Source organism: Pleurodeles waltl, chromosome 1_1, assembly GCF_031143425.1.
Source record: "Pleurodeles waltl isolate 20211129_DDA chromosome 1_1, aPleWal1.hap1.20221129, whole genome shotgun sequence".
Classification (NCBI taxonomy): domain Eukaryota; kingdom Metazoa; phylum Chordata; class Amphibia; order Caudata; family Salamandridae; genus Pleurodeles; species Pleurodeles waltl.
Window position 1 is genome coordinate 948,952,272 of NC_090436.1, and position 1,150,219 is coordinate 950,102,490.

Genomic DNA, 1,150,219 nt, shown 5'->3' on the forward strand with positions numbered 1-1,150,219 from the left:
GTGTGTGAAGTAGTCCACTCCACATCTCAGTAGCAGCAAAAGAAAATGCATTATGGGAGTTGTGGTCCACAAACTAGAACAGACAGCGGCATGATAATGTTAGCAAGCATAGTGACACCCAAGGTAACACAACACACACTACACCATGTACAGCTGTATGTATAGTATTATTGCCATTTCTGGACAGATAATGTAACATACAGTGCTGACATGCTGCATATTGTTGTTGCAGGTGGGCCTGGCACAGCAGCCACAGCAATGACGGGTGTAGCGGACACGGACACGCAGCTGCCCTCTGACAGCAACACCAGTGGGTCCAGCAATCTCCCAACTGTGCGCCGCAGGCCTAGGCCGTTACCACTACTAGACCTCAGTGGTGACTCTGATGTGCAGCAGGAGAGTTCAGGCACACCATCTGCATCCGGGATGCGCAGCCAGGTACCGGAGGACAGGGGTCCTGCAGCGCGTCGTCCAAGTGCCCCAGTGTCACTACAGCAATTGCAGGAGGCAGCTGAGGGTACATCCCTGTTTGGTGGACTTGAGGCTGCTATGTTGCAGCAAAAGCGGCTGCAAAATAGAAGGATCCAAAGTTTGGACAAGAGCCTCAGAGTCCACAATAGGAATACGGTCGGACTGCATCGGAGACTGGACACCCTCAATGATAACATCAACCAGCTGCGTGAGGGACAGGTACAGGCCTCCCAGGACACTAGGGAGCCGACCACTGCTGTGCGTGACCTGTGCGAGAAGCTGCGACAAGAACGACTGAGTAGACGCAGACATGAGCACTGTTTCCGCACCATGTTTGCAACATACTGCCGGTCCTCCAATCGCATGGCCAACTCCACCGCCCTCATCGCCCATCGTGCTGTGGCGGCCCAGGTAGAGGCTTCACACACCAGTAGGGATGTGGTCCAGGCCCTTGTCCAGATCACCACTGTGATCGAACAAATAATGGGACAGAGGTCGGCCACTCCCATTGAGGTTGCCTTGGGGGACACAGAGGACACCTCAAGCCTCAGCAGTGTGCACTTATCAGCTCCAGACCACAGATGGCGCAGTGCCAGGCGCAGCACTGCCACAGAGCCTGACATTCAGGGTGCCAGTGATTCAACTGAGCACCCCAGTGGTGTGCGAGGGAGGAGGAAGTGACTTCAGCCTCATTGACTCTGGTGTCCCCACTATGGAGTAATAGTGGGAGGACTCAGTTCATTTGTTTATTTTTGTTTTAACAATCCCCCTTTTATTTTACTCATCACAATTCATAACCTGCCGTATAGGAATAAATATTTTTTTCTCACTATAGCTACAGTAGTCAGTAGAGTTTGATTGTACATAGTCACGTCTGAAATGGTTGTGTGTGATGTCAGCACGCTTTTGCCATCCCTCTGCTGCACTAGTCCTGTCTGCTGGCTGTAGAGGTGGTATGGGATCGTCATCCTCATCTGATTCAGTGTCACTGATTTTTATAGGTATGCCCCTGGTTGTAGCTATATTGTGCAAGATTGCACATGTAGCCACGATTCTACATGTGGTTTCTGGACTGTACTGTAGTGCCCATCCACTCTTGTGGAGGCAACGGAAGCGACTCTTCAGGAGGCCAAATGTGTGCTCCACCACGTTGCGGGTTGCCCTGTGTGCTGCATTGTATCTCCGTTCTGCCGGTGTGGTCGGGTTGAGGTAGGGTGTCATCATGTAGGTGCGCACTGCATAGGCACTGTCTCCTGAAAGGGACAGAAGGTTTGTTGGGTACCTCAGCCATCTGACATGGGTTTGTTACCCATGCGCCAATGTAAGAAGTGACATTACCTAATAGATATCCTTCACCAAACTCCCCAGCTAGCAGTCTTGTGTGAATGCCGCTGTGACAAAAGGTGTATGAATCATGTGTACTCCCTGGGTACCTGGCCACGAGATCAGTAATGATGTAGGTGGCATTGCATATCGCCTGTATATTCATGGAATGTTGGTGTTTACGGTTTCGGTACACATACTCTGTGACTGATGGTGGACATATTGCCACATGTGTGCCATCTATGGCACCTAGGACGTGGGGAAACTGTGCTATCTGATAAAAGTCAATTTTTGTCTGCTGTATTTCCTGTGGGGTGTGGGGGAATCTGTTGTACTGTTGGAGTTTGCTTAGCATGGCGTTGATAAATGCATTGGCAAATCTGGAGAGGGTGCTCTGTGTGACCGCCCCAGCCGCTGCTATGACCCCTTGATAGCTCCCTGAGGCATGTAGGTGGAGGGTGCATGATACCTGCACATGGGTGGGTATGCTATGTGTCCTTAGTGTTCTGCGCTGCAGTATGGGTTGTAGCTCAGCTATCAGATCAAGAATCATGGCTGAGTTCAACCTATACCTCTCAAATATGTCCTCCTCTGTCAGGTCAAATAGTGTAATTCACACTCTGAAAATGCGCTCCTGTCTCCTCCTCCCGCTCCTCAAACCTGCCAGGATCCTCATCCTCCTCGCCATGACGTAGAGTGCAGCCATTGTGGTGGGGGGTCTGTGGCATTCTGGGCCTCTTCATATAGGTTGCACCTGGTTACCACCTGCTTTCACTTAGTGGTATTTTGCATGTGCAAAATCCCATTCTGCGAAAAATCGCTAATTGCAATTTTTTGATGCATCTCTTTGTGAATTGGATTTTGCGATTCGCATTTTGCTCCTCGCAATTTCCTACTGGAAATACCGAATCGCAAAATGCGACTCACAAAACCAGGTCGCAACGCAAGAAATAGCAATTTTTGCGATTTCTTGTTTTTGGTCTGCGAATGCCTTTCATGCATCGCAGACCACGTTTTTGCACTCGCAAACGGCTGATTTTTGCGATTCGCACCGTTTGCGAGTGCAAAAACTTTTCATACATCTGGCCCTTGGTGATTAGCCAATGTTACCCTGTTTTAAGGATTGAGCACATGCACTTTAACTCTGGTGGTAAAGTGTGCAAAGTCCTAAACCTAGTAAAAACTGAATAAGCAAAAAAGTGGCGGAAGATAGCAAACCATTTGGGGGACGACCACCCCATTGATGACATGTCTAACAGTGAAGCAAAACCTAGAGTGAGATTTACCAAGCTATGCAAGGCCATCTCGTATGTCCCTACGTGGCTTGGTATATCTGGAGTGATGCAAGGCAGTGCAAGATGCTGCCTTGATTTACTCTGCCCCAGGGAGGCATTCCATGGTTGCAGCATGAGTGTTCTTATGTATCCACCTATGGATTTGATCTAATTTCCATATTTACCATGAGTAAGCCCCTGGGATTGTGTCAAAATGCTATGCCTTCCCAGGGGAGGCGTAATTAGAAGGACCCTGTTTATTCCTGTAGTTTTCTCCTTTTTCTACATGTGTTGCATTCTGCAGTGAACATAAAAAAGAAGAAAAAGTCTTGATGATTATTTTTGTGCATGAAGCTGTTCCTTCCTGCACAAGAACAATCTTACCTACAATGCAGCTGCCTTGGATCACATAGTGCGGCAACGCAAGGAGAGGACAGAAATGCATTATATAATGTTCAATATGCCACATTCCTGTTCTCTCCCTGTCAAGCAACGCAGCACAGAAAGATGTCTTGCTGCACTACATTGTGTGACATTTTGATAACTCTGCCCCTCAGTGTATTAGGGTTTTGTTTTAGGACCTCCGATTACTCCAATTTCCAACAATTACTAAGTAAATCCTCAAACATCATGGTTCCTCCCCTCGTGGTTACTACTACGAGGCTCACAGAGTGGTTATAAGACAGTAATTTGTTACTGGTGCTTCTGTTTGATGCATCACATAAATATATAGAGTTGAAAGAGTAAGCAGATAAGATGCTTGGAGATTTATACTATTTCTTCAACAACATTTCTTTTTAGAGGTACAGGGGATTGTAAATGGTCTTGTACTTTTATGGGTTGGATGATGCACCAAAGAAGAAAAGAATGACAGGTCACAATACAGCGTGCTGTCTTAAATGTAGCATAAGAAGGATAACCTTTCTTATATCAGGAGACATATGGTACACGTGCTATAAAAGATACATTGTTGTATCTATTCATTTTTTATGTAAGATCTAAGATGCTCTTTGGTCAAGTTGCAACTGGTGTATATTGCATATAAATATACAGACTCTTGAGATGGCTCTTTTCTCCACCCAAGACTATCTTCTAAATGTTTTGTGAAATGTATAAAACGAAGTAAAGACACCATGTGGCTCATGGACCCAAAGGAAATGAGCACGAATGTGTAAGAGCGGCCGCTGATATGGCTGGGAGGTAACACTATCTCACACAAAGCCAGCAAAAGAATAAGGGCCATATTTATACTTTTTGACGCAAAACTGCGCTAACGCAGTTTTGCGCCAAAAAAATTAGCGCCGGCTAACGCCATTCTGAAGCACCATGTGGGCGCCGTATTTATTCAATGACGTTAGCCGGCGTTAGCCGCCGGCGCTGTCTGGTGTGCGTTGAAAAAAACAACATACCCCAGGCAGCGCCGGCGTAGGGGAAAATGGCGTATGGGCGTCCACAAATGGTGCAAGTCAGGCTGAGGCAAAAAAATCGCCACAACCCGATTTGCGCCATTTTTTTACGACGCCCATCCCCCATTGAAATGACTCCTGTCTTAGCAAAGACAGGAGTCATGCCCCCTTGCCCAATGGCCATGCCCAGGGGACTTCTGTCCCCTGGGCATGGTCAATGGGCATAGTGGCATGTAGGGGGGCACAAATCAGGCCCCCCTATGCCACAAAAAAAAAAAAAAAAAAAAACTTACCTGGACTTACCTTAATGTCCCTGGGGTGGGTCCCTCCATCCTTGGGTGTCCTCCTGGGGTGGGCAAGGGTGGCAGGGGGTGTCCCTGGGGCTAGGGGAGGGCACCTCTGGGCTCATTCTGAGCCCACAGGTCCCTTAACGCCTGCCCTGACCCAGGCGCTAAAATCCGGCGCTAATGCGGGTTTTTTAGACCCACCCACTCCCGGGCGTCATTTTTGCCCGGGAGTATAAATACGACGACGCATATGCATCGGAGTCATTTTTTAAGACGGGAACGCCTACCTTGCATATCATTAACGCAAGGAAGGTGTTCACGCAAAAAAATGACGCTAACTCCATGAACTTTGGCGCTAGACGCGTCTAACGCCAAAGTATAAATATGGAGTTAGTTTAGCGTCGAATTTGCGTAAAAAAAAACGACGCAAATTCGGCGCAAATGGAGTATAAATATGCCCCCAAATCTTTATATAAATGTACTACATCGATAGATAGCAGTCAACACAAGTAACTAATACCTAACAATAACTCGTAGATTGGCAGAAAAAACGCTACCTTTTCGTACACTGCCATCCTTTGGACAGACAGACGGACAGAGAGAGATCGATTAAAGATAAAATAATTGCGAATAATTTACTAAACTTTGAAACAGATGTAAGGCCACAACGTCTACTTTACACAAGCTACATATATGTGTTACGATGGTAATATTTTTAGTACAGCTCACAGGGGTGTCTTTCTATGGCCTATGGGTGTTTGCAGATTCAAAAGTAAACTGCTGCACGATCATTAAATTATACCTCTGAGAATGCAGTTACATATTTCAAGAAAGAACTGTGGGGCATAGTTATACTCTGTTTGCACCGAATTAGCGTCATTTTTTTTTACTCTAATTCGGTGGAAACCAACCCCTATATTTATACTTTGGTGCTAGACCCACCTAGCACCAAATTTATGGAGTTAAAGTCACTTTTTGGACGTGGAAAACTACCTTGCCTTAATGAGATGCAAGGTAGGGATTCCCGTGCAAAAAATGACCCTATGGCCTTAGAGCCATATTTATACTCCTGTGCAAAAATGGTACACGGGAGGGAGGAGGGGTCAAAAAATGGTGCAGAGCTTGCTTTGTCCCATTTTTTTACGTCTGGGTCAAGGCAGGTGTTAGGGGACCTGTGGGTCTATTTCCATGGTGGAACACCCCATCCCAGGTAAGTACAGGTAAGTGCAGGTAGGGATTTAATTTAATTTTTATTTTTTAAAGTGCCATAGGGGGCCCTGAAATGGGCCCCCATACATGGCACAGGGTGCAATGGCCATGCCCAGGGGACCCTTGTCCCCTGTGGTGGCCATTGGGGTGGTGGGCATGACTCCTGCCTTTTATAAGGCAGGAGTCATGTGGCATGGTAGGTTTAGCGCCATAAAATGATGCTAATCTGGTTAGAGTCTTTTTTTTAAACTCTAACCTGCCTAACGTCATTTTTGTGTGCAAAACCCCATTCTTCCATACCGCCAGCCCCACCCGACTAACATCATTTTTTTTTACGCTAGTCTACCCTTTGCACTGGCTTGCACCATTCCATAAATATGGTGCCGGCTGGTGCACAGAAATGGTGCAAGCCAGTGCAAAACTGCATTAGTGCAGTTTTGCACCAAAAAGTATAAATCAGGGCCTGTGTGCTCAGACAATGACCAGCAGAAGGGGAACAGCCAGCACAAAGTGCAAAGGTAAGAAACTTAATCAGATGGTCCAATATTTACTCAATACAAACTGCAAACACTTCTGAAGACTGGCGTGTTATTTCAAATATTATAATCAATGCAAAAGGTAATTCTCATTCTTTCTCTCTCCTTAGCTAAATCATCTGTTCCATTCCGGAGGTTTTACTTACTTTTCCAGAAGTTGCCATGTGTCCGTCTTAAGAATCGCAAGCTATCTGCAGTCACTTCTAGCCTCAGGAACTACAGTGCAGACTTTTTCAATGAGGTGCTGATAGACTTATTGCATTCATCCGCGCCACAGTTTGGGCACTAGATTCATAAATCCAGCCCTTATCAAACAGCACACTAATCAAGCATTGCTCAACCATTGTTAAATATTGCTAAAACATTGTTAAACACTGCAAGCTGCTGCGGTTTGCTTCAAAGAACCACTGGACTTAAAACAACTGAAATTAAGTACATGGTGGACAACACTGACTTTCTGAACCATATATACAGGCCGTGTTGTTTTCTTTTCAACTTCAAAGAATTTCAAACTGGGAAGGCGAAATGAAAAACTCAAGTCCTCTGTACGCCAGAATCTGATTTTAGGAATATGCACACGAAGGACATTTGGTGCAATAAACACTTTGGACCCTGCGCATGGACATCATTCAGGGGTCGCCTCTTGCGACCCCTACGACGGCCTTTGAGACACCTGGCCTCCGAGGTGAAAAGTCAGTGCCTGGAACACAGTGGCAGCTCATATTAAAATGGCTTTAAATGTATGTTGTGTGAGTGCTTGCTGGTGAATGTGTGTGTTTATGTGACAGAGCATGTGTAGGTGTGTGTATGTAAGTACATGTGTAAAGCGAAATTTAGGAGCAAAGGCATGTGATAGGCCAGTGATGTCACTTACGCTGCCCCTGGCATTTTGGTAAATTGACGTTAATGACCTTGCAGCGGCCTCATCACGTGCTGCACCTGCTCAAAGTATGGTGCATCACAATAGTGTTCCAGGTGTACTACCTAAATTTTATGACGAGGCTCCTATTATGCTTACTTTTCCTGCTTTAATTACTCTAGCAGCTGCAGTCGAGAACAATAACCAATCCCTTATGGCTAGCAGAACAAGCTATCAATGGGAAACAAAGAATAAACAAATGACCAATCAGAACACAATTCACCTAAAAGATATACCAGGCTTGACTGCAAGCAGCCCTCTTTTCTTGCTGCTCGCAGTCAAGATAAGTATATCTTTTTGCGTTCAACTAAGTTTTAAAGTGTTTATTATTACGGTGTTTCTCATATGCGCAACCCATTTCTTTAAGTTTACTCGCATTACCTGCGTCCGTTTTTCTCCTTGCGCGTGCTGAGTTTGATCGGCCGTTTCGACCGTTTAACTTGCGCCTATCGGGCTGTTGCCGCTCAAGCTGTCTGCTTTCTAAATTGCTCCGTCCGCCTTGCGTTTGCCCGCTGCAAGCGCCCTTTGCTGTAGACGCGTTCATAAGGCTATTTTTAGCCTTTTTCTCTCAAGCAGCTCTCTCGCTCTCTTCCCTTAACGCTTCACTGCCGTTTATTGGCAGCTCTCCATCTTCCTCTGGGGACCCCCTGGTAGCAAGTCCAAACTGACTGAAGTGTTTGTTTGTGTCACCCTACCTCTTAAAAATTAATCCTTTTTTACACAGTTTATTTCACAGATAAAATTGATTTTTCCTAGTTTTCTGAGGAAAATAATGATTCTGAAGAAGTTTTTTCTGATAACTTAAATAAGTTTATACGATCTTCAGTGGCTAAGGGAGTTTCTGCCTCAATGTCTAAATTGTCTAAAAAAAATTAAGTATACAATATCATCCTGTCTTTCACAATGCCAATTGGCCCTGTCTGCAGGGGAAAGCAGAAAGGGCAAAGCCCCAAGGCTTCTGCTGTTAACCAGTCCAATGTCCCTTCTGTGCTGCTGAGTGGTGAGTCTAACTCACACAGGATGGAGGACAGCGTTCCTCACAGGCCTCCTTTTTCAGAGGGGAAAAACTCTACGGGTTCTAAGAGCAAGGCTAAGACCAAACATTTACTCACAACCCACAAGATTGTGATTGACAATATAAAGGACACTGATAACAAGATGGATGATTTAGAGTCTGATAAAGACTTGGATAATATCAGTAACTCTGATTTCTGGATTGGTGCACCTTCCAAAAAAGCTAAATCAGCGTCAAGTGAACAACTTTCTACTCCTCCTCTCCTAGAAGCTGAAGGGAATCCTATGTTTGATCTCAAACTAATCCACAACCCTAACTCCACCGAGTGGCTGCCTTCGGATCATGTTGCAGACTATATTACAGCCAAATTACGCCTCCCTCTTTACAAACAAGTTCTAGACCTTCTCTCCCTCTCCACATTACTTCCACTCCCTCTATTGATTCTTCTATGATAACTTTTTTCTCCGAGTTTGGGAAAGTCCAGCGTAAAGGAGTGGACAGAGCTTGGTCAGTCTGTCAGGACAAAGTCCTAGATATAGGAGGTCCCTTGGCCTGTATTTTTGACATGGCAGAATCTGCCAGACTGAATAATGATGCAATCGATCCGAAGGAACTCTCTCTATGGATTCAGCGAGCCTTCTGTCTTCTTGGGAATGCAAACTCGGCCATGACCCATGAACGATGAAAGGGTCTTCTTCTTAAATTGGACCCTAAACTGGCTAACCTTGCCGCTATGGATCCAGGCCCCAAAGCGGATGGTCTGCTGTTTGGAGATTCCTTTATCAAGGAACTAAGTAGATATGTCACAACCTTTGCTTCTTTGGATAAAGCTCAACAATCACTCAAAAAAGTTTTTAATGCGCAGGTTTTTGCCAGGGCCGGTAGAGGAAGGAGTCGCTCTTCCGGCCGTTACGCCAGATATCAAGGATACAGAGGCTCATTTAATTCGCAACAACAAGACTTACGTCCTCAATTCTATCCCCAACGATCCAGAGGCTTCAGGGGCAGAAAAGGGGTTGTCTAAAATTCTTTCTCCCCAGGTGGAAAGAGATTACTTCACATCCCTGGGTTATCGATACTGTCAAAGGTTATTCAATAGGATTCTACAACACCCCCTTTCAATCGTCTCATCCTCCTCCTCTAAAATTCTCAACAGACATGGCTGCCCTGGTTTATTTAGAAATCCAGGCACTCCTTCTCAATCGAGCCATCCAACCTGTTCAACCTCATCATTTAAGTTTCCTAAGCTCCATTTTTCTAGTGGTCGGGAGAAACAAGAAGATCAGACCAGTTACAAAGCTCAAACCATTCAATCAATTCGTTGTCTATCGCCATTTCAAAATGGAAACAATTTTGCATCTCAGAGATTCTCTTTTCTTGAATGACTGGATGGTTCGTCTAGACCTTCAAGACGCCTATTTAGCAGTACCCATTCATTATTCCTTCAGTTCCAAAGGCTTCATCAAACCTATCAATTCACTTGTCTACCTTTCGATCTTTCTTCAGCCCCTTGGTGCTTCACCAAGCTAATGAAACCAGTAGTCGCTCATCTCAGAGCTCAAGGGTTCAGACTAATAATTTATCTAAACGACATCCTTCTTATAGATCAAAACATGTCCACTCTTCGCTCTCAACTGTCTTACACCCTTTCCCTCCTGTCGGAGTTAGGTTTCATAACCTACAACGACAAATCTGTACTAAACCCATCCCAAACTACTGAATTCCTAGGATTTCTAGTGAATGCCACTCAAGGCACTCTTCAACTCCCAGATACAAAAATAAAATCCATTAAGTCAGAGATAATCCACTCTTTGCGGCGGACTTCTCTCTCCCTAAGGTCTCTTGCAAGAATTGTAGGTCTTCTTTCCTCCTTGATTCAAGCGATCTTCCCGGGACCCCTTCATTATCAACTGCTCCAGAGATTAAAGATTCGGCATTTACACAAAGGTCTTGCTTATTCAAACTCCATCCTTTTCGATCACGAACCCTGTACAGAACTTCAATGGTGGCTAGATCACCTGGAAGCCTGGAACAGCAGGACTACCTTTGCACCAGCCCCAGATCTTGTATTAGAATCTGATGCAAGCCTAACAGGATGGGGAGCAAGGTGTGGTCAAATATCAACTGGAGGCACATGGTCACCTCAGGAGTCTTAATTGCACATCAATTGTTTAGAGATGCTTGCAGGCTCCTTTATGATCAAAAGTTTTACCAAGGACAAAGTACAATGTTTGGTCCTTCTTCGTATGGACAACCTCTCGGCTGTCAAGTACATAAATCATCTTGGCAGTACCAGATCCACACCCCTGGCCGAATTAGCCAAAGCCTCTGGGAATTTAGCCTTCACAGAAAAAATTCAGTTCAGGCAGAATATCTGCCAGGTTCTCTCAACTCAGTGGCAGATTGGTACTCGCGTCATCTTCCCGATTTCAGCGATTTGAGGCTTCATTCTTCCATCTTCAATTTGATCTAACACAAATGGGGTCCCTTTCAGATAGATCTCTTTGCATCTCGCCTCAACACTCAACTCCCTCAATTCTTCAGTTGGAGGCCAAATCCTCAAGCCCTAGCTACGGACACTTTTCTTCAAGACTGGTCACATTCAACAAATTATGCATTTCCTCCTTTCATTATGATCAACAGGGTTCTTGCACATGTATGGCGTCAGATGACCACTGTAGTTCCTGTAGTCCCATTTTGGCAGTCCCAAGTTTGGCTCCCCCCTCTTCTCGAATTATCCATAGACTCCCTGTCCTTCTCCCCTCCTTCCCATCTCTTCTTCTCAACCCTCAAGGTCTTCCGCAAGAACTGATTCTCAACAAATCCCTTCTTCTCTCAGCCTGGAAAGTGTCAGGTCTTCTTCCTCCTATCCAGGAATTTCACTCGAAGCTTCAACCTATAATCACAACTCCTGGGCCCCAGGTACATCCAAAGCCTACAAGTCTGCTTGGTCAATCTGGTGTAGTTGGTGTCAGGTAAAATTTAGTAATCCCTTTTAAGCAGATTTAAGCTTAATAGTAAATGTTCTTGCTTCTCAAGCTAGCTCTGGTAAATCCTATAGTACTATCAACCTGTATCGGTCAGCTATTTCCCTTCATCATCCCTTCATCAATGGTAAACCGGTGGGCAAACATACTGTTATTAGCTGGCTTTTAAAGGGAGTAAAATCCCCCTCTCCCTAAATATACTGTTTTATGGGATGTTAACTTTGTTTTAAAAATGTTTCTATCTTGACAAGATAATGACTTGTCTCTAAAAATGCTTACTGCTAAACTAACTATGTTGCTGTGCCTAGTTTCTATTAAAACCCTTTCAGATGTCAGGGCTCTTGATGTTTCTGCTCGTCATTTTACCCCCACAGGTGTTCTTTTCAATGTTTCTAGACATACAAAAAACAATATTTCCTCTGTTATTTAACCGTTTTTCCTCATATATCCAAAGCTATGTGTGGATAATTGTTTAAAAGTTTATGAACAAAAGACTATTGATCTCGGAACGTCTTCAGCTACCCAACTTTTAATTTCCTTCAGGAAACTCTATAAACCAGTTTCTTCTCCCACCTTGGCTCGTTAGGTCATGGATTATGTCACTTGAAGGTATTGACACCTCTAGATTTGGAGCCCATTCTGCTCGTGGTGCTATGGCGTCCAAAGCTTTCTGGGCTGGTTCCCGTTTGGAAGACATTCTGAGATCAGCAAATTGGTCAAATGATGTTACATTTCGTACTTTTTATTGTAAACCTGTTAATACTGCATCTTCAGTAGTAATTGATATGCTTTAGTTGATATGCATTAAACAAGCATAATAGGACCCTCGGGTCTTGTCACAAAATGTAGATTTTCCAGATAATTATGATGGAAAGTCTTAATTTTATTAAAGACACAGAGGCGAGTATTATCCCACCATATTTATGCTAACTTTGTTTTTAGATCCCTCCCTTTAGTCTCTACCAACGCTCCAGCGACTACCTCTAGATAAATCCCTGCAATCTTCTAACCTCAAGATTCCAATTTTCTCTCAGCCTGTGTTTCCTTGGGATTGTCTCCAGTTTCATTCCAGCAAGACAGTGTCTGCTTTTTCTCTAGATTGGTTTCAAGACTTGTTTGCTCTAATTTTAGCTGCCTGTATAATTGTTTGCATAGTTCCAATGTTTAAATCCTTTTATTGACTTCTTGCACAAGAAAAGAGGGCTGCTTGCAGTCAAGCCTGGTATATCTTTTAGGTGAATTGTGTTCTGATTGGTCATTTGTTTATTCTTTGTTTCCCATTGGTAGCTTGTTCTGCTAGCCATATGGGATTAGTTATTGTTCTCGGCTGCAGATGCTATTGTAATTAAAGCAGGAAAAGTAAGCATAATACTCTACTCCGTGTCTTTAATAAAATTTAAACTTTCCATCATAATTATTTGGAAAATCTTCATTATACCTTTCACTTGAGGGAGGAGGCGTTTAATGGTGCCACCATTTAAAAAAAAATTCCAACTGTGTCTTAAAACAAGTTCTGCTGTTGTTGCTTGCATGGGTCTACTAAATGGCGTTTTTTTCTCAGGCCCTTCACTTTTCCCAGGAGTGATAATGTCAACACATTGGTAGTGATATGTTTGCATTTACATTTGAAAGGCTCTCTCCTCCTTATTATCCAATGGGTGGTTTAACCCTTGCCGTTGCCTACAAGAACAAAACAAGCATTTTCAATGCAATGGGTCTTGTGTTTGCTCGAGTTAGAGCTATTAGCATTGTAAGTTCCTAACTGGACTTTTCTTACCACATAAGTTGAAAAGTTGAAAATGAAAAGTAAAACAGTTGACATAAACGAGCCGACTGAAAGTGCCATGGCTGCCATGAGTGCGAAGGAGAGACACAAAAAGAAAAAGCAGTTCGCTTGCAGCCAAACATATAGGAAATCGTGCAATTAGTAGTGTAACAGCATCGGTGTCCAAGGCAGTAACAAAACCACCCCAAGGAGGGACAAACATAAAGCATTTACCAATGATAACAAAGGATTTTTGAAAGGCAAGCCCATGAACGAGTGATAGTGATCGGCGTGCAGTAGGTGTGGTGAAAAGTCCACAGATGGATTACAACAGGTCAAAGCGCTTGCGCGTGTGACCTAAACAATGGTCAAAGGGTGCAACTCTCATTAGGCCCTACAGTATCCAGAGAGAATTGCGAATCTACTCAGATGCCCATTGGCTACTAGGTTGTGTGGCTTACACTGTTTTACAAGACAGTTCTGGTACTTTCTAGAAAGCCCCTTTACTAATTCCCATTCACCTCGTTGATTTATTTGGTAGAATTACTCACTTAATATACCTAATGTATATTACTGTATTATAACCGTTACCTTGTTACTGTTCTGTTCAGTATACCAGAAGGTGGCCTCCTTTCTGTTGCTGGAAACCATTCTGTTCAGGTGGTAATGGTGGTGGTCTTTTCCACCACAATAGCAGCTGTGTGATAGTAAGAATGGGTGCATAGAAACCTGTGTTTTAGACTGATATCTGTAATCTCACAGTTTGCCCTGTTACTACCACAAGCTTGGGTGGGTGAAGAGCGTTATTATGATTACAGGTAACTCCTTGATTCCTTGACAATTCATACTGGGAGGAAGACCCTGTGAAAAGCTATTGTTGTATACTTTACAGGAATGACACTACAGAAAGGGTGTTTGTTAGCCATCTTCTCATTTACTAAGTTTACAACCTACTTATAATTCTGTTTTCTAATTAGATTTAGTTGGGTGGATTATTGTGGCAGAACTGACACACAATGTAATTTTAGTTTTAATATCTTTGTTTTGTACAAAAGAAAGATTTAATAATAAAAAAAAATACTCTATTAAAAAATCCAGGGCTTTGCTTTCGCACAGCACGTGATGCAGTGATTACCAATGCACTTGTGCATTTTTGTTATGTGGAGGTTGTTAGACTTGGCATCCTTGGCATGGCCTCCCCTAACCTTTTGCCTCTGTTTCCCAGGTTGTTGATGTGTGCTGGGCTCTATTTTTGCTATTTTTGATACTCTGGACAATTTACCACTGATACCCAGGGCTAAAGTGCAAGTGCTCCTATGTAAAATGAACGTGTAATTGGCATTCCATGATTTGCATATTTGATTTACTAGTAAGTCCCTGGTAAAGTGCACTAGAGGTGCCCAGGGATTGTAAATCAAATGCTACTAGTGGGCCTGCAGCACTGGTTGTGCCACCCACATGAGTAGCCCTGTAAACATAGCTCAGACCTGCCACTGCAGTGTCTCCATGTGTACTTTCAAACTGCCAATTCGACTTGGCAAGTGTACCCACTTGCCAGGCCTAAACCTTCCCTTTTCATACATGTAAGGCGCCCCTAAGATAGGCCCTAGGTAGCCCAATGGGCAGGGTGCAGTCTTTGTTTAAGGTAGGACATATACTAATGTGTTTTCCATGTCCTAACAGTGAAATACTGCCAAATTCGATGTTCACTGTGCAAGGCCTACCTCTCTCATAGGTTAACAAGGGGGCTGCCTTTAAATATTATTAAAGTTGAGATTCTCTTTGGGAGCAGATAGAAATGTGGAGTTTAGGGACTCTGAACTCACAATTTAAAAATACATCTTTTAGTAAAGGTTGTTTTTAGACTGTGTGTTTGAAAATGCCACTTTTAGAAAGTAGGGATTTTCTTGCCTAATTCTGTGGCTCATCCTGTTTGTGGATTCCCTGTCTTGGTCAGTTAGATGGTTGGTCTGTTTCGTACCTCTCCTCTAGACAGTAACACAAAGGGAGTTGGGGTGTAGCCTGTATATCCTGATGAGTCATCTGTGCTGGGAGGGAGGGGAGGAGTGGTCACTCACACCTGAAGGGGCTGTGCCTGTCCTCATACAATGCAGTCTCCAACCCCCTGGTGTGTGTCTGAGGCCTGGCCTGGGCAAGACAGGATCTGACAAACAAGAGAGAGTTTCCTTTGAAGTTTACCTACTTCAAAGACAGACAGGGGTATTAGTAGTGAACCCAAAACCCCTGAAAATTAGATCACTTCTGGAATCAAGAGGTACCTCTCCCAAGGAGAAGAGCTGAGGAGAAGTGCTGCCCCTGCCTGTGACTGTGCTTTGTTGGGCTAACCTGCAGTTGCTGCTTCTCCCTGTGAAAGGAGACAAAGACTGGACGTTGTTGTGCATTCCTGCTTGAGAAGAATCTCCAAGGGCTTCAACTGAGCTTGCCTCCTGTTGTTGAAGTCTCAGGGTCATCAACGACTTCCCCTGCCGGCACCTGGACTCTGTGCTGAGACTCCCGCCCTGCAATGTGGTGCCCTATCCAGTCTCTGGGCCCTTGAAAGGTGAAGCTGGCAGACAAGAACTGAAAATCCACGCACAGAACGTTGTGTGGGGAAATTTACGACACACCTTTCGCTACGCGGCTGATAAATGACGCGCCACCAGCTTCGCGGCTGAAATCGACGCTCCACCTGCATCGCGGCTGAGAGATCGATGCATCGCCACTGGAGAAATGACGTGCAACACCCACTTACGGAGGCTTATAACGATGCAAACATCAGGAAGCGAGGGTTTCTAACACTGTGCAACTGGATTTTCCATGGATCGTCCCTGGGCATCCAAGTCAACCCGACTCTGCGCGGATCAAGGTGCCCCATCTGGATCGCTCTGTTGTGAGGGAGAAAGACAGCGCATCGCTAATCCAACCGGAGACATAAATGACCCACGGCCTCACTTGCGAGTAAGGAATCCACACATAGCTGCACTTTTCCAATGCAGTCTGGCCCGTGCAGTTATATATTTGACGCTAAATAGGTACTTTGTGTAACAACAGCATTCTCACTATTTTCTAAGGAATAAGACTCTTAATCAATCACTCAATCAATCAATCATTTGTAGAGTGTGCCACTCACCCGCTAGGGTCTCAATGCGCAGAAGGGGGGAGGCGTTTCCTGAAGGTCATCAGGTCCTGGGTCTCTCGTAGGTGGACGGGGAGGGAGTTCCAGGTCTTGGCGGCGAGGTGGGAGAAAGATCTGCCACCGTCTGTAGTTCGTGGAGACGAGGGACGGTGGCGAGGGCGAGGTTGGCGAAGCGGAGTTGACGGTTGGGAGTGTGGAAGGTGAGTCGTTCATTGAGGTAGGCAGGGCAAGCGTTGTGGAGTGGTTTGTGAGCGTGGATGAGGAGTTCAAAGGTGATCCTCTTGTTGGCAGGGAGCCAGTGTAGGTCTCTTAAGTGGGCTGAGATGTGGTTGCGGCGTGGGATGTTGAGGATGAGGTGTGCGGAGGAGTTCTGTATACATTGCAGTTTTTTCTGGATCTTGGCCTTGGTTCCCGCGCTGAGAGCATTGCCGTAGTCCAGTCTGCTGCTGACGAGGGCGTGGGTGACCGTCCTTCTGGTTTTGGTGGGGATCCATCTGAAGATCTTGTGGGGCATGCGGAGGGTGCTGAAGCAGGAAGATGAAACGGCATTGACATGCTGGGTCATGGTGAGCGCTGAGTCTAGGATGAAACCTAAGTTGCGCGCGTGGTTGGTGGGCATCGGTGCGGTTCTTAGGGTGGCTTGCCACAAGGGCTCGTCCCATGCGGAGCGGTTGGAGCCGAGGATGAGGATCTCCGTCTTGTCTCATTTCAGTTTTAGGCAGCTCCTCTCCATCCAGTTTGCGATGGCCTTTATTCCGTTGTGGAGGTTGGTTTTGGCGGTGGCGGGGTCCTTGGTGAGTGAGAGGATCAGCTGGGTGTTGTCGGCATAGGAGATGATGTTGAGGTTGTGGGATCGGATGATGTTGGCGAGCAGTGCCATGTAGATGTTAAAAAGGGTTGGATCCTTGGGGAATGCCGCAGATGGTCTTGGTGGCTTCAGAAAGGAAGGGAGGGAGGCGGACTATCTGGGTTCTGCCGGAGAGGAAGTACGTGATCCAGTCCAGGGCTTTGTGGTGGATCCCTGCATCGTGGAGGCGTGTGCAAAGGGTGTGGTGACAGACGGTGTCGAAGGCAGCCGAGAGGTCTAGGAGGATGAGGGCCGCGGTTTCACCTTTGTCGAGCATGGTTCTGATGTCGTCGGTTGCGCCGGTGAGGACGGTCTTGTGCTGTGGTTCCTACGGAATCCGGATTGAGAGGTGTCCAGCGTGTTGTTGTCTTCCAGGAATCGGGTCAGTTGGCCGTTGACTATCTTCTCGATGACCTTTGCCGGGAAAAGGATGAGGGAGATGGGCTGGTAGTTCTTGGGATCTCCGGGGTCCGCTTTGGGTTTCTTTAGCAGGGCTTTGGCTTCGGCGTGCTTCCAACTCTCCGGGAAGGTGGCGGTCTCGAAGGAACTCTTGACGATCATATGAAGTTGAGGGAGATGATGGGGCTTGCTTTGTTGAAGACATGGTGGGGGCAGGGGTCGGAGGGTGATCCGGAGTGGATGGTGCTCATGGTTTTGATGGTGTCCTCGTCGTTGATGTGGGTCCAGGAGAGCAGGAGGTTGGTGTGGCTGGGTGCGTTGGGGTTTGTGGTGGTTGCGGTGGTCGTGGTGGTCGAGGTGTTGAAGATGTTGTGGATGTCCGTGATCTTGCGGTGTAAGAAGGTGGAGAGGGAGTCGCAGAGGTCTTGCGAAGGAGGGGGGTCGATGGAGTAGTATCGGGGATTGGCGAGTCCCTTGACGATGTTGAAGAGCTCTTTGCTGTCATGCGCATTGTTGTCGATGCGATCCTTGTAGAAGGATCTCTTAGTGGTTCGGTGGAGCTGGTGGTGCTTGCAGATGGCTATTATGTGGTTGGTCTCTGTTCGTGGTGCCATTTCTTCTCGATTTTCAGGCACTCCCACTTGGAGGCCTGAAGGTTGGTGGTGAACCAGATGGCCTTAGTGCTGGTGCGGCTGTTGGAGGGTTTCCTGATCGGGGCAATGGTGTTGGCGCAGTCATCTATCCATTGTCTGAGGTTAAGGGCAGCTGTGTTGGGTTTAGTGGTGATGGGTGGTGGGGCACGGGCGAGGGTGGAGATCAGCTGATCTTCAGTGATCTTGTTTCAGCTGTGGCGGGGGATCCGTTGTGGGTGGTGGTGTGTGGCAGGTTTCTGGAAGGTGACATGGCCACATCGGTGGTCGGTCCAATGGAGTTCGGTGGTATGGCTGAAGGTGACGTGGCTGTTGGAGGAGAAGACAGGGTCGAGCGTGTGGCCGGCAGAATGGGTGGGCATTGTGACAAGTTGTTTGAGACCGAGGTTGGCGAGGTTGCCGATCAGGGCGGTGGAGTTGCTGTCATTGGCGTTCTCGAGGTGAAAATTAAGGTCGCCGAGGAGGATGCAGTCTGTAGAGGCAAAGACGTGGGTGCTGATTGTGTCGGTGATGGAGTCACTGAACTGTGGCCGGGGGGCCTGTAGACGAGGGTTCCTCTGAGGGTGATGTTGGCATTGATGTGAATCTGGAAATTTAACTGTTCGGCGGCGTCAAGAGCGTCATAGATGTTGGTCGAGATTCTGACGGTGTCCTTGTGGACTATGGTGATCCCTCCTCCCGGTCTGTTGGTGCGGTCTCTGCTGGTGATCTTATAGCCTTCAGGGATGGCTATGGCGATGTCAGTTCCAAGGAGGGCTTCATCCAAGTCTCGTTGAGGAAGGCGACATTCGTGGAAGATGAGGTAAGTAGGTCCCAGAGTTCGATGGCGTGCTTGTGGCCGGAGCGGGTGTTGGGGAGGATGCAGCTGAGGTGGTTGTGTTTGGTTCTGGCGTGATGTTTGGCAGCTTGGGGGCAGGTGAAGCTGCAGTTCTGGCAGGAGAAGGGTTCGTGGGTGAGCTTCAGGGCCTGTGTTGAGGGCGTGGAGGTCGTTGACATTGTAGTAGCATCAGGCGACGTGGGGGACGCAGAGGCCAGGGGGAATAAGAGCGTAAGGCAAAAAAGGCTAACAGAGAAGAAAAGAGGCTTAAAAACTGAGATAAAGCAGAGAAAAAGGCACAAAAGAAAGACAGTTACAAGACAAACACACAATACTTACGGCAACCACTAGACACCAGGGATGAGGCGCAGACAGGTGCCTGCAGGTGATGGAGGGCCTCAAACTCGCAGCAGCAGCGAGGGCGGGGTAGACAGCACAGGTGCAGTCTGGTGGAGCTGCACGGCGTGTGGAGCGAATCCTGACCTTAAAAACAGTTCAGGGGTCACTCTCTGCATCGCGCAGCGGCTGCAATTCAGAAGGGGAGGTGGGAGGGAGGAGCAGCTGGGAGGCAGGAGCAGTGGGCGAATGGGGGTGTGAGGGGGCGGGGCCGCAGGGACACAGTGGCGGGAAGGGCGAGCAGAAAGAATGGCTTAGAAGAAGCTGAAAACGGGCAGAATAAGAGCGCAAGGCAAAAAAGGCTAACAGAGAAGAAAAGAGGCTGAAAATGGAGATCAAGCAGAAAAAAAGGCACAAAAGAAAGACAGTTACAAGACAGACACACAATACTTACGGCAACCACTAGACACCAGGGATGAAGCACAGGTGGGTGCCTGCAGGTGATGGAGGGCCTCGACCTCTCAGCAGCAGCGAGGGCGGGGTAGAGGGCATGGGTGCAGTCTGGTGGAGCTGCGCGGTGTGTGGAGCAAATCCTGATCTTAAAAACAGGTCAGGGGTCACAGGACTCTTATTCTTTTTAAAATTCACATCTTGACTTGTATATGTTGGATTTTTTATGTTTTGGTCTTGTTTGATTTAGATACATATTACCTATTTTTTGAACTGGTGTGGTGTCCATTTTGTAGTGTTTCACTGTATTACTGTGTGTGTTGGTACAAATACTTTACACATTGTTTCCGAAGTTAAGGGGTAAGCGGGGGTTAACTGCAGGTGATTCTCCCTTACTCTGACTAAAGTGAGCGTCCTTGCTTGGACAGGGGGTAACCTGACTCCCAACCCAATTTCTAACAGAGGTCATTCCCACTAATATGCCTATTGTTTTCTACATATTCTGCAGTATGTCTGTTTTAATTCAATAGGGCATAATCAGCTCACATAATATGTCATTTCAAATTTTTGGCCTTTTCAGTCTTCTGTGCCACTGGTTTAGCTTTAATAAGTACTAGGCCTGCATTAAAAATAGCTACATCCATATTTATGCTTTTTTAGCGCTGCATTTGCACCGCTTTTTGACGCAAAATCCAGTTGTATTTTGTTAGTTTGCGATGCTTTTGCGTCAAAAAGCAGTGCAAATGCGGCGTTAAAAAAGTATAAATATGGGCCCTAATGTTTAAACTTGTGCTCAGAAGCATGGCATTACATTATTTTTCTAAGCGTTTAATTTGGGAGAGCCTCTGTGGTAGGGAATGAGGGCTCCCTAGCTTCTGTTCCTTACTGTACCAGTCTCGGAAACTCTAGCACTCTTCCCACCTCCCTGGGAATGTGGAGGAGATGAAAGAAAACAGAACGGACAGGGGCTGCTCCTCCATTGAGGCAGAGGAGCATCACCTCGCTGCTTTCAAGCAGAAGGGGAAGAAAAAATTAAATTGATAATAAAGAAGCGTTATATAATTTTATTTTCCTGAGAGCCGGGTTAGTGCGGGGCTGGCCTGTAGGTGGGGTTTTATGTGCACAATCAGGGGCATATTTATACTCCGTCTGCGGCGATTGTGCGTCAAAAAATTTGACGCACAATCAGCGCAAACGTTGCCCCGTATTTAAACTTTGACGCCCGATCCCGCGTACGACAAAATTCCACTGTGTGCGTCATTTTTTGGATGCAGCAACCTGCCTTGTGTTAATTTTATGCAAGGTAGGCGTTCCCGTCCAAAAAATGGCTTAACCCCTTCTGTGCGGCGGACGTAGTGGTTACGTACTGAGGCACAGTGCTGCTGTGCCGAGGAAGTAACCACTACGTCCTCGGCACACAGCCCAGAGGGAGCGCTCTCGCTCCCTCTGTGTGCTTCCCCCCACCCCCCCAAAGTCAGGGATGGAAGGGGAAGCCATTCCCCTCCCACCCCCGACCCCCCACAACCCACCCTGTGACGTCAGTGCGCGAGCGCGCGCTGATTAGTCACAGGGTCTCCCCCATCGCGCTGGAAGCAGAGCTTCCAGCGCGATTGAAAGAGAAGTGCTTTTGCATTTCTCTTTCAATCCCATGGGGGAGGCCCTGAGAGGCTTCAAAGGGAAGGAAATGTATTTCCTTCCCTTTGAAGTCTCTCACAGGGTTTCAAAAGCCGGATTGCTTGCAATCCGGCTTTTGAAATCCCACTAGACACCAGGGATTTTTTTTATTTTTATGAAACTGTCAAAAGGGAGCGACCCCTTGGGCAAGGGTCGCTCCCAGGGGGGGAATTTTTTTAGGAAGGCCTTTTCTGCCCCCAGGGGGGGCAGAAACCTCTAGGCACCAGGGACCTTTTTTTTTTTTTCTTTTTTTTTGGTGATGTTTTCTTTTTTTTTAGGTGGGGAGCGACCCCTTAGGCAAGGGTCGCTCCCCTAGGGGGCAATATATATTTAGGCCATTTCTGCCCCCCTTGGGGGCAGATTGGCCTATTTTGATGAGGCCAATTTGCCCCCAAGGGGGGCAGAAACCATTAGACACCAGGGAGTTTTTTTTTCCCAAGGGGGCAGAAACCACTAGGCCCCGGGGATTTGTTTTTTGGCGCCAATGTCACGCAGGGGGAGCGACCCCGTAGGCAAGGGTCGCTCCTGGTGGGGGAGTGGGGGTTGGGGATGCAAATTTATTTTAGGCCATTTCTGCCCCCCCTGGGGGCAGATCGGCCTATTATTAGGCCGATCTGCCACCAGGGGGGGCAGAAACCTCTAGGCGCCAGGGCAAATTCTTTTTGTGTGGTTTTTTTTTTGTATGTTTGTTTTTTTAGAGATGGGGAGCGACCCATCAGGCAAGGGTCGCTCCCCTTGGGGGCAAACTGTATTTAGACCATTTCTGCCCCCCTTGGGGGCAGATTGGTCGATTTTAGGTCAATCTGCCCCCAAGGGGGCAGAAACCACTAGGCACCGGGGATTTGTTTTTTGGCGCCAATGTCACGCAGGGGGAGCGACCCCGTAGGCAAGGGTCGCTCCTGGGCAGGGGGGGGTTTGGGGGGGTGGGGGGTCAAATTTATTTTAGGGCATTTCCCCCCCCCTGGGGCCGGCTGAGCTAGAGGCCAAAATCCACAGGTAGGCACTTTGCAAAAAACACCTCTGTTTTCTGTGAAAAAATATGTTGTGTCCACGTTGTGTTTTGGGCCATTTCCTTTCGTGGGCGCTAGGCCTACCCACACAAGTGAGGTACCATTTTTATGGAGAGACTTAGGGGAACGCTGAGTGGAAGGATATTTGTGGCTCCTCTCAGATTCCAGAACTTTCTGTCACCGAAATGAGAGGAAAAAGTGTTTTTTGGCCAAATTTTGATGTTTGCAAAGGATTCTGGGTAACAGAACCTGGTCAGAGCCCCGCAAATCACCCCATCTTGGATTCCCCTAGGTCTCTAGTTTTCAAGGGGGGGGCAGAAACCTCTAGGCACCAGGGAGCTTTTTTTTTTTTTCTTTTTTTTGTTGTGATGTTTTCTTTTTTTTTAGGTGGGGAGCGACCCCTTAGGCAAGGGTCGCTCCCCTAGGGGGCAATATATATTTAGGCCATTTCTGCCCCCCTTGGGGGCAGATTGGCCTATTTTGATGAGGCCAATCTGCCCCCAAGGGGGGCAGAAAACATTAGACACCAGGGAGTTTTTTTTTTCCGCAAATTTTCCGCAACGGGAGCGACCCCTTGGGCAAGGGTCGCTCCCAGGGGGGGCATTTTTTTGGGAAGGCCTTTTCTGCCCCCCCTGGGGGCAGATCAGCCTATTATTAGGCCGATCTGCCCCCAGGGGGGGAAGAAACCTCTAGGCACCAGGGATCATTTCTTTTTTTTTTTCTTTTTGTTATGTTTTCTTTTTTTTTTAGGTGGGGAGCGACCCCTTAGGCAAGGGTCGCTCCCCTAGGGGGCAAATTATATTTAGGCCATTTCTGCCCCCCTTGGGGGCAGATTGGCCTATTTTGATGAGGCCAATCTGCCCCCAAGGGGGGCAGAAACCATTAGACGCCAGGGAGTTGTTTTTTTTTGCGTGAATTTCACGCAAGGGGAGCGACCCCTTAGGCAAGGGTCGCTCCCTGGGGGGGGGATTATTTTAGGCCATTTCTGCCCCCCTGGGGGGTAGATCAACCTATTTTGATTCAGCTGATCTGCCCCCAAGGGGGGCAGAAACCACTAGGCACCAGGGATTTTTTTGTTTTTTTGTTTTACAGATGGGGAGCGACCCCTTGGACAAGGGTCGCTCCCCTGGAGGGGCAAAATGTATTTAGGCCATTTCTGCCCGCTTTGGGGGCAGATCGGCCGATTTTAGGTCAATCTGCCCCCAAGGGGGGCAGAAACCACTAGGCACCAAGGATCTTTTTTTTGTGCCGTCACGCAAGGGGAGCGACCTTGTAGGCAAGGGTCGCTCCCTGGGGGGGGGGGTGGAGGGGCAAAATTATTTTAGGCCATTTCTGCCCCCCCTGGGGGCAGATCGGCCTATTGGTATTAGGCCGATCTACCCCCAGGGGGGGCAGAATCCTCTAGGCGCCAGGGCAAATTTTTTTTGTGTGTTTTTTTTTTTGTATGTTTGTTTTTTTAGAGATGGGGAGCGACCCATCAGGCAAGGGTCGCTCCCCTGGGGGGCAAACTGTATTTAGACCATTTCTGCCCCCCTTGGGGGCAGATTGGTCGATTTGAGGTCAATCTGCCCCCAAGGGGGCAGAAACTACTAGGCACCGGGGATTTGTTTTTCGGCGCCAATGTCACGCAGGGGGAGCGACCCCGTAGGTGAGGGTCGCTCCTGGTGGGGGGGTGGGGGTTGGGGATGCAAATTTATTTTAGGCCATTTCTGCCCCCCCCCGGGGCAGATCGGCCTATTATTAGGCCGATCTGCCCCCAGGGGGGGCGGAAACCTGTAGGCGCCGGGGCAAAAAAAATGTTTGTGTTTTTTTTTTTTGTTTGTTTGTTTTTTTAGAGATGGGGAGCGACCCATCAGACAAGGGTCACTCCCCTGGGGGGCAAACTGTGTTTAGATCATTTCTGCCCCCCTTGGGGGCAGATTGGTCGATTTTAGGTCAATCTGCCCCAAGGGGGCAGAAACCACTAGGCACCGGGGATTTGTTTTTTGGCGCCAATGTCACGCAGGGGGAGCGACCCCGTAGGCGAGGGTCGCTCCTGGTGGGGGAGTGGGGGTTGGGGATGCAAATTTATTTTAGGCCATTTCTGCCCCCCCTGGGGGCAGATCGGCCTATTATTAGGCCGATCTGCCACCAGGGGGGGGGGGGGCAGAAACCTCTAGGCGCCAGGGCAAATTCTTTTTGTGTGTTTTTTTTTTTGTATGTTTGTTTTTTTAGAGATGGGGAGCGACCCATCAGGCAAGGGTCGCTCCCCTTGGGGGCAAACTGTATTTAGACCATTTCTGCCCCCCTTGGGGGCAGATTGGTCGATTTTAGGTCAATCTGCCCCCAAGGGGGCAGAAACCACTAGGCACCGGGGATTTGTTTTTTGGCGCCAATGTCACGCAGGGGGAGCGACCCCGTAGGCAAGGGTCGCTCCTGGGCAGGGGGGGATTTGGGGGGGTGGGGGGTCAAATTTATTTTAGGGCATTTCCCCCCCCCTGGGGCCGGCTGAGCTAGAGGCCAAAATCCACAGGTAGGCACTTTGCAAAAAACACCTCTGTTTTCTGTGAAAAAATATGTTGTGTCCACGTTGTGTTTTGGGCCATTTCCTTTCGTGGGCGCTAGGCCTACCCACACAAGTGAGGTACCATTTTTATGGAGAGACTTAGGGGAATGCTGAGTGGAAGGAAATTTGTGGCTCCTCTCAGATTCCAGAACTTTCTGTCACCGAAATGAGAGGAAAAAGTGTTTTTGGGCCAAATTTTGATGTTTGCAAAGGATTCTGGGTAACAGAACCTGGTCAGAGCCCCGCAAATCACCCCATCTTGGATTCCCCTAGGTCTCTAGTTTTCAAAAATGCGCTGGTTTGCTAGGTTTCCCCAGGTGCCGGCTGAGCTAGAGGCCAAAATCCACAGGTAGGCACTGTTTTCCATGAAAAAATGTGATGGGTCCACGTTGTGTTTTGGGCCATTTCCTGTGGCGAGCGCTAGGCCTACCCACACAAGTGAGGTATCATTTTTTTCGGGAGACGTGGGGGAACGCTGGGTGGAAGGAAATTTGTGGCTCCTCTCAGATTCCAGAACTTTCTGCCACAGAAATGTGAGGAACATGTGTTTTTTTAGCCAAATTTTGAGGTTTGCAAAGGATTCTGGGTAACAGAACCTGGTCCGAGCCACACAAGTCACCCCATCTTGGATTCCCCTAGGTCTCTAGTTTTCAGAGATGCACAGGTTTGGTAGCTTTCCCTAGGTGACGGCGGAGCTAGAGGCCAAAATCTACAGGTAGGCACTTTGCTAAAAACAGGTCTGTTTTCTGTGATGTGTCCACGTTGTGTTTTGGGGCATATCCTGTCGCGGGCGCTAGGCCTACCCACACAAGTGAGGTATCATTTTTATCGGGAGACGTGGGGGAACCCTGGGTAGAAGGAAATTTGTGGCTCCTCTCAGATTCCAGAACTTTCTGCCACAGAAATGTGAGGAACATGTGTTTTTTTAGTCAAATTTTGAGGTTTGCAAAGGATTCTGGGTAACAGAACCTGGTCCGAGCCACACAAGTCACCCCATCTTGGATTCCCCTAGGTCTCTAGTTTTCAGAAATGCACAGGTTTGGTGGGTTTCCCTAGGTGGCGGATGAGCTACAGGCCAAAATCTACAGGTAGGCACTTTGCAAAAAACACCTCTGTTTTCCTTCAAAAATGTGGCTGTGTCCACGTTGCGCTTTGGGGCGTTTCCTGTCGCGGGCGCTAGGCCTACCCACACAAGTGAGGTATCATTTTTATCGGGAGATGTGGGGGAACGCTGGGTGGAAGGAAATTTGTGGCTCCTCTCAGATTCCAGAACTTTCTGCCACAGAAATGTGAGGAACATGTGTTTTTTTAGACAAATTTTGAGGTTTGCAAAGGATTCTGGGTAACAGAACCTGGTCCGAGCCACACAAGTCACCCTATCTTGGATTCCCCTAGGTCACTAGTTTTCAGAAATGCACAGGTTTGGTAGGTTTCCCTAGGTGGCGGCTGAGCTACAGGCCAAAATCTACAGGTAGGCACTTTGCAAAAAACACCTCTGTTTTCCTTCAAAAATTTGGCTGTGTCCACGTTGCGCTTTGGGGCGTTTCCTGTCGCGGGCGCTAGGCCTACCCACACAAGTGAGGTATCATTTTTATCGGGAGACGTGAGGGAACGCTGGGTGGAAGGAAATTTGTGGCTCCTCTCAGATTCCAGAACTTTCTGCCACAGAAATGTGAGGAACATGTGTTTTGTAAGCCAAAATTTTGAGTTTTGCAAAGGATTCTGGGTAACAGAACCTGGTCCGAGCCACAAAAGTCACCCCATCTTGGACTCCCCTAGGTCTCTAGTTTTCAGAAATGCACAGGTTTGGTAGGTTTCCCTAGGTGGCGGCTGAGCTACAGGCCAAAATATACAGGTAGGCACTTTGCAAAAAACACCTCTGTTTTCCTTCAAAAATTTGGCTGTGTCCACGTTGCGCTTTGGGGCGTTTCCTGTCGCGGGCGCTAGGCCTACCCACACAAGTGAGGTATCATTTTTATCGGGAGACGTGGGGGAACGCTGGGTGGAAGGAAATTTGTGGCTCCTCTCAGATTCCAGAACTTTCTGCCACAGAAATGTGAGGAACATGTGTTTTTTTAGACAAATTTTGAGGTTTGCAAAGGATTCTGGGTAACAGTACCTGGTCCGAGCCACACAAGTCACCCCATCTTGGATTCCCCTAGGTCTCTAGTTTTCAGAAATGCACAGGTTTGGTAGGTTTCCCTAGGTGGCGGCTGAGCTACAGGCCAAAATCTACAGGTAGGCACTTTGCAAAAAACACCTCTGTTTTCCTTCAAAAATTTGGCTGTGTCCACGTTGCGCTTTGGGGCGTTTCCTGTCGCGGGCGCTAGGCCTACCCACACAAGTGAGGTATCATTTTTATCAGGAGACGTGGGGGAACGCTGGGTGGAAGGAAATTTGTGGCTCCTCTCAGATTCCAGAACTTTCTGCCACAGAAATGTGAGGAACATGTGTTTTTTTAGCCAAATTTTGAGGTTTGCAAAGGATTCTGGGTAACAGAACCTGGTCCGAGCCACACAAGTCACCCCATCTTGGATTCCCCTAGGTCTCTAGTTTTCAGAGATGCACAGGTTTGGTAGCTTTCCCTAGGTGGCGGCGGAGCTAGAGGCCAAAATCTACAGGTAGGCACTTTGCTAAAAACAGGTCTGTTTTCTGTGATGTGTCCACGTTGTGTTTTGGGGCATATCCTGTCGCGGGCGCTAGGCCTACCCACACAAGTGAGGTATCATTTTTATCGGGAGACGTGGGGGAACCCTGGGTAGAAGGAAATTTGTGGCTCCTCTCAGATTCCAGAACTTTCTGCCACAGAAATGTGAGGAACATGTGTTTTTTTAGTCAAATTTTGAGGTTTGCAAAGGATTCTGGGTAACAGAACCTGGTCCGAGCCACACAAGTCACCCCATCTTGGATTCCCCTAGGTCTCTAGTTTTCAGAAATGCACAGGTTTGGTGGGTTTCCCTAGGTGGCGGATGAGCTACAGGCCAAAATCTACAGGTAGGCACTTTGCAAAAAACACCTCTGTTTTCCTTCAAAAATGTGGCTGTGTCCACGTTGCGCTTTGGGGCGTTTCCTGTCGCGGGCGCTAGGCCTACCCACACAAGTGAGGTATCATTTTTATCGGGAGACGTGGGGGAACGCTGGGTGGAAGGAAATTTGTGGCTCCTCTCAGATTCCAGAACTTTCTGCCACAGAAATGTGAGGAACATGTGTTTTTTTAGACAAATTTTGAGGTTTGCAAAGGATTCTGGGTAACAGAACCTGGTCCGAGCCACACAAGTCACCCTATCTTGGATTCCCCTAGGTCACTAGTTTTCAGAAATGCACAGGTTTGGTAGGTTTCCCTAGGTGGCGGCTGAGCTACAGGCCAAAATCTACAGGTAGGCACTTTGCAAAAAACACCTCTGTTTTCCTTCAAAAATTTGGCTGTGTCCACGTTGCGCTTTGGGGCGTTTCCTGTCGCGGGCGCTAGGCCTACCCACACAAGTGAGGTATCATTTTTATCGGGAGACGTGAGGGAACGCTGGGTGGAAGGAAATTTGTGGCTCCTCTCAGATTCCAGAACTTTCTGCCACAGAAATGTGAGGAACATGTGTTTTGTAAGCCAAAATTTTGAGTTTTGCAAAGGATTCTGGGTAACAGAACCTGGTCCGAGCCACAAAAGTCACCCCATCTTGGACTCCCCTAGGTCTCTAGTTTTCAGAAATGCACAGGTTTGGTAGGTTTCCCTAGGTGGCGGCTGAGCTACAGGCCAAAATATACAGGTAGGCACTTTGCAAAAAACACCTCTGTTTTCCTTCAAAAATTTGGCTGTGTCCACGTTGCGCTTTGGGGCGTTTCCTGTCGCGGGCGCTAGGCCTACCCACACAAGTGAGGTATCATTTTTAGCGGGAGACGTGGGGGAACGCTGGGTGGAAGGAAATTTGTGGCTCCTCTCAGATTCCAGAACTTTCTGCCACAGAAATGTGAGGAACATGTGTTTTTTTAGACAAATTTTGAGGTTTGCAAAGGATTCTGGGTAACAGTACCTGGTCCGAGCCACACAAGTCACCCCATCTTGGATTCCCCTAGGTCTCTAGTTTTCAGAAATGCACAGGTTTGGTAGGTTTCCCTAGGTGGCGGCTGAGCTACAGGCCAAAATCTACAGGTAGGCACTTTGCAAAAAACACCTCTGTTTTCCTTCAAAAATTTGGCTGTGTCCACGTTGCGCTTTGGGGCGTTTCCTGTCGCGGGCGCTAGGCCTACCCACACAAGTGAGGTATCATTTTTATCAGGAGACGTGGGGGAACGCTGGGTGGAAGGAAATTTGTGGCTCCTCTCAGATTCCAGAACTTTCTGCCACAGAAATGTGAGGAACATGTGTTTTTTTAGCCAAATTTTGAGGTTTGCAAAGGATTCTGGGTAACAGAACCTGGTCCGAGCCACACAAGTCACCCCATCTTGGATTCCCCTAGGTCTCTAGTTTTCAGAAATGCACAGGTTTAGTAGGTTTCCCTAGGTGGCGGCTGAGCTACAGGCCAAAATCTACAGGTAGGCACTTTGCAAAAAACACCTCTGTTTTCCTTCAAAAATTTGGCTGTGTCCACGTTGCGCTTTGGGGCGTTTCCTGTCGCGGGCGCTAGGCCTACCCACACAAGTGAGGTATCATTTTTATCGGGAGACGTGGGGGAACGCTGGGTGGAAGGAAATTTGTGGCTCCTCTCAGATTCCAGAACTTTCTGCCACAGAAATGTGAGGAACATGTGTTTTTTTAGCCAAATTTTGAGGTTTGAAAAGGATTCTGGGTAACAGAACCTGGTCCGAGCCACACAAGTCACCCCATCTTGGATTCCCCTAGGTCTCTAGTTTTCAGAAATGCACAGGTTTGGTAGGTTTCCCTAGGTGGCGGCTGAGCTACAGGCCAGAATCTACGGGTAGGCACTATGCAAAAAACACCTCTGTTTTCCTTCAAAAATTTGCCTGTGTCCACGTTGCGCTTTGGGGCGTTTCCTGTCACGGGCGCTAGGCCTACCCACACAAGTGAGGTATCATTTTTTTCGGGAGACAATGGGGAATGCTGGGTGGAAGGACATTTGTGGCTCCTCTCAGATTCCAGAACTTTCTGCCACAGAAATGTGAGGAACATGTGTTTTTTTAGCCAAATTTTGAGGTTTGCAAAGGATTCTGGGTAACAGAACCTGGTCCGAGCCACACAAGTCGCCCCATCTTGGATTCCCCTAGGTCTCTAGTTTTCAGAAATGCACAGGTTTGGTAGGTTTCCCTAGGTGGCGGCTGAGCTACAGGCCAAAATCTACAGGTAGGCACTTTGCAAAAAACACCTCTGTTTTCCTTCAAAAATTTGGCTATGTCCACGTTGAGCTTTGGGGCGTTTCCTGTTGCGGGCGCTAGGCCTACCCACACAATTGAGGTATCATTTTTATCGGGAGACGTGGGGGAAGGCTGGGTGGAAGGAAATTTGTGGCTCCTCTCAGATTCCAGAACTTTCTGCCACAGAAATGTGAGGAACATGTGTTTTTTTAGCAAAAATTTGAGGTTTGCAAAGGATTCTGGGTAACAGAACCTGGTCCGAGCCACACAAGTCACCCCATCTTGGATTCCCCTAGGTCTCTAGTTTTCAGAAACGCACAGGTTTGGTAGGTTTCCCTAGGTGGCGGCTGAGCTACAGGCCAAAATCTACAGGTAGGCACTTTGCAAAAAACACCTCTGTTTTCCTTCAAAAATTTGGCTGTGTCCACGTTGCGCTTTGGGGCATTTCCTGTCGCGGGCGCTAGGCCTACCCACACAAGTGAGGTATCATTTTTATCGGGAGACGTGGGGGAACACTGGGTGGAAGGAAATTTGTGGCTCCTCTCAGATTCCAGAACTTTCTGCCACAGAAATGTGAGGAACATGTGTTTTTTTAGCCAAATTTTGAGGTTTGCAAAGGATTCTGGGTAACAGAACCTGGTCCGAGCCACACAAGTCACCCCATCTTGGATTCCCCTAGGTCTCTAGTTTTCAGAAATGCACAGGTTTGGTAGGTTTCCCTAGGTGGCGGCTGAGCTACAGGCCAAAATCTACAGGTAGGCACTTTGCAGAAAACACCTCTGTTTTCCTTCAAAAATTTGGCTGTGTCCACGTTGCTCTTTGGGGCGTTTCCTGTTGCGGGCGCTAGGCCTACCCACACAAGTAAGGTATCATTTTTATCGGGTGACGTGGGGGAACGCTGGGTGGAAGGAAATTGGTGGCTCCCCTCAGATTCCAGAACTTTCTGCCACAGAAATGTGAGGAACATGTGTTTTTTTAGCCAAATTTTGAGATTTGCAAAGGATTCTGGGTAACAGAACCTGGTCCGAGCCACACAAGTCACCCCATCTTGGATTCCCCTAGGTCTCTAGTTTTCAGAAATGCACAGGTTTGGTAGGTTTCCCTAGGTGGCGGCTGAGCTAGCGGCCAAAATCTACAGGTAGTCACTTTGCTAAAAACAGGTCTGTTTTCTGTGATGTGTCCACGTTGTGTTTTGGGGCATATCCTGTCGCGGGCGCTAGGCCTACCCACACAAGTGAGGTATCATTTTTATCGGGAGTCTTGGGGGAACATAGAATAGCAAAACAAGTCTTATTGCCCCTTGTCTTTCTCTACATTTTTCCCTTCCAAATGTAAGACAGTGTGTAAAAAAGACGTCTATTTGAGAAATGCCCAGTAATTCACATGCTAGTATGGGCACCCCGGAATTCAGAGATGTGCAAATAACCACTGCTTCTCAACACCTTATCTTGTGCCCATTTTGGAAATACAAAGGTTTTCTTGATAGCTATTTTTTACTCTTTATATTTCAGCAAATGAATTGCTGTATACCCGGCATAGAATGAAAACCCACTGCAGGGTGCAGGTCATTTATTGGCTCTGGGTACCTAGAGTTCTTGATGAACCTACAAGCCCTATATATCCCCGCAACCAGAAGAGTCCAGCAGACGTAACGGTATATTGCTTTCGAAAATCTGACATTGCAGGAAAAAGTTACAGAGTAAAACTTAGAGAAAAATTTATGTTTTTTTCACCTCAATTTCAATATTTTTCTTTTTCAGTTGTTATTTTCTGTAGGAAACCCTTGTAGGATCTACACAAATTACCCCTTGCTGAATTCAGAATGTTGTCTACGTTTCAGAAATGTTGCGGTTTCTGGGATCCAGCGTTGGTTTCATGCCCATTTCTGTCACTGACTGGAAGGAGGCTGAAAGCACAAAAAATCATAAAAATGGGGTATGTCCCAGTAAAATGCCAAAATTGTGTTGAAAAATTGGGTTTTCTGATTCAAGCCTGCCTGTTCCTGAAAGCTGGGAAGCTGGTGATTTTATCACCGCAAACCCTTTGTTGATGCCCTTTTCAGGGAAAAAACCACAAGCCTTCTTCTGCAGCCCATTTTTCCAATTTTAAAAAAAAAAACGAAATTTTCACTGTTTTTTGGCTAAGTTCTTGGCCTCCTTCTGGGGAACCCACAAAGTCTGGGTACCTCTAGAATCCCTAGGATGTTGGAAAAAAAGGACGCAAATTTGGCGTGGGTAGCTTACGTGAACAAGGGCCTAAGCGCAAACTGCTCCAAATAGCCAAAAAAAGGCTCGGCACAGGAGGGGGAAAAGGCCTGGCAGCGAAGGGGTTAAACGGCCGTGCGTCGTATTTATGCTTTCAGGCAAAAATGACACACGGCCGGGAGGCAGAGCCAGAAAATGACGCACAGCCCGATTTGCGTCAAAAATTAACACCTGGGTCAGGGCAGGCGTTAAAATGGGGCAAACACACCTGTATTTAATCAGAACACACAGAACAAACAGCAGAGCAGCAGAGCAGTAACAGGGAGCCATGGAGGTGATTGTAATCCAGTGTGCACGCAGAAGCAGAGCCCAGCAGCAACAACAGCAGCTACAACAACACCAGCAGGGACCCCAAAGGCAGCGCAGAAGGCAGGAGAGGATATTCTGCCCAAGAACAACCCTTCAGGGCCTCAGGGAACACGACATCATACAGAGGTACCGGTTGAACTGGCAGGCCATTCAGCAGCTGCTGTGCAACATTGAACAGCAGTTGGCCCCCACTTTGGTGACACCCCGCACCATCCCAACAGAAACAAAGCTGCTTGCCGTACTTCACATGCTGGCAAGTGGCTCTTTCCAAACAACTGGTGCCCTGGTTGGCGGAATATCACAACCTTTTTGCCCAAAGTACTGGATGCCATCATTGGACTGACACCCCGCCACATATGCTTCCCTAACACACTGCAGAAGCAGCAGGAAACAAAACAGGGGTTCTACGCAATCAGTGGCTTCCCACACGTCCTTGCTCCAATCGACTGCACACATGTACGCCTTGTGCCACCTGCTGCAACTGTACACCTCTACCGCAACAGGAAGCACACACATTCCATCAACGTGCAGGCCGTTGTCGATCACCAGGGATTGATCACCAACATCATGGCTAAATATCCTTGGAGTGTACATGACTCATACATCTTCCGTCACTGCACCATCAATGAACACTTCCAGGATGGACGGTATGGCAATGGACTACTTGTTGGTAAGTACAAAAACCTACTTATATACACACTGCACAGCAACCCTCTAGGACACACAACACATACACCACAACAGCAACATGTCAACAGGAACACACTGAGGTCCTGACATCACTAGCTATGTTTCTTAAGTCACCATTGAACCTGTCACACATTGGAAATTACTGTACAGCCTAATGTGAAGACGTCAATGAGTGTGGTTGCCTAAATGTCACCTTGCAAATTGAAAGTGTCCCAATGACCTTTACATTAATACATTGCATAAGTTTAAAGGTATGGGATGTCCAGTATACTTTGATATGAATGTGCTAACAACACTTTCAATTTTAACTGTGCATGGAACTTTCATCTCAACCCCAGTGAAGACACACAGACACCTGTATCACAAGTCACAATGCTAGGGATGGCACACTGTACTGCAAATCCCAAAACATACTGCTGACAAACAGTTAGCAGACAAACAATTGTTCAGCCAAGGAAACAACACAATGCAGATGGTACAGCCTACAAGCATAGGATGTCACATTAGTACACAAAAGAGTCACAGACAACACAAGACAACTACTGCCATGAAAGGTCATTTCAATAGTGCCAGCTACATCAACATGATCCCATTCATTTTCTCTTGCAGCTGATCAGGAGTATGGCATCCAGCCATGGATTATGACACCATTTGGCAACCCAAGTACTGCTGCAGAGCGTGCATACAACGAGGCCCATAGGAGGACACGCAGCATTGTCAAGCGGACCTTCGGCATCCTCAAGTCAAGGTTCCGCTGCCTCGACATCACTGGTGGTAGCCTCCTATATTCCCCCAAGATCGTCTGTAGGATCATCTTCACATGTGCAATATTGCACAACATTTGTATCAAAAGAAAAATTCCCAGAGCCACATATGCCTGAAGAGGAGGAAGAGGAGGAAGCTGGCCTGCAACAGGAGGGGGAACTACAGAACACAGCTGCTGGTATACGCAGGCGGCAACAGATTGTAAATAATTTCTTCTGAATATGATCACCTTCACCACTTTAGTTAACGAATTTAAATAAACACCTATTATAATCACCATATCATGGCCTGGCTATTCCTTTTCGCACACCTTCATCTCTACTTATCAGAATAAGAGTGTTGCCTCATGGAGCATTGCTGAGATACTGAGTAGGACACAGAACATCCCAGAGCTAATGTGATGCTTAACATACAATGGTCACATACACACATACTCTTAATGACATATATCATGTACATATCTCCTTTGAAGGCCAATAGCAGAGGACCACAACTATTTCACACATACATGTTGAAAGCAAGGTCCAACGCAGCATATGGCACACAACTATGACACCGTCACTCAATAAGGGGAAAACAAGCCTCATGCATGAGGCAGTCAATGTGCTTTGGCATCAGTAACTGTAATGCCTGACCAGACCCTTGAGAGCAGTTAGTCCAACTGCATCCAATATTTGCAAGGAATATCTGTGACTAAAGTCCCATAGAAGCAGAACAGAGACAGCACAAGTGCCACACATATGAGCAGCATTGCGCACATGACATTCCATGTACATGTCAGCCCATTTCCTAACTCCTGACACACACATGCACCTGGTCACAACCCACCTGTCGGAAGAGGTCCCTGGAATACTAAGATGTGTACCCTGATAATACCTCCTCTACACACACAGACCAACATTAGCAAACCAGTGTGCTACACCCTTTCCTAAGGTATGCCATTGTCATATGACATCTGACTGCAAGGACGTCAGGTCAATTTATACACTGTCTTCTAGTTTCAAAGCCCTGTTAGCACGTGTAGATTGCTTCCCCTTGTGAAAATGTCTGTTGGCCCTTAGAATGCAAGTCTCACCTACAGGACTGGTGAGAAACAGATGCAGCCCACAACTGTGATCACCTCCATGCACACCACCCATTGCAAAAAGCACTGCCCCTGATGATGCCTGGAACAGCATAGGAGTTGCCATTATGTCAAATACACTGCCAACCATTGATACTACTTAAGCCGTGTAACACAGCCCTTGGGTTCATTTGTCACCTTCAAAAACACAGGACGTACACAGTTTGACATGTCAACTGTCTAGTTTGTCCTCAAAACAGTCTCAGTCAGACCACTGATTATGTAACTTGTCCAGTAGCTGGCTCCTGAATCACCTTGCATTCTGTCAGCCTGACTGGCAACTGTCTGTGCGTCACACTAAAGTATCCCTGTGTCTACATATGTACCACACGTGCGTAAACAAACCTCCCATTCATCAGGGGGCATTGGGCATGGGCTTCTTCCATGCACACCCAAATACATTGTATAGCATCATCTGCCTTTTAACTGTACCATTTGAGTTACATCCTCTTGGAAAAGCAAAATTCATGGCCCATCCCTTGTCTGGGTTGCACATATGCATGAATGACAAAGTGTGACAGTGACCCAGGGTCATAAGCAGGGATTGGGTACGGAGCTTTCAGCACAACCAGCAACCTCTGATAATGTCCACGAATAATACACAAATGTCAGAACCATGACAGTTCACTCACAGCATCACAGTGCGCACAACATAGTGATGGGCCGTGTGTGGTGAATAGCTGCGAGAATAAACAGCACAGAGGCTATGATGTTCCCAGATGCAGTGGGAAGTGCAGAGGCCAACCTGTGTACAAATGTTGTAATGACACCTGCTGGAACATGACAATTGAGACATTATCTCACTCAGCACATCAAGGTTGCCCTGTTGACTGTCTCATTACACGTCTTTAGTGACAGGGTGGGACCATCCACATGTTGGTTCACATGTCCACATCTACTTTACTCACATTGATCAACAAAGGATACTCAGTAGTTACAGGAATAGCTGCCACTGACTCATGATGAGTCCTGGTCCGAACTGTGACAAATTACACCCCAAACAATCTACAGGATCATCATTGGACAACACACATGAACAAGACACCTATGTGCAAGTGATCACTGGAAATATGTGGACACGTGCTGTCTTGTATGCTGGTCCACCACAGCCACTTGATAGTTGGTGCTCACTTCTATGGCCTCAACTGTGGTGTCATCATACATATGAGATTGACCCTTGTCTGTCTGTGCAAACAACATGGTACCCACTTCCTCAATGCATGTGTATGACTCACTGTGGGAATCATCAACTAGTGCCCAGGAAGCTGTTACCAATACTCTAGGACATAGGATGTAGAAAATGTGGACCATTGACATGAACATGCGTTTGCCATCCATCTGGTGCATGCTATGTCATGTGGTGTCTACGTGACCCTAAAACTTAGAAGTATACTTTACGGGTGTTGTTACATGTATGACTAACACATGCCCTTGCTCATTTTAAATTTGACTTGCATCTTAGGATTGGACACATGGACGTCACATTCATACAACCGTATGTACAATTATGCTTCATGTGATATACACACACACTTGGTCAACCAACACATTAGCTGTCAAAGCACACACTTTGAGCCAAAGGAATTTAGGTATTGTACATATGTGCGTCAAAATGCTATCCTCTCCTTATGACAAACATGCACAATTTGTGCCACACATATATGTAGGCCACACTTATGACCATCTATGACGTCAGCCAACTGTAAAAATACTGTGAAGGGGGTAGTGGATGATGTTCCGCTGCAGTATGATGTCACACATGTGAACATACACCATCAACACCATCCTGTCTTCAATTAGCCAATCTCTGAGGTGTTCCAAATGTAAAATAACCAAAAAAACAGTAAAAAAGCCCCAAACCAGTGAATGCACTGTAATTTTGACATCCCTAGTGGTGTGCGTCATTTTTTGACAACCAAAACTGTATTTGCGTCATTTTTTTGGATGCACAGGAGTGAAATTTAGCCCGCATCCAGATATTTGTACAGTCCATGTATTATTATGTGGATGCGGGTTAATATTCACATCTGTGCGTCAAAAAAAATGACGCAAATACAGTTTTGGTAAACAAAAAATTACGCATAACGCGAAAAGGCGGGACTTTTCATACAGGAAGTGATGTAATGGGATATCCTGTTTACAGATCATGTACAGTGGGTGTACTTTCACTTTCAATTTGCAGTCTATGATCCTTCTAGACTGTGTGGCTGTGTAGAGAGTGTTGTCCTGAGATTTTGTGCTTTTTTGTCCTGTGTGCTATCTGTAAAGTCCTTTTGTGAAATAAATATTGTTTGTGTATACTGTAGTACTGTATTTTGTCTACATTTGTTCATTTATCTTGTGTATTTCTTGTTTGTGGGAGTCTGTTGTGGGTTGTGTTAGTTTGGGGATAGTTGGGCTCTTTTAGTGTTTAGGTTTACTTTTTTCTGTCTTTTTACCCTTACTTTCACCCTTTTCACCTTTCTATTTCTTTTACCCCTATTCCTTATCTTCATCAATAAGTATGTCTGGTAGGCCACGTCTTGGCAGGATGGGGAAAGAGGAGTTGGGGGGCTTCATCTGGCTGGTGACACATTTCTTGCCACTCATGATCCAGGCAGGGGGCAGGGTCATACAGGGGTATCCGACAAAGGGGCGCAGAATCCGGTGGGGAAAGGTGCTGCATCACCTGCAGCGTGTGTATGCTAGCCAGAGGAGTGACCACCAGCTGAATCACCGGTGGGCTGACCTCATCACCAGGGAGCAGGATCTCTTGGACCACCTGGGAATCATGATTGGTGGTACTGTTGGTGAGTACGACTATTGTTAATGTGCACGATTAAATGCTCTGTAGTGACATTAGGGGATTAGTGCAATGTCTGCCAGCTAACTTGATGACTGTGTGTAATGCTGGGGAAATATAAGGGGATCATTGATGCACTATGGCAAGGAACACAGGCCCTGATTCTGACTATGGCGGGCGGCGGAGGCCGCCCGCCAAAGTCCCGCCGACAAATGACCGCACCGCGGTCAAAAGACCGCGGCGGCCATTCTTACATTTCCGCTGGGCCGGCGGGCGCTCTTTTGGAGAGCGCCCGCCGGCCCAGCGGAAATGCCCCTGCAACGAGGATGCCGGCTCCGAATGGAGCCGGCGGAGTTGCAGGGGTGCGACGGGTGCAGTGGCACCCGTCGCGTATTTCAGTGTCTGCATGGCAGACACTGAAATACTTTGTGGGGCCCTCTTACGGGGGCCCCTGCAGTGCCCATGCCATAGGCATGGGCACTGCAGGGGCACCCAGGGGCCCCGCGGCACCCCCTACCGCCATCCTGTTCCTGGCGGGAGACCCGCCAGGAACAGGATGGCGGTAGGGGGTGTCAGAATCCCCATGGCGGCGGAGCGCGCTCCGCCGCCATGGGGGATTCTGCAGGGCGGCGGGAAACCGGCGGGAGACCGCCGGTTTCCCGCATCTGACCGCGGCCGAACCGCCGCGGTCAGAATGCCCTGCGGGGCACCGCCGGTCTGTCGGCGGTGCTCCCGCCGACCCTGGCCCCGGCGGTCTCAGACCGCTTGGGTCAGAATGACCCCCACAATTGCTAGCTTTCAGCTAGCATGTGCTCAGCAAACTTACAGGTAACTTTACCATGAAGGAAATTGGCGCGGCCATTTTTGTCAGCACAGCTAACAAAATAGGAGCCAATCATGTCTATATAGGGTACTATTGACAGAGAAGTACAGATGTACCAACATTTAGGCCAACTATGTTGACGCAATTGCTAGACTGACTTTAGAATCACTACATGATGCTGAAAATGAGTGCTGCCTTCACGTCAATTGATAATAGCAAAGTGGCTCAGACATTGGTCTCATGTTAGTCTGGTGAGTGTGGAAGGAAAGCGTTCTCAGAAGTACTATGAATATGTGGGATTATTGTGTTTCTTGATCTTTTTGGATACATGTCAGTTCATGATTTGAAAACATCGTGAAAATGTGTAAGGAGCCTTCAGCTAACATGTTAAGATGTTTGTCGGAATTAGTTGAGCCACAATCAAAATATGGATGGCAGTCCAAGTGTATGCACATTGCTTCACATCTCCATGGTTGGTGCAAATCACCATAGCTGGGCCACATCAATTGACTATACTGTAACAACAGGATGGCTTACAGGAGTCCCTGCCCCTCCCTCTGTACATTGGGCCTATGTGCAATAAATGTGTCATGGCCACAAGGCATGTTTGACTGGTAATGCAGTCCTCAAGTAACCAGGCGTTGGATGTTTCTCTTGGATGCACATGATGAGACGATTACACTCCATATTTTTTTGTGCTCACCAATTATGGGGCAAGTTTGCAACCACATGATAGTTAGGGCCAATGTATGTGTGCAGATATGTGTGTAACTGTCACAGGAGACCCATGCTATGTACAAGTTGGCCGTGAAATATCAGATGCAGTATCATCATGTCTGAATGTTCCTTATTCAGCCTACACATTGTAAATGATTATGAAATTGTTGCACTGTGCACAGATTTTGAGCACATTTCTTCCTTCCATACCTTACAGGTGGACCAGCACCCTACACTGTGGGAGAGGTGGTGACATTTGAGGACCCGACCACTCCAGTAAGTGTTGATATGTCTGTTATGTGTTGTGTTTGCTGGTTATGGACTCGTGTGAGTTGGACGCATAGCAAGGTGTGATGCGTTGGGCAAGCTTTTCACTTGTTCCATGAGTGGGAATGCAGTTCTCACATGTTTTGAGTTTACCAATGCGTATCCAATGGTATCATGTAGGGATTGTAGAACATCCCTGTAGGCCCCACTGTGAGTACAGGGGATAGTCATGTGTATGACACTTGTATCACCAAGAGTCGCAATGGAAGTCAGACCCTATTTAGTCAGCCTGTCAGACCCACATTCTCTAAGATTGGTAGAGCTAATAGCTTTCCAATAGACATCTGCTTCCCTATTTACCTACGTAAGTTTGAAACAGTAGGTAGAACCTCCTAGCAGCATGTACTTCCACATGTAGTGCATCAAGTCTGTGGAACCTGAGTGTAATGGCCTAGGTGTGCATGCAATTCATGATTATGGGTGTTCTAGCAACTCTGTGTCTGATGTAAGTCAGGCCTCACTGGAAGTACATGTTGTGTACTAAGTTCTGCATTTCCTGACATCTCTGACCCTATGAGTGCTCTAGGGTTTGCTGACTCCTAATTGTAGATAGACCTTACCTGTGGTATGTCTGTAGAGACAAACATGTGTGGAGTTGCCTATACACTCCTCGGTGTACATGTTATTGGCAAATTATAGTTGTGTATCCACCGCCCCCCCTCAAACACAGCCATGGGTCTGTGAATGGGGTACCTAGTACTGATGCTACCAGTATGTTACACATACCTGTGAATAAGTGAAGGTTTGGTTGCATACTAGTATACACACTCAGGTTTGGCACTTGCTACCATACTGGAAAGTCCAGTTACAACTTGCAGACCATGTGACTTTAGTTTTGCTTTCCGGACACTGACATTTGTAGCCCAGCTCTTGGTGGAGGATATGCAGCATGATTCTTAGATGATAACTGTCAGAACTCAGATTGCAAGTCAAAGTCAGTTGTTACCCATCTTGTGGGTTATGGATGTGCTTTGTGTGATGTGACCTTTGTTGTCTGGCCTGCCATATACTTCCTCAGGGACATTCAATGCTCTGTATTGTGATATGAGCTGTTACAAGTACAGTAGATGTAATGTCTGATTAACTTGCTGTGCCGTTTCACACAATGCAGTTACTAATGTAGCACATCTGCATTTGTCTTCACAGCAGCTAACATGACTCTAGACCAGGTCCGTGAATTTCAGCGCCGGGTCATGCGATACCAGCACATCCTGCTGGTGGAGTCGGGGTTCCGGAGGATGGCCCGGCGATATCGCCATGAACGGGCCTCCGGGACATGGCGAGCCTTCCCACGGGGTGGGCCTACTTTGCCCACCACAACCACCACAGAAACAACCACCAATCAGAGCCAGGTTGCCCCACCCACAGCTGCCATTGCTGATCCAACATCTGCTGGACTTCCTGGCCCCAGCATTGCCACTGGTGCAGGACATCCCACACAGACCTCCTCCACCGGTACCCAGACTGCCACTGCCCCATCTGTTGACCCTGCAGCCTTCAATAGACTTGAACATAAGATGGACAAAGTGCTGCGCAAGGTGAGCCACCTGAGCTGGGACGTGCGGCACATTAAACGGCAGGTCAAGGATATTAAGAGGACCCTCCGGAGGGCCAACCTCTAGACACTTGATTTAATGGACATGATACCCTCCCCTCCCTCCTCTTTCCTTGTTCTTATAGTTAGTGGGCTTAGGGGACTTAGGCCCTCATTCTGACCTTGGCGGTCTTTTCGCAAGACCGCCGAGTTACCGCCGCGGTGAAGACCGCCGACCGCGGCGGTGTGCCGCTGTGCGCATTCTGACCGCTGGGAGCGTTCCGCCGGAAAACCGCCAGCAGCCACACTGGCGGTCGGCGGGAAAGTGGAGACTGGTCAACCTCCACCGCCACGCCAGCAGAACACCGCCCACAGAATTACGACCCACATATCTGTGTGGCGGTCTTCTGTTGGCGGTCTTCTGTTGGCGGTCACGTCCCTATGGCTCCCGTCGCCTCCCGGAGGACCAACGCACAAGGTAAGTTGATCGTCCGTGAGGGGAGGGGGTGGGGGGGTGTTGTGTGATGTGGGCGTGCATGGGGGTGTGCGTGTGAGTGTGTAGAGGGGGTGTGTGAGTGCGTGTATGCGGGCGGGGGGTGCTGCTGTGTCTATGGGTAATGTGTGCTGTTCGGCGGGTGCGCATGTCGGCATGTATGTGTGCGGGTATGTGTCCCCGTTGTGTATGTGTGTGTAGGGGGGGTGTATATGTGCATGTTGGGGGTGTGTGCATGTCGGGGTACATGTATGTGCATGTCGGGGTGGGGGTGGGGAGGGGGTTCGTACCACCTCTGGGGGGTGGCAGGGGGGTGGAGGGTGTGGGGGGAGGACTCGGGTGGGTAGTGGGGGGTGGGGGAGACCCCTATCAGTGCCAGGGAAGGAATTCCCTGGCCCCGATAGTGCTTACCGCCATGGTTCGCACGGCGGTTCCCGCTCGCAAGAAACCGCGGCGGTAGGCAGGGTCATAATACCCTTGGCGGTCTTGGGACGACCGCCGGGCCGGAGTGCGCAAACTCCAGCCCCGCGGTCATGACCGCCGCGGCGGTCGGAGTGGAGAAGTAGCGGTCGGTCGCGGCGGGGACCGCCGCGGTCAGAATGCCATTTTTAATACCGCCGGTCTGTTCGCGGTCCGACCGCCGTCTCTCCGCCGACCGCCAGGGTCAGAATGAGGGCCTTAGTGTTAGGTTAGTATAGGCTGTTAGTTTAGTTAGTGTTAGTGGGTGTGGGGTGGGGGGTCCTGCTTGTTTCTTTTTTGACTTATTACATGTGTTGGGGGGCTATGTTGGTGTTCTTGTGTGTAAAAAAAAAAAATACAAAAAAACAACAACAAAAAATACAACAAAATATATATTTGTTTAGGATAGTATAGTATGTGTTTGGGTTAGTATGTGCTGTCCTCAATGTGTCCCATCTCATAAGGGGGGTGGGGGGTTGATGTTTAGAACGTTTCGTTACATGTGATTAGTAAGTGTAGCTTAGGTTAGTTAGGGACAGTTGTGGGTAATGAGTAGTCAGGGTAGATTAGGGTAGGTAAGATTTTTCCTTCAGTTTCCTCACCTATGGTTAGTTCTTAATAAATATTTGGTTAACCCTTAATAGTATGTGTTGAATGGTACTTGATCGTGGGTTTGGATTCAGTGTACATCAATTTTGTACTATAACATCTGTGTCCTATGCTACAAACAAATCCCAACTGAGCTGTACGATTGGCAGCTGGCCATAGCTACCTTGCAAAGTGTCTACCCTTTGTTGCAACCACCAATCACAGTTAATATGGATCCCAATGTGTTTCTGTTGATAAGTGTGTTTTCAAAGTCACTAACAGTGCTTCCAGACTTGATATTGGGGAAACAGTTTTAGGTCTGACTACAGTGTGATGATAATGCACACCCTTATAAGATGAGTTCTCATTGGCAATCTTGTATTCTTTTCTTCATGACTCTCATACATCATTTGTGACACAGTTAGGCATGATTACCTATTTGTATGTTAACTCAGACACCTTCATTTGTGCAGTATTTTTTTGTATTTACTTAGATTAGTGTGGCATGTTTATTGTGTTATTTTTGCATGGTGAAAACATTTTGCGGCCACTATTTGATGACTTAGTTATCCCATGAGGAAGCATTCTTCTGTCCTACACAGCATGGTGGTGTATGGTTTTTCACTTCATCAGATTTGTCCCTCATGATGGGCAGAGTATGATGCAATCATGGGCACTGTGCACATTGCTCTAACTACATAATATCAGGACAGTTGTATTGACAAGCTATGTAATTTGACAGTAGGCACATTTCAGTTATCTACTGCACAGTTGATATGTCACATTACGCAGATACAGATTTGTTGTGTAAGTGCTATTTATTGAAAAGTGCTGTAGTGCTATATGTACATTGTCCATAATTGTGAGTCCATTATAGTGATATCTTCCATTGTGATCCAACACAAGGGTTTACCAAAATGCTTTTGTCATGCTGGGGTTGCTGTTTCAGACAGTGCAGAGGGACAGACTTAGCCAATGAATAGGAGAGAGACAATCACTGGGCTGGGTGACAAGATATACAGTGGTTAGCAGAACAGTGCTTGAAACAGTTGTTGTAAGACTGTCATGATTCAAAACGCAGGACTTTGGTAATAGTTGGCCATGTGGCAGGGACTAGTGCTTCCGGGTACTTTTCCTTGTGAATGTTCCATGTCTTCTTCTTCTGATGTGTGTGTTGCCTGCTTTGTCCTTGTTGTGAAGGCGCAACACACACCTCAGTGTTGGAAGACGTGGAGTCAGACATCCCGGTCGCTGCTCCCTGTGAAGGTCTTAAGAGCAGTACTGCTGCAAGGAGGGCCTGCTGGTTCTTGAGAATAGCAGCCACATCACGATGGTAGGCAGCCAGCTCGGCCCTGAGGGGTTCAATGTTGCATTTGTGCACGTGTTGACAGGATTGCTGTTGTAGGTGTTGGGTCAACTGTATTACAGCTGTGTTGATTTCCTTCTGGGTTTTCTGCAGTTCCTGCAAGATAGATGTTAGGGCTTGTATAGCTGCTGCCTGATCTGCAAATGACATAATGCACGAACGCACCCCCTCTAGGCTGGCTGCCATATTTTGCATCCCCACCCGCACTTCCTAGGCCAGCTCCCGCTGTACTCCAACTACAGTTCTCTCAAAGCTGGTGCCAGTGTCGTCTGAGCCCTCAGCTGTATTGGAGCTGGCAGGTCTTACACTTGGGGTGGTGGGTGGTTCCTCTGAGATGACTGCTTGTTCTGTGCTCCTTGTGACAGAAGGCGGGGTCTGGAGGGTTTCAAGGACCTTTTGGATAGTCTCCTGGGGAATGTTTATCGGCTCGTCATCCATGTCATCAGGGAAATCTGGGACAGGCATATCGGCAGGAGATCCATCTTCCTCTGCAATGAAACAGGGTACAATTAGTGTGTCTGTGTTGTGGCAATTTTGATGTGACGTGCCTGCCTTTTGATGAATTCACTTTGTGATCTTGTTTTGTGTTAATATCTGCAGTCCTTCAGATGGGCATTGTTTCAGGCCTATGGCCCATCTGTGTGTCACATGTATGTTATTGAGTTATCAGACTTGTCAGCCTCATCGCCTCTAGGTGTTGATTTTAGCCAAATAGAGAATTGCCACCTTCTTTTCCTACTCGACCCTCTGTGTACATCCATTCTCATGGTGATACCTTTCACTGGCTGTGGGAGTTCTGATGGCCCTGGCAGCACACTTAACAATCTGGACCTGCCCCAATCCCTGATTGTTCACATCAACTTAAATGTAATTGACATGTGGCATATCCTATGCATGGCAATTTTATGGTCCGATATGGATGTTGACATTGTTAATGGGCCCTGCTGATGTTGGGTAATGTGTGTTACATTGGATTGCCCTGATAGTCGTATCAGTGTCCTATTTCATTCTCTGACTGTGCAGGTGTATTTCAGTGACCAGTTACATGTGTCCCCTCCTCAATGCTGTTGTTTGAGCAGTATGACATTTGGGATGTTGCCTTGTTACCCAGGTACAGGATGGACCCTGACATATGCAGCATGGGTGTGTCCTTAGTGCTGTGTCGCTCCTATTGTTGTTTACTTTGGCTGATGTTTGTGACAACTATGGGCATTGACATTTGAGAGTACTGGGGCCTTTTCCTGTTTCTGGAGATTGTTGCAGTTGTCATCCTCACCCCCTAATTTAGGTGTGTATGATCCATGGGGAGGTTACTGCCATTGGCTACTTGAGCTGCACACAGATCAGAGGTGGTAGTGGCAACTGTTGTCGCAGTTACATTGCAGTTGTCGGTTTGGCTAGAGGATTGCTAATAGGGCCCTAGTTAATGTAGGGGGTATGTTGGCTGATGAGTGCCAGGATGTAAGTTTGACGTAGTGGCCTTCCCTCCTGTTGTGGCTTTCCCTTTGCTCCATCGTTGGCATGACAGCATGCCCCCATGGAACTGTTGTTGGTATAGTGTTATGGTGTGCCCCAGCTTCTGTCTATGCAGGCCATGCCCCAATGCCGTGCCCCTTTACCCATGCCACTCCATGTATATGATGACTTCCATGCATTTTGTGGTCAGTATCCCCCCCGGTTGCAGTTAACATTAGTGCATTTTATTTCCCCATGCAACTTACCCTGCATCTGTGTTGTCTTCTGGTAGTCTGCGCTGTCCTGTCCTTGAATCCCTGTGACGATCTCCTCAGGGATGACGGCTGCAACCATCTCCTCCATGTGGTCCAGGGTTTCCTGGTGTGCTGGACTCCCCCCTCCAGTCTGCAGTGCTGCCTTCCTGTTCCTGGCCATCTTTTCCTTGGTCCTGAGTTTGTAGTCATGCCAGCGTTTCTTGCACTCGATGACAGTTCTGCGTACTTCTGCCACACTGTTAATCTTGTCGACAATTTGTTGCCATATAGCCTCTCTCCTTCTGATTGGCAACTTTGAGGTGACAAACAGTTGGTGCTGGTGTTCTGTCACCTCTTTAACCAGAATTTCCTGCTCCTCTGCACTAAAGCGACACTTTCTTTTCTTCTTAAAAGTGTCCTGGTTCTTGTGTGGGTCCTCCTGGCTGGTTCCTGGTCTGCTGTCATCTTCCTGGGGTCTGTAGTGGCATCTGGGATCCATTTTGGCTCTCCTCTGGTGAAATGGCTGTGTTCGCTTTGTTTTTTGACGCTATTGCGTAAAAAAAATGGCGCATATCCGGTTTGCTGTGTCGTAAATCGACCCACAGTCATATCCGCCGCGTTAACGTCGTTTTCCTTTACGACTTGACGGCGCGGTGTGCATCAAAAATATGACTCCCATCTGTTGTTTGCGCCGCCGTGCGTCAAGGTATAAATATGACGCCCGCACGGTGCACCAAACTGACGTTAGCCGGCGGTAATATTTTTGACGCAAAACTTCGCCGGCGCAGCTTTGCATCAAAAAGCAGAAATATGGCCCTAAGTGTGGATGTCTGTTTAGCCGGCCTTGTTCAGACATGCACACTTTGCTTTTCTCTACCCGGCTGTATTGAACAGCAGGGAGAAGAAGGTGCACTAGCCTTCACTCCCTCTGTGAGTACCGAAGCAGGGCACCCACACCAATCATGACGCTGTGGTCATGCTGGTGACAGCAGCGTTGTAATTGTCTGGGAGTGTGTGTCCTGCCGGGAAGAGAACAGAAAAGACACAAATGCATCTCCAGAAGAAGGAGGTAAATGTATTCATTTGTTTATTTATTTATTTATTTATTCGTTTTTTATCCCTCCCACCCCACCACCCTGTTCAGTGGCAGCTGCTACTGAGAACGGAGGTGGAGAAACATCAGCAGTCTCTCTGAAAATAAACATTCAGAAACTTGCCTCCCTCAAACTCCCCTTTCCCCTTTCTCACCCTTCTCATTCCGGTACAACACACCCTCCCATTTCCATTGTACTAATCTCCAGAACATCTGCAAGTTTTCAGCATTGCCCTTCACGGAGGAAGCAGCGTCAGGCGCGTAAAGGAGGACAGAGTGGTCTGTGGCCATATCCGCAGTGCCTCCTCTGCACATCCAGTATTATGTGACAAACTGAGTAATGTGGTCGGACTAGGACAGAAAAAAGGCCAGGGCACCACAGCATAAGAGACCCTCATTAGTGAAGTAAATGGTTAAAAAGTAGCACATGTATGGAAGACTGTATGGGTTTAAGCTTGTCCCATCCAATGTTTGTTTTACTATTGAGGAAATCCATATTAAAGACCGGCCCAGCAGACCTTAAAACAGGCCCACAAAGAGCCACAAAAAAGATACATTTTTGTGATGCAATAAGTTTGGCATTTGCGAGAGTTAGAGCTATTGGCGCCGTAAATGCATAATTGGACTTTTACATGTCACATTAATTGGTCAAACCTGCCTTATAATTTTGTCCTTTTTTGTCACATAATTCCAGTCTCCCTGCTTATAACTAAAGCATTTTCATTTACTTTCTTCTTCTATCTACAGCTAAAAATTAAAATGTTGCCATCTAGCATTCTAATTTAAATCTGCCAGGCTAATTACAATAGAGTACCACTTTCACCACCCCACCATCAGAGTTGCTCGCTGGCTAACACAATTCCCCCCAAAAATACACAAGACAGCCACGGAGGAGTAACGAGCGAAATAAAAAAGGACACTAGTGCCAATAAACCTGGCTTGGTGGTAAACAGCAGTCATCTCAAAGGTTAATAGAGTGCAAGCCACCTCGAACTGATGATGAAGTGCTATTGTTATTTAACCGTCTCAGCAGGAATATGCCTCAGGGGAGGGGAAAGTTTAGTTTCTAAAAGTAGTTTCAATTGTTCCAAAGCTCAGTTCTCATCAAAAGAAATGATGAAAGACTGTGATTCAGTGACAAATAATGACTCGATGAATGCCCTTTTTCAATATAAAGACATATGTTATTTGGAGCAGCCAAATAGTATTACCACCTTAAAATATCTCCATACATTAAATGTATGTTAATAAGATTGGAGAAAACATAACGAGTCATGTAGCCTATATATAACTAAGTTAAAAAAAAGCAAACATATAAAACAAGCCCTTGAGGAGAGACGAGAAGAGAACTGCACTACCTCGAGTTCTGTAAACATCTGAACAGAAATTGGAAAGTAAGGCCGGAAAAGTATTTTATTTTTATTTTAACAGAATGAAAAGTCTTGCACACATTCTTGCCTGACATTTCAACACAGCTCTAATGAAGTTAACAATAGCCTGAGAATATGTATGGCTCCAATAAAGGAGATAGGCAATGCCCGGTGTGGGATGTTGTGAGGACTGGCAGAGAAGAGCCCTGGAGAGAGAGGCTCCAGATGTGTGGCTCTGCAAGTTTCACATTATTCCTTCTAGGTTTCAAAATATTTTACCCGAAAGGGCAAATTGTGGCTTTAGTGAGCAGTTTGTGTTTCCTTTGTAAAATACGTTTTTTGAGGAGCCAGAGGTAAACAAGGACAGCACTGGAATAAAGCCAAAACAATTGTCAGTGACATGGGAGGAGGTGGTAGGAATGGAATGCAGCAATAACACTCAGACAACTACTAGCCTAAAACACCAACAGTGAAAAGGGAGCAACAAAGAAATATAAAAGTAGTCCGTAACAGCAACAGATAAAGAAACAAAAATGGAATAATACAGTAGTTGGTCACTGTTCTGAAACAGAAAAAGGAGAAAGAAAAAGGCAGAACTGACCACTAGCAAGCAAGAATTTATAAATGGCACTGCAACCAACAAATGAAATCAATTTAAGCCAAAAGAAGTATACTTAAAAAAAACATGAGGTTGAACGCTTACGCTCGATCTAAAAAGTAGGAAAGTGAGGAATCACATTTTACTTTGTATTTAACAAATCTACCAAGGGCACTATGACATACTATGCCATAATCCACCCCTGGCATTTCAGTCAACAGCACGTTATCTGGTGCATGGATGGGTATGCAATGCAGTAGACACATCCTAGGAGAGCTCCATGGACAGTCTCTGATCGTCTAAAATCCTGCCAACTCAGCATCTTTTCCCCTGTGGTGGGTACCAACTTTTAAGTGGAGGGGCCTTCTGGAACTGTTGTGGTGAGAGGAGACACAATACAGGGCCCCGCCGGGAGGAGCACCGCTGAACAGGGCCCCGCCGGGAGGAGCACCGCTGAACAGGGCCCCGCCGGGGCAAGACCCGCTGAACAAGGCATGGTTACTCTGGGTGAGGAGGCTTCGCGGTCAGGCCTGAGTATGGTGGTATGGGTGCACACGAAGGGAGGCCCTGAAGGCAGGGCTGAGGCCATATCTTCATGCCAGTGACCTGGGTGCCCAGAGCCTGTGGACTCCTCATCCCCCTCAGCACACATATGGCTTAGGCAGCTGCTCCCACCGGCTGACAGAGCGATTGAGGCTAGAGCTACACAGGGCAGCATAGATGAAAAAAGATATAGGACATAGTGTAAATTGTGATTTTAGAAAAGACGGGTGGGGATCTGGCCCCCACTGTGATGAGGATTGAGCTGCAGGGTACTGTGATTCTCCTGCATATGTATCAATTTCCGAAACCAGGGAGGGAGTCTGATGTTCGGCATGGGTAGGTCCTGGCCTGTAGTGGTGAGTGGGCCGCGCGTCTGCTAATGCAATATAATGCTCAGGGGCCTGCACTAGGACTGGAGAGCAGCCAGTGTCACAGGGCAGGCAACCTGATGCTTATCACCAGCTTCATGAATAGTGGTGCACATGTTGGGGGAATAGAACCCATAATGTTTTCTGGAAGCATTTTCCCAGACTATACAGCACATGTACACCAACAGTGGAGATCCTCTCTGGCAGTAAAAAAACTGAAAATAATGTCAATAACCTACATGCTCCTGTTTCCTGCAAAACTGAATGTTTTTGAGAAGCTGCGGGAAGTATGGGATTAACTTGAAATATGAAATTTGAAGGGACCTGACTTGTCAATTCTGCACGCCAGGTCACACTGTGAAAAGCAGAGGACTCTAGACCCACCTTCAAGAGGAAGGTAGGTGGCCACCACAGCAGATCTTGGTTTAAGGGAAGCTGGAGAAACGGTGTGGTAGCCAACCTGTATGGATCCGGAGGACAGTGGCAGTGAAAGGCCTGTGAAGCCTGGACCCTCCACCAAGAATAACTCATCACAGAATCTTAATTCATAACAGCTTTTGATATCCTTTGTTATAACTGTTAAAACTCATTTGCATGTGGTGAAGGACAGGAAATTAGGGAAGGGGAAGGTTTTAACAGTGAGTATCATTTGAATATGACATGAAGGTTGTCACAGTGGTCCTTGTAATAGCTATTGCTTGGATCAACTCTCTTTCCATACCACCCAGTACACAGTTACACATTTACGGAGGAGTGACCAATTCTTCAGTTTAGGAAGTGAGTGGTTAGAGGCTGGGGTATATGTTCTTGTAAAATAGACTGTTCTTTTGCATATGTTTTTGTGCAGCAACACACAATAGATCATATTGACAACAATGAACACAACATGCCCCCATGATGGTGGCCAGAGGTACATTTAGTCTTCTCTCCTACAATGTTAATGTGCTATGCAGTAAGAAGAAGGAGGAGTAAGGTACCTCCAAAGTTATGCAATGTAGATGGTCTTCATACTAGAGACACTCCTACTAAGTAGAACATGACTTTTTCTGCCCCACAGTGGTTACATCCAGATCTATCACTCGGGGTACACCAACAAATCACGAGGTACAGTGATGCGCATATGTAAACAGTTTCCTGTCCAAGTTACAAAAGTTCATAATTACAACATGGGTAGTTTTGTGGCAGTTAGAAGAAAGATGGGTGAAATGCACCACCAACAGTGGTAGACACACCAGTGGGATCAAACACTGAGCAGCTGTTACCGTTCCCATTCGGGGTTACTATTGTGGAAGGCGATTTCAACTCAGTTGTGGACCCCACCACAGATACCTCATTTCCCCAACAACATGTCTGTCCTATGTGCTGCATTAATGGGCTTGGTCAATGGGATTGATTGACACTTGCAGGACCATGCACACACAAGGTAAAGAATTTACATCCCACTCACTCCGTCACAAGTACTCTTCCAGACTCAAGCACCTATTTCTACCCACTGTAAGTGTATATAATCCAGCCACAGCTTGTATTGTTCTGCATGAACCGACAGACAATGCAGTAGTCTAGATAGACATCAGATGGTGTGAATGACAGCGGGGGAGCATATAGAGATTGAGCATGTGGTAGTTCCAAGACTCTAAATTTTATTGCAAGACGGGAGCCAAGCATTGTGTTGGTGCATGGAGAGGAACCTGGATCCCCTGGAGGCTCCAACAGTAGAGGTTGTAAACTTCCTGATGGAGCAATTTGATAGGGATTTCAGTTACAGAATCATTAACTGCTACAAATCTGCAATTTTAGCAGGTCACAGTATGGTTAATGGCAAAAGTGTGGGGAAGAATGTATTATTATGCAGAATACTAAAAATCCTTAAATTGAAGACCACCAAGACCCAGATAGAAAACTTTATGGAATGTTAACCTGGTATAGAGAATGTTTTCTTCATGGCCATGGAATAGTTGTTTTAGAGCTAAAGAAACTCTCTATGATACTAGCTACTTTTCTTTGCCTGATTTCTTGTCATGGAGTTTTGAATTTTAAAGCATTGGTGGTAAATAACCGCCTTTCTGACCCTTTTGTGGTGATATTTGAAATAACTAGAAGAACTAAAATTATGTTGGAAACAATCTTTTATCCAAGATATGATTCTTGTAAGAAATTGTTGTGGCGGTCATTCTGACCCTGGCGGTCGGTGTTAAAGCGGCAGCCAACCCGCAAACAGGCCAGCGGTAAAAAAAATGGTACTCTAACTCTGGCGGGAACCGCCCCCACAGTCCGCCACATTAACACTCCGACCGCCACGGCGGGACCGACAAACAGCGCGGCGGTCACCGCCAACAGGCAGGCGGCAGACAATGTACCGCCCACCCTATCACAACTCACCAATCCGCCACCTTTTCCGGGGCGGGAGCCCCGCCGATAAAAACACGGCGGAAACAGACTACGAACGGGAAAACGCTCACCTATACACACTCCACGAGGAAGGAGGACGGCATGGAGCCCGAATTACACATCCTACCAGCTATTGTCTACCTGCTCATCTACCAGGATTACGAACGCCGGCGCAGACGACAACGGTGAGTACTGCACCTACGACACAGGGGAGGGGGGAGGAGGAAAGCTTACGGGCACACACATGCGCCATACACCCACCCCCCCACCACAAATACCTACACCCCAATGCCGAGCAACAAGTCAGAGTGACACCACACAAACCCCCCGGAATAATGCAAAGACACAATTTAAATGTTCGATAAAATATATGTATAAATAGCTCCATTGAAGGAATGGCAAATATGCCATATAAAAGATACAAAAATAAGGAATGAACATAGTCAACAAGATATCCATAGGCAAAAAGTCCGGCACATTCCGTCAAAGTTCCATAGTCCGTGGGACAATGTGCACAAACACATGGGCAAAGCCCACACAGGAGACCAGATACCATTGGAAAGAACACTGCAGGGGCATCAGATGATAAAACTACAGGCACCTCAGGGGGAAGGGAAGGGGGGGCACCTCAGCCACATGAGTCCACGACGCCAGATCCACGAGGGGCCTCCATGACCACTGTCCCATCCTGGAGGGTGCAAAGCCACAGTCCATCAGATGGGTTACCGACTCCACTGTGATTGGAGGAGGCATGGTGCCCCGAGTGCTCCCTGAAGCCCTGCTCGACACAGAACCGGCACTGTCAATGGGCCAGCGGTGCTTGACAGGAAGGGCCCAGCGGAGCGGTGCTTGAGATGAAGGGCCCAGCGGAGTGGTGCTTGAGATGAAGGGCCCTGCGGAGCGGTGCTTGACAGGAAGGGCCCAGCGGAGCGGTGCAGAGACGCCGGGGCCCGGCGGAGCGGTGCTTGAGATGAAGGGCCCAGCGGAGCGGTGCTTGACAGGAAGGGCCCAGCGGAGCGGTGCTTGACAGGAAGGGCCCAGCGGAGCGGTGCTTGAGATGAAGGGCCCAGCGGAGCGGTGCTTGACAGGAAGGGCACAGCGGAGCGGTGCAGAGACGGTGGGGCCCAGCGGAGCGGTGCTTGACAGGAAGGGCCCAGCGGAGCGGTGCTTGAGATGAAGGGCCCAGCGGAGCGGTGCTTGAGATGAAGGGCCCAGCGGAGCGGTGCTTGAGATGAAGGGCCCAGCGGAGCGGTGCTTGAGATGAAGGGCCCAGCGGAGCGGTGCTTGACAGGAAGGGCCCAGCGGAGCGGTGCTTGAGATGAAGGGCCCTGCGGACCGGTGCTTGACAGGAAGGGCCCATCGGAGCGGTGCAGAGACGGCGGGACCCAGTGGAGCGGTGCTTGACAGGAAGGGCCCAGCGGAGCGGTGCTTGAGATGAAGGGGCCCGTTCAGCGGTTCTTGCCCCGGCGGGCCCTGTTCAGCGGTGCTCCTCCCGGCGGGGCCCTGTTCAGCGGTGCTCCTCCCGGCGGGGCCCTGTTCAGCGGTTCTTGCCCCGGCGGGGCCCTGTTCAGCGGTGCTCCTCCCGGCGGGGCCCTGTTCAGCGGTTCTTGCCCCGGCGGGGCCCTGTTCAGTGGGTCTTGCCCCGGCGGGGCCCTGTTCAGCAGTGCTCCTACCGGCGGGCCCTGTTCAGCGGTTCTTGCCCCGGCGGGGCCCTGTTCAGCGGGTCTTGCCCCGGCGGGGCCCTGTTCAGCGGTTCTTGCCCCGGCGGGGCCCTGTTCAGCGGTTCTTGCCCCGGCGGGGCCCTGTTCAGCGGGTCTTGCCCCGGCGGGGCCCTGTTCAGCGGTGCTCCTCCCGGCGGGGCCCTGTTCAGTGGTGCTCCTCCCGGCGGGGCCCTGTTCAGCGGTTCTTGCCCCGGCGGGGCCCTGTTCAGCGGGTCTTGCCCCGGCGGGGCCCTGTTCAGCGGTGCTCCTCCCGGCGGGGCCCTGTTCAGCGGTGCTCCTCCCGGCGGGGCCCTGTTCAGCGGTTCTTGCCCCGGCGGGGCCCTGTTCAGCGGGTCTTGCCCCGGCGGGGCCCTGTTCAGCTGTGCTTGTCCTGTGTGTCTAGGGAGCCAGACCTGGGCAAGACTTCCCGCTCATTCACCATCCGAACTTGCGGTCGCGGCGCCCTCCTGTGATGGAGTCCTGGGCCCGTGGGTGTCGTCCGTCACACCCGGGATGGGTCTAGTGGGGCCCTCCTGGGCACCTCGCCTGCTGCCTGACTTCTCCGCCCTGCTGCCCTTGCCCTCCTTCGCTGGAGCTCTGTGGCCCTTGCCTCCCTTGGATGATGTGGCAGGTGACGGGGCAAGGCTACTGTCCTTGGTGGCAGCCGTCTCAGGCTTGTCGCGCCGGGCCTTTTTCTTCTTTGTCCTCTTCCCGGGGGGGGGCTGGCTGTCCCCTTGCTGCTGGCCGATGTTCCTGCCCTAGGATCTGGTGGACTCCAATAGCCCTGCATTATGGTCACAGTAGATGCAGGGCTGGTGGTGGCTGAGGTGCTTTTTTTGGTCTTACCAGATGGAGGGGGTGGGTCAGTGATTGGAACGAGTTCAAGGTTGGATAGGAAAAGGACTTGGGGAGGACAGGGACGGGTAGGTGTAGTGGGTTTGGGAGTGGAGGAAGAGGATGTGGTTGTAGGAGAGTCAAGTGTGCTGTCTTTGGGTGCAGGTGCTTGTGACGGAGGCTGTCGTGAGGTGGATGGCTGTTGGGTGGGTGGCTGCCTGCGTTTGTGTGCTTTGGAAGAGGGGGTGACAGACACACTGGGAGAGGACACAGGGGACGTGTAAATGGCAGTGGGGGTGGTGATTGCACGTGTGCGGACTGTAATGGAGGGTGTGCTGGTGATGGAAGTACTGGCTGATGGTGGTGTGCATGCAGGTGTGAGTGGAGACGTCACAAGGAGGGAGGGGGAGATGAGGAGGTGGGGGACACAGAGGTGGTAGTGACTGTTGGCATGTCTGCATCTGGATGTTGCTTGGGAGAATGCTTGTGGGATCTGTGGTGCTTATGTCTGGATAAGCTGCCCTTGGGTGTAGAGGTGTGTGCAGGCTGGTCTGATGGTGTGGATGGGATAGGCAGAGGAACAGGAGACTGGGACTGGGTGGAGGGAGTCAGAAGAGGGAGGCTGGAGACAGGGACAATGGCTGCCATCAGTGCTGAGGCCAGAGCGTTGAACGATCGCTGATGGGCAGCCTGACCCGAATGAATGCCCTCCAGGTATGCATTGCTCCGATGCACCTCCCTTTCTACACCCTGGATGGCATTCAAGAGGGTAGACTGCCCAACAATGAGTGTCCTGAGGAGGTCAATTACCTCCTCACTGAGGGCAGCAGGGGTAACTGGGGCAGGGCCTGAGGTGCCTGGGGCGAAGGAGATGCCCGCCTTCCTGGGCGAGCGGGCACGGAGCGAAGGCTGAGGGGCTGCTGGGAGGGCGGGGCTGGTGCGCTGGGTGGCGGCTGTACCTGTTGTGGCGGTGGGCACGGATGTTGCCGCCACCGCTAGGGAGCTCCCTTCCGAGGACGTGTCGGTGTCGCTGACGTCTCCACGGGTCCCCGTTGTGGAGCTCCACTCGCCCTCCGTCTCACTGGTGTACTCGGAGTCTGTCGTATGGCCCTCCGGGGCCATGTGAGATGCAGCTCCCTCGTGCTCCAATGCCACTTCTCCTCCGCCAGATGATGCTAATGCACACATGAACAGGAAGACAAAGAAAATGGGGGGGTGGAGAAATGAAGACAGGTTGAATGCATGTATTGGCAACACCGTTGTCGGAGAGGACAGACACAGAAGCCCCCTGAACTAGGCCGCGCAATGGGGGTACACTACTCAGTTATTGTGACTAGTCCTACGGGTCTATGGACGACAAATGCACACATGGGTGAGGCCGGACCATGGATAGCTGTACTTGGCACCCTACAGAGGTGGGGGGCGGGGGCACAGGGCCGTGTCTAACGGAGGGGCCTAGCCTAGAGAATGCGCCCTGGCCTGGAGATAGCCACAGCCCTCCTCCCCCACCCAGACACCTTCCCTGCGCGCAAAGATAGCAGAATGTGCTGATACTCACCCCTTGTGTCTGCTGTGATGTCCTCACGCGCCCATCCAAATCGGGGTAGGCCACCGCCAGGATCCGGGACATCAGGGGGGTCAATTGGCGGCTGGCACCCCTCCTACGTTGGGAGGCCATCCCCAGCAGAGACTCGGCGGTCTTTCTGGTCCCGCGGCGGATGTCCTCCCACCTCTTTCGGCAGTGGGTGCCCCGTCTGTTGTGGACCCCCAGGGCCCGGACGTCCTTGGCGATGGCACGCCAAATGTCGATCTTCTGATGGGCGCTGACCTATGTGACATGTACAGGGTGGTAAAAGAAATCGCATCAGTTTTCTGCCTGGTCAATGTGAGTGCCCCCCCCCTCCCCAACCTTGCCATGTGGCACATGCTCTCATCTTTCGTGCGTTGCAGTCCTCATTCGCTCCCCTCCCCACCATCTTACATACACCCCACTCAACACAGGCATAGCCCATTCAACGTGCACCCTGTGTAATAACCTGTTGGTCTGGAGGACCGTAGAGTAGCGCATACTGGGGGAGGACCCCATCAACAAGTTCCTCCAATTCTTCGGCAGTGAAGGCAGGGGCCCTTTCCCCAGTCGCAGCAGCCATTGTATCTCCCAGACCGAGGTCACAGCAGCACTTGCAGTATAGGTCCTCTCCTGTGGATGATCAGGTCTCGAGTGATTAATCAGATAGAAAATGGCGGTCACGCCCGCGGCGGTGCGTACCGCGGCGGTGCGTACCGCGGCGGTGCATACCGCGACCGCCGGCGCACATCGTCATTGGCTCCTGAGACCCATAGGGTTCAATGTTAACCAATGCTGCTTTGCGCTGCGGTCTTCGACCCCCTACCGCCACGGTGTGCCACGCCAGCGCAGTGACCTCACATCCCACTGTCACACTTCACAGGTCAGGCAGCCGCCATTTCAAGGGCCCAAATGGCATGATTTCTACTGCGTCACACAGGCCTAGGTCTTGCATAGCCACTCATACAAGCCGTTCCATGCATAGCGATTCGTGTACTGTGCAAGCTGTGTGAACGTACCTGTGGGTTGCTTGACTCTGTGCTCCATGTTGTCCTTCCTAGGCACCGTCCGCTGGGACTTGCGAGGAGAAGGATGAATCCTCCCGTGTACCGCCCGCTGGTGGACCTGTCGACAATGGAAGAACGACATATCATACTTACATACTGGCTTGACAGAGCAACTATACATAAACTATGTGCCCAGCTGGAGCCAGACCTGATGTCCCCCATCCGCCAACCCACGGGGATTCCCCCTCTGGTGCAGGTTCTGTCAGTACTCCATTTTTTGGCAAGTGGGTCTTTTCAGACAACAGTGGCCATGTCATCTGGGATGTCTCAGCCTATGTTTTCTAAGGTTTTGTCCAGAGTGTTGTCTGCCCTGATGAAATACATGCGGAGCTACATTATTTTCCCTGAGGTGGGCGAATTGGCTACAGTGAAGGGTGATTTCTATGTCCTTGGACATATCCCCAACATCATTGGTGCCATTGATGGGACCCATGTGGCTTTGGTTCCCCCAAAAGACAGTGAGCAGGTGTACAGAAACAGAAAAAGTTATCATTCGATGAATGGTCCAGGTGGTCTGTTTGGCTGACCAGTACATCTCCCATGTAAATGCCAAGTTCCCTGGGTCAGTGCATGACGCGTATGTCATGCGAAATAGCAGCATCCCTTATGTGATGGAACAGCTACGGAGACACCGTGTGTGGCTAATTGGTGACTCTGGTTACCCCAACCTGTCGTGGCTACTGACCCCAGTGAGGAATCCCCGGACCAGGGCAGAGGAACGGTACAATGAGGCCCATGGCCGATCTAGGAGGATCATAGAAAGGACCTTCGGGGTCCTGAAGGCCAGGTTTAGGTGCGTGCATATGACAGGGGGATCCCTCATGTACTCACCAAAGAAGGTGTGCCAGATCATCGTGGCCTGCTGTATGCTTCACAATCTTGCATTGCGACGCCAGGTGCCTTTTCTGCAGGAGGATGGTCCAGATGGTGGTGTTGTTGCAGCTGTGGAGCCTGTGGAGAGTGAAGAGGAGGAAGACGACGGGGACGACACGGACAACAGGGATACAGTCATACAACAATACTTTCAGTAGCACACAGGTAAGGTACAGCCACCCCAATTTACATTTACTTGAGGCCTCATGCGTCTCCACTGTCTGTGTTTCCCCCAGTTCCTGTTAACTGATTTGTGACTTTCCCTTCCCTTTTCAGAGCTGTATGACCCACTGCCTGACTTCTGCTTTGTTTGCCCATGGACTAACGCTTATTGAAATTGGTATGTTGTCATCACAAAGTAACTGGCCATTATTGCACCGTTATGTGTAATACATTTGTTAAGAATACAAGCAGACTCCTGTTTTTTTACGTGGAATAAGTGATTTATTTTAAGTGCTACATATAGGTAAATGATTGGGAAGCGGGGATGGGTGGGGGTGGAGTAATGTCCATGGCAGAGTCCAGTTCTCACTCGCACAGGTGCATTGTCCATATGCCTGTTGAAGGATGGAGCAAGGGCAGTTAAAGGTTGGACAGGGTGACAATGTGAGACAGTGGGATGACATCAGGGGGTATCTTAGGCTGGCGGGGGTCTTGCAATCCTACTCTGTCTTCTTGTGGGATCTCAGGTTCCGCTTGCGGGGTGGTTCATCTTCTGCAGGAGGTGGGGTTCTGGTGGCCTGTCGTTGTGTGGGGGCCTCCTGTCCACTAGCGCCGGCGGAGGTGGTAGGCTGTTCCTGGCCTGGGCTAGTGACAGGGGCCCTTTGGGGTGCCACATGGTCCCGCAATGTGGTGACGATCTGGGTAAGGGCCAGGACGATGGTCCCCATTGCGGAACCGATGTTCCTCAGTTCCTCCCTGAACCCCATGTACCGTTCCTCCTGCTGTTCTTGGATCTCCTGGAACCGGGCCAGTACCATCGCCATCGTCTCCTGGGAGCGGTGGTATGCTCCCATGATGGTGGAGAGGGCCTCTTGGAGAGTCGGTTCCCCGGGCCTGTCCCCCCCCTGTCGCAGAGCAGCCCTCCCAGTTCCCCTGTGTTCCTGGGCCTCTGTCCCCTGGACGGTGTGCCCACTACCACTGCCCCCAGGTCCCTGTTGTTGTTGGGGTGGGGGGTCAACCTGGGTGCCCTGTAGTGGTGGACACACCGCTGATTTACGTGCCCTGGAGACTGAGGCATGGGCCCGCTGGGTGGGAGCTGTGCTGGTGTTCACAGAGGGGTTTGGGTCTGGTGTAGCCTGTGGCTGTCTGTGGGGAACCGACTGTCCAGAGGTCCCCGATGGGCCGGGCTGGTCGTCTGGCTCCAGGGAGACAGAGCTGCTGTCATCTCTGGGGGCCTCTTCTGGGGGTGGGATGGACATCTCTGGACCCTCCGTGGCGGTGTGGTGGCGTTCGGGTCCTGCAGGGGTATAAAGGTATGGTTATTGCTTCTGTGTGTGGCATTTCGTGTGATGGGTGGGTGTCCGTGTACCCATGTGCAGGCATTTCCTTGTGGGGGCTTTTGTGAGTTTGGCTTGTGGGGGTGATGTGTGTGTGCAGTGGGCATGCTTTGGTGATGGGTGTCCATGCTTTGTGGTCGCATGCAGGGCTTGGTGTTGGGATGGGTGGGTTGTGATGGTGAGCCTTATGCTAGGGGTTGGTGTGATGGGGGAGGGGGTGAGGGTGGGGGTATGATTTGGCATGCAGGTTGGGTGGGGGTAGGAAGCAGTAGTGAAGATTTGCCTTACCAGAGTCCATTCCTCCGGCTACTCCTGCGAGGCCCTCAGGATGCAGGATGTGCAAGACTTCCTCCTCCCACGCGGTAAATTCTGGGGGAGTAGGTGGGGGTCCGCCGCCAGTCTTCTGCACCGCAATGTTGTGCCTTGATACCATGGAACGCACCTTCCCCCGTAGGTCGTTCCATCTCTTTCTGATGTCCTCCCAATTGCGTGGATGCTGTCCCACCGCGTTAACCCTGTCCACTATCCTTTGCCATAGCTCCATCTTCCTGGCAATTGTGGTGTGCTGCACCTGTGCCCCGAAGAGCTGGGGCTCTACACAGACTATTTCCTCCACCATGACCCTGAGTTCGGCGTCACTGAACCTGGGGTGTCTTTGGGGTGCCATGGGGTGGTGTGATTGAGGTGTGGGGTGGCGTTTGTGGTGCTGGGTGTGGTGCGTGTGGTGGTGTGTGGTGTTTGGTGCGTGGATTCTGTGTGGGTGATGGTGTTGTGTGCCTATGTGTTGTGGGATTCTCTATTCTGTGCTCTGTCTCTCGCCTTCATCAATGATTTCGGGTCGTAGGGGCTTGTGGGTGATGTGGGTGTGTGCTTTATATTGTGTTGGGTGTGTGGGAGTGGTATTAGTATGTGTATCAGGTGTGTGTATTTCGAACTGACCAATGTTGCTGAGTTTTCTATGTGTGTGTGTATTTTGACCGCGGCGGTGTGTACCGCCAATGGAATACCGCGTTTGAAAGACCGCCACATGGATTTGTGGGTCGGAATGGTATGGGCGTTTTTCTGTTGCCGTGACGGTGGAGGTTTGGTCAGTGCCATTTTTTCGCTGTCCTTTGGTGTGGCGGATTTTTGTGGATGTCGTGTTTTTGGCGGTTTGGCAGTTGTGGGTCAGAATGACCGTGGCGGTTTACCGCGGCGGTGTTATGCCGGCCTTCTGGCCGGCGGTAAGCGACTTTTCCCGCCGAGGTCAGAATGACCCCCTGTGTGTGGTAGATTGTCCCACACTTGTGCCTTTAAACATACTGTGACCTGCCAATCTGTGCAGTTAATGGTTCTGTAACTGAGACCCCCTATCCAATTCCTATCAAATACCACCTCTACCATAGGAGCCTCCCAGGGATCCAGATTCCTCTCCATGCACCAACATAATGGTAGCCTCTGTGTCTTGACGGAAATCCAGTTTCTCTTTGCATTAACTTTGGAGATTTGCTATTCTCGGAACCCGTATGCCAGCACATGGCAGACTATCTCCAACTAAACCCACGCTCACTTGACTCCAAGACTGTGCTCCTGAAGGCCTTCAAAGGTATTGCATGTGGACAGGCAACTCCTATAAAACTGCAGCTAAGGAAAAGATCAGAGATAAGACACCCTTGAAAACAACGGAAAACAAGAGCCTGACACATCTCCTGAACCCTGCACTGCAACACCAACTTGATCTAACTATGTTAACACAAAAAAATGAAGCTCTGCAGTACAGGCATGTGCGGTAATGTAATATAAAAATTATGGATTAGGAGACAAAGCTGAGAAATTGCTGTAGAGGTGAGCTAACAGAGGCATGGATCTTAGCATAGTGCCCAGTATTGCTTAGCCGATGGATGTCAGTCAAATAGTACACTTTTGCCACTCACTACTGTTCTATATACACGGCAAAATCTACCTACCGACTGAGGATCATAATCAAAATAATAAAATAATAAAATATTTAATATTATAAAGACTCTCAAAGATGGGCAGGGGAAAGCTGGATGAACCCATATAAGCCAAGGAGTCTGTGGGAGTAGTTAATACCTTACTGCGTCAGAACAGCAGGCCCACTCGTCTCTCCCCTAGAATTCTTTAAGGAATATGCATTGTATCTACTCCACCCCTCTCTCTCTTCACTACATGAAAAGGCTGTAGCCAAGCAACCTCCAAGGTGCAACAATTTCATTAAGCTCCAAACAGGGGCCCACCCTGGCATGTTGCACCCCAAACAGACCTATCTCCATGATGAATTTGGAGGCCAAAATTCTGACTAAACTCCTGGCTAATAGACTGGTTAAATCTTAGAGTTGCAAACATCAGAGGGATTTTGACTATGTGCATTGGCCCTTCACGTTCCCATTGTTAAATCAGATGAACTTTGGACAGCTCTGAGATACGTTTGAGTTATACAATCGGATATCTGGGCAGGAGTTAGGGATAATGGAGTGTTCCACATTTGGTATAGGATGAGGAACAAGACCGGGGTGTCCCCTCTCACCTGTCCTATTTCTATAATAATTGAGCCACTGGCAGATGGGTTTGAACAAATGCCAAGGTATGTGGTTTTAACTGGGATACTTCACAGGAGGACAGAATCTTGCAATATGGAGATCACATCCTAATTTACAGCATCCCATGTCTTTCCTGACCAGAGCAATGCAGGTGCTGCAATTGTACAGAGAAACATCTAGCCTCAATGTACACTGAAATAAGTCAATCTGTATGCCTGTAACAGGAGACCACAACAGTATAATAGCAACATTGACATGGCAGATACAAAGTGATAATTTCAAATACTTTGGAGTACATATTGCCCTCATTCTTAGACAAGCATGGGAGCTTAACTTAGAACCTCTGCTCTCCAGAGTTAGTTGAGATATGGAGGTGGGGTTTTCTATTCTTTCATGTTGCTAACGGGGAACATTTCTCATAATGATGCTCCTCCCTCATTTGATTTTTGTGTGCACAATTTCTCATATGTAATTTCCAAGGCACATTTTAGATAGCTAGAATCAGCTGCTAAGGTGTTCTTATGGGTAAGCAAGCAGGCTCATGTTACATTCCGGAATCACTTACTTTTGCAGTATGACGGGGGATAGCACTGGCAGAGGTCAGATTATACTACTTGGACAATCAATTGATTTGTTTGAATGAATGGCTTTTCACTGACCATGATGATATCTGCATCAGCTCTGAACTGGAATGGACTGCAGAATTTGTCATACTAAAACTACTTTCCAGTACATATCAGTGACAGAGGTTTCCACAGGCCACAAGCAGCACATTGCACTTTTGGCATCAGGGGCTTTGATGTATTGGGTGGCTCATGTCCTGCCTGAAGAAAAGTCATTGTGGCATGGCACTTAGCCCCTGCATACTGCTGGTCTCAAAGGATTCAAGTCCTGGAAACTCATAGATAATTCTAAGCTGGCAGACATATGGGAAACTGATCACATGAAACCCTTTATAAACTCTATAGATGCCCATACATAAGGCCTAACCCCTGTCCCTGACCCCAGCCCCTGGAGTATAAAGTTACAATTGCATAACTTGACAAGAAGGGTATTTTCAGACTGTATGGGACCCTGGTAAATAATACCCCAGACTCCCTTGTGCAACTGCATGAAAAGTAGATGCAGGACTTTGGGTCGAGCAAAGATGCCTACCTCTCCCCTCCCTAAGTCCTGGCTCAATCCATGTGACTACGACTTAGTCAGATGAAATATTTGCATGGAGTCTACTATTGTTCCAATCGACTCAGTAAAATGAGGGAAGGAGTGGAGCCCCAGGTGTAAAGAGGAACTGGGAGCTTTAAACAATATAAGTATGGGAAAGTCATTTTATTTAGAAATACTGATCCAGAATACAATTAAACCAGATCCTTGGATTGTGCTGCTGGGTTAATGGGTGAGTTCTGGGGGAGTGCAGGGAGTAAGCCAGAAGTATGGGACTCTTTATAGACATGGAGCTGCTGGTAGCCAAAAGAGACATTGCTAGGCATTGGCATCTGGATGAAACACTACCTCTACAAGGTAATGGACCCAAGTCATGGACTATTGTGCAAAGGCCAAGGAAATGTTCATAAACCCAGAGGATGCCCACAGAAATATCACAAGGTGTGAGGAAGGTGGTGGCATTATCACTGGGCAATGGACGATGTATAAAAACCTATATCTGTTCCATACAAAGGTTAAGATATACAATGTGTTGGTCATGATCAGTTGTGTAAATGAGGAAAGCTTGTGTTTATTGCTCACTGTAAATCCAATAAGAAGTGTTAGAAAAACATCATTTTGTTTTTTAGGGCTTGTAGTTTTCCATATTACACTCTCTTTATGGGTTCAAAAACTTTTTTTCAAAGTGAATATTGGCTAAAATTCCAGACCCAGCCAAAGGTGGTATGCATGGCTTAGAGGTACTTGTTTTGAAATTTTACAGTCTTCAACCCATTTAAAAAACGACTTGTTTCACGTACAAATCCAAAAGTAAACTGTGCTCACATATTTTGTAAGGGTTCACACTTTTATGCACATCATGGTTGAAACAAACATTGGTAATGTGAATTGTTTTGACTTTTGTGTAGAGGAACATCTTAAACAAAGAGTCACAGCACAAGAAAGGTACAGCATGGGTAGCAGAAGTACAATCTTTCCCAACACAAATAACTAGTAAAGAAAGGTGGTTGTAGCAGGAGGAATATCACACATACAGGGCAAGAACAACACAGGTCGGTAACCCACAAAAGAAGGAGTGAGAAGACTTACAAGTGTAAACAGGCCCTTCTGTAATGGGAAAGTGCCCTAGTGGGGCATAGGAAGTAGGGGAAGATAGCATGCACACACACTCATTGTGCCCCTGGAACACTTTATGCAATACGTCCCCAGGAGGGCAGACTATTACAAGCCTTCATCACTCACAGACCATGTACAGTTAAGGCATGAGTGACATGAGGGTTTGAGACAGATCTCTGGAGTGGGTGCAGAACTCGCCAAGAGCAATGTATAGGTGGATGAGAGAGTGAATATGTGAGTTTTGACGCCAGTCTCACTTAGGTGATATTCCACATCAACATCCTGGAGGTCCTACTGCCATTGCATAATTGGTCATCGCGGTTGGAGCAGCCAAGGCATAGGCTTAATAACTATGCTGCAGTCATGCACCTGAGTGCCATCCTCTTCAAAAAGGTTTTGAATGCGCATGCACCAGACACTGTGCAATCTCAGCCTTAATGCTGCACCTGCTCAAAATTTTGAGGGCCGCTACTGGCAGTAACTATGTTTTTCTTTCAGTTAGAACGTTCTAAAGGCTTGCATACACTTACATTTCGGGTAAAACTGCTTCACATCTGTTAGAAATGGGGTCTTTGGTTGGCAGTCAGGTTACCCCCTGTTCAAGCAAGAACCCACACTCTAGTCAGGGTAAAAGAGAATCACCCTCAGCTAACCTCTGCTTACCCCCTTTGTGACCACTCCTCCCCTCCATCCTAGCACAGATGGATCATCAGGAAATACAGACTACACCCCAGTTCCCTTTGTGGCACTGTCTAGTGAGAGGTGCAACCAGTCCAACTGTCAAACTGACCCAGACAGGGAATCCACAAACAGGCAGAGTCACAGAAATGGTTTAAGCAGGAAAATGCCCACTTTCTAAAAGTGGCATTTTCAAACACACAATCTTAAAATCAACTTTACTAAAAGATGTATTTTTAAATTGTGAGCTCAGAGACCCCAAACTCCACATGTCTATCCGCTCCCAAAGGGAATCTACACTTTAATCATATTTAAAGGTAGCCCCCATGTTAACCTATGAGCTGGACAGGCCTTGTAACAGCGAAAAACAAATTTAGCCGTATTTCAGTCATGACATATAAAACACATTACTATATGTCCTACCTTAACCATACACTGCACCCTGCCCTTGGGGATACCTAGGGCCTACATTAGGGGTGTCTGACATGTAAGAAAAGGGAAGGTTTAGGCCTGGCAAGTGGGTACACTTGCCAAGTCAAATTTACAGTTTAGAACTGCACACACAGACATTACAGTGGCAGGTCTGAGACATGATTACAGAGCTACTTAGGTGAGTGGCACAACCAGTGCTGCAGGCCTGCTAGTAGCATTTGGTTTACAGGCCCTGGGCACCTCTAGTGCACTTTACTAGGGACTTACTAATAAATCAAATATGCCAATCATGGATAAACCAATTACATGCACATTTTGTATAGGAACACTTGCACTTTAGCACTGGTTAGTAGTGGTAAAGTGCCGAGAGTAACAACAACAGCAAAATCAGAGTCCAGCACACATCAACAACCTGGAAAACAGAGGCAAAAAGTTAGGGGAGACCACGCCAAGGATGAAAAGTCTAACAAAATCTATCCCTTTCTGACTGTAATACCATTTAAATTTTTCAACTTGAGGACAAGGGATGCAGCTTTCAGTCTCACCAAAAATCAGCACCAGCATGAACCAGTTTAGAGTGCATGGAGACTCCTTCTGCAATTCTGACAAGGAAAATTAAAAGACAGGGAAGGAAAACTATTTTAATTGACAAACCGTTAAAACATACATCATACATCACTACTCTTATTTGCAAGCTTATTTTAATGGTTTTCTGAAATGTGTTTTTGTGGTAGGAACTGAAAGCATAGTAGCCTCTGATTTGCATCCTTTCTTCCCACTTTGATTAGTGCCACGTAAAGCACTGCTGCAGACCGTTATACAGCACCCACTCCTCTGGGAGATGGATGATCTATGATGGCTTTCTTGCAAGCCTTTTGCATAGTAGAAGCAGAGGCATGGCAAACGATACAAAAGGGGATGCTTTTTCTGCTGTCTCATTGGCTGCACTCAGAGAAGACTCTCATACTGAGAAACATTAGCCAAGGCAGAAAAATGAAGCTTTAGGTCTTTGAACGGGTCACAGTCATGATATAATTCAGAATAGATATGTCATAGTGTTAAAAATGGGGTATTTGGATGACAGTCAGGTTACCACTTGTTCAAGCAAGGACCCTCACTCTAGTCAGGGTAAAAGAGAATCACCCTCAGCTAACCCCTGCTTACCCCCTTGGTAGCTGGGTAGAGCAGTAGGCTCAACTTCAGAGTGCTAGGTGTAAAGTATTTGTACCAACACACAGAGTAACTAATTGAAAACACTACAAAATGACACAACACAGGTTTAGAAAAATAGGAAGTATTTATCCAAACAAAACAAGACCAAAACGACAAGAATCCACAATACACAAGTCAAGTTATCAATAAAAATGAAAAAGAGTCTTTAAGTAGTCTTAAACACACACTAGCGCTGCTAGCATGAAAATGTACCTGGTGCGCGTCAAAAATAACCCCACACGGGCGGGTGTGCGTCAAAAAGGGCTTGTGATGCGTCAATATCACTCACGAGCAAGCCGTGTGTCGTTTCCCCCATCTGTCGAGGCAGTGCGCGTTAGTTCTTCTCTCCGCAGGAGAGCGATGCGTTGATTCGGTCCGCACACGTGTCCAGGCAGGCCTTGCATTGTTTTAGCCCTCACACAATGGTTCCCGTCAGAAATCCGGCCCATGATGATCCGAAAACCCCACAGCGTGGGATGCGATCTCCCAGCCTCCGTCAGTGATGCTGAGTGTCGTTTCTCCTGCTCCGTGCGTCGATTCTTCGGTCACATTTCTGGCGAGCATCGATTCTCAGCCGCGGAGCCGGCAGCGCATTGTTTTTTTCAGCTGCAAATCGGAGTCGGTCACTCTTTTTCCCCGCACAGCGCTCTGTGTGTGGATTTCTTCCTCTTAGGCTGCCAGCTTCTCCTTTCAGGGTCCCAGGAACTGGATGGGCACCACAGGGCAGAGTAGGAGTCTCTCCAGAGACTGCACGTGCTGGCAGAGAGAAGTCTTTGCTTTCCCTGAGACTTCAAACAACAGGAGGCAAGCTCTAACTCAAGCCCTTGAAGATTTCTTCTCAAGATGGAAGGCACACAAAGTCCAGTCTTTGCCCACTTACTCTGGCAGAAGCGTCAACTGCAGGATAGTTCCACAAAGCACAGTCACAGGCAGGGCAGCTCCTCTTTCTCAGCTCTTCAGCTCTCCTCCAGGCAGAGGTTCCTCTTGTTTCCAGAAGGGGTTTCTCAAGTCTGTGGTTTTGGGTGCCCTTCTTATACCCAATTTTTCCTTTGAAGTAGGCCTACTTCAGAGTAAAGTCTCTTTTGAATGTGAAATCCTGTCTTGCCCAGGCCAGGCCCCAGACACTCACCAGGGGGTCAGAGACTGCATTGTGTGAGGACAGGCACAGCCCTTGCAAGTGTAAGTGACCACTCCTCTCCTCCCTCCTAGCACAGATGGCTCATCAGGAAATGCAGACTACACCCCAGCTCCCTTTGTGTCACTGTCTAGTGTAAGGTGCAACCAGCCCAACTGTCAAACTGACCCAGACAGGGAATCCACAAAGAGGCAGTCACAGAAATGGTATAAGCAAGAAAATGCTCACCTTCTAAAAGTGGCATTTTCAAGCACACAATCTTAAAATCAACTTTACTAAAAGACGTATTTTTAAATTGTGAGCTCAGAGACCCCAAACTCCACATGCACATTCGCTCCCAAAGGGAATCTATACTTTAATCAGATTTAAAGGTAGCCGGATGTTAACCTATGAGAGGGACAGGCCTTGCAACAGTGATAAAAGAATTTAGAAATATTTCACTGTCAGGACATATAAAACACATTACTATATGTCCTACCTTAACCATACACTGCACCCTGCCCTTGGGGCTACCTAAGGCCTACCTTAGGGGTGCCTTACATGTGAGAGAAGGGAAGGTTTGGGCCTGGTAGGTACAGTTGCAAAGTCGAATTTACAGTTAAAACTGCACACAGACACTGCAATGGCAGGTATTACAGAGCTACTCATGTGGGTGGCACAACCAGGGCTGCAGGCCCACTAGTAGCATTTGATTTACAGGCCCTGGCACCTCTAGTCCTCAATTACTTTGGAAAACATGTGACTTTCAAACTTTACCGTCAATGACTCAATCCATTGTTGCAGCGAAGAACAGGTTAATACGAAGGACTGGGGCAAACAAAGGGTCTGTTTGAAATAAATTTGCGCCGCCCTCCAATAAAACCATTCAACACCAGTGTATGGCAGCATAGTTAGGCATTTCTGTCTATCTCCATACTGAAACTTAAAATGTTCATGTCTGTAACAAATGCCTGGCTCCGGGATCTTGAAAAATCACCATTCCTTAGCAAATGGGGACTCGCATGTTCATTACTTGTAACCATAAGTATGGTGAAGTCGGACCCACCAAAACATATATAGATGCCTTTCCCCACCACTGGAACAACTTTAGGATAACCCATGGACGCTTCACCCCACAATGGCCTCAGCGAATGGTGAGGTCGAAAGTTTCATGCGCATTCTTAGCAAGGCGTTAAAGATCGCCAAGCCGGAGTCAACTGATCCTGAAGTGAGCCTGCAGCGGTTCTTGCAAGAGCATCGAGGGACTTCCCACTGCATCATGCAGTGGACCCCTGGGTCCCTGATGCTGAAGGGAGTCAGACGAGATACCATACCTTCGTGCCCCAGGTGGAAACCAAAGCACTATGATCCGAGAGCAACTCAAGAGAGGAGGCAAGAAACTAATGCGCGAGCCAGCCGGGAGTGGCACGCACAACACCACCAACTCAACGTAGGTGATTGAGTCATCATCCCAGATTGTAGACCTGAGTAGAAATTTCGGGCGCCTTTTGAGCCGGGAGCATGGACAGTCATCTCGACAACCGGCATGATGATGGCAGCCTGACAAGGAGCTGAACAAGTCCGCTGAAACATATTGTCGCTTCGGAAGGTCCCTGTTCCCCATGGTCCCACGGATGATTGGAACCCACCCACGATGCCTGGGATGCCCCTCCCTGGGGGCCAGAGGAGATAGCACGAGTCCTGAGTGGAGGGATAAAGCCCCCCAGACCGGAGATGTTTCAGAGACTCAGAAGGACACTAGCCATATCCATCCCCGGTGCCCTGGGTTACGGCCTAACCCCCAGCCAAGCCAGAGACTCAGAGACCATGTTTGTTTGGCAACCATTTAATGTTATTCTTTCACTGAAGTTGGGGAGGGATGTAGTGTGCTGACGGGTTACGGCCTAGTTACTCAACAACACACCGGAGGTACTTGCAGTTACCCCCAGGTCAGGCGTGGCCAGAGGTAATAAATAAATGAGAGAATGACTGCTCAAGGTCTTCTGCTCTGACCAACGAACCTGAGTGTGTGTCAGTTTATGCTGCAGCGCAGCACGCAGGCCCTACACCACCTGGGCTGCTACAGTGCCCTGCTCCAAACATCAGTAACAATCAAAAGAGCAAAGGAAAAGCTTAACCAGGTAAAGAAGAGAAGTCCCCGCCAAAGGAGTCTAAGAACTCTCAGCACCTAACTCTCAACCCTGCTCGGTCCCGCTCCATCTGCAGTCTTCCGCCGGCCTCTGTATACATATTCTCAAAGAAGGTGCGGCCCGTAATGCATTGCTTATGGCCTCACATATTACATCACTCATGACATGGTCAGTGACATCACTGATGACATCTCAAATTACATCACTGATGACATCATCCAGTGAGCGTAAGTGGTCGTACGGATGTGTGAGTGGGAGAGTGAGTATCTGTACAGGTGAGTGGGTGTGTGTGCTTGCATGGGTGAGGGACTGAGTGTGTTTGTGATTGTGTCAGTGAGTGAGTGGGTGAGTCATTGAGTGTATGGTTGAGTGAGCGGATATATCAGTGGATTATGCATAAGTGTGTGGATGTGTCAGTGACTTCATGGGAGTGTGGGTGGTTGTGTGAGTAGCTGTATCGGCTAGTCACTGGGTGTGTTAGAGTCTTCACTGGTGAGTGAGTGGGTGTATGAGTTGCTGCATGGATGAGTGAGTGGGTGTGCTAGTGACTCTATCAGTGTCTGAGATAGCTAAGCGAATTTACGAGCGACTGAGTGGGTGTATGAGTTGGTGTGTTAGTGCCTGCATGGGTGAGAGCCTGGGTGTGTCAATGATTGTACGGGTGAGTGACTGGGTGTGGTAGTTGTTGTTCAGGTAAGGTACTTTGTGCGTAAGTGTCTGTATCAGGGTTGAGTGGCTGTGTCTGTGACTGAATAGCTCAGTGTATGGGTGCAGCACTGCTTGTATGAGTGAGTGAGTGGGTATCGTAGTGTCTGTGTAGGAATGTTATTTGTTTTTGTGAGTGGTTGTGCAGGTGTATGAGTGGGTGTCTGAGTGGCTATATGGGTGTGTGAGTGGGTGTATGAGTAGCTCTGTAAGTGTATGAATACCTGACTAAGGGGCTGATTATGACATTGGCAGTCCCATCACAGGACTACTAATGCCGCTAGGAGGACTCCACTGTCATACTGGTGGCATCCCCCCAATCGTATTACAATGTTCCCACCAGGCTGACCAGCGGGAACATTGTATTACAACATCCCCGCCGATCAGCCCAGCAGGAACAGTACTACAATATTGTTCTCGGCTTCCTTAAGGGAGACGAGGCCAATAGTGTAGCACACCAGAATGCACACTGTTTGCAAAGCAGAAAGTGCACATTCGATAGTGCTGGGTAGGGGGACCCCTGGCACTGGGTTTCTGCCAGCCTTTTCCATGGCTGGGTGACCACCATGGAAAGGCTGGTGGAAAGCTGAGTTGTAATCAGCACAGGGATGCTAAGTTTAGCAAGGTACAAATTAGAATGCTGTCTACCCATCAGGAACCATGTTCCTGGTGATGACAGCAGTTCCCTGGCAGGTCGGCTCGCCAGTGTTGTAATGTGGCGGTTGGACCACCTGGAATGCATCGGTCCGACTGTCACCATGAGTCTGGGGGTCCTTGGACCGTACGACTCGCAATGAGACCCTTAGTAATGTATGGGTGAGTGAGTGTTTGTGTTAGTGGCGGTGTGAGTGAGTGAGTACATGTCAGTAGTCTTATGGGCCTATGAATTAGTATGTGAGTAGTTGTGTTTGTGTATTTACAATTGCTTGCATGGGGGTATGAGTGGGTGTCTCAGCTTTTTTGTGGATGATGTCATTTGAGATGCCATCAAGTCATGTCATCAGTAATGTCACTGACCATGTCATAAGTGATGTAATATGTAAGGTCATAGGCAGTGCATTACGGGGGCACAAGTTATAGTTAGGTGAGATAGGGGAGGTAACTATAACTGCTAAATTTCACTTGATTTACACGTGTGACATGTGATCCTAACTATAATGCCCCTGTAACCTTTTTTCACTAAGATAATTTCTATGTTTTTTTAGTTCTATTTCCTAACTATGATATCCCTGTAACTTTTGTTGTTTTCAGCAAATTTCTATTTTTTTTTTACATAAAGTAATTTCCATTACTATACATTAATCCAACCAGTGTGGCCAGGCCCTGCCACCAACCCCCTATATCCACCCAACCCCACATCATGCACAGCCTACCTCTCTGGGTGTGAGAATCAGTGTGAGAGAGACTGTGAGAGTGTCTGTCTGGGTCTGTGAGTGGGTGCGTGAGAGTCTGAGTGGGTCCGTGAGTGGGTGCATGAGGGTCTGAGTGGGACTGTGAGTGGGTGCACAAGAATCTGAGTGGGTCTGCAAGTGGGTTTGAAGGGTCTGAGTGGGTCTTTGAGTGGGTGCATAAGGGTCTGAGTGGGTGTGTGAGTGGGAAAAAGATTGAAAGAGAAATTGAGAGAGAGAGACAGAAAGAGAGTGAGATGGAGAGCGACAGAGTTTTTAGGCTTTGATAAATGATATATTTAGAATTAGATATTTCTGGACAAATTGAAAAGAAAATGTATTTGTCACTTAAAAAGAGTGAGATCATCTTTCACTATGGACCTTAAACTTTTGAAGTTTAAAATAAATTAAAGAAGGAAATTGACCATGGGAACACCTGGAGTAAAACCCTCTACTTTCAGTGTAAGGGTCTGTGACCTTAACCTTTAGGCCATAGGCGACTCCTTACTGTGAGGCATCCAGACATACCTATGACAGTAAACCTGCGCATGTGATTGGAATGAAACGCGAAAGTTCCATCACTAGTAAGGTTTAAGAGTCAAAACACTAGTAAATAAACAAACACACTGCAAAGAGACACTAGGATTTGAACCTTCAGCCTACTGAGTGACAGCACAAGACCTAGACCATTAGGCCAAAAGTGACCCTGTTCTGCTCTGCATTCAAAAGTAACTATGAAGTTCTTACCAAACATCTTGCTAATTTTACTGTTTGAAGTTATTGAATGGAGAGACCATTGAAATGATAATCTCTCTCTTTTCCATCCTTTTATGGGATGGAAGAGAGAGAAAGAGAGTGAAAGGACCTGCTGGGGAGCCTGAAGGCCCCCACGTTTCTAGTTGTCTCGCCACATCCTTAGGGAGCCAACATTGCTCCCACAAGCAGGGAGCTCCTCTAAAAATGACAAATTGTTCGGCAAAGACGGGAAGCATAAATGTGATGTGCATTTAGGAGCTGTGTGACTATAAAGGCCATTGACCCCCTCCTTAACCAGGAAGTTGATATCCCCCAATGTTAGGGTGGCTTTAGTTGTCCATCCCTTATTCAGGTAAGATAAAACCTGCATATTTTGCGTTTTCCTTGTGCAATCCTAAATTTAGGGTCATTTAGTATGCAAGGTTGGGTAGGGATCCATGGCTTTGTAGAATGCCGGAACCCATTAGAGCTTGAAATATGTGCAGAAACATTTTGGCCTTAGAGTAGGTGGCTTGAGTCATTACTCTCGAACAGCCACCTTTCTTCTGTTTTTCTGGATCCCAGTTTTATCCAGTAGGTATTTTATTTAAGAACTCGCTCCTTCACAGAGTCCTTCCTGGTGGCACTGTCCTACCAGGGTGGGGTGAGGTAGCTGATAACGAAGCATGACACTAACAGGTGTTTGAGGCTTCCTCTTACATAAAGGAATGACCTCTCAGAAAAGAGGAAAGTAACCCCTCATAAGTTACCGTAGTGTAGAGAATCACAGAATATGGATAAAAAGGGGAATCAGAATCAACTCTCTTATTTTTATTTTTACAGTCACACTTGGTTATGTTGATTTTCACCTCTTTCCCTACATGCATAATTGCATGCAGGGAAACAGATGAAAACTTCACTTTCTGCAAGTGAGAGCTGTTTGACAGCCCCTCTCCAATGAAATCTAGCATCAGGGAGGTGTTGGATCCCAGGGCTCTGGGGTCCGCAATGGAAACCTTTCATTCTTTTATTGTAGCCCTTGGGAGGTGGTAGCCCCCAGTCTGCTGGTGGCCGTGAGCATTTGTCACCCACACATTATATTTGTTTAAAGCACCGGGGAGATGGCGGTCCCCAAGGCTGTGGGGGGGCTTGGTGGCCCCCCAGCATTCATTTATTTAGATGCCCCGGGGAAGTAGCAGTCCCTGGGGCTATGGGAGGGCCCAGGTGGCCCCCGCACATATAATGAGTTTAGCCCCAGGGAAATGGTGGTGGTCCCTGGGGCTGCAGGTGGGGCAGACGCCCCTGCATTCAAAATTTCAATGACCCATAGACCTGGTCCACCCAGGGGCTTCCTAAAAACAAGCATTGCAGCCCGTGATCTTGTTTTCTTTTCATGTTTCCCACAAGTTAATGACATCATTGTGAAATTGTTTTTTTTTTTTTTTTTTGTAAAGTGTTTTTAGCCCTTGGGGTCCCTCTGGGACCCCAGCACCAGAGCGAAATGGTCAGGGTGATTTTTTTACTTTTTGTGTGGGACTCAGCTGAAGCCGAACCCCAAGATGGCTGCCAACACTTCCTGGTTGAAGTGTTGGCAGTCAATCAGAGCGCTGCACAAGTTTGTTTTTATTATTATTATTATGGATTTCCCTTAATTTCTCAAATTCTACTGAATAGATTTACACGAAATAACCCAAAGCACCATCTGCATACCGACAGCTAGCTTTTTGCCAAATTTGGTTGTAATTCTGTCCAGTGGTTCGGGCTGTAGTCATTTTCAAATGTTCGATGGGAATTAATATTCAGAAACGCATGTTTTTTTACGCCACCTTTTGTTCGCCCCTCCCCCCTAAACTTCTCAGGCGCAGCAATGATCACCAGCACACCTTTTTTTGCTAATTACGTGAAGATTTCTCAAACGGTACTAAAGATATAGGCAACCAAAAATGCTTTTTCTATGGAAACATGGTCCTAACTATACCTACCGGCAGGCACCAGTAGGTAGTTATAGTTAGGACCTAGTTTCCATAAACAAAGCGTTATTTGTTTTGTGAATAACTTTGGCGCTGTTTGACAAATCTTCATGAAATTTTTAAAACTATTGTACTAACCACTTCAGCTGATGTCTGGAAAGTTTTCAGCTAATCCGTCAGGCAGGCCCAATTGCAATTTCCCTTAGGGACTTTATACACTACTAAAGCACGAACAACTGAATTGAGTTACACCAAACTTGGCAGAAAGCTAGCTCTTGGTCTAGAAAACGCCCTTTTTAGGTTGAGCACACAAGCACTTTTCAACCTGTTGTTAGTGTTCTGTGGGATTTAACCATGCCCATCTCAAGCTCATCACTTTCACGTGTTCGTGGGCTTGCCTTTCAAAAATCCCTTGATGTCATTGGGAAATGCTTTACGTTTGTCCTGCCTTGGGGTGGTGTTGTTACCTTCTTGCAGACTCACCCCTTTGCATGGATTATTGCACGATTGCCGATATACTTCAGCGTGGGCAAACTATTTTTTTTGTTTTGCGTCTTCTCTTCATGCTCAATGGCGGACATGGCGCTCACAGCGCAGAACAGCGTGAACAGCTGAAAATGTTATTTTACAGCTGAGAATAGTTTGTGTTTTAAGGACCTTGTTTGTAATATCATTGTAGTAGATTTGCTAGTTCTGAAAACGTGTAATGCTCTATGCCCTCAAGGGTCTAAATCTATGGTTACACTGCATTACTTTTTGTCATTCTGGTTTCATGCGTCTATGTTCTTCCTGGGTTAACATATGGTTAAAGGATCATGTTTCTTGCAAACGCTATTTGTATTGTGGTGTTCTCTAGGGGCTGTACTGAGCATTACAGTCAACATACTACAATATTTGCAGGATTGGAAATGCGCCTCACAATGCTTTGAAAGGCATTCTTTTCACAAAACATTTTTGCCCATAACTCAGCCTCTGGTTGTTCTAGGACAATGGAACCATGTTCAAAACGTTCTCCACAACACTAGGTTAGTGGGGGGCCCAAAATAATAACACCTCCCACCATTCAGAGTCTTTTCAAGCACTCTCATGGCTGTAACTTTTGTTTTATAGTTGGCAGTAGTTTGTATCTTAAATGCCTTGTTTGTAATTTCATTGACGAAGGCCTGCTAACCCTAAAAATATGTAATGCACTATGTCCTCTAGGGGCTAAATATATGGTTACAATGTGTTATTTTCTGCCACTTTCTTTTTATGTGGTTATGTCCTCTAGGGCAGTGGTTCCCAGCCTTTTGACTTCTGAGGACCCCCACTTTATCATTACTGGAGCCCGGGGACCCTCCACTGAGTCATTACTGAGAGCTGGGGTCCTAATCTGTTAATAGTATTTAATTTTCTAAGCAGTCGCGGGCCCCCTGAGGAGGCTTTGCGGACCCCCAGGGGTCCCCGGACCACAGATTGGGAACCACTGCTCTAGGGGCTAACTATATGGTTACTAGACCATGTTTCTTACAAATGCTATTTTAATTGTGATGACCTTTAGGGGCTGTTCTGAGCATCAAAGTCAACATACTAGAATATTCGCAGCCCTCGGAATCTCACCCCAAAATGCTTTCAGGGAATTCTTTTTACAAAACATTTTGGCTCATTACTCAGACTGTTGTGGGCCTAAACCAATGGGACCACCACCAAAACGTTAAGCGTGACACACTCTTTCTGTTTAGGTCATCTCTCAAAATAATAACTTCTCTAACTATTCAGTGTCTTTTTAAGGATTTTTATGGTTTGAGCTTTTGTTTTACAGCTGAGAGTAGTTTGGGGCAGATTTAAGGAAAGTGATGCAGCACTTGGTGCATCGCCACTTTTCTTGTGCCCCTTAGCACCCCCTACTGCCAGCATATGTGTGCCATATCTAAGATACAGCACCCCATGGTACAGGTTAGGGGGCAATAGCAACAACATTTTTTATGCTATTGATGTGCTGTTCTGGGTTAGCGCCAACATTTTGGTGCTAACCCCAAACAGTACATAAGTACATAGGGGCCCATTGAAAACAATGGGAGCCCCCGTTTCACACCTGCTCTGAGCAGGCGATAAAAGTGCCAAAAAAGTGATGCAAAAAAATTTCCTAGATTTCATTGCGTCATTTTTTGCCCCCCTGATGGGGGAATGCTCTCTTTGCATACCTTTTGCCTAGTGCAAGTATAATGTAGCACAAAGCGTTACAAAGTGGTGCAATGCATGCATTGCACCACTTTGTAAATAGAGTGCAGGGAAAAGCCCACTTTGGCGCCACCTTACCGGAAAGAAAATGACATTAAAGTGTCACTAGACCCTCTTAAATTAAATCTGAGCCTTTGTGTTTTAAGGGCCTTGTTTGTACTATCATTGTAGTAAGCCTGCTAGCCCTAAAAATGTGAAATGGGCTGTATTTCCTAGGGGCTACATATGTGGTCACACTGTATTACTTTCTGCTGTTGTTTTTTCATGTGGCTTGCTCTTTAGGGGTTACCTATATGGTTACATTACCATGTTTTTTACAAATGGTATTTACTTTGTGATGTTCTCAAGGGGCTGTTCTGAGCATTACAGTCAAATGCCAAAAGTTTATTTCTGATAAAGGTTTTTATTGGGTTTATATGATAATTGTATATGTTTTATTAATCTCTTTTTATTGCATTTATGACAATGTTTCAAGACAACTTGACATCCTTATTACACTATGACTGTTTGAACTCTCTTGATATGTTTAGGTGATCCGTCTAGCTTATTTCTCTCATTACTCCTCCGTGGCTGTCTTGTGTTTTTTTTGGCAATTGTATTAGCCAGCCAGCAACTCTGATTGGTGATCCATTTATGTGGCAAGAAAAGTCCAGTTATGAATTTACAATGCCAATAGCTTTAACTAAAGCAAATGTGAGACTCATTGATTGCAAATGCTTTTTGTAATTTGGTGTAAATACATTCAATGGTTATGGAGGTGTTAAAAGGGAAAAGAAATATAGAAATCTAGGAATAGAATCCACATGGATCCAACAGATCTCATGCTGAGATCTAGAGGCATATTTATAAGCCTCTTGCGTCACCTTGCGCCATAATAATGTCATTTTTCTTTTACGTTAATGTGGCCCACCGAGACCAAAATCTTTGCACAACATTTACAAAGTGGTGCAATGCATGCATTGTGCCACTTTGTAAACCTTTGCGCTACATTATGTCTGCACCAGGGGGCATTCCCCCGTAGGAAGGGGGGGACGATAAAATGGTACAAGGAAATCTAACAGATTTCCTTGTGCCATTTTGTAAGGCACTTTTAACGCCTGCTCAGAGCAAGCATTAAAAGGGGGCTTTCATTATTTAGAATGGGCCCTATGTACTCTGTCATATAGAATGAAGTTATTGCCCCCTACCATGCACCATGGTGCACCGTATTTTAAATAGGGCGTACACATGGTGGCGGTGGGGGGGCACTAAGGAACGCAGGGAAAGTGGTGCTACGCTCGGTGCAGCGCCCCTTTCCAGAAGTTTGCCCCTTAATTGGCTGGCAGCACTTCAACCAGGAACTGCTGGCAGCCATCTTGGGAGTCTGACTCAACAAGTCCAAGACAAAACATAAAAAAATAGACAAAGGTGGAGTGTAGAAAAACCCCCATCCCCTAGGTTTGGAGCCGAAAACATTTAGGGGCATATTTACAAGAAACTGCCATGCCAGTTTTCTTGCGTCGCCCCTGTCCCATCTAACAACACCATGGGCGAGCCTTATTCACAAAATGGTGCACCATGGCAGTCGTTAGGCCAATAGCAACGACATATTTGACGGTAGTGCAGCAAAGTGCAGGCGGGCCCATTGATTTCAATAGGTGCGCTGTTGGAAATGGCCTCTCTGAAGGGTCACCCCAAAAAATGTTGCCTTCCTCTACTTCTTTTTCTGACCTCATTTCTATGGCTTTAGGACTCTGGACCCTTTATCCCTGCTAACCAGTGCTAAAGTGCATGTGCTGTCTCTCCCTAAAAACATGGTAACATTGACTCATACCCAATTGGCATATTTGATTTACTTGTAAGTCCCTAGTAAAGTGCATTACATGTGCCCAGGGCCTGTAACTTAAATGCTACTAGTGGGCCTGCAGCACTGATTGTGCCACCCACATAAGTAGCCCCTTAATCATGCCTCAGGCCTGCCAGTGATAAGCATGTGTGTGCAGATTCACTTCTAATTCAACTTGGCATTTAAAAGTATGTGCCAAGCCTTAAACTCTACTTTTTCTACAAATAAGTCACTCCTAAGGTATGCCCTAGGTAATCCATAGGGCAGGGTGCTATGTAGGTAAAAGGCAGGACATCTACATGTGCGTTTTACAGCTCCTGGTAGTGGAAAACTCCTAAGTTTGGTTTCCGCTACTGTGAGGACAGGATAGCATTAGGACTATCCTCATATACTGTTTGAGTGGTAGATTCTGATCAGAAAGGGATACCCAGGTCATAATTAGTATGGCCAGAATGGTAATAGAGAATCTTGCTTATCGGTGAGGTTAGAGTTTATATTACTATTTTAGAAATGCCACATTTAGAAAGGGAGCATTCCTCTGCACTTAAAATCCATCTGTGCCTTACAGCCCGTCTCCAATCAATGTCTGGACTGGGCTGGTTGACAGCTTCCTTGTGCATTTCACCCAGACAACCACAAACACAGGACACTCAGTCACCTGCACTCATCTGCATACTGAATGGGTCTTCCTGGGCTGGAAGGGTGGAGGGCCTGACACTTACATTTCAAAGGCTAGTGGCCTGCCCTCACACAATGGACTGCCAAACCCCATAATGGGACCCTGGCAGACAGACCTGTACTGAAAGGGGAATTTGTGCACTTAAAAAACACTCTTTCAAGTCTCCTCCACTTCAAAGGCATTATTGGTATATATTGGTATATAAACTGGGTCTCTCACCCCACCATTTCAGACACTTCTGGACCTAAACCTGCAACCTGTCAAGAGGAACTGCCTGGCTGCCCAAATGACTCATATGGACTACTTTGCTGAGAAGGACTGCTGCTCTCCTGTTGCTGTTCTGCAGAAATCTGAATTTACTGAGAAGTGCTCTCCAAGGGCTTGGATTGAGCTTGTATCCTGTTTCCTGAAGTCTCAGGGCCAAAAAGACTTTGCCGGAAAGGACGCACAGCCTGCGTTGTGAACGAGAAATAATCTCACAGCCAAACCGGAACGACGCAGCCCGACTTCAGGAGTGGGAATTTGACGAAGCTCCTGTCTAGAGACAGAAAATTCAACTCACAGCCCTACCGCATCGACGCACAGCTGAACTGGAATGACGCAGCTGATTCTCCGAATGGAAAATCAACACAGCACCTGCGTGTCACAGAAAATTTGATGCCTCAAACTTCCCAGATCAACACAAAGCCTGTGACTTCTTCCAGCGTGCCCATGATTTCCCCGGATCGTCCCTGGGCATCAAAAAGATCCCCGCATTGCAGTGAGGAACCAAGACCGAAAAACGATGCAAGCCCCTTGCAGCATGGAAAGAAACAACGCAACGCCTATGCCATGTCAGAAAATCATACGCACACCATATTTTTCCATGCATCGCCTCCTCTGCAGTCTCCGTGTGTGTTATTTTTTATTCAAACCAGGTACTTTGTGTAATCAAGAGACAACAGTTGATTTCTAAGATTTAAGACTCTTTTTACAACCTGCAAAAGTGATTTTTAGAATTGTGCTTATTGAATCTTTATTGTTTTGACCTAATTTTAACTAGATAAATATTGCCTCTTGACCTGTGTGGTGTATTTTGTGTGGTGTTTTCACTGTATTACTGAATTACTAATTGCACAGATACTTCACACATTGCCTTCTAAGTTAAGCCTGAGTGTTTGGTGCCTAGCTATGAGAGGGTGGGCACAGGATAATGTGGATTGTCTGTGACATACCCTGAGTAGGATTATGGTCCCTACTTGGACAAGGATGTACACCTCAGCCAATTAGAGACCCCATTTCTAACATGCGTCATTTTAAGGCGTTAAAATGAATGGAAAAAAAGGTGCAGTGAAATCATGCGCCATTTTTTGGGGCTCCCAGCGCCGGAAAGCTCCCCTTGTATACATTGTGCCTGGCACAGGCATAATGTGGCTCAAGGGGTCACAGAGTGGCGCAATGCATGAATTTTAGTACTTTGTAAATATGGTACGATGAAAATGCTTCCTTAATGCCACATTAACATAAAAAAATGACACAAATGTGTTGCAAGGAGGTGCTAGGGGCTTGTAAATATGCCCCATTATTTTATTTTTTATTACCACAAAATTGTAGAGGATCTGTAAATCCGATAAAATAAAAAAATAAAAAAACAGCTGCTGCGGTTGTTTTCTATATTCCCCTAGGTGGGCAAGATCTTGTGGGTTTAGTGATTTCTATAATTGGGGGGGCGGAGGCGGTGCCCCCCTCTTCAGGCAACTTTTTTTCCCCAGGGACCAACACCTCCCCAGGACAAGGCCTTTTAAGATATCTGGGAGCAGGACCACTCGGCTCCCTCCCAAGGCCTTTTTTTTGGCCCTGGGACCACCACTTCCATGGGGCCAGGCCATTAACTTGAAGGGAGAAGGGACCCATGTGGTCCCCCTCCCTGGGTCATTTTTGGACCCAGGGACCCCCACCTGCCTGGAGCATGGTGCGCATTTTGAAAGAGGGAAGGTCGCGCTGCCCCTCAATCTGGAGCCATTAATGGCCCTGGGGATCGCCAGTCCCCAGGACCAGCTCCTGCTATATCCCTAGGTTCCCACCCTGCAGACATAGATGTTTGCTCTTGCATTGCAGGAGCTATTGGAAAGCTCCCACCAAGTGAGAGCAAACACTAAGGGCCTCATTTACTAGACACTGGCTCATTGGCATTGATGCACCAATTTTCTAGCACCAGCCCCAGACCTCTTAACAACGCCATGTTAGAGCTGTTTTAATGATACAGCGTTCCATGGTGTACGATTCCACAGATGCACCAGAAATTCTGGTGCATCTTTTGGTGCAAAAGTGGCACAGTGCTGGAGTAGCTTTGGTAATCTGATGCTACTCCAGCAACGCGAGGCGGGCCCAATGTTAAAAATCCTAACATCACTTTAACGCATGCTCTAAGGAGGTATTAAAAAAGTGACACTGTGAAGGCTCAGAATGGGGCAGTGAAATGTAGTAAATTTCACAGCTCCAGTTCTGTGTGTCTTTTAATGTTGGAACGCCCACCCTGCACATTGTACCTAACACAGGGATGGTGTGATGCAGGGCTTTACAATCTGTCTCAATGGTCCCATTGCGGCAGTTTGTAAATGTTGCGCAATGTGGAGGTAAAAGTGACACTACGCTGGTGCAAGGGTTTTGTGAAGAAGCCCCTCAGTCTGCTCCCAGCAGGCGGGAGCATCTAAAATGCTTTTGTCTGCTGAGAGTGGACTTTTATCCGTTTCCCTGTCAGCTTCACAGAGGGCAGGGAAACATTGAAAAAAATTGCTCCTGCCCACAAGGAGCAGCATTTGAAGTAGGACTGGGTGTAAAACTCTGCTCTGCAAGCAGAGTTTGCAGAATTCGGGCACTTCACACTAGGTCGAGTAGAGCAGAGTTCCTGAATTCCCCATTATGCTTGAAGCGGAGTTTGTTCACACTCGCAAGATTGAGTTTTGTTGCTCTCTCACAAGCACAACGATACTCCCAGTCCACTAGCAAACGTGTGCGAGACTTCACGTTCTCTCGCGTTGGTACCAGCTGCACCAGCAGCCAAAGCAGGGCTGCTCATTAGTGCAAAGTCACTTCTGAAGTACTTTTTCTACTCCAGAGCCTCTAAATCTACTCAAAACGAGATTTTGACTAGATTTTCTTCGCCAATGGACCATTCAATTTGTCTTTCAGATGGAGAAGCCTTTTCTTCAAACATGAAGGTAGTGTGTCAGAGGCTCCAAGTTGCTGTTCCTGTCCAGCAGGCTCCTCGTAGTGCTTTGTTCATCTCTTGGTCACTTGTCACTTAGATTTCAAGGTGGAAGGATTACTCTCTTTGTCTCCTGGATATACCATTGGATAAGGACTTGTTTGTAGTGTTGGGTGGGATGGAGTTTAAGTGTGGGCCTAGTTAATATTTATTTAGCATTTCATTGATTTTTCACCTTTTGTAAAGGAAATTGGTGTACAGCTCAGTACCTTTTATACATGTTCGTAACATTTGCAATATTATTGTAGTATGTGGCCTAGATTTCCAAAGGTCCGTTTAGCCAGTCGGCCCACTACTAGTAGTCATCAGTGCATGAAATAAATGTTTCGGAGGTACATGTATTTAAAATTTAATTTAGGGCATGGATGGCATTGGAGTAAATTTAAAATGTTGATTATTGTTTGCATTTTATTTATTTTTATAAAAAGTGTATATATTGTTGGTTGACATTATTTAATGGCATAGGAGGATGTTGTTTGACCAAGTGGGTGGCAGCCATTTTGTGCATGCAACCAGAGTACCTTTGTCATAGGCTTGCATGTGTTGTTCTTTGTTCTCCTTGTTCCTTGTTGTTGTTTAACCATGTAGTTGGCAGCCATTTTGTGCATGCAGTCAGTGTCCCTTGCCATAGGCTTGCATGTGTTCTTTGTTTGCCATGCCTCCTTGTTCCTTATTCTTCTTGTTTGACCATGTGGCTGGCTGGCAGCCATTATGTCCATCCAGCCAGTGTCCCTTGCCATAAGGTTGTATGTGTTCTTTGTTTGCCATGCCTCCTTGTTGTTCTTGTTTGACCATGTGGCTGGATCAAGCCTCTTTTGTCCTTCCAGCCTGTGTCCCTTGCCATAGGCTTGTATGTGTTCTTTGTTTGTCATGCCTCTGTGCTCCCTGCTGTTGTTGTTTGATCATGTTGTTAGCAGCCATTTTGTGCATGCAGCCAGTGTCCCTCCCTATGCCATAGGCGTGCACGAGTTCTTTGTTTGCCATTCCTCCTTGTTGCTGTTGTTTGACCATGTGGCCGGTTGACAACCATTTTGTCCATCTAGGCAGTGTCTGTCTCTTACCACAGGCTTCCATGTGTTATTTGTTTTCATACTTCTTCCTTGCTCCTTTTTTGTTGTAACTTGTTGTTTGACCTTGTGGCTGACTGGCAGCCATTTTGTGCGTGCTGCCAGTGTGTCTTTGACATAGGATTACATAAGAAACATAGTAATTATCGATCATTTGTTTTCTGTTTTTTATTGTGTTTTATTTTAATTGTTACCTATATTTTTTTTAATGACATTTTTAATTTATTTTCTATTTTCATTTTTAAATGTTAGTTTCTTTTTATATTTTTTTAACTTCTTTATTTTCATATTTAGTTTTTTAATTTTTATTTCTAAATTTCTTCTTTATTTTTATATGTTTTTATTTTTAGTTTTGTTTATAATTTTTTATTTTAATTTGTATTTAATTCTGCATTTTGCCTTGCACCATCCAGCCATATCCATCTAACCAATTCCATTCCACCATCCATCCATCCACCAAAGACACACAACTTCACTACAGCATTCAGGCCCAGATTTATGAAAAGTGGCGCTGCACCTAGTGCAGCGCCACTTTTCTTGCTCCCCTTAGTGCCTCTCTAGCACCACCATGTGTGTACAGTATTTAAAATATGGTGCACCATGGTAGTAGTCAGGGGGACTAGCGTCATAATTTGTTATGCTAGTCCGGCGCTTTGCAGGACTAGCATAAAAAATGTTGACGCTAATCCAAAAAAGTACCCAGAGGCCCATTGAACACAGTGGGAGCCTCTTTTTAACGTTTGCACTTAGCAGGCTTTAGAAAATGGCAATAAAAATGGCGCAAAGGAATCTCATAGATTTATTTGCTCCATTTTCATAGCCTCCCCTAGCCCCGGTACGGCCCCCCCATGCATTCATTATGCCTGGTGCAGGCATAATGTGGCGCAAGGGGTTACAAAGTGGTGCAATGCAAGCATTGTGCTAATTTGTAAATATGGTGCAGTGTTTTTGCCCTTCCAACGCTACATTAGCATAAAGCAAAATTACACTAATGTGGCGTTGGAATGATGCTAGGCCACCATAAATCTGGGCCTCAGTCTCATAGGTGTAATTCCATTTCCTCCAGGGCACCCGGGCTGCGGAGCACAGCAGACAAATCAACAGCATAATTAATTTTGTTAATGATTATTCCATGTCCCTGGACCACATTGCTGCCACAGGGTATTTAAAGGATTATTCCATTTACCCATGCATGGCTCTCTCACTACCACAGGTTCTTCTATAAAACAGATGGAAACAAAGCAGAGAGATAGATCTGCCTGTTCTCATGTCTGATTTGAATGGCAATTATTTCTGGTTTGGTTTGCCTTTACAATGTTTGATTAAATAGATATGTTACATAAGTTACCAACAACACTAAGACTGAATTTCTCTGTTCTATTTTCAACCTGCAACAATACCATGTTTCACTATCTACATGTTTTCTTGCTTGGTGGCTTTTATTTTGAAAAGAGAATAGACCTCACATCACCCGCAGGACTGCCACAGAGAAAGCCTTACAGTTACTTTGTTCCACAGGCACCAAACTATTTTGCTTGTGCACCTCAATGCCACTGCCAACCTAGAGCTTAAGATGGCAGCAAAGAAAGCTGCTCCCAAGAAAGTGGCCAGTGAGAAGAAGCAGCTTTCTGCCAGAGACGTGCTAACCACAACCTTTTTCAGGAGAAGTGTGCCTGCCACACCGGCCTCCGGGGAGAAACCTGGGAGCAGCACTCCTGCATCAACAGATTCACCCCAACAAAAGCCCAAGACCATGTCTGTCAGTGAGACAGCCACTGCAAACATGGCAACACCAATGAGCAGTGATCTTGAATTGGATTTGTCCCTTTCACAAAGTCCTGCCCAATCGTTTCAGGAAACGGAGCAAAGTGAAAACAGCAGCCACAGCCAGATCTTCCCAAAGTTGGAGTAGAACAGAAAGTTGAGCTTCCTGGTTAGCATGAACCTCTTCTTTTAGAACCAATGGCTCCCAGATATCCAGCAAGAAAAAGGTAGGGTAATACTCTACCATCTTCTCAAAGCACCACTTCTGATGATGATGATGGGGATATGGATTGGACCCCGGCTGAGTCCGGGAGATGCCAGGAGAGGCAAGGAAAAAGAAAAGCTCCTGAAAGCCTTAGAATCATGGAAGAGGATGGTGATGAGGAGGATGATGACGATGATGCAGTCATTGTGGAAGCTGGCACAGAGGAGTCTGACATTACTATCCAACCTCCTCCAAGGGATGTGGCACAGGCAGCACTGTCAGCTCCCATACTTGAAAGGCCCCAGCAGACACCTGCACCCACCCTTACCTCAGTAGAAGTATGCACTACAGAGAGGCAATAGACACTCACCTACATCCAATTCTTTTTCAGGCATTGGCAGTGGCGCCATAAGAATGTACTCCTCTACAGTTTGGGACTTTTTTTTTTACAATTAGCAAACAGAAGGAGAACATTGCCATATGCTCCATTTGCCACATGAGTTTTCGTTGAGGTAAGCCTGGTTCACATTATTGTACTGGAGGCCAGATGACCCACATGAAATTGCAATTGGGTGGTAGGAGCACCTTAAAAAACGGTTCAACATGTTTGCGGTGGTGAAGGTGAGGTGAGCAAGGAAACATCAGCTACAAGTGGTCAAATCGTGATGGACAATGAGGAAGAGGAGAGTGACATCCTCATGTAAAGCAGCCCTGTCCCCAGCAGTGTGCCAGAATCACCCAATTCATTGACCTCACAATAACACAAGAAGACTCAGAGTCAAATGGAGATAGCACAGCATTGAGGCTACCGCCACATATATCTCAAAAGTCACCTGTGTCAGTGGCCCCACAAAAGGAGAACATCCAGTCTACAATTATGGGCATGTTAAAGCAAGAGGGTCCCTATGACCTCAACCACCCAATAGCACATTTGTACAATGGGAAGCTGGCAAAAATGGTAGCGCTGGACCTCCTCCCTTTTTATTTTGTGAAGGAGTAGGATTCTTAGAGTTTGTGACAGCCCTCGTTCTGAAATGGAAGGTTCCAAACTGGACCTATTTTGCCAGAGTTGCTGTTCCAGTGCTGCATCATGATGTGCTGCAATTGGTTGGACAAACTTTGCAGCAAAGAGTTGTCCACGCTATCCACCTGACGACAGACATGTGGATCAGCTGTCAGGCAACTGATTACATGAGCATCACTGCACACTAGATCTCTTTTCTGGGGGTAAAGCACAAGCTATCTACAAGAACTTTTTAGGGGCATTTGGTGACATGTAACAGTAGCCATGTTTGCCATGGAGACATCACACACAGCTGCAAACATCTTGGTGGAATTTAATAGAAAGGTGTTTGAATGACTGCAGCCCAGAGGTCTTCGAGTTGGATTTGTTACCAGGGGCAATGGCAGTAACATAGTCAAGGCTATGGCAGATAGTGGCTAGTTCAGGGTCCTGTGTTTGGCCACTGCATCAACCTGGGTGTGCAAGACTTTCTGTGAAAAGAAGACATAGTCAGCAACACACTGATCACCTGCAGATGCATCTGCACTCATTTCAGCCATTCTTTTAAAACCCGGAAATAGTTTTGGATTATTCAGCGTGATAGCAGAGTACGAGTTACAGCCCTGATACAGGAGGTGCCAAAACCTTTGTACGCAACCTATTATATTTCGCAAAGCTTGTTTGAGCAGTGCAAACAGATTAATGATTATGTCATTCAAAGAGGAGCTGATGCAGTTTGGAAAGCTATGACCAGGTATGCGGAAAAATAGGGCCTGGTCAAATGCCTCACACAAATGCTGCTCCCTTTTGAGGTTTTCACGTGGGAAGTTAGCAAGGAGGACAGTACAACAGGCCAAGCTATCTCCTTATTGCATCTGCTACAGAAGCAGCTAACGAAGGACCCTGGCAAGTTTGCATTTGGGGGTGGGAACAAAAACCCAGTGGCGCATGCCTTGGTTAATAGCCTAAGCTATCACTTGGCTTGTAATGCAAGGCTGTAAAATGACATCATCTCGTCCATCTGTACCAACCTACATGATTCACACCACAAAAAAATTTAGGGGTTGTTTCAAGATACAAGAGGCAGATTGTTAAGCAAGCAGAAGAACTGGAAGAAGAATGGGGTGCCGCCTTCAACTTCCAGAGAGGGCAGACTTGTCTCACGTCTGCCAACCCCACCAACAAGAAAACTGAAGGCCACAGCAACAGAAGAATCAGATCCAACCTCTGCATTGGCTTGGTTTCAAGTGGCAGGTCTAAGGTCCAGTGCAGAGGGGAAGGAAAAAGCAGTCAAGCAGGTGGCAGCACCAGCGACCTTTCAGAGGATGTTCCAGGAGTATCTGGATGACCTGATAGAGGTGCATGTGGATCAAAACCCATTGGTGTGTTAGCATGGGAAGATGCAGCAATGGCCAGAGCTCAGCAGGCTGGCAATAACATTTCTGGGTTGTCCTGTAGAAAGAGTGTCTGCTGAACATGTATTCAGTACAGCTTGTACAGTTGTTACAGTGAAAAGGACCAGTCTCTTTTCTCAAAATGTGGAGAGATTGACCATGATAAAGATTAACCAGCCTTTTCTACCATCTGATTACACATTTCCCAAAACACCACAGGACCAGGAAGAGGATGATTGGTCAGAATCAAGTGTGTTAGCTGAACAACTTCTGGGAGAACTACCAGAGTATGAGGACGAACTCTGCTTCCCAGATTGAGTATGCCAGTGGCACGATAGACCTTTTTAATTATTTCTTGATCAGCTTCCTTTTCTCCTTCCTTCTTTCTTTGAAAAAAAAGAATATGCTAGTGCAACATTATGCTAGTGTCAATTTATGCTGCCTTACCATTGATTTTATAGTCACATAGAAGCCGGACTGGAGTTGGACCCGTGTGCAGTGAAGAAGCCACTACATACCCTTTAGGACATTGGAGATGATGCCTGCCTCCCTCACATGCCATTGCCTATCCTATTTTTACATCTCTTAGCAGGGCTGCCCTAGAAGATCATTGATTAAAAGACTGCAAGTGCCAATGCCTAATTCCAATGTGTGGATACCACCAAAGAGGAGGTATTTTTTTCAACCACCATGCTTGGACTGGAAGAGGTAAGTATCTATTGGACCAATGAGTGGTGATATATTGATTGATTGTGATTGTGAATTTGTGAGTGATGACTGATATACGTGGTGGCTGACAGTGAGGGAGGGAGTTTAACAAATGTATAAACTTGTTTCCGGTGATTTGCAATGTTTGGTGGGTGATGGGGGGGTCAGTTTTCCCTGAAAGTGATTGGCCTTTCAAAAGTAGTGAAATTTACCTACCGGGCTACTCCTTTTATCTGGTTCCTCGTAATAAACCAGCCCCTTTAGCTACCAAAGACAAATCTACACAAACAATACGCAGTTCTGTTTCTCTTTTTGTTCTTTAATGGCAGGGCACTTCACAGGTCTACTTTGCTCGATTTGGGACTGGGACGGAGTTACTCTGAATCTAGAGAAGGAAGATGGAAGGACTCACAGTGGGACTACCTCCACAGTTAGAAAGGAGAACATTTTTTTACTGCAAAGAGAACCCAAGATGATGGCGAAGACTCTGAGGCCTCGTACTCGCTCAGCTCTGTGAACTGGAGAGAGGTATGTTGATTTGGAAATGCTGCTGAGTATGTGTTTGCTGCTTTGCTACCTCAAATCTGAAACTACTCTTATGTTCTTGCTCTGCCTCTGAGTCTTCTTGGTACACTCCTGACTCCTCATGAAGCTTACCTTGTCTTCTTTTGTCCTTTTCCTTTACACTGTGAAACAGCCACTGTTTTTCCAATACACAGGCCTTCTCCTAGTCTTCTCCTGCATGACCAAAACTTCGAAAGCTCAAAACTGTAGCTTATCTACCGGACAGGATTAGACAGGCACCAGAGTGACGGACATTCCAAGAAGAATGGAGATGAATCACCCAATTTGGCGATACAGTATCATTTTCCTTTTAACAATCATAATTTTTAGAATTGGATGGGTTACATTCAATTTTCCATATTCCAAAACTAGAACTCACAACACTTAGGCCCATATTTATGGAAAGTATGTGTCACCTTAACATCATTTTTTGAAGCAAACGTGGCTCTTGACCCTAGACCCTTCTAGCGTAAAAAAATATGAGTTAGTGTCATTTTCTTGGAATGCCAACCCACCTTTGGTCTCATTGTGACAATAAGATGCAAGGTAGGCGTTCCCTTCCAAAAAATGACTCTAGCCCTCTATCACCATATTTACCTCGCGACACAAAAAGGATGCATACCAAGGAAGCGGACTGCTAAAAAGATGCTACAACCGGTTAGCGTCAAAATTTAACGCCTGGTCAGACCAGGCGTTAAAAAGAGGTCCACACACCACCACTTAAGGAAAACACACAGTAGGAGCATTTGCAACCTCCAGGACAATATGGAAGTGGTACTGCTTCAGCTTGGCACACATGGCAGATGTCAGCAAAGACAGCAGGTCGCACCACCACAACCGCAGCAATCCCAAACACCATCACAGCAGCCACAAAGGCACAACAGAAGGCGGGAGAGGATCTCCAGACAGTGGATAACCATCCTTGGGCTCAGGGAACAAGATGTCATCAGGATGGACTGACTGAACCGGGAGTCCATTGTACGAATGCTTTACCACATTGCGCCCCACACAATAGCAAGGGTGGTAACACATACAACCATTCCCACCATGACAAAACTCCTCCCTGTCCTTCATATGCTGGCGTCAGGATCTTTTCAGAAAACGGGCGCACAAGTGGCTGGTATGTCTCAGCCATTCTTCACGGTCTTCCTACTTAAGGTTCTGGACGCAATCATGTGCCTCACATCCCACCGCATCTGCTTCCCAACACCCAGCAACTGCAGCAGGAGATCAAGCAAGGCTTCTACCATATTGCTGAGTTCCCGTATGTGCTGGGTGCAATGGACTGCACCCATGCCCAACTGGTACTACCTGCAGAAACTGAACATCTATATAGGAACCGCAAGCACACCCATTTGATCAATGTGCAGGCCATTGTGGACCACCGTGGGCTCTTCATGAACATCCTAGCAAAATATCCCGGCAGTATCCATGATGCCTACATATTCCGACATTCTACTATAAACGAGCGCTTCCAGGATGGGCAATATGGCAAGGGGCTACTCGTAGGTAAGCCACTATACCAATCAGTACACACACAACACACCAACCATGTAGGACAAACAAGAAATACACCACACTGAATACACATGGGCAGGGGAACACAGATGTATTGGCAACAACACATATGCAACATGCCACACTACACCCCAATCAGTGCACATCACAAACACATACACCCAGATGTACATAACAGCCACAACCTGACCAGCACACCACATGAGGACAGGTGTCGCTTTGCATATAGTAGCTGCCCACAAACCGATACAAGTGTCCACTGGTTGACAACTAAATATAGATCCCACACATTCAACCAAACAAAGAATAGCTCAGCTGTGTCAATGGTATAGGCTGTGGCCATATAAAGAAAGTCACACATAGGCACAGCCCCAAGTAAATCATGGTGTGAAAGCCTCTGGCAGCACCTATATCAAATGTCACCCAGGTGATGCCATTACCTACTACATATCTTCTATGCGTACCTGACATACCTGTAGAGTGCACATACACCTGTCTGCTACATTGTGTCACACACATAGGAATACAAATTAACCTTCCATGAAAGACCATGGGGCAGAATAAGGAAAAATGGTACAGCACCTACTCCAGTGCCACCTCACATGCATCCCTTAGCGTCCCCTAACACCAGCATGTGTGTTCCTTATACCAGAAACGATCCACCATTGTGCAGAATTTGCTATAGTAGGACTCTGTAGGAGTCTAGAAGACATACCTGACCTTTCATGCACCGTACAAAGTGACCCATGTAAAAAGATAGGTATACCCCCTCCCAAAGCCTGCACTATGCATGTGTTTAAAGTCTCTGTGATAAATAACGTATCGGAAGCTAGGAGATTCTACTGCATCAAATTAGAGCATCCCACAAATGTGTGATTCACACCCTCGTACACTTGATGGCTGGCACAACCATCATCTGCCACAAAGGGTCACTAAGTGTTGCACTGCCTGCGTAGTGCCACATGGTAAAATGGAGGGCACAGTTTGGCTCTGTAGGGCTACCATGGTGTTGATAAATCTAACACCAGTGTGGGGCAAGAAGGTCGTAAGTTCTATCCAACAATAGGACGCTGCCTCAAAGATGGATTACACAATACATCTTTGCAATGGTTTAAACATCATTTTGGAAATAATATGACAATTTCCAGGTCCCTGAGCCACAACCCAAAATTGGCATGTCCATCAACACAGACCTATTAAACCATTTCACAAAAACAGGGACTTGCACTATACCAGAAGCAAGTCTGAGTCACCACTCCACATGCAACTAACAACTGCCATGGTATGTTCCAAACGACTATCAAGCTTTACCAACAAATCTTCTTTCATTCCTTTGCAGCCGATCAAGGTTACGGCATACAGACATGGGTAATGACTCCATGTGCCAATCCCACAATGGTGGAAGAGTGTGCATATAACAAAGGGCACAGAAGAACATGCAATGTGGTAGAGAGGACATTTGGGCTTCTGAAGTCAAGGTTCAGGTGCCTGGCCCTGACATGAGGAAGCCTCTTGTATGCTCCATCACTGGTATGGAAAATCATACTGGCATGTGAAATTCTCCACATAGTACAGAACCTTTATACATAGTGTCTGGACTATCATCATCACATTGTAAATAGCAGCAATACAATACTTTGCACCTGGATCTCCTTGGTTTACTGATTCTCCACTACGTATACCATTGGAATGTAACTCAAACCTCAAGGAGCAGGTAAGAAACAACAATAGTTACAAGTATGGTAGCAACATCGTTTGTGATGTAAGAGGATCTACTGCCTCCATTTCACATATCAGTGCCACCCAATCCACAGGCATGTGACTCCTGAAGGCCTAGATCCATGCACCACAACATTTAACGTGCTGCCAAGTGGGCAAGGTGCTAATTCCTAGCCCTTTCCCCACATCATCACCATGCCTACCAGGATGTATGTATGGGGGGCATACATAAGGTAGGGGCTGTGATCAAATGGTGTTTAAATTATGTAGGAACTAAACACTGTCACATCTCAGGGTGATTGTTGCTTTGCCTGCACAGTGCATGTGTGACAAGGGGGGGGTGGGCATCATTGGTAACTATATACCTTTAGTAACTGGATAGGGATTGTAACCAATGTTAGAGGCAGAGCCTGCACTGTGTATCCATGGCATTATGTCTTGGCATTGCCAATTGGCACAACCCAACACATGTGAGTTGTACATCACTTATGGCACTCACACGTTGGCTGTGAAGAACGCTGTGGGTTGCCAGACAAATGAGGAAAATATGGGTGCTGAATCACTATCAAAACACATGACCCTTTGTCATGATCTAAGAATTAAATGGGACAAGGCACCACCAAATTACTGTCTGGGTGCAATGTAGGCAGAGTGTGTAACACTCCCTATGCACATAGGTTGCACATCTTTCACACAATTCTGCTGTCATGACACAAGCCTATAGAAATTCCAGATAAACATGTGAAGACTGATGTACGGGTGTATGTCCTAGGTAGCAAAGGGTTTGCTAGTACTAACATTGGTTGACATGTGTCAGCATGGTTACCTAGTATGCTCTGTATAACAGCATCACAGTGTTGTGTAGCCATTTTAGTTATAGCTCCATGCGCGTTATTTTAACACACTAGGCCGCCGTGCACTTTAACCGAGATATATTTTATTCAGCTTCATCTTATTATTGTTACAATAACCATTTTTACGGTCTTGTTTTATTTTCCGTTTATCTAACTGTTTTTGCCTAGGCCAGCACTATGTTCTCAAACAAGACATTCTTGATCACCCTGTGCTTCTTCCAAGGCTATAGCACGGTACATTACGGGTGAACGTGGTAGAAGTTTAGTCTCCAACATTCATAGAAAACACACATCCTTACGTAGGGACATTTTATCGGAACATCAGCTGTGTTGTTATAAAAACACTTCCTTGTCCCTTACACGTTAGAGGGAGAGTCCAGCCAGGGAACCACGACTGTATTCCGATTGCTGAATACTTCGCTACAGATGCTAACTCAGACTGCAGGCCTTTGCTCAGGTATGGGGGTTGATGTCTTCCCAGGGGAACCTGAAGGGCAGAATTAGAGCATAACACGCTGTGCTCTATCATCACCTAGGTAGAAGCTAGTCCATTGATTAGAGTGACAATATGATAGCGTTGTTTTTATGCTTCACTCTTCTCGTCACAATTTTAATACTGTCATGTTGTGTCATCCTGGTTATTGCAGCTCACGCTTTGCTATCTAAGATGCAGTCATTTTATTAAACTCATTATTGAACCATATACTGCTTCTGTTTCTCATTTATATATGAGACTGAACTGTAAATGAGAGAACCAGATGAGACCTGAGTGACCACGACTTCTTTGAGAAGCCCAGTATGTCATGCGCTCAGCTGCCGAGTCATCTCTATGCTTGGGTAGAGATGAGGCACTGCTAATTAGCCAGAGCAAAACCCAGACTGGAGCGGCTAGAGTCACCCGCAGTGGGTTAGACTTAGTCTCCCACACTGCAGGCGATTCTGCCGCTCAAAATCCAGTAGTCTCATTAGAATAATGAGAGCCTGCGTGACATGGCACCGCCAACGTTTGGTCAGGCTCTAATATTCGGGACCTCAGTAGTTTCTCTGTCTCATTAAATACAATTACGCCTCAATACCGTATACGGCGACGTCCGTGGTACTGAGGATTTCCACCCCAGCTACGTAGGCTATCCTATCTGAGGCTGGAGGTTGTTCAAGCTTGAACTTTAAAAGGAAAAACCCAATTTGGTGTGCCTTCTCTGAGCATATAGGGGGTCATTCCAACTCCCGCCGGTGGCGGTAACCGCACGCCCGGCGGGAGCCGCCGAATGACCACACCGTGGTCAAATTACCGCGGCGGTCATTCTGAGTTTCCCGCTGGGCTGGCGGGCGACCGCCAGAAGGCCGCCCGCCCGCCCAGCGGGAAACCCCCTTCCACGAGGATGCCGGCTCCGAATGGAGCCGGCGGAGTGGAAGGGGTGCGACGGGTGCAGTTGCACCCGTCGCAATTTTCAGTGTCTGCCACGCAGACACTGAAAATCTATGTGGGGCCCTGTTAGGGGGCTCCACGACACCCGTTCCCGCCAGCCAGGTTCTGGCGGTTAAAACCGCCAGAACCAGGCTGGCGGGAAGGGGGTCGGAATCCCCATGGCGGCGCTGCTTGCAGCGCCGCCGTGGAGGATTCCCTGGGCCAGCGGGAAACCGGCGGGACACCGCCGGTTTCCCGTTTCTGACCGCGGCTGTACCGCCGCGGTCAGAATGCCCATGGAAGCCCTGCCAGCCTGTTGGCGGTGCTTCCGCGGTCGTTGACCCCCATAGTCTGTCTATGATGGCGAATCCACAGCAGATACAAATAGCAGTTAAGATGACACAACCTCTGACTGCACATTTATTAGAAAATGGTCTAACAGCCAAGGGGGTCCAGTCACATTTGTGGTGGATGCCCATGCAGCTTATAGAACAGAACTATTTTAATCTTGGGTCACATTTTAAGCAGTTGATGGGAACACAAATACATTTCATCATTATACACTTGCAAATGCACCTGGACATACGCATATTTAGAAATTCCATTATCTTATCAAGAACATAATAATTGGCTTGATGGTGCCCTACCCCACACAATTGTACCAGTAATGTTAGGTCCTCTAAGTAACGTTGGTCCTACCTGGCCTTTATTGGCCACCTATACACCACATTCTGCAGTTGAAAATTTATCGGTAGCTGAGGTTCATCGCTTATATACAGAATTAACAGCGATATATAGACGATTAGTACAATTCGTAATGCAAACATTAAATACAAACCCCGCACGTGCTGCTCCAGCAAATCCACATGCAGCAACGCCAGGTATAAACCCTGCAACTGTACATTCAATCATGGGTAAGGTACCCGCCAAACGAGAGGAAACTCCGTTTTGGTTAGCACAAAAAATAAATGCACTGGAGGCAGTATTTCCCCATACAGGACCTCAGGATAAACATAGAATGTTAACGATGTGCTTGCCATTTGGAATGGTCCCTACAGTGGATAACTGTAATACCTGGGGCACAGTATTTGCCGCGCTCTGTACAACTGCACACGGTACACCAACACTTGCCAATTTACTGGAGGTGTTGAAACAAATTCAAGATGGATATAGGGCTGCCCGGCTCTGGGTTTGGGGATGCAGTTGATGGGCCATTTTGCCACAGAATCCACAATCATTTTAAGTAACCTTAAAGGGGAAGCGGTCCCACTGGCAGTGTGCATGCAGCTCTGTGACGTTCCGCAACAGGATCAGGAACGCGAGCTGCCTAAGATTATCGCAGAGACCTAATCTAGCATTGGTCAAGACAGTTTAGGGGCCAGACCATCTATAGCACAATTTCAGGGCAAATCTAATAAATATTTTCCCAAGCAAGCTCTTGAGGGTAATAGGAAATGCTGGGATAAAAAACAACAAACTCCTAAAAAAGAGAGGGCAGAATCTCCACGAATGGAGACCCCACAAAATAGATATAATCTCAGAAGTAGAGATAATATAAAAAAGCCTGATATATATAATATATAAACAAATATACTGACACACGCCAATCTTGTTCCTTTCAGGACTCATCGGAAAAATGAAATGAGAGAGGTGGGCGATCAGAGCGAAGAACAGAGTATGTGAAACCGAGACAGGAATCACAACACTCATCGGAGGTTTCTGTTAAAAAGAGAGGTGAACCCGCCCCCCAAAAAAAAAAACTCAAAAAGAAAAAAGTGGCAGCAGTCGCAGTCCAACATGCCACTCAGGAAGAAGGTCCTCTTAAAGAACTAGAAGTGGGCACTAGCACTGCTAGACAGCGCAGCAGAGGTCACAATAGTTCGCCGGAGTCTTCTAGAGCATCTGGAGGTGAAAGCAACTGATGAATTTATACAGGTAGAAACTGCGGACATGCGTGTCTCCACGCCTGATAGGGTGTATAAAGTAACTCTACAGTTAGAAGGAGACATTGAGCGTATAATAGACGCGATCTTTTGGAATCGCCTAGTAAACATATAATGTTTTGTTGGCCGAACAAGATTGGCCACCTGAATTTGTCCGTACCTGCCCATATGGAGAAGACGTCATTAAGTCTTCCTTCTCACCCCTTGTTCCAGTGGAACTCGCTGAATCCTATGCCATTGATTGGGCTTTGGCACAGGCACCTGCGTTATACCGAAATCACGTAGGATGGGATAAAGAATCCCCCTACTGTCACATAGGTTCTCATTATTCAAATGAGAATACTGGATTTTGAGTGGCAGAATCGCCCACGGTGTGGGAGACTGAGTCCCACCCACTGCGGGTGACACCTCGCTCCAATCTGGGTTTTGCACCGGCTAACTAGCAGTGCCTCATCTCTACCAAAGAATAGTGATGATTGGGCAGCCGAGTGCATGCAATACTAGGCTTCTCAGGTAAGTCGTGGTCACTCAGGTCGCATCCGGTTCTTTCATTTACAATTCAGTCTCATATATAAACGACTAACAGAGGCAGTATATGTTTCAATAATGAGTTTAATAAAATCACTGCATCTTAGATAGCAAAGCGTGAGCTGCAATAACCAGGACGACACAACATGACAGCATTAAAATTGTGAGGAGAATAGTGAAGCAGAAAAACAACGCTATCATATTATCACTGTGATCGATGGACTATTTCCTATCTAGGTTGTAATTTGAGCACACCATGTTAAGCTCTAATTCTGCCTTTCAGGTTCCCCTGGGAGGACATCAAGCCCCATACCTGAGCAAAGGCCTGTGGGCTGCGTGAGAATCTGTAGCGAAGCATTCAGCCATCAGCATTCAGTCGTGGTTCCCTGGCTGGAATCTCCCTCTGACGTGTAAGGGACAAGGAAGTGTTTATATAATAACACAGGTGAGGTTCAGAGAAAGGATGTGTATTTTCTACGAATGTTAAAGACTAAACTTCTACTACGTTCACCCGCAATGTACCGAGCTGCAGCCTTGAATGAAGCACAGAGTGATCAAGAATGTCTTGTTTGAGAACAGTGTGCTGGCTTAGGCAAAAACAGTTAGATAGATGAAAATAAAACAAGACTGTAAAAATGGTTATTCTAATAATAATAAAGTGAAGCTGAATAAAATATATCTAGGTGAAAATGCACAGCGGCCTAGTGTGTTAAAGCAACATGCCTGGAGCTTTAACTAAAATGGCTACACAACACCCTCCCCTTATAGGTTGAAAAACCAAAGCTAAAATGTTATTGCTAAAAAGCTAAACCTAAGATAGATATAAAAGCAAAGTCAATTCAGACAAGTTGAAGGGACACATAAGCATCCTACATGACAATTTAAAACATGAACATGTGGCATAAAACCTAATTCGAAGGGCATGTCAATTTAGAAAAGTTCCAATCTAATTCTGAGTCATGGAGAATAAGAGATCTCCCACTTCGGCCGATGTTAAAATCGGGAGGTCCTTGCCACGAAGGATCAAGGAGCAGATGTGTTCCGTAGCCTCAGTCTCAACCAAGGCGGCATCCCGTGGCGTGCCCGGTGATGAGTTGTGAACAACTTCCTTCCATGATGGGCAACTCATAAGTAGCTTCACGTAGCAAATGCAACCTCAATGCGCATGTCCGGTAATGAACCCTCAGCGAGGACATCAACAGATCAGCGTCCACTGTAGGCAAGCGCCGCTTCGAAAGGCAGATTTCCAGTGCATATTCAAAAGAGCACCAGAGGCATCGAAACACAGGCTGCACACAATGCAAAACCGGTCTGAATGACAAAGACCAGCCACACTCCAATTGCTCCAGGAGTGTTGCTCCAAAATACTGCAGCATACGTTTATTGTGCATAAAAAACAGCAACAGCTAATAAAGCCAAAGTTATTGGAAATCCCCCAAAAATACTAGAGAAAATTGAGTGGTTTGCTGATGGTATTAAACCGAATACGGAGGAGAAGGTGTGAATGAAATCAGAACCAACAGCTTTGAAAAAATGTGCGATTCCAGTTGTACTGGACGCATTAAATATTCGTCCCACAAGTTCACCAAATTGTCTCGGAAAGTTTGTATTTAACAGGGACTGTATTTCTTCTGATGACCTTGCCACTTGAAGTGCATCGGTCTTGTGCACAGATGTAAGGGCCACATGCTTTTGAAACAGTAAAGCCTGGTCAAAATGTACGTTTGAAGTAGCAATGTGAGGCCAAATATCAGCTACCTCCTTAATTTTAGTGGGGGGAAAAAGTAAGTTCCCGCAGCATGTAACGGCCTTAGAGACTAAAACAACGTAAACTATTCCATCCTGCATGCCACAACAGTCTTCACCACTGAGGAGGCCGTAGCTGCCGTTTGAAAGCACTAGGAACATAGGTCTAATCAAGGGGACTGGAACTCCCTTCAGATAACAAGCCAAATACGCAGCAGACGCGTTACACGCCCCAAGCAAGGGCAGCTGTTTACAAACCATTGAGTGGCTGACTGAAGTCTTGCATTCACTACCGCTAAGAAAGACTTTATTCATGCCACTGAAGCATTTGTACGAGAAGGGAAGCTCCCACACCTCATGGATGTAACTATCTCCCAGCTTCTCATATTTGCCTACCGGGAATGTGTTTTAAACAGGAAGTGAATTGAAGTGTTGAAATAGGCAGATTAATAACCCCATGTATTAACCGCTCAGCAGATGGTATTTTGGCCACAGTAAAAGGCAACTTTTCTAATTTCTTGATGTTGAGCATTACATAAGTCACTTCCTTTTTAGCCATTAGTTGTTGTTGTCACGTTAAATTAAAGGAAGAAAATATCTCCCTTGCACTGACATGCTGCCAGGGAACGTGACCTGCCTTTAATGTTTGAAGTGTCCAACCCAACTGCATAATGGACCTGATCTGACTCTGCCCATGGTGTAAAGAAGACATATCTGATTGTATGATGTCTAAAGCAAAAGAGACAATATTATTTATGGTATATATCCGGTCGGACAAGGTGTTAATCCCATTATACACAACAGCTAATGCCTTTTTTAGATTTTCCTGGTCTATTTGCCTTAACCGGGCAGATGCTTCCTGTTGGGAAATGTTTCCTATGTCGTGTTCTGGGGCCTAACAGGAAGTCCTGTAAATCAGTAGTATTAGACAGGAGACTGAGGTGTTCTTTAACCGCGTCTAGTGAGGATGATTTTAACCATTGCTGGCACAATTTACCTAAACTATATGTCGTGACTATACCCACATGTTCGGATGATATATAGCAAGGGTCTGGCCTACTAGTTCTAAAACTCCCAGTGGAGTTAATGAAATGTTGATGTCACCCATTGGTATCTATTGGCCACAATAACCACCCACCAGGACGTGTCAGTGAAGCATTAAATGTACCATTCTGGACCCATTCATCAAGCTCATTTTCAGTTGCATTTGTATATTTTTGCCATTTTCTTGTTCCCCACACACTTTTCAGATCAATCGTTTTCAGCTAATATTCGTAGCCTCCTATTGACAATCGGGAAACAAAGGATTCCAAATATATACATTTCGTATTACTCATTAATATATCTATATTCGTAGTAGGTGGTACTTTAAAATAATATGACTCAGCATTATTCACATTGTGCCCAGAAAAAAATGCAAACTTTTCAAAGTATGTTTTGGAACTCCCATGCAGTGGAGTTGGACAATGTACCCATTGTGTATAATTCAAAACAGTTTTGGGGCTGCTCTCTCTATGTATGAAATTGTGCCCATAATAATTATAGCAAAACATATCACCATAATTTTCTTTAAATTGGTAAACATCTTCGTTTTCAAAGACAGTATAATATTGCAATTCAGTCATCATGGAATCGACTGTTTTCACATCCCAATCATCAGAAACAATGCCTGGTATTACTATATCATTCATTGATAGTTTGAACATATACGGTATTTGAATAACTTCCATGGGACCATGTATATCAAACATTACTCTGTCCCAAACAATCCCATCAGGAATTGGTACTGCGGAAATGATCACAAATGCCAATTCTCTGCGGACCTTTTGTGATGAGAAATGTGGCTTCAAAACCTCCTCCACCAGTTCAACTGTAGATTTTTCAGGAAAAAATGACAATTTGTTAGTAAGAAAGAGGTAATGACAAAATCAATCCAAAGAAAAAAGGCTAGGAGAGTCAAAGAGAGCCATAGATAGTTCCATGTAAAAATAAATTAAGTTTCTTTAAGCCAATTTTTTAGCTTACGTGCATTTGACAAGTCAGCTGTCGAAGAGGCGAATGAGTCTGAGAAGTATCGTTGAAGTCGGCAAAATATCCAGAGGCAGTTTATGCAAATGGTGGAACCGTTGTCAGTGGTGGTGTTGGTGTTTCCTGTGGTGGCACACTATAGATAGCACCATCTGTCTGTGTTGGAGTTGAGTCGACTTGGTCAAATATTTCTAAATTGTTTGATGTTAGAGGAACCAATGCAAGATCATCTTCCAGCCTCCCCAAGCTCGGAGAGATGTCGGTGTTGGTATAAACGACTTGTAGAGGAACTTCTTCACCAGTAGTGAGAGGGATTTAGGAGCTACTGGATTTTCCCCTTGGTCGGCTGTGTAGGGTCGGCCACATGGTGTAATTAGACATTGTCGATGGAGAAAAAACGATTTTCTTTGGCACCTGCCAAAGGTGGTAGAATTACAGTTCTGGTACCGTGTATCCCTAGTACTGGGACTGGTGCTCGATAGGAAGGGCCAAATTCCTTTTTCACAGTGACTTTCTCACGTACAAGATCCCCAACTTTGGGAATCCAGCCGGTAGATGTTACAGGCACATCCTTGATTCCTGTGGAGGCGGCACTGTTAGAAGAATTATCATCACTGAACTGTTGCAATTCCTGTAAGACAGTGACACGTTCATTTATGTCATAGGGTGCTTCTGCTGCCTCCACACCAGGACCATCAAGATCCGGAACATACTTTTGAGTTCCTAATAGGCACTCATATGAAGTACGATGCCCCAGGGACCTTCTAGGCAGATTATTTAGTGCTCTCAGGACTCCATACAGGTGGTTAAGCCAACTACGACCTGTACCTAAGACTCTGGCTGTTAAGGATTGCTTGAAATCACAGTTGAATCGCTCCACTACACTATTTCCCTCGGGGTGAAATGGAGTCGAGTACTGGAGTTGGACCCTCAATGAAGCCATGGCGTCCCTGAATGCCCTTGAGGCGGAAGCAGGGCCCTGGTCCGAATGGAAAGCTGCAACTGCATATGTACCGATAAAGACTCGCAAATCTTTAATAACAGTCTGAGCGTCAGCCGAGCGTTGTGGCCACACCCATACAAATCTGGAGCATGAATCAACAGTGATTAAAATATATTTATATGCACTATCTGGTGTTGGGGGACCACAGTGCACCAAGTACACACATTGTAACGGTTTGTTTGAAATCAAGAGGGGTGTCTGCGGCGGGCGCTTGGCAGTGGAAACTTTAATTTGTTGACAGATGTCACAACAAAGGACATACTGCTTGGTCTCTTTGTAAAGACCTGGCCACCAATAACGGGCCTGCAGGATCGAAGTTGTAGCCGCCACACCAGCATGGGCAGATGCCACCCCCTCATGCGCTGCTTTAATCAATTGTGATCTTATGTCTTTATTTGGAATGGCTTGTACCCCTGCGCCTAGTATCTTAACCTCAGCGTTCAGCATACCTCCCATTCGGTAGTGATACTTGTTAGGAAATCCTTTAGGATTGGGCGTACCATCAGCCGTAGCTGTCACGGCAGCCCAAATGTCTGCGTCCGGTTTTGAACTCAAATGAGTCACTGCAGCTATAGCAGCCACTGCTGACTTTGCGGCTTAATCAGCCAATGTATTTTCAGCAACGTGTATCCCAATGCGCTGGTGTCCAAGTGTATGTACAATGTGGACATTTGGTAGCGTCTCTTTCAGGTCTGCTACTTTCCTCCACAGAAGTCCGTGTTTGATGGTGTTGCCTTTGGAATCTCTGAACCCATTCTGGTGCCAATAATGCAGGTATTCATTAAAGGACTGGACACAATAATATGAATCACAAACAATCAGCATAGGCTGTGCAGGATCCGTGTGTTCCAGTGCCACCAGCACAGCTTTTAGTTCTGCCAACTGTGCTGTGCAATCCCCTAGGGTTTAAGTAAAGGTATGTAAAGGACAAAATTTATCGCCATCCAGGTAGCCACTTACGACTGCGCAAGAAGCAGAATATTGGTGTTTAGTACCAATTGCAGGTTGTGCTGAGCCATCTGTGTACATGACTCTATGATATTGTTCAATGGGCAATGTATTTGCTGGGACTGGGTATTCTATTTCGTATTGTAAAAATTCTTGAGTTTGTAACTTTGGGTCAAAAACTGTAGTCTACATCAGTGGCTGTCAGAGACATAGCCCATGGTATCCAACGTGGATGTAATGCTTTTGCGTTTAGAATGCTGGCCTTTGTAACAGCCTCAAGGGCTGGGATCGGAGAAACAACAATAATGCGTTTTCCTTGGGCAAGACGTCTTTCTTTAATGACAGCCATCTGCACAGCAGTGAGAATTTTCTCAGTGGGAGCAAAGCGTTGTTCTGCAGCTGAATACAAGTGTGATTTGTATGCAATCGGAACTGTCTCACCTTCATTGAATGTCACATAGGTGAAACCCATGGCCCCAGCTATGACTCTGATGACCAAATGTGTTTTGTTGTCCCTCGTGTGTAAGTGTTGTGCTACAAGCAAGTCTGTTTGCAACTCTTGAAGAATGCGTGTATGTTCAATTGTCCAGAATTTACTTGAAAAATCGGGAGACATTAGATCATATAAAGGTTTTATGCGTGTAGCATAATCTGGAATGTAAGTTCTGCCAAAATTTAGGAAACCCAATAGAGATTGGAGTTTTTTAATCGTATTTGGTGGTTGTAACTGTGTGCATTTCTCTAAGAATTGTGGCGGTAGGCTCTTTCCTTCACTTGACAGCTCTTATCCCAGGAACAGGACGCTGAGGAAGGCGATTTTTGTTTTTTTGAAGTTGAATTTGTAACCAAATTCAGCAAATCTGACAACAATGCGGGCTACCCATTTTAAATGTTGTAGCAATTCATCATCCATAAGATAAATATCATCTACATAGGACAATGCTTCAGGGTCAATCTCGTGCAAAATTGCAGTAACATGGGCTGCGTACAGTCCTGGGCTGTTCTGATACCCCTGAGGTAAATGATATAATTTTTTCTGGGAGCCTAGTGCACTGAAACTTGTTAAGTCTCTACTCACAGGCGTTATATTCTGGCAGAAAAAAACATTGGAAATGTCCAGTGTTGTTTTTTTTTTTTTTTGCACTATATTGTTCATCAGTGCTATGCTATGTGAATTTTGTGAATATGACACTAAACCACTACTACCTAAACAACTACTACTTAAACAACGACTTCCCAACACCGAAAAAACCTATAAAACGAATTATTTTACAATGAAATCTAAACAACAAAAAAAAACATTAACTAAATTATTCCTGAACAACAAACACCTATTTAACGACTATGAAAACCACTAAAGCACGAATATTCCACTAAACCACTACTATGTAAACCACGACTACCTAAACAACGACTCCCCAAATAACTACTACCTAAACAACGACTACCCAAAAAAAATATTACCTAAATAACGACTCCCCAAATAACAAATACCCAAACAAACTACTACCCAAACAACGAATACTTAAACAACGAATCCTAAAATAACTACTACCCAAACAAACGACTAGCCAAACAACGAATACCCAAACAAATACTACCCAACACCGAAAACGCCTAAACACCTAATATATTTAAAACGAACTCCAAACAACGAAAAATATTAATAATTAATATCACAACTAAACAATAACGATTAATAAATAAAATATTAAAACCACTACAGTACTACGTAAAAAATAAACGAAATAAAAAATAACAATATATTTCCTACATACAAAAAACAAAACATCACAAAAATCCAAAACATATAAACACCGTTTTAAATCAAAATAAATAATAATTAAATAATTATAAGACAAACACAACACTAAAAAAAAAAACTACATAAAACGATAGTCCTACAACACTTTCTAAATGACCCATGAAGTACTTCCTCTACTAAACAAACGAGAACGATCATAAAAAAAATACAAACTACAAAACAAATACACTCCACAATTATATATATCTAACATCACAAACGAATTCATAATAAAAAAACACATCGAAAACACATTCAATTTACAAATAAAACAATACTTACAAAAACACATATAAATACCAACGACCTCCATTTTCTACTCATTACTACACTGAACAACTTACAGAGAAGACGAGCATATCACTACGGAAAAGAATTAAAATATAATTTATCCAACACCGCCATCTACTGAGATAACAAGGTAAAATATCCATAAATAAATATAAAGAAATTTACTAACCTATACCACAGCTAAAATAATATATAATTAATGTACCTTTCATACTATTTTGTTACAGGCATAAATATCAAGAATCTGACCAAAAAGATAAACACCACACCTTCACCATCAAAGGTAAACCATTACCATTATTCAAAAAACAATTTCACTAAACCATAAACAATTGCATTAAAAAAATTGTTAAATAACGAATACCATAATATAATTAAAATATATATATAAAATATTAAGGGGCATATTTATACTCCGTTTGCGCCGAAATTGCGTCGTTTTTTTTAATGCAATTTCGATGCAAAACTAACTCCATATTTATACTTTGGCGTTAGACGCGTCTAGCGCCAAAGTCCATGGGGTTAGCGTCATTTTTTAGCGTGGACATCTACTTTGCGTTAATGAGATGCAAAGTAGGCGTTCACGTCTAAAAAATCGACTCCGAGGCATGTGCGTCGGATTTATACTCCCGGGCAAAAATCACGCCCGGGAGTGGGCGGGTCAAAAAAAATTACATACGCCCGCTTTTGCGCAGTTTTTTAGCGCCTGCAAAAGGCAGGCGTTAAGGGACCTGTGGGCTCTGAAGGAGCCCAGAGGTGCCCTCCCATGCCCCCAGGGACCCCCCCTGTCACCCTTGCCCACCCCAGGAGGACACCCAAGGCTGGAGGGACCCATCCCAGGGACATTAAGGTAAGTTCAGGTAAGTATTTTTTTTATTTTTTTTTGTGGCATAGGGTTGCCTGATTTGTGCCCCCCTACATGCCACTATGCCCAATGACCATGCCCAATGACCATGCCCAGGGGACAGAAGTCCCCTGGGCATGGCCGTTGGGCAAGGGGGCATGACTCCTGTCTTTGCTAAGACAGGAGTCATTTCTATGGGGGTTGGGAGTGAAAAACAAATGGCGCAAATCGGGTTGAGGCGCAAAAATTGCCTCAACCTGACTTGCCCCATTTCTTGACGCCCAAGCTCCATTTTCCCCTACGCCGGCGCTGCCTGGTGTACGTCGTTTTTTTTAACGCACAACAGACGGCGCCGGCGGCTAACGCCGGCTAACGTCATTCAATAAATACGGCGCCCGCATGGCGCTTCAGAATGGCGTTAGCCGGCGCTAATTTTTTTGACACAAAACTGCGTTAGCTCAGTTTTGCGTCAAAAAGTATAAATATGGGCCCAAATCTACAAATTAGTTTAAAAAAAAAAATCACCTAATAAATTTAACCAAAAAACAATATATTCACCAAATTTCAAACCTACTAAACAAATTACTTCTAAATCAAAAAAACTAAATAATTAATAAAACAAAAGAATAAACTAAATAATACACTCTTTCTTATTTCTTACAGACTCCAAGAACCCAAAAAAACACCAGAAGACATAAAAAAGTGAAATAAATCAATTAAAAAAAAATAACATCTGAAATAAGAAAATAAACTCAAAGTAAGTATAATATTTTCATTATAACATACAACCAGATTTGCTAGTTAAATAAAACTAAACAAACATTTTTTATTCAAATACCCCTTAACTTAACACCAAACACATAAATTCAATAAAATTAAAAACACTTCACAAACACAGTACATATATTATATAAAAAAAATAACTATTAGAACTCCACCAAACACTTACCTCTAAACAGCTGCTGGACTATAAACATAAATAAATTTCACAACAAAACACCAACTTCCAAAACAACTAGTACCTTAACAATAAGGACAGAACACCAACCTTGTTCTTACTACTAATAATTTTACCACAAATGCCTTAACAACAATATTTCATTGTAAAAGCATTCTTAATAAAAGCATTACTAATAATCACCATTCACCCTATATCCCTCACCCCACCCTCCAACCACACCCCAAAACCTAAAACCCCCTGACCCCCCACCCCCACCCCCTCCCCAAAACCAAAAACGCCCCACCCCCCCAACCCCACCCCAAAACCTAAAACCCCCTAACCCCCACCTCCTCCCCAAAACCAAAAACGCCCCAACCCACCCAAAAACCTAAAACCCCCTAGCCCCCCCACCCCCTCCCCAAAACCAAAAACACCCCACCCCCCAACCCCACCCCAAAACCTAAAACCCCCTGACCCCCCTCCCCAAAACCAAAAACACCCCAACCCCCAACCCCACGCCAAAACCGAAAACCCCCTGACCCCACACCCACTCCACAAAACCAAAAACACCCCACCCCCCCATCCCCACCCCAAAACCTAAAACCCCTCACCCTCCACCACTTCCCCAAAACCAAAAACGCCCCACCCCCCAACCCCACCCCAAAACCGAAAACCCCCTACCCCTCCCCAAAACCAAAAACGCCCCACCCCCCAACCCCACGCCAAAACCTAAAACCCCCTGACCCCACACCCACTCCCCAAAACCAAAAACGCCCCACCCCAAAACCTAAAACCCCCTCACCCTCCACCACTTCCCCAAAACCAAAAACGCCCCACCCCCCAACCCCACCCCAAAACCTAAAACCCCCTAACCCTCCACCACTTCCCCAAAACCAAAAACGCCCCACCCCCCAACCCCATCCCAAAACCTAAAACCCCCTGACCCTCCACCCCCTCCCCAAAACCAAAAACACCCCACCCCCCCAAACCCACCGCAAAACCTAAAACCCCCTCACCCCAACCCCCTCCCCAAAACCAAAAACAATCCCACCCCCCCAACCCCACCCCAAAGCCTAAAACCCCCTCTCCCCAACCCCCTCCCCAAAACCAAAAACACCCCACCCCCCCAACCCCACCCCAAAACCTAAAACCCCCTAACCCCCACCCCCTCCCCAAAACCTAAAACCCCCCACTAACCTAATTACCTCAATAAATAACACACAATCACCAAATATAAAAGATAACAAACCACCTACACCAAACACTTACAAATAGAACACATTATATATTAATTAACTTACTAAGTAGTGAACTAAATCCACCACAAATTTAATAATAAAAACTGCAAACTTCTTTTAACCTATTTCTTTTATATTATTTACAGATATTTCAAAAATGGCATCGCAAGGAGAAGCAAGTTACATAACCTCAAGAACCGGAAACCAGCTACTAAAGTATGAAGGTTATCTTTATTGCAGAGACAAGGTTGTCAACCTCAGGAGCCATTGGAGGTGTGTACTATGCTACTCTTCACATTGTAGAGGCAGAGCTGTAACTCTTGAAAACACAGTTGTTAAGACATCAGATCACAACCACTCTGCCTCTGCAATAGAAATTGAGATAAGAGAAAACATACAAAAAATAAAAAACATTGCACACACCTCCAATGACTCCTGCGGACAAGTTATAAGGGAGGTAGTACAAAATATTCCAGTACAGATTTCTGGTAGCATGCCTTCTGTACCAAACCTTAGGAGAATATTTCAACGAGAAAGACTGGCAAGTAATCCCAACATATAACACCACAAACCTATGAAGACATTAACATCCCCCCAGAACTAACAATTACCTTCTCCAAAGAAACTTTCCTCATTCACGACAACGAAAACCCTCAAAAAAGAATTTTAATATTCAGCACAACATCCAACTTACTAATCCTACAAAATAGTGAAATTTGGATGATGGATGGAACTTTTAAATCTACACCCCATCCATTCACTCAAATTTACATCATACCTGCCACAAAAAATAACACTACAATCCCCCTAGTGTATGCATTACTACCTGATAAATATTCCTCTACATACAATGAATTTTTATCAACAATCAAAAACTAAACATTAAATAAAACACCTAAAAAAGTAATACTAGATTTCGAATTATCAATGATAAATACAATACTAAAAATATATCCACAAACCCAAATTCAAGGATGCTTTTTCCACTTTTCACAAGCATATTGGCGTAGAATACAAAAATCATCCCTAAGTAGAGAATATTTCTCAGATTGCATACTACAATTTGAATTTAAAAAACTCACAGCATTATGCTTTGTACCACCTACAAAAGTAGATGAGTATTACACCGCAATAACAGAGTCTAACTATTATACACAAAATGAAGACAAATTAGAACCCTTACTAAATTACTTCGAAGAAACCTGGATTGGACACCTAAAACAGATCTGGTCGCAGACGAAAGCCAAGATTTCCAATAGAATGGTGGAACTGCTACCAAACCTGTTTAGAAGGTGGTGCAAAGACTAATAATGCCATTGAAGGATGGCACAACACCTTCAATAAAGTAATAGGTAAACCCCACCCAAACCTGTATCATTTCATGGAAATTTTGATAAAGGAACAAAGTTTCCAAGAAATGAGACTTGCTCAATCACTGTCAGGTAGCCTGAACCCACGTACAAGTAAAAAAAGCAAAGAAATGACCGAAAGAATTTTGGCAAAAATACAACAATTTGATACAATAACACCATCAGATTACCTCAACAGTCTAGCATATATTCTACATTACTAACAACCACTAACCTACTGAAAAATTACTTGCCAGTTCTAAAAAACACCAAACACCATCAATTAAATTGGCATTTTTCAAAAAAAAATTACACTAAATTTACACAACAAAAATTGTTCTTACCTTTCAAGTTTTCATGTCTTTATCCAAACATGTGATGCTGAATAAATCTTCTTCATTAATATAGAAAGAAGCATGTCATACTTAGAAAAGAAAAAGAAAAAACATTAGTCATCCAAATACAAATAAAAAATATTCATATTGCATGGATGATAAAAAAAACAACTCTATATACTATAAAAACAATGAAAGAAATAAAATATAATACTTTACCAAACCAGAAATTCGAGAAATATCTAAAAAACGTAAAATACCAAATATACTTTTTTTTACAAAGAAAAGTAAAAAAATTAATCACCTACTAACCAAAGCCACATCATTAATTAAAACATTAACTATCAAGAAAAAGACATGAAAACAATATAAAGGATACTACTAACACAAAAGAAAAAATTAATCACAAAACCTATTACAATGAAGTAAAAAAAAAAATCATAAACCGAACAACTAACTCCTTCAAAAATCCCAAAACTAAATTTATCAAAAAAATTTACAATTCTTTCCAACTACTACAAAAGCAGTATAATCATTTGTAAGATAAAACACTGCTAAACAAATTTGTTTACTTTTACGAAACCACTATCGTATTCAAAAATATACGATAACAAATAATTAAACATAAGAAACATAACAAACACCCAAAATCTACTACCTACCTTTTAACTACCTCCGACAACTATTTCTTTAATAAAAATACCCTACTGCATAATGTAAAAAAAATTATAATCCCACTTACCTGAACAAGGTCTCCGCTTCCGTTCTATCTTGACCGCAACGCTCCCCCTACTGAATACAGAAGACGTCAAACAACGTAAACATGGAAGAGCACTAAAAATAGAAAACGGACTATTTCACTCATAGACTATAATAGGGAAAATAAGAAAATACCACAGAAAATAGATAAAGAAATATTTTTAAAAAAAATAATAATCTATAAATCTGTAAATATCAAAAAATAATTTAAAACATTTTTTTTCCATTTTTTAAACTTGATTATGTTCAAAATAAAAAATATTTTAAAAAATGAATGGTATTTTTATTTTAAAAAATATAAATTTAAATGAAAAAACATTACTGCAAATGCAAACATTTCTAACACCAAAAAAAAAAAAAAATCTATATATAATCACAAATAATTATTTAATTAATTAATTTTTAGAAATAATATTAAGACAAATTAATATATGTATAAAATTATACATCCCAAAAAATAATTAAAAAATATGAATAATATTATTTACATCAGATTCAAAAAAAAATAATCAAAATAAAAAATAAAAAACATTTTAACAAATTTTAAAAATCACAATTTCTTTTTTAAATCTAATAAATATTTAAAATAAAAAAATGTAACATTATTATATTCCAAAATCTACTATACCAACTACTATACTATTAAAAAATCTAATATACATTTTTAAACATAACTATTTTTAAACACAATTATTTTTACACCTTTAATAACAACAACAAAAAAATACAAAACCTAAAAATATAACACAAAAAAATAATTCACCCATAATAAAAAATTATAAACTATCAATACATGTCCAAATCATGATCCACCAATAAACCAAATTGCATCCCAAAAAAAAAAAATAACATGAAAAAAAAACCTCAAACATAGAAAAAAAAAAATAATCATAAGAACAATACCCCAACCATAATCCCTACATCCCCTATATCCCAACTCTAATTCTAAATATACTTTCAATAAAAAAAAAAAAATAAGCAAATACAATAAATAATACCAGACTACTAATATACTTCTCACCCATAACTCCTAGATCCCATATGTCCCACCCCTAAACCCACAACATAAATTCAAAATTTTAATAAAATACAATAACTTAAATTAATACCCAAGTATTAATACACTTCCCCACCCATAACCCCTACATCCCATATATCCCACACCAAAACCCACAACATAAATTGCAAAATTTAATAAAATACAATTACTTACATTAATACCCAAGTATTAACACACTTCCCCACCCATAACAACCACAACCCATACATTCCAAAAATTAATTCACAATATACCCTTAATAAAAGATAAAAAAATACTTATAGTCCTAATAAAATACTCAAATATGAATATACTACCCCACACCAATTTCACAAAACAAAAATAAAATACCCAACTATGTAAATTAACACCCAATTACTAATACACTTCACCACCCATAAGCCCTACATCCCATATATCCTGCACCTAAAACCACAACATAAACTACAATATTAAATAAATACAAGTACTTAAATTAATACCTGAGTATTAATACACTTCCCCACCCATAACCCCAACATCTCATATATCCCGCCCCTAAACCCACAACATAAATTACAACATATAAAAAACACAAGTACTTAAATTATTACCTGAGTATTAATACACTTGCCCACCCATAACCCCTACATCCCACATATCCCACCCCAAAACCCACAACATAAATTACAACATAAAAAAACACAAGTACTGAAATTAATACCAGAGTATTAATACACTTCCCCACCCATAACTCCTACATCCCACATATCCCGCCCTAAACCCACAACATAAATTACAACATATAAAAAAACACAAGTACTGAAATTAATACCTGAGTATTAATACACTTCCCCACCCATAACCCCAACATCCCATATATCCCACCCCTAAACCCACAACATAAATTACACCATATAAAAAAACACAAGTACTAATACACTTCCCCACCCATAACCCCTACATCCCATATATCCCGCCCCTAAACCCACAACATAAATTACACCATATAAAAAAACACAAGTTCTAAAATTAATACCTGAGTATTAATACACTTCCCCACCCATAACCCCTACATCCCATATATCCCGCCCCTAAACCTACAACATAAATTACAACATATAAAAAAACACAATTACTTAAAATAATACCTGAGTATTAATACACTTCCCCACCCATAACCCCTACATCCCATATATCCCGCCCCTAAACCAATAACATAAAAACACAAGTACTTAAATTAATACCTGAGTATTAATACACTTCCCCACCCATAACCCCTACATCCCATATATCCCGCCCCTAAACCCACAACATAAATCACACCATATAAAAAAACACAAGTTCTAAAATTAATACCTGAGTATTAATACACTTCCCCACCCATAACCCCTACATCCCACATATCCCCCCCCTAAACCTACAACATAAATTACAACATATAGAAAAACACAATTACTTAAAATAATACCTGAGTATTAATACACTTCCCCACCCATAACCCCTACATCCCATATATCCTGCCCCTAAACCAACAACTTAAATTACAACATATAGAAAAACACAATTACTTAAAATAATACCTGAGTATTAATACACTTCCCCACCCATAACCCCTACATCCCATATATCCTGCCCCTAAACCAATAACATAAAAACACAAGTACTTAAATTAATACCTGAGTATTAATACACTTCCCCACCCATAACCCCTACATCCCACATATCCCCCCCCAAACCTACAACATAAATTACAACATATAGAAAAACACAATTACTTAAAATAATACCTGAGTATTAATACACTTCCCCACCCATAACCCCAACATCCCATATATCCCACCCCTAAACCCACAACATAAATTACACCATATAAAAAAACACAAGTACTAATACACTTCCCCACCCATAACCCCTACATCCCATATATCCCGCCCCTAAACCCACAACATAAATTACACCATATAAAAAAACACAAGTTCTAAAATTAATACCTGAGTATTAATACACTTCCCCACCCATAACCCCTACATCCCATATATCCCGCCCCTAAACCTACAACATAAATTACAACATATAAAAAAACACAATTACTTAAAATAATACCTGAGTATTAATACACTTCCCCACCCATAACCCCTACATCCCATATATCCTGCCCCTAAACCAACAACTTAAATTACAACATATAAAAAAACACAAGCACTTAAATTAATACCTGAGTATTAAAACACTTCCCCACCCATAATCCCTACATCCCATATATCCCGCCCCTAAACCAACAACATAAATTACAACATATAAAAAAACACAAGTACTTAAATTAATACCTGAGTATTAATACACTTCCCCACCCGTAACCCCTACATCCCATATATCCCGCCCCTAAACCCACAACATAAATTACAACACATAAAAAATACAAAAGTACTTAAAATAATACCTGAGTATTAATACAATACCCCACCCATAACACCCACAACCCATAGAATCCATTACTTAATCCACACAATATACTTAAAAAAACTAAATATATAATAATTAAACCCTAAACAAATAAAAAACAAAACACAAAACTCACCTTAAAATTCATCAAATAATAATTCAGTTACCTTAAAATTCGTTGTTCTGGCATTAGTTATTAAGGTAAAATCGTTGTTAAACCAGTAGTTGTTCAAAACTTCGTTGTTAAGACCCAGTAGTTCTTCAAGATTCGTTGTTAAAGCAAGTAGTAATTCAAACGTAGTTGTTAAGGTTGCCTCCCGAATTTTGTATAGCATAAGTGTGTGTATGACTGTTTAAATGTCTGTAGTCTAAGACTATTCTTATATGAATGGTCTGGCTTGGCTACTGGAAACAATAGATTATTCATTGGTGAGACACAGGGTTCAATTACGCCCTGGTACTTTAATTGCGTGAGTATTTCTCTCACCAGTGCTTTTGCTTCATGTTTTATAGGATACTGCGGTTGTGGTTGAGGTTCACTTTTAATTGGAATTACATGGTAGGGGGATTCTTTATCCCATCCTACGTGATTTCAGTATAATGCAGGTGCTTGTGCCAAAGCCCATTCAATCGAATAGGATTCTACGAGTTCCTCTGGAACAAGGGGCGAGAAGGAAGGCTTAATGGCATTTTCTTCATATGGGCAGGTACGGAAAATTTCAGGTGGCCAATCTTGCTCGGCCAACAAAACATCACATATGTTGACCACGCGATCCAAAAGATTGAGGGGCATATTTATACTCCGTTTGCGCCGAATTTGTGTCGTTTTTTTCGACGCAAATTCGGAGCAAAACTAACGCCATATTTATACTTTGGCGTTAGACGCGTCTAGCGCCAAAGTATGAGGAATGAGCGACATTTTTTTGTGTGAACGCCTTCCTTGCGTTAATGAGATGCAAGGTAGGCGTTCCCGTCCAAAAAAATGACTGCGACACAAATGCGTCGTATTTATACTCCCGGGCAAAAATCACGCCCGGGAGTGGGCGGGGCAAAAAACCCCGCATTTGCGCCTCTTTTTAACGCCTGGGTCAGGGCAGGCGTTAAGGGACCTGTGGGCTCAAAATGAGCCCACAGCTGCCCTCCCATGCCCCCAGGAACCCCCCCTGCCACCCTTGCCCACCCCAGGAGGACACCCAAGGATGGAGGGACCCATCCCAGGGACATTCAGGTAAGTTCAGGTAAGTATCATTTTTTATTTTTTTTATATTTTTTTTTGGCATAGGGGGGCCTGATTTGTGCCCCCCTACATGCCTCAATGCCCAATGACCATGCCCAGGGGCAAGGGCATGACTCCTGTCTTTACTAAGACAGGAGTCATGTAAATGGCGTCTGGGCGTCGTTAAAAATTGCGCAAATCGGGTGGAGGCGATTTTTTTGCGTCAACCTGACTTGCCCCATTTTAAGACGCCCTAACGCCATTTTCCCCAACGCCGGCGCTGCCTGGTGTACATGGTTTTTTTCCACGCACACCAGGCAGCGCCGGTCTGCTAGCGCCGGCTAACGCCATTCAATAAATACGGCGCCCGCATGGCGCTTCAGAATGGCGTTAGCCAGCGCAAAACTTTTTGACGCTAAACTAGCGTCAAAAAGTATAAATACGGGCCTGAGTCTATTATGCGTTCAATGTCTCTTTTTAACTGTAGCGTTACTTTATACACCCTATCAGGTGTGGAGACACGCATGTCTGCAGTTTCTACTTGTATAAAGTCATCAGTTGCTTTCACCTCCAGATGCTTCCAGCAAACTATTGTGACCTCTGCCGCGCTGTCTAGCAGTGCTGGAGCCCATTTCTTGTTTTTCAAGAGGACCCTCTTCCTGAGTGGCATGTCAGACTGCGACTGCTGCCAACATTTTCTTTTTGAATTGTTGTTTTTGTTGGGCGGGTTTCTCTTCCTTTTGAACAGAAACCTCTGAGGAGCGTTGTGATTCCTGTCTCGGTTTCACGTACTCTGTCCTTCGCTCTGATCACCCACCTCTCTCATTTCGTTTTTCCGATGAGTCCTGAAAGGAACAAGATTGGCGTGTATCAGTATATTGATATCTATCAGGCGTTTTTATAATATCTCGATTTCTGAGAATATATCTATTCTGCGGGGTCTCCATACGTGGAGATTCTCCCCTCTCTTTTTTAGGAGTTTGTTGCTTTTTATCCCAGCATTTCTTATTACCCTCAGGTGCTTGCTTGGGGGAATCTTTACTCAATTTACCCTGAAATTGTGGTTTAGATGGTCTGGCCCCTAAACTATCTCGACCGATACTAGAATAGGTCTCTGCGATGATTTTGGGCAGCTCTTGTTCCTGTTCCTGTTGAGGAATGTCACGGAGCCGCATGCGCACTGCAAGCGCTACCACTTCCCCTTTAAGATTACTTAAAATGATTGAGGATACTGTGGCAAAATTGCCGATCAATTGCATCCCCAAATCTAGGGCCGGGGCAGCCCCATACTCATCTTGAATTTGTTTCAACACCTCTGGTAAATTGGCAAGTGTCGGTGTATAGAGCGCGGCAAATACCGTGCCCCAGGTATTACAGTTATCTACTGTAGGGACTATCCCAAAGGGCAAGCACATTGTCAATATTCTATGTTTATCCTGAGGTCCCGTATGGGAAATACTGCCTCCAGCTCATTAATCTTTTGTGCTAACCAAAACGGAGTTTCCTCTCGTTTGGCGGGTACTTTACCCATATTCGAATGTACAGTCGCAGGATTTATACCTGGCGTTGCTGCATGTGGATGTGCTGGAGCAGCACGTGCTGGGTTTGTATTTAGTGTTTGCATTACAAATTGTATTAATCGTCTATATATCGTACATATCGCTGTTAATTCAGTATATAAACGACAAACCTCAGTTACAGCTAAATTTGGTGAATGTGGTGTATAGGTGGCCAATAAAAGCCAGGTAGGACCATCATTACTTAGAGGACCTAACCTTACTGGTAAAATTGTGTGGGGTAGGGTGCCATCAAGCCAATTATTATGTTCTTGATAAGATAAAGGTATTTCTAAATATGCGTATGCTCTGTATTGTCCAGGCGCATTTGCAAGTGTATAATGGTGAAATGTATTTGTATTCCCATCAACTGCTGGAAATGTGACCCAAGAATAGAAACGTTCTGTTCTATAATCTGCATAAGCATCCACCACAAATGTGACTGGACCCCCCTGGGCCAATAGGCCATTCGCTAATACATGTGCAGTTAGAGGTTGTCTCATATTAACCGCTATTTGTACCTGCTGTGGATTCGCCATTGTAGTGACACTATAAGTTCAGAGAAGACACACCAAATAGGGCTTTCCTTTCAAAGTTCAAGCTTGAACAACCTCCAGCTGCAAATAGGATAGCCTACGCAGCTGGGGTGGAAATCCTCAGTACCACGGACATCTCCGCATACGGTATTGAGGCGTCATTATATATAATGAGACAGAGATACTCTGGAGGACCCGAAAATTAGAGCCTGACCAAACATTGGCGGCACCATGTCGCGTAGGCTCTCATTATTCTAATGAGACTACTGCATTTTGAGCGGCAGAACCGCCTGCGGTGTGGGAGACTGAGTCCAACCCACTGCAGGTGACACCTGTTGTAGTGTGGTCAGTTTTTACGTATTCATTGCACTTTAGCTTCAGGCTTTAGGCCTTTGTGCACTTTGCCCTGAATATATTATATTCATTTGCTGACAGCTTAGAGCCTCTGTGCACTTTGCTCTACATGCTTTTTATTAGGCTTCGTACTGTTATTTTTCAAATAGCCAGTTCTATGGTGTTGTTTTTTTATTCATATCACACTGTTTTGCCTACTTCAGCACTGGAGTTCTCCATAACATATTTACTCTGTGCTTCAGTCAAGGATACAGTCTGGTACATTGCCGATAGACGTGGTAGGAGTTTAGACTTGGCATTCCTGCGTAGGGACATTTTGTGATCACAATGACATGTTAGTTATAAAATCACTTCCTTGTCCCAATACACGCAAGAGGGAGATTCCGACCAGGGAACCACAACTAGACGCTGACTGCCTCGTTGCAGATGCTGAACCAAGATCACAGGTCTTTGCTCAGGTATGAGGGCTGATGTCTCCACAGTGATTCTAACAGGCAAGCTAGAAGCGTAACATGCTGTGCTCTAAATAGAACAAGCAGAGGGAGAGTAGAAACTGTTAGACAATATGATAGCTTTGTTCTTATGTTTTACTCTCCTGGTGACTATTTCAATCCTACTGTGTTGTATTGTTCTGGTTATTGCGGCTCACTCCTTAATATCTAAAATACAGTTGTTTTATTAAAACATTATATAAAACTTATACTGTCTTTGTCATTTGTATATGAGATCATATTGGAAATAAGAGAGTTGGTTTGGATCTGAGTGACCACGACTTCCCTGAGAAGTTCCAAAGATGTCATGCGCTCGGCTGCCGAATCATTCCTTCCTCATGGGAGAAATGAGGCACTGCTAGTTAGCCGGAGCAAAAACCGGATTTAGGGTGACAGAGTTCTTTACACGTGGGTCAGACTCAGTCCCCCACACCGTTATCGATCCTGCTGCCTAGAGATCCAGTAGTCTCATTTAGAATAATGAGAGCCCACGCGACATGGCGCCCAACGTGGGGCTGAGGGTTTCCGCCGCCACAGGATAGGTGCTTGCTATTGCTTAGTGGTTGGTTGTTCAAGCTTGAACTTTGAAAGGAAAACCCCGATATTGGTGTGCCTTCTCTGACCTGGAGCTATTTTTTACACATGGCGAATCCTAATGTAGTGAATATAGCAATCAATATGCGTCAACCGCTCACAGGACATCTGTTGGCACATGGACTGACGGTCCAGGGGGGTCCAGTCACTTTTGTGGTGGACGCCCATGCAGCCTATAGAACAGAACTTTTTTATTCTTGGGTCGGATTTCCAGCAGTGGATGGGGGAACAAATACTTTTCATGAATACACTGTTGCGAATGTCCCTGGACAATACAGGGCTTACGCTTATTTAGAAATACCTCTATCTTATCAAGAACACCATAATTGGCTTGATGGCGCCCTCCCACACACAGTAGCACAAGTTAGGTTAGGTCCGCTGAGTAATGATGGTCCTACCTGGCCTTTATTGGCTACATACACACCTCATCCTGCAGTTGCTCAATTGGCAGTGGTTGAAGTTCGTCGTTTATATACAGACTTAACAGCTACATATAGACGATTAGTTCAGTTTGTCATGCAGACACTAAATATGAATGCAGCGCGTGCTGCTCCAGCGCACCCACAGGCAGTGGTTCCGGGTATTAATCCGGCCACTGTACACTCAGTTATGGGTAAAGTACCGGCTAAACGAGAGGAGACTCCATTTTGGCTGGCGCAAAAAATTAATACGCTGGAAGCTGTATTTCCCCATACGGGACCTCAGGATAAACATAGAATTTTGACGATGTGTTTGCCGTATGGGATGGTTCCTCAGGTGGACCTTTGTAATACCTGGGGCACGGTGTTTGCCGCACTCTACACTACGGCACACGGTACACCGACATTAGCTAATTTACCGGACGTGCTTAAACAAATTCAAGATGAATATGGGGCTGCCCCTGCCTTAGATTTGGGCATGCAGTTGCTGGGCAATTTTGCCACAGTTTCTTCTATTATTTTGAGTAATCTCAAGGGAGAGGCAGTAGCACTAGCAGTGCAAATGCGTCTTCGGGATGTTCCGCTGCTTAATCAGGAGTGGGAGCTTCCGAGAATAATAGCGGAAACATATTCTAGTATTGGTCGAGATAGCCTAGGGGCTAGACCACAAAAACCCCAGTTACAGGTTAAAAATTATAAAGATAATGCTAAATAGCAACAACCTGAGGGTTCGAAAAAGCGCTGGGAAAAGAAACAGCAAACACCTAAGAAAGATGGTGGGCAGTCTCCGCAACCGGAGACCCCACAGAATAAGTATAATCTCAGGAATAGGGATATTTTGAAGACGCCTGATAGATATCAATATACTGATACACGCCAATCTCGTTCCTTTCAGGACTCCTCGGAAAAGAGAAGTGAGAGAGGTGGGGGGTCAGAGCGGAGGACGGAGTACGTGAAACCGAGACAGGATTCACAACGCTCGGCGTAGGTTTCTATTAAACAAGAAGAGAAACCGCTGCAACAAAAACAGCAATTTAAGAAGAAGAAAGTAGCAGCAGTCTCAGTTAGACATGCCGCTCAAGAAGAGAGTTCTCTTGACGAACAAGACATGGGCGTTAGCACTGTTAGACAGCGCGGCAGAGGTCACAATAGTTCGCCGGAGTCTTCTAGAGCATCTGGAGGTGAAAGCAACTGATGACTTCATACAAGTCGAGACGGCGGACATGCGAGTCTCTGATCCTGATAGAGTATATGAAGTGACTCTGCGATTGGAAGGGGACATTGACCGTATTATAAACGCCATTTTTTGGGACCATGTGGTAAAATCATATGATGTTCTGCTGGCCGAACAGGATTGGCCACCTGACTTTGTTCGCGACTGTCCGGTTGAGGAGGAGGTTATTACACCTTCCTTCTCACCACTTGTTCCGAGAGAACTAGCAGAGTCCTATAGTAAATCATGGGCTCTAGCACAGGCTCCCGCCCTGTATAGAAATAATGTGGGGTGGGATAGACAATCACCTTATCATGTAATTCCGATAAAGGGCGAACCTCAGCCACAACCGCAGTAACCTATCAAATTTGAAGCAAGGGCATTGGTTAGGAAAATTCTTACACAATTGGAGTATCAGGGTGTAATTGAGCCCTGTGTCTCGCCGATGAATAATCCCTTATTTCCGGTTGCTAAAATGGACCATTCATATAGGATAGTGGTGGATTACCGACATTTGAATAGTCATACACGCACATATGCAATACAGAATTCACATAGCGCAGCGCTTATGAATAATATCATACGTAAGAAGTACAAGACAACATTAGATATCTCGAATGGATTTTTCTGCCAGAATATAGCGCCCGAAAGTCGGGACTATACCAGTTTCAGTGCGTTTGGCTCTCAGAAATTTTTTTGTCGTTTGCCTCAGGGGTATAAGAATAGCCCAGGACTGTTTTCGGCTCGTGTAACTGAAATGCTGCATGAGTTCGACCCTGAAGCGTTATCATATGTTGATGACATATATCTGACAGACGATGGGATTCTGCAACATCTAAGGCGTGTATCGCACATTGTTGTGGGGTTTGCTGATATTGGCTATAAGTTTAATTTTAAGAAATCAAAGATTGCCTTCCTCAGCGTCATTTTCCTGGGATATGAATTGTCGAGTGAGGGCAAGAGCTTAGCGCCACATTTTTGGGAGAAATGTGCTTTATTGCAGCCTCCTAATACGGTTCGGAAGCTCCAGTCATTGTTGGGGTTTCTGAATTTTGGCAGAACTTACATTCCTGATTATGCGACGCGTATAAAACCCTTATATGAGTTGATTCGGCCAAATTTTTCGAGTAGATTTTGGACGATTGAACATACACACATACTACGAGAGTTACAGAGTGATCTCTTAGCAGTTAAACACTTACACACACGGGACAATAAGACACATTTAGTCATCAGGGTGATACCTGGGGCTGTTGGGTTTACGTATGTCACCTTTAATGAGGGGGAGACAGTCCCGATTGCATACAAGTCTCACTTGTATTCTGCTGCAGAACAACAATTTGCACAGACTGAGAAAATACTCACTGCAGTACAGATGGCTGTTATTAAAGAAAGACCGCTAGCCCAGGGCCAACGCATCATTGTTGTTTCCCCAATTCCGGCCTTAGAGGCAGTTACAAAAGCGAGTGTTCCAAATTCGAAAGCTTTGCACCTGCGATGGATACAATGGGCTACGTCTTTGACAGCCACTGATGTAGATTACGTATTTGACCCTAAACTGCAGACTCAAGAATTTCTTCAATATGAGATGGAATACCCTGTTCCTGCTGGTACGTTGCCTATTGACCAATATCAAGTGGTCATGTATACCGATGGCTCTGCGCAACCAGCGGTTGGGACTGAAAAACAGTATTCTGCTGCATGTGCGGTGGTGAGCGGCACTATGGAGGGGGAAGTGTTCTGCCCCGACATACTTATACTAAAACCTTGGAAGATTGCACGGCACAGCTGGCTGAGCTCAAAGCTCTATTGTTAGCGTTGGAGCACGCGGATCCGGCGATTTTAACCTTGCTGGTCTGTGACTCCTACTACTGTGTACAGTCTTTCAACGAATATCTACACTATTGGAAGATGAATGGGTTCAGAGATTCTAAAGGCAACACCATTAAACATAAAATGTTGTGGGGTAAGGTTGCGGATCTGAATGAAACGCTTCCTAACGTCCATGTTGTGCATACACTTGGACACCAGCGCGTTGGAATACACGTTGCTGGGAATACTTTGGCTGATGAAGCCGCGAAATCGGCAGTGGCTGTCACCACTGTGGCCGCAGTGACTCATTCGAGTTCCAAACCAGACACAGAAATTTCGGCTGCCATAAAGGCTACGGCTGATGGCACGCCCTTTCCTAAAGGATTTCCTTCTAAATATAGTTACTGCTTGAATGGTGCGCTGAATGCTACTGTTACAATTCCAGGCATTGGTGTACGTGAAATTCCCAATAAAATTGAGAGACCTCGATTAATTTCTGCAGCACATGAGGGGGTGGCTTCTGCACATGCTGGGGTGGCTGCCACAATTTCACTTTTACAGGCTCGTTACTGGTGGCCTGGTCTCTATAAAGAGACGAAGCAATATGTCCTTCGTTGGGGGTCCAACTCCAATTCTCGTCTCCATTTCATCCCGAGGGAAATTCTGTCGTGGAGCGTTTAAATCGTGATTTAAAGCAGTCCTTAATGGCCAGGGTTATAGGTACGGGTCGTGGTTGGCTAGCCCACCTATATGGAGTACAGAGAGCACTTAATAACTTGCCTAGAAGGTCACTGGTACTTCATATGAGTGCCTGTTTGGAACACAAATGTATGTTCCTGATCTAGATGGTCCTGGTGTGGAGGCGGCAGATACGCCCTTTGACATAAATGATCGTGTCACTGTTTTGCAGGATTTACAACAATTCCGTGAAGATAACTCTTCTGCCAGTGCTGCCTCCTCAGGAATTAAGGATGAGCCAGTAACACCTACTGGTTGGATACCCAGGATTGGGGATCTAGTGCGTGAAAAGGTCGCAGTTAAAAAAGAATTTGGTCCTTCTTATCGAGCACCTGTCCCTGTGTTGGGGGTAAGCGGCACGAGAACTGTGATTTTACCGCCGCTGCGAGGGGCCAAAGCAAATCGCTTTGTTTACATTGATAATGTCAAGTTACAACATGTGGCCGATTCTGCACAGCAGACCAAGAGGGACACCCAGTAGTTCCGGAATCCCTCTCACTACTGGGGAAGAAGTCCTGCTGCAGGTGATTTTCACCGACACTGTTTCCTCTCCGAGCTTGGGGAGGGTGGATGATGATCTTGCGATTGTTCCACCGACGACGATTAATATGGAATCTTTTGATCAACTTGCTGTACGTTCTACTGATGTTTCTGAATATGTGGTTTATAGCGTGCCAAGGAGAGAGCCTCCATCTGCTTCTTTGTTCACAGTTGCACCTTTTGCTAGAACTGCCTCTGGCTGCTTCAACGACGCTGATAATGATGTGTCCGGCTCCTCGTCCTCGATGTCTTCTGTCCACGGTCCACGACGGATGCTGGGTTGGCTTAAACGCACATATTTTGTTTTTCCTTGGAACTATTTGTGGCTGTTTTTGGCCGTGATGACTCTTTTATTATGGTTGGGATTTGTGGTTACTTTTTTTCTGATAATACATGGTCATTTTCTTCCTGATCGATCTGACATTGAGCACGTGGAGACTGTGTTAAAACCGCATTTTTCGTCTCATATGGTTCGAAGAGACTTGTCCACTGTAAACATTTCTGCAATACCAATTCCGGATGGGATTGTGTGGGATAAAGTAATGTTTGATATATATGGTCCCACTGAATTGATTCAAATACCGTATGTCCTCAAGTTATCAATGATTGATATTGTTATACCTGGCATTGTTTCTAATGATTGGGATGTGAAGACAGTAGATTCTATGCTAACAGATTTGCAATATTATACTGTCTATGACGATGAAGATGCTTACCAATTTAGAGATAATCATGGTGACATGTTTTGCTACAACTATTATGGACACCACTTTATTCATAAAGCTAGTAGCCCTAAGTCCATGTTTAATTATGTGCAATGGGAACATTGCTCGACTCCTCCACAAGGGAGTTCGAAAACGTATTATGATAAATTTGCATATTTTTCTGGGCATGATCAACGAAATGCTAAGTCTTACTATTTTAAAGTTGCCCCGTATTCTAATAAGCAAATGTTGTTGACCGATACTAAATTACTGTATTCAAATTAGTTTGTATCTAAACTTTCGGTCAAGGGGTATGAATACTGGTTTAAAACTGTTGACTTGAAAAGTGTTTGGGGTTCGAAAAATTGGCAAATGCAAGGCAGGGACATGTTATATAGAGCATGTATTATCCCTGTGCAGATGATTTTCCTCAATGACACAGTACAACAGACTAGCTGTTTGGGCTTAGCGACAATTAGGGAGTTGACTTTGCCTAGTATACCTGTCCCTTCTAAATTAAAAAATTGGCAGCACTATGTGAATGCTACTTTTAGTGACTTTACACATTGGGTCCAGAATGGTACGCTTAACATTTCATCGTTACATCCAGGCGGGTGGTTATTATGGCCTGTAGACACTAATGTGTGTCATCAACGTTTTGTCACCTCTTCAGGGGTGTTCAGGACTAGTAGGGCAGACCCTCGTTACGTTTCACCAGAACATGCTGATATTATAACTACATACAGTGTGGGGAAGCTTTGTCAGCAATGGTTGAAGTCATCCACGCTGGATGCAGTTAAGTCACATCTCAAGTTACTGTCTAATGATACTGATTTACAAGATTTTTTGTCGGGTCCTGAAGTACCACGGAAGAAAAGGTTCTTATATGAAGTTTATAATGAGATTTGGAAGCTTTCCCAACAACAGGCTGCAGCCCGGTTGAGGCATATTGATCAGGAAAACCTGATGCAGACTTTGGGCCTCATTCCGACCCGGACGGGCGGCGGACGCCGCCCGCCGGGCGGAAACCGCCCAAACACCGCCCCGCGGTCAGAAGACCGCGGGGGGCATTTCAACTTTCCCGCTGGGCCGGCGGGCGATCTGCAAAAGATCGCCCGCCGGCCCAGCGGGAAAGCGCCTTCCACGAGGATGCCGGCTCCGAATGGAGCCGGCGGAGTGGAAGGTGTGCGACGGGTGCTGTGGCACCCGTCGCGCTTTTCAGTGTCTGCTAAGCAGACACTGAAAAGCAATGTGGGGCCCTGTTAGGCATGGGCACTGCAGGGGCCCCCAGGGGCCCCACGACACCCGTTCCCGCCAGCCAGGTTCTGGCGGTGTAAACCGCCAGAACCAGGCTGGCGGGAAGGGGGTCGGAATCCCCATGGCGGCGCAGCTTGCTGCGCCGCCATGGAGGATTCCCATGGGCAGCGGGAAACCGGCGGGAGACCGCTGGTTTCCCGTTTCTGACCGCGGCGTTACCGCCGCGGTCAGAATGCCCATGAATGCACCGCCAGCCTGTTGGCGGTGCATTCGCTGCCCTTGGCATGGGCACTGCAGGGGCCCCCAGGGGCCCCACGACACCCGTTCCCGCCAGCCAGCCAGGTTCTGGCGGTGTAAACCGCCAGAACCAGGCTGGCGGGAAGGGGGTCGGAGTCCCCATGGCGGTGCAGCTTGCTGCGCCGCCATGGAGGATTCCCATGGGCAGCGGGAAACCGGCGGGAGACCGCTGGTTTCCCGTTTCTGACCGCGACGTTACCGCCGCGGTCAGAATGCCCATGAATGCACCGCCAGCCTGTTGGCGGTGCATTCGCTGCCCTCGGCCCTGGCGGATTGAATCCGCCAGGGTCAGAATGAGGGCCTTTGTCTGTTGTTGATAATGGCATGCATACCCTTTCTGACCGTGTTTACACGATTGACAGCATTGTTTCCTCTGCCATTGACATTATTAAATCGGACATGTCTTCTTTATATCATGGGCAGAGTCAGACGCGGTCCATCATGCAGCTGGGTTGGACTCTTCAGATCTTGAAGGTGGGTCGCGTTCCATGGTAGCACGTTCGTGCCAGAGAGATCTTTATCCCTTTTAATTTGACTCGTCAGCAACAACTGATGGCTAAAAAGGAAGCGACATATGTTATGTTGAATATTGAGAAATTAGAGAAACTGCCTTTCACGGTGGCTGAGATTCCGTCAGCTGAGTGGTTGATTCATGGGGTTATTAATTTGCCTATCTCCACTCTGCAATTTACTTCTTGTTTGAAGCACATTCCGGTGGGTAGATATGAACTATTGGGAGACAGTTACATACACGAGGTGTGGGAGCTTCCCTTTCAGTACAGATGTGTTAATGGTTTGAGGGAGATTTTTCTTAGCGGCAGCGAATGCGAAGCTTCTGTCAGCCATTCAATGGTTTGTAAACAGCTGTCCTTGCACGGGGCGTGTAACGCTTCGATAGCTAACTTAGCTTGTTATCTGAAGGGAGTTCCAGTCCCGGTTATTAAAAACACTTTCCAGGTGCTTTCTAACGGCAGTTACATTGTTCTTAACAGTGAACGCTGCTGTGGCATGCGTGCCGGAATAGTTTACATCGTCGTTGTCAACAAAGCCGTTACGTGCTGCGGGAATGTGTTGTTTCCCCCCACTCAAATTAGAGAGGTACCGGACATCTGGCCTCATATTGCTACTTCCAAGGTTGATTTCGACAAGTTGAGTCGGCTAAAAGCTTCATTGTTTCAAAAGCATGTGGCCCTTACATCTGCTAGCGAGACCTACGCACTTCAGGTGGCAAGGTCATCGGCGGAGATACAGTCCCTTTTGAATACTAACTTTCCAAGTCACTTCGGTGAACTTGTGGGACGTATATTTAATGCATCCAGCACTGCTGGTATTGCACATTTTTTCAAAGCCGTTGGTGTTGGTTTTACTCACACCTTCTCTTCCATATTCGGTTTGATACCTTCGGCTATACATTCTATTTTCGGAAGCATTTTTGGGGGTTTCCCGATTACTTTGGCTTTATTGGCTGGAGTCTTGCTGTTGTTGTTATTTTTTCGCAATGGCTGTCCCGTCACGATGAGATCCTGTATTGCTGCTCCCGTCAGCGCAGCTGTGTCGTGAACGCATGATGCAGCATTTTGGAGCAACACTCCTGGGACATTTGGAGTGTGACTGGTCTCTGTCATTCAGACCTGTTTTGGATGTGTGCAACCCGTGTTTCGATGCCTTTGGTGCTCGTTTGAACATGCACTGGCTCTCTGTCTCTCACTGCAGCGCCCTCCAATGGTCGATACTGATCTTTTGATGTTCCCGATTAGGGCTCATTCCCAGACTTGTGCACTACGGATGCGCTTGCTTCGTGAGGCGGTTTATGAGATTCCCTTCCTGGAGGAAGATGGTATTGTCTCTTTCATAGGCCCTGCACGGGGTGCCGCCCTGAATGGTTTTGGGGCTTTGGATCACACCTGCTCCATGGTACTTTGTGGCGTGGATCTTCCGATATTGACATATATCGAAGTGGAGGAACTCCTGCGTTCTGTTGCTTCTGTCTGACGATTGGATTTTTTCTCTCCTACGAAATTGACACTATATTTAATTTGGCTTTATCGTCACATGTTTCCTAAATTTATGACTTTGTTGTCTTCTCACCTTGTCGAAATAATTGATTTTATATATTGTTTATATTTGGGGCATCCTTTTATATTATTGGACCCACTTGCTACCGACAAGGGGAGGGTGTAGTGTGGTCAGTTTTTACGTATTCATTGCGCTTTAGCTTCAGGCTTTAGGCCTTTGTGCACTTTGCCCTGAATATATTTTATTCATTTGCTGACAGCTTAGAGCCTCTGTGCACTTTGCTCTACATGCTTTTTATTAGGCTTCGTACTGTTATTTTTCAAATAGCCAGTTCTACGGTGTTGTTTTTTTATTCATATCACACTGTTTTGCCTACGCTCCAATCTAAGTTTTGCTCCGGCTAACTAGCAGTGCCTCATCTCTACCAAAGGATAGTGATGATTGGGCAGCCGAGCGCATGCAATACTAGGCTTCTCAGGTAAGTCATGGTCACTCAGGTCGCATCCGGTTCTCTCATTTACAATTCAGTCTCATATATAAACGACAAACAGAGGCAGTATATGTTTCAATAATGAGTTTAATAAAACAACTGCATCTTAGATAACAAAGCGTGAGCTGCAATAACCAGGATGACACAACATGACAGTATTAAAATTGTGATGAGAAGACTGAAGCAGAAAAACAACGCTATTGTATTGTCACTATGATCAATGGATTATTTCCTATCTAGGTTGTAATTTGAGTACAGCATGTTAAGCTCTAATTCTGCCTTTCAGGTTCCCCTGGGAGGACATTAACCCCCATACCTGAGCAAAGGCCTGTGATCTGCGTTAGCATCTGTAGCGAAGCATTCAGCAATCAGCATTCAGTCGTGGTTCCCTGGCTGGAATCTCCCTCTAACATGTAAGGGACAGGGAAGTGTTTATATAATAACACAGGTGATGTTCAGAGAAAGGATGTGTATTTTCTAAGAATGTTGGAGACTAAACTTCTACTACGTTCACCCGCAATGTACTGAGCTGCAGCCTTGAATGAAGCACAGAGTGATCAAGAATGTCTTGTTTGAGAACAGAGTGCTGGCTTAGGCAAAAACAGTTAGATAGATGAAAATAAAACAAGACCGTAAAAATGGTTATTGTAATAATTATAAAGCGAAGCTGAATAAAATATATCTAGGTTAAAGTGCACAGCGGCCTAGTATATTAAAACAACGTGCATGGAGCTATAACTAAAATGGCTACACAACACTACCATGTAATTCCAATCAAAAATGAACCTCAACCCCAACCTCAGTATCCAATAAAATACGAATCAAAAGCACCTGTGAGAAAAATACTCACACAATTAGAGTACCAGGGCATAATTGAACCCTGTGTCTCCCCAATGAATGATCAATTGTTCCCAGTAGCTAAACCGGACCATTCAAATAGAATAGTCTTAAACTACAAACACTTAAACAGTCATACACGCACTTATGCCATACAAAACTCACATAGCACAGCACTAATGAACAATATAGTGCGTAAAAAATACAAAACAATACTGGATATTCCAATGGTTTCTTCTGCCAGAATATAGCGCCTCAGAGTAGGGACTTCATAAGTTTCAGTGCACAAGGCTCCCAGAAAAAATTCTATCATTTACCTCAGGGGTATCAGAACAGCCCAGGACTGTACGCAGCTCGTATTACTGCAATTTTGCACGAGATTGACCCTGAAGCATTGTCTTATGTAGATGATATTTATCTTACGGATGATGAATTGATACAACATTTACAACGGGTAGCCCGCATTGTTGTCAGATTTGCTGAATTTGGTTACAAATTCAACTTAAAAAGAACAAACATTTACACACAAGGGACAACAAAACACATTTGGTCATCAGAGTAATAGCTGGTGCCATCGGTTTCACCTATGTGACATTTAATGAAGGTGAGACAGTCCTGATTGCATACAAATCACACTTATATTCAGAGGCAGAACAACGCTTTGCTCCCACTGAGAAAATACTAACTGCTGTACAGATGGCTGTCATTAAAGAATGACCTCTTGCCAAAGAAAACGCATAATTGTCGTTTCTCTGATCCCAGCCCTGGAGCCTTTTACAAAAGCCAGCGTTCCAAACACAAAAGCATTACATTCACGCTGGACACAATGGGCTACGTCTTTGACAGCCACTGATGTAGACTAAATTTTTTACACAAAATTACAAACTCAAGAATTTTTGCAGTATGAACTAGCATACCCAGTTCCAGCAAATACATTGCCTATCGAACAATATCATAGAGTCATGTACACCGATTGCTCGGTACAACCTGCAATTGGCACAAAACACCAATATTCTGCTGCTTGCGCTGTCGTAAGCGGCTACATGGAGGACAATACATTTTGTCCCCTACATACATTTACGCAAACCCTAGGGGATTGCACAGCACAATTGGCAGAGCTAAAAGCGCTGTTGATGGCAGTGGAACATTCGGATCCTGCACAGCCTACGCTGATTGTTTCTGATTCACATTATTGTGTCCAGTCCTTCAATGAATATCTGCATTACTGGCGCCAGAATGGGTTCAGAGATTCCAAAGGCAACACCATTAAACACAGACTTCTGTGGGGGAAAGTAGCGGATCTGAAAGATATGCTACCAAATGTCCATGTTGTACATACACTTGGACACCAGCACGTTGGGATACACGTTGCTGGAAATACATTGGCTGATGAAGCCGTAAAGTCAGCAGTGGCTTTGGCTGCTGTAGCTACAGTGACTCATTTGAGTTCGAAACTGGACGCAGAAATATGGGCTGCCGTGACGGCTATGGCTGATGGTATGCCCTATCCCAAAGGATTTCCTGACAAATATTCCTACCGAATGGGAGGTATGCTGAACGCTGAGGCTAGGATACCAGGCGTAGAGGTGCGAGACATTCCCAATAGAGATATAAGATCATAATTGATTAAAGTAACGCATGAGGGGGTGGCATCTGCCCATGCTGGTGTGGCGGGTACAATTTCGATCTTGCAATCCCGTTATTGGTGGCCAGGACTCTACAAAGAGACTAAGCAGTATGTCCTTTGCTGTGACATCTGCCAACAAATCAAAGTTTCCACGGCCAAACGCCGGCTGCAGACACCCCTCTTGATTTCAAACAAACCATTATGATGTGTGTACTTGGACCATTGCGGTCCCCTAACACCCGATAGTGCATACAAGTATATATTAGTCGCTGTTCATTCATGCTCCAGATTTTTATGGGTGTGGCCACAACGCTCGGCTGACACTCGGACTGTTATTAAAGATTTGCGAGTCTTTATTGGTACATATGCAGTTGAGGCTTTCCATTCAGACCAGGGCCCTGCTTTCGCCTCAAGGGCATTCAGGGACGCCATGACTTAATTGGGGGTCCAACTCCAGTACTCGTCTACATTTCATCCCGAGGTAAATAGTGTTGTGGAGCGATTAAACCGTGATTTAAAGCAATCCTTAATAGCCAGAGTCTTAGGTACAGGTCGTAGTTGGCTTAATCACCTATATAGAGTCCAGAGAGCACTTAATATACTGCCTATAAGGTCCCGGGGGGGTTGTACTTCATATGAGTGTCTGTTCAGAAATCGAATGTATGTTCTGGATCTTGATGGTCCTAGCGTGGAGGCAGCAGAAACACCTTATGACATAAATAAACGTGTCACTGTCTTACAGGAGTTGCATGACGATAATTCTTCTATCAGTGCTGCCTCCACAGGAATCATGGATGTGCCAGTAACACCTACCGGCTGGATTCCCAGAGTCAGGGATCTTGTACATGAAAAAATCGCTGTGAAAAAGGAAATTGCCCCTTCCTATCAAGCAACAGTCCCAGTATTGGGAATACACCATACCAGAACTGTAATTCTACCACTGTTGGCAGGTGCCAAAGAAAATCGTTTTGTCTCCATCGACAATATCAAACGACACCATGTGGCTGATCCTGCATAACAGACCAAGAGGAACATCCAGTAGTTCCCGGATCCCTCTCACTACTGGTCAAGAAGTCCCTCTACAAGTTGTTAACAGCAACACTGACACCTCTCTGAGCTTGGGGAGGGTGGAAGATGATCTTGCATTGGTTCCACTAACATCGAACAATACAGAAATGATTGACCCATTTGACTCAAATTCAACACAAACAGATGGTGCTATTTATTGTGTACCACCACGGGAAACACCAATTCCACCAATGACCACGTCTCCAGGTTTTGTACGTACTGATTCTGGATATTTTGCCGACTTCAATGATGCCATCATTTGCCTCTTCGACACCTGAATTGTCAAAAGCACGTAAGCTAACAAACTGGCATTTAAAAAACATTTTTTTTTTCATGGAACTATCTATGGCTTTCTTTGACTGTCCTAGCTTTCCTACCTTGGATTGGTTTTGTTATCACTTTCTTCTTGTTAATAAATGGTCATTTTCTCCCTGGAAAATCAACAGTTGAATTGGTGGAGGAGGTCTTAAAGCCACATATTTCATCACACAAGGTCCGAAGAGTCTTATCATTTGTGAACATTTCCGCAGTACCAATTCCTGATGGGATTGTTTGGGACAAAGTAATATTTGATATATACGGTCCCACAGAAGTTATTCAAATACCATATGTGTTCAAACTATCGATGAACGATTTAATAATACCAGGCATTGTTTCTGAAGATTGGGATGTGAAAACAGTTGCTTATATGATGACTGAATTGCAGTATTATACTTTATTTGAAAACGAAGATGTTTATCAGTCTAAAGAAAATTATGGTGATATGTTTTGCTATAATTATTATGGGCACCATTTCATACATAGATGCGAGCAGCCCCCAAACTGTTTTTAATTACATACAATGGGAACATTGTCTGACTCCACCACAAGGGAGTACCAAAACATATTCTGAAAAGTTTACATATTTTTCTGGGCACAATGTAAAAAATGCTGAGTCGTATTATTTTAAATTACCACCTACTAAAGATATACATATACTATTGAGAAATACGAAATGTATCTATTCTGAATCCTTTGTTTCCCGGTTGTCTATAGACGGCTATGAATATTGGCTGAAGTTGATTGATCTGAAAAGTGTATGGGGAACTAGACATTGGCAAATTAGGGGAAAGGAAGATTTATTTAGAGTGTGCCTCATAACCATACAAATGATATTCTTAAATGAAACAGTACCACAAACAAGTTGTTTAGGCTTAGCTAAGATTAAGGAACTAAACATGCCCAGTATACCTGCCCCTGCAAAGTTTTATAAATGGCAAAAATATACAAATGCAACTGAAGATCAGCTCGACAAATGGGTCCAAAATGGTACATTCAATGTTTCACTGACACGTCCTGGCGGGTGGTTATTGGGGCTAATAGATACCAATGGGTGTCATCAATGTTTTATCAACTCCTCATGGGGGTTTTTGAACTAGTAGGCCGGACCCTCGCTATAGATCATCCGAACATGTGGGAATAGTTACGATATATAGTGTAGGGAAACTATGCCAGCAATGGTTAAGAACTTCCTCACTAGATGCGGTTAGAGAACACCTCAGTCTCCTGTCTAATAACACTGACTTACAGGATTTCCTGTTAGGCCCCAGAAAACACAGTAGGAGGCATTTCTTATATGAAGTATATAATGAAATTTGGAAGCTTTCCCAACAAGAAGCAGCTGCCTGGTTAAGGCAAATAGACCACGAAAATCTGAAAAAGGCATTAGCTGTTGTGGATAATGGGATTAATACCTTGTCCGACTGATATACATTTTAAATAACATTGTTTCTTCTGCTATAGACATCATACAAACAGATATGTCTTCCTTATGTCATGGACAAAGTCAGCTAAGGTCCGTTAGGCATGTGGGTTGGATACTTCAAACATTGAAGGCGGGTCGCGTTCCCTGTCAGCATGTCAGTGCGAGGGAGATATTTTCTTCCTTTAATTTAACGTGACAACAACAACTAATGGCTAAGAAAGAAGCGACCTATGTCATGCTTAATATTGAGAAATTAGAAAAGTTGCCTTTTACTGTGGCTGAAATACCATCTGCTGAGTGGCTAATACACAGGGGCATCAATCTGCCTATTTCTACACTTCAGTTCACCTCCTGTTTAAAACACATTCCGGTAGGCAGATATGAAAGTCTGGGAGATAGTTACATCCGTGTGGGAGCTTCCCTTCTCATACAAATGTCTCAGTGGCATGAAAGAAGTCATGCAAGCCGGAATAGTTTATGTTATTTTGGTCTCTAAGGTTGTTACATGCTGGTGGAACGTACTTTTTCCCCCCCCTAAAATTAAAGAGGTAGCTGACATTTGGCCTCACATTGCTACTTCAAATGTGAATTTTGACAAGCAGATTCAAGGCTTTATTGTTTCAAAAGCATGTGGCCCTTACATCTGCACGCAAGACCTACACACTTCAGGTGGCAAGGTCGTCAGCAGAAATACAGTCCCTTTTAAATACAAACTTTCCAAGACTGTTGGTTCTGGTTTCACTGACACCTTCTCCTCCATGTTCGGTTTAATACCATCAGCAATCCACCCAATCTTCTCTAGTATTTTTGGGGGATTTCCGATAACTTTGGCTTTATTAGCTGGCATCTTGCTGCTGCTATTTTTTATGCGCAATGGCTGTCCTGCCGCAACAAGGAGGAATGAAAGCACTCCCATCAGCGCAGCTGTGTCGTGAACGCATGATGCAGTATTTTTGAGCAACACTCCTGGAGCAATTGGAGTGGGGCTGGTCTTTGTCATTCAGACCGGTTTTGCATTGTGTGCAGCCTGTGTTTCGGTGCCTCTGGTGCTCTTTCGAACACGCACTGGAAGTCTGTCTTTCGACGCAGCGCTTGCCTCCATTGGATGCTAATCTGTTCATGTTCTCGCTGAGGGTTCATTACCGGACATGCGCATTGAGGTTGCGTTTGCTACGAGAAGCTACTTAAGAGTTGCCCTTCCTGGAGGATGTAGCTCACGACTCAACACTGGGCACACCATGGAATGCCGCCTTGGCTGAAGCTTTGGAACACAACTGCTCCTTGATCCTTCTTGGCGATGACTTTCCAACTTTAACATCAGCCGAAGTGGAAGATCTCCTGTCCTCTATGGTCCCAGAATTGATTGGACGCTTTCAAATTTGACTTTGCCTTTTGAAATATGGTTTTATGCCACATGCTCATGTTTTAAATTGTCCCTTTACATGCTCTTGTGTCCCTTCGACTTGCCATCATTGACATTGATTTTATATATACATCTTAGGTTAAGCTTTTAGTAACAATTTTATATGTCTTTAGGCTTTGAACCACCTTCAACCAACAAGGGGAGGGTGTTGTGTAGCATTTTGTTATAGCTCCAGGCACGTTATTTTAACACAATAGGCCACTGTGCACTTTGACCTAGATATATTTTATTCAGCTTCGTCTTATTATTGTTACAATAACCATTTTTATGGTCTTTTTTGCCTAGGCCAGCACTCTGTTCTCAAACAAGACATTCTTGATCACTCTGTGCTTCTTCCAAGGCTACAGCACGGTACATTGCCGGTGAACGTGGTAGAAGTTTAGTCTCCAACATTCGTAGAAAACACACATCCTCACATAGGGACATTTTCTCAGAACATCAGCTGTGTTGTTATAAAAACACTTCCTTGTCCCTTGTATGTTAGAGGGAGGTTCCAGCCAGGGAACCACGACTGTATGCTGATTGCTGAATGCTTTGCTACAGATGCTCACGCAGACCGCAGGCCTTAGCTCAGGTATGGGGGTTGATGGCCTCCCAGGGGAACCTGAAGGGCAGAATTAGATCTTAACATGCTGTGCTCTATCATAGCCTAGGTAGTAAATAGTCCATTGATTATAGTGACAATATGATAGCGTTGTTTTTCTGATTCACTCTTCTCGTCACAATTTGAATACTGTCATGTTGTGTCATCCTGGTTATTACAGCTCACGCTTTGCTATCTAAGATGCAGTTGTTTTATTAAACTCATTATTGAAACATATACAGCTTCTGTTTGTCATTTATATATGAGACTGAATTGTAAATGAGAGAACCGGATGAGACCTGAGTGACCACGACTTCCACGACTTCCCTGAGAAGCCAAGTATGTCATGCGGTCGGCTGCCCAGTCATCTCTATCCTTGGGTAGAGATGAGGCACTGCTAGTTAGCTGGAGCAAAACCTGGTGTGGAGCAACAGGTGTCACCCGCAGTGGGTTAGACTTAGGGGGTCATTCTGACCTCGGAGGTAAAAGTTGCTTACCGCCGGCCAGAAGGCCGCCATAACACCGCCGCCGCCGCATTCTGACCCGCAACTGGCAAACCGCCAAAAACCCGACATCCACAGAAGTCCGCCACACCAAAGGTCAGCGGGAAACTGGCGATGACCAAACCTCCACCGCCACGCCAACAGAAATACGCCCATACCATTCCGACCCGCAAATCCCTGCAGCGGTCTTTCAACCGCGGTATTCCATTGGCCGTACACACCGCCACAGTCAAAATACACACACCTTTACAAAACACAACCACATTGGATAATTCGAAATACACACACCTGAGACACATACACACACCACTCCCACACACCCAATACAATATAAAATACACACCCACATCACCCACAAACCCTTACGACCACAATTGCGAGTGAAGGACAGAGAGAGAGAGCACAGCATAGAGTAGACCATCACACAGAGGCAAATCACAACATCACCCACACAATTTCCACGCACAAAACACCATACACCACCACACTCACCACACTCTACAACACATACACCACCCCTCACCTCATCCACACCACCCCATGTCACCCCAAAGACACCCCAGGTTCTCTGACGCAGAACTCAGGGTCATGGTGGAGGAAATAGTTTGTGTAGAGCCCCAGCTCTTCGGGCACAGGTGCAGCACACTACCATTGCCAGGAAGATGGAGCTATGGAGCAGAATAGTGGACAGGGTCAACGCAGTGGGACAGCATCCACGCAATCGGGACGACATCAGGAAGCGGTGGAACGACCTACGGGGGAAGGTGCGTTCCATGGTATCAAGGCACAACATTGCGGTGCAGAAGACAGGCGGCGGACCCCCGCCTACTCCCCCAGAATTCACAGAATGGGAGGAGGAAGTCTTGCACATCCTGCATCCTGAGGGCCTCGCAGGAGTAGGCGGAGGAATGGACTCTGGTAAGTCAAATCTTCACTACTCCATTCCCCCCACCCCACCTGCATGCCAAATCATACCCCCACCCTCACCCCCACCCCATCACACCAACTCCTTGCAAATGGCTCACCATCACATCCCACCCATCCCAAAACCTACCCTGCGTGCGTCCCCAAAGCATGGACACCCATCCCCAAAGCATGCCCACTGCACACACCCATCACCCCCACAAGCCACTGTCACAAAAGCCCCTACAAGGGAATGCCAGCACTGGGGGACACGGCCACCCACCCATTACACGAAATGCCACACACAGAAGCAATAACCATACTCTTATACCCCTGCAGGACCCGAACGCCACCACACTGCCACGGAGGGTCCAGAGATGTCCATCCCACCCCCAGAAGAGGCCCCCAGTGACGACAGCAGCTCTGTCTCCCTGGACCCTGATGACCAGCCCGGCCCATCGGGGACCTCGGGACAGTCGGTTCCCCACAGACAGCTACAGGCTACACCAGACCTAACCCCTTCTGGGAACACCAGCACAGCTCCCACCCAGCGGGCCCATGCCTCTGTCCCCAGGACACGTCAATCAGCGGTGTGTCCACCACTACAGGGCACCCAGGTTGACCCACCACCCCAACAACAACAGGGACCTGGGGGCAGTGGTAGTGGGCACACCGTCCAGGGGACAGAGGCCCAGGAACACAGGGGAGCTGGGAGGGCTGCTGTGCGACAGGGGGGGGACAGGCCCAGGGAACCGACTCTCCAAGAGGCCCTCTCCTCCATCATGGGAGCATACCACCACTCCCAGGAGACGATGGCTACGGTACTGGCCAGGTTCCAGGAGATCCAGGTACTGCAGGAGGAACAGTACATGGGGTTCAGAGAGGAACTGAGGAACATTAGTTCTGCAATGGGGACCATCGTAGTGGCCCTCAACCAGATAGTCACCACATTGCGGGACCATGTGGCACCACAAAGGGCCCCTGTCACTAGCCTGGACCAGGAACAGCCTACCACCTCCGCCGGCGCTAGTGGACAGGAGCCCCCCACACAACGACAGGCCACCAGAACCCCACCTCCTGCAGAAGAAGAACCACCCCGCAAGCGGAACCTGAGATCTCACAAGAAGACAGAGTAGGATGCCAAGACCCCCGCCAGCAAACGATACCCCCTGATGTCATCCCACTGTCCCACATTGTCACCCTGTCCAACCTTGAACTGCCCCTGCTCCATCCTTCCACAGGCATATGGACAATGCACCTGTGCGACTGAGAACTGGACTCTGCCATGGACATTACTCCACCATCACCCATCCCCGTTTTACAATCATGTTCCTTAAATTTAGCACTTTAATTAAATCACTTCTTGCACTAAAAAAATCTGGAGTCTGCTTGAATTTTGAACAAATGTATTAGACATAACGGTGCCAAAATGTTCAGTTACATTGTGATGACAACATACCACTGTCACACAGCTGTAGTCCATGGGCAAACAAAGCAGAGGTCACGCAGTGGGGCCCACAGCTCTGAAAACGGAAGGGAAAGTCACAACTCAGTTAACAGGAACTGGGGGGGAACTCAGACAGTAGAGAGGCAGGAGACTTTAAGTAAATGTTAAATGGCGTGGTTGATTCGTACCTGTGTGCTACTGAAAATACTGTTGTATCACTGTGTCCCTGTTGTCTGTGTCGTCCCCGTCGTCCTCCTCCTCTTCACTCTCCACAGGCTCCACAGCTGCTACAACACCACCATCTGGACCATCCTCCTGCAGGAAAGGCACCTGGCGTCGCAAAGCCAGGTTGTGAAGCATACAGCAGGCCACGATGATATGGCACACCTTCTTTGGTGAGTACATTAGGGATCCCCCTGTCATATGCAGGCACCTAAACCAGGCCTTCAGGAGGCCTAAGGTTCTTTCTATAATCCTCCTAGTTCGCCCATGGGCCTTCATTGTAGCGTTCCTCTGCCCTTGTCCTGGGATTCCTCACTGGGGTAAGTAGCCACGACAGGTTGGGGTAACCAGAGTCACCTATTAGCCACACACGGTGTCTCTGTAGCTGTTCCATCACATAAGGGATGCTGCTATTTCGCATGATGTACGCGTCATGCACTGACCCAGGGAACTTGGCATTTACATGGGAGATGTACTGGTCAGCCAAACAGACCACCTGGACATTCATAGAATGATAACTTTTTCTGTTCCTGTACACCTGCTCACTTCCACTGGGGGGAACCAAGGCCACATGGGTCCCATCAATGGCACCAATGATGTTGGGGATATGTCCAAGGGCATAGAAATCACCCTTCACTGTAGCCACATCGGCCACCTCAGGGAAAACAATGTAGCTCTGCATGTATTTCATCAGGGCAGACAACACTCTGGACAAAACCTTAGAAAACATAAGCTGAGACATCCCTGATGATATGGCCACTGTTGTTTGGAATGATCCACTTGCCAAAAAATGGAGTACTGACAAAACCTGCACCAGAGGGGGAATCCCTGTGGGTTGGCGAATGGGGGGCATCAGGTCTGGCTCCAGCTGGGCACACAGTTCCTGTATAGTGGCTCGGTCAAGTCTGTATGTAAGTATGACATGTCTTTCTTCCATTGTCGACAGGTCTACCAGCGGTCTGTACACGGGAGGATTCCTCCATCTCCTCGCAAGTCCCAGCGGACGGTGCCTAGGAAGGACAACATGGAGCACAGAGTCAAGCAACCCACAGATACGTAACCACAGCTTGCACAGAACACGATTCGCTATGCATTGAATGGCTTGTATGAGTGGCAATGCAACGCCTAGGCCTGTGTGACGCAGTAGAAATTAAGCCATGTGGGCCCTTGAAATGGCGGCTGCCTGACCTGTGAAGTGTGACAATGGGATGTGAGGTCAATGCGCTGGCGTGGCACACCGTGGCGGTAGGCGGTCGAAGACCGCGGCGCAAAGCAGCATTGGTTAACATTGAACCCTATGGGTCTCAGGAGCCAATGACGATGTGCGCCGGCGGTCGCGGTACGCACCGCCGCGGGCGTGACCGCCATTTTCTACTTGCTTAATCACTCGAGACCTGATCGTCCACAGGAGAGGACCTATACTGCAAGTGCTGCTGTGAACTCGGTCTGGAAGAGACAATGGCTGCTGCGACTGGGGAAAGGGCCCCTGCCTTCACATCTGAGGAATTGGATAAACTTGTTGATGGGGTCCTCCCCCAGTATGCGCTACTCTACGGTCCTCCAGACCAACAGGTAAGTACACTGGGAGCACGTAGTATGGGCTATGCCTGTGTTGAGTGGGGTGGATGTAAGATGGTGGGGAGGGGAGCGAATGAGGAGTGCAACGCACGACAGATGAGAGCATGTGCCACATGGCAAGGTTGGGGAGGGGGGGCCGCGCACATCGACCATGCAGAAAAGTGATGATATTTATTTTTCAACCCTGTACATGTCACATAGGTCAGCTCCCATCAGAAGATCGACATTTGGCGTGCCATCGCCAACGACGTCCGGGCCCTGGGGGTCCACAACAGACGGGGCACCCACTGCCGCAAGAGGTGGGAGGACATCCGCCGCGGGAGCAGAAAGACCGCCGAGGCTCTGCTGGGGATGGCCTCCCAACGTAGGAGGGGTGCCAGTCGTCAATTGACCCCCCTGATGTCCCGGATCCTGGCGGTGGCCTACCCCGATTTGGATGGGCGCGTGAGGACATCACAGCAGACACATGGGGGTGAGTATCAGCACATTTCGCTATATTAGCGCACAGTGGAGGCGTCTGGGTGGGGGAGGAGGGCTGTGGCTATCTCTAGGCCAGGGCGGTTTCTGTAGGCTAGGCCCCTCCGTTAGACATGGCCCTGTGCCCCCACCCCCCACCTCTGTAGGGTGCTAAGTACAGCTATCCATGGCCCTGGCTCACCTATGTGTGCATTTGTCGTCCATAGACTTGTAGGCCAAGTCACTATAATTGAGTAGTGTACCCCGAGTGCGCGGCGTAGTGCAGGGGGCTTCTGTGTCTGTCCTCTCCGCCAACGGTGCCGCCAATGCATGCACTCAACATGTCTTTCTTTCTTCTCCCCCCCCTTTTTTGTGGTTTTCCTGTTCATGTGTGCATTAGCATCATCAGGCGGAGGAGAAGTGGCATCGGCGCACGAGGGAGCTGCATCTCACATGGCCCCGGAGGGCCCTGCAACCGACTCGGAGTTAACCAGTGAGACGGAGGGCGAGGGGGGCTCCACAACGGGGACCCGTGGAGACGTCAGCGACACCGACACGTCCTCGGAAGGGAGCTCCCTTGTGGTGTCGGCAACATCCGTGCCCACCGCAACAACAGGTACAGCTGCCACCCAGCGCACCAGCTCCGCCCTCCCAGCAGCCCCTCAGCTTCCGCCCAGTGCCCGCTCGGGCAGGAAGCCGGCCATCTCCTTCGCCCCTGGCACCTCAGGTCCTGCCCCAGTTACCCCTGCTGCCCTCAGTGCGGAGATCATTGACCTCCTCCAGACGCTCATTGTTGGGCAGTCTACCCTTTTGAATGCCATCCAGGGGGTAGAAAGGGAGGTGCATCGGAGCAATGCATACCTGGAGGGCATTCATTCGGGTCAGGCTGCCCATCAGCGATCGTTCAATGCTCTGGCCTCAGCACTGACGGCAGCAATTGTCCCTGTCTCTAGCCTCCCCCCTCCAACTTCCTCAACCCAGTCCCACTCCCCTGTTCCTCTGCCTATCCCAGACACACCTACAGACCAGCCTGCACACACATCAACACCCAAGGGCAGCTCATCCAGACATAAGCACCACAGATCACACAAGCATTCACCCAAGCAACATCCACATGCAGACATGCCAACAGCCACTGCCTCCTCTGTGTGCCCCTCCCCCTCGTCTCCCTCCTCCCTGCCTGTGACGTCTCCACTCACACCTGCATGCACACCACCATCAGCCAGTAGGTCCATCACCAGCACACCTACCAGAACAGTCCGCACACGTGCAGTCACCACCCCCACTGCCATTTACACGTCCCCTGTGTCCTCTCCCAGTGTGTCTGTCACTCCCTCTTCCAAGCCACACAAACGCCGGCAGCCACCCACCCAACAGCCATCCACCTCACCACAGCCTCCAGCACAAGCACCTGCACCCAAAGACAGCACACTTGACTCTCCTACAACCACATCCTCTTCCTCCACTCCCATACCCACTGCACCTACCCTTCCCATTGCTCCTAAAAAGTTGTTCCTCTCCAAAATTAACCTCTTTGCATCACCTGACCCACCCCCTGCATCTCGTAAGAGTCCAAACAGGACCTCAGCCACCACAAGCCCTGCACCTACTAGGACCATCGTGCAGGGCTATTGGAGTCCACCAGCTCCTAGGGCAGGAACATCGGCCAGCAGCAAGGGGACAGCCAGCCCACCCCCTGGGAAAAGAACCAAGAAAGGGAAGGGCCGGCGCTACAGGCCTGAGACGGCTGCCCCCAAGGACACCACCCTTGCACCGTCACCTGGCCCATCCACAAAGGGAGGCAAGGGCCCCAGAGATTCGGCCAAGGGGGGCAAGGGCAGCAGGGCAGACAAGTCCGGCAGCAGGCGAGCTGCCCAGGAGGGCCCCACCAGCCCAGGAGTCCAGCACAGGAGGGCCTCGCAAGCGATATGTCGGATGGCGACTGAGCTGGAATAATTGCCCAGATCTGGTTCCCTAGGAACACAAGACAAGCACCTCTGAACAGGGCCCCGCCGTGAGAAGCACCGCTGAACAGGGCCCCGCCAAGAGAAGCACCGCTGAACAGGGCCCCTCCGTGAGAAGCACCGCTGAACAGGGCCCCGCCGTGAGAAGCACCGCTGAACAGGGCCCGCCGTGAGAAGCACCGCTGAACAGGGCCCCGCCGTGAGAAGCACCGCTGAACAGGGCCCCGCCAAGAGAAGCACCGCTGAACAGGGCCCCGCCATGAGAAGCACCGCTGAACAGGGCCCCGCCAAGAGAAGCACCGCTGAACAGGGCCCCGCCAAGAGAAGCACCGCTGAACAGGGCCCGCCAAGAGAAGCACCGCTGAACAGGGTCCCGCCGTCTCTGCACCGCTCCGCTGGGCCCTTCCTGTCAAGCACCGCTCCGTTGGGCCCTTCATCTCAAGCACCGCTCCGCTGGGCCCTTCCTGTCAAGCACCGCTCCGCTGGGCCCTTCCTGTCAAGCACCGCTCCGCTGGGTCCTTCATCTCAAGCACCGCTCCGCTGGGCCCTTCATCTCAAGCACCGCTCCGCTGGGCCCTTCCTGTCAAGCACCGCTCCGCTGGGCCCTTCCTGTCAAGCACCGCTCCGCTGGGCCCTTCCTGTCAAGCACCGCTCCGCTGGGCCCTGCCATCTCTGCACCGCTCCGCTGGGCCCCGCCGTCTCTGCACCGCTCCGCTGGGCCCTTCCCGTCAAGCACCGCTCCGCTGGGCCCTTCATCTCAAGCACCGCTGGCCCATTGGCAGGGCTGGATCTGTGTCGGGCAGGGCTTCACGAAGCACTCTGGGCACCATGCCTCCTCCATAACCAGTGTAGTCTGTAATCCACCTGATGGACTGTGGCTTTGCACTCCCCAGGATGGTACAGTGGGCAATCCACCCACTGTAGAGACTTGAGAGACTGTGGCTTTGCACTCCCCAGGATGGTACAGTGGGCATGGAGGCCCCTTGTGGATCTGGCGTCGTGGACTCATGTGGCTGAGGTGCCCCCCCTTCCCTTCCCTTCCCCCTGAGGTGCCTGTGGTTTTATTATCTGATGCCCCAGAAGTGTTCTCTCCAATGGAATCGGGTCTCGTGTGTGGGCTTTGCCCATGTGTTTATGCACATTGGCCCACGAACAATGGCATGTAGCCAATATGTGCCGGACTTTTGGACTATGTATGCATTGTTCATGTTGTGATTTATTTATTGTATAAATTTCATATTTCACTTAAGTTCAAATATGCTTTAATATACTTCTATTTTAATGATCATTTTATTTTGTCTTTGAATTATTCTGGGGGGTTTGGGGGGTGTAACTCTGACTTGTTGCTCTACATTGGTGTGTGGGGATTTGGGGGGGGGGTCGCGTATGTGTGTGCCCGTAATCTTTTCTCCTCCCCCCTCCCCTGTGTCGTAGGTGCAGTACTCACCGTTGTCTCCTGCGGCGGCGTTCGTGCTCCTGGTAGAGGAGCAGGTAGACAATCGCTGGTAGGATGTTTAATTCGGGTTCCATGCTGTACAGATTCCTCGTGGAGTGTATAGAGGTGAGCGTTTTCCCGTTCGTGGTCTGTTTCTGCCGTGTTTTTATTGGCGGGGCTCCCGCCCCGGAAAAGGTGGCGGATTGGTGGGTCGTGATAGGGTGGGCGGTACATTGTCTGCCGCCTGTCTGTTGGCGGTGACCGCCGCGATGTTTGTTTGCCCCGCCGTGGCGGTCGGAGTGTTAAAGTGACGGGCTGTGTTGGCGGTTCCCGCCAGGGTCAGAATTCCATTTTTTTGACCGCCTGCCTGTTGGCGGGTTGGCCGCCGCTTTAACACCGACCGCCAGGGTTGGAATGACCCCCTTAGTCTCCCACACCGCGGGCGATTCTGCCGCTCAAAATCCAGTAGTCTCATTAGAATAATGAGAGCATACGTGACAACAGCACATACCAATACACACCACTCATTGTCACTCACATGCCAGAACAAGATCAAGGTAGCAACACTTACAAATTATTCCATACATGTTTTGGACTCTAACAAGGCCAGCAATGTCCAAAAATGTCAGAGACACATCAAAAAAAGGAGTTGCATTTGGTTAATGACAAAAGCAGCACTGAGATGATTTAGAAAATCAATATCATTCAGTCATGGTAAGAGTTAATTAGGTTGTGGCATGAAGAAATTAATGCATATAGATGTTCAACATAGGATGTGGATGGAGATCTGAAAGATACCCATGGATACTTGGAAATACAACATGGGAGATCACTTGGAGGCAACACAAGTGCTGTGGCAGGTGTAATGTGTGTGTGTGTGTGTGGCACTCATTACATCTCACAAATACCGGCAATGGGACGGTAACTATCATATAACCAGTAGTAGAAAATGTGTACATCTACAGTTTACACAAGTCACCTGTTCCATCCTATCCATGTATTACCAGAAAATGTTGCCGTAGAAGATGCGTACCAAGTGTAAGCAGCCTAAAGAATGGGAGCTATGTTGGAGACAAAATATACCTTACATGTAATGTGGTAAAACATGGAGAAGAAACACACATAGACCAATACTGACTGTGCAACACATCAATGTCTACATGTGAACATCCAACATATGTACAGAGGGGGTGGCCAGATCAGTACATAACACTGTCATGTTTGCCACTACCATAACCTGGTAATTGCCCATTGCATGCCAACATGACAGGAGGCAGTGACGAATAACACCATCTGTCCCCTGGCACATTCCCAAAATAGACTTCACAACAGAGATACAACCTGTAACCAAGCTGCACATGGAAATTACTAAGGAGATCAAATGATGAGACATGTGCAACACATGCAAGAACTCAGTCCTCTGTACATGAGAGAGGAAGGCTGACATCAAGTACCACAGAGGAAAATGTGATATCCCGGTCTATTTGATCACAATTGTGCTGTCTGCAGGACAGTGTGCAATGCTCTGCTGATTGGCAATCATGAAGAGGCCAGATCCCGTTCAAAACAACCTGACACCACCTCTTTGGCTACACAAATTTATGACATTGTCAGGGGCCTGATGCATGTGCACCATGGCCTGAATAATCTGGAGCTCCGTAAACCTGCCCCTTCATATGCAACCATGGGTTTGTGTTGCCATAAAAACTCCCACAGTAGTGGTAAAGAGTAGGCTGCCATCTATGCTAGACTGCAACACTGCTACACAGTGGTTTGCCATTGTGTGTAACAGTCACAACAAACATGATGTGGATGAATGTGAGTACCTAGTTGGTGGCATGCACACATATGCCACATATCTCAGCACACATGTACCACTTAATTGGCTCAGGCAACCTACCACAAATATAAGGGTATATGTATCACAAGAGCAGTGACTGAAAAAAATGACCTTCACATGTGTTCCGACATATGGAAACATAGGTGGCACTGACATGACTACACAGCCATTTGTCAAAGTCCAACATGTCTCCATGCAGGAAGATAGATATGTGAGGTTTCACATCCCATGAACACAGCACTGTGGTCATATGTTACTGAACTGACACCACACATACATTTACACGTACACGACATATAGCAACCTTCAGTGACACATGTGTTCATGCCATCTCCTGCAACTAGGATGCATGGGGAACTATATATCACAAGTGTAGCAGAGCATGAAGGCAAATCCAACAACACATCACAGAGTGCACACACATGCACACGTAATTTGCCAGTGGCAACGTGATGTCAACCCCTTCCTAGTCAACTGCATTATCTGAGTACAACTTGTCATGCTTGTCACATACCTTACTCAAATACATATGTACACTAATAGCACACATGTGCTAACATGTATGTGGACACAGTGTAGCGACACATGCTCATATGCACAAGGTATAAGTCCTTGCATGGAGCAGACACATAAACAAACATATAGGTTCAACATACCGATGTCACAGTAGAGATATAACTGGATAGTTGCACACATGTAGCCATACCATAATGACAACATTGTTCCATAGCCCATGTGACATGGTATGTGAATCTGGGTGCACTCAAAACCTACATTGCAAAATTCCATGCATTTCCATCATGCATCAAACATTAATGACCCAAACTGCTCAAATCTATACTCTGTAACGCCAGAAAATGACACCTAGCCCCTGAGCACCTATCACACGTCCACAGGCCTTTTCACTCAAACAATTGGACACATGACCACAATGTGCCAAAAATATAGACACAAACGCCTAATGCTCATAATTGTCTCCTCAACAAAAAGATTCCTGGACCCTGAGCGTTCATCACATGTTCACATGCCTTTTTAAGCCCAATGGGAAAAAAATTGACCCATGACCGTCATGAGTCAAAAATGTATGCGCGTACGCCTATACCATACTTTTCCCTAAAGCAAAAAGACACCTAGCCCCTGAGCGTTTATTGCACATCCACAGGCCTTTTTACGCACAATGGAAAACAATCGATGCATGACCGTCATGTGTGGCCCAGGAAGTGTTGAAACAGGACATCCTGCCTGCATACATGGTACAATGAGTCCACTTTCAATTTCACTTTACAGTCTTATTGGCTGTAACTGTGTGAGGGTGTGTGGAGCTGGTGCTGTTGGTGATTTGGAGTATTTGGAGTGTTTTTGTGCTGTGTCCTTTTGTGCATTTTTTGTCTTTTAATCTGTCTTTTGTATTGTAATTGCTCTTTATCTGTCACTGTATTGTGGGGAGTTTGTCTGGGGTAGGATAGTTTGTTGGTTAGTTGGGGTAGTGTTAGGGCATTTGTTTTCTGCCAACTGCATTTGCAGTGCATGTCAGAGAATGGAAGGATGGCCAGGATGTTGGCGGATGAGCTGGGGGCTTCATTTGGCTGGTACAACATTACCTGTCCATGATGCTCATACTGTGTGGCTAAGTCATTTAGGGCTACCCCACAGAGGTCAGGAAGCTGTGGTGTACACAATTATGAAACAACTCAGCTCCAGATGATTATGGAAAAGTCTATGGATTTTCCCTAGCCAGATCACTGCAGAGTTCCCAACATGGTCCTGCCTCAATGATATTTGAGAAAGATGTAGGTAACATCACATGTGCATATGATGTGAATGCTGAGTGCGTACCTGGTAGTTTGATGATGTTTGACATGCATGTACACATGATGTTCAATATATAAGAATACTGCTGAAGCACCCAGGGCAGTGGCAATCTCACTGTGGGCCTAACGGCACCCATACAGACACCTTGTGTGTGCCTTTTTAGTCATGTAGCACAACATAGCAAAGGGAAGGGGGCATTCGTTTTGTAATGGGTAGACAACTTTGATGTGCAGGTCAGGCTTTGCCCAAACTTTCTGGGGACATTGCATTAATTGTACATGTGAGCACATCATGATCTATGGTGTGCCCCCTTGAAACGTATGCTCAAACCAGGTATTAAACCAGAACACATGAATGGAAATTTACCAAACATTAGAATAGCCAGTGGGAAGTTTCCAGGTGCTCTATCAAATGCCCCCCACCTTGCATCCATGATGGCAGGGCAAGCATTGATGTTTAACTAGGGGTGTCAAAGTGGTGGATTGCATGCAACGCCCCCCTTATGGACAAGGACACAGAAAAAACAGACTTGTTGAGGCACATGATCCTCACAAGTTTGAAAACACAAATTTTGTTCAAGGAAAAATTAGTCCACTGACCCCTGGGCCCTGATAATCAACAATGGATAGCCTTCATTCCAGTGACATGTACATGATACTGTAGATGGCTGGCAGGAAATAGTCATAAATGAGCAGTAAGTCATTGGTGAGGAATGTGTGGTGGACAGCATGTGTCATCCGCAGGTGCAGTGTACATTACCTGCCCAATACAGTATGTGACTCTTGATTCTCCTCATTTTCCAGCTGCCAATATGACACCTGATCAACGGCATGCATACCAGAAAAGGGCTGAAAGGTACAGGCACATTTTGGAAGTGGATGCCCAATACTGCAGGATGGGAAGGCGGTTCCGCAAGGAAAAGGTCACTGGGGGACCTACACAGCTGCCGCAGAAGAAGAAGGATAATTTGGGGAAAACATCAGGGGTGCAGGGGGCCTCTGCATGTCCGAGCCCCTCCATGTCAGCTGCAACTGTAGGAAGCCAGGCACCTGCGCGGACAGCACATGGCCAACATAATGGGCAGACTGGACAAGTTGAAGAAGGAGAGTGCCGACAACAACAAGATGTTGAAGTTCATTAAAAAAACTGATTTTTTTTTAAAACAGCTGGTTCAACAGCCTCCTAGTTCCTCCCCCTCCCTTTTACTGTTAGAAATAGTTTTAAATTGGGTTTTAGATGGGTATTTTTAGGTTAATGTAGTAGTGTAGGGTAGGCATAGGTTAGATTAAGTATAGTTGGGGGTGGGTTTTAGTACTTTTCAAGGGGGTTGGGTAGGAGGTAATGTTCAGGTATTTGTGTATATTATATATATATTAAGAAAACAATAAAATATATATTTGTTTAAGCCACAGGTTAAGTTAGTACTTGTGTAGTTATAGTTTATGTGGTCTTACCTGTATCTCGTCTCTTAAGAGGGATGAGGGGACAATGTTTAGAGTGTGGTGTTACATGTGTAAGATACATTTAGAATGTGTTAGATAAGTATAGTTGTAAGTTAAGTTAAGTTAGTTTAGGTTAGTTTAGTGTAGGGTAGTTTTTAGGTTCATATTATTTATATAGTTATTAATATTTTACAATAAATCCTGTTTGCATAAAATTACTTTTTTTCAAAGTTGATTGAGTGTCTGGTGCTTCTCATGTGTGCACTGGTCAAGTTGGAGGAATGGCCTAGGGTATGCTTACTGTCTTAATTTCAAAGGATTACCAAGTGCATCCCCTATGACCAAGGAGCTATCAGATTGGCTGATAAATGACATCAACTAGTCCATACATTTGCCATCCACTATTCCAGCCATTCAAAATGTGTATGTATACTTTATTTTGGACAGGTGAGTATGTAATTTTAACTGTCGATAGTGGGTCTTGCAGTTTCATTGTTGGCAAGTGTGGCACATCTGACAACAGGCAAAATTTGAACTGTATACTGCAACGCTGACAGGTGCCCATCACTAATGAGGTTAGCTTCTTCTGTACCACACAAATTAATTGTACTGGTACTCCCATCTGGGTAAATTACAATTAACTTTGTTTTGAGCCATACATGCTGTATGTCATCTTCAAATGATAGCTGTTCAATATTTGTATAGAAAACTTAGTAAGTTGGTTGTTGCCGACGACACCATCATTCACCTTTCTCATGTTAGGATCCTACTGTGTGGCTTTGGGTCTGACCAGTAATGCATTCAGGTAATGATGTTCTGTACTCATTGACTTGGATTCACACAATGCAATAATTTAGCTGAGTAGATGGATCTACTGCCGCCAGCCAAACTCGGAATCAGGCCCTATGTGTTCCATTGTGCATCACAAATGGGTCACGCTTACATGATATTTTGGGGCATATTTAGGTACCCCAAGTGCCACCTGAGTGTCACTTTTGCTGAAGATGGCATAAAGCCACTTTTTGTTGCTTAACGCCACCTTGTAAATACGGCCCCTTCACACACAGCACTTTGCATGAAATGTGTGTGCAATGGGTGTTGCTGTGGGCATGTCACAGCAAAACCCATTACATTTTGATGCTGCCTCAGATTTACGAGTTTTCGTAAACCGGAGGCAGTGACAAAATCTAACTCCACCCTAGGAGTGGCGTTAGCATGGCAGAACAAGAATAAATGCTTACATTTCTCTTTGTTGTTTGCTTTTTCTATGTGTGCTGCATTCTGCAGCACACGTAGAAACAGCACATCACAATTTAAGAAGGTTGTTTTTCAGGAAGGTGCGCCTTCATGCACAAAAACAATCTCCCCCTCAACGCAGCCATCCTTTTACTATGGTGCAAGGGTGGCTGTGTTGGCGCAGGACAGCTAATTTACAGCTGGCACAGGGGGAAACACAAGGGTGCTCCATATTGTTTAATATACGTTGTATCCCTCTGTTTTAAAAAATGACGGTGCATGACCCTGCAAAATTTGGCACAGCACCATGCACCGTCATTTTCTATTAAATCTGGGCCTCTATCTTGTCAGATGGTGAGATTGCAGCTACTTGTACGGCTGCACACATGATGTTCACAGACACGCTCCATGTGCTGTATGTGTTTTGTTTTGTGGCCATTCCAATATGACACATATTTCTCTGAGTTGTTGTAGGTTTACCCTGTGTGCCTTGTGTTCCACAGATTGCAAGCTTTAGGGCAGATTTTTTCTCCAGTGGCATGGCTCAGGGCAGCAGCAAAATGTGTTGTGTGACACTGCACCAGTTTAGATATGCAGGGATGTGCTATGTTTACTTGCATACCGTACTGCCCTGCAATTCCCCCTGCACAGATTTGTTCTCTCTGCACCAACACAGGCATTGTTGCAGCATGATGAAGGGGTGCCTGCATTGAGGGGATGATTTGTTTATGTGCAGGGAGGTGTCCCTTCCTTCACATGTACAAGCTATTTTTACTAAGGTGGCACTTCAATGTGTGCTGCAAGATGGGGCACACATGAGAAAGGCAATGCGGCAAGGAGGAAGGGAAGCATTTTGGCCAGTTATACCACCCTGACACCACCCCTCGGGTGGTATTGACTTCAGTCTTAGTCTCTAATATTTAAGTTGTGTAGGTAGAGGGGCTTTAGCAATATGCAATGGGTGTTGTCGTGGCACAGCCACTGTCACACTATTTTGCATGGTGGAGTATGGCCATGGTGAGTGGCCTATGTCCATGTTGTGTATATGTTGGAGTGCGTAGCGCAAGCAAAGCATCAGTACAAATGTGGTTTGGGTTAGGATAGTGCGTCTTGATTCACGGCTTATGTGTCCTGATGCATGCAACCCTTTAGCATGCAATGAGTATGTCCTTCTGCCATTTGTGGAATTCCAGATATTCCCCCCTGCAACTTACCCTGCATTTGTGGTGGTTCTTGGTAGTCTGCGCTTCTCCTGTCCTGCATTTCCAGTGACCTGCTCCTCAGTGATGACTGCTGCAACCAACTCTTCAAGTTCATCCAGGTCCTCCTGTGGTGTGGGACTTCCACTTCCAGTCTGCAGTGCTGGCTTTCGGTTCCTAGACAGTTTCTCCTAAGTCCTGCGCTTTGCAATCATACCAGCGCTTCTTGTACTATGTGACAGTCCTTTTCACCTCTGCCACGCTGTTGACTTTGTCTACTATTGCCTGCCATTTTGCGTCTCTCCTACCAACTGGCAATTTGGAGGTGACGAAGAGCTGGTGTTGGTGCTCTGTCACCTCTCCTCCTCACTATAGCGAAACTTGCGCTTCCTCTTCTACTTCTCCTGGGACATTTCTTGACACTCCTGCCTGGTACTTGGGTGATTGTGGTCTCCCTGGGGTCCCTCCTGGTCTGCAAACTCCATCTTGTTTCCTGCTTGTGTGTTTTGTTTTGACGCTAATGCAGTAAAATATGGCGCTAACCTGTTTTGCGACATATATACGTGCTGCAAAATGGTCTAGTACCACTTTTGCAGCATTAGCTTCAAATTTTCTTACGGCATGTCACAATGGTTAACTTCATTTTTTTTTTCGCTAACCATTCCTTAGCGTCATCGTTCGTCATTTCTTAAATATGATGCACAGATGGCACTAGGGAATGACATTAGCTGGCATAAAAAAAATGACTCACAACTGTGCTAGTGCAGTTGTGCATCATTTTTCTTAAATATGGGCCTTAGGATATATTATCTGGGGTCTCTCTGTGGCAGAAGGACTGTTTCCAATCAATTTACTTTAGTGGGTCATACTTTGATATACCCTCATTTTCTTCCACAGCAGATTGATGATGGTGTGCTGCTCAGTGCCCCATAAACATTGTTTCAGTTTCTTTTTTGTAGTGTTTGTCTTTGTTACACCTTTCCCCAAATCCCATCCATTCATTGAGCCCCTAACCCTCTCCACCCGGGCTGTGTGATTTATTAGACATGACCTAATTTTACACCATAAATGAATCACACACTTGCTGGGATAGATGTGATGAAAGCAACAACAACTCATTGCAAGACCTTCTACTTTGAGATACCTAAGCAATATTCTATACCGGCCCCGTCAAAATCTTCATTCATGCCTTGTTTGTGTGTTCTGTAAAAACTTAACTTGGTCCAAACACTCTTGAGTCTGAGCCCACTTCTCTTCACTCCATGATTTCATTTCCTAAGTTTAGTTTTATATTATAGCTCCCCACCATTGCTCAGAAGAAAATGATATTGCTAGATTTTATCATCATGTCATGCCATCCTTGCTGTGAATCAAAATAGTCTGGTCCCAGTCTTCTTAAATTATGATAATATGATGAAAACCCACTAACTCTCTGTTTTCTTTCAATCACGTTGACATGATGGATAACCCTTTGATTAATCCTGTAGCTTGAGTTTGAATAGGTGGGAAGGGCACCTTCTGTGAAGTTCTGTCTTCCCTGTTAGCGTGCTAGCCTATCACGCACTTAAAATGCCATCTTGGGAAAGACCCTACAGTAAGAAGACTCCCTCAATTCATCTATTCAGATAAGAGAAGAACTATGAATTGAATTGAACTTGTTTAGTTAGTATTTAACTCCTACTGAAGAAGATGTTGTCTGTGTGTACTAGGATTTTGTAGACAAAATGGGCAAGGCAATCTTCTCGTAGTGGTCAATGCTGGTTGCAGAGGGCAAAAGAGCAAGGATCTAAGTAAATGACATGCACTTTTTTATCAGATTAAAAATAATATGCTACACTAAAAGACAGCAGATCAAACTAAAAGTCTAAAACACCAAAATAAAGATTTGAGATGCAAATGAAGTAAAATAAATCCCCTTAATTATTTACAAATAGAAAACCCTCCCTCTCCACCCACAACAGTCCCATCCCTCTCCCAGAACAAATAACTCCACTGCCAAAAAGTTTAACCAAAAGTCCAAAGTCCAATCCAAATCCTTTCCCACCCTCTCCACCCACAACAAGACCCTCCCATCAAAACAAAACATTTTATAAAAAGGACCTAATAAAGGGTGCTGTCAATATGGGTCTATAGCTGGTTAAGACTCTGCTCATTGCTGGAGAGCCGGCTCTCCATCTGGTCCTTCCGCTGCAGGATACATTAGAGCAATGCCCTGGTGGAGCATGAGGGTGTAGCATCAGGTGCAGTCAGGGACCCTGACTGCTGGAGGCAGCGCCGGTGATGTACTGGCCAGGAGGCTAGGGGCTGACTTGCTGCTCCGCTGGGTCCTGGGTCCCAGGCGCTGGTATTTTGCCTGAACGTTCCCCAGCCTCTGTTGAGACAGATGGGCTGCTACCACCTCCCTCAACAGGTAGGAGCAGCTATATTGAAAAAAAGAAGAATAACAAAAGACAAATTGTAAACAATGCTCTGAGCAAACACTTCTTCAAATGATAGATAGTGGGTGGTACAGTAACACGAAATTGCTGGTCCCCTAGGGATGTTGGAATTTGAAATGATTATTTATGATTAGTCACAGGGACAATATTTTGTTTACCTACACACGCCTCACATAAGATACACTGACTGTCTGGTAAAAAAGAATTAAGGCAGAATAAGATCAGATTAAAAAAACTGTGATTTAATTTTTCTTCTTTTAATGGCTCTTCTTGTAACTAAACAGACACATTTAGTGGAAAAATAAAAATTAACTACCTTTCATTATGATGAGTAAGGCATTATGCACTATGGAGTACACGTTGTTGTGCCAAATAATTAGAGGTATGCTACCCAGTGCTTCAGGTATGTTGCTACAGTCTGCAGCTTGGACAGCTGTGGCTCACAATTATCTATCTTTAATTACAATGGCCCACTCTTCCCCACATGCCTTTCATTTAGTTTAGCTTCTACCCTGACTCCAACGAGGCAGAATAATAAGCAAGTTATGTCACACATGTCATGTATAAAATGCACATATATTTTATCCTGTCTGCCGTAAGTATACAGGAAAAAACAATGTTCTCACCACAGGGAAAGGAATGGGCTAGATAGATTGCATTTGGCACATTCATCACAGAGTATCTCCTATGCCAGAAAATTGACTTACTCTACTGCAGAGAAGGCAGGTGGATTAGGGAGGCAGGTCGAGTTTTTGCTATAGAAGATTAGAGGGGCGTCACTGATCTCTCTACAGAAGAGCTTTCTTCTTTACAATCCAAGCAATTATTTAATCTTCCTTTCATTTTTGCCCTATATACACCCATACCTACCATAATTTACGCTTTGCTTTCTCTCATCCAATCTTTCACACAAATTCACAATCCTTTACCGACCCAGTCAGTACCCACACTATCAACCATTTCTTTCAATCATCATTTCACTCATCCATCCACTTACCCAATACCAATACTCACCCATGCATCCTTTTTCATCTACCCATGCATCCTTTCCTTTCACTCTTTTCACCGATCCTTTCTTTTAACCATCCGCTCCTTCACGTTTCTATCAAGCCATCATTTTTAGGTACATTATGTGTGCTTTTGCTGATTTGCAGATAGAAGAGGCCATAAGTAACCCAACCACTGCTGTAGCTGTAATGCGGGGGGTTCATGAATGCGATCATGACAATGCCCTTCTAGTTAGTAAGACTAATTGTCAATCAGCAAGCAATGTGACTTGCCAGTGCCCATCCCTGCTGCCATATCTTCCTCTGCTCTATCTGCTCCTGCAGCGGTCAAACTTGAGTCGGCTCCACTGGTTGGTGTGGCTATAAAAGAACAGTATACAGTTTTTAGATACTGGATCCCATTCTTAATTGTTAAATTAAAAAAATTAAACCACAATCGATACAGTTCTGTTAGCACTGCAGTATCTTCTGTCAAAAATATATCTCTGGGCATTTTGCTGGAATGTTAGAAAAGCCAGGTGGTCAAGACAATCAAAAGCTTTGCTTAAAAGAGGGGCAGGTCTGTATCCTATGATTGATGATCTTTTGGAAGCATTGAAGAGCAACGAAGGGGTGGAATACAAAATAGTCAATGAAAGACAGAAAAAAAGATAATGCAGGGATAACAGGAATTAAACTAAACTTGGATGAGGGAGTTGGAAAAAAGTGAGACAGTATAAGAAAAGTAAATAAGGCAAAATCAAAAGTAGTATAAAAGTGGGGAGAGGTAAAAGTCAGGGAAATAATAATCATAATATTAAATAATAGGACTTACTGGGATGAGCATAGTCATCAGCATCGGAGCAGTGGACGGTGCTTCCCCAGCTCCTGCTGGACCCGCTAGTACAGTGCCCACCTTCTTGCCATTTAATGCTGATGGAAGATTATAAAAAAGATAAAAAAAATACATTAATGGTACCGTTAATCTCCACAAAATTATCACATAACATGCAAATGCAATAACACTGTACTTAAATCAGAATGCCTATTGTACTCTACTGTTATGGTCAACTATTGTTAAGTTGGCTATACTCCTAAAATACCTTTTCCAAATTTCCTTAACAACCTCTACTTTTGGAACTAATGCATTGCATCTGCAATGAATTGATCTTTCATTCCATTCTCATTTCTCAAGCCCAATGATGGACCAACTCAGTCTCCCTTTTTTTTGCAATGCATGCATCCTTGCATCACTGTGAAAATGCTTGGGCCACATAAAGGCACAGACAATGCTAACTCACTGATCTCACTAATTCACTATGGAGACAGGAGGACAGAGGAGTCTGCATTGCAATGGCTTCTTAAATAATCAGCCAAAGTGAGTGCCTACCTACAAGTACAATGATGTAGCACTGAGCACCTGCCTAGCTCTAACTGGATCACATAATAAATAATATTCTTAACGTAGATGAAGCATAACTTACCTCTAAGTGAAAGCTGCATACTATTCGGAAAAAATAGTTAGTATTATAGAACACAAACACAATAAAAAATAAATACTCACTGAGACCTGGGACCTCGACGCCTAGCAGGTCGAGCAGGTAAACATCACAGTTGATAATATCTGCCCAGTGGTGTGTCAGCTGCTAGGTGGTGTGCTCGACCTGGGTGGTGGCCCTGACCTACCACTGAACCCTAGGCCAGTGCTGCCGACACTCCTGCAGGGGGTAACTGCTTCCAAGCCTGCCACCTGCTGCCAGCACGGAGGGGAGGTGGCGCTGCACATAAAAACAAAGTGCAGCCACCCCCTCCTCCCTGAATATCAGCTGAGGCTGCACCCCTTTACGGCTGTGCCGCCCACAAGACAGGCAGTCGCTGTTGCCCGGCTGCTCTGCCAAGGTGCTGGGTGGGGTACTGGGGTAGGAGAAAAGAAACAGGAGGAAAAGGAAGGAAGAAATAATGGGGAAAATAAACAAAAATACAAAAAGTCACAAAAAACATAAAAAATTAAAACACTGTAAAAATAATGAAAGACAAAAAGACACACTAATGCAATAAATAAAAAAATGGGGTAGATCAAGTGTGGGATGGAGGTTTACAAAGATTGGTGGCAAATTGAAGTTGAAGGTCCACCACCATAAACAGAGTGAAAAACAAGATGGTCGCACTCATGCGAACCACGTGGTACCGTTCGCATGTAATGTTGAATGCGAGTACGTACTTCATGTTGTGTTTGACATCAAAATGTCAACAGGCACATCAGAGAACTCCGCCCGCTAGCGGAACTCCACATAGCGCAGCAGAATTTTTTAACCACTTTGCAGAGTTCTGTGGAGAGTGACTGCGCACTCCACCCAGGCCTAGTTTAAAGCTGCCCCTTACAGGCAGAAGCAATGCCGGCTCCCACAGGAGGTGGGGAGTCCGCTGAGGCCATGGGGCATTTTGGCTCCCCCTGAGGCCTCCAACAACAAGCCAGCAGGTGCCCTGGGTGAGGTCCAGGAAACCCACCATGTAGTGGGCAGGCTGTGGGAGGTGGGGTCTCTGGGGCCAATATTGGCCCGGGGAGGGAGGCAAAGTGGCTTCCTCCTCTTTCACTGTTTGGCCAGGCCCCAGAGGATGAGGTCCCTGGGCCAAATATTGGCCTGGGGAGAGGGGCTGCATGCCACCTTCCCCTTTATTGTCTGGCCAGGCCCCTGGAGATGGAGTTCCGGGGTCCAATATTGGCCCAGAAAGAGGGGCTGTCTGCTGACTCCCCTTTTAATTACTAGGTGGGCCCCAGGGATGGGGTCCCTGGGGCCAATATTGGCCTGGGGAAGGGGGCTGCGTGTTCTCTTTATAATAAGTCCAGGCTCTGGTAGATGGGGCCCCAGATCCAAAATCAGCTCGGAGAGGGAGCCTGCATGTCCCCCAACCCATGTTGCATACCTTTGTGGGGTACTCGCAGGCCCTTTGGGCAAACCCCCTCAGCAAATGACTGAGGCCATGTGCGGCATTGGATTGACTACATGTTGGGGGTTGGCATGGGCGGCGGAGGGTGGATTAACGTATGGTAATTAAATATTACTTTACATTAAAAAACATACAAATTCACAGAAAAAGGCAAAGGTTACAGGGAAGTTATAGTTAAGTTCATATTTTACACACACAGAACCATAGAAATTCAGCAGAACTTTCTGTAGCGTAGTTGCACAAATTCACAACAAAACTATGTATATTTACGCAAAATGCATCTCACACTCAAAAAATTACCAGAATGATTGGTATGGGAAAAAATCTACCTCAAAAATGTAATTCAGAATTGATTTCTGGTTGCTAGCATTCAAAACACTGACACTCACATTCACATTTGAACTTTTGAGTCCGAAAATTACCCAAACGGAAAAAATCTACCTGAAATATTTCTTTACCATCAACATTAAAGAAACTGCCATTTGTGTTCAAAACAGTGCTGCTCAGTTAGGATTAGTAGTTGTGCCCTCACACATAACCAAAACAGTCTGCTCCAGTGAGCAATCTACCTGAAATGCTCCTTGTATTCAAAATACTGCACTGTGTGCTCACATATTACCCAAATAGTACATCTCAAGGTAAAATTGCTTCGTGAATCAGAGTCTCACTATGCAATGTGGTGTAATGGCTTAATCTCTATAATTTCCCATAAATTTTATTACACAAAATTACCAACATTACTCCAAATATGTAGGCATAGTTAACATTTCACATAGGCGTAATATATATCTATGTATGTATGTCTTTGATATTTGTGCAGTACAAATCTAGCCAAAATGCAGCAGAGTATTGTACGGAGTGAAAGGCAAGCATATAGTCAGTGAGTGATAGGAGAGGTAGTTTTGAAGGTACACTAGCACATCCAAGAGCTCGATTACAGTAAGATGCTGGTGCTTGCAACATTCAGATGTATTTGAGTATATTCATTACATCCTTGAATATCAAGTTTGCAATAACCAATGCCTGTTAAATGTCTCATTTAATATAACCGATGCTTGTTGGTCATGCACATGGTATTCCACCTGCTCCAACTGTAAGTGGCAAAACATGTGGGCCCATATTTATACTTTTTGACGCAAAACTGCGCCAACGCAGTTTTGCGTCAAAAAAATTAGCGCCGGCTAACGCCATTCTGAAGCGCCATGCGGGCGCCGTATTTATTGAATGACGTTAGCCAGCGTTAGCCGCCGGCGCCGTCTGGTGTGCGTTAAAAAAAACAACATACACCAGGCAGCGTCGGTGTAGGGGGATATGGGGCTTGGGCGTCAAGAAATGGGGCAAATCAGGTTGAGGCAATTTTTTCACCTCAACCCGATTTGCGCCATTTTTTACGACTCCCAACCCCCATAGAAATGACTCCTGTCTTAGCAAAGACAGGAGTCATGCCCCCTTGCCCAATGGCCATGCCCAGGGGACTTCTGTCCCCTGGGCATGGTCATTGGGCATAGTGGCATGTAGGGGGGCACAAATCAGGCCCCCCTATGCCACAATTCTTTTTTTTTTTAAACTTACCTGAACTTACCTTAATGTCCCTGGGATGGGTCCCTCCAGCCTTGGGTGTCCTCCTGGGGTGGGCAAGGGTGACAGGGGGTGTCCCTGGGGGCATGGGAGGGCACCTCTGGGCTCCTTCAGAGCCCACAGGTCCCTTAACGCCTGCCTTTTGCAGGCGCTAAAAAACGGCGCAAAAGCGTCCGTACGTCATTTTTTTTGACCCGCCCACTCCCGGGCGTGATTTTTGCCCGGGAGTATAAATCCGACGCACATGCCTCAGAGTCGATTTTTTAGACGGGTACGCCTACCTTGCATATAATTAACGCAAAGTAGGTGTCCACGCAAAAAAATGACGCTAACTCCATGGACTTTGGCGCTAGACGCGTCTAACGCCAAAGTATAAATATGGAGTTAGTTTTGCGTCGAAATTGCGTCAAAAAAAACGACGCAATTCCGGCGCAAACGGAGTATAAATATGCCCTGTGATCTTCACAATGTGATCTATATAGAACATGTGCCACATTCAGGAGGATAATTGCTCATTTCCTTCACAAGCAACCAACTGCCTTTCCACCTGCTCCAGCTGTAACTCCCAAAACATATGCTCTTCACAATGTGATCTGTATTGCACATATGTCACAATCAGGAGAATAATTGCTCATTTCCTTAACAAGCAATCAGCTGTCAAAAGGCACATGTGAACATTTGAATATGTAAGGATACTTGTGAGTCTGAGGCCCTGCTTGGCTTCGTACCTATTGCTCTGATCACCTGTTTCCAGTCAAGTTCCCTGTCCTCCAGCCTGCCTGCAGCCAAGTTCCAGTGCAAGTCAAGTTCCTTGTTCTCCAGCCTGTCTTGAGTCAATTTCCAGTGTTCCTTCCTCGTTCTCTGACCAGCTTCCAGTTGAGTTCCAACTTTTCTCATCCTCCAGGCAGCCTCCAGTCTCGTTCCGGCGATCCTAGCCCTCTGGTCAGCTTTCTGCAGAGTCCCGGCTCTCCTCTTCCATCTTCTGCTGACAATCCTGTATTTCCTGTAAAAGAGAGAAAATAGAAAGGTGAAAAAAAACAGTTTGGGTTCTTCAAAAATTTTCAATCAAGTGACTTCATTTTAAGGTAAAGGAAGATTAATCGTTTAAATGAAACGAAACAGAGCTCTGTCTTTTAAATAATTTATGACAATAAGAACTAGCGTTTGGGTGGAAATCCAAAATACCACTAAAAAGACATTAAGGAAAGACGTATTTCCTGTAACAAGCGCTCCCCTGAGAATTAGGAGATCGGAAATAGAGCAAGTTTATCAAAACTATTATTGGCCAGAGATTATGTCAGAACACAAATTAGCTCTTTAGTCATGTTTTCTGTTTCTGAGTTTGGACATTGCTTCAGAGACTCTGAAAGTATTGTGAAAAGAGGAAGAGACTTGTTCAGACTTACAGAAATGTATGCACAATGTGTCAACAATAACTGACATATGCAATATATAATTTTGCAATAGTTTATGCAGGTTCAATGTATTAATGAAGTAATTCTTTTGCAGCCCAGAATCCTAAAAACCAAGAACCCAGTATTTTGAGAAATCAGAAGTCCTGATTCCCCAAACCCCCTTACCCTTGAGGTCTTGTGAGAGGGCAATGTACTCTTCAACGTGGTCACGTTAGTGCTAACCGGGATTGGGGAATTGTCATTGTCCCATCAGAACACCAGGAATTCAGGTGTGTGGCTTACACAGAGCAGGTAGCTAAATTCTGAGAGCAGAAGTGTACTCTTATTGCATTGTGATGTTGTGTTTTTTAAAAGAGTTACTTCTTGATTTCCTAAATTGCAGCAGTGTTGAGCTAATCTTGATGTTATGGAGATGTTGTTCCAGCACCTTAATGCAGTAAAGAAAAAGGCATGCTGTCTTGTTTTTTCTATTTCATACTTCTTAGTAGCTAGTTGGATGGAGTCCTGGCTGTAGGAGTGGTAGAAGACATCAGAGCACCCCCATTTATCTTGTCTGTAAGATAAATGGTGACGCTGGTCGTAGTCTTTATAAACGATACAGCTGATTTTGAAGAATGTGCTGGCCACAGGGGGAGTCAATGGATTTAAATCATGATAGTGGTGATGTGATCAAACTACTCCATGCCCTGGATGCAACAGCTGCTCAGTATAAGATGCTCTTAGAGGGTGAGCGGGTCAATGTAGAGTCTTGGAGGCTATGGAGCATGGCATCCAGATGCAAAACTATGAAGGCATGAACAACAGTTTTAAGTTCACTTTCTGGAAGAAAGGGCTTCTCTTGTTTTTTTAGAAGAGAGAGCTGGTACCGTGCTGTCTTCGTTTTTTTGGCTATGTGTTTCTTAAGGGCGAGCTGACTTGGCCATTAGTCAGAGTTGAGGTTCTAAGCAGTCAAGGATAACATTTCTGAGCCAGGTTTGCACTATTATTTGCTTGTTGTTGTTGTTTTTGGCAAATACCTTAAATTCCAACTTAGTGGGGATGAGCATCAGGTAGGTGCTGGACATCCATCCCTGATGAGGGACTGGCAGTTTTGAGACACTGGGGCCCTGATTTATAATTTTGGGTGCAAAACTGCACTAATGCAGTTTTACACCAAAAGGTTTAGCACTGGCTTGCACCATTTCTGTGCACCAGCCGGGCACCACATTTATGGAATGGTGCGAGCCGGTGCAAAGGGTAGGCTAGCGTAAACAAAAAGATGTTAGTCGGGTGGGGCTGGCGGTATGGAAGAAGGGGATTTTGCACCAAAAAATGACGTTAGGCAGGTTAAAGTAAAAAAAAAAAAAAGACCTTAACCTGCTTAGAGTCATTTTCTGATGCAAAACCATTCATTCCACATGACTCCTGTCTCAGAAAAGACAGGGGCCATGCCCACCACCCCAATGGCCAGCACAGGGGACCAGGGTCCCCTGGTGATGGCCATTGCACCCAGTGCCATGTAGGGGGGTGGGGCATTTCAGGGCCCCCAATGACACTTAAAAAAATAAATAATACTTACCTGCACTTACCCATACTTGGCTGGAATGGGATTCCCCATCCTCTGCTCTCCCTCTGGTGTGGGTGGGGGTGTCCCTCGGACCCAGGGAGGGCACATGTGGGCTTATTCCATGGTGTTCCACCATGGAAATAAGCCCAAAGGTCCCCTAATTCCTGCCCTGACCCAGGTGTTAAAAAATGGAGCAAAGCTTGCTTTGCACCATTTTTTTACCCCTCCTTCCCCCAGTGCATGATTATTGCACGGCAGGATAAATAAGGCGCTAGGTCCTTTGGGCCATATTTATACTTTTTGATGCAAAACTGTGCAAATGCAGTTTTGCATCAAAAACTTTAACGCTGTTTTTTTGCACAACCTGGGTGTCAAATTTATACTTTGATGCACGGTGGCGCAAAGCACGGGTTAGAGTCATTTTTTTTTATTCTAACCATTGTGCCAAAATGACGTTAATGCAGAGAAAATTACTCTAATCCGCTTTACAACGTCGCAAACTGGATACGCGCCATTTTTCCCCACAAAAGTGTCAAAAAGCGGTGCAAACGCAGCAAACAGTGCTAAGGTGCCCCATAATGGATCCCAGAAGCAAGGAGAGATCCCAGGAAGACCCCAATCGACCAGGAACCAGCCAGGTGGACACAGACAAGACCCAGGAGAAGGAGAAGAAGAAAAGGAAGTGTTGTTTCAGTGCAGAGGAGCAGGAAATACTGGTCAGAGAGGTGACGGAACACCAGCATCAACTTTTTGTCACCTCAAAATTGCCAATTGGGAGGAGAGGCAATTTGGCTACAAATTGTTGACAAGATCAACAGTGTGGCAGAGGTCCGTAGAACAGTCACGGAGTGCAAGAAAAGCTTGCATGACTGCAAGCGCAGGACCATGGAAAAAATTACAAGGACCAGGAAGGCAGCACTGCAGACTGGGGGTGGGGGTCCAGCACCGCAGGAGGCCCTAGACCAGATGGAGGAGATGGTGGCAGCCGTCATCCCAGAGGAGATCATCACAGGAATTCAAGAACAGGACAGCGTAGACTACCAGGAAACAACACAGATGCAGGGTAAGTTGCATGGGGGACAAAAAATGCCTAAATGGTAACTGAAAGGAGGGGGAGGTACTTACCTACTACACAATGCACATCAGCCATGGAAATCAGGCAGTGGAAAGGGCAAAGGGGAACGGGACAGGTGCATGGGCTGTGCAGGGGAAAACAGGGGCACAGCACAACACTACACCAACAACCTTTGCATGGGTGTACTCTGCCATGCCAAGGCTGTTGGAAAGGCAAAGCCAGTCCAGGAGGTTAGGCTAGAATGTAAAACTGGGCTGCATGAACATGAACTAGGGCTCAATTTCCAGTCTCACGCCATATCCGCAAGTGCCATTTAACATTGACAACAGTTTCCACTACGACCTGTGCTGTGTGTGGTGGTCAAGTAGCAAATGGCAGTTAGGTGCCCATGGATCAAACACACCCAAAATAGAGGGTTCAGGATGACAACATCATCAATCCCCTTTAATTCCTAACAAAGTGTAAATCCTGTTAAACGCTCCAGTCTATAGGCGCAATAAACATAATGTATTGTTACTTACATTCTGAAGTACACAGCAGTAATGTCATACCCAGGCTGCCCATTCCAGGGTCCACCCCGTGCCTGTGTTACAATAGCTGCAATGCCACATTGCAACATCTCAACTGTCATACTGCTAAGACAACGCCATTGAGGGGGAGGACATATGTGTCTAACTAGTGAAACACACCCGCACAGTCATAAGAGGAAATAGAACACTGCCAGGCTCATCAGTGCACTGCAATGTAACACATATTGGCAAACATCAACATGACACACTACCAATGCTGACACCTGTATCATGCCATGCCAATGTTATACATAGTATGTGCTTGGTCTCAGCAACGTATATGTGTATGTGAAATATCAGAGACTGGGTCAGTCCCATATTGTTAAGTGTGGTGCAAGTGGCATTAGAACACACACAGCCATTGCAAGGCCTCACCATGCTAATGGAAGTAGAGGGAGGATTGAGTAGGACAAGAAGGTGGCAACACACAATTTGGACAGAACCTACACCTAGAGGGTGTGATGCAGACAAATCCCCAAACTGCCCATACTACTTGTGACATGCAGGTGGGGCATAGGCCTGTGAGAATGCTAATATTAATGACAGGAACAATGAACAGGAACCAAGATTACAATGTCCCAGAACAGTCAGCAGCCATGCAAGTGCAACAATCCCTACTGCAAGGACTACAACAGTGTGTGAGGGATTTCACCACAGCAGTTATGGAGTTGCCACAACACCTGGCATCCCAAACATTTCACTGCATGCACAACTGCAATCATGATCCCCTCAGGGCCGAGCTGGTTGCCTACCACGGCGATGTAGCTGCTATACTCAAGAACCAGCAGCTCCTCCTTGCTGCAGTAACGCCCTTAATAGCCACACAATTGGCAGCTACCGGGAATTCAGAGTCCACTTCTTCAAACACTGAAGTGTGTGTTGCCCTTTCAAACCCACCACCACCAAGGGCAGAGGAGACAACACACACATCAGAAGATGAAAACGTGGAACAGATCACTTCACCCGTAGGAGTACCCGGTAGCACCAGTCCATGCCACATCGGCACTGATTCCCTATGTCCTGTGCTTGTTAACATGCCAGTCTTGCTGCAGCTGGTAACATGCACTGTTCTCCAGCACACTGTTTACCTTACCGCTATGCACTGCAATTGTCTGTCACTACCTAATTGGCAATTCCTGTTCCTCTGCACTGAATGACACTTCACCACAGCATGTCCAATGACATGCCCCTCACCATTGCACTTGTGTGGCGTCACAATAGAAGGCGTCACACTAATGGACTTACAATCCTGGACTTTGTAAATATTGCACTACAGCACTTTAAAATAAATAGCACTTACACAACCACTTTGTCTCTGTGTAATGTGACACATCAACTGTGTAGGAGATTTGTGATTTATGTAACATGTCAATGGCCACAGAATGTCAATACAACAGTGTAGAAAGAATGTGGGCTGATAACTAAGCAAAAGGGTCTGGATTTTATCATCATCTGTGCTTCCTTAGGGTTATTTTTGAAGTTAAAAGATCATAAACAGTATAATTCTGTGTAGAACTGAATACGTCAGGTCCAAAGTATGTACAAGATGAAACTCAAGGTGGCCCAAATTCCCTTCAAGACAATCATTATGTATGTGACATCTGACTCTAAACTTTAATCACACACCCACACCATACAGCAGGAATGGATGGGTACAAGTGTATGAACAAAAATGTAACCTGGGAGTACAATGTAAGAAATTATAGGTGTGATTTATGTATACTGAACTTCATAAGATTATGACACCACTCAGTTTCTCAGAGGTCACATGAACATCAGGCTGCAGGTAGACGTCCCACAGTGCCCAAGATCCCAACACAGAACTCAAACGATGACAGACTTAAAATCACACCATCCTTTACAACAGATTGGGAACCATAGTTACCTTCAGTGATGGGTGCAATGAATGGCAGATGCATAGAGAAGTAGCTTTGTTGTAGCTGCCAATGTGACAGCTCATTTGGAAGTGGGAATAACCATGTCAAGAATGGAATTTGGATGCAGGATGGAACACAAATGAAAATACAAAATTGACACTGTACACTCATGCAAAGGCCCTGATCCCCAAACATATGACACATACTGTAAAGGAGTACACCAAGCTTTATTATATCAGTATGAAAGGAAACTTAAACTATGGGAAACACCTAAACTAACCTAACCTATCCTAACTATACATTACCCACAACTGGCCCTAACTACCCTGAGATAAACCTTCTTACCACATGTAACTAAACACTCTAAACATCAACCCCTCATCCCTTATATGACGGGACACGTGTAGGGCAACATATACTAACCTAAACACATAGGGGGTCATTACGACCCTGGCGGCCGGCGGTAAGGTGGCGGTAACACCGCCAACAGGCTGGCGGTGTTCTGCCAGCAATTATGACCGTGGCGCAATTGCCACAGACATACCGCCGGCCCCTCCAATATACTGCCAGGATTCCGCCTGGCGGTCATAATCCCCAGGGCAGCGGTGCAAGCACCGCTGCCCTGGGAATTATGAGTCCCCGACAGCCAGCCTGTCCGTGGCGGTACACACCGCCATTGAAAGGCTGGCGATAAGGGGACTTGGGGTGCCCCTGGGGGCCCCTGCACTGCCCATGCACTTGGCATGGGCAGTGCAGGGGCCCCCAGGCATAGCCCCGTCGCACATTTCACTGCCCGAATTTCGGGCAGTGAAATGTGCGACGGGTGCTACTGCACCCGCTGCACATCAGCATCGCCGCCGGGTCTATTACGAGCCGGCTGCAATGTTGATGTGACATTTCCGCTGGGCCAGCGGACGGTAACAGTGTTACCGTCCGCTGGCCCAGCGGAAATGTCATAATAGGCAGACAGGAATACCGCCGACAATGGCGGTATTCTGTCTCCCGCGGCCTCGGCGGTCTTTTTCAAAGACCGCTGAGGTCGTAATGACCCCCATAATAACTTATCCTAAACAAATATATATTTTTTTGTATTTTTCATTTAAAATTTTTTTTTTATTAAAAAAAATAATTTAAACACATAAACCCCAACATCATCCGTCACTCACCCACCCACAAACAAACATGTAATAACATAACACCCCCCACCCCAACCCACTTATCCTAACTAAACTAACAGCCTACTCTAACCTAACACTAAGCCCCCTAAACCTACTAAAGAAAAGAACGAGGAAAGAGGAGGGAGGGGACGGAATTATGTGTGAGGATCAACAAGTCACAGATTGGCCCTTCTCAGGATTTTCTTAATTCCTCGCAGTCTCCTGCTATTGAGGGCCACCTCCTGCTGCAGTCTGTCCATCCGGCGCAACATACGTTGCATGTCACGTTGTAGTGTCCTGAACTCGGTCATGTCCAATACTGCAGCAGGGGGCGTCTGGGTAGCACTTGTTGATGCTGGGGCTGGTGCTGGTGCCGTGGTTGGAGAGGGAGGTGCAGAAGGTGCTGCTTGTGGGCCTTGGGCTGATGAAGTCGAGGGACCTGCTGGAGTGGCTGTCATCCCTGGTGCCACTGTGGTCTGAGCTGTTGTGGTGGTGGCAGTTGTGGGCAATGCTGGCCCCCCTTGGCTAAATGCCCTCCATGCCCCTGTGGCTCTCTCATGACGATTTCTCCTTGCCATATTACGAAACCCAGCTTCCGCATCAAGGATGTGGCGGTACCGCGCTGCCCACCTCTGAAATTCCTGTATCTCCTGGACATTCATGTTGGCAGCTGTAAAAATAGAGACAGGCAAACATTAGTGACATCATTGTGTGATACATGTACAGATGATATTCTAACACTTCATCAAAAATAGCACATGCAGTTCAAATCACAGTACAGATTATAGAATGTCCCTGAGGAATGACATACCAACGCAGACTACCCTTCAACTATCTATCAGCACAGCAATGCACAACAAGGTGTGTACTTAATTAAATGATCTGTGCATATTTGTACTGCTATTAGTCACATAACAAATGCTGCAAGTACTCAACATGTGCCAGGCCGACTAATCACTATCTTCTGGATCAAATTCAAGGCACACAAGACCTGTGATTTGTATATGGAACTAGCATGACGTATGCAGTTCGTAATCATAAGGGGGCATTGTAGTTTGGAACACATGAATGCTTGAATTACATGTCTGTCATCTACACTGTAGCCATCCCACCTAGCTACACATATTTTCTACCCCTAACCCTGTGCCTCAGGGGGGATGGACATGCAACACATACTTTCAAACATCAAGGGCAACCACGAAGCTTTGGACAGATGTGCATGGGTTTAGTCAGTCCACCACAGGTAAGGAGGCCTACCAACTAGGATTGAGTCAACTATTGGACAATCACATCTACATTCATGTTTCTATTTTTAGACAATTCTCAACATCATTAGATCTCACTGACACATTTCCAAAATCAAGCACATTGATGCAAGCACCCATCAGCCTTGACCTGCATGCACGCCTATGACATTTCACTCAAGTGCCACGTAAATGGAGTACAACATGTGGAGCTAGATGCTGCAGGACAGTCACCCATACAGTCCTACATATTCATTACTTAACAAGGATGTGCAAGTCTTTGTGTAAAACGGATGCATCACTGTTCTGTGTGAATTAGGGTATGACTTGCAGACTCAATTATGACACTGTCCACCTCCAAATCAATTTTTGGCATACATGTAGCAACAAATCACCTTGTTCACCTGCCCATGCCTATTGCGCAGCACTCGACTCCCAATATATGACTCTCCGCCGCTGAATGTCTATCTCTTCCATGAAACAATATGCCAACCTCCAGTCAAGTCACTTATCAGATCACGTGCCAGCACATCATATCTTTCAATGAGTCCAACACACAGGAGTCAATCACATAACAGCTGCAAACACAACACAGGACAAACATATTAACACTTACTGGATATGTCTGGGTCTGCAAATCGAGCCACTTCACCTATTGTGTAGGGGGCTGGTCCACCTGTAAAACATGGAGCTCGCTGTACAACAGTTTGAACAAGAAATCACTGTGTGTGACATTTTATATGATAGAGCTGCACATCAGGCATGTAGACACCCCAACAGACATACCACTGCAAACATGCATTGACACTGTCACTCCAGTGAGTGATAGACACACATATGCACACATGCACTGGCACTAACAATCATGTGGTGCCAAACATGATTACTCAATTTTGTACTTAATTCATTCCAGGGGGTACTCAATTTAATAATTTGTAATTGGGAGACACATCCAATGCCACATTCCTGGTGCACTGCAATACCAGTGACTCAGGTATTGTGGCTTGTGCATCAAGGGACAATGAGTAACTGTGTGATGCTCATGTGAGTTGAATTGCGTTCATGAATTATTGTGCTTTCAGTGGTCCATAATAGGTGTGCCAGTGTTGCCACATTGGCAGTGTACCCTGAACCATATATTCCCCCAATGAAAACATGATGGCAGGAATCCTGTGTGTTACTTGATGTAAATGTTACGCTAAACATGGATTGGCCACTTTTCTGATTCAAAACAGCAAAAAGATGTATGCTGACAGTGTCTTAGTTGATCATCCTTGACAGAATACATGGGCACAAGTTTAGTCATTGCACCTGAAATGTATTACTCTGGGTCCTGTGTACCTATATCAGGTATTGTAAATCACACTTTGCCAGAATCAGCAACTTAGAATTGCCAAGTTGGGTGATCAGTGATAGTACAACCGAACTGACACTGTCTGCTAATGAAAACATGGGTTAGCAAATGTCCTACTTCTGCAATCATGATGAGGTAGGTCTCTATTTGAAAGCACCTTGTGAATGTTGGCACTCACAGGAATGCTGGCCTGCTGATCTTAGCAGACCACTGTGTCTGTGACAGCCTTCATATGGAGAAGTTAACATTTGTAGAAATGCTGCATTATATCAGCAGGGGTGTACCAAAAGTAAAATAACAACCTATTTTGTCACTTAAATAGTATGATGGAAGCAGTCAGTGGTCCCTTGCACAACATCATGCTGAAAAATATTTTGTGACCATGCATTCACAAAGAGCAGGGATCCCATGATGACCCATTCACTTTACAAAATTGTTTGGCACAAAAATGACACAGATGGTAACTACACTAACTCAGTACCAGCAATTTCGACCCAAGCCAAAAATTTTGTTGGGCCCTGCTACTCAATGATAGGACTTAAACGCCTACTCCGAAAAGCCAGGAGATGAACCTGTTTTGTGCTACTGCAATCTGGTAGCATCATGGCCCATTTGGATATGGCCATGTGAAAGATTCTTTGTCCAGACGTAAACACACACAAACAGTGAACTTAGGGCCAGATGTGCCATTTTTTTAGTGTTGCATTTGCTTCATTTGTTTACGCTACAGCTATGGAAATTAGCAAAAGATATTTGATTATAGTAAGTGTGCAATACTTCTGCGTCCAGAAATAACACAAATGCAGCACAAACAAAGTAGAAATATGGGCCTAAGATAAAATAGGAGGTCATGAAGAGCTTGGTACGTATGACCATGAATACTGTTCGGACATGGTTCCACAAAACTGGGGACTACATTGTTTCCATGTATTACCATGTGAAATACATCCAATTCCTGGCACACTCACAGGCCCTGATTCATACTTTTGTTTGTGCCGCATTACCATCATCTATTGACGCAAAAGCGGCACTAAATTACAAAATACAATTGTATTTTTTAAGTTAGCGTGGCTTTTGCATCAACAAATGACAGTAATGCGTTGCAAAAATTATAGAAATCAGGGCCACAGTGTGTTCAACTTGCATTCCACATGTCCACAAACATTGCATGCAGCATGTCACAAAATCTGCTACTGTCACTCCAGAGCATTGTACTGTACACATTAGTCAATTTTGTAGTCACCAACAGAGCCACCAACCACCACACTCAGGTGGTCCAGCAGGTCTTTCCTGCTTTCAGGCCACCAGGTCAGCCCAGCAATGCTTCAGCTGGTGGTCATTGCGCTGGCTGTTGAATATGCGCCACAGGTGGAACAGCACCTTTGCCCACCTGAGGCTTCTTACAGGTTTATCACACGGCCCCCAGCCTCCAACATCAGGGGGAGGAAGTGGCACACCAGCCACACAAATGCCCCTAGCTCCTCCTCACCCATACGCCCCAGCCATGGCCTTCCCAACATCTCAACAAAATTAGGAAAGAAAAGGGTAAAGAGGGAAAACAGGCAAAGGAGGTAGGAAAAGGAAACTTAACTAACCCACAGACAACCCAACAATACCCAAACTAACAATGTCCACATACAGACTCCCAACAGTACAAAGACAAATCTAAATAAAATAAATGACAAAAAATCACTTACACAGGATACCACAGACAAAACACCAAAAGACAACATAAATAGCACACAGGAGACAAATTCATAATATTCACAGAGACAAAGTGAAAGTGAAAGTACACGCACTGTACCCTTTCTGCAAACAGGATATCCTATTACATCACTTCCTATCTCAATTGCAGGCCGTTTTATTGTATTGCGTGTAATTTTATGATGTTTACAGGGTTTCCGTCAATATTTTTTGACGCATATGCCCGAAAATTCCCACGCATTCAAGGATCAATACATTTTCAATGGATAACCTCATTCCTGGGGTGCGTTGGTGGAATTAACGCTAGGGACCAATTGATGTATAATGTGTGTGAGCGTCATTTTTTAATGCATATGTGTCTTTTTTGACACGTTTGCATAAAAAAATCTGTCTTAAACTGTGTTTGAGTGATTTTTCCATTTTTAACATGCATGCAGCCTATAACTATACAAAGATAGGATGGCACGACCTGCAGTGTGTGTTCTAGTGTTTGGGTACATGTGGCAGACCATACTAATGCAGCCCATAATAGTCATGTTGTTCTGCAGGATTAGCTCTCTTAACTGACGCAACGGCAACACAAACTTTGGAAATAAAATTTTATTTTTCTAGTATGAGCAGGTGTTGCATCAATAGAGGACAGCAAGGCTACGCTACTAAACAAATAGACTAATGGCCTGTGTGTTTATGTGTGTGAATTGTCTGTTCAACTTATTGTTATGCCTCTGTAGGCGTAATGGCGTAATGTGAATATATGAATGTGTTATAAATGGGTATAATCATCAGATGCTATTCATTGAGGTACATCAGTCATGATATGTGTTTGATGTTTGTAATATCTGTTGTGTCTTATTCTGTGTGTACTTGCTTGACATTGGGGACAAAACATTTCCCATGACTAACTATACACAGGAAAGATCGAGGACGGCTGATAATGGCTATGCCAGATATGTTCCCCTCACATTTAATGAAATGTTGGATACCACTTCAGGGTCACTTATTTGTATACTACCCATGAGTCAGGCATTTTAACATGCTAGGTAGGTACAGTGTTTGTGACACAGAGTCTCAAATCCAATCCTAAAATTGTTATGTACACCACAGTTTGAGTCATGTAAATGACCTATGTTTCTCCTTTGGATGTGTAGAGCCAGCAGACCATGCTGCATGTGTTCACATATTTCCAGTGGTTCATTGCACAAAGGTGACCAGTTCAAGTGTGTGGCCATGTGTACCCTGTGTCGGTATTGGCCTCCATGTTTCCGCAGTTACATGCAGGTCTAGTCATGAGTCTGTGGAGCCAACCCTTGAATTAACAGAGTATCCTTCAAAGCAGATTTGGCAAAGAGCCATAGTTCAACAGCATACATGGGGATAGTCCAGCTATGGCACAGCAGAACTTTTAGAAGGCTGACAACAGAGCAACCTTTTTGTGCTCAAATACGTTATGGATCAGTAATAGGAAACAGGCAGGTTTCATCACAACATTTGTACACAGGGTGGGCTCTAAAATTCCCACAGCAACAGGAAACATCAGTGCCTCTGTGCTAATTAATCTCACAGCTAGTCACCACGCAAGCCCCATCAAAAGGTGGCGGCAGAAGTGAATCTGTGTCTGGACCGTCAGGGCACAAACATGTTTTGTCCTTAGATACACATTAGCAACCCTTGTTTGTTGTGCTGGAGGCACAGTACCAAATCCATGCATACAGCCATAGCACACTGTCACTGTTTGGCACTAAAGAATACATGTAAAACCAGACAAGGGATGGGGGCTGGATAGGGCCATTTGAATATACGTCCGAGAACAAAATACGATAAGTAAACTGATTAAACTATACTATACGTTTGGGGATTCATCATAGACCTATCAGACACAATACCCCAGGAGGAAACAGAGGGCATGGAAAGAAACTATGAGACAAATGTAGCCACAGGGAGCGTCTATGGTTAACACAAAGACTGGAACCAATCTGGCTAACAGGATGCAGACTCTGTCAGGAAAAAACATGAACAAGGCAAATACACAGTGAGCAGACTCTGACTGGGACAAGCAGGAACAACACTGTGGGAACAAAGAACAGTTTCTGCTGTAGTCTGCACTGTTACACAATCCCCAAGGGCTCTGGTAAACAAGTGATTTGTAAGCCAATGCACAACAAGGAGATTCAGAAAATGGCAGCTTCTAAGCAGTTCCAGGCAGCAACAAGGGCAGGGCAGGTTCAAATGGCTGGTCTGCATGGAAGTGCTCACAGGTGTGTGCAGCGTCAGTCTCTCACAACTCCTGGAGTTGAGAATCAAGTTCAAAGGGCCAACCTGACCTTTCACATGGGAAGCAATGGACAGCAGATTACAGGTCTTAGCAACTACCAGGCAGTGCATTATTGGAACTGAAGTCCATGGAGACTGATGAACTAGAACTATGGCATGCCATATAGAAGAGGGAAGCACACACGCGTCAGAATAGGTGTCTGGGTGAGTGTAGATGATGATTCTCAGGGTACAGATAGTCCCTTTCCAGCTCCCCCTAGAGAACAGTGGGGAGAGACTTATAACATGACAGTGGCAGGACTTATTACCTGGGATGGACTGCGGAGGGCATGTCTTGTGAGCAATGCTTATCATACCTGGGGCACTTGTGCTATCCATTTTCATGTTTGATGCACTTCTTGTCACACATGCTCCTTGCAGAGATAGCTGATGTCACACTTACTGCTGTCAAGGGTCTGGTCATACATTCCTGTTACCAATGCAATTGCACATCCACTGCCTCATGTATGATGCACTTTTTTACCTTATGATGTGTCTCATAGCTGTGGTCTTCTAATATTGCCCTTCAAATGTGAAATAGACAGGATATATGTCATTAAAACTGTGTGTGATGTTTGCTGTACATTCATACCCATCAAATGTGATGTGGCTTTTGCAGTATGCTTATTTGTATTTCTGCAATGCTCCATGAGGCAAAACTCTGATTATGATTCCTAGAGATCATGTGATGCATAAATAATTACCCAGAGCATGATTGAGTGATGAAGTGAGGTGCTTAATTCCATATGATAACAAAGTGGTGATGGTGACTATATTTAGAAGAAGTTTTGTACAATCTGTTGTCTGCGACGCAATCCTGCAGCTGTGTTTGGATGTTCCCCCTCATTTTCCCGGACAGCATACTCCTCCTCTTCAGGCATTTGTTGATCCGGTTCATAGAGGGAAATGTTCCTCCTCACACAAATGTTGTGCAGGATAGCACAGGTGAAATGATCTTGCAGACCATTTCAGGGGAATATAGGAGGCTGCCTCCAGTGATGTCCAGGCACCTAAATCTGGACTTCAGGATGCCAAATGTCTGCTCAACTGTGGTGCGTGTCCTATGTTGTGCCTCATTATAGGCATGCTCTGCTGCTGTGCTTAGATTGGCAAATGGGGTCATGATCCATGGCTGGATCCCGTAACCCTGATCAGCTGAAAGAGAAAATGAGGGTAAGTATTTTGTTGTTGGTTGCACCGTGATTGTCACTTTGCATGGCAGTTGTTATCTTGTGTCGTCTATGACACATCTGTGTTTGTGGTATTGTGTGGGATCCTAGGCTTCTGTGATGTTCTTTCTGCATTGGGTTGTTTGACTACCAAAACTAGTGTTTGGCTGATTGACATGATATCTGTTGTATATTTAGAAACTTGCAGTTCAGTGTGTATCTCCCATGCGTTATGTAGTGAGAAAGAAGTGTCCATGTGCATTCACTGGAGGTGACATAGTACTTCCACACACAATAGATTTCACTGTGGTGGTAACATGGTTGCACTTTATGGCCTGAACATCCCATCCAATTCGACATATGTAATTGCAGGTGAAATGCAACAGTGAGGCCCTTTGATTTGGCTAGGTGACAATGTGCAACACATCTCCATACGGTGGCAGCATTGAAGTATTCACTATTGACAATGCACAATTATCCCATGTGTGACAAGTTCTATGCAAACCTATTTTTGTTCCCTCACCCAGTTGGCTCATGTGCAACCGTACACCTACACTACTGAACTTGCTCCAGGTAAGCTGGCTAACTTGGTTGTGGGGGTGAAGGTTTTAGTGTAGGAAGGTCCATCTCAATGTACATCTGTTATGTATATGGGGAATTGTCTCAATCCGTATGTGTAGCAGTGTGCACTTTGCACTATTGTCACATCCACATGTTTTCATAGCCCAGTCCACTTCCTTATTGCTAGCTGGCAATGTCACCCCAGGAGTGATGTGAGATGTTGGTACTGCCTTAATAATTCCATGTCACCTTCATTAGAGTCAGCATCATCATGCTATGTGTCTCATGGTGTTTGGCCTGCAGCAGCACACATTACACACCCATTACACAGGACGTATTGCTTGGAAGTGTGTGGGATAGACTGTAGCGTTATGTGATATTGAAAGGTTCATCTTCCAAGTTGTACTGCCAGTTAAGGCCATGTCATTGTCACTGTGTGGGTTTAAATTTGTGCTGTGTGGCTCTAGAGTGCCATCTATTGTTATGTGTATCCGTCATTTGTCCATAGGTGTGTATCCCATTGGGTCAGCATATCAAACATGACTACCAGTGTCACACCTCAGTGTCTTCCTGGCCACTTGTCAATGTAGCGGTGTATGTGTTGGGTGTCCTACAGGGTTGCGGTGCTGTGTGTAAAGTATTAGGTTTCTGTACTTACCAACAAGTAGGCCACTGCCATATCGTCCATCCTGGAAGTGCCGATTGATGGTGCTGTGGTGGAAGATGAATGAATCATGTACACTCCCAGGATACTTTGCCATGATGTTGGTGAACAATCCCCGGTGATCCACAATGGCCTGAACATTGATGGAGTGTGTTTGCTTCCTGTTGCAGTATAGGTGCTCAGTTGCAGCAGGTGACACAATCTGGACATGTGTGCAGTCAATGGCACCAAACACATGTGGGAAGCCATTAATTTGATAAAACCCCTGTTTGGTCTCCTGCTGCTTCTGCTGTGTGTTGGGGAAGCTGATGTGGTGGGGTGTGAGGGAGTTGATGGCATCAAGTACCTTGGGGAGGAAGGCAGAGAATGAGGACTGTGAGATCCTGGCAACCAGGGCACCAGTGGATGGAAAAGAGCCACTTGCCAACATGTGCAGGACAGCTAGCAGCTTGGTCTCCGGCGGAATGATGTGGGGTGTCTGCAAGCTGCCTCCAACTGTGGTTCAATGTGGCACGGCAGCTACTGTATGGCTTGCCAGTTTAGTCTGTACCTCTGGATGATGTCATGTTCCCTGAGGCCCTGAAGGGTTGTTCTGGTCCTGAATATCCTCTCCTGCCTTCTGCGTTGCCTTTGGGGTCCATGTTGGTGAGGTGGTAGCTGCTGCTGTTGGCACTGTGCTCTGCGTCTTTGAGCATGCTGCATGAGTAGTACCTCCATGTCTTCCTTTTTGAGCAATGATGTTGCTTGTGGGAGTTTTCTTTAAATAGTGGTGTGTTTGCCCCATTTTAACGCCTGCCCTGACCCAGGCGTTAAAAGTTGGCACAAATCGTGATTTGCGCCATTTTCCGGCTCCGCCTACCAGCCGTGCAACATTTTTGCCCAGCTGCATAAATATGGCGCACGGGTGTTTAAGTCATTTTTTGGACGGATACGCCTACCTTGCATCTCATTGATGCAAGGAGGTTTCATGCATCCAGAAAATGACGTGCAGTAGGATATTTTGACGTTAGACGGGTCTAGTGTCAAAGTCTAAATATGGTGTTAAATTTGCTCCAGATTAGCGTAAAAACAAATTATGCTAATCCAGCGCAAAGGGAGTATATATATGGGCCATAGAATCATTTTCTGCACAGGAACGCCTACTTTGCATATGATTGATGTAAAGTAGGCTTCCACGTTCAAAAAATGACTTTAACTCCATAAATTTGGTGCTAGACAGCTCTAGCGCCACAGTATAAATATGAAGGTAAGCAAAAAATGATGCAAATGCAGCGCAAAAAAATTATAAATATGGGCCTAAGGGCATATTTACAAGCCCCGTGCGCCGCCGGTTTGTCACTTTTTGTGACGCACTAGTGGTTCATATTGCAGACCCATTTGTACAAGGCCGCACAAAGCCACTTTTGGTGGCTTTCTTTTTGGTTTTGTAGATATGGTGTAAGGCAACGCAGTGCAAGTTGCTGCGTTGCCTTGCACTGCGTTAGGGAGGTGTTCCATGGGCATTGTTGTGGGTTTTCCCATGCAACACCCATGGGATTTGACACATTTCCAGATTTACAAGAATCTATAAATCTGGGAATGCATCAAAACTGTACGCCTCCGAGGAAAGGTGCAACGAGGAGAAATATCTTTATTTCTCCTCATTGTTTCATCTTTGTATGTGTGCTGCATTCTTCAGCGCACATAGAAAGAGGAAAATGCCTCCCAGGATTGTTTTTGTGCAGGAAGGTACCCCTTCCAGCACAAAAACAATTCTGACAAAATTGCAGTCATCTTTGCACCATGGTCCAAGGGTGCCTGCATTGGCACTAGACATCAATTTATGCGTCATACAGGTGTAAAGGACAGAAATGCATTGTATCTGTAAATGCAGTGCATTTCTGCCCTTTCAGAGTAAGCAGGGCATTGCATTAGAAAGGCTTGCTGTGCTTCCCTTTGCCAATTCCTTGTAAGTATGCCCCAAATTTTTTGATGATCTTAGTGAGGAAGGGTAAGTGAGTGATAGGCTGGTAGTGGGCAAGGTTATCAGGGTCTAGTGTGGGATTCTTTATGAGTGGGAGTATATGCCTGTTTTTAGAACTTCAGGAAAGATGCCTTAAGTTAGAAAGAACAAATGCAAAAACAACAGACAATGGACAGAATACAGAATGCATCAAACATTTATCCCCAGCCGTAGATCTGGGTTTAATCCATCAGTTTTTTTGCTTGTCTTACCATGCCAGTTTGGACCCAGCCATATGCAAATCATTCTTGACCCTGTTCCCCCTGAGAACAGATAAGCCCAAAATGCAAGCCAAATCCTCCCTGGACCAGAAACAAGCATCATGGAACTAGTTTCAGGGTATCACCCTTCATCAGCCAGGCTAGCTGGAATCTGGTGGCATAGCAAGCATGGGATCCACGTCTGGGCATGCCCTTCACACTTCGGGCGACAAATGCAACAACAACAGATGATGGACGGAATGTTGAGCAAATCAAACATTTCCCCTCAGTCACAGATCTGGGTTTAATTCATCAGTTTTATTGCTTGCCATGCCATTCCAGTTTGAACCTATCCATATGCAAATCAGTCTTGACCCGGTTCCCCATGGGAACAGTCGAGCCCAGACCGAACTGCCAGGCCAGGTCCTCCATGGACCAGAAACAAGCATCCTAGGACCAGTTTCAGGGTATCACCCTTCATTAGCCAGGCTAGCTTGAATCTGGAGGCATAACAAGCACAGAACTCTCAACTGGACATACCCTTTCTCCGTAGGGCAACAAATGTAAAAACAACAAATGGTGGACAGAAAGCAGAGCACATCAAACACTCACCCCCAGTAACAGATCTGAGTTTAATCCATCAGTTTTTTTGCTTGCCATGCTATTCCAGTTTGAACCCAGCCATATCCAAATCAGTCTTGACCCTGTTCCCCCTGAGAACAGATAAGCCCAAAATGCAAGCCAAATCCTCCCTGGACCAGAAACAAGCATCATGGAACTAGTTTCAGGGTATCACCCTTCATCAGCCAGGCTAGCTGGAATCTGGTGGCATAGCAAGCATGGGATCCACGTCTGAGCATGCCCTTCACACTTCGGGCGACAAATGCAACCACAACCGATGATGGACGGAATGCAGAGCACATCAAACATTCACCCCCAGTCACAGATCTGGGTTTAATCCATCAGTTTTTTTGCTTGCCATGCTATTCCAGTTTGAACCTAGCCGTATGCAAATCAGTCTTGACCCTGTTCCCCATGAGAACAGTCCAGTCGGAGCTGCCAGACCAGGTCCGCCCTGGACCAGAAACAAGCATCCTGGGACCAGTTTCAGATTATCAGCCAGGCTAGCTTGAATCTGGTGGCATGGCAAGCACGGGACCCACGTCTGGGCATATCCTTCCCACTTGGGGCAACAAGTGCAAAAACAACAGCTGATGGACAGAATGCAGAGCACATCAAACATTCACCCCCAGTCACAGATCTGAGTTTAATCCATCAGTTTATTTGCTTGCCCTGCCATTCCAGTTTGGTCCCAGACATATGCAAATCAGTCTTAACCCTGTTCCCCATGGGAACAGTCCCGACCATACTGGGAGGCCAGGTTCTCCCTGTACCAGGAATAAGCATCCTGGGACCGGATTTAGAGGGTCGCCCTTCATCAGCAAAGCAAGCTTGAATTTGGTGCCATAGCATGCAGGGGACCCACGTCTGAGCATACCCTTCCCACTTGGGGTGACAAATGCAAAAACAGCAAATGATGGATAGAATACAGAGCACATCAAACATTCACCTCCAGTCACAGATCTGGGTTTAATCCATCAGTTTTTTTGCTTGCCATGCCATTACAATTTGGACCCAGCCAAATATATATCAGTCTTGACCCTGTTCCCAATGAGAACAGATCAGCCCGAACTGCGAGGCCAAGCCCTTCCTGAACCAGACACAAGCATCCTGGGACCGGTTTCAGGGTACCACCCTTCATCAGCCAAGCTAGCTTGATTCTGGTGGCATAGCAAGCACAGGACCCACGTCTGGGCATACCCTTCCCACTTGGGTGACAAATGCAAAAACAACAGATGATGGATAGAATACAGAGCACATCAAACATTCACCTCCAGTCACAGATCTGGGTTTAATTCATCAGTTTTTGTGAATGTTTGCATTGTTCAGCATTCCTTCCATCATCTGTTATTTTGCATTTGTTGCCTCCAGTGGGAAGGGTATGCCCAGACGTGGGTTCTGTGCTCACTGTGCCACTGGATTCAAGCTAGCCTACCTGAGGAAGGGTGATACCCTGAAACCGGTCCTAGGATGCTTGTTTCTGGTCCAGGTAGGACCTGGCTTGGCGGTTCGGGCTGGATTGTTCCCATGAGGAACAGGGTCAGGAATGATTTGCATATGGCTGGGTTCAAACTGGGGTGGTGTGGTGAGCGAAAAAAACAACAGATTAAACCCAGATCTTTGTGACTGGGGGTGAATGTTTTCATTGTTCAGAATTCCATCCATCATCTGTTCTTTTTGCATTTGTTGTCCCACGTGGGAAGGGTATGCCTAGACGTGGGTCCCGTGCTCACTGCACCACTGGATTCAAGTTAGTCGAGCTGATGAAGGGTGATATTGTGAAATCAGGTCTGGGCATATCCTTCCCACTTGGGCAACAAGTGCAAAAACAACAGCTGATGGACAGAATGCAGAGCACATCAAACATTCACCCCCAGTCACAGATCTGAGTTTAATCCATCAGTTTATTTGCTTGCCCTGCCATTCCAGTTTGGTCCCAGACATATGCAAATCAGTCTTAACCCTGTTCCCCATGGGAACAGTCCCGACCATACTGGGAGGCCAGGTTCTCCCTGTACCAGGAATAAGCATCCTGGGACCGGATTTAGAGGGTCGCCCTTCATCAGCAAAGCAAGCTTGAATTTGGTGCCATAGCATGCAGGGGACCCACGTCTGAGCATACCCTTCCCACTTGGGGTGACAAATGCAAAAACAGCAGATGATGGATAGAATACAGAGCACATCAAACATTCACCTCCAGTCACAGATCTGGGTTTAATCCATCAGTTTTTTTGCTTGCCATGCCATTACAATTTGGACCCAGCCAAATGTATATCAGTCTTGACCCTGTTCCCAATGAGAACAGATCAGCCCGAACTGCGAGGCCAAGACCTTCCTGAACCAGACACAAGCATCCTGGGACCGGTTTCAGGGTACCACCCTTCATCAGCCAAGCTAGCTTAATTCTGGTGGCATAGCAAGCACAGGACCCACGTCTGGGCATACCCTTCCCACTTGGGTGACAAATGTAAAAACAACAGATGATGGATAGAATACAGAGCACATCAAACATTCACCTCCAGTCACAGATCTGGGTTTAATTCATCAGTTTTTGTGAATGTTTGCATTGTTCAGCATTCCTTCCATCATCTGTTATTTTGCATTTGTTGCCTCCAGTGGGAAGGGTATGCCCAGACGTGGGTTCTGTGCTCACTGTGCCACTGGATTCAAGCTAGCCTACCTGAGGAAGGGTGATACCCTGAAACTGGTCCTAGGATGCTTGTTTCTGGTCCAGGTAGGACCTGGCTTGGCGGTTCGGGCTTGATTGTTCCCATGAGGAACAGGGTCAGGAATGATTTGCATATGGCTGGGTTCAAACTGGGGTGGTGTGGTGAGCGAAAAAAACAACAGATTAAACCCAGATCTTTGTGACTGGCGGTGAATGTTTGCATTGTTCAGAATTCCATCCATCATCTGTTCTTTTTGCATTTGTTGTCCCAAGTGGGAAGGGTATGCCCAGACGTGGGTCCCGTGCTCACTGCACCACTGGATTCAAGTTAGTCGAGCTGATGAATGGTGATATTGTGAAATCAGGTCTGGGCATATCCTTCCCACTTGGGGCAACAAGTGCAAAAACAACAGCTGATGGACAGAATGCAGAGCACATCAAACATTCACCCCCAGTCACAAATCTGAGTTTAATCCATCAGTTTATTTGCTTGCCCTGCCATTCCAGTTTGGTCCCAGACATATGCAAATCAGTCTTAACCCTGTTCCCCATGGGAACAGTCCCGACCATACTGGGAGGCCAGGTTCTCCCTGTACCAGGAATAAGCATCCTGGGACCGGATTTAGAGGGTCGCCCTTCATCAGCAAAGCAAGCTTGAATTTGGTGCCATAGCATGCAGGGGACCAACGTCTGAGCATACCCTTCCCACTTGGGGTGACAAATGCAAAAACAGCAGATGATGGATAGAATACAGAGCACATCAAACATTCACCTCCAGTCACAGATCTGGGTTTAATCCATCAGTTTTTTTGCTTGCCATGCCATTACAATTTGGACCCAGCCAAATATATATCAGTCTTGACCCTGTTCCCAATGAGAACAGATCAGCCCGAACTGCGAGGCCAAGCCCTTCCTGAACCAGACACAAGCATCCTGGGACCGGTTTCAGGGTACCACCCTTCATCAGCCAAGCTAGCTTGATTCTGGTGGCATAGCAACCACAGGACCCACGTCTGGGCATACCCTTCCCACTTGGGTGACAAATGCAAAAACAACAGATGATGGATAGAATACAGAGCACATCAAACATTCACCTCCAGTCACAGATCTGGGTTTAATTCATCAGTTTTTGTGAATGTTTGCATTGTTCAGCATTCCTTCCATCATCTGTTATTTTGCATTTGTTGCCTCCAGTGGGAAGGGTATGCCCAGACGTGGGTTCTGTGCTCACTGTGCCACTGGATTCAAGCTAGCCTACCTGAGGAAGGGTGATACCCTGAAACCGGTCCTAGGATGCTTGTTTCTGGACCAGGTAGGACCTGGCTTGGCGGTTCGGGCTGGATTGTTCCCATGAGGAACAGGGTCAGGAATGATTTGCATATGGCTGGGTTCAAACTGGGGTGGTGTGGTGAGCGAAAAAAACAACAGACTAAACCCAGATCTTTGTGACTGGTGGTGAATGTTTGCATTGTTCAGAATTCCATCCATCATCTGTTATTTTTGCATTTGTTGTCCCAAGTGGGAAGGGTATGCCCAGACGTGGGTCCCGTGCTCACTGCACCACTGGATTCAAGTTAGTCGAGCTGATGAAGGGTGATATTGTGAAATCAGTACTAGGATGTTTGTTTCTGTTTCAGGGAGGACCTGGCTTGGTAGTTTGTGCTAGACTGTTCCCAGGAGGGACAGGATCAAGACTGGTTTCCATATGGCTGGTTCCAAACTGGGGTGGCGTGGTCAGCAAAAAAACAATAGATTAAACCCAAATCTTTGTGACTGGGGGTGAATGTTTGCATTGTTTAGCATTCTGTCCATCATCTGTTCTTTTTGCATTTGTTGCCTCAAGTGAGAAGGGTATTCCCAGACATGGGTTCTGTGCTCACTGCACCACTGGATTTAAGCTAGCCTAGCAGATGAAGGGTGATACCCTAAAACTGGTCCTAGGATGCTTGTTTCCTGTCTAGAGAGGACCTGGCTTGGCAGTTTGGGCTGGATTGTTCCCATGAGGACCAGGGTCAAAACTGATTTGCCTATGGCTGGGTCCAATCTGGGATGGCATTGTGAGCAAAAAAACAATGGATTAAACCCAGATCTTTGTGACTGGGGGTGAATGTTTGCATTGTTCAGAATTGCATCCATCATCTGTTCTTTTCACATTTTTTGCCCCAGTTTGGAAGGGTATGCCCCGACATTGGTCCCGAGCTCACTAAGCCACTGGATTCAAGCTTACCTAGCTGATTAAGGAGGATAGTCTGAAACCACTCCTAGGATGCTTATTTCCATTCTAGGGAGGATCTGGCTTGGCAGTTTGGGCCAGACTGTTTCCATGAGGAACTGGGTCAAGTCTGATTTGCAAATGGCTGGGTCCAGGCTGGGGTGGAGTGGTGAGCAAAAAAACAATGGATTAAACCCAGATCTTTGTGACTAGGGGTGAATGTTTGCATTGTTCAGAATTGCATCCATCATCTGTTCTTTTCACATTTCTTGCCCCAATTGGGAAGGGTATGCAGCGACATTGGTCCCGAGCTCACTAAGCCACTGGATTCAAGCTTACCTAGCTGATTAAGGAGGATAGTCTGAAACCACTCCTAGGATGCTTATTTCCATTCTATGGAGGATCTGCTTGGCAGTTTGGGCCAGACTGTTTCCATGAGGAACTGGGTCAAGTCTGATTTGCATATGGCTGGGTCCAGGCTGGGGTGGAGTGGTGAGCAAAAAAACAATGGATTAAATGCAGATCTTTGTGACTAGGGGTGAGTGTTTGCATTGTTTAGCATTCTGTCCATCATCTGTTCTTTTTGCATTTGTTGCCCCAAATGGGAAGGGTATGCCCAGATGTGGGTCCCGTACTCACTGCGCCACCGGATTCAAGCTAGCCTAGCTAATGAAGGGTGATACCTTGAAACCTGTCCTAGGATGCTCGTTTCTGGTCCAGGGAGGACCTGCCTTGGCAGTTCAGGCTAGAGTGTTCCCACGAGGAACAGGGTCAAGACTGATCTGCATAAGGTTGGTTCCAGACTGGGGAGGTGTGGTGAACAAAAAAACGATGGATTAAACCCAGGTCTTTGCAACTGGGGGTCAATGTTTTTATTGTTCAGTATTCTATCCATCATCTGTTCGTTTTGCATTTGAGTGAGGAGGGAGGCAGTGGCAATAGTGAGTAGTGGGTGAGAGAGAGCTTTGAACAAAAGAGAACGGAAATACATTATTTCTGGTTTCTAGGGAATTTAGTATGTGAGCAATATCTGCAAGAGAGAGGGCTTTTAAGGTTGAACCCATGCAGGATTCTACAACAATGGTGAGTGTAAGGCTTGGTGTTGTAAATAACCTCTAGATCTTATGTATTCTCTTTCTTTTACTGAAGAAGAGGTTAATGTCATAGCAGTTGTCTCTGGAGTGTAAGACAGGATCAGACAAGGGGCTGATGCAGAACTTGACTTTTTTTTAGAGTGTTCAGCTTCTATTTATGAGTTCGTTGTTGTTGTTATAGTGTGAGGAGAGCAACTAAAATTATACATGTTATTTCATTTAATTTCAAAACTTCCAAATAGGTTCTCTAACCAGCACTACCTAATCCATAAATCAAGGATAAACCCATAATTTGTTTTGTGTTATTCTTGAATACTATTATAAATGGTAATGACCTGGTTGTGTATACTTTACACACAGTTGGTATTTATGAGCAGCTTTCTGAACTAGAATGGCACAGCCTTGACGTATCACAGTCACGACAAAATCAAGAATCATTCTATTTTTTAACAGGACATTCATCTGGTCTTCTAATTGGTCTACGTTTATCAATAGAGTGGTTGTTAGAAGATTGAACGTCATGGTTAATCAATCTGATCCCAAGTTTTCGATACTTCCTTTTGTACTCTCTTCATGGGTGGGAGTGTGTTATATGGCTTGTATTATGTAAGCTTGTGTAGCAGATATTGGATCAGCCTTTGAGCAACCAGAGTTAGGCTCAATTACTGGAAACAATGTAAGTCATTAGTGGCTCTCAAACTGTGTGCCATGGCACCCAGGGACACCGTGAAAGCTAGCTAGGGGTGAAGCGCACCAAGCACACAGTTTAGGAACTCATGCCAGGATCAGTTCTTTAAAACAAGTTCCTAGTTGTGTGAGGTGCTGGTACAATGACTTGTTCAAAATTTGGCCTGGTTGTTTTCTACCAGCAGAAGACTCAGTAGAAGCTGCAGTTCAAATGTCGAGGTTTTAAGCAGGTGTTAGAGCCAGGGCCAAGCTGGTCAAAACCATCAAAGGTATTTGTAATAAATTGGAGGTCACTGAAAGAACTAGTAAGATAATAAATCTGGCTGATAAACATTTTCTTTACTTGCCAGCAAGTGCCCTCCTGGGATCATTTGTCTCTACTTCGTTAAGTTGCCTGCATTATTCAGCAGCCCTGCTCATCGTCCATGGGCTTCGGACGGCTTTTAATAGCTGCTGCTTTTACCCAACTTCAACTTACATTCCTCATTTCTTTTTCTGACTGGTGTGAAGAAGACTTTGAAGGTCAATTGGGTGTGTAGGTAATTCAGCACGAGTAAATGTGTGATATTCACTATTTATGTTTGTAAAGTCATGCTTGTTTGCAGACCTACTCCAGTGGTCCCCAACCTTTTGACTTCTGTGGACCCCCACTTTATCATTACTGGAACCCTAGGACCCGCCCCACACTGAATAATTATTGGAATTCGGGGAACCACCCACTGAATCATGACTGGAAGCCGGGGACGCAGGCCTACACATTGTTGATGATTTGAACCACAAAACAATCCACAAAATATAAAGAAACAATTATTGCATCAAAACAAATACAGAAATGATAACACATTTTATTTAATTTGCACAAACAAAAAAATAAATACAAAAATTAAATGGAAGGTTGGAGCTTTCCTAAATTCAATTGAAGCCACACATTGTCCAAACTATATTCCATTTAAGGATACTAATTTAGTTTTTAGCCTCCAATTTCAAATTCCTTGACATTTACAGTATGCTTTGAAATTTCCATAAATGCCAATATTTTAGAAGAGGAAGAAGAGATTCTATAACAATAATGGGGAGAATGTATTTTCCACATTCCCTTTTTTGGAGTAGAGGCAATTTTAGACGGGAGAAAGTCAAAATTAGGCCATTTTTGTGGCTTCCAAAATCATGAATCTCCTGCCTGAATCAGCTTTATTTGCATGTATGCTTTTCTGGCAGTCTCTGATGGTAGGGAAATCTCCACTGGGTTTCGTGGTGTGTGTGACACACACTAAGGGACATATTTATACTTGTTTTGTGCCAAATTTGCATCATTTTTTTTAACGCAAATTTAGTGCAAAACAAACTCCATATTTATACTTTGGCGCTAGACCCGCCTAGCGCCAAATTTATTGAGTTAAAGTCATTTTTTGGACGTGGAAACCTACTTTTGTCAATGACATGCAAAGTAGGCATTCACGTGCAAAGAATGATGCTCTAGCCTTAGCGCCATATTTATCCCCCCTTCGAAAATCAAGCACAGGGGGGAGTAGGGGGTCAAAAACTGGGTGCAAAGCTTGCTTTTCACCATTTTTTAACGAATGGGTCTGGGCAAGCATTAAGGGACCTGTGGACCTATTTCCATGGTGGTACACCATGGAATAAGCCCACAGGTGCCCTCCCCAGGCCCCAGGGACACCCCCACCCACACCAGAGGGACAGAGGAGGATGGGGGACCCCATTTCAAGTAAGTAGAGGTAAGTATTTTATTTTATTTTTTAAAGTGCCATTGGGGGCCCTGAAAAGGGAACCCCTACATGACACTGGGTGCAATGGCCATTCCAAGGGTACCCTGGCCCCTGTGCTGGCCATTGGGTATGACTCCTGTCTTTTCTAAGACAGGAGTCATGTTGTATGGATGGTTTTGTGTCAGAAAATGACACTAGACAGCTTAGAGTCATTAATTTACTCTAACCTGCCTAATGTCATTTTTTGGTGCAAAACCCCCTTCTTCTATATTGCCAGCCTTACCCAACTAACGTTATTTTTTTTTTACGCTAGCCTACCCTTTGCACCGGATTGCACCATTCCATAAATTTGGTGACCGGCTGGTGCACAGAAATGGTGCAAGCCTGTCCTAAACTTTTTGGTGCAAAACTGCGTTAGTGCAGTTTTGCACCAAAAAGTATAAATCAGGGCCTAACTGTCTGGTGCCTTTAAAAGGAAGAAAAGTCAATGAGCCTTTAACTTCATTCCCATCTCTCTGATGGTTCCTTGTCACGTGGGAGTAGCTTTGTGTGCTGCAGCAGTTAGGACTGTCACTGGACTCGTGTTGTTTCTCCATTATTTTTTAACAGCTTTATATAGCACAAACTCGACCTGAAGGCATTGCAGCATTTTACATGAGCACGAGTTATGTTAAACAAGGAAACATTATTTTTTTTGTGGGCATGGGGAGATTAAGGCCCATATTTATACTTTTTTAGCACCGCATTTGCGTCATTTTGTGACTCAAGAGCAGCGCAAACTTCCAAAATACAATTGTATTTTGGAAGTTTGTGGCGATTTTGCGTAAAAAAACAACGCAAATGTGGGGTAAAAAAATATAAATATGGGCCTAAGTGATTTGCCCAGAATCAAAGGCTTTTGAACAGATGTAGAGACCCAAACCTGCTTCCCTGTAGTCAGCAGCTTTGTCTGTTATTCTACGTACTCACTTCACATTTCCTCATCTGGTTTTCGTGCGTCACTTATACTACATACTCCTTCCACATTTCCTCATCTAGTTTTCGTACATCACTTCTTCCTCTAAGTTTCATGTTGCCTCAGTCGGTCTTAGCCTTTAACAAGTCTGTCCACTGTTTTACTGCACACTCAAAAAACACTTTGACACCTCATCAGGGACAATAAAACTATAGTATTTACAGTACAGTTGCTGCAAAGTGAACACCAACGACTGAGAAGACTGCACATTTAACAGGAGCAGGACCAGGTGGAGGGCTATCCGAAGAGCAATGCAAGGGGTATTGTTGGCTGCTACTTCTTCAGGCCTGTGGGCCGTGCCTGTACAAGATAAGATGCTAGTTCTCTGTGGTCGTGGTGTAAAATTTGTCAGAGTAATTGGGTCAATGGGTATGTATCTAGGTTTTCAGGCTGCGATAGGATTACATCTATGATTTCAACACCTTTATCGACTTCATCCCAATTATTTTCAGGGACAAAAATTGAAGTACTCCTGAAGCTGGGCTTCAATCACCCATCCACCAAAAAAGTAACACGTAGCATTATGGGGAGCAGCGACCGATGACCATTAGGTCAATAAAGGCAGGGGTCGAAAAGTTTGGAACCACTGAAGTACTGTATAATAGTACTTTCCTCTACATTTGCAATAATTTGGACAAGGAGCATCCCATTGGTGGCACATGGGCATTTTGATTCAACTAACTCATGATTTGTTACGCAAAGCTGTACCTACTAACAGACAGAGCTATGGGCCATAAATGTAACCTCCTTGTAGCAGAAGTTGGAGAAAGGTTTCTTTTCTTAAACCTTTTCTAACTTTGCATGGGTTGTGTACACATACAACCTGGCAAAATATTTTAAGTAAGTCTTAGCAAAGTGTTCTGTTCTGGAAGGGAACCATTCTTTTCTCTTTTTTCCTCGTTTTTCCTTTGTGTATTGTTTTTGTGCTGTTTTTCCTTTGTGTACTGTTTTTGTGCCTTTCGCTTTCTGCTTTCCTCTATCTTTTCCTCGTTTCGCTCGTCACTCACTTCTCTCTCTCACACTTTCCCAGCCGCTACTGCCCCCGCTGCCCACCCCCTTTTTTTTAGCCATTTCCCACTCCCGCCTCCCAGCTGTCCTCTCCTCCCCCTTCCTACTTAATGGGGGCCACTTTGCTGGAGGAAGAGCAACCTCACTGACCTAGTCAGTGAACTGCTCTGCCACCACGTAGTTCCACCTGTAAGTCAAGCTCATCTGACTCAAACTCTGACCTTGGTCAGAAGTTTGAGGCCCTCCTCCACCCGCAGGCTTCTGCCTGCGCCTCATCCCTGGTGTCTAGTGGGAGAGCTCTGCTCTTCTGCTGGGCTGCCCTTTGCCTCTTTCTCTTTTTTCCTTGTTTTTCCTTTGTGTACTGTTTTCATGACGTATTTTCTTTGTGTACTGTTTTTGTGCCTTTCGCTTTCTGCTTTCCTCTATCTTTTCCTCATTTCTCTCATCACTCGCTTCTCTCTCTCTCTCTCTCACTCTCCCCGCTGCTGCTGCCCCAGCGGCCCACCCCCTCCACTCTCTCACTCTCTCTGCCGCTGTTGCCCCATGGCCCTGCCCCCTTTTTTTTGCACCGTTTCCCAGACCTGACTGCGACCAGCCCCAGGACCATGGTCCTGCCACCGGCCACCTCTACACATCAGCAGCACTCATCGCACTCAACCCAGGACGCAACAACAACTGCAAGTAAGCATTACCAGCCAACACCCATGGACCCTTCAGCTGCCTCCGCTGATGCCAAAACTACTCCACCACCTAGACCTTGGACCCAGCAAAACCCACCCACAACAACACACCGACCCCTAAATCTCTGAAGTGCATTCTCCTCAACATCTGCTCCCTCCATAAACACGCTACCGAAATCTGGGACCTTCTTGACAGTACCACCCTGGACATCGCATTCCTCACCAAGACCTGGACCAACACCACCTCAAGCCCTGACATCCCAATCGCCATCCCCCAGGGATACAAGATCATCCGGAAAGACCGCCCAAGCCTTCTTGAGGGTGGCTCGCCATTGTCCACAGGTCCAACCTCCACCTGAACACACACACTGCGAAGAATCCACCAGCCTGATGGAACACCTCCACTTCAAACTACATACCATCCCGACATCCACCATCAGGGGAACCGTCATCTACCGCCCTCCCAGATCATGTGCTCCCTTCGCCGACTCCATCATGGACTACATTCGCACAAGCCATCACAGTCACCAACTACACCCTGCTGGGAGACCTCAACTTCCACCTCGACAACCCACTTGACCTCAACACCGCATCCCTCCTAGACAACCTCCACATCATAGGGCTCTGACAGATCGTGATGGAGCCAACACACTCAGCAGGACACATCCTCGATCCCATCTTCACTACAGGAACCTCCCTACCTTCAGTCACACCTCAGAACTCCCTTGGACAGACCACAAATGCATCCATTTCACCTTCAACACACCCACCATCATCAGACCCCAACCCCAACCATCACAGAGAAACTGGACAAGAATCACCGACAATCAGCTCACCGCGCCCTCACTATTGCTGCCCCCACCATCGCACACAACGACGACCCAAACACTGCAGCACGCACCTTCCACAAATGGATAGCCGACTGTGCAAACACCACAACCCCCCTCAAAATGAACAAAAGCACCTACGCAAATTAAGCCAGCTGGTTCACCCCAGAACTCCGAGAATCTAGACACACTTGTCACCCCCTCAAGAAAATCTGGAGAAACACCAAATCCACAGAAGCCCATAGCACCTTCAGATCCGACACCTCTGCACACCACCAACTCAGAAACACCAGAAAGAAAGCTACACAAGACTGAGGGCCACATTCCGACCCTGGCGGTCATGGACCGCCAGGGCCGGGGACGGAGGAAGCACCGCCAACAGGCTGGCGGTGCTTCTGGGGCAATTCTACCGCCGCGGTCAGAAAAGGGGAACCAGCGGTTTCCCGCCGGTTTTCCCCTGCCCCAGGGAATCCTCCACGCCGGCGCTGCAAGGACGAGGCTGGAAGACGCTGCAGGAAGAGGCTGGCGGGAACGGGTGTCGTGGGGCCCCTGGGGGCCCCTGCAGTGCCCATGCCACTGGCATGGGCACTGCAGGGGCCTCCTAACAGGGCCCCAGCAAGATTTTCAGTGTCTGCCAAGCAGACACTGAAAATCGCGACGGGTGCCACTGCACCCGTCGCACACCAGCAACTCCGCCGGCTCCATTCGGAGCCGGCTTCATCGTTGCTGGGGCTTTCCCGCTGGGCGGGCGGGCGGCCTTTTGGCGGTTGCCCGCCCACCCAGCGGGAAAGTCAGAATGACCGCCGCGGTCATTTGACCGCGGTGCGGTCTTCTGGCGGTCTTCAGGGGGTCTTCTGACCCCCTGAATCTCCTCACATGCACACAACAGCAAGAAACTATTCAGCATCATCTAGGAGTTCACCAAACCCAACAGTGAAATAACAGACATCTCACCCTAATAGGACCTCTGTGACAGACTCAACACCTACTTCCACCACAAAATCAAAACCATCTATGACAGTTTCAGCAATTACAATGTACGTGCAGAACCCCCTCTGCCAAAACCTGAAACCAATAAACCAACAATCACCACCTGGACCCCCTCACCACTGAAGATACTCTGAGAACAATGAGGTCCATACACTCCGGGGCCCCGCGGACCCATGCCCCCACCACATTTTCAACAGAGCCGCAGACACCATCGCCCCCAAGCTCAGCCTCACCATCAACTGCTCACTAGCTGCGGCCACCTTCCCCGATGACTGGATACATACCAAGATCAACTCCTCCTCAAGAAACACTCAGCAGACCCCACCAACCTCAACAACATCACAAATTAATCGAAAAAGCAGTCAACAGCCAATTTGTCACATTTTTAGAATACCACAACATCCTCGACATCTCCCAATCTGGATTCAGGAAAAACCATAGCAGCGAAATAGCCCTCCTGGCTGCAACAAATGACATCTTCTCCATGCTGGACAAGGGAGAGACGGCGGCATTCATCCTGCTAGACCTCTCGGCGGCCTTCGACACAGTTTCCCATCACACCCTGATATGAACACTCCAGGAAGCCAGCATCAGAGATAAGGCCCTCGACTGGATCCAATCCTTCCTCTCTGGCAGAACTCAATGAGTGAGACTCGCCCCCTTCCTCACAGACCCCACACCTACCACCTGCGGAGTTCCCAAGGATCCTCCCTCAGCCCCACGCTGTTTAATGTCTACATGGCCATGCTATCCACCATCGTCAGAAGCTACAGAATCAACATCATCTCCTATGCCGATGACACCCAACTCATCCTCCCCCTCTCCAACGAACCCAACAAAGCCAGACACAACTTCCACAAAGACATGGAAGCTGTCGCCAACTGGATGAGAATCAGCTGCCTTCAAGTCAATGCAAACAAGACAGAAGTACTCATCATGGGTCCTCAAACCAACGCTTGGAACGACTGCTGGTGGCCACCCACCCTCTGAAACTCTCCCACCCCCACCAGCCAAGCCTGCAAACTCAGGATCATCCCGGACTCCAATCCCTGCATGAACCATCAAATCAACTCAGTCAACTCCACCTGTTTCCGCACCCTCTGGCTCCTACGCAAGTACTTCAAATGGATCCCCCTTGAACATATAAAGACCGTCACACATGCCCTCATCACCAGCAGACTGGACTATGGCAACGCACTCTAAGCCGTAATCAACAAGAAACTCATACGCAAACTACAAAACATCCAGAACACCGCTGCCAGACTGGTCCTTGACCTACCTCGACACTGCCACATCTCGCAACACCCCGCGTACACTGCACTGGCTTCCGATAGAGAAAAGAATCAAATTCAAGATTCTCACCCTCACACACAAAGCCCTCCACAACATCGGACCAGACTTCCTCAACAATCGACTCAACCTCCACTTACCCCACAGGACCCTACACTCAGCCCAGCTCTCTCTTGCAGAAGTACCCCGCATCAGGAAAACAAGAACAGGAGGACGCTCCTTTTCCTACCTCGCAGCCACTGTCTGGAACGCCCTTCCTCTCCACATCAGACAAACGACCTCCCTCCTCAGCTTCACAAAGGAACTGAAGAAATGACTTTTTTAAGAACAACCAGTGAATGCTACACTTTCCCCCCATAACCCCTTCACCCCCGCGAGAACCTAACAGGTGAGCAGTCGTGCTTTATAAGCTTTGATTGATTGATTGATTCTATTACAAAAGCTATGTTCGACTCATGCCATCACATTTGCACCATGTTGCAAATCTGTATATAGCAAGAAAGTGCACCAGCGAAGGGGGTTTAAGCAGCAGAGTCATACCTTAGTGTATATGGCACATTCCTGCTCTTTCTCTTTTAGAAAGCTCAGCAAATAAAGTTTGATGACAGTGCTGCATTGTGCGAAAAAATAGTACATTTGGTCCTGTATAGTGAAAGGACTGAGGAGCAGCGCGTTTAACAATACAAATCTTAATAGTTACTATGAGAGCATCAAGTAAACGTAACATAATTACTATTCTTTATAGGGTTCCAACACAGTAAGGAAACCTTGTTGTCTCCAGAGCAGCCTAAAGACATTAACATATCCAAAGGCATTTTTCAAATTCAGTAAACATTGAAACAATCTTTTACGCAGACAGGATGCATGCATGGGTGACAGCTATCAATTCTGCAACCTCTGTATAATGCGCTTGAGGTAAACAATAATCTTCATTTATTTCCTATAATATACTAAGGGGCATATTTATACTCTGTTTGCGCCGAATTTGCGTCGTTTTTTTCGACGCAAATTCGGCGCAAAACTAACGCCATATTTATACTTTGGCGTTAGACGCGTCTAGCGCCAAAGTATGAGGAAAGAGCGTCATTTTTTTGCGTGAACGCCTTCCTTGCGTTAATGAGATGCAAGGTAGGCGTTCCCGTCTAAAAAAATGACTGCGACGCAAATGCGTCGTATTTATACTCCCGGGCAAAAATCACGCCCGGGAGTGGGCGGGGCAAAAAACCCCGCATTTGCGCCGGATTTTAGCGCCTGGGTCAGGGCAGGCGTTAAGGGACCTGTGGGCTCAAAATGAGCCCACAGCTGCCCTCCCATGCCCCCAGGGACCCCCCCTGCCACCCTTGCCTACCCCAGGAGGACACCCAAGGATGGAGGGACCCATCCCAGGGACATTCAGGTAAGTTCAGGTAAGTATAAATATTTTTTTTTTTTTTTTTTTTTTTTTGGCATAGGGGGGCCTGATTTGTGCCCCCCTACATGCCTCAATGCCCAATGACCATGCCCAGGGGACATAAGTCCGCTGGGCATGGCCATTGGGCAAGGGGGCATGACTCCTGTCTTTACTAAGACAGGAGTCATGTAAATGGCGTCTGGGCGTCGTAAAAAATGGCGCAAATCGGGTGGAGGCGATTTTTTGGCGTCAACCTGACTTGCACCATTTTTAAGACGCCCTAACGCCATTTTTCCCTACGCCGGCGCTGCCTGGTGTACGTGTTTTTTTTCCACGCACACCAGGCAGCGCCGGTCTGCTAGCGCCGGCTAACGCCATTCAATAAATATGGCGCCCGCATGGCGCTTCAGAATGGCGTTAGCCGGCGCAAAACTTTTTGACGCTAAACTGCGTTAGCGCAGTTTAGCGTCAAAAAGTATAAATACGGGCCTTAGGGGCATATTTATACTCTGTTTGCGCCGAATTTGTGTCGTTTTTTTCGACGCAAATTCGGCGCAAAACTAACGCCATATTTATACTTTGGCGTTAGACGCGTCTAGCGCCAAAGTATGAGGAAAGAGCGTCATTTTTTGGCGTGAACGCCTTCCTTGCGTTAATGAGACGCAAGGTAGGCGTTCCCGCCTAAAAAAATAACTGCGACGCAAATGCGTCGTATTTATACTCCCGGGCAAAAATCACGCCCGGGAGTGGGCGGGGCAAAAAACCCCGCATTTGCGCCGGATTTTAGCGCCTGGGTCAGGGCAGGCGTTAAGGGACCTGTGGGCTCAAAATGAGCCCACAGCTGCCCTCCCATGCCCCCAAGGACCCCCCCTGCCACCCTTGCCCACCCCAGGAGGAAACCCAAGGATGGAGGGACCCATCCCAGGGACATTCAGGTAAGTTCAGGCAAGTATAAATATATATATATTTTTTTTTTGGCATAGGGGGGCCTGATTTGTGCCCCCCTAAATGCCTCAATGCCCAATGACCATGCCTAGGGGACATAAGTCCCCTGGGCATGGCCATTGGGCAAGGGGGCATGACTCCTGTCTTTACTAAGACAGGAGTCATGTAAATGGCATCTGGGTGTCGTAAAAAATGGCGCAAATCGGGTGGAGGCGATTTTTTGGCGTCAACCTGACTTGCACCATTTTTAAGACGCCCTAACGCCATTTTTCCCTACGCCGGCGCTGCCTGGTGTACGTGTTTTTTTTCCACGCACACCAGGCAGCGCCGGTCTGCTAGCGCCGGCTAATGCCATTCAATAAATACGGCGCCCGCATGGCGCTTCAGAATGGCGTTAGCCGGTGCAAAACTTTTTGACGCTAAACTGCGTTAGCGCAGTTTAGCGTCAAAAAGTATAAATACGGGCCTTAGAGCTTACAAATTCTTCTTGGTCATTTCTGAGACACGAACCATCAAAATAGCAAATGAGATCAAAGTTGGCTACTGATGCATTCAAAAGAGCCATACAGGGCACGGTCAGATGGACAGTTATCAAAATACAATTGTGGGGCTCCCTACAATCTGGGCTGTGGGTAAGAGGGACGCCAGCTTAAAATTGGGACAATGGACTAAAATGATATGGGAGTCAGGTCGTAGAAAACTTTCATAATGAGACAATTTGACTGTGGACTAGTATTGGATCTAAGAAGTGAGCCGAATGGCAGCTACAGGATGAGGCACATCAAGTATGATGATGGAGGCAAGGACAATATTTTAAGATGCTTCTATGAGTTGAGTGGCAACTGCTAGTACTCTCAGACAATGGGGGGAGCTCAGCATGACTGTGTCACAAGCAGATGAATAGGATGCTATAGACATCTTTTGATCTCAGTGATCCTGTGTAAGTGCCCTAGATGCAACCCACCCATTTCATGACAATTCAAAGGAAGGATTCCTTGTAATCTGAATGAACCAGAGAAGCTCAGCCAAAAGAGGTTGTGTCAAATCTACAAAAACTTATTTTTCACCCAAGAAGCCAAACCTATAATCCATTGTATAAAAAAGTCCGCTATTCCCAAAACAGTGAATACCTGAGAGGTGATGACAGGTTTTAGTTATTTACAGATGTCTTTGCCTGGTCCGAAAATATAATTTCTCTGTGAAGACTTATGCCTCTTTTGAGTGCTGAGGTTGAAGCCATCCAAATAGTCCACAGCATTGTTTGTCAATAGGCTAAATCAAATGGGACCAACACACATTTTCTGCACTCCTAAAAGTATTGGGAAGCTGTCAATGTACCCCTACAGTGGGCCACAATGCACATTTGCAGAATTTGTGGAACGAAGGGCCTGTATGTGAGCTGTCAGAACATTTTCAATTTCTTGTTGTTTTAGTGTGAGCCATAGTTTGTGTCGGAACCCCAGGAATACTTAGGCAGAAGCAGAATGGGTCTACCGGTCTCCTGCACCTTGTTGCAGCAGCCATAGAAGGAATCATGTGACAAACTGACTCAAATGTTGTGAGTAGGGAGTTAGGAAGGGGGCACTGCAGAGTAGATCGTGTTGAAGATGAAGCCTTTTTAGAATGTTGGCACTTCACACTGCAGGGCTTCTTCAAGTAATATCACTCACCTGCACTATATTCCCTACCTGCAGTGGTGTTTGACCACAGGGATCAACAGCGGAGACTGAACCCTGTGCCCTCCAGGTGTAATGGATGAGGAAGTAGTAGTATTGTGTTATGGATAGTGTGACCACTCCTTACGGTCTGATAAATTTGATTCAAAGTGCCATTTATACATCCTAAACATAAACATACTATATTTTCTTACCACAAAGATGCATGAGTGCCAATTGCCATAATTTAAGGTGTAGAGACTCATTTACATTTTGAAAGGAAGAAAACTCCATTGCAACAGCAATGGGGTTACTTCCTTCCCTGACAACATTATGGTCCACCTGCCTGATTTAAATTCCAGTGAACCATATAGACTACTCTGTCTCTGCCATTGTCAAACTCCTCCAACTGCCCAACAGAGTAAGAGCTGTCAGAGGAATGAATGTATGTCCATCCACCTAATTAAGATGGGCTGACATACATCAATTTTTCAATGCCAGTCACCACCAGGAAAAACCTGGCAGGAAAGGGAATTGAAAAGTGCACAATGCCCCGCTCGCCATGAGAGAAAAAACTCCATTGGGAATGAGGCTGAGAGAGCGTAGTTAAATAATACATATACTAAAATAAAATGCTTATATCAATGCTCAACGATGTTGCATAGAAAACAACAATAATAGTGATTTTGCTTAAACGTGCATTAGAATTATGACTATGGTAAATGTGTCCACCAATGTGTATGCGAACTAATAACAATAATGAGTAAAATTATTCATGCTATGGTTACCCAAGTTATATTATCGTTTACGATATTGCATTAAAAATCTTATAGGCCTTAAGTTACCGTGAGCTGTGGGTTTTAGCGGCCTGGCTCTCATATTACAAGCATTTTTCTGTTTTTCAGTGTGCTGACTCGCAAAGGGCCATGACCCTGCAAATGTTCTTTTTCTTCAACTTGGAAGATGAATGTATCATTGCAATCCTGTTCTCATCCGCATGCTTACTGCTTTAGTATAAATTTTATACACGAAGTTGAAACAAATGTAGATTAATGAAATGTACAAGGACGTTTAAGCCATGGGCAAAGGAACTGCTGACCTGAGAAGACGTGCCAAGAGATGAAGTAACCCCCCGGATGTGCCACCTCCGAAGACGTCAATTATGAAGCCCAATCAAAATGTTATGAACTATTGTGGGGTGACAATTAGAATTACCTAATGTATAATTTGATAGGTTAAAGATAGTGGGGTATAGTAAATGTCCAATAGAATTTTGGGGGAAGGTATTACAAAAAAGGGATAAAAACCCATGTCACAGAAGGGTCGTCAGAATTAGGTAGGGAATGCTATTGATTTTATCCAGAAACTCTGTCACTCTGTTTGGTGACTTTGAGACTTATTAAATCATCCTCACCCATAGACTGCCCATTACACTTCTCCTCCTTATGAGGGAAGTGTCCCCTGTCCTTTATACTAGTTTAGACGGAAGGACTGATGTCCTGAAGACAAAGACTGATCTTGTGTGCTGACCTAATCCTTGGAGGGTAATTATGACAATGCAATTTGTAATTTGTCTGTTTGCTTTTCCTTTCTAGGTACCAACTGCTCATTTTGATAGAGGCCATAGCTAGATGTTTTTTCCAAATTGGTGTTCTAAATTTGTTTTGCATGAAGCCCCACATGCTGATGCTAATTAGTGGTTAGGATAGGAGTTCACTTCGACTGACGCAAATAGACAAATGACTGACGTTATGTTATGCTGAACTGAGACGTATATGACATTTGCTGTATTCTGATCTATGTTCACGCCGTGCTATGTTCTTATGTTTGTGATTCTTGCATTAATGAAATCTTATCACAGTTGTCATATTGTGACTATGCTCTTATGCTTCCTGGTATTGAGATTAACTCTTCTGCTCGTAGATTGTAATCAATAGGGAATAAAATTAATAAAATTCTAATAAATATGTGGTTATTCATGACTGAGAGGTCATGGTTGCATCGACAATTTGATAAATGTCTTTATCCAAAGTAAAGTGCATTGTGGTGGTAAATATTGATGACATTATTGATATATTGCTTGACATATTGATCAGTTATCTCGTCCTACGGTGTCTCTCCACTGGGTCACAAGATTCATTGGCCTAAACCGAGTCCTAAGGTGTATTAAATTAACATAAAAGGATGCATTAGCAGTTCTGGTAGCAGAGCGACGGTTTTGGCCCTTGGGGGCCCTAGGACGGAGAATTATTGTTTAATTTGTTTTTCTGTGATAATGCAAATTGGAGGTATGATGGCTTTCTAAGTTCACCATGACTTTCCAGGGATCTCGGAGCCTGCCTAAGTGAGTTGGGGATGTTCTCGGCGCCATAATGTGTGTGGTTTAGGGTTTTTGCGCTTGCTAGCTTATGCCTTTTGCAGGTGATTGTGAAATTTGTGTGTATTTAGGCCCAAAATGTGTTGTTTAGTAGGAGTAGGCGTACTCCGCAGTACGAGAGTAGGGAAGTCGGCGTACTTCATATGAGTGTGGCGCTTGCTGCTCAAAATTATCCACGTGGTTGGTTGTTTATGTACGGACCTGTCGTAGTCTAAGACTCCGGAGTATGTTGACAAGTGTAGGAGACACTTGGGTTTATGTTGTAATCTGTGCGGTTTAATAGGTCAATCGGGCGTGGTTGACAAGTCAAGTTTGAGTTAAGACATATGTGTGAAACCTTCGATGGAGATTTGGCAAATTCTAAAGTGCACTAGGACGAGCCATTGACAAGTCGAGAGTAGAGTTTGTGGGTCGAACTCTGCTTGCGCATGCGGGAACTGACAAGGAGAAAGTAGCAGCCGAGGCTTCAAGTGAAATCTCTGTAAAGTTCTGAAGCGAATGTGTTACCCTTCCTGTATTAAACCGGCAGATTTGTGTTGTCATTTAAGGTGCTTGCAATAATTTGCATTAGTTTGTATGGATTCAGTGAGGAGCGGACGAGCCGCAAGACTTTGTCAGCTGCAGTGTGTGTGAGTGTGACGTCAGTGGTGCCGCACTGAGATAGGTCAGTTGTCGAGAGGGGTCGCGCACGGATTGGCTGCCGTCCGTGAGAGGCAATAGGTTGAGAAAGGTGGGTGAAGAGTGTCCTGGGAATTAAGTCACTTCTGGTTAAAAGACAAATAAGAGAAAATCGATAAATGAATTTTGTCGAGGCATTTAAGAGTGCTCTGAAAGGAGACGCATATATTGTAGCAACTGATGGGGAGCCTACACCACCCGAGGGTACTCCTGCTTATATAGTCATGGAAGAGAAAGGTGTTGCGCCATGTTTATGGATGAAACAGTGGCGCAAATTGACAGAGAAGGAGGGATGTTTAGCGTTTCCAGAACATGGAACGTTCAATACGAGGGTACTCGAAAATTTGAGGTGTATGTTAAGTGTACAGAAACCACCTCCGAGGCCAGCTCAATATGAGGCTCTAGGGGTTTGGGATCTAATGGCTCTTAAACAGAGGCAAGAAAAGTTTCAGAGAAGACTGAGAAGGGCAGAAAAATCTTATGCAGAGGCTAGATGGGATAACAAGAGTAAAATGTGGAGAAAGGGAATTGTTGACGGATTAAAATTGTTCCCAGCGATAGCACAGAGAGAAGAGACAGAGGGAAAGAAAGCCTCCTAAAGAGAATAAAAGACCTTGGGAAGAGGAAGACGATTCAGATGATGAGGAATTCATGGACAGATTATTACATGATCGCCCGCCACCTTATGCGGTGAGCGATGGCGCTCCAAGCACTAGCATGGATCCTGGGAACCAGACGCAGGAGAAGGGAGTTGCTGATACAGTACAGACTAGCGATATGGCTTTGATACAGAATGGTGTCAGTGTACCCACTGCACCAAACATACCAATACAGTTGCAACCTCCACCGCAGATACAGAGAATCTACCCAGACGTTCCAGTACTTGAGACTACTATAAATCTAATAGTACCACCAGACCCGATATACACAAAATCAAAATTAGTGCAGATTGAGTCAACTCCGAAATTACTGTCCCAACCGCAGCTGCAGCCACAGCTGATACCAGGGTACAACACAGTAGCTGGCCCGCCATTAGTGCCTGTCCCGGGTACCTTGCAACAGACCTATGGAGTTACTGCTCCACGGATTCTGGGACCAGGTCAGACACCTGCTGCCATATCATTGCCAATCACTGTCGGTCCACCAGTGCCATTGACCAGGGAGTAATGACTCAAGATGTGATAAGAGGAGGGTCTATGGGAACTCCCCAGATAATGGCCCCAGGAGAACAAGCAGTTGAACAGCCAAGGTCTTTAATGGACCTTAGCCCAGTGTGAGCACCCATAGAAGCAATGCGTCAATCAGGGCTAGGGGTTTTAACTCCACAGACGATGAGTACGAAAACCTCACATTCACCGATGATACACGCAGGGAACATCTCATTGCAGGGTTTCACAGTCCAACAGCTAAACAAATGGCTAGAAAAGACTTATACTTCACAAAAGGCTGCAGTGGCTGCAGTCGAACCAGAAAAGGAAAAGCAAGACGAGTACCTAAACTTTGTAAGGTTAGGGACAGAAGCTGCTGAATTAGTGGAAGGTACAATGGGAGTAAACAGATTGGAGTCATACACGGAAGCAGAATTAAGATTCCTGTGCCCCAAGATTACCAAAGAAGTATGCAAGGTGTATCAGAGATTAGCGAACCTGGCAGATAAATACAATATTGATATCGGAAACACTAAACACCTGAAAAGAAGTTACAGATTGGATTTTGACTCTAAAGATTTTGAGCACATGAGGTCTGCGGGAATGAAGGCACATTTGAAAGAATTGTTGCAAAGTGCGCAAATTTGGGGTGTGCTGGAAAAATGGGAAGGCAGATGGGCAAAGAAGAGAGATAAGGAAAAGGGTGACAGTCCAGGGTCTAACCAAGCTAAGGCCTCCCCCGATGTGGAATCAGTAAAAATATTACCCATGAGAGAGACAGCTGGTGGTGTCTTAGTCCATGTACCATGGTCGAGAGGAGACATCCTATCTTTTACCAATGATTATCCCAGATTAAGAGAGAAACCGATCGAGTGGTGTCAGCAAACAGATAGGTTTGTGAAACTTGCAAAGTGTCTCTGGGAAGACTTGAATACCTTGTTCGAGATCATTGTTTCACCTGATTTGTGGCTCGAGTGCAAGAGAGGGGTAGATTGGCCGACGAAGGAGCCGGCAAGGGATAAGGTGCCCGGGATACCCTCAGAAGAGGTGATGAAGTACTATCATAAGGTGATTGAATTTTTGAAACAAAAGGTGTCGCCGAAGGTGACTGATTGGCAGAAGATCGACCGGACCTCTCCAGAGGTTAAGGAATCAATATATGCTCACTATGAGAGATTGTTAAAGGCATTCAAACACTACAGTGGTACTGAGACTATTGAAGCGAAGGACATGAACCATCTTGTGTTTAGATTTGTCAAAGGGTTGAGACCAGAAGTTAGCCAGATGATTAAGAATCATTTGATTTGTTGGCAAGCGAAGCTGATTGATGAAGTGTTGCAGTATGAATCGCGGTCCAGACTTGAATACTGTTGTGGTTCAAAATGACGTACAAGGGGCGAAAAAGATGTCACCATGTCACGCGTGAGGGGGCGTGGGGCACTGGAAATGGGAGTGCCCGAATATGGTGCAGGATGGTGTTGTTCAGCAAGGCGCTAATATTGGTACATTGCAAAATGTAAGAGGCCCAAAAATGAGACATAAAAACCCGAATTTTCAGAACAATCTGGTACAAATGCAAGGGGTACAGCCCATGCAGCAGATGCAAATGCCGCGTTTCCAGCCAGCGCAAATGCAACCAGTACAACAGCAGATTCCCGTGGTACCTAGACAGCAAATGCAATTACCAATGGCTCCGATGGGACAGCAACAGGTGATGCTTCCTCAACAGGTCACAGGCCAGGTAATGAGTCAAAATAATACTGTACAACAGTTCCCATTACGAGGTGAAAATGGCATGAATGAAGAGTGGTCAGATGATAGCTCAGACAGTGAAGAGTGCAGGCTTGCAGCATCCTTAGAGGTGGATCAGAGGGGTCCATATGTGGAAGGAAAGGTGATGGGTTACAAAGTCTTGTTTCTGGTTGACACCGGAGCTACACGCTCTACAGTCAGGAGTGCAGAGGTTCCAAAATTACCACTTTCAGGGCGTACCATAAGGGTAGTCGGAGTAGCAAACCAGTATCTGACAAACCCGATTACAGATCCAGTACAGGTTGAGATCGGCAACTTCCAGGGGCTACATAGGTTTGTAGTATGTGATTCAAGTCCAGTATCCCTACTGGGAAGGGACTTACTGTGCAAGACAAAATGTTCGATTACCTGTTCCAATGACGGAATCGAAGTACAGACAAATAGTGATGATGAGGAAGATGAAGGTCAGTTCTCAGAGGAAGACACAGGGACAGCTAATGAGGATTACCCTTTAATTACCCTGTTCCCAATGCTTTCCATGATTGATCTACCTGTCGAGTTACAGGGAACGGTAACAGAGAAGGTGTGGGATCTGACAGGAAAAGAAGTGGGACTAATAAAAGGGGTAGAACCAGTTAGAGTCCAGGTAAAGCCGAATGCGGTGTTTCCTCAGGTGCCACAATATCATATGGCACAAGATGTTCTTATCGAAGTGTCACAGATAATTGCAGATTTTCTGAGACAGGGAGTCCTGAAAGAGGTTTTGAGCAGTCCGTGTAACTCTTCCATAATGGGTTTGAAGAAGCCTTGTGGGACGGTTCGAATTGTGCAGTATTTGAGTAAATAAATTAAATTGTGGTAAAATGTTGCCCCGTAGTGCCCAATCCAGCAGTAATCATGTTTCAGGTTCCCTGCGATGCTGAATGGTTCACTGTTATAGACTTGTCACAAGCCTTCTTTTCAATACCTCTTCATGAGGACAGCCAATTTTTGTTCAGTTTCAAATTCCTGGATAAGGTGTACAGTTGGTGCAGAGTTCCTCAAGGGTTTTCTGAATCACCGTCCATCTTCAATCAGATATTGAAAAAGGATTTGGAATCCTTGGTACTGCCTTTCAACTCGACCCTAGTGCAGTAAATTTATGATTTGCTGATTGCATCTAAAACTAGGGACAACTGTAAATACGATACCATTGCTTTACTGAATCATTTGGGAAAGAATGGGCACAAGGTGTCACCTAAGAAGTTGCAATATTGTCAGAAAGAGGTGAAATACCTAGGGCATCTGATCGAAAGAGGGTCCAGGAGAATATCAAAAGAAAGAATAACAACCATTTTGCAGATGAACCCTTCAAAGACAAAAAGAGATGTCAGGACGTTTTTGGGAATGATGGGCTACTGTCGCCAGTGGATACCCAACTTCTCGATCATCTCAAAACCTTTGATAAAACTGACAGGCAAGGAAATCAAGGATGAGCTATATACCATAGCCTTGTCTAAAGAAGAGCTTGAGTCATTTATGGAATTGAGAGAATGCATGTGCAGGGCACCAGCGTTAGGCATGCCTGATTATACAAAGCCTTTTCTACTGTTTTGTCATGAACGTGATGCTTGTTCTTTGTCTGTCTTGACACAGGTCCATGGAGGTGCAAATCGCCCTGTAGCATATTTTTCAGCTACCTTGGACCCCGTCGCAGCAGCCTTACCGGGTTGGTTGGCGCAGTTGCAGCAGTTGGTCAGAGCTTACGCAGTGTGAAGGCATAGTCATGGGATACCCCCTAACAGTAATGGTTCCGCATTCAGTTGAAATTTTGTTGACTCAAACTAAAACTCAGCACATGACAAATGCTCGTCTCACTAAGTATGAGACAATCATACTGGGGTCACCAAATGTCTCACTAAAGCAATGTACTGTATTGAACCCAGCAACTTTACTTCCTGTTGGAAACACTGAAGTTAACAATGAGAAAGAATTCGAACACGATTGTCTTAAAATAACAGAATTGTGTACCAAACCACGTCCAGACATTCAGGACACACAGTTGAAAGAAAATGACTGTATCATGTTTGTTGATGGGTCCTGTTTAAGAGATTCTGTTGGGACACTGAGAGCTGGTTATGCTGTATGTACCATAGCTGGTGTCATTGAAGCCTCCTGGCTCGAGAGAGTGTTTTCCGCTCAAGTGGCTGAATTAATTGCCCTTACTAAGGCATGCCACGCAGCTGTGAATTTGAGAGTCACTATCTATACTGATAGCAGATACGGATTCGGAATTGTACATGATTTTGGCCAACTCTGGTCACAGAGAGGTTTCATTACCTCTTCTGGTTCTCCTGTGAAAAATAGTGAACAAATAAAGGATTTGTTACATGCAATTCAGTTACTTCTTGAAATTGCTGTGGTGAAATGCAATGCTCATGTTAGGTCGCAAGACTTTGTGTCCATGGGAAACGGTTATGCAGATCAAGTCGCAAGGTTTTGCGCATTGAACTGTATATCATTCAAGGAACAGTGGGAATTGTTACCGCAAACTGAAAATGACACATGTTTGAACCTTGCATTATGGGTGGTTGATACACTAGATGAGTTAAAAACATTACAAAGTCGTGCAAGCAAGGAGGAAAAACGTTCCTGGCAGAGAATGCAATGTGTACAGAGGACTGATGATTTGTGGGTCTCAGAGGAAGGAAAACTAGTCCTGCCAAACAGTCTTCTATCTCAGTTTGCCAGGCTGTATCATGGACAGGCTCACCTTGGGAGGGATGCAATGATCAGGTCATTTAAAATCGACTGGTTCAACCCAAAATTCAGACATGCTGCCGAGGTTCTTTGTCACAGGTGCATCATCTGTCAAGAGATGAATGCTGGAAAAGGGACAGTGGTAACTTTGAGCCACATTGGGAGAGCTGGCGGTCCATTCAGCAAAATGCAAATGGACTTCATTGAAATGCCTGTTTGTGGAGGATTGAAGTACGTGTTGGTGATTGTGTGTGTTTTCAGTCACTGGATTGAAGCATACCCCACACGTAGGAATGACAGTCTCACAGTTGTAAAATTGCTACTTAGGGAACTAATACCAAGGTTTGGGTTTCCGGTCTCTATAGAGTCAGATAGGGGCAGACACTTCGACAATGAGGTGATTAAACTCCTGTGTGCCGCACTTGACATCGAACAAAAGCTGCATTGTAGCTACCGCCCCGAAGCATCAGGACTAGTGGAGCAAATGAACGGTACTTTGAAATCGAGAATGGCAAAAATGTGTGCAGCTACAAATAGGAAATGGCCAGATGCATTGCCCTTAGTGCTGATGTCAATGAGAAACACCCCTGACAAGAAAACGGGACTATCCCCCATGAGATCCTCATGGGTAGAGTTATGAGGTTGCCAGCAGTACCTGCAAATGCTCTAGTGAATATCACAGATGATATGGTGTTGGACTACTGCAAAGGTTTGGCTGATGTGATTCGCTCTTTCTCTCACCAGGTGGAAGCTAACACATTGCCACTGATTGGAGATCCAGGCCACACCCCACAAGCCAGTGACTGGGTGGTTGTCAAGAAGCACGTGAGAAAGTCGTGTCTGGAGCCATGTTGGAAAGGGCCGTATCAAGTAATCTTGGCAACTACTACTGCTGTAAAGTGTGCAGGAGTTCCAAACTGGATACATGCCAGTCACACAAAAAAGGTAACGTGTCCTGTTGAAGAGGAACTTGACGTTTCCGGCACAACAGCTTCAGAAAGAGAAGTCTCAGGGCCGGAAAACAGTCAAGAAGGAACTGAGACTGCCGGAGGGCCCACTGAGAACAGCCTCGTCCCTCAAACAGTGAATGAGTTTGAGAGAGGTGACAGAGTGCCTATCTCAGTAGAGGCAGCAGGAGAACTAAATCAAGGAGAGGTTCTCCAAGAAGTAGACAGATACGGGTTAGAACTCGAACCCGGTACAGACCCAGAAGAAGAAGGAGAAGAAGAAGAAGAAGGAGAAATAGTAGAGAGAAATCGGAGTGTGCTAGAGCCTCCTGAGCCAGCCGCAGGTCTATCAAGTGAAAACACCATATTACTAGAGGAGGGTGCTGTCCAGCGTCCTGAAAAGACACATCAAAAGAAGATGCATAAGGGTGATAACTGGCCAGAGAAACCACTCTTAAGGATAAGAGACACACCAAGTGAAACAATAACAGAGGAGAACGATACATCCCGAGTGGAAGACCTAAGTGAAGGAGAACAGCAAGGTGAACGAAGGCTGAAAAGAAAGAGAGTCACAAACAGAAGATATACAGGTCCTGAATGGGCGTATGCTACAACATCTGAATGGCAACAAGAATTCCTAGCATTCTGTTTTGACCGAGAAGTACCAGGCCAGTACTACGGTACCTGAACTAATCCAAAGGAAAGACCTGGTTAAAATCGAAAATCTGAAAAACTGAAAGAGAGACTTTATAAATTACCGAATGAGACATTAGAACCGGATTGACTTCGAGAAACCTGATTATGACAAGCTGCTAACCTGATTTGACAAAAGGGGTCCTGGAGTGAGTGAAGACGCTGTAAATACACGCAGAGAGGAAGAGAAAATTCTAAATCATTCTCAAAGTTGATTGTTGATCTACTATCTGATTCTATACAGACATGGCTTATAATAGAGGTATTAACAAGGGAAGTAAGGTGTGTGGTTGGCTAGGACTTATAATAGGTATTGTGTGTGCAATAATAATTGTGGGAGTGATTGTGGGAATGCCATGGATAGAGAAAGAGACTATTAACGCTACTTCAAAGCCTGAAACTACAACACTAACACCGTGGGAAAGATTTGAGCAGAATGCAAGACACTTGCATGAGGGAACTAATTCAAAGGGGGAACTTTCTACTAATGTTTTCTATTGCTTGCTAAATGAGTATGTGGAAACCATGGATGCGAAAGACTGTTATGTGTGCACTAAGATTCCTTCATCTGTGCAGGAAGGAGTTACCTACCATAGCCTTCCTCTAACCTACGGGATTAGTTGCAGTTTGCTACTAACAAGGTTCTATAATCAAGAGCAGGTGCAATACTTTTATTCAAATCTGGATGTTGTGTTTTCTTTTGTGCCTGTGATTGAATTCCTGAACAAGTTAGCTAAAGAACATGATATAAAAATAGTTAGAGGATTCTTTGAGCCAACGCTTACATTTGGAACCACTTATGCATATTGCAATAATCTGACCTGCTTACTGTCACCTGTAGAGAAAAGCTTTTTAGATCACACTGATGATAGACGCAAAGCATTGAAGGAAAGATTAGAAAAAGGGATAGAGAAACGCACAGATGCAAATGATTATGCTTACACTGCAATCAAAACACAAGGCAAGCTAGCTATAGATGCATTACATGTAGGTAGACTTTGTATATATAGGCCAAAGTCTGAACAGGACAATTTGTTTGTGGGAACGAGTGAATACAGACATGTGTTTTTGTTTCAGAGTAAGTGGACATTTATGTTGAATGGACAGGATCCAGCAATCCCTGGGATGTATTACATCTCTGGGCTTAATGCTTATTACCGTCTCCCAAAGGGATGGTATGGGACATGTTATTTGGGAATAGTTTTCCCAAAGATTTACCAGATTGATGACTTTAAACAAATACCTAAAACGTCTGAATTACAACATACTAGACAAAAACGAGAATCAGTGGCTGCTGTCATTGGTGACATATTTGGAGCTATAATCCCTTCAGTGGGGTTATCTTGAATTCTATGAAGATTCAAAAGTTGTCTACTATCGTGGATAACATGCTGACAAATTTCACAGGGGCTATACTCCTGATGGATACTGAACTTGCTGCAGAAAGAGCTATGACTCTTCAAAATCGGCTTGCTTTAGACATTCTTTTAGCAAAGAGTGGAGGGGTCTGCAAGATGCTCAACGAGCGCCATTGTTGCTCATTCATTCCGGACAATAGATTAGAGTTAAGCTTACTAACTAAACTAGAGATAGTACAGATTTGAAGGATTTGAAGGAACTTGGGCCCGTATTTATACTCCGTTTGCGCCGAATTTGCGTCGTTTTTTTCGACGCAAATTCGGCGCAAAACTAACGCCATATTTATACTTTGTATTGGCAAATAGCGTCATTTTTTTGCGTGAACGCCTTCCTTGCGTTAATGAGATGCAAGGAAGGCGTTCCCGTCTAAAAAAATGACGGCGACGCAAATGCGTCGTATTTATACTCCCGGGCAAAAATCACGCCCGGGAGTTGGCGGGTCAAAAAACCCCGCATTTGCGCCACTATTTAACGCCTGGGTCAGGGTAGGCGTTAAGGGGCCTGTGGGCTCAAAATGAGCCCACAGGTGCCCTCCCCTGCCCCCAGGGACCCCCCCTGCCACCCCTGCCCCACCCCAGGAGGACACCCAAGGATGGAGGGACCCACCCCAGGGACATTCAGGTAAGTTCAGGTAAGTATTATTTTTTATATTTTTTTACTTTTTTTTGGGTGGCATAGGGGGGCCTTATTTGTGCCCCCCTACATGCCACTATGCCCAATGACCATGCCCAGGGGACACAAGTCCCCTGGGCATGGCCATTGGGCAAGGGGGCATGACTCCTGTCTTTACTAAGACAGGAGTCATGAAATGGCGTCTGGGCGTCGTAAAAAAATGGTGCAAATCGGGTTGAGGCGATTTTTTTGCCTCAACCTGACTTGCCCCATTTTAAGACGCCCTAACGTCATTTTTTCCCAACGCCGGCGCTGCCTGGTCTACGTGGTTTTTTCCACGCAAACCAGGCAGCGCCGGTCTGCTTGCGCCGGCTAACGCCATTCCATAAATACGGCGCCCACATGGCGCTTCAGAATGGCGTTAGACGGCGCAAAATTTTTTGACGCTAAACTGCGTTAGCGCAGTTTAGCGTCAAAAAGTATAAATATGGGCCTTGGTGTCTGGGGAAATTTGGAAAAGGAATTGCCAGAGTAGGGAGCTGGTTTACCAATATTTGGAATGGGGTGCGTGCAAAAATACTAATGGGTCTATTAATTGTTCTGGCCTGTCTATTAGGATTATGGGGGGCATGCAAAATCAATGGCAAAATCAAGAAAAATTGAACTAAAAGAACCAAAAGAAATGAAGAAAGTGAGAGAGAGAAAATGTTCAATGAAATCTGGGAAAGTTCACATAAAGGGCAAGATGTTGAAATGCGCATTATGTGCAAGGTGAAAAATTTAAAATGAAAGGTCAAAGGGAAAGGTTTGTGTGATGACGAGCGTCATCAGAGGAGGGACTGAGAGAGCGTAGTTAAATAATACATATACTTAAATAAAATGCTTATATCAATGCTCAACGATGTTGCATAGAAAACGACAATAATAGTGATTTTGCTTAAACGTGCATTCGAATTATGACTATGGTAAATGTGGCCACCAATGTGTATGCGAACTAATAACAATAATAAGTAAAGTTATTCATGCTATGGTTAACCAAGTTATGTTAGCGTTTACGATATTACATTAAAAATCTTATAGGCCTTAAGTTAGCGTGAGCTGTGGGTTTTAGCGGCCTGGCTCTCAAATTAAAAGCATTTTTCTGTTTTTCAGTGTGCTGACTCGCAAAGGGCCATGACCCTGCAAATGTTCTTTTTCTTCAACTTGGAAGATGAATGTATCATTGCAATCCTGTTCTAATCCGCATGCTTGCTGCTTTAGTATAAATTTTATACACGAAGTTGAAACAAATGTAGATTAATGAAATGTACAAGGACGTTTAAACCATGGACAAAGGAACTGCTGACCTGAGAAAACGTGCCAAGAGATGAAGTAACCCCCCGGATGTGCCACCTCCGAAGACGTCAATTATGAAACCCAATCAAAATGTTATGAATTATCGTGGGGTGACAATTAGAATTACCTAATGTATAATTTGATGGGTTAAAGATAGTGGGGTACAGTAAATGTCCAATAGAATTTTGGGGGAAGGTATTACAAAAAAGGGATAAAAACCCATGTCACAGAAGGGTCGTCAGAATTAGGTAGGGAATGCTATTGATTTTATCCAGAAACTCTGTCACTCTGTTTGGTTACTTTGAGACTTATTAAATCATCCTCACCCATAGATTGCCCCTTACACTTCTCCTCCTTATGAGGGAAGTGTCCCCTGTCCTTTATACTAGTTTAGACTGATGGCGTTTTGACTGATGTCCTGAAGACGAAGACTGATCCTGTGTGCTGACCTAATCCTTGGAAGGTAATTATGACAATGCAATTTGTAATTTGTTTGTTCTGTTTGCTTTTCCTTTCTAGGTACCAACTGCTCATTTTGATAGAGGCCATAGCTAGATGATTTTTCCAAATTAGTGTTCTAAATTTGTTTTGCATGAAGCCCCACATGCTGGTGCTAATTAGTGGTTAGGATAGGAGTTCACTTCGACTGATGCAAATAGACAAATGACTGACGTTACGTTATGCTGAACTGAGACGTATATGACATTTGCTGTATTCTGATCTATGTTCACGCTGTGCTATGTTCTTATGTTTGTGATTCTTGCATTAATGAAATCTTATCACAGTTGTCATGTTGTGACTATGCTCTTATGCTTCCTGGTATTGAGATGAACTCTTCTGCTCGTAGATTGTAATCAATAGGGAATAAAATTCATAAAATTCTATTAAAGGTGTGGTTATTCATGACTGAGAGGTCATGGTTGCATCGACAATTTGATTAATGTCTTTATCCAAAGTAAAGTGCATTGTGGTGGTAAATATTGATGACATTATTGATATATTGCTTGACATATTGATCAGTTATCTCGTCCTACGGTGTCTCTCCACTGGGTCACAAGATTCATTGGCCTAAAACGAGTCCTATTGTGTAATAAATTAACATAAAAGGACGTGTTAGCAAGGCCATTGTTCTTTTTTTAATTTAAAAAAAACCCGTTTCGAGATTTTTTTTTTGAAAGTAAAAAAGAGTTGTAAGTTTGATGTATTAGTCCTTCATGTTGACTGAACCTTCCGTCAAACTTGAAATACATTGGCAGGAACTGATGTAATGGTGGTTCCCGTCAATACTAGAAAGGTCTGCTGGGCCATTTCTAAATCTGTGGACGCCACCTGCGTCAGGCCGATGGAATACATCAGATAATACTTTATTTTGGCAGTAAAACACAGCCATAAAAGCACAATACAGATTATTAAAACATCATTAAAACATTTGTCAGAGCCTCAACTGTGCACAAATTTAAAAGTCAAACAATTAATGACATGATAAAAATAGACAATATAAAAACATTAAGAAAAATCTATAACCAAAAGAAAGCAGGGTAAGGAAGTCACACCTGGGATCAACACCCAGGTCTGTCCTATCAGGCAGATGCCCCTCTCGCAGCGTTTAGGAGGTATTTATTTAAGGCATTTGTCTGTCAAAAAACGCACTTGTTTTGTTTTTGCGATAACACACTTTAAAAATGAACACATGCTACTACAAACTGTTGCAAATACAACAGTGCCTTGGCACATGTCTGATACCACGTGCTCGAATTATTGGGACTAAAAACCTTTTAGAGTATACAAGGTAGTACTTACAAAAGAAGATAAAGTGGAGCAAACTCTGGGGTGAGGACTTAACACAAAGTCAGAGTAACACGTTACTGGTTCCATTCTCCCCAGGTCAGACATTTCATGCCTAATGTAATGCAACCAGGATATGGCCAAGCCTCTTTCACAAGCAAAACAATAATGATGACCTTCCTATTGAAACCTGTGTGCAGGTTCGTCCAGGCAGCACACAATAACACCAGAGAGGTAAATTTGATACAGTCTTCTACATACTCAACCCTAAGCACCTGATGAACTGTATAGGTGGCACAAGCCGGGGATACACCTAGGAGACAATGCAGTCCCTGTACTCTTCAGTCTGCATGGTGGAGATGTTGGAATATCTGCCGGATGCCAGACCCTTAAGTAAGAATGGGGAGGAATTTGCTCCTGAATACCTCTAACAGGAGGGCCATGGGCTTTCTGCCAATATGTGAGGCTAAGCTGCAGATGTAGCCAGCTGCACTAGCAAAGAGAGGATTTACATTTGCAAGGTCCCAGTTTCCGCTGGCACCGAAACCACACCCAGGTATAACAACCCTGGGTAGAGGCAACTAGGTGGCCTTGGAGAAGTACCCTCTTTGGCTTCACAGATTTGGGGCCACAAAACATAATCTACATTGTTTAACAATTTGTGGTTAAACCCAGGGACCCCATGTAGCCGACAAACTCCTGATATAGATTGTTTATACTCTTGTATGTTCTCCCCAATAAGATAGTGTCATCGGGGTAAAGTAATAAAGGGACTATTTTCTTACTCACAATTGGGACATCCACAGCACTGGAAGAGAGTGCACCCTCAAGGAAATTGGTGTAAACAGAAATAGAAATGGGGTCAGTACACATCCCTGGTGTACACCCTTCCCCAATGGGAAGCTGGAGGTGCACTCATCAGCAGGGCCATACCTAACGGACACTGACAGATCAGACTGTAAGACCAAAATAAATTGGTCCTGGATCCATTCCTAGGTCACTCAAGAAAGCCACCAACTTAGATCTTACTACACTGTCGAAGACACTAGACTGATCGATGAAGCTAGGCTGATACCCCCCTTCGCGATGGTGTACTTGCTAATGAGTAAGTGTAAATTTAGGCACTGCACCACTGTGCCCAGCCCCTCCCAGAAACAAAATTGCACCTCTGACAGCGAGTTTGACTCTATGGCCCAGGAAAACAGGCGCTCCAAGACAACTCTACCTGCATTTTCTACCTTGGAGTACATTAGGGAATTTGGGCGATAGCAACTTGGGACTGCAGATCAGCCTTTTTTTAAATGGATATAGTGATGGCAATATGCCATGTACCAGGGTAGCTGGAGCTAGTAAAAGCATTAAAACAATTACATAATAATGGGGTCCAAAATTCCGGGACAGATTTATACATGTCTGTAGGGACCCCATCAGGTCCTGGAGCCTTATTCGATGGGGACATAATGATAGCTTAAAAAATTTATTTCAGGGTAAATTTCAATGTTATTGGGAAGAACGCTGCTGCCTCTGGGCTTTCCTCTGGTGTACCAGAGCTGCAAAGAACACAAAAGTGGCTCACCCAACCTTCTGGGATAATATTAGTAATAACTGAGTTATCACTGGATCCGAGGGTAACAATATCCTTAACCAACCTCTAGAAGGTCCTGGAGTCCTTCTGCCTACAAGACTGAACCAGCTTCCCCCACTACTCCATTTTGATCTCCTTATGCCTACACACAGGACCCCTTTATACTTAACTCTAAGCTCTTGAATCTTCAGGGTGTCTCTGGGTTTCTCCTTCAGAGCCCTATGGAAGTTAGCAGAGGCCTTTCTGCAGAAAGAATGAAACCACTTTACCTCTGGAGTGACAGGTCTAATTGGCTTCATAAGGAGGTTACAGATGGCTAGCCCCTGTTTGGCAAAACAGTTAGCCTCAACCCGCAGATCATCCAGGAGGGTTAGGCAGTTGAGCAGCAGGTCAAGATGGTTGTCACACTAAGTTTTCATCACCACTCCCAGGTTCAAATTTCTCCATGCTAGATGAAGCTCCTGTGACTATAACAGTTTAGGATGAAGCAGGGAAGTCACTGGCCCTACTTTCCCCCTTGTGGATACTTAGAACCAACCACAATGGATTATAGTAACTGAATGCTGTTATAATGGTGCTACCCCTCTCTGACCCACCCCATTGGAGCTCTACACACAAAAATATAGTCAATGGTTGACCTGTATTCCCCCCTAACATAGTAGCATTTGTGAAGTAGGCTGGATCAACGGCCTCTCAGGCATTAATGAAATCAAACATATTAACCATGGTTAGCTTTCTGGTCCCACTGCTGGGAGAGACCCTGGTGGAAGCATTATCCAGAATAGCTACCTCATTAACCTGAGGCGTATGACCAAGTTTAATGTTGAAATCACTACCCACCACAATATGGAATCCTGTGTTCAGGTGGGCTAGTTCAATGTCGACACCCAGTATAAAGTTAGACAATGTGTTAATATTGGCACACACATCCATACCAAAGAACTCATCATAAAAATTAATAAAAACAATATGTATGCATTAGGCCAAATCATAAGGATTGCTTGAATTGCAGAACTCCCATTACATAATGGGCACATTTTCCATGCTAAGATCACTCAAAAGTAGGCCATTAGTCCTTCCTTGGCTAGGCCGGAAGGGGAAGGCGTTGCTGGGACCAGATAGCCAACAAACCCATTCATGCATACAGTTTCTGCAACCCAAGTCATGTCATGGCTTGAGACGAGTGAGGAGCAGTTACTATCATCCATTTTGTTAGATAACCCAGCAATGTTCCAAAAGAGTATTTTTACCTGGTGGGTAGTGTCAACAGGGCTAACCAGGAACACAGAAATCATTTTCATCGGTGGCTAGAGGAGAATGCAATAAACTTACAGGGTCTTCTCCAAAGGGAGAACCACCAGTTCCAGGAGGGGAGGAATTGAGTTCTGTGGGCTTGCAAGATCTATTCCTGTACCATGTCCTTCGGGGTGTCAACACGGAGTATGGTCATCCTTCTGCAATGCACACACAGGCTTATTCGAACCATTCAAAAATGTTCTTCGTTTTCAAAAACTCACCAGTTATTGAAGAACTTGACCCTGGCGCATGGAAACCTAGCTTGACATACAAATCTAGTCTCAGCTGATGCTCTTATCCTTAGATGCTCTCAATGGCTTTTTAAAGTTGAGGCTTATCTCAAGTTTTTGGGAAAATTCTGGGTGTTTGGTCATCATCTTTCTTTTCCCCTTGTTCTGTGCAATGCTTCTTCCAATGCTAAGAGAAACTTAACTACTGGTGGTTAGGATGGGTTACAGTTTCCTTTTATAGCTTCACCCCACACAAAGCAGACTTAATCCGATGAGATGGAACAGGATCTAAAATGGCCTCTGAAAGCCTCATAGCAGGCCAAAGTTTTATCCCAGCCCTTTTTGAAGTGCCCGTAAAGTCTTAAGCCTTAGTGATGCCTGGGGCAAGGTTGCCATGAAGCAGGGATCCTAACAGACATACTGAAGTTCCTCTCACTGCTCTGATCTTTGACAGTGGTTTTATGATGTGGGGACTCAGGAGTTGCAAACCCTTATTTAAGGTGGTGTCACTGTGATTCCTATTTGAGGTCCTGACAGGTTGGGTCTATTGTCTAGATAAAAAGCTGATTTTGGGTCTATGAATGTTATTTATAATGATATTTTTTAATGGATGCATATTTCAGAGATATTGGTGTTGCCTCATGGCCTTGTCCACTCTTCTGATATTTTTTCCTGAAGCCTGTTTGAATATCAGAGAGGACAGCTTTGATTCCGCTGAGTCCTGCAAACAATTTGAGAGTACTTGCTCAAATTTCTGGCCAGTTTTGTCAAGCAGGAACACGGATCTGTAATCTTCAGGATTGCTTCTACTCTCCTCTTTCAGAAGAACAATTGTGGCCATTTGCTATAAAAAGGGTAACCAGCCAGCAGGTAGTGCTGCATTGAAGACCTTGCTGGGGCCCATACTTTGGGTTTTGTTTAAAATATATCCACCAGCACTATGTCAGGTCCCTGCGATTTGTTCTGCTTCTGGCTTGTGATAGCTCACTCTATCAAATCAAGTGATAGGATAATTAGGTTAATGTTCTTACTATCCCAACAAGGTGAGTGGCGGTTTCATCAAGGGTCTCTTTTTCATCTGTGCTTGCTGCATCTTGGCATTTAAAGTGGTTGATCCATTCATGTGCCCCTATATATGATTCCTAGAAGTTTATTTTTCTCCGTGAACCACAAGACATAAATTCCCAGAATCTCTTCTTTCTTTATCAGTAGCTGCCTGCTTGAGTTCTTCCCATGGTTTCCGCTGTGCTTCCAGCTTTTAACAGGGGTGTGCACTATGAATACTGAATCCAGAATATTTATCGAGGACAAAATATCTAATCCAAAATATTGAAAGGTAGGTAAGAATAGATTTTCCAAGCCTAATACCACATATATTTACTTTGGTGATATATATATATATATACATATATATATATATATATATATTAAATATATTTTCTTCACCCTCTAGGACAAGAAATCAAGACACAAGACGGACAATTTCAAAATATATTGAAAGAAAATGGTCCTCCTCCCAACGCGTTTCAGCCGTAGCCTTGTTCACAGATGGGGGAATACTACATACAACCGAAATAAATACATATACATAGACATAAAGAAAGGACTCAAACCACCATACAGATATATATACAAGTCCAATAATGGGTACCATCTTGTGACGGTTACATAGGTCATAATATCTCAAAAAATATATTCTAATTTAACTAACTTCAGATATATGTGGATGCCTCAAGTTATATATTCTATTGCTCAATTATCAACTACGTAACTATATATACTGTACTTGACAATCCTATTAGATTTGATGCCTCTATCAAAATTCGATACAATAAAACCACAATCACCCCCAAGAAAAAACTTTGTGTCAAAATATATATTAAAACCAAACATTTTTACAGAATTAATGCAAAAATATCAAAGAAAACTCAAAGGAGAGTCAGAAAAATCAGTAAATAATTATTTAACTACCAAGGTGGGTATTCATCTCTTCACTTAAATTTAACCCATTGGGGGACAGAGTCATGAATTTAATAATATATTTTGATTCCAGAACCCGTAGCATTTTCTGTCTATCACCACCTCGTGAGTTAAGTTTGATCTGATCACAGACCAAATATGTAAGTTGTCTTTCATCACCTTGATGTACTTCATGAAAATGTCGTGCTACAGGGTACCTACGATCAAAGTTACGTATGGCTCTTACATGTTCCAACATTCTCTTTTTTGCTTTATGGATCGTACTGCCCACATATATTTTGTCACATGGACATCGTAAGCAGTATACACAGAAATCTGTGTTACATGTGTAGAAACCTTTGATGGCATATTCATCTTGACCAGCACCCCATATTACATTCTTGGAGTCCTTGCTGTATCTACATGCTTTACATTGATGACAACAAAAAAAACCTGAGATTCCAGGTCTCCCACTCTCAGGTTTAATACTGCTAAGTACCATATTAGGGCTGAGGTTATCCCTAAGTGACCTACCCTTACGGAAAGTTAATGCAGGACTATTACACACATACTCCTGTAAATCCGGGTCTGTTTGAAGAATATGCCAGCTTCTGGTAAGTGCTCGCTTTAAATTGAATGTTTGATTGGAGTAGGTCGTAATAAACCTAATCATTTAATCAGGTATATTATTTTGTTGTATACGATATAGTACTTCAGATCTTACTATTCCCTCAACTTTCTTTACAGCTTGGCAAATAGTATTATCGCTATATCCTCTTTCACTGAATCTTGCACACATGATCCTACATTCCTGTTGATACGTTTCATCAGTACTGCATATTCGTCTCGATCTCAGGAGTTCACCATATGGTATACTCCTGATCAGATTAGGAGGATGAGCACTCTTGGCATTTAGCAAACTGTTGCCTGCTGTTTTTTTCCTGTATAACCTGGTCTGTACCAAATTGTTCTCAACATTTACTTCAACATCAAGGAACTGGATAGATGTACTACTATGCTGCTCACTCAACTTGAGATTGTATTGATTATCATTTAAAGTTGTCACAAAGTTAAGTGCTGAATCCACATCTCCTCTCCAGATGATAAAAATATCGTTTATATATCAGCACCATAACACCACATTGTCATCATAGTTGGCTATATTGGAGGACACCTGCTCCTCCCACCAACCCATAAATAGGTTCGCGTAGCTCGGAGCAAAACATGTACCCATCGCAGTTCCCTGGATCTGCTTGTATATTTGGTCATCAAATAGAAAAAGATTGTTGGTAAGGCAGTACCATATCATGTCACAGATCATTTCAGTGTGCATAAGGTATAATAAAGATCTTGCTCTCAAATAGTGTCTAACTGCTTTGAGACCCAATTCATGTTGTATACAAGTATATACGCTTGTTACATCCAAGGTCAGAAATAAGAAATCTTCCTCCCAACCCAGACCATCCGTCATCCTTATAAATTGTGTGGTATCCTTCACATAGGAAGGTAAACATTCCACAAAGGGTCTGAGAAAGAAATCAATATATTGTGAAGTATTCTCCAACAATTAACCAATTGCTGACACAATCGGTCTACCAGGAGGATTTTGTTTGTCTTTGTGCAGTTTGGGCAAGAGGTATAATAATGGGATTCTCGGATGATCACACTTTAGAAAAAGATATTCATTCCATTCCAATAGACCCCTATCCCTCCAATCAACCAGTTTCCCATGGTATTGGAGACTAGACATTTTCAACTCCACCTGATTAGCATAGACATAACAATTGTGATCACTCAACTGGCGTATTCCTTCCCCCAAATATTGCATCTTACTGAGAACAACAACATTGCCCCCTTTGTCAGATTCCCGGATGACAATATCTGGGTCCTTCCTTAAGCTGTCCAGAGCCATTTGTTGTTTTTTTGAAAGATTATCATATTCAACATTTTTGGAACCAAATCTCATCTTCCTAAATTGACTTATCATATCTTTTTCAAATACTTGAATAGCTTCACTCTGAATAGCTGGCAAAAAGATTGATTTCGGTCTAAATGGGCTGGGACATGACATCTCTGTTTCTATACCCACATTAAGTAAATTTACATATGGATCATCATGTGCATTAATACCATCATCCAATACGGATAGTGTATGTAACAGATCAACATCCGAGATACATAGTTTGCTAATATTACCAGTTCTTTCCAAACGAGTTTCAGCCATTACTTTGTTTTTATACAATTTTTTCAATTTTTGTTTTCTTGTAAAGTGAAAAAGATCAATCCGAGTCTGTACATAATCAAAATTGTTGGTGGGACAGAAAGACAAACCAACGGCTAGGAGACTCTCCTCCTCATTGGTTAACATTCTATTGGACAGGTTGACTACAGTCATTGTGGAACTCTGCGTGCTCTTGTAGTCATTGCTGTTGTTATAGGAGCTTCTTTTCTTTCTTCGTGTCTTCGCTGCACGGTTCCTCTTCCTCTGCCTCTCTGTCCCCGTCCCCTGCCCCTGGGTTGGAAATCCTTCCTTTGTTCTGTCCTTCCTTGGTTTAAAAGGCGAAACTGTTTTAAAAAATTAGGGGGCATATTTATACTCCGTTTGCGCCGAATTAGCGTCGTTTTTTTCGACACAAATTCGGCGCAAAACTAACGCCATATTTATACTTTGGCGTTAGACGCGTCTAGCGCCAAAGTATGAGGAATGAGCTTCATTTTTTTGCGTGAACGCCTTCCTTGCGTTAATGAGATGCAAGGTAGGCGTTCCCGTCTAAAAAAATGACTGCTACGCAAATGCGTCGTATTTTTACTCCCGGGCAAAACTAACTCCCGGGAGTGGGCGGGGCAAAAAACCCAGCATTTGCGCCTCTTTTTAACGCCTGGGTCAGGGCAGGCGTTAAGGGACCTGTGGGCTCAAAATGAGCCCACAGCTGCCCTCCCATGCCCCCAGGGACCCCCCCTGCCACCCTTGCCCACCCCAGGAGGACACCCAAGGATGGAGGGACCCATCCCAGGGACATTCAGGTAAGTTCAGGTAAGTATAATTTGTAATTTTTTTTAATATTTTTTTTGGGCATAGGGGGGCCTGATTTGTGCCCCCCTACATGCCACAATGCCCAATGACCATGCCCAGGGGACATAAGTCCCCTGGGCATGGCCGTTGGGCAAGGGGGCATGACTCCTGTCTTTACTAAGACAGGAGTCATGTAAATGGCGTCTGGGCGTCGTTAAAAATGGCGCAAATCGGGTGGAGGCGATTTATTTGCCTCAACCTGACTTGCCCCATTTTAAGATGCCCTAACGCCATTTTTCCCTACGCCGGCGCTGCCTGGTGTACGTGGTTTTTTTCCACGCACACCAGGCAGCGCCGGTCTGCTAACGCCATTCAATAAATACGGCGCCCGCATGGTGCTTCAGAATGGCGTTAGCCGGCGCTAAACTTTTTGACGCTAAACTGCGTTAGCGCAGTTTAGCGTCAAAAAGTATAAATACGGGCCACGATCTACTGATGCTAGTATCCACATCCCGATTTTTCTCAGCTATGATCTCTGGTGCATCTGAGAGATTCCCATCAGATACATCACTTTCTTCTGTGAGTCCCAAATTGATACCAGAATTCCCAACAGCACTCACAGGTATCGGATCCTTGTAGTCTTCTGTATACATATGATCGTATTTATGATGGAAGGTAAGGATCCTCCCTGACTGATAGTCTTTGAAGTACCGTATAAATTTTCTCTGTTTTTTCATGGTGATCTCTTCCTCGAATTTGGAAAGTTTTTTATCCAAATTACCCTTCACTTCCTCATAGGCACTCTGTGATACTACAGTGAGAATAGATTTAATGGTTTTATCGATCTCCTCTAAGATTTTACCCCGGTCTCTCGATGCATATTTGATCAAGATCCTCATCATGTTGAGGGAGCTAGTCTTGGAATTTTCAGCCCATTCCTCCAATAATTCCGGGTCAGGATCTTCATATGAGGGAATTGTATAAATACGTAGACCTCTTGGAACACGTTCAACCTCAATATATTGTTGAAGGGATTCAATCTCCCACCATTTTGAAAGTTCTTTCCTCATAAGTTTTTCCAATTTGTCATACAAGAGTTGTATTTGCAAACCTGAACCTACATTAGATCCTCCTTGTAGACCATCTCTGTCATGAGTCTGCTGGGTAAAAAACAACTTACTGGATTTCTCCTTTCTTTGAGCTTCTAATGAGGAAGCCATTATTTCTTTTAAATGAACAAATTTCAAAGTCTTGAAAATGTCCCCATCTGTGGGCACCAGTCAGAATAAAATAAAATATAATATTCAAAAGACCCACTCCGCACCACACACCATCTGTCTGCACACACAGTAGATATTTCCTGACTCAAAATGTTGTAATAAACTCATTTCATAAAAATTTGAATGTGTGCAAACCCAATTAATGTTTTCTAACACAGTTGTTGGCTATCCAAAAGCAATCTGTAGATGCCCGTTATTTTCATATCATATTAATTTTAACTTCATTACCGTTATGTCCGAGCTCGATGGTCTCCGCTCCTTCGTCTTGTGAGCCGCTGATCATTGCTCATAGATGCACCGCCAATTCCAATTCCATACAGACGGTGCCGAGAAATCGGCAGCAATCGCATGTCTGCCTGCACCGGCAGCCGCAGACCTCTGCGGCTGTCACGCTGCCGCCGCACGCCTCTTCCAATCCAGAGGCGCGGCCGTTCAGCGGCTTCGCCCAGATTATCGACGGCAGCGGGCAAAATTTGCTCGGCTCCGATAGTGGAGTTAGGTTCAGGTATACGGAGTGTGTACGGAGTTTCCAAACCCGCACTACGGGATCCCAACTCGCTCTAATACAAAAATCACAGAACCGACGATATTTCCAAGATGGCGGCCGGGTTTGAAGAGGCTACAACACCGGCGCAATGTTCAAAATTGGATTACCGTTCCATACAGGACCCAGAGCCTCACTTGAACGATGGTGTGCAGGAACCTCCAATAACTTAATATAGTCATCAAAAAGAACCCCGACTTATCGAGGCTCACACACGGCAGTCTTAATATGGGATCGGGAATCCCATTAATATTAAATCAATTTTCTTCACCCTCTAGGACAAGAAATCAAGACACAAGACGGACAATTTCAAAATATATTGAAAGAAAATGGTCCTCCTCCCAACGCGTTTCAGCCGTAGCCTTGTTCACGGATGGGGGAATACTACATACAACCGAAATAAATACATATACATAGACATAAAGAAAGGACTCAAACCACCATACAGATATATATCCAAGTGCAATAATGGGTGCCATCTTGTGACGGTTACATAGGCCATAATATCTCAAAAAATATATTATAATTTAACTAACTTCAGATATATGTAGATGCCTCAAGTTATATATTCTATTGCTCAATTATCAACTACGTAACCATATATACTGTACTTGACAATCCTATTAGATTTGATGCCTCTATCAAAATTAGATGCAATAAAACCACAATCACCCCCAAGAAAAAACTTTGTGTCAAAATATATATTAAAACCAGACATTTTTACAGAATTAATGCAAAAATATCAAAGAAAACTCAAAGGAGAGTCAGAAAAATCCAGTAAATAATTATTTAACTACCAAGGTGGGTACTCATCTCTTCACTTAAATTTAACCCATTGGGCGACAGAGTCATGAATTTAATAATATATTTTGGCTCATATTTATACTTTTTGACGCACAACTGCGGCAACGCAGTTGTGCGTCAAAAATTTTAACGCCGGCTAACGCCATTCCAAAGCACCATGCGGGCGCCTTATTTACTGAATGACGTTACCTGGCGTTGCGGACTGGTGTGCGTAAAAAAAAATGACTCACACCAGGCAGCGCCGGCATAGGGGAAAATGGAGCTTGGGCGTCAAAAAATGGGGCAAGTCAGGCTGAGGCAAAATTTTGGCCTCAACCTGATTTGCGCAATTTTTTTTTACGCCCAACCTCCATTGAAATGACTCCTGTCTTAGCAAAGACAGGAGTCATGCCCCCTTGCCCAATGGCCATGCCCAGGGGACTTATGTCCCCTGGGCATGGTCATTGGGCATAGTGGCATGTAGGGGGGCACAAATCAGGCCCCCCTATGCCACAAAAAAAAACTTTTAAAAAAACTTACCTGAACTTACCTTAACTTCCCTGGGATGGGTCCCTCCATCCTTGGGTGTCCTCCTGGGGTGGACAAGGGTGGCAGGGGGTGTCCCTGGGGGCATGGGAGGGCACCTCTGGGCTCCTTCTGAGCCCACAGGTCCCTTAACGTCTGCCCTGACCCAGGCGTTAAAAAACGGCGCCCATCAGGCTGGGCGCCGTTTTTTAAGGCCTGCCCACTCCTGTGCGTCAAAATGAGGTCACAGTATAAATAAGGCGCACAGGCCTTAAAGTCATTTTTTGGAAGGGAACGCCTACCTTGCATATAATTAACGCAAGGCTGGTTTCCCCTTCCAAAAAATGGCACACATGGTGGAACTTTGACGCCCGCTGCGTTGGACGTCAAAGTATAAATATGGGGCAGGGTTTGCGCCGAATGTGCGTCAAACATTTTGACGCACATTCGGCGCAAACATGGTATAAATATCGATTCCAGAACCCGTAGCATTTTCTGTCTATCACCACCTCGTGAGTTAAGTTTGATCTGATCACAGACCAAATAGGTAAGTTGTCTTTCATCACCTTGATGTACTTCATGAAAATGTCGTGCTACAGGGTAACTACGATCAAAGTTACGTATGGCTCTTACATGTTCCAACATTCTCTTATTTGCTTTATGGATCGTACTGCCCACATATATTTTGTCACATGGAAATCTGTGTTACATGTGTAGAAACCTTTGATTGCATATTCATCTTGACCAGCACCCCATATTACATTCTTGGAGTCCTTGCTGTATCTACATGCTTTACATTGATGACAACAAAAAACCCTGAGATTCCAGGTCTCCCACTCTCAGGTTTAATACTGCTAAGTACCATATTAGGGCTGAGGTTATCCCTAAGTGACCTACCCTTACGGAAAGTTAATGCAGGACTATTACACACATACTCCTGTAAATCCAGGTCTGTTTGAAGAATATGCCAGCTTCTGGTAAGTGCTCGCCTTAAATTGAATGTTTGATTGGAGTAGGTCGTAATAAACCTAATCTTTTCATCAGGTATATTATTTTGTTGTATACAATATAGTACTTCAGATCTTACTAGTCCCTCAACTTTCTTTACAGCTTGGCAAATAGTATTATCGCTATATCCTCTTTCACTGAATCTTGCACACATGATCCTACATTCCTGCTGATACTTTTCATCAGTACTGCATATTCGCCTCGCTCTCAGCAGTTCACCATATGGTATACTCCTGATCAGATTAGGAGGATGAGCACTCTTGGCATTTAACAAACTGTTGCCTGCTGTTTTTTTCCTGTATAACCTGGCCTGTACCAAATTGTTCTCAACATTTACTTCAACATCAAGGAACTGGATAGATGTACTACTATGCTGCTCACTCAACTTGAGATTGTATTGATTATCATTTAAAGTTGTCACAAAGTTAAGTGCCGAATCCACATCTCCTCTCCAGATGATAAAAATATCGTCTATATATCGGCACCATAACACCACATTGTCATCATAGTTAGCTATATTGGAGGACACCTGCTCCTCCCACCAACCCATAAATAGGTTCGCCAAGGTACATAGATATCAGTTAGGAGTAGAAGATCTATATTTCCCTATAACCACTTGCTTCTTTATATATTGTCCCTAAATACTCTAGCCAGGATATTGATATTCTTACCAGGATATTCTATGTATGGTGTTATTCTTGGGCTCGGGTATTCAGCAACACAACCTTTTATTGGCTATTAGCCTTTTTTACACAGAGTCCTAAGTGTAGTGAGGTTTTCCTCATAATTTACTGAAAAGTAGATAGATATCAGAGCATGAAAGAGTTTGGGTTTTTGGACAGCTCTCTTCATCAGGACATTCATGATAGCTATGCATATATTCCCCCAGAGGTGGCCCAATAGGATGAGGCATTTGAAATCACTGATTGTATGAGCTCACTATTGACTCTGGAAAAGAGTATTCCTCCACTAGTGCCCCCATTACTAGTGGGGCCAGTCTTGCATAGTTTCTGCTCACCATTTGGTTGCTGTTCAATCTTTGATGAAATGTCTATTGGACAATATGTATGGTTTCTGGCTGTTGTAGCGCACAATGCTGTGTTCAAAATGACTATGGTCACTAGCAAATCATGGTCACATTCTGGCATGATACCACCTTCTTTTTAGAGATAATAAAGTGGTATCATGTCAACAGTCCAGGAGAATTGATGAAACGTTCATTCCTTGCCTGGTTTACCTCCCATAGATTATGTCAGGCTTCTGGATCCCCATACTGATTGCTTGTGCATGGCTGGAATATCTGTCATCTCTTTGATGAGGTAATATTAATGTCTGCATGAACCAACAATTTATTGGAATGTTTTCCTACTACCAGTTATGATGTACAGCAGTGCATCCTGAAATGCTGCGATCACAGACTTGTCAAAGGTTTTGTGTTTCCAAAGAGATATAAATGTTCAGTAGCTCTAGCTCTTCCACTGGCTCAGTGAGACCTAAATTGTTAATTCACCCATCAAGCATCTTCTATGTTTTGGTATTTGTACTGAAACCAAAACTCAGCTGCTCAAATATAAAAAGAAGAGCCCAGCTTGTGCAGAGCCAATGCTAAGGGTCTCATCTAGATGATAAACAAAAGTGGGGATAAGACAGGGCCAGGAGGTTTTTCACATTTCAGTAATCTAAGACTAACTTGAAAAGGGAGAGGGAATATTGACTGAAATCTGTCTGCTACAAAAGAGGTGTACTAATCTAGAACCACACCTTTTATCCCTTCAGCTTGCAGCCTTTCTACAAATATGGTGTGGTCAACGGTATAGAAAGCCACAGACAAGTCCAGCACTATGTGGACTGTCATATCACCTAATGATGACAAAACAACCAGATTAGTGCTTCTTCCTCATCGAAACCCCGCTTGAAGGGAATCAAGCACAGAATTATTCTGTACATGGTTCTGAAGATGTTCATACACTCCATTTTCTAATAGTATGCTAAAAGTGGAAGTAAAGAGATTGGCTGTTATGTATGATTTCTTTTTTAGTAGTGTGTTTTCCAGGCCACGTTTTCAAGGTTTGGGAACATTTGCTTTGAAATCTAAACTAATCAATAAATCTAAGAACAGTTGTGGAGATAACAGGATGAAAGTTTTTAATCATTTGTTTGCAGCTGGATCATGGGGATTAGAAGTTTTTGTACAGTAGTAGAATTGTGCATTATTAATAATGTACAGAATAGTGATCTACACTCAAATTTACATCTGTTAACGCGTTCGCTGCTAGGCCTTTTACCCCCCTCAACCCCCTACCCCTAAAGTGCTGAGCCCTTTTTTTGGCTGTTTGGGGTAGTTCACTCATAGGCCGCAATAACCTTCTGTCCACATAAGGTATCCATTCCAAATTTGTGTCCTTTTTGAACATCCTGGGGATTCTAAAGGTACCCAGGATTATTGGATTCCAGTGGAGTGTACCGAGAAATTAGCCAAAATACAGCTACATTTGGGTTTTTTGGGAAAATGGAAAAAAGGTGCTGCAGAAGAAAGCATCTGCTTTTTCCGTGCAAATAGCATCAACAAAGGGTTTACGGTGCTTAAATCACGATCTTCGCAGCTTTCAGAATAGGCAGACCTGAATCAGAAAACCAAATTTTTCAACACAGGGTTTCATGTTTTCAACCTTCTTCCGGTTAGTGGGAGAAATGGGTGTGCAAGAAATAGTGCATCCCGGAAAGCTATAAATCTCTGAAATGTAGATAAAATTCTGAATTCAACAAGGGGTAATTTGTGTAAGATTAGTCAAGGTTTTCCTATAGTAAATAACAGTTAAAATAAAAAGAATATTGCAATTTCAGTTGAAAAAAACAGGCATTTGTTTCTGCATTTTCATCTGTAACTTCTTCTGACTATGGCAAACTTTTGAAAGCAATATACCATTATGTCCATCTGGTTGCGAGGATACATAGGACTTGTAGGTTCACCAAGAACCCAAGGAACCCAAAGCCAACAACTGAGCTGTATCTTGCAATGGTTTTTCATTGTGTACTGGGGATACAGAAATTCATTTGGTAAACTATAACGAGTGAAAAATAGGTTTCAAGGAAACATGTATTTCCAAAATGGGCACAAAACATAAAGTTTAGAATTTGCACAGCTCTGAATTTGTGGGTACCCATACTAGCATGTGAATTAGGGGGAATTTCTCAAAATGATTTCTTTCTTTCACACTGTCTTACCTTTGGAAGGCGCAAATGCAGAGAAAGACAATTGGTAATACAACTTGTTCTACTATTCAGGTGTTCACCTAAGTCTCCTAATAAAATAGTACCTCAATTGTGTGAATAAGCCTAGTGCCCACAACAGGAAACAACCCAAAACCCAATTTGGACACATCACATTTCCCTACTGAAAACTGTCTTTTTTTCCAATGTGCCTACCTGTGGATTTTGGGCCCTAACTAAGCCAGCACTTAAGGCAATTGGTAATACAACTTGTTCTACTATTCAGTGTTCACCTACGTCTCCCAATAAAATGGTACCTCACTTGTGTGAATAGGCCTAGTGCCCACAACAGGAAACAACCCAAAACCCAATTTGGACACATCACATTTCCCTACTGAAAACTGTCGTTTTTTCCAGTGTGCCTACCTGTGGATTTTGGGCACTAACTAGGCCAGCACCTAGGGAAATCTAGCATAGCTCGGGGAATCCAGGATGGGGTGACTTGTGTGTCTCTCACTAGGTTCTGTTATCCAGAATCTCTTGGAAACCTCAAAACTTGTCTAAAAAAACATTTTCCTCACATTTCTGTGGTGGAAAGTTCTGGAATGTGAGGGGAACTACAAGCTTCCTTCCATCCAGCATTCCCCCAAGTCTCCTTATAAAAATGGTACCTCACTTGTGTGGGTAGGCATAGTGCCTGCAACAGGAAACGGTCCCAAATGCAATGTGGACACAACATTTTTCCATTGAAAACCAACCCTTTTTTTCAATGTGCCTAGCTGTGGCTTTTGGGCCCTAGCTCAGACGGCATCTAGGGAAACTTAGCAACTTGGACATTTTTTAAAACTAGACACCTAGGGCAATCCAGGATGTATTGTATTTTTGTATTGTATTGAAATAGTATTTATACAGCAATTACTACCCCTGAAGAGACGTCAAAGCACTTTTCGGCGAGTAACACACTACTCCGGAACCCAAAAGGAATTAGTGGTGGATTAGTATAGGCCAATATGAGCACAGTATTAGTATTATTATGAGTTAATTTGAGCAGAGCATATGTGAGTTTGTTAGTTGGAGTGACTGGAGTAATTGAGCAATAGAGGAGGGAAAAATCCAGAAGTGTTAATTGGGACTTTATAGTAATAGGATGCAGTTTGGGATGAGTAAAGGAAAGATTGAGGAGGGAAGAGTCTGTGGAAAGGGTTAGGGAGATCATGGTATCAGGAGGGGTTTTGGATGAGTCAAAGGTGAGATAAATGAAGGAAAATTTAGTAAGATTGTTTGGGAGATCATGGTAGTAAACTCAGGTTTGGGGTGAGCTAGATGTGGTAGAGGAAAGAAGAGCTTAGGCAAGGTTATTTTGAAGATGAAAGTAGCAGAATGGGTTTGGGATGAGTCAGAGTGGGGATGTAGGATAGATTGATAGAGACATAGGGGAGGTAGAGTAAAGCTTACAAGAGAGTAAGTTTATATATATACATTTTTATGTATTTATTTTATATATATATATCTATCTATATATATATATATATATATATATATATAGATAGATAGATAGATAGATAGATAGATATTTACTTTTTTATTAATATGTTTATTTTACTTTTTCTATTATGTATTTATTATGAATATATATTTTTTTACTTTAAATATTTATAATTTGAATTTTATTGAAGATGTTCATACACCCCATTTTCTATTAGTATGCTAAAAGTGGAAGTAAAGAGATTGGCTGTTATGTATGATTTTTTTTTAGTAGTGGGTTTTCCAGGCCACATATTCAAGGTTTGGGAACATTAAGGGGGTTATTACAACTTTGGAGGAGGTGTTAATCCGTCCCAAAAGTGACGGTAAAGTGACGGATATACCACCAGCCGTATTACGAGTTCTATAGGATATAATGGACTCGTAATACGGCTGGTGGTATATCCATCACTTTACCGTCACTTTTGGGACGGATTAACACCTCCTCCAAAGTTGTAATAACCCCCTAAGTTTTAATCATTTGTTTGCAGCTGGATCATGGGGATTATACGTTTTTGTACAGTAGTAGAATTGTGCATTATTAATAATGTACAGAATAGTGATCTACACTCAAATTTACATCTGTTACCCCTTTCGCTGCTAGGCCTTTAACCCCCCCCCTCAACTCCCCACCCCCAAGTGCTGAACCCTTTTTTTTGGCTGTTTGGGGTAGTTCACGCATAGGCCTCTATAACGTTCTGTCCACATAAGGTATCCATTCCAAATTTGTGTCCTTTTTGAACATCCTGGGGATACTAAAGGTACCCAGGATTTGTGGATTCCAGTGGAGAATACCGAGAAATTAGCCAAAATACAGCTGCATTTGGGTTTTTTGGGAAAATTGAGAAAAAGTGCTGCAGAAGAAAGCATCTGCTTTTTATTGAATTTAATTTTATTGATAAGTTTTTCTGTGAATACATAGTAAGGGAATAAGGGCTACATGCACAAAAATCAGGTTTTTGCGAGTTGCAAAACCTGATGTACCACAGTGTCAATGATACTGTTTACAATTCCCAATAGGGTCGCAAATGACATACCTCATGAATATCCATGGGGTAGGTCGCAATTTGCGACCCCATTGGGAATGGCCACCCTCACAGGCATGGTGGCATGCTGGAGAAAGCAGACCACCATGTCTGTGACTGCTTTTAAATAAAGCAAGTTTTTTTCTTTAACCCCTTCGCTGCCAGGCCTTTTCCCCCTCCTGTGCCGAGCCTTTTTTGGCTATTTGGGGCAGTTCACGCATAGGCCCTCATTACTTTTTGTTCACATAAGCTAACCACGCCAAATTTGCATCCTTTTTTTCCAACATCCTAGGGATTCTAGAGGTACCAACACTTTGTGGGTTTCCCAGAAGGAGGCCAAGAAATTAGCCAAAATACTGTGAAAATTTCGTTTTTTTTTAAAAAAATGGGAAAAAGGGGCTGCAGAAGAAGGCTTGTGGTTTTTTCCCTGAAAAGGGCATCAACAAAGGGTTTGCGGTGCTAAAATCACCAGCTTCCCAGCTTTCAGGAACAGGCAGACTTGAATCAGAAAACCCAATTTTTCAACACATTTTTGGCATTTTACTGGGACATACCCCATTTTTACGACTTTTTGTGCTTTCAGCCTCCTTCCAGTCAGTGACAGAAATGGGCATGAAACCAACGCTGAATCCCAGAAACCACAACATTTCTGAAAAGTAGACAAAATTCTGAATTCAGCAAGGGGTAATTTGTGTAGATCCTGCAAGAGTTTCCTACAGAAAATAACAACTGAAAAAGAAAAATATTGAAATTGAGGTGAAAAAAACATCAATTTTTCTCCACGTTTTACTCTGTAACTTTTTCCTGCAATGTTTCGAAAGCAATATACTGTTACGTCTGCTGGACTCTTCTGATTGCGGGTATATATAGGGCTTGTAGGTTCATCAAGAACTCTAGGTACCCAGATCCAATAAATGACCTGCACCCTGCAGTGGGTTTTCATTCTATACCAGGTATACAGCAATTAATTTGCTGAAATATAAAGAGTAAAAAATAGCTATCAAGAAAACCTTTGTATTTCCAAAATGGGCACAAGATAAGGTGTTGAGGAGCAGTGGTTATTTGCACATCTCTGAATTCCGGGGTGCCCATACTAGCATGTGAATTACAGGGCATTTCTCAAATAGACGTCTTTTTTACACACTGTCTTACATTTGGAAGGAAAAAATGTAGAGAAAGATAATGGGCAATAACACTTGTTTTGCTATTCTATGTTCCCCCAAGTCTCCCGATAAAAATGATACCTCACTTGTGTGGGTAGACCTAACGCCCGCGACAGGATATGCCCCAAAACACAACGTGGAAACATCACATTTTCAGAACGAAAAAAGAGCTGTTTTTTTACAAAGTGCCTAGCTGTGGATTTTGGCCTCTAGCTCAGCCGGAACCTGGGGAAACCTAGCAAACCTGCACATTTTTGGAAACTAAACACCTAGGGGAATCCATGATGGGGTGACTTGTGGGGCTCTGACCAGGTTCTGTTACCCAGAATCCTTTGCAAATCTCAAAATTTGGCAAAAAAAAACACTTTTTCCTGTCATTTCGGTGACAGAAAGTTCTGGAATCCGAGAGGAGCCACAAATTTCCTTCCACCCAGCATTCCCCCAAGTCTCCCGATAAAAATGGTACCTCACTTGTGTGGGTAGGAGTAGCGCACGCAACAGGATATGCCCCAAAACACAACGTGGACACATCACAGAAAACAGAGCTGTTGTTTGCAAAGTGCCTACCTGTAGATTTTGGCCTCTAGCTCAGCCGGCACCTAGGGAAACCTACCAAACCTGTGCATTTTTTTAAACTAGAGACCTAGGGGAATCCAAGATGGGGTGACTTGTGGGGCTCTGACCAGGTTCTGTTACCCAGAATCCTTTGCAAACCTCAAAATTTGGCTAAAAAAACATATTTTCCTCACATTTCGGTGACAGAAGGTTCTGGAATCTGAGAGGAGGCACAAATTTCCTTCCACCCAGCATTCCCCCAAGTATCCCGTTAAAAATGATACCTCACTTGTGTGGGTAGGCCTAGCGCCCGCGACAGGTAAAGCCCCAAAGCACAACGTGGACACAACCCTTTTTTGACAGAAAACAGAGCTGTTTTTTGCAAAGTGCATACCTGTAGATTTTGGCCTCTAGCTCAGCCGGCACCTAGGGAAACCTATCAAACCTGTGCATTTTTTAAAACTAGACACCTAGGGGAATCCAACATGGGGTGACTTGTGGGGCTCTGACCAGGTTCTGTTACTCAGAATCCTTTGCAAATCTCAAAATGTGTCTAAAAAAACACATTTTCCTGTCATTTCGGTGACAGAAAGTTCTGGAATCTGAGAGGAGCCACAATGACTATCTGACCTCCCATCCCCCCATTTTGACTCTCCTTAGCCGCAACATCTGATCCTGAAAGATCCCTGGGCAGTGGGTCCAGTAGATCAGCAAACGTAGCTGCTCAGGCCTGCAATCAGCCCCAAGTTTAGTATCCCTGTGCGTCCAAGGCCTATGGCACTATTCAGCATTCACCCATTCAATCATGTCTCTCTTCCACTCCATCAATGTGGGAGCCCTGGGGAATAACCATCATATGGCTAGTCTTCGCTGGGCCAAAGTGAGCCCCAACAAAAGGAACTTCCTGCTCATTTTTCATTTCTTTCTGATCGGTACCTACCCTAGTACACATCGCCCCATCTCCCCAGTGCCAACAGTATCTCATCCCAATAGGCCACAGTCTCTGGAAATCGCCACATCATTTGTATAAAATCTGACTCCATCTGGCCATACCTTGGACAGGATGAGGGTCTCGTGTGGTATATGATATGCGCAATCTTAGGGGATAGGTATACCTGGTGTATGACGTTATAATGTGCCAGCTTGAAGTGGGCATTGGACGAAACTGTCCTAACGCCTTCATGGACTGCATCCCAATCCTTGGATGATATTGGTTAGTTCAGAAGTGCCTGCCATTTAACTTGCACTGGAAGCTCCTCAAGTCTTATGTCCTCCCTCAGGGCTCTGTATAGATGGGACACCAACTGGTGTCCTCCCCCTAGGGTTCGTAGGGCCACCAACATCTGGTACCTGAAAGGCAACTACATAAAGGAGGGCCAAATTTCTTGTGCTGTTACCTATATCTTATCGTAATGGAGGAAATGCCCTGAGTTTAATCTAAAGGTGGTCAGAGCATCGATCAGGGTTATAAACCGGCCATCAGGGTATAGGTCTCCTACAGTTTCACACCCCCCTGCATGTCACCAGGCACAGACATCGACCTGGCTATCTGATGGAAGGATTTCAGAAGCCACAAAGGGTCAGTGAGGGCCTTGGCACGCATGCACTATAAGGGAATTCCTGGGGGCTCCTTGGATAATCTAAACTTCACCAAAAGAGGGGAATGATAGGAAATATACTGAGCCAAGTAAGTTGCATCCTCTATGCATTGTAGCAGGGAACAGGTTGTTAAACAATAGTCCAGGCAATTGTACATCCCAGCCACTGGGACATGGCAAGAATATGCTTTTGTTTGGGGTTTCTCACTCACCACATGTCCTGGAGCCCCATCATATTCATGATTTCCAGAAGGGCGCCTGTCATGGCGGGATTTGTGTCCGCTCGGGGTGGGGAATGATCTAGTTCCCCATCAAACATGCAATTTAGGTACCCCATGAATACAATCTCACTTTCTTTATACTCAGTCAGTGCTCCCAGCAATGTGTTAAATAATTTTCTATCATCAATGTTAGGGGCCCAGACATTCACCAGGCAGACCTCCCTAGCATCCAAAGTATCCACAACAATCCCATATCTCCCGTTAGGGTCAATTATAGTTTTCAGAGCAGCATAGGGGACCCCCGGGGTCACCCAGATTAAGGCCCCTCTGGCATAATTGAAAAATAATTTGGCAAAGAGCTGATCCCTCCATCTGCATGCAAGGGAAGTCACACAGTTCCCCCAGGTATGCGTATCTTGCAAAAAAAACGATTGACACTCCATAGCACTGCATATATGAGTACATCCTCCTCCTTTTCTCTTGGTGACCCAACCCTTGGACGTTCCAGGTCAGTACCTTCCAGTCTCCTGCCATTTCTCCAGTAAATTCAGGCACCCTACCACATGCCTTTGGGGATTGGATACACACCGACATGCACTCCAAGCAGCCCAGACAGCCAACAAGAATACTGTAAGTACACGCAGCCAATACCTATATATTAATACTATTGCAACATTCAACAAATGCAGTAAGATTATTGTCCCTCCCACAGGCAGTGTGTCTGAACAACTGGGGCCCCAACATGTGTGCCCAACATCCAAGCCCCTCTGCCCCAGTCCCCCCCACAATAAACACATTATAAACTCTACAGCCTTTCTCCAGTGTGAGCCTTGCATACCGCCGGGTGGTGAGGCCAAAGACACTCAGGGCCGTATTTATACTCCGTTTGCGCCGAATTTGCGTCGTTTTTTTTGACGCAAATTCGACGCTAAACTAACGCCAACTAACGCCATATTTATACTATGGCGTTAGAGGCGTATAGCGCCAAAGTTCCCGGAATGTGCGTCATTTTTTAGCGTGAACCCCTTCCTTGCGTTAATGATATGCAAGGGAGGCGTTCCCGTCTAAAAAATGACTCCCAGGCCTTTACGTGGTATTTATACTCCCGGGCAAAAGAGACGCCCGGGAGTGGGCGTGGCTAAAAACGGCGCATTTGCGCCGCTTTTTAACGCCTGGGTCAGGCATGGCGTTAAGGGACAAGTGGGCTCAAAATGAGCCCAGAGTGCCCTCCCCTGCCCCCAGGGACCCCCCCTGCCACCCTTGCCCACCCCAGGAGGACACCCAAGGCTGGAGGGACCCACCCCAGGGACATTCAGGTAAGTTCAGGTAAGTATTTTTTTATTTTTTTTTAATAATTTTTTTGGGCATAGGGGGGCCTGATTTGTGCCCCCCTACATGCCACTATGCCCAATGACCATGCCCAGGGGACAGAAGTCCCCTGGGCATGGCCATTGGGCAAGGGGGCATGACTCCTATCTTTACAATGATAGGAGTCATGTTGATGGGGGATGGGCGTCGAAAAAAAATGGCGCAAGTCGGGTTACGACGATTTTTTCGACGTAACCTGACTTGCCCCATTTTAAGATGCCCATGCGCCATTTTCCCCCTACGCCGGCGCTGCCTGGTGTACGTGGTTTTTCTCGCGCACACCAGGCAGCGCCGGTCTGCTTGCGCCGGCTAACGCCATTCAATAAATACGGCGCCCGCATGGCGCTTCAGAATGGCGTTAGCCGGCGCAAAACTTTTTGACGCTAAACTGCGTTAGCGCAGTTTAGCGTCAAAAAGTATAAATATGGGCCTCAAGCCCCCTACAATGGGATAGTAGCCCAGGTAAAGCCCCCGCCGGTCTAGGCCACTTAACTTCCCTTAAAAACGTTCTGAAGTAGTTTTTCCTTAATGTTAGATCAGAATACCCTCCCAATATCTTCTAAATGTACATGGAGAAAGCATAAAAGGTGGGGCCAATTCTCCTTGTAACATAATGCATTTGTAAGCCAATTCAACACACCATCCCCCTTCATTTGGTTATTGCTCCAGTATGAAAGGATAGCAGGCAATAGTTTGGCCTTTTGATCCACGCACTTGTCAGTGCGTGTCAGCACTGTGGTAATCTATGTTGTCACAGTGAGCACGAAAGGCTTCAACAGTGTTGGTGCACAGTTGCAGTCAACCAGGGTTCCAACAGGGCACACCAGCACCCTCCCTGTCCATCGACCAGCCATGCTATGAGCAGAGTTTGATTGACTCCGGAGTCTTGAGTTCCTCCGGGTGTTCCCGGCGCCTCCTGAGCCAGATGTAGCACTTGGTCGAAAATGCGCACAGCCCAGAATCTACAGCAACTCGTGGGCTGCCCTGGAGGTTGCAAAGAACAATGTGCAGCTCTCATATTGTGCTCATAATTTGTCAGGGAACAAGATACTATATCGAGATCTCGGTCTCATAGCCTTTTCTTAACTGTCATATAGGCCCTCATTACGACCCTGGCCGTGGGTGATAAAGTGGCAGTAATACCGTCAACAGGCTGGCGGTAACTACTGCCAAATTATGACCATGGCAGTGATATTTCTGATAGCCTATGTACCACACCGACCGCCAGGGCAGAAACAACAGTCACCTTAGCGGTAGCTGTCTGCAGCCAGGCGGAAGACAAAGTTCCACCCACCATATGAAGACACAGGAAACCGCCACCTTTTCCGGGGCGGTACCAATGCCAACAAAAGCCTGGCAGAAACAGAGTACAAAAGTGAAAGGACTCACCATTGGAGACACAGGGAAGAACCACGCCGCCATGGAACCTGAACTGCAAGTTTTCCTGATGATCTTCTACGTTATTCTCCACCTGGAACACCAACGCCAGTGAAGACGATGACAGTGAGTACAGCCTCCTAGCACACAAGGGAAGGTGGGAGGAAAAAGAGACTGACACGCACACGCACCTCACACACCAGACACACACACACCATACACACAACCAGCTGCACACGAAAAACAATTTGACCCCGAAAATCTGCAGAAAAATGCAAGACCAACAGGAATGAATGAAAGTGATTGTAATCAGTCCAACATCAAAATTAATAATCCAATTTGGCCATGAAACAGATATGTACACTTGTATAAAAAAGGAACACTTCCCAGTCCATAGTTCAAAGGGCCCACATGAACACAGGGCACAGTCCAAGGCCCAACTCGAATCCTTCACCAATCTGGATAAAACAGTGCAGGGGCATCAGTTGTCGAATAGGCAGGCACCTCAGGGTGGGGGGGCACCTCAGCCAGATACGGAAACAAGCCCACTGGTTCTGGAGGGGGCAATATGCCCTGTGCTTTGTCCTGGACAGTTCAAAGTCACAGTTCCTGGAGTGGGTGCCTTCCCCACTGGTTCTGGAGGGGGCAACCTGCCCATATCACTGTCCCGGGGAGTGCAAGGCCACAGTTCCTTGAGTGGGTGTCTTACCCACTGGTTCTGGAGGGGGCAACATGCCCATATCACTGTCCTGGAGAATGCAAGGCCACAGTTCCTGGAGTGGGTGTCTTCCCCACTGGTTCTAGAGGGGGAACATGCCCATATCATGGTCCTGGGGAGTGCAAGGCCACCTGTCCTGGAGTGGGTGTTTTGCCCACTGGTTCTGGAAGGGGCAACATGCCCATATCACTTTTCTGGGGAGTGCAAGGCCACAGTCTCTCGAGTGGGTGTCTTCCCCTCTGGTTCTGGAGGGGGCAACAAGCCCTGTGCTTTGTCCTGGGGAGTGCAAGGCCACATACTCTCAAGTGGGTGTCTTCCCCACGGGTTCTGGAGGGGGCAACATGCCCTGTGCATTGCCCTGGGGAGTGCAAGGACACAGTCTCTCGAGTAGGTGACTTCCCCACTCGTTCTGGAGGGGGCAACATGCCCATATCACTGTCCTGGGGAGTACAAGGCCACAGTCTCTTGAGTAGGTGTCTTGCCCACTGGTTCTGGAGGGGGCAACATGCCCTGTGCCTTGTTCTGGGATGTGCATGGCCACAGTCTCTCGAGTGGGTGTCTTCCCCACTAGTTCTGGAGGGGGCAGCCCGCACAGTAGCCCCTGGAGGGTGGACTACATGGCGTCCGCCGGCAGTGATGGCTGCATGCTGGTGGTGGTTAGGGGAGGCTCCTGGGCAGCCCCTGCACTCTGTGATGGCTGCATGCTGGTGGTGGTTGGGGGAGGCTCCTGGACAGCCCCTGCGCTCTGTGATGGCTGCATGCTGGGGGTGGTTGGGGGAAGCTCCTGGACAGCCCCTGCACTCTTTGATGGCAGCACATCCACGGCTGGTGTTGGGGGCCCTGTTACAGCTGCTGGTGGAGGCAGTGTTTGGCTGACAGCTTCTGATGGCGGAGAGTGCCTCTTCTCCTCCAGGTCATGGGTTGGGGATCCCTTACCCTTCCTGGCAGGGGTGAATGGGCTCTTCCCACCTCTGCCTGCTGGTGCAGGCTCATTCCCCTTCTTCCCAGCTGGTGTAGGCTCCTTCCCCTTCTTTCCAGCTGGTGCAGGCTCCTTCCCCTTCCTCACAGCTGGTGCCGGACTCTTCCCTTTCATCCCAGGTTGTGCTGCCTCCTTCCCCTTCACTGTTGTTGTTCTGGTATCCCTACCACCACGAGTAGGTGGTGCTTCCACTGTCTTCTGTCCCCCTGGACTGTTTGGCTGAGGTGCTGGGCTGTGTCCTTGCTACCCTGCCCATACATGCAGGACAGGTGGAGGGATAGGAAGAGGTCAAGTTGGGCAAGGAAAAGCTTTTTGGGACATTGGGGCAGGAGGAGGGAGGAGTAATTGGAGTGGAAGATGAGGGAGTGGTCGTCGGAGGTGCATGTCTGCTGGATTTGGGTGCAGGCGCATGGGCTGTATGCTGTTGTGAGGTGGATGGCTGTTGGGTGTCTGCATGCTTGTGTTTGTGTCCTTTAGGAGGTGGGGACAGACACAGTGGGAGAGGACACAGGGAACACATGCATGGATGTTGTGGAGGTGTCTGCCAGTGAGGTGTGTGTTCTGCTTGGTGTGGTGATGATGCTGGTAGTGGATATTGATGTAGAGCATGCAGGTGTGAGTGTGGACGTAACTGGGTGGGAGGTGGAGGAGGAGGGGGAGACAGTGGAGACCGTGATTGTTGTCATGTCTGCAACTGAATGGTGTTTGTATGAGTGCCTGTGGGCTGAAGTGTGGTGCTTGTGTTTGCCTGTGCCACTCTTGTGTGTTTGCTTGTGTGCATGCTCATCTGTCTGTGTGCTTGGGATAGGTTGGGGTTGAGGGGACTGGGAAGTGGTAGTTGGAGGGGTATGGTAGGGACAGAGACAATGGCTGCCATTAGAGAGGAGGCTGGAGCCTGAATCGTTCTCTGTTGGGCCACCAATCCACAGTGGATGCCCTCCAGGAATGCATTGCATTGCTGCATCTGGGCTGCCAGCCCCTTGATGCTATTCACAATGGTTGATTGCCCTACAGAGATGAATCTCAGGAGGTCAATAGCCTCCTCCCTCACAGCAGCAGGGCTCACTGGGGCAGGGCCTGAGGTGCCAGGGACGAAGGAGATGCCCACCCTCCTGGGTGAACGGGCATAAGAAACTCACTGTGGGGCTACTGGGAGGGTGGTGCTCGTACGAGGTGGCTGTACCTGCAGCTGGGCTGGTCACAGAGGAGTCCGCCACCACCAGGGAGCTCCCATCGGAGGAGGTATCAGAGTCTGTGTTGTCCCCTCCAGTCTCCGCCGTGGTGCTCCCCTCGTCCTCTGTCCCACTGGTTCCTCTCAGCATTGGTGGATTCTGCCTCCAGGGTCCTGTGGGATGCATCTCCCTCTGTCGTCAATGCCTGTGCTCCTCCGCCAGATGATGCTAATGCACATAAGGAGAGAATGACAAAACAAGAAAGGGGGGGAGAGAGACAAAGGATACACTGGGTCAGTGACTGCAACAACACAATCGTTGGCGTACACAGCACCCTCACACATAGGGAACAGGTCTACGCACTATGCATTGCACTACCAATGAAATGGCTAGTCACCAAGGCATGAGGAGGGGCACACACCGCCAACTGCAGCACACCTGCGACCCACGCAGCCCTGCCCACAAGTGAATACTAACAAGTTAGGTAAGCAGTACTTTCTATTCAAACCTTTAGCCACCAGAGGACCTAAGCTGCTATGTCTGGCCTGGCCTAGGGGCTCCCAAGGACACACAACCACCACCCAGATACCACTCCACCAGCCGTAAGTTGTAATGATAGCCACTGTACTCACCCCCTTGGGGCTGCTATGATGCCCTCAAGTGCCCATCCACCTCAGGGTAGGCCACCACCAGTATGTGAGCCATCAAGGGGGTTAGGGTCCGACGGGCACCCCTTCCTCGTTGGGAGGCCATCCCTAGCTGGGCCTCCGTGGTCTTCCGTGCCCAGCATCTCAGGTCCTCCCACCATTTGAGATAGCGGGTGCTCCGCCTGCCATGGAGCTCCAGGGTCTGCACCTCCTTGGAAATGGCATGCCATAATCCCTTATTTTGATGGGTGCTGACCTGCAGAGGTAATAAATACAGGAGAACTCCATTAAATGAACAGTCCAGCCTGTCACACAAATGGCCCACCATACCCGATCCCATTACCGTTGGCACACACATAGCCCAGCGCACAACATTTACACCGCAAAGAGGACATCCCCCCTCCCCACTTACACGAGGCCTTCACACTCAACTCCATCCATTCATGCCACATGCATCATGCCCACAGTGTACTCACCTGTTGGTCTGAAGGCCCATACAACAGTCCGTACTGGGGTAGGACCCCATCCACGAGTCGGTCCATCTCCTCAGAAGGCTGGGGGTCCTTTCCCAGGTCACACGGCCATGGTAGGTTCCAGACAGAGGTAACAGCAGCACAGGCAGTGTAGTTCCTCTCCTAAGGAAGATCAGGAAACAAGTGAGGTTTGAGATAGAAAATGGCGGTCACTTCCGGTGTGCTGAATAACGCCACCGCCAGCGTAGATCCCCATTGGCCACTGTACCCCATAGGGCCAATATAAACCAATGAGGAATTGCACGGCAGTTCACATCTGCCTACCGCCACGGCGCACAACAACAGTGGAATTACCTCACTTCCCCCGTCCCTCCACACAGGACAGGAGGTCACCATTTCAGGGGGGGTGAACAGGCTTATCGATTATACATGCATCACAGGATATATAGGCACATTCTTTTAAATTACACTGTCTCCAAACATGTTTGCACGATGTAGACTGCTGTTGTGGTATAGTTGTTCAAAATGTGACAACCTACTCACTCCTGTGTCCCTTAGATCCCTTAGATACCTACCGCTATGGATGAATAGGAGATGGGAACAAACTCCCACGTACAGACCCCTGGTGGACTTGGCTACACTGAAGGACAGGCACATTATACTCACCCATAGACTGGACAGGGCCACAATCACAGAGCTGTGTGCCCAGTTGGAGCCTGACCTGATATCTGCTTTCCGTCATCCGTCTGGGATCCCCCTCTTGTGCAAGTTCTATCAGTGCTCCATTTCCTGGCAACTGGTTCTTTCCAAGTGACAGTGGGCTTGGGAGCAGAAATGTCACAACCAATGTTCTCAATCGGGATGGCAAGAGTCTTGTCTGCCCTGATAAAACACATGTGCAGCCACATTGCTTACCCCCAGGTCGAGGATTTGGCCACTGTGAAGGCAGGGTTTTATGCAATGGAACATATCCCCAATATTATTGGGGCGATTGACGGAACACATATTGCATTTGTCCCCCCCCTGGCAAAATGAACAGGTGTTCAGGAATCGTAATAGTTTCCACTCCATGAATGTGCAGATGGTGTGCCTGGCGGACCAGTACATCTCCCACATCAATGCTAAGTATCCTGGGTTGGTGCATGATGCCTTTGTCCTAAGGAATAGCAGCATCCCAAATGTGATGGCCCAACTACAGAGGCACTGGGTGTGGCTAATAGGTGAGCCTTTGTTCCCACCCAGTATATGAGGGTGTATGCCTATGCTGTTGGCCATATGGGATTGTGTGTGGCTAACTGTTGTGCCTCAATATTTGCAGGTGACTCTGGTTACCCAAACCTATCATGGCTGATGACCCCTTTGAGGAATGCCAGGACAAGGGCAAAAGAATGTTATGATGAGGCACATGGGCGAACCAAAAGGATCATTGAGAGGACCTTTGGCCTCCTGAAGGCCAGGTTCAGGTGCCTCTATCTGACAGGTGGATCCCCGTGCTACTCATCCGAGAAGGTCTGACAGATAGTAGTGGCATGCCGCTTGTTGCACAACCTGGCCCTCAGATGCCATGTACTTTTTCTGCAGAAGGAGGAGACTGGAGATGGCTCTGTGGCAGCAGTGGACCCTGAGGGCAGTGGGGATGAGGAGGCAGAGGATGAGGATGAGGATGTGGACAACAGAACACTGGTGATACATCAGTACCAATGACACACAGGTGAGACAGTGCAATTTCACATTTCTATGACTATTGTATCCTGTATGGCATTGGCATGCTGGCATTACCCACTTCTTTCCCCTACTTACTGTTACCTACGGATAGTCATTTTACAGATGTTGGTGATATGACAACATTGTCCTGATGTGATCACAACAGCCAGCAACAGGTCATTCATTCTATGCTCATTCTATGTATGGTTCATTTGCAATTGGTTGTAGCTGTTTCAATGGATACAAATTTGCAATACATGAAATACTAGTAATTGAGTTTTATCCAAGGGTGTTTAATGTTGTGCTAAAATATAGGGGGGAAAGTGCAGAATGGGGTGATGATGGAGGAAAGTCCAGGGTATTTTCGAGTCTGTTTGTAGCACAGGTGCAGTGTCCAGGGGAACATAGGAGGGGGAGCAATGACAGTTCAAGGTGGACAAGGTGACAGAGTGGGACACAAGGGGGACAATCAAGAGAGTCTCATTTCCTGGCGGTGGTCTTGGCAAGTGTCTCTGGCTTCTGTCTGGGTTGCAGGAAACGTTTGCGGGGTGGTTCACCTTCTGCAGGTGGAGGGGTGCTAGTGGCCTGTGAGTCCTGTGGCGGGGCCTTCTGGCCACTAGTGACAGAGGAAGTGAAGGGCTGTTCAGATGACTGGCTAGTGGTAGGGGCCCACTTGTGTGCTGTTGCCTCCCTCATGATGTTGGCCATGTCTGCCAGCCCCCCTGCTATGGAGATCAGGGTGTTGTTAACGGCCTGCAAGTCCTCCCTGATCCGCCTGATACTGTCCCTCCTGCAGCCACCTGCTCTTCTGCACGTTGTCTAGAATCTGTCCCATCGTGTCCTGGTAATGTTGGTAGGCTCCCTGAATCTCAGAGATTGCCTCCCGGAAAGTCTGTTCCTTGGCCCTGTCCTCCCTCTGGCACACAGCAGTCCTCCCAGTATCCCTGTTGGCCTGTGCCTCTGTTCCCTGAATGGTGTGCCCACTGACCCCAGCCCTCTGAGTGTCTTGTATGTGAGGTGTGGCCTGGGGTCCCTGTACAGGTGGGCACACTGCTGATTGACGTGTCCTGGGGACAGAGGTGTGGGTACGCTGGGTGGGAGCTGTGGTGTTGGTTCCTGATGGGGGAGGCTCTGTGGTTGTCTATGAGTGGGCTTGGGTGACCGGCTGTCCAGTGGTCCCTGATGGGCCAGGTAGGTCATCCAGATCAAGAAGTCCAGAGTTACTGTCATCACTGTGGGCCTCTTCTGTTGGGGGACTGGATAGTGGTGGCACCTCCTCTCCAGTGCCATTGGCTGGGCTACCTGTGGGGATGTAAATGATGTATTATGCTTCAAGTGTATGACATTTGTACTTCTGTGGCTTCCCCTCTATGGTTGGTGTTGCCCTGCCAGCTTTTGCTTATGTATGTTGGTGTATTGTGGTTATGTTATTTTCTCTATGCTGTGCCTTCATTATTGATGAGTGTCCATGCAGGGCTTGGAGGGGTGTCCATTCATTGGTACAGTATGCAGGGCCTGGCATTGGGATTAGTGAGACTTGAGTGTGTGTGATGTGGTGGAGTGATAGGAGTGAGGGTGAGGGTGTGTGATGGCATGCAGATATGTGGGTGATAACTGCTGAAAGTTGACTTACCAGTGTTCAGTCCTCCTCCAACTCTGGCGAGTCTCTCAGGATGTAGTATTGCCAGTACCTGCTCCTCCGATGCTGTGAGTTGTGGGGGAGGAGGTGGGGGTCCACCGCCAGTACTCTGTTTGGTGAGCTTGTGTCTTGCTGCTATGGAACGTACCTTCCCCTATAGGTCGTTCCACCTCTTCCTGATGTCGTCCCTTGTTCTTGGATGCTGTCCCATGGCGTTAGCTCTGTCCATGATTCTCCGCCATAGCTCCATCTTCCTTGCTATAGATATTTGGTGCACCTGTGCTCCAAAGAGATGTGGCTCTACACTGACAATTTCCTTCACCATGACTCTTAACTCCTCCTCAGTGAAACGGGCATGCCTTTTTGGCGCTATGCGTGTTGTGTGATTTGTGTTGGTGAGGGTGTGTTGGGTATTGTGGTGGGGTGTGTGATGTGGTGTGCATGAGGGGTGTAAGGGTGTATGTGGTGTGTGTGTCTAGTTGTCTCTGTGCTCTTCTTCTCAGTCTCCTGGTGGCAATTGTTGTACGTAAGGGGTTGTGTGTAATGTGGGTGTGTGCTTTATAGTGGTGTGGGTGTGTGGATGTGGTGTGTGTATGGGTGTCAGGTGTGTGTTGTTTGAATTGGACAATGTTTGTTTTTTTGTATGTGGGTGTCCATTCTGAGTGCAGCGTTATGTACCGCCAATGGTTTGCCGCCATTGAATGTCCACTGTGGTGATTCGTGGGCCATAATGTGATGGGCGTTGTTCTGTTGGCGTAAAGGTGTGGGTTTTGGGACCACCAGTTTATCACTGACCTTTGGTCTGGTGGATTTGTGTATGTGGCTGTATTCTGTTGGATTGGTGGGTGTGTGTCATAATATGGTGAATGGATGTTCGTCAGCGCGGAGTTAAGTTGGTGGCCATCAGAGTGGCGGTAAGCAGGATTTACCACCATTGTCATAATGAGGGCCATAGACTTTGTGAAGGATTTGTACCTCATGTGTGAAATCTGAAAAAATCATGATTGGATTTTCTTTGGTATCTTGGTGTCCCCTGAGCCCTGACATGTCGCAGAATAGCATCCCTGTCCTAGAAATTGAACAAACAGGCAATGTGCGATGTGCGTGCTCTATGGTAAAGAATTTGGAGAGTTGTTTGAGTTGAAGTACCATTGTTATCCAATCCTCCAAAAACAGTTCAGCAGATTGAACTTCAGATTTTTCCATGTGGAACTGCCTTCCTAATCCTATACTCAATTTTCTAAGGTACCCAACAGGGACTGCATGTCTGTGACTGTTTTTAATAGGGCGCTGACCTCTTGTTGAAGTCCTGAGACCTGCCCTTTCGCCTCAGTGACTCTCTCCAACACCTTCCTTAGATCTGCACGTAGAAGGCCCACGTCAAGTGCTACAGAGTCAATTTTGGCCAAAGTCTGGTCTCTAGACCCCTGATCTGTACCATGTGGTCCGCTAATGTTGGTGTCAGGTCAGTTTCTGGTGGGGCTTGTTTCTGCGGGTCTCCCTCAGCATCCCCAGGTGTCACAGGCAAGGTGTAATGATCTATTTTATTAGCTTGGACTCATTTTGCTGGTTTGTCTTTTGCCATTGTGGGTGATCAACAGGCACCGGCACAACGCTGCACAGAGGTTTACACAGTGTATCTATGCTTCCATGTGCTCGGGGGAAGATATGTGGGGTAGCCCCCAATCTGAGGTATCCCACTACCTGACACACTCCAGAAATCCCGGGTGGTCTTTTTTGTAGGAAGGTGGGTTAGCGCAAAGCAATATACTGCAGTAGCCTGGTGGAAGCCCTGCCTTTTCACTGAGGCTGTACCCTACTTATATCCAGGCAGGAAGAACCATCTGGTGCAATCCCACTCCGGTCTCGGGCCTGTGGCCTCTCCCATCTAATGAGCAGTTCTACTGGAGCACGCCCGATCGGACCCACCTACACTCCCCTCCAGCCAGTCACCAACCCTCTAGGTGGGACAGGGCCCTCACTCCCAGCTGGGAACCTATACCCACTAGCCTCTGCTGCAGCTGTGTGAGATAGCAGCAATGGTTGATGCCCCAACAACCCCAACACTTGATAGCATTTGACAGTCTTCCCAAAAGGGCCTCAAGTTTCCTGCAAGCACATGGGGTGGCACTGGGCCCACCAGGGCAACAATGTTCAGAGTGCCCCTTTCAGTGCACAAGTGTGTGCTGTGCCCTACATCACCACAGCCCCCACTGCTGCAATTACTATCTTTTAGTTCCCCATGGTTGGGTACACCTGGCTCACGCCTCTGCCATTAGCCATTTCTATGGAATGCAAAGCTCTTGGGGCCCGGCAGCCAAAAAACATTACCTGACACCCCTTAGTCGAGGATGATTTCACCACTATCATACATCCAGTCTTTGCAGCGTCTTTGGCTCAGGCCTAATGCAGGCCACTCTGGATCTCAATACCGTTTCTGACACCCTTTCTCAAATCCTAGGCCCCTCAGACTGCCACTGGGGACCCAGCAGGGCCAGAAGGCAGGGCACTGTGTTCCAGGGGGGCTGCAGGCTCACTCCTCTCCCTCTCAGTAATCCACAGCACCAGTGCGTTCTCCAGGCCTAGTCTCGCACACGCAGCCCCGCACCCGAATGCTGGACTCCGTACCCCGGGGAATCTGCCAGCAGCACTGAGGGAGTAGGCAAACATAAAGAAGGATTCAGGTAGGATTATATGCCTGCTTGTGAGTGCTCCAGGAAACATGACTTGGAGGCCATCTTGCCAGGCCACGCCTCCACACACACGGAAGGTTACCACTGCCGTACCTCCCTGTAATGAAGCACAACATCTGGGGCGTGATGACTTGGGTCACACCAAACAGTTCGAAACACACATAAAAAGTTACCAATGCTGTACGTCCCTGGAATGAGGCACAACGTCTTGTGCATGATGACTTGAGTCACACCAGACCGATCCAGTGCACGCATGGAAAGTTACTAATGCTGCAGCTCCCTGGAATGAGGCACAATGGAAGGTGCACAATGACTTGAGCCACACCAGACAATTCCGGTCCACACAAGAAGACGCAAGTTTAATGGTGCCGCACGAGGTAGAATGCTCTGGGTACACCCCCACGTCTGTGGTTCGCAACCAGTAAATCAGACACCGCACACATTGAGCATGCAGTCAGATGTCACACAAGAGAAATGCTGCAAGCTTCACAAAGGCGGGCAAGTGGGGTCCCACAAACGGTAAATCAGCTCACTACCAACACGATGCTAATGTGTGTTGTGGCTTCACGATGAAGGGCCACACTCCTTTTATGTGAAGGCTCCGCACCAGGCAAATCCAGTTTTCAGGCACAATACTTAGCTCCATGACTGCATCGCTGCTACCAGGTGATGTCTATCAGACGATTAAGGCAATTAAGAGGGCACCCCTCTCCAGATGACACAGGTAGAAGGTGTAGGTTCCTCACGCGAGGTCTTTGTTGTCCCTGAGACCTCCACAGAGAAGAGGGGGCACGCCAAGAAGTCTTCAAAGAGCACAATTCAGAGTGCCACACAGCAGCAACCAGTTTGCCTAGGTCATCAGGAAGAGTGCACGGTCCCTTCCTAGGGCAGTAATTACTCCTTGTGCACAACAGGTTCTTCTGACAGTGTGCACCTCATTCTTGCAAGTATATCTCTACTATGCTGCAGTGGGGCACCAATAGTTATACTCTATTGTGCCTTTAACATTGGGGAAGGTTCAGTGGGTTCCCAATCACAGATGTCTCCCCTAAATTTCAGTCCTGTCTGCCATGGGGCTGTGAAATGCAGATCTTAATCTTTAGGGGGGTAAACATCTGGCTCTAAGAAGCCAAGTGTCAGAACTTCTCCCTCCAACCTATCCAGCCAGGCCCACAAATGATAGAAGTCTTCGTTCCAGTTATGTGCCCAAGTTTTATAGCAGTCTCAGGTGAATGCACAGATGTGCTCCTTCATCCCCCAATGTGCACTTGAGTCAAATTAAAAGGCACACAAAGCATTTTAGGGCAGAGAAATGCCCACTTTCTTGAAGTGGTATTTCTGCATGATTATTGACAAAACCACCTTTACCAGAACAAGGGGTTTGTCAAGACAAATCCAATGATAGTAACAAGATAATGCTGCTCTGCTGCAATCCACTGTTGTAGCTTGGAGTAATTGCAACACTTCTCCCATGTTAACCTTTGGGCAGAGCAGCTGTTCTATGCAGTGAAAATACACATGTGTATTCTTCACCTGCTGGGCATGTGTGCCCTTGCACGCATATGAGCCTGCATTGGCAGGCTGGACACATGTTTAAAAGCACCAAAGGTGCAAGTGTGCACACAGGCCTCCTAAGACAGGCGAGGTAAATATTTAAAGCACCATAGGTGCTAGTGCCAAGAACTAGGCCAGCACCACTTCCCAACATAAGTGGGAAGGCACATGTGCATTTTCAGACTGCACTTACAGTAGGAAAGTGCCCAGGGTCCTAAGGCCACAAAGTGGGAATCAGCAAAACCTACCAAAAAAAGCAAAAAGGTTTCGGAAAACACTACTTCACTGTGTCGCATAGGCTCTCATTATCTTAATGAGACTACTGGATTTTGAGCAGCAAGATCGTCCACAGTGTGGGGGACTGAGTCTGACCCACGGTGGATGAAACTTGTCGCTCTAAATCCGGGTTTTGCTCCGGCTAACTAGCAGTGCCTCATCTCCCCCAAATGGCAGAGACAATTGGGCATCCGAGCACATGACATATCAATACTTCTCAGGGAAGCCGTGGTCACTCAGGTCACAACCGGTTCTCTCATTCACAGTACAGTCTCATATATAAATGACGCTAAAGCCAGTGTAAGTTTTAAAGATTGGTTTAATAAAACGACTGCATTTTGGATAGCAAAGCGTGAGCTACAATAACCAGAACTACACAACACAGTAATATTAAAATAGTGACAATGAGAGTGTAGCACAAGAATAAGGCTATCATAGTGCCGCTAGATTATTCTCTCTATAAGTTATATTTTGAGCACAGCATGTTAAGCTCTAAGCCTGCCTTTCAGGTTCCCTCGGAAGGACATCAACCCTCATACCTGAGCAAAGGCCTGTAATCTGCATCAGCATCTGCAACGGGGCATTCAGCATACAGTTGTGGTTCCCTGGCTGGAATCTCCCTCTTGACATGTACTAGGACTAGAGAGTGTTTTTATAATTAACATGCAGATGTTCTAAGAAAATGTCCCTACGTAAGGATGTGTATTTTCTACGAATACTGGAGACTAAACTTCGACCACGTTTACCGGCAATGTACCAGACTGTAGCCTTGACTGAAGCACAGGGCAATCAAGAATGCATTATTTGAGAACACGGTGCTGAACTAAGCTAAACAGTGTGATAAAAGAAATTAAAACAAGACCATAAAAACTGGTTATTGTAAAATAACAGTGCGAAGCTGAATAAAATAAATCTAGGGCAAAGTGCACAGCGGCCTAGTATGTTAAACTAATGTGCATGGAGCAATACTTAAAATGGCTACACAACACCCTCCCCTTGTCGGTAGAAAGTGGTTCAAGCCAAAGCTAAAAATGCCCTAACCTAAAATATATTTAAAACCCTACTTAATTTTGACAAGTTAAGAATTCACAAAAGCATACTACTTGAAAATGTATAAGTGAGCATGCGGCTCAGGCCAAATTATAAGAAAACGTCAATTTGAAACAGTTCTGAATTAAGCGCTAGACATTGAACGGAGGACCACTTCGGCAGATGACAAAACCGGTAAGTCCACGCCAAAAATGACCAAGGAGCACGTGTGTTCCATAACCCCGGTATCAACCAAGGCGGCATCCCGTGCAGTGGCCATTAACAAGTTGATGGTAACTTCCTCCAGGAAGGGTAGCTTGTAATCAGCTTCTCTTAGCAAACGCAGCCGCAATGCGCATATCTGGTAATGAACCCTCAACGAGAACATCAACAGATCACCATCAATCACTAAGGGGCGTTGCTGTGAAAGACAAACTTCTAATGCATGTTCAAAAGAGCACCAACGGCACCAGAACACAGGCTGCACACAATCCAAAACTGGTCCGAATGACAAAGACCAGTCACACCCCAAATGTTCCAGGAGTGTTGCTCCAAACTGCTGCATCATGCGTACACGACACAGCTGCGTTGATGGGAGTGCCTTCATTTGTCCTTTTTGCTGCGGGACAGCCATTGGGAAAAAACAACAGCAACAGCAAAATGCCGGCTAATAAAGCCAAAGTTATTGGAAATCCTCCAAAAATACTTAAGAATATTGAATGAATAGCTGAAGGTATCAAACCGAATAGAGAGGAAAAGGTGTGAACAAAACCAATACCAACAGCTTTAAAAAAAAATGTTATTCGAGCTGTGCTGGATGCATTAAATATACGTCCCACGAGTTCACCAAAGTGTCTCGGAAAGTTCGTATTTAACAGGGACTGTATTTCTGCCGACGACCTTGCCACTTGAAGTGCGTAGGTCTCGCCTGCAGATGTAAGGGCCACATGCTTCTGAAACAATAAAGCCTTGAGTCTGCTCAACTTGTCAAAATTCACCTTGGAAGTAGCAATATGAGGCCAGATATCAGCTACCTCCCTTAATTTAGTGGGGGGAAACAACACGTTCCCGCAGTATGTAGCGACCTTAGAGACTGAAACAACGTAAACTGTTCCGGCCCGCATGCCACTACAGTCTTCACTGTTGAGAAGGACGTAGCTGCTGATTGAAAGCACCTGGAACGTGCGTTTAATTAAGGGAACTGGAACTCCCTTCAGATAGCAAGCCAAGTTTGAAACCGAAGCATTACACGCCCCATGCAAGGACAGCTGCTTACAAATCATCGAATGGCTGACTGAAGTCTCACATTCACTACCGCTAAGAAAGACCTCTTTCATGCCATTGAGGCATTTGTACGAGAAGGTAAGCTCCCACACCTCATGGATGTAACTATCTCCCAACTTTTCATATCTGCCTACCGGAACGTGTTTCAAACAAGAAGTGAATTGTAATGTAGAAATAGGCAGATTAATAACCCCATGTATCAACCACTCTGCCAAAGGAATCTCGGCCACGGTACAAAGCAGTCTTTCTATCTTTTCAATATTAAGCATGACATAAGTCGCTTCCTTCTTAGCCATTAGTTGTTGCCTCGTTAAATTAAAGGAAAAAAAATATTTCCCTGGCACTGATGTGCTGCCACGGAACGCAACCTTTCTTCAATGTCTGAAGTTTCCAACCCACCTGCATAATGGACCTGTCTGACTCTGTCCATGATATAAAGAAGACATATCAGATCATATAATGTCTATAGCAGAAGAAACAATGTTGTTAATTGTATATATCCGGTCGGACAAGGTGTGAATCCCATTATCCACAACAGCTAATGCCTTTTTCAAATTTTCCTCATCTATTTGCCTCAACAGGGCTGCAGCCTCTTGTTGGGAAAGTTTCCATATTTCTTTGTATACTTCATTCAAGAAACTCTTGCTACGTGGTAACTTGGGTCCTGACAACAAATATTGTAAGTCAGTGTTGTTAGGCATTAGATTGAGGTGTACCTTAACCGCATCAAGTGAGGATGATTTTAGCCACTGATGGCACAATTTTCCTACACTGTATGTTGTAATTATGTCAGCATGTTCTGGTGATATATAGCGAGGGTCTGGCCTACTAGTTCAGAAACCCCCCGAGAAGGAGACAAAACGTTGATGACACCCGTTGGTATTTATTGGCCACAATAACCACACGCCTGGATGTGTCAGTGAAACATTAAATGTACCATTCTGGACCCACTCATTGAGATCATTTATAGTCGCATTCGCATACTTTTGCCAGTTATCAAATTTTGCAGGGGCAGGTATACTGGGCATGTTTAATTCTCTGATTGTTGCTAATCCTAAACAACTAGTTTGTTGTACTGTTTCATTTAAAAAGATCATTTGAACAGTGATGAGACATGCTCTAAACAATGATTCTGTATCCTTGGTCTGCCAATTTTTTGTTCCCCAAGCACTTTTCAAATCAACATATTTTGACCAATATTCATAACCTTCAATTGATAACCGGGAAACAAAGGAGTCCGAATATATACATTTCATGTTGGTCAATAACATATGTATATCCTTAGTAAGAGTTACCTTAAAATAATATGACTCAGCATTTTTTTGACGATGGCCAGAAAAATACGCAAACTTTTCAGTATAAGTTTTTGAACTCCCTTGCGGGGGAGTTGGACAATGTTCCCATTGAGTGTAATTAAATATAGTTTTTGGACTGCTCGCTCTATGTATGAAGTGGTGCCCATAATAATTATCGCAAAACATATCACCATAATTTTCTTTAAACTGGTAAACATCTTCGTTTTCATAGATAGTATAATATTGCAATTCTGTCATCATAGAATCAATCGTTTTCACATCCCAATCATCAGATACAATGCCTGGTATGACTATATCGTTCATGGATAATTTTAACACATACGGTACTTGCATAATTTCAGTGGGACCATATATATCAAACATTACTTTGTCCCACACAATCTCATCAGGAATTGGTACTGCAGAAATGTTCACAAAAGACAAGTCGAATCTTATGTGATGAAAAATGCGGTTTCAAAACCTCCTCCACCTGTGCAACTGCTGATCTCTTGGGAAGAAAATGACAATGTATCAACAACAAAAAAAGTAATACCAAAACCAATCCAAAGCAGAAAAGCCAGGACAGTCAAGGAAAGCCATCCATAGTTCCATGGAAAAATGAAATATGTTTCTTTAAGCCAATGCATCAGCTTACGTGCACCTGACAGATCAGCTGTCGAAGAAGCAAACGAGTCCGATAGACTGTCGTTGAGGTCGGCAAAATAACCAGAGGCTGTTCGTGCAAATGGTGTAGCCGTGGCCAACAGTGGAGTTGGGGTTTCCTGTGGTGGTACACTATAGACAGCACCGTCCGTCTGGCTAGTAGTCGTAGTGACTTGAACAAATGTTTCTAAATTGCTTGTTGTTAGTGGAACTAATGCAAGGTCATCATCCACCCTCCCCAAGCTCAGAGAGATATCAGTGTTGGTGTAAACAACTTGAAGCAGAACTTCTTCTCCAGTAGTGAGAGGGATTCGGGAACTACTGGATGTTCCTCTTGGTCGGCTGTGCAGAATCGGCCACATGCTGTAATTTGACATTGTCAATTGAAACAAAACAATTTTCTTTGGCACCTGGCAACGGTGGTAGTATAACAGTTCTGGCACAGTGTATTCCCAATACATGGACTGGTGCCCGATAAGAAGGGCCAAATTATTTTTTCACTGTGACCTTTTCACATACAAGATCCCCAATCCTGGGAATCCAGCTGGTAGATGTTACAGGCACATCCTTAATTCCTGTGGAGGTAGCACTTTTAGAAGAGTTATCTTTATGGAACTGCTGTAATTCCTGTAAAACAGTGACACAATCATTTATGTCAAAAGGTGTTTCTGCTGCCTCCACGCCAGGACCATCAAGATCCGGTACAAACATTTGTGTTCCGAACAGGCACTCATATGAAGTACAACCCCCCAGGGACCTTCTAGGCAGGTTATTAGGTGCTCTCTGAACTCCATAGAGGTGGGTTAGCCAACTACGACCCATACCTAAGACTCTGGCTGTTAAGGATTGCTTCCAATCATGGTTTAATCATTCCACAACACTATTTCCCTCTCGATGAAATGGAGACGAGTACTGCAGTTGGACCCCAATGAAGCCATGGTGTCCCTGAATGCCCTTGAGGCAAAAGCAGGGCCCTGGTCCGAATGGAACGCCTCAACTGCATATGTACAGATAAAGACTCGCAAATCTTTGATAGCAGTCCGAGCTTCAGCCGAGCATTGTGGCCACACCCACACAAACCTGGAGCATGAATCAACAGTGACTAATATGTATTGGTATGCACTATCAAGTGTTAGTGGACCGCAGTGGTCCAAGTACACACACTGTAATGGTCTGTTAGAAATTAACAGGGGTATCTGCGGCGGGCGCTTGGCCGTGGAAACTTTAATTTGTTGACAGATGTCAAAACAAAGGACATACTGCTTAGTCTCTTTATAGAGACCGGGCCACCAATAATGGGCATGTAAGAATGAAATTGTAGCCGCCACACCAGCATGTGCAGATGCCACCCCCTCATGCACTGCTTTAATCAATTGAGGTCTTACATCTTTATTGGGGATGTCGGGTACGCCTACGCCTGGAATTTTAACTTCAACGTTCAGCATAGCTCCCATAAAGTATTGATATTTATTAGGAAATCTTTTAGGATAAGGCATGCCATCAACCGTAGCTTTTATGGCAGCCATAATGCCTGTGTCTGGTTTGGAACTCAAACGAGTTACTGCAGCTACAGAGGCAACTGCCACTGCTGACTTTGCGGCTTCATCAGCCAAAGTATTTCCAGCAACGTGTATTCCAAAGCGCTGGTGTCCAAGTGTATGCACAACATGGACTTTGGGTAGTGTCTCTTTCAGGTCTGCTACCTTCCCCCACAGGAGTCTGTGTTTTATGGTGTTGCCGTTTGAATCTCTGAACCCATTTAAACGCCAGTAATGCAGGTATTCATTAAAAGACCGGACGCAATAATATGAATCACAAACAATCAGTGTGAACTGTGTCGGATCTGTGTGTTCTAGTGCCATCAGCAGAGCTTTTAGCTCAGCCAATTGTGCTGTGCAATGCCCTAAGGTCTGTGAATAGGTGTATTGGGGACAGAATTTCTCCCCCTCCATATAGCCGCTCACGACTGCGCATGCAGCAGAATACTGATGTTTAGTTCCAATCGCTGGTTGCGCAGAGCCATCGGTGTACATGACTCTATGGTATTGATCAGTAGGCAAAGTATTTGCTGGAACTGGATATTCTACTTCATATTGTAGAAATTCTTGAGGTTGTAATTTAGGGTAAAAAACGTAGTCTACATCAGTGGCTGCTAGAGACGTAGCCCATTGTATCCAACGTGGATAAACTGCTTTCGTGTTCAGAACGCTAGCTTTTGTAGCAGCCTATAGGGCTGGAATCAGAGAAATGACAATAATACGTTTTCCTTGGGCAAGAGGTCTTTCTTTAATAACAGCCATCTGCACAGCAGTGGGAATTTTCTCCGTGGGTGCAAAGCGTTATTCAGCAGCTGAACACAAATGTGATTTGTATGCTATTGGGACTGTCTCACCCTCATAAAATGTCACATAGGTAAAACCGATGGCCCCAGCTATTACCCTGATGACCAAATGTGTTTTGTTGTCCCTTGTGTGTAAGTGTTTCGCTGCTAGCATGTCTGTCTGCAAATTTTGAAGAGTACGTGTGTGTTCTACTGTCCAGTATTTACTTGAAAAATCAGGACGTATCAAGTCATATAAAGGTTTTATGCGTGTTGCATAATCAGGAATGTATGTTCTGCCAAAATTTAGAAAACCCAACAATGATTGAAGTTTTTTAATCGTATTTGGTGGTTGTAATTGTGCAAATGTTTCTAAAAATTGTGGCGCTGGGCTCTTCCCTTCCCTCGACAGGTCATATCCCAGAAACAGGACGCTGAGGAAGGCAATTTTGGGATTTTTTAAAGTTAAATTTGTATCCAAGTTCAGCAAACCCTACAACAATGCGGGCTACCCGTCTTAAATGTTGTAGTAACTCGTCATCCGTGAGATATATATCATCCACATATGACAATGCTTCAGGGTCTATCTCGTGTAAAATAGCAGTCACACGAGCCGCAAACAGTCCTGGGCTGTTCTTATACCCTTGAGGCAAACAACAGAATTTTTTCTGAGAGCCTAATGCGCTAAAGCTTGTTAAGTCCCTGCTTTCAGGCGCTATATTCTGGCAGAAGAACCCATTTGAGATATCTAAAGTTGTTTTGTTTTTTGTCGGCACTATGTTGCTCATTAGTGCACTGCTATGTGAGTTTTGTAAAGCATATGTATGTGTATGGCTGTTTAAATGTCTGTAGTCTAAGGCTATTCTGTATGAATGGTCTGGCTTAGCTACAGGGAATAAAGGGTTATTTATCGGTGAGACACAGGGCTCAATCACACCCTGGTATTCTAATTGTGTAAGTATCTCCCTCACCAGTGCCCTTGCTTCATGTTTTAGGGGATACTGCGGTTGCGGATGAGGTTCACTTTTAATGGGAATTACATGATATGGAGAGTCCCTATCCCACCATATGTGATTTCTATATAATGCAGGTGCTTGTGCTAGAGCCCATTCTATAGAATAGGACTCAGCGAGTTCCTCTGGAACAAGGGGCGAGAAGGAAGTTTTAATAACCTCTTCTCCATATAGGCAGGTGCGGACAAAATCAGGTGGCCAATCTTGTTCGGCCAACAAGATGTCATATACTTTGACTACACGTTCCAAAAGATTCCGTTTATAGTGCGTTCAATGTCTCCTTCCTGTTGTAGTGTTCCTTTATAGACCCTATCGGGTTCGGAGACACGCATGTCTGCTGTTTCTACTTGTATAAAGTCATCAGTTGCTTTCACCTTCAGATGCTCTAGAAGATTCCGGTGAACTATTGTGACCTCTGCCGCGCTGTCTAGCAGTGCTAGAGCCCAGTTCTTGTTCTTCAAGAGAACTCTCTTCCTGAGTGGCATCTCGAACTGAGACTGCTGCCACTTTTTTCTTTTTAAATTGTTGTTTTTGCTGTACAGGTTTCTCTTCCTTTTTAACAGAAACCTCAGAAGAGCGTTGTGGTTCCTGTCTCGGTTTCACGTACTCTGTTTTCCGCTCTGATTGCCCACCTCTCTCATTTCTCTTTTCCGATGAGTCCTGAAAGGAACGAGATTGGCGTGTATCAGTATACTGATATCTATCAGGTGTTTTTATATTATCTCTATTCCTGAGATTATATCTATTCTTTGGGGTCTCCGTATGTGGAGATTCTCCCCTTTCTTTTTAGGTGTTTATTGTTTTTTCTCCAGCGTTTCTTAGTGCCCGCAGGTTGTTGTTTAGCATTCTCTTTGTTAATTTTACCCTGAAATTGAGTTTTTTGTGGTCTAGCCCCCAGGCTATCTCGACCGATACTTGAATATGTTTCTGCTATTATTTTAGGCAGCTCCCGTTCCTGATCTTGTTGCGGAACGTCACGGAGCCGCATGCGCAGTGCAAGTGCAACTGCTTCCCCTTTAAGGTTACTTAGGATGATTGAAGAAACTGTGGCAAAATTTCCCATCAGTTGCATTCCCAAATCTAGGGCCAGGGCAGCCCCGTATTCATCTTGAATTTGTTTAAGCACTTCTGGCAGGTTGGCTAGTGCTGGTGTACCGTGTGCCGCAGTATAGAGTGCGGCAAATACCGTGCCCCATGTATTACAGTGCTCAACTGTAGGAACCATCCCAAGGGGCAAGCACATAGTCAATATTCTAATTTATCCTGAGGTCCCATATGGGGAAATACTGCTTCCAGCGTATTAATTTTTTGTGCTAGCCAAAATGGAGTCTCCTCTCGTTTGGCCAGGACTTCACCCATAATTGAATGTACAGTCACCGGATTTATACCTGGTGTTACTGCATGTGGTTGTGCTGGAGCAGCACGCGCTGGGTTTGTATTTAAAGTTTGCATCACAAATTGCACTAATCGTCTGTATATTGCTATTAACTCAATGTATAAGCGTCTAACCTCAGCTACTGCCAAATTCGCAACCGCAGGATGTGGTGTATATGTGGCCAATGAAGGCCAGGTAGGACCATCATTACTTAGTGGACCTAACCTTACTGGTAATATTGTATGGGGTTGGGCACCATCAAGCCAATTATTATGTTCTTGATAAGATAGAGGTATCTCTAAATATGCGTACGCCCTGTATCGTCCAGCCGCGTTCGCATCTGTATATGTGTGAAATGTATTTGAGTTTCCATCAACTGCTGGAAATGTGACCCAAGAGTAAAAAAGCTCTGTTCTATAAGCTGCGTGGGTGTCCACCACAAACGTTACTGGACCTCCCTGGGCTGTGAGGCCATTTGCTAGTAAGTGTTCTGTAAGGGGTTGTCGCATGTTAACAGCTATTTGTGCAACCTGGGGATTCGCCACTATAAAAGCACTAAGAGTTCATAGAAGGCACACCAGGATGGGTTTTTTTCCTTTTAAAGTTCAAGCTTGAACAACCGCCAGCTGAAATAGCATTACCTATACGGCCGTGGTGGAAATCCTCAGTACCACGGACGTCTCCGTATACGGGACTGAGGTGTCATTATATAAAATGAGACTGAGATATTCCAGTTGACCCGAAAATTAGAGCCTGACCAAACGTTGGCGGCGCCATGTCGCGTAGGTTCTCATTATCCTAATGAGACTACTAGATTTCGAGCAGCAAGATCGTCCTCAGTGTGGGGGACTGAGTCTGCCCCACGATGGATGACACTTGTCGCTCCAAATACGGGTTTTGCTCCGGCTAACTAGCAGTGCCTCTTCTCCCCCAAATGGCAGAGACAATTGGGCAGCCGAGCGCATGACATGTCAATACTTCTCAGGGAAGCCGTGGTCACTCAGGTCACAACTGGTTCTCTCATTCACAGTACAGTCTCATATATAAATAAGGCTAAAGGCAGTGTAAGTTTTAAAGATTGGTTTAATAAAACAACTGCATTTTGGATAGCAAAGCATGAGCTGCAATAACCATAACTACACAACACAGTAATATTAAAATAGTGACGATGAGAGTGAAGCACGAGAATAAGGCTATCATAGTGCCGCTAGATTATTCTCTCTCTAAATTATATTTTGAGCACAGCATGTTAAGCTCTAAGCCTGCCTTTTAGGTTCCCTTGGAAGGACATCAACCCTCATACCTGAGCAAAGGCCTGTAATCTGCGTCAGCATCCGCACGGGGCATTCAACATACAGTTGTGGTTCCCTAGCTGGAATCTCCCTCTTGACGTGTACTAGGCCTAGAGAGTGTTTTTATAACTAACATGCAGATGTTCTAAGAAAATGTCACTACGTAAGGATGTGTATTTTCTACGAATACTGGAGACTAAACTTCTACCACGTTTACCGGCAATGTACCAGACTGCAGCCTTGACTGAAGCACAGGGCGATCAAGAATGCATTATTTGAGAACACGGTGCTGAACTAAGCTAAACAGTGTGATAGAAGAAATTAAAACAAGACCGTAAAAACTGGTTATTGTAAAATAACAGTGCGAAGCTGAATAAAATATATCTAGGGCAAAGTGCACAGCGGCCTAGTATGTTAAACTAACGTGCATGGAGCTATACTTAAAATGGCTACACAACAACTGTGCCACACATACTTTCTTGGTAGGACCTTTAGAGTTTAATTGATTTATTGGTTATTGGTTTATTGTGTTCTTGTTCTGGGTTGGATCTAACAACCTGCGTAAAGCCAGACAAGTGTTGGCCTACTTGGACTGGCACAAAATAGATGTTGCACTGTTGCACAAATTCTCATATCACCTGTGTTTCCCTCTATATTTGTCTCAGCTTGGGCAAGACATTGCTACATCTCTTCATTGTTTCACATACTCCAGGGGGTGGTAATTGCCATCAAGAAAGTCACTGCTTTTGCTTTTTGCATTGAGTAGTTGCTCACTTAGCTGGGGGGTCAATGTGGCAGGAAATGTTAGCGCTCAAAATACTTTTGCTAGTAAATGGCTATGCCTCAAACATCGGCCACCCTGACTTCTTTGATTAAATAGTGCTAAAACATGTAGCAGGTATAGGGACAGGCTCAAGCTCTGGGGTGGAGACTTTAACCCTGATATTTCTGTACAAGTGAGTAGATGCACGAGTGTATGCAGACCACTCTCTAGAGCTGCTGCTGTCCTCCACCATATAATGCAGATGTATGATTTTATAGATGTATGGAGAGCCCTGCATCAGGCAGAATTCATATTACTCCTCTGTACACTGTACCTACTCACGTATTAATGTGTGGATGGTTGCATGTACTGTGGCTATGTGGTCTGTGAAGCCAATATCTTCCCAAGGACTATGTCTGATTCCTCCCCCATCAGTCTTACACTCATGGCACAATCCTAAACAAAGAAGTTGTGGGACTAACCAAGTAAGCAATATGCAAGTCAAATCAAATCAAACAGGTTTTATTTTGACTTTTGAACAAGTCATAAAAGCAACACACAAAACAATTTCTGCAGTGTGAGCTAATCAGAAAGAATATGTTAAAATGCCACATGATTAAGAAAATACCAATAAATACAAAGAGTTAAAATACAATAACATTAAAATGGCAAAATTCACCTGGTACCATTCTATAGGCCCAATTGCAGTTAAAGTGCATAGTTATTAATTCAAGGCCCGAGGAACTAGTAATCAACACTATTCCTCAGTTTAGCAGGTCTATCATGAGCACATTTGAGCACTTTACAAAATGTAAGAAATGAAAGCTGATCACTACTTAAGCCTGTTACTGTTTTCAAATTGTTACCTTTAAGAACTGCAGTGGTGTAATCTGAAGTAATAGGGTGGAAACCTTCAACATGCTACAAAGCACTCTTTTTTAAAATTTTAAATCAACTTTATCATCTTTTATATAACTTTATTTACATGGCAGATATTTTCATGGCTGTGCTCATACAGGGTTCCTAGAGCCAAGCCAAACCCTTTGCTTAGCTCACCCTGTTAATATAGTGGCTCGCCCATCACCACTCAGTGTGCAATGATTTAATGTAATTGTTGTCACTGTTGCTGCAGACAGTCAATCTGACTTTCACTATCAGGCTAAGACCTGACTAAAACATTTATAAGGAGGTGCCCCTCCCCCCCAACAACTCTTGAAGCTACATCCCAGGGGTAAGACGGTTTTGCAGTTTTGCTACTGCTGTGTGTGTGATCCTTATAGCAGTGGTAAAATTGGAAAATATTTACTTTGGGTACCCATAGTTAGGGGGTAAAGGTGTGTCAATGGAAAGGGGGTAGATTCAGAAGGGGCGGAGTCATGGAAAGCAGTCTGACAGTCAACTAATACATCTTTTTAAATCCAGTACAAAATTTGGCAACAAAGAGAAACTTGACAGTAAATCTGTTCTGGCTTAACTGGTTGCAAACACTACATTTTAAAATATCTCATTGGGGTTAAGACACCTGCTACAGAGATCTTCATGTGTCCAGTACATATCATGGAATAATAGTAAAGGAAGGTAAGATAAAGCTGGTGGTTAATGCACCTGCAGGAGAGATCAAAGCTTTGTCTAGTCGCAGTTTTGACTCAAAGTGACAGAGAGGGTTCATGTGTTTTCTGCAAAACACACCTTGTAAATGCAGATGACAGATTTTTGTTTTGTGTAAAAATGTAAGTGGGCTACTGATTTTAACACAGATCCCTGTGTTACTTGCAGCTCATAAATTGCACAGTGATCTATGAAGGACATGACTCCTACGATTTGCAATTCTCATTGTCTGTAATACAGCCTCATATTTCCCTATACTAATCCTCCACTAAGCCTTTTTTGGTTCCTGTGTAGAGTGCTACTCACTGAAAAGTGCATTGACGCCTTGTCAGGGGTAGTAAGTGCTATATAAATACAATTACAATTACAGTCCTGTACATTGATGTACACACTTGTATGATTCATTGATAAAAAGCACTCAGACACCCCACTTTGAGTGAGTAGCACCATGAAAGAATTAAATTTAAAACATAGTGGTATTTACATTTTTGTGTATGTAAATACTCATCCAGAAGAAATGCATTTGACATTCTTACAGTGCATGCATATGCCCAGCAATTGAACAAAGTCAAAAGCTTACCTCTAAATCATAACTTTTTAAAAATACTTATGAACCGATAACCTGTTACTTTGTTTCCTCTACATTGCATTGGCACCTATGTGTGAGTCTCAGATAGCTCCCAGGCAGGATCACACTGAAACAACAGGAGAGCTGACAGCCTCTTAAATTTCATCTTTGTTTGGGGCCCAGCTGGAATCTTAAACATGAAAGCCCCTGATTGCCATCTGCACGTTGCTGCTGTGAAGGAAAAAAAAGGCACGGTGCAGGTGCTGCTGTGTGTCCAGATGTCTCAAATTACACTGGGACAATTCCATCATATTATACTGGGGCCCAACCTCTTGGCAGGAGAGACGGTGTCCACGCTGTGAAATAGTAGGTGGACACCATCCACCATCGTGTAGACCCGACTTGTGGCCTACTTGCACTTAGAGATCCTCTTTTGCCCTCACCTTTTCTCAGCTGAAACCTCCAGGACTCCTAGGCCCATATTTATACTTTTTGACGCAAAACTGCGCTAACGCACATCACCGTGGGCCGATTTACGACGCAATCGTGAAAGCGCTGGTTTTTCTCACGCAATTGAGTCAAATTCTAGCGCGAAAACTGCAGTGTTACCAGAGAGCCAACATGGATCCCAGTGGACACAACAGAGCCCAGGATGATGACAGCAGACCAGGAACCAGCCAAGAGGTCCCACAAACAAACCAGGATAACCAAAAAAAGAAAAAAAAGTGTCGCTTCAGTGAAGAGGAGCAGGAAATCCTGGTGAGAGAGGTGACGGAACACCAGCACCAACTTTTCATTACATCCAAATTGCCACTCAGTAGGAGAGAGGCCATATGGAAGCAAATAGTGGACAAGATCAACAGTGTGGCTGAAGAACGCCGCACAGTCACTGAGTGTAAGAAACGCTGGCATGACTGTAAACGCAGGACCAAAGAGAAAATGGCCAGGAACAGGAAGGCAGCAATGCAGACTGGAGGTGGGAGTCCAGCACAACAGGAGGCCCTGGACCACATGGAGGAGATGGTTGCAGCCGCCATCCCCGAGGAGATCGTCACAGGGATTCAAGGGCAGGACAGTGCAGACTACCAAGACACAATGCACATGCAGGGTAAGTCGCATGGGGAATTATAATGCACTAATGTTAACTGCAACCAGGGGGGGAATACCTACTACACAATGCATGTAAGTCAGCATATACATAGAGTGGCATGGGTAAAGGAGCACAGTAGGGGGGCATGCCTAGCACACACTGAAGCTGGGGCACCACCAAACACAGCAACAAGTACAGCCCCATGGGGACATCCTGTAAGTACAACAATAGAGCCAAGGGAAAGCAGCGACAGGTAGGAAGGCCACTACAGCAAACTCACATCCAGGCACTTGTTTTGTAAAATCTATCCTACAGCAACTAGGTCCCTATCAGTAACCCAGTAGGCAAAGCAACAACTGCAATGTAACTGCCACAACACCTTACAATAACGCCTCTCATCTCTGTGCAGCTACAGTACCAAATGGCAGCAACCTCCCCATGGAATATACATACACAAATTAGGGGGTGACATTGACATCCGCAACAAGTCAGTGTAAAAATACAAACGCACCAGTACACTCAAATGCCCAATGTCCATACCTGACACATACATAAGCCAAAGTAAACAGCAATAGGACCCACACAGCACCAACCACACACACATGCTGCATACGTCAGGGTCCCTCACATGCCTGGATAACAAGGCTACATCACTAATGTCATACTGCTCAGACAACACCTGAGGAGGAGACATAGGCAACTGGTCACTCAAACACACCTGCAAAGTCTGACAAACAAATCGGACCTTCATACGATAAACAGGCTTATACAATCAAACACACATGACCCACCTTCATCTTCAAACATCAACAATGTTTACATCCACACCACATCCAAACATGAACATGCATAGGAAATGGCACGGAACATGTACACTGCATGCAATGTGAATCAAAAGTGAATGGGGCAGGTCCTGAGAGGCAAGTGTGTTGGCAGGGCACTCACAACACCCACAGTCAGTCAATGTGTATTCTGGCAAGTGTAATGTATACTTTGCGCATTAGCCTCAGGCTGTAGGCCTTTCTGCACCTTACCCTGAATGTACTCTTACGCATATGCTCACATCTAAGAGCCTCTGAGCACTTTGCACTACATGCTTCTCATTGGCCTTCCTATCAGGAAATATACCAAATAGCCAGTCCTAGGGTGTTGTTAATAAGTCCAATCACACTGTTTTGCCTACATCTGAACTGGAGTGTGCCAGAACAGATACACTCTGTGCCCCAGTCAAGGATACAGTCTGGTACTTTGCGGATAGATGGGGTAGGGGTTCTGATTTGCCATTCCTGCGTAGGGAAACTATCTCATCACCATGACTTATGACTTATAAAATCACTTCCTTGTCCCAAGACACACAAGAGGGAGTCTCCAAACAGAGAAACACCAGACGCTGCCTGCCTTGCTGCAGATGCAAAACCAGATCACAGGCCATTGCTCAGATATGACGGATGAAGTCTCCCCAGTGATTCAGACAGGCAGGCTAGAAGCTTAACATGCTGTGCTATAAATAGAACAAGCAGAGGGAGAGTACAAACTGTTAGGCACCATGATAGCTTTCGACCAATGTCTTACTCTCCTGCTGACTATTTCAAGTCTACCATGTTGAAGTATTTGGGTTATTGTGGCTCACACCTAAATATAGACAAGTCAGTTGTTCAAAGAGATCATCATATGAAACAAATACTGTCTTTGACTTTTGTGTATGAGTTCATACTGGAAAAGAGTGAAGATGTTGGGATCTGAGTGACCACAACTTCCCTGAAAAGTTCCAAAGATGTCATGCGCTCGGATGTATAATCATTCCTTTGCTGTGGGAGACATGAGCCAATGCTAGTTAGCTAGAGCAAAATGAAAGAATCAGGGTGACAGAGTCAATTAAAAGTGGGTCAGACTCAGTCCATCACACCATTAGCTATCCTGCTGCCTCGTAAGCAAGTCAGCTCAGGTCGGATAATGAGAACACACCCTCGAAAATGTCTCTACATAAGAATAGTTAATCACGGAGGGACTAGTAGGACACAAAGATGCCTATTCACAAAATGTTACAAAGCAACACCTAGCGGCAATTAGGCAGACAAGTCTGGTAGCTCCACATCACACATGTGACACACAGGTGGGCCATAGGCCTACAACAATGCCCATATGAAGGACAGCAGATACCCAGAAAAAAACAGACACCAAAGATAAGGCATCCAAACGCCTGTAACTGTTTGCAAACTTGTTACAACACAGACACACTAATTGTACCCTGTTTCATTGCAGAGGAACATGGATCTCCTGCCGATATGCCTGACCCTGATTTCCCTGATGACATCGATGACGACCCCATCAACCTCTCCCCACAAACCCTCAACATGGTCTTAGGAAGCCTCCAAACCCCACCTTCAGTCCCAAGGAGGAGCCCAGAAGAAGCAGCCACCCCAGTAGACCCACCTGCCACCCCAAATGTAATACCTGCCAGCTCCAACACAGCTGAGGACTCCGACGACACTGGAACCAGCTTTGAAAGAACCGTCGTTGGGGTCCAGCGGGAGCTGGCCAAGGAGGTGCGGGTGGGGATGCAAACTATGGCAGCCAGCCTTGAGGGGGTGCGTTCGTGCATGATCCCTCCTGCTGATCAGACAGCTGTGATGCAAGCACTAACATCGCACATGCAGGAACTTGTAGAAACACAAAAGCAAATCGCCACAGCTGTCATCCAGTTGACGGAACAACTAAGAATGCAAGCCAGTCAACGGGTGCACGAATGCAACATCGAACCCCTCAGGGCTGACCTGGCTGCCTACCATCGGGATGTGGCTGCCATTCTGAGAAACCAGCAGGCCCTCCTTGCTGCAGTATTGCCCTTCCTAAGTCCACAGGGACTAGCCCCCGGGATGTCTGCCTCCATGTCTTCTAACACTGAGGTGTGTGTTGCCCCTTCACAACCAACAACAACAAGGACAGAGGAGGCAACACACACATCAGAAGAAGAAGACGTGGAACAGATAACCTTCACACGGAGGAGTACCCGGAAGCCCTAGTCCCTGCACCATGGCCTACTCTGACCAAGGTCCTGCGTTTAGTCAAAGCCCAGTTTCTGAACACCTACACTCAATGACTGTTTGGCAATCCACTGTTTGACTTGTCCACATTGCCAGTGAATGTCTCTCTCCTACAATTTGGTAATCCTGTCCCTCTGCACTGACACCTTCTATAGGCTCACCAAGAAATGATGCCCCAGAACGGACTCAGCCAAAATGTTGAATGGACAATTTGCACTACAACACCTGTAAAAAAATCGCACTTGCTCACCTATTGTGTCTCTGTGTCATTTCACACTTCAACTGTGCAGTACCTAACTCCAAAGTGGCTGTGTGGCAACCCTGTTGAATCTCTATACTACTGTCCTGATGTCATATATTCAGATCCATCTGTGCATTGGCCAGGATTGCATCATAGCCCTACCATACTGAGGGAAATAACTGAGGAAGGAACTAAGCACACACAATCATGCTGTGTTGGTCAGAATGATGCACCATCTATCGCTATTCCAGAGAGCAAATGGTGGCTGGGAAATGTAGGCTCCATGCAAGACTTAAATAAGAATGGATGCCGCTTAATGTAATGAATCGTGTACAAATCACACTGCATTAACTTCCCTTACAGAGTAGGCTTCCATGAAGGAAATTCATGCTGCTTCAGTACACACATGATGTAGCTCAGCAATGAAAGCAGCAATACATGAGTGTGAACAACTCCTCATCTACAAAGATCTCCCTGAGCTTCACACTGCTGTCCGACCTAACAATTAACCCACATTGACATGTAATGAAGCACTCTTTGTGAAGTTGGACACATATCATAACAAAAGCTTGGTGTACAATGCACACTACCAATGGGGAGTCTCCCAATTTGAGGATACTTAACAAGTGAGCACACGGGTAGATGGGATGTTAAACATCCATTCCCAGGGGATGCTGAGCATAGGACACAAATGTCACACTAAATCATTCTGCAACATGGATGTCAAGGCCATGATAAAGTAGCACCTAACGCATCAAGTAAAGGGTTAACAAAATATTTATTTATATTTAGTACTACAAGAGGCAACTAAGGGAAAGGTACACCTACACTAATCTAACCTGACTACTAATAACCCACAACTGTCCCTATCTAACCTAAGCTAAACTTACTCTACACATGTAACGAAACGATCTAAACATCAACCCCCCACCCACCATTATGAGACAGGACACATGCAGGACAAAACATACTAACCTACAGACATACTACACTATCCTAAACAAGCAGATATTTTTTTTATTTTTTTTTTTTATTTTTTTTTTTATTAAACATGAATCCCAACATTGACCCCCACCCACCCACACACAAATATTTGAGAAAAATAACAAGGACCCCCCACCCTCTTCCCTAACACTAACTAAGCTACATACCTATCCTAATCCTAATACTAATCCCCAAAGCCCAACTAACAGGAGAAAAAAAGGAAAGAGGTGAGAGGGGAGGGATAAAAGTTTAAGAGGGCAAACGAACTAGACGTTTGCACTCCTTAGTGTGCGCCTGATGTCGCGGACCCGGGTCTTTACATAGTTCATGTCATCAGTCAGGTTGTCCACCTTCCTCAAAAGTTTGTCCACTTTCTGGGACAATGCCTGGAAGGCTGCAGGGTCCACGGGAGGGTCTGTGGGGAGGGTTTGTGTGCCAGCAGAGGTCGAGCTAGTGGCAGCTGTTGGTGGGACATGTGACTGTCCTGCTGCCAGCACACGGCTGGGTCCAGGTCGTGCTGCATGCGGCGGGTCCATGGCAGCCGAAGTAGATGGGACCACTGGGCCAGACCTGGTGGCTGTGTCGTTGGTGGCTGTAGGTGGCACACTTGTTGGAGGCTGTGGTGTGGCCCACCACGCCCCGGAGGCCCTTTCGGAGTGATACCTGCGGCCCATCCGCCGATACCCAGACTGCACCTGCAGGATGTGCCTGTAACGGATGGCACGCCGCTCAAAATGGATGCGATCGGCCGCCCTCATGTTAGCAGCTGTGAAGAGAAAAGGCAGATATTTACCTTTGGCTTTGCATTGGGTGGGATAGCACAATGGGTTATTTGTACATTACTAGAAATGTATAGGTTGCAGCAATTGTCACAACATAGTTCACAGAAGGGCTCAGAGGAAGTACATGTGAAGCATGCATACATAAGGGCATATCACACCTAGAATATCCAGGTCTCTACATGATGGATGACATCACCCTACACTACTCATCCTAATCATCCCTACGGTTTTGTACATCATGGCTGCACCTCTTCCGCATACTTACTTCACTACATATGTCACTATATGTGATAACTATCACACTCCTCACTCTAAGCCATCTGGAATTGGTTGTGTGCTAAGATTGAACCAATGGGCTATAACCCAATGTCTACACTAGGGACCAGATGTAGGAAGATGGGAAATGGGACGAACAATCTGCAATGCAGAATGGGGTATCTGACACCGTCTGTGAGTTGCTATGGGGTTGCTAAGAGCCACCTCATTTACATCAATGATGTGGGTTGCAAGTTGCTCCACCTTTGCAACTATGGGCACTCACGGGGATGGAGGCCTGCTGGGAACAGCAGACCTCCATGTCCGTGACCGCTTGGAAATAACGCAGAACATGTTCCCCAAGTGTAGGCCGTTTACCTCAACGGGAAATGAGCAGCACTTAGAAATAAATTACGACAATTTTAATATTGAATAATTTAAGGCACTTAGGCCCGTATTTATATTTGTTGTTGCGCCGCATTTGCGTCACTTGTTGACGCAAAAGCCGCGCAAACTTGCAAATTCCAATTGTAATTTGTAAGTTTGCGCCGTTTTGGCGTCAAAAAGCTGCGCAAATGTGGTGCAAAAAAATTATAAATACGGGCCGCAGTGGTCCCTTGGACCACTGCCTGTTTTGTACAGGATTATTTTGGTACATTCGGAAAGGTGATGGGTTACAATGGGGACCCCTTACAGCTAGCAAGTGGGTTACCATCCACTTCAAGTGGATGATAACTGCGACTCACTTAGCAACCACAAACTCCATTGCAAATGGACTTGCATACCACTGTCAGTTGCAAATAGGACTGGAAAAAGCCTTCATATTTAGGATTAGGAATAAAATCTCCCATATATTTTCATGATCACCTAATACATTTCGGAATAGGAAACAGATGTTTGCAACTCACACACAATAATTATGAGTTTATCAACTTGTACACAGTTTGGCACATCTGGCCCTAGGTTCTGACTCACGACACAAAAGGTGTCAAGTAAGTGTGAGATACTGGTTGCTACAGTCCAAGGTAGCCTGTTTCACATTAACATCCCAGTCGTTGAGGGTGGTGTGGGAAGAACAACCACCAATCCCATGTGAAATGCACACCCAGGAGTGTATTGAACGTTCACCAAGTATGTGCCTTCACACACAAGACCTATGAATGGCTAGCAACACGTTGGACTTAGGCAAACATTGTGACATCCATGGACCACACATGTCACAATGATATGACTTTTGCCAACATGACATACTATCAGTGAGGCATGTTTTACTACACACACAGAGGAGGTGGAACACCCATTCTCATGATTCAACAGAACACATAGGCCATTGCACTCAAGTCACACACACTCCTAGTTCAGCTTGTGTAAGTACATGCCCCCGGAAGATCCAACCTACAGTGTGCACAGTCCATCCTCAACTAGGAAGATGCACTTTTCATCACAGCCATGTGCCTAAGCTATATGGGAGAATGTCAGTCTGATATGCAGACTCAGTTCATGTCAAGTCCCCGACCAAGTCTTACTTTGACCAGTGTATTCTAAGTAACTCATCCCATTCCCCATTGCGGCCCAACTGTAATGTCCTACAGCCCCTCAATCTCAGAGATGGCTAGGTGTTGCTTAACAGAAACATAAGTCCAATTTGATATCACACTAACACGACAATGGCAATGAACGGCCAGCGCATCACATCATGATTTCTCTTGAACACACAGTAGTCCATTTTGCGTCATTGGCAAATAAATATATCAAATAGCACTCAGGCAACACTCACTGTAGGTATCGGGGTCGTCGAAGTGTGCCACCTCTCCCACGGTGTAAGGCTCTGGTCCACCTGTAAAGCATGACAGGAAGAATGTACTCAGACTGGGTGGACTGACAAAATAATTCTGTTACAATGACACTGTGAGAATATGACATGGTAATGATACACTTTCACACATGCTCATACTGCATGGATGAGTTTGTATTCAACATTAACATTGGATGATTCTCCTGCTACAGTTACACACCCTACTACACACATGCAGTGGCCAGGACAGTCAGGTGTCGTCCAAGTTTACTCCCAATAATTATGCCCCGACAATATTGTTATCCAAACATCTCAGCATGTGCATTCCAGAGAGACATCCAGACACTTGTTCCATGAGGACTGCATGACCACTCACAGTCAAACAGCCTATGTGGACATGTTCAACACACAGCAACCACACACACATGTGACATATCTGTGGAAAACATATCTGACTTCATGTGACATGTATAAAACACACATGTATATCATCATCATGGGATTCAAATCAGATTTCGAGCGATGGGGTCTACATATGTAGGTATGTTGTTTCGACATGACTTACTCATTGCCCATTATGACATGTAGAGTACAAATAGAGCCATTAACGTGTTGCTTGTCTGACACAAATGCTACACTACATTACATACAGCTACAGCCATCTGGTATGTGTAGAACAACTGAGCCATCTGACTGCTAGCATAGGTCTTCATACACATTGTGCAACACGTACACATTAGGGCACATATGTAAACATTAGTAAGGCAGCATTTGCATCATTGCATCACGCAGAGATGGGCCACACCTGCCAAATACAGATATATGTATTAAGTTTCTGCTGTTTGAGGGAGAAAAAGTGTAGCCAATTTGGGGATATCAATATATATTGACAAGGGCCTAGGTTTCCCTAGCATTACACATAGGCAGCTCCTTATCTAGCAGATTGGGTAACATTCATCACATGTTCACACACAGATTACTATCATGTCCATGTAATTGATTGCTACTCACCAACATGGCCACCAATCCTGACTCCCAGGTGGTCCAGCAGGTCCTGTTCCCTCGTGATCAGATCGGCCCAGCGGTGTTTCAACTGATGGACATTCCGCATGGTCCCATGGACCCGGACCATGTGATGGCGCACCTTCTCCCAGCGAATTTTCCGGGCCTCCGTGTGATACCCCTGTATCACACGGCCCCCAGCCTCCAGCATCAGCGGGAGGAAATGGCACACTAGCCAGATAAATCCCCCCAATTCATCTTCGCCCATCCTGGACAGGCGAGGCCTCCCTGACATTATGACTGATGACTAACAGAAAAAATAAAGTAGGAAATGGGGAAAGGTAGAGGTGTGAAGTTAAGAAAAGGAGAAAATAGCCCAACTAACCCCAATAACTACCCTAGCCACAACAGACTCCCACAGACAATACAAACAAATACAGGAATGGACAAAACTAGACTTAACAGACTGAGACAATGATACACAACAATATTAGACTGAACAAAGTACAAAAGACAAGCTACACAGGACAACAAAGCAGTAATTCACAGGACAACACTCTTCACTGAACCACACAGTCTAGAAAAATCTGAGACTGAAAAGTGAAAGTGAAAGTCAACTTCCAATACAGATTTGGCAAACAGGATATCCTATTACATCACTTCCTGCATAAAATGGCCGCCGTTTTTTAATCGCGGTTTGCGTCGTATTTTCACGCATACATAATTTCGCGTCATTTTTTATGACGCATAATATTGCACATGCTGCTGAGTGTAAAAATATGATATGAATATTAATATTTATTTACTGTACGAGATGTCCAAAAATATGTGCATGTTGCGTCATTTTTTCCGACGCATACATGATGGGCGTCATATTTTATCCACCTACAGGAGTGCTAATGCTGCTGAGTGAAAAAATATGATATGAATATTAATATTCATTTACTGTACGAGATGTACGAAAATATGTGCATGTTGCGTCATTTTTTCCGACGCATACATGATGGGCGTCATATTTTTGAAACGTACAGGAATGCACATGCTGCTGAGTCAAATCTGAAATATGATGTAACTTATATTTTGCTGTCTAAATCTGTGAAATTTTTGTATACATTCAGATTTGACTCTGCATTCTGTGCACTCATGTACGTGACCAAAATATGACACCCATGCTGTATGCGTAGAATTATGATCAAATCTTTTTGTTACGTCTTCATGTTTTTAACTTGGGGAAGGTGATTTGTCAGGGTCAAACGGGGCAATGTGATACACATTTGTGTTTGGATATGCCACATGTCCATTGTTGTATGTATGGCAGGCATTCACACAGTAATGGTGTGGATACGTTACATAATGTCTTTTCCATATTTGTCAACATATTTGTGGCAATTGCTGATGGCTGTTTGGAAATGATGGATGGGATACCATGATGTATTCCTTCTCCAAATTTGGTCCACACTTATGATGGTGATGCTTTTATCTGGAGTCCTAACAGGGAGTGCAATGGTCACTTACAGTTATTATGGGGCTAACCATGTCCTAGCCTCATTTTGTGTTTGTGCTTTGTGTTCTACTCTTGACATGTAGGCCACACATGTACCTTATGCATGTGTTTGGCTCACAAGTACAGGATTTGTGTATGTTTGTGGGACCGTAGAAGTGGACTTAGGCCCCCAGCACCCTAGGATTTGACCATCCTGATTAGTTACAGTATCCATGGCTTGGCTTAATATTTTATGGGAAACCTGCAGCAGCAGGCTAATGTAAGGCCATATGGTATGTATGACTGTTGACCATTCATTCATCTCATTAGCCCATTAGAAGTTTGCAGTAATGATGATTTTGAGCTGACATGCCTACCATTTCCCAATGACTATGTTTGGAAGACTCTGAGCGTTCCTGATGTTCTGGGGAATATTCTTTAGTGGGTGTCTGTGTCCCTTTCTGCATTAACTGGTTAAGTGGCATGTCACATTCTTCCTGCTAGGTTCAAACTGGGACCCGACTGTGATGGTCTACTTTCAATAATTTGGTTGATTGTATGACATATGTGTACATGTGTGTTGGTATGTGGATCCACTATCACCTGTCTGGGTGTATGTTGTCACTGTGACATCCAGGTCTCCTCCTGAGTTAGTGGCAGCTAATGTTGTCCCAATTGTGTTTTGCTCATATCACCCACTGGAGAGAAGCCATTGATGACATGGTGACGTACACATGGATGGTCCCACCCTGTCTCTGACCACATGTGATGTGACTTTCACATGATCTACTTTTTTTGTCTGGGTGCAAGACTGTCTCAGGTGTTTTGATGTAGCATGTGGATTTGCCACATTTGTACTCATGTGGGCCTCTGTGTATGGCAATGTATCATGTCACATCCTACCCTCTGTGCATACAATTGAAATGTTCTTTTTTGTTGTGATGATTGTTATGGCATTGTTGGTCAAGGAGACCACATTCTTCGTCAGCATTTTATAAGTAAAGGTGCTCAGTAATGCATGGACCAAAGCATGATGTGGTGTTTGATATCTGTGTTTATTTACAATAGTGTAATACAGGTGATTATTATACATTAAGCAAAAAAATTATTTACAAGCTGCTGGCGCCTACGCTGTCCTGCTGCCGTGTTGGGTTGTCCCCCCTCCTGTTGCGGCCCAGCATCCTCCTCTTCGTCATCCTCAGGCATGCCTGGGTCCAGTTCAAGGAGGGGAATGTTCCTCTGGACACATATATTGTGCAATATGGCACAAGTGAGGATGATTTTGCACACCATCTCTGGGGAATAGAGTAGGCTCCCGCCAGTGATGTCAAGGCAGCGGAACCTAGACTTTAGGATCCCAAAGGTCCTCTCCACAATGCTGCGGGTCCTCTTGTGGGCGTCATTGTATGCCCGCTCTGCAGCAGTGATTGGGTTCCCGAATGGTGTCATCACCCAAGGCTGGATGCCATACCCCTGATCAGTTGAAAGAGAAAGAGAATGGATTGAATTAGATGTAGGAGGCAGTGTTGTACGGATCTTTGATGGCTGTAGTTGTCTTGTGTTGTCTGTGACTCTTTTGTGTACTAATGTTCCAACCTATGGTTGTTATTGAAAACTTTGCTTTGATATATTTTCCCTTGGCTGAGCAAGTGTTTGTTGGCTAACCGTTTGTCAGAAGGACTGTTTTTGTTGTTGCAGTAGAGTGTTCCCTCCCTAGCATTGTGACTAGTGATACAGTTGTCTGTGTGTCCTCACTGGGGGTGTGATGTTAGTTCCATGCCGAGTTAAAACGTGAAAGTGTATTTGACACCTTCATGTGTATGAGCCCAGGCCATCCCATACCTTTTGACTTATGCATTGTATTAGTGTACAGGTTATTTTGAGACTTCCAATCTGTAAAGTGACATTTGGCCAACCACACTCATTGATGTCTTCACATTAGGCTGTGGATTAAATTCCAATGTGTGACAGGTTAAATGTTGACTTCTGACACATGGCTAGTGATGTGAGTACCTCAGTGTGTTCCTGGCTAGGTGTTGCTATTGTGGTGTATGTGTTGTTTGTCCTAGAGGGTTTGTGTGCGGTGTGTGTATGGGTTTGTTTTTTGTCCTTACCAACAAGTAGTCCATTGCCATAGCGTCCATCCTGGAAGTGTTGGTTGATGGTGGAGTGACGGAAGATGAATGCGTCATGTACACTCCCAGGATATTTGGCCACGATGTTGGTGATCAGTCCTTGGTGATCGACTATGGCCTGCACGTTGATTGAATGTGTGTGCTTCCTGTTGCGGTAGAGGTGTTCTGAATCAGCAGGTGGCACAAGGCGTACGTGTGTGCAGTCGATTGCACCAAGGACGTGCGGGAAGCCACTGATGGCGTAGAACCCCTGTTTAATTTCCTGCTGCTTCTGCAGTGTGTTAGGGAAGCAGATGTGGCGGGGTGTCAGGCGAATGATGGCATCCAGGACTTTAGGCAGGAATGCAGAGAATGATGGTTGGGATATTCCACCAACCAGGGCACCAGTTGTCTGAAAGGAGCCACTTGCCAGCAGGTGTAGTACGGCAAGCAGCTTTGTTTCAGTTGGGATAGTGCGGGGTGTCACTAAAGTGGGGGCCAACTGTTGTTCGATATTTGCCAGCAGCTGCTGAATGGCCTGCCAGTTCAACCGGTACCTCTGGATGATGTCCCGTTCCCTGAGGCCATGCAGGGTTGTTCTTGGGCGGAATATCCTGTCCTGCCTTCTGCGCTGTCTTTGGGGTCCCTGCTGTCCCGTTCCCTGAGGCCATGCAGGGTTGTTCTTGGGCGGAATATCCTGTCCTGCCTTCTGCGCTGTCTTTGGGGTCCCTGCTGTTGTTGTTGTAGCTGCTGTTGTTGCTGCAGGGCTCTGCGTCTACGTGCACGTTGAAGAAAAAGCACCTCCATAGCTCCCTGTTGCTGCTCTGCTGCTCTGTTGTTTGTTCTGTGTGTTCTGCTTAAGTACAGGTGTGTTTGCCCCATTTTAACGCCTGCCCTGACCCAGGCGTTAAAATTTAACGCTATTCGTGCTTTGCGTCATTTTTTTGCGCCGCCTACGGCCCGGGAGACATTTTTGCCCGGAAGCATAAATACGACGCACCGCTGTATGCGTGGGTTTTTGGACTGGAACGCCTACCCTGCATGTCATTAACGCAGGGCGGGGTGCCGCTTCCAAAAACTCACGCACATAGCGCCATTCCCCTTGTGCGCCGCATCGGGCGTCAGGGTATAAATATGGGGCATCGTTTGCGCTGAATGTGCGTCAAAATTTTTGACGCACATTCGGCGCAACCGGAGTATAAATATGGCCCCTAGTTCCATAATCAGGTGTCTTGTGCTGAAGTTACTTCCACAATGATAGAATTTGTTTGACTCAATGAAGGCTTGATTGCTGATGTTGACACCCTATGGTAAGCCGTCAGGTTGTATATAAAAGGGGTGTGAAGATCTAACAGTTGCTGAATACTTTGATCCTTGAGCAGCCCACGTGATCATCTCGAGCTTGAGATCAAACTGCTGAAAAATTCTTATCCCCGCACTCTACATGGATCGTGCTCACTAGATTTCAGGAGAAGATACAGGACTTTAGTGCAACTAATGATCACAAGTTCTCTATCTGGGCAAGAATGCGTCAGCTCGTCTCTTTGGAGAGCGTGCTAGGCTGGACAGAAAAATGCCATTAATGATTATTTATGTGCAGAAAGGTGTTTCTTCCTGCATATAACCAATCATCCCTGCAACACTGGCACCCTTACATCATGGTGCAAGGGTGCCTGCATTGGGGCTAGGCAGCAATTTGTGGCCCAGCTCAAGGGACAAAGACAGAAATGCACAGTATTTTATAGATACAACGCATGCCTGCCCTTTTGTTTTGATGCTGGGTGGTTCAGCAAAAATGCTTGTGGCGCTGCCTTGCACCAAAACATAGTAAATGAGCCCCAAAGTTTCTAAGGGGCACCTCCCCCTTTCCCTACGAGAGGCTGTCATAGCAGTACTACCCAAGTCAGGCAGAGATTATACCAGATGCACCTTTTAAAGGCCCCCACCCCTTTTGAATTGTGGTCACAAAATATTGGCTAAATTATTATTGCAGTGCCTACATCCATTGAATCAGTTTTGGTACATGTTGAACAGTAAAGATTCATACCCGAGACGTCAAAGGTGTTTAATTAACGGTATCCTCATGGGTATCCTGCACTGTACTGACCCTAACGTGCTGGTAGGGGCTGAATGTGGGAAAGGTATTTGATGCTTTGAAATAGCCTTTAATGTTTGAGGTGCTTAGATGCACAGGATTCAGAACTTGTTCCTTTCAGTATATTTGACTTTTATATGGCATACCTGGTGCCAGGATCCGGGTGAATGCTTAGTATTTTGAGATTATTTCTATTGCTAGAGAAACACGTCGGGCTTGCCCATGATCACTCTAACGATTGACACCCTTGCATGCTTTCTTTGCAATTTCCATGCGGTGTGTTAGATTTGAATATGTAGCCAGCTATTATTAGTATAATTGCATGCAGATAATGTAATATTGTTTAGGCAACGACAGAGCGAGAATCTATCTTTGGTTATTAGAAAGGTCATCAGGTTCAGCGTTCATCCAGGGCTCTGTATGAATTGCAGTAAGCTTGAAGTGGTTCCTCTGGCAGGAGTTATCAAACCAATGCCTTCAGAGTTCTCTCTAAAATGGAGCACCAAGTGAGTGACTTATTTTGTTGTGTACGTGACACACAATACTACAGAACTGCTCCATCAAAATTTTGGTGTAGCACTCATAACACTTAGAACACAGGTTGAAAGGTGAAAACCCTGCCGCTCTTCTCAACAGTCCAAATCTTAATTACCAAGATGGTGCTATTTCCAAAATGTTTAAACTTATTCACTAACATCAAGGTTAGAATACCATCAGCATTTTAAAGCCATTCTCTGCCATCTGGTCTGGGGAAGGTAGTCGCATTTGAAATAGAACATTTCAATGCAACTCATGAAAAACAGCAGCTTGGCAGTCCCAGACCTTCAGATCAACTACCTAGTGCCACAAGCACACTACATTAAGTATTGGCTGTCTATTATTGACTGACATACCGTTTCATACATAAGAAAGAGCGCTCTATGGGCCTCATTTACAAGGCCTTTGAGCCACAGTTGCATCATTAGGTCGAGTGCGCAGTAGCTTTTCGACTTGTTGTAAGTATTCTGTGGACTTTTAACCACGCCCATCTCACACCCATCACTTTCACGCATCTGTGGACCTGCCTTTCAAAAATCTCTTGATGTCATTGGTAAATCTTTTATGTTTGTCCCACCTTGGGCCAGTTTTGTTACCGCCTTGCAGACTAACACTGTTACATGGATAATTGCACGATTGCTGATATGTTTTACTGTGAGTGAACTACTTTTTTCTTTTGTGTCTCTCCTTCCCATTCATGCTCATGGTGGCCATAGTGCTTTGAATCCGTTCATATTGCCGTACCCCAGGACCTTCCATCCATGCCCAACTTTCCTGTTTGTGTCTGTCCGTCCCCATCACTCCTCCCCTGTAATTGCTTGTTTGTAGCACTTAAGCCGTGGGGTTGCAGGAGCAGTGTGAGGATTCCTCCTCCAGGCAGTAACTTTTGAAGGAGGCTCAGTTGCAATCTCTACCTCTAGTGGTCACTGCTTTGGCTGTGCAGCCCTATAGCTACGGAGTGGAGTCCCTCCATGTGGTTATCAGAAGTCACAGGCACAAGCTCCATGCGCCAACTAATCATCGGCGTCTCATGCATCAGTTTAGGTTGTTCAATCTAAGTGAGTTAAAACTACAACTCCCAGCATGCATGATTGTTAAAAGGAAGCTGCAGACTGGAACGATCAGTATGCTCAGAATTTAGTGCAGATGAACGTTTTGCCAGTATTACTTAATATTTTGGGGTAACAGGTAAGCAAATTTAAGGAACTTCAGGTGGTATATAAGAAGAGCCTGCAACAAACATTGAACATATGTCTTGGCCTATGTGTTGTACTGTTACAAACTACCCTAATTGCACTGTCATTTATACCCTTCTACACTACCCATGCCAAGTGCATGGGCAGTGCAGGGCTCCCGACTCCCCCATTCTGCCAGCCTTTCCATGGCGGAGTAAACTGCCATGGACAGGCTTGCGGATCGGGACTCGTAATCCCCAGAGCAGCGCTCCTTGCAACCACCGGGAACGCTAGGCTGCAGGCTGGCGGCAGCCTGGTGGTGTCAGTGGTTGGACCGCGGTGGCTCTGCCATGGTCATAATGTCGCGGTTAGACCACTACTTTGGCAGCGGTCCGACCGTGACCCTGGCAGTCTGGTATAGATAGAGTAAAAGTGTTTTGCAAATGTATGTATCCTGCCTGTAGAATAGTCTATCTACTCTATATTAAATTTCTCTTTGCTTTTTTGATTTGTATCCCCTTCTCATGTTTCTCTAGTCTTTTTTTCCATTTCTCCTATTGTTTTTAATTTCCTCTAAAGTTTGTACAGTTTCCAACTGGTTCTCAATCTCTTTTATCCTTTGTTATGTTCTTTATAATTTCCGCTCTGCTTGTACCACAAGTGTTTGCATCAGCTTTATGGAACAATCAGTTGTATCTGCCTGCCATTGTTTAAGTAGATCCAAATCCATGTCATTCAGTCTTGGCAATATGAAAACCCTTAGGGGCATATTTATACTCTGTTTGCACCGAATTAGCTGCATTGTTTTTTTTTTACTCTAATTCGGTGCAAAACTATCTCCATATTTATACTTTGGTGCTAGACCCGTCTAGCGCCAAATTTATCGAGTTAAAGTCATTATTTAGAAGTGGAGACCTACCTTGCCTTAATGAGATGCAAGGAAGGGGTTCCCGTGCAAAAAATGACTCTATGGCCTTAGCGCAGTTTTGCGTCAAAAAGTATAAATATGGCCCTAAATCAAACTTTGAAGCAATACCTGCATGCTTACACTGAAAAAGCACTTAGGGCCATATTTATACTTTTTGACGCAAAACTGCGCTAACGCAGTTTTGCGTCAAAAAAATTAGCACCGGCTAACGCCATTCTGAAGCACCATGCGGGAGCCGTATTTAATCAATGACGTTAGCCGGCGTTAGCCGCCGGCGCTGCCTGGTGTGCGTGAAAAAAAACGATGTACACCAGGCAGCGCCGGCGTAAGGGGATATGGAGCTTGGGCGCCAAAAAATGGGGCAAGTCAGGTTGAGGCAAATTTTTCGCCTTAACCCGATTTGCGCCATTTTTTTCGACTCCCAACCCCCATAGAAATGACTCCTGTCTTAGCAAAGACAGGAGTCATGCCCCCTTGCCCAATGGCCATGCCCAGGGGACTTCTGTCCCCTGGGCATGGTCATTGGGCATAGTGGCATGTAGGGGGGCACAAATCAGGCCCCCCTATGCCACAAAAAAACTTTAAAAAAAAAACTTACCTGAACTTACCTTAATGTCCCTGGGATGGGTCCCTCCAGCCTTGGGTGTCCTCCTGGGGTGGGCAAGGGTGACAGGGGGTGTCCCTGGGGGCATGGGAGGGCACCGCTGGGCTCCTTCCGAGCCCACAGGTCCCTTAACGTCTGCCTTGTCCAGGCGCTAAAAAACAGCGCAAAAGCGTCCGTACGTCATTTTTTTTTACCCGCCCACTCCCGGGCGTGAATTTTGCCCGGGAGTGTAAATACGGCGCACATGCCTCGGAGTCAATTTTTTAGACGGGAACGCCTACCTTGCATCTCATTAATGCAAAGTAGGTGTCCACGCTAAAAAATTACGCAAACTTCATGGACTTTGGCGCTAGACGCGTCTAACGCCAAAGTATAAATATGGAGTTAGTTTTGCGTCGGAATTGCGTCAAAAAAACCGACGCAATTCCGGCGCAAACAGAGTATAAATATGCCCCTTAGTCTCTCAGTTTGACCATCTGTTTGAGGATGATGGCTAGTAGATAATGTGGATGTAACTTGAAGTGTTTGGCACCATGTCTTCCAGAAATTGGGGGCAAATTGCGACCCTCGATCGGAGAGGATCATTTTCGGCAGCCCATGATAACGGAACATTCTATTCAGTAAAATGTCCATATTTTGTGAGAGTATCTACTACCTCAAGGATTACTGAATGTTGTTGAACCACTGGTAGTCCTGTAATAAAGTCTAAAGAAATGTGCTCCCAAGGACTACTTGGAGTTGGGAGAGGATGCAGCAACCCTTTCAGTTTCGAATGACTTGTTTTAATGCAAGCACAGACTTCGCAGTTGTTTACCATTGCTTTTACGTCTTTTGTCAGGGTACGCCACCAAAAGTAGCGTTGGATTAATTCAAGAGTTTTAGGAGTGCCTGGATGACCTGACGTAGGTATAACATGCAACCAATGAAATACTATCTTGCGAAGTTTGATAGTGGGCACGAACAAACGAGCGCCATGGAAAGGTAATCCTTGCTTGATTGACCTTTTGGGATCTGCTTGGGACCTTGTCTGCCATTTCTCAATGGTGAAAGAATTACGGATGTCTTCAAAGAAATCTTCAGTTTTTATGATGCATAGGACTTTGTCTGGAGCAATGATAGCTCTGGAGGTTTGAACTGCAGGCAACGTGGTAGACTCTTGGCGGGCAAGGCGTCAGCTTTGCGATTGTCTTTACCAGGACGGAAAGTTACCACAAAATCAAATTCGGAAAAAAACAGCATCCAGCGTAATTGCTGAGGAGTCAAAAGTCTGGAGACTGCGATGATCAGTATATACTGTGACAGTGTATTTGGCACCCAACAAATGATGTCTCCATTCTGTAAAGGTGTCACGAATCGCCAGAAGCTCTTTTTCAGCAATGACATTGTTCTGTTCGGCTTCGTTCAGTTTCCGAGACATGTAAGCTACGAGATGAAGTTGGCCAGTGTCTTTGTTTCGTTGTGACAAGACTGCACCTATTGCCACATCTGAAGCATCAGCTTCCACTATGAAAAGACGGTCCGCATCAGGGTGAGTCAAGACTGGGGCAGTGGAAAAAGCTTCCTTCAAAGTTGAAAATGCTTGGCCAGCTTCTGGGGACCATACAAATTTTTCTTTCTTTCTTAATAACTTAGTGATTTGGGCCACTGTCTGGGAGAAATGATTTATGAACCTCAGGTAACAATTTGCAAATCCCAGGAAACATTGTACATCACGAACAGTCTTTTGGGTGGGCCAATCAAATACGGCTTTTACTTTCTTTTCTGCCATCACCATACCTTGAGGGGTAAGGATAACCCCCCAAAACTCAACTGTGGTAACATGATACTCACACTTGGTTAGTTTGCAATATAAATGGTGCTTATGAAGGGCTGCCAGAATTTTCTTGACATGTTGGACATGTTCATTTTCATTGTCAGAGTAGATCAAAATGTCATCGATGTCGACTATGGCAAATATGTCGAGATACTCTCTAAGAACATCATTCAAGAAAAATTGAAATGCTGCTGGAGCATTACACAGACCAAAAGGCATGACGGTGTATTCAAAGAGGCCATATCTTGTCTTGAACGCTGTTTTCCATTCTTCCCCCTCTCTCAGTCTGACCAAACGATAAGCACCTTGTAGATCGAGCTTAGTGTAGATTTTGGCTTTCTTTACTTGTTCCAGCAAGAACAGAATCAGGAGCAAGAGATATTTATTCTTGATGGTGACCTTGTTCAAACCCCTATAGTCGATACAAATTCAAAGATCTCCATTCGGAACAAAAAACAGAGGAGCGGCTGCAGGAGACTTAGAAGGGCGGATGAAACCATTCTCCAAGAATTGATCTAGATACTTTCGTAAAGGCTGGTTTTCATGCTCTGACAGGGCGTATACACAACACTTGGGGAGTACCGTACCTGGGATTAGATCAATTTGACAGTCATAAGGTCTATGAGGAGGCAAGTTTTCTGCTTTTTTTTCTTCGAAAACATCTTCATAGGATGAATACTGTTTGGGCAATTTAACTTCTTTCTCCGCTGCAGTGGCTATGTAAGAGTTGCAAACTTTTGGTACTTGAAACATTTGGAGGCATTGTTCTTTACATAGTGCTGATAAGAACACAACCTTTTGTTCTGCCCAATTAAATTCAGGATTGTGATGAGTTAACCAGGGTTAGCCAAGGATAATTCCATACTGGGGAGCATGGATCACGTCAAGGACAAGCTTCTCTTTATGTTTATTTCTTTGGTTCTTACCCTCACAGATCACCAACAAGGGGACAGTCTGAAGAGTTACCGGACCTCCAGTCAAGAGTTTTCCATCTACTGCTTGTATTATTTCTGGAGTCTTCTTCTCAATACATGGGATCCCCCGTGCACGAACCAATTGGGCATCAACAAAGTTCCCGGTAGCCCCAGAATATACTAGGGCCTTCTTGAAATAGGTCTTTTTCTTTACTTGAACTTTTATGCCCAGCTTGAGATGTCTAGATTGTGAACGGTCCAAGAGCAACCCTTCTTTACATCTTGGGTGTTTTAGTTTTCCGACTCGACTTGTGCATTGGCTGCAACTTTCTGGACAGGACCTTGTTTGCTCTTTGGTTTGATTGGACATTCTTTGGCGAAATGACCCTTGCGCCCACAATAAAGACATTGTCCATTCTTTCTACGTAGGTCCTTTTTGTCTTTGGTCAAAGGTCTCCTGATTGTTCCAATTTCCATAGGTTCTGGCGTTCTTTCTTTCTGAGTTCTTGATTCTCTATTATCGTGGACACGCCAGGAATATTTTTCAGAACTTTTGCATGTTCCCCTTCATTCTGCTAAATGATGATCCAATCTCAAAACAAGGTTTATCAGGTCTTGACAGTCTGTAGGTTGCGGGTCTATTTGAGCTAGAATATCTTTGAACTCCTCTTTGAGTCCCTTGTAGAACAAGGCCGCTTGCTTTTCTTCATGCCAGGATGTCTCGGCTACCAGCCGATTAAAGTTGGCTAAATATGACACTAAATCCTGGTTACCTTGTCGTAAGTCCAATAATTCACTATCTGCTGACAATGTTACAGTTCTACGATCAAATACTCGTTCAAACTCACAACCAAAGTTTCTCCAGTTGTAAAGCAGGGGACTGTCTTTACGCACAAGACGGATAGCCCAGGTAGCTGCATCCCCATTCAGGTATGATAACAAGAAAGCCACTTTGGACTGGGCATCAGGGAAAGTATGTGGTCGGCAGGTGAAGTGTAATTCCACTTGAACCAGGAATGACTGCGCTTTCAAGGGATCACCTGAGAAACGTTCTGGAGGAGCTAAAGGAATGGCTGAAGGAACATTGAGGGAAATGTTTGTAGGATTACCTCCAGAAGTCTGAGAAGAAGGACCTGGCCAAGACACACCTGTGGGATTTTGTTCCTTCTTCTCTACCTTATCCTGTAACGGACTCACTCTCTCAGCTAGGCTAGCTTCCAAATCTTTTGATGACACCACCTCTGCTTGGAGCTGCGTGATGGCCTTGACTAGCTCGTCCAATGTGGCCATGCTGAGAACATACACAAACTAGGAGGATTATTAATTTGTGGGCTCACTATTCTGTCAGAGTCACCAGATCCTCGGGGTCTGCGCACGTTCCCAACATGCCCACCACAAGACAGCTCCAATACTCTGATTAGAATGTCACAGAGTCTATGAGAGTCCAAGTGAGGAAAAGGGGATTAGGTAGGGAACAGCTGGGAAGGGGACCTGTAGGAAGCAAAAGGTTAAAACACACAATATCAAGATTATATCATATTAATCGTTGCTAGACTATAATTCTAAGCATTGACATACTGGAAAACATGGATAACTTAAGCATGGACTAAATAACTAGGCCTCAAGATGTCTAGTTACCTGTGAAGGAATCAAGAAGGATTAATACAACTTTTCAATGAACCTCTCAATAAAATGTTACACATGGATTAGAAACATCAGAACCTTCTAGAATTACGTTTTCAAATTCAAGCATAGTCTTTTGCATGAGGACAAGAAAATAATCTGAATGAATTCTATAACACCATAGGAATTGTACTTAAGGGACTTATTATGCACATACAATATAACATCTAGAATTCTAGCATTTTAGTTTCTTAGAATGCAGGAACATGAATTGCTCACATTGCGGATTTCCACAAGAGTTTGTAAATGCCATGAAATGGTTGCGCACAATGAATAACATAAGTTAGGCACAAGAAATGAATTGCACCTCTTGCTGATTCGAAGGCCACCAAGTAAATGCCATGCAATGGTAGCGCGCATTGAACATCATGAGTTAAGCACAAGAAACTAATTGTGCGTCTTGCCGATTTGAATACCACCATGTGAATGCCACGAAATAGTAGCGCACAATGAGTAACATGAGTTCAGCACAAGAAATGAATCGCGCGTCTTGCCGATTCGAATGTCATCACGTAAATGCCAGGAAATGGTAACACACAATGAATATCATGAATTAAGCACAAGAAAAGAACATCGAGTTTTGCCGATTCGAATGCTACCTTAAGAATGCCATGAAATAGTAGCGCACACTGAATATTCATGAATTAAACACAAGGATTGAATCACACGTCTTGCCGATTCGAAGGCCACCATGTGAATGCCATGAAAGGGTAGCGCACAATGAATAACATGAATTAAGCACAAGAAATTAATTGCGCGTCTTGCCGATTCGAATGCCACCATGTGAATGCCATGAAATGGTAGCGCACAATGAATAACATGAAATAAGCACAATAAATGAATTGCGCGTCTTGCTGATTCGAATGCCACCATATGAATGCCATGAAATGGTAGCACACAATGAATAACATGAATTAAGCACAAGAAATTAATTGCGCGTCTTGCCGATTCGAATGCCACCGTGTGAATGCCTTGAAATGGTAGCGAACAATGAGTAACACGGATTAAGCACAAGAAATGAATCGGGCGACTTGCCGATTCGAATGCTACCTTGTAAATGCCATAAAATGGTTGCGTACAATGAATATCGAGAGTTGTACACGAGCAAAGAATTGCGCGTCTTGCCGATTCGAGTGGCAGCATGTAAATGCCATGAAACACCAAGCGCACATTCACACGCACAAGAGCAAAATTGTTTTATCATGCAAATTAGGCCCAAGACCTCGAAAGCCTTCGAGCCTGGGATCGGGGGCCCAGCCCAACCTCCGTCTTACTGCCCTGATCAGGAATCACCAACAAAGTGAAAGGGATCAAAGTAGGCCTCCGGAACAGGAGCTCCGTAAGTTGCTGCTGCTCTGCACCGGAACCTCTGAATAGTGAGCACGTGGAGCTGGGCTGGCTCCCTTATATAGAGTCTTGGCCCAGCCCACAAACCACACCCAGGCATGCTGCAGGGAAAGCTTCTAGAAGGCCCTGGAAACGGACCACACCCTGACACACTCTGAAAGCCTGCAGCAATACATTGCAAATGAACAGTATTTATAAGCACCTTAAGAATAAGTCTTCAGGATTAAACTCTGCAATGCAAAAGGTTAAACAACAGCATATCAGCACAATGCGTAAATTACGTTATCTTGTAAGTGCTGGGTTTTTGCATTCTATTCGCCCGTAGAGCACGCACTGCCCTGATGTTGATAGTTTGTAGTAAAGTAAACTATGTATGTACTGGGCAAGGACACTGGCTATTGGCATTGTATGTAAAATATCATATTCATGAAAGACACAAACTCATTAGTTATATGTCATATATATGTCATATTGGGATGCTAATATAGCCCAAACAGTACTAGAGAAGCATATTAATCCCAAAAAGACTAGACTGTATACTTTAAACATAGTACAGGGTAGCTATAGCTATTCTAGTAAAATATAAGGTCATATGACCATGTAAACCAATAGACTACAGCATTACAAGGTATTATCTGTTATGTAGTTGGTGATTTGTTTAAAACTGATGTAAATCACAGACTAACTTTAATTTCAAGAGGAAAATAACCTATAGTATGGTTTGCTATAAATAACATTTGGATGTAACCATTTGGCTACAAACATAGCTCAATACAACTACATTTATGCAACCAGTTTCATTAGTTGAATTGCTGTACTAGAATCGTATTTCAAGTAAAGCTTGGAATTACACCTATTTGTTTCATACTGTTAGGAAAAGAATAACACAATTTACTTGGATTGAAAGTAAATATAAACAAAGATGCATAATATTTATCACACAAATATGTTTGATCTACAGTTATTGTTTGAGTTATACTTCACTGAAATTATTACTAATATTACTATTCAATTTTTTGTATTTTTACACACAGGTACACCTACAGTTACCACAATGCCTTCAAAATATCACCAGAAGAAAATGACAATGAAAATGTACTGCAAATGTATTAGAGATAAAGGGGGTGATTCTGATTCAGAGTCAGAAGACCGCGGAGGGTATTATGAGTTTTTCCCTGGGCTGGCGGGCGGTCTCCAAAAGACCGCCCGCCAGCCCAGGGAAAAACTCCCTTCCCACGAGGATGCCGGCTCGTAATCGAGCCGGCGGAGTGGGAAGGTGCGACGGGTGCAGTGGCACCCGTCGCGTATTTCAGTGTCTGCAAGGCAGACACTGAAATACTTTGCGGGGCCCTCTTACGGGGGCCCCGCGACCCCCCCTACCGCCATCCTGTTCATGGCGGCTTTCCCGCCATAAACAGGATGGCGGTAGGGGGGGTCAGAATCCCCTCGGCGGCGCAGCGAGCTGCGCCGCCTTGGAGGATTCTTAGGGGCAGCGGAAAACCGGCGGGAGACCGCCGGTTTTCCTGCACTGACCGCGGCCAAAGCGCCGCGGTCAGAATGCCCTGCGGGGCACCGCCGGCCTGTCGGCGGTGCTCCCGCCGACCCTGGCCCGGTCAGAATCACCCCCAAAGTATCTGAAGTACTCACACCTCCAAAAGGACAAAGTGGATGATCCAAACATGAAACTGGTAAGAGTAGTAATGCATGTTTCAAAGATAAGACACAAGTTTGTGCTGATAATATTCTTGTGCATGCAAAATATCCCACAAACGCTAATATGTCTAGAGAACACCTAAAAAAATAAACATATGAATTGATTGCTGTTGTACAGTCATACAAGGAGGGAGACAATTAGTAATATTATCTGTAAACAGTTTAAAAATAGAGTACTTCAATAAATAAAATGATGTGGAGGGGTGTCGGTTGAGAGGGAGATATACTTGAAGTTAATGTGAAATGTATGACAGTGCTAATTTGGCAGACTGTAATTGAGTTTAAACTGTCAATAAAAAGATTTGGAAAAAAACAGAGTACTTAGAAATTTACTAAAAAGTCATCTCACTTGCAAAAACCATACTGCAAAACTTAAACATAAAAAATATGCCCCCTTGATTGTGGAAAAGGCCTTTGCTGTGAAAATAATATTATTTATTTTCACAATGAATCACATGAAAACACTCACATCACAATGAATCACATGAATACACTCACATGTTTAATTTTGACTTAAAATGTTTACATTAATCCAAAGAAAAGTTGAATCAGCTAAACTTCTTTAACTTTTTTAAAGGCTGGTGGAGACACATGCCCAGTAGTGAATTATACTTTCACAGAAGTGGTTACCAAACATATACTAATTGAGTTCTTCTGGAAACAATAAAGGAGAGTGCTACAAAGTTATGCATGACTCTGTCACAGTGCTAGAAAAAAAGTTAAACTTGTAACAGAGCACTCAAAACAGGATTTTGAGGAAAAAACATGTGAACATCCTGTTTACCAATGGAATTGCACTTCTATGTGCAAGATTACAACAATCTCTATGGAAAAACGACAATAGCTTATTACTATATTTAAAAGAAACATTCACAAGATAAAATTAAACATCTGCAAACATTGGAAAACTGCCTATTTCAAATATTGCACATCTGCAAGGCCACAGGTTTTGGCATCCTTCAAAATTATATGTATAATTCCCCTTTTCATGACTTTAAAATGCTTTCAACTCATCATTCCAAATATGAAATCTAGTACTAACTTTATACTTTACTAAAGGACTTGGAATACAAATCTAACTAATACATGATGCTCTATCACACTCTGATCCTAAGAAGGTCCTATCCATTAGAAAGAATATAAAAATCAAAATACCTTGGTGGCAAGTCTGAAGATGATGTGTCTCTAGCTGTGATTTACGAAGAAAGCACAATGGAAATTCCAATTATGGACTTTAAATGGTATGATTTACATTTTATTTATAGGTCAGAAACTCAACATTTGTTAACTATGGAGTAGATATATTACATCTACCTTCAGTAAATGCATCATTATGTGGCCTAGCATGGTGGATGACTTATGGAGAAGTCTACTGGTTTAGGTTAGAATGCAGGTAATTAGGAATCTCTTCACAAATTAAAGTCCAACTCACAGTTCTACAATTGGTCATTCACAATCCATTTGATTTGTGTTTTCCCCTGGTGCTTAATGATGAGCAAAATGTATTGCTAATCTGCAGTCTGGCAGGTGATAAATGATATCATACATTAGTAACCTCGCTGTTACTTCCATCTGAAGAACACTAAATAAAGACATTTTGGCCCTGATTCTGACCCCGGCGGTCTGAGACCGCCGGGGCCAGGGTCGGCGGGAGCACCGCCGACAGGCCGGCGGTGCCCCGCAGGGCATTCTCACCGCGGCGCTTTGGCCGCGGTCAGATTTGGAAAACCGGCGGTCTCCCGCCGGTTTTCCGCTGCCCTTGAGAATCCTCCATGGCGGCGGAGCGCGCTCCGCCGCCATGGGTATTCTGACACCCCCTACCGCCATCCTGTTCCTGGTGGGTCTCCCGCCAGGAACAGGATGGCGGTAGGGGGTGCCGCGGGGCCCCTGGGGGCCCCTGCAGTGCCCATGCCAATAGCATGGGCACTGCAGGGGCCCCCGTAAGAGGGCCCCACTTAGTATTTCAGTGTCTGCTATGCCGACACTGAAATACGCGACGGGTGCCACTGCACCCGTCGCACCTTCCCACTCCGCCGGCTCAATTCTGAGCCGGCGTCCTCGTGGGAAGGATGATTTGCCCTGGGCTGGCGGGCGGCCTTTTGGCGGTCGCCCGCCAGCCCAGGGCAAATCCCAAAATACCCTCAGCGGTCTTTCGACCGCGGAGCGGTATTTTGGTGGGGGAACTCTGGCGGGCGGCCTCCGCCGCCCGTCAGGGTCAGAATGACCCCCTTTGTTTCATTATTATGTATGTGAATTATTGTATGTCAAATGTCTTTTAATGTTGTGTTTTGTATTTAAAAAATAAATAAAATGTGGAATTTAGAAAGAAACAATAATATTTGTTCAATATACATAGCTAATCTATTAAACTAACCTAAACTAAGGCCAGGAGTAATGAATATGGCAAAAGAAGTCACTATACGTTGCTGGCTTTGCCATATTCCCTAATACATAACCTGTTGGAAATGCACTTTCATAGAGGACAACCCTTGTTTGCATTGAATTACCAGCTTGTCCAGCCGGGAAGGCAGCACCACTACATATAGGAGCAGGTCTGTGTGACTTAATGGACTGTCACATTTTGAGCAGTAGGTTGGGACACCTTCAGTAAACCCGGTGATTTTACACGGAATCTGCCTACTTTAGGTAATGGACTCTGTTTTTAGCTCTAGCAACCTACTTGGGAAAGTACCATAAAATGTGCAGGACCACCTTTACCAGAATGCACTTTTTAACTCACTTTAGAGGCCCACTGGGGCAGAACTGGTATTTAACAGAGTAATCAGGTGCCTGAAATGAAAACCAGCTGAACAGTCATGTACTTGGTCTTTGAACAAGGGAGGAGATGTCTGGAACGCTTTCAGCACTAGATGCACCTATGAGGTGAAACACCACAGACTATATTTCTCTGCTGATGAAGGGATGAACCCAGAAACACATCTTCAGAGATGAATAAAAATATAAGGCCAAGAATAATGAAAATGTCAAATGAATTCACTGTAAGTTGCTGGCTTTGCCATATTCCCTAATACATAACCTGTTGGGAGTTCGCTTTCATAGAGGACAAGCCTTGTTTGTATAAATATATATATATATATATATATGTGTGTGTGTGTGTGTATATATATATACATATATATATTCATATATATGTGTGTGTGTGTGTGTGTGTATGTGTATAGATAGATAGATATAGATAGATAGATAGATAGATAGATAGATAGATAGATAGATAGATAGATAGATAGATAGATAGATAGATAGATAGCATCAGAGGGTGCTTGCTGTTACATCCACTGTCTTTGTTCTAAAAGAAGTCTGGGCATGATGTAATAATTATATGCCAGGGTGTATCAATACAGTGTTGAGTACATCAGTGGTGAAGGCCAAGAGTTATAAAAAATTTGTGTAGAGCAGCAAGATAACTTGCTGTGCTGCATCAAAAGGAGAGCACAGGAATGTGACATTTGCTCATTAAAATGCCTCATTCCTGCTCTTTGCCTGCGCTGCCACAGCAAGTGCTCCCTGGCACATCAATGTAGGCCCCCTTGCACTATAAGGGTACAAGGGCGCCTTGTTTCATGGCAAAGCACCCTGGATTGTTTCATGAAGGAAAGGACAACTCCCTACACAAACACAATCCTTAGAGGCATGGGCAACACAAGCCCTAGAGTAGTGGTGCATGGTGCCAGCATGACTGAGAGGATTTAGGAAGTCAGGAACATAGGAGGGGTGGAAGTCAAGTGAATGATACTGCGAGGACTTGGGCTAATTTAATGCATGATTGTCAATTCATTATGACACTCACTCTTACAATGCTAGTATATCAGGGGCGTTGCGTAACTTGTGCTCTTCTCTGTGACTTTATATAGCTCATATTCACAATCTCCTGGAAATGCAGAATGCAAACAGGAACAGACATGACTCCTCAAAAGGGGACAATGAAGCAAAGATCACTCTTTGGAGTGCATGAATAGCTCAAAATATTATTTTTTTAGATTTAGGATTATGAAACAAGGAATAGGATATCTGATTTAAAAAGTAAAATGCTGTGCCTGTCAAAATGTTTTCTGTACAGCGTACCACCAATCATTGTTATTTATCTTTTTTCTTAAGCACGCATGGTGAAGAGAGCCCCTGGGCGGCTGCCACTACCATCAGTACTTTTTTAAGCTCCAATGTAATGTTGTTTGTTGTTGTTTGTTGTCCCTGCATTTCCCTGTGTTTTTTCAATTTTTTCTGTATCTGCAGAGGACTTTCTCCTGTCTGTAGTTTTCTTCTGCTCCCTTTTTTATAAGCTTCCCTCTTTCAAATCTTACAGCCAGGCCCAAGTACTCTAGTCACCAACCATGTTGGTGATTTCCTTGCTCAAACAGTCAACATTTACAGGGTCTGAGATAGAGTGGTCATTGTGGTCATGGACCCCGAATGTTATCTTAGACTAGCAGTTTGCATGACAGTGCAGCATGGCAGGAATGAGATACCACAACTAATACCATATGTCCTTTGCATTCCCTTCTACTTCTACCCATTATCCACCCATAGCCTTACCTTATTTCCTTCCCTTATTATTCTTCCATTAGGCAAAAAAAAAGTTTGGTCGACTCAATGACCACCTGGTTTTTAGAATGTTGTCAAGCAACAAACAAATGAACACAACCCTCCCAAAGTGATTACTTTTGTTTGAAGAAGATACTGATAGATAGCTATCCCAGCTGTAGTGAGGTATTGCTGGTCTACCTTGTGTACACTAAATACGTAGGTGGCTATCTTGTATCTAAAATGGTTGCATTATGTTTTTCTCTAGATGCACAGCCCATCACCCATCCCACCAGCACAGGTATGTTGGAGAACGCCCAGCCATTGGAGGGAGAGAGAGAAGTCCCAGTGGTGGCAGGGACAAGTGGTAAGTCACCTTGCTTTCTTATTGAGAATACTGTATTTGTTAAGCAAGACAGATATTCTGCACATCACTCCCGGAGTCCAGTCTCTGCTCTCAGCATTTTGCCACCTAAAACTACAGTGCAGTTTAATTTGGTGCTGCAGTACAAGCAGTGAAATTAAGTGAATCTGATGTGGCATAGCGGCACAATGAAACTAATCCTGCAATGGCAGATAATTCATTTATTAAAACACATAAAGTGCCTCTTCTACCTCACTATTAAATACTTTAAACAAAACCTCACATTTTGATTATGTTGATGTTCTGGATTAATTCCTTGCAGTCACTGCTATGATTTGATGCATGGGATGGAAAAACGTGGCCCAGGCTGTGTGACTAATCATCAATAATCACATCCAAATTAAATTCCAGTGGCCCTAGGGGACCAGCAATGTTCTGCGACTGTGCTATTATATACAGCATTAACATGTTTTTGAGCTGAGCATTGCAATTCGTGTTTTTGTTCTTCTTACTTTCTTAATAGGGTTACTCCTGTTGATGGAGCTGGCAACAAGCAGCAACCACAACCATGACAGGAGATAGCCACCCATCTGTGGCAGCAAAGTCTGAGGCTGTGGCTGCTGAATAGCTCTGGCTGGTTGCCTTGGAGGAAGAAGAGGAGGAGGCACAGGCCTCCAATTCCTTGTGCCATCAGCCAGCCCTGCCTCTGACATGGCCACAACATCACTACTACCACCTACAGCTGGGGTCCACTGCCACTTGTACCACCAGCCTTCCCTCCTCGTCAGACTCATCTTCATGCATCCTCTACTGAGTCCTACAAGTGCTGGCACATTTCAGGTGCAAAACGGCACTGCTGTGACGCCTGCAGCAGAACTTGGCCCAGGAGATGGCTAATATCTCCACTGAACTGGGTGCCCTGAAAGGCATTTTTTATTAAACATTTATTTTGGTGGAAGGACATTTTGTAGATGGGGAGGGTGGGAAAGGATGAAATTTGGGGAAGGGTAGAAGGGACCTTTTTTGCTTGGGGATGGTGATGGGCCTGTTGCAGGTGGAGAGGGTGGGTTTGAAAAATGTAAATCTTAAATGGCCTCACTTTTTGTGTTACAAGAAGCTGCCCTCTGAAATTGCCATGATGGTGTTTTTCCTTTTATGATTGGGTGGCTTATTGGGGCCGGCACGGGCTATTGTTCAGGTAAGAAAACCCCACAGTGATCTTGTGCTGCTTTTCAGTACATTTACACTACCAAGTGTGTGATCCATTTATGGTGTAAATTCATAAGTCACACATTAATATATCACACAGTCTGGGGGAAGAAGGTTAGAGGTTTGATAAATGGATGAGAACAGGGAGTTCGGAAAAGGAAAGAAAAAGACAAACACAACAACAATATCCATCAGGTTGATGAACAGCACATCATCAACAAATCTGTTGTTGGAGGAAATGAAGAAATGACACAGTTCAGTTATTAATTGTAATACAAGCAGTCCTCCAGTCCCAGAGACCCAAGTTATTATCATTCTAATTGTTCTGTCACCCCGGTTTGAGAAAATACAAATTAGAGTAGACCCACACAGTTCTAAAATATGATGGTTAAAAAAAAAGATGAGTGTATATAAATGCCAAATTGGGTGGTGCATCTACATTCTCCTTCTTGAAATGCCCATCTTGGGAGCATGGCTGAGTTGATCCAGCAAGGTAAGCAGGAGTGTTGTAGAGCTTTTATGCAGAAGAAGGGAAGGCCAGTGAATTGCAAAAAAGTAAATGTTGATATTGTAGAGTCAAGGAGAAGGTAAGCTTCATGAGGAACAAGAGGCAGAGCAAGAGCATATGCTGCAGCAATCATGACTCATGTGTGATTAAATGCAAAATGAAAACAATTTTACAACCAATCCCAGAAAACTAGCTGCACTACCTGGTTGATAATTCTCACAACTGTCATAACATTTAGCCACATGCACCCATCATGTGAGATGTCTCCAGTTACAGTCCCCTCGACATTCCACAGGGCTGAGAAGGCCTCTTTGAGTCATATTAGTTTCCCTTTGAAGTAAATAGGAAATGTTCATTAACTTCTTTCTGCTAGCTATTGAGGTAGACCTGTTCTGAGACTTCCTGACTCTGAGTCCCAACTCTGTCCCAACCCAAATGAGATTCAAAGAGATAGACCTGCAGTGCACTGCTGTTGATGAACAAGAAGAGCAAAAGCATATGAGCAGTTTTGTAGATTTGTTAACCAAACTGACTCATTTGGTCTCTGACAAACCAGAAAAATGTATAGCAAGGAGTCGACCATTCAGTGTGACATGGGCAAACACATTCAGGCAGAATAACCCATCAGGACCCAAACATTGCAAATCATCTAAACCACGTTTACAAATTAGTAGGCCTACAAATTAGTTGAACAACACCCTCACTGTCTGCTACCACATGAATCATCATCCCTCACACTCACTCAACATAGATTACTTATTGGTGTAATAGTTATCTGTTCCAAGCATGGTAGTGCACATGTGTCTATTGTATCTCTCCTTTTATCATGGAAGCAACAAACAATGGCATTATTGTAAATTAATGATCTTTACTGGAGCAGCCCAGCTAGTAAATGAAAAAAGGATACCAGGAAGCAAGTCCAGGGGTGATAAGGCTGACCTCCTGTTTGAGCTACATGTATACAACAAGCTTAAAGAGACATTTTTTTTCCTGCACTTCCTGCTAACCAATTCCAACTGGACCTTCCCTGTACCAAGCTGCTGGCCGTTCCTGGAGCAAGCCTTGCAGTCCCCAAGGTCTTGGACTCTTTGTTAAGGTCAAAGGGTACTCCATCTGCATAACCCACAATACTCTGGCTTAGAAACTATGTGCTAACTCTCTGCTCTGTGAACCAGAGTGGGACTGGGACCAACCTGCTAAACTGATCTGACAAGGGTGCATCGGTGCTGGGCCCAGGACTCCAGTAGCATGGGCTGCATTCTTTTCCACAGCAGCAAACCCCTAGCTCCTAGATTTCGATGCCAATCCAAAAACCAATAAAAAAATAAATAAGAACATAGAAATGTCTTTTGGGTGAAGTCACTGAAGGTATTCATTCAGGCCCATATTTATACTTTTTGACGCAAAACTGCGCTAACGCAGTTTTGCGCCAAAAAAATTAGTGCCGGCTAACGCCATTCTGAAGCGCCATGCGGGCGCCGTATTTATTGAATGGCGTTAGCCGGCGTTAGCCGACCGGCGCTGCCTGGTGTGCGTGAAAAAAAAACACGTACACCAGGCAGCGCCGGCGTAGGGAAAAATGGCGTTTGGGCGTCCAAAAATGGGGCAAGTCAGGCTGAGGCAAAAAAATCGTCTTAACCCGATTTGCGCCATTTTTTTGGGGCGCCCAGACGCCATTAACATGACTCCTGTCTTACCAAAGACAGGAGTCATGCCCCCTTGCCCAATGGCCATGCCCAGGGGACTTCTGTCCCCTGGGCATGGTCATTGGGCATAGTGGCATGTAGGGGGGCACAAATCAGGCCCCCCTATGCCACAAAAAAATAAAAAATAAATACTTACCTGGACTTACCTTAATGTCCCTGGGGTGGGTCCCTCCATCCTTGGGTGTCCTCCTGGGGTGGGCAAGGGTGGCAGGGGGTGTCCCTGGGGCAGGGGAGGGCACCACTGGGCTCATTCTGAGCCCACAGGTCCCTTAACGCCTGCCCTGACCCAGGCGCTAAAATCCGGCGCAAATGCGGGTTTTTTAGACCAGCCCACTCCCGGGCGTCATTTTTGCCCGGGAGTATAAATACGACGCAATAGCATCGGAGTCATTTTTTAGGACGGGAACGCCTACCTTGCATATCATTAACGCAAGGAAGGTGTTCACGCAAAAAAATGACGCTAATTCCAGGAACTTTGGCGCTAGACGCGTCTAACGCCAAAGTATAAATATGGAGTTCGTTTTGCGTCGAATTTGCGTCGAAAAAAATGACGCAAATTCGGTGCAAACGGAGTATAAATATGCCCCTCAATGTTTAGGGACCCGGCACGCAAATCTGAACTTTTCCCTCTCAAAACCTTTCTCTCTCAAACCAACAGCAATCCCTAGTCTTCGAAACATCTTCCACTACAGCTTGTTGCCTGGAACTGAAGTAGAAGTTTGACTTCCAAAAAAGGTAAAAATTTTAAAACTTCCCTCTGAGACAAACCTAGGCCCATATTTAGACTTTTTTATCGCCTCATTTGTGCCGCTTTTTGACGCAAAAATGCTGCAAACTTACAAAATACAATTGTATTTTGCAAGCTTGCGCTGCTTTTGCGTAAAAAAATGACGCAAATGCGACGCTAAAAAAGTATAAAAATGGGCCCTACTGTTTGTTTCTGACCAATGTTTCTTTGCAGTTGGCCTTTGCTTACACCTCAATACAGCGCAACCAGAAGACAGAGGTTGGCACTTAACCTCGTTTGGAGCTATTGTTGGCTTCTAGTTTTAAAATTTCATAACCAGTTCTACAGACGTTTATTGTTTAGGAGTCATTTTATTTATTACAATATTCTCTGTTTTTCTAAATTAGTTTGGATTATTTCTTCAATTGTTCCTTTGACTTTATTACTGTTTGAGTACTGTATAAATATTTTATACTTTGCCTCTAAGTAAAGCCTGTCTGCTCTCCACCATAGCTACTAGGGGTTTGACCTCAGGTTTATTATTTTCGACTTTTGCGGTTCACCCTCACAAGGGTTGCGATTATCACTTTAGTTGGGTGCTCCTCCCCTTCAACTAATTATCCAATCCCCTCCAGTAACCACAAAGAATGCAAAAACAAAAACTATTAGGCATGTAATGATCAGTGAAAGCAAGATAATTATTTCTACCAGTATTTCCTGAGTAGAGTTTCTGCTCAAGAAGTAGCTAATCAAATCAAAAATACCTTTTTGAGTGGATATTCTAATCAAATTGATGGTTCGGGTTGTTTTTTAGTGTGAAATGCTTTAAAAAAAAAAATCTGTTCAACTGGGAGGACGTGCCGCAGACAGCTTAACTTCCTCTTCCAGTCCAGATTGCTCCTCCCAGTGTTTTGCCTATCTCCTGGCCACATTTCCTTTGCATTTCGAGGTGAAAGGTGAAAGCATCACTCTGCCTACAATTCCTGCTGCATACATATGATTTTATTTAAATAAGGACTTTGTTTCTGTAACATCACAAGTAAGTTAAGAAACGTTTGGATAAGGGTGTTGTTAAATAGAAGGCATGAGCCAGAATATATTTGCACTTTTATTCATTTTTTAAAATTGGTTGTGATAGGGGGCCTGGAGTTGCATAACGGGCCTAGTTTTTCGCAATACATTTGTTTTGCTTTTATAAGGGTAAACAGTTGCACAATTAAGTACATTTTCTCTGTGTTTGTTCACTTTGCACTATTCTTTCATTTTACCACATGGCCTAGTCTGCACACAGGCTATCAAGCTACTACTACCCATTGGGCATATGAAACAAATGTTTCTATGGTATATGTTGTTTTAAAACATCTATGATTTAGGCCACAGATGGCACTGGATGAACTTAAAAGCAAAATGTGTTCCTTTTCTATTTCACCATTTTCCTGCAAAAACTATTTTTTATTTTGGTAGGGCAATAGTTTTTGATGCCTTGAGACGACTTGAGTTGATGTAACTTTTTTATAGCTAGCTTTATTTTCATTGTTGGCATTGCTGAATTATTGGTAGTGTTTTCTTCAATGTTTGCCATGCCTCCTTTGTCTGGCTAATGTGTGTGTGTGTGTGTGTGTGTTTGCTATCGGCCACCATTTTGTCTTTGTTCTCCATGCCATGTGGCTGGCAGCCATTTTTGCAGTCATAGGCCTGTATGTATTTTTTTGTTGTCCATTACTCCTTGCTTGCTGTTGGTTGACCATGTGGCAGGTGGATATTTTGTGTAGTCCGCCAGTGTGCTTTTTCCATAGGCATGTATGTGGTCTTTGTTGTCCATGCCTCCTTGCTTGTTGTTTCATCATGTGTAGTCATTCAGTTTGTTTTTTTCTCATAGGCCTGCATGGGTCTTTTGTTGTCCAAGCGTCCTCGTTTGTTGTTTTATCATGTGGCTCGTGGCAATTTTGTGTAGTCAGCCAGTGTGTTTTTGCCATAGGCCTGCATGTGCTCCTTGTTGCCCATGCCTCCTTGCTTGTTGGTGTTTGAAGATGTGGCGAGTGCGGTAAATCCTTTTTTCCAGTTTTCAAAGCCATTTTTAAAGGACAATGAAGAGGGCTATGCTCTTTTATTTTTGTTTACTATTTTATTTTTTGTACCTGATATCAATTTAATGTGCTTGAGGATCATAGTAGTATGTATATAGAGTGTTATGTACTATTATATGCATTTCTTCTCATTTTCCCTTGCACCTCCTTGCCCCCCAAAGGATTTTTCATAGTCCCTAGTGAGACACCAGCAATCATTTTTTAAATATTAATCCATTTTCCATGCACCCTCTGCCTGCCATAGGTCTCTTAGGCCATAGGTGTGCACCAGAATTTTTTTTAAAGGATTATTCCAATTTCCCTGCACCCCCAGCCTCACATATGTCTCTTAGGCCATAAGCAAACAGCAGCAGTCACCTTTTTAAGGAATTTTCCATTTTCACTGGCCTGCACCCCCTGCCTGCCATAGGTCTCATAGGCACACACCCAAATTCACTCTTTTAAAGATTATTTCAATTTCCCCTGCAACCCCTGCCTGCCATAGGTCTCTTAAACCATAGGAATATATCTGCATTCACTTTTTGAAGGATTATTCCATTTTTCCCTGCACTCCATGCCTGCCATCGGTCTCTTAGAGCATAGTCACACACCACCATTAATTGTTTTCCATGCATACTCCCTGCCTGTCACAGGTATCTTAGGCCATACACAAACACCAGCATTCAATTTGTAGGGATTAATACATTTTTCTCTGCACCCGCCTGCCTGCCACAGGAGTCTCCCTCTAGAGGTGCATAAAGCTAACTTTTAAATCTGCATGTTATTGTTATCCTAATTGAAATATTATGTAATGATTTGGATTGGAATGCTCAATGGATACACTATTATTGTTAAATATTTGGGATAACCTCACCACATTAAATTGCCTGTATGAATAATTTAAACTGGAAACATGCCACATTTCTCTGAATGATTTTCTGGTGTGTTTGCCTTTAGGTGCACAAGAGACATCACCCACAGTACTGCCAGATAGAAGGCTGGCGCAAAGTGGCACCACACCACCTGAGTCCTCCTCTGCCTGCTTCCACTTGTGCAGGTAAGTGCCAACTGACAGAGCTTGAAGATGGCCCCAAAGAAAGGTGTCCCTGCAAAGAAGGTAGCCAGTGAGGAGGAGAAAAAGAAGCAGATTGCCACCACACGCGTGCCACCCTCCACCTTTCACAGGAAATGTGGGGTACCTGCTGCACAATCCTCTGGGCAGCAAGATGGGAGCAGCACTCCCATATCAATGGCACCACCCCAACCTAAGCCCAAGCCCAGGTCTCTCAGGGAGGCAGCCACTGCCGTCCTGGCCCTGAGCATTGAGTCTGAGTTGGATTTGTCTCAGCCGCAAAGTACCCAATTGTCACAGGAAACTGAAAAAAGTGGACAACAGAGGCCGCACCCAGCAACATTTCTTCCTGAAATTGGAGCTGAACAGGAGGTTGAGCTTCCTACTGAGCAAGATGTAGCTCTTGAATCATTGGCTTCCTGACAGCAAGAAAAAAAAAGGGGACCACACCATCTTCTCCACCCCACCTTCTGATGATCTGGACATGGACTAGATCCCGGCTGATTCCGAGACCTGCCATGAGAGATGAGGGAAAAGGAAAGTTCCTTAATGCCTTAGAATTATGAAAAGGACAGTGATAAAGACGAGCCAATGTTTGTCAGTATGGAAACTGGCTCTGAGTACACCGAGATAACCCCCACTATTCAACCTGATCAGAGGGATGTGGCACTGGTTCCACCACCACCGACTCCAGCTTCCAATTTGTAAGGTCCCTGCGGAAACATGCATCCATCACTACCTCAATTGAAGTACGCACTACAGAGAGGCAATTGAAACGCCTGCCTACCTCCAGTTCTTCAGGCATTGGCTGTGGCAAACTAAAAAGCTCTCCTCCCCAGCTTGTTTTTTTCTTTACTGTTAGCAAGCTGAAGGATAACATTGCAATATGCTCCATTTCCCACACTAGGTTCATCGAGGTAAGCCTGGTATTGAAGGCCAAACGACCCATATGACAAAACATCATACAATCCGGTGGGAGGAGCACCTTAAAAAATAACTTGTGGTGGTGGTGGTCATGAGAGAGAGGAATCAGCTCCAATTATGGTGATAGGAGATAATGAGAAAAAAGATAATGACAGCTTTACACCAAGCAGCCCTGTCCCCAACAGTGTGCCAGCATCAATCACATCAGCAACTTCCAGCTGGCAGAAGACTAAAATGCAGACCACACCTCCTAGAGTGATGATTCCCCCAACACATTGAGTCTACCACCTCCTTGTCCTCTTCGGAAGTCACCTGCATCAGTGGCACTACAAAAGAAAACAATCCAAGCTACCAGTATGAGCATGCGTAGGTAGGAGGGGACCTTTAAACGCAACCACCCAACTGTACAATGGGAAGCTGGGTAAAATATTAGCGCTGGACCTCCTTTCTTTTTCTTTTGGGGAAGGAGTGGGATTTTTAGAATTTGTGCTGGACATCTGCCAGAAATTGAAGGTTCCCAGACAGACCTATTTTTCCAGAGTTGCTGTTCCAATACTCCATTTTGATGTGCTACAATTGCTTGGACACGTTTTGCAGCATAGTGATGCTCATACTATCCACCTAATGACAGACGTGGACCAGTTGTCAAGCAACTGATTACATGTGTTTCATTGTACACTGGATCTCTTTTGTGGGGGTTAGGCAACAGCTATCTGCAGGTCCCAGTGCTGAAGAAATTTCTAAGAGCGTTCGGCAGCATGCAACAGTAGCAATGTTTGCCATGTAGAAACCACATACATCTGCAAACATCTTGGAAGACTTTAACAGCAAGGTGTTTGAATGGCTGCGACCCAGACGTCTCAGAATTGTTTTTGTTGCCACGGACAATGGCAGTAATATAGTAAAGGCCATGGCAGGATATTTCAGCACCCTGTGTTTGTTGGATTGCATCAACCTGAATATGCAGGATTTTCTAAAAAATGAAGGCATAGCAACATAGCGGCCACCTGCAGAGGAATTTTCACTCATTTCAGTCATTCTTTTAAAGCCCGGAAGCAGTTGAGGATCATTCAGGGTTCTAATAGAGTACACATTAAAGCCCTCATACAGGAGGTGCCAAAACATTGGCACTCAACTTAATACACGCTCCGTCTGTTAAAGCAATATAGACTGCTCACTGACTATGTCCTTCAAAGAGTTGGGGATGCAACTGGAAAAAACATGACTATGGAGATGGACAAATGGGGCCTACTTGACTGCTCCATAAATGCTACTTCCTTTTGAGATTTTCAAATTAGAAGTCAGCAAAGAGGACAGTACAGTGAGCCAAGATTTCCTGTTGTTGCATCAGCCACAGGACTTCTTAAAAGAGTTTTGCAAAGGTACATCGGTGGAGAACAAAGAAGTGTATGAGTTGGTTCAGAACTTCGGGCCGCATGTACTAAAGCATTTTCCCATAGACACAAAATGGGTAAAACCCTTTGATACATCTGGCCCTTAATCCTTTGCTCAGCTGTTAATACAAGACTACAAAGAGAGATTATGTACTCCAAACAGTAAATTTGGGCCACAGTAAGTCTAAGAAATACTGGACACATTAATTTATTTTTCAGAAGGGCACATTTCATTATACAGGACTTGGATTGTTGAGAAAGCAAGAGACCTGGAAGAAGAATGGCTGGAAGTTTGAGTCCTGATCAGCTGTTCTGTATGCAGCCTTCAAGATCTAGGGAGGGCAGTGCTTATGTCTCACAGCAGCCACAGCACTGGCAAAAAGAGGAACACCAGCAACAGACAAACTGGACTCACTTGTCACAGTCAGAAGGACTAAGCTCTTGCCTCAAAAAGTGGAGAGATTAACCATGAATAAAGTGAACCAGCACTTCATATAATACGAGTACACTGCTCCTGAAACAGCACAGAAAGAGGATGAAGGTGATTGGTCAGACTCAAATGTGTTATCTGACCAACTTCTGGGTAAACCAGGTGAATTTGAAGCCACAATAGAACTTGCACATTGTTGTTGAACTGCTTGGAAAACAACACTGATATAGCTAAAGGATAATTTCTATATTTGGTGTCTGACTAATGCTGCCCCATCATTTATTCACCTGTATGACTGGACTCTAGTTGAAACAGTGTGCTGAGAAGAAGCCTCTCCATTCACTTAAAGCACATGAAGACAGTGCCTGCCTTCGTCCTATCCTTATCCTATTTTTTCATTCCCTAGCTGATCTGCCTGAGTAAAGATCATTAATTTAAAAGACTGTCATTGTGTTGCTTTCATGAGAAAAGAGGAAATACAATATACAAATGTGTGCCACCATGCTTGGATTGGAACAGGTAACTATTGCACCAATGAGTGATATATATTGAGTGAGCGTGAGGATGTTGATTGATGTTGTGGCAGACAGAGAGTGTGTTGTTTAACTAATATCTGCAAACTTGATTTCAACGATTTGAGGGTGTTTGGGGGCTGATGGAAGAATGTGCCTGAAGGTGATTGTCCCTTTCACACTTGGTGAGGTTTACTTCAATGGACCACTCCTTACTATACTTTTTTTCTGGTTCTTCAGAGACCAGGCAATTTAGTTATCAGATACAATCTGCAAAAAATGTTCAAATTCTTTTCCTCTTCATGTTTATCTACAGCAGTACACTACAGGTCTATCTCTTTCAATCTCATTTGGGTCAGGACTCGGACAGAGCTGGGGTTCTGAGTCAGACTCAGGGTGGGACTACCTCATCAGCAAGAAAAAGGAAGTTATCTACTTCAAAGGGAAACCAACATGACTTGAAGAGGCCAACTTCATGGGTTTACTCCTCCCCAATTTGTATTTTTCAAACCTAGATGACAGAACAATTAATTGGGTCCCTGGGGCTGAAGGACTGTTTCAAATGCATTTAACTGAAAAGTGTCATTCCTTCATTTCCTTCCATAACAGATTTGATGATGATGATGTTCTGCTCATAGACCTGACGTATATACTGCTGATGTGGAGTGTTTATCTTTGTCACACCTTTCCTCAACTCCCTGTTCCCATCCATTCATCAAACCCCTAACCCTCTTCCCCCAAGCTGAGTGATAAATTAAGGTGTGACTTGCACCACCCACATAAATAGCCCTACAAACCTGTATCAGGCCTGACACTGCAGGGCCTGCGTGTGCAGTTTACCACCACATTGACTTGAAAATTCAAGCTACTTGCCAGGCCTTAAACTCTACTTTTATTACACCTAAGTCACCTCTAAGGTAGGCCCTAGATAGCCCAATGGGCAGGGCACTGGGTATATTAAAAGTTAAGACATGGACGTTTATGTTTTACATGTCCTAGAAGTGACAAACAGCCTATTTTACTTTTCACTACTGTGAGGGCTCCACCTCTTATAGGTTTGCATTGGGAATTGCCTTATATATTATTTAGTTGTAGTTTCTGATCTGAAAGGAGTAGTGTGCACATGTTTGGTATGTTTGGAATGGTAGTGAGAAATCCTGTTTACTAGTGTAGGTGGATTTTGCATTACTGTTTTAGAAATGCCACTTTTAGAAAGTGGGCATATTTCTGTGCTTACTACTCTAAGGCCCAGATTTTAAAGGGCCTAGCGCCTCCTTGCACCACATTAGTGTCATTTTTTTAAATGCTGATGTGGCCTAATGAGGCCAAAATCTCTGTGCCAGATTTACAAAGTGATGCAATGCATGCATTGCGTCACTTTGTGACCCCTTGCACCACATTATGCCTGTTCCAGACCCTACCAAGCATCACCGAACCCACACCCCCGGCCATCACCCTCAATGCCTGGACCCACATCAACACTGAAGAAACCAAAACCACCATGAACTCTATCCACTCCGGCGCCCCATCGGACCCCTGCCCACACTTCATCTTCAATAAAGCTGATGTCATCATCACCCCGCACCTCCAGGCCGTCATCAACTCTTCATTTTCTTCTGCTACCTTCCCCGAAAGCTGGAAACACGTCGAAGTCAACGCCCTACTAAAGAAACCTACGGCTGACCCTAGCGACCTGAAAAACTTCCGCCCCATCTCTCTCCTCCCCTTCCCTGCCAAGGTAATAGAGAAGACCGTCAACAAACAGCTTACCACCTTCCTGGAAGACAACAACCTGCTCGACCCTTCACAAACCGGATTCAGAACCAACCACAGCACTGAAACCGCCCTCATCTCAGTCACAGACGACATCAGAACCCTGATGGACACGGTGAAACAGTCGCCCTCATCCTCCTCGACCTCTCGGCTGCCTTCGACACCGTCTGTCACCGCACCCTAGTAACCCGCCTCCGCTCCACCGGGATCCAAGGCCAGGCCCTGGACTGGATTGCCTCCTTCCTCTCAAACCGCTCTCAAAAAGTTTGCCTCCCACCGTTTCGCTCAGACCCCACCGAGATCATCTGCGGCGTACCTCAAGGCTCATCGCTCAGCCCGACACTCTTCAATGTCTACATGAGCCCCCTCGCCAACATCGTACGCAAGCACGACATCATCATAACCTCCTACGCCGACGACACACAACTTATACTCTCCCTCACTAAGGACCCCGCCAGTGCCAAGACCAACCTACAAGAGGGCATGAAGGACGTCGCAGATTGGATGAGGCTCAGCCGCCTAAAGCTGAACTCTGACAAAACGGAAGTCCTCATCCTCGGCAACAGCCCGTCTGCTTGGGACGACTCCTGGTGGCCCACGGCCCTTGGCACCGCACCGACCCCCTCAGACCACGCCCCCAACCTTGGCTTCATCTTGGACCCTCTTCTCACCATGACCAAGCAAGTCAACGCTGTGTCCTCCGCCTTCTTCCTCACCCTCCGCATGCTCCGCAAGATCTTCCGCTGGATCCCCGCCGACACTAGAAAAACCGTGACCCACGCCCTCGTCACGAGCCGCCTGGACTACGGCAACACCCTCTATGCTGGGACCACCGCTAAACTCCAAAAACACCTGCAAAGTATTCAAAACGCCTCGGCCCGCCTCATCCTTGACGTACCCCGCAACAGCCACATCTCCACACACCTGAGACACCTGCCTTGGCTCCTAGTCAGCAAAAGGATCACCTTCCGACTTCTCACCCACGCACACAAAGCCCTCCACAACAAGGGACCGGAATACCTCAACCGTCGCCTCAGCTTCTACGCCCCCACCCGTCTCCTCCGTTCCTCTTGCCTCGCGCTCGCTGCCGTCCCTCGCATCTGCCGCTCCACGGCGGGTGGGAGGTCCTTCTCCTTCCTGGCAGCCAAGACCTGGAACAACCTCCCCACCAGCCTCAGGACCACCCAGGACCACTCCGCTTTCCGGAGACTCCTCAAAACCTGGCTTTTCGAGCAGCAGTGACCCCCCCTTCCCCCTAGCGCCTTGAGACCCGCACGGGTGAGTAGCGCGCTTTATAAATGTTAATGATTTGATTTCAATCTTAGCACATGGTGAGCATTGTTGATAATCTTACAGCACATGGAGGGTGCTCTGTAACTCTTAGCACGTGGAGAGCACTTTGTAACTCTTAGCGCATGGTGAGCGTTGTTGCTGGCAGTGGGTGGTGATTGGATTCTGTCCCCCTCTAGAAGAAACACTGGGTACCAAGGACCAATCATGGGACCTTGTTTTCCCCTTGCCGGGCGCTGCCTCCCCCCACTGAGCCAGGCTGTTCGAAGGATTGAAGATTGCTGCCAAGGGAGAACAAGCCGCCTCAGTGTGGCTATTCTCAACGTGTTACCAGGCAACCAGGTGCGCCCAGGAGACCTGTGATATGGCAGCCGACCCCATTCCGCCTCTCGGAATCAAGTACAGGGCGAGGAAGGAGCCGCAGGTTCTGGTCACAAGGTTGCCAACCCAACTGCGACAGCCATACCCTATTATCTAAGAATACTATGAGTGAGTCGGTCCCCAGAAGAGTTTAGTCTCCGGTCGTTCTTCAAGATAAGAGCCGCCCTGGTGCTAGTAGCTACCCAGCATGATTGCGTGTAGCTGTCTCAGCACACGGCCCAGAGGGGGACCAGTGGAGGTCACCCTGCTCAATTTTACAGTGCGTGTGCCCCCCTTTTCTTGGACTCACCTTGGGGTACTGGTTTGGTTCCTGTCCTGGCGGCGTAAGACCCGTAGGATGGCCCCCAAGAGGCATGAAGGATCTTTGTTAGGGACAACATTGAGGTACCATATTTTAATCAGTACTATAGGAGAGACAGCATGATGCGCACAGTGCTTATGAATAATGACATTTGGTTCTGTGTTTTATGAACAAAATACATTACTTATTTTTAAACAATCCTATGTGGCGACTCTTTTGTGGTGTATTTATTATGTCACTAGTGTGAGTGTGTTGCGCATACACTTTACAAATGACCTCTGGGGATAAGCCTGACTGCTCTACACGAAGCTAGTAGGGTGTGAGCTGATATAGGCCCTCATTACAACGCTGGCGGTAAATCCCGCTTTCTGCCGTGCTGACGACCGCCAACATACCGTTGCAGCAGCGGAATTCCACTACAGGTATTAAGAACCACATCTCGGATTCCGTCACAATACAGACACCCACACAAGTCCGCCACACCAAAGGTCAGTGATAAACTGGCGATACCAAAACCTACAGCGTCACGCCAACAGGAATACTCCCACACTGTCACGACCCACGAATCAACGCGGAGGTCTTTCAACCGCGGTAATCCATTGATGGTACACACCGCAGTTCTCAAAATACACACACATTCACAAAACACAACCACATTGGACAATTTAAAATACACACACCTGATACACATACACCCACACACCCAATCCAATATAAAACACACACCCACATTACCCACAAACCCTTACAACCAAAAATTTTGAAGAAGACCAGAGAGAGAGATTAGCTAACACAACAAAAGCATCCACAGACACACAACACCGTCACTTATACAACATCCACGCACCTCAAACAACACACACCAACACATCACCCCACACATCACAACAGACAGCACCTCACACATCACCCACACCACATCATGGAACCTCAAAGACACCCCAAGTTTTCTGAGGCGGAGCTCAGGGTCATGGTGAAGGAAATCATCCAGGTAGAGCCACAGCTATTCGGATCACAGGTGCAGCAGACATCCATTGCAAGGAAGATGGAGCTACGGTGGAGAATCGTCGACAGGGTCAATGCAGTGGGGCAGCATCCAAGAACACGGGATGACATCAGGAAGAGGTGGAAAGACCTAGGGGGGAAGGTACGTTCTGTGGTATCAAGACACCAGATTGTTGTACAGAGGACTGGCGGTGGACCCCAACCTCCTCCTCCACAACTAACAACATGGGAGGAGCAAGCCTTGCAATAATGCATCCTGAGGGCCTTGCAGGAGTAGCAGGAGGACTGGACTCTGGTAATTCATTTCTTAACTACTTCATCCCCCACCCCACCTGCATGCCATCACATACTCCCACTCTTACCCTCACCCCCATCACACCATCATCCCCATATGTCTCTCTATCACAACCCACAGATCTCAATACCAAGGCCCTGCATGCAACACCTATGCATGGACCATCGTCACCAAAGCATGTCCAGTACAGAAACCCACACAGACCCCAAACCAACTAACACAATGACGCACGCACAGGAGTAGAGAGTACCTCACCCAATGCACAAGATGGCACACACAGATACTAAAACTATGCATTTACACCCCAACAGGACCCCTACCCAACGTCACCAGACAGGAGGTGCCAGACATATCCAGTCCCCCCACAGAAGAGGCCCACAGTGATGACAGCATCTCTGCACGCCTGGATCAAGATGACCAGCCCGGCCCATCAGGGACCTCTGGAAAGGCGGTTCCCCTGACACAGTCCCAAACCACCACAGAGCCTCCCCCCTCAGGAAACACTGCTGCAGCATTCACCCAGTAGGCCCATCCCTCTGTCCCCAGGACACGTCAATCAGCAGTGTGTCCACCAATCAGGAACCTGGAGTCAGTGGCAGTGGGCACACGGTTCAGGAGACAGAGGCACAGGATAACAGGAAAGCTGGGAGGACTTCTGTGCGACAGGGGGAGGACAGGCCTAGGGAACCAACGCTCCACGAGGCCCTCTCCAAAATCATGGGAGCTTACTACCATTCCCAGGAGACCATGGGCACGGTACTGGACAAGTTTCATGAGACCCAGCGGCTGCAGGAAGAACACTACCTGGGGATCAGGGAGGACTTGAAGTCCATTAACACCACCCTGGTCACCATTGAAGGGGTGCTGGCGGACCTTGTCAACACCATGAGGGACACAGCGGGACAAAAATGGGCTCCTGACACTAGCCTGGACAATGAACAGCCCTCCAACTCCGCCAGCGCTAGTGGACACGAGGCCCCGCCACAGGACCAACAAGTCACCAGCACCCCACCCCCTGCAGAAGGAGATCCACCGAGCAAACAGTCCCTGAGATCCAGGAACAAGACAGAGAACATTGCCAAGACCTCGCCATGAAATAAGACCCTCCTCAATGTCACCCTTCTGTCCCACTTTGTCACCCTGTCCACCTTAAACTGCCATAGCTCCACTTCTTATGCCCCATTGGACAATGCACCTGTAAGACCAAGAGACTGGACTCTGCCATGGACATTCCTCCACCATCCCCCTAGCCCATTTCACACACCCCCTCCACTTATTTGCACAGAAATAAACACCCTTGAATCACAAATTAATCTGGAGCCAGTCTGTGCTTTCACAAATGTGTAATTGCAAAATTTCTGGAATATAGCAATGTCAATGTACTTGTTTGCATACCAATGTTACACAGCTGAAGGCCAGGAGTAAACATAGCAGAGGGCACAAATTGGGACCCAGATCTGTGAAATGAAAAGCCAAAGTTACAAGTCAGGGTCCATACACAGAGGTAAAAAGGCAGACTTATGCTAGGTCCTACAATAGTATGAGATGTGGGAAGCAGTTCCATCTTCTTACCTGTTTCTCACTGGAAGTATTGCATGATGATGTTGTTTTGGTTGTCTACATCTTCTTCTTCTGCCTCATCTTCTTCACTGTCCACAGGCTCCACAGCTGCCACAAGACCACCATCAGGCCCATCCTCCTGCAGAAAAAGCACCTGGCATCGCAAAGCCAGGTTGTGCAACATACAGCAGGCGACGATGATCTGGCACACCTTCTTCAGTGAGTAGTATAGGGATCCACTTGTCAGATGGAGGCACTGGAATCTGGCCTTCAGGAGGCCGAAGGTGCGCTCTATGATCCTCCTAGTTCGCCCATGTGCCTCATTGTAGCTTTCCTCTGCCCTTGTCCTGGGATTCTTCACTGGGGTCAGTAGCCATGACAGTTTGGGGTAACCAGAGTCACCTGCAAATCTCGATGGACAACTGTTAGACATCCTCCAAACATTAGGGAATCTCCCATGCCCAGACAGCAAATTAAACTGTATGGGGACTTTAGGCTCACCTATTAGCCACACACTCTGCCTCTGGAGTTGCCCCATCACATAAGGGATGCTGCTATTCCTCAAAATGTAAGCGTCATGCACAGAGGCAGGATACTTGGCATTCACATGGGAGATGTACTGGTCTGTCAAACATACCATGTGCACATTCAGTGAATGGGAGCTTTTCCGGTTTCTGTACACCTGTTCATTCCAGCAGGGGGGGGACAAATGCCACATGTGTATCATCAGTGGCACCAATGATGTTGGGGATATGTACCATGGCATAAAAGTCACCTTTCACTGTGGGCAAATCCTCCACTTGAGGGAAAACAATGTAGCTGCGCATGTGTTTCAGCAGGGCGGACAACACGCTAGAGAACATTAGCTGGGACATCATTGATGCCATGGCCACTGTTGTTTGAAAAGACCCACTGGCCAGGAAATGGAGTACAGACAGGACCTGCACTAGAGAAGGGATTCCTGTGGGATGGCAGATAGCTGAAATCAGGTCTCGCTCCAACTGGGCACACAGTTCCTGGATTATTGCACGATCAAGTCTGTAAGTGATAATTATGTGTCTCTCTTCTATTGTCGACAGGTCCACCTGGGGTCTGTACACTGGAGGATGCCGCCATCTCATCACCTGCCCCAGCGGACATGCCCTTTATAGGAGAACAGTGAGCAGAGGGTCATACAACACTTAGGTATCACAATGCTGTTTTGCAAAAACGTAACAATTTCTCTATGTGCCTTTGTCTGTCCATATTCCTGGCCTAAATAGGTGTGACGCAGTTATTTGGCCTGCCACGTGGCCCCCTGAAATGGCAGCTGCCTGACCTGTAAGGTGGGACAAGGGGAAATGAGGTAACTACGCAGGCGTTGTACACCGTCGCGGTAGGCGGTCGAAGACTGCGGCGCAATTCAGCATTGGTTAACATTGGGCCCTATTGGTTCCAGAAGCCAATGATGATGTACGCCGGCGGTGACGGTACGCACTGCCGCGGAAGTAACTGCCATTTTCTAACTGTTCACTCACTTGATACCTGACCTTCAACATGAGAGGACCTACACTGCAAGTGCTGCTGTGACCTGTATCTGGAAGCCACAATGGCTACAGTGTCTGGAGAAAGGACCCCTGCCTTCCGTTCGGAGGAGTTGGAGAAACTAGTGGGTGGGGTCCTCCCCCAGTACACACAACTGTTCGGTCCTCCAGACAAACAGGTGAGTACACTATGAGCATGGTGGATGGCACATGATTGTATGGAGTGTTGTGGATAGAAGAGGGAGGAGAGGGGGACAGGCCAGCATGTGAAGATAGTGTGTGTGTATGTATGCCTGGGCCAGGGTGGGAGGTTTTTAGGCAATGCGTGAGAAGAACAGTATGGGATAGTAACATCCATTATTACTTAACTTGTACTCTAGGTCAGCGCTCACCAGAAGAAGGGTATTTGGCGTGCCATCGCCAAGGAAGTGCGGATGCTGGGGGTCTCCCATAGACAGAGCACCCACTGCCGGAAAAGATGGGAGGACCTGCGCCGCTGGAGCAAGAAGATGGCGGAGGCCCAGCTGGGGATGGCCTCCCAACGTGGAAGGGGTGCCCGTCGCACCATGACCCCCCTGATGTACCAGATCCTGGCGGTGGCATATCCGGAGTTGGATGGGCGCTTGAGGGCATCACAGCAGCCACAAGGGGGTGAGTACACTGTCATTTAGCTGACTCTGCGCACATTGACGAGGTGTCTGGGTGGGAGTGGTGGCCTGTGGGTTCCCCTAGGCAAGGGCATACGCGCAAAGGTAGATCCATTGTTTTGCAGCCTCATTCCCAGTCCAACCCCAAAGGTGGTATATGTCCTCTGCACCTAGTCAGGCTCCCATGGGTTCCAGCTGTGCATGAAATGGGTCTAGACAGAGTCCTCCTTGGGCATGTACTTTTCCCCTGCACTGTTGGTGCATGGCTTAGTGCATTGGGCTGCTCCCTGTGTGTTGTGTCCGCCAACGGTAGTGGTGTTGCATGCACTGACCATGTGTATCTTCTGTATCCCCCCTTTTCTGGCCTCAGCACTGATGGCAGCCATTGTCCCTGTGTCCAGCCTCCCCCCTCCAACTTCCACTACCCAGACCCAATCCCCTGTACCTCAGCCTATCCCAAGCACACCATCAGACCAGCATGCACACTCATCAACGCACAAGAGTGAACATGCCAAACGTAAGCACCACACATCCCACAGGCACTCACTCAAGCACTATCCCCATTCAGACACACCAACATCCACTGCCTCCACTGTGTCCCCCTCCTCCACGTCCTCCTCCTCCCACCCTGTCTTGTCTCCACTCACACCAGCATGCACTACATCCTCAGCCATTACCTCCATCACCAGCACGCCCATTACCACACACCGCTCACGTGCAGTCACCCCCACTACCATTCACACATCCCCTGTGTCCTCTCCCAGTGAGTCTGTGAGCTTTCCTCCCAAAGTACACAAACGCAGGCACACACCCACCCAACAGCCATCCACCTCACAACAGCCTCCGGCCCATGCACCTTCACTCAAATTCAGCAAATTTCACCTCCTTCAACCACTACCTCTTCCTCCACTCCCAAACCCCCTCCATCTTCCCGTCCCAGTGTGTTTAAGAAACTTTTCCTGGATAACTTTGACCTCTTCCCTACACCTCCCCTCGTCCTTCCCCTAGGGCCAGGCTGTCCAGGTCCCAGCCCAGCCCCTCAGCCACCAAATCCCCAAGCACAGTGGTCACAGCAACTCCGGTCTCATCGTGGCCGCCACCCATCAGGGCTGCCAGTGTGCCACCTAGCGAGGCCAAGGAGCAGGCTATTCCTCCACCTGCCAAGGTGAAGAATGTGCCCACATGCCGGAGGGAAAAAACGCACCTACCAGCAAGCAAGGGCTCCTCCAAGCCTAAAGGGGACAGTGGCAAGACACCTGGAGCAACATCAAAGGAGGGGAAGGGACACAAGCCGAAGAGCAGGTCAGGACAGGGCATGGTGGCTCTGGCTGAGGGACCAGAGTCACCCCTTCTGTCAACCAGTACACCAACCTGTACAGTGGTGGACACTGCCACCTGCACCGCCACCTGCCCCGCCACCAGCACCGCCATCAGCACCGCCACCTGCACGTCTGCTGCCTCTGCAACAGTCCCCAGCATCATCCCCAGTGGGCAGCCGTCCGTGGCTGCAGGAGACGTCCTGCTGTGTCCCTCAACAGGTGCAGACACATCCACCACCGCCAGCACCTCCGCCGCAAACACCGCCACAACCACCCCCACCAGCCCCGTGACGTGCTCAGACAGTGCCACCGCAGCTGAAATGGCTATCATCTCCAGTGGGCAGCCGTCCGAGGCTGCAGGAGACATCCTGGACCCTGCTCAGCGTCCATGAGGCATGACTCTCAGCACTGTTTGTACCTGCAGGTGGCAGGCGAAGTCACAGCAGGGTGGAGTGTTTCTTCCCCCATGGCGTATCATGCTACATGTTCACAGGCAATCTTAGGGCACACACACCGAGGTGAGGGAATGGGTCCTGCCACACTGCATGTGAATCACTCTGGGCACAAAGCCCCCTCCAGAACCAGTGGAGATTCACATCCACTACCTCAGTCCTTGGCAGCATGAAGCACTCTGGGCACAAAGCCCCCTCCAGAACCAGTGGAGATTCACATCCACTACCCCAGTCCGTGGCAGGATGAAGCACTCTGGGCACAACGCCCCCTCCAGAACCAGTGGAGATTCACATCCACTACCCCAGTCTTTGGCAGGATGAAGCACTCTGGGCACAAATCCCGCTCCAGAACCAGTGGAGATTCACATGCACTACCCCATTCCTTGGCAGGATGAAGCACTCTGGTCACAAAGCCCCCTCCAGAACCAGTGGAGACTGTTATCCACTTGAAAGACTGTGGCTTTGCACTCCCCAGGATAGAGCAGTGGGCATACCACCCACTGGAAAGACTTGTAAGACTGTGACTTTGCAGTCCCCAGGATAGAGCAGTGGGCAAACCACCCACTGGAAAGACTTGTGAGACTGTGGCTTTGCACTCCCCAGGATAGAGCAGTGGGCAAACCACCCACTGGAAAGACTTGTGAGACTGTGGCTTTGCACTCCCCAGGACCAACCAGTGGGCATGGAGCCCCCTCGTGGAGCAGTGGTGTTGTGCGTTCATCCGGCTGAGGTGCCCCCTCCCCCTGAGGTGCCTGTTTAATTTCGATCTGATGCCCCTGCAGTGTTCTCTCCGTTTCAAGTCAGGTATCTTGTGTGGGCTTCGCCCATGCATTTTGGGACACTGATCCACGGACGATGTTTGATTAATATCCGGACTTGTGTAGTTGGTGTACATATTTGTATATACTGATTTTTTAAATTGCACTATCTGATTTTTATTGATTACAATCGTTACAATAATTTCCTTTTGTCCTTGCGTTCTTCCAGGGGGTGAGGGGATGTATATGTGATATTGCTGCATGTATTTGTGTGTATGGGGTTGTGGGTGAGGGTGGGGGTGGGGTATTGAGTGTTGCGTGTGTGTGTGTCACTCTCTTTTCCCTCCCACCCTCCCCTGTGTTGTAGGTGCAGTACTCACCGTGGTCATTAATGGCGTCTTTCCTGCTCCTGATACAGTAGGAGGAAGATCAGCATGAGCAGGACCTGAAGTTCAGGCTCCATGGCGTCCTGGTTCCTCATTGGGTGTCGAGAGGTGAGTGGTTTCCGTTCCAATTCCTGTTTTAGCCGTGCTTTTGATAGCGTTGGTACCGCCCCGGAAAAGGTGGCGGATAGGCCTCTTGTAATAGTGTGGGTGGTACTTTGTCCTCCGCTGACTGTTGGCGGTTACCACTGCGGTGTTTGTTTCTACCGCCGTGGCGGTCAGAGTGTTAAAGTGGCGGTCAGAGTGTTAAAGTGGCGGTCGTGATTCCATTTTTTTTCCCGCTGGGCTGTTGGCGGTATTACCACAGCTTTGACACCGACTGCCAGGGTTGTAATGGGGGCCATAATCTTTGTAGTGTAACTTACTTGCCCAGACTAGAGTGGTGGATTCTTCCTGGCTTAGATGCATACCCTAGCTAACCAGAAAACCCATTTCTAACATACACCCTTGGTGGAATACACACTTGGTGGGATGGATATGGTGAAAGTGGTACCAACTCACTGCAGGATCATCTTGGTACTCACAAAGTTACTACTCATACTATTACTGAAGGACAAGTCAATAGTCGTAAACATATACTGCAAGAGTCAGTAAAGTAACACCAAAAGTGTAACTTTACCTTTGTGACTCAGGCCCTCTCTGTGTTTCTTACAGTATATTTGCAATATGGAGTAACCAAACCTTCTCCTCATGGGTCCTGACTCCTGACTTGAGAAGTTTAGTTGTATTATTATTTATAAATTAGACCTCAGATTGCTTAGGAGTTGCTACTGAGCTGGAGTTCACCTCATTTGGAATAGGTGGGAATAGGTCCTCACCCTGTGATGCCTTTCCCGTTGGCACAAGAACATTAATAATACCACCACCATTAACAAGAAGGCCCTTTTGGGAAACCATGCAATAAAGCTTGGGAAAATTGTGAGAGGTACAAGTCAAGTAAAAAGTGAACTTGAAGATAAAGTTGATGACTTGGTAGTGAAGATGTCCTATGGAAGGAGAGATAATAAATACTACATTTGTGTGTATGTTGACAGACCCCATAGTGGACAAATAGTTAGAGAAGGTAGAACAAGGGCAGTTACTACATTACCTACTATACTGTATAATTGATTGGGGGCTACAAAAAATCATCAAGTGAACCACAGTATTCTGTTCCTTGACTGTGCCACTCTGGTGGTCAGGCTGTAATTAATTACTGGACTACAAGAAGAGGTAAGTAACCTACTGAAGAATACACATATACATGGCAAGGGACTTCAGGTAGTGACAGTGTAGGGGAAAATGTATTATGTGTGACAATTTCAAAGGACAGCTCCTTGTTGCACTTGTGTGTCAACAGTAACACTCAACAATGCTATACTAGACCAACTGTCAATGGAAAGACAGATAATGATGATGACAAAGAAAAAAAGTAAAGCCTGTTTCTGTTAGCATCCACTCTCTGCACGCACAACAGGCCCAACCACATCCAAGCTAAAACAAAATCGCAACATTTAAAAGTCCAATGTCCAAACCCCTTTCCCCAACTTTCTGACCTTTCCATTCTCTCCACCCACAACATGCCCTCCTACCAAAACAAAAAATCAATAAAAAAGGGGCTTGAGGGCACCCATTTCCTGGGCCAAGTTCTGCTGCCCATGCAGGAGCAGTGTAGTCTCGCGCCTGAGCCTGCAGTCCCATGCTTGAGGTACACCAACTCTTGTAGGATCCAGTGGAGGAGGCATGGTGTTGCGACAGAGGAGGGAAGGCCGGTAGTAGTAAAGGCAGCAGTGGACTCCGACTACAGTTGGTGGCAGCTGTTGTGTGTCCGAGTTGGAGAGGGACCTCGCTTGCAGACCATTGTGCCTCCGCTCCTTCTTCTTCCAGGGTCACCAGCAATATTCCATATCCACTGCCTCCAACTTCTGTTTCTGCAGCCAGGCAGGTATCTCTGCCATGTTAGGACTGGCGCTGGTTGCTGGCTGTTGCCAGCTCCAGCAGCAAGAATAGCTACATCAAGAACAAAACTGAAAAACACAAATTGTGATGCTCAGCTCAAACAGCTCAAACTATCTATAGTGGCACAATACAGTATCAAAACATTGCTGCTCCCCTAGGGCCATTGAAATTTAATTTGGATGTGATGATTGATGCTTTAGTAGTCACACAGCATGGGCCACATTTTTCCTGCCCATGCATCACATCATAACTAGGTTACCAATCATAGCACTGACTGCATGCAATAATTAAACCAGAACACCAACATAATCAATTCAAAATGTGATTTTGGCTTAAAATATGTCATAGTGAAACTAAACAGACACTTTATATGTGTTAAAAATGAATTACCTGCCATTAATGAGCAAGGCACATATAGAGATTTGTATATATTTCATATGCTGCACAATTAATGCTTGACTATGCAACATAAGCAGAGCTATACTTGTGGGTCTGCTCACTATCCAGAATGTTTTTTGGGAAAAGACAACCTTAACGCCGCCTTAACATTAAAAATAAATGACGGTGGCGCTAAAGTGGCACAAAGGGGTCTTAAGTCTGTCCCTTAGTTCCCTCGTGCTGTTGTGCCATGAGTTCACTGCATTTACTGCAGCAGCAGCACCAGATTACACCATGCTGCAGTTTTAGGTGGCGAGATGCTGAGGGCATGGACTGGACTGTAGATGATGGATGGAGCATCTGCCTCGCTGAACCAATACAGTATTATCAATAAGAAAGCAAGCAGACTTACCAATTGTCCATGCTACCACTGGAACTACTCCCTCTCCCAGGACTGCCTGCACCTCCGCTGAAGTCCCTGCTGCGATGGCACTACTGGTGATCTGTGCACCTGATGAAAAACAATTCACCCATTGTAGATACCAGATAACCACCTAGGAATCTAATTTCCACAAAGTACAACAGCAATACTTCACTACAGTTAAGTTAACTATCTATCAATAAAGTATCTTCTTGTAACGAAAGTAATCACTTTTGGGAGGTATGTGTTATTGCTTGACAACATTTTAAAAACTAGGTAGCCATTGAGGGATTGGAAACGGGAATAGATTCAGGAATAAGGGAAGGACATACGTTAAGGCTAAAAATTGCTAAGGGGTAGAAGGGAATTCAAAAGGCATTTGGTATTGGTCGTGGTATCTCATTCCTGCCATGGTGCACTATCATGAAACTGTTTATATAAGACAACATTGGGAGTCCATGACCATGATGACCACTCTGTCTCTGTATTTTTCGGCTGCTTAATCAAGAAAACCACCAACATGTTGAGAGAAGTCCTACTTGGGCCTGGCTGTGCGATCCGCTTTACGTTACCAAAAATCTTTTCCCCTCTTAGTACTACACAACACGACATATAAGAGGGGCAAGAGGAAGCCTACTACAAAAGGGAGGAGTAGAAAGGACAAATAGGAGAAAGTCAGTTGCGGAAAGAGAAAATATACCAAAGCACTTGACAAAGCAAACAGCATCCAATCTGAGGTAAAAATAATTGTAAGTATACACAAGGGCATAGTTTTAGTTAACCCTAAACCTCAAACAATAACATTTTGAGCTATTCATGCATTCCAAAGAATGATATTTGCTTCTCAGCTCCCTTTTGATGAGTTAAGTTGGTCCCTCTTTGTGTACTACACATCCAGGAGATTGGTACTATCAGATATGTAAAGCCACAGAGAAGAACACAATATACACACCCCCTATATACTGCCATTGCAAGAGTAAGTGACATGATAGATTGAAAATGATCCGTTAAATCAGCCCAAGAGAGCACCTGATAGCTGACACTGAAGCAGAACCCTGGCAGTATCGTTCTCCTACGTTCCTAGCTCCCTATATCATCCAAGTCAGGCTGGCACCATGCACCACTACTGTACTCTATTAAGAGTTTGTGTTGCCCTAAGGATTGTTTTTGTGCAGAGAGGTTTCCCTTCCTGCACAAAAATAATCCAGGGTGCATTTCCATGTAACGTGGCACCCTTGCATGCTCATGGCTCAAGGGTACCTGCATTGGGGCACTAGGCTGCACTTGGTGTGGTAGTGCAGTGTTAACAGGCACAAGTTATAGTTACTTATGTGGGAAATCTAAACCTAACTACATTGTCTCTGTAACCTTTGGTGTTTTAGTGAATACATATACACACACACACGCACACACACACACCAAAGGATTACTGCTCAGAAAAACACAAGGCGCTGATCAAGAAGATAAAGTCAGGGAGTTTATTTGAGTCACCACATCATGGATTTCATCCAAAGGCCTTGATCACATAACTACCCCTGTATGAAACACCCAGTTGTAGTTCATAATCAATCATAATCCATCACAACCACATTACCTTCCTTGTCAGCTGGACGGATGATTATGTTAGTATCATTGGTCAAATCTAATAGAGCTTGCATCTCACTGTTAGATAAATTCCAAGGTAGAACCTTTTTCTAATTTCTAAGGACTTTAAGGTCTTTGATGACACAATCATGGAAAACATCAATGGCATCAAAGGAGAGCTTTGGGGTAAACACTGGCTGTAGGGTTAAAACTACTTGGGCTGCTCTATTATAAACAATACCCTGGTTTTCAAGAAAGTCACCAAAATCCGTAATAGGGTTATTAGTTCATGTAAAGTAATCAGTATGTCCACATCCCCAGTAGTGGGATTAGCTCGACCTAACCCCCTCATCCTGGTTTTGTCTTCTATGGGACTTTCGTCATTGGAGGCATAACATTTTTTCAATTTCAATTTTAATTTGCATTTCAATTTGAATACATCAATCCTGGTTTCCATCTTGATTAAATCTTGATGTGGGTCAAACAGGTACATCCAGGTCAAGAACCTTAAATTCATCACTTGAGAGTATCCTTTTTGAGAGAAAGATGACAATCAGAATTACCTTGCTGTCCTCCTTCATTGGTCCTCTTGTTGTATCCTTTTGCTCTTCCCACCAGGGCTTGTCCTACTAGAGTACTTTCCTAACCTCCGCCTTCTTTGTTGAGATTTCTTTTTCCTCTGGCGCCTCTCCCATGCCCTCTTGCTTCTCTTCCTCTGCCCCTGCTGCTATCATTTTGTTGGCTTGACATTCTCCCCTTTTCAGGAGGAGATATTTCTCTAAAAACATCATAGGCTGAGTGTGAGAGACTCAGACTTACTGCTACCTTACCCAAGTAAAAGAGATCCGTATCTCCCATGTTTAGACCATTTTTCAGATAAATTGGCATCATACTGCACTTTACTCAGATCCACATTGATTCACCATGAATCATCATATTTTCTATTGAATGTTAAAATGTTTCCTTTCTCATAATCATCACAGACTCAGTGAAATTTGTGTTGTTTGTGCTTATTGTTTTCCTCTCCCAATTTGTCTAGACTCTCATTCATCTCTTTCACAAATTTCTCAATATACTCATTCTCTTTACAGGCTAACAATTCTTCTTTGATAGTAGCAACCTCCTGCAACATGTTTTTTCTATCCAACCAATCATATTTTACCATGCTCTTAAATGTTGTCTGTGAGGGTTTTGTTGAATGTTCAGCTTATTCTTCTAGTATTTTCGGGTAAGGGGAATCATAGGTTGTTATGGGATAGATCTCAATCCCTTACGGATCATATTATTATCTGGATACTTTTTGCAGCAAAGTGCCTTCCCACCATTTAGTCATCTCAGCTTGTGACAGTTTCTTTAATCATTTCAGCTTCACATTAATGCTCACATCCTTCTCGGGCCCATTTGCCGGATGATCTTTGATGTTACGCTTAGCACACAATAGGGTGGCTTCCTTGCTCCTACCGTCTTCCTGCCTGACTGCCTTGGTCGGGTGACTCACCAATATACATAAATCTCACTAAACCTCCTTGGAAAAAGGAAATCCAAATTTCTCCCATCTCCTGATTTAGCAATGTCATCAGATTGAGTGACTGACAAAGACCCTTTCTTCAAGACCATGAGGCACACATGCATCATCCCCCCCAACATCCCCAATTGATAAAGCACTCCACCTCAGCCTAAGATTATGCAAAGGGATGCCCCCGGGGGAAAGGAAATAGCAAGACAAGAGCTCCTTGTGTCTGGTATGCAATGTTTTCAGAAATTTCTAGCATGGGCTGTTCCGCATTCAGGTCACCTCAGCTGACTATGACACTGCTCCTCCACATGCTGTGATCATTTCATTCCTACAAAATGGACTGCTGTTAACACCACCAGCCCTTTTGAGTATTCTCTGGGAATGAGGTACGTAGTGTGCTCATCTCGTTGATTGGGAAACCCCACCTCTGTCACTGAGTAAAAACTAGACTGATCTCCGTGCTTCAAGGTTCTTCTCCATCCAGCAACTTCTTACTCCATTGTGCATCCACAGGTTAATGGAGTTAGGAGCTGTATTACAAAAATAAGTCAGCAACAAAATACCACTCTGCTGGATGTTGTCAACTACATAAGCTTGGAGCTTCCATGTATATAAGATAGTAAGTAAATGGAGGACAACAGGAGAAAAAGTAAAACAATCACCAAGTACGAAGCTCTTTCCCAGATGGGATATCCCTGACCTTGTGGGAGGTGGAATAGCAGCTAAGGCAGCATACTCAGCAAACATATACATGCATATGTATATATATTTGCACACACACACACACACATATATTGTGATTGGCTGTTGGTTCTAGGGCTGTGATTGGTGGATAGGGCTGGTATTCTGATTGGCTGTTGGTTCTAGGGCTGTGATTGGTGGATAGGGCTGAGATTCTGATTGGCTGTTGGTTCTAGGGCTGTGATTGGTGGATAGGGCTGGGATTCTGATTGGCTGTTGGTTCTAGGGCTGTGATTGGTGGATAGGGCTGATACTCTTATTGGTTGCTGGTTTTAGGGCTGGGGCTGTGATTGGTGGTCAGGAATAGGGCTATGATTGGTAATTAGGGCTGGGTCTCCCATTCGTTGTTTAAATCAGGGCTTGAAATTGGATTGGCTAGGGTTAGGACCAGCTTCCTATTGGCCAGTAGGGCTATTAAAGGCTAGGACTCAGGGTGTCTCAGCCCAGGGTGTCTCAGCCCAGGGTGTCTCAGCAAAGGGCGGAGAGGACAAGGGCAGCTGCCTGTTTGGGCCTGTTCAGGACAGGTAGGGACTAGGGCCAGAAATGCTGCCCAATTCTCAATGGACCAAGAGTGGTTCCAGCCCCTACACATCCCTCAACATGCAAACACATATTCCACAAAGGCATCCACCTCATGCATCACAAACTGACCACAGACAGATTGCATTGTACCATCACCCAATACAATACCCTTTATACAACACATATACACATATCCCCCACAACTACAACAAACACCTTCATTCTCACAGCAAACACTACTCTGTCCACTCCCACTAACACAACCTGCCATCACCCACACAACACAAAACTACAGTATACATTTCTCTCAGTCTCAGCCTTCCATATACACACTCTCTGCTCATACTAACCAACAACACTATCCGCTGTTTGCTCCACACAGACCACCTGTCATCATAACAAACCCTGCCTTCAAACACACCATCTACAAACACTCTTCCCCTCTCTTCACCAATTACACACGACCATACAATCCCCACACTTCACTCCACCACACATATTACCTCTTCCAGTCATCACAACTAACACTAACTCCCCTGACACACATCCATCACCTCTTACACACCTCGTACATTCATCTCCAAAACACATCAACACCCCATCTAACACTCAAATTCCACTCACCAGCACTACCTCACATACAAATCCCTCACCAAAAACAACTACACCGATATCCCCTCTCACTATTCCACAAAAACAATACAGACCACAAACATCAGCACATCAAAGGAACACAAACTTACATTACACTTATCGTCCCACCCTCAGGACTACACAAAGAATACAAATTCCATCCTATCTCCACCCCTACTTTCTCACTCTTCACAAACACCTACCACAAGCACCCCAACCCAGCAACTTTCATTCACTCACCTCTCCTCCATTGCACAATTTAGAGCCTTACATCATGATCCACATTCTCCTCCACCACCCATAACCCACACTCCATCCACACTAAACAAATGCAAACAACATAAAAAACATGCCACTCATAGCAACCTCTCATCCCCTTGTCTATTACATAATAAAAGTACCCTACAAAAAACAGTACACTCCTCATGGCTCTCTCAGCCACCAAGTCCACCGCCCACACACACAGACCCAACAAAATGCCTCCTTAACTTGCTGGAAGAGGAACACTATATTGAAAAGCAAGACTATTGTGACCCCCAAACAGTTATCACAACTAGCAACACTCCTGCTTCAAGCTCACATTATACTACTTACCCTTCTCCTAAACAAAACAACACTACCACTAACACACCTTTTCTAAACTGCCAGCTCATAAATGCCCAATCACTCTAAAAAAACAAGCACCACATCTACGACCTGCTCACAGACACACAACCTGACTTACTATTCATAACTGAATCTTGGTTGGGAGATGACATGGCCCCAGTGTTGCACGAAGCCGTTCCTTCGGGCAATCAAACCATCACACAAAACCGTATAGGCAAGAGAGGAGGTGGACTATTTATTATATTCAAACAGGCATTGAACCTCAGTAAAACAGACAACATCTCCATACAAGGTTGTGAAGCCCTCCTTACCAGATGCCACCCTACTCCAACTTCCTCCTGTAACTTTCTCCTTCTTTACAGACCTCCACCTAACAACTCCACATTCCCAGATGCTTTTCTAGATACAGTCTCAAACCTAATTGCACTGTACTCCAACTTATGCATTCTTGGGGATCTAAACATTTGGTTTGACAAACCCAATATGCCCCATCCCAAAGCTATCACCACTGGCCTAGTCGCATTGAACCTACATCAGATTCTACACAATCCCACACACATCGCTGGTCACATCCTAGATGTAATTTTTGCTAAGCCTGAACTAGTTACTATTCATAGCATCACGCCAATCACTTGTTCAGACCACCATTTGATAACTTTCCGACATACAACTCCACAAATCAACACACCCCACAACTACTTACATACATACACCTATCGACCATGGAGCAAACTCAATTTGGATGACTTAGAAACACAACTAACAGCCAACATAGATCTAGATACAATTAATTCTGTGCCAAAACGTTATGAGTGGCTACAGGAAGCTTTTGATATCCTAATACAACTCAGAAAAACTAAACACAACAACAGAAAACCAACACCTTGGAGAAACACAGAACTTAAAAAGATAAAGGAACAAATCAGAAAGTTGCAGCGGACCTGGCTCAAAACAAACAACAGTCAAGACAAACTGCAGCTACACAAACTTAACAGGATATACAAATCATCAATCAAAAAAGCTTTAAAAAAGGTACTACTCAGACAGAATTCAAAATGCTCAATCTACAACCAAGAAATTTTATAAAATTCTCAATGAATTTCGAAAACCTACATGCATGGAAGGAAGTCATCCCACTACTCAAGATTTCACAAACAAATTGGCAACTCACTACACAACCAAGGCAGACACACTGGACTCCTATTTAAAACAGAAGAAAAACATCAGCACCAACCCCTTTCCTAAAATACCCTCGAAGAATAAACCAACCCAACCTCTACAGTCCTTCAAACATATATCCCAGGATGAATTTATGGATTTGATCAAAGCAAGCAGACCTTCTGGTTGCCCTTCTGACCCTTGCCCACCACAAATCTTCAAGAACATTCTTCTATCTACCTCTGCTGCCACACCTGTAAGAAGAATCATCAACAACTCTTTAACTTCAGGAACTTTTCCTGTAGACCTGAAAAAGGCATACATATGACCTTTATTAAAGAAAACAAACCTAGACCCGCAAGACCCCAACAACTACAGACCAATCACAAATGGACCTTTCCTGGGCAAATTGATAGAAAGAGCAGCATTCGCCCAGATGTCACAATTCATTGAAGACAATTCTATACTTTCAGACTTTCAAACTGGATTCCACCCAGGAAGAAGCACTGAATCGGCACTCATAACAATCTGGTATGATCTTAAAAACACAGTCGACAGCAATGGAGTTGCTGCACTACTTCTCTTGGACCTCTCAGCTGCCTTTGATACGGTTGACCATGACACCCTAATTCAAAGACTCCACGAAGCCGGCATACAAGGGATTGCTCTCGACTGGATTACTTCCTATCTTCAAAGAAGATCTAATATCATCCACTCGCCCCTCTTCTCGCCCGAACCTTACCTCACAAAAGCAGGGATCCCCCAAGGATCAATCATCTCACCTTTGCTTTTCAACATCTACATGATATCTTTACCAGAACTGATCAATGATTTCCATCTCACATGCTACAACTATGCAGATGACACACAAATACTACTTAAATTTGAATGCCCCAAAAACATTGAAAACTCACAAATCTTCAGTTGCCTCAGAGCTGTTGATCAGTGGATGACCTGGAGCCATCTCAAGCTAAATACCTCCAAAACAGAAATACTCATATGTGGTGACTGGAAAAATTATGACCCTCTGTGCATCTGGCCTGACGATCTCGGATCACCTCCTCAATTATCCAAGGAAGTTAAAAACCTAGGAATCACCATGGATTCCAAGTTAACTATGAATGCCCAAGTGGACAAATTAGCACAAACAAGCTTCATCACCTTGAAGACTTTACGACGCATCTTCCCCCACCTCGGATTTTCACACAAAGTGCAAGCTACTATCTCACTTGTACTATCCAAACTGGATTATGCCAATGGCCCCTACCATGGATCATCTCTATCTATTATGAAAAAACTACAACGTATCCAGAATTCCGGAGCCAGGCTACTATTACACGTAAAGCCGCAAGCCCACATCTCCCCTGCCTTGAGAGTACTACACTGGTTACCCGTTGCCAGAAGATGCACTTTCAAGCTGCTTTGTATCACCCACAAAGCTATACATGGAACACAACTGCTTTTTATCAGAAACAAAATAACCAAATACATCCAACAAAGAAACCTCCACTCAAGATTAGCACCCCGCCTTAGAACACCACCATACAAGAAAAAGACTTTAGGTGGTCACAAACAGTTAGGAGCACACCTGCCTAACATCCCAGCAAATAATCAGCCCCATTGCATCATGATAAATGTAGTTTCCTCAAAAAACGAACTCAGTTACTTTTAAATATTTCACCTCTAAATAGGTGCAGCCTTTGCTGTGCATCTCTGGACACATGTGTTTCTGGGTTAATCCCTTCTTCAGCAGAGAACAAATTTACGGGGTGCTGGAAATGCTGCCATTAATCATCCGGTTTCAATACCTCTTCACTGGCATGCCGGTGCCTGCTCCAGAGCTCGTCAGCCCAGTGGCTCAAGGGAGCCTTTTTAAAGTCACAAACAGTTAGGAGCACACCTCTCTAACATCCCAGCAAATAATCAGCCCCATTGCATCATGATAAATGTAGTTTCCTCAAAAAACGAACTCAGTTACTTTTAAATATTTCACCTCTAAATAGGTGCAGCCTTTGCTGTGCATCTCTGGACACATGTGTTTCTGGGTTAATCCCTTCTTCAGCAGAGAACAAATTTACGGGGTGCTGGAAATGCTGCCATTAATCATCCGGTTTCAATACCTCTTCACTGGCATGCCGGTGCCTGCTCCAGAGCTCGTCAGCCCAGTGGCTCAAGGGAGCCTTTTTAAAGTCACAAACAGTTAGGAGCACACCTCTCTAACATCCCAGCAAATAATCAGCCCCATTGCATCATGATAAATGTAGTTTCCTCAAAAAACGAACTCAGTTACTTTTAAATATTTCACCTCTAAATAGGTGCAGCCTTTGCTGTGCATCTCTGGACACATGTGTTTCTGGGTTAATCCCTTCTTCAGCAGAGAACAAATTTACGGGGTGCTGGAAATGCTGCCATTAATCATCCGGTTTCAATACCTCTTCACTGGCATGCCGGTGCCTGCTCCAGAGCTCGTCAGCCCAGTGGCTCAAGGGAGCCTTTTTAAAGTCACAAACAGTTAGGAGCACACCTGCCTAACATCCCAGCAAATAATCAGCCCCATTGCATCATGATAAATGTAGTTTCCTCAAAAAACGAACTCAGTTACTTTTAAATATTTCACCTCTAAATAGGTGCAGCCTTTGCTGTGCATCTCTGGACACATGTGTTTCTGGGTTAATCCCTTCTTCAGCAGAGAACAAATTTACGGGGTGCTGGAAATGCTGCCATTAATCATCCGGTTTCAATACCTCTTCACTGGCATGCCGGTGCCTGCTCCAGAGCTCGTCAGCCCAGTGGCTCAAGGGAGCCTTTTTAAAGTCACAAACAGTTAGGAGCACACCTGCCTAACATCCCAGCAAATAATCAGCCCCATTGCATCATGATAAATGTAGTTTCCTCAAAAAAACGAACCCAGTTACTTTTAAATATTTCACCTCTAAATAGGTGCAGCCTTTGCTGTGCATTTCTGGACACATGTGTTTCTGGGTTAATCCCTTCTTCAGCAGAGAACAAATTTACGGGGTGCTGGAAATGCTGCCATTAATCATCCGGTTTCAATGCCTCTTCACTGGCATGCCGGTGCCTGCTCCAGAGCTCGTCAGCCCTTTAGGTGGTACATCCTTCTCCGTTCAAGCAGCCAAACTATGGAATTCATTACCCCCAACTATAAGAGCCACAGATAACTTTCTTATTTTCAGAAAACTACTCAAGAGTTGGCTCTTTCCTTCATAACCACCATATTCAAACAACTATGGACTGCATATGCCTATGTTGATAAATATTTTTTTCAGATTATGTGTATATTTCTAGTTATGTATAGTTTCTTTAGAACACACACTCTTTAAACCTGTTTGACTAAGTATATTTTACCCATGGTTCTAATGATGTATTGTATGCGCATATGTGTGTGTATGTATGTATATATATATATATATATATATATATATATATATATATATGTGTGTATGTATGTATGGGTATATGTTGTTTCTGTGCTTGGCATGTTCGTGGGTCATTGCATGGCTTCTGGGTGGGTTGTTATACTAGATAGCTATGAATTCCTGCTCTCATCTTATCACACTTATCTACCCATCATCATATGTCATGTCTCTACCAAACTATCCTCCATTCTCACTCTGACTCATCCCAAATCCTTTCTACTACTTTCATCTCCTAAATAACTGTGCCAAAGCTCTTCACTCCGCTTCCACATCTAACTCACCAAACCTCACTCTACTACCGTGACCTCCCACAACAACCCTACTAAATTCTCCTGCATTTATCTCACCCTGCTACTATGCTCTCCCTAACCCTTCCACATACTCTTTCCTCCTCCATCCCCCTTTACTCATCCCAAGCCTTTGGGTTGAGTAATTTAACGGATATACTCCCAATTAACACTTCTGGATTTCTTTCCTCCTCCACCCCTCCATTACTCCAGTCAATCTAAGTAACAAACTCTCATATCGTGGCTCAAATTAACTCATAATAATACTAAAACTGTACTCATTATTTCCCGATACTAATCCATCCCTAATTCTTGTTGGGTTCCAGAGTAGCGTGCTACTCACCGGAAAGCGCTTCTACGCCTCGTCAGGGGTAGTAAGCACTATATAATTACGATTACAATACTTTACAATACAATACAATATATATATATATATATATATATACATATATATATATATATATATATAATTTGAAGTTTTAGAAAACAAAAATATTATTTACTCATTGAGCCCCTCAACCTCAACCCCCAGAAGGTCGTACAGGTCTTGTACCCAGTTAATAACATCTGCCCAGCAGCACGTCAGCTACTGCTGGGTGCAAATGATTCCAGTGCAGTGGCGCACACACCACCGCACTAACTCAAGAGCACCTAATACTCCTGCAAAGCATAACCCTTGGTGGGCCTGCCCCTGCTGCCGGCGTGAGGGGGAGGTGGTACAGCACCAAGAAAATGAATCCAACCACCTCCGCCTCTCTGAATATTGGGTGGACCGCACACCTGCCCTTCTTCATAGTCCCCATGGGGTGCGGGTGGTGCTCGTGCTGTCTGCTGCTGCCATCGGGAGGAGTGGGACTGGAGTCAGGAGTGAAAGTAAGAGAAACAGGAGGAGGACAAGCAGAGGACAGTCCAGGAAAGGAAAACAAAAAACAATATAAAATATACAAAGTCACCAAAACATAAAATAAACACAAAAAAAAATACAGGAAAAATGAGACGATAACAAAATAATTAGAAAAAAGTTAGAAATGGGAATAGGGAAGAACAGATAGGTTTGGATTGGGTTAAATAGAGAAAAAAGGCAGCAGGCAAGTATAGGAACAGAAGCAGGGACAACAAAATGGTGGTACCCTTGTGCACTGAGTAGTACCATTTGCAGGGATCTTTCAGTGCTGAACACCATACTGGCTTGAAAACGCCACGCAAACACCTAGATGAACATTTTGATGTGTGCTCGCGAAGTCCTGTGGAATCTCTGCAAATTTCATGCGGTAAAACTCAGTGAGTTCCACCCAGCCCTAAAATTCACCCTATGCCAACCTGTTTTACAGAATATTACTAGATATTATGTGAGGTTATAGCAACTGTAGCTGATGTCAAATACCAAGATGTGTCACATTTTGCATTAGCCTTAGCTGCACTACTATAGCGCCACTTTTCACTGAAGACCTTGGGGGGCCATAGGTCTCTAATCGCTGGAGACACACTTAAAATGCTTAATTCTCCAGAGAACGTGCCACTGATATGAATACTTGGAGTTCAAAAGAACTTAGGATCTTGATTCCTCCAGGGTAATACCAAAGACTCTAGATTATTTTTATAATCCTATATTCTTTTTCTTTAAATTTGTCTGGAGCTTGTTATTTGTGATCAAAACCTGCAGCTCCATTAGCAGCTGTGCTTCAGTGAGTCAACTTTTGACTTTGAGTATTTAACAGATCACTGAAATCTATAGACTTACTCCCTGCTATCATCAGTCAGGTATTTAACAGTAACAGAAGGCATACTTTCACCTTTACTAAACTTCGTAAGTTGCACCAACAGCATTGCAGTGGGATGTGGAAGTGTTCATGAGAGATGGATAAAATTCAGATACAAGTCTATCCAGCTAAACTGCTTAAGGCGTCTATTAAAAAGACCCACTATTCCTTCCAGTTGAGATTTGCATTTACTTTAATAGTAGACTGTGAGAAATTGGTTTGTTGGCTGAGTGGGGTGTAAACCGTGGTCAAGCAATAGCTGCAATCTATGTCAAGGTGAACCACTAAAGTCATCAAATTAACGTGTGTTTAACCCTCTGGTAGCTTGGCACATGAGCAGTCAGGCTTAGCTTTTAGGGTCAATGTGTAAAGTATATAAGCAGCACACAAACAGTAATAAAGTGCAAACAGAACATAACAAATATACACAAATTTAGAAAAACTGAGTATATTTTAATACATTATTTGACACTGAAACTGCAAAAATCCAATCAGTACAACCAGAGTTTAAGGTGAACACTAGCCTCTGAAAGATCAAAGGGTCAATCACACACCTCTAGTCGAAAAATACATCTGACTGCGACAAAGCACGAGTCAGATACAAAAAGTGGATTGGCCTGGTCAGCGCTTACATTTGGAATAAAGATAAATTTGACGAAAAAATGTTCTGAGAAGGTAAAGTACTGTTAGGGAATGCTTCAGGCGGTGTCCGAAGAGGAGGGGTCGACTTCGGGAAGCCACTGGGCAAAGTTGCAGTGACAATTTCTACGTTGACACTTAGGGCCTGATTTAGATTTCGGCAGACAAGTTACTCTGTCACAATGGGGACGGATATCCCGTCCTCCGAAATATAAGTCCCATAGGAATTAATTGGACTTATAATTCAGTAGACAGGATGGCCGTCACCGTTGTGATGGAGTAACCCATCTTCTCAAATCTAAATTAGGCCCTTATTCCATTTTGGAAATTGAAAATCTCCAGCAGGATGAAGGCTCCTCAAAGCTGGATACCCCTTTTGTGAAAAGCTGCTGAACAGAATTGCTGCTACTGAGAAGAAAGTAGCTGGAGCTGCTGCAAATTCAAGCAAACAAGTGTTGCAGCTTGGGTTGCTCAATGAGCAGATAGGTCCTATTCTCCTCTCCGTTCTCTTTTGAGCCAAACATCTTCTAAGTCCCAAGTTTCATAATTTGGCTGTCTGGGATACTTTAGCACCATTTCTAAGGGTCCAGGACTGAAGAGACACCACTGGAAGGGTCAGGACACACTGAGGTTGGGCCCAGGTGTTGGTTCTAAATGGTGGAAGGTGTTTCTGTCCCTGAGGCTCTGATCAGTAGGCCAGCTAAGTAGCCTCTGGAGTCATTCTGGTAGTCCTGGGTTCAAGAAGTAGAACAGGGCTCAAGCAGAAGGGCAGGCATCTGAGTGTTTAAGGCAGGTTTCAGGCAGAAAAGCAATCCTTCCAGGTGCAGCAAAGCAGTCTTCTGAAGTACTCAGCATGCCACAGCAGCAAGCAGTCCTCTGAGAGTTTCTTGGAGGTTCAGTAAGTAAACTGAAGAGTGGATCTGAGGGTTCTTTTTTACATGGCGCCTTCTTTAAAGTAGGAGATGTTTCTAGAGATTCCCTTTGCAGTGCTTTGAATTTCCTGCCTCTGTGCACTGGCTCCAGAGTGGTTGCAGGCACAATGGGCTAGTGTGAAGTCCTTTGTGTGAAGGTAGGGCACAGCCTATTGATTTGTATATGTTGATGTGCCCAGCTCTCTCCTCCAATCCTGCCAGTGATGGCCCATCCAGGCACACCTAGTCCCTCTATTGTGTGGCTGCCTTGAGGAATATACAAAGTCCATCTGCTAACTACACCCATTCATATGACCAAAGAGCAGGCTGCAGGCACCAAATAGGGCAGGAAAATGCCAACTTTCTAAAAGTGGCATTTTCAAAATAGTGATTTCAAATGCAACTTTACAATTAAGGAAGAATTTAAATTACAATTTCTTAAACACCAAACATTAAATTTTCAACTTGCTCAAAATTTAGCACTTATTAAATGTAATAATGCAACTAAATGTGAATATCCTATGAGGTATGTATGCCTCAAAGTAGTTAAAAAAACAAAATTGTGAGTTTTTCATCACTAGGACATGTAAAACTTAAAAGTACATTTCCAGCCTTCTTATTACAATGGGCCCTGTCCAGGGGGCTATCTAGGGCCTACCTTAAGGGTGACGTATGTTATAAAAGTGGAATTTAAGGCTTAGAAAAAGAGTTTATTTTGCCAATTCGAATTGGCAGTTCATAGCTTCCAGCAGGCGCTAATGGCTGGCCTCAGCTATGTTTTAGGGGGCAACTTAAGTGAGTGGCACAATAAGTGCTGCAGGAATACTGGTAGCATTTTATTTACCAGTCCTGGATATATGGTACACCACTTTATTAGGGACTTATAAGTAAATTAAATATGCCAATCAGGTGTAAGCAAATTTTACTATAGTTTGGGGAGTGAACACAAGCAGTTTAGCACTGATTAGCAGTGGAAACATGCCTTAGTTCAGCAAAAAAAAAATCTGAAAAAATAGGAGGGGTGAAGGCAAAAGGTTTATGTGAAGACAACCCCTAGACCTACAAGTCTAACAGTATCTCTATATGTACATGTATAAATGCATTATACTAAAAGCTACAAACATTTGTTCTGTCAATTTTTTTTATTTATTTTATTTAAATACATTCGATCCAAAAAAAATTGGACCATTTAAAATTACAAAAAGAAAAAGAACAATCTTAAATAGTCATATAAAATCCGTTAGAATCGCAATAGCTCATCATAAATCAAAGTAACAATCCTTCAGGATACTGTAAAAATCTAATAATCAATTACTATATAAAAATGTTTCAGTAAAATTCTTACAGCTAAAATTAAAATCAGACTAAAAATACAACAATTTGCAGGTTTTTAGCATAAAAAACATCTCTATGAGCTTGTGCGATCTCAGAAGTGACACATACGAAGTAGTAGTTTCAAAATAATGACACAGTATATGGCATGTTTAAAAACATAGAAAGAGAGACGAAAGAATATAAATCTTGTTAAAATCTTATAAAAATCTCCCTCTGTAAACAAACAGGAGCATGGCCTAGAGCTCTAAGGGCCCTTCACGGAAATATGCTTGCGACGGATACACCAAGCCTCCGATAAAAATTTGGAAACTGAAGAAGCTACCAATGTGGATGTTTCATATTTGCATATTCTGATGGCATTGGCTCTATCCAACAGTATAAGTTTTTACAGAGGGGGATAATCCACTTTCCTCTAGGACTCTTATATAGAGGGCAGAAGAACAAAATATGCTCAGTTGTTTCTTTATAATGAGGGCAAAATATACATCTGTCAGTTGAGGGGTCTCTGGTTGACCACTGGGCCATATAGTCATTAATAGGCAGGGAACCATATCTGAGCTGTAGATAGAGGGCACGAGCATAAGGTGGCATAGGGAGGTTCAAAAAAGTCTCGAGCCAGGGTTCGTGTTTGAATTGGAGGAATTCTGTTGTTAACCTGCCCAGCCCGTTTTGGCACAGTAGATCTTCATTAACTTTTTCCCAGTATCTTCTTTTAAAAAGTTGTTTCGCATTATTGGAAATCAATTCCGGGTGTTCCCAGTAGTGGGAGAAACCTATTTTAACCCAGGCAGATTTAATCTCCTGCAACCATTGGATTTTAATTGGGCCCTGGGGAGTGGCTATAAGTTCCCTCACCGCCGCCCTGTAAGGTTCGAGTTCGGCAGTTTTCCAAAGTTGGATCCAATAGGAAAGCGATCTCAGGGCCGCTATGGTTTTGATGCTGTTTAAACCTAGGTCGAGCCTGAGAGGAATCATTGGGGTACCTGCCCCTAACCGAGAGATCTGTCTGAAGAAATTGTTTTCTTTTGTTTGTAAAATATCCAATCTTCTGTGTAATCCCCAGAGTTCCGCTCCATACAGGGCCGCTGCACGAATTTGGGCGTTATAGATCTCGGCAATTGTGATCAAAAGGGAACTTGGTGCCTTTCTAGACCTACGTACTAGGGCCCCACCTCTTTGGCTTAAGATAAGTGCCCCTTTATCAATGGCTGCCTCCCATTTTCCTGTGGTTGATAATCTAATTCCCAGATAGTCAAACTCTTCCACTTTCTCAAGCGGGACTGAATTCATTTCAATTCTGGGACGTGGACGTTTTCTTGAAGTGCTATATATCATAAGTTTCGTCTTTTTAACATTAACGTCAAGCCCAAAATCCTTACAGAAAACGCAAAATTGGTTAACCAAACTTTGGATCCCCATGGGTGACTTAGCTAACAGGATTGTATCGTCCGCGTACAATAAGCAGGGGATTTTTGTCCCAGCCAATTTGGGCGAGTCATTTGTGCAATTCTCCAGATAACGGATACAATTGTTAATATAAAGCAAAAAAAAAGTAGGAGCCAGAACACACCCCTGCCGGACACCTCTGTTGATAGCCACAGGATCTGTCAACTCACCCTCCTTACCACATCTAATTAGAGCATAGGTGTTGTCATGAAGTCGGGTAATGAGGTTCAAAAGACCTGGAGGGACCCCCATATTAGAAAGTGTCGACCATAGCATGTTCCTGGGGATCAGATCAAACGCAGCTCTCAGGTCTATGAAGACTACATACAGATTTCCCCCCCCCCCCAAATCTATATTCTTCCATTTAATTGCCAGGAATCTCAAGACTTGATCAATGGTACTCACAGCAGGTCTAAACCCTGCTTGAAGATCAGATGAGGCATTAGATTCCAAGATCCATTCGTCGAGGTGGCACAAAAGATGTTTAGCGTACATTTTTAGAAAATTGTCCAGGAGACTGATCGGGCAATAGTTTGCTGGAATATTGGGGCTACCTTCTTTAAAGATGGGAACTATCTCAGCCCCTTTCCATGAGTAAGGGATAGGGGCTCCTGCTGTGATTGCATTGCAGATTCGGCTTAGATAAGGAGCCCATATGTCAGGTCTTGTCTTGTATAAGTCGCCCGGAATCTTGTCAGGACCTGGAGCCTTTCCCCAATTTAGTGAATCTATAGCGGCACTTGTTTCAGCTAAGGTGAATATGATCGGGGTAACATCTTGGAATGTTGGAACGTCAAGGGGCCTGAAAAGAGCCTCAGATGGACCTGCATATAATTGGCCAAAGTGCTCAACCCAGGCTGTGGGAAGAATTGATGTGCCAGCTACAGAGGCGGAGTCTCCACAGTTTTCTGCTATTAATTTCCAAAACCTGGAAGTATCTTTTGATTTAGCAGATTCCAAAATAGCATCCCATCTGGCCCCTTCCCAGCTTCTACGTGCCTTGGTGCATTCGATCTTATAATCTTTTCTAGCTGTTCTTATGGATTCAACTTGGCCAGTTTTAAGAACTTTCAGTAAAGTGAGCTGTGCTTCCCTACAAGAATTCGTAAACCACCGTGCCCGACACTTTTTCTTAGGGTTGCTAGTGAACTCTTTTGTAAAAAGATATTTTAGGGAATCAAACAGTTTGCTGTGGGCTGCTAAAAGCCTATCATCCTCGTCGTCTTCTTTATAATGGAGGATGCACTCCATTTGATTGGCTAGCAGATTGTATATTGAAAAAAGATGCTCGGGGATGTGATAACAGACTCCCATTTTAAATTGCGTCTATTATTTGATAGAGCTAGCTGTTGGGCATAAGCCTTAGAGTGGAGTATCTCTGGTAAGGGGAATAGGCCTCTAGTAGACAGAATCAGTGGGTCATGGTCACTCTCTACATGCTCTTGTACTGTCATATCAACCATATGACCCCACAGTCGAATATCGAGGAGTATATAATCAATCTGGCTTCTAGACCCTCCTCGTTTGAAAGTGAAATGCAGATTTATGTCAGAGCAGGAGCGACCATTGCAGGCTCGAAGGCCATATGTTAACGTAATATCAGCCACTAAACGAGCTGTTTTGTTCAGTCTCGGCCTTTTATTAGAGACTAGCTGTGGAATCCCCCAGTAAGCATCCTCTTCTTGGTATATCTCTTGAACCAGGGGGTTGGGCTCAAATGTGACGTTGAAGTCCCCTCCAATCAGAATAAAATGAGATAAATTATTTTTAAGTAAGCTATCCAGTAGGAATATAGCATCGCAATCTGCACGGCTGCCCTCACTCCTGTTGTATATGTTAATTATTAGTAAGATCTCTCCTCGGAAATTGTTAACAATAGGGCCTGTAAATCAGGGCAGCCCGTGTCTATTGCAGCAGCTTTGCATCCAAGAGAACTACCTAACCATATAAGAAGCCCTCCCGAGGGGGACCCTCGAGCTGGAACCCAATAGCTTCTAAAACCTAATCTGTGTTTGGGACCCATCGACCAGGTTTCTTGGAATATACATAGTAGATGTTCGTCATTAAATTGGCCCCATTCTGAATTTTGTAATTTGCTATCCAGCCCTGCTATATTCCAGCTAAGAACTTTAGCAAGATCATTAAATTTGGTGTGTCTAACTTCCTTGGGGGGGTGTTTCATGGTAAGGGCAGTACAGCCGGGGGTCAGAATATTCCCTGCTGACATATGGTTACCTGTATCTGTGTTTTCCTGTATGGTGTGCACTTCACAAAGTGGTGAACCCAATGAATTCGGATCAGGAGGGGTATCTAAGCAGTGGAGCCCTAGATCCCTGGAAATGGTTGTGGAAAAAGGAGCCTTCTTATTATTAACTGAATGGAGAATGTTTTCAAAAGAACCCCGATTATCAGGGTCCGTCAGAGGAAATAAAATTGCTGAAGTAGGCACATCGAAGACAATATGATTAGTGTGCTTGGAAACAAGAATGTTGGGGTCCTCTCCCCCTGGACCATCACATAGTCAATCTATCTCCGAGAGCGACGGTGATGGATATCTGGGGCCAAGGTCAAGGCTAGACTGTATCTCAGTGTCAAAGGAAACTTTACGAAACAAAAGAGGTTGCCTGTTCATGGATGGTCGTGCGGGTGGATAAAACGCTTGTAGTCTACATAGAGAGACCGTGCCTGCTGTTCTGTCAATTAATGTGTTCAATGCTAATGAGCAATAGTATTTTTCAGGTCACTTATCTATTGTGAATGGTCGTGGTTGAGACTAAGGAGCTCCAATGGTGTGCAAGTAAACAAAGAGGCATAGGCTTTCGGATCAAGAAAGGAAAGAATCCTGAAAATAAAACGTTGGATATACTTGTTTTGCTAGTTCGCTATACTTGCACTCTCGATGCCATTCAGAATATATTTTGAAGTAGGGGTATGTTATTTTTCTGGCTGCTCCCCTTGGTATGTTTATGCATTTCTAGGATTAGAATATGCTAAATTGAAATTCCTTGTTGTTATGCAGTAGTTTATTTGAAAAAGTAACAAGTTCCCACAGTTTTTACATGTAACAGACAAAAGAACAGAGGCACTTGAAATTAGGGTAATTTGCTCTGGATGAAGAAATGATTAGGTAGCGAATTCTGGACTTACAGTCAACACTGTATCCACTAGATCAAGGCCCAGATTTACTAATATTTTGCACAGAGTCGTGTCAATTTTTTGGTACAGTAAAATCAATTTTAGGATTTATAGAGCCATGCAAAGCCCGGTTTACGTGGCTTTCTGCTTCTTTGTAAAAAAAAAAAAAAAAAAAAGAAAGAAAAGAGCAACACAAGGCAGTGCTCCCTTACCTTACATCAGGAAGGCATTACATGGGTCAAGCATGAGTGCGGCATGGGCGTTAACGTGCATCCACCCATGTTTTTTTTTACCCAAACCCATATTTACTAAAGTCAGTAAACATGGGTTTGCTCCAAAATGGTACCCCACACTCGAGGCTGATGCAACAAGAAGAACATTTTTTTTTTCTTCTCGTTTTTTAATCTTTGTATTGTCCTGCATTCTGCACCACACATACAAGGAGAAAATAGACTCCAAGGATAGTGTTTGTGCAAGAAGGTATTCCTTCTTGTACAACAAAAACTATTCTGACCACATTGAAGGCACCCTTGCAACATGGTGCGAGGGTGCCAGCATTGGCGCTAGGCAGCCACAAGTGAGACATTGCTAGGAGACAGCAGGTATGCACCATATACTTCGAAATATTAAGCAGTTCTGCTCTCACTCTTTCACGCAATGCAGTGCTGCATTTTTCCTAGCTGCGATGCGTTGCATGAATGCGTTAGTAAATCGGGCAAGATCTTTTACTCCAGGCACTCTGTTTTTGCATTGGTCCGTTTTAACCTGTTAAAAATATACGCGTTTTGCTTACACTTGTCGCATTGACAAGCAACATATTTTTGTTGTTTTTTTTTCAACTCATAACAGATGACACAATGACTGCAATATTTATATATCTATAACATGGATCACCTTTATTAAAATTTGACATGCAGGTATTATTCTTCTAAATAATTCATTATGTAACATATTAAACATGTTCATTCATTTTAGTGTTTCTATGATTTGCTGGTGCTTTAGAGCTGCATAATATAAAAATATTAGTTATGCATGATGAATACCTATGCATGACAGTATTTTGTTAATCGAAAAGCTGTAATTGCAAATTTATCAAAATGCTAATAATTTGCACAGTTATGATTAAGATCTAAATTTGCCTGATGCTAATCTGGAACACCACGTCCATGTTCTCTTTATGCTTATACATTTTTCAACAAATTATAGTCATTCAGTCAGTGGATGGCACGTCAATTAAGAAATTTAATGAGCATTTTGATTTGTTGTAGAAGTAGCTTTTGTTGATTGTATTTTCCATTGACAGGATTTCAAAATGTCACAACGCAGCGGATACTGTGAACAAAAATTAGTGAACAAAAGTGAAAGTGTTATTAGTGGCGTGAATAAAATAACGCTATACAGTCTAGAACAACAGAAGGATTTAAGACGGTAAACAGTGGTACTAGTTTTTAAATATGGCTTTTAAGGGCAGCTTTTGCTGTTTCACAAGACTGTTTTAAAAAACAAAAACATATGCATAATGTACATGCATAGATGAGCTTTTGCACAGCACGCCTTACTAACTGGTATGTTGAATTGTCCATCATAATTTGCTTCCTCCCACCACAGCATATAGCATGGGGCAATAGGTCAACCCACTTTACTCATTCACCCCATTCATTTGAGTGAGTGTTCAAGCTTGTGCTTGTTGTTTACATTCCCTCAAAACAGATCCTTTCCCTTCAGTGGCATTGTGGTATTGTACCAGCTTGCAATTTGACTGCTTGTTTGGATGAGTATTTCTTTTTGTCGCCTTTTCAAAAAAACTGACTAGCTTTTTAAATGAAAAACACACGTGAAACGTCCACATCACTAAGTGTTTCTTTTTATTGACATTTTTTATTGAAAGTACGTGAATGCTACGTTTTCGGTGGCAGCATGTTTTCTTTTGTATATTTTGTCATATGCTTGCATTACATACAATTTAGAAAAGTAACCACTGCACCACCATGATGATGCCCGACCTACAGTTTTTGCAAATGTTTGTTTTCTGTACAAGACTGAATTTAAACCGTAATCCTTCTGCTCTTAATGCCGATAAGGTGTCCATATCATTCTCTACATTTTTGGAGAACAATGCGTATTGCCATCAATTCTCAAACTTCGGGAAGCCTATCAGTAACAGATCTTAGGGATAACTTGTAGCACGTTGTGTTGTTACTTCCGGACGAAATGCAGATATCAGGAAATATGACCAAATATAGCCAATAGCCGTGATGATAGAGATATAACTACTCCAAACATTGGTGGTTCATGACATCGGTGGTTACCCTACTGCTGACGAAATGGGGGCATGTTTTTCCATGTAGTGGAATTACCTAAACATTCGGCGAGATAAGGCAGAATTACGCGAGCAAAGTCATATCTTATTTAGCTTTATTTTCTTAATGAAAAAGTGCCCACTCGCGGCGAAAATGAAAACGAGGATGCATTTTATGCTAAGAAATAGGGCTAAGTGCAACTGAACATGAACAGTGAACAAGCACTTGGGGGAGGATTCCACCACCAACCAACTTAGTCCAGGCATTTAGTGCTAGTTTCTTGAAGCAGAATGCACTCTTTCATCCAGAATGGACCTAAGGATGCTGAGAAAATAGCAGTAAATGCATCACAACATAAACAATAGTGTGAGCAGTTGCTCACACTCACTAAGGATCATATTTATTCTTTTTGATGTAAAACTGTGACGTAAAACTGCGCAAAGGCAGTTTTGCATCAAAAACTTTAACGCGACTAACGCCATTTCTTTGCGCCACCCGGTCGTCAAAAATTTATACTTTGACGCACCATGGCGCAAGGCACAGGTTAGAGTAATTTTTTTTTACTCTAACCATTGTGCCACATCTTAAAGCAAAATGACGTTAATGCAGAGAAAATTACTAATCTGGTTTACGACATCCATTTTTCCCCGCAATAGCATCAAAAAGTGGCGCAAATGCAGCAAACAGTGCTAAGGAGCCCCAAAATGGATCCCAGAAGCCAGGAGAGACCCCAGTCGAGCAGGAACCAGCTAGGAGGACACAGAAAAGACCCAGGAGAAGGAGAAGAAGAAAGGGAAGTGTTGCTTCAGTGCAGAGGAGCAGGAAATGCTGGTTAGAGAGGTGACGGAACACCAGCATCAACTTTTTGTCATGTCAAAATTGCCAATTGGGAGGAGAGAGGCAATTTGGCAACAAATTGTCGACAAGCTCAACAGTGTGGCAGAGGTATGGAGAACAGTCACGGAGTGCAAGAAACACTGGCATGACTGCAAGCGCAGGACCAAGGAAAAAATGGCAAGGAACAGGAAGGCAGCACTGCAGACTTGCGGTGGGAGTCCAGCACCGCAGGAGGCCCTGGACCAGATGGAGCAGATGGTGGTAGCTGTCATCCCAGAGGAGATCGTCACGGGAATTCAAGGACAGGACAGCGCAGACTACCAGAAAACAGCACAGACACAGGGTAAGTTGCATGGGGGACAGAAATGCCTAAATGTTAACTGCAAGGAGAGGGAGCTACATACCTACTACACAATGCAATTCAGCAATGGAAATCAGGCAGTGGAAAGGGCAAAGGGGCACGGGACGGGTGCATGGGCTGTGCAAGTGAAACCAGGGGCACAGCACAACACTACACCAACAACCTTTGCATGAGGGTACTCTGCCCTGCCAAGGATGTTGGAAAGGCAAAGCCAGTCCAGGAGGGTAGGGTAGAACGTAAAACTGGGCTGCTGTCACAGGACAGCTGGTATTGTCACAACATGAACTAGGGCTCAATTTCCAGTCTCAGGCCATATTCGTAAGTGGCATTTACCACTGACAACAGTTGCCACTACCACCTGTGCTGTGTGTGCTGATCAAGTAGCAAATGGCAGTTAGGTGCCCATGGATCAAACACACCCAAAATAGATGGTTCAGGATGACAACATTATCAATCCCCTTTAATTCCTAATAAAGTGTAAATCCTGTCAAATGCTCATGTCTATAGGCGCAATAAACATCATGTATTGTTACTTACATTATGAAGTACACAGCAGTAATGTCATACCCATGCTGCCCATTCCAGGGTCCACCCTGTGCCTGTGTTACAATAGCTGCAATGCCACCTTGCAACATCTCAACTGTCATACTGCTAAGACAACAGCATTGAGGGGGGAGGACATATGTGTCTAGCTAGTGAAACATACCCGCACAGTCATACAAGGAAATGGAACACTGCCAGGCCCATCAGTGCAATACAATGTAGCACACATTGGCAAACATCAACATGACTCACAACCAATGCTGACACCTGTATCGTGCCATGCCAATGCTATACATAGTATGTGCTTGGTCTCAGCAACGTATAGGTGTATGTGAAATATCAGAGACTGGGTCAGTCCCATATTGTTAAGTGTGGTGCAAGTGGCATCAGAACACCCACAGCCATTGCAAGGCCTCACCATGCTAATAGAAGTAGAGGGAGAGTTGAGTAGGACAAGAAGGTGGCAACACACAATTTAGACAGAAAGTACACCTAGAGGATGTGACGCAGACAATTCCCCAAACTGCCCACATTACATGTGACATGCAGGTGGGGCATAGGCCTGTGAGAATGCTAATATTAATGACAGGAACAATGAACAGGAAACAAGATTACAATGTCTCACTAATAGAAAGTTAGTGACATCACATTACAACTGCCACAACACAGACACGCTAATTGTAAAATATCTCATTGCAGAGGATGATGGCTCTCCTGTGGATATGCCTGTCCTGGACTTCCCTGATGACGTGGATGACGAGCTGACAACCATTATCCAGCAAACCCTTCAAGATGTCCTTGGAACCATCCAGACCCCACCTTCAGTCGCAAGGAGGAGCACAGAAGTATCAGCCATCAGAGGGGACCCATCCACCACCCCAATAGTATGACCTGCCAGCTCCAACCCAGCTGAGGGCTCTGATGACACTGATACCACCTTTGAGAGGACAGTAGTGGAAGTACAGCGGGAGCTGGCCAAGGAGGTGCAGGTGGGGATGTAAAATATGGCAGCCAGCCTTGAGGGGATGCGCATGTGTATGATGTAATCTGCAGAACAGTCAGCAGCCATGCAAGTGCAACAATCCCTTCTCCAAGGACTACAACAGTGTGTGAGGGATTTCACCATAGCAGTTAGGGAGTTGCCACAACACCTGGCATCCCAAACATTTCACTGCATGCACGACTGCAATCATGACCCCCTCAGGGCCGGACTGGCTGCCTACCACAGCAATGTAGCTGCTATACTCAAGAACCAGCAGCTCCTCCTTGCTGCAGTAATGCCCTTAATAGCCCCACAGTTGGCAGCTACCGGGAATTCAGAGTCCACTTCTTCAAACACTGAAGTGTGTGTTGCCACTTCAAACCCACCACCACCAAGGGCAGAGGAGACGACACACACATCAGAAGATGAAGACGTAGAACAGGTCACCTTCACCCGTAGGAGTACCCAGTAGCACCAGTAGCACCAGTCCATGCCACATGGGCAGTGATTTCCTATGTCCTGTGTTTGTTAACATGCCAGTCTTGCTACAGTTGGTAACATGCACTGCAATTGTCTCTCACTACCTCATTGGCAATTCATGTACCTCTGCACTGAACTTATCTCTGTGTAATGTGACACATCAACTGTGTAGGAGATTTGTGATGTATGTAACATGTCAATGGCCACAGAATGTTAATACAACAGTGTAGAAAGAATGTGGGCTGATAACTATGCACAAGGGTCTGGATTTTATCATCATCTGTGCTTCCTTAGGCTTATATCTGAAGTTAAAAGATCACAAACAGTATAATGCTGTGTAGAACTGAATATGTCAGGTCCAAAGTATGTACAAGATGAAACTCAATGTGGCCCATATTCTCTTCAAGACAATCATTATGTATGTGACATCTGACTCTAAACTTTAATCACACACACACCATACAGCAGGAATTGATGTGTACGAGTGTATGGACAATTATGTAACCTGGGAGTACAATGTAAGAAATGATAGGTGTGAGTTATGTATACAGAACTTCATAAGATTATGACATCACTCAGCTTTTCAGGGTTCACATGAACATCAGGCTTCAGGCAGACATACCACAGCGCCCAAGATTCCAACACAGGACTCAAACGATGACAGATTTAAAATCACACCAACCTTTACAACACATTGGGAATCATAGTTACCTTGAGTGGTGGGTGTAATGGATGGCAGTTGCATAGAGAAGTAGCTTTGTTGTAACAGCCAATGTGAGAGCTCATTTGGAAGTGGGAATAACCATGTCAAGAATGGGATTTGGATGCAGGATGGAACAAAAATGCAAATACAAAATTGACACTGTACACTCATGCAAAGGCCCTGATCCCCAAGCATATGACACATACTGTAAGTAGTACATAAAACTTTATTATATCCGTATGAAAGGAAACTTAAACTATGAGAAACACCTAAACTAACCTAACCTATCCTAACTATACATTACCCACATCTGGCCCTAACTACCCTGAGCTAAACTTACTTACCACATGTAACTAAACACTCTAAACATCAACCTCCCACCCCCCCTTATATGACGGGACATGTGTAGTAACTTATCCTAAACAAATATATATATATTTTTTATTTTATAATTAAAAAAATATATATATTTTTATTTTTTATACACATAAACCCCAACATAATCCCTCACCCACCCACCCACAAACAAACATGTAATAATATAACACCCTCCACTCCAACCCACTTATCCTAACTAAACACTAAGGGCCAGATGTATCATACAACCGATTTGCGATTCTCAAATAGCGATTTTTAAGAAATCGCTATTTCAGAAATGCAAAAAGGTATGTATGATTTTTGCGATTGGGTAATAGCGATTTCTTAAAAATCGCAAATGCTATTACCGAATCACAAATAGAGAATCTGTCCCCATTCGCACCTATGGGCCTGTTGGCCCATATCTGCAAATTTTTTGCATTTCCAAAATTGCGATTTCTTAACCAGAAATCGCAATTTTGGAAATGCAAAACCCCAGGGTGCTGGGGGCCTAAGGCCCCCTCTGCTGCACCCCAACATTTTTTTTGGGGGACATGTAAGGTGCACACATGCCAAAAGGGCATGTGTGCTTTACATGTACATTTTAAAAATGCATTTTAAATGCATTTTCAAATTTTGCACATGGTTACCACCAGGTTCAACCTGGTGGTAAATAGCGATTCTTAAATGCCCAAATCGCATTTAGGAATGGCTTCATACATGTGCCAAGAAATCGCAAATAAGGAATCCTTATTTGCAATTTCTTATTTAGAGAGTCGCAATTTGCGACTCTCTAAACAGGGTCGCAATTTTAAGGAATCGCTATTTTTGCGATTCCTTAAAATTTCATTCAGAATGTCTTTCATACATTCTGAACTGGCTTTTTGCATTCGCAAACGGGCATTCGCACCGTTTGCGTATGCAAAAAACCTTGATACATCTGGCCCTAAGCCCCCTAATCCCACTAAAGAAAAGAACGAGGAAAGAGGAGGGGGGGGATGGAATTATGCATGAGGATCAACAAGTCACAAATTGGCCCTCCTCAGGATCTTCTTAATCCCCCACAGTCTCCTACTATTGCAGGCCACCTCCTGCTGCAGCCTGTCCATCCGGCACAACATACGTTGCATGTCACATTGTAGTGTCCTGAATTCAGTCATGTCCAATACAGCAGCTGGGGTCGTCTGGGTAGCACTTGTTGAAGCTGGTGCCGTGGTTGGAGGGGGAGGTGCAGAAGGTGTTGCTTGTGGGCCCTGGGCTGACGAGGTCGAGGGACCTGCTGGAGTGGTTGTCATCCCTGGAGCCAATGTGGTCTGAGCTGTGGTGGTGGTGGCAGTTGTGGGCAATGCTGCCCCCCTTGGCTAAGTGCCCTCCATACCCCTGTGGCTCTCTCATGATGATATCTCCTTGCAATATTGCGGAACCCAGCCTCCACATCGAGTATGTGGCAGTACAGCACTTCCCTCCTCTGAAATTCCCATATCTCCTGGGCATTCATGTGGGCAGCTGTAAAAATAGAGACAGGCAAACATTAGTGACATCATTGTGTGATACATATACAGATGATATTCTAACACTTCATCAAAAATAGCACATACAGTCCAAATCACAGTACAGATTATAGAATGTCCCTGAGGGATGATATGCCAATGCAGCCTACCCATCAACTATCTAACAGCACAGCAATGCACAACAAAGGTGTGTACTTAATTAAATGATCTGCGCATATTTGTACTGCTATTAGTCACATAACAAATGCTCCAAGTACTCAATATGTGCCAGGCAGAATAATCACTATCTTCAGGATCAAATTCAAGGCACACAAGACCTGTGATTTGTATATGGAACCGCCAGTACGGTATGAAGTTGGTAATCATGAGGGGGCATTTTAGTTTGGAACACATGAATGCTTGAATTACGTGTCTGTCATCTACACTGCGAACATCACACCTAGCTACACATATTTTCTACCCCTAACCATGTGCTTCGGGGGGGGATGGACATGCAACACATACTTTCAAACATCAAGGACAACCACGAAGCTTTGGACAGCTGTACATGGGTTTAGTCAGTCCACCACAGGTAAGGAGACCTGCCAACTAGTATTGAGTCAACCACTGGACAATCACATCTACATTCATTTTCCTATTTGCGGACAATTGTCAACATCATTAGATCTCACTGACACATTTCCAAAATCAAGCACATTGATGCAAGCACCCATCTGGCCTTGACCTGCATGCACGCCTATGACATTTCACTCAAGTGCCACGTAAATGGAGTACAACATGTGGAGCTCGATGTTGCGGCACAGTCACCCATAAAGTCCTACATGTTCATTACTTAACAGGGATGCGCAAGCCTGTGTGTAAAACTGATGCACCACTGTTCTGTGTGAATTAGGGTATGACTTGCTGATGAAATTATGACACTGGACACCTCCAAATCAATTTTTGGCAAACATGTAGCAACAAATCACCTTGTTCACCTGCCCATGCCTATTGCGCAGCACTCGACTCCCAATATATGACTCTCCGCCGCTGAATGTCTAACTCTTCCATGGAACAATATGTCATCCTCCAGTCAAGTCACATATCAGATCACGTGCCAGCACATCATATCTTGCAAGGAGTCCAACACACAGGAGTCAATCACACAACAGCTGCAAACACAACACAGGACAAACATATTAACACTTACTGGATACGTCTGGGTCCGCAAATCAAGCCACTTCACCTTTTGTGTAGGGGGCTGCTCCACCTGTAAAACATGGGTGATATGTGCTCACTGTCTGCTCACTGTACAAATGTTTGAACAACAAATCACTGTGTGTGACATTTTATATGACAGAGATGCACATCAGGCCTGTAGACACCCCAACAGACATACCACTGCAAACATCCAGTGACAGTGTCACTCCAGTGAGTGATAGACACACATATGCACACATGCACTGGCCCTAACAATCATGTGGTGCCAAACATGAATACTCAATTTTGTGCTTAATTCATTCCAGAGGATACTCCATTTCATCATTTGGAATTGGGAGACACATGCAATGCCACATTCCTGGTGCACTGCAATACCAGTGACTCAGGTATTGTGGCTTGTGCATCAATGGACAATGAGTAACTGTGTGATGCTCATGTGGGTTGATTTGCGTTCATGAATTATTGTGCTTTCAGTGGTCCATAATAGGTGAGCCAGTGTTGTATGTAGGTTACGTATGCCACATTGGCAGTGTACCCTGAGCCGTATATGCCACCTATGACAACATGATGCCAGGGATCCTGTGTGTTACTTGATGACAATGTTACGCTAAACATGGATTGTCCACTTTTCTGATTCAAAACAACAAAAGATGTATGATGACAGTGTCTTAGGTAATCATCCTTGACAGAATGCATGGGCACAGGTGTATTCATTACACCTGAAATGTGTTACTCTGGGCCCTGTGTACCTATATCAGGTATTGTAAATCACACTTTGCCAGAATCAGCAACTTAGAATTGCCAAGATGGCTGATCAGAGGTAGTACAACCGAACTGACACTGTCCGATAATAAAAACATGGGTTAGCAACTGTCCTACTTCTGCAGTCATGATGATGTAGGTCTCTATTTGAAAGCACCTTGGGAATGGCGGCACTCACAGGAATGCTGGCCTGCTAATCTTAGCATACCACCATGTCTGAGACAGTCTTCATACTGAGAAGTTAACATGTGTACAAATGCAGCACTATATCAGCAGGGGTGTACCAAAAGTAAAATAACAACCTATATCATCACTAAAATAGTATAACGGAAGCAGTCAGTGGTCCTTGCACAACATCATGCTCAAAAATAGTTTGTGATCATGCATTCACAAAGAGCAGGGATCCCATAATGACCCATTCACTTTACAAAATAGTTTGGCACTAAAGTGGCACAGATGGTAACTTCACTAGCTCAGTACCAGCAATTGCGCCCAAGCCAAAAATGTTTTTGGGCCCTGCTACTCAATGATAGGATTTAAACGTCTACTCCAACAAGCCACGAGATGAACTTGTTTTGTGCTTCTGAAATCTGGTAGCATCCTGGTACATTTGGGTTTGTCTATGTGAAAGAATATCTGTCCAGACGTAAACACACAGAAACAGTGAACTTAGGGCCAGATATGTCATTTTTTCTGTTGCATTTGCTTCATTTGTTTGCGCTACAGCTATGGAAATTAGCAAAATGAATTTGATTGTAGCAAGTGTGCTACATTTTTGCATCCAGAAATAATGCAAATGCAGCACAAACAAAGTAGAAATATGGGCCTAAGCTAATAGCGGAGGTTAGGAAGAGCTTGGTACGTATGGCCAGGAATACTGTTCGGACATGGTTAAAAAAAACTGGGGACTACATTGGTTCCTTGTATTACCATGTGAAATACATCCCATTCCTGGTACAGGCCCTGATTCATAATTTTGTTTGTGCCACATTACCATCATCTATTGACGCAATAGCGGCACTAAATTACAAAATAAATGTGACTTTTGTAAGTTTGCAGAGCTTTTGCTTCAACAAATGACGGTAATGCGTTGCAAACTTTTTATAAATCAGAGCCACAGTTTGTTCAACTTGCATTCCACATGTCCACAAACATTGCATGCAGCATGTCACAAAATCTGCTACTGCCACTCCAGAACATTGTACTGTACATTAGTCAATTTTGTACTCACCAACAGAGCCACCAATCACCACACCCAGGTGGTCCAGCAGGTCCTGCTCTCGGGCCACCAGGTCAGCCCAGCAATGCTTCAGCTGGTGGTCGTTGCGCTGGCTGTTGAATATGCACCGTAGGTGGAACAGCACCTTTGCCCACCTGACCCTTCTTACCTCCGTGTGATACCCCTGTATCATCCGGCACCCAGCCTCTAACATCAGGGGGAGGAAGTGGCACACTAGCCACACAAATGCCCCTTGCTCCTCCTCACCCATTCGCCCCAGGCGTGGACTTCCCAACATCTCAACAAAATTAGGAGAGAAAATGGTAAAGAGCGAAAAACAGGGAAAGGATGTAGGAAAAGGAAACTTAACTAACCTACAGACAGCCCAATAATACCGCAACTAACCCACAAACAGACTCCCAACAGTACAAAGACAAATATAATTACAATAAATGACAAAAAACACTTACACAGGATACCACAGACACTTACAAAAACACCAAAATACAATATCATTAGCACACAGGAGACAAATTCACAATATTCAGAGACAAGTCAAGACACAGCCACACAGTCTAGAATAATCACAGACTGCAAAGTGAAAGTAAAAGCACACCCACTGTACCATTTCTGCAAACAGGATATCCTATTACATCACTTCCTGTATCAATTGTGGGCCGTTTTTTTGTATTTTGTGTAATTTTATGACGCTTACGGGGTTTGCGTCAATATTTTTTGTCGCATATGCCTGAAAATTCCCCTGCATTCAAGGATCAATACTTTTTAAATGGATAACCCCATTCCTGGGGTGCGGTGGTGGAATTAACGCTAGGGACCAATTGATGTATAATGTGTGTGAGTGTCATTTTTTAACGCATATGCATCATATTTTGACGCATATGCGTCTTTTTTGACGTGTTTGCGTAAAAAAATATGTCTTAATCTGTGTTTGTGTGAGTTTTAAATTTTTAACATGCATGCAGCCTATAACTATACAAAGATAGGATGGTATGACATGCAGTGTGTGTTCTAGTGTTTGGGCACATGTGGCAGACCATACTACTGTGGCCCATAATAGTTATGTTGTTGTGCAGGATTAGCTCTCTTAACTGACGCAAAAGGAACACAAACTTTGGAAAAAGAAATAGGAATTTTCTAGTTTGAGCAGGTGTTGCATCAATAAAGGACAGCAAGGCTACGTTACTAAACAAATAGATTCATAGCCTGTGTGTTTATGTCTGTGAATTGTTTGTTCAAATTATTGTTGTGCCTCTGGGAACGTCAGGAAAAAAAATTGCCGTAATGTGCATGTATGAATGTGTTATGAATGTGTATAACCATCAGATGCCATTCATTGAGGTACATCAGTCATGATATGTGTTTGTAATATCTGTTGCATCTTATGCTGTGTACTTGCTTGACATTGGCGACAAAACATTTCCCATGACTAACTATACACAGGAAAGATCGAGGACAGTTGATAATTTCTATGTCAGATATGTTACCCCTCACATGTAATGAAATGTTGGGTACGACTTCATGGTCACTACTGTGTATACTACCCATGAGTCAGGCATTTGAACATGCTAGGTAGGTACAGTGTTTGTGACACAGAGTCTCAAATCCAATCCTAAATTTTTTATGTACACTACAGTTTGAGTCATGTAAATGACCTATGTTTCTCCTGTGGCTGTGGAGAACCAGCAGAACATGCCGCATGTGTTCACATATTTCCAGTGGTTCATTGCATAAAGGTGTCCAGTTCAAGTGTGTGGCCATGTGTACCCTGTGTCAGTATTGGCCTACATGTTGTCACAGTTACGTGCAGGTCTAGTCATGAGTCTGTGGAGCCAACCCTTGAATTAACAGAGTATCCTTCAAAGCAGATTTGACCAAAAGCCACAGATCAACTAACGGCACACATGGGGATAGTCCAGCTATGGCACAGCAGAACTTTTAGAAGGCTGACGACAGAGCATACTTGGTGTGCTCAAATACGTTATGGATCAGTAATAGGAAACAGGCAGGTTTCATCTCAACATTTGTACACAGGGTGGGCTCTAAAATTCCCCTGCAACAGAGAACATTAGTGCCTCTGTGCTGATTAATCTCACAGCTAGTCACCATGCAAGCCCCATCAAAAGGTGGCAGCAGAAGTGAATCTGTGTCTGGACCGTCAGGGCACGAACATGTTTTGTCCTTATATACACATTAGCAACCCTTGTTTGTTGTGCTGGTGGCACAGTACCAAATCCATGCATACAGCCATAGCGCACTGTCACTGTTTAGCACTAATGAATACATGCAAAACCAGTCAAGGGTTGGACGCTGGAATAGGCCATTTGAATACATGTACCAGAACAGAATACAATAAGTAAACTCATTAAACTGTACTATACATTCGAGGATTCATCGTAGACCTACCAGACACAATACCCTAGGAGGAAACAGAGGGCATGGAAAGCAACTATGAGACAAATGTAGCCACAGGGAACCTCTATGGTTAAGGCAAAGACTGGAACCAGTCTGGCTAACAGGATGCAGGCTCTGTCAGTAACAAACATGAACAAGGCAAATTCACAGTGAGCAGACTCTGACTGGGACAAGCTGGAACAACACTGTGGGAACAAAAAACTGTTTCTGCTGTGGTTTTCACAATCCCCCAAAAGCTCTGGTACACAAGTGGTTTGTAAGCAAATGCACAACAAGGAGATTCAGAAAATGGCAGCTTCTAAGCAAGGTCATGGCAGGTGCAAATGGCTGGTCTGCATGGAGGCGCTCACAGGTGTGTGCAGCTTCAGTCTCTCACAAGTCCTGGAGTTGAGAATCAAGTTCAAAGGGACAACTGGACCTTTCACATGGGAAGCAATGGACAGCTAATTACAGGTCTTACCGACTACCAGGCAGTGCATTATCAGACATGAAGTTCATGCAGACTGATTAACTATGACTATGGCATTCCATACTGAAGAGGGAAGCACACAGGAGTCAGAATGGGAGTCTGAGTGAGTGTTGATGAAGATTCTCAGGGTACAGCTAGTCCATTTACAGCGCCCCCTAGAGAAGGGTGGGAAGAGACTTTTAAACATGGCAGTGGCCTTATTACCAGGGATGGACTACGGAGGGCATGTCTTGTGAGCAATGCTTGTCAAACCTGGGCCACTTGTGCTATCCATTTTCAGGTTTGATGCACTTCTTGTTACACATGCAGAGATAGCTGATGTCACACTTACTGCTGTCAAGGGTCTGGTCATACATTCATGTTACCAATGCAATTGCACATCCACTGCCTCATGTATGATGCACTTTTTTACCTTATGATTGATGGTGTCTTAGTTAGGTGTCATATGCTGCAATGAACCATGTTGGCAGCATGAATGTGTCTCATAGCTGTGGTCCTCTGATATTGCCCTTCAAATGTGAAATAGACAGGGTATATGTCATTAACGCTGTGTGTGATGTTTGCTGTGCATTCATACCCATCAAATGTGATGTGTTTTTTTTCAGTTTTTCTGCAATGCTCCATGAGGCAAAACTCTGATTATGATTCCTAGAGATCATGTGATGCATAAATAATTACCCAGAGCATGATTGAGTGATGAAGTGAGGTGTTTAATTACATATGATAACAAAGTGGTGATGGTGACTATAGTTAGAAAGATGTGTTGTATGCGACGACATCCTGCAGCAGTGTTTAGATGCTCCCCCTCATTTTCCCAGACAGCATCCTCCTCCTCCTCTCCAGGCATTTGTTGATCCGGTTCATAGAGGGGAATGTTCCTCCTCACACAAATGTTGTGCAGCATGGCACAGGTCAAAATGATCTTGCAGACCATTTCAGGGGAATATAGGAGGCTGCCTCCGGTGATGTCCAGACACCTGAATCTGGACTTCAGGATGCCAAAAGTCCGCTCAACTATGGTGCGTGTCCTACAATGTACCTCATTATAGGCACGCTCTGCTGCTGTGCTTGGGTTGGCAATTGGGGTCATGATCCATGGCTGGATCCCGTAACCCTGATCAGCTGAAAGAGAAAAGGAAGGTAAGTATTTTGTTGTTGGTTGCACCGTGATTGCCACTTTGCATGGCAGTTGTTATCTTGTGTCGTCTGTGACTCATCTGTGTTTGTGGTATTGTGTGGGATCTTAGGCTTCTGTGATGTTCTTTCTGCATTGTGTTGTTCGACTATCAAAACTGGTGTTTGGCTGATTGACATGATATCTGTGGTATATTTAGAAACTTGCTGTTCAGTGTGTATCTCCTATGTGTTATGTAATGTGAAAGAAGTGTCTGTGTGCCTTCACTGGAGGTGATATGATACTTCCACACATACAATCGATTCCACTGTGGTGGTAACATGGTTGCACTATGAGGCATGAACATCCCATCCAATTTGAAATATGTAATTGCAGGTGAAATGCAACAGTGAGGCCCTTTGATTTGGCTAGGTGACAATGCACAACACATCTCCATAAGTTGGCAGCACTGAAGTGTTCACAATTGACAATGCACAATTATCCCATGTGTGACAAGTTCTATGCAAACCTATTTTTGTTCCCTCACCGAGTTGGCTCATGTGCAAACGTGCACCTACACTACTGAACTTGCTCCACGTAAGCTGGCTAACTAGGTTTTGGGCGTGAAGGTTTTAGTGTAGGAAGATCCATCTGCCTGTACATCTGTTATGTATATGGGGAATTGTCACAATCCGTATGTGTAGCAGTGTGCACTTTGCATTAGTGTCACATCCACATGTTTTCATAGCACAGTTCACTTCCTTATTGCTAGCTGGCAATGTCACCCCAGGAGTGATGTGAGATGTTGGTCATGTCTCAATAATTCCATGTCACCTTCATTAGAGTCAGCGTCATCATGCTATGTGTCTCATAGTGTGTGACCTGCAGCAACACACATTACACACCCCTTACATAGGACGTATTGCTTGGAAGGGTTTGGAATTGAGTGTTATTGATGTGATATTGAAAGGTTCATCTTCCAAGTTGTACTGCCAGTTAAGGCCATGTCGTTGTCACTGTGTGGTTTTCAATTGGTCCCGTGTGGCTCTAGAGTGGCATCTCTTGTTATCTGCATCTGTCATTTGTCCATAGGTGTGTATCCCATTAGTTTCAGGATATCAAACATGACTACCAGTGTCACACCTCAGTGTCTTCCTGGCCACGTGTCAATATAGTGGTGTATGTGTTGGGTGTCCTACAGGGTTGCTGTGCCGTGTGTAAATTACTAGGTTTCTGTACTTACCAACTAGTAGGCCATTGCCACATCGTCCATCGATGATGGTGCTGTGGCGGAAGATGAATGAATCATGTACACTCCCAGGATACTTTGCCATGATTTTGGTGAACAATCCACGGTGATCCACAATGGCCTGCACATTGATGGAGTGTGTGTGCTTCCTGTTGCGGTATAGGTGCTCAGTTGCAGCAGGTGGCACAATCCCGACATGTGTGCAGTCAATGGCACCAAGCACATGCGGGAAGCCATGAATTTGATAAAACCCCTGTTTGGTCTTCTGCTGCTTCTGCTGTGTGTTGGGGAAGCTGATGTGGCGGGGTATAAGGGAGATGATGGCATCAAGTACCTTGGGAACGAAGGCAGAGAATGAGAGTTGTGAGATCCCGGCAACCAGGGCACCAGTGGTTTGAAAAGAGCCACTTGCCAACATGTGCAGGAGATCTAGCAGCTTGATCTCTGGTGGAATGATGTGGGGTGTCTGTAAGCTGTCTGCCAACTGTGGCTCAATGTGGTGCAGCAGCTGCTGTATGTCTTGCCAGTTTAGTCTGTACCTCTGGATGATGTCATGTTCCCTGAGGCCCTGAAGGGTTTTCCTGGTCCTAAATATCCTGTCCTGCCTTCTGCGTTGCCTTTGGGGTCCACGTTGGTGTGGTGGTAGCTGCTGCTGTTGGTCCTGTGCTCTGCGTCTTCGAGCATGCTGCATGTGCATCACCTCCATGTCTTCCTTTTTGAGCAATGATGTTGCTTGTGTGAGTTTTCCAGTGTGTTTGCCCCATTTTAACGCCTGCCCTGACCCAGGCATTCAAATTTGGCGCAAATCGGGATTTGCGCCATTTTCTGGCTCTGCCTACCAGACGTGCAACATTTTTGCCCGGTTAGATAAATAAGGCGCACGGGTGTTTAAGTCATTTTTTGGATGGGAACGCCTACCTTGCATCTCATTGACACAAGGCAGTTTCACACATCCAGAAAAAGGCGCACACTAGGATATTTTGATGTTAGACGGGTCTAGCATCAAAGTATAAATATGGTGTTAAGTTTGCGCCAGATTAGCATAAAAAAAATGACGCTAATTCGGCACAAAGGGAGAATAAATATATGCCTAAATGTGCTCTAACTGTAGGATTTTTTCCCCCCATATTGCTTTTCAGTTGGCTACTCCCTTCTAGGACTACAAGGATCAGTGTGCTGTGGGGCCCGTGAGGAGTGGGAAGCACTATAAAAAATCAAAGCCTGCTGCATGAGACTCTCTCTTCACGTGAGTGACTTCCTGCTAGGACTACCAGGACCAGTGTGCTGTGGGGCTTATGAAGAGCGGGTAGTGATATAAAAATCAGCACGTTCTTCAGTGCACAGAACGCTCCCGTGCAAAGACTAGGCCAAGAGTGTGCCTGACTACCCCATCAGCATCCGAACATGCCCATGCCAGGCCACCCCTCTTTCATGTATCACTATCACTGAGGGTGATGATAACTGAAGATGATCTAGGACAGACTAAGATGGGTAAGGGTAAAGCTCCAGATACTTAAAGGTTTGCAAACCATTAGCATCACTATAGATAGATTGTATTGTGCAGGGTGATGGGGTGCTAATCAAAGCGGTCAAATCAGCACAAAAGCCCCTTTCTAATGGTGGGCTTGTCCAGAGTAGGCCATTGGATAAAGACTGTTCCCTAGCCTCAGCTCCTCCAATGGTGTGCGTCGCAATGAGCTGTTCCAGTTTCTTCCTTTCTTCTAGTAATCACAGCCCTTATGTTAATGAGCTGGTGGTCAAGGGCAAGAGGATGATGCAGAGACTACCCACCACCTTTGAAATAGGCATTAACACAGAAAGAGGTGAGCTCTGTTCAGGCACAATGGAGACAGTGCTCTTGAAAGACTGTATGATAAATTAGGCACCATACTTAAAGAACTTGTCAAATAATTTGTGGAAAGAATGGCAGATACTGAGTTACCCCTGAAGAAGCGGGAGGACTGAAGGGCATCTTTATCAGCCAATACCATCACTCTGCCCCCTATTAGGACCAAGGCGACAATATAGGTGGTATCCACTGACGTTTTTAAGACAACAAATATACCTACGACTGTTTTAATTGCTGGTGTCACAGATAAGGATTCAGACCCAGCTGCAAACATTTTGCTGGATGAGGAGAGTGGTCAACTGAATAATGCCTTGCATAGAAGCAGAAGTGTTCAGTGTTTATCTCAAATAAATCTTTCCCCAGAGGTCTGTTTGTATGTTCTAGGTCTGTCTAATGTCCTTCTTCCCGATGAGGGGTAACCGAGAACCCAACCCAATGTAAGAACAAGGGCACCCACCGGCTGAACACATATATTGCCCTCAGATAAGCCAAAATCAAACAAATTATCTTCATGAGACAGGTACTGTGGACTGGACTCGCCCAAAAAGCATTCGGGGACACACAATTGCAATCTTTGTGTTAGAACTAGCAACATTTTGGCATTTCCTCTTAGATATTATTATATACCTGGTTTGTCCCGCTCTCATCTACCTTCAAACTTCAAGCAACCCACATCTCTTATGACTGTAAGAACTATCTCACTTCAAAACCTCTTTTCACCTTTACAAGATAAGGTGGATATCTGACAATCCCGGGATGAGCTACACAATCGCAGTAACTCGCTAGAGTCCCCACGACAAACCATTTGACCTCTGGAGGCATGACTTCTCCAAGTCCAGGTCTCATAAGGATAGCAAGTTGGAATACTGTGGGATATGCCACCCAGTGAAGCGCTGAATACCCTCCATAGAGACATTTGACATTATTTTGTTACAGATAACCGGGGAAGTATAGGAGATTCAGCATAATGGATATTGCTGCCATTCCATGGCAGCTCAACCATCTACTTCAGGGAGAATCAAATGGTTTTTATCTATTTGGCTGTAACTGTCACTCGGCATAGGAGATTGTTGAAGTGTACTAATGTAATATAATGCAGGGATTTTAACTGTTTTAAATGTCAATACTTTGGAACAAGATGAAAAGATGAGAAGTGCTTTATCTAATACCGCTTCATGTTCTAATCTCAGAGGTGTGGAGCTAGGGAACTTTATTTTGGTGAGGGATTTGACACCTCGGGGAACGCTGGGTGGTAGGAAATTTGAGACTCCCCTCGGATTCCAGAACCTTCCATCACAGACATGTGAGGAAAATGTGTTTTTAGAAACGTTTTGAGATTTGCAAGGGATTCCGGGTAACAAAACCTGGTGAAAGCCCTAAAGTTCACCCCATCCTGGATTCCCCTGGGTGTCTAGTTGAAAAAAAATATACAGGTTTGCTAGGTTTCCCTAGGTGATGGCTGAGCTAGGATCCAAACTCCATAGCTAGACACATTGCAAAAAAGGGTCAGTTTTGGGTGGAAAAATGAGATGTGTCCACTTTGCGTTTTGGGCCATTTTCTGTCGCAGGTGCTAAGCCTAACCACACAAATGAAGTACCATTTTTATTGGGAGACTTAGGGGAATGATTGGTGGAAGGAAGTTTGTGGCTCCCCTCAGATTCCAGAACTTTCCATCACAGAAATGTGAGGAAAATGTGTTTCTTCAGACAAATGTTGAGGTTTGCAAGGGATTCTGTGTAACAGAACCGGCTGAGAGCTACACAAGTCACCCCATCCGGGATTTACCTGGGTGTCTAGTCATGAAAAATGTACAGCTGTGCTAGGTTTCACTAGGTGTCGGGTGAGCTAGGACCCAAAATCCACAGCTAGGCACATCGCAAAAAAAAGGGGCAGTTTTCAGTGAAAAAATATGTTGTGTCCATGTTACGTTTTGGCAGTTTCCTGTTGCTCGCACTAGGCCTACCCACACACGTGAGGTACATTTTCATTGGGAGGCCTAGGGGAACACAGACTAGTAGAATAAGTGTTATTACCAATTGTCTTTCTATGCATTTGCACCTTCCAAATGTAAGACAGTGTGTAAGAAAGAAGTCATTTTAAGAAATGTCCTCGAATTCACATACTAGTATGGGTACCCCCAAATTTAGAGCTGTGGAAATAACCACTGCTTCTAAACTCCATCTCTTGGGCCCATTTCAGAAATACATAGGTTTCCCTGATACCTATTTTTTACTCTTTATATTTTATCAAATTAATTACTGTATAGCTAGTGCACAATGAAAAACAATTGCAAGGTGCATTGCAGTTGTTGGCTCTGGGCACCTAGGGCTCTTGGTTAACCTGCAAGCCCTATATATCTCCACAATCAGGAGGGACCAGTGGACATAACAGTATATTGCCATAGCTAGAAGAAGTTACAGATTAAAACATCGACACAAATGGCTGTTTTTTCAACTTAATTTCAAGATTGTTTATTTCATCTGTTACTCTCTTTAAGAAAACCTTGAAGGATCTACACAAATGACCCCTTGCTGAATTCAGAATTGTATCTACTTTTCAGAAATGTATAGCTGTCTGGGATCCACCATTGGTTTCATACCCATTTCTACCACTACCTGGAAGGAGGCTGAAAGCACAAAAAAAAGAAAAATGGGCTATGTCCTAGTAACATGCCAAACCTATATTGAAAAATATGGTTTTCTGATTCGAGTTTGCCTGTTCCTGAAAACTGGGAAGATGGTGATTTTAGCACCATAAACCCTTCCTTGATGCCACTTACAGGGAAAAAAACAGACACTTTCTTCTGCAGCACTTTCTCCCATTTTTTCCCACAACCAAAAGTTTAGCTGTATTTTGGCTACTTTATCAGTCCTTTCCAGTATATTTAGAATCCCTACGATGTTGGAAAAAGGAAGCAAATTTGGCCTGGATACCTTACGTGGACCAAATGTTATGGGGACCTAGGCGCAAACTACCCCAAATAGCCAAAAAAAGGCTTAGGGCTTGGGGGACGGAGGGTGGTGGAGGCCTAGCAGCGAAAGGTTTAATAGAGAATTTCTTTACTTGTTCATTGCAGATCACAGTCTTACAATGCCTATTGGTCTCCATGCCTCACAGCCTGCCATCTGGCCAGTCTCAAGAGTCCCTATGCATACCAAAGACAGAAATTTAAACCTAATATGGAAACTACCCAACTCTGACATCTTTCTAGAAAAAACTAATTAGGGGTATACTTTTAAAACTTGTCACACAGCAGAGGGAGAGAGCTGTTCTGTAGTTCAGTCTGTCACAGAAATGTGCATGCTGATGAGAAAATTATTTATGAAACCTGTCTCTCGCTCTGATATACAGACTCACAAGTGGGTTGAGTCAACATGTATCTTGCCAAACCAAAATTTGAGACACAGACTTGGTGCTAGATCCAGGAATAAGGAGGAAGTAAGGAGGTGCAGGGCCCAATATAAATATTCCCTTTCGTTGAAAACGAATGAGATTAGTGCTAACAATCTCATGGCTATAATGCAAGCCAACAAATGGAAAGAACCCCAAACCTTCTGGTATAAGGAGTAGTAATAGATTCACAATGCCCTCTAGCACCCATATCACTGCAGACCACTGGGTCTCTAATTTTCAAGTGTTTATTGCCTCAGCATAAGTGTAGTTACTCACACGAACAAGCCTATTGCTGGAGTTCCTTGTGCCAGTTTACAGAAATATCTGCAAAAAGTAATTACAGCTCTCCAGGACTGCCCCTCGAATATAGCCCATTGGACAGATGGAATTACGGTTGACCTACTCAAGTGCAATTAGGGTATCTGGGCTCCTCTGCCGATATTTTCAGTTGAGTGCATGCTGCCCCCTGCCGCCCTCTTGGTCACCCTCTTTGATACTACTGATTTTTAAGAATGGGTAATGTTCAGATCCCCATTGTTATCAGCCAATCTCCCTTATCGACTCTACAACCAAAATATTGGGGAGACTTTTTCTTAATTGATTAGATCCTGAGATAAAGATCTTAACATTCTGAGATTTTGTCAGTATGGGTTCAGCAACCAACTTGGTATTGTGGAGCATGCCTGAATCTCCAATTTATTATCGCCAAATATGCGGTTGCAAAGCACTGCCTACAGTATCTAGTCTTCATAGATATGCCTAGCACCTTTGATCACTTTAACAGGTCCAAACTTCGGCCATTGGTACTTGACAAAGGGCTGGACCCTGCCTTGGTTCATTTCTGTTCTTTTTTCATCTGAATTTAACTACAAAGGTTAGATTCACAGAGAAGGATCAGTGTTTTGGGTCAAGTGGCCTACAAAAAGGAGTCAGACAAAAAAGGAGTCAGACATGATTGCATTTTGGCGCTAATCTTATTTATCCTGTATATTAATGACTTGAGTCATCACATGATTTTCTGTTGATAGTATGTACCACAGATAGGCAAACTGCAGCTTCCAGCATTAGTTTATGCTGATGATGTGGTGTTGTTAGCATGTACACCAAGGGGTCTGGCGCAATTATTACTGGGTTTTGCCAATGTCATACATGGCTGAGACATGGACATCAACTACACCAGGGGCCAGATGCAGGAAACACTTTGCGACTCGCAAACAGCAAAATTTGCCGTTTGCGATTCGCAAATGCGTGTTTCCCATGCAGAAATGCATTTTGCGAGTCGGGACCGACTCGCAAAATGCATTTCCGAATCGCAAATAGGAAGGGGTGTTCCCTTCCTATTTGCGATTCGCAGTGGAATGCAATTCCATTTGCGACCGCAATGGAGTCGCAGTTACCATCCACTTGAAGTGGATGGTAACCCACTCGCAAACGGGAAGGGGTCCCCATGGGACCCCTTCCCCTTTGTGAATGGACCCAAAACTATTTTTTCAGGGCAGGTAGTGATCCAAAGGACCACTACCTGCCCTGAAAAAATACCGAAACTAAAGGTTTCGTTTTTTTTTTAAGTGCAGCTCGTTTTCCTTTAAGGAAAACGGGCTACACTTAAAACAAAAAAACTGCTTTATTTAAAAGCAGTCACGAACATGGAGGTCTGCTGACTATAGCAGGCCTCAATGTTTGCGAGTGCCTATAGTCGCTATGGGGCCGCAATTTGCGACCCACCTCATTAATATTAATGAGGTGGGTCTTTGCGACCCCATATCGCAATTTGCAATAATGCTACATCTGGCCCAAAATCCCACATTTTGGAATATGGCCCTAAGAATCAATACTTAAGACCAATTTATATTAACTCTAACAAGTTGTCAGTAGTGATCAGTTTCTCTTGGGGATTCGCTTTGACCCTACAAGATTCTGGCGTACTAATTTGGCAAAAAGGCACCTCAATTTTGAAGTCAATTGGTGCTCTTTTTAACCTGCTTCTAACGGTGTGGGACAAACTAATAGCAGATTTTCTACAAATGTATACAACACAAAGGCCCATATTTATACTTTTTGGCGCAAAACTGCGCAAACACAGTTTTGCGTCAAAAAATATAGCACCGGCTTTCGTCATTCGAGAGGGCCAGCAGGGCGCCAAATTTCTGGAATGCCGCAAGCAGGTGCAAAGGGTGGGCTAGCGTAAAAAAAAAAAAAGATATTAGCCAGGTGGGGGTGGCTGTATAGGAAAAGGGGGTTTTGCCCAAAAAAATGACGTTAGGCTAGTTAGAGGCCAAAATAATGCCTCTAACCAGCCTAGCGTCATTTTCTGACGCAAAACCATCCAAGCCACATGACTCCTGTCTTATAAAAGATAAGTCATGCCCACCACCCCAATGGCCAGCACAGGGTACCTTTGTCCCCCAGGCATGGCCATTGCACCCTGTGCCATGCAGGGGGCCCCAAGGTAGGCTCTGATGGCATTTTAATTTTGTTAACAAAATACTTACCTATACTTACCCTACTTACCTGGGATGGGGTCCCCCATCCTCTGGTGGCCCTCTGGTGTGGGTGGGTGTGTTCCTGGGGCTTGAGGAGGGCACCTGTGGGCCCATTCCATGGTGTTCAACCATGGAAATGGGTCCACAGGTCCCCTAACAACTGGTCTGACCCAGGCGTTAAATAATGGTGTAAAGCAAGCTTTGCACCATTATTTAGTCCCTCCTCCCACCTGTGCGTCATTTTAGCATTGGGGATAAATATGGGGCTATGAGGTTAGCACAATTTTTTTGATGGGACCGCCTACCTTGCATCTCATTGACACAAAGTAGGTTCATGCACCTAAAAAATGGTGCAAACTCTGATATTTTGACATTAGACAGGTCTAGCATCAAAATATAAATATGGAGTTAGTTTTGCGGCGAATTTGCATTAAAAAAAATGACACCAATCAGGGGCAAATGGAGTGTAAATATGCCTCAGTGTGACCCCATTGTAACTTATGGTGCTGGAGTTTCGGGCTATGCAACTGCAGTCAATATGCAAATTGAATAAAAATGTTTTTGTAGCAGACTCCCATTCCCATCTTCTGCTGTTCACTCTTTTTCTGCAATGAGGAGCTATGGTTAACTTATATTGAGATTCTAATCAAACTTTCCACTTTGATACATTGGTTGTCTATGTGGAACAACCTCCAGGGAAATTTCTACCAGCAGGTGATCATGAATTGCTTATACTGCAACCATAGGATGAGTATCAAATTACTTTCCTATGTCAAACTCTGCTTTACTCACCTGAGCAGGCCTTTCCTTTTCACTAATTCCAATAATCTGACCAAGTAATTTGATAAATTCTGGCTGAAGCCAGCAGCTTCAAAAGAAATGCTGGCTAAAATGCAAAGCCCTATATTGTTTCAGAGCCTTTTGGTGACATCAAGCCTTATCCATTGCTCACTTCTAGTCAATGGGAAAAGGGCTCTACTCCTGAGGTTTAGCAAGGGTTCCATACTAGCCGGCTTTGCTTTCCACTTGGACAGTATGGAGTGTTCTGCTCACCTTCTTGTCCTTGTGATGATGTCTCCCCCCAAACTATACTACGTTTTATATTTTTCTACATACTTTTTGCAAAGTATACAAGGTGTTACCTTTTGCCTATTCTGAAAGCTCACAATTTCAGGTTACGTAAACCACCCCTTTTCTTTCTTCAGACACAAAAGGACCTTGCAACATGTTTTGCATTTGAATCTTTCTGAAAAATTGAGTTTGATGTTATAGCAATATATATTCATAATGTTTTTTTATGCAGTGAAATTCATTAATGGATTTTATGATTGAGCATACTTTTTTGATTAGGTTTTTAATCAAATAGGGCATTTTTAATTTAATTGAATTTCTCAATTATGCGAACTGATGTAATTGCGTTACAATCTGTAATTCTGCATGAAAGAATAACACAGAATTACCAAAATGCCTCCAATTACTCTGGTGTAGTTATTATTTTTTCCAGGTCTACCAGAAAGTCTGTTTTGTTTCTCTTTCTAGATTTTCTAGATTTGACAGCTGTAAGATATAAGAAGCTTGTACATTCATGTGATGCTCATAAAGTATAGCAATGGTGAACTTCCTTCAGAACATATAGAGACCAGAAGAAACCCTCAAAATATTTTATGGGTCCTCTAGTTAGTTCATTTCAAAAGCTTAGATGAGCTGATGAGTTTGAAGTGCTACCGTGGGTAGATCTGATAGATTTGATATTTTAACTGAGTTTAAAAGAAGCACATATATATATATATATATATACATATATATATATATATATATATATATATATATATATATATATATATATATATATGTGTGCTTCTTTTAAACTCAGTTAAAATATCAAATCTATCAGATATGTATATATATATATATATATATGTGCTTCTTTTAAACTCAGTTAAAATATCAAATCTATCAGATCTACCCACGGTAGGACTTCAAACCTGCCCAGGTAACCGCAAACCTTAGATGGAAATCCTTTTCCCTATTAGAACCATATGTAGTCATCCAAAGCTGCAGTGGTGGGATGAGGAGTCCTGAGCTGTACAGCTTTTAGTCAAATATCCTGACTCCTATGTATGTTTGAGATATCATGCTCCTTCTATTGATAATCTAAATCTACATGTTGATTTATGTGTTGTTACCTCACAACAGCCAACAATGGCTTCTGTGGACAAAACACTCACCAACCTAGTAATAATGTAACAAATGTACCTTGGAAAGTAGAGGCTCAGATAATGCAACATCTTTAGGGGCATATTTATACTCTGTTTGCACCGAATGTGCGTAAAAAATGTTGAGGCACATTCGGCGCAAACCTTGCCCCAGATTTAAACTATGACGCCCGACCCCGCGGACGTCAAAAAACCACGGTGTGCATCATTTTTGGATGCGGGAAACCGCCTTGCGTTATTGACATTCAAGGTAGGCATTCCCATCCAAAAAATTACTTTTAAGGTGTCGCGTAGGCACTCATTATCCTAATGAGACTACTGGATTTTGAGTGGCAAGATCGTTCACAGTGTGGGGGACTAAGTCTGACCCACGGTGAAGGACTCTTGTCGCCCCAAATCCGGGTTTTGCTCTGGCTAACTAGCAGTGCCTCATCTCTCCCAAAGGGAGGAGACAATTGGGCAGCCGAGCGCATGACATCTTAGTACTTCCCAGGGAAGTCGTGGTCACTCAGCTCACAACCGGTTCTCTCATACACAGTGTGGTCTCAAGTTTTAAAGATTGGTTTAATAAAACGACTGCACTTTAGATAGCAAAGCGTGAGCTGCAATAACCAGAACTATACAACACAGTAAGATTAAAATAGTAACAATGAGAGTGAAGCACAAGAATAAGGCTATCATAGTGCAACTAGATTAGGTTCTCTCTAAGTTAAGTTCTGAGCACAGCATGTAAAGCTCTAACCCTGCCTTTCAGGTTCCCGCAGGAGGACATCAACCCTCATACCTGAGCAAAGGCCTGTATTCTGCATCAGCATCTGCAACGGGGCAGTCAGCATCTTGTTGTAGGTTCCTGGTCGGAATCTCCCTCTGACTTGGACTAGGACTAGAAAGTGTTTTATAATTAACACGCAGATGTTCTAAGAAAATGTCCCTACGTAAGGATATGTTTTTTCTACGAACACTAGAGACTTAGGGCCAGATGTAGGAAGGCTTTTGCGCATCGCAAACGGCGAAAAACGCCGATTGCGAGGCGCAAAAGCCCTTACGCGATGCAGAAACACATTTTGCAAGTCGGTACCGACTCGCAAAATGTGTTTCAGACTCTCAAATAGGAAGGGGTGTTTCCTTCCTATTTGCGAGTCGCACCGCGATGTAGAGTTGATTTGTGACCGCGAAAGCGGTCGCAAATCAACTCGCAGTTACCATCCACTTGAAGTGGATGGTAACTCATTCGCAAACGGGAAGGGGTCCCCATGGGACCCCTTCCCCTTTGTGAATGCTCACAATATTATTTTCTCAGAGCAGGCAGTATTCCTATGGACCACTGCCTACTCTGAAAAAAAACGAAACGAAAAGGTTTCGGTATTTTTTCTATTTGCAGCTCGTTTTCCTTTAAGGAAAATGGGCTGCAAAGAGAAAAAAAAAACTGCTTTATTGAAAAGCAGTCACGGACATGGTGGTCTGCTGTCTCCAGCAGGCCACCATCCCCGTGAGTGCCTAGACTCGCTATGGGGTCGCAAACTGCGACCCATCTCATAAATATTTATGAGGTGGGTCTTTGAGACCCCATAGCGAGTCGCAGAAGGTGTCTGAGACGCCTTTCTGCATTTCCTTTTGCGAGGTGCAAATTGCGATTCGCTGGGACTCGCAATTTGCACCTCGCAAAAGGAAACCTACCTACATCTGGCCCTTAACTTCTACCACGTTTACCGACAATGTACCAGACTATAGCCTTCACCGAAGCACAGAGTGAGCAAGAATGCATTGTTTGAGAACACAGTGCTGAACTAAGCTAAACAGTGTGATAGAAGGAAATAAAAACAAGACCGTAAAACTGGTTATTGTAAAATAACAGTGCAAGGCTGAATAAAATGTATCTAGGGCAAAGTGCACAGAGGCCTAATATGTTAACCTAACGTGCATAAAGCTATATTAAAAATGGCTACACTACAAAGGCCATTGCGCCTTATTTGTACTCCCGCATCATTTTGACGCAAAGGAGGGGGCGGGCCTGAAAAAACATCGCCCAGCCTGATGTGTGCCATTTTTTAACGCCTGGGTGAGGGCAGGCGTTAAGGGACCTCTGGGCTCACTTCCATGGTCTCTGACCATGGAAGCAGTCCACAGGTGCCCTCCCCTGCCCCGAGGGACACCCCTAGCCACCCTCGCCCACCCCTGGAGGACACCCATGGATGGGGGGACCCATCCCAGGTAGGTACAGGTAACTTGGGGTAAGTATAATTTTTTTATTTTTTTAAAGTGGCATAGGGGGGCCTAACTTGGGCCCCCCTACATGCCACTGTGCCCAGTGGCCATGCCCAGGGGACAGAAGTCCCCTGGGCATGGCCATTGGGCAAGGGGGCATGACTCCTGTCTTTACTAAGACAGGAGTCATTTCAATGGGTTTTGTGCATCAAAAAATGGTGCAAGTCCGGTTTGAGCCATGAATTTTGACTCAAACCTGACTTGCACCATTTTATGACGCACAACCCCCATTTTCCCCTACACCGGCGCTGCCTGGTTAGAGTCGGCGCTGGTTTGCGTCAAAAAGTATAAATATGCCCTTAGTGTCTTGAATTTCACAATTATAATTTAATTAAAACATACTGGAAGGGCAGCACGTTTTTGCAAGTACTTTAGTTATAAAACAATTAATCAATAAAAACGAATTGATAGGATTTGTATATTTAGAAAAAAAGATGCTTATTGTGAGACCTGCATTAGTCATAGATGAAGAATGAGTATGGAGCTGCCATTGGGCGAAGGAGCTACGGAGTAGAGCTCTAATTAAATTTTAGTTGGCAGCTTTAAGGTGGTAGATAGTAACTTACTCAATGGAACTTGGTTTAATAGAAAATGGGGGAAAACGCAAAATTAGCGCAAACCCCCTAAGACAGCCAACTACCTCAGCAATTGACAGGTTCTGGCAACGCACCATGGGAGTAATTAGCAAAAAAACTGAGCAGCCTGAAAGACGCCTTTCAATCCCTCTTAATACTCTCAAGAACTCTACTGTCCAAAAGCCACCTCATTTCCCATCTCTAGGGATGCAGCTTGCTCTCTATAGGCCCTCCTTAACTGAGAGACAGTATACCATTTACTTGTTCAAACTTGTTGCCTTATCTGCCACCCCACCTTCACCTGATCAGGCCCACCAATCAAATGAAAGGCACATTACCATCCACAAAGTTGACCAGAAAGCAGCCCTCCTTCCTAACCACACAACTTGAGTATAGCGGATGTTTTGCTAATTTGTCTGCTCTTGAAGCGTCCGTGTGTGAGATATTTGCTTCCATTATAGCTACCAGCTTTCAACTCATCATTTTGGATATTAGAGAACCTCACCTCTCTTAGCTTGGTCCAGCACTTCTGAACACTCTGGTGGCTTTTAGCTAGACTCCTACTACTGCAACATGGGGACCAATGACATCTATTCTGACGGTGACATTGCAGACTCTCTGTAGGGTCATGATTGTGCTAACTGGGGGAACAGGGAGCACAAATTGTAACAAATTACATTCAAATCATGACTCTTCAACTAGCTTTCAAAGTGATAGGGAGAGAATTGGGTGTTCTGTGGTCGATAGAAATTAAGGGTGTGGTTCGAATAAACAATTCACAAAGCAATTATACGAGTTGCACCTTTACAACTGCGTATCTTTTTAAATGCAGAGGTTCTGCTGTTGTAAAGATACTACTTGTAAAATGACTTTGTGAATTGCAAAAAATCATAAACTTGCACAACAGTATAAGTTTACCTTTGTGAATCAGGCCCATTCTGTGTGTTTAACTGTAGTATTCTGTTTGCATTTTATTTATCAAATGTAGTGAGTGGCTATGGATTAATTTAGATGAGAGCCACCTGTATATTTAACGTAATCATAATAAATGTATTTGTCATAAGAGGGAATGTATAACCTTTTTTAAATGTACTTGATATATTCACTTATGATAACTGTATTCCTTTAGAATTCAATCTGTAGCTAATGTTGGCCTAACTTGTAACCAGGCCTTTGTTGCACACATGGCATTTTCATAAAATGTTTTGCAAGTGTCTTGTTTTTCTCTACTCTGTAGGTTTCTTACCATGGGTCTCTTTAAGTTAAAATATACTTATTGTTTCTTGTAATAGACTACTGAACTTTTAATTAGAAGGTAGTCTTTGATATGGAGATGAAAATGGAGGGAGAGATCTTCTTTACCAGGCAGATCAGACTAATTTTACATCCAAGGTCACCCAGGTGGTAACTTCTTTCATTAGAGCTGGGAACTACGGAGTTTCATGGTATCTTCTTTCATGGTTTAATTGTGCAATCTTTAGAATAGTTGAGCAGATCCTTCCCTGACTTCACTGAGAGAAGACATCTCTGCTGATTCCACCTGCCTAGAGTATTGAGCATCATGCTTGAACACTTCCCTTTTGAACCTTAATCTTGGTTAATTTGAAGCTGACATCTTCTTCACAGAACTTCCCTTTGCGATTAGGTAAGCTCCTTTATGGAACCTGCTTGGTTGCTATTTTGGTTTCTGTAAGTGATTCTATTTTGTAGCTTCTTCCTGATCATATACAAATTCAGACTGCATGATCATTTAAATATGTATGCTCTTAAAATGTGCTTCCTTGAATTTTGATGATTGATTTAACTTGTAACCTGAACTAAATTATCTAATAAAACCCTTATGATTTGGATACCATCCTCTCTGTCGTTCATGTGAAGCCAGATTGGTTTCACTGTACTTGACATGTTAGTTCATTTTTCACACTTCAAGCCAATAAGCAAAGGTCCATATCATTAGTGGGGGATTTTCTTTGATGATTTCACTAAAATAGAGAGTTTCAAGAAACTCTGTTCTATCAGTTCCAAGAGCTTCTGTATCCTAGCAGTAAACTCAACAGGTGTAAAACCCTCAGGAGGGTTGCTACTTTGGTTTAAAATTTCTCCAGCTTGTATTATTAGAGAATTACTAACCAGTTCTCCAGATGTATAGGGTTTAATACCACTTTTGTAGGACTGGCATTCTCAATGGAAGCACTGCACACTAGAGTGAATCACCCACACTTAATCTACTTAATACCATAGTGGCTGCCCACATTATTATACACTAGGTTATTGTTGCCGGTGACTTTATCTTTACCTTTTGAGTCCGCTGCTATTACTCTGGAACTGATGATTGGGCAGCCTTTCAAATCCTTGACTTGTCACTCTCATATGGCTTGAACACTCGCAATGGCTGTTCTCGCCACATTAACAAAGCTCCAACTTTTTGGAAGAGGACTCCGGTAACATAGGCTACATCCTTTTGGATGTTAGGATCTGGAGAGAGCTCCAGGACATGCAAGTCACAGGTAGAAAAGAGAGTAACCATGAAACCTTACATCTTAACACCCAGGGTTTGCTGCAGGTCCACCAGTCTTTAGGACCTTCATAGGCGGTTACCCCTTTAACTATAAACAACAACCGCAGGAACCAAATAGAATGTAATAAGCACTTCCCCTAATGTTACTTCAAGAATGTATGGTGTGGTTGCCAGCTATGTGGGTATGATGGTCGAGAACTTGGGTTATCCAAATATTTAGAGGTGGGTGGATCTCACTGAGTTTTACTGCACAGAATTCTGCAGAGCGGCAGAACAACTCTGGAAGATTCCAGAGAATTCCACCACCAGGTAGAAAATATGCAGCTCATGCTGCAATTTAGCACCAGTAGTGTGAGCAATGCTGAACATCAGCACAAGCAGCACCATGTGTTTTGCAGAAGTGCACAACCATTCAAGTCGATTTTGCTGCTGCTCCAGTAAAAAATCTACTTAAGTGGCCGAAAATCTACTTGAACAGCAGTCCTCTGACCATGACTGCTCATAAAAGCTGGCGGCCACCATGTGGTGATTGGTGGAATTTGCCCAGAAGTCAGCATTAAAGAGTATCAAGGAGTGGCCACAATTCTGCCAGTTTTGCAACAGAGCATTCCTCCCTCCCCTACAAATAGGGTCCTCCAAACTTGCGTTATTCTTGGAATTGAAGTTCTTCCAAATAGATTATAAATGGGTTAAAAGAGATACTAGATCTCAGAAGTGATTAATCTAGGACTGCAGGGTTGACCTCCATACCACCGTAAAGCAAGCTGATAGGGCCAAGATCATTTAATTGAAAGCCCTATATAAGTAAAATCATAAGATTGCTAAATCTAATTGTCTAAGTTAATTTGGGATGACCTCCTTTAAACAGCTAAAAATGAAGATTAAAAAGTTATTTGGCAAATGGTCAGCCATAGCAGCTGTGATCTTGCTAAAAACACAGACGTTTACTTCAAAGTGAGAGAGTTAGTACTCAGTTTGAATCACTATATTACACTTCATCATCATCTCATCTTCCTCCTTTACGCAAGGTAGGCAACACTTGCCAACTCTAGTGCGGTATTAGCTCTCTTACTGAGTTTTCTATAGATAAGACTGAGGCAGCAGTTGTTATCTGAGGTAGTAAAAGGCCCTGGGTTAGATAATGTCTCTGAAGATATGTTTGCTTCCAGTCCTAGTATTTGGGTCACCTATACCCATTTAGGCCCATATTTATACTTTTTGACGCAAAACTGCGCCAACGCAGTTTTGCGTCAAAAAAATTAGCGCCGGCTAACGCCATTCTGAAGCGCCATGGGGGCGTCGTATTAATTAAATGACGTTAGCCGGCGTTAGCCGCTGGCGCTGTCTGGTGTGCGTTAAAAAAAACGACGTACACCAGGCAGCGCCGGCGTAGGGGGAAAATGGCGTATGGGCGTCCACAAATGGTGCAAGTCAGGCTGAGGCAAAAAAATCGCCACAACCCGATTTGCGCCATTTTTTTACGACGCCCATCCCCCATTGAAATGACTCCTGTCTTAGCAAAGACAGGAGTCATGCCCCCTTGCCCAATGGCCATGCCCAGGGGACTTCTGTCCCCTGGGCATGGTCATTGGGCATAGTGGCATGTAGGGGGGCACAAATCAGGCCCCCCTATGCCACAAAAAAAATAAATAAATAAATACTTACCTGGACTTACCTTAATGTCCCTGGGGTGTGTCCCTCCATCCTTGGGTGTCCTCCTGGGGTGGGCAAGGGTGGCAGGGGGTGTCCCTGGGGGCAGGGGAGGGCACCTCTGGGCTCATTCTGAGCCCACAGGTCCCTTAATGCCTGCCCTGACCCAGGCGCTAAAATCCGGCGCATATGCAGGTTTTTTAGTCCCGCCCACTCCCGGGCGTCATTTTTGCCCGGGAGTATAAATCCGACGCAATAGCATCGGAGTCATTTTTTAAGACGGGAACGCCTACCTTGCATATCATTAACGCAAGGAAGGTGTTCACGCAAAAAAATGACGCTAACTCCATGAACTTTGGCGCTAGACGCGTCTAACGCCAAAGTATAAATACGGAGTTAGTTTTGCGTCGAATTTGCGTCGAAGAAAACGACGCAAATTCGGCGCAAACGGAGTATAAATATGCCCCTTAGTATCAAATATGATTGTCTTGTTTAAAATAAATAAAAAAACAGCCATAATCTCCCTGGCAGCTACCATCTCATACGTCTTTTGGACAATCTTCGAAAGATTTTTTGTAAGCACATGCGTGCAAGCTTTACTGAGTGGATTGTGACCAATGATATCCTGAGTCATCTTCAAGCTGGGTTCAGACCAAAAACTGGAACTGTGGACCTTTTGTTTCTCCTGATTAAATGGAAATGGAAGACAGTCAAAATAAATGGTGGTGACCTTTTTTCAGCCTTCATTTACCTTCATGCCTCTTCTGTTCTAGTACCCAGAGTGAGATTTTGGGGGGGGCGTGTTGGCTACCATGGGCATTGTAAGTGATCTCTTGAATTTCTTAGTCCTGCTGCATTGGGATATTTATTATGTGCAAATACAGTGGGGCCCAAAAAGTGAACTTACCAACAAAATAAATGTTAATGAATCAGTTTGCGAAGGTTGTGTTTCAGCGCAACCCCTTTTTCTTCTGTTTTAATGACTATTTGTTTTCTATCTTACTGCCTTAATGATTCCCCTATGCTTGCTGGCCAAAAGGTCCCGGTGCTCCTTTTTGTCTATGATACCCTTCTCATTTTGAAAATGTCGGCTGGGTTACAAACACCTATCAACAGGTTCTCCTTATTCTGTGAGAACTAAAGACTCAAAACTAACACACAAACACAATGAATGACCTGTAAGAAATAGAAGAATTATAGGGGGAATATCACTTTGGGCGAGAACTTTCTTGAGAGATGTTAGAAATGGGGTCTTTGGTTGACAGTCAGGTTGCCCCCTGTCCAAGCAAGGACCCTCACTCTAGTCAGGGTAAGTCACACACAATCCAAATTACCCTGTGCCCACCCTCTGGTAGCTTGGCACTGAGCAGTCAGGCTTAACTTAGAAGGCAATGTGTAAAGTATTTGTGAAATAAATCATGCAATAACACAGTATAGCACCACAAAAATACACCACATGGTGTTTTGAAAAATATTATTTATCTGAGAAGATGCAGGTCAAAACGATTAAAATGCAATAAGTATACGTTGAGATGTCACTGTAAAAGTGATATGAAGTGTCTTTAGTCTTTTAAAAGCAATAAATGTCTATGTCAAGCACAAAGTACCTGGTTTGCGTTCAAAATCTCCGCAAAGAACCACAGAGGAGGAGGTGCATGGAAAACAAGGAGGTGTGCTTTGATTTATTGGGCCGCACACGGTGATGCGTCATTTAGTTTTCACGCAGGGATGGCTGTGCGTCGAATTCCGGCACTCTGGTTGCAGGTTTTTCGGACGCCCGGGGACGATGTGTGGATTTCCGGCACTGACAGGGCGAAGCCACAGGGGCTGCATTGATCCGGTGGGCGTTGTGTGGAAATCTCTATCGCACGGCAGGCACTGCGTCGATTCCTCTCTGGAAGTCTGGCTGCTTAGTTCCGGCTCAGTTGTGCGTCTATACAGTGGGCCATGCATCGAATTTACAGTCCCTACGCTTGCACTGGGTCGATCTTCTTGTTGCGAATTTGGGCTTCATCGTTCCGGTTCAGCGTGCGGTGAATTTTTCACCGCGGTACAGGCTGTGCGTTGTTTCTGGTAGGCTCTGTGTCAATTTTCCCCACAGAAGGAGTCCTTCTTGTAGAAATGAAGTCTTTTTGGTCCTGGGACTTCAGGGAAAAGGAGGCAAGCTCTATCCAAGCCCTTGCAGAGCACTTCTCACCACAGCCATAGAGCAGAAAGGCAGCAGGGCACCAGTAAGGCAGCAGTCCTTCACAGAAAGCAGTCAGGTGAGTCCTTTGGGCAGCCAGGCAGTTCTTTTTGGCAGGATGCAGGTTCTGGTTCTGGTTCTCTTCTCCAGGAAGTGTCTGAGTTGATAGGGGCAGAGGCCCTGTTTAAATACCCAAATGTGCCTTTGAAGTGGGGGAGACTTCAAAGAGTAGCTTAGAAGTGCACAAGGTCCCATTTCAGTTCAATCTTATCTGCCAGCGTTCCAGTAGGGGGTGTGGCAGTCCTTTGTGTGAGGGCAGGCTACTGTCCTTTGACATGCAAGTGTCAGGCCCTCCACCCTCCCATCTCGGGGAGACCCATACAAAATGCAGATGTATGCAAGTGAGGCTGAGCATCCTGTGTTTGGGGTGTGTCTGAGTGAATGCACAAGGGAGCTGCCAACTGAACCCAGCCAGACGTGGATTGTAAGGCACAGAAGGATTTAAGTGCAGAGAAATGCTCACTTTGTAAATTTCTAAAATAATAATTTTAAATCCAACTTCACCAGTCAGCAGGACTTTTTATCACCATTCTGGCCATACTAAATATTACCTTCCTACTCCTTCCAGATCAGCAGCTACCACTCAAGCAGTATATGAGTGTAGCTCCAATGTTAGCCTATGATGGGAGGAGGCCTCACAGCAGTGTAAAAACGAATTTAGGATTTTTACACTACCAGGACATATAAACTAAACAGGTACATGTCCTCCCTTTTGCCTCCACTGCCACCTGTCCTATGGGTTACGTAGGGCACACCTTAGGGGTGACTTCTAAGTAGAAAAAAGGGAGTTTTCGGCTTGGCAAGTACTTTTAAATGCCAAGTCGAATTGGCAGTGGAACTGCACACACAGGCCTTGCAATGGCAGGCCTGAGACATGGTTAGGGGGCTACTTAAGTGGGTCGCACAATCAGTGCTGCAGGCCTACTAGTAGCATTTAATCTACAGCCCCTGGGCACATATAGTGCACTTTAATAGGGACTTATAAGTAAATTAAGTAGTCTAATTGGGTAAGATCCAATGTTATCATGTTTAAAGGGAGAGGGCATATGCACTTTAGCACTGGTTAGCAGTGGTAAAGTGTGCAGAGTCTTAAAAACAGCAAAAACAGGTTCTAAAAAGTGGAGGGAGGCAGGCAAAAAGTTAGGGGTGACCACCCTAAGGCTGTCAGGTCTAAGAAAGTTACAGAATTTGATTACCTTGGTGTCAGTCTCTTTACTTCGAACTAGTATGAGTCATAAACCTCTAAAAGCTCCTCTTTAAACAAGCATAAAGCCATTGCTACAGTAAGGTTTGCTAAAAGGGCATTCCTTTTTCAAGTTTCTCCAGCAATTGCAATATATAATGCTCAAGTAAGAAGTGCTACCCTGAGGCCATTGTGATTTGATAAAGCTAGGGTTGGCCTAGAATAACTTTATAAGGTCCCTTTTAAATCCAAGTAGAAGTGCAGCCTTACTGTTTCTTAAGCTCGATCTCGCCCTTACGCCTATCACGAAGCTCACTAGGTTAAGGCCTGCTATCATCTACTGACTTTGAATCTGGAACACCATTGAGCTCAAGACATACTGAGAAGGTCTCAGAAACATCATCAGTTACCTTAATATCTATAAGAACCCACTGATTAGAACATGTCAAACAATCTCTGATTGACCTAAGTATGAGTAATTGTGGGTATGACCTGTCATGTATTAGACTTGTATTGACTGCTACTGCCAAAAATGGTATTGGTCTCTATTAATTGAACAAAGTAAATCATCTGATGCCCTTGGTAGTCGTTCCAAAATGTTCTTGCTTTATAAACATGTTTTCATATCTGAGAATGTTCTCGATTATGTCAAATCTGTGTATGCAATATCCCTTTATATGAAGTTGAGATATGATGTGCTGCCAATTGCTACTTTTACATCATCCTGACTGCTCAATGTTGACAAATCAAAGCTGTGTCCTGTCTGTCATTAACTGAGGAAACAGAGGAACACTTGTTGTTCGTTTGCACTTGCTACAATAAACCTAGTGCTAGATTTAACATGCCTATATGTCATTGTCTACGATTAAGGGATCAAGAATTTGCAAATTTGATACCAACCAGCTGGTTGTTTTTGCGGTTTCCAGGTTTCTGTACCTGCATGGCTGAGAAAATCACACACCTTTTCCTAAGATACCTTATTGTTCCCATAGCGATTTTAGCTATTGTGACTCCTTATACATACAAGTTTATCTGCGTGTAGATGCATTTTATTATTCAATCTGGCAATAAACTATAAGTGTTGAATGTCATAAACTGCAGACAAATGCATTATAAAATGGCTGCTGAGAGAGCGTACTTCCTGCTCTATAAAGAGAGACACTTTCTCAATTATTACTCTAAGAAGTAAATGTCCCTGCATGGCATTTCATGGAATTGTCTGGCTATTTTTAAAACCAAACCGTACAATGGAAATCTTGTGTATTGCTGCAGAGCCTATATGTGTATGAAATAAGTCACACGTGGCTTACTTGGCTGGTTGTTAGAACTGTGGTTATAGATTCAGATTTGGTTAAATTGCACCTCTACAGTATGAATTATCTATAAACCTTATCCACTTTATGAATTTTCTGTCCATAGAAATGTCTGAATTTTACAAATTTTGCAAATCCTTTGAACTTCTCTTCTTTTACTATTAGAAATACTGTGCCAGCAGTAATGATTACATCAATACAAAAGAAAACTAATAATTTTAGGAATAGAAAAACTCTTAAGAAACAGGGAGGACGTCAAAATATAATAAATAAAACAAGAAAAACTCAATCTGCAAATGGAAGGAGCAATTATGTTGTGCAATTATGATAAGCCCACAATGATACCAAGAGTCATATGAAGCCATTGCACTTCAAAACAATTAAATACAAAGACCCTCATTACGAGTTTAGCGGTCCCATGACTGCCATGTTGGCAGTGGCGGTCTGGCCACCAAAAGGTTAGCGGAGCAGACCGCCAAATTATGAGTTTGGTGGTGGTGCACATAGAAGACCACCTGCGGTCCACCAACACCGCCAGGCAGGACAGACTGAGGCGGTCGTCTGGAGGCACAAACAGTCCGGCAGAGACCATGTTTTCGCTGGACCTATTAGGAGGTTGCACACTTCCAATGTGACTGCTGATATCCAACCACCACGGAGAACAAAGCGGAAACGAACACTATAAAAGGAGACAGTCACCACTAGGAAGCCCCACACATCCGGAGCTGCCACAGAACCAGAACTAGATGTCATCCCAGTGCTCCTGTTTGCCAAAAGACAACGCAATCATCACCGATGAGGATGACAACAACCATAAGTTCACACATTCACCTGTTACATATGTAAAATTTATAAATTTGTACAGTTGCATAACATACCATAGGGTGGGGAATGCGAAGGGCTGCACTCACACGTAACAGCATAGTGACACACACACCCACATATTGCATCAAGGACACCCACATATACACATCATGCACACTTTAGCCAGCACACAGAGAACCACATGTCAATACCACACATTTTTGCATGGCAACACAGCACAGGCCCAGGGTCACAGATTTCTATACAACATACAAACTTGTAACAATACCATAACAACTGCATAAATACAAATACGTCACCCCCCCCCCCAACATTGACCAGGGACTGGACACACATACAACACACTGTACATCCATGTGTGATGGAACACACACAACAGAACATCATACAACCTAGCAAACGACACACACATCACACACACAGCACATCAAACATATTATGCCATGTACAATACACGCAAACTCAAACAGTCAAAACACACAAAGTGACACATCACAACAAGACCGGCACTGCAGTGATGGGGGCAGCAAAACGATACATGGAAGGAGGCCATACTGGGACACATCACATGTTGAACAAGGGCAAGGTGGTTGATGTTAACGTTGCACATCTGACACAACACAGTTGAAAAGCTTTGTAGTGATCGAAGGCAGGTAATGAAATGGTGCATTCCCGGTTGAAAAACCCAACCACCAACGGGTTTTATAGGTACACAAGACCACAGGTGGACCAAACGCAGTATGGAACCATCTATGGTATGTGCTGTAGATACAAGATGCAAAGAAGAAAGCAAAACCAGGGCACTCAAAAATACAAAAAGTAGTCCATAGAAGTCCAAATTTCAAACGAAGGTTTATTCTTTCGTAAGCAAGGCGTAATGTACTGGTTCAAGAAGTACATAAATCCATATATGAAAACAACAGAAAACAGCCAACACGTGTTTTGTCCTATTGGACTTTTTCAAGGCTCAGAAAATATAATAGAGGTAAGGTGCTGACCATCGATATTATTGCCTCTGGGGTAGCATATAGTATTAACCCAGATTATGAGACACGCCGTAAGGGGGGTTAGAATATGTCATCCAAAAAACGGCGAGGGTTCAATTGCCCCTGTATATGATGTATGTCTTAAATAAAGGTACGAGAAATCCTCGGTTGTAAAGTTTAACGCAGCGTATGGTAACGCTCGTCCTGCGTTCAAAAACCCCTCGCAGGACGAGCGTTACCATACGCTGCGTTAAACTTTACAACCGAGGATTTCTCGTACCTTTATTTAAGACATACATCATATACAGGGGCAATTGAACCCTCGCCGTTTTTTGGATGACATATTCTAACCCCCCTTACGGCGTGTCTCATAATCTGGGTTAATACTATAATATCGATGGTCAGCACCTTACCTCTATTATATTTTCTGAGCCTTGAAAAAGTCCAATAGGACGAAACACGTGTTGGCTGTTTTCTGTTGTTTTCATATATGGATTTATGTACTTCTTGAACCAGTACATTACGCCTTGCTTACGAAAGAATAAACCTTTGTTTGAAATTTGGACTTCTACGGACTACTTTTTGTATTTTTGAGTGCCCTGGTTTTGCTTTCTTCTTTGCAACATGTTGAACAAGGCCCACAAAAACATGCCCACACAAACAGACCCCATTCAGATCTCATGGAACAGCAATGCAAACAACATATGTAATGCACAGTCACACAAATGGGTGAAGGGGAAGGCTACAAAGCATATCCCACTGCAAATGCCATACAAGACTCCAGCCAGCTCTGAGGGGCACACGCCTAAATACTTACAGGCACACAAAAGCAAAGCACACTTGCACAACTCCCTCCATGTCTCCACTGAAACAACTCCACACCACACACCACATGTATACAATAGCCACATCAGGGAATAAGGCATGCACCATACAGGACCACATCTCACATCACTACAACAAACACATATCACTACAAACACAACAGAATACCATGACGCCAATATTGCAGCTACATACATATCCCTATCACACAACGCACACCCTACTCCTGGTAGACAACAGCACTACACACAACCTCACATACTGCTAAAACAATACATGAAGCAGCAAGCAGCACGCATAACAAAACACTGGCACACAACCAATGTCAGCCAGGAACAACTCAAACCTAGGAGAGGAAATGCAGGACAAAGAAGTAACCAAAAAACCAAAACTGGTTGGCTATAATATATTTATAGTTCCAAAATAATTCGAAATTCCACATCCCTTGGCCAGTCCATAATTCTCAATTCACCAAAGGCACAAAACAGTGTCCAAACTTGGCTCCTGATTGCCATGTAACCTACACAGGTAGGGGCATCAAGGAGGCATGCAGGCACCTCATTGAGTATTGGGAGCTGGTGGGGGAGGGGCATTGGGCTTGTGAGGGGTAGGGTTTGGCTTTGGTTTGGAAGGGGAGAACCTTCTTGGGAGGGATGGACCTCTTCTTGGCAGGGGAGGGGTATTGATGGTGGCAGGGGGTAGAGGAGGCCTTGGAGGTAGAAGGGATGGCCTTGAAGAGGGAAATAGCTCTTTTGGAGGTGGCACGGGGGACGGATAGGGAAAAGGTCAAGGTTACAAAGGAAAACTTTTTTAGACACACAGGGACGGTCATCAAAAGGAGGTTTGGGTGTGGAGGGTGAGGGAGTGGTTGCCTGATGTTTAGGTGTGGATGTCTTGGCTGCGTGTTTGTGAGAGATGTGTTTGTGTGTGGTGGGTGTCTGTTGGGTGGGTGAGTGACGGCGTTTATGTGTCTTGGGCTAAGGAGGGGTGGAGGTGCTGGGGGATGCCATGGTGGGTGGGTGGCTGTCTGCTGGAGTGGTGACTGCAGGTATGATAAATGTGCTACATGTAGGTGTGTCAGTGGTTGTGGTGTCTGCGGGTGTGGTGACTGGGGTGGATGTCTGAGTGTGTGCTGGGGTGGTGTGGGTACGATAGGTTTGGTGGCTGGATCAGGGAATGTTGGTATGGTGTCTTCAGGTGTGCCAGGTGTTGTGTTTGTGATGCTGGGGTTGGTGAGGGTGTCAGGGCAAGTCATGACTGTTTATGTGTCTGCAGGTGGATGTTTTGTGTGTGTGTGTGCCGGTGGTGTGTTTTGTGGTGCTTGTGCTTGTGTGCATTTTCTCTTATCTGTTGACGTGGATACATGCCAGCCTCTTTGTGTGCTTTGGTTGGGTCAGGGAAAGGGGGATTTAGACTGGGAAGAGGAAGGTGGAGGGGGGCAGTAAACAAGGGGTGACTGGCTGCCATCCGTGTGGAGGCCAGAGCCTGAAAAGATCTCTGTAGGCCAGCCATTGCACCATGAATGCCCTCCGGGAATGCATTGCTTTGTTAGACCGACGCTGCCAGTCCCTGGACATTCACCATAGTGTACTGACCCACAGAGAGGAGCTCCCAGGAGGTCAATAGCATCCTCACCGAGGGCAGCAGGGGGAACAGATGCTGGGGCAGAGGTGCCTGCGGCAAAGGAGATGCCCACCTTCTTGGATGAGCAGGTACAGCCAACTGGGTGGGGAGCAACAGGGAGGGTGGTGGTAGAACGGGGTGATGGACAGAGATGGTAGTGGAGTGGTCCCCGATGGGTACGCCACCACTAGAGAGTGACCACTGGAGAAGGACTCAGATGAAGATGTTGCAGATCTGGTTTCTCCCATGGCACTCCCCTCGCCCTCCAGGCCACTGGATCCCTCGGTGTCTGTGGTGTTGTGAGTTGAGGTCCGTGGCAAGAAGCTTCCCAACTCAGCTGTGCTCCCTCTTCTTTGCCTGCTGGTGCTGATGCTGAAAATAGATAGTTAAGTAGGGTCATATCATACACATGATAGCACATATCAAAAATCAGAACGAAATCACATACCATCATGTCAACTGACTCCTCTGCAGAAAGTGCCAGTAAAGTGCCAACATCATGTAACAAAACAAAATCAATGCATGTCCCTCAATTTCACTACTCTAACACACCAGCAAAGAAAGCTAACAGAAAACTACAATTCCAGGAATGCAGTTGACCAATCACACTGCCCATACCATAACTAGGTGACTATTCCACGCAATGCAGGTGCCATAATCAGAACAACACAGTCAAGCAGTCGACAAGCAATGGATTCCCATTGTAAGGTAGCTTACCAAATACACAGATCCAATCCTTACCACACAAATACCTTCCCTGATGTCATGTACCAGGGCGTAACATATGTTGCCAGGTAAAGGCATGCAACCCTGGTACAAGCAAGCCACACATTCATCAAGTGACATAGATTCAACCATATCACTATGGACACATACCATCATATGACATATCAACATGTCATACCTGCCAAATTTGTGTCAAGGCAGTAGTACACATGTCACACACACATGCATCAAACAATATTAGTTATGTGAGGGCCAAGTAAGCTCACACTAATGTCTCACACACATTTAGAAGTTTACTATATTGTGTATGTTTCAAATTGACTACTGTACTGTGCAGGAAGGAGGGAAACAGACCTTGCAAACACTAACATGAGTAAACTAATTTGTCACAGAATGAGAAGCAACATCACTACCCACACATCAGACAAAGCAAGCCTGGCATCTCTCTGTGGAGAGTTCCCAGAGGCAAAGCATAAGTGATGCTAACATAACTGGTACACCAACCACGATGCAAGCCAACAGTCAGGTCACACTTACCAGCCTATACACAGGTGTTTATGAACTACCATAACTGCACTGAATACGATTATTGTAAAACATGAAGTTCATAAACACCCTGGCCTCATTTGTCATATCCTTCATAGTTACAGTAGGTACACACGATAAATTCCAACAATGAGGCATGAATTTTGTTTTCAGAATACACATGAAGCTGACACAGTACTCTCTGGGCTACAGCTGTGAGTGGACAACCATTGCCTATGTATCATGCCTACAAAAGTATACCGTGGGCAAAATATATGACATGTTTCTGCTGTCAGGACACCAGCTTGGCAATTACATTCTTACATCTGATTTCAACATATGTGGCCCAGTGGAAATGTAGCATATGCACACTGGTATCCCACATGCATATTGTCAACTCTGATAGGACATCACACGTCAATGTACATTCTTCACTGACCAAGAGAATTTAACTTGCAATAGGTGTGATGATATTAGCTACATATGTCATGTGACATGTTTGATGGACACCACTGCATCACATAATGCTGTGACACATCAGAACCCAACAAACACTGGAGATGACTTGCCCCTACTGGACTTAAAATCACAACTAGGCATACTCCCTGATACATAGCAAAGGACAGAGAGCAAGAACCTACTCACCTTTCCACTGAGACATTAGGGAGGAAGGATCTGTTGGTGGGAACTAACACCCACAAGGGCAGTAAAAGCAAATTACTGGAACACAAGAAACACAGACATATGTACTCCATTCCGTTCTGTAGGACTGATGGGTCCCCATAGAAGAGTACCATGTCTCAAAGCAAAATGAATGTGCACCCCTATTACCAATACATGACCTGTGAACACAAATGTGAGCACAGAAGATCTGTGACACATTACACTTCACACATTGCCAGAGCTAGCATTCTGTCCCTCACTCAATCACTTGGTAAAGGAGCAAACATGAGTTAGGTCTGTACTTACCCCCTTGTGGCTGCTGTGCTGCCCTCAAACACCCATCCAATTCAGGGTAGGTCACTGCCAAAATTCTGGCCATTAGGAGGGTCATGGTCCGACTGGCATCCCATTCTCGTTGGGAGGACAGCCCCAGTTGTGCCTCTGTGATCTTCCGGGCCCAGCATCTCAGGTCTTCCCACCTCTTCTGACAGTGGATGCTCCACCAGCTGTGGACCTCCAGGGTCCGCACCTTCTTGGTGATGGCACGCCCAATCCCCTTCTTCTGATGAGCGTTGACCTGCATGGATGCCAAAGACAAGAAAGAAAATCATGTCCACAAGTCCCACACAAAAACAGGCAGAGTTAATTACAAGTCAGTTCAACAAGCCAATGACAAGATGTCTTGACTATCTTGTCCCACTATGGCACATAGCAGATATTGTATAGGGGGACATTACTGCTAACACTCCCCACAAGGGTACCCATCACTACCACCAGCTCAGCCCATGCACTGACCAGGTACTAGAGCAGTGAGTTTTGTGTGGCATGAGAAATCCACATGGCATTGACCAGGAACGTAATGTAACATATCACACAAAATGGCAAGTTACAGCAACACCAAATAGCAAACATTGCACACATAAATTAGTAGCCCCTGATGATCACAAGCTGCATATGGTCCCCACAGGACACAGCCAGGCTACAAACAGGCCCATATTGCCAGGACAACATACAAGGGAGTCACATGTTGTGCACAGAAATATTCAAGCCTATACATGTGTGCACCTATGCACATACACATGCACCCACAAGCTACTTCAGGAAGTGAGGGTCTTTGTGCCAGTCCAAATAATTTCAACTATACTTTGAAAACATGTGTGCACACAAAAACTTGATCAAAGAATGATACGCCTAGCCTTGCATTTGACATGTCCCACATCATGTCTAAAACACTGGGTCAAATATCACGGAACATCAGTTCACAACACACTGTTTGCAGAATTTGAATGCCCAATAAAGTAGGAGCATGTACAGTACATATCAGAACTGGATTAAGGAGCCAACAGGGCAGTATGCTCATGGGATGTGACAAGGACATGTAACTCAAATGGTCAGAGTTGTTATGAGCACATCTGTCACTGCTCTCCACCATGCCCCTAAATGCCATGACAATGGTATACACTGGGCATAGACTGAAGGCAATGAACTGTAGTAGTGAGGCATAATTTTTAACCTTCATATGCTGTTTATGAATACAGGGTGTGGCTACAGGCTCACACTTGCAGTGCAAAAGCATACAATAACAGTCCAGAATGGCAATAATTACAGAAAGTGGCAATTGAAAGGCAACATTTTATGTAGGCAGACCACACAAATCAACACAAACTACCATGTCCCAAAAGGTTAGATGCATCACAATACTTTATGTATCCCATAGCCAAATACCATTGTCTGTCAATGTGCAGAGCTTAGGGCCATAAAGTGTTATTAGCTGGCTTCTGTACAACACTACAACAATGCCACATGTGTCCACAGATGTATGTGCAGATACAGTAAGGACACCTCCTGCTGTCATGTTAGCACATATGACCACACATCAAGCACATCTGATGATGGGATAACTGGTGATGGCTGTCATGACACCTCAGCTAATCATGTGCAACAGTCAAAAGATGAGTCAGGGAACACTCATTGCACACTCTCCACAGTGTCTCAGGACTCTAAACATGTCACTACACATAGGTACATGCCCAGGAACTCAACAATTTAAGCACACTGACAGCACCTACAGAGCTTTAAGGACACATTCTGACATATTGCCAATAAGCCTAGGCAAACCAAATCAAAGCTTAGTTGAGCTCCAGAAACATATGTGCACATGGTGCTCTTACCGGCTCCTCTGGTGCACCATAGAGCTGTTCATGCAGGGGTAGGACCTCATCCACCAGCTTCTCCAGCTCTTCTGATGAGAAGGCAGGGGCCCTATCACCTGTAGGATATGGCATGATTGCTCCCAGAGGCAGTAGATAGCAGCTCAGGTTGTGTAGGTTTTGCTGGCAGCAGTGTCAGGAGTCCAGTGAGAGATTAATCAGGAGATGGTGGTCACCTCTGCCATGTACACAAAAGTCACCGCCAGTGGACGCTGCCATTAACCCAAGACCGCCACAAGCAGCAATGTATTCCAATGGCAAAGTCTGCCATGGTAGCATCCACCTACCGCCATGACGGCGTTTGCCGGCAGTCGCGTTTGTTTCCTATTTTATGGTGGAGTAGGTCAGGCAGGTGCCATTTTAAAGCCTTTTGATGGTCGGAAACACAAATGTTTTGTTGCATCACAATGTGGGAAACATTTCTATCACATAATCTTCAGTGCTGGCATTGTCCAAAGATGTATATATGTCCAGAGTGAAAGATATCTTTGGTGGCATAGCCACCACAAATTTCAGCCATGGGCAAAAATGTTTTTGGGCTTTTAGTCACAGGCATTGTTTGATGTCAGTATCACATAGTCTCGCTTATGCATCAGTTTATAAATACATATCTTAATTGAGGCAAGGGAATGACATGTAACTAATATGCCACTTTTACCATTGGTATGTGCTATGTATAATGTTTTCACTATAGCAAATGGCATGTCACAATGTTTATGTGACATATGTGGTGTCACTTACAACGGACACAATGAGTGATAGACATAACTTCTTATTTTCTCTCACATAGTTACCCAGGAATGAGAAGGGTAAGACCACCTCCTGTGTACCATCCACTTGCAGACTTGCAAACCATGGAAAATAGACATCATTCAGATCCACTGGCTGGATAGGCAGACAATCATGGATTTCTGTCGTCAGTTGGAGCCAGATTTGATGCCTGCCATCAGTCATCCAGATATCATACCACCCATTGCACAAGTCATGTCAGTGCTGCACTTCCTGGCCACAGACTCCTTCCAAAATACAGTGGCCCTAACTGCAGGGATGTCCCAGCCTAGGTTCAGTCTGCTCTTGAAGGATGTACTGTGTGCAATGTTGAAACACTTGGACAGCTACATCCGATTTCCACAACATGAGGATTTGGCCCATGTGAATGCAGAGTTCTATGGTTTTTCACATATCCCACATGCAGTGGGAGCCATTGATAGTGCACATGTTGCCTTGGTTCCCCCACATGGCAATGAACATGTCTATAGGAACAGAAAAAACATCCACTCCATAAATGTCCAAGTAGTCTGTTTGGCGGACCTCTACATTTCCCAAGTATGTGCACAGTACCCAGGTTCAGTCCATGATGCCTTTATCATGTGGAACAGCGCTATCCTACAGCTGATGACATGACAGTACCCAGAGAGGGTCTGACTGGTTGGTATGTTACATGTCATGTGTGTTTGTATGCTATGTCTGCTGCCAAATTTGATGATGCCCTGGACTCATGTTTGCACACATGTCACGATTCCTTACAGTGAAACCAGTGAGGAACCCAACCACACCAGGTGAAGTCCGCTTCAATGAGGCCTAAGGAAGGCTGTCAAATGAGGGGAAGCTAGCAGTTCCATTGGGTGAGAAGGCAGAAATGCCAAGTGAGGATGATAGTGATGAGGATAAAGATGGAGACATGCGGGCAGATCTCATCAATCACTACTTTACCTGAGTTAAGTATGTGATGGTCTGTAATTTCGCTGACTCTGTGGGGTAGTGTGGGGTCAAGATTGTTTGAGAAAGGTCTCTGTGTGACAATCATACAGGTCATTTGATGCTTTGCAGTATACAGCTCAGGTTTTCAGACAAGTTTAGACTTGGAGTTGTGATTCTTGTGAGGATCTCCTTTGTTTGGGGCAGTCAAAATGTACAATCTGAGAAACAACAATATATGTAACAGATTTTCTAGGTCATGTAAGCCTTTACCTACCTAAACTCCTTGTTTACCACCTTTTCCTTCAAGGCCTCTACACAATGACTTCCTCATGTGGACATTTCTGAGCTTTGTCAATAGCAGGTGGCTTTAACTGGTCTGACATGTAAAGTGGACATGGATTGATCCAGGTACTGTGTTTTTTGGGGCTGAATGAGTCCCATGCCCGGGCTGTCAGGACAGTGGGATGGCAGAGATCAGTTCTGCACAATAGACCTAATTGCCATGGTATGTAGGTTCAATGGTGTCATGTGTGTGATTATGTGTCTTTGACACATCATCCTGTACACTCCATTCACTCAACCTTCACATTGCATTATCAATGATCTTGTTTGACTTGTATGCAGCTGTCATAGTGTTTCCTCATTACAGGCCATTGTGCATGTGTGTCAATTCTGACATAGATGAGTAGCATGGCTACAGATGCCTGGCCATTGTAAGTGGAAGGTTCTCTGACTAGGGTATATTGTACTGTCCTCTCTCTGTATTATGGGGTAAGTTGATTTGGTAGGAATGGTATAGGTATGTGATAAGGGTTTAGCTGATGACAAGTTCCACCAATCTGCTAGGCTATTCAGAGAGACACAGTCTGACATGTCCCTTACTTCATTGGTCTGTGGGATGTTACTGACACCTAGGCAGAAGCAATAAATTTTTAGACATACTTGACTATGACAGTCCTGATATTTGGTCAGCCTAAATGCTGCACAGTGCAATAAATAGAATTTGGTGATTGTCCACTTGTGTCATTGTGTTGGTATTGTTCCCCAGCATGACACTACCTGTGACATGTCGCTCTTCATATTTCCTTCTTATGAGTTAATCATGAGCATGAAATATATTTCAGATTAAACTACTCACATAGATGAAAAATGACAATCATACATAGATAGTGCATTATTTGTGTTTATTTACATGTGTACAGGAGATTAGGATACATGTGAGCAAAGAAATAATGTTCAAACAGTGAAGGGATTCATCATGGTGGATGTTAGCATTTGAGTAGCTGCCACAGCATTTTAAGTCCAAGTCCAGAGTCCTACTATCCTGGTAAATTGGAAAGTGGCTGTAGAAAAGTGAACAGGGTGCATATGAGGCACAAAAAAGGGAATCTATCAGTGGAGGGTAACTTCCTGGCAGTGGTTGTTGTCTTGCCATCTGCACCTCCTGGTCCACTCTTGTGGGAAGGTTCTTCAGCTACAGAGGCAGGGGTGTCTGAGGCATGTCCTTCCCATGGCAGAGCCTCCATTCCACTAGCTGCCACAGATGTTGAAGGGGCTGGTTTAACTTGGCCAATGGAAGGGGTCTGGTGTTGTGGACATTCCCTGCTCAGGGTGGTGTTGATGTCTCTAAGCACCCCTGCTAGGGAGTCAGTGTGGGCAGTGAGGGCCTCCCACTGTTGCATAGCTGCCTGGTGGTTGTCGCTCTGCAGCTGCTTGATCTCCCCTATCATGGCAAGTACCTGGCTCATCACGCCTAGGGATTGTTGGCAGGCTCCCACTACTTGGGAGATGGTGTCCTGGCCAGAAGTATCCCTAGCAGCCTCATGCGGCTGGCCCACACCATCTCTCCCATGCACCATACCCCCACGTGCCTGCCCCCTTGGCACAGTTTGCCCACTGCCGCTCGGGCTGAGTCCATTATTGTCCGGGTTTTTGAGTTGTGACTCTGGTACCTGGATTGGCGGGCACATGATGGTTGTTACTGTCTTTTGGACACAGGTTTGGGGGCGACTGGTTACCTGGGATGTAGATACAACAAGGCTGGGAGGAGTCAATGTGGGCAGGGTGAGGCTAACAGTTGTCATCTGACCAGGTTGCCCAGATGGGCCAGAGGCATCCTCAACGTCCACACGTCCAGGAGCGTCTCCCCACTGAGGGCTTCATCCAGGAGAGAACGGGCTGTCTCAGGAGTGCTTTCCATGGTGCCAGTGTCAAGTAGACCTGTCGAAAATGGGAAATAGAGAGTTACAGGTTGTTATGTGACATGTAGCACCAAATTTGAAAGGTAGGTATGCTTTGGGCCATGTACAGATTGGCTTTGCTTGATCCCCTTATATGATGTGACACCTGCTTACAATTATGAAGATCTGACATTTGGGGTACAGACAATTCCTTTTTAAGCCACCTTGCTGCAGGATGTCAGAGTATCTTGGCACTTGGATGTCTGTTTATTGACTCATATCTTGGCAGCAGTGTAGCAGTATATGTTTCATGGTACCTCCCAGTTAGCAATACCTCATTGTTCATTTAACAGACAGCAGCACAATGTCATGTAGACACTGACCTGGCCATCAGATTTGGAGTAACCATTCTACCTGGCCATATGTGACGGGTTACACCGAGTACAGCACACTGAATATATGTGAGATCCCCTCAAGTGAATAGAGTACAATAGGTGATGGTAGGTAGGAGGGACAGAGTAGCAGAGGACACAGTTGTAGCTGTATGTGTGGGGTGTGTCAGTGGCAGTTGTTCTTGGCATTCCTGTCGATAGTTGTCCTATGGCAACGGGGTATACTTTTGTTATCCCCCTAGGTGAGTACAGGTCTATAGATGATGGGAGGTAGAAGGGACAGTTTAGTAGAGGACACAGTTGTAGCTATGTGTTAGTGTTATTGTACTAGCAGACGGCCATAGCATTGATGTCATTCCCACAGACTGTAAAATTGTGAGTATACTTCATTGATTAGTTTACATGCAAGGCTATTTTCAATATGGTACACTCTTCTGGTTTTCTTACTGGTAAAACAGTGCCTGCTGGGAGTTGTAGTGTTGTCAGTCCCTGTAGTACCTATGCCATACACAGATACTGTGTCTTCAGGTGATTTAAGTTCACATGTGAGATGCCGGACAGGGGTATTCGAACAGTTGGACACAGGGGTGGTGAGTGGGTTGGCTGTTAAGGTGGCAAAAGGTGATCAGTGAGCATGCATGACAAAACATTTTGGTAGCTTTATTGGTGTAGTGACTTACCCGACTCAACTCCCCCAGGTATTCCTGTTAATTCCTCTGGATACAGAATGGCCAAGACCTTCTCCTCCCATGATTTGAACTGTGGGGGTAGAGGTGGGGGACCATCTTCCTCCTGAGGTCGTTCCACCTCTTCCTGATGTCGTCCCTTGTGCGGGTAGCTGCCTACAGAATTCACCCTGTTGACTATTCTTTGATACATTTCCATTTTCCTCGCAATTGTGGTCGGCTGGACTTGGGCTCCAAATAAGTATGGATCTAATCTGATAATTTCATCCACCATGACTCCTAACTCATCATCTGTGAAACAGGGATGTTTTTGTGGTGACATGGTGGTGTTAAACACTAAAGAAGGATGATGGGGTGTAGGTACTGTATGGTGAGGGGGTGACAGCTAGTAAATGTTGTGTAGAGGTGCTATTTTGTGTGGTGGGTGTGGGATAGTTGTTTTTTGAAAGTTGGAGTTGAAGTATGGTTTCTGTCTGTTGTTGGGCTCTGGCTTCTACATGTTGCATTGTAGATGCAAAGGATTGTGGTATATGAAGCGGTCTGTTTTATAGTGCAGTTTGTAGGTATGCTGGGTGTGTGGATGTGTGTCAGCTGTGTTGTTTTTAAATCTATTCAATGTGGTGTTGTGTATTACTGTGGTGACCGCCAACCGCCACGGTTCGCGCCGCCATTGGATGACCACCATGGAAGAACTGCCATTATGATTTGTGAGTCATAATAGGTTCAGTGGTTGGTTGACGGGCTGGCTGTACTGGTGGTAGGACCGCCTATTTCCCGCCCTCCAAAGTCCTGGCGATGTTAGTTTTTTGCTTGTGTTTTGGCAGTCCTGGCTGTTCAACTCGTAATACAGTGGTCTGTGAGACCGCCAACACGGCAGTCTTTTGGCGGCCGCCATCATGGCGCTCTGGCAGTCAGACTACTAAACTCGTAATGACCCCCAAAGTAATGATGTGGCCTGTATTGAATTAGTTAACAAATTATGCCAGTTGCGTTGAGGAAAACTGCTATAAAATGTTTAGTGGATATTCAACCTGTTGTGGTGTCCCATAATGGAGAGGATGTGTCAAAAATCCAATGTGAAGTTAAAGAACTGGTGTAATCAGCAAAAGGAGATTTTACGCAAAATAACAATAATGGACTACTTTAAACCAAGGAAAGGAAATTGTAAAGTAGTCTGTAAAAGTGTTGACATTTACACTCATCTGAACATAGGTAATTGGGCAAGTGCAACCACAGAAGCATGAGGAAGAAAGCTTGCACACATCTCAGAATACTGTTCTTCATGCTTCCTGTCAATAAAGCTGGAGTTTCACAATTCCGTTAAACTAGATGATTCTCAAAAAATACTAGTTTATCTTAAAAATAGAATGCAGTGCTGAGAAATAAGTGGCAAACATTTTCATTTCTTTCTCCTGTTGATGCATCTTTAAAAATCTCTTATAATTGGTCATCACTTGTTTCTAACTCAAAACAAAAACATCCATCAAGTCATTAAACTAATTCTAGGGTCACTTATGTTATATGCAAACAAACAATCATTGAATAAATGTTAATGTTATTGGTCATTTTGTCGTAGTTGGACTCTTGCTCCAGGCAAGACTGCTGGTTTAAGGATGACAGTACTTATGTTTGTAGGTGATTATGTCAATCATACAACAAATGCAACTGTCTTCCCAACCCTTCCGGCTCACTAGCAGTACCTCACCAAAAACCCCAAATGATTAAAGGTGATTTGTGGTAGCCTTTACGCATGGACTCAGAAGAGTGACATCTCAGGAAGCGTCATGGTTAAACAGAAATTACCCCTTTCTCACATTAACAACATGTCTCAATCATACACAGGCAATGAAGAAGATACAGTAAAAGGTTCAATTATATTTATTTAATCAAAACTGCAGTCTACAATAAATTGCATGGGCTGCAATAATTAGGATAATGAACAATGCAAGAAACAGAATTGTAAAGACAAGAGTCATTAATACAAAGACCCCCACCATCTTGCAATATCACTTGATTTTATGAAGAGTGTGATATGTCCTAATACCCTAGCCTGTAGGCCTAACCTCTAACCCAAAAGAGAACTAGGTATGTTAAACCTCAATCTACCAAGGCCGTGTCCATGTGGAGAGCCCCCCCAACACTCCTTACCTTGTAATGAGGTCTCAAGCTCAGACTCCACAGGAGCACAAAGACTGGGTCAGTGTCAAGGCGACGTGCCGCAGCGATAGCAGCAATGGCATCTGGTCGGAATCCCTCTATCTATCTGATAAAGTGAGGAGTATATATATACTGATCTGCCTGGACCCCTAAAGTGGGTTAGTTCCCAAACAATAGATAACAAGGCATGCTTGGGACGGTAATTAGTATAAACAATTCCCTCAAAGGCGTGAAAAGGGAAAGTACCTAACGTGGACACCTTAAGTTTGTTTGTATTTGTTGCCTGATCTTCACGTTTTAGCGCGGTGGCACTGATAAGGGATACAAAACATGGGCCTAATTCAAAACAAGGCAGCCATCTTAAAATAATTAATTTAATAAATGCGCTAAAAAAGAGCAGGCTAAGTAGGCTAAAAGTCACTAGGTGACGGGGCACAAGTCTGCAAGCCAACGGCTAAGCTAACTCCTGTATCCCTATTAAAACAAACTAGGATTCACCACAATTTCTTAGCTAATTCTGATCTTCATGATGGTTTATCAGCAATGATTTTCCAAGCTTTAGTAACATAAAAGGCGCAGGAATACTTAATAAAAGTGCCTTTGATGGGAACCGCTGTGCAAGCGTCAAGAGCAAAAACACAATCTACAATGGAGGAAATTAAAGCAACTGAACAAAAAAGAAAATGACTTGCAAGTGACTGCAGTACTGCAAAAAAGTTAAGTGGAAATGCCTCTTTGAGTCATCTCAAAGAAAATACTGTGATCTAAATCAATGTATAAGACTAAAGAATGAAAGGACAAATAAAACAAGCTATTTGCTATTGGTTTAAAACAAAGGTAGTCATCATGAACATGGCGGAAAACACCGCACTGCCAACAGTGGCGGTAACTACCGCCAACAGGCTGGCGGTCCGGATCGCCAAATAATGAAGCACATGAGAAACAGGCAGCGGGCCATCCACCCACCGCCATTTTGGTAGTCCTGCCAACAACGGCGGAGGCCATCTTCAGCCCGGCGGAAAGGCCCTACCCACCCACCATATAATGAAACACCACAACGCCATCAGTTCGGGGGCGGGCACCACCGCCACACAAAGCTTGGTGGAAACAACCCACCAGATGCACTCAGAACACGCCAGCGTCGACATGGAGCGAGAGTTGGAAATAATCCCAGTGCTTCTCCTAGCAATAGTTCTCCAGGATCGTGACCGCCGACGAAGACAACGACGGTAAGTACCGCAGCCTAGCACACATGGGAGGAAAGGGCACGATTACACAGCGCCGCAACGCACACCCAACCCTTTCGAACACCCCAAGCCATACATACCCTAACAAAATGTATTGACCAGACACAAGCCAACAAATACCTGCACCAATGCACACCCCTATGCACCCCACACACCCACAGTGAAACACTGCACAACGGGTCAACATTGCGCCAACATATCTTCTGGGCACTCAAATTTAATCAGAATAAATAATAATCAACGTCCATACAAGACCATAGGCCAGTGTGTATAGAACTCCCAGAAGGGGACATTTAGCCCACACTTGACCCCTACAATGGAAAAGGAAACTACACTGAGAAGGGGCATCTATGGGGCAGCAAGGCACCTCAGGGGCAGAGGGTAGCGCGGGGTGATGACTCAGGTTTGGAAGGGGGGGTCTTGGGCTTAGGTTTAGGAGGTGGAGGTGGAGAGGGTTTGGGCTTGCCCTTGGAAGGAGGAGGAGTCAGCCTGGACCGGGGGGTGGCAGAGGAACCAGGGGCAACACAAGCCTTCTTCCTCCCTGGGGAAGGGGCAGGGCAGTCTGGGAAGGACTTTGAAGAGGAAGGAGTGGCATTGGTGAGGGCAAGGGAACGTTTAGTGACAAGAAGGGGTGGGCCAGTGAGTTCAAACAGGTCAACACGGGAGAGGAAAAGCTTTTAAGGTACAGTTGGAGGGGTTTTGAAGACAAGTTTGGGAGTGGTGGTTCAGGGAGTGGTGGTACAAGGTGTAGGTGTGCTGGACGTGGATACAGGTGCCTGTTTAGTATGCTCATGTTTGGTGGATATGTGTGGAGTGAATAAGTGTGACCGTTTGCGTGTTTTGGGAGGAGGAGGGTGGAGTCAGTGGGAGAAAACAGGCTGCCAGTGTATATGGATGTTGTGTGAGTATCTGCAGGTCTGATGAGTGTGCTGCAAGTGTCTGTGAATGTAGTTGTGATAAGTGTAGGTGTGTTGTCTGGGGTGCATGACTGGATGTCAGCTGTTGTGGTGACTGCAAGAAAAGGGGCAGCAGCAGTGCCTGAGGGTGCAGTGCATATTGATGTGCATGGTGAGGTGACAGACAGGGAGGGGGGAGGGTGACAAAGTGGGGGAGGTGGATGTTGGTGTGTGTGCTTTGGTATGTTGGGTGTGTGCCTACATTTGGTGGGTCGTGTGGTGCTTGTGTTTCTCTTTGTGCTTCTTGTGTGTTGATATGTGTGCATGGCTGTCTGTATGTGTGATTTGGATGGGTGATGGGAGTGGGCTGCTGGAAGGGGTAGAAGTGGTGGGAGGGGGATGGAAAGACCAGGGACACTGGCTGCTGTCAAAGAGGAGGCCAGAAATGGCACCATGAATGCCTTCCAGGTATGCATTGCATTGCTGTATCTGGGATGCTAGCCCCTGGACGGCATTCACAATGGTTGTCTGCCCTACAGAGATGGTTCTCAGGAGGTCAATAGCCTCCTCCGTGAGGGCAGCAGGGCTGACTGGGGCAGGAGATGAGGTGGCTGGGGTGAAGGTGATGCCCACCCTGCTGGGTGAGCGGGCATGGGCAACTCGGAGGGGAGCTACTAGGAGGGCGGTAATGGTATGGTGGGTGCCAGAAGATGGCAAAGAATGGGTGGGCCCAGTAGGGATTGCCACCACCAGGGAGCTGCCGCTGGAGGAGGTATCGGAGTCACTGCCTCCAGTGGTAGTTGCCTCCCCGTGGTACTCCCCTCGCCCTCCAACCCACTGGTCCCCTTGGCATCGCTGGGCTCTGCCTCATGGGTCCCGTGGGCTGCAGCATCCCCACTTGCAGGTGCCTCAGCTCCCTCGCCAGATGATGCTAAAGTACACAAGGACACAAGAGCACGGGGGACAAAACAAGAAAGAAGTATGTCAATTCCAGGATAAATATACATGTTGGGACACATACACTCACACCCATCTCAGGCACTAACCCTCAGCAGACACAACATATGATATGAATGTGCCCCTGACTCGTAGGCATGACCCCACAGTGCACTACATTCCCATCCTGGCTCTCTACTCTGATACCCTTGGCAATGTGAAACAATGAGAGACAATGCCAAGACAACACATCTGCAAGTCCATGAGGCTACATTAAAAACAATGGCCCAAACATGGGACCCCTCACAGGCCTATAGACCTTGCCATAACTACCTAAGGCACTATCCCACAGATATAGTGGGGGGCAGGACTGCAGGGACACACCTGTCTTTGTGCCTGGCGCTACTATGCATGCACCCCTTAGCACCTAACTACACTCCTCATAGTAGCATCACAACATTGTTGGCACTCACCCCCTTGTGGCTGTTGTGCTGCCTTCAAGCGGCCATCCAAATCCGGATAGGCCACTGCCAGAATGCGGGCCATTTGGGGGACAGGGTCCGACAGGCACTCCTCCTTCGCTGGGAGGCCTTCCCCAGCTGGGCTTCTCCGGTCTTCTTGGCCCAGGGCCTCAGGTCCTCCCACTGCTTCCTGCGATGGGTGCTCTGCCGGTTGTAGACCCCTCAGGGCCCCACTTCCTTGGCAATGGCTTGCCACAGTCTCCTCTTCTGATGGGCGCTGACCTGCATGGGATACACAGAGTAAAGAAACATCATAAATTACCGCCTGAATAGAGCAACAATCCTTGACCTCTGTGGAGAAATGGAGCCTGTTCTGAAGCCAGCTAATAGGAATCACCATGCCATACCTACAACTGTGCAGGTACTATCTGTGCTGCATTTTTTGGCCACAGGCTCATTCCAAGTAACAGTGGCCATGACAGCCAGGGTATCTCAGCCAATGTTAAGCCACATCCTGTCTAATTTCCTGAATGCATTCGTGCAACACTTGCAAAGTTATGTCCAGTTCCCCAAAGGGCTGATTTCACCGTGATCAAATCTGGATTCTATGCTTTTGCAAATATCCCCCAAGTGATAGGTGCCATTGATGGTACCCACATAGCCCTCATAACCTCAAGAGTACATGAACAGGTGTTCAGGAATCGTAAAAACGTTCACTCCATGAATGTCCAATTGGTGTGTACTGCTGATCAGTACATATGACGTCAATGCAAGGTTCCCAGGATCAGTCCATGACTCCTTTGTCCTGAGAAACAACAGTGTGCCACACATGATGGGACAGCTACAGGGGGGCAGAGCTTGGCTCATAGGTGAGTGTGAATGACACTGTATTAGTGACATACCTGCCAGGCAGGCTGTATGCAACTACAAAGTTTGTGTTCTAACTCTCTTTTACACACTTTTCCAGGGGATTCTGGCTACCCAAACATGTAATGGCTCCTGACACCTGTGAGAAATCCCAGGACAGATGCAGAAAGGCATTATGATGAGGCACATGGTCACATTAGGAGGGTGAGAGAGCAGACCATAGGACTCCTGAAGGCAAGATTTTGTTGCCTGCATCTCTCTGGGGCATCCCTGTTCTATGTCCCCGACAAGGTGTGTCAGAGAGTGGTGGCCTGCTGCATGCTGCACAACTTGGTGTGATTAAAGCTATCCCACTTCTGGAAGAGGGGAACGATGTCCAACCACCCCTGCCACCCCAGAGGATGGATGAGAGTGATGGAGAAGAAGAGGGGGGAAGACATCAACTCCAGAACCTAGCTATACTTCCAGTGACTCTCAGGTACATTTGCTGTTATGCTAATGGCTTTACTGCATTGTTTCAGGGTGACTTATGTAGTAAGTGCTGTAATGTCCCTTACCAGTGATGTGGCAACTTTATGACTGAAGAAACAGATGTGTGTTAAAGCAATGCAATGTACAGTGTGACATACTTTAGACACTACAGTCTGTTAGACCCCCTCCTGCAATAAAAGCGGAATTATCATGGTAACTGGCTAATGCATTCACATTCACAATTGATTGCTCATATTGATGAAGGACAGATATTTTGAGTGCAGAAGTGTATTTATTCAAAGTCAAAACATCCATGAGTGATGGGACAGTGGAAGGGAGTAGGCACATGGTGAACAACATACTCAGGTACATTTGCACAGCTGTTGGTAGCACAGGGGTATATTCTGTGGGGTCATTGGAAGATGGTTAGATGGTAGTGGCATGTCAACAAGGTAGCTCAGTGGCAACCAAGGCAGACAGTTCAGGGCAGAGTCACTTCCTGGCGGTGGTCTTGGCCTTGGCTGGTGTTTCAGTGGGATGTCTGGGTCTGAGGTTACATTTGCGAGGGGAAACCTGGGCTGCGGGGGAAGAGGTGCTGGTGTCCTGTGAGTCCTCTGGCAGTGCCACCAGTCCAGTAGCTGCTGCAAATGATGAAGGCTAGCGGAAGAGGCCTGCAGGTGGGTGGAGGACTCAGGCTGGATGTTTGTCTGGCCCTGCAGCACTCCTGCAATGGAGGCCATGGTAGCATTGAACTGTTTCCATTGCTACATGGCCTCCTGGTGGTGTTCTACCTGCAACATCTGAATCTCCTCCAAGGTGGCCAGGATCTGGCCCATCCTGTTGCAGGACTGGTGGTATACTCCCAGGACTTCAGCAATGGCTTCCTGGCCAGCAGCATCCCTCCTTGGACCACCCCCTGGTCCACTCCCTTGGGCCACCCCCTCTCACTGGCCCTAGCCCCCTTTGCCTGTATCCCATGAACAGGTCTGGCAACCCCACTTGCACTGGGTCCTTCATCATCCTGTCTGGTGGTGGGTGGAGACTCGGGCCTCTGTACATGTGGGCAGCCAGTCCGTGGCCTGGAGAACCTGGTGTGGGGGCATTGGGCCAGAGCTGATGGTGGTGGCTGAGTGGTAGGGGTGTCAGTGGTGTCCTGGGTAGGGCTTCTGGAGGGTGACTGTCCAGGGGTGTGGGAAGGGGCAGGGATTTCCTTTGTGTCCAGACATCCCTCTGCACTCTCCTGAGTCTTCAGGTGGAGGACTGGCACTCCTTGACATCTCCGTCTGGGTGGCAAGGGTGGTGGTGCGTGTGTGTGAGAGAATAGAAATGTGGGTGTCCTGCACTTCATTGTCAATTGCAGCACTGGTCAGCACTGGTCAGCAGTAATTGGTGGTTGTATTCCCCTGTTGTGGCATGCAGGGTCCCTTCATGTTAATTTTGATGCATTTATTGAGGGCGGTGTGGCATTGTGGGTGTTGTAGTGCTCCTGACATTACAAACATGGGTTGCTGACTGTGCACAGGGGGCCGGATCGTGATTTGGATGGGGGATTGTGGGCGTGCAGGTGACATGGATATGAGTGCGTGGGTGTTGTGGGTTGGGTTGGAGATGGGGCATGGTGGTAGTGAGAGGGATGGGGTGATACATGCATTACAGGTGTGGTGACTGTTAGGGTATTGTAGTTGACTTACCCAAGTCCATTGAGTCCAGTGAGGCCCTCCGGGTGCAGGATAGCTAAGACCTTCTTCTCCCAGTCGGTGTATTTGGGGGGAGGAGGCAGGGGACCACCAGTCGTCTTTGCAGCGATGTTGTGCCTAGATGCCATGGAACGCACCTTCCCGCGCAGGTCGTTCTATCTCTTCCTGATGTCATCCCTTGTGCGTGGATGGTTTCCCACGGCATTACCTTGTTGACTATCCTCTGCCATAGCTCCATTTTCCTGGCCAAGGGTGTCTGTGTCAACATCAGGACAGTGAGCGCTCTACGGGTGACGTAAATGCAAAAACCCTGTTCTTATGCAAAGGCATATTTCATGCATTATGTTTCTATGCAGTATGTTAACCTTTTGCATTGCAGAGCTTTTACCTTAAAAAGTCATTAATGCTGTTTGAAATTCATTGTTCATTTGCAAGGCTTGTTTGCAGGACTACAGGGTGTGGTCCTTAATTCTAAGACTTTCTAGAAGCCTTTCTTGCAGCATGATTGGGTGTGGCTCGTGGGCGGGGCTTGGCTCTATATAAGGGAGCCAGTCCAGCTCCACGTGCTCACTATTCAGAGGTCCCGGTTCAGAGCAGCAGCATTTTCCAGAGCTCCTGTCCCGGAGGCCTATCCAGTCATTTCCAGGCCTGCCCTCGTTTATTTGGTGATCTTCAAGCAAGGCGGTAAGGCGGAGGTTGGGTTAGGCCCCGACTCCGTTTTTCAGTGACACTCGAGTTTTGGGCCTAAACTTGAAATCGCCTTTGCGATTGTTTTCATGGCATTTGTATCGTGAATTCCGAATCGGCAACAGTGTGCGCAATTAATTCCAGGCATTTACTTCTTGGCATTCAGATCGGCAGTGTGCGCGATCATTTCATGGCATTTGTATTGTGAATTCCGAATCGGCAACAGTGTGCGCAATTCATTCCAGGCATTTACTTCTTGGCATTCAGATCGGCAGTGTGCGCGATCATTTTATGGCATTTGTATCATGAATTTCGAATCGGCAACAGTGTGCGCGATTCATTCCAGCCATTTACTTCTTGAATCATAGATCGGCAGTGTGCGCGATCGTTTCATTGCATGTGAATCTAGATGTTCGAATTGGCAACAGAGTGCGCAATTCATTCCTGGTGTTTAACTTTTGAAATACAGATCGGCGGAGTGCGCGATCATTTCTAGACATTGAAACCTAGATGTGTAGTTTGATTAAAGTGCATAATACCCCCTGAGCCTTTGAGTCTTGAAACTCTTAATCAGAGAGTGACGTAGCAGCGTTATTCATGGTACTTGTACAGTTCATTCATGCAAAGAAAAAAAACATGTGCTGTTTGATTCTTGCTACAACGCAGAGATTATTCTAAGAAGTATTTTGGAGAGAGTTTATTGTTCAAAATACAATATGTTAATTGTGGAATGTTCATGAGAAAACCTTGCATAACCTTTCTTGATTTCCAGGTACCTAGATTCTTGAGGCCTAGTTATAGTGAAGACTTAGGCCATTCATGTTTTCAGCATAAGGGTTTATTTGAAACAAAACTTATTGAAAGTCATTGTGATTAATCTTGCAATTGTGTTGTTTAACTCTTGCTTCCACAGGTCTCCTTCCCCACTGTTCCCAACCCAAAACCCATTCCCACACTTGGCCATTCTTTAACTCTGTGCTATATAACTAGTGGAGTTTGGAGCTGCCAAGAGGTGGACATGTTTGGAACATGCGCAAGCCCCGAGGATCCGGTCTCCTTGACAGTCTGCTGCACCTGTGCTCCGAATAGGAGTGGCTCGACCCTGAATATTTTGTCCACCATGGTCCTTAGGTCCTTGTCGGTGAAGAGGGGGTGCTTGGAGGGTGCCATGGTGTGTGTTGTGGGTGATGTGCTGTAGGTGTGTTGGTGAGGGTAATGTTGTGTGGTTTGGTGTGTGACTTGTGTGAGGTTAGTTCAGTGTATGCGTGTTGTGGTGTCAATATCTCTTGTGCTATTGGTGTTGCAAAGGATTGTGGGGTGGGTATGTGTGTGTTTTATAGTGGTGTGGAAGTGTGCCAGGTGTGTGCTTTTCAAACTTGCCAATGTGTGCATTTGTGTTGGCGCGTCCCATTGCTGGCAGTGGCAGTTGGTACCGCCAATGGTCATTCAACATTCACTGTCCTCTGATTTGTGCATCATTATTTGGGAGGCGTAGGATTTGTCTGCATGGCGGTGGCGTGGTGAAGTGTACTGCGTTCCCGCCGTCTTTGGCCCTGGCGGTGGGTGGAGGTTGCAAAATCTTTGGAGGTTTGTTCTTTTGACATCATTATATGGTGGTGTGCATTCCACTGCCACTGGCGGTCTTTTGTTGGCCGTCAGCATGGCGGTCAGCTGTGTTTACTGCCAAGTTCATAATGAGGGACAAAGTCTAAACTATAGAAAAAAAAACAAAAAATGTTGGATGACACAATAGAGACAGTGATTATTATCCCCTCACTTTGGTTGGCACTATGCTTCCCCTAAGCTGCAAACAGTAGCTCTCTCTCTCCTGAGTAAATCAAGGGCCTAGGTACCATCACCCAGGCAAACAAGCATGGCAGGGGCTTCCTATGCCCCAAAAGGAAGGAGACAGCATCAATGGCTGGGACAAATGCAGGTAGCAATAGCTGCCATGCATGCACTATGTCACACAGGTCTTTATCTCTTCCTTTCATTGTTAAAGTCCCTTATATCTTCAGCCAATGAGATGAGAAGGTACTAGAAACCTTGAAACAGGGTCAAGCGTGTAGCAGAGCTAAAGAAGAAACATCTTCACACTCTGAGTTCTGACTGATGTTTTGGAAATGAGTCCATACCTCACACCTACCTTCCTCTCGGACACACACACACACATACACACACCCATCATTTTATTAACATCCTCCTCTTCCTTGGCTCTTCTAATGAGTTTTCATCCTAGGAATGAGAAATGTAAGCAGGAATTGATGTTTACGAACCCAGAAAATTGTATTTGCACATAGACTTCCACATTTTCCCTAAGGACCTTTCTCCCATGCACAATTCACAAGGTTTCAGCACGCAAGGCATGCACAAGAAAACCAAATTGGTGTTCCTGCATATTTGGCTGTAAGCCTATGTTTGAAGCCAAACCAGGATTATCGTAAAATGTATAAGTGCTAAAGCAGATGAGAGCACCTCTGCAAGCGATGGTCACCTTTACAGATCTATTAACAGCTGTGTTGCAAAATCATATATTGTCTCATATTTACTGGCATGATAGTTAAAACACTGGACTCAATACGGAGGTAGTCTCACTCTCAATGAACTTTCAAATGTATAGCAAAAAAAATCTATAAATCTCCAATTAACTTTTTGCCACTTTAAAAGCGCTAAACATGAGGGATGTGGTTTAGGCACCGGTGAATATGGCCAGCTAATCACGGAGCTCCACGTTGCAGCGGAGAGTCCATTTCCTTACCAAGGTCAGTGAGGAACCTCTGTTATGGACATGAGAAGAATGTGGGCTCTCTGGTGCAGGAGGGGAGGCAATTTTACATGCTGCTTAAGAGTTTGTTTCCTGCTATGCTGCATGCTCCTGAGTTCTGAGAGTCTGAATTGTAAGAGGACCAGTGGCAATGTTGAGCGACTTTCTCGCACCACATGTGGCATGCTAAAGTATGTACTTTGCAGCACAATTTACCATGAAGTAATATGTCTATTTTTCAAGAACTATGTGGAATGAGTGACAGGAACTTCGCCATTTCCTTTTTGAGATGCCTGTCCATGTTGAACATGATCTTCCCTTTAATTATTCATCTTTCAGTGCTCATTCATTTGCTTTACTTAATTGGTGACTTTTGGCAGCTATCTTATATTTGCAAATCCAGAAAACTGCAACAATCTATCAAGCCTTTACCACCTGCCTCTTCTAGGTCTGTCCCTTCTGCATTTTTACTATTCAATTCCTCAACAATGGCCTCACATCTTCTTCTAATATATTAGAACTTCCAAATGCCTCCTCTGCAAACAAGAGACTTAAGCATAACCCTCCTTCACTGGAGAAACCGTCGTAGCCTATCTCTTTGGAACTTTTACTTGTGGAAACGTGTATTCAGACCCTTTGTCTCCAATAAATGAATTCAACTTCTGGGTGACAAATGTTTCAGTTATGGAACCCAGAGTATCTTCTGTTGAACAATGAGTGAGGAATATCCAAGATGAAACCAATGAAATTCTTTCCTTGGAGGAGGCAACTGCTCTTTTAAAGCACCAATTGGAGGATTTTGAGAACAGAAATCGAAGAAATAATCTACATATGTACAATTTGTCAGATGGCTTTGAGAGCAAGGATCATATTTCCATTGTTGCCATCTTGTTACCAAAATTCTTAGATTTGCTACCATCTTTTGAACTTTCAAAGAGCAGCAACATTCATCTACTACATCCATTGTTACCAAACCTAGAGGAATTATTATTTTCTTTTTGGAATTCACTGACCTCTTGATAGTATCTAGTGCTGTAAAATTTAATAAACAATTAGTCTGGTCAGTAAAAAAGATTTTTATTACTCAAGATGTCTCCAAAGACACTGTCACTAGATGAAAAGAGTTCCTGAAATTTTGACTGGTGCTTTGTTCTTTGTGTGCACACTATGGATTATTTCATCCCTGTTCCTTCAAAGTGACATATCAAAAGAACACTATAACGTATGAAGACCCCATGAAACAGGCTCTTCCTCCAAACTCATGCATCTGACACAAAGAATACTACAGGACCTTCCCATTGTTGAGACTTTTGATCACACATGTATTTAATATTTGTTTCATTTGGTTCCTTTGTTTCGGTTCTTATGGATGTTCCATATCATAATGTTCTGTTTTTTTCTAGGTTTTTCCTGATAAAATATTTGTATGTTAACTCTCTCTTTTTGTCTTTGTTTCTCAGTTTTCTTCATTTCTGTTATTATGCTCCGTTGTTGGGCTGTTTTGCTCCATAGATGTGCCATCTTCATTCTGTGTTGTCACCACCCGCCTCTTTTTGATTGACTTACAAAGGTACTTTAGTTCAGTCATCACTTGTTCGATATGTACTGTCGCTATCTTTTCTATCTTATTTCCTTCTTCTTTCCTTTTTACCTCTCCTTTTCTGGTCCTCTCCTATGTTTTTCCCTCCTAACCTTGCTTCTCCCTATACCTTATTTCTTCCACTGATTCCTTCTGTTTTCTTTTTTATAATTCATATATAAGCTGTTTAAGGACTATTTTAATATTTTATGTTTCTATTTTACCACATCATTCAGAGTATTAACATTGAAGGTTAAAGGTTCAATAAATCTCTTCAAGTGACAGAATTGTATTTCACCTGTTAAATACAATTCTGATATAGTTCTATTGCATGAAACCTACCTCACATAAAGTGAAGCTTTGAAACTTAAACATGAGTGGGTGGGTTCGGTCTTGATGAACCTTTCTATGCATAAGAAAAGTGGAGTAGATATCTTATATTAGAAAAATATATTTTACTAGATTACCAAAACTCTGATAACAGTGGTTAATGTTTATGGTCCTACTCACGTAGATTATGATATTTGGCCCAATATAAACAAAAAGTGTCTTCAACATGATGATCCTTACTTTATTTTGGGAGGAGACTGTAATCAGGTTATTGACCCATTTCTAGACCAAAAGTCTTCATTTATACCACAAAAAATGCACAAGCCATTTTTTCTACTGTATCTCACACCACTCTACTTGATTCTTGGAGAATATATCACCCTATCTCTAGAGATGATACATTCTACTCTTACACTCATGGATCACTTACTAGGCTAGATATATACTTTTGAGTAAAGGCGTGTCACAATGCCTTGTCACTGGTAGTATTGGTCTCATTGTGATTTCAGATTTTGCCCCATTGATCATAGATATAGACTTGATTCCTGATACTTTTAAGTCAAACAGATGGAGATTTGACAATTCTTTACTTCAAGATGCACGTCTTCTTCCTTTCTCTCCTTTGCCTCTAAGCTTTTTTAATCTTAATACGATCCTTGAAATCTCCCAACAGCTTTTATGAAACACATTTAAGGCAGTTGCAAGGGAATTTTTTATTGATTTTGATTCCCTGAAAAATGTATGCAAGATAAATCGCATACCGAGTTATTGTCTTACATTAAAACTTTAGAGGCCCAATTTTATTCTTCAAAATCTGAAGAAACCTTACGGCTAAATTACATTTCAATTAGATTTCTACGAAGCAGGCTTCCTCTATATTACTTGAGAACAGTGCTAAATACTATGGGGGTAATAACAAAAGAGGGAAAGTATTGGCAAACTATCTCAAAGTTAGGAAACAGCATTCTCATATTGCCTCTGTTTCTAATACTGAAGGTGTTTAAATTCTTCACTGATCTTTGTACACCGGAAGCCTCATCCAGTAATCTCATATTACATCCTATTTACAACAGTTCCTGAAAATAAGGACTACCCAGCTTGTCGTTTCTGCTCTTGAAATAGATACCTCTTTTCAGGAGCCTTTTATTGCACCTTCTCTACTAAAAAAGGACAAAACAGCAGGGCCCATATTTATCAAGGATTTGCGTCGCCCTTTCCCCACTCACGCCACACCCTGCAGCATACTTAGAAGAGGAAAATGGTTCTCAGGATTGCTTTAGTGCAGGAAAGTGTCTCTTTCTGCACAAATAAAATCCTGCCTAGAATGCAGGCGCCCTTGCAACATGACACAATGGGGCCTGTGTTGACGCTATGCAGCCAAAAGTGCACCAGTGTTAGGAAAAGACAGGAATGCACTGTATAATATTACATATAGTGCATTCCTACCCTTTAGCTGTCACACAGCGCAGTAAGGTTGCTTGCTGCATTGCACTGCTTGAAAGATAGATAAATATGCCTCCTTGATAAATTGATAAATATGCCTCCTTAGCTTCTCCGGCCTACTGATACCTAAATTGCTACAAGTCTTACATTGTTTCTCTATGTCTGGTATGCAGACTGGTACATTTCAGGAGACTACTATTTGCCTTATCCCAAAGGAAGGTAAAAATCCCACATTATGTAAGAATTATCACTCTATATCACATGTTAATGTCAAATATAAGCTTTTCGCTCAAGTATTAGCATTACGATTAGACCCTGGCTGTGATTTAAATTCAGAAAATCTAAATTGGAAGGTGGGGTGAACTTTCTGGATTTCCATCATTACCATCAAGTCTTTAGTGTATGACAGGCAGCTTTAAGGCTTTAAAAATGTTCCTCCCTTTTCTCTCCATTATGGTTTGAAATGGAACAATCACTGCTCCTCCGTTTTACACCACTGGAGGTTATCTCTTTGACATTTTCTACTTATTTGATGGCATCTCCACTTTTCAAACATACTTGTCTCTTGTTAAAACCTTATTCTTACCCCGGTTACACTTCTCAAGATGTTTTTTTGCACTCCCCTTTGTGGTATAGCAAATTGATCAAAATGAGATAAATCATTTTCCTGGAAGTCTTGATGAGATCAGAATATCATTTGTGTCATTGATTTATTTCAAGACAATACACCAATGGCATTCCCACAGTTTCAGAAGTCTTTTACAGGCTCTAATTTCTTCCACCCTCAGTTTACACTTTTGATAAATATAGTATTGTATGTCTTTATTTACTTGGACCATATGAATTCTTTAGTTTCTTCTGATCTGTATTTTTTAGGACTTTTACCTTCTACTCCAAAAACGTCACTGAGCTAAAAATATCTTCCCCCTGTTAATTCTTTAAGGACCCAACCCAGAACAGAACAACTTTGGGAAGCAGATGTAGGTTTTAGTTGGTAAAGTATGTTTTGGAATAATTTTGTGGGGGGAAATTGCTAAGATATCTGGAGCGGCTAACACAAGAAAAACCCTATTTTTTATTTACAACAGTTTATACATTACTCCTTCCCTTTTGATTAAATTCTCCCAGAGGACAGATGCAAATTTTTTATCCTGTAATAAACCTAATTGTGATTCAATGTACATGTTGTGTTGGTGCCCACATAATCTTTTCTTTCGGCACAACGTCTGGCAGAAAATCAATGAACTTTTTCGCAGTCATTTTCCTTTTAAAATTGTATACCTATTTCTTGGTAGTTTAATTGATATTAATGATGCTCCTGCATCTTTTAAAAATAAACTATTGGATTATTTACTTGCTTTGCTTTTCTTCCAATATTTCATATAAAGCCTGGTGGTATAGTATTTATTCTCATCATAAATTGGATAGAGCTTTCAAGCCCTCTAGTTGTTATAGAGCTAACAGTGATTTGTTTTGGTTACCTCTTATGACTTTTTTAAACAATAGTGTTAACCATTACTAACTGTATATTGTATATTATCAGAGAATGCAAAACCACATTGAATTCTGATGTTAAATTATACAGTATACCTTCTTTTTCAGATTATTTATTGCTAGAATGGCTAGGCTATATATTTCATAATCTTTCTTTATGGTCCTCAAATGTATTACTCTAAAAATGCTTTTAAGTATTAATGAGCTTCTACATGTTTTCTACATTTATGTCTTGTATTTCCTCTTACCCTCCCCTCTTTTCTATTTATTCCCTGTATTCAAAGATTCAAACTTGTTTTAACATTTTGTTTTTAATCTTTACTTCAATCATTTGACAGTTTGCCTTTGCACTGCAAGATATACTTATTTCTTTGTATCTATTATAAATGATATATTGTACTGTGAACTGTTTTATAATGTAATACATGGTTCTTAATAAAGCCTTTTTGAACATGAAAAATCGCTAAACAAAAATTTAAATTATAATTATATCTTTAAATTACTCTTGAAGTACACTGTTCACAATGGATCACACCATTTTAGGCAGTAGGTACCATTAGGAAACAATTTGCAGTATGAAGAAAAGTTGACTTTTATTTTTAGAGGGTGCTGCTGTCTCCAAATAAATGTGCACTGAGAATGTCTTTCCTTGCTGTGTGCTGACGGTGGACTTTTCAGTACATTTTCTTGAACAGCAACTTACCAATTTCCACTGCGCAAGAGTTTCACACCTTCATTGATCTTCTCAAATGGTAAAGTGTGAGTCACCAGCTCATCCAGATTGTACTTCTTTGCCATGTAATCAGCTACCAGCTGTGGGCCGCTGTCTTTCCGAAATCCTGAACATCAAAAACATGGCAAGAAATTATGGGTAAAGTGAGATGATTAAAAGCCATGCTCTACATACCTGTATCCATGAGAAACGCCTCAACACTACTCCAGTTTAGGAGAGAGTTGAAGACTTACACCTTTAACAAACACTACATCACAATGTATTTACTGTCCCCAACCCAGCATACTCCTCTCTTACTCGCTTTATCTGCCAGCTTTTTGCTAGATTCCCACTATATATATATATATATAGAGTAATAGAGAAAATTGATAACATTACCAAACAAGTTGAGGCGTTTCCTGATAAGAAGCTAGTTGAGTCATTGAACAACGCTATGGAAGAACGATTAGCCAAAATTGAGGAGGAAATCATTCTAAAAAAGTCACGTAAATTTAACAGAGATGCATTTGATTATGAGACAGGACAAATATATACATTTGCAAGGAAATGTAATTATTGGAGACAACAAAAAGGGAAGGAGTCAGTTAGTAAAATGTACAGTACTGAGAGGAAGACATCCAATGTAGGGATGAGTGAGAGTTCTGATACTGACTTTGAAGAATCGTCACGAATAAGGATCCATACTTCATTACAAGAGGAGTTTGATTTTTTAAGGAAAGATCGAAGAACAAACCACAGACCCTGGAGGGGAGGAACCAGAGCAAGAGGAAGAGACATAGGCAGAAGAGACGAGGGGGCAAAAGAAACGCAGAGCGACGAAGGAGGAAAAGTGACCCGAAGCAACAAACGGTATTGACAGATGATAAAACGGTGGTCAATCTGTTAAACATCACATTAGATCAAGAGGATAAAAGTAATCTATTGTTAGGCCTCTCTTACTGCCAACCCAACAATTTCGATTATGTACAAAGTCGCATAGATCTGTTTTTATTTATACGGAAATTAAAACTGTTATAAATTCATACAGCTAATAGAAAGAGGGCGTTATCACAGGGACATATTATTGAAGGGACAAGCACAAACATGGAGAGTCAAAAGAGTCACAATTTATTAATTGAAGATGTGATGTCAATGAGAGATCTATGGGAGTTGAAAGACAGTTCCATGGAGAAATTGGATGAAGAACAAGTAATCAGCAGACTAGATCCAGAGGGTGTGTGTTTGGATAGAGAAGGGACATCAGGCTTCAAGCCTAAGTCTAGAACTGTTCCATCACCTAGTGGAGATATGATTGATCAATTTTCAGACACTTTAATTAAAGGACTTAAGACCCTTAGGGCGCAGTTGGTGAAAAAACCAAAAACAAAGGATAGTGGATATTACAAGACATTGAACAAACTGTCTAAGAATTTAGAAATTGTTGTGAGAGGTTCTGATAAAGGAAGAAATATTGTAATTTGGTCTATACAGCAATACATGGAAGAAGCTTATAAACAGTTGAATGACACAAAGTGTTACAAAAGAATTGATTTGGAGCATGTTGAGAACGTAAAAGTACAATTTGATTTAGAACTGATACAATGGAGAGACAGAGGTCTCATCAGTGAACAAGAGTATGGGTTTCTCAAAGTAGATTTCCCTAAATTACCTGTGTTCTTTTGATACCAAAGATTCATAAAAATGCACTTAAACCACCAGGGAGACCCATAGTGTCTATTAAAGGAAGTTTATTTGAATTTGTATCACAGTATATAGACATGTTTTTACAACCGTTAGTCAGAAATGTATCTTCTTACCTGTAGGACAGTAGTGATTTTCTAAGAAGGATTTTTGATGTAAGTTGGGAAAGTGAATTTCTCTTGATGACACTAGATGTGACAGCATTATACACAAGCATTCCACATAGTTTGGGAGTACAGGCGGTTGAGTACTTTTTAAGAATGAGATCCATCAACTTTTATCATCATAGTAAAATGCTGAGTAAAATGATACAATGGTGCCTACAACACAATATGTTTTAGTTCAATAATGAGATATTTGAACAGCAATGCGGTACAGCAATGGTACAGCAATGGGAACCTGTTTTGCTCCCAGTTATGCCAACTTATTTATGGGTTGGTGGGAGGAACAGATTTTAAACAACTTCCCGTTAGATAAATGGAATGACAATATTATAATGTGGCTTAGGTACATAGATGATATTTTTGTAATTTGGAAAGGAGACTCAACCACTGCCAATAATTTTATCAAAGAAATCAATACTAATGAATGTAATTTGAGATTCACTGGAAAAGTTGAAAAACAAGAAATTGAATTCCTTGATATTAAAGTAAATATAGTAGGCAATAAAATTGAGACAACATTATTCAGGAAAGCCACAGCAGGGAATAGTATCTTACATGCCAGAAGTCACTATCCACAGCCGTTGAAAAATAATATCCCCTTTGGAGAGTTGTTGAGAGCTAAAAGGATTTGTAGCAAGGAACAAGAATATTTAAAAGTTCAGGAAAATATGATAGAGAGATTAAGACAGAGGAGATATTCTAGCGAGATTTTAGAAAAAACTGCTAAAAGAGTTGAATCCCGTACCAGGGACAAACTGTTATTCTCCACAGATATGAAAGGTAACTTTTCAGGCGTAAAGAAAAATGATAAACACAAAGATACTGGAAATGTGAGATTTATAACCACCTTTAATACTGCAAATGTATCTATAAGACGATTGTTACAGAAACATTGGCACATGCTAAAAAGTGATCCTGTTATAGGTACTCCGCAAAAAGAACTATATCCAACAATACTTCTTGAAAAAGCTACAGACCGAAACATGATGCGTAGGCAAGAGGCAAAAGGCAATTCTGGCTCGATACTTCAGGGAGCAATCAGCTCCAAACAACAACTCCCTGAACGAACAAACTTGAGTAATATGAGGTTCTGCCTGGTAGCTAATTCCCCTAGAAACAGTAGGGGTAATCCCCCACAGTTACAGAATTGCAAAGAGCAATCATTTAAAAGCTCGTAGCAAAAAATGGATAACTCGAACATAAAAAATAAAATCAGTCCCATATTAAAAATTCTAAGCTGGAACATAGCAGGTTTAAAAAACAAAATGGAAGATAAAGACTGGGTTGAATTTATTAAAAAACAAGACATCAGGTGCTTCCAAGAAACTTGGTCTACTCATGCTATTGACCTAGACGGGTTTGCCACCTTCCACTCACCTGCAATTAAGCAAAAAAAAGGAAGACCCTCGGGAGGTCTGAGTATTTGGATTAGAACTTCATTACTGAGGAACTCCGTAGTAACTCACACCGTACAAAGCAAGGGAATCCAGACGCTCGCAGTCAAATACGAGGAATGGTCACTCGAAATAGTAAATGTGTACGTCCCACCTATCAGCCGGGCTCAAGTTATGCCAGGGGTGCGGCTCCTTAAAGAACATATCCTAAACAAAAGAACCATGGATCGGAGGAACCCAGTACCAGGTCACACGAACAATCGCTCTCTCCAACCTTGTAAAACCTTTTTATTGATATGTGGTGACTTCAACACTAAACCTCATTCTATCCTCTGGGACGAACAAGTAGCAGAGGAAGATTATGCTTGGAATATCCCAACGCCTCTTATCCAACGTTGTAATGACTCCAAGAAAGGAGAATTAATCTTTGAAGCATTAATAGAAGGAGGACTTCGCACATTAAATGGGAGAACAAAGTCAGATAAAACCTTTAAATCTACCTTTCGAACTGGAAAAAGGCAAAGCATAATTGACTATATGGCAATAAACATCGAAGCCTGGCATTATGTCATCGATATGGAAATAAGGGACAGAATCGAGAGTGATCACGACCCACTGCTAATGGAGATAGTCCATCCGGACGCGAGCCCAGGGAAGGCGGAGTCTCCATTCAACGGAAATAGCCTAACAATAACTATGAGACCAAACAGGAAAAACATATTAAGGTCAAATGAGGATGAACCTTATATGAGTGTTCCCAGCCAAACCTGGTTGTCATTACTTAGCACGTTCTTAAACCCATCAGATAATGACGCTATACCCCTCCTGCATAACTTTAATAATTTGCTACTGCAAACAAAAAAGGAAAAGATCAAGCATCCTCAAATCAATCCTAAAATGATGGAGGGCTGGTTCGATGAAGAGTGTTTAAAGCTAAAAAAGACCTTATCACAAGCACTGAAGAACCGGCACTTGAATGATTCCAACGAGCAACATTTTAATGGATGTAGGCAACAGTACAAAAAATTATTAAGATACAAAAGGAAGATATTTCCACATAAACTTTGGAAAACTTTACTGCAAGCAATAACGGCAGGGAACCCCAAAAAGTTTTGGGAGATAGTCAGGTGGGGATGCGAAGGCCCCCCGAAAAACCTAGAACTGAATATTAACCCTCAACTTTGGGTAAAGCACTTTACTGCCTTGTATCAGGAAGTGGCCAAGACAGAACCAGGGATGACCATTAACCCAAACATCCTCACTCAAGGGCTGGGAGGCAGAAATCAAAGATTAAGCAAAGTATTTCCTCTTCAAAAGACCCATGCAGCATCTTCAAATTGTCTTTTTAGATCGGTAAACGGAACCCAGAATGCACTAGTCTCTAACGAATTTTCCAGCACAAATTCCACGCAAGTAGCCCACGTCATTCCACGTGCAATGAAGTTAATACCGGAATTCAGTGAAAAAGAGATTAAACAAGTTATCCTCCTTCAAAAGCCGCATAAGGCTGCAGGCCCAGATGGCATCCCTTCAGATGCTTACCGTAACCAGCTAACGTTATGGTTACCTGCTCTAGCCCGTCTATTCAACAGTGTTTGGCATTACGAGGTAATCCCTCCTTCTTGGAAGGAATCAATAATCGTTCCAATTCACAAAAAAGGGCCTCGGGACATGGTGAGCAATTATAGACCTATCTCACTGCTTGATAGTGTTGGAAAGATTTTTGCCAAATTGATTCAGTCGCGTCTAGACCAATGGCTAGAGGACGGAGATTTAATATCAACACACCAAGCTGGTTTTAGGAGAGGCCAAAGTACAACAGACCAACTTTTTAAGCTAAACATGATCTGTGCTAAATACGCCACCCTTAAAAACTGTCCATTATACCTGGTCTTTGTGGATCTCCAAACAGCCTTCGACAGCGTAAATCGCCAAACATTATGGCAGCTATTGTCGGACATGGGCATACAGGGAAAAATCTTAAGGCTGCTAATTCTATTGCATACAGGAAACACTGCCAGGGTCAGATATTCTACGAGAAATGATTATACGGCCAAAATTCCAATTGAGCGAGGTGTAAAACAAGGCTGCGTTTTGGCCCCAACCTTATTCAATTGTTATATAAATAAAGTAAGTCAAGTTTTGAAGGAATTAAATCTGGACGTGCCAAAACTAGCCAATGAAAGTATACCTATCTTGCTCTTTGCTGATGACGCCGTATTACTGGCAAGAACAGAGATAGCAATGCATGGTCTACTTAGGGGCTTCAAATCTTTCTGTACCTCAAGGAGCATGGTAATCAATGAGGGGAAAACAAAGTTTATGATTCTCAACCAAAAACAGACGTTGCAATCGACTTTTAGGGTAAATAATAAGCCTTTGGCCCGAGTGGCCACCTATGATTACCTGGGCTGCAGATTAGATGAAAAACAGACATGGAAACCACAAATCTACAAAAGCAGAATTTCCTTGGCCCAACAAGCCGGAGCAGTACTCAGATTTGCAAAGGCTACAGGCAATCACTCCGTGAGCTCCGCACTGCTTGCATACAAAACAAAAGCAAGAGCCGCAGCACTTTACAGCGCAGAGATCTGGGGATTCAGAAAGATTCCATCAATACAAGTAACCGAGAACAAATTTTTACGCCAATTACTTTGTCTAGGTAATGCTACACCAATGAACGCAATAAGAATTGATCTACAGATGAGAAAGGTTGAGGACTACATTGCTCTGGCTCCAGTAAGATACTGGATCCGTATTTGGACAAAAGAGGCTCTTAAACCATTCAGAGACGTACTTAAGGATATCATGAAGCTGCAAAACCATCGGAAACTGCCCTGGTTCAAACATATCTCAACTATCCTGGCTGCTATTGGCCAGGATGACTTTTGGCTCCATCCAGAAAAAATCGGAAGGCCTAGTCTAGCTGTCATAAAAAAGGCATATTGGGAGCGAAAGACAGAGATTATGTGCGAGTCATTTAGCCCTTTATTCAAGCGGTATATTTTGTTTAACCAAGAGCTTAAACCAGCATTATTCATAGACAGTATTTATCCGGAGGAAAAAAGGGCTCTCTACTTTAAATTCCGTATGGGCACACTACCAGTGACAGCGGTGGTCAACAGATGGCAATCCGCTCCTCCGAGTAGTTTAGAATGTTGTCCATGCCTTCATGGTGGTCCGGAAACACTTTCCCACTTCCTTTTACTATGCCACTTTACGCTCAGACTCCGTAAATTGTACCTTCGTCCACTTTTCAGAACTTCCGGAGTTAGGAAGTGCAAGGAGGCGGAAGCGCTATGTATGCGTTCAGATGAGAAATACATTGTGACAAAGGTCTCAACCTATATCTTGGAAGCATGGAAATTACGTCTATCAATGCACCTACAGTTGGCACAGGCACAATAGCCTATGTTATCCCGTACCTATTTAGCTTGGGAAATCGGTGCAGGGTAGTGTAAACTGGGTTAGGCCTCGGGCTTTTATTAAATGGCTGGAAGGCAATGCAAGGCCCCAAATGACTCGTCCCATAATAAGACATTTTAAATATTAGACTCATAATGTTTTTCTAGAATAAGTTAAGTTTTTATGTAAATTATGGTCAAATCAGGTTTTACGATAATGCATGGTAAATTGGATACATTTTGGCACATGTTAAATCAAAAATTCAAGCATAGTTCCTTTTATTGAGATGTTTTATTTAATGTGATTTTTATTGAGTTCGAGGGATTGATATCTATTGTGTGATTATTGTTAAGGCCGGATAGGCTAATAACAATTAAATAAATGGTTAAATGGTTATAGGTACTGAATTAAAGAACAGGACGGTGATAACATATAGGAAAGGGACATCCATGAGGGACATACTGGTGAAAAGTGATGTGAGACAATGTAAAACCTCTAAAACCAGTTGGTTTAAATCACAAGATGGATTCTATAAATGTGCAAAATGTAAGGCATGTAAGAATGGGGAAAACATCAAAACCATTATGCAAGGACATAGAACAGTACACACCATTAAAGGTAGATACGATTGCAAGAGTGAATACGTTATCTACATTTTGAAATGCAGTTGTCCTAAGTTATATGTAGGAAGTACCATCTACAAGTACACAAAAGGATATTACAACATCTCAGAGCAATAGTTAATAAAGATGAGTCCTACCCGGTTGCTCGACACGTACACGAGTTTCATGGCGGACGAGTAGAAGATGTGAAATATAGTGTAATAGATGGGATAAGAAAAGACATTCGCGGAGGTGACAGGGAGAAAAATCTGAGAAAATTAGAGTCCAGATACATACTGGCATTAGATTCAAGAGAACCAGTGGGGTTAAATTCAAGTGAGGAACTATACATACATTTGAATTAAGGAGTTTTTCATAAATAATTTAACAGCTGTTTGCCAGAATGTGAAAACACAGTATTGAATTATTGAAGGAATATCTAGAACACATTTGTAACATGTTTCTCCTTCCAAAAAGTCTGCATCAGGTTAGTTCAATCTCCATAGATCAGATAGTTGAAAGATTTTATTATTATTTTTTGTTTATTGTTGCCTTGTTATTAGTTTACATTGTTGGTAAATAGATTAAGTATGAGACTCGGTGTAAACCATTGAATGTAAATGGGCATATATTTCTTTAAATTTAAAAGATATATGTTTTCAACGAGTTCAAATTAGGTGGAAATTTTCACAGATACTGTTTATTTATTAATTTTCATTTATGCATTGTCTCTCTTTAATTTACTCATTTGCCGCTTTTTCATGTACTGTATTTCACATTTATTGTGTTGCTTTAAGTGAACTGATTGAAATTAGTTGTTGTTAACATCACATGGTATATAAAGGGGGCCAAAATGGCGGCCCACAGGTTGATGAAGGCGGTAACGCCGAAACGCGTTCCTGTTTTGTTTAATTAAACCTTTGTTTTTTCATTCGCGGAGTGCTGGTTGCCTTAATGATCTTTAAGGTATCGTTTTGATGTTAGACGTGGTGGCGCGAATCAAATCCTGGCACCATTGGCGTTCAGGCACGGCGAGGAAATGCCGTACCAAGTGTTGATATACATATATATATATATATATATATATATATATATATATATATATAGACTGCTCGTTGTTAATACTTCTCGTGTGTTGCGCTGGGGTGAGACTTGGCCCCTCAGCATTCCATTGGGCAGGAAGGAGGGGCCAGAAGAGCCCCATCGTGCTAATCAGTGCTGGGCTTTTCCCGCTGCGTAGTACTTACAAGGGGCTCATATCCAGTCTGCTCACTGTCACTACTGCTTGTGCCCTTGCTGTGTTAGGACTCAGTCCCCTAGCATTCCACTGGGCAGGAAGGAGGGCCCAGGAGAGGCCAATTGCACTTATCAGCGATGGACTCTTCCCTCTGTGCGGGACTTACAAGAGGCTCATATCCAGTCTGCTCATTGACACTACTGCTCGTGCCTTTGCTGGGGTGGCAGTCAGTCCCCCAGCGTTCCATTGGGTAGGAGGAGGGGCCAGGAGAGGCCTATAAGGGATCACCTTCATAAGATTGAAAGTTCTTTAACAACTATTATTGGAAGAACATAGCATATTGGGCATGTAGAATCCACGTGTTATTATGAGTAAGCAGTGATGTGCGCCCAAAATATTGACTTGTGCATCCTCATTGGTCTTTGTAAAAAGAGCCTGTTCCACAGATGAGTGTTAATATGAATTCAACAGTACAACAACAATGCTCGCCCTCCTCCGATAATCGCTCAGATCTTAGAAACTGTAATTCAGCTATTCAAAGAGACAGTGCATGAAGTCTGACTCTGCTTCTGGTACAGTTAAATTGAGCTTACCACAGGCATCATGTCCCTTTGTGCTGATAATGGCAGGGGTTCCCCCGCTGCGAGCCAACCCGGATGAATCGTGGAACAGACTTCAAAATAAGGTTACTAGCTGCTTGAGTATGTACAAATCTTTCATCCTGGGGACAGTCGCCACATTTCGATGGTGCGTAGAGTGGGGTGGATTGGCCCATCTAAGAATGACGTAGATGGTGACTGCATGGTAGTCAACTTTAAGAACTCTGCGATTGTGCAGAAATTACTGGTTGCCCATTCCCAAAGTACTCTAAAGAACTCTAGGATCACCACACTGCCCCTGGGTTATTTTTATAAACCGACTTTTCAGCCTATCGAGAGGAGGTCCCAATGCATGTCATGGCCAATGCAATGGGGCTTTATTGGTCAAAATAGGGTTACACCATCAATGGATTCTGATGGAGTAAATTGACTGCCTTATCTGCATATGGGTATATGCCTGTCATCCAGTATAAAGGTTACTCCCCTATTTATGGTGTCCAGTCAGGCGCATTTGATAGAAGGAACTGAGGCCCCTCTGGAAGTAACTGAGGTGTCTACCTTAAAGGGCCCACATGGTCATATCGCGAGTGACATTACCAGTGATAGCGTCCACAGAACGGAATCTTCTGATAACAGGCTGCCCAGATGTATTGGAGGAATACCTAGGTGTGGCGAACAGTCTCTTGTGGTAAGTACCTTGCCCAGCAAAAACAATGGTTTAAAGATAATAAGTTGGAACATGGCCTGAATTTGTGCAAAGATTGTATTACCAGATTGGCAAAAGTTTATTAGAGTGTATGATATTGTTATACTTCAGAAAACATGGGAAGTAAATGCAATTGGGTTTGATGGGTATATATGTTTTAGTGTTCCAGCAACACCCTCGAGGTCTGGCAGATCTGTTGGTGGACTATCAATCTGGGTTAACCTTTTATTAGGGGGACCGGTAAAGGAAGTAAAAGTATGCAGTTCTAATTTCTAGGTTGTTACACTCAAAAGGCAATGGTGCCAACCTTTATTAATTTCTATAATAATGAATTTGTGAAAATACCTAATCAGAGATTCCTCGGCCTCTTCTCATATAGTAACTCTTTTGTGGAAGACAGATCTCCACATCTTTGCCTTGGGAGAGGAATAATAGTCTTAAACATCTAGGAAGAGAGGGGGTGAATAGAGGCCAACAAGTGTGTTAACCGTAGGGAGGAGCTGGCGGCTTTTGTTGCTTCCACAGATCTATTTAATGTTATGTATAAGGATGGTATAGGTGTGAGAGGATGGTTCTGGCCATCTGGTCCGCTCTGATTTTTTTTGCTTTTTGACCACCTGGTTTTCGACCTTTTACTGAGAGGGAGCCTCCTAGTCAGAGACTCCCCCACAGTAAGCTCATGGTAATATGGACTGCGCTTGTGACCACCGGTGCGGCCTTGCTAAGGAAAGGCTGCTGTGGCACAGCAAGGGTAGGAGGCCCCAGGCTAGTTACAAGTGATCATGTCTACACACGCGTGTGCACCCATGTAAGGGCTGCAAGGGGAGGGATCGTGGCGTGCGCAGCCCGAGAACTGCGCTTAGGGAACCTGGTGCAGAAGGAACTATGCAGAGTGGGTGGTGACCTGGAGTAGACCTCTTGAGATGGATGTACCCAGGGGAGGGATAGTCAGTGTGTTTACTGTATTTTTACTGTAGGGACACTCCAGTACATGTCAACATCAGTATGCTTACTGTCTTTTCACTATAGGGACACTGCATTCAATGTGAAAAGGAAAGAGAGTCCTAGGGCATAACTCAGATCCCCTAGGGCCAACAGAGACCAGAGTTGCACCAATGTACACTGTAACCTATAGGAAAAGATTGATACTGTAGGTTACAAAAGCATAGTTGTACAATTTATGGGTAATCCCGGCGAAGACCGGGCCAAGAGCTGGTATTAATTTCAAAAGTTAATTCTTATCAGCTACATTTAAGCGTACAATTACACATTGTTTGCACGAAAAGTCATTTTAACCCATTGTATACTGTGTCAGGGTTTGATGCCTAAGTAGGCCACGCTTACCTTCTCACTTACCATAAGACAAGGGATCTTGGGTAGAGACGAAGTCCGCATACATATATTTAAAGAAGTGCTTAAATCCATTATGGGCAAGAGTAAGGTGGGGGGCAAAGGGTGGACACAGAACCTGGCCTCACAACCATCGACTCCTTCCTAGTTAGAGCAGTAGGGGTCATTTCAAAGGAAATTGACCTCGCGGAAAGGCGCTTGTCACTGGGAACAATACATTTAGGAGAAGATATAGGGGGAAACCAGGGTCCCCACGATCGTACACCGGTTTTCCATCCTGCACCTAACACTTTGGCTCTGATGGATGGAGACTCTTTAATAGAACCCATAACCCATCAAGTAACAACCCCATATGCCCTTGTCACTCGCCGTATCGTAAAAAGAAAGAAACGCTGCAGGAGGGGGGCTGATAGCCACTTGGGCCCCATTTTGGGTGGAAATACAGTAGCCTCGGACTGGAAAGACCTCACACCCCTCCTTGATAACCTGCTGAAACACATCCTCTCAAAACTGGACAAACTGGAGGAAGAGGTGGGGAACATTTTGGACTTCTGTAAGAAATCCCCCCTACTATCCAACCCCACCAATCTAATGAACCCCGCGGTCCAGAACACCATCCCTAATACCCAAGACCACCCGTCTGTCTCAAGGGGTACAGATACCCTTGACCTGCAGGGAACAATTCTAAATTCTATCACTGAGGTCATATCGCAAGGACAACCAAGAGCAGGTCAAGCTACAGCCCACCAAAGGATATTAAGGGGGTCCCAAGATACTGATACCTCTAGAGCACGGGATACTGCCTATATAAACAGACTACCGGACCACGCCCAAGGGAACCGCTACCCACTGTTAAGTTACCGCCAGAGTCATATCCTTATGTAATTATTATGACAAAAGTCCCCCTTTTACGGGCTGGCCAGACAGAGCACCAAGCTGATCTTAAGAACAAAGTTATGCACTGACTAACTCAGAACAATCTTTTCTCAGTGGGAAACGCCAATCAGATAATACTTACCCAGAGAGTGGGATGGGTGGGCCCTCTAAAGAAAGACCAAGAGGGGGACTGTGTCATTATCAACTTTAGAAACCCTGGAATAGCTAGGGACATCCTGTGCAGGGACTCGTTTCGACCAAAAGATAGTAACTCACCAGAACTGTCTCCATTAGGATTATTTTATAGACATCTGCAACCAGCTCAACCAGGATGCCAAATCTTCCCTAGCATACCACCAAGGTCTACACCCCACTACTCTGATATCCCTAAGCAATAATTATCAGATACTATCATAATTGTCAGCTAACGACTGACTTGGAGGAGAGGAATTTGCAGAGCAAAAGGGGAGGAGAGGAATTTGCAGAGCAAAAGGGGGAGAAGCATAGGATAAAAGAACCATCTAATGATGGTACAGATCAGACCCCTAACATGCACCCATTAGTCCCTCAGGACAGGGAAGAGATGGGACCTGGGGCCGGGATCACAACAGACCCTGAGGGGGGGCTAAAAGAGGCACCCCCATTTGAAGCTAATGTAGGTAGGGAGGACTTACGGACACAGGACCCTGACAGGAATATAACTGGACGCCATTATTTCGCTACATGGAATGTGCAGGGTCTACGAGGTAAAATCATGTTGGAAGAATGGGGCTCACTCCTTAACAAGCTAGATATGCTTTGCATCCAGGAAACCTGGTGCACCACACCTACCCATGTACTTGGTTTTACCGCACACTCACTACTAGCCACACCATCCCCATCTGGGAGGGCAAAGGGGGGGCTCCTGGTCCTTATCTCTAATAAATTTCCCGTAGTGGTCAAAAAGACCCTGATGGAGACCTCGCACTTTCAACTACTATGGGTGAGACACAAGAATAAGGCTGATATGGTCACCATTAACTTTTACAATAACATCTTTGACAACACTATTATAATGCAAAGCTTGAAAAAACTGTTAAAAACTATTAGTGCCAACCCCATTATTATATGGGCCAGGGATTTTAATATCCAGCCCTGCACCCGTAGCTCCCCCGGGTCGTGCAGATTTACTAATCCTTATGGGACAGGTTATGATCATTTCTCTCATAACGAGTATGGAGAAGCCTTTAACTTGATGTTGTCTACCTACGATCTAACGCTCCTAGAACGTAAGCATAGTAACTCGGATGAAATCATCCCATCCCACAGGGGCGCAAAATCAACCTCAGTTATCGACCACATCATCCTGTCATCCTTTGCACTTGTTAGCATAGACCCGCCACATACAATGGTGTCTCTCCTTAGTGATCATGATGTGATTGTTCTTCCTTTGTCATTGTGGGGGCCAAAGGATATATTCCATACTACCTCAAATCAGATTGAAGCATAAAGATCAACGGGGGTGAGACGGAAATGGGGGGACATAGTGCCTGATGATATTCAACAGGACATTATATGTGGCTGTCATCAGGAAGTAGACTACTGTTTAAAGGAGGACAAAGAGGCCACCAGGTTAATAAAACGTTTTGAGATTATTACCGCTTATATAAAAGGGCTGCTGACATATAAACCTTCTTATAAACAGCCTCTGCATAAAAAGGGGTGGTTTGACCAGGCTTGCACAAAAGCAAGGGGGAATCTTAAATTAGCTCTGCAGTCTTCACATAGAGACCCAGAAGGTATTACGTCCCTGAGATCTATTTATAAGAAGACATTATTACGCAGGAAACAGGAACTGAGGGAGGATGCATGGTCTAAACTTGCCGAGGCAATAGAGACCAACAATACTAAATTGTTCTGGGCAACTATTAATGCCCCCTTTCTCTCAGAATGGATGCCCCCAGATCTGGGTACTAGCGTAGACTGTGCAACATGGGTGACCTATTTTACAGAGGTCTTTAAGAAAGGGAGGGGGCCACTAGATCTAACTAGACAGGACTCTCGGGAACAAGCTTACTTCCCGGAGATCACAATAGATGAGGTTCGTTCTGCAATCCAGGCAGGTGCAGAAGGCAAGGCTCCTGGACCAGACGGCGTCCCCTTGGACGTCTTTAAACATAATACTTCCCTCTGGGCCCCATTCTTGACTAGAATTAGCAATCTGGCCCTATCTTGTGACTTTGTGCCATCTTGGTACACATCCATCATAATACCTATTTACAAGAAGGAAGAAAAATCAGACCCAAAAAACTATTGCCCAATCTCACTGCTGGACTTGTCTTTGAAAACATGTAGTAGAATAATCCTGGAAAGACTTACGGACTGGGTAGAGGAAAATAACATCTTGTCACTGGTCCAGTATGGCTTTAGCAAAGGTCTAGGAACTATAGAGCAGTGTGTTAACCTAGACCTAGACCTAATTATAGGTAAATACACCAAGGCTAAGAAAGGCGCCCTATAACTATGCTTTGCTGACCTCAGTAGTGCCTTTGACCTTGTCGAACATGGTCTTCTGTGGTCCACCCTATTAGAGATAGGCGTCCCGAGGTATATCATCAACTTCTTGGCCGACCTGTATAACAATCTGACATGCAGAGTATGCTTCGGCCAACAAGACAAATGTACCCCACCCCTTTGAGATAGGTAGAGGTATCTTCCAAGGCTGTGTCCTTGCCCCGCTACTGTTTTCCCTAAACATCAATGGAGTAGACAAACAACTGCAGGGCCTGCAGGCGCACCCCCCATATGTGGCCAATCACCCAGTACCTGCTCTACTCTATGCAGATGATGTAGTCATGATCTCCAGAACCCCTGTGGGGCTCCAAAAGCTGTAGAGTGGGTTTGAACATTTTATGACATCCAAGGGTATGATTATTAATAAAACTAAAACATTTACTATGGCCTGTGGTGAGAAGATAAAAAAATGCAGAAGATTCTACATCCAGAATAAGGAGATCAGTACAGTAGACTGCTTTAACTACTTAGGGGTACTATTTGCTAGTAATGGTAAATGGGATCAACAGATTTGCACAGGTAGAATCAAACACAGAAGTAATTCAGGAGCCACTTTTAGATTCGCAAGCAAACTAGGGAGCTGCCCCATAGACACCATGTTGGAAATATATAAAGCCAGAGTAATCTCCACGGTTACCTATGGTGTTGGGGTGTGGGGCCATAAAAAAAATGACTCCCCTACAAGTAGAAGAGAATAGCTTCCTGAAACGTATTCTATACCTACCCTCCTTAGCTTCTAACTGGTCTACACACCAAGAAGTGGGCTTACAATATCTGGAAGATGTGTTGCAGGTCAGACCCCTGCTCTTATGGCATAGTATATGGTCTAAGGAAGTAACTGGCGTCACTAAAAACCTAATACTGGATTGTTTGGGTCTGGATAACGTCATGAGCATTCCTTGGATAGCTTTTATTGAACTTTCTTTTAAAACCTTTTTTAATATATATATTTTCCAGAATCCAGAGGATGCACTGGCCTTCCCCAAAAAAACCATTAAGGAAACATTTATAAAAGCTAAGGGGGACACAAGGAAGATAGACGAATCTACCAAATCCACTGTTGGTTTTTATCTAGCCTATTCTACTAATGTAGGTAAATTCGGCTATCTCTCCAAGGTCACTAACCCGCAGCACAGGTTTGTTTTAACCAGGTTTAGGCTGGGCATAGCCCACCACCTAGTAGCATGCCCTCGCGTTAAGCACTGTCCTCTAGAGACAGATAGATGCCCTTGTGACACAGTGAGTAAACAAGGCACTTTACATTTTATTCTATTCTGTAGTTTCTATGAATATATGAGAGCCTTTTACCTTAAACCTGTTTTCCAACTATTCCACATAAGAACTCACCAGGAAGCACTGAAACTCTTGTTGGCCTTAGCTTCTCCATTTATATGCTATAGGGTAGCAAATTTTATTATAAAAGCTATGCACATCAGGAAAGGTTATCATACTCTGAAATCTGTACTAATGTTTTAGTCATTTTTAATTATTTTAATTGTTTATCTAGATTCTTGTGCCATCATTTATGTATTTTATTGTATACACCATGTAATTTTATGGCTTACTTTTGGTATAGCCGAATAAAGATTATGAACTCAACTGGGTAATCCAGGAATGTCATCTTTCTCTGACTCAGCTCAGGATTAAGGTCAATTACTGCTCTGTCCAGCTGCCTGAGTAGGGCCTTGCATCAATCAGCCAGCTGTCAGCCCCTGCCAAGAAATGGGCAGAGAATCCCTGAAGACTGTGCCGGAAGGAGGGGACCGGGGCAAGGAAGTGATGTGGCACGTCTGAATTGGCGAGAGATGCAGGTCTTCCGGACACTTCTGCCCCCACTTAAAAGGTCCTGCACAGGAGAGAGCTCTCTCTCTTGGCTGTGCTTCACTGCTGGACACTAGGACTGCAGAGGGGCGTCATGGACAACTGGAAAGAAGAACCTCCTGACCGCCCCCTGGGGCAGAGACTCTGCCCCTGAAGGACTTCAGGCCCAGTGAGGTGCAGGCCAGGGTCAGGTAAGCTGGCCCCCTTACTCCCCCTGATGACTAGTTGGGGGAAAGACTGGGCTGGCGCAAGGAGAGCGCGCTCCCCGGAAGGAAAGGAGGTCTCCCAGAGGAAAGGCTGGCGCAGGGAGTCAGTGGGACTGGCCCATTATCACCTGGGACCCTTGCAGGCCAGGAGGCCTAAGGATAGTGCTCCTGGTGGCAAGGGCTCATCACCAAGAGCAAAACGATACCAGAACCACCCAAATTGGCCCTTGGAGGCCTGAGATATCCAAAAATGAAGGTCTGTGACCTTTGACCTATTTCAGAGCGAGCGGCGAAGCGCATGGGGCGCCACCGCTGCTCCGGTCGATGCTCCCGGGGTGGCGTAGGGTCCGGGGGTTGCCCCCAAAACAGAAGCCAATCTGGGGGCTGCTGTCGCGACCCCCATGAAGACAAAGAGAGGGCCCTGGACCCCATCCCGGGGCCCTGCCACGAACAAAAGTGAGGGGGCGCCACTGCACTCCCTCTAGGAGGCCTGTTTGGCCGCACAGCAATGCGCGTCTGCCCGCAGAAGCTCAGACGGGCTCCTGCGGCCACACCAGGAGGTGCGGGCAGTGCGGGGAGCCTGTGGAAGCGGCCAGGGTGGGATCCCCGAGCCGCTCCCCCAAGACCACTCACCTGATGGGATGTCCAGTGCGTGTCAGGGGGCAGGCTCCCCGCCAACAAAAAGGCAGTATGATGGGGGTGTCCGGGTGGGACCGGACACCCTCCACCGATGAGGGCAGCCGGGGGTGAGTTCCCCACGCAAGAAACATGGCCAAGGTGGCAGAAAGGAAATTACACTAAGGAAATGCGAAGCGGCTCTCCCCAGAAAAGCAGGAAAGCCGCTCATTAAATATGCTTATGGCCCATAAGGCGTTGCGGGCCTCGGACCTCCAGGACACATTGTTCAGCTCATGGTGGTCCCAGGAAGATGGGGCTACCACCAACCAAGTGCCCATTGTCAGGGGGAGCTGCAGGAACTGCGCAGCGTCCCCCCAAACTCTAAGTTTATGTTCCCAACCCTAGGTTAGGTGGGACAAAGGAAATATAACCCCTCATGGGTTACAAGCTAATGTAAATTACCAGCATGTTAGATCTTTTCTTAGTTTGTATGATTGCACTCTCTAGGTGTGCAAGTTGGTATTATACCAAAATGATCAAATGTATGAGATTGCACCCATGTAATCTAAAAGAAATCCAAAAGTAATCTTTATGATTTAAAGTATTTAATCACGTCTCCATGTGTTTCTGATAATGTTGAGTTGCGTAATAAGACTCATACCCACTCTCCTGTACAGTAATTATGCTTATTGTCAGGCTTTGGTGCGTTCACTCTATTTTACAGACAAATATTGCATTGGGATACCAGGGATTAGTTTGCCATGTGGGTGGTTGGATTATATTTCCACTAGGGGGAAGTTTGAAAGATTACACAATACCATCCAAGGGTAATTCCATCCATGTGTGTATATTTGTAAATTGTTGCATAGTATTGAGTAGAATGTGTGTGTAATAAATAAAATTTTACTTTATCAAAAGAAAAAGCACAGACTGGCCAATCATTTATTGAGTGTCATGCTTGCGTGCCCACGGATGGGAATTACTAGCCCACACTACCTCCCTTGAGTAAGCCTTGGACTGCTCAGGAACGCTACCCTATGTGAGTCAAGCGCTCCAATGGGGTGTTTGGTTCCTAGTGGTGATCGTCTGCGGACCCATTACTTGTGCAAGCCACACAACTAATGGCCCACCTTCCAACAATAGGTATGCAGGACTTACCAAATTTTAGAGGCAGAAATAGCTCCTCGACTATTGATTCCATCTTTATCTCACAAAACCTGCGTGGGGCAAGTGTTGCAACTGATTATAGGGATCATAACCCAATTATTATAACCCTCGGAGTTCCACATAAGGCATTAGATCAGGAAGTAACAAGCCTCATGAATTTATGTCCTTCAAGTGATAAACTCAGGCTATGTTGGAAATTACAGGACCCAGTAAAGTTTCTAAATGAGATAGTGGCCAAAAATGTGTCCTAGAGTGTTTACAACTGGGTGTGGGTTTGACCAGGAACGTTTTTGGGCCAACCGAGCCTTGCATTGGGCTTTAACCAGCCGACCTCGTGATCGTATTTTACTAGCTGCCCAGCGGAAAACCTATAAAGTAGTTACATATAGGAGACAGAAAGAGGTTATTACAGAACAGTGGGAAACCATAACTAATGAGGCATGCATGAAGGATAGTACATCATTCTGGAGGACTGCCTTTCATCTGCGCCATTTGGATTCTAAAGTGGTGTCGACCTGATTCCACATAAAGTGGAAGGAGTGGGTGGGTCATTTTACACTAGTATATATTCGGCAGTTACTGTGAGTGCTTCACAGCTTTGGCTGGGCGATGCTCCTTTTTCCCATTGTTCACCTTCCACGAAGTGACACTGGCTATCCAGGAGAGTACGGGTGGGAAAGCACCTGGGTCTGACGAAGTCCTGATAGATGTTATTAAATGCCATATAGATTTCTGGGCCCCGATATTAACGAATGTGTATAATTTTTTGGAGGAGTCAATGATCCCTTGTTCTTGGTTGAGCTTGATTATTGTCCTGATTTTTAAAAGGGGAAATAGGGCAGAGCCCAGAAACTACAGTCCTATCTGTTTGATAGATATACCGGCCAAAATTTTGGGAAGAGTATTATACAACAGGATTGTTGAGTGGGCCAATGATAACAATCTGATAGATAAGTATCAGTATGGTTTCCGAAGTGGCCTTGGGACAACTGAGCAACACCTTAATTTACATTTGATTATTGACAAGTATACAGTGGCTAAGAAGTGTAATATACTCAAAGCCTTAATGGACCTGCCCATGGCATTTGATTGTGTGGACCGAGGAAAGCTATGGCAGATTCTTATCAATTTACAAATGGACTCTTCCCTTGTGCACATGCTGGTTTCCTTGTATACGGGCACCAAGACCAGAGTAAGGCCTGGGAGAAATGGGGAGGTAACACATGAATTTGGAATTGAACAGGGGGTGCGGCAAGGATGTGTCCTTTCACCACTCCTTTTTATTTTATACATTCATGAGTTGAGCTCAGAGCTGAGTAGTGCGGTTTTAATAGCCCACACTCCTAAGGCCCTGCATCTTTTAGTTCACACTTGTTCCTTTTATGGATAAATTAAATCTGCAAACAAATTTTACTAAGTCATTTTTAATAACCTGTGGGCCAAAGCGGATGGTGCCTACATCTGTCAGGGTGGGTAATAAAGTATTATTAACTACTAGTTCTTTTTCACATCTGGGGGTTATTTTTAGCTCCTCTGGCTCTTGGACTCGCCATACTGTGTAATATAGTAATAAGTTCTCAAGAGCCATTGGCTCTTTATTGAATTTTCCATCGGCCACCAGGGAAAGACTTCTTAAGTCCACCATACAAATATATTCGACTCAATGTATCCCCATCACAACTTATAGGGCTGGAATTTGGGACGTTGGGAATCCATCAAATCTCCAAAGAGAGGAAAATCTTTTCTGTCGGAGAATAGTATCTGTTTTGCCGACAACTTCCAGTTTTATATGCCATTGTGAGCAAGGCCTAGGATATTTGAGCAAATAGTCCAGTACTACTGTGGCTGTCCATATGGAGCTCTGAAGATGCAGTGTTAACTAAAGAAATAATTCTAGACTGTTTGGTGTGTGACGAAGGTCTTGCCATACCATGGTTAGCTTATGTTAAAAAATCAATGGATGCAGTTGGTTGATCTGATATCTTCTTAGATTGTACACAGGGGGCTTCCATTAGTAGACGGCTCGTACGTAATTTATTGTGTGAGCGAGCCATTGAGGAGAGGCTTCAGGCAGAATGGCACAAAACAAGTGTAAGGGAGTACTTATATCTAAATCCGGGGAATCTGTCTACAGTTTATTTGTGGAAAAATAATGCAAGCTGGACTCGTTCTTCATTGTTTAGGTGCTGGGCAGGTACTATGAAATATTCTCTCTGTTTCCCTAATGGCTTTCAGTCTAAATTGGATTCTACAGTATGTCCTTGTAGTAATTTGCACAAGCAAACTATGATGCACTTTCTTTTTTTCTGTGACTTTTATCAAATGTATACCAAAAGAATTTTAGCACCTCTTTTAAAGAGTAGGAATGTTTGGTTCTGTCTACCTGCCTATTACTATTAATTGGGATTCTCGGACGATGAAATTTGTAGACATATGTTCTTATTTTCACAAGCCGCAGTTCATGCAAGGAAGTCGATGTTTCCAGATTAAGCCATATGTTATGTCGGCCACCACCTAAATCTTTCACTATTTGATTTATGGATCTAAGTTGTATAGAATCCGTAGCAATATATTTTATTTTAATTATGGTATTAGTACATTTTAGAGTATTGTATTTAACTGTGTAATTATCTGCTTTTATGGCTATTCATAGCCGAATAAATATGTTTTGGCATTATACATACACATATACATATATATATATATATATATATTTATATATATATATATATATATATACACAGATATATATATATATATATATATATATACATATACATATACATATACAGGGAGTGCAAAACTTTACTGCAAGCAATAACGGCAGGGAACCCCAAAAAGTTTTGGGAGATAGGTGGGGATGCGAAGGCCCCCCGAAAAACCTAGAACTGAATATTAACCCTCAACTTTGGGTAAAGCACTTTACTGCCTTGTATCAGGAAGTGGCCAAGACAGAACCAGGGATGACCATTAACCCAAACATCCTCACTCAAGGGCTGGGAGGCAGAAATCAAAGATTAAGCAAAGTATTTCCTCTTCAAAAGACCCATGCAGCATCTTCAAATTGTCTTTTTAGATCGGTAAACGGAACCCAGAATGCACTAGTCTCTAACGAATTTTCCAGCACAAATTCCACGCAAGTAGCCCACGTCATTCCACGTGCAATGAAGTTAATACCGGAATTCAGTGAAAAAGAGATTAAACAAGTTATCCTCCTTCAAAAGCCGCATAAGGCTGCAGGCCCAGATGGCATCCCTTCAGATGCTTACCGTAACCAGCTAACGTTATGGTTACCTGCTCTAGCCCGTCTATTCAACAGTGTTTGGCATTACGAGGTAATCCCTCCTTCTTGGAAGGAATCAATAATCGTTCCAATTCACAAAAAAGGGCCTCGGGACATGGTGAGCAATTATAGACCTATCTCACTGCTTGATAGTGTTGGAAAGATTTTTGCCAAATTGATTCAGTCGCGTCTAGACCAATGGCTAGAGGACGGAGATTTAATATCAACACACCAAGCTGGTTTTAGGAGAGGCCAAAGTACAACAGACCAACTTTTTAAGCTAAACATGATCTGTGCTAAATACGCCACCCTTAAAAACTGTCCATTATACCTGGTCTTTGTGGATCTCCAAACAGCCTTCGACAGCGTAAATCGCCAAACATTATGGCAGCTATTGTCGGACATGGGCATACAGGGAAAAATCTTAAGGCTGCTAATTCTATTGCATACAGGAAACACTGCCAGGGTCAGATATTCTACGAGAAATGATTATACGGCCAAAATTCCAATTGAGCGAGGTGTAAAACAAGGCTGCGTTTTGGCCCCAACCTTATTCAATTGTTATATAAATAAAGTAAGTCAAGTTTTGAAGGAATTAAATCTGGACGTGCCAAAACTAGCCAATGAAAGTATACCTATCTTGCTCTTTGCTGATGACGCCGTATTACTGGCAAGAACAGAGATAGCAATGCATGGTCTACTTAGGGGCTTCGAATCTTTCTGTACCTCAAGGAGCATGGTAATCAATGAGGGGAAAACAAAGTTTATGATTCTCAACCAAAAACAGACGTTGCAATCGACTTTTAGGGTAAATAATAAGCCTTTGGCCCGAGTGGCCACCTATGATTACCTGGGCTGCAGATTAGATGAAAAACAAACATGGAAACCACAAATCTACAAAAGCAGAATTTCCTTGGCCCAACAAGCCGGAGCAGTACTCAGATTTGCAAAGGCTACAGGCAATCACTCCGTGAGCTCCGCACTGCTTGCATACAAAACAAAAGCAAGAGCCGCAGCACTTTACAGCGCAGAGATCTGGGGATTCAGAAAGATTCCATCAATACAAGTAACCGAGAACAAATTTTTACGCCAATTACTTTGTCTAGGTAATGCTACACCAATGAACGCAATAAGAATTGATCTACAGATGAGAAAGGTTGAGGACTACATTGCTCTGGCTCCAGTAAGATACTGGATCCGTATTTGGACAAAAGAGGCTCTTAAACCATTCAGAGACGTACTTAAGGATATCATGAAGCTGCAAAACCATCGGAAACTGCCCTGGTTCAAACATATCTCAACTATCCTGGCTGCTATTGGCCAGGATGACTTTTGGCTCCATCCAGAAAAAATCGGAAGGCCTAGTCTAGCTGTCATAAAAAAGGCATATATTGGGAGCGAAAGACAGAGATTATGTGCGAGTCATTTAGCCCTTTATTCAAGCGGTATATTTTGTTTAACCAAGAGCTTAAACCAGCATTATTCATAGACAGTATTTATCCGGAGGAAAAAAGGGCTCTCTACTTTAAATTCCGTATGGGCACACTACCAGTGACAGCGGTGGTCAACAGATGGCAATCCGCTCCTCCGAGTAGTTTAGAATGTTGTCCATGCCTTCATGGTGGTCCGGAAACACTTTCCCACTTCCTTTTACTATGCCACTTTACGCTCAGACTCCGTAAATTGTACCTTCGTCCACTTTTCAGAACTTCCGGAGTTAGGAAGTGCAAGGAGGCGGAAGCGCTATGTATGCGTTCAGATGAGAAATACATTGTGACAAAGGTCTCAACCTATATCTTGGAAGCATGGAAATTACGTCTATCAATGCACCTACAGTTGGCACAGGCACAATAGCCTATGTTATCCCGTACCTATTTAGCTTGGGAAATCGGTGCAGGGTAGTGTAAACTGGGTTAGGCCTCGGGCTTTTATTAAATGGCTGGAAGGCAATGCAAGGCCCCAAATGACTCGTCCCATAATAAGACATTTTAAATATTAGACTCATAATGTTTTTCTAGAATAAGTTAAGTTTTTATGTAAATTATGGTCAAATCAGGTTTTACGATAATGCATGGTAAATTGGATACATTTTGGCACATGTTAAATCAAAAATTCAAGCATAGTTCCTTTTATTGAGATGTTTTATTTAATGTGATTTTTATTGAGTTCGAGGGATTGATATCTATTGTGTGATTATTGTTAAGGCCGGATAGGCTAATAACAATTAAATAAATGGTTAAATGGTTATAGGTACTGAATTAAAGAACAGGACGGTGATAACATATAGGAAAGGGACATCCATGAGGGACATACTGGTGAAAAGTGATGTGAGACAATGTAAAACCTCTAAAACCAGTTGGTTTAAATCACAAGATGGATTCTATAAATGTGCAAAATGTAAGGCATGTAAGAATGGGGAAAACATCAAAACCATTATGCAAGGACATAGAACAGTACACACCATTAAAGGTAGATACGATTGCAAGAGTGAATACGTTATCTACATTTTGAAATGCAGTTGTCCTAAGTTATATGTAGGAAGTACCATCTACAAGTACATAAAAGGATATTACAACATCTCAGAGCAATAGTTAATAAAGATGAGTCCTACCCGGTTGCTCGACACGTACACGAGTTTCATGGCGGACGAGTAGAAGATGTGAAATATAGTGTAATAGATGGGATAAGAAAAGACATTCGCGGAGGTGACAGGGAGAAAAATCTGAGAAAATTAGAGTCCAGATACATACTGGCATTAGATTCAAGAGAACCAGTGGGGTTAAATTCAAGTGAGGAACTATACATACATTTGAATTAAGGAGTTTTTCATAAATAATTTAACAGCTGTTTGCCAGAATGTGAAAACACAGTATTGAATTATTGAAGGAATATCTAGAACACATTTGTAACATGTTTCTCCTTCCAAAAAGTCTGCATCAGGTTAGTTCAATCTCCATAGATCAGATAGTTGAAAGATTTTATTATTATTTTTTGTTTATTGTTGCCTTGTTATTAGTTTACATTGTTGGTAAATAGATTAAGTATGAGACTCGGTGTGAACCATTGAATGTAAATGGGCATATATTTCTTTAAATTTAAAAGATATATGTTTTCAACCGAGTTCAAATTAGGTGGAAATTTTCACAGATACTGTTTATTTATTAATTTTCATTTATGCATTGTCTCTCTTTAATTTACTCATTTGCCGCTTTTTCATGTACTGTATTTCACATTTATTGTGTTGCTTTAAGTGAACTGATTGAAATTAGTTGTTGTTAACATCACATGGTATATAAAGGGGGCCAAAATGGCGGCCCACAGGTTGATGAAGTCGGTAACGCCGAAACGCGTTCCTGTTTTGTTTAATTAAACCTTTGTTTTTTCATTCGCGGTGTGCTGGTTGCCTTAATGATCTTTAAGGTATCGTTTTGATGTTAGACGTGGTGGCGCAAATCAAATCCTGGCACCATTGGCGTTCAGGCACGGCGAGGAAATGCCGTACCAAGTGTTGATATATATATATATATATATATATATATATATATATATATATAGACTGCTCGTTGTTAATACTTCTCGTGTGTTGCGCTGGGGTGAGACTTGGCCCCTCAGCATTCCATTGGGCAGGAAGGAGGGGCCAGAAGAGCCCCATCGTGCTAATCAGTGCTGGACTCTTCCCGCTGCGTAGTACTTACAAGGGGCTCATATCCAGTCTGCTCACTGTCACTACTGCTTGTGCCCTTGCTGTGTTAGGACTCAGTCCCCTAGCATTCCACTGGGCAGGAAGGAGGGCCCAGGAGAGGCCAATTGCACTTATCAGCGATGGACTCTTCCCTCTGTGCGGGACTTACAAGAGGCTCATATCCAGTCTGCTCATTGACACTACTGCTCGTGCCTTTGCTGGGGTGGCAGTCAGTCCCCCAGCGTTCCATTGGGTAGGAGGAGGGGCCAGGAGAGGCCTATAAGGGATCACCTTCATAAGATTGAAAGTTCTTTAACAACTATTATTGGAAGAACATAGCATATTGGGCATGTAGAATCCACGTGTTATTATGAGTAAGCAGTGATGTGCGCCCAAAATATTGACTTGTGCATCCTCATTGGTCTTTGTAAAAAGAGCCTGTTCCACAGATGAGTGTTAATATGAATCCAACAGTACAACAACAATGCTCGCCCTCCTCCGATAATCGCTCTGATCTTAGAAACTGTAATTCAGCTATTCAAAGAGACAGTGCATGAAGTCTGACTCTGCTTCTGGTACAGTTAAATTGAGCTTACCAAAGGCATCATGTCCCTTTGTGCTGATAATGGCAGGGGTTCCCCCGCTGCGAGCCAACCCGGATGAATCGTGGAACAGACTTCAAAATAAGGTTACTAGCTGCTTGAGTATGTACAAATCTTTCATCCTGGGGACAGTCGCCACATTTCGATGGTGCGTAGAGTGGGGTGGATTGGCCCATCTAAGAATGACGTAGATGGTGACTGCATGGTAGTCAACTTTAAGAACTCTGCGATTGTGCAGAAATTACTGGTTGCCCATTCCCAAAGTACTCTAAAGAACTCTAGGATCACCACACTGCCCCTGGGTTATTTTTATAAACCGACTTTTCAGCCTATCGAGAGGAGGTCCCAATGCATGTCATGGCCAATGCAATGGGGCTTTATTGGTCAAAATAGGGTTACACCATCAATGGATTCTGATGGAGTAAATTGACTGCCTTATCTGCATATGGGTATATGCCTGTCACCCAGTATAAAGGTTACTCCCCTATTTATGGTGTCCAGTCAGGCGCATTTGATAGAAGGAACTGAGGCCCCTCTGGAAGTAACTGAGGTGTCTACCTTAAAGGGCCCACATGGTCATATCGCGAGTGACATTACCAGTGATAGCGTCCACAGAACGGAATCTCATGATAACAGGCTGCCCAGATGTATTGGAGGAATACCTAGGTGTGGCGAACAGTCTCTTGTGGTAAGTACCTTGCCCAGCAAAAACAATGGTTTAAAGATAATAAGTTGGAACATGGCCTGAATTTGTGCAAAGATTGTATTACCAGATTGGCAAAAGTTTATTAGAGTGTATGATATTGTTATACTTCAGAAAACATGGGAAGTAAATGCAATTGGGTTTGATGGGTATATATGTTTTAGTGTTCCAGCAACACCCTCGAGGTCTGGCAGATCTGTTGGTCGACTATCAATCTGGGTTAACCTTTTATTAGGGGGACCGGTAAAGGAAGTAAAAGTATGCAGTTCTAATTTCTAGGTTGTTACACTCAAAAGGCAATGGTGCCAACCTTTATTAATTTCTATAATAATGAATTTGTGAAAATACCTAATCAGAGATTCCTCGGCCTCTTCTCATATAGTAACTCTTTTGTGGAAGACAGATCTCCGCATCTTTGCCTTGGGAGAGGAATAATAGTCTTAAACATCTAGGAAGAGAGGGGGTGAATAGAGGCCAACAAGTGTGTTAACCGTAGGGAGGAGCTGGCGGCTTTTGTTGCTTCCACAGATCTATTTAATGTTATGTATAAGGATGGTATAGGTGTGAGAGGATGGTTCTGGCCATCTGGTCCGCTCTGATTTTTTTTGCTTTTTGACCACCTGGTTTTCGACCTTTTACTGAGAGGGAGCCTCCTAGTCAGGGACTCCCCCACAGTAAGCTCATGGTAATATGGACTGCGCTTGTGACCACCGGTGCGGCCTTGCTAAGGAAAGGCTGCTGTGGCACAGCAAGGGTAGGAGGCCCCAGGCTAGTTACAAGTGATCATGTCTACACACGCGTGTGCACCCATGTAAGGGCTGCAAGGGGAGGGATCGTGGCGTGCGCAGCCCGAGAACTGCGCTTAGGGAACCTGGTGCAGAAGGAACTATGCAGAGTGGGTGGTGACCTGGAGTAGACCTCATGAGATGGATGTACCCAGGGGAGGGATAGTCAGTGTGTTTACTGTATTTTTACTGTAGGGACACTCCAGTACATGTCAACATCAGTATGCTTACTGTCTTTTCACTATAGGGACACTGCATTCAATGTGAAAAGGAAAGAGAGTCCTAGGGCATAACTCAGATCCCCTAGGGCCAACAGAGACCAGAGTTGCACCAATGTACACTGTAACCTATAGGAAAAGATTGATACTGTAGGTTACAAAAGCATAGTTGTACAATTTATGGGTAATCCCGGCGAAGACCGGGCCAAGAGCTGGTATTAATTTCAAAAGTTAATTCTTATCAGCTACATTTAAGCGTACAATTACACATTGTTTGCACGAAAAGTCATTTTAACCCATTGTATACTGTGTCAGGGTTTGATGCCTAAGTAGGCCACGCTTACCTTCTCACTTACCATAAGACAAGGGATCTTGGGTAGAGACGAAGTCCGCATACATATATTTAAAGAAGTGCTTAAATCCATTATGGGCAAGAGTAAGGTGGGGGGCAAAGGGTGGACACAGAACCTGGCCTCACAACCATCGACTCCTTCCTAGTTAGAGCAGTAGGGGTCATTTCAAAGGAAATTGACCTCGCGGAAAGGCGCTTGTCACTGGGAACAATACATTTAGGAGAAGATATAGGGGGAAACCAGGGTCCCCACGATCGTACACCGGTTTTCCATCCTGCACCTAACACTTTGGCTCTGATGGATGGAGACTCTTTAATAGAACCCATAACCCATCAAGTAACAACCCCATATGCCCTTGTCACTCGCCCATCGTAAAAAGAAAGAAACGCTGCAGGAGGGGGGCTGATAGCCACTTGGGCCCCATTTTGGGTGGAAATACAGTAGCCTCGGACTGGAAAGACCTCACACCCCTCCTTGATAACCTGCTGAAACACATCCTCTCAAAACTGGACAAACTGGAGGAAGAGGTGGGGAACATTTTGGACTTCTGTAAGAAATCCCCCCTACTATCCAACCCCACCAATCTAATGAACCCCGCGGTCCAGAACACCATCCCTAATACCCAAGACCACCCGTCTGTCTCAAGGGGTACAGATACCCTTGACCTGCAGGGAACAATTCTAAATTCTATCACTGAGGTCATATCGCAAGGACAACCAAGAGCAGGTCAAGCTACAGCCCACCAAAGGATATTAAGGGGGTCCCAAGATACTGATACCTCTAGAGCACGGGATACTGCCTATATAAACAGACTACCGGACCACGCCCAAGGGAACCGCTACCCACTGTTAAGTTACCGCCAGAGTCATATCCTTATGTAATTATTATGACAAAAGTCCCCCTTTTACGGGCTGGCCAGACAGAGCACCAAGCTGATCTTAAGAACAAAGTTATGCACTGACTAACTCAGAACAATCTTTTCTCAGTGGGAAACGCCAATCAGATAATACTTACCCAGAGAGTGGGATGGGTGGGCCCTCTAAAGAAAGACCAAGAGGGGGACTGTGTCATTATCAACTTTAGAAACCCTGGAATAGCTAGGGACATCCTGTGCAGGGACTCGTTTCGACCAAAAGATAGTAACTCACCAGAACTGTCTCCATTAGGATTATTTTATAGACATCTGCAACCAGCTCAACCAGGATGCCAAATCTTCCCTAGCATACCACCAAGGTCTACACCCCACTACTCTGATATCCCTAAGCAATAATTATCAGATACTATCATCATTGTCAGCTAACGACTGACTTGGAGGAGAGGAATTTGCAGAGCAAAAGGGGAGGAGAGGAATTTGCAGAGCAAAAGGGGGAGAAGCATAGGATAAAAGAACCATCTAATGATGGTACAGATCAGACCCCTAACATGCACCCATTAGTCCCTCAGGACAGGGAAGAGATGGGACCTGGGGCCGGGATCACAACAGACCCTGAGGGGGGGCTAAAAGAGGCACCCCCATTTGAAGCTAATGTAGGTAGGGAGGACTTACGGACACAGGACCCTGACAGGAATATAACTGGACGCCATTATTTCGCTACATGGAATGTGCAGGGTCTACGAGGTAAAATCATGTTGGAAGAATGGGGCTCACTCCTTAACAAGCTAGATATGCTGTGCATCCAGGAAACCTGGTGCACCACACCTACCCATGTACTTGGTTTTACCGCACACTCACTACTAGCCACACCATCCCCATCTGGGAGGGCAAAGGGGGGGCTCCTGGTCCTTATCTCTAATAAATTTCCCGTAGTGGTCAAAAAGACCCTGATGGAGACCTCGCACTTTCAACTACTATGGGGGAGACACAAGAATAAGGCTGATATGGTCACCATTAACTTTTACAATAACATCTTTGACAACACTATTATAATGCAAAGCTTGAAAAAACTGTTAAAAACTATTAGTGCCAACCCCATTATTATATGGGCCAGGGATTTTAATATCCAGCCCTGCACCCGTAGCTCCCCCGGGTCGTGCAGATTTACTGATCCTTATGGGACAGGTTATGATCATTTCTCTCATAACGAGTATGGAGAAGCCTTTAACTTGATGTTGTCTACCTACGATCTAACGCTCCTAGAACGTAAGCATAGTAACTCGGATGAAATCATCCCATCCCACAGGGGCGCAAAATCAACCTCAGTTATCGACCACATCATCCTGTCATCCTTTGCACTTGTTAGCATAGACCCGCCACATACAATGGTGTCTCTCCTTAGTGATCATGATGTGATTGTTCTTCCTTTGTCATTGTGGGGGCCAAAGGATATATTCCATACTACCTCAAATCAGATTGAAGCATAAAGATCAACGGGGGTGAGACGGAAATGGGGGGACATAGTGCCTGATGATATTCAACAGGACATTATATGTGGCTGTCATCAGGAAGTAGACTACTGTTTAAAGGAGGACAAAGAGGCCACCAGGTTAATAAAACGTTTTGAGATTATTACCGCTTATATAAAAGGGCTGCTGACATATAAACCTTCTCATAAACAGCCTCTGCATAAAAAGGGGTGGTTTGACCAGGCTTGCACAAAAGCAAGGGGGAATCTTAAATTAGCTCTGCAGTCTTCACATAGAGACCCAGAAGGTATTACGTCCCTGAGATCTATTTATAAGAAGACATTATTACGCAGGAAACAGGAACTGAGGGAGGATGCATGGTCTAAACTTGCCGAGGCAATAGAGACCAACAATACTAAATTGTTCTGGGCAACTATTAATGCCCCCTTTCTCTCAGAATGGATGCCCCCAGATCTGGGTACTAGCGTAGACTGTGCAACATGGGTGACCTATTTTACAGAGGTCTTTAAGAAAGGGAGGGGGCCACTAGATCTAACTAGACAGGACTCTCGGGAACAAGCTTACTTCCCGGAGATCACAATAGATGAGGTTCGTTCTGCAATCCAGGCAGGTGCAGAAGGCAAGGCTCCTGGACCAGACGGCGTCCCCTTGGACGTCTTTAAACATAATACTTCCCTCTGGGCCCCATTCTTGACTAGAATTAGCAATCTGGCCCTATCTTGTGACTTTGTGCCATCTTGGTACACATCCATCATAATACCTATTTACAAGAAGGAAGAAAAATCAGACCCAAAAAACTATCGCCCAATCTCACTGCTGGACTTGTCTTTGAAAACATGTAGTAGAATAATCCTGGAAAGACTTACGGACTGGGTAGAGGAAAATAACATCTTGTCACTGGTCCAGTATGGCTTTAGCAAAGGTCTAGGAACTATAGAGCAGTGTGTTAACCTAGACCTAGACCTAATTATAGGTAAATACACCAAGGCTAAGAAAGGCGCCCTATAACTATGCTTTGCTGACCTCAGTAGTGCCTTTGACCTTGTCGAACATGGTCTTCTGTGGTCCACCCTATTAGAGATAGGCGTCCCGAGGTATATCATCAACTTCTTGGCCGACCTGTATAACAATCTGACATGCAGAGTATGCTTCGGCCAACAAGACAAATGTACCCCACCCCTTTGAGATAGGTAGAGGTATCTTCCAAGGCTGTGTCCTTGCCCCGCTACTGTTTTCCCTAAACATCAATGGAGTAGACAAACAACTGCAGGGCCTGCAGGCGCACCCCCCATATGTGGCCAATCACCCAGTACCTGCTCTACTCTATGCAGATGATGTAGTCATGATCTCCAGAACCCCTGTGGGGCTCCAAAAGCTGTAGAGTGGGTTTGAACATTTTATGACATCCAAGGGTATGATTATTAATAAAACTAAAACATTTACTATGGCCTGTGGTGAGAAGATAAAAAAATGCAGAAGATTCCACATCCAGAATAAGGAGATCAGTACAGTAGACTGCTTTAACTACTTAGGGGTACTATTTGCTAGTAATGGTAAATGGGATCAACAGATTTGCACAGGTAGAATCAAACACAGAAGTAATTCAGGAGCCACTTTTAGATTTGCAAGCAAACTAGGGAGCTGCCCCATAGACACCATGTTGGAAATATATAAAGCCAGAGTAATCTCCACGGTTACCTATGGTGTTGGGGTGTGGGGCCATAAAAAAAATGACTCCCCTACAAGTAGAAGAGAATAGCTTCCTGAAACGTATTCTATACCTACCTTCCTTAGCTTCTAACTGGTCTACACACCAAGAAGTGGGCTTACAATATCTGGAAGATGTGTTGCAGGTCAGACCCCTGCTCTTATGGCATAGTATATGGTCTAAGGAAGTAACTGGCGTCACTAAAAACCTAATACTGGATTGTTTGGGTCTGGATAACGTCATGAGCATTCCTTGGATAGCTTTTATTGAACTTTCTTTTAAAACCTTTTTTAATATATATATTTTCCAGAATCCAGAGGATGCACTGGCCTTCCCCAAAAAAACCATTAAGGAAACATTTATAAAAGCTAAGGGGGACACAAGGAAGATAGACGAATCTACCAAATCCACTGTTGGTTTTTATCTAGCCTATTCTACTAATGTAGGTAAATTCGGCTATCTCTCCAAGGTCACTAACCCGCAGCATAGGTTTGTTTTAACCAGGTTTAGGCTGGGCATAGCCCACCACCTAGTAGCATACCCTCGCGTTAAGCACTGTCCTCTAGAGACAGATAGATGCCCTTGTGACACAGTGAGTAAACAAGGCACTTTACATTTTATTCTATTCTGTAGTTTCTATGAATATATTAGAGCCTTTTACCTTAAACCTGTTTTCCAACTATTCCACATAAGAACTCACCAGGAAGCACTGAAACTCTTGTTGGCCTTAGATTCTCCATTTATATGCTATAGGGTAGCAAATTTTATTATAAAAGCTATGCACATCAGGAAAGGTCTTATCATACCCTGAAATCTGTACTAATGTTTTAGTCATTTTTAATTATTTTAATTGTTTATCTAGATTCTTGTGCCATCATTTATGTATTTTATTGTATACACCATGTAATTTTATGGCTTACTTTTGGTATAGCCGAATAAAGATTATGAACTCAACTGGGTAATCCAGGAATGCCATCTTTCTCTGACTCAGCTCAGGATTAAGGTCAATTACTGCTCTGTCCAGCTGCCTGAGTAGGGCCTTGCATCAATCAGCCAGCTGTCAGCCCCTGCCAAGAAATGGGCAGAGAATCCCTGAAGACTGTGCCGGAAGGAGGGGACCGGGGCAAGGAAGTGATGTGGCACGTCTGAATTGGCGAGAGATGCAGGTCTTCCGGACACTTCTGCCCCCACTTAAAAGGTCCTGCACAGGAGAGAGCTCTCTCTCTTGGCTGTGCTTCACTGCTGGACACTAGGACTGCAGAGGGGCGTCATGGACAACTGGAAAGAAGAACCTCCTGACCGCCCCCTGGGGCAGAGACTCTGCCCCTGAAGGACTTCAGGCCCAGTGAGGTGCAGGCCAGGGTCAGGTAAGCTGGCCCCCTTACTCCCCCTGAGGACTAGTTGGGGGAAAGACTGGGCTGGCGCAAGGAGAGCGCGCTCCCCGGAAGGAAAGGAGGTCTCCCAGAGGAAAGGCTGGCGCAGGGAGTCAGTGGGACTGGCCCATTATCACCTGGGACCCTTGCAGGCCAGGAGGCCTAAGGATAGTGCTCCTGGTGGCAAGGGCTCATCACCAAGAGCAAAACGATACCAGAACCACCCAAATTGGCCCTTGGAGGCCTGAGATATCCAAAAATGAAGGTCTGTGACCTTTGACCTATTTCAGAGCGAGCGGCGAAGCGCATGGGGCGCCACCGCTGCTCCGGTCGATGCTCCCGGGGTGGCGTAGGGTCCGGGGGTTGCCCCCAAAACAGAAGCCAATCTGGGGGCTGCTGTCGCGACCCCCATGAAGACAAAGAGAGGGCCCTGGACCCCATCCCGGGGCCCTGCCACGAACAAAAGTGAGGGGGCGCCACTGCACTCCCTCTAGGAGGCCTGTTTGGCCGCACAGCAATGCGCGTCTGCCCGCAGAAGCTCAGACGGGCTCCTGCGGCCACACCAGGAGGTGCGGGCAGTGCGGGGAGCCTGTGGAAGCGGCCAGGGTGGGATCCCCGAGCCGCTCCCCCAAGACCACTCACCTGATGGGATGTCCAGTGCGTGTCAGGGGGCAGGCTCCCCGCCAACAAAAAGGCAGTATGATGGGGGTGTCCGGGTGGGACCGGACACCCTCCACCGATGAGGGCAGCCGGGGGTGAGTTCCCCACGCAAGAAACATGGCCAAGGTGGCAGAAAGGAAATTACACTAAGGAAATGCGAAGCGGCTCTCCCCAGAAAAGCAGGAAAGCCGCTCATTAAATATGCTTATGGCCCATAAGGCGTTGCGGGCCTCGGACCTCCAGGACACATTGTTCAGCTCATGGTGGTCCCAGGAAGATGGGGCTACCACCAACCAAGTGCCCATTGTCAGGGGGAGCTGCAGGAACTGCGCAGCGTCCCCCCAAACTCTAAGTTTATGTTCCCAACCCTAGGTTAGGTGGGACAAAGGAAATATAACCCCTCATGCGTTACAAGCTAATGTAAATTACCAGCATGTTAGATCTTTTCTTAGTTTGTATGATTGCACTCTCTAGGTGTGCAAGTTGGTATTATACCAAAATGATCAAATGTATGAGATTGCACCCATGTAATCTAAAAGAAATCCAAAAGTAATCTTTATGATTTAAAGTATTTAATCACGTCTCCATGTGTTTCTGATAATGTTGAGTTGCGTAATAAGACTCATACCCACTCTCCTGTACAGTAATTATGCTTATTGTCAGGCTTTGGTGCGTTCACTCTATTTTACAGACAAATATTGCATTGGGATACCAGGGATTAGTTTGCCATGTGGGTGGTTGGATTATATTTCCACTAGGGGGAAGTTTGAAAGATTACACAATACCATCCAAGGGTAATTCCATCCATGTGTGTATATTTGTAAATTGTTGCATAGTATTGAGTAGAATGTGTGTGTAATAAATAAAATGTTACTTTATCAAAAGAAAAAGCACAGACTGGCCAATCATTTATTGAGTGTCATGCTTGCGTGCCCACGGATGGGAATTACTAGCCCACACTACCTCCCTTGAGTAAGCCTTGGACTGCTCAGGAACGCTACCCTATGTGAGTCAAGCGCTCCAATGGGGTGTTTGGTTCCTAGTGGTGATCGTCTGCGGACCCATTACTTGTGCAAGCCACACAACTAATGGCCCACCTTCCAACAATAGGTATGCAGGACTTACCAAATTTTAGAGGCAGAAATAGCTCCTCGACTATTGATTCCATCTTTATCTCACAAAACCTGCGTGGGGCAAGTGTTGCAACTGATTATAGGGATCATAACCCAATTATTATAACCCTCGGAGTTCCACATAAGGCATTAGATCAGGAAGTAACAAGCCTCATGAATTTATGTCCTTCAAGTGATAAACTCAGGCTATGTTGGAAATTACAGGACCCAGTAAAGTTTCTAAATGAGATAGTGGCCAAAAATGTGTCCTAGAGTGTTTACAACTGGGTGTGGGTTTGACCAGGAACGTTTTTGGGCCAACCGAGCCTTGCATTGGGCTTTAACCAGCCGACCTCGTGATCGTATTTTACTAGCTGCCCAGCGGAAAACCTATAAAGTAGTTACATATAGGAGACAGAAAGAGGTTATTACAGAACAGTGGGAAACCATAACTAATGAGGCATGCATGAAGGATAGTACATCATTCTGGAGGACTGCCTTTCATCTGCGCCATTTGGATTCTAAAGTGGTGTCGACCTGATTCCACATAAAGTGGAAGGAGTGGGTGGGTCATTTTACACTAGTATATATTCGGCAGTTACTGTGAGTGCTTAACAGCTTTGGCTGGGCGATGCTCCTTTTTCCCATTGTTCACCTTCCACGAAGTGACACTGGCTATCCAGGAGAGTACGGGTGGGAAAGCACCTGGGTCTGACGAAGTCCTGATAGATGTTATTAAATGCCATATAGATTTCTGGGCCCCGATATTAACGAATGTGTATAATTTTTTGGAGGAGTCAATGATCCCTTGTTCTTGGTTGAGCTTGATTATTGTCCTGATTTTTAAAAGGGGAAATAGGGCAGAGCCCAGAAACTACAGTCCTATCTGTTTGATAGATATACCGGCCAAAATTTTGGGAATAGTATTATACAACAGGATTGTTGAGTGGGCCAATGATAACAATCTGATAGATAAGTATCAGTATGGTTTCCGAAGTGGCCTTGGGACAACTGAGCAACACCTTAATTTACATTTGATTATTGACAAGTATACAGTGGCTAAGAAGTGTAATATACTCAAAGCCTTAATGGACCTGCCCATGGCATTTGATTGTGTGGACCGAGGAAAGCTATGGCAGATTCTTATCAATTTACAAATGGACTCTTCCCTTGTGCACATGCTGGTTTCCTTGTATACGGGCACCAAGACCAGAGTAAGGCCTGGGAGAAATGGGGAGGTAACACATGAATTTGGAATTGAACAGGGGGTGCGGCAAGGATGTGTCCTTTCACCACTCCTTTTTATTTTATACATTCATGAGTTGAGCTCAGAGCTGAGTAGTGCGGTTTTAATAGCCCACACTCCTAAGGCCCTGCATCTTTTAGTTCACACTTGTTCATTTTATGGATAAATTAAATCTGCAAAAAATTTTACTAAGTCATTTTTAATAACCTGTGGGCCAAAGCGGATGGTGCCTACATCTGTCAGGGTGGGTAATAAAGTATTATTAACTACTAGTTCTTTTTCACATCTGGGGGTTATTTTTAGCTCCTCTGGCTCTTGGACTCGCCATACTGTGTAATATAGTAATAAGTTCTCAAGAGCCATTGGCTCTTTATTGAATTTTCCATCGGCCACCAGGAAAAGACTTCTTAAGTCCACCATACAAATATATTCGACTCAATGTATCCCCATCACAACTTATAGGGCTGGAATTTGGGACGTTGGGAATCCATCAAATCTCCAAAGAGAGGAAAATCTTTTCTGTCGGAGAATAGTATCTGTTTTGCCGACAACTTCCAGTTATATATGCCATTGTGAGCAAGGCCTAGGATATTTGAGCAAATAGTCCAGTACTACTGTGGCTGTCCATATGGAGCTCTGAAGATGCAGTGTTAACTAAAGAAATAATTCTAGACTGTTTGGTGTGTGACGAAGGTCTTGCCATACCATGGTTAGCTTATGTTAAAAAATCAATGGATGCAGTTGGTTGATCTGATATCTTCTTAGATTGTACACAGGGGGCTTCCATTAGTAGACAGCTCGTACGTAATTTATTGTGTGAGCGAGCCATTGAGGAGAGGCTTCAGGCAGAATGGCACAAAACAAGTGTAAGGGAGTACTTATATCTAAATCCGGGGAATCTGTCTACAGTTTATTTGTGGAAAAATAATGCAAGCTGGACTCGTTCTTCATTGTTTAGGTGCTGGGCAGGTACTATGAAATATTCTCTCTGTTTCCCTAATGGCTTTCAGTCTAAATTGGATTCTACAGTATGTCCTTGTAGTAATTTGCACAAGCAAACTATGATGCACTTTCTTTTTATCTGTGACTTTTATCAAATGTATACCAAAAGAATTTTAGCACCTCTTTTAAAGAGTAGGAATGTTTGGTTCTGTCTACCTGCCTATTACTATTAATTGGGATTCTCGGACGATGAAATTTGTAGACATATGTTCTTATTTTCACAAGCCGCAGTTCATGCAAGGAAGTCGATGTTTCCAGATTAAGCCATATGTTATGTCGGCCACCACCTAAATCTTTCACTATTTGATTTATGGATCTAAGTTGTATAGAATCCGTAGCAATATATTTTATTTTAATTATGGTATTAGTACATTTTAGAGTATTGTATTTAAATGTGTAATTATCTGCTTTTATGGCTATTCATAGCCGAATAAATATGTTTTGGCATTATACATACACATATACATATATATATATATATATATATATATATATATATATATATATATATATATATATATATATATATATATATACATATACTGTATATATTTATATAAATATATATATATATACATATATATTTATATATAACCATATATATATATATATATATATATATATATATATATATATATAAAAAGTACATGCTCTCTTTCCCATACTCTTGGCTGCATCTGCATTGTGGCACTTGTGGAGTCAGCACAAATCTGGAACAATGCCCATCTTGCAAAGTTCACACACTCAAGTCAATGAAAGGGGTACATATGTTGAAGACCATGATTAAAAAATCAAGGGGGTGTAACTCACTGGGAACTGTGGACTGGCAGATTGTGCAAATGGTGACTACATAAAAATGATGCTCCAGGAAGCATAGTGTGTCATTAGGTGTCCACAAATGTGTGCCTTGATGTGGGCTTCTGTAACATGTCATTGAGCCACCAGTAGCAAGTAAATGATGAGCCATGTCAAAGACACTAAAGTCACTATCCCATTGCAGAGGATGATGCCTTACCTTTGCCTTTACAGATGATATGGATGACCAGCTGCCAACCATCAATGAAGAGACTCTCCAGGATGTCCTAAGTTCCTTCCAGACACTACCTCAGTCTCAGGGAGGACACACAGCTTTGCGGGGTGTCCACATGAACCACCCAACTAGAAACTCACAGCACCAACCAGTCCTGCCACAGCCCTTGAATCTGAGGACCCAGACATTACCTTTCTGAGGACAGTGGTAGGAGTCCAGCGGGAGCTGGCACAGCAGGTGCGGGTGGGGATGGAGACCATGGCAGGCAACCTACTGAGAGTGCAGAGGTGCCTCAGTCCAAATAAGGACAACTCAGCTGCCATAAGAGTCAACCACTCCCCACTACATGGACTCCTGCAGTCTCTGGCCGGCAGAGCTGCTTTGATGAGGCAGAAACTTGACCAATTGCCGTCCCAAAGTGCCAGCCCAGACGGGGGCTATACAAAAAACCCTAGAGTCCCTACAGCGGGAAGTGGCCCCCCTCAGGGAAAACATGGCTGCCTACCACCGTGATGTAGCAGCGGTGTTGCGAAGCCAGCAGTTCCTCCTTACTGCAGTGATGCCTTATCTATTCCCACAAATGGCAGCTGTCGGGACCTTAGAATCCACATCTCTATCCCCTGATGTGTGTTGGGCCCCCTCAACTTCAACAACAGCACCACCCATGGCAAAGGAGTCACCACATACATCAGAGGATGAAGATGTGGAAGAAACAACATTCACACGTAAAACCACCCGGTAATTTCAGTCTGTGCCACATGTACAGTATCTCTTTAGTTCTGTACTTAAGATCATGCCAGTGTTGTGACAGCTGGCAACATGCCCTCTTCACTCTATCTCTGTTGACATATCTTGTATGGACTGTCATTGTCTCAATTCCTACCTACTGCCAATTTGGACACCTCCTCACTAATGTACACTTCTCCTGCACATGTCTCATGACATGTCCCTCACCCTTGGACTCTGAATGTACATTAAATGGCTCAAGGTCTCTCATGGGATCAGTGAACTGGACATTGTGCTGCATTGTAAACAAAACTTGCACATGTAAATAAATTACCATGTTCACATTTATCATGCTCTTTTTCATTGTTCAATCAACTCATATATATGTACGCATTGTGTGAAGCTATGTCAATGAGAACAGAATCAAATGACATTTGTCGCTTACTGTCACACACAAAGGCACACACTAGGATTCATACATGATAAAGGTGAGTGATAGAATTGTGGACTACAACCAACTTTCTGACTCTTCCAAGCATGTATTGAACAGATATCCATGCAAGTTGACATGTGGTATGTATGGTTCAGAAGTCAAGTGTTTGGAAACTATCCCTGATGATAATACCAGTACAACAAATATGTGAGGAACAGAAGAGGCATATTTAAGACTGTGATGGGCAGCGGTTAGTGTGCCAATATCCATACCCCAAATAGGGTGGAGTTTAATGTACTAAAAGTTTCAAGAATGATTGTGACAGACCATAGCGATGACAAATGATGTTGCATTATCTGTCAAAGATTTTGTATCAATACACAATCTGAGTGTCAAGAACTGCGCAGAAAACTGCCTTGAGTAGCTGATGTCATCCCGCCGCCAATCAGACAGCTCCTTGGACATAGGGGATACACACTGTCATACATATAAATCAATACTTAATGCATACCCTAAAGCATTTCTCACACTTGGCCAGTGCAGACATGAGAACACCCAGACAGTCAATCATCATTGACACCTAATTGTCTAAAACTAACAGGAATTATTAGTACTTAAAAACACAATCTATTAAAAACCTAAACTACTGACAAACCTACACTAAGCTAACCTATACTAACTTATCTTAACTTAACCCTACAGCTATCTATCCTAATGTAAACTTATCTTATAGACGTAACGCCACTGAACAAACATTGTCCCCCCAGGCCACTTATGAGACAATAGACGTGTAGGACAACATGAACTAAAGCTACACATATACTAACTAATCCTATGTCCCAAACAAAAATATATTTTTTGAATTTTTTCAACTTTTTCAAGTTTTTTTTAAAACATATACCCCTATACATAACCCCCCACTTACCCCCACCAAACAAGAAAAAGGCCTAAAACCCACCCCCTAACTACGCTAATTATATCCTACAACTAAACTACTCTATGCTACCTTACCTATGTCTACCCCCATAAAATCCACTAAAACTATACACAATGCAGACTGGGGAAGAGAAGGTCCTGGGAAGTGGTTAGTGACCAAACCTACAGCTACTTCAGTTTCCTCTTAATGAACTTCAGGAGTTTGTAATTCCTGGCATTGTCCACCTCAAGTCTGGCCAACCTATCCTTGACCTCGGCCAGGTCTTTTTGCATTTCCGCCTCAAAGGCAGATGGTGGTGGCTGTTGCGATGCTGCTGGTGTCAGATGTGCAGTGGACGTTGAGGGTGTTGGACCTGACGGAGCACCACTGACTTTGGGTGCAGAGAACACTCCATTTTTTAGGTAAATGCAGGCTGTTGAGCTGGTCCACCTTGTGGGAAAGCCTTCCATGACCCCAAAGACTTCTCAGTGCAGTACCTCCTAGACATCTTCCAATAACCAGCCAGGATCTTGCAGATTTGTCTGAACCGTTCAATAAGTTTTTCAAATTGGTGTTTCTGGAATGGATTCCTTGTGGCAGCTAACACATGAGGAAAACATGTCATCAGTAACTGCGTTGGGTAGAGGAAGAACAAGCATGCATTGTAAACAGCATTTTCTGATGACACATTTTGTCAACCAGTAAGCCAACAAAAAGGGTAAGACCAAAGTCTATACAAATCTGCCTAGCAAGCATCTAGGGTATTTTGTACATATCACGGGGATGAGGCCTCTCAGAAGTTGCACATTAGGGACAAGATTTGAGAGTGTCTAGGGCTTCCTTGCACCACATTAGCATCATAATCAATAAGGTCAGCAGAATTTCAACAAAGTTGTGCATTCCCTGCTTTGTACCATTTTGTTACCCCTTGCGCCACATTAGGCATGTGTCAGGCATGATGTATGCAAGGGTGGTGGTCTCCCGATAGGGTGACTGCCAAAATGGCGCACTGCAATCTAAGATATTCAGCTGTGTCATTTTGTTTTGGTTACTTTGAATGCCAGCTCAGAGCTGGCATTAAAAGGGGGCACACCACTGGTCACAATGGGCCCCTATGCACAGTCCAGGCTTAGCATAAGATTTTCTTGCACTAACCATGAACAGTATATCATTCTTGTCAAAAAGTTAACCAAAATTGTCACATACCCTGCGCCATAGTGCGCTGTATATCATATATGGCACGCACATGGTGGCAGAAGTGGGGAGCTAAGGACCACAAGGAAAGTGGCGCAGCACTGGGTGCAGCACCTGTTTTCTTATATCTGCCCCTATCTGTGACATACTTGATACACCTCCTAATTACCAGGAAAACACTCACCATTCAGATTTCGTAAACACGTGATGTGATCATGCTTGCTCACTACTATCATGATGGCTAAAACGTGTTGGTTCATCTGCACACATCTTATTGGCTACATCTATGGACTTGTCCAACAACCATCTGGAGAAGAGCGCAAATCTCTATGTGTACTCAACTGACCGTTGTCCTTCTCAAAAAGCTCCTAGCACATCCGGTGCCTCACTTCATTACTGAAGAGCAGTGAAGCACCAGTGGTGCAAGTGTCTCCTTGCGAAAGGCACTTGGAGAGCTCTACGCAGGTACATATATGATACCATGTCCTGACTAAATTTGTGCAACGTGTAGCACACAGTGCAGGAACCAGCGCTGTGACAAATATGTTGAAACATCCATACATTGCAGAAAGCCAGCACCTCTGACACATATCTTGACTGACATCACTGTGTTTGTGGGAATATATAACATTTCCTGAGACCCACTAATCCATAGCAGCACACATTTGCACCTGTGCATCATTCAAGTTATTCCACATTCTCAGCATACCATCAGACATAACGTCAATACACAAGGATAGGTGTTGGTGTCTAAATTGACACACATGCCATTTGTACATGGCTTTACACACATCAAACCCTCTCAGACACAACACTTTATGTACACATGTGACATACAACGTGACACCTACTGGCTGCATCAGGGTCTTCAAAAGTGGAAACCTCGCTGATGGTGTAGCGTGGAGGTCCACCTGCAAGACATGACTGGAAAACATAGCTTTGTGATTTGTGAACAAAGATTAGCATGGACAACTGTTACACATTGCACTTGTTTAGCTGAGTGACCTAGTCAACTTAGTGTTAGGAATGACAAACTGCCATCTAGTGAGGCAGATGTAGGTAGTACCCAAAAACATATATAGCAATGTGACTCACCCATTCATACATGTCTCAGATTTATACATCACACTTACTGGGGGACAGAACACTGTAAATTGTCAGAAGCTCAGGGGCAGATAATAGGGAAGAGGCACTGCACCCAGTGCAACACCACTTTTATTGCACCTCCTGGTATCTCCTTATTGCCATCATGTGTGTGCCGTATCTAAGATACGGCGCATCATGGTACAGGGTAGGGGGCAATGGCGTCATCATTTTTGGCACTATTGATGTATTGTTCAGGGTTAGGTCCAAGATTTTGGCTCAACCCTGAAAAGTACATAGAGGCCCATCATAAATAATGGTGTCCCCCCTTTTGATGCCTGGTCTGAGCAGGCGTAGAACATGCCAGAATAATTTGCACAAAGAAATCTCTTAGTTTTCTTTGTGCCTTTTATTTTTTAGCCCCCTTAAAGGGGGAATGCCCCCTTCCATACATCATACATGGCGTAGGCATAATGATGCCCATAGGCCCATAAAGTGGGCAATGCATGCATTGCACCACTCTATCACCCTTTCCGCTGCATTATGCCTGCACCAGCCATAACGTATGCAAAGTGGGCGTCTGTCCAGTAGGGGGGGCTGAAGAAATGGCACATAGAAATCTAAAGGATTATTTTGTGTCATTTTGTTCTGCACATTTAAACACCTGCTCGGAGCAGAAGTTAAAAGGGGGCACACAATTATATTTTGATGGCCCACTATGTACTGGTCAGGGTTAGCGTCACATTTATGGTAATAACCCTGAACAGTACATCAATACCATTAAAAATTATGATGCCATTACCCTTTAACCTGTGCCATGGTGCACCGTATCTTAGACACAGCGCACACGTGGTGGCGGTATTAATCTTATGCCCTACTGTCATGCACATGCGAAGGAGGATGTTGCTATGTTACAGGTTTACTTACCAACAGGTCCATCAACCCAAACCACCAGGTGATCCAGGAGATCCCCTTCCCAGGCAATGATGTCTGCCCACGGGTGCTTGATCTGGTGGTCTATGCGCTCAAACTTGAATATCCTGCGTAGCTGGAACAGCACCTTGGCCCAGTGCAGCTTCTTGGCCTCCGTAGGGTAGCCCATGTTGACACGGCCACCCATTTCCACCATTTTGGGGAGGTAGTGGCACTCTATCCATATGATTCCCCCCCAGTTCATCTGGACTTATTTGCTGTGTGTTGGACCTGTCCCTTTTGGCAGGTTCATCCCCTGACTTTTTGCATCCTTCCTCCTATTTGTTCTCGCTGTTGGCTCTAGGACTCTGAGCACTTTATCAATGCTGATCAGTGCTTAAGTGCAGGTGCTGTCCCTTCTAAAGTTGGTATGATTGGCTTATACCTAATTGGCATATTTAATTTACCTGTAAGTCCCTTGTACAGTGGAATCGCTATACCCAGGGCCTGTAAATTAAATACTACTAGTGGGCCTTCAGGGCTGCTTGCGCCACCCACTGAAGTAGCCTTTCAAACCTGTCTCAGGCCTGTTAGTGCAGGGCCTGCATGCACAGTTTTCTGCCACAGGGACCTGGCATCTAAATTTACTTGCCAGGCCCAGAACTCCCCTTTTACTACATGTAAGTCACCCCTAAGGTAGGCCCTAGCTAGCCCTATGGACAGGGTGATATGTATGTAGAAGGCAGGACATGTGCCTAGTAGCGTGGCCTGTCCTGGTAGTGACAAACAGCCTATTTGGTTTCTCACTGCTGTGAGTGCTGCCTTCTCATAGGATTGCATTGGAAATGCCTTGCCTTATGTCTAGGGGGTATTGTCTGATTTATGAGGGGTAACATAGGCATGTTTGGTATGGTGGTAATGGTAGAAAGAAATGCTGCTTTCTGGTATAAGTGGATTTTTTATTAATATTACAGAAATGCCACTTCTAGAAAGTGAGCATTTCTCTGTGCTTATGACTCAGGTGTTTTGCAGCTTGACTGCAATCCACGTCTGGGCAGACTGACAGTTGGGGTTTGTGCATACTTTTCAGACAGCCTGTACACAGGGAGGGTGGAGGTGTCACAGAGGTGCATCTGCACTTTGAATAGGCTTCCTGGGCTGTGAGAAGGGGGAGGTCGGGCACACATGCATCTGTAAAGGCTGTGCCCTGGCCTCACACAAAAGGGTCATTTACCCCCAACTGATTTTTGGAGCCTGTGCTGGAGGAGAGAGGGGGCACTCCCAGAACCAGTTGTAACTGGTTGGGACTTCCTCTCCCCTCCTTTGTGAAACCATTGCAAAACTGAGTATAAGTACAGGGGAGGTTTCCCCACAATTTGGTGACATTATGGAACTGGACACATAATACTGCTGGAGGGACTCACCAGGAACCGCCATGGACTGCTGCTGCTGTGCTAACCTGTGGCCTGCTTCGTCATGTGGTGGAACTGCCAACTGCCTGCATTACCCTTGTGCTGGCCTGCTGCTGGGCCCTGCCGCCCTGTGCTTCCTTTGTACTGTTGTCCCCTTGAGGCTGCGTGCTGTGGCCCCTGACCTCTGCAACCTGTGAGATTCCACTGTTTAAGCGTACGAGGAGCGCTTTTCTGTCAATGGGCATAGCGTCTGGGGAGCGATTTTCTTCATGCCCCTAGCGCCTGGTGATAGCTGCTGTTTTATTTGGTTAGCACTTTGAAAGCGCTTTTCACGTCAAGAATCACAGCTACGACCTGGGCACTGTAAAATTGCCCCCAGTGCTCGTGAGCATGTTGTTGTCAAGGGATTCACCGTTGGGACCAGCCTTTGTTTTGCAAGCGCGCCGGAGTCGTGCTGCCCCTGGGAACCCCGGGGCAACACTGAAATCAAGAAAGGAGCGAGCATGCTCCCACTGTGCCCCCGGGGCAAAGCACGCTCTGAGCAGTGCCCCCTACTTTGGTGCCTGCTCACCGCTGCAGTCCAGGCAGGCCTTTCTGAAGCTGTTTGAGCCTGGTGGGGAATGAAGCCTCATCGGAGGCTCCCCACCCCACCGGGCCCCCTTTGCTGCTGTGAGGGCAGGCGGGGGAAAGGAAGCTTCATCAGATGCTCCTCCACCCCACCGGAAGCCCTGATTGTTTTTGCAGAGACCGTGGGCGGGGCGGAAGCCTCACCGGTAGCCCCCCACGCCACAAGGTCTCCCCGTGTGGCCCTAAGTGTGTTCTGCTTTGACCTCCGCTCTGGAGGAACAGTTGTGGTCCGGGGGCCCCCAGAGATCGTGGGCCCCAGGAGGGACCCAAGATAAAAGTTGGAGGGCGTGCATGTCACCCCCCTCTCTCCAAATCACCACAAGGCCCCCGTTGTGCGCAGAGGAGCGCCAGGGGCCCCCTTATTAAGTGCATTATCTTCGTAAAAACAGGTACATTTTAAAGGACATATGATTTCAAATATTCTTGGTATGGAAATGGTGGATTATTATGTAAACCTGTTTCTTTTAATGATGTGACATATATGTGCTGATGTTCCTTTTAGGGGCATTCTATGTAGATATGTTTTTACTACTTGCCATATGTTTTCTAATGTTCCTGGTATGGGCATTTATAATATTTCTATCACAAGTGCATCTCATTAGTAATGTGATTACTGAATACTGCTTATGTTGTAGAATAATAAGTAACTTGTGTGTTATGTGTGACTACTGCTGGTTTCTGCAGAGTAACTGTTGTGTAACGTTCTGACAACTGCTTGAGTAGCAGGGTATTACTGACATGTTGTGTTGTGTCTGGTCTAATTATGTTGCGTACAATACATTTTATTTTTATATAACTTGGTGTTGTGTTTCCTTTTGGTGGGGATAGTGCGTCACGTGTGTTGTGTGTGTTGTGCAAACGCTTTACACATTGCCTCCGGGTTTGGCCTGACTGCTCGTGCCAAGCTACCAAGGGGGTGAGCAAGGGTTATCTTGGATGTGTAACTCCCTTATCCTGACTAGAGTGGGTGGGTTCTGCATAGCTTAGGTGCATACCCTAGCCAACCAGAAAATCTATTTCTAACACTGTGCCCTTCCCTTTTCAGACATCCTGCTGTTTCCCGCCACAGCAAACAATAAACCCAAAACAATTCTAAATTATAACCCCACCTAACCCCAAATAAGTACAACAAACTTATCTACCCCAAAATAGTACAATGCAAACACATTGACAGTATAACTATGGACTAAAAACTTGCAAAATTGACAATATGTGACAAAACACAGACAGGACCCAGCACAAAACACTCCAAATCCAACACTCCTCACACCAGTACAAGCACCACACAACCTCTCACAAGCACAGACTGAAAGACTGTAAAGTAAAAGTGAAAGTGATATCACCTTTCCATGTGCAGCAGCAAGAAAGACATATTGCATCGCTTCCTGGGCATATGTGTCACGTGTCCTGATATGCATAATTTTTTTTTATGCTTGACCCGCATGCACGTTTTTTCCAATGAAGGCTGACTTAGCCTGTCGAGTTAGTTTTGACACTCAGGTACGATGCATCAAATGTTGTATATGCGATGTATGGAGAGCTACTGTATGCATAATATTTTTTACACTTGAGAGTGATGTGTCGGTTTTCCTATGAAGGCTGACAAGGCATGACAATTTAAAGTTGACACAGATGGTACAATGTATCATTTTAGTGATATGCGATGTATTGATGTACTGTATTTGTTTTTACAAATGACTGGTATGCGTTGTTTTTTTGAGTGGAGGATGACAGGGCACCCAGATTCACATTCCTAGTTAGAGGGGCTATGCATGTTTGTTGTTTGTCTGGTATGGCATCATGTGTTTGCATGTGTACCTAGCTGTCTACCGGTAACATTGGAATTTTTCAGCCATATATTACAATGTGTTTGTGATGCATGGGAATACAAATACTTTTTGCAAATGTGCATGTGTATGTAGACTATTTTCCACATAAATATTATCACATGTGTACTGTGAGTGTGCATATGTGATGGTATTCATTTTTGTGGTCCCACCACATTGTTATGTCTCATTTCCAAGTGTATGTTTCGCAACACTGCATAAGATATGATGAACTATGTCAAATACATGTTCATGCATGTGATACCCTGACTAAGGCTTGGTTGATTTCTGGTAACCCATGGTAATGTGAGTGCATGTCTGTCCACACTGTGGTGTGTTGTATGGTCCAGGCTTTATGATGCAAAGCTACATGTGTAACCTATAGTTACCCATGCATACATGATGCAGGAGATGGTGTGCTGACATTTGTCAATGAAATTAGGTATGTGATGTGTGTGTGAAAATATATGTTTCATGTATGATATGTAATGCATACCACAGCAGTATGTTTAGGGATATAACAACTACCAAATCTAACTTCCAGCATGGACATATGTAGGCCATTGTTTCATGGCTGTGTACTTATATCTGTGCCAACTATGTTTCCCTATGTGGAAACATTTTTATAGGTCATATAAGTCAGAATGGGATTATGTGACACACACACACACGTTTTCATTAGTGAAAATGTACCATTTGGGCATACTCCAATATACGGAATTTTATAGAATTTTAGAGATTTTTTTCTTTATATATGATGTATTATGAGATGATTGTTATGGTTTTTATTAACTAAACAATAAAGATTAAAGATAAAAGATACTCCAATATACGGTACCAAGCCTGAGCCACCTAGGTGGGACATGTGTGCTAAGATTTTTGAAATATTGTGAAAGATACACACTTGGAATGTACAAAGCCCCAAAGCATGGTTAATTTTCAGTTTTGCACAATGGCATACAATCGGTATAGCTGGGCTGCTGTCAGGCAATGATGGCACCCTAGTCATCATTGCTCATGTGGCACCTTATATGCCCACACAGGCCTATTGTTGCATGTATCAACACAGGTTGACTGTGTTCCCCTTAGCTCAGTCCACTGTGCACAAGCAGCAGGCCCCTGACTGTGTCAAGAGTCAATGTAGCCTTTACTGGAGAGTTTTGGGGCATTGGGTGGGGATCTACCTTACTCATGATCATTCGTAAGCAGCGCATTGCACATTCACTTGCACACATACACTGGCACAAATGTGATCTCATCGCCTGGTATGTTTTGTTTCCTTTGGGGTTCTTGATGTCAGGCTTGCCCTATCATACTCAGGGGATTGACAGCTTGTTTGTGCAGGACACGTCTCTTCATTTGGCATGGTTTCACACAAATTGGCATACATAGGTAGGATTTTCCATAAGATGCTTGGTTAGGGCATTTATATATTGTGTAATGTGTTCTGACACATGGGACAGATTCTTTCATTTGTCACTAGCTTCTATCCCAATAGTATATGCTGGCCATGCACATAGTTGTTGTTGCCAACATGAATGGGTTATGTCTGACCTCGACATTCTCTGTGAATATGTATCTGGTGTTACATGATAACATTGTTGTGTTGTACAGTGAGTATTACTCTATGAGTGTTCCTTCACCCACATTAATGGCATATCTTGTCTGGTATGGGTCTAGTCATACATTTCTGGCATTGTTTCTGCTGCTTACCCTTATTACCCTTATTACCCATCTTTGACAGCAACACTGTCCCTTCATACATGCGCAGGATGCTAAGTCAGACGTGTGTACTTTGTAGATGGACACATCTTCTGCAGGCTAAGTGATAGTATCCCTCCCATTTCCAGGCTTTGCTAGATCACATGACTGCCACCCACCCATACATCACAGTACACCAGCCACAGCTCTTGTGTAGTGTCAGAGTGACCTTCACATGTTGGACCTCCAAGTGTCTAAGGGAGTCTCTCAGCTGTACTTCCACATCATTTAGTGTACATGGGCATGCACTCACATCTGCATTACACAATCTATGTAAATTTCACCATGACTGTATTTTGTTAGTATGTTGACTCATCTCAGCTATGAGTAGAGGAAATGCCACATGCAACCTTTCTGTCTCCTTCTTAACACATACCAATATGGAAGGGTCTGTGACATGTTTGGACATTGCTAGACTTACATGCACATTCAAAACAGGATTGGCTATGGGAGAACTAGACATTTATGTGTTTTGGGTTCTGTATGTCACTCTCTCTTGGTCAGACATGTGAGTGTCACTGAGAGGTCAGTCTTCACGTGTATTTCCAGATTTGCTGCAGGCATATGTCATGCCAACACACTTGTGTGAAATGTGCCTGACAATGTAAACTGTAAGTGCTACATACTATGCCTACATCCCATCCACACATTCATGTGGTAGTGTCGCGTGGGCTCTCATTATCCTAAATGAGACTACTGGATTTCTAGGCGGCAGGATAGATATCGGTGTGGGGGACTGAGTCTGACCCACGTGTAAAGAACTCTGTCACCGTAAATCCGGTTTTTGCTCCGGCTAACTAGCAGTGCCTCATTTCTCCCACAGGGAAGAGATGATTGGGCAGCCGAGCGCATGACATCTTTGGAACTTCTCAGGGAAGTCGTGGTCACTCAGATCCAAACCAACTCTCTCATTTACAATATGATCTCATATACAAATGACAAAGGCAGTATAAGTTTTATATAATGTTTTAATAAAATGACTGCATTTTAGATAATAAGGCGTGAGCCGCAATAACCAGAACCATACAACACAGTAGGATTGAAATAGTCACCAGGAGAGTAAAACATAAGAACAAAGCTATCATCGTGTCTAATAGTTTCTACTCTCCCTCTGCCTGTTCTATTTCGAGCACAGCATGTTAAGCTTCTAACTTGCCTTTCTGAATCACTGGGAAGACATCAGCCCTCATACCTGAGCAAAGGCCTGCGATCTTGGTTCAGCATCTGCAACGAGGCAGTCAGCGTCTATTTGTGGTTCCCTGGTCGGAATCTCCCTCTTGCGTGTATTGGGACAAGGAAGTGATTTTATAACTAACATGTCAGCGTGATCACAAAATGTCCCTACGGAGGAATGCCAAAGACTAAACTCCTACCACGTCTATCGGCAATGTACCAGACTGTATCCTTGACTGAAGCACAGAGTGAACAGGAATGTGTTATGGAGAACTCCAGTGCTGAAGTAGGCTAAACAGTGTGATATGAATAAAAAACAAGACCGTAGAACTGGCTATTTGAAAAATAACAGTACGAAGCCTAATAAAAAGCATTTAGAGCAAAGTGCACAGAGGCTCTAAGCTGCAAGCAAATGAATAAAATACATCCAGGGCAAAGTGCACAAAGGCCTAAAGCCTGAAGCTAATGCGCAAAGGATACGTAAAACTAACCACACTACACCCTCCCCTTGTCGGTAGCAAGTGGTTCCAATAATATAAAAGTATGCCCCAAATATAAACAATACATAAAACTATATATATTTCGACAAGGTCAGAAGACAACAAAGTCATAAATTTAGGAAACATGTGACGATAAAGCCAAATTTAATATAATGTCAATTTTGCAGGAGAGAAAAAAAAAATCCAATTGTCAGACAGAAGCAATAGAAAGCAGGAGCTCCTCCACTTCGATATACGTCAATATCGGAAGATCCACGCTACAAAGTACTATGGAGCAGGTGTGTTCCAAAGTCCCAAAACCATTCAGGGCGGCACCCCGTGCAGGGCCTATGAATGACCATCTTCCTCCAGGAAGGGAATCTCATAAACCGCCTCACGAAGCAAACACAACCGTAGTGCACAAGTCTGGGAATGAGCCCTAATCGGGAACATCAACAGATCAGTTTCGACCACTGGAGGGCGCTGCAGTGAGAGACAGAAAGCCAGTGCATGTTCAAACGAGCACCAAAGGCACCGAAACACGGGTTGCACACAATCCAAAACTGGTCGGAATGACAGAGACCAGTCACACTCCAAATGTCCCAGGAGTGTTGCTCCAAAATGCTGCATCATGCGTTCACGACACAGCTGCGCTGACGAGAGCAGCAATATAGGATCTCGTCGTGGCGGGACAGCCATTGCGAAAAAATAGCAACAATAGCAAGACTCCAGCCAATAAAGCCAAAGTAATCGGGAAACCATATGTATAGCCGAAGGTATCAAACCGAATATGGAAGAGAAGGTGTGAGCAAAACCAACACCAACGGCTTTGAAAAAATGTGCAATTCCAGCAGTGCTTGATGCATTAAATATACGTCCCACAAGTTCACCAAAGTGACTCGGAAAGTTAGTATTCAAAAGGGACTGTATTTCCGCTGATGACCTTGCCACCTGTAGTGCGTAGGTCTCGCTAGCAGATGTAAGGGCCACATGTTTTTGAAACAATAAAGCCTTCAGTCGACTCAACTTGTCGAAATTAACCTTGGAAGTAACAATATGAGGCCAGATGTCCGCTACCTCCCTAATTTGAGTGGGGGGGAAACAACACATTCCCGCAGCACGTAACGGCCTTGGTGACAACGTTCGCTGTTAAGAACAATGTAACTGCCGTTAGAAAGCACCTGGAAAGTGTTTTTAATAACCGGGACTGGAACTCCCTTCAGATAACAAGCTAAGTTAGCAATCGAAGCGTTACACGCTCCGTGCAAGGACAGCTGTTTACAAACCATGGAATGGCTGACAGAAGTTTCGCATTCACTACCGCTAAGAAAAACCTCCCTCAAACCATTAATACATCTGTATAGAAAGGGAAGCTCCCCCACCTCGTGTATGTAACTGTCTCCCAACCGTTCATATCTACCCACCGGAATGTGCTTCAAACAAGAAGTAAATTGCAGAGTGGAGATAGGCAGATTAATTACCCCATGAATCAACCACTCAGCTGACGGAATCTCAGCAACCGTGAAAGGCAGTTTTTCCAATTTTTCAATATTCAACATGACATACGTCGCTTCCTTTTTAGCCATCAGCTGTTGTTGACGAGTTAAATTAAAGGAGACAAAGATCTCTCTGGCACGAATGTGCTGCCACGGAACGCGACCTGCCTTCAAGGTCTGAAGAGTCCAACCCAGCTGCATGATGGACCGCGTCTGACTCTGCCCATGATATAAAGAAGACATATCTGATTTAATAATGTCTATAGCAGAGGAAACGATGCTGTCAATTGTGTAAACATGGTCAGAAAGGGTATGCATGCCATTATCTACAACAGACAAAGACTGCATCAGGTTTTCCTGATCAATTTGCCGTAAACGGGCCGCTGCCTCCTGCTGTGAAAGTTTCCAAATCTCATTATATACTTCGTATAAAAATTGTTTCTTCCGTGGTACCTTAGGTCCTGACAAAAAATCTTGTAAGTCAGTATCATTAGACAGTAACGTGAGATGTGATTTAACTGCATCCAGCGTGGACGACTTCAACCATTGCTGACAAAGCTTTCACACGCTGTATATAGTTATGATATCAGCATGTTCTGGAGAAATGTAACAAGGGTCTGCCATACTAGTCCTGAACCCCCCCGAAGAGGTGACAAAACATTGATGACACTTATTAGTGTCTACAGGCCATAATAACCACCCGCCCGGATGTACCAATGAAGTGTTAAGCTTACCATTCTGGACCCAGTGTGTAAACTCACTAAACGTAGCAATAACATATCGCTGCCAATTGTTCAATTTGGAAGGCACAGGTATACTAGGCAAATTTAACTCTCTAATCGTTGCCAAGCCTAAACAGCTAGTCTGTTGTACTGTGTCATTGAGGAAAATCATCTGCACAGGGATAATACATGCTCTAAATAACGTGTCCCTGCCTTGCATTTGCCAATTTTTCGTTCCCCAGACACTTTTCAAATCAACAGTCTTAAACCAATATTCATACCCCTCAACCGAAAGTTTAGACACAAACAAATTTGAATACAGTAATTTAGTATCGGTCAATAACATTTGCTTATTAGAATACGGAGTAACTCTAAAATAGTAAGACTTAGCATTTTGTTGATTATGCCCAGAAAAATATGCAAAATTATCATAATACGTTTTTGAACTCCCTTGTGGAGGAGTTGGGCAATGTTCCCATTGCACATAATCAAATATGGACTTAGGGCTACTTGCTTTATGAATAAAGTGGTGTCCATAATAGTTGTAGCAAAACATGTCACCATGATTATCTCTAAATAGGTAAGCATCTTCATCGTCATAGACAGTATAATATTGCAAGTCTGTCAGCATAGAATCTACTGTCTTCACGTCCCAATCATCAGAAACAATGCCTGGTATAACAATAGCATTCATTGATAACTTGAGGACATACGGTATTTGAATCAATTCATTGGGACCATATATATCAAACATTACTTTATCCCACACAATCCCATCCGGAATCGGTATTGCAGAAATGTTTACATTGGACAAGTCTCTTCGAACCATATGAGACGAAAAATGCGGTTTTAACACAGTCTCCACGTGTTCAATGTCAGATCGTTCAGGAAGAAAATGACCATGTATTACTAGGAAAAAACTAACCACAAATCCCAACCACAAAAAAATAGTCAGAACAGCCATAAAAAGCCATAAATAGTTCCAAGGAAAAACAAAATATGTGCGTTTAAGCCAACACAGCAACTTACGTGGACCTCGGACTGAAGACAATGAGGACGAGGAGCCTGACACGGCATCATCAGTGTCGTTGAAGCAGCCAGAGGCAGTTCTTGCAAAAGGTGCAACTGTGAACAAAGAAACAGATGGAGGCTCTCGCCTAGGCACGCTATAAACCACATGTTCAGAAACATCAGTAGAACGTACAGCAACTTGATCAAAAGATTCCAAATCAATCGTTGTCTGTGGAACAATCGCAGGATCATCTTCCACCCTCCCCAAGCTCGGAGAGGAAACAGCGTTGGTGCAAATCACCTGCAGCAGGACTTCTTCCCCAGTAGTGAGAGGGATTCGGGAACTACTGGGCGTCCCTCTTGGTCTGCTGTGCAGAATCGGTCACATGTTGTAACTTGACATTATCAATGGAAACAAAGCGATTTCCTTTGGCCCCTTGCAGCGGCGGTAAACTCACAGTTCTCGTGCCGCTAACCCCTAACACAGGGACAGGTGCTCGATAAGAGGGACCAAATTCTTTCTTTACTGCGACCTTTTCACGCACTAGATCCCCAATCCTGGGTATCCAACCAGTAGGAGTTACTGTCTCATCCTTAATTCCTGAGGAGGCAGCACTTGCAGAAGAGTTATCTTCACGGAATTGTTGTAAATCCTGCAAAACAGTGACACGATCATTTATGTCAAAGGGCGTATCTGCCGCCTCCACACCAGGACCATCTAGATCAGGAACATACATTCGTGTTCCAAACAGGCACTCATATGAAGTACGACCCCCCAGTGACCTTCTAGGCAAGTTTTTAAGTGCTCTCTGTACTCCATACAGGTGGGCTAGCCAACTACGACCCGTACCTATAACTCTGGCCGTTAAGGATTGCTTTAAATCACAATTTAAACGCTCCACAACAGAATTTCCCTCGGGATGAAATGGAGACGAGAATTGGAGTTGGACCCCCAACAAAGCCATGGTGTCCCTGAATGCCTTAGAGGCAAAAGCAGGGCCCTGGTCCGAATGAAAAGCCGCAACTGCGAATGTATCGACAAAGATACGCAAATCTTTAATAACAGTCCGAGCGTCAGCCGAGCGCTGTGGCCAGACCCACACAAATCTGGAGCACGAATCTACAGCTACCAATATATATTTGTATGCATTAGCTGGTGTCAGCGGACCACAATGATCCAAGTACACACACTGTAAAGGTTTGTTTGAAATTAGAAGAGGCGTCTGCTGCGGGCGTCTAGCCGACGAAGCTTTAATTTGTTGACAAACATCACAACAAAGGACATATTGCTTTGTCTCTTTATAGAGACCAGGCCACCAGTAACGAGCCTGTAAAAGCGAAATAGTGGCAGCCACACCAGCATGTGCAGATGCCGCCCCCTCATGTGCTGCAGAAATTAATCGAGGTCTCTCAATTTTATTTGGTAAATCACGTACACCAATGCCTGGAATATTAACAACAGCATTGAACGCAATACTCAAGCAGTAACGATACTTAGAAGGAAATCCTTTAGGAAATGGCGTGCCATCAGCCGTAGCTTTTATGGCAGCCGAAATCTCTGTGTCTGGTTTGGAACTCGAACGAGTCACTGCGGCCACAGTGGCAACAGCCACTGCCGACTTCGCGGCTTCATCAGCCAAAGTATTCCCAGCAACGTGTATCCCAACGCTCTGGTGTCCAAGTGTATGCACAACATGGACCTTAGGAAGCGTTTCTTTCAGATCCGCAACCTTACCCCACAACAATTTGTGTTTAATGGAGTTGCCCTTAGAATCTCTGAACCCATTCAACTTCCAATAGTATAGATATTCATTGAAAGACTGAACACAGTAGTAGGAGTCACAGACCAGCAAGGTTAAAATCGCCGGATCCGCGTGCTCCAACGCTAACAATAGAGCTTTGAGCTCAGCCAGCTGTGCCGTGCAATCTCCCAAGGTTTTCGTATAAGTATGTCGGGGCAGAACACCTCCCCCTCCATAGTGCCGCTCACCACCGCACATGCAGCAGAATACTGTTGTTTAGTCCCAACCGCTGGTTGCGCAGAGCCATCGGTATACATGACCACCTGATATTGGTCAATAGGCAATGTGCCAGCAGGAACTGGGTTTTCCATTTCATATTGAAGAAATTCTTGAGTCTGCAGTTTAGAGTCAAATATGTAATCTACATCAGTGGCTGTCAAAGATGTAGCCTATTGTATCCATCGCGGGTGTAAAGCTTTCGAATTAGGAACACTCGCTTTTGTAACAGCCTCTAAGGCCGGTATCGGGGAAACGACAATGATGCGTTGGCCCTGGGCAAGAGGTCTTTCTTTAATCACAGCCATCTGTACTGCAGTGAGTATTTTCTCAGTCTGTGCAAATCGTTGTTCTGCAGCAGAATACAAGTGGGACTTGTATGCAATCGGGACTGTCTCACCCTCATTAAAGGTGACATACGTAAACCCAACAGCCCCAGGTATCACCCTGATGACTAAATGTGTCTTATTGTCCCGTGTGTGTAAGTGTTTAACTGCTTAGAGATCAGTCTGCAAATCTCGTAGTATATGTGTATGCTCAATCGTCCAAAATCTACTCGAAAAATTCAGACGAATCAACTCGTATAAGGGTTTTATACGCGTAGCATATTCAGGAATGTAAGTTCTGCCAAAATTCAGAAACCCCAATAATGACTGGAGCTTCCGAACCGTATTAGGAGGCTGCAATTGAGCACATTTCTCCCAAAAATGTGGCGCTAAGCTCTTGCCCTCTCTCGACAACTCATATCCCAGGAAAATGACGCTGAGGAAGGCAATCTTCGATTTCTTAAAATTAAACTCATGGCCAATTTCAGCAAACCCCACAACAATGCGTGATACACGCCTTAAATGTTGCAGAATCCCATTGTCTGTCAAAGATATGTCATCAACATATGATAACGCTTCAGGGTCCAACTCGTGCAGAATTTCAGTAACACGAGCCGAAAATAGTCCCGGGCTATTCTTATACCCCTGAGGCAAACGACCAAAAAATTTCTGAGAGACAAACGCACTGAAACTGGTATAGTCCAGACTTTCGGGTGCTATATTTTGGCAGAAAAATCCATTTGAGATATGTAATGTTGTTTTGTATTTTTTACGCACTATATTATTCATAAGCGCTGCGCTATGTGAATTCTGTATTGCATATGTGCGAGTATGATCATTCAAATGTCTGTAATCCACCACTATCCTATATGAATGGTCCGGTTTAGCAACCGGAAACAAGGGATTATTCATCGGCGGGACACAGGGCTCAATTACACCCTGGTACTCCAATTGTGTAATAATATTCCTAACCGATGCCCTTTCTTCAAATTTGATAGCTCTCTCGGAACAAGTGGTGAGAAGGAAGGTGTAATAACTTCTTCCCCCACTGGACAGTCGCGAACAAAGTCAGGCGGCCAATCTTGTTCGGCCAGCAGAACGTCATATGATTTTACCACATGGTCACAAAAGATGGCGTGTACAATGCGGTCAATGTCCCCTTCTAATTGCAGAGTCACATTATATACTCTATCAGGATCAGAGACTCGCATATCCGCCGTTTCGACTTGTATGAAGTCATCAGTTGCTTTCACCTCCAGATGTTCTAGAAGACTCCGGCAAACTATTGTGACCTCTGCCATGCTGTCTAACAGTGCCAACGCCCATGTCTTGTTCGTCAAGAGAACTCTCTTCTTGAGCGGCATGTCTAACTGAGACTGCTGCCACTTTCTTCTTTTAAAATTGCTGTTTTTGTTGCTGCGGTTTCTCTTCTTGTTTAATAGAAACCTCCGCTGAGCGTTGTGAATCCTGTCTCGGTTTCACGTACTCATTTCTCCGCTCTGACCGCCCACCTCTCTCACTTCACTTGTCCGAGGAGTCCTGAAAGGAACGAGATTGGCGTGTATCAGTATATTGATATCTGTCAGGCGTCTTCAAATTATCCCTATTTCTGAGATTATACCTATTCTGCGGGGTCTCCGGTTGCGGAGACTGTCCCCCATCTTTCTTAGGTGTTTGCTGTTTCTTTTCCCAGCACTTTTTAGTACCCTCAGGTTGCTGTTGTTTAGCATTATCTTTATTATTTTTACCCTGTAATTGGGGTTTTTGCGGTCTAGCCCCTAGGCTATCGCGACCAATACTGGAATATGTTTCTGCTATTATTCTCGGGTGTTCCCGCTCCTGATTAATCTGCGGAACGTCCCGAAGATGCATTCGCACTGCTAGTGCTACTGCCTCTCCCTTGAGATTACTCAAAATAATAGAAGAAACTGCGGCAAAATTGCCCATCAACTGCATGCCCAAATCTAAGGCAGGGGCAGCCCCATATTCATCTTGAATTTGTTTAAGCACTTCCGGTAAATTAGCTAATGTCGGTGTACCGTGTGCCGTAGTGTAGAGCGCGGCAAACACCGTGCCCCAGGTATTACAAAGGTCCACCGGAGGAACCATCCCATACGGCAAACACATCGTCAATATTCTATGTTTATCCTGAGGTCCCGTATGGGGAAATACTGCTTCCAGCGTATTAATTTTTTGCGCCAGCCAAAATGGAGTTTCCTCACGTTTAGCCGGTACTTTACCCATAACTGAGTGTACAGTGGCCGGATTTATACCCGGGACCACTGCTTGTGGGTGCGCCGGAGCAGCACACGCTGCATTAGTATTTAATGCCTGCATTACAAACTGAACCAGTCTTCTGTATGTAGTTGCTAAGTCTATATATAAACAACGCCAATAAAGGCCAGGTCGGACCATCATTACTCAGTGGACCTAACCTTACTTGTGCTACTGTGTGTGGGAGGGCGCCATCAAGCCAATTATGGTGTTCTTGATAAGATAAAGGTATCTCTAAATATGCATAAGCCCTGTACTGTCCAGGGACATTCGCAACAGTGTATTCGTGAAAAGTGTTTGTACCCCCATCTACCGCTGGAAATACGACCCAAGAATAAAAAAGTTCTGTTCTATAGCCTGCATGGGCGTCCACCACAAAAGTGACCGGACCCCCTTGGACCGTCAGTCCATGTGCTATCAGATGTCCTGTGAGCGGTTGTCGCATATTGATTGCTACATTCACTACATTAGGATTCGCCATTTGTAAAAAAACAGCTCTAGGTCAGAGAAGGCACACCAATATTGGGGTTTTCCTTTTAAAGTTCAAGCTTGAACAACCAACCACTAAGTAATAGGATATACCTATCCCGTGGCGGCGGAAATCCTCAGCCCCATGGATGTCTCCGCTTACGGAACCGAGGAGTCAAAACATATATGAGACCGAGAGAGTCAGCTGGACCTAAATATTAGAGCCAGACCAATTGTTGGTGGCGCCATGTCGCGTGGGCTCTCATTATCCTAAATGAGACTACTGGATTTCTAGGCAGCAGGATCGATAACGGTGTGGGGGACTGAGTCTGACCCACGTGTAAAGAACTCTGTCACCCTAAATCCGGTTTTTGCTCCGGCTAACTAGCAGTGCCTCATTTCTCCCACCGGGAAGAGATGATTGGGCAGCCGAGCGCATGACATCTTTGGAACTTCTCAGGGAAGTCGTGGTCACTCAGATCCAAACCAACTCTCTCATTTACAATATGATCTCATATACAAATGACAAAGGCAGTATAAGTTTTATATATTGTTTTAATAAAACAACTGCATTTTAGATAATAAGGCGTGAGCCGCAATAACCAGAACCATACAACACAGTAGGATTGAAATAGTCACCAGGAGAGTAAAACATAAGAACAAAACTATCATTGTGTCTAATAGTTTCTACTCTCCCTCTGCTTGTTCTATTTCGAGCACAGCATGTTAAGCTTCTAACTTGCCTTTCTGAATCACTGGGAAGACATCAGCCCTCATACCTGAGCAAAGGCCTGTGATCTTGGTTCAGCATCTGCAACGAGGCAGTCAGCGTCTAGTTGTAGTTCCCTGGTCGGAATCTCCCTCTTGCGTGTATTGGGACAAGGAAGTGATTTTATAACTAACATGTCAGCGTGATCACAAAATGTCCCTACGCAGGAATGCCAAAGACTAAACTCCTACCACGTCTATTGGCAATGTACCAGACTGTATCCTTGACTGAAGCACAGAGTGAACAGGAATGTGTTATGGAGAACTCCAGTGCTGAAGTAGGCTAAACAGTGTGATATGAATAAAAAACAAGACCGTAGAACTGGCTATTTGAAAAATAACAGTACGAAGCCTAATAAAAAGCATTTAGAGCAAGTGCACAGAGGCTCTAAGCTGCAAGCAAATTAATAAAATACATCCAGGGCAAAGTGCAAAAAGGCCTAAAGCCTGAAGCTAATGCGCAAAGGATACGTAAAACTAACCACACTACAGTAGTGAATTCTCCAAATGTGTTAGCAATCATGGCTATAGGGCATATGTGAGAAAAGTGGTGCTTCACCCATTGCTGCCCTACTTGTGTTGCTGCCCTGTGTGTGCCGTATTTGAGAGACAGCACACCTTTCTGGTGGGCTGGGGCCAATAGCGCATAAGGGGGCATATTTATACTCCGTTTGCGCCAAATTTGCGTTGTTTTTTTCGACGCAAATTCGGCGCAAAACTAACGCCATATTTATACTTTGGCGTTAGACGCGTCTAGCGCCAAAGTATGAGGAAAGAGCGTCATTTTTTTGCGTGAACGCCTTCCTTGCGTTAATGAGATGCAAGGTAGGCGTTCCCGTCTAAAAAAATGACTGCGACGCAAATGCGTCGTATTTATACTCCCGGGCAAAAATCACGCCCCAGAGTAGGCGGGGCAAAAAACCCCGCATTTGCGCCGGATTTTAGCGCCTGGGTCAGGGCAGGCGTTAAGGGACCTGTGGGCTCAAAATGAGCCCACAGCTGCCCTCCCATGCCCCCAGGGACCCCCCCTGCCACCCTTGTCCACCCCAGGAGGACACCCAAGGATGGAGGGACCCATCCCAGGGACATTCAGGTAAGTTCAGGTAAGTATAATTTTTTAATTTTTTTATATATTTTTTTGGCATAGGGGGGCCTGATTTGTGCCCCCCTACATGCCTCAATGCCCAATGACCATGCCCAGGCGACATAAGTCCCCTGGGCATGGCCATTGGGCAAGGGGGCATGACTCCTGTCTTTACTAAGACAGGAGTCATGTAAATGGCGTCTGGGCGTCGTTAAAAATGGCGCAAATCGGGTGGAGGTGATTTTTTGGCGTCAACCTGACTTGCACCATTTTAAGACGCCCTAACGCCATTTTCCCCAACGCCGGCGCTGCCTGGTGTACGTGGTTTTTTTCCACGCACACCAGGCAGCGCCGGTCTGTTAGCGCCGGCTGACGCCATTCAATAAATACGGCGCCCGCATGGAGCTTCAGAATGGCGTTAGCCGGCGCAAAACTTTTTGACGCTAAACTGCGTTAGCGCAGTTTATCGTCAAAAAGTATAAATACGGGCCAAGGTACTTCAAGCTATTGATATACTGTGCAGGGCTAGGGCCAAACTTTAGGCCCTAACCCTGATCAGTACATAGCGGCCCATTAATACCAATGGTGTCCCCCTTTTCACACCTGCTCAGTGCAGGCGTTACAAGTACCTGCAAGAAATGTGACAAAGTTTAGTCCCTTAGTCTGAACTACTCTATTTTGGCACCCACCCTACAGTGTGTACGCACCCCTTGCATAAATTTACCTGGCTTAGGCATGATGTGGCACAAGGGGTAGAAAGTGCTGTAATGCATGCATTGTGCCACTTTGTATGTCTAGTGTGTGGATCTAGGCATTGGAGCGCCACGTGAGCGTGAGAAATGTGAGACTATGGTTGTGCATGGAGGCGCTAGACTTTCTAAAATCTGGACCTATGTTCCAACATTATTCACAACTGTTGTGGTATTGTCATGCTCTCTGAGATATTGGCAACTTACAAAGGGTATGTGATGGTGATAAAGAGTACGCCATGGACATTCTGGTTTAAAGTGATTTAATGGTGATATTTACATGATGAATCTTGGTGTACAGTGTCTACATGAAGAAGTTCAGTACAATTTGCTGTCTCCTGCGTACTCCAGCAGCAGTGTTTTGTGCTTCTCCCTCCTCCTGTAATGCACCATTGTCGTCATCCTCCTCATTGTGGACATTTACCAGTTCATCCTGGGGGACAGTGGTGTGTATACAAATGTTATGTAATATGGCACACACAAGGATGATCTTTCAGACAAGGGGTGGTGCATCTAACAGGCTTCCTCTTGTCAGAGCTAGGCACTTAAACCTTGATTTTACGAGTCCAAATGTCCTCTCCACCACATTCCTTGTCATTCTGTGGACTTCGTTGTATGCCGGCTCTGCCTCTGTAGTTGGGTTGCCAAAAAAGGCCATGACCCATGGCTGAATGCCATAACCTTGGTCAGATGCAAGGCAATGTGAGAATATGTGTCAGTAATGCATATTTGTTATTTCCTATGTGCCATGGCACATATTAGTTTTAAGTGGAATGGTGGCTCAGACTTGCATCTGGAATTGTGTGTGTTCTTCTTTGGATAAATGGTTGCATTGGTATGTGGCGGTGCACGCTCCTATCATGGGTTGTGCCTAAGGGACCTGATGATTGTCAGTGAAATTCTAGACTGACACTTCCCCCATGCCAAATATGTGTTGTGTTGTCCAGATTTGAGGCTGTGTCCAAATGTTAGTGGGACCTAGCACCTCCTTGCACCACAATAGCGTTATTTAGATTGATGCTATAGTAGCCCTACAAGGCCAAACTCAGGGCGCCATGTTTCCATGTGGCACTACACATGTAGTGCAACACTTAGCAACCCTTTGTGGCAGCTTATGTCTGTGACAGGCATCATGTACACAAGGGGGGCATTCGCATATTAGGAGTTTAGGAGACTGGCCCTCTATGTAGTGTGCAAAACTAGGTACAATGTGCAGGGGGTCCAGGCAACCACACACTGGTTTTGAGAGGTAAACACTAGATCACTTAATGCTCTAATTTTTTAAGGTAGGTTTGTTGAGCAGTTAGGCTAATATTGGAGAAGTGCAAAGCATTTGTTGCATTCACAGTGTCAATCATGCGACCCACACACTCAAAGGAATAACTTGAGTCCAATACTTCAGATTTTTATATAAATTTTAAGACCAAGATTTTCAAAATTGGTTAAGTACTTTTTAAGATATAGTTTTTTGAAGTTTTAATAAATGCAGTCTTTCTGGGTGTAATTACGCACCACAGGAATCAATAGGCAGTCACTTTTGAAAATGCATATAAAATCACACAGTTGCTTTACCAAGTTCTGCTTTTGCAGGTTGGTCGAGGATGTCGGTGGGCACACTGTGCCAGTCAGAGACGTTCGAGCGGCTCCCGGTTCTGGAAGGAGCAGGGCTGGAAAGCCTCTTGGAGCTGGTGCAGGGCCACTAAGGTGCACCACTTGGAAAAGGTCTGTTCTTGCAGATTTAAAGGTGGTGCCTTCGGTGTTGAGGACACAGCTGGTTCCTTATTGCAGGGCACTGGACTACGGGGTGCAGGATGAGTTGTTGATCCAAGGACTGTGCGTAAAGGTGACTTTCTGGTCCAGAGGTAAGTCACTTCAAGGGTCGCTTGCAGAACAATGGGGTCAGCTCTGGGGGAGCTGGTTTGCGTGGAGTCCGACATCCACTGATGAATACCCGGGGTATTAAGACAGTCCGGCCACTGCAGGGTGCAGTGCCACCAAGCTTGGTACACTTGCGGGTTTTGTCCGGGTGGTCGTCGGTGTTTTGTTGGCTCTGGCTGCAACTTCTGGTTCAGGAGATATCAGCCAGTCAGTGAAGTGACCCTCACTGTGTTGCTGGTTGTTGGTTGGTTGCAGAGTGATACCTCCACTCTGGAGGGAGATCTTGGGCTATTGGCAAAGCCTGGAGGTCCTCTGGGTTTCTCAAGGTCAGTCCAGTGGTCAGTTCCTCCACCAGCAGTGATTATCGAGACACAGGTGCAGCAGGCAGGGTTTGGCTACTTTGACTCATGTAGCAGTTACACAGTTCTCGTGCTTTGGTTCTTCTTGGCACTGTCTTCTCTTTCTCCTTTCAAATCTGATTTCTTGGTCTAGGGATGCCCACTAAATACTCCATTTAGTGGGTGTTTTATGTGGAACCTGGTAGTGTCCAATGGGACACTTACCTTTGGGTGGCTACATCCACTATAGTGACCACTTCCTGTGGGAAGGGTCACTACCCTAATCCTAATTGGTTATTTGCCTTCCATAAAAGCTGGAGGAAAATGAAATGGAAGGTCCACCTCACACGCAACACCTTAAAGGTGGTGCATGCGAGGTGGGGCCACTCCTCCTAACTTTTGTGTAGTTTCCCGCCTTTGCTCCTGCCAAAAGTGGTGGTTTACATAGGGGGAGGCCATCTGCTGCTAGCAGCAGGCCTGGGGGTCAAGTTTCAAGGGTGATAAGCCCTTTGAAGCTCACCGCCAGGGCAGTGCACATTCCTGAAGGAGGGGGTATTAGCTCCTTCACCCAGGAAAAGCATTGTTTTACAAACCAGGGAGACTAGGCTCTCCCCCAAGGTTTGTATATTGGCTGCCTGGAGGTGGCATGCTGGATAGAACCAGTCAGCAACTATGCCGGTTAGGTTAGCTTTTGCAGGGGGCACTGTGGTATCTGGCTTCATGAAGAAAGTACGATGATCCAGGAGATTCAAAATAATTCTTCTTTATTTCCAGGTTCAGGTGAAGGAGGAACTTCAGCCACGTTTGTACACAGCTTCCAGCTCCAAGAGAAAGGAATCCCAAAGAGAATTCCAGACAGAGCAAGAGCTGGAGCAGGGGGGGGCTGGAACATACCAACTACAAAATATATACATGACAAAACAGGGTGAAATATCAATAAATACAGGATAAGGTACAATAGAAGAAGAAGATGTAGGCAAATAAAATACCACACCACCCTCCCCTCTTAGAAGAGAAAAGGGCAGAAACGAGAAATGAAAGGGGTATAACAGAAACCCCAAACAACTTAATCTATTTTTACAATTCTATTAAGATTCCAAATACGTCCATCATTTACCTTAACCGCCATGAAAATTTTTGATTATTTTAAAAACTTTGCTGTAATGAGACTGTCCACTACCTGTTTTACATGGTAATTTGACTTTGACCGAATCTCCAACATTAACATGTACCTCTTTCACAGATTTGCGTGCATCATATCTAAGTTTTCTTTTCCTTTGACAGCTCAAATCCCTGCTTACAGCACTTTGCTTGAGTTCATCATGGTCAACACTCTCTTCAATGTATTTTCTGATCCATGGAGGATTCATCTTTGTGTGAGGAACATGTTTCCTGAAAATGACAAAGGGTGTCTGACCAGTGCTCGTGTCAGGTGTAAATCTATAATCTTCAACCTTACGCTTGACCATGCTCTCCCAATCCTCACCTAGCTGTCTGGCCAATTGGATGGTTTCTTTTAATGTCCTATTGAAGCTTTCTACCATTCCATTAGTTTCTGGATGATATAAAGCACACTTTTTATGTGTTATTCCTCTCTCCTTCAAAAAAATCATTAATCACTTTAGAAGTGAATTGCACACCATTATCGGTTAAAATAAACCTAGGATTACCTTCTCTACCAAACACTTCAGTCAAAAATCTTATCACCTTTGAAGATGACACTTCTGAAGTAATCAATATTTCCGGCCACCGTGACAATCTATCCATTAAAACTAACATATACTTGGAAACAGTTCCACCACTAATAGGCCCCATAATGTCCACTGAAACCTCCTCCCATACCTCCTTGGGAATTTCTTTCAACACCATCGGCTGAGTCCTCAGTTTAAGTGTTTTATCCGCCATTTTACATTCCACACAATCACAAACTTTCCTTTCAACAGCTAAGTCCATACCCAGCCACCAATACACACCTCTCATCCTTTCTTTAGTCATACATATGCCATGATGTCCACTGTGAGCGAGATCAATTAAGCGCTTTCGTAACTTGCACGGTGGAATCAATCTGCACCCTCTAACAATGACCCCATTTTGTATAGAAAGCTCATGCCAAATCTTCCCAAATTGTTAATTATATTTCATAACAAAGCCGGGGCGCACCCCTGTAGATAGCAAGTCTTTGATTTTAAGTAATTCTTCATCGTTTTCCAACTCTCGTTTCCACTCCTCTTCAGATACACATCCCTCGGTGACAATACAAACCTTAACTTCCTCATCCACCCACCATGATGCATCATTGCTGCTTTCATCCACTATACACAACTTCATCATAGACAAACAGTCCGCAGTCCTATTCTCACAGCCTGGAACATATTTCACACTAAAACGATATTCCTGAAGGCCAACAATCCACTTACAAATACGAGCAGATACATTATCCAAACCTTTCTTCTAGAATATTTCACGTAAGGGTGTATGGTCAGTATGTACTTCAAAGTTTGTACCCCAAAGAAACTGCTTAAACTTTTTGATCGCCCAAAATATAGCTAAGGCTTCTTTCTCAATTGTGGAGTACTTGCATTCTGCACCTCGTAAACAACGTGAAGCAAAGGCAATAACATTTACTTTCCCATTATTAAATTGTTTCAAGACAAAACCTAAATCTTTCTCTGAAGCATCCGTGGTGATGGAGCACAGGAGACCAGTCTGGAAACTGCTGAGCGACTGTGCTGAGGACAATCCACATTTAAGATCATCAAACTCCTTTTAACATTCGGAATCCCAAACAAAATCTGAAAGGGATATTTCTGACTTTACATGCTACAGGCAGAGCATCTTTCCTGAGTACTATGCGATGCTTGTATCCATTAATGCAGCCCACTTTACTACTAAACACATCTGGAAACTCACTCATTATTTCTTCACCCCAATTACAAACTTTCTGTACTTGAACTTGTGGTACTGAGTTGGGATTCAGTATAATTTTCAACAACTTTTGTTTTGGCCAGCTCAAAATGGTATCTCCCACAACAGGAACATACACCTTGCCCTCAATGGCATTCCCTTTAAAAAAAATTCTAGCATTAAAAAACCCCTTTAATTCTATTGGTTTCCCACCATAACTGAACGGTGATACATCAGGGGCGTGAAGAATCACCTTGTTATGGAAATATTTAATGTAATCACTAACAGAAACTAAAGTTAGCTTCGCTCCCGAGTCCATCATCATAGTAATTTTTACTCCTTCCACCTCCACAATGTCTGTGGGGTACTCGCACTGAATACTAGAGAATCAGTTTACATCATTAACTACTTGTAAAATAAAGCTTTTCTTCTCATCATCCTCTTCAACACATTCCACTTCATTAACTTTCATAACTTTCTTCTCAATATTTCTTCTTGCATCATCTGGCAAAGTGACCTTTCCTGCTACATTTCTTACACACAGCATTAAAATCAGGACAATCCCTGCTATTGGCTAAATGGGATGGAGAATTGCATCTGAAACATAGTAACTTTGGCTTTGTACTGTTGTGTTGCTAAAGTTGCTCTAAGTGGGAAGGGTATGCCCAGACGTGCGTCCCTTGCTCACTGTGCCACTGGATTCAAGCTAGCCTGGCTGATGAAGGGTGATACCCTGAAACCGGTCCCAGGATGCTTGTTTCCGGTCCAGGGAAGACCTGGTCTGGCAGTTCAGGCTGGACTGTTCCCATGAGGAACAGGGTCAAGACTGATTTGCATATGGTTGGGTCCAAACTGGGGTGGCATGGTGAGCAAAAGAACGATGGATTAAACCCAGATCTGTGACTGGGGGTGAGTGTTTGCATTGTTCAACACTCCATCCATCATCCTTTTGTGTTGCTATGGTCATGTCAATCATAATTTCTCTGGGAAAGGACCTCTCCTATCCACATTTCAGAAGCATCTGTTTGGACTATGAATTCCTTGGAGTAGGCTGGTGCTTGTAGAACTGGAGCAGATCACATAGCTTCCCTCAAAGTATCAAAGGCCCTTTGACAACTCACTGTCCAGTTAACCTTTTTGGGCATTTTCTTGGAGGCTGGCTCTGTGAGGAGGGCAACTGTAGTGCCACAATCCTTCACAAACCTCCTATAATACCCAGTCAAGGCACAGAATGCCCTGCTTTGTGTTTGGGTTGTGGGAGCTTCCCAAGCCAGAATAGTATGAATCTTGGGTTGGGAGGGTTGCACTTGGCCTCCACCAACCAGGTGGCCCAAGTAAAAAACTTCCCCCTGCCCTATCTGGCACTTACTGGCCTTTATAGTGAGGCCTGCCTTTTGCAGAGCCTCAAGGAACTTCCCTAGGTGGATCAGGTGATCCTGCCAGGTGCAACCATAGACAGCTATGTCATCTAAGTAAGCTGCACTAAAGGTTTCCAGTCCAGCAAGGACTTGGTTCACCAACCTCTGGAAGGTGGCAGGTGCATTCTTTAAACCAAAGAGCATAACAGTGAACTGATAATGCCCACTAGGAGTAGAAAATGCTGACGTCTCTTTTGCTCCTGAGGTCAGGCCAATCTGCCAGTACTCAGATGTTAAATCAAAAGTACTCAGATATTTGGCTGCCCCTAATCGGTCTATGAGCTCATCAGCTCTTGGAATTGGGCGTGCATCTGTTTTTGTCACAGAGTTGAGGCCCCTATAGTCCACACAGAACTTCATTTCCTTTTTCTCTCCTTTGGAGTGAGGCTTCGGGACTAAAACTACTGGGCTAGCCCAGGGACTCTCAGAGGGTTCAATGATAGCAAAATCCCTCATCTTTTTATCTTCTGCCTCTATGCGCTCTCTAACATGGTCTGACTGTCTATAAATCTTGTTTTTGACAGGCAAGCTGTCACCATTTTTTACATCATGAGTACACCATTTTGGCCCGTATTTATACTTTTTGACGCTAAACTGCGCTAACGCAGTTTAGCGTCAAAAAATTTTGCGCCGGCTAACGCCATTCTGAAGCGCCATGTGGGCGCCGTATTTATTGAATGGCGTTAGCCGGCGCAAGCAGACCGGCGCTGCCTGGTGTGCGTGGAAAAAAACCACGTACACCAGGCAGCGCCGGAGTAGGGAAAAATGGCGTTAGGGCGTCTTAAAAATGGCGCAAGTCAGGTTGACGCTAAAAAATCGTCTTAACCCGATTTGCGCCATTTTAAACGACGCCCAGACGCCATTTACATGACTCCTGTCTTAGTAAAGACAGGAGTCATGCCCCCTTGCCCAATGGCCATGCCCAGGGGAATTCTGTCCCCTGGGCATGGTCATTGGGCATTGTGGCATGTAGGGGGGCACAAATCAGGCCCCCCTATGCCAAAAAAATATATACAAAAAAAAAAAATTATACTTACCTGAACTTACCTGAATGTCCCTGGGGTGGGTCCCTCCATCCTTGGGTGTCCTCCTGGGGTGGGCAAGGGTGGCAGGGGGGGTCCCTGGGGGCATGGGAGGGCAGCTGTGGGCTCATTTTGAGCCCACAGGTCCCTTAACGCCTGCCCCGACCCAGGCGTTAAAAAGTGGCGCAAATGCGGAGGTTTTCGGCCCCGCCAACTCCCGGGCGTGATTTTTGCCCGGGAGTATAAATACGACGCATTTGCGTCGCAGTCATTTTTTTGGACGGGAACGCCTACCTTGCATCTCATTAACGCAAGGAAGGCGTTCACGCTAAAAAATGACGCTCTTTACTCATACTTTGGCACTAGACGCGTCTAGCGCCAAAGTATAAATATGGCGTTAGTTTTGTGCCGAATTTGCGTCGAAAAAAACGACGCTAATTCGGCGCAAACGGAGTATAAATATGCCCCTTTGTCTTTCCAGACAGAACAGTTCAAACATACTGGTTGAGGACTTGCCTGCAATCAGTACTGTGAGTGTGTCTGATAAGAACACCTCATCCATAGAACAATCTTGTGGGTTTCTGGAGAAGAGATCAGGGAGCGGCTCACTCATCCTCCTGTCCCTCATCTGTAACCATGAGCATGGTCTTATCAGTTCTGTCATAAAATGGTTTTAGGCAGTTTATGCAGATTATTCTTTTTGGGTTCTTGCAACTGCCTAAGTCAACTCAATAAGTGACGTCCCCTTTTCTCTCAAGTATGGGATAGGGCCCAGACCATTTGTCCTGGAGGGCCCTTGGAGCAACAGGCTACAAAACCCAAACTTTCTGCCTTGGTTGGAACTCCACCATAGCATCTTTCTGGTCATACCAGAGATTTTGAAGCAAACATTTTTGATGGATTTTTCCATGTACTCGGCCATCCTAGAACTTGGGCCAAGCACATAATCCACAATATTTTGCTTTGGCTCCTTGAGAAGCATCTACCAGCCTTCCCTAACAAGATTTAGTGGTCCCCTAAAAGGGTGCCTAAACAAAAGTTCAAATGGAGAAAAACCTACTCCCTTTTGTGGCACTTCCCTGTAGGCAAACAGCAGGCAAGGAAGTAGGACATCCCATCCCCTTCTGAGTTTTCCAAGGAGACCGCCAATCATGCCTTTTAGGGTCTGGAACCTTTCAACCATCCTATTGGTTTGTGGATGGTATGGGGTGGTGAACTTATAGGTCATCCCACATTCCTGCCACATGTGTTTTAAGTATGCAAAAAAGAAGTTTGACCCTCTGTCTGATACTACCTCCTTAGGGAACCCTACCCTGGTGAAGAAACCCAGGAGGGCTTTTGCAGGTGCAGTAATGGTCCTAAGGGGTATAGCCTCAGGATACCTAGTGGCATCATCCACTATCACTAGTATGTATCTGTGGCCTGGTGCTGTTTTAGGGTCAAAGGGGGCAAAAATGTCGACCCCTACCATTATAAAAAGTACCTCAACTACTGGAAGTGGCATTAAGGGGTCCTTTAAGTGCCCATCTGCTTTGGTACTGGCCTTGCAGATGGGGCAGGACTAACAAATGTTCCTTACTTTTTGGGACATTCCTGGCCAGTAAAAATGGTTAACCAACCTACTCCATGTTTTGTTGCGGCCCAGATGCCCTGCTAGGGGAATGTCATGGGCTAGAGTGAGGAGAAATTCTCTGAACTTCTGGGGCACTACCACCCTCCTGGTTGCACCAGGCTTGAGGTCTCTGGCCTCAGTATACAGGAGCCCCTCCTCCCAGTAAACCCTGTGGGTCCCACTGACATTTCCTAGCTCCTTCTTTGCAGCATGCTGCCTCAGGCCTTCAAGAGTGGAACAGGTCCTCTGCCCCGGCACAGATCTTCCCTGGAGGGTTCCCCCAGACCTAAGAGCTCTGGGTGGTAAGGCCCAAGCTCCTCAAGCTCAGTTCCCTCCAAGGTGGGTGACTCCTCCTCCTTAGAAAAGAGGTCCTATCTTGGGATCAGTTTTGAAGCTGGTCCCCCAGTCTTTTTGCCTTTCCTCTTGGGAGGCTAGTCAATTATTTTAGGATCCAGCTTTCCTTTTTCTCTCTGAGGTTTGCTCTGTGCCCTTGTCTTGACACATGCCCACTCAAGGATCCCTAGCATTGGTGCACGGGTCTTTAGTTCTACTTGAGTACAAGGGGGATGCTCTAGGTAATTTCCAAGCAAGCAATCTACAGGGATGGATCAGGACACAACCACTCCTTTTTGCCCTACTACTCCCACCCATTCAAAGGTTACTATAGCCACGGGATGGAACTTCATCTCATTGTCAGCATTGGTGACAGTATGAGACTTCCATACCAGGAACTGATTTGAGTGGAACAATCGCTGAATTACCATGGTAATACTAGCTCCTGTGTCCCTCAAGGCTTCTATTTTCTCCCCATTAATCAAAGGGTGCTCTGTGTATTTTTGCATTTTACTTGGCCAGGCAGCACAGGATAATCCTACCCCACCCTCAGTGACTAATGTTGGCTCTGTGGGGTTACTGACATGGTCAGACCACACCTCTGACACCATCTGTAGATAGGCAACTGCATTTGCTGCAGATTGACTAGAGGCATTTTTCTTATTCTTACATCCAGAGTCTCCAGTTTGGTGCCCTTTACTTTTACAGTCATGGCACAAAGCCTTGCTAGAGTCAAAGGCCCATATTTATACTTTTTGACGCAAACCAGCGCAGGCGCTGGTTTGCATTAAAAATTACACCGCCGGCTAACGCCATTCCTACGCACCATGTGGGCGCCTTATTTAAGGAATGACATTAGCCGGCGCTGCGGACTGGTTAGAGTAAAAACAAAATGACTCTAACCAGGCAGCGCCAGCGCAGGGGAAAATGGGGGTTGTCCGTAAAAAAATGGTGCAAGTCAGGTTTGAGGCAAAAATCATGGCTCAAACCGGACTTGCGCCATTTTTTGACGCACAACCCCCATTGAAATGACTCCTGTCTTAGCAAAGACAGGAGTCATGCCCCCATGCCCAATGGCCATGCCCAGGGGATTTCTGTCCCCTGGGCATGGCCATTGGGCATAGTGGGATGTAGGGGGGCCCAAATTAGGCCCCCCCATGGCACTTACATTTTTTTTAAAAAAATACTTACTGCATATTACATGTACTTACCTGGGATGGGTACCCCCCATCCATGGGTGTCCTCCAGGGGTGGGCGAGGGTGGCAGGGGGTGTCCCTGGGGGCAGGGAAGGGCACCTCTGGACTCCTTCCATGGTCAGAGACATTGGAAGTGAGCCCACAGATCCCTTAACGCCTGCCCTGACCCAGGCGTTAAAAAACGGCGCACATAAGGCTGTGCACCATTTTTTAAGGCCCGCCCTCTCCTGTGCGTAAAATTACGCTGGAGTATAAATAAGGCGCACAAGCCTTAAAGTCATTTTTTGGGCGGGAACGCCTACCTTGCATGACATTAACGCAAGGCAGTTTGCCTCATCCAAAAAATGACTCAAACTGAGGAATTTTTATGTCCGCGGGCTCGGGCGTCAAAGTTTAAATATGGGGCAAGGTTTGTGTTGAATGTGCGGCAAAATTTTTGACGCACATTCGGTGCAAACAGAGTATAAATATGCCCCAAAGTGTCTCCCATGGTATCCACTCCTGGACTGTGAGGAGTCTCTGGGCCCACCCTCCAGTGCAGGTTTTTGGGGGCCTTGAGAAGACTCTTTGTTGTTTTTGTTTTGGTTCCCATCTTTCCCTTGGGGGGGCTTCTTGGCCTCTTTCTTTTGGTCTCCCCCACCAGTGGTAGTCTTGATCACCCTTTTTTTGGCCCAGTAGTCTGCCTTCCTCCCCAATTCTTGAGGAGAAAGTGGACCCAGGTCTACCAGATGTTGATGTAGCCTATCATTAAAACAATTACTAAGCAGATGCTATTTCATGAACAGGTTAAACAGCCTATCATGGTCTTGTACCTTGTTTCCAGCTAACCAATCACCCACCATCTTTACTCAATAGTCCACAAAGTCTACCCAGGTCTGGCTCAGTTTTTTTTAGCCTCCCTGAACTCTATTCCGTACTCTAAAGTTGTAAATCCAAAGCCCTCAATCAGGGTACCCTTCATGAGGTCATAGGATTTAGAATCTGCCTCAGTCAGTGGCAGGACCCTATGCCTGCACTTTCCTGAGAATAAATCCCACATCCGTGTGTCCCAAGGTTTCTTTTCAATTTCATACCCAATGCAGGCTCTTTCAAAGGCAGAAAACCATTTTACTGTCTCATCCCCTTGAGTGAAGAGGGGGACAACTTCTTTAGGGAGCTTAATGTTGAAAGATTTCTCCCTCATCACTTGTATGCTGCCACCAGAGATTGGTCCTAAGCCCAACTCTTTTCTTTGTTTTTCTATTTCCAAGAGCTGACTCCCTAAGTCCAGACTCTTGGTCAGCCTGGCAATATCCAGCTCTGTCATTGTGGGAGTCCAGAAACCTAAGTTTCTCTGTTTTGGGGCTCTTTCCAGTCTGAATTTTGTATAGTTTGCAGAGTTTCCCTATTGGTCATAACTATATGCCTCATAAGGTTCCAGGTCGAGCTCCTGGGTTCTGACCTCTGTATCAGACACATTTACTTGACTAAAGTGGGGACCTTTTTAGAAATTTAGAAGCCCCTTTTTTGGATAGGCCAACTAAAGTAAGGGCTTTTAAAACCTTTTGCTAGAGTTGTAGGGACCTAACCAGGGCCCCAACAATTATTTAAAAAATTGGCAAAAAATGTTTAGTCAATTAAAAATCAAAAATTATTAACTAAAGACAATTTGGAGAGTTATCCGTGTGCTCACAAAATTGACAAAGTAGTATCAGCAAATGCAAAGTCTTTATCCCACTGCTGATCCACTAAATGTAGGAGGCTGGCCCTCTATGTTATGTGCAAAACTAGGCACACTGTGCAGGGGGTCCTGGCAACCACACGTTGGTTTCCAAAGGTAAAAACTAGATCACCTAGTGCTCTAATTTTTTAAGGTAGCTTTGTCGAGCAGTTAGGTTAATCTTGGAGAAGTGTGAAGCATTTGTTGTACTCACAGTATCAATCATGCAGCTCACACTTAAAGGAATAACTCAAGACCAATTTACAGACATACTTCAGATTTTTATATAATTTTAAAGACCAAGATTATCAAAATTGGCAAAGTACTGTTTGAGATATGGATTTTTTAAGTTTTAATAAATGCAGTCTTTCTGTGCGTAATTACGGACTATAGGAATGAATAGGCAGTCACTTTAAAAAATGCATATAAAATCACACAGTTCCTTTTACCAGGGTTTGCTTTTGCAGGTTGGACGAGGTCGTTGGTGGGCACACTGTGCCAGTTGGAGGAGTTTGGGTGGCTCCCGGATCCAGCAGGAGCAATGCTGGAAAGTCTCTGTGAGCTGGTGCATTGCCACTGAGAGGGACCACTTGGAAAAGATCTGTTCTTGCAGCTTTAAAGGTGGTGTCTTGAGGTTTCGAGGTCGCAAGAGGTAAGGGACCCTTAGGGCACAGCTGGTTCCTCATTGCGTGGCGCTGGGTGACCGGGTGCAGGGTACGTTGTTGATCCAAGGGCTGTGCGCAAAGGGGCCTTTCATGTCCAGAAGTAAGTCACTTCTAGGGTCGCTGCATGACAACGGGGGCACCTTGGTGGGAGGTCCAGGGTGTTCCTGAACTCCCTGGACTGGGGCTTCCTCCTGGTCCAGTTTCAGTTCTGGGGGAGCTGGTTTGCTTGGAGTCCGTCATCCACTGACCAGTACCAAGGGTATTAGGACGGTCCGGCCACTGGAGGGTGCAGTGCCACCAAAATTGGTAGACTTGTGGAGTTTGTCCTGATGATTGTCAGTGTGTCATTGGGTCCAGCTGCAACTTCTGGTTCGGGAGATATTGGAGAGTCAGTGAAGTGACCACACTGGGTTGCTGGTTCTTGGTAGGTTGCAGAGTGGTACCTCCACTCTGGATGGAGATCTTGGGCTATTGCTGAAGCCTGGAGGTCCTCTGGGTTTCTCAAGGTTAGTCCAGTGGTCAGCTTCTCCACAGTGGCAATTATCAGGACCCAGCTGCAGCAGGCAGGGTTTGGCATCTTTCTCTCGTATAGCAGGTCCACAGTTCTTGTGCTTTGGTTCTTCTTGGTGCTGTCTCCTCTTTTTTCTTTCAAATCTGATTTCTTGTTCTAGGGATGCCCACTAAATACTGAATTTAGTGGGTGTTTTAGGGGGAACCTGATAGTGTCCAACAGGACACTTATCTTTGGGTGGCTACACCCACTATAGTGACCACTTCCTGTGGGAAGGGTCACTACCCTTAACCTAATTGGCTATTTTCCTTCCATCAAAGATGGAGGATAATAAAATTGAGGGTCCACCTTGCAGGCAACACCTTAGAGGTTTTGCAAAGGGGAGGCCATTGGCTGCTAGCAGCAGGCCTGGGGGTTGAGTTTCAAGGATGGTAAGCCCTTTGAAGCTCACCGCCAGGGCAGTGCACATTCCTGAGGGAAGGGGTGTTAGCTCCTCCATCCCGGAAGGGCATTGTTTTACAAACCAGAGAGACTGGCCTATCCCTCAAGGTTTGTATACTGAATGTCTAAAGGTAGCATGCTGGATGGAACCAGCCAGCAACCATACCAGAATAGTCAGCTTTTGCAGGGGCACCTCTAAGATGACCCCTGGGTATATTTAGAGATAAATTCAATACTGGTACGAGTTTAGATTTATCATTCTGAGTTGTTCCAAACCCCCCAGTGTTCAGAGTGGCTATCATGTAGCTGGGGAACTCATGTTTGACCACTGCCCAGTGCATGTAGTAAAATAGCTGCTCTGTCCCAGGTTTGGCAAGGACATAGTAGGGGCATATTGCTCAAGCAGCTATGCCCTCACATATAGTATGGAACACCCTCCCTTAGGGCTGTAAGGCCTGCCAGAGGGGTGTCTTACCAATGGTAAATGCAGTGTATGGTGGATAGGGCACACAGGCAGTGTGCAATATCGTTTGTGTTTTTGGTGTGCCACAGGACACTCAGCCTGCAGTATCAGTGCTGGGCGCATTTGGATGCATGGCCCAAGAGGGTGGCATAATCAGTGCTGCTGCCCTCAGGGACCAACTCATAGTACCCCATACCCTGGGAACATAGGGCCCACTTACTGGGAACTTATAGTGGTAGCTAAGGGTGTATCCAATTGTGCCAATGCATCACAACAGTTTTAGGGAAAGAGCTCTGGCCCAGGGAACCTGGTTAGCAGGGGCCTTGGGCACTTCAACTTCTAGGCTACATCAAACGTCAGGCAAAAAGTGGGGGCTAACCATGCGGAAAATATGCCTTTTCTCATAAGGAGTACTGGAACAAAGGGTGCAGAGGCATCTCCAAAGTTCCAATGCATAATGTTTAACAGATACTTTTCACACCTGCTCAGACCAGGCGTTAGAAGGAGACACACCACTGATTTAAATTAGCCCCTATATATTGGGCAGAATTTGGTTAGAAATGTAACTACTCCTATAGGGTTCATCAATGACATTCATTATCTTGACACTATTGCACCTGCTCCACACCATGGTGTGCTATATATTCTATATGGTGCCCACATGGTGGCAGTAGGGGGCTGCAAAGGAGCACAATAACAGTGGCATTGCTGTAGATGCTGCACCACTTTCCTGACATGTGGCCCTAGACCCTTCACTTTAGACCTGCAGAAGAGTGATTTTCTGGGAATTTGTACCTATTTTGTATGTTGTGTGCCATGAAACAGGTGTTGGGCCCTGTGTGCTGCATGTGGATCCCACCCCTTTGCCCTTGGAATACCTCCCTTGCACAAAGTGTTGTTGTTGCTAATAGCTGGCTGGCATACGTATGTGCATGAGGTTCATGTGCAGTGTGGCACAGTTGCATGGTATGTTTTTATGTTTTGTGATGTATGCATGAGTTTTCCAACACCTGTGTGACGGGGCAGGGCATGATGTGGTTCTCTGCAGTGACCTGCAATGCGGGACCAGTCCTGTTAAGTCCCATGTCTCCTCATTCAAATACATTTCTGGCCTCTCCCAGTATATTATCAGTACTCCAGCTGCCACAGTCTACTGTTGTTACCCTTGTATCATGGTAGGGAGATGTGGGATTATTGGGTATGAATGTTGGTGTGCTTTGAGGTGTCGATTCCTACACATGATCTTTCATAGCTGGAGGTGTGGTATTTCTATGTGTGCTGTACTATGCACCAGACAAGGGAAAAGTGAGCACAAGGGGTATGTCTGGTACATTTTGGTGATATGTAGATGATGATGGCAACACTCGGGTGGCATTTGATATTGGTGCTGTCTGAGGTTTCTACACCATGATAAATGTGGGGCAATTCATATAGCTGAGCTATTCCTTGGTATTTGTTATGTGTGAGGGATCTGTATTTTGTTGTCAAGCTGTGGACACTAGCAGTGGTTTGGGACCAACTTTAGTATGGAAAGGGGACATAGCTCCATCTGTCCTTCACGTAGTGTGTCAGTCAGATGGTGCCAGGAACCTGTACATAGGTGTGTACATGTGTGTGATGTGCATTGAATGTGGTGTAGTGTGGAATGTAACGTATGTGTTGTTGTCTGAACATCTGTGTTCCCCTGCCCATGTGTGTTTAGTGTGGTGTATGAATTTTTTGTCCCACATGTTTGGTGTGTTGTTTGTGTAATGATTAGTATGGTGGCTTACCTACGAGTAGCCCATTCCCATATTGACCATCCTGGAAGTGCTGGTTGATGGTAGAGTGCCGGAATATGTAGGCATCATGGACACTGCCAGGATATTTAGCTAGGATGTTAGTGAAAATCCCGTGCTGGTCCGCAATGGCCTGCAGATTGATGGCCTGCAGTTCCTGTAGAGGTGTTCGGTAGCAGCAGGAAGCACAATGTGCACATGGGTACAGTCCATTGCACCCAGCACATGCTGAAACCCAGCTATTTGGTAGAAACCTTGATAGAAACCTTGATTGGTACCTGTTGTTTCTTTTGTCTTCGGCGTCTGCTGAGCTGGAGCAGTAGCAAGTCCATGTTGTCCAGTTGCTTGCCAATTGTCCTTCTGTGAGTTTCCCTTATGTAGTAGTGTGTGGGCCTCATTTTAACATCTGGTCTGACTAGGCATTAAAATGTTGATGCTAATCAGACTTAGGGGGTCATTATGAACTCAGTGGGAAATCCCGCCAAGTTCGGTGCTAGCGGTCTAAAAAAGACCACCAGTGCGTTGAAGACCCCACTGGCCCCATAAACAACATTCCGCTGGGCCGGCGGGAGGAAACAGTGTTTCCGCCAGCCTGCCCAGCGGAATGCAGGGCCTGTACATTGACGCCGGCTCCACATGGAGCCAGTGGCAATGTAGCAGTGTGGCGGGTACAGCAGCACCCGTTGCGCAATTACGGGCAGTGACATGCACAAGGGGGCTGTGCATGGGGGCCCCTGCACTGCCCATGCCAAGTGCATGGGCAGTGCAGGGGCCCCCTGGGGGCCCAAGACACCCATTCCTCCAGCCTTTCCCTGGCAGGGTATACCACCAGAGAAAGGCTAGGGGAAAAAGGTACTTTATCCAATGGGCAGCGCTGCCCTGTCGGATGAGGAACTTTGTCATCGCCTGTGGCGGTCCTGCCATCAACATAATATGGCAGTCCAGACTTGCAATGCAAGGGGATTGCCACCAGGGAGATAGGATCCATGTCTTCATCTTCAGAATCCTCCTCCAGTAGACAATCCCTGGTGGTGGACCCATCTGGGTTCACCCCAGCACCATCTTTGTCCGCCACCCACCCTTACTTCCACCACCCTCCCTGTAGCTCCCCACCCAGTTAGCTGTGCACGCTCACCCAAGAGGGTGGGCGTCTCCTTTGCTGCAGGCACCTCTGTCCAAGCCCCTGTTAGCCCTGCTGCCCTCAATGAGGAGGCTATTGTCCTCCTGAGGTCCACCTCTCAGTCAGTGAACCATCGTGAATGCCATCCAGGAATTGGCAACTTTGATCCAACAGAGTAATGCGTTCCTGGAGGGCATTTATGGTACACTGGCTGGCCTATAGAGATCCTTTCAGGCTCTGGCCTCCATACTGATGGCAGCCAGTCAATCTTTGTCTCCCGTCTCTTCTCCACCTTTCTCTTCCCCATCATAACCCAGCCAAGCACACAGACAGGCATGTATTCACCTCAACATCCAAGGGTAGCTCAGACAAAAATAAGCACCACAAGACACACCATCTGCATGTGCACAAGTAACATATACCTGCACACACAGCAACAGTCACAACCTGCCCTGACACCCCCACTACAACCACCATCACAGACAGCACACCTGACACACCTGCAGACACCACACCAACATTTATAGAACCAGCTACTACACCTATTATACTCAGACAGTACCACAGCAGACCCTGAGACATCCACCCTAGTCACCACACCTGCAGACACCACAACTACAGACACTCCTACATGTAGCACATCCACCATACCTGCAGTCACCACCCCAGCAGACAGTCACCCACCCACCATGGCATCCCCCAGCACCTCTACCCCGTCATCCTAAAACACGTAAACACCCTAACTTACCCATCCAACAGACACCCACAGGCATACCTCCCACAAACATGCCTCCAAGACATTCACACCAACACCTCAGACAACCACTCCCTCTCCCTTCACACCCAAACCCTTTTGCTATGACCGTCCCGTGAGTGTAAAAAAGCTTTCCTTTTGGAGTTTGCTCTTTTCTCTATTCCTCTCATCCCCATGAAAGCCCTAAACGTTCAATGTCTCTCCCCAAGTCTTTCCCTTCCACCTCTAAGGCCTTCTCTACCCCCTGCCAGTACCCATGTTCCTACCACTGCCAAGAAGTCTACCCATCCCATGAAGACCTAACCCTCACCCAAGCCTAAACCTAAGCCCACCCCCACAAACCAAATCTCAAACGGCCCCCTCCTAAGCCCAAACCCCCTGCATCCCCCGAAAATCCCTGAGGTGCCTGCCTGCCCCCTTGATGCCCCTACCTGAGGTGGTTACATGGCAGTCAGGAGTCAAGTTCTGGGCACACATATGTGCATTGTATGCACACTAATACCACATTTGGACTGGCCTGTGGTCTTAGACTTTTATATTGTTTCGTACCAAATACAATATAACCAACCAGTTGTTGGTTTTGAAGTTACATCTTTGTCCTCCATTTCTTTTCATAGAGATGGAGTTCTTCCTGGCTGACAATGTTTGTTGAGTATTTGTATGTGTGTGGTGCTTGTGCTTCCTGTATTGTTTGTGCATTATGTGTGTGTGTGCCTTTTTTTTTACCCTCAGTGATAGCGTGTATGTTGTGTGATGGATATATGTATGTTTGAAACATGTTAATGTCATGGTATTGATTGGTGTTTGTGTTGACATGTGTTTGTTGCTGTGTTATGTGGGCTTGTGTGCTTTGACTGTGTGTGTGTGTGTGCATGTTTTGTGCATGTCTGATAGATATGATGTGGTTGGTGTGTGATGTGTGTATCGATTGGTAAGTTGTATGGTTGTTTGATTGTGTGTGTTTGCTCCCTGTTGGTTGTATGTTGTGTTCTATGTGTGATGTGTCCCTGAGTAGTGTTGATTGAAAGTTCTTGCCAATGTATTGGGAATGGTGCGTTGTGGTGTTGTTGTGAAGTGTTGTGGTATTATGTGGTACTGTGTGAGACTGGGTTTGTGTGTGTGTATGTGTGTGTGAGGTGGCTTTAGTGTGTGTCATATGTATGTGTGGGTGTGTGTGTGGCTAAATGAGAGTGTTTGTGTCAGTGTGATGTTACATGTGAGTGTGGTCCTCGCACCCCCTTCCCAATTGTATGTTGTATGTGTGTGTACATATATTGACATAATACAATAATAACAGGTAAGTCTGTGTACTTACGGTTGCTGTAGTCATTGTTGGTGAAGATTCTGAAGTCTTTGGGCGAGCAGGAGTAGCGGGATGACGTCTAGTTATGGTTCCATGGCGGCTCCGGACAAGTATGGCTTCCTGAAGGTGGATGTCTCCTTTTATGCAGTTTGTTTCTGCCTGGGTTTCCGTGATGGTGCAACCGCGGTGGAAACCTTAGCGGTGTGCAACCTTGCAATCTGTCCAGTGGAAACATGGTCTCCACCGGCCTTCAGGTGCCTTTCGTCATCCGTGGCACACTGACTGCAGCGGCGGTGCTGGCAGTGCTTTGGCTGTATTCTGTTGGGAATACTGCCATAGTCATAATTTGGCGGCCCTCTCCGCCAGCCTGTTGGTGGTACAACCGTCACCGCCAACATGGTGGTCGTCAGACCTCCAAACTCGTAATGAGGCCCTATATTTCTAACTTTCCTGGTGATAACTCTGCACCCACATATGAGGTAAAAGCTAACAGAAATGTTATTTCCACTAGTAATGTCCTTTTTTATGAATAAATAAATATTATTTCATGGGTCATACAGTGCAGAAACATTATTTCTGCATCAGGGTATTATGCCAGGATTTCACATGGAAGTTTAAAGGTGTGTCTGAATAATCTGCTCCTGAAAGTTTACAGTTCCTGCATATTGCTATGAGGTACCAGTAAGGACAGATAGCCAGCACTGGCTGAATATAGAGTGGATAATAAATATCTTCAGTTGACTAGTTACATGTATTCAGATTAGCTTTGCTGTGCATGGTACAGTTTTCATACAATGTCCTGTATGTTAGAAATATGTGAAGACGTACGTTTTATGAACAGCAGCTTAGTAGGGTACTTTTAAAGTTTACAAGCATCATGACATATGGAAAGATTGTATTTAGAAAAAGAAAAGTGCAGATTCAAAGTGAACATGTGAAGTGATTCTGCTTGGCACACATCGTCCATCAGAGAACACTGAGGTCCCTTGCACCATCTAATGTTGTATCAGGGCCCACCTAACACCACTCTCAATTTTCCTCATTTATATTCCTATCCCATTATATCTCTATGATTATATTTTCAAGTTGCAGGATGCCTCACTGTTTATGGAAAGAATATCCTTGAGCTCAAAAATAACTCAGTTGTGCAGACCTGCTGTGTGGAACTTTCAACTAAATGAAGAGGGCCAAACTCGTGAATCATTTTTCTGCTCTAACTTTTTAATTCAATAACTTTATATAATTTCATCCTCTCTCAAAAACAACAGAAACTATAGGCCTCGATTTCAAGAAGCTGATGCATCGGCCTGATTTGTCAGATTTCTTGCACTGCTCTACAGTCCACCAATGATGCCATGTATGGAGTGTATTCACAATACAGAGCTCCATGGCGCATGTTTTCAAAGAAGCATTCGAAATTCTGATGCCTCTTTTGCCACTAAACTCACGCATTGCTGGACTAACATCAAAAAAATTATGCTACTCCACCAATGGGAGGAGGCCCCCATAGAGAAAAGCCCTGTGCCAATTTTACGCCTGCTCTGAGCATGCAGTAAAATTCTGGGCCCAATGCGTCAGTTTGTAAATCTAGAGTAGTGTAAAGCACTGCTAGCACCATCACTGTGTCAAAAACTATTGACGCAATGGTGGCGCAAAGCCCTTGTAAATGAGGCCCTATGTGTCATCTCTGCTCTCCAAGGGCCAGATGTACGTATGTCCTGAATTGCGAGTCGCAAATTGCGAGTCAGAGCAACTCGCAATTTGCGAGTCGCAATTCAGGATGCAGGATGGTGTCCGTGACACCATCTGCGACTCGCAAGGGGGTCGCAAAGGCCCACCTCATTAACATTAATGAGGTGGGTCGCAATTTGTGACCACCTTGCGACTCGCAGCACTCACAGGGATGGTGGCCTGCTGGAGACAGCAGACCACCATGTCTGTGACTGCTTTTAAATAAAGCATTATTTTTTTTTGTAATGCAGCCCATTTTCCTTAAAGGAAAACAAGGGGGGCGTGGCTTCGGGCGTCAAGATGGCGGTCGCACTCTGAGAGTGCTCTGGACCCCTCCGTCATCCGCCCATAGCTAACGTGGTTTTGCCGAGCGAGGGATGCCGCTTCGACTCTCCCCGTGATCCCTGGATCCTGAGGAGCCGGTGGAGGTGAGCGGTGGCGAAAGGCAGGCTCCGATCTGCCGCCGCGGCCCGACCGGCTCCGAGGGGAAAGAAAAATAAAATGGCGGCTGGGACGGGGTCTCCGTGGCTGATTCGGCTCCGACGCTGTTGCCCTTCCTGACGCCGCGGCGCCGGGCTGGGGGCGCCTCACGGGCCCTGGAGGGCGCTGGGTCGTGCTCCGCGTGTGGAGCCCCGTGGACGGAAGAGACGGCCCTGTCCCGGCCCGAGAAAAAGGCCCTACGTTAGCGGGGCCGTCCCTGGGAGCCCACGCGAAGGCACCGGAGTGGGGGACCCGCGGGGCCCCGCCGGACCGGAAGTACGCCGGGAGTCCGGGAGAGCATTGGGACCGTGCTCCACACGCGGAGCCCCGCGGACTCAGTGAACGACGTCGGCTCGGGGGAGAGGCCCTGCACCGAGAGGGCGGCCCCGGGGTGCCCACACAGAGACGATCGACGAGGAGGCTCCGCGGTAACCCGCCGGACGGGGGACGCACCGGGAACCCTGGAGAGCACTGGGGCTGCGCCCCAGGCGCGAAGTCCCACGGATTGGAGGAGGCAACGCCGCCCGGCCCAAGAAGAGGGGCCCTGCGCCAACGGGACTACCTCCGGGCGCCCAACTGAACTGTCGGTGGAGAGGACCCACGGAGCCCCGCTGAAGGGAGGCGAGACGTTGTTGGCACGAGGAGGAACAGCGTGACAGTGGTAAGGAGGATGCCCACCCGCGGCTCCCATTCCCTCCCCCCACCCCGGTGCCTTGATTGACTTGGGGTGGGGGCCACGAGCGTATGGCATGCCTGAGTCGTGCGGGGGATCAGAGGTGACCCCATCAATTCTTCAAGCAGCTACCGACAAGCGGGCCGGCGGACCAATCTCACCCTCCCCGACGGGGCCGCTGACCTGAATGGCCCGACCACCAACGCGACTAAAAACAGGCCGTGAACCGACCCTGGGACACTGCGACATCCAGGGAGACTGGATCCGAGCCACCCTTGTGGATTCCCAATCATAACAAGTGAACCAAGGCCCAAGATTTAAATCAAAACACGGCAAGATTTAACCTGTCCGACTCCCCCCCCGCGCCACGATGGGGAGAGACAAGGCGAACAAACAACATCCACCCTCTCAGCAAAAGATCGACCAGTTCACGACGCCGACAGGCCATCCAAACTTCGCAATCCGCTGTAGAGACCAAAATCGGGGAAGTACGGGAGGATGTGGGCCTTGTTAGGCAGGACCTCAGAAACGCAGTGAACCGGATCACTGAGGTCGAGGCCAGAGTCTCCCAGACTGAAAGCGACCTATCCGACCTTAAAGCCAAGGTAACCCAGCTGATGACTCGATCCGGAGAGTTGCACCGCCGCGCTGAGGACGCGGAGAACCGGTCAAGACGCAACAACCTGCGCTTCATTGGTTTTCCAGAGGGCATAGAGGACGGCGGAGCCTCCGAATTCCTAGAGAATTGGATCAAAACCTGGATGCCGGAGCAGTCCCTCTCGCCCTGGTTTGTGGTTGAGCGAGCCCACAGGGCACTTGCCCCTCGTCCCCCTCCGGGCGGCCCAAAACACCCGATGATTGCTCGCTTCCTCAACTTTAAAGACAGAGATAGCATCCTCAAGGAGGCTAGGCGTCTGGAAGATCTCCACTGGGAGAACCACAGGATCCTAGTCTTCCCGGACTACACCCGTGAGGTCCAGACTCGCCGTCGTTCATATGAGCAGGTTAAACAAAAACTTAGAGCAATGCAGCTCTCTTACATGCTCCTCTTCCCCGCAAGGCTCAAAGTCCTCTTGGCCGGGAAAGCTCATTTTTTTGAAACACCTGAAGAGGCATGGGACTGGCTGACAGAGGAGGGCGTCGGAGCCCGGAGGGGCCCCCCGGGTCCTACTGAAAAGATCTCCCGGATGGGACCCCCCTCCCGGAGGGGCCCCGGAGGAGCCGGAGACGTACCAGGTCCCGGAGGAGGGGGAAAAAAGGAAAAGATCCAGTCACTCTGGTGGACAATGAGACGGCTCGGAACTTAGACTCACAGACCGAGGGAAGTGCGGACCCTCCCGAGCCTCGGGCCTCGGCCCAGGCGATGGACGACGGACGTTTGAGCCAGTCCCCGGCACTTGATTAATACTGACAATGAAACATACTTGACCCCTGCTGGGGGACCCCCGGGGGGGGACCCGGATTGTTCAACCTTTAAGATGCGGGGCCCTTGTGGGCCGTCGTTGGTCACGCTGTGCCCCTCTGACGCACAGCACCTTACCTCGGCACACGGCCGCTAATTGCAGTTGATCCGGTTAAATGGAGGGGTCCACCACTCCACCCCAACGATAGTCATTCTGGCTATCTGGTTCTGGTTGGGTATGTGGGTGACAGATGCTTCCGGGGTGGGAGTATGCGGAGGGGGGCAGTTAGGGGGGGGGTTTGAAACCAGTTTAAAGCGTAACGAGTCACTTAACCTCGTTTGTTATTTTAATATCTCACTGTTAAGTTCAAAACAGCCGTCCCTAGATCCACAACCAGACGCTCAATTTGGTACAATACTTATGCAACACACGATTGGCATACACTGACTCAGGTCCTCTCCTGGAACGTAAATGGCCTGCTAGACAAGATCAAACGGTCAGCAGTATTTAGCACTCTTCGCAGATACTCTCCCTCGGTGGTTTCTTTGCAAGAAACTCACCTCCTCGGGACTAGGTGCCCCATGCTTATACGAGGAGGTTATGATAGAATATACCATGCGGGCTTCTCTAGAGGCTCCAGGGGTGTGGCCATCCTACTCCACCGCTCCCTACCCATGGTGATTACAGGCACACAATCCGATCCACAGGGCAGATGCGTAGTAGCCACAGGGACGCTCCACGGGTTGCCAATAAACCTTGTTTGTGTGTACGCCCCTCCGGCGGGACTGGACCCCTTCCTACTCTCGGTCCGACGCGTGACGGCGGAGCTCCCCCAGGGGGCCACCCTGTTGGGAGGAGACTTCAATGCCGTTCTCAACCCCAAACTGGATGTGTCTGGCGGAGCCACTGCCAGTAGATCCAATAGGGCTTCGGCCCTCAACAGCTGGACCGAGAGCCTAGGCCTATGTGACGTATGGAGAACCTGGCACCCCAGGGAGCGGCAATACACGCACACATCAGCTGCCCACCAAACGCAATCCAGAATAGATTTTATATTCATGCCCGCCACGGACCTCCCGAGTGTTACGGGGGCAGAGATACTCCCTCGTGGAGTCTCAGATCATGCTCCAGTACGTGTTCGTTTGGGCAGAACAGACCCCTCCAGGCGCCCGGTGTGGCGACTGAATGCCTGGTATTTGCAGGACGAAGACTATGCCCACGAGGTCACGACTCACCTTACCCAATACTTCGACCTGAATACGGGATCAGTCCAGTCTCCAGGAACACTATGGGCAGCATGTAAGGCCACCCTTAGAGGGCAAGCTAAATACCTCCTCCGTTCCCGCGAAAGGGATCGAAATTCTCAGGTCTCCAAGCTGGAGGCCAAGGCCTTAAGGCTGGAGTGCCAACAAGCGACTTCGCCGTCTGCCTCTACCACGAGACAACTGACTTTAGTCAGAGGCGAAATCAAACACATAATGCTAGAATCGGCTAAACATATCTGGAGAGCTTCCACTGCCCGAATATATGGCTGGGGAGACAAAAATGGGAAGCTCTTGCATTGGTTGGCCACCCGTCCTCTGGCCAACAGAGTTATCCCAGAGATTTTAGATGCCTCGGGCACCCTCACCAAAACACCTATTGATGTTGCGCAGAGTTTTGCCTCGTATTATGCCAGCCTATATGCGAGGCACCCCCGCCCGATCATTGAGAGAGATGCTCCCCTTCTAAACGACATTACCCTTCCTAAGGTCCCCTCGGAGACAAGAGACAGGCTGGACGAAACCATTAGCCTCGAAGAAATCACCAACGCGATCTCCAGCCTGGCATCGGGTAAGACCCCTGGTCCTGAGGGGTTCCCAGCAGAGTTATACAGGAAATGCAGTGACATTCTGGGTCCACACCTTCTTAACATGTACGAGGAGGCTGAGAGACTGGGCCGCTTCCCCGTTGGGATCGATCAAGCCACGATTGTAGTGATCCCCAACCCCCATCACGACATTGTTCGGCGTACCGGCCCATCTCACTCTTAAACACTGAGGTCAAGGTGCTCTCTTCGATCCTTGCCTCTAGATTGAAAACAGTAATGCCCACTCTGGTGCATCCTGACCAATGTGGCTTTATGCCCACCCGCAGCACCAGACACTGCATCAGGCGGCTACATCTGGCCCTGGCCCACCACAAGACCCTGTCGCACAAACCCTTGGCACTACTCCTACTCGATTTCGAGAAAGCCTTTGATACGGTGGACTGGTCTTACCTCGAACAGGTTCTGCAAAGAAACGGGCTCGGCCCCAAATTTCGAAGCCTAGTGAGACTCCTATATTCCAGGCCGACAGCCCGAATCCAGGTGAACGGAGTGGTTTCCGATCCATTCCCCATTGGCCGTGGAACCCGACAGGGATGCCCACTATCTCCCCTGCTCTTCGCATTGATAATAGAACCCTTAGCGATAATACTCCGAGGAGACCCATTGATCGAGGGCTGGTCCTGGCCCACCTGCTTAGAGGATCGCGTGGCGTTATACGCAGATGATGTCCTCCTATATATTTCCAACCCGGCCAAAAGCGGCCCCCGCGTGCTGGAAATCCTAAGCCTCTTTGCGGAGGCCTCGGGATTGATCCTAAATCCCCCCAAGTCCCTATTGGTCCCCCTGCACAGCTCTAGGGACTGTGTGGACTGGCAGCGAAACATCCCAGTACGAAGAAACAGTTTTAAATACTTAGGAATACACATCTCACTCCTCCTCGAATTGTCATGGGAACTCAACATTACGCCATTAACTAGGAAAATCAAGATTGATCTTCTGCGCTGGAAGACCCTCCCCCTTAATTTGCTCGGCAAAATAGCGCTCTACAAGATGATGATCCTCCCTAGGCTCCTCTACTTATTGCAAAATTTTCCGTTCCCTATACCCATAAAATGGTTCAGGGAAGTGGATTCATTGGCGCGCCAATTTATATGGAGCGGCGCTCGCTCACGACTGGCGCTCAAAACTTGCCAAAGAGATGTATACGAGGGGGGCTTAGGCATGTCCAATGTCCACTTTTACTATCTTGCGACGCAGCTGCTTGTAATTAACAACTAGGTGGAGGGTGGGTGGTCAGACCCGGCATACCGGTTGGAACTTCAGTCCATGGGCTACCCTCGGATCTTTGGCACCCTCTACGGAGGTCCAATCTCTCAAGACGTCCCGGACGTAACTAAGGTGATTTTACAGGGATGGCGGACTGCTCAGAGGTTGACGGGGTGGCAGAGGCGTCTCACCCAACAGACCCCGCTATGGCATGGGAGACACTTGGCGCAGGTGGCGGGCTTGGAGGGTTTTCGAAACTGGGACAACATAGGTATCTCTACTCTGGGGGACGTCTGGAGAGGGTCGTATATGCGATCCTTTGAGGATCTCCAAAAAAAATTCTCCCTGAATAAGACACAGTTCCACAGATATCTCCAGCTCCGACACCCCTACTAGCACATGTCCAAATGGGGGAAGACATACCCGAGCACAGTCCTATGGAGGCCAGGGTGCTGATGGGGGACCTGGGTAAGGGAGGTGTTTCCCAGATATACCGCGCCCTGGTCGCCGGCACCCCGGGTTCTCTGGGGGGGCTCCGCCAAAGGTGGGAGGGATGGACGGGCCCCATGGAAGGGATGGACTGGGACAAAGCATTGATGGCCCCACGCGCCCTAGCGATGGCCACACGCCTTCGATTGATACAAACATATTACCTTCACACAGCCTATCTCACACCCATCAAACTGCACAGAGCGGGCTTACGCCCCACAGCGGAATGCCCTCACTGCAGAAACCCCACAGCCGACTTTTTCCACATGGTATGGACCTGTCCAGTCATAGTGACATACTGGGAAGCTGTTTTGCAGGAAATCTCCGAGGTCCTACAGGAAGACATAGAGAGGAGACCTCTGCCCCTTCTTCTGGGGATCATGGGCGACACTGGGTTGAGGAGACCGGACCGAGTTTTCCTTGGGGTGGCGTGCCTGGTAGCCAAGAGGGATATTGTGGCGGGCTGGAAGGCTATAGGTGCCCCAACACTGACTAAATGGAGAAGAGGGGTAGACTGGTGTGCGCAGAATGAAAAACTTGTATATGAGGCCAGAGGCTGTCCAAACAAATATGATAAGATATGGGGGAAGTGGGAGGCTGCCGCAGGTCCTTAGATTAAACAAAGTATAGCCACCAATCATATTGTACTGTCTGGAAGTATGGGCTCGGCTGTTGTTAGATGCACGTTGGCATCTTGTTCTATGTATGTACCATTGTATTTACCCTTTTCTTTTCTCTTTGCAAAATAAAAAAAAAGTCTTTATCAAAAAAAGGAAAACGAGATGCATTACAAAATGAAAAATTTAAACGTTGCAGTTTCATTTTTTCAGAGCAGGCAGTGGTCCCATTCCAGGCCATTGCTTTGCGACCGCGTTCGTGGTCACAAAGCAATGCAGCATCGCGCTGCGACTCGTAAATAGGAAGGGGAACACCCCTTCCTATTTGCGACTCGCAGTCCTATTTTGCGAGTTGGTAACCAGGTTACCGACTCGCAAAATGGGAATAGGGCATCGTGATGTGGGTTTTGCACGTCGCAAACAGCAAAATTCGCTGTTTGCGATGTGAAAAACCTTTGCTACATCTGGCCCCAACTTTTTAGGTCATGGGTGCAAATAGACACAGACCTCCTGGTAAACTCTCTAACATCATTTGCGGATACACCCTAAATTGTAATCATATCAGTCTCCAGCTCTGTCTCTTTTGTGATTGTGCCCTTATGTTGGACCAAGACTGCTTTTCCATTGATTTGCTGCAACCACTCCTGTGTGAAAAGGTTCTATGTATTGATTTCCATAGGATCATGAAAGAAATGATTCGATATTTCTCCATTGATGGTAGTGGATTGATCTTCGCCAACGCTTAGGGATATGTGTTTTATCATATGCATTATGCAGTATAAGTGCAAACTAGGGATTGCGAAATCTCCCATTTCTTTCATACGCATAGACTATTTCAGATTTTTTTTAAACAGGATCTCAGAGATAACGATTCAATTTTTTTTAATCTTAAGTGACTTTCTTTCTGGAAAGAACATAAAACTAATTGTAATATCACCATCTTGATTGAGTAGATTGTCCCCCATGGAGTCAGCCTAAGTGAGACTGGATACCTTTCACATAATAATTTATCTTGTTTTTTTTTTATTTAATTGTGGCTATATTTTCCATATTACTTCTCATTATTATTGATAAATATTTTCTAATATTGTGTGACCTATGAAAGCCCAATTTTAAATTATTCCCATAGAGTACCTTTTGCAGAATTTGGCTTACAACCTGACAATTCACCAAACTAACAAACTAGGGGCCATATTTATACTTTTTGACTCAAAACTGCGCCGACGCAGTTTTGCGTCAAAAATATTACCGCTGGCTAACGCCATTTCTTTGCGCCGTGCGGGCATCAAATTTATACTTTGACACACTGCAGCGCAAACCACAGGTGTGAGTCATTTTGTTTTTTACTCAAACCACTGCGTCACTTCGTAAAGGAAAACGATGTTAACGCAGCAAAAATGACTGTGAGCTGGTTTACAACGCAGCAAACCGGATACGCGCTGTTTTTTGACGCAAAAAGCGCTGCAAACACTGCAAAATATGCATAGGAGAGCCAAAATGGATCCCAGATGCTTGCACAGACCCCAGGAAGATGACAACAGACCAGGAACCAGCCAGGAGGACCCACAGAAGATCCAGGACAGAGAGAAGAAGAAAAGAAAGTGTTGCTTCAGTGCAGAGGAGCAGGAAATTCTGGTTAAAGAGGTGACAGAACACCAGCACCAACTGTTTGTCACCTCAAAGTTGCCAATCAGTAGGAGAGAGGCAATTTGGCAACAAATTGTTGACAAGATCAACAGTGTGGCAGAAGTACGGAGAACAGTCATCGAGTGCAAGAAACGCTGGCATGACTGCAAGCGCAGGGCCAAGGAAAAGATGGCCAGGAACAGGAAGGCAGCACTGCAGACTGGAGGTGGGAGTCCAGCACCGCAGGAGGCCCTGGACCACATGGAGGAGATGGTGGCAGCCATCATCCCTGAGGAGATCGTCACAGGGATTTAAGGACAGGACAGCACAGACTACCAAGAGACAACGCACATGCAGGGTAAGTCGCATGGGGAATTAAAATGCACAAATGTTAATTATAAGCAGGGGGGTTGGACATACCTACTACACAATGCATGTAAGTCATGATATTCATGGAGTGGAATGGGTAAAGGGGCACGGCACGGGGGCATGGCCCGTTCTGAGGAAACCTGGGGCACTCTACTAAGCAACTCCAACAACCTTGGCATGGGGGTATGCTGCCATGCCAAGGATGTTGCAAAGGTAAAGCCAGGCCAGGAGGGCAGGGTACAACATAAAACTGGCAGCCCGGCACACATCAGCCAGTATTCTCCCTACAGTAACTAGGGCCCAATCAACAACCTCTGGCCATACCTGCAAGTGGAATGTAACATTGACAACAGTTGCCACTACCACCTCTGCTGTGTGTGCAGGTCAAGTAGCTAATGGCAGTAACGTCCCCATGGATCAAACACACCCAAATTAGAGGATTCAGGATGACCTGAAATCAAGACAAATGTTCCAATCCAGTCAAATGTGATTGTCCAAAGTTGCTACAAACATCAGCCATTGTCATTAACATTAGGAGGTATACAGCACTAATGTCATACCTATGCTGCATATGTCAGGGTCCACCCTGTGCCTGGGTCACAATAGCTCCAATGACACCATGCAACAATCCAAATGTCATACTGCTCAGACAACAGCATTGAGGGGGAGGACACATGTAACTGGTTACAGAAATACACCTGCACAGTCAGAGGCAGAAATAGAACACTGCTACGACTATCAGTGCAATCCAATGTACCACACATTCCCCAACATCAGCAGTACACATTACCAATGCTGACATCCATATTGTGCCATAACAAAGCTAGACATAGTATATGCTGCATCTCAACTACATATAGATGGATGTGAAATATCTGAGACTGGGGCAGGTCCAGATTGTTAAGTGTGGTGCTAGTGCCATCAGAGCACCCACAGCCAGTGAAAGGCCTCACCATGAGAATGGAAGTAGACGGAGGGTTGAGTAGGACAAGAAGGTGGCAATTCACAATTTGGCCTGAACCAGCACCTAGAGGATGTGATGCTGACAAGTCCACAAACTGACCACAATACATGTGACATGCAGGTGGGGCATAGGCCTGGGAGAATGCTAATATGAAAGACAGGAACAATGAACAGGAGCCAAGATCACAATTTTGAAATAATCGGAAGGCAGGCATGTCACATTACAAAGCCCACAACACAGACACACTAATTGTACCGTATCTCATTGCAGAGGACGATGGCTCTCCTGCGGATATGCCTGTCCTGGACTTCCCTGATAACATGGATGACGAGCTGACAAACAAAAAACATCAGCCAGCAGACCCTCCAAGATGTCCTTGGAACCCTCCAGACCCCACCTTCAATCACAAGAAGGAGCACAGATACAGCAGCCATCACAGAGGACCCACCCACCCCCCCAGTTGTACTACCTGCCAGCTCCTTCACAGCTGAGGACTCTGACGACCCTGGCACCAGCTTTGAGCGAACTCTAGTTGGAGTACAGCGGGAGCTGGCCAAGGAGGTGGGGTGGGGATGCAAACTATGTCAGCCAGCCTAGAGGGGGTGCGTTTGTGCATGATGTCAACTGAAGAACAGGCAGCAGCTATGCAAGGGCAATCTTGCAGGAAGTTGAAAAAAGGTTGAAGGAAATCAGCACAGCTGTAATAGAGTTGACCCAACACCTACAACAACAATCCTGTCAACGCATGCACGAATGCAATATTGAACCCCTCAGGGCTGACCTGGCTGCCTACCACCGTGATGTGGCTGCTATTCTTAAGAACCAGCAGCTCCTCCTTGCTGCAGTACTGCCCTTAAGACCCCGACAGTTAGCAGCTACCGTGATGTCTGACTCCATGTCTTCAAACACTGAGGTGTGTGTTGCCCCTTCACAACCACCAACGGCAGAGGAGACTACACACACATCAGAAGATGAAGACGTGGAGCAGATCACCTTCACCCGTAAGAGTACCCGGTAGCTCTAGTCCCTGCCACATGGCCACATTTTACTAAGGTCCTGTGCTTTGTAACATGCCAGTCTTGCAACACCTGTACTCAAGCACTGTTCTTCAACCCACTGTTTATCTTGGCAGCCTGCCCTGTGATTGTCTCTCACTAACTGATTGGCAAAACCTGTCCCTCTGCACTGTCTGACACTTCACCCCAGCATGTCCAAAGACATGTCCTTTTGCACTTGTGTAGGATCACAATGGAATATGTCACACTAATGGACTCACAATCATGGACAATGTACATATAGCAATACAGCACTTTTAAATAAATAGCACTTACACAACAACTTTGTCTCTGTGTAATGTGACACATCAACTGTGATGGCCATCAGTGATGTTAGCCTCAGGGCAAGGATCATTGATTGTCTATACACCTGACCTGAACGAATCTTGGCTGATAAACAGGCACAGTGGCCTGGATTGTACCATCATCTGCCCTCCCTGAGGGTTATTTCTGAGGAAAATATAAACTATACACCAAAATGCTGTGTTGTACAGAATAATGCCTCCTCAAGGGATGTCTAAGCCAGAAAATAGTGCCTTCGATTGTTACTGAAAGTCAAAACTTACGTATGTGACATTTTCGCCAATTTTTACCTAACACACACCAAACAGCATGAAGGGAATTGTATGAGTTTCCATACAAATAAGTAACCATGCTGAACATTGTAACAAATGATATGTGTGAGTTATGTATACCATACTACATGAGAGCATACTACCACTCACCTTATAAGGATTTGCTTGGACATCAGGCTGTAGGCAGACTTAACACAGTGTCCCCAATACCAAATCTGGTAGCAAAGTATGTGACATTGAAAACATACAGCACAAAATAACCACACTTTGGGATCCATAGTAACCGTGAGTGGTGGGTGCAATGGATGGCCGAATCTTAGCTAAGTAGCTTTGGTGTAGCTGCCAATGTAACAGCTCATTTGGGATATGGTTGCAGCATGGGACACAAAAGCTAATACAAAAGAGACACTGTTCACTCATGGCAAGGCCATGATCTACAAGCATTTGACACATACTGTAAAGGGTTACCTAGATATTTATTAAACATTAAAAACAGAAGCTAAAACCAGGGGAAACACCTAACCTAACCTAATCTACTCTAACTACACATTACCCACAACTGTCCCTAACTAACCTAAGCTAAACTTACTTATCACATTTAACGAAACAATCTAAGCATCAACACCCCACCCCCCTTATAAGACGGTAAACATGGAGGACAACAGATACTAACCTAAACACATACTATCTAATACTAAACAAATATATATTTATTTTGTAATTTCTTTTTTTTTTTTTTTCTTTTTTTAAAACACCAGAACCTTAACTGATGAGCTCATAGATAGTCTGGGCAATGCTACATTTTTCAGCACTTCTGAACTCACATCAGGGAACTGGCAGATTGCTCTGACTGATGGGGCAAAACAAAAATGCATTCTCTACCCCAGAGGGATGCTTCCAGTTCATGGTTATGCCCTTTGACTTAAAAAATGCCCATGCCACCTTTCAGAGGCTGGTGAACAGGGACCTAGCTGTGAAGGAAGAATTCTACACCACCTACTTAGACTACATAGCTATATTCAGTTGCAGCTGGATGGAACATTGTACCACCCTCAGGAAGTGCTTCAGGCCCTGCAGCAGATGGGCCTGATTATCAAGGCCATTAAGTGCCATATAGGGCAGGGTACTGTGGTGTATCTGGGCCACATGGTGGCGGAGGCAAGGTGCAGCCCCTCCAAGCCTAGATTGAGACTATTAAGCTTCAAACATGGCAACAAATGGTCTATTTGCTGCAAATCCCGCTTTGTACCACTGGTATTGCAGCAATGGTGCTCAACACACTACAACACACCTGTTGCCTAGATGTTTATGTTTTGAACAGAGATAAACTCTGCCAAGACCAATATATTTAAAAAGAAGCTGAGCACTCCTTTCTGTAATCATATATAATTCATATATTATGGTCCAAGAACTTATTACACAATCAATATCAGTATCAAGGACATATAAAGCAAATAATTGACATGTGTTTCATCCCTGCCGGGGACTTCTTCAAGGGTGATGCCAATAAAACACTAAAATCTAAACAACTTATTAAAATCAAGGCATTCAAATATATCCTTATTGCAAGACAGGAGCAGTTTAAGATCCAACACTATAGCATTACAATTACTGAAACCATGAAATACCAACGCCACAAAGTATCTGTCATTAATCAAGGCAAGAAGAACCCCAAAAAATGCCAGATGTTAAAAGCATTAGACCTAGTTTTTGGTGCTATTTGATGAGATTTATTGGGTCACAAATATGGTGCCATTCACCCTTTCTCTAATGTTTGTCACAAATATTTTGCTGATATTTCATGGTGAATATACAAATGTGATATTTGATCCAACATCTCCCAATAGATAATGTGACATTACTTTATCATGTGGGGATAACCATCATGCACATACACTGTATTGTTCATTCTCTCCCTTTTATGCCTAATCCGGTGTCTGTTTCCATTTTCTAATCTGTCTGTTTCTGAGGTTAAATATTTTTTTGTATTACTTTAATTCAGTGCAGCCAGTATGTAATTGGGCCAGCTGTGAGTACAGAGTTTCAAGTATAGACATCTCCATGGAACAAATTGAGAACTTTCAACTAGTCCATGCAAATTTGTCCATTTTGAGGGGCCAAAATAATTCAAGGAGACAACTATAGGTGTTCTTTTGGTGTTTGTTGAGGCCGGTAATGTTTTGTACACTTTTTTCTGTCTTTTATTGCTATCATTTGCTTTTGCTCATGTCTAAGGTATGTTAGTACGTAAAACGCAAAGTCAAATAACAGTTTGATTTACGCAAACTGGCATTAAGACTGCAATGTGTTAGTGTGGCAGGATGACACGCCGGTGGTGAAGGTAGGTGAGTCATGGTTTGTTCGCCTACATGACGAGTGTCCTTAGGGGGGTTCGATTGTTTAATCAAAATTAATGCTTTTTCAACATTTACATGAGGCTTACGTTGAAGGACAGATTAGATAAACAATGCCGGCTATTTTATTCCTCTGGTGTCCCTGAGAGTTTTCTGACTTGATATGAGGACTAACCCCATTTATTCAATGACTCATTTGTGATATTACTTGGTTTGTGTAGAGGTAAACCACTGAATTTTCTTCACACTTATTCGTCTTGAGCACATATATTTCCTTCCTATAGACTATTGGATTTCTATTTCGTGGGGAGATACACCCGAGTGTGGACGTAAAGCTACTACTCTTAAATGCCCTTTGTGAATTCCCAAAAATAGTAAACTTAGAAGTTTGGTCTAAGTTTACACCAAAAATCTAAGTTTACCTTTCTGAATCGGGCCATTTGAGTCTGGGATTAGGTGGTGGTAATTTCACTGTTTCTTATCGAGTGTACTCATGAAGAACTGCAATGCCCTACTGCCTGAGTGAAGGACTGGACTTGCGTCTTGAACCCAAAACCACACGGGTGACTCCAAGGGCAAGTTGGCTGGCTCCCTGATCAGTAGCTTTGGCGACAGAACATGCTTCCTCCATCTCCTACTTCGTACCTGGACTCTGCCAGCTGTGAGTCCTACCCTCCCACCCAAGTCCTGGACTATTGAAAGTATGGCTGAATGTGCCCTACCAGTCCCAACTGGGGTCCCAGCAGAAGCAACGCATCAGAGTCGTAACGCGATGCATCGCTGACCAGAAACTCGCACCAGAGCTCCTGCATTATACAGCTTCTCACCAAATGCCAAATCAAGACCTCTCCTTAATTCATCTTTGGCACAGGACTTTGCATCACTGCCCACAGCTTTCTATGGATTACCCCTGCGTGACGCATTATTGACGCATCCTCTGACATCACAAGCCCCTCTTCGACAGCATTATCAACGATGCAGGAATTTGCATTGCAAGCCAGCAGATTCTTTTGATTCAGCCAGTGCGCAGTGCATCTTGATGCAAGACTTCGCATCGCAAGCCCCTTATCAACAGCCTCCTTGCTGGCCACTTCCACAATGTAAGACCTTGCACAATTTGTGGATTGCTCGTATTTCACTCTGACAGGGATTGTGATTGCTGCTTGAGTAGGCTTTCACCCCCCTTACCTAGTAAACCAATTTCTAACAATCTAGAGTTGAGATTTCCTTAACAAGTCTTGCCTAACTTCACCTGATAATTTTGAAATTTGAAAATGTTTTAGAAAATTTTAAATTTTACTGTCATCACTGGACTGATTTTTCGTATATAGTCCATAGTACAATCTGTCAAAAATGTAATGTATTTTTGCTTAGTCTGCTATTATTTTATTGTAGCAGGGAAACCGCCCAAACACCGCCCCGCGGTCAAATGACTGCGGGGAGCATTCTAACTTTCCCGCTGGGCCGGCGGGCGATCTTCAAAAGATCGCCCGCTGGCCCAGTGGGAAAGCCCCAGCAAAGATGAAGCCGGCTCCGAATGGAGCCAGCGGATTTGCTGGGGTGCGATGGGTGCAGTTGCACCCGTCGCGATTTTCAGTGTCTGCTTTGCAGACACTGAAAATCTTGATGGGGCCCTGTTAGGGGGCATGGGCACTGCAGGGTCCCCCAGGGGCCCCACGACACCCGTTCCCGCCAGCCTCTTCCTGGCGGTGTAAACCGCCAGGAACAGGCTGGCGGGAAGGGGGTCGGAATCCCCATGGCGGCGCTGCATGCAGCGCCGCCATGGAGGATTCCCTGGGGCAGGGGAAAACCGGCGGGAAACTGCCGGTTCCCCTTTTCTGACCGCGGCTTTACCGCCGCAGTCAGAATTGCCCCGGAAGCACCGCCAGCCTGTTGGCGGTGCTTCCTCTTCCCCCTGCCCTGGCGGTTACAAACCTCCAGGGTCAGAATGAGGGCCTCTGTCTTTTAATCCAATTTAAAATTCAATTCAAGTATGACCTTTACATTTTCTAGGCCTAAATAATTAATTATTATTATTATTAAAAATAATTATAGAGCGTACAGCTACCCATTTGCAGGCCTCCTGGCATTAACAGCACACTGTGAGGGCATACCGGAAATATTACTCTGCTTAGTTGAAAAGATAGGTGTAGGAAAGTCCTCCTTTTTGCCCTGGTCACCCCCAAACTTTTTGGACAGGTACTGGTGGTTACTGACTCTTGGCTGTGCCCTGGGTACTGCTTACCAGACCCAGGGCCAGTGCTCTGTGTAAAGTGGCTATGCAAATTAGGCTAATTATAATTGGCAAAATTAACCTACCTGTATGTCCCTAGTATATGGTAGGGTAGTGCCCCCATAGGTGCACTGCGGAGGGGCCCAGTGTCATTTTAAAGGGAGGCCTGCCTTGCTGGCTGCTTTCAAATTAAAGTTACATGCAAGTTCGACTTTGGAATTAAAAGTAGTTCCAAAGTGTTCAACTACCTTATTTGTACATATAGGTCACCCCTAAGGTGTGCCCTATGTGTCCCTAGGGCTGGGTGCCATGTTACTATAAGCAGGGACCTTATAAAAATAGTTTTATAGGCCCTGGTGAGGTAAAACAGCCAAATGTGTTTTTCCCTCATTGTAGTGAATGGCCTCAATAGGCTACAATGGGGAGACTTTATTTTAATTTAAAAAATCCCCTTAAGTAACAGATACCAGATGTTTGGTATCAAATTAAGTGTTATAATAAATCCCACAACTTCCAGTTGTGGGATTTAATATAACTTGTTCAGGTAAAGAGTTTTAAACTTTACCTGAAAAGTTGCCACCTTCAGCCCTCCAATGTTTGTGCTGCTTTGCTATGATTGGCCAGCCTCTGGCAGACTGGCCAGGCTGCCTTGATGAGGTTTGATGTAACCTCCAAAAATCACTTTCAGCCATGATGGATTTTTGAGGAATGTTGCTCCTTGGGATTGATTTTTGCCACACTTCCCAGGAAGTGGTCATTACAGGGGGAAGGACCCTGCCCTTGATTGGAGAACCAGGACCCCCCTGTTTTTCACCCAGGAGCAAGGATAAAACTGGCAGACCTTCACCCACACCACAGATCCCCATCAGATTCAAACAAGGAAGAACTACAGGAGAAGAAGGACTGCCCTTCTGGACCCCTGGCCTGCACCTGGACCCTGCACTCTGGAGGACTGCACCAGCTGACACCTGGTGTTCACCACAAAGAGGACTTTGCGTGGCTTCAACTGGTTGTAGTCCACACCCTCAAGGAGCATCTCAGAGCTTCTGGAACCTTGGGGTGAACTGTGGACCTCAAAAGAACCTTAAAAGAACATCTGGAAGAAAATCCTGAAATTTGGAGAACTTTTGAAAAAAAGCTCCATAGAGGGACCGACCCGCCGCGGCAACTCTAGCCAGCTTGCCTCAACCGCGACCCGGCCTGACTTGCAGGTTCGTCCCGGTGAAGAAAATCTCAAAAAAAGAGACTACGACCCTCGTTGTAACTGCCGCGCAGCCGCCAATGCAGCCGCACTTCCACGGTGGCCATTTCAACATCCCCGTTGGGCCGGCGGGCGGAAACCTAGTTTCCGCCCGCCGGCCCAGCGGGGATGTCGGCCGCAACACGGGATCCGGCTCCAAGTGGAGCCGGCAGTGTTGAGAAGGTGTGACGGGTGCAGTTGCACCTGTCGCGCTTTTCACTCTCTGCTATGCAGAGAGTGAAAAGCTCCATGGGGCCGTGGCAGGGGCCCCTGCACTGCCCAGGGGCCCCCAGGGGCCCCGCAACTCCCTTTCCGCCAGCCTTTTCATGGCGGTTCCTACCGCCATGAAAAGGCTGGAGGGAGGGGGACTCGTAATCCCCTGGTCAGCGCTTTACAACCTCCCGGACCAACGTGGCGGTAAACCATGGATTGCACCGCCAGCCTGTTGGCGGTGCATCCGTCGAAACAGCCCTGGCGGTCTTTGACCGCCAGGGTTGTAATGAGGGCCTAAGTCAGAACGTAAGAAGTTGACCAGGACCTCTCAGCCAGCGTATCCGAAGAGGGCTCCACGGACGTCGGATCAAGCTTCAGGTTTGCCCCGGTCGAAGGATTTTCACCTAAAAAAAAACACTAAATCCGAAGGTAAAAATCTCCACGAGGGCTCTCGCAACGTGTATCCGAGGAAGAGTTCCAGGAGGTCGGATTGGACTGGCAGGTTCGTCCCGCTGAAGAAAATCTCCAGAAAAACAACTAAGGGGGTCATTACGACCCTGGCGGCCGGCGGTAAGATGGCGGTAACACCGCCAACAGGCTGTGTTTGGGCAGAATTTCGGGCAGTGAAATGCGCAACGGGTGCTACTGCACCCGCTGCACATCAGCATTGCCGCCGGCTCTATTACGAACCGGCAGCAATGTTGATGTGACATTTCCGCTGGGCCAGCGGATGGTAACACTGTTACCGTCCGCTAGCCCAGCGGAAATGTCATAATAGGGAGCCAGCAATACCGCCGGCAAAGGCGGTATTCTGTCTCCCGCAGCCTCGGTGGTCTTTTTCAAAGACCGCCGAGGTTGTAATGACCCCCTAAGTCTTAAGGTAAACTTTTGACCGAGGTCTCCCTCGGACTGTAGCCGAGCCGGGCTCCATCATGGTCGGCCTTAAGCTTTTTACTTTGCCCCAGTCGAGGTGCGACTAGATGACCAGATTAGAGCTTTTTGTTTCTATGCGCTAGAAAGCAATACTTCTTTAAAAATTCATATCTCTGGTTCCCCTTATCCGATTTTATTCACTTCTGTGTCATTTTAAAGCTAAAAATATTTACAATTTTCACAAATTGATTTTAGAATTTTAAACTGTTTCCTGTGTTTTATTTAATTACTGTTTTGTGATATTTGAATGATTTACGCTTTGTCTCCTAAGGTAAGCCTTGTCGCTCGTTGCCAAGCTACCAAGGGTTGGGCTAGGTTTAATTTACTGAGACCTAACTGGACCTAAGTGGAGGTTAGTGGCCTATTGCTAAGTGTAGGTACCTACCTGCCCTTACCAATAACCCATTTTCCAACAATAGGTTTTCAGCTGTTTCCTAAAGTTGAGTAAATTTTGGTCTGATCTTAAAGGAATAGGAAGTGTGTTCCATGGTTTGGAGACGAGGTAGCTAAAAGACCGGCCACCACCTCTTACTCTCTTGACTTTAGGAACGGTCAGAAGAATGATTGTTTGCTCTTAAATCTCTGAAGGTGGTGTATGGATTGACAAGATGTTGAAGTACATGTGGATCTTGAGAATACTTTACTCTGTGAGCAATACAAAGGGCCTTGAATTTTAATCTCTCTTTCATTGGCAACCAGTCAGTTGCACTTGAGCTGTACGTACTGATTGTGTTTTTAGGCAGTCCCATCAGTGCTTTGGCTGCGGCATTCTTGGAAACCTGTTTCTTTTTAATAACATATGAGGTACTGCTCAGATAAAGTGGATTGCTGGGGCTAGTTGGGAAAGTATTAGTCCTTGGACTACTATTCTCCAACACTCCATGGGAAATTTTAACATTTTCTGAAGAGACCTCAGGAGGCCAAAACATGTATCTGGCACCTTTTTAGCTTGAACGGCTATTGTGAAGTCTTTGTCTAGAATGACACCTAGGCTTTTTACTTTATTTTTTTTACGGATTTGGGGAACGGACGTTCCCCCAGGTATGGTGGCCAAAGGAAGTGGTCCCAGAGTGCTGGATTATTTCCAGTCACCATTACCTCTGTCTTATCCCCGTTTAGCTTGAGACAGCTAGAGGCCATCCAGTTGGATACCCTTTCCAGACAAGTGTTAAGTCTGTCAAAGGTTGTGAGAGTATTTGGTGACAGTGAGCCAACAATCTGGATGTCATCCACATTGGAGACCATTGTAAAACCCACATTGCAAATATTGTCTGATAGCGGCCCCACATATACGGTAAATAAAGTAGGGCTGAATGAAGAGCCTTGTGGTATTCTGCATTTCAACTGGCGTGTCCCTGACAGACAGGGCCCTTTTCTAATGTGAAAACTCCTTTTCCTAGGAATGATGTTACCTATCTTAAAGCTGTCCCTGTGACCCCAATACTTCCCAGCCTCTGGCAAAGCATTGAATGTGAAACTGTGCCAAAAGCTGCCTCAGATCCAACAGAATGAGTGCAGCAGACCTACCATGGTTCAGAGTTTTCTTTATATCTCCTATTGCCAGCATAATAGCTTTCTCAGTACTGCAACCAGATCAAAATCCAGTCCGCGTCTGGTGCAGTAATTTCTTGGAGTTCAGAAAGTCAGATAAAATGCCATTAATCAATTTTTCCAGACTTGTACTGACTCCTGGCAACAGCGAGACTGGCCTGTAATGTTCCTCATTGTCTGGAACCAATGCTGGCTTTTTTCGCAAAAGGCAGTTAATCACATGCTTCCACGGATTTGGAACGCACCCACTCTCCAGGGACAAGTTATAAATAGATGTTAAAGCCTCAGTGACTGTCTCACCCCCTCTCCGCATGATTTCTAATGGGGCCAGGTACAGAGGAGAACATGATTTAATTGTCCTACCAATTTTCAGGACCTCTTCCTGAGTAAGATTTAGAAAAGCAGAAAGTTCCACCTTAGGCTTCCTGCTTATATATTTATTGATCTCAATCTGTAATTTCTCAGTGGTATGTAGACCTGCTGAGTCTGACAAAGAATCATAAATTGATCGGACTTTGCTTAAAAAGTAGTTGGCTAGGTTTTCACATCATTCTTTAGAGGAAGGGGGCTGCTCCTGTAATGTTAAGTTTAATAACAGAGTTAACAATGGAAAAGATTTCTTTAGCTGGAGGGATAGATTGACTAATCCTATCAGCCCTTGGCTCTCCTCTTGGCTCTCCTGATTGCACATTGATACTTGCTCAATGTTTTTTTTTTTTATTTCTTTCCCTTCCTTTCTCTCTATTTCCTTTCAAGCTTCTTACATTCTTTTTCAGCTCTTTTAGCTAGGGTGAGAACGATTTAGCACTGGCTCTCTCCTGGTAGGTTCTGCTAACCTTTTTAGGAATTAATATGCCTAAACTTGAGCTGATCAAGTCCTGAAAGTTAGAGTACGGGATGGTCACATCATCATCCAGCTTAAGGGCTGACCTCTGTAGTATTGTTTCCCACAGTAGCGCATCTAACTCAGACCATTGCCTTATCAGTTTCATTGTTATCTTGCGATGTTTCAATTAGTCTATCATAGAAAAATAAAATGGGATCAGCAAATGGTTCAACCAAGGAACTGGCAGTGGTGCCAATACCTTCAAGAGTGGGAGATTTGTATAAATTGGGTCCAAAATATGTCCTTTAGCATGAGTTGGCGAAATGACTAGTTGTTCAGGCAGAATATCTGCTAAATTTAGCTTGAAATTGATTGCCTGTCTGCACGTGGTGGAGTCTATACGTATGTCCAAATATCCTAATAAAGTAAAATTGGCTATCAGAAGGCTATGCTGTGCTACAGTTTCTGGTATTGACTGTATGAATTTTGAGACAGGCCCAGAAGGACAATACATGAGTAAGCTAGACAATGTGAGAAAATGTGAATGTGTGTGATAGTTTGATGGAAAAAGCCAAATTGTCACAATCGGTGATGTCAAATGTGAAGGATTTACATTCAAGGTTATACCTAGAGATAATGGCTACTCCTCCTCCCAATTTCCCTACTCGATCATCTCTCACTATTACATAGCCAGGGGGAGTGATATAGTAATATCTTATCAGCTCAGCTCAATTAATTTCTGATCTTTAAGTTTTCTATGTCTTAATAGCATCAGTGCTAGGGACGTGCAATCAGGCCCTTTTGAAAGCCACATCCGCCTGTGATGTAGGGCACCCTTGTTCACTGAATACAGCCCGGGCACTTTAGGCATCAGCCCTGTGTTGCCCAAGGCTGTATGACAATAAGCGAAGGTGCACCCTAAGACTGTATGACAATAAGCCAAGGGGCACCTTTCCAACTCGTCATATAGTGGGATCAGCAAGCATTACTGGCCGCTCCTCCACCATGGGACGAGTTTGAAAATGAGTGCCATTCAGATAACACGCCAATGCATGAGGAGGTAGACCAGTCTGCATGGAACTGCTGTCATAAATTATGCCAGGTCACATGATGTAAAGAGATACAGTGTGCAGGTGGTTCTTTCTGGAATTTTCATCCTGTTGTTCAGGTTACAGCTCAAATAAAAAGTATTTATTTGGAAGCTTCTGATATAATATCCCTACCTATCCCTATCTCTTGCTCCCACTGTAAACAAAAAAATATATGTCAATGTAAAGCATTCTCATGCTAATGTTAATACAAGAGAGCTACATAATGTTTAAAATCCTTACCAGATATGTTTGAAGCTTTCAAAAATGTTTAATAGCAGATCTCAACCCTGATTTCATGCAATAACCATATACCACCTGGTTATATTTGGTTATGGTGGATTTTAGTAATTCGGGAGATGTTGTGCAGTTTGTGGAGAATTTTATTGAGAACTCCCTGTCCCTTAACTCATAGTGGGCTGCTCTTTGACAGCAACTCTTGAAGTCTGCATGCCCACTGGACTCCTCGTTTCCTATAAAAAAATTAGCAAGGTTTCTTCAAATTCTCTCACATTTCAATCCACTGATCGATTAACCAATAAACTGGGAGAGTATAGTGAAGAATTTCATATCACAATTCTATTAAATTGACTCTTGTGATCACTAATCAAGGACCACAACATTTTCTCATAATATTTTTTTCACATGGAATATGGGACAGTTATGTTCATAATGGGTGTAATGACATTGTGATATGACATAGAGGTGGCTTAGTTTTGGAGGTTGTTACAATTTGATCATGTAAATAGATCGAACTGATGGAATGTTTAAATGGTATTACTCTTGAAAAGTACGGATGTAGGTGAAACGTGTCGGCTGCACCAGAATCACTTATTTAGGGGCATATTTATACTCCGTTTGCGCCGAATTTGCGTCGTTTTTTTCGACGCAAATTCGACGCAAAACTAACTCCATATTTATACTTTGGCGTTAGACGCGTCTAGCGCCAAAGTTCATGGAGTTAGCGTCATTTTTTTGCGTGAACACCTTCCTTGCGTTAATGATATGCAAGGTAGGCGTTCCCGTCTTAAAAAATGTCTCCGATGCATATGCGTCGTATTTATACTCCCGGGCAAAAATGACGCCCGGGAGTGGGCGGGTCTAAAAAACCCGCATTAGTGCTGGATTTTAGCGCCTGGGTCAGGGCAGGCGTAAAGGGACCTGTGGGCTCAGGGACACCCCCTGCCACCCGTGCCCACCCCAGGAGGACACCCAAGGATGGAGGGACCCACCCCAGGGACATTAAGGTAAGTCCAGGTAAGTTTTTTTTATATTTTTTTTTGTGGCATAGGGGGGCCTGATTTGTGCCCCCCTACATGCCACTATGTCCAATGACCATGCCCAGGGGACAGAAGCCTGGCCATTGGGCAAGGGGGCATGACTCCTGTCTTTGCTAAGACAGGAGTCATTTCAATGGGGGATGGGCGTCGTAAAAAAATGGCGCAAATAGGGTTGTGGCGATTTTTTTGCCTCAGCCTGACTTGCACCATTTGTGGACGCCCATACGCCATTTTCCCCCTACGCCGGTGCTGCCTGGTGTACGTCGTTTTTTTTAACGCACACCAGACAGCGCCGGCGGCTAACGCCGGCTAACGTCATTGAATAAATACGGCGCCCGGATGGCGCTTCAGAATGGCGTTAGCCGGCGCTAATTTTTTTGGCGCAAAACTGCGTTAGCGCAGTTTGGCGTCAAAAAGTATAAATATGGCCCTTAATGTTTTAAACTTCCAGGTGCACTGCTGCACAAGCAAATCTAATATTGAAGAGTAACAGCAAAGGGAATAAATCAGTGGAGATCGGCAACAAACAGCTAGGTTTGTACTCAACAGCAGAGCAACATGTAGCGTCATGAGTGTTTCCAAATATGGAAAGATAAAAACAAAGCAGCCTCTATCATAATGCAGAGGCAAAGTCCTCCAAAGGTACATTGAGGCCCTCCTTATGACTTTGGCAGTCTTTTTCCAAGACCGCCAAAGCCAAAGCTGCCAGTAGACCCCCAGTGCTGGCGGTCTGCAGACCGCCATATTACGACTGCTGGCAGATTTCCGCCATTCTTTAGGTGGAAAGTCGCCAGCAGTTGTGCTGGTGGTCAGCAGTGCAGAGACGGTTCCACTGCCAGCTCCGCCCCACAAAAAGGACTCCACCAGCTGTATTACGACCTGTAATATGGCTTGGTACTGTCCTGATGGTGGGGGCGCTGCCAGCGATGTGAGTGCCAGGCCAGGAGCACCTTTTTGGGCGAGGTAAATGTTCTCTGCAAAGGGAGGGTGGTGGGGCATGTGAATGCATGTGTCTGAGTGTGTGTATGCATGTCATGAATGGGGGGACTGAGGGGGAGTGTTTGTGCATGCATGCGTTTGTAAATTTGGTGATGGCGATGCATGTGTGGGTGAATGTGAATGTTGGGTCGGGTTGCGTGTGGGCATGCATTTAGATAGGGGTGGGGGTTGTGTGTGTATGCATGTTGAGGAAAGGAGGGGATGGGGGATGGAGGGTGTATGCATGTCAATGGGGGTGAATGTAGTGAGTGCGTGTGTGAGCCGGGGTGTTGCACATTTGTGCGTGTATGTGTGTGTATTTGGGGGTTGTTGTGTGTGTGTGTGTGCGCGCTTGACTGTAAGGGTGTTGGGAGTGTGAGCATGTCTATAAGGGTGTTGTGAGTGCGAGTAAGTGAGTGTCAGGGTGTGCGTGTCTGTGGGTGTGTATGGGTGCGTGCATGTATGCAGGGGTGGGGGTTAGTATGGGTATCGGGGGTGAGGGGTAAGTACGTGTATGGGGTGTTTCTACTGAGAGTGGGGTTGGGGAGGTTACTGGGGGTTCAGGGAGTACGGGATAGGAATGTTGTAAGGGCGGTGGGTGGGAGGCACTTGTGTAGATGGGGGGTGGGAGTCATCTACTGGCGACAGGAATGCAAATTCCTGTCACTGGTAGCCTTTCCGCCAGGGATTTTGTGGTGGTGCTCCCGCCACGAAATCCCTGGCGGAAAGGGAACTCGTAATAACGCCAACGGTCTTTGGTGGAACACCGGGTCGGAGATGTTTATTTCCGGTCCGGTGATCTGACCACCCTGGTGGTAGGAACGGGAAAGTGGCGGTTTGGCACAGGCCAAACTGCCACACTCATAATCTGGTGGTCCCACCATGGACGGGCCGGCAGTGGGACCGCCACCGCTAGTCTAGCGGTCAGTAGACCACCAGACTCATAATGAGGGCCTGAGTCTCCAATGAAAAACCTGTGTAAAGTCAATGAAAGCCTTCAATATAGCGTCACATTACTCCAGGAGGAAATAAACATACCGAAAGGTGAGATACCCGTCCCTTGCATCCTCAGCAACAATTTTTCTTAATTAACTGCCCTGTTAGGATTAATATTCAACTTTCTCTTGGGATACATATTAACACCTATACTTCTAACATTATTTAAAAGACTGTGCAAACCTACACACATGGAATACACTCCATATTAATGAGGCAATCACCTTGAGGCAAACTGAATGAGGGTTGTCTTTCCAGCTACAGAGACAAGTGGAAGAGAAATGTTAAAGCCTAATGAGTCCAGACAATATATATATATATATACATATATATATATATATAAACAATGAAGAGCAACTTCCAAGGAAGGACGCACACTCGGGAGATCCCAGAACTCAATTACTTTTGTAATATGTAGCCCTATTTCTATGTTTATATCCGAGGGGTATTTAACTAAATGTACACTGGTGGAATTTTACACGTGATCAAGGCTGCTAGACAGCCGAAACGCGTAGTGTGTGAAATAAATTACTCTATTTGAGTTCTGAAAAAAAAAAAAAAAAAAAAAGACTCTATTTGAGTTCTGGGATCTCCCGAGTGTGCGTCCTTCCTTGGAAGTTGCTCTTCATTGTTTATATTATTAGCCGGAGTGCCCTGCCGGTTTTCTACGCACCACCTCTCTTGGGCCTCCAGGAGCCCAGCTGTGAGCATCGTTATAGTGAATATATATATATATATATATATATATATATATATGTACATATAAATATAGCTAGATATATGTAATCACTTAAAAACCAAAAGTTACTGTGACGTCATAGTTAGGCTCACATTTTAAACATACTAAACCATAGAAAGTCACCTGTTATACTTAGAGTTATCTCAAGTAACTATAACTCATGCCCTAAGGTAACTATAACTCGCGTCCCCACCATGCAGAGTTTTTTCACCAAGAATTTTACTGCAAATATTACATTGATATTATCAGTGATGATAACAAAGATGTCATGAGTGCTGTATTTTTTGGGGTCATGGGATCTGTGGCTTGAGTTGACCATAGGGCCAGCGGCCAACCCCTATAACCATCCAACCCCGCATAGCCCCAGCTCCTCAGGCCGATCTCAGCCCAGGCGATCAAATCCCCCAGAGCCTGGCATAAACATTTAATTTTATTTGGGCGGAGGTGGTCACGTGGGCTCCTTCCCAGGCCTATTTCACTCCGGGGACCCCATCCCCTGGCCTAAACATTTGAGTTTTTTGGAGGGAAGTGCCACCCGACCCCCTCCCCATCCCAAACTTAGCCCCGGGGATCCCATCCCCCGAAGCTTGGCCTGATTTTTCTTTGGGTAGGAGGGGGGCTCCCTAGGCCGATCTTAGTTCTGGTGACCCCATCTCCTGGGGCTTGGCCTAATTATTTATTTTTGGGGAGGGATGGGGTGGCATGGCCCCATCCCTAGGGCCGATCTCGGCCCCTGGGAACCCATCCACTGGGTCCTGCCATGTGACCTGGGTGCCCCACATTGCACCTAGTCTCAATGTTAGGGACCATGCGGGGAGCCTGAAGTTCCCCAAGGTCCTAGCTGACTCTCTGCCTCTAGCAGGAATCAGCATTGCTGTCACATAGAGGGGGCTGCTAAAGCATCTCAACGGGCAGGCAGACATTGGAAACCTCTGCTCCAATGATGGAGAGCTTTTGGACAGCTTTCCCTTCATTGGAGAAGAATGTTTACTATGACATGCCAGCAGCTTTCAATGCTGGAACCAGCCCTGGGGTTTGATAGTCCCCAGGGCCATCAGTAGCTCCACGGTGGGGTCCGCATGGCCCCCCTTCAACATAGAATAGTCCCAGGGAGCTGGTTGTTCCTGGGGCTGCAGGGGTCCGCTACGGACCCCCTTTCTATTTTTTACACTTTGCCCCAGGAGGTGATTGTCCCCGGGGCGTCGGGGAGGGCACCTGCAACCCCTGCATTAAATATAATGGAAGCCCTGGGGAGGTGGCTGTCCCCAGGGCAAAGGGGGCGCTTAAATAACAATGCCCCTGGGACCTGGCCAACCCAGAGGCTTATTGAAAAACATGCGCAGATCTGCTGCATCATCCACCAAAAATTCAAAAACAAATGCTTTTTTTGCCAAGAGGGGACCACCAGAGCTAAGGGCTCAGGATGTCTGTATTCTGGCCCATTTTCTTATTTTTTTACATTTTTTGGGGGGACCTCAGCTGAAGCTGGTTCCCAACATGGCTGCCAACACCTACTTGCTGAAGTGTTGGCAGCCAATCAGATCTCTACACGAGACCAGGTGGGGTTGCAAATCCTTTGAGTCCCTAGATATACAAATTTTGATTTTCTTTAATATTTCAAAAACTACTTAACAGATTTACACAAATAACAAAAGGGGCTTTTTCTGAAACAAGAGCTCTCTTTCTGCCACATTTGGTGTATTTCCGCCCAGTGGTTTCTGCGCTATTGCTGTTCAAAATCCCTATGGAAATTAACATTGGAAACTCCTATAACCACCCAAACCTGTGTCCCGCCCCGTGGCCAAGCCCCTATAGCCACCCAAAAACTTGCCTCCCACAGTCTTTGGCTGTGCATGGCACGGGTTGGAATCAGGGCCTAGCCTGCTGCCATGCCCTGTGGCTGGCCCATATAGCTAGCCATCCCCTACAACCAGCTAACCACTTTGGGCAACCTCTATAACCACGCACAAAAAAATTGAGAGGGATAGAGAGAGGGAGAGAGTTTTTTCAGGCTTTGATAATGGATATACTTAGAATGAGATCCTTTCAAAAAAATTTAAAAAAATGCATATGTCAGATAAGTAGAGTGAGATCACCTTTCGGTGTGTACCTTAAATATTTCAAATGAAAAAAATATTTTATGTGGAAATTACACCACTACACCTACACTATAGCCCACAGACTTCGGTGTGACAGTCTGAAACCTTCACCACTTTGTCCAGGCTGACTTTGAGTACTGCGGTGGGAGCCTGAATGCCCCTATGGTTCTAGCCAGCTCCCGACTCCTGAGGGAGCTAGCATTGCTCCCGCAAGCAGGGAGCTGCTTCAAATATCAACTCCCTGTTTGCAGGAGCAATGTTTTCATCTTTTCCCATGCACGCATATCTGCGTGCAGGGAAACAGATGAAAACTCTGCTTGGTGGTACCCAGGGCTGTGTGGGAGGGCTGCACTTCCCCACATTCACTACTTTTTTCACCCCAAGGAGGCGGAAGTCCCCAGGGCTGCAGGGGCCAGGTGACTTCTCTGCATATCACTTAAAATTGGTCTCAGGGCCGTGGCGGTCCCCAGGGCTGTAGAGGGCAGCAGAGTCCCCAGCATATTACTGAAGGTTTGCCCAGAGGAGGTGGTGTTCTCCAGAGCACGGGGTCCACAGGTCCCCCCTACATAAACAAAAGTATTTTGCCCCAGAGGGGTTGTGGTCCCGGAGTGGCCGCACCCCCACATGAAATCTAATAATCACCCCAGGGAGGTGGCAGTCTCCAGGGCTTTGGCAAGTCCAGGAAGAGGGACCAATGCACGTCCTTCATTATTTTTGGCATGCTGCATGGACCTGGCCCACCCAGGGGGGTTCAGTAAAAGAAAACATCAGAAAAATATTTTCCAATGTTTTAAAAAAAAAATATGATGTTTAGCCCTGGCGGGGTTCCTCTGGGACCCCAACACCACAGCTAAGGGGTGAGGGTGTCCCTACCCTGTCCCCTTTTCTTTTTTTTAACTTTTTTTTTCTGATGCTGAGTCCCAAGATGGCTGCCAACACTTCCTGGATGAAGTGTTGGCAGCTAATCAAATTTCAGCACAGGGACAGTTGGATCCATGGAGGATCCCCGTCCCTATATATCTATAATTTTTAAACTCTAAATTCTCCAATACTACTGAAAAGATTTACACCAAATCACAAAAAGCACCCTTTCAGGACCAAAAGCTAGCTTTCGGCCAAATTTGGTGTAATTCAGCTCAGAGGTTCGGGCTCTAGTTGCGTTAAAAAATGTGAAAAATCCCATTGACGTAAAATGGGGAAAAAGTGTTTTGGGACCACCACTTTTTCTCTGGCCCCACTTGACCGGTCACCCCGAAACTTTTCAACACAGCAGATGAACCGACCAAAGTATACGTTTTGAAATTTTGTGTCTGAAGATTCATCAAGTGGCACCAAAGTTATTGGCAAAACAAAAAACGCTGTGTCAATGGAACAATCATCCTACATATAACTACCTACTGACTATATATATATATGTAAGCAAAGGTGACAGGGATGTTATATTTAGGCTCACATGTTAAATATACAAAACCACAGAAAATTACTTGTTCATGTTATCTCATGTAATTATAAATCGTGCCTTAAGGTAACAATAACTCGTGCCCCGGCCACGCACAGTCTTTTTGTCAAATATTTTACTGCAAATACTACATTGATATTATCCTTAATTTGTAGGGTAATCGGCAGTGCATGGCGAGGGCACAAGTTATATTTACCTTAGGGCACGAGTTATAGTTACTTGACAAGTTAATTTCTATGGTTTTGTACATTTAAAATGTGAGCTTAACTATAACGTCCCTGCAACCTTTGTTTTTTCAGTGAATTTCTATGTTTTTTTAATGCAAAGTGATTTTCTTTACAATACGTTAATCCAACCAACACCATGCATGGCCTTTGCCAGTGCGTGGCAGCGGTTGGCCCTGCAGCCAACCCCTATAACAACCCATCCCCACGCTGCACATAGCCTTTGGCCATGCACAGGAGATGTTGGCTGCAGGGCCTGGCCTGCAGTCAGGCCCAAGCAGGCCAATCATTAGGACCACCCAACCCCAGGGTTTGGCCACAGGGCCAGACCTGCAGCCAACCCCTGATAACAACCCAAACTTGTGCTGGGTTGGTCACAGGGCCTGTAGCCAGGCCAAGCAGGCAACCCCCATTACCACCAAAGCCCACACCATGTACAGTCAAACAGTCTGTCTCTCTTCTTGTAGGAATAGGTGAGAGGGTCTCCCTTAGTGTGAGAGTGTCTGTCTGGGTATGAAACTGGGTGCTTGAGGGTCTGAGTGGTTCTGTGAGTGGGTGCATGAGTGTTTGAGGGGGACTGTGAGTGGGAGAATGAGGGTCTGAGTTGGTCTGTGAGTGGGTGCATCAGTGTCTGATTTGGTCTGTGAGTGGGTGCATCAGTGTCTGAGTGGGTCTGTGAGTAGGTGCATGAGGGTCTGAATGGGTCTGCGAGTGGGTGTGTGAGTGTCTGAGTGGGTCTGTGACTGGGTGCGTGAGGGTCTGGTCGGGTCTGTGAGTGATTGCATCAGTGTCCGAGTGGGTCTGTGACTGGGTGCATCAGGGCCTGAGTAGGTCTGTGAGTGGGTGCATGAGGGTCTGAGTGGGTTTATGAGTGGATGCATAAATGAGTGGGTCTGTGAGTGGGTGCGAGGGGGTCTGCGTGGGTCTGTGGGTGGGTGTGTCAGTGTCTGAGTGGGTGCATGAGGGTCTGAGTGGGTCTGAACGTGTGTGTGGGAGTCTATGAGTGGGTCTGAGTGGGTGCCTGAGTGTCTATGTGGGTGTGTGAGTGGGTGCATGAGTTTCTAAGTGCATGTATGAGTAAATTAATTATTGTATGACTGAGTCTGTGAAGGTTTTTTTCAAATGTTTTTTTGCTTATTCCCGATTAATCTCAATTGTTCACGAATATTGTGCATGGTGAAGAAAAATAATTTCAAGCGCAGAATTTGACCCTTAAACACCTCTATATAATACTCTTTGGGCCAGGGAACCTCCACCCTGACCCCTTATGCTGCTTTCAATTTGTTTTTCAGCCCTAGGGACCCTGTCACAGGACCTTAAGATGGGGGCTGCAACTTTCTGTTCAGGTAGTGGCCAGCCAATTATAGCAATTCTATTCATGCTTGCATTCGCGAAAATTTGTGAATATTCGTGGAATGATGTTGGACCTCAGATATACAAATTTGAATTTTCTTTAATTTCCTGTAAACTACTAAACGGATTTACACCAAATAGGCAAAAGCATAATCTGTGTACCCAAACCTACCTTTCTGCGAAATTTTGTGTCATTCTGTCCATTGGGTCGGGCTCTAATCGTGTCTAAAGGTCCCATGGGAATTAACATTGGAAACTCAAAATTTTTACAGGCCCCCCGCACCCCCCCACCTTTTTCTCACCGCCGTTTGACGGATAACCTTAAAACGTTTGGCGCCTTATTTATACTTTTTGGTGCAAAACTGCACTAAGGCAGTTTTGCCCCAAAAAGTTTTGCACCGGCTTGCACCATTTTTTAGCACCAGCTGGGCACCATATTTATGGAATGGTGCAAGCCGGTGCAAACGGTAGGCTAGCTTAAAAAAAATGACGTTAGGCAGTTTTGAGTCAAAATAAATGATTCTGACCAGATTAACATCATTTTTTGACGCTAAGGGGCACATTTATACTCTGTTTGCACTGAATTAGCGTCATTTTTTTTTTACTCTAAATCAGTGCAAAACTAACTCCATATTTATACTTTGGTGCTAGACCCCTCTAGCACCAAATTTATGGAGTTATAGTCATTTTTTGGAAGTGGAAACCTACCTTGCCTTAATGAGATGCAAGGTAGGCGTTCCCGTGCAAAAAAATGACTCTATGGCCTTAACATCATATTTATACTCCCATGTAAAAATGGTGCAAGGGAGGGAGGAGGGGTCAAAAAATGGGTCAAAGCTTGCTTTGCTCTATTTTTTAAGACCTGGGTCAGGGCAGGTGTTAGGGGACCTGTGGCCCTATTTCCATGATGGAACACCATGGAATAAGCCCAGAGGTGCCCTCCCTAGGCCCTAGGGGCACCCCCACCCACACTAGAGGGACTGCGAGGATGGGGGACCCCATCCCAGGTAAGTACAGGTAAGTGCATTTTATTTTTTAATGTGCCATAGGGGGCCCTGAAATGGGCCCCCATACATGGCACCGGGTGCAATGGCCATGCCCAGGGGAACCCTGTCCTCTGTGCTGGCCACTGGGGTGGTGGGCATGACTCCTGACTTTTCTAAGGCAGGAGTCATGTGGCATGGTAGGTTTAGCACCATAAAATGACGCTAATCTGGTTAGAGTCATTATTTTTTTACTCTAACCTGCCTAAAGCCATTTTTTGGTGCTAAACCCTATTCTTCCATACTGCCAGCCCCACCCGACTAAAGTCATTTTTTTAAACTCTAGCCTACCCTTTGCACCGGCTTGTACCATTCCATAAATATGGTGCCCGGCTGGTGCACAGAAATGGTGCAAGCCGGTGCTAAACTTTTTGGTGGAAAACTGAGTTAGTGCAGTTTTGCAGCAAAAAGTATAAATAAGGGCCAATATTTTGTAAGTTTGCGCCACTTTTGTGTCATAAAATGACGTTAATGCGGTGCAAAAAAAGTTTAAATCAGGGCCTTGGTGCTAGATGGGTCTAGCACCAAAGTATAAATATGGAGTTAGTTTTGAACCGAATTAGAGTAAAAAAAAATGACACTAATTCGGTGCAAACAGAGAATAAATATGCCCCTTGATGTGCAACAAGAATCACCAGCACATGTTTTTTTTGGGAAAATTCCGTGAGGATTAGTCAATTGGTGCCATAGATATTGGCAATTCAAAAAACACTTTTTCGATGGAAACGGGCCTATCTATAACTTCCTACTGGTATAATAAATATATTCATATATGTGTGTGTGTGCGCAATTTAACACTTTGGAGCCTGCTAGACAACGTTTTGTAAAGCAAATATTTCTATACCTCCAAAGGATGATATTCTCGGCAAATGTTTAGTTACATGTCAAGTTTAGTGCAATTTTATTCATCAGTTTTTGTTGTGATCATTCTTGCAACTTAACTTTTGCCTTTTAGACAGGTTCAGCAATACGGTCAGCCATAAAGGGTCTTTCTCCAGTAAAACATACATTCGTGTTCTAGCAAAATATGTCTTCTTTGAATGGCGCTGTCATTAAAGCACAGTACGTCTACGGGTTTGTAGGACTTTACATACTTGTATCCTTACCTCCCTTTTAATCCCCCACCCCCAATATAAAAGTATGCAACACATTTCCTCCACTTGGAGTCCACCACAATGGCATTGCAATGTAACTTAATACCAACTCTGCCCTACCTCCAAGAAGAGCTCCTTTCAAAGTGCGCCCTGTGAGCAGCAGCATAGGATCGAAGGAGAGGTGGGCACCGGCTGGCGGTAATCCAATAACCACTGTGGTTCCAAATGCGTAGTGTGACGACTTCAGGGCACTGACCTGAAGGAAAAGAAAAAGGCAGACGTCACACTGCTGAAAGTGCATGTTCCATGCTCATCAGGTTCAAACCATGACAGGGCTGACTCAGCCTTTCCTTCATCGGAAATCAATAAACTGAGCAAGGATCAGATAAGTGTGTAAACATAACCTCTTTATTGTTACTACAACCTCCTAATGTTCTATGGCAGATTAAACATGCTTACAAATGTTGCATGGAACAGCAGCATTCAGGAAAACATTGTTATGGGAACAAAAACATTTTAAAAATGGCCTCTCCTGTGGAAAGAATCCTTCAGTCACCTTCGTTTAAAAGGGCAGAGCAAACATGACAATAAAAAAATACAATAAAAAAATAAAAAAGTTAAATACATGGTTTTTAATTTACCGCTGTGCTTGATATTCAATGAAATTGGGGATATCAAGCTATTCATTTTACTGCATTTTTACTTTTACATTTGTTCTTAGGTTGTGCCAACCATTTAAATACAAATAAAATGAGTATAGCAAAATAATGAGAGCAAACATGGCAGCGGATGCATTGGTAGTATATCGCATGTAACGGCCCCGTGTATAATCATGCACTGGTCCATTTTGCTCAGTATCTCATTGGGAGGTCTCCTAGCACTCCCTCCTAACTTTGTAATTGTGGATATAACTAATAATAGGTTTGCAAGATGTTTTTTCTAAGACTACTTAGATTCCATAAAATGTACTTGTGCTGCATTGTGTTGCTGACTACAACCATTACTTTTTTTTATCTTGGAGGGAACTTTGGTTCAATTTATCTGGTCACAAAAAGAAGTAAACAACACAACAACCTTGAGGGACAATGTATATTATTTAGTGATGGTGTTATATATAACAAAATAATGTAGTTAATTTAAAGGTAATTTAATTATCTCTTAAAATGTGAACCTGACCTTTAATTTAGTACACAATCTTTAAGGGGAAATAGTTCTTTCAAACAATCTGTTCATAAAAATTATTCAGAATTATAGATAAACTAAAGTAAGGGTACATTTTATAGACACTTACAACCCCCTTCCTCATCCGTTTTAAACATTATCTGAAAGATGTACTTGCAATGACTGCAGCTTGTCAGTGACTGAACATTTCTCAGCTCCATATTCAACACACAGTTCAAGTAAACATTGATAACAGAACAAAAACAAAAGTGGTTGGTGTAGCTGGAATAGGGGTTCGCGGTGGGATTCACAGGATTTCGTACGGACACGGCTAAAGGAAATGAGCGACTCTACTGCCGATTTGAATTAAAACTTATTATTTCCAATATTATATTGGATAACCATAAATACTTGGGAGTTCTATGTTAGTATGATGTATATGTTCTATGCTATTCTGGTTAATATCAGCTTCTCGAAAGCCATGTCTGAAGAACTGATTTTGACAAGTCACCCATGACAATAACTGTGCTTCTCTTTGCTACATTGATCTTTAGTAATGCACTGTATTAGCAAAATACTTTGGGCCATATTTATACTTTTTGACGCAAAGCTGCACCGGCGCAGTTTTGCGTAAAAAAAATTACCGCCGGCTAACGCCATTTCGATGCGCCGTGCGGGCGTCAAATTTATACTTTGACGCACGGCGGCGCAACCAACAGGTGGGAGTCATTATTTCGTGACGCACACAGCGGCGTCAAGTCGTAAAGGAAACCAACGTTAACGCGACGCAAATGACTGTGGGTCGATTTACGACAGCGCAACCCGGAAAGCGCCGTTTGTTTTGACGCAATAGCGTCATATTTACCCGTGAACACTGCCCTTTCAGCAGAGGAGAGCCAAAATGGATCCCAGATGCCACAACAGACCCCAGGAAGATGACAGCAGACCAGGAACCAGCCGGGATGATCCATACAGGAACCAAGAAATATATAGAAAAAAAAGAAAGTGTCGCTTCAGTGCAGAGGAGCAGGAAATCCTGGTTAAAGAGGTGACGGAACACCAGTACCAACTGTTCATCACCTCTAAGTTGCCAATCAGCAGGAGAGAGGCCATATGGCAACAAATTGTGGACAAGATCAACAGTGTGGCTGAAGAACGCAGAACAGTCACCGAGTGTAAGAAACGCTGGCATGACTGCAAACGTAGGACAAAAGAAAAAATGGCCAGGAACAGGAAGGCAGCACTGCAGACTGGAGGTGGGAGTCCAGCACACCAGGAGGCCCTGGACCACATGGAGGAGATGGTCGCAGCCGTCATCCCTGAGGAGATCGTCACAGGGATTCAAGGACAGGACAGCGCAGACTACCACGAGACAATGCACATGCAGGGTAAGTCGCATGGGGAATTGTAATGCAATAATGATAACTGCAACCGGGGTGGGGAATACCTACTACACAATGCATGTAAGTCAGCATATATATGAAGTGGCATGGGTAAAGGGGCACGGCAGGGGGGCATGCCCAGCACAGACAGAAGCTGGGGCACGACAAAACACAGCACCAACAACAGTCCCATGGGGGCATCCTGTCATGACAACAATGGAGCTAAGGGAAAGCCGCGACAGGTGGGAAGGCCACTACGTCAAACTTACATCCAGGCACTCGTCAGTCAAAATGTATCCTACATCAACTAGGTCCCTATCAGTAATCCAGTAGCCAAAACAACAACTGCAATGTAACTGCGACAACAGTTGACACTAACAACTCTGATCTCTGTGCAGCTATAGTAGCTAATGGCAGGAACCTCCCCATGGAACATACATACCTAAATTAGGGGGTGAGATGACATCTGCAACTATTTCCAGAAATAAGACAAAGGCACCAGTACACTCAAATGCCAATGCCCATAGTTGACACATACATCAGCCAAAGTAAACAGCAATAGGAGCCACACAGCACTAAGGACATACACATGCTGCATACATCAGGGTCCCTCACGTGCCTGGCTAACAAGGCAACATCAATAATGTCATACTGCTCAGACAACAACATTGAGGAGGGGACACATGCAACTGGTCACTGAAACACACCTGCACAGTCTAAGAACCAAATAGGACATTGATACGATAAACAGGGCAATCCAATTAAACACACATTACCCAACATCAGCTGGAAACATCAACAATGTCTACATCCATATCACATCGTAACATTGCCATGCATAGGATATGCCACATAACAATTACAATTAGGTCAATGTGAATAAAAAGATTTTGGGGCAGGTCCTGAGAGGCAAGTGTGCTGCCAGGGCAATCACAACACCCACAGCCAGTGAAAGTGTAGTGTGGTTAGTTTTACGTATCCTTTGCGCATTAGCTTCAGGCTTTAGGCCTTTGTGCACTTTGCCCTGAATGTATTTTATTCATTTGCTGACAGCTTAGAGCCTCTGTGCACTTTGCTCTAAATGCTTTTTATTAGGCTTCGTACTGTTATTTTTCAAATAGCCAGTTCTACAGTGTTGTTTTTTATTCATATCACACTGTTTTGCCTACTTTAGCACTGGAGTTCTCCATAACATATTCACTCTGTGCTTCAGTCAAGGATACAGTCTGGTACATTGCCGATAGACGGAGGAGTTTAGATTTGGCATTCCTGCGTAAGGACATTTTGTGATCACGATGACATGTTAGTTATAAAATCACTTCCTTGTCCCAATACACGCAAGAGGGAGATTCTGACCAGAGAACCACAACTAGACGCTGACTTCCTCGTTGCAGATGCTGAACCAGATCACAGGCCTTTGCTCAGGTATGAGGGCTGATGTCTCCCCAGTGATTCGGAAAGGCAAGCTAGAAGCTTAACATGCTGTGCTCTAAATAGAACAAGCAGAGGGAGAGTAGAAACTGTTAGGCACTATGATAGCTTTGTTCTTATGTTTTACTCTCCTGGTGACTATTTCAATCCTACTATGTTGTATTGTTCTGGTTATTGCGGCTCACGCCTTATTATCTAAAATACAGTCGTTTTATTAAAACATTATATAAAACGTATACTGTCTTTGTCATTTGTATATGAGATCATATTGTAAATGAGAGAGTTGGCTTGGATCTGGGTGACCACGACTTCCCTGAGAAGTTCCAAAGATGTCATGCGCTCGGCTGCCTAAACATTTCTTCCCCGTGGGAGAAATGAGGCACTGCTAGTTAGCCGGATTTAGGGTGACAGAGTTCTTTACAAGTGGGTCAGACTCAGTCCCCCACACCGTTATCGATCCTGCTGCCTAGAAATCCAGTAGTCTCATTTAGGATAATGAGAGCCTACGCGACAAAAGGTCTCACCATAAGAATAGATATACACGGAGGGACGAGTAGGACAAAAAGATGGCTATTCCCTAATTGGTACAAAGCAACATCTAGAGGCGATTAGGCAGACAAGTCTGATAACTCTATATCATACATGTGACACACAGGTGGGCCATAGGCCTATAACAATGCCCATATGAAGGACAGCAGATACCAATACCAAACCAGAGCACAAAGTAAAAGTCATCAAAAGGCTTGCATGTTACGGCAAAATTGTCACAACACAGACACACTAATTGTACCCTGTTTCATTGCAGAGGAACATGGATCTCCTGCCGATATGCCTGTCCCTGATTTCCCTGATGACATGCTTGACGAGCCCATAAACATTTCCCAGGAGACCATCCAAAAGGTCCTTGAAACCCTCCAGACCCCACCTTCAGTCACAAGGAGGAGCACAGAACAAGCAGCCATCACAGAAGACCCACCCACCACCCCAATTGTAAGACCTGCCATCTCCAACACAGCTGAGGACTCTGACGACACTGGCACCAGCTTTGAAAGAACTGTAGTTGGTGTACAGCGGGAGCTGGCCAAGGAGGTGCGGGTGGGGATGCAAAATATGGCACCCAGCCTTGAGGGGGTGCGTTCGTGCATGACGTCATTTGCAGATCAGGCAGCTGCTATGCAAGCCCTAACTCTCTTGCAGGAACTTGTGAAAACACAGAAGGAAATCAGCACAGCTGTAATACAGTTGACACAACACCTACAACTGCAATCCAGTCAACGTGTGCACGAATGCAACATTGAACCCCTCAGGGCCGACCTGGCTGCCTACCATCGTGATGTGGCTGCTATTCTCAAAAAACAGCAGTACTGCCCTTAAGAACTTCACAGGGAGCAGCCCCCGGGATGTCTGGCTCCACGTCTTCTAACACTGAGGTGTGTGTTGCCCCTTCACAACCAACAACAACAAGGACAAACCAGGCAATACACACATCAGAAGAAGAAGACATGGAACAGATCACATTCTCACGGAAGAGTACCCGGAAGCACTAGTCCCTGCACCATGGCCTACTTTGACCAAGGTCCTACGTTTTTGTCAAATGCCAGTCTCACTACAACTACTGTACACTCAATGACTGTTCTGCTAACCACTGTATGACTTGTCACCATTGCCAGTGAATGTCTCTCTCCTACTATTCGGCAAATCCTGTCCCTCTGCACTGTCTGTGACATCACCCCAGCATGTCAGGAGCATCATCCACACCCCTTCTGTAGGATCACCATGTAAGAATGCACCAGAACGGACTTAGCAAACATGGACAATGGACATTTTGCACTACAGCACCTATCAATAAATAGCACTTGCACACCTAATATATCTCTATGTTATTTGAAACATCAACTGTGCAGTAGATAACTCTAAAGTGCCTGTGTGACAACCATGTAGCTTGTCAATACAACTGTCCTGACATCATGTAGTCTGATACATCTGTGCAGTGGCCAGGATTGCATCATAGCCTTACCATCCTGAAGAGAATAACTGATGAAGGGACAAACCACACACAATCATGCTGTGTTGGACAGAATAATGCTCCATCTATAGCAATTCAAGTCAACTAATGGTGGCTGATAAATGTAGGCACCATGCAATACTAAAACATGAAATTATGCAGCATAATCTAAGCAAACACAAATAAACACTGCATAAATCACCCTTTTTGAGTATACTTCCATGAAGGGAAGTCATGCTGAATTATTACACACATGATCTATGTCAGCAATGAAGGCAACAAGACAAGAGTGTTAACAACACCTCATCTACAAAGATCTCCCTGAACATCACACTGCAGTCCGAGCTAATAAATTACCCACAATACCAAGTCTGGAAGCACACTTTGTGATGTAGAATACCTACTCATCAACACAAATCCTTGGTGATCGATGTAAACTACCAATGGTGGGTCTCCCAAATGGTGGATACTTACCAAGTTAGCACAGGGGTAGCTGCCATGTTAAACCTCCATTTTCTGTGGTGGGTAGCATAGGACACAAATGTCATAGAAAAACATTCACCTACACTGATGTCAAGGCCATGATAAAGTAGCAGTTAACGCATAATGCAAAGGGTTAACTGTATGTTTATACCTATGTATTCACACCAGAGGCAACTAAGGGAAAAGTCATACCTACACTAATCTAACCTGACTACTCCTAACCCACAACTGTCCCTAACTAACCTAAGCTAAACTTACTCTACACATATAACGAATCGATCTAAACATCAACCCCCCACTCACCATTATGAGACAGGACACATGCAGGACAACACATACTAACCTACACACATACTATACTATCCTACACAATCATATATATATATATATATATATATTTTTTAATTTATTTATTTTTTTAATATATTTTTTTTTAATAACAAACAGGAATCCCAACATTGACCCCCACCCACCCATACAAAAAAGAAAAATAGAAAGAATAAGGACCCCCCACCCTCCTCCCTAACACTAACTAAGCTAACAACCTACACTAACCTAACACTAATCCCCAAAACCCAACTATCAGTACAAAAAGGAAAGAGGAGAGAGGGGAGGGGTAAATGTAAAACATGCCAAAAGTCCTAGAGGTTGGCCCTCCGTAGGGTCCGCCTGATGGACCGAACCATTTTCTTAATATATGCCACATCCTGGCTTAGCTTGTCCACCTTTGAAAAAACTTTGTCCATTTTACGGCTTAATGCCAGGAATGCCGCTGGGCCTACAGGAGGGGCTGCTGCAGTTTGTGTGCTGGCCGAGGTGGACGGTGTGGCAGTAGTTGTATGCCCACTGGACTGTCCTGCGTGTTGGAAATGGCTGGGTCCAGGTCGTGCTGACGAGGCAGGGTCAACTGTCCCCGCCGTTGCTGGGGCCACTTGGGGAGACCTGGTGGATGTGGTGGTGGTGGCTGTTGTGGGCAATGTAGGGCCACCCTGTGGTGAGGCCCACAATGCCCCGGAGGCCCGATCGGCTTGGTATGTGCGGGCCATCCTCCTGAACCCCGACTGCACCTGCAGGATATGCTGGTATCGAATTGCCCGCTGTTCAAACTGGTGTCTCTCTGCGGCACTCATGTTTGCAGCTGTGAAGAGATATGGCAACTATTTACCATAGGAAATGCATTGGGTGGAATAGCACAATGGGTCAATTGCACATTACTTGTACTGTATTTGTTACAGCGATTGTCACAACATAGTTCATTGAAAGTCTCAGAGGAAGTACATGTGAAGCCTGCATACAAAAGGCCATCTCACACCTAGCATATCCATGTCTCTACATGATGGGTGACATCTGCCTAAACTTCTCATCCAAATAATGGCTAATGCAGCTGACATTATGGCTGAACCTCTTCCGCATACTGACTTCACTACATATGTCACTCTATGTGATAACTATCACAACCCTCACTCAATGGCATTTGTAAATTGTTGTTTGCAAATATTGAACTCATGTGCCATAACCGAATGTGTACACTAGGTTCTAAACAAAGTTGCAAAAGGTCACAAGTATGTGTAACATACTGGTTGCTACAGTCCTAGGTACCCTATTCCCAATCACATGGCAGTCTTTGAGGGTGGGGTGGGAGAAACAACCAACAATCCCAGATTCAATGCACACCCAGGAGTGTATAGAAAGGTCAACAAGTATTTGCCTCCACACACAACACCAGTGAAGGGCCAGCAACAATTTGGAATCAGCCAAACATCGTCCTATCCAAGGTCCACACATGTCAAAATGCACTGACTCAGGCCATCATCACATACTACCAGTGAGGCATATTTAAATACACACACAGAGGAGCAAGAACACCCATGATCATTAGTAGAATGAACACCTAGGCCATTGCACTCTAGTCCCACACACTTCTAGTTCAACTTGTGGAAGTACATGCCCCCGGAAGATCCAACCTACAGTGTACTCAGTCCATCCTCAACTAGGAAGCAGCATATTTAAGACAAGCCTTTTGCAGAAGCTATGTGGGAGAATGTCAGTCTGAAATGCAGACTCAGTACAAGCCAAGTCCCAGAGCAACTCTTACATTAACCAGTGTATTCCACATGACTCATCCCACTCCCCATAGCGGGGCCAACTGGAATGACCTACAGCCCCTAAATCTGAGAGATGGATAAGCATTGGTCTACAGAAACTGAAGTGATATTTGAAATCCCACTAATGCAACAATACCAATGAACGGGCAGCACATCAAACCTTGAATTCTGTTGAACACACAGTAGTCCATCATGCATCACTAGCAAACAATAAAAATAGCACTCATGCCACACTCACTGTAGGTGTCGGGGTCCTCAAAATGAGCCACCTCTCCCACGGTGTACGGTGCAGGTCCACCTGTAAAGCATGGAAGGAAGAATATAGTCAGACTCTGTGCACTGACAAACAATTGTAGTTACAATGACAATGTGAGAATATAACATGCGTAATGAAACACTTTGACACATGCTCATACTGCATGGCAGATTTCTTAATCAACATTTACATTGGATGAGTCTCCTGCTACAGTTACACACCATACTACACACATGCAGTGGCCAGGACAGTCATGTGGTGTCAAAGTTACACCTCCATTAGTATGCCCCAACAATATCGGGGTGCACTCATCTCATCATGTGCTCCCAGAGAGACATCCAAAAGCTGGTTACTTGAGGACTGCATGACCCCTCAAACTCAAACAGGCTATGTGGTCATTTTCAACACACACCAACCAGACACACATGTGACATATGTGTGGACAACATAGCTAACTTCAATTGACGTCAAAGCACCACTCATTTATAGCATCATAATGGTTTTACAAATTTCTGTCTAGCTATGGTGTCTACATATGTAGGTCTGATGTTTCAAAATCCCTTTTTCACTGGCAATTATGACCTGTAGAGTTCAAATAGAGGCATTAACGTCTCGCTTGTCTGACACAAAGGCAACACTACATTACATACAGCTACAGGCATCCGGTATGTGTTGAAAACATGAGCTATCTGACTGCTAGCATTTGTCTTCCTACACATTGTGCAACAATTACCCAGTAGGTTTCCCTAGCATTACACACAGTCAGCTACTTATCTAGCAGATTGGGTAACAATCATCACATGTCCCCACACAGCTTTCAATTATTCACATATACTTGATTTGTACTCACCAACATGGCCACCAATCCTGATTCCCAGGTGGTCCAGCAGATCCTGCTGCCTGGTTATCATATCAGCCCAGCGGTACTTGAGTTGATGGTCATTCCTCATGCTACCGTAGACCCGGACCAAGTGATGGCGCACCTTCCCCCACCGGACTTTACGTGCCTCCGTGTGATACCCCTGTATCACACGGCCCCCAGCCTCCAGCATGAGTGGGAGGAAATGGCAAACAAGCCAAATAAATCCCCCCAATTCCTCCTCACCCATCCTGGCAAGCCGTGGCCTACCTGACATTTTTACAATTACAAAGGTGAAAAATTTAGAACAAAAAGGAAAAGGGGGAAATGGGGAAAGGTAGAGTAGTGAAGGAAAAAGAAAACTTAAGAAAAATAGCCCATCTAACCCCAAATTTAAACTACCCAGAACAGACTCCCACAGACAAAAAAAAGAAACACTGGATTTGACAAAAGTATACAAAACAGACTCAGACAATATTAGACAACAAGACAATGATCACAAAAGCACAATAGAGAAGGTACACTGGACAAAAAGCACTAAAACACAGGACAACACTTTTCACACAGCCACACAGTCTAGAATAATCTGAGACTGCAAAGTGAAAGTGAAAGTACACTCGCAGTACAGATTCTGTAAACAGGATATCCTATTACATCACATCCTGCATAAAATGGCCGCCGTTTTTATTTTTCCGTTATGCGTCATATTTTCACGCATACAGATAGTGCGTCATATTTTTTTGACGCATAACAGTGCACATAATGCAGAGTCAAAAATAATTTCTACATTGTTCCCTTACATTTGTGTGAGGCTGAGTTTACAGTTCTAGAGTTGAAATGTAATTCGCTGGCAAATATGAGAACCAAATATGAAAATTATTTTTGACTCTGCATTCTGTGCACTCCTGTACGTCCAAAAATTATGACGCCCATGCTGTATGCGTGGAAATATGACGCATCATAGAAAATATGGTGGCCATGTAATGCAGCTTATTAATCTATTATTTTTAATAGGATATTTTTTGACTCTGCATTCTGTGCACTCCTGTACGTCAAAAAATTATGACGCCCATGCTGTATGCGTGGAAATATGACGCATCATAGAAATTATGGTGGCCATGTAATGCAGCTTATTAATCTATTATTTTTAAAATGATATTTTTTGACTCTGCATTCTGTGCACACCTGTACGTCAAAAAATTATGACGCCCATGCTGTATGCGTGGAAATATGACGCATCATAGAAAATATGGTGGCCATGTAATGCAGCTTATTAATCTATTATTTTTAATAGGATATTTTTTGACTCTGCATTCTGTGCACTCCTGTACGTCAAAAAATTATGACGCCCATGCTGTATGCGTGGAAACATGACGCATTTTGACAAAAATGTCTTAATTTTTTCAAATTGTGAAAGGAATTTTGTCATGACCAAACGGTGCTATGTGATACACATTTGTGGTTAGCTATGACACATGTCCCTTATTGGATGTATAGAAGGCATTCACAGTGTAATATTAATGATTGCTCAAAATGGTTATTACCCATATTTGTACACATATTTTGGGTAATTGCTGATGGCTAATTTCAAATGATGAATGGGATACCAGGATGTATTCCTTAGCAAAAATGTGTCCACATTTATCACGGTAATCCATTTATCTATAGTCCAAACAGGTAGTGCAATTGTCACTTACACTTTTTATGGGGCTAACCATGTCCTAATAATGATTTTGTGTATCTTATATGTGTTTTACATTTGACATGTAGGCCACACATGCGCCTTATGCATGTGTTTACTTCACATGTACATAATTCTTGTATATTTGGGGGGCGGTAGAGGTGGACTTAGGCCCCCAGCACCCTAGGGTTTGCCCTTCCAGATTTGCTAATTTATCCACGGCTTTCATTTATTCTGTTATGCTAAACCTGCAGCAGCAGGCTCATGGAAGGCCATAGGGTATGATTCACTGTTAGCCATTCAATAATCCCATTTGCCCATTTGACGTTTGCCCTATTGATTATTTGGAGCAATCTGACATACCATTTTGCACTGACATTTTTTGCTAAATCTCTGCGTTCCTCATGTGCTGATGACAAATAGGTTTTTGATGTATGTGGCCCTTTATGCATTACCTGGTTTAGTGGCATGTTTCATTCTTCCTGCTAGGTTCGAACTGGGACACTACTGTGATCGGCTGCTTGCAAATATTTGGTTGATTGGATGGCATATGTTTATATGTGTGGTCCAATGTAGATCCACTATCAACTGTCTGGGTGTATGTTGTCACTGTAACTTCAAGGTCTCCTCATAAGTTAGTGGCAGCTAATCTTGTTCCAATTGGGCATTGTTTGTAGCAAAAATTGAGAGAAGCCATTGAGGACATGGTCACGTACACATGGATGGTCTCACCCTGTCACTGAACACGTGTAATGAGACTTTCAAATGAGCTACATTTTTGTGCTGAGTGAGAGAATGTCTCAGGTGTCTGGATCAGGCATGTGTCATTGCCACATTTTTACTCCTGTTGGCCTCTGTGGATGGTAATGTATCATGAAACATCATAGCCTCTGTGCAGACATTTGTGGTGTATATTTTTTGTGTAATGAGTGTTATGTCATTATTGCTCAATGAGACGACATTCTTCTTCAGCAATTTCAAACTAAAGGTGGGCAGAAATGAATAGGCCAAACCATGATGTGGTGTTTGTTATCTGTGTTTATTTACAATTGTGCAATAAGTGGTGATATAAGAAATTATGAAAATAAATTATTTACAATCTGTTGGCGCCTACGCACTCCAGCAGCCGTGTTTGGTTGTTCCCCCTCCTGTTGCAGGCCAGCATCCTCCTCTTCGTCGTCTTCAGGCATGTCTGGGTCTGGTTCGAGGAGGGGAATGTTCCTTTTTACACAAATATTGTGCAATATGGCACAAGTGAGTATGATCCTACAGACCATCTCTGGGGAATATAGTAGGCTACCGCCAGTGATGTCAAGGCAGCGGAACCTTGACTTGAGGATCCCAAAGGTCCGCTCAACAATGCTGCGTATCCTCTTATGGCCGTCGTTGTATGCCCGCTCTGCAGCAGTAGTTGGGTTCCCAAATGGTGTCATTAGCCAAGGCTGGATGCCATACCCCTGATCAGCTGAAAGAAAAACACAGAATGGGATCATGTAGATGTAGGAGGCACTCTTGTACAGACCTTTGATGGCAGTAGTTGTCTTGTGTTGTCTGTGACTCTTTTGTGTACTAATGTGACAACCTATACTTGTAGGCTAAAACTTTTGCATTGAGTTTTTTCCTTGGCTGAGCAAGTGTTTGTTAGCTAACCGTTTGTCAGCAGTATGTTTTGGGATTTTCAGTACAGTGTGCCCTCCCTAGCATTGTGACTTGTGATACACGTGTCCGTGTGTCTTCACTGGGGGTGAGATGATAGTTCCATGCAGAGTTAAAAATTAAAGTGTAGTTAACACGTTCATATGAAAGTACCCTGGACATCCCATACCTTAAGACTTATGCAATGTATTAATGTACAGGTTATTGTGACACTTACAATTTGCAAGGTGACATTTAGGCAACCACACTCATTAATGTCTTCACATTAAGCTGTAGAGTACATTCCAATGTGTGACAGGTTCAATGGTGACTTCAGACACATGGCTAGTGATGTGAGGACCTCAGTGTGTTCCTGGCTAGGTGTTGCTATTGTGGTGTATGTGTTGTATGTCCTAGAGGGTTGCTGTGCAGTGTGTATATAAGTTGGATTTTTGTCCTTACCAACAAGTATTCCATTGCAATACCGTCCATCCTGGAAGTGTTGGTTGATGGTAGAGTGACGGAAGATGAATGCGTCATGTACACTCCCAGGATATTTAGCCACAATGTTGCTGATCAATCCTTGGTGATCGACTATGGCCTGCACGTTGATTGAATGTGTGTGCTTCCGGTTGCGGTAGAGGTGTTCTGTTGCAGCAGGTGGCACAAGGCGTACGTGTGTGCAGTTGATTGCACCAAGGACGTGTGGGAAGCCACTGATGGCGTAGAACCCCTGTTTTGTTTCCTGCTGCTTCTGCAGTGTGTTAGGGAAGCAGATGTGGAGGGGTGTCAGGCGAATGATGGCATCCAGTACTTTTGGCAGAAATGCGGAGAATGATGGTTGTGATATTCCACCAACCAGGGCACCAGTTGTTTGAAATGAGCCACTTGCCAGCAGGTGAAGTACGGCAAGCAACTTTGTTTCTGTTGGGATGGTGTGGGGTGTCACCAAAGTTGGGGCCAACTACTGTTCAATATTTCTCAGCAGCTGCTGAATGGCCTGCCAGTTCAACCGGTACCTCTGGATGATGTTGTGTTCCCTGAGGCCATGCAGGGTTGTTCTTGGGCGGAATATCCTCTCCTGCCTTTTGCGCTGCCTTTGGGGTCCCTGCTGTTGTTGTTGTAGCTGCTGTTGTTGCTGCAGGGCTCTGCGTCTACGTGCACGCTGGATAAAAATCACCTCCATGTCTCCCTGTTGCTGCTCTGCTGCTCTGCTGCTCTGTTGTTTGTCTGTGTGTTCTGATTAAATACAGGTGTGTTTGCCCCATTTTAACGCCTGCCCTGACCCAGGCGTTAAATTTTGACGCACATCGGGCTTTGCGTCATTTTTTTGCTCCGCCTCCCGGCCGAGAGTCATTTTTGCCCGGAAGCATAAATACGACGCACTGCTGTGTGCGTCGTTTTTTGGACGGGAACGCCTACCCTGCATATCATTAACGCAGGGCGGGTTGCCGCATCCAGAAAATGACGCACATTGCGGATTTTTATCGTCCGCGGGCTCGGGCGTCAGGGTTTAAATATGGGGCAACGTTTGCGCTGATTGTGCGTCAAAATTTTGACGCACATTCGGCGCAAACGGAGTATAAATATGCCCCTTTATGTGAGGAAACAGGGCTGAATGCAGAGGCCCTCTAACTTTTTGCTCCCATTTTCCACTTTTGGCTGGTGTTTTCCTGACTCTGATGGTGCCCTGGGTACTGCTAACCAGTCCTAGGGACTGTGCTCTGTGTAAAATCAGTATGCAAATTAGGCTAATTATAATTGGCCAAGTCAACCTACCTATAAGTCCCTAGTATATGGTAGTGCATGTAGGTTTAGGGACCCCAGCATAGGTAGTGCACCCATAGGTGCACTGCTGAGGTGCCCATTGTCATTTTAAAGGCAGGCCTGCCTTGCAGGCTGCTTTTAAATTAAAGTTATATGCAAATTAGGCTTTGGAATTAAAAGTAGTTCCAGAGTCTTAAACTACCTTATTTTTACATATAAGTCACCCCTAAGGTGTGCCCTATGTGCCCCTAGGGCTGGGTGCCATGTAACTATAAGCAGGGACCTTATAAAAATAGTTTTATAAGCCCTGGTGAGGTAAAAACAGCCAAATTCGTTTTTCCCTCATTGTAGTGAATGGCCTTCATAGGCTAGAATGGGGAGACTTTATTTTAATTTTAAAAGTCCCCTTAAGTGATAGAGGAAAGAGTTTGGTATCAAATGAATTGTTATAATAAATCCCACAACTTCCAGTTGTTGGATTTAATATAACTTGTTCAGGTAAAGAGTTTTAAACTTTACCTTAAAAGTTGCCAATTTCAGCCCTGCATTGTTTTTGCTGCTATGCTCTGACTGGCCAGCCTCTGGCAGCCTGGCCAGGCTGCCTTGATGAGGTGTGAAGTGGCCTGGCTTCACACAAAGAGATGTGCCTGTGGGAGGGCATCTCCCCTCAGCAGATGGTGAGGCAGGCAGGGGGAGGGCTGCCAAACTGGTCTTCAAAGGCAGAGAATGACATTTGGAGCAACCCAGCAACACCCCCACATCCTGCTACCCCAGACAACTAGGTGCCCCCTTGATTAGATTAGGAGAGGGCAGGAGAGGGGTGTGTTTATGATTTTTGGCCACACCAGTGGGTGGGCTCAGCCAGATGTAACCTTCAAAAATCACTTCGGCCTCTTGGCCTTTGATTTTTGTGGGGCCTCCTTGGGCAGGGATTTCGTTGGGACCTCCTTGGCCCTGGGTTTTGGAGGTGGTCCCATGGTCTTGCCAGTCTGTTTGGGAGGGGGCGACACTTTAGCCCTCCGTTTGCGGGGGAAGGAGTGTCCTTGTTGTGGGGGTCCGGCTTCTCACTCATGTGCCCCTTAGTGGCAGCTGGAGACTTTGAGGGTGGAGCTGTGTCGGACTGGGTGCTTGAGGTATTGGGCTGGGGTGGTGTGACCTTCCTCCTATGGGCAGGAGGGGACGAGGGGAAGGGAAGAGGTCAAGGCGAGCAAGGAAAAGCTTCTTCGGAACAATGGGGCAGGATGTGGGAGGAGGGATGGGAGAGGAGGTAGAGGGAGTGGTTGTAGGAGGAAGAGGTGTGCTGGACTTGTGTGCAGGTGCATGGACAGTGTGTGTGTGTGTGTGTGAGGTGGATGGGTCTTGGCGGTCAGAGTGTGAGCATGTGTGTGTTACTGGGGGGCAGATAGGGTGGGGGAGGACAAACATGACGTGTGTATGGATGTTGTGGTGGTGTCTGCAAGTGAGGTGGGTGTGATGCTTGAGGTGCTTGTGGTGATGACTGAGCATGTGGTGTGTGGGGTGCATGTATGCATGTCTGCTGTTTTGGTGACTGTGGGCAAGGCTGTACAGGTGACAGGATCTGGGAGTGTTGATGCAGTGCATGCAGGTGTGAGTGAGTACGTGACTGTGAGGGAGGAGGGGGAGACAGTAGAGGCAGTGGATGATGGTGTGTGTGTGCATCTGTCTGTTGACTGTGTGAATGCTTGTGGACTAAAGTGTGCTGCTTGTGTTTGTCTGTGCAAGTCTTGTGTGTTGTTTTGGGCGCATGCTTGTCAGAATGTGTGCATGGGATGGGTTGGGGCTGAGGAGACTGGGACTGGGTAGTGGAACTTGGAGGGGGGATGTATGAAACAGGGACACTGGCTGCCGTCAGTGAAGAAGCCAGAGCCTGAAACAATCTCTGTAGGGCCGCCAACCCACCGTGGATGCCCTCCAGGAAGGCATTGCATTGCTGCATCTGGGATGCTAGCCCCTGGATGGCTTTCACAATGGTTGACTGCCCTACAGAGTTGGATCTCTGGAGGTCAGTAGCCTCCTCACAGAGGGCAGCAGGGCTGACTGGGTCAGGGCCTGAGGTGCCTGGGGGAAGGAGATGCCCACCCTCCTGGTTGAGAAGGCACGGGCACTGCCTCCTGGGTCCTGTGGGCTGCAGCTCCCTCACTCGCTGGTGCCCCTGCTCCTTCACCGGATGATGCTAATGCAGACATGGACAGGATGACAAAAGGAGAGAGAGGGGGAGAGAGAGAAACGGAGCACAGGGTCAATCTCAGCACCAATAGCACATATGGCAGACACATCACTGTCACACACTGAGACTGAGAATGGGCAGTATGGACCACACTGGCATACCATTGGCTAAATACGACAGCAGGAAGGAGCCAAGCACTGCCAGCTATACACCAACTGGGACCAGCTAAGCCCTGTCTGACATGGGTAGCCACCTACTTAGCTATCTAATACATGCTTTACACCCTATTAACCTGAGATGGACCATGCAGCAATATCTGAACTGGCATATTGAGACATCCACTGACTCCCTGCACCCAAATCCCATCACAGACAACAGAGATGGTTGACAAACACACTGTACTCACCCCCTTGTGGCTGCTGTGATGCCCTCAAGCGCCCATCCAGCTCTGGCTAGGACACTGCCAGTATGTGGGCCATCAGGGGGGTCAGGTTCCGACAGGCATCCCTCCCTCATTGGGAAGCCATCCCCAGCTAGGCCTCTGCAGTCTTCTGGGACCAGCGTTTCAGGTCCTCCCACCATTCCCAGCAGTGGGTGCTCCACCTGCTATAGACCCCCAGGGTCTGCACGTCCTTGGCGATGGCACGCCACAATCCCTTCTTCTGATGGGCGCTGACCTGCAGAGGAAATACAGAAGGTGGTACACCATGAACCTAACAATCCAGCCAGTCACACATATGGCCCACAAAAAGCATTTCCCCTCATCAGGCACACACATGACCCATGCCCCTGCGTTGACGCTGCCACCAGCCATACCCCCACACCTGACACACTGCCAGTACACACACACATCTCCATGCAGTCATGTTGCATGCAACATACCCATGGTGTACTCACCTGGTGTTCTGGAGGCCCATACAACTAGCCATACTGGAGTAGCACCCCGTCCACAAGGCACTCCAACTCCTCCGACGTGAAGACTGGGGGCCTTTCCCCTGTCGCACAAGCCATGGGAGGTTCCGACACAGGTCATAGCAGCACACGCAGTGGAGATGTAGTTCTGTCTAAAATCAGGAATCAAGTGAAGTGGTAGAAAGGAAATGGAGAACACTGTCATCGCTGACGTTGATCATCATTGGTTCCCATACTCCATAGAGGGCCATGTTAGCTAATGAGGAATTGCACAGCGGTGCAGACCGCGTTCCGTCATGCCGCGAACACAAGCGGTGTGAGGTCACTTCCACCTGTCCCCTAATACAGGACAAGCAGGTGCCATTTTCTAATACTGGTACACATGTACAGAATAATTAGTGCATTCTTGTAGTTGAATGTATTCACCTACACAGTTCCAGTGTCCAACATACAAACATGCTCTGTGTACACTTCTGTAGTGTGTTCATGGTTTCTGTTGTCACTCCTTTCTTACATGTGGATCCCTTAGGTACAAACCACTGCGGAGAAATAGGAGGAGGCACCTGTGTACAGACCCCTTGTGGACTTGGCTACCCTGGAGGACTGACACATCATACTCACCTATTGTCTGGACAGGGCCACAATCACAGAGCTGTGTGAACAACTGGAGCCTGATCTGCTACCTGCTATCCGTAGCACCACAGCAATTCCCCCTCTTGTGCAGGTAGTCTCAGTGAGTCCATTTCATGGCAACAGGCTCTTTCCAGATGACAGTGGGCTTGGCTGCAGGGATGTCACAGCCAGTGTTCTCTATCGTGCTTGCAAGGGTTTTGTCTGCCTTGCTCAAACACATGTGCAGCTACATCGCATTCCACCAGGTAGATGATTTACCCACTGTGAAGGCTGGATTCTATGCAATGGGACATATACCTCAAGTTATTGGATCCTTCTATGGGACCCATATTGCCTTAGTCCCCCCCCCCAGTGCCAATGAACAAGTGTACAGGAATCAGAACAGTTTCCACTCGTTCAATGTCCAGATGGTGTGCCTGGCTGGCCAGTACATCTCCCATGTCACTGCCAAGTATCCAGAGTCGGTGCATGATGCCTTTGTCCTGAGGAATAGCAGTGTCTCACAGCTGATACCACAACTACAGAAGAACAGAGTGTGGCTAATATGTGAGCCTGTGTCCCCACCCAATGTTTGTGAGTGTATGCCTTCAGGAATCATGGCCCATGCCATTGTGCAGGGCTAATGTGTGTCCCTTACTTCTTGCAGGTGATTCCGGCTACCCAAACCTGTCCTGGCTCATGACCCCTGTTAGGAATGCAAGAACATTGGCTGGAAATAGGTACAATGATGCTCATGGCCGTACCATGAGGATTGTAGAAAGGACCTTTGGTCTCCTGAAGGCTAGGTTGAGGTACCACCATCTGACTGGTGGATCCCGATGCTAATCCCCTGGGAAGGGCTGTAGAATCGTTGTTGTGTGCTGCATGTTGCTAAATTTGGCCCTCAGACATCATGTACCCTATCTGTAGGAGGAGGGGGTGACAATGCAGCTGTGGCAGCAGTGGACAATGAGGACAGTGAGGAGGAGGAAGAAGAGGAGGATGGGGACAACAGGTCACATTTGATCCATCAGTACTTCCAATGACACTCAGGTAATATTGTTGAACTAAACATTTCCACATTTTAGTGTTGTACTGTGTGACTGCAGCATGATGCTAGTCATTCCCGTTGCATCCAATCCCACCTGACTGTCAGCTATGCCTTCCCTTTTTGCGGATGTTAGTGTTGTTCCAACGGTGTACTGCTGTGATGTGGACAGACTGCTGAGACACCTTTGTTGGATGAATCAACATGTTACTGGACATGTACACAGGATCATGCAGTTCATTACAGTTCATTACATTGTACACTACCTGTAGATAAAGAATTATTACTCAAGTTGTGTCCAAGGGTGTTTATTGAAAATTGTTCTACAATGGGAAGTTCAATAGAGTGGGGTGATCCTTGAGAAAAGTCCAGGGTAGTTCACTACCAGTCTTTTTGGAGCACAGGTCCAGTGTCTAAGGGCCAATAGGAAGGGGAGCAATGGCAGTTGCAAGGTGACACAGTGGAACACAAGGGGGACATTCAGGAGGGGCTTATTTCCTGGCAGTGGTCTTGGCATGTGTCTCTGGTGTCTGTCTGGGTCGCAGGGAATGTTTGCGGAGTGGTTCACCTTCTGCAGGGGTAGGGGTGCTGGTGGCCTGTGGGTCATGTGGCAGGGCCTCCTGTTCACTAGCTGCAGCATATGTGGAGGGCTGGTCAGTTGACTGGCTAGTGAAAGTGGCCTGCTGGTGTGATGTGTACTCCATCATGATGTTGGCTATAGCACCCAGCACCCCTGCTATGGAGACCATGGTGGTGTTCAGGGTCTGCAATTCTTTCTAGATCTCTTGGTGGTTTTCCTCCTGCAGCCGCTGGTTCTCCTGCATGATGTATATCACCTGACCCATCTTGTCCTTGAATTGTTGGCATGCCCCCAGGACATTAGTGAGTGCCTCCTGGACAGTTGGTTCTCTGAGCCTGTCCTCCCACTGGTGCACAGATGTACTCTGAGTTTCCCTGGTCCCCTGTGCCTGTGTCCCCTGAACGGTGTGCACACTGCCACTGACCCCAAGACCCTCATTGTCTTGCCTGTGAGGTGTGGACTGGGGTCCCTGTACAGGCGGGCACACTGCTGATTGACTTGTCCTGGGGACAGAGGTCTGGGGCGTTGGGTGGCTGCTGTGGTGTTGGATACTGAGGGGGGAGGCTCTGTGGTGGACTGGATGTGGACTGGGGTAGCCGACTGACCAGTGGTCCCTGATGGGCCAGGGATTCATCCAGATCCAGAACTCCAAAGTTGCTGTCATTATTGGGGGCACCTTCTGGTGGGGGACTGGGTAGCCGTGCTACCTCCTTTCCGCTGACATTGACTGGGGCACCTGTGGGGTTGTAAGTGGTGTATTATGCTACATGTCTGTGACATATTCTGCTTCCCTAGCTTCCCCTATATTGTTGCGGTTGCCCTGCCACCTTTGTTTGTGTTTGGTGATGTATTGTGGGATTGTTATTTCTCCATGCGGTGCATGCATTGGTGGTGGGCATGCACGCAGGGCTGAGAGGGATGTGCATGCAGTGGGTATGGCATGCAGGGCTTCACATTTAGGTTAGTTAATTGTGGTGGTGCACTATGTGGGATGGAATGGAGTGACAGGTGTCAGTGTGAGGGGTGGTGGTGGCATGCAGGTATGGGGGGATAGGTAGTAAATATTGACACACCAGTGTCCAGTCCTCCGGCAACTCCAGTGAGTCCCTCAGGATGCAGAATTGCCAAGACTTGCTCCTCCCATGCTGTCAGCTGTGGGGGAACAGGTGGGGGTCCACCGCCATTCCTCTGGATAGCAAGCTGGTGCCTTGCTGTTGTGGAACGTACCTTCCCCTGTAGGTCATTCCACCTCTTCCTGATGTTGTCACTTGTTCTTTGATGCTGTCCCACGCCGTTCACCCGGTCCACGATTCTCCACCATATCTCCATCTTCCTGGCAATGGAGAGCTGCTGGATCTGTGCTCCAAACAGCTGTGGCTCTACTTGGACTATTTCCTCAACCATGACCCGCAACTCCTCATCAGTGAAACGGGGATGCCTTTGTGGGAAGTGTGTTGTTCACAGGGTATTGAGTAGTGTGGTGGGGTGTGAGGTGTGGGATGCGTGATGGATGAATGGGTGGTTGTGGTGTGTGTGTAGAGGTCTTTGTGATTTGCTTGGCTAGCTATTGCAGTCTTTTCATGTTAGCAAAGGATTGTGGGTAATGTGTTTTATAATGCTGTTGGTGGGTGTGTGGGGTGTGTGTGATTGTGTCAGGTGTGGGCTTTTTGTTCTGGCCAATGTTGTCTTGTTTTGTCTTTGGGTGGCCTTATCTGCAGCGGCGATGTTCACCGCAAATGGTGTACTGTTGTTGAATGTCCGCTGTGGTGATTTTGGGTCATTATTTGGAGGACGTAGTATTGGTGGCATAACGGTATGGATGGTAGTACCAACAGTTTATCACGTTCAGTGGGTCTGGCGGATGTGTGGTTGTGGCTGTTTTCTATCGATTTTGTATGTATTTGTCATAATGTGGCGGATGGATGTCCGCATCCGTGGCGTTATGCTGGTGGCAGTCAGCACGGCGGTATTCGGTATTTACCGCCAAGGTCATAATGAGGGCCTTAGTCTCACTGCTTAGGGTGTGGCAAGGTGTTGCACTCAACCCTCCACCAACATCAAATCTCTACTACACACAATCTTCAGCCATATGTAGGACAAGTTTGACACAAATTTTAGCCTGTGGCCAAGGTCTGCACCCACCCCTCCAGAAGGAGCCAACTTCCACCATGCAAAGACTTTGGATATTCACAATGGATGTTGTCTGCAACGTCTGCTGTCACACCAGACCATACATCCTATACAATATGGGTTTGCTGGTAGGTTTGCCTGGTGGGCTGACTCTGCATCCAAACCTCTGCGGCCAGCTGCCTGCAAGTGAGCTACCCCCACTGCACCCATCCTTTAGTTGAATACAAGTAAAGTAACAATGACATCCATCAAAAGTGCTTTTCTTCTGAAATATCCAATTTCTTTTGCATCTTTGGAAAGCTTACAGGCATGCTTATGAGTTCATTCATCAATAAAGGTTGTTGTATTATTCCTCATTCACAAATTGTATACCACACTGTAAGAATCATTCGTGGGTCTCATTAGTAATTTCAATAATGTTGCTATTTAAATATAATCCGTGATGTCATTTAACGTGTCATGAATGATGTAATATGTGAGGTCATATACAGTGGATTATTTGGGTGCAAGTTAGTTCATTAAATACAAGTGGAATTGTGAGTGTTTTTTTCTTTTTTTAATGTTAACTCATGTCTCATGCCAACACCTAACTAGAACGTGACTGTAACTGTTGTTTTTTTTAGTCTATATATATAATTATACTATACTCTGTAGTTACAGTTAAGATTCCCAGGAGTAGGAATTCCTCAGAAATTTGGCTCCTAATAACTGTGCGTCCATTTGACTAACCTCCACAAAAATTTGCAGACCTATTCCCCTTTCCACAGTATGCAAAATTTAGTGAATATTCATCAAGAGGGTTTGAAGAGAAAAGGGTGTCTAAAAACACATTTGGTCAAAAAGGCATTTCCTATAGATGTTGTACTCATGCATAGAGAGAAAAAGGCTGGACGTATTTGAATGAAATTTTGCAGGATTACACATTATGTTGCACAGATTATCCTTTTTGGTGCTACAGGTAACTAGCATTAGTCTTTTTTTAAGTTATGAGTCATTTTATCTTAGTGATATCTTTAGTCGTGGTACTGTTGTGAAATATTGCTGTATTTCTTGAACGTACCAAAGTACATAGCAATGACAAGTCATGATGTGATTGGCTAATGACTTCCTTTACAAAGTTTAAAGGCAGCTATGTTGTTTTTAGCTATACTTTAGCTGGGTTGTACATTACAGCTTCAGATATATGTAAGTATTAGGTCTGATATTTTTTCCATATCTTTATTGAAGTGGTGATTGGTAGGGAAAATATTAATGTTTCTATATATTTTTTTAAAAAATCTATGGAGTGCCACAGCGCTACCTCTGTAGTACAGAGGTACATAAAATGAATTAAAAAATATGTTAAAGAATTAAAAATACACTGTAATTCACAAAAGTCTACAAATATAGGGGGTCATTACGACCTTGGCGGTAACCGCCGTGCGGCCGCCAATGCGGCCGCACTCCCGCCGCCCCCATCACGACATTCCCGCTGGGCCGGCGGGGATGAGGCCGCAACATAGGAGCCGGCTCCTAATGGAGCCGGCTGTGTTGCGGCCGTGCGACGGGTGCAGTTGCACCCGTCGCGCTTTTCACTGTCTGCTATGCAGACAGTGAAAAGCTGGCCAGGGCCCCCAGGGGCCCCAGGACACCCCTTACCGCCAGCCTCTTCCTGGCGGTGCAAACAGGCTGGCGGTAGGGGTGTCATAATCCGCCAGGGCAGCTTGCAGCGCTGCCCTGGCGGATTATCACCGCCGGGCTAAAACGGCGGGAAACCGCCGGCCCCGGCGGTGCGACCGCGGCTCTACCGTCGCGATCGTAATAAGGGCCTCCGTACCGCCAGCCTGTTGGCGGTACGGGCGCCACATTACACCTGCCGGTCCCTGACCGCCATGGTCGTAATGACCACCATAGTGTATTTTATACTTTTAGCATATTCAAATATGCACAAAAATGTCTATGGAGTAACGTGGCAATACCTACAAATTACCACTGCTCTATTCTCTTTAAACTGATAGAAAATTAAAAATAAATTTCTCTACCCATTACCACTTTAACAAGGTGGTAATAGGTAGTGAACAACAGCTAAACCTACTGCTTACCTATATTTATGACTAACCCAGAATGCAGCGAAAGGCAGAACACAGCCAAACTGGGCTAAAAACTACATGGATGCCTTTTACCTTTGGTAAAAACAGCCATTAGCCATTCATATACTGGTTTCTTATCTGCATGGACCGCAGTATACTGCACACTTATCATGATATACCATGGCACAATATATAACTTAGATTTTTGAAACTTGTAACTTTAACGCTACTCACACTATTCACGCATATTATGAAAAATTACCATTTACACCTCATTGTGCATATTCCTGACACATTACATATATATCCGTTTACAAACTTTCATGCTACATCTGTGTCTAATTTCCACACTCCATTCTACGCCACTCCATTCTATGCCACTCCACTCTACACTGTTACATTCTAAGCCACCCCACTCTACATTACTCCACAATACATCACTCCACTGTATGCTAATCCACTGTACACCACTCCATTGTAATCCACTCCACACTAATCTACTGTACATTATTATATTCTGTGCCACTCCAATTTATGAGGTTCCAGTCTACGCCACTCCACTATATGTCCCTCAACTCTATGCTACTCCACTGCATGCTATGCCACTGTAGGCAACTCCACTCAATGACATTATACTTTACGCTATTCTACTCTATGCCACTCCACTGTACGCCACTTCAGTGTACACCTCTGCACTATATGCTATTCCAGTGAATGCTACTCCACTTTATGCTACTCTACTATACACTACTCCACTTTATGACAATCTACTAAACGATACATTGTACACCTCTTCATTCTGCGCCACTCCACTGTACTGCACTCCTTTCTATGCGACTCCACTCTAACCTATTCTACTGTACGCAACTACACTCTATGCCGATCAGCTCTGTTACTGCACTCTACTCCACTCCACTCTACCATGCTCTACTGCATGACACCAGTGTACACCACTCTACTCTACATCACTCCAGTGTATGCTTTTGTAATCTATGCCACTTCGGTGTACGCCACTACAGTGTACCCACAGCACTGTTTGCCGCTCTAAACTACACTACTCCACTGTACACTATTTCACTGTACACTACTCCAGTCAACACCACTCCACTATATGCTTTTCACTGAAGGCCACCCCACTCTATGCTATTCTATTATATCCCACTACACTGTACCTCACTCCCTGGTACGTCACTCCACTCCATGCTAGTGCTGTCTATGCTTCTCCACTGTACTCTATTGCAGTCTACCACACTCCATTTTATGCCACTCCACTTTTCACTATTATACTGCACGCAACTCCACTCTATGCCACTACACTCTACAGCACTCTATTGTACACTATTTTGCTCTACGCCAGTCTACTGTACACCACTCCACTTTACAGCACTCCTCTCTGTGCTATTCCACTGTATGCAATTTCTTTCCATGCTACACCACTGCATGCCACTCCAGTCTATGCCACTCCGCTGTACACTATTCCACTCCACTCGTGCTATTCTTCTCTATGAAACTCCACTTAAGCCGCTCCACTCTACACTATTCAGCTCTATGCCACTCCACTCCATGCCACTCCACTATATGCTAGCCCACTTTACACCATTCTGTTGTACACTAGTCGCCTGTATGTCACTCCACTGTATGCCACTCCACTGTATGCCACTTAACTAGACTCTATTCCACTCTATGACCTTCCACTCTACATTATTATACTGTACTGTACTATAATGTACCTCACTCCTCTGTACACCACTCCACTCTATGGTACTACATTCTACACTACTCCACTGTACGTTATTGCATTCTACCACACTCCATTTTACACCACTCCAATCTTTGCTACTCCACTGTATGCTAATCTACTGAATGCTACTCTAATCTCTGCCACTACACTCTACAACACTCTATTGTACACTATTTTACTCTACGACAGTCCACTGTACACCACTCCACTCTGCGCTAACCCACTGTACCCTAGTCCAGTATACCACACTCCACTCTGCGTCCTCTACTATACGCTATTTCTTTCCATGCTGCACCACTGCATGCCACTCTGCTATACACTATTCCACTCCACTCTGCGTGACCCCAGTCTATGCTATTCTTCTCCATGCAACTCCACTTAAGCAGCTCCACTCTACACTATTCAACTCTATGCCACTCCACTCCCTGCCACTCCACTACATGCTAGCCCACTTTACACCATTCTGTTGTACACTAGTCACCTGTATGTCACTCTACTGTATGCCACTCCACTGTATGCCACTTAACTAGACTCTATTCCACTCTATGACCCTCCACTCTACACTATTATACTGTATTCCACCATAATGTACCTCACTCTTCTGTACACCACTCTACTCTATGGCACTAGGGTTAGTGGGGGCGGGCATTGGTTCTTGGATCCTTCATTTATGTCCTGGATTTTCAAGTGGAAAAAAGGTGGCAAGGTCGTTGCAGAGGTTTTGAGAGGGGGGGATGTCTGAGGTGTCAGTTCCGAAGTTCGTGAATTCCTTGACTATGGTGAAGAGTGCTTTGCTGTTGTGTGCGTTGGTGCGGAAGCATTCTTGAATGGCAGTTTTCTTAGAAGCTCTGAGGAGCTGGTGGTGCATGATGACTGCGATTTTGTAAGCTGTGTGGTCTTCAGTTGTTTTGTTGTTTATACACTTTCGTTCCAGTCTTCTGCAAATGTGTTTGGATTCTTGGAGTTCTGTCGTGAACTAGTTTGGTTTCTTGCAGTGCTGATTTCTAGCAGGATTTCTGAGCGGGCTATACTGTTAGCACATTCTGTGATCCAGTGGTGCAGTTTGCATGCTGTTGTTTGCGTTTGAGCATCCAGTGGGGGGGGGTGCCTAAGTGCGTCAGTGAGGTGTGGTTCACGACTTTGCCCCAGCTTCTGCCAGGGGGATGGGGAATGTGGTGGCTTGCAGTGGTCTTTGTGAAGGTGAAATTAACACATTGGTGATCTGTCCTCTGGTCTTTGGAGGTCTGAGAGATGGTGATGTTGTTTCCTACTGTGAAAATGGGGTTGAGGGTGTGGCCCACTGTGTGAGTGGGGATGTTGAATAGATGCTTAAGACTGAGAGTTGCAAGGTTGTCTAAGAGTGGCCATGTGGTAGAAATGGGGTCGTTGGTTGGCAGTCAGGTTATCCCCTCTCCAAACAAGGACCATCACTCTAGTCAGGGTAAAGGAGTATCACCCTCAGTTAACCCTTGCTCACCCCCTTTGTAGCTTGGCATGAGCAGGCAGACGTAACTTCAGAAGCAAGGCGTAAAGTTTTTGTACCAAGACACACAGTAACTCAGTGAAAACACTACAAAATGACACAACACAGGTTTAGAAAAATAGGTAATATTTATCTAAACAAAACAAGATCAAAACAACAAAAATCCGAAATAGTCAAGTTATGAATTTTAAAAAGAATAAGGGCCGTATTTATACTCTGGTTGCGCCGAATTTGCGTCGTTTTTTTCGACGCAAATTTGACGCTAAACTAACGCCAACTAACGCCATATTTATACTATGGCGTTAGAGGCGAATAGCGCCAAAGTTCCCGGAATGTGCGTCATTTTTTAGCGTGAACCCCTTCCTTGCGTTAATGATATGCAAGGGAGGCGTTCCCGTCTAAAAAATGACTCCCAGGCCTTTACGTGGTATTTATACTCCCGGGCAAAAGAGACGCCCGGGAGTGGGCGTGGCTAAAAACGGCGCATTTGCGCCGCTTTTTAACGCCTGGGTCAGGCATGGCGTTAAGGGACAAGTGGGCTCAAAATGAGCCCACAGTGCCCTCCCCTGCCCCCAGGGACCCCCCCTGCCACCCTTGCCCACCCCAGGAGGACACCCAAGGCTGGAGGGACCCACCCCAGGGACATTCAGGTAAGTATTTTTTTATTTTTTTTTAATAATTTTTTTTGGCATAGGGGGGCCTGATTAGTGCCCCCCTACATGCCACTATGCCCAATGACCATGCCCAGGGGACAGAAGTCCCCTGGGCATGGCCATTGGGCAAGGGGGCATGACTCCTATCTTTACAATGATAGGAGTCATGTTGATGGGGGATGGGCGTCGAAAATAAATGGCGCAAGTCGGGTTACGACGATTTTTTCGACGTAACCTGACTTGCCCCATTTTAAGACGCCCATGCGCCATTTTCCCCCTACGCCGGCGCTGCCTGGTGTACGTGGTTTTTCTCGCGCACACCAGGCAGCGCCGGTCTGCTTGCGCCGGCTAACGCCATTCAATAAATACGGCGCCCGCATGGCGCTTCAGAATGGCGTTAGCCGGCGCAAAACTTTTTGACGCTAAACTGCGTTAGCGCAGTTTAGCGTCAAAAAGTATAAATATGGGCCTAAGAGTCTTAGGGCCACATATAGCAAAATCCGATTTTGTGACTTGCAAATTGCGAGTCTGAGCGACTCGCAATTTGCAAGTCGCAAAATCGGATGCAGAATGGTGTCTCAGACACCTTCGGTGAATCGCTATGGGGTTGCAAAGACTACCTCATTAATATTAATGAGGTGGGTCGCATTTTACATGTTAGGAGAGGCATACCATGGCAAAAAACAGCCAACACGTGTTTCGTCCACACAGACTTTTTCAAGGCACGTAAGAATGAGTAATTCAGCAGTCTATGGAGCCATCCCTTGCAGTATAGGGAAAAGGTGTAGTCCTCCAAATCAGTATAAACTGTAGGCATACAGTGTAGCCAATGTTACGAAAACCCTGTGTGATAGGCCACAAATTAGAGCCAGCCTGTACTCTCCATGTCTGAGAGTCAGAAAGCAAAGCGTGTCAGTTCGGGTGCAGCGCCTGATAACGCTGCCGTTATTTACAAGTAACTTGGACGAAACACGTGTTGGCTGTTTCTTTGCCATGTTATGCCTCTCCTAACATGTGGACGTGATTATCATTGAGCAGATATTGGAATTTTTCCAAAACAAAGGATTAAAGCAATTCCTGCGACTCTACGTATCTCGGACTGATTATATTGGAGTGCCCTGGTTGCCTTTTTCTCTTGCAGTTTGTACTTTACAGCACATGACGTGGGTGGTATCCGTCTATGTTCTGTGCATACCGAAACCCGTGGTGGTTGGGTTTCTGAACCAGGTTGGCACCCTTCACAGGACTTGACACATGATTTTATTACTTTATGTTCGGATATGCGACGAATTAGCATCAACCACCTCTGTATAAATAACTAAAATGTACTCATATGCAGTACAGAAGTAAAAAAAAAAAACAACATCAAGATAAAATCATATATTGCCAATTTATATTAATATGTAACTGCTTCAATCAGTTCATATCCCTTCCTAATGGCCATGGCTGATTTCATAAAACTTAAAACAGAAGGGCACAGTTGTATTGAAGAGAGTCTTTGGATGCTAATTAACGTTTCCTTATAAGAAGTAGTTTGCAGCTTAAGCAAAATTGGCAATATAAAGGTTTGTCTAGGAGCAGAATAAAGCGGACAGAATAGGAAAAAGTGACACATGCTTTGCTTGGAGAAGTTATCACAGGGACAATTCAAGAACATTTTATGCCATGTGCATTTCTTCGGAAAAGCCATTCTAAAATGTATCAAATTTAATCTAAATAAAACAAGGAGAGAATATGATGAAGAACTCAAAAACCAAGTTAAATATGGTGCTAACACAGTTGAGGTTGAAATCTGAACTTAAGATTCAAATGTTTCTAATTTTACTGCCCCTTGGTATCTGAGGTTCACAGCATACTCTATATATTGTGTTTTAAGCAGTTCCTTAGCATTGATAGGTAGAGACCCTGGGTTAGTAAACATGTTCTCCAACCCTAAGTTCTGAAAAACAATTTGCACATAAGTAAGCCACAGGATTTTATTATGGTTAGCTGATTGAATACAGTTTGTCAAACAGTCTTGTACCAAGCTAGCCGTAGGGTTTGACCAAACTTTTAGCCATAACAGGAGTGGGGCAATATCGACCGAATCCTCAATATACCATGCTCCCAACTCCTCATGGCAAATGATATTTGCTACATTCTTAGGTACCAAAAGCAGCCTGTGCAAAAATGTATTCTCAGTATGTTGTAAACGGACTGGTTTGATGTACCCCAGAGACCCGCCCCATAGATAGCTGCAGTAATACATTTAGATTTATAGAGCATAATAATAGGGTGAACTGGCCTATGGTCCAATTTACGGGCGAAGCGAAAGATCGCCTCTATATTTCTCTCCATTTGTTGCGTCTTAAAACTGAGATCAGAATTCCATGACAGGGATGAGCTTAGATATAATCCTAATTAACAAAAATCTTTCACTTTAGATAAAATATTTCCATCCATAGTAAAACATTTAGGCCTCAGCCACCCGCGAAGGTCTGACCGCCGGGCGGCCGCCAATGCAGCCACACTCCCACCGCCGCCATCAGGAGATCCCCGCTGGGCCGGCGGGCGGAAAACTGGTTTCCGCCCGCCGGCCCTGCGGGGATCTCGGCCGCAACACAGGAGCCGGCTCCAAATGGAGCCGGCGATGTTGCAACCGTGCAACGGGTGCAGTTGCACCCCTCGCGCTTTTCACTGTCTGCATGGCAGACAGTGTAAAGCTGCACGGGCCGTGGCAGGGGGCCCCTGCACTGCCCATGCCAGTGGCATGGGCAGTGCAGGGGCCCCCAGGGGCCCTGAGACTTCCTGTACCGCCAGCCTTTTCCTGGCGGTTCAAACCGCCAGGAAAAGGCTGGCGGTAGGGGGACTCGTAATCCCCTGGGCAGCGCTTCCCCGGCGGATTAAAACCGCCGGGACCACTGTGGCGGGAAACCGCCGGGACCACTGTGGCGGGAAACCGCTGGGACCACTGTGGCGGGAAACCGCCGGGACCACTGTGGCGGGAAACCGCCGAGACCACTGTGGCGGGAAACCGCCGGGACCACTGTGGCGGGAAACCGCCGGTCCCGGCGGTGCGACCATGGCGCTTCCACCACATTGTAATGCCCTGTGAAGCACCGCCAGCCTGTTGGCGGTGCTTCCTCTGAAACAGCCCTGGCGGTCTTGGACCACCAGGGTTGTAATGACCCCCTTAGTGCGTGTGTTTCAGGGGCCACAAGTCATAATGTGTGACTTTGTAAAATTGACTTTCAAGTCAAGATCCTGCATAAATGTACAAAAGAGATCCAATATGTTCTGAAGGCCATTTGCTGTACGAGCAATTAAAACAGGCTCATCAGCGTACAGTAAGACCGGGAATTGTCTAGATGCCATCCTAGGGAAGTCCTTTCCATTTTTTCCTAAAAAACTGTAAATTACATTAATATATAACAAAAATAAAAACAGTGCTAAGATACAACCCTGCCTAACTCCTCGTAAGGATGGAAAGGGAAGAGACCTCTCGCCATGCTGGCCATATTGGACTGAAATCGTAAGGTCAGTGTATAAACGTTTAATTAACTCAGGCACATCCTGGTCAACCCCCCTTATGTTCATAAGTTGCCACAACTTCTCTCTATTCACCAAGTCAAACGCACTAGATAAATCAATAAAAGCTAAGTGAATAGATTCTCTCCTGGTAGTGACATATTTGCTAAAAATAAGATGTAAATTTAAAGCCTGCTCCACTGTACCTAAGCCAGGCCTAAAACCATATTGGGTTGGGGAGAGAATTTTAGTCTTTCCTACCCAATCCTCAAGCCAGGTCAAGATGACACTTCCCAAAATCTTGGCAGTAGAATCTATAAGGGAAATTGGTCTGTAACAAGTTGGATCTTGTCTGTTTCCCATTTTAAAATAGGAACAATTATTGCCGTTTTCCATGAAGAGGGAATATTACTTTTAGCTACGCTAATCAGTACATTTTGTAATTAACGGTCCCCAGAGGTCCGGTGTAGATTTAAAGAGATCAAACCGGAACCCCATCCGGGCGAGGGGCTTTCCCTGATTTCGATCATTTAATAGCTGCGATTACCTCATGTAGCTCAAAGGAGACATCATTCTTATTCAAGTTTGCTGTCACCATATTCAAATTAATACAGTCCCCTTGTTCATGTTGGGGGTCATTTGCGGGCTGAAATACCTTTGTAAATTGTTTCACCCAGACCCCTTCAGGTATCAGACAATCGTCCTCTTTGTTGTCATGTTCAAGAAAGTAGGGATGGTTAACTACTTTCCAGAATAGTGCAGAGTCCTTCAATTCCGTAGCCGCCAGGAGTTCTTCCCATGCTCTAATTCTAATTTCATTTTATCTAACCCCAGGGCTGTTTTATATCTGTCCCTTGCCCGTCTAACTAATTCCCAACTAAACGGGATTGATTTCAAAGCTACTTTTAAATCTTTATGGGCGGCTGTACAGGTAGAATTAAACCATCGTCAAGGCTTGGGACCCTGAGAGGGCCTATTACTCACTAGGGCCTCAGAGATGGCATAGCTTAAAAGTTCAAATTCAGATACAAGATGGGCATAAAATGGCTGTAGCAACAAACATTTATTAATAGAACCAAGGTTTTGTTCAATAATTTTCTTATGAAAGGTTTTTGGATCTGCTCTTTCCCATTTCATGCGAAGACCAATATTTTTATTAAAGACTGGATTATCCCTGCGTTCTGCACTAGATGAAGCCAAACTATTATAAAAAGCAAAGTTAATACACAAGGGATTGTGATCGCTAGCACAATGTGGTATTATCTTAAAATCCAGAATCAAGTGGAAATATGGGGAACTAATTAAAATAAAATCAATGATACTGCCTTTAGAGTTCCCCGTATACGTGGGTATCTTTTGAAAATGTGTAGCAGCCTTCTCCCTAGCGTAAACAAGATCAGATTTGTAAATAAGAGTATTTAGGGCTTCACCTTGATTGGAGTGGGTGAAATGTGTGGATGTCTCGCTCCCCTCTATGAAAGTGCCACAAACATGTGAGTAGCATTTGATTTGCAGGCCCTAGGCCCCTTTAGTGCACTTTACTAAGGACTTAAATCAAATATGCCAATCAGGAATAAACCAATCAACAATACAATTCACACAGAGAGCATATGCACTTTAGCACTGTGCCCAGAGCCCTAAAGCCAACAAAAACAGGTCAGAAAAAATAGGAGGAAGGAGGCAAAAAGTTTGGGGATGATCCTGCAAAAAGGGTCAAGTCCAACACCATGGTTGTCGAGGTGGAAGTTGAGGTCGGCAAGTAGGATGTAGTCAGTGGAGGCGAGCGGGTTGGGGGATGAGATTGGCGATGGTTTCGCTGAACTAGGGTCGGTGCCCATGTGGTCCTTATGCGAGTATACCATGGAAGGAGGTGTTCAGGTCGGTCTGGATCTGGAAGTGTGGGTGTTCTGTGGGTGTTTTAGGGTGGTTGGAAAGTTCTGTGTCTGACAGGCAGAGGGTGTTCCTGTATGCTACGGCGATGCGTCCTCCTGGTCAATTGGCTTGGTCTTTGTGGATGATTTTGTAGCCATCAGGAATGGCAGTGGTGATGTCTGGTGCTGAGGTGGGTGTGATCTAGGTCTCTTTGAGGAAGGCGACGTCAGGGGTGATCAAGTCAAGGAGGTACCAGACTTCTACTGCATGTTTGATGAGGGAGCGGGCGCTGAGGAGTATGCACCTGAGCTGTTCGCCTGGGCTTGGTGCGAGGTTGTGTGGCAGGTGGAGACAGGTGTGGGAGCAGAAGCAGCCTCGAGCTCAGAGCCTGAAGGCTATTGAGGAGATCGGATGCAGAGGCAGTAGCAGGTGAAGCTGGGCAGGAAGGTTAGTGCAGTTGCCCTTCACTGCAAAGCGTCTACCATTAAGATGGGGAGGAAGGAGGGAGGGGCTGAGAGGTGGGAGGTTGAGAAAGTGCTTTTCTGGGAGCTGGTAAAGGCCGCAGGGGCAGCAGGGAGGGAGTACGGAGAACGGCACAGGAGGAGAAAACAGACAAAAAAGTGAGTGAGTGAAATAAAGGAAAACACAGAAAAGACTGGAAAAATAGGAAAAAGCTGAAAAGACAGAGACATACAGAAGCAGATGGCCACTAGGCCACCAGGGATGAGGCACAGGTGGGTGCCTGCAGGTGGAGGTGGGCCTCGATCTCAAGGCTGGCAGGCTCTTTAGGAAATCAGATGCAGAGACAGCATCCAGTGGAGCTGTGCAGGAAGGAGCAAACAGACTTCAGTCTATGCTACTCCAGTATATGCTTTACACTCTTTGACACTCCATTGTACACCATTCCACTCTATGCCACTCCACTCTATACCACTCCATTGTATGCCAGTCTACTATATGGTATTCCACTCTAGGCCACTCCACTCTATGATACCCCACTCTATGCTTTTCTATGATCTGCTACTATAATGTACCTCACTCCACTGTAAGCCATGCCACTCAACGGCACTACATATTACGCTACTCCACTGTACGTTATTACACACTATCCCACTCCATTCTATGCCACTCCACTCTTTACCACTCCAATGTATGCTAGTCTACTGTTCACCACTCTGCTCTATTCCATTACGCTCTACACGCCTCCATTGTATGCTATTCACCTATATGCACCCCACTGTACACCACTACACTGTACCCTACTCCATTCAATGCCACTCCACTATACACTATTCCACTGTACACCCAACTCTATGCTATTGAGCTCTATGCCACTCCATCCTACCCCACTCCATTTTACGCCACTCCAGTGTATGCTATTCCACATTACAGCCACTCTGGTGTATGCCACTACAATGTACACCAATCCACTGTATGTCACTCTACACTACTCCACTGTATGCTATGTCACTGGATGCTACTCTACTGTACTCTTTTCCACTGTGTACCACACCAGTCTATGCCATTCTACTGTATGGCACTTTACTATATGCAAATCACTCTATGCCACTCCACTCTACGGTATTCTATTGTATGCCATTACACTGTACCTCACTCCAGTTTATGGCACTCTACTTCACTGCATTCTAAGCTACACTACTGTATGCTATTCTACTGTACACCACTCCACTCTATGCCACTCCAATGTACTCCACTCCACTATATGCTATTCTGGTCTACGCCACTACATTCTATGATTCTTCATGCAAACATATTCTACTGTCTGCCACATAATGTACCTCACTCAACTGTACTGAACACAACTCCAATCTACAATACTCCACTGTACTCTATTCCACTCTAACCACTCCACTGTATACCAGTACATTCTACCACACTTAACTCAGTCACTACACTTTATGCCACTGCACTATAAGCTAGTCCTTTCTACACCACTCCACTAAATGCCACTCCACTATACGCTATTCCACTCTCTGCCACTGAATTCTACACTGTTCTACTGTATGCCACTATAGTGTACTTCACTCCACTGTGCACTGTGCACCACTCCACTCTATGCCACTGAACTCAATGCTACTCCACTGTATGATATTATACTTTACCACACTCCATTCTATGCCACTTCACTCTTTGCCACAGCACTCTTTGCCACTCTGCGCTGATCTACTGTATACCACTCTACTCTATACCACTGCACTCTACAAAACTCCACTGTACTCTATTTCACTGTATGTGACTTCACTGTACTTCTTTCCACTGTATCCCACTCCCTTCTATGCCACTCAACGATACACTATTCAACTTTATGCAACTACACACTCTACATCACTCAACTTCACACTATTGTGCTCTTTGCCACCCCACTCTACCACATTCCACTGCACACTACTCAAATGTATACTATTTAACTGTACGATACTTCACTACACCCAACTCAACTGCACAATACTCTACTGTACACCACTACACTCCACACCACTTCACTGTACGCCATTTGATTCTATTCCACTCTGTATGCTACTACAATGTATGCCACTCCACTGTATGTCACTCCACTATACACTACTTCACTGTACTGTATTTCTGTGTATTCTACTCTAATGTACTCTATTCCACTGCATGCCATTGCAGTCTACATCACTCTACTCTATGCCCCTCCATTGTATGATATTCACTCTACAGCACTCCTTTCTACCCAGTTCTACTGATTGACACTACAATATACCTCACTGAACTGTATGCTGCTCCACTCTACGCCACTACACTCTGCCTTTCTCCAAAACTCTACTCAACTCTTATGCACCATCCACTTAACAGCACTCAACTCCACAACACTACAGTCAACAATACTCCATTGTACAAAACACAGCTTTACTATTTGGCATGCCACTACACTGTAAAACACACCACTACACTCTACAATACTCCACTCCACTATACTGCACACCACACCACACCACAAAATGATATACAACGCCACGTCACTCTACTGTGCTCCACTATATTACACTCCACAACACTAGACTCTATGACACTTTACTGTATGACATTGTCCTTTGCTATACAAAACTGACACTTGACACTGTGATTAGATACACATTTTATTTAAAAAAACAAAAACCTTTAAAAAAAAACAAAGGTTAAAGCTAAGTTAGAGAGTTAGGAGAACTTTATTTATTCTTTATATATAAAACCAACATAAGCTATAGAAACTGGATGAATTATAAAGTTACAGTTATAATTTAAATTTCTAATTTATGCACTAATAGTTAGAACTTACATTTCTAATCCAAGCACTGTCTTCAATTTACAATACGTTGTGCACCTTCATGCTCATTCTTCCTCTGTTCATCGCCACACTACATCAAGTATAAATCTCTTTTCTAGCATGCACTGTGTTATGAGAAATTATGTAATTTAAGATGTCATAAGTTTTATCATGACAGCTATAATTTCAGATGCTGGGTGCTATATAATATGCAAAATTATAACCAGTGCATAGAGAATAGACAAATACCTATAACCTTATGATTTCTCCAGTTTTAAAAGTTTAAATTTGGTTTGGATATGAAGAATAAATAAAGTTGCCTAAATATAACTACGCTTTAGCTTTTTCATTAAATATACACACATATGTGTACAAACACACATATATATATATATTATATATTTATATATATATATATACATACACACACACACACACACACACAGACACACATATACATATATAGTTATGGCTGTCTTAGCTATAGCTCGCACCCTAAGGTAACTATAACTCGCACCCCGCCATGCACAGTTTTCTCCTCAATAATTTGACTGCTAATGGTTACATTGATATTTTTAATGATGTTATAAAAGATGTCATGACTGTTATAATATCTGATGTAATTAGGAGTGCATGACGAGGGCGCGTCATTGGAGAGATGAAAGTATTACTCCTGCACGCCAGGAGCTGCATTTCCGGCAGCTCCCTGCATGTAGGAGCAATGGCAGCTGCCGCAGGAGGAGGAGAGCTTGCTGGGACTGCGTGGGCCTTGAGGCTGTCCCCGCCAAGAATAAACAGATAAGTTTTCAAGGTGCAACAGCAGAGAAAACACACTTCTGTGTTGTGTCTGCAGTTCCACCTTGTAAAGTTATGTGATGAAGATGCTCGAGGAACAATCACACATTAACTCGCCCACTCACTATGCACAGTTTTGCCATCAATAATTTTATTGGAAATGTTGCAGTTATACCATAAGTGATGTCATAGAAGATGTCAATATTGGTGCTATATGTGGGGTAAGTAGCAGTGTATCGCGAGGGCATGAGTTAGTTACCTTAGGGGGTGAGTTATAGTTACTTGAAATACCTCTAACTGTAACAGCGGAAGTTCCATGGTTTTGTGCGTGTAAAATAAGAACCTAACTATAAAGTCCTTCTAGCGTTTGATTTTTTTCAGTGAATTTCTTAATTTAAAAAAAAAAATCTATTTCCTAATTTTAATATCCCTGTAACCTCTGTTTTTTCAGTGAATTTCTAGAATTATTTAACATTAAGGGGGTGATTCTAACCCTGGCGGTCGGTGTTAAAGCGGCGGCCAACCCGCCAACAGGCTGGCGGTCAAAAAAATGGAATTCTGACCCTGGCGGGAACCGCCAACACAGACAGCCACTTTAACACTCCGACCGCCACGGCGGTACAAACAAACAGCGCAGGGGTCACCGCCAACAGCCAGGCGGCAGACAATGTACCGCCCACACTATCACAACTCACCAATCTGCCACCTTTTCCGGGGCGGGAGCACCGCCGATAAAAACACGGCAGAAACAGACTACGAATGGGAAAACGCACACCACTACGCACTCTAGGAGGAAGGAGGACAGCATGGAACCCGAATTAAACATCCTACCTGCTCTCGTCTACCTTCTCATCTACCACGAGTACGAAGTCCGGCGCAGACGACAACGGTGAGTACTGCACCTACGACACACGGGAGGGGGAGGACGAAAGGTTACGGCCACACACATATGCGACCCCCCCCCCAACTATGTACACACCAATGCAGAGCAACAAGTCACAGTGACACCACCCAAACACCCCTGAAAAATGCTATGACATAATCAAATTTGGAATAAATATTTATGTACCAAAAAGCTCCTGAAAATTATCGTACAACCATGAAAGATATTTACAAGAAAACAAATGATATACACATCAGTGTATAACTGAAGTAACAAGTCCTGCACATCCTACGAATTCATCATGTCCGTGGGCCAAAGTTTTGAGAAACAAGGGCAAAGCCCACACAGGAGACCTGAGTCCTTTGGAGAGAACACTGCAGGGGCATCAGATGTAAAAACTACAGGCACCTCAGGGGGAAGGGAAGGGGGGGGCACCACATCCACATGAGTCCATGACGCTAGATCCACGAGGAGCCACCATGCCCACTGTACCATCCTGGGGAGTGCAAAGCCACAGTCTCTCAATGTCTCTACAGTGGGTGGGCTGCCCACTGTACCATCCTGGGGAGTGCAAAGCCACAGTCTCTCAATGTCTCTACAGTGGGTGGGCTGCCCACTGTACCATCCTGGGGAGTGCAAAGCCACAGTCTCTCAATGTCTCTACAGTGGGTGGGCTGCCCACTGTACCATCCTGGGGAGTGCCAAGCCACAGTCTCTCAATGTCTCTACAGTGGGTGGGCTGCCCACTGTACCATCCTGGGGAGTGCAAAGCCACAGTCTCTCAATGTCTCTACAGTGGGTGGGCTGCCCACTGTACCATCCTGGGGAGTGCAAAGCCACAGTCTCTCAATGTCTCTACAGTGGGTGGGCTGCCAACTGTACCATCCTGGGGAGTGCAAAGCCACAGTCCATCAGGTGGATGACAGTCTCCACTGGTCAAGGAGGAGGCATGGTGGGCACAGTGAACCATAAACAGTGCTTGAGAAGGCGGTGCCCAGCGGAGCAGTGCTTGAGAAGAAGGGCCCAGCGGAGCGGTGCTTGAGACGGCGGTGCCCAGCGGAGCGGTGCTTGAGATGAAGGGCCCAGCGGAGCGGTGCTTGAGAAGAAGGGCCCAGCGGAGCGGTGCTTGAGACGGCGGTGCCCAGCGGAGCGGTGCTTGAGATGAAGGGCCCAGCGGAGCGGTGCTTGAGAAGAAGGGCCCAGCGGAGCGGTGCTTGAGATGAAGGGCCCAGCGGAGCGGTGCTTGAGAAGAAGGGCCCAGCGGAGGGGTGCTTGAGATGAAGGGCCCAGCGGAGCGGTGCTTGAGACGGCGGTGCCCAGCGGAGCGGTGCTTGAGATGAAGGGCCCAGCGGAGCGGTGCTTGAGAAGAAGGGCCCAGCGGAGCGGTGCTTGAGATGAAGGGCCCAGCGGAGCGGTGCTTGAGAAGAAGGGCCCAGCGGAGCGGTGCTTGAGATGAAGGGCCCAGCGGAGCGGTGCTTGAGACGGCGGTGCCCAGCGGAGCGGTGCTTGAGATGAAGGGCCCAGCGGAGCGGTGCTTGAGACGGCGGTGCCCAGCGGAGCGGTGCTTGAGAGGAAGGGCCCAGCGGAGCGGTGCTTGAGAAGAAGGGCCCAGCGGAGCGGTGCTTGAGACGACGGTGCCCAGCGGAGCGGTGCTTGAGATGAAGGGCCCAGCGGAGCGGTGCTTGAGAAGAAGGGCCCAGCGGAGCGGTGCTTGAGACGGCGGTGCCCAGCGGAGCGGTGCTTGAGATGAAGGGCCCAGCGGAGCGGTGCTTGAGAAGAAGGGCCCAGCGGAGCGGTGCTTGAGATGAAGGGCCCAGCGGAGCGGTGCTTGAGAAGAAGGGCCCAGCGGAGGGGTGCTTGAGATGAAGGGCCCAGCGGAGCGGTGCTTGAGACGGCGGTGCCCAGCGGAGCGGTGCTTGAGATGAAGGGCCCAGCGGAGCGGTGCTTGAGAAGAAGGGCCCAGCGGAGCGGTGCTTGAGATGAAGGGCCCAGCAGAGCGGTGCTTGAGAAGAAGGGCCCAGCGGAGCGGTGCTTGAGATGAAGGGCCCAGCGGAGCGGTGCTTGAGACGGCGGTGCCCAGCGGAGCGGTGCTTGAAATGAAGGGCCCAGCGGAGCGGTGCTTGAGACGGCGGTGCCCAGCGGAGCGGTGCTTGAGAGGAAGGGCCCAGCGGAGCGGTGCTTGAGAAGAAGGGCCCAGCGGAGCGGTGCTTGAGACGACGGTGCCCAGCGGAGCGGTGCTTGAGATGAAGGGCCCAGCGGAGCGGTGCTTGAGACGGCGGTGCCCAGCAGAGCGGTGCTTGAGATGAAGGGCCCAGCGGAGCGGTGCTTGAGACGGCGGTGCCCAGCGGAGCGGTGCTTGAGATGAAGGGCCCAGCGGAGCGGTGCTTGAGAAGAAGGGCCCAGCGGAGCGGTGCTTGAGATGAAGGGCCCAGCGGAGCGGTGCTTGAGAAGAAGGGCCCAGCGGAGCGGTCCTTGAGATGGCGGGGCCCTCTTCAGCGGTGCCTATCTTCACGGCGGGGCCCTCTTCAGCGGTGCCTATCTTCACGGCGGGGCCCTCTTCAGCGGTGCTCTTCTGCACGGCGGGCCCTCTTCAGCGGTGCTCTTCTGCACAGCGGGCCCTGTTCAGCGCCCTCGGACAGTGACGTTTCTGGACCCTTCGGGGACGGACTCCTGGCCTCTTTAGTGTCCTCCTTCCCAGCTGGGATGTGACATGTGGGGTCCACCTTCTCCGCGCTCCTGCTGCCCTTCCGCTCCTTTGATGGGGCTCTCGGGCCCTTGCCTTCCCTAGATGGTGTGGCTGGTGAAGTGGCCGCACATTGCTCCTTGGGGGCAGCCCTGTCAGTCCTCGCACGGCGGCCCTTGTTTTTGCGGGTCCTCTTGCCGGGGGGGGGGCTGGACGTGTCTTTGCTGCTGATCGATGTGTCACTGCTGGCAAAGGGTGGACTCCAGAACCCATGCACAACAGTGACACTCGAAGCTGGGCTGGTGGTGGCTGCGGTGCTCTTGGGACTCTTTGCAGATGGAGGGGGGAGCTCATCGGAGGGAAAGAGGTCAAGATTAGCCAGGAAAAGCTTTTTAGGTCCAAGGTAAAGGGTAGGAGAAGTGGTGATGGGAGTGGAGGAAGAGGATGTTGTTGTAGGAGAGTCAGGTGTGCTGTCATTGGGTGAGGGTGCTGGTGCTGTAGGCTGACGTGAGGTGGATGGCTGTTGGGTGGGTGTCTGCCTGCGTTTGTGTGTCTTGGAAGAGGGGGTGACAGACACAGTGGGAGAGGACACAGGGGACGTGTAAATGGCAGTGGGGGTGGTGACTGCACAAGTGTGGACTGTACTGGAGGGTGAGGTGGTGATGGAAGCACTGGCTGATGTTGGGGTGCATGCAGGTGTGAGTGTAGACGTCACAGGGAGGGAGGAGGGAGACGAGGAGGAGGGGGACACAGAGGTGGTTGTGACTGCTGGAATGTCTGCATCTGGGTGTTGCTTGGGTGAGTGTTTGTGGGATCTGTGGTGCTTGTGTCTGGATGAGCTGCTCTTGGGTGTTGAGGTGTGTGCAGGCTGGTCTGATGGTGTGGATGGGATAGGCTGAGGAACAGGAGACAGAGACAGGCTGGAGGCAGTAAGAAGAGGGAGGCTGGAAACAGGGACAATGGCTGCCGTCAGTGCTGAGGCCAGAGCAGTGAACGCTTGTTGATGGGCAGCCTGACCCGAATGAATGCCCTCCAGGTACGCATTGCTCTGTTGCACCTCTCTTTGCACACCCTGGATGGCATTCAAAAGGGTCGTCTGCCCAACAATGAGCGTCCTCACCAGGTCAATGAGCTCCGCACTGAGGGCAGCAGGGGCAACAGGGGCAGGGGCTGAGGTGCCTGGGGCGAAGGAGACGCGTGCCTTCCTGGGCGAGCGGGCACGGAGCGTAGGCTGAGGGGCTGCTGGGAGGGCGGTGCTGGTGCGCTGGGTGGCGGCTGTACCTGTAGAGGCGGGGGGCCCGGATGTTGCCGCCACCGCTAGGGAGCTCCCATCCGAGGACGTGTCGCTGTCGCTGCTCTCACCAGCGGTCCCCGTCGTGGTGCTCCCCTCGTCCTCCGGATCACTGGTGCCATCGGTGTCTGTTCCTGGGCCCACCGGGGCCTTGTGTCCTGCAGCTCCCTCGTGCTCCGATGCCAAATCTCCTCCGCCTGATGATGCTAATGCACACATGCACAAGAAGATGAAGAGAAAGGGTGGGGGGAGAAAAAAGAAGACCAGGTTGAGTGCATGCAATGTCAACACCGTTGGCGGAGAGGACAGACACAGGAGCCTCATGCACTAAGCCGCGCATTCAGGGTACACTACTCAGTACTACTGACTAGGACAACAGGCCAAGAGACGTCAAACGCGCACATGGGTGATGCTGGACCATCAATGGCTGTAGTTGTCACCCTACAGAGGTGGGGGCCGGGGGCACAGGGCCATGCCTAAGGGAGAGGAATACACTACAGAAAGCGCCCTGGCCTAATGTCATCCAAAGCCCTCCCCCCCCACCCAGACGCCTCCACTGCGCAGAAAGATAGGAGAATGTGCTGATACTCACCCCCTTGTGTCTGCTGTGATGTCTTAAAGCGCCCATCGAATTCAGGGTAGGCCACCGCCAGGATCCGGGACATCAGGGGGGTCATGGTGCGACTGGCACCCCTCCTAGGTTGGGAGGCCATCCCCAGCAGTGTTTCTGCGGTCTTCCTTGTTCCGCGGCGGACGTCCTCCCACCTCTTGCGGCAGTGGGTGCCCCGTCTGTTGTGGACCCCCAAGTTCCAGACTTCCTTGGCGATGGCACGCCAAATCTCGATCTTCTGATGGGCGCTGACCTATTTGACATGTACAGGGTGGAAAGGAGGAAATCATCAATGACCTGCATGTTAGATGTGATTGCCCCCCCCCACCAACTTTGCCATATGGCACATGCTCTCATCTGTCGTGCGTTGCACTCCTCATTCGCCCCCCACCCCACCAACTTACATCCACCCCAATCCACACAGGCATAGCCCATTCCATGTGCACCCGGTGTACTCACTTGTTGGTCTGGAGGACCGTAGAGTAGCGCATACTGAGGGAGGACCCCATCCACGAGCTTCTCCAACTCTTCAGACGTGAAGGCAGGGGCCCTTTCCCCAGTCGCAGCAGCCATTGTCACCTCCAGACCGAGGTCACAGCAGCACTTGCAGTATAGGTCCTCTCCTGTGGATGATCAGGTCTCGAGTGATCAATCAGCTAGGAAATGGCGGTCACGCCCGCGGCGGTGCGTACCGCGGCGGTGCGTACCGCGACCGCCGGCGCACATCGTCATTGGCTCCTGAAACCCATAGGGTTCAATGTTAACCAATGTGGCTTTGCGCCGCGGTCTTCGACCGCCTACCGCCACGGTGTGCCCCGCCAGCGCATTGACCTCACATCCCATTGTCACACTTCACAGGTCAGGCAGCCGCCATTTCAAGGGCCTACATGGCTTAATTTTGACTGCGACACACAGGCCTAGGCCTTGCATTGCCACACATACACGCCTTTCAACCCATTGCCATTCTTTAACTGTGCAAGCTGTCTGTACGTACCTGTGGTTTGCCTGACTCTGTGCTCCATGTTGTCCTTCCTAGGCACCGTCCGCTGGGACTTGCGAGGAGAAGGACGAATCCTCGCGTGTACCGACCGCTGGTGGACCTGTCGACAATGGAAGAACGCCATATAATACTTCGATACAGACTTGACCGTGCCACTATCCATGAACTGTGTGCCCAGCTGGAGCCAGCCCTGATGTCCCCCATCCGCCAACCCACAGGGATTCCCCCTCTGGTGCAGGTTTTGTCAGTCCTCCATTTTTTGGCAAGTGGGTCATTCCGGACAACAGTGGCCATGTCATCTGGAATGTCTCAGCCTATGTTTTCAAAGATTTTGAGCAGAGTGTTGTCTGCCCTGATGAAACTCATGCGGAGCTACATCATTTTCCCAGAGGAGGGTGACTTGCCTACAGTGAAGGGTGATTTCTATGCCCTTGGACATATCCCCAACATCATTGGTGCCATTGATGGGACCCATGTGGCTTTGGTACCCCCAAAAGACGATGAGCAGGTGTACAGAAACAGAAAAAGTTATCATTCGATGAATGTCCAGGTGGTCTGTTTGGCTGACCAGTACATCTCCCATGTAAATGCCAAGTTCCCAGGGTCAGTGCATGACGCGTATGTTATGCGAAATAGCAGCATCCCCTATGTGATGGAGCAGCTACAGAGACAACGTGTGTGGCTAATAGGTGACTCTGGTTACCCCAACCTGCCTTGGCTACTGACCCCAGTGAGGAATCCCCGGACCAGGGCAGAGGAACGGTACAATGAGGCCCATGGGCGAACTAGGAGGATCATCGAAAGGACCTTTGGCCTCCTGAAGGCCAGGTTTAGGTGCCTGCATATGACAGGGGGATCCCTGATGTACTCACCAAAGAAGGTGTGCCATATCATCGTGGCCTGCTGTATGCTTCACAATCTGGCATTGCGACGTCAGGTTCCTTTCCTGCAGGAGGATGGTGCAGATGGTGGTGTTGAAGCAGCTGTGGAGCCTGCGGAGAGTGAAGAGGAGGAAGACTCAGAGGACGACACAGACAACAGGGACAGAGTAATAGAACAGTATTTCCAGTAGCACACAGGTAATAATCACCCATGCCATTTTACATTTCCTGAAAGCCTCCTGCATCTCAACTTTGTCGATTTCCCCCCAGAACTATAAACATGATGTTTGATTTTCCCTTCCCTTTTCTGTGCTGTATGAGCCACTGCGTGACCTCGGCTTGGTTGGCCCATGGACTAATGCTAAGTTACCTCGGTATGTGTAATTCACAATGTTAAAAATACGTAATTGATATGTAATGTGTCATACATTTGTAAATAAGACAGGCTGAGTCCTGATTGATTTCAGTGCAATGTGTGATTTATTATTAGTGCATAGATATTGGTACATGATAGTGAAACAGTGATGGGTGGGGGTGGAGTAATGTCCATGGCAGAGTCCAGTTCTCAGTCTCACAGGTGCATTGTCCATATGCCTGTGGCAGGATGGAGCAGGGGCAGTTCAAGGTTTGACAGGGTGGCAATGTTGAACAGTGGGAGGACTTCAGGGGGTATGTGATGCTGGCGGGGGTCTTGACATCCTACTCTGTCGTTTTTTTTTATCTCAGGCTCCTTTTGCGGGGTGGTTGTTGTTCAGCAGGAGGTGGGGTTCTGGTGGGCTGTCGTTGTGGTGGGGCCTCCTGTCCACTAGCGCCGGCGGAGGTGGTAGGCTGTTCCTGTTCCTGGCTAGTGACAGGGGCCCTGTGTGATGCCACATGGTCCCGAAACGTGTCCTCTATACGGTTCAGGGCCTGGACTATGCTCCCCATAGCGGTTGAGATGTTGGTGAGTTGGTCGCTGAACCCCATGTAGCGTTGCTCCTGCTGTGCCTGGATCTCCTGGAACCTGGCCAGTACCGTCGCCATCGTCTCTTGTGAGTGGTGGTAGGCTGCCATGATGGTGGTGAGGGCCTCTTGGAGAGTGGGTTCCCTGGGCCTCTCCTCCCCCCCCTGTCGCACAGCAGCCCTCTGAGTTGCCCTGTTTCCCTGGGCCTCTGTCCCCTGGACGGTGTGCCCACTCCCACTGACCCCAGGTCCCTGTTGTTGTTGGGTTGGTGGGTTACCCTGGGGGCCCTGTAGTGGTAGACACACCGCTGCTTGACCTGTCCTAGAGACAGAGGCATGGGCCCGCTGGGTGGGAGCTGTGCTGTTGTTCCCAGAGGGGGTTGGGTCTGCAGTGGCCTGTGTCTGGGTGAGGGGAACCGACTGCCCAGAGGTCCCCGATGGTCCGGGCTGGTCATCAGGGTCCAGGTCGACAGAGCTGCTGTCATCACTAGGGGCCTGTTCCGGGGGTGGGATGGACATTTCTGGTCCCTCCTGACCGGTGTGTTGTCGTTCGGGTCCTGCATGGGGTAAGAGGGTATGGTTATTGTTTCTGTGTGTGCATTAGCTTGCGTTTTATGGGTGCCCTTGTCCCCCAGTGCTGGCATTCCCTTGGGGGAGGTGTTGTGAGGGTGTTTTGTGGGGGGGGGATGGGTATGTGCAGTGGTCATGCTTAGGTGATGGGTGTCCATAGTTTGGGGATGGCATGCAGGGGTTGGTGTTGGGTGGGTTGTGCTGGAGAGACATTCTCAGGGAGGATGTGTGCTGGGGGGTTGGGGGTGAGGGTGGGGGTTAGCATGCTGGGGGGGGGGTGAAGTGGTTGGCCTTGTACTTACCAGAGTCCATTCCTCTGTGTACTCCAGCGAGGCCATCAGGATGCAGGATGTTTAGTACCTCTTGCTCCCATGTTGTGAATTCGGGTGGAGTGGGTGGGGGTCCCCCGCCAGTCTTCTGCACTGCGATGTTGTGTCGCGAGACCATCGAGCGCACCTTCCCCCGTAGGTCGTTCCATCGTTTGTGTATGTCCTCTCGATTTCTGGGATGCTGTCCCACCGCGTTGACCCTGTCCACGATCCGCTGCCAGTGCTCCGCCTTCCTTGCTATGGTGGTGTGCTGAACCTGTGAGCCGAAGAGCTGGGGTTCCACTCTTATGATTTCCTCCACCATGACCCGGAGTTCTTGGTCCGAAAAGCGTGGGTGCCTTTGTGGTGCCATGGGGTGGTGTGTATGAGGTGTGGGGTGGTGTATGTGATGATGTGTGTGTTGGTGTGTGGTGCTTTGTGCTTCTATGTGGTGTGTGTGATGTTGTGGTGTGCCTCTGTGTGTCTGGCTATCTATTCTCTGATGTGTCTCTCTCTCCTTCGTCTCTGGTTTTTGTTGGTAGGGGTTTGTGGGTGATGTGGGTGTGTGTTTTATATGGTATTGGATGTGTGGGAGTGGTGTGTGTATGTGTTTCAGGTGTGTGCCTTTCAAATTGTCCAATGTGGTAGGGGTTTGTAAAGGTGTGTGTATTTTGACCGCGGCGGTGTGTACCGCCAATGGAATACCGCGGTTGAATGACCGCCGCGTGGATTTGCGGGTCATAATGGGATGGGCGTATTTCTGTTGGCGTGGCGGTGGAGGTTTGGTCTTCTCCAGTTTACCGCTGGCCGCTGATGTGGCGGACTGCAGTGGAGGGCGGATTTTTGGAGGTTTTGCAGTTTTGGGTCAGAATGTCCGTGGCGGCTGACCGCGGCCGCGGCGGTATTGTGGCGGCCTTCTGACCGGCGGTAAGCGGCTTTTACCGCCGAGGTCAGAATGACCCCCTAAGTTACTCCAACCCTCCGCATACATGGCTGCGGCCAGGACCTGTGGTCAACCCCCTTGTAGGTATCCTACCCCGCACCATGCATGACCTTCAGCCATGCGTGGGGGGGTTGCCCACAGGGCCTGGCTGCAGAGGTGTTGGCCACATGGCCTGGGCTGCAGCCAGGCCGTGCAGCTAACACCCCAATAGGTGGCCAGCCCCTGCATTTCAAGTAAGTTTTCCATGTGGCACTGCAAACAACACACACTTGCTTTGCCTTGGCCAAGAGCAAGAAGATAGTATGATTTGTACTTTACAAAAGCAGCACCTTAAGTGGGGCACCCGCTTTGTTTATATTTTGTAAGTGCTTGCCACCAAGGTATAATTTCTGTAAAGACTGCATCTTGACCTGCTTAGAAGGGACCACCGCTGAACTGCCAGTCCAGGTCCTCCCTGGACACAGAACCAAGAATCCTGAGACCGGTTTCAGAGCATCACCACTCATCAGCCAAGCTAGCTAGAATGCTGTGGCGCACTGAGCATGGGACCCAAGTCTGGGCATACCCTTCCCACTTAGGGTGACAAAAGCAAAAAGAACAGATGATGGACGGCATGCTGAACAATGCAAACATTCACCCCCAGTCACAAAGATCTGGGTTCAATCCAAACCCTGAAACCCAGGATGCTTGATTCCGGTCCATGGAGAACCTGGCTTGGCAGTTTGGCTGGACTGTTCCCAAGGGTAACAGGGTCAAGACTGATTTGCATATGGCTGGGTCCAAACTGGGGTGGCGTGCTGGGCAACAAAATGATGGATTAAACCTAGATCTTTGTGACAGTGTGACTGGGGGGGGGGGGTGAATGTTTGCATTGTTCAACATTCAGTCCATCACCTCTACTTTTTGATTTTAGGTAATGGAACATGGACCCAGGGGTGAAAAAATAAAATGGAAAGTAGTATAAGGTGTCCGGGTGGAGGTACCCTGACCCCAGGGATGTGATATAGGGGTCCTTCAAGGTGAAATTATGATCTTATGAAGATTTGTTTGAGAACGCATGATATTCCCAAATGCGTTGTGATTCTCAGCACAGCCCCCCTTGTAACATCAGGGAGAATTCATGAATATTGGTGAAAAATGTAAAACAATTCACAGACCCATCCATCACTAATTCATTCACTCACAGACCCACTCAGAGACTGATGCACCCACTCACAGACTCAGTCAGACATTGATGCACCCACTCACAGACCCACTCAGGCCCTCATGCACCCACTCACAGACCCACATCCACTCACAGACCCACTCAGACACTCATCCACCTACTCACAGATCTACTCAGGCACTGACAAACCCACACACAGACCCACTCAGATACTTATGCACCCACTCACAGACCTAGTCAGACCCTCACACGCCCACTCAGACCCACTAAGACACTGATGCACCCATTCACAGATACATGTAGACACTGATGCACCCACTCACATACTTACTCAGACACTGAGTCACCGACTCACAAAAAACAACTTAGACACTGACTCACCCTCTAACAGACCCAGTCAGACACTCATGCACCAACCCACTGACCTACTCAGGTACTGACGCACCCACTCACAGTCACACTCAGACACATAATGCACCCACTCACAGAGCCACTCAAACCCTCATGCATCTGCTCGAAGACCTACTCAGACATCGACACATCCACTCACAGACCCACTCAGACCTTCATGCACCCACTCACAGACCCACTCTGACACACTGATTCACAGGCCATTCAGTCCCTCGTGCACCCACTCACAGACCTACTCAGACACTGACTCACAGACTTACAAAAACCAACTTAGACACTGAGTCACCCTCTAACAGACTCAATCAGACACTCACCCACACACCCACAGACCCACTCAGGTGCTGACACACCCACTCACAGACACACTCAGACACTGATGCACCCACTCACAGAGCCACACAGACCCTCATGCATCTGCTCAAAGACCTACTCAGACACTGACACATCCACTCACAGACCCACTTAGACCCTCATGACCCCACTCACAGACCCACTCAGACACTGACAGACTGATTCACAGGCCATTCAGTCCCTCATGCACCCACTCACAGACCCACTCAGACACTGACTCACCAACTCACAAAAAACAACTTAGACACTGACTCACCCTCTAACAGACCCAGTCACACACTCATCCACCCACCCACAGACCTACTCAGGTACTGATGCACCCACTCACAGATACACTCAGACACTGGTGCACCCATTCAAAGACCAACTCAGACCCTCATGCATCCTCTCACAGACCTACTTAGACACTGACACATCCACTCACAGACCTACTCAGACCCTCATGTACCCACTCACAGACCCACTCAGACACTGACACACTGACTCACAGACCATTCAGTCCCTCATACATCCACTCACTGACCCACTCAGACACTGACTCACCGACTCACAAAAATCAACTTAGACACTGACTCACCCTCTCACAGACCCAGTCATACAGTCATCCACCCACAGACCTTCTCAGGTACTGACGCACTCACTCACAGACCCACTCAGACACTGATGCACCCACTCACAGACGTTCATACATCCACTCACAGACCTACTCAGACACTGACACACCCACTCATAGACTCACTCAGACCCTCATGCACCCACACACAGACCCACTCAGACACTGACACACCCACTCACAGGCCCACTCAGACCCTAACACATCCACTCACAGACCTACTCAGACGTTGACGCACCCACTTACAGACCCAGTCAGACACTGACCCACCCAGTCACAGACCCACTCAGACCCTTCTGCAGCCACTGACAGACCCACTCAGACACTGACACACTGAATCACAGACCCATTCAGACACTGATGCACCCACTGGCAGACCCACTCAGGAACTCAAAACCCACTCACAGACCTACTCAGGCACTGATGCACTGACTCACATACTTAGTCAGATCCTCACACACCCACTCACAGACCCACTCAGACACTGATGCACCCATTCACAGACATGCTTAAACACTGATGCACCTACTCACAAGGTCCACTCAGACCCTCATGCACCCACTCACAGACCCACTTAGACACTGAAGCACTGACTCACAGACCCACTTATTCCCTCGCGCACCCATTCACAGCCCCACTCAGACACTGATGCACTGACTCACAAAAACCCACTTAGATACTGACTTACCCTCACTCAGACCTCACACATCCACTCAGTGACCCACTCAGACTCTCATGCACCCACTCACAGACCCACTCAGACCCTCATGCACCCACTCACAGACCAACTTGAACACTCCTGCACCCACTCACAGAGCCACTCATGCACCTACTCACAGACCCACTCAAACCCTCACATACCCACTCACAGACCCACTCAGACACCCACTTACACACCCATACAACCGCTCACACCCATACAGACACTCACACATCCACTCCCAGACCCACATACCCACTCACAGACCCACTCAGCACTGATACACCTACTCACAAACCCAATCACATGGACACTTACACACCCACACAACCACTCACATACCCATGCAGCAACCCACACATCCACTCACAGACCCACAAAATCACTGACACCCACTCACAGTCCCACATGGTCACTCACACACTGACTCACATACTCACACACCCACTTACACACCCACTCAACCACTCACACACCCACTCACGTACTCACACACACACTTACACACCCACACAACCAGTCACACACCCACTTACACAACCATACAGCCACTCACATACTCATTCACAGACCTACAGAAACACTCACACACCCACAGAGACACACACACTCTCACAATCACCACACACTCACACACACCCTTACCCACCCACACAACCACTCACATACCCACCCACACAGCCCAGGTAAAGGGATGTTGTAATTAGGAAATAGCATTAAAAACATAGAAATTCACTGAAAAAACAAAGGTTACACAGACATTATAGTTAGTAAATAACATTTAAAAAATCCTAGAAATTAACTGAAAACATAAAGGTTACAGGGACATTACAGTAAGATTCAGATTTAACACACACAAAACTATAGAAATTCAGCAGTTATAGGTATCTCATGTAACTGTTATTCGTGCCCTAGGATAACTGTAACTCACGCCCCCACCGTGCACTCCTAAGTACTCCACATATTGCATCACTCATGACGTTAACTATGACAGCATTGGCAATATCATTGCAACATTGGAGTGAAATTATTAATGAGAAAACTGTCCAAGGTGGGGGAGTGAGTTATAGTTACCTTGGGGACGAGCTATAGTTATTTGTCCAGAAGTGGTTTGCTGCACTTGAATTGAAAGGGCCTGGAAAGTTCTAAGGGTCCCTCATTGGCAGTGGGCTGCTATTCTTTGGTTGTCCTTCTCTGGTAAGGGGACGGACAGACTCCTCACTGTTAGGACTCAGACAATTACAACATTCTCAAAAATGCACTCATTGATGGTTTTGGGCTCACCACAGAGCAATACAGAATCAAGTTCCAGGAAACCAAGATAGAACCTTCACGAGGTTGACTTTGTGGACTGGTCTGTCAAAGCTTTAGAAGGTTGGTTACATGGCAATAAAGTGTCTGATTACTAGGGTCTGTATAATCTGATTTTGAGAGAGCATATATTGAATAGTTATGTGTCTGATTTGTTACACCAGTACCTTGTGGACTCAGATCTGACCTCTCCCCATGTAGTGATGGAATCACTTCCCTACTTCAGCAGGTACCTCTCTGCAGTGACGACCTGTGGCTTAGACCCTCTCTCCAGACGACAGGCGTGGATCCAGCAACACGGGTGGTGGACTAAAGTGACTCCAACAGTCCCACCTTCCAGCTGTCCTACTTTGGTGGAGGTAAGGGCTTACCTCCCCATGCAAGACACTACCCCCGTGCACCGTGTGACATGCAGTTACTAAGGCTTGCGTGCGACCTTCCAAGAAGTTCTTCGTGCACAGCACAGCATAGGCCCCCAACAATCCATCCTGTGACTCACAGTGGTTATCCTGCGGTGTGGGAATCCTTTGTGTCCTGCCACGTGGGCCTCCATTTGCACCTCCTTTGTCCCCATGCTGTGGGACTCCTATGTGTGCTGCCTGGTCTTCTGAGGGCTCTCTGAGTTGCTGAGAGCCCCCTCTGTCTCCTCCTCCTGGGTAGAGGCCACCAGGTCCCTCCTGGTCCCGGGAGGCACCATTTTCTACTAACCGTGAGTTTTGAGTGTGCCAAGGCTTGATGGCAGAAGCCAACCTCGCAATCCAGACTGCATTCATCCATCCATCGTGGAACATCTTCAGCACCAACCAGGAGCCCGCATCTGTCTTCTTTAGTGCAATACTGACTTCGTCTTTTCACTGGTGGTTCCACTTTTGCACCTTCATCCGGGTTAGCAGGGGCTCCTGTTCTCCCTGGACTCTTCAGTGCTTCTTTGACTTGGTCCCCTTCTTCCACAGGTCTTCAGGTCCAGGAATCCATCATTGGTATCTTGCAGTCTCTTCTGGTTCTTGCATTATCTTCTATCACGACTTCTAGTATGTTTTAGGAAACCTGCTGTGTTTTACTCCTGCTTTCCTGGGCTCTGGGTGGGGTATTTTATGTACCTTTGGTGTTTTCTTACACTCCCAGCACCCCTCTACCCACTACACTTCCCTAGGTGGGAAACCGACTTTCACATTCCACTATTTTAGTATATGGTTTGTGTTCCCCTAGTCCTATTGAAACCTATGGTGATTTCCACTATTTGCACTGTTTTCCTACTGTGTACTTACCTGTTTCCTTGTTACTAGTGTATATATTGTGTGATTTACTTACCTCCTAAGGGAATATAGTCTCCAAAGTATTTTTGGCATTGTGTGACTAAAATAAAGTACCTTTATTTTTGTAACACTGAGTATTGTCTTTCATGTGTGTAAGTAGTGTGTGACTACAGTGGTATCGCAAGATCTTTGCATGTCTCCTAGTACAGCCTTGGCTGCTCTGCCTACAGCTACCTCTAGACAGCCTGGCTTCTAGACACTGACTACATTTCACTGATAAGGGACAACTGGACCTGGTATAAGGTGTAAGTACCTTTGGTACCCACTACAAACCAGGCCAGCCTCCTACATTGGTGGTGTAGCAGTGGAATAAGTACTTGCAATTGCCCTATCACTCTGTCACTGGTACTTTCCACAGGAAAGTGCATTCTGTACTTGGGGCTATACAAAAGTATAACTAGTAATTGCATTTGCATTCTAAATTCTAAAAGTTAGACAAAGTAGGTCTATTTTTTCCCTGCACTTTATTCTAACTTTTCTATCACTATGTCTTCCTCTGAGGCCACCCATTGGGTTATCAAAACCACATATGAAAACCTAAACTTTGAAAGTTTCTGGGGGCTTTGCTTGGAGAAAAGCCTAGGGATTGGGAAGAACCCTAACAAAGAATTCCTTTTAAATCTCCTCCTGCAGGATGACCAGGGTCAATCTGGAAACCAGGGCGGTCTACCTCCCCACAGGGAAGTAACCATACAGTGGATGATAAAGGGAGTAACCACTCTTATGCAGATCTCCTCTCCACTTATAACCACTTAGACAATAAAGTCTCAACTGGCCAAGGTTAGCCTTATTGTGTTTCGTTTGGCTGGGGTTATGTGAGAAAGTAGCCTCTTTCTAGCATGGTTACCCCCATTTTTGGCCTATTTGTCAGTGTGGGTCCATGGTGGAGCCTCCAGAATGCATGGATTTGGACCACCAATACTAGAAGCAGTATTGGGATACAATTCGCAGTTGTTAGACACCTCATATGGCCATATTCGGAGATATCATTGTGGTGCTACATATATGTATTGACCTATATATGTAGTGCACACTTATAATGGTGTCCCCGCACTCATGAAGTCCGGGAAAATGGGCCTGGATGATGGGGGGCACTTCCCTGCTTCAGCAGGCACCTCTCTGCCTAAAATAAAGTCTTTCATGTGTGTAAGTATTGTGCGACTACAGTGGTATTGCAAGAGCTTTGCATGTCTCTTAGTTCAGCCTTGTCTGCTCTGCCTACAGCTACCTCTAGGCAGCCTGACTACTAGACACTGACTACATTTCACTGATAGGGGACAACTGGACCTGGTATAAGATGTAAGTACCTTTGGTACCCACTACAAACCAAGCCAGCCTCCCACATGGTGGCACAACCAGTGCTGCAGGCCCACTAGTAACATGTGATTTACAGGCCCTGTGCAACTCTAGTTTACTTAATTAGGGACTTACTAGTAAATCAAATATTCCATTAATGGAGAAGCCAATTACACATACATTTTACACAGGAGCACCTGGACTTTAGCACTGGTTAGCAATGGTAAATTGCCCAGAGTATCAAAAACAGCAAAAACAGAGTCCAACACACATCAACAACCTGGGGAGCAGATGCAAAAATTTAGGGGAGACCACACCAAGGATACCAAGTCTAACAAACACATTTCTAGTACGATCATTTAACACAAAGGATGTGGCAAGCCACACATACAGAGTATGGTGAAATGTTTGAAAACATTACAGTTTGTAAACTCATCATTCTGCGATACAGAAACTGACCACGAGGCTAACAAAACACCTGTTCGATCAAAACCTAACTGGGTCAGAGGTCATGAAAAAAGGAACTAATCAGACAACAGTCGAAACCAGAGTCTTTAATTTTGACTCTGCAAAGTTTATTTCTGCCATGCTCAAGTCTGAGAACCAGCAAATTAATCTAACCACCATCTAACCACCAACCACCAATGATCAGTTGGAATGTTACAGTATGAGTTTTCAGTAGGGCAAAATGGAACTGATAGTAGCTGAAATTAATAATATATTTTAAAAAAACTGCAGGGTTACAAAAAAACTTTCTTTCTTTCAGCATTAACTGTAGAATTATTCCACACAGAAGCCCAAACAGTGAGTCAGGTTTAGTAAAAGGAGCAATGTTATCTAGTGAAATTCATGATTACCGGATGGATGGCATTGGGTACATTCTAATTCGGTTTGATTGTCTGTAAGAAGCACAAAACATGTCTAGCTGTTGTGTCAGACTTCTGTTATTTAAAGATTTATACATGCATCAGAAGCAGCTCCCACTATGTCTTACTGTAAGAAACGGGGTTATTGCTTGAGGGGAGTGTCAACCTTTCTCAAGCAAAAACCGAAATCCTTTTCAAGGTGAACCACAAAAGCCACTAAATTGACCTATGCTTATCCCTGTCGTAGCCTGGCATGAAAGCAGCAAGGCTTACCTCAGAGACAAAGTGAAAAGGATTTATGCTGCACATAAACAGTAATAAAGTGAAGTAACAAAACTAGAAAAATCACAAACCAATCTAGAAAAATGTCTAGAGAATTTTTTTTTTAAAATGAAATGCCACTAAAACAACTAAAGTTCATTCAGTTTAGCCAGTGATATTTAATTTCCAGGGTGTGTTCATTCTAGACAGGGGGAAAGTTACAAGTTCAGGCCAACGGCAATGGAGCATGGGAGAGGTACATGAACCAGGTTAGTCCCGCTGAAAAAGTTACCTTCTCAGGGTCTGGCACAAAGGGTTTAGTTTGTGATGGAGGAAGCTGCGAGGAGCAGGAAGAGCACCACGGATGGTTGTCACTGAAACATGAAGAATAGGCCTGGTGTCACGGACGGTCATCCCTGTAGCACAAAGAGCCAGTCAAGCATCGCAGACAGCCCTTGCTGGAGCTTTGCTTTGCCGATCAATCTGCACTGCCCTTTTTGTACCATGAAGTGCAGGTCTCACATTGCGGGTTGCCACTGGCAGTTGCTGTAGCAAAAAGACTTGGATTCACCAGAGCTTTGTGCTGGTAAATGTCATGGACGGTGGAGTCTCTGCCCAAACTGGCCCATTTGTGGTCACGAAGAGCCCAGAAATTCAGGATTTCCCCCTTTCTTCTAGAGGAGTGCATTCTGATGGCAGTCAAGACCCTAGGGCCTGGGGAAGGACCTCTTGGATGTCAGGTACTCACTCTAGCAGAGACCAGCAGGGCTTTGGCAGGTCCAGTTGAAGTTCCAGGCAGGTTCAGTTGCTGCATGTCAGCTAGGCTTTTGCAGGGATGCCCCTGAAGCTTGTTATGTCCCTATAGCTCCAAGGAACCTTGGGTGGCTAAAGACTGGTGTCAGGTTCCATGTGCGTGCTGGAGACAGAGCCTATTAAAGTTTAAGTGGAGAAGGGAACAGCTCCGCCCTCACACATCCTGACCACACCTAAGCCCAAATGTCAAACTGTCTAGGAGGCCTACAAAAAGCCTAGCAGCAGGGTCATGTGGCCCGGGACACCGGAGACAGGCACCAAATGGTTAGGACAAACAAATACAGCAAAAAACAAATGTGCCCTTGTTACATAAAAGCTGTACTTGTCGGCGGTACCAACTAGTTTTATTACAAATTTGTCTGTCAGAGGTGGGTTTTTGGCTCCTGGCATGCCACCGCTGAAAAACACATGGCTTTTGCTAAAAAAAGAAATGGGCTGGTCTCACACAGCCCCTGAATGTTATGCTTCATCATTGGCCATCCTGCTTTTGCCAAAGCATACTCTACTGGTAGGCTGGCCCTTATCGTCAGAGTGAGGGGAAAATCTAGGGAGATTCAGAGAAGGTGAGGTATCCAGAATAAAAAAAAAACAGCCGCCTGCCAAAGGAGCAATCTAAATTTTATTAGGGGTGGAAGAGGGATGGGATGGTTAAAATACACAGCAGGACAAAGGAGAGGAAATTATAATGTCTTTGACCCCCTTAGCTCAACATGCTTAGGCCCTTATCTGGTCCACCAAGAGATCCGGGGTTTTCTTCAGGGCGAAACAGACCCTATTATGACCATGTCTGCTTCCCTATTCACAATACACACTCACACTCTTTTTTCAACATGCACACAATACCAGATCTCTAATCTCTTGTTACTTCATTCAGGATAGTGGGCCAGATGATGTTGGTATGTAACAAGTCCATTTTGCGACTACATTCCGATTCGGTATTAGGAAGGGGCGTGTCAAGGGCGTCCCTTCCTAATACCGAATCGCAGAGGTATGTATGATTGCTTTGTGACTGTGAATGTGGTCGCAAAACAATCGCAGTTACCACCAGTTTCAAATTGGTGGTAACCCATTCGCAAAGAGGAAGGGGTACCCAAGGGACCCCTTCCCCTTTGTGAATGCATGCAAAACCATTTTTTAAGAGCAGGAAGCGGTCCCACGGACCACTGTCTACTCTTAATAAATGAAAAGAAAACTTTTCATTTTTCATTTTTAAACGCATGCCATTTTAATTTAAGGCTGCATTTTTTTTAAAAAGATTGCTTTATTGAAAAGCAATCACAGACATGGTGGTCTGCTGAGCCCAGCAGGTCACCATCCCTGTGATTATAGCCATTCACAATGGCTCACAAATTACGACCTACTTCATGAATATTAATGAGGTAGGTCCATTTGCGAGCCCTTGCAAAAAATTGCAATTAGGTTAATCGCTATTAGATAAAATGATACATCTGGCCCATCTTGGATGGAGGTCCTATAGAGAAAACATAAATATACATTTATATATGATGACATAACAAAAAGTGACATAAATTAAAAACACAAAAGGCAAATTGTAATAAAGACACTTACAAACACAAACATGTTTGCCAGGATCAATATACATACAATAAAATCATGAGGGGATCAATTAGCAGTCCAAAATCAATCAAATGCAAAAGGATATTAGGAAATTTAGCCACTAAACCACATACCCTTATGTGAAGGATGAGTACTATACAAAAGACTCCATCAACCCAGTAACACAAACAAAAAAAAGAAATCATAAAATACCTACACCACAAGATTGTTAATTTAGCTCCAGCAGCATTAGCAGCTACAATAATGATGAGGAAAATCACTACCCCCCACCTCAGATTGCCCTCCCAATCATGGGTTTCCAGCGAGGTTCTGGCCCCAGCCATAGCCACAATTCCATCAAGGATTTCCAATTCAGTATAGACCTTTTTTAGGTCAAGCCTAGACAGCACGCATGCATAGTCTGCAAGACCTGTTGGAATGAGTAAAGGACAGGCCAAGTACAGTTTAATTACTTCTAGATTGTTTTTCTGTTGTTTGGACGGACTATTTTTTTGTTTCCTGCCTCTATGATGCTTTCAAGTTTTATACAGCGGGACTGCCGATCGAATTACCACTGTAAAAAAATTTCAAGCGCCATGAGCGTGACTGAAAAACAAAACAAACAATAACAAGTAGCTACCAATTACAGTTCAGTCATGCTCATGGCACTTTCAAGGTTAATACAGCTGGACTGCCCCTGTACAAAACTTGTTCTCCTTTCCTTTCCAGTCTCTCACCCCATCACCTTGTCTTTCCTGCCCCTTCTCTGCCTCCCCACATGGCAAGAAAAGTCCAGTTAGGAACTTATAATGCTAATATCTCTAACACGAGCAAATGCAAGACCCATTGCATTGCAAATGCTTGTTATAGAGAGGCTGCTCACACAACAGATTAAAACAAGAACAAAGAGGAGGTCCAACAATCAGATAAACACAGGCTTGCATGGTGCCATGATAACTGAGTACCTAGGGGCAAAGGTGGTCCCACGGGGACGAATCATTACTAACAAACCACTTATCTTTCTTGATGATATAATCTTCAGAAAAGAATGGTCATATGTGGCGTGGAAGTGTACTTGTGATTGGCTAGTGTTGATCATTAACACAACCAAAAGAATCTGGGATGAAATACTCATCCAGATTCAGACCAGTGATAACAACCTAAAAACCACTGTCCTCAAAACCACTTATAAAAAGAAACTTGGAATCAACATAAGGAATTTCTTACACCGTCCAAAATCAATAAACTACAAAAGGATGTTAGGAAATTTAGCTATGAAAACACCACACCTACCCTTATGTGATGGATGAATACTATACAAAATATTCCAACAACCCAGTAGCAAGAAATGAAAAAAAACTACAAAAAAAGACGTACTACACAAGATTGGTCATTTAGCTCTGGCAGCAGCTACAGTAGTGATGAGGAAAATTGCTTCACGCCAGATAGGCTACCCTAATCCTGGTGACCAGCAGGTTTCTGGCCCCAGCCCTATCCACAATTCCATCAAGGATTCCTAATTCAGTACAGTAGACCTCCTTTTTTATGGAGAGGCCGCTCATGTGTCAGGGGAAGACAAAAACAAAGAGGAGGTTCAACAGTACAATGGTCAGAACTGTTTCCGAACAACCACAGGATAAGCAGAAACTGGACAACTCTTTGGTGGCCAATTTAAGTGAAGTAACCTTTATGTAGTTTCCGTTTGAAGTTCTGAATAAGGGTTTAAGTCATATGCCCACACCCAGGGTGGACAAATTAAAACGCAGGTGCGAACTGACTGAGTTTTTGAGGAAAATATGTCTCAAAGCTTTTTTTGCCAATTTCCCAAAGAATGACAGAAACCAGGAATACTGGGTTGAGGGTTAAATCCACCTTTCTACCCCCACCAAGCCCACTGCTGCGGCATGGAAATAGGAAGTGTGGGGGATGCAGGAGATGTATCCCCCCCAGATTTTGGAGTGTGAGGGACACAGGGGATGAGGGTTGGGGGACAGGGGACAATAGAATTTCCCCTCTCACTTCTGTGATTCACACAGCCATTAGCGTACAAATGTACTACTTATAATGGCCCTGCACTTGAAATGCTGACCTGTCTACTCTCATCAATCTGATAGTCACAGAATGAAGGTGAGTCAGGAGGCCCCCTTCACCCTCTTCCCTTTTGTTTGTCCTGTTTAAAGCTGTGGGCATTCAGCACCCGTGAAAACAAAGGGAGCGAGAGAAGAAAACAGTTTTGATGATTGCTGTCTTCATCCCACTTACTCCTACCTTGAAGAGGAGCGCTGCAGGACAATGAGGAACATATAACGAGGAAACAGAGTCCCACGCAGTCTGACGACTGCAGGCTAGAAAGGAGAATCTCTGAAACACATTATTTGTAGTTGCCTGGGATCACACCAGTTGGTGAAGCAGGGAAGGCAAGATTAAGCCCAGATTTTAACTTTCACACTACACAATTTAGTTATTAGAAGGGTATCTTTTTCTAACATTTATGCTTAATGTTTTTTTTTTATCTAAGTAATGAAGAGTTGGATTACAGCGTTGGTAACAGGGAGAAGCCATGTTTCGTTTTGGGCCGTTTTGCCTTGCATTAATATTTATGCTGTTGTTATTGTTACGTACTTAAGCATATTGAAGTATGTGGTCTTTTCTGTTTCTAGCATTCTCGTTTGACTTGTATTATAATTTTTTTAATGAATTTTCAAGTTTAATAAGTACAGACAGAAACAAATTGGCAAATAACAAAGAATAACAGTCACATGTGGATACACTGGTGTGAGTCAGGGCCACTGAAATTATATGGCAGGAGAAGGATAAAATATGCAGCAAGAAGAGGAAAATTATGCTGCATAGTGTGACACATTTTGTAATAGTATTTCATTATTTTGTCATTTCAATCAATGCATTTATAGAGCGCGCTACTCACCCTAGAGGGTCTCAAGGCGCTGGGGAGGGGAGGTGGATTACTGCTGCTCTAATAGCCTTGTCTTGAGGCACTTCCTGAAGGCGAGATGGTCCTGGATAGTTCTTAGGTGTGCGGGGAGGGAGTTCCATGCTTTGGCTGCCAGGTAGGTGAAGGATTTTCCTCCTGTGGTGGTTCTGCGGATACGTGGGACATGGTGAGGGCGAGGCTGGCTGAGCGAAGCTGACGGGTGGGCGTGTAGAACGAGAGGCGGCTGTTGAGGTATTCGGGGCCCATGTTGTGGAGAGCTTTGTGTGCGTGGGTAAGAAGCCTGAAGGTGATCCTCTTGTTGACGGGCAGCCAGTGCAGGTGTTTCACGTGGGCGGATATGTGGCTGTGGTGAGGGATGTCGAGGATGAGGCGTGCAGAGGCGTTCTGTATGCGTTGGAGACGTTTCTGTAGCTTTGCGGTGGTCCCTGCGTGTAGGGTGTTTCCGTAGTCCAGACGGCTTGTGACGAGGGCATGGGTAACTGTCTTTCTGGTTTCGGCGGGGATCCATTGGAAGATTTTTCAGAGCATGCGTAGGGTGTTGAAGCATGATGATGAGACGGCATTGACTTGCTTGGTCATAGTGAGGAGGGGGTCCAGGATGAATCCGAGGTTGCGTGCGTGGTCTGAGGGGGTTGGTGCAGTGCCCAGAGCCGTCGGCCACCAGGAGTCTTCCCATGCGGAAGGGGATTGTCCGAGGATGAGGACCTCCATCTTGTCTGAGTTCAGCTTTAGGGGGCTGAGCTTCATCCATTCTGCAACGTCTTTCATTCCTTCCTGTAGGTTGATTTTGGCGGTGGTTGGGTCTTTGGTGAGGGAGAGTATCAGCTGGGTGTCGTCGGCGTAGGAGAGGATGTTGATGTTGTGTTTGCGTGCAATGTCGGTGAGGGGGCTCATGTAGATATTGAAGAGGGTTGGGCTAAGCAAGGAACCTTGGGGTACGCCGCAGATGATCTTGGTGGGTTCTGAGCGGAAGGGCGGGAGGTAAACTCTTTGGGTTCTGTCGGAGAGGAACGATATGATCCAGTCAAGGGCCTGTCCTAGGATTCCAGCGGAGGTGGGTTATTAAGGTGCAATGGCACACGGTGTCGAAGGCAGCCGAGAGGTCCAGGAGGATGAGGGCGGTTGTTTCTCCGTTGTCCATCAGAGTTCTGATGTCATCGGTGACTGCGATGAGGGCGTTTTTTGTGCTGTGGTTGGTCCGAAATCCTGATTGGGAAGGGTCGAGCGAGTTGTTAGCTTCAAGAAAATTGGTTAGCTGCTTGTTGACGGTCTTCTCGATGACCTTGGCCGGGAAGGGGAGAAGAGAGATGGAGCGAAAGTTCTTCAGGTCATTGGGGTCAGCCGTGGGTTTTTTCAGGAGGGCGTTGACTTCCGCGTGTTTCCAGCTCTCGGGGAAGGTGGCAGATGAGAATGAGCTCTTGATGATGCTCCGGAGATAGAGGGCGATGATGGAGTTGGCTTTGTTGAAGATGTGATGGGGGCCCGGGTCCAAGGGGGAGCCGGAGTGGATGGTGTTCATGGTGATTCTGGTCTTCTCAGAGCTGAGGGGGGTCCAGGCGTTGAGTGTAGTGGTGGGGGCTATTGGTTCGGTGGTGGGCGGCGAGGTCTGGGGTCCGAAGCTGTCGTGTAGGTCTGCGATCTTTCGGTGGAAGAACGTAGTGAGGGAGTTGCAGAGTTCTTGTGAGGGCGTGGTGATGTTGGAGCTGGTGCTGGAGAGCTCTTTGACTATGTTGAAGAGTTCTTTGCTGTTGTGGGTGTTGTTGTCTAGTCGCTCTTTGAATGATGTCCTTTGGTGGAGCGGATCAGCTGGTGGTGTTCACGGGTGGCGATCTTGAGGGCTGACATGTTTTCTGTGGTGCGTTCTCTGCGTCAGGTTTTTTCGAGCTTACGGCAGGATTTCTTGGACTCTTAGAGGGTGTCTGTGAACCACAGGGGTTTCCTGATGCTGGTCCCTCTTGGGTGGCTTTTAAGTGGAGTGAGGTTTTCGGCACAGTTGGTGATCCACTATGTGAGGCTGAGGGCTGCGTTGTTGGTGTCAGTGGTGATGGCTGGTGGGTTTTGGTTCAGTGTTGAGAGGAGCTGCTCTGTGGAGATTTTGCTCCAGTGTCTGCAGGGGATTTGTTGTGTGCGATGGTGGTGGGTCTCCCGTTTGAAGGTGAAGTGGGCGCATCTGTGGTCGGTCCAGTGTAGTTCAGGGGAGTGGCTGAAGGATATGTGGTTGCTGGCGGAGAAGATGGGGTCGAGCGTGTGGCCAGCGGTGTGGGTGGGGGTGTTCACCAGTTGCTTGAGTCTGAGGTTGGCAAGGTTGTCGAGCAGGGTGGCGGTGTTGTTGTCGTTGTTTTTCTCCAGGTGGAAGTTCAGGTCCCCGAGGAGGATGTAGTCTGGAGAGGCTAGGGCGTGCGGGCTGATGAAATGTGTGATGGTTTCACTGAATTGGTGCATGGGCCCGGGGGCCTGTAGACGAGAGTTCCTCTGAGGGTGGTTCTGGGGTCGGTGTGGATCTGGAAGTGTACGTGTTCGGGGGTGTCTTCGGTGGTGGTCGTGATGTTGATAGAGTTCCTGTAGATGATGGCGATTCCTCCAACGGTTTGGTTGATGCGGTCCTTCCGGGCAGTCTTGTAGCCGTCGGGGATGGCTATGGCGATATCAGGAGCTGAGGAGGCGTTCATCCAGGTTTCTGTGATGAAGGCGACGTCTGGTGCTGTTGTGTCCAGGAGGTCCCATAGTTCGATGGCATGCTTGTGGACGGAGCGTGTAATGAGGAGGATGCACTTGAGGTGGTTGTTGGTGCGAGGGCCGGTGGGAGGTCTGCAGGCTCGGTGGAATGTGTACTTGCAGGCTTGACAGGTGAAGGGTTCATGAGTACGTTTAGGGCTGGCTTGGTAGCAGGTCCCGGGTTGAGGGTGTTGAGGGAGGTGGTGTCGTATCTTAGTTGGGTGTTTTGAGCGTGGTGGGGGCCAGGGGTTCTAGCGCTGGGCGCGGTTCAGGCGCGGACGGTGGCGGACGGGCTTGCCTTTGGCGCGCCAGTGGCGTGGCCGCACAGCGGCAGCCATAAGAGGGAAGGGGGGGAGGAGAGGTTAGCTGGGAGGTGGGAGGGAGGACAGCGAATGGGAGTGGGGGGGCGGGGCCGCACCGGTGGCAGCGGCGGGAAAAAGTGGGAAAAGCGGGAAAAAGCAGGAAAAAGCGGGAAAAAGCGGGAAAGCGCACAGCAAAAGAAAAAGAAATAGTGGAAAGCAAAGAGCAAAAGGGAAATGGCAAGAAACAGTGGAAAGCAAAGAGCAAAAGAGAAATGGCAGGAAACAGTGGAAAGCAAAGAGAAAAAGAGAAATGGCAGGAAACAGTGGAAAGCAAACAGCAAAAGAGAAATGGCAAGAAACAGTCGAAGGTCAAGAGAAGAACCTGAAATACCTGAACACCCTAGCAAGGCGTGGCAGGGGCCTAGGCAGGCAGAGCTGCAGCGGCAGGGAAGCGACCTACCCGAGGGTCAAGGGTAGGTTGGACTTGTTAACACTCTCAAGGCTTAGGGTGCACCTCATTAGTACCAGTTTAACACCTAAATATAGCAACAGGCAAAAGAACATTTACCAGTCAACTTTTTGCAAAGGGGCCTTCCACTGGGAAGCAAAATGTCACTGTGTTTTAGTAACTTTTGAACTGCTTGAGCTAGAAACAACATTTTCGTTGTTTAAATCTGCAGATTATGGAGCAGATGATTAATTTTGTGGCAAATGCGGCAAATCCATAATTATGTGAAAAACAAAGCAGCTCACAAATTTATAATTCCAGTGGCCCTGGTGATAGCTGACCAAGGCATCAGTAATACAGTGTTCATAACAATGCATTACCATAAATCTGCACACATTTCGGATTACAGGAAAATACAGTGAGCGCAATCCATGCCCATAAAAACCTGTTTAAAGGCCCTAAATAGCAAGATACAGTTTCACTGTTGCAGTGGTTTGATGACATATTTGATTTTAGACTGTCAGCTCTCCAAGTAGTGGCAGCATTTATTTCATGGGCATAGAATACTTACTCTGATGTGTGGGTTGGGTCAATGGTTCAACATTGTTGTCTTAAGCAGCGTGGAATAAAAAGGTACATAGCAGACTTAAGATATCTGTGGGTCGCAAAGGGAGTGGTAGTTCAGCATATAGTTAATCTGTGTTACAGAGGACAAGATCTCTTAGTCAGTCTTCTGACATGTATAATAATTTATTCATCATGGATATTCCATTTCACACAGTGCCCCTCCTAGTGAGGTAGGCGTGGTGGACGGTGCACAAGTCCGAGAGAAAGGGGTATGGAGTGTGCAGGTTCTCCCAGCCTTGCATGAGGTTGTAACTTTCAGTACACAGTTCTTAACATGGGGGATAAAGTACGCCCTGCTGTACCTTATAAGGATATTGTAAGTCACTGAGGAGTTCCATAATCATATAGAGGAAGTCGAAGGCTGAGTACATTAGGACGAAGCCTATCTGGTTTGCTAAAAACATCTAGGGGACGTTTGAAAAGCTTAGCTGGGAATGCATACTGCCCATTGCTTACCACTGTCTTTGTGATTTGTAACTCACACTAACTTGGTTTCTATTTGCTCGCTGCATTTTGTTTTAAGCTGTCCAGCTTGAGTTTGTCCCACCAAAGGAACATCTCATATTTACAGTATTCTTCAACCAGTGTTCGATTTCTGTAAACAGCCCTTTAAATCTTGGTATTATCTTGTCACACTTGCTGTGCATTCAAAGAAAAAGGTCAAATGACAGTCTCTGTTTTCCCATAGAGCTTGGTGTTTATGTTTCTTTCTCTGTGTTTAAAGTTACATTTATATGACAATCATGCTGGCTACTGGGGGTGTGCTGGAGGAAGGCTGTAGTAAGGTGTTTTTTTCTACCACACAACAAAATTTAAATGTCAGTAAATGGAATGTGTAGATATTTATGAATATAAGTGTGTTGGAAACAAATATTTTAATTTAACTTAATCAAAGCAAATCAAAACACTATGGGGGTCATTCCTACCCTGGCGGTCCGAGACCGCCAGGGTAGGGGACGGAGGAAGCACCGCCAACAGGCTGGCGGTGCTTCTGGGGCTATTCTGACCGCGGCGGTAAAGCTGCGGTCAGAAAAGGGAAGCCGGCGGTTTCCCGCCGGCTTCCCGCTGCCCCTGTGAATCCTCCACGGCGGCAAGCAGCGCCGCCATGGGGATTCCGACCCCCTTCCCGCCAGCCTGGTTCTGGCGGTTTTCACCGCCAGAACCTGGCTGGCGGGAACGGGTGTCGTGGGGCCCCCTAACAGGGCCCCACATTGATTTTCAGTGTCTGCTTGGCAGACACTGAAAACCGCAACGGGTGCAACTGCACCCGTCGCACACCAGCAACTCCGCCGGCTCCATTCGGAGCCGGCTTCCTCGTTGCTGGTGCTTTCCCACTGGGCGGGCGGGCGGCCTTTTGGCGGTCGCCCGCCAGCCCAGCGGGAAAGTCAGAATGACCGCAGCGGTCTTTTGACCGCGGTACGGTCTTCTGGCGGTTCCCGCCAGGAGGGCAGTACCGCCGCCCGCCAAGGTAGGAATGACCGCCTATGTGATGACAGTTCCACACATTAACGTTTGTGTGCTGTATACTTTTATCAATAAAACTGTATGTCTGTGCAAATGTAATGGGGATGTCAATTGAAGATGTGTTGTCTTTAATGGCAGCGCATTACCACACCATGCATACTCTACTTTACGCCAGTCCACTCTACTCTGCACCACTCCACTCTACACCTCTCTTCTCTAATCTGTATCACTCTACTCTATGCCAATGCACTCTACCCCTCTCCAGTCTAGGTCACTCCACTCTGCTCTGCACCACTACACCCTACGCCACTCCACAACACTGTACTCTACACCAGTGCACTCTATGCCACACCACTCTACACCACTCTAATCTACTCTGCACCACTGTACTCTACACCACTGTACTGTATTCCACTACACTGTATGCCACTCCACTCCACCATGCACCAATCCACTGTACACCACTTAATTCTATTCTGAAACACTCTATTCTATGCCACTGCACTCTACACAACTTTTCTGCATTCTGTGCTACTCTACGCCACTTCACTCTAGGCCACTGCAATCTATGCTGTTCCACTCCACTCTACACGACTCCTCACTGATGATTTAGGCACTCATTATAACATTGGTGGTAAAAACCACCTACCGCCACGGCGACGGCTGCCAAAAGACCGTCGCCGCGGCTAACAGCTGTCAGCCATATTATGACCTCAGCCGGATTTCCTCCACAAGAAGGGCAGAAATCCGGCTGTGGTCATACTGGCGGATGGCGGTAAGGTGACACTGCTACCACCAGCAGCGCCACGCCGTAGACCTCTGCCAGACATGTTATGAGCAATAATATGGCCTGGCGGTGTTCTGTCGGCGGGCATTGCTGGCGGTAGCAGCGCCCCGTCCTGTCTCCTGCCAGGAAACCCCCTGGATCCAGGTATGTAGGGTCTCCAACAGGGGAGGGAGGTCAGGGGGGTTGTATGTGTGTGTGTGGGGGTGTGTGCATGTATGTGTATGCGTGATTGCAGGAGTGTTTTTTTAGTGTTGATTGTGTGCATGAATGTATGGAAGTATGATTGGATGTCTGTGTAATTAGATGTATGCATGTGTGTATGTATGTGTGAATGAGTGTGTTTATGTGTGTGTGTGTGTGAATAGGGGGGCATGGATGTAGGGGGTTTGGAGTGGTAAGGGGTGGGGTGGTTGGCTCTTTGGAGAGTTAGGGGGTGGGTGACCCTATCACTGACAGGGAAGGAATTCCCTGTCACTGATATGGCCTGCCGCCTTGGTTTTAGTGGCGTTACGAATGCCACGAAAACCATGGCGGTAGGCGGGGTCATAATCCTGTAGGCGGCACAATGGCGGCTGCCGGGCTGGAGATGGTTATCTCCAGCACAGCAGCTGCTACCGCCATGGCAGTCGGAGTGGGACATTGGCGGGTTGGCTTCAGCCAACCCGCCAATGTCATTATGTGGCAGTAAGTACCGCCAGCCTGTTGGCGGTACTGCCGCCACATTATCGTCGACCGCCGGGGTCATAATGACCCTCTTAGTATTCAATCTCCTACATTCCGTAAAATCAGGATCCCCGCTGGATCCAGCTTCTCCCTACATTCTGACCCTGGGGTCATCTACCATTGCCTCTGTCCTAACAAACCTCCTTAACACCTCCCTCACAACAGGTCAGATCCCTTTGCAGTGGAAGCATGCTATAGTCAAGCTGCTGCTAAAAAAGCCTCATCTTGATGCCACCCTCTTCAGCAACTACAGACCGATCTCCCTGCATCCTGCGTGTCCAAGCTGATTGAAAAACATGTCAACAAACATCTTTCAGGCGTTCTCAAGGAACATGAGATTCTTCACAACATGCAAATGGGCTTCAGACCCCAACATAGCACCGAGATTGCTTTTGCTTTCAGTTGTGGAAGACATAAGATATCGTCTTCACCAAGGGGGCTCTGCTGTCATCATTCTGTTAGACCTTAGCGGAGCATTTGATACCATAGACCACACCATTTTGGTACAAAGAATATATGAGGCTAGTGTCAATGGCCGTGCCTTGAAGTGGCTTTCTACTTTTCTGGAGGATCGGACTTTCCAAGCCCTTGATCGTCACTACCTCTCCAACAGTTTCTCCCTCAATTGTAGGGTGCCTCAGGGTTCCTCGCTGAGCCCCACTCTGTTTAATCTCTACATGTTGCCTTTAGCTAAGACTGTAGAACACTACGGTTTGTCATTGGTCTCCTAAGCTGACAACACTCGGCTGGTTTTCTCATTTTCCACAAATTCTAATTTGGATACACCCCGACTAACCCCATGTCTCAGAGCGGTAGCGAGATGGATTGTTGCAAACTTAAACTAAATGAAAACAAAACTGAAGTGATGTTATTGGGGAACCATTTTCTTCATAGGTCTCCATTGCCAGTCCTGGAAGGGCTGGAAAGCCTGCCTCCGCCAAAAGAAAATATAAAAAGTCTACGAGTCTGGCTGGACTCCCGTCTTACCAAGGACTTTCAATAAAAAAAGCTGGCTGCCACCTGTTTTAGTCTGCTAAGGCTCCTAAGGAAAGCCTTTAAGGTACTTCCATTCCTAGCCAAAAAAGCTTATTGTTCAAGTCCTCATAATTTCACGCTTAGAATATGGTAATGGTCTTTACTTTAGTTCACCCCAATATGTGGTAAAGAGACTTCAGGTAGTACAGAACGTGGATGCGCGCCTCGTCATGAACATTCCAAGACACCAATCAGTCAAACCTTCCATAGCCTCCTTCCACTAGCTCCCAGTTAAAGAACACATACATTTCAAAGCTCTCTGCATTATGCATAGAGCTCTGTACAACACGGACTCTGACCTCCTTAGGCTTATTGCATCCCGCTATATCCCTCATAGGTCCCTCAGATCCTCAACGGCCTCCCTAATGAAGATCCCCCAGTTAGGAAAGCGAGGGGAGGTGGAAGATCCATGACTTACAAAGCAGCCATACTCTGGAACTCCTTCCTCTTGGTGCTTCGTCAAAACAATCATGAACTCTCCTTCCGTAGAAATCTGAAAAGCTTGTTGTTCAGATCTTCATTTTCTACTCCTGTAATCTGCTCTGCTTCAGCTTTAGCGCTGGGAGGTCTCCGGGTAGCCATGTGCATTATGACTCCAATAAGCTAAACTAAACTTAACCATTCAACTCTGCAGCACTCTACCCTACACCACTGTAATCTAAGCTATTCCACTCTAACAATGTATACTACATTTCTACACTCTACGCCAGTGCACTCTTAACCACTTTACTCAAAACCAATGCACTCTATGCCAATCTACTCTGCACCACAGCACTCCATGCCACTGTACTCTACACCATTGCACTCAATGCCAATGCACTCTATGCCACTCTACAATACACCACTGCACTCTATGACCCTCTATTCTGCAGCATTGCACTCTCCACCACTCTACTCTGAACCACTCCACTCATGCCACTGTACTCTGCCACACTGTGATCTATTCTGCACCACTGCACTCTATTCTACTCCACACCACTCCACTCTAGGGCACTTCACTCTACTTTGAAACAATCTACTCTTTGCTACTGCACTCTACACAACTCCACTTCATGCTATGCCAGTCCAGTCTACCCTGCATCACTCCAATCTACTCTGTGCCACTCCAATCTGCTCTGCACCACTCTATGTTACTGCACTCTACAGCACTATACTCTACTCTGCAACACTCTGCTCTTCACCACTATACTCTACTCTGCAGCACTCTACTCTATGCCACTGCACTCTATGCCACTCTATTGTATAAAGCACCACTGTACTCTACGCCACTCTTCTCTACTCTGCATCATTCTATGTCACTGCACTCTATGCCAATGCATTATATGCCACTCTACTCTACATTGCTGCCCTTTGCGACACTCTACTCTGCAACGCTGCACTCTGCCACTGAACTATACTCCTCTCTACCATGCACCACACACTCTACTCTGCACCGCTCAACTTTATGCCACTCTACTGCACTCTACACCAATGCACTCTATGCCACTATACTCTACACCACTCTACTCTGCATCACTTCACTCTTTGCCACTGCACTCTACATCACTCTACTCTACCTTGCACCACTCCACTCTACTATGCACTGCATAACTGTACGACACAGCACTCTGTACCACTGCACTCTGCGCCACTGCAATCTATGATGTGCTACTCCACACTGCGTCCCTCTACTCATCACTAGTCTATGCTACTGCACTCTACTCTAAACCAGTGCACTATACACCAATGCACTCTACACCACTTTACTCAAAAGCAATGCACTCTATGCCACTGCAGTCCACCCCAATCTACTTTGAACCACTGTACTTAAAGCCACTCAACTCCACTCTAAGACACTTCACTCTGACATTACACTCCATGATACTAGACTCTGACACTCTACTCTGTTAAACTCTACTCCACTCTGTGCCACTCTATGATACTTCCTCCATTCCTTGACTCCCTACGCAACTCCCTATACACCACTTCATTCCACTTTACTCCACTCCATTCTACAACACACTACTCCACTCTATGCCACTTCAATATACAATACTCCACTCCATGCCACTCCACTCTACGACCCTCTATGCCACTCCACTATACAACAATGTACTATGCTCATTGACACTCTACTCAACTCTCTCTGTGCCACTTCACGTTACTTTACTTCACTCAATGCCACTTCACTCTTCTTTATGCCACTCCACTCTACGACACTCCACTCTATGACATTCTACTCCACTCTACTAGCACTACTATATTATGTATTGGCACTTGATCAAAGATTCAGATATCCAATTATTGCCTGCTCACTCATGTGAGACTTGAGTCAGATTTATCTTGGGCTTTTTAGTTGCAAGCACTCAGTAACCCTTTTATCTCAAGCTTAATTAAGGCGAGGATGATCCTGATACTTGTCTAGGGGATCGAAATATCATCGGCCAAAGTACCTTGACTTGAATTTGTGATATTGTATATAAGTTTTCACAAGTATAGGTACTATGAGCTAATGACTTCTTGATTCACTATTTGAGTCATTCATGTAAAAGCCGGAGTAGAAAATCTTGTAAATCATTATTGTGGATTCTAACCACTGTGCTATATGGGTTTCTTTTTAGGATGAGCAAGACCTTTTGGAATGAATATAGGTCTTTGCTCCTACCTGCTGCTGCCTGCCGCTTACCATAGGTTGAATCAATCAATCAGTAAATTTCTAAAACGCGCTACGTACCTGTTAGGGTTTCAAGGTGCTGCTATTGGTCGAAGAGCCAGGTCTTGAGGAGTCTCCTGAAGGTGAGGAGGTCCTGGGTCTGGTGCAGGGGGGTCGGGAGGGAGTTCCAGGTCTTGGCGGTGAGGTAGGACAAGGATCTGCCGCCGGAGGTCTTGCGTTGGAATCGGGGAACGATTGCGAGGGAGAGGTTGGCAGAGCGGAGTTGGCTGGAGGAGATGTAGAAGTTGAGTCTGTGGTTCAGGTAGGCGGGTCCGGCGTTGTGGAGTGCTTTGTGCGTGTGGGTGAGGAGTTTAAAGGTGATCCTTTTGTCCACGGGTAGCCAGTGGAGGTATTTCAGGTGGTGGGAGATGTGGCATCGGCGGGGTCACACTTATTTTGCTGCCTCCTAACTGGTTTGGCAGCCGATATGTCACTTCCTGTACTTGGCTGAGGAGCACCAGCCAAGTACAGTTTAAGTACGCCTGGAATGTTTTTCTCTTATTTGGACAGTGTAGGAGGCTGGCCTGGTTTGTTGTGGGTACCAGAGGTACTTACACCTTATACCGGGTCCAGTTATCCCACATTACTGAAATGTAGTCAGTGTCTAGAAGCCAGGCTCTCTAGAGGTAGTGTGGATGAGCAGCCAAGGCCTAACTAGGAGACATGCAAAGCTCATGTAATACCACTGTAGTCACACAGTACTCACACATATGAATGAAAATACTCAGGGCCATATTTATACTTTTTGACGCAAAACTGTGCTAACGCAGTTTTGCGCCAAAAAAATTTGCGCCGGCTAACGCCATTCTGAAGCACCATGCGGGCGCCGTATTTATTCAATGACGTTAGCTGGCGTTAGCCTCCGGCGCTGCCTGGTGTGCGTGAAAAAAAACGACGTACACCAGGCAGCGCCGGCGTAGGGGGATATGGAGCTTGGGCGCCAAAAAATGGGGCAAGTCAGGCTGAGGCAAATTTTTTGCCTCAACCCGATTTGCGCCATTTTTTCCGACTCCCAACCCCCATAGAAATGACTCCTGTCTTAGCAAAGACAGGAGTCATGCCCCCTTGCCCAATGGCCATGCCCAGGGGACTTCTGTCCCCTGGGCATGGTCATTGGGCATAGTGGCATGTAGGGGGACACAAATCAGGCCCCCCTATGCCCCCAAAAAAACAACAAAAAACACTTACCTGAACTTACCATAATGTCCCTGGGATGGGTCCCTCCATCCTTAGGCGTCCTCCTGGGGTGGGCAAGGGTGACAGGGGAGGGTCCATGGGGGCATGGGAGGGCACCTCTGGGCTCCTTCCGAGCCCACAGGTCCCTTAACGCCTGCCCTGACCAGGCGCTAAAAAACGGCGCAAAAGCGGCCGTTCGTCATTTTTTTTGACCTGCCCACTCCCGGGCGCGAATTTTGCCCGGGAGTGTAAATACGGCGCACATGCCTCGGAGTCAATTTTTTAGACGGGAACGCCTACCTTGCATATCATTAACGCAAAGCAGGTGTCCACGCTAAAAAATGACGCAAACTCCATGGACTTTGGCGCTAGACGCGTCTAACGCCAAAGTATAAATATGGAGTTAGTTTTGCGTCGGAATTGCGTCAAAAAAACGACGCAATTCCAGCGCAAACAGAGTATACTGTAAATATGCCCCTTAGTACTTCTCCAGCTGTTTCTGGGTATGGGGGACATTGCGAGCTTCTGATGTCAGAAGAAGTTCTGGCAGCGTTCTGTGACACTGTACTCTGAGTGTTTTTGGCTCTGCAGGGACATCTAGCCATGGCCAGTGGTACTGCACCTTCTGCTGTTGACTCTACAGGGACATTTAGCCATAACCAGTAGTACTGCACCTTCTGCTGTTGACTCTCCAGGGACATTTAGCCACGACCAGTGGTACCTCACCTTCTGCTTTTGACTCCATAGGGACATCTAGTAACAACCTGCAGCACTGCACCCTTGTGCCACTGACTTGACAGTTAAATTATATTTAAAAGGCCTGCTAGGCCTGAAAATGTGTAATACACTATACCCTCAAGGGACTGATTATATGGTTACACTGCAATGTTCTTTATCATTTTTTTTATGTGATTATGTCCTCTAGAGGCTGAATATATGGTTACATGACCATGTTTCTTCCAAATGCTATTTTTACTGTAGTGCTCTGTAGGGACTGTTCAGACCATTACAGTCTAATGGCAAATGTATGAAGGAATGCACAAAGACAGTTTATTTCTGATAAAGGTTTAATGTGCTGCATGGCGATATATTCATAGGGTCCCAAATGCGTGGTTGTCATTATCATTTACAACACCAACAGCTCTAACTCTTGCTAGTGCAAGACCTATTGCATTGGAAATGCTTGTTACTTTTTTCTTATAATTGGTGTCATTGGGTCATCCAGATAACTTGGCAAATGCCCGAATACCAAAGCCTTTCTCGATTTCCCTTGTTGATGTTTTCACACTACATTTGGGGCCGTATTTATACTTTTTGGCGCACAACTGCGCCAACGCAGTTGTGCGTCCAAAAATTTAACGCCGGCTAACGCCATTCCAAAGCGCCATGCGGGCGCCTTATTTATGGAATGACGTTAGCCGGCGGAGCTGCCTGGTGTGCGTCAAAAAAAATGACTTACACCAGGCAGCGCCGGCGTAGGGGAAAATGGAGCTTGGGCGCCAAAAAATGGGGCAAGTCAGGCTGAGGCAAAATTTTAGCCTCAACACGATTAGCGCCATTTTTTATTACTCCCAACCCCCATTGAAAGGACTCCTGTCTTAGCAAAGACAGGAGTCATGCCCCGTTGCCCAATGGCCATGCCCAGGGGACTTATGTCCCCTGGGCATGGTCATTGGGCATAGTGGCATGTAGGGGGGCACAAATCAGGACCCCCTATGCCACAAAAAAAAAAAAAAAGAATACTTACCTGAACTTACCTTAAGTTCGCTGGGATGGGTCCCTCCATCCTTGGGCGTCCTCCTGGGGTGGGCAAGGGTGGCAGGGGGTGTCCCTGGGGGCATGGGAGGGCACCTCTGGGCTCCTTCCGAGCCCACAGGTCCCTTAACGCCTGCCCTGACCAGGCGTTAAAAAATGACGCTAAAGCGGCTGGACGTAATTTTTTTTGACCCGCCCACTCCTGGGCGTAATTTTTGCCCGGGAGTGTAAATACGGCGCACATGCCTCGGAGTCATTTTTTAGACGGGAACGCCTACCTTCCATATCATTAACGCAAGGAAGGTGTCCACGCTAAAAAATGACGCAAACTCCAAGATCTTTGGCGCTAGACGGGTCTAACGCCAAAGTATAAATATGGAGTTAGTTTTGCGTCGGATTTGTGTAAAAAAAAGAAAACGCAAATCCGGCGCAAACAGAGTATAAATATGCCCCTTGATCTTTTATATTTTGACTGAATAAATGCATGAAACCTTACGTTTGTATACTACTTTAATATCATAGTTTATTGCGGTGGTGTTGCATTTTACTCAAGGGACCCCTGTTCCTTTAGAGTTAGTTTACTGCTTCATTCTATGACACTCTACTTACTCCATGACACTATGCCACACCAATTGACGACACTATGACACATCATTCTCTTTTATGCCATTAACTTTTAGCCATATTGAATAGTAGTCACACTATGTACAGCATGGCTAAAACATATTGGTAAAGCCAATAGATCTTGCATAGCCAAGACCTATTGGCTTTGCCAAAGCTTGATTATAACATATGAACTCCGACGTGACTTGCAGTATCCTTATGTACGCAGTGGGTACTTTATCCCATATAATACATGGTCACACCATCAACTTTCCCACACACCACTTAAAACCTTAGTGCATAGCTTCTGTCATTGTAAGGTATTAAAATAGAGCAGAAGAAAGAAAATCAGCATTCTATTTGTTGCTTTAAACAGCTGCATTAATTATGCTCTGTGACCTGATCTGCTTCTAGCTCTGGCAGAAGACACTGTGATGTCAGAACTCAACTGTAATGACCTCATTATAATAGTCTTTTCTTTATAATCACTGAATGTTTTTTCTTCATAATCAGTACTTGGTGTGTTACAAATAGCCGATTCTAAAGAAATTAGTGACTGCCGTTTATACAGGGATTACAAAATCCCATGTTTTATATAGCTGTAACTCCAAGAGCTTCTTCAGTGTAGATGCTCCCAGTTATGACTGATGTGGAGCTGAGCTGCCCAAGATCACACACAGGAGTAGAAGTGTTATGAGAACTACAATTTCAGAACACAGTTTACAGTTGTTGTACCTCATTGCTTTTGAGACCTCCAGTGCAGTTCCAATTGGCATGAGGTGAGGGGCATGGTGGGTGTGGGGCGCAAAGGGTATGTTCTTCCCTTTTACCCTCCCACCTTTGTTTGCTTGGTTCACGAAGATGCAAGGTTAATCAACATGTTATTTTCACATTTGAGATCATTACTTTGTGAATGTAAATAACAATAAAAGATACTTTCAGACTGTGACAACATGATATCCTTTCTCCCTATTTCACATCCAAACTATGTCATAGTGTACATTTATCAGAGCCTGCAATACGCAATGGGTGATTTGTATAGGGTTGATTGAAAAGTCCCCAAGGCTGCCATGTCCCCCCCCAGAAATGTATTGTCTCCTACACCCCTGCGCTGTGGTAATACAAACCATTGAGCAGGCAGTTATTCATGAGGTGGAGGCTATGCAAATCAATAACTGTTTTGACAACTTATCTACGAATGAGAGAAGAGCCCTTAAGGAACTCAAGCTAAGAGAAGATATTGTGATAAAACCAACAGATAAGGTGGGGAACCCTCGACATCTCCCAATCTGGATTCAGGTCAAACCACAGCACCAAAACAGCCCTCCTGGCCACAAACGACGACATCTGCTCCCTACTGGACAAGGGAGAGATGGTGGCAGTCATCCTATTAGATCTCTTGGCGGCTTTCAACACAGTCTCCCTTCACACCCTGATAAGAAGACTCCATGAAGCCGGCACCAGACAAGGCCCTCAAACTCATCCAATCCTTCCTTTCCGGCACAACGCAACGAGTGAGACTCGCCCCCTTCCTCGCAGATCCCACACCCACCACCTGCGGAGTGCCCCAGGATACTTTCTTAGCCCCACGCTGTTCAATGTCTACATGGTCCTGCTAGCCAGCCTCATCAGAAGCTATGGAATAAACATTATCTCCTATGCCAACTACACCCAACTGATCCTCTCTCTCTCCAATGAACCCGACAAGGCCAGACAGAACTTCCACAAAGGCATGGAAGCATTTGCCAACTGGATGAGAAACACCTGCCTTCAGCTCAACACAAACAAGACAGAAGTACTCATCATGAGACCTCAACCCAACGCATGGAGCGACTCCTGGTGGCCACCCACCCTCGGAAACATGCCCACCCCCACCAGCCAAGCTCGGAATCATCCTGGACCCCAACCTCAGCATGAACCATCAAATCAACTCCTCCTGCTTCCGCACCCTCTGCCTCCTATGCAAGACCTTCAAATGGATCCCCCTAGAACATAGAAAGACCGTCACACATGCCCTCATCACCAGCAGACTGGACTACAGCAATGCACTCTATGCCGGAATCAACAAAAAACTCACCCGCAAATTGCAAAACATCCAAAATGCCGCCTCCAGACTGATCCTCGACCTACCCCGACATTGCCACATCTCGCAACACCTACGTACACTGCACTAGAGAAAAGAATCACTTTCAAGATCCTCACCCACACACACAAAGCCCTCCACAACACCGGGCCAGCCTACCTGAACCAGCGACTCAACTTTCACGTACCTCGCAGGGCCCTATGCTCAGCCCTGCTCTCTCTCGCAGAAGTACCCCGGATCAGGAAAACCAGAACAGGAGGACACTCCTTCTCCTACCTTGCAGCCACCACCTGGAACGCCCTACCCATACACATCAGGCAAACCACCTCCCTCCGCAGCTTCACAAAGGAACTGAAGACATGGCTTTTTCTAAACCACCTCACAGGTATATGGTACACTTCCCGCCCCCAACGCCTTGAGACCCTAACGGGTGAGTAGCTGAGCTTTGAAAACACTGATTGATTGATTGATTGATTGAGCCACAGTTATTCTCCATGCTGAAATGATTAGCAGATGGTTGTTCTATTTTGAAAGTAGCAATGAGATCTTGAGGTGTTAGAAATGGGGTCTTTGGTTGGCAGTCAGGATACCCCTCTGTCCAAGCAAGGACCCTCGCTCTTGTCAGAGTATAGGAGAATCACCCTTAGTTAACCCCGCTCTCCCCTTTGGTAGCTTAACATGAGCAAGCAGGATTAACTTCAGAAGCAATGTGTAAAGTATTTGTACCAACAGACACAGTAGCACAGTGAAAACATCACAAAATGACACAACACAGGTTTAGAAAAATAGGTAATATTAATCTAAACAAAGCAAGACCAAAACAACAAAAATCCAAAATACACAAGTCAAGATATGAATTTCTAAAAGAATCAGGGGCATAGTATACTTTTTGGTGCAAGCTGCACTAACGCAGTTTTGCATCAAAACGTTTTGCACCTGCTTGCACCCTTCATGAGCGCCAGCCGGGCACCATATTTATGGAATGGTGAAAGCCAGCAAAAAGGGTAGGCTAGCATAAAAAAATGACAGGGCCCCGAATCACTTCTACAGTGTTTTCTTGACTCCCTTACACGAATAGATGGAACATAGAGGTGACATATAATTTTTCTAAAACCATGCTTGAATTTTTAGACCTTACCTTATATGTCGACAAAAATAACGAACTACACACCCGTTTTCATCATAAATGCACAGCAGCAAATTCCAATCTGCATGCTTCAATCTGCCACCCATATAGTACCATCCAAAATAAGCCAGTTGGAGAGTTTAGACGAGCTAGACTCAACTGTAGTAAGCTTGAGGACTATGAGATAGCCTCTACTGAAATTGTGGAACGCCTCTCTTCACGAGGATATGCACCTAAAAACTTAATAACATCAAGGAGCATTTTGCTAAGATTGACCGTACTACCATCTTGAACACAAACAAAAACAAAAAATAAAAACAATACCATTCTCCTGTCCACACCTATCTGTTTCATCACAGGATTTCACAATGGTCACAAATATATCCGCAAACTCTTGTACAAACATTGGCACTTACTTAACAAAAATCCTTCTATTTCTCATTATATTGCCTCAACTCCTCAGATGAGTTTTAAACGAGCACCCAATCTTCGTGACAAACTTTCTTCTTCGTTCTACCAGGCAGCAATTCCTACTCAACATCACTTGAGAACTCCAAGTGGGTTCTACACATGCACTAATTGTTCTATCTGTAAATTTGGACTATCCAATTCTAAAAGCATTATCATCGATGACCAACAATTCAAGATAAGTGAATTTATTAACTGTGAAAGGAACAACACATTTTACCTTATTAAGGCCCATATTTATACTTTTTGACGCAAAACTGCACCGGCGCAGTTTTGCGTCAAAAATATTACCGCCGGCTAACGCCATTTTGGTGCCCCGTGCGGGCATCATATTTATACTTTGACGCACGGCGGCGCAAACAACAGGTGGGAGTCATCATTTTTGATGCACACTGCGGCGTCAAGTCGTAAAGGAAAACGACGTTAACGCGGCGGAAATGACTGTAGGTCGATTTACGTCACCGCTAACCGGAAATGCGCCGTTTTTTTTGACGCAATAGCGTAAAAAAACACAGCGAACACAACCATTTCGCCAGAGGAGAGCCAAAATGGATCCGAGATGCCTCTACAGACCCCAGGAAGATGACAGCAGACCAGGAACCCACACAAGAACCAGGACACTTTTAAGAAGAAAAGAAAGTGTTGCTTCAGTGCAGAGGAGCAGGAAATCCTGGTTAAAGAGGTGACGGAACACCAGCACCAATTGTTTGTCACATCAAAGTTGCCAATCAGTAGGAGAGAGGCTATATGGCAACAAATTGTCGACAAGATTAACAGTGTGGCGGAAGTACGCAGAACTGTCATCGAGTGCAAGAAACGCTGGCATGACTGCAAACGCAGGACCAAGGAAAAGATGGCCAGGAACAGGAAGGCAGCACTGCAGACTGGAGGGGGGAGTCCAGCACACCAGGAGGCCCTGGACCACATGGAGGAGATGGTCACAGCCGTCATCCCTGAGGAGATCGTCACAGGGTTTCAAGGACAGGACAGCGCAGACTACCAGGACACAACGCACATGCAGGGTAAGTCGCATGGGGAATCACAATGCAATAATGTCAACTGTGAGCCTGGGGGGAGATACCGACCACTAAATGCATGGAAGTCATCTAATACATGGAGTGGCATGGGTAAAGGGGCACGGCATGGGAGTATGGTCCGTTCTGAGAAGACCTGGGGCACACCATTACACAACACCAACAACAGTCCCCTGGGGGCATGCTGTCATGCCAACGATGGAGCAAAGGGAAAGCCACGACAGGAGGGAAGGCCACTACGTCAAACTTACATCCTGGCACTCGTCATCCAACATACCTCCTACATTAACTAGGGCCCTATTAGCAATCCTCTAGCCAAACCGACAACTGCAATGTAACTGCGACAACAGTTGCCACTACCACCTCTGATCTGTGTGCAGCTCAAGTATCCAATGGCAGTAACCTCCCCATGGAACATACACACCTAAATTAGGGGGTGAGGATGACATCTGCAACAATCCCCTGAAACAAGACAAAGGCCCCAGTACACTCAAATGTCAATGCCCATAGTTGTCACAAACATCAGCCAAAGTAAACAACAATAGGAGCGACACAGCACTAAGGACACACCCATGCTGCATATGTCATGGTCCATCCTGTGCCTGGGTAAGAAGGCAACATCCCAAATGTCATACTGCTCAGACAACAGCATTGAGGACGGGACACATGTAACTGGTCACTGAAATACACCTGCACAGTCAGAGGATGAAATAGGACATTGATATGCCTATCAGGGCAATCCAATGTAACACACATTACCCAACATCAGCAGGACCCATTAACAATGTCAACATCCATATCAGATCATAACATTGCCATGCATAGGATATGCAACATGTCAATTACATTTAAGTCGATGTGAACGATCAGGGATTGGGGCAGGTCCAGATTGTTAAGTGTGCTGCCAGGGCCATCAGAACACCCACAGCCAGTGAAAGGTCCCACCATGAGAGTGGATATACACGGAGGGTCGAGTAGGACAAGAAGGTGGCAATTCTCTATTTGGCATAAACCAACACCTAGAGGCGATGAGGCTGACAAGTCTGATAACTCAATAACTTACATGTGACACACAGGTGGGCCATAGGCCTGAAACAATGCCCATCTGAAGGACTGCAGATATTAACACAAAACAAGATCACAAATTGAATTCATCAAAAGGCAGGCATGTCACGTCAAAATTGTCACAACACAGACACACTAATTGTACCCTGTTTCATTGCAGAGGAAGATGGATCTCCTGCGGATATGCCTGTCCCAGATTTCCCTGATGACATGGATGACGAGCCGATAAACATTCCCCAGGAGACTATCCAAAAGGTCCTTGAAACCCTCCAGACCCCACCTTCAGCCACAAGGAGGAGCACAGAACAAGCAGCCATTGCAGAGGAACCACCCACCATCCCAATTGTAAGACCTGCCAGCTCCAATACAGCTGAGGACTCAGACAACACTGGCACCAGCTTTGAGAGAACTGTAGTTGGAGTACAGCGGGAGCTGGCCAAGGAGGTGCGGGTGGGGATGCAAAATATGGCAGCCAGCCTTGAGGGGATGCGTTCGTGCATGATGTCATCTGCAGATCAGGCAGCAGCTATGCAAGCCCTAACATCTATCTTGCAGGAACTGCAGAAAACCCAGAATTAAATCAGCACAGCTGTAATACAGTTGACCCAACACCTACAACAGCAATCCTGTCAACGCATGCACGAATGCAACATTGAACCCCTCAGGGCCGACCTGGCTGCCTACCATCGTGATGTGGCTGCTATTCTCAAGAACCAGCAGGCCCTCCTTGCAGCAGTACTGCCCTTAAGACCTTCACAGGGAGCAGTGCCCGGGATGTCTGACTCCACGTCTTCTAACACTGAGGTGTGTGTTGCCCCTTCACAACCAACAACAAGGACAAAGCAGGCAACACACACATCAGAAGAAGAAGACATGGAACAGATCACATTCACAAGGAAAATGACCCGGAAGCACTAGTCCCTGCCACATGGCCAACTATTACCAAAGTCCTGCGTTTTGAAACATGACAGTCTTACAACAACTGTACTCAAGCACTGTTCTGCTAACCACTGTATATCTTGTCACCCAGCCCAGTGATTGTCTCTCTCCTACTTATTGGCTAAGTCAGTCCCTCTGCACTGTCTGAAACAGCAACCCCAGCATGACAAAAGCATTTTGGTAAACCCTTGTGTTGGATCACACTGGAAGATATCACTGTAATGGACTCACAATCATGGACAATGTACAGATAGCACTACAGCACTTTTCAATAAATAGCACTTACACAACAAATCTGTCTCTGGGTAATGTGACATATCAACTGCGCAGTAGATAATTGAAATGTCCCTACTGTCAAATAACGTATCTTGTCAATACAACTGTCCAGATATTATGTAGTTGGAGAAATCTGCACAGTGACCATGATTGCATCATACTCTGCCCATCCTGAGGGAATAATCTGATGAAGTGAGAAACCATACACCACCATGCTGTGTTGGACAGAAGAATGCTTCCTCAGGGGATAACTAAGTCATCAAATAGTGCCCGCTAAATGTTGTCAACATGCAAAAATATCACAATAAACATGCCACACTAATCTAAGTAGATACAAAAAAAAAAAAATGCACAAATGAAGGTGTCTGAGTTAACATACAAATAGGTAATCATGCCGAACTGTGTCACAAATGATGTATGATGGTCATGAAGACAAGAATGCAAGATTGCCAATGAGAACTCATCTTATAAGGGTGTGCATGATCATCACACTGCCGTCAGACCTAAAACTGTTTCCCCAATATCAAGTCTGGAAGCACTGTTAGTGACTTTGAAAACACACTTATCAACAGAAACACATTGGGATCCATATTAACTGTGATTGGTGATTGCAACAAAGGGTAGACACTTTGCAAGGTAGCTCTGGGTTAGCTGCCAATCGTACAGCTCAGTTTGGATTTGTTGGACACATATGTTATAGTACAAAAGAGATGTACACGGAATCCAAACCCACGATCAAGTACCATTCAACACATACTATTAAGGGGTAACCAAATATTTATTAAAAGCTAACCATAGATGAGGAAACTGAAGGAAAAATCTTACCTACCCTAATCTACCCTGACTACTCATTACCCACAACTGTCCCTAACTAACCTAAGCTACACTTAGTTATCACATGTAACGAAACGTTCTAAACATCTACCCCCCACCCCCCTTATGAGACGGGACACATTGAGGACAACACATACTAACCTAAACACATACTATACTATCCTAAACAAATATATATATATAGATTTTTTTTGGGGGGTATTTTTTTTACACACAAGAACCCCAACATAGCAAACACCCACCCACCCACACATGTAATAAGTCAAAAAAGAAACAAGCAGGACCCCCTACCCCCCACCCACTAACACTGACTAAACTAACAGCCTATACTAACCTAACACTAAGCCCCCTAAGCCCACTAACTATAAGAACAAGGAAAGAGGAGGGAGGGGAGGGTATCATGTCCATCTATTCAACTGTCTAGAGGTTGGCCCTCTGGAGGGTCCTCTGTATATATCCTTGACCCGCCGTTTAATGTGCTGCACGTCCCGGCTCAGGTGGCTCACATTGCGCAGCACTTTGTCCATCTTGTGTTCAAGTCTATTGAAGGCTGCAGGGTCAACAGCTGGAGCAGTGGCAGTCTGGGTACCGGTGGAGGAGGTCTGTGTGGGCTGTCCTGCACCGGTGGCAATGCTGGGGCCAGGAAGTCCAGCAGATGTAGAATCAACAGAGGCAGCTGTGGGTGGGGCCACTTGGCTCTGATTGGTGGTTGTTTCTGTGGTGGCTGTGGTGGGCACAGTAGGCCCACCCTGTGGGAAGGCTCGCCATGCCCCGGAGGCACGTTCATGGCGATATTGCCGGGCCATCCTCCGGAACCCTGACTCCACCAGCAGGATGTGCTGGTATTGCTTGGCCCGACGCTGAAATTCACGGACCTGGTCTGGAGTCATGTTAGCTGCTGTGATGACAAATGCAGATATGCCACATTAGTAACTGCATTGTGTGAAACGGCACAGCAAGTTAATCAGACAATACATCTACTGTACTTCTAACAGCTCATATCACGATACAGAGCATCGAATGTCCCTGAGGAAGTACATGGCAAGCCAGACAACAAAGGTCACATCACACAAAGCACATTCGTAACCCACAAGATGGGTAACAACTGGCCTTGACTTGCAATCTGAGTTCTGACAGTTAACATCTAAGAATCATGCTGCATATCCTCCACCAAGAGCTGGGCTACAAATGTCAGTGTACAGAAAGCAAAACTAAAGCCACATGGTCTGCAAGTTGTAACTGGACTGTCCAGTATGGTACCAAGTGCCAAACCTGAGTGTCACACTACAGGTAAGGTCTATCTACAATTTGGAGACAGCAAACTCTAGAGCACTCATAGGGTCAGACATGTCAGGAAAATCAGAACTTAGTACACAACATATACTTCCAGTGAGGCCTGACTTACATCAGACACAGAGTTGCTATAACACCCATGATCATGAATTGCATGCACACCTAGGCCATTACACTCAGGTTCCACAGACTTGATGCACTACATGTGGAAGTACATGCTGCTAGGAGGTTCTACCTACTGTTTCAAAATTACGTAGGTAAATAGTGAAGCAGATGTCTATTGGGAAGCTATTAGCTCCACCAATCTTAGAGAATGTGGGTCTGACAGGCTGACTAAATAGGGTCTGACTTCCATTGCGACTCTTGGTGATACAAGTGTCAGAGACATGGCTATCCCCTGTACTCACAGTGGGGCCTACAGGGATGTCCTACAATCCCTACATGATGCCATTGGATACGCATTGGCTAACTCAAAACATGTGAGAACTGCATTCCCACTCATGGAACAAGTGAAAAACTTGCCCACCGCATCACACCTTGCTATGCGTCCAACTCACATGAGTCCATAACCAGCATACACAACACATAACAGACATATCAACACTTACTGTAGTGATCGGGGTCCTCAAATGTCGCCACCTCTCCCACAGTGTAGGGCGCCGGTCCACTTGTAAGGTATGGAAGGAAGAAATGTGCTCAAAATCTGTGCACTGTGCAACATTTTCAGTATCATTTACAATGTGTAGGCTGAATAAGGACATGGCAGCCATTCAGACATGATGGTACTGCATCTGATATTTCACGGCCAACTTGTACATAGCATGGGTCTCCTGTGACAGTTACACACATATCTGCACACATACATTGGCCATAACTATCATGTGGTTGCAAACTTGCCCCATAATTGGTGAGCACTAAAAAATATGGAGTGTAATCGTCTCAGCATGTGCATCCAAGAGAAACATCCAACGCCTGGTTACTTGAGGACTGCATTACCAGTCAAACATGCCTTGTGGCCATGACACATTTAGTGCACATAGGCCCAATGTACAGAGGGAGGGGCAGGGACTCCTGTAAGCCATCCTGTTGTTACAGTATAGTCAATTGATGTGGCCCAGCTATGGTGATTTGCACCAACCATGGAGATGTAAAGCCATGTGCATACACTTGGACTGCCATCCATATTTGGATTGTGGCTCAGCCAATTCCAACAAACATCTTAAGATGTTAGCTGAGGGCACCTTACACCTTTTCACTATGTTTTCAAATCAAGAACTGACATGTATCCAAAAAGATCAAGAAACACAATAATCCCACATATTCATAGTACTTCTGTGAGCGCTTTCCTTCCACACTCACCAGACTAACATGAGACCAATGTTTGAGCCACTTTACTATTATCAATTGACTTGAAGGCAGCACTCATTTTCAGCATCATGTAGTGATTCTAAAGTCAGTCTAGCAATTGCGTCAACATTGTTGGACTAAATGTTGGTACATCTGTACTTCTCTGTCAATAATACCATATATAGACATGATTGGGTCCTATTTTGTTAGCTGTGCTGACAAAAAGGCTGCACCAATTTCCTTCATGGTAAAGTTACCTGTAAGTTTGCTGAGCACGTGCTACCTGACAGCTAGCAATTGTGCTCCTTGCCATAGTGCATCAATGATCCCCTTATAATTCCCCAAAATTACACACAGTCATCAAGTTAGCTGGCAGGCATTGCACTAATCCCCTGATGTCACTACAGAGCATTTATCAATAACAATAGTCGTACTCACCAACAGTGCCACCAATCAGGATTCCTAGGTGGTCCAAGAGATCCTGCTCCCTGGTGATGAGGTCAGCCCACCGGTGCTTCAGCTGATGGTCACTCCTCTGGCTGGCATACACACGCTGCAGGTGATGCAGCACCTTTCCCCACCGGATTCTGCGCGCCTCTGTCGGGTACCCCTGTATGACCCTGCCTGGATCATGAGTGGCAGGAAATGTGTCACCAGCCAGATGAAGCCCCCCAACTCCTCTTCCCCCATCCTGCCAAGACGTGGCCTACCAGACATACTCATAATTGAAGAGAAGGAATAGGGGTAAAAGAAATAGTATGGGGAAATGGGTGAAAGTAGGGGTAAAAAGACAGAAAACAAGTAAACCTAAACACTAAAAGAGCCCAACTATCCCCAAACTAACACTACCCACAACAGACTCCCACAAACAAGAAATACACAAGATAAATGGATAAATGTAGACAAAACACAGTACTACAGTATACACAAACAATATTTATTTCACAAAAGGACTTTACAGATAGCACACAGGACAAATACAGCACAAAATCTCAGGACAACACTCTCTACACAGCCACACAGTCTAGAAGGATCATAGACTGCAAAGTGAAAGTGAAAGTACACACACTGTACATGATCTGTAAACAGGATATCCTATTACATCACTTCCTGGGTGAAAAGTCCCGCCTTTTTCGCATTATGCATCATGTTTTGTTGCACAAAACTGTATTTGCGTCATTTTTTTTTACGCACAGACGTGAATATTAACCCGCATCCACATAATGATACATGGACTGTACAAATATCTGGATGCGGGCCAAATTTCACTCCTGTGTGTCAAAAAAAATGACGCAAATACAGTTTTGGTCAACAAAAAATGACGCACACCGCTAGGGACGTCAAAAATACAGTGCATTAACTGGTTTGGGGCATTTTTACTTCTTTTTAGGTTATTTTACATTTGGAACACATCAGAGATTGGCTAATTGAAGACAGTATGGTGTTGATGGTGTATGTTCACATGTGTGACATCATACTGCAGCGGAACATCATCCACTACACCCTTCACAGTATGTTTACAGTTGGCTGATGTCATAGATGGTCATAAGTGTGCCCTACATATATGTGTGGCACAAATTGTGCATGTTTGCCATAAGGAGAAGATAGCAATGTGACGCACATATGTACAATACCTAATTGCCTTTGGCTCAAAGTGTGTGCTTTGACAACTAATTTGTTGGTTGACCAAGTGTGTGTGTGTACATCACATGAAGCATTATTGTAAATTTGGTTGTATGAATGTGACAGCCATGTGTCCAACCCTAAGATGCAAGTAAAAATTGGAATGAGCAAGGGCATGTGTTAGTCATACAAGTAACAACGCCCGCAAAGTATACTTCCAAGTTTTAGGGTCACGTAGACACCACATGTGACATAGCATGCCCCAGATGAATGGCAGACGCATGTTCATGTCAAAGGTCCACAATTTCTACATCCTATGTCCTATTGGTAACAGCTTCCTAGGCACTAGTTGATGAATCCCACAGTGAATCATACACATGCATTGAGGAAGTGGGTACCATGTTGTTTGCACAGACAGACAAGGGTCATTCTCATATGTATGATGACACCACAGTTGAGGCCATAGAAGTAAGCCCCAACTATCAAGTGGCTGTGGTGGACCAGCAAAGAAGACAGCACGTGTCCACATATTTCCAGTGATCAATTGCACATAGGTGTCTTGTTCATGTGTGTGGTCCAATGATGATCCTGTAGATTGTTTGGGGTGTAATTTGTCACAGTTCGGACCAGGACTCATCATGAGTCAGTGGCAGCTATTCCTGTAACTACTGAGTATCCTTTGTTGATCAATGTGAGTAAAGTAGATGTGGACATGTGAACCAACATGTGGATGGTCCCACCCTGTCACTAAAGACGTGTAATGAGACAGTCAACAGGGCAACCTTGGTGTGCTGAGTGAGATAATGTCTCAATTGTCATGTTCCGGCAGGTGTCATTACAACATTTGTACACAGGTTGGCCTCTGCACTTCCCACTGCATCTGGGAACATCATAGCCTCTGTGCTGTTTATTCTTGCAGCTATTCACCACACACGGCCAATGACTTTGTTGTGCGCACTGTGATGCTGTGTGTGAACTGTCATGGTTCTGACATTTGTGTATTAGTCATGTACATTATCAGAGGTTGCTGGTTGTGCTGAAAGCCCCGTACCCAATCCCTGCCTATGACCCTGGGACACTGTCACACTTTGTCATTCATGCATATATGCAACCCAGACAAGGGATGGGCCATGAATTTTTTATTTCCAAGAGGATTTAACTCAAATGGTACAGTTAAAAGGCAGATGATGCTATACAATGCATTTGTGTATGCATGGAAGAAGCCCATGCCCAATGCCCCCTGATGAATGAGAGGTTTGCTAACGCAAGTGTGGTACATATGTAGACACAGGGATACTTTAGTGTGACGCACAGACAGTTGCCACTCAGGCTGACAGAATGCAAGATGATTCAGGAGCCAGCTACTGGACAAGTTACATAATCAGTGGTCTGACTGAGACTGTTTGGAGGACAAACTGGACAGTTGACATGTCAATCTGTGTACGTCCTGTGTTTTTGAAGGTGACAAATGAACCCAAGGGCTGTGTTACACGGCTTAATTACTATCAATGGTTGACGGTGTATTTGACATAATGGCGACTCCTATGCTGTTCCATGCATCATCAGGGGCAGTGCTTTTTGTAATGGGTGGTGTGCATGGAGGTGATAACAGGTGTGGGCTGCATCTGTTTCTCACCAGTCCTATAGGTGAGACTTGCATTCTAAGGGCCAACAGACATTTTCAAAAGGGGAAGCAATCTACATGTGCTAACAGGGCTTTGAAACTAGAAGACACTATATAAATTGACCTGACGTCCATGCAGTCAGATGTTCTATGACAATGGCATACCTTAGGAAAGGGTGTAGCACACTGGTTTCCTAATGTTGGTCTGTGTGTGTCGAGGAGGTATTATCAGGGTACACATCTTAGTATTCCAGGGACCTCTTCCGACAGGTGGGTTGTGACCAGGTGCATGGGTGTGTCAGGAGTTAGGAAATGGCCTGACATGTGCATGGAATGTCATGTGCGCAATGCATGTCATATGTGTGGCACTTGTGCTGCCTATGTTCTGCTTCTATGGATCTCTAGTCACAGATATTCCTTGCAAATATTGGATGCAGTTTGACTAACTGCTGTCAAGGGTCTTGTCAGACATTCCTGTTAGTGATGCCAAAGCACATTGACTGCCTCATGTATGAGGCTTGCTTTCCCCTGATTGAGTGATGGTGTCATAGTTGTGCACCATATGCTGTGTTGGGCCTTGCTTTCAACATTTATGTCTGAAATAGTTGTGGTCCTCTGCTATAGGCCTTCAAAGTAGATATGTACATGATATATGTCATTAAGAGTGTGTGTGTATATGACCATTGTATGTTAGGCATCACATAAGCTCTGGGATGTTCTGTGTCCTACTCAGTATCTCAGCAATGCTCCATGAGGCAACACCCTTATTCTGATAAGTAGAGATGAAGGTGTGTAAAAAGGAATAGCCAGACCATGATATGGTGATTATAATAGGTGTTTATTTAAATTAGTTAGCTAAAGTGGTGAAGGTGATCATATTCAGAAGAAATTATTTACAATCTGTTGCCGCCTGCGTATACCAGCAGCTGTGTTCTGTAGTTCTCCCTCCTGTTGCAGGCCAGCATCCTCCTCTTCCTCCTCTTCAGGCATGTGTGGCTCTGGTTCCAGGAGGGGAATGTTTCTTCTGATGCAAATGTTGTGCAATATTGCACATGTGAGGATGCTCCTACAGACCATCTCGGGGGAATATAGGAGGCTACCACCAGTGATGTCGAGGCAGCGGAACCTTGACTTGAGGATGCTGAAGGTCCTCTCGACAATGCTGCATGTCCTCCTATGGGCCTCGTTGTATGCACGCTCTGCAGCTGTACTCGGGTTGCCAAATGGTGTCATAATCCATGGTTGGATGCCATACCCCTAATCAGCTGCAAGAGAAAATGAATGGGATCATGTTGATGTAGATGGCACTATTGAAAAGACCTTTAATGGCAGTAGTTGTCTTGTGTTGTCTGTGACTCTTTTGGGTACTAATGTGACATCCTATGCTTGTAGGCTATACCATCTGCATTGTGTTGTTTCCTTGGCTGAACAAGTGTTTGTCTGCTAACCGTTTGTCAGCAGTATGTTTTGGGATTTACAGTACAGTGTGCCCTCCCTAGCACTGTGACTTGTGATACAGGTGTCCGTGTGTCTTCACTTGGGGTGAGATGATAGTTCCATGCACAGTTAAAATTGAAAGTGTTGTTAACACGTTCATATGAAAGTACCCCGGACATCCCATACCTTTAGACGTAGGCAATGTATTAATGTAAGGGTCATTGGGACACTTACAATTTGCAAGGTGACATTTAGGCAACCACACTCATTGACGTCTTCACATTAGGCTGTACAGTAAATTCCGATGTGTGACAGGTTCAATGGTGACTTAAGAAACATGGCTAGTGATGTCAGGACCTCAGTGTGTTCCTGTCGACATGTTGCTGTTGTGGTGTATGTGTTGTGTGTCCTAGAGGGTTGCTGTGCAGTGTATATATATATGTAGGTTTTTGTACTTACCAACAAGTAGTCCATTGCCATACCGTCCATCCTGGAAGTGTTCATTGATGGTGCAGTGACGGAAGATGTATGAGTCATGTACACTCCCAGGATATTTAGCCACGATGTTGGTGATCAATCCCTGGTGATCGACAATGGCCTGCACGTTGATGGAATGTGTGTGCTTCCTGTTGCGGTAGAGGTGTTCAGTTGCAGCAGGTGGCACAAGGCGTACGTGTGCAGTCGATTGCACCAAGGATGTGTGGAAAGCCACTGATTGCATAGAACCCCTGTTTAGTTTCCTGCTGCTTCTGCAGTGTGTTAGGGAAGCAGATGTGGCGGGGTGTCAGTCGAATGATGGCGTCCAGTACTTTGGGCAAAAAGGCGGAGAATGATGGTTGTGATATTCCGCCAACCAGGGCACCAGTTGTTTGAAAAGAGCCACTTGCCAGCATATAAAGTACGGCAAGCAGCCTTGTTTCTGTTGGGATGGTGCGGGGTGTCACCAAAGTAGGGGCCAACTGCTGTTCAATGTTTCGCAGCAGCTGCTGAATGGCCTGCCAGTTCAACAGGTACCTCTGTATGATGTCGTGTTCCCTGAGGCCCTGAAGGGTTGTTCTTGAGCGGAATATCCTCTCCTGCCTTCTGCGCTGCCTTTGGGGTCCCTGCTGGTGTTGTTGTAGCTGCTGTTGTTGCTGCTGGGCTTTGCGTCTGCGTGCACGCTGGATTAGAATCACCTCCATGGCTCCCTGTTGCTGCTCTGCTGCTCTGCTGTTTGTTCTGTGTGTTCTGATTAAATACAGGTGTGTTTGCCCCATTTTAACGCCTGCCCTGACCCAGGCGTTAAATTTTGATGCAAATCGGGCTCTGCGTCATTTTCTGGCTCCGCCTCCCGGCCGTGCGTCATTTTTGCCCGAAAGCATAAATACGACGCACGGCTGTTTAAGCCATTTTTTGGACGGGAACGCCTACCTTGCATATAATTAACGCAAGGCGGGTTGCCGCATCCAAAAAATGATGCACACGGCGGAATTTTGTCATCCGCGGGCTCGGACATCAAAGTTTAAATACGGGGCAACGTTTGCGCTGATTGTGCATCAAAAGTTTTTACGCACAATCGGCGCAGACAGAGTGTAAATGTGCCCCTAAGTGTCCATGTAATAAAGACTATGTAGGAAGCACCACTAAAAGCTCACAAAAAATGTATACAAGAACATTATCGTAACATACAAAAAAATGACACCAGATTTCTTTTAGTTGAACATTTTGTCAACTGTCACCCTGAGAGAAGATCTTTTACGTTCTGTGGACTGGTCAGACTTAGACCACATCCCGGGGGGGCAACCTTGTACTTAAATTACGACAAGTTGAGAGTAAATTAATTATTTGTTATGACACGGTCCGTAAGGACTCAATAAAGACCTGGAATGGCATTATTGCCTCCTTTAAAATTACACATAATTAGGACCCTTCTAGGCTTAAAAACACCTTCTGGAGATTCAAATACTCAATAGAATTCTCCTTTTCCTTCTTTTCATATCTTAACAGAACCAAATAGATTACCCAACATTGGTAATGCTTATTACCTTTCCAAAACAGTTTTAAGAATTTCACTTGTAATCTTTTATGAAATTCCATGATCACTTCCCATTACCAAATGCTTTCATAAATAATTTCATATAATATGTCTTCTCTTTTATCATTAACATTCCGTTCCAAGATGGTTGACAATTTTCAAATATGCCATTTTCTTTGTTGTGGATTGATAAAAGTGTTAAGAAGGGAAGAGAAGTGATATAAATCTCCTTTATATTTTTAATAGTGATGTATGATGTTGCACAAAGTGGACCCTATGCCTGTTATTCTACATACGGGTCAGTTAAACTCCTTGAATATCAAAACCCATCATGGCGCTAATAGTACAATTAGATTCAACTATATGACTTACAAATTATGCCGAATATATCAATCAGCCCATTCCAAGATGGCTGAGGAATTTTCATCATTACAAGCAAAAAAAGACTATTCAGTTTACTGTGTATTTAAACATAGATGTAGGACTTCATTAAAAATGTCTTAATTTCAAAATGGCGCCGGACTGAAACGCTGCATCGGATTGCACAGACTTTGGGCCATATTTATACTTTTTGACGCACAACTGCGCCAACGCAGTTGTGCGTAAAAAATTTTAACGCCGGCTAACGCCATTCCAAAGCACCATGCGGGCGCCTTATTTATTGAATGACGTTAGCCGGCGCAGCTGACTGGTGTGCATCAAAAAAAATGACCCACACCAGGCAGCGCGGGCGTAGGGGAAAATGGAGCTTGAGCGTCAAAAAATGGGGCAAGTCAGGTCTGAGGCAAAATATTGGCCTCAACCCGATTTGCGCCATTTTATTTGACTCCCAACCCCCACTGAAATGACTTCTGTCTTAGCACAGACAGGAGTCATGCCCCCTTGCCCAATGGCCATGCCGAGGGGACTTATGTCCCCTGGGCATGGTCATTGGGCATAGTGGCATGTAGGGGGGCACAAATCAGGCCCCCCTATGCCACAAAAAAAATAATAAATAATTACTTACCTGAACTTACCTTAAGTTCCCTGGGATGGGTCCCTCCATCCTTGGGCGTCCTCCTGGGGTGGGCAAGGGTGGCAGGGGGTGTCCCTGGGGGCATGGGAGAGCACCTCTGGGCTCCTTCCGAGCCCACAGGTCCCTTAACGCCTGCCCTGACTAGGCGTTAAAAAATGACGCAAAAACCGGCTGGACGTCATTTTTTCAGGCCCGCCCACTCCCGTGCGTCATTTTTGCACGGGAGTTTAAATAAGGCGCACATGCCTTGGAGTCATTTTTTAGAAGGGAACGCCTACTTTGCATATCATTAACGCAAGGTAGGTGTCCACGCTAAAAAATGACGCAAACTCCAAGATCTTTGGCGCTAGACGGGTCTAACGCCAAAGTATAAATATGGAGTTAGCTTTGCGTCGGATTTGCGTAAAAAAAAACGACGCAAATCCGGCACAAACAGACTATAAATATGCCACTTTATGTTGTAACTTTTTTGTTTCGGTAAGTGTTAACTAGGCAGACGTTTGATTTAATTATGATTGTTCCAGCACTTATTGCAGTAGGACAGGCTACCTCCTGATAAACCTGAATCTTTATTAGCCGTCCAGAATGTAACTTTTCCAGCATGGCATTTATGTCAACTACATGGAGCTCAATTTATGCTTATTTATAATGTTAAGTTCTTACTTTAATGTTTAACACTTATGCTTGCCTGACAATGCAGCTTCATTATTGTTTCCCAAAAGTTCTTATTACAGACATTACGTACTTTATCCCTATTCTATTTTTTTCCCAGACCAAGTTGGTGGCTATATGTATTTTTTCTGGTTTAATTAATAGAGGCTATAGGAAAGAACAAACCTTTACCTTTTTAGCTAAACCTAAACTGTTCTGCAGTGTTTTATTTACATCTGTAGTAGTAAAAATTGATCGAACAATTTTGTTCCAAGGTTAAAAATACGGCACATTTGTATTGATACCTCAATATTCCTATCCAGACCGATTGCGCCAATGAAAAAATGGAAGCTCCAATGAGAATGCATCTTTTGGTATGTTCTTGATTATACGTTTAGTCCTACTTGTACTCCATATTCATCTTTTATCCTCTATTGAATTTACAATATGTCACTTCTTGGGACTAATAATCACTCTTTTTCTTTGCTTTTTCTTCAATCTCTGTTTTAGCAAATATTGGCCTTTGGCCTCAGAGGCTATTTATTCTAATTTTGACCCCTTCTTCTCCCTCTTCGACACCCTCACTTTGACTTATATGTCACTGAGGTGGACTGCATTGGGACTCAGATATCCATTTACTTATGTTCTTTTTTCCTATCTTCCCACCAAGGGGATAAGGACTTGACCCTCCAGTTCATGTCTTCTTTATAGTACCTTCCTACAGTTCAAAATATTTGACTCTATGACCACTTATTTTATTGCAGCCTTGAAAAAGCCCTGGGTTAACCGACCAAACAAAAGGGATGAAACACGTGTCCGCTGTCCTTCATCTTATGTTATGTTCTGTTAACGACTGTGTCTACACCTTTAAGTTTCAAGACTCTTCATGTGGAATGCCACGTCATTTATATTTTGTTATCAATAAATGAAATCTTTTTGAAAATAACGCTGGAATGACCTTACGTTTGACTCCAAACTGATGGAACTTTGACAAGTTGATTTTCTGAGTGGGTTACACTATTATTCGAAAAAAATAAAATAATAAATGATGTTAGCCAGGTGGGGGTGGCGGTATGGGAGAAGGGGGATTTGCACCAAAAATGACATTAGGCAGGTTAGAGTAAAAAATAATGACTCTAACCAGCCCAGCGTCATTTTCTGATGCAAAACCATCCATACCACATGACTCCTGACTTAGAAAAGACAGGAGTCATGCCCACCACCCCAATGACCAGCACAGGGGTCCAGGGTTCTCTGGGCATGGCCATTGCACCCAGTGCCATGTAGGGGGGCCCATTTCAGGGCCCCCAATGGCACTTAAAAAAACAAATACTTACCTGTACTTACCTATACTTACCAGAGATGGGGTCCCCCATCCTCTGCTGTCCCTCTGGTGTGAGTGGGGGTGCCCCTGGGGCCTGGGGTGGGCACCTGTGGGCTTATTCCATGGTGTTCCACCATGGAAAATAGGCCCACAGGTCCCCTAACGCCTGCCCTGACCCAGGCATTAAATAATGGTGCAAAGCAAGCTTTGCACCATTATTTGACCCCTCCTCTCCGTGAGTGATTTTAGCATGGGGGATACATTTTGCGCTTAGTAAATTTTTTTGCCCGGGAACGCCTACCTTGCATCTCATTGACGCAAGGTAGGTTTCCACATCCCAAAAATGACTTTAACTCCATAACTTTGGCGCTGGACGGGTCTAGTGCCAAAGTATAAATATAGAGTTAATTTCATCGAATTTGCGTTTAAAAAAATGACGCATATTCAGCACAAAACAAGTATAAATATGAGTCTTAATCCTTAGAAAACAGTGAGAATGGTGTTATTGTAAAAAAGTACCTGGGTAGCATCAACATAAAGGTTGAGCGTGCGTTGAAAAAGGCCAGCGATGCTTTGATTCCTCACTCGCAAGCGAGACCGTGCGTCGTTCTTCCTTTGGTCGGGTTGGTGTGCGTTGTTTCTTCTCTCCCTCAAGAGAGTGATGCGTTGATCCGGGACAGGCACCTCAGGTCCCGGCAGGCATTGCGTTGATTTTCTGCCCCCAGCGATGTTGCGTTGAAATCCGGTCGCACGGCGTCCAGAAACTGCGCTGCATGGGGGCTTGTGTCGTTAACAGCAACCACTGCGGGTGTTGCACGTCATGTCTTCAGCCGCGTTGCATCGATCTCACAGATGCGGAGCAGGTGGAGCATTGATTTTAGACGCAAGACTGGCGGTGCATCGTTTATCACGTTTTAACGTGGGTGGTGCGTGGAAAGTTTCCCTGCACAGCGGTCTTTGCATGGATTTCTGTCCTTTTCCACCAGCTTCACCTTTCAAGAGCCCAGAGACAAGTTAGCGCTCCACTTGGCAGGGCAGGACTCTCAGCAGAAATTCCATGTGCTGACAGAGAGAAGTCTTTGATGTCCCTAAGACTTCAACAACAGGAGGCAAGCTCAGTTCAAGCCCTTGGAGATTCTTCATCAATAGAAAGTCACAAAAAAGTCAGTCTTTGCCCTCTCTCAGGCAGAAGCAGCTGCTGCAAGCCAACCCAGCAAAGCATAGTCAAAGGCAAAGGGGCAGTACTCCTCCTCCAGCTCTTCTCCCGAGCAGAAGTTCCTCTTGGTTCCAGAAGTAATCTGATTTTCAGGGGTTTTGGGTCCACTTCTTATACCCCTTTGTGCCTTTGAAGTAGGCCTACTTCAAAGAGACGTCTCTGTTGTTTACAAGATCCTGCCTTGCCCAGGCCAGGCCCCAGACACACACCAGGGGGTTGGAGACTGCATTGTGTGAGGGCAGGCACTCCTCCCTTCCCCTCCAGCCCACATGGCCCATCAGGATATGCAGGCTACACCCCAGCTCCCTGTGTGTCACTGTCTAGAGGAGAGGTGCAATCAGCCCAACTGTCAAACTGACCCAGACAGGGAATCCACTAACAGGCAGAGTCACAGAATCGTTTAAGCAAGAGCATGCCTACATTTTCAAACACACAATCAAAAAATAACCTTTACCAAAAGATGTATTTTTAAATTGTGAGTTCAGAGACCCAACACTCCACATTTCTATCTGCTCCCAAAAGGAATCTGCATGTTAATGATATTTAAAGGCAGCCCCGATGTTAACCTATGAGAGAGATAGGCCTTGCAACAGTGAAAAACGAATTTGACAGTATTTCACCGTTAGACATCAGTACGTGTCCCACCTTTAACATACACTGCATCCTGCCCATGTGGCTACCTAGGGCCTATCTTAGGGGTGCCTTACATGTATAAAAAGGGAAGGTTTCGGCCTGGCAAGTGGGCACACTTGCCAAGTCGAATTGGCAGTTTAAACTGCACACACAGACACTGCGGTGGCAGGTCTGAGACATGTTTACAGGGCTACTAATGTGGGTGGCACAACCAGTGATGCAGGCCCACTAGTAGCATTTGATTTACAGGCCCTGGGCACCTCTAGTGCACTTTACTAAGGACTTACTAGTAAATGAAAAAATGCCAATCAGGGATAAGCCAATTTAAACATAGAATTTATAAAGGCAACATTCATACTTTAGCACTGGTCGGCAGTGGTAAAGTGCCCAGAGCAAACAAAACAGCAAAAGCAGAGTCCAGCATACAGAAACAACCTGGGAAGCAGAGGCAAAAAGTTAGGGGAGACCATGCAAAGAATGCCAAGTCTATCATGAAGGAAATCCCAACCCTGCCTCTCTAATACCATAAAGATCATGGTGGAGGAAGCCTTAAATATGGGATGCATCACTGCTCAAGAGGCACATTTCTTGATACGAAGGGAACCTAGAATGGGCCCCTATTATGTGAGCACCAAGCAGAGATTTAATCGGAAGACTTATAGTGCTAGTTGCCAAAGCCAGTGGTGTTGAAAGTCCTCCTCCTAAAATCAAACACGACAAGTGCAATGCTCTTAATTAATACAGCTAATTGATTTGTTGTGTGGTGAACACTGCAAGGCAATGCTGCAGTTCAACAGGGTTCAATGTGTTGCATAAACGTAGTTATTCTGTGGCCAAAGTTAGCAGCTAGTAGGCAAACCAGGTAGCATTGTTTATGCACAAAGATGTACAAGCAAGTGCATCAGCACAGTTGATAACATTATCAGTGCTTAGAAGGTCACCTTGATTACCACATTGAAGGTAGTATTTCACAATAAGAATGGCACTGGATTATGTGTAACTGAATTGTGTGCAAAGAGCTCAGCATTTGTCTTTTCTAATACCAATACAGATACCAGGTTTTCAGAATTATAAAAATATACTGTAATAATCTTCTGAGCCCTCAGACATATAAGTCACACTCCAATGAGAGAGCAGCCTAATACCTTGTATCTCTTAAGATGACTTCTTTCGTACTCCATTTCGTAAGGACATGTTTGGCATCAATATAATTGGACTGTTCGACAAAGATTTTGCTACAAAGAGGACTGATTTTCTCTTCCAGTGCTTCTGGCTTACTCTGGAATTCCACTAGTAAGCTAACAGTAATGTCAGCTTGTACCAACCTATGGGGGTCATTCTAACCCTGGCGGTAAAAACCGCCAGGGCGAATGACCGCGGTAGCACCGCCAACAGGCTGGCGGTGCACCGCTGGGCATTCTGACCGCGGCGGTTCAGCTGCGGCCAGAAACGGAAAGTCGGCGGTGTACCGCCGACTTTCCGCTGCCCTGCAGAATCCTCCATGGCGGCGGAGCGCGCTCCGTCGCCATGGGGATTCTGACACCCCCTACCGCCATCCTGTTCCTGCGGGTCTCCCGCCAGGAACAGGATGGCGGTAGGGGGTGCCGCGGGGCCCCTGGGGGCCCCTGCAGTGCCCATGCCAATGGCATGGGCACTGCAGGGGCCCCCGTAAGAGGGCCCCAAAAAGAATTTCAGTGTCTGCGTAGCAGACACTGAAATTCGCGACGGGTGCTACTGCACCCGTCGCACTCCAGCAACTCCGCCGGCTCCATTCGGAGCCGGCCTCATCGTTGCTGGGTCTTTCCCGCTGTGCTGGCGGGTGGCCTTTTGGCGGTCGCCCGCCAGCACAGCGGGAAAGCCAGAATGGCCGCCACGGTCTTGTGACCGCGGTGCGGTCATTTGGTGGTAACCGCATGGCGGGCGGCGACCGCCGCCCGCCGCGGTTAGAATCACCGCCTATATGTGGAACTCCGGAGTAAGCAGGGAGTGTTTCAAAAGTAAGTCACAGCAAAGTCTTTGTAAATCGACCTTGTGACTTTCTTACAGAATTGCTAAACTATTCTTGTGTCCCATTCCTGAACAAGAGGATGATAAAGTACCTGAAATGATAAAGAGTCTCTACATGAATTCTAAAGATGAAAGGGTTAACATATTGTCAGGGTATCAACGTTGATTACAATTATGCAGATGTGTTATAATAGTTAAATGGATGACACTATACAAGGCAGCAGTTTGCCCTCCCTGTCATAAATGCTGACTCGCAGAAGCACACATCGTTCTCAGAGCTAGAATGGCTCTAAAGGGAGGGCATGGCCAGGCAAGATGGCAGGCGGGATGTGCTCCTAGTGAGCTCCCGCCATCCTGGCGAAATCCTTTCATAATCCTGGTCGACTTCTGGGGCTTCTGCTTGGGGCTGCATGGAGACCTGGTTCGGGTCGGCCTGGCTGGGCCTGTGTGGGGCCTGGAGTTGGGTGGCCCGTGCGCCCGATGCGGATGGGCCCAGGGCCCACAGGTGTGCCTGGGAGACGCCTGGGAGATGCTGAGGAGACGGCGGCTGCAGGATTTGAATGGTGCCTGCTTGGGAGCTCCTTGCTGATGTCTGTGACCTCTGGGGGAGCGCCTGAACATGGGGGCCCAGGTTGGAGCGCTACTTGAAGGGGGGGTCTCCCCCTGGACTTGCTAGGAACACAGAAGATTTTAGGCCTCCTGCCTGGGTCTGCTGGACCGGAGGGTGATAGGCTTGTGGAGGTGCCTTTGTGGTGCTTAACTTACCTGCTCTGGACTTCCTAACTGGTGCTGGGGTGTTTTGATCTATGAGGCCACGGATGTGAAAATCAGGCCTTGGATACTGCTGCAGGTGTCTCTTTGCCATACGGTGCTTCAAGGCAGAAGATACGGATTGCACGGCAGCTGCCCTGGGATGGGGCGACATCAGCAGACCGATGTGTCGCAGGGCAACACCATGGAACAATATACCTCTGTTGTGATCTTACCGCAGCGCGCTGCCCGGCTGGGAGGGACTGACGAAGGCCAGAGTGGGATGACTCCTGCAGAAGAACCGTTGCAAGCCGAGATTCTTGCCGCTATTCAGGGCTCGAGAGTGGCACTTGAAGGCAAGATAGAAACAGTGGCAGTGGAGGTGAACCTCCTCAGGGCGGACCTCAGAAATTTGTCTGACAAGATCAAGGTGGCGGAGGGCTCTATCGTGGAGCTACAGACAGAGGTAGGGGCTCTACGTAAGCAGATGGCACAGACTAGCTCCACGGTTGGCAGACTGGAGGCGCGACTGGAGGATGCTGAAGTCCGTTCTCGGCGGAATAAAATCAGACTGTTGGAATTCCCGGAATGTGCGGAGGGGTCAGCGGCCAAAACTTTTGTAGAAAATTGGATCAAGGATGTGCTGCAGCCGGTGGCCTCTCCAGAATGTTTGTGGTTGAGAGGGCTCATAGGGTGCTTGTGGTGCACCCGCGACCTGGTGCACCCCCGAGGGCTATCATCGCCCGTCTCCTAAATTACAGGGATAGGGACTGTGTTCTACGAGTGGCTCAGGACTCGGGAAAGGCTGTGTTTGAGAATGGGAAGATTTCCATCTATCCTGATTACACCAACAAGGTACACACAGAAGAGTTTCCTTGAAGTGAAGGCAAAGCTCCAGGCCATGAATGTCAGATACATGCTTTTATACCCAGCGCTTAAAGGTGCTCTCTGGAGGCAGGTCCCATTTCTTTGACCAACCAGAGGACGTTTGGAGATGGCTGGAAATGTGGGATAAGGCAGCACTGGGCAGGCCAACTGGGACTGGTGCTTTGGCTCATCGGGCTTCTAGGGCTGACGGCCCTAACTGGTGGATCCGTGAGGGTGGCCTGACAGAGGACACTGTGGCTCGAGGGTCGGTGGAAGACCCTGCCCTCCGGATCGAGATACAACAGGATGGGACGATGGCTGCGGTACTTGCCAGGTCAGGGGATGGCTCTGGCGGAAGGCCAAAATTGGACTCCTTGTTGGCCTCTGCGCAGGACTGACTTTCTACCTGTTGTGCCCTCTTCCGGGGGGCCTGGCCCTGTTTGGGAGCAGTCTGCTTCTAGATGCTGATGCTGTGTGTTGGTGTACCGGGCCCTGGCGGGCACTGTCGTGATATGGGCATGGCCGAATTTTTTTGGGGGGGCAACGCTAATAACATGTTGCAATGATGATTCATGGGTGGGAAATGTTATATGGATGCCAGGGTGGGGGGTGATCACTCCACGCTTGTGGTATGTCTTTGAATGGGGGCGCAGGGATTAGGCTGTAGTCCTGGTAGCATTTACAGACTGAATCTGTAGTATGGTGGTTTGTTTCAGTTGTTATACTGTATGTCCGGGGTGGGGGCTGACAGTTTGTGGGGTTTAATTGGCACAGTTTGTCAATGTTTGTTGTTGGTTTTACAGTGCAGGTATTATGGCATGACGGGCATGAGATACCTTTCTCACCTCTTCTTGGGTGGATGGATGATAGGGGGAGTTGTGACAGTGGGAAAGTTGGTAATCCAGTACCAATATGGGTTGCCAGATTAATATGTTGATGTGGAATGTCAGGGGGCTGAAGACCTTCACCAAAAGATACAGGGTACACTCCTTTTTAAAGAGGCACAAGGTGCACATCACCTGTCTCCAAGAGACGCACATGACGGAGGAGAAGGCGCAAAAGCTCTCTAAGAAATGGCGTGGTCAAGTGTTTTCTTCCTCCTTCTCTTCTTATGCGAGGGGTGTGACAGTGTGGGTGGCTCCAGGGGTTCCTTTTACCCACACGTATAGTGAGGCTGATGTTGAGGGGAGGTATGTTCTAATTGAGAGCATGCTGGATGGGTCACCTGTCATTATTCTTAACACTTATGCACCCAATATTGATGATCCCTCCTTTTACAGTAACATACCGGAGATCCTGGAGGAAAATGTGGCTATGCCTATCATTTGGGTAGGGGATTACAACTGTATATTGAATGGGGAGTTGGATCGCCTCCCGCCAAAGCTAGGGACCAAGCCCCAGATGGTGAGATCACTTACGGATGTGATGAGTCAGTTAGGTTAATGGGATAGTTGGAGGGAGTTATATCCAGAGGGTAAGGAGTTTACCTGTCACTCTAGAACCCATAATACTCACACCCGATTGGATAGGTTTATTTTAGCTGGTCTTCACGGCTCTCAGGTATTGGAGGTCTCACATTTGGGTTGGTTTCTGTCTGATCATGCTCCTGTCTTGATGCAATTACAACGGGGGTGGTTGGTGCTAGTGCTGCGCCTAGTTGGCGTTTACCAGCAGAATTTCTTGTGGATGTGAGGTGCAGGGATGGGGTAGGGGAGGCCATTACTGGTTACATGGACTTGAATCGGAATACAACGGCTTCTAGGGGACTGGAGTGGGAGGCCATGAAGGCTGTGGTGCGGGGGTCTGCATTGGTACGGCATGTGGAGTGCGCAGGCGAATGGAGTGTGAACTCACGGGGCTGGAGGAGAGACTAGGGGCTCTGCAGCGGAAGCTTCCAACAACAAGAGCAGCTGAGAGGGAGGAACTTAGATTATACAAAGAAGTTAATGCTGGGATACCTTGAGTCGGGTCTATAGGCAGCGCCTACATCAGGAAGGGGATAAGGCTGGCAAACTTCTGATGTGGATTCTGAGGAGGGAGGTGGAGTCCCCTCCTATACTACATATTCGAAATGTGAAGGGTGAGACAGTCACAAAACGTGCAGATATTTTGAGGGTCCTGGTAGGATACCTGCGGAAGGTCTCAAGGGCTGGTCCAGTACCCCCGGGAGAGGAAGTAGTTTTTTTTTTAAAGCGGATGTGACTCCCACAGTTCGGTGCAGAGATCAGAGAGGCTCTGGATGTGGCGATTATTGTTGAGGTGGTGAGCGAAGCAATGGGTGCGATGTCTAAGTCTAAGTCCCTGGGTGGTGACAGGTTTCCTATTGACTTTAAGGGAGAAGCTTCTGGAAGTGTTTGAGGAAGCCTGCAAGTGTGGCAGGTTGCCAGAATCAATGCAACAGGGCATAGTCTTGTTGTTGCTTAAGCCGGGGGAGGGGGGACCCCAATGATCCTTCGTCGTATTGCCTGCTCACTATGTTAAATAGTGATGTTAAGATCCTCTGCAAAAACATGGCCTCTCAACTTCGTGGGGTGATTCGGGGACTGGTGCACGAGGATCAGTGTGGGTTTATCCCTGGTCGCAGCACATCTTACTATCTGCGTCGTCTGGCACATGTCCTACATGAGAAAGAGGGCAAGACAAATGAATTGGCGCTGGTTTCTTTGGATCTTGAGAAGGCTTTCGATACAGTTGAGTGGGGGTATCTACTGGAGGTGTTGCGTGGTATGGGGTTTGGTCCTGGTTTCTGTGCCTGGGTGCGGCTATTATACACTGCTCCCACTGTGCAGGTTCAGGTGGGGGGCAACTCTCTGATGCCTGGGAGATTGGTAGGGGCAAAAGGCAGGGTTGTCCGATCTCACCTCTACTCTTTGCTCTTGCTGTAGAGCTGCTGGCGATATGGTTTCGGGAGGGCTTCGGGAGGGCATGGCTCCATGGGGGATCAGGGTGGGGCAGGTCACTCATGTGGTTTTTCTATATGCAGATTATGCCTTAGTTTATCTCCGGGAACCTATTGTCCCAGTTCCGATGTTACAGAGGATGGAGACGTTTGGGGTTGTTTCTGGCCTCAGGGTCAATCAGAAAAAATTGCTCCTGTTCCCCCTTGGGTCCCTCTGCGGTATCCCCCGGGCTGACATGCCGGAGGCTGACCTCTGGTGGTAAATTGAGAGTTTCCGTTACTTGGGCATTTGGGTCACACACACTGTGGCTGCACACAATACACATAGGCGGTTATTCTGACCCTGGCGGTCATTGACCGCCAGGGCCGGGGACCGCGGGAGCACCGCCAACAGGCTGGCGGTGCTCCCAAGGGCATTCTGGTCAGAAACGGAAAACCGGCGGTCTCCCGCCGGTTTTCCGCTGCCCTGAGGAATCCTCCATGGCGGCGCAGCTTGCTGCGCCGCTATGGGGATTCCGACACCCTCACCGCCATCCTGTTCCTGGCGGTTGTGACCGCCAGGAACAGGATGGCGGTGAGGGGTGTCCTGGGGCCACTGGGGGCACCTGCAGTGCCCATGCCAATGGCATGGGCACTGCAGGGGCCCCTGTAAGAGAGCCCCTAAAAGATTTTCAGTGTCTGCATTGCAGACACTGAAAATCGCGACGGGTGCTACTGCACCCGTCGCACCCTTCCCACTCCGCCGGCTCCATTCGGAGCCGGCTTCCTCGTGGGAAGGGGTTTCCCGCTGGGCTGGCGGGCGGCCTTCTGGCAGTCGCCCGCCAGCCCAGCGGGAAACACAGAATAACCGCGGCGGTCTTCTGACCGCGTAGCGGTATTCTGTTGGGGGAACTTTGGCGGGCGGCCTCCTCCGCCCGCCAAGGTTAGAATCACCCCCATAATGTTGAGCGGGTGGTTGCTAGTTTGGAGCATTCGGTCTCTTTTGGAATAAATGACCTTTATCTGTTATGGGCAGGGCTGCGGTAGCAAATATGGTCTTCCTGCCGCTGTGCCTTTACTTGGTTCAGAATTCCATGTATCCATTGACTGCTCAGTTTTTCCGTAGGCTGGAAAGCCTTTTCATTTCTTTGGTATGGGCTGGGTGACGTAGTAGAGTGGCTCTGTCGGTTCTGCAGGGTGATCTTGAGGGAGGAGGGCTAGCGATTCCCAATCTCAGGCATTATTATTATGCAGCGCATCTTCAATTCGCTGCTAAATGGGATGACAGATACCGATAATTGGGAGATGAGACTGTTTACTTGAGTATTGGATAGGCAGGCACTGGTGTATCTTTTGATGGTAGGGGGTAGGTCTGCTATTGTTGTTCCCTACCTGGCGAGGTTCACTGCAGGGATCTGGGAGCAGGCAGTTAAACGCATGCTTTGACGGGCTCCCTCCGACCAGGAACTGAGAATATGGGCTCTTCCACCCTTTCGGGAAATGGAACAGTTAATGTCTGTGGAAGCCTGGAGACTGGGCAGTTGCAAAGTAGTTTGGGATCTTTACCCTAATGGGGAGTTCATTTCCTTTGCTGAGGCCATGGACTTGTTCGGTGTGGGATCTGGTCAATTCCTCCAAAACACTAAGCTTGAAAGTCTGGCACATGAGATCAGGAATGGTTTTCCTGTGGCCCCTGGAGCTTCCTCAATACTACATGGCCCGCTTAACTGGGGTGAAGGGTTGCACTTGATCACCCGGTTTTAAAAAGCACTCCGGTAGGACCAGTCGACAGCAATGGGAGTGAGTCGCAGGGCCTGGGAGAGGAACCTGGGGGCACCCATGTCGGATTCTGATTGGGATCTAGCACTGTCCATGATGCGTAATGTGTCATGTAATAACAGATTTAAGTTACTGCACTTTAACTTTGTACACAGGACGTACCTCACTCCCAGTCGTTTAAATAAGACCCGGGCGCAGAGCAGGGTGTCCAAGATGTGGTGCGCTGGATGCTTCCTTCTTGCATCTGGCTTGGACTTGTAGACTGGTGAACAATTTTTGGCATGAAGTGGTGGTGAAAGTAGAGGAAGTGACAGGTTTGGGGATAGAGGCGACACCGATGGCTTGTCTATTGGGAGTGGTGCAGAAGCCGCGGGGTCGGAGTATTCCATATAAGTTAGCTCAGCTGGCCTTGGTACTGGCTAGGCACAGGGTAGCGATTGGATGGATGAGCACCAGGAGTCCATTGCTCTCTGATTGGATACGGGACCTAATGGAGTGGGGTGTGGCTGAGGAGCAACATATGTGCTGCACACGTAGGGATGACAAGGCGCTCACTGACTTGGAGGTATGGGGTACATTACTGGACCGGTTCTTGGTTGTGGAGGGTGAGAGCTCCACAGACAATACAGAGGATGAGGGTGGGGACATTACACAATGAGCCTATTGAGTTGGTGACGATCAACTATGGTATTGCCATTTATCCATCTTTCACAGATTACATATCGTGTATGGTTTAATGTGGATTTATTGTGGGTAGGGGGGGTGGTGGGGCTTCAGCCATATATTGGATGCGATTGGCCTCTGGTTGGTACATGGTCGATAACACTATTGTATGGTAATACAGTATGACTATTTTGTATTGCATGGCATGCTCTGTACTGTTTGTTTACAGTTTCTAAAACTCAATAAAAACAGTTATTAAAAAAAAGAATGGTTTAAAGGAATACAGTGGCAGTAGCAAGACACCACAGTCTGGTTCTGCCTACACATGCCTCAAGCTGGACAATGAACATACCAATCCTTCCAATGACATACACTCAGACTGGTACAGCAGTTCTCTAATTACACACCAAGCAACACCCAAATATATACACACAGTGGAGGCTGGCCCTCAAATATTTGGAGGGGCAGCCACTGTCCAGCAGTGCCTGGTCAACACCAAAGGTGGGCTCGTTATAAACATATGGGCATATTTATAGTTTGTTTGCTGAATTAGCATAATTTTCTTTACGCAAATTGAGCGCAAACTTAACTCCATATTTATATTTTGATGCTAGACCTGTCTTGCGTCAAAATATTGAAGTTAGGACCATATTTACACTTTTTGACACAAAACTGAGCAAATGCAATTTTGTGTCAAAAAGTATAGAGCTGGCTTGCGTCATTCCAGAGCGCCAGCCGGATGCCAAATTTATGCAACTCCACAAGCCGGCGCAAAGGGTGGGCTAGTGTCTGGGAAAATTATGTTAGCCAGGTGGGGGTGGGGGGAAGGTATGGGGTAAGGGGCTTTTGCACCCAAAAAACGATGCGAGGCTGATTAGAGGCAACAAAAATGCCTTTAACCAGCCTAGCGTAATTTCCTGACGTAAAACCATCCATACCACATGACTCCTGCCTTATAAAAGATAGGAATCATGCCCACCACCCCAACGGCCAGCACAGGGGGCAAGGGTCCCCTGGGCATGGCCATTGCACCCAGTGCCATGTAGGGGGGCCCATTTCACGGCCCCCAATGGCACATTAAAAAAATGTCTAAAATACTTCCCTTTACTTACCCTGGGTCAGGGCAGGCGCTAGGGGACCTGTGGACCCATTTCCATGGTCAAACACCATGGAAAGAACCCACAGGCGCCCATACCAAACTCCAGGAACACCCCCACCCACACCAGAGGGACACCAGAGGATGGGGGGACCCCACCCTAGGTAAGTAGGGTAAGTAGAGGTAAGCACTTTAGAAAATGTTTTAATGTGTCATTGGGGGCTCTGAAATAGGCCCCTCTACATGGCACTGGGTGCAATGGCCATGCCCAGGGGACCCTTGCCCCCTGTGCTGGCCATTAGGGTGGTGGGCTTGACTCATGTCTTTTATAAGACAAGCGTCATGTGTTATGGATGATTTTGTGTCAGGAAATGACACTAGGCTGGTTAAAAGCATTTTTTTTTGCCTCTACCCAGCCTAGCATTTTTTTGGTGCAAAAGCCCCTTCTCCCATACCGCAACCCCCACCTGGCTAACATAATTTTTCCAGACACTAGCCCTACCTTTGCGCCGGCTTGTGGAATCGCATAAATTTGGCACTTGGCTGGTGCTCTGGAATGACGCAAGCCTGCGCTTTATTTTACGCAAAACTGTGTTTGTGCAGTTTTAAGTCAAAAATTTATAAATATGGGCCAAAGTTTTTAATGAACCACGACTGAGAACTCTGACATTCGGACTGAAAGCAGTGCAAGTTTCACAGTGCATTAGTAAGTTTAAAAGAATAAAATGAAAAAGTACGCACCCACTGCGTACACTGGCACGCCTCTGGTCCTCCTGCTTCAGTCCATCAGCACTGGTCTGGTCTGCATGTTGCAGCAGTTCTCCACGCCAACCTGAACACTGCTCTGATGCTGCTGATAATGATAGCAGCGTAAGAGCAGTGCCAGGAATGGCTGGAGTGGGCTGCCAAAACAGTCCTGCAGGCACTGGGGGCCTATGCCTGCTCTGAACCAAGCTGTCTTAGACAGCTGAGTACAGAAATTTATACTGTGCATTTCAGGCTCGCCGTCGCTAGACAGCCAGCCAAAGTGACATGCAACCTGTAAAGTGGTGGCGTGAGCACCGCTCCCATGCTGCGAGTCAGAAGCAGTGATCCCGCCCCCAAACAAGGCTCTGGCTGGGGAAAAAGAAAAGTAAAATGGTAATACATTCTCTTTATAACCATTTTATTTTTAATCTTTTGCAGCACTGGCAGCAGGTGGGCGATGCTCCTCTACCCTAATGGGTGGTGTATACACAAAAGATTAAATGCAACAGGATACTCATGATCTTACTCAAACAGAAAACAGATTCCATCCTGTGCTGAAATTGTTTAGACAAAGGAAAGAAAGTATGCAAAGTCAGCAGAACTGTGAGGCTATACTAATGATGATACAGTGCTATAAAAATCTTTTTTCAGCATAAAATAATAAGTGAAACAATTCTCCCTCTACCTTACACTTCTTGTGTATTTAATTTTTAGAAGGAAAAAAGAGCTACTGGTGAGAGAAAGTTGACATACCGTAACATCAATGATTCCAACACACTCAAAGGTATAGTCTGCTCCTCCATCTGTCATCTCAATGATCACCTCGTGGATGGGTTTGGTGAAATCCTGGGGACTGATGCATTCAGTGGCTCCTAATACTCTTGCCTTTGCAAACTTATCTTTATTGGTGTCAACTGCAATGATCTGTGCAGCGCCGGAAACTTTGCAACCCATTATGACAGACAGGCCTATTCCTCCCAGACCAAAAACGACACAAGTAGAACCAGCGTGAACCTGAAAATACAGAAAACATGGTAAGGAAATCTGGTCAAACTCCAAGCTTGATTTACTAAGAAGGATAAGAAAAATGTGCTGTTCAAATACGTTTTTGGAATTAACTTTGATATAGCACCACTCTCTTTCCTTTCAATCAAAATGGTTGGGCATCATTGTTCCCACAGCTTCCTTGTGCCTAAAGAAGTAGAGCCTCCAGATATCACTGATACTGAAACACCTAGGAGACTAAGGCCATGCTTATGAGAGCTCACAGGGCTCCACTCTATATGTAATGTGAGAGATTAAACTCCCGAATTCACACATTGACACTCATCACAACTGGTGTGTTATAATTCCTATTAGATATTATGGATGTAGACCATTAGGAGAGCACCAAAGAACGCCACAAAAGATTAGGTTGGATAACCTATTGATTAAAAAGTGGGTGTGGTCACTAAAAAATAAGCCTGTGCATATTCTAAGTGTTAGTTAAGCAGGTAAAGAATGTGTATAGTACTACACATAACCAATTATAGAAATCAATGTACACAACTAAGAACAGTGGAGTAAGTCTATGTGGTTGGGCCACCAGCACCAGAGAAATACAACCATGTTATTTTACAAATGGGCGAACTAACAGGAGAGACGTCACTGGTGGGCAATTGTAGGCTAAGAACTGTTAAACAAGGAGTAATAAGGCTCATCTAGGAAGCATGAGGTGTATGTGATAAGGTATTTTTTTTAGTAAACCAATGTTATTGATTTTTCAGAGCTAAACATTAACAGTACAGTGCAAACAGTATTACATAATCTGAGAGAACTTAGCCACACTGAGTGCAGTACAGAAGTCATGCAAGTCTACATTAGGCCCACCACCCGCCCAATGTTTTGTGATTTTTTGTGGTTAGTCTCTTGCAGCATAGATAGGTTCCTCTCATGCGGCACACTAAACAGCTAAAGCCGGGGTGATCCGGAGGCCCAAGCCCTGGTTTTGTCTCACTTGGCTCTTAGTGTTCCCAGCCCCAACAAGGCAACTTGGGTGTGGGGTTTATTGAATGCCCCAACACTAGTAAAAGTGCCGGAAAGATCTTTACCAAGTTTGTCACAGTAATCGGCTAAGTCCATATCATGTGGCAGAAGTCACCAGATCCATCTGAGAGGGAAAACGTGGAGAAGCTTGTCTGAGCTCACCAGAGTCAATGGGGTATAAGGTAGTTGAGAGCCATAAGTACTTCAGCTGTACCAACTTGGGGTAGGAGGATGAGGATATAGCTAATATCTATGGGGCTACCTGGGTGTCACGGGAACCAACCTCCTCCAATTGACCGAACCAGCATTCCTACAAAACGGGTAAAGAGATCAAGGGAGTTAATTATGAGAGATTTTTAAATGCAGAAGATATCATTTTTTTCTAGGGTACTCTTTGCCTTTAAGGGATTGTTTGTAGACATAACCATCTAGTTGATACAGGTCGGGAGGAGTGTGTGGTGATCTTGAAAAATCAAGGAGGTCCCATCCCTGGATGCCTGTCAGCTGTTCCAACCATTCTAACCACCACCCCTGCCAGAGAGGTGTTTCCAGGGTAAGTGTGTGGTCTTATCCCATGCAGCTACGCAGATCTCCAGGCCAGTAGGATCACTTGGTTTACTAGACGTGGTTCACTAATTATGATTTAATGCTTATATATAGCTGAGTTTATTTTTATAGGCATATGTACTGTAAATTTACTATGCATATGTTTATGTGAAATGGCTACTATTTGGACTTCATTTCCAGAAAAGGTTAGATTTGGAACTTCCCCTGGTCTAACTGTGAAACCGGTAGCAGCTGTATCTATCAAAAATTATACATGATGGGCAGTAATTTCTGCTTGAATGGATGACTCAGTATGGTCTATCTTTAGGTTCGTACCAAGCATACAATTGTCCTCTGATCAGTGTGCTGTCCTGGGTCCACAAGGGAGTCCAAGTGTTGCTGTAAATTGCAGAAAAGTGTCATTAATTTCTGGGTGTTTTATTTAAGGTTGAACTAAAGTTTGCTGAAATTAAAAGCTCTGTAGAAATCCTATTACATTACTCTGCAATTGAAATTGTAAAAATTGACACAAAGGCACAATTTCATTGAACTGCCTTATATTATACATGTTCTGCACGGGTAGGGCAGGGCTGGGACAACTGACTGTGTCAACCTATTCTGTGCCATGAGGATCATGTTTTTCTGCATTTGAGGCATAATTTGTGTTCCCTTTGAATATTAACAATAAATCTTCAAGTTATTTCCCAATGTGGCTTTTTCAACGTAAAAATCTAAAAACCAACTTCACTAAAAGAGGTATTTTTAGATTGTGAGTTCAGAGACTCCAAACTCCATTTTTCTATCTGCTCTCAAAGGGAATCTACACTTTAATAATATTGAAAGGCAGCCCCCATGTTAACCTATGAGAGAGATAGGCCTTGCAACAGTGAAGACTAAATTTAGCAGTATTTCACTGTTAGGACATGTAACACACATCGGCACATGACCGACCTTTAACATACACTGTACCCTGCTCATGGGGCTACCTAGGGCCTACCTTAGCGGTGCCTTAAATGTATGAAATGAGATGGTTTAGGCCTGGCAAGTGGGTACACTTGCCAAGTCGAATTTGCAAGTTAGAACTGTACACCCAGACACTGCAGTGGCAGGTCTGAGCTATGTTTACCGGGCACCCACATGGGTGGCATAACCAGTTCTGTAGGCCCACTAGTAGCATTTGATTTACAGGCCCAGGGCACCTCTAGTGCACTGTACTAGGGACTTACTAGTAAATCAAATATGTCAATCATGGATAGCCAATTACACATACATTTTATACAGGAGCACCTGTACTTTAGCACTGGTTAGCAATGGTAAAGTGCTGAGAGTATCAAAAACAGCAAAAACAGAGTCTAGCATCAACAACCTGGGAAGCAGAGGCAAAAGGTTAAGCCTAGAATGCCAAGTCTAACAACACCCTTACCACATTTCTGAAAAAAAAGAGGGCTGGATTTATGATGTTGGTGGTAACGGTCCCGCCGTCGACTTTTCGAATGAAAACCCGTCCTTTGCTGTGATGGCCCACTCACTGTATTTTGATGTTGGTGGTCCCATATATGAAAGCCTGCACTCGAACTGCCACCTCCGCCAAGAAACACAGCCCACGTCGACAGCAGATGAGGGAAAAGTGGATGCCAGCAGGACCCCAGCCACCATTACCGCTGTGCAGATTTGGATGCGTCTTACCGCCAAGAAGAACTGGCGGTCTGACCTCCATTTCTAAGTTGGTTGATTTGGGTGGGGGGGGGGGGGGGGGGCAGAAGGGGTGAAAACTCACCTTTTTCCCATTCCACCTCCTTCTTTGACTGGACATGACTAGACAACACCTTCCATCACTGCTGCCGCCAACCAACGGGGAAAGCACAACTCCCTTGTTGCCGGACTCAATGGTAGGGAACCCCCATTGCAAGAGTACGTTGGGTAGGAACTGTACGGGAGGTGGGAACCACTGCAGGCATATACATGTCACAGTAATTTTTTTAAATCACTGAGACATGCATATGTTCGGTACACAACTGGAAGAAGAATGTTATAATCATGCACTCATGAAATCGTTCCAGCTTTTTTTTGTTAATGCAACCTGTTTTTTCTCTCTCTTTGCTGCCCACGGGAGTGTCCAGTCTCATCACAACACTGTAAATAGTACAGTTCATTGCATTGTGCTGGTAATGAGAACTTTCTATTGCCAGAAGCTAGCCGCACTTAACTTAAAATCACTGCTCTCCAATGTTTATGTTTCACCTTTTTTTTAAATTTGAAATGTATGTAATATGTTTAAATATTCATGATCTTTTATCCAATAAATTGTGTAGATTAATATCCATTATATGTAAAATTCCACCAGTCATATCTGCTCCAAGAGACATAAACCGCTCCAGGCATTTCCCTCAATCTTTGAAATAATTCACATTCAGTGTCATTCGTGACTTTCATCATTATAAGTTACACATTCTCTAGCTTCTCTATCCAGTCATCTGTCTGCTTTTTCACATTTTCCCAATCTCTGGATAAATTAGGGTAGGGTAAAACATTCCTCTCCATCTGCAGAGTTTGGCCCACTCTGTATTCTGCTACGAGCATGGAGTTCCGGCAAAACTCTGCCAACCGCTGTGTGGCCGAGTGTTTTTCTGGTGTGCAGCTCACCAATGTTATGTTGGCGAGTACAAGCAAGAATTTGTGTCCCCTAGACTCATTTTCAGGCTCTGAAATCTCTCCTGGTTAGATTTCTCAATGCGGGCAGTCACAGCAGATCACAACTGTTCGCGTTGAGAAAGTTGCTACTCAAGTAGAAAATCTACTTGAGCAGAAGCAAGAAACAGCAGCACTCTCTGGAACGCCACATGGTGCTTTTTGCGCTGCTCTTACAGTACAGAAGGAGCTCCCAGCACCAAAAGTCAGTGCGAGCAGCGCAACATGCCCAATTCCGCATGCTTGCGGAACTCTACGGACGCTTGCAGAGTTTTTCTGTAACCCATGGAATTCTCCGGAGGTCTAAAGTTAAAAGGGAGATGGCAAAATCACTTCTAAATAGGACGTTATCTTGTAATGTTCAGCAACAAAAGGCACAAGCATTTTGTTGGAAACTGGCTTACTGTTTGAGGGGAGGGAAACTCTGCTCATGCAACAACCACAATTCTTGTCAGAGTAAAACAAAAGCAACCCCCAAATTAACCTGTGCTTAACCCTCTGGTTTCTTGGCACAAAAGCAGTCAGGCTTTACTTAGAGGCATTGTATAAAGTATTCATGTGGTACTTCAAACAGTAACAAAGTGAAAACTAAACACAAGAAAAATAGCCACCCCATTTAGAAATATAGAGTCAATTGTAATAAATTATATGACACCAAAATGACCAAAATCTAATTAGTAAAACCTGAGATATGCAACTTTAAAGGTTTAGATAAAAATAGTGCCTTAATGCTAAGCCTCCAACTGTGGTTATCTAGTCACGCTTGAAAAGGACAAAGTCACAAGCTCAGGCCAACCACGAAGAAGCGTGGGCTGGATATAGGAACTCAGTTAGGCCAGCTGAACAGAGTACCTTAAATCCAGGCTGCAGAGCATTGTGAGGTCCTGCTGAGGATGGGTTGCACAGCAGTGATTGAGAGTTCCTGCATTGAGGAGGTGTCATGCAGCAGCGGTTCTGAGGGGCTGGGATGTGAGGTTGTGTGTCAAGGATAAGTTTAGCAGCAGAGGTTTCAAGGAGCTGTGGAGCTGCGATGCTGGGTCCTGTAGCAAAGATGTATCATGCAGTGGTGGTTCAGGGGGACTGAGGAGTTCTGCGTTAGGGATGCATCACCCAGCAAAGCTTTGAGGTGATGTGTTGCACTGCCTCGGTTCTGCTTGGACCACAGGTTCGGCCGCTTAAGTGTCCGGGGCTGGGGTGACACCACTTGGGGGGGCAAGACTCACAGCAGGCAGAGTCCAAGGGCTAGGTTGAAGGTGGGTGAAGTCTTTCCTGTCCCTGAGGCTCCGAACATGAGGCTGGCCACCTAGCCCTTTGGTGATCCTCGGTTCAAGATGCAGGTGCAGTCCTCCTCACTCAGGCAGCAGGGCATCAGTCCTTCTTGCAGAGCAGCACAAAAGTCCTTTTGAGTCTTCTATAGGTCCAGAGGTGTACTGAAGAGTTGTGTCAGTCCAATTTTTATACCTGGTACCCACTTTGAGGCTTCCACCTGAGTGATACTTGGAATTTCCTGCCTCTCTGCCCTGGCCCCAGCATGTCTGGTGGCACAAAGGACTAGTGTCAAACCCTTTGTGAGTGTGCTCATGATGAGACGTTGTGATGGGCAAGTATGGTAGGTGACAGCTCTTCCCCTCATCAGGTCAGAGCTAGCCTATTCTGCCTACACCTATCCTCCTTTGTCTCACTGTCTACACGTAATACACAAAAACCTACTGCCATCCATGCTTTGTCATGGGACCCAGGATACAGGCTGGGGGCGCTTAATGGTTTGGACAAAAAAATTCCAACTTTCTAAAAATATAAAAACACCAAGGTGATGGATGAAATGTTTGAATGAATCCAAGCCACTGGCAATCCCTCAGGGCTGCATCCCAATCCATTGTTTTTTTGCCCACCATATCACCCAGTTTGGACCTAGCCTTATGCAAATCAGTCTTGACCCTGTTCCCCATGGGAATAGTCCAGCTCAAACTGCTAGTCCAGGTTCTCCCTGGACCAAAAACAAGCATCTTAGGGTCGGTTTCGGGGTATCACCCCTCATCAGCCAGGCTAGAATGAACGCAATGGCATAGTGAGCCTAGGACCCACATCTGGGCATACCTGACGCACTTAGGGTGACAAAACAAAAACAACAAGGTGATGGATGGAATGCTTGACTTAATCTCAGTCACTGTCAATTGCTTGGGCTGCACCTCAATCTATCATTGTTTTGCCCACCATGCCACCCCAATTTGGATCCAGCTATATACAAATAATGATCCCCATGTGAACAGTCCAGTCCAAACTGCCAGGCCTTATCCTACCTGGACTGAAAGTAAACATCCTGGGAATGGTTTCAGGATATCACCACTCATCAGCCAGACTAGCTTGTATCCAGTGGCACAGTGAGTCCAGGACCCACTTCTGGGCATACCCTGCCCACTTAGGGCAACAAAACAGAAACAACAAGGTGATGGATGGAATGCTTCAATTAATCTCAGCCACTAGTAACCGCTCGGGCCGCATCCCAATCCATAATTTATTTTGCTGACAATGCCACTCCAGTTTGGATCCAGCGATATGCAAATAAGTGTTGACTGTTACCATGGGGAGCAGGGTCAAGACTGATTTGCATGTGGCTGGGTCCAAGCTGGAATGGCATGGTGAGCAAACAAAAGATGGATTTGGACCCAGATCTGTGACTGGGGTGAATGTTTAACATTATTCAGCATTCCGTCCATCATCCATTTTGTTTGCATTTGACACCCAAATTGGGAAGGCAATGCCCGAATGTGGGACCCGTGCTTGCTCTGCCACTGGATTCAAGCTAGTATGACTGATGAAGTGTGATACCCTGAAACTGCTCCCGGAATGCTTGTTTCCAGTCCAGAGAGGACCAGGCCTGGCAGTTCAGGTCAGACTGCTCCCATCAGCAGCAGGTTCAAAACTAATTTGTATATGGCTCGGTCCTAGCTGGAATGGAGTGGGGCGCGAAAAGAAAATCAATGAATTTGGGCCCAGATCTGTGACTGGGGGTGAATGTCTGACATTGTACAGCATTCTTTCCACCATCTGTGTTTTTTTTGTTTTGTTGCATTTGCCGACCTAATAGGAAAGGGTATGCCCAGATGTCAGTCTCGTGCTTGCTAAGCTACCGGATTCAAGCTAGCCTGGATGATGGGGGTGATGCCCTGAAAACAGTCCCGGGATGCTTGTTTCCAGCCTAAGGAGACCCAGAGCTGGCAGTTTGTGATGGACTTTTCTTGTGGGGATCAGGGTCAAGACTTAATGGCATCTGGCTGGATCCAAGCTGAAATGGCGTGGTGAACAAACAAATGATACATTTGGACCCAGATCTGTGACTGGGGGGGGGGGGGGGGTGAATGTTTGACATTGTTCAGCATTCCAGCTGTCACCTGTTTTTTGTTTTTTTGTCCCGTGCTTGCTATACAATTGGATTCAAGCTTGACAGGTTGATGAGGGATAATGTCACTAAACCGGTCCCGGGATGCTTATTTCCAGTTCAGGGGGGACCTGGCCGGCAGTTCGGGCTGGACTGTTCTGATGGAGAGAAGGATCAAGACAAATTTCCATTTGGCTGGGTTCAAGCTTGAATGGTGTGGCAAGCAAAAAATAACAATGGATTTGGGTTCAGATCAGTGACTGGGGGGGAATGCTTGACATTGTTCAGCAATCCATCCATCATCAGTTTTTTTTAATTTTCTAAAAGTGGCATTTTCAGAATTGTGATTTGAAATCTGACCTTGCTGTTAAAGAAGGTTTTTAACTACAATTCAATTGGTTAGGTTAGAGAACAAACTCAACTTTCTTACCTGCACGCAAAATAAAAGTTATCATTTATTAAATTTAATAAGGTAACCCAAAGTTATCCTATGTGAGAGCTAAGCCTTGCAGCAGTGAAAAACTAATGTAAGCGTTTTCGCTACCAGGACATGTAAACATAAAAGTAAATGTCCAGCTTTTTTAATACACTGCACCCTGCCCTATAGGCTGCTAAGGACATAACCTAGGTGTGACTTAACTCTATTAAAAAGAATGGTTTAGGCCTGACAAAATGTTTAATTTGCCAGGTCAAAATGGCAGTTAAGACTGCAGACACAGGCTGAAATGACAGGCACAAGGCTTCTTAAGTGGGTGACACAATGAGTGCTGCAGGCTGACCAGTAGCATTTGGTTTACATGTCCTGGGTACATGTAGTACCAATTTACTAGGGAATTACAAGTAAATTAAGGCCCAAATTTAATGGGATTTGGTGCAGTGCAGCAAGCCACCTTCCTGCATTGCCTTGCATTAAAGTGAAAGGGCTGAAATGTGCCATATCTATGACATACAGCACATTCCTGTCCTTTCCCCCTGTGCCCTGGGTACATGTAGTACCAATTTACTAGGGACTTACAAGTATATTAAGGGCCAAATTAAGTTTAAGTGGATTTGTCACAGGGCAGTACAGCAAGTCACCTTGCTACTCTGCCCTGCATCGAAATGAAAGGGCAGTAACAACCCATATCAATGGCATACAGCGCATTCCTGTCCTTTCCCCAGTGCATGATGCAGTTTCACAGACTAGCACCAGTGGGGTCACCCTTACACCATAGTGGAAGGAACACCTTCCTCACAAAAACAATCCTGGGAGACTTTTTCCTCTTTCTATGTGTGCTGCACAATGCAGATGATCCTATTAGTTTGTAGCATCAACTGTAAGCTCCTTCAATTATTATTTTCCTAACGGGGGTCGGTTAGTGAAATCAGTGAAAACAATGGGCCATATTTATACTTATTGACCAAAACTTCGCCGGCGCAGTTTTGCGTCAAAAATATTACCGCCGGCTAACGCCATTTTGGTGCGCCGTGCGGGTGTCAAATTTATACATTGACGCACGGCGGCGCAAACCACAGGTGGGAGTCATTATTTTTGACGCACACCGCAGCGTCAAGTCGTAAAGCAAAATGACGTTAATGTGGCGGAAATGACTGTGGGTCGATTTACGACCTCGCAAACCGGATATGCGCCGTTTTTTGACGCAATAGCGTCAAAAAACCCAGTGAACACTGCCATTTCCCCAGAGGAGAGCCAAAATGGATCCCAGATGCCACTACAGACCCCAGGAAGATGACAACAGACCAGGAACCATCCAGGAGGACCCACACACGAACCAGGACACTTATAAGAAGAAAATAAAGTGTCGCTTCAGTGCAGAGGAGCAGGAAATTCTGGTGAAAGAGGTGACCGAACACCAGCACCAACTGTTTGTCACCTCAAATTTGCCAATCAGTAGGAGAGAGGCTATATGGCAACAAATTGTTGACAAGATTAACAGTGTGGCAGAAGTACGCAGAACAGTCATCGAGTGCAAGAAACGCTGGCATGACTGCAAGCGCAGGACCAAGGAAAAGATGGCCAGGAACAGGAAGGCAGCACTGCAGACTGGAGGTGGGAGTCCAGCACACCAGGAGGCCCTGGACCACATTGAGGAGATGGTCGCAGCCATCATCCCTGAGGAGATCGTCACAGGTATTCAAGGACAGGACAGAGCAGACTACCAGGAGACAGCGCACATGCAGGGTAAGTCGCATGGGGAATTAAAATGCACTAATGTTAACTGTAAGCAGGGGAGTGGACATACCTACTACACATTGCATGTAAGTCATCATATACATGGAGTGGCATGGGTAAAGGGAGATGGCAAGGGGGCATGGCCTGCACAAACAGAAGCTGGGGCACACCATTACACTACACCAACAACAGTCCCATGGGGCATGCTGCCATGCCAACGATGGAGCAAAGGGAAGGCCACGTCAGGAGGGAAGGCCACAACGTCAAACTGACATCCCGGCACACGTCAGCCACCATACCCCCTACAGTAACTAGGGCCCTATTTACAACCTCTAGCCATACCGACAACTGGAATGTAACTGCGACAACAGTTGCCACTACCACTTCCGCTCTGTGTGCAGCTCAAGTAGCCAATGGCAGTAACCTCCCCATGGATCATACACACCTAAATTAGGGAGTTGAGGATGACAACTTCAACAATCCATTGAAACATGACAAAGGCCCCAGTACTGTCATATGTCAATGCCCATAGTTGTTGCAAACATCAGCCAATGTAAACAACAATAGGAGCAACACAGCACTAAGGACATACCCATGCTGCATATGTCAGGGTCCATCCTGTGCCTGGGTCACAATGTAACATCCCAAATGTCATACTGCTCAGACAACAGCATTGAGGGGGGGGGCCACATGTAACTGGACACTGAAATACACCTCCACAGTCAGAGGAGGAAATAGGACACTGATACGACAAACAGGTCAATCCAATGTACCACACATTCCCCAACATCAGCAGAACACATTACCAATGCCAACATCCATATCGTGTCATAACATTGTATTGCATAGGATATGCCACATGTCAAATACATTTAAGTGGATGTGAAAGATCAGAGACTGGGGCAATCCAGATTGTCAAGTGTGCTGCCAGTGCCATCAGAGCACCCACAGCCAGTGAAAGGCCTCACCATGAGAATGGATGTAGACAGAGGCTTGAGTAGGACAAGAAGGTGGCAATTCTCTATTTGGCCAAAGCCAACACCTAGAAGAGATGATGCCGACAAGTCTAATAACTCAATAACATACATGTGACATGCAGGTGGGCCATAGGCCTGAGAGAATGCCCATATGAAGGACTGGAGCAATGAACACGAAACAAGATCACAATGTGAGTTCATCACAAGGCAGGCATGTCACATCACTCATGCCACAACACAGATACACTAATTGTACCCTGTTTCATTGCAGAAGAAGATGGATCTCCTGCGGATATACCTGTCCCAGATTACCCTGATGACATGGATGATGAGCCGATAAACATTCCCCAGGAGACTATCCAAAAGGTCCTTGAAACCCTCCAGACCCCACCTTCAGTCACAAGGAGGAGCACAGAACAAGCAGCCATCGCAAAGGATCCATCCACCACCCCTATTGTAAGACCTGCCAGCTCCAACACAGCTGAGAACTCAGACGACACTGGCACTAGCTTTGAGAGAACTGTAGTCGGAGTACAGCGGGAGCTGGCCAAGGAGGTGCGGTGGGGATGCAAACAATGGCAGCCAGCCTTGAGGGGGTGCGTTTGTGCATGATGTCATCTGCAGATCAGGCAGCAGCTATGCAAGCCCTAACATCTATCTTGCAGGAACAGCAAAAATCCCAGAAGGAAATCAGCACAGCTGTAATACAGTTGACCCAACACCTACAACAGCAATCCTGTCAACGCGCGCACGAATGCAACATTGAACCCCTCAGGGCCGACCTGGCTGCCTACCATCGTGATGTGGCTGCCATTCTCAAAAACCAGCAGATCCTCCTTGCTGCAGCACTGCCCTTAAGACCTTCGCAGGTAGCAGCGACCGGGATGTCTGACTCCACGTCTTCTAACACTGAGGTGTGTGTTGTCCCTTCACAACCACTACCACCAAGGGCAGAGGAGGCAACACACTCATCAGAAGAAGAAGACATGGAACAGATCACATTCACAAGGAAAATGACCCGGAAGCACTAGTCCCTGCCACATGGTCAACTATTACTAAGGTCCTGCGCTTTGTAACATGGCAGTCTTGCCACAACTCTACTTAATGACTGTTCTGCTTACCACTGTATATCTTGTCAGCCTGCCCAGTGATTGTCTCTCGCCTACTCATTGGCAAATCCTGTCCCTCTGCACTGTCTGAACATCAACCCCAGCATGTCAAAAGCATTTCCGTAACCTCTTGTGTACGATCACAATGTAAGATGTCACTATAATGGACTCACAATCATGGTCAATGTACAGATAGCACTACAGCACTTTTTCAATAAATAGCACTTACACAACAAATCTGTCTCTGTGTAATGTGACATATCCACTGTGCAGTAGATAACTGAAATGTGCCTACTGACAAATTACATAGCTTGTCAATACAACTGTCCTGATATAATGATGTCAGATACATCTGCACAGTGCCCATGATTGCATCACATTCTGCCCATCCTGAGGGACATATCTGATGAAGTGAGAAACCATACACCATCATGCTGTGTTGGACAGAAGAATGCTTCCTTAAGAGATATCTAACTCATCAAATAGTGGCCGCAAAATGTTGTCACCATTCAATACTAACACATATAACAGTGCACACTCATCTAAGCAAACACTACAAAAACTGCATGAATGAAGGTGTCTGAGTTTACATCCAAATAGGTAATCATGCTGAACTGTGTCACAAATGACGTATGAGAGTCATGAAGACAAGAATACAAGAGTGCCTACGAGAACTCATCTTATAAGGGTGTCCTTGATCATCACACTGCAGTCAGATCTAAAACTGTTCCCCTAATACCAAGTCTGGAAGCACTGTTTGTGACGTAGAAAACACAACAGAAACACATTGTCATCCATATTAACTGTGATTGGTGGTTGCAACGAAGGGTGGACACTTTGCAAGGTAGATCTGGGCTAGCTGCCAATCATACAGCTCAGTTGGGATTTGTTTGTAGCATAGGACACAAATGTAATAGTACAAAATTAATGTACACTGATTCCAAACCCAGGATCAAGTACCATTTAACACATACTGTTAAGGGTTAGCCAAATATTTATTAAATGCTAATCACAGAAGAGGAAACTGAGGGAAAAACTTACCTACCCTAATCTACCCTGACTACTCATTACCCACAACTGTCCCTAACTAACCTAAGCTACACTTACTTATCACATGTAATGAAACATTCTAAACATCCACCCCCCACCCCCCTTATGAGATGGGACACATGGAGGACAACACATACTAACCTAAACACATACTATACTATCCTAAACAAATATATTTTTTTTTGTATTTTTTTTAAAATGTTTTTTTTTTTTAAACACACAAGAACCCCAACATAGCCCCCCACCCACCCACACACTTAATAAGTAAAAATAGAAAGAATGAGGTCCCCCACCCACTAACACTAACTAAACTAACAGCCTATACTAACCTAACACTAAACCCCCTAAGCCCACTAACTATAAGAACAAGGAAAGAGGAGGGAGGGGAGGGAATCAAGTCCATATCAAAAATAGTCTAGAGGTTGGACCTGCGGAGGGTCCTCTTGATTGACTTCACACGCCGGTTAATGTGGCGCACATCCCGGCTCAGGTGGCTTAACTTGTGCAGCACAAGGTCCATCTTCCGTTCCATGTTGTGGAAGGCTGCAGGGTCAACAGATGGAGCTAGGGCAGTCTGGGTACCGGTGGAGGAGGTCTGTGTGTGTGTGGAGCCAAGGCCAGTGGGCTGTCCTTCACCTGTACCAATGCTGGGGCCTGGAAGTCCAGCAGATGTAGGGATAACAGTCCCAGCTGTGGGTGGGGCGACCTGGATTGAAGTGGTGGTTGTGCTGGTGGTGGCTGTGGTGGGCAAAGTAGGGCCACCCTGTGGGAATGCCCTCCATGCTCTGGAGGCCCATTCATGGCGATATCGACGGGCCATCCTCCTGAACCCCGACTCCACCAGCAGGATGTGCTAGTATCTCATGGCCCGGCGCTGGAATTCACGGACCTGGTCTGTAGTCATGTTTGCAGCTGTGAAGACAAATGCAAATATTCTACATTAGTAACTGCATTGTGTGAAATGGCACAAGAAGTTAATCAGACAATACATCTACTGTACTTGTAACAGCTCATATCACAATACAGATCATTGAATGTCCCTGAGGAAGTACATGGCAGGCCTGCCTACAAAGGTCACATCACACATAGCACATCCATAACCTACAAGATGGGTAACAACTGGCTTTGACTTGCCATCTGAGTGCTGCCAGTTATCAGCTAACAATCATGCTGCATATCCTTTGCCAAGACCTGGGCTACAAATGTCAGTGTACGGAATGCAAAACTAAAGCCACATGGTCTGCAAGTTGTAACTGGACTTGCCAGTATAGTACCAAGTGCCAAACCTGAGTGTGTATACTAGGTTCCTACCAAACAGTCACTTATTCACATGTATGTGTAACATACTGGTAGCATCAGTACTAGGTACCCAATTCACAAACCCATGCCTGTGTTTGAGGATGGGGGGTTGGATAAACAGCTATCAATTTCCAACAACATGTACACCGAGGAGTGTATAGAAAACTCCACACATGTTTGGCTCTACACACACACCACAGGTAAGGTCTATCAACAATGAGGAGTCAGCAAACCCTAGACCAATCATAGGGCCACACATGTCAGGAAATGCAGAACTTGGTACACAACATATACTTCCAGTAAGGCCTGACTTACATCAGAGTTGCAAGAACACCCATGATCATGATTAGCATGCACACCTAGGCCATTGCACTCAAGTTCCACATACTTGTAGCACTACATGTGGAAGTACATGCTGCTAGGAGGTTCTACCTACAGTTTAATAAGTACCTTGGTAAATAGGGAAGCAGAAGTCTATTGGAAAGCAATTTGCTGTAACAATCTTGGAGGATGTGGGTCTGACAGGCTGACTAAATCTGAGCTGACTTGATACAAGTGTCATACACATGACTCACCCCAGTACTCACTATGGGGCCTCCAGGAATGGACTACAATCCCTAGATAATACCATAGGATACGCATTGGCCAACTCAAAACATTTGAGAAACTGAAATCCCACTCATGGAACAAGAGAAATGATTGCCCAACGCATCACACCTTGCTATGCGTTCCACACACACGAGTCCATAACCAGCAAACACAACACATAACAGACATATCAACACTTACTGGAGTGGTCGGGGTCCTCAAATGTCGCCACCTCTCCCACAGTGTAGGGTGCCGGTCCACCTGTAAGGCATGGAAGGAAGAAATGTGCTAAAAATCTGTGCACTGACCAACAGTTTCAAAGACATATACAATGTGTAGGCTGAATAAGGAAATTGCAGCCATTCAGACATGATGATACTGCATCTGATATATCACGGCCAACTTGTACATGCATGGGTCTTCTGTGACAGTTACACAGATATCTGCACACATGCATTGGCCCTAACTGTCATGTGGTGGCAAACATGCCCCGTCATTGGTGACCTGAAAAAAATATGGAGTGTAATCGTCTCATCATGTGCATCCAAGGGAGACATCCAAAGCCTGGTTACTTGAGGACTGCATTACCAGTCAAACATGCTATGTGGCCATGACACATTAATGACACATAGGTACAATGTACAGAGGGAGGGGCAGGGACTTTTGTAAGCCATCCTGTTGTTACAGTTTATTCAATTGATGTGGCCCAGCTATGGTGATTTGCACCAACCATGGAGATGTGAACCCATGTGCATACCTTTGGAATGACAACCCTAATTGGAATGTGGCACAACTAACTCCAGCAAACATTCTAAGATGTTAGCTGAGGGCACCTTACACCTTTTCATGATGATTCCAAATCCAGATCTGACATGTATCCAAAAAGATAAAGGACCACAATAATCCCAAACATTCATAGTACTTCCGTCAAACTTTCCTTCCACACTCACCAGACTCACATGAGACATATGTCTGAGCCACTTTGCTATAATCAATTGACGTGAAGCCAGCACTAATTTTCTGCATCATGTAGTGATTCTAAAGAAAGTCTAGCTATTGCGTCAACAAAGTTAGCCAATATGTTGGTACATCTTAACTTCTCTGGCAAAAGTGCCCTATATAGACATGATTGGCTCCTATTTTGTTTGGTTGTCTGACACAAAGGCCGCACCAATTTACTTCATGGAAAAGTATCCTGTAAGTTTGCTGAGCACGTGCTACCTGACAGCTAGCAATTGTGATCCTTACCATAGTGCATCAATTATCCCTGTATGTTTCCCCAGCAGTACACACAGTCAGCAGGTTAGCTGGCAGACATAGTACAAATCCTCTTATGTCACTACAGAGCATTTAATCGTGCACATTTACATGATTAGTACTCACCATCAGGGCCACCAATCACGATTCCCAGGTGGTCCAAGAGATCCTGCTCCCTGGTGATGAGGTCAGCTCACCGGTGCTTCAGCTGGTGGTCACTCCTCTGGCTGGCATACACACGCTGCAGGTGATGCAGCACCTTTCCCCACCGGATTCTGTGCACCTCTGTTTGATACCCCTGTATCACCCTGTCCCCTGCCTCGATCATGAGTGTCAAGAAATGGCACACAAGCCATATGAAACCACCCCCCCCAACTCCTCTTCACCCATCCTGCCAAGACGTGGCCTACCAGACATAGTAGAAATGTGAAAGGGAATAGGGATTAAAGAAATAGAAAGGGGAAAAGGGGGAAAGTAGGGGTACAAATACAGATGAAAAGTAAACTTAACCACTAAAAGAGCCCAACTATCCCCAAACTACCACTACCCAAAACAGACTCCCACAAACAACAAAAAAACTAGGTAAATGGACAAATGTACACAAAACACAGTAGGACAGTATACACAAACAATATTTATTTCACAAATTGACAAAACAGACAGCACACAGGAAAAAAAAGCACAAAATCTCAGGACACCACTCTCTACACAGCCATACAGTCTAGAAGAATCTTAGACTGCAAAGTGAAAGTGAAAGTACACCCACTGTACATGATCTGTAAACAGGATATCCTATTACATCACTTCCTGTATGAAATGTCTGCCCTTTTTCGCGTTAAGCGCCATTTTTTGTCCACCAATATTGTATTTGCGTAATTTTTTTTGACACACAGGAGTGAAAATTAGCCCGCATCCAAATAATAGTACATGGCCTGTACAAATATCTGGATGCGGCCTAATGTTCACTCCTGCGCGTCAAATAAAATGATGCAAATACAGTACTGGTGGCTGGAAAATGACGCATAACGCTAGGAACGTCAAAATTCCAGAGCATGAACTGGTTTTAGGCATTTTTTCAGTTTTTATGTTATGTTACATTTGGGACACATCAGAGATAGGCTGATTGCACCCACTATGGTGTTGATGGTGTATGTTCACATGTGTGACATCATATTGCAGCGGACCATGATCCGCTACTTCCTTCACAGTATTTTTACGGTTGGCTGACGCACTAGATGGCCATATGTGTGGCCTACATATATGTGTTGCACAAATTGGGCATGTTTGGCATAAGGAGAGGATAGCAATGTGACGCACATATGTACAATACCTAAATGCCTTTGGTTCAATGTGTGTGCTTTGGCAAGTAATTTATTTGTTGACCAAGTGTGTGTGTATTACATGAAGCATTATTGCACATATGCTTGTATGAATGTGACGTCCATGTGTCCAATCCTTAGATGCAAGTCATTGTGGAAATGAAAGAGGACATGTGTTAGTCATACATGTAGCAACATCCGTAATGTGGACTTCCAAGATTTAGGGTAACGTAGACACCACATGTGACAAAGCATGCACCAGATAGATGGCAGACGCTTGCTCATGTCAATGGTCTACATTTTCAACATCCTATGTCCTAGAGGTTTGGTAACAGCTTCCTAGGCACTAGTTGGTGAATCCCACAGTGAGTCATACACATGCATTGAGGAAGTGGGTACCACGTTGTTTGCCCAGACAAACAAAGGTGAATCACAAATGTATGATGACAACACAGTTGAGGTCATAGAAGTGAGCCACAACTCTCAAGTGGCTGTGGTGGACCAGCAGACGAGGCAGCACGTGTCCACATATTTCCAGTGATCAATTGCACATAGGTGTCTTGTTCATGTGTGTGGTCCAATTATGATCCTGTGTATTTTTTGGGGTGTAATTTGTCACAGTTCGGTCCAGGACTCATCATGAGTCGGTGGCAGCTATCCTTGGTTGATCAATGTGAGTAAAGTGGATGAGGCCATGTGAACCTACATGGGGATGGTCCCACCCTGTCACTAAAGACGTGTAATGAGACAGTCAACAGGGCAACCTTGGTGTGCTGAGTGAGATAATGTCTCAGGTGTCATGTTCCTTCAGGTGTCATTACAACATTTGTACACAGGTTAGCCTCTGCAATTCCCACTGCATCTGGGAACATCATAGCCTCTGTGCTGATTATTCTAGCAGCTATTAACCACACACGGCCCATCATTATGTTGTGAGCACTGTGATTCTGTGTGTGAACTGTCAGGGTCCTGACATGTGTGGATTTTTCATGGACATTATCAGAGGTTGCTGGTTCTGCTGAAGGCCCCGTACCCAATCCCTGCCTACGGCCCTGGGACACTGTCACACTTTGTCATTCATGCATAAATGAGACCCAGACAAGGGATGAGCCATGAATTTTGCTTTTCACAGAGGATTTAACTCAAATGGTACAGTTAAAAGGCAGATGATGCTATACAATGTATTTGTGTATGCATTGAAGAAGCCCATGCCCAGTACCCCCTGATGAATGAGAGGTTTGCTAACGCAAGTGTGGAACATATGTAGACACAGGGATAATTTAGTGTGACGCACAGACAGATGCCAGTCAGACTGACAGAATGCAGGGTGAATCAGGATCCAGCAATTTGACAAGTTACATAATCAATGGTCTGACTCAGACTGTTTGAAGGATGAACTAGAGGGTTGGCATGTCAAACTGTGTATGTCCTGTGTTTTTGAAGGTGACAAATGAACCCAAGGGCTGTGTTACATGGCTTAATTAGTATCAATGCTTAACGGTATATTTGACAAAATGGCAACTCCTATGCTGTTCCAGGCATCAGCACGGGCACTGCTTGTTGAAATGGGTGGTGTGCATGGAGGTGATCACAGGTGTGGGCTGCATCTGTTTCTCACAAGTCCTGTAGGTGAGATTTGCATTCTAATGGCCAACAGACATTTTCACACAGGAAGCAATCTACAGGTGCTAACAGGGCTTGGAAACTAGAAGCCAGTGTAATAATTGGCCTGACGTCCATGCAGTCAGATGTTCTATGACAATGGCATACCATAGGAAAGGGTGTAGCACACTGGATTGCTATTGTTAGTCTGTGTGTGTAGAGGAGGGAATATCAGGGTACACATCTTAGTATTCCAGGGACCTCTTCAGACAGGTGGGTTGTGATCAGGTGCATGGGTGTGTCAGGAGTTAGGAAATGGGCTGACATGTACATGGAATGTCATGTGCGCAATGCTGCTCATATGAGTGGCACTTGTGCTGTCTATGTTCTGCTTCTATGGAACTCTGGTCACAGATGCAGATATTGGATGCAAATATTGGATGCAGTTGGACTTACTGCTGTCAAGGGTCTGGTCAGACATTCCTGTTACTGATGCAAAAGCACATCGACTGCTTCATATATGAGGCTTGTTTTCCCCTTATTGAGTGATGGTGTCTTAGTTGAGTGCCATATGCTGCGTTGGACCTTGATTTCAACATGTATGTGTGAAATAGGTGTGGTCCTCTGCTACTGGCCTTCAAAGGAGAAATGTACATGACATAAATCATTTACAGTGTGTGTGTATGTGACCATTGTATGTTACGCATCACATTAGCTCTGAGATTTTCAGTGTCCTAATCAGTATCTCAGCAACGCTCCATGAGGCAACACTGTTATTCTGATAAGTAGAGATGAAGGTGTGCAAAAATGATTAGCCAGACCATGATATGGTGATTATTATAGGTGTTTATTTAAATTAGTTCATTAAAGTGGTGATGGTGATTATATTTAAAAGAAATTGTTGACGATATGTTGCCGCCTGCATATACCAGCGGCCGTGTTCTGTAGTTCCCCCTCATGTTGCAGGCCAGCATCCTCCTTTTCCTCCTCTTCAGGCATGTGTGGCTCTGGTTCCAGGAGGGGAATGTTCCTTTTGATGCATATGTTGTGCAATATTGCACATGTCAGGATGGTCTTACAGACCATCTCCGGCGAATATAGGAGGCTACCACCAGTGATGTTGAGGCACCGGAACCTTGATTTGAGGATGCCGAAGGTCCTCTCAACTATGGTGCGTGTCCTCCTATATGCATCGTTGTAGGTATGCTCTGCTGCAGTACTCGGGTTGCCAATAGGTGTCATTATCCATGGCTGGATGCCATACCCCTATCAGCTGCAAGAGAAAATGAATGGGATCATGTTGATGTAGCTGGTCCTATTGAAATTACCTTTCATGGCAGTAGTTGCCTTGTGTTGTCTGTGACTCTTTTGTGTTATAATGTCGCATCCTAGGCTTCTAGGATGTACCACCTGCATTGTGTTGTTTCCTTGGCTAAACGGGTGTTTGTCTGCTGACAGTTTGTCAGCAGTATGTTTTGGGATTTGCAGTACAGTGTGCCCTCACTAGCATTGTGACTTGTGATACAGGTGTCCCTGTGTCTTCACTAGGGGTGAGATGATAGTTCCATACACAGGTTAAAATTGACAGTGTTGTTAACAGGTTCATATCAATGTACCCTGGACATCACATACCTTTAATACTTATGCAATGGATTAATGTAAACGTCATTGGGACACTTACAATTTGCAAGGTGACATTTAGGCAACCCACTCTACACGTTGTGATCATTGACGTCTTAACATTAGACTGTACACTAATTTCAGATGTGTGACAGGTTCACTGCAGACCTATGAAACATGGCTAGCGATGTCACGACCTCAGTGTGTTCCTGTCGACATGTTCGACATGTTGCTGTTGTGGTGTATGTGTTGTGTGTCCTAGAGGGTTGCTGTGCAGTGTGTATATAAGTAGGTTTTTGTACTTACCAACAAGTAGTCCATTGCTGTACCGTCCATCCTGGAAGTGTTCATTGATGGTGCAGTGACGGAAGATGAATGAGTCATGGACACTCCCAGGATATTTATCCACGATGTTGGTGATCAATCCCTGGTGATCGACAATGGCCTGCACGTTGATGGAATGTGTGTGCTTCCTGTTGCGGTAGAGGTGTTCAGTTGCAGCAGGTGGCACAAGGCGTACATGTGTGCAGTCGATTGCACCAAGGACATGTGGGAAGCCACTAATGAGATAGAACCCCTGTTTTGTTTCCTGCTGCTTCTGCAGTGTGTTAGGGAAGCAGATGTGGCGGGGTGTAAGTCCAATGAAGGCATCCAGTACTTTGGGCAAAAAGGCAGAGAATGATGGTTGTGATATTCCGGCAAACACGGCACCAGTTGTTTGAAAAGAGCCACTTGCCAGCATGTGAAGTACGGCAAGCAGCTTGGTTTCTGTTGGGATGGTGCGGAGTGTCAGCAAAGTGGGTGCCAACTGCGGTTCAATGTTGCGCAGCAGTTGCTGAACGGCCTGCCAGTTCAACCTGTACCTCTGGATGATGTTGTGTTCCCTGAGGCCAGGAAGGGTTGTTCTGGGCCGGAATATCCTCTCCTGCCTTCTGTGCTGCCTTTGGGGTCCCTGCTGGTGTTGTTGTAGCTGCTGTTGTTGTTGCTGGGCACGCTGGATTAGAATCACCTCCATGTCTCCCTGTTGCTGCTCTGCTGCTCTGATGTTGCTTCTGTGTGTTCTGATTAAATACAGGTGTGTTTGCCCCATTTTAACGCCTGCCCTGGCCCAGGCAATAATTTTTGACGCAAATCGGGCTGTGCGTAATTTTCCGGCTCCGCCTCCCGGCCGTGCGTCATTTTTGCCCGAAAGCAGAAATACGATGCATGGCCGTTTAAGTCATTTTTTGGACGGGAACGTCTACCTTGTATATGATTAACGCAAGGCGGGTTGCCGCATCCAAAAAATGGAGCACACAGCGGAATTTTGTCGTCCGCGGGCGTCAAAGTTTAAATATGGGGCAACGTTTGAGCTGAATGTGCGTCACAATTTTTGACGCACATTCGGCGCAGACGGAGTATAAATATGCCCCAATGTGTTTCCTTTCGGAACCATCTGAAATGCTACTATTTATGAGAGCCTTTGACTAACTGCTTCTCCTCAATCCTTTCTCAGCCATCCTTGGATATGTTCCTAACATATTGTGCCTCAAAGTCACAAAACAAAAACAGATTCATACATTGAAAGGTAATATTGGGGTCATTACTTTGGCAATGTTAGTTGCAGATCCATATCCAGTAGAAAATCCACATCCAATTAGACAAACTTTATCCAAAGGAGCAGCATCATCGATTTTATCCACATAAATTTCATTGACAACCGTGTACTCTGAGAAGGTGCTGGTGCCAACAAAATGATGAATCGGCTTCCCTTTGCAGCTAAACCTGCTGGTATTGTCATCCATCAGTCCAGTAAATGTCCCAAATCTGCATAAAGGAAAAATAAACAACAGGGTAAATTTCTCCGAATTTTCAATGGAAGGGTGTTATTTCGTAAAGCCTGGAAAACTAGAGTAGGAGCTTCAGGGGCTGGAACTAATGATTCTGGCTGAATCTCCAAAACAGTTTTCACGAGTTTTAGGACACAGAATAAGGAATATCATGCAGGAATTGTGTTATTGTCAATGGGGTCCAGGAATCTGAGCCCTTTTATGCTGCCGTTGTTCACCTGCTTCCAGCAGGTGAAAAGGACAGTGGAAAACTCATAGGACCTTAGTCACAAAGGTAATTTTGCACACGCACATTAACTCACAGGTACATTCACTCTTCCACTTTTGTATAAAACAATACTTAATTTTGCTAGTCAGCGTTTCCGAGTGTAGAGTTACACCCAAGTAAAGATTGATATGTCTCTGGCCCCTGAAACCAGGGACTGGAGACATTTAATACTGAATTTATGAGTTTAAAGTTACAACCAGTAACTTTCCACAAGCATGCAAAGATCTCCAAGACCAGGAGAGAGATCTCACCTCAGGGGTAGAGTTTTCCCGTGTTGTAAAGACCAGGTAAAATTATACTGTTAATTTGTTTTTGTTTTTTAAATATTAATCATCTATTAATGTAAAATGAATGTGTTAGTGAACTACTAAAATAAAATATTACAGCACAGTAACTAATCAAATTATATGTTTGTTACATATTTAATTTATCAAAATATGTTATTTTAAGTTACAAATATTTTTAAACAAAATGGAAAAAAACACCTAATTGGCATTCTAATATTTTATTACTATTTAATATATCTATAACTCTAAAGTTGTGTTAAAATAATATAAATCTTTTATTAAAGGTGTAATCATTTAATTAACTTATTTTTTTAAATCAGGTAATTATTACTTTTTACAGTTATGAACATTTTTTATTTTAATTTAATTTGACTTTTAACACGTAAAACAATGAGGTACATTTAAACTGAAAAGCAAAATAAATTAATTGATTTAACATTATCCACTACAGAGTTAAATTCGGTCCTCCACTCTTTTCTGTGGGAGTGTGTTGCAGTATGTGTGAGTGGCTATATGTGGTGCTATCCTTACACCAAGAGAACATTTAGTAATTTTTGGGACCTTTTGTACTTTAGTACCGTTAGAAGTGTAGTTGTGAATAACAATGGCCTTATTCTTTTGTGGATGGGTGTTTATATTACAAGATCGCTCCTTAAACCCCTTCTTACTCCTCGCTAAATCACTCCTATTTAGTAGTTAGTATTCAGCCTTTTCCAGACATTCCTTATGGTCCCACTCACATTTACTCCTAGGGCCCTCATTACAAGCTGGCCAGACTTTGTAGTGGAGATACCGGAGCAATTGTTACTCTAGAAAGTTTTATACCATTTCGGTGAAAACAGAACTCCTGACATTTGCGGCCTGCTCTGAGAAGGTGAAAAATATCACCAGAACTGCTGGTGGGGGGAGGAGGTTGTTGAATGTGTTTGCAGGGGGTTAGGGCGCACCTGGGCCAGTCTAGGGTGGCATTATCTGCTCCACTCAGACAGCTGCAAGTAGCAGGCAGAGCTGTGAAATGTTACTTGCCACAGACACTCATCAGCTGCTTTACCCGCTTTGAAAGGACCAGTGTGTACGGGCCTGAAATTATCAGATCCTAAGATTTCTGACCCTATAATTCCAGGCCCAAAAAAACAGTTGAAATTGCAAATTGTGTTATTTCAACTGACGTTAGTTAAAATAACAATTCATAATAAGGTCCTAAGTGGTAAACTTACATGTGTGGCAATGTCTCCATTGAAAAGACAGGAGAAGCCGAGGTGACGATCTCCATCCTGAGGTTTGAGAGTTGTGTTTTTAGCAGGTAAGTATCACTACTGTAGTCATACTTTATGCACTATAAAATGCAGTGTGTGAATCTATTTTTTAACAGGTGCCATGGATATGGCTCTGCAGTCATGTAATAAAGACGTAAGAGTGAAAGTTAAGTTTAATAAAGTAAATAGTAAACAAAAACATACTCATTCTTAACACAGATGTTGGCATATGGATGTTTGCAGCATCGACACTTTCCACACAGAGGCATGGGAATTGGGATGACTTTATCACCTATAGATAGAAACATAATGTTTTTAATCTGAAATGATGGATGCAGCAAACAGGTTAGAAGCAGAACTATCAACATGTTCATCATCCATTTTCTATGCTTGTGGGGCTCGCTAAAAAACACACATAAGGGGAAGGCATCCCAGCAGGTCCTGCTCTTTTAATGCCATTTATGAAGTACTGGTAACTAAAGATCACCTTTTTAATTTTCAACCATTCTGAGATTTATTATATCATAACACTGCATTCAGAATTCATTAGTCATATATAGGATGCTACACTGCTAAAGTTGTGTTGAAAATGGGCCCAATTTTCATATATGTTTATGCAGGCACTTGCACAATACATGGTAGAGATTTGTGCTACAAAGCAACACAAACTCAAGAGCTGAAAGTTGACTCAACCACAGTGCAAGGACCGTCGCAGAGAGGCAGACCCTGTCATTTGTACAAAGACATTGTAGCAGGGCAAATACCAAAAGGTTTTCATGCAAAGCACAAGAAATAAGAGTAGCCTAGCATTCAGTGAAATCCTAACGCCAAAGGCAACTAGGTACTAGCAATGGGCAAGAGGGATGTCACATAATATTAAAAATTACATCTATTATTGGGTTTATCCCTGGGTGGTTGTTCTTCTCTTGAAATGTGCTCGGGAGGACTTGGCTCGAGTAAAACTGTCAATCAAGGGAGCGTTGGGCCCCCCTAGCATCATGGCACAGACCTTAGCAACACACTAAACTGGACTTTTTGCATCAGTGCCTCCAATTAAATCATCACCATGTGACTCTCTGTAGGTTTAGCACTGTCCAGATTTTGCACTCAACACAGTGGTATACATTTTTCAGCAACGCTGTTATGTGAACAAAAGTAGAGCTATCCAAAGATCTCACAGTTTGTTCCTTCATATTCTGCCAACGAAAACTCACCGGATCTTTTACCTCCCAAACAAGACACACTTCACAATACTTGCACGTCCAAAAAGCAAATATGATTCTTACTTCAACTCCCTACATTTTGAAAAATAATTAAATGGGAGAACCTGTTGCACGGAGTCCTTGGTGGACATTCAATTGTGGAATGCAGGTTTCTATACTTAGGACACGTGGCCGTTTTATTGTCAGCACCTGTATAAATTCAGGTGCGACACGGTCCTCCAAATAGTCAACATTTTGCATGAGTAATTAACTGGCCATACTCTTCAGGTCTGCGTAGATATGTACAATATTATCAGCTGTTTAAGGAGCGGTGCAACATCTTTGCTAAGTCCTGTGCTAGGTATATTAGTCAGTTATTCCGTCTTTGTTCGGTTTATAAAACACATAAACCATAAAAGAACATACTTTAAACATAATTACATGCATTCTTAATCAAAATAATAAAATCTGTAAAACTTCAAAAGAACACAGTCTAAGGCCCAGATTTATGACTAAGTTGCTCAGTGTGGTTCTGCGCCAAAAATAGCAGCGTCATGCTGCAACACATTTGAAACGCAGGGATGTGCCTTGTTTAGAGGAATACAGCACACCTCTGCATTTCGCCCTGCGCTGCTGCTGAATTAATGCAAGGGTATCTGCGTTGAGGGGATAGATTGTTTATGTGCAGGAAGGTGTCTTTTCCAGTACATAAACAATCTATAATGGCGATTTGGCACTTCTACCTCTGCAAAATGCAGCACACATAGAAGTACCAAAGCGTTGTTTTGGAATGACTGTTTATGTGCAGGAAGGGGCACCTTCCAGCACATAAACAATCATCCATGGCCTTTTGCTTCTTCTGTTTGTGCTGCAGAATGCAGCACACATAGAAAAAGCAAAAAACGAGGAGGAATAAAAGCATCCTTCCTCGTTTTGCCATGCTAACACTACCCATGGGGTGGCGTTAGTTTTTGGCACTGCCACAGATTTACGATTTCTCGTAAATTTGGGGCAGCATCAAAAGCAATGGGTGTTGCGGTGGAATGGCCACTGCAACACCCTTTGCACGTCCCTCCGACGCAGAAAACTGCGTCGGAGGGGCCCATATTTACAAGTAGGCGTAATGCCACAAAAAGTGGCATTACACCTCCTTGTAAATATGGAGCAGTGATTAGCTCCACCAGTGCATCACGAAAAGTGACACTCCGGTGGTGCTAGGGGCTTTTAAATACGCCCCTAAATAGTCAAAAAATCTATACTACAATTCATAATCTATACATTCCAGAAGAGTTGTACATTTTCTCATAGGTGTGGCATGCAAAACAAAATCTACCACTGCACTACAGATCGTTACAGCTCCTAAATTAATTAAGTATGTAAGTACATATTTCAAAATAAAGGTTTTAGCAGTTTTCTTCGAAGAGCGCTATATATTTTACAGAACAATATAAAGTGTCTAGCAGATTGAGGGAGATTCTCCATAACAAGGACAAAGAAGCTTACCCTTATTCCAATGCCTCATCGTAGGAAATTACACCAAATGATGTACTAGACCTAAACAAAAATGTGTAACTAAATATCTATGGAATGTACTCAGATTGTTTAAAAGATAGAGTTGAACACCATCCTGATAAACAAGAGGGAACACATCTATACGTGGCTCAATACGAGCTTGCTTTTGTTCTTCAGTAGCGATACATAATAACTTATATTCCCTTCTCGAGAAACTATTGAAGCTGGTGTTTGCAAGAGCTTGTAATAGCTCAATTTATTTAAAAAAGTGTTAATATTCTGTATCTAAAGAATCTTTAAGAATCTCACTTGTGAATTATAGTTCTGGCTTTGTTCATGCTGCTTCTGTTAACGCTGAATTTAATAATGATTATTTATGTATTCTGAGTGTTTAATTTGCATAGAGAATGAACATAGAGAAAAATAATGCACACTTTTGAAGGTGTGACTACCTGAGTGGCCACCAGTTTTCACGAAGTGTAATTATTAATGGCTTATTAATATGATATGATGAGCTTATATTTGATTAATGTGGCAATATGTCATATTAAGGGTTATATATTAACTTTATTCATTGTTAGCCTTAACTTAGTGAGGACTTGGCCTACTTGCATGGCCTAAGGTCAAGCTGCATTTCTTAATCGACATAAAATATCTGTTTAGAGAATTAAATTGTGATTTTCCACTGTGATGCCAAAGTGCTCGTAGCTAAAAGTCTTTCTCATGAGAACTGCTTGCTATTAAATGATGTACCTGCTAGTGAAACAATGTTTAATGTAATGTGTGTAAGACTGACCTTCCCAGGAGAAGACAATGGATGCACTGACTGGAGTATAAGCTGCCACAATATTGATACCTGACAAGCCAAGCGGGAACAGAAAGCGAGGAGCCAATCATCGACATGTAAACCATGTACTAGTGAGAAGTATAGATTTGGGTTTTAATTTCATGGGACTAAATGCAAACATGCAATTCTTTAACCAATAGGGACATGGGAAGTTGTTTTAGGAAATCTAACTTAGCCGGATGTCCTGAGAGGAGGACACCATTTTGTCCATTTTCCATTTGCCATAATGCCATTATTTTCTTGACCATCCCAAGAAGAGATGTGCTTAACTATATTGCTTGAAGACTTTGCTTTTTCTGAACGTTGATGCTGAACTTAATGCTGTGTTGACCAGATTGATGTCCTATTGACGGAGACTGTCAGAGCTTGCTGAATCATATCGAGGACCGGTTTTAGGACTATGGCCCTCATTATGACAGTGGCGGTAAAAACCGCTTACCACCACGGCGACAGCCGCCAAAAGTCCATCGCCGTGGCTACCAGCGGATGCCATATTATGACCGTAGCCGGAATTCCGCCAGAAGGATGGCGGACTTCTGGCTACATTCATGGCGGCGGACGGTGGTAAGGTGGCAGACCGTATCATGACCCATGATACGGCCTGGTGGTACTCTGCAGGTGGACGCTGCTGCCCGCAGCAGCGCCCCATCCCATCTCCTGTTGGAGGACCCCCTGAAATCAGGTAAGCCGGGTGATCCGACAGGGGGTGTGTGGTGTGTGTGTGTGTGTGGGGGTGTGTGTGTGTATGTTTGTGTGTGCGTGAATGTAGGTGTGCGTTGCGTGTGGTATGTGTGTGCATGTGTAGATGTGTGAGTGCGTGTATTGTGTGGTGTAAATGCGTGGGTGCATGTATGTATGTCAGTGTGTGTGGATGTGTGTGTGAATGGATGTATGCATGCACGGGTGAATGTGGGTATGAGTGTGTGTATGCGTGTGGAAGATGGTGTGCGAATGTGCGTGTATGTCGGGGGGTCTGGCGTGGAGGGGTAGAGTAGGGGAGAACTCTGGGGAGGGGGAGGGTGGCAGGGGAGACCCCGATCGGTGACAGGGAAGGGATTCCCTATCACAATTAGTGCCTTGGTTTTCGTGGCGGTAAGGAAGCCACAAAACCATGGCGGTAGGTGGGGTCATAATCCAGCGGGTGGGACAGTGACGGCCACCTGGCTGGAGACTAGTCTCCAGCCCAGCGGCTGTTACTGCCCTGGCAGACGGAGTGCTACATTGGCGGTTTGGCTCGAGCCAAACCGCTAATGTCATATTTTGGGGAAAGGTACCTCCAGCCTGTTGGCAGTCATTTTCTCCTAAATTCTGCTGTCCGCCAGGGTCGTAATGAGGGCCCATGTTACTGATTGTGATGTCTATTTGTTTTTGTTTCTAAGTGCCAACCGCTACTTTTGATAGAGCAATAGTTAGATGTTTCCCAAATTTGTGTTGACTAAATTGTTTTGAATGAAGCCCAAACATGCTATTCTAATCTGAAGTTAGTTAGGATGTTCACCCATGATATTCACTATGTGTAATAGCAATTGATGTCTTTTCTTTGCTGAATTCTAAATGTATGTTATTTTGTTTGCACAGTTATTCTTGCTATTAATTTGTACTGTAACCTTAGAATGTGTAGTGGCTCAAGCTTTGACTAGATTGCGATTCTTTTGCGGCTTTGGTCAGCCAGTGTTGTTTTTGTATGTTTATCATTTGATTTTGAGACTAAGTTATGTGACATTAGCATTGTTAATATAAGGAAATAAACATTCTAATTTTCGCATATAAGTGTGGTTACTTATGGCCTAAAGGTCATGGTGTGTGGAAATTACTGACTTCTATTGATAATTGATGTCATTGATTGTTAGTGCTATTGATTTGTATTGGTAGAGGGTTCATGGTGGGAAAAATTCAAAGCGCAGTCAAAAGGTCCATCAGCCTATTCACGCCTCCTTTTAGGTTTACTTAATAAGATCTGGCGCGCTAACAGAGATGGTAGCAGAGGTTGATGGTTAGTCTCCTAAAGAGGCCATCATAAAGGCCCAGTACAGTCCAGAGATAGGTGGTAGAGTATTTGTCCCAGAAATAGTGAGCGAGAAATAACATGTGTCCCCAGAGATGGTAGTAAGCTAAGGGTTAGTCTCCTACAAAGAGCAAAGTAATTAGTAGATTGGGTGAAATTGGTGAAAGTTTGGATTTTTCAGATTCAATGATACAAAGTGGAAAGAAAATTTGCCCCTAAGTACTTACAGTGACTTTCCCAGAATCCTGGAGCTTGACAATGGTTGTTTGAGGATGTTCTAGGCATTCTTGTGACAGTGTGAATGAAGTAGGTTTGGCGCTTGCACAGCTTATGTAAATTGCAGGTGAATTGTGATGTTTGTGAGGGTTTAGGGAGTTTGCTTACTCCAAATGAAGTTGTAGAAGGAGTGTGCATACTCAGAAGTGTGAGAGTAGGGAAGTCATCAAACTTCACATGTGTGTGGCGCTCTGTGCTCAGAAATTGTCCACATGGTTGTTGGCATACAACCATGCGTGGTCTAAGACTCTAGAGTATATTGTAAAGTGTATGAGACACTTGGTTCTTGTTGTAATTTGTCTGGTTTAATAGATCGATTGGGCGTGGTCGACAAGTCAGAGTGTGGGTCAAAGTGAGTGAAATAATTTTTCAACTGAGATTTGGCGAGTCCTATGTGCACCAGGACAGACTCACTGATCAGCTGAGAGTGAAATTTGCAGGTCGAATTTTGCTTGCGAATCAGGGAAAGTGGGAAAGGAGTAGCTGTTAGTGCGAAACACTGTCAGCGAAAAATCCATAAAGTTCTGAAGCGATTGTATTACCTTACCTGTAGTAAACGGACAAATTGGGTTTTGATTTTGTTTAGTGCTTGCAATAAATTGCATTAGTCTAGTTTGAATCGGAGTTTAGGAGGATAAGCCGCAAGACTTTGTCAGCCGCTGTACGTGTGAGTGTGACGTCATTTGTGCCGTCCTGGGATAGGGTGGTTAGTGAGAAGGGTCGCACACGTATTGGCAGCCACCTGTGAAGCACAATTGGTTGAGAAGGTGGGTGAAGAAAATTCCTAGATTAAAAGTCACTTCCTGATTTGATGTGGAATAAAATAAAGGTCACAAAATGAAATTTTTCTAAACTTTCAAGAGTGCTTTAAGGGGATATCCGAACATTACAATGAGTATAAGGGATATTGCACCACCAGAAGGTACACCAGTTTACATTGTAATCGAAGAAAAGAGCGCAGCGCCATGTCTTTGGCTGAAGCAATGGTGCAAAGTGACAGAGAAAGATGGGAGTTTAGTGTTTCCTGCCCATGGAACATTTAATTTGAGGAGCTTAGAGGATCTGAGGAGGGTGCTGTATGATCTGATCCCATCTCCAAGACCAGCACAGTTTGAGGCATTAACGATCTGGGAATTAGTAGCCAAAAAGCAACAGCAACAAAAATTTGAGAGGAGAATGAGGAAAGCAGTAAAGATACTAGTGGAAGCTAGATGGGACAGTAATCAAAGGTTTTGAAGTACTGAGACTTTACAGGGTATTAAGTTGTTTCATGCGATTTCATAGGACAGTGAGAAAGAAGGAAGGAAAGCCACTAGAAAGACTAACAGAAGCCCTCCTGAGAGTGGGGAGGCTAGAAAATCTTTGACATCGGAGGAAGAATCAGACGATGAGTTTATTTTACAGTTATTGAGAAGTCGTCCCCCAACCATATGCAGCACAATAGAGTGGTCCGAGCACTACTTTAAATTCTTCAGTTCCGACACTGGTAAATGTGACGAGTCCAGTGCAGGTTAATTCTAGCCTGACACAGAGCCCAATGAAGAGCAGTCTTAATGCACCTAGTACTCCAGTAGCACAAACTCAGGTGCCACAGTCATATGTCCCGCAAATTTACCCTGATGTACTTGTTGTGGTAACTTCTACAAACCTCATGGTGCCAACAGGACAAGTTTTCCCGAAAGCGATATTGGTTCAGACAGAACTAACTCCACTTTACCGGCTCAAGTGCAGTCACAAGCAATGCCAAAGTACACTCTGATAGTAGGGACACAGTCAGATATGCCTGCATTGATGAGCCAGAATACAGGAATTATGAATCCACAGAACTCGAGTGTCAGACCCAGCCCAGATGCTGTATCTGTACCTGTCACCATTGGTCCAAATGGTCCAAATGTACCTTTGTTTGCACAAGAGAATAACAGTGCAAGTGGACAGGGAGTTCTGAGTCAACATGCAATGAGGGGAGGACTCAATGAGAATATCCGAGTAGTCTCTCCAGTGTGACAGAGTTTTGGCGGATTGAGATCTTTGCTAGACCTTAGTCCATTTGGAGTTCACTGTCATAGGGTCGAACGTTAGCCAGAGCATGAAATTATTCACAAAGCAGACTCCGAATACAGTTGTGCAACAGACACCACATGCCCAGGCTAGCAACATTTTGTTGCAAGGTCTCACTGCCCAACAACTGACTGAATGGTTAGACAAGCTGAATACCCCGCAGAATGCTCATAAGGGAGAGGAGTATGTGAACTACACAAGACTAGGAATGGAAGTGGGTAAGCTCATTGAAAGAACTATCGGTGTGAACAGACTAGACTCCTACACAGAAGCAGAATTAAGATTTCTGTGCCGTAAATGTATGAGGGAAGTGACCAACGTGCATCAAAAGCTAGCATACTTGGCAGAAAAGTACGGCATAGAAATAGAAAAACAAAACATTTGAAAAGAAGTTACAGGTTAGATTTTGACACCAAAAACTTTGAACACATGAGATCTGCAGGAATGAAAGCACACCTTAAGGAGTTACTCCAAAATGTCCAGACATGGGGCACACTGGACAGATGCAAAGGGAGATGGGTAAAAAAAAGAGATAAAAGAAAAAGGGATCCTGTGCAGCTAACTGCAAATGTGCAGCAAAGTAACAATCCAGTGAAAATTTTACCAATGAGAGAGATTCCAGGAGGAAATTTTGTTCACGTCCCTTGGAGCAGAGGTGACATTCGGGGCCATATTTATACTTTTTGACGCACAACTGCGCCAACGCAGTTGTGCGTCAAAAATTTTAACGCCGGCTAACGCCATTCCAAAGCGCCATGCGGGCGCCTTATTTATGGAATGACGTTAGCCGGCGCAGCTGACTGGTGTGCGTCAAAAAAAATGACCCACACCAGGCAGCGCCGGCGTAGGGGAAAATGGAGCTTGGGCGTCAAAAAATGGGGCAAGTCAGGTCTGAGGCAAAATATTGGCCTCAACCCGATTTGCACCATTTTTGTTTTACTCCCAAACCCCATTGAAATGACTCCTGTCTTAGCACAGACAGGAGTCATGCCCCCTTGCCCAATGGCCATGCCCAGGGGACTTATGTCCCCTGGGCATGGTCATTGGGCATAGTGGCATGTAGGGGGGCACAAATCAGGCCCCCCTATGCCACAAAAACATTTTTAAAAAAATACTTACCTGAACTTACCTTAAGTTCCCTGGGATGGGTCCCTCCATCCTTGGGCGTCCTCCTGGGGTGGGCAAGGGTGGCAGGGGGTGTCCCTGGGGGCATGGGAGGGCACCTCTGGGCTCCTTCCGAGCCCACAGGTCCCTTAACGCCTGCCCTGACCAGGCGTTAAAAAATGACGCAAAAGCGGCTGGACGTCATTTGACCCGCCCACTCCTATGCGTCATTTTTGCACGGGAGTTTAAATAAGGCGCACATGCCTTGGAGTCATTTTTTAGACGGGAACGCCTACCTTGCATATCATTAACGCAAGGTAGGTGTCCACGCTAAAAAATTACGCAAACTCCAAGATCTTTGGCGCTAGACGGGTCTAACGCCAAAGTATAAATATGGAGTTAGCTTTGCGTCGGATTTGCTTAAAAAAAACGACGCAATTCCGGCCCAAACAGAGTATAAATATGCCCCTCTGTCTTTTACAAATGACTATACTAGATTGAGAGAGAAGCCAGTAGAATGGTACCAGCAGACAGACAGGTTCGTGAAACTTGCAAAATGCCTGTGGGAGGACTTGAACACTCTATTAGAGACAGTAGTTCCAGCTGATTTGTGGATGGAGTGCAAGAAGAGTACAGCTTGGCCAACAAAGGAACCAGAGAGAGATCAGGTTACAGGTGAGTAATCTCCTGAGGTAATGAAGTATTATTACAAAGTGAATGAATTTTTGAAAATGAGAATTTCGCCCCAAAACATTGACTGGCAGAGAATAGACAGGACAGCTCAGGAAGCAAAGGAGTCAATACATGAGTATTTTGAGAGATTGTTGCAGGCGTTCAAGCATTACAGTGGGACAGAGACAATTGAGCCGAAAGACATGATTAATTTTGAGTTCAGATTTGTGGAAGGATTGAGACCTGAAATTAGCCAGATGATTAAGAGTCAGTTGATTTGCTGGCAAGCAAAGCCTATTGATGAGGTGCTTCAGTATGTAAAGTACTGCAGTGACGAGACTGAGTTGAAGCAGAGAAAGCTGAAAGAAAAGGCAATGGTGCTGCAGATTAAAGTGGCACAAACAGGGATGCAGGAGAATTGTCCACAGCGGCTACCACAGCAGCAGCAGGTAAATGTGGTATTTCAAAATCAGATGAGAGGTAGAGGTCGCAGAGGAAATGTAAGCTGTGATCCTGATTTGGGTACTGTAGTGGTTCAGACTGATGTTCAGGGAATGAAGAGAGGGTTGCCTTGTCACGCTTTCAGAGCGGTCGGACATTGGAAGTGGGAGTGTCCCATGATGGTACAGGAAGGTGTTGTTCAGCAAACAGATGACATCAATTCGTTCCAAAACATGAGAGGCCCAAGAATGAGAGGTCATAATCCAAATTTTCATAACAATGCAAATCAAATGCAAAACTTCCAACCCATGCAGCAGGAGCAAATGACACATGTACAGATGACACAGTTGCAGCCAATGCAACAGCAGGTTCAAATGGTACCTAGGCAGCAAATTCAAATACCTCAAGCCCCAATGGAACAGCAGCAGATGATGCTTACTCAACAGATCACAGGTCAAAAGTTTAATCAGAGTAATAACACAGTACACCAATCCCATTACGCAGTGAGAATGGAATAAACTATGATTGGGTGAGCAAGAGTTTGGATGAGGAGGAATGAGTGCTTGCAGCTTCCTTGGAAGTAGATCAGAAAGGTCCTTATGTGAAGGGAAAAGTAATGAGTCAGAGAGTTTCATTCTTGGTTGACACAGGAGCTACACGCTCTACAGTGCGAACTGCAGAAGTTCCGAATTTGCCCCTTTCAGGAAAGACAGTCCAGACTGTAGGAGTAGCGAATCAGTATTTGACCAACCCAATTACAGAACCATTTCAGGTTAAAATTGGCAACTTCCAAGGATTGCACAAATTCGTAGTCTGTGATTCAAGTCCGATATCCCTACTGGGAAGGGACTTGCTGTGCAAAACGAGGTGCTCGATTACTTTTTCAGATGACAGAATCGAGATACAGATGAATAGTGATGATGAGGATGACCCAGCTCCAGAGACCAAGTGTGAGACAATAAATGAGGAGTACCCCCTGATTAATTTCTTTCCAGTATTCACAGTGAAGGAACTTCCTCCTGATTTACAGGGAACAGTTGAACAAAAGGTGTGGGATCTGACAGGGAAAGAGATTGGTCTGATAATGGGAGCTGAGCCAGTTCCTGTAATGCAATTTTTCCTCAGATTCCTCAGTACCACATGCCACAGGATATTCCTATAAATGTTGCTCACATAATTGCAGATTTTGTAAATCAAGGGGTTTTGAAAGAAGTGTAGAGCAGCACATGTAATTCACCGATTATGGGATTGAAAAAGCCCTGTGGGAAAGTTCAAATTGTCCAGGACTTGAGAAAAATAAATGACATTGTGATCAAATGTGATCAAATGCTGCCAAACCCTGCTGTGACAATGTTTCAGATTCCAAGTGATGCTGAATGGTTCGTGTCATAGACTTGTCACAAACCTCCTTTTCTGTGACTCTTCACGAGGATAGCCAATTTCTCTTTTGTTTCAAATTTTTGGACCAAGTTTACTGTTGATGTCGAATTCCGCTGGGGTTTTTAGAGTCACCTCCCATATTTAATCAGATCTTGAAGAAGAATCTGGAGTCATTGGAATTGCTTTTCCAATCAACATTGGTACAGTACATTGACAATTTGCTGATTGCATCCAAAACAAAGGATGGGTGCAAGTATGACACAATTTCCTTACTGAACCATTTGGGAAAGAATGGTCATGAAGTGTCACCACTTAAATTGCAATACTGTCACAAAGAAGTGAAATTCATGGGTCACCAGATTGAGAAGGGATCAAGGAAAATATCCAGAGAATTGTCACAGCCATATTGCAGATGAGTCCCCCAGCCACACAAAGAGATGTCGGGATGTTTTTAGGGATGGTAGGCTACTGTCACCAATGGTTTTCCAATTTTTCAGTCATTTCAAAACAATTGCAGAAGCTGACCCACAAGGAGGTCACCGATCCCCTAGTGTTAGACCAAGCTTGCATGAAAGTGTTTTCTGATTTGAGAGAGAGTATGTGCAAAGCTCCGGCTTTGGGTATGCCTGACTACACAAAGTCTTTCATGTTGTTTTGTCATGAGCGTGATGCATGTTCTTTGTCTGTCTTGACGCAGGTCCATCGAGGTGTAAACCGGCCAGTGGCATATTTTTAAGCTACTTTGGACCCAGTTGGAGCAGCTTTACCAGGCTGCCTACGTGCAGTTGCAACAGTTGGACAGAGCCTCACACAGTGTGAAGGCATTGTGATGGGACACCCCTTAACTATCATGGTCCCTCACTCCATTGAGATCCTACTTACAAAAGCAAAAACCCAATACCTAACAGGTACCAGATTGACTCTTTATGAGACAAGTATTTTAGAGTCACCAAATGTGTCATTGAAAAGATGTACAGTACTTAACCTGGCAACCTTACTTCCAAATGAAAATATTGAAATTGAAAAAGCAGAAGACATTGTGCGTGAATGTCTTGAAGTAACTCAGCACAAGTAACGGACCTTGTAGCCCTTACTACAGCGTGCCATGTTTCTGCTCAGCTTAAAGTTACCATCTATACGGATAGCCAGTATGGATTTGGAATAGGCCATGACTTTGGCCAGCTGTGGTCACAGAGAGGTTTCATGACCTCTTCTGGTTCATCAGTGAGAAATAGTGAGAGAATTCAGGAGTTGTTGCAAGCTATCAAATGCCTGAAAAGATTGCCATGGTGAAATGCAGTGCACATCTGAAATCGCAAGATTTTATGTCAATGGAAAATGGATATGCGGATCAAGTCGCAAGGTTTTGCGCATTGAACTGTATATCGTTCAAAGATAAGTGGGAATTGTTACCTGAAGAAGATGAAACATGCCCACATTTTGCATTACATGTAATAGATACATTGGTAGAATTGAGAACACTGCAGAATAATGTTGACAGGGATGAAAAAAGAACGTGGAGCAAAATGAAATGTGTACAGCAACAGGGTGAATTGTGGGTTTCAGAAGAGGGTCAGTTGGTTCTGCCAAACAGTCTGGTATCCCAAATGGCTAGGTTTTATTATGGCACGCACATGTTGGGAGGGATGCTATGATTTGTCTTTTCAACATAATTGGTTCAACCCGAGGTTTAGGCAAGTTGCTGAAGCAGTTTGCCATCTTTGCGTCATTAGTCAACAAATGAACGCAGGAAAAGGGACAGGGGTCAATTTTAGCCACATTGGAAGAGCAGGAGGTCCATTCAGCGGAATGCAAATGGATTTTATTGAGATGCCTGTGTGTGGAGGTTTGCGATATGTGTTGGTGATTGTCTGCATCTTTATTCATTGGATTGAAGCACCCTACACGAAGGAATGACAGCCTCACAGTAGCAAAACTTCTGCCTAGAAAACTGATACCACGTTTTGGGTTTCTGATCTTTTTAGAATCAGATAGAGGAAGTCACTTCAACAATTAAATAATTAAATTACTATGTGCAGCCTTAAACATTGAACAAAAGTTGCATTGCAGTTACCGTCCTGAAGCATCAGGACTAGTAGAACAGATGAATGGTACCATGAAATCAAGAAAGGCGAAAATGTGTACGTCCACGAATCTGAAATGGCCTGACGCACTGCCTTTAGTTTTGCTGACAATGAGAAACACAACCGACAGGAAAATAGGATCATCACCGCATGAAATCCTCATGGACAGAGCAATGAGGTTGCCTGCGGTCCCTGCAAAAACTCTTGTGAACATAACAGATGATATGGTGTTGGACTACTGCAAAGGTCTGGCTGATGTGGTTCACTCTTTCTCTCAGCAGATGGAAGCCATCACACTCCCACCGATCCAAGATCAAAGACACACCCTGAGAGCGGGTGACTGGGTGGTTGTCCAGAAACACATGAGAAAGACATGTTTGGAGCCTCTATGGAAAGGCCCTTTCCAGGTGGTTCTGACCACTACCACAGCTGTGAAGTGCACTGGAATTCCGAACTGGATCCACGCTAGCCGCACGAAAAAAGTGGCATATCCTATGGATAATGAAAATGAGTTGTTGAGAGTACTGACAACAACAAAGACAAGCCTCAGAGCCGGGAGGAGAAGAAAGAGGAACTGAGACCGGAACTGAGCACGTTGAGGACGGTTCAGTCACTCCTGTGAGAGACGAAGGAGAAGACCTCCAGTGAGCCAATCTCGATTGAGGCAGCAGGAGGGTCTAGTCAGAAGGTGGCTCTCCCAGAAGTAGATGATTTTGAGAGACATACAGAGCAGGCGCCAGACCCCGAAGCGGAAGGAGTTGAGGCGGGTCCAAGCAAATGTAATCTGACTCCTCCTGAACCAGTCGCAGGTCCTTCAAGAGAATAACCTGCAGAACAAGAAGAAGTTTCTGGTTCAACCCTGAAAAGAGCATTGAACAAGGGTCCACTGAAAGGATATAAATGGCCGGAGTCACAATTAAAGAGAAAGGAAGCAGTTGTCGTAACAACAATTGAGGAAGAAGTAGTTACGACAAGGAGAGAAGATCTAAGTTGCAGGGAGATCGAAAGTTGAAAAGAAGGAGAATATCAAGTTGAAGATACACAGGTCCTGACTGGGCGTATGCAACTACAAGAGAATGGCAGAAATCTATTTTGTCTTTTTGTTTTAATCAAGACATTCTAGGTCAATATTTTGGTACTTGAAGGAAATCATTGAACTGAACTGTTGAGAAAAAAAAAAATTGAGAAAGAGTGCAAAGGGAAAGAGAAAGTTGACTAATTTGACTTTTGAAAAGCCTGATTTTGATAAGCTGCTAAACCGATTTTTGACAAGCTTACTGATTTTCAGAAAAGGATCCTGGAAGTGAGACTGAAAGCTGTAAATAGCTGCTGATTGAAGATTTTAGTTTTTGATTTTTGCTGCATAATTTGTAAATTTTCTCTTCTACTTTCTGATTCTTTACAGATCATGAGTAACTTTAGTCAGCATGGTAGGAAGAACAGGTGCTGTTAATACATGAGTATTGGTTTGGGAATTGTGTGTGTGATATTGTTAGTGATATTGATTGTGGGTATGACTGTTCTTTACAATAGTCGAGCCAACCATACTTCAGCTTTAGAGACAACCACTGCACTAACAGCAATAGAGAAGTTTAGGTTAGATGAGAAGTATCTGCACGTAGGTAATGCACAAGGGGGACTTTCCTCTAATGTCTTCTATCGCCTATTGAGTGAGTATCTTGAAACGATGGATGTGAAGAGTTATGTGGGCACGTAGATTCCTTCATCAGTCGAAGAAGGAGTTAACTATCATAGTTTGCCCCTTATTTATGGGAGAAGTTGTAGTCTGTTTCTTACAAGATTCTATAACCAGGAGCGTATTCAATATTTCTATTCCAACCATGATGTTGTGTTTTTGTTTGTCCCCATAATTAGATACCTGAGTAGAGTAGCTAAGAACAATGACATAGTATTAGTGAGAGGTTTCTTTGAGCCTACATTAACTTTTGGCACAGCTTATGCTCACAGGAATAACCTGACATGTTTGCTTACACCTTTAGAAAAGAGCTTTTTAGATCACACCGATGACAGGAGAAAGGCACTGAAGAAGAAGTTAGAAAAAGGCTTAGAGAAGAGGATTTTTAGAAATGATTATGCTTTTAGTGAAACAAAAACACAAGGGAAATTAGCTTTAGATGCACAAAATTTAGGAAAGCTTTGTGTATATAGACCTAATATTGCACTGACACTTTATTTGTGGGAACAAGTGAATGTAGACATGTATTTTTGTTTCAGAGTAAATGGACATTTATGTTAGATTGACAAGATCCAGCGATTGCTGTTATATATTACATTTGTGAACTTAGGCCCGTATTTATACTTTTTGACGCTAAACTGCGCTAACGCAGTTTAGCGTCAAAAAATTTAGCGCCGTCTAACGCCATTCCGAAGCGCCATGCGGGCGCCGTATTTATGGAATGGCGTTAGCCGGCGCAAGCAGACCGGCGCTGCCTGGTGTGCGTGGAAAAAAACCACGTAGACCAGGCAGCGCCGGCGTAGGGGGAAAATGGCGCTAGGGCGTCTTAAAATGGGGCAAGTCGGGTTGACGCTAAAAAATCGTCGTAACCCGACTTGCGCCATTTTTTTTCGACGCCCATCCCCCATCAACATGACTCCTATCATTGTAAAGATAGGAGTCATGCCCCCTTGCCCAATGGCCATGCCCAGGGGACTTATGTCCCCTGGGCATGGTCATTGGGCATAGTGGCATGTAGGGGGGCACAAATCAGGCCCCCCTATGCCACAAAAAAAAAAAAAAAAAATACTTACCTGAACTTACCTTAATGTCCATGGGATGGGTCCCTCCGTCCTTGGGTGTCCTCCTGGGGTGGGCAAGGGTGGCAGGGGGGGTCCCTGGGGGCAGGGGAGGGCACTCTGGGCTAATTTTGAGCCCACTTGTCCCTTAACGCCATCCCTGACCCAGGCGTTAAAAAGCGGCGCAAATGCGCCGTTTTTGGCCACGCCCACTCCCGGGCGTCTCTTTTGCCCGGGAGTATAAATACCACGTAAAGGCCTGGGAGTCATATTTTAAGACGGGAACGCCTCCCTTGCATATCATTAACGCAAGGAAGGGGTTCACGCTAAAAAATGACGCACACTCCGGGCACTTTGGCGCCCGAAGCGTCTAACGCCAGAGTATAAATATGGCGTTAGTTGGCGTTAGTTCTGCGTCGAATTTGCGTCGAAAAAAACGACGCAAATTCGGCGCAACCAGAGTATAAATATGGCCCCTAATGCTTATTACCGTCTCCTGAGAGGATGGTATGGTACATGCTATTTGGGGATAGTTTTCCCAAAGATATTTCAACTTGATAACCTGAAAAGGTTTCCGAAAGTGACAGAATTACATCACATTAGGGATAGGAGAGAGTCTCCTTCTGCTTTAAAGGGAGATACATTTGGAGCAATGATTCCTTCAGTAGGAGTTGTTCTGAATTCGATAAAGATTCGAAAGTTGTCTACTATTGTGGAGAATATGCTGACAGATGTTTCAGGAGCCATAATCCTGATAGATACAGAATTAGCGGCTGAAAGAGCTATGACTCTTCATCAAAACCGCCTTGCGTTCGACACTCTTTTAGCAAAAGATGGTGGAGTTTGCACAATGCTTAGTTCTAGGCATTGCTGCTCATTTATTCCTGATAATAGTAAAGAAATTAGAAGCTTTCTTACTAATCTGACTAATGAAAGTGCTGATTTGAAAGAATTGAAAGAACCAGGTGTTTGGGAGAAAGTTGGTAAAGGATTTGCTTCAGTGGGACTCAGCAACATTGGGAAAGGGATAGTAATGGAAATAATACAAGGGATATTGATTATTGTGATTTGCATAGTTGGAGCATGAGGAATATATAAATTGTGTAAAAGGATCAAAATGAAGAAATCAAAAAATAATCAGAGGAGGGAAGAAATGAAAAGGGAAATTTTGTTCAGGAGATATTTGAAAGGGGAACACAGGTTTGAAGGGATAGAGGTGGCAGAATTTTAGCTGAAGCAGAATATTTGTGTGGGTACATTTACTATGATGACACATTTAGTCATCAGAGGAGGAATGGTTAACACTTAATTTAATAATGATTATTCATGTGTTCTGAGTGTTCAATTTGCCTAGAAAATGAATTAACTTAGAGAAAAATAACGCGACTACCTGAGTGGCCACCAATGTTCACGAAGTGTACTTATTAATGGCTTATTAATATGAAATGATGAGCTTATGTTTGATTAATGTAGTAATATGTCATATGAAGGGTTATGCATTATGTATTAGCTTTATTAATTGTAAGCCTTAACTTAGCGAGGTCTTGGCCTAATTGCACGGCCTCATGTCAAGCTGCATTTCTTAATCGACTCATAAAATGTCTGTTTAGAGAATTAAATTGTGATTTTCCACTGTGCTGACCAAGTGCTCGTAGCTAAAAGTCTTTCTCATGAGAACTGCTTGCTAGAAAATGATGTACTTGCTAGTGAAACAATGTTTAATGTAATGTGTGGAAGACTAACCTTCCCAGGAGAAGACAATGGATGCACTGACTGGAGTATAAGCTGCAACAATATTGAAACCTGACAAGCCACCGATGGGAACAGGAGACGAGGAGCCAATCATCGACATGTGAACCATGTACTAGTGAGAAGTATAGATTTGGGGTTTTAATTTAATTGAACTAAATGCAAACATGCGATTCTTTAACCAATAGGAACATGGGAAGTAGTTTTAGGAAATCTAATTTAGCTGGACTGCCCTGAGAGGAGGACACCATTTTGTCCATTTTTCGTTTGCCATAACACCATTATTTTCTTGAAAGTCCTGAGAAGAGATTTGCTTAACTTTATTGCTTAAAGACTTTGCTTTTTCTGAATATTGATGCTGAACCTAAAGTTGTGTTGACCAGACTGACGTCCTATTGACGAAGACTGTCACAGCTTTCTGAATCATATTGAGGACAGATATTAAGACTATGCTACCGATTGTGATGTCTATTTGTTTTTGTTTCTAGGTACCAACCGCTACTTATGATAAAACCATACTTAGATGTTTCCCAAATTTGTGTTGACTTAATTGTTTTGCATGAAGCCCAAACATGTTATTCTAATCTGAAGTTAGTTAGGATGCTCACGATGATATTCACTACATGTAATAACAATTGATGTATTTTCTTTGCTGAATTCTAAATGTATGTAACTTCGTTTGCGCAGTTATCCTTGCTATTAATTTGTACTGTAACCTTAGAATGTGTAGTGGCTCAAGCTTTGATTAGCTTGCGATTCTTTCGACGCTTTCGTCAGCCAGTGTTGTTTCTGTATGTTTATCATTTGATTTTGAGACTAAGTTACATGACATAAGCATTGTTAATATAGTGAAATAAACATTCTAATTTTTACCTAAAGGTGTGGTTATTCATGGCCGCAAGATCATGGTGTGTGGAAATTACTCACTTCTCTTGATTATTGATGTCATTGATTGTAATTGCTATGGATTTGTATTGGTACAGGGTTCATGGTGGGAAAAACTAAGGCCCCTATTTATACTTTTTTTGCGCCGCATTTGCGTCATTTTTTTATGCGAAAGCAGCGCAAACTTACAAAATATAATTGTATTTTGTAAGTACATCGCTTTTGCATCCAAAAATGACGCAAATGTGGCGCTAAAAAAGTATAAATATGGGCCTAAAAGCGCAGTCAAAAGGTAAATCAGCCTATTTGCATCTCTCTTGTAAGTTTACTTAATAAGGTCTGACGCACTAACACATGACAGACGAGGGCCAATCTAACATGCAGAATGCCTGCAATGAAAGACAGACCTAGCTTCTTACGAATAGCAGGCTCAGAGATGGATTTTGGGAGAGCAAGCACATGCCGAAGAAACTTGTTCTCTTGTCTCTGGACTATCAGATTAGAACCAAAGCCCCAAAGGCCTGACCAACACACACAGGTCTCCACCCAAACATTTGCTGTAGTATATGGCTAGCATTTTTCTTATGGGTTTGAAGCCTAATTTATGAGCAAATATGAAAAATGAATTCTGATGTGCACAGTAAATTAGTGAAGTCATTTTTTATGCCTAGTCCAAGACTCTGTGTCAGAAAACTGGATCCCTAAATATGAGAAAGCTTTTATGCTCATTACAGGCTCCCCATTTATAAGGTGTGCTCATGTTTCTGGCCTCACCTTACCACAGATCATAGTTAAGCTCTTCTTAAGGTTAACCATCAGGTCTCTCAACCCCATTAATGCAGTGAAAGTGTCAATTAATTGCTGTAAACCATTCCCTGTTGGTGACATCAGTACAGGATCATCTGCTTACAACAGTAAGGATACTTCCAGTTTCTAATTCTAGGGCTATCCAAGGTAAGTGAGTGCAATTCTGCATCCACAAACGGAGAAAAGAAATGGCAGTGCACACATCCCTGTCTTACCAACCACTTTATTCTAAAAGGTGTAGTGCATTCACCATTGGGATCGTATTGAACCTTTCCGGACAAGTTTGAGTTAATTCTTGATAAAATAATTACTAGTTCTTCCGGAGCATGTTTTTAAGGTCAACCACAATTAATTATGGTTGACCAGATCTAAAGCCCTGTTCAGATCCATGAAACACAAATAAAGAAAGCCACGTTTTGCCCATGTATATTTCCCAGATAATAGTTGAAGGTTCAGTGTTTGTTCTATTGTGAACTAGCCCATTCTAAAACCATATGCGACTCAACTAAAATGCAGTGCTTTTCTGCCCAACACTCTACCCTCTCTACTATGACCCTACCTATCAGCTTGACTGAATAGTCAAAAAAGTGATACAGGGTGATAACATAAGGGGTCACCCTTATTACCCTTTTTAAACATTGGGATGCTAATAGTCTCCTGCCGTGAGGGTCGGAAAAACCCAGCTCCTACTTCATTAACGGCATTAGTTAAAAATGGGGCCCACAAGTCCTTGATGTTTTTATGGACGTCCACAGGGATGCCATCCTGGTCAGCCTCTTTCCCATTACAGCTTTTATCTAGGGCAGTTATTACTTTGTTCAAAGAGAAAAGGACTTTGGTTTCTGGATTTGATAATTCATTACTTGATATAACATTATTTTGCTTTGAAAAGGTTAAATGCTCTGTAAAGTGGTTAATCCAATCTTGGGGAGTAAAACATGACTCTATTGTGAAGGACAATTTATACCCAAGAAAAGGTCCATTTACTGTTTTCCAGAACAAAGATATATCATTGGTTTCTACTGCTTGCAAGAGATCATTACAGACTTCTTCCTGTAGTTGATTTTTCCTATGGACCATTGCCTGATTGCAAGTTGCCCTAAGACTGTGAATCACCATCCTGTCCATTGATGTTGAATGTAAAGCACTTCTTCTAAGGGATGTTGTGCAAGCCTTGTCAAACCAACCCTTGACTTTCTGTTTCCTGTCTTGGCATGGTTTGATTGTTTCCAAAATGTTAATATGTGACTGCAAAATGGAAATGTGATCTGCAATATGGTCCAAACATATCATAACATCCTGTTTAAACTCATTAATAATGGAAACAGTGGATGCCATATTCTGAATACTCCTAGGAGGTTGCTTCCATATAATGGGGCATTCATTGTCAAGATCAGGTGTTTGTGGTCACTCACAGAACAGCTTTCTACAGGAAACTCACAAACATTTAGGGCCTGATGTAGATATCGGTGGAGGAAATACTCATCCACAAATGTGACGGATATCCCATTTGCCATATTACGATCCCCATAGGATATATTGGGATCGTAATACAGAGGATGATGGAGTATTCCCGTCTGCCGACATCTAAATCAGGCCCTTACTATCTTAGTATGAGACCATTTAATGTGATCAATTGTTGACCAAGTCCCTCGTCCCAGAAAAGTGGGGAGGGGAGTTTCCTTTTGAACACTACTTTCTTCTACTGGAATCAAATTGTATTTAGCCAGCAAAACATTCAATCTTTCACCATAAATATTATGCAGAAAGTGAGTTCCTCTTCCTCCATCTGTATCAAGACGTCCACATACTTTGACTGCAGGAAGCATAAACCAATATAAAAGTCCCATGCCCATATGATTACTGCATTCTTAGTGTTAGAATGTATGAAGAGATTTAAGTCCTTACCCGGGACCAAAACCACATCCTGTTGAGTTTTACCAAGTATACTATCTGTCATAGAGGGCTTACCTGCTATACCTTCCACAGTCCATGAAATTAATATGATCTCAGTAAGTGCCTTATTAAAATCAATAATCAGATCTGATTGTCGAGTTAAGGTGTTCCCATTACAATGGTGACCATTAAGGGTTATCTGTCTCTCCTCCCCTCTTTTATAGCTTCTATTTTTCCTCCCAGGGAGCCAATCTACAGGCACACAGAAATTCTCAGGTAGAAAATCTATGAAAAGTACTCACTTCCTCTGTTACCAGATTATCCTTGGGTACCTGATTTTTGTGACACTCCCAGGGAACAACTTCAATTCCTCTCATTGACGAAGTGTTTGAGGGGTGGATAGCTTTGTCAATATCTGTTTAACAAGGCCAGAAGAGCTTAAAATTAATCACAATACAATCACTTGTCATGAATTTCTTTGACATATCGATCCACTGCACTCGCCTTACCATCAGGATTTCCTTAAACAAGATCGGAGTGAAATCAACCCTCTGACGCAGCCAATGTACTGGCTTATTCTTTAGATCCCTCCATGCTTCTAATGTAGATGAATGAGGAGGAGGGACTCCTTTCAAAATTAACACATATGGAGTGGCCTCTGGAGGTAGATGAAGGACATCCTGTGGTCATGGTGAGGAATATATATCTGTCTCAGCATGATTAACATGACCCAAAGCTCAACTGTCTAATACGGCTTGATGTAAAAAGGTTAAATCAGTAGTTTAGTGTAAAAAATGCCTCTTTCTGCATGTTCACACCCACACTTTATGACTGATCTTGCTGGTTTTCCAACTCTGAGAGTGCAATGAGGCCCGCTAACCAGACCTCAGTGCCAGTGTCTTAACCTCATGCAAATTGCACGTCAAATTGGATATACCCAGTTGGCAAGACCTGACTTATAAGTCCATAGTATATGGTACCCAGGGCATGTAAGACAGAGGGTTTACTCAGGACTGAAACACTGTTTGTGCCTCCCTTCATGTAACAACATACAGAATGGCTCCCAGCTTGCCACTGCAGACTGGAAGGGCAGTGCTCAAGTTTGACTTTGCCATTTAAATCCATTGCAAAACCACCCTATCCCTTAACATTAAAAGTAAGTCTTCCCTAAGGAAGGCCTATCGAGTTCAATGGCAGGGAACAATATTTTTACGATATGTCTTAGCAGCAACACTTCCAGACAGTTGTTTTGCTGTGGGTGAAGTTGGTAGCCCCAGTGGCTAGTATAGGGTTACTGCGTGGTTTGCCCACCTGGCAAACTTTTGACTGGGTCCACCAAACTGGATCATGTGAGGTATGATATTAATCATGGCATTAAATGGGCACTAATGCTAAGGTCAAGATTAATGTCACTAGTAATGGTGGGCAGCTTTTAGAAAGTTGCCCCTCTGTGCTCTACTTGTCTGGCAGCCTCACAAAGCAATCAACTTCCCCCAAGCCAAGCATGCAGAACACAGTCCAAACTCTGTCAGCTCAAAGTGCAATAGGTTTCAGTCGCTCTGGTGTCGCAGCGTCTTTTGTGCTCACTTTCAACAAGTGCAAAGTGGTGTTCTTCTCATCCTCCATCAAAGTCCAGCAATCATTGAGGGTGAAAGTTCCAGGGTGTCATATTTGCCAGTTAAGTGCCCAAGGGGACCACACAGTCACTAGTCAATAGGCAACTAGGTTCTGTCCTACCTAGTAATGAAGTTCTTGTGATGTGTGGCATCTGGCTATCACAGAATGGCACATTCTTGCCTCTTTCAAAGTTGCATGATACTTTTTTGGTCATGAGGAGCACGGTAGCCCACCCTAGAGTTATGGCTTCCTGAGGGCAACACGCCAAGGGTAAAACTGGTTTGGGGGCATGTTTCCGCTTCCCCTATGAAGCTTGCCTCTGAGCTAACCCCTTGAGTGGCCACCTGGGCAGAGGAGCTGCAGCGCTGTCCTTTGTTCCCGAGTCTGGGAGATATTCACATGTCTCCCCGGGGATAAGAAACCTGTCTGAGTGTGTATACCTTTACAAAGCTGTAGGACAAACAGTGACATTCTTCGCGACCTAAGCATCAGGTCCACATGACCAAGCATAATAGTCCCAGTTAAACATTTGCTGGGTATAGATGCCAAGCGATAACCCTATCTTAGCCAATGATGCTACCAACTTTACCAGCAGCAAAACATCAATGTGGAAGGGTTGCAGCTAAGATGTATTGTAAAACTTATGTCTCATTTAGCAAAGTATTGCTCCTTGCCATATGAATTGATAGGTCTTCCTTTGGGGAGACTTACATATAATGTTAAGGGATAGGGTGGCTTACCATAGGTTTAAATGGAAAAGTCAAACTGGCAGAGCGAGCACTGCCCTTCCAGTCTGCAGTGGCAGGGTGGGAGCCATTTTGTACATTGTCACATGAAGGTAGGCACAAACAGTGCTTTGGCCCTGAGTGGACACTCTGGGCCTCATTAAAAGTTTGGCGGTCTTTTCTGAAGACTGCCACTGTGGCGGCCGACAAAAGACAGCCATGTCGGCAGTAATCTGACAACTGTGTTATGACTCAAGCTGTGGAGACCGCCAAGAAAACTGCCACATATCTGACACCGCCAGGAGACTGGAGGGTGGGGAGGAGGACGTTTCACCACCAGTACGACCAGCCCCACAGAATTCCACCAACCATATTACGAGCCACAAATCACCACAGCAGTTCTTTCACGGTGGAAAACCATTGGTGGTGTGAACTGCCATGCTCAGAACCCACTAATGTCAGAACACAACACCACATTGGACAGTTCGAATAACCCACACCTGACACACACATACCCACACCAGGCACACCTACTCACTGCACTATATAACACCTCCCCACACAACCCACAATCCTTTGCTACAAATTCCATGTTCACGTACACTGAGAGCAGGCAAATACACTTATATAGCACCATTACACCATAGACACATATGCACATCTCACTCAGTGCACATCACACAACTGCACTACCAACATAAAATACACATAATGAGCACACACACACACCACAAGTGTCCATCACTCACCACCCATCACACACATTCCATCAATCACCCTACACTGCACCCTTACACACACAACACCACCCCACCTTCAACATAACCCCTATCATGTCCCTACAAAAGCTCCCACAGTTCACAGACGATGAGTTGCGGTCATGGTGGATGAAATCATCAGGGTAGAGCCAAAACTGTTTGGAGCACAGATCCAGTAAACCTTGATAGCCAGTAAAATGGAGCTGTGGCAGAGAATAGTTGACAGGGTCAACTCAATAGGCAACCATCCATGCACAAGGGAGGACATCAGGAAGAGATGGAATGACCTTAGGGGAAAGGTGTACTCCATGGCATCAAGAGGCCAGATTGCCGTGCACAAGACTGACTGTGGACCCCCACCTTTTTTTTTTATATTTATTTATAATTTTATGTAAACAACATACAACAAGAATATGAAATGCCACCTTGGCCCTTACAATAATACATCAGACAGTTACTTCTATCTTCGGCTCTCCAAGCGTTCCTCATGTCCCAAGTCTCAGTAACTCTTGTAGATCAAGCAGAGGGAGCCCAAAAACGTTGCTTAATGTCCATATATCAGTATGCCCCTGCCGGAAGGACCTAACAGGTCATCGAGTCCAAGGGCAGGACCAAACATATGTGGCAGAAAAAAAAGGAAAAAAAAGAAACAGAAACCTCAAAAATAAAGGGAGAGAGAAGGCCGGGAGGAACAAGCAGCACTCTCAGAAAATGTTCTATATAACCTTAACCCATTGTAGAGGGAACAGCACTCATCACATCAACATACCCATCCGCAACAGGTTCTTCAGACAGACGCAGATTCAAGATAGGATCGAAGAGGAGCCCAGATGTCCTGTGGCCTGGAGCCACCGGAGTCAACGCCCAGTAATTTGTTAATTGTTCCTGGCAGGACGCGGCATCTCGCATCCAATCCAAAATCTGGGGAGACTGGGCCCGGCCCCAACAGATTGCCACCCTGCGCTTAGCTAACAATAGCATCATGCCAACCAGACGCTGCACTGTAGTCTGCACCTCATTCACCCCTCCCAACAGCGCCATCAAGGGAGACGGAGGAATCTCCAGCCCAATCATCTCAGAAATTACACAAAAGACCTTCCCCCAATAGGCACGTACAGCCGGACAGGTCCACGCCAAGTGCATAAAATCAGCAGCAGGGGCACGGCATCTTACACAGACATCATCCGCTCGCAGCCCCATAGCATATAAACTTCTAGGGGTGTAATACAGACGGTGCAAAAATTTTAAATGTATAAGGCGCAATCGATAGTTTGGTGACAACTCCTTCATATGCTTACAACACATTCTCCAAACATCTTCTGCAGTGTTCTCGCCCACATCCTCCGCCCATTTCATCCTTACAGACAGCCCCGCCCCCTCTCCCTGCCCCTGTGTATTGCTATACAGCTTAGTGATAAGCCTCTCTGGCGACCGCACACTCCACAACACTTCCAACGCGCGGCAAGAAGTCGGGGTCGCAGGCAAGCAGGGGTAGCGAGCACGCAGCATAGCACATATCCGCAACACGTAAAAACGGTGGAGAGCAGTGGCCGGTCTATCTCCCAGGATCTCCTCTGGGGACATCAATCTATCATCAACAAACCAATCACCCAGGGTTATCAAATCAAAGTCCCATAGGAAGCTCCGCAGCCGCGAGTCCTGAAACATCACCTCATCTCCAGGAGCCACCACATGCATAGACGGCGCAAACGGCACCCTCATCCCAGAATGCTTCAGCAAACCTGACCAAGCCTGGACAGTGGAGGCCACCGTATCAATGCCTCGAGGAGGAGCTCTGTCCAGATTGCCCAATACTCTCTCGAGCCCATCCGGCCACACTGCATCGCTTTCGGGAGCCAGGTGTGGTAGATAGCTTATCGGGTTAATCCAATAATATGCAAATAGAGCCTGAGCGCAGAGATAATAGAGCTCTAGATCAGGGGCCGCAAGACCACCCAACTCAAATGGCAGCACTAGTGTTTTCCAGGCTATACGAGGCTGACCTCCCGCCCATACCAATCGCATTAGCTCGGAACGAATGCGCTGCAAAAAACTAGCTGTAAGCACCAGCGGAAGATTGAGAAACAGATACAAAAACTTGGGCAGCACAAGCATCTTAGCCAGCGCAATCCGTCCAGTCAGGGACAATGGCAAGGAGCGCCATGCCGTGACTCTGTCGTCCAGCCAGGCCATGGCCTTACCATAGTTGGCAAGCCAGAGCGTGTCAACATCACAGCTCAACCAAATGCCCTAATATTTAACAGGACCATCCGCCCACACAATAGGGTAGCGGGACCGGCACATTGCCGTTCCAGACTTCAGAGGCAGCACAACCGACTTAGTCCAATTTATCGCCACTCCCGATCTGCCTCCAAACCTGACAATTTCGTCCAGCAACACATCCAGGTTCCGCACAGGATCTCTCACATACAGCGCCACATCATCAGCGTACATGGAAATCAGAATCGCTCTCTGGCGAAACGGCAGCCCCCGCTCACTGTGGTGCTGTCTCATAAAAACTGCCAGTGGCTCCATCGCAATCGCAAAAAGCAATGGTGACATGGGGCAACCCTGCCTATTTCCACGCGCCACCTTAAATGGCTCTGACATGCATCCATTCACCCATAAACGAGCCACTGGCTGTGAATATAGCAAACGTATCCAGTTCACAAAACGACTACTCATCCCCACAGCAATGAGTCGAATGCCTTAGTAGCATCTAGGAACACCGCCACAGCCCCATCATCGACGGGAACTGAGCCAGCAACAGCAAAAAACATACGCAAGTTTTGTGCCGTGGACCGCCCCGGGATGAACCTCGACTGATCCAGCAACACCAGTCTCGTCATAAGAGGCCTCCGTCACGCCGCGATCATCTTGGCTAATATCTTATTATCAATATTGATCATTGACAGGGGCCGGTACGAATCACAGCTAACTGCAGCCTTCCCAGGCATGAGAATCGTGACAATAAGTGCCTCGCGCAGAGAGGCCGGGAGCACTCCATTCCGCAATGCCTCGTCATAAACCTCCAGCAGATAAGACGCCAAAATGTCTGCAAACTCTTTATAAAATGCCGAAGTCAATCCATCCAACCCAGGGGCCTTGTCTCCAGGGAGGCTCCGAATAGCAGCCTTCACCTCTTCTATAGTAAAAGGAGCATCAAAGTATTCCCTGTGCGCCCTGTCAAACCAGAGGAGACTAATGTCAGAGAAATATCCCCGAATCACTTCCACAGGCACCGCAGAGGGAGCAGAATAAAGATCCTGGAAAAAGGTAGTAAAGACCCTCAGAACCTCAGACGTACCCGTCACTCGCTCCCCGCTCGAATTATCCATTTCAGTCACATAACCACTAGCCCACGGCCTGCAGAGTAGATTTGCCAAAATGCGTCCGGCTCTATCTCCCTCTCCATATCGCCTGGCCCATGCAAATTTCCACCAAAAATGTACTTCTCTCAAAGAAGCCTCTTCATACGCGGGGACCGCAGCCCTCAAGGCCGCCAATGTGTCTCCGGACCAGTCCAACACCAGTCGAGCCTCCAGATCCGCAATTCCGCCCTCTAACTCAGCTGGCTCACGATGCAACGCCCGCAGCACGCCGTGTTGCTTTGAAATGCATATCTTGCGTACAACCAGCTTAAAGGCTTCCCACAGCGTACCAGCCGACTCCACCGGGCCCACATTCTGTTCAAAGTAAAGAGTGATATCACGACGCAGTTCCTCACAGAACAACTCATCTATAAGTGCCCCAGGCGGCAACCTCCACATATAGGCCTGAGCAGGTCCACCGAACTCTACGCGCACCGGGGTGTGGTCCGACAGTGTGCGCGCCATATGATCGGCCGAGCGGGTCCACAAAGCCACATCTCGAGAGCCTATCCAACGGTCAAGGCGCGACCAGCTGTTATGCACATAATTAACACAAGTGCCTTCCCGTATCGCAGGGTGTTTCATCCGCCACAAATCTACCAGTGACGCATCGTCCATAATCGCAGATAAAACACGAGCAGCAGAAGTGCGCTGCACACAAGCCGAACTTTCTCTATCCAAAATAGGATCGAGGGTCACGTTGAAGTCTCCTCCCCAAAGCACAGTTCCTCCCCCCAAAGACTCGATCAGTCGCCAGACCTCGCTAAAGAACTCAGGATCATCCGAATTAGGCCCATACACCGACACGAGGCGACACGGCTTATCCATCAACACTCCGCTAAGCAGGACATACTGCCCCAATGGGTCGACAATCACCTTGCGAGTGCGCCACTGCAACCCCTTGCGTATCAGAATTGCCACGCCTCTAGCATAACCCGAATACACAGACCCATGGCATTCCCCAATCCATCCCACCTTTAAGTAATGCAGGGTACTCTCCACCAGGTGTGTCTCCTGTAGCATGCATATATCTATATTCTGCCTCTTAACGTATGCCGACATAAGGCGCACCTTCCGTCTGTCATTCAAGCCACGCACATTCCATGTTAAGCAGCAAATCAGAGACGCTCTCATCAGTGTCATCTATTCTCCTCAGCGAACATACAGCGCAATTCCATCACTCCACCATCCCGGCCAATCTCCCAAAACCGCAAAACACAAAAAGAAAAACAAAAAAGCACACAATACAACAACCCCAAGAACTCACTCCCCCCCCCACCCACACAGACCCCCCAAACGGGTCAAAGACATATTCCCCCCCCAAGAACCACAATTACCCAAATTTGAAAGTAATGGGGACTCATCCAGAGGGCGGAAGCTAGCCACTCAACCCGCCTAGTATCAGGCAGGGAGGGCAGGTGGGGGCCCAGCACAAAAGGAGTGTCTTCAGGACGAGCGGCACGAAAATAAATGCATCTCACATCTTGTTGCAGCGGCGCATTCTCTGCTGAAGAAAATCAGTAACAATCAGTCATTATCGCTCAGCGACTCTCGCTCTGCGGCCCTCTCAGCCACCGGCACTGCTTCAGACTTCCGAGGAAGAGACTTGGCATATCTCGCTGCCAGCTTCGGATCCGTAAAGAACCGAAGAGACCCACCATGTTGCACCTTTAGTTTCGACGGGTATATAAGCGAGAACCTAGCAGCAGTTTGGGCCAGCGAGCGCTTCACCGGCAAGAACGCCCTGCGCGCCGCCTGCACACCAGGGGTATAGTTTTGAAAGAAGTTAAATTCAGTGTTTTTATAAATCACCGGGCGGCGCTCCCAAGCCAATCACAGAATCATGTCTTGGTCTCGATAGTTCAGGAGCCGAATAATGACAGGACGCGGGGAGCTCCAGGCGGGGACCGGGGCCCCAGCGATCTATGCGCCCTCTCCACTACCAACAAGCGGGACAGCTGGCCCAGAAAAAGATCAGACAGCATCTCTTCCACAAAATCCTCCATTCTGCCCATGTCTGTGGACTCGGGGAGCCCTATCAACCTGAGATTGTTCTGACGTGATCGGGCCTCCAAATCCTCGTTCTTTGCCTGGATGACCTCCAACACCCTCTCCATGCGCAGCAATTGTTCACTCTCACCTCGCTGCGTGTCTTCCAGACCAGAGGTACGCACTTCTAGCTGGTCAAGGCAGGCATAATTTTTCATCCACCCGAGTCTTGATGCGATCAAGTTGCTCCGTCACGTGATCTAGCTTCCCATCTATGCCAGCCAGGCAGGTTTGGAGGTCCAGAAACATAGCCTTTACCGATCCATCTGAATTCTCTTCATCCGTCACAGGCCCCTCTGAGTGGGATGCGGGTGCACCCCCCTTCCATCAGCCCCCCTCAAAGGAGAGCTTAGCTTGTCTCTGCTCCGCCTTCCCCATCACTCAACCAGTGGGTCGTTGACGAACACACTCCACTGACCCCCCTGGAAGTCCAGGAGGGGAGGCCAGATATTCAGTCCACCTTTACAAAGGCCACCAGGCTACTGCCAATCAGCTTTATCCAGTGCCAGCGGAGCTATGGATCTCGCCAATGTCTGACGTCAGACAATCCGCTGTCCCAGTGGCACCCGGCCAGAGCACCACCACACCAGTTCCCACTCTGGACTTTTCCTTCACCACCACCGCACCTCCGGGCCCCCGGCCACGATCCCACCACCTCCACTGTTCGACCGTCTCTGAGTGTGTCCTCCAGGCCACACAATCGACACCGTCACACCGGCAGCCCACACATCAGTGCAGCAGGGGGACACAGTAGCCTCACCAACCTCCAGAATCTGGGCCCAGAACGCAGGGCCAGAGTCACGCCAGTCCGCCGTACCTTGTATCTGTCCACACCGGCCCCATTAGTTCAGATCCAACACCAGCTGCCGACTGCAAGGCCAGCCAAGTCCACTCAGAGGAGGGGGGGAGGGTGGAGACCCCCCCTCCGCGGTCCGACCTGACCGCCGATCAGTTTCCCGGGAGCCCCCCAGACTCCAGCGACACTTCCCTCCAAAGGCGGCTACCTATGCCGCCAGTCCCTCCTGGCAGGAGGGGTTCTCGGGCCACCCAACGCCCGGGACCGTCCGCGCGGCCTCCCGACCTCCAGGCCACGCCGTCCAGGCCTTCAAGGCACGCCCGTGATCCCCAGGCGCGGCGAGAGCAGGCCGTCAGTCATGGAGGAGAAGGGGGGGGCCCGCGGCACAACACCACCGCCGATCTGGCCCGCCAGTGCACCCCAATGAGCGATGCCACGGAGGCTCTCCAGGCCCGCGGGGGAAAGCGCAGGCCAGTCCCACGCAGCGTGGCTGCAGGGAGCACGCCGTGCCCCGAAGAGGCCGGTCCGACCTCAAATGCCGCACCACAAGTGCCGCCGCTGCAACGGGGGGAAGCCGCTGACATCAGGCGTCCCTCCACCCCCTCATCGCTCGGCCAACTCCGTCCTGGCCAGAGGATTTAGCAAACTGGGCCCCCGCTGGAGCAGAGCCACACAGAGTGCTGGCCATCTTGTTGCTGGCTAGCTCCGCCCCCCGTGGACCCCCACCTTCTCCCCCACAGTTCACATCATGGGAGGAGAAGGTCTTGGACATTCTGCATCCCAAGGGCCTGACTGGAAAACCTGGGGAACTGGACTCTGGTAAGTACCCACAATTTCCATCCCACACTATTGTTGTGTCCTGCATGCTTCCTCACTACCCAAATACTCCCCAATTCAGTGTATGTCTCACTACACCTCCCACCATAACAACCTAATGCCTCTCTCTGCATGCCACATCTCTACCAAGCCCAAATACCCACACAGCCCTTGTCAAAGACACAGATGGCATTAGCTGATACTATCACTATGATTCCCACAATGCACTAGTCCATCTATGTGAATACCTGAATTGTGCACAGCACATCCCTTGCATGTATGATTATTGTACTAGCTACACCAACTAGATGGTACGACTGAGGACCACTACATAGCAATGACAGCAATGCAATGGCACAACACAATGCCAAACAAGGCACAACACAGCTACAGCACTGTGACAAATCCAATTGGCCACTAATCAGGATCCACATCCTGGAAATTGACCCACCATGGTATGGAATGTAAGATGGCAGACTCCATGCACATGCACAACATGCACAGACAAGACAATTAACCTTGCATACACATATACCCTCCTCCCACTGGGGCACCATGCTGCAATGTCCAGCCATTACCTCTCACAACTAGCAGCCTGAATAGTCACTAGCTAACAGTGCAGAACAGTCATGTGAATTATCAGAGACTACCAGCACCCATCCACAGAGCCAAAGTTACTAAATCTGAATGACACCAACCGAAATGGAGTATGGTGCACGTCACAGAACACTACCTACCACCAATGGTTTGCTGTGCAGCATCTGTTATTGTCATTGCTGGGAATGATGTCAAGCCACTGTATGCATATGATAAAGAAATAACCAAACACACGTTCAACATTCAACTCCCTCTCTCACTCCTTTCACAGGTACCTGCCAGTGCCACCATGGAGAGGATACCAGAGACTGCCATCCCTCCTCAGGATGAAGGACCCAGTGAGGACAACATGCCTGGACAACGACCGTCCTGGCCCATCTGAGATACCTGGTCAGTCTACGACTCCCTGACTCATCCTGCCCACACCAATCCCCCCAACCCTGTGGCTTCTACATCACAGCCAACCCTTTGTCCCCAAACCTGTGTCCCAAGGACTGTTCAAACTATTGTGTGCCCCACACTACAGGAACCTGAGTCAACCCCTCCCACGCCAGACAATGAAGGTCCTACAAACACTGGGCTGTGGGCCAGAGGATGGGGCCCCAAGGGATCCTACTGACCAGAAAAGCCCTGGTCCAAGTCCTGGGAGCATACCAACAACTGTAGGACCGGATGGGCCAGATCATCAGCAGGTTGGGAGAAAACCAAAGACTGCACAGGGAATACCACCAGGAGGTCATGCAGCAGTAGCAGGCACACAATGCCACCATGACCTCCATTGCAGGGGTGATGAGGGATATCAACACTAACTTGCATGCTTTCACCACCCACCAGCAGCCCCCTACCGCTACCAACATAACATCTGAGCCATCCACATGAGGGGCAGTTAGTGGAATGGAGGCCCTGCCAAGGGAACCAGAGCCCTCAGACACCCCTTCTTCTGTTGCAGAAGAAACCCCCACAAACGTGGTCGTCCATCCAGACAGCCGGCTGGAGCAGATGCCAAGACTCAACCCACTGCCAGGAAGTGAACCTCACCTGATTTTTCTCCCTTGTGTGCTACTGAGATACCCTGTTGAGTGTTCAATGACTATGACATAACTCCATCTTCCCATTAGCACATGGACACTGGACCTGTGCAACCAACTGCTGTACCACCTACTCTGATGATTCTATCTACCATGACCTCACTCATCACCTGTTGGACAATGTATGCACCATAATTTTGTACTCACAATTTAATTATATGCACAATACACACCAATGGACACAGCTACTGTATATGTGTCTTCATTAAAACATCAACAAATGTAATGATTGTAAAATGTGATCTGGTTATCCCCCCTTACATCCAACAGGCAGTACAATGGACAGCAAATGAGGCATCCTCAGCAGGAGATACAGTACAACAGATATGTCCCAGGACAGATGTCAGAGAGTGAAAACTCCAGGCCCACACAAGAGTATAGTCAGTATTCCCACCTGCAAAAAGACAATGACAGATAGTGCCATCAGGATGGAAGGCATGGAACCACACAAAGCACATATGTAGCTCATAGATGTTGTGCCCAGTGTTGACTACCTCCTAATCAGGGGCCCCCAGAGATTAGCTATATATCCCCTGTCACATAATATACATCAAATATCATTTTAGCTGCCATCTGTCATGTACAACCCTCAATTCTCAAGTCATTTAGCAATGGCTAATGACTATGATTGCCTCAAGCCAAAGGTAGAGGGCACACATTTCAATACCACATTCAGTGGGTGGAATGACATGAGAACAGGAGAATACAACACATATAACTCAATAGTGGTCTGTACATTGGAGATGTGAATTAAGAAAACTGCAGTGAGTAAACTTTTAAGAGTTGAGACACTTTTATTGTGCACCTTACATTCAATCAGTCAGCTCCCCCAACACACATAGGGTTAGGTACACATTACACCCCCACTGATGAGTTAACTCAAGGGGACTTACTGGTATCAACAGCCAGGGAAGGTTAGGATAGCCAGAGTCATCTGTGTAAAAAAATGTAGGACCAGTGAACATACAGGTACATCGACATGGACAAATATGAAGACAGGTGTCATAACAGTAAAACACCTTCATATGCATACATACCAAGGAGCCAGGCTCTCTCAGTATGTAGTTGTGTCATCATGTGAGAGATATTGCTGTTCCTCAAAATGTAAGAGTCATGCATGGATCCAGGAAACTTGGTTGTGACCTGTGAGATGTATTGGTCTGCCAGACACACCACCTGAACATTTATGGAGTAGTAGTTCTTCCTGTTCCTATACACCTGTTCATTGGCACTGGGAGGGACAAGGGCAATATGGGTGCCATCAATGGCCCCTTTCACATGAGGGATGTGTCCCATATCATAAAAGTCTGCCTTCACATACGCAAAATTTCATGTTGGGAGGAACCTGATGTAGCTGTCCAGGTGTTTCAACAATGCATGCCGTACATCCTTTAACACAAGACTGAACATTGGCAGTGACAACCCTGCTGTCAAGCCCACTGTATTCTGAAAGGAGCCTGTGGCAAGAAAGTGTAGCACTGACAGGACTTGTACTGTGGGAGGGATGCAATAGAGGCTGTGGATGGCTGGTGAGAGATCAGACTCCAACTGTGTGCATAGATCCATGATGATCTGATGATTCAGACTATAGGTCTGGATGATATGCCTGTCTTCCAGGGTTGCAAGGTCAACTAGAGAAGGGTACACTGTTGGTTGTCTCAATCTCCTCATGGCAGGATATGTAGGTTGAGAGGAGTAAATGTAAATTGAGAAATGTACTTGACACATGTAAGCAGAACATGTCAAAATCACACATACCTAACACTGTAGGACATGCATAGCACTGCTAACACATACATATATGGGCATGCTGAAGCGGCTTGGACACGATCCTTGCAGCACATTGCTGAACCTGTTAGTTGTATGGGACTCATATCACATGTGTAATGTACCATATATGGCATACTGAGCTGTCCTACACTGATCAATTCTATATTAATGGTATATACCAATATAGTGCCACCGCCTATGTGACCCTGAGTATCTAAACATGCCCATCATCAGATATACTGCCACATCACGTCACTGTATCATGCATGTCACATGTCTTTGCACTACCATGATGGCACAACATAGGCTTACTCTGCCATTTGGGCGAATATGTATATGGCGCACATATTTTGTCACATAAAAGCATGATATGTGCACAAAATGGCAGCTGCCTGTCCTGCTGCACTGGACAGTTGGAAGTGAACTTAGTCCACCGGCGTATGTCGTCATGGCGATAGGCAGTCACAACCGCTGTGCAACTTGTCATTGGTTAACATTGCTGCCTATGGCGGACTGGGGCCAACGGAGATGACTGCCGGTGGTGATGGTCCTGTGTGTGGTAGCCGTGACTGCAATTTTCTGCTGCTTTGCTCACTTGACTGCTGACACTGTTGCTAGCAAGACCTTCATGATCTGAGCTGCTCTGTACTGTCTCTGGAAGCCATCATGCCATGTCCTGCAGGTGATAGGGCCCCAGCCTTCACCCCAGAAGAGCTGGAGAATCTTGTGCAAGGGGTCCTACCCCTCTATCGACAGCTGTGTGGGGCACCCGAGGAGCAGGTGAGCCCAATGCCATAGGCATGTGTAATAAGGGTGTGTGCAATGATGAATGGGATAATGTGAGGGTGAGGGGGTACATGCATGCAGAGGGTATGAAGTGACGGCATGTGAGCTGAGAGGAGGGGTATGTGTGGGCACTTGGTGAGTCAGATGTGTACAGGCCACTCCTGTTGGTATGGTGCCAGTGTACATGCCTTTCTCCTTTTGCCTGTGTCATCCATGCAGGTAAACGGCCATCAGAAGAAAGAGATCTGGTGTGCCATCGCCAAGCAAGTGCAAACCCTGGGGTCCACAGCCGGCAGAGCACCCATTCTCGCTAGCGGTGGGAGGACCTGAGACGCTGGGCCCGGAGAGTACTGTAGAGGCCCAGCTAGGGATGGCCTCCCAAAGGGGAAGGGGTTGCTGTTGGACCCTGACCCCCACCTAATGGCCCGCATTTTGGCAGTGGCCTACCCTGAGGTGGATGGGCATTTGAGGGCAGAACAGCAGCCACAAGGGGGTGAGTACTGACTGTATCCTGGGACTTGGCTCTGGTTGTATGGGATTAGCTGCCTCACTGTAGCTTCTGTGACAATGTAGTCAATGCAACATGTAAGTAGACTAGTGGGAATGGGTAGTAACCACCTGGGCTGAGTATACGTTGTATACGTTGTAGATGTGTTTTGATGGTTTACTGTCAGTAGATGTACATTTCCCATTTCAAGACATCTGCATGTCTGGATTGCAGAGATGGTATAATGACATTGGCACATATGTGACTCCATTCTGACTATACAATGGATGTGAGCTTGTGTATCACCCTAACCACTGAATATTACCTGCTTCATCCATCTGCATTTGTGGCTCTAATGTGTCAAGTCCACTCCCATATGTGTAGCATGTCTGTATATAAAACTGTGTGACTCTTGTTTTATCATAGGGACTATATACATAAAGTACTGGTAATGGTATTGACTGAATATGAGGCAGCTATTACATTTCCACCTCAGATATGGCCTATATAGGATTGGATTAATGGCTTGATAGTAGTATACCCAGATATTGGTCATTTGCTAACTACAGGGTTTGTGAAGGTTGCTAAAGCAGCATACTTTTACATGTACATTTGATTAGGTCTTGTTGCAATCATCATGCATTTCAAACTGCTAGACTTGTGGGGATGAAACCTTGATCCCAATGGGATGGAACTAGAGGTGGTAAGTGCCTAGGCAGACCTCATCATTGTCAATATGTAATGTATATGCCATGTATGCCAATGCCCTAGCAATTACAGTGCAACATAGCTTAGTTACTGCCTACATCATATTTAAATAGTTACTTGAGGGCACAACTGATGGAGTAGGACAATGTCTGCCACCCTTGGATTAGCTGAACTCGTAGATTAGGTCAGGATTGGGTATTGCATGACTTATGGGATGTTGATGTGAATCAAATGTAGTATTTTCTCTTCTGAAGCTGTCCTGTGTAGTAGTGGGATGTGTTGTCAGTGCAATGGTGTTGATCCCTGTGTGCATAATGCTTGCATGTATTTATCGTCTGAGATGTGTGTTGTCTGGACACAGGTACTGGTATTCAGAAATCTGGAATAGTGTGTGTGAGGGTGGTGTTATCATGTTGTGAAGTCCAACTGGTGACACGGCATGTGTGGTGGTATTGTATGTGGACCATGATGTAATATGTGTGATCCTGAAGTTCATCAGTTGTGACACTGCACTCAGTGATAGACTATGGATGTGTAATATGTGCACTATGGGCCATTGTATATGCAGTTAGATATATTATTAGTTGTGATATATGTGTTAGGTATCTGCAGATCTTCATCTGTGATTGGGTCTGACTAATCATATGGCTATACCCCAGTACACATCAGATGTAACCTGTATGTCTAACTTGTAGTGGCTAAATCAGTTATGATATCTAAATTGGCATTACTGTACAGTGTTAGGTCAACCATGTAATGTGACAGGCAAATGCTGTGTGGTGTGTTAATGGAGTAGGCTTCACTGTCATGGATATTTTACAAAGGACATGGACTGATCAGCTGTTGTGACTGTAGAGTCCTGATGTGTTTTGTTCAGTCAGCTGCACTTCCAATGGGTGATAGGAGTATGGAGAGTGATGATCTGAAATCCGGGAGTCATTTTTACTCCAGCCAGGGCATGATGTGCATTCAAACATGGCTTTTGTGGTGATCATGTGGATGACTCCAGTTGTGCTGACCTACTTGGATTTAGCTGTAGGTATGAGGGTTGGCATACAGGGTAACCTGCTATCAGCGACGGACCCAGTGGCACGGACGGCGAGGGGAATGCCATGGGGAAGACCAGATCTTCCATGTCACCTATGGAATCCTCCTCTAGTGACACTCCCTGGTGGTGGTGGACCCATCTGGTACCAGCCCAGCACCATCTTTTTCCGCCACCCCGAAGAGGGTGGGTGTCTCCTTTGCTGCAAGCATCTCCGCCCCTGCCCCAGTCAGCCCTGCTGCCCTCAGTGAGGAGGATATTGATCTCCTGAGGCGATCTCTGTGGGCCAGTCGACCATCATGAATGCCATCCAGGGACTGGCAGCTCAAGTCCAGCAGACCAATGCGTTCCTCGAGGACATTCACTGTGCACTGGCTGGCCTACAGAGATCCTTTTAGACTCTGGTCTCCTCACTGACGGCAGCCAGTGACCCTTTGTCACCCGTTCCGCCTCCACCTACCTCTTCCCAATCCCAAACCGCTCTTCTCAAACCCTGCCAAAGCACACAGATATACAAGCATGCATCCAACTCAGCATCCAAGACAAACACAGATACCACAAGACCCACCACTGGCATGCACACAAACAACAAACACCTGCAGACATACCAACACTCACTACCTGCACAGACTCCCCCAGCACACCCACCTTTACAGACACTACACCAGACATACCTGCAGTCACCACACCAACACTCACTGATGCAGCCACAACTCCTGTCTTACCCACAGTCAGCACAATTTCAGACCCGCAGACTTCCACTCCAGTCACCACATCCAAAGACAGCACAACCACCGACACACCCACATGCAGCACATTTTCCATACCTGCAGACACCATCCCAACAGCCAGTCACCCGCCCAGCATGGCATCTCCCTGCACCTCCTCCCATTTCCTCCCAAGACACATAAACGCCCACACTCACCCAGACAACAGACACCCAGCACTCACAAGCATTCTTCGCACGCACATGCACCCAAGACATCCACCAAGATCCCTTCTACAACCACTCCCTCTACCTCAACTCCCGTTCCTTTTTGTCATGACCACCCCCGGGTGTCTAAGAAGGTGTTCCTCTTGGAGTTTTCCCTGTTCCCTAATCCTCTCCCACACCGTGATACCCCCAAATGGTCTGTGTCGCTCCCCAAGTCCAGCCCTTCCACCTCCAAGTCCTCCTCTGCCCTCCCAGCTAGTGCCCATGCCCCTCCCCGCCAAGAATTCAACCTCTCCCAAGGCTAAAGTTCTGCCTCCCAAGTCCCAGGCCAGAGACCCCCCCTCCCAAACCCAAGTCCAACTCCTCCCTTCACCCCCCAATCCCTGAGGTGCTTGCCTATCCCCTTGATGCCCCTACCCTGTGGAGGTCATCTAGCAGTCAGGAGTTATGTAGGGGCAGATAAAAGTGCCATTTGAGCCTTCTGCACTTTGGACTGGCCAATGGCCTTCTGTTTGTACATAGTTGTTTATTTCTATAGTCTATATTTATATTTATTATATCTGGGCCAACCAGTTATTGGTTCAATGGTAACAAACTTGTCCTGCCTTTCTTTCCACATGGCTGTTTTGATCTTGCCTGCTTTGGTTTGTCTGTGAGTGAGGTGTTTGTGTTGGTTGTGCTAGTTGTTGTGTCTGGGCACCATGTGTAGGTGTGGGTCTGCCATGTATCCCACTGTGATGGCTTTGTGTTGTGTGTAGGATATGTTTGTATTTGTAACATGCATGTATTTTGATAATTTGTGTATTGTTTGTGATGAAATGTGTAATGGTGGTGCTGTGTGGCCTTGTGTGGTTGTTGTGTGTGCGTTCATGTGTGTCGTGATGGGTATATCAGAGGTGTTGTGTGTTGTGTCAGCGTGGTATGATATATGCCTCATTGTATGGCTGTGTGATTGTGTGTATTGGTTGTCTGGTGCTGTAAAGTGTTGTATTTATGTAGTGTCATGTGGAGGTGTGCAATCTATTAGCTTGCTGTAGTGTTTGTGTTGCTGCGGTTGTGGTGTAGTTGTGTGAATCGGTGGTGTTCTGTATTGTTGTATCGGACTGTGCCAGTGCTGTGTGTGTGGGGTGGTGTATGTGTATTGTACATGTGTTTTGGCCGTGGTGTGTGTGGTATGGTTGTGCGTGTGTGTATGTGGGTGTGTGGGTTGGGTGGGTGTGTGTGAGTGCGTCACAAGTTACACGTGTGTGCTGCATCACCTGCCGTCCCAGTTATGTATGTTTTGTGTGCGTGTGTACTTTGGGTTTTCCCTACAGTGTTAGGTAAGTGTGTGTGTACTCACGGTTGTTGTCGTCATCGCTGGTTCTGGAGTCATTGTGCAAGCAGTGGCAGGACGTGTGGTTCAGGTTCCATGGCGGCTCCAGATAGGTATGTGTTCCAGAAGGTGAGTGTCTCCTTTTATGGAGTTGGTTTCCGACAGAGTTTCCGTGATGGTGCAACTGCGGCAGAAACCTTAGTGGTGTGCAGCCTTGTAATATGTCCGACGGGAACATGGTGTTCGCCATCCTAAAGGTGGCTACTACTGTCTGTGGCGACATGACCGCACTGGTGGAACAGGCGGCGGTTTGGCTGCCTTCTGTTGGGAAGACCGCCATGGTCATAATTTGGCTGTCTTCTTTGCCAGCCCATTAGCGGTGAGGCCGCCGATGTAGACATGGTAGTCCTGGTACCACCAAACTTGTAATGACCCCCTCTGTCTTACATTCTCTGGGTACCATATACTAGGGGATTATAAGTATGTCAGGCCTTGCCAATTGGGTGTATTCAATTCGACGTGGAATTTGTATGGGGTTAAGAACTGGCACTGAGGGCCAGTTAGCAGACCTCAGTGCACTCTCAGAGTTGAGAAACCAGCAGCATCAGTCACAATGTGTGGTGGTGGAAATGCAAAAGGAGGCATTTCCTTACATGGCCATCCTCCAGATGAAAGGTGATGAGCAACCTAAGTGGAAGAACCTGGAAAGGCCATCTATTTTTGCATGGTCAGTCCCAGGTCTGTGTTACACTGTAAAGTCCGTCCCCTGTAGGTAAATGGACAATCTCACCAGTTTGGGATTCTCTTCTTTCATCTGCATAAGCCATATGAGAGGTCTATGGTCAGCTTGAGCTTCGATGTAAGTCCAGAACAAGTAGGGTCTTAGCTTCTTCAAGGACCAAACCACAGTAAAAACGTCCTTCTCAATGGCACTCCAAAGCTGCTCTCTGGGGAGGAGTTACCTGCTAATACAGGCAACTGGTTGATCTTGACCCTGGTCATTCAGCTGTGACAGTATTTCCCAAACCCCATGGTCTGAAGCATCAGTTTGGACAACAAATTATTTTGTGACGTCAGGTGCCTTGAGGACAGGTGCTGAGCACAGAACTTCTTTCACAATGTCAAAGGCCTTTTAACAGGAGTCAGTCAAAATTACTTTCCCTTTCCTTGGCTGAACGGCCTTAAAAGGCTCCAAACTGGGTCTGTGTTTTTGGCACTTCCCGGGCCAGAATTGTCTGGATCTTTTGCTGGAAGGGTTGTACATGGCCTCCACCAACATGGTGGCCCAGGTACACCACAGACCCTTGCCCTATCTGGCACTTACTTGCCTTGATCGTAATTCCTCCCTGTTGGAGGGACGTGAAGCACTTCCTTGAGGTGGGGCAGGTGATCCTCCTAGGTGGAATTGATTACGGCAATATCATCAAAATATGTTACACTAAAACTTTCCAGGCCTGAAAAAACTCTGTTTAATCAACCTCTGGAAGGTGGTAGGTGCTGTTATCAACCCAAAGGGTGTTACCTTGAAATGAAAGTGGCCTTCTTGGGTTGTTGTAAAGGCAGCCTCTCCTTGGCGCCAAGTGTGCAGGCTATCTGCCAATAACCTGATGTCAAGTTAAATGTACTTATATATTTCACAGCCTTCAACCTATCTATGAGCTCATTGGTTCTTGGAATGGGGTGAGCATTAGTCTTTGTGACTGTATTCAGTCCTCTATAGTCCTCACAAAATCTTAGCTCAGGTTTCCCTCCTTTGAGATTGGCTTTGGGCACCAGAACCACTGGGTTGGCCCAATGACTGTTAGAGGGCTCAATCATCCCTATTGCTAGCATTTTAGCAACCTCTGCTCTTATGCCAGCCTTGACCTGATTTGACAGTCTATAAAGTTTGCTCTTGAAAGGTAAACTGTCACTTGGGTACACCATGCTGCCATACCTTGGGTCAAGGAAAACAATCCAGCAAAGTACCTGAGCAAGTTAAGACAGTCTGTCTGCTGCTGATTTGTCAAAGTGATAGAGAGAGTGTTACTCCTTCAACTGAGCCATGTTTGACATTAGAAGACGGCTGGTCTGGGAGAGAGTCACTTTCTTCCTCTTACCCACCATATGTCACCATGAGCATGGTCATATCTGCTCTGCCATGTTGTAACTTGAGCCTGCTCACATATATCACACTTTCAGGGTTTCTTGGGCCACCCAAATCCACCAAGTATGTGACACCCCCCATCATTTCCAAAATAGGGTAAGGCCCAGTCCATTTGTATTGGAGTGCCCAGGGTGCCACAGGCTCTAATGCCCAAATCATTTCCCCAGGTTGGTACTGAACCACAGAGCCCCTTTGGTCATATCAGTGCTTGACAAGCTCCTGGCTGGCTTCCAAATATTTGTGGTTGCTTTTTTCATGTACTCTGCCGTTCTGGAACAAAAGCTTGTCACATGATCAAGGATGTCCTCTTTGGAGTCATTGAGAGGCCTCTCCCAACCTTCTCTCACCAAACTTAAGGGACCCCTGATAGGGTGTCCAGAGACTAGTCCAAAAAGGCAAACACCTACTCCCTTATGAGTAACCTCTCTGTGGGCAAATAGCAGACATGAGATAAGAATATCTCATCTCCGCCTGAGTTTCTCTGGTAAACCCACAATCGTGCCTTTCAGGGTCTTGTTGAACCTTTCAACAAATCCATTTCCTTGTGGGTGACAAGGTGTAGTGAACTTATAAGTCACCCCACACTCATCCTGCATTGCTTGCAGATAGACAGACATGAAGTTTGTGCCCCTATCTGATATAACCTACTTAGGGAAATCCACTCTAGTAAAAATACTAAGGATGGATTTAGCTCCTCATTATGACTTTGGTGGTCTTCTATGAAGACAGCGAAAGCCGCGAGTGACAGAAGAGTGCCAGTGGTGGCGGTCTTCCACCCACCATATTACGGGTACTGCCGGATTTTTGCGACACTTTGGGTGGAAATTCAGCAGTAGTCGTGCTGGCGGGCGGAGGCGCTCTGGCGGTACCACCACCGGTCCGCCCCACATGTAGGACATAGGCAGCTGTATTATGGGCCATAGTATGGCCTGGCGGTGTCCTGCTGCGGGACATCGCCGGCAGTGGAAGCACACCTTCCAGTTCCCTGACGGACGACCTTCTCCCCTTAACAGGTAAGGTGATTGTCCGACAGGGGGAGGGGTGGGAGGGAGGTGGGTGTTGTCTGTGGGTGTATGAGTGTGTGGTATCTGCGTGTGTGCATGGATGTGTGTGTGGGTGGTTATGTACGTGTCTGAATGTTGAAGTGAGTACGTGTCTGCATGCAAATGTGTATGCGTATGTGTGTTTGGAAGGGTGCGAGTATGCATGCTTGAATGCGTGTGTGAATGTTGTTATGAATGCATGTATGGATACAAGCTTGAATGCGTGTATGAATGTTGTTGTGAATGCGTGTATGGATGTGTGCTTGAATGCGTGTATGAATGTTGTTGTGAATGCGTGTATGGATGCATATGAGTGGATGCGTGGATGTTAGTGTAGGTGAATGGGTGTATGCGTGGTGTGTGTGGGTATCTGTGTGCATGTATGCAGGGACAGTGGTGGTGGCACTGTGGCTGATGGGGTGCTGTGGCTGATGGGGGTGGGGGCACTGTGGCTGAAGGGGGTGAGGAGTGGGGGGCGCTGTGGCTGATGTGGGGGTGAGGGGCACGGGGAGGGGATGCTGTGGCTGAAGGGGGTGGGAGGTGTGGGGTGGGGCAAGGAGGGGTCTAGTGCTTGCTGGGGGGTGGGGGAAACGTCTACTTGTGACAGGGCAAACATTCAGGCCCATATTTATACTTTTTGACGCAAAACTGCGCTAACGCAGTTTTGCGTCAAAAAAATTAGCGCCGGCTAACGCCATTCTGAAGCGCCATGCGGGCGGCGTATTTATTGAATGACGTTAGCCGGCGTTAGCCAGCGGCGCCGTCTGGTGTGCGTTAAAAAAAACGACGTACACCAGGCAGCGCCGGCGTAGGGGGATATGGGGCTTGGGCGTCAAGAAATGGGGCAAGTCAGGTTGAGGCAATTTTTTCGCCTCAGCCCGATTTGCGCCATTTTTTTTCACTCCCAACCCCCATAGAAATTACTCCTGTCTTAGCAAAGACAGGAGTCATGCCCCCTTGCCCAATGGCCATGCCCAGGGGACTTCTGTCATTGGGCATAGTGGCATGTAGGGGGGCACAAATCAGGCCCCCCTATGCCACCAAAAAAAAAAAAAAAACACTTACCTGAACTTACCTTAATGTCCCTGGGATGGGTCCCTCCAGCCTTGGGTGTCCTCCTTGGGTGGGCAAGGGTGACAGGGGGTGTCCCTGGGGGCATGGGAGGGCACCTCTGGGCTCCTTCAGAGCCCACAGGTCCCTTAACGCCTGCCTTTTGCAGGCGCTAAAAAACGGCGCAAAAGCGGCCGTATGTCATTTTTTTTGACCCGCCCACTCCCGGGCGTGAATTTTGCCCGGAAGTATAAATCCGACGCACATCGATTTTTTAGACGGGAACACCTACCTTGCATATAATTAAAGCAAAGTAGGTGTTCACGCTAAAAAATGACACTAACTCCATGGACTTTGGCGCTAGACGCGTCTAACGCCAAAGTATAAATATGGAGTTAGTTTTGCGTCGAAATTGCGTAAAAAAAAACGACGCAATTCCGGCGCAAACGGAGTATAAATATGCCCCTCAGTGTCACCGGTAGCCTTTCTGCCATGGTTTTTGTGGCGGTGCTGTCGCCGCAGAAACCATGGTGGAAAGGAAGCTCTAAATACCGCCGGCGGTCTTCTGTGGACCGCCAGGTCAGAGATGATCATCTCCGCACGGCAGTTCCGACCGCCATGGCGGTATGAGTGGAGATGTGGCAGGTTGGCATGGGCTAGCCCACCACACTCATATTGTGGGGGTCTACACTGCCAGCCTGTTGGTGGTGGGACCGCCACATTTACCCTGGAGGTCTTCCCGCCAGGGTCAAAATGACCCCCTTAGTCACTGTAGGCACAGTAACTGTTCTAAGGGGTATGTGTTCTGATATCTAATGGCATGGTCCACTACTACTTAAGATAAACCTATACCTTGAGGCAGTAGGTTGGTTTAGGGGACCAACAATGTTAATCACCACCCTCTCAAAGGGGACCCCCCATGACTGGGAGTGCTATCAGGGGGCGCTTTGGTTTGCTATCAGCCTTGCTACTGGCCTGGCAAGTCACACAGAAGTGACAAAACTCCTTAACAACCTTTTTGGATTTCTGAGGCCAATAGAAATGGTATCCCGTCTCAGTTTTCAGTCTGCCTCAGAAGCCCAGCCAAGGTGAAGTCATGGCTAGGTTAAGGAGGAACTCTCTTTAATTTTGGGAGACCACCACTCTTCTGGTTGCCCCTGGTGGGGTCACTTACCTCACTGTACAAGATTCCCTCCTCCCAGTATACATTCTGGGTATGACTGACATCAATTTCCTCCTGTCTGACAGCTAGCTGTCTCAGGCCCTCAAGAGAGGGACAAGTCTTCTGTAACTGGCCCAAGTCCTCTTTGGAGGGACCACCTGCTCCTTGAATCTCTGCCAAATCAGGCAAGTCTCTCAATATAGAACCCTCCCCTTCAGAGACCAGGTCCTCCCCCTGAGGGTTAGGCTCCTTGTGGCTCTGAGGACTTATTGATGAAGTGTTCCTAGGCTTCCAGGCCTTTCTTCTGTTGCTACGGACTTGGTCCACTGTTTTAGGATCCACAGTTCCTTTACTTTCTCTTAAGGCCTTCTGTGCTCTAGTGGAAACACAAACACACTCAGGGAGACCCACCATTGCTGCATGAGCCCTTCTCTCGACCTCTGCCCATGCAGAAGTTTCAAGGTCATTGCCCAATGTACACTGTACTGGGATGGCAGGGGACACAGCTACTTTCTTAAGGCCAGAAACCCCTCCCCAGTCAAAGTCTACCACAGCTATGGGATGGGACTTTGCAACATTGTCAGACTTGGCTATCTCATACACTTCATCTAGTGAGATCTGGCTTGGGGAAACCAGCTTGGCCATAACCATGGTTATGCTGGGACCTGTCTTCCTCAAGGCCTAAACTTCCACCCTATTGATTTTTGGCCACTGCCTGTACTTTAGCATACTGGCAGGCCAGTGGCCCAAAGGTTCAATTTCCTCACCACCCATGAAAACTAAAGTAGCTTCAGTGTAACCCCTGTAACGCCCAGGGACAAATTCTAAAATCTGTATCTCTGGAACCTTCCAGTTGATTTTGATGTTTAAGGTCTCAAAAAAATCATAAAAATAATCTCTATTTTAATAAATTGGTGTCTTGTTTGTTTCGCATTGTGTGACTTTCTTATTTCAGTGTTTGGTGCTGTTAAATATTTTGTACATTGTTCATTGCTAAGCTTTACTGCTCAAAGCCACAGCTACTCAGGGTTGAGCTTAATGTTGAGTAAACATATGTGAGTGGACCCAACATGGTATTTGTGATTGTACTACACGTTAAGGCTACCCAGCTATATCACATAGTACACCCAAATCCTCACATTAAGTCAGTCCCTTTTCTAGATGGATTTATAACCTCCTTAGAAAGTAGGGGCATTTGGGAGCTACATTGTTGCATCCGACATTCCTGAAGTATAGGAGACTTAGGTTGTCCTCTCCAGGTTCGGAGTTTCAGATTGTCTGTAGCAACCATAGGTTTCTTATCTTGAGACAAACATGCACACCCAGTAGAATCCACTTGTGTAAACTTGGTTGAGTCCAGGAACTTTTTTTAGCAGTAAATCAAAGTCCTCAAGTTTACTTTTTATGAAATGTAAAGTAGTTTTCAAAAGCACCTCACATGAATCAAATTTGCCTGCCAAATAATGTATAAATAAGTCAATGTCAGTGTTCTTGATATATTTACAAGACATTATTTCTATCTTCTCCCTTAAATTAATGTTACCATGAAACAATCTAGACTCAGGGAGAGCTGTTTTAGACTAAATGGGTATCTTTTGAGCTCTCTTCTTCTTAGCAGAGGGCGAGCTAGCTAGCACTTAGTAAAACATTTACTACACAAGGATTAACTCTTTAACAGCCCAGGTATTGAAGCCTGTGAGACATTCAGTGCCATTACATCCCACCCTAATCGTAGTTCATGGGGGGGATTCTAAAAGGCTTCATTTACTGACTGCAGAGTGACTGTGAATTTTTCCTCAACATTAATAATTATCATCATTTATTAGTTCCATTGCACAAGAAAGGAAGTTTGTAATTATGTTTGAAGAGGCTTTGCCCCCACCAGTTGGCCTTTGTGGGATTTTCCTCTTGCCCATTGCGGAGAGTTGAGATAAAGTGGGTCCAATCAAAGACAGCTTCTAATAGGGGTGGCCTGTCCCGGACTTAAGGTATATTTTGGTCTGTCTTTTTTGATTCACGTATTCAGTGACCATTCTAATACGATTGCAGTTCATTTGTTACTGTGGGGCCATGGTTAAAAATGTCCTGTTGGTGCCCTAGTCTGAAACTAAATAATGATTTTCGGGAGATAATCACTATAGCAACAACATTGATGTCAGAAGTGCAAACTATGCTAACACTCACACAACTGACATGCTATTGAGAGCAGCTGTGAAAGGTGTTTAAGCACACATAGAACAGGGTAAGCACAGCATCAGTGGTGCAAGAATCAAAGGTGCAGTACAGAAACAACCATGAAACATTCTCCTACACACAGAACAGACCATGCATGTGCTGCAGACACATTTCATGTACAGCAACAGTGCAAGATTCCTCGGCGGTCAGTTTAGATCTTAAGTTGCCAACGAAAAGAAGGGAAAAAAGGTGGACTTTAGACAGAACTCTGCTTTTGGAAGATGAGGTGGTTACAGAATTGCGGGCGGATTCAGAGGAATGTTTTAGGATAAATTTGGGTTCAGCTCCTTTAGCGACAGTTTGGGATACATTTAAGGCCTTTTTGATGAGATGTCTGATTAGGATAGCTGCACACGGGAGGCAATTATATAATGAAGAAATAAGCAGGTTGGAGAGTCAAATACGGCAATTTGAGCAGGGAATGGTAAGTGAGCAGCAGGGTGAAGAATTTGACGATTTATATAAGCAACGTCAGACAGCTAGTTTGGAGTTGGCAGCTCTTTTGGACCGCAGGATTAGATTGAGATGTGAAGCTAATAGGGTGATACATTTTGAGTACAGTGAGAACAGCAGTAATTTGTTGGCTTGGAAGTTAAAATCAGATAGGGTTAGGAATAGGGTGACAGAAATTTGAGATGAAGACTCGGGTGAGATTAGAAAAAGTGGCGAGCAGGTGGAAGAAGGTTTTTTAAATTTCTTTAAGGACTTATATACAGAAGATTTGAAGCCGCCTATGAAGGTATTGAAGGGGTGGCTTAGGGAATTAGATTTACCCACTCTGAATGAAGAGGAGAGAAGTGCGGTTAATGACCTGTTTATGCAGAGCGAGGTAGAACGGGTCATTTTAGCTGGCAAATTGGGGAAGGCATCAGGACCAGATGGGTTACTCATGGAGGTTTATCAAGTTCTGGGTAGTAGTACTTCTAAAGTTCTTAAGCAATTATGTGATAATATTATGGGGGGGATGAGAATCTTCCTCCTTCTTGGAAAGAGGCAATTATTACATTAATTTTAAAACCTGGCAAAGACCCCAGGAAGTGTAATACATACCGCCCAATATCGCTGTAAAATTGTGATAATAAAATCTTTGCTAAACTCCTGGCTGATAGACTAGGGATGGTTATGGGGAAACTCATACACATAGACCAGAAAGGGTTTTTGAAGGGTAGGCATATGCATGAATTGACACAGGGATTTGTAGGGTCGATTGATTTAGCCACTACAATGCATATGCCTTTGGCGGTGTTAATGGTGGATGCAACAAAAGCATTCGACAGGGTTAATTGGAGTTATTTGATTACGGTATGTGAATCATATAAAATTGGAGGCCAATTTATTAGAACATTGCAAAAAATCTATCATGACCCAAATGCAAGAATTTTGGTTAATGGTATGCTCACTCCTCTGGTAAAAATAGAAAGAGGGATGAGACAGGGGTGCCATTATCTCCATTATTATTTGACCTTTATATTGAACCGTTAGCTTGTAGAATCAGGAGAGATAAAAGAATACTTCCTTTCCGGTGTGGAGATCTGGTCAGGGAGGTTTCTTTATATGCGGATGATTTAATGATTTATACAGCTAATTTAAGTCAGGCCAAAGCAGTTCTACAAGAGTTAATGGAGGGGGGAATTTCTGGTTATGCTGTTAATAATCAAAAGACCGAAATTATGGCATGGAATATGGAACTAAACGATGCAGTGAATTTAAAGAAAGCAGTTAAATATTTGGGGATCACTGTAACACATGATATGTGTAAAATGGCAGAAACAAATCTTGCTCGGGTTATGAGGGAGGTGGACCTTTTACTGAGAAAATGGCTTAATCATCCACTAACTGTATTAGGTTGGATTAATGTTGTAAAAATGGTGATTGTTCCCAAATTAACTTTTATTTTCAATGCATTGCCATTAATGTTTAACAAGGCTGCTTTAAAGAAATTGCAGGGGAAAATTAGCTGTTTTATTTGAGCATCTAAAGGTGTTCGTATATCATGGAAAAAGCTCAGGAGGAAGAAAGAAAAAGGATGTCTGGCGGCTCCTGATATGCAGTACTGCGCATGGGCTTATCTGTTAAAAAATGTAAGACAGAGTTTTACTGCATTAGATCATTCAGAGCTGGAGGAGGTGCTAATTGCTATGAAGGAAGGTCAGGAGGTCCAGAGAAGTTTTTTGTATAAGTTTGGGGATCCAAAGTTCTTTAAAAAAAATTGATTTAAGATATTACATGATTGGGCAGTGTTGTGGTATGAGGTGAGGAAGATCACAAGATTGTCATATTATAATGAGTATGCGCCGATTTGGGATTCTCCTGGCTCCCCGGAGTGGACTAAAGACGCCCTGGTTATTTCTCTGAAAGAGGCAGGTTTTGTGCAATGGAGACATCTCTGTTATAATGGTGAACTTAGGGAGTTTGATAACCTTAATATGTAGGTAGGAGGAAGACTGTCTAAGTTTAAATACCTTCAGATGAAGACTTGGGTTGGGAATGTGACAGAGGAAGTAGGAAGTACTAACGGACTTGTGGACCAGATAAAGCTGGATACTCCGATGAAGAAAGAAGTGGCTAGATGGTATTGGCTGATGATGGACATTGTGGATGGTGAATTTAACCTCCCGGAAGAAATCTGGAGGGAGTGCTTGCCGGAGCCGCAGCTTAAAGACCTTTGGAAAGCATCCACTACACTTCTGTGAAATACTGTTAAACCTGCTGCGTTAAGGAGAAATCATCTATTTTCAATTCACAGAGCCTTTTGGACTCCCCAAAAATTGTCCAGGCTGAGACAGGATAACGTGGTGAGGTGTAAGTGTGGTTCTGCATCAGCTGACGATCTACATATGTTTATTGCTTGCCCTCTACTCCGTAAGTTTTGGCAAGAGGTGGGTGATGCAATGAAGGAGATTCTTCCCAAAAGCCTGAAGGTAAGACCTCTGATAGTGATGTTTGGCTGTTCATATGAGGCGCAGAAGATGGGTAGAGATGGAGCTAAACTGTTATTCTATATGATGCTTGTGCCCAGAAGGGAGATCTGTAGGAAATGGATAAGCCCTGTTCCCCCTACTCTTTTGTCGAATGGAAAAACTCTCTAATTTACCATCTTAAGTTAGACTGTCATAAGGTTTGTAAGAGAATCAGATTTTGGAATCCACTGAAGCAAAGGTTGGGAAGGGGTGAGGTATGAATAGGTAGGATGTGATCCTATGATTATACTCTTTCCTCTGCTTTCCGCTCTGGAGCTTGGGTAGAAAGTTTGTCCCAGACAGGGGCGATGAGGTCGGAGATGGATGGTGAGCAGTTGTGTGAGAACCTTCGATGCTCCCGCCACCAATCCCCCGCCCCCCCCCGGTCATGTGAGTGAAATTTGGAAGGTAAATGAGGATAAAAAAATAAAAAAATAGTGCAAGATTCCTAAATACACTGACCAGGAACAACACAAACAGCAACAATGCAATCCTAAAACACACATGCATGTGAACACACACACACACATTCTCCCCTTGTCCCCTCAACCCCCCAACACACACACATACAGAACAGGTACAGTATGGGAGCAGCTTCCCAACAGGTAACAGTTTTTTCCATGTGTTCCACTAAGTGTTCTATTGCCAGCTTTCAGAAAGTTATTTTTATACAACAACCAGTGACCTGAATGCTTGAGAAAGAATTGATGCACTTCATTTTACTTTCTACAGGCACTTGGGTACACAGATGAAATACACATTATTTATTTAAAGTGATATCCTTAGAGCTAACATAAAATGTTATCGTCACTTTGTAGAGTGGTGCAAGTTTTAGCAACTATGTAAGAATGAAAGCTGAGTAGATCCCCTCACTGCAGATGTGTTGACCACTTGAACTATCTAAACAGAAAGAGGGACTAACTTCAGTTTGACACTTTGCCCACCTTTAGCTACATTCATAGTGATCAGGATTAAGGTGCATTGTTAGAGCGCCGTATGATGTCTCAGCACTGCTCTTCTTGTTCATGTTGCAACAGCAACCATAACAAAGAGCTAGGGGAAGGTCTCAGTACTCTAGCAGCAGTGATTATATTGCATATCATGGTGGAGATACACTGTGTACACCTCAAGTTTGGGTGCAAATGCATGCCGAAGATCAAGATTGAGGCGCTTTGTAATTTGCTGTGTAATTTAGTAAAAGATATGTCCGAATTGCAGTCATTCACAGATTTTCAAGAGTGCGCATGGAGGGAAGCTCATTTAACTTCTGTGTTTCTAAACTGTGGAACTCCCTGCTCCCTGATGTGAGGGCCGAAACCTCTGAAGCACTCTTTTGGAAGAAACTCAAGACATGGTTTCTGTATTCATATGCCCTTGAAGGTTGCATGGGGAGGGCTCTCTGTTCTAGCACTGGGACCCTCAGTTCTGGAGTAGCCATGCACTTTATTAATTATTTTATTATTATTATTATTATCATTGTTGTAAGAATACAATCTGGTGTCACTGAACATTGAAAAAATATGATGCAAATAAGAATAGGCGTGCTACAGTGAAGGCAAGGGGTCTCTGGCTAATTGTCTACACTGTGGGTTTTTGCTTTTCTTGATTATAGGTCTAAGGGCTGAGCTTACGAAGACCATGTTGTTAATATTGGAAAAATAGATGTCAATATGCACCATGATACGTTTGCATATAAGAAAGAATTCACCTCACTATTGTCGAATGCACGTGTCATGAACTCCCCATCAACCCCAACTCTAAAGTATATGGTCAGGCAGGCACTGAGACCTAGGCCCGAGGTTACTGCTTGACAGGCCACAGGTGGGACAGCATGTAGCTGGCAGACAAACGCACAAACAGGAAACTCAGGTCAGTCCCACAGATAGTCACAGCAACACCACAATAGTCCCAGGAGATTGGTCCCAATGAAAAAACACATGGCCGGAGGGGCACACGCATTCCCACACACCATAAAGTCAGATGCCACATGTAGTTAGGAACACTTAGCTAATCATATCACAGCACGCACAGCAACACTCAGCGATCACATGCCCCTCAGGCCGGACATCTGGTCACGCTATCCACTGGTCTTCATTGTGTTCACGCAAGGTCAAGTCCCACCTTCAATTGTTATCAAGACATTATTTATGACTCCAAGACAACTGCTCACATTCTTGACCAAGAAAGCAATGTTTAAATTGTTTTATGACACTCAGAGAAATGTATAAAACACCACTCTGAACAATTGCACTTTGAGACAGTTCTCAGACCCCTATTCTGTAACTGTTCTCCTGGCCCTAATGTTTAATTAAACAAACTGTCCTGCTTTGCCAAACGCAGCTTGCCTTCCATTTTTTCAAGGTAAATTCACATTCAAGCAGCAATGTCTTTAATCTTTAATAGTGCCAGTCCCTTGCCTCGTCCCATATGGGCGTCACTTTTTCTGCATGCTTCACAAATTGCAGATCCTTACCTAAACTAACCTGATATTTTTAACATACGTTCTGAGAATTGCCTGAATTTGGTGTTTTTAATGGAAACCTGTTTAAAAGAGTACTCTGCGGCTGACATTTCCTTGACCATTCCCTGTCGGTTTCAAATTCGGCATATTGGATAGGAGAGTAAAACCTGAGGTGGTGTAGCAGCTGTGCAACGTTCTTCTTTTGCATGTCATGTTTCAAATTTGACTAATATTTCTAATATTGAAGGTTTAGTTTTTACTGTTGTTTTAGCTGCCTCCTACGTCTCATCAGGTGTTTTAATTTATAGACCACCTGATTGTCCTGTTAACTCTCTTCAACTACTGACTGATAGCCTTTATCCAATTGCCGCTTTTCCATGATAATTTCTTGGTGCTGGGCAGTTTTAACTTGCATGGTAAAGACTTTCCTTATAAACTGGTCTAACAGTTCTTCAGTTTTTATCCACTTTGGAAGGTTTCAACTTAGAAAAGCTAGGAAAGAATTCTCGTCATAAGGGTGGTCATACGCCAAACCTTATTTTCGTGAATCCCTTGTCAGTGCTGGTCAAGCCTGCTCAGAAGCTAATTTGGTCAGATAATTTCCTGAATCCTCTTAGGGTTCTTTTCTAACACATCCAACAGGCCTCAAGTGGTGGTCTTGTAAACTGCCAGAGCATGGCATAAAATTTCTGAACCCCACTTATCGGAGGCATTAAATTCCATCCTCTTCAAGTTTTCATGGCTTGGCAAGTTTTAATGACTGGTTAGCTAAATCTGTGGATATGGCTGCTGCTTATAAAACCTCCTCCCCTTGGTTCTCGTCTGCGCTAAAGGAAGAGAAGTCACAATGCTAAATCCTGGAGTGCAAATGGAAGAAAGAATATGATAAAGAGGCGAAGGTTACCTATAAGGTCGCTCTGCGAAGGTATTAGACCGACATCCGTAGGTTTTACAAGACATATATTTCATCCACGATCTAACAAGCTTTGCAAGCTTTCTAAGTCTATTAAATCTTTTCTTTTCCCCAATGTATCAAAGAACTCTTTCATTCCCTCTATTGAGCTATTGGAATCAGAGATCAAGCACCGCCCCAGCGTAAATCCTACAGTGAGGGCAGGTCTCAGGTATTTTTTCTCTTACCCTTTACTTCTTCCTTTAAACCTTTAGAGTGAGGTGTGCCACAGGGTTTGGCATTGACTCACACTTTTTTGAATGTTCATCTAGAGCCACTAGCTAATCTGGTTGAATGTTGGGGTGTGCACATCGTCTCTTGTGCTGATGATATGCAGCTCCTTTGGGCCTTTCTGGGAAAACAGTCTGAAGTGCTGTGTTCTTTTAGGCTCTGTTTAAGTCAGAGTTTGAATGGATGATTTAAAACTTTCTTAAGCAGAATTCTGAGAAAACTGAGATCCTTTTTTTGGTACTTAGATCATGCCTGACCCCTTGCTACTAGTGGCCGGTTGAGATGGGGGTCCCACCTTCACCAGCACCTATAGTCAGAACTTTGGGGGTTAAATTTGATTCTAGGCTTTCTTTCGAACCTCAAGTGAGGGATATATCTGGTCACTGTTTTCATACACTTTGGGAGCTAAAAAGGTTGTAGCACTGAGGCCCTGTTTTATATTTTTTGTTGCAAAACTGCACTAATGCAGTTTTGCACCAAAAGGTTTAACATCGGAACACCAGTCGGGCACCATATTTATGGAAAGGTGCAAGCCGATGCAAAGGGTAGGCTAGCTTAAAATAAAAATTACGTTAGTCAGGTGGGGCTGGTGGTATGGAAGAAGGAGGTTTTGCACCAAAAAATGACGTTAGGCAGGTTAGAGTGAAAACAATGACTCTAACCAGCCTACCATCATTTTCTGATGCAAAACCATCCATACCACATGACCCCTGTTTTAGAAAGGTTAGGAGTCATGCCCACCCCCCAAATGGCCAGCACAGGTGACTGGGGTCTCCTGGGTATGGCCATTCCACTCAGTGCCATGTAGGGGGGCCATTTCAGGGCCCCCAATGGCACTTAAAAAAATAAACTTACCTGTACTTACCTATACTTACCTGGGATGGGGTCCCCCATCCCCTGCTGTCCCTCTGGTGTGGGTGGGGGTGTCCTGGGGAGGGCACCTCTTGGCTTATTCCATGGTGTTCCACCATGTAAATAGGCCCACAGGTCCCCTAATGCCTGCCCTGACCCAGGTATTAAATAATGGTGCAAAGCATGCTTTGCACCATTATTTGACCCCTCCTCCCCCATGCATGATTTTAGCATGGGCATAAATATGATCTAAGGCCATAGAGTAATTATTTTCATGAGAACGCCTACTTTGCATCTTATTGACGCAAAGTAGGTTTCCACGCCCTAAAAATGACTTTAACTCCATAAATTTGGCGCTAGACGGGTCTAGTTTTGCACTGAATTTGTGTAAAAAAAAATGATGCAAATTCGTCGCAAAACGAGTATAAATATGCCCCTTAGTTCCTGAAGACACACTTAAGACGATTGTTGAGGCCATGGTAACATCCAAACTGGATTTGCCAATAGACTGTATGTGGGGCTACCCGCTTACTTAATTCAGCGTAGTCAGACAATTCAGAATTCTGCCAATTGTCTTATCCTGAAGATTCTTGGAGGAGTCTCTGTTACTCCATATTTGCATCAACTTCACTGGCTACCTATAACCAAAGGGATTAAATTCAAGGTATTAACCTTCACCTTTAGTGCAACTGAACAAAAAGGACAACTTTTTTAAAGAAGGAGATTTAAGCCTTACCATCATGTTAGGGCTTTAAGATTCAACAATCTTAAACGTCTTCAACTTCCTCAGATTCACAAGGCCAAGGGGAGGGGGATCCTTTGTCTTCCTTTCTTCTGAGCTTTGAAAAACTCTTCCTCTTAGCCTGTGTGTTAGTTCATCTGAAACAGCCTTTACAAAGAATCTAAAAACCTTGCTTTTTGACGCCTGTATGTAGGGAATTCGATGTAGATTGCACTGACGGCCACACTTTTTTGGACCTTTACAGCTAGGATCAGGTTCCTCTTCTGAGGTAGCTGTGCACTCTATAAATTGCTTTGTATTGTTTTGTGTTGTATTGTACAGGATCTCTGAAGATATCTCAGTTCTGGTATAGTTGTTCCTGTTGCAAGTTCTAATTTAGGAGCAATCTCAAAGCTGTGTGAATGCCACCATAATGCAATATTAGTACGTGAAATTGAGGGATAAAGAATTGCATGTATTTTCAGTCATTTTACATTGTAAATTGGTACTTATCGATCCAATCCAAGTAGAGATGTAGTATAATAATGAGTTACATTGCACTATTGGTCTGTTTTTAAGTACAGCATAAAAAGTTATTTGGCACAAATTACAGTGTATTTTACAGATGCACAAAAGTGAGTGTGATCTACCCAACACATTGTCACGTCAGAGCTATCTACAGAGGAAGGCCAGATGTGACCCATACCCCAGTTCTATTACTCTACTTGTGACCCATTATCACTTTAGCTGCATAATGTTCTTGAAGGGGGTGCAGAAAAAAACAGACACTGCACTCTGCCACACACATTAATTTGTCCAGCCACCTTTCATAAAGCTGACTTTGTATTTATATGTATATATATATATCTATATTTAAATGTAGATGTATTCAATCATACAATGAAGCTCGCAACTGTCATGCTCCTGACCAAAGTTGACACTGGCATAAAGAACAGAGTCAGCTCTCTCAATTTAATTTCCAGTTACTCCTCCCCTGTATCCAGAAAAGGCTGTGGCTATCTAAAGTGCTTTGCTTCATTTTGAAGTATCTGCCATGACTGTTTCAGCAGCTACCCCAGCCTTGCTCACATAGTGGAGCACCATCATAGATCTGCATTTTTAAAGTGCATCAGTAGTCATGCAAACCATAAATATAGAAGACATACTACATCATTGTTTACATACAATATCATCATTAAAATTATTCACCAAAGTGTTTATACCTATGTAAAACCTATGATAATTAATTTACAATTAATTCCATGATTGTGCAATACCTACTGTCAATAACTCATGGTAACAGCATTGTTAGAAGTTTATAACACATACAATTTTGTTTCTATTATTCCAAAGCATTTAGGGGGTGATTCTGACCGCGGCGGACGGCGGTCGCCGCCCGCCACGCGGTTCCCGCCGAAAGACCGCGGCGGTCATTCTGGCTTTCCCACTGGGCTGGCGGGCGAACGCCGAAAGTCCGCCCGCCAGCCCAGCGGGAAACACCCTTCCCACGAGGACGCCGGCTCAGAATTGAGCCGGCGGTGTGGGAAGGTGCGACGGGTGCAGTTGCACCCGTCGCGAATTTCAGTGTCTGCTAGGCAGACACTGAAATTCTTTTTGGGGCCCTCTTATGGGGGCCCCTGCAGTGCCCATGCCACCCAGTTTTCCCAAATTATTGTTAAAGCACTATATCGTTTTATCAGAAAAGCTGCAAGTCAGTGAGACGTTTTTTAGACATTACTTGGAAACTTAGGGCCTGATTTAAGAGGCCCTAGCACCATCTTAGCGCTGCCATAGCATCATTTTTTTATGTAATGCGGTGTTAAAGTGGCTTTTTACTCGTGCCATATTTACAAAGTGGTGCAATGCATGCATTGCACCACTTTGTAAACCCTTGCACCACATTATGCCTGCGCCAGGCATAATGTATGCAAGGAGGGCATTCCACCATGTGGGGGGGGCGAATAAATGGTGCAAGGAAATCGAGGAGATTTCCTTGCGCCTTATTTTTAGCACTTTTAACTTCTGCTCAGAGCAGGCGTTACTCCTGCAAAGTACATCAATAGTGTTAGGAATTCTGACGCTATTGCCCCCTACCCTGCACCATGGTGTGCCGAATTTTAAATAGGGCGCACGCATGATGGTGGTACGGGGGCCCTAAGGGGCACAAGAAAAGTGGTGCTGCACTGAGTACAGCGCCACTTTCTTAAATCAAGGCCAAGGTGCATCAGAAATGCCTACCTTACGCCACATTAGCGTAAAACTAAATTACGTTAATGTGGCGCAAGAGGCATGCAATTATGCCCCTAAGCATTTGCTGCATGTATAATAAGAATCTTTCCTGCATATAGGCCCATATTTATACTTTTTGACGCACAACTGCGCCAACGCAGTTGTGCGTCAAAAATTTTACCGCCGGCTAACGCCATTCCAACACGCCATGCGGGCGCCTTATTTATGGAATGACGTTAGCCGGCGCTGCGGACTGGTGTGCGTAAAAAAAAATGACTCACACCAGGCAGCGCCGGCGTATGGGAAAATGGGGGTTGTGCGTCAAAAAATGGGGCAAGTCAGGTCTGAGGCAAAATTCAGGGCTCAAACCGGATTTGCGCCATTTTTTTTGACGCCCAACCTCCATTGACATGACTCCTGTCTTAGCAAAGACAGGAGTCATGCCCCCTTGCCCAATGGCCAAGCCCAGGGGACTTATATCCCCTGGGCATGGCCAATGGGCATAGTGGCATGTAGGGGGGCCCAAATCAGGCCCCCCTATGCCTAAAAAAAAATCTGAAAAAAATACTTACCCGAACTTACCTTTACTTCCCTGGGATGGTTCCCTCCACCCTTGGGTGTCCTCCTGGGGTGGGCAAGGGTGGCAGGGGGTGTCCCTGGGGGCAGGGGAGGGCACCTCTGGGCTCCTTCCAAGCCCACAGGTCCCTTAACGCCTGCCCTGACCCAGACGTTAAAAAACGGCGCCCATCAGGCTGTGCGTCGTTTTTTAAGGCCCACCCCCTCCTGTGCGTCAAAATGACATCAGAGTATAAATATGGGGTACAGGCCTTAAAGTCATTTTTTGGAAGGGAACGCCTACCTTGCATATAATTAACGCAAGGCTGGTTCCCCCTTCCGAAAAATGACGCACATGGTGGAATTTTGACGCCCGCGGGGTCGGACATCAAAGTATAAATATGGGGCAGGGTTTGCACCGATTGTGCGTCAAAATTTTTGACGCACATTCGTCACAAACAGGAATCTTGACTTGCCTCTTGGCTACTAATAGCATTGCCATCAGAGCAAGAGTGTTTCCCAGTTTATGTTTAAACACAATATATTACTAAAGTATGATGTGGTAGCACACTGTCATTTACAGACAATAAGGGGCTGATTTAAGAAAAGTGGTGCTGCACCCAGTGGTGGCAGTTAGGGAAATAGCATCAGAATTTTTTATGCTAGTTCCGAGCTTTGCAGGATTAGCATAAAAAATGTTGACGCTAATCCTGCAGAGCCCTTTAAGGCCCACTGAAAACAATGGTGTGCCTCCTTTTAACACCTGCTCTATGCAGGCATTAAAAGTGCAAAAAAATGATGCAAAGAATTCTATTAGATTTCTTTGAGACATTTTTTGACCCCCCCCCCCATGGGGTAATGCACCCTTTGCATACATTATGCCTGGCGCAGGCATAATGTAGCGTTAAGGGTTACAAAGTGGTTTAATGCATGCATTGTTCCACTTTGTAAACTAGGCACAGTGATTTTGGCCTTGTTGGGCCACATTAGGGTAAAAAAAATGACGCTAATGTGGTGCAAGGAGGCACCAGGGGCTCTTAAATCTGCCCCCATATTTACAAAGTGGGGCAATGCTTGCATTGAGCCACTTTCTACCCCTTGTGCCACATTATGCCTGTTCCAGGCATAATGTATGCAACGGGAGCATTCCAGCACTGGGAAGCCCCAAAAAATGGCATAGTGAAATTTACAAGATTTCACTGCGCTATTTTTGCGTAATTTTTAACGCTTGCTCAAAGCAGGTGTTAAAATGACGCACCCATTATGATCAATGGGCCTCCCTTTGCTTTGCTGCACTAGCGTCAACATTTTTTATGCCAGTGTTGCAAAGCACCACAATAGTGTCAAGAATCTTGATGCTATTGTGCTAACAACTGCCATGGTGTCGTTAGGTGCCAGTAGGGTGGTGCAAGAAAAGGGACTCATCATCTATGATGTGCCGCTTTCTTGTGATTATACCCTTTAGTTTACTAAATCAAACAAAAGAGTTTTTTTTTACAGCAAAAATGCTGATCGCACATATTTGAAGGTGCACTCATACATGACAATGAAGAAAACGGCAACTCTGTAAAATAAAGTATTTGTCTACGATCACACAATTTGAGAATCATTTAGGGGTCAAGTACATTATAGTTAGGTTGAATAGATTATTCAAGTTACTCGACCTACAGGTCTAGTAACATTTTTATGATTTTTCGAGTCCTGCTGTACAAATTGTGTATACTGTTTATAAATGTGCATGAAAATCCTCTTTTAGTCTAAGGCCATTAGGTGGTTTAGTGTTCGGTTTAATAACATATTTAGATTCCAGCCTCTTTAGCTGTTTCTCTCTGTCACTTCGTCTAATATTTTTGGGTACAAAATGAATGACAAAGTGAATACTTGGCTATTTATTCCTTACCCGGAAATATTACAGGAGGTGACAGACAGACACAGCTAAAAGGATCATCCTTGTTGAGCTTAAAAGTGATAAAGCCTTTGGCCATTATTACAGCAAAAAGTTTTAAGCATAGGATTAGCACAGTGCCAACTAAGCAGAGCTGAAAGATGATAAAAGCCTTTTACCATTCTATGGGCAGTAATACAGCTTTGGATTAGTAAAATGTCATCAAAGCCAAACTGGAATGAATACAAACAACCCCTAATATTTGTGTTTCATTCTTATTAAAGCTCATCAGATGGATATAGCTTTTGTCCCTTCCTAATTGCGACTCGCAAACCCATTTTGCAATTCGGTAACCAGGTTACCGAATCGCAAAACGGGTTTTGTGCATGGCAAAGTGCAGTTTGCACGTCGCAAACAGTGAAATTTGCTGTTTGCGACGTGCAAACTGCTTCCTACATCTGGCCCAATGTTCTTTCAGACTTGGAGTGCCTCATAAATTGTTAAAAAAAGACTGGGGAACCTGGGAAGTTCCCATTCCCAAATTTCAGGTAAACAGCAGCTCCTTTTTAGAGAGCACTCTATAACAAAAATATCCTCCAAATACAAGTAAGATACCCACCTGCACATATTATTGTAAAGCAGTTGTTTTTTTGTTTTTTTTTAACAATAGGTGAATCACAAATGTGCCATTATCACTGGTAAATTACGAGAAAAAATATCTAATGTAATATTGAATGTTAGTACATTTCTTGTGACTGTTAATATGCCTAAAAATGATGTAAGTGTACGCTATGATATGTGCCAGCATAACAACCATCTTGAATCACTGTTGTCAAATCCACACAACATGATCTCCACATCAACCCCAGGTCAGAAATACATGGTCAGGCAAGCTCTGTGACTAGGCATGAAGCTACTGTTTGACACAGCACAGGTAGAGTGACACATAGCCCATAGACAAATGCTTGAATAGGAAAAACACAGACAGAGATCTGAGACACACAGACTGATCCCTCAGATAGGCAGTGACACCACAATAGTCGTAGGAGATTGGCCCCAGTGAAACATTTGTGGCTGGAGGGGCGCACATTCCCAAAACATCATATAAGTTAGATTTCACCTAAAGTTAGGAACACTGAGCAACTCAGCACACTACACACACACACAACATGCAGTGATCACATGCTCCTCGTGCCAGACATCTGGACATGTTGCCCACTGACTTGCATTTTGTCCAGGCAAGGTCGAGACCCACCTAAGCACTTTATCAGATGGTCAGATTTATGACTCCACGACTAGGCCCAGATTCCTTTCCACAAAAGATTGTATAGAATTGTTTTATAACCCTTCAAGAATTGTATAAAAGGGTGCTCAGAACTATGTAACTTTGAGAGACAGTTATCAGACCCGGACTCTTATTCCATACCCGAAATTATTAGGGTATGGGTTCGCTCTCCCACCGCTGTGTTTAAGTAAACCATCTGTTCCTGTTTTGCCAAATGTCTCTTGTCTTTTATTTCTTTAAGGTAGATCCACATTCGAGCAACATGACCATGCTAGGATAGCTGAAATGATTTTTATGAATCAATCCAAAGCTTTGCTTGAAATAGCTATAAAAAAGTTGCAAATTGATTAATTCATCAGCTCCACATTAAGAAAGTCATGAATTCACAGAAGGATACACTTCAAGCTTTTTGATTCTTTTGTTTCCTATCTTCCTGAGGGTTTATGGATGTTGCTGATTGTTGCAATTGAGTTCCGCCCATTCAGTACACCTAGATTTTTTGCTTTTCTTATCACCCAGTTTCTGTCTTTTTACTGTGGGTGAGTCTCACTATTGATGTCTCACCCTCGGTAATCATATGGCAAACTGACTGTACGTGTTTACTGCCAGCGTCCACCTTTTAAGATAAGGAAGCTGCACAGCTAGGCTAAGGGGCAATTGGCTGGTTACATGTGAACATGTGTGCACACGCATGTTCACACATCTATGGGCTGCATGTGGGAGACTACTGTTGTGCACAGCTGGTAACAGCGCACAGGTAGCCTGGCACAATGGGGACTCTGCAGGATTTGGTATTCACCTGGGATAGGCCTTATAAGGGTAGTGTACACTAATAGGGAAAGTCAGTGTGCTTTACTGTTTTGTCTATACAGTAGTGACACTCCATTATACACACAGGGAGAGAACTGCATTAGAGTGTAGTTTCACTACACCTTGGCTACAGAGACCATTGATGTCTTGAATTAGAGTGGAACCTGTGCGAGAAAACCAAATATTTAACATCCAAAAAGATATATGTACGCCTTTAGGGTCATCCAGGTTTCTATAGTTCCCTGGCTCAGCTCAGGATCAGAGCCCAGGGCTTGTGTCACCCTGCTGTGTCCAGTTAATTACATCTTCTCCAGCATCAGGAACAAAGGCCACCCCACAAAAAAGGAGCAATTTGCAGTACTTCTCCCAGCTAATTAGGAGGAATGGAGTGGGAAGAATGGCCTGCATCAATCATCCAGCTGTCACACTGTACAAGGGATGGGCTTGGCCAAGCCTGCTGAACAAAGGAGAGTACCCAGACAACTGGAGCCAACTCACTGGGGGGCTTCCTTTGAAATTCTAGTGTGCAAGGCCCTGACAGTGATGTAAACAGGCTTGAAGCTGAGACCGCAGGACCTGAAGTGACCATTGGCTCCTGAATGATATTAATTTGAACTGCCCCAGTATGATATACAGTAGGTTGGGGAAGGAGTGGAGACGTGATGTGGCATCCTAGGATTGTCAAGGGGTACCTGACTTCTGTAACCTTTCTCTCCCCTTTAAACACATTTACACAAATGGGAAACCCTCTCTTGCCTGCAGATTTCTCCACACTTTGCTGCTGGATCCTGGAACGACCATGGAGAACTGGAAGGAGGAACCCCCTGACTCCCACTCCGGACTAAAGACTCTGCCCAGTTGGCTCCAGGACCAGTGGATCTCCCCAGGGGCCAGTGAGGCTGTCCCCCTTAGTTCCCCTGATGGGAAGTTGGGTGAAAGCCTTGGACTTTTCTGTGACTACAAACAAAGAACAAGATCAGAGCTAGCACAGGTAACCAGGAGGACCATCCTGCACCACTTTAGAGAAGAGGATGTTTGCTGCAACTGCCCCTGATGGAAAGTGCTTGCCACCAGGAGTCAAATAAGTTGAGGATGGCCCAAATCAGCCAAACGTGGTCCAAGATATAAGGCTCAAATATTTGGTGACCTCAGAGTGCTTGGGGCTCCGCCGCTGGTGTGGTAAGAGTACCCCAGGGTGGGCCAGGGCCAGGGGTTAGAGAGCATGGTCGAGCCCCTTCCCTGTTAGTTTGTCCTAACCAGGGACCTCTTTCCACAGGTGTGCTGAATGTTTTAGGGGGATAGGACTCCATTCCCAGAACCACAAGGAAGGAGGAAATGTTGGGAAGCACTGTTGCACTTCCCCACTGTAGCAGGAGGGGCCCAGGACCCCATTCCTGGGCCCCGGGAAGAGCGAGCTAAGGAATGCTGTCTCGCTCTCCTGCCATCTTGGGAAGGGACCCAGGACCCCATCTCTGTGCCCGAGTCACAATAAGGAAGGTCCACCTTCCCAGTTCCCTGCGTCTGTGACAGGAGAATAGGAATGCCAGCCACGCAGTGCTCATCTGCCTGCAGAAGCAGGCAGACAAGAATGAAGCTGCTGGCTCCTGCGGCAGCACGCAGGAGTGCTGATTGAGCTGGGAGCCAAAGAGGGAAGCCAGGGGTGGGCTCTCCGAACTGCCCTCCAGCAAAGGAATCATGCATGGTTACCTGAGTGGGAACAGCCACCCCCCACATGATGCAGCTCAAGGTAACTAAACAATAAAACAAGCAAACAAAAAAGAAACCCAATGGGCTCTCCCCTGTGCAACAAGAGAGCCACTGCCATGATATTCACCTCCTCAAATAAATCGCTCCATAATGCCTTACAGGGTCTTGTTGTTTTGCCTCCATTTTGTGCCCACATCTCTGTTTGTGGTGTCCCAGGACGACGGGACCACCACCAACAAACTCAGCAGGATTCCACCTGTCCCTTTCATGAATCTCCAAAGTCCTCACCCTAAGTTGCGGAGACTCCAAAATGATCACCTTCCCTAGATTTCCTTCCTCTTATTAAGCACCCTCAAGGCGGGAGCTTTTGCTCTGCAACCAGAAGTGTTAGGCCCTTTGGGGCCAGGTTTATGGTGAAACCATAAGGGCCTTGAAGGTCTAAAAGTGCAACATATAATGTTGATATTTCTAAACCCTCTAGGGGTCATCTGTATGGTTGCAATGGAATGTTATTTCAGGGTTGATTTTACAATTGTAATTTGTTATAAAAATTACACAAACACAGGGTTTATTCCTGTCAAATACTTCATTGGTTCACAATAATGAGTGCAAATGATTTAATGGTAAATCATGTTGATTTTAAATGTCGTATTGATTACTGTAATAATGACAATAAATTCTGCTAAAGGGTATCAAAATGTGTTTTCATCACAAAAGGAAATGGTTAAACTGGCTTGATATGTTTGGGTGACCCCTCTAGGGAGTCATCAGTGATTACACAATGTCATCTATGGTATGTTCCATCTGCCAATGTACACATTTGTAAATTATTGCATAGTAATTAGCAGTGATGATGTCATAAATGTAATCTTCCTTTTTAAAAAGAAAAAGAACTGACTGGACAATCATTTATTGAGTGTTAGTATTATGTATTAGCGATTAGTGAGTACTACCCCACACCATCTCCCTTGAGTAGACCTTGGACTACTCCACGCTTTGCTGCCCTGTGAGAGTCAAGTGCTACAATAGGATGTTTGGTTCCCAGTAAAGGCAATTGTGGACCTATTACTTGCGCAGGCCACACAACTAATGACACAGTTTCCTACACTTTCGTACATACTAATAAACTCTGTGCTGTGAGCCTTTTATGTTGCCTCTGAGTGAGTTCCTCTTTTAGATCAGTTTCCCCAGTCTGTGCTGTGAACTGCTGCTGTTTTCTTTTCTCTGCAATACCTGGTGCCTCCTATTCAATCCCCAAACATGCGTGCTCTATTTAAAAGAACAACTGTTATAGCCTAAAGATGCCATGCTCGCCTCATTGGTAAATTTATGTGCATAAATGTTGTCTACCATTATGGAAAGTACAGATATGGGGTACCATAGGAAAGAAAATCCTTTCTCACTGCTGTCTAATGTATGACATATTTATAGATGGCAAGATTCTAAAACAAAGCCTCAGAAACTCTTTCCCCATTCATTATGTGGCTAAAACTCTTTGTTGGTTAATTTTGATAGACAAATTCTATGGGCCATATTTATACTTTTTGACGCAAAACTGCGCTAACGCAGTTTTGCGTCAAAAACATTAGCGCCGGCTAACGCCATTCTGAAGCACCATGCGGGCGCCGTATTTAATCAATGACGTTAGCCGGCGTTAGCCGCCGGCGCTGCCTGGTGTGCGTGGAAAAAAACGACGTACACTAGGCAGCGCCGGCGTAGGGGGATATGGGGCTTGGGCGTCAAGAAATGGGGCAAGTCAGGTTGAGGCAATTTTTTCGCCTCAACCCGATTTGCGCCATTTTTTTTCACTCCCAACCCCCATAGAAATGACTCCTGTCTTAGCAAAGACAGGAGTCATGCCCCCTTGCCCAATGGCCATGCCCAGGGGACTTATGTCCCCTGGGCATGGTCATTGGGCATAGTGGCATGTAGGGGGGCACAAATCAGGCCCCCCATGCCACAAAAAAAACAAAAAAAACACTTACCTGAACTTACCTTAATGTCCCTGGGATGGGTCCCTCCAGCCTTAGGTCTCCTCCTAGGGTAGGCAAGGGTGACAGGGGGTGTCCCTGGGGGCATGGGAGGGCACCTCTGGGCTCCTTCAGAGCCCACAGGTCCCTTAACGCCTGCCTTTTGCAGGCTCTAAAAAACGGCGCAAAAGCGACCGTACGTCATTTTTTTGGACCCGCCCACTCCCGGGCGTGAATTTTGCCCGTGAGTATAAATCCGACGCACATGCCTCGGAGTCGATTTTTTAGACGGGAACGCCTACCTTGCATATAATTAACGCAAAGTAGGTGTCCACGCTAAAAAATTACGCTAACTCCATGGACTTTGGCGCTAGACGCGTCTAACGCCAAAGTATAAATATGGAGTTAGTTTTGCGTCGAAATTGCGTAAAAAAAAACGACGCAATTCCGGCGCAAACGGAGTATAAATATGCCCCTATGAACTTTAAATTTGCTCTGTATAGGTACATCTGAAAAGTTAATTGGCCAGGTCAGACATTTAATACCCATAATGTGTAAACCATTTGAAATATTACAATGTGCCAATGCTCATTTCCAAAGTTGACAAAAGGCAATTCATGTTACTAGCTGATTTTCACACCTCAGTTGGGAGATCAAGCACCTATATTCAAAGCTAAGCAGCCCAGTAAAGGGTCAAGAAGAAAGGGTAAAAAGAGGCCCAGGCATTGTAGTTCACTTCTGTTTTAGAATACTTCCTAAATTGTGCACCTCTTTGAGTTGCAAAACCAGTCCTATACTTTCAGAGACAAAGGCCACATGGGTGCTAGTGCAGATGAGGGTTTGGAGTTTCCATGGAATAGATTTTGGCTGGCAGAGCAGCCGACACAAAGGCTCAGGAAGGAAGGGTAAAAAGAGTACCAGGGTCTGCAGTTCACTTCTGTTTTAGAATACTTCCTGTATTATCCACCTTGTTGAGTTGCAGAACCCGTTGTATACTTTCAGAGACTAAGGCCACATGGGTGCTAGTGCAGATGGGGGATTTGAGTTTGCAGGGAATAGATTTTAACTGACAGCACGTGCTGAGATTGGGGAATACTGTAGTTATACTGCTGTATATGAAAGACGGAAGTGTTCTGGAAATGTTAGAATGTTACTGATTTTTAGTGGGAGCCCTTACAGGGTTCTGACAGATTGTACAATCCTGAATTCCCTGCAAGACCAACTTACAGCTGACAACTGACATGACCCACTTCCAGATAATTGTCAGTACTAATTGGGTTCTATACCATTGGTAATACATACACTTTTGAGATGTGCCAAATTATGTACTTCTCCTGACCCACAGGCTCCTCTATTTCATATGCGTAGCTGCCTCTGCCTCCGGCCATTTAAAAAAAAAAATTGCAGTAGCTCTTTTAAACAATTTTTTTTAGTGCAGCAGTTCTTCCACTCTTTTGCTTCTTATGGTGTCTTACTTTTGTACTCTATACTATGGCCCTCATTACAATCCTGGCGGTAAATCCTGCTTACCGCCATGCAGAAGACCGCCAACATATCGCTGCAGCCATGGAATTCCGCTACAGCTACTACGACCCACAGCTCGGAATCCGTCATAATACATACACCCACACAAGACTGCCACACCAAAGGTCAGTGATAAACTGGCGATAACAAAACCGACACTGTCACACCAACAGGAATATGCTCACACTATCACGAATTAACGCGGCGGTCTTTCAACCGCCGTATTCCATTGGCAGTACACACCAACGCGCTCAAAATACACACACATTTCCAAAACACAACCACATTGGACAAATCAAAATACACACATCTGACACACATACACACACCACACCCACACACCAAATCCAATATAAAACACACACCCACATCACCCACAAACCCTTACTACCAGAATTCTGAAACCACGCCAGAGAGAGACACCACCATAAACAACATCAGCATCCACAGATACACAACACCATCACATACACAACATCCACGCACCTCAAACAACACACACCAACACATCCCCTCACACATCACAACACACACCACCTTACATATCACCCACACCACTTCATGGCACCTCAACAACACCCCAGGTTCTCTGAGGAGGAGCTCAGGGTCATGGTGGAGGAAATCGTCCGGGTAGAGCCACAGCTATTCGGATCACAGGTGCACCACACCTCCATTGAAAGGAAGATGGAGCTATGGCGCAGAATTGTCGACAGGGTCAATGCAGTGGGACAGCATCCAAGAACTAGGGATGACATCAGGAAGAGGTGGAACGACCTACGGGGGAAGGTGCGTTCAGTGGTCTCCAGACACCAGATTGCTGTACATAGGACTGGCGGTGGACCCCCACCTCCTTCCCCACAACTAACAACATGGGAGCAGCAGGTCTTGGCAATACTGCATCCTGAGGGCCTCGCATGAGTAGCAGGAGGACTGGACTTTGGTAAGTCTACTCTTTACTACCTTATCCCCCCACCCTACCTGCATGTCATCACATACTCCCACCCTCACCTTCACCCCCATCACTCCAACACCTCACATATGCCCCACTATCACAACCCACCCATCCCAATTCCAAGCCCTGCATGCAACACCAAAGCATGGACACCCATCACCAAAGCATGGACACCCATCACCAAAGCATGTCCACTACAGATACCCACATAGACCCCAAACCAAATATCACACAAGGACCAAGCCAAGAAAGCAAGCACTGGAGTACAGGGTCACTCACCCATTGCACACGATGGCACACACAGATGCAATAATCATGCCTTTACACCCCTGCAGGACCCCTACCTAACGTCGCCGGACAGGAGGTACCAAGCATATCCAGTCCCCCCACAGAAGAGACCCACAGTGATGACAGCAGCTCTGCACAACTGGATCAAGATGACCAGCCGGGCCCATCAGGGACCTCGGGACAGTCGGTTCCCCGACACTGTCACAAGCCACCACAGAGCCTCCCCCCTCAGGAAACACCACCACAGCACCCACCCTGCGGGCCCATCCCTCTGTCCCCAGGATATGTCAATCAGCAGTGTGTCCACCACTACAGGGAACCCAAGCAAACCCACCAACCCAAGAAAATCAGGGACCTGGGGGCAGTGGCAGTGGGCACATGGTTCAGGGGACAGAGGCACAGGATAACAGGGAAACTGGAGGACTGCTGCACGACAAGGGGAGTACAGGCCCAGGGAACCCACTCTCCACGAGGCACTCTCCAACATCATGGGAGCTTACCATCACTCCCAGGAGACTATGGCAACGGTAGTGGCCAAGTTTCAGGAGACCCAGTGGCTGCAGGAGGAACACTATCTGGGGATCAGGGAGGACCTGAAGTCCATTAACAACACCCGGGTCACCATTACAGGGGTGCTGCAAGACCTTGTCAACACCAGGAGGGACACTGTGGCACAACAAGGGGCCCCTGACACTAGCCTGGACGATGAACAGCCTTCCACCTCCTCCGGCACTAGTGGACAGGAGGCACCACCACAGGAACACGACACCAGCACACCACCCCTGCAGATGGAGAACCACCCCGCAAACGGTCCCTGAGATCCAGGAACAAGACAGAGAACATTGCCAAGACCCCCGCCAGGAAATGAGACCCCCTGAATGTCACCCTTCTGTGCCACTTTGTCACCCTGTCCAACCTCAAATGCCATTGCTCCACTTCCTTTGCCCCTTTGGACAATGCACATGTGAACCAAATAGACTGGACTCTGCCATGGACATTCCTCCACCACCCCCCCTGCCCATTTTACAACCCCCTCCACTTATTTGCACAGAAATAAACACACTTCAATCACAAAACAATCTGGAGTCAGTCTGTGCTTTCACAAACGTGTAATTGCAATAACCATGGAATATAGCAATGTCATTTTACTTGTGCACATACCGATGTAACACAGCTGTAGGCCTGGATGAAATATAGCAGAGTTCACAAAGTGGGACCCACATCTGTGAAATGGAAAGCCAAAGTGACACGTCAGGGTCCATAGACTGAGTGTAAAAGACAGACTTATGCTAGCTCCAATAATAGTACGAGATATGGGAGGCAGTGACATCTTCTTACCTGTGTCTCACTTGAAGTATTGCATGATTATGTTGTTTCTGTTGTCGATATCCTCTTCTTCTGCCTCCTCTTCTTCACTGTCCACAGGCTCCACAGCTGCCACAAGACCACAATCTCGCCCATCCTACTGCAGAAAAGGCACCTGGCATCGCAAAGCCAGGTTATGCAGCATACAGCAGGCCACGATGATCTGGCACACCTTCTTTGGTGAGTAGTAGAGAGAACCACCTGTCATATGGAGCCACCGAATCTGGCCTTCAGGAGGCCGAAGGTTCATTCAATCACCCTCCTAGTTCACCTATGTGCCTCATTGTAGCATTCCTCTGCCCTTGTCCTGGGATTCCTCACTGGGGTCAGTAGCCATAACAGGTTGGGGTAACCAGAGTCACCTGCAACTATCGAGGGACAACTGTTAGACACACACTAACCCTTAGGGACAACCCCAGACACTTATTCACACTGTATAGGGTCCTTGTCCTCACCTATAAGCCACACACGGTGCCTCTGGCATTGCCCCATCACATAAGGGATGCTGCTATTTTTCAAAATGTAAGCGTCATGCACTGTGCCAGGAAACTTGGCATTCACATGGGAGATGTACTGGTCTGCCAAACACACCATCTGCACATTCATAGAATGGTAGCTCTTCCGGTTTCTGTACACCTGTTCACTCCTGCGTGGGGGTACCAATGCCACATGTGTCCCATCAATGGCACCAATGATGTTGGGGGTATGTCCCAGGGCATAGAAGTCACCTTTCGCTGTGGGCAAATCCTCCACCTGAGGGAACACGATGTAGCTGCGCATGTGTTTTAGCAGGGCAGACAACACTCTGGACAACACGTTAGAGAACATTGGCTGGGACATCCCTGATGCAATGGCCACTGTTGTTTGAAAGGAACCACTTGCCAGGAAATGGAGTACTGACAGGACCTGCACTGGGTATCCCTGTGGGATGGCGGATAGCTGACATCAGGTCTGGCTCCAACTGTGTCTCTCTTCCATTGTCGACAGGTCCACCAGCGGTCTGTACACCGGAGGATGCCGCCATCTCATCACCTGCCTCAGCAGACGTGCCCTCTGGAGGAGAACAGCGAGCAGAGAGTCAGCCAACACTGAGGAATCACAAAATGTAATTTGCACACATTTATTAATCCGCAATGTGCCTGTAACTGTGTGTATTCAAGGTCTACATTGGTGTGATGCAGTTATTATTAAAGGCATGTGGCCCCCTGAAATGGCGGCTGCCTGACCTGTAAGGTGGGACAAGGGGATATGAGGTAACTGTGCTGGCGTAGTACACCGTTGCGGTGGGCGGTCGAAGGCTGCAGCGCAATTCTGCATTGGTTAACATTGGGCCCTATGGGTCCGAGGAGCCAATGACGATGTACACCGGCGGTGACGGTACGCACAGCTGCGGACGTGACCGCCATTTTCTGTCTGTTCACTCACTTGATACCTGACCTTCAACAGGAGAGGACCTACACTGCAAGTGCTGCTGTGACCTGTGTCTGGAAGCAACGGTGGCTCATGTGTCTGGGGAAAGGGCCCCTGCCTTCACTTTGGAGGAGTTTTAGAAATTAGTGGATGGGGTCCTCCCCCAGTACACACAACTGTACGGTCCTCCAGACAAACAGGTGAGTACACTGTGAGCAGGCTGCATGGGCAATGCCTGTTTGGAGTGGTGTGGATGGAAGATACATGGGAGGGGGGCTAAGGCCTGCATGTGCGGACGGTGAATGCATGTGCGTCAGTGCAAGGGTGGGAATTGGGAGGCAATGAGTATGACAGTCCGGACGGGTAAGTGATTTCCTTTCCCCCTGTACCATTCCTCTAGGTCAGCGCCCACCAGAAGAAGGCTATTTGGCATGCCATCGCAAAGGACGTCCGGACCCTGGGGGTCCATCACAGATGGAGCACCCACTGCCATAAAAGATGGGAGGACCTGCGCTGCTGGAACAAGAAGAAGGCGGAGGCCCAGCTGGGGATTGCCTCCCAACATGGGAGGGGTGCCTGTTGCACCATGACCCCCCTGATGGTCCAGATCCTGGCGGTGGTGTATCCGGAGTTGGATGGCGCTTGAGGGCATCACAGCAGCCACAAGGGGGTGAGTACACTCTCATTTAGCTGACTCTGTGCTCATTACGAGGTGTCTGGGTGGGGGAAGTGGGCAGTGGGTTCCCCTAGGCAAGGGCGAGCTTGGTAGGCAAGGTCCCTTGTGAGGCAGGCTATGTGGCACCCCAACCCCACTAGTGGTTAGTGCCATCTACACCTAGTCAGTCTCCTGAGACTTCCAGGTGTGCAGCAATCGGGCTTAGGCCTTGTACCCCATGGGCATGTGATTAATCTAGGAACTATAAGTGCATGGCGTAGTGCAGAGGGCTGCTGTGTCTGTTGTGTCCGACAATGGTAGTGGTGTTGCATGCACTGAACATGTCTTTCTCCTGTCTCCCCTCCCCTTTTTGTGGTCTACCTGTTCTTGTGAGCAATAGCATCATCAGGCGGAGGAGCATTGGCACCAGAGCAGGAGGGAGCTGCATCCCACTTGGCCCTGGGGGGCGAAACAACTGAGTCCGAAGCCACCAGTGGGATGGAGGGCGAGGGGAGCTCCACGGCGGGGACAGGAGCGGAGACCAGCGACAGTGACTCACCCTCTGATGGGAGTTCCCTTGCGGTGGCAGGCCCCTCTGTGCCCACAGCATCAACAGGTACAGGCGCCATCCCCCCTACCAGCACCGCCCTCCCAGCAGCCCCTCAGCGTGAGTCCTGTGCCTGCTCACCCAGGAGGGTGGGCATCTCCTTCGCCCCAGGCACCTCAGGCCCTGCCCCAGTCAGCCCTGCTGCCCTCAGTGAGGAGGCTATTGAACTCCTGAGATCCCTCACTGTTGGGCAGTCTACCATTCTGAATGCCATCCAGGGTGTTGAGAGGCATTTGCAACAAACAAATGCATACCGGGAGGGCATTCATTCTGGCCAGGCAGCCCAACAGAGAGCATTTCAGGCTCTGGCCTCAGCACTGATGGCAGCCATTGTCCCTGTGTCCAGCCTCCCCCTCCAACTTCCTCCACCCAGACCCAATCCCCTGTACCTCAGCCTATCCCAAGCACACCATCAGACCAGCATGCAAACTCATCAACACACGAGAGTGGCTCAGGCAAACATAAGCACCACACATCCCACAGGCACTCACACAAGCACCATCCCCATGCAGACACAGCAGCATCCACTGCCTCCACTGTGTCCCCCTCCTCCACATCTTCCTCCTCCCTCCCTGTCTCATCTCCGCTCACACCTGCATGCACCACATCCTCAGCCACTGCCTCCATTACCAGCACACCCATCACCACACACCACTCACGTGCACTCACCACCCCCACTACCATTCACACATCCCCAGTGTCCTCTCCCAGTGTGTCAGTGAGCCCTCCTCCCAAAGTACACAAACGCACGCACACACCCACCCAAAAGCCATCCACCTCACAACAGCCTCCAGCCCATGCACCTTCACCCAAATTCAGCAGACGTACACCTCCTACAACCACTACCTCTTCCTCCACTCCCAAACCCCCACCATCTACCCGTCCCAGTGTGTCCAAAATACTTTTCCTGGCTAACATTGACCCCTTCCCTACAGCCCCCCCCGTCCTTCCCCTAGGGCCAGGCTTTCCAGGTCCCTGCCCAGCACCTCAGCCACCACATCCCCAGGCACAGTGGTGCCAACAACTGCGGGGTCATGGAGTGCGCCAACCATCCGGACTGCCAGTGTGCCAGGGAGTGAGGGCAAGGACATTCTGCCACCTGCCAAGGTTAAAAAGGTGGCCACATCCCAGAGGGAGAAGCCGAAAACACCTGCCACCAAGGGGTCACGAAAACGAAAGGGGATAGTGGCAAGACAACTGCACCACCATCAAAGGTGGGGAAGGGCTAAAAACAGAAGGGCAGGTCAGGAGAGGGCATGGTGGCACAGACTGAGGGACCAGTGTCACACCTTCTGTCCACGTCCACGCCAACCTGTATGGCGGAGAACACCGCCACCTGCACCGCCACCTGCACCGCCACCAGCACCGCCTCCGGCATGTCTACAGCCGCTGCAACAGTCCTCAGCCTCTTCCCCGTTGGGCAGCCATCCGAGGCTGCAGGAGACACCCTGCTTTCTCACTCAGCTGACACATGCTCCGCCGCCACAGACCCCACCGCCAGCACCGCCGCCACAGATCCCGGTGCAAGCACTGCCGCGACAGACCCCGCCAACAGCACCACTGCCACAGACCCCGCAGCCAGCACCGCCACCACAGACCCCGCCGCAAGCACCACCATGACTGACACCGCCGCAAGCACCGCCACAACTGACACCGCCGCAAGCAACGCCAGCGGCCCCGCGACGTCCTCAGACAGTAGCACCACCGCAGACTTGGCTACCATCCCCAGTGGTCAGTCATCCGAAGCTGGTGGTGAGTTCAAGGACCCTTGGCAGCTTCCATGAAGCATCACTGTCATCACAGTTGTCACCTGCATATGGAATGGGAAGCCGCAGCAGTGTGGGGTATGTCTCTGCCTCCATGGCGTATTATGAAACCAGTACCTCGGCAATCTCGTGGCACACACACCCAGGAGAGTGTATTGTTTCAGCCACACTGCACGTGGAGCACTCTGGGCACAAAGCCCCCTCCAGAACCAGTGGAGAGATACATCAACTACCTCAGTCCTTGGCAGGATGAAGCACTCCGGGCACAAAGCCCCCTCCAGAACCAGTGGAGAGATACATCCACTACCTCAGTCCTTGGCAGAATGAGGCACTCTCGGAACAAAGCCCCCTTCAGAACCCGTGGAGAATGACATCCACTACCTCAGTCCTTGGCAGGATGAAGCACTCTGGGCACCAGGCCCCCTCCAGAACCAGTGGAGAGATGCATCCACTACCTCAGTCCTTGGCAGGATGAAGCACTCTGGGCACAAAGCCCCCTCCAGAACCAGTGAAGAGATACATCCACTACCTCAGTCCTTGGCAGGATGAAGCAGTCTGGGCACAAAAGCCCCCTCAAGAACAAGTGGAGACTGTTATCCACCTGAGAGACTGTGGCTTTGCACCCCCCAGGATGGAGCAGTGGGCAAACCACCCACTAGAGAGACTTGAGAGACTGTGGCTTTGCACTCCCCAGGATAGAGCAGTGGGCAAACCACCCACTGGAAAGACTTGAGAGACTGTGGTTTTGCACTCCCCAGGATAGAGCAGTGGGCAAACCACCCACTGGAGAGACTTGAGAGACTGTGGCTTTGCACTCCCCAGGACCAAACTGTGGGCATGGAGCCCCCTCTTGGAGTAGTGGCGTTGTGCGTTCATCAGGCTGAGGTGCCCCCCCTCCAGCTCCCCCTGAGGTGCCTATATATTTTCTATCTGATGCCCCTCCAGTGTTCTCTCCGTTTGGAGTCTGGTGTCATGTGTGGGCCTTGCCCGTGCATTTTGGGCCCAGTGGTCCACAGACAATGATTTGTGCACTATCCGGACTTGTGTATTTGGTGTACATAATTGTATATACTGGATTTTGAATTTTGATAATGATATTTCACATGATTACATTCGTTCAAATAATTTCCTTTTGTCCTTACATTCTTCCAGAGGGTGGGGGGATGTATATGTAATGTTGCAGCATGTATTTGTGTGTATGGTGTTGAGGGTTGGGGTGGGGGTGTTGCGTGTTGCGTGTTGCGTGTGTGTGTCACTATCTTTTCCCTCCCCCCACCCCTGTGTTGTAGGTGCAGTACTCACCGTGGTCGTCGCCGCCGTCATTGGAGCTCCTGATAGAGGAGCAGGAAGACCATCATCAGCAGTATCTGCAATTTGGGCTCCATGGTGTCCTGGTTCCTCGTGGGGTGTGGAAAGGTGAGTGTTTTCCCTTCTGTGTAGTGTTTCCGCTGTGTTTTTGTTTGCGTTGGTTCCGCCCCGGAAAAGGTGGCGGATAGGCCTGTTGTGATAGGGTGGGCGGTACATTGTCTTCCGCCTGTCTGTTGGCGGTGTCCGCCGTTCTATTTATTTGTACCGCCGTGGCGGTCGGAGTGTTAAAGTGGCTGGCTATGTTGGCAGTTTCCACCACGGTCGTAATCCCATTTTTTTCTCCGCCCGACTGTTTGCGGTATTACCGTCGCTTTAACACCGACCGCCAGGGTTGTAATGAGGGCCTATGTCATTTCAGCACACATTTTATATCTGTGACTCTTCATGGATATATGGACCTGTAACATTTCAGTACATGGGCAACTCTAACATTTTTAAACCATATGGGTGCACAAATTATCAAATGTAATGTATGTCACTCGACTTGTCACTCCTAATTTTTCTGTGGTCCTAACTTCCATGCTCATGAACTTTGATAGTTAATCTCAAAATTGTCCATAAGACCCCATGAAGATAAACATATTTGCAAATCAGCGTAAGCAGTTCTACACTCCCTATAACACGTCAGACCCATCATCATTAATCAGGATTTACAATCTCTTATACAAACAGCTGTTATCTCAGAACCTGACTATGGAAATGCCTTTCTTTTAAGAGCAACCATAACTGCATTGGCACCTCTAAAAGCTATCCTCTATTCGGCTAATTGTCTGGATAAACTCCAAGAAATTTGACGTCATCTCTCCCAGCTGAAGGACCTTCACTGAATCCTCAAGAATTACATGTAACACCAAATGACTAACTTTCAAGGCTGTGAGACTTGATCAACTACCATACCTTGAAAATTTACTGCACAACTCCACGGACGTAACAGAGTTAAGGGGTGAAACATGCATCAGACTGGAAAGAAGGAACTTCAAATCTCACCAAGCCCTACATAAATCATCAGCGGGTGCATCTCTCAGTCTCTGTTGCCTATAGTGTATTATGGTTGCCTGTGCAAGCACAGTTCACTGACAGCAAGTGCTGCTCGATTAATGTTACAGTGACAATATGATTGCTCTTGGGGCATGGGAAAAATCTGAAATGTGTGTACGCATGGCCTGCACACTGGTGTTCTGAAATTGAATGTGCTATGCAGTGCTGTTAGGTCTTGTGGCAGTGCAAAGCATGACGGTGAACGTCCAAAGAATGACCAACACTGAATCTCCACAAGGCATAATTTTTTAAGCAAGAGTAAAAATAAAGTTGATGGGTGAACTGCAGCAGCAGTTCAATGAGACTTAGCAGCTCATTTGTCTATCAATGTTGAAGTGGGATTTTAATGTCACTCATTCTGAACACCACGGTTAATGAACCTGCAGAGGTTACAGTACTGGATGAAGAGCTCTGCTCAGATTGTGTAAAGTGACAAGAGTAATGCTTTGAAAACTGGACACTCTACAGTATTAGTATTAGTATTGCATTATTTAGTATGTTAGTAGTACTATATTAGTAATATTAACATGCTACAAAAAGCTTTTGACAAGCCTTTATACAGTGGTCTATGCCTCCACCTCTCCTAGTTTTTATGTGAGGAGATATTATCCCTAATTTTCAGTATATCTATCTTGCTGTATACTTTCTGATATTCTAATCATCATCTCAATTCACAGATTTATGTTAATTTTTACCACTTAAAATTAATAAGAGGCTTGCTCCTTCAAGAGCGGTTCTTCATGTGGCTGCTAGGTTTCTGACTGACACAAAAACTTTCACCATATCAGTCCTATTCTGGATTGCCTTAAATAGTTCCCGATTTAGAAAACATGCCACACTTTATATTCTGAGATATCTCACTTCAAAGTTTGGTTTAAAGGGAGATTCTCACAACCTGAGATGTACTTTTCAAAGGTCTCTCTCCACACCTGTTTAAAAAACACTCCACTTTGCTTCTATCAAGAGCACCTCCTCATTTCCCTTGTTTTTTCTGCTTAAGAACTTGCTCCATGTCTTGAAAAATACCTTCATCTAACTGTGCAGTCCCTTGCCTTATGTCTCCACTGTTATTACTCCCACAAAAGGTACCACTACTTTCTAATACATCTTTAATGTGGTTGTGCCATCGGTCTTTACCCATTTTTCTTCCCATTTCCACAGCTATTTAAGTGTATAACCATGGACGTCATTTAGGGGGTGCAAGAGGTCGCAGCTTCGACCCCTGGCTTGCCATTTGCTACCCCTAGCACTGCCTTTGCCAAACCTGGCCTCAGAGGTGGCAAATTCTGTGCCAGGAACACAAGGGCAGCAGGTGCTCTACTTTCTTTATTTTCTGTAATATGTTTATTACACTAGCAGTGAATAATAATATAATATATATTATTCACTATTAGTGTAATAAAAATGGAATACAGTTAGCTGGAATATGCCCACACATGGCGGCCGAGGTAAGTAAAAAATGCGTTTAAATGTATGTTTTGTGTGTTCTGGCAGGTATTAATGTGAGAGAGAGTGTATATGAGTGAGTTTGTGTGTATGTGTAAGTATGTGGGTGTGAGTGAAAGTGGAGGTCAAAGGGCTTGTGATGTCACTTACGCTACCCCTGGCATTTAGGTGAATTGACGTCCCTTCTTCACCATTGAGACTCCCCACAAACACTTTCGTCTGATCTGGATGCATACCTTATGATGTTTCGCTCTGAAGGTCCTGCAACTAAAGGTTCAATTTACTTTATGTATTGAGATGCAATGTGCTGAACTTGCAAAGTTGAATAGATTATCTCACCATTGATTTCCCATCTCCTGTACATCATGTTCTTTTTAGCCTTTAACTTAATACCAAACCACTATTCTACTTGATTTAGTTTTTGAAACAGAAATGCACAGTGCTCTTATTCTCATCTTCCTTCTCACTCAATATGTCACTGGCCTCGTTTTGTTCCTGCATCAGAATATTATTTTTTTACATTGATCACCCATCCATTTTACAGTTGCCCCTTCTCAACATCATGTTCGTGGAAAGACTGTTCACTGCATTATTTATATCTACATACAAGTTGAGATGCAAGTTTGCACTATACAAGCCAATAAATAATAATAAATGAAATTCCCTCTGGCGCATGCAAATCACTACCACTGCAAACCAACGTGTGAATTTAAAGTCAACCAACTAATCGGTTTCCTTTGTAAGCTGTTCCCTGCCATAATGTGGAGCATCAACACTATGGCAGTATTACCTACACCTAAGTTTTTTGGGATATAATTGGGTCTGGGGGGAGAAATGTCCACAATATAAGACGGGAAAGCTTCACCTACATTGCAGTGGCATGCTTCATCATTGGCTAGTCCGTCCTGCCTTGGTAGGATATTCATCCGTGTGCCAACATGTTTTGGGCCCTCAATATGCCCCTATGGGGTCTTCGGCCTTCATCAGGACAAGAATGGATTCCTACTGTCCCTGCTCCGTCCTTGAACAAGCAGAAGAAAAAGGAAAGAATATGTCTTATCTCCACTTAGTCTATTGATAAGACTATTCTTTAGGCATAAATGTCCCACTGGTCTCAGAAGCCGGCGACTCCTCCTATAGTAAGAAATTCGTCAAGAAACGTGTCCGTTAGAATACCTATCTGATGCTATCCATTAGCAAATGTAATTATTTATTAATTCATTGATTTATTGCTCTCAGTAACTAAACTTTCATACCATGTATATGTTTTGGAGAACAATGTACAATAAAGTGACTTTGTAAAATACTCCAGGTGTACTTCATCCAGGTGCATTTGGACCTATAGTTCCCTTAGATACATTTGGGCCTCACCTGGTTTTACTGTGGTCACTCCTCTTCCAACACTTTCAACAATCCCAGCACCTTCATGGCCAACAATCACAGGAAACTTCGTGTTTGCTATTAGACCTTCGAGCATGTGATCATCTGTGCGGCAAATGCCAGAGGCCACCATCTGTGACAGTACACAAGGAAAGATGTCACCATGCAATGCATACATCGACACGTGACACTGTATTACAAGAAATCGAACTGCATGCTACAGTGCAAAGCAAAGCTTTCTGCTCCAGTAGTACACTGTTTATCAGAGGATGAGCTAATCGAGGTGAGCTAAGTACAAAACTGCCCTGTAACAGGTAAGGTAAAATACATGCTGTACATGATCTTTAGTTTCAGACAAAATAAACACTGTACAACCTTTCGGTATTTCGTGGCCTGAAGTACTCTTGCACTGACTGATAAATGCGCACTTCCAGAATCACTGGAAAATTGATCCATTGAAGCAATCGCAAAACAGCTCAGATTGTAAACTGATTCAGCAGGTAGCATCAGAATACAATATGTTTACTGGCCGTTGGTTGGTCATTATCTAGACAGAGTTTAAAATCCACACACAAAAGTAGCCTTAGCACTGCTACTGTTCAGAAGAAAGTATTGTTTAGCTCAGATTTCAATCTGAAAGAAAGGAATGACGTTTGACATTTTTTTTCTAATTTTTCTCCAAAAAGATTATACTGAAGAAACAGCCCATGCAATAATTTATAACGAGTGAACCACCACCCAAAAGTGAATATCTAGGTGCTCAAAAGTATGGGAAGACAGAAATCACAGCACAAAGATGTAAGAAGGCTATGCTTGATAATAGTGAGAAAAAAAAGAAAAAAAAACTAAAGGGCCAAACATTAGTTTTAAACAATCAGTCCACAAACTATGAATAGTAAGATCTCTTAAAAAAATATGTCCTAATAATATTGACTCAAACAAACAGACTCACCAGTCTAGGAATCAGATTCATTCTCTCAGCACCCAAACTGCTCCCTGCAAGCTATTTTGAGGGTTTATACCGTTCTAATCTACCATACGATGGCTCTGTGACAAAACAAATTCCTTGGGCAACTTAATGTTCCCTGAATTATCTGTTTCTGCTCATAAGTTACTAGAAGAAGGCCTCATAATGAAAGGAAGCCAGTTGTAGCTGGGCAGGATGCTAGGTACCAGTCCCATTCAGTTGGGCGCTTGCCGTCCTCATTTATTTTGGAAACAAAGGTCGAGAATAGCTTGCACATGGTTTTGCAGTCAGCTACCATAACAGTGATACACAAATGAGAAAAATTTGCATGTCAGAGTCCTTCGTATTGACCCATTCTCCTGTGTGTTTTTACAGATAAAATTCTGGCCAAATTCATTATAATTTTTCTGACTACCTTAATACACTTTAATCAGGCAGGTTTTATGCCTCATAAGTCTACTAGTCTGATCACAGGAGGCATGTCTTGGCCTTGTATGGTTACTACTGGGCATCCCATCAGAAGCGATGAGTGATGCTCCACTGGAGGAGTCTTTGATTAGGGATAAAGGACTCATCATGGGAAAAAGATATAAATTAATTTCATTTACATGCATCGAGAGACTGTAAATTTGCCTCAGGCCCTGTAAACTGTATTCAAATCCTGAGGTGCTGCTTCGCTTATGATGGTATTTTTTAAGTAAGTTCACATGATAGGCTGGGGTGAAGATCAATGAGGTTGGAGGAATGGAGAAACTTAGGGTGAGGAATCCAATAGACAAATCATAACTGATGGACCTAGCAGAGAGTGATGAGGTGGATGCTATAACAGATCTGCAGGAGCCGACTGCTACTGATAGCACTTTGGTGGGCAATTTACTGGGTCACTATCTGGTAGATGACAGAGCCCTCATGGAAGAACTGATTTATGATGGACTCTCTACAACTTCTAAGACTCAGGTGTGCAATGTTCTGGGTCATCTGCTTACACTCAGTCATAGGTGGATGGAAATTTTGTTTGGCTGTGTTTTAAGATGAGTAGCAGAGAAGGTAGTTTTAATCCACACTAAGGAGGTTGCCATTCAAATATGCTTGAGGTTGATACAGCTGAAGATACTGAATAGGATCTATTATAAAAGTTCGTGTCCAAACTTTGGGAAATGGGTTTGGTTAATGTGGCAACTTGGATCAAACGTCATAGGGAGTGAAAGCCTTTTTGCCCACAATTTGAAGCATGGCTTGATTTAAACCATTTGAGATTATAATGTGGTTTCAAAACTGCCTGCCATCCTCGAGGAGGAGAATCTGGTGGGGAAAAAGTGAGAGATAAATTGTGCTGTTCTCCTGAATCATGATTCTAGGGCCCAGATTTATACTAGCTTAGTGCCGAATAATTTTTTTTTACGCTAATTCAGCGCAAACCTAACTCATATTTATACTTTGGCGCTAGACCTGTCTAGCGCCAAAGTTATGAAGTTAAAGTCATTTTTTGCTAGTGGGAAACTACCTTGCATCAATGAGATGCAAGGTAGGCGTTCCCAGGCAAAAAATGACTCTAACGCCCAGGCGCCTTATTTATCCTCCTGTGCAAAAATGGTGCACAGGAGGGAGGTGGGCCTAAATAATAGCGCTAAGCTGGCTTAGCGCCATTATTTAAAGCCTGGGTCAGGGCAGGCATTAGGGGACCTGTGGCCCCATTCCCATGGTGGAACACCATGGAATGAGTCCACAGGTGCCCTCCCCAGACACACCCCCACCTACACCAGTGGGACTGCGGAGGATGGGGGACCCCATCCCAGGTAAGTAGAGGTAAGTATTTTGCATTTTTTTTAAATGCCATTGGGCGCCCTGAAATGGGCCCCACTACATGGCACTGGGTGCAAAGGCATGCCCAAGGGACCCTTGTCCCCTGTGCTTGCCATTGGGGTGGCGGGCATGACTCTTGTCTTTTATAAGACAGGAGTCATGTGGTATGGTAGGTTTTGCATCAAGAAATGACGCTGGAGTCATCATTTTTTACTCTAACTAGCGTAATGTCATTTTTTGGTACAAAACACCCTTCTCCCATACCGCCACTCCCACCAGCTAGCGTAATTTTCTTTGACGTTAGCCCACCCTTTGCGCCGGATTGCGCCATTCCATAAATAAGAAACCCGGCTGGCGTCTTGGAATGGCGCTAGCCAGCGGTAAACTTTTTCACGCAAAACTGCGTTAGCGCAGTTTTGCGTGAAAAAGTATCAATATGGGCCTAGGTGTCTCAGGTGACATTTGCTTGCCTAAGCACAAATTGACTGCCTGTGTTCGGGGCCTGAGGGTAGGTCAGCAAGGCATCACTTGGGAAAATGACAGTCCAGGGCTCCTAACTAAAAGGCCTGTTGGGGGGTTTGGAAAGAGGTATGGCAGTTAACTTGACCATGTAGGAAACCCACAGATGTCCAAAGAAAGATATGAAAATTTGGGCTCCTCGGACAGATGACTAAGCTTAAATGACGGAGGTTGTAGGGGTGTCTACATATCCCACAGAAACAAATAAATGTGTTTTCAAGAGATTTTTTTTTTGCTTCTCTCCTGTGGTGTATTGTGGCCACTTCTGAAGCTACTGTTTATGTATTCTCTCACTGTGAGGATACTGTCAGAGACTCGATTCAAATATGCTGTGTTCATTGTATGCTTTGCAACTAATAGAATATGTTTGAGAAATACGAGCAGTTTTGAAGAGATGTTTGTGCAATTTTCAATTATCAGTGTAATTAACAGCGATAATTATGAGAAGTAATTATAAGAACTCTCAATCTACCTGAAATAATTATCTTCACCAAGCTTTGCGTAACTTTACTGCATCATGAGCTTTATAGTGACATTTTTTAGTAATCCCGCCCCATATGAGGAATCCTGTGAAACCCATTGAAGTAGTAATAGGCGCTTGACTGACAGTGCAGGACTGCAAAGAAGCATAATAATAGAAATAATTAAAAACGCACGCTCTTTTGCAAGGGGCATCTATTGGCAACATGAGGAAGGATTACAAACCCCTGACAGCATCACAAAAGGGAATGGAAAAAATACATTTGTAGATGTGGAAGAATGCTATTCAATGTAGTAGTCATAATTTGTTAAAAACGAGTCACCTATGGTTGTAATTCGAATTATGTATCCCCATCAGTGATATTACTGATGCTTTGTGTTTCAATAATTTCTCCGATATGTATTAAGGTAAAGGTGCTAAATGGGGCAGATTAGGAAAAATCCGGCAAAGAATATCTCAGGCAATTTGAATTGAAGGTCCTTAATGGATAAGAAGAGAAGCTTTGCGAGTACAATGGCCCTCCCCTTTCTGAACATGGACAATAGAATGCATATTGTATATGACACCCAGCCCATCTACATTTTGGCTTATGCCATGGTGTGTTTGCTTGTGTTATTGTTTAAAAAAAGGCATTTCACCAAAACAAGGATGTAAGGAGTTACATCTGAGCAGTAAGGTAAAATAACATCGAAGATGTCTTCTGTTAATTAGGATAGTTATTCCAGAAATAATATGGAATCACTGTAGTAACAACTGCGTGAATGCATTTATTAGTATGGCTGCTCTAATTAACATTTTGTATCCTAATATTGCAAATACAGATACAATGTCCTGGTTAGGACTAGCAATTGAGACAATAAATAAGAAAATTAATTAAAATATATGGTAAATTATTGTGGTAAAAAATAGATGAGAATTTGAAGAGAGAAGTTAAATTACCAGATAGTACTAGTGAACGTGTTTTCATTGGACATTTTATACACATATAGATATATATATTAAAAAAAATAACTCCGTTAACAAACGGCACTCCAAGCAGCTTCGATGCTGATGTTAACTTAAGGCTTAAACAATATCTTATGAAGTAACAAAATATCAGCTTGCAAAAGTGACGCGTTTCAACCTTTAGGTCTTCTTCGTTGGTCCAAATCATTACAGAAGCTCTCCCCCCATAGAAAATATACCACTAGCCATCATAGACATAAAAGAAATCCTAAATGTATCCAACATATGGACGTAAAAACCTCTAAACAATATACAGTATGGGACCAAAATTATCTTAACCAAAAATTCCTAAACATTCTGCATTAGAAATGTATCAACAAAATAATAAATTCAATATATATTAAACTAATTACCAAACACCATAGTGGCATTAACCCACCCATTGGTGGCCACCTAATAACAGGTCCCCTCTTTTATTTCCAAATGTTTTCGTTTTGTATTTTTACAGATTTTTGGGGGATTTTTACACCTTTAATATTATCCATTTTCATTCCGGGAGTATCGGCCAATACTGAAAAGCAAGGCAAAATTACAGAACCCTAATGGCTCAATAATATCAATAACCAATCATAACCTTATCCATACACTATCAAAATTATCCAATATGCACATAAAGTTCCTCATTCTGGTTCAATCCCCATGGGACTTAAGCCTTAAGTAAACATCAACATCGAAGCTGCTTGGAGTGCCGTTTGTTAACTGAGTTATTTTCTGATTTATTACGGGTCCTGCGCCCCTAGCTGTGCACCGACTTCGCGAGGCACAACCAGGAAGAACAGCAGGAACTGTTTATTTGATATATATATATATATATATATATATATATATATATATATATGTTTCACGAAGTCCACCTTCCACTGCCGAACTCCAGACAGTTGCATCCTTGTGTGGGGGTTAGGACCCGCATATTCCCCAATAACTGACAACAAACTTCGGAGTACTCATGGGGTGTCTTCCGTGTTTATTAGTTACACCATTCAGCAAAAACATTTTGGAGAAATGCCTTCCTCAGTGCTTGCAAATGCTATAAGTATAGTACAAAGCGTTTGGTTGGTTTAAATAATAAAACAATTATCGTCATTAGTGAATATGTGACCATTCAGAGGACTGCAATATTTTATGTTTGTTCTATTACAGGCCACCATCTACTTTGTTGTTTTATATATACGTGGGTGTGTATGTATATACATATTAACTCAAAGCTGTTACCACTAGGTAGGTATAGTTAGGACCTAGTTTCTAAAGAAAAAGTGTTTTTTGTTTTGCTAATAACTTTGGCGCTGTTTGGTGAATCTTCACAAAATTTTCAAAGAAAATACGATGCTCACTTCAGCATCTGGAAAACGTTTTGGGGGTCATCTTTCAAGTGGGGGGCTGAGAAAAAGGGGGGGCCCAAAACACTTTTTCCCCATTCATTTTTCCATAAAGATTTTGAACAGTGATAGCACCCAAACCACAGGATGGAATTACACCAAATCTGGCAGAAAGGTAGCTCTTGGTTAAGAAAGTGACCTTTTTCTTATTTGGTGTGTCTGTTCCGTAGTTTTAGAAAAATGAAAGAAAATCGATTTTTTTAATATATATATATATATATATATATATATATATATATATATATATATATATATAGGGTAGCGGAGGCTTGGCAAACTCGCTCAATACCATTCTGAGATCTGATTGGCTTCCAACACTTCAAGAAGTAAGTGTTGGCAGCCATGTTGGGACTCAACTTCAGCCAGGCCCCAGAAAAAAAGTAAAAAAATAGGAAAAGGGGCCAGGGTAGAGTCTCTCTGACCCCTTAGCTCTGGTGCCGGGGCCCCAGAGGGACCCCTCCAGAGCAAAAAAGCATATTTTCATAAATTTTGGCTGGAGTCGCAGCAAATCCATGGATCCTCTGAAATTTTTAAAAAAGCGCTTGTTTCATTGGAGCTCCCTGGTGGGCCAGGTCCCAAAGGCATTTATATTTTCAATGCCGCGGGGCCCTCAGCTCCCCTGCAGCACCGTGGACTGCCCCCTCCCCAGGGCTCTAATTAGATTGAAAGAAGAGGGCCACCCGGCCACCTGCTGCCGCGGAGACTGACACCTTCCCGGGGTACACATTGAAAACAAATACGGGGAGTGCTCAGCCCCCTGCAGCCCCAGGAACCCCCACTTCCCTGACACACACATCTATTTCAATGCCGGGGGCCATGCAACCCCCACACAGCTCCAGGGAGCTAATTTGAAGAAAAAGAGAAATGGGGTAGGTTTCGGACCATCACAGCCCTGTGGACCACCACCTTCTCGGGGCTACATGCAGAGTTGGAGGGGGGCATGGCCCACCTCGAGGAGTCCCAGATAGCCCTGATGACCACCAACCTGCACAGCTGGCTCCTGCTACGACCCAGAGTGCTCACCCCCAGGACACTTCTGTTTGCTCTTGCTTGGTGAGGGCTTTTCAGCTCCCACCAAGCAAAAGCAAACAAAGTCCGCTTTCTGCAAAAGAGAGCTGTCAAACAGCTCTCCCTTGCAGAAAGCGGAATTTTAATTTGTTTCCCTGCATGCAAATATGTGTGCGGAGAAGACAGATGAAAACATTGTTTCCACATGCAGGGAGCTGCTACTTAAAGCAGCTCCCTGCTTGTGGGAGCATTGCTGGCTCCGACAGGATGTGGGAAACCATGGAAATTCACCTGTTATAGTTAGAGTTATCTAAAGTAACTATAACTCGTTCCCTAAGTTAACTATAACTCGCACCCTTGCCATGCACTGCTAATTAGCCTACATATTACAGCACACGACATCTTTGATAACATCATTGATAATGTCACTGTAACATCTGCAGTAAAATTGTTGATCAGATAACTGTGCATGGAGGGGCATGAGTTATAGTTACCTTAGGGTTCGAGTTATAGTTACTTTAGATAACTCTATAACAGGTGAATTTCTATGGTTTGGTACGTTTAAAATATGAGCCTAACAATAACGTCCTTGTAACCTTTGTTTTTTAAAGTTAATTTTAATGTTTTTTCATTCTAAGTCCTAATTACAACGCCCCTGTAACCTTTGGTTTTTTTTTTCAGTGAATATATTTATATATAGCGATAGGTCAGTATTTAACAAGTAGTTTCATGGCAAAGTGTAAGACTACGGAGAGAACAAAAAGTGTAAGGCGTGCCAATATGTTTCGACATGTTTAAATCACAGAATTGCAGAATGTTTAAACTTAATGATTGCATCAGTTGTGACACCCCATAAGTTGTTTATGTTTTGGAATGACTATGTGGTAAACAGTATGTAGGGAGTACTATTAACAAATTGAAACTCTGAATATTGCAACACCTTAGATCAGTGCAAAATAAAGATATGACACATGCAATTGCTAAACACATCAGGAAGAGCCATGGTGGAGTTGTGTTGGGGTTATCCTATTATGGTATTCTACGTATTACCAAGAAACCGAGAGGAAGAGACTGCAAACGTTCTTTGAGGCAGTCAGAATCTAAATGGATAATGGTATTGAACTCGGAGATCTCATGGGGATTCAATTATGATGCTGAACTTCAAGTGTTTTTATAGGTGACAATCATGGTATATGGGACGATGGTAACCCCATTTAGGGTGTTCAAGAGGAGGAGATTGGTGCAATGCTGTATTGAATAATAATTAATAGGGGTTAGGAATTGGTGTTGTAAATAGCGATCATGTGGCTTGATAGATAATCTACATTAGGCATTGGCCACTTTTTTCAATGAAATTAGTAGACTTGAATTGCTGCCAAAATGTCAAGAGGCAGGCATTATTGCTCTGCATTTTATAATAGGCATTTTTCACTTTTGAATAATATATTGATAACCTTTATATTTGAAATGTATTGCTTCTTTACAAGTATCATCATTGTTTTGCACTGTGTAACAGGTATTGACTAGGAGTTGATTAAATAATGATCAGGTGTTCTGATAGGTACTTTACAACAGGCACTGTTCGCTTTTTTGTGAACAGCAAATAAGAATGAGGATACCTGAACTGCTGCTATAATGTTAATAAGAACTGTTGTTTTGCAGTTTATAATAGGTTATGTTTAATAAATTAAATAATGATCATGTGGATTGACAGGTATTTTTATAATAGGCACTAGTCACTTTTTTTAACTAAATCAGCACCTTTTAGAACACAGTTATGATATCTGAACTATTATCATAGTGCTAAGAAGCATGGTTGTTTCCCACTTTATAATAAGCACTGAACAGTTTTGAATAGTGTATTTGTAATCTCCATATTTGAAATCTTTGTTTCTTAAAAGGTATTATTATTGCTGTGTGCCCTATAATCGACATTGGTTATTCTTTCAGAACCAGAGTTTGGAACATCTTGGGAGAATGTATTTGAAACCCTTATATAATTGAGTTTCTGCTATAATGACAAGTATTTTCGCTGTATTGCAAATTATTATAGCACAGGTCCCTTTTTAGAAAGAGTTTTATACATCCATTTATTTTTATCAATATGGTTTGAATTACTCAGAGTGCCATTATCAATAAGATCTGAGATACATAAATAATGGCAAATGTCAATATAAAAATACTAAAAATTATGAAATAATATATCCTTCTTTTCTTTTCAAACTGTTTATTTCATTTTGTTCATTTTTTTCAAAATGTTTTTTTCATTTCTTTCATTTTTCTCATTTTTTCCTTTTGTGCAACAAATATTGTAATTTTACCCAGATTAGGAAAAGTAAGGGCAGACATTAGAGCAGTACAGTACTGTAGTGTGAACATCACAATTAATGTTATATATAATGTATACTGCCAAGTCTGCAAAATGAATGGGCACTTATGATAATAAATAATTACCATTCTTTGAAGATATTCCACATAAACGTATACTTTCTCTTGCCTGAAGAAGTGTTCTCTGAGGAATGCTGTGTTTGAAGCAAACATTTTGAGAAGAATTTAATAATTAAGAACTTATAGATGTTGATGTATTTGTAAAGGAATAAATGTACCCATGTGTGTTACCTCAAAGGTAAAGGATGGGAGGGGTGTTGTGACTCTTTTTAACTCACTTTTGCACTTTGTCTGTTTTCAAAGCCAGTTGAAGGCTACAGCCAAAACAAGTCGCCCTGATGCAGGAATGAGATCCACTCGAGCACAAAAGTAAATAAAGTATTGAAACGAACGTGAATGTGCTGCCATCATCTGTGGTCTCTGTGTGGCTTGTGGAGTGTAAGTGGGCCGCATGAGAAGAGACTTAGGTGATTATGAGAAATAAGTATATATATATATATATATATATATATAACTTAGTGGCGGTCTCCACTAGGTAGTTATAGTTAGGACCTAGTTTCTATATGAAAAGCGTTTTTTTACTTGCCTCGATCTTGCCGCTTGACGAATCTTCACAAAACTTTCCAAAAAAAATTGCAAGTCACCTCAGCTGCTGTCTGGAAAGTTTGGGGTTGACCCATCCAGGAAGTCTGAGTAAAAGGGGGTCCCAAAACCCTTTTTCCCTATAAATTTTTCTTTAAGAAAAATTGAACAGCGATAGGGCCGAAACTACTGGATGGAATTACACCAAATTTGGCAGAAAGATAGGTCCCGGTCCAGAAAGGGACTTTTTTTGTTTTGGTGTAAATCCGTTCAGTAGTTTTTGCGAAATTAAGGTGAAAACAAATTTGTATATATAGGGACGTGAAGACTTTGCAACCCCTCCCAATCTCCTGCTGAAATCTGATTGGCTGTCAACACTTCAACCAGAAAATGTAGACAGCCATCTGGGGACTTGGCAGTCGAGTCCCAGAAAAAAATGTAGAAAAAAGAAAAGGGGCCAGGGTATAGGCACTCTGACCCCTTAGCTCTGGATGTGGGGTCCCCCAGGGCTAAAAATGTTTGGTTTTTTTTGGCACGATTCACAGCGGATACAGAGATCTGGTGACATTTTTTTTTACAAAAACAAGCATGGGCTCCCGCGCTTTGTCTTTTTTAACCCCTGGGTGGGCCAAGTCCTGGGGGCATTGTTTTATTGGAGTGCTGGGGGCTGACTGCTCCCCCGTGCCCAGGGACCACCACCTCCCCGGGGCTAAATTAATTACTGGCCTGGGGTAGCCCATCCGCCTCCTCCAAAGCCCTGGGGACTGCCACATCCCTGGGGCTTTAATCTATTAAATAAGGGGGTGCCTAGCCCCCCCCCCACCCTGGGGACCGCCACATCCACAGGACAAAGATTAAAAAAAAGTGAAGGGGGTCTGTTTTGCCCCCCCTGTAGCCTCGGGGACCACCACCTCCCGGGGCTATACTTGTTGAATGGGGAGCTGCGTGGCCCCCCTCGAGGTGCCATCAATGGCCCTGGGGACTGCCACCCCCAAGGGCAGGCTCCTGATATGTCCCGCTGTTTGCTGTGGCATGGCTGGAGCTTTGGCTGCAGCCAAGTCACAACAATCACTCTGCTTTTTGACAGCAGGACCTGTTAAACTGGCCCAGCTGTCAAAAAGAAGAGTTTTCATCTCTGTTCCATGCATGCAGATATGCGTGCAGGGAACAGAGATGAAAGCGTTACTCCAGCAACCACAGAGCTGCTACTTAAAGCAGGTCCTTGGTTCCTGGAGCAATGGGACCATGAGGGAGGCCTTGAGCCCCCCCTCACGGTCCCAGATAGCCCATAAAGGACACATAAAAAATAGTCAGGGACCCCGGGGGAGGCCTTGAGGCTCCCCCATGGTTCAAGATAACCGTTAACAGGCATCTAAGATTTTTGTTTGGTAAAAAAACAATAGTCTGGGACTACTGTGGCAGCCTTGAGCCTTCCCCTGCAGTCCCAGATAGCCGGTAAAGGGCAGATTGTAAAAAAAAGCTCAAGTGTGAAGGTTACAGATCTTCGTGTTGAGGGTTCGAGTCCACCTGGAGTCGTTTCCCTCCTTTATTTTCTTTGGAAGTGCAAATGTTTAAGGTTCATACTGAAAGGTGATCATTCTGCTTTTAAATGACAGCTACATTTTTCTTTTCAAATTGTGCAGAAATATCTCATTCTAAGTATATCATACATCAAAGCCTAAAAAACTCTCTCTCTCTCTTTTAATCTCTTTCTCCCACTCACACACCAACTCAGACACTTATGTACCCACTGACAGACCCACTCAGACCCTTAAACACCCACTCACAGCCCCACTCAGACCCTCACGCACCCACTCACAGACCCACTCAGAAACTTACATACCCACTCACAGACTCACTCAGATTCTTACACACCCACTCGCAGACTCACTGAAACCCTAATGCACCCAGTCACAAACCTGCATACACACTGATGCACCAACTAAAACACTGATGTACCACTCTCATACCCAGACTGACACTCTCACCCCCAGATACACCCTCTCATACCTATTCTAACACCCAGAGAGGCCGCAACCTTCTACTGCTGCGCACGGCCAAAGGGCCATGCACTGCATGGGGTTGGGTGGTTAGGGGTTTGGCCGCAGGGTCTGCTGCAGGCCAGGTCTTGTGAGCCACTTCTGCTGCGCACATGCAAAGGCCGTGCATGGTGCAAGGTTGGGCGCTTGTAGGGGGGTTGGCCTCAGGGCCTGGCTGCAGGCCAGACCTTGGGGCTAACCACACAGTGGTTGGAATAATGTATAGTGATAAAAATTACTATACGATAAAAAACAGAAATTCACTCAAACAAACAAAGGTTACAGTTATAGTTAGGAAATAGAATTTTAAAAAACATACAGGTTCACTCAAAAAATCAAAGGTTACAGAAACGTTATAGTTAGGCTCACATTTTAAACGCACAAAACCATACAAATTCACCAGTAATAGTTAGAGTTACCTCAAGTAACTATAACTCATGCCCTAAGGTATCTATAACTCGTACCTTCGCCATGCACTACTAATTACCCCACAAATTACGGCACTCATGATACCGCTGATAACTACATTGATAATATCAAGGTAATATTTGCAGTAAAAAAAATTATGAAAATACTCTGCATGGCGAGGGCGCGAGCTAAAGTTACCTTAGGGCACGAGTTATAGTTACTTGAGGTAACTCTAACTATAACTGGTTAACTGTGGTTTCATACGTTTAAAATGCTAGCCTAACTATAACATCCCTGTAACCATTGTTTTTTTTAAGTAAGTTTATATATATATATATATATATATATATATATATATATATATATTTAAAAAAAAAAAAAATAATATATATATATATATAATATATATATATTTTGACATTACCAGTGCTTTTTGGGAAATGTATGCCAGTTGTAAAGCCACATGGTAATAGGAGTTTATAAAGCACATGTTGTTGATACAATGCATACTCTGCACCTGTGAACAAGGCACAAGAGCCGAAATGCATCAGGAAGATCTGTTGCAGCCACTTTCAGCATGGAATTAATGCAATGTTTTATCAGGAGTTGGGCTTTAGCACTTTTGTGTCTTTGGTGTCTTTATCAACAGGATACTCCATCCCCGTTGGGTCAAGCCGCCCTGCAGGGTTAGAAGCGCCTTTCTGATGGAGAATTTCTGTGGAGTATATATATATATATACACATATTTATATATATATATATATATATATACATATATATATAATCTTTTTCTTAGACATTGGTGAAATTCATTTCATCATTCAGCTGCACTCCAAATCATCACCACATCATCCCTCCTGGATCCCGGATAGAAATGCCCATCAGCCACAGTTTCATTATTTCATGTTTATGAACAAAGTGCATATATATATATATATATATAAAATACAGTGGCGGACATCACTAGGTAGTCATAGTTAGGTCTGGTTTTCCATAACAAGTTTTAGTTTGCAAATAACTTAAGGCCCCATTTGATGAATCGTCTAGAAACTTTCCCTAAAAAAAAGTTCCTCCTCCTGATCTTCTTCCTGGAAGAGCAGAGTCCCCCCGGACTGATTCCTTGAATGAAGGGGAGCTGTGTGGCCCCCCTTTATGAGCTAATAATGGGTCAGGTACCCCAATTTCCTGGGGTCACCTCAGATGCTATGTTCTAGGAGCCCAATCCCGGGGCAGCAGCGCGGGTAGGGAAACCATTGTATGCTCTCTCTTGGCGGAATAATTTTAAAATCTCCTGCCAAGCGGGAGTAAACACCAAGTTCGCTCCCAGTGAGCACGAGCTTGAAAAATGATCCAGCCTGCTGAGAGTGATACAGACAGGGAAACAGATTTAAATATTGCTCCCACTGACAGGGAACACCATTAGGAGCTGCTCCCTGTGGGCGACAGCACTGTCAGCTCCCTCTGGATGCACGGAGCGAGCTGGGGCCATGGGGCCCCTTGCAGTCTCTGACGAGTATATGGTTGGTACTGTGGGTGGGCATTAGGACATCCACCCTTTGTATGGTACCGGACTCCGGGGGTGGGGTCCCCAGAGCCGAAAGTGGCCCGGGGAGGAGGGGCCACATGCCCTCTCCCCCTTGAATACAGTGCTGGGCCATGGAAGATGGGGTCTAATGGGCCAAACTACTCCCAGGGAGGGGGTCCGTGTGCACCTAACCCCTTCAAAATGGAGCTGAGCCCCTAGGGTAAACCTTGTACTCACTCCCCTTAACTTTAATGAGTGACCCTGGGGGATGGGTTCACCCACCCTTAATTTTGATGAGTGGCCCCAGAGCCGGGCCAAGGTCATGTGCAGTGTAGAGTCGGCTATATTAGGGGTGTTGCCTGCCAGGCTCTGCAGCCAACCCCCCGCTGCACACAGCCCCACTGCACTTAGTGCCCCCTCCACAATCCATGATAGGCTCAGGGCACACCATCCCTCAGGGCCACTGATTAAAATGAAAGGGAGTGGGGCATGCAGCTCCCCTGGGCCAATTTTGCCCCCTAGGACACAATCCACTGAAGCCTGCTGTTATATTTAGGGGGAGAAAGGTAGCATCAGCCTCCTCCCCAAGCCTTATTAAGTCCAGGGGACCCCATCCCAGAGGCCTTCCTTGTATTATAGGGGAGGGGGCCATATGGTCCCCTCCAGAGCCTTGATAGGCTCTCTGGACAGCATCCCCAGGGCTACTCATTATAAATAAGGTGAGGGGGCATGCAGGGCCCCACTCCTTGGGCTGATTTTGTCCCCAGGGACCCCATCTCCCAGAGCTTGGCAATGTTCTTAGTGGAATGGTGCCAGGAGGCCTCTCTCCCCAAGCCATTTTCAGCCCTGGGGACCCCATCCCCTGGGTCCAGCTCGGAGTGGACTTTGTGTTTGCTCCAGTTTGGTGGGAGATTTGAAAATGCTCCTGCCAAGCAAGAGTAAACAAATGATTCCCTGCCTGGCGCCACCGCCCCAGGGCTCAATTCCCAGGATCTCAGGACATAGCATATGAGCTGACCCTGGGGATGGGGTCCCCAGGGCCATTAATGGTTCAAGGAGTGGGATTGCACGGCCCCCCTTCTTTCAAGTAATCAGCCCAGGGGGTGGTCTCCCTGGGGCCTTTTGAGGCTCAGGGTGTAGCTCCCTATGCATTTAATAAAGTTTCAGCCCCAGGGATGGGCTCCCCAGAGCAATTTGATGTTTGGGGAGAAAAGGTGGGCTCCACAGGGCCTCTGGAGGCAAGGGGAGAGGGGGCCTTGCAGCCCCTATCCCAATCAATAAACAGGGCCCTGGGGCTAGGCTCCCCGGGCCATCATTTAATTAAATGTGGCCTGGCCACTATATATATATACTTCTTTTTTTTTACCCAGCCAGAGTCTTGTGGCATCGAAGCATTTTTTGCAGATTATTTTCTATTTTGTCCCTCTGTATCCCTCATGGGCCTAGGGGGGCAGGGTATCCCTACCTTACCCCCTTCTACTATTTGTTTTATATGTCAGGACAGGTGACTAAGTCCTCCAGTACCTTAAAGGCTGCCAGCAATATTTTTCTAACTCCTGTGGGAGCGAGATGGTCCAAGGGAAAAATGCTCCATGAGCTAATCAGCACACTCCATTTTTAAACTGCCACTCCAGCAAGAGTGATCAGATATCTATATTTTCTGACCCTTCATTTCTCAAAAACTACTGAATGGATTTATACCAAACCATCAAAAGCACAATCTATACAACAAGATCTACCTTTGTGTTCAATTTGGTGTACTTCCATTCAGCATATACTGCTGCACCCTGTCTTAAGGACGTCCATGGAAAATGCATGGGGATTCCCTGAAACTTCCCATGTACACAATAGTTAAATAGTAGCACATTTTTGGAACGTTTTGTGGAGATTTGTCAAACAGTTCCACAGTTATTAGCAACACAAAAATGCTTTTCCTGTGGAAAAGTGATCCTAACTATAGCTACATAGTGGCGACTGCACAGAGTGGACAGTCATTGTGTATATAACCCAGTGGTGATTTCCACTGGGCATTTACAGTTAGTATTTTATGGTTTGCTTATATCTTTGGCTCCGTTTGACAAATCTTCACAAAACTTTCCACATTTTTTTTTCTTCTCCTCACCTCCCTCCTGGAAGGTTTAAGGGGATCCACAAAGCTGGGGCTGCGAAAAGGGGTGCACCAAAATGAGTTTTCTCAATTAATTTTTCCATGGGAACTTTGTACATAGCTACAGCCCAAACCGCTGAACTGATTTATACCAAATTTGGCAGAAAGCTAGATCTTGTTCCAGAAAAAAATGATTTCTTTGATTTTGTGTCTATAAGTTCACAATTGTTTGTGCAAGTAATGCACAAAGACTTTTTACATATCATGCCATGGATGACTCATGGAGCTTACAGACCTTTTGCTAAGATCTGATTGGTTGCCACCAACCAAGTGGAGAGTCATTACATGAGGAGTGTTATAGAGTGTACCGCTGTACAGTATAGTGTTGTGAGTGGAGTAGAGACAAGTGGAATGTGAGACAGTTGAGTGGTGTACAGTGGAATAGCGTATACTGTAGTGGTGTACGGGGAGTGGCATCGAATGGAGTGTTGTATAGTGGAGTGGGGTACAGTAGAGTAGGGTAGAGTGGAGTGGTGTAGAATGCAGTGAAAGAGAATGGATGCATCATAGAGTAGGGTAGAGTGGAGTACAGTGGAGTGGCATAGCGTACAGTGGAGTAATTGTTTTATAGTGTAGTGGCATCTTGTATAGTACAGTGGTGTGGAGTGCACTAGAGTGAACAGGCATGGTATAGAATTGAGTACATTTTTGTATTAATTGGAGTGGCATCTTGTATAGGACAGTGAATGTTGTGATGTAGAGTGTTGATAAGTGTTGTAGGGTATAGTAGAGTGTCAAGTGGAATACAAAATTGGGGTATGCAAGTTATAGTTACCCTAGTGCACAAGTTATAATTTACTAGAAATAACTATAACTGATGATTTTCAGTCATTGTAAACATTATGTTGCCACTGACATGTTCACCTAACTATAACATCACTTTAGAAACAGCAAATCAGATCCTCCCAAAGATCAATAGTTTGGTTAAGTTTACAATAGGAATAGTAAATTACCCCACGGTACAACACTCACTCCAATGTGACTAGATTTTTAGTGGGAATAGTAAATGTGATATCCATATTTTTATTATATATATTTTCTGAACATCTGTTTTAACATATGCCATTTTCACTCTACATTATTTTATGAAAATTACAAGTTTCCTTTGTGTATTAACAAGAAGAAATATTTATTAACTTCAAAATAATGATTTTTTTCCGTATGATCTATGTTTTTTTATATGTACATTTTTCTTTGTAGTTATACCATTTTTTAAACCAGTTGCATAGTGATGTTCACCAAACAAACTCGTTTGTTCATAATATTATTTTTTTACCATAACATACTCAGAAATTCAGAAAAAAGTGATATTTGTATATGTTTTTTAATGCACATGCACATATATTTGTAGATATGTATATATAAAACTTTTGTATATTTTTTAATCATGTTGAACATTTTTAACCTTATTTATTGTTTTATTAAGTCTAATAATAAAAATACATTTACATTGACTCCTATAGGATGCAAGTCCTTCTTTTAATTTTAATTTTTACAACATTGTTCTTTAGTTATTTTTATTTTGTAGACTTTCATCATCATTTTGAGATCTTCATGGAGTTTCAGTCGGGGTTTCCCATTGACTGCTCTCTGGTTCATGTAGGAATACTATACACTTATTTTCTAAGGGTTTAGTTGTGAGGGGGTTTTGATAGATCTCGGAGGAGGGGAATACTCTGTCACAAATGCGATGGATATCCTGTATGTCGTATTACAATCCCATTAAATCCTATGGGGATCATAATATGATGGACAGGCTATCTGTCACATTTATGATGGAGTTTTTCTTCTGACGATATTAAAATCAGGCCCTTAGTTACGGTAGCCTTTGTTAGTTAATGCTATTTAAGTATGTTGTATGGTAGCGTAATATGTGTTAGTTTAGAGTAGTACTGTAGGCCTCACTGGAAAATGTAATAATTATATATATTTTATATATGCTTTCCATATATTTTATATTGTTTTTAATGCCTTTTTATTGTGATGTGTTTCATATATTCGTAGTGCATATTTTTTGAGCGGGTTTATATGTTGTAACTTTTCAGGTTTTCTTTTTCAGATACTGGATTTTTTTTTTACCTGGAAAGGAAAAATACTTGGTTATTTTTTTGCCAAAATATTTTCGTTATATTTTTCTTGATATTTCAGTTTTTGGGTTTTGAATGAATTTCCTGGACTATTGGAGTCTTGTTGAGTTTTTTATTTTTTATGGTTTATTTTTGTATTTTATGGATTCTTTTATTGGTACTTTTTGGGAATGTATTTTTGAATCATCCTTTCACTTACCAGAACTTCGGCTACACATTCTTAATTGTTATTATTTTTACTTATGCTATTGGATTTTAATTTTTTGATGTTCTTTATGCTGACTTATTATGTTTCCCTCTGTAGCTGGGGAAACCCAAGGCAGCGTATTGGACCCCTTTCTCTTTTTATTATACATTAATGTCCTTGAGGACTACTTATGCCGTATAGGGAAAGGCATTCCAAAGATTAATTCATGCCAAGTGTGAGCTTGTTTTCTTTGAACAAAAACAAATGGCCTGCTGCACAGGGAGTTTTATCCCTGTGCATGGGGACTTTCAGCATTTTTCCTGCCTACATCTGCCATACAGTGTTGTTGTTGACTGCGGTGAGTGTGGGATGGGGGCGTGACTCAGGGGTGCTGGAACCCCATTGTGTTGCCCGGGGGTTGGTTTGGACCCCCAAGGACTGGGGCGGCACTCCAGCTGAGACAATTGGATCGGCACTCACCACCCATGAACCTGTGTCAGCTGCACCTGACTGACTCTTAGCGGCTGCGGATTGACAGATTCTGTGCCCAGGAGGTGCTGTCGGACCCCTGGGGGCTTCCTTATAAGTACACTGTTGACAGCGGTAGGCATACTTGTGGTGCTAGGATCGGCTGGATCAGTCGCTGATGTGAGTGGCCTTTGGGTGGGTGGAACCAGCTTGCGAGTGAGTGCAGCGTTGCACGCCAGTGGTTACTGTAGGCCTCTGGACTGATCACTGCGCACGCCACATTCCATGCTTTTTTGAGACTCGGTCTTTTAGGAAGACGGTTGCAGCAGCCAAAAGACCGCCAACTTGGCAGGCATCCGACCGCTGTTTTAAGAGTCACACAGTGAAGACTGCCAAAAAAGAGCCAAAAATCCGAGACCCCCTAGGACACTGGAGGGTGGAAAAGAGGCGGTTCCCCTACTAGCACCGCCAGCCGGACAAAAATCCACCCACCAGATTACGAGCCACAAATCAGCACAGCGGTTCTTCCATGGCGGTAAACCACTGGCGGTGCGAACCACCGCGGTCAAAATTCACATCAGGCAGAACACCACACCACACCACATTGGATAGTCTGAATATCCCACACCTGACACACATCCACACACCCGACACACCTACTCACTGCACTATATAACACACCCCTAAACCACCCACAAGCCTTTTCAACAAAAAACACCTTTCACATACCCAGAGAGTAGGAGAAAAAAATTGAATATAGCACCTTCATTCAATAGCCACACATACATATCACACTCAGCACACAACCCACATCAGCACAACACGCACATTACACACATCACAAGTACACACAAATCACGACAACCGTCACACCCCTGATGTGAAGTTGAGGGTCATGGTTGATGAAACTGTCAGGGTAGAGCCACAACTGTTTGGAGCACTGGTCCAACAAACATTGATTGACAAGAATATGGAGTTGTGGCAAAGGATAGTCGACAGGGTCAACTCAGTAGGAACCATCCAGGTACAAGGAACAACATCAGGAAGAGGTGAAACGACCTACGGGGGAACGTGCATTCCATGGCATCATGCCACCAGATTGCCGTGCACAAGACTGGCACTGGCCACCCCACTTCCTCCCCCACAACTCACATCATGGGAGAAGAAGGCCTTGGACATACTGCATCCGGAGTGCCTGACTGAAATACCTGGGGGACTGGAATCTGGTAAGTACCCACAACAGTCACGTCACACAACTGTATTGTCCTGCATGGCTCCTCGCCACCTAAATACTCCCTATTTAACTAAATTAAGCCCTGCACCTCCCACCTATTCACCTAATTCCCCTCTTTAGCATTCCACCACTCCACTCAGCCCAACTGCCCCACAGCCCTTGGCAATGGCACGTTAACAACTGGCAAATCAAATCACTACATCTCCCAGAATGCACTAACACAACTTTTTGAACGTCTTGAGTGTGCACAACACATCACGTTTCATGCATGTACAACCAAAGTACTAGCTATACCATCTAGATTGACCAAGCAAGGACGAGTACATGGCAATGACAGAAATGCGATGGCACCCTCAATAGTATACAAAACAACAGGCAGCTACAGCTGAGTGACCATTTCTAATGGCCGCAGATCAAATATCCCAAGCCAGAAACAGACTGACCTGGGTTGGAAAGGAATATGGCTGAGTCGATGCACATGCATAACATCTAGATACAGGACTATTATTCTTGCATACTCACATACTGTGTTCCCAGTAGGACACAATTGTGGGATGTACAGCTATAATTTGTGACATCTAGCAAGCCTCACAAATCACTAGGTACCGAGGTGTACAGTCATGTCAATGACCAGACAATAACAGAACTCATCTGCAGTGCAATCTGTACTAAACCTGTATGACATCTCCCAGCATAGAGTATGGCAATCAAGTCACAGAGTAGTATGGTATGCTATGCAGCATATGTCAATGTCATTGCAGGGAATCGTGTAGAGTCACTGTCATGCATCTCATTAAGAGGTAATATAACACACATTCCACCCTGAACTCTGTGTCTCACTCCCTCCATAGGTAACCCAGCCATTGCCACCATTGAGAGGATACCAGACACTGCCAGTCCCCCTTAGGATGAAGGCCCCAGTGAGGACAACACGCCTGGATGTTTGGACAATGACAAACAACCTGGCTCATCTGAGACACCTGGTCAGTCAACAACTCCCTACCTCACCCTGCCCACATTAACACCCCCCACCCATGGTGCAACCACATCACAAGCAACCATTCGCCCCCCCAACCTGTGTCCCAAGGCCAGTTCAATCTATTGTGTGCCCCACAGTACAGGGACCTGAGTCGAACCTTGAAATCCCTGACAATGAAGACCCTGCTGCCACTGTGAGTGGGCACACAGTGCCAGGGGCACATGCAGCTGGGGGTAGGGTGTGTGGGAGAAATTCTGTGGGCCAGAGGGTGGGGCCCCAAAGGGTCTCCACTGACCAGGAAACCATCTCCCAAGTCCTGGAAGCATTCCAAATTTCATAGGATAGGATGGGCCAAATTATCACCATGTTGGGGGAGAATCAAAGGGTGCAGAGGGAATACCACCAGGAAGTCATGCAGCAGTGGCAGGAACATAATGCTACCATGGCTACTATTGCAGGGGTGCTGAGGGACATCAATACCACTCTCATTGGTTCCTCTCACTGGTTCCTCAACACACCATCAGGCCCCTTTCACTAGCAACCTAACATCTGCCCCATCTACATCTGCTGCAGCTAGTGGAATGGAGATCCTGCCAGGGGAACCACAAGCCTGAGATGCCCCACCATCTGTAGCTGAAGAACCCCCCCGCAAACGTGGACGTCCACCCAGACATCTGGCTGGAGCAGATGCCAAGACCAAACCCACTGCCAGGAAGTGAACCTGGTCTGATATCTCACCCTTGTGTGCCACTGAGACACCATATCAACTGTTCTGAGACATGACTCAATTTTCCCAACGTTCAAGGGCACTGGATCTGTGTAACCAACTGGTGTAGCTGCTACTCTGATGAATCCATCTACAATGACTTAACTCATCACCCTTTTTTTAATTTTACTACTTTGATTTTGACCTTAATCATCATGATATGCACAATAAATCGCAATTGAGCACAGATAATGTATATATGCTGTTATTAATACCTTAATAATTGCCATGCTTGCCAACTGTGGTGAGGTCATGCCCTCCTGCATCGAATAGCCAGTGTAATGGTCATCAGATGGAGCCTCCCACAGCATGAGATATATTAAAACAGAGATGTCACAGGACAGGTGTCAGAGAGGTTGCAATCCAGGTCAACACCATAGTATAGTCAGTGTTCCAATCTTCAAATAGAGCATGACAGAGAGTGCTATCAGGATTGCAGGCATGGTGACACACAATGCACAAATACAGGTAACATAAGTCATGACCATGGTAACCCACCTACAAAGCAGGGGTACCCAGAATAGACCTATATAGCACCAGGTACAGGCTCTTCACATATACATAAGATAGCTATATGATTATATAACCCATGGAACACACATATGACATCACCAAGGACCCAGTACATTAACCATACACAAACATAGGGCCTATACCTGGAGTAATGTACTTACTGCTTTGCCACTATACAGTTATCTGTACCTCCTACTGCAACATCAGCATACAAACACAGCTAGGCCCCATGGTCATCACAAACTGCTCCACCCACTGTGTAGCCAGAGGCCATGATCCATTCTTCACACAAGTGCCACATACTTCAACTGACATGAACAAAACCATTTCACATCCCCCCAACCCCACTGGTAATAGGAAAGGACAAATCTGTCACATTTACACATGTATGAATGAGGTACAAAGATTTTACATCCCACTGTAACTTTATCCAATTTACCTGCTATCTGTCATTAACAATTCCCATGTCTGTCATCTACTAACATTGGCTACTGACAATGAATACCTCGAGCCATAGGTTGCAGAGGCAAACAGGAAATTGCAATTTCATTGAGTGGAAGGGAAAGAGGATAGGAGAATGCAAGAAACATAGCTCAATACTGAATAGTCTATTCCAGAAGTGAATGTTAGGATCAGATGTAACAAAACATGTTTGAGCTGACCCTCTATTACTGTACACCTTACAATCCATTAGTCAGCTTCCCCAACTCACATATAGGCATTGGAGCTCCTTACACCACCACTGATGAATTTAGTCAGGAGGTGTTATGGCAGCCATCCATATCAAAATGTGCACATGCAATACTTGCAAAGGTCCACTTCACATACCTGGATGTCAGTGGAAGTACTGATTGATGAGCTCTGTCATAGAGTCAGCTGTTCCTTCTTCCTTTGGCTCATCATCACTTGCCATATCAGTATTACCAGCCACTGGTCCTGCTGGCTCCCCCTCATCTGCTATCAATGGTATCTGACAACTCAGGGCTAGATTATGGAGCATGCAACGATTATTTGGTATACCTTGTGAGGCGAGTAGAGGAGGGCACCTCCAAATAGGTCCAGGCACCTGAATGTTGCCTTCAGGAGCCCAAATGTTAGCTCAACTACAAGCCTTGTCCTCCCCTGGGCCTCACTGACACAGAGTTCTCCTGTCATGGCTGGGTACCTCACTAGTGTCAACAGCCAAGGAAAGTTTGGATAGCCAGAGTCACCTGTGAACATAATGGTAGAACAAAACATTAATAGCTTCAACGACTGCCTATGATGTGATGACAGGTGACATAACACTGAAATACACAATAGAATGCATACTTACCAAGCGGCCAGGCCCTCTCTGTTTGTAGTCATGCCATCAGATGAGGGGCATTGCTGTTCCACATTATAGAAGAATCATGCACTGATCCAGGAAACGTGGCTGTGACTTGTGACATGTACTGATCTGTCAGACACACCACCTGTACGGTAATTGAGTGGAAGTTCTTCCTGTTCCTATACACCTGTTCATTGGCACTGAGAGGGACCAGGGTTACATGGGTGCCATTGATGGCTCCTACCACATTAGGAATTTGTCTACTTTCACAAATGCGAAATCTGCTCTTTGGGGGAACCTGATGTAGCTGTCCATGTGCTTCAATAAGGCACACCGTATATCCTTCAACACCAGACTGAACATGGGCTGAGACATCCCTGATGTTAAGGCAACAGTATTCTGAAAATACCCTATGGCAAGGAAGTGTAGCACTGACAATACTAGAGCTATGGGAGGTATGCAATAGGGATTGTGAATGGCTAGCATCAGATCTAGCTCCAACTGTGTACATAGATCCATGATGGTATGACGATTCAGATGATATGTCTGGATGACATGCCTGTCCTCCATGGTAGCCAGGTCAACTAGTGGACGGTACACTGGTGGTTGTCTCACTCTCCTCATGGCAGGATAACTATGTTGAGAGGAGGGAATGTACAATAAGTTACGCAGTATGCACACATCACCAACACATTGTATATTACCTGACACCTAACTTCTGTAGAGGTGGAGTAGGACTGCTGACATATAAAATTCAGACAATAGATATGCACCTAATTCCCCCTCATTGCTGCACATTGGCTTACATGTAGATTGGAATGTATATATGAAACATATGTCATTGTACATGTGTGGGTGACTGTCATGGACTCATTACACATATGTTTAAGCATCTACCTATACCTAGCCATGGCCCATGTGCCTCAGAGTCTCTTTACATAGTTCTCAAAATATAGAGAGCCTGAACACGTCATTGTGTAAAGATTGTCACAATATGTTGCATGACCATGATGGCCCAGCATACGGTTACACTGAAATTAGGGGAAGTAAGTGACTGACACAGGTAATTTAGCACATCCATCAATTACATGTGCCCAAAATGGCTGGCACCTGACCTACTGCAGCGGACAGTTGGAAGTGACCTAAGTCCTCAGGCGGAAGTGGTCATGGCAGTAGGCGGTCGCAACCGCCGTGCAACTTGTCATTGGTTAACATTGCTGCCTTTGGTAGACTGTGGCCAATGGCCATGGCCACCGGCGGTGACGGTCCAGTATGTGGTGGCCGTGACTGCCATTTTCTGCAGTTTTGCTCACTTGTCTCCTGACACTGTGCCAGCAAGACCTCTATGACGTAGCTGCTGTGTACTGCCTCTGGGAGCCAGGTGATAGGGCCCCTGCCTTCACCCCTGAATAGCTGGATAAGCTAGTGGAGGAGGTCCTACCCCTGTATGAACAGCTATATGGGGCACCAGAGGGGCAGGTAAGTTCAATGGACCAGCCATGTGTGATAGGTGTTGTGTGTGACGTTTATTTGGGCATGTGAACTGGTGAGGGTGTAGATGCATGCACATGCCATATTGTGAAGGCATGTGAGCAGAGAGTATTGGCAGGTGTGCCTACTTGCAGTGACAGATGTATGGTGACCACTCCTATTGGTATGGTACATGCATACATGACTTTCTCCTTTTGTCCGTGTCATCCATGCAGTTAAATGCCCATCAGAAGAAAGGGATCTGGTGTGCCATCGCCAAGCAAGTGCGGACCCTTGGGCTCCATAGCCACAGCCAGCAGAACACCCATTGTCGCAAGTGGGGGGAGGACCTGAAACACTGGACCCGGAAGACCACGGAGGCCCAGCTGGGGATGTCCTCCCAACGAGGGAGGGGTGTCCGTCAGACCCTGACCCTCCTATTGGCCTGCATTTTGGTGGTGACGTACCCTGAGGTGGATGGGCTTTTCTGGGCAGCACAGCAGCCACAAGGGGTATGTACTGACTATATCCTTGTACTTGGTTCTGGTTGTATGGTGTTTGCAGTCACACTGTAGCAGCTGTGACAATGTTGTAGGTGCTAAATCTATGTTGATTAGTGAGAATAGGTACTACCCACATTGCGTGACTGTTAAATGTAGATCTGGCATTCATGGTTTGCAATGTGTACGTTTAGTTCACCTGTGTCAAGACATATCAATGACTACATGTGGAAATGCTCAGATGACAATGCCACATGTGTGACTCCACCCAGCAATATTTATGGATGTAAGCTGCTGTTTCATCCTACCCTTAGAGTATGCCATGGTCCATGCTTCAGCATATGTGCCTAGTAGCGTTAAGGTGTCTGAGCACTCCCATCTGTCTTGATCACCTGTATTTGCAACTGGGTGCCTGACATATTTTGTACAGGGGCTATGAGGCATTTCTCCTGGTATAGGTAAGGTAGGCATCACAATCACTCAACAGATATGGCCAGTATAGGACAGAACATATGGGTCTGTAGATCTATCCCCATTGTCCCATCATCTTCATGCTATGGGATTGTAGGGTAGGTAGTAAGGGAAGGCTATACTACTTTGTTGGCTGATTTTGTCTATTTGTCCTTTTCATGCATTTCCATGGCATTGACATATGGGCAAATCACATATATCCCAATGGCTTTGTTCTCGAGGCCGTAAGTGTCTAGGCAGAGCTGCCCTTAGACAATATGCAATGTCCATGCTGTGTGTGCCAATATCCTATCAATAATAGTGACACATATGTTGTGATCTGCCTACATCACATCTCAATAGTTACTTGGGGCACATGTAATAGAGTGGGTCATTCATTGCTACCCTTAGCCTAGCTGATGTGGGCAGTTTGGACAGGAATTGTTATTGAATGACTTATATTTTCAAGATTTCTTGGTTTAGCTGTACTATTATTTCTAAAACAGGTGTTGGTGTGGGATATGTTGTCAGTGCAATGGCAGTCATGTAGTTCCATGTGTACATATTTTCTCAGTGGGATATGTATGTTGTCTGGACTTAGGTACAGGTATTCTCATGTCCGAACATTTGTGAGTAGTGTTGCTGTACTCATGTAGTCATATGGTAGAACTGTAACAGCATGTCAGGTACAATGTTAGGTGCTCTATGATGTATTTAGTGGCTGGCTAATGTTTAGGTGTTCTTATACTGCACTCAGTGATTTTCAGTGGATGTCTCATGTGAGCTATGTAGCCCACTGTAGCTTCACATGCATGTATGAAGTGATGTGGTATATCTGTGTTCAGTGTCTGCAGCAGTTCCTCTGGGATTTCGTACATGTAGTGACATGGCTGCTCTCCAGACATGTATTATACACATCAGATGTCACTAGTATGGAAGTGCCTCATGTTATGGTAACATCAGGGATTGTATCAATTACGGCATATATGTACAGAGTGTTCAACCAGGCATGTGATTAGAATGGCAGGTGATGTGTGGTCTGTGAATTGAGTTTTCTTAACTATCATGGGACATTACTTATGGACATTGACTGGTCAAGTGTAGATTCAGAACATGCATGTTATGCTGTGATCAGTCAACTGCTTTCCCAAAAAGTGATAGGAGTATGGAGAGTTATCATCCAGATTAGGACAGATATTCTGCTTCAGCTAGGGCATGATGAGCATGCTGACATAGCTTTACAGGTGATTTCTTGGAATGCTCCAGTCCTGATAGATTAATTGCATTATGATGTGGGTGAGAGGGAAGACATAAAGGGGTGGATAGGATACCGGAATCGACCAATACAGGCAGAATGGAGGACTTCTCTTCTCTAAATTACTCATTGTTGAATATGCTCATCATGCACTGCTGACCTGTCCCCACCCTGGTGCTCCTGCAAGACCAATAATCACCAGGCTACATAACTATTGTGACCAAAACACTTCCCTCCACCTGGAGAGAGAAAAGAGATCCCTGCAATTTGACTGAAACGAGGTGACCATTTACACTGATATCACCATTGCAGTTCAGGAAGTGCAGAGAAAAAGTATGCCCTTCAAACAGAAATTGAGACAAGCTGCCCTCTCCTATGCAATGCTCTATGAAGCACACCCTTGCGTTTCAGGGAAAATACCATTTTTTTATAAGTCCACAGCAAGTTGCCGAATTCATGAGTCAGTTCTCAATATGCAACTCCCCAGCAAAAAAGACCTCCCACCTCCTCCACAACCTCTTCACCAATGTCAGAACTGGGCTGACTGAAATTCCTATGAAGCCGTCAGCCTGCAACACAACCTAATCTGCTGGCACTGCCCGTGAACTGCATGAGACACCTGTGAGGCTCTAACCTCACCTAATACTGGATGATGGAAACAATCAGCCATTGCGTTTTCAGGTTCATTCATGTATATTTTTGACCCAGATCTAACTCCTGCGTTCTCCCTCTTTCTCCATTTTTTTTTTTTTAATGAATGTCCATGATGAGCCAGCTGAGACGAAATAATAGACTGCCATGTGGACACCCCCATAGACACAAGGATAACCCCCTCTGGCTCTCTGGAGGACCTTCGCAGTTTACCCCTAATTCATCCAGTTGATTAAACCCAGTATAACACCCCCTCTCTTCTATGTAGCCACCTAAAACCTCTCTAACACTCCCTGATCTCGAACATTTCACTACTCTCTCTATCTTTTTCTTCATACCATTCTCATTACTTCTAACTCATTATTCTATATGGAGCATTGGTGACTTTCATGCCAGAGCACTAATTTGTCTGCTAAAATGCTTGTAGCTGTTCACAAGTTTGTATGGGAGGGAGATGTCTTCCTGATGGGACTGGGCCATCAGTGTGGGTGGAGGCGGGACATGGGATTGTTTGAAAGGTATACTGTGCACGTCGAGTCAACATTCTGGTACCACAATGTTCTCACCCCACATCCTCTGGGTTGTCCAACTGACACTTCATTCCAATGCATAACTACCTGCCTCACGATGACCAATGAAGCTGACAATCTGAAGAAATCCCCATGTACGAAGGACAAATGCATTGCATGGAATGTCAGTGGGCTTGGTAATCCACTAAAGCGCAGACATATACTGGCATATTTGGACCGACCTCACATTCACATTGCTCTATTACAAGAGACTCAACCAATAGAATCCACCAGTATATCATTTCCTGCTCGATGGGCCTTCCATAGTTAATTTGCCACATACTCCTTGTACACAAGAGGAACTGTCACCCTTATTCGCAGGGGGGTGCTGTATATCCTACAAGGCTCACTGAATGATACCCAGGGCTGCTATTCGCTGACGTGGGGCAGACTGGCTTTGTCAGCTTTTATCTTGGTCAACTGTTATGGTCAAAGTACCGATGACCCCACCTTCTTTTACTGGCCTTGGGGGCAAATGGCAGATATAGGCCTGTCCATCATTTTAAGGGGGAGACTTCAATGTTACCCTAAATACATCCATTGATCAGTCTCACACTCCTACATCCTACCCTAGAGTTGCTTGGCACCATTCATGGGACACTATTGACTATCACAAACTCGTAGATGCTTGGAAGACATTCCATTCACCTGTTAAAGTAGGCACCTTCTATTTAGGGGTACAGAATAGCTGGTCAAGTTTAGACTACTGGATTGTCTCCAAAGGGGTGGGACATCTTGCGCCAACATACTGAGATGCCCTCTTCTAATACAGTAGTATTGCGCCTCCCTACCCACACTCCAGCACATGGATCGTGGCGACTCTCTTGACGGCAATGCACTCTACACAGGCATCCCAGCAAAAGACCTACTACGCCTCCAACGTATCCAAAATGCCTATGCCCGGCTGACCCTCAACGTACCCCGCCACAGCCACATCTCCCAGCACCTGAGAAACCTTCACTGGCTCCCCGTGGACAAAAGGATCACTTTCGACCTTCTTACCCACGCTCACAAAGCGCTCCACGACACCGAACCAGCCTACCTAAACCACAGACTCAGCTTCTACACCCCCACTCGTCAGCTCCGCTCCACTAACCTCGCCGCCACCGTCGTCCCCTGCATCCGAAGAAAGACCTCCAGCGGCAGATCCTTCTCATACCTCGTCACCAAAACCTGGAACACCCTCCCCACCAACTTGCGACAGACTCAAGACCTACTCACCTTCAGAAGACTCCTCAAGACCTGGCTCTTCGACCAGTAACACCAGCTCTCCCCGCGCCTTGAAACCCTCACGGGTACGTAGCGCGATTTATAAATTCAATGATTGATTGATTGCTGCTGGACACTCCATTCCATGAGGATCTGCAACAGGAGATTGCTGACTTTTTTGCCAGGAACACAGATTCCGTACCAGCATTGGGCACTGTCTGGGAGGCTTTCAAAGTCACAATCTGTGGTATTTGCATAGCTAAACGTGGGGGAGTGTTGTGCTCCCTGCAAGACTTACTGAGCAAATTACAAAGTGACATGAAACACCTTGATGCTTGACTGGGAGATCCAAATGACCCTGCTTTATCTAAGCAGATTAAAACTACCCCTGCTAAGTTCCAGGAGATGGCTGAGAGAGAATGCCTCTATCGAGGTAAATATGCAAAGCTCGAGTATATGGGGAGGGTGAAAACCCAGGGCACATACTGGCAACAATGACTCCGAAGTCATATCCTTGAGATACAGGTAGGAGACGGGGCAATTTACAGAGACACACCAGAAATCCTACATACATTCACCCTATTATATGGCTCCCTCTATGTGCCCCGCAGGTCAGAGCACGCAGACACGGATGCCTACCTGGATGATTTGGCACTGGCCTGTCTAAGTGACACTCACCAAAACTTCTCTGCAGCAGATATAGAGGAAAGGAATGAAGAGGTGATCATGCAGCTGCAGTCTGGCAAGGCCCCTGGGCCTGATAGTCTGCCTACAGACTTTTACAGAACATATTTAGGGGCACTGACCCATACTAAAATCTGTATATAAAGAAGCAAAGATGAATGGCCTGCTCCCCAATCTGTGAGAGAGCCTATGATCATTGTTCTATTTAAACCGGGTAAGCCCCACCATAGATGTGAATCTTACAGGCCATTGTCTGCCATCAACTGCGATGGTAAAATTTTGGTAAAAATACTCACCAACAGAATTGCCCTCCTCATGACATTCTTAGTCAGCCCATATCAATCAGGTTTTATTACTGAGATATCCACACCTCACAATTCATGTACATTATTCACTCTGTCGCACAATATCAATCCTGACCTAGACCTTTCTGGATCCCACCAAAGCCTATGATTCGCTAGAGAGGGATTTTATATTGACTGTCCTCCGCCAAATGGGACTCCCCCACTCCTTTTGGACATAGATTGCTCTCCTTTATTCACAACCACTTGCAAGGGTTAGGATTAATGGATTTTTCTCAGCTCCCTTCAACATCATTAGAGGCACACTAAAAGGCTGTCCACTACCGCCTTTACTCTTTGCCCTGGTACTAGATCTTTTGGCTGCCAAACTCTGCCAAGGCCACAGAGTATATGTAATCGGCTATGCTTCCAGATTGGTCTCACTATACGCAAATTACATCACACTCTATCTGAGAGATCCACAGGCCAGTCTTAATGGGGTTCTCTGTGAATTTGTCCAATATCGGGGACTATCCAGTTGTCCAGATCAACTGGGAAAAGTCCAACCTTTCCCCCCTCACACCAGCCACACAACCGTTTACCCCAGACATTCCTTGAAATGGTACCCGTCTGAACTCCGATATTTGGGAGTGGTGGTGTCAAGGGACAAAGAGGAAATTATCAGAGCATTTTATTCCACTGTGCTATCCACCATAAGTGGTAGTATCAACCATTGGATTTCGCTGCCCCTATTGTTAGCGGGTTGCATTGCGCTCCTGAAAATGATCATCCTGCCAAAATGTTTATATTTATTCCTCAACATTCCTCTACTGCCGGGACATCACTTCTTCAAATTACTTAAAACAAAGATGATATGATTAGCATAGGCAGACAAACAACCCTGAATCCAACTCGCATCCTCACACTGGCTTTCTCTCAAGGAGGATTTGAAGCTCCAGACATGGAACTTTAATATATGTGCGCCCAAGCACACTATGCCATACACTGGTACAAGTCCAATTCATTTCTACTACATCTGACAATAGAGCAGGGCTATATGACACCCCCATCCCCCCAAATAGGGCCCTTAATGACTTCCACCACCCTGGCTGACTCCATAGTTTCATGCACCGCCAAGTCATGGCGTAAGTTGGCCTGAAAAAAAAGACAAGCCACTGGTGTATTCCCCACTCATTTCAATGTCTTATCATCCACTGCTGCCAGTTACAAATGAAGCAGCCTGCAAACAGCTACTTCAAAAACGCAGGATTACAAACTGGGGGATCTCTACCACGAGGACTACTCTGTGCCCCAAGATGCATCTTTGATGTGGGATCGTGGTCCCTACTAGATATATTTTTGTATGCCCACTTACGTTAAGATGTGAAAAATGCCACTCCAGACTTTCTTCAGGAACCACCCACACTGGATATCTTAACACACCCTACTTGAAGCCGAAACTCCGAGACACCTTGTTTCTCTCGTGTTTCAAACAGCACAACTAGAGGCAGCTTGCACTTTGTAACAGTCCCACACTTAGTGGGTAATAGATATAGGTACTCCCCTTACAGGTGACCAGTGGCGATTTTGCTGTATCCAGACAGGACGATTGCCTCTAGCAGTAGACTCTGCATAATTCATTATAAATTCCTCCACAGAGTGTACTATACTTCTGTCAGACTTCACAGCTATTGACTCAACCTCTATGACAACTGCCCCCCAGTGCGGAGCAGACTTTCTTCATCTTGCTTCGTCATGTGGTCCAAAACAAAAACATACTGGAGGGAGGTTTCCACAGCTCTCGCTGCCATGTTAGGTCAGGACCTTACACTCACTCCACTCATTGCCCTCTTGTGACACACGGGAGGGAGGTCAAAGAAAGCTTTAGGCAGTAAGTAGCACTAGGCCTCCTTCTCGAAAACCACAGAATAGCCTGTACAGTGGGATGGGGGAGAGTGCCAAAATTTAAGGAGTGGTTGTCAGACTTTATATGTTGGAAAGACCAACTTTCAGTGTATGCTGAAATGTTGCCTCCCTGATCATGCTCTAGAGATATTTGGGACAGTTTGCATAACTATCTGTGAACCCGCACGCAGGAGACTACGGATGAGAATTGGGCTGATGCTCCGGACTGATCGGTCCTCTTAACGGGGCTGTAGCCATGGGGGCGCATTTGAGGGCTGTGCTAGCCCATACGAATCTTTGGCCTACCCAAAGATCGAGCCACCTGGCACAATATAGAGGTGCGAGGGTTGCAAAGGTGAATGAGTAATAAGAATACATTTACATTTTGGTTTTCTCTTGTTACATTTTCTGCATCTTTCAAGACAGGTTAAATGAATGTCCGGCTGTGTTCTGACAAATTGTTGCTTATTATTTTAGTGTGGAAATGTTATTTACTTTTTGTCCTTTGACTGAAAAGTGAGGATTTTGTAAAGTGAACTATGTGACAATCTCTCTGTGGCACAGACGGGCTACTGGAATTAGGCAACAGTAGAGGCCTAAATTATGCATCAATATTGACTAAATTATGTAGGAAGAAAACAGAAGTTATTCTGTTTAACGCAGCACATATTTTAATAGTATCACTTCATAATTTTGTCACTTTTGCATGTTACCAGGCCCACATCCAAATACTGCTTGCTGCAAGTAACTGAAAAGGTGACCAGTCAACCTTTGCAAAGGACCTTCCACTGCACGGCAGCGCGCACTGCAACATTTTTAATACATTTTGATCTGTTTGAGCTAGAAACAAAATGTGTTTTGTTAAAATCTGCAGATAATGCAGCAGAATGGAGGACTTCTCTTCTCTAAATTACTCATTGTTGAATATGCTCATCATGCACTGCTGACCTGTCCCCACCCTGGTGCTCCTGCAAGACCAATAATCACCAGGCTACATAACTATTGTGACCAAAACACTTCCCTCCACCTGGAGAGAGAAAAGAGATCCCTGCAATTTGACTGAAACGAGGTGACCATTTACACTGATATCACCATTGCAGTTCAGGAAGTGCAGAGAAAATGTATGCCCTTCAAACAGAAATTGAGACAAGCTGCCCTCTCCTATGCAATGCTCTATGTAGCACACCCCTTGCGTTTCAGGGAAAATACCATTTTTTTATCACAGCAAGTTGCCGAATTCATGAGTCAGTTCTCAATATGCAACTCCCCAGCAAAAAAAGACCTCCCACCTCCTCCACAACCTCTTCACCAATGTCAGAACTGGGCTGACTGAAATTCCTATGAAGCCGTCAGCCTGCAACACAACCTAATCTGCTGGCACTTGCCCGTGAACTGCATGAGACACCTGTGAGGCTCTAACCTCACCTAATACTGGATGATGGAAACAATCAGCCATTGCGTTTTCAGGTTCATTCATGTATATTTTTTGACCCAGATCTAACTCCTGCGTTCTCCCTCTTTCTCCATTTTTTATTTTTTATGAATGTCCATGATGAGCCAGCTGAGACGAAATAATAGACTGCCATGTGGACACCCCCATAGACACAAGGATAACCCCCTCTGGCTCTCTGGAGGACCTTCGCAGTTTACCCCTAATTCATCCAGTTGATTAAACCCAGTATAACACCCCCTCTCTTCTATGTAGCCACCTAAAACCTCTCTAACACTCCCTGATCTCGAACATTTCACTACTCTCTCTATCTTTTTCTTCATACCATTCTCATTACTTCTAACTCATTATTCTATATGGAGCATTGGTGACTTTCATGCCAGAGCACTAATTTGTCTGCTAAAATGCTTGTAGCTGTTCACAAGTTTGTATGGGAGGGAGATGTCTTCCTGATGGGACTGGGCCATCAGTGTGGGTGGAGGCGGGACATGGGATTGTTTGAAAGGTATACTGTGCACGTCGAGTCAACATTCTGGTACCACAATGTTCTCACCCCACATCCTCTGGGTTGTCCAACTGACACTTCATTCCAATGCATAACTACCTGCCTCACGATGACCAATGAAGCTGACAATCTGAAGAAATCCCCATGTACGAAGGACAAATGCATTGCATGGAATTTCAGTGGGCTTGGTAATCCACTAAAGCGCAGACATATACTGGCATATTTGGACCGACCTCACATTCACATTGCTCTATTACAAGAGACTCAACCAATAGAATCCACCAGTACATCATTTCCTGCTCGATGGGCCTTCCATAGTTAATTTGCCACATACTCCTTGTACACAAGAGGAACTGTCACCCTTATTCGCAGGGGGGTGCTGTATATCCTACAAGGCTCACTGAATGATACCCAGGGCTGCTATTCGCTGACGTGGGGCAGACTGGCTTTGTCAGCTTTTATCTTGGTCAACTGTTATGGTCAAAGTACCGATGACCCCACCTTCTTTTACTGGCCTTGGGGGCAAATGGCAGATATAGGCCTGTCCATCATTTTAAGGGGGAGACTTCAATGTTACCCTAAATACATCCATTGATCAGTCTCACACTCCTACATCCTACCCTAGAGTTGCTTGGCACCATTCATGGGACACTATTGACTATCACAAACTCGTAGATGCTTGGAAGACATTCCATTCACCTGTTAAAGTAGGCACCTTCTATTTAGGGGTACAGAATAGCTGGTCAAGTTTAGACTACTGGATTGTCTCCAAAGGGGTGGGACATCTTGCGCCAACATACTGAGATGCCCTCTTCTAATACAGTAGTATTGCGCCTCCCTACCCACACTCCAGCACATGGATCGTGGCGACTCTCTTGACGGCAATGCACTCTACACAGGCATCCCAGCAAAAGACCTACTACGCCTCCAACGTATCCAAAATGCCTATGCCCGGCTGACCCTCAACGTACCCCGCCACAGCCACATCTCCCAGCACCTGAGAAACCTTCACTGGCTCCCCGTGGACAAAAGGATCACTTTCGACCTTCTTACCCACGCTCACAAAGCGCTCCACGACACCGAACCAGCCTACCTAAACCACAGACTCAGCTTCTACACCCCCACTCGTCAGCTCCGCTCCACTAACCTCGCCGCCACCGTCGTCCCCTGCATCCGAAGAAAGACCTCCAGCGGCATATCCTTTCTCATACCTCGTCACCAAAACCTGGAACACCCTCCCCACCAACTTGCGACAGACTCAAGACCTACTCACCTTCAGAAGACTCCTCAAGACCTGGCTCTTCGACCAGTAACACCAGCTCTCCCCCGCGCCTTGAAACCCTCACGGGTACGTAGCGCGATTTATAAATTCAATGATTGATTGATTGCTGCTGGACACTCCATTCCATGAGGATCTGCAACAGGAGATGCTGACTTTTTTGCAGGAACACAGATTCCGTACCAGCATTGGGCACTGTCTGGGAGGCTTTCAAAGTCACAATCTGTGGTATTTGCATAGCTAAACGTGGGGGAGTGTTGTGCTCCCTGCAAGACTTACTGAGCAAATTACAAAGTGACATGAAACACCTTGATGCTTGACTGGGAGATCCAAATGACCCTGCTTTATCTAAGCAGATTAAAACTACCCCTGCTAAGTTCCAGGAGATGGCTGAGAGAGAATGCCTCTATCGAGGTAAATATGCAAAGCTCGAGTATATGGGGAGGGTGAAAACCCAGGGCACATACTGGCAACAATGACTCCGAAGTCATATCCTTGAGATACAGGTAGGAGACGGGGCAATTTACAGAGACACACCAGAAATCCTACATACATTCACCCTATTATATGGCTCCCTCTATGTGCCCCGCAGGTCAGAGCACGCAGACACGGATGCCTACCTGGATGATTTGGCACTGGGCTGGCTAAGTGACACTCACCAAAACTTCTCTGCAGCAGATATAGAGGAAAGGAATGAAGAGGTGATCATGCAGCTGCAGTCTGGCAAGGCCCCTGGGCCTGATAGTCTGCCTACAGACTTTTACAGAACATATTTAGGGGCACTGACCCATACTAAAATCTGTATATAAAGAAGCAAAGATGAATGGCCTTCTCCCCAATCTGTGAAAGAGCCTATGATCATTGTTCTATTTAAACCGGGTAAGCCCCACCATAGATGTGAATCTTACAGGCCATTGTCTGCCATCAACTGCGATGGTAAAATTTTGGTAAAAATACTCACCAACAGAATTGCCCTCCTCATGACATTCTTAGTCAGCCCATATCAATCAGGTTTTATTACTGAGATATCCACACCTCACAATTCATGTACATTATTCACTCTGTCGCACAATATCAATCCTGACCTAGACCTTTCTGGATCCCACCAAAGCCTATGATTCGCTAGAGAGGGATTTTATATTGACTGTCCTCCGCCAAATGGGACTCCCCCACTCCTTTTGGACATAGATTGCTCTCCTTTATTCACAACCACTTGCAAGGGTTAGGATTAATGGATTTTTCTCAGCTCCCTTCAACATCATTAGAGGCACACTAAAAGGCTGTCCACTACCGCCTTTACTCTTTGCCCTGGTACTAGATCTTTTGGCTGCCAAACTCTGCCAAGGCCACAGAGTATATGTAATCGGCTATGCTTCCAGATTGGTCTCACTATACGCAAATTACATCACACTCTATCTGAGAGATCCACAGGCCAGTCTTAATGGGGTTCTCTGTGAATTTGTCCAATATCGGGGACTATCCAGTTGTCCAGATCAACTGGGAAAAGTCCAACCTTTCCCCCCTCACACCAGCCACACAACCGTTTACCCCAGACATTCCCTTGAAATGGTACCCGTCTGAACTCCGATATTTGGGAGTGGTGGTGTCAAGGGACAAAGAGGAAATTATCAGAGCATTTTATTCCACTGTGCTATCCACCATAAGTGGTAGTATCAACCATTGGATTTCGCTGCCCCTATTGTTAGCGGGTTGCATTGCGCTCCTGAAAATGATCATCCTGCCAAAATGTTTATATTTATTCCTCAACATTCCTCTACTGCCGGGACATCACTTCTTCAAATTACTTAAAACAAAGATGATATGATTAGCATAGGCAGACAAACAACCCTGAATCCAACTCGCATCCTCACACTGGCTTTCTCTCAAGGAGGATTTGAAGCTCCAGACATGGAACTTTAATATATGTGCGCCCAAGCACACTATGCCATACACTGGTACAAGTCCAATTCATTTCTACTACATCTGACAATAGAGCAGGGCTATATGACACCCCCATCCCCCCAAATAGGGCCCTTAATGACTTCCACCACCCTGGCTGACTCCATAGTTTCATGCACCGCCAAGTCATGGCGTAAGTTGGCCTGAAAAAAAGACAAGCCACTGGTGTATTCCCCACTCATTTCAATGTCTTATCATCCACTGCTGCCAGTTACAAAAGAAGCAGCCTGCAAACAGCTACTTCAAAAACGCAGGATTACAAACTGGGGGATCTCTACCACGAGGACTACTCTGTGCCCCAAGATGCATTCTTTGATGTGGGATCGTGGTCCCTACTAGATATATTTTTGTATGCCCACTTACGTTAAGATGTGAAAAATGCCACTCCAGACTTTCTTCAGGAACCACCCACACTGGATATCTTACACACCCTACTTGAAGCCGAAACTCCGAGACACCTTGTTTCTCTCGTGTTTCAAACAGCACAACTAGAGGCAGCTTGCACTTTGTAACAGTCCCACACTTAGTGGGTAATAGATATAGGTACTCCCCTTACAGGTGACCAGTGGCGATTTTGCTGTATCCAGACAGGACGATTGCCTCTAGCAGTAGACTCTGCATAATTCATTATAAATTCCTCCACAGAGTGTACTATACTTCTGTCAGACTTCACAGCTATTGACTCCACCTCTATGACAACTGCCCCCAGTGCGGAGCAGACTTTCTTCATCTTGCTTCGTCATGTGGTCCAACACAAACATACTGGAGGGAGGTTTCCACAGCTCTCGCTGCCATGTTAGGTCAGGACCTTACACTCACTCCACTCATTGCCCTCTTGTGACACACGGGAGGGAGGTCAAAGAAAGCTTTAGGCAGTAAGTAGCACTAGGCCTCCTTCTCGAAAACCACAGAATAGCCTGTACAGTGGGATGGGGGAGAGTGCCAAAATTTAAGGAGTGGTTGTCAGACTTTATATGTTGGAAAGACCAACTTTCAGTGTATGCTGAAATGTTGCCTCCCTGATCATGCTCTAGAGATATTTGGGACAGTTTGCATAACTATCTGTGAACCCGCACGCAGGAGACTACGGATGAGAATTGGGCTGATGCTCCGGACTGATCGGTCCTCTTAACGGGGCTGTAGCCATGGGGGCGCATTTGAGGGCTGTGCTAGCCCATAAGAATCTTTGGCCTACCCAAAGATCGAGCCACCTGGCACAATATAGAGGTGCGAGGGTTGCAAAGGTGAATGAGTAATAAGAATACATTTACATTTTGGTTTTCTCTTGTTACATTTTCTGCATCTTTCAAGACAGGTTAAATGAATGTCCGGCTGTGTTCTGACAAATTGATGCTTATTATTTTAGTGTGGAAATGTTATTTACTTTTTGTCCTTTGACTGAAAAGTGAGGATTTTGTAAAGTGAACTATGTGACAATCTCTCTGTGGCACAGACGGGCTACTGGAATTAGGCAACAGTAGAGGCCTAAATTATGCATCAATATTGACTAAATTATGTAGGAAGAAAACAGAAGTTATTCTGTTTAACGCAGCACATATTTTAATAGTATCACTTCATAATTTTGTCACTTTTGCATGTTACCAGGCCCACATCCAAATACTGCTTGCTGCAAGTAACTGAAAGGTGACCAGTCAACCTTTGCAAAGGACCTTCCACTGCACGGCAGCGCGCACTGCAACATTTTTAATACATTTTGATCTGTTTGAGCTAGAAACAAAATGTGTTTTGTTAAAATCTGCAGATAATGCAGCAGAATTGCATAATTCCAGTGACCTTGGGTACAGGGAGAGCAAAAAGAAATACTGTAGAAAGTTAATTTCTTTTAAATTCACAAAAAATTGTAATACTTCTAAATGAATTGTACAAATGTTTGAACAAATACCAGCAGTTACAAAAGCACAAATAAAGCACATTTTGTTTTAAAATTCTGAAGTGTAATGGAAACAAAGATTTTAATGGGATCGCAACAATCCCTGGTGATGCGCAAGTACTAAGGGCCATATTTATACTTTTCAACGCAAAACTGCGCCGCCACAGTTTTGCGTCAAAAAATTTACCGCCGGCTAACGCCATTTCGTAGCGCTGTGCAGGCGTCAAATTTATACTTTGACGCACGGCGGCGCAATCAACAGGTGGGAGTCATTATTTTTTCCGCACACTGCAGCGTCAAGTCGTAAAGGAAAATGACGTTAATGCGGCGGAAATGACTGTGGGTCGATTTACGACACCGCAACCCGGATATGCGACGTTTTTTGACGCAATAGCGTCAAAAATACCCGCGAACACTGCAAGTGCACCAGAGGAGAGCCAAAATGGATCCCAGATGCCACTACAGACCCCAGGAAGATGACAGCAGACCAGGAACCAGCCAGGACCATCCATACAAGAACCAGGACATTTATAGAAAGAAAAGAAAGTGTTGCTCCAGTGCAGAGGAGCAGGAAATCCTGGTTAAAGAGGTGACAGAACACCAGCACCAACTGTTTATCACCTCAAAGTTGCCAATCAGTAGGAGGCAGGCCATATGGCAACAAATTGTTGACAAGATTAACAGTGTGGCTGAAGTACGCAGGACAGTCACCGAGTGTAAGAAACGCTGGCATGACTGCAAATGCAGGACCAAGGAAAAGATGGCCAGGAACAGGAAGGCAGCCCTGCAGACTGGAGGTGGGAGTCCAGCACACCAGAAGGCCCTGGACCACATGGAGGAGATGGTTGCAGCCGTCATCCCTGAGGAGATCGTCACAGGGATTCAAGGACAGGACAGCACAGACTACCACGAGACAACGCACATGCAGGGTAAGTCGCATGGGGAATTAAAATACAATAATGTTGACTGTAAGCAGGGGGGAAATACCTACTACACATTGCATGTAAGTCATCATATACATGGAGTGGCATGGGTAAAGGGGTACTGCAGGGGGGCATGGCCTGCACAAACATAAGCTGGGGCACAACATTACACTACACCAACAACAGTCCCATGGGGGCATGCTGTCATGCCAACAATGGAGCAAAGGGAAAGCCTCGACAGGAGGGAAGGCCACTACGTCAAACTTACATCCTGGCACTCGTCAGCCAACATATCTCCTACAGTAACTAGGGCCCTATTAGCAATCCTCTAGCCAAAACGACAACTGCAATGTAACTGCAACAACAGTTGCCACTACCACCTCTGTTCTGTGTGCAGCTATAGTAGCCAATGGCAGTAACCTCCCCATGGAACATACATACCTAAATTAGGGGGTGAGGATGACATCTGCAACAATCTCCTGAAACAAGACAAAGGCCCCAGTACACGCAAATGTCAATGCCCATAGGTGTCACAAACATCAGCCAATGTAAACAACAATAGGAGTGACACAGCACTAAGGACACACCCATGCTGCATATGTCAGGGTCCTTCCCGTACCTGGCAAACAAGGCAACATCACAAATGACATACTGCTCAGACAACAGCATTGAGGAGGGGACACATGGAACTGGTCACTAAAATACACCTGTACAGTCAGAGGGGGAAATAGGACACTGATACGACTATCAGGGCAATCCAATGTAACACACATTACCCAACATCAGCAGGACACATTAACAATATCAACATCCATATCACATCATAACATTGCCATGCATAGGATATGCTACATGTCAATTACAATTAAGTCAATGTGAACGCTCAGGGATTGGGGCAGGTCCTGAGAGTCAAGTGTGCTGCCAGGACCATCAGAACACCCACAGCCAGTGAAAGGTCTCACCATGAGAATGGATATACACAGAGGGTTGAGTAGGACAAAAAGCTGGCTATTCTCTATTTGGCATAAAGCAACACCTAGAGGCGATGAGGCTGACAATTCTGATAACTCAATAACATACATGTGACACACAGGTGGGCCATAGGCCTGGAAGAATGCCCATCTGAAGGACAGCAGATATCAATACAAAACAAGATCACAAAGTGAATTCATCAAAAGGCAGGCACGTCACGTCAAAATTGTCACAACCCAGACACACTAATTGTACCTTGTTTCATTGCAAAGGAAGATGGATCTCCTGCCGATATGCCTGTCCCAGAATTCCCTGATGACATGGATGACGTGCCCATAAACATTCCCCAGGAGACCATCCAAAAGGTCCTTGAAACCCTCCAGACCCCACCTTCAGTCACAAGGAGGAGCACAGAACAAGCAGCCAGTGCAGAGGAAACACCCACCACCCCAATTGCAAGACCTGCCAGCTCCAATACAGCTGAGGACTCTGACGACACTGGCACCAGCTTTGAAAGAACTGTAGTTGGAGTACAGCGGGAGCTGGCCAAGGAGGTGCGGGTGGGGATGCAAACTATGGCAGCCAGCCTTGAGGGGGTGTGTTCGTGCATGATGTCATCTGCAGATCAGGCAGCAGCTATGCAAGCCCTAACATCCATACTGCAAGGACTACAAGAAACTGTCAAGGAATTCACCACTGCAGTAAGGGAGCTGCCACAACACCTCGCACCCCAAACATTCCACTGCATGCACGAATGCAATCATGACTCCCTCAGGGCCGACCTGGCTGCCTACCATCGTGATGTGGCTGCTATTCTCAAAAACCAGCAGACCCTCCTTGCTGCAGTACTGCCCTTAAGACATTCACAGGGAGCAGCGACCGGGATGTCTGACTCCACGTCTTCTAACACTGAGGTGTGTGTTGCCCCTTCACAACCAACAACAACAAAGACAAAGCAGGCAACACACACATCAGAAGAAGAAGACATGGAACAGATCACATTCACACGGAAGAGTACCCGGAAGCACTAGTTCCTGCACCATGGCCTACTTTGACCAAGGTCCTACGTTTTGTCAAATGCCAGTCTTACAACAACTATACTCAATGACTGTTCTGCTAACCACTGTATAACTTGTCATCATGCCCAGTTTATGTCTCTCTCCTACTAATCAGCAAATCCTGTCCCTCTGCACTGTCTGTAACATCACCCCAGCATGTCAGTAGCATTATCTACACCCCTTCTGTAGGATCACCATGTAAGATTGCACTAGAATGGACTCAGCAAACATGGACAATGTACATATTGCACTACAGCACATATCAATAAATAGCACTTGCACACCAAATATGTCTCTGTGTAATTTGACACATCAAATGTGCCTGTGTGACAATCAGGTAGCTTGTCAATACAACTGTCCTGACATCATGTAGTCAGATACAACTGTGCAGTGGCCAGGATTGCATCATAGCCTGCCCATCCTGAGGAGAATAACTGATGAAGGGAGAAACCACACACCATCATGCTGTGTTGGACAGAATAATGCTTCATCAAGAGAAATCAACGTCAACTAATAGTGGCTGATAAATGTTGTCACCATGCAATATTGACACATTGAACTATGCAGTCTAATCTAAGCAAACACTACAAAACACAGCATCAATCAACAATTCTGAGTAAACATCCAAATAGGTAATCATGCTGAATTTTTGCACAAATGATCTATGTCAGTTATGAAGACAAGAAGACAAGAGTGTTAACAAGACCTCATCTTCAAAGATGTCCCTGAACATCACACTGCAGTCCGACCTAAAAATGTCCCCACAATACCAAGTCTGGAAGCACACTTTGTGACGTAGAAAACATACTCATCGACACAAATCCTTTGTGATCCATGTCAACTCCGATTGGTGGTTCTAGCAAATGGTGGATACTTACCAAGGTAGCACTGGGGTAGCTGCCATTTTACACCTCAGTTTGTTTTTGTTTGTAGCATAGGACACAAATGTCATAGAACAACAATCATCTACACTGAGGGCAAGGCCATGATCAAGTAGCAGTTAACACATAATGCAAAGGGTTATCTATATATTTATTCCAAACTAATCACACCGGAGGCAACTAAGGGAAAAGTCATACCTACACTAATCTAACCTGACTACTCATTACCCACAACTGTCCCTAACTAACCTAAGCTATACTTACTCTTCACATATAACAAATCGATCTAAACATCAACCCCCCACCCACCATCATGAGACAGGACACATGTAGGACAAGACATACTAACCTACACACATATTATACTATCCTAAACAATCATAATTTATTTTTTTCTTTTTTTCTTTTTTTTCTTTATTTTTTAAACACACAGGAACCCCAACATTGACCCCCACCCACCCACACACTTAATGAGGAAAAGTAGAAAGAATCAGGACCCCCCACCCTCCTCCCTAACACTAACTAAACTAACAACCTATACTAACCTAACACTAATCCCCCAAGCCCACTAATCATGATAACAAGGAAAGAGGAGGGAGAGGAGGGAATCATGTCCATTGAATACATCAGTCCTAGAGGTTGGCCCTCCGGAGGGTCCGCCTGATAGACCTGACCCGCTTCTTGATGTAGGCGACATCCTGGCTAAGATTGTCCACCTTCCTTATAACTTTGTCCATTTTGCGTTCCAAAGCCAGGAATGCCGCAGGGTCGATTGATGGTGCTGCTGCTGTTTGGGTCCCGGCAGAGGTGCTCTGTGGGCGTGTTGAGCCTAGCCCACTGGACTGTCCTGCAGCTGTCACACTGCTGGGGCCTGGGTGTGCTGCAGAGGCAGGGACAACTGTCCCCGCTGTGGCTGGGGCCACTTGGGGAGAACCGGTGGTTTTGGTGGTGGTGGCTGTAGTGGGCAACCTTGGACCACCCTGTGGTGAAGCCCACCATGCTCCGGAGGCCCGATCCGACTGGTATTTACGGGCCATCCTTCGGAACCCCGACTGCACCTGCAGGATGTGTCGGTACCTCATGGCCCGCCTCTCAAATTCATGCCTCTGTGCGGCAGTCATGTTTGCAGCTGTGAAGACAAAGGGCAACTATTTACCATAGGAACTGCATTGTGCGGAATTGCACAAGTGGTCAATCTGACAATACATCTACTGTACTTGTAACAGCTCATATCACCATACAGATCATTGAAAGTCTCAGAGGAAGTACATGGAAAGCCTGCCTACAAAAGTCATCTCACACATAGCACATGCAAAATCTACATGATGGGTAACAACTGGCAATAACTTGTCATCAAAGTACTGACAGTTGCAGCTAACAATCATGCTGCACCTCCTCCGCCTATTGCCTGGACTACATATGTCAGTGTATGTGATAACAATCACAAACTTCAAGGTCTGCAATTTGTAATGGGATTTGCTAGTATAGTACTCATGTGCCATAACTGAGTGTGTACACTAGGTTCAAAACCATATTTCATATAACACAAGTATGTGTAGCATACTGGTTGCTTCAGTCCTAGGTACCCTATTCACAAATCCATTCCTGTGTTTGAGGGGGGGGGGAGAACAACAAACAATCCCAAAATATATGCACACCCAGGAGTGTATAGAAAGCTCAACATGTTTTTGGCTCCACACACACACTACCAGTAAGTGCTATCAACAAATTGGAGTCAGCTAAACCTTGTCCTATCCAAGGTCCACACATGTCAAAATGTACAGACCTAGGGCAACATCACATACTTCCAGTGAGGCATAATTTTCAACAGACACAGAGGAGCAAGAACACCCATGATCATGAATAGCATGCACACCTAGGCCGTTGCACTCTAGTCCCACACACTTCTACTACAACTTGTGGAAGTACATGCTCCCGGAAGATCCAACCTACAGTGTACTCAGTACATCGGTTAATAGGGAAGCAGCAGTCTTCAGACAAGACATTTGCAGAAGCTATCTGGGAGAATGTCAGTCTGACATGCAGACTCAGTCCGAGACGAGTCACAGTGCAACTCTTATTGTAAGTAGTGTATTCCACATGACTCACCCCAATTCCCATAGCGGGCCCTACAGGAATGGCCTACAAACCCAAGATCAGACAAATGGATAAGCATTGGTCAACTCAAAATAATGTCATAACTGAAATCCCACTAATGGAACAAGACTAATGATTGGGCAGCGCATCACACCTTGCAATGTGTTCAACACACAGTAGTCCATCACACATCACCAGCAAAACATACCACACATGTCAACACTCACTGTAGGTGTTGGGGTCCTCAAAACGAGCCACCTCTCCCACTGTGTACGGTGCAGGTCCACCTGTAAAGCATGGAAGGAAGAATAGGATCAGAATCCGTGCACTGACAAACAATTTCAAATACAATGCGATAATCTGACATGAGTAATGAAACACTTTCAGACATGCTCATACTGCATGGAATAATTCCTGGGCAACATTTACATAGGATTGGTCTCCTGCTACAGTTACACACACTTCTACACACATGCAGTGGCCCTGACTGTCATGTGGTGGCAAACATGCACCTCCATTAGTGTGCAGCAACAATATAGGTGTGTATTCATCTCATCATGTGCATCCAAGAGAGACATCCAAAAGCTGGTTACTTGAGGACTGCATGACCTGTCAAACAGCCTATGTGGTCATGACACATTTGTGACAGTTAGGTACATGGTACAGAGGGCCAGGTACTTTGGCAATACCTCATGTTGTTACAGTTTCATAAATTGATGTGTCCAAACAATGGTGATTGGCACCAAACATAGATGTGTGTACCCTAGTCCATACCTTTGGACTGCCATCCCTAATCGGATTTTGGCACAAGTAACAAAAAATACCTGTCTAAGATGTTAGCTGAGGGCACCTGACTCCTTTACAAATATGGTTCATGTTCAGATCTGGCATGTATCAATAATATGTGAAGGAGCACATTTAACCCGAACAGGCATGGCACTTCTGTGAACACTTTCCCTACACACTAACCAGACACACATGAGACATATGTCTGGGCCACATTGCTATTATCAATTGACGTGAAGGTAGCACTCATTTTCAGCATCATGTAGGGTTTCCAATGTCAGTCTAGCTATAGCGTCAACATATGTAGGTATGATGTTACTACATCCATACTTCACTGGCAATTGTGACCTGTAGAGTCCTGATTGCGTCATTAATGTGTTGCTTGTCTGACACAAAGGCGGCACTACATTACATTCTGCTACAAGCAACCTGTAAGTGTGGAAAACATGAGCTGCCTGACTGCTAGCATTTGTCATCCTTCACATAGTGCATCAATTACCCTGTATGTTTCCCTAGCATTACACACAGTCAGCTACTTATCTGGCAGATTGGGTACCAATCATCTCATGTCACTACACAGCTTTTAATTGTGCACATTTACATGATCTGTACTCACCAAAATGGCCACCAATCATGATTCCCAGGTGGTCCAGCAGATCTTGCTCCCTGGAGATCAGGTCAGCCCAGCGGTACTTCAATTGATGCTCATTCCTTTGGCTCCCATACAGACGCACCAAGTGATGGCGCACCTTCCCCCACCGGACTTTTCGGGCCTCCGTGTGATACCCCTGTATCACCCTACCCCCAGCCTCCAGCATCAGTGGGAGGAAATGGCAAACCAGCCATATGAACCCCCCCAATTCCTCCTCACCCATCCTGGAAAGACGTGGCCTACCAAACATTTAGGCACAGAAAAAGGGGAAAAAGTAGCAGAAAAAAAAAAAAGGGGGGAAATGGGGAAAGTTTGAGTGAGGAAAAACAAAGAAAACTTAACAAATAGAAGAGCCCAAGTATCCCCTATATAACAGTACCCACAACAGACTCCCACAGACAATAAATACAACACTGGACTGGACAAATTTATACAACACACACTCAGACAGTATTCTACAACAATATATTGATGACAAAACAACAAGTAAGATGGCACTCTGGACACAAAAGCACAAATTCACAGGACAACACTTTGCACACAGCCACACAGTCTAGAATAATCAGAGACTGCAAAGTGAAAGTGAAAGTACACCCACTGTATAGATTCTGTAAACAGGATATCCTATTACATCACATCCTGCATAACATGGCTGAATTTTTTTTCCCTTATGCGTCATATTTTGACGCATACAGGTTGTGCGTCATATTTTTTGACGCACGGGAGTGCAGATAATGCAGAGTCAAAATATTTTTAATAATTTGTAAATAATATTTGTTTGCGGCATCATTTACAGTTCCAGAGGTGAAAATTAAGCTGCAGCCAAATATAATTTCTATTTATTAAAAAAAGTTTGACTCTGCATTATTTGCACTCCTGTGCGTCAACAATTATGACGCACAAGCTGTATGCGTGAAAATATGACGCATTATGACAAATATGTATTTCATTTGTCCAAATGAGTAATGGAATTTTGCATGACCAAATGATGCTAAGTGATAAACCTTGGGGTTAGCTATAGCAAATGTCCCTTATAGGATGTATAGAAGGTATTCACAGTGCAATAGTAATGATTGGCCAGAATGGATATTACTCATAATTGCGCACATATGCAGGTAATTGCTGATTGCAACTTTCAAAATATGAAAGAGATAACAGAATGTATTCATTAGCAAATTTGTGAGCACATGTATCAAGCTATTCCAAATAGCAAAAAGGCCATTTAGGTAATGCAATTGTTGCCTAATCTTTTTTGGGGGTAACCATGTGCTAATTACGAGTTAATGTAGCTAAAATATGTTTCACTATTGACATGTAGGGCACACATGCCCCTTATGCATGTGTGTGCTTCACATGTGCGTAAAAAAATTCTATTTGGGGAGCAGCAGAGGGGGACTTAGGCCCCCAGCACCCTGGGGTTTGCTGTTCCTGACATGCAAATTTATCAAAGGTTTTCCCAAATTCAGTAATGCTAAACCATTGGCAGCAGGCCCATAGATGCAAATTGAGTATGATTCTCTTTTTGCAAATCTGTAATACCATTTGCCCATTTGACGTTTGCCCTATTACTTCTTTAGAGAATTCTGACATACCATTTAGCATTGATTTAATTGCAAATTCTCAACGTTCCTTATGTCATGATAGCAAATAGGTTTTTGATGTATGTGACCCTTTATGCATTACCTGGTTTAGTGGCATGTTTCAGTCTTCCTGCTAGGTTACAACTGGGACGCTACTGTGATAGGCTGCTTGCAACCATTTTGTTGATTGGATGGTACATGTACATGGGTGTGGTCCAATGTTGATCCAGTATCAACTGTTATGGTGTATGTTGTCACTGTAACGTCCAGATCTCATCATGAGTTATTGGCAGCTAATTGTGTATCTAATGAGTATCGTTTGTGGCTAAATGTGACTAAAGTCATTGAGGACATGGTAACCTACACGTGGATGGTCCCACCCTGTCACTGAAGACGTGTAATGAGACTTTCAACTGGGCAACCGTGGTGTGCTGAATGAGAGAATGTCTCAGGTGTCTGGATCCGGCATGTGTCATTGCAACATTTGTACTCAAGTTGGCCTCTGTGGATGGAAATGCATCAGGAAACATCATAGCCTCTGTGCAGAATTAAATGGCTGGTATTCACCACACACGAGCCATCTCTATTATTTGAACAATGTTACTCAGCCTGTGAACTGTCAGGGTCCTCATATGTGTCGACTTTTCATGGAGATTATCTGAGGTTGCTGGTTCTGCTGGAGGCCACGTACACCATCAAAGGCTATGGCCCAGGTACACTGTCACACTTTGTAGTTTGGGCATTAATGAGGCCCAGACAACGGATGGGGCATGAATTTGCTATTCAAGGGCACTGTAACAAATATGATACGAAGAAAAGTCAGATGATGCAAAACAATGTATTTGAGTATACATTGATGAGGCAAATGACAAATTAGCCTCTGAGGAAAGAGAGGTTTTGGACAGCAATTGTGGTCCATATGTGGCCACCGGGTATCTTTAGGGTGACCCACGGACAGATGCCAGGCAGGCTGACAGGATGCTGGGTCAATCAGGAGCCACCTCTTTGACAAATGACATGATCAGTGGTCTGACTAGGACTGGTCAGAGGGAGCAGTAGACAGTTGACATGTCACACTGTGTATGTCCTGTGTTGTTTTGAAGGTGACACATGAACCCTGATAAAGTGTTACACGGCCACATTAGTAGCAATGCTTAATGGTGGAATTGCCCAAATGACAACATCTATGCTGTAGGAGGCATCAGCAGGGACGGGGCATGTAAATTTGGGTGGTGTGCATGGAGGTGATCACTGGTGTGGCCTCCATCAGTGTCTCACAAGTCCTGTCGGATGAGATTTGCTTTAAAATGGCCTACAGTACCTTTCACACAGGAATCAATCTACAGGTGATACCAGGCCTTAAAAACTCCAAGCCAGTGTATTATTTGAGCTGACTTCCATGCAGTGAGATGGTACTATGACAATGGTAGGCATAGGAAAGGGTGTGGCACACTGAATGACTCTTGTGAGTGTGTGTGTGTAGATGAGGGAATCTCAGGGTACACATATCAGCATTCCAGGGACCTCTTCAGACAGGTGGGGTCTGACCAGGCGCATGGGTGTGTAGGGTTTTTAGAAAAGGGCTGACATGTAGATGGGATGTGATGTGCTGGATGCTTGTTATATGTGTGGCACTTGTGCTGTGTATGTTCTGCTTATGTGTAACTCTAGTGACAGATAGTCTTTGCAAAGATTGTATGTAGTTGGAATTACTGCTGCCAAGAGTCTAGTCATACATTCCTGTTCCTGAAGCAAAAGCATGTCAACTGCCTGATGTATGAGGCCTGTTTTCCCCTAGTTGAGTGATGATGTTTTAGTTGTGTGCCATCTGCTGCGATGAACCATGTTTCCAACATGTATGTGTGTAATAGGTGTGGTCCTCAGCTATTGCCCTTCAAAGGTGAACTGTACAGGATGTCAGTCATTTACATTGTGTGTGTATGTGACCGTTGTATGATAGGCATCACATTTGTAGTGGAATTTTCTGTGTCCTGATTGTTATATCATTAATGCTCCATGAGGCGACACTCTTCTTCTGATATTTAGAGCTAAAGGTGTGCAGAAATGAAGAGCCAGACCATGATGTGGTGTTTGTTATCAGTGTTTATTTACAATAGTTCATTAAGTGGTGATGGTGATAATATTTTTAAAAAATTGTTCACAATGTGTTGGCGCCTACACACTCTAGCAGCCATGTTTTGTTGTTCCCCCTCCTGTTGCAGGGCAGCATCCTCCTCTTCCTCGTCTTCAGGCATGTATGGGTCTGGTTCCAGGAGGGGAATGTTCCTTTTGACACAAATGTTGTGCAATATTGCACATGTGAGGATGATCCTACAGACCATCTCGGGGGAATATAGTAGGCTACCACCAGTGATGTCGAGGCAGCGGAACCTTGACTTGAGGATGCCGAAGGTCCGCTCGACAATGCTGCGTGTCCTCTTATGGACCTCGTTTTATGCACGCTCTGCAGCAGTACTCGGGTTGCCAAATGGTGTCATTATCCATGGCTGGATGCCATACCCCTGATCAGCTGAAAGAGAAAAAGAATGGGATCATGTTGATGTAGATGGCACTATTGAAAAGACCTTTCATGGCAGTAGTAGTCTTGTGTTGTCTTTGACTCTTTTCTGTACTGATGTGACATCCTATACTTGTAGGCTATACCATCTGCATTGTGTTGTTTCCTTGGCTGAGCAAGTGTTTGTCTGCTAACCGTTTGTCATCAGTATGTTTTGGGATTTTCAGTGCAGTGTGCCCTCCCTAGCATTGTGACTTGTGATACGTGTATCCTTGTGTCTTCACTTGGGGTGAGTTGATAGTTCCATGTAGAGTTTAAATTGTAACTGTTGTTAACACGTCCATATCAAAGTACCCTGGACATCCCATACCTTTAGGCTTATGCAATGTATTAATGTAAAGGTCATTGGGACACTTACAATTTGCAAGGTGACATTTCGGAAACCACACTCATTAATGTCTTCACATTAGGCTGTACAGTAAAATCCAATGTGTGACAGATTCAATGGTGACTTAAGAAACATGGCTAGTGATGTAAGGACCTCAGTGTGTTCCTGTCTAGATGCTGCTGTTGTGGTGTATGTGTTGTTTGTCCTAGAGGGTTGCTGTGCAGCGTGTATATAAGTAGGTTTTTGTACTTACCAACAAGTAGTCCATTGCCATACCGTCCATCCTGGAAGTGTTGGTTGATGGTGCAGTGACGGAAGATGAATGAGTCATGTACACTCACAGGATATTTAGTCACGATGTTGGTGAACATTCCTTGGTGATCGACTATGGCCTGCACGTTGATTGAATGTGTGTGCTTCCTGTTGCAGTAGAGGCGTTCAGTTGCAGCAGGTGGCACAAGGCGTATATGTGTGCAGTCGACTGCACCAAGGACGTGTGGGAAACCACTGATTGTGTAGAACCCCTGTTTAGTTTCCTGCTGCTTCTGCAGTGTGTTAGGGAAGTAGATGTGGCGGGGTGTCAGTCGAATGATGGCATCCAGTACTTTGGGCAGAAATGCGGAGAATGATGGTTGTGATATTCCACCTACCAGGGCACCAGTTGTTTGAAAAGAGCCACTTGCCAGCATGTGGAGTACGGCAAGCAGCTTGGTTTCTGTTGGTATGGTGTGGGGTGTCACCAAAGTGGGGGACAACTGCTGTTCAATGTTTCTCAGCAGCTGCTTAATGGCCTGCCAGTTCAACCGGTACCTCTGTATGATGTCGTGTTCCCTGAGGTCCTGAAGGGTGGTTCTTGGGCGGAATATCCTCTCCTGCCTTCTGCGCTGCCTTTGGGGTCCCTGCTGGTGTTGTTGTAGCTGCTGTTGTTGCTGCTGGGCTCTGCGTCTGCGTGCACTCTGGATTAGAATGACCTCCATGGCTCCCTGTTGCTGCTCTGCTGCTCTGCTGTTTGTTCTGTGTGTTCTGATTAAATACAGGTGTGTTTGCCCCATTTTAACGCCTGCCCTGACCCAGACGTTAAATTTTGACGCAAATCGGGCTGTGCGTCATTTTCTGGATCCGCCTCCCGGCTGTGCGTCATTTTTGCCCGAAAGCATAAATACGACGCACGGCCGTTTAAATCATTTTTTGGACGGGAACGCCTACCTTGCATATCATTAACGCAGGGCGGGTTGCTGCACCCAAAAAATTACGCACACAGCGGAATTTTGTCGTCCGCGGGCTCGGGCGTCAAAGTTTAAATACGGGGCAACGTTTGCGCTGATTGTTTGCAAAATTTTTGACGCACAATCGGCGCAAACGGAGTATAAATATGCCCCTAAATATTGTATTGCATTATTTGTATAGCACTTACTAGCCATATGTGTGGCACTGAAGAGCTTACCCACTTGAGCAGCAAGCTACGCCACAGACGGAGGTGTGTGGTTTGAAGGGTGTTGTCTTTGTTTTGTGATCCAATATGGAAATGTTTCCAGGTTGTGCGTGATGACCACCGAGGTGCGGATTTCATGTTCTGAGACATAGCGCCTAGCACTGTGGTGCATGATGAGGTGTGCGAAAGACAGATGCGCAATTTATTTTTTTCAGTACGCTGGCAGCCTCCAACAGCTCTGTGGTTCCCAATATGGTATTTCTGATGATTAGAGTCTGTTTAGCTGGTTACTTAACTGAGTTGTCCAATAAGAAATCTTGGGACAGATTTACTTAGATTTTACACATCGCAACGCAGCAAACCAACTTGCTGCATTGCACTGCGTGAAAGGCAGATAGCAAAAATGTGCCATTTTTACAAAGATATGCCGCATTTCAGCCTCTCTCCTAGCATTGGTGCACTGTGTGCTGCCTGACACCAACTCAGGCATCCTTGAGCAATGTTGCCAGGGTGCCTGCATTACAAGCAGGATTGTTTTTTTTGCAGAAAAAGGCAACTTCCTGCACAATAACAATCCATTCGGCATATTCCTCTTCCTATGTGTGCTGCACAATGCAGCACACATAGAATGAGGAAGGAATACGTAGAAATAAAGACATTTCTCCTTGTTTTGCCTCACTGAGGAAGGCATACCATTTTGACGCATTCCCAAGTTCACTAGCTTTAGCAAATCTGGGAATGCACCAAATTCCATAGATGGATGTAAGAGAACGCTAATGCTTCACCCATGAAACACCTTCCCAATGCAAGGTAACTCAAGGCAGCAATATGCGTTGCCTTGCATTACTTTGTATTTACTAAACTACAGAAAACCATGCAAGGTGGCTTTGCATTGCACAGTAAATACCAAAAATGATTTTGTGCCGGGCTCCACCACAAAAGTGACACAAGCCTGACAAAATATTAATAAATCTGTCCCATAGTGTATAGTTTATAGTTTTGGGCTACAGCTGGCATTGTTGAATGGAGAGAGATGCTGGGATGTGTATTGTTATTATCATCTCATATCTGAAAGCCCTGGTGAGATATTAATATTATTAGTGTAGTGATAGTGGCCATATGAGACACGATTACATGCTTCTGCATGGGCAATACATAAATAACAGCCATAGCTGCAATGCCTCTGGTACCACGGTATTAACATTTATAGAAGGTCTCTTCAGTGCCACATGATTTATCAATCTAATTTCCAATTTAAATATATTTTGGAAATTCCGCCATTTTTCTCCAAATATCAGCTTATGTGTTTTGAAAATAAGCAATTTTTTGCCTGAAATATACACTTTCAAAATTGGTATACATAAATTGATTCAACCAAGCAAATGTTTCTAATTTAGTAGACTGGTCTGCATACAGGAGAGCTACTTAGAGGTAGCCAGAGAGCTGCCAGTTGCTCATGAGTTACTTGTTGGAGAAGTCTGGTATAGGGATTTAGGACCTTCAGTCATGGACTAGATTAAAGTCCTTCAATTGACCCGCAGTTTGTGACAGATCTCTTCAGTTATTCCATGCCTATTTATTCAGTGATGGCTGGTTTATTGACTGCACAGTAATGATGATGGACAACCCCTGTAGCAGATTTGTCTTATGTGAATGTAAGAAGCCTAAATACCACAGCTACCCACATTGCCAGAATTGGTCAATTTGCATGGCAAAGATTTGATCTTTCTTAAGTGTCTTATGGGCCTTAGGGAGCCTTTCATTTCACAGGCGATAGCTCAGTCACAAAAGTTGGGTACTATTGTTATTGGGAGAAGTGTAGGAACGCTGGTTGGTTGGACACTTGTGGATTTCCACAAATTCCATTAGCACATTAATTTTGCTGTGTAACGTCAGTGTGCACAGCGTGCTGCAGAAAACAGCAAAACAAGAATCAAACTGACTTTAATTTTGGCAAAAAACCCATTTCTGGTGGTTTTTCCAGAAACATTTTCTTTTCAAGCACTGTGGATGACCCGTTGAAGTCCACCGTGCTGTGAAGTGAAGGTAAAGTGGTGGATGTCAATAGGTCTTCTGCCCTAAAGCAGTTAAAACCCATCAAATTCATGCTGCCTGATGTCCTGTGCACCAAGATTTGATGACAAGCCTTGGGGTTATGATGGCCACATTGCATTAACTTTGTTGCATGATCGTAGGGGACTTCTCCAGTTTCAGGATGCCCACAGGATGGTAAGCTCCTAGGACGGGCAACAGCGAAAAGCACAGTGGCCAAAGAAAGGTGGCAGGTGCTGCTAATAGCCATGCACCACCAAAAGAAAGTATCAGGTGCCATACATGGTCTATACAGAAGATGGCTAGCGAGAGAATAAAAAATGTTGAAGATAGAAGCAGCAGCGGCCAACTGAAAATATGTCAAGGGAGGTTAGGGGGATGACGGGGATGGGTGAAATAACTTTAAAAAGAAACACTTACCTTTCTTGTCACCGCAGCTTGCCGCCTCCAGCTGCCTTGCACTCTTCTTCCGGTGTCCCAGCACTCACTGGGACACCAGCACAGGCTCCCCAGCAATCCGGCTCTGCTTTCATGCTAAACATAGCATGAATGCAGCACCAGGATTGATATGAGTGGCTCAGACTGCCACTCAGACATAACCCTGGGGTCTGTGCAGTTTCTCCAGTCTGGATGTGTACACCGCAGGGTTGGAGAAACTCAAGTGCTCATGTGTGTTTGGCTGGTCTAAGACGGCCGGCCAAACACACATGCACACTTAGGTGCACTCTCGCCTCCTCCCCCCTCCCACTTCCCATGACCCAGCCCGCCCCTCTTTGCACTTCTAGCTGAGCCAGCAGATGAAAAATAAAATGATATTAAACTACTGTTTTATTTAGCATCTCCTTGGCCAAGATAGAAGAGAAGTTCTAGGAAAAGAGAGGAGATTTATTAGAAAGTAAGGAAAGTTATTGGAAAAAGCAAGAAAGAGCAGGAGAGACAGACATGGGAGGATAGATGCAGCAGTAAACAGAAAAGAATGGTAGGGAAAATGTTGAGAGAGACCGCAGGGCAGAGAGTGGGAGCCAATAGAGAAAGTAAGCAAGAGCCTAAAGGAGTGGAATGATAGCTAGGTGCAAGTGGGCAAATGGGGATTGGCAATTGTAAGTGGGATTTAGAGTTTCTCATGTTTTGACAAGTACACCTGCCCAATGTAATTTCAAAGCACAAATTTGCACTTTATTTTCTAAAAAGGATCTTAGTGTGATATCCACAAATTGCCTTGCATAGTGGTCGTTAAAATTCTAATGAGGTCCAACCATAGTTACGTGATCCACATTGCTTTTTGCAAAATGCTTAACGATGGCACACCCTTGTTATTTGTTACTAGATGCTCTTTGTGAGAAGTGGCGACCCCCTGTCTTTTGATGCAGAACAGTCATGTCTACATTTGCTGGTATAGTTGCTGAAAAATACAACCAGCTTGCTGAGAAAGTAGAGTTCTACTAAGGAGGTGATTTGGCTCTCTAGTGTACATTTAATTATGACAGTCTCAACTGTTTTATGGCATACAAATTAACATGTATCTGCACCTGTAGGAATGGCAAATAAACCCTCTGGAAATAATTAGTTTCCATTTCTAGTATAAATGACAGGCGTCCATGCTTTCTACATTCACCATTCAAAAAGTTCATTCTTGTGCAACCTTGAAGGTCTTCTGCATGTGAAAGAGAGGAGAATGTATATAATTCTGCAGTTGGAACATTCTCTAACATCCACATTGGAGGTACCCTTCAAGCACCATCAAAGAGAGAAGTTATGACAGAGCAAGATCCTGGTTGCAAACTGTGAAACCACCAATCAAGAGCATTAGAGGTAGGCAGCTGTTAGTGACCACAGCCAGGCCACAGGCCTCAAATCGACCCATTACAGGCTCACACTCTCCTATACTTTACCATGCCTACCCGTCTTTCTGGTCGATGTCTAACAAAGGTCTTTTTTTGTACAACACCTTTCGCACAATCTGTCTCTAACTATGAATATATGCTAATGTCAGAGCCTGCTTCAAGTCCATGCAGTTTTTATTGGTGCTTTTGATGAAATGTAATTGAACTATCCATATTTTGTCACATCCTTAGAGTGAAACTAATTGTGGGACCTTCCCAACTTCCCCTGTAAAATGACGTTTAAATTCTATCTAGTTTTCACTATTGGTGCATCCCTAAAATGTTTAAAACACACTCGCCCAGATTTAAGTGGGCCTAGCGGCATTCCAACACCATATTAACATCATTTTTTTTACATTAATGTGGCGTTGGAAGGCCAAAAACACAGCGCCATATTTACAAAGTGGTGCAATGCTTGAATTGCCCCACTTTGTAACCCCTTGCACCAAATTATGCCTGAGCCAGGAAAGGAGGGCGTTTCGGCACTAGGGGGGGGCAAAAAAATGGTGCAAAGAAATCTAAGATTTCTTTGCGTCATTTTTATAAGTATTTTGAACGCCTGCTAAGAGCAGCCAGTACAGGGAGGCTCCCATTGTTTTCAATGGGCCTCTGGGTGCTTTGCAGGATTATTGTAAAAAAAAATTACGCTAATCCTGCAAATCGCTGGGCTAGCGTAAAACATTATGATGCTAGTACCCCTGACTACCACCATGGTCTTTCTGCCCATCAGCAGCGTGGATCTGCTGCAAACTTCTGAGGAGGGCTGCTTGGCGCAAGATCCAGACCTTCCTCCTTTCATTGCCCTGAGCAGCCCAGGAACAGAGGGCAGAGGGAGGCAGAGAGCCAGTCCGCTGGCAACGGGGACCCAGGCCCAGGTCAGACCCTTGTTTCACCATCTTTTCTATGTGCACACGGGAGCCGGCACTGGTCATGGACAGTATTCCATATGAGGGGGGATACTGCTTGGAAAATCTAAAGTTGCAATCAGAGCTCCACTTGAAAAGAACTTGTCTCCCCAGAGTCCCCGAGAAAGGAAGTGGTATAATGGGGTATGGTGCTGAGGCCAGCAGGGAGACCTGGAGACTGGGGGATCATCAGCTGCTGAGTGGTAGTCTACAGCCCCGCCAGACAGAGATGTGTGTGGCCTGACAGAGTGCCTTAGAGCCCAGTGGCAAGCAACACTAGGCACTTTGTGAAAATACCAGGCTGCTGGTGCTGAACTGGTTTGCTGCTGCTAGTGCTGGGCCCTAAAGAATGGTGGTCTGCGACTGTGTAAAGTGCAGAGGAAGCGATTGCAAGGCTGGTGCAAGACATGGGATGTGCTTGGCCCTCTGTAGCAAGTTTGCAAAGGAGGGCAGTTGGTGAAGGAAAGTGTGCAGGTGTGGTTGAGAGCAGCAGGCTGTAGGCCGGTAGGCACAAGAGAGACCTGAAATGGCAGCTATCGCTGCCTACAGTACGGGCATACCACCATGGCATGAATGTGCCCAATCTCGGAAGTGCTAAGCAGTGTCGGGCCTGGCTAACCAGACCTGCCCATGCTTAGCACTTCCGAGATCGGGAGCATTCAGGCCAGGGTGGTGGTAGGGCAGGCGGCATTCTGCCACACACGGAACTACGTGCAATTCCACAGAGTTTTTAGCCAACTCCGTGGAATTCCAAGGAGTAGAACTCCATTAACTCCACCCACCCTCACATAGAATCACACTGCATATCCTGAATATCAAAACCAGAGTATCAATGACAGAATATTGAATCGAAATAATCGACACGTAAGTAGCTATAGTTTTCCTATTCCTTTCGCCACATATATGTACCTATGCAATATATACACATATATCTCCCAAGTATGTAGATGTGGAGTTAGAAATAGTAAATCTATACTTCCCTACATGCACTATTCTGTCCTTGCTATTCTTGTGTTACAATATTCTGGGTGTTGTTCTTTAGTAGTACAACAAGTATTTGGGAAAAATGCATCTGTAGAGCACAGCTTTAATGTTCAGTCATAGCTGAGGGCCATACCCCCCTAAAATATGCTTCTGGCTATGGGCCTGCCTCTCAACACATTAACACTTTTATCTCCATATCTGTACTATAGGGCTGTACTATGCCTTCACACATAAAAAGACTGTGGTGTAATATGGGTCCCAATTAGCAAACGTAGGCGTGTTCCATATTTCCCATATGATACTGTGCTGTACAGGGGACATGTATCTCAGATCTGTAATGTGTTTGGACTAGCCTTTTTGAGACACGCTTACAAGAGGGAGGAGGGCATGGGGTACAAGAAACAGTACTGGCAATGTTTATAAGTTGCCATCTGCACAAATTATGTTGCACTTACTTTTCAATAAAGAATTTAAAAAAAGTAGAATTGCAGCCAGACTCAGTGAGGATTGCAGCTGCAGTTGTAGCCCTTGAGAGGAAACAAGACTGGATCTCCAACAGATCATTTTCAGCACAGGGATTGGGGGATGTGCCAGAACAGAATTTCGAGGTCTGAATGCCGCAAAGCTAAGCAGAGTTTAGCAGTGCAGTTTGGGTGCAGTTTTATAGGATTCTGACTAACATGGCCACAGCTCCTAAAATCGTGTGAAATTTCAGAGGAAGCAGTCCTCGATGGAAAGGCTATGCTCCTAAAAAGGTGGTTGTTATTGAGAGCCAGGGGTTAACAGGAATTGTCCTATTGGGCCAAGGAGTAAATACTGGGAATTACAGTGGACCTTGGGTCATGCACTGGATGCTTAGGACTGCAGGGCTGTTGGGTGGTTTGAAACCCCAGGATTGGTGGAGGGTCAGGACCCCATGAACAACGAACACACCCTGCAACTGGACCGAGATGTGACAACTGATAGCTGAAATACACCTTAACTCAAAAAATAATTTAGCAACAACCGTGACACCAGATTTCTCATATTACATAGTTAAAAGAATGTGTACACTAGGTACAGGACATCAAGGAGCAAGGGATCTTGGGAAGTAATTCGAATAATAACTTACTCTAACACTATCTTTACCTCAAATTCTAAAACATGTTAAATTATTTTTTATTACACTATAATTTTAACTGTACTTCATATATGCATTTAATTACACTAAAAACATTATATCCTTCGTGCAATCCTAATGCTAACTCTAGCTCTTTAATTAATGAAATCTATAATATCTATAATTGAAGCACAATTAAATGAATGTCTAGTGTATTCCAATAACTTATATCTTGACTTGTAGTGCAACTGAAAAACGATGGCAGGGAAGAAAATCTAAGACTAATTAAAAATGAGGAAGTAAAGATTGGACACCATTTCCAGGATGTCACATAGGGCCACTACCCAGAATTTACTGTCAAATTACACAACATGCCTATCTGTCTCGGATAAGACTAGTCAGCACAATTTAGCAAAACCAACTCTCTTCTCTGCACTAATTAGATATCCTTTTATTATCTAGAATAATGAAAGTAAACCAAATTAAAGTAATTGCAAACCATATTAATTTCAAACCATAATGCCCTAACAGCTATTTTACTAAATACATTTACTTTTGATTGATTGATTTGATTTGATTGATTTCAAATTTTAAAGAGCATGCAAAAACCTAAAAGGTCCTGGTGCTAAGCACCGCTAAATACTACAGAAATGCAAATAAGGAGAGGTGTTGAAGTATACCAAAAGTGTACAAAACCTTTAGTATACAGAAAATAAGGAGAGATGGCTACTAGCTTGTGAAGAGGAAAGACTTCAGGCGTTTTGTGAATGTGCTTAACTGAGCAGAAGCTCTTAGATGGGAAGAAACTGATTCCAATGTTAAGTGACTAAAACTGTGAAGCCTTGTCCTCCCACACTAACACGTCGACAGCTAACATACAAATGCTGCTGGATCTCAGCTGCCCAGGCAAATAATAAATACATAGTTGGGGACCAGAAAGTGGCAAGCTTTGAATGTAATTCATGTGGCCATAAAGGTAGATGGGCAAACAGTATAGCATGTTTCGACCGATCCAGCTGTAGTAAGTGGGGCACCAAGTACCAACCTGGCAGCAAAATTCTGAATTCCTCGAAGTCTTGAGAGTAAGTAAAATAGTGAACCAAGAAGCAAAACATTGCAGTAATTAAGGTGACTTAAGAACAATTTGAGTATCACTAAGCAACATGACTCTGACACAGAAGGTAAAAAGGACAAATCTTGCACAAGACATTTAGCTGAAAGAAGACGAAAAGAGATAGTTTAATAATCTACAGGGCAAAGGAAATGTTGTGATCAAGGAAAACCTCCAGATTTCTGACCACCAAAGCAGGCATGGGGTGGCTGGGGTTCAGGTTGTGCACGCCAAAGACCGCCCAGGAGATTGTGGACTCTGTTTTAGCATGAGAAGATGATAACCCTAGTTTTGTAGGTATTCAGGTTCAGGAAATGCTTCACCATCCTGTCAACCACAGCAAGCAAAAAATCATGTGAGAAGGCAGACGAACTGCTTGAGAAGAAGAACTCAATCCAGTCTAAAGAAACATTCTTAATGCAAATGTGTAAAACATGGTTAATAAAAATATCTTGGGCCACTGTATCAAAATTTGCAGACAAATCTAGCTAAACCAAAACACTAGAATCGCTCTGGTCTACTAGCATAATTTCCATTTTACCATATTCTTATAATACTACTGCTAATGTATTTCAAAGAATATTTAATTAAACAGTAAATCAACATTAATCCTATTTTAATCCTAATCTTTCATTAATTTGAATTGCAATATATTTCAATTAATGCAGTAATCCTAACTCAAGCATTAATCCTAACCCTAACCTTAAATTAAACATATTTACATTATTATAAATTATTACCACCTACGTAAGTTAGGTACAACTAACTTAGTGATTTTGTAAGCCTAATGCTAATTATACTTACATTCAAGTCCTTTTCCTAGTGTTTGAACCAAAGTTATGATGTATACAGGGATAAAGTAGAGGTTCTGAGGAAGTAATGGCCGGGAAGTAAATGTTGAATGAAGTAAGGTGTTAAAGAAGAGCTCATACGCCATCTCTAGCATATCATAAAATGGCCAAACGGAAAAGGCCACCAATCTCGATCCAGCAAGCACAAAACCCACAATTGCACTAGTATGAAATTCCTCTGGCATCAATATCCCAAATAAAAATATCCCAATGCCTACGACAACGCTTCAATCTCAGATGCAACTTTCAAACTCTTTTCTGAGAGATATCCAAAGTGGAAGTGAAGCAACGCTGTTATGGGTTATCAAAATTATTACATAAATAAAATACAATACATTCATGCTTGTGATCTCATGTCAAGATCATGTTTATAAAATTAGAAATGTAGGGATTTTTTAATTTACCTTAATCCGCACTTCATGGTCTTTTGGTGGGGCAACCTCTATCTCTTCAATAGACATAGGTTTATGGGGCTCCCAGGCAACAGCTGCCTTGCATTTTATAGCCTAGGAAAGAAAGTATAACAAGCTCTAGTTTTTTTTTATTTTTTATGATCCAATATATCCAGTTGCATGCATTTATATTGATAGGTAAGATGACTGGTATTTAAAACACAAATTCTGCACAGTGGCCTTTGACTCTTTGTACACTGCCAAAAGGCAAGATTACCAACACTTATAACAAAACTGTGGCTGGGGCATTAATGCAGAGCAGTGCAAAATTATCATATTTTCAGTGCATGTAGTGTGGGAAACCTAGTGGCAGCATCCAAAAAACGGATGAGATGAGCATGGTTGGTTACTACAGATTCATTGGTGTTTTCAGAATTATGCCAGGGAAGGTCTCCATTCATGCAGTACATTTTTTCAATAATGTTTATTTATTAAATAAAGATGGTTAGTAAGGTCTGGTATCTTAGAAATAAACAATCATCCATTTTCACTTTATAAGTAAGAGATTGTAAAATGAAAGCAACAAACATATATATGCCTTTTGAAGTCATTTGTACAGTAATAACAGGATAGGTATTTTACAAGGACTCAAATGTTTCTTTTTAAAGATTTTCAGAAACAAAAAGTATTTAATAAAATCCAAAGACATTTAATAATATTTATTAAATAGTAGGGCCCATATTTATACTTTTTGACGCAAAACTGCGGCAACGCAGTTTTGCGTCAAAAAAATTAGCGCCGGCTAACGCCATTCTGAATGCGGGCGCCGTATTTATTGAATGACGTTAGCCGGCACAAATCAGGCCCCCCTATGCCACAAAAAAAAAAAATATATATACTTACCTGAACTTACCTTAATGTCCCTGGGATGGGTCCCTCCAGCCTTGGGTGTCCTCCTGGGGTGGGCAAGGGTGACAGGGGGTGTCCCTGGGGGCATGGGAGGGCACCTCTGGGCTCCTTCAGAGCCCACAGGTCCCTTAACGCCTGCCTTTTGCAGGCGCTAAAAAACGGTGCAAAAGCGGCCGTACGTCATTTTTTTTGACCCGCCCACTCCCGGGCGTGAATTTTGCCCGGGAGTATAAATCCGACGCACATGCCTCGGAGTCGATTTTTTTAGACGGGAACGCCTACCTTGCATATAATTAACGCAAAGTAGGTGTCCATGCTAAAAAATGACGCTAACTCCATGGACTTTGGCGCTAGACGCGTCTAACGCCAAAGTATAAATATGGAGTTAGTTTTGCGTCGGAATTGCGTCAAAAAAAACGACGCAATTCCGGCGCAAACGGAGTATAAATATGCCCCTAAATTTTGTACTTTTTGGTATTCACAATGTTAAAGTTAGCCCAAAATTCTAACTGAGACCAAAGGTCTAGAGGTTAGATGTTCGTACTTAATGGTCTGTGATGCCATAAGGGTCAAAGGCTGCCTGATGACATTTCTTTGATCTTATTGAGGGTAAAGTGGTGTGTGATATCCAATCACATTCTCACTCCTCTCATGTTGTAGTTCAACTCTACATATGTTAAATAATACCTTAAAAGACACTTTACATATTTTTTTAACTGTTTTGTTGAGTTTTGGTAAATTAAAACCAACAAGAACATACGTACAGTGCAGATAATAGCAAGACAGTACATCATCCTCACATAGGAGCACCAGAGGGCCGTTCACATCCAAGTTCGAGTCATGTGAGAGTTGTAACCACTGTACGGACATTACCCTCCATCCTGCCACCCTTACCCAGAACATTGTGAGACCAAACATTAAACAGCTTATGCAAGCAGGAACATATCTAAACCATAGTTGGCTGCCCCCTATTCAGAGGACGCAGCGAGTGTCCCCACCCCCGTCATTCTCCACACTGCTAATGGAGCTTATGTCCTTCCCAAAAGTGAACCATTCCAACAAAGTTCCCCAGGCCGCCACATCAGCGAGTACCTTCTCATCACTTCGTGTCAGGCGCATAAGCTGCTCCTAGGCTGCAACCCATTCCAGTAAATCCCTTAGCCAACTGGAGAACATCGGGCTCAGGGAGCTCATCCATCTGATTGCTACTCTATGCTTAACCAGCACCAGCACAAGCTGTGCCAATTTATATGGAATGCCCCAACCTCGCGGCTTCTGCACCTCTCCCAGAAGACAGGTCATCAGCGCCGCTAGAAACCCCAATCTGGTGGCCTCCTCAATCGCTGCTACCACTTCCTCTCAGAAGTCATATACTGCCCTGCAGGTCCAAGCTAGATGAAGGAAGGAAGCATCAAACGCACCACACCTAGGGCAGCACGCTCTACAGTTGGGGTCAATCCTGTTTAGTCGACGGGTGTAAGGTACGTTCTGTGCACAAAGTTAAAATGTAGCAGCTTAAACCTATGATTACAGGATACCGCACGCACCAAAGAAAGAGCCAAGTCCCAGTCAGCATCCGCCATGGGTTCCCCTAGGTCAGCCTCCCATGCCTTACGTCCCACACTAATTACACCTGTTTGATCCTCCCGTAGGGCTTTATGAAACCGGGTAATCAAATGCATCCCCTAACCCCAGTTGATCAGTCCGTTCAGTACCGATGAGGCCTCAGGGGCGATCAGGAAACTACTCCAGATCTCACATATCACATTCTCGATTTTCGCATATTGCAGGAATTGACCCGGACCCAAATCAAACAAATCTGGAGCGTCAGTAAAAGAGAGAAACTCTCCATTAGGGTAAATATTCCAAGCCACCTCACATCCTTACAGTCTCCAAGCCTCGACTGACATTAACTGCTCCATGTCCCGAAATGGGGCCAAGTCCCACAACTTCAGCTCCCTATCAAAGGGGGCTCATCTGAGTACATGTTTAACTACCTATCCCCAAATCCCAGCAGTGGTCTTGACCAGGTAGGGGGCAGCAGGGTCAGATCTACCCCCGACCTCAGTATGTGCACTAATGACCGCCCATCGCACAATCCTGCATATAATCTCTTCTCCCAGTTATCAGTGTCCGTCATCCACTTGGCAGCATATTGCAAGTGTGCTGTCTAATAGTAGTGTCTGATGTTAGGGCTTGCCAGCCCGCCCCCTTCAAGATCCTTCTGCAACACTGGCAGCGCCACCCTACTTCGCCGACCAGCCTAGGCCAAAGAGATCAGCAGACTATCCAAATGGCAAAAGAGCCGGGCAGCCAACGGAAATAAAGAGTTCTGAACTAAGTATAGACACAGTGGCAAGAACACCATCTTAGCCACCGCATCCCTGCCCATCACAGAGAGAGGCAACCTGTTCTAAAAGGAGACCGAGTGTTCCAGACCAGCTACTACTCGCTCGACAGTGGGTTTCTGATGCACAGCCGAAGAGTGAGTGACCCATATACCTAAGTACCAAAAACTCTCAACCTCCCATCGAAGTCCTGCTCCAGGCAGATCAGCACACGAAATCCCATGAAGGGACCCCAAGGGGAACAGGAGCGAATTCCTTCTGTTGACTCTGGACCAGAGACAGCACCAAAAACCTCCAGCCTCCGCATCAGCATCGGCACCGAGACACGAGGATCCCGTCCATAAAACAATGCATTATCCGTATACAGGGAGATTACCCGGATCCCACACAGCTCCATCTCCTCACGAAGCCAAATCTGTAGTGGCTCCGCTGCCAGAGCGAACAAAAGAGGTGAAAGCGGGCATCCCTGCCTAGTGCCCCTACCGATGTCCTAGGTATTTGAGAGCTCTCCCCCACCCTTACTTGTGCAGTAGGGGCAGTATACAGCAACTGCACCCAACCGCAGAAACCGGGGCCGAACCCCATGCCCTGCAAGACCTCTAAGAGGTACCCCCACTCAACTGTGTCAAAGGCCTTTTCCAGGTCCAAGGACACTAGCGCCAGCTCAGTCTCTACATCTTCGGTCTCCTGCAGGATATGTGCCAAGCGGTGCAAATTATAGGATGTACTGCGACCAGGAATAAACACACATTGATCCTCGTGCACTAAACCCTGAATCACCCCACGGAGCCGGATGGCCAAGATCTTACAAAGTATCTTGACATAACTATTTAACATGGTAAGCGTGTGAAACGAGGAGGGGTCTCCAGGGCCTCCCCCTGGCTTGAGTATCAAGCAGACAATACCCTGACGCATGGTGTCGGGCAACCTTCTGTGCACTCGAGCTTCCTCAAAAACCTCCAGGAGCTTCTCCCGTAGAGACAAGGAAATCATTTGATACAACTCAATAGGAAAACCGTCACTACCAGGGGATTTGGATTTAGTCATTGCAGCTACTGCTTCACTCACCTCCTCAACAGTAATCACAGTCCCAAGAGCATCCCTACTCTCCAAGCCCAAGCACGGAAGCCGCATCTGCTTCAGAAACCCCCCACACCCTCCTCAGATAAGACAGCATCAGCCCTCGAATCCCTTTGAAGGTGCGCCGCCAGTTTTTGTAGAACATCCTCGCGCTTCGTGAGCATTTCACCATCAGCATTCCTGATATGCAGTACAGGAGGGGCCTCCCCCTCCCGTTTCAGAATCCACGCCAGAAGTTTGCCAGATTTATCTCCCTCCCGGTGCAGTCGTTGTCTATATCCTCTAAGTGTGATCCGGCCAAAAACTATTAACCTCCTTGTATAACCTAAGTTCCTCTCCTTAATCCATTCTCGCGTCTGGTGGCTGCTGTTGCAAATCCCCCAATTTCTCCTCCAGCGCTGTAAGATCCCGATCCAATTGTTTGCGTACCCCACACGCCATGCCTATACACTCCCCCCTTATGACTGCCTTCATAACCTCCCATTCCAGGCCCCTAGCCTGTGTCGTGTTCCAATCCAATTTCATGTACTGTTTAATGGCCTCACCGACCCGTTCACGACTCCCTGCATCAGTAAGAAAGGCCGCAGGCATACGCCAACTACGCACTAGACATGTGGCCGCTGCACCCCACTGAAACTGTAACCACACGGTGCATGATCGGACAAGAATCTACCCATATGTGTCACATCCAGTACTTGCGAGCTATTAAGACCACCCAGCAGAAACCTGTCCAATTGGGTATGAGTATTATGCGTTCTAGAATGACAGGTATATTCCCTGCCCTCTGGGTGCAGCTCCCTCCAACTATTCCATAGTCCCAAATGTGTCATCACATCTCTAAGGGACTTCACCATCAAGGGCTTAGTTCCCAGCTTCTGGGGAAGGCGGTCCAGATCACTGTGTAATACACAATTGTAATCTCCCGCCCAGACTAAAGGTCCATCCACACTGTCCCCTAAAATCTCAGTGTAAAAAGAGGGATAATCAGTATTAGGTGCATGTGTGTTAAGGATAACTATGTGTAAGCCGTCCAACATACCTTCTACCGGAACATATCGGCCCTCAACATCTACTTCCCTGTATATGTGGGTGAACGAAACCCCAGTGCCACCTATACAGACACACCTCATGCATAGAAGAAGAAGGAGGAAAACATCTGACCCCGCCACTTCTTGGACAGTTTGTGTGCTTCCTCAGCCGTCATATGTGTTTCCTGAAGGCATGCAATTTTAACTTTATGTCTCCTAAGAAATGAGTGTACCCTATAGCGCTTGGTATAACTCTTCAACACCCAGACATTCCATACTGTAATTCCATTCCAGAGATGCTGCCAGGACAACAGCCTAACCCCCAACTTACCATGTCTTAAGTCCTACCACAAATGTGGAGTGAGCCCCCCCACCCCGGCATCAATCCACTGATGACCCGAGTACTGCCCAAGTCTTAGTTCATTAAGTATGCAAAGCCCCCCTAATGGCCTGTGTAGTCCAATCCTGAAGTGAGGGCCCAACAGGACCCAAACCAGATTTGGGGCCGCAGCTCACCCCTAGAAAAATACGTCCATTGTTGACACAAATCCTGCAAAGAAGAGCACAATGGCACCCTGAACCATGAGGATCATAGTCAGACTTGCACAGGAACCCCCCCCCCCCCGGCTTCTCACCCCTGTTCCACATCCCGACCCCCAGACAAACCAGTAGACACTACCACCATTGTTCCATCCTGTTGTATCTCCACTCTGTGACTGGTGTCCTCAGCCGTCCCGCCAGTCCCAGCATCCACCAGCTGATCTGCCTCACATGACCTCCAATCCGGGCTCTCTGCTCCAGAGGCCTGAAAGTGACGCCTCCAGATCTCTCTGTCCTCCCCGGGAACCGCCTTATCCCACATCTCCAGCAATCGCCACACCTCCTCTGGACGATTGAAGAAGTGTGATCTCCCACCTGAGATCACCTTTAAACGTGCTGAATACAGAAGCATATATCGCACGTTCATGGCTCGAAGTTTTGCCTTGACCTCCATGAATCCCTTTCGAGAACTCTGCACCTTGTTTGTGTAATCAGGATCAATGGATATCTTACAGATCTCATAGATGGCCTTATCAGACTCACAGACGGCCCACAACATACAGTCACGATCCTTATAGTTCAGAAGACGGCTATAATGGCCCTGGGTGGAGCGCCAGGCCGTAGAGGCGCAACAAGGGCCCTATGTGCACGCTCCACTACAAAAACCATGGATAGCCCAGGAGGCTGCAGTGCATCTCTGATCCAGTTTTCTACAAAGGATTCCGCAGCAGACCCCTCCGCACACTCCAAGAGGACATTGTTCCACTGTGACCTCCCATCTGCATCCTCCAACTTCGCCTCCAGCCGTCCGACCGTGGAATTGGTTTGCACCATTTGTTTCTGAAGGGCACCCACCTCCGTCTGCAGCTCCACAATGGATCCCTCCGCCACTTTGACCTTGTCGGACACCTTCCAAAGTTCAGCCCGAAGCAGGTTCACCTCCACTGCCACAGTTTCTATCTTACCCTCCAGCGCCACCCTAGAGCCCTGGATGGCCGCGAGGAGCTCAGCACGTGAGGGCTCCTCAGGGTTCGCAGGCACCCTCATATTGTCTCCATTCTCACCTGATCGGGCCAGGGGCTGTGGCAAGGGCACAGGGGTAGTATACTGCTCCATGGTGTTACCCTGCAATCTATCGGTTCGCTTAGGCCACCCCATCCCGTCACGTGCCCGGACCAGGGCTCCAACCCAGTCCCTGTTGCGGCGGAGGGAGCACCGGTGAAGGCTGGATCACAAAGTGCCACAACAGCTAAGTCTGCCGTGCTCCGGACCGCCAGGCACCACCATCCACCACTGTGTCCCAAAGTGTCCAGTGGAAAGACTGCAGGTACTCCTAATGGGAGAGGATTCCTCAGAAGGTACTCCCAGGTAGGGGCCAAAAGGAGCAGGAAAGGAAAAAAATGTAGGTCAAGGGGCCTCTTCTGTTCATGCTCATCCGGGCGCGCGCTATCCAGCAACTGCAGTCCTCCAGAACCCAATGCGACCCCCGGGGTACAGCCAACTCCCACAGTGCTCCTACAAAACGCTGCCTCATTTTCACCAGGCCCCGATAACTGGTACCATATGCCGGGGGCTACACATCCGACAGGCCCGTCTAATTCAGCAGTATGGGAGATGCTGCCTACCCTCAGATGCCGCACCCAGCAACGGGCCCAGCATCCAGTCCCTGAACAGCCCAGGGGAGGCCTGCGCCCACAACCTCTGTTCCCTGCAGGCTCCGTGGAAATCACAAGGACCCAGCCATCGCCCTCAGGGGCGCCGCTGCCCTCCTCGTGTCCGGGAGGCCCCCTAAGCAGGATAGAGGGCGCCGAAGCAAAGCGCCCTCCAAATCAACAGCGCCACTGATGCAACCGCCTGCTGCTCCAACTCGAGGTCCCCAGACCCGTCTGCCACTTCTAGTGTGGCCCAAGAGAGGCACATGCTCTCCGGCTCAACTCTGACCCTGCCGGTGCTAAAAGGAGGAACCGCGCTGTGCACGACCTCTCAGCACTACGTCCCGCTGCCGAAAGAGGGGTCCCCAAAGCCTGAGGTACCCCAGGATCTTTGAAGCTTGTCGTCGAGCGCAGGAGCTCACTAGGAGCGTGTCCCGCCGGCCATGTTCCTTAGCCACAACCCACCGACACTTTACATATTAAGTTGTAAAAATACCTCCATAGATTGTGAAACATAGAAACTTTAGGACGGCATGATCTTCCTTTTACAGGTAAGCAACATATATTATGGTTGTAATGCTGGCTGCATATTTGACACTTTTTTAGCTATGAAATGCATAAGCTTGATAAATCTGGCGTTGAGGGTATAGTCAGAGGGTTTAAGACAAGCTATAACCACTTCTCTGCAGGACCGTATTCCCCTCTGATTAAAAGCTGTTTTTAGTAAAGTCTTCCGCTCGTTCAGCAGACCATTAAAATACTGATCAGATGTGTAATGTCTTTCACACCATACCTACAGAATCTACATTATATGTTTGCTGCTGGACGTTCCCATGGGGGTAAATGAGCACCTCCAGGAATAAGTCCAAAACGGTGTTTGATGAAAAGATCCTTGACCACCCGGCCTCCAGATACGGCTGGCATTTCAAATTTTATGCTCATTGATCATCATCCAAGAGTGCGACCTAGCAAGCAAGCAAGCTCTTATCCATAAGTACTGATCTTTTCTTCCCTATTTTGTTTATGATCTTTGTAAAGGTGATATAGGAAAGAGTTGAATCCCATAGTTCCCGTACCTCAAAATCCTCTAGAGCAGTGGTCTCCAAACCTTTTAATGCCGCGCCCCCCCAGTTGAAAAATAAAAATCATTGGGCCCCCCTCAGAATTTATCACAATTATTTTATAAAGAGGGCAATGTTTAAATATGTCTAGACCTATTTAAACATTACAGTTAAGTACTCTTACCTTTTTAAATATACAATAACATGCTTCTGCTTAAAACAAAGACCTGTTATCTGTATAATGCTTCTTTTGGCAAGAGTCTGGCGCCCCCCCGGAATCACTTGAAGCCCCACGAGGGGGGCCCGCCCCCCAGTTTGAAGACCTCTGCTCTAGAGCCTGATCTAAATACCGTCAAGATTTGGCTATTGGATTAGAGCTGATCTCCTTCCAGAGAGCCTGGCAGAGATGATTTTCCTTTGTTAGTTGTCGATGTTTCCATGTTTTAATGTAGATGTATTTCCTAGCTATATTTTGCTTTAAATACACAAACTCCAGCCTAATTTGAGCATGCAAAGTGTAACCTGGTTGTTGGAATAGAGACCTAAATACTTTTCCAATTATTCCATTTAGGATAGCTGCATCTTGTCCTCGCAGTGCTTTACTACCATACCCTCTAGATGAATTTAGTTTTGCTGCAATAACTTGTAATAGGGTAGCGAGGACCATTTAGCTTATTTTTCATAGTGCCAAAAGCAAGCAGTAGAGTGTTTCCTTTCCTATGTAGATCCTGCATCTGAGGGTGAAAGGAACCCTGTTTATCAAATAGCACACCTAGGTACCTGAAGTGGTTTACTTGGACTAATATTCCCCCTTGTGTATACCATTTATCAGCTCTAAAGGTTTTTCTACTAACTTCCATTACTTTTTTTATTTTTTATTTATTTCCATCCCATTTTTCTCAGCATATTCAATTACATATGCAATAAGCCGATGTTAACCTACTTTAGTTTGGCTTAAGAGTATTACATCATTAGTGTATAGCAAATTTGAAATAGACATATAACCAACCTTGTGCATTTACCTTATTGAGCTTAAGGGTTACATCTGATAAAAAGAGATTAAAAAGGTACCGGGTTAGTATGCATCCCTGTTTCAGTCCTTGTTTTGTTTCAATTTTTCTTGAAAGGAAGGAACCGTCTCCTATTTTAACTCTAATCCATGTATCTGTATATAGCTGCTGAATAGTTTCTCGGGTATGCCCCAAGCAGCTATCTTTTCCCATAGAAGACTTTGCTGTACCAAGTCAAACACTGATTTGAAGTCTACAAAACACAGATACAGAGGTTGATTTTTGTTGTTTGCTTTTTTCAATAACAACGGAAAGAATTAAGATGTTTGTAGCCATTCCAGGGCCCTTTGCAAAGCCAGTTTGATTTGGAGGAATGATATTGCTTTCGGTAGCCCAGGTGCAAAGATCCTCCAGTGGTAGACCGCCATAGTGTTTTGCCTCTACGACCGTTAGTGTAATCAGTCGATAATTTTCGGGATGGAATTTGCTGCCTCCTTTAAATATCGGATGAATTATGGCACCCCTCCAAGAGTTTGGAATAGTTCCTACTTCTATACAATGGTTATATATCAAAACCAATTTTTTGCCCCAAAAGGCCGGGTTTGTTTAAATAGTGCATTTGGCATCCCATTTGGTCCCGGGGCCCCCTCACTTTTACAGCTCTTTACAGAGTAAACCACCTCTGACATTGAGAAGACTAAATATGCAGATTCATTTTTGGCAGTTTGGGGAATTAGTGTTATTTTTTCTGGGCATAGTTAGCTTGTCCTCACGTGTTCATTGCGAGATAGTTGAACTGGTTAAGGTCATTGGGGCCTTATTCAATCTGTTGACCATTTTCCAGAAATCCTATGAGTTTGATTTTTTGCTCAGGAATAGTGCCTTTGCCCAAAAGTCATGAGTGTTCTGCAGTTTATGGTTCCATATTTGTTTTCGATATAAATTATTGATGTTTTTTAAGTCATCCTTAATCTGACAATCCATTGGGTTTTTCTTATATAGCCTTAGAAGACCATTCCATTGCCTTCCTAATTTGAACATGTGTGCTGTAATTGTTATCAGCATTTTTATTTTTCCTCGCCCCCGATTCCTGTGAGCTTTTAGTCATCTGTAAGAAGTCCAACTGCAAATTTATCCAGAAAAGTTGACCATACATTTAATGGATCATAAAATATATTGTTATGACATTGTTCAAGTATCGTAAATGAGAAGTTACCAATCGACTCCACTGATTTGTTGTTCCATCGAAGTTTCTTATAGTTCGAGGTAATAACATCACTTGGTGCAGTAGGAGCAAGATTAAATATAGAAAAGCCACAGCCAATCTCAACACATTGTTGACCATGGTCACTCTTTTTTGTCTTTATAATGTGATACTTGGTGATTATAGAAAGCAGGGTGCAGGGAGGCCACAATGTAATCAAGTGTTGCTTGTGTTCCAGTGGCATAGCATGTGACTGTCTCCAGAATGTCATGTAGGAACCTTCCATTTAGGAGTCTGAGTCCAAGGCCCTCAATGTCTTTTACTAGGCAGAGTGCCTTTGTATAGGATTTGGCTATACCTAAAGTCCCCAGGCACTAGTGTGGCACTGCCCACTCCTGATCTCGCAGCATAATGTTGGCATCCCTTTCAAAGGGGTTTAGTAGTTTCAAATTGAAGTCCACAGCTACTAAAAACTCTGGGGATCTGAAGTCGTGATAGCCAGTTAAGATTATGGCGGTCATTACAACCCTGGCGGACAGTTAAGATTATGGTGGTCATTACAACCCTGGGGGACGGTGTTAAAGTGGCGGTAAGACCGCCAACAGGCCGGCGGTAAAAAAATTTGAATTATGACCGTGGCGGAAACCGCCAACAAAGACAGCCACTTTAACACTCCGACCAACATGGCGGTACAAACAAACAGCGGGGCGGGCACCACCAACAGACAGGCCGAAGACAATGTACCACCCACAGTATCACAAACTACCAATCCGCCACCTTTTCCGGGGCGGATTCACCGCAGAGAAAAACACGGCGGAAACAGCCATTTCAAAGGGAAAACGCTCACCTCTACACACTGCACGAGAAAGGAGGGCACCATGGAGCCGGAACTCCATATTCTGCCAGCGCTAGTCTTCCTGCTCCTCTACGAGGATCATCAACGCCGGCGGCGAAGACCACAGTGAGTACTGCACCTACGACATAGGGGAGGGGGGAGGCAAAAACACAGGGACACACACAACCAACATCCCAACCCCCACCCCGACCCTCACCCACTACAACACACATACCAATGCATATCTATACATTACAGTAACACCCCCAACCCCCCGGAAGAATGCAAAGACAAAAGGAAATGAGTGGAACCATTGTAATATCTCAAAATACAGTAAGCAAATCTAAACATATATTTATACACAATAAACAAAATATACACCACGATTAGTAGTGCAGGTATTGCACCATTCATAGTCCGTGGACCACTGGGCCCAAAATGCATGGGCGAGGCCCACACAAGATACCCGATCCAAACGGAGAGAACACTGCTGGGGCATCAGATCAAAATACAACAGCCACCTCAGGGGGAAGGGAAGAGGGGGCACCTCAGCCAGATGAGTGCACCACGCCAGATCCACGAGGGGGCTCCATGCCCATAGATGTATCCTGGGGAGTGCAAAGCCACAGTCTCTCAAGTCTCACAAGTGGGTGGGTTTCCCACTACCATATCCTGGGGAGTGCAAAGCCACAGTCTCTCAAGTCTCACAAGTGGGTGGGTTGCCCACTGCCATTTCCTGCGGAGTGCAAAGCCACAGTCTCTCAAGTCTCTACAGTGGGTGGGTTGCCCACTGTTCAATCCTGGGGAGTGCAAAGCCACAGTCTCTCAAGTCTCTACAGTGGGTGGCTTGCCCACTGCCATATCCTGGGGAGTGCAAAGCCACAGTCTCTCAAGTCTCTACAGTGGGTGGGTTGCCCACTGCTCAATCCTGGGGAGTGCAAAGCCACAGTCTCTCAAGTCTCTACAGTGGGTGGGTTGCCCACTGCTCAATCCTGGGGAGTGCAAAACCACAGTCTCTCAAGTCTATACAGTGGGTGGTTTGCCCACTGTAACATCCTGGGGAGTTCAAAGCCACAGTCTCTCAAGTGGATGCTGTTCTCCACTGGTTCTGTAGGGGGACTGGTGCCCATAGTGCTTCATCCTGCCAAGGACAGACAGAGTGGATGCTGTTCTCCACTGGTTCTGGAGGGGGACTGGTGCTCAGAGTGCTTCATCCTGCCAAGGACAGACAGAGTGGATGCTGTTCTCCACTGGTTCTGGAGGGGGACTGGTGCCCAGAGTGCTTCATCCTGCCAAGGACAGGCGGAGTGGATGCTGTTCTCCACTGGTTCTGGAGGGGGGCTGGTGCCCAGAGTGCTTCATCCTGCCAAGGACAGATGGAGTGGATGCTGTTCTCCACTGGTTCTGGAGGGGGACTGGTGCCCAGAGTGCAGCACACACCCCGTGACGGTCCCAGTTGTGTCACTGCCCCTGCCGCTAATGGGCTAGTGGTGCTTTCCATGGCGGTCTTTGCCCTGTTCAACGGTCCTTGGCCTGTTCAGCGGTGCTTGAGTTGCCAGTGTCAGACCTGTTCAGTGGTGCTTTCCATGGCGGTCTTTGCCCTGTTCAGCGGTCCTTGGCCTGTTGAGCAGTGCTTGAGTTGCCAGTGTCAGACCTGTTCAGCGGTGCTTTCCATGGCGGTCTTTGCCCTGTTCAGCGGTCCTTGCCAAAGTGGTCCTTCATTGCCCAGCAGGGCTGTGGCTGGCGGTCCTTAATGGGTCAGCTGGGCTGTGTCTTGCGGGGCCCTCCTGGCCAGCTGGGCTGTGGCTGGCGGTCCTTCATGGGTCAGCTGGGCTGTGGCTTGCGGGCCCTCCTGGCCAGCTGAGCTGTGGCTGGCGGTGGCCTCCTGGCCAGTGACGATTGGGCTGGCCTCCTGGTCAGTGGGGATGATGGCGGTCTTCTCCGCCGTGCTGCTCCTCCCAGACTTTGGAGATTTCTTCTGCCCCTTCCCCACCTTGGGAGGAGTCAGAGCTGAGTCGACACTCCCCCCGGGACCCCTGTGAGCGGCTTTGCTGGCTGGAGTCTTCCCCCTCTCCCGCCGGGCACTGTCCAACTTCTGGTGCTTCACGGGGGGGAACTGGCTGTGCTGTGGCTTCGTGCCACACTGGCTGGCCTGGTGGCCGGTGCACTCCACATACCTGTAACAACAGGCACCACAGTAACTTTTGTGGATTTGGGTGCAGGTGCATGGGCTGGAGGCTGTTGTGAGGTGGATGGCTGTTGGGTGGGTGTGTGCCTGCGTTTGTGTATCTTCGGAGGGGGCGTCACAGACACACTGGGAGAGGATACAGGAGATGTGGAAATGGTAGTGGGGGTGGTGACTGCACGTGAGCGGGGTGTGGTGGTGGGTGTGCTGGTGCGGGACGTAGTGGCTGTAGTGGTACTGCATGCAGGTGTGAGTGTAGACGAGACTGGGAGGGAGGAGGGGGACACAGTGGAGGCAGTGGATGTTGGTGTGTCTGTATGTGTGCGAATCTTACATGAGTGCCTGTGGGATGTGTGGTGCTTATGTTTGCCTGAGCTTCCCTTGTGTGGTGAGGTGTGTGCAGGCTGGTCTGATGGTGTGCTTGGGATAGGCTGGGGTACAGGGGATTGGGTCTGGGTGGAGGAAGTTGGAGGGGGGAGGCTAGACACAGGGACAATGGCTGCCATCAGTGCTGAGGCCAGAGTTTGCAGGGTTCGATGAAGGGCAGCCTGACCAGAATGAATGCCCTCTAGGAATGCATTTGTGTTTTGCAACTCCCTTTCTACACCCTGGATGGCATTCAAAATGGTAGACTGCCCAACAGTGAGGGACCTGAGGAGGTCAATGGCCTCCTCACTGAGGGCAGCAGAGGTGGCAGGGGCTGAGGTGCCTGGGGCGAAGGTGATGCCCCCCCTCCTGGGTGAGCAGGCACGGGGCGAAGGCTGAGGGGCTGCTGGGAGGGCGGTGCTGGTAGGCGGGGTGGCGGCTGTACCTGTAGAAGTGGGGACGCAGATGTTGCCGCCACCACAAGGGAGCTCCCATCAGAGGACGAGTCTGTGTCGCTGGTTGCAGATCCTGTGACCGCCGTGGTGCTCCCCTCGCCCTCCGTCCTACTGGTGTATTCTGAGTCCGTGGTGTGGCCCTCCACAAGAACAGGGAGACCACAAAAAGGGGGGGGACGACAAAAGGAAGACAAGTTGAGTGCATGGCTTACCGCTACCGTTGGCGGACAATACAGACACAGCAGCCCCCTGCACTACGTCACGCTGTTGGGCTCTACAGATGCAATTCCTGGGAAATGGCCTACATGGCTATGGCCGACATCTGCACACATAGATGACAGAGGGGCAGGAATACCTGTACTTGGCACTCTACAGAGGTGGGGTGGGGTGCCACATGGCCTGCATTACGGAGGGGCCTAGCCTACGGAACTCGCCCTGGCCTAGGGAAACCCACAGCCCTCCTCCCCCACCCAGACACCTTCACTGCGCACAAAGTCCGCTGAATGATAGTGTACTCACCCCCTTGTGTCTGCTGTGATGCCCTCAAGCACCCATCCAACTCAGGGTAGGCCACCGCCAGGGTCTGGAACATCAGGGGGGTCATGGTTCGACGGGCACCCCTCCCACGTTGGGAGGCCATCCCCAGCTGAGCCTCCGCCGTCTTCTTGCTCCAGCGGCGAATGTCCTCCCATCTTTTCCGGCAGTGGGTGCTCCGTCTGTGGTGGACCCCCAGGGTCCGGACGTCCTTGGCGATGGCCCGCCAAATATCCTTCTTCTGGTGGGCGCTGACCTACATGACATGTACAGGGGAAGAAGAGAAGTCATTACCAACTGCATCGTCAAAGTGAGTGTCCCACATTCCTACCCTTGCCATGTGGCACATGCATTCACAGTCCTTCATGCACGCAGAACTGTGCCCCCTTCATTCTTACAACCAGCCCTCTCCACACAGGCATAGCCCATACAACATGCTCCCTGTTTACTTACCTGTTGGTCTGGAGGACTGTACAGTAGCGTGTACTGGGGGAGGAACCTGTCGACGAGCTTCTCCAACTCCTCTGCAGTGAAGGCAGGGGCCCTTTCCCCAGATGCACGAGTCATTGTCTCTTCTAGACCGAGGTCACAGCAGCACTTGCAGTGTAGGTTCTCTCCTGTCGAAGATCAGGTATCGAGTGATTCAACAGATAGAAAATGGCGGTCACGTCCACGGCGGTGATGTCCGCAGCAGTGCGTACCATCACCGCCGGCGTACATCGTCATTGGCTCCCATATAGGGTCCAATGTTAACCAATGCAGGATTGCGCCGCGGTCTTCGACCACCTACTGCGACGGTGTACAACGCCAGAGCAGTTACCTCACATCCCATTGTCCCAGTTTAGAGGTCAGGCAGCCGCCATTTCAGGGGCCCACATGGCCTAATTACCAACTGCGTCACACATACCTAGGCCTTGTCTCACAACACAAATACAGGCCACATTTTGTGTATGAATGGTTTTCTGTGTAGACTGTGGGTACATACCTCTGAGTTGTTTGACTCTGTGCTCGCTGTTGCCCTTCATAGGCACCGTCCGCTGGGACATGTGAGGAGATGGCGGAATCCTCCGGTGTACTGACCGCTGGTGGACCTGTGGACAATGGAGGAAAGAAGTTTGATCATCACCTACAGGTTTGACCGTGCCACAATCCAGGAACTGTGTACCCAGTTGGAGCCAGACCTGATGTCAGCAATCCGCCATCCCACAGGAATCCCCCCTCAAGTGCAGGTGCTATCAGTGCTCCAGTTCCTGGCAAGTGGGTCATGTCAAACAACAGTGGCCATGGCATCAGGGATGTCCCAGCCTATGTTTTCCAACGTGTTGTCCAGAGTGTTGTCTGCCTTTCTGAAACACATGCAGAGCTATACCGTTTTCCCTCAGGTGGAGGACTTGCCTACAGTGAAAGGTGACTTCTATGCCCTTGGACATATCCCCAACATCATAGGTGCCATTGATGGGACCCATGTAGCTCTGGTCCCCCCCCACAGGAGTGAACAGGTGTACAGGAACCAGAACAGTTATCATTTGATGAATGTACAGATGGTATGTTTGGCAGACCAGTACATCTAAATGCTATGTTCCCTGGCTCTGTGCATGACGCCTACATCCTGTGGAATAGCAGCATCCCTTATGTGATGGGTCAACTCCAGAGGCACCGGGTGTGACTATTAGGGGACTCTGGTTACCCCAACCTGTCATGGCTACTGACCCCAGTGAGGAATCCCAGGACCAGGGCAAAGAAACGCTACAATGACGCCCATGGGCGGACTAGGACGGTGATCGAACGCACCTTCGGCCTCCTGAAGACCAGGTTCAGGTGCCTCCATATGACAGGTGGTTCCCTATTCTACTCACCAAAGAAGGTGTGCCAGATCATCGTGGCCTGCTGTATGCTTCACAACTTGGCTTTGCGACGACAGGTGCCTTTTCTGCAGGAGGATGGTCCAGATGGCGGTGTTGTGGCAGCTGTGGAGCCTGTGGACAGTGATGAGGAGGAAGCAGAGGAAGAAGACATTGACAACAGGGACTCAGTCATCCAGCAATATTTCCATTGACACACAGGTGAGAAAACATTCCTGCCTACTACAAGTACTTTAACACTTCTACCTCTATCCTGTCTGTCGATTTCAACCAGTATATGGTCACTGAGTTGTACATTTCCCTTACGGTTTCACAGGTGTGGTTTTCAACGTGTGTCATCTGCTTAGATTCCTCATGGACTTGAGATGTGTGACATAGGTATGTTGACATTAAATTAGAAAAAGCATTTTGTCACTGCCATTGCTAATACACAATTCGAAATCACAGACTGACTCCAGATTGTTTTGTGCTTCAAGGGTGTTTATTGAAGTGCTCAATATTGGAGGGGGTTGTAAAATGGTGAGGGGTGATGGTGGAGGAATGTCCATGGCAGAGTCCGGTCTATTAGTCTCACAGGTGCATTGCCCATATGGGCATAGGAAGTGGAGCTGGGGAAGTTCCAATATGGACAGGGTTACAAAGTGGGACAGTGGTTTGACAATCAGGGTGGTCTCATTTCTTGGCGGGGGTCTTGGCATCGTGCTGTCTTGTTCCTGGATCTCAGGGACCGCTTGCGGGGTGGTTCTCCGTCTGCAGGGGGGGTGCTGGTGTGGTGGTCCTGTGGTGGTGCCTCCTGTCCACTAGCGCCGGCGGAGGTGGTGGGCAGTTCATCGTCCATGCTAGTGTCAGGGGCCCCTTGGAGTGCCACATTGTCCCTCCTGGTGTTAAGTATTTCCTTCAGCACCCCTACGATGGTGCCCAGGGCAGAGCTGATTGACGTGTCCTGGGGACGGAGGTATGGGCCCGTTGGTGGGTGCTGTGCTGGTGTTACCAGAGGGTGGAACGTCTGTGGTGGCCTGTGACTGGGTGTGGGGAACCGCCTGTCCCGAGGCCCATGATGGTCCGGGCTGGTCATCTGGATCCAGTTGGACAGAGCTACTGTCATCACTGTGGGCCTCTTCTGTGGGTGGGGTGGAGATGTCTCGACCCTCCTATCTGGTTACGTTGGGTAGTGGTCCTGCAGGGGTATAAAAGCATGATTATTGCATCTGTGTTTGTCATGGTGTGCAATGGGTGGGTGAGCGTGTACCCCAGTGCTAGCATTCCTGTGTTAGATTCCTCATGGACTTGAGATGTGTGACATAGGTATGTTGACATTACATTTAAAAACGCATTTTGTCACTGTCATTGCTAATACACATTTTCGAAATCACAAACTGACTCCAGATTGTTTTGTGTTTCAAGGGTGTTTATTGAAATGCTCAATATTGGAGGGGGGTTGTAAAATGGTGAGGGGTGATGGTGGAGGAATGTCCATGGCAGAGTCCAGTCTATTAGTCTCACAGGTGCATTGCCCATATGGGCATTGGAAGTGGATCTGGGGCAGTTCAAATATGGACAGGGTTACAAAGTGGGACAGTAGGATGACAATCAGGGTGGTCTAATTTCGTGGAGGGGGTCTTGGCATCGTGCTCTGTCTTGTTCCTGGATCTCAGGGACCATATGCGGGGTGGTTCTCCGTCTGCAGGGGGTGGGGTGCTGTTGTGGTGGTCCTGTGGCGGGGCGTCCTGTCCACTAGCGCCGGTGGAGGTGGTGGGCAGTTCATCGTCCAGGCTAGTGTCAGGGGCCCCTTGTAGTGCCACAGTCCCCTCCTGGTGTTAAGTATCTCCTTCAGCACCCCTACGATGGTGCCCAGGGCGGAGCAGATGGTTCTGAGTTCCTCCCTGAACCCCAAATACTGTTCCTCCTGCAGCCGCTGGGTCACCTGAAACTTGGCCAGTACCATTGCCATCGTCTCCTGGGAGTGGTGGTATGCTCCCATGATGGAGGAGAGCGCCTCGTGGAGAGTGGGTTCCCTAGGCCTGTCCGCCCCATGTCGCACAGCAGCCCTCCCAGTTCCCCTGTGTTTCTGTGCCTCCGTCCCCTGGACCGTGTGCCCACTACCACTGCCCCCAGGTCCCTGTTGTTGTTGGGGTGGTGGGCTATCCTGGGTTCCTTGTAGTGGTGGACACACAGCTGTTTGACGTGTCCTGGGGACGGAGGTATGGGCCCGCTGGGTGGGTGCTGTGCTGGTGTTACCAGAGGGTGGAAGGTCTGTGGTTGGATGTGCCTGTGTGAGGTGAACCGACTGTCCCGAGGCCCACGATGGTCCGGGCTGGTCATCTGGATCCAGTTGGACAGAGCTGCCGTCATCACTGTGGGCCTCTTCTGTGGGTGGGGTGGAGATGTCTGGACCCTCCTGTCTGGTGACGTTGGGTAGTGGTCCTGCAGGGGTGTAAAAGCATGATTATTGCATCTGTGTGTGTCATGGTGTGCAATAGGTGGGTGACCGTGTACCCCAGTGCTAGCATTCCTGTGTGGGGGCTTGTGTGATGATGGTTGAGGGGGGTGTTATGGGTATGTGCAGTGGGCATTCTTTAGTGATGGGTGTCAATGCTTTGTTGTGTCATGCCGGGCTTGGTGTTGAGATGTGTGGTTTGTGTTATTAGTACATTTGTGAGGAGTTGGAGTGATAGGGGAGTGGGCGAGGGTGGGGGTCTGTGATAGCATGCAGGTAGGGTGGGGGATATGATAGTTAAAGGTTTGACTTACCAGAGTCCATTCCTCCACCGACTCCTGCGAGGCCCTCAGGATGCAGAATTGCCAAGACCTGCTCCTCCCATGTTGTTAGTTGTGGGTGAGGTGGTGGGGGTCCGCCGCCAGTCCACTGTACCGCCAGGTGGTGTCTTGAGACCACGGAACGCACCTTCCCCCATAGGTCGTTCCACCTCTTCCTGATGTCGTCCCGATCTCTTGGGTGCTGTCCCACTGCGTTGACCCTGTTGACTATTCTTCGCCATAGCTCCATCTTCCTAGCTATGGAGGTGTGCTGCACCTGTGATCCGAATAGCTGTGGCTCTACCCGGACGATTTCCTCCACCATGACCCTGAGCTCCTCCTCTGTGAACCTGGGGTGTCTTTGCTGTGCCATGGGTGGTGTGGGTGATGTGTGGGGTGGTGTATGTGGTGATAAGTGTGGTGATATGTAGTGGTGTGTGGTGTTTTGTGCGTGGAAGTTGTGTGGGTGATGGTGTTGAGTGCCTGTGGTTGCTAGTTTGTGGATGGTGGTGTCTCTCTCTGGCCTTCTTTCGGAAATTTTTGGTAGTAGGGTTTTGTGGGTGATGTGGGTGTGTGTTTTATATTGTATTGAGTGTGTGGGAGTGGTGTGTGTATGTGTATCAGGTGTGTGTATTTGGAATTGTCCAATGTGGCGGTGTTTTGTATGTGTGTGTGTATTTTGAGCGCGGCGGATTCGTGGGTCGTGATAGCCTGGGCGTATTTCTGTTGGCGTGACGGTGGAGGTTTTATTTTTGCCAGTTTATCACTGACCTTTGGTGTGGCGGACTTATGTGGGTGTCTGAATTTTGTCGGATTTCGAGATGTGGGTCGTAATAGCTGTGGCGGAGTTCCACGGCCGCGGCGGTGTAGTGGCAGTCTTCTGCACGGCGGTAAGCGGCTTTTACCGCCAATGTTGTAATGACCCCCTATGTCTATTAGTTTAGAGGATATAAGTTTTCTGGAGCGTACATCAGGATGAATATAGATGTTTATTAGCAAAAGTGGGCTTCTAATCGCCTTGTTCCATCCATCAATTTTTACTATCAAAAAGTCTACATTTTCTTCATTTAATTGTGTGCATGTTATGTTAATCCAACTGAAATACAAAATTGCTAAACCCCTCCTCGGGTGTCCAAATCTTTTTTCCCTGATTCCTGGGGAAAAGTAGCCCATAAACCCATCAATTGTAAATTAATTGGTGGCCCAGGTCTGCTGTAAGAGAATTATTTGATTTTTTTTTAGTAAACTAGTAAGGTCTGTTTTGTTGAATATTTGATCTAATCCCGTTTATATTCCAACAGCATACCTGGAGAGGTTTGTCATATGAAGTTACCAAGCCAGATCGTGTCGAACTAGTCGGAAGTCACTGACTATTGTGTTTATGGAGTGGTGCCGACAGTCACCCTAAATCTAAATCCTGTAGGGGGTCAACATAGGATATTTTGTGCCCTATATGTTGGTCATATGGGCATTGATTCCCATTTGCGGAACTAAGGACTGAAAAAGGTTTATTTAGGCCTTTTGTTCTATTTGATTTGGATTTATTTTTTTGGGCCTCTAAGAGATCTGGATACCCTATTTGTTCGGGTATACTAACTCTAATTCCCCATCTTTTGAAGAAGCTTTTTTCTTTTATGACTCTTTCAGCCATTAGTGATGAATTCCAGATAACCAGAGTTGATTCATTTGTTTTTCCTTCATTTTCCTTTGCCACTGGCAGGAATTCTATAGAGTCAATATCAGTAGATTCTATATATTTTAGGGCTGGAATAGCTTGTAAGAGTTTTAAAATATTGCCTCGGTTTAAGATATCAAGGGGGCCCTAGACTGATATTGTGGTTCCAGAATCAATTTCGTACATTCTTAGGAGGACTATTTTTTGGACTTCTTGTAGAAAGGTCTTGCTCCCAATAAATGCCCTTTCCTCAATGTTTGCTGTATTGGAGTCAAAATAGTACATCAAACCCCAACATAGGAAGTGTATACACTTTCAAGGTTTTTTAACTTAACTTAGAATATGCAATCAGACACCCTGTTCTTCCAATGTATGCACTTTCCACAGCACATTTTGAATTGGTGTTAGAATAGTAAATTTAACCAACACTTCTTGTATACACTTTCTCCAATCCTAAACTTAAATTGGAGTTAAAATAGTAAATCTGACTCCCCCCACCCTATCTCACCTATTGTTAATTTTCCCCAGTGTTTGTTAAACTGGAGTTAGAATAGTAAGTCTGCCTCCACCCAATGTATGTACTTTTCCTATTGATTATTACGCTGGAGCTAGAATAGTGATTTGACTGACCACACCCCCACTGCTTGTTGCACAGGATTTAGAAAAATAAATCTGCCCTCCCCTAATGTATGCACTTTCACCAGTGTTTGTTGAAATGGAGTTAGAATAGTAAATCTGACCACTCAAATTATGCATTTTTTAGGCTAGTAAATCGGACCAACACTGTGTGTGCATTTTCTTCAATATTTGTTTTACAAGGGTAAATCATATATCCTAAACCTTTCAGCCTGCCAAATGTAACCGTTTTTCATAATGTTTGCAGGACTTGAGTTGGAATTGTATATTTGAAACCCAAATGTATGTATTTTCCCTAATGTCCGTTAAACTGAACTTAAAAATAAATCTGGTTTTGCCTTCTCCCCACAATGTATGTATTTTCCCTGTTTTGTAGAATTGCAGCTATAGTAAGATTTTAATTGATTTTTTTAAATTTATATTTTAATGTTTTTTGGTGGGAGTTAGGTTACTAGTAATTAATATGTATATCTATTTCTAGAGAATGTTTTATTGTAGAACATATAAAAATAGTCATATTTCTTTCATTTTTTTATTGTATTTTTTTGGTATTCTTTTATAATTGTTGGTGTGTGCTTTAGTACTTGGCAAATATTTATTTTAGTAATTGTTGTAAAAATGTATGTATCATGGTTTACTGAATACAAAATAAATACATTGCTTTTGAAGGTAAGATGTGATAATACACCAATTCACAAAATTCCATAGCCTTAATGGACACCACTTCAATGAAATAACAAACAAGCCAAGCTAATGGAATAGAATGAAATCTCCGTTTCAGAACCCAGGTAGTATTACGTCTTACAATCCCATGTGTACATAGTTCAACCTCTGTGAACATCTTTCAACCTCTGTTCTACAACCCTAACGGCTCATACAAACTCCCTGCCAAGACTTTCACACTTTGCACTTTTACTAATAATCACTGTAGATCACTCTGTACATTTCGTGAGCTCCTTCACAAATCCCCTGCATGTCTTATCCTTAGCTTCCTACTCACGCAAGTGTTATTGAGTTCTAAATCTGTACACTGAATAAATAGATTAACCATGGACTGGTAATTCTGATACAGGTAAGATATATTAACCAAGCTCTGGTGAATTGTGCTCTAAGAGAAGCTCTGTCTCTATTTAACTTGATTGTTAAGACTCGCAAAAGCAGGGCTAACAACCATAAAAATGTCAATATGTAGGCATTTTCCTTTTTTTTGGCAACAGTGGATTTAACAATACTAATTCTTATTTGGTCATATCACAAAGTAGTCAGTGTGCAAAAACACCAACTGGTTTGCTCCCTAACCATTAGTAGATCAGGACCATAGGTTGCTATGAAGACATATACAATAAAGCAATAGTCTCACCTAACAACATTAGCATTGTAGATATAACATATACCCTTATTCAGAGTTCTTCAGTTTTTGAAGAGCATGAAACGTTAATGATATTAAAGCATAACTTCTTTAGAAATTAACACTATTTCTACAAATAGTGAAAATAACATTTCTCTGATTCAGCACAGGTGCCTCGGTCAAATAAAAAGGACTTTTATTTTCAATCTGCAGGATTATACACCAGGGAAGCAGATACTGGTAGGCCTTGAGCCAACCATGTTATCTCTACCACTTGGGAGGATGGGTTCTAATATGATTTATTGGCAAGGTATGGATGCCTAGAGATGGAAAATATGTGATAGCAAGTCATAACTCGTTCTCTTCTGTGAGTTACCACTCCACTCCCAAGAGACCTTGATGCAACATTTTTCATAATTTTTATTATTGTACAATTTATTATTAAAATATTACAAGTACAGTAAATGTGATTATATAAATTGTTAATAATTATAATAGTAATTATGATAATATTAAGTATACCAAGTAAAATTTATACATTTTTAAATTCATTTCTTTTTCCAGAGCTGGTGGTGAGTGACCGTGCAGCATCATGAAGAAGACTGAAATAAGCACATCCTGTCCCTCTGATCCCCAGAGCATAGTTTATTTATAGTCAAATGTCCAACATGGACTTCTCATCACGGAAAACTTTGTAAGGAATCACATTCCACTGTCAGACATTGTGAGAAATGTGGAAAGCAACACCTTTCCCCAAGAATTTCACTACAAAAAGTGCAGGAGCAGACTTACTATGAAGAGACATTTACAGACTGTTAAGAGAAAAAGCTGAAGCAAGTGTCAGTGCTGATGCTAGAACGAGTGAGTGCATGAGTAAATGCTTAAACAGAAGAACATAATTAAAGTGAAACATGTATGTTGAAGAATGCATATTTTGTGGCAAGATAAAATGCTACCAGAGAGCATCAATGTATGAGAAATAATCAAGGCCACAGAGCTTAGAACTGACAAAAGGCTTCGAGAGTGTGCAACCATTAATTGTGATTCAAAGATCTTAGCAGTTTGTAGTAGGGACGTAGTGGCTGCCAAAGCCCATTATCATGCATCTTGTTATACGAACTATACAAGGGTTCAAGAAAAGGAGGAAGATCATGCATCTAGCATTCAAACCAATGATCACTATAAAAATATGAGAGCTAAAGCATATGATGATCTATTTCAATACTTTAGAACTGTTATTATTCCTAACAAAGAGGTAATACGTGTGACAACTCTCAATGAAAGGCGTGAAACCCTCATGACACGCAGAGAAATACAGGGAATAGACAAATCAACCAAGAAGCATATTAAAAGAAATTTGGACTCCGAGTTTGGTGACAGCCTCCACATTTTTCCAGGCAACCAAGAAAAATTATTGGCCCAACCTGATGGTGTCATGCTACACGACATTGTAAGAGAAAAGCAGAGTCTGAAAAGAGAATTATCGGTTTCAAAGGTTAAGGCAACATATATGAACAAGATTATTGATCAAACATCATCGTACAAAGAACAATGATTAAAACAAACTTGGCATCAACACCATGGCCATATCATTCGTCATACGTTGATAATGATTTGTTTACAGTGTCTCATTACCTTAAATGGTTCCTATTAGGATTTCTTACTGGAGATCCAGAAAACAAAAAGCCATCCAGAAGGGTCGCCTTACTTAAGCAATCATTCATTTAGGACGATATATATCCAGTCACAAATGGCCATCAGAAACCCCTCAAGCAATTGGTGCTCCCATACGCCATAAAAATGCTAAAGGCAATGTTGAAATCATTCACACTCTAAACTGACTTGGCCATAGGATTTCATACTCACAATTGGAAGAAAATGATACCACCTTGAGTCTTCAGAAACTTGCTGCTACCAAATTGTTTTTCCAGCCGACATTCAGCCTCTTGTTTTCACTAACCTAGCACGGGATAACATTGATAGGCTGGAAGAGACTCTTAATGGTAAGGGGACAACTCCTTGGGTCAATTATATAGCAGTGCAGCCCAAGTTGTTTGGACTACAACCTTTTAAAGCTTTTAAAGATCCTCTCCCAAGCTCTGACAAACAAACGCAAATAACATTGACCACCACAAATATTGAATAATTGTTCATGTATGTTTCTGGTGAACAAGTTGGGCCTCAACCATTAATGGCAAGTCCCGAAGGCATGCCGGAATGTGTTGCCCAATTGAGGTTTGCACAAAATAAGAACATCAGTGCCCCTGCAACTGAGTTGACAACTGGTTCTGAAATGTTGAAACAGTCAGTGCTGATAAGGGAATCACTGCATTTGGAGAAAATTGTAGTGGTCATGGATCAAGCGCTCTACGCAAAAGCAACTGAGATTGTGTGGGAGCATAAAGCAACGTACGACAGAATAATTCTTCGAATAGGCACCTTTCATACAATTTGCAATCTCACGACCATTCTTGGAAAACGGTTTCAAAGATGCTGGCCTTTGCATCCTTTGCATTGAAACAGACATGATAGGAGAAGGATCAATATCATCTGTATTAGAAGGTTATATGTACAACTGTGCAGTTCTAGTAGACAAGTGCGTGTATGAAGCTATGTTGAGACTGGCTTGGTTGAAATTTATCCCATGGGTGGAGAAGAATTATGAAGAGAGCATTTAAGTAGTCTACTCCTTTGTCGAGGATGTTAATGCCTTTGCATGAAAATGTTTTTGCTGGGGCGGCTCAAGGAGGCACTAGGGGCTTATAACTATGCCCTCAAGTATTTACTCTACCTAGTCCAATATAATGGAAATGTATCATTAGAAGCTGAAAAGTGTTCAGAAGATATGGGGTTTGTGTAGACATTCAATGATTATTAGTTAGGGGCTGGGAATGGTAGAAAGGCATGAGAGCATGTTGCATATCTGTCACCGGGGAATCCATGCGTGGCATTTAAAGGGGTTAAAAAAACAGGGGAATGCATAAGAGTTAGAGAAGAAGAAGAGAAATGCAGTTTAAAATATAGACAGATAAAGCCGGGAGTCCACAGTTTTAGGTGATGCAATGGGGAAAGTACACCTAGCAACACTATTTATATTTCCTTTTACAATTTTCAGTTTATATTTGGCTTACCCATAAAGAAACAAGACATGATTCTACAAGCAAATACAATAAACCACATTAGTCATACTCCCTAACAAAAAAGAAATTCATCTGCTGGCTGAGTTTGAAACACTGTTACATAGTTCTTATTTTCAACGTAAACCTTATTAATTTTCAATTTGGGAAAACATCCCACACATGTAAGACATACATTCTACTGTGGCTGTATATAAAATGCAATTTTTTTAATACTAAACAAATATACGTAGCACAATGTAGTGGCACTTTCTCTTTTATGCTTCTAGAATACGTGTAGGAACTCCCTGTTCTATGGTGTTATTTTTTGTCATTTGCATGCCTATTGGGCAATATCTCATATTTCTAATCGTATTGGGACTTTTCTAGCCAGTGAAAATACGAAGTGGCAACTAGAATAGAATCTCATTTGTTTAACTGCTTAATGTGCACTCACGCTTTGATGATGTAGGTTTATATTTATTTATGCATTTAGCATCATACAAATTCAAACAGACTGGCTTTATAAAAGAAACAATATCTGTCCATAGGTAGAACAAAGGGTTAGGTGGCTAACATTCAACCGCAGTGATTAGATCTCAGGTTGATTGATTGCGTCCGTTGCATGGTTAACACTGGTGAAGACACACATTTCAGCAAAAAAGGTACCTGTGGTCAAACCTTTTTTTGTAGCAGCAAAGTCTACAATCTGCAAACATGACTGGTTTAGTGACTGGAAGAATGTAAGTCGTAGTGTACTAAAAGTTGTGACTTATTGCATTGTGAAGTGGAGGGGGCCTGAGAGGGACCCTAGCATCCCCTTCTAAATTGCTGTACCATCAAGTAATGATTTATGAGCACAACTGTCATTGGAAACCAGTGACTTAATAAAAATATGGTGGTATCCATTTACAAAGTGAAAGTGTCCCTCAGGGAAAACTTATCTCTAGTGAACAGAGCCGGCTTTAGTGCTGGTCATGCACAATGTGACAATGTCTTTTGGCGCCCTTCCCCCCCCCCAAAAAAAACAAAGAAACCTCCTTCCTTACGAATTCTCTCACTTCCATGTTCCACCAGTGCCCCTCATCTCTCGAATCCCCTCTCTCGCATGCAGTTCATTTACTTTATATAACACGCATAGTAATCAGAGCCCATGAATCATACTTGTGCAATGATGATTGCAAGGGGTAGGATTCATGTCACCACACTACAATAGTAGTAGGCAGTATATATTAGGAGCGTTTAGTCTGGAGAGCCGCAAACTCGGTATTTAGGACGTATAACAGTGGTTGGTTTTAACAAGAATGTATATTTACCCCCAACAAACCCATTTTAGCAACATTAGGATAATGAAAAACTGGGAAAAAATATTACGTTCTAATCTATCCCTTGCAGTTTGCACGCAGCTCTTTGATGACAGTTCACAGCTCACTGTCCTGTATTAGGATTATAATTTATGAACTGAAAGTAACAAAATGATCTCTGTGACAAAAGCAGTAACCTACTGAGTAATGCACATAAAATACAGTTGGGTGATTTGCATGGTGCACATTCTTTGTAGTAGACATCTTAACCCTCTGTGCTACTTTATCAAGAGTGGAAACTGCCACTAGACAAACTCAGACCTCTCTACAGCAGGAGCATTAATCCCCAGAGTTATCTTGACGTTTTAATTCTTGCTGAAAACTGCTACACGCACACATACTTTTTAAACTGGTTATTTCTAAATACGGCGCCCCACAATGTCAGTGCCAGGTGCGGATGCACCAGTTGCACTGCTTGTGAATATGGGTTCTCCTCATTTGAAGGAGTCATCCAGTGGTTCAGAGGACCCCCACATGCTACACAATGCTGTCTGCAGAATGTCTATTTCATTTTTAGGGTTGAGTATGTGAGTGTATGCGCTAGCGCATGCGTCTCGCTTGCAAGACTGTTGTGTTCAGTAAAAGGCTCAGAGCTCGCCTGTCGCTCACCATTTGTTGGTTTGCATGGCACTCTTCTTTACAGCATCGTAATTCGTCAAGGCATGCCTAGCTTCATTTTTGTTTCTCTGTGTGGAGCAGGGTTCAAGCACTGATTTATTCTACTTAAATAGTGCCCATTTGCTGTTCCAGACTTGATCAATATACTATTTTGTTCTAACTTCCGTGCCCCACAAACAGAAAGCTTGTGACTGACAAAAACGTGCCTAGCAGGACAAACAAAATTTAGTTTTTTATGAAGCAATTTTTTTTATCCAGTTGTCTTTTCTCAGTTTCCACTCATGTTTTCTTTTGTTTTTGTTTGAGGGTGCTGTAGTCAAAAGATGACAACTTGTTCTAAATGTGTGAGATCTACTGCATTGCAGATGCTTGTTTTGATAGCAGCCCCTGTCCCTTTAATTTACAGGGGCTGGAATTTAAAAAGCAGGTAATCTGTAAATGCAAATGCAGGACTAGAGATCTGCTATCTTTAACGGATCTCCATCCCTACATTTGCTGGCCACTTGGGAAGATTCACAAACAAAAAACTGACTCATTATCACTAAAGTTATTAATATGTTACATTAATAAATCATATTACTTTTTTAATACCTCCTACTGTCACTATGCACAGTTATTTTTCTACTCGTCATGACACGGGGATTGGCTACTGGTTATGAATGACAGAATGAACAGACACTGAAAAGAAGGCCACAATCTTTTATATTTCTATTTTTTACAAAATATGCCACCAGCAAAATAATTTTCCCTCTACGTATGTGTGAAAATCAACAAAAATAAACCTGTTTTACTTCCATGCTCCGTAATTGATGGTTTATCTCAATATTCTTGTAGTTGCCCATCCCCACCCGGCACATTTAAGTCTCACTTCACTGTTTGATTTCTTCACTTCACAGCAGATATCAGGGAACTATATTTTTACTTTGCAAGTTTGCATTTAAATTGTGTTTTAGCACTGCATGGGAGTGCATGGCTTCCCTCACTCTCTGACCCCTCCACTTGTTCACCTATCTCTTCACCACCACCACCCCCCTGCACTCTCTCTTACTGCTTCCCACTCGAATCCTTGCTTGACCAGTTCTCCTGCACCCTTCAACTTCTCTCCATGATTTACTGTTTTGGATTATTTATTTTTTTAGAGATGGACAACTCGCTTCTACCTATTTACCATTCAACAATGGCTGTTGGTCTTCTTGGGATGGTAAATTAATGCAAGTACAACAACAAAACCTCCTAGATAGTGGCTGGTGTGTCAGCACACCTGCATAACTGGGTGACCATCCTAAAACGCTTTTTTTTAATAACAGAAACATTCTGGGTTGCACATGCGTGCTCATGCACTAGTAGCCAACTTGCAATGGCGTTTGTAATAAAGAGAAACAAAAAGCATCCAAATATGGCTGTCCGTACATTTGCATGTGTGCATAATGACACCCCCATTACCATTTAGTATATTTGTACTATGCACAATGGGGTTTTGGAGGGGACTGCCGACCGGACGAGGTCTCCCCCCAGGAACATTTCGGGAAGTGGTGCAGTCCGAACTGCATTGGGCTGCTTTGGGCTACATGGTTGGGCTACTGGCAGGGGTATATACTGGCACCATTTTAAGGTGGGGGCCCCATTTTGTAAAAGGTGACACAGTGGTTGGTAGTAGTGGAGTAGTGGGAGAAAACATTAGATTTTTGGCATTTGGAAACTGTTGGTGCTTGGTGTAGTTGTACTTGTGTGGGTTAACAGTGCTTTACCAGAGTTTGAGGCGAGGTGCGAGGCAGGGCCCCGGCGGCAGATCAAATACCTAGTTAATCAAGAAGGTATGTAGAATAGTGCAGTGACATACCTGTCGGAGGATGTCATCAGATGAGTTGGTGCAGCAGGCCCTTTGTCTTCTTAGGCAGGCAGACTGCATGGATATTGTCTGGGAGAGCACGCTGGCTGAGACGCAGCAGGGCTATGAGCGGAGTGGAGGTGGCCGTATGGGCCTGCTCGCCTCCTCGATGTGGACGGAGTGTTGGGCCTCAGGTAAGGGGGGGCCACCCTCGCATACGGAGAGCGGCCTCCACAAGGAGAGAGGGGGACGGAACGCCGAGGAAGGCTTGGCGATTACAGCAAGAGGAGGGGCTGTAAGGTTCCTCCCGCACTACACTGCCCGTAACAGTGTGAGTAGCATCCAAGAGCGGGGAGGCCCCACACACACAGGGCGGGCGTGGGGCCATGAAGTGGGCATGTTTCGAGATAGGGAAGGGGAGGGGTGGGGTTTCAATGCGATGTGCGTTGCGGGCGGCTGGGGAGGAAAAGGGAAGTGGGGAATGCAGCCGGCGCCTCAAGAATAACGAGGGGTGGGATACAGATGAGGGACAGGAGTGCGAACTGGGTGGAGGTGGGGATTATGGTGACAAGAAGGGAAAAAGTACAAAAAGGCGGTCAAGGGGAGGGAGGGGAGGAACACCTGACAGTTAGACCCCCAAGAAGGGTATATGGTAGGTCCAGTGCTGGGGTAAATGGGCTGCCTGTGCGGGGGAGGGGGAGGATGACTGGGTGGGTGATGAGAGAAGAGGGTGGGGGGAAGTTAGGGTAGATAAGGGTGGGGTGGGAACCTTAGGGGGAAAAAAGCTGGGGGTAAATAGGAGAAGGGATGGCGCCAGCACATCAGACCTTTGTCCTTATTGGCAGGAAGAGATAGGAGAGAGGCAGTAGGACCGGGGAGCCAAGTACAGCTCTGCGACCCTGGGGAGAAGAGAAGGTGGGGACAGGAGCGGCCAGCCGGATGGCATCACTAAAGAAGGCAGGCGCCTGGGCAGGGCGAGCTAAGGAAGTTTGTTTCAGGGCAGTGTGATGGTAGAGGCAGTGCACCCACCGGCGTCGCGGCACCGAAGAGACAGCATCCTGGCCCCACGGAGTAACATAGAGTGTACGATACGGTACCTCGGTGCAAACCACCGTAATAAGTCGAATGACAATCAGACGATAGGCAGGAAGAGGTGCAAGGAGTTGATCCGCCGGGTGGCATGTTGGGAAAGAAGTGGAGACACAAACACACAAAGGAGTACAGGTTTGCTTATTATTAAGGAGCTAGTGACAGGTGGATTATCCCATGCAGCTCTTGGACCTTACTAGGTGAGTGAATATTGTTAAATGCTGTGGAGTGTCATGTGTCAATGGTGGGGAGAGTGGGTGTTTACTTTACAGACTAGGTGGTCTCACACACTATATAGGGTCATGCTTCATCATTTGACCACCTAGCCCCACCTAGGTAGGATAGTGCCACCTGGGCGGACTCAACCTCACTGTTAAAGGAACAGGAGGGAGTGCGTAAATGTATTTCTGTTCTGGAAAGATGTGGGATCCAGCTAACCTAGGGTAAACTTAAAAACACCTAAACAGTCACCTGTGTAAGAGTACACTTTTAATAATAGTGTCTGCTGGTGTGATTAAAAAACAAGGTGGGACACCTCTGTGAGAATAAGGACTCACTGGGTCGCATATCTAGAAATCAATTGCCAACGGGGCATTCGTCAGGGCCTAGGATCCCTAAACCTCATATACTGTAGTATAAGGTGAACCTACTCTGTGTGGAGGGGAGTGCCAGTGGAAAAAGGTGCAAAAGAGGTAGGGGGCCTACCTTGAGTAAGGAATTACCTTGTGGAGGCCTGAGGGAAACAAAACAAACAACTGGTTTGTGAAACACAACAATACACAGCAAACCACACACAAGCGTGACATAGTAAGCAAAAGTCATGCACTGCATACGAGTGTAAAACAGTTCTAGAGAAAAGGGAGAATGTCTTACCCTATACCTGAGGGATACTTGCCCCAGGATTCCAGGAGGAGGAGTGTCCCCTTAGTGTCACACACTGAAGATAAAGGAGTAAATACAATAAAAATAGAATATAAAAAAAATTACAAGGGGAGCGGCGTTACTTCCAAAAAGTATATGGTGGATTATCATAGTGGCCGGGCAACTACCTAGCCGAAAACTGCACTAGAAGGATGGTTTACTAACGCAAGAAAGGTACCAAATGGAGTAAGAACCATCCCACAGGGTGGTAGATGGATATCAAACATATGGAAAGTACAGGTGGCAAGTCGCCACTAATACGACCTGCTGGTAATCACAAAGGGAAGATAATGAAACAAAATGCAAAGCAGACGAAGTGCAACCCAGAATTATAGGTCACAATGCCAGCCAAGAGAATCACTGGGAGAGCATAAAAAGGAAAACAACAAAAAAGAAGATCTTATCTGTGCCGAGGGAGATGCCGTGAGATGAGAGGGAGTACCGACTCACAACTTCAAAGGGGGCACTCCATCCCCTCGCTGGAAATGGTCCAGGGTGAAAGGCGGTATTTAAGGAGACCAATTAATTGCAATCGGCGCGCGAAATACGCAATCACCACCACTGGCCCGGAATGGGTTGCAGAGCCTGGGGGGAAGGCGGAAGAGCGGCGTCAACGTGATCCGGTCATGTGATGCAATGCCGCTCTGAGGCTGCTGGGAAATGTAGTTTCCGGCAGCACCGGCAACGGAGGGGAGTTCTCTCGCGGGTGAATTTTTTACAATGAGGAAAGGGAACACTAAAAAGAGGGGGACAGTGCGGTGGAGGATGGGTATGGTTGGGGAAAGAAAGGAAAAGTAGGGAAGGGAGAGAGAGGGATTGGGGAAAGAAAAGAGGGGCGAAGGGGGAAGAAGGGGTTGTGATGAAAGGGAAGGGAAGGAAGGGAAAACAGGACAAACAATTAATTGGGAAAGGGTTAGGAACGGGGTGCAGAAATGGGGAGGAGGGTGAAAGACAGTTATGCAGGAAATAAGAAGTAAAGAAAAGAGGAAAAGAGGAAGACAAGAGAAAAGAGGAATAAAAAGGGAAAAAGTGGGATTAGAGTACTCCACTGGTAAGTCATTACTGTGTACCATGGTGAGGTCATTTGATGAGTGAGAACCACGGGATCTCGTCATTCAGTCCATCTAAATCCGAGTGCAGTCTCCAGAACCACAGCTGCTCATGGAAAAGTAGTTTCTGTGTCATATAGTTGGTCATAGGAGGCAGTTGCTCTAGAACGGTCCAAAAAAGGCCATCTGGGGAATGGTAACTCAGAATAAAATGGCTTGTAAGCTTGGTGGCTTCACGTTTACAACTAATGGTGCTCCTGTGTTCACAAATCCAAGTGTCAACCTTACTCGTTGTCATTCCGATATATTTGAGCTGGCAAGGGCACTTGATCAAATATATCACATTTTTACTGTTGCAATTCTGGAATGATTTCAGTACCCATGGTATTTTTAGATCAATGTGTACCATTGTGGATATCTGTGTGAACCGACGTACGCTACAGTTGCCACACGGATGGTGGCCTGTGGGGGATGGTAGGTGCCAGAGTGTTGCCTGTTTGTTAGAAGGTTTAGAGATGGGTCTTGTGTGAACCACCATGTCACATATATTCGTGGCTCTTTTGTAGGCTTGCAACGGTTGTTGGAAAGGGAGACCTCCAGATGTCAGGATCTTACAGTCATCTCTGATGATTTTCTGGATCTTATTAGATAGTGGGTTGAATGTGGTTATACACACTATCAGTTCCGTATTGGGTTTGGTTATGCGGGGTTGTAGCAATTGGTCCCTATTGTTGTTACGTGCTCTTTTGTTGGCTCTTCTGACAAGATGTAAAGGGTAATCTTTTTCTTGTAATTTGGTGGACACTTTGGTGGTATGTTTTAGATAATCAGTGACATTCGAGCAGTTCCGTCGTAGACGTAAGAACTGCCCCACGAGGAGGTTCTCCTTCAGGGACCTTGGGTCAAAGATCTGAAATTGATGCAGGTTGTTATGGGTTTATAGTAGACCTCTGTGGCCAGAGATCTGTTGTTTTCATAAATGAGTAGATCCAAAAATGGCAGTTGGTTATCACCTACTGTCATAGTAAAATTCAAGAAACGGTTAGCCATGTTGAGCCAGTTCGAGACGGCGAGGGCCTCCTCTCTGGTTCCTGTCCAGATAAGTAGAATATCGTCTATGTACCGTTTCCATAATTTGATCTGCTGTAGGAATGGATTATCATCATGGAGAACCACCTGTTTTTCGAAATTGTCTACATACAGGCAGGCAAGTCTACGGGCAAAGGTACTGCCCATTGAGGTCCCCTCAATTTGTAAATAGAATGTATTTTCAAATTCGAAGTAGTTCCTTGTCAGTGCAAGGTGTGCTAGATCGAGTATGAATTCAGGGGGTGTTCGTGAAACTCCGCTGTTTTTTTCAAGGAGGTCGCATATAACCCCCAGGGTTGCTTCCTGGTTGATATTTGTGTAGAGGGATTCAACATCTAGTGTAATCAAGAGTTCCCTGGTTTTGTCATCATCATCAAAACAATCTTTATTCGGATTGTACTCCATAAAAGAAAGGAAAAAAAGAACAGTCTCTTTAAAATAAAAGGATATACAATAAAAGTTTTCCAAATACATGACTAATAGAGAGGGTAAAAATCTTTGTTGTGACAAGTTATGCGATTACTCATTCTCATATCGGAGTTTTTCTAAATAGGACAACTTTTTCCTTTGCTCAATTGCATGTAAGATAAATTTTATCACTGCTTCGCATTTCTCATTCGTATCCAGTTTAAATAAATAGTTAAAAGCTTCTCTGCAATAAAATAACTGATTAATAATAAATAGTGGTTTTAAGAATTGTTTCCTAATATCATGATAAAATTTACAAGATAAAATAAAGTGCGTTGTAGATTGTGCAAATCGTCCCACACAGGGGCACTTCGGTAGGCTTTTACTCCAAATTCTCATTTTGGGGAAGGCTACTAACAAATGTAACATTCTAAAACGTAATCGGGTCAGATAAAATCTATGCTGAGTATTCACAACTGTCAATAAATAATTTGGTATAACCTCATTGTTTTCGATCATGTAAAGAGCTACCGTTGATTTCATGCATTCTCTGTTTCCTCTTTCGCTAGCCCTCCAAGCCATTAAATAATTTTTCAGTTCTTTCTTGCTAAATTGGAGAACTATGCCTGGGTTATCTAAGTTAGGTGTTAGATTTATACCTCTCAATAGATCTTTTATGTGCATGAACCATGGGATTCTGTCCCGGTGTTCTAGTGTAAGGCAATCTTTAATAATCTTTCGGGTAAGATGCGTCCCTTCCTTTGACCAAATACCATGCCAAGCCGTCAACGCATTTGTCAAAGGACACAGACTCTAGCAGAACCAGGACCTCGTGGTGTCTTTTAAATAAGTGGGGATTTTCTTCACTAGCGGTTGCAGAAAGAAGTCACAGAACTGGGAAAGTGGAAAAACAGAGCCAATTCCAGATACTATGGGTCAACCTGGTGGAGGGATTTTACCTTTGTGTACCTTGAGAAGGATGTAAAAGTAAGGTATTTTTGGATTAGATTGCATCAGGAAGGCTGCTTCATGTTTAGTGAGCCAATCGTTCTCGACTCCTTTTGTCACAAGAAAGGAGATTTCCTCCGGGATATCAGGTGTGGGGTCTCGGGACAAGCGTTTGTAGTGTTGAGTATTTCCTAGCAGGCGCTGGCATTCATCTCTGTACATTCTTTGCGGTAAAATTACCTTCGCCCCACCTTTGTCTGCTGGTTTAATTATGATGGAAAGGGCGGATGTCAGATGTTTCAAAGCAGTTAGTTTGTTCAAGCTCATGTTATGGAACAGTTTGTTCAGAGTCTCGGCAAGACTGCTGATTTTACCTGACACTGACTTTTCAAAGGCTAAAATCTCAGGTGACATCTGTTCTGTGGAAGGGCAGAAGGTAGATTTGGGACATAGTCCTGTATTTCACTCTGGTTCATTGAACCTTTTACCTAAAAAGAATGTTTTAAGGCGAATTTTGCGAAACAAGTCTGCCAGTTCTGTTCTGGTTTTCAACAGGTCTACTTTAGGTGTAGGAACAAAATTAAGCCCCTTATTCAGTGCTTTGGACTCAAGAGTATCAATTATTCTGTCACTTCAGTTGATGATGTTCTCATTTCTACCTGCCATATTAGTAGCCACTACATTCTGCTTGTCCCTGGAGCATTTTCTCATTGTGTCTCGATCTCTGGAGGGTCTTCTCTTGAATGCCATTGCACCCCTTTCCTTTTCCCTTTTCCCCTCCCTTGGCCTCTGTCTAAAAAAGGTTGAGGTGGTTCGGGGAATGACCATTGTGCTGGGTGTTGAAAGAAGGGTGCCTGATACTGGGTTGGGGGTCCATACTGAGCTGGCCATCCCAAATGCTGGTTGTTGTAAGGGGGATAGGGATGCATCAGTGGTGAACAATTCCACCTTCCCCAACATTGACCACGACGTCCGCAGGGTTGTCGTGTGTTACCTGATGAGTCACTATCATTGTCTGAGCTGGTGTTATTGCCTGATGAGGTGTCAGACATACTGCCGGTTTTAGACACATAGGCGGTCATTCTGACCGACCGCCGCCCGCCATCGGTCACCGCCGAATGAATGGAGCCGGCGGAGATGCAGGGGTGCGACGGGTGCAGTGGCACCCGTCGTGATTTTCACTGTCTGCTAGGCAGACAGTGAAAATCTTTGTGGGGCCCTGTTAGGGGGCCACTGCACTGCCCATGCCAGTGGCATGGGGAGTGCAGGGGCCCCCAGGGGCCCCACGACACCCGTTCCCGCCAGCCTGGTTCTGGTGGTGAAAACCGCCAGAAACAGGCTGGCGGGAAGGGGGTCGGAATCCCCATGGCGGCGCTGCAAGCAGCGCCGCCATGGAGGATTCCCTGGGCCAGGGGAAAACCGGCGGGAAAACCGGCGGGAAAACCGGCGGGAAAACCGGCGGGAAAACCGGCGGGAAACCGCCGGTTCCCCTTTTCTGACCGCGGCTTTACCGCCGCGGTCAGAATAGCCCAGGAAGCACCGCCAGCCTGTTGGCGGTGCTTCCGCTGCCCTCCACCCCGGCGGTCAGAGACCGCCAGGGTTGGAATGAGGGCCATAATCTGGTTTTGTGTAGGGAAACACTTTCTCCTAAGAAAACCGATTTAAATCTTTCTGAAATTTAGAGATTTTTTGTTGAGTAAGGTATTCCTTATATTCATTCATGTTCTTATTAATTTCCTCTAATTTCTTTTTTAAGAGAGGATACTCAAGCCTGATTTCAGATTGTTTTTGCTTGTTTTGATCTGTATCATTAATGCCTCTGAGAGTCTTGTCGCTGTTTTTATGATAAGAATGAGCCAGTCCGTGTGCATTTCCACGCTATTAGTGCCCAGTCTTTCCTAAATTCTAGATCTTCTAAGCATATTCGTGGTTCATTAGAGACTATGAGACCCTTAGGTGCCGAGTTGCAACATAAATACTCGGTCAAGACAGCCCCATGAAGGATGGTCTTAAGGTGTGTTCGTTTCAACTCTACTAACGTGTCCCAGTCCCCTAGCTGAGACAGGCTTTTGGAGAGGGCCGTATCACCGAGAAGTGAGGGGCTGACAGAATTGCTGTCACTTCTTCATCGTCAAAAGTAAGTCCCTCTGCCATGTTTATGAAAGTGCTGAAGGGAAATTTTGGAGTAATACTGCCTTGTCATAAAAATCCTTAGTGTGAACATGTAGGCCTGGAGATTTCGGGAGCAAATTTGCTCACAAGGGAACTCTCGCAACTGTAAAGCTGCTCTAATTATCATAACACATATGGAGAAGAAGGGGAGACAACATGGTTAGACTTTGACGAGGAGAGTGTGAAGGAAGGAGAGATCAGGGATGAGGAGGAAGGGGACAGAGAGCTGGGATGGTGGGGGTACGGCGGGGGGGTTCATGATAACACTGTCATTCAGTAGTTTCAGCCGCCTGTCACGATGGGAAGGTGCAGGAAGGAGCGGACAGAAAAAGGAAGGACCCAACTGGCTAGGCAAAAGGCACCAGAGCGGCCGCTGACCTTGACGCCATGTAAGGGTAGTAGTGCGGTGCAGGCCATGGTGTCAGTGGAGTTTGAGACCAAGGAATGTGTTGGGGGTGGAAAGGCCCGCTTAAAAAAAGGTGTAATCTTGGTGGACGTTGGGGTGGCAATGGATGACAGGGACGTTAAGGGGGACAAGGACGCAGTGAATGAGGCACAAAAAGGTGTCAAAGACAATGGGACGGGAGACGATCAAGGCACGGACAGCAAGGTGAAGAGTAAGAAGCTGCCTTAAATGGGCACAGCCTTTGGGGCCCATTTTATGTTGGTGACAAGTTGGAGATGCTCAAGCTGCTGCACAGGGAGGTGAGGTCAAAGGAGGGGTGAAGGGAAGAGGAGTACGAGCTTGCCAAGTGCCCCAAGCTCCGGCTATGATCGAGAACTGGACAGGGGCTTTCCTAATTTTTGCTAGCATTTACTGTGAGCGTTACCCAGAAAGATCGGTTGCGCTGTTTAAATACCTTGATATTATTCGGAAAGCGAAGCTGAACTATGGGGGATATGTGTAGGCACAGTATGATGAGGAGTTTCGGGTGCACATGGCGGTGGACCCTGAGGTTCAATGGAGCGAGGTTGACTCTGATTTGTGGCAGCATACCATGTGGCCGACTAAGTTTGGGAAGACCATATTTACGGCCAGTGGGCTCTCTATTATGTATCGCCCTTTTGAGACCGCAGGAAAAGAACAGGTGACAGCAGCAGGGTCTGGTGCAGGACAGACAGGGACATGCTGGGATTTTAATAAAGGGTTGTGGACTAGGGAATATTGCAAATTTAAGCATGAGTGCTCAAAATGTGCGGGATGGCACGCTCTGGTCCACTGCTAAGGTAACATCACCCCATCTACAAGTGGGGCAGGACAGGGGCAGGCACGGTAGGGGGGAGGAATACATCAAGGGTGGCAACCGATGGGAAGGAGAAGAGGGTGACGAGGGATTGTGGGAAAAGGCTCGTACTCCAGTAATCTGGAGAGGCTAAAATTTTGTTTGGAACAGTATGAAAAACAGGATGAGGAGGAGTTGCTAAGAGAGGGGTTTAGTCAGGGGTTCAGGTTGGGATACACAGGTCCGCGGGAGCATCGGTGGGCTGAGAATCTAATCTAAAATCAGTGAAAGGACATGAGGAAGTGGTGAGACATAAATTAAGGAAAGAAGTGGCGGAAGGTTGCATGGTGGGCACTTTTGCTGAATGGCAGATGCAGAATCTTATTGTCTCACCGATCGGGGTGGTGCCTAAGAAAGAGGCAGGAGAATTCCAGCTCATTCAGCATCTATCATAGCCAGAGGGTGCGTCAGTAAATTACTTTATCCCAAAGGAGTTGACGAGAGTGTAATACACCAAGGTGGACGTGGCCATTTTGATGGTGGAAGCATTGGGTGGACCACGTGCTCATGGCTAAGACAGACATTAAGTCAGCTTTCCGACTGTTGCCGGTACTTCTACAGGATTTTGAACTCTTGGGCATTCACTTTGAAGGAGAATGGTACGTGGACAAAGCCTTGCCAATGGGTTGTTCCATATCTTGCTCTTTCTTTGAGTATCTTAGCTAATTTCACAATGGCGATTCATGCAGGTCACAGGCCACACAGCAGTGACCCACTATCTGGATGACTTGTTTTTTGCAGCCCCGCGGGCTCCGGGCACTGTGCAGAGATTCTGAGCCAATTAAACACGCTCATGGAGGACCTGGGTGTGCCCCTGGCCCCTGAGAAGACAATGAGCCCTAGCACTCCGTTATCCTTTTTGGGGACTGAGTTGGACTCAGAGGCCATGATGGACTGCTTGCCTGAGGACAAAAAGACTACTATATTGGCAACAGTCTCTGATATGCTGAGTAGACAAAAAGTGACAGTTTGTGACATACGAGTGCTATTGGGGCATCTCAACTTTGCTTGTAGGGTGGTGAGAGCAGGGAGGACGTTTTGTAGATGACTGGGGTTGGCACTAGTGGGACACAGGTTGCTTCACCACCATGTGAGGCTGACAGCGGGTACAAAGGAAGATTTGCTCATGTGGTATATCTTTCTGCAAGACTTTAATGGCATCTATCTGCAGTCGTGGTAGGAACGTGAGTGGGATGCACAATTTTTTGCAGATGCGGCAGGCGCTACAGGTTTGTGGCATTTACTGGCAAGGGAAATGGTGTGCGGAAGAATGGACAGCTGAGTGGAAGCAGTGGGGGGACAGCATTGCCTTTTTGGAACTGTTTCCTTTGGTGGTGGCTATCTGTGTGTGGGGACAGTATCTGGAACATAAAATCGTTGTTTTTCAGGTGGAAAACTTGGCAGTAGTGCACGTTGTGAATAGGCAGTCTGCAAGGGATCCCCATGTGCTGCAGCTGTTGAGGGTGTTCATCTTGGGCTGCTTGCGCCATGATATTTTATTCAGGGCAAGGCATGTGCCAGGTGTGAACAATGACATTGCGGATGCTTTGTCTCATTTGCAGTGGGCGAGGTTCCATAGGCTGGTCAAGGAAGAGAAACTGGTCAGGACGGAGATGCCGAAGGTGTTATGGAGCATAGGCAGTGGAGGATGCTTCTCTTGGTGGTGAACTCTTTAGCGCCTTCCACAAAGTGGGCATATGCGCGGGCATGGCAGGATTTTATGAGATCTGGGGCAAGGAGGCAGGAGTCGCCAGGGGAGCGAGTGGAGGACGTAACTGCAGTTCAAATATAGACATGATTTGGAGAGGACAGTTGAGGGTCACCAATGCGGGTAAATTGGCATATATTGGGTTCGTAGCTAAGCTACTTTGGGAATACCAGCCGTCGGCCGACGAGCTGGGGCAGAGGATTTTGGAAAGATGGGCCAGGGAGGTCGGTCATAGGGGACTTGCCAGAAGGCCGATTATGCTAAATTTGCTAAAAGAATTAGTATTGGATCTACAACCATCTGCGTGGGGGAAGGGGAGGCACTGCTTTTTGGACATTGATGTCTTGGATGTTTTTTGGAGCCTTTCGAGTCTCAGAGCTTTTGGGGAAAGGGTGTTTCACTGCCACAACCTGGCAGGATGTACACACTGGGCGAAGGGGAATTAGTGTCTTACTGCATAGCTCAAAATGGACCAGGCAGCAGTAGGATCAGCAGTAGTGTTGAGGAAGTACCCAGTAAGGGCGATATGCCCTTTGTTCTTAGGCATCCAGTTGAGCAATCAAAGTACGGAAGGGATGGGCCAGGTTTTCAGACATAAGGATGGGACGGGGGTAACACCCTTCCAGTTACTTGCGGTGATGATGAAGGGTTTGATGGTGTTGGGCCACGACGCGGCGTTGTTTGGCATGCACTCGTTAAGAGTAGGGATGGCTACGGAGGCCAGTAGGCAAGGATGGGGCAGTTCAGAGATAATGGGGGTTGGGCGTTGGAAGTCCGATTGCTATCAGCAGTACTGTATGTGCGTAAGGAAAGGGCAATGAGTAAGGGGGGCAGCATCTAACTGTGTGCTTTGCTTCCGCAGGTGTTGTTCCAGGTCCTGATGCGAGTGGCATCTCGATTTGGATAGTGGGGTATTCTTTCATAAATTGGGCACAGCATCAGGTGAGACAAACCAACATTGGCGGGAATCTGGGATTGGACCTGGAGCTTTATCAAGTGCGTTGGGAGGGAAAAGGGGTTATGAGATGGCAGGAATTGCTACTGGTGTTACAGAGGTTACAGGGGATCCTGCTCTGACCTGCTGTTGCTACACTTAGGGGAGAATGATTTGGTGGTGCAAACAAACTTGACGTGTTGAAGACCATAAAGAGGGATTTGCTCAAGATCAAAAGGCAGTGGCAGGGATGTTATGTGATTTTGATGGCGTTTGTCTCATGGAGGTTCTGGAGAGGACCTAAAAAACCGGGAGCGATAGAGTGCACATGCTCAAAAGTCAAAAAGGAGATGAAGGGTTTCTGCGGGGATGCAGGGATTACTTGCTTGAAGCATGTGGACTTGAGATACAAGGATGTGGAGTTCTTCCGGGGTGATGGGGTCCACCTGTCCTTTATGGGCATGGAACTGTATTTGTTGCACATGCGTGAAATACTGGAAGAGCTGTTAAACGAACACTAGGCTTGGGGGGGGCAGAAAAAGTCGAGCGGCCGCCTTTTTCTGTTGGCGGAGGCAGGGTGTTTCACATGGCATACAAATAGATACGGATAGCGAGCCTGGCACTACACATTGAGAACAAAAAGGGGGTGGGCAACAGCAGGTCAGGTCAACACAGGAAGTAAAACGTTGCATTAAGAGTTATGCTAGTTGCAAGTTCATTTGTTATGTTGCAGCATGAGGCTGTTAATGATAGCAATGGTGATTAAACAGTTGGATCAGGTAATGAATAATAGATCGCAAGGTCAAGCATAAAGGGCAGAGGGAGGGGAGGGGATGGGGGAGTTATTGTAGTATAGTGAGGTATTTAGTTTTGTAAGTCAAAGGCCAAGGTTTTGAATTGTGAGTGCACCTGTTTTCCAATAAAGCGGTCTTTTTCACACATAAGTAAGTGTAAGGTTGGTATGTCCCCTCTTCCCCAATGGAGTCTAAGGGAGGAACTGCTGACCAGAGGGAGGACTCCCCCCAGGAAAATTTGGGGAAGGAATCCAATCAGAACTGCTTTGGGCTGCTTTGGGCTATATGGTTGGGCAACTGGAAGGGGTATATACGGGAGCAATTTTAAGGTGTGGGGCACCATTTTGTAAAAGGTGACATCATGGTTGGCAGTAGTGGAGGAATACTTTTGCCTCCCCCCCCCACGAAAAAAAAACAGGCCCTTAAGGGGTTCAAAATTTCATAAAGGTTTTGGATAGGCCGTCTTGCTGGGTTACGGGTGTACAGGGGAGTTGTTTTGTAAGGTTGTTGCTTGGAGCAGGCGGAGGCAGGGTGTTTCACATGGCATACAAATAGTTACGGATAGCGAACCAGGCACTACACATTGAGAACAAAAAGGGGGTGGGCAACAACATGCCAGGACAAGACAGGAAATAAAACGTTGCATTAAGAGTTATGCTAGTTGCAAGTTCATTTGTTATGTTGCAGCAGAAGGCTGTTAATGATAGAAACAGTTTCAACGGGGAGTAAACAGTTGGATAAATTAACAAGTACCAGATCAAGCTGTAACGGCAGGGGAGGGGAGGAGATGGGGGTGAATTCTGGTAGATGACTGGCTGTATTGTGATGTATTTAGTTTTGTAAGGCCAAGGTTTTGAATTGTGAGTGCACCTGTTTTCCAATACAGCAACCTTTTTCACAAACAAGTAAGTGTGAGGTTGGTATTTCCCCTCTTCCCTAAAGTCAAAGTAAGGAGGAACTGGCAAAGGCAATAGCTCTGCCTCTGGTAGTTTCAGGTGAGATCGACTGCCTTTTCCAATGCCTGTTTTATTTAGGAACGGACCACAGATGGGTTTTTATTACATTGTTTGCCTACAATAAATATGTTGATTTAGTGACACTTTGATTGCCCTGTAACCTAGTGATATAGTACAGAAGAGTTACTTGAAACAGAGCTTCACAAATGCATTTGACTCTCTGATAAGCAATAAATCAACTATGACCTGTTTTCCAGGTTTCCGTTGCATTGATGATGGACATTAGCTTTTGAACTGGGCTAATTTATTCCACTTATGTTCTGCTGCTCTTCCTGGAGCTATCACGTTTAGGTCGAGCCTAGGCAGTGTGCATGGGCTGTCCCTCGACATGTTGTAACTGCTCTGTGGGCTCTATGCTTGCCTACTTGCTTTTGATTGGCTGTTTGTTACTATTATATTTTTTGTTTTCTGTTGGGTTCTGGCATGCGTTTCGTCATGCCTCCTTTCGTGTTTGTCCCTCCCCAACCACGGCGACCCACTACAATCTCCTTCCATTGGTTTCTTTTATTATATGTTTGTGGGATTTTTTTTTTTTGTGATTGCAGTCACACTGTACCAACCACCACGCATTATGCATTGGCACAGTTTCCAGTCATACCAGTGGCAGTCAAATCTTTCGACTTGTATCAGCACACTTTCATGACTTGTTTTTATAAGCTTGTGGAAGAAAGGCCTTGTTATAAAGCCAATCTTTTATTGTGAGTTGTTTTGTTTCTGCGCATTACATGCCGGTTTAACCTTTCATTTGTATTTGCACACCTTCAGGACTTATTTTTATAAGCTGCTTGTGGAACAAAGGCATTGTTATAAAGCCGATCTTTTATTGTGAGTTGCTTTGTTTCTTCGCTTTACGAGATGGATTAACAGAGATGGCTTAGCTTTTTATTATGCTTCGGTCCAACTACAAATTTTACTAGTGCAGGCTCAGCTTTTTTTATTTTATTTTTATATATTAGTACAGCTTTCATTCGCACCAGTTCCCACTTTGCCTGTCACCATGGATGTGCACTGCTTTCAATCCCAGCAGTGCCTGCTTTGCCTCTCATCATATGTGCATACTGCTTTAAATCTGAGTAGTGCCCGCTTTGCCTCTTATCACGCGTGTGCACTGCTTTAAATCCCAGCAGAGCCCGCTTTGCCTCACATCACGCATGCGCACTGCGCACTGCTTTAAATCCCAGTAGTGCCGGCTCCGTCTTTTATTATGTATTTGCACATTTTAAAAGTTAATTAGTGCCTGCTTATATTTTTATTATGAGTTGGCATAGCTACAAATGTCACTGATGCCCTGTTTGCCTTTCATCATGTGTGTCCTCTTTAAGGACTGTTAAAGAAATCTGAAGTTAGAAAGCCATCATTTAATTTCTCAGTCGCATGTGTATTATTGTGATTTGCTGTGTCTGTTTGCATTACTTTACTGCTATATTGGACTTTTTTTTTTTTGTCAACCACCCGTGGAATAAAGTTTATTTTATACAGATAATGATTTATTGTGGATTGCTTTATTCATTTTTTTAACATGGAGGCTTAGCAGTGCTGGTTCTGCCTTTCATCGTGTATAGGTACAGCTTAAAATACTGCCTGTGCCTGCTCAACCTTTCATGATGCATTCATACGCCTTAAAATTACAACAGTGCCAGATCATCTTTTCATCATGCATTGGCACAGTTTAAAGTAATATTAGTGGTGGCTTAATCTTTTACCCTGAATTAGCACATCTTGAGATTCAATCAGGGTTGGCTCAAATTTTATTATGCATTGGCACAACTCTAAACGTCACCAGTATCAGCACAGCTGTTTATTATTTGTTGGCACATCTGCAAATATCAATACTGCCAGCACGCTCTTTAATTATACACTGGCACAAATTTAAACCCCACCCCTCCTGGCTCAGCTTTGCCTGCTCAACCCTACATTATGCATTGGCACTTTCTTTTAAAAGCCCACCAGTGTCAGCACAACTTTAAATAACGTCAGGGCCGGCTCCGTTTTTTTATCATGTATAAATACGGTTTCACAACCGACCAGTCCTGGCTCCGCATTTTATTATGTATTGGCACATTTTAAAATGTCATTAGTGCCCATTCATACTTTTATTATGCATTGGCACAGCTATAGATCTTACCTGTGCCCGCTTTGCCTTTCATTACTTGTCTGCTCAGTTTCAAATTCCACCAGAGTGGGCTTGACTTTTTATGTTGTGTCAGTGACAAAATGAGGAGTAAATTTATTGGGAAGCAGTAACAGCTTTCTTATTGATTTTTAAGCATAACTAAATACCACTGAGGTGAAGTTGTGTGCATACAGCACTGTTTTATGGTTGTTATTCTTCCTATCATGTTTCAGTTAATTCACAAGACCGCTGCTCATTTGATGCTGCATTAAGAAACCAGCTCTGTGGCTTGTGTTCAGCTTTGTAGATGCTAACGTTTTTTTTTACCTGTATTTTTGATTTGCAAACAAGTCTGTTTAAAAAAATGAAATCTAGAGTATTTTAAGATGTTTTAATTTTTGATCCGCCTGTGAAACATTGTGATTTGCTCTATACTTGTATTGTAAGAAGTACCGATAATGATATTTTTGGCTGCACAGAGTTCCACTTTTACATAGAAGTTAGCACCTTTAAAAATACACCTACAAATTATTTAAGCTTCTTTCACTAATGCTGACTACTTGCCTCATCTTTATTACTGACAAAAAGGTGTAAAGGCATTTCTATTGACTTGTATGAAGATAGTCTGAAGTCTTTGAAGGTTACATTTGATCCTCAAAGCCTCAAAAGCCTCAAAGCAACATTTTTTCCCACTCAACAACAGCAATTTAGCCATAAGGATCCTGCAGTGGCAAGACAAGGTTGAGTAGTTTGCTGATGTGTTGAGAAAGATACCGCTTGCCTTACATTGGAAGATAATTAGCTTATCTTAAAAGATCATTATCATGAATCTAACCAACATATGTGGATGTTGTTTGCCCCAGGCATTGATGTATTGTCCCTAAATGTATGTATGGCAACTTTCACAGCGAATTTAACAACTATTTAAAACAGTATACTACCATGTGAATCACTCTGACTTGCTGTATCTGTTAGCTTTAATTTGCTACACTCTTTTCTGTTTTTTTTTTTTAATATGCTACCCCCTTGAATTAATGTCTATAATATAATACTGAAGTTGTATTGTGACTTGCTAAGTTTGTTTGCTTTTTATGGCGTCTCAGTGTCAGCTTAAGCTTTCCTCTTGCATCCGAAGAGCCTAAAATAATACCTATACTAGCACACATGTTCATGATGCATAGGCAGTTTAAAAGCCCATCAGGCCTGGCTCAGCCTTTCATGATGCATTGACACAGTTTAAAATCACACCATTACTGCCTCAGCTTTTCCTCATGCATCGGCACAAATAAAAATGTAATTAGTGCGTGCTCAGCTTTTTATCATGCGTCAGAAAAGATTCCAGTTTTATTAATGCCCCCTCACACTCTTGTCATGAGTCAACCCAGCTTCAAATCTCACCACTACCGGACCTGCTGTGCCTGCTCAGCATTTCTTCAGGCATTTGCACTGCTTAAAAGCTCCTCAGTACCAGATTAGCCTTTCGTTTTGTGTTGGCATAGCTTAAAATAACACCATTTCCAGCTCAGCCTTCATTATGCATTGGCACAGTTTTAAATTGTATTAGTGCTTGCTTAGCCTTTCATCATGAATTGGGACAGCTTCAAATCCCACCAGTACCTACTCAGCTGTTCCCACTCGGGGTTTGATTATGCAGCTGCACATATTCAAATCCCATTACAGCAGGAAAAACATTATTTGGGGTTGGTACATACATTTATTGGGAGGCAGTAACAGTTCTGTTATTACATTTTTGAACATGCATAAGCACTACCAAGGGGACGTTGTGAGTTCGCAGCACTGTTTTGTGTCCTACTTTAATGTTATTATATTTTAGTTAATTCACAAGATTGCTGCTTACTTTTTGCTACATAAAAAAGGCTCTAAAGTTTAGAAAACTTTGCTCTGGCTCACAGGGCCACTGGAATAATGTGGCAGGAAAGGAGCAACTTAAGAGGCAGGGTTAATCATTTTATGTGCAAGAAAAGTCCAATTATGCATTTACAACGCCAATAGCACTAACTGTCACAAATGCGAGACCTGTTGCATTGCAAATGCTTGTTTTTATTTCTTGGCTATGACTTCTGGGCTGTCCTCAGGTAACCTTGTTTAATGCAATGAGCAGAAGGCGCGGGTGAATATTAAACTAGTCAGTAAATTTGAGCGAATTCTATAAACATTTTACCTTTAGGAAGGCGGGCGTGAGTAAGTATACTTAACTGTATTTTTTGTTGTATAATTTATTTAAAACATGTCGATGTAATAGAAAGAGAAATAACAGCTTCACCCGTGATGAAAAAACCTAGTAAAATGCGTGGCAACTACCTTTAAACTCAACTCGCCTTAGTCTAGACCTGAATACAGAAGCTAAAAGTAAACGTTGATCGAAATTGCATGTAGTGAAGTAAACAAAAGAAAATCTTATGACAAAGTGCACGTTCGAACCAATACAATCAATGGTGAGTTAGCCTGCCCTATGCAAAAACCTAAAATCAGTTAGTCACGATGGCCACTCCGATACACTTAGGCACATATTTATACTTTTTTAGCGCCGCATTTGAGCCGCTTTTTGACGCAAAAACGGCGCAAACTTACAAAATGCAATTGTATTTTGCAAGTTTGCGCCGCTTTTGCGTCAAAAAGTGACGCAAATGCGGCGCTAATATATATTTCATACCGATATTCTTTCAAAACTGAAAATATGGCGTTATCTACGGGTATTTGGAAATCGTGGCACGAATTTCTATTCAAACCTCCAAGCGTGCTGTTGTATTGAAGAAAGATCCCCACCCAAAATGTACCAGGAAGCGAGTATTGAGTCGAAAGTGCAAAGGTAATTATAAAAACGTATTCAGATAGTGCAATGCTTAAATGAAAAATAGTTTGTATAAACATCAAGGTTGTTTTTTTCAGTTTATGCATTCCGAGTAATGTAGACATTCCTGTTCTTATTCCATCCTTAACTACATTACTGCCGGTACTCAAAATGTTACACTTACTTTTCCCGAAGTTGCCATGTTTCCAATCCGACCGTGATGCGGGGACCGTAGCCTGTCTGCAGACCCTACTTGACACTCACAACGCAGATCCCTTTCAGTTCGGCGTTTGTATGTTTATTAAACACGCCAAACTGAAGGCGCCTGAGTCATAAACCCAGCCCTTATTAAAAAAAAACACAGAGGGAAAGAAACAAGGTTTCATACTTAGACCTACAGTTGCCAAAATGGAAACAAACACACGCTAAAACACAACATGAGAACATCTCTCACAAGTCAAGAGAGCAGGATGCTAGACACTTAGGGCCGTATTTATACTTTTTGACGCAAAACTGCGCTAACGCAGTTTTGCGTCAAAAAAATTAGCGCCGGCTAACGCCATTCTGAAGCGCCATGCGGGCGCCGTATTTATTGAATGGCGTTAGCCGGCGCTAGCAGACCGGCGCTGCCTGGTGTGCGTGGAAAAAAACCACGTACACCAGACAGCGCCGGCGTAGGGGGAAAATGGCGTATGGGCGTCTTAAAATGGGGCAAGTCAGGTTGCGTCGAAAAAATCGTCGTAACCCGACTTGCGCCATTTTTTTTCGACGCCCATCCCCCATCAACATGACTCCTATCATTGTAAAGATAGGAGTCATGCCCCCTTGCCCAATGGCCATGCCCAGGGGACTTATGTCCCCTGGGCATGGTCATTGGGCATAGTGGCATGTAGGGGGGCACAAATCAGGCCCCCCTATGCCACAAAAAATAAAAAATAAAATACTTACCTGAACTTACCTTAATGTCCATGGGATGGGTCCCTCCGTCCTTGGGTGTCCTCCTGGGGTGGGCAAGGGTGGCAGGGGGGGTCCCTGGGGGCAGGGGAGGGCACTCTGGGCTCATTTTGAGCCCACTTGTCCCTTAACGCCATCCCTGACCCAGGCGTTAAAAAGCGGCGCAAATGCGCCGTTTTTGGCCACGCCCACTCCCGGGCGTCTCTTTTGCCCGGGAGTATAAATACCACGTAAAGGCCTGGGAGTCATTTTTTAAGACGGGAACGCCTCCCTTGCATATCATTAACGCAAGGAAGGGGTTCACGCTAAAAAATGACGCACACTCCGGGCACTTTGGCGCCCGAAGCGTCTAACGCCAGAGTATAAATATGGCGTTAGTTGGCGTTAGTTCTGCGTCGAATTTGCGTCGAAAAAAACGACGCAAATTCGGCGCAACCAGAGTATAAATATGGCCCTTAGGCCCGTATTTATACTCCGTTTGCGCCGAATTAGCGTCGTTTTTTTCGACGCAAATTCGGCGCAAAACGAACGCCATATTTATACTTTGGCGTTAGACGCGTCTAGCGCCAAAGTATGGGCAAATAGCGTAATTTTTTTGCGTGAACGCCTTCCTTGCGTTAATGAGATGCAAGGAAGGCGTTCCCGTTTAAAAAAATGACGGCGACGCAAATGCGTCGTATTTATACTCCCGGGCAAAAATCACGCCCGGGAGGTGGCGGGTCAAAAATCCCCGCATTTGCGCCACTATTTAACGCCTGGGTCAGGGTAGGCGTTAAGGGGCCTGTGGGCTCAAAATGAGCCCACAGGTGCCCTCCCCTGCCCCCAGGGACCCCCCCTGCCACCCCTGCCCACCCCAGGAGGACACCCAAGGATGGAGGGACCCACCCCAGGGACATTCAGGTAAGTTCAGGTAAGTATAATTTTTTATTTAAAAAAAAAAAAATTGGGTGGCATAGGGGGGCCTTATTTGTGCCCCCCTACATGCCACTATGCCCAATGACCATGCCCAGGGGACAGAAGTCCCCTGGGCATGGCCATTGGGCAAGGGGGCATGACTCCTGTCTTTACTAAGACAGGAGTCATTTAAATGGCGTCTGGGCGTCGAAAATAATGGCGCAAATCGGGTTGAGGCGATTTTTTTGCCTCAACCTGACTTGCCCCATTTTAAGACGCCCTAACGCCATTTTCCCCCTACGCCGGCGCTGCCTGGTCTACGTGGTTTTTTTCCACGCACACCAGGCAGCGCCGGTCTGCTAGCGCCGGCTAACGCCATTCCATAAATACGGCGCCCGCATGGCGCTTCAGAATGGCGTTAGACGGCGCTAAATTTTTTGACGCTAAACTGCGTTAGCGCAGTTTAGCGTCAAAAAGTATAAATATGGGCCTTAGGGCCATATTTATACTTTTTGACGCAAAGCTGTGCCGGCGCAGTTTTGCGCCAAAAATTTTACCGCCGGCTAACGCTATTTCGATGCGCCGTGCGGGCGTCAAATTTATACTTTGACGCACGGCGGCGCAACCAACAGGTGGGAGTAATTTTTTTTTACGCACACCGTGGCGTCAAGTCGTAAAGGAAAACAACGTTAACGCGACGTAAATGACTGTGGGTCGATTTACGACAGCACAACCCGGAAAGCGCCGTTTTTTTTGACGCAATAGCGTCAAAAATACCCGCGAACACTGCCCTTTTAGCAGAGGAGAGCCCAAATGGATCCCAGATGCCACTACAGACCCCAGGAAGATGACAGCAGACCAGGAACCAGCCAGGATGATCCATACAGGAACCAGGACATATATAGAAAAAAAGAAAGTGTCGCTTCAGTGCAGAGGAGCAGGAAATCCTGGTTAAAGAGGTGACGGAACACCAGCACCAACTGTTCATCACCTCTAAGTTGCCAATCAGCAGGAGAGAAGCCATATGGCAACAAATTGTTGACAAGATCAACAGTGTGGCTGAAGTACGCAGGACAGTCACCGAATGTAAGAAACGCTGGCATGACTGCAAACGTAGGACAAAGGAAAAAATGGCCAGGAACAGAAAGGCAGCACTGCAGACTGGAGGTGGGGTCCAGCACACCAGGAGGCCCTGGACCACATGGAGGAGATGGTTGCAGCCGTCATCCCCGAGGAGATCGTCACAGGGATTCAAGGACAGGACAGAGCAGACTACCACGAGACAACGCACATGCAGGGTAAGTCGCATGGGGAATTAAAAAGCACTAATGTCAACTGCAACCAGGGGGGGAAATACCTACTACACATTGCATGTAAGTCATCATATACATGGAGTGGCATGGGTAAAGGGGCACGGCAGGGGGGCATGGCCCGTTCTGAGAAGACCTGGGGCACACCATTACACAACACCAACAACAGTCCCATGGGGGCATGCTGTCATGCCAACCATGGAGCAAAGGGAAAGCCACGACAGGAGGGAAGGCCACTACGTCAAACTGACATCCTGGCACTCGTCAGCCAACATACCTCCTACATTAACTAGGGCCCTATTAGCAATCCTCTAGCCAAACCGACAACTGCAATGTTACTGCGACAACAGTTGCCACTACCACCTCTGATCTGTGTGCAGCTCAAGTAGCCAACGGCATTAACCTCCCCATGGAACATACATACCTAGATTAGGGGGTGAGGATGACATCTGCAACAATCTCCTGAAACAAGACAAAGGCCCCAGTACACTCAAATGTCAATGCCCATAGTTGTCACAAACATCAGCCAAAGTAAACAACAATAGGAGCCACACAGCACTAAGGACACACACATGCTGCATACGTCAGGGTCCCTCACGTGCCTGGCTGACAAGGCAACATCACAAATGTCATACTGCTCAGACAACAACATTGAGGAGGGGACACATGCAACTGGTCACTGACATACACCTGCACAGTCAGAGGACCAAGTAGGACATTGGTACTATAAACAGGGCAATCCAATTAAACACACATTACCCAACATCAGCTTGAAACATTAACAATGTCTACATCCATATCACATCGTAACTTTGCCATGCATAGGATATGCCACATAACAATTACAATTAGGTCAATGTGAACAATCAGATTTTGGGGCAGGTCCTGAGAGGCAAGTGTGCTGCCAGGGCAATCACAACACCCACAGCCAGTGAAAGGTCTCACCATACGAATAGATATACACAGAGGGTCGAGTAGGACAAAAAGATGGCTATTCCCTAATTGGTACAAAGCAACACCTAGAGGCGATTAGGCAGACAAGTCTGATAACTCTATATCATTCATACATGTGACACACAGGTGGGCCATAGGCCTATAACAATGCCCATATGAAGGACAGCAGATACCAATACCAAACAAGATCACAAAGTAAAGTCATCCAAAGGCTTGCATGTTACGGCAAAATTGTCACAACACAGACACACTAATTGTACCCTGTTTCATTGCAGAGGAACATGGATCTCCTGCCGATATGCCTGTCCCTGATTTCCCTGATGACATGGATGATGAGCCCATAAACATTCCCCAGGAGACCATCCAAAAGGTCCTTGAAACCCTCCAGACCCCACCTTCAGTCACAAGGAGGAGCACAGAACAAGCAGCCATCACAGAAGAACCACCCACCACCCCAATTGCAAGACCTGCCAGCTCCTACTCAGCTGAGGACTCTGACGACACTGGCACCAGCTTTGAAAGAACTGTAGTTGGTGTACAGCGGGAGCTGGCCAAGGAGGTGGGGATGCAAAATATGGCAGCCAGCCTTGAGGGGGTGCGCTCGTGCATGTTGTCATCTGCAGATGAGGCAGCATCTATGCAAGCCCTAACATCCATACTGCAAGGACTACAAGAAACTATTAAGGAATTCACCACTGCAGTAAGGGAGTTGCCACAACACCTCGCACCCCAAAACTTTCCACTGCATGCACAAATGCAATCATGACTCCCTCAGGGCCGACCTGGCTGCCTACCATCGTGATGTGGCTGCTATTCTCCAAAACCAGCAGGCCCTCCTTGCAGCAGTACTGCCCTTAAGAACTTCACAGGGAGCAGCCCCCGGGATGTCTGACTCCACGTCTTCTAACACTGAGGTGTGTGTTGCCCCTTCACAACCAACAACAACAAGGACAAACCAGGCAACACACACATCAGAAGAAGAAGACATGGAACAGATCACATTCTCACGGAAGAGTACCCGGAAGCACTAGTCCCTGCACCATGGCCTACTTTGACCAAGGTCCTACGTTTTGTCAAATGCCAGTCTCACTACAACTATACTCAATGACTGTTCTGCTAACCACTGTATGACTTGTCAGCATTGCCAGTGAATGTCTCTCTCCTACTATTCGGCAAATCCTGTCCCTCTGCACTGTCTGTTACATCACCCCAGCATGTCAGGAGCATCATCCTCACCCCTTCTGTAGGATCACCATGTAAGAATGCACCAGAACGGACTCAGCAAACATGGACAATGTACATTTTGCACTACAGCACCTATCAATAAATAGCACTTGCACACCTAATATGTCTCTGTGTTATTTGACACATCAACTGTGCAGTAGATAACTCTAAAGTGCCTGTGTGACAACCATGTAGCTTGTCAATACAAGTGTCCTGACATCATGTAGTCTGATACATCTGTGCAGTGGCCAGGATTGCATCATAGCCTGACCATCCTGAGGAGAATAACTGATGAAGGGACAAACCACACATAATTATGCTGTGTTTGACAGAATAATGCTCCATCTATAGCAATCCAAGTCAACTAATGGTGGCTGATAAATGTAGGCACCATGCAATACTAAAAAATGAAATTATGCAGCATAATCTAAGCAAACACAACTAAACACTGCATCAATCACTCTTTCTGAGTATACTTCCATGAAGGGAAGTCATGCTGAATTTTTACACACATGATCTATGTCAGCAATGAAGACAACAAGACAAGAGTGTTAACAACACCTCATCTACAAAGATGTCCCTGAACATCACACTGCAGTCCGACCTAATAAATTACCCACAATACCAAGTCTGGAAGCACACTTTGTGATGTAGAATACCTACTCATCAACACAAATCTTTGGTGATCCATGTAAACTACTAATGGTGGGTCTACCAAATGGTGGATACTTACCAAGTTAGCACAGGGGTAGCTGCCATGTTAAACCTCTATTTTCTGTGGTGTGTAGCATAGGACACAAATGTCATAGAAAAACAATCACCTACACTGGCCATGATCAAGTAGCAGTTAACGCATAATGCAAAGGGTTAACTATATGTTTATTCCTATGTATTCACACCAGAGCAACTAAGGGAAAAGTCATACCTACACTAATCTAACCTGACTACTCCTAACCCACAACTGTCCCTAACTAACCTAAGCTAAACTTACTCTACACATATAACAAATCGATCTAAACATCAACCCCCCACCCACCATTATGAGACAGGACACATGCAGGACAACACATACTAACCTACACACATACTATACTATCCTAAACAATCATATATTTTTTTGTATTTTTTTTTTATAAATTTTTTGGTTTTTTTTGTTTTTTTCTAAACAGACAGGAATCCCAACATTGACCCCCACCCACCCACACAAAAATGAAAAATAGAAAGAATAAGGACCCCCCACCCTCCTCCCTAACACTAACTAAGCTAACAACCTACACTAACCTAACACTAATCCCCAAAACCCAACTATCATGACAAAAAGGAAAGAGGAGAGAGGGGAGGGATAAATTTAAAACAATCAATAAAGTCCTAGAGGTTGGCCCTCCGTAGGGTCCGCCTGATGGACCGAACCCTTTTCTTAATGTAGGTCCACATCCTGGCTTAGCTTGTCCACCTTACTAATAAACTTGTCCATTTTCCTGTCTAAAGCCAGGAATGCCGCAGGGTCAATAGGAGGGGCTGCTGCTGTCTGTGTGCTGGCAGAGGTGCTCGGTGTGGGAGTTGTTGTTAGCCCACTGGACTGTCCTGCAGCTCTGAAATTGCTGGGTCCAGGTCGTGCTGCAGAGGCAGGATCAACTGTCCCCGCCGTTGCTGGGGCCACTTGGGGAGAACTGGTGGATGTGGTGGTGGTGGCTGTTGTGGGCAATGTTGGGCCACCCTGTGGTGAGGCCCACCATGCTCCGGAGGCCCGATCCGCTTGGTATTTTCGGGCCATCCTTCGGAACCCCGACTGCACCTGCAGGATGTGCCGGTATCTCATTGCCCGCCTTTCAAACTGATGTCTCTGTGCGGCACTCATGTTTGCAGCTGTGAAGAGAAAGGGCAACTATTTACCATAGGAAATGCATTGGGTGGAATATCACAATGGTTCAATTGCACATTACTTTTACTGTAGTTGTAACAGCTATTTTCACAACATAGATCATTGAAAGTCTCAGAGGAATTACATGGGAAGCCTGCATAGAAAAGGGCATCTCACACCTAGCATATCCATGTCTCTACATGATGGGTGACATCAGCCTAAACTTCTCATCCAAATAATGGGTAATGCAGCTGACATTATGGCTGTACCTCTTCCGCCTACTGACTTCACTACATATGTCACTCTATGTGATAACAATCACAACACTCAATATCTGCCATTTGTAATTGTTTTTTGCTAATATAGAACTCATGTGCCATAACCGAGTGTGTACACTAGGTTCAAAAAAAAGTTTCAAAAGGTCACAAGTATGTATAACATACTGGTTGCTACAGTCCTATGTACCCCATTCCCAAACACATGGCAGTCTTTGAGGGTGGGGTGGGAAGAACAACCAACAATCCCATATTCAATGCACACCCAGGAGTGTATAGAAAGGTCAACAAGTATTTGCCTCCACACACAACACCAATGAAGGCCTAGCAACAAATTGGAGTCAGCTAAACCTTGTCCTATCCAAGGTCCACACATGTCAAAATGTACTGACTTAGGCCAACATCACATACTACCAGTGAGGCATATTTTACCACACACACCGAGCAAGAACACCCATGATCATGAGCAGAATGAACACCTAGGCCATTGCACTCTAGTCCCACACACTTCTAGTTCAACTTGTGGAAGTACATGCCCCCGGAAGATCCAACCTACAGTGTACTCAGTCCATCCTCAACTAAGGAAGCTGCATATTTCAGACAAGCCTTTTGCAGAAGCTATCTGTGAGAATGTCAGTCTGAAATGCAGACTCAGTCCAAGCCAAGTCCCAGAGCAACTCTTACATTAACCAGTGTATTCCACATGACTCATCCCATTCCCCATAGCGGCCCGACTGGAATGGCCTACAGCCCCAAAATCTGAGAGATGGATAAGCATAGGTCTACTAAAACTGAAGTGATATTTGAAATCCCACTAATGGAACAATACTAATGAATGGGCAGCGCATCAAACCTTGAATTCTGTTGAACACACAGTAGTCCATCATGCATCACCAGCAAACAATAAAAATAGCACACATGCAACACTCACTGTAGGTGTCGGAGTCCGCAAAATGAGCCACCTCTCCGACAGTGTACGGTGCAGGTCCACCTGTAAAGCATGGAAGGAAGAATATACTCAGAATCCGTGCACTGACAAACAATTGCAATTACAAAGACAATGTGAGAATATGACATGCGTAATGAAACACTTTCACACATGCTCATACTGCATGGAATTATTCTTGAGCAACATTTACATTGGATGAGTCTCCTGCTACAGTTACACACCCTACTACACACATGCAGTGGCCTGGACAGTCATGTGGTGTCAAAGATGCACCTCCATTAGTATGCCCCAACAATATAGGGGTGCATTCATCTCATCATGTGCATCCAAGAGAGACATCTAAAAGCTGGTTACTTGAGGACTGCATGAACCCTCAAACTCAAACAGCCTATGTGGTCATTTTCAACACACACCAACCAGACACACATGTGACATATGTGTGGACAACATAGCTAACTTCAATTGACGTGAAGGCAGCACTCATTTATAGCATCATACTGGGTTTACAAATGTCAGTCTAGCTATGGCGTCTACATATGTAGGTATGATGTTTCAACATCCATTTTTCACTGGCTATTGTGACCTAGAGAGTTCAAATTGAGGCATTAACGTGTCGCTTGTCTGACACAAAGGCAACACTACATTACATACTGCTACAGGCAACCGGTATGTGTAGAAAACATGAGCTACCTGACTGCTAGCATTTGTCTTCCTTCACATTGTGCAACAATTACCCAGTAGGTTTCCCTAGCATTACACACAGTCAGCTACTTATCTAGCAGATTGGGTAACAATCATCACATGTCCCCACACAGCTTTAAATTGTTCACATGTAATTGATGTGTACTCACCAACATGGCCACCAATCCTGATTCCCAGGTGGTCCAGAAGATCTTGCTCCCTGGATATCAGATCAGCCCAGCGGTGCTTAAGTTGATGGTCATTCCTCAGGCTACCATAGACACGGACCAAGTGATGGCGCACCTTCCCCCACCGGACTTTACGGGCCTCCGTGTGATACCCCTGTATCACACGACCCCCAGCCTCCAGCATGAGTGGGAGGAAATGGCAAACAAGCCATATAAATCCCCCCAATTCCTCCTCACCCATCCTGGCAAGCCGTGGCCTACCTGACATCTCAGCACTAACAAAGTGGAAAAAGTTGGAGAAAAAGGAAAAGGGGGAAATGGGGAAAGGTAGAGTAGTGAAATACAAAGAAAACTTAGGAAGAAGAGCCCAACTAACCCCTAAATTACACTACCCAGAACAGACTCCCACAGTCAATAAAAGAAACACTGGACTTGACAAAATTATACAATACAGACTCACACAGTATTCAACAACAAGACAATGATGACAAAAGCACAATAGAGAAGGTACACTGGACACAAAAGCACTAAAACACAGGACAACACTTTCCACACAGCCACACAGTCTAGAATAATCTGAGACTGCAAAGTGAAAGTGAAAGTGCACCCACAGTACAGATTCTGTAAACAGGATATCCTATTACATCACATCCTGCATAAAATGGCTGCCGTTTTTTTCCCCCGTTATGCGTCATTTTTTCACGCATACAGATAGTGCGTCATATTTTTGGACGCATAAGAGTGCACATAATGCAGAGTCAAAAAAAAATTCAGCATTGTTCCATTATATTTGTTTGAGGCTTATCTTACAGTTCTAGAGTTGAAATTTAAGCCGCTGGCAAATATGATGAGCAAATATGAAAATTAATTTTGACTCTGCATTATATGCACTCCTGTGCGTCAAAATTTTTGACGCCCAAGCTGTATGCGTGGAAATATGACGCATTATGGAAACAATGGTGGCCATGTAATGCTGGTTATTAATATATTTATTTTACTTTGATTTTTTTGACTCAGCATTATGTGCACTCCTGTACGTCAAAAAATTATGACGCCCAAGCTGTATGCGTGGAAATATGACGCATTATAGAAAAAAATGGTGGCCATGTAATGACGGTTATTAAGATATTTATTTAAATTAGATTTTTTTGACTCAGCATTATGTACACTCCTGTACGTCAAAAAATTATGACGCCCAAGCTGTATGCGTGGAAATATGACGCATTATAGAAAAAAATTGTGGCCATGTAATGCTGGTTATTAATATATTTATTTAAATTTGATTTTTTTGATTTAGCATTATGTGCACTCCTGTACGTCAAAAAATGATGACGCCCAAGCTGTATGCGTGTAAATATGACGCATTATAGAAAAAAATGGTGGCCATGTAATGCTGGTTATTAATATATTTATTTAAATTAGATTTTTTTGACTCAGCATTATATGCACTCCTATGCGTCAAAAATTATGACGCACAAGCTGTATGCGTGGAAATATGACGCATTATGACAAATATGTCTTTAATTTGTCAAATTGTGAAAAGAATTTTGTCATGACCAAACGGTGCAAAGTGATACACATTTGGGGTTAGCTTTGGCACATGTCCCTTATAGGATGTATAGAAGGTATTCACAGTGCAATAGTAATGATTGCTCAAAATGGTTATTACCCATAATTGTACACATATTTTGGGTAATTGCTGATGGCTAATTTCAAATGATGAATGGGATACCAGGATGTATTCCTTAGCAAAAATGTGTCCACATTTATCACGGTAATCAAAATTATATATAGGCCAAATAGGTAGTGCAATTGTCACCTACACTTTTTATGGGGGTAACCATATCCTAATTATGAGTTTTTGTATCTTATATGTGTTTTACTTTTGACATGTAGGCCACACATGCGCCTTATGCATGGTTGTACTTCACATGTGCATATTTCATGTATATTTGGGGGGCGGTAGAGGTGGACTTAGGCCCCCAGCACCCTAGGGTTTGCCTTCCAGACTTGCTAATTTATCCAAGGGTTTCCCTAATTCTGTAATGCTAAAACTGCAGCAGCAGGCTCATGAAAGCCCATAGGGTATGATTCACTGTTTGCCATTCAATAATCCCATTTGCCCATTTGACGTTTGCCCTATTGATTCTTTGGAGCAATCTGACATACCATTTTGCATTGATATTTTTTGCTAAATCTCAACGTTCCTCATGTGCTGATGACAAATATGTTGTTGATGTATGTGGCCCTTTATGCATTACCTAGTTTAGTGGCATGTTTCATTCTTCCTGCTAGGTTCCAACTGGGACACTACTGTGATCGGCTGCTTGCAAATATTTTGTTGTTTGGATGGTACATGTTTATATGTGTGGTCCAATGTAGATCCACTATCAACTGTCAGGGTGTATGTTGTCACTGTAACTTCCAGGTCTCCTCATGAGTTAGTGGCAGCTAATCTTGTTTCAATTGGGCATTGTTTGTAGCAAAAATGGAGAGAAGCCATTGAGGACATGGTCACCTACACATGGATGGTCCCACCCTGTCACTGAACACGTGTAATGAGACTTTCGAATGGGCAACCTTTTTGTGCTGAGTGAGAGAATGTCTCAGGTGTCTGGATCTGGCATGTGTCATTGCCACATTTCTACTCCAGTTGGCCTCTGTGGATGGTAATGTATCATGAAACATCATAGCCTCTGTGCAGAAGTAAATGGCTGGTATTCCACACACGACTCATCTTTATCATTTGAAAAAGTGTTACTCAGCGTTTTGAACAGTCAGGGTCCTCATATGTGTTGACTTTTCATGAACATTATCTGAGGTTCCTGGCTTTGATGGAGGCCATTTACACCATCATACACTATGGTCCTGGTCCACTGTCACACTTTTAAGTTTAGGCATTAATGAAGGTCAGACAACGGAAGGGCCAAGATTTGGCTATTCATGGGCACTGTCACAAGTCTGATGCAAATGACAGTCAGATGATGCACTACTATGTATTTGAGTATACATTGATGAGGCTAGTGACAAATTAGTGTCTGAGGTACAAAAGGTTTTGGACAGCATGTGTGGTCCATAGGTGGACCCCAGGTATCTGTAGAGTGACTCACGGACAGGGTGCCAGTCAGGCTGACAGGATGCTGGGTCAATCAGGAGCAAGCTCTTTCAGTAATCACATGATCACGTGTTCTGACTAGGACTGGTCAGAGGGAGCATTAGACAGTTGAGATGTCACACTGTGTATGTCCTGTGTTGCTTTGAAGGTGACACATGAACCCTGATAAAGTGTTACACGGCAACATTAGTGTCAAAGCTTAATGATGTAATGGCTCACATTCAAACATGTATGCAGTAGGAGGCATCAGCAGGGACGGGGCATGTACATTTGGGTGGTGTGCATGGAGGGGATCACAGGTGTGGCCTCCATCTGTGTCTCACTAGTCCTGTCAGATGGGATTAGCTGATAAATAGCCTACAGTACCTTTCACAGAAGAATCAATCTACAGGTGATACCAGGCCTTATAAACTCCAAGGCAGTGTATTATATGAGCTGTGTTCCTTGCAGTGAGATGGTAGTATGACAATGGTCGGCATAGTAAAGGGTGTGGCACACTGGATGACTCTTGTGAGTGTGTGTGTGTAGATGAGGGAATCTGAGTGTACACAAATCGGCATTCCAGGGACCTCTTCAGACAGGTGGGGTGTGAGCAGCTGCAAGTGTGTGTAATGTTTTTAGAAAAGGGCTGACATGTAGATGGGATGTGATGTGCTGGATGCTTGTCATAGGTGTAGCACTTGTTCTGTGTATGTTCTGCTTATGTGTAACTCTAGTGACAGATAGTCATTGCAATGATAGTAAGTAGTTGGAATTACTGTTGCCAAGAGTCTAGTACTACATTCCTGTTCCTGAAGCATTAGCATGTGAACTGCCTGATGTATGAGGCCTGTTTTCCCCTAGTGGAGTGATGGTGTTTTAGTTGTGTGCCATCTGCTGCGATGATCCATGTTTCCTACATGTATGTGATTCATATGTGTGGTCCTCAGCTATTGCCCTTCAAAGGTGAACTGTACAGGATGTCTGTCATTTACATGGTGTGTGTATTTGACCATTGTATGTTGGCCATTACATTTGTGGTGTATATTTTTGTGTGATGATTGTTATATCATGATTGCTTAATGAGACGACATTCTTCTTCAGCAATTTCAAACTAAAGGTGGGCAGAAAAGAATAGGCCAAACCATGATGTGGTGTTTGTTATCAGTGTTTATTTACAATTGTGAATTAAGTGGTGATAGTGATAATTAAGAAAAGAAATTATTTACAATCTGTTGGCGCCTACGCACTCCAGCAGCCGTGTTTGGTTGTTCCCCCTCCTGTTGCAGGCCAGCATCCTCCTCTTCGTCGTCTTCAGGCATGTATGGGTCTGGTTCCAGGAGGGGAATGTTCCTTTTTACACAAATGTTGTGCAATATGGCACAAGTGAGTATGATCCTACAGAACATCTCTGGGGAATATTGTAGGCTACCGCCAGTGATGTCAAGGCAGCGGAACCTTGACTTGAGGATCCCAAAGGTGCGCTCGACAATGCTGTGTGTCCTCTTATGGGCATCGTTGTATGCCCGCTCTGCAGCAGTAGTTGGGTTCCCAAATGGTGTCATTAGCCATGGCTGGATGCCATACCCCTGATCAGCTAAAAAGAAAAACACAGAATGGGATCATGCTGATGTAGCTGGCACTATTGAAAATACCTTTAATGGCAGTAGTTGTCTTGTGTTGTCTGTGACTCTTTTGTGTACTGATGTGACAACCTATACTTGTAGGCTATACCTTCTGCATTGTGTTTTTTCCTTGGCTGAGCAAGTGTTTGTCTGCTAACCGTTTGTCAGCAGTATGTTGTAGTAGTCCATTTCCATACCGTCCATCCTGGAAGTGTTGGTTGATGGTGCAGTGACGGAAGATGAAGGAGTCATGTACACTCCCAGGATATTTAGCCACAATGTTGCTGATCAATCCCTGGTGATCGACTATGGCCTGCACGTTGATTGAATGTGTGTGCTTCCTGTTGCGGTAGAGGTGTTCAGTTGCAGCAGGTGGCACAAGGCGTACGTGTGTGCAGTCGATTGCACCAAGGACATGTGGGAAGCCACTGATGGCGTAGAACCCCTGTTTAGTTTCCTGCTGCTTCTGCAGTGTGTTAGGGAAGCAGATGTGGTGGGGTGTCAGGCGAATGATGGCATCCAGTACTTTTGGCAGAAACGCGGAGAATGATGGTTGTGATATTCCGCCAACCAGGGCACCAGTTGTTTGAAACGAGCCACTTGCCAGCAGGTGAAGTACGGCAAGCAGCTTTGTTTCTGTTGGGATAGTGCGGGGTGTCACCAAAGTGGGGGCCAACTGCTGTTCAATGTTTTGCAGCAGCTGCTGAATGGCCTGCCAGTTCAACCGGTACCTCTGTATGATGTCGTGTTCCCTGAGGCCATGCAGGGTTGTTCTTGGGCGGAATATCCTCTCCTGCCTTCTGCGTTGCCTTTGGGGTCCCTGCTGTTGTTGTTGTAGCTGCTGTTGTTGCTGCAGGGCTCTGCGTCTACGTGCACGCTGGATAAAAATTACCTCCATGTCTCCCTGTTGCTGCTCTGCTGCTCTGCTGTTTGTTCTGTGTGTTCTGATTAAATACAGGAGTGCTTGCCCCATTTTAACGCCTGCCCTGACCCAGGCGTTAAATTTTGACGCACATCGGGCTTTACGTCATTTTATTGCTCCGCCTTCCGGCCGAGAGTCATTTTTGCCCGGAAGCATAAATACAACGCACGGCCGTGTGTGTCGTTTTTTGGACGGGAACGCCTACCCTGCATATCATTAACGCAGGGCGGGTTGCCGCATCCAGAAAATGACGCACACAGCAGATTTTTGTCGTTCGCGGGCTTGGGCGGCAGGGTTTAAATATGGGGCAACGTTTGCTCTGATTGTGCGTCAAATTTTTTGACGCACAATCGACGCAAACGCAGTATAAATATGCCCCTTAGACCCATATTTTTTTGCGCTTTTTGACGCAAAAAGGGAGCAAGCCTACAAAATACAATTGTATTTTGCAAGTTTGCGCCGTTTTTTGCGTAAAAAGGGATGCGAGGACCTTGCATCGAGAAAAAACACAGCAGTGTCATTTCCGAAGGCAGTGCGCTGATTACGAGATGCAAGGTGCATCAGTGATGTGATTCTGGTGGCATCAGTTCTGACCCATACGGTAGAGGTGATGCACCGATTTTCTCAACATATCAGGGCAATGCGTCGATTCTGCTCCTGTAGCAGAGGATGCATCAGTTCTGATGGAGCTGAGTACCTCCGACCCACTTCCAAGGATCAGAAGTGGGGTGGCACAACTTGGCAGAGCATACTTATAGTGAGCTGAGTCCAGGTGCAGTAGCAAGATGGTTGGAAGTCTTTTCTGTTCCTGAGACTTCAGATCAGGAGGCCTGCTGAGGCCCTTGGAGTCACTCTGGGTTCTGGGATGGAGAGATGCAGGTCCAGACCTTCTCACCACCAAGCAAGAGGGCAGCAGGCACAGGTCAATTCAGCAAAGTAGGAGTCCAGCAAAACAGCAGTCCAGCAGTGTGGCAGTCCTTCACTAACACAGCAGACTTTAAAGTGCAAGGAATCCCCTTCCTCCCCTGCCCTTGCTCCAAGCTGGCTGGAGCAACAACAAAGGGTCATTAAGCCTTTGTGTAGACACAACATAGACTAATCAGCTGTAAGTGAGGCTGTGTCCAACTCTCTCCTCCCATCCTGCCCAGGATGACCCAATAAGTCACATCTAAGCTCCCATTGTGTGTGACTGTTTAGGAAGAATACATAAAGCCCAACTTCCAATTACACCCAGACATGTGACCAGAGACAGGCTGAGGGCACCAAATGGCTAAGGCAAGAAAGTAGCATCTTCAGAATTACAATTTAAAATTTGAATTCACCATAAGTTAGTATTTTACATTGTGCGATTCCAGTGACACCAAACATGAATGGGCCATCTCTTCTGATCTGAAAGCTACATTTGTAAGATGTGATAAGGCAACTCCAGTGTTATCCCAAGGAATAAATAGGCCTTGCATTAGTGAAAAACAAATTTAAAAGTGTTTCATTACCAGGAAATGTCAAACTAAAAACTACATATCCTACTCTCTAAATACATTGCACCCTGCCCTCTGGGTTGTCCAGGACCCACCCAAGGGTAGAAATATATATTAAAGAACAAGATTTGGCCCTGGCAAAAAAATTATTTTGAATTATTGAAGATGTTGTAATGCACTCTATTTTTTTTTGCCATAAGAAACCAACATTACACAAAAGTGAAAACTCAACGCAAAATGGTTCACAAATAACAGAGTGCTGGTGTGGATTGAGCACTGCCAATGCTCGTGTTAAACAATGGTGAATAGCTGCGTCAGACCTAAAGTGCACTACTGTTTGTGCCCTAAGGCTTCACAAATACACAGTCACAGAACTTATATGTTTGACATTAGAATCATGTATCAGAACAGTTCGTGCTATTCTTGTTATTGTCAACAGTTTATTGTCATTATTAGTATTCCTAAAATCTCTTACTACAAATACACATTTTGCTTCACACTTGTAGAAAGGAACCCATGAATCATTCAGCACATCTCCTTATGATACAAATTCATTAGATGATCCAGTGCATTTTGGGTAGAAAACTCTTTGTCATGGTTAACTGTAGGTGAAATCAGAAGCAACTGAGAACAAAATATGGTCAATAAGTATGGGGAACACAAGAATTGAAAAAGAGGAATTATCCCAGATGTGGAAACATGAAGAGGAAAAAATTATCCATATATCAAGACGAGGCCCCAAGTGTATGGTGTCATTAGTTGGTGCCTGAAACGTGTTACAGGGCTGCTTGAGTGAATGGCAGAATCAGTGCTGCAGGCCTACTAGTAGCACTTAATTTACAGGCCCTGGGCACATTTAGTGCACTTTACTAGGGACTTATAAGTACATTAAATATGCAAATTAGATAATAAGCCAATATTACCATGTTTTAAGGAGTGAGCACATGCACATTAGCACTGATTAGCAGTGGTATAGAGCTTAGAGTCCCAAGGCCAACAAAAATAGATACAGCAAACTGGCAGTAGAGAGGCAAAAAGTCTGGGAGAAGACCACCCCACAGCAGACAGGTCTAATACGTGTCAGTGCAGCTGAAAGCGAGGAGAACTACCTAACCCCTTGGGAGTTCTCTTCACTAAGGTGGAAAAACCTATAGAGATTATCAGCATTGGCGTGGTCTGACCCAGGACAGTGTTCCACTGTAAAGTCCAGACCCTGTAAGGAAATAAACCACCTCAACAATTTTGGATTTTCCCCCCTCATTTGCATTAGCCACCTGAAGGGCCTGTGGGTTGTGTGAACCCATAAGTGAGTCCCAAAGAGGTATGTGTAGTACAGAGGTGGGTTCACCCGACAGCCTCAACATGGCTGCTACTTTTCAGCCCATAGGAAGTGAATGTGGTAGACTTGATGTTCCCACACCCTGTATGGACAACCGCAGTGACAAAAAGGAAGGACTAGTCCAAACTGGTGTGTGGAAGGTCGGAATCATGGAGAAGGGGGAGTGGTGTGTGAAGTGACATGGAGAGTAGGACGGCGGAAAACCAGAGGATTCTGAGGTCCGGAGTGAGGAGGAAGAACTGCAAGAGAAGGAAAGGGCATCAGCGGATCATAACTGGGAGACGGAGAGAAGGGCAGCCACAGAACACAGCCACAAGCAGACCGGAACACCGGAGGGACACCAGAAAAAGGAGCTCAAGGAAAGTGAGGCAAGAAGTGCACAGAAGTACGTTGATCACAGGGAACAGAGAGAAGCCAAGGTTTTCGCAACCACGGTCCAAGAGGGTCGTGGTCGCAGGCAAGTCCCGGGTGCTGGGAAGAATTTTGTCAAAGGTGGTAGGCTGGGGTGAAATGAGCACAGGGAGAATGGCACTCTGACACACAGTGAAGAATGCATGAAAAGGCACTATGGCTGGTGACAGGCCCTCTCAGTAAAGCACATACACTTCTTTACTACCCCAGTCCCCTGTTATACTGAACCAAGAGAAAGAGTACGGTGTTCTTTCTAACCAGTGGTTTTCATATTCTGTGTCTGTTTTTGACTTTAGGGATTGCTTCTGCCACCTGACCCTGAGGGCGGGAAACAAACAGAGGGCTCTGCAGTACACCGTCTGAACGTGGAACATGAGTGAACACTCTACCTCAACAATATCAATGACTTATTGACCGTGTTCTGTGCATTTTCTGACTCTCTTTTTGTGATGGGGAATTTATCTCACTAATTAAATACTGAACATAAAACATTCCACCACTGCCTTTTGCTGTATACATATATATATATATATATATATATATATATATATATATATATATATATATATTTCCTTCTGACTAGTATATTTTTGCCTCTTAGAGACTAAAGTATGGTCTCAGCTTCTTCAGTGCCCAGACCACAGCACAGGCTTATCTCTCAATACACTCCACCTCTGTTCGTGGGGATGTTTCCTCCTACAGATGAATGCTATAGGTTGACCAAGGCCCTCCTTATTTAGCTATGATAGAACTGCTCCTTTCCCAAGCTCTGAGGCACCTGTTTGAACAATAAACTCCTGGGAAAAGTCAGGAGCCTTGAGACAAGGGTCTGTGCACATGGCCTGTTTTCCAGAGTCAAAGGCCTTCTGTGTCAGGGAGTCCGGATCCTCAGGATTTGCGCATGTTCCCAATATGTCCACCTCTTGGCAGCTCCAAACTCTACTAGCCATTATAGCACAGAGTTAAAGAATGGCCAAGTGGGGGATGGGGTTTTAGGTTGGGAACAGCGGGGAAGGAGACCTGTGGAAGCAAAAGTTAAGAACACAATAGCAAGATTATTCACATTGACTTTCATAATCTTTGTTCTTAATATCTATATGCTAGTAACATGAATGATCAAGAGCTTTCCTATTTCATGACCTGATTAGCTCTGGGTACCTGGAAAATAAAGAAGGACTATGCAAACTTTCATATGAGCTTTTTGTAAAATAAAATCTTATGCTCTGAACCTTGAACTGACTCACGTTATTTCTTGGAGTAGCAACTACATAATAACAGTAATCAATAAACACATTAGTTTTCAGGAATAAACTGCGTTAGACTCATGAATAAAACTGTCAGGACACACTATAGCAGTAATCAATGAACACATTCGTTTTTAGGATTAAACTGTGTTAGACTCATGAATGAAACTGTAAGGACACACTATAGCAGTAATCAATGAACACATTCGTTTTCAGGAATAAACTGCGATAGACTCATGAATGATACTGCAAGGACCCACTCTGTCTTGACTTTCAAGATTCAATTGCTTAGAAATTATTATACATTTTAATATCAAACTGTGCATCAAGATTTCAGTGCCTAGAAATGATCGCGCAATTTGCTGATCTGAAACACAATGGTTAAATGCCAAGAATGAATCACGCACTCAGCTAATGATTCAACTATCAGGGTTTAAATGTCAAAATACGATTGCGTACTCTGCCGATCGGAGTTGCAAGTTTTAATTGCGAAGTATGAATCGCGCACAGTGCTGCCGATTCCATCAAGGTTTAAATATTAAGATTCGATCGACCACTCTGCCGATCTGAGTTGTAAGGTTTAATTGCCAAGAATGAATCGCGCTCATTGCTGCTGATTCCACCATTAAGGTTTAAATGCCAAGATACGATCTCGCACACTGCCGATCTGAACTGCAAGAGTTAAATGGCAAGAATGAATCATGCACACTGCTGCCGATTCAACCATCAAGGTTTAAATGCCAGGATACGATCGCGCATACTGCCGATCTGAACTGCAAGAGTTAAATGCCAAGAATGAATTGTGCACACTGCTGCCAATTCAACCATCAAGTTTTAAATGGCAGGATACGATCGCGCACACTACCGATCTGAACTGCAAGAGATAAATGCCAAGACTGAATTGTGCACACTGCTGTCGATTCAACCACCAAGGTTTAAATGCCAAGATACGATCGCGCACACTGCCGATCTGAACTGCAAGTGTTAAATGCCATGAATGAATCGTGCACACTGCTGCCGATTCAACCATCAACGTTTAAATGCCAGGATACGATCATGCACACTGCCGATCTGAACTGCAAGAGTTAAATGCCAAGAAAAACATCTCAAATGTGATTTAACCAAAAGGCCCAAAACTCGAGTATTTCTGAAAACGGAGTCAGGGGCCTAACCCGACCTCTGCCTTACCGCCCTGCTTGAAGAGCACCAAGGAAAATGAGGACAGGGCCTGGAAATCCTAGGTAGGCCTCCAAAAACAGGAGCTCAGGAAAATGCTGCTGCTCTGCACCGGGACCTCTGAATAGTGAGCACATGGAGCTGGGCTGGGTCCCTTAAATAGACCCAGGCCCCGCCCACGTGCCACACCCAGCCAGGCTGCAGGAAAGGATTCTAGAAAGGTTTAGAATAGGGACCACACCCTGTAATCCTGCAACAAAGTCTTGAAAATTAGCAATACATCAGAAACAGCATTAATGATGTTTCAGTATGAATCTCTGCAATGCAAAAGGTTAACATACTGCATTAACACATAATGCATGAATTATTACATTACATAAGGATTGGCTTTATGCATTACGTCGCCCGTAGAGCGTGCACTGTCTTGATGTTGACATTCTGACAGGCCTCTGTCAGGATCACCTTCTTGAGCTTCTTCATGGAAGTCAACTCATTCAAGCGGGCAACAATTGTGCAATACCCCTTAACAAACCTCCTGTAGTAACCAATGATGCCAGGAAGGCCCTCACTTCTGTTTAAATTTTTGGGGGCTCCCAGACCAGGATGGTCTCTCTTCAGGCCTGGAGGGGCTGCACCTTACCCCCACCCACCAGGTGTCCCAAGTACACCACAGACCGTTGCCCTATCTGGCCTTTACTGTCTGTGATAGTCAGGCCTGCTTGCTGCAGGGCCTGAAGCACTTCAGATGGTCTTTCCAGGCACAACTGAAGACTGCTATATCATCTAAGTAAGCAGCACTGAAGGCTTCCATCCCAGCCAAGACCTGGTTTACCATCCTCTGGAAGGTGGCAGAGGCAACTGGAAGTGGCCCTCTGGGGTAAAGAGGGCTGACCTGTCGTTGGCCTCCTCAGTCAGGGCAATCTACAGTACCCTGAAGTCAAATCAAAAGTGCTCAGGAACTTGGCAACCCATAACTGATCAATGAACTTATCAGCTCAGGGAATGCGGTGTGCATCAGTCTTGGTGACTGAGTTAAGTCCCCTGTAGTCAGAACAGAACCTGAGTTCTAGGGCGGTGCCCGGTGGGGATCCCTTTGGTACTAGCACCACTAGGCTGGCCCAAGAACTACTAGAGGGAACGATGACCCCAAATTCCAGCATCTTAGTAACTTCTGTTTTGCTGCTGGCCTTCACTGTGTTAGACAGCCTGTACATTTTGTTTTTGACAGACAGACTATCTCCAGTATCTGTATCATGGATAAAAGTGTGTAAAACCAGGAATGAGGTAATACAGGGAGGGAAATTGTTCCAGTAACTGGCAACAGTCCGTCTGCTGCTCTGGGGCAGGGTAGAGGAGAGGTTGACACCTTGCACTGACCAATCCTTCTCTTTGGATGAGAGGAGATCAGGGAGAGGTTCACTCTCCTCTCCCTTCTCATCATCTGTCACCAGCGTCATGGTGACCTCAGACCTCTCATAGTGGGGTTTGAGGTGGTTGAGATGGAGTAACATAAGGGGGTTCCTGGAGGTCTTGAGACCCATCAGGTAGGTCCCCCTTCCTATCCACCACCTCATATGGTCCAGTCCAAATATCCTGGAGAGCCTTGGGCTTAACTGGCTCCATCACCCACACTTTCTGTCCAGGTTGGAATTCCACAGGGGTAGCATATGGTCATACCACTGCTTCATAACCTCATGGCGAGCCTCCAGGTTCATGCATGCTTTCTTACAGAACTTGATAATCTGGTTTCGTACGGATCGCATGTAGCTAACTACATCCTGGTTGAGGGGGTCTTGGGAGCTTGCTTCCACCCTTCTTTAACCTGACTAAGACATCCTCTGATAGGGTGTCCCTACAGAAGTACAAATGGGCTAAAGCCTACTGCCTTCTGTGGCACCTCTGTAAGCAACGAGCAGGCATGGTTAGAGGATATTCCACTTCTGATTCATGGGTTAAAGTAGGCCCACAATCATGCCTTTAAGGGTCTTGTTGAATCTTTGCAAAAGCACATTGGTTTATTGGTGGTAGAATTTGGAGAACTTATAAGTAACCTCACAACCACTTTGCTTCTACATAAACTTTATGTATGATGACATAAAGTTAGTGACCCTGTTTAACAACACTTCCTTGGGGAAACCCACTCTGGTGAAAATCCCCATTAGGGCTCTAGCCACTAGAAGTGCAGTAACGGTCCCTAGAGGGATTGCCTCTGGGTACCTAGTGGCACGGTACACTAAGACTTGGATGAACCAATTGCTTAAGGCTGTCTTGGGGTCCACAGCTCCTATAATATCACTTCCCAACCTCTCAATGGTTGTGCCAACATCAGGGATGGGAGTCTGTGGAGCTTTTAGCTTTTTTCCAGTCCTCCCACTAGCCCAGCAGGTGATAAAAAGTCCCACAGAATATATCAGAGGCTGTCCTCATCTGGAGCTAATCGAAGTGGGAAACTTGCCTGGCAAAGGTCTTGTCCTGCCCTCAATATCCTGCCCAGGGTATTTCATGAGACAGCCCCAGTAGGAAAGTCCTGTAACACTGGAGAACTATCAACACACAAGTTGCCCCATGTTGAGGTACCTTAGGCTCCCTATAAAGGAGGTCATTCTCCCAGTATAGGAGGTGATATCCAGAGGTGTCACCAGCTGCCTGGGCTTCAGCTTGCTGCTTTAGGCCATCTAGAGTTAGGACTCCTTCTGTGCCTTGCAGGACTTCTCTCTGGGGCCCCCCCACCATCAATTTGCCATCAAGCAAGTTCAGGCAGCTTAGCAAGGGAGGCAATTTCTTCCAGCACCCCTTCCACCTGTGCTAGAGTACATTCATGGGCTGACTTCATGTGTCCCTTGCCCTTCCCTTTTTTGTCAGCTGCCTGGGCCATTCTTTCATGCTCCAGACCTTCTTAACTCCATTCCTAGACAGCCATGGGCCTGGAGGTCACACAAACCAACTGAGACAGCCTTAACATTTCCAGTTGTGACCTGAGCTCCACTTCCTTCCAGGCAGTGTGCTTTAGGTACTTCCCTAACAGACAGTTCACAGACATAGCAGGACTCACAGAAACCGTCAGAAGACCTGAGACCCTCTCCACTCAAAGGAAACAAGAGCCATGGGGTAGTGGCTCTCCTGGTTGTTTGCTATCACAGCCTGGTGAAATGCATCAGGTATCACCTGATCCGAGGATACCAGATGATACCTGACAGTAGTCATACCGGCTCCTATGTCTCTCAGAGCCTCCACCTTCTGCCCATTAATAGTGACCCACTGCCTATATTTTGAAGCATTGGAAGGCACGTGGGCTTTGAGCCCCATCTCTGCACCCCATTTGGACACTAGGGTTACTACACTAGTCCCCCCTACACCAACTTGGGCCATCTCCTCTCCAAGCAGTACACTGACTATCCCCTGTGGCTGCCCACCACTGAGGAGCGGTACCCTCTTGAAGCACTTGGCATCTCCCTTGATATATCCTTACTTAGAAAACTCATAATACTTGGGGACAAACTTTCCAGTTTTATTATTCGTGAAGTCTTTCTTCTGGTGCTCAGATTGCGTTTGGACCTTTTCCCCTTTGAGCTGTTTTGAGGGCATTGAGACAACGTCTTGGTTTTATTTTTATCTCCTTCCTCTTTCTTCCAATGGGAACCCTGACCCTACTTTTGGGAGTTCAGCAGACACCTTCTTAGAAACTCTGGTGCTGACCTAGAGGTCTGCCTCCTCCTCAGCAACCTTCAGAGGATCAGTAAGCTTGCTATCCATCAGATATTGGTGCAGCTCTGGAAAACAAGTATTAAGCATGTATGCACTCACCATCAGATTATGAAACCTGCTCAATAAAATCATCCAGTTTGCTGCCATTCACCTAGCCCTTCACTGCCTTGCAAGCATAATCTCGGAAATCTACCTGGGACTGATTCAAGACCTTGTGGCTGTCCCTGAATCTCTGACAGTACTTCTCAAGGGTCAGCCCAAACTTAGCAACAAAGATTGCCTTCATGGGGGTATACCTGGTCTCGTTCTCTGCCTCTAGTGTTAAGAGTGTGTCCCTCCCCACCGTGGACATGTGTTTCCGTAAGATACCACCCAGTACTCCTCTGGGACCTTATGTACCCTGAGTGCAAAATCATAAGCAGCAAACCACTTGTATATATAAGCGTTGGCTCTGCTGAGAGGATGCATCAGTTCCACTAAAGCAAAGTACCTCAGACCCACTTCCAGGGATCCAGAACTGGGGCAGCACCATTTGGCAGGGCAAACTCACAGTGAGAAGAGTCCAGGTTCATGAGCAGGGTAGTTGGAAGTCTTTTCTCTTCCTGCATGTTCAGATCAGGAAACCTACTGAGGCCCTTGGAGTCACGCTGGATTCTAGGAGGGAGGTATGCAGGTCCAGTCCTTCTCACTACCAGACAAGGGGGTAGTAGGCACAGGTCAACACAGCAGAGCAGGAGTCCAGAAAAATGGCAGTAGAGCAGAATGGTAGGCCCCTCAGCAGCACAAGAGTCCTTCTTACTGACAGAGTCTTCACTGGTTCAGATCTGTACTAAAGTGGTAGTGTCTGAGCTCCAGTATTTATACTTTGGTGTCCTGGCTGTGGAAGGTGGGAGAAGCTTCTAGACAGTGTGTAAAGATGTAAGGACCAAGAAAAGAAACTTGTAGGTTCTTTATTAAGAGTATCCTATCCACAAATGTAGGAAAACACATTCTGTCTATCAGCTCTCCTCCTGTCCAACCGCTCTCCTCCAAGATCCAACACAGAACTTTCACTCCTAACACTCTAATCTGATGTCAGAGTGACATCAGCCCCAGCCATACATTCTACCATCTACCAAACACCTTCCCCCCTTAGAATGACAAAACATTACATCAAATCAAACCTTAGAATAAATAGAACAAAAGTTACAAGAGTAAATCCGAACATTTAGATACATGAATTTTTCTTTGAAACTACAACGCTATTGAGATTCCATACTCTCCCATCTCTGATCTTCACAGCATTTCTAAACAATTGTATGACTTCAAACGGACCCATAAATCTACTTCCACTTTTACACAACGTTGGTTGCTTAATTAAAACTTTGTCCCCCACTTTCACATCAATTTCACACGTGTTCTTTTTATCATCATAATATTCCTTCCTCCTCTGCACACATTTCCTTTCATGCTCATACTTCTCTCTCATGTCATTCCACAACACACAGTCATCCTTTCCCCAACTTACCCAACCTGGTGCTAACAAAGTATTGGGTTTGCGTCCTATAAACAATTCAAAAGGAACTTTACCAGTCGCAGTGTGGGGAGAAAACCTATATGCACGTAGAAAATCTTTTAGACCCTCCTTCCAATTCCTGTTTGCCGCAACCTCCAATTGTAGGCACTCCTTTACACATTTGTTAAATCTCTCGACTGTACCATTTCCTTCAGGATGATATAGGGAACACTTCTTATGTCTAATTCCTCTTTCTTTAAGATAGGATTCCATTTCCCCTGACACAAACTGTGTACCATTATCTGTCACAATAGCATTAGGATACCCTTCACGATTGAAAATCTTGCTTAGAAAATCAAGTATTTATTTTGTTTCCATACTACAGCCGATGCATAATTCAGCCCATCGAGAAAACTGATTGACTTACACCAAAATATAGTTACATCCACCCCTCACATGAATGGGTCCAACCACGTCAAGAGCCACAACCTCCCATGGTTTGTGCGACGATTCTCTAACTCCCATAGGCCGTACTCTAGTTCTATAGACTTTGTCACTATTGCCACAATCTGGACAATCTCTAATTCTTCTTCCAATCATGAGATCCATGCCTGGCCACCAGTAATTGAGACGGAGTCTGGCTTTGGTTTTGCCCATTCCCTTGTGCCCTTCATGTCCTAAATCCATTATCTTCTCCCTCAATCTAGCAGAAACTACCAATCTGGAACACCGCAACAGTACACCACCATCTACAGATAACTCCTCTTTCACTTTTCCAAATCCTTCTAATTCCTTCTCACGTTTGGCACCCAAACTCCAACCCTCACTGACTTCTTTGCACACCCGTTGCAATACAGCATCCTCTACAACTGCATTCACTCATTCCTCTCGACTTACAATTCCTTCCGTTGTACTACATACACTTATTTCACTTTCCAGTCTCTTTTCCAAACACACTTCCGTCTCTGTACTAAGTCAAGATAAACAGTCAGCCATCCTATTATCAGGTCCTGGAGCATAAAATACTTTGAATACAAAATCCAGTAGACCAACAACCCACCTACTGACTCTACTGGAAATAGTATCAAGACCCTTACTCATGAATACTTCTACCAAAGGCTTATGATCAGTGAAGACCAAAAATTCCTTTCCCCATAGGAAATTTCTTTCCCAATCGTGGAATAGCTGATTTCCGCCCCTCGCAAAATTCTAGAGCAATAAACTATTGGTTTGAGAGCCCTCTCATCTGTTTCTTGCAACAAGACTGCACCTAAACCTATCATACTTGCATCCGTCATAATGACACTTTGTTTTTCCGGATCAAACGACTTCAAACTTTCAGCACCTGACAAATCCCTTTTTAAACTCTCAAATTCTTCCTTACATTCTTCATTCCACACAAATTCACAACCCTTCTTCAGTAACTTCTGCATGTGCACCGGTTTTGAAGCCAAATTCAGTAAAAACTTGCCATAGAATTCCACCATTCCAAGAAATGACAACAGTTCCTCTTTCTTTTCCGGATTGCATAGATTTAAAATGTTAGTTACTAGACTTTCCTTCAGACACCCTCCCTTTGATGTTATTTTGTGACCCAGATATTCAATTTCAGTTCTGCAGAAAGAACCCTCCTAACTCTCATCTCATGTTCTGCCTCCGTTTGTCCATGTATAAGAATGTCATCCTGGAAGCACTTTGCCCCCGGCTCTGAACCAAACAAGTTGTGCATAATGCGTTGAAACACTGCTGCTGCAGACACCAATCCAAACGGCATCCTCTTATATCTGAAGGTCCCGAAAGGCGTGATAAATGTCGTATAATCTCTAGTGTCATGATGTAGCATGACTTGATGGTAAGCCAAAGTTAGGTCCAACTAGCTGTAAAACTTTGACACATGCAACAACTTGACCATCTCAGTAATGTTTGGCAGAGGGAATTGATCACTGACTATGCACCTCTTTAAATTTCTTAAATCCACACACAACCTGATTTCTCCTGTTTGTTTGCGTGCCACAACAATGGGAGAAACCCACTCGGATGATTCCACTGGTTCAATTATATCTTCATTACACAATCTCCGCATTTCTCTTGGGGATTTCACATACTTTTGCCACCACTGGTACTGATCCTTCTTTAATCTTTATACGATGAACATATTTTTTAAAACAACCTAAATTGTCACTGAACACTTCACTGAACTCTTTGACAAATCCAGGTGGCTCTTCTACACTACCACCCTCAATACAAACTGCACAAACCTTTTGACATTTTGCAATGAACTCTTCTTTAATCATAACTGGTGTGGAAAAATTGGGATCTAGAATAATATTCAGATCCCTTTGGTGTGGCCAGCTGAATACACAATGGGGGTCATTACAACATTGCCGGTAAAAGCCGCTTACCGCTGTGCAGAAGACCGCCAACACATCGCCGCGGAATTCCGCCACAGCTATTACGACCCACATCCCGAAATCTGACAAAATTCAGACACCCACACAAGTCCACCACACCAAAGGTCAGTGATAAACTGGCGAAAACAAAACCTCCTCCGCCACGCCAACAGAAATACGCCCATGCTATCACGACCCACGAATCCACGTGGCGGTCTTTCAACCGCGGTACTCCATTGGTGGTACACACCGCTGCGCTCAAAATACACACACTCTTACAAAACACAGCCACATTGGACAGATCAAAATATACACACCTGATACACACACCACTCCCACACACCCAATACAATATAAAACACACACCCACATCACTCACAAACCCCTATGACCAAAAATTCTGAAAGAAGGCCAGAGAGAGACACCACCATTCACAAACTAGCAGCCACAGGCACACAACACCATCACCCACACTACTTCCACGCACAAAACACCACACACCACTACATATCACCACACTTATCACCACATACACCACCCCACACATCACCTACACCACCCCATGGCACGGCAAAGACACCCCAGGTTATCTGAGGAGGAGCTCAGGGTCATGGTGGAGGAAATCGTACGGGTAGAGACACAGCTATTTGGATCACAGGTGCAGCACACCTCCATACCTAGGAAGATGGAGCTATGGCGAAGAATTGTCGACAGGGTCAACGCAGTGGGACAGCGTCCAAGAAATCGGGACAACATCAGGAAGAGGTGGAACGACCTACAGGGGAAGGTGCGTTCCGTGGTCTCAAGACACAACATCGCGGTACAGCGGAATGCCGGCGGACCCCCACCTCCTCCCCCACAACTAACAACATGGGAGGAGCAGGTCTTGACTATTCTGCATCCTGAGGGACTCGCAGGAGTCGGTGGAGGAATGGACTCTGGTAAGTCAAATCTTAGCTATCATATCCCCCACCCTACCTGCATGCTATCACAGACCCCCACCCTCGCCCCCTCCCCTATCACTCCAACTCCTCACAAATGTACTAATAACACAAACCACCTATCCCAACACCAAGTCCTGCATGACACAACAAAGCATGGACACCCATCACTAAAGCATGCCCACTGCACATACCCATAACATCCCCCTCAACCATCATCACACAAGCCCCCACACAGGAATGCTAGCACTGGGGTACACGCTCACCCACCCATTGCCCACCATGACACACACAGATGCAGTAATCATGCTTTTATACCCCTGCAGGACTACTACCCAACGTCACCAGATAGTAGGGTCCAGACATCTCCACCCCACCCACAGAAGAGGCCCACAGTGATGACAGTAGCTCTGTCCAACTGATTCAGGTGACCAGCCCGGACCATCGTGGGCCTCGGGACAGTCGGTTCCCCACACCCAGACACAGGCCACCACAGACCTTCCACCCTCTGGTAACACCCGCACAGCACCCACCCAGCGGGCCCATACCTCCGTCCCCAGGACACGTCAATCAGCTGTGTGTCCACCACTACATGGAACCCAGGATAACCCACCACCCCAATAACAACAGGGACCTGGGGACAGAGGCACAGGAACACAGGGGAAATGGGAGGGCTGCTGTGCGACATGGGGCGGACAGGCCTAGGGAACCCACTCTCCACGAGGCCCTCTCCTCCATCATGGAAGCATACCACCACTCCCAGGAGATGATGGCAACGGTATTGGCCAAGTTTAAGGAGACCCAGGGGCTGCAGGAGGAACAGTATTTGGGGTTCAGGGAGGAACTCAGAACCATCAGCTCCGCCCTGGGCACCATCGTAGGGGTGCTGAAGGAGATACTTAACACAAGAAGGGACACTGTGGCACTTCAAGGGGCCCCTGACACTAGCCTGGACGATGAACTGCCCACCACCTCCGCCGGCGCTAGTGGACAGGAATCCTGCCACAGGACCACCACACCAGCACCCCACCCCCTGCAGACGGAGAACCACCCCACAAACGGTCCCTGAGATCCAGGAACAAGACAGAGCATGATGCCAAGACCCACGCCAAGAAATGAGACCACCCTGATTGTCATCCTACTGTCCCACTTTGTAACCCTGTCCATATTGGAACTGCACCAGCTCCACTTCCTATGCCCATAAGGGCAATGCACCTGTGAGATTAATAGACTGGACTCTGCCATGGACATTCCTCCACCATCACCCCTCACCATTTTACAACCCCCCTCCAATATTGAGCACTTCAATAAACACCCTTGAACCACAAAACAATCTGGAGTCAGTCTGTGATTTCGAAAATGTGTATTAGCAATGACAGTGACAAAATGCCTTTTTAAATGTAATGTCAACATACCTATGTCCCACATCTCAAGTCCATGAGGAATCTAAGCAGATGACACACATTGTAAACCACACCTGTGAAATCGTAAGGGAAATGTACAACTCAGTTACCATATACTGGGTGAAATCGACAGACAGGATAGAGGTAGAAGTGTGAAAGTACCTGTAGTAGCCAGGAATGTGTTCTCACCTGTGTGTCACTGGAAATATTGCTGGATAACTGAGTCCCTGTTGTCAATGTCTTCTTCCTCTGCTTCCTCCTCATCACTGTCCACAGGCTCCACAGCTGCCACAACACCGTCTTGTGGACCATCCTTCTACAGAAAAGGCACCTGTCGTCGCAAAGCCAAGTTGTGAAGCATACAGCAGGCCACGATGATCTGGCACACCTTCCTTGGTGAGTAGAATAGGGAACCACCTGTCATATGGAGGCCCCTGAACCTGGCCTTCAGGAGGCCGAAGGTGCGTTCGATCACCCTCCTAGTCCGCCCATGGGCCTCATTGTAGCCTTCTTCTGCCCTGGTCCTGGGATTCTTCACTGGGGTCAATACCCATGACAGGTTGGGGTAACCATAGTCCACTAATAGCCACGCCCAGTGCCTCTGGAGTTGACCCATCGCATAAGGGATGCTGCTATTCCGCAGGATGTAGGCGTCATGCACAGAGCCAGGGAACATAGCATTTACCTGGAAGATGTACTGGTCTGCCAAATATACCATCTGTACATTCATCGAATGATAACTCTTCCTGTTCCTGTACACCTGTTCACTCCTGTGGGGGGGGACCAGAGCTACATGGGTCCCATCAATGGCACCTATGATGTTGGGGATATGTCCAAGGGCATAGAAGTCACCCTTAACTGTAGGCAAATCCTCCACCTGAGGGAAAACAATGTAGCTCCGCATGTGTTTCAGCAGGGCAGACAACACGTTGGAAAACATACGCTGGGACATCCCTGATGCCATGGCCACTGTTGTTTGAAATGACCCACTTGCAAGGAAATGGAGCACTGTTAGCACCTGCACTTGAGTGGGGATCCCTGTGGGATGACGGATTGCTGACATCAGATCTGGCTCCAACTGGGCACACAGTTACTGGATTGTGGCACGGTCAAACCTGTAGGTGATGATCAAATGTCTTTCCTCCATTGTCGACAGGTCCACCAGCGGTCGGTACACCAGAGGATTCCGCCATCTCCTCACATGTCTCAGCGGACGGTGCCTAGGAATGACAACAGCGACCACAGAGTCAAACAACTCAGAGGTATGTACCCACAGTCTACACAGAACACCATTCATACACAAAATCTGGCCTGTATTTGCCGACAAGGCCTAGGTCTGTGTGACGCAGTTGGTAATGAGGCAATGTGGGTCCCTGAAATGACGGCTGCCTGACCTCTAAAGTGGGGCAATGGGATGTGAGGTAACTGTGCTGGCGTTGTACACCGTCGCAGTAGATGGTCGAAGACCGCGGCGCAATGCTGCATTGGTTAACATTGGACCCTATTGGTTCCAGGAGCCAATGACGATGTACGCCGGCGGTGATGGTACGCACCGCCGCAGACGTGACCGCCGTGGACGTGACGCCATTTTCTATCTGTTCAATCACTCGATACCTGATCTTCGACAGGAGAGGACCTACACTGCAAGTGCTGCTGTAACCTCGGTCTGGAAGAGACAATGGCTCGTGCGTCTGGGGAAAGGGCCCCTGCCTTCACTGCAGAGGAGTTGGAGAAGCTCGTGGACGGGGTCCTCCCCCCAGTACACGCTACTCTACGGTCCTCCAGAACAACAGGTAAGTACACAGGGAGCACCTTGTGTGGGCTATGCCTGTGTGGAGAGGGCTGGTTGTAAGAATGAAGGGGGCACAGTTCTGCGTGCATGAAGGACTGTGAATGCATGTGCCACATGGCAAGGGTAGGGATGTGGGCCACTCACTTCGACGGAGCAGTTGGTAATGACTTCTCTTCTTCCCCTGTACATGTCATGTAGGTCAGCGCCCACCAGAAGAAGGATTTTTGGCGTGCCATCGCCAAGGACGTCCGGACCCTGGGGGTCCACCACAGACGGAGCACCCACTGCCGGAAAAGATGGGAGGACATTCGCCGCTGGAGCAAGAAGACGGCGGTGGCTCAGCTGGGGATGGCCTCCCAACGTGGGAGGGGTGCCCGTCAAACCATGACCCCCCTGATGTTCCGGATCCTGGCGGTGACCTACCCTGAGTTGGATGGCCGCTTGAGGGCATCACAGCAGACACAAGGGGGTGAGTACAACATCAGGGGGCTGCTGTGTCTGTATTGTCCGCCAACGGTAGCGGTAAGCCATGCACTCAACCTGTCTTTCTTCTGTCGTCCCCCCCCTTTTTGTGGTCTCCCTGTTCTTGTGTGCATAAGCATCATCAGGTGGAGGTACAGTGGCACCGGAGCACGAGGGAGCTGCATCCCACATGGCCATGGAGGGCCACACCACAGACTCGGAATACACCAGTGGGACGGAGGGCGAGGGGAGCTTCACGGCGGGGACAGGATCAGCAACCAGCGACATGGACTTGTCCTCCGTTGGGAGCTCCCTTGTGGTGGTGGAAAAATCTGTGCCCCCCACTTCTACAGGTACAGCCGCCACCCCCCTACCAGCACCGCCCTCCCAGCAGCCCCTGCCCGCTCACCCAGGAGGGTGGGCATCACCTTCGCCCCAGGCACCTCAGCCTCTGCCCCTGTCACCTCTGCTGCCCTCATGAGGAGGCCATTGACCTCCTCAGGTCCCTCACTGTTGGGCAGTCTACCATTTTGAATGCCATCCAGGGTGTAGAAAGGGAATTGCAACACACAAATGCATTCCTGGAGGGCATTCATTCTGGTCAGGCTGCCCTTCATCGAACCCTGCAAACTCTGGCCTCAGCACTGATGGCAGCCATTGTCCCTGTGTCTAGCCTCCCCCCTCCAACTTCCTCCACTCAGACCCAATCCCCTGTACCCCAGCCTATCCCAAGGACACCATCAGACCAGCCTGCACACACCTCACCACACAAGGGAAGCTCAGGCAAACATAAGCACCACACATCCCACAGGCACTCACGCAAGCATCACACACATACAGACACACCAACATCCACTGCCTCCATTGTGTCCCCCTCCTCGTCGTCTCCCTCCTCCCTCCCAGTCTTGTCTACACTCTCACCTGCATGCACTACCACTACAGCCACTACGTGCTGCACCAGCACACCCAACAGCACACCCCGCTCACGTGCACTCACCACCCCCACTACCATTTACACGTCCCCTGTGTCCTCTCCCAGTGTGTCTGTGACGCCCCCTCCGAAGATACACAAACGCAGGCACACCCACCCAACAGCCATCCACCTCACGACAGCCTCCAGCACATGCACCTTCACCCAAAGTCACCAAACGGTACAACTCCTACAACCACTACCTCTTCCTCCACTCCCAAACCCCCTCCAGCTACCCCTCCCAGTGTTCCTAAGAAACTTTTCCTGGCCAACCTTGACCTCTTCCACCCCCCTCCAACTCATAGGTCCCGTACTAGCACCTCAGCCAAAAATTCGCCGGGACCAGTGGTGCCTGTTACAGGTATGTGGAGTGCACCGGCCACCAGGCCAGCCAGTGTGGCACGGAGCCACAGCACAGCCAGTCCCCACCCTGTGAAGCACCAGAAGTTGGACAGTGCCCGGCGGGAGAGGGGGAAGACTACAGACAGCAAAGCCGCTCACAAGGGTCCCGGGGGTAGTGTCGACTCAGCTGTGACTCCTCCCAAGGTGGGGAAGGGCAGAAGAAATCTCCAAAGTCTGGGAGGACCATCAGGGCGGAGAAGCCCGCCATCATCCCCGCTGCCCAGGAGGCCACCGCCAGCCCAATCGTCACTGGCCAGGAGGCCACCGCCGGAGTCACTTCCCAGGAGGCCAGCCCAATCGTCACTGGCCAGGAGGCCACTGCCAGAGTCACTGCCCAGGAGGCCAGCCCAATCGTCACTGGCCAGGAGGCCACCGCCAGAGTCACTGCCCAGGAGGCCAGCCCAATCGTCACTGGCCAGGAGGGCCCCGCAAGCCACATCTCAGCTGACCCATGAAGGACCGCCAGCCACAGGCCTGCTGGGCAATGAAGGACCGCCTTGGCAAGCACCGCTGAACAGGCCAGGGACCGCTGGACAAGGCAAAGGCCGCCATGGCAAGCACCGCTGAACAGGGCAAGCACCGCTGAACAGGGCAAAGACCGCAATGGAATGCACCGCTGAACAGGGCAAGCACCGCTGAACAGGTCAGAAACTGCCAACTCAAGCACCGCTGAACAGGGCAAAGACCGCCATGGAATGCACCGCTGAACAGGGCAAGCACCGCTGAACAGGTCAGAAACTGCCAACTCAAGCACCGCTGAACAGGGCAAAGACCGCCATGGAATGCACCGCTGAACAGGGCAAGCACCGCTGAACAGGTCAGAAACTGCCAACTCAAGCACCACCCAACAGGGCAAAGACCGCCAAGGCGAGCACCGCTAGCCCATTAGCGTCAGGGGCAGTGACGCAACTGGGACCGTCACGGGGTGAGTGCTGCACTCTGGGCACCAGTCCCCCTCCAGAACCAGTGGAGACATGCATCCACTCCGTCTGTCCTTGGCAGGATGAAGCACTATGGGTACCAGTCCCCCTCCAGAACCAGTGGAGACATGCATCCACTCTGTCTGTCCTGCACAGGATGAAGCACTCTGGGCACCAGTCCCCCTCCAGAACCAGTTTAGACCTGCATCCACTCCGTCTGTCCTGCACAGGATGAAGCACTCTGGGCACCAGTCCCCCTCCAGAACCAGTGGAGACATGCATCCACTCCGTCTGTCCTTGGCAGGATGAAGCACTATGGGCACCAGTCCCCCTCCAGAACCAGTGGAGACATGCATCCACTCCATCTGTCCTGCACAGGATGAAGCACTCTGGGCACCAGTCCCCCTCCAGAACCAGTGGAGACATGCATCCACTCCATCTGTCCTGCACAGGATGAAGCACTCTGGGCACCAGTCCCCCCCCAGAACCAGTGGAGACTGTTATCCAATTGAGAGACTGTGGCTTTGCAATCCCCAGGATGGTACAGTGGGCAACCCACCCACTGTAGAGACTTGAGAGACTGTGGCATTGCACTCCCCAGGATGGTACAGTGGGCAACCCACCCACTGTAGAGACTTGAGAGTCTGTGGCTTTGCACTCCCCAGGATGGAACAGTGGGCAACCCACCCACTGTAGAGACTTGAGAGACTGTGGCTTTGCACTCCCCAGGATGGTACAGTGGGCAAACCACCCACTGTAGAGACTTGAGAAACTGTGGCTTTGCACTCCCCAGGATACTTCAATGGGCATGGAGCCCCTTCGTGGATCTGGCATGGTGCACTCATCCGGCTGAGGTGCCCCCCCTTCCCTTCCCCCTGTGGTGCCTGTTGTATTTCCATCTGATGCCCCTGCAGTGTTCTCTCCGTTTTGATCAGGTATCTAGTGTGGGCCTCGCCCATGCATTTTGGGCCCAGTGGTCCACGGACATTGAATGGTGCATTACCTGCACTACTAATCGTGGTGTATATTTTGTTTAATGTCTATATATATATGTATATATTTGGTTACTGTATTTTGATACATTACAATGGTTCAACTCATTTCCTTTTGCCTTTGCATTCTTCCGGGGTGGTTGGGAGTTGTTACTGTAATGTTTGGATATGCATTTGGTGTGTGTGTTGTAGTAGGTGAGGGTTGGGGTGGGGGTTGTGATGTTGGTTGTGTGTGTCCCTGTGTTTTTCCCTCCCCTATGTCGTAGGTGCAGTACTCACTGTGGTCTTCGCCGCCGGCGTTGTTGATCCTCATATAGGAGCAGGAAGACTATCGCAGGGAGAATATGGAGTTCCGGCTCCATGGTGTCGTCGTTCCTCGTGGGGTGTGTAGAGGTGGTCGTTTTCCCTTTGAAATGGCTGTTTCTGCCGTGTTTTTATCTGCGGTGAATCCGCCCCGGAAAAGGTGGCGGATTGGCCTGTTGTGATACTGTGGGCAGTACATTGTCCTCCACCTGTCTGTTGACGGTGACCGCAGCGCTGTTTGTCTGTACCGCCGTGGCGGTCGGAGTGTTAAAGTGGCTGTCTTTGTTGGCGGTTTCCGCCACGGTCATAATTCCAAATTGTTACCGCCGGCCTGTTGGCGGTTTTACCGCCGCTTTAACACAGACCGCCAGGGTTGTAATGACCACCTATCTCCTTTAACAAGAGCATACATTTTTCCAAACACAGTGTTCATTTTAAATGCGATCTCTGATTCAATATATCCTCTCAAATCTATACTCTGACCACCGTAGGCACCCGGAATGACATCCGGCTCCCTTAAGTCCTTTAAGTCAACTTTCTGGCTAAAATGTTCGTCAAAGAACTCACTTGATACTAAAGTTCACCACGCTCCCGAGTCAAATAATACTTCACTGTTCACTCCTAAAATGGTAACTTTATCCTTTGGGTAATTTTTTTTCTGAGCATTGGAAGAGACAGACAGTACACAATCCTCAACTACCTTCACTGACGTTTGACTTTTAGTTGATTTACAACATTTAGCTAAATGTCCCTTTTTGTTACATAGTCTACAGGTCACATTTATGGCAGGACATTTCTTATAGGATGCATAATGCCCATTGTTGCCACAACGAAAACACCTTGCATCCTTGAATTTAGACCATTGCTCTTGAGTCGCTCTGTCGTCTCCCTTGTCACAATCACCTTCTTTCTTTACATTTTCTTTTCTTGCAGTAATCTTATTTATCGATATATTTCTCCCTTTTTCCAATTCTTCAACACAAGCTAAGGTGTGTTCCGCACTTTTAGCTAGCATGATAACTTCATGCAAAGGTGGGTCATCCTTACTCCACAATTCCTGTCTCACTTTATCACTCAAACATCTCAGCATAAACTGGTCTCTGATGCGCTCATCGATCGTGCTTCCAAATTTACACGTAGAAACTAATTTCCTTAAAGCTGTGATATATTCTTCGATAGTTTCCCCTGGTTTTTGTTCTCTCATTCCAAAATGGTACCGCTCCAATATGGTGCTGACTTTAGGCAGGAAATGCAGATCTAACTTCTTTAAACATATTTCAAATTCATTTAAATCAGTACCTTCATCTCCTGGATCTGGTAAAGTCTAAAGAATTTCCTGTCCTTCACAACCTAAACAGTGCGTAAGTAAGGCTGTTTTCCTTTCATTGGATAAGTTGGTGCCACAAACTCTAGAATAATGAAGAAACGTCTTTTTCCATTTGAACCACTTGATAGGTGGTTCCCCTGGTACAGTAAGAAAAAACTGTGGAGGAGAAATATTCTGCCTCCTGTGTATGTTCTAGGAATCCTCTGTATATTTGAAAAATTAGCTTTAATAACTCTAAATTGGGGAACTGTTATATGTTCAGTATGTGGACCGATAAAAGTTTCACTTTAGTAGTTTCTCCATGTCGTTATGCATACAGTACACTTTCAGGTTGTTTTCTTTAGGAAAGACCCCTTGTTCCACTATTTTTTTTTTTCCTAATACAGCATTCGAGGCTTGGGCATCGCAAGTAGAGATGCTCAAAAGAAGGTGACACAGCCGGGAAAATCAAGTTAGATTAGAGGTAAGCCGGTAAATAAACTGTATATAGAAATCGAAAGCTGCGGGAAGACACGTGTAATTTAGATGTTATTACGTTTCCGCAGGCAGTATTGGCACAAAGGAAAGAAATAAGAAAAGGATCCTCATGCAGGGACACGCGATCCTTCAGTCAGTTCCACTGCGCGTTTGGTTTCAAAACTGCAGGGGCACGCGATCCTTGAGTTAGTGCACCGGCTAGAAGACAGTACGCGCGCAGGGGCACGCAATCCTTTAGTCAGTTCCACTTGTCTCGCGCTGTCTCTTGCGCGTTTACTTTCAAAACCACAGGAGCACGTGAGTCACCACGCATGGTAATGAAAGTTTAAAGGATAGCTTCCAAAATGGATAGATTTTTAAATAATTAACGATCTCACCAGTCTACGCGGGCAGTTCCGAATAGAAGAAAAAACAGTTATTGAATGAAGCAAGCAGGAAGTTCACTACCAGGAGACAGGAATCATGAATGTTGATGAGGCACATCCAGTAGACACTTCACTGTTCTTGTGTTAGGATACTCCAAAGTGGTCACCTTCGTCGCCAAATGTAAAGATGTAAGGACCCAGTAAATAAACTTGTAGGTTCTTTATTAAGAGTATCCTATCCACAAATGTAGGAAAACACCTTCTGTCTATCAGCTCTCCTCCTGTCCAACTGCTCTCCTCCAAGATCCAACACAGAACTTTCACTCCTAACACTCTAATCTGATGTCAGAGTGACATCAGCCCCAGCCATACATTCTACCATCTACCACACAGTGGCTTTGAAAAACTAGGAATCCTCTTCCTTCCCTACCATGGCTTCAAGCTGACTGGAGTGACAATACAGGGTTGTTAAGCCCTTTGTGTGTGGACAGAACACAGCCTATTCAGGTGTAAATACGGCTGTGTCCAGCTTCTCCCTTCGATCCTGCCCTGGATGACTGATTATGTCACACCTAAGCTCCCACTGCGTGTGGCTGTCTAGGAGGAATACACAAAGCACAACTGTCAACTACACCCAGTCATGTGACCAGAGACAGGCTCAAGCATCCAAATGGCTAATGTCAACTTTCTAAAAGTGGCATCTTCAGAATTACAATATAAAATCTTATTTCACCACAAGTTAGGATTTTAAATTGTGAATAAAATTGTGATTCCAGATATACCAAACATGAAGGGGTCTTCTCTTCCCATTTGGAAGCTACACTTATAAAATGTAATTAGGTAACCCCAATGTGATTAAATGAGAAAGAGAGGTCTTGCAGTAGTGAAAAAACGAGCTTCAGAGTTTCTCACCACCAGGACATGTAAAACTAAAATGTGCATGTCCTACTGTCTGAATACATTGCATCCTGCCTTCTGGGCTGTCCAGGGCCTTTCTTAGGGATGAATATGTATTAAAGAGGGTGGTTTGGGACTAGCAAAAAGTGTTTTTGTCAGGTCGACATGGCTGTATAAACTACATACACAGGCTCTGTGGTGGCAGGCCTGAGACATGTTTTACAGGACTACGTATTTAAGTTGGTGTCACAATCAATGCTGCAGGCCCACTAGTAGCATTTAATTTACAGGTCCTAGGCATATTTAGTGCACAAGGGACTTTTAAGTACATTAAATACACCAATTGGGTAATAAGCCAATATTGTCATGTTTGAAGGAGTGGGCACATGCACTTTAGCACAGATTAGCAGTGGTAATGTGCTCCTCCTGTCCAACTGCTCTCCTCCAAGATCCAACACAGAACTTTCACTCCTAACACTCTAATCTGATGTCAGAGTGACATCAGCCCCAGCCATACATTCTACCATCTACCACACAGTGGCTTTGAAAAACTAGGAATCCTCTTCCTTCCCTACCATGGCTTCAAGCTGACTGGAGTGACAATACAGGGTCGTTAAGCTCTTTGTGTGTGGACAGAACACAGCCTATTCAGGTGTAAATGCGGCTGTGTCCAGCTTCTCCCTTCGATCCTGCCCTGGATGACTGATTATGTCACACCTAAGCTCCCACTGCGTGTGGCTGTCTAGGAGGAATACACAAAGCACAACTGTCAACTACACCCAGTCATGTGACCAGAGACAGCCTCAAGCAACCAAATGGCTAATGTCAACTTTCTAAAAGTGGCATCTTCAGAATTACAATATAAAATCTTATTTCACCACAAGTTAGGATTTTAAATTGTGAATAAAATTGTGATTCCAGATACACCAAACATGAAGGGGTCTTCTCTTCCCATTTGGAAGCTACACTTATAAAATGTAATTAGGTAACCCCAATGTGATTAAATGAGAAAGAGAGGTCTTGCAGTAGTGAAAAAACGAGCTTCAGAGTTTCTCACCACCAGGACATGTAAAACTAAAATGTGCATGTCCTACTGTCTGAATACTTTGCATCCTGCCTTCTGGGCTGTCCAGGGCCTTTCTTAGGGATGAATATGTATTAAAGAGGGTGGTTTGGGACTAGCAAAAAGTGTTTTTGTCAGGTCGACATGGCTGTATAAACTACATACACAGGCTCTGTGGTAGCAGGCCTGAGACATGTTTTACAGGACTAAGTATTTAAGTTGGTGTCACAACCAATGCTGCAGGCCCACTAGTAGCATTTAATTTACAGGTCCTAGGCACATTTAGTGCACAAGGGACTTTTAAGTACATTAAATACACCAATTGGGTAATAAGCCAATATTGTCATGTTTGAAGGAGTGGGCACATGCACTTTAGCACAGATTAGCAGTGGTAATGTGCTCAGAGTCCTAAAGCCAACAAAATAGGTACAGAAAAATGGAGGTGGAGGAGAGATAAAATGTCTTGGGGAAGACCACCCTATGGCTGACAAGTCTAACAGTCAGGTTTCAACCCAAAACAAGTAACATTAATAGGAATAAATAGGAATCATTGTACAATAGTTTGTGGTGCATGGGGATTTATGAAATAGGAGTAACAGATAAAACATAACTTTCCGTGCAAGGATTTATGAAATATGGGTAACGGACAAAACATAACCTTCCATGCAAGTTAATTCTATCACAGAAGAAACTAACCTACAGGATTTTTTTCAGCTGAAGGTGCTCACAAACCTAGGACCATATTCATTAAAACACATGTAAAAAAAAAAAAAAATTCCATGAATGAAAAAGATGTAAATTGTGCATTGTTTCATACCATTCCTAAAGAATTATATTTCTGGCATTCATGAAAATGAAAATCAGTAGAGAAATAATGCTGTGTATTACTCATGTATTTATAGAGAAGTATTAGTGGGAAGTTATTAGTCTAAAGCAGAAACCAAATGAGTGAGTATATTGATATATATATATATATATATTAATTGCTGACAGGCAAACTTAGATGGATCTGAGAATGTGAATTCTTCATTTTTCGAGATGTTTTTGGTAAAGAATTTTTGCCGAATTAGTGTCTTTATTGATTACCTGTGAGCAATTAATATACTTATCCCACTAATACCTCTCTCTCTTTCTCTCTCTCTCTCTCTATATCTATATATATATATATATATATATATATATATATATGTATATATATATATATATATATGTATAATTGTGGCCCAGTTTTAGTGGGGATATTTGGGCACACCCCTAAATTACAATAGTGTATTACCCATGTAACAGGTGGATTGTTACTAACTGAAAATGGTGATTCTTCCACTCACCAAAGCTTATATAGAGTGTTTTGTAGCCATTGTTTTCTATGTTGATGTTAAATTATAAGGTCCGAAAACATCTGTTTAGCCTAGAAGTTAGGAAGCAAAAAACCTGATTTAAGTGTTTGTAAGGCCCAAATTTAGTTGTATTATCCCTCTTAACTGTTGTATTAAACATGGGCCCCCTTTAAGAAGATCTAATGCTGAAGATATGATCCTTAGTGAGTACACTTTTTTAGAAAGCATTTATGCCACTGTCCATAACTTTAAACTGTTTGCAGGTTTTCTTGTTCTATTTGTCAAATTCTTTCCTGAGTATTTATTCCATTCTTTAAAAATGGCATAGTTTCCTTTTGTTATGAATCATTTATTTTTACGAGGAAGTGGACCCTGGAGAAAATCTGAAAAGTCTTTACCAGCTGGCCAGTTGGAATGTGCTAACCATACTTGCCACAGCTTTCCCACACTATGGGGGTCATTATGACCCTGGCAGTCAGTGATAATGTGGCATTAGTACCGCCAACAGGCTGGCAGTACATACTGCCACATTATGACATTGGCAGGTTGTCTGCAACCAACCTGCCAATATACCATTCCGACCTCCATGGCAGTAGCAGCCGCCGGGCCAGAGATAACAATCTCCATCCCGGTGGCCACTATTGTACCGCTGGCGGGATTTTGACACTACCTACCGCCATGGTTTTCACGGCGTTCATAACGCCATGAAAACCATGGTGGTAGGCCCTACCAGTGACAGGGAATTCATTCCTTGTCACTGGTAGGAGGCCTACCCACCCCCAAACACTCCCAAGATGCCCTCCATGCCCTCCTACATCCGAGCTCCCCCTTCCAATCCCCCATCCCCTCATTCACACCCACCCGCAGACATGCACCACGCATGCACACACTCACTCACACAGGCATATATGCATTAATTCACGCATGCATCCATTCATTCTTGCAAACATCCGAATACACATTCACACTGACACGCAGACACACATTCACATTTCCATTCATACACGCATTCTCACACATGCATACACCCACGCATACAACACTACACACACAGTCGCATTCACACGCACACTGACACATTCATGCACACAACCCCACACACACACACACAACACCCGCCACCCACCTCCCCTGTCGGAAGCCCAACTTACCTATATCCAGGTGGCCTTCCGGCAGGGAACGGGAAAGGGTGCTGCTACCGCCAGCAGCGCCCGCCGGCAAAACACCACCAGGCCGTATTATTTGTCATAATACAGCCTGGCGGCGGTCTATTGGTGTGGCGCTGCTGGTACGCCACCTTAACACCATCCTCCAGTAAGGCCACAGCCGGACTTCCGCCCTTCTTATGGCAGAAATCCGTCTGTGGTCATATTTTGACAGACAGATGTTAGCCGCGGCAACGGCCTTTTGGCGGCCTTCGCCACGGCAGTAGGTGGCATTTACAGCCAATCTTAAAATGAGGGCCTATCTGTGGTAACTACAACAGGTGTGTGTGTGCTATGTCACAGATCAGGGCAATTTGCTTTTGGACCAGTGGTGTGGAAAGAAAACAACACATGCAAGTATTAGAATCATAGCACCATAAGGCTAAACCTTCAGGAGGGAACTGAGTGGAATTATAGGTTCCATTGTGGATCTTATAATGTATGTCATTGAGAAATGGCAAGCAAGGTTGAATTAACTTTTGGTATAGAAGAAATGTTAAGGTCTTTCATAGTACCAAATCCCAGACAGGTGGTCTGCAGTATGGTTTTGTTAAGAAAATAAAATCATTCCTTTAGGTACACTGCATGCTTGAAATAAGACTTCTTTGGCTTGAATTTGATAACATGTTTCCCTAATTGCTTTTCTCATCATCACATTATTTCCATTACTCATATACGTGTATAGTCAAGTTCTGGCTAACTTCATTTGAATATGTTAATGTTAGCTTTTTAGTCCAAAATACATTTTCTGAAGTTGTTGTGCTTTTGTAAAAAAATGAAAGTTGAGGGATGTGACCTGATTTCGCTCTGAAAATAAGAACATTTCTTTTAAAAAAATGGGTGACTATTGTGAGGTGGAGCTTCACAATATTCCCATTGTGTGTAATTATATGTTTCCTTAGGATAGCTAGTTCAATGTATGTAAAAGTTTATATTGATGGGAATACATTCCTTTAGAATTCTCTGAATGCAAATAAGAGTGTGGTTGACAGTTTGTTTACTTTTTGCCTCAAGGGCTGTAACAGGTGGTCTATAGGATGGTTCAAAAGCTTGCTTGTCATGGTCGTTTCATGAACTAGATCCCCTGCTTTAGGAACCCATCCATTGCCAGCAGTTACAACCTTCTCTTCACCTTTTGGATACTCTGTAAGACATGCAAACCTTTTTTTCCAGGTAAAATCTTTCTTCATCTTTCTTCATCCACTACCTTGGTAACTGCGAACAGCACCTCGTATGAAGTATGCTCTCCCAATACCCATCTGGGTAAGTTATTTAATGTTCTGTAGACTCCATACAGATTATGGTACCAACTATGACCTGAATTTAGTACCATAGCAGTCAAGGCTTGTGTAAACATACAATTACCTTGCTCAATTAGTCTGTTGGACTCAGCTCAAAACAGATTTCTGAATGTAGACAAACTACCAGAGCAGACATAGCATCCCAGTAAGCCATGGATGCAAACACAGGGCCATAATCTGAATGAAATTAATGAACTGCCCTCATCCTACCAAATGCTGCAATGCCTTTATGAATGCTGAAACACTTGCATTTCCATGTGGCCACATTCATAGGAATTGAGGACATGAATCAGTTGCTACCAATGTATAATTTTACCAGTTAACAGAATTTATTGAAGCAATATGGTCTAAATAAATCACCTTGATCAGGATGCTCTAACTATGAGAAGAGTTGGAAAGGGTCTTTTAACAGTAGTTGGTTTGATCTGTTGACAAATATCACATTTTCTAACATAGGTGGTCATTACAACCCTGGCGGTCAGTGTTAAAGTGGCGGTAAAACCGCCAACAGGCCAGCGGTAAAAAAAATGGAATCACGACCGTGGCGGAAACCGCCAACATAGACAGCCACTTTAACACTCCTACCGCCACGGCGGTACAAACAAACACTGCAGTGGTAACCGCCAACAGACAGGGGGAAGACAATGTACTGCCCACAGTATTACAACAGTCCAATCCGCCACCTTTTCCGGGGCAGATTCACTGCGAACAAAAACCCGGTGGAAACAGGGATTGGAAGGGAAAACGCTCACCTCTACACACCCCACGAGGAACCAGGACTCCATGGAACCAGGACTCCAGATACTCTCTGTCTTTATCTTCCTGCTCCTCTACCAGGAGCACAAATGCCGGCAGCGAAGACCACAGTGAGTACTGCACCTACGACACAGACGAGGGGGGAGGGAAAAATGAGTGGCACACACATGCAACACGCAACACCCCCACCCTCACCCACGACAACACACACACTAATACATCATGATACATTACAGTTATACACCCAACAAGCCCGGAAGAATGCAAAGACAAAAGGAAATTATTTGAATGTTTGTAATCTAATAAAATCCAGTACTCAAAAATATATATATACACTATAAACAAATATATACACCAACAATACAAGTCCAAGGTATTCCACCATTAAAGTCCCTGGACCACTGGGCCCAAAATGCATGGGCGAGGCCCACACAAGATACCCGATCAAAACAGAGAGAACACTGCTGGGGCATCAGATCGAAATAAAGCAGGCACCTCAGGGAGAAGGGAAGGGGGGGCACTTCAGCCAGATGTGTGCACGACACCAGATCCACGAGGGGGCTCCATGCCCATTGATGTATCCTGGGGAGTGCAAAGCCACAGTCTCTCAAGTCTCTCAAGTGGGTGGTTTGCCCACTGCTGTATCCTGGGGAGTGCAAAGCCACGGTCTCACAAGTCTCAAGTGGGTGGTTTGCCCACTGCTTTATCCTGGGGAGTGCAAAGCCACAGTCTCACAAGTCTCTCAAGTGGGTGGTTTGCCCACTGCTTTATCCTGGGGCGTGCAAAGCCACAGTCTCACAAGTCTCTCAAGTGGGTGGTTTGCCCACTGATTTATCCTGGGGAGTGCAAAGCCACAGTCTCACAACTCTCTCAAGTGGGTGGTTTGCCCACTGCTTTATCCTGGGGAGTGCAAAGCCAGTCTCAAAAGTCTCTCAAGTGAGTGGTTTGCCCACTGCTCTATCCTGGGGAGTGCAAAGCCACAGTCTCACAAGTGGATAACAGTCTCCACTGGTTGTGGAGGGGGCTTGGTGCCCAGAGTGCTTCATCTTGCCAAGGACTGAGGTAGTGGATGCCTTTCTCCACTGGTTCTGGAGGGGGCTTGGTGCCCAGGGTGCTTCATCCTGCCAAGGACTGAGATAGTGGATGCCTTTCTCCACTGGTTCTGGAGGGGGCTTGGTGCCCAGAGTGCTTCATCCTGCCAAGGACTGAGGTAGTGGATGTGATACTCCACTGGTTCTGGAGGGGGCTTGGTGCCCAGAGTGCTTCATCCTGCCAAAGACTGAGGTAGTGGATGCCTTTCTCCACTGGTTCTGGAGGGGGCTTGGTGCCCAGAGTGCTTCAGAGGTGGGGGACTGTCCGTGGTCTGGCTCCTTGGCACACAGGCTGCCCTGCTGCTTGGCGCACTCCAGAAGCCGGTTAACTCTGGCACCACTGTTCCCGCTAATGTTGTGGCTGAGGTGCTGGGTTGGGACCTGTAAAGGCGGGCCCAGGGGACTGATAGGGTGGGGGAGTTGAGGGGAAGAGGTCAAGGTTGGACAGGAAAAGTTTTTTGGACACACTGGGACGGGTAGATGGAGGGGGTTTGGGAGTGGAGAAAGAGGTAGTGGTTGTAGGAGGTGTACGTTTGCTGACTTTGGGTGAAGGTGCATGGGCTGGAGGCTGTTGTGAGGTGGATGGCTGTTGGGTGGGTGTGTGGCTGCGTTTGTGTACCTTGGGAGGTGAGCTCACAGACACAGTGGGAGAGGACACAGGGGATGTATGAATGGTAGTGGGGGTGGTGACTGCACGTGAGCGGGGTATTGTGATGGGTGTGCTGGTGATGGACGTAGTGGCTGAAGATGTAGTGCATGCAGGTGTGAGTGGAGACGAGACAGGGAGGGAGGAGGTAGATGTGGAGGAGGGGGACACAGTGGAGGTAGTGGATGTTGGTATGTGTGCATGGGTATGATGCTTGTGTGAGTGCCTGTGGGATCTGTGGTGCTTATGTTTGCCAGAGCTTCCCTTGAGTTTTGAGGTGTGTGCATGCTGGTCGGATGGTGTGCTTGGGATAGGCTGAGGTACAGGGGTTTGGGTCTGGGTAGATGAAGTTAGAGGGGGGCGGCTGAACACAGCGACATGGCTGCCATCAGTGCTGAGGCCAGAGTCTGAAAAGCTCGCTGTTGGGCTGCCTGACCAGAATGAATGCCCTCCAGGTATGCATTGGTCTGTTGCAACTGCCTCTCTACACCCTGGATGGCATTCAAAATGGTAGACTGCCCAACAGTGAGGGACCTGAGGAGGTCAATGGCCTCCTCACTGAGGGCAGCAGGGCTGACTGGGGCAGGGGCTGAGGTGCCTGGGGCGAAGGAGATGCCCACCCTCCTGGGTTAGCAGCCACGGGGCACATGCTGAGGGGCTGCTGGGAGGGCGGTGCTGGTAGGGGGGGTGGCGGCTGTACCTGTAGATGCGATGGGCACAGAGGGGCCCGCCACCGCAAGGGAGCTCCCATCAGAGGAGGAGTCTGTGTCGCTGGTCTCAGCTCCTGTCCCCGCCGTGGAGCTCCCCTCACCCTCCGTCCCACTGGTGGCTTCAGACTCCGTTGTCTCGCCCTCCAGGGCCATGTGGGATGCAGCTCCCTCCTGCTCCGGTGCCACTGGTCTTCCACCTGATGATGTTAATGCACACAAGAACAGGGAGACCACAAAAAGGGGGGGGAGACATAAGAAAGACATGTTGAGTGCATGCAATACCGCTACCGTTGGCAGACATTACAGACACAGAAGCCCCCAGCAACTACGCCGTGAATTTTGAGTTCCCTAATTATTCACAGGGACATGGGGTACAAGGCCTATGCCCGATTGCTGCACACATGGAAGTCACAGGAGCCTGACTAGTGTAATTGGCTCTGAACACAGGTGGGGTAGGGTGCCACATGGCCTGCCTTACGATGGGACCTTGCCTACTAAAATCACCCTGGCCTAGGGGAACTCACAGCCCACCTCCCCAACCCAGACACCTCCACTGCACGCAGAATCATCTGAATGAGATGTACTCACCCCCTTGTGGCTGCTGTGATGCCCTCAAGCGCCTATTCAACTCCAGATACGCCACCGCCAGGATCCGGAACATCAGGGGGGTCATGGTGCGACGGACACCCCTCCTATGTTGGGAGGCCATCCCCAGCTGGACTTCTGCCGTCTTCTTGCTCTAGCGGCAAATATCCTCCCATCTTTTACGGCAGTGGGTGCTCCATCTGTGGTGGACCCCCAGGGTCCAGACTTCCTTGGCGATGGCATGCCAAATATCCTTCTTCTGGTGGGCGCTGACCTACAGGAATAGTACAGGGGAAAAGGAGAAGATATAACCCTACCCTTGCCATGAGGCACATGCACTCACTGTCGTTTCATGCACGCCTCATTCTCCCCCCTATCTTCCATCCACACCACTCCACCCAGGCATTGCCCATTCGGCATGCTCACAGTGTACTTACCTGTTTGTCTGGAGGACAATAGAGTAGCGTGTACTAGGGGAGGACCCCATCCACTAGTTTCTCCAACTCCTCCATGCTGAAGGCAGGGGCCCTTTCCCCAGACACATGAGCCATTGTCTCTTTCAGACTGAGGTCACAGCAGCACTTGCAGTGTAGGTCCTCTCCTGTCGAAGATCAGGTATCAAGTGAGTGAACAGAGAGAAAATGGATGTGACGTCCGCGGCGGTGCGTACCGTCACTGCTGGCGTACATCGTCATTGGCTCCTCGGACCCATAGGGTCCAATGTTAACCAATGCAGGATTGCGCCGCGGTCTTCGACCGCCTACCGTGACAGTGTACAACGCCAGAGCAGTTACCTCATATCCCCTTGTCACACATTACAGGTCAGGCAGACGCCATTTCAGGGGGCCACATGGCAATAATTGTAAATGCGTCACACATACCTAGGCCTTGCATACACATTAATAAAGGCACATAGCGGTTTTAAAATATTGTGGAATAAAGTTGTGTTAATGTACCTCAGTGTTGGTTGACTCGCTGCTCGCTGTTCTCCTCCAAAGAGCACGTCCGCTGGGGTAGGTGAGGAGGTGGAGGCATCCTCCGGTATACAGACCCCTGGTGGACCTGTCGACAATGGAGGAGCGACATGTAATTGTCACCTACAGACTTGATCGTGCCACAATCCTGGAACTGTGTGCCCAGTTGGAGCCAGACCTGATGTCAGCTATCCACCATCCCACAGGAATCCCCCCTCTAGTGCAGGTGCTGTCAGAACTCCATTTCCTGCCAAGTGGGTCTTTTCAAACTACAGTGGCCATAGCATCAGGGATGTCCCAGCCTATGTTCTCCAACGTGTTGTCCAGAGTGTTATCTGCCCTGCTGAAACACATGCGCAGCTACATCGTTTTCCCTCAGGTGGAGGATTTGCCAACAGTGAAAGGTGACTTCTATGCCCTGGGACATATCCCCAACATCATAGGTGCCATTGATGGGACACATGTGGCCTTGGTACCCCCTGCAGGAGTGAACAGGTGTACAGAAATCGGAAGAGTTAACATTCAATGAATGTGCAGATGGTGTGTTTGGCCGACCAGTACATCTCCTATGTGAATGCCAAGTTTCCTGGCTCAGTATATGAAGCTTACATTTTGAGGAATAGCAGCATCCCTTATGTGATGGGGCAACTCCAGAGGCACCGTGTGTGGCTATAAGGTGAGGACATGGAGCCTATACAGTGTGACTAGGTGTCCGGGTCTGGGGATGTCCCTAAGAGTTAGTGTGTGTCTAACAGATTTCCCTCGACATTTGCAGGTGACTCTAGCTACCCCAACCTGTCATGGCTAATGACCCCAGTGAGGAATCCCAGGACAAGGGCAGAGGAACGCTACAATGAGGCCCATGGGTGAACTAGGAGGGTTATAGAGAGGACCTTCGGCCTCCTGAAGGCCAGTTTCAGGTGCCTCCATATGACAGGTGGTTCCCTATTCTACTCACCAAAGAAGGTGTGCCAGATCATAGTGTCCTGCTGTATGCTTCACAACTTGGCTTTGCGACAACAGGTGCCTTTTCTGCAGGAGGATGGTTCAGATGGAGGTGTTGTGGCAGCTGTGGAGCCTGTGGACAGTGAAGAAGAGGAAGCAGAAGAAGAGGACATCGACAACAGAAACACAGTGATTCATCAATACTTCCAGTGAGACACAGGTAAGAAGACATCACTGCCCGCTACATCTAATATAATTGTTCCACCTCTCATCTGTCTGTCACTTTCACCCATTGTATGGACCTGAGTTGTCACTTTCCATTTCAATTTCACAGATGTGGATCCCACTGTGTGACATCTGCTTTGTTGCCGCATGGACTAGAGCTGTGTGACATAGGTATGTTGACAATACAATGGATATAGCATTTTTACACAGTTATTGCAAATACACATTTTCAAAAGCACAGACTGACACCAGATTATTTTGTGATTTAAGGGTTTTATTTGAGTGCAAAATGGTGAAGGTGGTATTAAAGTGGTCAGGGGTGATGGTGGAGGAATGTCCATGGCAGAGTCCAGTCTATTTGTCTCACAGGTGCATTGTCCAATGGGGCATAGGAAGTGGAGCTAGGGCAGTTTAAGGATGGACAGGGTGACAAAGTGGGACAGAAGGATAACAATCAGGGTGGTCTCATTTCTTGGCGGGGGTCTTGACATTGTTCTCTGTCTTTGTCCTGGATCTCAGGGACCGCTTGCGAGGTGGTTCTCCATCTGCAGGGGGTGGGGTGCTGGTGTCGTGGTCCTGTGGCAGTGCCTCCTGTCCACTAGCGCCGGCGGAGGTGGTGGGCAGTTCATCGTCCAGGCTAGTGTCAGGGGCCCCTTGTTGTGCCACACTGTCCCTCCTGGTGTTGACGAGTTCCTTCAGCACCCCTACAATGGTGCCCAGGGTGGTGTTGATGGATTTGAGTTCCTCCCTGAACCCAAAATACTGTTCCTCCTGCAGCCGCTGGGTCTCCTGAAAATTGGCCAGTACAGTTGCCATTGTCTCCTGGGAATGGTGGTAGGCTCCCATGATGTTGGAGAGGGCCTCGTGGAGAGTGGGTTCCCTGGGCCTGTCCTCCCCCTGTCGCACAGCAGCCCTCCCAGTTTCCCTGTGTTCCTGGGCCTCTGTCCCCTGACCCGTGTGCCCCCAACCACTGCCCCCAGGTCCCTGGTGTTGTTGGGGTGGTGGGTTAGCCTGGGTTCCATGTAGTGGTGGACACTCTGCTGCTTGACGTGTCCTGGGGACAGAAGGATGGGCCTGCTGGGTGAGTGCTGTGCTGGTGTTTCCAGAGGGGGGAGGCTCTGTTGTGGCTTGTGCCAGTGTGAGGGGAACCGACTGTCCCGAGGTCCCAGATGGGCCGGGCTGGTCATCTAGATACAGTTGGACAGAGCTGCTGTCATCACTGTGGGCCTCTTCTGTGGGTGGAGTGGACATGTCTGGACCCTCCTGTCCGGTGACGTTGGGTAGGGGTCCTGCAGGGGTGTAAAGGCATGATTATTGCATCTGTGTGTGCCATGGTGTGCAATGGGTGGGTGACCCTGTACCCCAGTGCTTGCATTCTTGTGTGGGACCTTGTGTGATAATTGTTTAGGGGTGTGTGTGGGTATGTGCAGTGGCCATGCATTGGTGATGGGTGTCCATGCTTTGGTGTTGTATGCAGGGCTTGGTGTTGGGATGGGTGGGTTGTGATAGTGGGACATATGTGAGGAGTTGGAGTGATAGGGGAGGGGGCGAGGGTGGGGGTCTGTGATAGCTTGCAGGTAGGGTGGGGGATGTAATAGTTAAGATTTGCCTTACCAGAGTCCATTCCTCCTGCTACTCCTGCGAGGCCCTCAGGATGCAGTATAGCCAAGACCTGTTCCTCCCATGTTGATAGTTGTGGGGGAGGAGGAGGGGGTACGCCGCCAGTCCTCTGAACTGCAATATTGAGTCTTGAGACCACAGAACGCACCTTCCCAGGTAGGTCGTTCCACCTCATCCTGATGTCATCCCGTGTTCTTGGGTGCTGTCCCATTTGTAGGAAAGTACCATCTTGCCTGGCATGTTACCCCCATTTTTCACTGTATATATGTTGTTTTAGTTGTATGTGTCACTGGGACCCTGTCACCCAGGGCCCCAGTGCTAATAAGTGTGCCTGAATGTGTTACCTGTGTAGTGACTAACTGTCTCACTGAGGCTCTGCTAATCAGAACCTCAGTGGTTATGCTCTCTCATTTCTTTCAAATTGTCACTAACAGGCTAGTGACCAATTTTACCAATTTACATTGGCTTACTGGAACACCCTTATAATTCCCTAGTATATGGTACTGAAGTACCCAGGGTATTGGGGGTCCAGGAGATCCCTATGGGCTGCAGCATTTCTTTTGCCACCCATAGGGAGCTCTGACAATTCTTACACAGGCCTGCCACTGCAGCCTGAGTGAAATAACGTCCACGTTATTTCACAGCCATTTTACACTGCACTTAAGTAACTTATAAGTCACCTACATGTCTAACCTTTACCTGGTAAAGGTTGGATGCTAAGTTACTTAGTGTGAGGGCACCCTGGCACTAGCCAAGATGCCCCCACATTGTTCAGGGCCAATTCCCCGGACTTTGTGAGTGCGGGGACACCATTACACGCGTGCACTACATATAGGTCACTACCTATATGTAGCTTCACAATGGTAACTCCGAATATGGCCATGTAATATGTCTATGATCATGGAATTGCCCCCTCTATACCATCCTGGCATAGTTGGCACAATCCCATGATCCCAGTGGTCTGTAGCACAGACCCTGGTACTGCCAAACTGCCTTTCCCGGGGTTTCACTGCAGCTGCTGCTGCTGCCAACCCCTCAGACAGGCATCTCCCCTCCTGGGGTCCAGCCAGGCCTGGCCCAGGATGGCAGAACAAAGGACTTCCTCTGAGAGAGGGTGTTACACCCTCTCCCTTTGGAAAATGGTGTGAAGGCAGGGGAGGAGTAGCCTCCCCCAGCCTCTGGAAATGCTTTCATGGGCACATTTGGTGCCCATTTCTGCATAAGCCAGTCTACACCGGTTCAGGGACCCCTTAGCCCTGCTCTGGCGCGAAACTGGACAAAGGAAAGGGGAGTGACCACTCCCCTGACCTGTACCTCCCCTGGGAGGTGCCCAGAGCTCCTCCAGTGTGCTCCAGACCTCTGCCATCTTGGAAACAGAGGTGCTGCTGGCACACTGGACTGCTCTGAGTGGCCAGTGCCACCAGGTGACGTCAGAGACTCCTTGTGATAGGCTCCTTCAGGTGTTGCTAGCCTATCCTCTCTCCTAGGTAGCCAAACCCTCTTTTCTGACTATTTAGGGTCTCTGTCTCTTGGGATTCCTTAGATAACGAATGCAAGAGCTCATCCGAGTTCCTCTGCATCTCTCTCTTCACCTTCTGCCAAGGAATCGACTGCTGACCGCGCTGGAAGCCTGCAAACTGCAACATAGTAGCAAAGACGACTACTGCAACTCTGTAACGCTGATCCTGCCGCCTTCTCGACTGTTTTCCTGGTGGTGCATGCTGTGGGGGTAGTCTGCCTCCTCTCTGCACTAGAAGCTCTGAAGAAATCTCCCGTGGGTCGACGGAATCGTCCCCCTGCAACCGCAGGCACCAAAAAGCTGCATTACCGGTCCCTTGGGTCTCCTCTCAGCACGACGAGCGAGGTCCCTCGAATCCAGCAACTCTGTCCAAGTGACTCCCACAGTCCAGTGACTCTTCAGTCCAAGTTTGGTGGAGGTAAGTCCTTGCCTCACCTCGCTAGACTGCATTGCTGGGAACCGCGACTTTTGCAGCTACTCCGGCCCCTGTGCCGTTCCGGCGGAAATCCTTTGTGCACAGCCAAGCCTGGATCCATGGCACTCTAACCTGCATTGCACGACTTTCTAAGTTGGTCTCCGGCGACGTGGGACTCCTTTGTGTAACTTCAGGTGAGCACCGTTTCACACATCCTCGTAGTGCCTGTTTCTGGCACTTCTCCGGGTGCTACCTGCTGCTAAGAGGGCTCCTTGTCTTGCTCGACGTCCCCTCTACCTCCTGGTCCAATTTGCGACCTCCTGGTCCCTTCTGGGCCACAGCAGCATCCAAAAATGTTTACGGCACGATTTGCAACTAGCAAGGCTTGTTGGCGTTCTTTCGGCGGGAAAACACTTTTGCACGACTCTACAAGGCGAGAGGGATCCGTCCTCCAAAGGGGAAGTCTTTAGCCCTTTGCGTTCCTGCAGAAACCGCAGCTTCTTCTGTCCAGTAAAAGCTTCTTTGCACCTGCAGCTGGCATTTCCTGGGCATCTGCCCATCTCAGACTTGCTTGTGACTTTTGGACTTGGTCCCCTTGTTCCACAGGTACCCCAGATTGGAAATCCAGCGTTGTTGCATTGTTGGTTTGTGTCTTTCCTGCCTTATTCCCCTATCACAACTTCTTTGTCCTTTGGGGAACTTTAGTGCACTTTGCACTCACTTTTCAGGGTCTTGGGGTGGGCTATTTTTCTAACCCACACTATTTTCTAATAGTCCCAGCGACCCTCTACAAGGTCACATAGGTTTGGGGTCCATTCGTGGTTCGCATTCCACTTTTGGAGTATATGGTTTGTGTTGCCCCTATCCCTATGTGTCCCCATTGCATCCTATTGTAACTATACATTGTTTGCACTGTTTTCTAAGACTATACTGCATATTTCTGGTATTGTGTATATATATCTTGTGTATATTTCCTCTCCTCTCACTGAGGGTACACTCTGAGATACTTTGGCATATTGTCATAAAAAAAAAGTACCTTTATTTTTAGTATAACTGTGTATTGTGTTTTCTTATGATATTGTGCATATGACACTAAGTGGTACTGTAGGAGCTTCACTCGTCTCCTAGTTCAGCCTAAGCTGCTCTGCTAAGCTACCATTATCTATCAGCCTATGCTGCTAGACACCCTATACACTAATAAGGTATAACTGGGCCTGGTGCAAGGTGCAAGTACCCCTAGGTACTCACTACAAGCCAGTCCAGCCTCCTACATTGGTTGTGCAGCGGTGGGATAAGTGCTTTGAGACTACTTACCACTCTTGTCATTGTACTTTTCATAAGAGAAAAATATACAAAACAAGTTCAGTGTATATACACATAACCAAAAAGTTTTGCATTTCCTCTTTTCACTCTTTTCTAAGTGCTGAAAAGTACTTCTAACTTTCTAAAAAGTTCAAAAAAGTTTTAAAAGTTTTTTTCTCTGTCTTTCTAAAAGCTCTGACAAACTTTTTTCTCTTTTTCTATCACTTTAACTCTCTCTAAAAATGTCTGGCACAGGCCAAAATGTTGATCTGTCCAAACTTGCATATGACCACCTTAGCTGGAAAGGAGCAAGGAGTCTCTGTGTAGAGAGAGGTTTGAGTGTAGGGAAGAATCCTTCCTTGGAATTGTTACTTAACATGCTTAGAGAACAAGATAAGGCAAGAAGTGCCCCATCTGTTGAAAAAGTAGCTAATGGTTCCCAATCTGATCCAGGGACTCCCCCAGGAAAAGATTCAGGAAAGAAACTTCCTAGCCTGCCCATTACTAGACAGTCTAGCATAGTTGGTAATGATGAAGAGCCACACCATACAAATAGTGTTGCCTCACATCATAGCAAAAGCATTTATTCTCACCACAGTGGTACTGATGTTTCTGTTAGCCAAGCTGTTAGGGTGCCCTCTGTAAGGGACAGGTCTCCTTCTGTCCATTCTCACCATATTTCTGTTTCAAGGCATCTCCCTCCCACCCACCCTGATGACAGATTGTTAGAAAGGGAGCTCAATAGATTGAGAGTGGAACAAACCAGACAGAAGCTCAAGAAGCAACAGCTGGATTTGGATAGACAGACTTTAGAAGTAGAGAAGGAGAGACAGAAACTGGGTTTAGAAACCCATGGTGGCAGCAGCAGTATTCCCCATAGTCATCCTGCAAAAGAGCATGATTCCAGGAATCTGCATAAGATCGTTCCCCCTTATAAGGAGGGGGATGACATTAACAAGTGGTTTGCTGCACTTGAGAGGGCCTGTGCTGTACAGGATGTCCCTCAAAGGCAGTGGGCTGCTATCCTATGGCTATCATTTAGTGGAAAAGGTAGGGATAGGCTCCTTACTGTAAAAGAAAATGAAGCTAATGATTACAAAGTTCTTAAGAATGCACTCCTGGATGGTTATGGATTAACCACTGAACAATACAGGATAAAGTTCAGAGAGACCAAAAAGGAGTCTTCACAAGACTGGGTTGATTTCATTGACCATTCAGTGAAGGCCTTGGAGGGGTGGTTACATGGCAGTAAAGTTACTGATTATGACAGCCTGTATAACTTGATCCTGAGAGAGCATATTCTTAATAATTGTGTGTCTGATTTGTTGCACCAGTACTTGGTGGACTCTGATCTGACCTCTCCCCAAGAATTGGGAAAGAAGGCAGACAAATGGGTCAGAACAAGGGTGAACAGAAAAGTTCATACAGGGAGTGACAAAGATGGCAACAAGAAGAAGGATGGTAAATCTTCTGACAAGGGTGGGGACAAATCTAAAAATGAGTCTTCATCAGGCCCACAAAAACACTCTGGTGGGGGTGGTGGGCCCAAATCCTCTTCTAATCAAAACAAGGAAAAGAAACCATGGTGCTATTTATGTAAAATAAAAGGCCATTGGACAACAGATCCCAGTTGTCCAAAGAAAAGCACCAAGCCTCCTACCACTACAACCCCTACTGCTACACCTAGTGTCCCTACTAATAGCAGTGGTGGTGGGAGCAAACCTACTAATAGCCAATCCAAGGGAGTAGCTGGGCTCACTATTGGTAACTTAGTTGTGGTTGGTCTTGTTAGGGAGACCACAGAGGCTATACTAGTCTCTGAGGGGGCTATTGATTTAGCCACCTTAGTTGCTTGTCCCCTTAATATGGATAAGTACAAGCAGCTACCCCTAATAAATGGTGTTGAGGTTCAGGCCTACAGGGACACTGGAGCCAGTGTAACTAAGGTCATAGAGAAACTGGTCCACCCTGAACAACACCTACTTGGTCACCAGTACCAAGTAACCGATGCTCACAACAACACACTTAGCCACCCCATGGCTGTTGTAAATCTCAACTGGTGGGGGGGGGGTTACTGGTCCAAAGAAAGTTGTGGTAGCTTCAGATTTACCTGTAGACTGTCTATTAGGGAATGATTTGGAGACATCAGCTTGGTCAGATGTGGAGTTGGAGGCCCATGCAGCAATGCTGGGCATCCCAGGGCATATTTTTGCTTTGACAAGGGCTCAGGCCAAAAAGCAAAAAGGACAGGGAAGCTTGGATCCTGGAACAATGGACCAAGTGCTCCCTAAAGCTAGGGCTAGTAAAAGCAAACCACTTCCTACTATCCCTCCCTCTACAGTGGATTCTACTTCTGAGGAAGAAGAATTCCCTCCCTGTGCAGAACCTACACCAGAGGAGCTTCAAGCAGACACTGCTGAGCTTTTGGGTGAAGGGGGGCCTGCCAGGGAGGAGCTGAGTGTGGCACAGCAAACCTGTCCCACATTAGAGGGTCTAAGACAGCAAACTGTCAAACAGGCTAATGGGGATGTCAGTGACTCTCACAGAGTTTACTGGGAGGACAACCTCTTGTACACTGAGGCAAGGGATCCTAAACCTGGAACTGCCAGGAGATTAGTGATTCCTCAGGAGTACAGAAAGTTCCTCCTAACTCTTGCACACGACATTCCCCTAGCTGGACACCTGGGACAAATGAAAACTTGGGACAGGCTTGTTCCCCTGTTTCATTGGCCTAGGATGTCTGAGGACACAAAGGAATTTTGTAAGTCCTGTGAAACCTGTCAAGCCAGTGGCAAAACAGGTGGCACTCCAAAGGCACCCCTTATTCCACTGCCTATGGTTGGGGTTCCCTTTGAAAGGGTAGGGGTTGACATAGTTGGCCCCATTGACCCTCCTTCTGCTTCAGGCAATAGGTTTATCTTGGTGGTAGTGGACCATGCCACAAGATATCCTGAAGCAATTCCTTTAAGGACCACTACAGCACCTGCAGTGGCAAAGGCCCTCCTGGGAATATTTTCCAGGGTGGGCTTCCCAAAGGAACTAGTATCAGACAGGGGAAGAAATTTCATGTCTGCTTACTTAAAGGCCATGTGGAAGGAGTGTGGTGTGACTTACAAGTTCACTACACCCTATCATCCACAAACAAATGGACTGGTGGAGAGATTTAATAAAACTCTCAAAGGCATGATTATGGGTCTCCCTGAAAAACTCCGCAGGAGATGGGATATCCTGTTACCATGCCTCCTTTTTGCCTACAGGGAGGTACCCCAGAAAGGAGTGGGCTTCAGCCCCTTTGAACTTCTTTTTGGACACCCTGTTAGGGGTCCACTCACACTTGTAAAGGAGGGTTGGGAACAACCTTTAAAAGCTCCTAAGCAAGATATTGTGGATTATGTACTTGGCCTCAGATCAAGGATGGCTGAGTATATGAAAAAGGCCAGTAAAAACCTTCAGGCCAGCCAAGAGCTCCAGAAGCAATGGCATGATCAGAAGGCTGTTTTGGTTCAGTACCAACCAGGGCAGAAAGTGTGGGTCTTGGAGCCTGTGGCCCCAAGAGCACTCCAAGATAAATGGAGTGGACCCCACATAATTGTTGAAAAGAAGGGTGAAGTCACCTACTTAGTTGACTTAGGCACTGCCAGGAGTCCCCTTAGGGTGCTCCATGTCAATCACCTGAAACCCTACTATGACAGGGCTGATCTCACCCTGCTCATGGCAACTGATGAGGGACAGGAAGAAGACAGTGATCCTCTACCTGATCTCTTCTCTTCCACAGAACAAGATGCTCTTGTGGAAGGTGTAGTTTTGGCTGATTGTCTTACTGCTGAGCAGAAAGACCATTGCATAAACCTCCTAGATCAATTCTCTGAACTCTTCTCTACTGTGCCAGGCACCACTTCTTGGTGTGAGCACACTATAGATACTGGAGACAGTTTACCTGTCAAAAGTAAGATCTATAGGCAGCCTGACCATGTCAGGGACTGCATAAAGCAAGAGGTACAGAAAATGTTAGAGCTGGGAGTGGTTGAGCACTCTGAAAGTCCATGGGCTTCTCCTGTGGTACTTGTACCAAAACCCCATTCCAAAGATGGAAAGAAGGAAATGCGGTTTTGTGTAGACTATAGAGGTCTCAACTTGGTAACCAAAACTGATGCTCACCCTATACCCAGGGCAGATGAGCTCATAGATACACTGGCATCTGCCAAGTATCTAAGCACTTTTGATTTGACAGCAGGGTATTGGCAGATCAAATTATCAGAAGACGCTAAACCTAAAACTGCATTTTCAACCATTGGAGGACATTACCAGTTCACTGTAATGCCTTTTGGATTGAAAAATGCACCTGCCACTTTTCAGAGGTTGGTGAACACAGTCCTGCAAGGGCTGGAAGCTTTTAGTGCAGCATATTTGGACGATATAGCTGTCTTTAGCTCCAGTTGGGATGATCACCTGGTCCACCTATGGAAAGTTTTGGAGGCCCTGCAAAAGGCAGGCCTCACTATCAAGGCTTCAAAGTGCCAGATAGGGCAGGGGAAGGTGGTTTATCTGGGACACCTTGTTGGTGGGGAACAGATTGCACCACTACAGGGGAAAATCCAAACTATTATAGATTGGGTTCCCCCTACCACTCAGACTCAGGTGAGAGCCTTCCTAGGCCTCACTGGGTATTACAGGAGGTTCATTAAGAACTATGGCTCCATTGCAGCCCCTCTTAATGACCTCACATCCAAAAAGATGCCTAAAAAGGTATTGTGGACAGCTAGCTGTCAGAAAGCTTTTGAGGAGCTGAAGCAGGCCATGTGCTCTGCACCTGTCCTGAAAAGCCCTTGTTACTCTAAAAAATTCTATGTCCAAACTGATGCATCTGAATTAGGAGTAGGGGCAGTCCTATCACAACTTAATTCTGAGGGCCAGGATCAACCTGTTGCTTTTATTAGAAGGAGGTTGACCCCTAGAGAAAAGCGTTGGTCTGCCATTGAGAGGGAGGCCTTTGCTGTGGTCTGGGCTCTGAAGAAGTTGAGGCCATACCTGTTTGGCACTCACTTCATTGTTCAGACAGACCACAAACCTCTACTTTGGCTAAAACAAATGAAAGGTGAAAATCCTAAATTGTTGAGGTGGTCCATATCCCTACAGGGAATGGACTATACAGTGGAACATAGACCTGGGAGTAGCCACTCCAATGCAGATGGACTCTCCAGATATTTCCAATTAGACAATGAAGACTCATCAGGTCATGGCTAGTCTTATTGTCCTTCGTTTGGGGGGGGGGGGGGTTGTGTAGGAAAGTACCATCTTGCCTGGCATGTTACCCCCATTTTTCACTGTATATATGTTGTTTTAGTTGTATGTGTCACTGGGACCCTGTCACCCAGGGCCCCAGTGCTCATAAGTGTGCCTGAATGTGTTACCTGTGTAGTGACTAACTGTCTCACTGAGGCTCTGCTAATCAGAACCTCAGTGGTTATGCTCTCTCATTTCTTTCAAATTGTCACTAACAGGCTAGTGACCAATTTTACCAATTTACATTGGCTTACTGGAACACCCTTATAATTCCCTAGTATATGGTACTGAAGTACCCAGGGTATTGGGGTTCCAGGAGATCCCTATGGGCTGCAGCATTTCTTTTGCCACCCATAGGGAGCTCTGACAATTCTTACACAGGCCTGCCACTGCAGCCTGAGTGAAATAACATCCACGTTATTTCACAGCAATTTTACACTGCACTTAAGTAACTTATAAGTCACCTATATGTCTAACCTTTACCTGGTAAAGGTTGGGTGCTAAGTTACTTAGTGTGAGGGCACCCTGGCACTAGCCAAGGTGCCCCCACATTGTTCAGGGCCAATTCGCCGGACTTTGTGAGTGCGGGGACACCATTACACGCGTGCACTACATATAGGTCACTACCAATATGTAGCTTCACAATGGTAACTCCGAATATGGCCATGTAATATGTCTATGATCATGGAATTGCCCCCTCTATACCATCCTGGCATAGTTGGCACAATCCCATGATCCCAGTGGTCTGTAGCACAGACCCTGGTACTGCCAAACTGCCTTTCCCGGGGTTTCAATGCAGCTGCTGCTGCTGCCAACCCCTCAGACAGGCATCTGCCCTACTGGGGTCCAGCCAGGCCTGGCCCAGGATGGCAGAACAAAGGACTTCCTCTGAGAGAGGGTGTTACACCCTCTCCCTTTGGAAAATGGTGTGAAGGCAGGGGAGGAGTAGCCTCCCCCAGCCTCTGGAAATGCTTTCATGGGCACATTTGGTGCCCATTTCTGCATAAGCCAGTCTACACCGGTTCAGGGACCCCTTAGCCCTTCTCTGGCACGAAACTGGACAAAGGAAAGGGGAGTGACCACTCCCCTGACCTGTACCTCCCCTGGGAGGTGCCCAGAGCTCCTCCAGTGTGCTCCAGACCTCTGCCATCTTGGAAACAGAGGTGCTGCTGGCACACTGGACTGCTCTGAGTGGCCAGTGCCACCAGGTGACGACAGAGACTCCTTGTGATAGGCTCCTTCAGGTGTTGCTAGCCTATCCTCTCTCCTAGGTAGCCAAACCCTCTTTTCTGGCTATTTAGGGTCTCTGTCTCTTGGGATTCCTTAGATAACGAATGCAAGAGCTCATCCGAGTTCCTCTGCATCTCTCTCTTCACCTTCTGCCAAGGAATCGACTGCTGACCGCGCTGGAAGCCTGCAAAACTGCAACATAGTAGCAAAGACGACTACTGCAACTCTGTAACGCTGATCCTGCCGCCTTCTCGACTGTTTTCCTGGTGGTGCATGGTGTGGGGGTAGTCTGCCTCCTCTCTGCACTAGAAGCTCCGAAGAAATCTCCCGGGGGTTGACGGACTCGTCCCCCTGCAACCGCAGGCACCAAAAAGCTGCATTACCGGTCCCTTGGGTCTCCTCTCAGCATGACGAGCGAGGTCCCTCGAATCCAGCAACTCTGTCCAAGTGACTCCCACAGTCCAGTGACTCTTCAGTCCAAGTTTGGTGGAGGTAAGTCCTTGCCTCACGTCGCTAGACTGCATTGCTGGGAACCGCGACTTTTGCAGCTACTCCGGCCCCTGTGCACTTCCGGCGGAACTCCTTTGTGCACAGCCAAGCCTGGGTCCATGGCACTCTAACCTGCATTGCACGACTTTCTAAGTTGGTCTCTGGCGACGTGGGACTCCTTTGTGTAACTTCGGGTGAGCACTGTTTCACGCATCCTTGTAGTGCCTGTTTCTGGCACTTCTCCAGGTGCTACCTGCTGCTAAGAGGGCTCCTTGTCTTGCTCGACGTCCTCTCTACCTCCTGGTCCAATTTGCGAACTCCTGGTCCCTCCTGGGCCACAGCAGCATCCAAAAACACTTACTGCACGATTTGCAGCTAGCAAGGCTTGTTGGCGTTCTTTCGGCAAGAAAATACTTCTGCACGACTCTACAAGGCGAGAGGGATCCGTCCTCCAAAGGGGAAGTCTCTAGCCTTTTGCGTTCCTGCAGAAACCGCAGCTTCTTCTGTCCAGTAGAAGCTTCTTTGCACCCGCAGCTGGCATTTCCTGGGCATCTGCCCATCTCCGACGTGCTTGTGACTTTTGGACTTGGTCCCCTTGTTCCACAGGTACCCCAGATTGGAAATCCAGCGTTGTTGCATTGTTGGTTTGTGTCTTTCCTGCCTTATTCCCCTATCACGACTTCTTTGTCCTTTGGGGAACTTTAGTGCACTTTGCACTCACTTTTCAGGGTCTTGGGGTGGGCTATTTTTCTAACCCACACTATTTTCTAATAGTCCCAGCGACCCTCTACAAGGTCACATAGGTTTGGGGTCCATTCGTGGTTCGCATTCCACTTTTGGAGTATATGGTTTGTGTTGCCCCTATCCCTATGTGTCCCCATTGCATCCTATTGTAACTATACATTGTTTGCACTGTTTTCTAAGACTATACTGCATATTTCTGGTATTGTGTATATAAATCTTGTGTATATTTCCTATCCTCTCACTGAGGGTACACTCTGAGATACTTTGGCATATTGTCATAAAAATAAAGTACCTTTATTTTTTGTATAACTGTGTATTGTGTTTTCTTATGATATTGTGCATATGACACTAAGTGGTACTGTAGGAGCTTCACTCGTCTCCTAGTTCAGCCTAAGCTGCTCTGCTAAGCTACCATTATCTATCAGCCTATGCTGCTAGACACCCTATACACTAATAAGGGATAACTGGGCCTGGTGCAAGGTGCAAGTACCCCTAGGTACTCACTACAAGCCAGTCCAGCCTCCTACACCATTGCATTGACCCTGTCCACGATTCTGCGCCATAGCTCTATCTTCCTAGCTATGGTGATGTGCTGCACCTATGAACCGAATAGCTGTGGCTCTAACCGAATGATTTCCTCCACCATGACCCTGAGCTCCTCCTCAGAGAACCTGGGGTGTCTTTGCGGTGCCATGGGGTGGTGTGGGTGATGTGTGGGGTAGTGTGTGTTGTGATGTGTGGGGTGATGTTTAGGGGTGTGTGGTGTTTTGTGCGTGGATGTTGTGTGAGTGATGATGTTGAGTGCCTGTGGATGCTAGTTTGTAGATAGTGGTGTCTCTCTCTGGCCTTCAGTCGCAATTGTGGTCGTAAGCGTTTGTGGGTGATGTGGGTGTGTGTTTTATATTGTATTGGATGTGTGGGAGTGGTGTGTGTATGTGTTTCAGGTGTGTGTATTTTGAATTGTCCAATGTGGCTGTGTTTTGTAAATGTGTGTGTATTTTGAGAGCGGCTTCGTGGGTCGTGATAGTGTGGGCATATTCCTGTTGGTGTGATAGTGGAGGTTTTGTTATCGCCAGTTTATCACTGACCTTTGTTGTGGCGGACTTGTGTGGGTGTCTAAATTTTGGCGGATTCCGAGCTGTGGGTCATAATAGCTGTGGCGGAATATCGCTGCCGTGGCGGTGTGTTGGCGGTCTTCTGCACGGCGGTAAGTGGCATTTACTACCAATTTTGTAATGACCCCCATAGTCTCTAGTCTGTTTATACAAACAAGGCCACCAGTAGAATTGCTGTAGCATTGTTACTGTTGCATTAACCCCAGAATGGGCAGATGCCAATACCTCATATGCTTACTTGCTAAAGTCTAACCTGGACAGTTTATAGCTATTATCCTGCCTCCCACTACTGCTGGAGTAACCACAGGAGTATTATCTGACTTAAGGGTGGAAAAATATTTAGAAGGAAAGCCTGCAATAGGCTTTCTACCTTGTTTGATTGCTTCTATGGATGTTAAAATATCTTCTTCGATCTTCGTTTGAGATCTGGTTAGGACTGCCACTCTGACAGTTTGAATTGCAGTCTTAGCAGCTAAGTTAGCTGCACAGTTCCCTTTGTCATGAAATACCTCAGGCTGATGGCCTAAAATGTGCCTCACATGGACCAACAGAAACTTATCTTGTAAGACTGCTACCCTTCCCAGAGCTGTTTTCTCTTAATAGGTTTTCCCTTTGAATCCATTCAAGCACCAGCGTTGCAAGTCAACATTGTACCCTTGTACAGAGAAGGATGAATCGGACACTATTAGCATGGAAACTGACACTTTAGCCTTCTGTAATGCAAGAACCAGGGTATGAAGTTCTATATGTCAAGCAGTGCTATCACCTAAGATTTTAGTGTGGGTGCTGTGCGGTTGGTGCTCTGCAGATCGAATTCACCATCTTTCGCTACTCCTTGGATTGGCATGCAGGCTGTGGAGTACTTATACCTTGTTCGTACTGCTGGTTGAGCAGAGCCATCTGTATAGAACACATCCTGATGAGACTCAATGGGTATGGCTTTTGGAGCTAGAGTAACATTTAGGCTCATATTTATGAAAAGTTTGTACCGCCTTTGCGTAATTTCTTTTAATGCAATAGCGGCACTAACCTACCGCCTCATTTATATTTTGATGCTAGACCTGTCTAGTATCAAAATATCTGAGTTAGCACCATTTTTTGGGTGCGCCAACCCACCTTGCATCACTTTGCGACAATGAAATGCAAGGTAGGCGTTCCCTTCCAAAAAATTACGTTAGTCCTCCAGTGCCATATTTACACCCGGATGCTAAAATGACACACAGAAAGGAGTGTGTCTAAAAAAATTATGCATAGCCCGATTTGCGTCAAATTTTTATGGATAATCAGACCAGGTGTTAAAATGAGGCCCACACACACTTAAGGAAAACACACAGAAGGAGCATTGGCAACCTCCTGGACAACATGGAACTGTTAATGCTCCAGCTTGGCACACGCCACAGATGACAGCGGCAACAGCAGGTCCATCCAGCATCACCACAGCAACCCCAAACACCTCCACAGCAGCCAAAAAGGCAGCACAGAAGGTGGGTGAGGATATTTCAACAGTGTACTACCATCTTGGGCTCAGGGAACAAGATGTCATCAGAACCTACCGTCTGAAGCGGGAGTCCATTGTACGCCTGCTGCACCACATAGCACCAGACATCACTGCAAGGGTGGAAACTAAAACAAATATTCCACCCATGACCAAACTCTTTGCTGCCCTCCATATGCTGGCATCAGGATCATTTCAGACAATGGGCACACAAGTGACTGGTATCTCTCAGCCATCCTTCTCGGTCTTCCTAGCAAAGGTCCTGGATGCAATCATCCGCCTCACACCCCACCACATCTGCTTCCCTAATACCCAGCAACTGCAGCAGGAGGGCAAGCAAGGTTTCTACGTAATTGCTGGGTTCCAGTATGTGCTGGGTGCAATGGATTGCATCCATTTCCAACTTGTGCCACTTGCAGCAACAGAACACCTCTACAGGAACCACAAACACACACATTCCATAAATGTGCAGGCTATTGTGGACCACCGTGGGCTCTTCACAAACATCCTAGCCAAATATCCTGACAGCGTCCACGATGCCTACATATTCTGGCATTTCACCATCAATGAACTGTTCCGGGATGGGCAATATGGCAATGGGCTACTCATAAGTAGGCCACCATACCAATCAGTACATAGACAACATACCAACCTTGTAGGACAAATAAGACATACATCACACTAAACACACATGGGCAGGAGAACACAGATGTACAGACGACAACACATATGCCACATGCCACACTACATTGCATTCATTGCACATCACACACACATACACCCATAGGTACATAATACAGCCACAACCTGACTGGCACACCACGTGAAGGACATGTGGAACTATGTCCCCTTTGCATACAGAAACTGGGCCCAAACCACTACAAGTGTCCAATGGTTGACGACTAAATACAAATCCCACACACATTACAGCAAACAATGAATAGCTCAGCTGTGCGAATGGCATGGGCCATGTCAATGTAAAGAAAGTCACACATAGGCACAGCTCCACATTTGTCATGGTGCTCAAGCGCCTGGCGGCACCAATACCAAGTACCATCTAAGTGTTGCCCTTACCAAATACATATCACCTACACATACCTGGTATACCTGTAGTGTGCACCTTCACCTGTCTGCTGCATTGTGCTGCACAAATAGGAATACAACATCAACAGCCATGAAAGACCATGGGCCAGATTGATGAGAAGTGGTGCAGTACCTAGTCCAGTGTCACTTCACATGCGCCCCATAGAGCCCATAAACGCCACCATGTGTGCACCGTATATAAGAAACAGCCCACCATGGCACAGAGTAGGTGCAATACTATCAAGATAATGGATGCCATAGTGGGACTCCGTAGGAGTAATGAGAACATACCTAACCTTTCATTGTCTCTATGTAGGGATCCATGCAAAAGTATGGTGGGCCCCCTCCCAATGCCTGCACTGTGGATGTGTTGAAAGTGTCTGTGATAAATCATGTATAGGAATCTTGGAGATTCCAATGCACCTATTTTGCTACTCCTCCATTTGTGTGAATCACACCCTTGAACACATGATGGCTGGCACAGCCAACATCTGCCACAAAGGGTCTGATTACAACTTTGGCGGAGGGTGTTAATCTGTCCCAAATGTGACAGATATACCACCCACCGTATTACGAGTCCATTATATCCTATGGAACTCGTAATACTGTGGGCAGGATATCCGTCACATTTGGGATGAATTAACAAACTTCGCCAAAGTTGTAATCAGGCCCTAAGTGTCGCACTGCATGTGTAGTGCCACATGGTAACATGGAAGCCTGAGTTTGGCTCTGTAGGGCCACCATGGTGTCAATACATATGACACCATTGTTGTGCAAGGAGGTGCTAGGTTCCATTAACAATAGGACACAGTCTCAATTATGGGCAACCCAACACATATTTGGCATGGTTAACTGTCAATTTGGATTTATTTTGTCAATCATCAGGTCCCTGAGCCACAACCCATGATAGTAATATTCATCAACACAAACCAATGAAACCATTCCACAAACCAGGAACACACAATACAAGGAGCAAGTGGGACTCACCACTCCACCATCTGCCATGGAACATATGAAACCACAAATATGAAGCATCAACACATGTTCTCTCATTCCTTTACAGCCGACCAACGTACGGCATTCAGCAATGGGTGATGACTCCTTTTGGCAACCCGGCAACAGTGGAAGAGCGGGCTTACAATGAAGGGCACAAAAGGACACAAAATGTGGTGGAGAGGACATTTGGGCTCCTGAAGTCAAGGTTCAGGTGCCTGGCCCTGACAGGAGGAAGCCTGCTGGATGCATCACCCCTAGTATACAAGATGATACATGTATGTGCTATCTTGTATAACATATGTATACAGACCAGTGTTCCCTGGGATGAACTGGTAGATGACCCCAGTGAGGATTAGGATGACAATGGTGCAGCACAGTTGGAGGGGGAACTACAAAACACTGCTGCTGGAGTTCACAGGAGACAACAAATTGTACAGGACTTCTACACCAAGGGCCAGATGTAGCAAACTGTTTGCGACTCGCAAACGGCGAAAATCGCCGTTTGCGACTTGCAAATGCGTGTTTGCTATGCAGAAATGCATTTTGTTATTCGGAACCGACTCGCAAAATGCATTTCCGAGTCGCAAATAGGAAGGGCTGTTCCCTTCCTATTTGCGAGTCGCAGTGGTATGCAGTCGCAAATGGAGTCGTAGTTACCATCCACTTGAAGTGGATGGTAACCCACTCGCAAACGGGAAGGGGTCCCCATGGGACCCCTTCCCCTTTGTGACTGGACCCAAAATTATTTTTTCAGAGCAGGCAGTGGTCCAAGGGACCACTACCTGCCCTGAAAAAATCAGAAACAAAAGGTTTGGGTTTTTCTTTCTAAGTGCAGCTCGTTTTCCTTTAAGGAAAACGGGCTACACTTTGAAAAAAAAAAACTGCTTTATTTAAAAGCAGTCACGGACATGGAGGTCTGCTGTTCCCAGCAGGCCTCCATCCCCGTGAGTGCCCAGAGTCGCTATGGGGTCGCAAATTGCGACCCACCTCATTAATATTAATGAGGTGGGTCTTTGCGACCCCATAGCGACTCGCAGAAGGTGTGTGAGACACCTTTCTGCATAGCAAATTGCGACTTGCAATTTTCGAGTCGCACGGACTCGCAAATTGCAAGTCGCAATTTGCTACGTTCCTACATCTGGCCCCTAGACACTGTACAAATAATATCACTTTGTAAATACCACCAATAAATCACTTTGTACCACAATGTCCATGGTTCACTCATTTTCCAGTACATATACCATTGGAATGTTGCTCATACCTCAGAGAGCATGAAAGAAACACAACAGTTACAAAGATGGTTGAAACAGGTTGTGACATAAGAGGGTATAGCACCTCCATGCCACACATCTGTGTCACATAACTCACGGCCAAGTGGCTCTCGAAGGCCTAGATCCACCCACAACAGAAAATATGTGGCGTTAAGTGGGCATTGTGCAAATGCCTACCTCTTTCCTCACATCATAGCTGCTGCTCCAGCACTGAGCACATGTGACAAGGGGGAGACTATTGGTATCAATGAACCTTCATTGACTGTTCAGGGTTAGGAACCAAAGTTTCAGCCTAAGCCTGCAACATATATCTGGCACTGCCATGGGGCCCATCCCTGCCACATGGTGTGCTGTGCCTCAAATAGAGCACACACATGTTGGCAGTGAAGTGCGCTAAGGTTTACGAGGCAAGTGAAGCAGCAATGGGTGCTGATCCACTCCCCAAACATATGGCCCATAGCCAAGATTTAAAAATAAAATGGGAGAATGCACCACCTTATGAATCTCTGGGTGGAATGTAGGCAGAGTCTGTTGCACTCCCTATGAACATTTTAATACACTTTTCACACAAATCTGCTGTCTTGTCACATGCCTGCAGCTAATCTGGATGTGCATGTGAAGACTGATGTACGGGTGGATGGCCTAGGTTGGAAAGGGTTTGCAATTTCCTACAATGGTTGAAATGTGTCAGCAAGGTAACCTAGTATAGTCTATATGATACCATCACACACCACATATGAAAACACACCTCTCATTGACACTCACATGCCATACCAAGAGAAAGTTACCAACAGTGACACAATTCCATAAAAAGTCTATGTCCCCACATGCCACTCAGGTGTGGGATGTGCAAGTATGTCTAACAATGTCCAAACATGTCACAGACCCATCCTAAAATGTATGGGTGAAGTAGGAGACAAATATGTTGTAAATACAAAATCCAGCGCTGAAATGATTTCACACACTAACAATATTCACTCATGGTGACAGTGACATAGGTTGTGGAATGCAGAATTTAATGCATAGCCATGTACACCAAAGGATGTGGAAGGACAGGTGAGAGAATCCCAACAGATACTTGGATACACAACATGGGGAGGTCACTTGGAGAATACACAAGTTCTGTGGCAGGTGTACTGTCATGTGTGTGTAGAAGCTATGCAATCTCGCAAAGCCTGGAAAATGGGAGGGAGTCTATCATGTAGCCAGTAGTAGAAGATGTATACATCTTCAAATTACACAAGTCACACGTTGCATCCTGTCCATGTATGACCGGACAATGTTGCAGTAGAAGATGTGTACAAAGTGTAAGAAGCCTAAAGAATGTCAGCAATGTAGGACCTAATCTTTTCTAAACAAGATATGCCGTAAATGATGAAGAAGGTACACACATACACATACTGACTGTGCAATACAACAATGTCACCATGTGATTTGTTTTTCCAACATATGTTCAGAGAGGATGCCTAGGTCAGTACATAACCCACTCATGTTTGCTACAACAACAATATTGTAGTTGCCCATCGCATACTATTCTGACAGAAGGTAACGACAGATGACATCATCTGTCCCCTGGGTCGAACAAAAATTACAAGTTACACTAGAGATTCAGGCCCAAACCAAGCTGTAAATGAAAATTACTAAGAATGTATTACCATGTCTGTCAGACCATGCCAAATGATGAGACGTGACCTACACGTACAAGTAGCCAGTCCTCTGCACATGATAGGGCAAGCCTCACGTCACATACCCTAAAGGAAAACCCCAGGCCATTTGATTACAAATGTGCATGTGTCAGTCTGCAGGGGGCTGTGAATTGTTCTGCTGAAGAGCTATCATGAGGAGGCTAGATCCCCGCCCAACACCTCGTAACCCCAATGCTGAGGCTACATTGACTCTTGACATAGTAAGGGGCCTGACATCATATGTGAATCTGGGTGAACTATCAGCCTTTTCAACAAAATCCACACATTCCCGTTATGCGTCAAAAAACTTGATGCAAACAGCAATATTCCATACTCTGCCATGCCAAAAATATGATGCCTGGCCCCTGTGGGTCAATCGCAAGTCCACAAGCCATGTCAGGCTGCATGGGAAGGCACACCACGTATGACCGTCATGCGTCAAATTTTTTGATGCAAACGCCAAAACTTCATACTTTGCTAAGCAAAAAAATGATGCCTTACCTCCCTGCGTGTCAATCGCACACCTTAAGGCCTTGTTAGCCTCAATGGGAAAAAATAGATGCATGACTGTCATGTGTAAAAAAAACAAGGCATATCAGAAAACATGACACACAGGCCCTGGAAGTAATGAAGCAGGACTTCCTGGCTGCAGACATGATACAGTGCATTCACTTTCACTTCACAGTCTTTTTGACTGTGTGAGGGTGTGTGGAGCTGGTGCTGGTGGCGGATTGGTGTTGTTGGAGAGTTTTGTGCAGTGTCCTTTTGCTGTTGTGTACTTTTTGTCTTTTTCCTCAGTCTGTTGTAATGTTTTTGTCCTGTATTTGTCATTGTATTGTGGGGTGTTTGTCTAGGGGTAGCATAGTTTGTTGGGGTATTTGGGGTTAGGTGGGGTAGTTAATTAAGTTTATTTTTTTGGGCTCTTACATTTGCAGTTTGGTCATACTGCATAATGTCTGGGAAAGGGAAAGCAATGAAGATGATAGCAGATGAACTGGGAGGGTTCATTGGGCTGGTGCAGCATTACCTTCCCATGATGCTAGTTTTGGATGGCTGCATAATACAGAGCTAATCCACAGAGACACAGAAGCTGCGGTGGGGCAAGGTGCTCCACTACCTAAACAGAATATTCGGAGTAGTGCGCACCGACCACCAGTTGAAACACCATCGGGCTGACTTCTTAGCATGGGAGGAAGATCTACTGGATCAGCTGGGACTCAGATTGGTGGACCAGTTGGCAAGTACCCCATCCTTATCTGCATGTGCATGACAGGTGGACATAAGGTTGAGTGCAGCATATTTTGTCAAGGGTCAGGACAGGTTGTTGTGGGCCACATTTAAGATCCCCTAGTGCCACCTTAGTGCTACCATTGTGAAATTCATAAATGACGTTAAGGCAGGGTAGAAGTGACTTTTTCCCTGCGCCATATTAACAAAGTGGTGCGATGCATGCATAGTGCCATTTTGTTAAGCCTTGCACAACACGGTGACTGTACCAGGCTTCATGTATGGGAGTGGGGCCTACCCCTGTAAAGGGGGCAAAACAAATGGACTGATTTTTCCTCAAGTGGCACAGCTCAGTGCAGCAGCAATATATGTTGCAAGGCGATGTACCAGTTGTGAAACGCAGGGATGTGCCATGTTTACTGGAATACGACACACCCCTGTGATTCCCCCTGCACCCGCGCAGATTTGTTCTTCCTGCACTAATGTAGGCATCGTTGTACCATGATGAAGGGGTGCCTGTGTTGAAGGGATAGATTGTTTATATGCAGGGAGGTGTCCATTCCTGCACATATACAAGCAATTATGGCAAGGTGACATTTCAATGTGTGCTGCAGGATGCAGCACATATGAGAAGGGCAGTGACACAAGGAGGAAGAAAGGAAAGCATTTTGGCTTGTTGCACCATCCTGACACCGCATCTGGGGTCGTTTTAACTTCAGTCCCAGTCTCTGATAAACATGTCGTGTTGGATCTGAGGCAATGAAAATATGCAATGGGTGTTGTTGTGGAACAGCCACAGCCACACTAATTGCACGTCCCTTCCAGGCAATGTGCTGCACATTTACATGGTGATGTAAAGCCATAATAAGTGGCTTATATCTATGTTGTGTATATGTCGGAGTGCATTGTGCAACCAGAGTGTCACTATAAGTGTGTCTTGGGTGGAGATGGGGCATTCTGATTCAGGGCCTATGTTTCCCGATGCAACCCTTTAGCATGCATTGAGTGTGTCCTATGTACCTCCCCTTTCTGCCATTAGTGAAATTCCAGATAGTTCCCCCTGCAACTTATACTGCATTTGTGGTAGTTCTTGGTAGTCAGCACTGTCCTGTCCTGCGATTCCAGTGACCAGCTCCTCTGGGATGACTGATGTGACCATCTCCTCCAGCTCATCCAGATCCTCCTGTGGTGCAGGACTTCCACCTCCAGTCTTCAGTGCTGCCTTTCCCTCCTTGGCCAGTTTCTCTTTAGTTCTGTGCTTGCAATTGTGCCAGCGCTTCTTGCAATCGGTGACAGTCCTCCTCACCTCTGCCACGCTGTAGACTTTGTCTACTATTTCCTGCCATAGGGCTTCTCTCCTACTTATTGGCAAGTTGAAGGTGACAAATAGCTGGTGTTGGTGCTCCGTAACCTCTCTGACCAAGATGTCATGCTCCTTCTCACTAAAACAACACTTCTGCTTCCTCTTCTCGTTCTCCTGGGACTTTGTTGGCCCCTCCTGGATGGTTCTTGGCTGATCTACTTGGAGTCTCTACTGGCCTGCATTCTCAATCTTGTCTTCACAAATGTTTATTTCTTGCTCGCACATATTTTTACGCTAATGCTATTAAATATGGTGCTAACCTGTTATGGGTCCAAAAAATGTGCCTCAAAATGGTCTAGCGCCACTTTTGCAGCATTAGCGTCATTTTTTCTTATGGCATGTCACATTGGTTAACATCTTTCTTTTTGGCGCTAACCATTCCTTATCACCCTCGTGCATCATTTTTAAAAATATGGCGCACTGATGGCGCTAGGGCATGATGTTAGCTCACAGTAAAAAAAATTATACACGACTGCGCTGGAGCTGTTGTGTGTCATTTTTCTCAGATCTGGGCCTTAGTTCATATTGGAGCAAAACTTGTGTATGAAGAGTGAGATCATAAAATTTGGCCAGAGCACACAGAATGTAGTGTCCAATAGTGTTGCAGGGATGAGAAACCCTGATGGTGTGTTGAAGGTGAGCGAAAGTTCGAGGTTGAAGAAAACGTCCAGAGTCTTGTTAGTAGAAAGTGCCTTTATTCGTAGGTGTTGTAGAGCATGATAATCGTCATAGATAAACAGCCAACACGTGTTTCGTCACACAGGTGACTTCATCAAGGCTGGGCCGTCCGGCCTGCGTAATCAATGTTAATTAGATCTGTGGGCTGGAATAGGTGATAAAGATCTTTGAAGATTGAGAAAATTCAGAGTAGTAAGGCTGTCTGAGCAGCAACAAGGTGATTAGGTATTAAAACACGTAGGTAAAAACTGGTATGGGAGGCCTTGATAAGCCGTAGAGACACGACCTTGGAAATACAGGCCGGGGAGGCGCGGTGAGTAGTGAGATCATACTGAAGCTTTATATCCACTGCACTTAAAGAAGAGGCCCACTGAACCCATTTAGGGTGTGGGGCTCCAGCGTAGGAATGCTTGCCTTGGTAGCTGCCTCTAGTGCCAGGACAGGAGAAAACACAATCATGAGTTTTGCCTTCCCTCAAAGACGCCATCTGGTTGGTCTTACTGTTAGAAATGGGGTTTCTGGTTGGCTAGGGTATGCACCTCAGCCAGGCAGAACCTACCCACTCTAGTCAGGGCTTGGGAGTTACACATCCAAGATAACCCCTGCTCACACCCCTGGTAGCTTGGCACGAGCAGTCAGGCTTAACCTGGAGGCAATGTGTAAAGCGTTTGCACAACACACAACACACGTGACGCAAAATGTACACCACAAAGTAAACACAACACTGAGCTATGTAAAAATAATCTGTATTGCACAAAACATAATTAGACCAACATTACACGTAAGTTATACCCTGCTACCTTACCAGTTGTCAGAGGGTTACCCAAGTTACTAATACTCTGCACGAATATGCAGTTGTCACATTAGAACACGTAAGTACTCAGGATTCTGCAACATAAGCAGTAGTCAGGAAGTAGTAAAAGGTATATGCACTTGTCATGAACAATTTCTAAATACCCAAAAAAAGGAACATTAGAGAATATACCACAAGTCATATAAATACATATCAGCTAGACATGCCTAGAAAAGGAACATTAGCACATATATGTATCACCGGTAAACAGGTAGGAATAGCCTGAAGGGCCCAGGGGAGAATCTCTCCTCCTGCCCCTCTTCTAGGGTTTCGCCTCCTCTGTGAAGGAGTTGTACCCCCAGAATCCAGAACTGCCAGGGTGCTTGTTACAGTCGTCCTGGTCATCTCACCCACCAGTTCAGAGGATCCCCCCTGTAACTGGTCTCCCAACCCAGGGTCCTTCCCCTCTGGCTGAGCTGGGGTCAGGAAAGAGCCTTTCCTCCTCCTGCCCCTCCTTCTAGAGTTCCGCACCCTCCCATCAGGAGTGATACCCCCAGAAGTAATGGTAGAGAGACTGGGGACAGCCTTCTCCAGTTCAAGGGAGCTACCCTGGACCCGGTTTTCCAACCTAGGGACAGTACCCTTGGGCTGGTTCTCCAACCTGGGACGGTACCGTTTTGCTGGACATGAGTTAGGGGAGTGTCCTCCCTTAAACTCTTCCTTACAGGAACTGAATCCCTAGGGCATGCATCTTCCAACCTAGGGACGTTGCCCTTTTGCTGGACAGGAGTCAGGGAAGTGTCTTCCCGTGAATCCCCTCTTGAAGGAACTGAATCCCTAGAGAATGCATCAGTAGAGATGCTGGTTACAGCAGTCTCTATTTGCAGATCTAGGGGGTTGCCCATGATCTGGTCTTCCAACCTAGGGACAATACCCTTTTGCTGGACAGGAGTCAGGGGAGTGTCCTCCCTCAAACCCTCAAAAGGAAGCACCGGCACCCCCCTCTGCGGGGTGGGGCTGCTGATCTCCAGAGCTGGAGCAACCCTGTTCCCAGGTGTCCCTCCTTCTCCTTCAGACTTTAGGACCTTTTTACAGGATTGGTCTTTAGTAACGACTACCCTCCCGCCTTGGGGTCCCTCTTGGGTACCTTCCAAGATCTGCGGAGGAGGACAGGTCCCTGTGGATCCTGCACCCTCCCCGCTCAGAACGTTGTTGGGGTTGGTTACATTATCGCCTCGGTGTACCGATAAGGAGCCCTCTAAGGCTTACGTAAGAGGATAGGTCCTTAACAATCCTACTTCCTCCCCGCTGAAAACTTTACCTGGAACAGTTAAATTTCAGCCTTGGGGCCCCTTCTGGGTGCCTTCCAAGACATGCGTAAGAAGACAGGTCCCTCTGGATCCTGCACCTTCCCCGCTCCGAATTTGGCCTGAATTACCCAGAACCTCCCCCACCCCTTCCAGGGGTGAACCTAAGACAGCCCTTGGTGTCTGACCAGCTCCCCTGGCACTAAGCCAGAGGTCAGCCTCCTTTGCAAGCTCCCTGGGGTCAGAGAACTTAAAGTAAGACAAGTGTTGGCATAGCTCTGAAAAACAGCAACGGAACATGTGTTCTCTTAGAATGAGACTAAACAGCCCTTCAAAAGCGGTTGCTCTGCTACCCTCCACCCATCCTGTTAGTGCTTTGCTACAAGTCCCCATAAAATCCTCCCAAAACTGGTGAGACCGCTTCCTGCTGCCTCTGAACTTCAACCTGTAGTCTTCAGGGGTGAGACCATACTCTTCTATCAGGGCCTTTCTGATGTGGGGATACCCCTACCTGCCACTCCCTTCTGGGGCCAGTAGGATATTCCTTTCCACCTCAGGAATATAGCTCTCTAGGACAGTTACCCAATCTGTCTCAGGAATCCTGCACGCAACTAGAGCTTCTATATACCCCTTAAGCCACTGACGTATGTCATCTCCCTCCTTGAACCCAGGTATCAAATCTGTGGGTAGGTAAGGACTGTGTCTAACACTAAAAATGCTGCCACCACTGGACTCCACCTGCATTACTGGTGAGTCCAGATTTTGTAAGACTGCGCTCTAGAGCAAGCCTTTCTCTGGTAAAGGCCCTTTCAGCCTCTGCCATCCTCTCCTGGGCTAAGGTTTTTTCAACCTCAGCTTGTCTCTCTTCTACAGCCAGGCTCGCTAGCTGGAGCTTCAGCTCCCTCTCTTCCCACCTATCTCTGAGCTCCTCAGGTGACAGGAAATGGGAGGTGGCGCTGCTGCTACGCAAGGACCCAGTAAGGGACTCCCTATCTATGGGGTCGTCTCTCTCTCTACTGGTAAAAACCTGGGGGAAATGGCCTCTCTCTTTCAAATATTACAAAACATATTCATATATTGTAATCCCTTTGCTGGCCAAAGTTAATAAGGATATGTGTGATTCTGACTCTATATATTCCAAATTCAACAGAGCCAACATCCTTTTTCTCCCAAAACTAGAAAAAGCCCTACTTCAATGTGGCAGTTACAGCCCCATCTCTCACATTAACACACTTAAAAATACTGGCAAAAGTATTGGCTAAAAGATTGAAAAAATACATCCCCTTGTTGATTCATAGATGTGGGTTTTGTGCCAAGGCAATCATCCTCTAACCGTATTAGATTACTATCATATATCATCTAGTAATCAAATAAGCAGTGGTTTAAAAAGTGGTACTCTCCCTGGAAGCTGAGAAGACATTCAACAAGGTCAAATGGCATACCTCTTTTGAACCTTACAGAGAGTGGGCTTTCAAGAGCATTTCCTCCAAAAGTTTGAATGTCTCTACCACTCCCCAATGGCAACAATAACAAGTAATAGCTTTTAGACATAGCAGTTCTCTATAGCAAGGGCTATCCGACATGGTTTTTTCCTTGTTGCAGCTCTTGTTCCTGCTAGTGCTTGAGCCTCTGATGTTCCTCCACCTCAATTACTAGCATTGCAAAATTGGCCAGAGAAATTAAATTTATTTTACATGCAGGCAATATCCTACTTTTACTCAACAATCCAGAAACCTCCCTGACTCATCTGTTTTCCATAATAAACACTTTCAGACTTGTTTCTGGCTACAAAGTCAATTTAGGTAAGAGTGAGGTTCTACCTCTCAATCAGGTGACACCACTTACAATGATAGATGGATTGCACTGTAAGTGATCTAGAACCACCATTAAATACTTGGGTATCCAGGTTTCCAATGATTTGGCACAGACGGCACACAAGAACATGGAAGCATTACAGATTAGAACCTCAATGAACTTAAAAAAAACAGTCACTCTAAAACTCTAACTGTGGGGTTGAATACAGTGTGTTGGCAGGCTGCAAAGTGGCACATTTCTGCAGGAAACCAGAAGTCAGACCCTTAACCTCACTGGATATCGCATACCAGAGAAAGCAAAGGTCACCCTAAAGTAGGCAATCTTTGACCTTTTTAAGGTGACTCTTATAACTGTGTGATCAGGCAAACATACTTATATAGCACAGCTAATCACCCGAGGGGTTTACATGTGTTGTGCTGCAGTATTCAGTCAAAGAGCCAGGTCTTAAGTCCCTTCCTGAATGGGTTCAGCGAGGGTGCAGTGCGGCAGTGGAGGGGTAGGTTGTTCCAGGCTTTGGTGGCAAGGTAGGCGAAGGAGCATCCTCTGAAGCAGCTGTGGCGGATGTGAGGTGTGTGGGCAAGGGCGCAGTGTGCAGAGCGGAGGTTTCTAGTCAGTAAGTGGAAGGTCAGGAGGTGGTTCATACAGGCTGGACCTTGGTTGTGGAGGGCTTTGTAGGCGTAGGTAAGGAGCTTGAAATGGCATCTATTCTGGACGGGGAGCCAGTAGAGGTTTGTTAGGTGCTGGGTGATGTGTGTTCTCTTGGGCAGGTTGAGGGTCAGTCTGGCTGCTGCGTTCTGGGTAGTCTGGAGTCTTTGCATGAGTTTGGTGGTAGTGCCGTTGTAGAGAGCATTGCCATAGTCAAGTCAGCTAGTGATGAGAGCCTGTGTTACAGTTTTCCTGGTGTTGATGGGGAACCATCTGAAGATTTTCCAGAGCAAACAGATCGTGTGAAAGCAGGCTGGGGAGACAGCCCTGACCTGTTGTTTCATGGAGTGTTCACTGTCTAGGATGTTCCTGAGTTTGCAGGCATGTTCCTTCAGCGTAGGGGTCTGTCCCAGCTGTGTTGGCCACCAGGAGTCTTTCCAGATTGATTTTCAGTCATTTGTCTTTTATCCATGTCACGATGTTCACCATGCAGTTGTGGAAATTGGTCTCTGGGTCCTCTGAGAGGATGAGCTGTGTGTCATCAGCGTAGGAGATAATGTTGATGTGGTGGAATCAGACAATGTCTGCGAGCAGTGTCATGTAAATGTTGAAGAGGATGAGGCTGAGAGATGAGCCTTGGGGTACTCTGCAGTCGGTGTGCATGAGTTATGAGGAGAAGGGAGGGAGGCCGACTCTCTGGGTACATCTCATTAGAAAGGATGCCATCTAGCTGAGCACGTCGTCAGTTATTCCAATCTGACATAGTCAGTTGATGAGTGTGTGGTGGGTGACAGTGTTGAAAGCTGCAGAGAGGTCCAGGAGGATGAGGGTGGCTGACTCTCCTCTGTCGAGAAGTGCTCGGATGTCATCTGTTGCAGCTATAAGGGCTGTCTCATGCTATGATTGGATCTGAAGCCTGATTAGGAAGGGTCCAGCAGTTTGTTTCTTTCCAGATGCTCAGTGAGTTGGAGATTGATGGTTTTTTCTAGGACTTTGGCGAGTAACAGAAGGAGGGAAATTGAATGGTAGTTCTGAAATTTGCTGGGGTCGGCAGATGGTTTCTTTAGACCCTCACCTACGTGTGCTTCCAAGCGTTGGGAAAGGTGGCAGTAGTTATGGAAGCGTTGAGGATGATGGTGAGGTGGTGGCTGATCTCAAGTATTTCCGGAATCTAGTAGGGGTGTCATAATTTAAGAGACCACAATAAAATTAAAACAAAACAAAATGGTATCAGTATTCTGATATCCGCTCTCCACATTCTTTTCAGGACACTGATAATCATGCAGAGAGAGGGAGTCGATCCGAGTCAATCCGAGTAGGAAGAAAGGAGGAGTATAGCAGGAAAGGTTAAACAGGACAAGAGACTGAAGTCATTGTAAATAGGTAAGAGTAAGGGCTGGACTCTAAGACTTCAGTTTGAGTCTTTTACCTCCAGTTGGGCCCCAATGCTCCGCAAGTTAAGAATCTGGCTTAGGTCTGCAAGGTATGTTTTCACACCCTCAGGTGACTCAAATTAATTTATTTCAATGTGTTGATGATTGAATGTGAAAGACAGGTTACTGCAGCCCTACGGAACCCCACAGAATCCCACCCAGTACATAACTGAAGTGGCGCCAATGCTTATGGGTTACTAACAGTCCCTAAACAGGAATCCAGGGATTCCTTGGTAATCTGAAAGACCAATTTCATTCTGCACAAATTGCACGGAGAAAAAGACACTTTAACAACATGGCATTTACTACAAAGGTCTCATTTTGTTGCTCAGCAGATCTACAATAATAACACAGAATATAATTAAAACAGCACAAATTCATGTTGCGAACAACAAAAATAAAATGAACATTTCTACGATATTTCTAATGTCATCTAATAAACTAACACCCTACCACCTACTTATATGTGCTACACTAGAGGAGCATGAAGTAGCATAATTTGCATCTAGAGTTCCTTAGGGAGATTCAACACACTGCATACCTGTTTACAGTAAAATGTTCTAGTTATCTGATGTCAGGGAGGAAGTATTCCCTGTGAAAGGATAGCATGTGTCGCATCAGCTCCTCTCCTCACAGACTTGGCTTGGCATTAGCATAAAGCTCTGTGCAACAGCATCTCCAGCAGTCAAAATCGTCTCTGAATTTATCTTGTGCAGTAATCTGGGGTGAAGGATCTCTCCCCCGTGTGGTCCTGTGGCAGCCCTTTTATAGTATATTTTATCTGAGATTGGAATTTCTTACTTTACCTTAGGAATTTCTGACATACCTATGTGTAACAAGATCCTAGTCTTAGATGTATTCTAATAAAAAAAATAAGCTAAAAGCATGTCACTTCAGGCTACTATGTTTATATTATTGTTTTTATCCAACTTTGAAATAGAGATAACAAGGCATTGTCCCAGGCTGATGTTGCATCAGGTGTTCTTCTCAATGTCATTGTCTGAGTGACTTCACACTTTCACAGATTCTTGGAAAGATAAGGACTGACAACTTCTGCTTCAAAGGTAACCATGACAATGATACTGCAGAAATAGGGAAAATGGAGACTTATCTGCTCAAGATGGAGTCGGTCTTATGACCTTTACGTCACCCTAAAGTTTCAAAGGGCACATAGACTACGAATATACCCAGAGATTTTCACTGACACCTTTGTACCCATTGTGACTTGTATGATTTCTCCAAAAAATGTGAAGCTTCCTCCAACTATCCTAAAAAATAGCCCCTTTAAGTAGAAAAGACAACAAATTACTATAATTGCAGACTTTTCCTTGGCAGCTACACAGATCAGGAAAAGGTGTTTGGTCCCACAGTGATTATCATAGTGGAGGGCAAAACCTGGGAATTCATTGATTCTTAATCCCCGGAATCCTTTTTGGAAGCATCCACCAAACAGAAAATACATACCTTGCCAGTAACACCGCATTTGGTCAAGACCTAGCAGACAGCCAACACTCCATGAACCATAGACGCATAAGGATGTGAAAGACAAGAGCCACCTACCTCAAAACCTCCAACAAGATCAGGGTCAACAAATCAGACACACACCTCAGACTGCAAGGAAGCAAGAAAAATCTAGATCCCCTTTAAAACCACTCGAAGGATATGTGTAGTTCAAACTACACTTTAGTCCCACTTTGGATATTAGGCAACTCCCCGTGGGAGGTCATGATGCTTTGACTAAAGGTTACAACTTGGAGAGTTGCTCCAACTACGTCTACCTGACTTACTAATGCCTGCACATAACTGTATGATTATAATCTTAGACACATTTTTCTCCTTTGGAACACAGCTTAACACAACCCACTCGCACATTTCTCCTATGGGCAAGGGCCTCTAAAAGTCCAACTCTCCTTTCATTCAATGTGAAAGAGCTCAACAGCTATGTAGAAGGTAAAACAGGTTGGCATGTCTGCTGACAAAGAATTCAGGCACCTCTTTGCTACAAGAAACCCATCTATCAGCTGGCAAATTCTCAAATTATGGAAAGAGACAGGGTGGGGAAGGTGATCCTTGAGGTGCAAACCCAACATAAGAAGGGAGGTACTGCTATTCTGATACACAAACGTGCGATTTCCTGCATAAACAAAATCTGGTTGGACAAAGACAAACAATATATTTTCACGAAGCTTAAAATGCAATCCTCACATTTTATTCTAGTTACTATCTATGCCTCTAATAGCTCCAAATGTAACATCTTCCTTAAGCTGCCAGACTGCTGGTGGAATTCGGTCGCCTTAAAATTATACTTGGGGAAATTGGAATATAATACAAGATTCAAACCTGGACAGAACAGACCTACCAGAGACGGAGTGGAACAAAGAGAGGATGAATCCATTAGATAGGGGACCGCACTGTTGTGGATCCATGGCACCTCCTCCATCCTAAAAACCAGGAGCTCTCATTCCATTAGCATCCATGTGGTACATGAACCAGCCTTGATTTTTTTTATTGGCAGGGTCACCAAATTTGTCTGCCTGAGAGATAATTGATAATGGCCCTTTCAGATAATTCTCTTATCCACCTAGAGTTAGAGATGGGACGTGTCAGACTGCCATCAAGAATGTGGAGAAAGTCGGATAATTTCAGAATTCAGAGGCCAAGCAGAGATTAAAACAACATCTTCAAACATACATAATGATGATTGAGAGTTCTGTGGATTCTCTCCAAATCCTTTGGGCCAGTGAGCAAAGCCTATATGTGCTGTCAGCTCAGAAGAAATCCTTACTCCACAGAAGATTACTAATAAAAACTACACAGAAACTGGAACAGCACATCAGACATCTAGCAGCTTGAAAACCAACATAATTTTATCAGCAGAGAACTTTCAGCATCTCACCCAGGCCAAAATTGATCTAAACTCTAATGTCATGTCACTGGCAGAGAAAGCACTAAGGCAGATAGAACAGTCCCACTATGTATTTGGTGAAAAGGCCGGATGCCACTTTGCCCAGAAGTTGAAACACAGAAGAGATTTCACCCTTTTACAAGGAACTGTACTCGTCCACCGACGCTGGCACCCTGTCATCAGAAGAAAAAACAATTTTTGACCACCTTCCTCTTTTCTCCTCACGGATGACTCTGCAAACAATTTAGATTAGGGGTCTTCAAATTGGGGCGGGTCCCCCTAAGGGGCCCTTAAGTGATCCCGGGGGGTGCCAAGCTCTGGACCAAAGAAGTATTATGCTGCTAACAGGGCTTTGTTGTAAGCTGAAAAAAACGAGCAGCAGTAAACCACTCTGTAATAGGCCATCAATAACATGTTTTGTAATTTATATCCAAGCTGGGAATATGTATCTAAAAGGAAAGGACTCCAAATACTCTTCAAACCCCCCACCCTCACTTCTAATACTCACACTGTTAGTAAGGCCTGCCTGACTTGAATAGTATGCTTGACATCATTTATTTCATTACATGTTTGAAACCGTATCAGAACTTAAATGCAATGTTTAAATACGTGTATACATATTTAAACATTGCAAATTTAATAGAATAATTAGAAAAAATTGGAGGGGGCCCCAATGCCATTTATTTTCACTTGGGTGGGGGGGATGCAACATTCAAAAGTTTGAAGGCCACTGATTTAGAGGGTGACATAACTGAGGAAGCAATCCAGGAAGCTATAAGAGATATATCAACTGGTGAAAACTTGGGGGGAAATGGCCTCTCTCTTTCAAATATTACAAAACATATTCATATATTGTAATCCCTTTGCTGGCCAAAGTTAATAAGGATATAAGGATATGTGTGATTCTGACTCTATATATTCCAAATTAAACAGAGCCAACATCCTTTTTCTCCAAAAACTAGAAAAAGCCCTACTTCAATGTGGCAGTTATAGCCCCATCTCTCACATTAACACACTTAAAAATACTGGCAAAAGTATTGGCTAAAAAATTTAAAAAATACATCCCCTTGTTGATTCATAGATGTGGGTTTTGTGCCACGGCAATCATCCTCTAACCGTATGAGATTACTATCATATATCATCTAGTAAGCAAATAAGGAGTGGTTTAAAAAGTGGTAATCTCCCTGGAAGCTGAGAAGACATTCAACAGGGTCAAATGGCCTACCTCTTTTGAACCTTACAGAGAGCAGGCTTTCAAGAGCATTTCCTCCAAAAGTTTGAATGTCTCTACCACTCCCCAATGGCAACAATAACCTGTAATAGCTTTTAGACATAACAGTTCGCTATAGCAAGGGCTATCCGACATGGTTTTTTCCTTGTTGCAGCTCTTGTTCCTGCTGGTGCTTGAGCCTCTGATGTTCCTCCACCTCAATTACTAGCATTGCAAAATTGGCCAGAGAAATTAAATTTATTTTACATGCAGGCAATATCCTACTTTTACTCAACAATCCAGAAACCTCCCTGACTCATCTGTTTTCCATGATAAACACTTTCAGACTTTTTTCTGGCTACAAGGTCAATTTATGTAAGAGTGAGGTTCTACCTCTCAATCAGGTGACACCACTTACAATGATAGATGGATTGCACTGTAAGTGATCTAGAACCTCCATTAAATACTTGGGTATCCAGGTTGCCAATGATTTGGCACAGACGGCACACAAGAACATGGAAGCGTTACAGATTAGAACCTCAATGAACTTAAAAAAACAGTCACTCTAAAACTCTAACTGTGGGGTTGAATACAGTGAAGATGGTGACAGGACCCCAGTTCAATTATATTTTTGAAATAATCTTGACAAGTTTCCCATTATGCCAATTACATAAACAAAATAAACTAGTCAAAGAATATATTTGGAACTGCCAAAAATCAGAATTAAAATTAACAAGCTGCAAGTGGACACAGGAAAGGGAAGTCTTTCTCGATCTGATATGATGCTTTATTACAAGGAGCATCATCTGGCACATGGGTTTTTTAAAGAACTGGATTACCTGATTGGGTGCCACTAGAACAGTATTTCCTTCAAGGAGCAATTCACCAGGGCCTACCTTTCGCTATTTTTGTAAAGTACAAAGGGAAGGAGAACCCAGTTCTCAGAAAATCCATCCATATGTGGGATGCTACACATAATACACTGGAAAACCTGGGTGGATCAAAGTATTTTTAAGGTGAGACAGCCATGGCAAGAAAGTGGAATGATGTTTTGTAGCCCTGCAGCAAGAATGGAAATATTGCCAACTGAAGCACTGACTGCATGGTGTGAATCTGTCAATGGAAACTCCACTTACTGAACCAGCAGCACAAGCAGCACAAGAATAGCAATGAAAACAGAGCTCTTTTATCTGGTTATATCTGGATTATACAAAATGCTACTGGAGGAACTGCACCGCTACCCTCCTGAAACATACATTCAAGTTAAGTGGCAAATAAAACTTGGAAAAGAAAATTCTGATGCACACTGGTTCGAGATACTGGACACCCATGACAGGGGTCTCCAGGCAGCACAAATAAAATTGAGCTTTTTCTAATTGTTGCTCAATTGCCACTGGTCACCACCCCAAAATAACTTTTCTGGAGTTTAGAAGGTGAATGAGCAATAAAGAAGCCTTTGCATTTCATTCTTATCTTGTCACATGCCAGGCTAAGTCTTCTAATAAATAGCGGCTTGATTTTTTAACATGGAGATATGTGTTTACTTTTCTTTCTCAGACTTCAAAGTCAGAGAATTTTGTAAAGTGAAAAATCTGACAATTTTGCTTCGGTACAGGGAAAACACAAAACTGTGCAAGCTGCTGAGAGCAGATATAATTAGGTGATACACATACAATGTACCTTTTGAAGATTGTGTGACTACAAAGGACTTCGCCCTAGCCCCAGACCAGAAGCTTGTTACCCCAAAGATCTAGGGCACCCATGTAATGATCCTCGCTCAGGTAGGACGTGAGTGTGTTTTTGGTTTTTCAAAAGTACCCTAATTAGGGGTTGACCACACCCATTTTACGAGGGATCCTGAGCCCTGAGGAATGCCCGACCAAACTTGGCTCATAGTGAGGGCAGAAACATGTTGGCTTCCAGAGACGGTTAGAGTAATTGCGCTCATCATACTGCCCCAGTGTTTTTAATCATACCCACGGCAGCCCAAGAGGTATTTTTAATTTGATCTGGATCCCATGCCTTATCAAGTTGATTTTATTTAAGAACTCACTCTGGTGCAGGCTTTACCAAGAGGTTGAGTCTGTCTTGGTGGCACTGGCCTACCAGGGTGGGGAGAGGTAGTCAATGATGAAGCATGACACGATAAGTGTATGAGATGACTTATTCCATTAAGGGGAATGTCCCTTCTACTAAAGGGAATCTCCCTTTGAGAACCTAACATTCCTCAACCTTACTGAATGCTCGAAACTGATGCACTGATAGAGAAGGTAATCTCATCTTCTTTTTTCTCCTCTCCACCACACATTTTGTGATAATTTAAAACACAAAACTGTACAAATATTTAAAAACATGTCAGAAGTTAGTAAAGCACAAAAGAAGCACATTATTTAGAATTATGAAGTGTATTAGAAGCAAAGATATTAATAGGATCAAAATAGATCGACACACCTTACTTGGTGACATGCAAATGGTAAATATTTGTTGAAAACCGATTTCCACACTTTATCGTTTGTACACTATGGTGATCAATATGACATTGGCAGTGAGTGGTAAAGTGGTGGTAATACTGCCAACAGGCTGGTGGTAAATACCGCCAAATTATGACCATAGCGGTCCTACCTCCAATAGACAACCAATGTACCATATCAACCGCCAGGGAGTTAATACCACTGACCATGGCGGTAGCCATCAACAGCCAGGCAGAAGCCAAGGTACCGCCCACCATATTATGAAATAGCAAACCGCCATGATTTCTGGGGCGCTACCAGCACCATCAAAAGACTGGCAGAAACAGAACACAGAAAATGAAAGACTCACCAGCAGGTACACAGAGGACTCCGCCGCCACCATGGAACCGGAACTTCAAGTCTTCCCGATGCTATTCTACGCCATGGCCCTCATGAAACACCAACGCCGACGAAGACAACAATGGTGAGTACAGCCACCTAGTACTCAAGGGAGGGAGGGGGGAAAGGAGAGTGACACACACATCCACAACACAACATTCACACACACACCATACAAAGAACCAGCAGCAGAGTTAAACCAATGTCACAGGACACACCTTAAAATAAAACAAGGACAACTATGAGAATAAACAAACTCTGTAATTTGATGGCAACAGCCACCATATTGTCCATTCGATTACAAATGCAGGCAACAATGTTCAGAATGGGCCAATGGCCAGTCCAAAGTACAAAAGGGCCACATGGCCACAGGGCACAGTCTACGGTCCAGCTTGACTCCTGACAACTTCCAGAATTCACTGTTCAGGGGCATCATGTTGGAAATGGGTAGGCACCTCAGGGGGAAGGGGGAGGGCTGGGGTACGCACCTCACCTGAAGTGGAGAACTTGCCCACTGGTTCTGGAGGCAGCTCGATGACCATTTGTCTTTGCTGGGGAGTGCAAGGCCACAGTCTCTGAAGTGGGGAACTTGCCCACTGGTTCTGAAGGGGGCTCCTTGTACAACAGTCACTGGAGGGTGGCCTACATGTCCTCAGCTGGATGTGAGGGTTGCTGTTGTCTCTGCTGGAAGTGAGGCTGCTGTGTCTTTGCTAGAGTGAGGGCTGCTGTGCCTGTGCTGGAGATGGAGGCTCCTTAGCCTCTGCTGGAGGTGGGGGCTCCCTGCCCTCTGCTGGAGTTGAGGGCTGCTGTGTGTCTGCTGGAGGTGAGGTCTGTTGTGCCTCTGCTGGAGATGAGGGTTTCTGTGCCTCAGCTGGAGGTGGGATCCCCTTGCCCTCTCCTGGTGGAGTTTGCCTCTTGCCTTTCATTGGTGGTTGAGTGGGCCCCTTGCCTTTCATTGGTGGTTGAGTGGGAGCCTTCACTTTCAATGGTGGTTGAGTGGGAACCTTCACTTTCATTTGTGGTTGAGTCTGAACCTTCCCTTTCATTGTTGGTGGAGTGGGAACCTTCACTTTCATTTGTGGTTGAGTGGGAACCTTCCCTTTCTTTGCTGGTGGAGGGGGATATGTGAGAAAGTAGCCTCTTTCTAGCCTTGTTACCCCCACTTTGGGCCTGTTTGTGAGTGTATGTCAGGGTGTTTTCACTGTCTCACTGGTATCCTGCTTGCCAGGGACCAGTGCTCATAGTGAAAACCCTATGTTTTCAGTATGTTTGTTATGTGTCACTGGGACCCTGCTAGTCAGGACCCCAGTGCTCATAAGTTTGTGACCTATAGGTATGTGTTCCCTGTGTGATGCCTAACTGTCTCACTGAGGCTCTGCTAACCAGAACCTCAGTGGTTATGCTCTCTCTTTACAAATTGTCACTAACAGGCTAGTGACCAATTTTACCAAGTTACATTGGCTTACTGGAACACCCTTATAATTCCCTAGTATATGGTACTGAGGTACCCAGGGTATTGGGGTTCCAGGAGATCCCTATGGGCTGCAGCATTTCTTTTGCCACCCATAGGGAGCTCTGACAATTCTTACACAGGCCTGCCACTGCAGCCTGAGTGAAATAACGTCCACGTTATTTCACAGCCATTTTACACTGCACTTAAGTAACTTATAAGTCACCTATATGTCTAACCTTTACCTGGTAAAGGTTGGGTGCTAAGTTACTTAGTGTGTGGGCACCCTGGCACTAGCCAAGGTGCCCCCACATTGTTCAGGGCAAATTCCCCGGACTTTGTGAGTGCGGGGACACCATTACACGCGTGCACTACATATAGGTCACTACCTATATGTAGCTTCACAATGGTAACTCCGAATATGGCCATGTAATATGTCTATGATCATGGAATTGCCCCCTCTATGCCATCCTGGCATAGTTGGCACAATCCCATGATCCCAGTGGTCTGTAGCACAGACCCTGGTACTGCCAAACTGCCTTTCCCGGGGTTTCACTGCAGCTGCTGCTGCCAACCCCTCAGACAGGCATCTGCCCTCCTGGGGTCCAGCCAGGCCTGGCCCAGGATGGCAGAACAAAGGACTTCCTCTGAGAGAGGGTGTTACACCCTCTCCCTTTGGAAAATGGTGTGAAGGCAGGTGAGGAGTAGCCTCCCCCAGCCTCTGGAAATGCTTTCATGGGCACATTTGGTGCCCATTTCTGCATAAGCCAGTCTACACCGGTTCAGGGACCCCTTAGCCCTGCTCTGGCACGAAACTGGACAAAGGGAAGGGGAGTGACCACTCCCCTGACCTGTACCTCCCCTGGGAGGTGCCCAGAGCTCCTCCAGTGTGCTCCAGACCTCTGCCATCTTGGAAACAGAGGTGCTGCTGGCACACTGGACTGCTCTGAGTGGCCAGTGCCATCAGGTGACGTCAGAGACTCCTTCTGATAGGCTCCTTCAGGTGTTGCTAGCCTATCCTCTCTCCTAGGTAGCCAAACCCTCTTTTCTGGCTATTTAGGGTCTCTGTCTCTTGGGATTCCTTAGATAACGAATGCAAGAGCTCATCCGAGTTCCTCTGCATCTCTCTCTTCACCTTCTGCCAAGGAATCGACTGCTGACCGCACTGGAAGCCTGCAAAACTGCAACATAGTAGCAAAGACGACTACTGCAACTCTGTAACGCTGATCCTGCCACCTTCTCGACTGTTTTCCTGGTGGTGCATGCTGTGGGGGTAGTCTGCCTCCTCTCTGCACTAGAAGCTCCGAAGAAATCTCCCGTGGGTCGACGGAATCGTCCCCCTGCAACCGCAGGCACCAAAGAACTGCATCACCGGTACCTTGGGTCTCCTCTCAGCACGACGAGCGAGGTCCCTTGAATCCAGAAACTCTGTCCAAGTGACTCCCACAGTCCAGTGACTCTTCAGTCCAAGTTTGGTGGAGGTAAGTCCTTGCTTCCCCACGCCAGACTGCATTGTTGGAAACCGCGACTTTTGCAGCTACTCCGGCTTCCGTGCACTTCCGGCGGAAATCCTTTGTGCACAGTCCAGCCTGGGTCCACGGCACTCTAAACCTGCATTGCACAACCTCCTAAGTTGTTCTCCGGCGACGTGGGACTCCTTTGTGCGACTTCGGGTGAGCACCATTTCATGCATCCTCGTAGTGCCTGTTTCTGGCACTTCTCTGGGAGCTACCTGCTGCTGAGAAGGCTCCTTGTCTTGCTCGACGTCTCCTCTGTCCCCTGACGCAATTTGCGACATCCTGGTCCCTCCTGGGCTACAGCAGAATCCAAAAACCTTTACCACACGATTTGCAGCTAGCAAGGCTTGTTGGTGGTCTTTTGGCGGGAAAATACTTCTGCACGACTCTCCACGGCGTGAGGAATCCGTCCTTCAAAGGAGAAGTCTCTAGCCCTTGTGGTTCTTGCAGAAACCTACGCTTCTACTGTCCAGTAACAGCATCTTTGCACCTACAGCTGGCATTTCCTGGGCATCTGCCCATCTCCGACTTGCTTGTGACTTTTGGACTTGGTCCCCTTGTTCCACAGGTACCCTCGACTGGAAATCCATCGTTGTTGCATTGTTGGTTTGTGTCTTTCCTGCAGAACTCCCCTATCACGACTTCTATGTCCTTTGAGGAACTTTAGTGCACTTTGCACTCACTTTTTAGGGTCTTGGGGTGGGCTATTTTTCTAACCCTTACTATTTTCTAATAGTCCCAGCGACCCTCTACAAGGTCACATAGGTTTGGGGTCCATTTGTGGTTCGCATTCCACTTTTGGAGTATATGGTTTGTGTTGCCCCTATCCCTATGTGTCTCCATTGCATCCTATTGTAACTATACATTGTTTGCACTGTTTTCTAATACTATTACTGCATATTTTGATATTGTGAACATATATCTTGTGTATATTTGCTATCCTCATACTGAGGGTACTCACTGAGATACTTTTGGTATATTGTCATAAAAATAAAGTACCTTTATTTTTAGTATATCTGTGTATTGTGTTTTCTTATGATATTGTGCATATGACACTAAGTGGTACTGTAGGAGCTTCACTCGTCTCCTAGTTCAGCCTAAGCTGCTCTGCTAAGCTACCATTATCTATCAGCCTATGCTGCTGGACACCCTATACACTAATAAGGGATAACTGGGCCTGGTGCAAGGTGCAAGTACCCCTGGTACTCACTACAAGCCAGTCCAGCCTCCTACATTGGTTGTGCAGCGGTGGGATAAGTGCTTTGAGACTACTTACCACTCTTGTCATTGTACTTTTCATAAGAGAAAAATATACAAAACAAGTTCAGTGTGTGTACACATAACTAAAAAGTTTAGCATTTCCTCTTTTCACTCTTTTCTAAAGTGCTGAAAAGTACTTCTAAACTTTCAAAAAGTTCTAAAAAGTTTTAAAAGATTTTTTCTCTGTCTTTCTAAAAGCTCTGACAAACTTTTTTCTCTTTTTCTATCACTTTAACTCTCTCTAAAAATGTCTGGCACAGGTCAAAATGTTGACCTGTCCAAAATTGCATATGATCACCTTAGCTGGAGAGGAGCAAGGAGTCTCTGCATAGAGAGAGGTTTGAGTGTAGGGAAGAATCCTTCCTTGGAATTGTTACTTAACATGCTTAGAGAACAAGATAAGGCTAAAAGTGCCCATTCTGTTGAAAAAGTAGCTAATGGTTCCCAATCTGATCCAGGGACTCCCCCAGGAAAATATTCAGGAAAGAAACTTCTTAGCCTGCCCATTACTAGACAGTCTAGCATAGTTGGTACTGAGGTGGAGTCACACCATACAGATGATGTGCTCTCACATTACACTGTCAGCCAAGCTGTTAGGGTGCCCTCTGTAAGGGACAGGTCTCCTTCTGTTCATTCCCATCATACTTCTGTGTCTAGGAATGTCCCTCCCACCAACCCTGATGACAGATTGTTAGAGAGGGAACTCAATAAGTTGAGGGTGGAACAAACCAGACTGAAGCTTAAAAAGCAACAGCTGGATTTGGATAGACAGTCTTTAGAACTAGAGAAGGAAAGACAGAAGTTGGGTTTAGAAACCCATGGTGGCAGCAGCAGTATTCCCCATAGTCATCCTGCAAAAGAGCATGATTCTAGGAATCTGCATAAGATAGTTCCCCCTTATAAGGGGGGGATGACATTAACAAGTGGTTTGCTGCACTTGAGAGGGCCTGTGTTGTACAGGATGTCCCTCAAAGGCAGTGGGCTGCTATCCTATGGCTATCATTTAGTGGAAAAGGTAGGGATAGGCTCCTTACTGTGAAAGAAAGTGATGCCAATAATTTCACAGTTCTTAAGAATGCACTCCTGGATGGTCATGGCTTAACCACTGAACAATACAGGATAAAGTTCAGAGAGACCAAAAAGGAGTCTTCACAAGACTGGGTTGATTTCATTGACCATTCAGTGAAGGCCTTGGAGGGGTGGTTACATGGCAGTAAAGTTACTGATTATGACAGCCTGTATAACTTGATCCTGAGAGAGCATATTCTTAATAATTGTGTGTCTGATTTGTTGCACCAGTACTTGGTGGACTCTGATCTGACCTCTCCCCAAGAATTGGGAAAGAAGGCAGACAAATGGGTCAGAACAAGGGTGAACAGAAAAGTTCATACAGGGGGTGACAAAGAGAACAACAAGAAGAAAGATGGTGAAAAATCTCAAGATAAGCATGGGGATAAGGATAAAACAAAGATCCCACTTCAAATCTTAAACACTCTTCAGGGGGTGGGGATAAAACTAATTCTTCCTCTTCTTCTCAACCTACACAATTTAAAAAGCCTTGGTGCTTTGTGTGTAAAAACAGAGGCCATAGGCCAGGGGATAAGTCCTGTCCAGGTAAACCCCCTGAGCCTACCACCACTAATACATCAAGCGCTAGTGCCCCTAGCAGTAGTGGTACTAGTGGTGGGACTGCTGGCAACTGTCAAGTTAAGGGTGTAGTTGGGTTCACTTATGGGTCCATAGTAGAAACTGGGGTAGTCAGTCCCAAAACAGTTTCTGTCACACCTAGTGGCATTGGCCTTGCCACACTGGCTGCTTGTCCCCTTACAATGGATAAGTACAGGCAGACAGTTTCAATAAATGGTGTTGAGGCCTTGGCCTACAGGGACACAGGTGCCAGTATCACTTTGGTGACTGAAAACCTAGTGGCTCCTGAACAACACATCATTGGACAACAGTATAAAATTATTGATGTCCATAACTCCACTAAGTTTCTTCCCTTAGCTATAATTCAGTTTAGTTGGGGTGGAGTTACTGGCCCTAGCAGGTGGTGGTATCACCTAGCTTACCTGTAGACTGTCTCTTAGGTAATGACCTAGAGGCCTCAGGTTGGGCTGATGTAGAGTTTTATGCCCATGCAGCCATGCTGGGCATCCCAGAGGAATTGTTCCCTCTCATTTCTACTGAAATGAAAAAGCAAAGGAGAGAAGGCCTGAAAACTCAGGATCCCTCTCCATCGACAGGTAAAAAGGGTATCACAGTATCCACTAACCACCCTGCCATTCAGGATACCATTCCTGTGGTGGGAGAAACCTCTCCTGGGGTGGCACCTGTTCCAAGGGAATCATCAGCTGGCAAAGCTGTACTCCCCGAGGTAGAAGTACCTCTCTGTGGGATAACTAACATTGGGGACAAAAAGAGCACCATTTTAGTTAACATGGAGCATCCCTCCAACCCTCCCAGAGAAACTTTAGTGCAGAAACCCTGCACTGCCTCACAACACTTAGGACAGCATCCCTGCCCTAGTGTGGAGCTCATAGGACAGCATCCCTGCCCTGCTCCAACTCAAGAGAAACAGCATCCCTGTTCTCTCTTCCAGCCATATGGACAAAGTTTTTGCCCAGCTATGGCTTTTCTGAGACAGCATCCCTGTCTGGCATTTCCATCACTACAAATAGGTTCAGTGGACAATTCCCACTGCTCTAAACTAAAACTTACTCATAGAAACTCTGAAAATACATCTTCACATTGTTGCTTAGCTAAAAAACTTCAAACAGGGTGGTTTACATCCCCACAGGGAAGTAACCATATAGTGGATGATAAAGGGAGTAACCAGTCTATTGCAGAGCTACTCTCTACTTATCACCACTTAGACAATAAAGTCTCAACTGGCCAAGGCTAGCCTTATTGTCCTTCGTTTGGGAGGGGGTTGTGTGAGAAAGTAGCCTCTTTCTAGCCTTGTTACCCCCACTTTGGGCCTGTTTGTGAGTGTATGTCAGGGTGTTTTCACTGTCTCATTGGTATCCTGCTTGCCAGGGACCAGTGCTCATAGTGAAAACCCTATGTTTTCAGTATGTTTGTTATGTGTCACTGGGACCCTGCTAGTCAGGACCCCAGTGCTCATAAGTTTGTGACCTATAGGTATGTGTTCCCTGTGTGATGCCTAACTGTCTCACTCAGGCTCTGCTAACCAGAACCTCAGTGGTTATGCTCTCTCTTTACAAATTGTCACTAACAGGCTAGTGACCAATTTTACCAATTTACATTGGCTTACTGGAACACCCTTATAATTCCCTAGTATATGGTACTGAGGTACCCAGGGTATTGGGGTTCCAGGAGATCCCTATGGGCTGCAGCATTTCTTTTGCCACCCATAGGGAGCTCTGACAATTCTTACACAGGCCTGCCACTGCAGCCTGAGTGAAATAACATCCACGTTATTTCACAGCCATTTTACACTGCACTTAAGTAACTTATAAGTCACCTATATGTCTAACCTTTACCTGGTAAAGGTTGGGTGCTAAGTTACTTAGGGGCATATTTATACTCCGTTCGCGCCGAATTAGCGTCGTTTTTTTCGCCGCAAATTCGGCGCAAAACTAACGCCATATTTATACTTTGGCGTTAGACGCGTCTAGCGCCAAAGTGTGAGGAAAGAGCGTCATTTTTTGGCGTGAACGCCTTCCTTGCGTTAATGAGATGCAAGGTAGGCGTTCCCGTCTAAAAAAATGACTGCGCCGCAAATGCGTCGTATTTATACTCCCGGGTAAAAATGACGCCCGGGAGTGGGCGGGGCAGAAAACCCAGCATTTGCGCCAGATTTTAGCGCCTGGGTCAGGGCAGGCGTTAAGGGACCTGTGGGCTCAAAATGAGCCCACAGCTGCCCTCCCATGCCCCCAGGGACCCCCCCTGCCACCCTTGCCCACCCCAGGAGGACACCCAAGGATGGAGGGACCCACCCCAGGGACATTCAGGTAAGTTCAGGTAAGTATAATTTTTTTTAAAACATTTTTTTTTTTTGGCATAGGGGGGCCTGATTTGTGCCCCCCTACATGCCTCAATGCCCAATGACCATGCCCAGGGGACATAAGTCCCCTTGGCATGGCCATTGGGCAAGGGGGCATGACTCCTGTCTTTACTAAGACAGGAGTCATGTAAATGGCGTCTGGGCGTTGTTAAAAATGGCGCAAATCGGGTGGAGGCGATTTTTTGCGTCAACCTGACTTGCACCATTTTTAAGACGCCCTAGCGCCATTTTTCCCAACGCCGGTGCTGCCTGGTGTACGTGGTTTTTTTCCACGCACACCAGGCAGCGCCGGTCTTCTTGCGCCGGCTAACGCCATTTAATAAATACGGCGCCCGCATGGCGCTTCAGAATGGCGTTAGCCGGCGCAAAATGTTTTGACGCTAAACTGCGTTAGCGCAGTTTAGCGTCAAAAAGTATAAATACGGGCCTTAGTGTGTGGGCACCCTGGCACTAGCCAAGGTGCCCCCACATTGTTCAGGGCAAATTCCCCGGACTTTGTGAGTGCGGGGACACCATTACACGCGTGCACTACATATAGGTCACTACCTATATGTAGCTTCACAATGGTAACTCCGAATATGGCCATGTAATATGTCTATGATCATGGAATTGCCCCCTCTATGCCATCCTGGCATAGTTGGCACAATCCCATGATCCCAGTGGTCTGTAGCACAGACCCTGGTACTGCCAAACTGCCTTTCCCGGGGTTTCACTGCAGCTGCTGCTGCTGCCAACCCCTCAGACAGGCATCTGCCCTCCTGGGGTCCAGCCAGGCCTGGCCCAGGATGGCAGAACAAAGGACTTCCTCTGAGAGAGGGTGTTACACCCTCTCCCTTTGGAAAATGGTGTGAAGGCAGGGGAGGAGTAGCCTCCCCCAGCCTCTGGAAATGCTTTCATGGGCACATTTGGTGCCCATTTCTGTATAAGCCAGTCTACACCGGTTCAGGGACCCCTTTGCCCTGCTCTGGCGCGAAACTGGACAAAGGGAAGGGGAGTGACCACTCCCCTGACCTGTACCTCCCCTGGGAGGTGCCCAGAGCTCCTCCAGTGTGCTCCAGACCTCTGCCATCTTGGAAACAGAGGTGCTGCTGGCACACTGGACTGCTCTGAGTGGCCAGTGCCATCAGGTGACGTCAGAGACTCCTTCTGATAGGCTCCTTCAGGTGTTGCTAGCCTATCCTCTCTCCTAGGTAGCCAAACCCTCTTTTCTGGCTATTTAGGGTCTCTGTCTCTTGGGATTCCTTAGATAACGAATGCAAGAGCTCATCCGAGTTCCTCTGCATCTCTCTCTTCACCTTCTGCCAAGGAATCGACTGCTGACCGCGCTGGAAGCCTGTAAAACTGCAACATAGTAGCAAAGACGACTACTGCAACTCTGTAACGCTGATCCTGCCGCCTTCTCGACTGTTTTCCTGGTGGTGCATGCTGTGGGGGTAGTCTGCCTCCTCTCTGCACTAGAATCTCCAAAGAAATCTCCCGTGGGTCGACGGAATCCTCCCCCTGCAACCGCAGGCACCAAAGAACTGCATCACCGGTACCTTGGGTCTCCTCTCAGCACGACGAGCGAGGTCCCTTGAATCCAGCAACTCTGTCCAAGTGACTCTACAGTCCAGTGACTCTTCAGTCCAAGTTTGGTGGAGGTAAGTGCTTGCCTTCCCACGCCAGACTGCATTGTTGGAAACCGCGACTTTTGCAGGTGCTCCAGCCTCCGTGCACTTCCGGCGGAAATCCTTTGTGCACAGTTGTAGGAGGCTGGACTGGCTTGTAGTGAGTACCTAGGGGTACTTGCACCTTGCACCAGGCCCAGTTATCCCTTATTAGTGTATAGGGTGTCTAGCAGCTTAGGCTGATAGATAATGGTAGCTTAGCAGAGCAGCTTAGGCTGAACTAGGAGACGTGTGAAGCTACTACAGTACCACTTAGTGTCATATGCACAATATCATAAGAAAACACAATACACAGTTATACTAAAAATAAAGGTACTTTATTTTTATGACAATATGCCAAAGTATCTCAGAGTGTACCCTCAGTGAGAGGATAGGAAATATACACAAGATATATATACACAATAGCAAAAATATGCAGTATAGTCTTAGAAAACAGTGCAAACAATGTATAGTTACAATAGGATGCAATGGGGAAACATAGGGATAGGGGCAACACAAACCATATACTCCAAAAGTGGAATGCGAACCACGAATGGACCCCAAACCTATGTGACCTTGTAGAGGGTCGCTGGGACTATTAGAAAATAGTGAGAGTTAGAAAAATAACCCTCCCCAAGACCCTGAAAAGTGAGTGCAAAGTGCACTAAAGTTCCCCTAAGGACAAAGTAGTCGTGTTAGAGGAATAATGCAGGAAAGACACAAACCAGCAATGCAACAACTGTGGATTTCCAATCTAGGGTACCTGTGGAACAAGGGGACCAAGTCCAAAAGTCACAAGCAAGTCGGAGATGGGCAGATGCCCAGGAAATGCCAGCTGCGGGTGCAAAGAAGCTTCGACTCGACAGAAGAAGCTGAGGTTTCTGCAGGAACGAAAAGGGCTAGAGACTTCCCCTTTGGTGGACGGATCCCTCTCGCCTTGGAGAGTCGTGCAGAAGTATTTTCCCGCCGGAAGGGCGCCAACAAGCCTTGCTAGACGCAAATCTTGCGTTTAACGTTTTTGGACGCTGCTGGGGCCCAGGAGGGACCAGGAGGTCGCAAATTGGACCTGAAGAGAGAGGGGACGTCGAGCAAGACAAAGAGCCCTCACTAAAGCAGGTAGCACCCGGAGAAGTGCCAGAAACAGGCACTACGAGGATGCGTGAAACGGTGCTCGCCAAAGTTGCACAAAGGAGTCCCACGTCGCCGGAGACCAACTTAGAAAGTCGTGCAATGCAGGTTAGAGTGCCGTGGACCCAGGCTTGGCTGTGCACGAAGGATTTCCGCTGGAAGTGCACAGGGGCCGGAGTAGCTGCAAAGTCGCGGTTCCCAGCAAGGCAGCCCAGCGAGGTGAGGCAAGGACTTACCTCCACCAAACTTGGGCTGAAGAGTCACTGGACTGTGGGGGTCACTTGGACAGAGTTGCTGGATTCGAGGGACCTCGCTCGTCGTGCTGAGAGGAGACCCAAGGGACCGGTGATGCAGCTTTTTGGTGCCTGCGGTTGCAGGGGGACGATTCCGTCGACCCACGGGAGATTTCTTCGGAGCTTCTGGTGCAGAGAGGAGGCAGGCTACCCCCACAGCATGCACAAGCAGGAAAACAGTCGAGAAGGCGGCAGGATCAGCGTTACAGAGTTGCAGTAGTCGTCTTTGCTACTATGTTGCAGGTTTGCAGGCTTCCAGCGCGGTCAGCGGTCGTTTCCTTATCAGAAGGTGAAGAGGGAGATGCAGAGGAACTCGGATGAGCTCTTGCATTCGTTATCTAAAGTTTCCCCAGAGACAGAGACCCTAAATAGCCAGAAAAGAGGGTTTGGCTACCTAGGAGAGAGGATAGGCTACTAACACCTGAAGGAGCCTATCAGCAGGAGTCTCTGACGTCACCTGGTGGCACTGGCCACTCAGAGCAGTCCAGTGTGCCAGCAGCACCTCTGTTTCCAAGATGGTAGAGGTCTGGAGCACACTGGAGGAGCTCTGGACACCTCCCAGGGGAGGTGCAGGTCAGGGGAGTGGTCACTCCCCTTTCCTTTGTCCAGTTTCGCACCAGAGCAGGGCTAAGGGGTCCCCTGAACCGGTGTAGACTGGCTTATGCAGAATTGGGCACCTCTGTGCCCAACAAAGCATTTCCAGAGGCTGGGGGAGGCTACTCCTCCCCTGCCTTCACACCATTTTCCAAAGGGAGAGGGTGTCACACCCTCTCTCAGAGGAAGTTCTTCGTTCTGCCATCCTGGGCCAGGCCTGGCTGGACCCCAGGAGGGCAGCTGCCTGTCTGAGGGGTTGGCAGCAGCAGCAGCTGCAGTGAAACCCCAGGAAGGGCAGTTTGGCAGTACCAGGGTCTGTGCTACAGACCACTGGGATCATGGGATTGTGCCAACTATGCCAGGATGGTATAGAGGGGGCAATTCCATGATCATAGACATGTTACATGGCCATATTCGGAGTTACCATGGTGAAGCTACATATAGGTAGTGACCTATATGTAGTGCACGCGTGTAATGGTGTCCCCACACTCACAAAGTTCAGGGAATTGGCTCTGAACAATGTGGGGGCACCTTGGCTAGTGCCAGGGTGCCCTCACACTAAGTAACTTTGCACCTAACCTTTACCAGGTAAAGGTTAGACATATAGGTGACTTATAAGTTACTTAAGTGCAGTGTAAAATGGCTGTGAAATAACGTGGACGTTATTTCACTCAGGCTGCAGTGGCAGGCCTGTGTAAGAATTGTCAGAGCTCCCTATGGGTGGCAAAAGAAATGCTGCAGCCCATAGGGATCTCCTGGAACCCCAATACCCTGGGTACCTCAGTACCATATACTAGGGAATTATAAGGGTGTTCCAGTAAGCCAATGTAAATTGGTAAAATTGGTCACTAGCCTGTTAGTGACAATTTAAAAGTAATGAGAGAGCATAACCACTGAGGTTCTGGTTAGCAGAGCCTCAGTGAGACAGTTAGGCACCACACAGGGAACATATACATGCACACCTATGAGCACTGGGGCCCTGTGTGACAGGGTCCCAGTGACACATACATATAGGCCACAAACCTATGAGCACTGGGGTCCTGACCAGCAGGATCCCAGTGACACATAACAACCATACTGAAAACATAGTGTTTTCACTATGAGCACTGAGGCCTGGCTATCAGGATCCCAGTGAGACAGTGAAAACAGTGACAAACACCCTGACATACACTCACAAACAGGCCAAAAGTGGGGGTAACAAGGCTAGAAAGAGGCTACCTTCTCACACAACCCCCCCCCAAACGAAGGACAATAAGGCTAACCTTGGCCAGTTGAGACTTTATTGTCTAAGTGGTGATAAGTAGAGAGTAGCTCTGCAATAGACTGGTTACTCCCTTTATCATCCACTATATGGTTACTTCCCTGTGGGGATGTAAACCACCCTGTTTGAAGTTTTTTAGCTAAGCAACAATGTGAAGATGTATTTTCAGAGTTTCTATCAGTAAGTTTTAGTTTAGAGCAGTGGGAATTGTCCACTGAACCTATTTGTAGTGATGGAAATGCCAGACAGGGATGCTGTCTCAGAAAAGCCATAGCTGGGCAAAAACTTTGTCCATCTGGCTGGAAGAGAGAACAGGGATGCTGTTTCTCTTGAGTTGGAGCAGGGATGCTGTCCTATGAGCTCCACACTAGGGCAGGGATGCTGTCCTAAGTGTTGTGAGGTAGTGCAGGGTTTCTGCACTAAAGTTTCTCTGGGAGGGTTGGAGGGATGCTCCATGTTAACTAAAATGGTGCTGTTTTTCTCACCAATGTTAGTTATCCCACAGAGAGGTACTTCCACCTCAGGGAGTCCAGCTTTGTCAGCTGATGATTCCCTTGGAACAGGTGCCACCCCAGGAGAGGTTTCTCCCACCACAGGAATAGTATCCTGAATGGTAGGGTGGTTAGGGGATACTGTGATACCCTTTTTACCTGTTGATGGAGAGGGATCCTGAGTTTTCAGGCCTTTTCTCCTTTGCTTTTTCATTTCACTTGAAATGAGAGGGAACAATTCCTCAGGGATGCCCAGCATGGCTGCATGGGCATAAAACTCTACATCAGCCCAACCTGAGGCCTCTAGGTCATTACCTAAGAGACAGTCTACAGGTAAGCTAGGCGATACCACCACCTGCTTAGGGCCAGTAACTCCACCCCAACTAAACTGAATTATAGCTAAGGGAAGAAACTTAGTGGAGTTATGGACATCAATAATCTTATACTGTTGTCCAATGATGTGTTGATCAGGGTGCACTAGGTTTTCAGTCACCAAAGTGAAACTGGCACCTGTGTCCCTGTAGGCCAAGGCCTCAACACCATTTATTGAAACTGTCTGCCTGTACTTATCCATTGTAAGGGGACAAGCAGCCAGTGTGGCAAGGCCAGTGCCACTAGGTGTGACAGAAACTGTCTTGGGACTGATTACATCAGTTTCCACTATGGACCCATAAGTGAACCCAACTACACCCTTTGCTTGACTGTTGCCAGCAGTCCCACCACTAGTACCACTACTGCTAGGGGCACTAGAGCTTGATGTATTAGTGGTGGTAGGCTCAGGGGGTTTACCTGGACAGGACTTATCCCCTGGCCTATGGCCTCTGTTTTTACACACAAAGCACCAAGGCTTTTTAATGTGTGCAGGTTGGGAAGAAGAGGAAGAATTTGTTTTATCCCCACCCTCTGAAGAGTGTTTAAGATTTGAAGTGGGATCTTTGGTTTTACCCTTATCCCCATGCTTATCTTGAGATTTTTCACCATCTTTCTTCTTATTGCCATCTTTGTCACCCCCTGTATGAACTTTTCTGTTCACCCTTGTTCTGACCCATTTGTCTGCCTTCTTTCCCAATTCTTGGGGAGAGGTCAGATCTGAGTCTACCAGGTACTGGTGCAACAAATCAGACACACAATTATTAAGAATATGCTCTCTCAGGATTAAGTTATACAGGCTGTCATAATCAGTAACTTTACTGCCATGTAACCACCCCTCCAAGGCCTTAACTGAATGGTCAATGAAATCAACCCAGTCTTGTGAAGACTCCTTTTTGGTCTCTCTGAACTTTATCCTGTATTGTTCAGTGGTTAAGCCATAACCATCCAGGAGTGCATTCTTAAGAACTTGGAAATTATTAGCATCATTTTCTTTCACAGTAAGGAGCCTATCCCTACCTTTTCCACTAAATGATAGCCATAGGATAGCAGCCCACTGCCTTTGAGGGACATCCTGTACAACACAGGCCCTCTCAAGTGCAGCAAACCACTTGTTAATGTCATCCCCCTCCTTATAAGGGGGAACTATCTTGTGCAGATTCCTGGAATCATGCTCTTTTGCAGGATGACTATGGGCAATACTGCTGCTGCCACCATGGGTATCTAAACCCAACTTCTGTCTTTCCTTCTCTAATTCAAAAGACTGTCTATCCAAGTCCAGCTGTTGCTTTTTAAGCTTCAGTCTGGTTTGTTCCACCCTCAACTTATTGAGTTCCCTCTCTAACATTCTGTCATCAGGGTTGGTGGGAGGGACATTTCTAGAAACAGAGCTATGATGGGAATGAACAGAAGGAGACCTGTCCCTTACAGGGGCCACCCTAACAGCTTGGTTTACAGAAACATTACTACCAGTATGGTGAGAATATATGCTTTTGCTATGATGTGAGACAACACTATTTCTCTGGTGTGGCTCATCATCATTACCATCTATGCTAGACTGTCTAGTAATGGGCAGGCTAGGAAGTTTCTTTCCTGAATCTTTTCCTGGGGGAGTCCCTGAATCAGATTGGGAACTATTAGGTACTTTTTCAACAGATGGGGCACCTATGGCCTTATCCTGTTCTCTAAGCATGTTTAGTAACAGTTCCAAGGAAGGATTCTTCCCTACACTCAAACCTCTCTCTATACAGAGACTCCTTGCTCTTTTCCAGCTAAGGTTGTCATATGCAAGTTTGGACAGATCAACACTTTGGCCTGTGCCAGACATTTTTAGAGAGAGTTAAAGTGATAGAAAAAGAGAAAAAAGTTTTCAGAACTTTTTGGAAAGACAGAAAAAAACTTTTTAAACTTTTAAGAACTTTTTGAAAGTTTAGAGGTACTTTTCAGCACTTAGAAAAGAGTGAAAAGAGGAAATGCAAAACTTTTTGGCTATGTGTATATACACTGACCTTGTTTTGTATATTTTTCTCTTATGAAAAGTACAATGACAAGAGTGGTAAGTAGTCTCAAGCACTTATCCCACCACTGCACAACCAATGTAGGAGGCTGGACTGGCTTGTAGTGAGTACCTAGGGGTACTTGCACCTTGCACCAGGCCCAGTTATCCCTTATTAGTGTATAGGGTGTCTAGCAGCTTAGGCTGATAGATAATGGTAGCTTAGCAGAGCAGCTTAGGCTGAACTAGGAGACGTGTGAAGCTACTACAGTACCACTTAGTGTTATATGCACAATATCATAAGAAAACACAATACACAGTTATACTAAAAATAAAGGTACTTTATTTTTATGACAATATGCCAAAGTATCTTAGAGTGTACCCTCAGTGAGAGGATAGGAAATATACACAAGATATATATACACAATAGCAAAAATATGCAGTATAGTCTTAGAAAACAGTGCAAACAATGTATAGTTACAATAGGATGCAATGGGGAAACATAGGGATAGGGGCAACACAAACCATATACTCCAAAAGTGGAATGCGAACCACGAATGGACCCCAAACCTATGTGACCTTGTAGAGGGTCGCTGGGACTATTAGAAAATAGTGAGAGTTAGAAAAATAACCCTCCCCAAGACCCTGAAAAGTGAGTGCAAAGTGCACTAAAGTTCCCCTAAGGACAAAGTAGTCGTGTTAGAGGAATAATGCAGGAAAGACACAAACCAGCAATGCAACAACTGTGGATTTCCAATCTAGGGTACCTGTGGAACAAGGGGACCAAGTCCAAAAGTCACAAGCAAGTCGGAGATGGGCAGATGCCCAGGAAATGCCAGCTGCGGGTGCAAAGAAGCTTCGACTCGACAGAAGAAGCTGAGGTTTCTGCAAGAACGAAAAGGGCTAGAGACTTTCCCTTTGGTGGACGGATCTCTCTCGCCTTGGAGAGTCGTGCAGAAGTATTTTCCCGCCGGAAGGACGCCAACAAGCCTTGCTAGACGCAAATCTTGCGTTTGGCGTTTTTGGACGCTGCTGGGGCCCAGGAGGGACCAGGAGGTCGCAAATTGGACCTGAAGAGAGAAGGGACGTCGAGCAAGACAAAGAGCTCTCACTGAAGCAGGTAGCACCTGGAGAAGTGCCAGAAACAGGCACTACGAGGATGCGTGAAACGGTGCTCGCCGAAGTTGCACAAAGGAGTCCCACGTCGCCGGAGACCAACTTAGAAAGTCGTGCAATGCAGGTTAGAGTGCCGTGGACCCAGGCTTGGCTGTGCACGAAGGATTTCCGCCGGAAGTGCACAGGGGCCGGAGTAGCTGCAAAGTCGCGGTTCCCAGCAATGCAGCCCAGCGAGGTGAGGCAAGGACTTACCTCCACCAAACTTGGGCTGAAGAGTCACTGGACTGTGGGGGTCACTTGGACAGAGTTGCTGGATTCGAGGGACCTCGCTCGTCATGCTGAGAGGAGACCCAAGGGACCGGTGATGCAGCTTTTTGGTGCCTGCGGTTGCAGGGGGACGATTCCGTCGACCCACGGGAGATTTCTTCGGAGCTTCTGGTGCAGAGAGGAGGCAGGCTACCCCCACAGCATGCACAAGCAGGAAAACAGTCGAGAAGGCGGCAGGATCAGCGTTACAGAGTTGCAGTAGTCGTCTTTGCTACTATGTTGCAGGTTTGCAGGCTTCCAGCGCGGTCAGCGGTCGTTTCCTTATCAGAAGGTGAAGAGGGAGATGCAGAGGAACTCGGATGAGCTCTTGCATTCGTTATCTAAAGTTTCCCCAGAGACAGAGACCCTAAATAGCCAGAAAAGAGGGTTTGGCTACTTAGGAGAGAGGATAGGCTACTAACACCTGAAGGAGCCTATCAGCAGGAGTCTCTGACGTCACCTGGTGGCACTGGCCACTCAGAGCAGTCCAGTGTGCCAGCAGCACCTCTGTTTCCAAGATGGCAGAGGTCTGGAGCACACTGGAGGAGCTCTGGACACCTCCCAGGGGAGGTGCAGGTCAGGGGAGTGGTCACTCCCCTTTCCTTTGTCCAGTTTCGCACCAGAGCAGGGCTAAGGGGTCCCCTGAACCGGTGTAGACTGGCTTATGCAGAATTGGGCACCTCTGTGCCCAACAAAGCATTTCCAGAGGCTGGGGGAGGCTACTCCTCCCCTGCCTTCACACCATTTTCCAAAGGGAGAGGGTGTCACACCCTCTCTCAGAGGAAGTTCTTTGTTCTGCCATCCTGGGCCAGGCCTGGCTGGACCCCAGGAGGGCAGCTGCCTGTCTGAGGGGTTGGCAGCAGCAGCAGCTGCAGTGAAACCCCAGGAAGGGCAGTTTGGCAGTACCAGGGTCTGTGCTACAGACCACTGGGATCATGGGATTGTGCCAACTATGCCAGGATGGTATAGAGGGGGCAATTCCATGATCATAGACATGTTACATGGCCATATTCGGAGTTACCATGGTGAAGCTACATATAGGTAGTGACCTATATGTAGTGCACGCGTGTAATGGTGTCCCCGCACTCACAAAGTTCAGGGAATTGGCTCTGAACAATGTGGGGGCACCTTGGCTAGTGCCAGGGTGCCCTCACACTAAGTAACTTTGCACCTAACCTTTACCAGGTAAAGGTTAGACATATAGGTGACTTATAAGTTACTTAAGTGCAGTGTAAAATGGCTGTGAAATAACGTGGACGTTATTTCACTCAGGCTGCAGTGGCAGGCCTGTGTAAGAATTGTCAGAGCTCCCTATGGGTGGCAAAAGAAATGCTGCAGCCCATAGGAATCTCCTGGAACCCCAATACCCTGGGTACCTCAGTACCATATACTAGGGAATTATAAGGGTGTTCCAGTAAGCCAATGTAAATTGGTAAAATTGGTCACTAGCCTGTTAGTGACAATTTAAAAGTAATGAGAGAGCATAACCACTGAGGTTCTGGTTAGCAGAGCCTCAGTGAGACAGTTAGGCACCACACAGGGAACATATACATGCACACCTATGAGCACTGGGGCCCTGTGTGACAGGTTCCCAGTGACACATACATATAGGCCACAAACCTATGAGCACTGGGGTCCTGACCAGCAGGATCCCAGTGACACATAACAACCATACTGAAAACATAGGCCCTCATTCTGACCCTGGCGGTCGGTGATAAAGCGGCGGCCAAGCCGCCAACAGGCCGGCGGTCTAAAATATGCAATTCTGACCCTGGCGGGAACCGCCAACACAGCCCGCCAACTTAACACTCCGCCCGCCACGGCGGTACAAACAAACTGCGCGGCGGTTCCCGCCAACAGCCAGGCGGCAGACAATGTACCGCCCACCCTATTACGACCCACCAATCTGCCACCTTTTCCGGGGCGGGAGCACCGCCGATAAGAACACGGCGGAAACAGACTACGAACGGGAAAACGCTCACCTCTACGCACTCCACGCGAGATTCCGGCAGTATGGAACCAGAGTTGCAGGTCATCCCGCACTCCTATACCTGCTCATATACCAGGAGCACGCCCGGCGGCGCGGAAGACATCGGTGAGTACTGCACCTACGACACAGGGGAGGGAAAAGATTACCGGCACACACCCACCCACCCACACCCACTACAACACACACATCAATGCATTCCCACAGATCACTGTCACAACCCACAAACCACCCCCCACCGAAATAATGCAAAGACCAAAAGACGAGATCATAAACGGGCAGATATATTGAAATATGGACACCAGTAATCCCAATAAATAAATAAACTATGTACAAAATATATACAGCTACTAAATGTAGTCCAACCACTGTCCATGGATCACAGGGGTCCTGTGCAAAGGGGCAAGGCCCAGTCCCACGACAAGAACTCCACGGAGAGAACACTGCAGGGGCATCAGAAAGAAAATAGGACAGGCACCTCAGGGGGAAGGGAAGGGGGGGCACCTCAGCATTGAGTACACGACGCCAGATCCACGAGGGGACTCCATGACCACTGGGCCATCCTGGGGAGAGCAAAGCCACAGTCCAAACAGTCCATACAGTGGGTGGCCTGCCCACTGGGCCATCCTGGGGAGAGCAAAGACACAGTCCAAACAGTCCATACAGTGGGTGGCCTGCCCACTGGGCCATCCTGGGGAGAGCAAAGCCACAGTCCATACAGTCCATACAGTGGGTGGCCTGCCCACTGGGCCATCCTGGGGAGAGCAAAGCCACAGTCCATACAGTCCATACAGTGGGTGGCCTGCCCACTGGGCCATCCTGGGGAGAGCAAAGCCACAGTCCAAACAGTCCATACAGTGGGTGGCCTGCCCACTGGGCCATCCTGGGGAGAGCAAAGCCACAGTCCATACAGTCCATACAGTGGGTGGCCTGCCCACTGGGCCATCCTGGGGAGAGCAAAGCCACAGTCCATACAGTCCATACAGTGGGTGGCCTGCCCACCGGGCCATCCTGGGGAGAGCAAAGCCACAGTCCATACAGTCCATACAGTGGGTGGCCTGCCCACTGGGCCATCCTGGGGAGAGCAAGAGCAAAGCCACAGTCCAAACAGTCCATACAGTGGGTGGCCTGCCCACTGGGCCATCCTGTGGAGAGCAAAGCCACGGTCCATACAGTCCATAACAGACCCCACTGCCACTGGAGGAGGCAAGTTGGCCAGAGGACATCCTGCAGCCCTGCCCGAGATAGATCCTGCCCTGCCACGTCTGCCAAAGGGCCAGCGGTTCTTGCCTTGAAGGGCCCAGTTCAGCGGTTCTTGAGACGGCGGGGCCCAGCGGAGCGGTTCTTGAGACGGCGGGGCCCAGTTCAGCGCTCCTTGCCTTGAAGGGCCCAGTTCAGCGGTTCTTGAGACGGCGGGGCCCAGCGGAGCGGTGCTTGAGACGGCGGGGCCCAGTTCAGCGCTCCTTGCCTTGAAGGGCCCAGTTCAGCGGTTCTTGAGACGGCGGGGCCCAGTTCAGCGGTTCTTGAGACGGCGGGGCCCAGCGGAGCGGTGCTTGAGACGGCGGGGCCCAGTTCAGCGGTTCTGGAGACGGCGGGGCCCAGCGGAGCGGTGCTTGAGACGGCGGGGCCCAGTTCAGCGCTCCTTGCCTTGAAGGGCCCAGTTCAGCGGTTCTTGAGACGGCGGGGCCCAGTTTAGCGGTTCTTGAGACGGCGGGGCCCAGCGGAGCGGTGCTTGAGACGGCGGGGCCCAGTTCAGCCCTCCTTGCCTTGAAGGGCCCAGTTCAGCGGTTCTTGAGACGGCGGGGCCCAGTTCAGCGGTTCTTGAGACGGCGGGGCCCAGCGGAGCGGTGCTTGAGACGGCGGGGCCCAGTTCAGCGGTTCTGGAGACGGCGGGGCCCAGCGGAGCGGTGCTTGAGACGGCGGGGCCCAGTTCAGCGCTCCTTGCCTTGAAGGGCCCAGTTCAGCGGTTCTTGAGACGGCGGGGCCCAGTTCAGCGGTTCTTGAGACGGCGGGGCCCAGCGGAGCGGTGCTTGAGACGGCGGGGCCCAGTTCAGCGGTTCTGGAGATGGCGGGGCCCAGCGGAGCGGTGCTTGAGACGGCGGGGCCCAGTTCAGCGCTCCTTGCCTTGAAGGGCCCAGTTCAGCGGTTCTTGAGACGGCGGGGCCCAGTTCAGCGGTTCTTGAGACGGCGGCCGGTCTATGGCCAACTGTTCATTGCCTGGTGGTGCCCTCCTGGGCAGCGGGGATGGTGCTCCTTCAATGCCCACCTGGGCTGTGGGTGGTGGGGCCCTCCTGGCCAGCTGGGCTGGGTCCTCCCTGGGCAGCGGCTATGGGGGTGGTGGGCTCTCCCGGGGCAGCTGTGCCGGTTCCTCCCGGGGCAGCGACTATGGGGGTTGTGGGCTCCTCCTGGGCAGCAGGCCTGCTGCCTGACCTCTCCGACTTGCTGCCCTTGCCCTCCTTAGTCGTGGGCCTGTGGCCCTTTCCTCCCTTTGGAGCTGTGGCTGGTGACTGTCTCTGGGTGGTGTCCGGGGGGGATGTAGAAGGCGGGCTCCTGCGGCGCCCCTTCCGCCTTCTGCTCCTCTTCCCAGGGGGTGGGCTGGCTGTCCCCTTGCTGCTGGGCGAAGATCCAGACATGCGGGCTGGCGGGCTCCAATACCCCTGCACCCTTGTCAAGGGGGCTGCAGGGCTGGTGGTGGCTGAGGTGCTCTTCTTACCCCGACAAGAAGGAGGGGGGGGCTCAGGGTCAGGAAAGAAGTTAGTAGTGGCGAGGAAGAGCTTCTTGGGACAATGGAGAGTGGTAGGTACAGTGGGAATGGGAGTGGAGGGAGAGGATGTGGTTGTAGGTGAGTCACGTTTGCTGTCTTTGGGTGCAGGTGCAGGAGGGATAGGCTGTCGTGAGGTGGATGGCTGTTGGGTGGGTGGGTGGCTGCGTTTGTGTGGTGTGGAAGAGGGGGTGACAGACACAGTGGGAGAGGACACAGGGGACGTGTAAATGGCAGTGGGGGTGGTGACTGCACGTGTGCGGACTGGAGTGGAGGGTGTGCTGGTGATGGAAATACTGGCTGATGGTGAGGTGAATGGAGGTGTGAGTGTAGACGTCACAGGGAGGGAGGAGGGAGACGAGGAGGTGGGGGTCACAGAGGTGGTAGTGACTGTTGGCATGTCTGCATCGGAATGTTGCATGTGTGAATGTCTGCGTGATCTGTGGTGCTTATGTTTGGATGAGCTTCTCTTGGGTGTTGAGGTGTGTGCAGGCTGGTCTGATGGTGTGGGTGGGACAGGCAGAGGAACAGGAGACTGGGAGGAGGGAGTTAGTAGAGGCAGGCAGGAGACAGGGACAATGGCTGCCGTCAGTGCTGAGGCCAGAGCCTGGAACGATCGCTGATGGGCAGCCTGACCCGAATGAATGCCCTCCAGGTACGCATTGCTGCGATGAACCTCCCTCTCCACCCCCTGGATGGCATTCAAAAGGGTAGTCTGCCCAACAATGAGCGTTCGGAGGAGGTCAATGACCTCCTCACTGAGGGCAGCGGGGGTAACAGGGGCAGGGCCTGAGGTGCCTGGGGCGAAGGAGATGCCCGGCTTCCTGGCAGAGCGGGCACGGGGCGAACGCTGAGGGGCTGCTGGGAGGGCGGTGATGGTGCGCTGGGTGGCGGCTGTACCTGTAATGGCGGGGGGCACGGATGGTGCCACCCCCGCAAGGGAGCCCCCTTCCGAGGACGTGTCCGTGTCGCTGCAGGGTCCAGTCGTCCCCGTCGTGGAGCTCCCCTCGCCCTCCGTCTCACTGGTCCAGTCTGACTCTGTGGCATGGCCCTCCTGGGCCATGTGAGATGCAGCTCCCTCCTGCCCCGATGCCACTTCTCCTCCGCCTGATGATGCTGATGCACACAAGCACAGAAAGACAAACAAAAAGGGGGGGGGAGAGAGAAATAAAGGGATATTGATTACATGGATCTCCGGTACAGTTAGCGGACATGACAGACACAGATGCCCCCTGCACTAAGTTGCGCACTTGGGGTCCGCTACGCATTCCGTGGAACATGCCCTACACGCCTAGAGTTGACAACTGCACCCATGGATGACACGGCCCAGGGATGGCTGTACTGACAAACTACTGAGGGTGGTGGCTGGGGACACAGGGGCTTACGGGGGTGCCCAGCCTACAGATATCGCCCTGGCCTAGGGGGACCCCCAGCCCTCCTCCCCCACCCAGACACCTCCACTGCGCGACAACAGAGTAGATAATGCTTGTACTCACCCCCTTGTGTCTGCTGTGCTGCCCTCACGCGCCCATCCAAATCAGGGTAGGCCACCGCCAGGATCCGGAACATCAGGGGGCTCAGTTGACGGCAGGCACCCCTCCTACGTTGGGAGGCCATCCCCAGCAGAGACTCGGCGGTCTTCTTGGTCCCGCGGCGGATGTCCTCCCACCTCTTGCGGCAGTGGGTGCCCCGTCGATGGTGGACCCCCAGGGTCCGGACTTCCTTGGCGATGGCACGCCAAATCCCGATCTTCTCATGGGCGCGGACCTATGTGACACGTACAGGGAGGGAGAAATGCCACGTTCAATTTTGTCAGCATTTTCCTTGCCAGTGGCCCAACATGCCCCCCATCCCCGCCAGGCCCCCCGCCATGCCCCCCGCCAGGCCCAACATGCCCCCCATCCCCGCCAGGCCCCCCGCCATGCCCCCCGCCAGGCCCAACATGCCCCCCATCCCCGCCAGGCCCCCCGCCATGCCCCCCGCCAGGCCCAACATGCCCCCCATCCCCGCCAGGCCCCCCGCCAGGCCCAACATGCCCCCCATCCCCGCCAGGCCCCCCGCCAGGCCCCCCGCCGGTCCAACATGCCCCCCATCCCCGCCAGGCCCCCCGCCATGCCCCCCGCCAGGCCCAACATGCCCCCCATCCCCGCCAGGCCCCCCGCCATGCCCCCGCCAGGCCCAACATGCCCCCCATCCCCGCCAGGCCCCCCGCCAGGCCCCCAAGCCAGCCAGTGGCCCCAAATCCAGATAGAATTAAACTCACTTGTTGGTCTGGAGGACCGTAGAGTAGCGCATACTGGGGGAGGACCCCATCCACAAGTTTCTCCAACTCCTCTCCAGTGAAGGCAGGGGCCCTTTCCCCAGGTGCAGCAGCCATTGTCCCTTCCAGACCGAGGTCACAGCAACACTTGCAGTATAGGTCCTCTCCTGTGAAAGTTCAAGTCGCAAGTGGATAAGTAGATAGAAAATGGCGGTCACGTCCGCGGCGGTGCGTACCGCGGCGGTGCGTCCCGCCACCGCCGGCGCCCTTCGCCATTGGCTCCTGAAACCCATAGGCTTCAATGTTAACCAATGCGGCTTGGCGCCGCGGTCTTGGCCCGCCGCCCGCCGCGGTGTGCCACGCCAGCGCATTGACCTCACATCCCATTGTCACACTTCACAGGTCAGGCAGCCGCCATTTCCAGGGCCCACATGGCTCAATTTCAACTGCGTCACACAGGCCTAGGCCTTGCATAGCCACTCAGACACGCCATTCACTGCATAGAGAATCGTTTACTGTGCTAGCTGTGAGTACGTACCTGTGGGTTGCTTGACTGTGTGCTCCATGTTGTCCTTCCTAGGCACCGTCCGCTGGGTTGGGCGAGGAGACGGATGAATCCTCCCGTGTACCGACCGCTGGTGGACCTGTCGACAATGGAAGAACGCCACATTATCCTGACCTACCGTCTTAACCGTGCCACTATCCATGAACTGTGTGCCCAGCTGGAGCCCGACCTGATGTCCCCCATCCGCCAACCCACAGGGATTCCCCCTCTGGTGCAGGTCATGTCAGTACTCCATTTCTTGGCAAGTGGGTCATTTCAGACAACCGTGGGAATTGCTTCTGGGATGTCTCAGCCCATGTTTTCGAAGGTGTTATCCAGAGTGTTGTCTGCCCTGATGAAATCCGTGAGGAGCTACATCATTTTCCCTGAGGTGGGCGAATTGGCTACAGTGAAGGGTGATTTCTACGCCCTTGGACATATTCCCAACGTAATTGGTGCCATTGATGGGACCCATGTGGCTTTGGTTCCCCCAAGAGACAGGGAGCAGGTGTACAGGAACAGAAAAAATTACCATTCAATGAACATCCAGGTGGTGTGTTTGGCTGACCAGTACATCTCGCATGTAAATGCCAAATTCCCAGGGTCAGTGCATGACGCCTACATCCTCAGGAATAGCAGCATCCCTTACGTGATGGAACAGCTACAGAGACACCGTGTATGGCTAGTGGGGGACTCTGGGTACCCCAACCTGTCGTGGCTACTGACCCCAGTAAGGAATCCCCGGACCAGGGCAGAGGAACGGTACAATGAGGCCCATGGGCGTACTAGGAGGGTGATCGAACGCACCTTTGGCCTCCTAAAGGCCAGGTTTAGGTGCCTGCATATGACAGGTGGATCCCTAATGTACTCACCTAAGAAGGTGTGTCACATCATCGTGGCCTGCTGCATGCTTCACAACCTGGCTTTGCGTCGCCAGGTGCCTTTCCTGCAGGAGGATGGTCGAGACGGTGGTGTTGTGGCAGGGGTGGAACCTGAGGAGAGTGACGAGGAGGAAGACGACGGGGCTGAAACAGACAACAGGGACAGAATCATTGAACAGTACTTCCAATAGGACACAGGTAACATTTCAAAGATAATTTAGTAAATGTTAACTACTCTCCTGCATCTCTGCTGCCTGTCTATTTGCCCCAGTGTATGATGACTGAGTTTTGGCTTTTCCCTCCCTATTTCAGATCTGGGGTCCCCACTACGAGTCCTGTGCTTCGTTTCCCCATGGACTACAGCTTTGTGGCAGCTGTTTGTTGACTTCACCATGTACAAGGACATATTTGCACTGTCATGTCAATTACAATATATTGAAATCACAGCCAGACTCCAGATATTTTGGTGCAAAATAGGTGTTTATTTAAGTGCTCAAAATGGGATGGGTGGTTTCAAGTGGGTGGGGGCTATGGTGAAGGAATGTCCATGGCAGAGTCCAGAGTAACAGTCACACAGGTGCATTGTCCAGAGGCCTGTGGAGAGATGGAGCATGGGCAGTTCAAGGATGGACAGGGTGACAATGTGGGACAGTGGGATGACATCAGGTGGTATCCATTGCTGGCGGGGGTCTTGACATCCTACTCTGTCTTCTTGCGAGATCTCAGGGCCCTCTTGCGGGGTGGTTCTTCTCCTGCAGGAGGTGGGGGTCTGGTGGGCTGCTGCTGTGCGGGGGCCTCCTGTCCACTAGCGCCGGCGGAGGTGGTTGGCTGTTCTTGGTCCAGGCTAGTGGCAGGGGCCCTTGGGTGTTGTTCAGTGTCCGCCCTGGTGTTGACGAGGTCCTGCAGCAGCCCTACCATGGTAACCAGGGTGGTGTTGATGGCTCTGATGTCCTCCCTGTACCCCCGATAGTGTTCCTCCTGCAGTGCCTGGATCTCCTGGAACCGGGCCAGTACCGTTGCCATCGTCTCCTGGGAGCGGTTGTATGCTCCCATGATGGTGGTGAGGACCTCGTGGAGAGTGGGTTCCCTGGGCCTCTCCTCCCCCCCCTGTCGCACAGCTGCCCTCCGAGTTCCCCTGTTTCCCTGGGCCTCTGCCCCCTGGCCGGTGTGCCCACTACCACTGCCCCCAGGTCCCTGTTGTTGTTGGGGTGGTGGGTTATCCTGGGTGCCCTGTAGTGGTAGACACACCGCAGATTGACGCGCCCTGGAGACAGAGGCATGGGCCCGCTGGGTGGGAGCTGTGCTGGTGTTCCCAGAGGGGTTAGGGTCTGTAGTGGCCTGGGCCTGTGTGAGGGGAACCGACTGTCCAGAGGTCCCCGATGGTCCGGGCTGGTCATCGGTGTCCAGGTCGACAGAGCTGCTGTCATCGCTGACGGCCTCTTGGGTGGGGGGTGTGGAGAATTCTGGCCCCTCCGCCGCGGTGTGTTGACGGTCGGGTCCTGCAGGGGTATAGAGGTATGGTTATAGTTTCAATGAGTGGCATATGGGTGTATCTATGGGTTCTCGTGTCCCCAAGTGCTGGCATTCGTGTGTGGGGGCTTTGGTGAGGGTGGCTTGTGGGGGGGATGTGTATATGCATTGGGCATGCTTTGGTGATGGGTGTCCATGCTTAGTGGACGCATGCAGGCCTAGGTTTTGGGATGTGTGGGTTGTGATGGTGAGACATTGGCGGGGAATAGGTGTGCTGGGGGTGGGGGTGAGGATGGTGGTGGGGGTGAGGATGGTGGTGGGGGTGAGGGTGGGGGTGAGGATGGGGGTGGGGGTGAGGGTGGGGTTCGAGGATGGGGGTGAGGGTTGGGGTATGATTTGGCATGCAGGTGGGGGGGAAGCAGTATTGAAGCTTCAACTTACCAGTATCCATTCCTCCGCCGACTCCTGCGAGGCCGTCAGGATGCAGGATGTTCAAGACTTCCTCCTCCCATGATGTGAATTGTGGGGGTTGAGGTGGGGGTCCTCCGCCAGTCTTCTGCACGGCGATGTTGTGCCTGGATACCATGGAACGCACCTTCCCCCGTAGGTCGTTCCATCGCTTCCTGATGTCTTCCCGATTTCTGGGGTGCTGTCCCACTGCGTTCACCCTGTCGACAATCCTCTGCCATAGCTCCGTCCTCCGGGCAATGCTGGTGTATTGTATCTGTGTGCCGAACAGCTGGGGCTCTACCCGAACGATTTCCTCCACCATGACCCTGAGTTCTTCGTCTGTGAAGCGGGGTTGTCTTTGGGGTGCCATGGGGTGGTGTGTATGATGTGTGGGGTGGAGTATGTGTATTTAAGTGAGTTGAGTGTGGTGGTGTGTGTTGTTTTGTGTGTGGATAGTGTGTGGGTGATGGTGTTGAGTGGCTGTGGCTGTTATTTTCTGGATGCTGGTGTCTCGCTCTTGCCTTCTTTACGAATTTTTTAGCGTAGGGGTTTGTGGGTGATGTGGGTGGGTGTTTTATATTGTATTGTGTGTGTGGGAGTGGTGTGTGTATGTGTATCAGGTGTGTGGGATTCAAATCGTCCAATGTGGCTGAGTTTTGTTCGTTTGTGTGTATTCTGACCGCGGCGGTGTGTCTCGCCAATGGAATACCGCGTTTGAATGACCGCCGCGTGGATTCGTGGGTCGTAATGGCATGGGCGTATTTCTGTTGGCGTGACGGTGGAGGTTTTGTCACCTCCACTTTTCCGCCGACCGCTGGTCTGGCGGTCTGTTGTGGCGGTCGGATTTTCGGAGGTTTGCCTTCTGCGGGTCAGAATGACCGTGGCGGGTTTCCGCGACCGCGGCGGGATTATGGAGGATTTCTGACCCGCGGTAGGCGCCTTTTACCGCCGAGGTCAGAATGACCCCCATAGTGTTTTCACTATGAGCACTGAGGCCTGGCTATCAGGATCCCAGTGAGACAGTGAAAACAGTGACAAACACCCTGACATACACTCACAAACAGGCCAAAAGTGGGGGTAACAAGGCTAGAAAGAGGCTACCTTCTCACAACAGTCCAGCCTGGGTCCACGGCACTCTAAACCTGCATTGCACGGCCTCCTAAGTTGTTCTCCGGCGACGTGGGACTCCTTTGTGTGACTTCGGGTGAGCACCGTTTCACGCATCCTCGTAGTGCCTGTTTCTGGCACTTCTCTGGGTGCTACCTGCTGCTGAGAGGGCTCCTTGTCTTGCTCGATGTCCCCTCTGTCCCCTGACGCAATTTGCGCCATCCTGGTCCCTCCTGGGCCACAGCAGCATTCAAAAACCCTTACCGCATGATTTGCAGCTAGCAAGGCTTGTTGGCGGTCTTTCGGCGGGAAAACACTTCTGCACGACTCTCCACGGCGTGAGGGATCCGTCTTCCAAAGGAGAAGTCTCTAGCCCTTGTTGTTCTTGCATAAACCTATGCTTCTACTATCCAGTAGCAGTATCTTTGCACCTACAGCTGGCATTTCCTGGGCATCTGCCCATCTCCGACTTGCTTGTGACTTTTGGACTTTGTCCCCTTGTTCCACAGGTACCCTCGACTGGAAATCCATTGTTGTTGCATTGTTGGTTTGTGTCTTTCCTGCAGAACTCCCCTATCACGACTTCTATGTCCTTTGGGGAACTTTAGTGCACTTTGCACTCACTTTTTAGGGTCTTGGGGTGGGCTATTTTTCTAACCCTTACTATTTTCTAATAGTCCCAGCGACCCTCTACAAGGTCACATAGGTTTGGGGTCCATTCGTGGTTCGCATTCCACTTTTGGAGTATATGGTTTGTGTTGCCCCTATCCCTATGTGTCTCCATTGCATCTTATTGTAACTATACATTGTTTGCACTGTTTTCTAATACTATTACTGCATATTTTGGTATTGTGTACATATATCTTGTGTATATTTGCTATCCTCATACTGAGGGTACTCACTGAGATACTTTTGGCATATTGTCATAAAAATAAAGTACCTTTATTTTTAGTATATCTGTGTATTGTGTTTTCTTATGATATTGTGCATATGACACTAAGTGGTACTGTAGGAGCTTCACTCGTCTCCTAGTTCAGCCTAAGCTGCTCTGCTAAGCTACCATTATCTATCAGCCTATGCTGCTAGACACCCTATACACTAATAAGGGATAACTGGGCCTGGTGCAAGGTGCAAGTACCCCTAGTTACTCACTACAAGCCAGTCCAGCCTCCTACAGGATCCTAGGCAATCTTTGCTGGTGGAGGGGGATCCATGTGTTCCCTCTTATGACGGGTCCCCTTGGCCTTTGATATGTCACTTGTGTCCTTCCCTCCAGGACTAGGAGGTGCCTCCACTGTCCCCGTCTCCTGTCCCTTGCTTTTCACCACCCTAGTCCTCCCTTTCTGAGCCAGAGGTGTGCTCTCAGTAGGAGTGGCAGCCATCCCACTCTGGGGCCCATTTGTGCCAGCAGCTGATGATTTCACGGGAGCAGTGGCAGACTGTTTGTCTGAGTTGCTGGGCTGGGTCGTTGGGACCCTGTTCTTACAGGCAGGACGGGGGTTGAGGGGGAGGGTAAGAGGTCAAGACATGCAAGGAAAAGCTTCTTAGGGGTGTTGGGGTGGGATGTGGGAGGAGGGATGTGAGTGGAGGTTGAGGGAGTAGTTGTCGGAGGTGTACGTCTGTTGGACTTGGTTGCAGGTGCATGGACAGTGTGCGTGGTCAGGTGGACGGCTGTTGGGTGTCTGAGTGCGTGTGTTTGTGTCTCTTAGGAGGGGCAGATGGGGTGGGAGAGAACAAAGGGGACAGGTGGATAGATGTTGTGGAGGTGTCTGCAAGTGAGGTTTGTGTGCTGCATGATGTGGTGATGGTGGTGGTGGCTATTGATTCAGTGCATGCAGGTGTGAGTGCGGATGTGACTGTGAGCGAGGAGGAGGAGGGGGAAACAGTGGAGGCGGTGGATGAGGTTGTGTGTGCAAGTGTCTGTTGTTTGTGTGAGTGCTTGTGGCCTGAAGTGTGTTTCCTGTGTTTGTCTGTGCTACTCTTGTGTGATGTTTTGTGCGCATGCTTGTCTGTATTTGTGCCTGGGATGGGTTGGGATTGAGGAGACAGGGACTGGGAAGTGGTAGTTGGAGGGGGGACGGTAGGAACAGGGACACTGGCTGCCATCAGAGAGGAGGCCAGAGCCTGAAACGATCTCTGTAGGGCTGCCAACCCACCCTAAATGCCTTCCAGGTATGCATTGCATTGCTGCATCTGGGGTGTCAGCCCCTGGATGGCATTCACAATGGTTGACTGTCCTAAAGAGATGGATCTCAGGAGGTCAATAGCCTCCTCACTGAGGGCAGCAGGGCTCACTGGGGCAAAGGAGATGCCCACCCTCCTCGGTGAGCTAGCACGGGGAACTCGGTGGGGGGCTACTGGGAGGGCGGTGCTGGTATGGGGGTGAAGGGCTGTAGCTGGGGTGGTTCCAGAGGTGTCCGCCACCACCAGGGAGCTTCCATCGGAGGAGGAATCAGAGTTAGTGTTGTCACCTCCTGTCTCCGCCATGGTGCTTGCCTCGCCCTCCATCCCACTGGTCCCCTCGGCGTTAATGGACTCTGCCTCCTGGATCATGTGGGATGCAGCTCCCTCTGTCATTGGTGCCCCTGCTCCTCCGCCAGATGATGCTAATGCACACATGGACAGGATGACAGAAGATAATAGGGGAGAGAGAGAGAACGGGAGCACTGGGTCAATTACAGCAAAAACACCACAATTGGCATACACATCACCATCACACACAGGTATCAGGATTGAGCACTATGCATCGCACTGTCATTACATTGGCTAAGTGCCACAGCAAGATGAGAGCCAACCACCACCAACTGCACCCCTCCTGCGACCCACTAAGCCCTGGCTGACATGGAATGCTACCTATCTAGGTTACCAGATTTTGCTATACACCCATTTACCTTGAGCTGAATCACGCAGCAATGGCTGAGCTGGCATTAATGGGCACCCACTAACTGAAACCCACCACCAGGATCCCATGCCACTCAAAAATAATTGTTGTCACGCTCACTGTACTCACCCCCTTGTGGCTGCTGTGGTAGGTCACTGGCAGTTTGCAGGCCATCAGGGGGATCAGGTTCCGACGGGCACCCCACCCTCGTTGGGAGGCCATCCCCAGCTGGGCTTCCACGGTCTTTCGGGCCCAACGTCTCAGGTCCTCCCACCTTTTCCACCAGTGGGTGCTCCACCTGCTATAGACCCCCAAGGTACGCACGTCCTTGGTGATAGCACGCCACAATCCCTTCTTCTGATGGGTGCCCACCTGCAGAGGTAATACAGGCAGGAGGACACCATTAACCATACAATCCAGCCTGTCACACATATGGCCCACAAATACCATTTCCATCTCCATTACATATATCACCCGGAGCACTGCATGTACACTACCACCAGACATACCCCTCACCCAAAACACACACTGCGAGCACACACAACTCTATGCAACCTGCTCACATGCATCATGCCCATGGTGTACTCACCTGTTGGTTTGGAGGCCCATACAGCTGTCCATAAAGGAGTAGGACCCCACACACCAGGCGCGCTATCTCCTCTGAAGTGAAAGCAGGGGCCCTTTCCCCTGTCACACGGGCCATGGCAGGATCCAGAAACAAGTCACAGCAGCACACACAGTGGAGGTGTTGTCCTGTTGAAAGTCAGGAATCAGCTCAGGTTTTAGACAGAAAATGGCAGTCATGTCCGCAGCAGTGTACACCGTCACCGCCACCGGTGATTCCCATTGGACACTGTACTGCATAGTGCCCTATTTTAACAAATGAGGAAGAGCACAACGGTGCAAGACCACCTTCCGCCATGACGCCCAACTTCGGCAGAGTTACATCACTTCCACCTGTCCATACTTACAGGCGGTTGCCATTTTATGGTGGTGGACAACATTCAGAAATTGGAAACTGCATCATTACTATAAACTGCACATACATTGTCATTCACATTGTCCGGTTACATACATGCTCTTTGTACACTGAGGTGGAGGTTCCATTGTTCAGATTGTGACACCCTTCTCACTCTTGTGTCCCTTAGATACCTACCACTGCAGAGGAATAGGAGAAGGAGACAAGACCCGGTGTACAGACTCCTTGTGGACTTGGCTACACTGGAGGATAGGCACATAATACTGACCTGTAGACTGGACAGGGCCACAATCACAGAGCTGTGTACTCAATTGGAGCCTGATCTGATATCAGCCATCTGTCATCCCACTGGGGTCCCCCCTCTTGTGGAAGTTCTAACAATGCTCCATTTCCTGGCAACTGGTTCTTTCCAAGTGACAGTGGGCTTGGCAGCAGGAATGTCACAGCCAATGTTCTCAATGGTGCTGGCAAGGGTTTTGTCTGCCTTGGGCAAACACATGTGCAGCTACATCGCTTTCCCCAAGCCCAAGTGGAAGATTTGGCCACTGTGAAGGCTGGATTCTATGCAGTGGGACATATACCAAATATTATTGGGGCAATTGACGGAACACATATTGCATTTGCCCCCCCCCGGCACAATGAACAGGTATTCAGGAATCGGAAGAGTTTCTACTCACTCAATTTGCAAATGGTGTGCCTGGCTGACTAGTACATCTCCCACGTCACTGCCAAGTATCCTGGGTCAGTGCATGATGCCTTCGTCCTGAGGAATAGCAGCATCCCAAATGTGATGGCACAGCTACAAAGGCACAGGGTGTGGCTAATAGGTGAGCGAGAGTCCCCACCCACTATATGTCAGTGTATGCCTTCAGGAGTCATCCCCCATACTATTGTGTAAGGCTAATGTTTGTCCCTCAATACTTGCAGGTGAATCTGGCTACCCAAACCTATTGTGGCTCCATACCCCTGTGAGGAATGCCACAACAGGGGCTGAGAATCGGTATAATGATGCATATGGGCGAACCAGGCGGATCATAGAACGTGTCTTTGGTGACCTTCTGCAGGGGAAAGGGTGCTGGTGGCCTGTGGGTCCTGTGGCAGGGCCTCCTGTCCACTAGCTGCAGCAGATGTGGTGGGCTGTTCAGTTGACTGGCTAGTGGAAGGGGCCTGCTGGTTTGTTGTATATTCCCTCATTATGTTGGCCATGTCAGCCAGCAACCCTGCTATGGAGACCATGGTGGTGTTGAGGGCCTGCAAATCTTTCCTGATCTCCTAATGGTGTACCTCCTGCAGCTGCAGGTTCTCCTGCATGATGTTAAGAATCTGGCCCATCTTGTCCTGGGATTGTTGGTAAGCCTCCAGGACAATAGTGATTGCCTCCAGACAGTCGGTTCCCTGAGTCTGCCCTACCCCTAGTGCACAGCTGTCCTCCTAGTGTCCCTGTCCCCCTGTGCATGTGTCCCCTGAATGGTGTGCCCACTGCCACTGACCCCGGGACCCTGATTGTCTTGGCTGTGAGGTGTGGCTTGGGGTCCCTGTACAGGTAAGCACACTGCTGATTGGCGTGTACTGGAGATAGAGATGTGGGGACATTGGGTGGATGCTGTGGTGTTGGATACTGAGGCGGGAGGCACTGTGGTGGACTTGGAGTGGGCTGGGGCGGTCATCTGACTAGTGGTCCCTGATGGGCAGGAAGTTCATCCAGATCCAGATGTCCAGAGTTACTGTCATCACTGGGGGCATCTTCTGTTGGGGGACTAGATAGCCTTGGCACCTCCTCGCCGCTGGGATTGGCTGGGGCACATGCGGAGATGTACGTGATGTATTATGCTTCATGTCTGTGACATATTCTACATCCCTAGCTTCCCCTATATCGTTGCTGTTGCCCTGCCACCTTTGTTTGTGTATGGTGATGTATTGTGCGATTGTTAGTTCTCCATGCTGTGCATGCATAGGTGGTGGGTGTACATGCAGGGCTGGGAGGGCTGTACATGCAGTAGGTCTGGCATGCAGGGCTTGGCATTGGGGTTAGTCATATGTGTAGGTGCACTGTGTGGGATGGAGTGGAGTGACGGGAGTCAGGGTGAGTGAGTGAGATGGTATGCAGGTATGAGGGTGGGGGTCATAGGTCCTAAATTGTGACTCACCAGTGTCCAGTCCTCCGGCTACTCCAGTGAGTCCCTCAGGAGGCAGTAATGCCAAGACTTGCTCCTCCCATGCTTTCAGCTGTGGGGAAGGAGGTAGGGGTTCACCGCCTGTTCTCTGGATGGTGAGATGATGCCTTGCTGCCATTGAACACACGTTCCTCTGTAGGTCATTCCACCTCTTCCTGATGTCATTCCTTGTTCTTGGATGCTGTCCCACAGTGCTCACCCGATCCACAATTCTCCGCCCCAGCTCCATCTTCCTTACAATGGATATTTGCTGTACCTGTGCTCCAAACAGCTATGGCTCTACCCTGTCTATTTCCTCCACCATGACCCGCAACTCCTCATCTTTGATATGGGGGTGCCTCTGTGGGGACATGGGTGTTGTGTGGTGTGTGTTGTGCAGTGTGTGTTGAATAATGTGGTGGGGTGTGAGGTGTGTGACGGCTGGCTGGGTGTTAATGGTGTGTGTAGTTGTGTCTGTCATTTGCGTGTCTGTCTCATGGCTATTTATCGTGTTCATAAAGGGTTGTGGGTAATGTGGGTGTGTGTTTTATTGTGCTGTTGGTGGTTGGATGTGGTGTGTGTATTAGTGTCAGGTGTGTATTTTTGATATTGGCCAATGTTGTGTTGTTTTGTATTTGGGTGGCCATTCTGACCACGCTGGTGTGTACCGCCTATGGTTTACAGCCGTTGAATGTCCTCTGTGGTGATTCGTGGGTCATAATGTGGAGGGCGTTGTTTTGTGGCGTGACATGTGGGTGTTGCCACCGACAGTTTTACACTAACCTTTGATCTTGCGGATTTGTGTTTGGGGCAGTATTCTGTTGGTTTAGTGTGTGAGTGTAATAATATGGCAAACGGATGTTTGCTTCTGCGACTGTATGTTGGGGGCCGTCACCGCAGTGGTAAGCAGGATTTACCAGCAATGTCATAATGACCACCAATATGTTGTTATCACTAAAACGGTATGTCAGTGCAAATTTTGTGGACATTTAATTGGAAAATGTTCTGTCTGTAAATAACGTTGCAGTACTACACCATGTTTTACGTATATATTTGCAGCTGCATGCTCCAAAAGGTACCACCTGCTACGTATCACACCCTCATCACTCTCTTGCTGAATGGACATCGCTCATTTGTCACACTTTTTCTTTGTGTGACGCATGCTCTCATAACAATCCTTATGAATTCCGTGATGTAACATTGATGGCTATCATATTAGTGAAATACTACATTTGGTATGGGCCTGCACGTCACTGCAGGTGTTCTGGCAACAGGTAATAAATACCATAAATGTATGCAACAATCTGAAGTCACAGCCATCAGCAGAGCTAATTTTTCTTAATGATACACTGGAGGTGCCTGACCTCAAAGTTCACCAATTTTGTGTGGGATGACATGATGGTGATTATGATAACTATCTTCAGGCTTTGGAAACAAAGGGTGCCACCTTCCCACACAGACTGGATGCGCAACAAGACTATAGCAGCATCCCATGAACAGATCATTTATCGACTATTCGACCAAACTGCTTTTTCAGCGCATTTAATTCCCCTTTCTTTCAGTCTTACCCCCTTCTTAAATCTACTTGAGCTGTGTGTTTGTCACCCCTCCTATTTCCTCAGTTGTAAAACCTGACCGAAGGATAGGAGAATTGTTAAGTGCATGTAAAATGTACACTTGTTTTGAAGATTTTGAAGTGAAAGTAATAACAGTGTTTCTAATGGTCCACTCAACCTTTGGATATAATTGGCTAGTATAGTACTTGTTAGTGTACATAACATCGAACTGTGGATGGACAGTTTGAAAGACATGTAAAATGGTTCTAAAATTTTCAATAAAGAAATATGGAAATTGAAAAATATATTTTTGTGGACACTGACCTAAAATAGGAAGCCAAAATATAAGAACATTCAGTAGCTGATAGCAAATGACCTACCATCCTGAGCTAACAAATGCTCCCAATGAAAATGGAACCACTCAAGTGTGTCAGTGGGTGTTACAGCTTGCTAGTAAAGCAAGTGGACTCACTGCATTTGAAAAATGGTTTCTGGGATGGGACCAGGAAAAGTAAATTATCAGCTCTCTGGTTATGATTTTGATCAACAGTCAGCAGATAGATCAGCAGCACAAGAGCAATGGCAAAAAGAGTTAAGCAGAAACTTTACAGACAAAGAATGGGAGCCCATTCACATACAAACCCACAAGGTAATGAGAAGTACAGGGGGCAGCGAAAACCTATGTCAAACTCTGATGTATTGGTACCTAATTTCCATCAAACTCTGTGAATGGAATTTGACTAAACAAAGGAATTGGATGGATCATTGTTACATATAGCCATCTCCATTGAGATCATCAGGGTCAGCACAAAGTTCTTAAATGTTCACCTTCAGGCACAAAGAATTATGTTTGTCATTATGACTCAGAATGTAGGAGTGGCTGGGTGAGCAAAAGGTTTGGGGAAAGCAACTGTGGAGGAGAGCTGAACAAGAGATACAGGTTATTGTGAAGGGGACATTTTAGTCTCCTTGATTACTTAATATGTAATATTCACTTGAAAAGAAAACTATCTTTGATCTCTACTTCTAACTTGACGTAGCACCTTGTTACCAAAAGAGCTTTTTTGCTGGAGAGACACAAATCTCGACTCTGCTGTAATTTACAGTGGTTTCAGCATCCTCCTTTTAGACAACATTTAAATTTGTCAAAATATGAAGCAGATCTTTTCTGACTGACTAAACAGACTCTAAATAAAGCATTCTCAACAAGGAGAGTTGACAACATTTGTATTACCACAGTTTAACTGTACATTAATTCATAAGAACAAATCTAGAAATCTTCAAACGTAATCAAAAGTCTTTAGGCTTTAGATTAGTAGACGGGAAACTTCTCATCACAAATAGCAAGTCTCTCAAATTGAGTTGCTCCACAGGAAAGAAAATTCATATAATCTCAGTAGCTATGTCAATTTTCTGCGTAACCAGAATAGACAGAAAGAGCCTTTTCCTAGACTCAACAGCATTGAATTATTCTCTGATGCAACTATTACCAAAGACAAAATGAAGTGTGGCTTCACTCTTACTTGGAAACCGGTCCAGTGTCAAATACTCTCTGAAATTGCCTGTTCTCATAAGTCATGAGTGAGGAAGATCCACTCTCTAAGAATTGTTCAGAATAGTAAGTATGTGTTGTTGGGCAGGGCTGCTTTTATAGGGATGCCTCACTCATTCAGGACTGGTGGTCCCAAATGTGACTGCAGACTCCAGAACCAAATTTGAATGACCGCGGGGTCACTTTCCAGCATCAGAGCTTGCTGCAAATAGACACAATAACAATTAACACAATTACAATTGAGCCATCAACAGGCCCCTGAAAATCCCATGAGTCTCTTGCCACACACAAAGATCTTTACCTTAAGTACTTTAGAGAAGGATTGTGAGATAGTCCTAGAGACATGTGAATCATGATAGGCACCCTTAGGTTTTGCAGAAAATTGACAGACTATTGAGAAAAAGCACTGACAGCAACCATGAAGATATTTCACATCCAGATCCCTAAATTCCCTATGATGATATTGTCGGGTGCTCCATACTTTTAGAAGACATTGTTAAGGACATTCTAGAGCAAGTAGTTACGTCACTGGGGCCAGCCTTGTTGGCCATGAAGTCTAGATATGGCACACATGGTACAACTGGATATATAAATTCTGGGAAATTCTGACCTGGGGAAAGGTTATGCTAACTAGGGAAAACAAGCAAAAAGTGCTGGCTCCAGACTGTGGACCACCATACTTGGTCAGGGTGTTTCATGAGCTCACTTGTCCCATATATCTCAAAACAGGCCAAAATCGTGACTGTGTGAATTTGGTATAGTGTAAATGTAATTTTCCCATGGTCAAAGTATCCCCTCACAGTGAGTGATTGTCCAAAAACTGTTTCCATTTTGTAAATAAAGCTGCATCTTCCAGAAACAGGCCTGGATTGGATTGAAATATTAATTTTCTATTTCCAGCAAGGAACAGGCTACGAATAAGTTTAAAAGTTATTTTCACTGAGGTCTTGATTTAGTTTGGCTAACAGTGCTCCGTCGCAAATGAGATGGAGTACCCTAACCTCCAAACTCTTGGTCCACCCATCTCATATAGAGAAAGACGGACCTTATGATTTCTATCAATGGACTCCCCTCATAGATTCAATCAATAAAAAACTTCCTCTGGCAGCCTGACTAATGGTGTAATATTTGTATTCTGCCCTCACACCATGGAGGAGAACTCTTAAGCTGTGAGTAGTCATTATTTGTTATTTTTCAGAAACATACTGTGGCTTTCGATTTTTTGAAAAACAAAAGGTTTGAAAAACTGCAGTGAACTGCCATCAAAACTGCTGACAACTGGCTACCAAACATTTTTTGTACATTAAAAGGAACCACTGTAAGAGAACTTCCTTTAAATGTACAGATATGGTTGCTGGGCTGACAATCATCTCTAAGTTTGGCAGGGAGTAGTCCGTAAAACTGTACTCTGTGCCAAGTAAGGTGAGTCTGTTGTCTACTCACTTAACTCTGATTAGCCATCAGGGAAAAGGGCAGTTAGTAGAAGAAAGGACAGCCTTATCACTTATTTTTTAGACTTGCTGATACCAAGCAATGCCCACTAGTCCAGCTCCTGTCATTCACATTGGTAACCTAGCCCTTCTTCCACCATCTCTGGCAGAAAGGAAAGCCAGTTTGGAACCTGATAGAGGGGAGGATACCTCCTCTGAATATGAGACTAGCTAGGTAAGAACTCAAGACCCCTCCAGATGAAAGAGGGAAATACCCATCTTGGATTTAGTGCTTCTGTGAATTTTTGCAGTAAACCAAAGAGGAGGTGTTGAAAAGAGGTGGGCAGAGTGCATAGTGCAAAAAAGTGTTACATTTGGGTGAAGAGGATTCTCTGGTCACTGACTTGTGCACAGGATAAGACTGCCATTTCACTACTACCAGGAGTTGGTATAACTCACATGATTTTATACAGTGTTATTGAATGAAAATGCATTATAGCTAGGCATCTTAAACTGAAAAAATAACCTGAACAATTAATTTGGGTGAAAATTAAACTCCAAAATGTAATTTTGAGTTGATTTCTGGTTGCTAAAATTAAAAAAAGTGGCACTCATATCCGTATTTGTAGTTGGGTTCCCAAAAATTACCTGAATGATGCACTCGGATAACAAAAATCTACCTTAAAAGTTTGTTTACCTCTCAGTTTAAAGTAACTGGAGCTTGTGTTCAAAACACTGCTGTTCACATTTGGATTTGTAGTTTTCCCCTCCAATAAAATACTCAACATGTAATGTTGCTCACATTAAAAAAAATTACATGCATGTTGCATCTTGCTGTAAAAATGTCTCCCTGAAATTATGCAATGTGGTGTTATGCTGTAATCTATGTATTTTTATTTACATTCTGTGATGCATCATTACCAACATTATACCAGTTACTCCTGTGTAATTAAAACTTTGTCCTGGCCTACCCACCACTACCTCGTCATGGACCTGGGAAGAAAACCTCTTTAAAGATGGTGACTAATTGCTGTAAGAAGTTGTCCTAAAGATACCTGACTCCTGCTGGCACCCAGGATATAGAACTGTTCTTCCAGAGTCAAGTGGTTGCCCTCCTGTTTTCCAGCAAAAATTACAAAAACAAAGAAAACTGACTAAAAGAAGGCACAGCTGACCATTGCAGGAGCCCTAACTGGATAGAGATGTGGCACCTAGATGCCTGATCTGAGGACCTAGGAACTGCAAGTGTGACCAGAAGCCACTTTTCCAGCTGGTGAATAAAAGTAGGACTTAGTGATTGATTCCTTCTCCCGAGGTTTTCAGGTTTTCAATTGGAGGGCACACCCTAGGCAGGCAAGAAAACCAAGACTGTTTAGTTCAGAGCATTTTGCTGCTCTGAAATTGGCTTCAATGCGATTTTGAGAGCCAAGTAATGACCAATGCAGTAGGCTTATAATCACACTGTTTTCATTAAGGTAAAAGAAATGCTACCCTTTCAAATGAAAAAAACATTTCTGATAAGGTCTGTTCACCAAACATTAATGCTCATCAGATACTCTAGACCCTATATAGTGACCTGATTGTAAAGTATAGTGATGTTTAGGAAATGGGTTCTGTCCATTGAATTCCCCTGGATTTTCCACTTTATTACTCCCTAGTTCTGGATTTTTACTGTGGGTGAATCTCACCAACTGAGTCTCACTCATGGTAAAATCTGTAGAAATGGATTGAGAGTGCTAACCACTAGTGCCCACCTTTTAAGTTGAGGTCTACTGCTGGACTGCTTACACACAAACACCTAAGCACACGAGTGTGCACATGTGTGAGGGCTAAGCATGTGAGACTACCATCTAGTTCAGCTCAATATCTGCGTAAAGGTAGCCTGTCACAGAAGGGACCCTTCAGAGATCTGTGCTGACCTACTGTAGGCCCAATTATCTGAGTGGGCATTCATAGAGTAGGTCTTTAGAGTTCCATTAAAAGAAAAGGCTGTGTGCATACTTCATTACACATTATAAGGAAATCTGTACTAATGTACAATTTCACCATACTTAGGCCTAGAGATACCGGTCAGGTATCAATTTTAGGGTACACATTCACACAGGGTGCTGATCTGATCCACTGGCACTCTTCTGAAAGCTCTACTCATCATGGCACTTTGGGAATTATCATATTCCCCTGACTCAGCCACACTTACATTCACAGGCCTTTGTCCCCCTTACTGGATCAAGTTAATTATTCTGCTGGCCAGCAGAACGATCAAAGGCCACCCCATACAATAGAGCCATTAGTCACTGCTTGACTCAATTCTTTTGAAAGGTAGGAGCTGTGGAGAAATGTGCATGTGCTATTTAACTCTTCACATTGCACCTGGCATGGGCAAGCATACAGAAACAAAGGTAGAAGCCCTGATATTTAGTGTCATACACAAGAAGGGCTCCCCATTAAAGTTTTAGTGGGAAGGGATCAGGCCAATGTGTCAGTGGAGGGTGGGTCTGACACTCTGAGGGAAGGTTTTTTCATCAACCACTTGACCTCACCACCTTTAAATGTCCCAGAATGCCGTGTAGGAGGGCTGGGGCAAGAATTGGCACCATAGTATGGGCAGAGATGTAGACCTTCCAGAACAGTCCACCCAACTTAAAAGCCCATGCACATTGGAGATACAATTGAAAAAATGTTTTACTTGGGGCTTGCCAATCCCCATGCCCATCTCTGGGGGCGTGGTCAAGATTGACACAGTAGGATCTCCCCCACAGCCATGGATGGAGAGGAAAAGAAGCCACTCCTTTGTCTGCTATGCACAGCTGAGCTGGGTGTGGGGAACAGCTGGGGGCAGGGGGGCCCTGAGCATCTGCGATGGTCCCCAATGGAAATGCAGCACCTGGGTGCCTGGGAGGGTATGTGCATCTGGTATTTAAAAGAAAGAGGCCACATTTAGCAAAAAAAAAAAAAAAGGTTTGATGAGACCCTGCTCATTACATACCCATGATCTGCTGGGCGAGGATGTGATTTTGTAGGTGTCCTAGGAAGGGCAGGGGCACCACCAAAGCAGAAAGGCATGCAGTGAGGGCTGCCCCGAGTGAACCAGCTCCATCTTAGGGTCCACAAAGATTTTGTCAAGGTTGCCCTAAGTCTCCCAGGGGATTATATTCATGACCCCAGGAGAAACTTTTCATGTTTGCAAGCACTTTTGGAGCTTGTGCATTTGTGTAAAGGTTCTGAAGAGCGGGGGCCCTGGTAGTTTGGTAGTTTGGTAGTTTGGTAGTTTGGTAGTTTGGTAGTTTGGTAGTTTGGTAGTTTGGTTGACTAGTTGATCAGTCAAAGTGGAAAAAAGGCTTATGTCCATATTAATGTATTATTGATGATAATATTGGCAATGCAACAGCAAATGTTTTAATGCAGAGTACTATAGGATTGTGTCATTCCTATTGAAGTCAAAGTTGTTGTACTGTTTTATTATACCCTATCTTTGTTTCTCTTAATGGAGTGGCATCCTAACAAAGTCAGTAAGCCAGATCTTTTTTTATACAAATCTGTAACAGTACTATGATTTATGGTTATGGCTTGCTGGGGTGCCAGGTGTTCTGCTGCTGTCACAATAGATATGTTTGAATGCCTATTTGTAAATAATTGTGAACTAATGCATAGTATTCAGTAGTGTTTGTATCTTTTGTTATATAATGTGATGTTGATTTGTATAGCACACTAATCAACCAAGAGAGTGTGAAGGCGCTTGGGAAGGTGCGTAGGCGCATGGTCCCCAAGGTGCTTATATAAAGAGCCAGGTCCTCAACTTCTGGCAGAACTCAAGAAGTGAGGAGGAAGCTAGGATGTGTTGAGGGAGGGGGAAGCTATCATGTGTTGAGGGAGATTATTCCATGTCTTGGGTAAGATGTAGGAAAATTAGCGCCCTCCAGTTTCACTTTTACAGATGCGGGGAGGGTGCAAGTGAGAGAGAGGCAGAGTACAGGTGTGTGGTGGGTTGGCAAAAGATGAATGCAGATGTTCAAATATTCTGGTCCTGTGTTGTGTAGGGCTTTATATGCATGTGTGAGAAGTTTGAAGTGGCTGCCCTTGTGAGTGGGGAGCCATTAAAGCTTTCTGAGGTGTGATGTGATGTGGGTACATGTTGGAGGTCAAGTATAAGTCTTGCCAGGGGGTTCCATTTTCTATAAGAAAAAGCATTGACTGGACAATGTTTTATTGCTTGTGTTATTGAGTACTAGTGAGATGGCCGTACAAGCCCACACCACCTTCCATTAGTAGGCCTTGGACTGCTCTGCTTCATTACCCTGAGAGAGTCAAGTTCTACAATAGGGTACTTGGTTCCCACTAAGGAATCCAAAAGAAGCACTCTCCGGATTTCAAGATATCCAGCATGATGCGTTTCGGCTTCAGCGCCTTTTTCAAAGCGATAGACATTCTCATACTGCTCTTTAAACATATTTCATTAACAGGGTGGTAATTATCAAAGTAGGACTACATTCTCACCAAACACAGTCCGTCTCTCAGCCACCATAGTAGTGTATGAGGGACGGTCTGCAATACGGCTGTTTGGTGCATACAGACGAGACGAGAGAGGAGGAGAGAGGAGTTCGACACACGACGCTGGTCGACGCTGGTGCCGGGTGGCTCGCGTCTGCTCACCACGAGTGCGAGTGCGAGGTGCTCGTCCGGCACACGGTTTGCCGCCGCCGCTAGCCGGTGTCTGCCGCTGCTAGCAGGGGAAAAACAGCCGCGGAAAACAGCTCGGGAAGCCGGAAAAGCCGGGTGAGCTGCTTCTGTGGCGGGCGCAGTCGGGGGCTGCTGCTCCGCTCCGAGGTGCATGATCCGGGGGCTGTAGCTGCTGGCTCGGGGAGAGCAGTTTTCCGTGAGCTTCCGTGAGCAGGCAGGCGTGACCAGGACTGCTGCCTGTTTCTTCACCAGCGCCTCTGGGGGCCCTCAGTTGCGCCGGTTCGCTGTAACGGTGCGGACTACGCCGTGGTCTGGGCACAAGGAAAAGCCAGAAGCCAGAAAGAGCACCAGAGGAGTACCGGAGTCCCAGAGTCCCAGAGCACCAGAGCACCAGAGCACCAGAGGAGCACCAGAGGAGTACCAGAGGGGCACCAGAGGGGTGCCAGAGGAGAGTTTGGGGTTGCCCGCCCTACCCTGCTACCATATGGACTAGGTGAGCCAAGGAGGTGAGCCAAGGAGGTGAGCCAAGGAGGGTATCCGTTGTTTTCAGCCACCGTAGCCACCACAGCCACCACAGCGGCACCTAGCACCTAGCCATATTTAGTTTCTCTGACCTGACCTAACCTAAGGAAAATTACCTGACCTAAGTGACTTAAGCGACCTAAGTGACCTAAGTGGCTCCTGTGGCCAGTGTCGTGGCCGTGAGTGGATCGAGAGTGGGCCACATAAAGTAGCGCATAAAGTAATGCATAAGCAGTGCATAAGCAACGCATAAGTAGCGCAAGTAGGTGTAAGTAGATGCCTTTACAACAGAGACAGAGAGGATCAGAAGGGGCCAGATAGAGAGAAACCAGAGAACCAGAGGAGGCCATTAATTGACATATTAAACTGCGCTAGAGGGACAGATATCATTCGAACATCACGCTTTTTGTACAGCGTACTGTGCATACTGTGCGTCACCACACAGCAAAGCAAGCAAAGTCAAGCTCTACATTCTAGAGAAACGTCCTACAGATCCCGGAAATTTGTTGAAGTTGCTGATCCATTCAAACAGTAAGACTTCAAAAATGGTTGGAACAAGAGGGAAAACAAAGAAAGCCAGAGAGGCCAACGAGGCACTCAGTTATCCAGTAAAATCCCAAAGACCAGAGCAGGAACCCAACAGCTTACAAGATCTGGGGCAAGACCTGGACCCTAGAGCCACTAAATTATCCCAAGGGGAATTTATAACCCAAGGAGTGGTCACAGCAGAGGCCGCAGCAGCAGAGGACGCCCATAATGGGATTCCCAATGATGAAAGCAAACCAGGAGGGACACCCGAAACGGCACCAGGGTCTATGCTGTCTATGCGTCTAGTCCATATCGACTCTGATGATATGGGGCATGTATCACTGAATGCAGGTGAAACGGTGGGGGGCCCTGTTAGTCCTCTGCATAGGAAACAGCAGTATATACCGGCGCACCTGGGCTCAGGTGGGGCCAGGGGAGCAAGGGAAATTAAATCAAAGATAAATACTATTACCAACTACTACAACCATATAAATCTAAATTCTGATTGGCTGCAGAAGCAAACCTTTAAAGCTTGCGACCTCCCATCACAGCCATCAGGGGAAAAAGGTGACAATAATGTGGAGGGCGAGCTGGAGCTCTTAGAGACTGGGCATCAGGATTCCTGTTCATCCCAGCAGCGATCCGCCCGATCATCACGACCACCCTGTGGAACGAACAACTCTTTTGTGGGTAGCAAAGTGGGGTCAATTAGTTCCCCAGAAAGTTCCCCAGAAAGGGGCAGTTTCTCTGAAGAACAAAGACAAAGAAAAAGAAAAAGTAATGAATCACCTCATCCGGAAGCCCAAATGGGACCACTACATTCTGGGAGCTCTCCACTGATATTCCCTTTACTTCATCTAAAACTAGAACCTACGGTCCTTCAAAATGCAAAGGGGCCTGAAACAGAACAATCATTGCAGAAATATTCACATAAGCTCTCAACACCACAGCTTCACCATGGGAGCCAAACTGTAAAAACGAACCTAACGTTGAGCAGATTTGATCATAGTTCTTTTAGTCTGGAGCTCTCCTCGCCTGACAACTTCGTAATTGGTAGTATAGAGCCCCAATTAAACAGTATAACATTGGAAGATTTAAACCTCTTGGAAGGCAGCATAATGCTAGGTCATAGAGGAGAGGACGATAAGAACTCAGAAGGCCAGACAAATAATGAGCAAAGTGAGCAAACCTGGGGAAATAGAGACGATACCTCATTAGATCAACCAATTTTAAGCATCATGAAAGTTATATGCACAACATTGGACTCAATTGCAACAACGATCATGGTCCAGTCTCAAAAATTTGATGATCAACTTGAGCTAACTAAACAATTTACTAACTCATTACAGAACATAGATCATAGGATGGCCTTAGTAGAGGGTGTAATAAGGGAAAATCTGTTGCACCAGGCAGTGGCTGAAAAAATGGACATGATGGACAGGCAAGTTTGTGGTCCACTGCTGGAAAAATTACTGGAAGTTCCGAAAGTAATCAAAGACATAATCGAAGATTGCAAATCTAGTCTCAATAACACACAGGCGTGTAATCACGAGTCAGCAAAAACAGAATCTAGAGTAACTGAAAGACCAATAGATAGTGAAGACAAAGAAGGGCCCTTTGGCACGGGACGAGACGAGTGCCCAGACGCAAAAACCCACATAGACAAGACGGAGAGAATCAACAAAAGTCCTGTATCTGCAATCGAAATCTCAAATACAGTAGAAAAAAGGACTCTGAGTAAAGGGCATCAACAAACAGGTAGACGGAAATACACATGGAAAAAAGCTAGAGGAAACAACAAAGTATCAGCAAAAAAGGCTTTAAATATGCCGAAACAGGCAAGCCCAACAGGGCAGATCAGGAACACAGGCGATGAGTTTACTCAACAGCAGCCTAAAGAACAGTGCATCAAGCCCGAGAGTCTCGAGAAACCAACTGACAAAGATATTAGTTTTATAAATAAAAATCCTGGATTATTGTGCGATAAAAGCTGCACCCACCATTCTCATATAAACCGAATCCCCATTGGCCCTAGGGGCTACCAAGCATCTGGGTACGACTTAGACAAAGGAAATAGACCAGGAAAAGACTCAGGTTCAAATCACGGGATCAATGAGGCAAACGATCTCTTAGTCAATGGACAACATAAATGGAGCCCAGAGACAACAAAATCAAGTACCGGCATTGATAAGCACCTCCCAGCCATAAAAAGAGAACACTCAATTCAGGCGCATTATCCAAATACAGTAGGAGTCCATAATGGAAAACGTCAGCAGTCTCTGAACTTTATCATCGAGGGGGTAGAACAAGAAAATAGCAAAAGTGATAACGGAAGGGCAGAGAGCCCAGAATGCACAAGAAGCGAACAAAGTACAAGAAAAACCATGTGCGTGGATAATACAATAGCCCCGGTTCCCGCACCTCGGTCAAAAGTAAAATACTGCTCTCAGGCTAGCTCTGGAAACCACAACTTTAGTAGCCAGCCAGGGTGGGTTACTGATCCACCTGCTCCACCGCGTCCAGTGCTTGACTTGGAAACTAAAGGAAAAAAGGATAATTGGCCTCCACAAAGGCAACCTTACGATGAACTTAGGAACAAAGAGTTGCAACTCGGGAGGGAAAAAGGCCAGGTAGAACGAACATTGACTAGTTGGGCAGCTACTATTTACAATAAAGCAAAGGAAGATAATCAACCTCAAGGAAGATGGTCACAGGGAGGTGTCGGGCAAACCAAGATTCGCACTGAAATAATTAAAGAGCCTGACGCCACAATTACATTTATTCCCGAGTACTCCTCAAGAGGAAGTCACGACATTCTAAATAGGACTAACATCCTACATTTGGTCAATTCTTTGCCAGCTCTGCAGAACGTAACAACTAAAGACCTCCTCTCAGTAAGATTTATGCAAAGGAAAGAATCGGAGAACGGGGAATCAACAGAAACAGTCTGGGCTTCACCTTGGATAGTAGAACAGATTCTAAAATGTTCTAACATGATGAAGACATGGGGAATATCTACTGCTATTCCACAAAAGGAACCATATCCAACAATATTTCTTGAAAAAGCTCCAAAGCAAAATGTGTCGGGCAGGCAAGAGGCAGAAGGCAATTCTGGTTCGATACTACAGGGAGCAATTAGTTCCAAACAACTCCCTGAACGAATAAACCTGAGTAATATGAGGTTCTGCCTGTCTGTTAACTCCCCTAGAAACAGCAGGGGCAATCCCCCACAGTTGCAGAATGATGAAGAGCAACCATCTAGAAATTTGTAGCAACAAATGGGTAGCTCAAATATAAAAAATAGAACTAGTCCCACATTAAAAATCTTAAGCTGGAACATTGCAGGCCTAAAAAGCAAAATGGAAGATAAGGATTGGGTTGAATTTATTAAACAGCAAGACATCAGCTGCTTCCAAGAAACTTGGTCTACCAACGTCATTGACCTAGACGGGTTTTCCACTTTTTACATACCTGCTATCAAACAAAAAAAAGGAAGACCATCGGGAGGTCTGACCACTTGGATCAGAACTTCACTATTGGGAAACTCAGCTGTAACCCATGCCATATTAAGCAAGGAAATCCAGACGCTTGCAGTAAAACATGAGGAGTGGTCACTTGAAATAGTAAACGTGTACCTCCCTCCCGTTAGCCGGGCCCAAGTCATGCCTGGTGTGCGGCTCCTCGAAGATCATATCTCAAATAAAAGATCTAAGGGTTGGAGGAACCCAACACTAGGTCACGCGAATAACCGTCCCCCTCAGTTTTGTAAAACCCTTCTTCTAATATGTGGCGATTTTAACACTAAACCCCATTCTATTCTTTGGGATGAACAAGTAGTAGAGGAAGATCACGCCTGGAATATTCCAACGCCCCTCATCCAACATTGCCAAGATTCCAAAAAAGGGGAACTAATCTTTGAAGTACTAATAGAAGGCGGAATTCGCACAGTAAACGGAAGAACCAACTAAGACAGAACTTTTAAATCTACCTTTCGAACTGGAAAAAGACACAGCATAATTGACTATATGGCAATAAACATCGAAGCCTGGCATTATGTTATCGATATGGAAATAAGGGACAGGATCGAGAGTGACCACGACCCATTGCTAATGGAGATAATCCATCCGGACGCAAGCCTGGGGAAGGTTGAGTTTCCACTTAACGGAAATTGCTTAGCAATAACCATGAGACCAAATAGGAAAAACATACTAAGGTCGAACGTGGACGAACCCTATTTGAGTGTACCTAGTCAAACCTGGTTCCTATCACTTAGTACATTATTAAACCTACCAGTTAATGAAGCTTTACCCCTACTGGATAATTTTAACAACTTGCTACTACAAACAACAAAGGAAAGAACTAAGCATCCCCAAACTAACCCTAATACGATGGAGGGCTGGTTCGATGAAGAGTGTTTGAAACTAAAAAAGACACTATCGCAAGCACTAAAGAATCGCCATCGGAACAACCATAATGAGCAATACTTTTATGAATGCAGGCAACAGTACAAAAAATTACTAAAATATAAAAGGAAGACATTTCCACATAAGCTCTGGAAATCCCTCCTGCAGGCAATATCGGCAGGAAACTGCAAAAAGTTTTGGGAGATAGTCAGATGGGGATGCGAAGGCCCTTCGAAGAACCTAGAATTGAATATCAACCCACAACTCTGGGTAGAGCATTTTACCGCCTTGTACCAGGAAGAGGCCAAGACGGCATCCCGGAGTATGAATAACTCAACCAGCCTCATCCAAGGACTGGAAGGTAGTAACCAAAGATCAAACAAGGGAGTTCCACTTCAAACGACCTATGTAGCATCATCAAAAAGGTTTATTAGATCGTCAAATGGAACCCAGAATGAATTAGTCCCAAACGAACTCCTTGGCACAAATGCCACGCAAGCAACCCATTCTATCCCTCGTGCAATGGAGCTGACACCGGAATTCAGCGAGAAAGAGATTAAACAAGTTATTCTCCTTCAAAAACCGTATAAGGCTGCAGGCCCAGACGGCATACCTTCAGACGCTTATCGTAATCAGTTAACGTTATGGCTGCCTGCTCTAGCACGCATATTCAACAGTATTTGGCACCACGAGGTAATTCCGACCTCTTGGAAGAAATCAATAATTGTCCCAATTCACAAAAAAGGACCTCGGGACTTGGTGTGCAACTATAGGCCTATCTCACTGCTTGACAGTGTTGGAAAAATCTTCGCCAAATTGATCCAGCTGCGTTTAGATCAATGGCTGGAGGATGGAGATTTAATATCGACACACCAAGCTGGTTTTAGGAGAGGCCAAAGCACAATAGATCAACTTTTTAAGCTGAATATGATCTGCGCGAAATACGCCACCCTAAAAGATTGTGCATTATATCTGGTCTTTGTGGATCTTCAAACAGCTTTTGACAGAGTCAATCGCCAAATATTATGGCAGTTATTGTCAGAAATGGGCATACAGGGGAAAATTCTAAGGCTGTTAATTCTACTGCACACAGGGAATACTGCCAGGGTTAGATATTCCACGAGAAATGATTATACAGCAGAAATTCCAATCCAGCGTGGCGTAAAACAAGGATGTGTTTTGGCCCCAACCTTGTTTAACTGTTATATAAATAAAGTAAGCCAAGATCTGAGGGCATTAAATCTGGATGTGCCAAAACTAGCCAATGAAAGTATACCTATCCTGCTTTTTGCTGACGACGCTGTATTACTGGCAAGAACAGAGATAGCAATGCATCGTCTACTTAGGGGTTTCGAATCATTTTGCACCTCAAGGAGCATGGTAATTAATGAGGAGAAAACAAAGTTTATGATTCTCAACCCAAAACAAACGATGCATTCGACCTTCAGGGTAAACAACAAGCCCTTGGCTCGAGTGACCACCTATGACTACCTGGGTTGCAGACTGGACGAAAAACAGACATGGAAATCACAAATCTACAAAAGTAACATCTCCTTGGCCCAGCACGCCGGAGCGGTACTTAGATTTGCTAAAGCCACAGGCAACCATTCTGTGAGTTCAGCACTGCTTGCTTATAAAACCAAAGCAAGGACGGCAGCACTTTACAGCGCAGAGATTTGGGGATTTAGAAAGACCCCATTAATACAAGTAACTGAGAATAATTTCCTACGCCGATTACTTTGTTTAGGCACTGCCGCACCAATGAATGCGTTGAGAACTGATTTACAAATGAGAAAGGTCGAGGATTACATTGCACTGGCCCCGATAAGATATTGGATCCGTATCTGGGCAAAAGAGGAACTCAAACCATACAGAGATACACTCATGGACATCATGAAGCTACAAAATTACCGAAAATTGCCTTGGTTTAAACACATCTCAACTACCCTGGTTGCTATTGGCCAAGAAGACCTCTGGCTTCATCCAGGGAAAATCAGAAAGCCCAGTTTATCTGTCATTAAAAAGGCATACTGGGACCAAAAGACTCAGAGTATGTGTGAGACACTTAGCCCTTTACTCAAGAGGTACATTTTGCTCAACCAAGAGCTTAAACCAGCAATTTTCATAGACTGCATCTATCCGGAAGAAAAAAGGGCTCTCTATTTTAAATTTCGTATGGGTACATTACCAGTGATGGCGGTGACTAACAGATGGCAAGCCGTCTCACAGTGCGGATCAGAATGCTGTCCTTGCCTTCATGGTGGCCAAGAAACATTATCCCACTTCCTTTTATTATGTCATTTTACGCTTAAACTCCGCAAATTGTACTTACGTCCGCTTTTTAGATCATACGGGATCAGGAAATGTAATGAGGCGGAAGTGCTTTGTATGCGATCAGATGAGAAACATATTGTGGCGAAGGTTTCAACTTATATATTGGAAGCGTGGAAGTTACGTTCATCAATGTACTCACAGTTGGCCTAAGTATAATTACTTGTGTTATCCTAGCTATCATTAGTATGAGACATCGCTGAAGGTTGCTGATTAAACCAGGCAAGGTCCTGGGTTATTATTATACTGCTGGCAGGTATCGCAAGAACCCAAATGATTAGTGCAAGAATAGGATATTTAAATTTTAGATCTATAATGTTTTTAGAATAAGTAAAGAGTCTTATGCCAATTATGGCTAATAATCAAGTTTTATGATATTGCAGGGCATATTGGATTCACCTAGGGCCACGTAAAATCAAAAACTCAAGTATAGTTTTTCTTTCTTACAATGTTTTATTTAATGTGATTTTATTGCGTGTGATGGATTGATATTTATTGTGTATTATTGTTATGGCCGGATAGGCTGACAACAATTAAATAAATAAATGGTAAATGGTAGTGTATGTTAGCTCTTATTTATCCAATGTTTCTTAAGTAGATGTTATAATCCCCCAACATTTCCAACTCATCACACATATATTAATTTGCAGTGGTTTTAATTCTATTCCCTTATATTTCCACCAAACACATAAGAGAATGTCACAAGTTTTTAAAACATTCTCAAATCCTCTTGTCAAACCGCAAATTTGCCCCTCATTTCAAAATACCTGAACATGTCAGTCTCAGTGACTCACATCAATACATGTAGTCACGTCCTATTAGTTTAGCTAGTATTTGCAAGTCTTTCCGGGCTGCAACGGTTCAGCAAGTACAGATTTAATCCAGTTACAAATGCCACTTGTTGTTCTGACTGCTGAACTCCTTTAAGGGACGGGTGCTTCCCTATGTGCGAGTGGATTGCACATGTTAATGTCCAAACAAAAGGTTCCACCAGGAAAGCAAGAGGAGCACTCTCTGGATTTCAAGATATCCAGCATGGCGCGTTTCGGCTTGAGCGCCTTTCTCAAATGCAGGTTTCAAAGTGAGAGACATTCTCATACTGCTCTTTAAATAGATACATATATATATATGTAGTAAAGTGTCATCGTCAATTGGAGTGTCATAGAGTACAGAGGAGGAAAGTGTTATAGATTGGAGTGTCATGTCATACAGTGGAATTAAGTATCATATAGAGAAGTTGAGTGGTGTTTCGAGTGTCATACAGTGAAGTACAGTGGTGTAGAGTGGATGGGCATAGAGTGGAGTAGAGTTACATAGAGTGTAGAACAGTGCTGCAGAGTGGAGTTGCATACAGTGGAGTAGAGTGTCGGGCAGTGGAGTGACATACAGTGGAGTATATTACAGGGGTGTAGAGTGGGATAAAGTGTAGTAAACCAGAGTATTGTGCAGTAGAGTACACTGGAGTGGGGTAGTGTAGAGTGGAGTAAAGTCTTATAGAGGGGAGTGTAGTAGAGAGGAGTGAAAGTAGCATACAGTTGAGTAAAGTTTTGTAAATTGGAGTACTATGTAGTACAGTAGAGTGTAGTGGGTTGTTATACCGTACTGGAAAATGATGCAGACTACACTAGAGTAGAGTGGCATACCATCTAATTGATTTTTGAAGAGTGGAGTGGTGTACAGTATGTTAGTAAAAGTGGTACAGTTAATTGGTGTGCAGTGTTATAGAGTACAATGGCACTGAGTGGCATAGAGTGGAGTGAAAAACAGTGGAGCAGAGTGGATTAAAGTGAGATGCAGTAGCATACATGGTTTGCATACAGTGTCATACAGTGGACTAGAGTATTGTAGAGTAGAGTGGAGCAGAGTGTTGTACAGTGGTATGAAGTGTCAGAGAGTTGTACACAGTGATGTAGAGTGTTGTAGATTGGAGCTGCATAGAGTACAGTAATGCGTGAAACAGTGGAGCTGCACAGAATGGATTGTTGTATAGTACAGTAGAGTGAGATAAAGTCTCATACAGTGAAGTAGGGTTGAATGGACTGGTATACCGTAGTGTGGAGTAAAGTACAATATAGTTTATTGGTGCGTCATAGAGTTGAGTGGCAGGGAGTAGAGTGGAATGGAGTGTACAGGCGTAACATAGGTAGCAAATTGTAATAAATTTGAGTGGGATCTTGTACAGTAGAGTGGAGTTCTGTGTAGTATAGAAACGTGTTATATAGTGGAATAGATTGTTGTGCATTGGAGTGTATGGGAATAGAGTGGAGTATAGAGTTGGACAGGTGAGTGTATGGGGATAGAGAGGAGAAGAATGTCATAGAGTGTTATGAAGTGTGGTAGACGTTTATAGAGTGGAGTTATATACAGTGGAAGAGAGTATCAAACAATGGAGCGGTGTATAGTGGAGTGGAGTACACTGTAGTGAAGGAAAGTGGAACAGCATACAATGAAATAGCTTGCAATGGATTAATTTACAGTGGAGTGTAAAAGAGTTGAGTGGCATAGAGTGGAATATTGTAGAGTGGAGTGGTGTACAGTGGAGTGGGGTAAAGTTGAGTAGGTTACAGTGGATTAGCGTAGAGTGGGGTGGCATACATTAAAGTGGTGTTACATAGAGTTGAGGAAACTGTTATAAACTGGAGTGGCATCACATACAGTAGGGTGGAGTGCTTTATAGTACAGAGTAGGAAACTGTCATAGAGTAGAGTCAAGTTTTGTAAAATAGAGTGTATGGACATTGAGTTGAGTGCTAATTTGGACAGTAGAGTGTACAGTGATAGAATGGACTAGAGTCGAGTAGCGTGGCATAGAGTGTAGTAGATTTTTAAAGAAATTAGTTATATTGAGTGGAGGAGAGTACACTGGCATGGCATAGAGTTGAGTAGCATACAACTGAGAGGAAAAGCATAGAGTGGAGTAGCATAGACTGGAGTGGCATACAGTGGATTGGAGTAGAGTGTTATGGTGTATAGTTTAGTAGCATGCAGCATACAGCGGAGAGGAATGAAGTGCAGAGGCGTACAGTGCAATATCATATAGTGTAGTATGCCCTATGTGTCAATGGTCCCCCCAACATTTTTTGGATGTGCCTATAACGCTGGAAACTAATAAACACTCAGTTCTTCTAGTCAATTGTCATTCTCTAGGGCCTCATAACCATGACATCTACCTTCTCCTAGAGCAAACTAAACCAATAATCCTTTTTTTAACCGAAACTTGGCTTGATGAAAGCTCAGCGCCTGATATTGTCATAGCACTACCCATGGGCTACAAAATAAGCAGGCTGGATAGACCTACCAGGGGTGGGGGAATTGCAATTATCCACAGAAATACCTGTTCTATCACTATGTACCCCTTACAGATTATTGGATGCGAAAGTTCGCTCTTTTCTATCAGTTTGAGTCCCCACTACACCCTGTCAGGTGTTTTGGTGTACCGTCCTCCTGGACCTACCAAAAACTTTCTGACCTCGCTGGCAGAGAATATTTCGGAACTAGCCTGCACTAAACCTAATTTTACACTATTAGGGGACTTTAATATACATGCATAAGAGGCAGACAATGTATCAACCAAGTCGCTGATAGCAGACAGGAAGGCCTGTGATTTAGTACAGTTAATTAAAGGTCCTACACATAACAAAGGTCATACGATTGACCTTGTCTTCTCTAACACCCCAGGATTAAGACCTTTGACATTACATCCTCTGGCATGGTCCGATCATTGTCTGATAGAAATGGAACTGACTACCTCAAAGCATAGGACCATGACTGCTAATACTCCTTCACTTACGAGACGGTGGCATAAACTCAAGGCTACTGACTGGATCAATACACTTAAAAAGAATAAACCAAAGAATCAAAATAATGTAATTGATCAGGCAAACTTACTTAATAAGTGGATTACGGATAGTCTAGATGAACTCATACCACTTTCTGCCTCGACCAAAAAACGCCAGAGATGGAATTCTCCATTATTTTCCTCAGACCTACTTGAATTGAAAAGAGAGTGTAGAAAATGGGAAAGGAAATGGAGAAAATCCCAAGACGAATCACTAAAGGATGAATATAGGAAATTGATTTGGTCATATCATTTGGAAATAAATATCGCACAGACTAAATACTATACCTCAAAAATAGAATTAGCAGCCAATTCTCCAAAAGCGATCTTTAATGTCCTTAAAGAAATTATACACCCCCCAGATGATTTAGGAACTATGGATGCACCTCAGGACCATGTTGACATTTTGGCAGCCTATGTTCAGCAGAAGGTGTTGGATATTTATGCATCCTTCCCCAACATTTCAAATATGGAACATAAAGCCACTAAGTATGAGCCAAGGGAATTAGTGGCCCTCTCTGATTTTTCATTAATACAAATAGACACAGTAATACAATATCTGGGAACTATTAAATGAGGCTCCCCCTTGATCCAGCAACACCTCAGATATTATTCATAGGGGGGGCCAGTGATAGGCCTGGTAACTGCGAATCTCATCAACACCTCACTTACCTCTGGAAAAGTTCCAGATTCATGGAAACAGGCTATTATTAAACCTCTTTTAAAGAAGCTTAATTTGCACTCGGATTTGCTGAATAACTACAGACCATTTCATTGCTACCTATTTGTAGGAGGCTGGACTGGCTTGTAGTGAGTACCAGGGGGTACTTGCACCTTGCACCAGGCCCAGTTATCCCTTATTAGTGTATAGGGTGTCTAGCAGCATAGGCTGATAGATAATGGTAGCTTAGCAGAGCAGCTTAGGCTGAACTAGGAGACGAGTGAAGCTCCTACAGTACCACTTAGTGTCATATGCACAATATCATAAGAAAACACAATACACAGATATACTAAAAATAAAGGTACTTTATTTTTATGACAATATGCAAAAAGTATCTCAGTGAGTACCCTCAGTATGAGGATAGCAAATATACACAAGAAAAATGTACACAATACCAAAATATGCAGTAATAGTATTAGAAAACAGTGCAAACAATGTATAGTTACAATAGGATGCAATGAAGACACATAGGGATAGGGGCAACACAAACCATATACTCCAAAAGTGGAATGCGAACCACGAATGGACCCCAAACCTATGTGACCTTGTAGAGGGTCGCTGGGACTATTAGAAAATAGTAAGGGTTAGAAAAATAGCCCACCCCAAGACCCTGAAAAGTGAGTGCACTAAAGTTCCCCAAAGGACATAGAAATCGTGATAGGGGAATTCTGCAGGAAAGACACAAACCAATAATGCAACAACGATGGATTTCCAGTCAAGGGTACCTGTGGAACAAGGGGACCAAGTCCAAAAGTCACAAGCAAGTCGGAGATGGGCAGATGCCCAGGAAATGCCAGCTGTGGGTGCAAAGATGCTGCTACTGGACAGTAGAAGCATAGGTTTCTGCAAGAACGACAAGGGCTAGAGACTTCCCCTTTGGAGGACGGATCCCCCAAGCCGCGGAGAGTTGTGCAGAAGTGTTTTTCCGCCGAAAGACCACCAACAAGCCTTGCTAGCTGCAAATCATGTGGTTAGAGTTTTTGGATGCTGCTGTGGCCCAGGAGGGACCAGGATGTTGCAAATTGCGTCTGGAGACAGAGGGGGCGTCGACCAAGACAAGGAGCCCTCTCAGCAGCAGGCAGCACCCGCAGAAGTGCCAGAAACAGGCACTACAAGGATGCGTGAAACGGTGCTCACCCGAAGTTGCACAAAGGAGTCCCACGTCGCCGGAGAACAATTTAGGAGGTCGTGCAATGCAGGTTAGAGTGCCGTGGACCCAGGCTGGACTGTGCACAAAGGATTTCCGCCAGAAGTGCACCGAGGCCGGAGTAGCTGCAAAAGTCACGGTTCCCAGCAATGCAGTCTGGCGTGGGGAGGCAAGGACTTACCTCCACCAAACTTGGACTGAAGAGTCACTGGACTGTGGGAGTCACTTGGACAGAGTTGCTGGATTCAAGGGACCTCGCTCGTTGTGCTGAGAGGAGACCCAAGGGACCGGTGATGCAGTTCTTTGGTGCCTGCGGTTGCAGGGGGACGATTCCGTCGACCCACGGGAGATTTCTTCGGAGCTTCTAGTGCAGAGAGGAGGCAGACTACCCCCACAGCATGCACCACCAGGAAAACAGTCGAGAAGGCGGCAGGATCAGCGTTACAGAGTTGCAGTAGTCGTCTTTGCTACTTTGTTGCAGTTTTGCAGGCTTCCAGCGCGGTCAGCAGTCGATTCCTTGGCAGAAGGTGAAGAGAGAGATGCAGAGGAACTCGGATGAGCTCTTGCATTCGTTATCTAAGGAATCCCAAGAGACAGAGACCCTAAATAGCCAGAAAAGAGGGTTTGGCTACCTAGGAGAGAGGATAGGCTAGCAACACCTGAAGGAGCCTATCAGAAGGAGTCTCTGACGTCTCCTGATGGCACTGGCCACTCAGAGCAGTCCAGTGTGCCAGCAGCACCTCTGTTTCCAAGATGGCAGAGGTCTGGAGCACACTGGAGGAGCTCTGGGCACCTCCCAGGGGAGGTGCAGGTCAGGGGAGTGGTCACTCCCCTTTCCTTTGTCCAGTTTCGCGCCAGAGCAGGGCTAAGGGGTCCCTGAACCGGTGTAGACTGGCTTATGCAGAAATGGGCACCATGTGTGCCCATGAAAGCATTTCCAGAGGCTGGGGGAGGCTACTCCTCCCCTGCCTTCACACCATTTTCCAAAGGGAGAGGGTGTAACACCCTCTCTCAGAGGAAGTCCTTTGTTCTGCCATCCTGGGTCAAGCCTGGCTGGACCCCAGGAGGGCAGAAACCTGTCTGAGGGGTTGGCAGCAGCAGCAGCTGCAGTGAAACCCCAGGAAAGGCAGTTTGGCAGTACCAGGGTCTGTGCTACAGACCACTGGGATCATGGGATTGTGCCAACTATGCCAGGATGGCATAGAGGGGGCAATTCCATGATCATAGACATGTTACATGGACATATTCGGAGTTACCATTGTGAAGCTACATATAGGTAGTGACCTATATGTAGTGCACACGTGTAATGGTGTCCCCGCACTCACAAAGTCCGGGGAATTGGCCCTGAACAATGTGGGGGCACCTTGGCTAGTGCCAGGGTGCCCTCACACTAAGTAACTTTGCACTTAACCTTTACCAGGTAAAGGTTAGACATATAGGTGACTTATAAGTTACTTAAGTGCAGTGTAAAATGGCTGTGAAATAACGTGGACGTTATTTCACTCAGGCTGCAGTGGCAGGCCTGTGTAAGAATTGTCAGAGCTCCCTATGGGTGGTAAAAGAAATGCTGCAGCCCATAGGGATCTCCTGGAACCCCAGTACCATATACTAGGGAATTATAAGGGTGTTCCAGTAAGCCAATGTAAATTGATAAAATTGGTCACTAGCCTGTTAGTGACAATTTGAAAGAAATGAGAGAGCATAACCACTGAGGTTCTGGTTAGCAGAGCCTCAGTGAGACAGTTAGGCATCACACAGGGAACACATACCTATAGGTCACAAACTTATGAGCACTGGGGTCCTGACTAGCAGGGTCCCAGTGACACATAACAAACACACTGAAAACATAGGGTTTTCACTATGAGCACTGGGCCCTGGCTAGCAGGATCCCAGTGAGACAGTGAAAACACCCTGACATACACTCACAAACAGGCCAAAAGTGGGGGTAACAAGGCTAGAAAGAGGCTACTCTCTCACACAACCCCCCCACAAACGAAGGACAATAAGGCTAACCTTGGCCAGTTGAGACTTTATTGTCTAAGTGGTGATAAGTAGAGAGTAGCTCTGCAATAGACTGGTTACTCCCTTTATCATCCACTATATGGTTACTTCCCTGTGGGGATGTAAACCACCCTGTTTGAAGTTTTTTAGCTAAGCAACAATGTGAAGATGTATTTTCAGAGTTTCTATCAGTAAGTTTTAGTTTAGAGCAGTGGGAATTGTCCACTGAACCTATTTGTAGTGATGGAAATGCCAGACAGGGATGCTGTCTCAGAAAAGCCATAGCTGGGCAAAAACGTTGTCCATATGGCTGGAAGAGAGAACAGGGATGCTGTTTCTCTTGGGTTGGAGCAGGGCAGGGATGCTGTCCTATGAGCTCCACACTAGGGCAGGGATGCTGTCCTAAGTGTTGTGAGGCAGTGCAGAGTTTCTGCACTAAAGTTTCTCTGGGAGGGTTGGAGGGATGCTCCATGTTAACTAAAATGGTGTTCTTTTTGTCACCAATGTTAGTTATCCCACAGAGAGGTACTTCTACCTCAGGGAGTACCGCTTTGCCAGCTGATGCTTCCCTTGGAACAGGTGCCACCCCAGGAGAGGTTTCTCCCACCACAGGAATGGTATCCTGAATGGCAGGGTGGTTAGGGGATACTGTGATACCCTTTTTACCTGTTGATGGAGAGGGATCCTGAGTTTTCAGGCCTTCTCTCCTTTGCTTTTTCATTTCAGTAGAAATGAGAGGGAACAATTCCTCTGGGATGCCCAGCATGGCTGCATGGGCATAAAACTCTATATCAGCCCAACCTGAGGCCTCTAGGTCATTACCTAAAAGACAGTCTACAGGTAAGCTAGGTGATACCACCACCTGCTTAGGGCCAGTAACTCCACCCCAACTAAACTGAGTTATAGCTAAGGGAAGAAACTTAGGCCCTCATTCTGACCCTGGCGGTCAGTGTTAAAGCGGCGGCCAACCCGCCAACAGGCTGGCGGCCTAAAAATATGAATTCTGACCCTGCCGGGAACCGCCAACACAGGCCGCCGCTTTAACACTCCGACCGCCACGGCGGTACAAACAAACAGCGCGGCGGTCACTGCCAACAGGCAGGCGGCAGACAATGTACCGCCCACCCTATCACGACCCACCAATCTGCCACCTTTTCCGGGGCGGGAGCCCCGCCGATAAAAACACGGCGGAAACAGACATCTCCAATGGAAAACGCTTACCTCGACACACTCCACGTGGAATCGGAACAGCATGGAACCCGAACTCCACATCCTCCCAGCCATTGCCTTCCTGCTCTTCTTCCAGGATCACGAACCTCGCCGCAGACGACAACGGTGAGTACTGCACCTACGACACAGGGGAGGGGGGAGGAGGAAAGGTTACGGGCACACACATACGCCACACACCCACCCCCACCCTCACCCCCACCGAAATACCTACACACCTATGCAGATAAAAAAGTCAGAGTGACACCCCCAACCCCCCCCAAAACAAAGACAAAAGGCAATGAATGTAAAAGTAGAACCATATTATTGCAACAATAAAGTATAGCGACCTTAGCAATATATGAAGAATGAATACACATCTAGAACTCTATCCATACAAGTAGCAAAAGTCCGGCCCAGTCATTCAAAGTCCAAATGTCCGTGGGCCAATGTGCAGCAACACATGGGCAAAGCCCACACACGAGATCGAGTCCATTGGAGAGAACACTGCTGGGGCATCACTAAAATAAAAAGACAGGCACCTCAGGGGGAAGGGAAGGGGGGGCACCTCAGCCACATGAGTCCACGACGCCAGATCCACGAAGGGCCTCCATGCACACTGTGCCATCCTGGGGAGTGCAAAGCCACAGTCTCACAAGTCTCTACAGTGGGTGGGTTGGCCACTGTGCCATCCTGGGAGTGCAAAGCCACAGTCTCACAAGTCTTTACAGTGGGTGGGTTGCCCACTGTGCCATCCTGGGGAGTGCAAAGCCATAGTCTCACAAGTCTGTACAATGGGTGGGTTGCCCACTGTGCCATCCTGGGGAGTGCAAAGCAACAGTCTCACAAGTCTCTACAGTGGGTGGGTTGCCCACTGTGGCATCCTGGGGAGTGCAAAGCCACAGTCTCACAAGTCTCTACAGTGGGTGGATTGCCCACTGTAACATCCTGGGGAGTGCAAAGCCACAGTCCATCAGGTGGATTACAGAGACCACTGGTCATGGAGGAGGCATGGTGGGCAGAGTGCGTCATGAAGGCCTGCCCGACACAGAACCGGGACTGCCAATGGGCCAGCGGTGCTTGACAGGAAGGGCCCAGCGGAGCGGTGCTTGACAGGAAGGGCCCAGCGGAGCGGTGCTTGAGATGAAGGGCCCAGCGGAGCGGTGCTTGACAGGAAGGGCCCAGCGGAGCGGTGCTTGAGATGAAGGGCCCAGCGGAGCGGTGCTTGACAGGAAGGGCCCAGCGGAGCGGTGCTTGACAGGAAGGGCCCAGTGGAGCGGTGCTTGACAGGAAGGGCCCAGCGGAGTGGTGCTTGACAGGAAGGGCCCAGCGGAGCAGTGCTTGAGACGGCGGGGCCCAGCGGAGTGGTGCTTGACAGGAAGGGCCCAGCGGAGCGGTGCTTGAGATGGAGGGCCCAGCGGAGCGGTGCTTGACAGGAAGGGCCCAGCGGAGCGGTGCTTGACAGGAAGGGCCCAGCGGAGCGGTGCTTGACAGGAAGGGCCCAGTGGAGCGGTGCTTGAGACGGCGGTGTCCAGCGGAGCGGTGCTTGACAGGAAGGGCCCAGCGGAGCGGTTCTTGACAGGAAGGGCCCAGCGGAGCGGTGCTTGACAGGAAGGGCCCAGCGGAGCGGTGCTTGAGACGGCGGTGCCCAGCGGAGCGGTGCTTGACAGGAAGGGCCCAGCGGAGCGGTGCTTGACAGGAAGGGCCCAGCGGAGCGGTGCTTGACAGGAAGGGCCCTGTTCAGCGGTGCTCCTCACGGCGGGACCCTGTTCAGCGGTGCTTCTCACGGCGGGGCCCTGTTCAGCAGTGCTTCTCACGGCGGGGCCCTGTTCAGCGGTGCTTCTCACGGCGGGGTCCTGTTCAGCGGTGCTTCTCACGGCGGGGCCCTGTTCAGCGGTGCTCCTTACGGCAGGGCCCTGTTCAGCGGTGCTCCTCACGGCGGGCCCTGTTCAGCGGTGCTCCTCACGGCGGGGCCCTGTTCAGCGGTGCCTGTCTTGTGTTTCCAGTGAACCACACATGGCCAATACTTGCCGCTCAGTCTGCATCGGACCTTTCCGTTGCGGAGCCCTCCTGTGATGGAGTCCTGGGGCCCTGGCTCTCCTTCGATACCCCCGGAATGGGGCTGGTGGGGCCCTCATGGCCAGGTCGGCTGCTCCCTGCCTTTTGCTCCTTGCTGCCCTTGCCCTCCTTGGCAGACTGTCCGTGGCCCTTGGCTCCCTTAGCCGATGTGGCAGGTGACGGTGCAAGGCTACCCTCCTTGGGGGCAGGCGTATCAGGCCTGTCGCGCCTGCCCTTCAGTTTTTTGGTCCTCTTCCCAGGGGGGGGGCTGGCTGTGCCTTTGCTGCTGGACGATGTCCCAGCCCAAGGAAAGGGCGGACTCCAAAAACCAGCCACGACGTTCTTGGGAGTTGCTGGGCTGGTGGTGGCTGAGGTGTTTGTGGAACTCTTACGGGATGGAGGGGGTGGGTCAGGTGAGGAAAAGAGGTCCACTTTAGAGAGGAAAATTTCCTTTGGAGCCATGGGAAGGGTGGCTGGAGTGGGTATGGGAGTGGGGGAAGAGGATGTGGTTGTAGGAGAGTCAAGTGTGCTGTCTTTGGGTGCAGGTGCTTGGGCAGGAGGCTGAAGTGAGGTGGATGGCTGTTGTTTGGGTGCCTGCCTGCGTTTGTGTGGTTGGGAAGCGGGGGTGACAGACATACTGGGAGAGGACACAGGGGACGTGTACATGGCAGTGGGGGTGGTGACTGCACGTGTGCGGACTGGTGTGGAGGGTGTGCTGGTGATGGGTGCAATGGCTGATGGTTGTGTGCTTGCAGGTGTGTGTGGAGACGTCACACGGAGGGAGGAGGTAGACGAGGAGGTGGGGGACACAGAGGAGGTAGTGGCTGTTGGCATGTCTGCATCTGGATGTTGCTTGGGTGAATGCTTGTGTGTCCTGTGGTGCTTATGTCTGGATGACCTGCCCTTGGGTGTTGAGGTGTGTGCAGGCTGGTCTGTAGGTGTGGATGGGATAGGCAGAGGAACAGGGGAGTGGGACTGGGTGGAGGGAGTCAGAAGAGGGAGGCTGGAGACAGGGACAATCGCTGCCGTCAGTGCTGAGGCCAGAGCGTTGAACGATCGTTGATGGGCAGCCTGACCCGAATGAAGGCCCTCCAGGTATGCATTGCTTTGATGCACCTCCCTCTCCACACCCTGGATGGCATTCAAAAGGGTAGACTGCCCAACAATGATAGTCCTCAAGAGGTCAATGACCTCCTCACTGAGGGCAGCAGGGGTAACTGGGGCAGGGCCTGAGGTGCCTGGGGCGAAGGAGATGGCCGGCTTCCTGGCCTTGCGGGCACGGGCCGAAGGCCGAGGGGCTGCTGGGAGGGCGGAGCTGGTGCGCTGGGTGGCGGCTGTACCTGTAGGATCGGTGGGCACGGATGTTGCCGCCACTGCAAGGGAGCTCCCTTCCGAGGACGTGTCGGTGTCGATGCCGTCTCCACGGGTCCCCGTGGTGGAGCCCCCCTCGGCCTCCGTCTCACTGGTCATGTCGGAGTCCGTTGCATGGCCCTCCGGGGCCATGTGAGATGCAGCTCCCTCTTGCGCCGATGCCACTTCTCCTCCGCCTGATGATGCTAATGCACACATTCACAGAAAAACAAAGAAAATGGGGGGGGGGAAACATAAAGACAAGTTGAGTGCATGCATTGGGGACACCGTTGGCGGAGAGGACAGACACAGAAGCCCCCTGCACTACGCTGCGCACTTGGGGTACACTACTCATTCCCTGGGACATGCCCTACAAGCCTATGGGCGACAACTGCCCACACAGTATACACTGGTCCATGAATCGCGTTACTAGGCACCCTACAGAGGTGGGGGGCGGGGGCACAGGACCATACTTCACGGACGGGCCTATCCTACAGGAATCGCCTTGGCCTAGGGATACCCACAGCCCTCCTCCCCCACCCAGGTACCTCCACTGCGCGCAAAATAGCTGAATGTGCTGGTACTCACCCCCTTGTGTCTGCTGTGATGTCCTCAAGCGCCCATCTAAATCGGGGTAGGCCACCGCCAGGATCCCGGACATCAGGGGGGTCAAGGTACTACTGGCACCCCTTCTAGGTTGGGAGGCCATCCCCAGCAGAGCCTCCGCGGTCTTCCTGCTCCCGCGGCGGATGTCCTCCCACCTCTTGCGGCAGTGGGTGCCCCTTCTGGTGTGGACCCCCAGGGCCCGGACGTCCTTGGCGATGGCACGCCAAATGTCAATCTTCTGATGGGCGCTGACCTATGTGACATGTACAGGGGGGGAAGAGAAACATCATCACTTTTCTGCATGCTCGATGTGAGTGGCCCCCCCTCCCCAACCTTGCCATGTGGCACATGCTCTCATCTGTCGTGCCATGCATTCGTCATTCGCTGCCCTCCCCTCCATCGTACATCCTCCCCACTCAGCCTAGGCATTGAGCACTATGCATTGCCCCCCGTGTACTCACCTGTTGGTCTGGAGGCCCGTAGAGTAGCGCATACTGGGGGAGGACCCCGTCCACGAGCTTCTCCAACTCCTCGGAACTGAAGGCGGGGGCCCTTTCCCCAGTCGCAGCAGCCGTTGTCACTTCCAGACCGAGGTCACAGCAGCACTTGCAGTATAGGTCCTCTCCTGTGGATGCTCAGGTCTCGTGTGATCAAGCAGAGAGAAAATGGCGGTTACCGCCGCGGCGGTGCGTGCCGCGGCAGTGCGTACCGCGGCAGTGCGTACCGCGACCGCCGGCGCTCACCGCCATTGGCTCCTGAAACCCATAGGGTTCAATGTTGTCCAATGCGGCTTTGCGCCGCGGACTGCGACCGCCTACCGCCACGGTGTGCCACGCTTGCGCAATGACCTCACTTCACATTGTCACACTTCACAGGTCAGGCAGCCGCGATTTCAAGGGCCCACATGGCTTAATTCCTACTGCGTCACACATGGCTAGGCCTTGCACCGACAATCATACTAGCCATTCAATCCCGAGAGATTCGTGTACTGGGCATGCTGTGGACACTTACCTGTGGGTTGCTTGACTCTGTGCTCCATGTTGTCCTTCCTAGGCATCGTCCACTGGGACTTGCGAGGAGACGGAGGAATCTTCCCGTGTACAGACCGCTGGTGGACCTGTCGACAATGGAAGAAAGACACGTCATACTCACCTACAGACTCAACCGTGCCACTATACAGGAACTGTGTGCCCAGCTGGAGCCAGGCCTGATGTCACCCATCCGCCAACCCACAGGGATTCCACCTCTAGTGCAGGTGCTGTCAGTACTGCATTTTTTGGCAAGTGGATCATTTCAAACTACCGTGGCCATTTCATCTGGGATGTCTCAGCCTATGTTTTCAAAGGTGTTGTCCAGAGTGTTGTCTGCCCTGATGAAATACATGCGGAGCTGCATCATTTTCCCTGAGGTGGGTGACTTGCCTACAGTGAAGGGTGATTTCTATGCCCTTGGACACATTCCCAATATCATTGGTGCCATTGATGTTACCCATGTGGCTTTGGTTCCCCCAAAAGACGATGAGCAGGTGTACAGGAACCGTAAAAATTATCATTCGATGAATGTCCAGGTGGTCTGTTTGGCTGACCAGTACATCTCCCATTTAAATGCCAAGTTCCCAGGGTCAGTGCATGACGCGTACATCATGCAAAATAGCAGCATCCCTTATGTGATGGAACTGCTACAGAGACACCGTGTGTGGCTAATTGGTGACTCTGGTTACCCAAACCTGCCTTGGCTATTGACCCCAGTGAGGAATCCCAGGACCAGGGCAGAGGAGCGGTACAATGAGGCCCATGGGCGGACTAGGAGGGTGATTGAGCGGACCTTCGGCCTCCTGAAGGCCAGGTTTAGGTGCCTGCATATGACTGGTGGATCCCTAATGTACTCACCAAGGAAGGTGTGTCATATCATCGTGGCCTGCTGCATGCTTCACAACCTGGCTTTGCGACGCCAGGTGCCTTTCCTGCAGGAGGATGGTCCAGATGGTGGTGTTGTGGCCGCTGTGGAGCCTGCGGAGAGTGAAGAGGAGGAAGACGAAGAGGACGACACAGAGAACAGGGACAGAGTGATACTGCAGTATTTCCAGTGACACACAGGTAGTAATCTACTCCTGCATTGTATTATATCTGTAACTGTAGTGGCTCTCTACTGTCTGACCTTTCACCCCAATGTATGGTAACTTAGTTGTGTATCTCACTTCCTATTTCAGTGATCTGATCCCCACGGAGTGCCCTCTGGTTTTTTTCCCCATGGACTACCGCTGTGTGACACTGGTATGTTGTCATCACAATGTAACTAGAAATGTTTTGTTGGTTATATCGAATACATTTGGTTTAAATAAATAGATAGCAGAATCCAGTTGGTTAATGTGCAATAATTGTGTTTATTGAAGTTTTAAAATAGGTGTATAGTTCAAACAGGGTGATGGTGGAGGCATGTCCATGGCAGTGTCCAGACTGTCGTTCCTACAGGTCCATTGTCCATATGCCTGTGGAAGGTGGAGCAGGGGCAGTTCAAGGTGGGACAGGGTAAACAAGTGGGACAGTGGGATGACATCCGGGGGTTTCCGTGCATGGCGGGGGTCTTGACATCCTACTCTGTCTTCTTCCTCGATCTCAGGCCTTTCTTGCGGGGTAGTTCTTGTTCTGCAGGGGGTGGGGTCCGGGAGGGCCGTTGCTGTTGTGTCGGGGCCTCCTGACCACTAGCGCCGGCGGAGGTGGTGGGCTGTTCTTCCTCCATGCTAGTGGCAGGGGCCCTTTGGGGGGCCACATGGTCCCGCAATGTGGTGACAATCTGGTTGAGTGCCACCACGATTGTACCCATTGCGGAACTGATGCTGCGCAGTTCTTCCCGGAACCCCATGTAATGGCCCTCCTGCATGGCCTGGATCTCCTGGAACCTGGCCAGGACCGTCGCCATCGTCTCTTGGGAGTGGTGGTACGCTCCCATGATGGTGGTGAGGGCCTCTTGGACAGTGGGTTCCCTAGGCCTGTCCTCCCTCTGTCGCACAGCAGCCCTCCCAGTTCCTCTTTGTTCCTGGGCCTCTGTCCCCTGGACGGTGTGCCCACTACCAGTGCCCCCAGGTCCCTGTTGTTGTTGGGGTTGTGGGTTACCCTGGGTGCCCTGTACTGGTAGACACACCGCTGCTTGACCTGTCCTGGAGACAGAAGCATGGGCCCGCTGGGTGGGTGCTGTGCTGGTGTTTCCTGAGGGGGGTAGGTCTGCTGTGGCCTGGGGCTGACTGAGGGTAACCGACTGTCCAGAGGTCCCCGATGGTCCGGGCTGGTCATCAGGTTCTAGGTCGACAGAGCTGCTGTCATCACTGGGGGCCTGTTCTGGGGGTGGGATGGACAAATCTGGACCCTCCTGGCCGGTGTGTTGGCGTTCGGGCCCTGCAGGGGTAAAGGAATATGGTTATTGATTTTGTGTGGGCCGTGGCGTGCGATTTGTGGGTGCCCTTGTCCCCCAGTGCTGGCAGTCCCATGTGGGAGGAGTTGTGAGGGTGGTTTGTGGGGGGGGATGGGTATGTGCAGTGGTCATGCTTAGGTGATGGGTGTCCATGGTTTGTGTTGGCATTCAGAGGTTTGGGTTGGGTTGGGTGGGTTGTGCTGGTGAGACATTAGCAGGGAGTATGTGTGCTGGGGGTTTAGGGGTGAGGGTGGGGGTGTGGGTTGGCATGCTGGTGGTTGGGGGGGTGAAGTAGTTGAGATTAGACTTACCAGAGTCCATTCCTCTGCCTACTCCAGCGAGGCCCTCAGGATGCAGGATGTTCAAGACCTCTTGCTCCCATGCTGTGAATTCGGGTGGAGTGGGTCGGAGTCCGCCGCCAGTCTTCTGCACAGCGATGTTGTATCTTGACACCATCGACCGCACCTTCCCCCGTAGGTCGTTCCAGCGCTTTCAGATGTCTTCCCGATTTCTGGGATGCTGTCCCACAGCGTTGACCCTGTCGACGATCCTTTGCCATAGCTCCGCCTTCCTGGCTATTGTGGTGTGCTGCACCTGTGTGCCGAAGAGCTGGGGCTCTACCCTGATTATTTCCTCCACCATGACCCTGAGTTCTTGGTCCGTGAAACTGGGGTGTCTTTGGGGTGCCATGGGGTGGTGTGGATGAGGTGTGGGGTGGTGTTTGTGGTGATGAGTGTGGTGGTGTGTGGTGTTTTGTGCGTAGATGTGGTGTGGGTGATGATGTTGGGTTCCTGTGTGTGTTGTGGTTAGCGTTCCCTGTGCTCTCTCTCTGTGTATTGTGCCTTGTCTCTGAATTTCGATTTGTGGGGGTTTGTGGGTGATGTGGGTGTGTGTTTTATATGGTGATGGGTGTGTGGGTGTGGTGTGTGTATGTGTATCAGGTGTGTGTATTTCGAATTGTCCAATGTGGCTGTGTTTTGTAAAGGTGTGTGTATTTTGAGCACAGCGGTGTGTACCGCCAATGGAATACCGCGGTTGAAAGACCGCCGCGTGGATTGGTGGGTCGTAATGGCATGGGCGTGTTTGTGTTGGCGTGACGGTGGAGGTTTGGTCATCTCCAGTTTATCGCTGACCGCTGATGAGGCGGGCTTCAGTGGATGTCGGGTTTTTGGTGGTTTGGCAGTTGTGGGTCAGAATGACCGTGGCGGTTTACCGCGGCCGCGGCGGGATGATGGCGGTCTTCTGACCGGCGGTAAGAGCCTCTAACCGCCAGGGTCAGAATGACCCCCTTAGTGGAGTTATGGACATCAATAATTTTATATTGTTGTCCAATGATGTGTTGTTCAGGAGCCACTAGGTTTTCAGTCACCAAAGTGATACTGGCACCTGTGTCCCTGTAGGCCAAGGCCTCAACACCATTTATTGAAACTGTCTGCCTGTACTTATCCATTGTAAGGGGACAAGCAGCCAATGTGGCAAGGCCAATGCCACTAGGTGTGACAGAAACTGTCTTGGGACTGACTACCCCAGTTTCTATTATGGACCCATAAGTGAACCCAACTACACCCTTAACTTGACTGTTGCCAGCAGTCCCACCACTAGTACCACTACTGCTAGGGGCACTAGAGCTTGATGTATTAGTGGTGGTAGGCTCAGGGGGTTTACCTGGACAGGACTTATCCCCTGGCCTATGGCCTCTGTTTTTACACACAAAGCACCAAGGCTTTTTAATGTGTGTGGGTTGAGAAGAAGAGGAAGAATTTGTTTTATCCCCACCCTCTGAAGAGTGTTTAAGATTTGAAGTGGGATCTTTGGTTTTACCCTTATCCCCATGCTTATCTTGAGATTTTTCACCATCTTTCTTCTTATTGCCATCTTTGTCACCACCTGTATGAACTTTTCTGTTCACTCTTGTTCTGACCCATTTGTCTGCCTTCTTTCCCAATTCTTGGGGAGAGGTCAGATCTGAGTCCACTAGATACTGGTGCAACAAATCAGACACACAATTATTAAGAATATGCTCTCTCAGGATCAAGTTATACAGGCTTTCATAATCAGTAACTTTACTGCCATGTAACCACCCCTCCAAGGCCTTCACTGAATGGTCAATGAAATCAACCCAGTCTTGTGAAGACTCCTTTTTGGTCTCTCTGAACTTTATCCTGTACTGTTCAGTGGTTAAGCCATAACCATCCATGAGTGCATTCTTAAGAACTTTGTAATCATTGGCTTCATTTTCTTTCACAGTAAGGAGCCTATCCCTACCTTTTCCACTAAATGATAGCCATAGGATAGCAGCCCACTGCCTTTGAGGGACATCCTGTACAACACAGGCCCTCTCAAGTGCAGCAAACCACTTGTTAATGTCATCCCCCCCTTATAAGGGGGAACTATCTTATGCAGATTCCTAGAATCATGCTCTTTTGCAGGATGACTATGGGGAATACTGCTGCTGCCACCATGGGTTTCTAAACCCAATTTCTGTCTCTCCTTCTCTACTTCTAAGGACTGTCTATCCAAATCCAGCTGTTGCTTCTTGAGCTTCAGTCTGATTTGTTCCACTCTCAATCTATTGAGCTCCCTTTCTAACAATCTGTCATCAGGGTGGGTGGGAGGGACATTCCTTGACACAGAAGTGTGGTGAGAATGGACAGAAGGAGACCTGTCCCTTACAGAGGGCACCCTAACAGCTTGGTTAACAGAAACATCACTTCTACTGTGGTGAGAATGAATGCTCTTGCTATGATGTGAGACAACACTATCTGTATGGTGTGACTCTACATCAGTACCAACTATGCTAGACTGTCTAGTAATGGGCAGGCTCTGAAGTTTCTTTCCTGAATCTTTTCCTAGGGGTGTCCCTGGATCAGATTGGGAACCATTAGCTACTTTTTCAACAGATGGGGCCCTTTTGGCATTATCTTGTTCTCTAAGCATGTTAAGCAATAATTCCAAGGAAGGATTCTTCCCTACACTCAAACCTCTTTCTACACAGAGACTCCTTGCTCCTTTCCAGCTAAGGTGGTCATATGCACGTTTGGACAGATCAACATTTTGGCCTGTGCCAGACATTTTAGAAAGAGTTTAAGTGACAGAAAAAGTGATAAAAAAGTTTTTAGAGCTTTTAGAAAGACAGAAAAAAAAACTTTTTAAAGTTTTGAGAACTTTTAGAAAGTTTAGAAGTACTTTTCAGCACTTTAGAAAAGAGTGAAAAGAGGAAATGCTAAACTTTTTAGTTATGTGTACATACACTGAACTTGTTTTGTATATTTTTCTCTTATGAAAAGTACAATGACAAGAGTAGTAAGTAGTCTCAAAGCACTTGTCCCACCGCTGCACAACCAATGTAGGAGGCTGGACTGGCTTGTAGTGAGTACCAGGGGGTACTTGCACCTTGCACCAGGCCCAGTTATCCCTTATTAGTGTATAGGGTGTCTAGCAGCATAGGCTGATAGATAATGGTAGCTTAGCAGAGCAGCTTAGGCTGAACTAGGAGACGAGTGAAGCTCCTACAGTACCACTTAGTGTCATATGCACAATATCATAAGAAAACACAATACACAGATATACTAAAAATAAAGGTACTTTATTTTTATGACAATATGCCAAAAGTATCTCAGTGAGTACCCTCAGTATGAGGATAGCAAATATACACAAGATATATGTACACAATACCAAAATATGCAGTAATAGTATTAGAAAACAGTGCAAACAATGTATAGTTACAATAGGATGCAATGAAGACACATAGGGATAGGGGCAACACAAACCATATACTCCAAAAGTGGAATGCGAACCACGAATGGACCCCAAACCTATGTGACCTTGTAGAGGGTCGCTGGGACTATTAGAAAATAGTAAGGGTTAGAAAAATAGCCCACCCCAAGACCCTGAAAAGTGAGTGCAAAGTGCACTAAAGTTCCCCAAAGGACATAGAAGTCGTGATAGGGAAATTCTGCAGGAAAGACACAAACCAATAATGCAACAACAATGGATTTCCAGTCGAGGGTACCTGTGGAACAAGGGGACCAAGTCCAAAAGTCACAAGCAAGTCGGAGATGGGCAGATGCCCAGGAAATGCCAGCTGTGGGTGCAAAGATGCTGCTACTGGACAGTAGAAGCATAGGTTTCTGCAAGAACGACAAGGACTAGAGACTTCCTCTTTGGAGGACGGATCCCTCACGCCGTGGAGAGTTGTGCAGAAGTATTTTCCCGCCGAAAGACCGCCAACAAGCCTTGCTAGCTGCAAATCGTGCGGTTAGTGTTTTTGGATGCTGCTGTGGCCCAGGAGGGACCAGGATGTCGCAAATTGCGTCAGGGGACAGAGGGGGCATTGAGCAAGACAAGGAGCCCTCTCAGCAGCAGGCAGCACCTGCAGAAGTGCCAGAAACAGGCACTATAGGATGTGTGAAATGGTGCTCACCCGAAGTCGCACAAAGGAGTCCCACGTCGCCAGAGAACAACTTAGGAGGTCGTGCAATGCAGGTTAGAGTGCCGTGGACCCAGTCTGGACTGTGCACAAAGGATTTCCTCCGGAAGTGCACGGAGGCCGGAGTAGCTGCAAAAGTTGCGGTTCCCAGCAATGCAGTCTGGCGTGGGGAGGCAAGGACTTACCTCCACCAAACTTGGACTGAAGAGTCACTGGACTGTGGGAGTCACTTGGACAGAGTTGCTGGATTCAAGGGACCTCGCTCATCGTGCTGAGAGGAGACCCAAGGTACCGGTGATGCAGTTCTTTGGTGCCTGCGGTTGCAGGGGGACGATTCCGTCGACCCACGGGAGATTTCTTCAGAGCTTCTAGTGCAGAGAGGAGGCAGACTACCCCCACAGCATGCACCACCAGGAAAACAGTCGAGAAGGCGGCAGGATCAGCGTTACAGAGTTGCAGTAGTCGTCTTTGCTACTTTGTTGCAGTTTTGCAGGCTTCCAGCGCGGTCAGCAGTCGATTCCTTGGCAGAAGGTGAAGAGAGAGATGCAGAGGAACTCGGATGAGCTCTTGCATTCGTTATCTAAGGAATCCCAAGAGACAGAGACCCTAAATAGCCAGAAAAGAGGGTTTGGCTACCTAGGAGAGAGGATAGGCTAGCAACACCTGAAGGAGCCTATCAGAAGGAGTCTCTGACCTCACCTGATGGCACTGGCCACTCAGAGCAGTCCAGTGTGCCAGCAGCACCTCTGTTTCCAAGATGGCAGAGGTCTGGAGCACACTGGAGGAGCTCTGGGCACCTCCCAGGGGAGGTGCAGGTCAGGGGAGTGGTCACTCCCCTTTCCTTTGTCCAGTTTCGCGCCAGAGCAGGGCTAAGGGGTCCCTGAACCGGTGTAGACTGGCTTATGCAGAAATGGGCACCATGTGTGCCCATGAAAGCATTTCCAGAGGCTGGGGGAGGCTACTCCTCCCCTGCCTTCACACCATTTTCCAAAGGGAGAGGGTGTAACACCCTCTCTCAGAGGAAGTCCTTTGTTCTGCCATCCTGGGCCAAGCCTGGCTGGACCCCAGGAGGGCAGAAACCTGTCTGAGGGGTTGGCAGCAGCAGCAGCTGCAGTGAAACCCCAGGAAAGGCAGTTTGGCAGTACCAGGGTCTGTGCTACAGACCACTGGGATCATGGGATTGTGCCAACTATGCCAGGATGGCATAGAGGGGGCAATTCCATGATCATAGACATGTTACATGGCCATATTCGGAGTTACCATTGTGAAGCTACATATAGGTAGTGACCTATATGTAGTGCACACGTGTAATGGTGTCCCCGCACTCACAAAGTCCGGGGAATTGGCCCTGAACAATGTGGGGGCACCTTGGCTAGTGCCAGGGTGCCCTCACACTAAGTAACTTTGCACTTAACCTTTACCAGGTAAAGGTTAGACATATAGGTGACTTATAAGTTACTTAAGTGCAGTGTAAAATGGCTGTGAAATAACGTGGACGTTATTTCACTCAGGCTGCAGTGGCAGGCCTGTGTAAGAATTGTCAGAGCTCCCTATGGGTGGCAAAAGAAATGCTGCAGCCCATAGGGATCTCCTGGAACCCCAATACCCTGGGTACCTCAGTACATATACTAGGGAATTATAAGGGTGTTCCAGTAAGCCAATGTAAATTGGTAAAATTGGTCACTAGCCTGTTAGTGACAATTTGAAAGAAATGAGAGAGCATAACCACTGAGGTTCTGGTTAGCAGAGCCTCAGTGAGACAGTTAGGCATCACACAGGGAACACATACCTATAGGTCACAAACTTATGAGCACTGGGGTCCTGACTAGCAGGGTCCCAGTGACACATAACAAACACACTGAAAACATAGGGTTTTCACTATGAGCACTGGGCCCTGGCTAGCAGGATCCCAGTGAGACAGTGAAAACACCCTGACATACACTCACAAACAGGCCAAAAGTGGGGGTAACAAGGCTAGAAAGAGACTACTTTCTCACACTATTGTGGCTAAAATAGCTGAAAAACACGTACATGCTCAGCGCTCTCTCTTTCTGGAAGAGAATAAGATACTGCACCCTACTCAGATGGGTTTCAGGCCTTTTCATGGCACTGAGATCGCATTAATTACCATCACAGAAGAGGCAAAAAAGCAGCTGGATAACGGACTGAAACAGCAATCATCCTCCTGGACCTTAGTGCAGTGTTCGACACGGTAGACCTGGATATCCTAAAGAATAAGGTACAAGAGATTAAAATCTCTGGGACTGCCCTAGAATGGGACACCTCATTTATTAATGGCAGATCCGTTCAGTTGTTAAATAGATCACACATGTCAAAACGGACTATGGGCTGTTGTGGAGTCCCGCAAGGGTCCCCCCTCAGTCCTCTGCTGTTTAATATCCATATGTTGCCGTTGGCGGAGATTGTTCAATCGTTTGGCTTAAAAATAGTATCTTATGCAGACAATACACAACTTATTGTCTCATTTACAAATGAGCCACTGGACCTTGGAGCAGCATTTGGACCCTGCCTACAAGCAATTGCTGCCTGGATGATGGAAAGCAAATTAAAGCTCAATGATGGCAAAACGGAGGTGATATTCTTTGGACATCCGAAAAAGCCCTTGGCAATGCCAGCAACAATAGATGGGGTGGGCATGCTCCCGTCCCTTAAAGATCTTATTAAAAGTTTGGTGGTATGGTATGACCCCCAACTATCAATGTCCCAACATGCAAATAGGATAGCAGGAACCTCCTTCGCCCTTCTTAGGATGCTGAGGAAGGTCTTTACGATTCTACCCTTGGCTGCAAAAAGATTAATCATTCAGGCAGTGATTGGTTCACGCATTGATTATGGTAACGCCTTGTTTATGGGGTCACCGAACTATGTCATAAAAAGACTGCAGAGAGTGAAAATGCATTGGCGCGACTGCTACTGAAAGTCCCAAAAAAACAATCCATACAAAATGGAATTGCCTCATTGCACTGGCTCCCGGTGGCCAAGAGGATACAATTTAAGGCATTGTGCCATATATACAGAGCACTGCACAATCAAGGCCCAGAGATGCTCAGATCTCTAGCCTCTTTCCATTCTCCAAAAAGATTACTTAGATCCTCCTCAGCTATGTTAGTTACAATCCCGAAAGTAGGGAAAGCAAGATGGGGGGGGGAAGGTCACTAACTTATCAGGGAGCAAAACTGTGGAATTGTCTCCCTTTTAATATTAGATCAATGACACAAGAACGCTCCTTCAGGAAGGCCTTGAAAACATGGCTATTCAGAGCCTGAGTCTGGGTATTGATGTGTCGTATTGCGATTTTGCGGTTTGAGCGCTACGAGGCCCTTGGGCAGTTAGGCACTATACATACATTTATAACATAACATAACATAACATAATATACAGATGAGTAGCATACAGTGAAGTGGTTTTGACTGGAGTGGTGTATTGTGGGGGGAGGTAGAGTCTAATAGCATACAGTGGAGTGGCATGCAGTGGAGTGGGGTAGGGTGGAATACCATACAGCAGAGGGGCAAAGATTGAAGATGCGTTCAACATAATAGTGTAGAATGCAGTGGCATACAGCTCAATAGCGTACAGTGGAGGACAGAGGAGTGGCGTTTAGTAGAGTATCATAGAGTGGAATGGCATAAAGTAGAATAGCATAGAGTTGACTGGGATACAGTGGAGTGGTGTAAGCTGGATTACTGTATAGTGGAGTGGGATAGAGTGAAAAATCATATCGTGGAGTGGAGTAGAGTGGAGTGCTTAGAATGGAGTAGGGCATAGTGCAGTGGCATACAGTGGAATAGTGTAGAGTGGAGTGGTGTATAGTGGAGTGGCATAGACTGGAATAGCTTATAGTGGAGTAATGTACAGTGCAGTGGCATACATTGAAGTGTTATAGACTGGAGTGGCGTACACCAGAATTGGGTATAGTGTAATATCATATAGTGGAGTGGTGTACAGTGGAGAAGTGGCCAGTGGAATAGTATAGAATATAGTGGGGTAGAGTGGAGGGGCATACACTGGAGTGATGTAAAGTGGAGTAGCATACAGAGTAGCAGCATAGAATGGAATAGCATAGAGTGGAGTGGCATTCAGTGAGTGGTGTAGAGTACAGTGGAATAGAGTAGAGTGAAGTGGTCTACAGTTGACTGCATAGAGTGGAATAGTGTAAAATGGAGTAGTCTCCAGTGAAGTGGCATATAGTGGAGCGAGGTAGACTGGAGTGGTGTACAGTGGTGTTACATAGAGTGTAATAGTGTAGACTGGCGTGGAGCAGAGTAGAATTTCGTAAAGTGGCGAGACCTAGAGTGGATTGGCATAGAGTGGAATAGTGTATAGTGAAGTGACAACAGTGGCGTGGCATATGGATGTATGTGAAATGTAGCAGCAAGGTACATTGTGGTGTGCAGAGTAACACAAAACAGTGAATTGCACTGCCTTGCATTTCTCCAGGTTTACCAATCAACGCAGGGCAATACATGGTGGCCATGTATTCCTTTGTAAATCTAATTCAAGTATTGCATTGCTCATGCAACATCATGAGTGGTGCAAGGGTATCCCAATCCGGTAATACAGCCAGGCCTTAGTTATATTTTGGGCCATGGCATACCATGATAATTTTTCAGTATACACTGGCACATGGCAATGATAAGCTAGCATATAATTGGGTAATGGCTACTTTTTGAGAATGAAAAGGCGGGCGCATGTTTTGTATTATACTTTGGCTGTGTTCAGTGTTAGGCCTTAGATATAGGTAAGTAAGAGGTCCCTAACAATTACCACTTTATTAAAGTGACAATAGGTAGGGAAATATATTTATATATTTTTCATATTTTTTTCAATACGTTTACAGCTATTTACCACAGTAGTTTCCAAAATTTAGTGAACTTCCACAAAAATACTGATGTAACAGATGTCACAACATTTAAGTGTCTTATTAGTTTGCACCATAATGTATAATCCTGTGAAATTTCATGTAAATCCATTCAGAGATTTTTGCACTATGTTAAATACAATAGTCATAGAAAATACATTGGTGGTAAAATGCATTTTAGGACCCCCTTTTATCTTTGCACCATCTTAGTGATTCACCACAAAAAAGTACATCATCTCAAAACTTAGAAAATGCTATAGCTCTGGAAAGTTTTATGGTGATTCATCAAAAGGGTGGAAAGTTATTACGGAGGTAATAACAGAGGAATTCCTATAATTGGGAATATTAGCTATAACGACAGAGTGGCAATCAGTCTAATGTGCTTTCATTCTTTTTCAGTCTATTGAATTTGATAAGTATTTGTTTACTGGTTTACATAAGCATGTGACGAGAGAGAGTTTATTTTATTAGTTAATTAAAACCATAAAAGTAATCCTTCAACATAAAAGTTTAACAGAACCGTGCTCAAACACCAAAACATATAAATTACATAAAATCCTTTCTTTTTTTTAAACTGAGAGAAAATATATTTCACAAAGAAAAAAAGAATCCCTACTTGACTCCGGGTTCTAATACAGTACTTCATAGCGGTCTGGCCGTGTGGCGAATGTTACCCAAATACCTTTCTTTCTTTGACGTTTTTACTCAGTGTAGGTAGATTGTGGTTTTATTTGCGCCCTCCTTATCACAGGCTTCTTTCAGCAGATGTTATTTTACCGGAGTAAATTTCCAAAAATGTAACCAATCTGATATTCAATATGGTGTTTTGTGGGTTGAATGCTTCGATTAGTGCTTGTCTGCAGGATCTAATCCCTAGGCTGTTTAGTTCTTTTTGCAATAGACGTTTTCTGTCACCAGCCAGTGCCGGGCAGATGCAGACCACATGCATCAGGTTTTCTAACGCCAGATGACAAAGGCGGCATTCCTGTGCACCCACTTGTGGCCCTTTCTTCCAATTTGGGAGGAGGTCTGGCGTTGGAACATTGCCCAGTCTAAGCCTTAAAAAGCATTGATTAATTATCCATGAGTAGGGGGCGGCCAAGAGTGTGGATTCTTTTAGAGTTTTATAGGAATTAAGGATCAGCCAGCCATGCGACCTTTTGGTCAGAGCCTCTTTGTCTTTTAACCAACTAAGTAGTTTACATGACTTATTGACTGCTTTGTTAAAGGCCGTCGTGGTAAGCGACTGATCCCATACCCCACCTTGGATTCAAGAGGCTTATACTCCTTTCCAGATAACTTTTGTAGTTTCTGTTGCCTCTTTCCAGGGTGATTTCCTGCCAGACTAGGTTGGCTAGAGACTCTTCTTGGGCGCGGCTCAGTTTGTAACAACATTTGATGAAAGCTGCCGGGCGAGCCAGCGACTGTTTAACCAACATGAATTCTACTCTGACCTGGGCAGCAGAAGCATGCCTTGGTAGCCGGAAGACACGCTAGTACATCTTTATCAAAAGCTTCTCCAAAAGAGTTTCCTCCATAACCCTCATTATTTCTGCCCCATACAAGAGAGTTGGCAATAGTTTAGCTCTCATTATGGCTGTTAAGGGATTCAAAGCATGACCACGGATTGATTTAGCGAGTTTGCAGAATGCATACCCAAGAGTCTGCACCCTGTTTTTTATTACTTATTTTTGAGCCGCAAAATTGCACCTGGTGTCAACCACAACTCCTAGATATCTGTAGGAGTTAACTTCCTCCAGGGTCTTTTCGTTTAGGAGCCATTTATGCTGGCCGGTGGGCCTGCGATTGATGATAATCATTTTGGATTTTTTGTGGTTTGTTTATCCTTGCAAACCGTTCTAATTTATTTAGCAGTTTCTGCATGCATATTCTGGTGTTGCTAATTAGTAGTAGGTTGTCTGCACATAACATATTAGATAATTGCTGGCCGCCCAGTGAGGGGGAGTTGGGATGGATCCAGGCTTGGCTTTGCAGACAGATCCGCTACATATAGGTTAAAGAGTGTGGGGGCCAATACGCAGCCTTGTTTAACACCAGCTGTTGTCTTAACTGCCCTAGATAAATGTGAGCCGCCCCCTAATTTTACCTTCACCCATGTGTTAGAATAAATCAATTCAATAGCTTTTAAAATAGTAGCTGGAAGCCCCCAAAGCTGTAATTTAACCCACAGTTTACCACGGGGAACACAATCAAAGGGAGCTTTAAAGTCAACAAAACACAGGTAGGTGGGGGTCCTGGTTGCTTTTGCTCTATTTATAAAGAGTCCCAGTGCCATCAGGTTCGTAAGTGTTCCTTGATGTTTGGTAAAACCACTTTGACTGCATGGCACCCAAGACTGTAGATTTTTTAACGCACAAGATGAAAAATACTTAAGGTCGACATCTAGGAGAGCTATGAGTCTGTAGTTGCTTGGAGAAGCTGCGTTCCCTCCTTTGTAGATGGGGTGAATTTTTTAACCTCTCCAGGTTGCCGGGACAATTCCCGTTATAAGCACACCGTTGAATATCTCAGCCAGGAATTTGGCCCATCTTTCTGTTTCCTGTCTAAACAGTGCCTATGGTAAACCATTAGGCCCTGGGGCACAATCAGTTCGCAACTTCCCAATGATATTTATTAATTCCGATGCTGAGATCTTTGGGCTTCCTGCAACCTCGGGTTCTTGGCTCTCCGAGAACCCATGAGTTTGCGGAACGATTTCAGTGTCCAATTCCTTTAGATGTGACTTTAGATGGTGTACCCATGCTTCCTCTGAATTTGCGTTATTAGCTGCCACTGGACCCTTGTCCATTGTGCTGATGATTTTCCAGAATCCTTTAGGGTCAGATGATTTAGATGCATAGTGTAGTTTGGCCCAGAGCGTCTCCTGCTGCAGTTTTTTAAAAGCCCATAGTTCGCTTTTTTAAAGTTTCTCTCGCAGAGCAGCCAGTAGAGGTCCGTTGTCAGGAGTTTTGGCATTTGCCTTAGAATTTTGGCTACAATTTCTTTCCTTCTCCGTATAGGTTGTGGAAGATAACGCTTTTGATGGCTCCTTTTCTTGTGTTTCCTACGTCGACTGCGTTAATATGGTTGGTGGCAAAGTTCTCCCAGACCGTTGTCAAATTCGGCCTACCCGTGGGCATTGATTCTAGCCTTAGTATAGCCCCTTCTGCTTGGGTTACAATGGTATTGGATGACCATTTAAGGTGTTTTAGGTTTTCGGTGCCAAAAGCGCCTTCCAGGGCTACCGCATTTTCCGGTTTGAGTGGTGATGAGTGGATCCCTATCACTTGGGGCTTGTGATCACTTTCCACTCGGTCCACAATGCCGAAGTTACTCACTAATGTGTACAGGGCGGGAGTTACCAATGTATAGTCTAGGTGGGAGACTGATTTCCCAGAGGATCCTGTCCATGCTGGAGGGATGTCGACCATTTAGAGCGAAGAAGCCTATACCTTCACAGGTGCGTATGAAACTCTCACCTAATTTGTCTTTCCTGATTTTAGATGGGAGAGATTGAGCGGGCACTGTTGCCACTGTTTGGATATGATTTTCGCCAGGCATGTGGAATAGACTGAGGTTAAAATTGCCTGATATTAGCCAATATGCTGATTGTACCATGCTTTTTATCCTTATTAGTTCGGGTAATAACTTATTTGCTTCAATTATTTTAATTTTTGGATTGATGTATATATTGACTAGGATCATTGGATCCTGTATATTCTTTCCCCAGCCATCGAGCCTGATGAGTTGGAAGGGTAGGTCTTCCTCCTTGTGCTCTGTGATCTTTGCTCAGATGCTCACGCTAATGTATGTCACTAGGCCTCCCGTTGGCTGGCCAGGCCTGTTCATTTTTATGGCTGGACTAAGATGTTCAATGAATCCTACCGTTGATTCCAATGCCTAGGATCCCTGTAGAAGTATAATATCAAAGGTGCTAAAAAACTTTGGGCCATATTTATACTTTTTGGCACAAAAAAATGACTTACACCAGGCAGCGCCGGCGTAGGGGAAAATGGAGCTTGGGCGTCAAAAAATGGGGCAAGTCAGGCTGAGGCAAAATTTTCGCCTCAACCCGATTTGCGCAATTTTTTTTGACTCCCAACCCCCATTTAAATGACTCCTGTCTTAGCAAAGACAGGAGTCATGCCCCCATGCCCAATGGCCATGCCCAGGGGACTTATGTCCCCTGGGCATGGTCATTGGGCATAGTGGCATTTAGGGGGGCACAAATCAGGCCCCCCTATGCCACATTTTTTTTAAAAAAAAAATACTTACCTGAACTTACCTTAAGTTCCCTGGGATGGGTCCCTCCATCCTTGGGCGTCCTCCTGGGGTGGGCAAGGGTGGCAGGGGGTGTCCCTGGGGGCATGGGAGGGCACCTCTGGGCTCCTTACGAGCCCACAGGTCCCTTAACGCCTGCCCTGACCAGGCATTAAAAAATGACTCTAAAGCGGCTGGACGTAATTTTTTTTACCCGCCCACTCCCGGGCGTCATTTTTGCCCGGGAGTGTAAATACGGCGCACATGCCTCGGAGTCATTTTTTAGAAGGGAACGCCTACCTTGCATATCATTAACGCAAGGTAGGTGTCCACGCTAAAAAATGACGCAAACTCCAAGATCTTTGGCGCTAGACGGGTCTAACGCCAAAGTATAAATATGGAGTTAGTTTTGCGTCGGATTTGTGTAAAAAAAAACGACGCAAATCCGGCGCAAACAGAGTATAAATATGCCCCTTTGTTACCTCTGAGGCCTCTATTTTTGCCTACAGGCCACCTGTATTCCACGAGCAGATGTTCAATACTCTTTGCGGGGATGATTCCCCAGCTGTTCAGCTGTTACCCGTTGCTCCCAGGAGAAGAGCTGATGGTGCCCATTCCCTTCCAAGGCAGGGTCTCTGAACTTGGACCAGTCTTTTCCTGCCTTCTTGCTTCCAAACTTGGACTTGCAATGGGGATTTGGAGAGCCTTTTCTCGATAATGGTTTCTGCAGGGCCTCTGCTGACTGGGGTGGCTGCAAGTGCACCATGCAAGACAGACCGCATGCCTTTTGGCATTTCCAGAAGATGAGAAGCTAATAGTGGGTGTGGGTATCGGTCACCTTTGTAGGTGATTACCTCAATACCCCGGGCTTTCAGAAGGTCCTTTCTTTCCATGATCTGCATGGGTAGGGCCGGGTCCACGAAAATACTGAGCGTGGGGTCCGTGTGTTGGCAGCCTCTGGCTTGGATTAATTTAATTGCAGCGATGTCGTCTGATGCCACGTGCTGTAGATGCAGGAGAGCTTTTATCAGTCTTGGAATGGTGGAGCGATTGAGAATAACAGTGGTAGATCTTGAGGTGAACTCAGGAACCTATAGCAACTGAAGGGATGGTTTATCGTTTTGTGTGCCTTCGTAAAGGGGTTGGGGTTGCTCTACGTGCTCAGTATGTTCCATGTAGGCCGATTCACCTGGCCTTGTGCCATGGACATATCTCTTGCCAGTCGAATTTGCCTGCGATGTCTGTCCGCGTTGACCGGACTTAGTGGTTTTTAGTTTTATGCTCTGATGGTCCTCTTGGGGACTCTTACGATTCACCGAAGGTTTGCTAAGCACAGCCTGAGGCCCCAAGAGGGGCTTTATTAGCTGGACAGCCCCTATTGTGTCAGAGGGGGTCTTGGCTCCTGCATTTGGGTTGATGCTAGTGCTTGCTGGAACGTAGATATCATCATTCTGCCTACCACCTGGAGCCAGATGCTCCTGACTTTGTTCTTGTGAGATAATTTCAGTGGTCTTTGAGATGGATAGTTGAAGTGCTCGCGCAGATCTTCTTCCTTTTCTTGTCTGTTTGTGTTCTCTTTTTGATAGAACCCGTGAAGGGGTTTCTCACAGTTACCGGTTTTGGCAGTATCTTGCGATGGGAAATAATTCTCCATATCTGCCATTCTAGGGCTTACTGAAGCAGTACTTTCTGCCTGAGAACTTTTCTCTCTTGTGCTCGACGATGAGACTGTTTGAGGGGAACGTGGATTATCCTCTTGATTTTGTGCAAACGGGTCAGCTGTTATCAGGGTAGCAAGGGGAGTTATATGAATGTGTTCATCCTTCTGGGTGGAGGCGATTTCTTTAAGAATACCTTCTAGGATTTGCGGCTGTTGAGACAGTTTATCTACCACCTCCTTGCAGGAGCAGATGGTAAAGTTGTTGACTTGATTAGCTTGTTCCCTTGTGATTAAGGCATTTAACTCTTCCAGCTTGCTGTCGATACCGGAGACAAATACTGCCATTGTATTTAACAAGTCTACCTGAATATCCATTTTATTTGAGTGGAACTGCAGGGCCATAACTGTAGCTTGCATTGAGTTTAGGATTGCGGTCCACATATCATCTGCCCTTACCATGTCCGGGGGTCGTGGTTGTAATTGAGGTTGCAGGTTGAATTTGTAATCCCTGCTAAAGGTACTTCCAGATTTGATTACTTTAGTTGTTTTGCTGGCATGGATCTGAGCGACTATCTCAGTTTCTTTCTCGGGAGGCCTAGGTAGGCAACCCTGTTCTGTACTCCAGAGTTCTAATTCCTCATTTTCACATCTGAGTGCTGGGAAGGAATGACGTTTGGCATTTTGGCGCAGTGGGTTGTCTTGCCAGGGATCGTGTTCTAGGATTTCCGCAGTTGCTACCACCTCTGAGTCCAGAATTGATTGGTTTGCTGGACTGGCTGTTTGATGGGGTTTTTCGCGATCTATACTGGCATTCCTTGTGGATCTCACTGGCCCTGGAGTGGAGGGCACTCCTGGTGCCGGAGTGCGGGGATCCCGTGCTATATCCGTGTCAGCTGGTTTCAGAGGCTGCTTCCTCACGATTACTATTACTGGCAAAAGTGGGAAGAGATAGGAGCAGGTGAGTTCACTCTGGGACTCTCTCCGGGGATTCCTGATATTTGCAGGTCAGAGGTGGGTGATAGGTCATGCCCTAAGGGTTGGTAGCTTGGAACCGGGTGTCCGGCCCTTTTTCTGGCAGCTAAAGTTGTAACAGCAGAAAAGTAGTTGGTTATCTTGCAGGGATTGAGCGGTGGATTCCCCTCTTCCATAGCGTCTGGATCCCCCCAGTTTGTTTCTTCCGTGCGGGTGAAACGTTCAGCCTGCACCGAGCCAGGACCATGGTCTGGCGAGTGTCTTCTGCATGAGATGGGGTGGTTCGAGTCCTGGCCGCTGCCTGCTCTCCTTTTTACTGTTGTTCCGTCTGTGGTCGGTTCTCTTTTCCGTTTTCTCTTTGTTTGGTTTGTGTGTTGACTTCGTGCCTTGCCTGATCTCATGCTCCTACCCCAGATGGATCCCTAATTGATCAATCTGTTGCTGGTTTGCTGGTGGAGATCTACTCAGGTCTTCAGGAGTTTCCAGTCGAGAGTGTCCGTGAGAAATTGTTGAGAGGCAGTTTCAGGGGTATTTGGTCGCACTTTTCCTCGCTGACTTCTCGACCTCTTATTGGTTTGGATTTAAAGGTTGTATGCCACTTTGCTTGCCTCCTCTTTCTCGGTGCGTTGTCAAGGTGTGGGCATCGGTGGGCTCTGCTGCTAGCTGCCTGCTGCCTGCTGCCTGCTGCTTGCTGTCCTCTCGCTGTCCGATACTGCCGGACACTGGACACGCTTCCACACTTCCACACTCCGCTCCGCTCTATGGGTGTGCTGCTGGTCCCGTCCTAGGCTTCAGCACCACCTAGCAGGTATGGTCTGGTCCAGGGTCTGACCCGGTGGGGCTGTGCAATTTTAGAGCTGAGGCAGTCACTGTGGCAGCTGCTGAGGGGCTGCAGAAGTCCACCTGCCAAAGACGACGGCGATCCTGGGATTCTGGAGCCCCCTCCACCCCACTGACCACTTCCAATGATACTTGCCGCACTCGGACAGGCAGGCAAGGCAGGGGTGAGGTGGGGTGGATCAGAGCTTAGAGTTTGGATTAAATGGCAAAACCCTTGGTCTCCTCGGCCCTTGCACTCCTCGCCCCCCAGCAAGCCGCACCCGTGTTCGGGCTGCTTCGGCAGGGCTCTGCGGGGAGGTCGCACGGGGCCGCTTGCCTAAGGGTGTTTTGGTTGTCCGTTTGTGGGCTCCCGCCACTGGTGGGTCTGGCGCGTCGAGTCCAGACGGGACGGCGGGGCCGGCACGCTTACCTGGTTTCCCGTTGCCTGATGCCTGATGCCAGCACTCTGGAGATTTTTCCCCTGCCGGACTGAGCTTCGGGGCTTCTGGGGCCTGGGTACTTTTCTCCCACTGGTCCGGCAATCCGGAGGTGGGCTGGTGGGCTGACAGGCTGGTGGGCTGGAAGTCCAAAGTGGCCCGAAGCCTCTGGCAGCTAACAACCCCCTCAGCGTGACGGAGTCCGCGGGGTGAGCCACTCGGCGCGTACTCACGCAGCGTCAGCGCTAGATTTAGTCTAGTAAAGCTAGCGTGTGGCCAGCGCTCCCCCAGGCTTCTGAAAACAGCTTGTACTCCTAGTACATGTGACCATAAATGTGTCTTCTAGTTATCCATTTAGTAATTCTGAAACTTTACATATGTAGTCTAGTTTATTTTTTGGGCTTCTTTGCTACTTTAGTAGGATTTTGCTAGCTATGAAGTCTGAAGTGGATGAAAGCCGCTCACTGCTAGGTCAATTTCCCATTTTGTTGCACAGGAGTACATAGGGAAGATGGTTATTGTTTAGCTTGCTGGGCACAGTTTTATTTTGTGAGTCAGAGAGCTTGCAAAGAAAACCTATGCAGATTAAGATGTATTCTAATTGTTATGTATTTGCTTATAAGGCTCCATTACCAAGTGACCATAAGTGGGTCTTTCAGTTGTTCGAATAGTAAATCTGAAACTTTATATATACAGTATTGTTTATTCTTTGAACTTTACTCCTGTCCATACTACTTCACTTCATTGTGCAAAACTGTAGTCTACTGTATGCCACATCGATGATGTCATGTGTGATGTAATACGGGAGGTCATAAGCAGCTCATGTCAGGGGCGTAACTTATAGTTAGCTCTGCAAACTATAACTGGGAAATTTCTGGGTTAATGTTGTCACTGACATATTCACATAACTTTTTCATTTTTTTAATTTTTTTTAAACAGATCTTTTTAATCACACCTAACTATAATGTTACTTTAATCTTAGTTTTTTCAGTGAATTTTAAGGCTTTTTAAAGCACATTGGGGGTCATTACAACCCTGGCGGATATTGTTAAAGCGGCGGTAATACCGCAAACAGGCCGGCAAAAAAAAAAGGGAATTATGACGTGGCGGAAACCGCCAACATAGACAGCCACTTTAACACTCCGACTGCCACGGCGGTACAGACAAGCAGCGCGGCGGTCACCGCCAACAGACAGGCGGAAGACAAAGTACCGCCCACAGTATTACAACAGGCCAATCCGCCACCTTTTCCGGGGCAGATTCACCGTCGATAAAAACACGGCGGAAATAGCCATTTCAATGGGAAAACGCTCACCTGAACAAACTCCACAAGGAAGGAGGACACCATGGAGCCGTAACTCCAAATACTCCCTGCGCTTGTCTTCCTGCTCCTCTACGAACATCAGCAACAGCGTCGCCGAAGACAACGGTGAGTACTGCACCTACGACATAGGGGAGGGGGGGGCAAAAGTCACGGACACACACATGCAACACCCCCACCCCCAACCCGACCCTCACCCACTACAACACACACACCAATGCAATTTCGAACATCACAGTAACAACCCCCAACCTCCCCCCCCGGAAGAATGCTAAGACAAAAGGAAATTAGTTCAACCATTGTAATGCATCAAAAAACAGTTAGCTATATACATCAATATATACACATTCCAAATATATACATCACGATTAGTAGTACAGGTATGCACATTTCAATGTCAGTGGACCACTGGGCCCCAAATGCATGGGCGAGGCCCACACACCATACCTGTCCTGGAACGGAGAGAACACTGCAGCGGCATCAGATAGAAATACAACAGGCACCTCAGGGGGAAGGGAAGGGGGGCACCTCAGCCGGATGACTGCCCCACACCAGATCCACGACGGGGCTCCATGCCCATTGATGTATCCTGGGGAGTGCAAAGCCACAGTCTCACAAGTCTCTACAGTGGGTGGTTTGCCTACTGCTGTATCCTGGGGAGTGCAAAGCCACAGTCTCACAAGTCTCTACAGTGGGTGGTTTGCCCACTGCTGTATCCTGGGGAGTGCAAAGCCACAGTCTCACAAGTCTCTGCAGTGGGTGGTTCGCCCACTGCTGTATCCTGGGGAGTGCAAAGCCACAGTCTCACAAGTCTTTGCAGTGGGTGGTTTGCCCACTGCTGTATCCTGGGGAGTGCAAAGCCACAGTCTCACAAGTCTCTACAGTGGGTGGTTTTCCCACTGCTATATCATGGGGAGTGCAAAGCCACAGTCTCACAAGTCTCTACAGTGGGTGGTTTGCCCACTGCAGTATCCTGGGGAGTGCAAAGTCACAGTCTCACAAGTCTCTACAGTGGGTGGGTTGCCCACTGTACCATCCTGGGGAGTGCAAAGCCAAAGTCTCTCAAGTGGATAACAGTCTCCACTGGTTCTGGTGGGGGACTGGTGCCCAGAGTGCTTCATCCTGCCAAGGATAGATGGAGTGGATGCATGTCTCCACTGGTTCTGGAGGGGGACTGGTGCCCAGAGTGCTTCATCCTGCCAAAGATAGATGGAGTGGATGCATGTCTCCACTGGTTCTGGAGGGGGACTGGTGCCCAGAGTGCATCACTCACCCCGTGACGGTCCCTGTTGCATCACTGGCCCTGCCGCTCATGGGCTAGCGGTGCTTGAGATGGCGGTGCTTGCCCTGTTCAGTGGTGCTTGCCATGGCGGTCTTTGCCCTGTTCAGCGGTGCCTGCCATGGCAGTCTTTGCCCTGTTCAGCTGTGCTTGCCATGGCGGTCTTTGCTCTGTTCAGCGGTGCTTGAGTTGTCGGTGCTTGCCCTGTTCAGCGGTGCTTGCCATGGCGGTCTTTGCCCTGTTCAGCGGTGCTTGCCATGGCAGTCTTTGCCCTGTTCAGAGGTGCTTGAGTTGGCGGTGCTTGCCCTGTTCAGCGGTGCTTGCCATGGCGGTCTTTGGCCTGTTCAGCGGTGCTTGCTATGGCGGTCTTTGCCCTGTTCAGCGGTGCTTGACTTTTCTGTCTCTGACCTTTTCAGCGGTGCTTGCCATGGCGGTCTTTGCCCTGTTCAGCGGTGCTTGACATGGCGGTCTTTGCCATGTTCAGCAGTGCTTGAGTTGGCGGTGCTTGCCCTGTTCAGCGGTGCTTGCAATGGCGTTCTTTGCCCTGTTCAGCGGTGCTTGCCATGACGGTCTTTGCCCTGTTCAGCGGTGCTTGACTTTGCTGTCTCTGACCTGTTCAGCGGTGCTTGCCATGGCGGTCTTTGCCCTGTTCAGCGGTGCTTGATTTTGCTGTGTCTGACCTGTTCAGCGGTGCTTGCCATGGCAGTCGTTGCCCTGTTCAGCGGTGCTTGACTTTGCTGTCTCTGACCTGTTCAGCGGTGCTTGCCATGGCGGTCTTTGCCCTGTTCAGTGGTGCTTGACTTTGCTGTCTCTGACCTGTGCTGCGGTGTGTGCCATGGCGGTCCCTCATTGCCCAGCAGGCCTGTGGCTGCCACGGCCCTCCTGGGCACTGACTCCGGCGGTGGTCTCCTGACCAGTGACGATAGTGCTGCCCTCCTGGGCACTGACTCTGGCGGTGGTCTCCTGACCAGTGACGATAGTGCTGCCCTCCTGGACACTGACTCCGGGGTGGGCACTGACTCCGGCGGTGGTCTCCTGACCAGTGACAATAGTGCTGCCCTCCTGGGCACTGACTCCGGCGGTGGTCTCCTGACCAGTGACGATGGGGCTGGCGGTGTCGTCTTGGGCAGCGGGGAGGATGGCGGCCTTCTCTGCCGTGCTGCTCTTCCCAGACTTTGGAGACTTCTTCTGCCCCTTCACCACCTTGGGAGGAGTCACAGCTGACTCGACACTCCCCCTGGGACCCTTGTGGGCGGCAAGTGTCTTCCCCCTCTCCCGTCGGGCACTGTCCAACTTCTGGTGCTTCACAGGGGGTGGACTGCCAGTGCTTTGGCTCCTTGTCACACTGGCTGCCCTGGTGCCCGGTGCACTCCACATCCCTCGAACAGGCACCACTGGTACCGGAATCTTTTTGGCTGAGGTGCTACTACGGGACCTATGAATTGGAGGGGGGGGGTGATGGGACAGAGGTCAAGGTTGCTCAGGAAAATTTTCTGACGAACACTGGGACGGGTAGCTGGAGGGGGTCTGGGAGTGGAGGAAGAGGAGGTGGTTGTAGGAGGTGTAACTTTTGGTGATTTGGGTGCAGGTGCATGTTCTGGAGGCTGTCGTGAGGTGGATGGATGTTGGGTGTGTGTGTGCTCGCGTTTGTGTACTTTGGGAGGGGGTGTCACGGACACACTGGGAGAGGACACAGGGGACGTGTAAATGGTAGTGGGGTGGTGAGTGCAGGTGAGCCAGGTGTGGTGGTGGGTGTTCTGGTGCGAGTCCTAGTGGCTGTTGTGGTAGTGCATGCAGGTGAGAGTGTAGACGAGACTGGGAGGGAGGAGGGAGACAATGAGGAGGGGGACACAGTGGAGGCAGTGGATGTTGCTGTGTCTGTATGTGGGTGATGCTTGTGTGAGTGCCTGTGGGATGTGTGGTGCCTATGTTTGCCTGAGCTGCCCTTGTGTGGTGAGGTGTGTGCAGGCTGGTCTGATGGTGTGCCTGGGATAGGCTGGGGTACAGGGATTGGGTCTGGGTGGAGGAAGTTGGAGGGGGGAGGCTAGACACAGGGACAATGGCTGCCATCAGTGCTGAGGTCAGAGATTGCAGGGTTCGATGATGGGCAGCCTGACCAGAATGAATGCCCTCCAAGAAGGCATTGGTGTGTTGCAATTCCCTTTCTACACCCTGGATGACAGTCACAATGGTAGACTGCCCAACAGTGAGTGACCTGAGGAGGTCAATGGCCTCCTCACTGAGGGCAGCAGGGGTGACTGGGGCAGGGGCTGAGGTGCCTGGGGCGAAGGTGATGCCCACCCTCCTGGATGAGTGGGCACGGGGCGAAGGCTGAGGGGCTGCTGGGAGGGCAGTGCTGGTAGGGGGGGTGGCGGCTGTACCTGTAGAAGTGGGGGGCACAGATGGTGCCGCCACCGCAAAGGAGCTCCCATCCGAGGACGAGTCCGTGTCGCTGTTTGCTGATCCACTGACTGCCGTGAAGCTCCCCTCGCCCTATGTCCCACTGGTGTATTCCGAGTCCGTGGTGTGGCCCTCCATGGCCATGTGGGACGCAGCCCCCACGTGCTCCGGTGCCCCTGTACCTCCTCCTGATGATGCTGATGCACAAAAGAACAGGGAGACCACAAAAAGGGGTGGGGAAACAGAAGAAAGACAGGTTGAGTGCATGGCTTACTGCTACCGTTGGCGGACAATACAGACACAGCAGCCCCATGCACTACGCCGTGCTCTTGGCCTCTACAGATGCAGTTCCTGGGATATTTCCTACTTGCCTATGAGTGTCATCTGCCCACATAGATGACACAGGGGCATGTATACCTGTTTTTGGCACTCTACAGAGGTGGGGTGGAGTGGCACATTGCCTGCATTATGGATGGGCCTAGCCTACGGAACTCGCCCTGGCCTGGGGAAACCCACAGCCCTCCTCCCCCACCCAGACCCCTCCACTGCGCGCAAAGTCATGAAAGTGTGAGTGTACTCACCCCCTTCTGTCTGCTGTGATGCCCTCATGCGCCCATCCAACTCAGGGTAGGCCACCGCCAGGATCCGGAACATCAGGGGGGTCATAGTGCGACGGGCACCCCTCCCACGTTGGGAGGCCATCCCCAGCTGAGCCTCCGCCATCTTCTTGCTCCAGCAGCGAATGTCCTCCCATCGTTTACGGCAGTGGGTGCTCCGTCTCTGGTGGACCCCAGGGTCCGGACTTCCTTGGCGATGGCACGCAAAATATCCTTCTTCTGGTGGACGCTGACCTACATGAAATGTACAGGGGAAGAAGAGAAGTCATTAACAACTGCACCATCAAAGTGAGTGGCCCACATCCCTACCCTTGCCATGTGGCACATGCATTCACAGTCCTTCATGCTCGTATTACTCTGCCCCCTTCCTACTTACATCCAGCCCTCTCCAACCAGGCATAGCCCATACAACTTGCACCCTATGAACTCACCTGTTGGTCTGGAGGACCGTAGAGTAGCGTGTACTGGGGGAGGACCCCGTCCACGAGCTTCTCCAACTCCTGTACAGTGAAGGCAGGGGGCCCTTTCCCCAGACGCACGTGCCATTGTCTCTTCCAGACCGAGGTCACAGCAGCACTTGCAGTGTAGGTCCTCTCCTGTCGAAGATCAGGTATTAAGTGATTGAACAGATAGAAAATGGCGGTCACGTCCGCGGCGGTGACGTCTGCAGCAGGTCGTATCATCACCGCCGACGCCTTCGTCATTGGCTCCTGGGACCCATAGGGTCCAATGTTAACCAATGCAGCATTGTGCCACGGTCTTCGACCGCCTACTGCGACGGTGTACAATGCCAGCGCAGTTACCTCACATCCCATTGTCCCACTTTAGAGGTCAGGCAACCGCCATTTCAGGGACCCACATGGCTTCATTTACAACTGTGTCACACATACCTAGGCCTGGACTCAACACACATACAGGAAGATTTTTGTATTTTGTGTCGTGTTCTGTGAAGCTGTGGGTACATACCTCAGAATTGGTTGACTCTGTGGTCGCTGTTGTCCTTCCTAGGCACCGTCAGCTGGGACATGTGAGGAGATGGCGAAATCCTCTGGCGTACCGACCGCTGGTGGACCTGTTGACAATGGAGGAGCGACATTTAATCATCACCTACAGGTTTGACCATGCCACAATCCAGGAACTGTGTACCCAGTTGGAGCCAGATCTGATGTCACCAATCCGCCATCCCACAAGTATCCCCCCTCAAGTGCAGGTGCTGTCAGTACTCCATTTCCTAGCAAGTGGGTCATTTCAGACAACAGTGGCCATGGCATCAGGGATGTCCCAGCCTATGTTTTCTAACGTATTGTCAAGAGTGTTGTCTGCCCTGCTGAAACACGTGAGGAGCTACATCGTTTTCCCTCAGGTGGAGGATTTGGCTACAGTGAAAGGTGACTTCTATGCCCTTGGACACATCCCCAACATCATAGGTGCCATTGATGGGACCCATGTGGCTTTGGCCCCCCCCACAGGAGTGAACAGGTGTACAGGAACGGGAAGAGTTATCATTTGATGAATGTACAGATGGTATGTTTGGCAGACCAGTACATCTGGCAGGTAAATGCTATGTTCCCTGGCTCAGTGCATGACGCCTACATCCTGCGGAATAGCAGCATCCCTTATGTGATGGGTCAACTCCAGAGGCACCGTGTGTGGCTATTAGGGCACTCTAGTTATCCCAACCTGTCATGGCTATTGACCCCAGTAAGGAATCCCAGGACCAGGGCAGAGGAACGCTACAATGAGGCCCATGGGCGGACTAGGAGGGTGATCGAACGCACCTTTGGCCTCCTGAAGGCCAGGTTCAGGTGCCTCCATATGACAGGTGGTTCTCTATTCTACTCACCAAGGAAGGTGTGCCATATCATCATCGCCTGCTCTATGCTTCACAATCTTGCTTTGCGACGCCAGGTGCCTTTTCTGCAGGAGGATGGTCCAGATGACGGTGTTGTGCCAGCTGTGGAGCCTGTGGACAGTGATGAGGAGGAAGCAGAGGAAGAAGACATTGATAACAGGGACTCTGTCATACAGCAATATTTCCAGTGACACACAGGTGAGAACAATTTTTTTACTATTACATTTACTTTCACACTTCTACCTCTATCCTGTCTGTCAATTTGAAGCACTATTTGCTAACTGAGTGGTACATTTCCATTACGGTTTCACAGGTGTGGTTACCAATGTGTGTCATCTGCTTGCATCCTTCATGGACTTGTGATGTGTGACATTGGTATGTTGACATTACATTTTCAAATGGATTTTGCCATTGTCATAGTTAATATACATTTTCATAATCACAGACTGACTCCAGATTGTTTTGTGGTTCAAGGGTGTTTATTGAAGTGCTAATTATTGGAGGGGGTGGCAAAATGGTGATGGGTGATGGTGGAGGAATGTCCATGGCAGAGTCCTGTCTATTAGTCTCACAAGTGCACTGCCCATATGGGCATCGGAAGTGGAGCTGGAACAGTTCCAATCTGGACAGAGTAACAAAGTGGGACAGTGGGATGACAATCAGGGTGGTCTCATTTCCTGGCGGGGGTCTTGCCATCTTGCTCTGTCCTGTTCCTGGATCTCAGGGACCGCTTGCGGGGTGATTCTCCATCTGCAGGGGGTGGGGTGCTGGTGTGGTGGTCCTATGGTGGGGCGTCCTGTCCACTAGCGCCAGCGGAGGTGGTGGGCAGTTCATCATCCAGGCTAGTGTCAGGGGCCCCTTGGAGTGCCACGGTGTCCCTCATGGTCTTCTGTATGTCCTTCAGCACCCCTACGATGGTGCCCAGGGTGGAGCTGATGGTTCTGAGCTCCTCCCTGAACTCCAAATACAGTCCTGTATGCTCTGGGTCTCCTGAAACTTGGCCAGGACTGTCGCCATCGTCGCCTGGGAGTGGTGGTATGCTCCCATGATGGAGGAGAGGGCCTCCTGGAGAGTGGGTTCCCTAGGCCTGTCTGCCCCCTGGCGCACAGCAGCCCTCCCAGTTCCCCTGTGTTCCTGTGCCTCCGTCCCCTGGACTGTGTGCCCACTACCACTGCCCCCAGGTCCCTGTTGTTGTTGGGGTGGTGGGGTATCCTGGGTTCCCTGTAGTGGTGGACACACAGCTGATTGACGCGTCCTGGGTACGGAGGTATGGGCCCGCTGGGTGGGTGCTGTGCTGGTGTTACCAGAGGGTGGAAGGTCAGTGTTGGGCTGTGCCTGTGCGAGGGGAACCGACTGTCCCGAGGCCCACGATGGTCTGGGCTGGTCATCTGGATCAAGTTGGCCAGAGCTGCTGTCATCATTGTGGGCCTCTTCTGTGGGTGGGGTAGAGATGTCTGGACCCTCCTGTCTGGTGACGTTAGGTAGTGTACCTGCAGGGGTATAAAAGCATGATTATTGCATCTGTGTGTGTCTCATGGTGTGCAATGGGTGGGTGACTGTGTACCCCAGTGCTAGCATTCCTGTGTGTGGGCTTGTGTGATGATGGTTAGTGGGTGTTATGGGTATGTGCAGTGGGCATGCTTTAGTGATGGGTGTCCATGCTTTGTTTTTGCATGCAGGGCTTGGTGTTGGGATGGGTGGTTTGTGTAATTAGTACATTAGTGAGGAGTTTGAGTGATAGGGGAGGGGGTGAGGGTGGGGGGTGTGTGATAGCATGCAGGTAGGGTGGGGGATATTATAGATAAGATTTGACCTACTAGTGTCCATTCCTCCACCGACTCCTCCGAGGCCCTCTGGATGCATAATGGTCAAGACTTGCTCCTCCCATGCTGTTAGTTGTGGGGGAGGAGGTGGGGGTCCGCCGCTGTACCACGATGTTGTACCTGGAGACCACGTGACGCACCTTTCCCCGTAGGTCGTTCCACCTCTTCCTAATGTCCTCGCGATTTCTTGGGTGCTGTCCCACTGCGTTGACCCTGTCGACTATTCTTCGCCATAGCTCCATCTTCCTAGCTATAGAGGTGTGCTGCACCTGTGATCCAAATAGCTGTGGCTCTACCCGTACGATTTCCTCCACCATGACCCTGAGCTCCTCCTCCGAAAACCTGGGGTGTCTTTGGCGTGCCATGGGGTGGTGTAGGTGATGTGTGGGGTGGTGTATGTGGTGATGAGTGTGGTGATGTGTAGTGGTGTGTGGTGTTTTGTGCGTGGATGTTGTGTGGGTGATGGTGTTGTGTGCCTCTGTGTGGTGGGGTTGTCTATTGCTGTGCTCTCTCTGTTGCCTTCGTCTCTATTTTTTGGTCGTAGGGGTTTGTGAGTGATGTGGGTGTGTGTTTTTTATTGTCTTGGGTGTGTGGGAGTGGTGTTTGTATGTGTATCAGGTGTGTGTATTTGGAATTGTCCAATGTGGCGGTATTTTGGAGATGTGTGTGTATTTTGAGCGTGGCGGTGTGTACCGCCAATGGAATACCGCGGTTGAAAGACTGCCAAGTGGATTCATGGGTCGTGATAGCATGGGCGTGTTTCTGTTGGCGTGACGGTGGAGGATTTGTTTTCGCCAGTTTATCACTGACTTTTGGTGTGGCGGACTTGTGTGGGTGTCTGAATTTTGGCGGATTCCGAGATGTGGGTCATAATAGCTGTGGAGGGTTTCCGCGGCCGCGGCGGTGTATTGGCGGTCTTCTGCACTGCGGTAAACGGCTTTTACCGCCAATGTTGTAATGACCCCCATTATCTTTTTCAATGTGTATATGGTAGGATGACTGAAGAATGTACTCTGTCTGCACACATCATTTTCAAAGGGAATGGCTTTGTTTTGTAACATAAGAGGAAAGGGTGCACTGTTTGCAAAATGTTTTTAATAAATTATGTCTGAGTGCAATAGGGTATAATAAGACAATATTTCAGGTGAGGTTGCCCATCCCTTTAGTTCTTGTTCCTTCCAAATTCAGAGCTGCTCTCTGCATGATTAATAATTTAATGTAAGACTGTTCAATGGCTGTGTACATGTTTTTACATAAAAGAGGTAATAGTAATTCATAAAAGAGAGTGAATAGTATAATGTACACTAATAGTATTGACCATTTGAATCTACTTTTTGGGTGTGCCGTTACTTTTGCAAAAGTCTCGGTAGCCATTCGCAGGAAGCTCGCAAGATCATAGAGTCATAAGTTTTATTCAGAAGCATTGTATAGAATTGCTTTTCTTCTGTTGACTTAGGCCCTTATTATGACATTAGTGGTAAGCCCTGCTTACCGCCATGCTGACTGCCGCCAACACACCACCACGGATTACCGCTTCCCATATTATGACACACACATAGCAATCTGTCACTATACAGCCACACACACAGGTCTGCCAGCCCAGAGGTCGGTGATGAACTGGCGGTATCAAAACCCATACAATTACGCCAACAGAACTACGCCCACAACATTATGACCCATTAGTCATAGCTGCGGACCATTTGCGGTAAACCATTGGCGCTACATACCGGTGCACTCAAAATACACACTCACATAAAAAACAACACTACATTGGACAATTCAAACTACACACACCTGACACACACACCACACCCACACACACACCACTATAAAACACACACCCACACTACCCCAACCCTTTACGACTTGAACAATTGCCAACTGAGAGAGAGAGAGAGAGAGAGAGAGAGAGAGCGAGAGAGACAGCAAGCGCACCCACAGAACCAGAGCCACATAACACCATCACCCATACCCCATCCACGCACCTTACGTCACACACCCCAACACATCACCCCACACACCCTCACACATACCACTTACACTACACCCATGGCACCACAAAGACACCCCAGGTTCTCAGAGGAAGAGCTAAGGGTCATGGTGGAGGAAATCATCAGGGTAGAGCCACAGCTATTCAGATCACAGGTGCAGCAGACATCCATTGCTAGGAAGATGGAGCTATGGCGGAGAGTCGTGGACAGAGTCAACACTGTGGGGCAGCACCCAAGAATAAGATGACATGAGGAAGAGGTGGAACGACCTATGGGGGAAGATACGTTCCGTGGTAGCAAGACACCAAATAGCAGTACAGAGGACTGGTGGTGGACCCCCAACTCCTCCCCACAACTAACAAATGGGAGGAGCACATCTTGGCAATCATGCATCCTGAGGGCCTGGCAGGAGTAGCAGGAGGTCTGGACTCTGGTAAGTCAACTCACTATTTCTATCACCCTGCTACCTGCCTGCCATCACATACCCCCACCATCACCCTCACTCCCATCACTCCACCACCTCCCACACACCCCACCATCTCAACACACCCATCCCAATACCAGCCCTGCATGCAACACCAAGGCATGGACACCCATCACAGACCTGCATTTACAACTATCACTAAAGCATGCACACTAGAGGCAATCACCTAGCCCACAAAATAACTACTCACACAAGGCAAAGCCACCAGGGCAATAACAACCATACAGGGCAACACACCCATGCACAAGATGTCACACGCAGAAACAATAACACTGCATTTACATCCCCACAGGTCCCCCATCCAACGTCACCGGAGAGGAGGTGCCAGCAACTTCCAGTTCCCCCCCCCCAGAAGAGGCCCACAGTGATGATAGCAGCTCTGGACGCCTGGATCTGAATGACCAACCTGGCCCATCAGGGACCTCCGGACAGTCGGTTACCCAGGCACAGTCCCATACCACCACAGAGCCTCCCCCCTCAGGAAACACCACCACAGTACCCACCCAGCGGGCCCATACCTCTGTCTCTCGCACACGTTAATCAGCAGTGTGTCCACCACTACAGGGACCCCAGGACAACCCACAAACACAGGACGATCAGAGACCTGGGGTCAGTGGCAGTGGGTATACGGTTTAGGGGACAGAGGCACAGGACAACAGGGAAGCTGGGAAGACTGCTGTGTGACAGGGGGAGGACAGGCCCAGGGAACCAACTCTCCAGGAGGTGCTCACCAACATCCTGGGAGCATACCACAATTCCCAGGAGATGATGGGCCAGATACTGGATAAGTTGCAGGAGACCCAGCAGCTGTAGGAGGAACAGTACACGGGGATCAGGTAGGACCTGAAGGACATCCACACCACCCTGGTCACCATTGTAGGGGTGCTGACAGACATGGCCAACACCATGAGGGAGGCAGGGCACCCCAACAGGCCCCTGACACTAGCCACACCGATGAACAGCCCTCCACCTCCACTGCCGCTAGTGGACAGGAGGCCCCGCTACAGGACCAACAGGCCACAGCACCTCTCCCCCTGCTGAAGAAGAACCACCCCGCAAACGGTCCCTGCGATCCAGGCAGAAGCCAGATACTAATGCCAAGACCCCCGCCAGGAAATAAAACTATCCTGAATGTCACCCTTGTGTCCCACTCTGTCACCCTGTCCACCTTGAACTGCCATTGCTCCACTTCCTATGCCCCCTTGGACAATGCACCTGTGATACAAATAGATTGGGCTCTAATCTGGACTTTCCTCCACCATCACCCTCGCCCATTGCAATACCCCCTAGACTTATTAGCACTTAAATAAACACCCTTGGAAAAAATTACAAGTAAGTGGCCATAGTTTTGGGGGAATCTGCCTGCCATGTACAATGTCCAACACAAAACTGTCAATGTAAGGTGAAGTACAGTGTCTTACCTGTGTGTCACTGGAAGTACTGTTGTATGATTGCTGTTCTGTTGTCCTCATCCTCATCCTCTGCCTCCTCATCTTCACTGTCCACAGGGTCCACTGCCGCCACACGGCCATCTCCAGCCTCCTCCTCCTGCAGAAAAGGCACCTGGCGTCTCAAGGCAAGGTTATGCAACATGCAGCATCTCCGTGTGTGCAAAAGTTGAGACCCTTATGGAATAAACAAAGGCGTCTCTGTGAATGCAAGTGTTGAGACCCTTATGGAATAGACAAAGGTGTCTCCATGTGTGCAAGAGTTGAGACACTTATGGAATAGACAAAGGCGTCTCTGTGGATGCAAGTGTTGAGGCCTTTATGGAATAAACAAAGGCATCTCCGTGAATGCAAGAGTTGAGACCCTTATGGAATAGAAAAAGGCATCTCCGTGAATGCAAGTGTTGAGACCCTTATGGAGTAGACAAAGGCATCTCCGTGAGTGCAAGAGTTGAGACCCTTATGGAATAAACAAAGACGTCTCTATGAATGCAGGAGTTGAGACCCTTATGGAATAAACAAAGGCATCTCCATGAATGCAAGAGTTGAGACCCTTATGGAATAGACAAAGGCGTCTCAGTAAATGCAAGAGTTGAGACCCTTTTGGAATAGACAAAGGCGTCTCTATGTGTGCAAGAGTTGAGACCCTTATGGAATAAATAAAGGCATCTCTGTGAATGCAAGAGTTGAGACCCTTATGGAAGAGAGAAAAGCGTCTCCGTGAATGCAAGTGTTGGGACCCTTATGGAATAGACAAAGGTGTCTCCATGTGTGCAAGATTTGAGACCCTTATGGAATAGACAAAGGCGTCTCCGTGAATGCAAGTGTTGGGACCCTTATGGAATAGACAAAGGCGTCTCTGTGTGTGCAAGAGTTGAGACCCTTATGGAATAGACAAAGGCGTCTCCGTGAATGCAAGTGTTGAGACCCTTATGGAACAGACTAAGGCGTCTCCGTGAATGCTAGTGTTGAGCCCCTTATGGAATAGACAAGGGCGTCTCAGTGGATGCAAGAGTTGAGACCCTTATGGAATAAACAAAGGAGTCTCCGTGGGTGCAAGAGTTGGTAGAATCATGATACTTCAGGATGTCATGAGCATTAGACAAAACTGGGCGTGGCCCTTCTCTGAATCATGGAACAAGAACAATTGGTAAAATCATGATACTTCAGGATGTCATGAGCATTAAACAAAACTGTGTGTGGCCCTTCTCTGAATCGTGGAACAAGAACAATTAGAAAAAGTATAATACTTCTGGATGTCGTGAGCATTAAACAAACTGGGCGTGGCCCTTCTCCGAATCATGGAACAAGAACAATTAGTAAAATCATGATACTTCAGGATGTCGTGAGCATTAAACAAAACTGAGCGTGGCCCTTCTCCGAATCATGGAACAAGAACAATTAGTAAAATCATGATACATCAGGATGCATGAGCATTAAACAAAACTGGGCGTGTCCCTTCTCCGAATCATGGAACAAGAACAATTAGTAAAATCATGATACTTCAGGTTGTTGTGAGCATTAAACAAAACTGGGTGTGGCCCTTCTCTAAATCATGGAACAAGAACGAACTAAGACCTCTGAAACTTGAGAAGACAAGAACTTGGACCTTGGACATACTCTGAACATCAATCATGCAACTACTAGGCATTCATAAACATAAAACGTTTGGTCTCAGTCTAGAAATTCGCAAAGACTTAAATATGTATCTCATATATCATCAAAGGCTTAAATATTCTCTCACGTATTATGCTTCCAAAAACAATGAAACTATGATTTGCTTATCTTTGCGATGTTTTCACATTTGCCACCTAGGCCTGAAAGTTTTACTCATGTAAGCTAAAGCGCCTTGATTATTGGACCAAGGGCGCTTTACTCAGATGAACTGAAACGCTCTGATTGCTGTGCGAAGGGCGCTTTACTTCCAATGAACTGAAGCGCTTTGAATGTCGTGCCAAGTGTGCTTTACTCCTGTGAACTGAAGCGCTTTGAATACCATGACAAGCGCGCTTCACTCCTGTGAACTGAAGCGCTTTAAATGTTGTGCCAAGGGCACTGTACTCCTGTGACCTGAAGCGCTTTGAATGCTGTGCCAAGTGGGCTTTACTCCTGTGAACTGAAGTGTTTTGAATACCATGCCAAGTGCACTTTACTCCTGTGAACTGAAGCGCTTTAAATACCATGCCAAGTGCACTTTACTCCTGTGAACTAAAGCGCTTTGAATAACATGCCAAATGCACTTTACTCCTGTGAACTGAAGCGCTTTAAATACCATGCCAAATGCGCTTTACTCCTGTGAACTGAATTGCTTTAAATACCATGCCGAATGCGCTTTACTCCTGTGAACTGAAGCACTTTGAATACCATGCCAAGTGTGCTTTACTCCTGTGAACTAAAGCACTTTGAATACCATGCCAAGTGTGCTTTATTCCTGTGAACTGAAGCGCTTTGATTACCATGCCAAATGCGCTTTACTCCTGTGAACTGAAGTGCTTTAAATGTTGTGCCCTGGGCGCTTTACCAATGTGGCCTGAAACGCTTTGCTCATTATGCTAAGGGGCGCTTTACCTTTTGGAATTAACGACTTCCTTCAAACTTGGATTCAGCAAGGCCTTACCGCTACGAGTACGACCTACTAGTTTTTTCATACACCATGGAAACAAGGATACTTCAGTTGGATGAAACTCTGCCATTCAGGAACTCTGCTCTTCTCCAGAGAAATCCCCACGAGGTCTGGTTGCATCGAAGTCTTCAAAATAGTGAGCAACGTGCTTGGGTGTGGCTGGGCTTTATAGGCCTGCCACCCCCCAAGATGGCTGCTGCCTCTAAAAACATGGGAATTGTAGTCCCTTCAGGGAATAGCACTGAAAAGTGCATCTTGTCCACCAATGACCTGAACCTGCAGCTTTATGAGCTTTGCCACAGGGCAGACGACGTTGATGGCCACCTTTGGAGCAAGAGAGGATGACAAGTGGTGCGCAGAAAGCGCCATAGAGCCGCGCAGTGGAGTTTCGGGTGGGACCTGGACTGCGCATGGTTCTATTCCTGACAGTTACCCCTTGAAGTATGCACAAATACTTTACACATTACCTCTTAAGTTAAGCCTCCCTGCTCTGTGCCAGGCTACTAGAGGGTGAGCACAGGTTAATTTATGGTGTGTATATGATTTACCCTGACTAGGACTCTGGTTCCTGCTTCGTCAGGGTGCATACCTCTGCCAACCAGAACCCCGATTTCTAACAATCATTCCAAACATACTCTGCACAACTCAAAGTGACATTCCAGGTATATGCACCTATATTGTAGCGCTTACTGTTGGAAAATGGATTACTGGTAAGGGCAGGTAGGTACCTACACTTAGCAATAGGCCACTAACCTCAATTTAGGTCCAGTTAGGTCTCAATAAATTAAACCCAGCTCAACGCTTGGTAGCTTGGCAACGAGCGACAAGGCTTAACTTAGGAGACTAGTGTATAAAGCATTTAAAAATCACAAAACAGTAAATAAGTAAAACACAAACAAAATAATAATCCAACACTAGTTTATAAAAATCGGTTATATTTTTATCTTTAAAATGACACCAAAATGAATAAAATCGGATAAGGAGAACCGGAGATATGAATTTTTTAATAATTAATGTTTTCTAGCGCATCGAAGCAACTAGCGCTCAAAGGGTTAAAAAAGCTCACACTGGAAAGGAACAAAGTCCAGAGTTCAGGCCACCCACGAGGTAACACTGTCACAGAAGTGTTTCTTGATTCAGGAAAGTGGTCCACAGCAGCTGCCACGGGTTTAGAGGCTCTGGTTTGCCTCTTGGGGTCTGGGACTACAACTCCCACAATGCACCTCTTCAACTTATGAAGTTGCTCCAAACGTCTCCAAACTTCTGGATCTTCTTCCAGAGGTCCTTTTTGGCTCCTTGAAGTGTCCACAACTTGATCCAAGGTTCCAGAAGCTCTGAGTTGCTCCTTGGGGGTTGGGACTACAATTCCCAGAATGCACCTGGTCAGAATCCTCAAATGGCTACTGGACGCTGGTCAGCTGGGTCTGCTTGCAGGACTTGATGCAGGGGACTCTGGGCAGCTGCTCTGTACCTATAGCAAACAGGGAGTCCCTTCCTGAAGCACTAGAAGACAGACATAGGGGGTCATTCTGACCCTGGCGGTCATGGCCTGCCAGGGCCAACGACCGCGGGAGCACCGCCAACAGGCTGGCGGTGCTCCCATGGGCATTCTGACCGCGGCGGTACAGCCGCGGTCAGAAACGGGAAACCGGCGGTGTCCCGCCGGTTTCCCGCTGCCCATGGGAATCCTCCATGGCGGCGCTGCAGGCAGCGCCGCCATGGGGATTCCGACCCCCTTACCGCCAGCCTGGTTCTGGCGGTTTTGACCGCCAGAACCTGGCTGGCGGTAACGGGTGTCGCGGGGCCCCTGGGGGCCCCTGCAGTGCCCATGCCAATGGCATGGGCACTGCAGGGGCCCCCTAACAGGGCCCCACCAAGATTTTCAGTGTCTGCCAAGCAGACACTGAAAATCGCGACGGGTGCAACTGCACCCGTCGCACCCCTTCCACTCCGCCGGCTCCATTCGGAGCCGGCATCCTCATGGAAGGGGGTTTCCCGCTGGGCTGGCGGGCGGCCTTCTGGCGGTCGCCTGCCAGCCCAGCGGGAAACTCAGAATAACCGCAGCGGTCTTCTGACCGCGTAGCGGTATTCTGACGACGGGACTTTGGCGGGCGGCCTCCGCCGCCCGCCAAAGTCAGAATTACCCCCATAGTCCTTTTAGTGGTGAAGCCCAAGTTTGCAGCGGGTGCAGTCCTTCAGAGTGCAGTGTGCAGGTCAGGGGTCCAGCAGGGCAGTACTTCTTCTTCTGACGTTCTTCCTTGTTGGGATCTGGTAGGGAACTGAAGTGTGGGTGCAGCTCTGCCATATTTATTCTTGCTCCTGGGCGAAAAACAGGGGGGTCCTGGTTCTCCAATCAGGTGCAGGGTCCATCCCCATGTGATGACCACTTCCTGAAAAGTGTAGCAAAAATCAATCCCAGGGAACAACATTCCTCAAAAATCCATCATAGCTAAAACTGATTTTTTGAGGTTACCAGCCCACCCACTGGTGTGTCTAAAAATCTTAAGCACACCCTTCTCCTGCCTCCTCCTAATCTAATCTGGGAGGCACCTAATTGTCTGGGTTTGCAGGATGCGAGGGAGGTGCTGGGTTGCTCCAAATGTCCTTTCCTGTCTTTGAAGACCAGCTTGGCAGCCCTCCCCTTTCCTGCTTCACCATCTGCTGAGGGAAGATCTCCTTCCACAGGCACATTCCTTTGTGTTGTTTAGCCCAGGCTACTTCACACCTCATCAAGGCAGCCCGGTCAGGCTGCCAGAGACTGGCCAATCAGAGCAAAGCACTACAGGGCTGACGTTGGCAATTTTTAAAGTAAAGTTTAAAACTCTTTACCTGAACACTTTATATTAAATCCAATAATTGTAATTTGTGGGATTTATTATAACAATTAATTTGATACCAAACGTGGGTTATCTGACACTTAAGGGGACTTTATAAATTAAAATAAAGTCTCCTCATTCTAGCCTATAGAGGTCATTCACTACAATGAGAGAAAAACACATTTAGCTGTTTTACCTCACCAGGGCTTACAAAACTATTTTTATAAGATCCCTGCTTATAGTTACATGGCACATGGCCAGCAAGGCAGACCTGCCTTTAAAATGACACTGGGTACCTCAGCAGTGTGCACTACCTATGCTAGGGTGCCTAAACCTACATGCCCTACCATATACCTTATAGGTAGGTTGATATAGCCAATTATAATTAGCCTAATTTGCATACTGATTTTACACAGAGCACAGGCCCTGAGACTGGTTAGCAGTATCCAGGGCACCATCAGCGTCAGAAAACCACCTGCAAAAAGTGAAAAATGGGGGCAAAAAGTCAGGGAGCCTCTGCAAGCTGCTCTGTTTTCACACACATACCCTTTAGCTTACCATAGCTACAGAACCAATGTTCTTTTGTACTAAGTTGACAAGCCATGATATTCATAAAAGTGCTCTCTGGTACCTCATCTTTACCATGTACTTTTACCACAAAATGTCACACAGTGATGTCATTAAACGTTTTCCCTGTACTCATAACGTGGTTGACAGTAAAAGGTAGCACTTTCACTTTCAAACAAAAGGTGGAAAATATGGAATATTTTGCCTAAAGCAGGGATCTTGAGAATATAATCTATATGATCAGTATTCTGATGTATGGAATGTGCACTGGGTATTCATCATAACAACCACCCTCTCTTGTAGGGACACAATTGGAAAACACAGTTCTTCTAAGGTCTTTACCCACATATTCACTGGTTTTCCTATGCTTGCTTAATTTGATGCAATTCTAAAGCACCATCCATTGTGTCTCTTGAATGTAGAGGATGTATGCTGTAATGTTCATATATTTATTCTGCTTTACCCAAGTCAACTTTTTGGAACTGAGCAGAAAGAGCTGAGCTGGAACTTCCTGTTCTAACACAAGTAACATGTTCCTCTCTATCAACATATTTTAAAACATATTTTGTATTTTAACATATTTCAAATTTCTCTGAACCCCATCAGTGCTTACAAGTTCCAGCCAATTGAGTTTGTCTTTAATAGGCACTAGTGGTTCCTCTTCTCAATCTACACCTATATTTTCAATATTCTCCTTTATATTCAAAGACAAATGCATAACCGTACCTTTTAGACCTTTTAATATTTCAGTAGGAGGAAGTTTCTTATTTTAGGCTTCCATTCTAACAGTTGCTTGGAAGGGATGCACTATCTATATGAGAATACTCTCATAGACATTCGGGTTTTGAAGCTCAGGAGGAATTGGAAAAACTTCCAAATTATTATGAGCACCTCTAGCAGACATCTTATTATCATTTAGTTTCTCAACACAATATTTCCAGACAATCTGCCTTATGTGCAAGCCAAATCGGTCTTCAGCTTTAAAATAAAGAGCAAGTTTAAACACTGTACTAGATCACTCTCCTCAATTTTCTCACAAATACTGCAATTTTTGATTTGTGATCTGTAGTGAGTTCCCCAGCAACCAACGCCCACTTCGACTGAAATTTCTGCAGTTGTTCTTGCAAATGCATCAATATCCTGTTTAAGATTCTCTAAAGCTGTCCTAGTTTTGTTAGTGTTGGTCTCCACAACCATCTCAATTCATCGGGTGGTCTTTCAGGCTCAAAGATTGTTATCTGAATATCATCTACAACAGAACTCACTTCAGAATGAGCACCTTTTTAGTTTAAAAGAAAGCACAATTTAAATAATTTATTTTTTGAAGCCGGAGGGCTGGACATTTCACAAAATACAATCTTCTTACTAGCTTATGCATTTTCCTGTGGTGCACAGACTGCAACCATATGTGATGGAAATTACTGTACAAATCTGTTGTGATAGGCAAGCCAATGAATGTCCTTGAGGGTTTGTCAGTCGCCTAAATCAACAAGGATCAAAGCATTGCAGTAGGTTCATTGTATTGTTTAAACAACAAGTGATGGACGGAATGCTGAACATTGTCAAACATTCACCCCCAGTACAGTGATCTGGGCCTAAATCCATCGTTTTTTTGCTGCCCATGCCATTCCAGTTTGGACCCAGCCATATGCAAATCAGTCTTGACCCTGTTCCCCATGGGAACAGTCCAGCCCGAACTGCTAGGCCAGGTCTTCCCTGGACTGGAAACAAGCATCCTGGGACCGGTTTCGGGGTTTCACCCCTCATCAGCCAGGCTAGCTTGAATCCAGTGGCATGGGAAGCACGGGACCCACGTCTGGGCATACCCTTCCCACTTAGGGCGACAAAGCAAAAACAACAAGTGATGGACGGAATGCTGAACATTGTCAAACATTCACCCCCAGTACAGTGATCTGGGCCTAAATCCATCGTTTTTTTGCTGCCCATGCCATTCCAGTTTGGACCCAGCCATATGCAAATCAGTCTTGACCCTGTTCCCCATGGGAACAGTCCAGCCCGAACTGCTAGGCCAGGTCTTCCCTGGACTGGAAACAAGCATCCAGGGACCGGTTTCGGGGTTTCACCCCTCATCAGCCAGGCTAGCTTGAATCCAGTGGCATGGGAAGCACGGGACCCACGTCTGGGCATACCCTTCCCACTTAGGGCGACAAAGCAAAAACAACAAGTGATGGACGGAATGCTGAACATTGTCAAACATTCACCCCCAGTACAGTGATCTGGGCCTAAATCCATCGTTTTTTTGCTGCCCATGCCATTCCAGTTTGGACCCAGCCATATGCAAATCAGTCTTGACCCTGTTCCCCATGGGAACAGTCCAGCCCGAACTGCTAGGCCAGGTCTTCCCTGGACTGGAAACAAGCATCCTGGGACCGGTTTCGGGGTTTCACCCCTCATCAGCCAGGCTAGCTTGAATCCAGTGGCATGGGAAGCACGGGACCCACGTCTGGGCATACCCTTCCCACTTAGGGCGACAAAGCAAAAACAACAAGTGATGGACGGAATGCTGAACATTGTCAAACATTCACCCCCAGTACAGTGATCTGGGCCTAAATCCATCGTTTTTTTGCTGCCCATGCCATTCCAGTTTGGACCCAGCCATATGCAAATCAGTCTTGACCCTGTTCCCCATGGGAACAGTCCAGCCCGAACTGCTAGGCCAGGTCTTCCCTGGACTGGAAACATGCATCCTGGGACCGGTTTCGGGGTTTCACCCCTCATCAGCCAGGCTAGCTTGAATCCAGTGGCATGGGAAGCACGGGACCCACGTCTGGGCATACCCTTCCCACTTAGGGCGACAAAGCAAAAACAACAAGTGATGGACGGAATGCTGAACATTGTCAAACATTCACCCCCAGTACAGTGATCTGGGCCTAAATCCATCGTTTTTTTGCTGCCCATGCCATTCCAGTTTGGACCCAGCCATATGCAAATCAGTCTTGACCCTGTTCCCCATGGGAACAGTCCAGCCCGAACTGCTAGGCCAGGTCTTCCCTGGACTGGAAACAAGCATCCTGGGACCGGTTTCGGGGTTTCACCCCTCATCAGCCAGGCTAGCTTGAATCCAGTGGCATGGGAAGCACGGGACCCACGTCTGGGCATACCCTTCCCACTTAGGGCGACAAAGCAAAAACAACAAGTGATGGACGGAATGCTGAACATTGTCAAACATTCACCCCCAGTACAGTGATCTGGGCCTAAATCCATCGTTTTTTTGCTGCCCATGCCATTCCAGTTTGGACCCAGCCATATGCAAATCAGTCTTGACCCTGTTCCCCATGGGAACAGTCCAGCCCGAACTGCTAGGCCAGGTCTTCCCTGGACTGGAAACAAGCATCCAGGGACCGGTTTCGGGGTTTCACCCCTCATCAGCCAGGCTAGCTTGAATCCAGTGGCATGGGAAGCACGGGACCCACGTCTGGGCATACCCTTCCCACTTAGGGCGACAAAGCAAAAACAACAAGTGATGGACGGAATGCTGAACATTGTCAAACATTCACCCCCAGTACAGTGATCTGGGCCTAAATCCATCGTTTTTTTGCTGCCCATGCCATTCCAGTTTGGACCCAGCCATATGCAAATCAGTCTTGACCCTGTTCCCCATGGGAACAGTCCAGCCCGAACTGCTAGGCCAGGTCTTCCCTGGACTGGAAACAAGCATCCTGGGACCGGTTTCGGGGTTTCACCCCTCATCAGCCAGGCTAGCTTGAATCCAGTGGCATGGGAAGCACGGGACCCACGTCTGGGCATACCCTTCCCACTTAGGGCGACAAAGCAAAAACAACAAGTGATGGATGGAATGCTGAACATTGTCAAACATTCACCCCCAGTACAGTGATCTGGGCCTAAATCCATCGTTTTTTTGCTGCCCATGCCATTCCAGTTTGGACCCAGCCATATGCAAATCAGTCTTGACCCTGTTCCCCATGGGAACAGTCCAGCCCGAACTGCTAGGCCAGGTCTTCCCTGGACTGGAAACATGCATCCTGGGACCGGTTTCGGGGTTTCACCCCTCATCAGCCAGGCTAGCTTGAATCCAGTGGCATGGGAAGCACGGGACCCACGTCTGGGCATACCCTTCCCACTTAGGGCGACAAAGCAAAAACAACAAGTGATGGACGGAATGCTGAACATTGTCAAACATTCACCCCCAGTACAGTGATCTGGGCCTAAATCCATCGTTTTTTTGCTGCCCATGCCATTCCAGTTTGGACCCAGCCATATGCAAATCAGTCTTGACCCTGTTCCCCATGGGAACAGTCCAGCCCGAACTGCTAGGCCAGGTCTTCCCTGGACTGGAAACAAGCATCCTGGGACCGGTTTCGGGGTTTCACACCTCATCAGCCAGGCTAGCTTGAATCCAGTGGCATGGGAAGCACGGGACCCACGTCTGGGCATACCCTTCCCACTTAGGGCGACAAAGCAAAAACAACAAGTGATGGACGGAATGCTGAACATTGTCAAACATTCACCCCCAGTACAGTGATCTGGGCCTAAATCCATCGTTTTTTTGCTGCCCATGCCATTCCAGTTTGGACCCAGCCATATGCAAATCAGTCTTGACCCTGTTCCCCATGGGAACAGTCCAGCCCGAACTGCTAGGCCAGGTCTTCCCTGGACTGGAAACAAGCATCCTGGGACCGGTTTCGGGGTTTCACCCCTCATCAGCCAGGCTAGCTTGAATCCAGTGGCATGGGAAGCACGGGATCCACGTCTGGGCATACCCTTCCCACTTAGGGCGACAAAGCAAAAACAACAAGTGATGGACGGAATGCTGAACATTGTCAAACATTCACCCCCAGTACAGTGATCTGGGCCTAAATCCATCGTTTTTTTGCTGCCCATGCCATTCCAGTTTGGACCCAGCCATATGCAAATCAGTCTTGACCCTGTTCCCCATGGGAACAGTCCAGCCCGAACTGCTAGGCCAGGTCTTCCCTGGACTGGAAACAAGCATCCTGGGACCGGTTTCGGGGTTTCACCCCTCATCAGCCAGGCTAGCTTGAATCCAGTGGCATGGGAAGCACGGGACCCACGCCTGGGCATACCCTTCCCACTTAGGGCGACAAAGCAAAAACAACAAGTGATGGACGGAATGCTGAACATTGTCAAACATTCACCCCCAGTACAGTGATCTGGGACTAAATCCATCGGTTTTTTGCTGCCCATGCCATTCCAGTTTGGACCCAGCCATATGCAAATCAGTCTTGACCCTGTTCCCCATGGGAACAGTCCAGCCCGAACTGCTAGGCCAGGTCTTCCCTGGACTGGAAACAAGCATCCTGGGACCGGTTTCGGAGTTTCACCCCTCATCAGCCAGGTTAGCTTGAATCCAGTGGCATGGGAAGCACGGGACCCACGTCTGGGCATACCCTTCCCACTTAGGGCGACAAAGCAAAAACAACAAGTGATGGACGGAATGCTGAACATTGTCAAACATTCACCCCCAGTACAGTGATCTGGGCCTAAATCCATCGTTTTTTTGCTGCCCATGCCATTCCAGTTTGGACCCAGCCATATGCAAATCAGTCTTGACCCTGTTCCCCATGGGAACAGTCCAGCCCGAACTGCTAGGCCAGGTCTTCCCTGGACTGGAAACAAGCATCCTGGGACCGGTTTCGGGGTTTCACCCCTCATCAGCCAGGCTAGCTTGAATCCAGTGGCATGGGAAGCACGGGACCCACGTCTGGGCATACCCTTCCCACTTAGGGCGACAAAGCAAAAACAACAAGTGATGGACGGAATGCTGAACATTGTCAAACATTCACCCCCAGTACAGTGATCTGGGCCTAAATCCATCGTTTTTTTGCTGCCCATGCCATTCCAGTTTGGACCCAGCCATATGCAAATCAGTCTTGACCCTGTTCCCCATGGGAACAGTCCAGCCCGAACTGCTAGGCCAGGTCTTCCCTGGACTGGAAACATGCATCCTGGGACCGGTTTCGGGGTTTCACCCCTCATCAGCCAGGCTAGCTTGAATCCAGTGGCATGGGAAGCACGGGACCCACGTCTGGGCATACCCTTCCCACTTAGGGCGACAAAGCAAAAACAACAAGTGATGGACGGAATGCTGAACATTGTCAAACATTCACCCCATTCAACAGTGGGAAGGGTATGCCCAGACGTGGGTCCCGTGCTTCCCATGCCACTGGATTCAAGCTAGCCTGGCTGATGAGGGGTGAAACCCCGAAACCGGTCCCAGGATGCTTGTTTCCGGTCCAGTGAGGACCTGGCTTGGCAGTTCGGTCTGGACTGTTCCCATGTGGAACAGGGTCAAGACTGATTTGCATATGGCTGGGTCCAAACTGGGGTGGCATGGTGAGCAAAAGAACGATGGATTAAACCCAGATCTATGACTGGGGGTGAGTGTTTGACAATGTTCAGCATTCCGTCCATCACTTGTTGTTTTTGCTTTGTCACCCTAAGTGGGAAGGGTATGCCCAGACGTGGGTCCCGTGCTTCCCATGCCACTGGATTCAAGCTAGCCTGGCTGATGAGGGGTGAAACCCCGAAACCGGTCCCAGGATGCTTGTTTCCGGTCCAGTGAGGACCTGGCTTGGCAGTTCGGTCTGGACTGTTCCCATGTGGAACAGGGTCAAGACTGATTTGCATATGGCTGGGTCCAAACTGGGGTGGCATGGTGAGCAAAAGAACGATGGATTAAACCCAGATCTATGACTGGGGGTGAGTGTTTGACAATGTTCAGCATTCCGTCCATCACTTGTTGTTTTTGCTTTGTCACCCTAAGTGGGAAGGGTATGCCCAGCCGTGGGTCCCGTGCTTCCCATGCCACTGGATTCAAGCTAGCCTGGCTGATGAGGGGTGAAACCCCGAAACCGGTCCCAGGATGCTTGTTTCCGGTCCAGTGAGGACCTGGCTTGGCAGTTCGGTCTGGACTGTTCCCATGTGGAACAGGGTCAAGACTGATTTGCATATGGCTGGGTCCAAACTGGGGTGGCATGGTGAGCAAAAGAACGATGGATTAAACCCAGATCTATGACTGGGGGTGAGTGTTTGACAATGTTCAGCATTCCGTCCATCACTTGTTGTTTTTGCTTTGTCACCCTAAGTGGGAAGGGTATGCCCAGACGTGGGTCCCGTGCTTCCCATGCCACTGGATTCAAGCTAGCCTGGCTGATGAGGGGTGAAACCCCGAAACCGGTCCCAGGATGCTTGTTTCCGGTCCAGTGAGGACCTGGCTTGGCAGTTCGGTCTGGACTGTTCCCATGTGGAACAGGGTCAAGACTGATTTGCACATGGCTGGGTCCAAACTGGGGTGGCATGGTGAGCAAAAGAACGATGGATTAAACCCAGATCTATGACTGGGGTGAGTGTTTGACAATGTTCAGCATTCCGTCCATCACTTGTTGTTTTTGCTTTGTCACCCTAAGTGGGAAGGGTATGCCCAGACGTGGGTCCCGTGCTTCCCATGCCACTGGATTCAAGCTAGCCTGGCTGATGAGGGGTGAAACCCCGAAACCGGTCCCAGGATGCTTGTTTCCGGTCCAGTGAGGACCTGGCTTGGCAGTTCGGTCTGGACTGTTCCCATGTGGAACAGGGTCAAGACTGATTTGCATATGGCTGGGTCCAAACTGGGGTGGCATGGTGAGCAAAAGAACGATGGATTAAACCCAGATCTATGACTGGGGGTGAGTGTTTGACAATGTTCAGCATTCCGTCCATCACTTGTTGTTTTTGCTTTGTCACCCTAAGTGGGAAGGGTATGCCCAGACGTGGGTCCGTGCTTCCCATGCCACTGGATTCAAGCTAGCCTGGCTGATGAGGGGTGAAACCCCGAAACCGGTCCCAGGATGCTTGTTTCCGGTCCAGTGAGGACCTGGCTTGGCAGTTCGGTCTGGACTGTTCCCATGTGGAACAGGGTCAAGACTGATTTGCATATGGCTGGGTCCAAACTGGGGTGGCATGGTGAGCAAAAGAACGATGGATTAAACCCAGATCTATGACTGGGGGTGAGTGTTTGACAATGTTCAGCATTCCGTCCATCACTTGTTGTTTTTGCTTTGTCACCCTAAGTGGGAAGGGTATGCCCAGACGTGGGTCCCGTGCTTCCCATGCCACTGGATTCAAGCTAGCCTGGCTGATGAGGGGTGAAACCCCGAAACCGGTCCCAGGATGCTTGTTTCCGGTCCAGTGAGGACCTGGCTTGGCAGTTCGGTCTGGACTGTTCCCATGTGGAACAGGGTCAAGACTGATTTGCATATGGCTGGGTCCAAACTGGGGTGGCATGGTGAGCAAAAGAACGATGGATTAAACCCAGATCTATGACTGGGGGTGAGTGTTTGACAATGTTCAGCATTCCGTCCATCACTTGTTGTTTTTGCTTTGTCACCCTAAGTGGGAAGGGTATGCCCAGACGTGGGTCCCGTGCTTCCCATGCCACTGGATTCAAGCTAGCCTGGCTGATGAGGGGTGAAACCCCAAAACCGGTCCCAGGATGCTTGTTTCCGGTCCAGTGAGGACCTGGCTTGGCAGTTCGGTCTGGACTGTTCCCATGTGGAACAGGGTCAAGACTGATTTGCATATGGCTGGGTCCAAACTGGGGTGGCATGGTGAGCAAAAGAACGATGGATTAAACCCAGATCTATGACTGGGGTGAGTGTTTGACAATGTTCAGCATTCCGTCCATCACTTGTTGTTTTTGCTTTGTCACCCTAAGTGGGAAGGGTATGCCCAGACGTGGGTCCCGTGCTTCCCATGCCACTGGATTCAAGCTAGCCTGGCTGATGAGGGGTGAAACCCCGAAACCGGTCCCAGGATGCTTGTTTCCGGTCCAGTGAGGACCTGGCTTGGCAGTTCGGTCTGGACTGTTCCCATGTGGTACAGGGTCAAGACTGATTTGCATATGGCTGGGTCCAAACTGGGGTGGCATGGTGAGCAAAAGAACGATGGATTAAACCCAGATCTATGACTGGGGGTGAGTGTTTGACAATGTTCAGCATTCCGTCCATCACTTGTTGTTTTTGCTTTGTCACCCTAAGTGGGAAGGGTATGCCCAGACGTGGGTCCCGTGCTTCCCATGCCACTGGATTCAAGCTAGCCTGGCTGATGAGGGGTGAAACCCCGAAACCGGTCCCAGGATGCTTGTTTCCGGTCCAGTGAGGACCTGGCTTGGCAGTTCGGTCTGGACTGTTCCCATGTGGAACAGGGTCAAGACTGATTTGCATATGGCTGGGTCCAAACTGGGGTGGCATGGTGAGCAAAAGAACGATGGATTAAACCCAGATCTATGACTGGGGTTGAGTGTTTGACAATGTTCAGCATTCCGTCCATCACTTGTTGTTTTTGCTTTGTCACCCTAAGTGGGAAGGGTATGCCCAGCCGTGGGTCCCGTGCTTCCCATGCCACTGGATTCAAGCTAGCCTGGCTGATGAGGGGTGAAACCCCGAAACCGGTCCCAGGATGCTTGTTTCCGGTCCAGTGAGGACCTGGCTTGGCAGTTCGGTCTGGACTGTTCCCATGTGGAACAGGGTCAAGACTGATTTGCATATGGCTGGGTCCAAACTGGGGTGGCATGGTGAGCAAAAGAACGATGGATTAAACCCAGATCTATGACTGGGGGTGAGTGTTTGACAATGTTCAGCATTCCGTCCATCACTTGTTGTTTTTGCTTTGTCACCCTAAGTGGGAAGGGTATGCCCAGACGTGGGTCCCGTGCTTCCCATGCCACTGGATTCAAGCTAGCCTGGCTGATGAGGGGTGAAACCCCGAAACCGGTCCCAGGATGCTTGTTTCCGGTCCAGTGAGGACCTGGCTTGGCAGTTCGGTCTGGACTGTTCCCATGTGGAACAGGGTCAAGACTGATTTGCATATGGCTGGGTCCAAACTGGGGTGGCATGGTCAGCAAAAGAACGATGGATTAAACCCAGATCTATGACTGGGGGTGAGTGTTTGACAATGTTCAGCATTCCGTCCATCACTTGTTGTTTTTGCTTTGTCACCCTAAGTGGGAAGGGTATGCCCAGACGTGGGTCCCGTGCTTCCCATGCCACTGGATTCAAGCTAGCCTGGCTGATGAGGGGTGAAACCCCGAAACCGGTCCCAGGATGCTTGTTTCCGGTCCAGTGAGGACCTGGCTTGGCAGTTCGGTCTGGACTGTTCCCATGTGGAACAGGGTCAAGACTGATTTGCATATGGCTGGGTCCAAACTGGGGTGGCATGGTGAGCAAAAGAACGATGGATTAAACCCAGATCTATGACTGGGGGTGAGTGTTTGACAATGTTCAGCATTCCGTCCATCACTTGTTGTTTTTTCATTGTATTGTTTCCCAGTCCCTCTACTGTATTTGTTTAAGAAGAGTCAAAGTTTGTCAATAGACTGTAGTCTTAAGTTGCATAATTTCCACGCATTCTTTTCAAAACTGGTTGCTGGGGATAGTGATCTAACACTTCATTAGTTATTTCTACTTCTACATTTCTAGGCACTAATCGTTCTTCTTCAATTGATTTCATATGGATGACCATTACTGTCTGTTGCAAACACTAACTCATTTTCCTGTAAATAACATTCCAAATTAAATACACTTCACTAATGGGAATGTGTTCCCTTTCGCCCTGGAAAATACTGCAAACATTTGTTTTACTAACTTGAACCTTTTGACAACTTTTTTAAGGAAATTATCAGTTTATCTAAACATCTCATTCTCTTCAAAATGAGATTAAATAGCTTTCTCTTTAATACAAATACCTTGTCTACTAGACACCCTACAAACTCCTTCTGCTTTTGCAATGCTTTTCTGCTTTTCACTGTCTTCATGCTTCTTATAATATATGACACTACTCTTCTATAAAAGAATGTCTGATGAAGTTATTTGAATTTCTTCTTTTTAAATCTGTCTAGTTGGTCTCTTCTTTTCTGACATTATCTTTTATTTGATAAACAATACAATTTTTTCTTAAAAGTTGACAGATCTTCAATACTACTTACACCTGCAGAAGAAAGTTTACACAACGTTATTATTATTTTTATAAATGACTGGGTCCGCTTAGTTCATTTTAATCTTATTTACCATATTTTACTTTCTGTGGCTGTGTTTCATTTCTGGAGATTTATTTGTAGTATTGCTGATTTTTCTTTTTCTTTTTCTGCTCTTTTGTTGGCATTTTCAAGCCCTACAGAGAAAATAAAACACAAAACACATGATATTTATTTCTGCTTCTCAGAGAGCTATTACTAAAGAAATCAGTCTGTGTTGAAGGATTAATAGAATGGCTATGACCTGTGCTTGTACATTTCAAAATGCTCTACATTCTGTATGGTAGAGTTTGGTAAAAGAGTGATCCTATTTCATAGTACCCTCTAACATCAGCCCCTCAAGTGACACCTCTGCAGAGAATCAATGGTCTGTGTAGAATAACTTAGAGAACTAGGGCCAGATGTAGCAAATAAAAAATTTGCGAGTTGCAAAGTGCGAGTCCATGCAACTCGCAATTTGCAACTCGCAAATTGGTATGCAGTACGGTGTCTCAGACACCGACTGCGACTCGCTATGGGGTCGCAATGACCCACCTCATCAATATTCATGAGGTGGGTCGCAAATTGCGGCCCCATAGCGAGTATAGGCACTCGCAAACATGGAGGCCTGCTGCCGTCAGCAGACCTCCATGTTCGTGACTGCTTTCAATAAAGCAGTTTTTTTTTTTTTTAAGTGTAGCCCGTTTTCCTTAAAGGAAAACGAGCTGCACTTAAAAAAAAAAACGAAACCTTTCGTTTCGGTATTTTTTCAGGGCAGGAAGTGGTCCCTTGGACCACTCCCTGCCCTGAAAAAATATTTTTGGGTCCATTCACAAAGTGGAAGGGGTCCCATGGGGACCCCTTCCAATTTGCGAGTGGGTTACCATCCACTTCAAGTGGATGGTAACTGCGACTCCATTTGCGACCGCGTACGCGGTCGCAAATGGAATTGCATCCCACTGCGAGTCGCCAATAGGAAGGGAACACCCCTTCCTATTTGCGAGTCGGAAATGCATTTTGCGAGTCAGTCCCGACTCGCAAAATGCATTTCTGCATAGGAAACTCACATTTGCGACTCGCAAACGGCAATTTTTGCCGTTTGCGAGGCGCAAATCGTTTCCTACATCTGGCCCCTAGTTCCTATTGTCTTATATGGCTTTACAAACAGCAAACTTTCTACTGATATCTCTGAACAGAGTAAAGATTGTGGGTAAAAGGTCTCAGAAAAACTCTAGACCCTGTGCAATCACATTTAACTGAGTGCAAATTCAGAATGGTAAAGTTTGAGTCAAAAGTAAACACTTGTAATACAATTCTACAAACACTGAATGGCTCACTTCTATCACAACATTCCTTACCACTAAGTCTGTACAGTTTAAAGACTGCCTGAAAAAGGCTTTAGTGAGGAGTAATTCACCTTCAATCAAGACGTTTTCTATGATACAACATGGTTTGTGAATGGTTCAGTTTTATAACAACACACCTTCTCCACTGGCACCTGTCTATAGGATAAACAGTGGGTGTGAATGGTTTTCCTAATGAACCCATGTCCCTACAGATCTTTTATCAGAGTGAAAATAGTGTCTACTGACACCTCTGAAAAGGACAAAGGATTTGACTAGAAGGGCCGCCAGGGCCCTGGTGGCGGTTGGATCACCGCCAATGTGGCAGTCCGACAGCCACAATACGACCGTGGTGGTTGCGCCACGGTTGGACCGCCAGCACCACCAGTTCTCTTCCACTCGAGGGGCTGGCAGTGCTGGCGGTCCAAGTCGTCCAGGGCAGTGCTGCAGGCTGGGCTGCACTGGGGATAACGAGTCCCTTTTCCACTAGCGATTACATAAGGGTAGCCCCGCCATGTAAAGGCTGGCAGAGACTGGGTTCAGGGTGCCCCAGGGTGGCCCCTACACTGCCCATGCACTTAGCATGGGCAGTGCAGGGACCCCGCTGGCCAGCCCCGTTGTGAATTTTACTGTCTGCTTTGCAGACAGTGAAAAGCATAGTGGATGCTGGTGTACCCTACGCACTACAGCATTGCCGCCGGCTCTATTATGCGCCAGTGTCAATGTTGTAGGCAATTTCTTGATGGGCCAGTGGGTGAAAACTCTGCTTCCACCCGCTGACCCAGCGGGAAACTCTTAATGGGGCCTGCGGGAAGAGGGCCTTACTGGTGGTAACCTGACCGTGGGAGTTTGGCAGATGGCCTTTTCCCTCCACCAAACTCATAATGGTTCTTTGTCTTGTTTTGTCACATTTCAAGAGTGTGTAATTATGTATGCTACATTTTGATAAAAGAGTGGCTCCTTTTGTTATAAACCTATGCAGGGTAAATACCCATTTTTTATGGCAACATAGCCTCTCTGGTGACATCTCTTTTTAAGGTGAAGGCTGGGTGTGAAAGGTTTTACTGGGAACTCATCCCGCTCTAAAGATGTTTTCTCTAAGTGAATAGGGTGTTTAGTTCACTATATTAAGACCACTCTCTCTAGTGATTCCTCTGAAAAGAATAGACAGTCTGTGTAGAAAGATTAAGAGATAAACTTATCTCTATGCTAGTACATTTCAAACTGCTAGGCATTCAGTATGTTTCATAAAACAGTGATCCTATCTTGTACTACTCTGTTACATCAGCCCCTCTAGTGACATCTCAGCAGAGAGCTAATGGTCTGTGTAGAAGCACTTAGAGAGACCTGCTGTGTCACATGGCTTAACAAACAGCAAGCTCTTTATTGATACCTCTGAACAGAGTAAAGGATTGTGTAGAAGGTTTTCTAGAAACTCTAGGGCCTTCTGCTATCACATTTTAACAAAGTGCAGATTGAGCATGGTAAATTAGGATGCAAACCTAAGCCTTTCTAACACAATTGAATACAGAATGGGTGGCTCACCTCTATCCCAACATTCACTCTATACGAATGTCTCTGTACAGATTAAAGGCTGAGGGAAAAATACTTTAGTGAGTATTTCACCCTCTATAAACATGTTTTCTCTGAGATAACATGTTGTATGAATAGTTCAGCTTTCTTACAACACAACATCTTAAATGACACCTCTGTACAGGTTAAACGGTGGCTGTGAAGGGCTTTATTAATTAACCCATTTCTCTACAGATCATTCCTCAGAGTGAAAAGTGTATTGCACTCAGTTTTTAAATACCAAAATATTTATTAACACCTCTGAAAAGAACAAAGGACCTGTGTAGAAGGGTGCATGGAAACACTATGGCTTGTTTTATCACATTTCAAGAGGATGCAGATTCTGTACGTTACAATTTGATAAAAGAGTGGCTCCATTTGATATGACTCTATACAGGGTGAATGCTTTTTTTTATGATACCATGGCTTTCTGGTGACATCTCTCATCAAGATGAAGGCGTGCTGCAAAAGGCTTTACTGAGAAAGTAATTCCTCTGTAAATCTGTTTTCTCTGACTGAATAGGGTGTTTGGTTCACTACAGTAAGACCACCCTATCTAGTGTTTCCTCAGAGCAGAATAGACAGTCTGTGTAGAACGATTAAGACCAAAACGGGGCCCTGTGCTAGGACATTTTCACATGCTATACTTTCAGGGGCATATTTATACCCCATTTGCGCCAAATTTGTGTCTTTTTTTAAACAAATTCGGCGCCAAAACTAACTCCATATTTATATTTTGACGTTGGACCTATCTAACGTCAAAATATTGGAGTTTGCACCACTTTTTAGATGGAAGAATCTAACTTGCGTCAATGAGATGCAAGGTAGGCGTTCCCATATAAAAAATTGTGGTAACCCCATAGCCCCATATTTATCCCCATGCTAAAATGACGCACGGGTGGGAGAAGGGACTGAATAATAGTGCAAAGCTTGCTTTGCACCATTCTTTAAAGCCTCGGTCAGACAAGGCGATAAGGGACTTGTGGACTCATTTCCATGGTTAAACACCATGGAATGGGTCCACAGGTGCCCTCCTCAAGCCCCAGGAACATCCCTACCCACACCAGAGGGACACCAGAGGATGGGGCCCCCATCCCAGGTAAGTAGGGTCAGTATAGGTAAGTATTATTTTTTTTTAAAATTAATGTGCCATGGGGGGGCCCAACTTCATTTTTTGGTGCAAAACCCCCCTCTCCCATACCGCCAGCCCCACCCGGCTAACTTCATTTTTTTAAATGCTAGCACACCCTTTGCACCAGCTTGCGCCATTCCATAAAAATGGTGCCCGGCTGGTGCTCAGGAGTGGCGCAAGCCAGTGCTAAACGTTTTGGTGCAAAACTGCATTTATGCAGTTTTGCACCAAAAAGTATAAATATGCTCCTCAGTATGATAGAGTTTTATAAAAACAATTCCTCTCTACTAATAGCTCTGTACCATTTAAGGAATATGTGTAAACATCTTTAGTGAAGAACTAAGCTCTCTGCAGACATGTTTCTTTCAGCATACAAGGTTAATAATAAGCTTTGGAAAAACAGCCTCTACAGTAACATATCAGTACAAAGTAAAGCCTCTATGTTGATGGTATAACAGAAGCAGTTTATCCTGTTTTCCCCATTATAACAGAGTCTGCTAAACTATATAGTGAATTTTCATGCAGTAGCTACTTATCTGAGTTCTCTATAGAGGCCTAGAACTTCATTTTTATGACAACATTTCCTCTTAGCTAACACATATCTACTGATAGATACCTAACTTCTATAAGCTTTATTGAGAAAGTCTATCCACTTCAAACACCTTTTCTAGTAGGCAGCGTCCTTTATCACTGTGTTTAGGACATGCACTGCCCAAAATTATACACACTAAGTATAATACTTGGAATATATATTAAGTACTCCAGAGAGATATGTAGACCTCAGTACAGAAATATCTCATTAGCCACAAAAGAACACAATAAGATATCAAATATAGAATTTCTTATGGTTCCATCAGAAGCACTCTTCCTTTCTAAATCACAATTCGTTTTATAAAAATGTTTGATTTTCAGCAGCAATCAACACAGTAAAGTACATTCAGACAATAAACACAAAACTGCAATTAACACCACAACAACATTACAATAACATTTTCAGTGTACTTTTCTTGTCAGGTTTTCAAAAAGTTTCAATAGTAAAGCACTTGGCAATCACATTTTATCTATTCAAATTATTCCCACTCTCATGACGAACAAAGATATTGAAACTAATTTCTGATTTTGTTGTATTATTTAAATATTGACACACAGACCTCATACTTTAATTACACTCTATTTGTAATTACCTGCAGATGTAACTGTATGTTGAAGGCAGATGAATACACCAATCTCCTTTACACAAAAATCAAGCAACCTCTGCAGAGCACAAGTCAATGAGATTACATTTCATTCACCTCCAAATCACCAAGAGCAATTTCAAGTGTCTGAGGACTATGGAACAGATATAAGCATCTGAACCTTGAAGCCTTGTAGTCAATCATATTGTAGCTTTTTGTTTCAATTTTGTAGTGGGCCTGTCCCCCACTGGTTGACCCTAATATAACCTCAGTCTTGCATTTTGTCAAGAACCCTCAGAGTTGCAATGTCTTGATAACTACATGGCATCAAAGAAAAACAAAGTATTTCAATGTCAAGAGATATCCTCAGAGGTAAAGGCAATGTCCTTGTTGGAAGATTGTTCTTTGTGTTCTATTGCAGAGATTGCAGGGAAAAAATGAAACAAGAAATTCAAGATGGCCACTGGGATGTTCAGACACAAGTTACCCGGTCTAGTGTTTACATTTTCAAGATTGGAGATAACTGTTGATGCTGGTGTGCGAATTTCGCATTGCGCAGTTCAACTGTGGTCCTGACTGAAAATGATAGTGTCTTTAGAGGGCGCATGCTTTGAAGAGAGAAATTCCAATCAAAATTTCTTTCATGCCCACTTTGGTCAAAGCAGTTTTCACGTAAGTCTATTTACATTAGTGCTATAATTTTTTGGAAGAAGTGAGCAAATATATTGAGTGTTTTCTGTGGAACAATTCTAAAATCCTGAGAGTCGGGGAATAGTTTCTCTTAGCAGCACATCTGCATATGTATCCAGAGAGCAGAGAAAAGTGTCTTTCTACAACACATGTGCTAAGATTACCCAGAGAGCAGAGAAGGGTGTCTTTCTACAGCACACGCGCTAAGATTAACCAGAGAGGACAGAAAAGTGTCTTTCATCAGCACATGCACAAAGGTTATTCATAAGAAAGCTTTCTTCCTTGACACATGTGCAAGAGTCATGACAATAGTTCAGAGATAGAAAATAGAGTCACAAGAGACTAGTGCCATCGATTGATTTTGGAAGGAATCAGTTCAAAGACTATACATTGAAATATCAAGCTGATAATTCCCACAGTTACTCCTTTTGAGGGTTCATCAAAAGTAAACTGCTTCACTGAAAAGTGAGAATGAAAAGTGTTAGCAACACTCATACATGTTCATACAGACAAGAGACAATGAATACACCTAAAAAAATAAAATATATATATATAGATAGATATATACATATATATATATAAATATAGATATAGATATATATCACACTGCTCGACAACTAATCGAGCCAAGAAAAATCTCTTAAGTAACTATCTACTTGCTTAATATTAGCAGCATCCTAATGAATGAGAGAGTAGCAAAATCCTCAGATAAACTTAGGTAAAGGTTTCTAGGTAAAATGAATGCAAGCATAGTAATAATGAGTTGAATGTTAGCAATATAATAATTGTTGTTGTAATACCTTTTAAGTTCCACTCCAGTGGTAACTTGAGGAGGGCCAGATAGGCATACAGAAGAAGAATCAGGCATCCGCGGCAATCTCTATATTTGCATTTCCCCTTCCCCTGCCCCCGTTGATGCTCGGGATGGAAGACATAACCCATCATAGGTAGCGGTGGGGGGTACTGAGGACTAATCTTCAGCTCCTGAGGAAATCAAACCTAGCTAATCTTGACAGATTGAAGTGCCTTCCTGGTTTTTACTGGGGAACTAGATTTCCTCACAAGCAGAATGGCAGAAGGTATTGATGTGAAGGCTCTAGCAACCATATTGGAAGGGTTGCAAAAAAAACTAAACAACACTGTAGAAGAGACCAACATATAGAGAGATATGTTGCAGAGGGCAAATCAAGAGACAGTAGAGATAAATCAATGGATCGATGAATTAGTAGCCACCCCTAAGCCCAATGAACAAGTGTTTCCAGATGTCCAAGCACTTTGCAGACTGCCGGTGTATCCACACAAGTGATTCATGCAATCTTTCCCATTATTCCCCTTGCACAGGCAGAGCATTTTAGTGGGGATACGCCTAAGGCGCCAATTTTTTTGATGCAATTTTCTTTATATTTTTTGTGTAGGCCATCGGTTTTTTCAAAAGACCAGTCCAAGCTGGCATTCATATTGTCTTATCTGACCGGGGATGCAGCAGCTTGGTCAAGGCTAATTGTTTGAAGAAACTACACAGTTTTGTATAATTTTCAAGACTTCAAGGAGGGGTTTCTACAAATATTTGATAGAGGAACTGCATTTCAAGGTACTGATAATGAACATTTACAATTGAAGCAGGTAAACAAAGAATTAATAGCTTATTTAGCCCAGTTCAACAAATTTATAGTACAAACAAATTGGCCAGAATCAAAAAGGGATGCCATTTTCTATTGTGGCCTGAAAGATGAATTGAAGGATGCATAAGCACAAGTTCCAAAAAGGCCCTCAGAAATATCGGAATTGGTTGACCTAGTATTGCAGATTGACCATTGTTTAACCAAAAGGAAAGCTGAGAAGAGAAGAGATTTTCATCCACTCCCTCCAAGATTTGATAGAATTAGGAGTGACCATACGAAGACTGGAGATAGTATGGTGGTTGAGAAACGAGTGCAAATTGGCTCCGTCTGTGGACCATTGTCCATGGAGGAAAAGGAAAAGCGGAGAGCAAACCACTTGTATTTATATTGTGATCTGTCAGGGCATTTTGTTACGGAAAGTCCCAAGAGACCTAAAGTAGGGCTGTCGGGAAAAGGCAAGGTTCATCAGTAGGAGGAGTTGCTCTGAATAAAGGAGAACTCACGTCAACTCCTCCGGCCCAACAAGTAGCTTATACATTGCAGGCTGCAGCACCGCATTTGGTACAATCAATTTCAGCTAAATTTTGAAGAAAAGAAATTCAAGGAATCTCAGTCATGATTGAATGTGGGACGACAGCCAATTTTTTGAGATATCAAATACGCCCGAAGGATGGGAATTCGATTTGTCAAGAAAAGCCACATTGGAAGCAGTGAGAGCTGTTGATGGCACCAACCTCTCCTCTGACCCGTTTACCCACAAAAACGAGCCTTTTCTGCTGATGGGGTTTGAGGGTCATCGGGAGCAGATAATCTTCAATTTGATTGATGCACCGCAATTTCAACTAATTTTGTGTTTGCCTTGGCTCGCCGAACATAATCCTCGGATTGATTGGAGTAAAAGAACAATAGAAATGGACTCCCCTTATTGTAAGGACAACTGCTTCCATGATCAAGTGGGTAGGTCAAAAGAATCTCAAGCTGTCTGTTTAGCAACACTTTCTTCCACGATTTGCATCCTCGAAACTACAGAAATTCTGAAAGCACATGAATATTTAGCTACAGTCTTTGATGAAAAAAAGGCAGAGAAACTGCTGCCACATTAACCATATGATTGCAGGATAGAATTGGAGCCGGGAGCTTTTCTACAGTTAGTAGAATGTACACATTAACAGAAGCCGAGAATCACCATCCAAAGGAATATTTAGATCAATACTTGGACAATGGATTTATTCGCCCGTCCCAATCTCCGATCTGATCCCAGTTGTTTTTTATTACCAAGAAGAATGGTGATCTTCAAACTTGTATGGATTATCAAGCCCTCATTCAGGTTACTGTTAAAAACAGATATCTGCTACCCTTGGTATCAGTACTTCTTGACCAAGTAAAAAAGGCTGAAATATACAATAAATTAGATCTGCGCAGAACATATAATTTAATTCGAGTAGCATCTAGCGGTGAGTGGAAAAGAGCTTTCCGAAACCAATATGGATTATTTGAATATCAGGTACTGCCATATGGGTTATGTAATACCCCTGTGGCTTTTCAAAACTTTGTTAATGATGTGCTACAAAAATACCTTCACAGGTTTGCAGTGGCTTACATTGATATCTTGATCTTTACTGACAACTTGCAGGAACATGTATCACATGTTCGGGCTGTCCTAAAAAAATTGCAAGAAAACAATCTCAATGTCAAATTGGAAAAGTGTGCATTTCATGTAGAGCAAATGGAGTTTCTTGAGTTCATCTTGGCTCCAGAGGGGGGTCAGTATGGATCCTGCTAAGGTAAAAGCAGTTAGAGATTAGTGACCTCCCCGGAGTGTTAACGAGATTCAAAGTTTTTTGGGGTTTGCCAATTTTTACCGAAGATTCATTTTCAACATTTCACAAACAGTCAGCCCAATCATCCGATTGTTAAAGAAAGGAGTGAAGTGTGAGTAGTCCAAAGAAGTGAACTCAGCCTTTAATTTTTTGAAAGATTCCTTCACCAGAGCTCCAAATTTGTTGCATCCAAATCCAGATGAACCTTACTATGTGGAAGCAGATGCCTCAGAATCCGCAATAGGAGGAATTCCTTCTCAGAGACATAAGCACACTGGACAAGTGCATCCAGTAGCCTTTTTCTCTCAAAAGTTGACCCCGCCAGAAATAAATTATACCATCTCTGATAAAGAGCTTTGGCAATCAAAGAGACCTTTCGTGAATGGAGACATTAACTGTAGGGGGCCCGGTATAAGGTGACAGTGTACACTGACCATTGAAATCTGTAATTCCTGAAATCAGTTCGCACTCTAAAAGCAAGACAATTATGTTGGTCCTGTCATTTTGCAGATTTTGATTTTGTAATAACTTTCTGACCTGGATTAGCCGATGGCAAGGCTGATGCGCTGTCTTGGATAGATACCAAACCATCAGATGAGATTCTGGAAAAAAGTCTAATCATTCTAAATGAGAAGCTTCTGCTAGTATGCAGACTTGATCACTGGAATGCAAGAGGTGGTAACGAAGGAAAAAATGTTGATGTGATCCAATGAAACACCTGAAAGAGAGATCAAGATCGGATTGCCTTATTATAAGGGAACATTGTATGTACCAACCCTAGAAGTAAAAGAAAAAATCCTGCAGGTCTGTCATGATGATCAACTAGCACATCACAAAGGGATTCAAAAGACTCAAGAATATGTGTCACCTTGTGAAAAGTGTCAAAAATGAAAACCAAGGGAGATTAGCCCCCTAGGCCTTCTAAGACCTTTACCCACTGCTCCTAACCCTTGGCACACAGTTACTATGGATCTTATAGAAGACCTTCCTAGTATCCTAGCAGTCAAGGCTATAACACAATTCTGGCCTTTGTGGACACATTCACTAAGATGGCACATTTCACCCCTTTAAAGAACATCCACAAGCACCACAAGTTGCACAACTGGTCAGACAACATATAGTACGGGCCCATGGAATTCCAGAGATTTTAGTTTCTGATCGGGGGTCTTAATTAATTTCCCATTAATAGAGTCACGTTTCTCCACCAGTTACCACCCAGAAACAGATGGGCAAACAGAGAAGGTCAACCAAGATCTGAAACAATACTTATGACTCAACTGTTTGATCAGAATAATGAATGACCGGAACTGGTTGGGCAGCAGAATTTGCATTAACACTGTGCATTCCATCACCGGATTCACACCCTTTTATCTAAACCATGGCAGGCATCCTAATGTGTCCCTGGGAAAAGAAGATCACACAATTCCAGCAGTAGAGAATTGAATAAAAAAATTACAGGGCACTTTAGTTGGAACAGAGAAAAACATAGTTTAGGAAAAAATTGCGTATAAAACCCAAGCAGATAAAAAGAGAAGAGAGAGTCATTTTTTTTTTAAAAAGGAGAAAGAGTTTGGTTGTCCACATGTCCTTTATATCTCAAAGGAAACCATCATTTTCAGCCTAGATTCATTAGTCCATTTAAAGTAGACAGAATGATAAATCCAGTGGCAGTTAAATTTTAGTTACCCACACATTTGAAAATGCATCCAGTTCTCTATATCTCATTGTTAAAAAAAACAGTTCTCCAGGATACCCCACTGATTCCAATTAGGTTGACTCTGCAGATGAGTATGAGGTAAATCAGATTTTAGACTCCAAAATAGGAAAAGGCAAACTGTATTACTTTATTGACTGAAAGGATTTGGTCCTGAAGAAAGATCTTGGGAACCTCATAGCAATGTGCATGCATCACGATTGTTAAAAATTGTTCAAAGAATCCACAATAACACACCAAAAATGGAGGACCATTTTTTGAGGGGGGTACTCTCAAGAACCCTCAGAGTTGCAATGTCTTGACGTCTGCATGGCATCAAAGAAAAAAGAAGTACCTTAATAACAAGAGGTATCCACAGTGGAAAAGGCTATGTCCTTTTTGGAAGATTGTTGATTGTGTTCTGTTGCTGAGATTGCAGGGAAAAAACTGCAGGGAGAAATCCAAGATGGCCACCAGGATGTTCATACACAAGTTACCCGGTCTAGTTTTTGCATTTTCAAGACTGGGGGGGGTTGGTCATGATAGGTGATACATGGACCACCTCTGCATGGTACTGACTGAAAATATATGCATTCACTCCTTGCCACCATTTGGGTACACAAGCCTACCATCATGCACAAATTGACAATAAAGTTATTCTCTGCCACTTGCATCTTTATTCCACTTTGTTCACTATTTAAGACAGGGGACAGTGTTACAGGTGTGAAATGTGTTTTATTGACAGATGTGAGTGAATTGTGCTAAATACAGTAATGGGAGTCGTAAGGGTTGGGGGTCCTCAAAACCAAGTTGGTGGCAGCCTTGTTAGATGGCATTGATGGGTCCATTTTGTGAAACTGCACTTCAAATTGCCCTTAGCTAAGTGCTGTTGGTAAATGGGTGAGATGGTTACTTTGCATTAGTAGCAGAGTCAATTGTTGGAGGGGGCCTTGTTCTTAACTGGGTTTCTAGTGCCCTATCTTGGCCTAAGAGTACGTTTAGGCGCATGCTGTGGAGCTTCTTGGGATGGCATGGTTGGCCCTTGGGTTTCCTGGGAGGGTGTTTCCTGGGATGTTTCTGCTGCTTGGCCATCTGATGCTGGTTGTCCAGGGCTGTTGTGGGGGCCTCTTGTCCAGTGTGGGTGTCAGAATGGGTTTTGACCAACTGCAGCAGTGCTCCAGCTATGGTGGCCGTTGTGCCATTGTGCTCTTGCCACTGCTCCATGGCATGCTGGTGTTGTTCCTGCTGCATCCTCTGACTTTGCTCCAGGGTGGACACAATCTGTGCCAACCTATCTTGGGTATGTTGGTACGCCCCCAATACCTCTGAAATAACGCCCTGGGCTGCTGCATCCATCCCGTGGCCTCCCCCCTGGCCCACTGGGACCCTTGAACTTGCCCTAGCCCCATGTGCTGGTGTCCCATGCACAGGTCTGGACGTGTCACTTGTACTGGGGCCCTCGCCTTCCTGCATGTTGGGAGTGGGAGACTGTGGCCTCTGTAGCTGTGTTCCACCAGTCTGTGCCCTGGGTATACTGTGTGGATACGCCTGCCCTGGGCTGCTAGTCTTGACTGGGTGTTAGTTCCTGGGTGGGGCTGCTGCACGGTGAGAATCCAGGACTGTGTGAGGGGCCTGCCTGCTCATCAGTGTCCAGGGATCCTTTGCCAAGGTCTTGTGAGGTTCCTCTGTCTCCCTGGAGGGCAGTGGCTCTCCTGGTCCCATCCGTTAGGGTTGCATGGGTGGTGGTGCCTTTTGTGGGACATAGACATGTCTGTTACATATGCATGTAGGTTTAAGGTGTACAGGACTGTGCAATAGTGTGCTGATGTTACTTTCTGTGGCCTTTCAGGGTGCCTTTGTGAGGTTGACATTGCATTTAGCGCCAGTGGTGGGGTTGCATTGTGGTGGGGGGTATTGTTCCACTGTGGGTACGTGCAGGGGAGGGTGGCTGTGCACAGCAGGAGTGATGTGGACCTGTTAGTGGCTTGTAGGTCATGCAGGGGGGTGGATGTGGTGGGTAATGGCTGGGTGGGGTGTAGGTCCAGGTGGGTGTGGGTGTGGTGGGGTGGCGCATACATTGCAGCTGTGGGGTATATTGGGTAATTGTAGATGACTTACCCGAGTCCATTCCTCCAGTGAGTCCCTCTGGCTGCAGGATGGTGAGTACCTTTTCCTCCCAGCCGGTGTAGTCGGGTGGTGTTGGTGGCAGTCCTCCCCCAGTCTTCTGCACTGCGATGTGGCACCGAGATGCCATGGCCCTGTCCTTCCCCTCATGTTGTTCCATCTCTTGCGGATGTCGTCCCTGGTGCATGGATGGTGTCCCACTGCATTCACTCTGTTCACAATGGTCTGCCACAGCTCCATTTTCCAGGCGATGGGTGTGTGCTGCACCTCGGCCCGAATATTTGTGGCTCCACCTTCAGGATCTCATCCACCATGGTCCTTAGCTCCCTTTCGATGAAGTGTGGATTTTTGGGGAGGACATGGTGAGTGTGGTGGGTGGCGTTGGGACTGGGGATGAGATAAGGGTACTCTTCTGTGGGCGATGTGCATCACCTGTATGCTGGTGTACGCTGTCCGGCTCTGGTGCTCTCCGTCCTCTTGTCCTGGTTTTTCATTGCAAGGGATTGTGGGGTGTGTCTGGGGGTGTTTTATGGGGTTCTGGCTGTGTGTCAGCTGTGTGTGATACGCCTGTCCAATGTGTGCACGAGGTGATTTGTGCATCATTATTTGGAGGGGGGATGTGGGTGTGCTTGGCGGTGACGGGGTGGGGTGGGCCGGGATTCCCGCAGATAGAGTCATGGCGGGAGTGGTGGTCTGGGAATTGTTGGCGGGGTTGGGTTTTTCGATCATTATATGGTGGGTTTGCATTCACCGCCAATGGCGGGATTCTGTTCACCACCGGCACGGCGGTCAGCGGTCTTTCCCGCCATGTTCATAATGACTGCCAAAGTGTGCAAAAACACAGGCCTCTGCCCTGAGACCTCACTCTTGAGACAGATTATCGCTACTCCTCTACTGTTTTACACTCCACAAGTAATACAGGATTGTAAAATATTTTTGGAAAAGGAAGTTGCACTCTCCTTCATTGTAGTACCTATGCCTTATAGTCCCCACTTGTAGGGTATGGGGAGAAAGTAGCCTCTCCGCTGAGACCTTCCCATAGTATGACAGGAGTGCATAGTAGAGAATGAGAAGACACTGGACTCTTCACTAACACCTTTCCCCAGGGCTAAAACTGTGTATAGTAGGTTGTGGGAGGAGCTGGCTTCTCCAATGACCCCTCATCTCAAGGTGACCAGTGTGCATATATGGTGTAAAGAGACTAAGGTGGTCATTATGAACACAGCGGTAACAACTGCGTGTTCATGCTGGTGATCAAAACACTGACCACCAGTGAACCCGTAACCCTGCCGGCCAAATTATGAACATTTCTGTGGGCTAGCGGGCGGAAACATTGTTTCCGCCCGGCGGCTCATAGAAAGGCCCGGCTGGGACATTGACGGCGGCTCCATGTGCCTCTGTGCAGCAGGTGCAGTTGCACCTGTCGCGCAGATCACTGCCCAAAAATCGGGCAGTGACCTGCGTGACGGGGCTCTGCACCGGGGCCCCTGCACTGCCCATGCGCAGTGCATGGGCAGTGCAGGGGCACCCCCTCCGCCAGCCTTTCCCTGGACATGGGAACATTATCCGCAGGGTAGCGCAGCTACCCTGGCGGATAGTGTTTCCACTCACCGCCAGGGGTTCTGACAGCGGAAGCCTGACGGTGAGTGAGGGCCACCGATGGCGGCCCTCACTCTGTTCAGAATATGGCAGGTTGGCCCGCCATGCCGGCTGGCAGTTTCAGTCGCCAATGCCGGCAGTTCGTAATGAGGGCCTAAATCTCAACTAACACCTCTGCCCAGGTTGAGCAGTATGCATAGTAGGGTGTGGGGAGTTACTGGTCTCACATCTGTGACCTCACTATTGAATGACAGGTGTGAGAAGGTACTGGCCTTTTCAAATTAGGCTGTGAGGAGGAGCTCCCCTCTCTGCTTACACTTCTCCTCAGGGTAACAAATGGAACCGTGTGGAGGAAATTATCTGTATGCTGAGATTTCTGTCTTGGATGATGGATTGGCATACTTGAGAGAGACTGACTTCTAACTGAGACCTCTCCCCATGGATACAGGCGTTCATAGTACCATGTGGAGAGAGAGTTCTTTCTAGACTAAAATCTCTCCTCAAAGCAATGAGTGTGTATAGGATGGTTTGAGAAAGCATACATATCACAACATGAGAAATGAGAGACCTCTCTACTGAGACCTTTTCTCCAGACAACAGGTGTGCATAGTAGGATGTAAAAAGACTGTGCCCTCTCTTATCACACCTCCTGTCATGGTAACAGACACACTTAGTTCATAGCTCTCTGCATGGTATCAGTTATGTATAGTAAGGTAAGAGGTGTGTGTAAGAGGGTGATGTGGATCTGCAGTACATTGTGTCAAACAATTGCATCTTTGCTGACATCTCTCTCTAAGCTCATGTCTAAAAGAAGTAAAGTGTAAAAAAACAAAGGCCTGTTATCTAACACCTCTCCACAAGATAATGGGTGTACAAAGTATGGTGTACAGAGAGAATGCTATCTCCTCTGATTCCTTTTCCCAGGATGATGGCCTCCCTGCTGAGACCTCTCATATGATGAGTGTGTAGTAGGGTGTGTGGGAGAACTAACCTTTCAGCTAACACCCCTCCACATGGTGATAAGCATGGATAGTAGTGTGTGGTGAAAGACTAGCTTCACTACGGAAACTAACATGTCTCTCTTGGATAATGGGTTTATCGTTAGCTGCTCCACTGAGACCTGTCTCTGGGATGGCACATCACTGTAGCAGGGTATGGGAAGGGATTGGCCTCTATGCTGAGACCTCTCTGTCAGATGATGGATGTGTGTAGTAGGATGTAGGGAGGAACTTGTCTCTCTACTGTGACTTCTCTCTCAGATGATGGGTGTGCATAGTAGGGACTTTAGGGACTTGCCTCTCCACTGAGATGTATCTCTTGGATGACAGGTGAGCGTACAATAGTGTTGGGATGGACTGGCCTAGCCACTGACATCACCCTCCTAGGCAATGACTGTGCATAGTAGGTTGTGGACAGAGACTAACCTCTCTGATTACACCTTTTTGTGGGATGCCAGGTGTATGTAGTAGGTTATGGGGAGGGGCTAGCCTCTACTGTGAGACCCCTCTCTCAAATGGCAGGTGTGCAGTAGGGTTTGGGGAGGCACACATTTCCTCTGACCCTCTCTTAACACCAGGAGCAGACGATGAGCAGTAAATACAGTAGTTTAAAAAGCCTAGCCTCACTAATGCAGAACAGCAGGATTTAATGAGGGGTGAATAGGTGTCCAATCACTTAATTCCAGGATAACTAGCAGCCTGAACCTGGGTCTCATCACAAGAGGGAAAGAATAATGGACCTCATTACAACCCTGTCAGTAAAGTCCGCTGACTGCCGTGCTGACGGCCGCCAACATACCGTGTCCACGGCGGAAATCCGCTACTGGTATTATGACCCACACTTAGAAATCCTCCACAATACAGACACCCACACAAATCCACCTCACCAAAGGTCAGTGATAAACTGGCGGTACCAAAACCCACACCCTGTTACGCCAACAGGAATACGCCCAAACTATTACGACCCACAAATCAACGCTCAAAATACACACACATTTACAAAACACAACCACATTGGACAATCCAAAATACACACACCTGACACACATAGACACACCACACCCACACACTCACACCACTATAAAACACACACCCATATTACCCACAACCCCTTACAACTACATTTTTGGAAGAAGCAGAGAGAGAGAAAAGCTAAGACAATACCAGCATCCAGAGGCATACAACACCACATCAACCATCACCTCACACATCAGCCACACCACATCATGGCACCTCAAAGACGCCCCAGGTTTTCTGAGGAGGAGCTCAGGGTCATGGTGGAGGAAATCATCCAGGTAGAGCCACAGCTATTTGGATCACAGGTGCAGCAGATGTCCATTGCTAGGAAGATGGAGCTATGGCGGTGAACTGTCGACAGGGTCAACGCAGTGGGACAGCATCTAATAACACGGGATGACATCAGGAAGAGGTGGAACGACCTACGGGGGAAGGTATGTTCCGTGGTATCCAGACACCAGGTAGCTGTACAGAGGACTGGCGGTGGACCGCCCACTTCCTCTCCCACAGCTAACAACATGGGAGGAGCAAGTCTTGGCAATCATGCATCCTAAGGGCCTCGCAGGAGTAGCAGGAGGACTGGACTCTGGTAGGTCATATCTCTACTATTATATCCCCCTACCCTACCTGCATGCCATCACAAACCCCAACCCCTACCCTCACACCCATCACCCCAACACCTCACATATACCCCACTATCAAAACCCACACATCCCAATACCAAGCCCTGCATGTGACAACAATGCATGGACACCCATCAGAGACCTGCATGGAAACCCATCACCAAAGCATGTCCAACGGAGAGACTCACCCAGGGCACACAATCACCACTCACACAAGGGCCAAGGCGATAATGCAAGCACAGTAGTAGAGGGAAACACACCCATTGCACAAGATGGCACACGCAGATACAATAACAATGCATTTACAACCCAACAGGACCCCTACACAACGTCACTGGACAGGAAGTGCCATCCAAATCCAGACCCCCACAGAAGTGGCCCACAGTGACGACAGCAGCTCTGCACGCCCAGATCAAGATGACCAGCCCGGCCCATCGGGGACCTCTGGACAGTCGGTTCCCTGCCACAGTCCCAAACCACCACTGAACCTCCCCCCTCAGGAAACACCACCACAGCACCCACCCAGCGGGCCCATGCCACTATCCCCAGGACAAGTCAATCAGCAGTGTGTCCACCACTAAAGGAACCCCAGGCAACCCCACTAATACAGGACGATCACGGACCTGGGGTCAGTGGCAGTGGGCACACGGTTCAGGGGACAGAGGCACAGAATAACAGGAAAGCTAGGAGGACTACTGTGCGACAGGGGGAGGAAAAGCCCAGGAAACCCACTCACCACGAGTCACTCTCAAACATCATGGGAGCATACCACCACTCCCAGGAGACCATGGGCATGGTACTGGCCAAGTAGCAGGAGACCCAGCGGCTGCAGGAGGAACAGTAACTGGGTATCAGGGAGGACTTGAAGTCCATTAACACCACCCTGGTCACCATTGCAGGGGTGCTGGCAGACATGGCCAACACCATGAGAGAGACAGTGGCATACCACTGGGCCCCTGACACCAGCCCGAACGATGAACAGCCTTCCACATCCGCCGGCACTAGTGGACAGGAGGTCCCGCTACAGGACCAACAGGCCACCAGCACCCCACCCCCTGCAGAAGGAGAACCACCCCACAAACGGTCCCTGTGATCCAGTCACAAGACAGAGAACATTGGCAAGACCCCCACCAGGAAATAAGACTCTCCTGATTGTCACCCTTCTGTCCCACTATGTCACCCTGACCACCTTGAACTGCCATTGCTCCACTTCCTATGCTCCCTTGGACAATGCACCTGTGATACCAAGAGTCTGGACTCTACCATGGATATTCCTCCACCATCACCCCAGCCCATTTCACATCCCCCTCTACTTATTAGCACTTAAATAAACACCCTTAAATCACAAAACAATCTGGAGTCAGTCTGTACTTTCACAAATGTATTATTACAACTTCTTCGACAAATATCTATGTAAATGTTCATTTTCACATACCAATGTATGACAGTTGTTGGGCAGCAGCAAACATAGCAGAAGGCAGAATGAGGTACCCAGATCTGTGAAAAGGAAGCCAAAGTGAACTGTCAGGGTCCATACACAGAGGTTAAAAGGCTGACTTATACAATGTCCTACAGTAGTCAGATATGAGATGAGCAGTGCCAGTCTCTTACCTGTGTCTCACTGGAAGTACTGCATGATGATGTTGTTTCAGTTGTCAATATCTTCTTCCTCTGCCTCCTCTTCCTCGCTGTCCAGACGCTCCATAGCTGCCACAAGACCAACATCAGGGCCATCCTTCTGCAGAAAAGGCACCTGGCGTCGCAAAGCCGGGTTGTGCAACATACAGCTTGCCACGATGATCTGGCACACCTTCTTCGGTGAGTAGTATATGGAGCCACCTGTTAGATGGAGGCACCTGAATCTCGCCTTCAGGAGGCCGAAAGTCCGTTCAATAATACGCCTAGTTAGCCCATGTGCCTCATTGTAGCATTCCTCTGCCCTTGTCCTGGCCTTCCTCACTGGGATCAATAGCCATGAGAGGCTGGGGTAACCAGAGTCACCTGCAAATGTCGATGGATATCTGTTAGACAAACACCAACACTTAGGGACTACCCCATACCCACACACCTATTCATACTGTGTGGGGACCTTGGGCTCACCTATTAGCCATACCCAGTGTCTCTGGAGTTGCCCCATCACATAAGGGATGCTGCTAGTCCTCAAAATGTAAGCGTCATGCACACATCCAGGATACTTGGCATTCACATGAGAGATGTACTGGTCTGCCAAACACACCAAATGCACATTCATTGAATGGTAGCTTTTTCGATTTCTGTACACCTGTTCATTCCTGCGGGGAGGCACAAATGCCACATGTGTACCATCAGTGGCACCAATGATGCTGGGGATATGTCCCAGGGGATAGAAGTCAGCTTTTACTGTGGCCAAATCCTCCACCTGGGAGAAAACGATGTAGCTGTGCATGTGTTTCAGCAGGGCAGATAACACTCTGGTCAACACATTAGAAACCATTGGCTGAGACATCCCTGATGCCATGGCCACTGTTGTTTGAAAGGAACCACTTGCCAGGAAATGGAGCACTGACAGGACCTGCGCTAGAGGGGGGATACCTGTGGGATGCCAGATAGCTGACATCAGGTCTGGCTCCAATTGGGCACACAGTTCTTGGATTGTGGCACAATCAAGTCTGTAGGTGATAATGATGTGTCTGTCTTCCTTTGTCGACAGGTCCACCAGGGGTCGTACACTGGAGGATGACTCCATCTCATCATCTGCCCCAGCAGATGTGCCCTATAGAGGAGAATGGTGAGCAGAGGGTCATGTACCACATGGGTTGCACAATTGTTTTTGCAGTAATGTGAGTAAATCCGTGTGTGGCGTTGTCTGTCTGTATTTCTGCCCAAATGTGCTGTGGTGCAGTTAGGTGCCATGCCATGTGCCACCCTGAAATGGCGGCTGCCTGACCTGTAAGGAGGGACAAGGGGAAATGAGGTAACTACGCTGGCGCTGTGCATCGTCGCTGTAGGCGGTTGAAGACCGCCACGCAATTCAGCATTGGTTATCATTGGGCCCTATGGGTTCCAGGAACCAATGACGATGTACGTCAGCAGTGACGGTACACACCGTTGCGAACGTGACTGACATTGTCTGGCTCTGCACTTACTTGATACCTGACCTTCAACAGGAGAGGACCTACACTGCAAGTGCTGCTGTGACCTGTGTCTGGAAGTGACAATGGCTCGAGTGTCTGGGAAAAGGGCCCCTGCCTTCACTTCGGAGGAGCTGGAGAGACTAGTGGATGGGGTCCCCCCAGCACACGCTACTCTAAGGTCCTCCAGACAAACAGGTGAGTAAACTGTGAGCATGATGCGTGGGACATGAATGTATGGAGTGGTGTGGATGGAAGATACATGTGGGGGGGCTGAGGTCTGCATGTGAGGATAGTGAGTGTATGTGTGTCAGGGCATGGGTGGGAAGTGGTGGGCAATGAGTATGACGAACCGGACAGGGGAGTAATTTCCTTTCATCCTTTACCTTTCCTCTAGGTCAGTGCCCACCAGAAGAAGGGTATTTGGCGTACCATCACCAAGGAAGTGCGGACCCTGGGGGCCTATCATGGGGACATCAGGGCTGCTAGTGTGCCACCTACTGAAGCTAAGGACCACCCAATTCCACCACCTGCCAAGATAAAGAAGGGGCCAGCATGCAGAAGGGAAAAGCCACACTACCCACCCAGCAAGGCCTCATCCAGAACCAAAGAGGACAGTGCAAAGGTCCCAGCAGTGACTACCAAGGTGGGGAAGGGACACAAAAGCAAAGGAAAGTCACCTCAGGGCACGGAGCCTCCTGGTGAGGGACTGGTGACCCCCATTTCTCATGACAGGCCAGCAACCTGTACCATGATGAGCACCGCCGCAATGACTGCCACCTGCAACGCCATCTGCATCAACACCTGCACAGCAGCTGCCACAACTACAGTCACCAGCATCATCCACAGTGGGCCGCCGTCCAAGGCTGCAGGAGACGGCCTGGTGTCTCCCTCCACTACTACAGACACCTGCACCACGGGCAGCACCACCAGCATCTCTGCCGCAGACACCGCCGAAGACACCTGCCCCGCGACGTGCCCAGCCAGTGCCACTACAGCGGACATCAGCAGCATCCCCAGTGGGCAGCCGTCCGAGGCTGCAGGAGATGTCCTGGACCCTGCACACACTACATGAGGCACCACCACCAGCACTGGCACCTACCAGCAGTAAGTCACCGCAAGGTGGAGTGTGGCTCTGCCTCCACGGTGTATCATGCTACCTGTTCCCTGAAAATCTCATGGCTCAGACACCCAGGTGAGGGACTGGGAACTGCCACACCCCGGGTGCAGCATCACTGGGCACCAAGCCCCCTCCAGAACCAGTGGAGAAAAGCATCCACTAACACAGTCCTTGGCAGGATGAAGCACTCTGGGCACCAAGCCCCCTCCAGAACCACTGGAACATGTCACCGACTTGGGAGACTGTGGCTTTGCACACCCCAGGACCAAGCAGTGGCCAAACCACCGACTTGAGAGACTGTGGCTTTGCACTCCCCAGGACCAAGCAGTGGGCAAACCACCCACTGGAGAGACTGTGGCTTTGCACTCCCCAGGAGCAAGCAGTGGGCAAACCACCCACTAAAGAGACTGTGGCTTTGTACTCCCAGGACCAAGCAGTGGGAAAACCACCCACTAGAGAGCCTGTGGGTTTGTACTCCCCAGGAACAAGCAGTGGGCAAACCACCCACTTGAGAGACTGTGGCTTTGTACTCCCCAGGAGCAAGCAGTGGGCAGACCACCCACTTGAGAGACTGTGGCTTTGCACTCCAAGGAGCAAGCAGCAGGCATGGAGCCCCCTCAAGGAGCAGTGGCGTTGTCCCATCATCCGGCTGAGGTGCCCCCCCTCACCTTCCCCCTGAGGTGCCTATTTTTTATCGACCTAATGCCCCTGCAGTGTTCTCTCTGTTTTGAGGCAGGTGTCATGTGTGGGCTTCGCCCATGCTTTTTGGGACCACTGGTCCACGGACATTTAATCGGACAGTATACGGACTTGTGTACTTGCTGTAAATATTTATATATACTGCTATTTACTGTTCTCTTGGGCTATCTGATTGTTCGAATATTACACTAGTTAAACTCATTTTGTTTGGTCCTTGCGTTCTTCCAGGGGGTGACAGGGTGTATCTGTGATGTGACTGGATATGTATGTGTGTGTATGTTGTTGTGGGTGGGGGTGTTGCGTATGTGTGTCACTCTCTTTTCCCTCCTCCTTTCCCCTGTGTGCTAGGTACATTACGCACCGTGGTCGTCGCCACCGTCCTTCGTACTCCTGGTAGTTGAGAAGATACACCAACATTGGTAACACCTGTAGTTCGGGCTCCATGGCGTCCCGGTTCCTCGTTAGGTGTTGAGAGGTGAGTGGTTTCCCTTCCAAAGACTGTTTCAGCCGTGCTTTTGATGGCGTTGGTACCGCCCCGGAAAAGCTGGCGGATTGGTGCCTTGTAATAGTGTGGGCAGTACATTGTCTTCCGCCTGTCTGTTGGCGGTTACCGCCGCGGTGTTTGTTTCTACCGCCGTGGCGGTCAGAGTGTTAAAGTGGCTGTCTGTGTTGGCGGTTTCCGCCATGGTCATAATTCTATTTTTTTTACCGCCGGCCTGTTGGCGGTATTACCGCCGCTTTATCACTGACCGCCAGGGTTGTAATGATGGCCAATATGTTTTTCGTGTAGGCCTTCCTGGGACCATAATCTGGTTCTGGACAAAACGTAGTCTCATTTCTATTTGTATCGTTTTGTGCAAGTTTTTCAATCTGAAAATCTGGTCACCCTAATGAAAGGTGCTAAAGGGACAGTAGAAAGGGAGACAAATGCATATTAGTAGGGGTACTAAGTGAGAGGAAATGCAATATTTTGTAAAGTAACCAACATTTTTGAAAACTTTCAAAACAGAGAGTGAGAGAATATGTGCACATTTGTTCTGTGTGTATACAAAACTTCCTGGTGAAATCAAATATTCACCTCACTACACTCGACTCAAAGGACCTATACCCAGCTATTTAGCAGAAAATACATTTATTAGGGGAGTAACACCCCAAACACCCCCCTGAAGCTATGCTCCTGGTGAAGAGTCCCAGCAGTGGCAGGGATGAGTGGTGGTGGTGAATCACATTGCTTGCGTATTGACAAATTTAGTATACTATATTTGTTAAGTAGGGTAGATATTCCACCCATCATCATCACCTCCATGTCGATGGCATTTTGCCACCCATGACCTTTTTGCAGCATGGTTCAATTCAGCAATGGAGTGTTGGCTGTGCAATGTGCATCTGCTTCAGTTAATGTGGCATTACAAAGTTCTCAATGCATTTACACACCAAAAACAGGTTTATTTCCCATTGCCCACTCACCTCCTACTGGTAATCACTTCATTATCCTCTAAGTTCTGTATCAGCCTACCAAAAAATTGAAAAATCCATTCTTGACATGTGCCACATTTTTATGGCCAAGTGATTTATGTACATATATTTCATGGTTTTCATGAAAGATTTGCATCTGTGCAAATGTTTTCCTTTCATCATTCCTCAACTACAATGACTAAGCAGAAGCTTAGCACATGATGCTCAGTGACACCCCACTATTCTATAACAAAAGTAAAACCTCTACCTAGCTTAATGCCTCTAACCTACCTTGCAGTAGAGTAACTTTCCTTACTGCCAATTTAAGGTATTTGTTGAAAAATAATTGTGGGTACAGTGGGACTAAGTGCCTGATTTAGAGTTTGGCAGATGGGATACTCTATGATGAGCATGCCAAATAAAATATATATTATATTCCATTACCTTCCCTGTACTGCAATGCCTTATATTTTTCACTGTCTACTTTTGGCAGACTAGTTTTCCACGTAATACACAATATGTGTGACATAGTACTATTATTATTATTCATCTGCCTCTTTGGAGTCAGGCTATAATTGAAAGGCAGTCAGAGAAAAGCAGCGTAATTGAAATTAAAGTAAGATAATAAATTGTCCATTACAGCTGCCACAAAAACATGTAGACTGTAGCAGAGCCAACACTAGCATGCCTCCATTAATGTTGCACAGCAAGAATACTTTTAATTGTGCTGCACATATGCCTTACTCATTAATGAGAGGTAAGGTTTATTTTCATACACAAAGTGTATGTTTAGTTTTTACTAGGAAATCCTTTAAATAAAAAAAAAAACACTTTTACTCTGGTGGTATTTGTATTCTGGTGTAATTCCTTGCAGTTTGTGCTTTATGTGATGCATATGTGGGGAAAACCTGGCCCTGTGACTAATCACACACAAAAGTTCCAATGGCCCTGGGGGATCAGCAATGTTCAACTAATGTACCACTATATAAACAACTATTTGCACTGAGCATTATTTACAATCTGTGTTTTTTAAAAACTTTTTACATTTCTTGATATAGCTACTCCTGCTGGTCCACCATCATGGCAGGAGATAGCTACCCAGCTGCGTGGCCACTGGATAGAGGCAATCCAGTCTGAATATCACAGGCTGGTGGCTCTGGAAGAGGATGAAGCAGAAGCATGTGTAGCGATCCCCAATACCTTCGGCCAGCCACCAGCGCCTTCATCACTGCCACACCATCACCAGTGACGTCGCAGCAGGGATCCTCCACTGCTGCCTCCCTCTTCATCATCATCCACAGTCTGCCTCCTCTACTGCATCCTATGGGAGCTGGGCTGCACTGCCAAGAGGTGGTATGCCTCCACACCTGGCTAGATGCCAGTGGAGCCCTTTTAAAATATATTTTCTTTGGTGGGAAGGAATGTTGTAGGTGGAGAGGGTGGTGATTGGACAAGGCAGTTGGGGCAATGACATTTGGTTTTGGTTGGATAATTAAGTTAGACATTGGGGAGATTTCTTTATTTGTTGGTGTGATGAGTGGGCCTGTTGTGGAAGGAGAGGGTAGGTTTTATTTGTAAACAAAATAAATGGGTAGTTAGTTTATATAATGGCAATCTTTCTCATGTCTTTGCACTACATTTAGGGCATCCTGGTTTTTACATTGACAAAAAGATGCCCTCTGAATAGTCACAAACTGTACACCAACTTTCCACCAGACATTCCCTAGCTGATTCTGAAATCCCTTGCCATATAATTATTTGCTAGGTTACTTACTTTACTTCTATCCAAACAATACCCCGCTACCAAAGTGAGAACAGTACAACACAGACTAGATCTGTCTTATTGCTTGAGGGTGCTATCTTTTGCAGCGCCCACACACATTAAACTGTATGCTGGCTAGTTATACCCTTGTCCTACTACTCTCTGTAACTATATTGCCTATTGGGGGTATGCCTATACCTATTCCATACTGCCCACAACATAAATTAAAATATTATTAATCTTCAGTCGAAGTTACTAATCAAACTAGTTCACTTCTAAGTTCTCTTAGCTGAGTAGATGAAGTGATGGCTACTGCCTCTCTCAATCTTCCAAAACCTTATTGCAGGGCTTCTCAAGGTGCCTTCCTAATGGTGGTGATATTAGTAGCAAGCTTGCGCGCTTACATGGAAGACTTCACAAGTGAGGTCCCACTCCTACCTACGTGTACTTCAACTGTATGATTATTCAGAAGGATTGTCTATCACAGGCAACTACATTGAAAGAAAACACAGAGATGGTGGGTTACTTATATCATAACTTATCAAAGACTGAGACCAGACTACCACCATACACAGAGACCTGATATTATTACAAAAACTAGCCATAGTAACTTTTGAGCAAGGGGGCTAGTATTTAATTCATTTATTAAAACAAATAAAACTTACAAAGTCCTCGATTCAGGAGCAGTGAACTTAGGACAGGAGAAGGTTAAGGGCCATATTTATACTTTTCGACGCACAACTGGGCCAACGCAGTTGTGCGTCAAAAAATCTAACGCCGGCTAACGCCATTCTGAAGCGCCATGCGGGCGCCGTATTTATTCAATGACGTTAGCCGGCGTTAGCCGGCGGCGCAGCCTGGTGTGCGTCAAAAAAATGACGTACACCAGGCAGCGCCGGCGTAGGGGAATATGGAGCTTGGGCGCCAAAAAATGGGGCAAGTCAGGCTGAGGCAAAATTATCGCCTCAACCCGATTTGCGCCATTTTTTTCGACTCCCAACCCCCATTGAAATGACTCCTGTCTTAGCAAAGACAGGAGTCATGCCCCCTTGCCCAATGGCCATGCCCAGGGGACTTCCATAGTGGCATGTAGGGGGGCACAAATCAGGCCCCCCTATGCCACAAAAAAAAAAAAAAATACTTACCTCAACCTACCTTATGTTCCCTGGGATGGGTCCCTCCATCCTTAGGCGTCCTCCTGGGGTGGGCAAGGGTGACGGGGGGGTCCCTGGGGGCATGGGAGGGCACCTCTGGGCTCCTTCCGAGCCCACAGGTCCCTTAACGCCTGCCCTGACCAGGCGCTAAAAAACGACGCAAAAGCGGCTGGACGTCATTTTATTTTACCCGCCCACTCCCGGGCGTGATTTTTGCCCGGGAGTGTAAATACGGCGCACATGCCTCGGAGTCACTTTTTTAGATGGGAACGCCTACCTTGCGTATCATTAACGCAAAGTAGGTGTCCACGCTAAAAAATTACGCAAACTCCATGGACTTTGGCGCTAGACGCGTCTAACGCCAAAGTATAAATATGGAGTTAGTTTTGCGTCAGAATTGCGTAAAAAAAAACGACGCAATTCCGGCGCAAACAGAGTATAAATATGCCCCTAAGTGTTTAAGCAACACAAGGCCTCAATGATGATGGTGATGAATGATATTATATTATACGTATCCCTTTTATACATGGGTGGGTAAGTGGGGCTGCCAGTTAGCTATTGCTCAGATAAGAGAAGATCCTGCAGTGAGTTGATATTGATTTCACCACACCTGGCCCATCAAGCGTGTGATCCAATAATGGTGTAAATTCATAAGTCACACCTCAAATATATCACACAGCCTGAAGGAAGACGGGTAGAGGCTTGATGAATGGATGGGAAAGGATATTTGGGGAAAGCTGTGACAAAGGCAAACACTACACGACAACAATATTCATAAGATCGATAAGCAGTACTTCATCATCTTCAAAGCTGTTGCGGGAGGAAATGATGGAATACAGTTCAATTAAATGAGTTGTAAAGACAGTCCCTCAGCCCCAGAGACCCAGAATATTATGGTGGTCATTACGACCCTGGCGGTCGGAGACCGCCAGGAGTAATGTGGCGTCCGTACCGCCAACAGGCTGGCGGTACGGAGGCCCTTATTACGACCGCGGCGGTAGCGCCGCGGACGCACCGCCGGGGCTGGCGCTTTCCCGCCGTTTTAGCCCCGGCGGTGATAATCCGCCAGGGCAGCGCTGCAAGCTGTGCTGCCCTGGGGATTATGACCCCCCTACCGCCAGCCTGTTTCTGGCGGTTTGCACCGCCAGGAAGAGGCTGACGGTAAGGGGTGTCCTGGGGCCCCGGAGATTGCAGAGAGGACCAGGAGATTGCAGGAGAGGACCAGGAGATTGCAGACTAAATGTGTGTCTTGGGCTAGTCATCACTGTGTGAAGTGGTGTCTCCATCTGAGACTTGTGCAATTTCAAGGTGCTGATTTGAGTGATGGTCCTATTGCACTCGGGGAGACAGGGCTGCTCTGTGTAAAGCTTTCACCCTCTTTTTCCTTATTGTTAGGCCTGTCAACTCTTGGTGTGATTTCCCCTTTACTTTTTGCTTCTGACCTCCTGTTATTGGTCCTGTGCTGAATTTCATTTTTGCTGGTTTGAGGACTCTGGGCACTTTACCGCTGCTGACCAGTGCTAAAGTGCAAGTGCTCTGTGTCTAAATTGGATTGGTGATTGGGGTTCTCCATGACTGGCATATTTCATTTACTAGTAAGTCCCTAGTGAAGTGTACCAGCGATGCCCAGGGCCTGTAAATCAAATGCTAGTAGTTGGTCTGCAGCACTGTTTGTGCAACCCACGCGAGTAGCCCTATAAACATGTCTCACACCTGCCACTGTAGTGTCTGTGTGTGTAGTTTTTATATGTCAGTTCAACCTGGCAAGTGTACCCACTTTCCAGGGCCAAACTTTCCATTTTTCTACATGTCAGCCACCCCTAAGGTAGGCCCAAGGCAGCCCCATGGGCATGGTGCAGTATATGTCAAAGATAGGACATTCACTGCTATGTTTTAGAGGTCCTGATAGTGAAATAATGTGAAATTTATTTTCACTACTGTAAGGCCTATCTCTCCCATAGGGTAACATTGTGATTGCCTTGAAATATCTTTTAAGCGCAGTTTCCCATTGGGAGCAGATAGAGATATGGAATGTTGGGTCTCTGAACTCACAATTTAAAAATATATGTTTTGGTGAAGTGAATTTTTAGTTTGTAAGTTTGAAAATGCTGATTTTAGAAAGTGAGCATTTTCTTGCTTAACCATTCTGTTCCTCTGCCTGGCTGCTGAATACATGTCTGGTTCAGAGTGACAGTTTGGCTGTTTGTAAATTCACTCTAGATAGTCACACAAAGGAAGCTGAGGTGTATCCTGCATATCCTGATGGGTCTCCCTGGGCTAGGGTGGATGGAGGAGCTGACACTTTTACCTTAACAGGGCTGTGCCTCCCCTGACATAAAGCAGTCTCCAATCCCCTAGAGTGTGTCTGGGGCTAGGTCAGGGAGTGGCAGGGTCTTGTGCACTCCAAAGACTACTTTGAAGTTTGCTTACTTCAAAGGCAGAAATGAGTATAAGTATTGGACTGCTGACCCCACAACTTCAGAACTCTTCAGGACTGAGGACATTCTGCCAGGAAGAAGAGCAGGATGCTGTAGGAGGAACTGCAACATTGCCTGCTGCTTTTCTATGCTGGCCTGCTGCCTGCTGCTTCTGTCTTGGGAGTGAAAGGACTGGGCTTTGCTTTCTACATCCTGCTTTCCAGAGTTCTCCAAGGGCATGAACTGAGCTTGCCTCCTGTTGTGAAGTCTCAAGAACATTAAAGACTTCATCTACCATTGCCTGGGCTCTTCTGTTGAGAGTCCTGCCTTGCCACTTGGTACCAAATCCAGTCCCTCGGCCCTTGGAAATGGAAGCTGGTAACCTAAGTGAAAAGCCACATATGAAGGCCTCTGCGGTAGAAACAATGTTGCAGCGCCTGCACTGCATCTCAAAAATCGAAGCAGAGCTTGTCTCACAGCTGCGAAATTGACGCATCACCTGTTTCAAGGCAGATCCATCATTGTCGTGCATCTGGATTTTCCACGCATCATCGCTTTTTTCATTTTCTTCATCGACATTGCTCCACAACAGGAATCAACGCATTTCTTGTCCAGCGGGAAAAGAATCCACGCATCACTAACCGGGCAGAAAAAAGAATTCAAGCATCTCCAGGCGGGAAAAGAATTCAAGCATCGCTTGTCCAGCATGAAAATAATCAATGCTTTGCTTGCTTTTACGACACATCACTTCCTTTGCGGCCTGCATCATCTTTGTTTTGGCACATCCAAGGTACTGTGTGTTATAGTGATACAGCCACTGATTTTTCAAGATTGAGACTCTTTACAATCTTTAAAAAGATGATATGTCTACTTGTATATGGTGGATGTTTGTCATGTTGGTCTTGTTTTATTCAGATAAATGTTGACTATGTTTCTAAACTGGTGTTGTGTACATTTGTGGTGTTTCCACTGTATTAATACATGTGTGCGGATACCTTACACATTGCCTGTGAAATAAGCCTGACTGCTTGTGCCAAACTACCAAGCGGGTGAGCCGCAGTTATCTTAGCTGTGTGACTCTCTGACCCTGAATAGAGTGAGGATCCCTACTTGGTGTAAATTGACTGACAACTAGAGACCACATTTCTAACACTTATCACCTCCCACCGTGATCTGAGTTGATTCCCCTCTCTCATCACCACCACCACTTGCAGCAATTTTTTAAGGTGCTCATCCCACCAGGCTGTGTTTCATATGGGGTGTTTGGCATTCCATACCATAGCGTGAACCAGGCTTACCTCCACAAGCACTCATGTAGCAAATGAAAATTGCAATGTTATCCACCAGATTGCTAATCATAAAGAAGATCCAAAATGGGGAGGAAAACTTTTTTAGTGTGCAACTGGTGCCACAGCCAAAACTAGAAGAACTGGACGTAGGCGGGTGTGTCAACATTTGCCTTTCTGCAGTGCGTAGTTTGACTGAGGTAGTGGTGGATGCAGGTCTCAGTGTGGGGCCTTACAAATATGGAAGCTGGTGTTGTTCGTAATAGTGGAACCATTGCCACATCCCTATGAGTAGGTTGGATAGGAGGGATAATATCAGTGTCCTCTAAACCAGCTTTCATGATAAAGACTGCCTCATCCTACTCCTCCCCTTCTACAATTCTAAGGCTTTTCAAGATGAGGTACATCTTGCTCAGAAGGAAGCTCAACCTCCTGTTCTGCTCCTAGGTCAGGAAGAATTTTTGCTGGCTCTGGCTCCTGTTGTCCACTTTGTTCAGTTTCTTGCGATGATTGGGTACTAGTTTACAGCTGAGACAACTCCGATTCAGACTCACAGCTCGTCGCCATGATTACAGTGGTTGCCTCGCTGATTCCCATGGCATGGGGCTAACGCTGCAGTGATGCCATCTTTGATGTAGGAGTGCTTCTCCTTGCTTGCTGCCCATCTGATGAAGGATGGTGTGGCAGGCTCACCACATTCCCTGAAAAAGATGAAGGGTGGCACACCGTGGTGGCAATCTGCTTGTTCTTCTTCTCCTCCTAACTGGGCACTTCCTTGGCAGGAACACCTTTCTTTTGGGCCATCTTTAAGCTTGCCAGTTGGCACTTAGCTGCACAAGCTGAAGCAGAGGTGTCATGTGCAGTTGTCACTTCACTTTGTGCCGACCTTCTGTCTGGCAGTAGTGGGGGTGATTTCTCTTGTGCACCTAAAAGCAAACAAACAAGAAACATTTAGTAGAAGGTGGCATTTCTTCAATTTGAATTATTCATAGTACAGACAATGTCATTTAGTGAGGTTATCCCAAACAATTAACAACAATAGTGTATCGACTATTGATTTGAATCCTCACCATAACATAATATTTCAAATCAGGATAACAACATAAAGATATAACTGTTTGCTTTATGTGCACCGAAGGGGAAACACCTGTGGCAGGCAGGTGTGTGGGGTAAATGGAGCTGGTGCGTGTATATGGCAGGCATGGGTGCAGGGGAAAATTGAATAATCCTTTAAAAATGAATGCTGGTGTGTGTCTATGGCAGGCAAGAGGTGAAAGGAAAATGGAATTATGCTTACAAATGAATGCTGGTGTGTGCCTGTGGTAGTCAGGGGTACAGAGAAAATTGAATAATCCTTAAAAGATTAATGCTGATGTGCACCTTTGGCAGGCAGGGGATGCAGGAGAAAATGAAACAATCCTTAAAAAACAAATGCTGCCGTGCGCTTATGGCAGGCAGGAAGTCCAAGGAAAATGTAATAATCCTTAAAAAATGAATGTGTCTATGGCCTAAAAGAAGAAGACCTATGGCAGGCAGAGTGGAGGGAAAATGCAAAATTAAAAAAAAATTGCTGGTATATCAATAGGGTTTATGGAAAATCCATTGGGAGGCAAGGAGGTATAGGGAAAAATAAAAAAATGCATACAACACTATAAACACTATTAATATATATACTGCACTGATCCTCAAGCACATTAAATTTGATATCAAGGAAAAGGCCTCTTCTAATAATGGCCCAAGAAAATGGTTTTAAAAATTGTAAAGAAAGGGATTATTAATAAACTAGGTGGCTGGCTGAGAATGGCTGCCAACCATATGGTCAAACAACAACATCAGAAAGCAAAGAGGCATGGAGAACAAGGAGCACATGCAGGCCTATGGAAAAAAGCACACTGACAGGCTAGACAAAATGGTTGCCGGCCACATGGTCAAACAACAGCAGCAATCAAAGGAGCATGGAGAACAACGAACACATGCAGGCCTACCGAAAAAGCACACTGACTGACTAGAAAAAATTGCCACCGGACACCTGCTAAAACAACAACAAGCAGGGAGGCATGGAGAACAAAGAACACATGGAGGTCTACCGCAAAAGCACATTGACTGCCTGCACAAAATGGCTGCTGGCCATATAGTCAAACAACTACAACAGCAAGCACAGAGGCATGGAGAACAAACAACACTTGCAAACTGACGGCAAAAACACACTGACTGCCTACACAAAATGGCAGCTGATCATATGCTCAAACAGCAACAATACCAGCAAGGAGGCATGGAAAACAAAGAATACATGCAGGCCCATGGCAAAGGCACACTGACTGGCCAGACAAAATGGCTGCCAGCCACATGGTCAAGCAAAAACAAACAAGGAGGCATGGGCAAAAAAGAACATATGCCAGGCTATGGATGGACACTGACTACACAAAATTGCTGCTGGCCACTTGGCATGGAGAACAAAGACAAAATGGTGGCCTATGGCAAATACACACACACTAGCCAGACATAGAAGGCATGGTAAACAATTAAGAAAACACTGCCATTAATTCAGCAGTGCAAAAAACAACAATGAAGTCAGCTTTGACAGGTTAACATACCAAACATTCCCCCAAGGCATCATACAATATTACCCCACCAAAATGCACTTTTGAATAAAAACATGAAATACAAAATGCACTGCATGCAATCCAATGCCATCCCTTGCCTAAGCAATCATAGATGTTTTGGAACAACATGTAACACTGAAACAGTGGTTACATGTAACCAATGGCTAATCCTGCCTGGATGACCTGTCGGCAGATTAGGTCACCTGGTAAAAGAAATGAACAGTGCAAATTTAACAAACATGGAGAAAATGTACTTAACTGTGCAACCTTTTCTCTTATAAAAGATAAAAAATGAATTGGAAAAATTACTACACCCATAATGCAACTCAAATCCAACCACCACAACCACACTCAAATTCAAAAATGGAATAAAAGTGCAAATAAAATACTAGTGCATGCCTTCTATCAAACAACACCCTTATCCAAAAGTTTTGAAACTTACTTGTGATCTTACAAAAAAAGTCCATAAAATCCAATAGTATAGGCAGCAGACAAAGGGAGCGATCCTTTCTCCTTGAAATTTCAATGAAAAGTGATCATGATATGGACAAAGCACCGGGGGGAGCCTTATCAACAGGAAAAGGAAGTTACAATCTCTGGCAGACTTCCTTCCTGTTGAAAAAACAGTAAAATAAAAAAACACTTTTTGCACAAAAAAAACTTGAACTGTCCGTTGGAGTAGAACGTTAATTCAAAAAAGTATTTTCAGGTTGATATACTTTCTTCTCAAGTTGAAAATCTACATGAGAAACATAGACGCGACCGCTCATGATCGCTGGCATCACAAAACAGCGGCAGAGGCCTCTATACTCACCCCCTTGTGGCTGCTGTGATGCACTCAAGTGCCCATCCAGCTCTGGGTAGGCCACTGTAAGTATGCAGGCCATCAAGGGGGGTCAGGGTCCGACGGGCACCACTTCCTCATTGGGAGGCCATCCCCAGCAGGGCCTACGCGGTCTTCCATGTCCAGCGTCTCAGGTCCTCCCACTGTTTGTGACAGAGGGTGCTCCGCCTGCCATCGATCTCTAGGGTCTGCACCTCCTTGGCAATGGCCGCTGACCTGCAGAGGTAATGCAGACAGGAGAACTGCGATAAACAAACAGTCCAGCCTGTCACACACATGGCCCACCATGCCCGATCCCATCAACATTGCAAAACACATAGGCCAGCTCACAGCATGTACACCGCCAAGAGTAAATCAGCCCACCCCCCATCCAACCTTACACAATGTCTTCACACACATCTCCATGCTTCCAGGCCACATGCATCGTGCCCACAGTGTACTCACCTGTTGGTCTCGAGGCCCATACAGCAGTCCGTACTGGAGCAGGACCCCATCCACTAGTCGCTCTAACTCCTCAGAAGTGAAGGCTGTGGCCCCTTCCCCGGTCACAGGGGCCATGGTAGGTTTCAGGCACAGGTCACAGCAGCACATGCAGTATAGGTGTTCTACTGTGGAAGGTCAAGAAACAGGCGAGGAATCAGTTAGAAAATGGCGATCATGTCACCACCGGCCTACATCCCCATTGGCCACTGTACCACATAGGGTTCAATATTATCCAATGAAGAATTGCACACGACCTCCTACCGTCACGGCGCACAACGTCAGCGGAATTACCTCACTTCCACCTGTCCCTCCACACAAGACAGGTTGTCGCCATTTCAGGGGGGGGGCAGGGCTATCGATAATTGCTGCGTCACAGGATAAAAAGGACATACTTTTAAATTCCACTGTCCCATAACATGACTGCACGATGTGGACTGCTGTTGTGGTATAGTTGTTCAAATTGTGACAGCCTTCTCACTCTTGTGTCCCTTAGATACCTAGCACTGCGGATGAACAGGAGAAGGAGACATACCCCCGTGTACAGACCTCTGGTGGACTTAGCTACACTGGAAGACAGGCACATAATACTCACCTATAGATTGGACAAGGCCACAATCACAGAGCTGTGTGCCCAGTTGGAGCCTGAGCTGATCTCAGCTATACGTCATCCGACTGGGATCCCCCTCTTGTGCAAGTGCTATCAGTGCTCCATTTCCTGGCAACTGGTTCTTTCCAAGTGAAAGTGGGCTTGGCAGCAGGAATGACACAGCCAATATTCTCAATAGTGCTGGCAAGACTCTTGTCCAACCTGATAAAATACATGTGCAGCTACATTTCTTTCCCCCAGGTGGACCATTTTGCCACTGTGAAGGCCAGGTTTTATGCAATGGGACATATCCTCAATATAATTGGGGCGAATGATGGTGTACATATTGTGTTTGTCTTCCCCCCCGGCAAAATGAACAGGTGTACAGGATGGTGTGCCTAGCGGACCAGTACATTTCCCGCATCAATGCTAAGTATCCTTGGTCGGTGCATGATGCCTTTGTCCTGAGGAATAGCAGAATACCAAATGTGATGGCCCAACTACAGAGGCACAGGGTGTGGCTTATAGGTGAGCCTTGGCCCCCACCCAGTATACGTTGATGTATGCCTATGCTATTGGCCAAATAGGATAGTGTGTGGCTAAATGTTGTCCCTCAATATTTGCAGGTGACTCTGGTTACCCAAACCTATTGTGGCTGCTGACCACTGTGAGGAATGCCAGGACAAGGGCTGGAGAACGTTATAATGAGGCACATGGGCGAACCAGAAGGATAATTAAGAGAACCTTCAGCCTCCTGAAGGCCAGGTTCAGTTGCCTCCATCGACAGGTGGATCCCTGTGCTACTCACCCGAGAAGGTCTGCCAGATAGTAGTGGTATGCTGCATGGTGCTCAACCTGGCCCTCAGACACCATGTACCTTTTCTGCAGGAGGAGGAGACTGGAGATGTCCCTGTGGCAGCAGTGAACCCTGAGGACAGTGAGAATGAGGAGGCAGAAGATGAGGATGTGGACAACAGAGCATTAGTGATCCATCAGTACTTCCAATGACACACAGGTGAGACAGTGAAACTTCACATTTTTATGACTATTGTTGTATTCTGTGTGGCATTGGCATGCTGGCATTACCCACTTGTTTCCTCTACTCACTGTTACCTATGGATTGTAATTTTACAGATGTTGGTGATATGACAACAATTGTCCTGATGTGGTCACAACAGCTAGCAACAAGTCATTCATTCTATGCTCTCACTATGTACAGTTCATTTGCAATGGATGTAACTGTTTCAATCAATACAAATTTGCAATACATGAAATACTATTAGTCGAGTTTCGTCCAAGGGTGTTTATTGTAGTGCAGAAATTGATGGGAAAGTGCAATGGAATCGGGTGATGATGGAGGAAAAACCAGAGTATTGTTCCAGTCTGTTTGTAGCACAGGTGCAGTGTCCAAGGAGGACATAAGAAGGGGAGCAATGGCAGTTCAAAGTGGACAAGGTGACAAAGTGGGACACAAGGGGGACAATCAAGAGAGTCTTATTTCCTGGCGGTGGTCTTGGCATCTGTTTGGGTCGCAGAGAACGTTTGTGGGGTGGTTCACCTTCTGCAGGAGGTGGGGTGCTGGTGGCCTGTGGGTCCTGTGGCGGGGCCTCCTGCCCACCAGCGGCAGCAGAAGTGGAGGGCTGGTCAATGGACTGGCTAGTGGTAGGGACCCGCTAGTGTGCCGTTGCCTTCCTCATGATGTTGGTCATGTCTGCCAGCACCCCTGCTATGGAGATCAGGGTTTTGTTCATGGCCTTCAAGTCCTCCCTGATCCCCTGATACTGTCCCTCCTGCAGCCGCCTGTTCTCCTGCACGTTGTCAAGGATCTGGCCCATCGTGTCCTGAGAATGTTGGTATGCCCCCAGGATCTTGGTGAGTGCCTTCTGGAGAGTCGGTTCCCTGTTCCTGTCCTCCCCCTGGTGCACAGCAGTCCTCCCAGGGTCCCTGTTGGCCTGTGCCTCTGTCCCCTGAAGGGTGTGCCCACTGCCACTGACCCCTTGTCCCTGGTTGTCCTGTGGGTGCGGTATGGCCTGGGGTCCCTGTACAGGTGGGCACGCTGCTGATTGACGTGTCCTGGGGTCATGGGTGTGGGTACGCTGGGTGGGTGCTATGGTGTTGGTTCCTGATGGGGGAGACTCTGTGGTGGTCTGTGAGAGGGCTTGGGTGACCGACTGTCCAGTGGTCCCTGATGGGCCAGGTAGTTCCTCCAGATCCTGAAGTCCAGAGTTACTGTCATCACTAGGGCCTCTTCTGTTGGGGGACTGGATAGTGGTGGCACCTCCTCTCCACTGACATTGGCTGGGGTACCTGTGGGGATGTAAATGATGTATTATGCTTCATGTGTTTGACATTTGTACTTCCCTAGACCCCCCTCTGTGGTTGGTGTTACTCTGTCAGCTTTTGGTTGAGTACGGTGATGTATTGTGGAATTGTTAGTTTCCCTATGCTGTGCATGCTTTCGTGATGGGTGTCCATGCAGGGCTGTGAGGGGTGTCCATGCATTGGTATGGCATGCAGGGCTTGGCATTGGGATTAGTGAGATGTGAGGGTGCAGTGTGTAGGATGAAGTGGAGTGATGGTGTGGGTGTGAGATGGCATACAGATATTGCCATTTGTTTATGTTTCAGCCTTGAAAAAGTCCGTGAGGACGAAACACGTGTTGGCTGTTTTCTGATTTCCCATATGTTTTGTCTCACGTAAAGACACGATTACTTTGGAATACCGTGTCTTCTTTCCTATTATCAAGGATTAAAATATCTTTTGCAACTCTACTCATCTTGGACTTCTCATCTATTATATTGTTTGGATTGCCCTGGTCTGTTGTTTTTTTGCAAGGTATTGGAGGGGGGTGATAGGTAGTAAATATTGACTTACCAGTGTCCAGTCCTCCGGCAACTCCAGTGAGTCCCTCAGATTGCAGTATTGCCAGTACCTTCTCCTCCCATTCTGTGAGCTGTCGGGAGGAGGTGGGGGTCCACCGCCTGTCCTCTGTATGGCGAGCTGGTGTCTTGCTGCTATAGAACATACCTTCCTCCGTAGGTCGTTCCACCTCTTCCTGATGTCGTCCCTTGTTCTTGGGTGCTGTCCCACAGCGTTGAACCTGTCCACAAATACCTGCCATAGCTCCATCTTCCTTGCAACGGATATTTGCTGTACCTGTGCTCCAAAGAGCGGTGGCTCTATCCTGACAATTTCCTCCACCATGACCTTTAACTCCTCCTCAGTGAAACGGGGGTGCCTTTGAGGTGCCCTGGGTGTTGTGTGATATATGTTGGTGAGGGTGTGATGGGTAATGTGGTGGGGTGTGTGATGTAGAGTGCATGAGGGGTATATGGGTGTAAGTGGTTTGTGTGTCTAGTTGTCTCTGTACTGTTCTTCTCAGTTTCCTGGTGGCAACTGTTGTTCATAAAGGGTTGTGGGTAATGTGGGTGTGTGTTTTATATTGGTGTGGGTGTGGTGTGTGTATGAGTGTCAGGTGTGTGTTTTTTGTATTGGACAATGTAGTGTTGTTTTGTAAGTGGGTGTCCATTCTGAGCGCAGGGGTATGTACCGCCAATGGTTTACCGCTGTTGAATGCCCTCCGTGGTGATTTGTGGGTCATAATGTGATGGCCGTTGTTTTGTTGGAGTAACAGTATGGGTTTTGGTACCGCCACTTTATCACTGCCCTTTGGTCTGGCGGATTTGTGTATGTGGCTGTATTCTGTCGGATTGGTGTGTGTATGTCATAATATGGTGGATAGAAATCTGCCACTGCGGCGGTAAGTTGATGGCAGTCAGCGTGGCGGTCAGCGGGATTTAACACCAATATCATAATGAGGGCCATAGTTTTTGTTATTTTATTTATCTCAAATGTTACCCCAAAGGGATTTTCAACTCTATTACTCACCTCCAAGGCCTTCACATCAGATACTCTGCAGCATAATATTAAATATAATAAGAATGCCAATTTCATTGTCAGTTTTTTAAGATCCAAATATTTGCTGCTTGGCCACGAAGCGAACTATGAGAGCACTTTACTCACATCCCCCAAAATCTTATACCTTGCAATAGGCAGTCTCCTCAACCTGATGCTTTTCATTACTCTACAAACTTATGACCTCATTACACGTTTGGCAGAGGGGATTACTTAGTCACAAATGTCACGGATATCCCATCCACAATATTACAAGTTTCATAGGATATAATGGAACTTGTAATACAGAGGATGGGATTTCCATCACATTTATGATGAGAAAATCCCCTCCGCCAAACTTGTAATCAGGCCCTACAACTTTATTACAGACACTACTTCCCTCAATTGGAATGTGTCCCACTGAAATTGCCAATCTATACCAATTAATGGTTCTGTATGACAAACCTCTTTCAAACTGTTCAACTAAAACATTTCCTACATCCACTATAGGAGCATCCATGGGATCTAAAACCCCTTTGATGCAACAACAAACTGATTTATTCCAGATTCCCTTGTATTTACATCGGGTTCCCACGGCCCAGGACTCTTCAAGCAGCTCCTAAACCTTACCCAAAAGGCCTGACACACTAAAAGATCTCCTGACACTTTCCAAACAAGAAGGTTCAAAAACCCTGACTCCGTGGGATGTTCTTCTGCATCCACACTTCTTTAAAGGCCTTTCCTTGCTGGTAAATAAGAAGGAATCTTGAAAGCCAATTCCAACAACATCAGGAACCACACCTGTGACACCCAAAATGGAGTTACCTGCACCACCAGACAAACTTCTCTCCTCACCTTCTGTAGAATCCTCTGGATCATACCAAATGGAGAAAAAGCATAAGCCTTCAACCCTCTCCAGTTCTGCTGAAAAGAATCTACCAAAAAAGCTTCTGGAAATGGAAGCCAAATGTAATATCTCTGAATCTGGTAAGTCAATCTGCTGGCAAACAAGTCTACTTCCAAAGGACCCCAAGAATTGTCTATTTGTAAAAACACACTTTGCCAAACTTCCAATCCCAAAAATCCTTCAAAATCATAGAATTCCAATCCGCAGAAGTATTCTCCTTTCCAGGCGAGTACTCTGTCTTCAAACTGATCTTGTGCTTTAGACAAAAGTTATTTTGCTAAATCTGAAAGACCACTAAATTAAAAGTCCCCTAACAGATGTATATAAGCTACAGCAGAAACATTGTCAATTTTCAATAGAAACTCACTGATCCTCAAAACATCTTTAAAAATCAGGAGCGCACAAAGCCCTGCAGTGGTTGCTAAACAATTGATATGAAGAGTCTTTTCTGAATGTGACCATAAACCACCAATCTCCTGTTCACCCAAACGTGCACCCTAACCTGAAAGGCTTGCATTCAACTTCAACACAAAATCCAGCATACATCCAAAAATTGCACGCCCATTCCAAGCATCTGGATTTTAAAACTACCAAGTCAATTCCCTCTTCACTTCCAGAGCCAGACTTATTTTGGGGCATATTTATACTCCGTTCGCGCCGGAATTGCGTCATTTTTTTTGCCGCAATTTCGACGCAAAACTAACTCCATATTTATACTTTGGCGTTAGACGCGTCTAGCGCCAAAGTCCATGGAGTTTGCGTCATTTTTTAGCGTGGACACCTACTTTGCGTTAATGAGATGCAAGGTAGGCGTTCACGTCTAAAAAATCGACTCCGAGGCATGTGCGTCAGATTTATACTCCCGGGCAAAATTCACGCCCGGGAGTGGGCAGGTCCAAAAAAATGACATATGGCCGCTTTTGCGCCGTTTTTTAGCGCCTGCAAAAGGCAGGCGTTAAGGGACCTGTGGGCTCTGAAGGAGCCCAGAGGTGCCCTCCCATGCCCCCAGGGACACCCCCTGTCACCCTTGCCCACCCCAGGAGGACACCCAAGGCTGGAGGGACCCATCCCAGGGACATTAAGGTAAGTTCAGGTAAGTGTTTTTTTTCATTTTTTTTTGTGGCATAGGGGGGCCTGATTTGTGCCCCCCTACATGCCACTATGCCCAATGACCATGCCCAGGGGACATAAGTCCCCTGGGCATGGCCATTGGGCAAGGGGGCATGACTCCTGTCTTTGCTAAGACAGGAGTCATTTCTATGGGGGTTGGGAGTCGAAAAAAATGGCACAAATCGGGTTGAGGCGAAAAAATTGCCTCAACCTGACTTGCCCCATTTCTTGACGCCCAAGCCCCATATCCCCCTACGCCGGCGCTGCCTGGTGTACGTCGTTTTTTTACACACACACCAGGCAGCGCTGGCGGCTAACGCCGGCTAACGTCATTGATTAAATCCGGCGCCCGCATGGTGCTTCAGAATGGCGTTAGCCGGCGCTAATTTTTTTGACGCAAAACTGCGTTAGCGCAGTTTTGCATCAAAAAGTATAAATATGGCCCTTTGTCTCTATACCACAAGCCCAATTAAAGAGCTTTTGCCTGTACCGTTCGAGACTGCATGATAATGTAAAAGATGCAGAAAGACACCATGTATTGTGGAGGACAACAATGCTATCAACCTTGTTTGCTTCCTCTGTGTTAAACTTTCCTTTCCTTAACATATAACAAATTTCTTTCCTTATCATGTTCACTTTCTTCTCCGGCAAACATAACACCACCTTCACAGTATCTATTGTAAAACCCAGAAAATCCTGTTCCTGGGAAGGAATGAAAACAGATGTCCAAGTTCTTTAAGAACTCCAAACTTTCCAGCAACCTCTGCGTTACCAGTAGATCTCTGATAAGTTGATGCACAGACTATCAATATGACTATCAATGTGGCATCCAAATAAATGATCAATCGCACTCCTCTTTCCCTTAGAAAAGAAACCACTGTTGCATGACCTTGGTGAAACACCAAGGGGCTGAATATAGATCAAAAGGACAACAACAAAATTGAAAGACGACCTTTCCAAATAAATTGAAGGTCTGGTTGACTGCATTTGGACATCAGAGTAGTGAAATAAGCATCCTTGAGATCCAACTTCACTAACCAATCATTCTTTAATAGCATGTCCCTTAAGGCATGGATTCCCTCCATCTTGACATGTCTGTACATCAGGAATCTGTTTCATTTCTCAAATTTATAACAGGTCTCCATTTGTTTTCTTTTTTATCTGCTAAGAATAGAGTACTTAGATAAACAATATCCTCCACTCTTACTTTTATAATAGCTCCTTTTCCCACCATGTTTGCTATTTCTTTCACCACTAATGATTTCTTACTCAAAACCTTGAATAGTGCGTAAACACCAAGGATCTTGAGCAATCATTTCCTACTCTGTCCTAAAAAACCTTAACCAGCCTCCTACCTTTTTGTGGAAAGAACCAGAGGTAATCACTGTACTCACCTTGAAATCCCAACAATCCTTGGCCTTGGGCCCTATTTCCTCCATCTTGCTGATTTTTTTCTCTCTGAGGAGAGGTTGAAACTCACACCTCCTCTTTGTTGGAATGGATTTTTGTCATTTGCATACATAAAGTATTTGAAAGGGAGAACCATGCACTCTGCTCTTACAAGGATACATCAATGAAGAAACTACTCATCATAATCACCTCCAATACATTAACAATGCATTCACTTTTACTAAGGTTTTCAGATTATTTTTCAATGTACAGTAATAGAGGAAACATATTTGCATTGCATTCTCCAAAGGAAGTTAGGGTTGTTTCCATTTTACTGAAGTGTAGCTTCACTTAGGGCACTTGCTTTGTTAATATTTTTAAGTGGTTCCCATTAAAGTTTAATTGATCTGAAATAAGCATCAGGGCCTCAATGGAAGCTAATTTTTTTAAGAAGAGTGTGCAGTTTTGCCTAAAAGATGTCTTCCGAACTGCAGTACTTTCTACTGGCAAATTAGTAAATGCTTCTCCATTGTGTAAATGGCTAGTGTATATTGTACACTACAGCTGTGTAATAGACCACCTATTTTCAATCTTGTCTGTGTGTCTCATTGCCATTTGTTTCAGTGTGTTGATAATGTGTACTTTTTTTGATCTAAACTTATTTTTTTGTTGCAAATTCATCAAAAATTATTGTGGGACATATGCTCTGTCTCGAGGAAAAAGTCACAAAGATGATGGGCCCGATTCACAAAGGTAAACTTACACTTTTGGTCGAAGTCTAGACCAAAAGTGTAAGTTTACAAGTGTTTCATATCCAAAAAGGTAAGTTACAAGGAGTATCTTTACGTCTGCACTCAGAGCGGATGATCTGCACTCGGGTGGAGCAACTGTCTCAGGGGTGGAATTAACAAAACCACATGTACCAGCACATTATTAATCCTACCTGCAACCCAGACCCAGAAGCCAAAAAAAGGAGCCCACAAAAGCACTGGTTTTACCACAACCACACTGTGCCTTTGCTACAAATCCTGACGCCATGCTGCCCACCAGGAGATAAATGAATTATACAGAGGAGGAGACCACCACGATACTGAAATGTGTTCTGAGGAACTACAAGAGATAGCATGGTCTCCTACCCTACAGCAGCAGTTCCTCAGAGAAGGCAGTGTTATGGCAGCACTTGGCCACGGTGGTCACTGCATTGGGGGAGGACAACTGGAAGGATGAGAACAGGAGGGTAAAGGAAAAGTACACCAGGACAGAGGTGGCTAGAGCTCTCCCTGGTGTACAAACTGGAGCCCACCTCCGACTCACCCCACTTGAGAGGGATGTCCTCTCCACCATAGACCCCCAGCTGCTCCATGGGCTGTTTGTGACTGATGCCCGCAATGTGGTTCCAGGTAAATGTTCAATGATAGTAACATTGACACCAAATGAGTAATGTTTGTGTATCTCTAAAAATGTGACCATGAATGGTGTCCCAAGTAAGTGCAATCTGTATGGTGTCTCACCCTCATGTGTCTCAGAAAGTCCATAACACTGCAAGTACCAGCATCCTTTGTAATGGCAATTGCAAATTACAATACCTAAGTCCCAAACAGTGGCCCATTACTGCTGTCTCATCCACTTAACACTGGTGCATGGTAATAGATATTGTCCCTCATTCATTTACCACTGCTGGTGACATGCAAATGCAAATGTATAGTATTGGGACAGGTTGCACATAAGCATATATCTTGGTTATGTCTGATAACCTTTCCCTTTTGTCGCAACATACAGCCAGAGGACAGTCACACACAGGAGCACAGGTCAATGCACCATCAAGGAGGCAATGTCATGGAGAAGAAAAACCCCTACCATCAGCACAAACAGGTATGTAAATATGGCCAGAAGAGGGCATCATCTCCTACATTGTTACCTGTTAAGTCATAGTTACAGTACATTGGATTCATGAAATGTGGCAAATCTGTGAAATAAACTAGGTAATGTTGTGTGTCACATATACCAACTAGTATGTTAACAACACACATATATCACTGTGGGCCGCGTGACATTGTCCAGAAAAGAACAGCCTGCAGTGACCTCTGCAACATGTATGGGTGTGACATCTGGTCAGGCATCACACACTGGGCGGATGTCAGACACTTGTAAGGAAATATAAAAATGACTTTCCCAAATGCTAATGCTCCTAAGCTATGGTGTAAATGTCAGCAGTGTGTGAAGTGTGTCTCATGTCACTGTAGTCACTCATCCCCATATGTTCCTATATGGATCACAATAGTACCATAACCTGACATGTTGGCCAATGATAGGTCTACCAATAATGCAAATATACAGTATTTACCTAAGGGTACATTTTGCGCCTCATGCAGGTGGATAGTGATTGGGTAGTGAAGCAAGTCAATATGTAACAAAACTGTATGCCTCTCATCAAAATGTGTAAGGTGTTTGTGCTCTCACAGGTATGCATGGTTTTGTCAGTCTAGGGAAGTGTCACAAGTATCCCCATTGTTCATGGAATGTGACTCAAGTGCAGAATAGGGCAACCCAGTGACTTGTTCCATCTTGACACATTCCAATAGGCCTAGCCTTGTAGACTTGATTCACTGGTGTGTGCAGCTGGAGTTCCACAAAGAGTGATCCTCAAGTGCCTTGTGGGGCTCATAAATCTGTCCCCAAGTACAACATGTAGAGGTGGAGGCACAACCTGTTTCTGAGTCCATGACATGGATAATTGCTTACTAAATACCAGGACACAACAGCTTATGTAATGATGTTGGTGAGTGTTGTATGGATACCAGCATGCTTGCAGTTTGGGAGTATCATAGTGGCTGGCAAGTTAAGTGTAGAGGGCAGTGAAGCCTCCACATCTAAATGTTGAACTGCACAATGGGAAAGCAGTAAATGTGGGGATCAGCCCAGTTTTTCCACTTGAGCAATTTGTGGGATCCCAGATCTATGTTTATTTCACCTTGCCACCATGATCACAAATAGGTGAACTCCTGAATAGAAGACTACAGGTTGTATGCTGTACATGGACGTATACAGTGTCAGATAAAATAGGCCATGATGTTGTACATATATTGGAACCACAGGCCAAATGAGAAGTGCACAGCAGAAATGGCTGACCTCACAGTACAAACGTGGCAATGTTGGGTGGGGGTGTAGCAAAATAAATGTAACCTATACCTTCTTAGATCGTATATGTCATACATATACTTATCAATGTACTGACTAAATCTGTTGTGCAAAGATCAGACAACCCTGCATGCTCTGTAAGACTCGTAGACAAATCAGCAAATATCACATAATACATGGGATGCATGATGCCATTGAAAATGTAGGTGTATCCAAAGGTAGCCAGTGCAGGATAACCAAGTTGTTACTGTCCCTTAGCTCTCACTAATCACCAATTAAATGTTTGCCTGTAATTTTGATACCTGAGTGATATGAGAGCCACCTGTAACTTGTAGATCACTGGTCCATACCACTGACATGCACATGTAGATTCATCACCACCATCCTTTGCACTCAGTAATGGATATGTAGGTTGCATAACAGCTGTTGTCAGGACTACTTCAGTGATTCAGATGACACCATCCAGGGGTTTGGGAGACATCCTGGCTGCAGCAGCCAAACCCACTGCCATCCGTCTATCAAGTAAGTGAGCCATATAGTGTCATCTAGTGATACCCTACCTAGCAACAAGAACCAAAATCCGTTGGAAAGGGATGAGCAGATATTGCTATTTTAGCACTCCCTGTAGTTGGTGTGTAAAAGATTCCCAACAAGTTCAGTGATGTGTGTTGCAAGTGTGCATTATTACATATTGAACAGTAACCATGTTGTCACTTCTTTCCGAAGCTGCTGGATCACAGACCAGTTCTTCTGCAACACATCCAAGGAGCCCAGTCCAGCAGCTGACATCTAGGGGGATCTCAAAACCACACAGACCTGTGCTGAGAACTGGTGAGTTTGCATTTACATCATACATCTGCATTATACACCTCAATGTCACAGTGTGAGCTATCACGTCTAAGCGTACACAAACCAGGTCACATGTGGTACATCCATTAATGTGAAGAGTAACTGACTCAATCCCTGTGTTGCACCACATCATGCTGTAAGCAAGTTACTTAGACTGTCGCAACCTCTGTCCCATAGGTGGTGAGGAGAATGACTTGAGTTGGGAGGAAGCACCATCAGCCAGTGACTGGTGCCAGGCAATCTGAAGGTGGAACCCACTCCCCTTCCAAGCTGCCAGCACAGCACAGGAGGAGGAAGTAGAGGAAGCAGAAGATCAGGGTCTGACTGCAAGTGATGTGGAGGCCAATCCGCTGACCACACATTTTGGCCCATGCAGATTACTAAATTGACATCTGCTGTGGTTGGCATGGTGCCTCCTCTTACACCCCATAGGATTGCCCATTCCCCACCTACCGCAATCCACACCTCACCTCTTAACAGCCCTTACATCCACGTCAGACATGTTGGTTCCCTTACACGCTTCCTGACAGTGTCTCCCAGGCCTTCACTTCAACATCTGAGGGACATGCTAGCCCTGGTGAGGAGCAGGTAGCCCCTAGGCACATTTCTCCTCCTCACAACCTCCCACTTGTCACATCCCCCTTGCTGGTAGACGTGCTGGTCACTTCCAAGGCCGTCTCAGGCAGAGAGGACTGACAGGTGTTGATGTCGGAGAGTGGGAGGATAATTTCTTCCAGAAGCAGGCAGATGTGAGGCAGGGCATTTGTGCCATTGTTACACTGACATGTCTGCCTCACTACAGGACATGCATCAACTCCAACAGTTGGTCCACAGAATGACCCAGGTGTTGGAGAGGATGGATAGATCCTGGGCGACATGGGGAAGAGGAAGTATGACATCATGGTCCTACAGAGGGATGAGAGTGTAAGACCACCATGCATTGGCTATGAAGATTGCGGAGGGCATAATTAAAATGATACTAAATCCTTCACATTCAAGGCAAGGGAAGTCAAGACATCTACCTGCACTATCTCACCCCCAACCCCTGGTCAGGGAACCTGCACCGGGCCCACACCAATCCACAATGGGAACACACCCCTTGCACAGGCCCTCTTCTTCACAGTCACGTCCTCTACCTGTACAGGGTCTGACAACCCCTGTCCAGGCAACCCCCACTCTACAGGGATTACCACCCCATGTCCAGGTACAAACCCTCCCCGTACAGGGATCCCTACACCCTGTACACGTAGATCTACCCCCTGTGCCGGTAGACCCTTCCACTGTGCAGGTAGATCCATCCCCTGTGCACATAGACCCACCCCCGTTGAAGGTAAACACTCCTCCTGTGCACATAAACTAACCCCCTGTGGAGGAGGACCCTCTCCCTGTGCAGATAAACCCTCCCCCTGTGCAGGTAGACCACCCCTGTACAGTAATTATACCCACCTGCAACTCAGAAACCAAGGAAAATCACCATGTCACAAAGATCCTCACCACCTCACCTGAGAAGACGTAAGTGAGATCCCCCTTGAGCAATGTGATATATGTGTGCACAGCACCATGTCAATAAAAGACATATTCCACATTTCAATTGAGTTGCTCAATAGTTGATGAAGGTCAGATGCTTTTTGTGGCTGTAAGCCATATATGTGCAACAACGTGTGTAGGACATGTTTATCACTAGAACCATCTGTGTACATTTGGGTCATGTGGAAGGCATGGGTAACCAACTCTATATGTATACTCCCATACTTTGGTTGCAGCACAGACAATGAACTACATAACAAAGTTGATTTCATACATTTATTTTTTTATCATAGTATTCAAATTAAGGAAACAAAAACTGTCCATTGGGAAGGGAGAAATTAAGTCAGATAATGCTCTTCATGGAGTAGAGGCAGAGGACATGGAGGGGGGTGGACAAAACAAATAACACATCAGGAAACATCTGGGTAATTAGTCTATGTACAGGGAGCAAATTAAAAGTCCAGTCACAGTCAATGTATCAGGTCCAGTCAAATGTCCTCCTGGTCATCCTCCTTTGCAATATCAATAAAATTTTCTGCGCTGGTGGCGTCCTCCGGGCTAGCCGTTGGAGGACCAGACATTCCACAGGACTGAGACACACTTGGGTATGAGGGATACTGGGGGAAACAGAGTCGGAAGATGAACGGGGAGATGAGTCATACAGGGTTGTATGGGATGGACACTGAGACAGGGCCATTATGACTTCACCCAAGGAAGTGATGCTGGCATTGAGGGTAGCAAAGTTCTGTGCAATATCCTGTCAGATGCCACACACTTCCTTATGGATCTGCTGTAGGATACGACAGCAGATTACCTGCTGCCTCTCAGCTGCAATCATCCCTTTCTGGGATGCAGCCACAGGTGTGACAACACAGGGAGATGTGTGGGTACCACAAGAGGGATGTGGATTGTCAGGGACATGGGAGCTCCTCCTGGGACTTTGGCAGGCACTCTGAAGGGGACTGGTGACAAGGGTGGCAGCTGAGTGCCTTAATGGACTGGGAGCACCATGTGGTAGGGAGGGATCAGGTGTTTCATCTCCCTGTTTTGGGGTCACCTCCAGCAGGTCAGACTTTTGGAATTCAAGGAGAGATGGGATATCCTCCAACCCTGGCTAGAGGTGTCCAGCTCTGCCACCCCTATAGTTTCTGCAGCCTTCACCCTGTCACTCTTAGCTGAGTCCATCTGGGTGGGTGCACTCCCCCACCTCCTGATGTCATTGGTCCCTCCTCATTTTCCTCTTCTGTTGAAGACAAAGGCTGTGCCTGCCGACATCCCTAGGAAGCTTGTCTCTGTCTACAGTCCTCTTCTTGGTGTTCCTGGCCAGCCGGGTCCACTGAAATAGGAATGAGAACATTATGTAGTTGGTGTACAAATGTAGGCAAGGTACATGAGTATCAAAAGCAAAGTGCTGACTCTGTACTCTGTTTATCTCACTGACCAATATCAGGTGATTTAAATCCCAAATATCAGTGTACTATCACTGAGATGCCCAGACGTTGCTCACACATCGATATCTGTCACAATTGTTGTGGGTGGTATGCCCTCCTGAATTGAAAAAGTAAATCCTTAAGCAAAATTGCTATATTTAGGCCTGATCCACAGGGGCCATAACAGCTAAATGTGTGAAAGAATGGACAGAAGTTTATATGTCCTTGCTGAATTGGTTCAAGGGTTCCTAGTCCTTAATACCTATTCATTTTCACAAGTATGTCTGCGAGTGGAGATGGAATGCAGCTTGGATGGGGCTTTCTACCCCGCAGTATAAGTATGACAACCCCGTCAAGTGCAGAATTGGTAGTCTCAAACTATTGCATGCTATGTGGGGTGTCCCATGGTCTGAATCCACATAAATGCTTGTATGGGCATTCTTGTAAAAACCAGGCCTGGGTACTGACCATTGTTAAGCTGTGGGTACATGTATTGGTGGATCCCTGAAAATATCAGCCAATCTACATGGCATGTTCCACATTTGACAGGTCAAGATTGGCTGGTGTTGCTATACACCTGTTGGCATGTGTGACAAATTAGATCAGCTAGCTAAATGTTACATGAGACGTACAAGCTACTGTTGTGAAGACGTGCATTTATTTACCCTCGGAAATGTTAGGATCATTTTGTATGGGACAAGGATTCCAAAGTCAGCCATTACAAGCTGTTCTGGCAGGGGTAATGGTGCGCCCTAAGGGAAACTACACAGGGTCAGAGTCCCTGAGAAAGAATTAATGCAGTAAGGGCCAGATGTAGCAAAGGGTTTTACCCATTCTGTGTCTATGGGGAAATGTGTTCGTACATATGGCCCTAAGTTTCTAAAAAGCGGAATTGCGGTCCGTACTAGATGCTAGCAACTTAATTGTAGGGACTCTGACCCTGTGTAATTTCCCTTAGGGTGCACCATTACCCCTGCCAGAACGGTTTGTAAAAGAAAGTGTGGCGGTTGATGTGGACTCATCCATATATGCTACAGACTCCAATGATACGGTGATTCCTTTTCCAATAAGATTACCACTATACGACATGTGGGTTGATGCCATTAATGATTGTGTGTAATTTTCAATATAATAGAACCATTTTTAATGCTGATGATTACTGCATTTTAGCAGATTAATTTTATGAACTAAAAAATAGAACAAAATAAAAACTCTTCACATACTTTCTGTTTTTTAAATAGGATGACGACCAATGATTGTGAGATAACTGCAATAAGTGAACTAGATACATCGGATATGACAGGTGAGTATTATCCCACAACATAAATAATAAGGAAAACACTTGAAACTCAGTTCTTTTAGAGATTCACAATAGAAATATCATTTGTTTCTAGGTGCTATCATTATAAAGAAATTCCCAGTCCTGATGATGACCCATTGCTGATTGATATCTGTTCCCAGGGTCGAAACGTCGACATAAATTATGTGTGGCTTTATGTTTCATAATTCAGTGACTTCAAGACTCCTGAATTGAAGGAGCCTACTGGAAGTTCACATTCAATTTTTAACCACACTTTTTTTATATCTTTGTATATATTGTACAGAACACCAGCAATTTCCTTGTGTATCACAATACTCACCTTCACTTTTTTGATTAGGAGCACCTATGACTTACTAACAATGATAATGAATCCATGAAGTTCATTTGGAAATTAAAATAGATGATTCAATAAATAGATGTGATATTGAACAATCTTAAGGATACCGGACTGAATATATGTGGGTCCTTTTTTTTTACTGCTTATTTTTGCCGTGGAAGTGTAGGCATACACTTCCCCCTGTTTGGACCATAGTGTTTCTAATAGTTAATTACCCAGGTCTAAGGGTTATTGGATTGCCTCATTTTTTAACTTAGTGCAGAACTTTGGGCAGGATATCTCTTTTTGTGATTTGGTCAATGGCTGACTGAGTGTGTTCATAAGTGTGTTTTCAGGTACGTGAATGACTGCATGAGTTGAGTGATGGGGTGCTTAAGTTGTTTCATTGGTAAGTGAGTGGGAGCATAAATGGCTCTATGGGTGAATGAGTAAGTACATGAGTGGGTGTATGGGTGTGTGAGTGTGTGAGTGGTACATAGGTGACTGAAGGGGTGAATGAGTGTGTGTAGGGGTGAGTGAGTGCATGAGTGCATTAATGGGTGAGTGTGTGAGTGCAAGAGTGCATGTATGAGTGAGCAAGTGTGTGAGTGGTGCATGGGTGACTGAAAGAATATATAAGTGTGTGTATGGGTCAGTGAGTGAGTGCATGTATTGGTGAGTGAGTTAGCGCAAGATTGTGTGCATGAGTGAGGGAGTGTATGAGTGGTGTATGGGTGATTGAGTGAGTGCATGAGTGCATGTATGGATGAGTAAGTGAGTGCATTAGTAGTGTACGGGTAATTGACTGAGTGCATAAGTGGTGTATGGGTGAGTGAGTGTGTGAGTAGTGTATGGGTGCTTGAGTCCATGAGTGCATATATGGGTGAGTGACAGAGTGCATGAGTGGTTTATGTGAGATTGACTGAATGGATGAGTGCATGTATGGGTGAGTAAGTGAGTTCATGAAAGCATGTATGGGTGAGTGAGTGGGTACATGAATGGCTCTATGGGTGAATGAGTGGGTATATTAGGGCATGTATGGGTGAGTGGCTGAGTGATTGAGTGATTGAGTGGAGCATGGGTGACTTAAAGATTGTATGAGTGCGTGTGTGGATGAGTGAGTGAGTGAGTGAATGAGTGCATCTATGGGAGAGTGACTGTGCATGAGTGGTGTTTGGGTGATTGACAGTGCATGAGTGCATATATGGGTGATTGGCTGAACGCATGAATGGTGTATGGGTGATTGACAGAGCGTATGAGTGCATGTATTGGTGAGTAAGTGAGTGCATGAGTGCATGTATGGGTGAGTAGGTGCATGAATGGCTCCATGTGTGATTAAATGGTTACATGAGTGGCTGTATGGGTGAGTGAGTGAGTGTGTGAGTAGTGCATGGGTGACTGAAAGAGTGTGTGTGTGTGCATGTATGGGTGAGTGAGTGAGTGCATGTATGAGTGAGTGTAAGAGTTTATATACGAGTGAGTGAGTGAGTGTGTGAGTCGTGCACTCACTCATGCACTGAGTGAGTCCATGAGTCCCTATATGGATAATTGACAGAGTGTATGAGAGCATGTATGGGCAAGTGAGTGAATGCATGAGTGCTGTATGGGTGATTGACTGAGTGCATGTATGAGTTAGTGAGTCAGTGCATATGTTCACATATGAGTGATTAAGTTGGTGTATGAGTGTGTGTATGGGCGATTGGCTGAGTGTATAAAAACATGTATGGGTGAGTTAATTCCTGCATGAGTGACTGTTTGTGTGAGTGACTGGTTGTCTGAGTGGGTGTATGGAAGCATGATTGGTTGTGTGAGTAGCTGTATGGGTGAGTGAATGGTTGTCTGAATGGTTGTATTGGTGAGTGAATGGTTGAGTGAGTGTCCGTATGGGAAAGTGAGAGCCTATGTGTATGGCTCAATGAGTGAGTGAGTGCTAGTGTGAGTGTCTGTATTGGTGAGTGAGTGCTAGTATAAGTGGCTATATGGGTGAGTTAGCGGCTGTGTAATTGGTTGTATAGGTTAGTCAAAAGGTTTGTGAGTATCTATAAAGGTGAGATAGTAGATGTGACAGTGACTGTATATATGAGTGAGTGGGTGTTAAAAGACCATCAGTGACTGAGAGTTTGTGTGAGTGCATTATGAGCAAGTACATGATATGTCAGTGGCTGTTTTAGTGAATGAGTGTGGGTGTAATATATTGTATGGGTGAAACAGTAGGGCATTTGCTGTATCAATGAGTGTCTGTTTCTTTGAGAGGCTTCATAGTTAAGTGATTGGTTGGTTAGTGTGTGCATAAGCAAGTGTTTGAATGATTGGTTAAGTTGTTATGTAACTAGCTGAAAATTGGAACTATTACTCTAAAGTTTAAGTACGAAATAGGGAAAAGAAACTAATGGAAAGATATGGGAAGAGCATAATATCTCAGAGCATTATCTCTGTGCTTCAAGAAGTGTTTTGAGACACCTAATATCATTCAACTGCAGGCGCTGTTGGAAAAAAAGAAAATGAAGATATGTTAGTATTTATCTTCTAATCTTCATAGTTACACAAATATAACAATAGTCATTGCTTATATTGTAAGACTGTATTACAATGTAGTAAAAATATAATCTACATTTTTACTGTTCTCAGCTTTTTTACTTCTTCATCATAAACAATGGTTTGTATAAAGCATCATCTTCGAACAGTGGAGAAAAAATCAATCAATGGATTGTAAAAAAAAATCTCAAACATGCACAGTAGATCACTACAAATAACTGTTACTATGCATTGCATTACAATTAATCAATTAGTGTTTTTCTAGACTTACTACATTAATCTAAACAACCATAGCTTAAAAGTATTAGTCATATTATTATATCCGGTACAATATCACAAATAAATGTGAATCACTCTTCAATTTTATAGATCCTTTTGAAAACATCATCCCTGGTAGGTGAAATGATGTCTAAACTGGTAGTAATCAATGTACGGAAAATCCCATACAGTATATTTTTCCACAATTAGGATATTGAAGTTTGGTTAGAGAAACAAAATGGGACAGTTTTGTAGTTTTGAAGGCAGTTCCGGCTTCAACTAAAGATTGCTGTAATTCAAGTATTGTTGTCCAGAGAGTCTTGTATTGAGTTGTTATATTAGCTCTTCTCTGGAACATAAAAGGACTCTTTAGTTTTGAAGATCGTTTTTAAAAACATTGCCCTCAATAGGCGAATAATGTACATAAAAGAAGTGAACAACGCAGATGAACGAAAAAACGTACGCCAACTCTTTAATCTGAATTCTTCCTTAAGATTTCAGTTGAAGAAAGGAAAGATACTAGTTCGGTAGTTTGAATGAAAGTTTTGGCTTGTAGTTTAGGTTGATGTCATTGCATTCTGTCCATCCATTTTCACTCCTTAAATAGACAGTGTAGTGTCCGGAGGTTGTATTAACTCCTGTATGAAAGATGCTAGCCAAAGTAGTAAAAGTTCTTCCTGAAAGTGATAAATGTCCAGTTTTGAAGTTTTCAATCTGAGATTCCAATTCAGAACTATCTGCTCTGCATTGTTGTAGCATTACTGTATGGTAATTTACAGTAGTTTGTATAAAAAATGTAGACACAACTTCATGTGTGCACTTGATACATGTCCAGGATCAATAATATTTACTCTTCACACTCAACAAGATGCACAAGAATTTATTATGGTATTCGTATCCTAAGACTCCAAAGATGACCATAATAAATTCCTGTGCATCTTTTTGAGTGTTAAGAGTAAATGTTATTGATCCTGGACATGTATCAAAAAGGTGTCAGATTCCTGAAGTAGAATGTATTACACTTCTGTCACCCATTAAACATTGCAGCAAATTATATAGTGCTGAACACATTCACTTATCGGAATTTTGTTCAATTTGATTGACTACTTGTGGTAAATGGAACAGTACATTAAGAACGACATTGCAGTTGACACCTGAACTGTTTTCCAACTAGCAACCTAAAATTTCAGTGTCATTTTACAATTTTTTCTTTTTAGCACTGTGTGTGTTCTCATTCTGTGCTTTCTTTTCTTGACGGTCTGTAAACTGTTTTAGAATCTTCCACTTTGGACAAATTATAATTTTCTCATAAATAGTACTCTCTTACACATCTTGCATCAGCACTAAACTTATCATTGAAGTCATTCAAAAACACACCGGACAATGCTACATATGACATTCCTTCTTTAAATACAGCACTTCCAACATTACCTGAAGCTGCAGCTACACTTAAATCTTGTGATTTATGTATGGTTACAGAATATGCTAGAGAGAGTTTGAACTGTTGCTGACAGATATATACGTTTTTCACAAGTAAAAAACAGTAAAATACATCGGCCAATTTTTTTCAAATCATCTATCTGATCACATTTTATAGGCAAATATTCTACATTATCTATTTTTGGAAATTAATTAAATCAATAACTTTACCCATTGCACCACTTATAACTTTTTCCTCAACATTTAAATTATTTCGCAAAATAAATGGACAATGTTTCTAGACACATAAACACTTTTCTAATCCTGCTGTCTTATATACTGATTTGTTTAAAAAATCCAATTTTGATTGCAGCTCATCTGCCAGTAGTATGGTGACTCCCTGATGTTCCATTTTATCAATAGCTGTAATTTCCAAAATCTCTCGTTTTTCCAGTTGTAGAAATGTTTAATTAAAGTTGGAGCGCTCTTGAAGTGTTGGCATTAAACAAACTATAGATTTGTCTTTTTTAATGAAATTCATCATTAGTTCTGGTGCTGTAATGTTAGATGGGAATAGACTCTTGATAAGGTGGCTTTGAAAAGAACATTTTCCCTCTTTTGTGAGCACCCCCACTGTAATGTCTTTCAGTATATCTCCGTATATCATATCAGATGCTTGACACATGTTTTTCAGTAATTCTTTGCATTGAAAGTTTAGCCAAATATTCACATTACCAATACTTTCCAAAGAATTTCTTGTTTCACTAAGCAAAAGTGTTTTAATAACAGGTTGTCGTTTTACAGGGATAAGTTGGAGTAGGTCACCAAACACAGTTAAATGCTTTCTTCCAAAAAGTACATCATAGTTTGTTCTTAAAATCTGTTGCATCCTTAAGTGTATGTAGGCATGTATTATGTTTGATATCATGCTCACTTCAGTTTTTCCAATTCTCTTGATACCTCGTGGGCAAGCACCACCAGATATCTTCTGGCACTCCAATTTATAGTCATGCTCAACAGGTTGCAGTAGTAGTCAATGTAGAGTCATCCAGTTGGTGCTGTTATTACACATGGCAAATTTGAATCTGTAGCCTTCTGTAGATAACCAGTAAGAACTTTAATTAGAAAGCTCTTACCGGTGCCAGCTTGTCCACTGATGTATAGTAATATTAGTTTATATGAAGAACAATCACATTGTTTCTTTTCGTGGAGAAATACATGCTCTACTTTATCTTTGTAAATTTCTCTCTGTTCATTGTTCAGCTGTCCCACTAACTGCTAAAAATTCACAGTTTCCTCTCTTGCTCGTTGCATTGCAATCTAGACCTTATTCATAGCTATAGGTGCTTCATTTTGAATTACTGGTTCTCCAAGAGGATCTTGACTTGCTGGTGCAGAACTTTGGTTGCCTTGTGAACTCTCCCAGGCTATCACAGCAGTGATGGTTTCTATCTGTTCCATCTCATCTTTCAACATCTGCAAGAACGTTGGAAACACAGAAAACTGGATACTGTCTTTCACAGTGTTGAATGAGTCTTCATAACTGTGATAGCATCCAAGTAAATCTGATTCAATACGCCATGGCTTGAATAGTTGCAAAGGTGCCAAATAGAACAATTCTCTTCTCTCTGGACTTCGACAACTAAGCTTTCTATGGTTAATTAAATTACCATTGTTGTCTCACCAAACAGCTGTCACATCCAGTGACTGCAAATCTTCCTTCTTCTATGTTTTCAGTTACAATAGTTTAGTTTTATATGCATAATGTTGAAGTACTTCATAGAGACACATGTTTTCATAGTATGTATCCAGCATGTTAGTCTTTAGAATGTCTGGAATGTACTTGCAAATTCTGCAAGGTATTGTATTTCTGGGAAAGATTCAATACTCTATTATGACTGCTTGCAAGGCCTAGGCTTACCCACACAATTCGTCTAGACTTAGAGAACAACCTTCTCAAGCTCAACCTATCTGTTCATTCTAAAGATCCACAGTTTCTCTGTGAGAAAGTATTTTCAAACTGAAACTGTATAATTTCTTAGTAAGAGTAATTTCTGCAGAAATCTCCACCCCCACCTCTTTCATCTCTGTCTTCTCTGACTTTGTTATATAAGAAGTCACATAGCGAACAACAGCAATGGAGTTAATTGCATCAAATTCTACATCCATATTTGCATTCCACATGCCCAGACTAACAGTTTTGTAGTCATGTATATATTTAAATGTTTTTGTTCTTTTGAGGTTGTAGGTATTGTTTGGGGATTTCTGCATTAGGGCGTCTCTCACTACTGACAAAAAATTGTTCACTCTTCCTTCTGAGATGACAGGACATGGGAATCCAAAACAACATCTTGTGTAAAATGTTGCTTTTGATCCATATTTTCATCAACAGTATTGACAACACCTATGATTTTGAAATTGTACAACCTGTCTAAATCCCTTGTTAGCAGTTTCTTTTGGGATGGTGCATGTTACATACTGTTCTATGAAAGACAAGACACACTCATCAGTGTCTGTTCCAAACTTTGGGGCATCTTTTACTCATAACAGCATGTGAATATGTAGAGAACCTCTAGTTTGATACTCTTTGCTCCAAAAGAAATCAGACACTTCGCCAAGAGGAGGATTCATTTAGTTACAGATGAAAGCTAACATTGCTTGTAATCTATGGTTAACATATCTGCAAATACTTGCTGGGTAAAAGGAGCAGAGTTCTCCTGGTGTTTTCAAATTGATGTCTTTTATGTTTGAATTTGCTTCTGGTAAGAAATTAAGGAGGTCATCCCATGCATACCCAGCACAAATTAATGTCATAAACCAGGTAAGTGGTCCTAGCTTTCTCAACATGCATTTCAGCTTGCCATGACAATGATACCAATACTCATTGGTACCACGTTGATATGCCATCAAATTAATCAAGTTGTATTCCAGATTTCTGTCTTTTCCATGACCTTTTTCAATAAACTCCATTGCTAACAGGTTCTACATACTCACCTCTGTTTTGAGAATGAGATTTACTGCATAACATGAGCCAGACAAGTCATTCTCAAATAGCAGATGAAACATATAGGGAATACGTGAAATCCCGGGTCCTAGTTCATTTGTACTTTGCTGCTGGTATTTGTATAGTCCAGTCATCATGCCTACCACCTACTCTAGTAGGCTTCTAAGCTTTTCTCCCACACACTTAAGGGCACACTTTTAGCTTCATTCATCTGAAAGAGATCAACAGCACATTCAATAACCTCTTTGGAATGTACAGGATGAATACTGTAGAGATCATGAATTTCTTCTGATCTGGATCAATCTATCTTTTCAATTTGACCTCTTGATGGAAGTGTGTCATGCTCCATGTGTGCAATAACGTCTACATTTTTATAGTATATATTATTTTGTATCAGATATAATGTGCTTTTTATACTTTACTAACATCTACTGTCTCTTGCCATATCGTTTTGCTCTTGGCAGGGACACCATTGACTATAATTACAAGTCTTTCTCCAATTCTGTCTGCACCCCTACAGCTTCAATATTCTGCTTGAAATCTAATGGCAAGTACACAACTCTACCTCTAAGACCTTTCTGGAGCTCAGTTGAAGGTAATGTTTCAGTTTTTGGCTCCATACGGACTATAGCTTGAAATCGATGTACACATTGTATAAGTATTTATTCATAAACATTCAAATTTCGAAGCTCCTGTCAAACTGAAACTAGTTCTAATTTGTTATGTACTACTCTAGCTGGCATTTTATTATCCTCTAACTCAGTGGTTCCCAACCTGTGGTCCGGGGACCCCTGGGGGTCCGCGAAGCCTTCTCAGGGGGTCCGCGACTGCTTAGAAAATTAAAAAATATTAACAAATATTGACAAATTAGGTCTCATGCTTCCAGTAATTACTCAGTGGGGGTCCCCGGATTCCAATGATGATTCAGTGGGGGTCCCTGGGTTCTATTAATGATAAAGTGGGGGTCCACAGAAGTCAAAAGGTTGAGAACAACTGCTCTAACTTATTATAACAATACTTGCATATAGTTTGATTTGTGAAGCAAAGCATTCCTCTACAAATAAATAAGCTGCAAATTCTTGCCACTTATTTCTATACTTTTCTTCAGTTTTTGAAGACACAATAACTTTTGTAGGGAGTGCATCAACAACATTTAGAAACCAGTCTGGTTTCTATAAAAAGACTGTTTTAAACTTTCTAATCTCTTCATGAATGTTATAAAACGTAATACCTGCCTCTTGTTCTGCTACACCAATAGGTATCACATCTTTGTTTTCCCTACACTTCTCTTCAGGACCAAAGAAACAAAATTGAACATCATAACAAACCTTTTCTATTTCTAAAACTGTACCATGCAAAAGAGCTCTATTCATTTGTTCTAAACATAGTGCAGGAGTCTTCACATGGTAAAAACTACTAATTCAAGTTTGCATTTGAGAGTGGTGTACTGCTAACATTCTAAAATAGTAAAAGATGCTCTGGCACACTAGCTTTTATAGACAACCTAGTCAATGTCCCTATAGATTTGTATATTTCCTTACTTTACATGGATCTAATCCTTGCAAAATTGAAATTTTCTGCTTAAGACTTCTGCATGGAAGATAGAAGATTACATAGAAGATTTTGCAATATGTCAATCGATTGCTGCCAAACACTACAAATACTTCTACAGTTCCACTTGTATACAGGGGGCTGTCAATGCCTTCCCTGTGCCTCTTCATCTATGATTACCTCTACATTTCTAGGTACCACTACCTCTTTTTACATAGGAGAACCATCTTTCATTGCATGCATAACATTGTACAGATTCATCAGCTGCATGTACTGTGTTTTTTTGCAAGTATCTATCTTCATTAAAGAAAGGCTCAGTACTAGAAGTATGTCTCTATTTGCCACTGAAAACTTTGCAAAAGTTTGTACTATTGACTAGTCCTTTGTTTTGACTTTTTCTCCTCATACTCAACAGTATTATATCTAGTGTCTTTGTTCAGTTAATAAATCAGAATAAATAGCTTCCTTTTCAGAGTAAAGACCTTATCAACAACACCCTCAACCCGTTCCTTTTGTACAACAGCTTCTGTCCTTCTTTTATATTTCTTCATGTGTCTCATTAGGTTCTGAATTACTCCGCTATGAAACATTCTAACTCTGATTTCCTTTAAATGGCGCTGCCTTCTGATTAAACTCTGTCCTTCATTGTAGGATTTTACTTCTATTATCACATTTTCTTACTCCTTTCTTAGTTGATCTCACAATTGTTTTTTCTTTACTTAATTTTGCTGTATTTCAAGTTCATCACACACTATTTTAAGAAATATCTTTGTTCTCTTACCAGCAACTCTTTTTTCCTTTAGTACTTTTTCTCCAGTTTGCCCCTTTTGTTTCTCAGTTGTTAGGAGATTGTTGTCTCTGTTTCTTTCTTTGCTCACCTTTTGACGGTATTGTAACTCGGTATAGTTAAGTAGAACATTATTTTTGAAAAGTAACAAAAAGGTAGATTTATGTTTTAATTATATAGTTTCACATTAAATATTTTACTTAGTTAACTTGTATTATAAAAAGTTGTCACGGTTATTTCTACTAAACTGTGGGTTTAAGACATGTCAAAGAACCTTTCATGACCAACTTGAATGGGCAGTGAGAGTGCACACACAGGCTCTGCAGTACAAGGCCTCACCTTTGATTAAAGCAGTATTTGTCTGCAAACATGAAAAGCTAATGTCAGTACCCTTGATTATATTTCTCACTGTGAGAAAACAGGGCTGATTGCAGAGGCCCCCTAACCTTTTGTCTCCATTTTACACTTTTTGCTGGTGTTTTCCTGACTCTAATGGTGCCCTGGGTACTGCTAACCACTCCCAGGGCCTGTGCTGTGTGTAAAATGAGTATGCAAATTAGGCTAATTATAATTGGCTATGTCAACCTACCTATAAGTCCCTAGTATATGGTAGGGCATGTAGGTTTAGGGACCCCAGCATGGGTGGTGTTCCCATCGGTGCACTGCTGAGGTGCCAGTGTCATTTTAAAGGCAGGCCTGTCTTGCTGGCTGCTTTTAAACTAAAGTTAGATGCAAATTCTACTTTGGAATTAAAAGTACTTCCAAAGTCTTAAACTACCTTATTTTTACATATGTCACCCCTAAGGTGTGCCCTATTTGCCCCTAGAGCTGGTTGCCATGTAACTATAAGCAGCAACTTTATAAAAATAGTTTTATACGCCCTGGTGAGGTAAAATAGCCAAATTTGTTTTTCCCTCCCTGTAGTGAATGGCCTCAATAGGCTAAAATGGGGAGACTTTATTTTATTTAACAAAGTCCCCTTAAGTGTCAGATACCTCGACTTTGGTATCAAATTAATTGTTATAATAAATCCCACAGCTTACAATTGTTGGATTTAATATAACTAGTTCAGGTAAAGAGTTTTAAACTCTACCTGAAAAGTTGCCAGCTTCAGATCTGTAGTGCCCTTCTCTGATTGGCCAGCCTCTGGCAGCCTGGACAGGCTGCCTTGATGAGGTGTGAAGTGGCCTGGGTTGAACCCAAAGGAATGCGCCTTGTGGAGGAGAACTGCCTCAGCAGATGGGTGAGCAGGACGGGGGGTAGGGCTACCAAACTGGTCTTCAAAGGCAGGGAAGGAAATTTGGGGTAGCCCAGCACCTCCTTCACATCCGGCACCCCCAGACAATTAGGTGCCCTATTGATAAGATTAGGAGAGGGGTGTGTTTAAGATTTCTAGCCACACCAGTAGGTGGGCTAAGCCAGATGTAACCACTAAAAATCAGTTTCAGCCATGATGGATTTTTGAAGAATGTTGCTCCCTGGGATTGATTTTTGCCACACTTCCCAGGAAGTGGTCATCACAGGGGAAGGACCCTGCATCTGATTGGAGAACCAGGACCCCTCTGTTTTTCACCCAGGAGCAAGGACAAATATGGCAGAGATGTACCCACACCTCAGATCCCTACAAGGAAAAACATCAGGAGAAGAAGGACTGCCCTGCTGGACTCCTGACCTGCACTTGGACACTGCACTCTGAAGGACTGCACCAGCTGCCCACTTGGGCTTTACCACAAAAAGGACTTTGCTTGGCTCCAACTGGTTCAAGGAGAGACTCCCTGACTACTACAGGTAAAAAATAGCGAACCAGAGTCCCCTGCATCAAATCCTGAAGAAACTGACCAGCTGACCACTGTCCAGTGGCTGCTTTGGAGTTTGAGGCAGGTGCATTCTGGGAGTTGTAGTCTGCACCCTCAAGGAGCAACTCAGAGCTTTTGGAACCTTGAGGTGAGCTGTGGACTCCAAAAGAACCTTAAAAGACCTTCCGGAAGAAGATCCAGAAGTTTGGAGAAGATTGGAGTACTTTTTGGAAAAAACTCCATAAAGTGACTAACCCTCCGTGGCAACTCTAGTCGGCTTGCCTCAACCGCGACTCGACCTAACTTGCAGGTTCGTCCCGCTGAAGAAAATCTCTGAAAAAGTATCTAAGTCCGAACGTAAAATGTACGACCGGGACCTCCAGAACAGGGCATCCGAAGAGGGCTCCAGGGATGTCAGATAAAGATTCAGGTTCGGCCTGGTTGAAGGATTTTTCCTCTAAAAAAATCATCTGAGTCCAAAAGTAGAAATGTTCACCAAGGGCTCCCGTGGAGCGTATGCAAGGAAGGGCTCCAGGAAGGTCAGATCGGACTGGCAACTTTGTCCAGCTGAAGAAAATCTGCAAGAAAACAACTAAGTCTGAAGGTAAACTTTTGACCGAGGCCTCCCGCTTGCTGTAGCCGAGCAGGGCTCCATCGCGGTCGACCTTAAACTTTGACTTTGCCCTGGTCTAGGTGCGACCAGATGACCATATTGGCACTTTTTGTTTCTAGGCGCTAAAAAACACAAATTCTTCAACAATTCATATATCCGGATCCCCTTATTGGATTTTATTTGTTTTGGTGTCATTTTAAAGATAAAAATACAATCTATTTTTATGAATTGGTGTTGGATTTCTATTGTGTTTTGTGTTTTACCTGTTTACTGTTTTGTGATTTTTAAATGCTTTACACATTTGTCTCCTAAGATAAGCCTTGTCACTCGTTGCCAAGCTACCAAGGGTTGAGCTGAGTTTAATTTATTGAGACCTAACTGGACCTAAGTAGAGGTTAGTGGCCTATTGCTAAATGCAGGTACTTACCTGCCCTTACCAATAATCCACTTTCCAACACTAACTGAATGTCGAAGTCCACTTATAGAAGTGCCATGAGATGTTTTAGTAAAAGTGCCGGTATGTGGCTCTCTGTTCTCTGCTCTAGTACCTCTATGGCTTTCTGAGTTGGTATGTTAGTAGCCAAATGAATACCTTGCTGCCTGTGTTAGAGAATAGAAGGATATGTGGCTGCCTTTCCAATTGCATTTGATACTGCTGCATATAAAAGTAAATTCTGAGTATGTGAGTGAATGTAGACGTATCTGTTTTACTCTGTGACTGGGTGAGATAGAGGATCTATCCTTTGGAAACATGTATGTCTGTTCCTTTATGAGTGGTATACTCTACATAGTGCTTGATTTAGGATCTGCAAGTGAATGAGTAAGATTCTAAAATTGAAAAGGACATCTTTCTACTACTTAAGCACAAAGCACCATAATTGATGGCATACCTACAGCATATCCTAGAGGTGACTTGTTTCTAATAAATGTGGGTTTTAGACTTGTAACAGGGCATTTAGAGACAACTTGAATGGGCAGTGATAGTGGACACACATACTCTGTAGTAGTAGGCCTCACTCATGACTAAAACAGTATTTGCCTGAATAAATGACAAGATTATGTCAGTGCTTTCCCATATGTCTAACTGAATGTAGGGGAGCACCTAAAGAAGTGCTATTAGATGTTACAGTAAATGTGCTGTTATGTGACTATTTTTTAGTACCTATATGGCTTTCTAAATGGGTATGTAAGTGGCTGAACAAACATGTTAGTACCTGTGTTAGGGAATATATGGGTAATGTGGGTGTGTCTTAAACTGGCTTTGATATTGCTGCATTCATAAGTAGTTTTTAGAGTATGTGAGTGAACGCTGAAGTTTGGGTGTCTCTGAGTTGGTGAGACAGAATATTAAAGCTTTGGAAACATGTATGCTAGTTCCTTTATGAGTGGTATACTCTATGTACTACTTGCATAAGGGTTCTGCAAGTGCACAAGCACGTTTATAAAACTGAAAAGCACATCTCTCAATCACTTAAGTACAAACCACCATGGTTGATGTTACACCGTCAGCATATCTCAAATGTCAGATATTTCTACTGAAGAGTGGGTTTAAGACTTCACAAAGCGCTTTTCGAAACCAACTTGCCTGGGTAATGAGAGTAAACACAGAGGCTCTCAGTAGTAGGCATCACCCATAATTAAAGCAGCACTTGTCTTCATACATAACAAGATTATGTCACTACTTCCCTATATTTCTCACTGAATGTAGGAGAGCACCTATAGAAGTGCTATGAGATGTTACAGTAATCCTGCCGGTATGTGACTCTCTATTTTAATACCTCTATGGCTTTCCAAATGAGTATTTAAGTGGCTGAACAAATACCCTAGTGCCTCTGTCACTGGGAGGGGTAGAGGCTCTATGCTTTTGTGAATATGTATATCATGTGCTTTTGGGAAATATACTGTATGTAGTACTTTATGTGTGGGCCTGCGAGTACACAAGTTAGTTATTCCTTCATGAGTGCTACACTCTATATAGTACTTGGCATAGAGGCCTGCGAGTGCATGGATAACGTTTTTTATCTAAAAAACAAAGCTCCCTTGTTTTAAACACAAAGCACCATAGTTTATGTCATACCAACAGCATATTTCAGAAATGAGTAATGGGTACTAAAACATGGGTGTCACAGCTAACAAACATCTTGTACATGCCATGAGAACCTGCCTTTGTGACACCATGGTCAGGGTCTGCATTACTAGGGCTGATCCATATTTAAACATTACATGCTTAAGTATGTCTATTAGTCTAGTTCTATCCATCTGACTCAGTATTAGTGTAAGGAACAAATTTTACCATCTACGTTTGTACAAACTTGCCTTATATTTTACCAACACCTACCCTAAAGCGTATCTAATACATTGCTCTCAACTTTCGCAGGTTCAAGGTTCATATACACCTACAGTGCATGTTTTTCCCTTTCAATTTTGAGCCTTGTAATCTTCTTGTAAATGAAATAAATAGGACTTCAAGTCACAGAATTCAAAGAAAAACATTCTTTCATTACAGTATATCATGTATAGACATGAAAAACCTTCACATCTACTAATACACTGTTACGTATAACTTTAACGCTGAGTGTGCAGTTTTTTTCTAGCAATTAGACCATGCAAAAAAACAGCACAGTTCCATGGCAACATTTTGTGAACCAACCTCTCACACACCTAGTCTGCACCTCAGAGAAATCAAACCTTAGTCATCTATTAGTCAATGTATAAAAGCACTCACACTGCCACTCATAGACCAACTCAGCTACTTTCAATAATTTTCTATATATTTCATACTCTCTTTCAACAATCTGACAGAGACATATGAATGTGTAATCATTTTTTTGCTTAGAAATAAACGTAATGCACAAACCTGACAAATGAGTTTGCTGGTGAAATAGTTTTTTTTCCTCTTACTAGATAGATTCAATAGTCTCAGCTATTGCAAAAACTAAGCATCAGAATGACACACCACTCTCACGCAAAGCAACCGTGAATGGCAACCTTTTTAACTTCGCACTGTCTGATAATGTGGTAGTCAGCAAATAAAAACAAACCTTTCATATTGTACTTTTGTAAGTCCAGTTCGGAATGGCTAGTATGTGTTAAACTTTTCATGCACTTTTGTAAAGAAGCCTAACATGGTGTTTTTTTTCCTATATTTGCGTCTTAATTTTGATTATTGCAGTGGATTCATGGAAAAAAATTGGGTGTCCAAAAACATATATAGCTTGTTTTTTTATGATATTAGCACTACAGTACAATTTATTAGCAATCCCTCACTAGGAAATGAAACCCTTATTAATCAATAATGAGGATAAACACCTTTAATTTTTAAAAAGACAGAACTCTCTCTTTAACACCCTTTATCCCAATACACTCTTAGCAAAGTCTCCATAGCAACCCACTACAACCAGTAGGTCAGAAGTTCTCAGCACATTCTTGAAGGGGCATACTAGTTACAAAATGAGCTGCAGGAGGTGTGACTTAATATACAGATTGAAAAGCATAGCCAAGACTTTACTACGATTTTTTATTTTTACCAGGCCCAATCATAGACCAACTTACTAATCCTTTTAAGACACTATGGGGGTCATTCTGACCCTGGCGGTAAAAACCGCCAGGGCCAACGACCGCGGGAGCACCGCCAACAGGCTGGCGGTGCTCCCATGGGCATTCTGACCGCAGCGGTACAGCCGCGGTCAGAAACGGAAAACCGACGGTGCACCGCCGGTTTCCCGCTGCCCTGGGGAATCCTCCATGGCGGCGCAGCTTGCTGCGCCGCCATGGGGATTCGGAGCCCCATACCGCCATCCTGTTCCTGGCGGTTTTGGCCGCCAGGAAGAGAATGGTGGTATGGGGTGTCGTGGGGCCCCTGGGGGCCCCTGCAGTGCCCATTCCATTGGCATGGGCACTGCAGGTGCCCCCGTAACAGGGCCCCACCAAGATTTTCAGTGTCTGCCATGCAGACACTGAAAATCGCGACGGGTGCAACTGCACCCGTCGCACCCCTTCCACTCCGCCGGCTCCATTCGGAGCCGGCATCCTCATGGAAGGGTGTTTCCCGCTGGGCTGGCGGGCGGCCTTCTGGCGGTCGCCCGCCAGCCCAGCGGGAAACCCAGAATCACTGCGCCGGTCTTTTGACCGTGCAGCGGTATTCTGGCGGGCCCCGCCAGGCCGGCGGCTACCGCCGCCGGCCAGGGTCGGAATGAGGCCCTATGTAATTTTATTCACTAGCACATTCACAACATCCAATCAAATAAGTTTTTTTAAACCTGAAGCACACCTCCATTTTAACTGTCTTCCATTTTCAAAACCATCTCATACACCCCAGCATTCTCCTGCCTGCTGCTGCTGCGTCACTTCAAAATGATTAGAGTGTGGATTGTGGGCCACAGCTATGTCTTTTGGGATAGGGAGGGTGCTAGAAAGAGTCCTATTAACAGAGACTTAGGTTTGGCTACTGTGTACATTAATTGGATTGGCAAGAGAGGATTACATTGGCATCAATTGCTAGCTTTGGTTCAAAGAACTAGGGATTTTTAACCCCCTGACGTCATGATTGTGCACTGTGGTGGAAATGAGCTAGGCACACGGTAATTATTGGTGTATTTGGTTGGCAGTCAGGTTACCTCCTGTCCAAGAAAGGACCCTCACTCTAGTCAGGGTAAAGGAGAATCACCCTCAGCTAATCCCCATTCACCCACTTGGTAGCTTGGCATGAGCAGGCAGGCTTAACTTCAGAAGCAATGTGTAAAGTACTTGTACCAAAACACACAGTAACTCAGTGAAAACACTACAAAATAATACAACACAGGTTTAGAAAAATAGGTAATATTTATCTAAACAAATAGGACCAAAATAACAAACATCCAACATCCACAAGTCAAGTTATTAATTTAAAAAGCCAAAAGAGTTGTAAATCCTTTAGAAAACAGTGAGAACGTTGTTAAAGTATGTTAGAAATGGGGTCTTTGGTTGGCATTCGGGTTACCCCCTGTCCAAGCAAAGACCCTCACTCTAGTCAGGATAAGTCACACATAATCCAAATTAACCTGTGCCTACCCTCCGGTAGCTTGGCACTGAGCAGTCAGGCTTAACTTAGAAGTCAATGTGTAAAGTATTTGTGCAATAAATCATACAATAACACCATATAGCACCACAAAGATACACCACACAGTGTTTAGAAAAATATATAATATTTATCTGAGAGGATGCAGGTCAAAACGATTAAAATCAATAAATATATGTTGAGATATCACTGTAAGAGTGATATAAAGGCCCTCATTTCAACATTGGCAGTAAAAGCCGCTTACCATCGTGCAGAAGACCGCCAACACACTGCCGCTGCAGCGGAATTCCGCCATGGTCATTATGACCCTCTGCTCGGAATGCGCCAAAATTCAGACACCGACAGAAGTCCGCCACACCAAAGGTCAGTGATAAACTGGCAAAAACAAAACCTCCACCGTCACGCCAACAGAAATACGTCCACACTATCACGATACACAAATCCACGCACTAGTCTTTCAACCGCGGTATTCCATTGGCGGTACACACTGCCGCACTCAAAATACACACACATCTACAAAACACAGCCACATTGGACAATTCGAAATACACACACCTGATACACATACACACACCACTCCCACACACCCATTACAATATAAAACTCACACTCACATCATTCACAAACCCATACGACAAAATTACCGAGAGAAGGCCAGAGAGAGACACTACAAACAACTACCAAGCATCCGCAGGCACACAATACCAATACCCACATAACTTCCACGCACCTCACACAACACACCACTAAATATCACCCCACTTATCACTACACACACCACCCAACACATCACCCACACCACCCCATGGCACGGCAAAGACACCCCAGGTTCTCTGAGGAGGAGCTCAGGGTCATGGTGGAGGAAATCGTCCGGGTAGAGCTACAGCTATTCGGATCACAGGTGCAGCACACCTCCATTGCTAGGATGATGGAACTATGGCGAAGAATAGTGGACAGGGACAATGCAGTGGGACAGTACCCAAGAAATAGGGATGACATCAGGAAGAGGTGGAAGTACCTACGGGGGAAGGTGCGTTCCGTGGTCTCAAGACACCACCTTGCGGTTCAGCGGACTAGCGGCGGACCCCCACTTCCTCCCCCACAACTAACAACATGGAAGGAGCAGGTCTTGGCGATTCTGCATCCTGAGGGCCTCGCAGGAGTAGATGAAGGAACGGACTCTGGTAAGTCAAATCTCAACTATTACATCCCCCTCCCTACTTGCATGCTATCACATACCCCCACCCTCACCCTCACCCCCATCACTCCAACTCCTCACAAATGTCCCAATATCACAAACCACACACCCCAAACCCAAGCCCTGCATGCAACAACAAAACATGGACACCCATCACCAAAGCATGGCCACTGCACATACCCATATACCCCCCTAAACCACCATCACACAAAGACCCACACAGGAATGCAAGCACTGGGGTACACGGTCACCCACCCATTGCACACCATGCCACACACAGATGTAATAAACATCCTTTTATACCCCTGCAGGACCCCTACCCACGTCACCGGACGGGAGGGTCCATACATGTCCACACCACCAACAGAAGAGGCCCACAGTGATGACAGCAGCTCTGTCCAACTGGATCTAGATGACCAGCCCGGCCCATCGGGGACTTCTGGACAGTCGATTTCCCTGACACAGTCACAGGCCACCACAGAGCTTCCCCCCTCTGGAAGCACCAGCACAGCACCCACCCAGCTGGCCCATACCTCTGTCCCCAGGACACGTCATTCAGCAGTGTGTCCACCACTACAGGGAACCCAGGCTAACCCACCACCCCAACAACAACAGGGACCTGGCAGTGGGCACACAGTCCAGGGGACGGAGGCCCAGGAACACAGGGGAATTGGGAGGGCTGCTGTGCGACAGGGGGAGGACAGGCCAAAGGAACCCACTCTCCACGAAGCCCTCTCCAACATAATGGGAGCCTACCACCATTCCCAGGAGACAATGGCAACGGTCCTGGCCAAGTTTCAGGAGACCCAGCGCCTGCAGGAGGAACAGTATTTGGGCTTCAGGGAGGAACTCAGATCCATCAATTCCACCCTGGGCACCATCGTAGGGGTGCTGAATGAAGTCCTCAACACCAGGAGGGACACTGTGGCACAACAAGGGGCCCCTGACACTAGCCTGGACGATGAACTGCCCACCACCTCCGCCAGCGCTAGTGGACAGGAGGCACCTCCACAGGACCACCACACCAGTACCCCACCCCCTGCAGATGGTGAACCACCTGCAAACGGTCCCTGAGATCCAGGACAAAGACAGAGAACAATGCCAGGACCCCTTCCAAGAAATGAGACCACCCTGAATGTCATCCTCCTGTCCCACTTTGTCACCCTGTCCATCCTCAAACTGCCCCAGCTCCACTTCCTATGCCCATTTGGGCAGTACACCTGTGAGACTAATAGACTGGACTCTGCCATGGACATTCCTCCACCATCACCCCTCACCATTTTACAACCCCCTCCAATATTGAGCACTTCAATAAACACCCTTGAAGCACAAAACAATCTGGAGTCAGTCTGTGATTTTGAAATAGTGTATTAGCAATTACAGTGTCAAAATGCTCTTTCAAATGTAATGTCAACATACCTATGTCACACAGCTCTAGTCCATGAGGAAACAAAGCAGATGTCACACATTGGGACCCACATCTGTGAAATCGTAAGGGAAAGCGACAACTCAGTGACCATACACTGGGTGAAAACGACAGACAGTTGAGAGGTAATAGTGTTAAAGTACATGTAGTAAGCAGGTTTGTATTCTTACTTGTGTCTCACTGGAAATATTGCATGATCACCGAGTTCCTGTTGTCGATGTCCTCTTCTTCTGCTTCCTCGTCTTCATCTTCACTGTCCACAGGCTCCACTGCTGCAACAACACCGCCATCTGGACCATCCTCCTGCAGAAAAGGCACCTGTCGTCGCAAAGCTAAGTTGTGAAGCATACAGCAGGCCACAATGATCTGGCACACCTTCTTTGGTGAGTAGAATAGGGATCCACCTATCATATGGAGGCACCTGAACCTGGCCTTCAGGAGGCCGAAGGTCCGCTCTATAGTCCGCCGAGTTCACCCATGGGCCTCATAGTAGCGTTCCTCTGGCATAGTCCTGGGATTCCTCACTGGGGTCAGTAGCCATGACAGGTTGTCATCAAATGGGGAGGGACAACTGTTAGACACACACTAACCGGTAGGGATATCCCCAGACAACCATTCCCACTGACTTGCTTCCAGGTGCTCACCTAATAGCCACACACGGTGCCTCTGGAGTTGCCCCATCACATAAGGGATGCTGCTATTCCGCAGGATGTAAGTATCATGCACTGAGCCAGGGAATTTGGCATTAACATGGGAGATGTACTGGTCTGCCAAACACACCATCAGCACATTCATAGAATGATAAGTCTTCCGGTTTCTGTACACCTGTTCACTCCTGCGGGGGTGTACCAAAGCCACATGTGTCCCATCAATCGCACCTTTGATGTTGGGGATATGTCCCAGGGCATAGAAGTCACTTTTCACTGTAGGCAAATCCTCCACCTGAGGTAAAACGATGTAGCTCTGCATGTATTTCAGCAGGGCAGACAACACTCTGGACAACACGTTGGAAAACATAGGCTCGGACATCCCTGATGCTATGGCCACTGTTGTTTGAAATTACCCACTTGCAAGGAAATGGAGTACTGACAGCACCTGCACTTGAGATGGGATTCCTGTGGGATGGCGGATAGCTGACATCAGATCTGGCTCCAGCTGGGCACACAGTTCCAGGATTGTGGCACGATCAAGCCTGTGGGTGATGATCACATGTCTTTCCTCCATTGTCGACAGGTCCACCAGCGGTTTGTACACCGGAGGATGCCGCCATCTCCTCACATGTCCCAGCGGACGGTGCCTATGAAGGACAACAGCGAGCACAGAGTCAACCAACTCAGAGGTACGTACCCACAGCTTGCACAAAACACGAATCATAATCCGAAATTTGGCCTGTATGAGTGTTGAGGCAAGGCCTAGGTATGTGTGACGCAGTTAAAAAATAAGCCATGTAGGCCCCTGAAATGGCGGCTGCCTGACCTGTAAAGTGGGATAATGGGATGTGAGGTAACTGCGCTGGCGTTGTACACCGTCGAAGTAGACGGTCGAAGACCGCGGCGCAATTCTGCATTGGTTAACATTGGACCCTATAGGTCCCAGGAGCCAATGACGATGTACGCCGGCGGTGAGGGTACACACCGCTGCGGACGTGACCGCCATTTTCTATCTGTTCAATCACTCAATACCTGATCTTCGACAGGAGAGGACCTACACTGCAAGTGCTGCTGTGACCTCGGTTTGGAAGAGACAATGGCTTGTGCGTCTGGGGAAAGTGCCCCTGCCTTCACATCGGAGGAGTTGGAGAAACTCGTCGATGGGGTCCTCCCTCAGTACACACTACTCTACGGTCCTCCAGATAAACAGGTGAGTACACCGTTACCATGCTGTATGGGCAATGCCTGTGTGGAGTGGGGTGGATGAAAGATGGGGGGGAGATTGAGGCGTGCATGAAACAACAGTGAGTGCATGTGCCACATGGCAAGGGTAGGGATGGGGGCCAATGACTTTGACGGTGCAGTTGGTAATAACTTTTCTTTTCCCCATGTACAATTCATGTAGGTCAGCACCAACCAGAAAAAGGATATTTGGCGTGCCATCGCCAAGGACGTCCGGACCCTGGGGGTCTACCACAGACAGAGCACCCACTGCCGTAAGAGATGGGAGGACATTCGCTGCTGGAGCAAGAAGAGGGCGGAGGCCCAGCTGGGGTTGGCCTCCCAACTTTGGAGGGTTGCCTGTCGCACCATGACCCCCCTGATATTCAGGATCCTGGCGGTGGCGTATCCAGAGTTGTATGGGCGCTTGAGGGCATCACAGCAGCCACAAGGGGGTGAGTACACTCTCATTCTGCTGATTTTGCGTGCAGTGGAGGTGTCTGGGTGGGGGAGGTGGGCTGTGGGTTTCCCTAGGCCAGGGCGAGTGTGCTAGTTAGGTCCCCTTGTTCTGGCACCTGTGTACAGTGCCAAGTACACCTAGTCAGGCTCCTGTGTCATCCATGTGTGTAGATTTCGGCCATAGACTTGTAGGCCATGTCCCAGGGATTGAACAGTGGAGCCTAAGTGCGCGGCGTAGTGCAGGGGGCTTATGTGTCTGCCGTGTCAGCCAACAGTAGCGGTAATGCATGCACTCAAAATGTCTTTATTCTGTCGTCCCCCCCCTTTTTGTGGTCTCCCTGTACTTGTTTTCATTAGCATCATCAGGCGGAGGAGCGGTGGCACCGGAGCAGGAGGGAGCTGCATCCCACATGGCCCTGGAGGGCGACACTACAGACTCGGAGTTCACCAGTGGTACAGAGGGCGAGGGGAGCGCCACGGCGGGGACAGGAGCTGAGACCAGTGATACGGACTTGTCCTCTGATGGGAGCTCTCTTGTTGTGGCAGCAACATCTGTGCCACCCCCATCTACAGGTACAGCCGCAACCCCTCCCCTTCCAGCACCGCCCTCCCAGCAGCCCCTCAGCCTTCGCCCCGTGCCCGCTCACCCAGGAGGGCGGGCATCACCTTCGCCCCAGGCACCTCAGGCCCTGCTCCAGTCACCCCTGCTCCCCTCAGTGAGGAGGCCATTGACCTCCTCAGGTCCCTCACTGTTGTGCAGTCTACCATTTTGAATGCATCCAGGGTGTAGAAAGGCAGTTGCAACAAACAAATGCATTCCTGGAGGGCATTCATTCTGGTCAGGCGGCCCTTCAGCTAGCTTTTCAGGCTCTGCCCTCAGCACTGATGGCAGGCATTGTCCCTGTATCTAGCCTCCCCCCTCTAACTTCCTCCACCCCGACCCAATCCCCTGTACCTCAGCCTATCCCAAGCACACCTACAGACCAGCATGCACACACCTCAACACACAAGGGAAGCTCAGGCAAACATAAGCACACATGCAGACACACCAACATCCACTGCCTCCACTGTGTCCCCCTCCTCCTCTTCTCCCTCCTCCCTCCCAGTCTTGTTCACACTCACACCTGCATTCTCTACCTCTACTGCCACTACGTCCCTCTCCAGCACACCCACCACCACACCCCGCTCACATGCAGTCACCACCCCCACTACCATTCACACGTCACCTGTGTCCTCTCCCAGTGTGTCTTTGACGTCCCCTCTGAAGATACACAAATGCAGGCACACACCCACCCAACAGACATCCACCTCACAACAGCCTCCAGCGCATGTACATTCACCCAAAGTCACCAAACGTACACCTCCTACAACCACCACCTCTTCCTCCACTCTCAAACCTCCTCCAGTTACCCGTCCCAGTGTGTCCCAAAAACTTTTCCTGTCCAACCTTGACCTCTTTTCCACACCTCCCCCACCCCGTCCATCTCGTAGGTCCCAAACTAGCACCTCAGCCACAACATCTCCGGGACCAGTGGTGCCTGTAGTCATCGGAATCTGGAGTGCACCAGCCACCAGGGCAGCAATTGTGGCATGGAGCCACAGCACAGACAGTCCCCCACCTGTGAAGCATCAGAAGTTGGCCAGTGCCCGGCGGGAGAGGGGGAAGACTCCAGCCAAAAAAGCCGCTCCCGGGGGTCCCGGTGGGAGTGTGGGGTCAGCTATGACACCTTCCAAGGTGGGGAAGGGCCACAAGAAACCCAGCAAGTCTGGGAAGAGCAGCACAGCGGAGAAGACCGCCATCATCCCCGCTGCCCAGGAGGCCACCTCCAGCACAAGCCCAGCTGGCTAGGACAGGCCTGCCAGCACAAGCCCAGCTGCCGAGGACAGGCCCGCCAGCACAAGCCCAGCAGCCCAAGACAGGACTGCCAGCACAAGCCCAGCTGCCCAGGACAGGACCGCCAGCACAAGCCCAGCTGCCCAGGACAGGACCGCCAGCACAAGCCCAGCTGCCCAGGACAGGACTGCCAGCACAAGCCCACCTGCCCAGGAGGGGCCCGACAGCACCAGCCCACCTGGCCAGGAGGCCACCGCCAGCACAAGCCCCGCTGGGCCATGAAGGACCACCAGCAAAAGCCCCGCTGGGCCATGAAGGACTGCCAGCAAAAGCCCCGCTGGGCCATGAAGGACCGCCAGTAAAAGCCCCGCTGGGCCATGAAGGACTGCCAGCAAAAGCCCCGCTGGGTCATGAAGGACCGCCAGCAAAAGCCCCGCTGGGCCATGAAGGGCCGCCAGCAAAATCCCCACTGGGCCATGAAGGACCGCCAATGCAATGGAGACTACCACCTCAAGCACCGCTGAACAGGGCACCGCCATCTCAAGCATCGCTGCACAGGGCACCGCCATCTCACACACCGCTGAACAGGGCACTGCCATGTCAAGCACCGGTGCACAGGGCACCGCCATCTCAAGCACTGCTGAACAGGGCACCGACGTCTCAAGCACCGCTGAACAGGGCACCGCCATCTCAAACACCGCTGAACAGGGCACCGCTGTCTCAAGCACCGCTGGCCCATGAGCGGCAAGGGCACTGACGCAACTGAGTCCGTCACAGGGTGAATGATGCACTCTGGGCACAAAGCCCCCACCAGAACCAGTGGAGACTGTCATCCACTACCTCTGTCCTTAGCAGGATGAAGCACTCTGGGCACCATGCCCCCTCCAGAACCAGTGGAGACTGCTATCCACTTGAGAGACTGTGGCTTTGTACTCCCCGGGATATGGCAGTGGGCAACCCACCCACTGTAGAGACTTGAGAGACTGTGGCTTTGCACTCCCCAGGATTGAACAGTGGGCAACCCACCCACTGTAGAGACTTGAGAGACTGTGGCTTTGCACTCCCCAGGATTGGACATTGGGCAAACCACCCACTGTAGAGACTTGTGAGACTGTGGCTTTGCACTCCCCAGGATATGGCAGTGGGCAACCCACCCACCGTAGAGACTTGAGAGACTGTGGCTTTGCACTCCTCAGGATTGGACAGTGGGCAAACCACCCACTGTAGAGACTTGAGAGACTGTGGCTTTGCACTCCCCAGGATTGAACAGAGGGCAAACCACCCACTGTAGAGACTTGAGAGACTGTGGCTTTGCACTCCCCAGGATTGGACAGTGGGCAAACCACCCACTGTAGAGACTTGTAAGCCTGTGGCTTTGCACTCCCCAGGATATGGCAGTGGCAACCCACCCACTGTGGAGACTTGTGAGACTGTGGCTTTGCACTCCCCAGGATATGGCAGTGGGCAACCCACCCACTGTAGAGACTTGAGAGACTGTGGCTTTGCACTCCCCACGATTGGACAAAGGGCAAACCACCCACTGTAGAGACTTGAGATACTGTGGCTTTGCACTTCCCAGGACTGGACAGTGGGCAAACCACCTACTGTAGAGACTTGTGAGACTGTGGCTTTGCACTCCCCAGGATATTGCAGTGAGAAAGCCACCCACTGTAGAGCCTTGAGAGACTGTGGCTTTGCACTCCCCAGGATGGAACAGTGGGCATGTGGCCCCCTCGTGGATTTGGCATCGTGCACTCAAGCGGCTGAGGTTCCCCCCCTTTCCCTCCGCCTGAAGTGCCTGTTTAGTTGCTCTCTGATGCCCATGCAGTGTTCTCTCCGTCATGGTCGGGGATCTTGTGTGGGCTTCGCCCATACCGTGTGGTCCCAGTGTTCCACGGACTTTCTTAGAGTACTACCTGGACTACTATGCTTGGTATATATTTTGTACATGGTGTATATATATATTTCTGCCTACTTGCTTTTAATATATTACAATGGTTACACTCATTTTCTATTGTCTTTGCATTCTTCCGGGGGGTTTGGGAGGTGTAACTGTGATGTATTGATTTGCATTAGTGTGTGTGTTGTAGTGGGTGAGGGTGGGGGTGTTGCATGTGTATGTCCCTGTTTTTTCTCTCCCCCCTCCCCTGTGTCATAGGTGCAGTACTCACTGTGGTCTTCGCCGCCGGCGTTCGTGCTCCTGGTAGAGAAGCAGGAAGACTATTGCAGGGAGAATTTGGAGTTCCGGATCCATGGCTTCCTCGTTCCTCGTGGGGTGTGTAGAGGTGAGCGTTTTTCCTTCAGGATTCCTGTTTCCGGCGTGTTTTTATCCACGGTGAATCTGCCCCGGAAAAGATGGCGGATTGGCCTGTCATAATAGTGTGGGTGGTACATTGTCTCCCGCCTGTCTGTTGGCGGTGACCGCCACGCTGTTTGTTTGTACCGCTGTGACGGTCGGAGTGTTAAAGTGGCTGTTTTTGTTGGCGGTTTCCGCCAAGGTCGTAATTGCAATTTTTTTTACCGCTGGCCTGTTGGCGGTCTTACCGCCACTTTAACACTGACCGCCAGGGTTGTAATGACCACCATAGTGTGGGTAAGCTGTACCAACAATGGGTGCAGTCTAACACGTTAACCACAGTTAAAGAACATCTTAACACTCTTTCTGAAGATGTAGACTTGCAGGACTTTTTGCTGGGTCCTAGGAAACAACGCCTAAAAGATTCATATATGCTTTGTATAATGCGATATGGAAGTTTTCTCAGATAGAAGCTGCAGCGCGTTTAAGACAACTAGATAAGGAAAACTTAGAAAAGGTTTTAGCTGTTGTTGATAACAGCATGAATACATTGTCCTACAGAATCTATTCACTAACTATTCACTAACTAAAATAGTGTCATCTGCGATAGATATCATCCAGACAGACTTTTCCGGTTTATATATTGGGCAAAGTCAGCTGCGTTCCATCGTGCAGTTAGGTGGGACGTTACAGTCTTTTAAAAAAATGGCCAGATTCTGTGAAAGTATATTAACGGTAGTGAATTGCTCACTGCTTTTAATTTATCCAAGGAACAACAGACAATGGCTAAAAGGGTAGCAAGTTTCACCATGCTCCAGGTAAATAAGTTAGAAAAGTTGCCTTTCAAAGTTGCAGAGAGTCCCTCAACAGTATGGCTCTCACATAGCATCATTAATCTGCCCATTTCCACTTTTTGGTTTTCAAAAATGCATGAAACATCTTGCCGTGGACAGGTACAAGCACCTAGGCGATATTTATATTAAGGAAGAGTGGGAGTTGCCCTTTGATTACAAATGTCTGGACGGCGAAACAGAGGTCTTTCTGAGCAGAAGACTACGCTTAGTCATTCAATGCAAACAGGTGTCCCTTCACGGCCTTTGCAATGTGGGGGTCACAAACTTGGCTTGTTTTCTGAAGGGTACTCCCGTCCCTTTGATTCATCCGGCATTTTTTGTACTTTCCAATTGAAGTTATGTGGTGCTGAGTGGCCAAAGTTGTTGCGGTATGCAACCAGGAGTTGCCTACGCAATTTCGGTTTCTAAGGTTGTTACGTGTTGTAGACATATTTTGTTCCCCCCACACGAGAGATAAAGGTATCAGACATGTGGCCTCACATTGATACTATTAATGTAAATTATGACAAGCTGATCAGACTAAAGGCGCTACTATTTCAAAAACAGGTTGTGTTGACTTCAGCCAGAAAGACGTATGCTCTGCAGATTGCTAGATCATCAGCAGAGACGAGATACAATTCCTATTAAATACCAACTTCCCTCAGCACTTTGGAGAACTGGTATCCAGAATTTTTAATGCTTCGAGCACAGTTAGGATTGTGCATTTCTTTAAGGCTGTTGGGTCTGGATTTGTGTCCATCTTCCAGGCTGTCTTTGGAGTCATCCCATCGGCCATCCATTCACTCTTTTCTAGTGTATTTGGTGGCTTTCCACTTGCTTTGACTTTGATTGGCAAGACACTGCTGCTATTTCTTCTGATTCGCAGTGGTTGTGTCTTTTCAGCTAACCACAGCAATGGAGCCGCTGCCACCAGCTCAACTGTGCTGTGAACGCATGGTTTAGATCTTCAATGCTTTCTTGCTGATGGAATTGGAGCACGATTGGTCATTGACATTCTGACCACTCCTATGGTGCGTGCAACTAGTCTTTCACTGCACATGGTGCCTCTTCTAATATTTGCCGGGAGTGTGCCTTGCTGTTATGCCAGTGCCTCCTGCGGACCAAGAACTGCTGATGTCCCTGATGAGGGTTCACTCACAGTCGTGTCCCTTGAGACTAAGGCTGATTCGTGAGGCCTCCTACGAACCTTCCATGCTCACTGAGCTGGCTCGATACACCATGGAGGATGATGCTACTTCGAGTGCACCTGCCCAAGACACTTCGACGTACTACTGCTGCGTGGATCCGTCTGCTTATCCAGTGATCGATTTACCATCTGACGATGTGGCCCCCCTTTGGGGGCCCTTTCCGTTTAATGACTCCAGGGATGCTCTTTGAGATCATGACTATTCTAAATCATTTGATAAATTGGCTTTGACTTAAACATTCAAAGTATGGCCCGGTTGTTCTTACTGTGGCCTGCCTTGCTTGTTGTGATCACCATTATATCTCTCAATATGTTTTAGCTATTGTTTTTATGTATTTTAGAAGATTTTATCTTGTATTATGCTTTTTGCTTTTAGTACAGAGCATTTTTTGTATTTTTTTCTTCTCGCCCTTTGTGGCATCTTGTCACGACATCCTACTTGTTCCGGCAATGGGGAGGGTGTAGTGAATCCTAGTTTGTTTTAATGGGTTACAGGAGTTAGCTTAGCCGTTGGCTTGCAGAACTCGAGCCCCTGTCACCTGGTGACTTTTAGCCTACTTACCCTGCTCTGTTTTAGCGCATTTATTAAATTAATTATTTTAAAATGGCTGCCTTGTTGTGACTTAGGCCCATATTTTGATTTCCCTTATCAGTGCCACAGCGCTAAGCCATCAAGACCAGGTGACAAATACAAACAAGCTGAAAGTGTCCGCGCTAGGGACTTTCCCTCTTTACGCTTTCGAGGGAATGTTTATACCAAATAACGTCCCAAGCACGCCTTGTTATCTATTGTTTTGGGACTAATCGACATCAGGGGTCTAGGCAGATCTGTATTTATACTCCTCACTTTAACAGATAGATAGAGGGATTCCGTCCAGATGCCATTGCTGCGGCACGTCGCCTTGACACTGAACCAGTCTTCGTGTTCCCGCGGAGTTTGAGCCCGAGAGCTCATTCCAAGGTAACGAGGTTTAGGGGCTCTGCTTATGGACATGGCATTGGCAGATTGAGGTTTAACACGCCTAGCTCTCTTCTAGGTTAGAGGTTAGGCCTATAGACCGGGGTATTAGGACATATCACACACTACATGAGATCGAGAGATATCGCGAGATGGTGGGGGTCTTTACACTAATGGCTTTCATCTTTTCCATTTTCTTTCTCACATTGTTCGTTATCCTAATCATTGCAGCCCATGCAACTTATCGTAGATTGCAGTTCTGATGAAATAAATATTATTGAAACTTTTACTGCGTCTCCTTCTTTGCCTGTGTACGTATGAGATTTGTTGTTGATGTGAGAAAGGGGTACTCTCCGTTTTACTACGATATCCCCTGGGATGTCACATTTTTTAGTCCGTGCGTAAAGACTGCCGCAAATCACCTCTACCCGTTCGGGGTTTAGGTGAGGTGCTGCTTGAAAACCGGAAGGGTTGGGATGACAGTTGCGTTTTGTTGTAGGAGTGACATAGTCGCCTACAAACATAAGTACTGTCCTCCTAAATCAGCAGTCTTGCCCAGGGCAAGAGTCAAAACAACGGCAAAATGATGATGTGCACTTCACAGACGAAGGCAACAGGGTGTTCATTTCCAACCTGAAACTATGCATCCAGTCTTACATGTAGCTGTTACATACTCACAATGAACACAAAGGGACCAATTCATAAAGGTAAACTTAGCCTTTTGGTCTACATTTAGACCAAAAGTCTATGTTTATGACTTTTCGGTATTCACAAAGGTAAGCTTCAAGTAGTATTGTTACATCCATACTCAAGGCAGATTATCTGCACTTGGGGCAGATCATCCGCACTCGGAGTGGATTATCTGCACTTGCGGCAGATTACTCGACCTCGGGCCAGAATCATTGTAATTACACACACCTGCACACTATCAATACCACCTGCAACCCTACACCAAAAACCAGATAAAAGCAGCACAAGTTCAAGGCTCTGTTTTTTCCTACAACAACAATGTCCCTGCCTGCTCTAAATGCTCCAAAGACATGCTACCTCCCTGGAGGAAGAAAAATGACACAGAGGAGGACACGACCATGATCCTCAAATTCATAGTAAGGAACTATAAATGACTGCATGGTCTCCCCCCTACAGCAGAAGTTCCTTACAGAAGCAGCCATATGGCAGCAGTTGGCCATGGCTGTCACTTAAAAAGAAGTGGCAGGCTGAGAAGAGGAGGGAGAAGGAGAAATACAGCAAGATAGAGGTGAACACTAGACCCCACTTCCAACTCACCCAACTTGGGAGGGACATCCTCTCCACCATAGACCCCTACCTGCTCCACGGGCTGCCTGTGAGTGATGACCTAAATGTGGTGTCAGGTAATATGTAATGATACTAACAGTGACACTAAATGATCAATGTCTGTGATACTCTACAAATGTGACCATGAATGTTGTCCCAAGTATGTGCAATTTGCATAGTGTTAATTCCTCATGTGTCTCATTTAGTCCATTGCGCTACAAGTCCCAGAATCTTTTGTGTTGGCAATGGCAACTTCCAATTCCTTAGTTCAAAACAGTGGCCCATCACTGCAGCCTCATCCACTTAACACTGGTAAATGGCAATAAATAGGTGTCCCTTGTTCACCTACCACTGATGTTGGCATGTAGATGCAATTATGTACATATGTGACAGGTTGCACAAATTCAACAAACTTGGTTGAGTCTGATGACTTTTTCCCTTTTGTTGCCACATGCAGCCAGAGAACAGTCATACACTGAGCAGAGGATACTGCACCATCAGGGACGCAACACCATGAAGCATCCCACACCCAAAAACTTCTTGTCACCACACTGGACATTGTCTGGCCCATTGCACACAACAGTTATAGGGCCCTTTGTTAACCAGTCATGGTGTTGGCATTGCATTTATTCATTCAAATGCAAGTGTGTGGCTCATTTCCCCAGTAGTGTTCAGAACACTACCATCCCCAGGATGCACTCTGGTCAGTGCATCCAATGTGCTCCAATGAGGCATTGGCATTATGACTCCTGCAGCAGTTGCTCAGATTATATGAACGGTGACATGACACACATGGTGGTACAGTTCTGTCACCACTCACATCATACTACCAGACACATAATGCAAGCCATGCACCTATCAGGTCTCTGCTGCTCGAGCTCATCCAGCTGTACAGTGCCATAAGGTAGGGCCTTTGTAAATCGGGATGAAGGACTGTCCCTAGCCCATGAGATGGGCCCAGGGGTTCAGGTCTCCCAGCGCTTACGGCATTTCTTGGCCCGGCGGTGATACACGGTCACTGCACTGCAGCGCTGCACAATGTTGGCCCAGAGTCAGGCACGCACTGCATTACTCAGCTGGTCCTCCCGATACCCATAAAGCTGAGGGTAATTTTCAAGCATCCCTACAGCTAAAATGTCCAATTCTGCTTCATTGAAGAGTGGTGTCCTCTCATCAGGTCACTCAGTCATGTTAGCAGCAGTTTGGAAAAATAGAGCAGCAGTTTGGCAGAGGATCTTCTTTGGAGGAGGGGATGACCCAGAATGACAATAAAATGGCTGCCTGCAACTTCCTGTCATGAACTTCCTGCCTTGTACTTACTCTGTGTCATTTCCTGGCTAAAAACATTGGGTTCTGGCCCGTATTTGGGATCTCCGCCCCAAGTGCAGAGTATCAGGATGGAAAACAAGGTCTAAGAAGTGTAAAATATGTGAAAGAAGGGCAGGAAGTCCTATTCACGAAGGGAAGAGTGTATAGGTACACACTACATGACATGCCAGCACAGTTTGGCCCTTTGCATAATGGTACATGTGGCCCACATTTGGCATTTACAGCAAAGTAGACTGTAGTATTTCACTAAAATTGAAGCAGGTAGTGCTGTTTATCCCTAGACACATAAAGCTTGATTCACAAATGGTCAGGGCTGGACTGGGAACCCAAAGCAGCCCTGGCAAATTTGTCAGACCAATCCCCACACCAAGGCTGTAAACAAGAGTGAGTAGATTATACAGGATTGCTGCTTTTGTTACTGAGGGCCGATATGGCTGCACCATTTCAGAACCAGCCCTGAGTAACACAACTGGCCCCCATGCCTCCAGCCTTCCGGGGAAAAGCCTGATGCCTGATTCGAGACCTGCAAACAGCCTCTGCACTAGTGGCAGAAGCCCCTCAGTCTTGCACTCGGGGCAGACTCTCCAAGTGCCGGGGCCCATTGTGAATCAGGCCCCTACATGTGTTTCTGAATTTCGTCCTTCATCAGTAGGGAACAGCACTCACAAATCCCTTCAATAACAGGAGGATCAGACATCCATTTTATGGTCATTCAAAGTCAGACTCACCTCCAAGCAGGATCCTTTGACATCCTGCTTCTCTTGTGAACCCACCTCACTCAACATGGCTGAGGAACCTGAGGACAAGGCACCCACATATTCTGTGAACCTGACATGAACATACTAACTGAGGGGTGCTTGATAGGTAGTCTCTGCATTATGTGGGCCCAGAGAAGCAGATGATTGCTGTTGTCCACAATGAGATCCAGGGCCTTATTACTTGTTGGACACAGTTTCTCTGTTTGTGCCACAGCAGAGCTTAAAAAAGGTGCGCCATGAACAAACAGAGAAAGTGTGCCATATTACACAGAATGCGCTGGCCCCAGGACAGCTGCAAACTTGTGCTGCCCTGGGGGCAGTCAAATATAAAACAGAGCAGCCTTAAAGGAGCCACTCTGTGTAGCACTGTGCAGGCATCAACCTGCATGCACATTTGAGGGGGATTAGAGTTGACCTTGCAGGCAGGTGCAGTGAGTGACTACACCTGCATGCAAGGTTATGTCTGGGGGTCCATATGACCAGCTTTCTCCCCTCCAGAGGGCTGCCATAAGGGGAGGCACTGACATTGCGCTCACTGTCAGTACCCCTCCTGACAGCTTCTTTGCCTCTGCGCCCACATCTAATATATGGAATGAGCACAGTGGCAAATGGATTCCCTCATTTGCATGGGGTTATGCCCCCATGCCAATGAGTAGACACCCACTGGTGATATTGCATGCAGGCACTATATATACCCCAGGCCTACCTGGATAACAGAAAGGGCAGGACAATGGCCTGCAGCCCATTTTGTAGTACAAAAGTGTCTTGGGGGTGCACAGAGCGGGTGCACATTCATGTTGGGTACCTGAAGCACTTTGTAGAATACGGCCAATGAAGTTTATTCACTGCGTGCTGCAAGATAGTGTTTCTATGTACCTGCGATGGGCCGAGATGTACCATTACAGCAGGGTGTGTCTGTTAGTACAACATCACCAGCTCATACAGTGGCAGCCACTACATGTTGTATATCTCGCAAGGTATCTGTTAAGTTAACATGAGACAGTGAAATATTATCATAGGGGTACATTAGACATGCATGTGTGATGCCTTCTCCATTACACACAATACAAACTGCCTAGCCATTTTTTAATGTGACCAGTAGGTGGTAGTCTGATTCATGAGGAAGACCATTTCTAATCACACAGCCCTGCCAAGTTTCCTAGGTCCATTCATGATGTGCTGAACCAGGCCAGATGATCAGGAAGAATTCTGGGACTTGTAGTCTTTTTCATTCCATAGTGAAACAGGAAGACAATTCACAGTGTCCACTATATTTCATCACAGGCCTGGAATGGCACACCACATGAGCAGCTGCTAAACATGGCAGACATGAGCATAGACTAACCATGTCCTTACACTGTTCAACTTGTACCATGGTGCGCATATGACAGGCATATGCCCACACTGCCTCATGAGTTGCAGCACACACACATACAATGGGCCTGATTCCCAAAGGGCCTCTGCTCTCGTGGCAGTGTCCCCCTAGTTGTTGAGGAGTCTCTACACTTGGGGCAGGATCACTAAACTGCAAAATCTCATCACAGCGATTCCGCCTTGAGTAAAGAAACTCACCCTTTAATGTGGCACCTTCACCTCAAGGGTAGAGACCCTTTGTGAATGAGACCACTCTTGTGACACTGTCCAGGGAGGTCTCACACATGCACTGACATTTAATCCCCTGAGTCAATGGAGCTCTTAGAGGCATTGTCCACACTAACCTCTTAGCTGCTGGGCCTTTTCCCCTCCCAGTGCTGAGCCCTTTTTTGGCTATTTGGGGAAGTTCGCGCTTAGGCCTTCATAACTTTTTGTCCTCATAAGCTATCCACGCAAAATTTGCGTCCTTTTTTTCCAACATCCTAGGGATTCTAATGGTACCCAGAGTCTGTGGTTTCCCCTTGAGGAGACCAAGAAATTTGCCAAAATACAGTTACAATTTCGTTTTTTCCAAAAAAAATGGGAAAAAAGGCTTCCGAAGAAGGCTTGTGTTTTTTCCCCTGAAAATGCCATCAACAAAGGGTTTCTGGTGCTGAAATCACCATCTTCCCAACGGGCAGACTTGAATCAGAAAACCACAATTTTCAACACAAATTTGCCATTTTACTGGGACATACCCCATTTTTACTATTTTTGGTGCTTTCAGCCTCCTTCCAGTTAGTGACAGGAATGGGTGTGAAACCAATGCTGGATCCTGGAAAGCTAAACATTTCTGAAAACTAGACAGAATTCTGAATTCAGCAAGGGGTCATTTGTGTAGATCCTACAAGGTTTTCCTACAGAAAATAACAGCTGAAATAAACAAATATTGAAATTGAGCTGAAAACAACAGCTATTTTTCTTTATGTTTTACTCTGTAACTTTTTCCTGCGATGTCAGATTTTTGAAAGCAATATACCGTTATGTCTGCTGGACTCTTCTGGTTGTGGGGATATAAAGGGCTTGTAGGTTCATCAAGAACCCTAGGTACACAGAGCCAATAAATGAGCTGCACCCTGCTGTTGGTTTTTATTCTCTACTGGGTATACAGCAATTCATTTGCTGAAATATGAAGAGTGAAAAATAGGTATCAAGAAAACCTTTGCATTTCCAAAATGGGCTCAAGATAAGGTTTTGAGGAGCAGTGGTTATTTGCACATCTCTGAATTCCGGGGATCCCATACTAGCATGTGAATTGCAGGGCATTTCTCAAATAGACGTCTTTTTTACACACTCTCTAATATTTGGAAGGAAAAAATGTAGAGAAAGATAAGGGGGCAATAACACTTGTTTTGCTATTCTATGTTCCCCCAAGTCTCCCGATAAAAATGATACCTCACTTGTGTGGGTAGGCCTAGCGCCCGCGACAGGAAATGCCCCAAAACACAGCGTGGACACATCCCATTTTTTGACAGAAAACAGAGGTGTTTTTTGCAAAGTGCCTACCTGTAGATTTTGGCCTCTAGCTCAGCCGGCACATGGGGAAACCTACCAAACCTGTGCATTTTTGACAACTAGAGACCTAGGGGAATCCAAGATGGGGTGACTTCTGGGGCTCTGACCTGGTTCTGTTACCCAGAATCCTTTGCAAACATCAAAATTTGGCCAAAACAACACCTTTTCCTCTCATTTCGGTGACAGAAAGTTCTGGAATCTGAGAGGAGCCACAAATTTCCTTCCACCCAAGATTCCCCCAAGTCTCCCGATAAAAATGGTACCTCACTTGTGTGGGTAGGCCTGGTGCCCGCGACAGGAATAGATCACACAACGGTCAATGTTGGTCCTTACATGAGGCAGCTGTTGACCCTGGGGTGATCCATTCCTGACGCAGGCACTAGGTGTAGGCACTCAAGTGGGGTAGTGTTTTTATCAGGACAGGTGAGGAATCACTGGGTGGTAGGAATTTTGTGGATCCCAGCATATTCCTGTAGTTTGTGTGACAGAAATGCGAGAAAAATAGAGTTTTTATTCAACATTTCAGCTTTGCAGGGTATTCTGGGTAAGAAAACTTTGGGGAATCCACACAAGTCACACCTCTGTGGACTCCCCCTAATGTCTAGTTTCCAGAAATGTTTGGGTTTAGTGTGTTTCTCTATATGGCCGCCGAACTCAGGACCAAAAACACAGGTGCCTGCCTTACAAAACCAGTTTGTTTTGCGATGGATAATTTTGATGTCTCCACAATATGAGTTGGGCGGTGGAATTTGGGGCTGAACTAAATTGGGGAGCTCCCAAGAGAGCACTCTCTCTCTCTCTCTGCTTGCCGCCGCATTCACCTGCTCTCTGGGTTGGGCTAACCCACTATTACCCAGTTGCACAGACTGCTTGCGAAGGGACAGCAGGACTGTCCTCATCACCTCCCTCATAATGTACTGGAAGAGGAGTTATTGAATGGGACTCCTCCGACTGAAAAATCACTCCCAGAGTCTGCGCCATTGTCCTATACCTCAGATGCTGTCTCTGTATCTGATGTCTCAGTCTCTGATCCTATGTCAGAGCTGTCCTCTATAACCCGAGTGCCGGCAGAAGTCATCCATCAAGATGCCATCTCTGCTATTGGCTAAACTGTTGCTCTAAAACACTAGCCTACGTATACAGTCACAAAATCGATGGTGTGTGTGAGATACGTGCAACAGTAGAGGCCACCTTACCTGCGCTTCTTCCCTCAATCAGCACGTTCTTTCAAGACACTCAAAAAACACTTTGTCACATACCATTCGTCACAGTCTTTAGCACCTCCTGCGCCCAGTCCAACAATCATTATTGGTGCTCCCACTCCCTCCTCCTCGGATTCCCTCATTACCACCCAGCAAAAGTGCCCTTCATCTCTCCATAGCCGCCCCGCACATACATTTCATTTGTATTATAACGCAGGTAATGGCTGACTTTACTAATGTACTCAGCTATTGACATAAAATACAGATTTGCTCTTTGCAGTAGGCATATAAACCTTCTGCGCTTCTTTATGGCACTAAAACTGCCACTAGACAAAAGTCGTAGCAGAAACATAATCACAATACTTAATTGACTTTTTTATTGCTGCCTAAAAGCTACAGGTGAAATGCGTCATTTGAAGTATGTGCATTGCTTTGAAGACGCAAGCTGCAACTGCAAGACAACTGGTGGCAAATCTATATATAAATATATATATATATATATATATATATATATATATATATATATATATATATATATATCACTTTTATGTGTGGGTCTGGTTTTCCTGGGGGCCGATCGCATCCCCCAGGGAAACCACACACTTATTGACAAAAGTGATAAATATATATATATATATATCTACATAGATATATCTATAGATAGATCTATATATATATATATCTATAGATCTATCTATCGATATATCCATGTACATAGATATATCTACATATATAGATCTATATATATATATATATATATATATATATATATATATATATATATATTTTTTTTTTTTTTTTTTTTGTTATTGTATGGTTTCCTTGGGGGCCAAAATGGCCCCCAGGGATACCCTACAACAACAAAAAAATATATTGCCCCCACAGGGGGTCGCCCTGCCCACGGGCGACCCCCTGTCCATTTATTTTATTTTATTTTATTTTATTTTTTTGGGGAAAAAAAATGTTGCCCCGGGGGCGGCGCGATCTCCCCCCCCCCCCCCCCAGGGGGCACACTTACCGGGGGGGGGGGCGGCCCGTATTCCGAGGGGGCCGACCCCCCCAAGTGAAATCCCTGGCATCTAGTGGTGTTTCCGGGCCCACGATTGCAGCTGTGCTGCGATCGGGGGCCAGGACACAGTTTCAGGAAGGCCTTGTAAGAAAGGGGAGACTCTGCCCTTTCTTACGAGGCCTTCCCGAATGTGGGGAAGGCTGTTTTCCCCATCGGAGCAGGAAGCAAGGCTGCTTCCTGCTCTGATGGGGAAATCAACTTTGTTACGTCAGCGCGCCACACACGGAAGATGTTATTAACCCCCTCCCTGGTGTCGGCCACTGGTCGTGACCCGCACCAGGGAGGTAGTGCGGGCGTCGGCCGCAGTGAAGGGGCTAATCACTGAGATGTCCACATAGCAGATTGCATGGCCAATCTTTTGACTTGTGTCAATGGCTGTTGTTTACAGACATCATATATGGCTTACAAAGTAGTCTCAGGATGGAATTTATGGATAGTGTTAAAAGTCCAACTGTCATCATTGATAATAGATCACATGAAGGCCATGACACAACAGGTTGCTCAGGTGAAAAGGTGTCAACTAGCTGGTCACGCACCTGCATACCCTGCTCTCTGTTTTGTACAATGGCCCGGTTGCCCAGATTCAGACCTAGATGAGGGTCCCAGTATGTGCAAGCCACAACTTAAGGCTATGCTGTGCAAAACACAACAAGCTACTATGATCTTGCACACAGCTTGCGGGGAATGTAACAGCACCCTCCTCGTATGGTCAAGACATCTGAATCTTGAATTCAGGAGACCAAAACTGAGCTCAATGATGGTTTGTGTACTTCAGTGTGCCCTACTGTACCTCCGCTGAGGTACAGTGGTTGCACGTCTGTATGGTGTAAGGAGAGAGTGAATATGCAGCACCACCTGAGGAGGAAAATGTAGTAATATTTGTACATGTACCTCTTGTATCTGTACAGTACATGATGAATGAAATGGTACATGCTGTGTCTGTTGGGGGAATGTGTCTAGCATGAGGATTAGTGTTGCATAATGGTGTGTATATTACAAAACAGTTATACATATCATACTTGTGTGGTGATTGGTACTTATCCAGTAGCCACATGTTTCCAAATTCCCGCCGCTGCCATCTGCCTGACAATAGGTGACCTGTAGAATACATAGCAGTCATGGGTATTGCCTGGAAACACTGCATTCACATCAATGAATCTACCACTGGCATCACAGACACCCTGCATGGTGATAGAGTGCCAGCGGTGACTCTTGCAGAAGATGGGTGCCTTGTGGTGAGGTGGCTGAAGAGCCACATGAGTGCAATTAATAGCACCCAGCACACATGGGAAGCAGGACATAAGGTAGAAATCCCTAGCTACCCTTTGCTTTCTGGCCAGTGTGTGGGGCATTTGTATGAGGAGATGGGCTCTCCTATTGATGCAGCGCAGAATCTGAGGCAAGCACCAGGACTGGGTGACCTGAGAGATGCCCACACAGTCACTTGAGGCCCTCTGGAATGACCCTGTAGCAAAAAATGGAGAGCTGCTAGTATCTTGACATAGGCTGGGATGGCATAGAACTGTCAGGTCGCAGAGTCAAGATCTTGCTCCCACTCACATACCACCTCCAAGATGACATCGGGGGGAAAAACGGTATCTGGCCATGACATCTTGGCCGGACATCCCAAAGAGGTTTATCCTTTGTCTGAAAATCTTCCTTACTCTCCTACTCCTTCTCCTAAAATCCTGCTGTTGCATGGCAAGGGGCAAACCCACAATCACATTCAGAGACATGATGAAATGTTTGAAAGGGTTTGTTTGGGGAAGCTCTGCTTTTATGTGTGCAGCAAGGCTGGGATTGGCTGTTGGGCTAAGGTGTTTCAGCTGGATCTGGGTGGGGGATGGTAGGCACTGACACAGGTGTAATAGTCAGAAAGATTACCTACTCCAGCCTGAGGTTGAATGATCCGCCTCAGGTGCAGATGATCCACCCTGAGTGTGGATGATCTGCCCCAAGTACAGATAATCCGCCCTGAGTGCAGATGTAAAGATACTACTTGTAACTTACCTTTGTGAATATCGAAAAGTCGTGAACTTAGACTTCTGGTCTAAACTTAGACCAAAGCCTAAGTTTACCTTTGTCAATCGGGTCCAAAGGCACTTCTCAGGGACACCCTAATGCCCCAAATTTTTGTTTTTGAGCGTCTGAGGGAGTTTGTGAGTGGGTGGTGAGTGTGTAAGTGGGTCTGTGAGAGGGTGCATGGATGCCTGAGGAGGCCTGTGAGTGGGTGTGTGAATGTATGAGTGGGTCTGTGAGTGGGTGCATGAGTCTCTGAGTGGGTCTTTGAGTTGGTGTGTGAGTGTCTAAGTGGGTCTGTGAGTGGGTGCATGAGTCTCTGAGTGTGTCTGTGAGTGGGTGTGTCAGTGTCTGAGTGGGTCTGTGAGTGGCTACATGAGTCTCTGAGTGGGTCCGTGAGTGGGCGCAGGAGTGTGTAAGTGGGTTTCTGAGTGGGTGTGTGAGTGTCTGGGGGGGTCTGTGAGTAGGTGCCTGAATGTCTGAGTTGGTCTGTGAGTGCGTGTATGAGTCTTTGAGTAGGTCTGTGAGTGGGTGTGTGGGTATAACTTGCGACCTCACCATGCACTACTAATTACCCCAGATATTACAGCTTTGACAACTTTTATAACGTCAACAAAAATATCAATGAAACATTAGAAGTCAAATTATTGAAGGAAAAACTGTGCATGGTGGGGGCACAAGATGTAGTTACCTTAGGTCGAGGGTTATTGTTACTTGGAATAACTCTGACTATACTGCTGAATTTATCTGGTTTTGTGCGGGTAAATCCAGAACCTAACTATACAGCCAACATCCCTGTTATCTTTGTTTTTTTAAGTGAATATATATATTAATTGTAATTGTATTTATATAGCACATACTAACCCTGACAAGGCGTCAAATCGCTTTTGGGTAAGAAGCACACTACTCTGGAACCCAAAAGGATTAGTGGTGGATTAGTATAGGGAAATATGAGTACAGTATTAGTAAAGGGACGTTTGTGTTAAGTGAGACTGTTATTTGGTTTGAATAGAACAATGGAGGGATACAGGAGGGAAGAATCCAGAAGTGTTAATTAGGATATCATAGTCATAAGATGATGTTTGGGATGAGTAAAGAAGAGGCGGAGGGTAGAGGAGTCTGTAGAAATGGATTAGGGAGATCATAGTAGTTAAATGAGGTTTGGGATGAGTCAAAGGAGAGATAAAGGAGGGAGAATTTAGTATGGTTGTTTGGGAGATCATAGTCATAAACTGAGGTTTGGGGTGAGCCATGAGAGGTAGAGGAGGGAAGAGTCTGGGAAGGGTTATTTTGGAGATCATAGTAGTAGAATGGGTTTGGGATGAGTCTGAGAGTGGAGATAGAGGATCAATTGACAGAGGTACAGGGTGATTGTCAGACAGTGAAACTTTTGAGAGAGTAAAATGTTTTTTTTTCCTCTTGTACAGTAGGATTAGAGTAGTAAATATATAGATGCATGATTACATGATTAAGGAAATAAATGTGTAAGGAACTTTGGGGGTCATTCTAACTCTGGCGGGCGGCGGAGGCCGCCCACCAGAGTTCCCCCCTCCAGAATACCGCACTGCGGTCAGGAGACTGCTGCGGTTATTCTGTGTTTCCCGCTGGGCTGGCGGGCGACCGCCAGAAGGCCGCCCGCCAGCCCAGCGGGAAACCCCCTTCCCACGAGGAAGCCGGCTCCGAATGGAGCCGGCGGAGTGGGAAGGTGCGACGGGTGCAGTTGCACCCGTCGCGTATTTCAGTGTCTGCTGAGCAGACACTGAAATACTTTGTGGGGCCCTCTTACGGGGGCCCCTGCAGTGCCCATGCCATTGGCATGGGCACTGCAGGGGCCCCCAGGGGCCCCACGACACCCCATACCTCCATCCTGTTCCTGGCAGGCGAACCGCCAGGAACAGGATGGCGGTATGGGGTGTCTGAATCCCCATGGCGGCGCAGCTTGGAGGATTCAGCAGGGCAGCGGAAAACCGGCGGGAGACCTCCGGTTTTCCTGTTCTGACCGCGGCCAAACCGCCGCGGTCAGAATGCCCTGTGGGACACCGCCAGCCTGTTGGCGGTGCTCCCGCCGACCCTGGCCCCGGCGGTCAAGGACCGCCGGGGTCAGAATGACCCCCATAATGTACTGAGATTTAAAGCTGTATCGTATAAACACATGCTTTCAAGAGTTACAGCATTTGAAGTTAATTTATTTGTGTACTTTTATAACATTATTTTATGTTTCCTCAATATTTCAATAGTGACATGCTTGTAGATAAATAGTTAAGATAATATGTTCCTATTGTGATAGATAAAATAAAAAACAGAGACTAATAAGCAACTAATCAAGCAGCTTATATAGAAACTATGAACATGTCAAGTGTAGAATAATACACACATATATATATTTAATTGAAAACATACACATATACATAACATATATATAACCATGCATACACATACACATACAAATACATACATAAATATATTTAAGTGAAGTAAAATATACATATGTTATACAGGCCTAAAAAGTATGTATATATTTTAAGATAAAATGTTTATTATGCGTATTTGCACAAAGAAGTACGCATATAGTGATATATACACATAATCAAATTATAACATGATTACATACACGGGGATTTGCAGTCCATTGCTGTTTGAGCATGGTGGTAATGTAGGAAAGAGCCAACACTTGAGTAGTATTCTGAAGATAAGATAGTTATCTATGGGTCTTATATTTGGGGTTAATGAATTCCATAGTTTGGCCGCTTGAACAGAAAAATATGTACCACCTATTGTCTTTTTCTTGTATAATGGTGTTTTGAGGCAGGGTGCCAATCTTGAGAGGAGGTTTCTTTGTTGAATGTATTTGGTGATTTTTTTCCGGATGAAAAGCGATCCTGTTCCATATTTTGTTTTGTAGGTGATAGAAAACAGATTGAATGTGGAACTTCTTGCAACCGGTAACCAATATGGGGCCTTCAAGGCAGGGGAGATGTGAGCTAGTAGCTTTACATGTAGAAGTAGTCTTGCAGGCTAGTTCTGAATGCATTGCTATTTTCCATAATAGATAGTAATGATCCATGCAGAGGCCATTGGCATAATCTAGTTTAGATAGTACAAGAGAGACAGTAACCTGCACCTTGTGCGGAAATCCGAGGAATGAGAATGATGTGTTGCCGAGTTTTAATGGTGATGAAGCTTGATCTAACTAATTTGTCCACTTGACCATACATTGTTAACTTAGAGTCCAGGGTAATTGCAAGGTTTCCTACTTAGTTAGTTTAGGGGGTGGCCCCAGATTGTCAGTCCAGGAGCAGAGTGGGTCATAATTTTTCCAATTGCCACGTGTGTATTTCTGTTTTGGAAACATTCTGTTTGAGATGGCTGCATGTCATCCACTAATCAGTGCCTCTGAGACAACTGAAGATTTGTGAGTTTGCAATGTCTTTTGGGCATTCCAGTTTAAAGAGTATGTGTGTGTCATCTGCATAGTTGCAGCATGTGAGTTGAAAATCATAGATCATTATTGGCAGTGTCATCATGTAATGTTGAAATGGGTGAGATGATTGAGCCTTGAGGCACCCCTGCTTTTGTGAAGTAGGGTTTGGACAAGGAAGGGGAAGTATGGATGACATTAGTTCTGTTTTGAAGGTAGGATGTGATCCAGACAAGAGCAGATCCCTCTGCCAGCTTTGCAGAGTCTTTATATTAGAGTTTCATGGTCAACTGTGTCAAAGGCAAAGACAGGTCAAGGAGAAGTAGTGCAGCAACTCCATTGCAGTCTATTGTGTTTTTAAGATCATCCCATATAGTAATGAGTGCCTCTTTCTGGGCGGAATCCAGTTTGGTAGTCTGAAAGTATGGAGCTATCTTTAATGGATTGTGACATCTGAGCAAAATCTACTCTTTCTAGCAGTTTGCCTAGCCTAGGAAAAGACCATTTGTAATTGGTCTGTAGTTGTTGGGGTCATGAGTGTGTTTTCTTTACATTTCTTTAATAACTGACATATGTATGCCTTTTTAAGATCTGCAGGAAAGATTCCCGTACTAAAAGAATTATTGATGGTTCTTCTTATTAGTGTGGCAGCTGAGGTAGATAAAAGAATATTCATGAAGATGTGTGGTGGACAAGGGTCAGAAGGGCAGTCGGAAGGCCTGCTTGCTGTGACTAGATCCATAAATTCACTTTGTGATATTTGTATGAAGGAATGCAGAGGCTGGGTTGGCTTACTCTTGGAGGGGATGTTTGGAAACAGGTTGGTGCTGTTGTTTTTTCTTTGCTTTAAATAGGAATCCAATGTGTCTGCTTTTGTTGTGTAATGATTTGCCAGTTTGTCTGCGAAATCTTGAGTAACAAGATGAGCTCCTTCCATGCATTTATGTTTTCAAAATTCATGTAGAATTAAAAAAAAACTTTATTTGCAGATTTAGCATTTTGAATTATGTCTGTACCTTTTTTTTAAACTTTTTTGCTTGTTGATTTTTATATTCTGTTAAAGTTTGCATAGCTGAAGTTTTTCTTGAATGTTCTTTGCCTTCTGATTTGTTGCTTTGTCTTTTTTAGTTCTGTATTTCTCCAAGGTGCTTGTTTTCTTTTGCCCTGTTTTGTTTTTCCTAGTGGTATGAGGATATTGAAAGCTTCCTGTAGCCACTTGTGAAGTTATTGAACAGAATTTATTGTTTCCAGATATTTCTAAGTATTCAAAATTGAGTTTGTTCCATGGTCGATCGATGCATGTATTTAAGGTGGTTTTGGGTGTGTTGATGTGTGGTGTTTTATGTTGGAAAGTTACCACATGGTGTTCTGACCATGTGACTGGTGTGATGCTTTGAATGGTAACTAGTTCTGGGTTTGCAAAAAACAACATCTAGGATGTACCAAACAATGTGTGTGGAATTGTGTACAATCTGCTGTTTGTTCAATGTGACTAGGCCAGTGATGATAGCTCTTGGATGGGGCATATTGGGTTTGTCAAACCAAATGTTTAGGTCCCCAAGAATGCATAGGTTGGAGTATAGTGTTTTAAGGTTTGTATAGAAAAGTGTATAGAAAAGTGATTGGGAATATAGAATTACTAGGTGGTGGACTGTAAAGGAAGAGGAAGTTACAGGAGGAAGTTGGTGTAGGGTTGCATCTAGTAAGAAGGGCCTCACAACCTTGTATAGAGATGTTGTCTGTTTTGCTGAGATTTATTGCTTATATGAACATACGAGCTGGTACACCTCCTTTTTTTTAATACGGTTTTGTGTGATGGTTTGATATTCTGGAGGAACGGCATCATGCAACACTGGGGCCATGTCATCTCCCAACCATGATTCAGTTATGAAGAGTAAATCAGGTTGTGTGTCAGTGAGTATGTCGTAGATGTGGTACTTGTTTTTAGAGAGTGATCGAGCATTTATGAGTAGGGCAGTTCAAAGACTGTGTTTTGATGGTGGTGTGATTTTGTTTTGTAGTGGAGTTATCAGTATATTCAGAACTTGTAGCACGTGTGTCATTAGTGTTGATATTAATTGTATTAGGGTCACAATTGTGCTGTTTTTCTACATCGTGTTCCACGTCCAGCAGACTTAGAAGGCATTTTGTTGGGTCTGCGTGTGTTGGTGGTGGAGAGTGAGATAGTGAGTTGTGTTGTTTTTGTAGAGTACCCTTGTTATGTATTAGACATGGGGATGAAAAATTATGAAGAGTGTGATGTTTGAAAAATAAATGTTTTGTGTTTTGGAGAAGAGAGTATGTTGTGAGTCTCAGGGGATGGACAAGAGTAATGAGTGTGTTAGATTTCATTGGAAGATGTATTATGTTTGGTAGATCAGAGTGTAAGGAATCTAGAGTTTTGTGTATTTGGTAAAAAGAGGAGCTGGGAGTTTGTGGATGGTGAGATGGAAGGCTGAATATAGGTTTTGCCATGATGAAAAGGGCTCTGTTATGAGTAAGTAGAGGAAAGAACTGTTTGAACAGGGAGCGTGTGTCTGGATGCATTACTTGTTTGTATAATGTGGCTTTGTGTTGCGTTTGTAATGTGTAGATGTGTTAGTATTATAGGACAGAGTTGTGTTTTGTCTGAGAATGAAGGTGCCACATTGTTGCAGTTGGGGTAGAATGGAGTATAGGTGTGGCTTGTGCGGTTTAGTAGTGGTTGTTGAGACATTGAGATCTGTATGAGGTTTGTTCGTGGAGAATGAGTAGAATGCCTTTGCTGATATTGAGTTTGGATGTTGGAGGATGTGGACCAATCAGCCCTAGTCCTGTTAGTCAATCAGAACAGTAACCCTAAACCCTTATTCCAATAGGAACCCTTGCCCTAGTACCAATCAGATTGCAAACCCTTGACTCTTACTCCAGTAGTAAACCCTATCCCTAGAGCCAACCAGACACAAACCCTAAGCCATTAAGCTAATAACAATACTATCTCTAACAACCAATCAAAACAACAAATACAACAACCAATAGAATCTTATCAAAGGGGCAAGTTACCTTCAGCCTAGGCCCCTGCGGCAGGGAGGAGGGAGGTGATCCTCTATTCAGAATCTTCTTGGATACAGACAGGCACAATCCACACTTCTAACCAAGCAGATTATACTTTTCAGATAAGGGATAATTTTGAAAGCACTGAAATACTGCTTGCCGCACACTCAAATATATCACTTTTTCAAGGCAAAAACAAGTGGTGCATACACTGGTTAGCCACTGAGGTGTATGTATCCTTTTGTAAACGTGGTACGGGGGAGGATAGCTTCATGCAGTCTTTGTGAAAAACTAGGAGGGAAAATTCAAACAGTCATGGGTAGAAAAAACAGCAGTTTAAAGGCACCAAGGGGCAGATTTATGGAAAGTGGTGCTGCACTGAGTGCAGCGCTACTTTCCCTGTGCCCCTTTTGAAACCACTGAAATACTTCTTGTGGCGCACTCAAGTATATCACTTTTTCAAGCCAAACATAAGTGGTGCATCTACTTTCCAAACACAGTTTAAACCACAGAGAAGATTAAGCATTCTCCTAAACACACTCTGGTTAGTCACTGAGGTGTGTGTGTCTATATAACTATATATATATATCTATATATTGCTATATATATGTATATATATATATATATATATATATATATATATATATATATATATATATATAGTATATCTATCTATCTATATATTTAGATAGATAGATAGATAGATAGATAGATAGATAGATAGATAGATAGATAGATAGATAGATAGATAGATAGATAGATAGATAGATAGATAGATAGATATAAATGAAGGGCGAACTTATCAATGATATAATATGGTGGAGTGATTTTCATGAATATCGTACATGGTGATGCAAAATTATTTTAAACCCACAATTTGCCCCAAAAAAACCTAAATTACACCCTTGGGGTCAAGGCACCTTCATCCTGATCCGTTATGCCACTATCAATTAAGATTTTCACCCCTTGGGACCGTGTCCTGTGAAATAAAATGGCAGCCGCAACAGTATAGATAGGTTGCGGTCAGCCAATTACAGCGCTACTTTTCACATGTGCATTCGTGAAAATTCACTACATTTTTTTAAATATTCGCAAAATAATCATGAATTTGCCGTGGATAGAGATATGCAAATTTGGATTTCCTTAAATTTCTCAAAAACTACTAAACAAATTTACACCAAATAAGAGAAAGCACAGTCTACATACCGAAAGCTAGCTTTCTGCCAAATTTGGTGTAATTCGGTCCAACGGTTCGGGCTGCAGTCGTATCTGAAGGTCCTATGGGAATTAAGATGAGAAACGCAATTTTTAACACCCCCTTTATCTTGGCCCCAGCTTGGCAGATCACCCCAAAACTTTCCGTGCACATCAAGAATCACCATTACACTTTATGGGGGAACATTTCGTGAAGATTCGTCAAACAGCGCCAAAGATGTAGACAAGTACAATAAAATGCTTTTTCTATTGAAACATGGTCCTAATTATAATTACCTAGTGGCGACTGTCACTAGGTTTTGTACATAAATATTATATACATATATATTCACTGAACAAACCAAAGTTTACAGGGACGTTATAGTTAGGA

At 45.9% G+C, this 1,150,219-nt stretch overlaps 1 protein-coding gene across 1 annotated transcript; it reads right to left on the reverse strand.

The window, feature by feature from the left end:
- Positions 1 to 338,918: 338,918 nt before the first annotated feature.
- Positions 338,919 to 849,299, reverse strand: LOC138289760 (alcohol dehydrogenase 1-like). The gene is made up of 9 exons (XM_069230194.1): positions 849,201 to 849,299; positions 800,282 to 800,383; positions 737,828 to 737,969; positions 657,454 to 657,541; positions 655,196 to 655,415; positions 632,731 to 632,991; positions 523,614 to 523,749; positions 407,310 to 407,445; positions 338,919 to 339,356 (listed from the first exon to the last, which is right to left on the reverse strand). The coding sequence occupies exons 1-9, from the start codon at positions 849,216 to 849,218 to the stop codon at positions 339,332 to 339,334; spliced, it is 1,128 nt and encodes a 375-aa protein (XP_069086295.1). The 5' UTR covers positions 849,219 to 849,299; the 3' UTR covers positions 338,919 to 339,331.
- Positions 849,300 to 1,150,219: the final 300,920 nt, after the last annotated feature.

What these genes read in the sequence shown, in the direction of transcription:
- LOC138289760 (XM_069230194.1), bottom strand. An exon ending in TTGGAATCATTGATGTTACG is followed by an intron (nt 523,750 to 632,730) that starts GTATGTCAACTT and finishes CTTTTCCTTCAG; the next exon opens with GTCAGTGCCCTGAAGTCGTC. An exon ending in CTCTTGCGCAGTGGAAATTG is followed by an intron (nt 339,357 to 407,309) that starts GTAAGTTGCTGT and finishes TTTTGTTCACAG; the next exon opens with TATCCGCTGCGTTGTGACAT.